This window comes from Stegostoma tigrinum, chromosome 6 (genome assembly GCF_030684315.1).
Source record: "Stegostoma tigrinum isolate sSteTig4 chromosome 6, sSteTig4.hap1, whole genome shotgun sequence".
Taxonomy (NCBI): domain Eukaryota; kingdom Metazoa; phylum Chordata; class Chondrichthyes; order Orectolobiformes; family Stegostomatidae; genus Stegostoma; species Stegostoma tigrinum.
In genome coordinates, this window is record NC_081359.1 from 95,954,398 (window position 1) to 97,107,830 (window position 1,153,433).

At 43.0% G+C, this 1,153,433-nt stretch overlaps 3 protein-coding genes and 1 long non-coding RNA gene across 4 annotated transcripts in view; 1 reads left to right on the forward strand and 3 right to left on the reverse strand.

The window, feature by feature from the left end:
- Nucleotides 1-38,104: 38,104 nt before the first annotated feature.
- On the reverse strand, nt 38,105-49,413 carry LOC125453299 (uncharacterized). The gene is made up of 3 exons (XR_009445866.1): nt 49,062-49,413; nt 47,595-47,888; nt 38,105-43,829 (listed from the first exon to the last, which is right to left on the reverse strand). It is a non-coding gene; the product is annotated as an uncharacterized LOC125453299 (long non-coding RNA).
- On the forward strand, nt 49,285-626,677 carry LOC125453581 (gamma-aminobutyric acid receptor subunit gamma-3). Its single transcript, XM_059646785.1, has 10 exons — nt 49,285-49,646; nt 51,303-51,451; nt 74,592-74,659; nt 237,281-237,501; nt 281,827-281,909; nt 391,260-391,397; nt 556,781-556,933; nt 601,995-602,191; nt 623,560-623,694; nt 625,056-626,677. The coding sequence occupies exons 1-10, from the start codon at nt 49,594-49,596 to the stop codon at nt 625,332-625,334; spliced, it is 1,476 nt and encodes a 491-aa protein (XP_059502768.1). The 5' UTR covers nt 49,285-49,593; the 3' UTR covers nt 625,335-626,677.
- A 158,713-nt stretch (nt 626,678-785,390) lies between these two features.
- On the reverse strand, nt 785,391-785,693 carry LOC132209795 (histone H2B 1.2-like). Its single transcript, XM_059646970.1, has one exon. The coding sequence runs from the start codon at nt 785,691-785,693 to the stop codon at nt 785,391-785,393; it is 303 nt and encodes a 100-aa protein (XP_059502953.1).
- A 5,422-nt stretch (nt 785,694-791,115) lies between these two features.
- oca2 (oculocutaneous albinism II) overlaps nt 791,116-1,153,433 on the reverse strand; it is a 468,272-nt gene continuing 105,954 nt past the window's right edge. Inside the window, exons 4-24 of the mRNA XM_048532874.2 lie at nt 1,145,433-1,145,615; nt 1,136,399-1,136,456; nt 1,131,624-1,131,696; nt 1,106,969-1,107,126; nt 1,104,359-1,104,438; nt 1,100,002-1,100,155; nt 1,057,186-1,057,257; nt 1,052,856-1,052,921; nt 1,045,913-1,045,969; nt 1,037,645-1,037,769; nt 1,011,813-1,011,951; nt 970,202-970,334; nt 959,506-959,653; nt 951,689-951,746; nt 948,747-948,855; nt 901,494-901,621; nt 895,479-895,538; nt 886,441-886,545; nt 882,990-883,083; nt 867,790-867,883; nt 791,116-791,711 (exon numbers count right to left, since the gene is read on the reverse strand). Coding sequence (XP_048388831.2) covers nt 791,624-791,711; nt 867,790-867,883; nt 882,990-883,083; nt 886,441-886,545; nt 895,479-895,538; nt 901,494-901,621; nt 948,747-948,855; nt 951,689-951,746; nt 959,506-959,653; nt 970,202-970,334; nt 1,011,813-1,011,951; nt 1,037,645-1,037,769; nt 1,045,913-1,045,969; nt 1,052,856-1,052,921; nt 1,057,186-1,057,257; nt 1,100,002-1,100,155; nt 1,104,359-1,104,438; nt 1,106,969-1,107,126; nt 1,131,624-1,131,696; nt 1,136,399-1,136,456; nt 1,145,433-1,145,615 — 2,182 coding nt within the window. The 3' untranslated portion in view covers nt 791,116-791,623. The remainder of the gene's footprint in view (nt 791,712-867,789; nt 867,884-882,989; nt 883,084-886,440; nt 886,546-895,478; nt 895,539-901,493; nt 901,622-948,746; nt 948,856-951,688; nt 951,747-959,505; nt 959,654-970,201; nt 970,335-1,011,812; nt 1,011,952-1,037,644; nt 1,037,770-1,045,912; nt 1,045,970-1,052,855; nt 1,052,922-1,057,185; nt 1,057,258-1,100,001; nt 1,100,156-1,104,358; nt 1,104,439-1,106,968; nt 1,107,127-1,131,623; nt 1,131,697-1,136,398; nt 1,136,457-1,145,432; nt 1,145,616-1,153,433) is intronic.

Below are 1,153,433 nucleotides of genomic sequence, written 5' to 3' on the forward strand. Positions count from 1 at the left end.
TGCCATATGCCTTCTTGACCACCCTATTGACCTGCATTGCCACCTTCAGGGAACAATGGACCTGAACACCCAGATCTCTCTGTTCATCAATTTTCCCTGGGACTTTTCCATTTATTGTATAGTTCGCCCTTGAATTTGATCCTTGGGTTCATAAATAGACACTGAGTATGAAAGCAAAGAAGTGATGCACACTCCTACAAATCTTTGGTCTGGCCACATTTCGAGCATTGTTTTCAATTCTGGGACTGTTATTTAAAGAAGGATGTTAAAGCCCTGGAGAGACTGCAACGGAGATTTACTAGAAATGATTTCAGGAATGAGGGATTTTGAACACAAGGACAGATTCGAGAAATTGTTCTTATTCTCTTTGGAGCAAGAAGATTAAGACATGACCTATTGAGGCATTCAAAATTGTGAATAATTTGGACAGGTAAAGAAGGATATTCTGTTTCCACTAGTCAGTCTGTCAGTAACTGGAGGTGACAATTACATGATTATCAGCAAAAGAGCGAGGAGTGAGATGAGGAGTAACTTCTTTACTCGGAAAGTTATTAGGATATAGAATGGACTGCTTGGGGGAGTGGTGTAGGTAGATTCCGTCAGAGGTTTTAAATGAGAGCTGGGTATATATTCGAAAATGATGAATTCAGAGGGTTACAAAGATAGGGCTGGGAATGGGACTAACTGGTTAGCTCTTTCAGGAACCAGTACAGATGTGATGGGGTGAGTGGCCTCTCTCCGTGCTGTATAATTAGATGATTCTCTGACTTTAATTAGCAGTGACCAGGGCAGAACACAGAAATTCTCCTCCAAGACTTTAAGATTACGTGAACCTTTCTGTCCACAAACAGAAAAAGAGCAGGAGGCAAGATGTCTCCCCAGCCAGCTTTGAACATGGGGGTGATATTAACAACTCACTATCTTATACAACTGAGAAGTGGCTTCACCAGGGGCACAGAAGTTTAAATTTCTTATACTTGAGGGGATGTGCTAATATTCCTTTTATCGCTGAGGTGAATAATGTATCTCTAGTAAGACAGAGAGAAACCAAATGACGTTTTAACGAACATTTTTAATGACCAAATGCCTCCAACAGGCTTGCTCATCATTCAAAATCTGCATGCGTTAACTTAGTCTGGTAAGGCTCTAATCACTGTTAACATCAGTCTGCTACAAGCATAAAGCTTATTAACATCAAAGCCTGATTCCAGGCCTTCCCCTCTTTAATTCTTTCAAAGGACGTGGAATTTTTGGGCTGGGCCAGCATTTATTCCCTAATTAAGAGTCAACAACATCCTTGCGGATCTGGAGCCATATGTGGGCCAAACCAGATAAAGGTGGCATAAAAACAAAGTTGCTGAAAAAGCTCAGCAGGTCTGGCAGCATCTATGAAGGGAAAAACAGAGTTAACGTTTCAGGTCCGTTGACCCTTTGGTTGATTTCCTTCAGTGAAAGACATTAGTTAACACTAATGACATTAGTCATCAAAACACCAGCTTTTAATTCCAGATTTTTATTCAGTTCAGAGTTCACCATCTGCCATAGTGGGAATTGAACTCATCGCCCAGAATGTCAGAGAGGGATTACAAAGTAGTGGCAGCATCACTTTGCTAACAATCCCTCAAAAGATTGAACTAAGCCTGTATCAAGTGTCAACTTCTTCAAAACTTGATTTCTATTAGAAATCTTATATTTGTCAGATACTAGCCCAATTGCATGCAAGCTTCAATGTTATGCCTTCAGCTATGCCAAGAGGAATTGAGCAACTTCAGCCAAAATTGCACTCAGCTGAGTATCAGGTTGGACAGGAAAAAACTTGCAGCGGACACTGACTTTCTCAACTCTTCAAAAAGCACATGAATTAAAGTCTGTAAATTTCATCAATAACTTATCCGACATTGGAACTTCATCCCATTCCTTTTCTTTGAAATTTTGTTTTCATTGCTGTACACCTCTCTGTGTATAAATGTTATGGCAATCATCCCTTGGATCTGAAAACATGAATAAACTATATTTCTATTTTAAACAGAGAGTATGTTGTGGATCATTTGAAAAATGTTGGATTGCACATGCAGAGCTTTGAGGAAACATTGTACAGACTATTTCAGAGGATGAAATAGCCTAGAAAAACCTTTTTAAAAAATACCTGTATCTATGTTTGAAGTGGACAAAAATGAAACTATTAAATTTACTTCTATCCCCTGGCCATAAAAAGAGAATTTGATTTGGATGATATTAGGCTATGTCAAAATAAGTTGCTCACGCAGTGGTGTTTTAGGATGGTAAAGTAAGGAGCCATAGATGCTGGAAATTTAAAACAAAACAGAAATTGCTGGAGAAACGCAGCAGTTCTGTCAGGATCTGTAGAGGGGAGAACATTTAAAAGGAATTCTTGTTACCTGCAGAGCTGCTATTCAATTCCCTCTTTCTCTGTGAGAGAAATTTACAGCGCTTGGGGAGAATTGGGTCAACATGATCAAAACTATAAAAATATGGGATTGAAACTAATTCAAAGTATTTCAGGAATGACAACAGATAAGCCACAAAACAAAACAGGAAATTATTACTTAAACTGTTCAAATTCTCCTTTTTATTTCTATGCTATTTAAAGGTGCATTCACTCATGTATGAATAGGCACAATCTCAAATATGCATAAGAATCAAACCTGCAAGAGGCAAGGATCAGCCATGTACATATACAAATCTCAAAGCAAATATTTCACTGTCTCTTGTATCCGCAACAATATTGAGTTTAATGTGGGCACTAGCTAGGATTTGGCCCTAAATAACCTCACTGGCTACAACAATTGCAGATTCTAATCACAGCTATAATTCATATATTGCATTTAATAATGCTGCTGCATTGTGACACACTGATTTATCTCCATTACTTTGGTTACTGATTTTGTTAACAATGTCCATTAATAGTTTGCATGTCAGATTCTGATATAATGATGACTCATCTATTCATATCTATCAAGCCATCATGTTTTTAAATGTAAATTATAATTTTGTAATTTCTCTTTAGTTTTGAATAGCTGGTTGTCTTTTTCGTTATGCCTTCATGGGATGTGGGCATCACCTGGTGAGTTAAGCATTTGTTGCCCATCTTTGAATGAAATGACTTGCTAGATTTTTTCAGAGGGCAGCTAAGAGTCAATCATATTACTATGGTCTGGAGTCACATGGAAGCCCAAACAGGTAAGGATGGCCTATTTTCCTCCCTGCAGGCTATTGATGAACCAGACAGGTTCATGGTCACCATTACTGAGACCAGTTTTTAAATTCATGGATGTCAAATTCAACCAGATGCCTTACTGGGACTTGAACATAGATCCCAAGAGTGTTAGACTCAGTGACAACAAAGTGTGGCACTGGATGAACACAGCAGGCCAAGCAGCATCTTAGGGGCACAAAAGCTGACGTTTCGGGCCCAGACCCTTCATCAGAAAAGGGTCTTTTCTGGGCACACCCAGATCTGTCTGTACATCAATTTTCCTCAGGACTTTTCCGTTTCCTGTATAGTTCGCTCTTGAATTAGATCTTCCAAAATGCATCTCTTCACATTTGCCTGGATTGAACTTCATCTGCTATTTCTCCACCCAACTCTCCAATCTATCTATATTCTGCTGCATTCTCTGACAGCCCCCTTCAATATCTGCTATTCCACCAATCTCATGCCATCTGCAAACTTGCTAATCAGGCCATCTATACCTTCCTCCAAGTCACTTATGAATATCACAAACAACAGTGTTCCCAGCACAGATCCCTGTGGAACACCACTGGTCACAGGAATCCAATTTGAGAAACCCGCCTCCACTACTACTGTCTGTCTCCTGTTGCTTAGCCAGTTTTTTATCCATCTAGTTAGCACACCCTGAAGCCCATGCTACTTCATTTTCTCCACCAACCTGCCATGGGGAACCTTATCAAATGCCTTACTGAAGTCCATGTATATAGCTTTGATCCTGTCCTGTAAAATCTTCCTTACTGTCCTGTTCTGACACTTGATAAATTGTTATCACCTCTCCAGCTTAATTAGTTTGTACAATTTTAGATTACTTCTACTCTAGTTAGACCTTCAACATGCAACTCTCATACAAATATGTTATTCCAACCTGAGATAGTAGGAACTGCAGACACTGGAGATTCTGGGATAACAACTTGTACAGCTGGATGGAACAGCAGGCCAAGTAGCATCAGAGGAGCAGGAAGGCTGATGTTTCAGTCTTCCTGGTCCTCTGATGCTGCTAGGCCTGATGTGTTCATCCAGCTCTACACCTTGTTATCACTGTTATTCCAGCCATTTGGTTTGTTTCCAGCATCGCCTTATCTTTAATTTTTTGTAATTATCTCTCTGCCTCAATTAATTGGATTATAATTACAATAACCTGGTGGCATGTAACTTCTGACTTGGTCTACCCTAAACTAACACTGGCACCTTCTCGTCATGCCCTAGCCTAACACTGGCACCTTCTCGTCATGCCCTAGCCTAACACTGGCACCTCCTCGTCATACCCTAGCCTAACACTGGCACCTCCTCGTCATGATATTTTTAATGACACGCCACCAGTAGTTCAGAAACAGTCATAGAATCATAGACATGTACAGCGCAGAAGAAGATACTTTGGTCCAATGTGTCCATGCAGACCAGATATCCTAAATTAATCGAGATAACACAGTGTGGAGCTGCAGGAACACAGCAGGCCAGGCAGCATCAGAGGAGCAGGAAAGCTGATGTTTCGGGTTGAGACCCTTCTTCAGAGCTAAACCATTTCTGAAGAAGGGTCCCGACCTGAAACATCAGCTTTTCTGCTCCTCTGATGCTGCCTGACCTGCTGTGTTCCTCCAGCTCCACACTGTGTTATCTCTGACTCCAGCATCTGCAGCTCTTACTATGTCTAAACTAATCTAGTCCCTTTTCCAAGCATTTGGCCCATATCCCCCAAAATCCTTTCTATTTATACACCCATCCAGATGCTTTGTAAATGTTGTAATTGTACCAGCATCCACCGCTTCCTCTGACAGCTCATTCCATACATGCACCACCCTTTGCATGAAAAAAGTTGCCCCTTAGGTCCCTTATAAGTCTTTCCCCTCTCATTTTAAACCTATATCCTCTGGTTTGGACTCCCCACCCTGGAGAAAATACCTTGTATACTTACCCTATCCATGTCCCTCATGATTTGATAAACCTCTATAAAGTCACCCCTCAGCCTCTGACTCTCCAGGGAAAATAGCCCCAACCTATTTAGCCTCCCTTTGTAGTTCAAACTCTCCATCCCTGGCAACATTCTTGTAAATGTTTCCTGACTCTTTTGAGTTTCACAATATCCTTCCTGTAGCAGGGAGACCAGAACTGCTCACATTATTCTAATAGTGGCCTAACTAATGTTGTGTACAGCCGCAACATGACCTTCTGATTCCAACACTCAATGCACTGACCAATGCGAAATGCCTATCCTATCCACCTCTGACTCTACTTTCCAGGAACTATGAACCTGCACTCCAATGTCTTTTGTTCAGCAACACTCCCCAGAACCTTACTATTGAGTCTATTACCATTACATCCTTCCCTGATTTGCCTTTCCAAAATGCAGCGCCTCACATTTTTATAAATTAAACTCCATCTGCCACTCCTCAGCGCACTGGCCCATCTAATTAAGATCCTGTTTTACTCTGGTGTAACCTTTTTAGCTGTGCACTACAACTCCAATTTTGGTGTCATCTGCCAACTTACTAACCACACCTTCTATGATCACATTCAAATCATTTATATAAATGATGTAAAGCAGGGGACCCAGCACAAATCCCTGTGACATACTGCTGGTTATTGGCCTCCGGTCTGAAAAGCAACCCTCAACCACCACCCACTGTCTTCTAACTTCGAGCCAGTTCTGTACCAAATAGTAGTTCTCCCAGTATTCCATGTGATCTAACCTTGTCAATCAGTCTATCATGAGGACCTTGTTGAATGCCTTACTGAAGTCCATAAGATCCCACTCTGCCATCATCAATCCTCTTTGTTACTTCTTCGAAAAGCTCAATTAAGTTAGAGAGATATGATTCCCCATGCACAAAGCCATGTTGATATCTCTAATCAGCCTTTGCCTTTCCAAATACTTGCAGATCCTATACCTCAGGTTTCCGTCCAACAGCTTGCCCACCACCAAAATCAGGTTCACTGGACTATAGTACGCTGGATTTTCTTCACCACCTCTCTTAAACTGTGGTACCATGTCAGGTAACCTCCAGGCTTCCAGCACCTCATCTATGGCTATTAATAATACAAATATCTCAGCAAGGGGCCCAGCAATCACTTCCCTCACTTCCACAGAGCCCTAGGGTGTCAGGTTCTGGGGAATTGTCCACCTTCATGTGTTTCAAGCTGATCAGCATCTCCTGCTCTGCAAGAGGGACATGTTTCAAAGTGTTACTATTTGTTCTACATTGCCTGCATCCTTCTTCACAGTAAACATGGATGCAAAATACTCATTTAGCATTTCTGCCATGTCCTGGGGTACCACACATAGGCATCCTTGCTGATCTTTAAGGAGCTCTTTTCTCTTCCTAGTTACCTTTTTACCCTTAATGTATTTGCAGAATCCCTTTGGATTCTCCTTAACACTATTTTCCAAAGCTATTTCATGCTTCCTTTTTGCCCTCCCGATTTCCCTCGTAATGATTTTATACTCTTCTAAGTATTCACTTGGTCTCTGCTGTCTATACTGACATATGCTTCCTTGTTTTTCTTGACCAAAACCTCAAATTCTCTAGTCATCCAGCATTCCCTACACCTATGAGCCTTGCCTTTCACCCTAACAGGAACAAGCTGTCTCTGGACTCTCAGCTCATTTTTGAAGGCTTCCCATTCTCTAGCCATCCCTTTACCTGCGAACATCTGCTCCCAATCAACTTTTAAAAGTTCTTGCCTCATTCTGTCAAAATTGGCATTCCTCCAACTTAAAACTAACTTTTAGATCCAGTCTATCCTTTTCCATCACTATTTTAAAGTTAATAGAATTATGGCCACTGGCCCAAAGGTTTTCCCCACTGACACTTCAGTCACTTGTCCTGCCTTATTTCCCAAAAGTAGGTCAAGTTTTGCACCTTCTCCAGTTGATACATCCACAAACTGAATCAGAAAATGTTCTTGTACACACTTAACAAATTTCTCTCCATCCTAGCCCCTAACACTATGGCAGTCCCAGTCAATGTTTAGAAAGTTAAAATCCCCTACCATAACCATCCTATTATTCTTACAGATAACTGAGATCTCCTTATAAATTTATTTATCAATTTTCTACTGACTACTGGCTAGGCTACAGCACAACTCCAGTAAGGTGATCGGCCCTTTCTTATTATTCAGTTCCACCCAAATAACCTCCTTGGACGTATAGCACAGCTGTAATGTTATCTCCAATCAAAAACGCCACTCCACCTTCTCTCATGTCCTTCTTTCTATCCTTATAGCATCGATACCCTGGAACATTAAGTTGCCAGTCCTGTCCATCATTGAGCCATGTCTCTGTGATTGCAATAATATCCCAGTCCCATGTTCCCAATCATGCCCTGAGTTCATCTGCCTTCCATGTTAGGCCTCTTGCAATGAATTAAATGCAGTTCAATTTATCAGTCCTACCTTGGTCTTTGCTATGTTCCTACCTGCCCTGACTGTTTGACTTGCTCGTTTTCCCAATTGCACCAGTTTCAGGCTGATTTCTTTCCTCGTTATCTCCCTGAGTCCCACCACCACCACTGCAGATTGGGCAGAATCTGAAAACCAGCAGAGGATTACTAAAAAGTCAATGAGGGAAAAACTGGAGTATAAGGCAGGACCTGGACAGAAACAGAAAGACAGATAGTCAGAGTTTCTATAACTGATTTATTAAGAATTAATAATTGAGTGTTGGCCCTATAGAAAGTGAGTTTGGATAATTGATACTAGGAATTGAAGAGATGGTGCACAAATCACTTGGGTAATTTGCATCAGTATCCACTACTGAGAGTGTAAACATCACAGGAATGAAAGGAAGGGAGGAACGTGGGAAAATTGTAATCACCAGAGAAGTAGTACTGAGCAAATTAGCAGACCTATGGACTGACAGGTACCTGTGTCCTGATGGTATTTACCCATGGGACTTTAAACAAATGGCCAGTAAGATAGTTGGTGCATTGGTTTTAATTTTCTAAAACTCTCTCAATTCGGGGACGGTCCCATTAGGCTGGAAGATAGCAAGTGTGACTTCTTGCTCACAAAGAGGGGGAGAAAAAAAGAAGAAAACTACAGAGCATTTAACCCAATATATGTCAAAGGGAAAATGTTTGAAGTTATCACTAAAGAAGCTATAACAGGACACTTAGATGGATTCAAGGTAATCAAACCCAGTCAATGCAGTTTAGTGACCAATGGATTGGTATTCATTAAGGAACTAATATGTTGTTGATAAATTGTGCTCAGGTTTGAAGAAGGCCTTTTGATGAATTGCTACAAAATTATTGTGAAAAACTTGGGGATAGCATGTTGATATAGATAGAAGGCTGATTCAATGACAAGAAATAGAAAGTAGGCATAAATGGTCATCTTCAAATTGGCAGGATGTAATTAGTGTGCCACAGAGATTGATGCAGGGACATCAACTGTTTACAATTTAAATAAATGATTTCAATGATGGGGCAAAAAGGAGGTTTACCGAACTGCTCAATGAGACAAAGATAGATGGAATAGTAAGTTGTGAAGGGGAAATGAGGAGCCTACAAAGGAACACAGGTAGGTTAAGTGAGTAGGTAAAGAACTGGAAGTGGAGTAAGTTATGTTGAAAGGTGAAATTGCCCATTTACCAGGAAAAGCGAAAGGAGAAGCATATGATCTAACTGGTGAGAGATTTCAGAGTTCTAAGTTGTAGCAGGATCTTAGAGGCTTCGTACATAGATTAAAAAAAAGACTAGTGTGCAGGTACAGCAAGTAGATTGGATAGCAAACAGAATGTTATCATTGCGAGGGGAATGGAATATAAAAATAGCAAGGGTATGTCTTAGTTATACAAGACACTGCTGAGACTATAGCTGGAGTATTGTGCATGGTTTAGGTTATCTTATTTAAGGAAGGATATCAATGTGTTAGAGAAGGTTCACAGGATACCTGTAATGGGCAGGTTTTCTTAGAATAAAGTATTAGACACGGTAGACTTGTATCGCTGGAATTTGGAAGAGGGAGAGGTGACGTGATTGAAACATAAAATTCTGAAGGATCCTGACACAATGGGTGTGGAAAGGATTTTTTTACGGGAGAATCAAGAACTAGCAGTTACTTTGATCCGTTCTGAAGAAGAGTGAAACTGGAAATGAAAATGTTAAATCTGTTTCTGTCTCCACAGATGCTGCCAGACCTGCTGAGAATTTGCTTTCTTTGTTTCAGATTTCCAGCATCTGCAGCATTTTGCTTTTATGTGAGTGCATCTCAAATCCTAACTACTCACGGTGTCAATTTTTTTTTTGTCTCACCTCATACATGCTTCATTTGCAAAACACTTTGAAACTTTGCCTTCTAGTCCTTATGAATCTCCCAATTTTTTTTATTTATTCATGGGACGAAGGTGTTGCAGGTCAAGCAGCATTTATTGCCCATCCCTAATTGCCCACAGGGCAGTTAAGAGTCAACACATTGCTGCGGGTCTGGAGTCACATGTAGGCCAGATCAGATGAGGATGGCAGTTTCCTTCCCTAAAGGATATCAGTGAACCAGATGGGGTTTTCCTCTGATAATCAGCAATGGGTTCATGATCATCATTAGATTTTTAATTCCAAATACTCGTTGTACTCAAATTCCACCATTGGCTGTGGCAGGATGTGAACCCAGGTCCCAGAACATTATCCGATTCTCTGGATTAACAATCTAGCAATAATACCATGAGGCCATTGCCTCCCCTAGAATCCTCATGATCTTGAAAAGTTCCATCAAATCTTCACTGAACTTTCTCCACTCCAACAAAAGCAGTCCCAACGTCTCTGAATTTTCTTACATATCTCATCCCTTGAATCATTCTCATAAACCTTTTCTCTCCAATGCATTTAGATCAATGAATCCCTACAGTGTGGAAACAGGTCCCTCAGCCCAACAAGCCCACACTGATCCTCACAGCATCAACCCAGGCCTAGCCCCTAGTCTACTCATCTGTGAACACTACAGGCAATTTAGCAAGGCCAATCCACCTAACCTGCACGTCTTTGGACTGTGGGAGGAAACTCACACAGACTCAGGGAGAATGTGCAAACGCCACACAGGCAGTCAGCTGAGGGTGGAATTGAACCTGGGTCCCTGGTGCTGTGCAGCAGTAGTGCTAGCCACTGAGCCACTGTGTTTGCTGTGGCACCCAGATTGTGCACAATGCTTCATTTGAGGTCTAACCAGTGTCTTGTGTAAATCCATCATGGTCTTCCTACTCTTATATTCTATGTTCCTCTTTATGAAATTTAAAATATTGCATTCTTTATAAATAACTCTAACTGCATGGTGGCTCAGTGGTTAGCAATGCTGCCCCACAGTGCCAGGATTGCAGGTTCAATCCCAGACTCGAGTGATCGTCTGTATGGAGTTTGTACGTTCTCCCTGTGGCTGTGTGGGTTTCTTCCAGGTGCTCTGATTTCCTGTTGGAGTCCAAAGAATTGCAGGTTAGGTGGGTTGACTGTGCTAAATTGCCCTGTAGTGTCCAGGGATTTGTTGACTGGGAGGATTAGTCATGGGAAATTTAGGGTGGGGATTGGATCTGGGTGGAAGGGTCAGGGTGAACTTAATGGGCTAACTAAGATAACAAAATGTGAAGCTAGATGAGCACAGCAGGCCAAGCAGAATCTTAGGAGCACAAAAGCTGACGTTTCAGGCCTAGACCCTTCGTCAGAGAGGCCTGAAACATCAGCTTTTGTGCTCCTAAGATGCTGCTTTTCCTGCTGTGTTCATCCAGCTTCACACTTTGTTATCTTGGATTCTCCAGCATCTGCAGTTCCCATTATCTTTAATGGGCTAACTAGCCTGCTTCCACACTGTAGGGCTACCTAGCCCATCAGTTTTAATGACTTGTACACACATACACTCAGATCTCTCTGATGCTGCACAATTTTTAGAACAGCAGCCTTAATTTTATACTGTCTTTCCATGTTCGCTGCACCAAAGTGAATCGCCTCACACTTCCCTGCATTGCGCAACATTTGCCTCCAATCCACCCTCTCCACCGACTCATCAAAGTTATTTTCTTAGGTCAACCATCCTTCTCGCAATTTACAAATTTTTCAAGGATGTATAGACTTACTCCAGAAGGTGAGTATTTGGCATTCTGACCAAGTGTCCTGTCAAATACGGTTGTGGTAGCATAACATATTGGCAACACCTAAGAAAGCTTCACACATGTCACCCTTGCAGCTAATGGAGAATTCTCATGTCAGCTGCACAGACCTAGCTGCATAGGCAGCCCATCTGCATCGAGGCAAATTCGACATTTAAAAGCAAGGAACAACAAATGGAATTAATTTTCATTCTAGCTACACAATCACTTATATTTTGTCCATAAAGTTTCACTTCAATGTATTGGAATTGGAGGCTGACTTTCTCATATCAATCACAAGGTAGGATAAAAAGGGGGAGACCGTCTCTGGGAGACAGAACTGTTGTGGTAAATTGGGAGGGATTAGCTCCTAGCTCATTTGGGTAAAATGAGAAAGGAATTTCATGGAGAAAGGACTGTCAGACTATAAATGTGCCATTAGTCATAGCTGACAGAACCTTAGACTGGGGACCTAAAAGGCTGCTTATACAATTCTTGGCAGATCAAAATATAAAATATAAAAAAAAGACTCAGGACAGTTGGGATCCATCATGGACTTCAGACAAGCTGAATGAGCAGTAATAAAAGGGAAAGGCAATAGGAATTGTGATTTTTGTGTTGGTGTTGCCTCAATATTTGGCAGGCAAGCTCAAGGTCAGAAGATTAACATGAGGAGACAAACAATTTGAAGAGACAGGTAATAAAATGTGAGGCTGGATGAACACAGCAGGCCAAGCAGCATCTCAGGAACACAAAAGCTCTCTGATGAAGGGTCTAGGCCCGAAACGTCAGCTTTTGTGCTCCTGAGATGCTGCTTGGCCTGCTGTGTTCATCCAGCCTCACATTTTATTATCTTGGAATTCTCCAGCATCTGCAGTTCCCATTATCTCTGAAGAGACAGGTCCTTACTTTTCAAGTTGGTAGCTGAACAGCCAATGACAGTAATGCAACAGCAGAGATCACCTCACCAGAACACAGGAGTTATTTTTGTTGGCATCCAGCAGTTCAGACAGCAGCTCACAGAAACTACAAAAGGCAAATGATAAATCTGGCCACAAAGAAAACAAAATTCAGTCGCACCAAACCACAAGTAATGTTGAGATATGAAAGAAAAAAAATGGACTAATGGAAAATGATGAGTAGAAAGGAAGGAAACAGGAAGAAAACTAATAAGTTTAAGACACTATACAAAAGTGCAATGGAACCTCCAGCAGTGATGGGGACAGAGGGAAGCAAACATGGCAGCTCAAACAAATCTTCTCTGAAGGAGAGGGAGCCTTTGGGGCAGGGCATTTTATGGTGAGAAAGATCAGAGAAAGAAATTCCTCAACTGGCTGTAAATCATAGGCTTAATTCCGTATATAAATTCCGTGTCCTCCTTAATTAAACTCAGTTTCTCTTCATGTTTGCACTAAATCATGCCAGTGGAATAAAGAATCGGTGTTTTATGATCTTTGTGCTAACTGTGCATTAAAATCTCGTGTTACAAAGGGAAAAGTAATGTATTGTCTATGAGTATGAGAGGATTGGTTTGTGTAATTTATTGCAGGTAAAAATTATTTATTTCTGAATGTGATTTCCTTGAGTGTTAGCAAGTCACTAAACTGAATTTTTTTTATTTAGCTGAATTAAAATAAATGTGTTCTTGTCTTGCTTGATGTTTGAAAGTTTCTCTTGGTTGTTAAATATTATTCACTGTATACTTCTCTAATGATGGAAATTTAAAAGTAATTTAAATTTTAATTTGCTTTCTTTTCCCTTTGGAGCTTGCAGTCTGGAACATATTTTGTAGTCAGTGTTTATAACTCATTATAGTTGTTCATATTTCTTGTGTATATGCAGATATGAAAGTACAGACATGATTATCGAATGTGCCCATATTAATTTAATAAATAATACACAAAGTTAACAGCGGATCAATATGAAGTAATTAGTACTGGGATTTATTCTGTTATTACAACTCTGCCAGATTTTTTAAAAAGTGCTGCAGTGGAGTACAAATTGATAAAAGGAGTGTGACATTGCAGTGTTCTGTCTTTTCAAATAGCCACCTGTGGCTGGGAATGACTGCAGTGTAACTCATGTTTAGAATCAGAATGTTAAAGGTTTTCTTGTGAGAATTCACCTCTCTTTTAGGTTTTAATTATAGCTGTTTGAAGGTCAATTGAAGAAAGAAAGTTCAAGACAAATGACAAAATTTATTTCTCCTTTTCCTTTAAACAGCATTGTGTTGTCCTGTTTTGTGTTTTAGTCAAGAAAGTGTTTAGATAGAGGCTTGACATCTGAATTTTTTTTAAAATAGAGTTGTCAAATTTGGACTTTTATTCTCTGGCCATAGTAAATATCTAAATATTATTTTAATGTATCTGTGAACATTAAATTTCAGATAATCGGCTTTGTTCATATTAAATGTTTATTAATGTGACTTGATAACTCAAACTCCTCTCCACCTATCTTCTCCTCTATCCGCCTTCAATTCGCCTCCCCCCCCTCCCTATTTATTTCGGAACCCACTCCCCATCCCCCTTTTCTGATGAAGGGTCTAGGCCCGAAATGTCAGCTTTTGTGCTCCTAAGATGCTGCTTGGCCTTTTGTGTTCATCCAGCTCCACACTTTGATATCTCGGTTACATTAGCTCAGGTGGTTGGGCATCTGGTTTTGTGATGCCAACAGCATGAATTGCTGAGGTTACCATTGAAGGATTCTCCATCTCAACCACTCCCGGCGCCTGAGGCACGGTGACCCTCAGGTTAAACTACTACCAGTTAAACATCTCTAATGACAGAACAGCCCTATAGTCTCATAAAATTATAGCAACTTTACTTTTACCTGAGAAAAAAGAAAGAGAGTTTGGAATTTCAAAACGTGGGAAGTGTATTTTATTTAAAAATACTGTTTGTTGATGTTCTTGAGAATCTGAGAAAGTAGATACCAACAAGTTTGGAACAATAAAAATCTAACAAGGATGTCGGCTTTTTCTTTGTTCAAAAAAAGGACGAGGCGTGAGATAACAAGGTGTAGAGCTGGATGAACACAGCAGGCCAGGCAGCGTCAGAGGAGCAGGGAAGCTGATGTTTTGGGTCTGGACCCTTCTTCAGAAAATCTGAAGAAGGGTCCAGACCCAAAATGTCAGCTTTCCTGCTCCTCTGATGCTGCCTGGCCTGCTGTGTTCATCCAGCTCTGCATGTTATTATCTCAGATTCTCCAGCATCGGTAGTTCCTACTATCGCCAAGGCATGTGATTCTTCTCTTTGCCCTGAAACAAAGGGGTGGTGATCTCATTGCCAAGAAAATTTGTTCCACCCTTTTAAATTAACAGAACATCAATTATTTTGCCTGGCAGCTCAAAATGACTGCACTTTTTTTATAATTTCGTTGTACATAGGACATTGTATAATTTAAAGTCTCTGAACTGTCAGAGATGTTTGGGCGTAATACATAATTCCGCCCGAAGCAGAATTGATCTTTTGTGGCATTTTTTTTAGAGGAGAACTGCTGTAAATACTGCTGGTTATCCAATAGTTCAAAAGCATATACACAGAACTAATGAATAATAATAAGATTCATTGAGTTGATAGTTTACAGCAGCCTAATGAAATAGTTACTTGACATTTAAAGGGATTTTAAAATGCCAATAAAAGTACATGCACAGGGTTTCAAGCAAACTAGACAGAATGCTGGAAAAACAGTCTCAGTTTTACGGTGGTGGGGGAGAATGGGGTGCATGGTGTGGTGATGGTAAAGTCAGGCAGAATCCCAAGTTAGTACTCTGGGGACATACATTTGAATCCCACAGAGACAGATGGTAAAATCTGAGTTCAATAAAAAAACTGGAATAAAAAGCTATCTTAGTGGTGACCATTTAGGTACCGTTTTCCGTCATAGAAAACCATCTAGTTCAATAATGTCCTTTAAAGAAGGAAATCTGGCATCTTCACCTACTCTGGCCTCCATGTAACTCCAGACACACAGTAACATAATCGACACACCCTCTGGGCAATGAAGGATGGGAGGTAAATGCTGACCTAACTAGTGGCTTTCACATGCCATGAACAAATTTTTTAAAAATGCATGTGAAAATATAAATACGGGTCAGGAAACCTTTATACAAAACCTCAGATAAACTTCGATTTTTGGATTTAGTTCCATTTGGGTCTGTTTCAGTCCTTTGAGGAAAAAAAAACAACTCCACTTGGCACAAAAGGACTCAAATGGGCCTGAAAACAAAGTTTTCTTCCCCAAAAGGCGACGACTCAGCATGTCTGTATCTGCTTGGGTCTGCTTTCAAAAAGACCTTCAGTTTTCAGTTTTTGGATGTACAGGCAAAGGATACCCGACGTGTACTTAGGTTTAAGAGAAATAAATTAAACATTAAAGGAATCATGTCAGCCAACACTTATTTAAATTTGGGGTGATTCTGGATGTGAAAAGTGGCATTATTTAACAAGTTGTTTTTGAGGCGAAAATAACATAAAAATCCAAACTAAAGCACAATGCCTGGAATAAAACAGAAAAACTTTTATTGTTTTAAAGATGTTATTTTAACATTCTATCGAACTGTGAAATTTCTTGAGGGCTCATGATTGGGACGGATGGCAGCTGGTAGGATTTGTAAAATTGCATGAGAGTAAAGTTGGGCAGTAGAAGAAATTTCTCTAATTGGAGACAGAATATACTGCTGGAATTGGCTCCTGAAACATTGGGGTAGACATCTATGGCTGTGAGTACAGGGATCAGCAATGTAGCTGCTCAGGCACCATTGCGTGGGAAGCTCTCAATCACAATAACAAATATAGCAACATAGAGTGCCCTTTACAAAGAGGAAGTGTCTCCTGGGTCATTATGGACTGTTTGGAAACATTGACTAAATTGAAAATAACCTCATTGTATATGTTCTGAGGTTTAGTGCAGGCATATATACATAGTACCGATAAACCGTACAAAGGAAAATCTTTCAGTGGTGCGCTTGGTACTTTTCTTTTTGGAAATGCTAAAACCTCTCACAATGGTCGCAGCTCAAGCTGTATTCTGTTTCTGCTAACTGTGGGGGGTGGGGGGTGTGCGGGGTGGTGGTGCGGCGGGGGGGGGGGGGGGGGGCGGGTGTGGGTGTGTCAGACGTCAATCTCCTAAGTCTTTTGTTTCAGGTAAACCACTAGACACATAGCAGCCGGTGGGTGCAGTAACTGTGAATATCATCCTGGTAACCACAACAGTACGAGAAGTACCCACTGTGTACTTCAGCAGGAGGAGCAGCCTGCAGCTTCACAAGTAAGTGCAACCATCCAAAGAATGAAAAGGAAACAATTGCTCGAGCCCTGAGTGGTACAAGATGATGTTGGAAAAGGTTATGATTTCATGAGGATGCACCGGGTTACCTGCCTTCATATGGGAACTGGATGTGAAGGACAACACCATCAGGAAATGCATATAGAGATTATTAAAAGGTTAGGATGTACTAAAGTAAGATGCTTTTATCTAATAATACATGGTTATTAGAAACCAAAGATGTATGTGGCCGTTGCATTGCCTTCTGAAGATGGCATCATATGGATCGGGAGCCCAAAGATGTTACCATGAATCCACTAGGAGTGATCTGTAATGTAAAACAGTTAAAGGCCAACTTCAGTGACCACACAGAGTCTTATTAATGTAACTTGCTGTCTTTAATGTGCTGTAAATTTGCACCTTCAAAACCTTTGGCAGTCTCACAGGATCAAACCTACTTCAGCTCAGCCTCATTCATCAACAGTGTTATGTGCAGTTTCGGAATCTACATTATAGGAGGGATGTGGTTGTCCTTGAGAAAGTGTCGAGGGTGTAGAGAAGTTTTACCAGGATGTTGCCTGGGCTGAAGTGGTTTCATTATGAAGAGAGATTGGGGATAGACTGGGGTTGTTTTCCTTGGAACATAGTAGATTGAGAATGGCCATAATTGAGATGTATAAAATTATAGAACATAGAACATAGAACATAGAACAGTACAGCACAGAACAGGCCCTTCAGCCCACAATGTTGTGCCGACCATTGATCCTCATGTATGCACCCTCAAATTTCTGTGACCATATGCATGTCCAGCAGTCTCTTAAATGACCCCAATGACCTTGCTTCCACAACTGCTGCTGGCAACGCATTCCATGCTCTCACAACTCTCTGCGTAAAGAACCTGCCTCTGACATCCCCTCTATACTTTCCACCAACCAGCTTAAAACTATGACCCCTCGTGCTAGCCATTTCTGCCCTGGGAAATAGTCTCTGGCTATCAACTCTATCCATGCCTCTCATTATCTTGTATACCTCAATTAGGTCACCTCTCCTCCTCCTTTTCTCCAATGAAAAGAGACCGAGCTCAGTCAACCTCTCTTCATAAGATAAGCCCTCCAGTCCAGGCAGCATCCTGGTAAACCTCCTCTGAACCCTCTCCAAAGCATCCACATCTTTCCTATAATAGGGCGCCCAGAACTGGACGCAGTATTCCAAGTGCGGTCTAACCAAAGTTTTATAGAGCTGCAACAAGATCTCACGACTCTTAAACTCAATCCCCCTGTTAATGAAAGCCAAAACACCATATGCTTTCTTAACAACCCTGTCCACTTGGGTGGCCATTTTAAGGGATCTATGTATCTGCACACCAAGATCCCTCTGTTCCTCCACGCTGCCAAGAATCCTATCCTTAATCCTGTACTCAGCTTTCAAATTCGACCTTCCAAAATGCATCACCTCGCATTTATCCAGGTTGAACTCCATCTGCCACCTCTCAGCCCATCTCTGCATCCTGTCAATGTCCCGCTGCAGCCTACAACAGCCCTCTACACTGTCAACGACACCTCCGACCTTTGTGTCGTCTAAAAACTTGCTGACCCATCCTTCAATTCCCTCGTCCAAGTCATTAATAAAAATTACAAACAGTAGAGGCCCAAGGACAGAGCCCTGTGGAACCCCACTCACCACTGACTTCCAGGCAGAATATTTTCCTTCTACTACCACTCGCTGTCTTCTGTTGGCCAGCCAATTCTGTATCCAAGCAGCTAAGTTCCCCTGTATCCCATTCCTCCTGACCTTCTGAATGAGCCTTCCATGGGGAACCTTATCAAATGCCTTACTGAAGTCCATATACACCACATCCACAGCTCGACCCTCATCAACCTTTCTAGTCACATCCTCAAAAAACTCGATAAGGTTTGTAAGGCATGACCTACCCCTCACAAAGCCGTGTTGACTGTATTTGATCAAGCCATGCTCTTCCAGATGGTCATAAATCTTATCCCTCAGAATCCTTTCTAACACCTTGCAGACGACAGACGTGAGACTTACCGGTCTATAATTGCCGGGGATTTCCCTATTTCCTTTCTTGAAGAGAGGAATTACATTTGCCTCTCTCCAGTCCTCAGGTACGACTCCAGTGGAGAGCGAGGATGCAAAGATCTTCGCAAGTGGCGAAGCAATTGCATTTCTCGCTTCCCAAAGCAGCCGAGGACAAATCTGATCCGGGCCTGGCGACTTGTCAATCTTAATGTTTGACAAAATTTTCAGCACATCAGCTTCCTCTATCTCTATCCATTCCAGCATGCACACCTGCTCTTCAAAGGTTTCATTCACTACAAAGTTGGTTTCTTTCGTAAAGACAGAAGCAAAAAACTCATTTAGGGCTTCCCCTACCTCCTCAGGCTCCACACACAAGTTCCCTATGCTATCCCTGATCGGCCCTACTCTTTCTTTGACCATTCTCTTATTCCTCACGTAAGTGTAAAATGCCTTTGTGTTTTCCCGGATTCCTTCTGCCAAGCCTTTCTCGTGCCCCCTCCTGGCTCTCTTCAGACCATTTTTGAGCTCCTTCCTTGCCTGCATGTAATCCTCTCTAGCTGAACTTGACCCTAGCTTCCTCCACCTTATGTAAGCTACCTTCTTCCTTTTCACTAGAAGCTCCACCGCTCTCGTCATCCAAGGTTCCTTAATCTTACCCCTTCTTGCCTGTCTCAGAGGGACATATTTACTCATCACTCCCAACAACTGTTCCTTAAACCATCTCCACATGTCTATAGTTCCCTTACCATGGAACAACTGCTCTCAGTCCATGCTTCCTAACTCATGTCTAATCGCATCATAGTTTCCTCTTCCCCAATTAAATATCCTCCCATTCTGCCTAATCCTCTCCTTCTCCATAGCTATGTAAAATGTGAGGCAGTTATGGTCACTATCACCAAAATGCTCCCCCACCACAAGATCTGATACCTGCCCCGGCTCGTTTCCGAGCACCAAGTCTAGAATGGCCTCTCCCCTCGTCGGCCTGTCAACGTACTGCGTTAGGAAACCCTCCTGAACACACCTTACAAAAACAGCTCCATTCAAATCTTCTGCTCGAAGGAGGTTCCAATCAATATTAGGAAAGTTAAAGTCACCCATTACAACAACCCTACTGCGTCCACACTTTTCCAAAATCTGTCGACCTATGCTTTCTTCAATCTCCCTGCTGCTATTGGGGGGCCTGTAGTAAACCCCTAACGAGGTGACTACTCCCTTGCTGTTCCTAATTTCCACCCATACTGACTCAGTAGGCAGATCTTCCTCGACAATGGAAGCTTCTATAGCGGTGATACCCTCTCTGATTAGTAGTGCTACACCCCCTCCTCTTTTTCCCCCCTCCCTATTCTTTTTAAATGTTCTAAACCCTGGAACATCCAGCAACCATTCCTGCCCATGAGAAACCCATGTCTCTGTTATGGCCACAACATCATAGCACCAGGTACTGATCCATGCTCTAAGTTCATCACTTTTATTCCTGATACTCCTTGCATTAAAGCAAACACACTTTAACCGATCCCTTGGTTCCTTCCCAGGAAAATCCTTCCCACTAGCTGGTCTACCTCTTGCTACTGCCTCACCTGCATCAACGCTCACCTCTGGTATACAGCTCAGGTTCCCACCCCCCTGCCATACTAGTTTAAACCCTCTCGAACTACTCGAGCAAACCTTCCACCCAGGACATTGGTCCCCTTCCAGTTCAGATGCAACCCGTCCTTCTTGTACAGGTCCCACCTTCCCCAGAAGGCATCCCAATTATCAACATATCTGAAGCCCTCCCTCCTACACCACCTGCGTAGCCACGTGTTCAGCTGCGCCCGCTCCCTGTTCCTCACCTCGCTATCTCGTGGCACCGGTAGTAAACCAGAGAACACTACTCTGTTCGTCCTGCTCTGCAGCTTCCATCCTAACTCCCTGAAATCACTTTTTATATCCTCAAACCTATTTCTGGCTATATCATTTGTGCCAATATGTAACACGATTTCTGGCTGTTCGCCCTCCCCTTTCAGAACTTTATACACCCAATCGGAGACGTCCCGGACCCTGGCACCAGGGAGGCAACATACCTTCCGGGAATCCCGATCTTGCCCACAAAATCTCCTGTCGATTCCCCTAACTATCGAGTCCCCTACCACGAGTACTTTTCTATTCTGCCCCCTTCCCTTCTTTGCCACAGTGTCAGGCTCAGTGCCAGAGAACTGACTACTATGGCTTTCCTCTGGTAGGTCATCCCCCCCAGCAGTATCCAAAACGGTATACTTATTGCTGAGGGGAATGCCCACAGGGGATCTCTGCACTGTCTGTCTGTCCCCTTTCCTCCCCCTAACTGTAACCCATCTATCCTCATCCTGAGCCTTAGGAGTGACCAACTCCCGATAACTCCTCTCAATTACCCCCTCTGCCTCCCGAATGATCCGTAGTTCATCCAGCTCCAGCTCCATTTCCCTAACACGGTTTTCAAGGAGCTGTAGCTGGGTGCACTTCCCACAGATGTAGCCAGCGGAGACGTGTGCCACATCTCCCAACTGCCACATTCTGCAGGAGGAGCAAGCAACTGCCCTAGCATCCATACCCCACTTGCTGATATATATGGTCACTGCTTTCCTTCCCGGCTGCCCCTCTGGTCTCGTCACTTCCTCTGGTGCTCCCGCTCCTTCTCTGAAAGAGGATTATGATGGGAATAGACTCGAAAGATCAGAAGGAATCTTTCCCCTTGGATGAAGGATCAATGATGAACAGAATAGATTCAAGCTAAGGGCCAGGAGGATTAGAGGGGATGTGAGGAATTCTTTTTTAACTCAGAAGGTGGCGGGAATCTAGGGCTCGCTGTCTGTAAAGGTGGTAGAGGCAGAAATCCTCAAAACATTTAAAAATGATTTAGATGTGCACTAGTGATGCCAAGGCATACAAGGCTATGGGCCAAGTACTGGAAAATAGGCTAGCATACTTGGGTGATTGTTTGTGACTGGCGCAGAATGGATGGGCCAAAGATCTTTTTTTCTGTGCTTTCGATCAGATCTCTAAGAGAGTAAGAAATGCAGGAATTCAACAAGGTAGCTCATCAGCATCTTCTCAGGGGCATTTAACAATGAACAATAAATGCTGGCCCAGCCAATAACACTTGTAAACCATGATTGGGCTTGTTTTAAAGTCCAGTGAGATTACCATTACACTAACTCCCTGTGTAGGCAACTGAAAACACAGTCTGTGACATCACACCAGGGTACAGGTCAAGCAGTATGAGGTGAAAGGTAAAATCTTAGGGCTCTAACACTACAGAATATAGCAGGAGTTCTCAACATCCATCAGGTTTAGTATCCAGGTGGATAGCCTTTGGGCTCAGAGGATACCATCGGGGCATACAGGAGGGAGTGAAGTAAGGATAAGGGGATTTATATTTATAGTGCTTACATAAAGTGCATGATGGTGTAAGTGTAGTTATGCTTGACTTCTATTTTAACAATTATCCATTTCTACACAGACCAATGGAAGAAGAGGAAGCTGAACATTGAGCTGTCATGGAGAACAGTGGACCCAAGGTTGAAATGGAGATAAGCCAAAATAAATTTGTGAATTATGAAGGAGCTTTCTCCTAGCATTTGCTTGTATAAATCTTGGCTTGCTGAGCCCAAGTCTTAAAGTTGTATCAGAGATAATGGGAACTGCAGATGCTGGAGAATCCGAGATAACAAAGTGTGGAGCTGGATGAACACAGCAGGCCAAGCAGCATTTTAGGAGCTCAAGCTTTTATGCTCCTAAGATGCTGCTTGGCCTGCTGTGTTCGTTCAGCTCCACACTTTGTTATTTCCAAGTCTCAAAGTGTCTGTTTTAAACACAGCAGAAAACATACCATTTAAGAGATTTTAAGGTCATTAAGGAATCGGCTTGGCTCTGTGAAAGATAAGTCATGTTTGACAAATCTATCACAGTTCTTTGTGACAGTCACTGAGATGGCAGATAGAGTAGAATTGACATTTGGCACATACATTAATTTTCAGAAAGTATTTGATAAGATTTCATGCAAAAGATTAGAAGCTAACATGATGCACATTGCAGTGTAAACAACCTTGTGACAAGGACAAAAACTTTAACAGAGAAAAAGTCTCTGGGTATCCACTATACCTATGCCTCTCATCATCTTGTACACCTCTATCAAGTCATCCCTCATCCTTTGCTCCAATGGGAAAAAGACCTAGCTCCCTCAACCTTTCCTAATAAGACCTGCCCTGCTTGTTCAAAGGTAAGAAGTAAAAAGGCTGGGTTAAGAGGGATAACCTTGGGATTACAAGTAATGATGACTGTTCTCTTCCAAGATCAAGTCAGAGACTTGTTTTTCACTCAGAAAGGAATATTTTTAAGATTGTATTGTACAAGCTGGACACATGGACAGTTAAAATTATCAATGTCCTATTCCATAACACAGTCTTTCAGTCTACCATGTTATTCTTGGTAAGGAGGGAGGACACCCCTTAGATTCTGGCCAGGTCCTTCTGGATTGCATACAAACCTCAACGACACTATTTTAATCAGTTATGATGTGATTTAACCACTGAGTGATATTAGCTGCAAGAGACATTCTGGACTCTTGTACCGAGAAAAGGAGGAGGGCTTTCTCTACCCTGCACCCACGTGCACTCATTGCTATGTGAAGTTCTTCACTAGGTAAACAATCTTCCAAGAGAAAATCTACTTTGCTTTTAACAGATGTGCTCCCATTTGACATGGGCTATGGGATGCCAACTAGAAATTATATCTGAAATTGGGGTACCTTCTCATTCCCAATGTACTGTGGTGGAAAACCCAAATATTCACAAGTAAAATGCGCTGGGTCTGAAATCTACACAATGAATTCCAATCCCAGCCATGCCAATACCCCAAACATAATCTACCTGAAACTGGCCCTGGTTAAAATTTTCTCCATTATTCTAAGTAACGATAGTACTGTATTATCAACAGTTTGCTGACAAAACACAAAGATTGCAAGGAAATGATAAGGGGATATTTTACACCTCTACGTAAATTCTACATTATTTAGGTTTTACAAAACAAGCTGATGTCAATAAGAATTGATCAGCATTTCATAATTTTCTCTTTTAAAAATTAGACCACAGCAGTTAAATATAGGTCCCTTCAACATTTGCTTTAGCAGAGATTGGGCTCTGGATAGCAGGTGAATCAATTTATGTACGTCACGTGATGATTGGTTTGGATGCTGTCCAATGCTAGGACAAAGTGGAAGACTTGCACTTACGTACAGTGCCATGTTTTACTAAATTTTTGTTGAAGTCTAGTCAGTTGGAGAAAGGAAGTGGCCAATCTATTCACTATAAGGTCACACAAACAACAACTGGGCAATGGCCATATTGTCTACCATTTGTTGATTAAGGGATAAATGTGGACAAGACACCAGTAAAAACATCTCTACTCTTCTCCAAATAATGGCATAGGTTCTTTTGCATAAATATAAACAGATACTTTGCTATCACTATAACGCAGCATTTGATTTCTAATCCATTAGAATGTCAGCATAGATTGTGTACGTAAGAATTTGAACATACAACTTTCAGATTCAGAAGTAAAAATGCTACCATCAATTGGAGGCAGCCCGGTGGCTCATTGGTTAGCACTGCTGCCTCACAACAACAGGGACCCATGTTTGAATCCAGCGTCAGGCAACTGCCTGTAGGGAATTTGCCTGTTCTCCTTGCATCTGCAGGGGTACACTCTGGGTGCTCCAGTTTCCTCTCATAGTCACAAAGATGTGCAAATTAGGTGGATTGGCCATGCTAAATTGTGTCCAGGGATATCCAGACTAGATGGATTAAGCAGGGTTACAGTGATGGGTTGGTCTGGATGGGATGCTCTTTGGAGGGCTGGTGTGGACATGGTGAGCCAAAGGGCCTGCTGTAGGGATTCTATCAGAGTACAGTTAATAGGGAATGAACCTCTAAACTTTCTAATATGGGCTCAGGCTTAATCCAAGATTGGAGTTGAATTATTAAATGAGATTTAAAGGCTGGAAATTTAACCTTCGACCCTTGAGTGACAACAAGGTGCAGGGCTGGATGAACACAGCAGGCCAAGGAGCATCAGAGAGCAGGAAAGCCGATGTTTCAGATCAAGGCCCTTCTTCAGAAATTTTCCTGCTCCTCTGATGCTGCTTGGCCTGCAGTGTTCATCCAGCTCTACACCTTGTTATCTCAGATTCTCCAGCATTTGCAGTTCCTACTGTCTCTGAGTGATATGCTGGATTAACTGCACGGGGTTCATTCTTCTAATTTCTGTGCACTGACCTCACTTGAACTCATATGTGTATCATATTGAGCTAAGGGCGCAGACAGACACAGCAGCAATTATAACCAGTGACACATTAAGCAATGGCTGTTTGAAAGGGGTCAATGATCAGCATTGTTGAAATCCTGCCTCATGATAAGTCACAACCTTCTAAACTGTACAGATTAGAGGCGAAATAGTATTTGGAAAGGATTTGGAGCCTCACACACCCAAAATAAACTGAAGCTTTTAATGCTGTAATCACACAAAGAAAGAACGAGAGTAGGCCACTCAAGCCTGCTTTACCATTCGATAAGAACATGGCTGATCTGATTTTAACCTCAACTTTACATTCCTGTATATCCCCAACTATCTATTACCCATTGGTTATCAAGAATCTGTCTGCCTCTGCACTAAAAATACATAAAGATTCTGCATCTACTTCCTTTGGTGTAAGGGAATTCCGAAGACTCACAACCCTCAAGAAAAAATGCTTCCTCAACTCTGCTTTAAATGGGTGACTCTTTAATTTCAAACTATGAAATCTCGTTCTAGATTCTCCCACAAGAGGAAACATCATCTCAATATCCACCTGGTCAAGTTGCCTCAGTATCTTATATATTTCAATTCCGTCACCTCTGACACTTCTAGTCTTTACAGGATACAGGCTTCGCCTGACTTGCCTTTCCTCAAAAGGCAATCTGCTCATTCCGGTTGTTCCTTGACAAAACTCATGCTGGGAATGTTGGCTGTGCAATATCGTAACATAGAATGACAACTACTGAAGCCCTGCTGGCTTCATGAGCAGCTATTCCATCTAATATCATGCTGAACCAAGGTGTCCCAGGGTCCAGAACTTGGTTTGTGCTTACTGTTCTAGTGTCAGCTAAGATTGCATAAAGGACTCCAAGTAACCTCACCAAAGTGTGTAAGGAAGGGAAATAAACTCACCAAGATTACTGAACACTATTTCCTGGTAAAAAATTGGTATTGGTATCATCACCAAGTAAGGTCAGAATAATGTGCTCATTTAAAACTCTGTTCTGTAACCTTATTCTGGATTACCTCTCACTCCTCGGGTTCTAGCTGCATGTCCTTGTTTCCCAATGTCATAATGTTAAAATTCTCAACCCTGTTTTCAAATCTATCCTCAGCATCTCTTCATACAGCCCTACAAGCTTCAAAGGTCTCCATGCTCCACCAATTATGACCTTTTGCATGTCCTGATATCACTGCTCCAATATTGGTTCAATATTGGTGGCTGTGTTTTCATCGCGGTTGTGGAATTCTCTTCTGAAGCTTTTTTGTGCTACCTTAAACTCCAGCTTTCAGTTGTTTCTTAAAACTGTTTGCTTCAACCAAGCTATTTGTCACCTGTCCTAGTATCTCCTCAAATGGCTCAATGCTTTGTGTTGTTTGGTAACACCCCTGTGAAGCACAGCGGGCCATTTTACTGTATTAAGCCTGCTATACAAATGCAAGGTCTATTATAATAAAGGAGCTGACTGACAATTACTGTGTGATAGTAAAACCCAATTCTAACTGTGAAATCATACGTCTAATATTTTCAGGACAGAGGGAAGAAAGGGGGAGAAAATAAAATCCCATAACTCATGTGGAGCCTGTCAAAAAAATGCATGCATTTTGTATTATCATGAGCATCAGATCCTGAGTTACCATAGAAACTAAATATGTGTACCCTGGAAATCAGACCTTTTAAATGTGTATTTGAGTTGCTGTATTATTCAGCCTCGAGTTTCACTCAGGATAAACAGCAAGTGTGGATGTGACAAGCTAAGTGTCAGACTCAACTACATTCGCCAACTTATGTTCATGGCCATTCTAAATTCTTAACCTCATCAATGCATTCCAGTCTGACAGTCACCTCAAGGTGGCTGAAATGTCACAAAGCTTCTGAATGGAAGGATGCCAAACATAGCAGGAGGCAATGATTGGTCTCTGCAGGTCAAGTAAATGAAGGTCCAAGGCTTCACTATGGGCCTCAGGAGAGTACTTCTGCAGCTCCTGAGCTCCAAGGAAGCATGTCAAATATACATTTTACTTGCCACTTCTGGCTTTTTCTGGTGGTGCCATTCTGTAGCATGCAGTTTTTCTCGCAATGCTAGCAACAGGTGCCAGCTACATTGTTCTAGATAAAGGCATCATCAGAGTCCCAATTTGCGCCATCAGATCCTGCCTCTAAATCGCAATGATGCTCATCTCACCTGCCTGAAATAAGGGCCTCCGCACACAGTGGCTGTTAATGGAATTTGCTACATATCTATCTGTCCCTTCCAACATGTCCCCGTTCTCATCAGACATGGACAGCTTAAAATCAGGGTTCCAGGCTCAACTTCCCAAGATAAATGTCTAAATTTGACTCCCATTAGTTACTAGAAATAAAAAGAAAGACTTGTACTTAAGTCACAATTTTCATAACCACCACCCAACTTTACAGCCAGTAAAAAACCTTTGAAGTGGACTCATTGTCGTAATAAAGGAAATTTAGCAATCAATTTGCTCACAGGAACCCCAACCTGCACAATCTGCAGCATGATAATGGCAAGGTAACCCAGTATGTAATGAAGATTGAGAACTATTGGCCAGGACACAGGGATAACTGCCCTATTGAAATAATAACCAAAGGGTCAATGCCTGACTGGGACTCCTCCCTTTCAAAAAGGTGCTCTATCACCAGCACATACCTTTGTTGCGGTCATGGTAGCTCATTGGAAATGAAGCTGTTTTCTTATAATGACAGCCCTCTCATTATCGAGGAGACTGGTCAGTGTTCTCCACAGGTTGGTCACCTATTAAGCCAACATAATAGATAAGACCATAAGACATAGGAACAGAAATTAGCCTATTCTGCCCATTGAGTCTGCTCTGTCATTCAGTCATGGCTGATAAGTTCCTCAACCCCATTCTCCAGCTTTCTTGCCATATCCCATGATTCCCTTCACAATCAAGAACCTGTCTATCTCCATCTTAAATGTACTTAATGACCTGTTCTCCACAGCTTTCTGTGGCAGTGAATTCCATAGGTTCACCACTCTCTGGCTGAAGAGGTTTCTCCTTATCTCCGTTCTGAAAGGTCTTCCCTTTACACTAAGGCTATGCCCTCATGTCCTAGTCTTTCCTAACAATAGAAACATCTTTCCAACATCCACTCTGTCCAGGCCATTCTGTATGCTGTAAGTTTCAATTAGATCAATTCATCCTGCTAAACTCCATTTAGCATTGACCAGAGTCCTCAAACATTCCTCATACATTAAGCTTTCCATTCCTGGGACCATTCTCGTGAACTTCCTCCGAATCCGCTCCAGGCCCAGTACATCTTTCCTGAGATACTGGGCCCAAAATGGCACACAATACTCTAAATGTGGCTTGGCCAAAGTCTTATAGAGCCTCAGAAGTACATCCCTGCTTTTATATTTAAGTCCTCTCAAAATAAATGTCAAAGTTGCATTTGCCTTCTGAGCTACTGACTCAACCTGTAAGTTTACCTTGAGAAAATCCTCGACTAGAACTTACAAGACTTTTTGCACTTCAGGCTTCTGAATTTCCTCCTCATTTGGAAAATAGTCCATTTCTATAGTATGAATCATGAACACTACCTCCTAAGGGCTCCTTCAACTTAAGCTCCCTGTCAAGTTTGCCTTACTGCACAATATTAAATTCAGTATTGCCAGTTCCCTAGCAAGCTCCACCATGAGCTGCTCCAAAAAGCTATCTCATAGACATTCCACGAATTCCTTTTCTTGCAACCCACTACCAACCTGAGTTTCCCAGTCCACCTGAGTATTGAAACCCCTTATGATCACTGTGACTTTGCCTTCCTTACACACCTTTTCTATCTCCTGGTACATCTTGCATCCCAGCTCCTGATGGCTATTTGGAGGCCTGAACATAATTCCAAGTTTTTTTTTACCTCTGCGGTTCCTCAATTCCACCCATACAGATTCTACACCATCTGACCATACATCATTTCTTATATTGATTTAATTTCATTCTTACTAATAAGGCAAGCACCCCCCCCACCGCCCCCACCTCAGCCTACCTGCCTATCTTTTCGATAAGATGCATATCCTTGGATTTCCAGCTCCTGATCCTGATCCTCTTGCAGCCATGTCTCCATGATGCCTACCACATCATATCCGGCAGTATCAATCTGCACCACAAGCTCATTGACCTTCTTGCTTATACTGTGTGCATTCAGATGTAACACATGCAGTCCTGTATCAGCTGTCCCTCTTCACTTTGTCACTTGTTTATCCAACATGCTTGAAGTTTGATTCCTAACTGTTACCAAACACTCTTGTGCCTGTGCTGGAGACCTTCATAACTCTCCTGAGTTCTCCTTTCCTGTCTTTTTCTTCATATTTTTCCATACAGAGGAATCTACCCCTACAGATGTTAGCCTCCTGCTTTGTTCACCACTGGGGGATATTTTACCCTTCCCTTCAGCCCCTTACTTTCTAGTTTAAAGCCCTGTTGACCAGCCCATTTACCCTTTTTTACTGGAACATTAATCCAAGCTTGGCTCAGGTAGAGGCCATTCCAACGATACAGATCCCTTCTGTTCCAATGCTGATGCCAGTGTTCCATAAAGAGGATCCCCTCCTTCCTGCACCACTCTTTTAGCCGTGTGTTTATTTCCCTTATTTTGTGTCCCTATGCCAATTTGCTGCTTAAACTCAGATTCCATGAATGTAGCAGCTCACCTGCAATTACCTTTGCCACTTGCATCAGACATAAAACAGAATTTCAGGTAAGAGACAACATATTGTCATTATCTATCCTACTTGACACAGCTGAAGATTGTGCAAGAAATTACATCAGGGTGGTAAAAATGTCACAACTAAAGAAGGAACAGTCTTTCACTTTGGCATTCAAGGTTGCATTAAGCACTTCAGATCAAACAGAGCATGACTACAAAGTAGCATGCACTTTCTTTCATTTTAATTCAACAATACTTCGTTTCATGGCAATGTATGAAGTTCATGCACATTATTACCTCTTATTTCCTCTGTTATTTGACCTTGCATCTCCTCTGTGTAAGATTGCCAGTTTCCAGATGAATTGTCTGCATTGTTGCAGTTAACATCAATGCTCATCAAAAATGGAATTAGATATGAAGAGACTCATTACATTTACTTAGTTGGGAAAACTTTCAATCTAAGCTGACCTCAGATAGGTTCAGACCTTAAACAGGAAATAAATAAGGCAATAGAGAATGGAAAAGAAAACTAGCCTGGAAGATGAGTTCATAGACTATATTTGGGCACAATTTCTTAGAGTTGTTCACTCAGAGCCAACAGGGGAGAGGGTGTTTGAGACGAGGTAATGTGCAATGAAACAGTACTATTTGCAACTCCTCAGATATGGAAGCAGCTCATGTTCAAATGCCACAAGATCTGGACAATAGCCAGGCTTGTACTGACAAGTGGCAAGTAACATTCACGCCACACAAAGGCAAGATAATGATTAAGACAAAAACAAATAACTGTGGATGTTTGAAATCAGAAATACGATCAGAATTGCTGGGAAAATTCAGCAGGTCTGGCAGCATTTGAGGAGAGAAAGCAGAATTGACATTTCGGGTCCAGTTCTGAACAAGGGTCAAAAGATACCTCCGCTTTCTCTCCAGAGATGCTACCAGACCTGCTGAGTTTTTTCCAGCAATTCTGATCTTGTTTCAGACTGCAAGTATCCACAGTCCTTTATTTTTTTTTGAACAATTATCTAGCATTTGTGATTTTGTGCCAGGTAACTACCATATCCAAAAGCAGATAACCCAACCACTACATCCAATGGTGTTCAATTCCATTGGGGTTACAATTGATCAGAAACTCAATTGAACCCATCATATAAAAAGAGTGACTGCAAGAGCAGATCAAGGACTACAAATATTGCAGCATATAATTCACCTCGTGACACCCCAAAGCCTGTCTACCATCTACAAGGAACAAGTCACAAGTTTGATGGAATGCTTCCCACTTGCTTGGATGGGTACATCTCCAACAATGCTCAAGAAGCTTGATACAAAGCAGCCTGCTTGATTGGCATAACATCCACAAGTAACCACCCGCTACACCACCGACAGGAGCAGATGTATGTGCAAGGGGTGGCACAGTGGCTCAGTGGTTAGCACTGCAGCCTCACAGTGCCAGGGGCGTGGGTTCAATTCCTGCCTCAGGCGACTGTCTGTGTGGAGTTTGCACATTCTCCTCGTGTCTGCGTGGGTTTCGTCTGGATGCTCCAGTTTCCTCCCACAGTCCAAAGATGTGCTGACTAGGTGGATTGGCCATGCTAAATTGCCCATAGTGTTCAGGGGTGTGTGTGGGTTATAGGGGGATGGGTCTGGGTGGGATGCTGAAAGGGGCAGTGTGGACTTGTTGGGCAGAAGGTTCTGTTTCCACACTGCAGGGAATCTAATCTAATTCATCAATGTTCCTTAGATATCGCCCAAACCCACAGTCTTAACCATTTAAAAAAGACAAGGGAAGCAGTTACTTGGGGAAATACCCGACCTGTAATTTTTCCTCTTTGACACTTGCCATCTTGACTTGGAAATATATTGCACTTTCTTCACTATCGCTGAGTCAAAATGTGTTGAGCAGATTGCTTTACATAGACAGGCTAGGCTTAAATCCTGGAAGAGTCAGGGCTGACGTAATCTGAACATATGAGATCCTGAGGCAGCTTGACTGGGTGGATGTCGAAAAGATGTTTCCACTTGTGGGAAAATCTAGATCTAGTGTCACAGTTTAAAAATAAGGAGTCACCCATTTAGGACAACAAAGAGTAAACATTATTTTCTCCCAGTGGTTGTGAGTCTTTAGAATTTCCTTCTTGAAAAGCGTCTGGATGTAGAATCGTTAAATATTTTCAAAACAGAGGTGGATAGGTTCTTGATTGTCAAGTGGATAAAGGGTCATTGAGGACAATGTAGGAATTGTGAGATGAGGTTGAAACCAGATCAGCCATGATTTTATCGAATTAAACATTAGGTATGAAGGTCCAAGTGGCCTACTTGTGTTCATGTGTTTGTGAAACCTGGAGGTCGCTCCTTAACAGCATTATGCACCAAATGGACTGCAGCAGTTCAAGAAGGCAGCTCACCACCAAGTTCTCAAGGGCAATCAATGCTGGCCCAGCCAGAAAATGTCGCCTAGATGAATAGAAACCTTGAATTTTCAGGTTGTTAAGCTGTAACTAATGGAGTGCCAGAGTGTTCAGTGCTGGAGTCTCAATCTATTTACTATCAATCACTTGGATGAATAGGCCAAAAGCATGGGAGCCATATTTGCTCATGATACAAAGATGGAAACGATAGCAATTTGTCAAGGGAATAAAGTCAACAAAGGGCTTTACATTGGTTAAGTCAGTGGGCAAAAAAAAACTTGGCAGTTGGAGTATAAAGTGAAATAACAAAAATCTAAGTATACCTTTTAGATAGAGAGATGACAGGGCACTACAGTATAGAGTAATCTGGGTATACTGCTGAATGAATCACAATAAGTCAAAGCACAGGCACAGCAAGTAATCAGCAAGATAAATGGATTGTTGGTGTTTTCTGCAAGGTTTCAAAGCATGGAAGTACTGCTACCACCTTTGGAGTTGTGCGCAGTTTTAGTCTCCTGACTTCAGAACAGATATAATGGAATTATTCAGAAAACATTTACTTAGCCAATTCCTGGGATAGTGGTATTCATTTATGAGAAAAGTTTGAGTAGGATCTTCCAACAGCACCTTCCACATCTGTTACTTCCATCACCTAGAAGAGCAAAGGTACCAGATGAAATGCAATACCACCCTTACAAGTTCCTCTCCTAACTTGTAACTATCTGAACATTCTTTCACTGTCTCTGAGTCAACAGCACTCTGGGATTCTTGGACAACAAGAACGGAAATGCTGCAACTCACCACTACCTTTTTCAAAGGCAGTTAGGGTTGACCAATGAATGCTGGACTTGCCAGTGATGCTCAGACCCATGAATGAATAATAGAAAAGAAGGCTGGTCCAATTCACATTGGGGCTTGGAAAAATGAGAAATGATCTTATAAAAGCAAATAAGATCCTGAGTGAGGTATTTTTTGTCTCTGAAGAAGGGTCCTGACCCGAAACGGCAGCTTTCCTGGTCCTCTGATGCTGCCTCTAGCTCCACACCTCGTTATCTAAGATCCTGAGGAAACTTGACAAATTGGAGGCTGAGATCACAAGTGAAATGAATTAGCATTATTGTCACAAGTACTCAAATTAGTCAGTGAAAAGGTGACAAGTCACCACTTAAGGCACCATCTTAGGCACAAAGTACCAAGGTTCAGATTCTTCAGTACAAGTTCTCAGAAAAAAAAGAAAAACAAAGTATTAAAAGTCCAGCAATGCAGATTATTAGAATAAATTAGAACATTGAGAAATAAAAGTTCAGAGCGACAGTCCTTCCAACCCAGTCCAGGTTGGCACCTGACCTCCAGTTCATGCTGGGCTTTGACTCCGGACTGTGTCAGCTTTCACCTCGAAGCTGGGAGACGATTCTGGAATCACCTCAGAGATGCACACTGGGCCAAAAGACTGCCATGGCACTCCAAAAGACTATAATGCTGGGCTGTGAGGCTGCCACACTGGGCCAAAAGACTGCCATTGCACTCCAAAAGACTATAACACTGGGCTGAGAGACTGTCCTGCTGGGCCGAAAGGCTGCCGTGGCACTCCGAAAGACTATAACGCTGGGCTGAGAGACTATCCTGCTGGGCCGAAAGGCTGCTGTGTCACTCCGAAAGACTATAATGCTGGGCTGAGAGACTGCCACACTGTGCCGAAAGACTGCCATGGCACTCCAAAAAACTATAACGCTGGGCTGAGAGACCATCACACTGAGCCAAAAGATTGCCGTGGCACTCCAAAAGACTATAACACTGGGCTGAGAGACTGCTCTTCTGGGCCAAAAGGCTGCCGTGGCACTCTGAAAGATTATAACACTGGGCTGAGAGACTGTCCTGCTGGGCCGAAAGGCTGCTGTGGCACTCCGAAAGACTATAACGCTGGGCTGAGAGACCATCACACTGGGCTGGAAGACTGCTGTGGCACTCCGAAAGACTATAACGCTGGGCTGAGAGGCTGCCATGCTGGGCCGAAAGACTGCCATGGTAGTCTGAAAGACTATAATACTGGGCTGTGAGACCCTCCTGCTGGGCCGAAAGGCTGCTGTGGCACTCCAAAAGTCTATAACGCTGGGCTGAGAGAATGCCATGCTGGGCCGAAAGACTGCTGCGGCTTTCTAAAAGACTATAACGTTGGGCTGAGAGACTGCTGCGGCACTCCAAAAGACGATAATACTGGGCTGACAGGCCGCCCCGCTGGGCCGAAAGACTGCCTCACCAGGTCCATGCTGGGGACAGAAATTCAGGACATCTCCTCCAAGAAGAAATAAAAGGAGAGCCAAACAAAAAAACAAAATTAAAAAAAAGAAAAATATAAACAGGAATGGATGGAGAGGATGAGATCTGGCTGTCGTGTCCTACTCTGCCCCCATCTTGGGAAGGATGTTTGCCCTTGTGGAGCGTCTATACTAGAGAACATAGTTTAAAAATTAGGGATCTCCCAATTTAAGCTGAGATGACAAGCTTTTGTTTCCATCAGAGGTGGCTAATCTGTGTAATTTGTTACCAAGAAAACAGCATTATTTGATTCAGCGAACATATCCTAGGCTGAGTTGGCTAGATGTTTGAACAGTAAGTGTTATGGTGGGTACAATCTAGTCACTGTACTTGAGATCACAATCAGATCAGTGGATGGGTGAAGGTGGGCAGATGGGTGAGGTGGATACATGATGAGGTGGGTGAATGGGTTGTTGGGTCAGGGGTTAGCTGGACTTCTGGGTAGTACTCAGGTCATATTGGAGGGATAGGCAAGTGATCTGCAAGGTAGTCAGGCGGTCAGGTCAGGTCGGGTTAGAGTGGTCAGGTTGCGGACGTGATTGGGTGGTCAAAGATTAGTCAAGACAGGTTGAGGGAATGATCAGGTTGTGTCAGAGATATGTTAATGGGTGGTTGGGTGTTGTTGGGCCACGCTATGGAGTAATTAGGTGGTCGAGGTGGTTGGTGATTAGGAGTTTAGGCAGGTGAGGAAGATGGCTCGGGGATAGACCAGTAGTTGGTGTTCATCAGAGTTGGGGGCTGATGATATGGGTGAAAGGCTGTGCAATCTCCCATCCAGCTGTAAGACCAGGTATTAATCTAATAGAAACATACAAAATAGGAAGAGTAGGCCATTCAGCTGTTTGAGCCTCCTCCACCATTATATATGATCATGGTTGAGCATTCAGTTCAGTATCCTGTTCCTGCTTTCCACTCATATTTTTAGATCCCTTTATTCCTAAGATCTATACCTAACTGCTTATGGAAAAGAATCTGTCATGGCTCAATACAATGGTAAGTTTCACTTACCTGGCCCAAAGCTCCACCCAGCTTTAAGGTCAGAACCATTCACGGAGGGTTCTGGACAATGGGAATCATCCCTTTGGAAGTTTAGACATCTGCCTATGCATCAGACCTTTTGCAGGGTCCTGATATGAACCTCCTGATATATTTTCTATCTCTGACCATCAGGAGACAGGAAAATTCAGGCCAATGTTACATTTAAGTGGCTTGGTTTTCAATACAGCCAATGTTGGCTTGACTCAATTCATAAGACTTCAGGTATTTCAATCTGTGATTCAGGAAGTAACTATATTTCAAGATCTCACATTTTTGATAAATATTATACTGAGGCCCATTTTCTCTTTGAAGTGGCTGCTAAAAATCTCATCACACTTAAAGGAAAGCAAGAGATTCTCCCTGGTGTCTTGACCAGCATTCTTTCCTAAACTATCACCATCAGAAATAACTGTCTCACTTGGGTATCTGGAAAGCATTTTATATCATTTAAGGTTATGATTGCTTGACTGGGAGTACACAACCTTGACTTCACCCAAGATGTCAATTGTCAATTCGAACTCATGAGTTTAGAAAGTACAAAAGTTGGTATGAATGCAGAATGCTCCATCCTGACCAAGTAGCAGTCAATTCTCAATGTTAGACTGTGCCACTATAGCCAGGCAAATAACAAAATAGGATAAAGGCATAATTCAGTGAGTTTCTGCCATTCATCTCCTGCCCAATTGGGCCATTGTCACTAGGTCAGTGGACAGAAAACAATCCAGCCCCAAGCTGGTGAAGGCTTGTGCAACTATATTATTTTGAGTAGGTCTCAAACAGGTAGTCACCACTTTGACCTGAGATAACCTATGCAAAATGTTAAATCTGAATCCACTGCTGTTAGTAGGGCATGCAGGATCAATACAGCAGCTTTTCCATTTAAAAATGCACAGTGGTGCTACAATAAAGGTCCTCATCCAGGATCGTCCTACTCATCTAGCCATTCCTTATTGGGGTGCTTTGAAGGGGTCAGTTAGCTCAGTTGCTGGATGGCTACTTTGCATTGCAGAGTGACACCAACAGTGCAGGTTCACTTCCTGTATTGGCTGAGATACAATTTTGCACTTCCTTAAAAGACCGCTTAAGGCTGTTTCAAAATATTAAGGAATGCTTTTTTTGATACTGAAAGGCCTTCCTTAGCCTGTATTACATTCTGAGATTTCTGCCCCTGATGTTATATTCAAAAATTGGGGGAAACACCTTCCTGGCCATTTCATTCCCCAAACTGTTTCTTGCTCAGTCTGTTTTATCTTTTTGTTGATGAGAAAATGTATAATGTCGGTGTGCATTAAGAATGTATCTAACATATTGACTACATCTAGAAACTAGAAGAACCTTTTTGGGCAAAAAATTAAAAAAAACACAAGATGAGAATGTGAGAAAGAAAGGCTTTGGAGGTGACTATTTAGAACATAAATGAAGTTATTTACAATCTGTTTTATATTGGACTCAAACATTTATCGTACAACATAGGGGATTTCTACTCAATCTTTCTGCTTGCTTTTAGCATCTATATGGGTAATGAATGCTTTTAAAATTACGTTTCATTGTAAGACTATTATAATTGTGTTTTTGTTTTGACACTGGGGGTTAGATCCATTAAGATCCATCAGGATTACCAGCATCTGCAAAACAAACTTTTACGTATCAGTTCTAGCAGGTAGGAATTTATTTTAGGCTGCTCTGGATAGCAGAATCTCCCTTCTGTACCAACACGAATTGCTTGCCTATGTCAGAAAGCTTTGCAAAGATTGTGGGCAGCGAAAGTTTGATGATCCCCTCCATTCTTCCCACCTCCACCATCATCACCATCATTTGCCCTTTCTCCTCCACCATCACCAAATGCATCAGGATCAATACAGCAGCTTTTCCATTTAAAAATGCACAGCTGTACTACCATAGAGGTCCTCATCCAGGATCGTCCTACTCATCTAGCCATTCTTTATTGGGGCCCATTGAAGGGGTCAGTTAGCTCAGTTGCTGGATGGCTACTTTGCATTGCAGAGTGACTCCAACAGCACAGGTTCACATCCTGTATTGGCTGAGATTACTGGAAGGTCCAACCTTCTTGACCTTGCCCCTCACCTGAGGCGTGGTGATGCTCAGGTTAAATCCCCACCAACTGTGTCTCTATGATGAAAAAACAGCCCTATGATTTTCTGAGACAATGGTGACTATCATCTATCTGACCATTAGCTTGCAGGTTTAATTTGAGCTAGACAGCAAGAAACTAAATTCACATTGATAAGCCTGCCTCATAAAACATCAGAGACGACTCAATGTATTCTAATTAGCAACAACACCCTGTGCCTGCCTAGCTTGGGTGTTAGATGGACATGTTTGCCACTCAGATGAACTAGGTTCTAATCTCTTGATAGCACTTTTTTATTTGTGGCTACCTTAATAGTGAGGTGGCTTTACTTAGTTTACCTTTTCCCTGCCAAAGAAGGATAGCTACTAATTGGCTCACGGAAAATGGATGTAAATGTGACACTTATAAAAGGAAACCATTCCTCTGTTGCAACTTAATAAGTGCGCTCATGCACCTGAAGAGATAATTTGCTGAAGTGCTCAAATGAATGCAAAATCTGAAACATATCTAAAAGCAATATCATGTGGGTTGCGGGGAAGGAAAACACTGGAAGATGTGAGAGAAGTAAGAACTTTTATTTGACAAAGTTGAAAATGTTACAGGTGTACTTTCCATTCTATGAAGTCAGTCCTGTTACCTTCACAACATTCTTAAGCAGTTTTATATAATATTACAAAAATAATTGTGATTGCACCAACATTAAAATTCAAATTGCACTGAGTTAATTGGTATAGTTTGGGTATAGTTAAGATACATTCCCATGACAGAGAAAGACAGATCAAAACAAAATCTCAGAGCTTCCAGCACGATAGAATTGACAGAGAGCGTGATGAAGCAGAAGATGGGGAATATGACAGCTGTCAAGTAAATAATTCAATTGAGAAATCGAGGCTGAGTTTAGAAAGGATGTGAAAAGGGAATACAAGAAGTGAAGATAGACTATGAGAGGATACTGGCAACAATAATAAATGAGAATCCAAATATTTTCTATAGACATATAAATAGCAAAATAGTGTTTAAAGTAAGAACATAAAAACAGATCATTTGTGCGGATGGCATGGTTAAGGTACGATATGAAAATGTTGTATCCTTCTTTACCAAGGAAAGAGACACTATTCAGGTCATAGTAAAGAGAAGGTAGGTGAGATAGTGGATAGGCAGACAAGTGATGATAAGGAGAAGATGCTTGTTTTGTTGAAAGGTCACAGATTTGACCCATCAGTTCTGTTTCTCTCTCCCTGGATGCTAACTGATCTATTGAGTCTTTCAAGTATTTTCTGTGCATTCGCACTCCATGATTTTTTTTTGCTTCAGTCTTGGGCTTGCATGTGATACACCAGAGTAGGAGGCTATGCACATTCTAATTTCCTGTCACATTCATATTTCCTGCCACTCGATAGCATTGTCTGAAAAATGATTAATTGATGGCTTTTTTAAAAAATCTGCTATAGGTCTCACTTTAGTTAAGAATTTAGCAGCCTCCTGTGCGTTGTCATTGCTATCATCTAGTAATAATTGCTTCAGGAATTCAACGGTCCTAAACGAAGACAACTCATTTGCCAAGACAAAACAGAGATAGTTTCATTAATTTCTTTTGGACTCAAAATGTGCACTAAAATGCAGATGCTTGCTGCACAAACCAGAATGATATAAAATAACTTTGCCAAGTTCATGTGCAGCAAGGGAAGATAGGAATGGAACTCTATCCATGTTCCATCATGATGTTGACATTTGTGTTAAGGTACAAAAGAGATAACCACAATGGATAGCGCTTGAACATTACAAGTGCTACACAGAACAATTGTTTTAAAACAAAATACTATTTTGCCCTTATTAGGTATTACTGATTCTGAAGAGTTATCTTCCTTATTAAGCAATGTGATTTATTTGTCCCAAAATGCACTATCTTTTTTTCAGCGGTATTTCCCCCTGCAATTAATTTTCGTTTTGTACACACTTTTGCCATATTCCACGTCTAAAGAAATTTTCTGTACTTCTTCCCTTTGTAGAAAGTTGATTTCTAATGCATGATCGATCTGAGATGTTATTGTTATCAAAACATTGTTGGCTTATTAAACCATTGAACAGAAGGCTTCTGATGTTTTCTTTCTCTCTGTTGAACAAAGAAGTGTTGTGCCAGGAATAATACACTTTGACAAGTGACCAGTGACCTGTTTACGGTGGTATAGATCAATATAACATTATAAGCCAGGACTTGAGGAGACAGTGGAGAAAGACTTCACAAAAATGTTTCACACAGCATCCAGTCTACTTTAATCAATTAACTTATTTATTGTCAGTGAGATATTTGTAGACATGTTTTTCAACATATCTAAGCTAACTGCACTTCAAGTTCACCCTACTATCTATGAGGTACTTTGCAATGTCTTAAGGATATGATAAGGTCTTATACGCAGAATGTTTCTACTTTTTGGTTCTTACTGCATGTAAAGTGATTGCTATGTTGGACAATACTGTAGTACTCACAATGTTTCAAATAACTGTATTGTTCATTAAGCTCACTGGCACATTTCTAGGATGTGAAAGCAGTTAAATAAATAGAAACATTCCCTTTTTATCCTTTTGTTAAGTCTGTGAAAAACAAAGATTTGTAATGAAAGAACACAGAAAGGACACTGAAGCTTATTGAGCCAAAGGAACTTTACTTTGCATCTAACTCTGCTATACCTCACCAAAATGTGTTCGGTGCTGACAGTCAATTTGGAGAATGTAAAATATTCCATTTTTGAGCATCAATATCTCTCACATTTAGGAGTATGAAGTAAACTGCAATGAAGCTAAATAATTAGCTGAAGGTGTACAGAAGTTTGTTCTGATATGGAAAGAAAAGTTTCCAGGTGAAATTTTATGTTAAAACGCAGAAAAATTGATCACTCATTTTAATGGTCGATGTAAGATATTACAAGAATGAAACGACTGACACATTGGTCTATATATCAAATGCAGATTAATAGCAAATAATTGTTGAAACTGTGTTGAGGTGTTCTAACAATGTAAGGAAGAGCTATATGAATATAGGTCTGTCTCTCTTTCTTTCAGATGACTGTTACTGTGTGGACTTTTCTAGTTATCTCCTGTTGTTGTTGTTGATTGTTATTCAAGGTATTTCTCCTTTATGGTAAACTGGACAATCTCCTCCAAATGTAATTATGCTCAAATACACAATTTTTCCGAAAAAATGTTTTTTTTTCCTAGCACAGCATAACTCAAGAAATTTCAGTTTAAATACTAACTCTCACTTGGACAACTGAGGATTAGCTAAGGAATGCCCGCACAAATTTATTACAGGCAAATTGTATTTATATACCTTTGTTGGATTTTTTTTAACAGGCTGGTTGAAAAGGTTGAAGACGATGGACTTCCAATAGCTGATCAATAAAGTGCCATGTAATAGGCTTGTCAGAAAACTTGGTGCTCCTCCAATAAACAAGACAAGACGCAAACATGTGAAGTTGGCTGAGTGACAAGAAAACCGGGGAGTGATGAATTTTTTTTTCAGGCTCGAGGAAGGTATACAGAGAAGATCCCCAGGAACGTCATTTACCTTCATCTCTACTAATGACTTGGATCCAAGGTGGACAATACACAATCTGAAGATGACAGCAAGATTTGAAGTTTGTGATCTGTGAGGAGGGTAGTGATGGGCTACAAGAGGATACAGGCAGGCTGGAATTGGCAGCCAGGTGACAGATTAAGTTTAATGCAGAAAAATGTGAAGTGGAACAAAGACCAGCAAGAAAATAATGGGTGCATTTTAAAGAATATGTGGAAGCAGAGTGACCTGAAGGGGGGCACATTCAAATAATTGAAGGTTGCAGGACAGTCATAAGAAGTGGTTAAAAACAGAAATGGAATTCTGAGCTTAAAAGCAAAGCTCACTCAAAGAGATTATGATGAATATTTTTGAACCGTTGGTTTAACTTTTGTGCAGTTCCAGTTGCCAAGGTTTTGAAAGATGTAATGGCTTTAGATAGAAACAAAATTTGTGAAGTTGATTCAAAGGATGACAAACTTCAGCTGGGTTGTTGAATTGCGGAAGCTAGAGATGTTCTTTCTGAGGAAGGGATAGCGAAAAGGAGATTTGATAGAAGTGTGCCTGTTGGTGGAAGGATCAACAAACAGAAGACACTTATTTAAGATGACTGGTGGTGAAAAGACTAATGGCAACATGGGGGCGTGAGTGGTTAGGATCTGAGAGTTGCTTGGCAGGATGACAAAGACAGGTTCAACTGTGGTTTTCAAAAGGGTATTGGATAATCACCTGAATAGACACCAATTGCAGTCAGAAGAGAAAAGGCAAGGAAGAACTAACTGAGTTGGATTTACAGAGAGCCAGATTTGACATAGTTTCCAAATCATGGCTGAATGGTTCCCTTCTGTACTGAAATTGTTATATAATCTTATTATTCCATAACTGATACAAGATAACATTTAGTAATAACTCAATGGGACTGAAATGACAGTTTTAACAGAAGAATGCAGATATGCCAAAATGCGGTTGTCTCAAGGAATGTTAGTTTCAGAATGAAATAGCAATCAACTAACAGTAAAATTATGATTTATACTAAGTCGTTCTTACAAGTCTTTCTTTCTTCTAATTGGTTATTCAATACACTTTTGTACCTGTCAGCCTCACATCATTCACAGGGTATAACTCAGCGCATCAGTTCCTAATAATCATTCTCTGTAGCATCACGAAGTGAAAAAAAAACTTTATTTGACAAGTTACATACACTGCTTCACACATGCCAAAAGCTAATGCTGCTCTTTGATGGCACTAAAGTTGAGTTATGGGTCTTTCAGATTCATGAATGAAACACTATAAGTTACAACTGAGGTAAATTACACAGAGATTAACAATGACAGAGGTTCTGCTGTGAGGCTATAACACAATTAAGAGTTCCAGACTACACCATAAATTTTGACAGCAATATTTGAGACTTTTACATCTAAGACCTGAGAATGTGCAACAGCCTTAAGCTACTTCTGAAATATACTTACTCCATCGTACAATTACGGCCACAAATGAAATTGATTTGGGCCATTCCACCCAAATGAGTTCTCTGTAGAAGCTGTGCACTTTTGTCCACTTTTACTTTTATTCTTCTGTGTATTCACAAGAGTTTCAGTAAAGTGTCAGTCTTGGTTCATTGGTCACATTCTTACCCCTAGTTTAAAAGTGGGTGTCTATATCCTACTCCAAAGTGAGTTCAGCACAATGTCTAAAGCAGACACCTAAATGCAGTTAAATAGAATGCCACATATTTCGTGTCTTTCAGAAATGATGTTAAACAGAGGCCAAATCTAGTCGCTTCAATGAACGTAGAAGACCCAGAGCACTCTTTGAAAAGAAGAAAGATCCTCTCTCCCGGAGTCCCGGACAATAATTATCCCTCAAACAACATCACTAAAACAGATCGATCAATCATTATTTCACTGCTGTTGGTTTCATCTTAATGAGCGCTGTATTGACGGTTGAACATCACAACAATGTCAACTTAAAAGTTAATTGGCTGAGAAATAGTTTGGTATGCCCTAACATCACGAACAGTGCTATTTAAGTACAAGCTCTTCCTTTAAATAGATTATTTTGTGAACCTGTTAGAATCTGTTCTGATTAGTTTTGTTGTTGGAGCTTCGTGTCCTCATTAACTGTTTCCGATATTGCTAATCATATGGCTGCTGGCTGGTTCTTCATACGGTGTTAGTCTCAAATGTTTTGTGTCTGCAGCCTTGGAAATTGTAAGAAATGTTGACCATCCTTTGAGTGAGTATATTTTTCCTGCTGCGCCCTATGTTTACTTCTCACGAAGATAAATCAAAACAGGTGATCCAGTCAGTATCACAGTACTGTTTGTCAAAACTTGTGCGCAGATTGGTTGCCATTTTTCTTACATACAACTGTAACAGATTAATTGGCTGTAGCAGTCCTTGTGGGAGATTGGCAGTGAAAGACTAAATGTAAACTTCTCTTTCTAAACTTATGAAACTCGTGAGCAGGAGGAACATAAATGTAACGTTGCATTGATTCCCTGCAAAAAGAAGTCTTATAAATTCGCCTTGAAATGGGACAATACTTAGTATTTTGCTGCACAATTTATAAAAAAAATCAGCATTGAATGAGGGGGTGGGGAAGAAGTTTTCTTTTGTTTTCCTTGAAAGTGGTCGGCAGGGTGGAGAGTCGCTACTTTACTACGGCTTAGACGAACCTTGCACCAACTCTTCATAAGGAGGTGCCCACTGGTTACCCTCATGCTGTAAACAGTGCCAGGGCTTTCACTCCACTGACCACTGTACTCAGGGCTCAACTGATTTTCTCTGAAAAAGACCCTTTTGCCAGTCATCTGATTGAAAAAAAATAAACTAGATTTAGTTTCCATACACAGGCATTAATTTCTATAATTGCAGGGGTCCATTTTAAAACCATTAAGTCTGCAGCGCTTTGCCACCTATTGATAGGCATTCTTGCGTTTGCGAAATTAAATTCGTTGGTGGATAATTAACATCTCTCCGTCCAAAGTCTGGGGCCAATTTAAACAGCCGTGTTCAGCCAGCATTAGACGTGAATGCCAGATAACTGGGTTGGCATCAGGCTAACCAAAGGAAGCCATTAGCCCCAGACATGTAGAAGCTGAGGGCATGAAGCATTCTTTCGGGAGACTAAATTTGTCAAGTAGTTCACAGGTTGCTGTGGTTTTAACTTGTCTTTGTCCAAGTGATATGTCAGCATGACCCAGCAGAAAGCATGCTGTGGAAAACAATCCTTTCACTGTAGTGAGCTTGTTGTAAGCGGTGTTTGTGATATGACACAGCTTCATCTTCCCGGCCTATATATATTACTCAGCAGGGTGGCATCTTAAGGGGCAATATTAAAGTTGTCAACCTGAAGGGTTTTGTCCTTAAATAGTCAAATAAAACATACCCCGCATCTGTAAATGGGGTCGTTGTAAATTTTTGATACCAGTCCAGTAGTTCTTATTCATAGCCATGATCTGTGACCACACATTCATTGAGTCAGAGTTTTTTACAGCGTAAAAAGAGGCCCTTCAGCCCACTGCGTACAGGATGGTCATCAAATATCCATTTATTCCAATCCCACTTTCCAGCACTTGGCCTGCAGCCTGATATGTTCATCTAAAATCTTCATGGTCCTGAAGGTTCCCACCTCCACCACCCTTTTTGGCAGTGAGTTCCACATATCCATCATCCTCTGGGTGAAAAACGTTTTCCTCAAGTCTCCGCTAAACTTTTTGCTCCTTACCTTAAAGCTGTGCCCCCAGATTATTGATCCCTCAGCTAACTGTAAAGTTTCTCTTGCCTGCCTGTGATCCGTAGAACTTTGTACACATCAGCCTTGTCTCCTCTCAAGTCCTACCTATCTGTAGTGTCATCACAGCTATAATACTCCAGCCAATGCAATGTCCTGGTGGACCCAAACAGAAACTGATGGGAAAACTCAGCAGGTCTGACAGCATCTGTGAGCAGAGTAAACATTTTCTGCCCAGTGACACTTTTTCAGGAAAAGAACCAGTTCTGAAGAAGGGTCACTGGACATAAAACGTTGATCCCCTTTTCTCCTCACTGGTGTCGCCAGACCTGGTGAGTTTCTCGATTCTGTTTTCGATTCTGATTTCTAGCATTCGCAGTTCCTTGGTTTTTGTTTTGGTTTGACATCCTGTGAACCTCCTTCGCACCCCGCGCAATTACATCCTCCCTGGAACGTGACGACAGAACGGCACACAATGCTCCAACTGGGGCCTTCTAATGTTAAATACAGCTCCATCATATCCTCCCTTAAGGATTCCCAGGCCATAATCAATGTTTGACAAAAAAGGGCAAATATTATATTCTCACACTCACCAAAAGCAGGGAGAAGTGTGTCTTATCTACTTCCAAAGCTTTTTGTATACTTCTCATAAGTGTGATAACGACCTGCACTTGGCCGATTCACACTGTCCCCTGGGTGAGGATTCTTACAGCAGACTCCGCTTAGGAAGGGAAGCTAAGGGCATTTAACCTATTATTGAGGATTTCACTACCTCCAAGGTGACCAGCCTGGGTTAAGAATGACGACTGTGACCTCAAATTTAATTTTTCCCATGCTTGAAATAAGTTTCTACATTCTCGTCTCCCCTAGGGCGGCACTGTGGCTCGCACTGCTGCGGCACAGTGCCCGAGACCCGGGTTCAATTCCACCTTCGGGTAGCTGTGTGGAGTCTTCTCCCCGTGTCAGCGAGGGTTTCCTCCGGGTGCTCCGGTTTCCTCCCACAATCCAAAGATGTGCAGGCTAGGTGGATCGGCCATGCTAAATTGCCCGTAGTGTTCAGGGGTGTGTGGGTTATAGAGGGACGGGTCTGGGTGGGATGCTTCAAGGCGGGCTTGTTGGGCCGAAGGGCCTGTTTCCACACTATCGGAATTCTATGGTAATATTTTCTGGTCAACTTGTCCAGAGATGCTATAATACATCCTTGAATCGTTTGAGACTTAAACCTGGGTCTCTTGGTCTAGAGGTAGGGACGCTATCACCTTGCCTAAAGGACCCTTACCCCCGAACGTCCCAAAATTCCTCTCACCTCTGTCTCAGCTATATTTGATAATATGTGATATTCTCGATCGCATTTACTCGAGCTGACAGCGACTCCTCAATCTGAATATTGACATCAAGGGGACACCAACGTTTCAAAACTCGTCAGCCACAAATAAACAGAGGATTTCAAATGATTGAGTACAGCAAAGAAGTGTGCGTGTATATTGGGGCGGGGGGTCCTCTGAAACGGGATACACACTGTATTTCCCCCAGGGACACTGCCAGAGCGAGAGTGCTCCAGCAAACGCGGTACCTGCGCGATGACAGTTTCGCATTACAAAGGAAACCAGGCCGTGCCAGCCTGTTCCGCCCTCTCGAGACTTCACCCTGGCACTGCCCTCTCCCCTCAGGCTGGTTGAAGCGTGCTGCTATCATCCTGTTCCAAAGGAGCACTGCTTACTACCGCCGCCAGAGATTCATCTCCAAACGCACGCTCACACGTCGCCATCTGTGGGGGGACACAGGCAGGATCTGGCTCGGACAGCTGCTGTCTTCCATCCCTCACCGGGACCTTTCTTTTCCCCTAAGAGCTCACGGACTCGCGGCTCCTTGTCGTGGGGGTTGGGGGGGGGGGTGTGGTGCGGTTGTATCCCCGGCTCAGCTCCAGAAAAATAGTCTCCGCCAACTGTTCACTGCAACTCAATCACCGCCTACTCCCAAAGGCTGAGATCTGATATTCATATTTTATGTTCATATATGTGCATTCAAAGTGGACCCTGATAGTTTATATGTACCAGAACATACACAAATGGGCTCTACAGAGATGTGTGTGCATATCTGAAGGGGAGTTTGACATTTTACATATCGAATATTCATTGACAACTCGTATAATACTTTATATATCAGAGCACACACAAATGGGCTCCACAGAAATATGGGTATATTTAAAGGGGAATACTGACATTTTATATAGAGTACACGCTGACAGATCGTACAATAGTTTCCATATCAGATTACACACAAATGCATCGATATACTGACGTGTATTAAATTTCAGGATGAATACTGATGTATACACAGATATGTACGGTCCTAGTTGAGGTGTACATTCAGAGGACATCCTAGAAATTTCGAGAGTGAAATTGTCTGCCTCGGAATGTTCACTGTTAGCACTTCAACGTGCCACAGAAAAATGCACTCACACCGCACACAGACATTACCGAGACATTACATCCGCCCCTCATTTCCCAACACGCTTCTAAGTCCCTCAATTTCGCCATTCACATTGTTGTAAAGTTAATGCCCATCTCCCCGCACACTGCTAAACTGCAAAGGGACATCTTCAATAAATACTGAGCCCCTCTGGGCTCTTCCGCGATGGTTTGGGGGTGTGAAGGAGGGAACTGTGCGTGTGCGTTGACCAGGGGGGTCCCTCCACATCAGTTTAAGATGGGCTATGGGTTTGTCGAGCCAGCCTGAAGACTCACTTGTTACGGGGCAATGTGTTAAACAGATGTGAGATTACCTCTTCTCCGCACAGCAAACATGCGATTATGTGCGACCCTGCCGGGTTAACACTTACCTGAGCGGTCACAAGTCTATCCCAAGACACAAGAGGCGGCTGCGAGCGAGATGGACTCCGAGAGACTGACTGTCCTACCATCCCCGGCCACATAGATTGAGAATAAAACGGAGCACCGGCAGTATTTGTCTGCCCCGGGACTCCGGTGTGAGTGAAGCTGCAGAGAGATAGAGAGAGGTTGGGGAGAGACAGAGACAGACAGAGAGAGAGAGAGGACAACAGCCGTCTGCATTCTCTTTTGTGCAGTCAACCCCTTCGGCAGGTTGGACAATGAACCGGGTCGTCGGGCATCACCTAGGCAAACAAAAATGAAAGTATTTCAGCACCGTCTGACGGTGGTAATCCCACATACTCGAGCCTTGTTCCTCGCCAAACCCGGGAGCGGGATTTTCCTGTCGACTTTTGAATTTGGCATCCACAACATGCACTTCAAAAACCCCGAAAGGGAGTTTTCCAAAGGATCATTGTAATAGCTCCTGCATGTTAATAGTTCGCTGAAATCTGTTGTTTGAATTATGATTCAAAATACACGCTAAATATTCCGGAATCTTGTGTGTATCGCTCTCTGTTCAAGATCTGGTGGACATATCAATCATCAACGTTACAGACTGTTCAAAACATTCACACTGCGGGCAAGGTGAAAGAGTCCGAACTACCTTTTCACATCTTAGAATACATGCTGTCACCTGTTACTCCCACCTCTCCCCAGATTTCACAGAAACTAAATGGTGTTACAGACCAGACCCGTGATGCGGAGTATCAGGGCGCCAGCTAAGTCAAGAGGCATAAGTAAGTGACACCTGGGTTGAACGCTACATAAAAATCCCATGCTTCGGTAATGGGAAAAGTTGTCAGGGCTCTAGAATGGACGAGCTTCGTTAACATATCAACGAACCCAGCCTCGGAATTATCAGAGGGCACCAAGCCCAGGGGCAATAACCATCGTCCCGTGCCCACACTGCACCCGGTCTCAGATGCATCCTCTCACGTTTGCACCAGTTGCCACACTGGGCCCTGTACATACTGTATCGTGACATAGTCACCCAATCAGATACGGCACCCGTCACACATGCACCCTGTCATATATTGCACCCTTTCACATATGCACCTTATCACATATTACACCCTATCATTTGTACTGTCAAATAACCACCCTGTCACATATTGCACCCTTTTACATTCTGCATCCTCCCATATATTGCACCCTGTCACACATTGCACCCGACAATACATTGCACCCTGTCATATATTCACCCTGTGACATATCGCACCCCACCATATACTGCACCTTGTAACATATATTCATCCTGTTACATATTGCACCCTGTCACATATTGCACCATGTCATATTTTGTACCCTGTCACTTTTGCACCGTCACATATTCACCCACTGACATATTGTACCCAGACATCTGTATTCCCTCGCACCGAGGTGGTTTAAACGGTCAAAGGTAGATTGCTCGATACCTTGCTCGCCCTGATTGCAGGAAAACTGCTGGCCTCCTCAAAACTAACCGCCCGATCCTGCGGTGAAACATGACGTCAGTGAACCCAATGGGACTCCCCTCGGTTGGAACAGTGGGAAAAGTGGGAATTTGGAGCCAGCTGGCGATCGCAGCTCGGCCCCGCTCTCCCCCAGTGCAGGAAAGCCGAATGAGGTAGAGAGGAGCGTCAGGAGAGGGCTTGTGGAGCTAGGAGGGGCTAGTTCACTCTGTCAGCGACTTGGTGCTGGATGGTAAGGCTGGAGCGACTCAAACGCTCCCACCTGTCAGAGGTGCATGTGCGATTTATCGCTGAGCCCGGGAAGCATCGCCGAGTCTCATTTATTTCGTGTCTCTTGATGGCTCCGAAGTGACAGATACTGACTGCTGCTACCTACACGGGGAGGCGAAAAAGAACAAAACTCTCTCTCTCTCTGTGTGTGTGTCAGCTTTCTCTCCAAATCCACTCTCTCCACTTTCCGGCTCGCTCTCTCCTTCACATCCTCTCCTGTCCAGAGATGCCAACGAAACTACTGGCAGCTTTCTTGTTACTCTCAGTCTTCCAAGCGTGGTAAGCAAACATTATGTGTATTATTGCCTTAAAACAGGCAGTTCAGCCTGACTGTGCGAGCGACTGGTGGCGGTTGTTTCTGTTTTACGGCTTTGTCAATCGGCGCCGTGGATGTTCTCCCCGTTATTTTTTTTCTGAAAAAGTTGTGAAATGCACAGGCTAAGCAGTGAAGCTGATGGGAAGCGGCAGATGTTGGTCGATAGGTCGTCTCCTACCCACACTCCCCCCAACACTATCCTCCCCCCCTCCCAGCATCATTTCTGATGTCGCAGTTTACGGTCTGATGCAGGGCTACAAGGCTCAGTCCCTGTTTTGTTTTGTCTGTACGCGGTTTTTTTTTGGGGGGGGGGCTCTGGAAAGTGGGATCTCGCCCACTCAGTCTGGGTGATGGGTTAGTAAAGTCAAACGGAAAAAAAAATCTCGCTCCATGAACTCCGAGTTCAGCCGCTTCAAAGAAATAGGCTCAACACTGTCAAACAGGGGGGTGGGTGTTTAATTCATCCCAGTCCCATGTTGTGATTTCAACCGGATAGTTTAGCGGTGTCAGAAATCCAGAGGACATCTGCTGTGAATGCAACGGGGTTACGTTGAAGCTACAAATCTTCCCTGAGAGACCTGTGTGTCTGAGCGAGGACCCTCAGGGAATGGGGACAGGGTTAACTGAGCATCTAATCGTTACCATCATCTGATCATACATTATGAAATGATGGAAATTAATCTTACAGAGGCCGAGCGGCAGGAGCTGGAACCCATCCAGCTCCCACGGCTGGGTGTCTGAGCACAGTAAATAAACAGCCACTAAGTGTATTTTGATATTAGGTTCTCTATTTGCAAGGCGCATAATAGAAACACCAAGCGAGGCTTGGCATTGGAATGCGGTGGATTGCAGGTTTATACTCAGTTGCCACGTACAGATTGGCGCTACCTGCACGCAGCAGGCAATTTGTCACTTCTGCCTTATTTCCAGCCGAGATTTACTCATTCCAGGCCCGGCACCGATAACCGTGTGGCATGTGCAACGTCACCTTTGATCTGAAGAGCTGGCCACTCTTTTAACGAGTGGGGCAGAGCGCGCAACGCCATCAAGAAATCAAAATTCACCCCCTATTCTTGCGCTCAAAGGCAGGAGGCACAAATGATCTCAAATGACTTCTTCTCTCCCCTTCCCTTTCTGACATCCGCAAGCCCCAAATTCAGAGTTTGAAGGCGAAATGCGTGCCGTTGAAGTTTGTCGTTGAAGTTAGTAAGTACAAAAACAGAGAGCCCACTTTTTTTATTTGAAGAGTTAGGATGAGATGAGAGCTCAAAGTATGTTGCACAACGGATGCTAACTGCAAATGCAGATGCAAAGGGGCGAGGAGTCTGTCTGATCGAGTGCCCTAGATACGTGACCCACTTCTCCACTTGGGCACCTGTTGCTGTCTGGAGTGGCCCCGTTGATCAAACTCTTGGGCAGCCCCGTTTCCCTCGCCTTGTGAACCCTCAGAAGACACGCACACGCAGGTTCACTTTGAGGGCCATCCGTTCACTCGGGAAGCGCGCCACCGCGGTTCCAATTGCCCGAAAGTTTGCAGACGCCCGCCACTGCGGGTCAGGGCTGCCGCCAAAATTTGCAGGCGATAACAAGAAGTGGCACCTGTCTTCTCTCTCTCGCAGCTCGAGAAAAATCGAGGATGACGAGGACGAAGACCGCACAGTCAACCAGACGTGGGTGCTGACCTCCAAAATGCAAGACAGAGACGCGACCAAAATTTTAAACCGTCTGCTGAAGGAATACGATAAGAAGCTTCGCCCTGACATTGGAAGTGAGTACGAGCAGGTATTTTGGAGGCCCTGTCCTAGCTCATGGCGGCTCAGGGACGTTTTGTCTGTGAAGGTTTTAGGTTTGCCTGTCTATGGCCGGGAGTTCTCAGGCGGTGTTCAATAAACAGGTCATGTTTCAGAAGCTGGGCTTTCTTTGAACCTTGAATTCTGATAGGAAACAAAAACAGAAGTTGTTGGAAAAGTTCATCAGGTCTGGCAGCATCTGCGGAGAGAAATCACAACGCTTCCTTCTGAGGAAAGCTCACTGGACCCAAACATTCAATCTGATTTCTGTCCTCGGACGCTGTCAGGTGGTGCTGCAGTCAATTTGGGCACAGCAAGCATTCACACAGAGTACTGTGAGGATGACCAGATCTTTTGTTAATAAAGTGTGAAGCTGGATGAATACAGCAGGCCAAGCAGCATCTCAGGAGCACAAAAGGTGACGTTTCCGGCTCTCTGATGAAGGGTCCAGGCCCGAAACGTCAGCTTGTGTGTTCCTGAGATGCTGCTTGGCCTGCTGTGTTCCTCCAGCTTCATACTTTATTATCTTGGATTCTCCAGCATCTGCAGTTCCCATTATCACAGATCTTTTGTTGTTGTGAATGTTGATTGAGGATAAATACTAGTCGGGAGCCCACAACATGTAGACTGAGTGATATGAGGATTAGCAACTGAGCCATGGCTGACACTGTAACAAATGGCAGAATCGAAATGTTGACCGGCAAAGCTTGCTGTGAGACTTAATGTGCACAATCAAGAATGCAAGATGGTTTAATAGATGCTTAAGGCCAGAACTTAGATATGACAACACAACACAATTGTTCTCTCCAAAATCTGACCACAACAGAAAATTCAGTATATTGGCCAATAAATTCTACATTGTAGAATGGCTTTGTTTTAATTTACTCTCGAGAATACAATGCTGTGGAAGTTTTGCCTCACACATGGAATCTCATAACTTGTGTAGTTTGGTAATAGAGTGATTGAGGAGGGAGGCTTCTATGCACTCCGTTAATCAAATACTGAAGCTAACAGTTTTTGCTCCTTTGCAGAAAATAAATTCCATTATTCAATGTACTTCAATATCACACACCTGTCAGCAAAGATTTCACTGGATTTATCAAAAAAAAGTACAACCCAATTGTCATGCAGTCAGAGTGAGAAAAACTAATTATTTGAAGGTGCATCATTTACTTCCAATACATAAATAAGTGAAACATTCTATAATTATGTGCACTGAACTGAATTAGCTGCATGGCAGGATGTAGGGTATGGCATTTTAATATATATGATTTATGGGTCATGTAGATTATTTCAAATGACAGCAGCTTAACCACACAAAACTCATGTGAAAACTTGACAGTATTTCCAATGAAGACACTGACACAGCAAAGAAATGGGATATAATTCTTATTTGTAATCACAAATCTTTCTTAATGTCAGTGCAAAAAGTCGAATGAGCAACTCGTCTGCTTCAAGTTGTTTATGTCAATAAACTGCTATGTTTGTGGCTGCAAATCACACACAATCAAAGAAAAAGCCCCAGTTTAAAAGGCTGTACTTGAACTGAAGGAATATAAAGCTAAATTTTTTTTTGTCAAAATATATATTCTGCACTTGCTATCGTTTAGGTGAGCTTAGTGATTCATTCACACTTTACTTCAATCTTCTGTTAGACTGTGTAAGTCATTTCATACCTGAAACAATAATCTGAAAGGTTTTTCAACTTGTCAAGTCCATTTCAGTAAAACACTTAATGTTACTTTACAGCTGCTTTTGTGGTTGACATATTTTCTACGTTTTACTATGGAAATAACAAGACGTCAGTATAAGTGGTAAAGAAAAAAAATTAGTGTAAAACACAAAGCAGAAATACCTTTCTATCCTTACAGGGTCTTTTGATTAGGCTGTCGAAGTTTTCAATTTCCATATTCAGTATACGATTATGGAAAGTGTTTCATGAAGAAAATTACTTGTGTCTCTTAATATATTGTTAATCAAGGTGTTTGTATTATGTGATGCCATTTTAGAGACAAATTCTACACAGCATGAACCCAAAACGACACCTGATGCCCAATGTGAAGAAGACAGAATTCACATAGTTTTGGATTATTTTGCCCAAGTTGTTGCCCATGATGTTTAAAGAGGGATGGGAGGACCTGAAGAATGGAAAGGAACAACCTACTTCACTTGTGTGGAGCAAACACGATCTACAGGGCACAAGTCAGGAGTGTGACTGATACCATACACTACCTGGATGGGTGAGGTTCATGCAACAACACTAAGTTTGACACTATACGAGAAAATACAGACCTCTTGACTGGCATCCCATCTACTTCCTGCAACATTCATTGCGGCTACCAGTGATGCATAGTGACAGCAATGTATACCTTCTATAAAGTGATTAGCAATAATTCACCAATCCTCTTCCATCAGCATATTCCAAACCTACACCATTTATGATCTATAATGACAAAGAAAGTAGAAGTATAGGAACACTGCTGCAAGTTTCTCTGCAAACCACACACCATTTTGACTTAAAGTTTTGTCACTGTTCATTCTCTGTTGCTGGACCAAACACTCTCTTCCATTGTGTGTAAGAGGTCAGTTAGCTCAGTGGTTGGATGGCAGGTTTGCAATATGGAGTGATGCCAACATCATTGGTTCATTTCTTGCATTGGATGAGGTTACTATGAAGGACTGCCTCTCAACCTCTTGCCTCCCCTGAGGCATAGTGACCCTCAGGTTAAACCACCATTCATCATATCTCCCCAATAAGGGAGCAGGGCTGTGCAATGCCTACATGACATGGACTGTTGAGACTCAAGAAGACAGCTTAGCACCATTTTCTTCAGGGTGATTAAGGATGGACGACAAAATGCTGGCTTTGCAAGCAATACCCACATTTCAGGTACAAATATAAATAAATAAACAAACAGCACTGCAGCTACCTATTCCAACACAGCTGACGTTAGAGAAGTGGCTGCACATCTGGCTATTTTTCTGTACATATTAGCTACCTATTTATAAACCTGCTGGATCACTGAGAGAGCCATTTAGTCACCTTGAAGAATGTCCCACAAAAATAACAATAAAACAGGTTTAAACTGATTGTTGTGTCAGTGTATTTGTAGTCTGGTAGCAAATAGCATCAAGTCACTTTTCACTTAAAATGTTTTGCGATCGGTTAATTATAGTTTATTTCAGCTTGTAGTTTAGCAATGTTTAGCTAGCCCGTATCACTTAAAGGGACAAAATGTATAGTGGCTGGACCAGGTGGTTGCAGACATGGCAGAAGTGCATCTGACCTGTGAAGGGAATGGTTGACTACCAGGAAGTCTAACAGAAACATTAGAAAAAGTGTAAGCCAGATAGCACTATTTCCCAAATGTAACAGACTGATACTATGTGAAAGTAAAAATGAGTAGGCTGCACAGTTTTTGGATGTCGCCCTTAAGGCCTTGGTTAAGAAGGAATGGAGAAATTGCATTTAATCATAGTTGGCTAGAAATCCACCCGGACTCAAGATCAATAGGCAATTGGAGCAAATAGCCATGGAAATCAATCATAGAATCATAAAATTTTACAGCACAGAAGGAGGTCATTTGGTGTATCATGTTTGTACTGGCTCCCAAAAGAGCTACTGTGGAGAGAAATCATCCCTGATGACATGGATACAGTGCTACAAGAAGCTCACGGGAGCCGACAGATGATATCAAGATCAGTGATTGTATCTTCAAATGCCATATCCTATCAAATAATTACTTTCCCAGGTACTCCTTAATTCACCACACTTCGTTCAAGGAACTTATGAATAATTTCTGTTGCTCAGGACTTAGCCCTGACATGCAGATATACCATCTCACTTTAATTCACATAGCACTGCTGCAACCTCTGTAATTGTGCTATCCGTGTAACTCCCAGCCTTGTGGATATGCCATAGTGTCTCTCGCTGCAGGTCAAGCTTCTAAAACAAGGAGTTAAATTTTCTACATTTGGGAGCTTTTGTTGCATATGTCATTATCTTGGATACCAATAGAAACCGTGACTTCCCACCTATGACAGGTCACACACATCATTTGGCCGCGCTCTCCTGACATGAGGTACTGTGCTATTTGAGTGGGAGAAGATGGAATCAGATGTAACTGTATTACAGTTGAAAAAAGGCAATTACAGAGACATGATGGAAGAGCTTGACAGAGTTGATTGAAAGGGTAGCCCAGCAGGGAAGATGGCGGAGCTGCAATGACATGAGTTTCTGGGCTAATTCAGGAGACACAGCAAAAATTCATCCCAATGAAGGGAAAACCTACTAAAGGGGAGGACAAGGCAACAACAGCTGATAAGAAAAGTCAGGGACAGCGTAAAAACAAAAGAAAAAACATACAGTGTGATGAAGATTAGTGAGACATTAGCTAGAGATTGGGGCACCTTTAAAAAACAGCAGAAGATTACTAAAAAAAAAGCAATAACAGGGTAGAAGATGAAATATGACAGTAAGCAAGCGATTGATATTAAAGAAGATTGCAAGAAATTTTTCAGATACGTAATAGGTAAGAAGCAAAAGCTGACCACTGGAAAATGGGACTGCAGAAGTAGTAACAGGGCATAAAGAATGGCAGAGGAACTGAATAGGTTTTCACAACAGTTGCATCAGTTTTCACAGTGGAGGTCACTAGCTGAAAATCAGAACTTCGGAGAGTCGGGGATAGGTGACTGTCGTGTTCGTCAGTAAGGTGAAGGTGGTAAAGAATCTGAACGGTCTGAAGGTGGATAAGTCACCCAAACCAGATGGACTACACCCCAGAGTGAAGGAGGTAGCTGAGGGATTGTGGAGGCATTGGTGGGCATCTTTCAGGAATCATGGAGTCAGAGGGATCCCATATCTCTGGAAAATGGTTAATGGAACACCCCTATTTCAGGAGAAAGGAAGGCAGGAAATTATAGGCTGGTTAACCTGATGTTGGTAAGACAAGGTGTCATACAGGAAGCTGCTAAATAGGATAGGCGCATGGATAGAAGTTTGGTTGACCGGCAGAAGAAGGAGAGTGAGATAAAGCGATCTTTTTCAGGATGTCAGCTGATGACAAGTGGAGTTCCAGGGAGGTCTGTGTTGGACCACAACTATTCATGTCCTGTATTAATGATCTGGAAGAAGGAACTGAGGGTATTGTTGCTAAGTTTTCAGGTGACACAAAGATAGTTGGAGGTTAGGTTATGTTGAGTAAACAGGAAGCTGCAATAAGTCTTGATCCGGCTGGAAAAGCCAGGTAATGAAGTGCCAATTGAAGTACAGAGTGGGAAAGTGTGATGTACTGCAATTTGATTGGAAGCATAAAGGCATAGACTATTTTCTAAATGAGAAAAGCCTTTGGAAGTGTGAAGTTCAAAGAAACTTGGGTGCCCTAGTTCAGAACTGTCTACAGGTTAACATATGGGTTTTGTTGGCAGTTAGGAAGGCAAATGCAATGGCAGCATTCATTTCAAGGAGGTTAGAATACTAGAGGAGGGATGTACTGCTGAGGCTGTATTAGGCTCTGGTCAGACTGCATTTGGTATTTTGTGAGCAGTTTTGGGCCCTGTATCGAAGGAAAGATTGAGAGGATCTAGAGGAGGTTTACTAGAATAATCCTGGGGATAAAAGGCTTGTTATATGAGGACCAGTTGAGGCTTCTAGATCTAAACTCAGTAGAGTTTAGAAAGATAAGCAGGACTGATTGAAACTCAGAGAATGTAGAGAGGCCTGGATTGAGTAGACAAGGGGAAGATGTTTCTACTGGCAGGACAGACAAGGACCTGAGGGCATAGCCTCAGAATGAAGGAGCTGTGGGTCGGGGCTCCTTTTGGAACTGAGATGAGGAATTTCTTCAACCAGAGACTGTTAATTTGTAAAACTCATTTCTGCAGGAGGTGGTGGAGGCCAAGACATTACATGTATTTAAGACAGAGATAGGTATGCTTTTGATTGATAAGGGGATAAGGGTTAGAGGCCAAAGGCTTCTCAACCCCATTCTCCTGCCTATCAGCCATGATCAATTTGCTGGAGCAGAATTAATGGGCTGACTAGCCTAATTCTGCTTTTCTGCTTTATGGACTTATAGTCTTAAACATAAAATTTGATTTAACCTTACCAGCTGACTTTTCTAATAACTTAAACTAAAAAGATACTCCACTTACCTTTAGTCTTCTTCTCATATTCTCTGACTGTTATTCATCCTCTAGTGATTTTCACTTAATCTTCGGTTAATTCCTTAGCAATTTTACACCTTTTAAAATAACTGCTTTTAGGGATTAATCTCTAAATGATGGTCCTTACCACACAATCAACTCACCATTAATTTTATTTTGAAACATTTCCTACTGGTCTTTAGCTTTTTAATCTGTATTTTTTTTTCCTATTTACCTGTAATCAGAAAACAATTTATAATAGATAGACACATCACTAGCTATATGAATGAATGACTTTATGGTTTTCCTGTGCCGTCACTCTTTGTTTTGTGCTGGTGTCCTTATCTTGAGCCTCAATTTATCCTGTTAAAAGACTTAAAAACTGTGAACCAAAAAAAATGCAAAAAACTCCTCTTCCCCAGTTCAAGAAATTCCCACAGTGTTCCAAATTCCCAGAAATACGCCCCACTCTGGCTTTGCCTTACTCTGGAAGTACTCACTCCCAACTGCTGATGTGGAACTTGCTGATCTTGTGTTGTAACTTGGCCAGGTTGGTATATTATTATGTGTACTTGGCAATGCTTCAGGCATGCCCTTCCGGACAATGAAGACTCCATCCATAGTACATGAGATTTCGCGGAGTCTGAAACCAGTGTTCCCAGGGAAAGTCCCTTCTGCCATTGTGCCACCAGATCTAGTGAGTTTGTCCTGCCAGTGCTAGAACAGGACATGCCCAAGGATAGTGATGGGTTGTTAACTACGTGTTATGATTCCATCCGTAGTCTGATGCCGGACTAGTCAGTAAGATAGATTGTTCTCCTAATTTTGGTACTAAACTTCTAGATGATTGAAAAGACAACTTTAAAGGGTCCAAAGGGTCTGTGTTTGGCATTTTCATTCCCTGGTCTCAGTTAATGCCAGGAGGTAACTCCAATATCTTACCTTCCTTTATATATTGTAAAAGTTTAATACACCAGAATGCAGAGGCCAGTGAAGAGTCATTCGCGTTGCTGTGAGTCTGGGCCACACCTAGGCCAGGACAGGCAAGGACAACTGGTTTCCATCCCTTGAGCATACTGGTGAACCAATTGTTTTCTTTTTCAATTAGAGTTAATAATGGTCACTATTAGTCTAGTTCCTCATTCCAGATTTTACTGAATAAAAATTTCAACATCTGCCAAACTGAGACTCAAACCCATGTCCCCAGAACATTCATCTGCAATTGGGTTACTTGTCTAGTGACATCCTGTGTCACCCACCCCTCCCTGCCATGGCATTTTAGAGCTCTGTAGGATGTAACAGTACTAAAATTAAGTGCAAACAATCCTAATTTCTCACCCACAATATTACAACTGAATGGAAGCCCCTCTTGTGATAATCCAACCTACAGTTCGCACATCCTGGAGGGGCAGTTAGTTTATTTGACATCATACATTTTACTGCTCACTGAAGAGAAAACATAAATTTTATAAGCACTCATGCATTTTGTTGGCCACCAGAGTAGATTTACATAATTTTCATGTAAAAAGCCAAGTAATACAAATCCTCAATGCAATGACATTTTTATGAACATGAGAAAATAGATAGGTACGCCAGTAAGTTCTTGATTGCTGGATGTACATTTTGTGCGATGTGCTGGATATGAGATTCAAGGAGTTTGCTAGCATGATTTATTCAATCCGGTAAACTTGTTCTCGTGCCTTCTGACAGTACTGCTGTTGGTTATCAGACACAAGTGCAAAAAAATGTAAAATGTAGCCCAGTTTGTGCTTAAAATTCAGATGAGAATGTCGCCCAACCAAGCACAGAATCCCAATATGTCAACCCATTTTCTATTCATGCCCATCATTTAGACTTCTAAACATAAGCAAGCATAAAATGTTTCACAAATATTTCATTTGCAATTTACAGTACACTATATACAGTGAAGTACTGCTCATTTTGGCTAGATAGAAGCTTATTACATGTATCAAAACAGTACTGTGTGAAGTACATGTTTTAATTCAGAGCTTTCTGGTAGCTCTGTGACTTAATTGTTGAATCTGTTGTAATTCAAATACAGGATAACACAATATATAAACCTACTATTGGGTATGAAATTTATAAAGCTGCTGATAATGAGCGTAATACTTCCTGAAAAACTGGCTTATACTTTGGTAAGATTTGATGAGAGTTCAGCATCCTTCTCAATTCATAGGGTAAAAACAGCTGTAAACATCAATGGTAAAATGTAATTAATTTTTATACCCTTGTGTTTGTTACTTAATTGCAATATCTTGATTCACCTGATATGTCCCAATAATTTTTACCTTGGGGATATATCTGGAACATCGTATTCTCTCATTCTATTCTTGATTGTTCCAGCATGAATTTGTCCTTTTTCCCATTATCAATTTCAAGGCTGTTGAATATGTCCATGTTTACAGTCAAAGAACCGCAATGGCTATTGTTATTTAGGGTGGGACTTGAACCCGGAGCTTCTGACCCAGAGGTGGGATGTTAGCACTGTTCCACAAAATCAGATGAATCTGCTCTCCTCAGATATATTACATTCATTCATTTAACCAAACTAGGGTGTTATGAGAATGAGTTGGAACCAGAAAGTGGTGAAAAGGAAATACCTTTTTTTTTCGCCCAATTTGTGCTCTCCAGGCTTTAGTGACACAAGTTGCTTATGTACTGAAAGAGTAAATGTTGAAGGTGTCTTAGCCTCTGTTGATGTCACACACAATCTGTGGGTAGAGATAGTGAGTTCTACTTGTCGGTAATTTCCTAAGCAACCTGTTCAGAAATATTATTTCACATGCTGTAGAGCCAGTGGGACTTGAACATTGGTCTCCTGGCTCGTAGATAGGGATATTACCTGTGCACCATGAGGTTTCATGTCAAATCACTGACAGTTAACGCTCAGCAAAAGGCTCAAGTCAAGGCTGGGAAGAAATGCAGACAACAGGTCTTGAATTTGCACTGGGAAATGCACGTGCATTTCAGGATTATCGGCAAGGCAATAGCCTGACATTGAGTTCTTCACTAGCCTTCACAGGGAGAATCGGTGTCTATAGAGCTTGAGACTGCTAGTAATATATTTGACTTGTAATGTAGTTGTACTTATTGTTGTAATACAGTGAAACATCTTGTTAACCAGATACTGCCTTTTCTGTAAAGACTCTCTGGTGTGATATCCTCAATCACTGATCATCAGATAGGCCCTTGACAAAGAAACAATTAAAAGAAAAAATGCTGGAGAAACTCAACAAGTCTGGCAGCATCTCTGGAGAGAGAAACAAACTTAAAGTTTTGAGTCTGCTATGACCTATTCAGTTCTGGTGTATGTTTGGTATTGTTTTCATTCACTATTGAAAGTCAAATGTGTAACCAACAGGTGTAGGGACAGTTGCCAGCTAAATTTGAAAGGTTTGCACACAGACCAAGATGTCAATGATGACATTGTGCTTTCCCACTGTATTTTAGGTTACAAAATAAGAAGAACAGACTCCATTGGAAACCCTGATATTAGTCAGAACTTTCAGAGCATTGTGGCCTATATATTACGGGGTTCCTCATTGCCCATTTGAGAATGCAGTTTGTAATGAGGTCAGCCAGGTGGACCTTATAGAATATGAGTTCCCTGATTGAGGCAGTCAGTCTGGTTCAATCAGGGAGCCCTGGCTGACAGATATAAACAGGAGTGTCCACTCTGAAAGCTGGCTCTGAGGGAGCTTGATCAGTATCAAGGACTCTCTATAAATAAATAAATGATGACTTGATGACAGGATACCAGTCAATGTGAAGTTATTTCAGAGGATAGATTTCAGACTTCAGCCTGCTTTCTTGACTGTTTTCTGGATCTTGGCAAGTAGGCTACTTCCTGCCCCGGATCGTTGGCCAATACTTACAGAGGTCTCGAGCTCTGGCTCATTCACCAGGCTGACTTTCAATATGGAATAAAGTCTTGGTTCAGACCAACTTTTATTTTCCTTTTAGAACATCTGGTAATGCACAGGGCAGACTGTTAAACTGCAGGAAAAAGTTAGAAGAGAACCTGCACATCCCCAGATAACATGCAATATTCCTCTGGTTTTTGGAAGTAGGGAACATGAACAGGCCACCTCTTTGGCTTTTTTGGGTAACAGATTTCCTTATCACTTTACATGACTCAAATGAGTCCCCTCGGACATTGTAGACTCACCTTTTGCCTAGTTTTGCATCATCTGCAAACTTACTAATCAGACCACCAAATTCTCCTCCAAGTCATTTATAAATATTACAAACAACAGGAGTCCCAGCACTGATCCCTGTGGAACACCACTGGTCACAGATCTCCAGTCAGAAAAATGCCCTTCCACCTACTTTCTGTCATATATGACTAAACTAGTTCTATATCCATCTTACTAGCTCACTGCAGATCCCATGTGACTTCACTTTCTGTGTCAGCCTGCCATGAGGGACCTTTTGAAATGCCTTGTTAAAGTCCATGTAGACAATATCTACTGCCCTACTCTCATCAATCAACTTGTCACTTCCTCAAAAAACTCAATCAAGTTTGTTAGACACAACCTCCCCCGTGCAAAGCCATGCTCCATATTGCTAATAACTCTGCATTTTCCCAAATGTGAGTAAATCCTGTCCCTAAGAATCTTCTTCAGTAATTTACTTCCTTTGTCCGAGAGTGGACCTACCCTCTCATGAGCCACCTTCTTGCTCTTTACATCTGTCTAAAACGCTTTGTGACTTACTTTAACCCTGCTTGGCAAAGACATTTTATGGCCCCTTTTAGCCCTCCGAACGGCTTGTTTTAAGTTTTTTCTTGCTTACTTTATATTCTTTCAGGCTCTGTCTCCTTTCAGTTTAAGAGCCAGGAGGAGACATGAGAAGTTGTTGGCGGATAGGATTAGGGTAAACCCTAAGGCTTTCTATAGGTATTTAAGGAATAAAAGAATGACGAAAGTAAGATTAGGCCCAATCAAGGATAGTAGTGGTAAGTTGTGTGTGGAGTCAGATGAGATTGGGGAAGCGCTAAATGAATATTTTTCAACAGTATTCACTCTAGAAAATGACAATGTTGTCGAGGAGAATACTGAGATACAGGCTACTAGACTAGGTGGGATGGAGGTTCACAAGGAAGACGTATTAGAAATCCTTCAGAGGGTGAAGATAGATAAGTCTCCTGGGCCAGATTGGATTTATCCTCGGATCCTCTGGGAAGCCAGGGAGGAGATTGCTGAGCCTTTGGCATTGGTCTTTAACTCATCATTGTCTACAGGAATAGTGCCAGATGACTGGAGGATAGCAAATGTGGTTCCCCTGTTCAAGAAGGGGAGGAGAGACAACCCTGGTAATTATAGACCAGTGAGCCTTACCTCAGTTGTTGGTAAAGTGTTGGAAAAGTTTATAAGGAATAGGATGTATAATCATCTAGAAAAGAATAAATTGATGAGGGATAGTCAGCACGGTTTTGTGAAGGGAAGGTCGTGCCTCACAAACCTTATTGAGTTCTTTGAGCAGGTGACCAAACAGGTAGATGAGAGTAAACCGGTTGATGTGGTGTATATGGATTTCAGCAAGACGTTCAATAAGGTTCCCCACAATAGGCTATTGTACAAAATGAAGAGGAATGGAATTGTGGGAGATATAGCAGTTTGGATCAGAAATTGGCTTGCTGAAAGAAGACAGAGGGTGGTGGTTGATGGGAAATGTTCATCCTGGAGACCAGTTACTAGTGGTGTACCGCAAGGGTCAGTGTTGGGTCCACTGCTGTTTGTCATTTTTATAAATGACCTGGATGAGAGCGTAGAAGGATGGGTTAGTAAATTTGCAGATGACACTAAGGTTGGTGGAGTTGTGGATAGTGACGAAGGATGCTGTAGGTTGCAGAGAGACATAGATAAGCTGCAGAGCTGGGCTGAGAGGTGGCAAATAGAGTTTAATGCAGACAAGTGTGAGGTGATGCACTTTGGTAGGAGTAACCAGAAGGCAAAGTACAGGGCTAATGGTAAGATTCTTAGTAGTGTAGATGAGCAGAGAGATCTCGGTGTCCACGTACACAGATCCTTGAAAGTTGCCACCCAGGTTGACAGGGCTGTTAAGAAGGCATACAGTGTTTTAGCTTTTATTAATAGAGGGATCGAGTTCCGGAACCAAGAGGTTATGGTGAAGCTGTACAAAACTCTGGTGCGGCTGCACTTGGAGTATTACGTACAGTTCTGGTCACCGCATTATAACAAGGATGTGGAAGCTTTGGAAAGGGTGCAGAGGAGGTTCACTAGGATGTTGCCTGGTATGGAGGGAAGGTCTTACGAGGAAAGGCTGAGGGACTTGAGGCTGTTTTCATTAGAGAGAAGAAGGTTGAGAGGTGACTAAATAGAAACATATAAGATAATCAGAGGGTTAGATAGGGTGGATAGGGAGAGCCTTTTTCCTAGGATGGTGACGGCGAGCACGAGGGGGCATAGCTTTAAATTGAGGGGTGAAAGGTATAGGACAGATGTCAGAGGTAGTTTCTTTACTCAGAGAGTAGTAAGGGAATGGAACGCTTTGCCTGCAACCGTAGTAGATTCGCCAACTTTAGGTACATTTACATCGTCATTGGATAAGCATATGGACATACATGGAATAGTGTAGGTTAGATGGGCTTGAGATCGGTATGACAGGTCGGCACAACATCGAGGGCCGAAGGGCCTGTACTGTGCTGTAATGTTCTATGTTATGTTCTATATAACCTAAAACTGATGGAATTATGAATTGCTTCCTCATTGAAACTTTAATCACTTGGCCAGAATTTTTCACCAGTATTAGCCCCTTCCCTCGTTGAACTATTCACATAAAACTTCAGGAAACCTCGCTGGATGAACCTAACAAGTTTTTGAGACAAATCCAAGCCAAATCCAAGCACTAAGGGAGTCCCAGTTCTACCCAAATGGCTTCACAGAATGAGTCCTCCCTTGGTTTTCTCAGCACAGCTATGACATTCTCCCTGATCAGTTATACAACTCTCCCATTTCTATACACTCCTTCCTATCTTGCCTGAAACATCTATATCTCAGAAGGTTAAGCTGCCAGTCTTGTCCTTCTCTCAATCAAAATACTGTAATTGCTACAACATTACAGTTATACGCATTAACCCAAGTTCTAAATTCATCTGCCTTCCCACCATATTCAGTCGTGTCACCTGTTAGCCTTATTGGCCTTAATCTCTGAACTCCTTTCACTTACTGACCTACTGCGTTAGTTCCTGCTCCCCTGCCACACTAGTTTAAACCCTCCTGAGTGGCACTGGTAAACCTCCCTACAGGGCATTGGTGCCCCTCCTATTTAGGTGCAACCCGTCTTTTTTGTACAGGTCTCACCTGCCCCTGAAGTTGTGATCCACAGACCTGAAGCCCTCCCTTCTACTCAGATCTTTAACCACGTATTTACCTGTGCTACCTTCCTATTCACAGCCTCGCTGGCACGTGACACAAGGAGTAATCGTTTCACATGGTGTTATTGTAAATCCTTTACAGGCGTAAATATAGGTGAGGACCCAGATTCTGACATGTAAGTAATAAACTTCAGGTAGGTTAGATTACATTATTAAACTGCCAAATAATGGCATTTACCTGTTAGCTGAAGGTAGTTGGTGCAATTACTGTTAATTACTGTAACAGTACTAGTTAGTGATTCACTAGTTTAAGGTTTATATAAGAGACCACATGCTCAGTAAGGGGCACAATGTTATGTGATTATGTTTGAGTCAGAAGTAGAATGAGTAGTGAATTAGCTGCACATGGTAATTCGAAGCATGGAGAAAAAGGTGCTTTCAGCAAGGTTTGTCACTGCTAGTAGTTGACAAAGTAAAATAAATGCAGTAAAGTGAGGAAATCAAAGGTTGCTTGGTCATGTTGACTGTCGGTCCTGTTGTATTTGGGAGAAAGTGTGTATATCTTTGACCTAGATGACCGAAGGTGCAGAATGTGTCGAGCTGCAGGAACCTGAGTTCCAAACTTTGGAACATAAGTGGTGCCTGGACTCAATGTAGTACACTGCAAGACTGAGCGTTACATGGGTAACATAGAGTCATACCGCATGGAAACAGATCTTTCAGTCCAACTCATGTGTGTTGACCAGACATTCCAATCTGACCTATCCCGTTTGCCAGCATTTGGCCCATATCCCTCGAAACCGTTCCTATTCATATACCCATCCAGATTCCATTTAAATGTTATGGTTGTACCCGCCTCCAGCACTTCGACAGCTCATTCGCATCACCCTCTACATGAAAAGGTTACCCCTCAGGTCCTTTTTAAATCTTTTGCCCTCATCTTGAACCTTTGCCCTCTAGTTTTGGACTCCCCCACCCTTGGAAAAAGACGAAATAAAAACTGAAAGAACTGCAGATGCTGTCAATCAGGAACAAAAACAGAAATTGCTGGAAAAGCTCTGCAGGCCCGGCCACATCTGAGGAGAGAAAGCTTTGTTAACATTTCGGATCAAGTGGCCCTTCCTCAGAACAGTAAAAAGACCTTGGCTATTTATCTTATCCAGACCTCTCATATTTTATAAAACCTCGATAATGTCACCCCTCGGTCTCCGATGCTCCAGGGGAAAACGGGCCATGGCTTATTCAGCCTTTCCCAAGAGCTCAAACCCTCCAGTCCCAGCAACACCCTTGAATGATCACACCATAGACTGGGAGTACAAAAGGAAAAGGGAGCAGATGACTAGCAGCTGTCAAAGAGAACTGGGCAGATTGTATAAGTGGATAATAAAATGTGAGGCTGGATGAACACAGCAGGCCAACTAGCATCTCAGGAGCACAAAAGCTGATGTTTTGGGCCTAGACCCTTCATCAGAGAGGGGGATGGGGTGAGGGTTCTGGAATAAGTGGCCCCTGTGGTCCTACTCATTCATTGATTGTACACTTTGGATTCCTCTAAGATGAGAAGGTTATGACACTTTGTTCATTGATTCAGGGATAGGGACATCATTGGCTAGGCCAGCATTTATTGTCCATCCCTAATTGACCAGAGGACAGTTAAGAGTCACATGTAGGCCAGACCAGGTAAAGACGACACTTTCCTTCCCTAAAGGACATTAGTGAACCAGATGGGTTTTTATTCCCCTGACAATCAACAATGAACTCATGTTCATCATTAGAGTCTTAATTCCAGCTATTTATTGAATTCAGATTTCACCATCCGCCACAACAGAATTTGAACCTGTACCTCCAGAACATTTTCTGGGTCTTTGCTTTAACAGCCTGGTGATAAAAGCACTAGGACATCACATCCCCTTGTTGCTGAGGTGCAGGAGTAGGCCACATTGCCCACTGAGTCTGTTGTGTGAAAAGATATTGATTCTGCAGAGAATTACAATAAAAGCCAAATATATAGCATCGCAATAGCTCAACTATATAGGAGAGTGAGAAGAGCAGGAGTAAAATGGAACTTGGTTAGTTTAACAGACAGCTGTTTGTGGCTGTAGACATGACTCTAATATTGTATTTTTTTTCTCCCAGATGCTGGGCTCAAGGGTGGCACGGGGCAACTAAAGACATTCTTTTGCAATAAGGCAAACGTTCAGAGCTCATGACTCACATCGGTACAAATAACTTGTGAAGAAAATGGGATGTGGTCTTGAAAGCAGATTTCAGGAAGCTGGGAAGGGTACCCAAAAGATAGCGTCTATAGTAGGAATCACAGGATTACTTCCAGTCCCACGTACTAGTGAGCAGAGAAGCATACAACTTGAGTGATGGAACGTAAGGCTGCAGGACCAGTATGGGAGGGAGAGCATCAGATTCTTGAGGTTTTGAGACAAATTCTGGGCAGGTGAGATCTGTGAAAGATGGATGGCTCGTATATCAGTGGACCCAGAACTAACAACCCCTCAGGGGGATTTGTTACTGCTAATGTGGAGCGTTTAAATTAAAATAGCAGGAGGATTGAAACCTGAGCAGGAGCTCAGAATCCAAAGCAACAAAACTGGTAAAAGGAAGTGCAAAAGCAGAAAGCAACAATACAAGACAGATAAAAAGCGGAGACGAGGGTCTAGAATCATTTGAATATTAAAACAGCAGGATTAAAAACTCTTTTTTACAAATATTAGCATTCACAAAAAGGTTGATGATTCGAATGCCCAAATTCAGGTGATGGGCATGATTTAATTGCCACTGTGGAGACATGGTTACACGGTAACCAAGATTTGGAACTGGGTATCCAAGAAAATTTCAGAAGGATAGTCAAAAAGGAAAAGGCGACACGGTCTCACTCTCAGTAAGGGAGAGGATCAGCACATGAGTTAAGAAATGATTTCAAGTTGAAGGATCTGGCTGTACAATCAATTTGACGAAGCTAAAAGACAGCAAGGGGTAGCAAACATTGCTGAGAGTTGATTACCAGCCATAAAACTTGTGTGATATTGTTTGACGTGATGTGAATCATGTAAGATGGGTATGATTTCAACCTGAGCAGCAGCTGGATCAATTTAGAACTCAGCAAAAGAGAAACTGATAAAAAGAGAATATCAGTGCAAGGTGGCAAGGAGCATTAAGAAAAGACAACAACATCTTCTTTTGCTATGTAAAAGGAAAAGATTTAATCGGAATAATCGGGACTCCTTGCAGTTGAGGTCATGATAAGGTGTAACCAGTGGATGTGGTGCATTTGGGTCTTCTCACATAGGAGGTCAGTTAACAAAATGCGAATGCAACAGATTGGGATTAATATGACCTCAGGCCTGATTGATAGGTAGAAAGAATATGAAAGAATGGGATGGCAGGCAGGGACCTCAGGGATCGGTGCTTGGGCCTCAGCTGTTTACAATCTCTATCAATTATGTAGTAGTGGAGTCCATTTGTAGTATTTCCATGTTTGCAGATGATACAAAAGTTGTTAGGAATATGAGTTATGAGCAACATGTAAAGAGGTTTCATGGTGACTTGAGCTGAGTGGGCAAGGGCATGATGATATGAAGTAATGCATCTCAGTAGGAGGAGTAAAGTGCTGTGCTTAGTTGGATGGACAGGTTGAGTTGAGGAAGCAGAGAGGCTGCAGAGGGACTTGAATGGGTTTGGAGAGAGAAGGCAAAGGACTGACAGATGGAACACAATGTGGGAACGTGTGAGGTTATGCACTTTGGTTGGAGGAATAGAGGCAAAGACTATTTTATAAATGGGGAAAGAGCTTGGAAATTTGAAGCACAAAGGGGCTGGAGACTTGTTGTTCAGGTTTCTCTTAAGGTTAACATGCAAGTTCACTTGGCAGTTAGGAAGGCAGATGCAATATTGACATTAATTTCAAGAGATCTAGAACAAACTAGACCAGAGAAGTACTGCTTTGGCTATATGAGTGTCTGATCAGACTAAATTTGGAATATTATGAGAAGTTTTAGGCCCAATATCTAAGGATGCACTGGTGGTGAAGAGAGTTCAGAAGAGGTTTACAGAATGATCCCAGGAATGAAAAGCTTGTCATATGAGGAGCAGTTTAGGACTCTGTAGGTTATATTCAATGGAATTTAGGAGGATGAGGGGGACCTGATTGAAACTTACAGAACACTGAGAGGCCTGGATAGAGTGGACTTGAAGAAAATGTTTCCACTACTCAGAGAGACTAGGACCCAAATGCACAGCCTCAGAGTGAAGCAACTAGCTTTTGGAACTGAGATGAGGAAGAATTTCTTCAGCCAGAGGATGGTTAATCTGCAGAGGTCATTGCTGCAGAAGGTTGTGGAGGCCAAATCATTGAGCGTATTTAAAACAGAGATAGATAGGTTCTTGATTGCTAACAGGATCAAAGTCATGGGGAGAAGGTAGGTCAATGGGCTTGAGAAACATATCAGCCATGATTGAATGGTGGAGCAGACTTGACGAGTCAAATGAGCTAATTCTGCTCCTAAGTGTTATCATGTTATAAAACCTGAAAGAACTGAAGATGCTGTAAATCAGAAACAAAAACAAAAATCACTGGAAAAGCTGACCAGTTCTGGCAGTATCTGTGGAGATAAATCAAAGTTAACTTTTTGGGCCAAGTGACCCTTCCTCAGAACTGAGTATAGCTTAGAAAATGAAGTGTGGAGCTGGATGAGCACAGCAGGCCCAGCAGCATCTTAGGAGCACAAAAGCTGACGTTTCGGGCCTAGACCCTGCATCAGAAAAGGGGGATGGGGAGAGGGTTCTGAAATAAATAGGGAGAGAGGGGAAGCGGATTGAAGATGAATAGAGAAGAAGATAAATAGAGAGGAGAGTATAGGTGGGAGGTAGGGAGGGGATAGGTCAGCCTAGGGAGGACGGACAGGTCAAGGGGGCGAGATGAGGTTAGTAGGTAGGAAATGGAGGTGTGGCTTGAGGTGGGAGGAAGGGATGGGTGAGAGGAAGAACAGGTTGAAGAGGCGAGGACGAGCTGGGCTGGTTATGGGATGCAGTGGGGGGAGGGAAGATTTTGAAGCTTGTGAAATCCACATTGATACCATTGGGCTGCAGGGTTCCCAAGCGGAATATGAGTTGCTGTTCCTGAAACATTCGGGTAGCATCATTGTGGCACTGCAGGAGGCCCATGATGGACATGTCATCTAAAGAATGGGAGGGGGAGTTGAAATGGTTCGCGACTGGGAGGTGCAGTTGTTTTTTGTGAACCAAGCGTAGGTGTTCTGCAAAGCGGTCCCCAAGCCTCCACTTGGTTTATTTGCAGAAGATAGGGTGGGCGGAGGTGGTCAGAAGTAAACAATAGGTGGGATAGAGCCCAAAGAGATTAAAGAAGAGTTAGACAGACAAAGGAGTGGATAACAATTTCACTGCTGTTAAAGGGGACAGTTTAGTGTCTAACAATGGGTTGTGTAATATAACAGATTATGTGATAATAAGACAGCCACAATACACTGGCTGAGCTGAATGAGTAGCTGTTAATGGGGACTGTTAGTGACTAATAATGAGTTGTGTGTAATGTCGCTGTCTTATTATCATGTATAGACATAGCAGGAGTGGCAGATGCTGGAGAATCTGAGATAACAAGGTATAGCTCTCTGATGAAGGGTCTAGGCCCGAAACGTCAGCTTTTGTGCTCCTGAGATGCTGCTTGGCCTGCTGTGTTCATCCAGCCTCACATTTTATTAACAAGGTATAGAGCTGGGTGAACATAGCAGGCCAAGCAGCATCAGAGGAGCAGGAAGGCTGACGTTTCAGGCCTCGATGCTGAAGAATGGTCTAGGCCTGAAACATCAGCCTTCCTGCTCCTCTGATGCTGCTTGGCCTGCTGTGTTCATCCAGCTCTACACCTTGTTATCTCAGATTATCACATAAACTGTTTTTATACGCAGGTATCAGATCTTGTGGTGGGAGAGCATTTTGGTGATAGTGACCATAACTGCCTCACATTCTACATAGCTATGGAGAAGGAGAGGATTAGGCAGAATGGGAGGATATTTAATTGGGGAAGAGGAAACTATGATGCGATTAGACATGAGTTAGGAAGCATGGACTGGGAGCAGTTGTTCCATGGTAAGGGAACTATAGACATGTGGAGACGGCTTAAGGAACAGTTGTTGGGAGTGATGAGTAAATATGTCCCTCTGAGACAGGCAAGAAGGGGTAAGATTAAGGAACCTTGGATGACGAGAGCGGTGGAGCTTCTAGTGAAAAGGAAGAAGGTAGCTTACATAAGGTGGAGGAAGCTAGGGTCAAGTTCAGCTAGAGAGGATTACATGCAGGCAAGGAAGGAGCTCAAAAATGGTCTGAGGAGAGCCAGGAGGGGGCACGAGAAAGGCTTGGCAGAAGGAATCCGGGAAAACACAAAGGCATTTTACACTTACGTGAGGAATAAGAGAATGGTCAAAGAAAGGGTAGGGCCGATCAGGGATAGCATAGGGAACTTGTGTGTGGAGCCTGAGGAGGTAGGGGAAGCCCTAAATGAGTTTTTTGCTTCTGTCTTTATGAAAGAAACCAACTTTGTAGTGAATGAAACCTTTGAAGAGCAGGTGTGCATGCTGGAATGGATAGAGATAGAGGAAGCTGATGTGCTGAAAATTTTGTCAAACATTAAGATTGACAAGTCGCCAGGCCCGGATCAGATTTGTCCTCGGCTGCTTTGGGAAGCGAGAAATGCAATTGCTTCGCCACTTGCGAAGATCTTTGCATCCTCGCTCTCCACTGGAGTCGTACCTGAGGACTGGAGAGAGGCAAATGTAATTCCTCTCTTCAAGAAAGGAAATAGGGAAATCCCCGGCAATTATAGACCGGTAAGTCTCACGTCTGTCGTCTGCAAGGTGTTAGAAAGGATTCTGAGGGATAAGATTTATGACCATCTGGAAGAGCATGGCTTGATCAAATACAGTCAACACGGCTTTGTGAGGGGTAGGTCATGCCTTACAAACCTTATCGAGTTTTTTGAGGATATGACTAGAAAAGTTGATGAGGGTCGAGCTGTGGATGTGGTGTATATGGACTTCAGTAAGGCATTTGATAAGGTTCCCCATGGTAGGCTCATTCAGAAGGTCAGGAGGAATGGGATACAGGGGAACTTAGCTGCTTGGATACAGAATTGGCTGGCCAACAGAAGACAGCGAGTGGTAGTAGAAGGAAAATATTCTGCCTGGAAGTCAGTGGTGAGTGGAGTTCCACAGGGCTCTGTCCTTGGGCCTCTACTGTTTGTAATTTTTATTAATGACTTGGACGAGGGAATTGAAGGATGGGTCAGCAAGTTTGCAGACGACACAAAGGTCGGAGGTGTCGTTGACAGTGTAGAGGGCTGTTGTAGGCTGCAGCGGGACATTGACAGGATGCAGAGATGGGCTGAGAGGTGGCAGATGGAGTTCAACCTGGATAAATGCGAGGTGATGCATTTTGGAAGGTTGAATTTGAAAGCTGAGTACAGGATTAAGGATAGGATTCTTGGCAGCGTGGAGGAACAGAGGGATCTTGGTGTGCAGATACATAGATCCCTTAAAATGGCCACCCAAGTGGACAGGGTTGTTAAGAAAGCATATGGTGTTTTGGCTTTCATTAACAGGGGGATTGAGTTTAAGAGTCGTGAGATCTTGTTGCAGCTCTATAAAACTTTGGTTAGACCGCCCTTGGAATACTGCGTCCAGTTCTGGGCGCCCTATTATAGGAAAGATGTGGATGCTTTGGAGAGGGTTCAGAGGAGGTTTACCAGGATGCTGCCTGGACTGGAGGGCTTATCTTATGAAGAGAGGTTGACTGAGCTCTGTCTCTTTTCATTGGAGAAAAGGAGGAGGAGAGGGGACCTAATTGAGGTATACAAGATAATGAGAGGCATAGATAGAGTTGATAGCCAGAGACTATTTCCCAGGGCAGAAATGGCTAGCACGAGGGGTCATAGTTTTAAGCTGGTTGGTGGAAAGTATAGAGGGGATGTCAGAGGCAGGTTCTTTACGCAGAGAGTTGTGAGAGCATGGAATGCGTTGCCAGCAGCAGTTGTGGAAGCAAGGTCATTGGGGTCATTTAAGAGACTGCTGGACATGTATATGGTCACAGAAATTTGAGGGTGCATACATGAGGATCAATGGTCGGCACAACATTGTGGGCTGAAGGGCCTGTTCTGTGCTGTACTGTTCTATGTTCTATGTTCTAACCTATTGTTAGTTGCTAACGATCACCTTCAACAGCTACTCGTCCGCTCAGCCAGTGTAATGTGGCTGTCTTATTATCACATAACTATTGTAAACAACCCATTGTTAGACACTAACAGTTCCCTTTAACAGCTATTCACCCTCTGAGTGAAATCGTTATCCACTCCTTTTTTTGTCCAAGTGTTCCTTTCTCTCTTTGGGCTGTGTCTCCATCTATAATTTACTCCTTACTTTCCTTCCCCTATCCTATCACCTGCACATAAACTGACAATTTCCTCATTATAATCAGTTTTGAGGAAGGGTCATTCAGCCTGAAAGGTTAGCTCTGATTTCTCTCCACAGGTGCTGCCAGACCTGCTGAGCTCATCTAGCATTTCCCATTTTTGTTATGGTCTTACGGTTGTTAAGTGATGAGAGATTGGGAAGTGTTGATGTCCAAAGGGACTTGCATGTTCATAAGTCACTGAAAGCCGGGTCAGTAGGTAACTGCAACAGTACTAATTCCTAGTCTCCTAGTTGGAATGCCTGAGTCTGTGCTTGCTTGTCCAAATGTCTTGTTGTTTAGCTGAGAGGTTTCTGAATGTTCATAAGCCACTCTCCAAGCATTAAAAACATGCTTCTGGAAGATGCAGACACACCTCCGTCTCCCTCGGACTTCAGAAACTTCTCTCTTAGTAGAGTCAGGGGGGCCCATACCTCATGATTATAAATTAACTCAAAGGCTAAACTCAAAGGCTGTTGGGTGTAATGATGTGCAGAGTGAAGGAAACTTTCCAATTCGTGGATGTTTACTTTTTCATGAAAATACTGTTTTAAACCAGGGCTTTATCGCTACTAGCAGTGATCAGTAATAGTGTTCTCACAAGTCAGAAGGTGGAGCTTGAGTCCCATCCAGTGGTTTGGCTTCATATTCTGAGCTGACATGGGAGTACTACACAGCCAGAGGTGCTGTTTCTTGCAGAAAATGTTAAACTGATATTTCTGTGTTCTGAAATGGACATTAATGATTGGGTGGTTCAAATGTAAAGAGCAAGATAGTTCTCCGAATTTTCCTGGCCAATATTTGTCCCATAGAAATAAAAAAAATCATCTGATTGTTTCATTATTGTAGCTTTTGGACCTTGCTGTGTACAAAATATCTGCTGTGCTACCTGCGTTCTAATAGTGACTCAAATCTGAAAATATGTCTTGACAGTAAAACACTAGGGAAAGTCCTGAAGACTTAATAGGTTCTATGTAAATGCAACTATTTTACTCTTATTTAAATTGGAATGCCTTCACTATAACTGCTGTAGATATGAGTGTAAGAAGGCGTAATTAAGGGAGCATAAAATGTGGTGATGAATAAGAATGGCTGCCTGCTTGCTGTTTATTAACATACAATGTTTGTTTCCTTTTATTTAACAGTGAAACCAACTGTTATAGATGTTGATATTTATGTGAACAGTATTGGGCCTGTGTCATCAATTAACATGGTAAGTAAACTTTCCAGCTTTATTGTCTTAATATACTGTGTTGAACAAAACAAAATCACTGTTTTACAGTGGTAGTGGTTTGACTTTTAAAACTTAACAAATAATTTGCATATGTGTTTCGGAATAAACTGCATCAGATTGACCTACGGTCTGAGGTTGAGATGGTACAACCATCAATTGAATATTACACTCTCCTGTTGGATGCTTCTCAAAAATTGAGGATGTGACAAAAACAAAACACAAGTTGATGAGTTGGAGATAACACAGTGTGGAGGTGGAGGAACACAGCAGGCCAGGCAGCAGGAAAGATATGTTTCGGGTTGGGACCCTTCTTCCTGCTCCTCTGATGCTGCCCGGCCTGCTAAGTTCCTCCAGCTACACACTGTGTTATCTCTGACTCCGGCACTGGCAGTTCTTACTATCTCTGATAGAGTTGATGGTTTATTTTGTTGTCAAAATATTGACAATTTGTTTCACCTTTGAGTAATAGTGGGACCAAGGTGGATAAGTAAAGCTTTAATGCAGATCATCTTTGATCCTATGGAATGGTGTAGAGGTCTTGAGTGGCTGCATGGCCTTACCATTCCTTCCACACTGGAACCCATTCTGGAGGTGATGTCAGCTCCTCACCTGAATTAACATCCGTAAAGACATGCAGGCTGAATTCAATGGTTACAACACTGGCTCTGGTCAATGGCCAGAAGTCCAGTGCCAACACTGGCGCAAATACTTCCAGGATCCACAATGCAATCAAATCTCAGTTGGGTATTTGGCAGCCTACACTGTTCGTGTAACTCTGGAGGCAAACATGCGACGTTGGCCAATCTATCAGTAGGTTGGCAGTTCTTCACTCCTAGCAGCACCACTGGAGGACAGACGGACACGGAGACATGCACATGCACACACACACACGCACACACGAACTAAAGGGTGGGAGGCTGACCGCGACCTTCCCTCTGACCTAATCGGCACTGTGGTGCAGTTGGCATTGGGACCTGAAATTCCAGCCATACACCATCTGAGGTCAAGTCCGCAAGGTAGATTAGCTCCTTCATGATACTTGGCTCAATTTATTTCTCTTCACAATGTGATGATTGTTACTGTTTAAACAAAAAGATCGATCGTGGTAAAACAGAGAGCAAAGGGTTACTCAGCTCCTGACCTCATTAAAGCTTGTGTTCAAACATGTACAAAAGAGCTGAAAGGTCAGTTGAGAGTGACAGCCCTTGATATCAAGGCTGCATCTAACTCAGTGTGGCATCAAGAAGCCCTGACAAAACTGGAATCAATGGGTATCGGGGGAAAACTTGCTGGTGGTTGGAGTCAGACCTGACACATAGGAAGATGATTGTTGTTGTTGGAGGTCAGTCGTCTCAGCTCCAGAGCATCTCTGCAGGAGTTCATCAGGGCAGTGTCCACAGGTCAACCACCTTTGGCTTCTTTATCAATGGCCTTCCTCCATCATAAGGTCAGAAGTGGGGATGTCTGCTGGTGATTACACAATGTCCAGCACCATTCCTGACTCCTCAGGTACTGAAGCAGCCCATGTTCAAATGCAACTAGATTTGGACAATATCCAGGCTTAGGCTGATGACGAGTGACATATGACAGTCATAGCCTGGCATTTGTGTGGCATGAATATCAACCACCATTCCTTGACATTCAATAGTGTTACCATCACTGAACACCTGACTATTAACATCCTGGACGTTATCATTGATCAGAAATTCTACTGGACTTAGCACATAAACAGTGGCTACAAGGGCAGGCCGGAAACTTGGAATACTGTGACGTGTAACTCACCTGACTCCTCAAAGCCTGTCCACCATCTCCAAGGCACAAGTCAGAGATGTGATGGAATACTCCCCACTTGTATGGATGAATGCAGCCCCAACAACACTCAAGAAGCTTGAAACCATCCAGGACAAAGCAGCCCGCTTGATGTGGATGTAGTGCCAAAGCTTCCACTCCATCCACCACTGATGCTCAGTAGCAGCAGTGTGTACTAGCTACAAGACACACTGCAGAAATTTACCAAAGATCCTCTGACAGCACCTTCCAAACCCATGACCACTTCCATCTGGAAGGACAAGGGCAACAGACATATGGGAACACCACCACCTAAAAGTTCCCCTCCAAACCACTCAATTCTGACTTGGAAATATGTCATTGTTCCTTCACTGTTGCTGGGCCAACATCCTGGAATTCCCTCCCCAATGGCATTATGGATCAACCCACAGCAGGACGACTGCAGCAGTTTAAGAAGGTAGCTCCCAAGCACCTTCTCAAAGACAGCGAGAAATGGGCAAGAAATGCTGGCCAGTCAGTGACACCCACACTCTACAAATGAATAGAAACAACTAAAAAAAAGGATGTTTACATCCAATACAGAAAAGCCAGCTTTTGTTCACAGTGATTTAAATATAATACTGAATCAGCTGTTCCAGAGAAGATGCGTCATTTCAGGGCTTTTGTCTAAGCTACTCCACTGACAGTTAGATCGCAAAGCCAGCTTACTGTACAAAAATTGGCTGTTGTGCTTCCTACATTACATCACAGGCTGTCCAGCACTTTGAGACACTGAGGTGAAACTTCACAATGAGCTGAATAATTGCAATTCTTCCTGACCCTTACCCAGATGAGACTTTTCCATTTTAAGGTGAGTGGCAGCGTGACATCAGTCAACCAGGCATTGTAGGGTCCCAGGCAGATGTGCTGGTGCATGGGTATGCTGCAGACTTTGCCATTAGTTTGCTTTCAATGTGCCTCAACAGCTTCAATTCTCTTCTAGCTGTTCAGTAGCAGTCCTATGTGCTGTATATTTCACCTCCTGTTCGAAATGCTTTTTTAAACAGTTGCTATTCAAATCTGTTCATGGACCAAGTATAACCTTAGCAATCAAAATATAAAGGTTTAACTGAAACTGATCCTTGGGTCTCATGGCTGACAATGTAATGTTATTTCAACAAAGCAATATCCTATCTGACTGATAATATGTTATTTTACAATGTCCTGCACATGTTGACATGTAAAATGGCAAACAAAGACAGAGTCCAGATCAGAGAGTAATCATTCACTGCATAATACAGAGTAATTATTAGGGATAAAGAATTGTTATTTTTAAAGTGAGCAGTAAGCAGTAATCTAATGAAAAGTTTAAATAATGCCTTAAAACATGAGAAGAATGCTCAAATGAAGTTTAACATAAATATTAGGCTGAGAAAAATACTCAGGGATCTGTTATGTGAAAAACAGAAACTGCATCCATCAAGTTTGCAGCATCTGGTATGTGTGGCTCCCACAGTCGATTCCCTTTTTTTTCTCTCCCTCACTCTCTCTCACCAGAGTGCAACAGCATTCTCCGAATAAGGTCAAGTGCAAGTTTATTGAGAAGTCATTTCCAGTCCGTAATCTGTATTGGTGATATTTGCTAGACACTGTTATCAGTGCAATAATATGTATTTTAAAAGGGGAATATATAATACTGTAAACATCAGCTATCCAAGACATATGCTGCAGTCATGTTTTAAACCGTGAATTCTAAATATAATCCCAGGCACTGATAGCACTACATGTCAGTTTGAAATAGAGCATTCATTCAGTGGCCATGGTGGTTGTATGTATTTGGGAAAAAAATCCTCACAAAATTAGTCGCAGTTATGTGGGAGGCTGACTACAGTCAAGTGCCAGTTCCTTTAAGGGTTCCACCTACTCAACCAAGCTCAAATCTGAATACGTAGATCTGTCCAGCTCCTTTGGGATTGCATTGTGATGACAGGGAAGAAAAAAAATCAATGTGACAGAGTCTCAGTCTTGTTTACAAAAGTCTGTCAGTTATCTGCTGGAGTGTTGCAAGATTCCAGATCTTGGTGCAGTGAGGCACGTGAAGCATTTTTCCTGTGACAGCAGCTATTGGATCAAAACAACGGTGTGGATCAGCATTCGTAACTGAAATTCAGATTCTTTACGCCTCTCGACAAATGCACTGTGTTGTAATAAAGCATGGTTGCAATGATGCTCTCCTGCTTCTAGCAAATTGAGCTCTGGAACAGAATGCAGTTCCTGCCTGTAAAAATAAGAATTGAGTTCATTACCAACTGCTCTTCCCACCTTAGAACAGTTCAGCCTGTGAGCTTGAAGAGCACATGTTGACATGCCTTTGACACTTGAGGGTTTTTTTTGAGGAATGCTTGCCTACAAAAGCACTCACTGCAGCCAAAGCAGAATTCATTATTCAAAGCATTTCAAGGCACTTTGACAACGTAATAAGGTCATTATCGACAGTAGTATTCCGTCTTTTCTTGTACTCAGAATTTAAAAAGTGGCAGTTCAGAAACCTGAGACACTTCAGCACATTTAAAGAACGCATTTCAGAAAATGTACAAGACGACTTTAGTAATTTTATTATTTTAATTAGACATTTTAGGATGGAACATACCCATTGTGAGATGTTGTATGTCATTGCAAAATGAGCTACTTTGCATGATAATGGAAGGGTTTTTTTACTAAAAAAACCAGAACGTCAGGTGGGTAGAAGATGTCATATTCAGAGGACCACATGGGTCAGGAGCAGGAATATTAAATGTCAATAATCACCGAAGCGTTTCTGGCTTCTATTAACATCAACGTTTTTTATTGTCCCATTGAAAAAAGTGAAGACTTAACTTGACATCCATCTGCCAAATTTTGTCTTCCATAGGCTATCAATTTCATACCTCTTAAGGTATTATCAATGATATCGTCTCAGTTATGCAATCTGGGTATCCAATTGGTAAGCCTTAAGGGGAGGAAGGGGCTGAAGTTCTGTAAGGAAATAAGGTGTGAAGGGAAATAAGGATGCAGCACCGGAACGAAGGTAGGTAACATGGGAGACCAAAGATCTGGTGAATGAACATAATGTGAACTTTTTTTCATTTTGGCAGGAGAATAAAATATTATCTGAATGACGAGAGATTGCAGAGTTCTGAGATGCAGAAGGATCTCCATGCTCTCTGGCATAAGTTACCAAATGCTAGTATGCAGATATAGCAAGTAATTAGAAAAGCTAATAGAATGTTATCACTGAGAAATTTAGTACAAAAGTTGGAGATTATGCTTTTAGTTATGCACAGCACTGGTGAGACTATGTCTGGAGTAATGGCACAGTGTTGGTCAACTTATTTTAGGAGTGATGTAAGTGGAATGGAAGCAGGTCAGTGAATATCTACCAGACTAATACCTGGAATGAGATGAGACAGTAGGAACTGCAGATGCTGGAGAATCTGAGATAACTTGGTGTAGAGCTGGATGAACACAACAGGCCAAGCAGCATCAGAGGAGCAGGAGAGCTCCCCCATTTCTGAAGAAGGGTCTAGGCCCAAAATGTCATCTCTCCTGCTCCTATGATGCTGCTTGGCCTGCTGTGTTCATCCAGCTCTACACCTTATTATCTGTAATACCTGGAATGGGCTAGTCCTCTTTCGAGACAAGGGTGGGAAACGTTTGGATCTGCCAAGCTTTTGAACAGTATGTGATGATTTGATTGAAACAAAATCCGGAGTGATCTTGATAGGTTTAACATGGAGAGGATTTTTCTTTTGAAAGAACCTAGAATTAGGGCTCATTGTTTAAAATAAGGAATTGCACAGTTAAAACAGAAGTGAAGTGATTTGTTTTCTTGGGTTTGAATCTTCTAACCTCTTCCTGAAAATGTAATTGAAGGAAAGTCCTCGAACATTTTTAAAGCAGAGGTAAATAGATTCTTGTTAAAGAGGTAATGACCCAATGATATTATTCCTGGATTATTAATCCAGAAACTCAGCTAGTGCCAGGCTCACATCCTGCCTTGGTGGAATTTGAATTCAACAAGTAAGTCTGGAATTAAGGGTCTAATGATGCCGACAAACCTCAGCTGTTTCATTAATGTCCTTCAGGGAAGGAAATCTACTGTCTTTACCTGTTCCTGGCCGACAAGTGACTCCACTGCCACAGCAATGTGGATAACTCCTAACTGCCCACTGGGAAAATAGAAATGTTGTGGCCGGTTGGCTTGCCGAGCTGATTTGTTGTTCCGCAGATGTTTCATTACTCTGGTGGGTAACATCAGTGCAGCTACCCAGCAGGGTAATGAAACGTGTGCGAAACAACAAACCAGCTCGGTGAGCCAACCAACCTCAACATCCACAACCCGAGCTACAAATCTACTCCAAAACCTTAAATAGAGATGAGCAATAACTGCTGGTCTAACCAGAATGCTCACATCCTGTAAATGAATTAACAAAAGGTGAAAGATTATAAGCGCATATGTGGATTTGAGGTTACAGTCAAATCAGCCATGGTAGTAAATGGCAGAATAAACCTGAGGGGCTGAATAGCCTACTCCTTGTTCATATCTAAGTGTTAGCCTGTAACCAAAAACATGGTTTCTTGGAGAATGACTATGAGACTTATGTTAATGTTATGATAGTCTGATGCAATCTGAAATGGTTATTTTTCCTTCGCTTGGAGCAGAGTGTTTATTGGAGTTATCAGGCAGCTGTCCAGTTATCCCTCAGTTAAATGAACAGATCTGAATCTCTGGAACTCCAGAGAACAGCCCCAGAAGCTTAAAATAAAACATTAAGTCTTGAACGTGGTGTTGTGGACCACCGGGTAAGTGGACTCAGGCCGAGCAGCTGTCCCAGTATGTGCATAATCAGAACTAGCCAGCAGCTGGCTCCCTCTCCCATGTTTACAGTCATATTGACATATCAAGTTTTCATTTCCTACCTCTGATTCTGCTGTTCCCAGTAGCACAGACATTGAAAGTTCACTTAGCTAACAGACCATTACTGCAGACAGGCTTTCATTTGAGAAGTATTTGGAGAATTTCTGCACTTAAAATTACAATTTGAGTCTTTGTTTTTACAGTTGGTGGTAGTTAAGGAAGTCTTTTAGCACAATGCACTGTATGGATGTGTGTAGATTTAGTTAGTTCTGTGTTTCCTGCAAGTCATTCAAAGCTCAACAGCCTGCCATATGACATAGCAACTCCTGTGAGCTGTTGTGCTCACTGACCTACGTTGGTTCCTGGTCAAGCATTATACTGATTTTCATTCCTGTATCAGAGGTATTGCTCCAGATTTTGCCAACTTCTCAATTAGCTATTGATTTTCATTGTACAGGCACGAGGGCCAATGAGAGGCACACACATGGACAGAGACACAGAAACCCATCTTTTAACCGGAGATTTTTGATCTGTGGCATGTTGAGGTGCTATCACCATCCCTTTTCTCTATCATCCCAGTGTGAAGCTGCCGAAGTGTATCAGCTGTCTGTGAGGCTGCAGGCAGTCCCGGCTTCCTGCCACAATGATGGACTGATAACTGTGGCCACCTCATTCCCCACTGAAACAGAAAATGGCCGCACTTGGAGCAGCCAGTGTCCCGAGTGCCTGCCTTAGCAGCACCCACCTCTGAGAAGATCAGGGTTTCCTCCGGGTGCTCCGGTTTCCCTACACAGTCCAAAGATGTGCAGGCTAGGTGGATCGGCCATGCTAAATTGCCCATAGTGTTCAGGGGTGTGTGGGTTATAGGGAGATGCTTCAAGGGGTGGTGTGGACTTGTTGGGCCGAAGGGCCTGTTTCCACACTGTAGGGAATCTAATCTAATACACTAAACTACAGTCACTTCCGAGTTCCTGTTCTAGAATCGAAATGGTTGTTGGGATCATACCAAATGGGGAAGTGAAACATAATGTGAAAATTCTGATTTGAAATCCAGATTCTGGAAGATGAAGGGAATAAATTGAACATTTGAGAGTTGAAGAATGCCGTCATTCCTCTTTGCTTGACAAGGACGAAGAGCCTACATAGTATACACTGACAGGCAAACAACTGCTCATGATTGTTTGATTTATTATTGTCTCGTACTGTGATTCATTATACAGTGAAAAGTGTTGTTTTGCATGCTGCAGCGCATCCCAGTTGCAGAACAGTGTTACAACCACAGAGAAAGGAGAGAGAGAGAGAGAGAGAGAGAGAGAGATCAGAATTATCACTTGAGAGGTCCGTTGAAAGGTCTGATAGATTTAAGAACAGCTACTTCTCCTAAGCGATTTGTACTTGCACTCAAGCTTTTACATCTGACCAATGGAAGAGAGGAATCAGAGGAAGAAGCTCCTATCTGAAGATGTAGCTCACAGCTATCACGCATTAAACTCCAAGTTACGTTAGTGGATTAGCCTTAGTTACTAAGACCAAAATCCTGTTTCAGGGGATAGGATCTCCCGAGCCTCACTTTCCATTCCTCCAGCCTCTGCATTCAAAGGATCATAAGTAGTCATTTCTGCTATCTCTAGTGGGATTCTACCACTAGACACTTACCCTTCCCCTCCCTTGTCAGCATTCCGTGGAGATCATAGTCCACTTCCATCACCTCTGCACAGCCCATGGTACCTTCCTATTGAATTGCAGAAGGTGCAATACTTGACAATTTACCTCCTGCCTCACACTCCAAGTGCCTAGACACACCTTCAGTTGAAGCAGTGATTTACTTGCATTGCAGTTTTTCAATCTAGTGTACTGCATTCGTGCTTATAACTTGATCTCCTTTGTGTTGGGGAGACATTGGAGATTGGGCACCTGCTTTCAGGAATATCTCCGTTCTGTCTGTAAAATATGATCCTGAACTTCCTGTTGTCTGCCACTTCAACACACCACCCTGTTCTCTGGCCAACATGTGTCATTGGAACGCTGCAGCATTCTAGCAAAGCTCACCGCAAGCTAAAAGAACAGCATCTCATTTTCCATTTGGGGACCTTTCAGCCATCAGGACCTGATAGCCAGTTCAATGATTGTAAGGCCTCAGTACCTTCTCCCATGTGTTTTACCCACCCCCACATCCCGGAACCAATCATGACATGGGTTGGCTGAGCTGAAAGTAACTTATTTTCACCTACTCATAGTCCCCATTATCATCAATCTAGCTTCTCCTCCCTGGCTTACCAACTACAATCCCTTTGTCTGCCCATTATTTTCCTCTCCCTGGGCTCCATTGCCCCCCCCCCCCCACCACCAAAACCACTGTCATTAAGAAAAATAATAAAATGTGAGGCTGGATGAACACAGCAGGCCAAGCAGCATCTCAGGAGCACAAAAGCTGACGTTTCGGGCCTAGACCCTTCATCAGAGAGGGGGATGGGGGGAGGGAACTGGAATAAATAGGGAGAGAGGGGGAGGCGGACCGAAGATGGAGAGTAAAGAAGATAGGTGGAGAGGGTGTAGGTGGGGAGGTAGGGAGGGGATAGGTCAGTCCAGGGAAGACGGACAGGTCAAGGAGGTGGGATGAGGTTAGTAGGTAGCTGGGGGTGCGGCTTGGGGTGGGAGGAAGGGATGGGTGAGAGGAAGAACCGGTTAGGGAGGCAGAGACAGGCTGGACTGGTTTTGGGATGCAGTGGGTGGGGGGGAAGAGCTGGGCTGGTTGTGTGGTGCAGTGGGGGGAGGGGATGAACTGGGCTGGTTTAGGGATGCAGTGGGGGAAGGGGAGATTTTGAAACTGGTGAAGTCCACATTGATACCATATGGCTGCAGGGTTCCCAGGCGGAATATGAGTTGCTGTTCCTGCAACCTTCGGGTGGCATCATTGTGGCAGTGCAGGAGGCCCATGATGGACATGTCATCAAGAGAATGGGAGGGGGAGTGGAAATGGTTTGCGACTGGGAGGTGCAGTTGTTTGTTGCGAACTGAGCGGAGGTGTTCTGCAAAGCGGTCCCCAAGCCTCCGCTTGGTTTCCCCAATGTAGAGGAAGCCGCACCGGGTACAGTGGATGCAGTATACCACATTGGCAGATGTGCAGGTGAACCTCTGCTTAATGTGGAATGTCATCTTGGGGCCTGGGATGGGGGTGAGGGAGGAGGTGTGGGGACAAGTGTAGCATTTCCTGCGGTTGCAGGGGAAGGTGCCGGGTGTGGTGGGGTTGGAGGGCAGTGTGGAGCGAACAAGGGAGTCACGGAGAGAGTGGTCTCTCCGGAAAGCAGACAGGGGAGGGGATGGAAAAATGTCTTGGGTGGTGGGGTCGGATTGTAAATGGCGGAAGTGTCGGAGGATAATGCGTTGTATCCGGAGGTTGGTAGGGTGGTGTGTGAGAACGAGGTGGATCCTCTTGGGGCGGTTGTGGCGGGGGCGGGGTGTGAGGGATGTGTCGCGGGAGATGCGGGAGACGCGGTCAAGGGCGTTCTCAATCACCGTGGGGGGAAAGTTGCGGTCCTTAAAGAACTTGGACATCTGGGATGTGCGGGAGTGGAATGTCTTATCGTGGGAGCAGATGCGGCGGAGGCGGAGGAATTGGGAATAGGGGATGGAATTTTTGCAGGAGGGTGGGTGGGAGGAGGTGTATTCTAGGTAGCTGTGGGAGTCGGTGGGCTTGAAATGGACATCAGTTACAAGCTGGTTGCCTGAGATGGAGACTGAGAGGTCCAGGAAGGTGAGGGATGTGCTGGAGATGGCCCAGGTGAACTGAAGGTTGGGGTGGAAACCAAGCGGAGGCTTGGGGACCGCTTTGCAGAACACCTCCGCTCAGTTCGCAACAAACAACTGCACCTCCCCCTCCCATTCTCTTGATGACATGTCCATCATGGGCCTCCTGCACTGCCACAATGATGCCACCCGAAGGTTGCAGGAACAGCAACTCATATTCCGCCTGGGAACCCTGCAGCCATATGGTATCAATGTGGACTTCACCAGTTTCAAAATCTCCCCTTCCCCCACTGCATCCCTAAACCAGCCCAGTTCATCCCCTCCCCCCACTGCACCACACAACCAGCCCAGCTCTTCCCCCCCACCCACTGCATCCCAAAACCAGTCCAGCCTGTCTCTGCCTCCCTAACCGGTTCTTCCTCTCACCCATCCCTTCCTCCCACCCCAAGCCGCACCCCCAGCTACCTACTAACCTCATCCCACCTCCTTGACCTGTCCGTCTTCCCTGGACTGACCTATCCCCTCCCTACCTCCCCACCTACACCCTCTCCACCTATCTTCTTTACTCTCCATCTTCGGTCCGCCTCCCCCTCTCTCCCTATTTATTCCAGTTCCCTCCCCCCATCCCCCTCTCTGATGAAGGGTCTAGGCCCGAAACGTCAGCTTTTGTGCTCCTGAGATGCTGCTTGGCCTGCTGTGTTCATCCAGCCTCACATTTTATTATCTTGGAATCTCCAGCATCTGCAGTTCCCATTATCTCTCATTAAGAAAAATGTCGTTTTTTCCTAGATGTTCTGAAGAAGGCTCACTGGATGCAAAACATTAACTCTGCTTTATTTTCACACATGGAGTTTCTCCAATAGTTTGTTTTTGTTTCAGATTTCCAACATCTGCAATTCTGTGTTTCAGGTCCCTATATTGTTACTAAGACCATTGGGAGACAGATGAAATATTCCTCCCTTCAAGACCCACAGGTGTTCTCCTAATTTCCCCACTAAAAACTTTGGGATCTGATCAGATCAGTGGAGCGAAATGCAGTCCCCAATAATAACCCTTACAGAATCCTTATTTTAACAAAGATAGAGAAAGATTTGAGTGTGATTTCAGAATAATTGTAAGTAAAATGTCCAATCATGAACTTGCTTTTCCATTGCTTTCTTAAGATAGTTAACACTGACATTTCTTGTTTGGTCAGAGTTGGAAAGAGCTACACATCGCCTTTCGAAAAGTATTCTTATATTGAACACTTTAAGGTGAATTTCTTAATTATATTATAGCACTTTAACGCTCCTTTGTAGGCCAAGGTTAGCAATTGCAGCTTTATTTGTTGTGTTTACAGCTTAGTTCAGGTGCCGAGCTGTCACCTTAGTTTCATGTGATTTTGTGATCTGGCTGCAATGTTACATAAGACTTCTTCAAAAAAGCCCAAAGCCTGACGGTTACGTAGCTGAAGGCGCCATTTACATTCAGTCATCAGGTGTAGAAATTTATACGTTTTTCACAAATGCAGCATGGGAAACCATTACTATGACCAATATTTGGCTATTCTGTCACCCAATGAGTTGCCAGCACTGACTGTGTTTCCTTAGACAGCCTGACTGTGAAGGGAAGGTCAGAGATGTTGTCCTGGGGGAAGACACTCATGCAAGTTCAGGGAGAAGCATGCGAGTCGCAGAGATGACTGCAGTCTTCTGGAGCCACCCCCAGCCAGAATCCAGCCTCCCTTTCCTCTTTAAACCTTTTGAAAATGTTGTTTGTTGCACTAAGGAGTTAGTACCTGAAAGACATGACACAATGTGGTCTGGCCCTCGGGTTATAAAGGACATTCCTGGAAGCAGCTAATTAGTATTCTGTTGGTTCTGTGCTTGTTACCAATTCTGTGAATGTTTTAGATGTAATATGAACCTACACTCAAATTGAGCCTAAGATTAATCTTGGTGTAACACAACTACCTGTTAATTAATTGGTAACAAACCCATTTGACTGTTAGAGATTGAGCCTATCATCTGCCTAAGATACCATTTGGATATCACTGCCTACATGGTATCAATAACCTTGATGGATACTAGCAGGGAAAGGAGAATCTACCCAGATTTGAATATGATCTGGGATATCACTTTGTTAACAAAAATGACAGCAGTGAGGACTTTTCCAATTAGAACTTAGTTCTCTTCTGAATCCATGCCCAACTATCCCAACATTCAATATTTGAACCTTCTAAAAAGACTTGACCCAGCCACTGTTTCAAAATGGACAAATATACAAGTTGCGTCCTGGACAAAAGGGAAACAATCCATTGTCAAAGAGGCCAGCAATAGTTGTGTTCAGTGGTATGTGCACAGGACTGCCGTACTCTTGCTAGAAACTCAGTGCTGGAGAAGCTCACCAGCTCTGGAAGCATCTGTGAAGAGAGAAGCAAAGTTAACATAGCAAGTCTAATTTGACTTATCTTCATAGTTTGTATGGGAACACCACTTGCAAGTTTCTCCCCCCCCCCCCCCCCCCCCCCCGCCCCCCCGCCACAGGTCACACAATCTTGACTTGGGAGTCTCTTACAGGATTAAGGATAGGATTCTACAGGATTAAGGATAGGATTCTTGGCAGCGTGGAGGAACAGAGGGATCTTGGTGTGCAGATACATAGATCCCTTAAAATGGCCACCCAAGTGGACAGGGTTGTTAAGAAAGCATATGGTGTTTTGGCTTTCATTAACAGGGGGATTGAGTTTAAGAGTCGTGAGATCTTGTTGCAGCTCTATAAAACTTTGGTTAGACCGCACTTGGAATACTGCGTCCAGTTCTGGGCGCCCTATTATAGGAAAGATGTGGATGCTTTGGAGAGGGTTCAGAGGAGGTTTACTAGGATGCTGCCTGGACTGGAGGGCTTATCTTATGAAGAGAGGTTGATTGAGCTCTGTCTCTTTTCATTGGAGAAAAGGAGGAGGAGAGGGGACCTAATTGAGGTATACAAGATAATGAGAGGCGTAGATAGAGTTGATAGCCAGAGACTATTTCCCAGGGCAGAAATGGCTAGCACGAGGGGTCATAGTTTTAAGCTGGTTGGTGGAAAGTATCGAGGGGATGTCAGAGGCAGGTTCTTTACGCAGAGAGTTGTGAGAGCATGGAATGCGTTGCCAGCAGTTGTGGAAGCAAGGTCATTGGGGTCATTTAAGAGACTGCTGGACATGTATATGGTCACAGAAATTTGAGGGTGCATACATGAGGATCAATGGTCAGCACAACATTGTGGGCTGAAGGGCCTGTTCTGTGCTGTACTGTTCTATGTTCTATGTTCTATGTTCTATGTTCTATGCTCCTTCACTGTCACTAGGTCAAAACCCTGAAACTCCCTCCCTACCACATGGCATACAAGAGTTCAAAAACAACTCACGAGCACCTTGTCAATCACAATTCTGGAAGGTCAATAAATGCTGGTCTAGCCAGCAAGACTCATACTACAAAAAAAAATTGGAATGACTGCAGCCATTGTCTATGGCCCCCAACAGCAATCTATTTTCTGAAAAAAAACTGTTTGATTTATAGCACCTACAAAAAGCACAAGTTGCTAGCAAAACTCAGCAGGTCTTGCAGCAAATGTGAAGAGAAATCAGTGTTAACATTTCAGGTCTGATGAAGGTTTACCAGAGCTGAAACATTAACTCTGATTTCTCTTCACAGATGCTGCCAGACCTGCTGAACTCTATTTTCCTAATGCCAACTTCATTGTTCTGTCTGAGAAGGAACTGAATTCTTAGCAATTCTGGTTTTATAGATGAGTGCAAGATGTGCTTCTAATCACCTCCTCACCCTAACTAAGATCACCTTTTCTTGTGTTTTTAATTGCAATTTCTTTTGGGAGCCCAAAACAAAAAAGACTCCAGATGGAGGAATGACCACAGATCTTATTCTTTTATAATCTTACAGTTTGGACACACTTGGAATCAATGCAAGCTAAAAGTGAAATAACAGACAGACCAGTAACAATGAAAGATAAATACACTAAATATTTGATGCTCTCAAAGGTACTTACTCAACATTTATTCATCTTCTATAGGCACAACATTACATAGCTGCACAGTTCCACAACATGTGGTTCTTTATTCATTTAGGATGCATCACTGGTCCTTTCTGATAAAAGCTTTCAGCTCAAGGCTTTATGGGTATGATTATTATAAGTAAGGCCCATTACTTACACCTCTCTCTACTCTGTCAACAGTAGTCCTAATGGTGTAGCTCTCCAGAGCTCCTTTGAAACTATCCAGCCAATTATACACTTGTATACATTTGGTTACTGCTGAGTAAACACCTAGCTGTTTAGCAGCTGAGCTTTTTACACAGTTTTCTAGCAGACTGTTTTTTTGAAAAAAAACACTAACCCTCAATGAGCTCCTGACTCCTTTTCTATCAAAGGAATCTTTCTGAATATGACTTGCTTCTTCACCTCCAATGAATGGCATAGCTCCTGGAGAATTATGGGGAAGTCACCAGGAGCCCCCAGGCCCCACAAGCTCAGAGCTAGCTGCTAGAGTAAGCAGAGAACCTAACGCTCCTATTTATATCTGTCAGCCAGGGCTCCCTGATTGGACTAGATTAACAGCTCCAATCAGGGAACCCGTATTTTCTGAGACCCAGCTGGCTGACCTTGTGCCAATCACTACACGGGGGTGGAACCTTTTTGTGGGGAACACACCCATTCATGACTGTATGACTCTCAAAGAAAGATGGAGGGAAGTAATTTTTTTTTCAGTCTGGTTTGTATCGGAAACAGAAGTTCTGACATAGATCAGAAGATTTGAGCTTTTGTATAAAGGTGGCTGAATTCACTTCAATGGGTCTCTCTTTCCACATCAACAGGATCACCTAGGCATGTTTCTGAAAGCAAGAATCAGCATGTTCAGAGATGGTATTGCACATCTCTGGAGCAAGTGAGACTTGAATATAGGTCTGCACCACAAGGTCCTCTTCACAGGATCACTGAAGGACTTTAAGGCCCATAAGGCCATAAGGTATAGGAGCTGAATTAGCCGTTTGGCCAACTGAGTCTGCTCCACCATTCATTCATGGCTGATATGTTTCTCAATCTTATTTTCCTGCCTTCTCCCCATTACCCTTGATTCCTTTACAAATCAAGAACATATCTATTTCTGTCTTAGATAAACTCACTGACTTGGCCTCCACAGATTAACCACCCTCTGGCTGAAGAAATTCTTCCTCAAATGACTTCCAAAGGGTCTTCCTTCACCCTGAGGCTGTGCCCTCCGGTCCTAGTCTCTCCTACCAGTAGAAACACCTCCACATCCACCGTATCCAGGCCTATCAGTATTCTGTAAGTTTCATTGAGATTCCCCCCTCATTCTTTTAAACTCTGAGTACAAATGCAGAGACAATTATTGCTCCTGATGTGACAAACACTTCAGAGTGGGATCATTCTTATAAACCTTCTTCGAACCCCCTCCAAAGCCAGTACATCATTCCTTGGATATGGGGCCCAAAACTGCTCATAACATCTTAAATGTGAACTGACCAAAGCACTCTACAGCCTTATCAGCACATCTCTGTGCTTGTATTCTAGCCCTCTTAAAATGAATGCTAACGTCACATTTGTCTTCCTAACTGCTCGCTGAACCTATATGTCAAGCTTCAGGGAATCATGAACTAGAGCTCATGAGTCCCTTTGTGCTTCAGATTTCTGAAGCCTCCCCCATTTGGAAAATAGTTTGTGCCTTTCTGTTCTTGCCATAGTGCATAAACGTACATCTTCTCACGTTGTATTCCATCTGCCAATGCTTTGCCCACTCTCCTAGCCCACCCAATCCCTTCTGCAGCCTCCCTCCTTCCTCAATATTACCTGCCCTTCACTTATCTTCTTGTCATCTGCAAATTTAGCAACAATACCCTCAGTTCTTTCATCTGGATTTTTAATGTGTTATGTGAATAGTTGTGGTCCAACTCAGACCCTGTGGAACTCCACTAGTCACCAGCTTCCATCCTGAAAAGACACATTTATCCCCACTCTCTGCTTTCTGCCAGTTGGCCAGTGCTCTATGCGTGCCAATACCTTGCCTCAAACACCATGGGCTATTATTTGGCATGCATGACTTCCCCTTAATGATGCAATGTTGATAGCCCTATTTACCGTGCACTTCCAAGTACTCCTCAATCTTATCCTTAGCAATGGACACTGAGGTCTTACCAACAACTGAAGCCAGGCTAACCAACCTATAGCTTCCAGTCATCTGCCTCCTTCCTTAAACAGGAGTATTACATCATCAGTTTTTCAGTCCGCTGGGACTCTCCCTGACTCCAGTGATTCCTGAAAGATCACTACCAATGCCTCCACAATCTCCTCAGCTATCTCCTTCAGAACTGTGGGAAGTAGTCCATCTGGTCCTGGTGACGTATTTGCCTTTAGACTATTCTGTTTCTCAGCACCTTCTCCTTACTGATGGCCACTATACACACTTCTGCCCCCAGCTGTCTTGAAGTTCTGGTGTGCTGCTGGTGTCTTCAACTGTAAAAATTGATGCAATATACCGATTCAGTTCCTTTGCCAATTTTGATTCCCTTTACTAATTCTCTAGTTTTATTTTCCAGCGGCCCAGTGTTCACCCTTTCATCTACGTTTTATACATCAAAATAAACTCTCCGAGCTTACCTTCATATTTTGTCTTCTTCTCTCTGTGCAATGAGAAGTGCCTTTTAGAGGGAGTTATTCTTTCCTGTTTGTCTTGAAGAGGGCTGTTGTAGATCTGGCCATGAGGTCTCTACTCCATGGAAAGCAGAGAAAGCAGCTTTGGCTTTTTAAAAATGAGAACAAAGAAACATGAGTGGGTTGAGTCAGGCTCATACAGACTCAGGGATTCAGTTTTTGCTTTCAGTTGTTAAAGTTTGGGTTTTGGAGTTGAAGCTGCTAGACACAGCTCTCTCTCTGCTGTTACAAAAAAGATGGAGTTCTGTCTCAGCTGCTAGGTCACTCTTTTAGGTTTTCTTTCTTCCTGGACTCGAGGAAACAACAAATGAGGGAAATCTGTTCTGCTGAATTTGCCTTTGCCAAGGGTATGTATATGCGATGCTGCTAGATTGGAACAGCTGATCAGTAGTGGTTAAAGTATACATTATTTTGTTATGTATTTTGATTGAATTAAGGTTATGCCTTTTTGTTTGCTTGTATTTTAACTGTGGTGTAAGAATAAAATGTATTTTGCTTAAAACCTAATAGTTTGACCAATGAATCACAGCTGGACCACAGCACCTGACACTTGCCTCTAAATAGCTAAAATTTAGGGTTTGGCTCTCTCCTTGATATGTTTTGAAGGGGTTGGATCTGGTCCATAACACCTATTATTACTTTTTTATTGATTCTCTGCTGGTTTTTAAAGACTTCCCAACCCGCTGGCTCCCCACTAATTTTCAACACATTGTATGATTTTTCTTTTGTTTTTATGCTGTGTCAGACTTTTCTTGTCAGCCATTGTTGCCTTGTCCTCCCTTTAGAATGTTTCTTCTTCTGCTGCTGTGCCTTTCAAATTACCTCACATTGCTGCTCTGCCATCTTCCCTGCTAGGCTGTCCTTTCTGTCAGCTCTGGCTACCTCTTCCTTCATATCTTTGCAGTTATCATTACTCAATTGCAATGCCACTACATCTGATTCCAGCTTCTCCCTCTAAAACTGCAGGGTGAGTTCTATCATATTATGGTCACTAGTCCCTAGAGGTTCCTCACCTTAAGCTCCATAATCAAGTCTGCCTCATTGCACATCACCTGGTCCCTCGTGGGCTCGCCCACACACACAAAACAACCATCTTGTAGACATTCCACACATTTCTTTTTTAAAGATTTGCTCCCAATCTGATTTTCCGAGTCCACCTACATATTAAAGTCCCCCATGAGTGAAGTGAGTTAGTCTGCAATGAGTGAAAATCTACTTGCTCGGTAATATGTGCACCCGTGGTGATTTTAAGAGTTAATAGAATAAAGTTTTTAATTACATAGCTGGTCAGTGGCGTAAATGTATTTAAAAATCCCTGGCCAAATGCCTTTCTTTATTGAAATAACCTAAGAAAAGTGAGTGAAAAACAGCCTCGTATTAAAATATTAATTAGGATTGAGCAAAATGTATTCTGATGACTAGCTGGCACTATTGATTCCATTTTTGAGGAATCAATGCCCCGGTATTTCAGAAAAGGAGGCATAGGAAGGCAAAGAGCTGACCGTTTTCTCTGCCGGCTCCGAGTGTTGTATGCATCTCATGATCATTTTTAATCAAGAGTCAAATTTGCTTCTCTGCTAAAAAGAAACTTTGTGTGAAATCCTCTACAATGAATCCTCTGCTAAAAAGAAACTTTGTGTGAAATCCTCTGCAAGAGTGGACGCTGGGAAGTTGTTTCCATTAGGCGGGGAGACTAGGACCCATGGGCACAGCCTTAGAATTAGAAGGGGTAAATTTAAAATGGAAATGAGGAGACATTTCTTCAGCCAGAGAGTGGTGGGCTTGTGGAATTCATTACCACGGAGTGCAGTGGAGGCCGGGACGTGAGATGCCTTCAAGGCAGAGATCGAAAAATTCTTGATCTCACAAGGAATCAAGGACTACGGGGAGATGCAGGGAAGTGGAGTTGAAATGGCAGAGTGGACTCAATGGGCCGAATGGCCTTACTTCCACTCCTATGTCTTATGATCTTATGGAAGCTTACAGAAATTGGCTAGATGTCTTTTCTATCATGTCCCAGAGGGTTTCTTTTCATCACACATGCCAAGCTCCCTTGGGCAATTGTCCCAAACTCACCTCCTTAGCCATGCACTGTGCCCATATGGCACCAGTTTACCTTATTCTTTGACTCAACATAGGCAGAAGTGCCTGCCACTGCAGGGGAGCCCACTGGCCCCAGTGTCATATTTAAAAGGAAGTTGTACACCAGTTGAAACACTGTAAACCCTTCATGACTCATGTGAATTGACCTGAACATGGCAGATGAGGGTAAACTGGTGTCCAGCTTTGCAGTCAGGAAGTCCTGGTGAATCAGGTGTTGCAGAGGTAGACCATGCTGTTATCTCAGAGCCAGCACAGCAGGGCACAACACCAAGGTCTACCGGCTTGGTTCAAGGTTGCTATCCAGTTCAGTGCAGTTTCAATGGTCCAGACAACTGTTCAGCACTGTAGGAAGATGATCTTCTTCACTTCACCAGGGTAAGGGCCATCATCTTCTCTCTGTTACCTCATACCCTGTTTATGCTGTGTGCCCACCTCCCACCAAGGCCCATACTGTACCACTCTCACTGTTGCATGCAGCATCTTCCTTCACTTGTTTTTACCCACCCAAACCTCTTCAGAATGCCAAAGCTCTGTGTTGCTTACTCACTCACTCACTTGCTCACTTCACTCACTCGGGACATGTCACCATCTTTCCCTCACTGCCCCAGCAGTAACAGTAGTGCCAGCCACTTTCATCTCATTCAGTCCCCTCCCTCTCTTCTCAGGAGAAAACAGCCCACATTGGGATTGAACGGTTCAGGATGGGTAGCAACTAGACAGACATTTGGCTCAGTTCTCTAACTGAACAGAGGATCCTGGCTGTATCTGGCAGGTACCAGGATCAATCCTGTTGAGATGCCAAACCCACCATGGCCAGGCAAACAAGTAAGAAACATTATCCATTTGCTGTGCTAGTTAGCTACCCTGCTGTGAATGTATTCTTAACATGTCAAAACTTTGTTCTTTGTTTGCAACAGATTCTCTCTGTTGTCACTTGTGTTTAGTAGCATTGTCAGCATGGTCTATCCAGCCAAAAAGGGCAGCCCTGGCAAGACACATCCTCTTCCACTTCTGAGAAAGAGAGCATGAATACCTCAGAGGAAACACCAACAATTCTACTTCCTGCACCTTCTCCTATCAGTTCAGATACTGACATCCCAAAGGGTAACTTAACAGGCTTAGCATTGGCAGCAATAACTCCTGAGCACATCACAGACATCTTTCTATAGCTGGCGAGGAAGAAATGCCCAGATTGCTGGCACATGGAGGACCTCCAGATGCTGTGATAATGGGAACTGCAGATGCTGGGGAATCCAAGATAACAAAGTGTGGAGCTGGATGAACACAGCAGGCCAAGCAGCATCTCAGGAGCACAAAAGCTGACGTTTCGGGCCTAGACACTTCATCAGAGAGGTGAATGGGGAGCGGGAACTGGAATAAATAGGGAGAGAGGGGGAGGCGGACCGAAGATGGAGAGAAAAGAAGATAGGTGGAGAGGAGAGTATAGGTGGGGAGGTAGGGAAGGGATAGGTCAGTCCAGGGAAGACGGAAAGGTCAAGGAGGTGGGATGAGGTTAGTAGGTAGGAGATGGAGGTGTGGCTTGGGGTGGGAGGAAGGGATGGGTGAGAGGAAGAACAGGTTAGGGAGGCAGAGACAGGCTGGACTGGTTTTGGGATGCAGTGGGGGGAGGGGATGAGCTGGGCTGGTTGTGTGATGCAGTGGGGAGAGGGGAAGAACTGGGCTGGTTTAGGATGCAGTCAGGAACCATTTCAACTCCCCCTCCCATTCCTCAGACGACATGTCCATCATGGGCCTCCTGCAGTGCCACAATGATGCCACCCGAAGATTGCAAGAACAGCAACTCATATTCCGCTTGGGAACCCTGCAGCCCAAATGGTATCAATGTGGACTTCACCAGCTTCAAAATCTCCCCTTCCCCCACTGCATCCCAAAACCAGCCCAGCCTGTCTCTGCTTCCCTAACCTGTTCTTCCTCTCACCCATCCCTTCCTCCCACCTCAAGCCACACCTCCATTTCCTACTTACCACGTCATCCTGCCTTCTTGACCTGTCCATCTTCCCTGGACTGACCTATCCCCTCCCTACCTCCTCACCTATACTGTCCTCTCTACCTATCTTGTTTTCTCTCCATCTTTGGTCCGCCTCCCCCTCTCTCCCTATTTATTCCAGTTCCCTCTCCCCAACCCGCTCTCAGATGAAGGATCTAGGCCCGAAACATCAGCTTTTGTGCTCCTGAGATGCTTCTTGGCCTGCTGTGTTCATCCAGCTCCACACTTTGTTATCTTGGACCTCCAGATGCTGTTACTTTGCTAACCCCCAGGCTGGAGAGAGCCGCACAGTATTCTCCATTTGTGTCTTCACTGAAATGCAGAAGCAGCCCCAACAGCAGCAGCTAAATCTGCCCAGGGCAACCTGACATAAAGGCTACAGAACTGCAGCAACTTTATTGCTGGCGTGTGAGCCAGGACCAGAACCCTCAGGGTCTGTTGATGACTGTGTAGACCTGCACTCCATCACTCTATTTGGCACTGCGCTGGGGGTCAGTTATCTTAGTTGGCTGGCTGGCTGGTTTGCTATGTGGAGTGATGCCAACAGCTTGGGTTTAATTCCTTCATCAGCTGAGGTTACCATGTGTTGATGTGCAAAGGATGATTCCTCCTGTGGGAGAACCTGGATCTCGAGGCTCTATTTCAAAACTAAGGCATTACCCATTTAAAACAGAGGTGAGGAAACTTTTTTTTTCTGAGTGTTGAGTCTTTGGAATTCCCTTCCTCAAAAGGCAATGGTTACAGAACCTTTACTCTTATTTTTTTAAAGGCAGAAACAGATAGGGAGAGGGGAGAGGAAGATACTTGATAACCAAGGAGATGAAAGATTCTCAGGATATGTAGTGTTGAAGTTAAAGTCAGATCAGCTGCAATCCTATGGAATAGCCTTGAAGGGCCGAGTGGCTGACTCTTGTTCCTTGTTCATATGTTTGCATCTACAAGATGCACTGTGGCAACTTGCCAAGGCTCATTCAACAACACCTTTTGAACCCAACGACCTCAATGTCCTTTAAGGACAAGAGCAGCAGATAGTTAGGAACACCTTTACCTGAAAGGTCCCTTCAAGTCACACACCATTCTGACTTGGAATGATATTGCTGCTCCTTAAGTGTCACTGGGTCAGAACCTTGGAATTTCCTTCTGAATTGCACGGTGGGTGTACCTGCACCAATTGAACTGTGATGGTTCAAAAAGGTAGCTCATCACTGTCATCCCAAGAGCAATTACGGACGGGCGACGAAAATTGATCTTGCCAGCAACATTCAGAGCACAGAACGAGTACACCTATGAAGTAGTTGCAGCATTAAAATAAAATGTCCAATTAACTATGTGCACTGACAGGTTACAGGAGAATCCAGGTAGAGTGTAACAAAAGGTTTTGCAATTGAAGAAACGGTAATGCTGATATTCAGAGCTTGTACGGAGGGAAAGAGGAACATTGTAAACTGCTTTTTCTCTTTCTCCTTTCAACTTATTGCTACGATCATTCCAGTTGCTTCTGTAAGCAGCATGGTGCAACTGCAACAGAAAAGTTGGACAATAGCAATCTAAAGATGTAATCAGACAGTAGGTTCAGCCAATTAATCTTAACTGATAAGGACTAACTGAATGTTGTGGCAATTTAATGGGAAAAGAGCCTGTGAAAAGCAGAGAAGGCTGAATGAAGAATGTTATTTCTACCAAGAATTCAAATAGCTGCTCTGAATAGAATGATTACATTGATTGCTGAGATCTTCTTTGCCCAGAAAATGTAACAGGTCAACACTCCCTTTCAGACTGAAAGAAAGCTCAGCATTCCAGAGAATCACCTTCTGCCTACAGGGCAGAAAAAGGCTATTTAGCCCAACATGTCAATGTGTTTTTTTTCTTTGTGAGGATAACTCTGCTAATCTCACTCTCCAACCTTTCCCCACATATCAATGTAAGTTAAGTGGAACAGGAAAATGCAGAGTGGATACAGATGAAATGGTTCTTCTCCCTTTTGTGCAGTTATCAAAAAAATTAATCTTCGCGATTTCAGTCAGGTTTGGTTTTTGCCAAAACTCTACCTTACCCACTCAATTATCCTTAAAACTGAATCTGTCAGCGTTTGCAAATGTTTGTGATGCACTTAAATATATTTATGTTGATCCATCAAAAGCTCTACATCTTTCTCTTTCAGTGGCCTTATGCTGATTTTCCTCTCCGATTAAGTGGATTGTTTGTTCATATCAAAAGGTCCAATAAAATAGAAGTGAAAATGAACCATATTTAAAGAGTCCAGCGTTTGTGCAGGTATTGCAAATGCAGTACATCACTCAAGTGCTCCTTATTTATGGGTACCTTGGTATTAGCAGGATCTTTTTGACGGCCAGACTCAATTCAGCATTGACCAGTGGCTAATAAACACATATTTCTGGTGCAGTCTGTCAGAAGCTCAAAATATTTTACAGTGCCAGACCCCTCCTCCCCTGACAAATTGGTGAGGAGGCTGGAGTCAGTTTTGACTGTGATTACATACAACAGCCTGTGTCATAATTATCCTGTTCTGAATTCAATGGTAATAAAAATCAGGAGACATATAAGATCACAAAGTGTGGAGCTGGATGAACACAGCAGGCCAAACCGCATCCTAGGAGCACAAAAGCTGACGTTTCGGGCCGTGACCCTTCATCAGAGAGGGGGATGGGGAGAGGGTGCTGAAATAAATAGGGAGAGAGGGGGAGGCGGAACGCGGATGGAGAGAGGAAAAGATAGATGGAGAGGAGACAGACAAGATAAAGGGGCGGGGATGGAGCCTGTAGAGGTGAGTGTAGATGGAGAGGTAGGAAGGGGATGGGTCAGCCCGGGGAGGATGGACAGGCCAAGGGGGCGAGATAAGGTTAGTAGGTAGGAAATGGAGGTGCGGCTTGAGGTGGGAGGAGAGGATAGGTGAGAGGAAGAACAGATTAGGGAGGCGGGGATGAGCTGGGCTGGTTTTGGGGATGCAGTGGGGGAAGGGGAGATTTTGAAGTGTGTGAAATCCACATTGATACCCTTGGGCTGCAGGGTTCCCAAGCGAAATATGGGTTGCTATTCCTGCAACCTTCGGGTGGCATCATTGTGGTACTGCAGGAGGCCCAGGATGGACATGTCGTCTAAGGGTGTTGAAATGGTTCGCAATTGGGAGATGCGGTTGTTTATTGTGAATCAAGTGTAGGTGTTCTGCAAAGCGGTCCCCAAGCCTCCACTTGGTTTCCCCGATGTAGAGGAAGCCACAACAGGTACAGCGGACGCAGTATACCATATTGGCAGATGTGCAGGTGTATATCTGCTTGATGTGGAAAGTCTTCTTGGGGCCTGGGTTGGGGGTGAGAGAGGAGGTGTGGGGACAAGTGTAGCACTTCCTGCGGTTTCAGGGGAAGGTACCGGGTGTGGTGGAGTTGGAAGGGAGTGTGGAGCGGACAAGGGAGTCATGGAGAGAGTGGTCTCTCCAGAAGGCAGACAAGGTTGAGGATGGAAAAATGTCTTGGGTGGTGGGTTCAGATCGTAGATGGCGGAAGTCTTGGAGGATGATGCGTTGTATCCGAAGGTTGGTGGGGTGGTATGTGAGGATGAGGGGGATCGTCTTTTGGCAGTTATTGTAGGGACAGGGTGTGAGAGATGAGTTGCGGGAAATGCAGGAGACACGGTTAAGGGCGTTTCGACCACTGCAGGGGGGAAGTTGCGGTCCTTGAAGAACGCGGACAAAGAACGAGGACATCTGAGATGTACGAAAGTGAAATGCCTCATCCTGGAAGCAGATGCAGCGGAGGCGAAGGAATTGGGAATAGGGGATGGAATTTTTGCAGGAAGGTGGGTGGGAGGAGGGGTATTCTCGGTAGCTGTGGGAGTCAGTGGGCTTGAAATGGACATCGGTTTCTAGGTGGTTGCCTGAGATGGAGCCAGAAAGGTCCAGGAAGGTGGGGAATGTGTTGGAGTTGGTCCAGGTGAACTTGAGGTTGGGGTGGAAGGTGTTGGTGAAGTGGATGAACTGTTCGAGCTCCTCTTGGGAGCACGAGGCGCTGCCAATACAGTCATCAATGTAACGGAGGAAGAGGTGGGATTTAGGGCCAGTGTAGGTACGGAAGACGGACTGTTACATGTTTTTCTGCAAAGTGGCAGGCATAGCTTGGGCCCATGCAGGTCCCCATGGCCACCCCCTTTGTCTGTAGGAAGTGGGAGGAATTGAAAGAGAAGTTGAGGGTGAGGACAAGTTTGGCTAGGAGGGTGAGGGTGTTGGTGGAGGGGGACTGGTCAGGCCTGCGGGACAGGAAGAAGGGAGGGCCTTTAGGCCATCTGCATGGGGAATACAGGTGTATAGGGACTGGACATCCATGGTGAAAATGGGGTGTTGGGGACCGGGGAATTGGAAGTTCTGGAGGAAATGGAGGGCGTGGTTGGTGCCACGGATGTAGGTGGGGAGTTCCTGGACCAAGGGGGAGAAAATGGAGTCCACATAGGTGAAGATGAGTTCAGTGGGGCAGGAGCAGGCAGAGACAATGGGTTTAACCGGGGCAGTCAGGTTAGTGGATTTTGGGAAGGAGATAGAATGGGCAGTGTGCGATTGGGGAACAATGAGGTTGGAGGCTGTGAGTGGGAGGTCACCTGAGGTGATGAGGTTGTGGATGGTTTGGGAGATGATGGTTTGGTGTTCGGTTCATGATCCAGCGAGCGGTAGGAGGAGGTGTCGGAGAGTTGACGTCTGGCATCAGCGATGTAGAGGTCAGTGCGGCATACTACAACTGCGCCTCCCTTGTCCGCAGGTTTTATGGTGAGGTTGGGATTGGAGCGGAGAGAGCGGAGGGCTGCCCGTTCTGCGGGGGAGAGGTTGGAATGGGTGAGAGGGGTGGAGCGGTTGAGGCGATTGATGTCTCGATGGCAGTTGGAGATGAAGAGGTCGAGGGAGGGTAGGAGGCCTGGGGGTGGTGTCCAGGAGGAGGACTTGTGAGGAGGCGGGTGAAGGGGTCAGTGGAAGGAAGGTTAGGCTCACGGTTAGCGATGTAAGCGTGGAGGCGGAGGCAGCGTAAAAACTGCTCGATGTCCGCACCTCCATTTCCTACCTTCTAACCTCATCCCGCCCCCTTGACCTGTCTGTCCTACCCGGACTGACCTATCCCCTCACTACCTCCCTACCTACATTCACCTCTACAGGCTCCAATCCTGCCCCTTTAAGTTGTCTGTCTCCTGTCCACCTATCTTCTCCTCTATCCATCTTTGATCCGCCTCCCCCTCTCTCCCTGTTTATTTCAGAACCCTCTCCCCATCCTCCTTTTCTGACAAAGGGTCTAGGCCCGAAACGCCAGCTTTTGTGCTCCTGAGATGCTGCTTGGCCTGCTGTCTTCATCCAGCCTCTCACTTTGCTACCTCAGATTCTCTAGCATCTGCAGTTCCCATTATCTCAGGAGACATATAAAGCAGGTTGGGTATTACGCTATTACCACCTTAAAATTTGTCAAAAAGAAAACAGAACTGAAACTGTTAAGTATCATTTATTTTACTTAGCAAATGCCAAACTTTAAAGCCAAGTGATAGACTTCTCATTTACTAAGTTTGAGGTGATTAATCTGTCCCTTAGCCCATATAGGGAGGTACTGCAGCATCTTTTGCCTCCAAGAGACACACATCTAAACTGCATCAAAAACAGAGTCTCCTAAAGGAATACAAGGGATGTATTGATCTTGGGATTGGGAGTGGAAGAAGAGGGAGTGCAGGATCATCTCAATCTTCACAGCTTGGGCACGATGTGCTTACTCATTGAAGGAAGACCTTTTCCGGTGGTGGATGAAGAGACACGAGTGAGCTTTTTAAGGTTTTCCCCTTTATTCATTCCCAGGATGTGGGCATCACTAGCTATTGCCCATGTCTAATTGCTGAGAGGGCAGTTAGGAGTCAGCCATGTTGCTGAAGAAACATGTCGGCCAGACCAGGTAAGGATAGTAGTTTGCTTTCCTAAAGGGCATCAGTGAACCTGATGGGCTTTTCCAGCAACAGATATTGGATTTATCGTTATTATGAAACTCTTAATTGCAGATTTAATTTTGTTTTTACTGAATTGAAATTCCCTCATCTACCATGGTGGGATTCAAAACCAGGTCCTCAGAACATTACCAAAATCTCTGGATTAACAGTCTAGTGATAATACCACTTGGCCATCACCTCTCCTGACTGGTACCAAGTATAGAATCAATTACAACCCACAGCAGTTTAAAGGTTCCTGATGTGCAGTGGTAGTGTCTCTCTCTCTTTGCTAGGAGGCCTGAGTTCAAGTCCCACTTGCTCCAGAAGTGCATAATAACTTCTCTGAACAGGCTACTTTGGAAAATATCTAATCTCAGCTGAAGAGTATGAGAGGGAAGGCTCAAGCCTGATGATAATGACAGTTTAGCAATTTTTGGCCATTTCTCCTTGGAAACATTGAAACAATTAAGATAGGAGCAGGAGGAGGCCATTCAGATCTTTGACTCTGCTTTGCCATTCTTCACAATCATGGCTGATTGTCTAACTCAATCCTGCTTTCTCTCTGTAACCTTTGATCCCATCCGTCCCAGGTGATATATCTAGTTGCCACATGAATATGTTCAATGTTTTGGCATCAACTACTTCCTGTGGTAATGAATTCCACAGGCTCACCACTCTTTGGGTGAAGAAATGTCTCCTCATCTCTGTCCTAAATGGTCTACCCTGAATCTTTACACTGTGATCCCTAGTTCTGAACATATCCATCATCGGGAATATCCTCTCTGCATTTACTCTGTCCAGTCCTGTTAGAATTTTATAAGTCTCTATGAGATTCCCCCTCATTCATCTGAACTTCAGCGAAAACAACCCCAATGTAGTCAATCTCTCCTCGTACTTCAGACCCGCCATCCCCAGAATCAGTCTGGAAAACCTTCACTGTACTCCCTTGGGAGCAAGAGCATCCTTCCTCAGATAAGGAGACCAAAACTACACAGTATTGCAAGTATGGTCTCACCAAGGCCCTGTACAACTGTAACTACTGCAGCAACATATCTCTATTCCTGTACTCAAAACCTCTCACCAAATGAAGCCAAATTTTGCCCAAACAGTTTGCCTTGTACTCAACTGGACAATTTGTCAGAATACCAATTTAAGGGCAAACCAATTTTTCTTCAGGACCGTTGGAGAATGGTGATTGTTTGGCTGGTCAACTCAGATTGGTAGAGGCATTGACATACAGAAAGCACCAGTTAATGATGATTGACGGTTAATTGCCATCTCTGTTAAAATTTTAAACCAGGCATGTTGACTCTAATTTGTCAAGACAGTGCCCTGAGAAATGAAACTGTAAATTGTTGGCACATACTTTGTTGAGTTTGAAACAGGCACAGCACTGAAAATGTGAAAATGAAAATCCAGAGATTTAGGTAATGTTCTAGGTGCCTGGTTTCGAATCCTGCCATGGTAGTTGGTGGAATTTGAATTCAGTAAATGTTCATTGAAAAATATTCTTTCTGTCGGCAAGGGACAGAGCCTATGTATTAGGATCTGTCGCTTTTTGTGCACACAGTTGTGCCATGCTGTAAGCCCAGCTGACAATCCAAAATTAGTTGTCAGTGGAATTCCTTTCCCACTCAGGATTATTCAGCAGAGTCACTTCTAATGTTGGACATTATGTTGCGAGTTTTGTCTTGATACTAAGCATTTGTGACACATGTTCTTAATCATAGGATGCTACTGTCAGGCCAGAAAGATATTCTGCCTATCAAAAATGTGATTTATAAATTTTAGTGCTGGTGTGAATCATAGAATCACTACTGTGTGGAAACAGGCCCTTTGGCCCAAAAGTTCATACTGATACTTGGAGCATCCTGCCCTGACCCATCCCCCTATAACCCACCTAAGATACACATCCCTGGACAGTATGGGACAATTTAGTACAGCCAAACCAAATAACCTACACATCTTCAGACTGTGGGAGGAAACCCATGCAGACACAGGGAAAATGGGCGACCTCCACACACACAAGTCACCTGAGAAAGAAATTGAATCCAGGCCCCTGGTGCTGTGAGGCAGCAGTGCTGACCGACATTGTATGTCTTAAAGACCTATGAATTGTATCAAAAAGGATCTCAATTTGAGTACAGGAAATTCGCTATTGCTGAGTACTGAATGTCATTTGGATAAAGCTAAGTTTCTGCTGTACAGATGTAACAATTTCTATAGCGATTTCCCTACAATGTGATTTTCTATGGTGCAAGATCACACAAGAATGCAACTATCATGTTATAGGAGAACTATCTGTATTCATAACTGACCATACTATGACAACTTGAAAATAAAAAAAAAGAAGCATGTTACTTTACCAGTGAAGGACGGCTGGTCTCTGAGAAGCAGATGGATCTGGGTATCTTAATGTATGTACAGGTACTTGTATTAATTTGACCGACTAATAGAATTGTAATGTTTGCAAGGGAACTGAAATACAAGAGTTGGGAAGTTAAGCTTCAATAAAAGCAGAAAATACTGTGGATATTGCAAATCTGACATAAGAACAGAAAATACTGGTGAAAGCAAGTCTGTCAACATCTGTAGAGAGAGAAACAGATTTGATGTTGCTTGTCTGATAAAGTCTACTTCTTCAGAACTCTTCTTCAGAGATTATACTTCAGTTGTACAGGGCATTGCTGAGACCACATCTGATCATACAATCATAGACTCCCTACAGTGTGGAAGCAGACCCATCAAGTCCACACTGACCCTGATGTAAGTGTTGGCTTTATTATTTAAAGAAAGATGTAAATGCATTGGAAACAGAGCTCAAAGACGATGTGCAGCCAAATACCTGGAACGGGTGGGCTGGCTTATGAGGAAAGGTTGGACAGGCTAGCTTTGTATCTGTTGGTATTTAGAAGAGTAGGAGGCAATTTCATTGAAACATAAAACATCCTCAGGGGTTTTGATGCAGGGCATGTGGGAAGGGTGTTTGCTACTGTGGGAGTATAAGAGTCACCATTAAGAAGAAGGAATTGTCCAATTAAAACAGAGACAAGGAGATTTTATTTTTAACCAGACTTAATTGTGAGTCTTTATAAGTTTTTCACAAGGTGATGGAAGCAGAGTCCTGAATATTTTTTAAGATGCAGGTGAATTTTTGATAAGCAAGGGGCAAAAGATCATCGGAGGTGGGGGAATGTGGAGTCATCACACCAGTAATGATCTTATTGAATGGCTCAGTAGGCTTTAACAGGTTGAATGACTTATCACTGCCCTTGTCTGTGTTGTCATATGTTCCTACTGACGTATGTTCTCTACAGCTGGTAGATCTAGCTTCCAAGAGGAAAAGTGGATGTGGAAGAAAGAACTGAGGAACAAACATCAGCATGATATGATTAGATTCCCTTCAGTGTGGAAACAGGCCCTTCGGCCCAACAAGTCCACACCGCCTCTTGGACCATCCCACCCAGACCCGTCCCCTGAGAATCCTGAACACTACAGGCAATTTAGCATGGCCAATCCACCTAACCTGCATATCTTTGGGCTGTAGGAGGAAACCCACGCAGACACGGGGAGAATGTGCAAACTCCTCACAGGCTGTTACCCGAGGCTGAAATTGAACCCGGGTCCCTGGTGCTGTGAGGCTGCAGTGCTAACCACTGAGCCACCGTGCCACCCCAATCTAAACCGACACAGTGTTCTGGACTTTGCCCAGCACAATTCCTTCGTTGTCACAAGTTTCGTTCATGTTGCTGATCTCTGAAGACATTCTCTGAAAACAGTGGGCCCCTGTCAACCTGTGCAGGTAAATGATTGTTAAGAACTTAAGGTCTTCTGGAAACCAGTGGAAAAAAAATAAGTAAGGCAGCTCACCATCTTGGATGCAAATATCTTGCCGGAGTTCTGTCCATGGATTTTGCAGATTAGGTGAAAATTTTAAGTATTTTTGAATAATGTGCAAGTTGGTCAGCAATCCTAAAGACCTGCATGAAATCACAATTGAAGGAAAGGCAAATGAGCAGCATAACATTGAAAGCAAAATCTTCTGGATGCTGGAAATCTGAAACAAACACTGAGAATACTGGAGAAAGGCAGCAGCTCTGGCAGCATCTGTCGAGAGAGAAACAGTTCTTTTTTAATAAAGAAGTCACACAGAACTTAAAATGTTAACAGTCCATGTCATCAGAGTTGTATAAGAGTGTGGACAATTGTGTTTCCGTTAAATCTTGAACATTCTACCCTTGGTGAACACTCAGATTTTCAGGCCTAGTTACATGCATTTTTCCTACGTTTTATTTCAAATATCTAATATTAATTTGGATCACGGATGTATTGATAAGCTGATTGTACATTTATTTACCTGATCCTTGCTCAGGGAGATACAAGGTTATCGAACTGCACAGGTCCACTTTGATTTTTGGGACAGTTGGCTGAACAGAGTACACTGGGCAACTCCCCACCCACCCACAGTCTTTGTGGCGTGCACTCACCAATATACCCCTTCCCCATCCCACACAGTCAGAGTGAAAAGTTGCCCGTGTCATTTTCAGGCTTTGGCATTGTTTGCATCTGCTAAATGAAGCCAAATTGACGATCCGAATGGAGCTGACCAGATTTGGCAGGAGAAACTAAACACTAATGAGTACAAGCCTAACCTTTCACCTATACCTGGAATCAGTCTAATGAACTGAGGTTCTCAGATGGTATCAGCCCAGATTGTAGCTGGGTATCAGGTAGGCCTCATCCTTCATTGCCTTTGGAAGGAGTTAAAGTCTGCACTACTCAGATGATCTAATTACTGTCTGAAGTGACAGCTATAATCCCATTTAGGTCATAGCTCCATGATTTATTAGTGCTTAAATAACACAATGGTTTTAGATTAGATTCCCTACAGTGTGCAAACAGGCCCTTCAGCCCATCAAGTCTACACTGCCCGTTGCAGCATCCACCCAGGCCTACCCCCTTGTAGACCATGCACCCCGAACACTACGGGCAATCTAGCACAGTCAATCTGCCTAGCCTGCACATCTTTGGGCTGTGAGTGGAAACTGGAGCACCCGGAGGAAACCCATGCAGACACAGGGAGAATGTGCACACTCCACACAGGCAGTCGCCTGAGGCTGGAATTGAACCCAGGTCTCTGGTGCTGTGAGGCTGCAGTGCTAACCACTGAGCCACCGTGCCACCTCAAGAAATTGGCTGCATTCAGACTTGACTCGGATTGCAGCGGACAGAAACCAGCATGCTCGCTATTACAGCATGATAACAGAACTTTGGTCACTTATAGAACATAGAACATTACAGCACAGTATAGGGCCTGCAGCCTTTGATGTTGTGCCGACCTGTCCTACCAACCTGAAGTCCATCTAACCTACGCTATTCCATGTATGTCCATATGTTTGTCCAATGATGACTTAAATGTACTTAAAGTTGGCGAATCTACTACGGTTGCAGGCAAAGCGTTCCATTCCCTTACTACTCTCTGAGTAAAGAAACTACCTCTGACATCTGTCTTATGTCTTTCACCCCTCAATTTAAAGCTATGCCCCCTCGTGCTCGCCGTCACCATCCTAGGAAAAAGGCTCTCCCTATCCACCCTATCTAACCCTCTGATTATCTTATATGTCTCAATTAAGTCACCTCTCAACCTTCTTCTCTCTAATGAAAACAGCCTCAAGTCCCTCAGCCTTTCCTCGTAAGATCTTCCCTCCATACCAGGCAACATCCTAGTAAATCTCCTCTGCACCCTTTCCAAAGCTTCCACATCCTTCTTATAATGCGGTGACCGGAACTGTACGCAATACTCCAAGTGCGGCCCCACCAGAGTTTTGTACTGCTGCAGCATAACCTCTTGGTCCGGAACTCGATCCCTCTATGAATAAAAGCTATAACAATGTGTGCCTTCTTAACAGCCCTGTCAACCTGGGTGGCAACTTTCAAGGATCTGTGTACATGGACACCGAGATCTCTCTGCTTATCTACACTACCAAGAACCTTAGCATTAGCCCAGTATTTTGCCTTCCGGTTACTCCTACCAAAGTGCATCACCTCACACTTGTCTGCATTAAACTTGATATTCATTGGTCAGTTTTATTTTTTAAATCAAGCTGTTCGTAGATGTTAATGTACCCTTATGACCATAAGATGCAGAAGCAGGATTAAGACATTCGGCCTGTTGGGTCTGCTGCACCATGCCAATCATAAATTTCACAACGTAAGTTTCACTCTCCCCATAACCCTCTGCAGAAGGTGAGATCTGAACCTTGGTTCTCTGGTTCATAGATAGGGATACTACCATTACACCACAAGAGCCCACATATGTCTGTTTTACAATGGCTGTGTTGGTGGACCTCCATGGAGCACTGAGGCTGCATTCCCATTGTTAGTCCTTTAATGCTCAATTCACATCAGAGGAAGGGTATCCAATCAATGCCTGTACTTCTTTAAATGCTTTGATGTTACTGAAAATATTAAGCAGCCTCAATTTTTAATATAAGCAAATAATCTTTTGTGTTAGAGCTAAGGCCCACTGGGATCCCATGGCAACTGCTGGTGTGATTGTCAAATGAAGGCTTGCTAGCGGTGCAATTATTAAAAGTAATTAATTTTTTGTCAGTATTAAATGAAACGTTATATAAACAGGTGGAGTAATTTATTGCTTCAGTTTTGAACTTCCCACCTTCTTTCTTGTAATCCACGTTGAAAGTTTACCTTGTGCGTACATGACATTTATGTAAAACCCATAGCTCAAGAAAGCTGTCCTTCAGTAGCTCAACGGACCATTAAAGAGCTAACAGTCACATTTTATAATCTGCACGGCTATAAATGAGACAAAAACACTTGACTGGTATGATGATACTATGGTTTTAAGAGTGGTATTTTGTCTTTTTTTTATGAAGAGAGGTTGAGACAGAGGTATAGAGTGGTCTATCAAGCTAATCAAGTTAGCAGCTTGCAAGGCATCAGGTCTCGTTGTTTAAAGTTGGAACAATAGAAGGAGCGTAAATGTGTGGATTCAGGCTCCCACAGAACCAGGGTTTTAGTTTAGCTTTAAATAATTATTAGCACGTTAAAGCTGCCATCTGTCTGTCCCTGCTACAGAAATACACTGAGCCCTCTCTCCCTCTGCCGGAATTTTCTCTTGATGTTCTTTCCTCCTAGAGTGGAGAAACATTGCGTGTGAGATAATCTATTTTACTGAATTTGCCTTTGCCAAGGGTGTGGCTTTGAGATATTACTATATTGGACAAGTTGCTTTTGAGAAGCTAGGTAATCTATTATTCCATTACGTTTTCCAATAGAGTTAAAGATACACCATTTCCTCTTTTGTTTGTTTATGTTTTAATTAGGTGTAAGAATAAAGTATGATTTGCTTCAAGCAGAGTAGTGTGACCAATCAAATTACTCTCGAACATAGCACCTTACATTTGCTTTTAAATAAGAAAAAGTTAGGGTCTAGGCAATCTCCTTGACATATTTGAAAGGGGTTAGGTCTGGCCCATAACATTAGAGTCATACCCGGCATGAAGGAAGATAGCTGTGATTAGAAGCCTGTCTTCCCAGGACATCTCTGTAGTAGCTCTTAAGTGGGGCAATATTGTTTCAATATCTGAAAGTTATGAATGACATTGAACACTGTGCTATCATCAGTGAACATTCTCATTTTTGAGTTGAAGTTGGAGAGAAGGCCATTGATAAAACAACTGAAGACAGTTTAGCTCGGACACTAGGTTGGTTAACGTATCTACCCTGAGATGATAGGGTTCTTGTGGTACAATGATAGCATCTTTACCCAGGGTTCAAGTTCCTCCTGCCCCAATGGTTAATTATAACATCTCTGTGCAGGTTGGTTAGGAGAATATATATGCTGAGACGTTATGGGTCCTGGTGGTGCAATAATAGCTTCCCTACCTCTGAGCTAGGAGACCCAGGTTCAAGCCTCAAGTGCTCCAAAGGTATGTAATAATATCTCTGAACAGGTCTTTTCACTGTCCATTGGTACCTGTTACAATAATGTAACTGATTCAAGGTGCTGGCTAAGTAAGGATTCTGAGCCCAAGCTCCTCCACTTCACCCACTCCTTTTCATATTTTCTCTTTTCATCTTTCCCTTTGCCTTTCTACTTACTTCCTGTCCTTGGATGACATTGGTGGTGGTGAGTCGAGCCAGTGTCAACTTGATGTGAAATCCAGCGCGGATTTGAGGGACACAGTATTGCCCAGGGATATGCAGGCTAGGTGGATTAGCCATGGGCAATGCGGGGTTACAGGGATAGGGTGGGGGAATGGGGATGGGTCTGGGTGGGATGCTCTTTCAAGGGTTAGTGTGGACTCAATGGGTTGAATGGCCTGCGTCCATGCAGTAAGGATTCTGTGATTCTACGTAATGATACTATGTCGCCTGGTCTCGAAGTGAAATCCAGTGTGGACTTATCTGCTCTGTCTGCTTTTATTTCACTTCTCTCTTTCCCTGCTTTAGAAGGACTGTAATGCTGAACCTTGAACTTGACTTACTTACTCCCTCTAATTCATACCTAAAATTTTGTACCTAGGCATCTTTGTACATAAGATGGCACTGGAAGTAATGTTTTTGCACTCATTTCACTGTATTCATGTATCCCTGTGCTTGAGAACATGACAAAAAAAACCTAATTTTAATTCTAACAAAAATATCCAATCAAATAAAAAGCTGTTTAGAAAATATCTATTCCAAAGAACTCCTGTAGCAATGCCTATTTCCAAAGTATATGCCAATTTGAAATATTCTCTTCATTCACCTTTGAAGGACAAAGTGAAAAGTTTTGATTATGGTTGCAATGAATGATTTGAGCACAAATTGTGCTAAACTTGCATTAAATTTTCAGAAATATTTATTATTGCTCGGGTTCCTGCTCAAACTCTTTTGCAAATCTTTAAATGTAAAATTTTGGCGAAATCTGCCTCAATATATCAGATTATCTGCTCCTGCTCCGATTTCTTATGTTCTTTAGTGAACAAAAAGGATGCTTTTTATTGCAGAGATAATGGGAACTGCAGATGCTGGAGAATCCAAGATAATAAAATGTGAGGCTGGATGAACACAGCAGGCCAAGCAGCATCTCAGGAGCAGAAAAGCTGACGTTTCGGAAGGGCCTAGGCCCGAAACGTCAGCTTTTGTGCTCCTGAGATGCTGCTTGGCCTGCTGTGTTCATCCAGCCTCACATTTTATTATCTTGCTTTTTATTGCAGAATGTATTAAGAAGAAATTTTCATTGGAAAATTCCATGATTCTTTTACAAAAGGAGAATGTAGTGCAATTCTTTTATGCAGCTTAATATGAGTGTACCACAAAGAAATAGATAGTTTTAATTACTATCTAGAGAATTTACATGCAAGGAACTTGATTTTAAATAATCAACAACGACCTTAGTAAATTATACAGAAGAATTTACTGGATGCATTGGTGTGCACTAATTGGTAGGTTTAAATAATAATATTTATGAGCTTTTAAAATGTGTCTACATTATCTTTGCAGCGAAAAAAAATCGTTAATTTTAAGAACCTCTTCGAAGTCTTGAAAATGGGTGTAATTGTCAAAAACTGACTCAGGCAATCAATGAGATCTAGTGATGTGGCCAGTTTTGTGGGCGGAATGCAGTGCAAGGATTGTCTTATGAGGACAATTTGAATAGGTTGCATCTGTACTCATTGGAATTTAGAAGAATGAGAGGAGACCTGATTGAAATGTACAGGATTCCAAAAGAAATTGGCAGGGAAGATGGGGAATGATTGTTTCCTGTTGCGAGAGCATTTAAGACCAGAGGACATAATCTCAGAACAAGGTGTTGCATACTTAAGACAGAGATGAGGAAGAATGTCTTCTGTCAGATTCACAGAATCCTTACAGTGTTGAAACAGACCATTCGGCACATCGAGTCAACATGAACCCTCCAAATAGCATCCCACTCAGACCCAACCACTACCCTACTTCTGTAACCCTGCATTTCCCTTAAAACTCTGGGCAATTTAGCATGGCCAATCCACCGAACCTGCATATTCTTGAACTGTGGAAGGAAACCAGAGTGCACACACACATGCGCGGATATGGGGAGAATGTGCAAGCTCCACACAGACAGTCATTGGAGGCTGGAATTAAACCTGGGACCCTGCAAGGCAGCAGTGCCAACCACTGAGCCACGATGCCACTCTTAGTACTGAGTAGAAAGTAGGGAATTTGTGGAATTCTTCAACGGAGAGGCCTGTTCAGGCTTGGTTATTAAGTACATGCAAGACTGACCTGGACGGATTTTTAGTCAGTATGATGGTGATAAAGCAGGAAAGTGGAGCTGAGGATTATCAGAACAGCCATGGTCTCATTGAATGGTGGAGCATTCTTGATTTGATTTTGATTTTATTGTCATGTGGTCCAAAATGCAGTAAAAAGCTTGGTTTACAAGCTTTACTGGCAGGTCACAAAGAATGCACAGATTGAAAAGACTTAGGGACATTACAGGTTACATTGTATTATTTTAGGCTAGAGTCCATTCAGTAGTCTGATAACGGCCGGAAAGAAGCTATTCCTGAACCTGCTTGCACATGTGTGTCTTCCACCTGATGCAAGAGGCTATAGGAGGTTATTACCACGCTATGATGGGTCTTTGATGATGTTGATCCTGTTCCCATAGCAGCGAGCCATGTAAATGGGACCTGTGGATGGAAGGTTGACTTCTGTGATGGTCTGGGCTGTGTACACCACCTTCTGTAGTTTTGTATGGTCCTGGGAGGAGCAGTTGCTTTACCAGGCCATTATACGCTCGGACAGTATGGTTTGAATACTGCTTCTGTCAAAGTTGGTGAGGGGCCTTCTGGACATGCCAAATCTCCTGAGCCACCTGAGGAAGAAGAGGTGTTGTTGTGCCTTCTTGACTATTGTATTTATGTCGGAATGGGAGGGGGAGTTCCTCAGACAACATGTCCATCCTGGGCCTCCTGCAGTGCCACAACTATGCTAGCCGAAGGTTGCAGGAACAGCATCTCATGTTCCACTTGGGAACCCTGCAGCCCAATGGTATCAATGTGGACTTCACCAGCTTCAAAATCTCCCCTCCCCCCACCGCATCCCAAAAGTAGCCCAGCTTGTCCCCACCTCCCAAACCTGTCCTTCCTCCCACCTATCCCCTCCTCCAACTTCAAGCCCCACCCCCATCTCCTATCTATTAATCTCATCCCATTCCCTTGACCTGTCCGTCCTCCCTGGACTGACCTATCTCCTCCCTAACTCTCCACCTACACTCACCTTTACTGGCTCCATCCCTGCCTCTTTGACCTGTCTTTCTCCTCTCCACCTATCTTCTCCTCTATCCATCGTCTAGCCACCTTCGACTCTCTCCCTATTTATTTCTGAAGTGCCTTCCCCTCCCCCATTTCTAAAGAAGGGTCTAGGCCCAAAATGTCGGCTTTCCTGCTCCTCTGATGCTGCTTGGCCTGCTGTGTTCATCCAGCTCTACACCTTGTTACCTCAGATTCTCCAGCATCTGCAGTTCCTACTATCTCGGGTGCAGAATAGGGATGTTTTCTTCCACCCTCTACTGGACTGGTAGAAGATGCCTTGCCTTCAGACCCTGCCAGCCTGATCTGGGGTTGTCATTTGGGTAATTATGTCCAGCGATGTAGAAAGATGGCCAATGAGCTTCTCCACTCAGCAATGGTAAAAACCATCATCCTTTTCCTGCTACTTCACTCTCACTCCATCCACACTTACACCTATCTCCAACAACGCTCAGGCACTACTCCTTTCAATGTTACCTAAAACATTTTCCTGTCTTCTTCTCATCCATCCAAAATCTTATTGGCATGGCCTCTGTGCTGTCTACGACCTGCTTGGGACACCTTTCTCCAAACAGTACCAGCTTCAACAGCCATAGCATCTGCTTTCATCTCACTCAGTCCATCTCCTTCTCTGATAGCAGGAGAACACAGTAGGGCAGAAGGAGCTAAGATATTTGGTCCCTCACTCCCTAAAAGGGGAGGACCTGATTCTAACCTTGCTCATGACTGACTCTGCCCAAGCTACTGGTCTGATATTGGCCTTGATTTACTTTACCCAGAACCACCTCTGACTCAACACCTCCCCCCCCACCCAACCTTACTGAAGGCCGTCCTCCTTGAGTTGCCTCAGCCCTGCTGACAACCATGACAAGGTTCCTGGCTTTATTCTGCACCAAATAACAAGGGGAGACAAAAACAATGTGAATTTGGTGGCTATGGCTGGGGAAACAAGGCAAGGCACAGATTCTCTGAGCGTCCGGATTGAGTGAGAGCACCAAGAGAGCAAAGGCCTGAGGTGCAACCTGACCAATCCGGGAGTTGAATGCTTCGCCATGCATGCAAAGGGTCCTCACAGCAGCCAATCGATGTGAATTGCCCATCTACCTGAGGTGCAGAGGGGTCCTACAAGTGTATCGTGGAGGTGCCAGGAGCATTATGAGAACCTGGTGGGTGTCAGATGGCAGCACCCCTGGAGTGGGGCAGGTGACGTGATTCAAGCAGATGCTCTGGAAAGTGCCCCAAGATGTTGTTGCCAGATGCCCGAGATGGCAGCCTGGTGGAACAAATGGCATGATGAGCCTCGCCAGGTACCTGCTTTGACTTCCATGTTGGGAATTCTTGGTGTCCAGTTTCCCAGTGGCAAGTGGTTATTAATACGGTGAGATGTGTGGCTCTTGAGGATGTCAACAAGCAGTAATCACCTTCCCAAAACCCTGCCCTCATTAATGGGCATCGCACTGCTCCCGATGAGAATTGCATCATGTCTCCTGGAACTCAAAAGGTACAACAAGAAAGGCCATATCTGAATTCTCATGCAAATCTTTCACATTTCTAGTCATAACTCACTTAGTTCAGAACTCCATAAGGTTCTGCTCGAAGTTTGTAATTCTCTGCTTGAATAATAAAGCATTTCAGTCACATGCAATTGATCGGGAGAAAGGAGCTAATGTTGGCTGATGTTATTTAATATAGGCAAAGAGAAAAGTAGGAAGTAAAAGTTGACAATGGGTGCTTCATAAATGGTGCTTAAATGACAAAGAATAAAAATGTAAGACATGTAAGGAGAACCCAAAAAAATGTTGAGAAGTTTTTTTGTGTAACTCAATCGAATCATGACCTCTGCATCTGACAAAGCAGAGCAGACAACATCAAAATCAATGCGATGTTGAAACAGAAAGTTAAAACAGTAGAGAACAATTTGTGAGCAACCGTGAGATGATCCAGTCAGATCACACTGTGATAATCTGTCCTGTTCTGACACTAAGGAATCCTACTGAAGACAGGGAACTGATTGAGAGGTAAGATTTTCCAAATGGGGTTGAGGATCCAGCCATCCTGAATAAATGAGTGTTCAAAACCTGCATAATGTGGAGAAAAGTCAACACAGTTTCCATTTCTTAACAAATTGGCCAATTAGTGGCCAGTCTTGCCCTCCTTGAATCCTGTTTGAGCTGCATCCATTCCCTCAGGAACTTAACAACACTCAGGGTGCTCAACAGCATCCAGGAAAAGTCAAACTGCTTGATTGGCACTACATCCAACATTCATTCCCTTGAACAGCAGCAAGTAATAGCTCCAAAATGAAGTGCAGGAACTCACCAAGGAACTTTGCCAAGGGCATGATTGCATCTTCCATGCCTGTAACCTGTGCCATCTAGAAGGACAAGGGCAGCACATGCATAGAACACCACCAGCTGCAAGTTCCTCTCCAAGCTGAATACCATGCCATTTTGGAAATATATCACTGTTCCTTCAGTGTTGCTTGGTCAAAATCCTGGAATTCCTTCCCTAATAATATAATTGGTCTACAATAGAGCATAGACGATAATGATTCAAGAAGGCAATTCACTACCAAATTCTCAATAGCAACTAGGAATGGACAAAAAATACTATTTATAGATGATTCAGCAATACCCGCATCACATGAATGAGTGCGTTAAAAAGCTATTAGAAATCAAGAGATATTTATAAAGGAAACTTCACCATTAATTAAACCTTTCTGTGCCTAAACCTCTCCGTCTTTTAAAATATTTTTCAAACCTTGTCCTTTGACCTATCTTTTGGTCACCTGATATCTCAGATAGCTCGGTGTCAACTCATGTTTCAGTCACTTTCCTCTGAAGAACCTTGGAAGTTGTACTATATTAAAGGTGCTGCAGCAATGTAAATTGTTGCTTTCAATGTTGGTTCTAGCACATGCACAAAATATGTTAGGGTGCAGTAAATTTATACTTTATCATTAGCAGAGCAGATGCAAATGTTTGTGCCGGCTCCTAATAATTGCTCCTGGGAATAAGCCAATGTAATGAACGTTAACACATAACTGATGTGAGTGTTTCTGTTTTGCTTGTTAAAGCCTTGTTAAGCAGCAATTAAAGGGAAGGTGCAAAATTGCTTACAGTTGCTCGCAAGCACAGATTGTGCTAATGATAACTGCAAAAATGATAGTCTCCACTACTGTAATACTCTCAGCAGAGGTTAACATGGAGCAGAGCAGAAGATATGAACAGGAACATTTTGTCAGATTCACAGCCACGTAGCTCGCCTCAGTGCCCCAGGGATGGGAAGGGAGAGAAAACAGACAGCCAATCATTTTAGCTTCTGACAATTGCCCTGCAACTCCTGTTAGAAAGATCCAAAGTTGCTTGAAAACCAGATCAATCTTAGTTGCACTACCTGTCCTTTCCAGTCAAATACCCTGCCAGCATTGACTTTTCAGATGCTTTGGAGCGAAAGCATTATAAAACAATCAGTATCAGTGAAAATGTAACTCCCAGCAAGCGAGTTAACCCTCAAGGAGAGGGAGAGGCAAAATTAGATTGAAAAATAAAGAACAAGAAATTTGAAAGTTAAGATTAATAAGGGAAACCTGACAGAATCTTTTTAACTCAAAGGGGAATATCCTATTATATTGCTGCTTATGTTGTGAAAGAAAGAAAAGTTATTAAGAAAGGCATTAATGAAGCAAGTAAATTGTTTCAGGAGGCATTAATTTGTCTCTGGAGATATGTAATTAACAAATACAGAAATATGTAAGAAAATTAGAAAATAGAGTATGGGGATAAGGCATTAGATGGATAACAGTAAAATAAATATTTAGGACCAATGTCATGACTAATGTCAGTTATTTGTGAACCTGTTCCTTTATGATCTCACTCAACATTTTGCTGTTTGCATCTTAACTTTCATCTAGGCTTGATCATCCATCACCTCTATGCTCACTGACCTACGTCAGCTCCCAGAACGGCTCAATTTCAAAACTCACCTTCTTCTTTTCAAATTAGTCCAGGCCTCACCTTTTCCATTGTCTATAATGTTGTCAGGCCCTACATCTGTGATATTTATGCTCCTCAAATTCTGGCCTCTAATGGAACACCCCGAGTTTTCAATACTTCACCATTCATGCCCAGAAGTTTAGTTATTCTAAAGTTCAGAATTCCTTTCCTAAACATCCCACTTCCAGTTCCGATTTGAAATCATCTAGACTCAAAACTTTAGCTTGTATTCTATCCATGGATGCTGTCTGACCCAGTGATCTGCAGCATTTTTTGCTTTTTCTACGTTTCTTTTTTAAGGCACAACTCTGAATGCTTGATCAAATGGATAGGTTTAAATTATCCATTCAAATATCTCATTTTATGGCTGAATGTTAAATATAATTTGATAATTGCTATGATAAAACACATTTAGAGAAGCTATATAAATGCTTCATTTTAACTAATTTAAAATATTAAAAATGAACAGAACTGAACTGCTCTTTTTGGGATATGTTGTTTGAAACATTAATATTTCTTCAAGAGCAAATCCCGTAAAGATTTTCTGTAATAGTTTACTTTGGCACAATGCAAAAGGCCAGAATTTGAGGAATGTAGAGCTATTGGAATGTCATGGTGTTGGACGATGTTCAAGAGATGGGAAGCGGGCAAAGTCATGGTGGAATTTGAACACAAAGCTGAGAATAAATGGGACAGACTGGGCATTAATGCAAGTTAGTGAGCAGGCGCTGATAACAGGTGAATGAAACTTGGTAGAAGTTTAGCTGTGGGCAGCAGAGATTTGGATGAATGATAATGGGAACTGCAGATGCTGGAAAATCCAATACAACAAAGTGTAGAGCTGCATGAACACAGCAGGCCAAGCAGCATCCCAGGAGCACAAAAGCTGACATTTCAGGCCTACACCCTTCATCAGAGAGTTCCTGTTTGCAGGTCTGGAGTTCATTGGAATACCAAAAGAGCAAAAACAAGAGGTCAAGGCAAAAGGTCTCCACATTCTTAGCAAAATCATTTGGAGTTTCTTTGAATAGCCATTTCGATATGAAAATATGAAATCGTGTCTTACACGCTGTCCTGTGCCTCTTGTTGTAGATTCTGGCTTATCATGAGAAATGTCAAGGGAGACCCAATTGTATTTTCCATAGTCCTGCATTTCCATTGTTATCTTTTGGTCAAGGAGCTTTGTGAATGACTTTCAAGTATTGTCAAGGGAGGCAGGTTTACACATAGTCACAGGTATGTTTCTTGAAGATAGAGATAAACCATTTGAACACTTCTCCTGTCCCTTCTGAATTCTGGAGTTATTTTTATTTTGTAATTCTGTTCTTCAAGTGACCCATTTTTGGGTAAGTGCGAGCAGAACCTTGAAATGTCGTGTTACCTTAATCAGGTCATAAACATCAGAGGATCACACTGTGACACATTCAATTTAAGACATTATTGCTGTAAAATGCAGTGACATAGACCCTTTATCTTTGGCATCACATGTAGCATTCTTGTTGCACATGGGGGTGGTGAGATTGTTATTGTGGGTACTGAGGGTGTGTGCCAGGGGTTGCACAGTGGATAGGTTGTGAGGTCAGTTTGTGTTTTGCTGATTTGACCTGAAAGAAGGGTCTACACCCGAAACGTCAGCTTTCTTGCCCTTCTGATGCTGCTTGGCCTGCTGTATTCATCCATCTTTCTACACCTTGTTATCTCTTTTATCGATTTCACTGCTCTATTCACGCATTCAAGTTCTCTGAGCAGACATGTGTGGCATCACACAGTTTGGAAGTAAAAATGGGAAGGCAGATTGTTACTTGAATGTTGATAGAGCAGGAAAGAAAGAGGTAGAACAAGGCCTGGATGTCTGCTGCTGAAAGTAAGCATGCAGGTGAGCAGTAGTGAAGAAAGCAAATGGTATGTTGGCCTTCATAGGATTTGAGCACAGGAGCAGGGACGTCTTGCTGCAATGGTACAGGGCCTGGATTATCAGGTGCAGTTTTGGTCTCCTTACCTGAGGAAGGATATTCTGGCTATGCAGGGACTGCGTAGAAGGTTTGCCGGACTGATTCTTGAGATGATAGGATTGATGTGTGAAAAGAGACTATATCAGTTAGGACTACATTCACAAGCATATAGAAGTGTGAAGGGTTGGTGGAAGGAAGTGTGGAATCTCATAGAAATCTACAAAATTCTGACAAAACTAAACAGGAGAAATGCAAGAGAGACGTTCTTGATGACCAGGGACTCCAGAAACAGGCTTTGTAATCAAAAGATATGGGGTGGGCTAAGATGAGGAAAAATTTCTTCACCCAGGGAGTGGTGAGCCTGTGGACTTCTCTGCCACAGAAAGCAGTTGTGGTCAAAACATTGAATGTTTTCAAGAAGGACTTGGATATAGTTCTTAGGGTTGAAGGGATCAAAGGATATGGGGAGAATGCAGGGACAGTGGGTTGAAAAATTAGCCATGATCATATTGAACAGTAGAGAAGGCTCATGGGGTTGAATGGCCGAATCCTGCTCCTATTTCCTGTATGTTTCTATGTTTACCGTGTTTCACTTCACCTTGCACCATGCCAAAAACTTCCAGGTGCAGGAAGGGCCTTCCTGTCCCTGTCCACCAACTCCCCTCCCCCACCAGGTTTTTAGTTTTCAGAAAAGCTTTGAGTTTTGTACTTCCACTTTAGTTTAGTGAAGTTAAGCGGTAGTGATACTGCATGCCATGAAAGTTTTGTTTCTCAATTGAAAGCTTTTTCAAATGAGGACCCTGAACTTGTGCTTCCCAGGAGAGGTGGGAGTTGCTAAGGCAGGAAGGAGACCTCGAATGTATCTGAACAGGTAGGCTCCCACTAAGATGCTCTACAATGACAATTGATACTTTGCTCCTCATGGGAAGCTGAACCATTTACATTTCTTCCATGGAACATGCAATGGCTTTACACGCCAGCCCTTGCCTGGAACGTTTGCCCAATGGTGGGAGTTGCTCTCAGCAGATTTCCACAAGGTTGGAAAATTCTGAATAGTGTTCCAGAGACCCATGTGAATGCACTAGGTTCAAATTTTACCCCTATAGCTAGCAGAATTTAGTGCAGTTAATTCATTTAAAGATTCTGGAATTAAAAATGTAGTTTCGGTATCACTGCTTTGAAACTACCATCAATGTTGGAAGAACTTACGTAGAAAGAAATTCTGCTCTCCTTAGCTGGTCTGACCTACCATTGACTCCAGACCCCAGGAAACGGTGTTTGACTCTTAACTGTCCTCAAAAGTGGCCTAACAAGCAAAAGGCAATTGGAAATTGGGATTTTTGAGTAGATTTGTAGCTCGGGTTGTGAATGTTGTGGTTGGTTGGCTCGCTGAGCTGGTTTGTTGTTCTGCAGATGTTTCATTATACTTCTGGGTAACATCATCAGTGCAGCTTCCAATGAAGCGCTGTTGTGTTTTTCCACCTGTTATTTAAACTCTGGTATCCATTGATCTGGATTATCTCACTTCCAGTTTTCCTTTTTAGTGGACTATAAGTAGGATCTAGCCTTCTTAGTGCAGAACCAGACCTCTAGGAATTCCCATGCTTGTCTCTGCTAGTCCTATCCCACAATCCTGGTGTTGTCCCAATCAAACTGGTGGTTTTCCTTTCCTCATGGATGGAGATGAGTGAGTTTTGGTTGTATCTTTTAGAAATTGAGAGCAAATGCCGGCCTTGCCTGTGACATCCAAGTTATCAAAAGGCATAAAAAAGGGACAAGGTGCTAACTGAGGGGTGAGGAAGATAGACAGAGGAGCTTATGACAGGAGACCTTATCCACTGAGAACCTCTGACCACAACCTAAACCAAGACCTGTGTGTGAATCTTAGAAATTTGCCACATTTTTGTTGGGCAGAGTAGGGTGAGGAGGGCTTTTATTTTCTCAATTCATTTGTGGGATGTGGGTGTCGCTGGCTGGCGAGCATTTCTTGCCCATCACTAGTTGCGATTGAGAAGGTGGTGGTGAGCTGCCTTCTTGAACCAATGCAGTCCACCAGCTGTAATTTGATCCTTAATGCCATTAGGGACGGAATTCCAGGGTTTTGACCCAGCAACAATGACGGAATGATGTTATATTTCCAAGTCAGAATGGTGAGTATCTTAGAGGGGAGCTTGTAGCTGGTGGTGTTCCCATATGTCTGATGCCCTTGTCCTTCTAGATGGAAGTGGTTGTGGGTTTGAAAGGTGCTGTCGGAGGACCTTTGGTGAATTTCTGCAGCACATCTTGCAGATAGTACACGCTGCTGCTACTGATCGCCGGTGGTGGAGAGAGTAGATGCTTGTGGATGTAGTGCCAATCAAATGAGCTGCTTTGTCCTGGATGGTGTTAAGCTTCTTGAGTGTTGTTGGGTCTGTGCTCACCCACACCAGTGAGGAGTATTCCACTACACCCCTGACTTGTGCCTTGTAGATGGTGGACAGGCTTTAGAAAGTCTGGAGGTGAGTTACTGACCACAATATTCCAAGCCTCTGACCTGTTCTTGTAGCCACTGTGTTTATGTGGTGAGTCCATTTCAGCTTCTAGCCCAGAATGTTGACAGTTGGAGATTCAGTAATGGTAATCATACAGTGATTGACTGTGCCTGTGAAGGTGAACATGACCATGAGTCTTCAGATTGGAGTAGGTGATATCTCTAACATCTCCAAGATTGCCATCCACGTTTTGTCAAAGTCACTGTTTCTCTTGTCACTGTGAGAAGGAAATATGTTGCAATATCCCTGGTCAGTGGGAAATCAGGATAGCAGACTTCACAGAGGTAAATGATATCATGACAAGATGCAATGTAGAAATGCATTGCAGCTGTAAATTATGTGGTGCATTGAAAAGTTTGCAAGATTATTGCTGCACTTGGAGTATTGCATTTGAAGCTGCATTCATTAACCATAGCCATTCAAATGAAGCCATTGAGTTTATTTGGTGCTGAAGCCATGTCATCAGGATTACTGTTCTATCATTGGTCTGTTCGACTATCTAGTCTGAGAAGCCTCCTTGTCCCTACAATTGTTCTATCGAGCTGCTGCTCCTGTGCTGTATTGGAGAACTTGGGAGCCACTCTCTGCCATGTTGCATCATTTCCACCGTCTTTCCCAGGTGAACCTCTCTTCCACAATGCATTGCAGCACATGTCCCAGCCAAAATGAGTCTCCCCTTTAAGAGGATGCAGGCTAACTTTAAGCAGCACAGGCGACTTTGAACTCATGTTGGCCTTTCATAATGTTGTGCTTCCTACTCTGTGGTGCAGCCACTTAATGCCCCATTCGGTGCTGGTCGCACACTGCAATTATATAAATGAGCAGATAGCATGGAGTTTGTGTGTTGCCAATATGGAATGAAGGTTCATGTACAGGAATGAATGCATAGGTTGACTGAGAATGATAATCCCTGCACCTGTTTCCTCCAGGGTTGAAAAAGCATAAATTTCCCTTGCCCTTTGTGCTCACTAAGAAATATGTAAAAAACCAAAGAAATCTCTAGCACCTGAGACAAATATCTATCCATAAGAATTTTACATATCCATATAAATGTGAGAAGTGAAACCCATTGATTAATGTCAACATGTTCCTTAAGAGGCTTGGCTGAGCAAATGAATTGGTTGAGGTTGGATGTAATATGGGGCTGACATTTGAGATGTTTGAAATACTCATGGAAGTAGCTGGCGAGCAGTTTCCCAAGACTTACTTCAATGTATCCTATCAAAAAAGCAAGGCTTTATCGCAGCTTTCAGTATGATAGACCTTCTCTTTCATTTATAGTGAGATGTCATATCTAACAATTTGGATTCTACCAAAATTGCAATTATGGGGTAGGGGAATCAGTATGATTCGTGACCGTCTTTGTTAAGACTCACTCCAGACCTTACTTTGAAATCTCCATAGCCAAGGAGTGGTTGGAATTATGAGGAGCAGAGAGATCCGTCACCCACCTGCGTACATCTATCTTAAATCTTACAAATCTTACAAATAACCTGCTGTGAATGAAAGAATGAAAACCTGCTGTGTCAACCTGCCCCTAACACTCATACAGTGATTTAGTAAGTGCATTATTAAGGTGAGGACAGGAATAGGATTGACTGTGATCCTTTTAAGCCTATGCATTGATAGTCACGATTCAGATTTACGAATGGCAAATGGCTTTTTGTGTGAGAGGCCTGTTAGTAAATCTGGAACATTTCCAGCAAGAGGTGGTGAAAAGGCAGGGTGCATATAGAACTGCAAAAACATGTTGAACTACAATCATGTTTATTTTCTCAAATAAAATCGCAGAATTATCAGAAGGACAACAGCTGAGATTTTCTGATTAGAAAAATAAAGGGGCATCTGTATAGAATCTCCACAGTGTGAAAACAGGCCATTGAGCCCATCAAGTCCACACCAAGTCTCGGAAGGGCATCAGACCGAGACCCACCCCATCCCATCCCATCCCATCCCTATAACCCTGTATTTACCATGGCTAACACACCTGACCTGTGCATCCCTGGGTACTATGGTGTAATTTAGCATGGCCAATCCACCTACTTGCACATCTTTGGACTGTGGCAGGAAACCGCAGCAAAGCCGCTCAGACACAGAGAGATTGTGCAAACTCCACACAGATGGTCACCCAAGGGGTAGAATCAAACCCAGGTCGCTGGCACTGCGAAGCAGCAGTGCTAACTACTGAGCCACCATGCCGTCTGGTTCTTTAATTTTTTTCAAAATTGTCATGATAATGTCTTCAATGCACTGGACACAGGGAATAAAGGGTCTATATTGAAAGCTCACAGGGACACTCAGTATAAACGGGTTACCCTTGGAATGTTTAAATGACCTAATTTTTTTAGGTGTGCAGTTCCTTCTATTTTTAATTTTGCTTGCTTTCTTGCTGCAGTGTAATCAATTCTTGCAAGGCAGATTTGGACTCCAAGATTAATTTGACTCCCAGGCTAACTGTTCACAAGGGAGGTACAGTTTATTACTAATGTAGCAATGAAGCCAAAACAGACAGAATGATATATCATCTGCATAAACTTTTCTTGCACTTCGTTAGTACAGGGTCAGGTAAAGTATTCCACAGAGTACAGCCAATCACAGCAGATGGAATTTATTTAGGAAGCAGCTAAACCGCAGCAATTTCAAGTAGGTATGGTACCCAATAGCTTTCCACTCTTTGTCAGTATAGTTTGACATTGTGTGTTGCTTTACACTGCTGAAAGAATATTTAATTAGGAATGTTATTCGAAATAATTCACTTTATGTTTAGCTTAAACAGAGTTCTTGCACAGATGCCAATTTGGATGTGACTGCCCTTCTTTTGTGGCTCATCAGGTGGGTGCATTGCTGGCATAGTAATCCAGAGACTAGGACGAATAATCGCAAAAATGAGTGCTCAATTCCCATCCTTCACACTTGCAAAATTTGCATTTGGTTTAACATCAAATGTAAATTTATTTTGAAAAAGTTGTCAATGGTAGAGGAAGTGTCCAATGGAGCCATCGGATCCTTTTAATAAAATCCAACTGGTTCACTAACGTACTTTTAGGGAAGGATATCTGTCATTTTTATTCGGCCGGATTTTGATGTAACTCTACACTAATTTACCTGACTGGTATTTGCCCTGAGAAGTGACCTGACGAGTCACTAAGTTGTATTTAACTGATCAGAACAAATATAAGTAATAATCCAGTGATGTGAACATCCTGAGAACAAATCAAGGAAGTGTGAATTAAATGTGTGGATCATTCATTGAAGTAGGGTGAGCTTAAAGAAGTTGTGTGCCTGATATCTTAGCAACATTTTAAAAAGTCATTTATGGTTCAGAAAAATCTTTTTCCAAATGTTGGATTGCATTACATATTTTTTTAAAAGATCACAATTTTGTGTACAAAGTAAAGTAATCAGTCAATGAGGTGGAGAAAATTTACATTTGACCTGTGGTCATTCCTGGCTACACCTGATGTGATCCCGAAGGCACAAAAGTGAACAAACGGTTGAATAAGCCAGCACTGCTCCACCTCACCTTAAGAAAGGGAATAAGTGGCAACAAAATAGATGACAGCCATTCATGTAGTATTGTTTGCATTGCCAGCCAGAGGAGACGCCAGCCTGTCAGCAGGGGAGGAGGTGGTATTATCACTGGGCTGTTAATCCAGAGACCCAGATAATATTTTGGAGACCTGGGTTCGAGTCCCACCATGGCAGATGGTGAATTTTGAATTCAATGAATATCTGGAAATAAGAGTCAACTGATGACTGTGCACCCATTGTCAATTGTCGGAAAAATGCATCTGGTTCATTAATGTCCTTTAGAGAAGGAAACTGCCATTCTTACCTGGTCTGACATCCATGTAATTCCAGACCCACAGCAATGTTGTTAACTCTTAATTGCCCTCTGGGTAATTAGGGATGGGCAATAAACACTGGCCGAGCCAATGACGCCCTCATGCCGTGAATGAATTTTAGAAAAGCACCAATTAACTCACAATCCCCTACAGCCATGGCAGTTTTCTGGAAGCACGTACCATGCCGTGTTCTGGAGCTAAACTTCCGCAGGAGATGATAGCCCAGTGTAAGGTCAGAGTGTCGTGAATGAACATCCTGAGTTTCATTAGGATCCACAGCTAAATCCCTGTAGTGTCAAGGGATGTGCAGGCTAGGTGGATTGACCATGGGAAATGCAGGGTTACAAGGATGGGATGGGTCTAGGTGGGATGCTCTTCGGAGGGTCAGTTCGGATTCGATGGGCCAAATGGCCTGCTTCCACACTGTAGGAATTCTATGATTTTATGATTCTATGAATGTAGTTTACTGTTCACAGCCCTGATGGGCAATAACTGCTGGCCTAGCCAGCAATGCTCTCATCCCTTGAGGGAACAAAAAAAGAAAGAGAGCACCTGAGGTGTGTGGAGGGCAGACCATCATCTGGTAAGGCAGCGGGTGTGGATGATCCTTCCTCTTTTCCAAACACGGACCAAGCAAGGAGATCTTCAGGACCTCATTCCTGAACTCATCCCATTGGATGGGAAAGTCTGGCCAGGCAGATAAAGGCCTTACATTTCCCAGGAATTGGAGTGAAGGTCGGATGGATCACCCTCGGCCTCACTTCCTCCAGTAAAATTGCGGACAGGCCAGGTAGGTGGGAGGACGATGAGTAGGCTACCTGAATCATTTATGAGCCCCATCAGCTCCAAATCTGCCAGTTGGGACCCTTACATCTCTGCCTCTCCATTCTAAAGTGGCCCCAGCAGACTGAAAGTTCGCAAACATTACAATGCTATTCAGAAAATGAATGAGAGGAAATACTGAAAAATTATGGGTCTGATTCACTCAACAAGAACATGTCGGAGTATATGAGTAAGAAAAATACAACAGTGCACTTAACAAATCAGGAAAATATGGTATTTTGTGATAATGGGAACTGCAGATGCTGGAGAATCCAAGATAATAAAATGTGAGGCTGGATGAACACAGCAGGCCCAGCAGCATCTCAGGAGCACAAAAGCTGACATTTCGGGCCTAGACCCTTCATCAGAGAGGGGGATGGGGAGAGGGAACTGGAATAAATAGGGAGAGAGGGGGAGGCGGACCGAAGATGGAGAGAAAAGAAGATAGGTGGAGAGGAGAGTACAGGTGGGGAGTTAGGAGGGGATAGGTCAGTCCAGGGAAGATGGACAGGTCAAGGAGGTGGGATGAGGTTAGTAGGTGGAAGATGGAGGTGCCCCTTGAGGTGGGAGGAAGGGATGGGTGAGAGGAAGAGCCGGTTAGGGAGGCAGGGACAGGCTGGACTGGTTTTGGGATGCAGTGGGTGGGGGGGAAGAGCTGGGCTGGTTGTGTGGTGCAGTGGGGGGAGGGGACGAGCTGGGCCGGTTTTGGGATGCGGTGGGAGAAGGGGAGATTTTGAAGCTGGTGAAGTCCACATTGATATCATTGGGCTGCAGGGTTCCCAAGCGGAATATGAGTTGCTGTTCCTGCAACCTTCAAGTGGCATCACTGTGGCACTGCAGGAGGCCCATGATGGACATGTCATCTAAAGAATGGGAGGGGGAGTGGAAATGGTTTGCGACTGGGAAGCGCCATTGTTTATTGCGAACCGAGCGGAGGTGTTCTGCAAAGCGGTCCTCAAGCCTCTGCTTGGTTTCCCCAATGTAGAGGAAGCCACACCGGGTACAATGGATACAGTATACCACATTGGCGGATGTGCAGGTGAACCTCTGCTTGATATGGAAAGTCATCTTGGGGCCTGGGATAGGGGTGAAGGGGGAGGTGTGGGGGCAAGTATATCATTTCCTGCGGTTGCAGGGAAAGGTGCCGGGTGTGGTGGGGTTGAGGGCAGTGTGGAGCGAACAAGGGAGTCACGGAGAGAGTGGTCTCTCCGGAAAGCAGACAGGGGTGGGGATGGTAAAATGTCTTGGGTGGTGGGGTCGGATTGTAGATGGCGGATGTGTCAGAGGATGATGCGTTGTATCCGGAGGATGGTGGGGTGGTGTGTGAGAACGAGGGGGATCCGAATTGGGCGGTTGTGGCGGGGGCGGGGTGTGAGGGATGTGTGGCGGGAAATGCGGGAGACGCGGTCAAGGGCGTTCTCGACCACTGTGGGGGGAAAGTTGCGGTCCTTGAAGAACTTGGACATCTGGGATGTGCAGGAGTGGAATGCTTCATCGTGGGAGAAGATGCGGCGGAGGCGGAGGAATTAGCGCCGCATCTGCTCCCACGATGAGGCATTCCACTCCCGCACATCCCAGATGTCCAAGTTCTTCAAGGACCGCAACCTTCCCCCCACAGTGGTCGAGAACGCCCTTGACCGCGTCTCCCGCATTTCTCGTCACACATCCCTCACACCCCACCCCGCCACAACCGCCCAAATAGGATCCCCCTCGTTCTCACACACCACCCCACCAACCTCCGGATACAACGCATCATCCTCCGACACATCCGCCATCTACAATCTGACACCACCACCCAAGACATTTTTCCACCCCCACCCTTGTCTGCTTTCCGGAGAGACCACTCTCTCCGTGGCTCCCTTGTTCGCTCCACACTGCCCTCCAATCCACCACACCCGGCACCTTCCCCTGCAACCGCAGGAAATGCTACACTTGCCCCCACACCTCCCCCCTCACCCCTATCCCAGGCCCTAAGATGACTTTCCATATTAAGCAGAGGTTCACCTGCACATCCGCCAATGTGGTATACTGTATCCATTGTACTCCGTGTGGCTTCCTCTACATTGGGGAAACCAAACGGAGGCTTGGGGACCGCGTTGCAGAACCCCTCCGCTCGGTTTGCAATAAACAACTGCACCTCCCAGTCGCGAACCATTTCCACTCCCCCTCCCATTCTTTAGATGACATGTCCATCATGGGCCTCCTGCAGTGCCACAGTGATGCCACCCGAAGGTTGCAGGAACAGCAACTCATATTCCGCTTGGGAACCCTGCAGCCCAATGATATCAATGTGGACTTCACCAGCTTCAAAATCTCCCCTTCCCCCATTGCATCCCAAAACCAGCCCAGTTCGTACCCTCCCCCCACTGCACCACACAACCAGCCCAGCTCTTCCCCCCCCCACCCACTGCATCCCAAAACCAGTCCAGCCTGTCTCTGCCTCCCTAATCTGTTCTTCCTCTCACCCATGCCTTCCTCCCACCCCAAGCCGCACCTCCATCTCCTACCTACTAACCTCATCCCACCTCCTTGACCTGTCCATCTTCCCTGGACTGACCTATCCCCTCCCTAACTCCCCACCTGTACTCTCCTCTCCACCTATCTTCTTTTCTCACCATCTTCGGTCCACCTCCCCCTCTCTCCCTATTTATTCCAGAACCCTCACCCCATCCCCCTCTCTGATGAAGGGTCTAGGCCCGAAACGTCAGCTTTTGTGCTCCTGAGATGCTGCTGGGCCTGCTGTGTTCATCCAGCCTCACATTTTATTATCTTAAATATGGTGTTTTGTTTTGAATTGTTTGACAAATGTAATAGAGATGTTTGAAGATGTAGAGGTTGGATAAAGGGAATCAATGTGTCGTCTGAGATAATAAAGTATAGGTCTGGATGAACACAGCAGGCCAAGTAGCATCAGAGGAGCAGGAAGGCTGACGTTTTGGGCCTAGACCCTTCTTCAGGATAATAAAATGTGAGGCTGGATGAACACAGCAGGCCAAGCAGCATCTCAGGAGCACAAAAGCTGACGTTTCGGGCCTAGACCCTTCATCAGAGAGGGGGATGGGGAGAGGGAACTGGAATAAATAGGGAGAGAGGGGGAGGCGGACCGAAGATGGAGAGTAAAGAAGATAGGTGGAGAGAGTGTAGGTGGGGAGGTAGGGAGGGGATAGGTCAGTCCAGGGAAGACGGACAGGTCAAGGAGGTGGGATGAGGTTAGTAGGTAGCTGGGGGTGCGGCTTGGGGTGGGAGGAAGGGATGGGTGAGAGGAAGAACCGGTTAGGGAGGCCGAGACAGGTTGGACTGGTTTTGGGATGCAGTGGGTGGGGGGGAAGAGCTGGGCTGGTTGTGTGGTGCAGTGGGGGGAGGGGACGAACTGGGCTGGTTTAGGGATGCAGTAGGAGAAGGGGAGATTTTGAAACTGGTGAAGTCCACATTGATACCATATGGCTGCAGGGTTCCCAGGCGGAATATGAGTTGCTGTTCCTGCAACCTTCGGGTGGCATCATTGTGGCACTGCAGGAGGCCCATGATGGACATGTCCTCTAGAGAATGGGAGGGGGAGTGGAAATGGTTTGCGACTGGGAGGTGCAGTTGTTTGTTGCGGACTGAGCGGAGGTGTTCTGCAAAGCGGTCCCCAAGCCTCCGCTTGGTTTCCCCAATGTAGAGGCTTCTTCAGGATACCTGGTTTTCAGAAAAGCATTTGACAGCATTCTAAACAAAGGGTTACCAAACAAGTTATAGGATCATAGAGTTGTGGATAATTACTTAGTCTGGATAGAAGATTGGTTGATGGACAGAAAGCAAAGGAATGACTGGGCTTTTTCATGACAGCAAGCTACACTCTGAGAGTGCTGTGACAATCAAAGCTGTGCCTCAGCAATCTATACAATCCAAAAAAATGACATAGTTGAAGAAACAGGGATTAATGTTCACTTCAGATGCAAAGTTCAAGGAGAATGCAAGTTCTGAAGTGGACACAAAGAGGCTGCAAAGAGATACAGGCAGGTTAAGTGAATGGACAGCAAGATAGAGTATAATGTTGGCAAGCATAAGGGTATTCACTTTGCTTTTATTAAGAAAATAAAAGCAGAGAATTTCTTAAGAAGTTTGAGAGTTCTCATATTCCAGGATCACACAATGAATGCAGGAATTTAGTGTGTAGGTATAGCAAACAATTAAGAATGGAAAATGACGTGTGGATTTTAATTGATTAGGGGGTTGAATAGAAGAGTAAAGAATTCTTGTCACTTTATACAGGACTTTGTTGAGAACTCATGCGGAATAATGTGTGATGCTGGTCACCAGAATTAAGGAAGGATACATTTGGCAATGACGACGATACAGTGAGATACCCTATGATGAGAGGGTTGTCCCGTGATGAGAGCCTGAGACAGTTCAGTCAGTATTTTCTAGGGTTTTGAAGAATGAGACATGATCTGCTTGAGACAGACAAGATTCTGGAGGGAAAGGGTCGGTCCAGAGGGAACGGTCCAGTTCTAAGGAAGGGTCACTGGACCTGAAACGTTAAGTCTGTTTTCTCCTTTCCTGATGCTGCCAGACCTGCTGAGCTTTTCCCGAAACGTTGTTTTTGTCCACAATTCTGGACGGGTTTGCAGGGACATTGTTTCCCCTGGCTAGGAAATCTCGAACTCAAGGTGATGGCCTCAAGACAAGAGGTAGATTATGTGGACTGAGGTGAGAACAAGTTTCTTCATTCAGAGAGATATGAATCTTTGTAAATTGCTCCCTTGCAGTGTGGTGAATATTCAACCTTTTGAATATATTTATGGCTGGGATAGACAGACATTTGGTATCTCAGGGAATCAAGGAGTGGAGGGAGCAGGTGGTAAAAGGAATTGAAGCCAAAGACAACCATCATTTTGAATAGTCAAGCAGACACAGTAGTCTGCACACTCCTTGTTATATTCTCATTGTCTGTCAATCATGTAGAGTTACCTTGAGTACAAGAGTTGGGACATCATGTGGTGGTTTCACAAGACATTGGTGAGGCCACTTTTGGAGTGCTGTATGTAGTTCTGGTTTAAAAGAGACCTAAGGGGCAACAATTTCTCACAGGGGGTGGCTCGTATGTGGAATGAACTGCCAGAGGAAGTCGTAGATGCAGGTACAATACTTGAAGGACATTTGGACAGGTACATGAATAGGAACGGTTTAGAGGGACATGGGCTAAACACAGGCATGTGGAATCAGTTTAGCCTGGGAAATTTTGTCTGCGTGGACAAGTCAGACTGCAGGGTCTATTTGTGTGCTGTATGACTCTATGACTCTATCTCTTGAGAGAAGGCTCAGTATGGCTGCTGCTTGACCTCTGGACTTAAGCAGTTAACGCTATCGAAACAGATCCAGAGAATGCTGGAGAAGCTTAGCAGGTCTGACAGCTTTTATGGAAACACAGGAAAGATAATGTTTTGACTCCTTATGATTCTTCTTCAAAACAGAATATCAGTTTCAGTGATAACTTATTTACTTGGAACCAGTAACACAGTGAATTGTTCCAAGGCACAATGCAAGTGAGTTATCAAACAAATTTTGCCATTCAGTCAGGAAAGGAGATTCTTGGGCAGGTGACCAAAAGATAGGTTAGAAGGAGTGTCTTAAAGGAGGAAAGTAATGTGAAGTCCATTTGTATAAACCTATTTAAACTTTTAAATCACCTGAAGTACTGAATCCTTTATCAAATATACTTGTATTGATTACAAGCATATCAAAGATAGTTATTCCTTTAACAATCTCTTTACGCTGTCAATCAAATTGTAAACTTGCACAATGATAACATGACACTGTGGAAAGCAGCCTAACATTAGTAATGCTGTAATTATTTCAAAAAACAATTGAAATTGAATTGGAGATAGCAAGAACAGAGATGCTGGTATCAGAGATAACACAGTATAGAGCTGGAGGAACACAGCAGGACTGGCAGCATCAGAGAAGCAGGAAAAATTCGGATCGGGACCCTACTTCAGAAGTTAAATTGAATTGACTTTTCAACTCTCACATAGACAGGTCTTTCTTTTCACTTTTCAAGGGCTGGTCACTCAAACAGCTTGACAGCTGACAGTTCTACAGATATTATCCACACTTCAGTTACATATCCAACTTCTATAAAGATTCCAACAATGCAGAAGTATGAAAATGGAGTCAGTTTTAAATCAATGCCGAGTCCAAATAATCTTGCTGAGTTCAGGATTACCACAAATGGGAGTCACATCTAACCTTGTTACCCCTCCCAACACTCACTCACGTCTGCAATAAGAAAAGATCTCTCAGGAATTGTGGGTGAGACGGCCAAATTTGGGTCCTGCACACCTTTTTGGAATGTCCTCAGAGTTTACGTGACTTCATAAAAATCTCGGCAAACAGTCAATCCACAACTTGCAGAAAAGCCACTTTTAAATGATAGGAAATAAGTTTTTAAAGAACTACAAATGTACAGTGAGCTTGGAACACAGCGGCAAGTGCCTTGTTGAGCTGAAAAGAAAATTCAAAACATACTTATTGGTGTTCTTGTGTCCAGAGCTTCCAGCTTAATTTTGGTATCACTATAAAGACCTGCAAATGAGCACAATTAACAAGAATTAGCTCAGGGAATTAATTTACTCCCGTGGTCACTTTTGCAATGGTATGACTGTTACAAGAAGAATGCATTGATAATCAGGCCCCACTACCCTATGTACAAATGTTTGAGTACAATCATCAAATTTGCCCATATTCCCTTTTGGCACTAAAAACTTGAATCAAAGGCCTGTTCCATACACTCAAACTACTCTGTTTACTATAACACAAAACTTATTCTTAGAAAAAACAAGTGGCAAAATTGGTTTAGAACTCAAAATTGATTAGAACTATACTCACTTTTAATCTTAAACAAACACACTTACACAACATAAAAACCAAAAGAAATGGTGATGCTGTGAATCAGAAACAAAAACAGAAATTGCTGGAAAAGCTCAGCCTGTCTAGCAGCATCTTTGGTGAGCAACCAGAGTTAATGTTTTAGGTCGAGCGTCCCTTTCTCAGAACCTCATACCATTTTGAAGAAAGGTTACTTGGCCTGAAATATTAACTCAGATTTCTTACACAACACGCAGTTTAACACAGGCTGTGTAGAAAAGGAAGAATCACCCTCATTGACAGATGGTTTGAAAAGCAGAGCTTAGAGGTTGATCACTCCTCACAGTCCACTGACCTTCTTGTTGAGAATATCAAATTGCTGGCAGCCATATACTGGAAATGAAAGTGGGTGACCCAGCTGTAGCTGCTGGTGCCTGTGGGGAACTAGAGCATAGGCAGCGCAGAGGGCATGCAGTGTGCATGGTGCGATCTTTTAAACAAAGTTTCACTTTGATTGACAAGCATGCTGGTTTCCAAGTCTTTGGAAAGTGATTCCCAATTTTCATACAGGAGAAAAAGAGAGAAATGTTGCAGCTTTTTCATCCTTACCGCTGCTTCTGCTTCTCTAACTCCACAGGATTTTGAATCAACAGTCAAACGCAGCCAGCATTGCTTATCTGTACAGAGGCAGGTGTTCCAGCTATTGAGGACTGTTGACCTTTTTTTATTCCAGAAGGTGTCCAAACAATTTAGTATTTTTTGATTTTCCATCTCATCCATACATATTTATGTACATTTGCAACAGCAGGCAAAGCTGTTTACAGAACAAAAACTTTTCAACCTGGCATGAAAGTGAATGGAAACTCGAGATGTGCTGAGTACATTTCGCTCACTGAATACTGCAACCTTTGGCAGCAGTTGTATTCGTCACAGAGAATTTCATCAGTCGTTTAACATCAAAGTATATACTACACATGAATCACGTGAGATTTCACAAGGTTTTATGCATGCGAAATTCTTAAAAATGTTATTCTGCTTGACAGAAATTGACACAGCATCAAAGGAATGAGAAAAAGGATGTGATGGCAATTAGAAAAGTTCACATTGGTTAAGGAGGACACGTTTTTCTTTGAGACTTAAGTTCAATGAAGCTGTATGGTATGACATGTCGGTCTTACTTGAATTTGCTTTAAAAAACACACAAATTAGTTTGCTATCAGTACGTTTGTAACAGAACATTTCCTCACATTCATCTGTAAGCTGTCCTCCTTTGAAATACATTCACTGAAAGGACATTTTTTTTATCAATGCTAGTGTCCCCAATTACATTCTTACACAGCCTATCCACCTTTTCATCAGTCTCATTTTCCAGATCAAACTCTATCTCAACTCAGCTTTTGTTTAGTTAACAAAAATTCCCTTTTTACTCTATCTGACTCCGATACTGTTTATCCATATCTATTATGCTTTCTCTCTGTTTGCCCTTTCCTTCATCTTGTTTGAATTTGCATGTGAACCTCAGAGAATATGGGTTCCCTGATTGGGGCTGTTAACTTGGTTAACCAGGCTGTCAGATATAAACAGAAGTGCCAGGGGTTCTGTTCACCCCAAGAGATAGCTCTGAGCTAGCTGGGTCAGCGTCATGTGCCATGCATGTGTAAATAAAGGGTGCACTGGTGATGGGATACTGGCCTTTATGGAGTAATTTTAGAATTCTCTTACATTTGACCTATTACCTTCTGACATTTCACTCGTAACCCCTTCACTGGGTATACTTGCTTTGGGTATGTAAGACCAATTAGATCTAGGTTACAAAAAGGTCACTGACGTTATAGACTGCAGCAATCTGCCATTTTACACAGGAATGTTTGCACACATCTTCATTCATTAAGAAAGGTATGTATTTTTAAGTGTGGCTTTGTATTGATTAACTTTGTTTTAATCCATGATATTTTGTTTAAGAAGACTTTTGAAGCAATAATTAAGTTTTTGTTTGTAAGTTAATTTTCGATTAATTTTAAATTAATAATTAATTCATTAGTTAAACAAACACGTGGGAGCAGTAATTCCCTACTGCTTTCTCCATGGTAACACCTCGTTTTTTTTGGTATGAACTTGCCAAATATTTAGCAGCTTTTTCTTCTATAAATTATGGCTCCCTTTGAAATTTGGGATTCTTTTGCTGAATCTTACTTATTTTTTGGCTGGGTGTTAGTTGTGTTGAGTTTTTAGGGAGGCTTTATCACAGCAAGGGCAAACATACTTTCACACCTTACACTAAAACCACCTCATTAATTAATGACCACATCCCTATGGTGTGTCTCAAGTCCATCTCACATTACCACACCCTGCCACTTGGTGGATATCCTGGAATTCACCGGGATCCCTTGTGCCCACAGCATCTTTATAAAGGCCTGCTGTGCAGCCAGAAAAGTTCTGTCACTCCACTGCTGCCCTGCAGAGTTCTTGACATTTGCCCTGAAAATGGCAGATAGGGGAGGGGATTCGGTGACCCCCTTGTGAGGGTGACGCTAACATGGGAATTCATTTTTCTGCATTGCCAGCAATGGACAGTAGACGATGCCAGCCTGGTCTGAGGTTACCTCCCAGGTTAAAGCAGTCTCAGCCATCTGGAGGAATGTTCAGCAATATAGGAAAATGTCACTGTCCCTCTCCACTCCTTTGGGTAAGTTCTATTACCACCTCCCCGATATCTCTCACTCGCTCTGCCTGTGCTATTGTACCCACCTCCCACCAAGGCTCATGTTCTACCACCCTCACTGATGCCTTCAACATCTTTCCTTGCTGGCTGTCATCCACCATGACCCCCTTGACTGCTAACCCTGCACGCCCTCAGTGCTGCCCTCACACTTATTCCTCACAGGCTGTAGCAATAATGGCTGGGTTGCCCACTTCCATTTCCGTCAAACCTAACTCTCTCCTTTTCCATGAGGAAATCAACCCACAAGAGAGCAGAAAGAGGCAAAGAGGGTGGTGCGCTACCTGTAAACCTGCTCCTCACCCCTTAGATGGACACGATCCTTAGTTCTGAGGAAGGGTCACCAGACCTGAAACGTTAACTCTTTTTTATTCCTTCACAAATGTTGCCAGACCTGCTGAGCTTTTCCAGCAACTTCTGTTTTTGTTCCTGATTTACTGCATCTTCAGTTCTTTCGGTTTTTATTCAGGTAGGATCCTTAGGCTGACTACCCTGAGTAGCGCCTGAACTAGTTTCGGAAGCTGACTTTGACTTACAGTGCAGAGAACCCCTGACTGAAGGCAAAATGTGGATTAGAGGTGAGCCATGAGCATTCTTAGAATTTGCCACTTGTTGGAAGCTAAAGTTTGTGGACAGGGGTACTGTGTGGCATGGAGCACGCCCTGAAATGTTGGTGCCCTGTTTCCAATGGGGAAGTTGTTCAGAGAAGCGTTGATATTAAGGAGCTGCGTTGGACTGTTAACAAGGAGTTAAGCAAGCAATAAAACCATCCAGCTTGCTGCTGCTGAGTGAGAATCTCACATAGAACTTAGAACAGTACAGCACAGTACAGGCCCTTCGGCCCACAATGTCTTATGGTCTTATGATGTTGTGCCAAACTTTTACCCTAAACCTAAGGTCTATCTAACCTCCACCGCCACCTTATACGATCATCAAGTTGCCACTTGTCAAAAGCTTATTAGTTGGGAATGAATGTAGCTTGGCTGTGTGGGCTAAGGTGCTAGATTGAGCCCCCACTCTCTCGGGAAATGTAAGCTCAAATGCTGTTACTGCTGCCAAAGTGTACTAATGAGCTCTGATTTGCTTCTGCGTTCATGTGGTGCAGTAGTAATGTCCCTACCTCCAAGCCTAAAGGCCTAAGTTTAAGTCCCACCTCCTCCAGAGGTGTCAAAATATCTCAGTTCTGAAGAAGAATCACTGGACTTAAAATGTTAACTCCGAATTCTTTTCACAGATGCTGCCACATTTGCTGACTTTCTCCAGCAACTTCTGATTTGCATTTTTTTTTGTTTCAGATCTCCGACATCCACAGGTCTTTGTTTTATCATAACATCTGTGAACAGGTTAATTAAAAATATTTAAAAGATGGAGCAAAATGATCTTGGCATTGAGATGGGCCTTGTCAGACTTGTTACTCAATTCTACACGCACCTTATGATAGCCCAAGGTCACTCAGACCCCCATAAGAATCCAGTCGCTGTGTCTGTCCCAGTGACTGAAATGAAAATTTCAACAGGTCCTTAAATTAAACTTTCTTATGTTCATTTTGCTTTGCATTCATCTTCACTGGGTTTATAGAAATTGTGGTTTGTAAGCCATCTTCTGCATTACATTGGTGCTCAATCTGCAACTGAGATTGTCTACCTCAATCCCACTTACCTGTTTTTTATCTGAAATTCCACGTACTTTTCAAACATAAACCTTTACGGACTGGTGTTGAGGTTTCTGCCACACTATCAACTTGACTAAAAACATTTCATGCTCCAACAAGGCTCTACAATGGAATAGCAAATACTGCCATTTTCTCCTTCATTCATCTGGTATTACTTAGAGTCTTAGAAGTCTACAGCATCGAACCAAGTTCTTTGGCCCAACTTGCCCAGGTTTTCACAATCGAACACATTCAAACACTTTTGTATTTCTCCCATCTCACATTAAACCTTAAAAGAACAGCTTACCAGCCTGGTCACTCCCTTCCTATCCACATTAGCAAGCTCCTTGCACATGCAAATGGAGCATTAGGAGACAGGCCAACATTGCAGTGTGATCGAAGTGGCTGTGAAGCATTTGAAGAAAGGTGCAAAGATTATAAAATTATTATGCATGGTACATGTACATAAATTGTAATGAACATCTGGAAATTATGTAAATTTTTAGAAGACATCAGTGGGACTGCAACTTGAGTTTTTGAGGCAGTTTTTGGCTCCGAATTAGAGATAGGTTATTAATGTTTGTTAATACCTTAGCAAGATTTCATGAGATTGATGTCAAGGGTTATAATTATGAAAAGCAGTTGGCTTTCTGACCTATCTGTGCCTGTCATGATTTTATGGACCTCCATAAGGTCACACCTCAGTTTCCTACGTTTCTAGGCAAAAAGACCCAGCCTCTCCTTATAAATCAAACCTTCAGTCCAGGTAGCATCCTAGTAAATCGTTTCTGCAAACTTCCTAGTTTAATAATATCTAAGCCTGAGGGAGTAGATGTTCCTCATGAATGGTGATGCAAAGCAAATAATATCAGCTCAACAGTGCATTACATTACCTGTCTGATATCTGTCGGGCAAAATTTAGCCACTAGCATGTCAACCCTGATGCGGCAATGACTTCAAGAGATTGGGAGCCAGCAGAAGACAGTGGTGTGACATCAGCTGTAATGTACCCACAGGCGGCCAATTGGAGGACAAATGAAAGTGTTTGCAGGGAAGAGTGCTGGCAGTCTGACCGTGAATGTTATGTGGTGCTCAGTTGAACCAAGATGGAGAAGGCATCCCAAGCCTGCTAACAATTCTAAAGCAGGGAGAACAATCCAGGATAAAATCAATATACTGCAGAATGCTGGAAATCTGCAATAATTACAGAGAATGCTGGAGAAACTCAGAGGTCTGGCAACATTTGCAGAGAGAGAAAAACAGTTAACATTTCAAACCTGCTCTGACTCTTCTTCAGAACTGAGGAATGTTCTGGAAAGGAAAATCCAGAAGCCTGAAACTGACACATGGATTCTTCTGCAGGGATATGCTTGAAATGATGCAGATGTGCGGAATGAATCTCAGGATGTTCATTTCATAGTCTTACGTTGACCTTACACTGAGCAAACCCCTCCTGCCGAAGTTTAGTTCCAGAAGAAGCAGGTGTGCTAAATGCCTCTGGAAAACTACCATGGCTACGGGGTAATCGCTAGTTGATTGGTGCATTTTTAAAATTCATTCATGGGATAAGAGCATCATGAGCTAGGCAGCATTTATTGCCCATTTCTAATAGCCCAGAGCGCAGTTAAGAGTCAAACACATTATTGTGGGTCCAGAACAACTATAAACCAGACCAGGTAGGGACAGCGGTCTCCCTCCTGTAAGGGCATTACTGAACCAAATGGGTTTTCTGACAATCAGCGACGGATTCATGGCAATCATTAGACTCTTAATTCTATAACTTCATGGAACTCAAATACCACCATTCTGCCATGGTGTGATTTGAACCTGGTTTTCCAGGACAGTACCTAAGTCTCTGGATTAACAGCTCCCCAGTTATACCATTAGTCCATCCCTTCCACTACATGGATACTAATTGGCCTTCTCGTAGACCAATCAGAATGCCAGCCAGATATGCAGCCTGCTGTTGGGATAAAATAGCCAGCAACATCAGGAAACAATCCCAACACTGACTTTTGCAGGCCATCATTTTTTCAAATTGCCCCCAAAAAAGGTTGCCAACTCTTGCTCATTAACTTTAACAGAACTGAATATTGAGCCCCTCAGGCTGTAGAAGCAGCATCACCAATTCTAATTGACTTAAAAGACAAATTTCTCCTCCATCATTTCACAGTTGATTCTTGTGAATCAATAGCATTTTGTTATTGATTCATCTACCAGTCACTCATCATTTTACCTCTCTAAGCATTATAGTACTCCGACATTGACAGCGTCAATTTTGTCCACCCTTTCAACTACTTAGCTCAATTGAAAAGGGCCTCTGCTTTTCTATACTTTCGTTCACAATTATAACCCTTGACATCAATCTCATGAAACCTTGCTAAGGGATAATGGGAACTGCAGATGCTGGAGAATCCGAGATAACAAGGTGGAGAGCTGGATGAACACAGCAGGCCAAGCAGCATCTTAGGAGCACTTTCCAAACATTAATAACCTATCTCTAATTCGGAGCCAAAAACTGCCTCAAAAACTCAAGTTACAGTCCCACTGATGTCTTCTAAAAATTTAATAATTTCCAGAGGTTCATTACAATTTATGTACATGTGCCATGCAGAATAATTTTATAATCTTTGCACCTTTCTTCTAATGCTTCACAGCCACTTCGATCACACTGCAATGTTGGCCTGTCTCCTAATGCTCCATTCGCATGTGCAAGGAACTTGCTAATGTGGATAGGAAGGGAGTGACCAGGCTTGTGAGCTGTTGTTTTGCTGGATTGTATCCGTACTTCTGAACCAGGAGGCCCATGTTCAAGTCCCATCTGTCCAAAAGTGGGTAACAATATCTCTGAATGGGCTGCATAGGAAAATACAGAAAAATGAAAATAGTTGATACTCAATGATAGGCATGACAGAAGGAGAGAGGTGGCATTATCACTTTTAAAAAGTCCACTTTGATGACCAGAGATTTAGCTGGATCACAATAGTTAATTCCAATCTCACTATTTTAGATACAGGTCTGGAGTTTTCAGTGAGGTTGTGTTTTAATTTCAGCAAAAATTGTCTGAAACTGGCCAAACCAGTGCTTAATTTCAGGTGTGAATTCCATCCAGTGTGGATTGAGTTTCTGCAAACCTTTGCGCTTATTTCAAAACCATTGCATTAGACTCTGACCCCAACCACTACTCTGGACAGCCTCCACACCAAAGTCATATTGTCCCTCTCTGTGGCCTTTGGGAAAACTCAAAAATTTGTTTGCGTTGACATCACAAGTCAATATCCCTAATTTGCTAACTTTTTGTATGGTTACGGTTTGCTGAGACAATAATGGAAAATATGTAAATGAACATTATGTAATTTTGGATCTTGAAGATTTGTAGTGAAACGATTATGAGCATTTGTCGCTGTATTCCATTGTGGGATTGTCCTTGCAAAGAAAGTAATTAAGCTGGTTCAGCTGGGCACAAGGAGGTTAATAGGCTCTTTAAAAAAAACCTACTGATATATTTTTTCTTTAAATTATTGTATCTGAGGATCACAGAATAATTACAGCACAGAGAAAGGTGTGTCTCTGCTGACTCTTTGCAGTTCACCTTTTGCCACTTCCCCATGTCCCTGCAAATCTTTCGTCTTCAGCTAATGATTCAGTATTTCTTTGAAAGCCATGATCAAATCCACTGCCATCACACTCTCAGGCAACATGTTGCAGATCATAACGGCTTGATACATTAAATGGCATTTTTTCTCAGGTTGTCATTGCTTTTGTTGAAATGTTTTGCAAAAATTTAACTGGCGTCTGCTTATCTATATATGTATTAGACAGTTCTGTATAGATTTTAAAGCTACTTTCAGCTATTTAAAATTGGGACCGCATATAAGATGATGGACTGGTTAAAGCAGATTAGTTTTGTGATGCTAGAGCGAGGGGTGATAATTTAAAATTAAGCGGTCACACATTTAACATAGATAAAGAAACTTTTTTTTCTTAGAAGGTCTTTGGAATTCCCTTTTTTAAAAAGCAGCGGATGCAAAATCTAAATATTTTCAGGGCAGAGGCAGGTAGATTGTCAAGAAGATAACAGACTATCAGGGATGTTTAGGAATGAGGGTTGAGACTAAAATCAGATCTGACTAAATGCCAGAGCAGGCTTGTAGGGCTGACTGGCTCCTCTTGTTCCTTGTTTGTATGTTTGTGTGCTTGGAATGTTCATGATGAATCCATTTTCCATTTTATTAGGGAAGATGCAGCAAGACCGAGGGCTGCAGGTGCGTAGCTCCTTGAAAGCAAAGTTGCAGGTGGACACAGTGGTGGAGAAGGCATTTGGCACAATTGCCTTCATTGGTCAGTGCATTGGGTATAGGATTTGGGATGTCATCTTGCAGCTGCACAGGACACTAGTGAGATTGCTGTTGGAATGCTGCATACAATTCTGGTTGCCTTTCTACAGGGAGAACGGTGTTAACCTAGAAAGGTTGCAAGAAGATTCACAAGAATGTTGCATGGACTAGAGGGTTTAAGTTATAGGGACAGGCTGAATAGAATCCCTACAGAGCGGAAACAGGCCATTTGGCCCAACAAGCCCACACTGCCCCCCTGAAGAGCATCCTACCCAGACCATTGCCCTACCCCTGATTTCCCATGTCTAACCTGCCTAATCTAAACATCCCTAAACACTACAGGCAATTTAGCATGGCCAATCCACCTACCCTGCACATCTTTCGACTGTGTGAGGAAACTGGAGCAGCCGGAGGGAACCCACACAGACATGGGGAGAATGAACAAACTCCACACAGACATACGCCTGAAGCTGGAATTGAACCGGGTCCCTGGCGCTGTGAGGCTGCAGTGCTAACCACTGAGCCACTCTGGGCTGGGGCATTTTTTCCTTGGAATGGCAGAGACTGACGATTGATTTTTTAAAAAAATTTATTCATGGAATGAGGACGTCACTAGCTAGACCAGCATTTATTGCCATCACTAATTGCCCAGACAGCAGTTAAGAGTCAACCACATGTAAGGCAGACCAGTTAAGAACAGCAACTTCCATTCCTAAATGGGCTTTTACAAGAATTGACAATGGGCCATTAGATTCTTAATTCCAGATTTCTGTTGAATACAAATTCCAACATCTCCCGTGGCGGGATTCAAACCTGGGGTCTCCAGAACATTACCTGGGTCTTTGGATTAACAGTCCAGTGATAATACTATTAGGCTGTTGCCTCCCCCTTATAGACGTATATGAAATCATAAAGGGCATGATAGGGTGAATAGCCAAGGTCTTTTTCCTAGAGTGGGGGGTGCTGGGGAATATAAGATTAGAGGGCATAGGTTTAAGATGAGAGGGGAAAGATTTAAAATTGACCTGAGGGGTAACTTTTTCACACACTAAATGTGATGCATGCATGGCATGACCTGCCAGAGGAAGTGGAAGCAGGTAGAGTACAACATTTAAAAGGAGCTTGGATGCATATAAGAATAAGAAGGGTTTAGAAAGTTATGGGCCAAGTGGTGGCAAATGGGACGAGGCCAGATTGGGTTGTCTGGTGGGTGTGGATATTTTGGACCAAAGGGTCTGTTTCCTTGCTGTGTGACTCTGACTCAGTCTATGACACTAAGTTACCATTCTTAAACATGTCAAGAAATACTCGGAAAGCAGAAGATTTTTTTTAAAGAGAATTTTGTTTTAAATTGCAAGTTGATAGTGCAGCTTCTTGGCATGTTGTGTATTGGAAAGTATACAGATGTGTTTCAGCAGAACATTTGGAAGAAGAAACACTTCTTAAAGTGTTAAAATAAATTTGGATGCATTCTGCTTCAGCAACACCAGTTTTCCCCAATGTGGAAGCTCTGTCCCATAATATAGGAGAAAAAAAAGCCCAGTACAGGGTCATGTTGATCTCACTGAGCCCATCACTCACTAATTCTCCTGTTTATGTCTCAGGTGAGTTATGGATTCTTAGTTGAATGAAAAGCAGCAGATATTTATTTAAAATGTTTTGAAACTTATTATTGACCAGAGTGAAATCTTAAAGATAACTTCTAACACAAATCCCATAGATTCTGTCCACGGAGTGATCTTAACTTAACTGTCTTCCTTCTACATAACTGTAACATAAGCTAAACATAATACAAACAAAAAAAAACCCACTACCCGCTTCCTGATTGCAGTCCGCCCTTTGAAAAGCCACGTATGTATAAGTAAACAATTTTTTATATATTGTTTCAGAAAGTCCTCTTTTTGACTATATCATCTGCAGGCAGTGAGTGTATCATTGCGAAGGAAAAATGTTCTTGGCCTCATCCTCACCAATCTACCTGCTGCAGATGCATCTGTCCAGGACAGTGTTGGTAAGAGTGACTACTGCACAGTCCTTCTGGAGATGGAGACCCCTCTTCACACTGCAAATACCCTCCATTGTGCAAAATGTGATAGACTTTGGACAACCTAGCAACTCTACTGAGCATTAATGGAGCACTATGAGCTATCTGCAGCAACAAAATTGCATTCTAACACAGTCTGCAACCTCGTGACCCAGCATATCTCCCACTTTACCATTATGTTCAAGTCCGGAGTTCAGCCTTGGTTCAATGAAGTGTGTGGAAGGACATGTAAGGAGCAACACCAGCCATAACTAAAAATACGGTGTAAATCTGATGTAGCAACAACACAAGACTTTCTTGAGTGCCAAACAGCATAGGCCGTGACTCCATAAGCAATGGATCAGATCTAAGCTCTGCAGCCCTGTCACATTCAGCCATGAATGGTGTTGGACAATGAAATAACTCCACGGAAGCCAGCATCCCATCAACAAAGTTGTCCTATATTTGCACATGCACAGTGCATCAACTCTGAGCAGCTGGCTCAGAATCAGTCTCCAGAGAGAGGAGAACTCCTAACACTCCTGTTTAAATCTGTCATCCAGGAGTTCCAGATTGGTGCAAGCTAACAGCCCGAATAAGGGATCTCATAGTCAATGAGCTCCACCTAGCCAATCTCATTCCAATCATGACAGACAAGTAAACAAATTGGGGTGGCACACTGGCTCAGTGGTTAGTACTGTTGCTTCACAGTGCCAGGGACCCAGATTTGATTCCAGCCTTGCTCAGTTGTCTGTGTGGAATTTCCACATTTTCTCCATGACTGCATGGGTTGCTTCCATGTGCGCTGGCTTCCTCCCACAGTCTAAAGATGTGCACGTTGGGTGGTTCGGCCATTCTAAATTGCCCATAGTGCTCAGTTATGTGTGGGTTAGCTGTGTTAGCCATGAGAAATGCAGGGATAGGGCAGAGGGTGGGATGACCTTCAGAGAGTCAGTATGGTCTCGTTGGGCCAAGCGGCCTGTTTCCACACTGCAGGGATTCTACTTAAAAAAAAACTGACTGTTGTAGAATTCTCCACAAACATTCCTGTTCTGGTAGGAGGGGTTGTTGGTCGGTGAGTGAAGAAATTGATTGATACCAAGATAGTCAATTTGTGAGCTGAAAAGAAAGTAGTAGCATCACCCTGAAAGAATCCATTTGTATTTTAGAAAGAGAACACCAATGCTGGGCTAATCAATTGATGTTTTCAAAATAGGAAATCAATACTGAAATAATAAAATAGCCATTTATAAAGAAGGAAATACACAAAAATAATCAATTAACATTTTCAGAAGAGTATATCATAAGTAATTTAGAGGAAGAAAGACATTACCATTGCATTACCAGTGATGTAGCAACGTGACCAAAACAACTATTGATTGTTGTGAAACCCAAATAATTCTCCGCTGTCCTTTCTCAAGGAGAACCAGCCTTCCCCATCAACTACGTAACTCCAGGTCTATACCAATGTAGTTGACTCTTACTTCTCACCGAAATAGATTCTCAAGCCATTCAAACAGGGCAACCTAAGAAGGCTTTGTGGAAGAAATAATTATAAGCAGGGGCACTGCTTCCTGCGTTGTCTGTACATGAATCCTGTTAAATCTCCTAAGGATTCTCAAAGCCAGTCTAGGAGAAATGTATCCACATTCTCAAGGAACTGTCTAAGGCGAAGCAGAAGGACCGAACACCTTCACATGAAATTCCTCAGTGGCCTTCACATTGAACTTTAGCCTGAGTATTTTGAATGGATTATTAAATCCTTTTGAAAAAAAATGCACTTGAATGGATTTATACATCCTTTCAAAAATACACTGACAGCAGTAACTTCAGTCATCATACATTCAGTAACATAACCATTCTCCTTTAATGTTCTGAATGTGTTCAAAATTAATGTCATTTTTCAGTGTCATTTAGTAGCCTGTGATTGACAGAGACAGAAAGTCGAAAAGCAATCTCCGTCTGTCTGTCTGTATCGCAGGATGACATCAATATGCTGTGGATCACGAATGATTAACAGTGTAGTCATCGTAACATTCACTGTAGTTGCATAACTTGCATGTGTTTCTATCTCAAAAGTGACACAAAATAATGAAACAGATTGTTTTCAGTAGCAGTACTTCTTGTGAGTACTCTATAAATAAAGAAAACAAATGTGCATTCAACAGATTTATGTTAAGCAAAGCATTTGTGTAGAAACCATATTTTTAATTTGTCTATCCAGGTCCAAAATATCATTGAGTCATGGAGGTCTACAACACAAAAAAATGCGCTTTGGCCCGTCGAGTCTGCACTAGTCAAAATAACACTAACTTGTTCTAATCCCATTGTATGCTTTAGCTTTGCAAGTGTACTTCTAATTACTTCTTAAATATTATGAGGGATTCCGTCTGGACCACCCCTACAGGCAATGAGCTCAATGCTGAGTCCAAACAATTCACGAGTTTATCGTGTTGGACAATAATTTTGAAAGGGCATCTGCACAGGTGCCCCTCAAACCTGATGCACCATTCAATGAGATTATGGATGATCTGTGGTCGAATTCTATCTTCTTCCCTTTGGCCCTTATCCATTAATACCTTTACTTAACAAAAAAAAATTATCTAAATGTCTACCACCCTTTGTGTGTAAAATAGCTTCACAACATTTTTTCTGAACCCTCGTCTGGCCCTAATTTTTAGACTATGCCCCCTAATTCTAGAAGCTGCAACCAATGGAAATACCTGCTTTGTCTTTTCCTGTTATTCCAGTCAAATGTCAACTAACCATCCCGGTACATTCCGTTAATGGCTGTGTTCTGCATGCCTTTGTCGATCTCAGTGCTACACCAGTGGAGAAGGCAACTGATGGCCTTTCGTGAATTCTTTCAGCAGTTCTGACTGGACTCCACATGGTTGGCAACACTCTGCAACGACTGGCAGACAGGTACTAGCCAGACGCCAAGCTGAGGCAGCAATGGAAAGATGAATGCTGTACTCTTGAGAAAGGACAGTAAGTTCATGGTCAATGGAATCAAAGACATTCCAGTGGAATCGTGCCTCAACAATCCTGGCAGTGTGATAGAGAATATCTTGCTGGACTGCTGCTAAGTGGAGGGGTGATGTGGCAATGAGAGAAAGTCAGAGTGGAAGTACGCCATTCTTTCCTTTGAGCCTTCTGCGCAATTCATTATGATCATGACTGATCAACCAACCCAGTACCCTGTTCTTCCTTTTCCCCTGCACCCTTTGATCCCTTTAGCTTCAAGTGCTAAATCTATCTCCTTCTTGAAATCATCCATTGTGTCAATCCACGAATCCAGAGGTCCAGGCTGATGCTGTGGGGAAGTGGATTTAAATCCCATCATTGCGTCATTGGAATTCTATTTTAAAATCTGAAATAAAAAAAGAAAACTTTTCACAGTCTTGGTGACTGGCACGGTGGCTCAGTGGTTAGCCTCACAGCACCAGGGACCCAGGTTCGACTCCACCCTCAGAAAACTGTCTGTGTGGAGTCTGCATATTCTCCCTCTCTCTGCGTGGGTTTCCTCTCACAGTCCAAAGATGTGCGGGTTGGATGGGTTGGCCATGCTAAATTGCCCGTAGTGCCCGTAGGGCTGTGTGGGTTATATGAGGGCGGGTCTGTGTGCAATGATCCAAGGTTCGGTGTGGACTTGTTGGGCCAAAGGGCCTGATTCCACACTGTAGGTATTCTACGAAAACAATATTGACAGTTGTAAGAATCCATCTGGTTTACTCATGATCTTCAGGGAATGAAATCTGTCATCCATACCTGGTCAGACAGCAATGTGGTTGATTCCTAACTGTCCACTGGAATGGGAGCTCAATTCATGATAGGCATTGATTGGCCAGTACCAACCACATCCAATTAACAAAAAAAAACTTGCAAGCCCTTTGAATTCTGCTGTCTGTAGCCATAGTGGGATAGTGTAGTCTGTATGGCCAACAAGATGGTCATGCATGACGTGAGTTTGGGCTTCCAATGCTGCACCCAGGCATCAGGAGGCGTCTGACTGTGCTGGAATGGAATCTACGACATCAGCCACCAGACAATGCATCCCATATTTGGGTTAGTTAATGTGCTAATGGAATTAACACCACTTTTACTCTTGTGAGGATTTCACCCTGGACATTGGTGAGGCCACTTTTGGAATACTGCATTCAGTTCTGGTCTCCCTGACATAGGAAAGATCTTGTTAAATTTGAAAAAGTTCAGAAAGGATTTGCAAGGGTGTTGTCTGGATTGGAGGATTTGTGTTATAGGGAGGAGCTGAATAGGCTGGGGCTAATTTCTCTGGAGCATCAGAGGCTGAGGAGTGACCTTATGTAAGTTTAGAAAATCATGATGGGCATGGATAGATTGAATAACCAAGGCCATTTTCCCAGGGTAGGGGAGTCCATAACTAGAGGACTTAGGTTTAAGCTGAGAGGAGAAAGATATAAAAGGGACCTGAAAGGTAACTTGTTCACACAGATGGTGGTGCATGTATGAAACGAGCTGCCAGAGGATGTGGTAGAGGCTGATACAAATATAACATTCAAAAGGCATCTGGGTGAGTATATGAACAGGAAGGGTGTAGAAGGATATGGGCCAAATGCTGGCAAATGGGACTAGAACAGTTTAGGAAATCTGGTTGGCACAAACAAGTTGGATCGAAGGGTCTATTTACATGTTGTACAAATCTGTGACTCCACGGTCCTGTGCCAAGTTGGTACCAATCTGCTCCAAGCTCCTTGACAGAGACAGCAAGCTCTCTGGCAGATCCTGCTAATGTTCCAAATGTTTCAGCATGAATACCCATCAGCCTTTCCTTGTTGACAGTCCCATTGGAGTCTTCACCAGATGTTGCTGCAGCAAGATTCATGGGCAGCTTTATAACTCAGCAAGCTGGCGGCTGTGCTAACCCCCTCCCCCCACCATTTTCAACAGGTAATTGAATAAGTAAAGAGGAAATAAAGCTAGTGGTGATCTTCTGGTGAATGAGTTTAGTTAATTAATATTGGTAAAAAAAGAAATAATGGAAGTTTTGAACATTCAGAACATAGAACACAGAGCAGTACAACACAATACAGGCCCTTCGGCCCACAATGTAATGCCGACCTATTATACTACTAAGATCAATCTACCCTGCATAGCTTAGGTTTTACTATCTTCCATGTGCCTATCCAAGAGTCACTTAAAAGTCTCTAAAATATCTGACTCCACTACCACTGCTGGCAGCACATTCCACACACCCACCACTCTCTGTCTGAAGAACCTACCTCTGACATCTCCCCTATACCTTCCTTCAATCACCTTCACATTATGCCCCCTTGTAATAGTCATTTCAGCCCTGGGAAAAAGACTCTGGGTATCCACTTTATCTATGCCTCTCATCACCTTGTACACCTCTATCAAGTCACCTCTCATCCTTCTTCGCTGCAATGAAAAATGCCCTAGCTCTGTCAACCTTGGCTCATGAGACCTGCCCTCCAGTCCAGGCAGCATTCTGGTCAATTTCCTCTGCACCCTCTCTAAAGCTTCCACATCTTCCCTTTAATGAGGTGACCAGAACTGAACACAGTATTCCAAATGTGGTCTAACCACACTATAGAGCTGCAGCATAACTTCACATCTCTTTAATTCAGTCCCCCTGCCAATGAAAGCCAACATAGCATTTGCCTTCTTTACAACCCTACCAACTTAGGTCACAACTTTGAGGGATCTATGGACATGGACCCCAAGATCCCTCTGATCCTCCACACTGCCAAGAATCTTGCCATTAACCCTGTCATCCGCATTCAAATGTGACCTTCCAAAATGAATCATTTCACACACTTCTGGGTTGAATTCTATCTGCCACTTCTTTGCCCGTCTCTGTATCCTGTCAGTGTCCCATTGAAACCTACAACAGCCCTCCACAGTGTCCACAACTCCACCAACCTTCGTGTCATAGGCTAACTTACTAACCCACGCTTCCTCTTCCTCTTCAAGTCATTTATAAAGATCACAAAGAGCAGAGACCCCAGAACAGATCCCTGTGGGACATCACTGGTCACTGAGCTCCACGCTGAATACTTTCCATCTACTACCACCCTCTGTCTTCTATTGGACAGCCAGTTTTATATCCAGACAGCTAAATTTCCCTGAATCCCATGCCTCCTTGCTTTCTGAATGAGCGTACCATGTGGAACCTTATCAAATGCCTTGTTAAAATCCACATAAACCACATCCACTGCTCGAACTTCATCATCTGTTTTATCACATCCTGAAAAAATTCAATAAGTTTTGTGAGGTATGACCTGCCCCGCACAAAGCCACGCTGACTATTTCTACTCAAACTGTGCTTTTCCAAATAATCATAAATACGGTGTCCTCTCCAATAATTTGCCCACCGCAGAAGTAAGACTGACCCGGTCTGCAATTTCCAGGATTATCACTATAATCAATGTTGGGACTGTCTTCAATGCGGAAGATTTTGAAAACTTCCCAAAGATAATTGTAGTTCGGGAGGGTTGGACTTGAAACAATCACTTTCACTATGAAAACAATGCTGAGAAAATTATTGGCCAACAGTCTGACAAGTTCCCAGGATCAGATGCTTTGCATCCGAGGATGTTAAAAGTGATGGCAGCACAAATAGTAGATGCATTGGTCACAACCTTCCTATGTTCCTTAGGTCTGGTAGTGTCCAGAAGATGATTCAGTTTTGAAGTTTGATAAGGTGAAATTTGAGATGGAAACAAATATGCTGAACTGAAGTAAGCATAATTACAAAGGAATGAGCGCAGACCTGGCTGACTTGGACTCAGCAGCAAAAACCCTTGAGGAAAAATTGTAAATATTTATGAAAACGATTCATGACTCACAATAAAGATATATCTCAGTGGGAAAGAAGGATTCTTGGAAGGGGACAGCTGACGCTCGTTAACCAGAGAAGTTAAAGCCATCAATAAATTGAAAGAATACAACATTCAATTCGGCAAAATTTAGTGGTAGGACAAAAGATTGGGAAAGTTTTGAAAACCAAGAAAAGCAGACCAAACAAAAAGTCGGAGGAGGTGCTTTGAGGAGAAATGTGCAAGTACTTTCAAGACAGACAGCAAGAGCTTCTTTAAAAGTATAAAAAGAAAGAAGACAAAATAATCATGGACTCCTTGAAAAACAAGGCTAGGAAAATAAAAATGGGGAGCCAAAATTTGGCAGAGGTGTTGAATAAATATATTACAACAACCTTCATAGTAGAAGACACTAATCCTATTTCAAAATTACAAAATAATCAAGTGGTAAAAGGAGGACAGAAAATAAATACACCGACTTTTACTTGAGAAGATGTGTAAGGTCAACTAATAGACACGATGCATCTAGGATACTGAAAGAAGTAGCTACAGAGGTGGTGGATATAGTAATCTTCCAAGAATCCTTAGAATCCCAGAAGAAACATTTACAATCAATATAGGGGAACCGGTGGATCTGATGTACTTAGATTTCCAAAAGGCATTTGACAAGGTGCCGTAATAAGGCTTAGGCCACATGGTCTAGTAATGTATTAGAACGGATAAATGATTGGTTGGAGGTACAAGTAAGTTGTTATTGAATTGAGCAAACTGTACCACATGGATTTCCATAGGGATCCATGCTAGACCATCAGCTATTTACAATTTTTATCATTAATTTTGACCAGAGGCTTAATGTACGGCAGCTAAATTTGCTGATGACACTAAGATAGGTCGGAAAGTAAGTTATAAAGAGGAAATGAAGTGTTTGCAAAGAGATATGAACAGGTTGTGAGTGGATAAAGTATAACATGGGTGAATGCAAGCTTGTCCATTCAGCCAGGAAATATGGAAAAGCAGTAGTGAAATGCAGAAAGATTGCTGATCTCAATTGGGCAGAGGTTACATGAATCACAAAGTTAGTGTGCAGATACAAGTGATTAGGAAGGCAAATGGATGTTTTCATTTGTTACATGGAGAATGTAATTAAAAGTAGGGGAAGTTTAATGTAGTTGTTAATGCCGTACCTGGAGAACAGAATGCAGTTTTACTGTCCTTATTTGAAAACAAAATTGTTTAACTATTTAAAAGAACGAGTGGTGATCTTCATGAAATATAAGATTTTGAGAGGATCTGATTGGGTGGATATGCAAAGGATGTTTTCTGTAATGTGGCAAACTAAAACCCAAAGACATAATTTAAGAATAAAAGGTACCCCCTTCTATAATGGACATTTGGAGGCCTTTGTTTCCTCATTGTCATTAGTCTGTGAGTTCTCTCCTCACAGAAAACAGTGAAGGCTAAGTCTTTAAATCCTTTTAAAGCTGAGTTAGATAGATTCTTGATATACGAGGCTGTCAAGATTTATGGAATGTAGTACAGTTGAGATAACAACAAATCAGCCAGGATCTCATTGAATGGTTGAGCAGGCTCAAAGGGTTAAATGGCATACTCCTGCTCCTAAGTCCTATGTTGCTCACTCTAGCCAAGTGTCTCGCCAAGTGTTGCTTCTACCTGTAATCTGTCTTCAAATTGCGAGCGGTGTCAGTGTGTGAACTGTTGGCTAAGAGTGTTGCTTCTTCACTCCTGTCTTCCTACTCTTCCATCTTTTGCTGTTTCACCACTAGCTGGACAGGTAACAGTTCTTGTTTATTTGAAATTATTCTGACAGAAGGTTAAGGTTGTCTTGAGGGCAGATCACGGCTGGTCCAATGATACTGAGCACTGTTTCCTGTATAAAATGTCTGTGCAAACATTGGGACATACATGTCCTTCGCTAGCTAATTCCTGTTCCCTCTGGTTATCTGTTGCTTTTTCTTGCAAGACAGAGAGACGTATGTCAGTGAGTGAATTGCAATACTCTTGGTGTGTTGTGAATGTTGTGATTGAATAGTTGGTGGTGAGTGGAAGCTGCATGACCCAGGGCTGGAGTTTGCAGCCATTTTTAGAGAGGTGGGTAATATGAACATCAGGTTTGGGTCATGACTGATGGAGATTGTTGATGTGTGAGTGATCTCGGTGTGGTATGACGTAGACTTGCTCGCTGAGCCGGCGGGTTTGATTGCAAACGTTTTGTCACCCTGCTAGGTAACATCGTCAGTACGCCTGCAGTGAAGCGTTGGTGTTCTGTCCCACTTGTTATTTATATGCCTCGATTTGCTGGGGTGTTTGGCATCACTTCTGGTTTGTTTCTCATGGTTTGTACACAGTGTTTAATTCAATGTGTTTGTTGATTGAGTTCTGGTTGGAATATCAGGCCTCCAGGAATTCCCTGGTGTGTTTCTGCTTGGCTTCTGCAATTATGGAGGTGTTGTCCCAGTTGAATTTGCGTCCCTTGTTGCATGTGTGTAGTGAGATGTGTGAGTGATGTAGTGTTTTTTGAGGTTTCTGTAGCCACTGGTATGAATTTCTCGCTGCACTACATCCAAATCCTCAGGTCTACACTGTGGCATTAACTGCCAGGGGTGTCTGCTCCTAATCCTATCTGTGTGGTTATTTGGATGGTCTCCTGGCTAATTGAAGAATAATGCTCTCACTCCTCCTCTGTATCCTTGAGGACCCCAGTGGAAATGCCTGGAACTTGCCAATTGTTCCATTATTCAGTGTTCTTCTTGTTCATTGCACCTTCTGCAAATCTGCAGCCAAAATGTGCCACCATGCTGTTCATGTAGACGAAAGGTATTGTGAACTCTGATTCTGTCCACAGATGTTGTGTTGTCTGACCTGCTGAGTATTTCCAGAGTTTTCTGTTTTTATTTCAGATTTACAATATCTCTTTAGTCTTTGTATTGAGGTTTATATTGAGCAATGTATACTTCCTGCACCAGAAGCTCAGACAGAGTTTAATCATGCATCACAGTGCTCAGGTCCGTTTTCAGGTCTCATAGAATTTCAAAGCCAATCCATTAAAATTTATTTCCACTTGAGTTTCCAATTTCTGTCTCAATCATTATGTTAACGATATGAACTTTCAAATCTAGCTGCAGCATAATCACAGTAGCCAGAATTAACTGTAATAATTAGACCACTAATTCTCATAACACTGGAATTGTTATAAATCAGAGTGGTAAAAGGGCTAATTGTGTGAAAATCATTGGAATTCAAACTGTGCGGCAGTTTGGTGACTTTGAGCATGCTGCCAAGATTAACTTTGATTGTCTCAGGGAAAACCTGCTAAATGCGAGCGATATATCTTTTTAGGTCTTGTTTTCGTATGACTGGTAATCGATTTAACGGTCTTTCCCAGCAATAGTTAGATCAGTATGGACGACCTTTATTTTGATTCATTCTTGGAATGTGGGTGTTGCTACTGGCCAGCATTTAATTATCCACCTCTAATTGTCCAGCTGAGAGTCAACTGCTTTGTTGCTGGTCTCAAGTCATGTGTAGGCTGAGCCAGGTATGAACAGCAGGTTTCCTACGCTCAAGGACATTAGTCAGCCAGATGGATTGCTATGGCCATTGACAGTGTTTACAAAGCAGCCAGTAGGCTTGTTAATTTCCTGAATTCAAATTTTGCCCACTGCATGGTGGAATTCAAACCCATGTCATCAGAATAACAACCTGGGGTTCTGGATTATTAGTCGGTGAATTATCTTTATTTTCTGTCTGGTTTTTTTTTGTACTTGTTGCTCTCAAGGGGACAAAACACCAAAAGCACACTTACATATTGCACCCAATATCTCATTCAAATATTTCCTGCAATCCATGGCTGTTTAAGATTTTAAGGAATGGGAATTTTCAGGAAAGAATGCTGAGCAGAGAAATCAATTCTCATTATCGCCTCGTCTGGGCCAAGTTTAAACAGCCCTCCTGCCTAAAAGCAACAGTTGAAGTTGCACTGCATAGGCATGAGCGGAGAGCATTTTGGTTGACATTCCAGTACCATACTGAGGACATGCTGCACCATAACAGATGTGAGTTTAAACCAAGGATTTTAAGAGACATGTAAAGCACTATTTTGAAGAAGGGCAGCAGAGTTTTCTCTGGTGTCAAACCAATATTTTCCCCTCCATCAACATCACAGCAATCAATAAAAACCAAAAGAACTGCGGATGCTGTAAAGCAGGAACAAAAATAAAGTTGCTGGTAAAGCTCAGCAGGTCTGGCAGCACCTGTGAAAGTAAAAACAGAGTTAACGTTTTGGGTCTGGTGACCCTTCCTCAGAATTTTGAGTTCTGAGGAAGGGTCATTGGACCCGAAACATTAACTCTGCTCTAAATTCATAGATGCTGCCAGACCTGTTGAGCTTTTTCAGCAGCTTTATTTATTTTAGTTGCCCTTGAGAAGGTGGTGGTGAACTGACTTCTTGAACTGCTGCAGTCCTTTTGCTGCAGCTGGACCCAAAGTGCTGTGCATTCCAGGATTTTGACCCAATGGCACTGAAGCAATGGTCATTTCCAAGTCAGAATAGTGAGTGATTTGGAAGGGAGCTAGCAGGTGGTACCAGCTGTCCTTATCCTTCTCGAAGGACCCAGCTGTGGGTCCAGCTGAGAATATTGAGACTGTGACAGGCCATCCTGAACAAGTAAATGGTGCTATATAAATGCAAGTCTGTCTTTTATGCAGAATTAAATGTGTTGTGGCTAAAGTTTTGTGGTTTTGATGGTCTCCTGCTGTAATTCTGGAAAGAGTCCAGTGAAATCTGCTTGCAAAGTGCTGTGCGAGATTTGATTTAACCAGGTTTATACTGCTTGCTGGGACTTCTAAATTACATTACAAGGGGGAAATAATCTGCTTATTCCTTTTAAGACATACAAGTAGGGTCTGAGCCACAGATTTGAACTTCCTACGGTGAGAGTTGCCACTCCAGTTGGATGAGGATCCGTTTCTATGGATCCTGTGATGCCAACTTAATTGAGATGTATCAAATTCGAGGAGGGAACTTGGAGATCCCAAACCCAGGATCCAGAGTGAAAATTCACTTTGGACTCAAGAAAGAAAAGAGAGGAGCAACTCATACAAACATGAGAAATGGCTATTTGACAATGCGTTCAAAATTTTAAGAACTGCGACCTACCATGAACGAAAACCTTGGAGGTGGAATAAAGAGGAGAGTAATTAGAAGTTTTGTTTTGCATTTTTAAAAATACTTCTCTTTGCATTATATACATCTGTTTCTGCCTTTGAACAAACCTCACATGTTCTTTATATTTACCAGTGTCTTAATCACAAGTTAGGTTTTAATCAATCCAAATTACTGTTTTCGTGCTCTGCCGGCAATTTAGCTCCCCATATGAATCTGCGCAGCTGATAATTCTCTTTACCTGAGAAAACTCCCCAGTTGACTGCAAATATAGTCCCCTGCTTCGCTCAGCATTTTAATTATTTCCATGTACCAGCACGAGAAATAACTCGTGTACAAACACGATTGCCTTTCAAACTGAAGATAACAAAGTGTGAAGCTGGATGAATCCAACTCTCTCTCTCTCTCCAGTTTCCCACTTTGTTACATGCTACACTAGCCCCCACACCTCCTCCCTCACCCCCATCCCAGGCCCCAAGATGACTTTCCATATTAAGCAGAGGTTCACCTGCACATCTGCCAATGTGGTATACTGCATCCACTGTACCCGTTGTAGCCTCCTCTACATCGGGGACACTAAGCGGAGGCTTGGGGACGGCTTTGCAGAACACCTCCGCTCGGTTCGCAATAAACAACTGCACCTCCCAGTCGCAAACCATTTCCACTCCCCCTCCCATTCTTTAGATGACATGTCCATCATGGGCCTCCTGCAGTGCCACAGTGATGCCACCCGAAGGTTGCAGGAACAGCAACTCATATTCCGCTTGGGAACCCTGCAGCCATATGGTATCAATGTGGACTTCACCAGCTTCAAAATCTCCCCTTCCGCCACCGCATCCCAAAACCAGCCCAGTTCGTACCCTCCCCCCACTGCACCACACAACCAGCCCAGCTCTTCCCCTCCCCCCCACTGCATCCCAAAACCAGCCCAGCCTGTCTCTGCCTCCCTAACCTGTTCTTCCTCTCACCCATCCCTTCCTCCCACCCCAAGCCACACCTCCATCTCCTACATACTAACCTCATCCCACCTCCTTGACCTGTCCGTCTTCCCGGGACTGACCTATCCCCTCTCTACCTCCCCACCTATACTCTCCTCTCCACCTATCTTCTTTTCTCTCCATCTTCGGTCCACCTCCCCCTCTTTCCCTATTTATTCCAGAACCCTCAACCCATCCCCCTCTCTGATGAAGGGTCTAGGCCCGAAACGTCAGCTTTTGTGCTCCTGAGATGCTGCTGGGCCTGCTGTGTTCATCCAGCTTCACACTTTGTTATCTTGGATTCTCCAGCATCTGCAGTTCCCATCATTCCCTGCCTTTTAAACTTATTCTGTGGTATACTCTTTTCTTCATCACACCTCAATTGCACAGTTGATTTAAGACATTTGAGCAGATTCATGGAATTGGATTTTCAAGGTTCCAGCTATGAGAAATATAGGCTAGGCTAGAGTCCCCACCCAACACCTACTATTTCAGGCAATGCCATCCTGAATCCTCAGTGTTACTACCAATGGAAGACCAGGGAGCAGGATCAATGTCCAAACCAGTGATGGGAGATGGGAAACTCTTACTGGAATGCACAGTGGCTCACTGCACTAGGGACCTTGGTTCATTTCCACTCTCGGGTGACTATCTGTGTGGAGTTTGCAATTTCTCCCCTGTCTGTGTGTTTCCTCTGAGTGCTCTGGTTTCCTTCCACAGTCCAAAGATGTGCAGGTTAGGTGGATTGGCCATGCTAAATTACCCATAGTGTGCAGGGATGTGTAGGTTGGGTGGGTTAGCCATGGGAAATGGAAAGTTTCAGGGGTAGGGTTGAGGATGGGTCTGGGTGAGATGCATTTTAGAGGGTTGGTGTGGACTTGTTGCGCTGAATGGCCTTTTCCACACTGTGGAGATTCTTTTCAAAAAAAGGAGGCCCGCCAACACTCAGTGATTGGTAGCACCACTGGTCAAGCTAGAAGGTGCCAATCTTGGGCATAGGTTACTCATACAGCACAGAAAAGGCCATTTGGCCCATCAGACTTGTGCTGGCTCTTTGAAAGAGCTATTCAACTTTGCTCTAGTTTGCCATTATTTCCCAGTCTTTATACTGAACCTCAGTCTCAATCTTCTCTGCTGCCTTTGTAGGAGAATTAATCAATCCATATTCTAAAAGAGAAAATCTGATGTAGTATTTGTAGTATTTGATTTGGTATTTAGTCCATCAAAATCATTAGTCACCTGGTGGGCACTTATCTTCTACAGCTGAAAGGTTGATTGGATTTGATATCACTGTAAAAAAATAGAAATGACAATTCAGATGAGTTGGAGGTTGTAGGAATAAGATATTCAATCCAATTGTGGAATAAAACTTCTTTATGAAACTATTAACAAATATATCCTGCTGTGGAAAAAAAAACACAGACGTGAAAATAGTAGGGCCAAAAATCACCTGCGGTTCCAGAATAAGAGTTATTTTCTTAGGTTTTCTAAAGTATTGATTTGATAAACTACATCATCCAGAGTCACAGATACTCCAAAGGTCATCGAGTCATGGAGATCTGGGGCGCAGAAAAGGATCCTTCAGCTGATGCCTCTGTACCAGTCAGAAACAACCACTTAACTATTCTCAGATAACAAGGTGTAGAGCTGGATGAACACAGCAGGCCAAGCAGCATCCTAGGAGCAGGAAAGCTGATGTTTCGGGCCTAGACCCTTCATTAGAAATGTCGGCCTTCCTGCTCCTAGGATGCTGCTTGGCCGGCTGTGTTCATCCAGTTTTATACCTTGTTATCTCAGATTCTCCGGCATCTGCAGTTCCTATTATCTCACAACTATTCTAATCCCATTTTCCAGCCCTTGGCCCATTGCCATGTCCTAGTTGCTGGAGTCTGCAATGGTAGTTATGAGAACACATAATGACATGGTGATGTGTAATGTGATGGAACACTGACATTAACGGCCACATGTTAAGGACGTTCTGAGAATTGAGGCTGGAATAATCTGTAGTAGGGTGCTGTGTTACAGAGATCATTTTACACATTATGGTGGTGAATGAAAGAGTTTGTTGGAGCCCCTGAGCATCAGACAGTAGTCACTGTTTCGTAAAGCAGAACCTGAGATGTTGCACATTAATAGGAGAAACAGCACAGACTCAGGAGCAATCCCTCAGCATGCAGGATAGCACCCTGAGTTCCTAACCTCACTGGCTTAACCCTTGAGGACCGATCGACTAAGGATTATAAAAGGAAATGCAGATCAAACAGGGAATGTTGTGCAACCAGATAATCTGCCCGAAGTATATATATCCAGATGGGTTCCAGAGGGATAAAAAGAGAGAATTTGCACTCATGACAGGGAGAAAAATCGTGAAGAGAAATGGAATTAAGGTAGCAAGGATAATATTACAGTCAGAGGAAATATTGGATCTGAAGTCAGTTTGAGTGGGTGACAGAGAACAGTCGTGTGTTGCCTTGTTGAAAGGATAGCCACAGGGAAGAAATCTCCAGTGTACTAAGTGAGGAATCTTCTCAATGTTATTTTTGAAGTAGCAGTGAGTGTTACAGCTGAAACTCCATTGCAGGAAAAGGAAAACAACTCTACGTGTCAGCTTGATGATGACTAGAAAGTACATTCTAAGAACAAAGAGAATTGGAGTAAATATCCTTCACCTTTGATTGGTAACTTAAAGTGATACATTTATGCCAAACTTGAAGCTGAACACTTAAACCTGAGATTTTTCTTTGCTTCTTGGGCGGACCGGAATAGAAAACAGGTCCTGACCCACTTTAATGTCCCCCCACCCCCAACTGTCGTATTTTGCCACCAACTCATACCATATTTAAATGGGGCAATAATACTTGATGACAGAATACATTCCATTTTCCACCTGCATAGTCTCATTAGCACTAAACATATATCAAACCTGGATAAAATGGGCATCCAGCAACGCCTGGTAGTTTGTCAAAGGGAGAAGTAGATTGAAATATCTTTTGTAAATGATACATAGAAAACTTTTATTTTACATCAGTGCTGCAAGCTGCTTCATTGATTATCCTTATGCTTTTCACTCTAGGACTCTCAGTTATGGCTTCATACAACCCTTTTTGGAATAAGCACTATTATAATTAATTTGATTGAAGATACCATGGTATTTGGAGGAAGAAGAGAAGCAACAGCTGAGGACAGGTTAACCAGGCAGCCCGAAGGGTTAACAGCAGTCATTGTCCATTGCGAACTTCCACATAGTGGAACACACACACCAATGCACTTCCACTTTGAGCTAACCTCGGGCGGTGCTTCTTCATAGAAGTTCTTCTGCAAGTTGATCGCAATCATAGGAACTGAAATCACAATAGCTGAGACGGCCAGAATTGGTGTGATGCTTCAGGCTGGTGGTCTGAATTCTACTGGAGGCCTCAATCCCTATCCCATGGTGAAAATATTGGGCTTCCCTCTGGTTACCCTGTTCACCCCACAGCCTCTTGACAGCCTCTGGACCTGTCATTGGCTTGAAGTGGACCTCTGCCCCAATTCAAAAGAAGTACCAGCCATAACAGTGTCAGGCCAATCAAGTGGCAGTGTCACAGGAACATCCCTAAGTGTGATTTAATTTGATTTGATTTATCACTATTGTCACATGCACTGAGCTACAGTGAAAAATATTGTTTTGTGTGCTGTTCTTGTAAATAGTATTTTATACAATACATCAGAGTAGTAGAACAGAATGCAGAGTGTAGTGTTACAGCTGCAGTGAAGGTGCAGAAAAAGATTAACTTTAATACACAGGAGGTTTGCTCATAAGTCTGATATCAGGAGGGAAGAAGCTGTTTTGAATCTGTTGGCATATGTTTTCAAACTTCTGTATCTCCTGCATGGCAGAAAAGGGTTGAAGAGAGTATACTGGGGGTGTGAGGGGTCTTTAATTAGGTTGGCTGCTTTCCCAAGGCAGCAGGAGCTGTAGATGGAGTCAATGGATGGAAGGCTGGTTTGCATGGGTGGACTGGGCTGTGTTCACAACTCTATAATTCCTGGCAGTCCTGGCCAGAGCCATTGCCAAACCAGACTGTGATGTATCCAGGTAGGATGCATTCTTTCAAAATTTAGTAAGAATCATTATGGACTTGCTGAATTTCCATAGCCTTCTGAGACAGAAGAGGTGTTGATGTGCTTTCTTGACAGTAGTGTTGATGTGGATGGAGCTGGGTAGATGATTGGTGATATTTGCTGCTAAGAACTTGAAACATTGATACACAATGCCGTGGCTGCAGGCAGCCCCTGAAGAAGAGGAACCAGGAGCTTTGACCAAGGGAAGGCTAAGGTCAGTCTGGAAGCTGGGATCATTAGCCCGGGTGACAGAATTGTAAGGGGTATGTAGAGGGCTAAAACCAACAGATTGAGGGTAAAGAAAAACATAGAATGGAGGAATACATTCGGGGGGCCTTTTATAAGCACACAGCGTCAGAACAGGACGTAACCACCATCCTCCCCACTACAGTGTATGGCCAGGGTACTGTCATGCTTGACCTAGACAGGCTACTCCCACCATTGGAAAAGATGAAGATGCAGGAGGAGGACACTCTTAAATTGTCATTTAGCCACTTTAAGGCCTCAATTGACCCATAGAAAGGTGGGCTGCTCAAAGCCTCCCTTTGCCAGTGATAAAGTATCCTCAGTGGCTGGTGGAGATGGACACCTGAAACAGACGGTGACACTGCCATGCCACACACTTTTCTGTTCTGTCCACCCCATGGCCCAGAGGCACGCAATTTGTTTCCTCTGGCATCAACAGGCAAATCCAACAAACATTCCTTTCCTGACCTCCTTCAATTGCTCCATCACTAATGCTTCCCAATCCACTCCAACCCCGAGATTCCCACTATCACTGATACCCTGTCTGTCCATCAGTGCTCAACCTGCCTCTCTCTGCCATCCTAGATAATAAAATGTGAGGCTGGATGAACACAGCAGGCCAAGCAGCATCTCAGGAGCACCTGAGATGCTGCTTGGCCTGCTGTGTTCATCCAGCCTCACATTTTATTATCTTGGAATCTCCAGCATCTGCAGTTCCCATTATCTCTCTCTCTGCCATCCATTAGCTTTTCCCCCCTGAACAAGGAAAATTTGGCTTTCCACAATATTCTTGGCCCTTTACCTCCCCCTTAGCAACTCAACTACTGTGCCCTGCCTTGCTGCATGTACATTTCCATTTGAAGGACACAATCATTGTATCTTTGAGATTTTGCTCCCTCAATACCTCTAACCTGCCCCAAGAAATAATGCAGTCGCAGAAATGGTGGTAAAATGCAGCACTGAGAAGCACAGATGTAGTTTTTGTTGTGCTCGCAGCTCTCTCTTTCACTATTAAGAAAGAACTTTGTGGATTTTAGACCCTTTAATCAGACAGTAGTGCAGAGGCCATGTTATTGGCCCAGCAGAGCTCAGGCTCAAGACTGAATTTTACAACCCATCTGCAGGCAAGTAGGGAGATCCATAAACTGAGGATATGCCTACAAATGGCCAGCCTTGCACTGTGAGTCAGGTGAGTCACCTATCCATAGTTGAATTGGAACACTTAAAGGACAATTAATGCCTAATTAACAGCCTTGTCACATTGTTGAAAACTCAAATGACCCTAATATCGCTGCAATGGACAATGCATCAGACTGCAGATCACGAGATTGTAGGTCCAACTATGACCTGGCTTGGGTGCAATTTGCAACCCTAATATTTGGGGGCCTCTTATAGCACAGCAGTAGTGCCCCTACCTTGGACTGAGAGGCCAGATTTGGGTACTACCTAATCCAGAGGTGCGCAATAACATCTCGGAACAGGTTCATTAGAAAAATCGGCGAAATTTTTTAAAAAAGCACATTTGGCAGGCCACTGTGGGAAGGTGGTGCCATTCTGTTTGGAGGGCACTATTTGCAGATGAGGGGCACACCCCAGATGAAAGTGCCCCTCTACTTCCTCCCTGCACAGAATGCCTAAGCTCGGCATGCACTCTTCAACCACTGCCATTGATTTGGCTAAGCCTGGACACTCAATGTGGGAGAAGAGATAATAAAATGTGAGGCTGGATGAACACAGCAGGCCCAGCAGCATCTCAGGAGCACAAAAGCTGGGGAGAGGCCCGAAACGTCAGCTTTTGTGCTCCTGAGATGCTGCTGGGCCCGCTGTGTTCATCCAGCCTCACATTTTATTATCTTGGAATCTCCAGCATCTGCAGTTCCCATTATCTCTCACACTCGATGTGGGGCTGGGTGCAGTACTGGCAGTGACCACTATAGCGCTGTAGCACAGTTGGAACTGCTAACTCATCGGGATATCTGGCAGAGATAATGGGAACTGCAGATGCTGGAGATTCCAAGATAATAAAATGTGAGGCTGGATGAACACAGCAGGCCAAGCAGCATCTCAGGAGCACAAAAGCTGACGTTTCGGGCCTAGACCCTTCATCAGAGAGGGGGATGGGGGGAGGGAACTGGAATAAATAGAGAGAGAGGGGGAGGCGGACCGAAGATGGAGAGTAAAGAAGATAGGTGGAGAGAGTGTAGGTGGGGAGGTAGGGAGGGGATAGGTCAGTCCAGGGAAGACGGACAGGTCAAGGAGGTGGGATGAGGTTAGTAGGTAGCTGGGGGTGCGGCTTGGGGTGGGAGGAAGGGATGGGTGAGAGGAAGAACCGGTTAGGGAGGCCGAGACAGGTTGGACTGGTTTTGGGATGCAGTGGGTGGGGGGGAAGAGCTGGGCTGGTTGTGTGGTGCAGTGGGGGGAGGGGATGAACTGGGCTGGTTTAGAGATGCAGTAGGGGAAGGGGAGATTTTGAAACTGGTGAAGTCCACATTGATACCATATGGCTGCAGGGTTCCCAGGCGGAATATGAGTTGCTGTTCCTGCAACCTTCGGGTGGCATCATTGTGGCAGTGCAGGAGGCCCATGATGGACATGTCATCAAGAGAATGGGAGGGGGAGTGGAAATGGTTTGCGACTGGGAGGTGCAGTTGTTTGTTGCGAACTGAGCGGAGGTGTTCTGCAAAGCGGTCCCCAAGCCTCCGCTTGGTTTCCCCAATGTAGAGGAAGCCGCACCGGGTACAGTGGATGCAGTATACCACATTGGCAGATGTGCAGGTGAACCTCTGCTTAATGTGGAATGTCATCTTGGGGCCTGGGATGGGGGTGAGGGAGGAGGTGTGGGGACAAGTGTAGCATTTCCTGCGCTTGCAGGGAAAGGTGCCGGGTGTGGTGGGGTTGGAGGGCAGTGTGGAGCGAACAAGGGAGTCACGGAGAGAGTGGTCTCTCCGGAAAGCAGACAGGGGAGGGGATGGAAAAATGTCTTGGGTGGTAGGGTCGGATTGTAAATGGCGGAAGTGTCGGAGGATAATGCGTTGTATCCGGAGGTTGGTAGGGTGCTGTGTGAGAACGAGGGGGATCCTCTTGGGGCAGTTGTGGCGGGGGCGGGGTGTGAGGGATGTGTCGCGGGAAATGCAGGAGACGCGGTCAAGGGCGTTCTCGATCACCGTGGGGGGAAAGTTGCGGTCCTTGAAGAACTTGGACATCTGGGATGTGCGGGAGTGGAATGTCTTATCGTGGGAGCAGATGCGGCGGAGGCGGAGGAATTGGGAATAGGGGATGGAATTTTTGCAGGAGGGTGGGTGGGAGGAGGTGTATTCTAGGTAGCTGTGGGAGTCGGTGGCCTTGAAATGGACATCAGTTACAAGCTGGTTGCCTGAGATGGAGACTGAGAGGTCCAGGAAGGTGAGGGATGTGCTGGAGATGGCCCAGGTGAACTGAAGGTTGGGGTGGAAGGTGTTGGTGAAGTGGATGAACTGTTCGAGCTCCTCTGGGGAGCAAGAGGCGGCGCCGATACAGTCATCAATGTACCGGAGGAAGAGGTGGGGTTTGGGGCCTGTGTAGGTGCGGAAGAGGGACTGTTCCACGTAACCTACAAAGAGGCAGGCATAGCTGGGGCCCATGCGGGTGCCCATGGCCACCCCCTTAGTCTGTAGGAAGTGGGAGGAGTCAAAAGAGAAGTTGTTGAGTGTGAGGACGAGTTCAGCTAGGCGGATGAGAGTGTCGGTGGAGGGGGCCTGGCCGGGCCTGCGGGACAGGAAGAAGCGGAGGGCCTTGAGGCCATCTCCATGCGGAATGCAGGTGTACAGGGACTGGACGTCCATGGTGAATATGAGGTGTTGGGGGCCAGGGAATTGGAAGTCCTGGAGGAGGTGGAGGGCGTGGGTGGTGTCACGGACGTAGGTGGGGAGTTCCTGGACCAAAGGGGAGAAAATGGAGTCCAGATAGGTGGAGATGAGTTCGGTGGGGCAGGAGCAGGCTTAGACGATGGGTCGACCAGGGCAGGCAGGTTTGTGGATTTTGGGAAGGAGATAGAAACGGGCCGTGCGGGGTTGGGGAACAATGAGGTTGGAGGCTGTGGGTGGGAGGTCCCCTGAGGTGATGAGGTCGTGAATGGTGTTGGAGATGATGGTTTGGTGCTCGGGTGTGGGGTCATGATCGAGGAGGCGGTAGGAGGTGGTGTCGGAGAGTTGGCGTCTGGCCTCGGCGATGTAGAGGTCAGTGCGCCATACTACCACTGCGCCACCCTTGTCTGCGGGTTTGATGGTGAGGTTGGGGTTGGAGCGGAGGGAGCGGAGGGCTGCCCGTTCTGCGGGGGAGAGGTTGGAGTGGGTACACTTGGGTACATTTGTCCCCACACCTCCTCCCTCACCCCCATCCCAGGCCCCAAGATGACATTCCACATTAAGCAGAGGTTCACCTGCACATCTGCCAATGTGGTATACTGCATCCACTGTACCCGGTGCGGCTTCCTCTACATTGGGGAAACCAAGCGGAGGCTTGGGGACTGCTTTGCAGAACACCTCCGCTCAGTTCGCAACAAACAACTGCACCTCCCAGTCGCAAACCATTTCCACTCCCCCTCCCATTCTCTTGATGACATGTCCATCATGGGCCTCCTGCACTGCCACAATGATGCCACCCGAAGGTTGCAGGAACAGCAACTCATATTCCGCCTGGGAACCCTGCAGCCATATGGTATCAATGTGGACTTCACCAGTTTCAAAATCTCCCCTTCCCCTACTGCATCTCTAAACCAGCCCAGTTCATCCCCTCCCCCCACTGCACCACACAACCAGCCCAGCTCTTCCCCCCCACCCACTGCATCCCAAAACCAGTCCAACCTGTCTCGGCCTCCCTAACCGGTTCTTCCTCTCACCCATCCCTTCCTCCCACCCCAAGCCGCACCCCCAGCTACCTACTAACCTCATCCCACCTCCTTGACCTGTCCGTCTTCCCTGGACTGACCTATCCCCTCCCTACCTCCCCACCTACACTCTCTCCACCTATCTTCTTTACTCTCCATCTTCGGTCCGCCTCCCCCTCTCTCCCTATTTATTCCAGTTCCCTCCCCCCATCCCCCTCTCTGATGAAGGGTCGAGGCCCGAAACGTCAGCTTTTGTGCTCCTGAGATGCTGCTTGGCCTGCTGTGTTCATCCAGCCTCACATTTTATTATCTTGGGATATCTGGCAGCTCCATTTCCTTGCACTGAGGGACCAAAGTCCCACTACCCATTAATTTAGAGTGTTTTGGCTAACTACCAACCTTTCTTTCGAGGGAGTGTGATGCCGCTCCCTCCCTTGCCCTAACTTTCATCCTCATCTGTGTGCGGAAAATCCTGTAATTTTTGATGTATTTCAAAGTATTCTGAGGGGGGTGGGAACCTGAGCTGTATACCGGAGGTGAGAGTTGATGCAGGTGAGGCAGAAGCAAGAGGTAGACCAGCCAGTGGGAAGGATATTCCTGGGAAGGAGCCAAGGGATCAGTTAAAGTGTGTTTGCTTTAACGCAAGGAGTATCAGGAATAAAAGTGATGAACTTAGAGCATGGATCAGTACCTGGTGCTATGATGTTGTGGCCATAACAGAGACATGGGTTTCTCATGGGCAGGAATGGTTGCTGGATGTTCCAGGGTTTAGAACATTTAAAAAGAATAGGGAGGGGGGAAAAAGAGGAGGGGGTGTAGCACTACTAATCAGAGAGGGTATCACAGCTACAGAAGCTTCCATTGTCGAGGAAGATCTGCCTACTGAGTCAGTATGGGTGGAAATTAGGAACAGCAAGGGAGCAGTCACCTCATTAGGGGTTTACTACAGGCCCCCCAATAGCAGCAGGGAGATTGAAGAAAGCATAGGTCGGCAGATTTTGGAAAAGTGTGGACGTAGTAGGGTTGTTGTAATGGGTGACTTTAACTTTCCCAATATTGATTGGAACCTCCTTTGAGCAGAAGATTTGAATGGAGCTGTTTTTGTAAGGTGTGTTCAGGAGGGTTTCCTAACTCAGTACGTTGACAGGCCGACGAGGGGAGAGGCCATTCTAGACCTGGTGATCGGAAACAAGCCGGGGCAGGTATCAGATCTTGTGGTGGGAGAGCATTTTGGTGATAGTGACCATAGGCTGAAGAGCCTGTTTCCACACTGTAGAGATTCTTAAGAATAACTGCCTCACATTCTACATAGCTATGGAGAAGGAGAGGATTAGGCAAAATGGGAGGATATTTAATTAGGGAAGAGGAAACTATGATGCGATTAGACATGAGTTAGGAAGCATGGACTGGGAGCAATTGTTCCGTGGCAAAGGCACTATAGGCATGCGGAGACTGTTTAAAGAACAGTTGTTGCGAGTGATGAATAAATATGTCCCTCTGAGACAGACAAGAGGGGTAAGATAAAGGAACCTTGGATGACGAGAGCGATGGAGCTTCTCGTCAAAAGGAAGAAGGTAGCTTACATAAGGTGGAGAAAGCTAGGATCAAGCTCAGCTCTAGAGGATTACAGGCAGGCGAGGAAGAAGCTCAAAAATGGTCTGAGGAGAGCCAGGAAGGGGCACGAGAAAGGCTTGGCAGAACGGATTAGGGAGAACACAAAGGCATTTTACACTTAAATGAGGAATAAGAGAATGGTCAAAGAAAGAGTAGAGCCGATCAGGGATAGCATAGGGAACGTGTGTGTGGAGTCTGAGGAGGTAGGGGAAGCCCTAAATGAGTTTTTTGCTTCTGTCTTTACGAAAGAAACCAACTTTTCAGTGAATGAAATCTTTGAAGAGCAGGCGTGCATGCTGGAATGGATAGAGATAGAGGAAGCTAATGTGCTGAAAATTTTGTCAAACATTAAGATTGACAAGTCCTGGACCAGATTTGTCCTCGGCTGCTTTGGGAAGCGAGAAATGCAATTGCTTCGCCACTTGTGAAGAACTTTGCATTTTCGCTCTCCACTGGAGTCGTACCTGAGGACTGGAGAGAGGCAAATGTAATTCCTCTCTTCAAGAAAGGAAATAGGGAAATCCCCGGCAATTGCAGACCCGTAAGTCTCACGTCTGTCGTCCGCAAGGTGTTAGAAAGGATTCTGAGGGATAGGATTTATGACCATCTGGAAGACCATGGCTTGATTAAATGCAGTCAACACGTCTTTGTGAGGGGCAGGTCATGCCTCACAAACCTTATCGCGTTCTTTGAGGATGTGACTAGAAAAGTTGATAAGGGTCGAGCTGTGGATGTGGTGTATATGGACTTCAGCAAGGTATTTGATAAGGTTCCCCATGGTAGGCTCATTCAGAAGTTCAGGAAGAATGGGATACAGGGGAACTTAGCTATCTGGATACAGAATTGGCTGGTCAACAGAAGACAGCGAGTGGTAGTAGAAGGAAAATATTCTGCCTGGAAGTCAGTGGTGAGTGGTGTTCCACAGGGCTCTGTCCTTGGGCCTCTACTGTTTGTAATTTTTATTAATGACTTGGATGAGGGGATTGAAGGATGGGTCAGCAAGTTTGCACACGACACAAAGGTTGGAGGTGTCATTGACAGTATAGAGGGCTGTTGTAGCCTGCAGCGGGACACTGACAGGATGCAGAGATGGGCTGAGAGGTGGCAGATGGAGTTCAACCTGGATAAATGCGAGGTGATGCATTTTGGAAGGTCAAATTTGAAAGCTGAGTACAGGATTAAGGATAGGATTCTTGGCAGTGTGGAGGAACAGAGGGATCTTGGTATGCAGATACATAGATCCCTTAAAATGGCCACCCAAGTGGACAGGGTTGTTAAGAAAGCATATGGTGTTTTGGCTTTCATTAGCAGGGGGATTGAGTTTAAGAGTCGTGATATCTTGTTGCAGCTCTGTAAAACTTTGGTTAGACTGCACTTGGAATACTGCGTCCAGTTCTGGTCGCCCTATTATAGGAAAGATGTGGATGCTTTGGAGAGGGTTCAGAGGAGGTTTACCAGGATGCTGCCTGGACTGGAGGGCTTATCTTATGAAGAGAGGTTGACTGAGCTCGGACTTTTTTCATTGGAGAAAAGGAGGAGGAGAGGGGACCTAATTGAGGTATACAAGATAATGAGAGGCATAGATAGAGTTGATAGCCAGAGACTATTTCCCAGGGCAGAAATGGCTAACATGAGGGTCATAGTTTTCAGCTGGCTGGAGGAAAGCATAGAGGGGATTTCAGAGGTGGGTTCTTTACACAGAGAGTTGTGAGAGCATGGAATGCGTTGCCAGCAGCAGTTGTGGAAGCAAGGTCATTGGGGACATTTAAGGGACTGCTGGATATGCATATGGTCACAGAAATTTGAGGGTGCATACATGAGGATCAATGGTCGGCACAACATCGTGGACTGAAGGGCCTGTTCTGTGCTGTACTGTTCTATGTTCTATGTAAATCCGAGTAAATCTGAGTAAATCCGAACTCGACCGTCCACCAACACTGGATGAGGTTCAATCCGCCATCTCTAAGCTGAAACTCCACAAGACCACCAGTATGGACGGAATCCCTGCAGAAGTGTACAAATTAGGAGGAGGTTCGCTCCTGAACACAATCACCAACCTATTTGCACTCTTTTGGGAACAAGGTGAAGTGCCAGCTGTTCTACGTGACTCTGTGATAGTCTCCCTGCATAAGAACAAAGGTGAGAAATCAGACTGCTCGAACTATAGAGGTGTCACTCTCCTGTCCATGGCCGGGAAAATTCTCTCCAGAATTCTCTTGGACAGGCTGATTCCCACCATTGCGGAGGACAACCTGACAGAAAGTCAATGTGGTTTTAGAGCAAACAGAGGCACATCTGACATGATCTTCGCACTACGCCAGCTTCAGGAGAAATGCGGTGAGCAGAACGTTGGACTACGCAGAATTCATTGACCTCACCAAAGCCTTCGATACTGTTAACTGCGACAGTCTATGGAAAATCCTGGCGAAGCTCGGATGCCCTCCTAAGCTCTTAACCATCCTACAGCTACTTCATGAAGGTCAGAGCGGCAAGGTGAAATACAACGGTGACCTATCACACCCGTTCCCCAATGAATTGTAGAATCAGTATAGTGCAGAAGGAGACAATTTTGCCCATCACAACTGCAGTGGTCCTCCAAATCAGCAACTAACCCAGGGCTGAACATTGCACACCCTTAACCAGGTGTATGTTGGGCAGGAGGCGAGTGTGTAATTGTGGCAAAGTTGATTTCAATCCTAACTCATGGTGTGTGGGCAGTTGCCCAAAATAAACAACTTAAGTCGAACTGAGAAGCCCTTGATTTTCCCCAAATTATAGGCTAATAAATAAGGAAGGCTCAGTTGAGCTTGTTAAATGCTCATTGCATTTGTCTATTTTCAAATAATCGATTCCTTATTGAAAGCTTTGATTGAACCTGCTTCTGCCACACTCAGACTGCGTGCTCCAGATCCTAACCATGCATTGTGTGAAAAGATTTTCCTCATATTGGAAATCTTTGTTAATTTAACAGTTAATTTAAATCTGTGCCTTCTCGTCCTTCTCACATGTAGGAACATTTCTTCCTATTTAATCTGTCCAGGCCATTCATAATATTGAATATATCAATCAGATTACCTCTGAGCTTTCTGTTCTCCCAGGAGGAGAGTTCCAGACCTTTCATCGCTGAAAATTGGAGTCAGGATTAAGTGATAGATTTATTAATAAGCAAAGCAAGCTGTGCAAAATTAGAGAATGGAACATGGAATTGTGAAAAAAATCTGAGGGCAGATGTGCATGTTTACACTTATTCAGGAATGAGAATTTATTAGTTCCCATGTTCAGGTTTTCATTTTCTAATCTAAAATTTAAGCAGTGTGAAATGAACGAACGATCATGTTGTATTCCAACAGAACTTAACTTCCATTTTATTGAAAGAGTTAACTTTTTTGTGGGTTAACACTTTCAGTAAAGTCTAAAACAAATGAAACCATAATGTTTTATAAGATCATATTGCACAAAATAATTTCAAAGATCTCCCATTAAGAATAGCACTTTGACTATATACAGTTCACCATAATAACACTGTGACAGGCACCACAAGAGCAGAGACTGGGTAATAAAGTCTACCAGCAATAAAAAGGATAAAATAAAACCCTTTGGTGAATTCCAATTATCATATTAAAATATATAATTGATTTTAATTATCATGCCTAAGTGATGTTAGGCATCTTCGCGTAGTAAAGCCACTTCATTGCAAATTTTACTGCAGCCCATGGCTTGGGTAGTAATGATCATGCCTTTGCATATCTAGACCTTTTTATTTCCCATGCACTGTTCAGCAGATTCAGCATGGCAGCGGTTTCACTCAGCTAGTTATCTGGTGTCCCATACTGAAGACGTAGGTTCAAATCCCACAATTGCAGGCATTGGGAAATTGAACTCATTAAAATTAATAAAGTGCTGGTCTAATGATAACCTTTGCCAATTGTTATAAAAACCCATCTGGTTCACTCATGTCCTTTTTAGAAGGAAATCTGCTGCCCTTACCTGGTCTGGCCTACATGTGACTCCAGGCCCACACAGTAGTGAGGTTGACTTGGGATAGGACAATAAATGCTCTCCCAGCCCAGATTCCATCAAAACCACAAAATGGTGCAGTTTGCTTTCAAATACTTAAACATATTAATGAGCTTGGCCTTACTGGTGAATTGAAACCAGCCTCAGCCCATTTTGGTTCGCGTCTCTACTGGGTCTATGTACTTGCTGCTATCACCTGTGTGATTACAAAGGATGATGCTTCAGGAGTGTCAGGAATGTTGCTTTTTTTAATATGGAAAAATATATGGCAGGATATGAGAGGATTTGGCAGTGTAGAATTTCCTATAAATCCCAAATAAGTTGATATTTGTTTGTTTGAGCTGGAACTTTCTGAATAACGAAGCAGTAAGATGAAGTGGAAAGAGTTCATTTGACAGTTATCATATTGATAAAACTGTAAGAATGAGGTCGAGCATAGAATTTTCACAGAACAAGTGAAAGCAAGGAAAATAAGAGAAGCAAAGAGAGATAATAAGAAGAAAATGGCAGATAACATTAAAAAATTACATTTTTTTTCCTTACGTATAGCAGTCAAGAGAGAACATGGAAACAGGAGGAGGCCATTTAGCTCCTCAAGCTTATTCCATCATTCAGTGAGATAATGGCTGATCTGTGGTCTAGCTCCATGATATTGCCTTTGGTCATATCCCTTAATACAATTGCTTAAAAAATTATCCATGTCAGATTTAAAGTTAACAATTGATCTAGCATCCATGCCATTTGTGAAGGAAGTTCCAAACATCCTCCACCCTTTATGCGTACAACTTCCTAATATCTGTCTTGAATGGCCTGGCCCTATATTTTTAAACTATGCCCCTAAGATTTCCTATCCCCAGCCATTTACCTAACTAGTCTTTTTTTCTAATATAGAACATAGAACATTACAGCACAGTACAGGCCCTTCAGCCCTCGATGTTGTGCTGACCTGTCAGACCGATCTCAAGCCCATCTAACCTACACTATTCCATGTACGTCCATATGCTTGTCCAATGACGACTTAAATGTACCTAAAGTTGGCGAATCTACTACCGTTGCAGGCAAAGCGTTCCATTCCCTTACTACTCTCTCAGTAAAGAAACTACCTCTGACATCTGTCCTATATCTTTCACCCCTCAATTTAAAGCTATGCCCCCTCATGCTCGCCATCACCCTCCTAGGAAAAAGGCTCTCCCTATCCACCCTATCTAACCCTCTGATTATTTTATATGTTTCAATTAAGTCACCTCTCAACCTTCTTCTCTCTAATGAAAACAGCCTCAAGTCTCTCAGCCTTTCCTCATAAGTCCTTCCCACCATACCAGGCAACATCCTAGTAAATCTCCTCTGCACCCTTTCCAAAGCTTCCACATCCTTGTTATAATGCGGTGACCAGAACTGTACGCAATACTCCAAGTGCGGCTGCACCAGAGTTTTATACAGCTGCAGCATAAAATATCATGAAAAATTTGATCAGATCACCCTTTAACCTTCCAAAGTCTAGAAAAAACAAGACCTGTTTGTATAATTGCTCCTCATAGCTCAACCCTTGAAATCAGGTATCATTTTTGCAAACCTATGTTGTATCCCTTCTAAGGTCATTGAAGTTTTTTATAGAAGTTATAGAATCAACTAAGATCATAGAATGCCTGCAGTGTGGAAGCAGGCCATTCTGCCCATTGAAAATAAATCAACCCTCCAAAGAGCATCTCAACCAGACCCACCTTGTCCCTGTGACCCTGCATTTCCCATGGCTAATCCACATATCCTGCACATCCCTGGACATAATGGGCAATTTAGCACAAGCAGTCCACCTAACCTGCACATCTTTGGAGAATGTGCAACCTCCACACAGACAGTCATCCAAGGATGGAATCAAACCCCAGTTCCTGATGCTGTGAGGCAGCATTGCTAACCACAGAGCCACTGTGCTGCCGTGTATGTGAAAGTAATGGCTGTGCTTGAGGTAGTAGATGATACTTCCCATGTGCTTTAGCAAGGAAAAGGTTGCTGTCAAAATAATGTCATAGTGAGAGAGGCGGGTAGTTGAAATTGTGGGTGGGCTAAAACTGATAAAGAGGATGAACTGGAAAGGCCCTAAAAGTTGCTGTGTTATCAGTACTAGATAGGATGAATGTGATTAAACTGAGAGAACAGAGAGTGAAAATTGTCGAGTTTCTAGTCGTAATCTCCTAACCCTCATCTTGGTGAGGGCACCGTGCAGCACTGGAGACCTGCATACGTTACACTTTTATTCAAAAACAAAAGGACAAACAGAGAAACCACAAGCCGGTCAGTTTAACCTTCCATGTGGGAAAACTTCTGGAAAGCTTCATATAGGACAAAAGGAGTAAAGATTTTGTATGAAGACCTAGAAAAGACCTTTCTCAGCCCCTTGCGTCTGGGGCCTGAGAAAGGCAAATAAATAACAAGCAAGACAGAACACCAACGCTTCACCACAGATGCACAGATGATGTTATCTAGCACAGAGACAACATCTGCAACCAAACACATTGACTCAGTGATCAAGTCGGCAACCTCATCCACAAGCCGAGCTACAAATATTCTCAGAAACTTTAAACACCTACGGGCACAACACCCTCCAACTGACCTGCAATTGGGAGACAAATGCCATCCTTCTGAATGTGACCCACAAGGGCATGAATGCCCTTGAAAACAGGTACTACCACTAAGCTTAAAATATAAACCAGCGATCAACAATCCACAGGCAAGAACAGTTGCGCAGAATGGCTGCAGAATGATAAGTGTGATGATCAACGCTGCCCACAACCATCTCCACAAATACACGTGGCAAATTGTGTGCCAAAAAACTTTATACTCCAACGCAACTGACCAAGAATGGATAACGGCATAGAACAACAACAAAAGACAGAACAAAAAGAATAGCCCTGCAAGAAAAACTAACTAAACTCACCTACAGCATCGACATGGACAACATAGAAACATGGATCAAGAACTTCTCAGACCGACAACTTATAGACACTGAGAAGACCGGCATGGTATGTGGACTGAATTATAATTGCAGAGATGCCAAAAGCACTGACTTTGTGGGAGCACTGGAATTGATACTAAAGAACACCAGACTGACAGAGGAAATACAGCAGACCACCAGACACTCAATAGTCCCAACACTGAGCAGAAAAGATAAGTGGGACACATTCAACACAGAAGAAAAGAAAGCCCTGGAAAGACTCAAGAAATATAGAAACACTGTAATCTTACCAGCGGACAAAAGACGCACAACAGGAATCCTTAATAGAGCCCAGTACATCGAGAAAGCTAACGCATTACCAGCAGATGCCGAGACTGACCAACAGATGGTGAAAGACCCAATGCTACTTTTAGGGAACCAGATTACAACGACCCTGAAGAAATTACACAACTCAGGAGATATCAGCAAGACAGACTATCAAAAAATGAAGCCAGAGGGATCCAACACACCCCGCTTCTATGGACTCCCCAAGGTACACAAACTGGAGATACTCCTCACACCCACCTTCTTACTACCAGGCACACCAGCATATAGACTTGCCAAAGAACTACAACAGAAACTGAAATACTTAGCTAAAAACACTACCCACTCCATTCACTTGTCCTGAGAATTCCTCAACATCATCAAGGACAAAAGAATAGAAGAGGATGACATAAAGGTATCCTTTGATGTAACAGCACTATTTGTATCCACAGACATTGACCTAGCCAAAGAGACAATTGCCACACCGCTGGACAAATCAGGAAGGCAGGCACCCAATGGCACGAACAGCATTATCAAGGACAGCACCCTGAAACTGCTGGATCTGGGCGTCGCAACCCACTTCACCTTCAACGACCAGATATTCAAACAAATCAACAGAACACCAATGGGATCACCAATATCAGGACTGATTGCAGAATTGATCATGCAAAGGTTACTATGCACAGGGCTCCCCACTATACAATTCAAACTCTGGGTCCACGATATAAGTGACACCTTCATATTATCAAATGCACAAGACTATATTAAACCGACGGACACATAATATGAAATTCACAAAAGAAGAAGACAGCAATAAGCAACTACCCTTCCTACACATAATGGTAGAAGGCAGAAACAACGGGGAAGTCCAGACTAGTGTGTACAGAAACACCACACATACTGTTCCGATACTTAATTCCTCCAGCAATGACCCCAACATCCATAAAGACAGTTGCATCAGGATATTCTTCAAACTGGCTACAACACACAGCAGCAACCCGGAATTTCACAAAGCAGAACAGGAGCAGTCATACGGAGTCTTTAAAAGGAATGGATATCCAAAAAGCACAATCTACCATTACCTCTGCAGCAGACTGCAACAACAAGACACAACGCGGTCAGACACACTAGTCACCCTCCTGTACATCAGAGATGACCACAAGATTACTCAGATCCCTAGGTATTAGCGTAGCCCACAAACCAATAATCACCCTATGACAGCCATTAATGAATGTAAAGGATCCCATACCCAGATCTAATAAAACTAATGTAATGTACAAAATACCACACAAGGACTGTGAAAAACATAATGTAGGCCAAACTGAAAGGAAACTAACAATAAGGACACATGAGCACCCACTAGCCACTAAGAGGCACAACCAATTCTCACTGGTCTCACTACACACAGGCAAAGGGAGACACAAATTTGACTGGGACAACACATCCATAATAGCACAAGCCAAACAGAGACACACCAGGGTATTCCTGGAAGCCTGACATTCCAACCGGAACACCATCAGCAAACGCATTGAACTAGACCCAATACACAAACCACTGAGAAACAGAACAGGAAGTGAAACAGCAAACCAAGGCATATAAATAACAAGTGGGACAGAACACCAATGCTTCACCGGGTATGCTCTGACCCTAGCAGGGTGACGAAACATCTGCTCAGCGAGCAAGTCTACAACCTCATCCTCAACCCGAGCTGCAAATCTTCTCAAAAACTTTAAAAGACATCTCTCCTCCAGGAGGACCCATTCCTCACATTCCTCGCCCCCTTCCTGTTACTCGGCCAGGCTCATGCATTCCAGGCCCTGGAAGACCAGTGCAACCACCCTGCTTAAGCACAGAATTTAAAATGCAAATTCAAAGAATAAGTAAAGAAATTCACATCACATCAGAATTCAGAACCCATTTGGAGATGGACTCAAGGTAGGATCTCCTGGATGAACTTGCTAATTCAGGAATTCTGTAGTGAAACTAAAAATTAAAAGCTGTTTTTAGCATTCTCTGTCATAAACTCAGCTCTAAAAACGAGTAGCAATCTAGAAGGCTCAAGAGGTGAAGGAAAATATCAGTTTCTCTGATTCAGGAACAGTGGTGGTAGGAGAGCAAAAAGTAGAAATGGATATTAAAGGACCGATAATCAATGGTTGGAGTGATTTGAAGATGTGTAATTCAGTATTGTCTAATAGGAAACTTCCACTGAAGTCGAAATATAAAATCTGTAAGGCAGTTCTGAGACTGATATGATCTAGCATTAGATCATAGCTAACTACTAAAAGCAATTTTTAAAATAATTTCATTCATGGTTTGAAAATACCAGATTTTATTAAAAGCCCTTCTGGGCATCTGGTTTTCTTCCATTCTTTAGGGGAGAAATTCTGCCACTTTCAAGAAGTCTGGCTGGCTCCAGATGCGCTCACTGCCACCTCCTCAATAAAATTAGGGATGGAGGCAGCAACCATTGACATTATGAACAGGAAATAAATTAATGCATTTATAGATGAGTTTAACTATCCAAAGATAAACTGGAGCAAAATTATTTTGGAGACTGTAAGCTCAAAGGAATTTGTAAAATGCATTCATGGAATGTGGCTAGGCCAGCATTTATTGGCCATTCCTAAATGTCGTTGCAAAGGTGATGAGCCACCTTCTGGAAACATTGTAGTCCGCCTGGGGTTATTTATATCAGCCGTGCTATTCATGTGACTGTTAAAGGACTTTGACTCATCTCCTGTGAGGGACTGGGTATACAGTTCCAAGTCAGGATGGTGCGTGGCCGGGACAGAAACAGTGGTGATGCTCCCATCGATCTATTGCCCTTGTCCTTCCAGTTGGATAAATTTAGAAAGTGCCGTCAAAGAAGCAGTGATGAGTTGCCACAATGCATCTTGCAAGTGGTGCACACTGCTGATATTGAGAATCGGTGGTGGAGGATGTGGGTAATCATGGTGTTGGATGAGAAAACCACTGAAGTGGGTTTCTTTGTCCTGGATGGCATCAAACTTCTTGAGCGCTACTGGAGCTGCACTGATCCAGACAAGTGGAGAGCCTTTCATTACACTCTCGACTTGTGCCATGTAAGTAGTGGACAGGGTGTGATCAGTTAGGAGATGAGTTATTCACCTCTGAATTCTTATCGTCTATCTTATCATTGTAGCCACAGCATTCAGATGGCTGATCCAGTTCAAACTCTGGTCAATGGTAGCCATCAAGGTGCTGATATGGGGATTCAATTATGGTAATGCCATCGAGTATCAAGGGGATATGGTTTGGTACTCACTTGGATTGCCTGGCTGAGGAAGGGTCACTCCACCCAAAACATTAACTCTGATTTCTCTCCACAGATGTTGTCAGATCTGCTGAGCTTTTCCAGCAATTTCTAACTTTAAACATTACCTGGCACTTGTGTGGTGTGAATTTAACAACCCATGTATGTATGTTGCCCAGGTCTTGCTGCATGTTGACACAGATTGCTTGAAAATCAGAGTCGAGAAGGAGGCAGTCCTGGTGCAGAATATAATGGAAGAGGAGGGGAACACCAAGAAAATCGCAATCATAACATAATTATTGTTGCTATCAAAACTGAAAAAAAGCAGTTAAACTTAAATAATTGCATGTAATTGCCTCAAAAGAATTTAACTTGTAGCATAATAAAAGGGAAAGAATCTTGCATTTCTTCCTGGGTAGGTGTCAAATATTGTTTGAAAATGTAACTGTGAAACGCCCAGTGATGTTTTAATTTGGCATTATATAGATGCAAGTTCTTGTCCAAAGGAGGCCACTTAAATTAAATGGAAAAGTACTACTGAAGATAAATTAGAAAGTAAAGTGGTGGTGAATAATCACTGGAAGACCTTCAAACAAGAGATTAAGTTTGAATAGGCACCATCCAGGACAAAGCAGCCCACTTGCTTGCCACCACATCCGCCAGCATCCACTCCCTCCACCACCGATGCTTAGTAGCAGCAGTGTGTACTATCTACAAGATGCATTGCAGAAATTCACCAGAGATCCTCAGACAGCACCTTCCAAACTCATGACCACTTCCACCTAGAAGTCAAGAGCAGCGGATACACAGGAACACCACTGTCTTCAAGTTCCCCTCCGAGCCGCTCACTGCCCTGATCTGGAAGTATATCACTGTTCTTCTGAAGAAGGGTCCTGACCCGAGACATCAGCTTTACTGCTCCTCTGATGCTGCCTGACCTGCTGTGCCCCTCCAGCTCCACACTGTGTTATTTCTGACTCCAGCATTGGCAGTCGTTACAATACCAGAGTTCGTCGACTGCCACTCGGTCAAAATCCTAGTATTCCCTCCATGGGAGCAGTGTGGATCAGCCAACAGCAAATGGGCTTCAGCGGTTCAGGAAAGCAGCTCACTATCATCTTCTCAAGGGCAGCTAGGGACAGGTAACAATCAGAGATAGTAGGAACTGCCGATGCTGGAGCCTGAGATAACAAGGTGTAGAGCTGGATGAACACAGCAGACAAGGCAGCATCAGAGGAGCAGGAAAGCTCACGTTTCTGGTCTGGATCCTTCTTCAGAAATGGGGGAGGGGAAGGGGACTCAAATAAATGGGGGGAGAGGCAATGATAGAAGGTGGATAGAGGATCAGATAGGTGGAAAGAAGACAGACAGGTCAAGGAGGTGGAGATGGAGCCAGTAAAGGTGAGTGTAGGTAGGGAGTTGGGATGGGGGTTGGTCAGTTGGGAGGGAGGGGCGGGTAGGCGGGAAGGAAGACGGATAGGTCAGGGAGGCAGGAATAAGGCGAGTAGGTAGGAAGTAGGGGTGGGGGTTGGTCAGTGAGGTGGGAGGAGCGGATAGATGGGAGAAAAGGTGGACAAGTCAGGGAGGCGGGACAAGCAGGGCTCGCCTTGTGTTTGGCCAACCAGTAATGCCCACACCCTGCAAATGAAGTTTTGTAGAAAAATAGGCATATTCCCACAAGGAGAAGAGGGCTAGCAGGAAGTGTTTAAATTAAATCCACAATTAAGATGGGGTCGTGTGATATAGACTGATCATGAAGGCAATCAATCAGTAAGGATATGAGAGGGTAGTCTTTACCTGTGGTAAATGTTCTCAGCTAGATATGGGTGCCTTTGAGATACCGTGCTGTAAACAATCAAAAAATAGTTCCATCCTGTTGATTTGTAGGTTAAAACAATAGATGCCAAATTATTTTTGGAAGTCTCAGATGGAATTAACCAATTATGCATTGCTCCGCTTCAGTAATTACAATGGATCAGTGCCACTTCAAAATCAATCACCAATACTTCAATCATGTTCCAGGAAGGAAAGTTCAACCGCAGAATGGTGCACCTGTAAATATCGTGATTGATTATCTCAATTCTTTCTTATAGTTTTCCTCATCACCTTATTTCCCGATGATTGAATGCATTTTGAGTGCAATAGTAATTGAGGGTGGCAGGCCTAATCAAAATCAATCATAGTCTATGTTAATTCTCTGATAATTTCTGAGCTCAGCAGGGCCGAAAATAAAATCAATGTTTTGTTTTTGTGAGATAACACAAAGTGTGGAGCTGGATGAACATAGCAGGCCAAGCAGCATTTTAGGGGCACAAAAGGTGACGTTTCGGGCCTAGACCCTTCATCAGAATGTTGCTTTGTAGACTGACGATTGCACTTCTGGACAAATGTAGGCAAGGTGAAAATGTGATTTGGGAGAAGGTAAAAAAGGACAGAACTGCTTGATCATGTTGTATGAAGCTCAGCAAAAAACAACATGCCTTTGTTCCCTTTGATGTACTCAACCCAAAAATTAGGAATTGCTTAAACTCAACTTTGTTCCTTTCTCAGTGATAAATCAACCTCTTCAACTTCTCATCAGTGTACAAATACTTAATGCGCTCACATCAGATCACCCTCTGCTATATTAATGGAGAGAGTTACCTATTTATTTTAGACAGATTAATGCCTCATTTCAAAAAATGCGGGTCAGAATTTGATCGAGTAAAATAGTGCAATAATGTTGCAAACATAGCCTGCACTCATGTACCAATTCAATATCATGGGAATGTCTCCTGAAACCACTTTTACTTCATAACAAAAATATCCACAGGGTGTGGGTATCACTAGCATGACCATCATTTATTGCCCACACTTAATTATCTGTGGCAATTGTTTTGAGCTGTTGCCTTCTATATGCTAACACATGGCCCCCCACCCAACCCCATAGGCCTCTCATATACACCTTACCAACCCATGCCCCATACTCAACTGAAGGGTCTCTCAACTTCATGCCACCTCAAGCCCTCCACAACTCCCTGGCCACTGACAGTTCCGATGGCACTTACTACAGCTCATCTCAATCCTGTCCGTCTACAGTGATGTCCATGGCAACTGTTGGCCCTCTGCCAACTCAAGAGCAATACTCCCTTGATTTTGTTTGGTATGTAGACCTCTGTGGCCTGTGTGCAGCATTGACTTCTGAAACCATAAGTCAGTGCATCAGAATGCCTCTTGGTGTGTACACAACACAGTCATCCGCCTAGATGGAATGATGCTCATGATCCCTGCCGCTCCCACCCACCACCAATTAACTATGTATCCTCGAGGCTAACAATGCTGACCTAGAATACACCATGGATAGGCCTTCAGAGCCTTGCTGAGAGAATTAAAAAGGTTCTAAATATTTAAAATAGCATTCAATCTGGTTAAAAAATGTATAATTCAAGAAAGCCCATTTAAACCCCCTTGAGCATTTAACTCTGAATAAAACATACATTAATGTTCATAACCCCAAATCAAAGGCAGCTAATCCTTTAATAACCTCTTTCAGTTTGTTCTCACTGTGATATTGATAACTTATAAAGGGCAATCAAATGTGTTACCATAATAGCAATTAAGGTTATCTCAACAAACAATCCTTCATCCAGTTTTTCTTCATACCCAGATCTTGCCACTCCCCAAGTTCTTGCATTCCATCCCCGAGGTCTTGCATCCCCCTCTCAAAGCCTTGCATTCACCACCTGAGGTCTTGTATCCACCTCCCAAGGTCTTGCTCCCCTCCCCAAGGTCTTGCATCCACTCCCTAAGGTCTTCCTCCCCTCCCCAAGGTCTTGCATCCACTCCCTAAGGTCTTGCTCCCCTCTCCCCAGCGCGCATTAATCCCTAACTTGGCTTTCCATTCTGCTCCACCAATTTTAGCTCCCTCTCAGTGTTTCATTTTGCCCTTTCTCCCTCTCCTGCACATCCTCTACCCTCACCCCACCTCCAAAAGCCTCACCTTGCCTCTTACTTGCCTTCCCTTAGGCTCAAAATTCTGCTCTAACCTATTGATTTCGCTCTTGATTTCAACTTCGCTGCTGTTTTCACCCATTGCGAAATTTGCACTGAACTTCTGGGCTCCGTCCAGAGGCAGAAGTGGGTCAAACTGGTAATCTAGACTTGGACCAACCAACCCATTTGGAACCTGGTCAGCCTGAAGGTACTGTCTGCCAAAGGAGTCTTATTGTGTGAGTTGCATTTCTTCTTCATTTTGTGATATACTTTATTTTCCAAGCTATTTCAATTAGAAATGTGTCGTGCAAGTATGACACTGTATCTAGCTTGTACATTGTTTGGTCTGAGTGAGAAATGGCTGGAGAAACCTAACTCTGGCTTTCGAATTGATTTTGCTGGCAACCTATGATTCACTTAAAGTTGTTTCACTTAAAGTCATGATTTTCAGGAATGCAATCGAAACAGTAAGCAAGGACTTACCATACCCTATCTGCCCTTCAGGATTGTTTATGTCAACCTTAGAAAGCCATAACTCCAATGCTGTGGCATAAGGCAAAAATTGGATGCATTTGGAATTTGAATGCAAGGTGTTAATATAGTCCTTCTAAGTTCAATGTTCCCACATGAATCACGTCCAGTCTCTGAACCAGTCTCTCACCTTCTGTTTCTAACTTCCAGCAGCCCGACTGACAAAATGGTTTCTGCTGGATAAATGGGCAGGACATTGGATCTGGAGTCCGTCCAACATTTTGGATAACTCAAGTCGTTTCCACAACTGTGCAAAATTCCAGGCCTATTTGTTCTGATTTCATTTATTCCCATCTGCTCATAGGCACCTCTAGAGTGCCCCAATGACTGCAAAACTAATTCCCTTTGATATACGCAATTTAAATCCTGCCTGCACTAAGATGACTTCCATACCCACGACCCCAATCTATATTTCTCCACCATCACTGCCAATCCCAAGGCTGCAGCTGTCTTTTCCATTGACCTTGCTAAAGTGAACTTCTAAATGAATCTGTTGAAAGATTTAGTTGTCAGACAAATAACATCCTTTCTTCCGTGACAGGGGCTGCTCTTCTAAGTGTAATCAGCACTGTTATTTTTGTTTCAAGTTTAAGTCAACTGCCATTTTGCATTTTGGATTTTCCATGGAGCTTCAGAGACCGAGGGATGATCTTGTTGAGGTCATAGGGATCATAGGCTATAATCATGAGGGATATAGTTAGGATCATCAGTCTTTACCACAGGGTAGGGGATTCCAAAATTAGAGGGTGTAGTTTTAGGGTGAGGAAGGGAAAGGTTTAGAAGGGACCTAAGGGGCAATGTTTCCACAGGGGGTGGTGCGTGTATGCAGTGAGCTGCCAGAGGAAGTGTTGGAGGCTGGTACAATTGTAACATTTAAAAGGGGCCTGGATGGGTATATGAGTAGGAAGAGTTTAGAGGCTTATGGGCCAAATGTTGGCAAATGAGACTTGATTAATTAAGGATATCTGGTCAGCATGGGAGAGGAGGGTCTGTTTCCATGCTGTATATCTCTATGACTCTATGACACCTGTTGAACTATAACCAAACAGGATTCCACTGCCCTCTGATGTGGCAGGTAGGGAAAAAAAAATTAGCTGACATTCTTCCTGTGAGTCTGCTCTGCTCATGGATAGCATGGTCCTTTGGCATAACATAGTGCAAGGTTAGATGTCCACATGTGGGAACATGCCAATGCTGAACTCGTGGTGTTAGTGGTGAGAATTTCCTGTTTCTGTGGCTTCCAAAAGTGAACTTGCAGCTTAAATTCTCCATTTTCAGGTAATCATGGAAAATGAGAAAATCCATCTCAAAATTCAAATCCCGTTTTCACGCAGCCTGTATCTGTAATAGGTTTTGTGTTTTTATATCAAAATCAAACCATAATAGCAATGAATTTGTGAAATTTCCACAAGTGCTCAGTACTTAACAATTTAACAATAACAGGCTGACAGTGAAGAGCCATGGTATTAAACCGGTTACGAAGAATTGTATTGTGTACATTTCGGTTAATGCCTATTATTTATTTTGATTCAGTGTGACTTATGTGTCATTGCTATGTGTTTCTAAGCAGTCATTTTATCAATGTAATCTGGTAATGTTTTCTTGGATGGTACCTTTTAATCTCATCCTGTTTCTATGCATTTATCAATAATCTGAATTTTGTTCGGGCACTTTTGCTTTCTGATGGCACATGGAGCAAAATTACCCAAACCTCAATGCGCTGGTAAGAAGACGGAATTTTCAACATAGAACATAGAACATAGAACATAGAACAGTACAGCACAGAATAGGCCCTTCAGCCCACGATGTTGTGCCGACCATTGATCCTCATGTATGCACCCTCAAATTTCTGTGACCATATGCATGTCCAGCAGTCTCTTAAATGACCCCAATGACCTTGCTTCCACAACTGCTGCTGGCAATGCATTCCATGCTCTCACAACTCTCTGTGTAAAGAACCCGCCTCTGATATCCCCTCTATACTTTCCTCCAACCAGCTTAAAACTATGACCCCTCGTGTTAGCCATTTCTGCCCTGGGAAATAGTCTCTGGCTATCAACTCTATCTATGCCTCTCATTATCTTGTATACCTCAATTAGGTCCCCTCTCCTCCTCCTTTTCTCCAATGAAAACTCAGTCAACCTCTCTTCATAAGATAAGCCCTCCAGTCCAGGCAGCATCCTGGTAAACCTCCTCTGAACCCTCTCCAAAGCATCCACATCTTTCCTATAATAGGGCGCCCAGAACTGGACGCAGTATTCCAAGTGCGGTCTAAACAAAGTTTTGTAGAGCTGCAACAAAATCTCACGATTCTTAAACTCAATCCCCCTGCTAATGAAAGCCAAAACACCATATGCTTTCTTAACAACCCTGTCCACTTGGGTGGCCATTTTAAGGGATCTATGTATCTGCACACCAAGATCCCTCTGTTCCTCCACACTGCCAAGAATCCTATCCTTAATCCTGTACTCAGCTTTCAAATTCGACCTTCCAAAAGGCATCACCTCACATTTATCCAGGTTGAACTCCATCTGCCACCTCTCAGCCCATCTCTGCATCCTGTCAATGTCCCACTGCAGCCTACAACAGCCCTCTATACTGTCAACGACACCTCCAACCTTTGTGTCGTGTGCAAACTTGCTGACCCATCCTTCAATCCCCTCCTCCAAGTCATTAATAAAAATTACAAACAGTAGAGGCCCAAGGACAGAGCCCTGTGGAACACCACTCACCACTGACTTCCAGGCAGAATATTTTCCTTCTACTACCACTCGCTGTCTTCTGTTGGCCAGCCAATTCTGTATCCAGACAGCTAAGTTCCCCTGTATCCCATTCCTCCTGACCTTCTGAATGAGCCTACCAATGGGAACCTTATCAAATGCCTTGCTGAAGTCCATATACACCACATCCACAGCTCGACCCTCGTCAACTTTTCTAGTCACATCCTCAAAGAACTCGATAAAGTTTGTGAGGCATGACCTGCCCCTCACAAAGCCGTGTTGACTGCATCTAGTCAAGCCATGCTCTTCCAGATGGTCATAAATCCTATCCCTCAGAATCCTTTCTAACACCTTGCAGACGACAGACGTGAGACTTACTGGTCTGTAATTGCTGGGGATTTCCCTATTTCCTTTCTTGAAGAGAGGAATTACATTTGCCTCTCTCCAGTCCTCAGGTATGACTCCAGTGGAGAGGGAGGATGCAAAGATCTTCGCATGTGGCGAAGCAATTGCATTTCTCGTTTCCCAAAGCAGCTGAGGAAAAATCTGGTCCAGGACTTGTCAATCTTAATGTTTGACGAAATTTTCAGCACATCAGCTTCCTCTATCTCCATCCATTCCAGCATGCACACCTGTTCTACAAAGGTTTCATTCACTAAAAAGTTTGTTTCTTTCGTAAAGACAGAAGCAAAAAACTCATTTAGGGCTTCCCCTACCTCCTCAGACTCCACACACAAGTTCCCTATGCTATCCCTGATCAGCCCTACTCTTTCTTTGACCATTCTCTTATTCCTCACATAAGTGTAAAATGCCTTTGTGTTCTCCCTAATCTGTTCTGCCAAGCCTTTCTCGTGCCCCGTCCTGGCTCTCCTCAGACCATTTTTGAGCTCCTTCCTCACCTGCCTGTAATCCTCTAAAGCTGAGCTTGACCCGAGCTTCCTCCACCTTATGTAAGCTACCTTCTTCCTTTTGACGAGAAGCTCCACCGCTCTCGTCATCCAAGGTTCCTTTATCTTACCCGTTCTTGCCTGTCTCAGAGGGACATATTTATTCATCACTCACAACAACTGTTCCTTAAACAGTCTCCACATGCCAATAGTGCCTTTGCCATGGAACAATTGGTCCCAGTCCATGCTTCCTAACTCATGTCTAATCGCATCATAGTTTCCTCTTCCCCAATTAAATATCCTCCCATTTTGCCTAATCCTCTCCTTCTCCATAGCTATGTAGAATGTGAGGCAGTTATTCTTAAGAATCTCTGCAGTGTGGAAACAGGCCCTTCAGCCTATGGTCACTATCACCAAAATGCTCTCCCACCACAAGATCTGATACCTGCCCCGGCTCGTTTCCGATCACCAGGTCTAGAATGGCCTCTCCTCTCGTCGGCCTGTCAACGTACTGAGTTAGGAAACCCTCCTGAACGCACCTTACAAAAACAGCTCCATTCAAATCTTCTGCTCGAAGGAGGTTCCAATCAATATTAGGAAAGTTAAAGTCACCCATTACAACCACCCTACTACGTCCACACTTTTCCAAGATCTGCCGACCTATGCTTTCTTCAATCTCCCTGCTGCTATTGGGGGGCCTGTAGTAAACCCCTAACGAGGTGACTACTCCCTTGCTGTTCCTACTTTCCACCCATACTGACTCAGTAGGCAGATCTTCCTCGACAGTGGAAGCTTCTGTAGCTGTGATACCCTCTCTGATTAGTAGTGCTACACCCCCTCCCTATTCTTTTTAAATGCTCTAAACCCTGGAACATCCAGCAACCATTCCTGCCCCTGAGAAACCCATGTCTCTTATGGCCACAACATCATAGCACCAGGTGCTGATCCATGCTCTAAGTTCATCACTTTTATTCCTGATACTCCTTGCGTTAAAGCAAACTCACTTTAACTGATCCCTTGGTTCCTTCCCAGGAAAATCCTTCCCACTGGCTGGTCTACCTCTTGCTTTTGCCTCACCTGCATCAACTCTCACCTCCGGTATACAGCTCAGGTTCCCACCCCCCTGCCATACTAGTTTAAACCCTCTCGAACTACTCGAGCAAACCTTCCACCCAGGACATTGGTCCCCTTCCAGTTCAGATGCAACCCGTCCTTCTTGTACAGGTCCCACCTTCCCCAGAAGGCATCCCAATTGTCTACATATCTGAAGCCCTCCCTCCTACACCAGCTGCGCAGCCACATGTTAAGCTACGCCCACTCCCTGTTCCTCGCCTCGCTATCTCATGGCACCAGTAGTAAACTAGAGAACACTACTCTGTTTGTCCTGCTTTGCAGCTTCCATCCTAACTCCCTGAAATCTCTTTTTATATCCTCAATCCTTTTTCTGGCTATATCATTAGTGCCAATATGTAACACGATTTCTGGCTGTTCGCCCTCCCCTTTTAGAACCTTATACTCCCGATCGGAGACGTCCCGGACCCTGGCACCAGGGAGGCAACATACCTTCCGGGAATCCCGATCCTGACCACAAAATCTCCTGTCGATTCCCCTAACTATCGAGTCCCCTACCACGAGTACTTTTCTATTCTGCCCCCTTCCCTTCTTTGCCACAGTGTCAGGCTCAGTGCCAGAGAACTGGCTACTATGGCTTTCCTCTGGTAGGTCATACCCCCCAGCAGTATCCAAAACGGTATACTTATTGCTGAGGGGAATGCCCACAGGGGATCTCTGCACTGACTGTCTGCCCCCTTTCCACCCCCTAACTGTAACCCATCTATCCTTGTCCTGAGCCTTAGGAGTGACCAACTCCGGGTAACTCCTCTCAATTACCCCTCAGCCTCCCGAATGATCCGTAGTTCATCCAGCTCCAGCTCCATTTCCCTAACACGGTTTTCAAGGAGCTGTAGTTGGGTGCACTTCCCGCAGATGTAGCCAGCGGAGATGTGTGCCATGTCTCCCACCTGCCACATTCTGCAGGAGGAGCAAGCAACTGCCCTAGCATCCATACCCCACTTATCTGAACACCCACTCAGTACTAAAGTAGAAAGCTTCGTTCAAGTTGCTATAAAATTAATAACAAACTTATATTCAATAGAGATAGTTTAGAATGAACCTTACCTTACCTTATTAACTAGGTTAGAGGAGGAGGGCGGGTGGGAGACACTACATTTGTAGAGTCTCGGGTTTAGCCGCCTTGCTGATATATATGGTCACTGCTTTCCTTCCCGGCTGCCCCTCTGGTCCTTGTCACTTCCTCTGCTGCTCCCGCTCCTTCTGTGAAAGAGAAAAACACCACTGCCCGCTACCGGTAAGTAATTTTAAAAAACTGCCTTACCTTCGCTGCAGTCTTCCGGGTTCGTCTGACCTCCACTGCTGCTCGCACTCCTTGATATTTCTGGAGGTACCCTCTAATGCAGGTCAGAAAAAGACAAATCTGGAGCAGGAGAAGGTCTTTCAGCCTCTTGAACCTGCTCTGCCATCCACCAAACAGGCAGGCAATGGCCTCATGGTCTTCTCACTTGACTGTCAATCCAGAGACCCGGAAATGTTCCTGGGACCTGGGTTCAAATCCTGCCATGGCAGATGGTGGTATTTGAATTCAGTAAAAAGGAGCAAAATCTGGAATAAAGAGTTTAAAAATGACCATAAATCCATTCCTTCTTGTCAGGCAGTAATAAAAGCCCATCATGTTCACTACTAAACCTTACAGAAGGAAACTGCCATACTTACCTGGTCTGGCCTACATGTGACTCCAGACCCACGGCAATGTGGTTGACTCACCTGCCCTCTGGGCAATTAGGGATGGGCTGTGAATGCTGGCCCAGCTAGCGAAGTCTTCATCCCATGAAGGAATAACAAAAACAAAGACATTCATAGTTACAGAGATAGTAGGAAATCTGATTATACCTTCCAATCCAAATTCCAAACTGCCCTTGATGACCTTTTACCCTACTTTGTTTAGCAAGAACCTATATACCTCTGTCTTAAAAATATTCAAGGATTCCAGCTTCCTTTTCCCCTATGAGGGAAAAAAAAACCTGATTTTTAAAGTGACAATTAGTTCTAGATTCTCTCAGGAAGGGAAACACCCTCTCCATATCTACACTGTCAAGACCGTCAGAATTTTATCTTCTGGAGTTTAGAGAAGCAGATCTATCCTGTCCAACATTTCCTCGTAAGACAAGGTGGCGTCCTGGTGATAAACTAGACTGATACCTGCCCATTCCAGGTATCAGTCTAGTTTATCACCAGGATGAGTATCAAGATTGATATTGGTTTCTACATTTCACAAACTTGAATCATCCTAAAGAATATTGCAGCCAACATTTAAAGTAAAGGTACCTCTGTTTAAAAGATGCTCTCTTTGCATATTTTTTGTTTTAGCACAGTTGATGCATTAGAAACATTCTCCAGACACACTACCTTCATCATTACTTGAGTATGTTCAGTCTCTGTTTAAAACAAATTGCCAGTTCTCAATTTCCCTCCCCAATCCTGACATGCATCATCTCCCCTCAACCTAACCCTCCAGCTCACTACTTCCTGTACTAAACCCCTGACTCACTGACCCTCTCATCCACTGTGCCTTCCAGTCCCCACTTTCCTTCCTGACCCCCACACACAATTTCTCAATTTTTCAAGCCTCTTGGTCTGTCTTTCTCAATGCCCCTTGCAGTAAAGGCTTAAGGGAGGGAAGAGAGATAGTGAGTGATTGGGTTGGCAAGTAGGAATGAGACAAGCAGAAAGACAAGCAGGTGGGAAGCAGTGAGCCACAGGGAAGTGAGTGAGAGTTCGGGGAAGAATGTCTGGGCCAGTTAAATGTGAGGCAGCCAATAGCTTTCTAACCTAAACATTGTGTGAGTGTAACATTGTTTCCTCTGGGAAAGTAATGTTCATGTAACATTTTCATTTAGGAATTAAAAGTGCTAAATTTGGGTTGTACAGTTACTATTGTAATGTAGGGCACAGAAATCAATTTGAACAAAGCAAGATCGAACAAAAACCAATGTGTTAATAACCAAAGAACACAATGTTCGGTGAGATATAAATATTGACCAGAACACCATGTGTAACACCTCTACCCATCTTGAAAATAGAGTCATGGGATCTGCATGTCCCCACAAAACGAAGGACAGGACAAAATACAAAATCCCAGACAGCTCCATAGTAGTGCATGGGAGAACTCACAATCCTAAAACTCTCTTCCTTGCAGCACTATGGCTTTACCTTCTCAACATTTTCCTTACAACTTTCATTCATGGGTGTGGGCATCACAAGGTAAGCTGTCATTTATTTCCCACCCTAATTATATCCCGGAAACTGATGGTTATGCACCTGCCTGAACCACCGTAGTCCTTGTGGTGTCGGTAAGCCTACGGTGCTGTTGGACAGAGAGTTCCAGGACTTTGACCCACCGAAGGAAAGGCAATATATTTCCAAGTCAGGATGGCAAGTGCCTTGAAGAGGAACTTGCAGATGATGGTATTCCTATGGATCCGTTGCCCGCGTCCTTCTAGATGGTAGAAGTCACCAGTTTGGAAGATGCTGTCATAGAAACCTCAATAAGTTGCTTCATTGCACCTTGTAGAAGGTACATACTGCTGCAATTGTCCATCGATCGTGAAGGGAGTGAATTGTAGATGGTGGTGGTTGGGATACCGATCAAGCTGACTGCTTTGTAAGGATGATGCCGGGAAAAATATTCCATCACACTCCTGATTGTGCCTTGCAGTTACTCGCTGCAGGATTCCTGGCCCATGACCTGCTTTTGTAGCCATTGTATTTATATGGCTAGTCCAGTTCAGTTTCTGGTCAATAATAACTCCCAAAATATTGATAGTAAAGGATTTAGTGATGGTGATACCATTAAATGTGAAGGGGTGATGGCTAGATTCTCTTTGTTTGGAGATGTTGGGCACTTGAGTGGCATTGGGGCATCCCAAGCTTGGATATTTCCCAGGTTTTGTTGCATACAGGCATGGACTGCATCAGTATCTGAGGTGTCATGAATGGCACTGATCATCAGCAAATATCCATACTTTTGACGTTATGATTTAATGAGGCAGCTGCAGACAGTTGAGCCCAGGACATTACCCTGAGGAATTCCTGCAGACTGACCTCCAACAACCACAACTATCCTCCTTTAAGTAGAAATGACTTCAACTGGTGGATTGTCTTTTCCAATTCTCATTGAGTCCAGTTTTGCCAGGGCTTCTTGGTGCCACATTTGGTCAAATCATGCCTCAATGTAATGCACAATCATTCTCACCTCACCTCTGGAATTCAGCTCATTTGTGAACCGAGGCTGTAATGAAGTCAGAAGCTGAGTGGCCCTGGCGGAACTCAAAGCGAACGTCACTGAGCTGGGATAACAAAATGTGAGGCTGGATGAACACAGCAGGCCCAGCAGCATCTCAGGAGCACAAAAGCTGACGTTTCGGGCCTAGACCCTTCATCAGAGAGGGGGATGGGGACCTCACCCCATCCCCCTCTCTGATGAAGGGTCTAGGCCCGAAACGTCAGCTTTTGTGCTCCTGAGATGCTGCTGGGCCTGCTGTGTTCATCCAGCCTCACACTTTATTATCTTGGATTCTCCAGCATCTGCAGTTCCCATTATCTCTGAGCTGGGTATTGCTGAGCAGGTACTGCTTGATGGCACTGTTGATGAACCCCTGGCATCACTTTACTGATGATCGAGAGCACTGCAGTGATTGAAGAAGTGGAGTCAGTACCACATTTCCAAATGAAAATTAGGGATGGGAATAAATGCCAGTGAATCCTACATCCCATGAAAGAATGGTATTGATAGATTATGCACCCTAATGCACATGAAGATTTCCACAATGACCATCGTTGTGCTATTGATTAATTACAAAAGAACATAAGAAATAGGAGCATGTGTTGGCTATTGAGTTCAGCTGACCTGCTCCATCATTCAGTAATATCATAGGTGATCTGAATGACTCTACCCTGCCAAGATACTCTGGAACGTGAGATATTTCAGCAATATTACCTCTTGTTCTGCTAAACTCTAATGAGGGGGCAATCAACCTAGTGAAATTCCTCTGAACTCTTCCCAGTGCAAGAATATGCTGCCGTCAATGAAGTGACCAAAAATGTACATGACTCTCTAAATGGGGGATAACAGAAGGTGGGGGATAACTGTTGTGCAGTTGTAAGAAAATTTTCCTTGCTGTATCTGCATGCTGACTTGTCAGGCAGACTCTGACCATTATTGATTATACCATCATTATACTTCTATTGATCTTAGTAGGATAATAGGTCACCACAACATCATGGGCCGAAGGGTCTGTACTGTGCTGTACTGTTCTATGTTCTGACACAGGTGCTGAGAAATGGGCTATGGTGGCAGAATTGGGCAAGACACTTGGTGATGTTCATCTCAACATCAAGGTCTTATCGTTACACTCTTGTTCACTTTGCACAAGTGGTGTGGTGAAATTTTCATTAGGCAGCACTCATTATTGCTTGTTAAATGCCTTGTTAACAGCCCATCTAACCACGGGTTGCACTTTTACCAAATTCGCCATATAAACCAGCCATTGAGAGAAGCTGGCATGGAAAGCAATGTGGGCTTGGTGGGATCAACTCACCACTCATTCCTAAAGATCTCCATATTGGAAACCAAGCCTGCTCCAAAAGCTCTGGCCATATACATCCTTTATTACAGATTTCCAGTCCACTGTCCCCAAACCTTAGCTCTATTTGCATCCATTAGATAGGGGATTGCTTCACATTGAAGCCCATGTTCTCCTAAAGTATTATTTCCTGAAAGAAATCTCTGCCTTTTGGAATTGAATGAATCAACACGAGTAAATTATTCTGAAACTATCACAGTCACAGTTCTGGGCAGACCAGGAGGTGCAAGTGTGTGTAGTCGCCATGTTTTCTGGTCATATCTGGAATCAAGACTATTTTAGCAACAAGAAGGAACAGAGGAATAAAATCAAATATGCAGGGTTTCAGAAACCAATTCAATATTTTATCCCCTTTTATCTATCTTGGCTTCACAGCCCTTAAGCTTGACAAATGAGGATGTGACGACAATCTAAAGTTTAAATGTTTTGGTTTCAGTTGATTTCAGATTTCCACGACCCGTTCTATGAAGAAGTATTGCAAAATGACAGCATCTCTGTGCTATAAATACATCATTTGTAGAGGAAGGTGTCAAGCATCCAGGCACCACACTGAACACACTAATGATTCCCAATTGCCGTAATGCCCCAGGTTGTTGATGAGCAATGATGATGGTCATTAACAGCTCTAATGACAGAGGCTGTATTAATCACTTATGGGAGATGGTGGCTGTAGAGATTCTTTCCTTCATTTGAATCTCAGCACTACTGTTAGTTAAGAACACTCCAGACACAGCTGGAAGGAAACTCGTGCGACTTTATCATCTAATGCTGAAGTCTTCATCTGTGGATATCTGAATGTTGATAGCACATACTGAGAAATCCAGATAGTCATACATTTTACCATATCTTTTATGATGTGATGATATGACTCGATGTTCTTCTTTTCATTATTTAATATGTTGGTTAACGTATTCACATCAATCATCCACATTTCAACATTTCAGTTCTGGCCTTAATGTGACTCCAGACCAGATATTCCATGCTTATGTGCATGATGTTTAAATACTTTCTGAAATGACCTGGCAAACCGCTCATTTGTACGAAACCACTGTAAAGCTTACAGAAAGAAATGAAACTGTTCAGATCACCCAATATCAAATTACACACTGAAAATGTCAATGGCAAACACAGCCCTGTTGGCCCTGCAAAATCTTCCTTACTAATATCTGGGGGCTTGTGTCAACATTTGGAGAGCTGTCCCACAGGCAGGTCATGCCATTAGCCTGGCATTGTCATACTCACAGCATCATACTTTACAGGCAATGACAGGAGAATGTAGCTACAGTGGTGGACTTCAGTGTTCATCAGCAACAGAGTCGCGACAGCATCGCGACTAACTGGGCTGGCTGGGTTTTAAACGACATAGTTGTCTGTCTGGATCCAGGACACACGGTGAGGGAACTTCCTCACGCACCAGGAAGCAGGTTGTTGGGGTGATGAGGTGAGCCCCCGAATGACCACTTCAGGATCATAATTTCTAGAGAGTCAAGAAAGTGGCCCATGGACCTTCTTTCCTACCTTTTAGTTACAGAAATGGTAAAAGAGGAGTGAGTTTGTCTCTGGGTAAACTCGACCAATTATTCCGGTGATAGTAGGAACTGCAGATGCTGGGGAATCTGAGATAACAAGGTGTAGAGCTGGATGAACACAGCAGGCCAAGCAGGATTTAGAGGTGCAGGAAAGCTGATGTGTCAGACCTGGACCCTTCTTCAGAAAAAAAATAATTATTTTAGTTAATTTGTTTAATTCGTATAGGGGATGTGGGAATCACTGGCTAGGCCAGCATTTGTTGCTTATCCTTAACAGCGAAGAGTCAACCACGCCGTTGTGGTTCTGAAGTCACATGTACGTCAGACCAGATAGGGATGGACAATATCCTACCTTAAAAAGCATGAGTGAACCAGATGGGTGTTTACAACAAGCAGTGTTTGATCACCATTAGTCCAGGTTTCTAATTCCAAAATATGATTGAATACTGACTTCACCATCTGCCATGGTGGGATTCACACCCATGTCACCAGAAGATTAGCCTGGGGTTCTGGTTTACTGGCCCATTAAAAGTACCCCTACTCCATCATCTCCCTTTTTCATTGCTACGCCTGCCACCTTGAGGAAAGGAAAAATTCCATCAAGGACTTGCATATATATCACGCCTCCCTTAGACACCGCATGCTTGATGTGTCGCCACCAATTTAATGCAGGAAATGCAGCAACCACTTCCTGCACCAAAACTCCCTAAGTGGGCAGATAATCTGTTCCTTTGTGACTAATTGAGTCGTAAATATTGGCCAGAACACTTTCACCTTGCTCTTCATCAAAATAGCACCATGGGATCTTTTACATACACTTGAGAGAGAAGACGGGACTTCATTTTAATGCCTCATCTGAATGATGCGTCGACTTTGAGTGTTGAGCATAAATGCAGAGTTAGTAATCAAACCACATTTTTGTGACTCACAAACATGAGTGACACCAGCACACCGATTGCTGAGACAGTAGCCAGTGCAAATTTTTAAGCACCAACGTAAGTTAGTAGTTGACATAACTGCAGGAATAGGTTTCTTTGTGAAAAAAAACTGCTTTTTAATTGATGGTCTTTAGATTTTCTCAAAACTTATACAGAAAGACAATACAAGGGGCAATTTTGGAGGCTGTACTGCCAACACAGATTTTTGTGGCATACCATATATAACAAAAACACTACTACATGGATTATTTTACACATCTGCCCCTACTGTTGTCTGAGGCTCCCTGTTAGCATTGACAATTGCAGAATTTTCCTTCATATATCCACTATATATGAGATATATGTCCATTATATATCTAATTAGGTTCTTTGATAATACCCTAATTCTGCTGGAGTTTACTATGAGACTGGTAATGGGTAGTAAATAGGAGAGTAAATAGTGGCAGATATTAATGGGGAATTACAAATGAATGAGACATTGTGCAGGATACATAGAACATAGAAAAGTACAGCACAGTACAGGCCCTTCGGCCCACAATGTTGTGCATATGTCATATGTCATATACTCATCATATAGGGGATCAAAGAAATAACAGAGCAATGAACTAATACTTTGCATGTGTCTTCACAAAGGAGCCATGATGTGAGATGTCAATGTTGGACTGGTGTGAACAAATTCAGAAGGCACATGACACCAGATTATAGTCCAACAGGTTTATTTGAAATCATGAACTTTCAAAGTGCTACTCCTTCATCAGGTGAAGCCATTTCAAATAAACCTGTTGGACTACAACCTTGTGTCATGTGACTTCTGACTTTGTTCACAAAGAAGGACACAAATAATGTGGCAAAAATGTTAGAAAACACAGGGTCTAGTGAGGGGAAGAAATAAGGAAGTCAACGTGAGTAGGGAAGTGGTGTGTTGGGGCAATTGTTTCATAGATAGAAACAACTGCAGATGCTGGAGAAGCTGAGATAAGGTGTAGAGCTGGATGAACACAGCAGGCCAAGCAGCATCAGAGGAGCAGGAAAGCTGACGTTTCGGGCGTAGATCTTTCTTCAGAAAATGATGGGATTAAAAGCTGATAAATCCTCAAAATCTGATAGTCTACATCTTAACGTGCTTAAAGAAGTGACCCTAGAAACAGTGGATGCACTCAAGGTCATCTTTCAACATTCTATTAACTCAGGAACTGTTCTTGTGATTTGGATGGTAGCTAATGTAACTCTGCAATTCAATAAAGGAGGCGGAGAGAAAACAGGGATGATAGACTGGTCAGCTTGATGTCGATATTGGGGGAAAATGCCAGAGTCCATCATAAAATACTTAATGGCAGAACACTTGGAAAACAATGACAGGATCTGACAAAGTCATCACAATTTATGAAAGGGAAATCACGCTTGACAAATCTGCTGGAAAATTTGGATGATGTAATTAGTACAGTTGATGAGGAGGAGTCAGTGGATGTGATTTAGTTGGACTTTCAGAAGGCTTTCAAGAGATTGCCATGTAAAATTAAACCACATGGATTTAGGATAATGTCCTGACTTGAATAGAGAACTAGTTGGCAGGCAGGAAAAAATGAATAGAAAATTTTTTGAGTGGCAGGCAGTAAATAATGGGTTACTGCAGGAGTCAGTGCTGGAACCCTGGCTATTCACTATATATGATTTAGAGGAGGGAAATAAATGTAATGTTTCCAAGTGTGTCAATGACACAGAGCTGGGCAAGAGTTGGACCTGTGAGGAGGATGCAGATATGCTTCATTGTGACTTGGACAAGTTGAGTGAGCGGGCAATTGCATGGCACAAGAAGTACAATGTGGATAAATGTGAGGTTATCCAATTTGATACCAAAAACAGGAAGGCAGATTATTATCTGAATGGCGATTCGATAGGGAAATGCAGAGGTACAATGAGAGCTGGATGTCCTTGTTTACAAGTCACTGAAATTAAACATGTGGGTGCAGCAGGCAGTGAAGAAAGCAAATGGTACATTGTTGACCTTCATAGCAAGAGGATTCAAGCACAGGAGCAGGGATGTTTTGCCAGGCAGCATCAGAGGAGCAGAAAAGCTGACGGTTCGGGTCAGGACCCTTCTTCGGAAATTTCTGAAGAAGGGTCCTGACCTGAAACATCAGCTTTCCTGCCCCTCTGATGCTGCCTGGCCTGCTGTGTTCCTCCAGCTCCACACTGTGTTGTCTCTGACTCCAGCATCTGCAGTTCTTACTATCTCTCAGCAGGGATGTCGTGCTGCACTTGTACATGGCCTTGGTGAGACCATACCTAGAATATTGTGTGCAGCTTTGGTCTCTTTATCTGGGGGAGGATGTTCTGACTATGGATGGGGTGTGATAAAGGTTTGCCAGGCTGATTCTTAGCATGGCAGGACTGACTATGAGGAGAGACTACATCAGTTAGGACGATATTCACTGGAGGTTAGAAGAATGGAGGAGGTGGGCAATCTCATAGAAACCGATAACATTTTAACAGGACTAGACAGTGTAGACTTGACTGCCACAGAAAGTGTCCGAGAACAAATCATTGATTTTTTTCAAGGAGTTAGATAGAGTACTTATCAAATGGTATGAGGCGAAAGTGAGAACAGGTACTGAGTTGGATGATCAGCCATGATCATATTGAATGGTGAAGCGGGTTCAAAGGGCTGAATGGCCTGGTGTTATTCTCTATGATCCTGAGTTAAAGGGAGTTGTTTTCCATTTACCCAGTAAGGCTGGGAATAATTGATGGAGTTTCTGCAACGCAACATTCAAGTACAACAAAAATAAGATAACGGGCAGGACTTCCTGGATGTCACTTTCCTTTCCCACCATCTGAAAAGTCAGTGGAAAACTCATATTCATATTCATGGAGAAGTCATTTAATGCTCCAAGGAGCACTTACTGTTGGAGATGCGATCTCCCGGCCTTAGCTGCAAAAGAGCACTATGAGCAGAATTGAATGTTCCACTCCAAAGTGAGATTGTTGGGCATCCCTTTGCCTTCCTGTTTCCATCCTGATTCAGTCTGTGATGGCCTTCCCATTGGGCCTGTGAGTAATGCCTACTTGAGAGCCTCACCCAGTGCCACTGTTGTCCACCTGGCGGTGGGTGGCCATGCAAGCCATCCATAAGCAAATCCTTGCTGAATTGCTGGCAGGAACCTGGGAATGGGGGTATCTTGCTGTAATTATACAAGGCACTGGGGAGATCACACCTGGGATATGATGTGTAGTTTTTGTCTTCACATCTGAGGAAGCGTTTTCCTGTGAAAGAGGGTGTCTAGCGAAGGTTTACCAAATTGATTCCTGGGATGGCAGGACTGTTGAAAATGATGAAAAATTGCAGCATGCTGCTGTGCAGAGGGACCTGGGTGTCCTTGTGTATGAATCACAAAAAAGTTGGTTTGCAAGTAATTAAGAAGACAAATGGGATATTGTCCTTCATTGCTAGAGGCATGGCGTTTAAAAACAGGGGGGTTATTCTGCAGCTATATAGGGTGCTGGTAAGGCCTCTGGAGTGCAGTGCATGGTTTTAGTCTCCTTACTTATCGAGGATATACTGGCACTGGACGGGGTGCAGTGGAGGTTCACTAGTTTGATTCCGTAATTGAGAGGGTTGGCTTATGAGGAGAGATTGAGTAGACTGGGACTGTACTCACTAGAGTTTAGAAGAATGAGAAGGGATCCTATAGAAACATATAACATGATGAAGGGAATAGATATGCAGAGGAGGTTATTTCCACTGATGGGTAAGACTAGAACTAACGGGTATAGCCTCAAAATAAGTCACAGCAGAGTTAGGACTGAGTTGACGAGGAACTTCTTCACCCAAAGGTTGTGAATCTGTGGAATTCCCTGCCCAATGAAGTAGGTGGGGCTATCACGTTGAATGTTTTTAAGGCAAAAATAGATTTTTGTACAGTAAAGGAAATAAAGGGTTATGGTGAGCAGGCGTGTGAGTGGAGCTGAGTCCATGAAAAGATCAGCCATGATCTTATTGAATGGTGGAGCAGGCTCGAGGTGTCAGATGGCCTCCTCCCACTCCTATTTCGTTTGTTCTTATGCTCTTAATGACTGACATTTGAGGATATATTGATTCTGTTTGGACTGTATTTACTCGAGTTCAGAAGAATGAGGGGGATCACACAGAGACCTGGAAAATTCTAGCACAGGGAGACCTGGTCGTTGAGGAATCCAGAACCAGCATTCATAGTTTAAGGATAAGGGGGTAAATGTTTTAGGATTGAAATAAGGAAAAAATTCTTCACCCAGAGAATGGTGAGGTAATGGAATTCAGTGCCACAGAAAGTGTTGAGACCAAAACCTTATGTATTTTCAAGAGGGGTGGATAGCTAAAGAGATCAGGGACTTGGGGGAAGGGAGAGAATTAGGGTATTGAGTTTGATGATGAGCCATGATCATATTGATTAGCAGAGCAGGCTTGAAGGGCCAAATGGCCTACTCCTGTTCCTACCTTTTCCATTTCTGTGAGTGGGTGGGAGTCGTGAGTTTGCCCCCTTGTTGCCAGGTACTCCATGGCTGATTGACAGATCTCAGGAAGGGTAACTTGACAGGGAGCAATCAGCACCTCCTCAATGCCTTCAGTCAAACAGCTGACCTCTGACTGACTGACAGATCTTGGTCCATGGAATGTCTGCGCTTCCTTGGAGGTTCCTGGCGAAGACTCCTTGGCGATCAATTGCCCGAGTGCCAGTTAACTTAATGAGCTTGCCTAAAAGAGATTATATTTACAATAACAACAATCCTGGATTCAAGAAAAAATGTCCAATATCTATTTTAAGTGGCACCAGTTCAGAATTCAAACCTCCTTAACAAACATTGGCCATTAATGTTTGAAGAAAGCAAAGAGTTTAGAATTTCCATCATTTGTACCATCTCTCCAGGGCTTTCCTCGATCTTTCGCTGATGTTAGGGTAAAAATCTATAATGAATACTCAACCTCAAGAAATCTTAGGGAAAAGGCAATACCTCAAAGAACTGTGAATGCTGGAAATCAGAAACAAAACCCGAAATTGCTAATAAAACTCAGCAGATCTGTGGGGAGTAAACCCTGCTTCTGAACACTGGACCTGAAACGTTAACTCTGTTTCCTTTCCATAGATGCTGGCAGATCTGCTGAGTTTTTCCAGCAATTTCTGTTTGCATTGTTGGTAATAAATGGTTGTTGGCTATCCAAGGGACACAAAGTGGAGGAGGTAGAAATTCCTCAGAACGGAGTATTTTCAGAACTTGGAAGATTGAACACAAGTTATTATTGAGTCAGATGTGGAATTATTTAAAAGAGAAGTGGACCTGTGCCTGAGAAGGAAAAATGGAAAAGGAAACAAAGCAGCTCCAGCTGAAAGGCAATACTCAAGTGGGTGCAATCTATAGCAAAGGATGTCCAATGCCCATTAGAAAATGGGATGGTGTCTTTTAAGGGTTTCGTTCTCAACCACCTACTTTTCTAATATTCACCGTGTTTGTGTAGTTCTGCGTCAGGAAAAAAAAACTCTTTGTAGGTTCAGTGGAAAGGCTGTGCCTAAGTTGAGACAGTGTCTGCACTTGGTTACTTTCTAGCCTTAAGTCTCAAACCCTATGCTCTCAATAAATATGCAGGAAGGAGAATTGTGACTTTATTCTCGGTATAAGTGTTGAGCTTTGTCATCTTGATGCCAAATCACGTGGAAATGGACCCTTGGTCTTTGGGATCCAAATAGCATTTCTTTTCTTGCCATCTTCTGCATATAGTTCAGTTCAATAAAACCTGTTCATTCACAAGAGTGTAGATTGTCACAATAAACACATTAGATGACCGAGTTCACAGCCAAAGTGTTCAATTTTGAAAGGCATTGATTCCCAATCTGTAATGTGCCTTTTAATTAGATCACCATTCAATTAGAACAGTCAGTATTGATTCAAGAAGTTACATCTAACAGGCCTTCACGGATTTTTATTAACAAGTGACTCCTTATTGTGCAAAGAATACAGATAACTTCACTGTAAGTAGCCAGTGGAGGAAAAGTTCCCCCAACTGTATTTGCAATTTGGGCCCTGGAATCAAAATCATTTCCAACGTTATATCAACAACATCTCTGTCAGTGGATAATAAAGTGTGAAGCTGGATGAACACAGCAGGCCAAGCAGCATCTCATGAGCACAAAAGCTGACGTTTCGGGCCCAGATCCTTCATCAGAGAGGGGGATGGGGTGAGGGTTCTGGAATAAATAGGGAGAGAGGGGGAGGCGGACCGAAGATGGAGAGAAAAGAAGATAGGTGGAGAGGAGAGTATAGGTGGGGAGGTAGGGAGGGGATAGGTCAGTCCAGGGAAGATGGGCAGGTCAAGGAGGTGGGATGAGGTGGTAGGTAGGAAATGGAGGTGCGGATTGGGGTGGGAGGAAGGGATGGGTGAGAGGAAGAACAGGTTAGGGAGGCAGAGACAGGTTGGGCTGGTTTTGGGATGCAGTGGGGGGCGGGGTGAACTGGGCTGGTTTTGGGCTCCGCCTTTTCTTTTCTCTCCATCTTCGGTCCGCCTCCCCCTCTCTCCCTATTTATTCCAGAACCCTCACCCCATCCCCCTCTCTGATGAAGGGTCTAGGCCCGAAACGTTAGCTTTTGTGCTCATGAGATGCTGCTTGGCCTGCTGTGTTCATCCAGCTTCACACTTTATTATCTTGGATTCTCCAGCATCTGCAGTTCCCATTATCTCTCTGTCAGTGGAGTTGGACACTGGTACAGAGCAGAGTAGGCAGAGGTATATTCACATGCAGAATTTCAACACAGATGACCCACCTAGTTCAAGACTGGTTTTGAGGGGATAGCAATTCTCAACCTTGCTGATGACCCTGTAAGCGCTGGGGAGTTTGACTCAATGGGCAGGCAGCCCATATCAGGTCTGGTCATCAGCTGTCTGGCTGCTGATATCCCCTGAATCAGTTTCAGTGGATTTGGAGCAGGTGGAAAAATATAGGAGGAGGATGACTAACATCAATTAAATTACCACCCAGCTGACCTCAGACAACACAAGATCGTGCCATTGGCACTTTCTATCTGCCAATTCTTGTAGCTGTTTGGCTGCGTTTTGTTTAGGGCCCTCCGAGCTTTATTATTACAGTTGAAATGTTCACAGCTGGGACCCAGTCCATTGGCTTCCAAGGCTGTTGATCCTCAGATATCTGGCTGTATGCAACACCATCTTATTATTAGAGCACACTCATTAGCTGAATGTTGGCCACTCTGTTCTCGTAATTGTTACACAAAATCCTTTCAGTACATTTGGATTGCAAGCATTCCCCATTTCTATGCATTTGGGAACTTGGCAACCTGATGCAGACTTGACATAAAATTCAGGCACCCATCATAACACAGCACATGGGATATTGCTCTTCTTTCTACTGAATGCATTTCCACACAGAAAAAAAAATCCAAACAAGTGGTTTCTTTGCCATTTTCCCATATGGCCAATGAATGTGTGTCACACAGATGCATACTATTGTAAGCGCAGTGATCTTTATACATAATCATCATTGAGATCCTCATTTTTAAAATATCAGTACCATTTAAAAGATGTCCATTGTGAAATTTGATTATATCATATTAGTAAGTTATACATAGTCCACAGGATATTACCCCAGTGCCTCAACACCAGTGTTTATGTATGGCAAATCTAAGCAAATAGTCAGAGTCTGTTTGGGAATGGCATAGACCCTTCATCAGAGAGCTCTCTGATGAAGGGTCTAGGCCCGAAACGTCAGCTTTTGTGCTCCTGAGATGCTGCTTGGCCTGCTGTGTTCATCCAGCTTCACACTTTATTATCTTGGATTCTCCAGCATCTGCAGTTCCCATTATCTCTTGGGAATGGCATAGTTGCTTTAGAAAGCACAGATGTCAGCGTTCCTGGGGTGGGATTTACAAGGTAGTGTGGGAATCTGTTCTATTTCTGATTGCAGGGGAAGGAAAGAAGTCTTACCCCCACCACCTCCCCCTTGCCTTCCCGCCCTCATTATCACTGTGGGCATGTTGGGTGTTACTACGATCACCTGGAAGCCCTGCCTATTGTAGCTGAAGCACTGGAGCCTCTGAGAGTTTTATTGTGGACTCAGTAAAGATGCCAATTAGTTCAGTTTAGGAAAGATGTTATTTTGCTCACTTAGGACTAGAGGATTGACAACTTGCCATCTCTCAGAGTCCCCATTTGGAATGGCACAGAGCAACCATGATTGTATTGCCAGCCTTTGGCTGAACATCTCCATTGCCTGCCTATTCCCAACAGCAATATTTCCTGTGAATATACCATGTAATCTAGCTGATTTTACATTATTTCCCTGAAACCTTTCCTTGCTTTAGCTGCTTCAAAATTGTGCAGCTTAAGTACATGAAACCTTTTCTATAAGTGATCCTCATAGTTTGAGTGTCCTGTGAAAATGCCAATGAGTCCAACCTAAGAGGAACAATTTTACAATCCTTACTCGCACAGCAGACAAACTGTTCCAGAGATAATGGGATCTGCAGATGCTGGAGAATCCAAGATAACAAAGTGTGAAGCTGGATGAACAGGTCAAGCTGCGTCTTAGGAGCACAAAAGCTGATGTTTCGGGCCTAGACCCTTCATCAGAAAAGCTTTTCTGATGAAGGGCCTAGGCCCAAAAGGTCAGCTTTTGTGCAGATGAACTGTTCTAACTGTGTCGCTGTAGCATCAGAGAATCTGGCAGAGCTAATCTCAGAGAAGGTCGTTTCTACTTTATCCAACAGTTTATGGTAGACGATAGTTGAAGCAGCTTTCTGAAGAAGGGTCTAGGCCCGAAATGCCAGCCTTTCTGCTCCTCTGATGCTGCTTGGCCTGCAGTGTTCATCCAGCTCTACACCTTGTTATCTCAGATTCTGCAACATCTGCAGTTCCCACTATCTCTGCCTGTAAAACACATTAGATCAGATTGAAACCAATGGAAATGGAAATTGGAAGAGCTGTAAAGTGGGCTCTGAACTTGCTACCACCCGTTTTACATTATCGTACAGTCAGACATACCCCAGAGACTATGTTTTATTATAAAGGGCCTAGCAGTTAGGAACTACCACGGGAGGCTGGCTGTTTCTGATGCATACAGTGTAGCATTTACTTTTAGCAGCTTTTTCATTACAGGTCCATTCACTTACAAATAAGGTTATTCCTTTGTAAACCTCAAGTGTTCTCCACTTCAATTCCGTATGAAAGTTTTGAATAACTTTCAGAATGGCAAATCTTGCCAAAGCATTTTCTACTGTATCCTTGGCAAGCATCCTTAGTTTTACTAGCCAACAAACGTATTGCTTTGTAATCAGAGCTCTCAAAGGCACTGCTGTTTCATTTAAAACCCTTTGAGCCGATATCATCATTACCTCAACCAGGAAAAACGTGAGCCAAAAAAAATCATACCCTCTAATATAGATAACACAGTGTGGAGCTGAGGAGCACAGCAGGCCAGGCAGCATCAGAGGAGCAGGAAAGTTGACGTTTCGGGTTCGGACCCTCCTTCTTTTTCTCTACTCTCTAATACACAGGTGCAGATTCTGATGAAGATTTGCTTTGTGGCAAATACCACTCGTCATTGCACTCTCTTCCATTTACTGGCCTGGAAAATTATCTTGAGAAGCAATCGAACGGATGACAATGTCACTTAATCCAGCTGGTACCTGGTGCAATTGAAAAATGCAGTACCTAAAAGCATAAGCAAAAACTTGAGTAAAATCAAGTTGCAACAAGATGATTGCTGGGAATGAGAAGCACTGAAATTCAACTGGTCTTATAGATTGCCACTATACTGTGTGAAATCTTATTTTTTAAATTAGTTTTAGAAATGGGAATGGTCAGCTGCTCACTGCAATTTCAGATTTCCCCAGAAGATGCCTTTGACTTTTAGAAAGTGCTTAATAAAGGTACATGGAGTCACTTTCCATTTGTAGAGGAGACCAAAGCTGGGCCCTTCAACTATAAGGCCGCCAAAAAAAACTGCATAGGGATTTCAGGAGGTTTTTTTAGCCAGATAGTACTTAGAATGTGCTAATCCCTTATGAAAAGATGAGTTCAGGCAAATTGCACAAATGCATTTAATGGAAGAAAGGAATTAAAGCATCTACTGAAAGCGGTGTCAGAGTTGGCTTGTGTGGACCATAAGCACTAGTATGGACTAATTGGGCTGAATGGCCCGTTTCTTTGCTGTACACTCCATATTTCTGTGAAAATTGGAGTATTAAACTTTTCTGTTGCAAATCAACTTTTCTTCTACATGTTTTTGTGAACAGTTGTGCTCATACACTTGAAGTAACCTATTTTTAGCTGTGGATCAGTGGGTAGCAGACTTGCCTCTGGATTGGAGATCATAGCTTTGAGTATAAATGAGTATAAATAAAGGGTTCTGAAATGTAGAGCCACAGGGAATTAGACCAAGACTGCCTAGCTACTTCACATAGAACTTTGACGCCAGTCTGTCTAAATATGTTCACATGTTTTCACACTAAGTTGGATGCAGCACAATTGTAGAGGTCAGTGCATTAGTGCTCAATCACTGGCCCAATTCTGTGCCAAGGATGTTATAAAAACAGAATCCTGGATTTAAACTCCTCTTTGATTAATCTTATTGAGTTAACATAAGAAAATCACCAAAGTAGAAAACAGTAAAACAGAACACAAGGTGAATAAGAAAGTAATTATGTTGATTGAAAACAGCAGGCCAGGCAGCATCAGAGGAGCAGGAAAGCTGATGTTTCAGAATTTCTGAAGAAGTGTCCTGACCCGAAATGTTAGCTGTCCTGCTCCCCTGATGCTGCCTGACCTGCTGTGTTCATCAAGCTCCACACGGTGTTATCTCTGACTCCAGCATTGGCAGTTCTTAACATCTCATGTTGATGTAAAAGCTGGGTTTTGAATAGTATAGGAAGGAAACATTGGAACATGGACATCATCTGTTAAAAGGCAAGTTTTGTTTCCCCTGGATAATCTTTCTGGGCTTCCTGGGGGTTATAGCTACCTCCCAATTTGTGACAGTCGTCTTCAGGTTTCAGAAAGTTATGCTCTTGATAGAGAGACAAGGAAAGAAATTAAACATTGTTGAAAAAAGGCATAAAATTAACTCTTTTCATTGGGTACTCATCAGTACTAAGACACCAGGAACCAGATGGAAAGGAAGGCCAATTTGTTTTTTCTTTCTCTTTTTGCTTAGCACCCATGTGTGAGTGTGTAAGTGTAACAATCAGTAAAGACCAAGAGTGAAACATAATTTTATTACACATTTCCACCACCAGAAAAAAAACCTAAGCCGTCAGTAACAATCAAATCTCGAAACAAACAATGCTTATGTGAAAACAAGAGTGAAGCGGTTGGGTAGGGATGAAATGAAAATAGAATTGGAAGGGGACATAAAGCCGTCCCACTCCTCACGATGCCCCATCAGCAACCTCTTCTCAGTTATATAAATTAGTGTTCTTTTTCCAAGTCAAGTTTCTTGTTTTCCAATCCTGATGTGTGCAAGATAAAAAATAAATCCTTTTAGCAATGATTAACTGAGTCACGTTTTGCTGAGGCTAAAAGATGTCTTTAATCCAAAGAGAAAATAAAGGCATTTCATGAACACCGTTGATAATTAACTGGCCATCCTCCTTTATTGATGGCACATAACAGAATCCCAAACTGATTCTAGCATAGAAGGAGAAGATTATGTTGATTTTGTCTGATTGTAAAACCAATTCAGCTGGTACCACTCCACTGCCTTTACTTGTAATGCTATAGTTACCTTCCGTTGAGGTGCTTATCCATTCTCCTTTTGAAACCATGACTGATTTTGCCTCCGTCACATTCTCAGATAGAACATAAATTGAGTGGACAACCTTTATCTCGGACTTGGACTTTTCCCAATTGGATCTCCAGAACACTAGGCAGGACTGTTTGAGCTGGTAAACACCTGCTTACCAATAATTGATACTGCATTAGTGGGTTGTGTGGTTTTATAGAAACCTTGAAAACTAGCCTGTAAGAATTTGCAATCAGCCTGTTTGATTGAAGGGATAGAAAAAGGAATGGTTGTATAAAAGGGAAATGTACATTTTACATCAAGTAAATGTAAACTCTCCTTACAAGGATTTCCTTCAGTTTTGGTACTCAAGGCGGAGTGATAGCTAGACCCCTGGCTGTACCAAAGCAAGTGTAAATGACAGTAGAGTAAGCAACTACAGCTAGAGGAGATAATTTGGCCACCTGGAAATTGGAGTTGTTCGACAACAGGAGATTTGTTGCATACGTTTAACTAAGGAACAGATAATATAGGGCAATTCAGGTTGGCAGTGCCACATTGTGCTGCAGGGTGGCTCCTATCATATTACCCAAGAAACCCTTGACCCAATCCAACCTAGGTTGACCCAAATTTCCATGGCTTGAACAGCACTGACCTGAAACCAGAAATATTCAAAATCTTGTACAGCTCAGTATCCAGGGTGTCAGATTTGATGAGCTGTACCTTGAATATGAGAAAATAGCTGACATTGAGACGGATGGATTTTCTCATGGATAAAAGAAAAGTTGTGGGCATTGCTGCAGGAAGATGGAAGTTTCACAATCAATGGATCTCCATTAGCAAAGATGAAGGAGGAAAATAATTTGGATGCAATTATCTGTCAAGTCAATGTGAGGCTGTGATCAACAACGCTAATCAAGTACTTGAATGTATCTCAAGGGCATTTAATTATGAGTAAAAACAAGCCATTTCAACCCTGCATAATTCACTGATAAAACCATATTAGGAATATCTGTTATTATGTGGGCCAGCTCACCTTTGAAAACAAATTAATGCACTGGAGATGATTTAGAAATACCGACTTCAATCATTTCGAGGCTTGATTACAAGTGATTGGGATGACAATTTCCTGTGTGTTCTGCATGTAGCCAACTCTTAATTGGTTTCTTGATAGAAGAAACAGAAAGGAGCTGGTTGCAGCTTGGTTACATACAGTGCACAGAGGGCAATCTCTCCCCACGTGACAGTTTCATAGCATTGATTTTTATTTCCACATGCTGCAAAGGCATAGTGAAATCACAGAACAGGTTTTGTCAGTGACTTGATCATGGCCCATTTGCAGCATGATCAGATAACAAAACAAACAAAATACCAAACTGGAAAACCTCATCCAATATTGCAGATTTTTTTTATTTCAAGCTATCTGTAGTCAATATATGACTTAAGTAACTTGTAATTATATTTCATTTCTTCATTCATGAGATGGGGCATCACTGTCAAGGCCAGTATTTAATGTCCATCTCTTATTGTTTAGAGGCAATCACATTATTGGTGGGTCTGTGTCAAAAGTAGGCCAGACCTGTTAAGGATGGCAGTTTCCTTCCCAAAAGGACATGAATGAACCAAGTGTTTTTCCTGACAATCGGTAATGGATTCATGGTCATCATCAGAATCTTAATTCCAGATATTTTATTGAATATCAGTATCCAAATGTATCAAGGTCTGGACGATATCCAGGCTTTGGCTGATGAGTGGCAACTAATATTCACACCACGCAAGTGTCAGGCTAATGTCATCACCAACAAGAGACAATCTAACCACTGCCCTTGACATTCAATGGGGTTACCATCACTGAATCCTGAACTCTCAACATTCTGGGAGTTATCATTGACCAGAAACTCAACTGGACTCACCGCATAAATGCAGTGGCCACAAGAGCAGTTCAGAGGCCAGGAATACTGCAGTGCGTAACTCACCTCCTGACTCCCCAAAGCCTGTCCACCATCTACAAGGCACAAGTCAGGAATGTGAAGAAATATTCCCCACTTGCTGGGATGAGTGCAGTCCCTAAAACACTCAAGAAGCTTGACAACATCAAGGATAAAGCAGCCTGCTTGATTGCACTCCATCCACAAGCATCCACACCCTGCACCACCGACTCTCAGTAGCAGCAGTATGTGCTATCTACAAGATGCACTGCAGAAATTCACCAAGGATCCTCAGACAGCACCTTCCAAACCCATGAACACCTCCACCTAGAAAGACAAGGGCATCAGACATATGGGAAAGCCACCTTCTCCAAGTTCCCCTCCAAGCTATTCACCATCCTGACTTGGAAATATATCACTCCATCACTGGCTCCTTCACTGTCGTTGGGAGAAAAATCCTGGATTGCAACAATTCAAGAAGGCAGCCCACCACAACCTTCTGAAGGGCAACTAAGGACACTCAATAAATGCTGGCCAATCAGTGATACCCACATTCCGCAAAATGAATTTTTAAAAAATTCAAACTCCACCATCTGTTATGGCAGGATATGAACCAAGGCCCTTGTAACAATTTTTGGGTCTCTGGATTAATAGCCCCATAATAATACCACTCAGCCATTACCTCCCTGAGTGCATACAGCACTTTTAACATAGTAAAATACTCCAAGTCATTTCATATGAGCATTGTTAAACAAAATTTAACACATTTTCTTATCAGCTTGCTCAGAGATGTCATCACAAAGCTCTGGAGAAGGTGGGACTTGAACCCAGGCCTCCTGGCTCAGTGTTAGAGATGTACTACTGCATGACAAGGACTGTTATAACAGATTTATAATATTCAAAATGTTTGGATAAATCAAATAGAAACCATTGTGTTTAATATCATTAAATATTCACATAGGAGTTGGAAACTTATTAGATGTGTTTAGTGAATGAACACAAAGGAAGAGACACCAATGATCTTGAATCAAGTCCAATGGTGAGTATGAAATCACAATCAAATGCAACATGGGTGAGAGTCTATCATTAACTGTGAAAAATTAAAAAGCATCAGCAGTGCACAGATCCACATGTGTAAGCATTTGCTTCATTCCCTGTGATACAGCAACTGAACTATGCTTTAAACCATCATTATTCTAGTCTGTCTTTTGTATTGTGAGCACCATGGCAGCCCATTGTTTGAGCTTTTCAATTTATTTAATTAAAGTTCAATTGTCCACTTGAACTTCCCCACATTATCTCCCTCGAGAGGCTCTTTCAAGTATAACAGCCAATCTGAGAGAAAGAGAGAGAGAGTGGAGGGGGGTTGGTGTGGTGAAGAGATAGAGAGAGAGAGAGAGGTAATGAAGGGACGAGAGGCAGAGAAAGTGAGAAGAATGAGACAAAAAGGGAAAGAGGAAACAAAACAGACTTTTATAACCTGCGTATGTTCTGAAGTCGTTTGCAATCAATGAAATGCTGTTAGGATAAAGGAAATGTATTAGATAATTAGTGGACAGGACCATCCCACTAACTGTAATGTTTAATGGCAAAATCAGTTTTCTTTAGATGATGTTTGAGGAATAAACATCAGACAGATGAAAATGTTGAAGGAGAACGCAGTTCCCGTGCAGCATTCTGAAGATTATTGTAGCATCACTCATCGCTATTGGAAGATTGCTAAAACTATTTATAGATGAGAAATCTGGCAAGGCTTGTCTCCACATTGGGAGCATCTCACTCCATCATTTATGCTTTTGACAAGGGTTGAGATGAATTTCTCATTAGGCAGTGGTGATTTGCTGAACAAGGAGTTTCATTGCTCGTTTTCTTATTATTTTTCCTGTCTTATGATCAGCTCAACTCACCTCACCAGTATGCAGCTTTCCATTTTAACAAACCACGCACCCCACAAGCAAATGAAACACCTAGAAAACATGACATGGAAATTTGTGCTCCTGAGATGCTGCTTGGCCTGCTGTGTTCATCCAGCTTCACACTTTGTCAGAACATAGAACATAGAATATAGAACATAGAACATTACAGCACAGTACAGGCCCTTCAGCCTCAATGTTGTGCTGACCTGTCATACCGATCTCAAGCCCATCTAACCTACACTATTCCATGTACATCCATGTGCTTATCCAATGACGACTTAAATGTACCTAAAGTTGGCGAATCTACTACCATTGCAGGCAAAGCGTTCCATTCTCCTGCTACTGTCTGAGTAAAGAAACCACCTCTGACATCTGTCCTATATCTTTCACCCCTCAATTTAAAGCTATGCCCCCTCATGCTCGCCATCACCATCCTAGGAAAAAGGCTCTCCCTATCCACCCTATCTAACCCTCTGATTATTTTATATTTTTCAATTAAGTCACCTCTCTAATGAAAACAGCCTCAAGTCCCTCAGCCTTTCCTCGTAAGACCTTCTCTCCATACCAGGCAACATCCTAGTAAATCTCCTCTGCACCCTTTCCAAAGCTTCCACATCCTTCTTATAATGCGGTGACCAGAACTGTACACAATCTGTAATTCTCCATCGCCTCATCTGAACCATCTTGTCTCATTGTCACAGAAGCCTCCCTCTTCCGCTTAATATTTTGAATCAAATCCAATGGTTGGTATGAAATCACAATCAAATACAACAAATCAATTGTTATCTTACTTCAGCTCACCCTTTACTCTGACTGACTTTTATGTTGGATACTGGGCTCCCAACATCTCAGAACCCACTACGAGGGCACAGGCCAAGTGCAACCAATGTCCACAGATATTGGCGTCTGAAATGTGCCAGCTTTTTAAGAATGTTCTCTGCTCTACTTAGTCCTTGATAGGTATGTCCCTGTCAGGCAGGGAGGAAGTGATAAGGTAAGGGAACCGTGGTTTACGAAAGAAATTGTATCTCTTGATACAATTACCATTTGTTGTATTTGATTGTGATTTCATACCAACCATTGGATTTAATTCAAGATATTAAGCGGAAGAGGGAGGCTTCTGTGACACTGAGACAAGATGGTTCAGATGAGGCGATGGATAGTTACAGATTAGCTAGGAAGGATTTAAAGAGAGAGTTAAGAAGAGCAAGGAGGGGACATGAGCAGATATTAGCAGGTAGAATAAAGGAGAACCCTAAAGCTTTCTATAGTTATGTGAGGAATAAGAGGACGGCAAGGGTAGGAATAGGGCCAGTCAAATACAGAAGTGGGAAGTTCTGTGTGGACCCTGTGGCGATTGGAGAGGTGCTAAACGAATATTTCTCATCTGTTTTCACTCAGGAAAAGGAGAATATTGTAGAGGAGAAGTCTGAGTTACGTGCTACTAGAATTGAAAGGATTGAGGTTAGTAAGGAGGAGGTGTTATCAATTCTAGAAGGTGTGAAGGTAGATAAATCCCCTGGGCTGGATGGGATTTTTCCGAGGATTCTCTGGGAAGCGAGGGAGGAGGTGGCAGAGCCTTTGGCCTTGATCTTTGAGTCCTCATTGTCTACAGGTTTAGTACCAGAGGACTGGAGGATTGCAAATGTTGTGCCCTTGTTCAAGAAGGGCAGTAGGGATGACCCAGATAATTATAGACCAGTGAGCCTTATGACTGTTGTAGGAAAAGTTTTGGAAAGGATTATAAGAGATAGGATTTATAATCATCCTGCAAGCAACAATTCGATTGGAGATAGTCAACATGGATTCGTCTAGGGCAGGTCATGTCTCACAAACCTCAGTGAGTTTTTTGAGAAGGTGACGAAGCATATGGATGAAGGTAGGGCAGTTGACGTGGTGTACATGGACTTCAGTAAAGCCTAAGATAAGGTTCCACATGGTAGGCTATTGGAGAAAATACGGAGGCATGGGATTGAGGGAGATTTAGCAGTTTGGATTAGAAACTGGCTTTCTGTAAGAAGGCAACGAGTGATGGTTGGTGGAAAATATTCAGCCTGGAGTCCGGTTACTAGTGGTGTGCCTCAAGGATCTGTTCTGGGACCACTGTTGTTTGTCATTTTTATAAATGACTTGGACGCAGGCATAGGTGGATGGGTTAGTAAGTTTGCAGATGACACTAAAGTCGGTGGTGTGGTGGACAGTGTGGAAGAATGTTGCAGATTGTAGGGACACTCGGATAAACTGCAGAATTGGGCTGAAAGGTGGCAAATGGAGTTCAATGTGGATAAATGTGAGGTGATTCACTTTGGGAAGAATAATAGGAAGGTAGAATACAGAGTCAATGGAAAGATTCTTGGTAGTGTGGATGTGCAGAGGGATCTTAGTGTCTATGTACATAGATTCCTGAAATTTGCCACCCAGGTTGATAGTGCTGTTAAGAAGGCTTACAGTGTGTTAGGTTTTATTGGTAGAGGGATTGAGTTCTGGAGCCGTGATGTCATGCTGCAACTTTACAAAACGCTAGTGCAGCCTCACTTGGAATATTGCGTGCAGTTCTGGTCGCCCCATTTACAGAAAGGATCTGGAAGCATTGGAAAAGGTGCAGAGGAGATTTACCAGGATGTTGTCTGGTCTGGAGGGAAGCTTTATGAAGAAAGACTGAGGAACTTGAGTCTGTTCTCATTGGAGAGAAGAAGGTTAAGAGGGGATTTAATAGAGACATAAAAGATGATCAGAGGATTAGATAGGGTGGACAGTGAGAGTCTTTTTCCAAGGATGATGACTTCAGCTTGTACGAGGGGGCATAGCTACAAATTGAGGGGTGATAGATTTAAGACAGATGTCAGTGGCAGGTTCTTTACTCGGAGAGTGGTAAGGGCGTGGAACGTCCTGCCTGCCAATGTAGTTAACTCAGCCACATTAGGGGCGTTTAAAAAGTCCTTGGATAAGCATATGAATGATGATGGGAGAGTGTAGGGGATGGGCTTAGATCAGTTCACAGGTCGGCGCAACATCGAGGGCCGAAGGACCTGTTCTGCGCAGCATTGTTCTATATTCTATGTTCTACTTACACTAAGCTTCAGCACTTCAATGCTACACCTTGGGCTGCATCAGTAGCTATTGCTGCGCTGTGGTGTTATGGACCAGACCTAATACCTTCAAAAGGTATTAAGGAGCTAGCCTAGACCTTAACTTTTTGTCATATTTAAAGGCAAGAGTAAGATGCTAAGTTCCAAATATAATTTGATTGGTCACACTACTCGGCTTTAAGCAAAACACACTTTATTCTTACACCACTGTTCAAATATAAATCAGAAAAAGAAGAATTGGCATAACTTTAACTCCATTGAAATACTTAACAAAATTACTTATTACTTCACTAGTACTCATCAACTGCTCCAATATAACAGCATCCCATAAACTCATCCTTGACAAAGATAAATTCAGTAGAAACAGAATGCCCTCAATTGGTATCTCCTTCAGTCCACAAGAATGAATGTTGACAGAATGATCTAGCAGTAGAGATTGAACTCAAGCTTGCTGCAGCAGCAAAGAGGGAGAGCTGTATCTAGTAGCTTCAACTCCAAAACAACAACTTCAGTAACTGAAAGCAGAACTAAAACCTTGGGTCCATGTGAGCCTGACCCGACTCACAGATTCTTGTTTTGTCCTAATTAAAATACAACTGAAACTATTAGCCTGCTTTTCATGGATCAGTCAACTTGGCACCAGGTTTACAACACGTCTCTTCAAGAGAAACAGGGCAGAATAAATCTCTCTTAAAGGCACATCATAGCAAAGACACTTTGTGCTCAGGTACAAGCACCCAGCTCATGAACAGGACTAGGCTGCATTTGTGGTTTGTTCTCTTGCTATCATTGTGCTCACTCACTCCTAACCTATCCCGATGTGTACAGTATTCCTGCCTTGCATTTGCCTTTTTGCATTCCCCTGATCTCCTCCCAACTGGAGCTGCCAAGCTCATAATCCTTTCGTCATGCTTTTAGCAGACACAAAGCTTGTCAGCAACCCTCAGTCAAGCCAAAGGGTTTAGCCTTTGGTCTGGGGTCCCAAGACAGTAAGTCAAGGAAAACCTTGAGTGCCAGACCAGGGGCTTGTGCATGGTCAGTCACTCTCTCAAGCCAGTTAGAATCAGCACATTGTCTGCATAACGGGTGTTTAGCCGAATGTCGCGGCAACCCATCACTCGGCTTAACTCTTTTTGCCCTGTTGGGAGCTATTTCTCTCCTGGAATGAGAGAGATGAACGTGGTTGGCAAAGCTGGTACTTTGCAAGTGGGGAGGTATCCCGAGTGAGTAGGTAGGCAGGGTAGATGGAATGCAGGGTTAGTGGTGTCAAGGATTGGGGTGCATGAGAGTGAGTGTCCAAAGATGTTGCAAGCAACAGTGAGAGTGGAACATATAGAGAAATAGAAACAAGAATGAGCTATCCAGCCCCTTGAGCCTGTCCTGCCATTCAGTGAGATCATGGCAGATCTGTGGCCTAACTCCATGTACCTGCTTTTGGAGGTTTGGTGGAGCATGAGCCTTGGTGGGACATGGATACACTGGCTGAGACGGAATGAGTATGAAGAATCAGAGAGAGGTTGGTCGCATTTGCACTGGTCACTGGTGGAAAAAATGCATTGACATTCTTCTTATGTTGTTGGGCAAATTGCAAATAGCTGAGACTGCTTTAAACCAGGTGGTAACCTTGGACCAGGCTGACATAATCTGATGTTGTGGCCTCCTCCAATGGTCCTGGGAGAGAGGGCAGCACAGTGGCTCACTGGCTATCACTGCTGCCTTACAGCACCGGATACAAGGGTTCAATTCCAGCTTTGGACAACTGACTGGAGCTTGCACATCTTCCCTATGTCTGTGTGGGGCTTCCTCTGGGCGTTCTGGTTTCCTCCCACTGTCCAAAGATGTGCAGGTTAGGCAGATAGGCCATGGAAAATGCAAGGTCACAGGGAGAGGGTAGAGGGGTGAGACTGGGTGGGATGCTGTTTGGAGAGGTGGTATTGACTTGTGAGGCCAACTGATCTGTTTCCACATTGTAGGGATTGTATGGATTGAAGAAGTCCCATATCTGCAAACTATATAAATGATTTGGAGTTGGGGGCCATATGTAATTTGCTGATAACATAAAGCTAGGTAGGAATTGGTATTGTGAGGAAGATATAAAGCAGAATTTGAGCAGGATTAGTGATCGGACAAAAGCATGACACACAGACAATAATGTGAAAAATTGTGAGATTCCCCATTTTGGTTGTAGGAACAGATATGCAGAGTATTTCATAAATGGTAAGACGTTGAACGGTGCTTGAGTAGAAAAGGACTGAATTGTCCTTTTTGATATGTTACCGAAGGCTAACATGCCGCTGCAGTAAGCTATTAGGAAGGCTGATGGATTATTAGCCTTTATTGGAAGAAGTATTGAGTGCAGGGGCAGCGGTGTCCTGCTTAAATACGAGCTTGCACCACACCACTTTGCAGGACCTCCAGGACCCTACCTGAAATGTGGGGCACTGATTTACCCCTGACTCCTGTGTCTGGGGCAAATATCGGGAACTGACTGTGCTTGTCCTGGTGCACAATCAGCTTTTAAACATGGCGCCGCTGCTAGGGATGCTGGTTGGTTCCAGGATATTCTGGTGATGGCGAGATGTTCTGAGATATTAACATGTCCACACCCTGGTCTGGTGTCAGCTGAGGAAAGCTGTCTGTGTCTGTGCTAAAAGACCAGGCAAAGATGCTGTGAGCTTCCTGAATGGGGCTCAATAATGCTCAAGAACGCTAGGAAAGCTGCTCTGAGATACAACCGAGTCCAATCCACGAGCTGCTTCTGGTCCCTGTATGGAGTGTGTCCTTGCAGCAGCATTCCATTGAGAGGTGCTAGGCACCAAAGCACAGCAGTGTACTGTAGGTTCACCGGAGATGTGCCATGATGTTGTAGAGAGGCAGCCTCTGGCAGATGTCAAGGTACATGAGCATGTGGTTGCCATCCTGGAGTGTGCCCTGAAATATTGATGCTGGATGTCGAAGATGGGGATCCAGAAGAGCAAATGCAAGCTGAAATCGCTACTTTCATGACTGGAACTCTCAGCATCTTGTTTCCAAAGGAGCAGCGTAGAATAGGTGCATGTGTAGTAACAAGGTGTGATTCAGTGTTAATGAGCAATAACACCCATTAACAGGTACCTTGATATTCCCGAGCAAGGATCTTAGTTTAACCATTGAGATTCATACTTGTGGAAGATGTGGAGGAACACAGCAGGTCAGGCAGCATCAGATGAGCAGAAAAGTTGACGTTTCGGGGTCTGGGTCCTTCTTCAATAAAGGGCTTCAGAAAAGGGTCCAAACCAAAAACGTCAACTTGCTTGCTTCTCTGATGCTGCCTGGCCTGCTGTGTTCCTCCAGCCCCACATTATGCTATCTTCAACACTATATTGTGAAGGGTAGTGGAAGCGCGAGGCATGCCCATGGACCCTTGAAGATGACAGGACAAGTAGATAAGATGGTCAAGAAAATATATGGAAAGCTGTCCTTTCTTGGGTGAATTATTGGATGTACAAGCAGGAATATATTGCTGGAACTAAATAAAAGACTCGTAAGGACACAGCTGGAATTTTATCTGCAGTTTTAATCACCGCATTTCAGGAAGGACATAAATGTGCTAGAGAGATTACAGAGGAGATTTACAAGAATGTTGCCACAGTTTGATAACTGCAAGTCTGAGCAAACATGGTGAAGGCTCAGGTTATTTTCATTCGAACAAACATGACTGAAGGGTGAGTTAACTGAGATGTACAAAATAATGAGGGGCCGAGATACCGTAGCTGGGAAAGACCTGTTTCCCCATTGAAGTGATTACGAGGGGATATGAAGGAAAATGTTTTCACCCAGATGATGCTGGGTGTCTGGAACATATTGCCCAGTTTGGTGGTTGAGGCAGTTACCCTCAACTCATATAAAAGTTACAGAAACAGAGGTTGCTAGCAAAGCTCAGAGGATCCGACAGCATATATGGAGAGAAATCGAGTTAACATTTCAGGTCTGGTGACCCTTCCTCAGTTAACTCTGATTTATCTTCACAGACGCTGCCAGACCTGCGGACAATTTTTCCAGAAACTTACATTTTTGTTTCTGATTTACAGCATCTGCAGTTGTTTTGGCCATCTCAAAGGTACCTTGACCTGGGAAGTGGGATGTGAATAGGCGGCTAGTTTTTATTGGCTGCCAGCCATGCAGTAGACTGAATGGTCTCTTTGTGCAATATGGTTGCAGAGCTGTAGAGTCATACAGCGTGGAAACAGGCCCTTTTGCCCAATTTGTGCATGGCAACCAGGTTTCCTAAACTGAACTCTCCCATTTGCCTGCTTTTGGCCCATATTACTCTATACTTTTCCTATCCATGTACCTGTCCGAATGTCTTTTAAATGTTGTAATTATACTGTTCTCCACCACTTCTTCTGCCAGTTCATTCCATATATACACTACCCTCTGTGTGAAAAAGTTGCCCTCAGGTCCTTCTAAATCTTTCGCCTCTCACCTTGAACCTATGCCCTCTAGTTTTGGACTCCTGTACCCTGGGAAAAGATCTTGGCTATTCACCCTATTCATAACCTTCAAGATTTTATAAATCTCTATAAGGTCATCTCTCAGTCTCTTACCCTCCAGGGAAAAACGTCCCAGCCTATCCAGCCTCTCTTTACAACTTAAACCCTCCAATCTCAGTAACATTCTTCTAAATCTTTGCAGTTTAATAACATCCTTCCTATAGCAGGGAGACTAGAATTGTACGCAGTGCTCCAAATGTGGCCTGCCCCATGTCCTTGTACAGCTGTAACATGACATACCAAGTCCTATACTTACTGTTCAGACCGTCGAAGGCTAGTGGACCAAACGTCTTCTTCACCACCCTGTCTCCCTGTGATGCCACTTTGAACAAACTGGGGGCCTCTCTGATGAAGGGTCTAGGCCTAAAACGTCAGCTTTTGTGCTCCTGAGATGCTGCTTGGCCTGCTGCGTTCATCCAGCTTCACACTTTGTTATCTATACTGCATTCCCCAGGTCTCTCTGTTCGATAACACTCCTCTGGTTCGACCATTAACTGTGTAAATCCTGCCCTGGTTTGACTTACTAAAATGCATCATCTCGCATTTATCTGAATTAAACCCCATCTGCCATTCCTTAGCCCACTAGCCCAGTTGATTAAGATCGCACTGCACTCTTAGATAACCGTCTTCACTGTCCACTGTAGCACCAATTATGATGTCATCCGCACACATACTAACCAGGCTTCTTAAAATTCACATCCAAATCATGAACATAAATGATGGACAACAGTGGACCCAGCACTGATCCTGTGGCTCACCGCTGATCACAGGCCTCCAGTCTGAAAACAACCCTCCACTACCACCCTCCGTCTCCTATCATCAAGCCAATTTTGTATCCAGTTGTCCAGCTCTCCCTGGATCCCATGTGATCTCACCTTATGAAGGGCTAGTCCACCTTGTGGAACCTTGTTGAAGGCCTTGCTAAAGTCAAGTTGCTAAATTGTAGGTTTTATACATCGAACATCTCAACTGAATTACAGCACCTCCATACTGCAGCACTCCCTCTGGCCTGCACTGGACTGTCTACTGTGATTTTAGTGTTCACATTCTGGAATGGGACTTGAACTTGGATCCTCATGTCTCAGGTGTGAATGTACTACCAACTGACCACAGCTATGAAGTTTTAGAACTTCTGGTTAATGGGCATTGAAGCCACCCCAAACAGAAAAAATCCTGTGGCCTTACTACCTTCGGTACTATCTACTATCTCTTCTAAGTGAGGGCTGCCATGTAAGAAGATACATTCATTTACAGAGGGAGGGTGGTATGTAGCAATCAGCATATTTCTTTGCCTGTATTTCAACTAATGAGACTTCATCGGACTCAGAATCAATGTTGACAATTCTCAGGGTCCCACCCTCTAGTTTAGCAGAACATAGCTCGAACATTTGTTATAAGATGTATATAAGTATGATTATGTTAGGCTGTTGCTTGACTAGCCTGACACTCAAGGCTCTCAATCCTGGCACAATCGTGGCAATGAAGAGCACATATGCCTTTTAGGTGTCTAGCTCGGTGATGTGCGATCGTGTTTTATTTTCATATTCTTAGCAGTTTTGAAACAACTTCTGAGCTATTTCAGAGGCCATTTAAGAATCAACAACTTTGCTGTGAGTCTGGAGCCACATGTCGGCCAGTCCAGATAGGGATGGCAGACTTACTAAAAAGCTGCAAGTACAGCGGATGCTGGAAATCAGAAACAAAAATAAATTACTGGAAACGCTCAATAGGTCTGGCAGCATCTGTGGAGAAAAATCAGAGTTAATATTTTGTGCCCAATAACCTTTCTTCAGAACTGATGGTAGCTAGGAAAATGCCAGTTTTCACACAGAACATTGGGTTGGGAGGAAGGGTTAAGGAGTAGATGAAAGCTGGAGATAAAGCTCAAAGAGAGACAGGGACAGTAAGACTGACAAAGGAGTTTATATTGGTCAGGCTAGGAGCTATTAATCTATTAAGCTGTTAATGGGGACTATTAGTGGCTAACAATGGGCTGTGTGTAATAGCAGACTATGTGATAACAAAGCTTAAGAGTGTGGGGTAACAAAGTGTGAAGCTGGATGAACACAGCAGGCCAAGCAGCATCTCAGGAGCACAAAAGCTGACCTTTCGGGCCTAGACCCTTCATCAGAGAGCTGAGATGCTGCTTGGCCTGCTGTGTTCATCCAGCTTCACACTTTGTTATCTTGGATTCTCCAGCATCTGCAGTTCCCATTATCACTTAAGAGTGTGGGGGCTGGGATAAGTACATGGGAGAAGCTCAAGCCTTAAAACTATGCAACTCAATATGAAGTGCAGAATGCTGTTGAGTTCCCAAGTGGAAAATGAGGTGCTGTTCTTCCAGCTTGTGTTGAGCTTCACTGGAACACTGCAGCAGGCCAGAGGCAGAGATGTTGGCCAGGGAACAAGGTAGTGTGTTGAATTGGCAGGCAACTGGAAGCTCAGAGGCATACTTCCCTTCATAAAGACTTTGGGAAATTAACCATAATCATAATCTTCATTCTGAAGACTTGCTTTTTCTTCCAAATTGATCAAATGAACTCAAATTCCTGCCATGCTGGGATTTGAACCCAGGGCATTATTTTGGTCCTCTGGGGTGGGAGAAGGCAATTAATTCCACAAGGGAGTACTCATGGCTTCAAAGTCACAGCTATGGCCCTTAGTGCTTCATGGAGCGGCTGCCCCTTTGCAATCACTGTCCATTACCATAGCTGTTTTAAATCCAAAAGCTTCTGAACTTTTCTTCAGAGGGCAGCGCGTGTAAAATATGGGATGGTATGGTGGGAATTGACAGAAACAAGTTGCTGGTGCCCTCTGGCAATGACAAAACATGCTGTAGCCATCCACATAAGCTGCGAAGACCGTTTGTTTTCCAAAAGAGTGGATCCACAATCTTCCTTCCCAAAGGCAGCGGCACTGCCAAAGAGAGATGTTGAAATAAATAGTCACAGCCACGAAATTTAAAACTTCAAGATCCATTGCTAGATTATTTCCATTTATACAGTTTTCATCGCCAGGATTGCTGTCTGCGCAGGTTTAGGTAGCCTTATGGATGTCAGTGAGGATGGAATACTGTGACACCCAGAGAATGGATACAGAAGCACAAACCATAGCAGAGGGGCTCTCTATCTCTTTCAGTCCTTCATGAGCCGACATCTCTCACCTGAGCCAAAAGAACTGCTGTCATGTTAGTGTTGGTGGACCTCTTACTGGCCTCAGGATCCTGCCAATTTTCCTTCATTGTACAGTGAGCCTGTGCCCTGCAACTAATTTGCCCCCCACTAAAAAAAATTGAGGTGGGTGTGTCAGGAATGTGCTGTGTTGGGTCCAGACCTTGAACTGCTCCTGACGACAGGTTTCTAACCAAAGTATGTAAATCCCAAACAAGGTGTTGGTGTCCTTGGTAATCTGCTCCCATTCTTTCTGGATGGCATTTCTCTGATCACCCCTCCCTCATCTCCTTTGGAAACACGGTTGGCCAACCATTATTAATGCTTTTCTTTTCCTTGCTTCAAAAATATAGCTTATTCACAAAAAAACTTTATATTTACACACATTGCCATTACAGCAGTTTGGTGCTCTACAGTGGCATATCAACGAAACAAACATTAGAGGTTGACTCTATCCAAACAAACCCAGGGCATCTCTTACTTGGGCCAGACTATATTTGCAAGTATTTGAGGAAACAGGAGGGTCCAATACCTGAACAGACTCCCACTTAACTTCAGCAGGAAGACCTCAGATAGTGGTCTTTCTCCACTGCACCTCGACAGCAGCTGCCCCAAGCTTTAGTGCATCCCTCAGCACGTAGCATTGGACCTTGGGAGTGTCAAAACTGGACCTCAAAGCCTCAATCAAGGTCAACCTCTTGCTCTGGAATATCAACAAGTTTCTGGCAGACATTAAGAACATCTTTCAACCAGGTTTATGGTCCTCCAGGCACAGTCAGTATTTGTCTCAGTGTGCGTCCTGGATCCAATGTCACATCTGTGAGCTGTTCGCTGCCTTGATGTTCTTTTTCTTTGTCTCTGCGGTGACAGCCAGCAGTAGCCGCCTTTTGATTCATTGCAGCTTTCCTTTAAGAGGGACGGCCTGTCTCTAAGAGTTGGAAGCTAGCAAGGACACATTCTAATCTTGCCTGCTGTTGACTCTCTAATTGCGTTTAGCAGTGGACAGTTGTGTGATTGTATTGGACCTGAGCTGTAACCATGGAAATAAGGAGACTGTGAAGGTTGTCAGTAGACTGAGCCTGCAATTGACAGGCCCTACACCCAAAGGCTGACCTTAATGATTGTTCCCTTACACTGTTAGTTAGCAATGAAATGCAGACCATTTGTTTGATCAGTAAATTTTATGTGTGTGGACTTGATAGCAACTTGGTTGAATTAACCATAATTATGAGATTAGACTTGTTTTCTGCTTAGAGACCAGTAAGAAAAGGTTTATACTAATCTGCTTCATATTAACTTACAAAAATTGATTCTTAATGTTGGAATCACTATTTCAATCCACTTACAATGTACTACTTAGAAGATATCGAGTTCCCAGTGCTTGGAGTGTAATACCGTATATACTTGACAGAAATTACATATTATTTGCTGATGCAGTGGGGCACTGATGATGCAAATTCATGTTGCCGCTGCCATAATTTCAAAGAACAAATCCACCCTAATTATAATTGTGAATAAGCTGAAAGGTCACTTACAATTATACTGATTGTTTGTTTGTGTCCAACTGTGCACAGCTGCTGATGTCAGAGACTGTACTCCATTTAGTTTGATGGTACAAAAAGGAAACCATTTTACAGTCCAGTGAAGTGGTTCACCTGCCCTCTGAGGTTTCCACCCATCCAGGATTGTCCAGGTGACAGCCAGAAAGCAGGGCTTAACATAAGAACATAGTAATTAGCAGCAGGAGTAGGTCGTGTGGTCCTTTAAGCCTGCTTCATCATTTGATAATTGTGGTTCATCTGATGGCATCCCCTCCTGCCCTTCACATCCTTTCGAGTCTCTAATCAGTTACAAATCTATATGACTTAGCCTTAACAGTATCCAAAGTCCCCAGCTGCACTACTCTCTAGGGGAAGCCAATTCCACAAACAACTGACATTCTGATCGAAGAAAATTCTCCCAATCAGAAACAGAAACAGAAATTGTCGGAAAATTTCTGACCACTCGACCTGAAACATTAACTCTGATTACTCTCCACTGGTGCTGCCGGATCTGCTGAGCTTTTCCAGCAATTTCTGTTTTTGCTTCTGACTTCCAGCGTTGTAGTTTTTTTCAGTTTTTAAAATTTCCTAATCTCTGACGGGAGAGCCCTTAGTCTTAATGTCTCAAATTTGACGCTGCGAGGCCCTGTCTGCATCCTTTATATTTAAATAAGATCATCTCTCACTCTTCAGTATTAGTCCAACCTGTATAATCTGTTCTCACAACAATGAGTGCCTGGACACAGCCAGGAGCAACAGGCAAGAAATTGGGTTGCCTATCTTTAAGACTCAGGGATCATGTCATGCCATGGCCATGCAGATCAAGGGGGGCAGCATGCACACATCCACCGACACAGGAAAAGGAACAGGCCACTCAGCCCCTCAAGCCTGTTCAGTCATTCAGTAAGAACTCATCTGAATGGAATGCTGATTAGCCTGAATCACCATCATAGAACATAGAGCAGTACAGCACAGTACAGGCCCCTCAGCCCATGATGTTGTGCCAAACTTTTACCCTAAAATCTTTTACCCATGTTGCATTTTACTCCTTTGATGTCTATATCATGCATGCTCAAGGCAGGGGCCTGTTTGCAAACCATGTGGTTCAGCCATCTTAGTCTTGTTCAACACAGACTGCATCTTTAAAGGGACATTGAACAAAATTGTTTGCACAAGACAAACAGCAAAAATAAAGCTCCATTTATTTAGGTCCTTTGGTGACCCAGGATGTTTGAAAATGCTTTTCAACCAATGCAGTACTCTTAAAGCATTGCAAGGTTAGGAAATGCAGCAGGCAAGTTGCGTACTGCAACCTCCCACAGACAAAAAAAAATGACCTGATAATTTAAAGTCGTAGAGTTGCACAGCACAGAAAAAGACCCTTCTGTCCAACTTGGCCATTCCAATTAGATTTGGGGTGGCACAGTGGCTCAGTGGTTAGTGTTGCTGCGTCACAGCGCCAGGGACCTGGATTTGATGCCATTCCTCGGGCGACTGCCTGTGTAGGTTTCCTCTGGTTTCCTCCCACAGTCCAAAGATGTGTGGGTTAGGTGGATTGGCCATGCTTAATTGCCTGTAGTGTTCAGAGATGTGTAGTTGAGGTGGGTTGTAGGGGTATGGGTCTGGGTGGGATGCTCTGAGGGTTGGTGTGGACTTGTTGGGCCAAAGGGCCAACAGGTCCACACCAACCCTCAGAGCATCCCACCCAAGGATTCACACTGTAGGGATTCAACAAACTGTGTGAAATTTGTACGTTCTCCCTGTTTCTGCATGGGTTTCCACTGGGTGCTCTGATTTCCTCCCACAGTCCAAAGGTGGTCAGGTTAGGAGGCTTGGCCATACTTAATTACCCATAGTGCCCAGGGATGTGTAAGTTAGGTTTGTTAACCATGAGAAATACAGGGTTATAGAGATAGAGATGGAGATGCTCTTCAGAGGGTTGGTGTGGACTTGTTTGGCCTAATGACCTGTTTCTACACTGTAGGGATTCTATATATAACCTAAGTTAATTGAATCCCATTTGGCAATCAATCATTCATGTACCCATCCAGAATTTTATTTTTTGGTAGAGTGTTAAATATTAGCCAAGTCACCAGGGATATCTCCCCTACTTTTGATCCTATTGCGCCAATGGGATATTTTACAGCCACCTTTGTGAGCAGTCAGGGCCCCAGCATAACATTGCATCTGAAACATGGCACTGCCAACATGGTTGCCACCCTCAGTACAGCACAGAAGTGTCAGGTGAACCCCATCTCCAACTAAAGAAATTCGGACCATCTCCCCTTCAAATTCAAATGCACTATCATCAGTGAGACCCCTTTTTCAACACCCTGAGTTTTATTATTAACAGAAACTTGCCTGAATGAGTCCAGTTCCAGCAACAGTCACGAAGCATGGCATCATCCAAGACAACTTGACAACTTGCTTGTCACTTAATTCATGACCTTAAGCCCTTACTCCTTTCACCAATTCTTTGTGTTTAATGTGTAGAAGATGCATCAACTCATCAAGCTTAATTTGACATGTTCTAACCCCCAACCTCTGATACCCAAAACAACAAGACCAGCAGGTGCATGGAAACACTACTCACCCAAATGTTCAGTCCAAGGCACACACCATGCTGACTTTGAAACATGTTGCCGATCCTACACTGGTCACAACTCTGGATCTCCTTCCTAATAGCTCTGTGGGTGTACCCACACTACGTGTCATGCAGTGAAGCTCACCAGTGGATAATTGATCTGTAATTGCCAGATATGCCCATATCCTGTGAAAGAGTTTAAGAATACTGACATTGCTTAAATTTGTGCAAAACTTAAAATTTACAGCCTCGTTGCTTGTTAATAATAATCTCTCAGGAAGATCATTCTTTTACTGATTTCTTTTGATTTATTATTGTCACGTATCTAGGCACCCAGTGAAAACTTTCATTTTGCGTGCAGTCCAGGCAGATCCTACCATACAAAGTGCATCAGGGTAATAGAGTGAGGAATACAATGTTACGGCTGCACAGAAGGTGCACAAAGAGCGAGATTAACTGCATTTGTTTGAAAAGGTTTGAGTCTTCCGTGCTGTCCCCCCACTTAATGGAACATTGTTCACAACCAAAAGGCATGGAAGTTATAAATTATACGCTTTTTCTTAATAATGTTACAAATATGAAGAATTGTGTCGCTACGTTTGGGACTGTCGCCTCAACATGTAGTAAAGAGAATGAAGAGGTCACGTGACCTGTTCTGAATCCTGCCTGACAACAAACTCTTGGTCATTATAGGTTAAAGAAGGTCTGGGCAGGGAGACCTGGGTGCTGGGCTGATATAGATAGTCTGTCAGTTTCGGAGACAGTTAAGTATTAGAAAGATAGGTTCTGTCATCAATTATTCTTTAAAATGTTTGTTTAATTGCAAGATAGAATCAAATTGGGGGTCTGGAGGACAGCACTTCTATGTGGAGACAGTACACTTGTGATGCTGCTTGGCCTGCTGTGTTCATCCAGCTTCACACTTCGTACACTTGTGATTCACATTCATATTGGGTGATTGAGGATGCTGGGTCCACATTTCCCAGAGTTTCAAGGAAGAATGGATGACTTCATTGAAATGTACAAATTTCTCACAGGATGCTTGTTGTTAAGATGTTTCCTTGGCTCTAGTCTCATTTAAGACGTGGATGTAGAAGAACGTTTTTTCATTTGGAGGGTGTGAACCTTTGGAATTCCCACCGCAGAATGCAGTGGAAGCTCAATCATTGAGCAGGCTCAAGAAATAAATTAATACGTTCCTGGAAACCAAAGCCATTGAAAGATGCAACTAAAGTGACATTGCTATAGACCATCAGCCATGATCAAATTAAATGGCAGAGCAGGCTCAACAGTCTAAGTTGCCTAATCCTTTTTTTTAACATATCTGTGAAATGGACATTGAAAGGAAAACAGTCGACAGTAGCTGAAACAACAAGAAAACAGAAAGAGACAGAAGTGGCTGTGTCTCTTGTTGACCATGCAGAATAGAGCTGGCACTGAGATTGAAGAGAGCGTATTTGTGAGGATTTATGTTGGGTTGGACGTTTGCCCTAACTTTGACTGGAGGGAGGGATCCCTAAATTAGCCTTCACCATTAGACCTATTTCAGGGATTAGAAGTCATCCAGCCATAAAAGGAAAAAGAAAACACATTGTTGATAAAATGAGATTAGTTTTGGACTAGATCCTGGATAATGAAGTGCCCACTTCAGTGACAGAGAAAATGAAAATTGAAGGGTTTTTTCAGATGTTAAATGATTACTTTTTTTTCTGCAGTTTGACTGCTGAATTGTGTATAAACAGTTGTGCATTTAGCTTGCTTATTACAGTAAAGCCTTTACAAATTGAAATCCTATTGTGCCTTTTAGTAACTTTCTACATGTTCAAATATGTTTTTCAATGTTATTAGCTTGGAAGCAGTTCATAGCAGTAGTGCTAATATTTTTCTTGGCATTTTTTACTCTGAAGTGCACAGTAGCTAAAATCAAAATCGAAATGGAACTCAATCTATCTCGCCAAATCATACCAGACTTAGAAATATAAACAAATCACCAAAAGTGAGTTCTTCTTATTTATGTAGTGATGATGGTGTCTGCAAGTTATCTTAATGCTTTCACACATAATGAATTGAAATAGTGATCATTGTTTTGGTAAATGCCTAATACATGTGATGTTCAAGACCTAATTACCTTGAAACATACAGTAACTGATAAAATAGTAATGAAGAGTTGATTGTCTCTTGATACATTTCCTGTGATTACACCCCTGATTATCCTTGAGGAATTGAACCTATCCACCATCACCCAGAGATCATAGAGCCAAGATACAATCATGTCACCACATTAAAGTTCACATGTTTCTGTGGATATTATAAGCTTCAGGCTTAAAGTGTAGCTTACCCTTTACTCATAGACATATACTTTTAAATAGTGATACAAAGCTCTCCTTTATTCACTAAGTTATGAAAATTGTCATGCATCACTTCAGTTTTCCTCTCACGCTTGTGTTATTAGGTAAATGACTCTGATAAGAAAACAAAGTTATGCACCATTCACAACCACAGAACAGCCCAGAGAGCTTTACATCCAATGAAGTATGTTTGCTGTGTAAGTACTATTGGGTAAATATTGATTGAGGTGTGAAACCTGAAAGAACTGCAGATGGCGTAAATCAGAAGCAAAAAAACAACTTGCTGGAAAAGTTCAGAGGCCTGGCAGCATCTGTGAAGAAAAATCAGAGTTAACGCTTTGAGTCCAGTGCCCCTTCCTCAGAATTGGACTGATTGAGGTGTATAGGATTATGAGGGCTATGGAGAAGGTAAATAGAGAGCAGTTGTTCCACTTGGTAGAAGTGTCAATCACGATGGGGCATAGTTTTAGGATAAGGGACAGGAGATTAGAGGAGATTTGGAAAAACTGATTTCCACTCATCTGGTGGTGGAAATCTGGAATGCTTTGCCTGGAAAGGTGGTGGAGGCTGGAAACCTTACAACCTTTCAAATACCATGACCTTCAAGAAATTGAGACAAACACAGGAAATTGATATTTGCACACTTTTACTGGTCATTATATTGATGCAGATTGATAGGTCAAAAGGCCTTTTCTGTGTTGGATGAATCTACGAATTGGTTGCGATCCGGGGAAAATACTCTTCTTCTCTTTGAAATAGCTCTTTGTGATCTTTCGTGCCCATCTCCAGAGAGCAGTGGAATGTTAGTTTAACAGCTCAACTAAAAGTTGGGAGCTCTAATAGCGTACAATGGCCTAAGTACTGCATTGGAGCCAGCCTTGGCTTTGTGTTGAGGTCTCTGGAGTGCACTTAACCACACAACTTTCAGATTCACAACTAAGTGCATGACCAACTGAGCTATGGAGAACCCTCAAACATCAGCTATCCTGAATATTACAAAATGCCTTCAATTTGCAATACTTAGCATAAATTACAGAATGACGGAACTATTTACAGAAAGTAGTACATAGAACATAGAACATAGAACAGTACAGCACAGAACAGGCCCTTCAGCCCACAATGTTGTGCCGACCATTGATCCTCATGTATGCACCCTCAAATTTCTGTGACCATATACATGTCCAGCAGTCTCTTAAATGACCCCAATGACCTTGCTTCCACAACTGCTGCTGGCAATGCATTCCATGCTCTCACAACTCTCTGCGAAAAGAACCTGCCTCTGACATCCCCTCTATACTTTCCACCAACTAGCTTAAAACTATGACCCCTCATGCTAGCCATTTCTGCCCTGGGAAATAGTCTCTGGCTATCAACTCTATCTATGCCTCTCATTATCTTGTATACCTCAATTAGGTCCCCTCTCCTCCTCCTTTTCTCCAATGAAAAGAGACCGAGCTCAGTCAAACTCTCTTCATAAGATAAGCCCTCCAGTCCAGGCAGCATCCTGGTAAACCTCCTCTGAACCCTCTCCAAAGCATCCACATCTTTCCTATAATAGGGCGACCAGGACTGGACGCAGTATTCCAAGTGCGGTCTAACCAAAGTTTTATAGAGCTGCAACAAGATCTCACGACTCTTAAACTCAATCCCCCTGTTAATGAAAGCCAAAACACCATATGCTTTCTTAACAACCCTGTCCACTTGAGTGGCCATTTTAAGGGATCTATGTATCTGCACACTAAGATCCCTCTGTTCCTCCACGCGGCCAAGAATCCTATCCTTAATCCTGTACTCAGCTTTCAAATTCAACCTTCCAAAATGCATCACCTCGCATTTATCCAGGTTGAACTCCATCTGCCACCTCTCAGCCCATCTCTGCATCCTGTCAATGTCCCGCTGCAGCCTACAACAGCCCTCTACACCGTCAACGACACCTCCAACCTTTGTGTCGTCTGCAAACTTGCTGACCCATCCTTCAATCCCTCGTCCAAGTCATTAATAAAAATTACAAACAGTAGAGGCCCAAGGACAGAGCCCTGTGGAACTCCACTCACCACTGACTTCCAGGCAGAATATTTTCCTTCTACTACCACTTGCTGTCTTCTGTTGGCCAGCCAATTCTGTATCCAAGCCCCTAAGTTCCCCTGTATCCCATTCCTCCTGACCTTCTGAATGAGCCTACCATGGGGAACCTTATCAAATGCCTTACTGAAGTCCATATACACCACATCCACAGCTCGACCCTCATCAACTTTTCTAGTCACATCCTCAAAAAACTCGATAAGGTTTGTAAGGCATGACCTACCCCTCACAAAGCCGTGTTGACTGTATTTGATCAAGCCATGCTCTTCCAGATGGTCATAAATCTTATCCCTCAGAATCCTTTCTAACACCTTGCAGACGACAGAAGTGAGACTTACCGGTCTATAATTGCCGGGGATTTCCCTATTTCCTTTCTTGAAGAGAGGAATTACATTTGCCTCTCTCCAGTCCTCAGGTACGACTCCAGTGGAGAGCAAGGATGCAAAGATCTTCGCAAGTGGCGAAGCAATTGCATTTCTCGCTTCCCAAAGCAGCCGAGGACAAATCTGATCCGGGCCTGGCGACTTGTCAATCTTGATGTTTGACAAAATTTTCAGCACATCAGTTTCGTCTATCTCAATCCATTCCAGCATGCACACCTGCTCTTCAAAGGTTTCATTCACTACAAAGTTCGTTTCTTTCGTAAAGACAGAAGCAAAAAACTCATTTAGGGCTTCCCCTACCTCCTCAGGCTCCACGCACAAGTTCCCTATGCTATCCCTGATCGGCCCTACTCTTTCTTTGATCATTCTCTTATTCCTCACGTAAGTGTAAAATGCCTTTGTGTTTTCCCGGATTCCTTCTGCCAAGCCTTTCTCGTGCCCCCTCCTGGCTCTCCTCAGACCATTTTTGAGCTCCTTCCTTGCCTGCATGTAATCCTCTCTAGCTGAACTTGACCCTAGCTTCCTCCACCTTATGTAAGCTACCTTCTTCCTTTTCACTAGAAGCTCCACCGCTCTCGTCATCCAAGGTTCCTTAATCTTACCCCTTCTTGCCTGTCTCAGAGGGACATATTTACTCATCACTCCCAACAACTGTTCCTTAAACCGTCTCCACATGTCTATAGTTCCCTTACCATGGAACAACTGCTCCCAGTCCATGCTTCCTAACTCATGTCTAATCGCATCATAGTTTCCTCTTCCCCAATTAAATATCCTCCCATTTTGCCTAATCCTCTCCTTCTCCATAGCATTGTAGAATGTGAGGCAGTTATGGTCACTATCACCAAAATGCTCTCCCACCACAAGATCTGATACCTGCCCCGGCTCGTTTCCGAGCACCAAGTCTAGAATGGCCTCTCCCCTCGTCGGCCTGTCAACGTACTGCGTTAGGAAACCCTCCTGAACACACCTTACAAAAACAGCTCCATTCAAATCTTCTGCTCGAAGGAGGTTCCAATCAATATTGGGAAAGTTAAAGTCACCCATTACAACCACCCTACTACGTCCACACTTTTCCAAGATCTGTCGACCTATGCTTTCTTCAATCTCCCTGCTGCTATTGGGGGGCCTGTAGTAAACCCCTAACGAGGTGACTACTCCCTTGCTGTTCCTAATTTCCACCCATACTGACTCAGTAGGCAGATCTTCCTCGACAAAGGAAGCTTCTGTAGCTGTGATACCCTCTCTGATTAGTAATGCTACACCCCCTCCTCTTTTTCCCCCCTCCCTATTCTTTTTAAATGTTCTAAACCCTGGAAGATCCAGCAACCATTCCTGCCCATGAGAAACCCATGTCTCTGTTATGGCCACAACATCATAGCACCAGGTACTGATCCATGCTCTAAGTTCATCACTTTTATTCCTGATACTCCTTGCATTAAAGCAAACACACTTTAACCGATCCCTTGGTTCCTTCCCAGAAAAATCCTTCCCACTAGCTGGTCTACCTCTTGCTACTGCCTCACCTGCATCAACGCTCACCTCTGGTATACAGCTCAGGTTCCCACCCCCCTGCCATACTAGTTTAAACCCTCTCGAACTACTCGAGCAAACCTTCCACCCAGGACATTGGTCCCCTTCCAGTTCAGATGCAACCCGTCCTTCTTGTACAGGTCCCACCTTCCCCAGAAGGCATCCCAATTATCAACATACCTGAAGCCCTCCCTCCTACACCAGCTGCGTAGCCACGTGTTCAGCTGCGCCCGCTCCCTGTTCCTCACCTCGCTATCTCGTGGCACCGGTAGTAAACCAGAGAACACTACTCTGTTCGTCCTGCTCTGCAGCTTCCATCCTAACTCCCTGAAATCAATTTTTATATCCTCAAACCTATTTCTGGCTATATCATTTGTGCCAATATGTAACACGATTTCTGGCTGTTCGCCCTCCCCTTTTAGAACCTTATACACCCGATCGGAGACGTCCCGGACCCTGGCACCAGGGAGGCAACATACCTTCCGGGAATCCCGATCTTGCCCACAAAATCTCCTGTCGATTCCCCTAACTATCGAGTCCCCTACCACGAGTACTTTTCTATTCTGCCCCCTTCCCTTCTTTGCCACAGTGTCAGGCTCAGTGCCAGAGAACTGACTACTATGGCTTTCCTCTGGTAGGTCATCCCCCCCAGCAGTATCCAAAACGGTATACTTATTGCTGAGGGGAATGCCCACAGGGGATCTCTGCACTGTCTGTCTGTCCCCTTTCCTCCCCCTAACTGTAACCCATCTATCCTCGTAGTGTTTTGGAGAGTTGCAGATACTGGGTAAGTAGCATAATACTCCTTTGGGATGACTCCCCAGTGTAAAATTCCACAGGGGTAGGCTTGATCAGGGAATGGCAACTTACTCACTGAAGTGTTATGAGAGATGGAGTGGTCACGGGGCAGACAATCAAAGATGTAAGATTTCAGTTACTGACCACTCGCAGAAAGCTTGGGTGGCTATCTCATCAGATGCACCCATTGTCACTCCTGTGTTCATGTTCCGCCTGCTGTCCATCACATGATGGCAGGTAAACAAGCAGACTATCATTTGGCTGCCTTCCCTAAGATTTAGCAGGCAGAAGAACTGCTAAGGCAGAGAGCACAGGACCAGGTCAGGATCAGATCCTGCTATTAATAGACTTTGTAAATCCAGAAGGTTCCAGCCAATGTGTCCGGTCTTATTTTGCCCACTTTAACAAACGTGAGGGACAAGATTGGATTTTAATAGTTAATTAGTTTCTCATGGGAAACCACTGATTTCACTGGTTTCCTGGGATTCAACCTTTGGATTAATGGTAACAGTTTCATCACAAAGAAAAATTGGCCTGGACATCAAAGGAATGCAGAATGAAGCATTGACTCTAAATTTTGGATTGGCACCTCATTGGGTACCACATAAATATGGGTGACTCCCAAGATCAATCAGCAAATGTCTGGATTGTGGGAGTACAAAGTATTGACAAATGATATTGGTATAAACCTGAAGGAGCAATGACTTCAAAGTCTGTCAGATTGTTGATCGGCCTGCTAGTTATTCTCGGACTTTTAGCCCATTCTCCAAGGAAGATATGTGAAAATATGAAAATAACAATGACCACTGAGTCTCATTGATACACTGACTGCCCAATTTCTGCTCAATTTGGATGGGAAGCCATTGTTGGCCTCCAGAAATAAGGCCGTTCAGATGAAGTGTAAGTATGGAAAAGGTGGCATCTAGATTTTGTAAGTTCAGAAGGTTTCCCAGGGTAGGGAGGCGGCAACATCAGAGCAAGGTCATCATCAGATTCTGGACCGTCTGCACACCGGCCTTCACTTGGCAGGGAAGGCACAGTGGCTTGCTCTGATCACACAGGAGCTAAAATGACTGTCAGACATCAATGGCTTTATTCAGGCTCCAATAAGCAAATGTTAATTCAGGACCTCATTGTCTCTGGGTGTCTGGATTAGTACTCGGTACAGAAATGTCCTTTAAAATCAGAACTGCTAGGATGTGGCCGGCTATCTGATTGGCAACTAACCAGGGAGATTTAACTGCCATCTACTGGTTTCAGCCAGAGGATAAGGCTCGAATCCATTCCAACTTATTCTTATTTCTCATTGAAAATAGTTATTTATATAATGATAATAGCCTTATTATTATATATTATTAATAGACAAATGTTCTCTCAATTTCATTGAAAACTTTTGTAATGTGGAGATAAGTAAACTGAATTATAAACTAAATTGTTGTAAAATATTGTATCTGAGGTCAGAAAATGAAACAATGTATTTCACACTGTCTCACAAACTTGACAGTTTTTTGGAGATGTAACAAAGAGGACTGAAGAGGGCAGAGTGGTGTACATGACTTCAATAAGGCATTCAACAAGGTTCCTCACGGTAGACTGGTTAGTAAGGTTAGGTCACATGGAATGGAGGGAGAAGTGGCTTGGAGCTGGAAGACAAAGGGTGGTGGTGAATGGGTTGCTTTTCAGACTGGAGACCTGTGACCAGCAGTGAACCTCAAGGGTTGGTGCTGGTTCCACTGATTTTCATCATTTACCTAAATGATTTGGATGTGAACATAGGAGATATGGTTAGTAAGTTTGCGGATGAGCCAAAATTGGAGGTGTAGTGGACAGTGAAGAAGGTTACCTCAGAGTACAATGGGATCTTGATGAGATGGGCCAAAGGACTGAGGACTGGCAGGTGGAGTTTAATTTACATTAAAGTGAAGTACTGCATTTTGGAAAGGTAAATCAGGGCAGGACTTAAACACTTAATCGTAAGGTCCTGGGGAGTGTTGCTGAACAAAGAGACCTTGGAGTGCAGGTTCATCGTTCCTCGAAAGTAGAGTTGTGGATAGATAGAAGAGTGAAGAAGACATTTGTTCGGCTTGCCTTTATTGGTCAGTGCATTGAGTAATGGAGTTGAGAGGTCATTTGCAGCTATACACAACACTGGTTTGGCCATTTTTGGAATACTGAATTCAATTCTGGTCTCCCTGCTGTAGGAAAGATATATTGTAACTTGAAAGAGTTCAGAAAAGATTTACAAGGATGTGACCAGGGATGGTGTATTTGAGCTATGGGGAGTGGCTAGAAAGGCTGGGACTACTTCCCATGGAGCATTGGAGCTGAGAGGTGACCTTATAGAGGTTTACAAAATCACGATGGATGTGGATAGGGTAAATAGAGAAAGTCTTTTCCCTGGGGTGGGGGAGTCTAAAACAAGAGGGCATAGGTTTAAGGCGAGAGGGGAAAGGTTTAAAAGGGACGTAAAGGGGCAACTTTTTCACACAGAGTGTAGTGCGGGTATGGAATGAGCTGCCAGAGGAAGTGATGGTGGCTGGTACAATTGCAACATTTAAAAGGTAACTGGATGGGTTTATGAATAGGCAGGACTTAGAGGGATATGGGCCACGCACTGGCATATGGCACTAGATTCATTTAGGATATCTGGTCGGCATGGACGAGTTGGACCGAAAGGTCAGTTTCCATGCCACTCTATGATTCTAGGACTCACAGACACATGAAAGAATAAGTTAGAGTTGAAGATGGAGAAAATGAGGTTGTCTCATTAATTATCATTTTTGAATGATTAAGACTAGGGATGGGAAACTAGGAATGGGCGAGAAATGCTGACCCAGTCAATGATGCTTACATTCCATGGGTGAATAAGAAAAACAAAAAGAAACGGTACAATTGAGAACATTAAAGTTCTCTCATTTTCTTTTGTAACTTCCAGCTACAAAAGTACCTTTTAGTAAAAGGTTGGATATGGTAGAATAATGGTTTATGTTACTTTAACTGGTCATCTGAGGACTAATAATCTCCTATGATGCAATTGGTCGGCAGGTCTGGCTGTTAACAAAAAGGTTGGTGGTTTGAGATCACCCAAGGACTCAGCTGATACTGCTCTCAGCTTTCAAGGGACTCTTGTGGTGCAGCAATAGTGACCCTCTTTTTCTGAAAATAGGCGAACCATTTAGGCCCAACGCGAGGAGGAACTATTATTCACAGGGTAGTGGAGCTTATTAATTCGGTACCCCAGAAGACTACAAAAGCTTTGTCACTGAGTTCAAGGCAGAGATTGATGGATTTCTTGATGCTAAAGATATCAATAGATATGGAAATCGCTCAAGAATAAAGTAGATGATAAGTCATCATCTAGAATAGCAGTGCTGACTCAAAGGGCTGAATGGTCTACTCCTGTCCCAGTGTTCTTACCAAATTCTGACTTCACTAACCTTTAGAGAAGCAGGATTGTTACCAGACTGGATTATATGTTATTTCAAACCCACAACAACGTGATTGGCCAATTACAGGCTTCTGAAATGACCTGGTAAAGTCACACAGCCATGCCCATTAAATGGATGGCACCGTAGGAATTCCTTCACCAAAAGGAATACAGCAGTCCGAGAAGACAGCTCTACCTCCTTACTGAAGAAGGGTCCTGACCTGAAATGTCAACTTCCCTGCTCCTCTGATGCTGCCTGGCCTCCCGTGTTCCTCCAGCTCCACACTGTGTTATCTGTGACTCCAGCATCTGCAGTTCTTGCTATCTCTACCATCTTACTAGCCTTATGAGTGACTCTGAAACCCCTGAATGAATGAAATTAAAATGAAACAGTTCTCCCCTTGCATCTTCCAGAAGTTAATCATGATGTAAAGCCAAATAGCCTTGAGCTCAAACAAAGAACGCTGACAAACATTTCTGACATTTCCTTAAGAGAAGGAAGAAAAATGCTTGCATAATTAAAAAGTACACCCTCTAAAATAAAACTCTTTCTTTTGAAAGTTGCTCAGGAAGTATGGCTTTTTGGCATTTTGTTACTCTTGTGTTCAGCTCTGTTGGATTTACTATATCTCATCTTTTTTTTGCAGGAGTACACTATTGACATCTTCTTTGCTCAGACTTGGATTGACAGTCGTTTGAGGTTCAACAGTACAATGAAAATTATCACTCTCAATAGCAACATGGTTGGATTCATATGGATACCAGACACTATCTTCAGGAATTCCAAAAAGGCAGATTCTCACTGGATCACCACACCCAATCAGCTGCTTAGGATATGGAATGATGGGAAAATCCTGTATACTTTGAGGTAGGTTAGGAACTATCTCATGATGTCTATTTAACTAAGTGTTTTGTGTTATTCATAGTTTGGGGCAGTGGGGGTTGACTTAGTGGTATAGTTGCTGAACTATTAGTCCAGAGATCCAGGTAACATTCTGGGGACCCAGGTTCGAATCCTGCCATAGCAGATGGTGGAACTTGAATACAATAAAAAACAGGGATTAAGACTCTAATGTTGACAATGTATCCAGTGTTGATTTTTGGAAGAAACCCATCTTGTTCGCTCATGTCCTTTAGGGAATGAAACTACCATCCTTGCCTGGTTTGGCCATCATATGAGTCTAGACCTATATCAACGTGGTTGACTCTTAGCTACCCTCTGAGGTGAGTAGAAAATGCTAGCCCAGCCAGTGATGGTCTCATCCTGTGAATGAATAAAGAAAACAATTGGGCCCACACATGTTCTGTACCCCCTACCACCCCCCACCCCCCGACTCCCATTTACAGCATCTTTTGATTCACTCAAGGAATGTTGATATCACTGGCTGGCCCAGCCCTTCCATAATTGCTGCTTGAACTGAGTGACCTGTTTCCAGAGCGCAGACAAGAGTGAACCACATTGCTGTGGACCTGTAGTCACATGTCGTTCAGACCAGGAAAGAATGGCAGATTTCTTTCCCTAAAGGAATTTGGTGAATGAGACGTGTTTTTGCAAGAATTGACAGTGGGCACAAGGTTACCTTTAGGTTAGCTCTTAATTCCAGATTCTCATTGATACAAATTTCACCATCTGCCATGGAGGGATCCGAGCCCATGTCCACAGACCACTAACCTGGCTTTCTTGGATTCATAGCCTAGTGACAATATATCTCTGGTCTAGACTCTCCCTGTCCCCCTGCTGAATTCCATTAATGGGAGGGGGATTGGAGGATCTTCTTGCACACCACCACAAATCAAGGGGATTCCTGCACTGACTCAAGAACATTCTGCTCAATTTGTTTTCATTAGGACTTGGAGGACATTGTGCTAATTAAATTTAACATGAGTCCTACAGAAAACCTAGAGAAAATGCCAAATGAGAAGGCAATTGATCCTAAATGATGAAAATTACCATTCCAAAGCTGTGCATTGCTCTATAGGAAAAGAAGGTGAGATTATTCTCTGAGATAATGGGAACTGCAGATGCTGGAGAATTCCAAGATAATAAAATGTGAGGCTGGATGAACACAGCAGGCCAAGCAGCATCTCAGGAGCACAAAAGCTGACGTTTCGGGCCTAGACCCTTCATCAGAGAGGGGGATGGGGAGAGGGAACTGGAATAAATAGGGAGAGAGGGGGAGGCGGACCGAAGATGGAGAGTAAAGACACTTTACTCTCCATCTTCTGTCCGCCTCCCCCTCTCTCCCTATTTATTCCAGTTTCCTCTCCCCATCCCCCTCTCTGATGAAGGGTCTAGGCCCGAAACGTCAGCTTTTGTGCTCCTGAGATGCTGCTTGGCCTGCTGTGTTCATCCAGCCTCACATTTTATTATCTTGAGATTATTCTCTGCTGAGCACTGACTCAGCCTACAGTCTGCCACTGGAGAAACTTAGCACACCTCTAATATTCTAACTAAAAGTTCATGGCGAGTGCTGCTGAATGATCCTTCTAAGTTCAGAGAAGCTGCCCTGGTGGTTCCCATGACTATGTTATGGGGAGCAACAGCAAAGCAAAAGGTCAAAACAGATGTTCAGCTCCACCCCAAGAATTCCAAGTATCTGAAGGAGGACCAAAGAGCTTTAAATAGGACCCCTCATCGTGTAAATTTAACGTGAGCTCTAATTGTTAAGCTACCAGGACAGATTGAACAAACTGAGTCTGTATTCCCTAAAATTCAGATTGTTAACAGGTAATGTGCTTGAAGTGAAATGAATGTGATAGATTGCCAGAAACTATAGGACCACAAAATATAGGAGCATAAGCAGGCCACTCCTTCTATCAAACCAGCTCTGGCTGATCTGATAGCTTTCATTCTATTTTCCTGCCATTTTCCCATAAAAATCATTTGAAAGATTAATTACCCTCTGAGTAAGAACATTTCTTGTTGCTTTTTGAAATGGGCAGCTTCTAGCTCTGGAATTATGTCCTCTGATCCTAGACTCTCCCACAAGGGGAAACAACCTTTCTACATCTACACTGTTTGAATAAGGTTTCCTCTCATTTTTCTAAATTGCCATAACTATATGCTCAATCCACTCAACCGCACTTCAGAAGAAGATCGCTTTAATGCCAAGTGGGGTTCTGCAGGTGTCAGTAGTGGGGCCCTTGCTGTTTGTGGTACATACAAACAATTTAGACTGGAGTGCAGCAATGTTGGTCAGTAAGTTTGTAAATGTACGAAAATAGGTGAGGTAGTAAATTAGAGTCATAGATTCAGAGAGATGTAGAGCAAGAAAACAGACCCTTCAGTTCAACTTGTCCATGCCGACCAGATATCCTAAATAAATCTAGTGCCATTTGCCAGCATTTGGCCCATATCCCTCTAAACTTTTCCGATTCATATATCCGTCCAGGTGTCTTTTAAATGTTGTAATTGTACTAGCCTCCACCACTTCCTCAGGCACCTCATTCCATGCACATACCATCCTCTGTGTTTAAAAGTTGCCCTTTGGATCCCTTTTAACACTTTCCCTTCTCACCTTAAATCTATGCCTTCTAGTTTTTGACTCCCCCACCCCAGGGAAAAGACCTTGTCTATTTGCCCTATCCATGCCCGTCATGATTTTATAAACCTCTATAAGGTCACCCCTCAGTCTCCAATGCTCCATGGGAAGTAGTCCCAGCCTGCTTAGCCTCTCCCTATAGCTCAAACCCTTGAACGGCAACATCCTCTTAAATCTTTTATGAAGCCTTTCAAGTTTCACAACATCTCCCCAATATCAGGGAGACCAGAATTGAATGCAGTATTCCAGAAATGGCCAAGCCAATGTCCTGTACAGCCGCACCATGACATCTCAACTCCGATACTCAATGCATTGACCAATAAAGGCAAGCAGACCAAATGCCTTCTTCACTATCCTATCTACTGCGACTCCACCTACAAGAAACTATGAACCTGCACTCCAAGGTCACTTTGTTCAGCAACACTCCCCACGACCTTACCATTAAGTGTATAAGTCCTGCCCTGATTTGCCTTTCCAAAATGCAACACCTCACATTTTTCTAAATTGAATTCAATCTGCCACTCCTCAGCCCATTGGCCATTCTGATTAAGGTCCTATTGCACTGTGAGGTAACCTCCTTTGCTGTCCACTACACCTCTAATTTTTCTGTCATCTGCAAACTTACTAACCATACCTCCTAGGTTCACATCCAAATCATTTATATCAATGGTGAAAAGTAATGGATCCAGCACCAATCCTTGTGGCACACTTTGCTGGACACAGGCCTCCAATCTGAATAGAACCCCTCCACCACTACACTCTGTCATCTAACTTCGAGCCAGATTTGTATCCAAATGGTTAGTTCTCCCTGTATTCCAAGTGATCTAACCTTGCTAACCAGTCTACCATGAGAAACGTTGCCGAATGCCATATTGAATTCCATATAGATCATGCCCACCACTCTGCCCTCATCAATCCTCTTTGTTACTTCTTCAAAAAACTCAATTAAGTTAACAAGACATGATTTCCCATGCACAAAGCAATGTTGACTATCTCTAATCAGTCCTTGCCTTTCCAAATACACATAAGTACTGTCCCTCAGGTTTCCCTCCAACAACTTGCCCACTACTAATGTCAGACTCACTCCTCTATATTTCTCTGGCTTTTCCTTACCACCTTTCTTAACTTGTGGCACCATGTTAGCCAGCCTCCAGTCTTCTGGCACCTCACCTGTGGTTATCAATGATACAAATATCTCAGCAAGGGGCCCAGCAGTCACTTCCCTGGCTTCCCACTGAATTCCAGGGCACACTTGATAAGGTTGTGGGGACCTATCCACAATTATGCATTTGAACCCATCCAGCGCTTCTCCTCTGTAATATGAACATTTTTCACAATGTCGCTATTTATTTCCCCATGTTCTATATTTGACATATCTTTCTCCACTGTCAACACTGATGCAAAATACTCATTTAGTATCTCCCCATCTCCTGCAGTTCTACACCTATAAATTGTGAGGAAGATAGCCTTAGATTACAGGAGCATAAAGATTGGTTGGTTGGTCAGACAGGCTAATTAATGGTAAAAGGTAAATTCAATCTGGATAAATGTGAGGTGATTTGGACAGGACAAATAAGGCAGGGGAGTACATGAATATAGAAGGACCCCAGGAAGCACCAAGCATCAGAGAGACCTTGGTGTGCATGTCCATCGGCCCCTTCAGAAAGGAGGACCGGTGGATAAAGTGGTAAGGAAGTCACGCATGTTACTTGCTTTTATATGCCAAGATGTAGAGTTTAAGAGCTGACTGGTCGTGCTGGAATTGGTTAGGCCACAGCTGGTGTATCATGTGCATTTTAAGTATGCACATTGTAGGAGAAATGTTTTTACACTGGAGAGGGTGCAGAGGAGATTTACTAGGATGTTGCCTCAGCTGGAGAGTTTTAATTATGAAGAGAGATTGGATAGATTGGGAGATAACAAAGTGTAGAGCTGGATGAACATAGCAGGCCAAGCAGCATCAGAGGAGCAGGAAAGCTGACATTTCTGGTCTGGAAGTCAGCTTTCCTGCTCCTCTGATGCTGCTTGACATGCTGCGTTCATCCAGCTCTGCACCTTGTTATCTCAGATTCTCCAGCATCTGCAGTACCTACTATCTCTGAAACATTGGGCCAAAGGGCTGTTTTCTGTGCTATAGACTCTTTTCTGTGCTGGAACTCTATGATTTAAAACAAGTAAAGAAAAATTCAAAATGTTTAACAAAAACATTCCTTTGGAAAATATTACCTTGGGTGATAAAAATTGATCTTCAGCGTTCTAGGGAGGTTAAGGATGGTATTAGAATGAAGGAAGAACCTAAGAAAGTCACAAAAAAATTGTCCTAAGTCTGAAGATTTCATATTTTTGTGAACAACACAGGGTAAACACAAAGTTAATAGGAAGGTGAATAAAGAAGAATTTAAGGGAAATCTAACCTAACCTGATCTATAATTTCAGAGCATATGAAAAGAGTGGCTCATGGAAACATTGACCCCTGGGAAACAATAGTATATTATCAAGGGGAATGAAAAGATGGTAGCGGCATTGAATAAATATTTGTGTCTGTCTTCACACTAAATGACACAAATTACATACGTGAGCTGGACCTAACCAGGGTATTAATATGAGTGAGAGAATTAAGGCAATTAATATCATCAGAGGAAAGAATTGGAAATGGACTAAAAGTAATGGACTAAAACCCAATGAACCCCAGGACTTCTGGACTACTCCCTAGACTTTCAATGCAGATAGCAGCAGGATTAGGGGATGTGCTGCCTGTAATTCTGCAGAAATGCCTGCATACTGGAATGGTTCCAGATTTGGAGGTGATAAAAGTATGTATTCAGGAAAGGAAGAATATGCAGACCACTTAGCCTGACATCATTTATTAGGAAAATACTAGACTCTATTGTTAATCAAGTCTGAATGATGCACTAAGAATAACATAGTGAAGTGAATATGGTTGATAAACTTATGAGAATTTTTGAGCATGTAACCAGTCACGTGAATAAAGGGTAATACCATATGTAGGATACTTGCATTTAAAGCCATTCAATAAGTTGACAGATTAAAAGTTAACATCCAGGAAAAGGGCTCATAGATTTGGAGAGATGTATCAGCACACACAGATGCGTGGTTAACCAGTAGTAATGTCACTGGACTAGTAATCCAGAGCCTCAGACCAAAGTTCTGGGCGCACAAGTTTGAATCATATGGTGAAATTTGAATTCAGTAAAAATATGGAATTAATTGCTGCTCAAATGTAACCATTTTTGATTGTTATAAATACGCATCTAATTTACTAGCATGCCATTCAGTTCAAGGGCAGCTAGGAATGGTCAATAAATGTTAGCCCGGCAAGCCCAGATCGCCTGAATGAATTTTTAAAAAGTACTAGCAATGCAGACAAATAGAGCATTTTCAAGTGTGGCTGATGGAGTGATACAAGCATCATCACTGAAGCCTCAACGATTTACAGTCAAGACAGAGGATAATATTGCTAAGCTTTCTGATGAATGCACGCCTTGGAGAGAACACAAACAGTCTGTGGAGAGATTAAGTGAGTAGGCAGCAGGGTGGCAGATGGATTATGAAGTGGGCTTGCATAAGATTATGTTGATGCATGAAAAGTGGATTTTTTCTTAAAAAGCATCAAACTTATAAATGTTGTTGTTCAAATTTTTTGAATATTGCTGTACAAGGAAGACAAAATATTGGTATATAAGTACAGCAAGCAAATGGCATGCTAGCCTTTATTGTAAGAGTCAGGAAGTTTTGCTGTTATTGTACAAAACTCTGGTGAGACTACACCTAGAATACTCTGTACAGTTTTAGCTTTCCATATTTAAGGAAGGATATGTTTGCATTGGAGGATTTGGCACAGAGACAGAGAGAGAGACAGACAGAGAAAGTGAGGGAGAGCCAGAGGCTTTCACAAAGGTTAGCTAGATTGGTCCCTGGGCTGGAGGCTGAGTAAATTGGGTCAGTGCTCTCAGGAGTTTAGAAGAATGATGAATGGAAGCTATTTGGCGCGATAGTTACTGAGAGCTTACTTCCCCTGGCTGGTGCATCTTGAATTCACCTTCAGAGAGCTATCATTTAGAACTAAGGTGAGTAGATATTAATTAACTCATAAATTGTGAATCTGTGGAATTCCACACCACAGAGAATTCTGGATATGTCAAAACTGAATATACTTAAAAACTGAGATGGTCTGATATTTAGACTTTCAGCTAATTAAGGGAGTGGGTGGGAAAGTGAACTGAAGCTAAGGGCTTTGAATGGTGGCTCGACTGGAAAAGCTAACACTTGCATCTATTCCTTTTGTTCTTACCTAGAAAGAATAATCAGTTAAAAAGTAATTTAAGAAATTGGTGAGAAGAGGATCATAGGGAATAAGGTTAGAATTTCAAGCATTATTAAAAGAACTGTCAAGTGTTTTGTTAAATATGTGTTTAGCAACAAGCAGATGACTAGTCTAAGAGCCAATGAAAAGTTATAAAGAAAATATGGTATTGAGGGAGATTTTTTGCTGTATTTTGACAGCAAACAGCTTTTCCACTATTTCAGGTCAGGGCAATGTGTGGGCAAGTAATAGAAGCAACAAAATTAGAAATTGCTGGACAAATGCAGCAGGTGTACTGGCATCTATAGAGACAGAAACTAAATTGGTGTTTTAGGTCCAGTGACCTTGTTCTGAGGAAGTGCCACTGGACCTTAAATGTTAACTCCGTTTCTCTCTCCACGGAAATTGCTGGATTTTGTTTCTAATTTCCAACATCTGCAGCTCTTTATGGTATTTCTTGGTTATAGCAACATAAGCAATTTTTAACAGATTTGCAGAGGGTGCAAAATGAACTGCTTAGGGTTAGAACATAGAACATTACAGCGCAGTACAGGCCCTTCAGCCCTCGATGTTGTGCCGACCTGTCATACCGATCTCAAGCCCATCTAACCTACACTATTCCATGTACGTCCATATGCTTATCCAATGACCACTTAAATGTACCCAAAGTTGACGAATCTACTACCGTTGCAGGCAAAGAATTCCATTCCCTTACTACTCTCTGAGTAAAGAAACTACCTCTGACATCTATCCTATATCTTTCACCCCTCAATTTAAAGCTATGCCCCCTCGTGCTCGCCGTCACTGTCCTAGGAAAAAGGCTCTCCCTATCCACCCTATCTAGCCCTCTGATTATTTTATATGTTTCAATTAAGTCACCTCTCAACCTTCTTCTCTCTGTGAAAACAGCCTCAAGTCCCTCAGCCTTTCCTCGTAAGACCTTCCCTCCATACCAGGCAACATCCTAGTAAATCTCCTCTGCACCCTTTCCAAAGCTTCCACATCCTTCTTATAATGCGGTGACCAGAACTGTACACAATACTCCAAGTGCGGCCGCACCAGAGTTTTGTACAGCTTCACCATAACCTCTTGGTTCCGGAACTCGATCCCTCTATTAATAAAAGCTGAAACACTGCATGCCTTCTTAACAGCCCTGTCAACCTGGGTGGCAACTTTCAAGGATCTGTGTACATGGACACTGAGATCTCTCTGCTCATCTACACTACTAAGAATCTTACCATTAGCCCAGCACTTTGCCTTCCGGTTACTCCTACCAAAGTGCATCCAAAGTTGCTGTGGAAATATAGAGTGGGTGAACACACAGGCACTACTGGGGCAGGTCAAAGAATTCTGGAGGTAACGGTATTATATATTTCAGAAAAAGAAAAGCAATGGGTTGATTGGAGAAGTAAAAACATTGATGGGAGTATTGAGCCCTGGGGAGACCTTTCCTTTCATTATCCGATCAATGGGGCATGGAGCCTCTGGGTCCCCCTTCCTTCCATGTGCAGGACACTCCATTGTGCTGGCACTAGCCTTTGCAATGGGAAGTCACTATGAATTTGACATCAGTGGTAGGTCAATTGTTGGAGGGATTTTGAGAGACAGGACTTATATGCACTTGGAGAGGCAAAGACTGATTAGGGGTGACCCACCCCTGGCTTATCTCATGACCAACCTTTCCTTTCATCCCAGCCTCCATGACTTGACACAATCTGCCCATCTTCTCTCCCACTTATCTGCTTCTCGCTCCTTATTGACCAAACCCTGCCACTCCCTAACTTGCACTCACCGACCACCATCCCACCTACCTTCCCCAGCCCACCCCTCCTCTCTCTATTTATTTCTGAGCTCCGTTCCCCTTCCCCATTTCTGAAGAAGGGTCCCAACCCAAATCTCAGCTTTCCTGCTCCTCTGATGCTGCCTGGCCTGCTGTGTTCCTCCAGCTCCACTCTATGTTATCTCTAACTCCAGCATCGGCAGTTCTTAGTATCTCTTAAGGATAGCCAGCATGATTTTGTGCGTGGGAAATCATGTCTCACAAACTTGACAGAGTTTTCTGAGGATATAACCAAAAAGATTGATGAGGGCGGAGTGGTTGATATTGTCTACATGGACTTTAATAAAGCCTTTGACAAGGTTCTGCATGGTAGACTAATTAGTAAAGTTAGATCACATGGGGATAATTTGCCAATTGGATACAAACTTGGCTTGATGATAGGAGACAGAGGGTGGTGGAGCGTTTCTTTTTGGACTGGAGGCCTGTGACCAGCAGGGATCAGAAGTGCTAGTCCACTTTTGTTTGTGATTTATCTATATTTCGATAAGCATATAGGCGGTGTGATTAGTAAGTTTGTGGATAATACCAAAATTAGTGGTATAGTTGACAATGAAGAAGGTTATCACAGATTCCAAAGGCCATTTAGGAGAGGGATGAGGAAACATTTCTTTGCTCAGTGTGTTGTTAACCTGTAGAATTCTCTAACACAGAAGGCTGTGGAAACCTGGTCACTGAGTATATTCAGGAAAGAGATGGTCATAGTTTTGAGGCTCTACGGGTATGGAGTGAAAATGGGAAGATGGTGTTGAAATAGAAGATCAGCCATGATCATATTAAATGCTGGAGTAGGCTCAAAAATCTGAGTGGGCAACTCCTGCTCCTATCTGTATTTCTATGTTTAAAGTGATATAGAGTGGAATCATCCCAGCCATTGAATGTTGTGGGCATTGGTGAGGAATTCTGGAAATAGGGTGAGATCAGCAGTAAGATGATTCTTAATGCCAAGAGCAAAACATCTACTTGTTAAACCATGTAGTGAAAGATGGGATAGATTCTTACTAGTGAACAGCAAGAGGCCTATTTGTGTCCATTAACATGTCATTAGCAGTTGATCAAGTCTCATTTACTGAAACTCGATGCTGACTGACCCAGGCATCAGGAATGTTATGCAGCAATTCCAGACCTCCATGTTGGATAATAGTCACTAACGCACTGCATGGGCAATGCCAACATGTATCCTCCCATCCATGGATGTTGGTACTGGACATGTTCCAGACTCACCATACCCTCATGGCCCATCTCCAATCCATTTACAGTTCAGTACTTCAACGCTGCAGTTTGGAGTTGAGTGCCCCAGCAACTTTCATTTGAATGCTGCTGCTAGGACACTTTGCATGTGCAGGGACAGGTATCCGACACATAGGTTGGAGGAGGCTGCATCTCATGGCTCCTCCCTTGCCTGTTGAGCCCTCCCTCACTTTGCAGCCACTTGGACGTCCAAGACGTGTTATATGGATTACCACAGCCACTCTTACAAAGAGCAGCTGGGGAACTCAGTTGTGCGGGCTGGAAAGGGATAAGGATAGTCCAGGGTGCAGCTCAATATACAAGAGAGGGAGATGGCAGAGCATGCGAGGGAAAGAGGTCATGTTGTCCTTAACTATAATTAGTTTTGTGATTGGTGCTAGAAATTTTCAACAACTGATTATGTTGAAGCACTTTTGAGACAATTTTTAAGGAGGTATACTGCTTGCTTGCAGCAAGGAGACCAAGCTGGGAGGGGCAAAGGGCGGGCAGGGTCACAATCTAAAGGCGTCTCTCCAAAGTAGGTACCTCCTTTCCTTCCCTTGAGGCAAGAACAGATTTCCCATTCTTATCCATCTTCATTGGCTGAGCATATTGTAGCTTTAGAGATGGATTGAGGCCATTAATAGCCACTGCATACAGATTTTAAGGGTCTCAACTGGCCTCAGGGTAATCTTTATCTGCACCCCCAACCCATATTAAGGGTATCAGATGGAGGTCCTTACCCACACAACTTACATGGGACCTCCATCATTGAAATCAGCCCTTCAAGAAGCTGAGGAGCTGTAAACCTCCCCCCCAAAGAAAAAAAAAGATATAGCCAACATCTTTCTATTATTTTTTAGTTAAAATCAAAGTCAGACAGGGTAACATGATGATGTTGAATCGTTCAAATCTAATTTGGAACAATTCGGATTGAGTGCCATACTGACATTTTTCCAGGATCTGCAGATACAGGATTGTCACAGTGAGAAGAATTTGGAAACAGTTGTAAACCACAACTAAATTGGAAATTGGGAATTCCCAAAAGCATTTTTAAATATGTAGTCTTTCATAAAACTCATGGTTAAATTTTCATTTTGTGCTATTGACTGTATCAAAGTCACCACAAAAACAGACATAAAAAGTGGATAAAGATTTATTTGGGTCCTGGGAATCCAGAATACTGATGTGCCTTCTGAACATACCCCCTAACACTGCTGTGCCAACTTCCAGATCACAAAATCACAAAGGTGAACTGCAATGTCAGATATCAGTATTGTTATTGTAATGCATGTGCTGGCATTGTCTTGTCCCTTGAAAGCAGTGTATCGAGCGTCTTGGTCCAGCAGATGTGAGCAGGTTTTCAGTATTCGCGTAAACTTCATTTTGAATTCAAGGACTCTGACTGAGCAACAGTGCAGGAATGGTGATACAGTTCCAAGTCAGGATGGTGTGAGGCTTGGATGGGAACTTGCAAGCAGTGGTGTTGCCATGCAACTGCTTTCCCTGCCCTTCTCAGCGATAGAGGCCGCAGACTTGGAAGGTTCTGCCAAGGACAGTTAATTGTGGCAGTGCGTCCTGAAGGTGGTACCCTCTTGCTGCCACTGCATCAGTGGTAGAGGGAGTGAATTTTGAAAGTGGCAAATTGGATGCCAGTCTAGCAGGCAACTGTGTCCTGATTGGTATGGCGTTTCTTGAGTGTTGTTGGAGCTGCCCCATCCAGGCAAGTGGGGAGCATTCCATTACACTCCTGACCTGGGCTTTGCAGATGGTGGACAGGCTGTGGAGATCCTCTTGGGGAAGATATGTGCATTAATCTTTCTGCACTTCAATTGTCTAAAAATTATGGCAGTTTAGGGAGGGCAATGGAATGATTCAGAAGTGTAAAATACTATAAGGTGCTATCTCTAAGCTCAGGCTCAAGCCACTTAACTATGAAGCAGCCATCTTTGACAGATAGCAAAATAACCTGCTTTCATGATGTTAGCAGAGGGATTAATATTAATTTCACCCATGCTCCTTCTCAATGGTATGTTTTACATCTATGTGAGAAGACATACAGGGACTCAGTTCAAGCTTTCATCTAAGAAATAATTGGTCCCTCAAGACTGTAACAAAGTATTACCGTAGATTTGTATTCAAGCCCACAAATTAGGATTTGAACCCACAGCCTTCTGACTCCAGGGCAAGGTTACTTAAGGGAGCTGGTACAGGTTTCCAACATGTAGTTTCCAGACTGAAATAGCATACCCTACTCTTCTGAACTACCGTGTTTAAAACAATTCTCCAATATCATTGGAAAGTCAATCCCTGACAGTGCCAACAGTTAAGTGAGCATGTAATGGATTGAAAATGATGAGATGCACACATTTGTAGTGGTTTCTTTACTAGGAGCCTGAAATTCTGAAGTTAACTGCCATGTGCTGGGACCTCTGGCTCTTCCTGTTATATGGAAATGTGACAAGCAAATGCACGTGTACGTTGCGTTATAACTTTGCATTGTGGAGAAAGGCACAAAAGCTTCCAAGTGACGATGAACATGGACCTGTCTTGTGGCGATCAGAGTGCAAGCAGCCTCCTCAGAAAATGTTGCCCAGGCGAATCTTGTTGCTCCAGGACAAAAATTCTGGAAAGAAAATTCACTAACATCTTTGGGGGAGGCAGTGGTAATTTCACTGGATGAGTAATCCAGAGTCCCAGGCAAATGTTCTGGGAACATAGTTTTGATTCCCACCATGCTGGATGGTGAAAATTGAATTCACTGGAAGTCTGGATTTTTAAAAAGGAAGGCTGGTCTTATGATACTCATGTAATAATTGTTGATTGCCGTAAATCCCGTCTGCTTGACTGACACCCTTTAAGGAAGGAAAGCGGATGTCTTCTCATGTGACTCCAGACCACAACAATGGCATTGACTCTTAACTGCTTGATGGGCAATAGCTAGGGATGCCTAAATCTAAAGAACTTTTATAAAATACTCTACTCCAAATATCTGTTAATGCAGTAGAAAATCTCAGCTCTGAGGTTGATGGCTCTGATAAAATGAGGATTTTAAGGAGAACTGAACCAAAGTGATAATGGAATTGAGACACAGATCAGCCACATAAAAACTGAAAGAACTGTGGATGCTGTAAATCAGGAACAAAAACAGAAGTTGCTGGAAAAGCTCAGCAGGTCTGGCAGCATCTGTGAAGGAAAAACAGAGTTAACATTGAGTCCAGTGACCCTTCTTCAGAACTGATGGTGGCTGGAAAAATGTCCGTTTGTGTACAGATAATAGGGAGGTGGGTGGGGTAGGGGTTAAATGGAATGCCTTCCAGTTGAAGCAACACTTTATCTACACTAATAAAATGTGAGGCTGGATGAACACAGCAGGCCAAGCAGCATCTCAGGAGCACAAAAGCTGACGTTTCGGGCCTAGACCCTTCATCAGAGAGGGGGATGGGGGGAGGGAACTGGAATAAATAGGGAGAGAGGGGGAGGCGGACCGAAGATGGAGAGTAAAGAAGATAGGTGGAGAGGGTGTAGGTGGGGAGGTAGGGAGGGGATAGGTCAGTCCGGGGAAGACGGACAGGTCAAGGAGGTGGGATGAGGTTACTGCCACAATGATGCCACCCGAAGGTTGCAGGAACAGCAACTCATATTCCGCCTGGGAACCCTGCAACCATATGGTATCAATGTGGACTTCACCAGTTTCAAAATCTCCCCTTCCCCCACTGCATCCCTAAACCAGCCCAGTTCATCCCCTCCCCCCACTGCACCACACAACCAGCCCAGCTCTTCCCCCCCACCCACTGCATCCCAAAACCAGTCCAACCTGTCTCTGCCTCCCTAAACGGTTCTTCCTCTCACCCATCCCTTCCTCCCACCCCAAGCCGCACCCCCAGCTACCTACTAACCTCATCCCACCTCCTTGACCTGTCCGTCTTCCCCGGACTGACCTATCCCCTCCCTACCTCCCCACCTACACCCTCTCCACCTATCTTCTTTACTCTCCATCTTCGGTCCGCCTCCCCCTCTCTCCCTATTTATTCCAGTTCCCTCCCCCCATCCCCCTCTCTGATGAAGGGTCTAGGCCCGAAACATCAGCTTTTGTGCTCCTGAGATGCTGCTTGGCCTGCTGTGTTCATCCAGCCTCACATTTTATTATCTTGGAATCTCCAGCATCTGCAGTTCCCATTATCTCTGATACTACTTTATCTACACTTCCCAGAATCTAGTCAACTGTTCTGCTCGCAAAAAAGATCCTGAACTACCTGTTGCCTGCCACTTCAATGCACCACCTTGCTCCTTTCCCAACATCTCTGTCTCTGGCTTGCTGCAGTGTTCCAGTGAAGCACAATGCCAGCTGGAGGAACAACACCTCATTTTCTGGCTGGAAACCCTATAACCCTCCACACTCAGTATTGAGTTCAATCATTTTAGGGCCTAAACTCTTCCATGTCCCAGCCCCCTGCCCATACACCAAGCCTTGTTATCACATAGCCTGCCATTACACACCCCTTGTTGTTCAGCACTAACAGTCCCCATTAACAATTACTCACCCTCCCAGCCTGATCATTAGCAACTCCTTTGTCTGTTTGGGCTCTATCCTATCTTCTACTCCCGACCCAACCACCTCCCTATATTCTGCTTATAAACTGAACTTTTCCCAGCCACCATCAGTTCTGAGGAAGGGTCATCATACCCAAAACATTAACTCTGTTTTGTCCTTCACAGATGTTGCTAGACCTGATGAGCTTTTCCATCAACTCGTGTTTTTGTTCCAGATCAGCCACGATCTGATTGAATGATGAAACAGACTCAAGGGTCTGATTGGCCTGCCGTTATATTCCTGAAATGGGCTGAGTGGAACTGATTTGTCCAGTGATTGGGTATAGTCGGCTCACAGGGCTGTTAATGTGCAGATTTCACATCTGTCTCCATAGTGATACTGGAGACCAGAAAGCAGTGACATTTCTGCCAGCTTGCATTATGTCATTATTCAGCAGGAATGCATTGCTTGACAAAATGCTTCATTAACACAACTTCCAGCTTGAAGGGAAAAGGGCATATTCACCATCACGTCTGGGGGAAAATGTCAAAAGTAGTAGATCTGTGGAATGCGCATTCAGCCAATGTCCACCCCACTCCCTCTAGCTATCAACCCTGAAAGAGTTTGTGTGCAGCAGTAGGCAGTGAGAAAATCTCTCCCATTTCAGGAGTAACATCGTAGCACAAATATTTTGCACCTGGGCTTTAAATTGGAAATGTTGTTTGCAACATTGTAATGAAGCTAGAAAACAGATCAAGTAACAGAAGTCAAACTGCCCTGTACCATTTCACAATATGGGCATTAATGGAGATTTGTTTGTGATTTTAGATTGTAATAGCATGCCATCACATTATGAACTAAATAGCCTTAATATGAAGTTGAAGGCTGGTAGCGGCAGCTTCAAACTATAGAATAACCAACAATGTGAAAGCATGCCATTTAGTCCATAAAGTCCACACTGACCTTCCAATAATTGTTTCATCCAGACTCATCCCATCCCTGTAACCATACGTTTCCCACGGCTAATCCATCGAACCTGCACACCGTGGACACTGTGAGCAATTTAGCATGGCTGAACCACCAAGACTGCACAGCTTTACGTTGTGGAAGGAAACCGGAACACCGAGGAAACCTACGCAGACACGGGGAGAATCTACAAACTCCATACAGACAGTTGCCCGAGGGTGGAACTGGACCCAAGTCCCTGCCTCGCAGCAGCAACAGCTGAACCACCATGTCACCCTGATGTTGCAATTCAACATCAAATGAGATTTGGAGAAAAGGAAGGGCTAAGATGGCAGGCAGTGACCTGATTGATATGAATAGAACGGTTGGATCACTACAACATTTGTCAGTACCATTTAGAGCTGCCTTAAATGGCAGTTTGAACATGTTTAATGCCTTTGCTAAAATAGTCATTAAATCCTTTCTGTAAATTGAGTTGCATGTGTTAACTTCAGATGTGGGCAATGACTTGAGTTCATGGAAGTGGTGATGAACTTGTGAAATCTTACCTCTGAAAACTAAGTTGGAAGATAAAATTCGTCATTGAGAAACTCAAACTCTCAGCCCGGCTCTTGAAAGACTTCAAGTGTAACAGGAATTTGAGCTTAGAAATCCCATAGATGCTCGGTCCACAAATTTGCAAGATTGTGGACTATTATAATCAACAATTTGGAAAGGACAAAATGTACCTGAAGTGAAGATATTCATCACGTTGCTCAGCTGAAATGGGTTTGGAACAGAAAGCTGTGTGATTGAACCACACTTGTAAGCTTCACTTCCATCAGCAAACAGTTGTGTTTTTGCTGTGTTTGCAACAGTTGATCTGCTTCTCTTTGGGAATAATCAGTCAGCAGTCCTCTGGAGACAATGTCTGCCAGTGTTCACAGAACCCATGCTTGCTGTTTCAAAGGCAATGTGCTGCCAAAGAATCCATCCTCTTTACTAGAAGCCCTTCCTCATTTGTTAAAAATTGAAATAGTGTGCAATATCCTGTTCTGCTGACAGATGGGGGCATTTTACAGCTAATGACTTTAAGCCAAAAGAATGGGTATTCCAAACAGCCAGTGACCTAATTCAGATCCGATCCTGTGCCAAGTTAGGAGTTTGGTGGGACTCGTCATGCAGCTCACTTGTACAAGATGGTTCCACAAGCAAATCTTGGACTTATTCTGGATCCTTAAACAAACACGATATTTGCAGATGATGCCAAGAGCTTTCTGTGCCTCTAATATTTAAACTTTTAATTATATTTTCATGCCTGCTGCTACAGATGCTGGCCTTGTCTCACTGGTAACACCATGGTCCCTAGCTCATAACGTTTTGGGATGACATCCCAGCCCAGAAATATGAGCAGAAATCCCAATGCAGTATGGATTGAGGGCTGTCAAAGGTGCCATGTTTCAGATGAGGTGTTAAACTGAGGCCTTGTCTCTCTTCTCCAATGATTGTAAATAAATCCTACAGCCCTACTTCATAGAAAAGCAGGAGAGTTATCCACAATGCTCTGACCAATATTTATCTTGGAGCCAGCAACATTAAACCACATCACCTAGTCAATGTTTTATTACTGCTTGTCAGACCTTACCATGGAGAAGTTGTCATGTTTCTTACTTTTCAACAGTAACTGCACTGTAGAAGTATTGTACCGGCTGTAAAAGTTTTGAGGTTTCCAGAACTCATGCAAAACTGTTCTGTAAATTCAGATCTTTCTTTTCACCTTCTACATTACGTGGTTTCATCGGACATCCCTCCATTCCTGCAAGTTCTTATCCCACGTTTAACACTGACTAGGTGGCACAAGACAGTTTGGGGGTGTGGTAATTCTGCTGGTCCGGGTTCAAGTCCCACTCGCTTCAGAAGTTTGTAGTAACATCTCTGACAGGTTGATTAGGAAAAATAGGTCAATTAAAATAACCGGATGTTTCAAAAGATCAGCATGATTTCAATATGAGCAGCCAACAAATGAAGGAAGAGTAAGACCGAAGGTATTTTATCTGCATCCACCATTGTACTGGGGGCCACTATTATCTTTAAAAGACTTCTTTTATTCCAGGTTGTAGACAGGCAGGAGAGAGGGCTCATCCATCATTGTAGGGTGGGCACAAGGGTTTTTAATGGTGTTGGGATGGCCATTTTGGGTTGATGTAACTTTGAGAAAAGTTGGGATTTGGGTGAAATGGAGAACTTCTATTCCTTGAAGTAATCGGGTAGGTGTCTCCAGAAAGTGTGAGTACTGCATGGAATGGGGGGTGGGGGAGTGATATGTTGGGAATATCAAAGTTGTGAGATGGAGCAGGTGGAGCTGCTGGTGTATGGCAGTGAAGAAGAAGACATTGGAAGTTGTAAATACTAGGAAGACAAAGACTGGTTGTCAGAAAAGTGGGGAAGCATTGCTGGCGATGCTCAAGAGTGGTTTCAGTTGGAAAAACTCATGTGAATAGACAGTTGAAGAACTTCCTAACTAATTAAGAAATATTAACCAGGATTTTACGCTCATCAGGAAACCTAAACACCTCCTCCTATTCCCCCACCTCCAATCCAGTCATTTGCAGCCAGTTAACAATTGCTGATTTAGATTGTCGAGTGCTTGATTTTGAGAGCCCGGCAACTGATTTATGCTCACTATGCTTGATTTGTTAAGCCTGCATGTGGACTCAGAGCAAAATAAACATACCACAGAAGCTATTAGAATCTGCATTAGAAGCATAAGTACAAACACCTTGTGTTTGTAGTGATAGTTTAAACCCCTGTAAATAAAGCTGTTGCGCACTTGGAAATGAGGGTCATTTCAGTATTGCTGTGAAATATACAGTGTATAACAGATATACTATTTAGGGGCACAAAGTGCAGCTTCCACCCTCGGTTGAGCTGCTGGCCAGTCAAAGAGAGGTGTAGAGAGGTGGTCACTGCTGGGACTTAATTCAGTAACCAGCAAAGATTGTCACTGGCCCTGGACAGTGGGATAAGGTAAAGGGACAGGCTGGTGGGGTCCTACAAGGGAACAAGAAGGGAGTAGGAAGGGCCAAGGTGAATCAGACCTGGGTAAGGAGGCTGGTATAATGTTGGGGTATTCCATTGTCCCTGTAAAAGAGGCACCACCTCCAGTTTGCTTGTGGCCAGCCCAGTCTGTACCAACTATCACGCGTGGGCTGACCACCTTTTGTGAGCAAAGTTGTGGTGAGAGCAGGAATAGGTCCTGCAGTAGCCTTTCCAATCACATATTGAAATACAGGAGTGGCACCTGTTGGAGCGAATGTTACATCCTTTGCTTGCTTGCTAATCATTTCCAGAGGCATAAAGTCCAGCCAGCTGTGTGTTTATAGGTATTATTTATAATAGCTTGAAATTGTTCTGAGGATTGAATGTCTTTTGTGTGTTGTTTTTTCTCCAAGAGATTTGGAAAGCACTTTCTTATATAAATTTTTAACCAGTGTAATCCTCAGAAAATATTGACTTTTCATTACTTGTTTAATTAATTTCACTCATGTTAAAATGATAAGCTTTACCGCTTCCAAAATAACTGAACAGAGAGTTTATGAGGGCACAGTAAATGCCAATGTTTGCATTTTACTGTTTGTCTAGGGGCATTAACAGCTTAACATGGTTTTAATCATTTTACCAGTGTAAATCTGCTTCAGATTTCAAGGCTTGTTGGTTATAAGAAGGTTTGACGACATTGCTACTTGTCCATCAGAGAGACCTAATCATAAAAACCATCATAGTCAAATTTAAGGGAGTCTTAAAAGACCCAAAAGCTAACAGTGGCTAATGGCCTGAGATGATTTTTAAGGTTGGCCGAATTTTGCCCCTCTGTACTGTGGCTTACTTTCACTTGTTCCAATCCCTTTAAAATTCAGTTGAATTACAGTTTTTCTGTCCCTCCTTTATTAATTTGTCTGTTTGCCCTGCTTTGAGTTAGAACTAATGACACTAATGAATTGAGAAAGAAATAATGCAATTCTGTTCCTGTTTTCCCTTTTCTTCAAACCATTCAGTCATGAAATACTAAAGAATTGGAAAATGACGACAGCTGTAAGGTGACATCAGCGCAGTCTGTAACAGCTGCTTATACAATTGGACTGGATTTCTCTTTATTTACAGTGAAATACTGAGAAATAAAAAGGCTGTAAATTACCTTTACTTCCTGAAAGCGAATGGTTTATAAAACGAAACTGTTGCATTATTGCATGGATCTCAGAAGGGCACTAAATCTTTAAGACAGCAAGGTGGCATTATGATTTATGATGTTCTAGTATCAGAGGCATCTATCTTCAATTGATAGTTAGCCTGCTATTCAGTCAGTTAGCCCACGAGCCAATCGTATATACAATGTAATTGTAATGTATGTAAGCATGTAGCCCAGACTGTATATGTAGATCTGAGACATCATATGAGCATACATAGTTCTTCATAAACTTATAGATATCTGACTTAATACAAACCCAAGTCTTTATGGTATAAAACAAAGAATTGTGAATGCTGGAAGTCTGAAACAAAAACAAAAATTCCTGGAAAGACTCATCAGGTCTGGCAACATATAAAGAAAGAAAGCAGAGTTAACATTTCAGGCCCATTCTTCAGAACTTGCAATTTAACAACATCAAACACTTCAACCACACCACAGGATGTTCCTTAGTGTTTCACAGTCAATAATGTACCATAGAGGTATATTCATTATTACGTTCAAGAAAATAATTTAAAACAAGTGGAAAAATGAGCACCAGAGATGCAAATGCACTTTGGGACACCCTGTGGTGGTGAATGTGTTTGATATTGCTCAGTTTGACATGGGTAAAATGAAAGCGTGCTCATCCACTTCCAATTTAAGTGGCCATTGTAGCCAAGTGACTGGTGTTCTGTACTACATAAACATGACACATAATGAGCAACTGACAATTTAGGTTGAATTGAAAATAACAGAGACCTCATGAAGTGGTGTAAAACCCTCACCATTGAATAACTTGCAGTTCAGAATTTCCATTTTTTTTACACCCAATAGTCTGAAAAAGATGGCATTGGTTTAAAACAATTGAATATCCTCAGCTATCTTTAAAGCATTATCACATGACACTATTGCCAGTATATCACAGTTCATTGAAGTATGGTGATTCACACAGTGAAGACTTGGCATTCACTTAGTCAGTGCTAAGTAACGAAAGATGTGTTGGAAGAAGTACGCTCTGTATGTAATACACATTATCACATTGATATGATTATCAGTAGTGCAGAGGGATTAAACTGCAGACAAGAGTGTAGATTTTGAGCCATTTATGTTTCTTGGGTGAATTCACACTTATCTCAAGCTATGAATACTAACAGTTCCTGGTGCACAATTTGGGATTTATTCACTGACAGCATGAAGTGCACTTCCTTCCAAATAATTTGGCCAACAAAATTCAAACAGCACAAACCAATTAAAAGCACAAATATGACTGTCACCCAGTTTTCAAGAGCCATGACTTGAGTATAGAATGATATGTAGAGTTGAGACCAGGATAAGATCAACCGTGATCATGTTAAATGGTGCAGTGGGTTTAAAGAGCTGAATTGCCTGCTCATAATTCCTAATTCCTTTGTTCCTATGATTCATGGGCTGTATTGTGAATATCTCTGAGTTACTTAAAACCTTCAGTTCAAATTAGTATTCAAAAAAAGCTCATGTCAATATTTGTAGTGGTTTACTGCATGCAGTACTATGTTGTCATTATGAAGGTCCAGCCATTGCCATCCCCCTGAGGAAGACGAAGGCAAAGGGAGGAAGCAAATACTGCCACCTTTCAGCTAAGGTGTGAATGAATGAATGACTAATCCAACAGTGGTATGTGTCACCACAGCTGCGATTCTTCATTCACCAATAGTAACCATTAACCTTGCCTCAATTAATGACAATTACAGTTTTCACTTCTAATGGCACAAAATTAAAAACCAGGGCTGAATAAATATTTGAAATTCAGAAATAAAGTCACAGGATATTGCATTTGAACCTGAACTAATCATCCTCACCTGACCTTATCTAATCACCCTTAGTATCTATCTTGCATGTGCTTTTATGTATCCAAGTGCTCTTATACAGTACCAGCTGTGCAGCATGACTGGTGGGACACCGCTGGCTTTCAGTACAGGAGACTGCAGATAGTCTTGCTTGAAAACCTCAAGTAGTTCTTTTTCAGAAAGACTGAATGCAGGCTACACCATTGTCACTGGATGTCTCGGCTGTGTCAGAGCCTTTTTCTCATTTTTTCACAGGTTGCAGGAGTTGCTGGCTGGCTAGTATTTATCTCCCATCTCTAGTGCCTTTGAGAAGGGGGTGGAGAACTTATCTCTTGAATCACTGTGGTCCTTAGGGTATAAGTACACCCACAGTATTATTAAGGGCAGGAGTTTCTAGCTTTTGATCCAGTGGCAATGAATGAACAGTGATATAGTTCCAGATCAAGATGGTGAGTTACTCGAAGGTAACTTGAAAACAATGATGTTTCATGCATCTGCTGCCCTTGTCATTGTACATGTTAGAGATTATGAATTTGGAAGTTTCTGTCAAAGAAACCTTGGTGAATTGCTGAAATATAAATTGTAGATGGTACACTCTACTGCTGTCTGTTGGTGGTGAAGGGAATGATTGTTGAAGGTTGTGCATGGGATGCCATTCAGGTGGGTTACTTTGTTCTGGATGGTGTTAAACTTCTTGATGGTTGTTGAAACTGCACTCATCTGGACAAGAAGACAATGTACCATCACACTCCTAGTTTGTGCCAGATGGATAACAGACAGGCTTGGAGGAATCTGCCACAGAATTCCCAGTACCGACCTACTCTTGTAGCCACAGTATTTACATGGGTGGTCCAGTTCAACTTCTAATCACTGGAAATTCTCAGTATGTTGTTGGTTGGGATTCAACAATGGTAAGGCTATTGAATGTCAAGGAGTGATGGTTATATTCCTTCTTGTTGGAGATGGGCATTGCCTGACAGTTGTGTGCCAAGGAATGTAAGTTGTCATTTTCCAGCTGAAACCTGCATGTTTTCCAAGCCTTGCTGTGTATGGCCTTGGACTTTGTTGCTATCTGAGGAAGCATGCTTGATGAGGAACATTATACAGCCATGAAATAACATTCCCACTTTTCAGCTGATGATGGAGGAACGGTCATTGTTGAAGCAACTGCCTGCTAGGACATTACTCTGAGGACCTGCCGCAGAGATGTCCAACTGGCTGAGATGATTGAACTCCAACAACTAAACCCATTTTCCTATGTGACTCCCATCAGCAGAGAACATTTGTCTTGATTCCCATTGACTCCAATTCCACTAAGTTTTCTTGAAGCAGCACATGCTTGAGTTTTGCCAACTGATGACAAGGTCAGTCACCATCACAACACGTCTACTATTCAACCCTTTTCTCCATGTTTGGATCAAAGCTGTAATGAGGGCAGGAGCTGAATGGCCCTGGTGGAACCCAAACTGAGCACCAGTGAGCAGGTTAATCCTTTGTAAGTGTGGCTCAATAGCAGAGTCGGTGGCTCCTCCTGTTGCTTAGCTGATGTTTCAGAGTGGGTTTATAAAGCTGTAATTTTAGCCGGGTTGGATTTGCCCTGGGTTTTGTGCAGAGGACATACCTTGGTAATTTGCCACATTATCAGGAACAAAGAAACAGGAGGAGGCCATTCAGGCCCTCAAGCCTGTTTCAGCATTCAGTGAGATCACAGCTGACCTGTGGCCTACCTCCATACATCTGTCTTTGGTTCATATCCCTTCATGGCTTTGCTTAACAAATTGCTTAGTTTATCAGCCTCGGATTTAAAATGAACAACTGATCCAGCATACCCAAGATAATGGGAACTGCAGAATCCGGAGAATCCGAGATAACAAAGTGTGGAGCTGGATGAGCACAGCAGGCCAAGCAGCATCTTAGGAGCCCAAAAGCTGATGTTATGGGACTAGACCCTTGTGCTCCTAAGATGCTGCTTGGCCTGCTGTATTCATCCAGCTCCACACTTTGTGATCCAGCAAACCCTGTCATTTGTGGAAGAGGGTTCCAAACATCTACCACCCTTTGTGTGTTGATCTGCTTCCGAGCATCTTTTCTGAATGGTCTGGACCTAATTCTCACATTATGCCCCCTAGGTTTAGAACCCCAAACCATTGGAAATGGTTTATCTTGGTCTATCCTGTTTTATCCCATTAATTCCAGAACACTTTGATCTGAGCACCCTTAACCTTCTAATTTGTACTGAAAACAGGCCTAATTTGCATAATCTATCCCTCATAACTTAACCCCTGAATTCCACATATCATTCTTCTAAGCCTGTGTTGTACTTGCCCAGTCCTATGGGTTTTAACCTTAGTCAACAGTCTCTTACGTGGGACTTTTATCAAATGCCTTCTGGAATTCCATGTAAACATCAACCATCCGCATTCCCCTGACCACTAACTTAGATCCCGCTTAAAAAATTCAATGAAGTTTGTCAGGCATGACCTACCTGTCATGAGTCTCCACTGGCTCTCCCTGAGCAACTGAAAATTTTCAAGGTGTTCAGTTATCCCATCCTTGAACTTAGGCTCCAACAAATTCCCCACTACAAATATTAGGCTAATTGGTTCGTAATTCTCTGGTTTTCCTTCTTTCCCCTTCTAAAAAAACAGAATGCTGTAAATTTTCCAATCCAGAGGGATGACTACTGTATCTAGGGAACTCTGAAAGATTATAAATCACTGAGAAAGCAAGATCTGCCGATGCTGGAATCAGAGATAATACAGTGTGGAGCTGGTGGAATACAGCAGGCCAGGCACCATCAGAGGAGGAGGAAAGTCGATGTTTCAGGTTGGGATCCTCCTTCAGAATTTTATAGTTAGGTGTCTACAATGTGTCCCTAATTGCTTTAATACCCTTGGATAAAACAGTCAGGTTCTGGGGTTTTGTCATGTTTGAATTCCATTAATTTCCACATTACCGGTGTTTTGCTGATATTAATATTATTCAGAACATGTTCCCAATCAACTATTAATTTTTTGGGACATCTGGCAAGTTGTCCTCCTTTTCTTCTATAAATACTGAGATGATGTAATTGCTCAACATGAGTCCCCATTCCGCATCGTCTTTGACAATATTCCTACTTTCAGCCTTTAGTGAGCCAACATTGCTCCTGAGCACCCACTTTCCCTTTATGTGGCTACAGTGTAAAAATGCTTCTTATTGATTTTGATGTCTATGGCAAGTTTCCTTTCAGAATCCCTTTTAGTAGCTCCTATAAGCTGCTTTGTGACCCTTTGCTAGTCTTTGTATCTTTCCCATTCACCAGGATCTGTGTTGGTTTTGTAAGCCCTTTTTCTTAGTTTGAGGTTGATCCTTATCACTTTAATTGTCCTTGGCAGTGCTTATTTTCTGTGGAGTTATGAATTGGTTTTTTATTGAGTTAAACATTTCTTTAAACATCCTACACTGTTCTTCACTGAAAACAACAAATACTGGAGATCATAGAGGATTGGACAGCATCCATGGAGAGAGGGCAGGCTAATGCTTTGAGTCCGGACGACTTTTCATCAGAACTGGTGAAGTGTGCAAGGGGCAGCATTTATGCAATAACAGGGGAGGTGGGGTGGCTCTCTTAAATTCTGATCACTTAATCTGAATTATCAACATCTTTCCTCGCCAGCACTCTACACCCCACCACTGCCTCCTCCACCCTTCACTTCAGTTCTGATGAAGCGTCATCTGGACTCAAAACATGAGCTTGCTCTCTCTCCATGGATGCTTCCTGACCTGCATTTGTTGTTTCAGTATAGATTCAAGAATCTGCAATAATTTACTCCTCCACTGTTTTTCACTTGTTTTTCTTCAGCAGTTTTTCCCAGTTTACTATGAATAGTCTCTGTTGCATCTCATTAAAATCTGACTTATCTAAATCTAAAACTCTTGTGGCTGACTCATGCTTTTTTGCTTTCAAACTTGGTCATGTTATGATCACCATTTGATAAATGCATATGCACAATTAGGTTACTAATTAAATCTTTACTCATTACTAAATCCAATATTGCTTATCCCCTTGTTGCATCCAGGACACATTGCTGTTGCAAACTATTCTAGACATACAGTAGAATTTCACTAAATTTTAAGAGATGCTTATCTGTCTCTCCCAAGCTATGTTAAAGTTAAAATCACCCATTAATACCGCCCTGACTTTGTTACAAACTTGCATAATTTCTGCATTTATACAACCTAGCACTTCAAAGCTGCTACTGGGGGTTTCTACACAACACCTGTGACAGTTTTAGATCTAGCCCTGTTCCTCAGTCTCCACTGAATGCTTTCCCCTTATTACATCATCCTTCCCCCCTTGAAGCTTCTAATTAGAAAGGCCAATGCATTTTCTAAGCCATTTTCCCTGATTGTCCTATAACCTGGAATATAAAGTTCCCAATCCTGACCATTCTGCAGTTTTATCTCAGTAATGGTTACTATATCTTAATCCCTGATCTGAATTTGTGCCAACTAATTTAATTTATTCCTTACACTCTGTGCATTCATACCTCAACCTCATTTTTGGGGCATACACAGAAACCTGTCCCTAAGCACTAATGCTTAAATCACCTGTTTGTTATTTCTCTCTTCCAGTTAAATCAATCTGTATTAGCTTTTTTCTATTATCTGCCATACCTGAAGTGGGATTCCGGTTTCTTTACTCTCTGGCATCCTATTTGATTTTGAAACTGTATAAATTCAACCCACTCCTCCCCCCACCAAGCACTCCAATGCACCTCATCCTAAATGGTTTGGAAATCCCAAGAATTCCCAGAGGAGACAAAAGGGGTGGGGATTTGGAATCACAGCATTCACCCCGCCGTGTGCAGCTTTGAATTTGAAAGCTGACTGTTCCCTATGTGAAAGCCTGCCCTTCCGTCCAGAATAGTTTGAATCTTCCTTTTGGAACATTGAATGCAGATATTGTCGTATTTTTTAGTAAGTGGTCAAGTGTCGATAGGAACACAGGGACTGGAGAAGGCTACTCAGCCCTTCAAGCCTCTTCCACCATTTAATGAGAGAGCTTAAACACACGTACCAAGAGGTTCAAGAACAGCTTCTTCCCAGCTGTTATTAGATTTCTGAATGGACTCCTCAAATCTCAAATCTAATGTTGATCTTGCTTTTTATGCACCTTCTTTGCAGCTATAACTTTGTATTCCTTGCTGTATTCAGTCATCCTATGATCGTTGTATGTTGTGATCTGCCTGTACTGCATGCAAAACAAAATAACTTTTCACTGTACTTAGGTACACATGGCAATAATAAATCAAATCAAAGACTGTGGCTGATCTGTAGCCTAACTCCAGACATCTGCCTTTGGCCCATATCTCTTAATACCCTTGCTTAACAACACTTTTATCTCTCTGAGATACAATGATCAAAAGTATGATCTTAAAAATGTTTGGATAATTTCCAAAATCAGGCAGTAGCTTCCCTTGCACTGAAGTTATAGAACATAGAACATAGAACAGTACAGCACAGAACAGGCCCTTCAGCCCACAATGTTGTGCCGACCATTGATCCTCATGTATGCACCCTCAAATTTCTGTGACCATATACATGTCCAGCAGTCTCTTAAATGACCCCAATGACCTTGCTTCCACAACTGCTGCTGGCAACGCATTCCATGCTCTCACAACTCTCTGCGTAAAGAACCTGCCTCTGACATCCCCTCTATACTTTCCACCAACCAGCTTAAAACTATGACCCCTCGTGCTAGCCATTTCTGCCCTGGGAAATAGTCTCTGGCTATCAACTCTATCTATGCCTCTCATTATCTTGTATACCTCAATTAGGTCCCCTCTCCTCCTCCTTTTCTCCAATGAAGAGAGACCGAGCTCAGTCAACCTCTCTTCATAAGATAAGCCCTCCAGTCCAGGCAGCATCCTGGTAAACCTCCTCTGAACCCTCTCCAAAGCATCCACATCTTTCCTATAATAGGGCGCCCAGAACTGGACGCAGTATTCCAAGTCAATCTCAGGATTGATTCTTCGCTGGCATTTGTTGATATTACCTGAAAATAAAAACACTTCAAAGATTTTTTAAAAACCCTGACAGTCCACTTTGTTCCAGAATACAATGATTTTGTTTACTTTTCTGAAATTCTCTCTTCCCTTTCCGAGGCATTAATCACTCTGTACTAGAAACTGTTTCATAAGTATTTGTATGGCAGCCGGAATGATTACATATGAGATAACAAGGTGTAGAGCTGGATGAACACAGCAGGCCAAGCAGCATCAGGGGAGCAAGAAGGCTGATGTTTCAGGCCTAGACCCTTCTACATATGAGGGCTGTTTATTTCATCTCCTCATTAGTCCATACAATGCCAACATGTCGAACCGCTATCATAAGGAACATCAGCTCAACTAGCACAGGTTAGAATATCAAAATCTTTCACCTGCAGTGTCTTAAATGATCTCAGCATATTTCCAAAGCATTTTACAGCTGATGAATTATTTTTGAGGGTTTGTTACCCTTCCAGCATAGGCAACGCTATAGCTAATTAGTTTTCATCCTGTGAAACAGCAAAGTGGTGTCGTTCAAAATGTCCATCGTAGTGTTGATGGATGAGGGATAAATGGCTGGTTTGCAGCACTGAGCGAAGCCAGCAGCGCAGCTTCAATTCCCACACTGGCTGAGGTCGCCATGCAGGTCCTGCCTTTTCAACATCACTCCTTTGCATGAGACTTGGTGACCCTCAGGTTAAACTGACTCTGTGATGAGAGAGAAGCCCTAGAATCCTATGATGCTATGGTGACTTTATCTTCAGCATGGTTCAGAGATAATTATTGGTTAGGACACAAGGAAGAATACTTTTTTTCCAAATAGCGCAAGAAAATCTTTGACGTCAGCTCAAGAAAGAAGGCTTTGGCCTCGGTTTGAAATCCCATCTGAAGGATGATGAACTCTTGGGGTTTAAGTCTGAATTACTGCCCACATTCAGCCTGAGGTAATTTTATTTTAATAGGAATAAAAACAGAAGTTGCTGGAAAAGCTCAGTGGGTCTGGCAGCATCTGTGAAGAAAATAAATTTTTATGAGCAGGCTGAAGAAGGCCACACATCTACCAATGAACATGTTGAGGGTAATTCTTTCAGGATCTTTAAAGGCCAATTAAGGCCTATTGCCTGAGGCTGACTGGGACTTATCCAGGGCAGTTCTGAAGAAAGATTGCTGGAACTGAAATGTGAACTCTGATTTCTCTTCTTGGATGCTGCCAGATCTGCTGTGTTTTTGCAGCTAGTTCTGTTTTGCTTCTGAAACTTTTCCAGCATGACATAGGACCCCACAAAGGACTGGCGACTGGGTCACCCGTCAATGGAGAGCTTCCTATTGGCTGACCTTAGTTGGCGCTTCTGGCAGACTTTAAAAGGTCCTATCACAGCAGCCTGGCCTCAGCTTTAGTTTAAAACTCACAATGGTAAAGGCTGGAAAAGGGGCTATCTCCATCTTTAGACCATAAAAGTAGATCTCTCGAATCTTTTGTGTCATTCTTGGCTTGGCTTGCCGTGCCGGTTCTCTGCTTGTCTGGAAAGGTAGCTGGCTCCTTCCTCAGGGTCGTGAGGCCTCCTGTTGGCCCTCCAGCTTTGAATGTCGACCTGCCATTCTTCAGTGTACGGTGACCCTGCTCTTTAGAGACTTTTTGTTCCAATTTGGGGAAAATCATTGTTGGATAATTATTCACTAACCGATGCAGGAGTTTGACCCACATCCAACCATGACATGATGTCAACCTGGAGGGCAAAATCTTGTTCTGTACCATTTGAAAATGCAGCTCTCCCTCAGCACTGCACTGGACTGTTGACCCACATTTTCTGCTCAAATCTCTTGAGTGGGCCTTGAAGCCTCAATCTACAAGTTGAAGACTTAATACGGCAGGAAACACAGCCTCGACAGCCAGACCATTGAGGGAGCATCACCTCTGTTTCCCTTTTATTTAAGTTCTTAACTTTGGAATAATTGTCTGCACAATAACAGAGGATGCCCTTAATATAACCTGAAACTGTCATTAGATGTAAGACAATGTGTACTTCAACAAAAACCAGTTAAATTCTTAATTGAAAAAAATGTTAGATGATAACACTTACATGTTTTGTTGAACTGATTTGGAAGATTGCCATTCCTGTTTCCTTAATTGATTGCCTGAAATTTTACTGATTAAATTAAGCAAATGAAAACTGATTACAGCAGAAGCTGCATATCTATACATAACAGTCTCTTACAGTTTAACATGACATTGGACCAATGAAAGTGTGAACAAGAATTATTTTGAATCTTCATAGTGCTTTTCTTTGAAAGTTCAAGCAATGTTTATATTTTGTTGAAATTTGTTCTTGTGATGTGAACATCATTGAAAATGTCACCATTTATTTCCTTTCCTAAGTGTCATTGGGCAGATGGTGAGCCACTGACAGCTCAGTGACTTTGTAGGCCATTTGAGAGTTGTTAGGAATCAACTGCATGGCTGTAGGCTGGAATCTGAGGTAGGCCCAACCAGGTAAGGAAGCCAGATATCCTTTCCTAAAAGGCATGAGTGAACCAGCTGGGATTTTATTACAATCTCGTAACTATATTATTGCCCTTAAACAAGAGAGGTATTTTATTTCAGATGTTTTCATCAATGGAATTTACAATTCCTCCCACTGTCATTGTGGAATTTGAATTTATTTCCCAGAGCATTAGTAAATCCGTATGCAGGAAGACTTGGACATTGGTGGCTTGGGCAGACAAGAGGTCAGACATTTATGCTGCTCACATGCCAGGCAATGGCCATTCCCAAGAAGAGAAAATCTAATCACCGCCCCCCCCGACCCCAGCCGCCGCCGACATACAATGGTTTCACCATCACTAAAGCCCCCGTTATCAACTTGTTGGAGCGTCACCATTGAGCAGAGACAGAATCAGACTAACCATGTAATACAATGGCTACAAGAGCAAGTCAGAAGCTGGGAATTCTGCAATAAGTAGCTCACACCTGATGGCCCAAAGCCTGCCCACCATCTATAAAACTCAAGTCTGGAGTACATTGGAATAACCTCCACTTGCCTGGATGAGTTTCTTGAAACCACTCAACAAACTTGATACCATCCAGAACAACCCATCCTGTTTGATTGGTATTATAGCCATCCCCTGAACTTTGTCAACCACTAACATACAGTGGCTAAAGTGTGTACCATTTACAAGGTGCACTGTAGAATTTCACCAGGGCTCCTGTGATAGCAGCTTCCAAACCTTTAACCTCTATCACCCTATAAGAGAAGACAGCTGATGTGCAGAAACACCACGTACCCCTTTATGCAACATACCATTTTGACTTGGAAATATGTCACTATTTCTTCATAGTGATGATGCCAATATCCTGGAATCACCTTTCTAACAACACTCTGGGCATCATTACATCCCTAGGAGTCCAGTGATTCAAGAAGGCAACTCACCAGCACCTTCTCCAGGGCAATTAGGAATGGGCAAGATATATCAGATCATCCAGTGATGCCCATCTCATGAACACATTAAGAAAATGTTATTTCATGCGAGCAGGGCTGATCTGATTTTGGCTTCAACTGAGCTTTCCTTGCTGCCCCTATTAACTGTGTCTATCTAACTCTGTCTTAAACATGTTCAATGACGCTGCCACCGCCATTCTCTGGAGAACCAAGTTCCAGTCCATTACAACCTCTGAGAGAAAAAAAAATTCTACTAATTTCTGTCTTAAATCAGAGCCTCTGGTTTTTAAACTGTGCCCCCTAGTTTTAGTCACCCTCCACAAGGGGACAAATGTTTTCAGCATTCACTCTGTCAGGTCCCCTCAGGTTCATATATCTTTCAATGAGATAATTTCCCATTATTCTAAGCTCCAATATAGATACAGCTTCAGCCTGTACAACCTCTGCTTATTAGATCAACGCTCCATTCCAGGCATCAGTCAAGTATTCAGGTCCCTAGTAACATTAGCAATACACTAACATCACTGTGCCTGGCCCCTCCCCAGCTTTCCCCCTTCCAACCCTCCACCTTTCAATCCCTATGTTCCCCAGACGTTCCCCTAATGGGAGAGTTGGCAGGGCTGCCCAATGAGCCATGATCTATTGAATAGCAGAATAAGCGTGGAGATTCGGATGGTCTAATCCTGCTTTGAGTTCCTCTCCTTTTAAACTGTAGGCAGCCGATTAAGATCTGTTATCATAGGCAGACATTAAAGATTTTAACATGTTGAAATTCTCCAAGCCATGCTTTACCCACTAGAACTGCATGCTTTCCACTTTGCGCTTGCCGTAAACTTTGCAGTTCATCCCAAATACAAGAGAAAGAATAATTTGAACGAAAGAATATTTCCAGAATGTGCAGGATTTTCTAATGGCAGAACTGGGTATGCAGTGGATGGTAGGTGGATGGGTACTATGTTTGCCAAGAAGGAGAACGTAGTCTGTCCTAAGCTGCAAAAGTCAAAAATATGGGTTAACCTTGATGTGGTGAGATTCAAAACATTATCAAACTCTCATTAATTATGATGTGGAGATGTTGGTGTTGAACTGGGGTAGACATAAAGAAGCTACACAACACCAAGTTACAATCCTACAGGTTTATTTGAAATTTTGCGATTTGAAACTTGTGATTTCAAATGAACCTGTAGGACTATGACCTGGTGTTGTGTGACTTCTCGTTAATTAAACCTACTTTGAATATGGCACATTACAAATCTGGTATGTGACCCTTGCCACCTTTGTATATGGGTATCCACTGTTGTTAACCAAGAGTATAAAAGGATATCAGAAAAAAAATAGGACCTATGAGGTTCAACATAATTTCAAATGAACAGGCTCATTGGGGTAAATAATCTCCTGAGGGAAGGAGTGGTGTACTGGTAATTTCACTGGTATTAGCTATCGTTACTGATGTGCTGGGGACTTAGGTTCTAATCTCATCATGGTAGATGACAAAATTTGAATTCAGTGATGACTGTGTAACAGTTGTTGTAAAAACCAACCTCATCCGTTAATGTCCTTTAGGGAACAAAATCTGCCAATCTTACCTGGCCTGGCTGGCATGTGGTTAGGTTTTAACTGCCTTTTGGGCAATAACTCCTGCCCTACTTAATGATATCCACATCCCATGAAAGAATTAAAAAGTATACTGCCACTATCTTCCTCTGCTACAATGTATGTGATTGCAAGGAAGACATCTGCAATTTCGCTGCCAGAAATGAATTCTGAACTGAAGGAGGAGGCGGAAGAAGTGCCCAGACTCCACTGAAATTTATGCTGCAGAATAGTGTTGAAACATAGAAATATAGAAGATAGGTGCAGGTGTAGGCCATTCGGTCCTTCGAGTCTGCACCACCATTCAGTGCAATCATAGCTAATCATGGAGTTTGAGTACCCCACTCCTACTTTCTCTCCATACCCCTTGATCCCTTTAGCTGCAACAGCCAAGTCCAGATGCTGATTAAATATATCTATTGAACTGGCCCCAACAGCTTTATGTGGTAGGGAATTAGGGGAGGCAATGGCCTAGTGGCAATATTGCTGCACTGTTACTCCAGAGACCCAGGTAACGTTCTAAGGACCTGGGTTCGAATCCTGCCATGGTGGAATTTGAATTCAGCAAATATCTGGAATTAAGGATCTAATGATGATCGTGAATCCATTGCTGATTGTCAGGAAAAACCCACCTGGATCACTGATGCCCTTTAGGGAAGGAAACTGCCATCCTTACGTGGTCTGGCCTACATGTGACTCCAGACCCACAGCAATATGTTGACTCTGAACTACCCCCTGGGCAATGTATGTTGCCTAGCTAGCGATACCCTCATCCCATGAATGAATAAAGAAAAGAAAATTCCACCGGTTTATAACTCTGAGTGAAGTGTTGCAAAGTTCTGAGGTATTTGTGAATTGAAAGCCAGGAAGGCAGAATTTGTTGGTAAAAATGGTTGTGGGGAAAAGAGTGTCTAGTCCCAGTAATGGGGTGAGGTTGTTTTTGTGCTTACAGATGTTTAAAATTGTACGCCTGTGAGCAGTATCTGGAGTTTGCCAGTATAGAGAGCCTCAAAAAGTGAAACAAGTGTATCAAAAACACTTGACAGATAGAACATGCAAAACGGCAGTCTCGTTTTGATGGTGTGAGTTTGAATGTGGCCAATTAAGTTAAAACAAACATCCAGCCACAAAAAGCCAATTGAATTTAAATCTGATGGTGTTGACAACACCAAACCAGCCTTACGTAACACATCCTATTATGTCGCTATGGATATAAAGATGAGGGCATGTTTGAAAATTGAAGGAGAGCCATCCGCCACCTGCCAAAGTTTGCACCATTCAGATCTCAGAGAAAGCCCATCAAATTAATTAAAGGTGCCATTGTCCTCATTAAATAAATTATAGAGATAAAACATCCTTGACAGCAGCGTTAACGGAAGAAAGGTGTTCGTGAAGTGACTTCTATTCCAGAGGACGGCCTGTATGAATTTCATTTTCATTCATTGGCCTCTACTAATTGGGTTTATTAAATGGGACTTATGTTTATTTGAACAGCATTCCAGTAGAATTTAGACCAGTTAAGGAGGAGTTAGTAGTCTCAGGGGAAATTGTCAGTTTGTTAGTAGTTCCTATTAATTTTCTCATTGTTGACTTAAATAAATAAATTGCTTCTTGTTACTTGGAAAATGGAGATGAGGGATTTTCTTTCTTTTAACCACTCTTAATAGATTACGAAGGGAAAGGTAAGCTCCTCTGGGTGTTTCAGGGGTAATTATTAGAAGAGATTCTCTAATCCGGTCATAACAGATTGGGGCTTGTGTTTTAGTTTAATCATCAGAAGGCTTATGTTGTTCCCTGTCTGTAACAAAAAGAATTCTTCCTCATCTCAGTCCTTAATGGTTTACCCCTTATTCTTAGAATGTGATCCCCAGTTCTGCACTTTGCCAGCATCAGGAACATTTTTTCCATGTCTAGCCTGCCCACTTCCAACAGGATTCTATGTGTTTCTATGACATACCTCCTCATTCTTCTAAATTCCAGGAAATGGAAGCCCACTCGATCCAATCTTTCTTTATATTTAAGTCCTGAATATCCTGGGAATCAGTCTGGTGAACCTTCGCTGGACTCCCTCAATAGCAAGAATGTCCTTCCTCAGACTAGGAGACCAACACTGCACACTATACTTAAAGTGTGGCCTCACCAAGGCCCTGTATAACTACTGAAAGACATCCCTGCTCCTGTACTCAAATGGTCTTGCTATGAAGGCCAAGATGCCATTAGCTTTCCTCACTGCCTGCTGCACCCGCATGCCAACCTTCAGTGTCTCTTCCACCATGAGACCCAGATCTCATTGCTCCTCACCTTTTCCTAAACTGCCACAATTCAGATAATAATCTGCCTTCCTGTTTTTTTTGCCCAAAAAATTGAATGACCTCACATTTGTCTACATTATGTTCCATTTGCCAAGTATTTAAAAACAGATTTCACCACAATTTATTTTAAACTAACAAATATTAACCTCAGCGTATGGATTTTAATTTCAACGATAAATATTCATTAGTTCACTAAAACCTAGCTAAAAGCTTAAAATATTTACTTACTCCACTTGTCAACACTTTGAAATTAGCATTACAGGCATTAACTACATCAGCTGGGATTTGCACCACTATGTGAAAAATAGTTGTCTCATCCATACTGTCACATCAGGCTTTTTGGTGTCAAACTGTGATTTCTCTCTCCCTGTCTACACACTCAAAATCCAGATGAACTGTCGTTTCTCTAAGTAAACAAAGCTGTCAGCACTTTCTAGATAATAAAATGTGAGGCTGGATGAACACAGCAGGCCCAGCAGCATCTCAGGAGCACAAAAGCTGACGTTTCGGGCCTAGACCCTTCATCAGAGAGGGGGATGGGGTGAGGGTTCTAGAATAAATAGGGAGAGAGGGGGAGGCGGACCGAAGATGGAGAGAAAAGAAGATAGATGGAGAGAGTATAGGTGGGGAGGTAGGGAGGAGATTGGTCAGTCCAGGGAAGACGGACAGGTCAAGGAGGTGGGATGAGGTTAGTAGGTAGGAGATGGAGGTGCGGCTTGGGGTGGGAGGAAGGGATGGGTGAGAGGAAGAACAGGTTAGGGAGGCAGGGACAGGTTGGACTGGTTTTCGGATGCAGTGGGTGGAGGGGAAGAGCTGGGCTGGTTGTGTGGTGCAGTGGGGAGAGGGTACGAACTGGGCTGGCTTTGGGATGCGGTGGGAGAAGGGGAGATTTTGAAGCTGGTGAAGTCCACATTGATACCATATGGCTGCAGGGTTCCCAAGTGGAATATGAGTTGCTGTTCCTGCAACCTTCGGGTGGCATCATTGTGGCACTGCAGGAGGCCCATGATGGACATGTCGTCTAAAGAATGGGAGGGGGAGTGGAAATGGTTTGCGACTGGGAGGTGCAGTTGTTTGTTTCGAACTGAGTGGAGGTGTTCTGCAAAGCGGTCCCCAAGCCTCCGCTTGGTTTCCCCAATGTAGAGGAAGCCACACCGGGTACAGTGGATGCAGTATACCACATTGGCAGATGTGCAGGTGAACCTCTGCTTAATGTGGAAAGTCATCTTGGGGCCTGGGATAGGGGTGAGGGAGGAGGTGTGGGGGCAAGTGTAGCATTTCCTGCGGTGGCAGGGGAAGGTGCCGGGTGTGGTGGGGTTGGAGGGCAGTGTGGAGCGAACAAGGGAGTCACGGAGAGAGTGGTCTCTCCGGAAAGCAGACAGGGGTGGGGATGGAATAATGTCTTGGGTGGTGGGTTGTTGCGTGAGAACGAGGGGGATCCTCTTTGGGCGGTTGTGGCGGGGGCAGGGTGTGAGGGATGTGTTGCGGAAAATGCAGGAGACGCAGTCAAGGGCGTTCTCGACCACTGTGGGGGGAAAGTTGCGGTCCTTGAAGAACTTGCACATCTGGGATGTGCGGGAGTGGAATGTCTTGTCGTGGGAGCAGATGCGGCGGAGGCGGAGGAATTGGGAATAGGGGATGGAATTTTTGCAGGAGTGTGGGTGGGAGGAGGTGTATTCTAGGTAGCTGTGGGAGTCGGTGGGCTTGAAATGGACATCAGTTACAAGCTGGTTGCCTGAGATGGAGACTGAGAGATCCAGGAAGGTGAGGGATGTGCTGGAGATGGCCCAGGTGAACTGAAGGTTGGGGTGGAAGGTGTTGGTGAAGTGGATGAACTGTTAGAGCTCCTCTGGGGAGCAAGAGGCGGCGCCGATACAGTCATCAATGTAACGGAGGAAGAGGTGGGGTTTGGGGCCTGTGTCGGTGCGGAAGAGGGACTGTTCCACGTACCCTACAAAGAGGCAGGCATAGCTGGGGCCCATGCGGGTACCCATGGCCACCCCCTTAGTCTGTAGGAAGTGGGAGAAATCGAAAGAGAAGTTGTTGAGGGTGAGGACAAGTTTGGCTAGGCGGACGAGGGTGTCGGTGGAGGGGGACTGGTCGGGCCTGCGGGACAGGAAGAAGCGGAGGGCCTTGAGGCCATCTGCATGCGGAATGCAGGTGTATAGGGACTGGACGTCCATGGTGAAAATGAGGTGTTGGGGGCCAGGGAATTGGAAGTCCTGGAGGAGGTGGAGGGCATGGGTGGTGTCACGGACGTAGGTGGGGAGTTCCTGGACTAAAGCGGAGAAAATGGAGTCCAGATAGGTGGAGATGAGTTCGGTGGGGCAGGAGCAGGCTGAGACGATGGGTCGACCAGGGCAGGCAGGTTTGTGGATTTTGGGAAGGAGATAGAAACGGGCCATGCGGGGTTGGGGAACAATGAGGTTGAAGGCTGTGGGTGGGAGGTCCCCTGAGGTGATGAGGTCATGAATGGTGTTGGAGATGATGGTTTGGTGCTCGGGTGTGGGGTCATGATCGAGGGGGCGGTAGGAGGTGGTGTCGGAGAGTTGGTGTCTGGCCTCGGCGATGTAGAGGTCAGTGCACCATACTACCACTGCGCCACCCTTGTCTGCGGGTTTGATGGTGAGGTTGGGGTTGGAGTGGAGGGAGCGGAGAGCTGTCCGTTCTGCTCATCCCTTCCTCCCACCCCAAGCCGCACCTCCATCTCCTACCTACTAACCTCATCCCACCTCCTTGACCTGTCCGTCTTCCCCGGGCTGACCTATCCCCTCCTTACCTCCCCACCTATACTCTCCTCTCCACCTATCTTCTTTTCTCCCCATCTTCGGTCCGCCTCCCCCTCTCTCCCTATTTATTCCAGAACCCTCTCCCCATCCCCCTCTCTGATGAAGGGTCTCGGCCCGAAACGTCAGCTTTTGTGCTCCTGAGATGCTGCTGGGCCTGCTGTGTTCATCCAGCCTCACATTTTATTATCTTGGATTCTCCAGCATCTGCAGCTCCCATTATCACTAGCACTTTCTAGACACTGATTTTGTGCTCTTTGAGACTGGTCAATCCCGAGAGAGCAAATTTAATCTGAAAATTGGACTCATTCTTTAAATCCTGAAATCTCAGATCTTTTAATCTTCATTCTCTGATTATCCTCTTCTTTTCTCCCACCGCCTAACCGTGTTAAATAAATTGGTGTTTAATTATAATCCAGTAGCGACATTAATTTGGACTCCCCTGAATCTCTATATTGAGTGGAGTAGGACTGGTTCAGTGATACAGTGGAAGTGCTATTGCCTCTAGGCCACAAGGTCCAGGTTAAAGTCTCCTCCTCATCCAGAAGTGCTCCATAACAAGTCTAAACAGTTTGATTGAAGGGTTTGATTTGACTTATTATTGTCACATGTATCTAAGTACAGTGAAGAGTGTTGTTTTGCATGCAGTAGAGGCAGACCATAACATACAAAGATAGTCAGATGATTGAACAGAGTGAGGAATAAAATGGCTGCAAAGAAGGTGTCCCGGAAACAAGCCAGCATTAGATTTGAAATTTGAGAGGTCCATTCAGAAGCCTATTAACAGCAGGGAAGAAACTGGTCTTGAAACTGTTGGTAGGTGTGGTTTCAGCTTTTGTATCTTCTGCCTGGCAGGAGAGGTTGGAAGAGCTTATAACCATGGTGGGAGGGGTCTTTGATGAAGTTGTATGCCTTTCCATGGCAATAAGAAGTGTAGACGGAGTCAATGGCTAGAAGGTTGACTTGCATGATGGACTGGGCTGAGTTCACAACTTTCTGTAGTTTCTTTCAGACCTGGGCAGAGCAGTTGTTGTACCAAGCCATGATGCATCCTGATATAACACTTTCTGTCGTGCATCTGTAAAGTTTGTGGGGCCCCTTATGACATGCTGAATTCCCTCAGCCTCCTGAGGAAGTAGAGGCATTGCTGTGCCATCCTGACCGTCACATCTATTTGGGTGGTCCAGGCCACATTGTTGGTGATCCTCATAGATCAAGACATGTCCTCCTCCTCCTGCTCCTTTATTCAGGAGCAGGTTGATACATGGGTTGGTCGGATGTGGCTAACATGGAATAAATGTCTCTTCAAGATACTTATGAAGTTATAAAGATTTGTTGCTTAGTGATCAGGGTTTTAACACCCCTTACAATACAACCCAAGAGTGTGCTGCAGAAGCTTGAAATAAACTGTTTTGACTTTTAACTGAAATACTTTGAGATACATCATACTATTTCACTAGAGAAGTACATTACCGAAAAAGATTTGCTGCTTTGATTCAATCAAAAAAAAACTATCCACAAGGACAGATTGATTGATGCTTCCTTTAGGTCAGGGAAGCCTGAAACAAATGACAATGTAGGCTTTCAAAAGAATGAAGTGTTACTTGATACGTTTCAAATATGACTGGCCAGGGCTTGATGTAACACCACTTGACATCTCTGGTCATTCTTGGGTTCGTATCAAATCAGTCTTCAAGGAAAGTATTAAAAAGGTATATACCAGGCATGTAGTTTTCTATACAACAAGGAAAACTGGAGTGCATTAATATTTCAAACTGGCATTGGGCACTAGTGAACGATTCAGATTCTATTATCTCAGATCAAATTGAACCTACTCTATATCCTTCTGCAATGAAACATATTCCATTCTCAGTGGATTTGGCAGGACACATACGGAGAGGATGTTTCCCCCTCTTGGGAGACTCTGGAAACAAGGGACACAGTTTAAATATCAGGAGTCTCTCATTCAACACTGAGATAAGGAGGAAATTCTCCTCCCTGAGGATCATTAGTATTTGGAAAGTTTTTCCACAGAGAGCTGAGGAGGCTATGTCATTGAATATATTCAAAGCTGAGTTGGGTAGATTTTTAATTTTCCAAGGGAGGCTGTGGTTAGCCAGAAATTGGAAATGAGACCACAATCAAATAGCAATGACATTATTGAGAAGAGAAGAAAATGGCTCATCCTGCTGTTATGTTTTATTATCATGATAAGTGCACCCCATCGACTCCGAAAATCTAAATACCTAGCCATTCCTTGTGGAAAAAAAGTTGTAGCCTGTAAAGTAAAGGGACAGTAGCAACATGGAGATAACGTTTTCTGAGGATCAAGAAGCTGTGAGGTAGTTTATGGGCATCTTACACACGGGTGGGTGGTTTGTAATGGAGTTCCTGAAGGATCCGTACAAGGCCCTTTGCTTTTCTTGATATAAATGATCTAGATCTTGACGTACAGGAGACAATTTCACTTTCAAAAGTCTAGATGGCACAAAAATCAGGAAGGTTGAGGATATTGTAAATTGGCATCTGAAGATGTTATAAATAGTGTTGAACTCCAAAAGGACATAGACAAAATGATGGAGTGAGTAGGCAAGGAGCTAAAGATCAAGTTCAATGTGCAAAACTGTTTGCTGGTACTGGTTGATGAAAAGAACAGAAAGAGCTGATATTAACAGAAAGGATATTATTCGAAAGGGTATGCAGTTGCAGACAGACCTGGGTATATGTGACAGAGGTCATTAAAGGTGTCAGGACAGGGAGTGACAGCTATTCATAAAGCAGTGATAATAGGAACTGCAGATGCTGGAGAACCCAAGATAATAAAATGACCTCTCTGATTCACTACTGAGCGAGTGCTGCACTGTCAGAGAGCCACTACTGAGGGAGTACTGCACCGTCAGGACAGTCAGTCATGACGGGGTGCTGCACTGTCATTGAGTCAATATTAAGGGTGTGGAGCTCTCTCAGTGATGACACTGACAATGCAGCACTCCCTCAGTACTTACTCTGCTATGTTTTGAAGAAGGCTTCAAGGCATTGCATTCCTGCCTAACAGAAACTTTTTCAAGACGCATCAGGCAGTGCCTTTCCAATTGGCCCATTGGCAAGAAACAGTGGAAAGAGGTAAAGGGTTATTTTTCATGTGAGCAACTTGTAACCAATGGGGTTTCAGGGGGATCAGCGCTGGGATCATGACTGTTACAGTAAATGTTATTGACTTGGATGAAAGAAGTGAATGCACTGTAGTCAATCTACAGACAAGACAAAAACAGGTGAAAGGCATGTTGTGACAGGAATACAAGTAGCTTACAGAGTGATCTTGAGAGGTTAAGTAAGTGGGCAAAAGGTTCGCAAATGGAGCATTATGTGGGGAAAACTCAAGGTTGTTTATTTTGGAAAGAAAAGCAAAAGAGCAGAATATTTACAAATGGAATAACTGCACAACTGCAGTAAAAGTAAGCAGCAACCTAAAGGGACTTAGAGCTACTTGTGCACGAAACACAGAAGAAAACACACAAGGACAGCAGATAATTAAGAAGGCTAATGGAATGTTGGCCACTATTTCAAGGGCATTAGAGCGTAAGAGCATTAAAGTATGACTGCGATTGTAAAAGATGTTGGTGAGACCACATCTGGAGTATGTTTACAGTTTTGGTCCCCTTTATTCAAGGAAATATATCATTTAATTGGAAGCAATTCTGAGAAAGTTCACTGGGTCTAGGCCCGAAACGTCAGCTTTCGTGCTCCTGAGCTGCTGCTGGGCCTGCTGTGTTCATCCAGCCTCACATTTTATATTCATAAAGCACACAGTTTTCTAGCTTCATTAATAGGATTATACAGCATAACCAACCTCAGGGAATCTCTCTCCCATTGCAACTCTCTTGTAATCTCTTCGGACTTGAAACCTCTCTGATGAAGGGTCTTGGCCCGAAACGTCAGCTTTTGTGCTCCTGAGATGCTGCTTGGCCTGCTGTGTTCATCCAGCCTCACATTTTATTATCATTTAAGGCTGAGATGGGGAGAATTTCGGCACTTAGAATGTGGTAAATGTTTTGGAATTCTCCACCTCAGAGGGCTGTGGAAGTCCAATTGTTGAGTAGGTTTGAGACAGAATATGATAAATTTCTGGAAGCTAGTGACATCGAGGGAATTGGACATAGTGCTGGAAAGTGGCATTGAGGTATATGATCTGCCATGGTCTAATTGAATGGTGGGGCTAGGCTCAAATGGGCTGGATGGCCTATCCAGGATCCTGATTCAACCAAAGGGGAGTTATTTAATAAGATACAGTATGAAAAAGGCAGTTTTTAAAAGGGGAAGATCAGTAAAGGTTGAACAAATTTCAAGCATGGGTTAAGAAAGAAGTTTCCATAAAATAGTCTAGTTTCATCATTCTCCTGCCATGAAAGACATCACATGGATTGTCAAATCCATTGGTGAATCCAGTCAGTAAGTGTAGATTAGATGTCATTTGACTGCGATTGTGTTCTTCCATATTGGTTATTTCTTATGCTAAAAGACCTCATCACCTCAGGGGACCTCCCATCCACAGCCTTCAACTGCAGTGGTCCCCAACCCCGCACGGCCCGTTTCTATCTCCTTCCCAAAATCCACAAACCTGCCTGCCCTGGTTGACCCATTGTCTCAGCCTGCTCCTGCCCCACCGAACTCATCTCCACCTATCTGGACTCCATTTTCTCCCCTTTGGTCCAGGAACTCCCTTCCTACATCCGCGACACCACCCACGCCCTCCACCTCCTCCAGGACTTCCAATTCCCTGGCCCCCAAAACCTCAGTTTCACCATGGACGTCCAGTCCCTATACACCTGTATTCCGCATGCAGATGGCCTCAAGGCCCTCCGCTTCTTCCTGTCCCGCAGGCCCGACCAGTCCCCCTACACCGACACCCTCATCCGCCTAGCCGAACTCGTCCTCACCCTCAACAACTTCTCTTTCGATTCCTCCCATTTCCTACAGATTAAGGGGGTGGCCATGGGCACCTGCATGGGCCCCACCTATGCCTGCCTCCTTGTAGGTTACGTGGAACAGTCCCTCTTCCGTACTTACACAGGCCCCAAACCCCACCTCTTCCTCCGTTACATTGATGACTGTATCGGCGCCGCCTCTTGCTCCCCAGAGGAGCTCTAACAGTTCATCCACTTCACCAACACCTTCCACCCCAACCTTCAGTTCACCTGGGCCATCTCCAGCTCATCCCTCACCTTCCTGGACCTCTCAGTCTCCATCTCAGGTAACCAGCTTGTAAATGATGTCCATTTCAAGCCCACCGACTCCCACAGCTACCTAGAATACACCTCCTCCCACCCACCCTCCTGCAAAAATTCCATCCCCTATTCCCTATTCCTCCACATCCACCGCATCTGCTCCCACGATGAGGCATTCCACTCCCGCACATCCTAGATGTCCAAGTTCTTCAAGGACCGCAACTTTCCCCCCACAGTGGTCGACAATGCCCTTGACCGCATCTCCCGCATTTCCCGCAACACATCCCTCACATCCTGCCCCCGCCACAACCGCCCAAAGAGGATCGCCCTCGTTCTCACACACCACCAAACCAACCTCCGGATACAACGCATCATCCTCCGACACTTCCGCCATCTACAATCCGACCCCACCACCCAAGACATTTTTCCATCCCCACCCTTGTCTGCTTTCCGGAGAGACCACTCTCTCCGTGACTCCCTTGATCGCTCCACACTGCCCTCCAACCCCACCACACCCTGCACCTTCCCCTGCCACCGCAGGAAATGCTACACTTGCCCCTACATCTCCTCCCTCACCCCTATCCCAGGCCCCAAGATGACTTTCCACATTAAGCAGAGGTTCACCTGCACATCTACCAATGTGGTATACTGCATCCACTGTACCCGGTGTGGCTTCGTCTACATTGGGGAAACCAAGCGGAGGCTTGGGGACCGCTTTGCAGAACACCTCCGCTCGGTTCACAATAAACAACTGCACCTCCCAGTCGCAAACCATTTCCACTCCCCATCCCATTCTTTAGATGACATGTCCATCATGGGCCTCCTGCAGTGCCACAATGATGCCACCCGAAGGTTGCAGGAACAGCAACTCATATTCCGCTTGGGAACCCTGCAGCCCAATGGTATCAATGTTGACTTCACCAGCTTCAAAATCTCCCCTTCCCCCACCACATCCCAAAACCAGCCCATTTCGTCCCCTCCCCCCACTGCACCACACAACCAGCCCAGCTCTTCCCCTCCACCCACTGCATCCGAAAACCAGTCCAACCTGTCCCTGCCTCACTATCCTGTTCTTCCTCCCACCCCAAGCCGCACCTCCATCTCCTACCTACTAACCTCGTCCCATCTGCAGTTCCCATTATCTCTAAAAGAAAAGTGATGAGATTCTGTTTGACAGTTTTGGAATGTATTTACTTTTATCTATGACCAATTTGTCCATGTCTCAGTTGGAAAATTGTGAACAGTAGATCATAGATATTAGTACTTCATGTACTTCTTTAACAAAGCTACAGCAATCCCAGATTATAGCATAACGTGATAATTAATAAACTGTTGCTTTCTGCAGGCTGACAATAATCGCAGAGTGTCAACTGCAGCTTCAGAACTTTCCAATGGATGAACATTCTTGTCCTCTCATCTTCTCCAGCTGTAAGTATTGCCTCTGTCATACATCTAATAGAAATCTAATAACCATTTAAGTGCCTTTTTTGGGCTGTATGTTTACTTACTTTTGAGAAAACTGAAATGGCGTTGATACTTCATCACATTGTACCCCAGAGTGATTCTCAAGTAACAGGTTAATAAATAAATCAAGACAATTGTAGCAATTGATATTTCCTTCACTTTCCCTCTCATTCTTTAGCTAGTGATATATTGATAATGATGATCTAAATTATTTTATTCCTTTGTAGCATGCCACTCATGCATTAGGATCATTCTATTTCACTCTGAAAAAATTGTCAGAGATCAGATCGGTTTAGTCATGTCAATTGTTTAACTGGGCTGTGTTCTTCGGGGCAGGGGGGGGAGAAGAGAGAGAGAGAGAGAAAGAGAGAGAGAGAGAAAGAGAGAGAGAGATCTGTGATTGCAGTTGATTTTGTGAATAATCCTGCTGGAAATTATGAACAGAGCTGAAGAACTTAGACAATGTTCAAACAACATTCTGCAAAACAATAGAGGACAAAAGTGGCTTACAATTTTTGAAATAATTCTGATATTTGCTGTTTCTGATATTTGGCATTACCAAAGCTCATCAAAAGTATTAATTGGTTGCATACCAGTTTGAAGTGTCCCAGGAAAAGTGCTGGGGATGTGAATGCAAAACATTCATTCATTCACTGGAAAAATGCAAGTAAAGCAAACGAAAGCATAATGCTGCAGATGCTGGAAATCTGAAACAAACACAGAATGCTGGAGAAACTCAACAGGACTGGCAGCATACATGGAGAGAGAAACATAGTAAAGGTTTTAAGTCTGGTATGACTCTTCTGCAGAACTGCAAATGAAGCAGATTAATTCAGAAGCACTGCAAAAACGAAATAACCTAAGTTTGGAGTTGTTTGGAACAATATCCTAAACTCATCCCTGAATTATGAATGCCTTCGATATGAGCCACAGCTTAACAAACAACATTAATAATATCTTAAAAGACCTGCCAGAAAATGCTATATATGTGACGTAAATTGGCAATTGTCCTAAAAAATATGCATCACAGGGATTCCCCAGGGCCTTGAAGCAAGCTGATGTTGTCGGAACAGCTGAGTACAGGATTAAGGATAGGATTCTTGGCAGCGTGGAGGAACAGAGGGATCTTGGTGTGCAGATACATAGATCCCTTAAAATGGCGACCCAAGTGGACAGGGTTGTTAAGAAAGCATATGGTGTTTTGGCTTTCATTAACAGGGGGATTGAGTTTAAGAGTCGTGAGATCTTGTTGCAGCTCTATAAAACTTTGGTTAGACCGCACTTGGAATACTGCGTCCAGTTCTGGGCGCCCTATTATAGGAAAGATGTGGATGCTTTGGAGAGGGTTCAGAGGAGGTTTACCAGGATGCTGCCTGGACTGGAGGGCTTATCTTATGAAGAGAGGTTGACTGAGCTCGGTCTCTTTTCATTGGAGAAAAGGAGGAGGAGAGGTGACCTAATTGAGGTATACAAAATAATGAGAGGCATAGATAGAGTTGATAGCCAGAGACTATTTCCCAGGGCAGAAATGGCTAGCACGAGGGGTCATAGTTTTAAGCTGGTTGGTGGAAAGTATAGAGGGGATGTCAGAGGCAGGTTCTTTACGCAGAGAGTTGTGAGAGCATGGAATGCGTTGCCAGCAGCAGTTGTGGAAGCAAGGTCATTGGGGTCATTTAAGAGACTGCTGGACATGCATATGGTCACAGAAATTTGAGGGTGCATACATGAGGATCAATGGTCGGCACAACATTGTGGGCTGAAGGGCCTGTTCTGTGCTGTACTGTTCTATGTTCTATGTTCTATGTTCTATTTCTCAACACCATGCTGAGCTCAAAGCACATGGTTTGGCTGAGGGTGTATTCCCAGAGGGATCTTCTGAAATTCTAAATTCGAAATCTGTCAAATCTACTGCGTAATCTGTCGTGAGCATTGCTTTAGAATTGGATTGGACAGTGTCGCAAGTCAGATGGCTGAGTTGTGTTGTAGAAGGTTTCAAAATGACTCCAAACATCCTCAGAGGTTCAAAGGACATGGTAGCCTTACAGGGCTACCGCCTGCCTGACTTTGGATGGGGACCGTATTTTTGATATTAAGCCATCTAAAAGCTTCTAGAGTGTGAATGAACCCTGGACCTTAGCAGACCATTGCTTAGCCAGTTCATGTGATGTAATAGTGCTCATCCACTGACTATCACTAGCTGTAATTTTTGAACTCTGGATTTTTTTTTTAAATTGAAATTTTAAAAAAGTGTGTTCCAATCTATGTCTCCTGCTTTTTTAAGCCTTGGGGTTATTCGAGTCGGTGAAATATTAAAGGTTGCAGTGTAGAAAGAAGCCATTTTGCCCATCCTGTGTCAGCTCTCTTTCAGAATTAAGCTCACTCCACTCCCCTTTTCTATGCATCCTGCAATTTTATTTCTCCTCAGATGCTTATCCAATTATGTAAATGAAGTGTCACAACTCTGGCACTTTTTCATCCTGTTTCATCATGCCATCTGTCTGGTTTTCCAAATGGTAAAATGTTGCAAACACAGATGGATGGAACTAGTACTTAGAAGAGAAGATAATTAGAAGCCGGTGTTACTATGAATAAGTGACATCCATAAAGCTTCTCCCTGGTGTTATGTCTGGATCATCCACATGCTCCAGGAGTAGGTAAAGTAGGATAGCTGTTTGAAATAGATTTCCTTGTTGGTTTGAAAAATCCCCAGTAAAATCTTTGCAGATGTTTAGATTATGGTTTATGGATAAAAGCACAGGTGGTGCGTGGGTGAAAGATACAGGCCATTTAGGACTGAGATGAGGAAGCACTTCTTTGCTTAAAGGATAGTCAAACTCTGGAATTTGTGACCACAGAAGGCTGTGGAGGCCGAGTCACTGACATTAATTGAGAAGGAGATTTTAAATGTTTTTACTGTCTAAAGGCATGAATGGGTATGAGTGAGAAAGCAGGAAAATGGGATTGAGTTAGAGGATCAGCCATGATCCGATTGAATGGTTTGAAAGGCTGAATGGCCTAGGCCTTCTCTTGGTTTCAATGATGTAACTGATGGTATCCCAGTTTCAATCTTCAATCTGTCCTGAGATAGCTAATTTCATTTCTGGGAGATTGAAAACCCCAAACAGATCTTAGCTGTCATTACAGATGGCCCAGTATACCATAATATTTCTTCTCGTAATGTGTTTGTATTTTTCTTTATATTTTTTTGCCTCTCTCAGGAGAGTAACATGACTTTGGAGGGGAGGCTGAGAGAAGTCTTCAAGCTCCAGTTATCATAGTGTGTAGGGTACACTGGCTGAAATAACTGATTATTCCATGATCGACGATTTTGACCCCTCATGTTTATAAATGTACATCTCAATCCTCAGCTGTAGCAGGGAAATAACAAATAGGTTTCCAGAATCAGAATCCATGCAGAAAATCATGTGTGCTCACAAAGGATCAGGTTCGACTGTAGTATCACTGTAATCAACTAGTCCACTTGCCCACTTCTTACATTTTGAGGCTGAGCCCCCATAAGATTAGAAGGAGGGACGTTCATTGATAGTGTTCAGTACTATTCACAACTCCACAGATACCAAAACAGCCTATAACTTCATGAGGCAAGACCTTATTAGCATTCATACTTGGGCTGATAAGTGCCACGTAATATTTGTGAAATGCCAGACGATGACCATCTCCTATAAGAGACAATCAAATTATACTCCTTGGCATTCAACACTATTAGCAAACTTGAGTTCCTCAGCATCAACACCCTGGAATTTACCAGTGACCAGAAAGTGAATTGGACGAGCAACAAAAATGCTCTAGCTACAAGAGAAGGTCAGAAACCATGAATTCTCTAATGTGTAACTAAATTCCCAATCCATAATCTAGGAGGTGCAAGTCAGGAATATGGTTTGTTTTTCCTTCCTCTTTATTCTTTCTTGGAATGTGTCACTAGCAGGGGCAGCTTTTGTTACCCAATCCTAACTGCCTCTGATAAATCGCTTGAGGGCAGTTAACAGTCAACCACATTTCTGTGGGCCTGTCAATTACATGTAGACTGCATCAGGTGAAAATGGGAGATTTCTTTCTATTAAGAGCATTAGTGAAGGGATTTTATGACCATCGATGTTCATGTTCACTAATACTGATGTTGGCTTTATAATGCCAGATTTATTCACCAAATTTCATAAACCATTGTGGGATTTCAACACAAGCCTGTTCCTCTGTATTGTTTGCCCAGTTATATCACCATGACGTTACCAGCTTCCCATTTTCTCCTTACCTGCTTGAGTGCAGCTCCAATGATAGTCTCTTTCAAAAACACTGCTCAAGCCCTCAGCCTCTACCCCTTAAAGAGTGAAGGTAGTGGACATCCACTTGCAAGTTCCCTTTCTTTCTACACAACACCCTAACTCAAGAATATATGACTGTCTTCACAGTCACTCATTACAAATCCTGGCACTTCCTTTCCTAACAGCACCATAGGTGTGCCTAAACCAGTGGTTCAAGAAGGCAGCTCATCACCACCTTCTCCAGAACATTTAAAAACTGGAATCAAACAATGGTCTTACCAGCAATGTTCTCATCCCACCAGTGAATAAGCAACTGACAAGTGGTCACTTAGGTAAGATATCACTGTTGAGTTGCCTCAGAATGAATTGCGAATTTAAATTTAAAAATTTATGCCCGACCTGGGAAAGTGTGCACTGGAACTTCAGATTTTTATTTCGGTGGTCAGGTTTTATGGGAGTTTGTGGCAGGTGGCAATAGAAAGAATGTAGAGACTATCAAGTGTGGAGATGGCTGAAGGGAAGGCAAACCATAGTGTGTAAATGCTTTGCCAAAGCATTGTTTGAAAAAGACACAAGAAAGTCCAAAGCAGCTGTTGATCCATCACCTTTCACAACTCCTTACCTTACCCCCAATATACTCCCATGCCATTTCCATGATAACCCAAGCCCTGATAGCCCCAGGCTATTATCAACAGACAGACTGAAATAACAAATACTGGTTTTATTTTACACTGCAGGAAGGCTTTGTTTTCAAACATTGAAAGAGCAGAGGTTTTAAATGCCTTAGCACCTTCCTTTGTTCCTGATACCATTTTTGTTGATAGATCACTGAAGAGTTCCAATGAGCTTTATACTTTTATTGAATGTATAAACTTCATACACAAATTTGTGTCCACTTTAACCAAACTCAAGGGCCCCTTGCCTATCCCAAAGCTGTCTGAGGAAAATTCCTGAATGGGTACCATACTTCTTCAAAGAATTCCAGAAATTTTAGATCTTCTTCTGTCTGTTAAAAAATACATAAAACATGCTCTGGACATCTCACGAGCGAAAATCACATTAGTCTAAGGTAGCTGCACTTCAACGTTCCCAGTTACCTCTCAGAACTATGGATCTGCATATTAGAAGGCTCCACCATTTCCCCTACTACCCCCATGAAAATGCCATGTCCAGGATGGAACTTCCTAATTTCCAAAAATGCTGTCACCTGTGACATGGTAACCCTCATGTAAAACCACCAGCAGTTGCCTGTCTCAAATGAGAGCAGCCCTGTGGTCTGGTAGCACAATGGGCATTTTCCTTTACTGATTCCCTCCAGGGTGGAAAGAGGCCATTTGACCCATCAAGTCTGCACCAACCCACCATTAAGAATCCCACCCAGGCCTAGACCCTTCTACTGTCCCTGTAACTCCACAGTTAACATGGATTACCCACTTAGCCTGCACATCTCTGGACACGACAGGGCAATTTAGAATGGCCATTCTACCTAACCTGGACAAGTGGGAGGAAACTGGAGCACCTGGATGAAACCCACTCAGACACGGGAGAATGTGCAAATTCCAAACAGATAGTCACCTGAGAGTGGAATTGAACCCAGGTGAGGCAGAAGTGCTAACCCATGTGCTGCGATAGCACCCATCTTTTCTCCATTTTTTTTATAATTCAGGACAAGTACTCTATAAATTAGACCCTTACCCTTTTAAACATTTTTGACAAGATCTTCATAAGACCAAAACGTTAACTCTGTTTTCTCCTCCACAAATGCTGCCAGACCTGCTGAGCTTTTCCACCAACTATGTTTTTGTTCTTCATAAGACATTGATTGAGTAGTTTTAAAAAAAGTAAAAGAACAGTGTACGCTGTAAATCAGGAACACTGAAGTTGCTGGAAAAGAACAATAGGTCTGGCAGCATCTGTGAAGAGAAAATCAGAGTTAATGTTTCCGGTCCGGTGGTCCTTCCTCAGAACTGATGGGAAAATGTTGGTTTGTATGTAAAAGGCTGGGAGGTGGAGGTGGTAGGGAGTAGACAATAGGTACAGATAGAGCACAAAGAGCAAAAAGAGCTGTTGGATAGACAAAGGAGTTGATAATGATCTGGCAATGAGGGTAAATAGCTGTTAATGGGGATGCTTAGTGACTAACAATAGGTAGTGTGTAATGGTAGACTATGTGATAACAAGGCCTGCTGTGTGGGGCGGGGGGATGGGACATAGGAGTGTTTAGGTCCTAAAATTAATGAACTCAATATTGAATCCAGAGGGCTATGGGGCCCCTAAGAAGAAAATGAGTTGTTCTTCAAGTTTGCATTGGGCTTCGCTGGAACACTGCAGCAAACCAGAGACAGAGGTGTTGGCCAGGGAGCATGGTGGTATGATAAAGTGGTAGGCAACAAGGAGGCCAAGGTCTTTTCTGAGAGCAGAACGTAGAAACACTCCCCCAGTCGACAATTTGTTTCCCCAATGTAGAGGAGACCACATTGTGAGCAGCGAATGCTGTAGACTAGATTCTGGGAATTGTAGGTAAAGTGTTGCTTCACCTGAAAGGTATGTTTGGGCCCTTGGATACTGGGGAGGGAGGAGGTAAATGTGCAGGTGTTGCACATTCTCTGGTTACAAGGGAAGGTGCTGTAGGGATGTTAGAGGCATTGCTGGGAGGGAAGGAAGAGTGGACCAGGGTGTCCCAGAAGGAACGGTCCCGTGGAAGGCTGGTAATGGATGGGAGGGGAATATGTGTCTGATGGTGGCATCTCACTGGAGGTTGGCAGAAATGGCAGCGAATGATCTTAACGCCACCACAAAACATATATTCACCTGTCTGCCTTCCACAGGGATGGTTCCGTCCAGGACACCTTGGCCCACTCTTCCTTCACCCCCCGAACATTCCCACAGTCCTTTCCACTGCAGCCGCCAAATGTGCAATACCTGCCCATTTACCTATTCTGTCCACAGTATCCAAAGGCCTAAATATACCTCCCAGGTAAAGCAGCACTTCATCTGCACTTCCTACAATCTAGTCTGCTGCGTTCGCTGCTCACAATGTGGTCTCCTCTACACTGGGGAAACAAAGCATGGACTGCGTGAGTGCTTCACAGAACATCTGTGTTTTGCTTGCATAAAGGACCCTGACCTTCCAGTTGCCTGCCACTTTAACACACCACCGTGCTCTCTCGCTAATACATCTGTCTCAGGTTTGCTGCAGTGTTCCAGCAAAGCTCAGTGCAAACTGGAAGAACAACACCTCATTTTCTGCTTGGGGACCCTTACAGCTCTCCTGACTCAGTATTGAGTTCAATAATTTTCAGGCCTAAACTGTCCCATGTCCTAGCCCCCTAAGCCACACACCAGGCTTTATTATCACATAGCCTGCCATTACACATAACCATTGTTAGTCCCCATTCACAACTATTCGCCCTCCTAGCCAGATCGTTATCAACTCCATTGTCTGTCCAATTGCTCTCTCTCTCTCTCTCTCTCTCTCTCTCTCTCTCTCTCTGTGGGCTCTACCTCCATCAATTGTTTATTCTTTACCCCTCCCTACCTTCTGCAGATAAACCAATATTTTCCTAGCTACAGAGATAATGGGAACTGCAGATGCTGGAGATTCCAAGATGATAAAATGTGAGGCTGGATGAACACAGCAGGCCAAGCAGCATCTCAGGAGCACAAAAGCTGACGTTTCGGGCCTAGACCCTTCATCAGAGAGGGGGATGGGGGGAGGACCAGTCCAACCTGTCTCTGCCTCCCTAACCGGTTCTTCCTCTCACCCATCCCTTCCTCCCACCCCCAGCCGCACCCCCAGCTACCTACTAACCTCATCCCACCTCCTTGACCTGTCCGTCTTCCCTGGACTGACCTATCCCCTCCCTACCTCCCCACCTACACCCTCTCCACCTATCTTCTTTGCTCTCCATCTTCGGTCCGCCTCCCCCTCTCTCCCCATTTATTCCAGTTCCCTCCCCCCATCCCCCTCTCTGATGAAGGGTCTAGGCCCGAAACGTCAGCTTTTGTGCTCCTGAGATGCTGCTTGGCCTGCTGTGTTCATCCAGCCTCACATTTTATCATTTTCCTAGCTACCGTCAGTTCTGAGGAAGGGTCACCGGACCCGAAATGTTAACTCTGATTTTTCTTCATTGAAAAAATAGTCTCTGAAACACATGTATAGTTGCTGTTAGATGGGGGATTACATTATAAGTAGATGATTTTATCTCCTACCCTACATTGAAAGTATCTGCTGACACCAGATGTTCCTGTTGACTGTGTGTGCACATGTACAGAGCCACACATGCTATCTGATGACCATATCCAAAATGTCACTGTACTTCTTTGGAGAGTTCCAGAAGTTTTAGATCCTCTTCTATCTGGCAAAACGTACAGAAAACGTGCTCTGAACATTTGTGAAATTGCATCAGTGAAATTCATATCAGCCTGATGTGGCTGCACTTTAACATTTCCAGTTACCTCTAAGAACTATGGATCTACATATTAGAAGACTCCACCTTTTCCTCTACCAAACGCCCATGAAATTGCTAGGCTCAGAGTGAGACCTCTTGATTAAGGCATCTACTATCATTTTCATAGTGATGGATGGGCTCTCCATTTCAACCTCTGCCCACGCGTGAGGCGTGGTGACCCTTAGGTTAAACCACCACCAGTTGTCTCTCTTGAATCAGGCAGTTCGTGCTTGTGCAGAGATTAGCATCAATTCAACTGGGAAAGTGGATATGCCGCAGAATTATTTGCCTTATTGAAGTGTGCCTTGAGACTAAAAGGGTTTGGAACCACTGTTCTATCTCAATGCCATATTCCCATTTTCTAACCATAACTCATGATGCTATAGTTCAGAAAAGTTCGAAGTTATTATTTTTTTCCTGAATTAGCAAAACTTGAACATGTTGAAAACATTCATGAAAGTAACGAGTAAATAAAGGTTGATTTTTCAGTATTCCCCCTCCTTGAAGCTCAATCCCTCTGCCCCTAAGGGCTGGCATTGTTTGCAGTTGTAAAAATATATCTTAATACAGCAGCATTGTATTTCTGTGGGAGGGTTGTAACTTCATGCTGTGCGTACAACACAACTGGAATTAGTGAAGCATAAAAGGAACATTGTGTCATCAGCAAAGCATTCAAGAGACACAAAGAAAAGTTCAGTGAGCTGTGGAAACTAAGAGCTGGCATTTGTAACAAAGCTGGGCTCAATCACTACGAAGAAATCTCGACAAACTGTTCAATGCAGAGTGGAAGTTCCATCAGTATTTTGCTTGCCCGATTTCTCACAATGGTTCTTCTGAATCTTGCTGTACTACCAACGTCCCTGCAAACTTCTGTTTGTCCCGAGCCTTTCTGTCTTCTTCAAGGTGTTGTTATCTTCCAAATCCAAAAACTCCATCTTTCTCTTGCTGGAACCAGGTCTTCGCTCCTGCCACAAAGTCACAAATGACTCCCTATGTGACTCTGCCAAAGATAAACGTGCCCATGTCGTCCTTCTTGACTGTCTGCAGCCTAGGAGATGGTTGATGACCCCATCCTCCACTAATACCACTCCACGGTCATTCAGCTCGCTGGCACTACACTCACCCTGGCATCATTCCTGCCTATCTAATTGTCACCAGAGAAACACATGCAGTGATCTCTCTTCCTGCTCCACCACTGTTAACTCTTGTGCCCCTTGTGTACCAATTTTTGAATTATTTTATTCACCCAGCTGTCTGCTGCCCCTTGGTAACACAACCAGAAGCACAGCATTAATTTTCACATCTACACTCAAGACATTAAATTCTACCTCATCATCACTTCCCTCAAATCCTCCCTAATCTCTACCAGACCCACAACCCTCTAAGAGGTGTGCACACGTTTAATTTTGGTATCTTACATTTAGGCGGCCATACCTTTGGTTGTTGAGGTCCCAAGGTCTGAGATTCTCTCCCCACACCTCTCTACCTCTAAATCTCACCTTTCACCTTTGAGACGTTCGTTAAAACTTCACTCTTGAACAAAAATTTTGATCATCTTGCCGAACATCTCCAATGTGGCTCAGGGTCATATGGTATTTTAAAAGTCTCCTGTGAAGCACCGTTTGTTACTCTGAAGGCATAGTTGCATATTCTGAATATTTGGAAGTGTAGAGTAAAATAGGGCAAAGTCAGTGTGGTTTCATCAAGGGAAGGTCATGCCTGACAAATCTGCTAGAATTCTTTGAAGAAGTAATGAACAGGGTAGACCAAGGAGAGCTAATAGATGTTATCTACCTGGATTTCAAGAAGGCATTTGATAAGGTGCCAAAGTGCCACCCAGGAGGTGCTGAGTAAGATACGGGCCCATGTGTTAGAGGCAAGGTACTAGCATGGATGCAAGATTGGCTGTCTGGCAGAAAGCAGAGAGTGGGGATAAAAGGGTCATTCTCAGGATGGCAGCCGGTGGCAAGTGGTGCTCTGCCAGGGTCAGTGTTGGGACCACAACTGTTCAATTTATACATTAATGATCTAGATGAAGGAACTATGGGCATTTTGGCTAAGTTTGCAGATGTTACAAAGATAAGTGGAGGGACAGGTAGTATTGAGGAGGTGGGGAGGCTGCAGAAGGATTTGAACAGGTTAAGAGAGTTGGCAAAGAAGTGGCAGATGGAGTACAACGTGGCAAAGTGTGAGGTCGTGCACTTTGGTAAGAAGAAGAAAAGCATGGACTATTTTCTAAATGGGGAGAAAATTCAGTAGTCTGAAGTACAAAGAGATTTGGGAGTTCTCGTCCAAGATTCTCTCAAAGTGAACTTGCAGGTTGAGACAGTAGTCAAGAAGGCAAATGCAATGTTGGCATTTATTTCGAGAGGACTTGGATATCAAAGCAGGGATATACTATTGCAGCTTTATAAGGGTCTGGTCAGGCCACATTTGGAATATTGTGTGCAGTTTTGGGCCCCATATCTCAGGAAGGATGTACTGGCTCCGGAGTGGGTTCAAAGGTTGCTCATGAGAATGATCCCAGGAATGAAAAGCTTAACATATGAGGAACGTTTGAGGACTCTGGGACTATACCCTTTGAAGTTTAGAAGGATAAGCGGGAATCGAATTGAAACTCTCGGAAATTTGAATGGGCTGGACAGAGTGGATGTTGGGAAGATGCTTCCATTGGTAAGAGAGTCGAGGACCCGAGGTCACAGCCTTTGAGTAAAGGAAAGCCCTTTTAGAACGGAGATAAGGAGAAACCTCTTCAGCCAGAGAGTGGTGAGTCTATGGAATTCACTGCCACATAGGCTGTGGAGGCCAGGTCATTGAGTACATTTAAGTCTGACATAGATAGGTTCTTGATTATCAAAGGGATCAAGGGTTATGGGGAGAAAGCAGGAGAATGGGGTTGAGGAACTTATCAGCCATGATTGAATGGCGGAGCAGACTCGATGGGCTGAATGCCCTAATTTCTGCTCCTATGTCGTATGGTCTTATAGTCTTATATTTTATAGCTCAGATCAATGCAGAGATGGCAGTTGTGTCTATCTGTATACTTAGGCGCTCCTTTGTCTCACTTGCTCATAACCTCCTCAAAAAATTCTAACAGATTTGTCAGGTATGACTTCCCTTTGACAAAGCCATGCTGACTCAGCTCTACTTTACCATGCAATTCTAAGTACTCTGCCGTCTCATCCCTAATAATTGACTGTAAAATCTTTCCAATAACCAAGGTCAGGCTAGGTGGCCTATAACCTCCAGTCTTCTGCCTCCCTCCTTTTCTAAACAAGGGTGTTATACTAGCTCTTTTCCAGTCTTTAGGCACCCTCCCTGACTCCAGTGATTCTTGTGAGATCACCACCAATGTTTCTAGTATCTCCTCAGCTATCTCATTTAGAACCTTGGGGTGTCATCCAATGGTCCAGGTGAGTCATCCACCTTTGGACCTTTAAACTTCCCCAGTATCTTCTTTGTAGTGACGACCACCACAGTCACCTTTATGCTCTGACTTTAGTGAAGTTTCTGGCATGCTGCTGGTGTCTTCCAATGTGAAAATACCATACAACGTATCTGTTCAGTTCCTCCATCATTTTTTTGTTCTCCATTACTACTTTTCCAGCCGTCCAATGTCTACTCTCACTTCTCTCTTACCTGTTAGATGCCTAAAAAAAACCTTCTGCAGTCTTCTTTCATAACACTAGCTAGTTTACTCTCACACTTCATTGTTTCCCTCACTTATTGCTTTTTTTTTAGTAATCATTTGCAGTTCTTCAGAACAGAGGAGGCTGAGGGGAGGTTGAATTGAGGTGTAACAAAGTGTTTAAATAGAATGAGTAGGCAAGACATATTTCTCCAAGCAGAGCGGTCACAAACCCATATATTTTAGTTAATTGCTGAAAGGATTAGTGAGGATTACATAGAAGCACAGAACAGGAGCAAGTATAGGCCATTCAGCCCTTTGACTCTGTTCTGCTATTCAGTAGGATCATGAGTGATCATCCAATTCAATATCCTATTCCCCCTTTCTTCCCCTTTTATCCCTTTAGCCCGAAGAACTGTATCTATCTTCTTGAAACCATTCAATATTTTAGCCTCAACTGCTTTTTGTGGCAGAGAATTCCACAGGCTCACTACTCTCTGGATGAAGAAACTTCTACTCACCTCAGCCCTCAATGGTGGAGGGGCTAGTATTTACATTCAGAGTATGATAGGGATCTAGAACTGTGCCTGAAAGGATGGTCAAGGCAAAACTCCGTATTGCACTAAAAACAAAGTACCCTTTGATACCCCAGAGGACCAACAGACCTATGGACCAAAAGCCATAAAGTGGGGTCAACATACTGAATCTGATGAAGAATCAGCAGACCCAAAATGTTAAACCTGCTTTATTCCCACAGATGCTGCCACACCTGCTGAGTTTCTCCAGCAAGTTCTGTTTTCGTTTCAGATTCTCCAGCATCTGTCGCTGTTTGTTTGATTTTTGGCATAAACTGGGATTTGTTGGGAAGCAGAGACGCAATGGGCCAAATAGTCTCCTTTTGTGTGAAGAACTGAGCATTATTTCTCCTGTGAGTCAATCAATCCATCTGTAAGTAGCTCTAGCAATCCCAAGACAACTACAGTACATAATAGGAACGAAGTGCTGGAGAAACTCAACAAATCAGGGAGCATCCATCGAAGAAATATAGAGAAGTTCCAAGCCCAATATGACTGTTCTCAGAATCCTATTACCTGATCGAGGTGTACAAGGTAATGAGAGGCATGGATAGAGTCAATAGCCAGAGACTTTTCCCCAGGGCAGGATTGACTGCCACGAGGGGTCATAGTTTTAAGATGTTAGGAGGAAGGTATAGAGGAGACGTCAGAGGCAGGTTCTTCACCCAGAGAGTTGTGAGCGCATGGAATGCTTTGCCAGTGGTAGTCGTGGAAGCGGAGTCATTAGTGAAATTAAGCGACTACTGGACATGCACATGGACAGCAGTGAATTAGGGGAATGTAGGTTAGGTTATTTTATTTTTGGATTAGGATTATTCCACGGCACAACATCGTGGGCCGAAGGGCCTGTACTGTGCTATACTTTTCTCTGTTCTATGTTCTATGTATGTAATTAATGTAACCTCACATTACAACATCAGATGATTGCCCTTCATTCAATTCAAAGTCTTCCAGTGCATACCTGACACTTCTCTTTTGAACATAGATAGAGCAGCCACATTCACTGTAAATTAGCAGAGAACATAGAACAGTACAGCACTGTACAGGCCCTTCGGCCCACAATGTTGTGCCGAACTTTTACCCTAAACCTAAGATCTATCTCACCTCCACCCCTACCTTATACTATCATCCGTATACAAACAGCCAGGGCACTGGCTCAATGACAAAACAGTCTGGTAAAATCCAGAATGAAATAGTGCACATGCCAGAAACCTGAAAGAGAAATTGCTGGAGAAATGCAAAGTTCCACCTCAGTTGCTGGACTTGAAATGTGAATGCTGATGAGTTTCTCCCAGCAATTTCTGTTTTCATTCCAGTAAAATCCAGGATGGTTGATCACCCTGCGCAGATCTGCCAAATTTTCAAAAAAAGTCTTCCCTGTGCCAGTGTGATAGGACAAGCAGGTGAATGTTCACAAAAAACTACCTTAAAAGAAAATAACATTTCTGCAGAAAATATCAGGCTTAATCAGCCAAATGGATCTTTTATTTGTACTCAGTTGTCTGATGCCAGTAGAACAACTTGCAAATCACTGCAGGTTTAGTGAGTGCTAATTACAATCAATCACTGGAAAATAACACATTCTGTTCAGTAACCATACAATGAATTTCACTCATGTGAAATTAACATTCTTTCCATTTAGTAGACTCTACTCACTCAGTCTTCTTACAGATCACTTGACACTTGCTTCTGATTCATAAGTTAATGCCGCAAAAGATGTTACCCGTGATTGTTATAGTTTGTACCAATAAACAAAATCCAGCTGAGAGATATTAGTCAAATTAACTGCTTAATAGTCAAATTAAATCCAATTAACTTACACAAGCACAAAGCTTCTGATAGCTAAGGATTTCGGGTAACATCTCTCACCTGGAATCTGTTTATTTTTACAACTGCAACAGTTAGCTGAGAAAACTGCCTTTGTGGTAGTGACAATTTTTGGAGAAAAGACAGTTCAATGCCAAATGAGCGAAGAGAAGCCAAAAAAAATTGAATCTGACTTTTTCTCTTTCTGAGGAGTGCAGCAATGCATTCAAATATTCTCTCAATTCATTAAGCTGTTTTATTCTTACAACAGGATGCATGCAGGCGAACAAAACAAAGCACTTGGAATTTTACACTGCATCTTTATTTTGTAATAAGTTCTGGGCCAGTTGAATCCATTGAGACACTAGAGAGAGAGAGAGAGAGAGAGAGAGAGAGAAGGTGTTAATTGAAACAAAGAGGAAAAGAAGAAGAGCTACAAATACTGGCCAGAATTTTCAAGCGGCCAGAGAGCCATTATTCTGCCGTTGATGCGATTTGTGCATAGAGACTCTGCACAATCCCATGATAGCACACTCTAAAGAAGATTATGATGGTTAATTCCTCTGTGCCTGGAACTGTCCAAAAGTCTCCACTGAAATCTTCTCCTACTCACTGTGACCTATTCCAAACACTACATCACTTAGCTGACTTCCTCGCCACCTTGCACCATGGCAGCATACCCACTTGTTACCCTACCTCCTTTCCACTTGGTGCCCCACCCATCTGGCACCCTACTTACCTGCTACCCTACCCTGTACTCCTGTTGCATCCGACATCCTGAAAAGAACCAGCCAGCTAGCACCTTCCGTACCTGGCATTTTACGTTCTACTGAAGATTCTGCCCTCAGCCTCTCCATTCATCATTACTGGACAACCCTTCATTTTTCTCACATCACACTCAACCTCCCTACCCTGGCTGCTAGATACCCACTCTGCAAATTAATCTCCTCCCCTGCCGTTGCTACAGTACTGGCCCACACCCTTGACCCCACACCCCAACCCCTTGCCACTGCTGGATCTGATTTCAGCCACCCACCCTGACCTACCCGACTGAAATATTGTTTGGCACATTGCGTACCGAGCACCTTACTCCCTACCCATCCGGCACCTTACGCCCCCTCCTCCCCGGCTCCATACTCCTTACCCCTGTGGCACCCAATTCACCTGGCATCCTACTTACCTGGTACCTTACACCCCTATGCATCCTGCACCCTACCATCCTACTTACATTATGAACTTAACATCTGAAAGCAGCTATGTTGACCATTAGAGATAATGGGAACTGCAGATGCTGGAGATTCCAAGATAATAAAATGTGAGGCTGGATGAACACAGCAGGCCAAGCAGCATCTCAGGAGCACAAAAGCTGACGTTTCGGGCCTAGACCCTTCATCAGAGAGGGGTCTAGGCCCGAAACGTCAGCTTTTGTGCTCCTGAGATGCTGCTTGGCCTGCTGTGTTCATCCAGCCTCACATTTTATTATGTTGACCATTAACTGACTGAATATGGCAGCTGACTGCTATGAAAAGGGAATTTGCTTTGTCTTTCCCTGATTGTTACATAATATGAGAGAACCGAGGGAACTGAGCTACAGCTCCATAATTCTGTTCTGCCTGGAATTTCATCTCAGAAATACAGATACCCCTCCTTTCCTAACTAAGAAAGGGTGGAGCAGCAATCTGTATCTGATTGCTGCTACTCAGAATATCTAGCCCATCAGTTCAGGGAGGTGGTGACCGAGTGGTATTATCATCGCTGTTAACTCAGACCTAGTTCATAGAACATTACCTGGGCTTAAATCCCACCAAGGCAGATGGTCGAAGTTGAATTCAACAAGAATCTGGGATATGAGTCTCATGGCAAGCTTGTTGACTGTCAGGAAATAAAACCCATCTTGTTTACTATTGCCATTTAGGGAAGGAAACTGACATCTTTATTTGGTCTGGCCTACATGTAACTCCAGACCCACAGCAATGTGATTGATTCTTAACTGCCATCTGGACAATTAGGGATGGGCAATAAATGTTGGGCTAGCCAGTGACACCCTCATCCTGTGAATGAATAAACAAAATGTCTGATAATGGTGCAGCACAGCAGCAGACTATTTATTCCATCTATCTCTGTTGATTCTGAGGTGGGACTATCCAATTAATCTCACTGCTCCCACTTTCCCACACAATCTGTTTCTCCTTCATGTGTTTATCCAATTTTATTGAATCTGTATCCACCAACTTTCCAGGTGGAACATTCCAGGTCAGATGAACCTGTTGTGTAAAATATCTTTCCTCATGGAGGCTGAAGTTCTTTTTCCAATCACTGTAAGTCTGTGATGTCAAGTTAATGGCCTTTTCTGCTGGTGGAAACATTCTTTTATTGCTCTTTTACTGGAGGTGAGTGTCACTGAAAGGACCAAAAATTATTATGCCCCTCTAATCTCCCTTGAGATGGCGGTGGTGAATCACTGCAGCCCTTTTGAGGAGAGGGAGTGGGTGGAGGGAGGGTTGCATGGGAAAATAGTATCTTGTTAGGAAAGGAATTTTTGACCAAGTGACAGTGAACAAAATGTGATGTGGATGGTGTTAGGTCTAGTGGGGAACTGGCAGCTCATGTCTTCACAAGCATCTGCTGTCTTCGTCCTTTGGTCAGAGATTTTAGAAGGTATTAGCGAAAGAGACCTGGCGAGTTGTTGCTTTACATCTCTTCAACCCTGCACCAAACCCCAGCAGGAATGTAAATCAAGTAGAGGTTCCAGTTGCCCTTACTCCCTTCAGACTGCAGCTGTAAAATTAATTTTTGTATCATATTCCCAGCCCAATTCTTCATTCTCCACTGCTGCATAATTAATTCAAAAGTTGCCCACATTGATTTAAAAAATTTATTTTGCCTGTTTCCATCCGTTGCATAATTAAGTTAACAATGACAGTTGCATTAATTAATTAATTACCAATCAAGTATTTCTTCTTTTATCTAATTTGTATATTTTGGGCATCAGAAATTTTAACTGCAATTTATTCATGAATGCTGGTTGCTGCCTGTAAAACGTACAACTTCCTCACCATCATTAGCAACTGCTTTTACCCAATGATTTTTTTTTATTAAATCCCTTTCCACTAAATGTTTTTTGTTGTTATGTTGGTATGACTCCATTCATCTGATTGGCCAACAACAATGAGATAGGGAGCTGACTTTTTATGTTAATTCCTGGATGCTCAGCATTGTCTGGCTCAAAATGGCGAAGACATGCCTGCACACCCCTAGGCAATCAAATTATTTTACCATTGTATAAGATCACAGCAACAATTAATTAATTTATTTATCACGATAATGGTTCACTGGTTTGCATGGAAATGAGGATAAATTTCTTCACTAATATGCTTGTAAATCATCAGAGATGTGTGGCTGCTTGGTATATTCTAAGATTTAAATCAGGATACGTTGGATACTAAGGGGATCAAGGGATATTCCAAAAGGGCAGGAAAGTAAAGTGAGGTAGGCCATTGGCCGTCATCTTATTTCAAAAGCAGAGCAGGGTCAAATGCCATATGGTGATCCTGTTCCAATTGCTTCTGACCTTTATTTCAATGGAAGGTTATTTAAGCAGATTCCAAAAACATGGTGCCATACATTCCTTAGAGTACTCTTTCAAGGCAACACTAAGTGTTGGATTTTCACCATGGAGGCAGGAGGCTGAGCTGAGAAATCCACCAGCTTAACAAGATCGCCATGACAGTAATCCATATACAAATGAAGGTGAGCTATGGTATGATCAAGTTAGGCCTATAGGGTCACTAAGCGGGAACTGCTCAGGTAGACTGGCTAAAGGCTTTGTTTCTCTTGATCCAATTTTAGACCTTCTAGCCCTCATCCCAAAACAACCCCCCTCTTTTTCTCCCACCATGGCTCCACGCCATCTCATAGAATCCCTCCATTGTGGAAACAGTCCCTTCAGACCAACGAGTCCATGCGGAACCACAGAGCATCCCACGCAGACTCATCCCCCTATAGCCCACCTAATCGAGGGAAATTTAGCATGGCCAATTCACCTAACTGCACATCTTTGGACTGTAGGAGGAAACCAGAGCACCCAGAGGAAACCCACGCAGACACGGGGCGAATGTACAAATTCGACACAGACAGTCACCCCAGGCTGGAATTGAACCCAGAACCTTGGCGCTGTGAGGCAGCAGGGCTAACCACTGATCCACCGTGCCACTAATGCAATGCCACGTAACCCAATGCCACCCGCCCTATCCACTCATCGAATACCCACTTTTGGTTAATCTCAGGAGCTATGTAGAGAAGGACAAAGATAACTTTAACAATATAAAAGAGTTCTTAATCATGCATACTTGATACAGGAATAAATGTCCTAATTATGGAATCCCTTCGAAGATTTAAATCCACTTAAGTGGCCACTTTGTCAAAAATAAACTTTTATTCAGTAACCATATAAAAGAAAGTTCATCCTTTAGTAGCCTTATGAAAGTATCAATAATCACAAAAACTCACCTCTTTGCTGAGATAGAAGGTTGGGAGATTTGGAACTTAGCAAAATAATCATAACATGCTCAATGGGAATGGGAGCCTTTGGGAAATTTCAACAATGGAGACTATTGAAATTACATGTGTCTTCTTTCAAGCTACACCTGAAAACATTTCAATGAATGTACTGCAGTAGCAGCTTTCTTATTCTCAATGACGTGTTCAGTACGATTTTCTTACTATTTCCCAGTTTGGGTTCTGCCAGAGCCACTAAGTTCCTGACCTCATTACAGCCTTGGTTCAAATATGGACAAAAGTGCTGAATTGCAGAGGTAAGGTAAAAGCCGCAGCCCTTGATGTCAAGGTCACATTTGAGTGTAGCATCAAGAAGCCATAGCAAAGCTGGAATCATGGGTATCAGGAGGCAAACTCTCCATTGGTTGGAATCATATCTGGCACGTAAGGAAGGTGGCTGTGATTGTTGGAGGTCAATCACCTCAACTCCAAGACATGTCTGCAGGAGCCAGGGTAGTATCCTAGGCTCAGCCATCTTCTGCTGCTTCATCAATGACCAGTACTTCATTGTCAGTACAGAAGTAGGAACATTCACCAATGATTGCGCGTGTTTAGCATCATGTGTGAATTGTCAGAAATTGAAGCAGCCCATGTTCAAATGCAGCAAGATCTGGACAGTATCCATCCTTGAGATGACATGTGGCAAGTAACATTTGTTCCACTCAAATGCTAGGCAATGTTCATCTCCAAAAAGAGATAATCTAACTACTGAATCTCCCATTATCAGCATCCTGGGAATTACCAATGACCAGAAACTCAACTGGACTCGCTACATAAACACAGTTGCTACAAGAGCAGGTCAGAATCTAGGTATATTGTTGTGAATAACTCCCCTCCTGACTCATCAAAGCCTGTCCACTGTCAACAAGGCACAAGTCAGGAGTGTGATGGAATGCTTCCAACTTGCCGGGATGGGTGCAGCTCCAACAACACTCAAGAAACACCATCCAGGACAAAACAGCCTACTTGATTGGCACCACATCCACAAACATTCCTTCCATCTCTAATACTCAGTAACAGTAGTGTGTACTATCTACAAGGTGTACTGCAGAAATTCACCAAATATCCTTAGACAGCACCTTCTCAACCCATGACTACTTTATCTGAAAGGAAAAACAAAGCTAAATGGGGACACCACCACTTTCATGTTTCCTTCCAAACACTAGAGATGGGCAGTAAATTCAGAACAGCCAGCGATGCCACACCCCATGAGTGAATAAAATTTAACTAGAGGGCTAATGATTTAAATAACCTAAGACTCCTGTCACTTAAACAGATTATTTCATACATAAGGATGTACGAAATAGGAGCAAGAATAGATTGCTTGTCCCTTCCATGTGTCCCAGGCCTCAGCTCCTCTTTCATGCCAAACTCCTGTTTCCCATTAGCTCTTTGATATTTCAAAAGTTTATTTACCTCCTCTTTATACATTTTTACTGATCTAATCTCCACAATTTTCTCAGGATCGAGATCTGCAGCAATCCCCTACCATCTGGGAGAAGAAATTCCTCTCTATTTCGGTTTTAAATGATTTCTCCTTATTTCTGTAACTATACACCCTAGTAAGATTCTCCCGCTGGTGGAAACAACATCTCAACCTATACCTAGTGAAAGCCCCTTGGAATCATGTCCGTTACAAAAAGATCACCCCTCATTTTCCTGAACTGTAATGAATAAAGGCCTAACTTGTTTAGCTGTTCTTTGTAATAAGTGAACCCCTTCGCCCAAGACATCAACCAATGAATTTTCTTTTTATAACTGCCTCCAATGTCAGTATATTCTTTCTTAAGTATAGGAACCAAAACTGTACACAGTGCTCCAAGTACAATCTTACCTTGGACATTTGTAACAAGACTTCCCTGTTCTAAATTCCAAACCCCAACCAATAAATTTCAGTTGCCTTCTTAACTTGCTGCACTAGCCTGCTGTGTTTTTGAGTTTCATGCACAAGAATATGTAGATCTTTCTGCGCTGCACATTTTTGGGATCAGTCTCCAATTAAATAATAGTCTGCCCTTTGATTGTTTCAACCAAAATGCGTGACCTCACATTCTTCTATATTGCTTCATTTGTTGTTATTTTACCCACTTAATCAACCTATACATATCCCCTTGAAGATTCCTTATGTCCTCATCAGAACATGTACTCCCACTTGTTTGTGTATCATCAGCAAAATTTGATACATCATGTGCTGCTCCCTCCTCCAATTTATTAACATAGATAAAAAATAATTGAGGCCCGAGGACTGATTCTTGTGCAACTTCATCAATTATGTCTTACCAAACTGAAAAAAGTCCACTGATCCTGACTTTGTGACTTCTGTGTGTTAACACAGGGGAGACAATGGCCAAGTGGTATTATCGTTGGACTGTTAATCCAGAGACCTGGATAACATTCTGGGACCCAGGTTTGAATCCCGCCACGGCAAATGATGGAATTTGAATTCAATGAGTATCTGGAATTAAGACTCTAATGATGACCGTGAATCCATTGTTGATTGTTGGGAAAAATAAACCCATCTGGTTTACCAGATAACAAAGTGTGGGGCTGGATGAACACAGCAGGCCAAGCAGAATCTTAGGAGCACAAAAGCTGATGTTTTGGGCCTAGACCCTTCATCAGAAAAGGGGGATGGGGAGAGGATTCTGAAATAAATAGGGAGAGAGGGGGAGGCAGACTGAAGATGCTTAGAGGAGAAGATAGGTGGAGAGGAGAGTATGGGTGGGGAGGTAGGGAGGAATAGGTCAGTCCGGGGAGGACGGACGGGTCAAGGGGGCGGGATGAGATTAGTAGGTAGGAAATGGAGGTGCGGCTTGAGGTGGGAGGAGGGGATAGGTGAGAGGAAGAACAGGTTAGGCAGGTGGGGACAAGCTGGGCTGGTTTTGGGATTCAGTGGCGGGGTGGGGGGGGCAGATTTTGAAGCTGGTGAAATCCACATTGATATCATTGGGTTGCAGGGTTCCCAAGCGGAGTATGAGCTGCTGTTCCTGCAACCTACGGGTGGCATCATTATGTCACTGCAGGAGGCCCAGGATGGACATGTCATCTCAGGAATGGGAGGGGAAGTTGAAATGGCTCGCAACTGGGAGGCGCAGTTGTTTGTTGCGAACCAAGCATAGGTGTTCTGCAAAGTGGTTCCCAAGCCTCCGCTTTGTTTCCCCAATGTAGAGGAAGCCACACCATGTACAGCGGATACAGTATACCACATTGGCGGATGTGCAGGTGAACATCTGCTTGATGTAGAAAGTCATCTTGGGGCCTGGGATGGGGGTGAGGGAGGAGGTGTGGGGGCAGGTGTAGCACTTCCTGCGGTTGCAGGGGAAAGTGCTGGCTGTGGTGGGGTTGGGGGGGAGTGTGGAGCGAACAAGAGAGTCACGGAGAGAGTTTTCGACGGCGTTCTCGACCACGGCGGGGGGGATGCTGATCAGCACCATGAAATTGAGGACTGTATCGGCGCCGCCTCATGTTCCCGAGAGGAGCTCAAACAGTTCATCCACTACACCTACATCACCTACACCTTCCACCCCACCCTTCAGTTCACCTGGACCATCTCCAACACATCCCTCACCTTCCTGTACCTTTCTGTCTCCATCTCAGGCAACCACCTCGAAACCGATGTCCATTTCAAGCCCACCGACTTCCATAGCTACCTAGAATACACCTCCTCCCCCCCACCCTCCTGCAAAAATTCCATCAACTATTTCCAATTCCTCCACCTCGACCGCATCTGCTCCCAGGATGAGGCATTCCCCTCCCACACGTCCCAGATGTCCTCGTTCTTCAAGGGCTGCAACATCCCACCCGACAGTGGTTGAAATGCCCTTGACCGTGTCTCCCGCACTTCCCGCAACACATCCCTCACATCCTGTCCCTGCAATAACCACCGAAAGAGAATCCCCCTCGTCTTCACATACCACCCCACCAACCTCCGGATACAACGCATCATCCTCTGACACTTCCGCCATCTACAATCCGATCCCACCACCAATGACATTTTTCCAACCCCACCCTTGTCTGCCTTCCGGAAGGACCAATCTCTCCATGACTCCCTTGTCCGCTCATTCAGATGTTTCAAACCTGATTTCATTTTTGCAAAATCTTGTTGATCCTAAATGTGTTAAGCTTTTCTAAAGTGTCCTGCTGTTTCTTTCATAAGAATGGACTCTGGCATTTTTTCAGTGACCGATATTCGGATAGACACCTATTGTTTCCCGCTTTCTGTCTCCCTCCCTTCTCAATCTGCTGGAACCCTCCTGGAATCCAGTGAGTTCAGGGATATTTCGCCGAATGCCTCCTTCGATCTTTTCAGCCACTCGCTACAAAACTCTTTGATGCAGGCAATCAGGTCCTGGTAATCTGTTTGCCTTTAGTCCCATTAATTTGTTAAATAATTTGGCTTTGTGATGTTTCAGCAATGCACAGAGTCCTTCTTGTCTTTGTCTGTCTCTCCCTCTCTGTCTCTCTCTTATCTTTCTCTCTCTCCCCAACCGCGCCCCCCACCCCAATGTTTTAGGTGCTGATGACTCTCCAAGTCATCCTTGATACCATTCCCACATCTGAGCCCCACCACTATTTTTCGAACAGGTTTGGAATCAGTCTGACTCAGCCAGCATTCTGTCCATATTGCAGGGCAGAAATGATTTTTTAATGATCTCCTCAAGGGATCTAATCATACTTACTAAATATATGTTAGTAGCTCATGAAATATACTTGCATTTCTCCCTGTTTATTGACACTTATTTTAGAATGGCCAAGGCATTTCCAGCATATCCCTTGGTTGCATGATCCAGCCCTGAATGCAATATTCATACTGTACAGATTCCTAATTTTGTGTGATGTACTAAATTCTAGATAAATGGAGAATTGTGTTTCTGTGAAATTTGTTTTCTTCTGTCAATTATTTTTATCTTTAAAACAAATAGGCTGGCAATCCTATTGAAGTCGTTGAGACAGTATTTAATCTTTGTAAAAGGACATTCGTTAATCCACTGCCTTTATAGCCTTTATGTACATAAGATAGGGCTGTTTACCATCTTTTCAAGGCAGTTGCACTTTATTGAACTAAAGATCCTTTATAACCTTAGAATGTGTTGCTGTCTTAGAATATTTTCAGGCGTTATTTGCTGATAAGCTAATGCAGAATTCGAGGAACACTTTAATCTGTTTCTACTCTAAAATAACAACACAGAGGCCAGTATCCTGCCACATAGTCACCCTTTATTTACGTGTGGAAAGTCCTTGACTCTGCCACAGCCTCGTCAGTGCCAGGATCCAGAGTGTCGCAACTTCTGACTCTCCTCTTTTCATCTGTCAGCCAGGGATCCCAGATTGGACCAGATTAACGTCTCCAATCAGGGAATTTGTATTCTCTGAGGTGCAGCTGGCTGACCTTGTCACAATCACTACGTATTCCTTGCTTTCTGTAATGCTTCATGTGGGAATACTTTACAGGATTTGATCATTGATTTACTGGAATCAACAGAGTGCTACTGAGATGCATTTAAGAATGCAAGAAGAGGTCATAATAGCATGTACACATTATGAAATTTCCTTTACCTATTTTGAAAATTACAAATATCCTTTAATGAAGATAATATTTAAAAGCATAGTAGGCATATGTATGAAGCTGAGACAGCACATATGAAAAAACTCTCCCATTTCATTGTTGGAACTTGGGTATTAAGAGAAAATAAGTCATTTTGTAATAACAAGCTTAATAATACAAGTGAAAGCCTGATATTTTCACATGGGTGAAATTCCAATTCCTACTGCATTTTCATTTCATTTTTACATTAACTATTGATCAGGTATAATTATGTAAGGGTATTGCTTTTCATTTTCCAGAGCAGAAGTAAAGTTACATACGATTAGGAGGTAAATGTGGACAAAGAGTGTTTTGGCCCAATTTGTCTTCTTATGTTTCCAAAGTTAGAACTTCCCTGCCTTCTTTTAGCAAAATCAGTTTTTTGTTAATATGACCTTAAATGCCTTTTCTGACAATCTGTTCCTGCAATTGTTCCTAACCATTGAATATGTGCCCTCATGTTCCATTACCTTGGCACATCTGAAAATAATTTGCTGTCCTATTGTACATTTATTAATGTCCACATAAAGCCCCTTCCACAAAATCTCGAATTACGAAACATTTTCTCTTAGTCTACACTTCTAATTCTGGGAATTTAGATACCCAAGCTGTCTAGTGATGTATGAAAAAGAGGTTAAAAACAGAAGATGTCACACATAACTCTGCAGGTCCTGGTAGCAACTGTGCTAAGAGAGACAGATTTAATAGTTCAGACCGTGATCTTCCATCAGAACACAAATATCAAAATCTACAACAATGACCCACATTTAAAGCAGAAATCCTGATGTAGCTGACACTCCGGAAATTCCCCAGGACATTGAAAATTCCAGAAGGCAATTCCTTTGCATCAGGAACCCTCCAAAAAAGGCTCCTGATGTCAGAAACTTTAGTCTGTTCTAATTCACTTAAGCTTAAGGCGTACCCAGGAAATGTTTAACCAAAACACCTGCTCTCACAGTAAGCAATGTCGGATCAGCCATGATTCTATTGAATGGTTCAGCAGACTCAAAGGGCCAAGTAGCCTACTTTATTTTCCCATTTCTTATGGTCTTATAGTAATATGGTGGCTCCTGGTGGCCTCCAGATTTAGTCTCAGCCATCCAATTACACTCCCATTGATATCCTGCCACCCGCTGAACTTGAAACTCCTTTCCCCAACCCCTGTTCCTCAACCTTGATCTGATAAGGTCCCCCCAATCCCAAGCCACCCTTCTGACCTGACACTTCCTGATCTGACCCAACAACCCCATTCCCTATTTCAACCCGAAATGTACTCAATGAGCCAACCTGATACCCAGATTGAATCAACAGTCGCAATCCCGGTAATCTGTCACTTCCCTGACCTGACCTGAGGCAATCTCGCAATGTGACACACCCCTCCTAACCCACCATGGCATCATTTCGAACTAACCTAACCACCCCCCCAACCCAAACCAACACCTCCCCAAACTGATGTGACCCGATATACCTCCTCCCAGCAACTCAGTGCCATCCCCCAAATCCAACAGACCCCCTGCCCTGACCCGTAGTGATATTTGGACACCCCCAACCCAGCTTGTTTCAGCACCCCAGCCCAACCTGGCCCAACCTGAATTAACACTTCTGACCAGATCCAACCCTTGCCCACACCCAACAAGTCCTTATAATACCATCTGCTGACCTGACCCAATCTGCAACCAACTTTAAGCAGTCATCCATTTAATCTGGCACTCTGGCCACCTGTAACCTGACCCACCTGTGACTTGACCCAGCTGAGTTGCCTGGCACTCTACCAATGTCATCAGCCTATTATATCACACCTCCTCTTGCCCCACTCATCATCCACCCTAACCTCACTTTCAAGTGCCCACTGGCCACTGATATTTCTCAACTCCACTTTCAGTGCTTTAAACCGGCACATGGTTTCAATAATGACCATTCTCCGTTGCTGACTTTGTGAAACACTGGACAGATACATAACAGGTGGGCCCTGTCCAGGAATCCCCAGCACAAATATTTTCAAGATCTAAAGGGATGAAAGGGCCCAGGAGGAGAAGTGGAACCAGATATTAACTCAGATGGTCTGCCATGATCACATTGAATGGCAGAGCAGGCTTGAAGGGCTGAATGGCCTGCTCCTGTTCCTATTCTCTACGTTTCTAAAAGTTGTCAAAAGGGAAGGGGGTATCTTTAATGAAGTCAGGATTGGAAGCAGATTTTCCTTCTTCTTCCTGGAATTTCTGTGCTTATAAATATGTTTCTCTTGATGTGTGTGCATTCAAGTCTGCACCCCACCATGGCAAATTTGCTGCCACTATCTTCTTTAAATATCGAGATTTGTAGGGCCATCTTAGTGTAATGTGGAAAACTGCTCATTGATCTAACGAGAAAAGACTGTTATATTGAACAAGCAGTAGTTTATTGCATATTAGTAACTAGATGCAGGCTACATTAGACATTGTTATGGAGACCATGAGGAGGACTAGATGTTTGGTCTTATCCCTTCAAGAATCTGAGATGTTCTGCCCACATGTCCAAATGACCTCATCAGTGTGGGCATTGCTTAATATATGCCTCAATACTAACCCCTTCAGATCTTCCACTATTATGCATCTTTCTCCATAAAACTGTTGGATATTTTCAATTTTTTTTTATTTAGTATTTCTAGCACCCATAGTTTTCTGTTTTTGGATTCAGAAAGGGAGATGATAACTAATCTGAGGGATAATGGAGTGGGGAAATATTTAAATATAACCTACGATCAGCATATTAAGTCTGCACTTCACAAATCTAAGGACATTTTGACATCTTCACCTGAAGTGCATGCTTTTCATGCCCAGTTGATTGACGTAGCTGATTTCAAATAATGTGAGCGTTAAGCCATATCTATGGCTAATGGAGTTGGGGCTGCTAAGCCCACATAAAAATGACTTACGTGTTTTAGATGTTTCAAACGCTCAACTAAATATTTGACCTATTACAGATAGTGTGGTGGTTTATTGAGTGTGTTGTTGGTTGTTCAGCATGGTCATTGTCTCCCTCTGACTGTATTGGCCATTATTCCCCCATCTGTTCTGTGGTCTTCCTATTGAGGCAACAAAGTCTTAGCTTGTTCTTCAGTTATTAACACTGTTGCCTCATAGTCATAAAGTTCCAGCTTCAATTCCCACTACATTTCTTCATCACAAAAGGTAGGTGCAATTCAGTGGGTGTGCTCCACTGGCAGAGTGCCATTTCCTGGAATGAGATTTGGAACTATGGTCCCAAGTACCTGTTTGGGTCGATATTAAAAAAATCCTATGGCATTATTTTGAGAAAAGAGCAGAGGAATCATCTGGCCAATCTTTATCCCTCGGTCAAATGTCATTAAAGCAGATTCTCTGTTCATTCTCACATTGCCGCTTGTGGATGGTTGCTGTGTGCCAATTTTCTGGATTTGGAACAACGATAGAAATCGCTATGTGGGCTTTAAAGCATTCTGAGATTTTCAGTGATCATGAATGAGGCTTTAAAAATGGTTTTTCTTGATTCCTAATGGGCACAGCGCATCACTGCTTTTGGGGGAAGCCAGCACATGACACTTGATGAGCTGCTACCCATGATGAAGCTTGCTACTACCATCCCTAATCAAGTGAAGTAAAACAAAATATAGGATCTTCTTGGCTCAATTGTGTACAGGAAAATCACTTCTTAGTCTAACTAAGGGAGTCTCTTGCAGTGAACAAGATATAGTTTATTGCTTTTTAGCAATTATAGATTACATTGAAAAAAGATATTGTTTTTGAGACTTGGGGGAAGACCTGATGTTAGGCCTTACTCCTTTGAGATCCTAAGCTGTCCACATGTCGCAATGGGTGTGAAATAATTGCTCAGAAGTCAGGATCCTTTATTTCCATGTGCACAATGCATAGGGTCTGACCAGCCAGCTCAGTAACCACCCCTTGGCTGAGGAGACCTTTTGAATCTCCTGCGTATATCTATCATTCAAGGCTCCCTGATTGGTCCAGATTAACATCCCCAATCAAGGACCTCATAGTCAATGAGATCCACTGGCCCTGGTTCCAATCACTACAGTCTGACACTTACAGCACTTGTTAGTATTTACCTTTTCAGATCCATACTCAAAAGTTATAATACTCTTTAATGGGTTGGCAGGTCTCAGATCTGTCGAGACGATCAGGAGTATGATTGATATGGAGGACACTAAAGAAAGAGAAGAATGTGGGGATAGGTAGAAAAGTGGTTTTGAAGTCGAAGCTCACCCGGGATCCTATGCATAATCAAGGGAGCCACCTGTAATTATGTTCATGTTCAGTGTCTCAGTGTGCAGATTATAAACTTTGTGTGTTTTGGTTAAACTAAGACGTATGAAGTGCGCTACTATTTTGCAAGTGATTAGACAACAGATAAATTGTGACAAATAAACAGACCAGGGAGGATGAGGGATTACCCTGTCAGGTTTTGTAAGGGCAGACTAGAGACCACTGAAGCTGAGGAACAGGTTGTTGGTTCCTGTGATGAATAATGCAGATTTATGTTTCAGTCATTGCACCTGTGTGCAATAATGGACTGGCCAGAAGGGTCTAGGCCCGAAACGTCAGCTTTTGTGCTCCTAAGATGCTGCTTGGCCTGCTGTGTTCATCCAGCTCAACACTTTGTTATTTCGGATTCTCCAGCATCTGCAGCTCCTATTATCTCTAATTCTTCCTGGTTCTCCTGAATTCGGTGAGGAGCCAGGAAAGTGTCAGATGTTTTCCTGTCACCATGCTATTTTGCTGGTGATGGAAAGAGTGCCACGTCCTGCCTGAAACCTATTAGAGGGCGTGGTCTCTGCTTCACACCAGCAAAGAGAAGGCTGTTCCTCTAAGTGAGAATATAATCTCTACAAGCAGCTTCCTCAATGATGTTCCAAGTGTGGGCTAATCCTCTTTTTTGGGCCATCTGTGATAACCCGCCCCTCCCAATTCCTGACTGACCCTGGTGCCCCCAGACCACAGTTGTCAGGCTTTGAGTCCATCAGAGTTACATCATTCTCAGGTGCAGTTCCCCATCATGGCCACTGCTCCTGGTGGCACTGCTCAGACCATCAAGCTATCCACCGAGTGGGGGAATTGCCCAGTATCTCATGGAAACCAGAGACTGACCATGACAGGATGGCAGGCTCAAAGGAAGCCATTTACTTGGCCCCACTCATTGAAAAATTGCAACTGTGGATCCTGCAGGATCTCCCCCCCGCAACACCCCATTACACTCCTTTTCTAATTTGGTGGTGGGATCCTAACCTTGAGGAAAATCTTGGCCCAGCTCTCAAACTTCAGCAACTCAGTCCTTTTGTAGCTTACATATTCCATTTTGAAGTTTGTTCTGTTTGACCACTATGAGCTGGAAGGCTAGGAAGGGCAGATTTCAAGAGTTGGCCCTCTCCCTTACTCCATTCCCAGCATGCTAACTAACAACTCTTCAGTCTTAAGAAAGCCAACAAGCACATGCTCACACGAAGCCCAGGCAGTCGAAGGCACACCTCTGTGAACCATTACGGAAGAGGGACATAAGGGGCTAATCTTTACTGTTGAAATTTTTCTCAGTGGCTTACAGGAACGAAGGGATGACATGTTGTACAATCTGCCTGCAAAGGTACATGTGACACAAATAAATCAAGTCAAACTGTAGCCATGGAGAAAGATTATGAAGTGCCAATTGGATGCATAAGTGAATATGTTCAGATTATTTTCCCAAGATGAACAAAAGACAAAACAGTCCAGAGAATAAATCTACTCTGTACAAAGGAATTTAAAGACCTGGCAACTAAAAGATGTATGATACACTCTGAGGAAAGTATTGTCACTTATTATTTCCTCTGGCATAAGAGTCTGTAACCAGAGGACACATCTTGCAGGTAATTGGCAACTGAGCCTGAGGAAAGATAGATTGTTTTGCTTTATTTTGACGTGTGGTGAATTGTTGCAATACAGAATGCATTGCCTGTGACAGCTTTAGTCAACAGTTCAGATTCAGATTTGGTAATGTAGTTCCAAAGGGAATTGAATGCTGACTCGAAGGGGAAAGCTTTGCATAGTCAAAGGGAGAACACAGGAGAAGAATGTTAAACAGAAAGTGCTAGAGAGACTCAGCAGGTGTGACAGTAACTGTGAAGTAGGAAACAGAGTTGATATTTTGAGTCTAATATCATTCCTCTTTGAAACCTTTTCTTTCGCCACAGATGCTGCCAAAACTACCATGCCTCTCCAGCATTTTTTACTTTTATTGCAGTTTCCAGCATCCGCCGTATTTTATGTTTATTTGGGGAAGAATATTAATTTGATATCTTTTTCGGTGAGATTTTAAATGGTTAGAATGACCTACACAGTGCTGTTTGCTCATTTTACATGTGATTCACATACATGTTACATGGAGACAGTGTGTCAAGTATGGGCATAAACATGATAATATTTGGCTGTTGCATTGAATGAGAGGATAACATGCCTCAGATGAGGTTTAGCTTGGACAATGCAGAACATGTGTGGAAGAGAATCACAGTTAGGAACAGTTGAGACCGCACTTAAAACGTAGAACATAGAACTGTACAGCATAGTACAGGCCCTTCGGCCCACAATGTTGTGCCAAACTTTTACCCTAATCCTAAGGTCTATCTAACCTCCACCCCTACCTTATACTATCATCTATATGCCTGTCTAATAGTTGTTTAAATGCCACTAATGAGGCTGACTCCACTACCCTCTGCGGCAATGCATTCCATGTCCCTACCACTCTCTGAGTAAAGAACCTACCTCTGACGTCTCCCTATATCTACCTCCACTCACTTTAAAACTATGCCCCCTCATAATAGTTATCTCCACCCTAGGAAAAATTCTCTCGCTGTCCACTGTATCTATACGTCTGATCATTTTGTACGCCTCTTATCAAGTCACCTCTCATCCTTCGATGTTCTGAAGACAAAAGCCCCAGCTCTCGCAATCTTTCCTGGTAAGACCTTCCCTCCATTCCAGGCAACATCCTGGTAAATCTCCTCTGCACCTTTGCCAATGCTTCCACATGTTTCTTGTAATGAGGTGATCAGAACTGGACATAATACTCCAGATGTGGCCAAACCAGGCTTTTATATAGCTGGAGCATAACTTCACAGATCTTGAACACAATCCCTCTATTAATGAAAGTTAACACACTATACACCTTCTTAACAACTCTATCAACCTGGGTGGCAGCTTTCAGGGAACTGTGGACATGAACCTTAAGATCGATCTGCACCTCCACACTGCCAAGAATCTTTCCATTAACCCTGCTTTCAAGTTTGCCCGTCCAAAAGAATGAACTCATACTTTTCAGGGTTAAACTCCATCCGCCACTTCTCAGCCCAGCTCTGCATCCTATCAATGTCCCTTTGTAACCTAGAACAGCTCTCCACACTGTCCACAAAGGGACCCACCTTCGTCTCATCTGCGAATTCTTGAATAAAATGTTTATTTTTGTTAGTACATGGGTATGGCCATTGCTGGCTGGGCCAGCATTTATTGCCCATCCTTGGATGCATTTGAGAAGGTGATGGGGCATTGCCTTCTTGAACTGCTGCAGTCCACTTGCTGTAGTTAGACCCACGATGCCACTACTGATGGAATTCCAGGATTTTGACCCAGCAATCGTGAAAGAATGACAATTTATTGCCAAAGTCAGGAGTCGCAGGACACCAGGTTTTAGTCAAACAGGTTAATTTGAAATCACACGTTTTCAGAGTGTTGCTCCTTTGTAGGAGCAGCGCTCCGAAATCTTGTTATTTCAACTAAATCTGTTGGATTATGACCTTGTGTCATGTGACTTCTGACTTTGTCCACTGCAGTCGAATGCTGGCACCTCCACATCACAATTTATTTAGAGGTCAGGACAGTCAATGCTTGAAGGGGGATGTATAAATGGTGTTGTTTCCATGTGTCTGCTGCCTTGTCTTTCTAGATGGAAGTAGTCACGGGTATCGAAGGTTCTGTATAAGGATCTATAACTGGTTGGTAATAAGTTTTTTAGTAATAAGAATAGTTTTTGACTAAACAATCACGTATTACAAAGGACAGGGTGATCTTCCCGTGTTGGGTCAGTGACTGGGCAAATTTGTCTGAATTGACGAGGCAGCAGTAGTGGAATTGTGGGAATATGTGGGCATTCATAGAATTTTCTTCATAACGAAGGAGCATTTATCTAAAATTTTCCTTCAGGAATCTTTCAGATTCTAGGCTTTATTGAATGAAGCATATGGAAGGAGGGGGCATAAATAGTCTCTTTCTGTGCTGTAACAGTTTTATGAATCTGTGACTTGGTGATCTCTTCTCAAACGTGGCTCTGTTTCTGTAGAAAAGAAACCAAATGATAATAGGAGTGGAATTTTCAAAGACTAATGTAATAAGTAGGAACAGAAACAATTAAGCAATTAATGGGTAGAATACTTCTTGAGGGATAGGGAATGGTAATCTGGCAACCCTGGAATGATATAAGCAGTAAACTGATATCTTCACTGGCAACCTGAAATGATTTCAGAGGGAAATGCTGGAGGACGTTTCCCTTAAGAGATAAATTAATTGTGTAATGCTCGCGTTGGGCATTCTGTTCAAGCTGTTGGCCTGATGAAGATGAATGCCTTTGTGCTCTGTGCTTCCTTATGTCAATGTAATAAGTGCTGAATTATCCAGTTTGTAACGTATCGATAGGTAAGAGTAATTTCTGAGCCACACATTTATTTAGCCACTTATTAAGCATCACAATTGTGTAGTCAGCTTTTTACTGTCACTAGATATTGATATATAAACAAAAACTAAGTTGCTGGAAAAGCTCAACAGGTCTGCCAGCATCTGTGAAGGAAAAAACAGAGTTAACGTTTTGGGTCCGGTGACCCTTCCTCAGAACTGGACACCGGACCTGAAACGTTAACCCCTTTTTTTCCTTCACAGATGCTGCCAGACCTGCTGAGCTCTCCCAGCAACTTTGTTTTTGTTTCCGATAGACAGCATCTGCAGTTCTTTTGGTTTTTATTGGTATGTAAACAGTGTCAAAATGTGAAGATTGGCTTGGGCTGCATGACTCAAGATAGGGAGCACTTAGGGGCCATGGAAAGGCCATGGAACACTCCAAATTAAAAATAATTAAACTTCAATTGGGGCCAGCCAAAAAAAAAAACAGGATGATGGATATATTCAAAGGTCAGACAACATCTGTGGAGATGGAACTGCGGTTAGTGTCTTTGGTCTGTTTTTATTTCAGGTTTCCAACATTGGAAATAATCTGTTCTTCTCAATGTGAAAGGAATGGATTTGAACCAGTTAAATTGGAATCAAAGATTTGCTGCCTTCAGAGAAGAGATCATTTCGGCACAGCCAATGTAAATTTCTCCCCCACCCTCTATAAAAAGGGACAGACAGCGTAAATAAATCCAGAGTTCCTAGGTGATGAGCAAGACAGAGATTAAATATTGAAAAAAAGCGTGCCTCTGACAGATGTCAAATGGATAATGCATTGAGAACAAGGCTGAATATAAAAATACAGAGCGGAATTGAAAACGCAAATGTGAAAAGTAGAGAGAGGCTATGAAAAGAGACAGGCAGCTAATATAAAAGGAAATTGAAAAGTCCTTTATCATTGTATAAATAGAATCGAGCTCTTTTTCTTTTATTTTGAAAAACTAATCATCAAATCACCCAGATAATTAACAAATGAAAAGTTACAAACACTGCCCTCCAAATTCGGTATCACAATATCAAAAAAAAGGAAAGAGAAAACAGACAGCATCCGAAGGGTCTAGGCCCAAAACATCAGCTTTTGTGCTCCTAAGGTGCTGCTTGGCCTGCTGTGTTCATGCAGCTCCACACTTTGTTATCTTGGATTCTCCAGCGTCTGCAGTTCCCATAATCTCAGCATCCTGTATATAATCTGTTAGGTGTACAGTACTGGAACATCAAAACTATCTTAAACTTGTATAAAAATATTGGCTCAATCTCACCTGGACTAAATACCCTGTTCTGTGCAGCACGCTTTAGGATGGATGTGAAAGCATTCAAAAGGGCAAAACAAACATTCATTCAAATGATTCAGCGACGAAGAATTTCAGTTGTATAAAGAGATCGGAGAAGTTGTCACTGCCTTGCTGAGAGAAGGTTAGGAGGAGATTTGATTGACATAATCAAAATCATTGCAAAAAATGAATTGTAGATGCGAGAGACTTGTTTGCTTCAAAATGGTTAAGTGTTAGGACGGTAGAGATAGAGAGAAACTGCTCCCATTTGTGTAAGAATCGAGAACCAGAAAGTGGATTGAAGGAAAATGACAAAAAGGAGCAATCTTTTCATTATTCATTCATGGGATGAAGGCATCACTGACTAGGCCAGCATTTATTGCCCATTCCTAATTTCCCAGAGGGCTGTTTTTTTAAGAGTCTACCATATTGCTGTGAGTCTAGAGCCACATGTAGACCAGATCAGGTAAGGGTGGCAGTTTCCTTCCCTAAAAGACAGGAATGAAACAGATGGGATTTTTACAACATCAACAATTGTCATTATTAGACTGTAAATTCCAGATTTATATTGAATCCAAATTCTACCATCTGCCATTGCAGAACCATAACCTCTGGAGAAAAATTTTCATGCAACAAACGGTTAGGATTAGGAATACACTGCCTGAAAGTGCAATAGTCGGAGATTCAATCGAGGTTTTGTAAAGGAAGAGGTTTATGATGTGACGTGGGTGAATTCTTTCTTCAAAAACCTACAGACATGAATGTCCAAACAGTTTGTTACTGTGCTGCAAACAGTCTATGATTGTAGAAGCTGTTAGAAGAAAAGAGAAATCAACAGCGAGTTTTGGGAAGATTTGTAGCTCAGGTTGAGGTTCTGGATGTGAGTTTGCTCGCTGAGCTGGAAGGTTCGTTTTCAGACGTTTCGTCACCATCCTAAGTAACATCATCAGTGAGCCTCTGGTGAAGAGCTGGTGTTATGTCCCGCTTTCTATTTCTATCAGAGAAAGCAATACTATTTCTATCAGAGAAATCAATACTTTGAATGCAAAGAATTCGGCTAATTTTGTAAAATTATGCTGCTGAGTGGATGCTGGAGACTTGTAAGCAAGACCAGTAGCAACATGAACGTATATCAAGTGTAACAGCAGAAACACATGTATGTACCAAATGTAATCAGAGATAATAGAAACTGCAGATGCTGGAGAATCCGAGATAACAAGGTGTAGAGCTGGATGAACACAGCAGGCCAAGAAACCTTCCTGCTCCCATATGCTGCTTGGCCTGCTGTGTTTGTCCAGCCCCACACCTTGTTAACTCTGGATGTACCAAATACCAGGTCCAGGAAGGCCAAAACAACAGTTGATAAAATGGACTGCTGGAGAGTACTGAGGCAGTAAGGCAGCCTTGATGGGTTATGGAGGAACAGCAGGTGCTTCAGATGCAGCATGGTGACAGAATCTGCCAGCCTATGCAGGCTGGAGCATGGAGTGAGCCCTGACCGGCAGCATGGTGTGGGTTAGTGTAGCACGGAGCGGGCACTGTAGCAACAACATGATGTGGGCTGGTGCAGCTTGGAGCGGGGTCTGTCGCCGCAGCATGGTGTGGGCTGGTGTACGCCGGAGCGGAGACTCTGACAGCAGCAGCATGGTGTGGGCAGGTGTAGCTAGGAGCGGGCACTGTAGCAGCAGCATGGTGTGGGCTGGTGTAGCTAGGAGTGGGCACTGTAGCAGCAGTGTGGTGTGGGCAGGTGTAGATCGGAGCGGGCACTGTAGCAGCAGCATGGTGTGGGCTGGTATAGCTAGGAGTGGGCACTGTAGCAGCAGCATGGTGTGGGCAGGTGTAGCTCGGAGTGGGCACTGTAGCAGCAGCATGGTGTGGGCTGGTGTAGACCAGATCGGGGACAGTGGAAGCAGCATGGTGTGGGCTGGTGCAGCTAGGAGCGGGCACTGTAGCAGCAGCATGGTGTGGGCTGGTGTAGCTAGGAGTGGGCACTGTAGCAGCAGCGTGGTGTGGGCAGGTGTAGATCGGAGCGGGCACTGTAGCAGCAGCATGGTGTGGGCTGGTGTAACTAGGAGTGGGCACTGTAGCAGCAGCATGGTGTGGGCAGGTGTAGCTCGGAGTGGGCACTGTAGCAGCAGCATGGTGTGGGCTGGTGTAGACCAGATCGGGGACAGTGGGAGCAGCATGGTGTGGGCTGGTGCAGCTAGGAGCGGGCACTGTAGCAGCAGCATGGTGTGGGTTTGTGTGGCTCGGAGTGAGCACTGTAGCAGCAGCATGGTGTGGGCTGGTGCAGCCATGAGCGGGCACTGTAGCAGCAGCATGGTGTGGGCTGGTTAGACCAGACTGGGGACAGTTGGAGCAGCATGGTGTGGGCTGCTGTAGACCAAAGCAGGATTATAGCAGCGGAGAAGGAAAAGTTGGACTGACCTTGATTTCTCTGATGAAGGGTCTAGGCCCGAAACGTCAGCTTTTGTGCTCCTGAGATGCTGCTGGGCCTGCTGTGTTCATCCAGCCTCACATTTTATTGTCTTGTCCTTGATTAATCTTTGCTTCTTTTTGTTTGACTTTAAATTAATGTAAACAGTGATGATACACACTTTTCACTGTACTTTATATTGAATACACGTGACAATAAATGATTTAACAAATAATAAATGACCCAGAGCATGTGATATAGTAATAAATGGTACACTTAATGTGTCAGATCAGGGTAGATAATTAGTTCAAATAAGGAATGGTAAGGATGGTTGATGCATTCCAGCAAAATGCTAACTGAATGAGGATTTTCTGGCAATTAAGCTCAGATGTAAAAATAAAACTAATGTAGCCACTATCTCCTGTCCAGTCATTGATTTCCTATTGAAAAAGCATTGTAATTTACTGAAAGACAGAAGCTTATTGGATACCTGGTCGAAATGGGAAATAGAGATAACAAGGTGTAGAGCCTGCTATCTCAGAAATGGAAAATGGATGGCTCTGCAGTTTTGCAATAACAAAAAATATAAATAGAATATGAAATATTTCCAGAATAATACATCATTACCGATGTCACACTGCCTATTTGTAATATTGCTTAACCATAGTTTTACTGGCAGCCTCACGCTTCGCTAATAACCTTGGATGAGTTGCCAATGCACCAAATAAATTGTCACTTTTTTTTATTTTCACAATGAATATAATTTGCTGTTCGTTGCTGTTCAGCCTGGTGGCACCCAACAATTTTGGGGCCACAGTGTCTGAGGCTTTTGTGTTGTGCTTTTGACATTACACAGTGCAGCTCAATCTGCAGACACCTGAACAATGGGAGACTTATTTATTCAGAGAAGATAAGCACAATACAGGAACACAGCCAAGAGCAAACCTTATCAGGCTGGATAAAAAGCACATCAGACTCCAGATAAATCATTAATTCACTCTTTTGTGCTAGATAGTTGGTCACTGCTGCAACCATCATACTTTCCAGCTAAAATTTCAGTATTCAGGTCTTCCTTTGATTCACTGTAGTCCCTTGGCTGTAAGGGAAAATTGTTATGTTAAGCAACTAATATTTAATAAGTTACCATATGCTGATGAGCAGATATAAAATCGCAGTGAATCAAATATATACAAAAGAGCAAAAGTTCTCACTCCTTTTTGCTATTCATTGATTGTTATCCTGCTCACTGATTGAATTCCAGCCGCATCCAATTTAAAACTGACTAACGCCGTGCAATCTCAACTCTGTACGTAAGATCTGCAGACACATTTTAATCTCTAACTCAGTCAGCTTATGCATTTGACATATTGTTTACTGCACCAGTTGGAGGATGTTTACCAATGCAAGCAACTAATTCAGAAAAACATGATTTTTGTTTGAAAAAGTCTGTCACAGGATGTAGGTGCACGTGGCAAGGCCAGGATTTGTTGTGCACCCCTAATTGCCATTGAATTGAGTGGCTTTCAAGGCCATTCAAGGGGAGATGATGGCCCAGTGGCATTATTGTGATACCATTAATCCAGAAGTTCAACTAATGTTGTAGAGACCCACACTTGAATCTCGCCATGACACATGGTGGAATTTGAATTCAATTTTTTAAAAAGTGTGGAACTAAGAATGCACTGTTGACTTTTCAACCATTGTTGATTATCAGAAAAACCCATCTGGTTCACTAACACCCTTCAGGGAAAGAAATCTGCCACCCTCATCTGGTCTGGCCCACATGTGACTCCAGACCCATGTCAATGTGGTTCGTTCTCAACTTCCCTCTGAAATGGCCCAGAAAGCTAGTACAGTTGTATCAATTGTTACAAAGTCTAAACAAAGGAATGAAAATGGAAGCACCACCAGGCATTGACCTAGGCATTGGAAAAGACAACGGCAGAAACTGCCTTGTTGACCCTGCAAAGTCCTCTTTATAATGGGGGGGCTAGTGCCAAAACTGAGCCTGACATAGTCACACTCATGAAATCATACTTTACAGGCAGTGTCCCAGACACCACCATCAGCATTTCTGCATATGCCCTGTCCAACCGGCACGACAAATCCTGAAGAAGTGACAGAACAGTGATATACAGTCAGGAAGGAGTTGCTCTGGGAGTTCTCAACATTTGCTGTGGACCCCATGAGGTCTTATGGCTTCAGGCTGAACATGGGGAAGGAAACTTCTTGCTCATTACAATGTACCATCCTCCCTCAGCTGGTGAATCAGCACTCCTCCATATTGAATGATATTTGGATGAAGTACTAAGGGTGGAAAAGGTGCAAAATGTACTCTGGGCAGGGGATTTCAATGCCCACCATCAAGATTGGCTCGGCAGCAGCACAACTCATCAAGCTTGCTGGGTTCGTGAAGGACATAGCTGCTGGATTGGGTCTGTGGCAGGTAGTGACGTAACCAATAAGAGGGAAAAACATGCTTGACCTCATCCTTACCAATTTTAACCATAACAAATCGGTGTAGCAAATGTTGCTTCAGGCAGGTAGCACCTGAAAATGTTAACTGGCATCACAAGATAAGGTCTGCCCATCTAAAATGGAAAGTAAAAAAATTGGAACATAGGATCAGGAGTAGGCCATTAAGCCTGATCTGCCAGTCAATGAGATCCTGGCTGATCTGTAAGATCCCTCTATGCACTTGACTTTGGCCGTTTCCTTTAATACCTGTGCTTAACAAACAAAAATCTCTCACAGATTTAATCTATATCTGTTTGTAAAGGATTGTTCCTGGATTGATTGAGGGGTGTCTAAATAGTGTTCTACTTCAGTTTGAGTTGTTCTAATGCAAAACAATGTTATTAACAGTAATCACACAGTGTGGAGCAGGAGGAACACAGCAGGCCAGGTAGCATCAGAGGAGCAGGAAAGTTGACGTTTTGGGTCAGGACCCTTCGTCAGGAAAGATTTTCTGGATAGATCCCATCTGGCCGTGGGGATTTGTCTACTTTAATGCAATTTAGAACACCCAAAACTTCCTCTTTCAATATATTGACATGCTCTAGAGTACTCGTACACTCATCCCTGACCTCAACATCTGTCATGTTCTTCTGCTCGGTGAATAGCTCTCCCACTTCCTGTAGCTCCATGCAGAATTACCCTCCTTTGTCCTTGACTGGGCCTACTCTTTCCCTTGATGCCTGCTTTATTCTAATAGATGCATAAAATGCTCCTGGATTCTCCTTGACCCTGTTTGCTAATGATGTTTCATGGCACCTGTTAGCCTTTCCAATTCCACGTTTAAGTTCCTTCCTAATTTCTCTATTCTCCTCGAGGGCTTTGTCAGTTTGTAGCTGCCTAGATCTATTGTATACTTGCTTTTCCCTTTTGACAAATCGTCCAATTTCCCTTGTCATCCTTGGTTCCTGAATCCTGTCATTACTATCTATCAGTTTTGCAGGGACGTGCACTTTAATCAACTGGTTTTTAATAGCCTCCCACATGCCAGACATAGATTTGCCCTCAAATAACTGCTCCCAATCCACATTCCCCAGCTCCTGTCTAATTTTGATGTAATTGGCCTTTATCTGCTCTCACCTGGGGGCAACTCTTGTACTTGTCCATAACTACTCTGTCTACGACTCGTGCTCCTCTGTGTGGCGCCGCGATCATATACTGGCTAGTAGCCTGTGCTGTGGCCGCAGCGACCTCGGCTTGAGTCCGAGTCACAGCAGTGGGTGTTTGCTGCATTTTGGCGGGTGGCTCAGTGGCTCATTGGTTAGCACTGCTGCCTCACAACACCAGGGACCCAGATTCGATTCCACTCTAGGGCGACTGTCTTTGTGGAGTTTGCACATTCTCCCCGTGTCTGGGCAGGTTTCCTCTGGGTGCTCTGGTTTCACCCCACAGCCCAAAGATGTGCAGGTTGGGTGGATTGGCCGTGCTGAATTGCCCCATAGTGTTCAGGGGTGTGTAGATTAAGTGGGTTATAGGGCGATGGGTCTGGGTGGGATGCTCTGTGGTTTGGTGTGGACATGTTGGGCCGAAGGACTTGTTTCCACACTGTAGGGATTCTATGATTACTCAAAATTTTAATGCAGCTATGATCTCTGAGCCTAAAATGCTCTCTTACTAAAAAAATCAATCAGCTGTCCTCGCTCATTCCCTCAAAATAAGTCTAGTATGGATCTAGTTGGATTGTTAATACAATGTCTCAAAAAGCCCTCCTGGAAACATCTAACAAATTGCAGTCCATCTGAGCCCCTGGCTCTAAGGGAGTCCTGGTCAATAAGAGAAAAGTTGAAGTTATTCATCATGACTACCCTACTGTTTTCACACCTTTCCAGTATCAGGCTACATAACTGCTCCTCTGTCTCCTGTGGGCTGTTAGGACGTCTATAGAAAACTCCGAACATTGTGATTTCACCCTTCCTATTCTTGAGCTGCACCCGTAATGCCTCGCTGCAAGATCCCTTCGATGTGTCCTCCCTCAGTGCTGCTACAATGTGGTCCCCAATCAGCACTGCAACCCCCATAAATAATTTAGATGCAGCGCACTGGTGGAACTTTCTGACGATACTAAACTTGGAGCAGAAGAAGCAACTGGGCATCTTTGATGTTTTCATTCAGATGATCCTGTGAAACTAAAATCAAAAAATAATCTGAGGTTTTTTTAGCTAACTTTCGCTGACCAGGCTACTGTCATGTGCATTAGCAGACACATACAGAGAGCAAGGAGCAAAAGAACAACACTGTCAAGAATGGGCCTTTGGCCCACAATGTTGTGCCAAACATGACACCAAATTAAACTAATCTCTTCTGCCTGCCTTTGGTCCATATCCCTCAATCCCTTGCACATTCATATGCTAATCTAAAAGCCCCTTAAACACCCCAGTCATAAGGAATAGAGAACATTTACTTTCTTTTGAATGAGTTATGAGTCTTATGCATTGAAACCTTCACCATTTCTTTGCTACATCCAATCTTTCAGTGTTCTTCAAAATATGCACAAAAATATGCTCCCATATTCTATTTGTATCAAGTCATGCCCTTTGTTATCTCCGCCCCACGGTGGCAACTGGTCACCCAATGCATTAAGTTTAAATTGAGTTTAAATCTGTTGATACGTCCTCCTCCAGCTCTTGAATCCTGCTGATGTATCGTTCCTTGGAGTCTACCATTTTTTTTTCAATTCTCCTTTGCATAGGCCGATAAGGAGAGAGTGAGATTAGTAGCAATGCCACTGGGCAAGGTTGGTGATCCAGACATCCATGCTAATACTGTGAGGAAGTAGCAGCTTGTGGAATTTAAATTCAATTCAGAAATTCTGGAAATGGAAGCTCGCCTCAGTGATGGTGACCATGGCAACAATCATTGATTGTTGTAAAACCCATCAAACTCACAGATGATGCACTCTAGCCTCACCACAATGTGGTTGTCTCTTAACCAGCTTCTGTGATGGCTTAGCTAGCCAGTCTGTTAAAGACCAACTGGGGATGGGCAATGAATCCTAGCCTTGCAAGCAAAACCCATGTCCCACGAATGAATAAAACAGATAAGTATTTAATCGCATGACCTCTGGAATAATCAATCCAAACTTTATAGGTCTTTTCACTTTCACTAACCCTAGCCCTATTTCTTCTTTAAAATTCGGCTTAAAATCATTAACTGCACATTTCTAGAGGTAAATATAGAGCATGAATAGAATGATATAAGTCCTTGTTCTCCTCATTGCTTATGGCAATAGAACTTAACAAGATTGTACTGATAATGGTATATTTAGTCAAGAATTTGGTTATTAACTGAATCATTTTTCAGGCATCATTAATAGGATCACATTCCTTGATTCCTAACGTTTCTGTGGGAAAGTTGGACATCAATAGCCTTGCTGATAACACAAATCAGAAGGAGTACATGATAAGTAGGAGAAAGATTGATAGCAGCTTTATGATATCTGGATCAATGAATGCACGGAAAATGGAAGAGCTAATAGTTCTTTGATTGAATGAATGCATAAAGGCATAACGCATTGACAAGGCTGGGGAAAGGGATAAAACAAATATTCAGTGAAAGTTGGCCAGCCAATTCAAAATCACTCTCAGCAAGACTGAAAGTCAATATGCAGCCTTTATCAGCAAGGTACAGAACTGGAGATCAAATGTGTACAAGATTAAGTTGCTTCAGACAGACTTCATGTTAGAAGGATTTGTTTCCCTTAGTACATTTGACAAATGTGGTTAGGAACTCCTGACAAATTGTGGGAGAACCTACTTTTCAGTCTGTAAAATATCAGAGATGGGACAGTCCAAATTTCTGATTTGGACTGTATATGGAGTATAAAATATAGATACAGGTTTTGTAGATATTGATATTTAGAAGAAGGGACTTCTTTGGCTATTTCAGGACCAGACAAATGCAACAGGAAAGAATTATATTATACTGTCTTAAGCTTGACAGGAAAGTTTTGTATTCCCAGGTTTTAACTGGATTCACTTAGGGAGACATGAGATTTTCTTAATTTCAATGGAGTGGGAAAACGGGAAATGAGGTAACCAATTCCAATCTACCCCAGAGTTTAAATACCATGCAGGAAAACACGATGGTGCTTCAACAGAGGCTGCACTGACAATGTTACCCAGCAGGGTAACAAAATGTCTGCGACCTAACGAAACAGCTCGGTGAGCCAACCAATCCCAGCATCCACAACCCAAACTACTCAAGAAGCTGAATGGGATGGATGCCCATGCCACGATAATGTGTTTTACACATATTTGACTAAATTTTTACTTTGGTGGTGGGGAAACAGGAGTCAGGCCATTTTCCAGCCCCTGAAAATCACCACCAGCCTTCCAGCCTTCCTCCTCGCAGGTGTAGTAATCACATATTGAAATTTTCACAGCACTTTCCTTTCACCTAGTATGGACATAATTTCCCAATTATGGGCAGCAGGCGGTCTGTTTAACTGAAGGGTTAATCAGTGGAAAAAGAAATTGGAACAGAAAGAGAGGACCCTGGAGAAACTCAGCACGTCTGACAGCATCTGCGGAGACAGTAAAACAGTTAACAGTTAAAGCCCAGTAGCCCTTCTTCACAACTGATAGGTGCTTGGAAAGGGAGGAATGTACACTGAAGACAGGGAGTTGGGGTTGTGGGGTGTTGGGGGATAGGTGGTTGAGATAGGGTGACTGGATAGGTGGAGATAGAAAAAGAGAGAGACAGAGAGAGCAAGGAGTTTAGGCAAACAAAGGAATGGTTCATAGTAAGCCAGGGAAGGAGTAAAGCTGATAATGGGGACTGTGAGTAAGTGAAATGGGTTGGCTCTGTTGGTACGACATGTATAGTTCAGGTAACTATGAGAGTTGGTGGCTCTGAATGGGTGCGGAGTTTAAGTGGGGTTTCCACGACAAACCCCACCAACTCGCACAGTTTCCTGGATTATGCATCCACACACCCTGCTTCCCGTCAGGACTACAAAAGCTGATGTTTTGGGCCTAGACCCGAAACATCAGCTTTTGTGCTCCTGAGATGCTGCTTGGCCTGCTGTGTTCATCCAGCTCCACACTTTGTTGTCTTGGATTCTCCAGCATCTCCAGTTCCCATTATCTCCTGTCAGGACTCCTCAGATTCTCCATCTCCATCACATCTGTTCTGATGTGGCAGCACACTGGCTCAGTGGTTAGCACTGCTGTCTTCCAGCGCCAGGATCCTGGGTTCGTTTCCAGCCTTAGGTGACTGATTGTGTGGAACTTGTATGTTCTCCCTGTGTCTGTGTGGCTTCCTTCTGGGAACTCTGGTTTCCTCCCACAGTCCAAAGCTGTGCAGGCTTGGTTTTTGGCTATACTGAAATTGTCAGGAGTGTCCAGGGATGTGTAGGCTCAGTGGATTAGCCGCGGTAAATGTGGGAATACAAGGTATGGTGGGGTCTGAGTCTAGAATATGGAAGACATGGGCAACTGATACTTCAACACACCCACCCTGTTCCCTGGCCAACATTCCTGTCTCAGGCAGGTTGGAAGAGTATCATCTCATTTTCGACCTGGGAATCCTACAGCCTTCTCCAACTCAATAGTGAGTTCAACAATTTTAGGGCTAGCACACCTTCTCCCATTTCATTCCTCCAACCTCTACATACCAGGCTTTGTATTCACATGGTCTGCTATTACACACATACCATTGTTAGCCACAAATAGCCCCCATTAGCAGCTATTCGATCTCTGCCTTGAAGGCATCTAACGAGTACGGTGGAGGCCAGGACGTTAGATGCCTTCAAGGCAGAGATCGACACATTCTTTATCTCACAAGGAATCAAGGGCTATGGGGAGAGTGCAGGGAAGTGGAGTTGAAATGCCCATCAGCCATGATTTAAATGGCAGAGTGGACTTGATAGGCCGAATGGCCTTACTTCCACTCCTTTGTCTCATGGTCTACAGTCTTATTCATTCTCCCAAGCTGATCATTATCCATTCCTTTGGTTGTCTGATTGTTCGTTTGTCTCTGTGGGTTCTATGTCCACTTATTGTTTACTCCATAACCCCTCCCCCCACCCTATCTCCTGCATAAAAAAACACCTTTTTCCTCGCTACCATCAGTTCTGAAGAAGGGTCTCTGGACCCAAAACATTACTCTAATTTCTACCCATAGATGCTACCAGGCCTGCTGCACTTTTCCAGCAATTTCTGATTTTGCTTCTGATTTCCAGCATTCACAGTATTTTTGATTTTCCATTCAGGCAGTTTTGTTTCAGATCTTTCTGCAACTCTATTTTGTTTTAGTTTAGTTTCAACTTCAGTTCTATTCAAGGGACCAGTCATCTCAGCACAATTTCTCATCCACAGAACTTCCAAGTTGGGAGAGTTTGGAAAGAAGTCTTTAAATTGCCTTCAAAATTAGAACTGAGAAAATTTCGGTCATCAAAGTTATGACAGGTTCGTGCAGTAGACTTGGAAAGAAATCATGAAGAATGGTCTCAACAGTCCACAGACAGAAACGAAAGAATATCAATTCAGTGAATATTGAAATAGCTGAAATAGGATGATATTTCTCTAGAATTGAGTCTCTACATCAGATTGTGTTGGAAAATAGGCTGAAACTTTGATACTTTTGTTAAGTTCTTTCAGGTGGAGCATACAAATATATCTATCATGCTTTGATTTCCGCCTTCTTTTGTGTAAAAACCTTATACACTGTTGTTAAAGAACATCTGCAGCTTCACTTAGGGCAATTATTCACAGATCCCTGAAACTCATCAACAGGACAGTTAAGAAAGCATATGGGACACTTGCTTTCATCAGTCATGGCACAGAGTATAAGACCAAGGAGGTAATGTTACAGTTGTATAGAGCATTGTTCAGGCCACAGCTGGAGTACTGTGTACAGATCTGGTTACCTTGTTAGAGGAAGGATGTGATACTACTAGAGGGGGTACAGAGAAGGTTCACGAAGGCATTTGCTGAGGTGGGAAAACTAGAGGGAGAGACTTGATAGGCTTGGATTCTTTTCTTTAGAGCCTAGAAGACTGAGGGTGGACATGATTGAGGTGTTAAGTCTGTGAGGGGATTGGACAGAGTAAATAGAGAATAGCTGTTCACCTTGGTTGAGGAGTCAATCATGAGAGGGCATAGTTTTAGGGTAAGGGGCATGAGATTCAGAGAGTATTTGAGAAAAAAAGATAATACCACTCAGCGGGCGCGGGAATCTAGAATGCACTGCCTAGAAAGGTAGAGGAAGCCAAAAACCTTACAAGCTTTAAAAAATATTTGGATGAATACTTCAAATTTCACAATATTCAAGGGTATGGGACAAGTAAAGCAAATTGGGATTAGCACAGTTTTCCTGGTAGCTTTGTCAGTACAGACTCAATTGGCCAAAGGGCCTTTTCTGCACATTATGAATCTGTGTGAATATGGTTCAGGGACTAATCACCACATTTACCAACTTCAAAAAATTCGGTACATGATCTATCAAGGGCTGTGACTTGTCCAGCATTACCACCAGCTAGGATCATCACAAGTACATAGAAAAATGTGACAATGTCCACTTTGGCAGACAGAATAGAAAAGCAATATTTTACAGAAGTGGAGAGAGATTCCAGAAACCTGATGCACAATGGTTGTCATGGAACATGAATCACAAAAAACTGCAAATACCACAAGTGACCACAAACATCAATGGGGTATTGACCTTTCTTTGATGGGAAATACAATATTAAAGCAAATAAGTGTTGCTGCTAGCTGTACTGAACCTTAGTGAGGCTGTATCTGGTCTATTTTTGGTCGTATGTAAGTAAGAATATTACTGCATTGCAATTGTTCCAACAAAGTTCACTTGGCTGTTTCATTCAATGAAGATTTTGTCTTAGGAGGGAAAGTTGAGCAGGCTGGGCCTACACTTGTGTATTAATGTTTAGAAGAATGGAGGAGACTTGGCAGGGAAATTTTAGGGAGGAATTTTCTTCCTACTAGCATCAAGAGCTGGGAGAGCAGTTTCTAAATTAGGGATCTCTCATCTACAATAGAGAAGAGGAAGAATTTTCTCTCAGAGGAGCATTAGACTGCTGTTAGGATTCCAGCTGATATTAGCTTTTGACTAATTAGATCCCAGCGTGAAACCAAATATTTGTTAGATTCTCATAATTCTTTTTGTAACCAAGGAGGTCAGTTTCTGGACACATTCATAAGAAGCTGCTAGTGAACTTTTTTGCACAAAGATTAAAACATTTATTAAATAAGGGAAACATGGCATACATTATATTGCAGTAGACAAAAAAAAATCAGGAAAGACTTCATTACAATTGACGGAGATAAGTGCATTTTACACTATTCCTTTCACTCCAGCAGTGATTTTAGAAACATGTCAACCACAGTGAAATATCATCACTACCACCACACTAAAGTTTTTCCTTCTCACCAGCACGGCTGCAGCCAGTTGCCTTTTGGCGAATTTTGTGTAATCACTCAATTTTCCTTCAGCTGGTGTTGCTCCCTGAGACCTAAGCAAACTATAAACAGAAATTTCTGTGGAAACTTCAAAACAAACACATAAGATCCCCAAACTCAGGCTTCCAGCTTTATTTTTGTCTCAGATTTCCCACTAAATATTTTTTGTTTGATTTGATTTATTGTTGCTGCATGTACTTAAATACAGTGAAAAGTTTTGTTTTGCAGGCAATACATGCAGATCATAATATAAGGACATATAGATCAGAGGGTGTTTAGATAGAGTGAGGCATACAAGGATATGGCTGCACAGGAAGTGCTCGAAAGCATGATCAACATTAGATTTGAAGTTATAGAAGTCCATTCAATAGTCTAATAATACTGGGAAAGAAGCTGTTCATGAATCTGTTGGTATGTGTGTTTAAGCTTCTGTGTGTTCTGCTTGACAGAAGAGGTTGGAAGAGAATATTACCAGGTTGGGATGGATATTTAGTGATGTTAACAGCCTTTCTGTGACAACAGGAAGTACAAGTAGAATCTACTGGTGGGAAGTTGGCTTTCTTAATGGTCTGGGCTGTATGCACAGCTTTCTGTTGAGGTTTCTAATGATCCAAGGCAGAGCAGTTGCTGTACCAAGCCGTTATGTACCCAGATAGTCTGCCTTCTATGGTTCACCTGTAAAGATTTGTGAGGTTTTAACACTTTAGCCTTTACACTTTGCCAGATGCACAGCCAGAGTGACTGACTGACTTCCTGGACTGTTTTCTTTCTTGGCATGTCCTTCAATAGTCCCATATTTTGCCCCAAGCTTTTTGCTCATATCTGAAGCTTCATCCCTACCTCAACCTTGTAAAACTTAATTTAAATACATTTACGCAAAACAGACTTCCAAACTCCCAGACATTAAGTTCCTGAATGCACAAATGAAACTAAAACTATGTCTTCCCCTTTTAACGTACACAGTCTAAATTAACTGTTGTGTAGCACTGTTCTTAACACCTGAGATTTCTTTCTCCCGAAAAGCAAAAGATATGGATCATTCAATGTGTTCGAGTTTTAGTTTGACAGATTTTTGATTGAGAGGGGAGACAGGGATTGTGGAGATCAAGTGGAGCGAAAATCAGAATTGGATCAGCCATCATCTTCGTGATTGAATGAGTAAGATCAAGGCGCTGAATGGCATACCCTTGATCATTTTTTGTTTTAATCTTAGTATCTTATACACTGACAATGTTATGGCAACCCTGTCATGACATTTACTTTCTTTTACACTCTAAAGATCTTATGATCTCACTCATTGAGATTGCCAATTAGTTCCAAATTACTTGCAAATGGTGGTGATTATAATCTCATTGCCTGAATGAGACTGGTGACATCCACTTTGTTTCTACAGACCCCAGTAACGATGAGATTTCTCACTCCATTGGATTTAAACTCCAGAGATTAAAGGGGTCACAACATCTCTGTTCACTACTTTTTTGGTTTGTGCACTTATGCATTGCTTGTCAAACTTCAGATGATAAAATTGAGAATATTGATATCTTAGACCAGATCTTTGAGCTAACTGTACATTACCCTTGCAGGATTCTATTGTAACGCAAATTTAAGAGTATTACGTATAACGTCTTTTATGGCATACATACTAAATGGCTGTTTCTTCTGTCAATGTCAAAAGCACAGCAGAAAGCAGAAGATTTCTAGTTTTATTTTACCTTCTAAGGTGATTCCTACCCATTGATGCCCAATTGTACATTATTTTCCTGATGTGCTTTTACAGCCTTCCTGTTAACGGGTTGTTTCTGCTTTTGAAATTCAGCTGCGTGTCAGCTGTGGCTCTGAGCCTCTCGATCTCTCGTTCAAACCCCATGTCAGGGATTAAATGCAATCATCAAACCTGGCCCATTAGCCAAGGTCTGAAAACCAGTTGAGGGTGTCTTGTACTTGCTGTTGCCTTTTGGAGAAAATGTTGAAGTGGGACAAGCCACTTTGATTGCTGTAAAATAGATCCCATGAAACTATTTAGTGGCTATCTCCAGTGTTCATACCAAAATTTGTCCGCCAATCAACAATGCAAAAAAATGGGTTAACTGACCATAATCGCATTATTATTCATGGGAGTTTGCTGTGTGCAAATTGGCTGTTACAATTCCTGTATCACTTACAAAAGCACTTCGTTGATAAGCACTTTGAGATATCCAGAGGTTGTGAAAAGCGCTGTATCGACGTACATATTCTCTATTGTTTGAGTGTACTGTAAGCTTGTTGCATATTCTAAGACTTTGCTTCTAAAAAGGATGAATAGAGGGAGAAGGTGGGAGCATTACATAAAGTAAACTGCTTTTTGGAAAGCCAATGCAGACACAATGGGTCAAGTGGCCTCTTCCTGCTGCGTAACAATTTTGAGATTCTGTGCTTGTCACTCATGCTTTCTCAGACACTTCGTTAGTTTTCCAGCAATGGCTGTGGATCAGCAACAGAATCCGTTGTGGAGGGTCAAGGGTGCAGATTTTAACATGGAGTGAATTCCTGTTCCAGTTGTTGCTTGCTCACTTGAAGTAGAAGCAGGAGATTCTTTGGTGATTTTATCCATGAGACACTGTTTTCTCACTTATCTACCAGCCTCATTGCCCTTCCCAAATATTGCTAGTGAGAAACCTGCCAGGGCCTTCCTAGCCCAGGGATTCTGTTGAGGAACACAAACTACAGCATTGGCACTCAATCTCCCAGTTTGTCTTTAGGTGTTAAGTTTAGATTTTATGGAGATAATAGAATGGCTTGATTTCTATGCTGTAACATTGCCAATCGCTAGGTTTACGGTGTTGCAAATTGGTAATCTCGGCCTACTTCAGCCTATATCCTGCAATAGCTGGAGAGAAAGGAAATAATGCAGGTAAGCATGATCTGCCTTGCAATGAATTCAGTGTGCATTCCCTCTACCTCATCATCATAACATTGCTTACTCAGATAAGTAACTTTTGTTCCAACCATAGAGTCATAGAGCCATACAGCACAGAAACAGACCTTTCAGTTCAACCAGCCCATGCCAACCATAATCCCAAACTAAACCAGTCCCACCTGCCTACCCTTGGCCCGTATCCCAACAAACATTTCTTATTCATGTGCTTATCTGAATGCCTTTCAAAGGTTGTAACTCTACTGCATCTTCCGCTTCCTCTGAAAGTTCATTCGATACGCGAATAGCTAACTGTGTAAAAAAATTGTCCCTCATGTCTTTCTTTAAATCTTTCTCCTTAAAAACACACCCCCAGTCTTGAAATCCTCCACCTTAGATTAGGTTCCCTACAGTGCGGAAACAGAGCCTTCAGCCCAACAAGTCCACACCGCTCTTTCAAGCATCCCACCCAGACCTATCCCCATCCCCATCCCCATATAACCCACATACCCCTGAACACTGCGGGCAATTTAGCATGGCCAATCCACCTAGCCTGCACATCTTTGGACTGTGGGAGGAAACCGGAGCACCCGGAATTTAGGGAACAGACACCTGCCAGTCACCTTTTTTATGCCCCTCATGATTATATACACCTCTAAAAAGTCACCTCTCACCCTCCTGTGCTGCAGTTAGAAAACTTACAGCCTATGCAGCCTCTCCTTGTACCTCAAACTCCCCCTTGACATCACCCCTCCTGATCACTGTAACTTCCTCCAGCTTAGCAAAGCCCTGCCTTCCTCCAAGTCTGGCCTCTTATACATCCCCCATAACTTCACCAGACTATATGAGATTGTTCGGACCTTAAATTCTAAAAACTCCTTGTGAAACATCTTGGCCTTCCTTTGAGATACTTTACATAAGACAACTGCTTTGTCCAGGGATAGTAGGAACTGCAGATGCTGGAGAATCTGAAATGACAAGGTGTAGAGCTGGATGAACACAGCAGGCCAGGCAGCATCAGAGGAGCAGGAAAGCTGAGGTTTCAGGCCCAGACCTTTCTTCAGAACATGCTTCTGAAGAAGGGTCTACACCAGAAACATCAGCTTTCCTGCTCCCCTGATGCTGCTTGGCCTGCTGTGTTCATCCAGCTCTACACCTTGTTATCTCTGCTTTGTCCAGGCCTTTGTCTAAATATTTTTTTCCACTGCCTCAGTGTCAGATTGTTGCGTGAGTGAGCCCCTGAGAACTGTTTTGCAGTTGTTTTACTGTCTTAATGGTGCTAAGTAAAGGCAAATTCTTGATAGTGTTTGAAACGTGATTTACATTGATTCCTGAAGCCCCTGCCTTTAGTTGAGAAAGCTACCTTCTGGAATCTCCAGGTTAAGGTTATAGGCAGCAGGAAAGGAGTGAGTTGTGAACCAGTTTGTTGAATTGTTTAATTACAACATCAGCCTCCTTGTTATAAACGTATTAGCTTATATTTTTAATGGTCAGTGCACTTTGCTGTTAGCTAGGGGGCTAAGGAGATAGGGCTGAAGAGTAGGACTAGCTGGGTAGCTCTTATATGAGCTGGTACAGACATAATGGGTCAAATGGCCTTCTTCTGTACTGTAAAAGTTGATGATCCTATGTTTGAATGATGCTACATCTGTCTGCTCCTACCCCCTTCCATTTATCTTGCCCTCCCCTGTCCTTGCCAGATTTACCCGAAGATTCTGAAGTAGTGTCTCTCGAATAGGCCATCTGCATTAGAAGGCCTGAGGTTGCCTGAGTTATGTTGATGAGGTACAAGTCCCTTAGTTGGATGATTGGTGACCACTTTACATCTAAAATCAGGCGTGAAGGAATTTTTGCCCCTTTTCGGTTTAATGTTATCACCAATGTAGGAAAGGCAAAAATTATCAACTGCCAATTCAATATTCATTGTTGCGTGTGGGCCATATTTTGCTGTTCAAGGCCATTTACTGTGATACATCATAACTTAGACTTGCCATTGCATATTTAAGTTTTTCAAGCCTTTCATATGGTAAGTCATGGTAAGTGCAAAAGTGGCACAAAAAGAAAATAATGGGCATATGGGGAGCCTGATATACATGGCAAGCAACTGTATATCTCCATATCAATACAATTGTAAGATGATGAGGATAACAATGCAAGAATGAGAACAAATGTAATTTAGATTGGGGGAGTTCAATATCAGATCAGGTCTGGAAAATAAATAAATGCAATGAAAGGCTAAGAGAAAAAGAGAGAAGGAAGAAAGAAACAGAAAGGTTAAACATAATGCCTTATGTTTCATTTTCATAATTTCCAGCAATTAAAATCTGAAAGAATAAGACTTCACATACATGATAGTTAATTTTCAGTGCTACAGACGATGACTGCCAGTAATTAATAGCCATTGCTGTGTGAAGGGTGTATTTAGACTTGAAAGACTGCGGGTACTGGAAATTAGAAACATAAACAGCAAATGCTGAAAAAACACAGCCGGTCTGGCAGCATCTATGGACAGAAAGCCGAGTTAACATTTCAGACCCAGTGACCCTTCTTTGGAACTTTTTCAGTTTTTCCAGCATTTTCTGATGTTGGTAATGACACTTGAAGTGGTTTAACTGTAGGAGCATCTTCAAAGGTTTACATCGATTGGCATGCACAAGATTTTACAGGGTGGGGGAATTGACAATTAACCAGCCCCACCTCACCCCCTGAATCAGCAGTTGATAGATCTACAAGACACCTACCCTGCAGCTGCAATACTTTTCTATCGAGCTAACCTGCTGCAGTATGGGAATCTTCCGCCTCTGTGGGAAGAAGACCCAAGCTCTGGAATTGCTAACCCAACTGAATGGGAAGCAGCACAAAGATCTTGGAAGTAGGCACTGCCCGGACTACAAAAAGGAGCATGAAGCAGCCCCTACAGATCCCCTGACAGGGGTAAATTGGGATTATTAGATGGGCAGGATATGGAGTGAGATGAGAGTTGTGAAGGTGTGGGTTTTGGAGAGCAGCTGGATAAGTCGAAAGGAAGGTGGACCATCAGTTACTTAGCTAAATAAAGAAAATGAGCGGTTAGCGCTGCTACCTCACAGTGTCAGCGACCTGGGTACAATTCCAGCCGTGGGTGCCCGTCCATGTGGAGTTTGCACATTCTGCCCATGTCTGGATTTCCTGAGGGTGCCCCGGTTTCCTCACACAGTCCAAAGATGTGCAGGTTAGGTGGATTAGCTATGGTAAATGTAGGTTTACAGGGAAAGAGTGGGATGTTCTTTGAGGGTCAGTGCAGACTCTATGGGCTGAATGGCCTTTATCTGTACTGTTGGGGTCCTACGATTTATATGCCGCCCTGTTGAAAACTTGTCAAATCCAGTCATGGGTGCACATTCAGCAATTTTGTGGCATTCACTGAATTGCAAAGCAGTGAGATATCAAACAGATAACTGCCCAACTTGGACAACTGCTTAGTTTCTGGCATCGAGCTCTATTTCTGCCCCGGTCTAAATCTGCTGAATCCTTTGCACAATAATAATGACAAGGGCTAGTGGCATCAAAATTTGGACCCATTATCTTCACATACAACCCTTATTACGGTTAAGGTTTATGTGATAAAACTCACAAAGTTATTAAAATGGAGAGGGAAACTAGCCTTCAAGCAGAAATATTCATAACATTTTTGCCTGCATTTTTCATCAGTTCATCTACAGATTAGATGCACCTAGCCCTGTGTGCAAATCATTTTGGTCTCTAAGCCATGCTTACAAATGCTGTGTAACTGCTGTCCATATTTAACATTCTCCCTATAAATGACTTCTGCCTCCTCCCGGGTAATGTGTCTCAATGAGTAATCGCTAATGTCTCTTCTCATGGATTCCATCCACCAGTTAGATTACTCAAAGTTCTCTTGTGGTTTAATTTATCTGTTTTTGACAATGTTATAAATTACACCTGTAGAGACAGTGTTTGTTAATGAAACACTAACTAATTCACTATTCATGCTGAACATATGTCAATAAGTGTTGTGTTTCCACCACAGCTTGTTCAGGTCATGATCAGGTAAATTGAGCTGACTGCAATTTTGGCTTTGAATACAAAGTTGCCCCAGTGCCACAGTGAATTTATCTAAAATGCAACCAAAGCATATCAAGAAAGTAAGTGCCAAGATCAATCTATGGTTTGCGCTGGGTTAACTAATCTCAGCCCAAAAATACCTAGAATACTACACATAACATTAGTGTGGGGTGTTGGATAGTGTTGGGATAATATCATCACCATAGAATCCCTACAGCGTGGATACAGGCCATTCAGCCCATCGAGTTCACACCGACCCTCTGAAGAGCATCTCACTCAGACCCACCCCCTATCCTATCCACACAGCCCTGTGTTTCCCTGGACACTATGGCTAATCCACCTAGCCTCTACACCTTTGGACTGTCAGAGGAAACCAGAGGTAAACCCACGCAGACATGGGGAGAATGTGCAAACTCCACACAGAGCAGTCACCCAAGGCTGGAATTGAACCCAAGTCCCTGGAGCTGTGAGGTAGCAGTGCTGATTGCTGAGCCACCCTATTGATATGCCCCCCATTGGCCAAATGCCTGGCATCTGTCGAAGTCTCCTAGCAATATGCACATGGTTGAAGGCACAGACTGTGGTAACCTCTGGAATTTCAAAGTTGACTAACGCAAGAATGAGAGCTATTGAGCTGCATTGTTGATATGTGACTCTTACAAATATAATTGGACTGCCTGCAATGAGCTGGTAGCTTCAGGAGAGGGAACGGATGGGAAAAAATGTGAAATGAGTATGAAGACCAAGATAGATGTCAATATTAATTTTTTGGTAAATGCTGAACCTGAAGGCGGTACCCAAGTTATGTCATAAGCAGGGCTCATTAGAGCCTCAGACTTGAAGTTCCAAGCAAGGATGATGCAAATTCATGGAAAACTGAAATTGATTTTTCATCGGGTTTTCTAATCAGGTTCATGGAAATGAATGTGGATTTAACATTGCAGTGTCAACTGATTTCAATGTGATTGTTCAGATTCCAAAGTTCATCTGCATGGAACTCGAGTTAAAATTGCCCCTTGAATCTGCAGAGTGGGGCAAACAATCAGATATGTCTTCAAGTGAACAATATTTATGCTAATAAATCAGAATACCACATTAACATTGGCAAGTGATTTTTTTTTTGGAAAAGAAAGGTTTCGCTGATGCTTGTTGTCATTTCTCAGTGGACCAATTCTAAGAACCAGTAGATAATGGATTTGACCTTGACTGCCTAGTGTATCACTTTTCAAGCTTGGGATCCACAAGGCGATCTTACATTTTTGCATTTCAAGGTCGACAGATCTTTTTCTGCCTGTGATGAGGTGGAGTATCTGCCATTAGCGTTGTGCCTTGAGACTACTCATTTTTGTTTACTGCTGCTATGTACTAATCAAATAACTTTTTTTGCAGTGATTGAGATCAGCTTCATTTAACTGTAGTGTCCTGTTCCAGTGCAGATGAAGTGTCCTGTATAAATGTTAGCCAACATAATCAAAGACCCCTTCCACTCCAGTTAATCTCTTCTAACCTCTTTCACTGGGAGAAGGATACAAAAACTTGTACACATGCACTAACAGATTCAAGAACAGCTTCTTCCCCACTGTTATTCGAGTGCTGCATGGATCTTTCCAATTTTAAACTCAATGTTGACCTCGCTCTTTGTGCACCTTCTTAGCAGCCATAATATTGTATTCCTCACTCGGTTTATTACCCTAATATAGTTTATATGGTATAATCTGCCTGTACTGCACACAAAACAAACTTTTTCACTGTGCCTAAATGCATGTGACCACAAATAAATCAAATCAAAAATAAACCGTCCTGCCCAGATCCTAACTCACATTAAGCCCCATTCACCTGCCCTTTCTGAACCATGGGTGGCACGGTGGCTCTGTGGTTAGCACTGCTGCCTCACAGCACCAGGGATCTGGGTTTGATTCCAGCCTCGGGCGACTGTCTGTGTGGAGTTCTCACATTTTCCCCGTGTCTACGTGGGTTTCCTCGGGGTGATTTGGTTTCCACCCACAGTCCAAAGATGTGCAGGCCAGGTGGATTGGCCATGCTAAATTGCCTGTAGTGTTCAGGGATTTGTAGATTGGATGGGCTTATAGGGGGATGGATCTGGGTGGGATACTCTGAGGTGCAGTGTGGACTTGTTGGGCCGAAGGGCCTGTTTCCTCGCTGTAGGGTTTCTATGATGCTTGGAGTCTTGGTTCGGGAAAGGCTCTCAACAGTTTGACCAAGTTCCTGTGAAGCACCTTGTGGCATTTTATTAATTAATGATGTCATATAAATGCAGATTCTTGTTAGTGACTAGTAAGCCAGCTGAGTGCAACAATCAAAAGAAGTAAAAATGTTGTAATAACCAGATCAAAAACAAAAAGGAAGGCTTTGAAAAATATATTGAACTCACTGACCTACTTGAGTACGGATTCTGAATCATTTTCATAAAATTAACTGCATTCTAGTCTGTTCTGATAAATGAGTATTATCCCTGTGACCTTATCCACCTCTACAAAATTGTGATACTCTATTCCTGTGGCTTTGGCCTCTGCTATCAAATGTAAAGTCCCCGTACGCAAGGAATTTCCTCCCCCCAGCTTCATCTGCTTCAGAATCACATATAGGGCTTGTTACAATTTATGTTTGTGTCCAAACTTTTCATCGCCTCCTTATTCGGCTCAGTATTTACTTTTGTCAGAATCACAGAATTACAGAATTGTTCTGGTACAACAGGATGCCTTTCAGCCCACCATTTCTGCTGCAGCCCTCCAACGAGTGTTACATCTTAGCTACATCTCCTGCCTTTTCCCCATATCATTCCACCTTTGATAATTTTTTAACCAGAAAATAAATGCCCTTTTCAGTGCATCGATTGAGCCTGCCTCCATCACACTTCCAGCAGACCCAATCTACTGGCTGTGTGAGAAAGCTTTGCTCTGTCATCTGATTTGCGACGTTTACATAACGCTATAGATCTGTGTCCTCTCATTTACAATCCTAACATGAGTGGCAACAATTTTCTCCCTTCCTTTTCTATCCAGATCTTTCTTAATTTTGAATACTTCTGTCAGATGCCCTATTAGCCATTTACATAGCACGTTATGATAGAACTCAAGATTGGGTCCCAGTCTGTTCAGTCAGCTCAATTCTCCTTTTCCCTCCACTAGTATGTTGCTTTAAGGCCTTTATACTGCCTTTTTGTTATTGGGTACTATTGTTTTAACGTTGCACTTGTGTGAAATGGGCTCGCGACATTTTTCTATTTAAAAGGCACTTCATAAATGAGTTCTGTCATTGTCTGTGGGTGAGCTATTAATATTCGGTCTGCTACATCTCAGAGGAGCGCAGCTCTCATAACGGATCATTCAAAATCATCAACCATCACTTCTGTTGATTGTAACATCTTATTATAGATTCTTTGTCAGTCACATTAAATAATCTTTTCCCATCTTGCACTCATTTAGCAAGCAACCACTAAAGTTCCGCATTCAAAACTAACCCTTGATGGCACACCTAACTATAACAGAATGGTATTCTCTTGACCAACCTCTTCAACAGATGGGGTTGCTATGCACATCCTTGTTTGAAACATTGACAGCTATTTAAGGAAATATAAATACTTCCCAAGATGGGACAGATTCTATTTCAGCCTGTCAGCATTCTAATGATGATGTTCAGAACAGGGACTTCAGTACTGCAGTATGAGAGAGCAATTAATTGGTACCGTGATGGAGCATATTGATGTGAATGTCAGAAATCAGGTATTTACCATCCTGTTAGGCCATCTAGTTCTCCGCATCTGTTTCAATATCTCTTGCTCAAATGTTTGTAAAATTTTACGAGACCCTCGTCAGTAATTGGTGAAGATTTGTTTCCTCGAAAGAGCAGAGCGTGGTGATGACAGAGTGGAAAATTTGATAACACAATTGTTGGTACTCTGTAATCACTGTTGTGTACTCAACCATGATATTTTCTGTGAAATAGTTACCTGAAGTTTTGAGTGGGAAGTTCATATTTGAACGTTTCTTTGTGCCTTTCTCGCAATCTGGTTCTGTAATGCCATCAAATTTCCCATCTCAAAAAGACATCCTTTGGCTTTTGAAATAGCTCCACTTGATCCCTTTTTACTGTACCAGAGGGTCACGTGGAGTAAATTTTCGCTTTCACCATGTGAACAATAATCTAATAAATGGTATTGTCTGTCTATGATAGAACCCATCTGACTCTTTCTTTAACAAATGGGGAGACCATGATTGGTCACTGAACTAATAAACCAGAGACCTAAGTAATGATCTGGGACGACATATTGAATTCTGCCACAACAGATGGTGGAACTTGAATTCAATAAAAATCTAGAAGTCACTGATTTAAATTAAATTGAAACGCTGTCTGGCTGATGTGTAACTTCAGATGCACAGCAATGTGGTTAGCTCTTAACTTCCACCTGAAAAAGCCTGGCAAGCTATACAGTTGTAATAAGGAATGAAGCCAGACACACTACCCAGCATTAGCAAAAACACCAAAAATGGTGGTGGCAAACACAGTTAGGTCAACCCTGAAAAGTCCTCCTCACATCATCTGGGAGTTAGTGCCAAAACATGTAGAGCTGTCTCATCGACCAGTTAAGCAACAGCCCGACATAGTCATATTTACAGAATCATACCTTACAATGTCCCAGACACCACCATCACCAGCCCTGCATATATGTCCTGTCCCACCAGCAGGGCAAACCCAGCAGAGGTGGTGACACTGAGGTTTACAGTCGGGAGGGAGTTGGCTAGGGAGTCCTCAACAATGACTCCAGACGCTATGATGCCTCATGGGTTCAGGTTAAATATGATGAAGAAAACCTCCTGCTGGTTATACCAGACCACTCTCCTTCAGCTGATGCATCACTACTCCTCCCCTTGGAGGAAGCATTGAGGGTGTCAAGGGCCAAAATGTACCCTGGGTTGGGGATTTCACTGCCCACCACCCAGAGTGGCTTGGCAGCAACACTACTTATCGTGCTAGTCTGTCTTAAAGAACAGAACTGCAAGTGGTGAGGGAACCAACAGGAGGGAAAAACAGACCTGAACTTATCCTTAACAATCTGCTAGGTACAGATGCATCTGTTCATGATGGTATCGATTACAGTAACTGTCGTACAGTCTATGTGGATATGAAGTCCAGTCTTCCCATTGAGTGTTGCGTAGCCCTATCACCGTGCTAAATGGGATAGTATCAAACAAATCTAGCAACTCAGGATTGGGCATCCATGAGGTGCTGTGGGCCATCAACAGCAGCAGAATCATATTCTAATACAATCTGCAAACCCGTGGCACAATACATCACGTAATCTACTGTTGTCGTCGAGACAGGGATTTAACCCTGTTTCAGTGAAGTGCAAAGTGAGGCATGTCAGGGACCAGCGCCAGGCATGCCCGATAATGAGGTGTCAATCTGGTGAAACTATAACACAGGGCTACTTGCACGCCAAACAGAGTAAAGAAAGAATGACGGATTCCACAAACAGCAGGTAAGAAATAAACTCTGCAGTCCTGCCACATTCAAACATGAATTGTGGTGGGCAATTGAATAACTCATTGGAGGAGGAGGTTCCACAAATGTTACTGAGCTCAATGATGGGAGAGTCCAGAACAGCAATGTAAATTATGGCTGAAGTATACACAATAATCTTCAGGCAAAACTGCTGAGGGAATGTTCCATCTCGGCCTCCTTCAGAGGTCTTCAGGGTGTCAATCTTTGTCCAATTCAGTTTACTCCAAATGAGCCAGGACCACTCAGTCTCATTACAGACTTGGGTTCAAACGTGGATAAAAGAGCTGAATTCCAGAGGTGATATGAGAGTGACTACCCTTGACATCAAGGCTGCATTTGACTGAATATGGCATCAAGGAGCCCTAGCAAAACTGGAATCAACAGGAATCAGAGAGAAAACTCACTGGTGGTTGGAGACATCCCTGACAGATAGGAAGATGATTGTGGTTGTTGGAGATCAGTTATCTCAGCTCCAGGGGTTCCTCAGGGTAGTGTACGAGGACCAACCATTTTCAACTGCTAATCAATGACCTTCCCCCCATCCTCTTCCACCATCAGAAGTAGCAATCTTTGCTAATGGTTGCACGTTTTCACCACAATTCACAACTCCTCAGATATTGAAGCAGCCCATGCCCATATTCAGTAAGAATGCTGAATCAGCCATGATCGAATGGAATGGGAGAGTGAGCCTGAGGAGCCAAATAACCTACTCGTGTCCCTATTTCTTATGCTCCTTTAGACCTGCACAGTATCCGGGTTTGAATTGTAAAGTGGCAAGTAACATTCATGTCTCATACATTGTAGATTTTGACTGCCTCCAACAAGAGAGAATGGAGCTATCATCCCATGACATTCAATGGCATCAGCATCACTGCCTCCCCACTGTCAACAGCCTGAGGCTTACCATTGACCAGAAACTCAACTGGACTAGTCACATAATGACGGTGGCTACAAGACCTTTTCAGAAGCTAGGAATCTTGCAGTGAATAACTCACCTTCAGACTGCCTTATGCCTGCCCTTCGTCTCCAAGGCATAAGTGAGGATTGTAATGGAATACTCTCCACTTGCTTGGATGAGTGCAGTTTCAAAAAGACTCAATAATTTGGACACTCTCCAAGAAAAAGCAACCCAAGCACCACATCCACCACCGACGCTCAGTAGCGGTCGTGTGTACCATCTGCAAGATTCAATGTAGAAATCACTGAGGCTCCTTAGACAACACCTTACAGACCCATAACTACTACCCACTAGGGGGTTAAGGGCAGCAGATATATGGGAACACCATTAGCTACAAGTTCCCCTTCAAGTCCCTCACCATCCTGACATGGAAATATATCTGCATTCCTTCAATGCAACTGTGTTGAAATCCCGGAACTCTGACATTCATGGTATGGTGGATCAACCTTCATGAAATGGACTGCGAGGTTCTAGAAAACAACTCACCACCTCCTTCTCAAGGACAACTAGAGACTGGCCATAAATGGCTGACATAGTCAGTATCATCTACATCCCATGAATGAATTTTCATAGAAAGGTAATATGCTCTTCCACATTGTTGGCCATGGACTAAACTTTCACTCTGTCATACCCCTGCTCCCTCTTGCTTTCCAACTCAAACTATTGATTATCGGTCAACAGTATCTTGGAAAGTGATTCTTTGTTTACCCAAAAACTCAGAGTTTAAATAACAGTTGGGGAAACACAATGGCACTTCATCGGAGGCTGCACTGATTATATTACCCAGGAGGGTAATGAAATGTCTGCAAACTAACAAACCAGCTTGGCAACCAATCAAGTTAAACCAAGCCCATGGAAACTGAAAGCCAATCAAATTTAAATCTGATTGTGTTGACAGCCTGAACCCAATAATATTGTGAGGATTTGTTGCATCATCTGTGGTATTTGAGGAAGTGTTGTTTGAAAATCAGTAGAGAGGGAGAGAGCCAACTGTCATAAGAAAACACCTGTCAGAGGAAGCTGAATTAATTTAAAGGTACCACAGCAATTTAGCTTAAAGTCCTCACAGAAGCAATTACAGAAAGACAGCTGTAAAGGAAGATCATCAGGAGAAAGGCTGGAGAATGCAGGATGTCCTGAAAGACAGTCTCTGTGAACTTGAAGAAATTAAGTTTTAATTTATTGCATTCTTATTAATTGGATTTATTAAGTGGGACTTGGGTTTATTTGAACAGTATTCCAGTAGAATTTAGAGACAGGAAAAAACTGCTGATGCTGAAGTCAGAGATAACACAGTGTGGAACTGGAGGAACACAGCAGGCCAGACAGCATCAGAGGAGCAGGAAAGCTGATGTTTCTTCTGAAGAAAGGCCCTGATCCAAAACATCAGCTTTCCTGCTCCTCTGATGCTGCCTGGCCTGCTGTGTTCACTCAGCTCCACACTATTGTCTCTAGTAGAATTTAGTTTAGTTTGGGAGTAGTCAGTACTAAGGGGGGGATGTTGTTTGGTTAGTTAGTATATCTTTTAATTTGTTCATTGTTAAGGTTAAATAAATGAATACTTGTTGTTTACAAAATGGCTCAGGGATTTCTTTTCCTTTAACCATACAATTTAACAGATTACACGGGGAAAAGTGAACCTCTGAGTGTTTTGGGGGTAACTATTAGAAGAGAACATCCACTCCTGTAATTGCAGACTGGGGCTTGTTTCAGTTTAAGTACCAGAGGGGGTCAGCCATTCCTTGTCTGTATAACTGGTCAAATAGATGTGGCAATGCAAACAGTTGTGGAGGCTTGAAATTCTTCTTATTTGCACCCTACATGTCTCTACCTTGCTGTCCCCCTACTTTAAAGTGAGCCTTAAAATCTCTTTCAATGCTAAGCTTTTGATCATCTGTTCCCATCTCTCCTCATATGACCTGGTGTAAACATTTTGTTTGATACTTTTGTGAAGACATATGTACATAGAAGACAACTGTTTGACCTCAGCTAGAGTATTGTGTGAGTATTGGGTGGCACATTCTTGGAAAGGTGTGGGCACATTGGAGAGTGCAGGAGATGCTTATACGAATGGTTCCAAAGATCATCTCAGTTATGAGGATAGATCAAAGAATTTGGGACTGTTTTCTTTGGAGAGAAGAAGCTGAAGAGGAGATCTGACAAAGCTTCTGAAAATCACGAATGAGCTGGATAGGGTCATAGAGTTCTACAGCACAGAAGTAGACCCATCAGTCCAACACATCCAGACCAACCAGATTTCCAAAATGAATCGAGTCTTATTTGCCAGCTTTTGGCCCATATGACTCTAAACTGTTCTTATTCAAATATTCATCCAGATGTCTTTTAAATGTTGTAATTATACCAGCCTCCACCACTTCCTCTGGCAGTTCATTCTGTACTTGCACCACCCACTGTGTGGAAAAGTGACTCCTTAGGCCCCTTTTAAATCTTTCCCCTCTCATATTAAACCTATGCCCTCTAGATCTGGACTCCTGTACCGTGGGGGAAAAAGACATTAGCTATTCAACCTATCCATGCCCCTCATGACTTTATAAACCTCTATAAGGTCACCCCTCGGCCTCTGACACAACAGGGAGTTAGGGAGAAATTTTCCTGCTTGTTAAAGAAACAGGAATAAGAGGGCATAGATTTAAAGGGATCTACAAATGAAGCAAGGATAAAGTGAAGAAAACCGTTTTCACTGAGTATTTAAAGTAGGCTATGGAATGCATTGCCTGGAGATAGGGTAGAGGCAGGCTTAATTAATACATTCAAGAGCAAATTGGATGATGTTTTGGATAAAAATAATGTGCAAGAGCATGGAAAAGTTAAGCTTAAGCCAGTGATTGGCTGTAAGTTATGAGCCTCATTTAGTGAGCTGCTGCAGAATGATAAGCCGAAGGGCCTCCTGCCGAGTAGCACTACTGTGATTCTTTGAAATGCCGAGATACTTTTTACTAAGGAAAGGTGCTATGCAAATGCAAGTTGTCTATTTTAGCCATGGAGGGTTTAACACAGATCTGACAGGGTGAGACCATGTGGATACCTGAAAATGATGAGGTCTTTAAAAATTGACATTCTGCAAGCTAGTGTAAGTCAACAAGCACATGATGGAACAGACTTGGCGCGTGTAGGTTGGCTGTGGGTCTCGATGAGTTGAAACTACATGTTTCCTAGTCGCTGAAGCATGATATTGGATGATGCCTAGGGGGCAAATTTAATTTTTTTTCCCCTCTCTAGACTTTGTAGTTGGAAGCATTAAGTACAAAACTAAAGGGGGTGCTTCTAATTTTGAAAAGTTTGGAAATTGTGGTCCATTCATCTGAAGAAGAATGTTAAATTGATGAAGAACGTGCAGAAAAGATAAAATGATGGCAGGAATGAGCAATATAGTAATGGGGAGAGACCAGAGAAACTGGAACTGTTCTCATTAAATAAAGAAGATCAAGAGAATATGTGGTCAAGATGACTAAAACTGTTCCAGATGTTAATAGCTGAGTATTTCCATAGCTAGAGGATATGAATTTAAGAACAAAAGATTTACATGGAGGAGTTGGGATTTGCCACAATAAAATAATGGTTCAGGCAGAATCTATAATAATTTTTAGAAGCTGGAAGTTGAAATTTGACAGAATGCTTTCCACCTTCCTGGTTTTCTTCCCTTCATAAGAAAAAAATCATGTGAGGTATAATAGAGACCATTCATTCAATACTACTCATTTGGCATAACTCCTTGAAATCACTGTACAAAGGCTGGTATTCTGTCACCAAGTCACGCTTTATTTACATGTGGTTTGTTCATTGCCTGTGACCAGCCAGTCCCTAGGATCAGGAGACTTTCTGAATCTCCTGTTGTATCAGTCAGCCAGGGATCCCTGATTGGCCCAGGTTAACAATCCCAATCAAGGATCTCATAGTCAATGATATCCACCTGGCCCTGGTTCCAATCACTACTGTCCTTAAAACCATTTATTTCCCAAAGACAATTAAGTTTGAAAAGGCCAGCTTTGTTTGCATTTGGTAAAGGACTGGAGGTCTGACACTGGGTGGGTAACTTGTTTCAGGATCTTTCAAGTGTTTCAGGTATGGAGGTGATAGGCCACTTGAGAATTTTATAATTTGCAACAATCAATGTTGCTTTAAGCAGTGATCAAAATTAGTATTGTGGTCAAATGCAAATTATATGCTCTTCTGCTCAACCTCAGCTACACAGGTAAAGATCAATGTCTACTGCAACTTGCCATTTTAGACATTTTGAGAGGATAGTGCCAGTTAATGTCTTAAATTGAAGCAGTTGTTTTGTCATTGTTGAGAGCTTGTATTCTTAAGGAGTTGCTCTAGCATTATCTGTCTTTTTTTTGCCCGGTCCTCGATTCCAAGAGTTGACTTCTGTTGGATTGGTCTGCCCTTATGAGCAGATTCCACAGTGGTTTGTCAATGCTATCTGCAAGATGATGGACCAAGAGACTCTCCCATTCTTCCCACATGCCAACAGACATATTCAAAGGATTTTTCAAGCTGGCAGTTAATCTGTTAAATACTTATGAACATGCCTTCCAAATCCTGGTGTGGAATTGTGTCCCAGAGCGTCTGACTTCTACGTGCAAGACTTCAGCTTGACTTCACAGTACCCAGACTGATTTTTCGTTGAAGTTTGATCAAACAGCTAGCAAACTGCAGAGGCTTATACTCCACTAATCAGGCTGGATTTGAAGCAGATCCAAAAGTTAACAGGCCAAGGTGTGAACTAATCCTCTTAAGAGCAATTATTTAAGTAGCTTGGAGTAAGACTCATATGTTTTGTCTTGCATTCGATGCTGCTGAAATAACTTTACTTATCACTGCACTTGGCTTTATGTTGTTAGTTATTCAAACTGTTGAAGAGTGGCCTGAAATAAAGATTAAAGGTGGGGCATTTGTGGATTTCCAGAAGAGAAGTTGTGTTGTGAGGGTGGATTTAAATGCAAAAGCCAATGCAGTGAGGCAATGAATTCCCAACTGGAGCAATTGGGAGAATGTGAGAATGCAACATGGATCCCTTAGAATCCCATAAAGTTCTATCAGTGCAAAGCATGCATACTACATTCGCTCATTTTACATCACCATTAGGGATCGATTTCAACCCCTTATCTTTTTATGAGCTCTTACCGATATCTTTTTTTGTGCCACACTGCCCAGTAAAACTCAGATGTTAGCCAATTTCAACTGTTGCAGTTTTATTGTAGCAATGTATTCCAGTTTATTGACAGCACACACACAAATTCTTACTTCCATGCTGTGAGTCCCCTTGCAGCTGTAACAGTTTGAAGTTTTACAATTTGTTGACATGTAGAAGGACATTATAAGTGATTATCCATCCAAAAGCTCACAATGTCACTTGCTGGCATTCGAAAAAAATTATCACCAAAAAAAAGTTGAATTGCACAGCTCTATTTTTGCTTCGATTGGAGGCATTTAAATTCATACTGTGTGCAATATTGTGACTCTGTTCGTAAGTACCTGAGGTACTCAGCAATTTTGCATCAGAGGAGGGAGCCTTATGAATGTCCTTCAGACAAGGCAATAAGTAGCTGTGAATGCAGTCATTCAGTTCAACATCACTGCCAGAGGTGACAGCTTATTGCCTCTAATAATATTGAAACCCATTATGTAATTTCTCCCTGACAGTATTATTAAAATGATAAGAAAGCCCTAGGAATATATAAAAAGAACAGTTTTAAAAAAGGAATGATTAATGAATCGTAATTTCATGCCCTGTGATTGACTGAAAAATCCATTGAATGGCTGTGAAGCAATTTGGAATGTCCTAGGGGCCCAGAGGCATAGCTGATGTTTAGATTGGAGAAAGCAGATCGCAAAATGAAATCTGGTAGGTTTTTTTTAAAAACAAAAACAGAAGTTGTTAGAGAAACGCAACAGCTCTGAGGAGGGTCACTGGACCTGAAACGTTAACTCTGCTTTGTCTCCACAGATGCTGCCAGACCTGCTGAGTTTCTCCAGTTATGTCTGTTGCCATTTCAGATTTCCAGCATCCGCAGTGATTTTTTTTTTGTTTTGGTCTGGCATTTAAAAAATTCATTTAGGAGCTGTGAGCATTGGCTGTCCTTTTAAGAAGGTGGTGATGAGCTGCCGTATTGAACCGGGCAGTCCATTTATTGTAGATACTGTTACCCTGTCAATAGGGAGAGAGTTCCAGGATTTTGATCCAACAACACTGAAAGAAATGTGATACGTTTCCAAGCCAGGATGGCAAGTGGCTTGAAGGAGAAATTGCACTCAGTGGTGTTCCAGTGTTCTGCTGACCTTGCCCTGCCAGAGGATCGTGTTTATGGGTTTGGAAAGTGCTGAGTAGTTGTGGCGAATTTCTGCAGTGCATCTTGTAGATGGTGCACACTGTTGCTATTGTGTACTGGTAATGGAGGGATTGGATGTTTGTGGACATGGTGCTGTTCAAGCAGGCTGCTTTGTCCACGGAAATTCCATGAGTGTTGTTGGAGTTGCATAAATCCAGGCAAGTGGGGAATATTCTTCCACGCTCCTGACATGCCTTATAAATGGTGAACAGACAGTAGGAAACAGAAGGTGAATTATGCACTGTAAAATTCCCAGCTATTGTCCTCCTCTTTATAGCTGCAGTATTTACATGGCTGGACAACTTCAGTTTCTAGACAACAGTAACACCCAGGAGATGCAAAAGTTGGTGAATTCAGTGATTGTAATGTCAACAAATGTCAACAGGCAGTGGATTTCACATGGAGCAAATTGAATTGGCTAAACACTGACCTCCGTAATGCTGAAGACTTGTGGCATGTGGGTAGTCATGTGTTGTGTCCTCACTGTGTTGATACCTGCTCCTTAGATATATCTGGTACTGCTCTTGACATGCCCTCTACATTGACCAAGGTAGATCCCCTGGTTAGATGACAATAGTAGATGAGGGGATATGCTGAGTCATGAGTTTGTACATTGTACTGGAACACAACTATTGATCACCCACAGTACTCAATGGATGCCCTGCCTTGAGCTCCTAGATCTGCTCAAAGCCTATCCAATTTAGCAAGGTGATTGTGCCACCCAACAAAATGGAAGGTATCTTCAGTGTGGAAACAGTACATCGTCTCCAAAGGGACTGTGCGCGGAGCACTCTTATGAATACTGTCTGGACAGATGCATCTGTGGCAGGCAGATTGGTGAGGATGAGGTCAAGAATGTATTTTCCTCTGTTTCGTGCTCTCACCAACTGTTACACGCTGCAGCTATGTCCTTTAGGACCCAATCAGCTCAGTCTGCAGTGGTGTTGCTGAGCCATTGTTAACGAATGATATTGAAATCCCCCACCCAAAATATATTCTGTGCTCCTGCCACCTTCAATGCTTCTTCTAAGTAGTGCTCATTATGGAAGAACACAGATTCATCAGCAGATGGCTGGATTGCATTACATAGTGATCAGCATGAAATTCTTAGTGTGTCCTTGACCTGATGTCATGATATGTCATAAGAGTCTGGAGTCAGTGTGGAAGACTACCAGGTATCAAAACCATGTCTTTATTTTTCTGCGCATTTTTTGATTGTGGACTGAAATGTGAAATGCACTGCTTTTGAAAAACAAAACACGTAAGGTTTATGATAAGGATTGCTGCACATTAGGACATTTAAAAAGCAGGTTATTGACCCTCAATTTAAGTGCTGTTCACGTTGATGCTTGTTGATGCTCAGTGAGGGCACTTTACTACAGAGGACCTGGAGTGGCAGGGGGTAGTTTAATGGAGACTTGGGTGGTAAGAAGTAGCTGATTAGACTCTGGAATGCTGACTGGTTGTTGATGATAAACATCTTCTGGCTACCAATAACTATATGATAGGCTCCCAGATAGCTGAAGAAATTGAGGCTGAGAATGTTTGGTCAGAAGGCATCAAACTTCCAAATACGAAGAGCTATCCTTTGCTCTGCAGCTAAAAAAACACCTCGAGTCTCAAAGCCAGTTTATTTCCCCTCATTAGTCATCGAACCACAGTGCTGTACAGTACAGAAACAGATCCTGTGGTCCATCCCAACCATGCCAACCAGATATCCCAAATATATCTAGTCCCATTTACCAGCATTTAGCCCATAATCCTCCAAACCCTTCCTATTCATATCTATCCAGGTGGCCTTTAAATGTTGTAATTGTACCGGCTGCAACATGACATCCCAATGGCTACACTCATGCACTGACCAACATCTTCAACAAGCTGTCTCCTGCAGCTTCACTTTCAAGGAACTATGCACCTGCACCCCTAGTGCCTTTGTTTGGCAACACTTCCTACGGCCCTAACTGTATAAGTCCTGCCCTGATTTGCCTTACCTCACATTTATCTAAATTAAACTTCATCTGCCAATCTTTGGCCCATTGCCCCATCTGATTAGGGACTTGTACTCTGAGATCACCTTCTTCACTGTCCACTGTACCTCCAATTTTGGTATCAACTGCAAACTCACTAGCCATACTTTCTGTGTTCACATCCAAATCATTTATATAAATGCTGAGAAGCAGTGGACCCAACACTGAGCCTTGTGGCACTGCTGGTCACAGGTTTCCAGTCCGAAAATCAACCCTCCATCACCATCTCCTGTGTCCTGCCTTCAAGCCAATTTTGTTTTATCTTTTATTAATTTATGGGATGAGGTTGTCGCTGGCTTGACCAGCATTTATTGCCCATCCCTAATTGCCCAGAGGACAGTTAAGAATCAAACACTTTGCAGTGGGTTGAGAGCTACATGTAGGCCAGACCAGGTGAGGATGGAAGTTTCTTCCCTAAAGGACATTAGTGAACCAGATGGGTATTTCTGATAATTAACAATGGATTCATGATCATAAGACTCTTAAATCCAGGTTGCTGTTGAATTCAAATTCCATTAGTTTCTCTGGCAGAATTCGAAACCAGGTCTCCAGAGCATTAGCTGGAGTTTCTGGATTAATAGTCCAACAATTACACCACTAGACCATCGGCTGCCCAATTTTATACCCGATTGCCTACCTCTCCCTGTATTCTATGTGATCCAACATTTCTAACAAGTCTACCATGCAGAACCTTGTTGAAAGTCTTACTGAAGTCCATATAGACTAGGTCTACCTGCTGTGCTGTCATCAATCTTCTTTGTCACTTATTCAAAAAAGTCGATCAAATTAGTAAGGCATGATTTCCCATGCACAAAGCCATATTAACAATCCCTGATCAGCCCTTGCCTTTCCAAATGCTTGGAAATCCTATCCCTCACAATCCCCCCCAACAGCTTAACCGCCACTGACATCAGGTTTTCTGGTCTAAATTTCTCTGGCTATTCCTTACCACCTTTCTTAAATAATGACACCACCCTAGCCACCCTCTAGTCTTCCAGCATCTCACCTGTGGTTGTCAATTATATATATGTCTCATCAAGGGGCCTAGCAGTCACTTTCCTGGCTTCCTACAAAGTTCTGGGATATACTTGATCAGTTCCTGGGGATTTATCCACATTTTTGCATTTTCAGATTTTTGTTAAATAATCTTCAGTTTTATTGTCAAATACTGTCTATCGCACACTGTGCCTGTGTTTCCACGAATGAGCATTACATTCAATAACAACAGAAACATTATCAAGCCAGTACCATTAGGAACCAAACTAGATGGACTATCTAGCATTGAACTAGACATTACAACAGCAAGCTTAATCCTGTCAACCCTGCAAAGACCCCCTTTCTAACATTGGGAGACTAGTGACAAAATTAGGAGAGCTGTCCCACAGTGTAATCAAGCGACAGCTTGACATAGTAATACTCATGGAATCATATCTTACAGGCAATGCCCCAGAACATTGCCATGTCTGAGATGTCCTGTTTTAAGCCAGCTAGCACCTCCCCTTCTCTAACATGGACAACATATCACTATTTATTTCCCAAAGCTCTCTAGTTTCCATTCCTTTGCTGTCAAACAGTGGTTCTTAAGAATAGATCACAGACTTTACAGTGTGAGCCAGTCACTTTGTGCCTCCTGAATATTAATAACAGTTCCTGAGGTCTGAACTTAAAGGAACAGTAGGTCCTAGCAAGGTAGAAGGATGGTCACTTGTGCACATTCAAACGCCTTTCAAACCAACCTGCCAGTTGCCATCCACTTTAACTCCCCCAGTAACACGTCCATCCTTGGCCTCCTGCACTGTCAGAGGGAGGCCAAAAATAAATTGGAGGAACAGCACGTAAATTTTGCCTTGGGAGCTTACAGCCCCATGGCCTGAGTATTGACTTCACCAGCTTCAAAATCCCTCCTTCCCCAACCTGTCTATCTTCTAACCGTTCCACCCTTCCCACTGGCCAACCACAATAACCCCCTTACCTGCATCCACCAGCATAACATTTTGAAGGTTTAGCATTGATTATCTGTAGCTAAATTCAATCTTCATAATGGGGGTAATTGTTAAATACAGGAGCACACTCCATGCATTCTGTCAGCCTGAAAGTAAAAAATGAGACAAATTGGGGAATTTTGCATATTTGTTTTTATAAAATCTTTAACTACTGTGTTGAATCCAGAAATAACAGGACTTCATTTCCAGTGGGCTACCCAGAGTGAGACATAACACAGGAGAACGGCCTTCTGACTGCTTACCTCGGTGCTGCCACCTCTGCTGGGCCTGTCTTCTAGTCAGATATGACATCCCAGGGATGACGACGTTCTGGGACATTGCCTGTAAGATATGATTCCATGAGCATTACTATGTCAAGCTATTGCTTGATTACACTGTGAGACAGCTCTCCTAATTTTGGCACTGGCCTCCAAATATTGGAAAGGAGGTCTTTGCTGGGTTGACAGGACTGCGTTTGCTGTTGCTACTTCTCGGTCAATGTTAGATGGTCCGCCCAGTTTCAGTCTTAATGGTAGTGGCTTGATAATGTTTTTATTGTTGTTGAATTGGTGTTCATTCATGGAAACGTAGGCACACTAGGCTACAGATTTTCTTTGACAATAAAACTGAGGATTATTCAACAAAAATTAAAAATGCTAAGCTATGTAGAAAACTCACTAAAACAATGCCTCATTTATTCTCCATCCATTCTCCAAACACCTTCACTTTACAATGATTCTAATGCAAAGAAATTACCCTTGTGTATAAAATCTTTAGGTTCTCTTTAATTGCTTCTCCTTAGTTCTATCTTGTGAACTGCAAAGCTTTCTGGCATGAATACACACAAAGCTGAAAGCTTTGACTTCCCCAGTCTTCTAATAATCTGCTGATTTCTAGCCAAGTACACCTGTACTTGCTGTTTCACAGATTAAATCTGAACTGCCTGATACTCCTTTCTACAGAACGGTCTCACCACCCCCTCGTCCATACTGGATCTTGACTTCATGATCCATAGATCGCAATCAGTAAGAATAAACGACAACGTCCTTCACAATAATCCTCAACACTGATACACCGCAAGGCCGAGTAGTCAGCTCCCTATTATGTTCCTCATGCGCTCACAACTCTGTCGTCAAATTTCGTCCCAGTTTGCTGACACCATCACGATTGCAGATCAGATCTGAAACAGTGACGAGACAGAATACAGGAAAGAGATAGAGTGCTTGGTGGCATGGTGTAAAGGTAACAATCTCTTCATCAACGTCAGAAAGATGAAAGAGATGGTCGTTGACTTCAGGAAGTGGGATGGAGGACATGCTCCTGGCAGCATCAAGGGTACTGAAGTGGAGATAGTCAAGAATGTCAAGTTCCTGGGAGTGATAATCACCAAAAATCTCTTCTAGTCCACCTACGTCGATGTGACATTCAAGAAAGCACAACAATGTCTCTACGTCCTCAGGAGGCTAAGGAAATTCAGCATGTCTACAAAGACTCTTACCAATTTTTATAGATGCACCACAGAAAGTATTATATCTGGATGCATCACAGCTTAGTCTGGCAATTGCTGTTCCCAGTACTATAAGAAACTACAGAGAATCATGAACACAGCTCAGTCTGTCACGTAAACCAGCTTCCCGTCATTAACTCCATCTACACTTCCCGCTACCTCAAGAAAGCAACCAACAAAATCAAAGACCCCTCTCAGCCCAGTAATATTCTCTATCACCCTCTTCCATTGGGCAGAAGATCTCAGAGTTTTGATACACATATGAACAGATTCAAAAACAGCTTCTTCCCCGTTGTTATCAGTCTTTAGAACAGACATCTCAAATGTTAATGTTGACCTTTCTCTCTCTACAATTGTAACATTGTATTCTGCATTCTGTTCTGCTACTCTGATGTGTTTTGTATGCTATGATCTGTCTGTGTAGCATGCAAAGCCTTTCACTGTATCTCAGTACCTGTGACAACAATAAATAAAATTCAAGTTCAAATCAAACTCAAACTCAAACTCAATCAAACTTAAACTCAAACTGTAGTTGCTTCTCACCTCAGTCAGGTATCTTCTTGTATGGTAGACCTCACTGTATCACAATCTTTCATTAACGCTACATGGAATTTCTAATCAACTAATCTCTACAAAATTATGATCTGCCCTAGAAAGGACTCTAACCCTGTTTTTGTGAGCAAAAACCAAACAAAATTACTCAACACCCATATGCCACTAGTTTGAAATCCAAACTCAAAAATGAATATCTATAATATATATAATAGTTTGCCTGTAATAGGCAAGGTAAATTATAAAGCCAAAGATAAAGAAGAACGGAATTTCTGATACCTGTGCAGGAGAAGTTTTGATCATAAATTTAAAATTGCGGGCAGAAAATCTCGAGGCGAGTTGAAGATTTCTATTTCACTCGAACTGTTAGCAGGATCTGGAAACACTGAAATGTGCCATTCTGACACTTATATCACTATCTATCATTTTCCAAGTTTTGTATCATGTGTAAACTTTGTAATGCTGCTGTCTACACCCAAGGTCAGGGTGCAAATGAGAATATGCAAAAATGTAATGGAGCCAACATCAACCTTTGGGGATTTCCCCTTCAAACCACTTTCTAGTCTGAAAAATATCCACGCACTCTAACGCTTGCTGTCAATGAACAAATCCTGCATCTGTGCTACCACTTCACTCTTAGGTTCATGGGCTTTCATCTTCCTGATTACTTTTCTGCTGATTGCCTTCCAAACATTCATAATTGTAACCATTACATGATCTTAATTCAATTTTAGTCATTCAGAAACGATCTTCCCCTAACAAACCCATACTGTCTGTTTTTAATTAACTCGTGGCTTTCTAAATGGAAGTTTATTTGGTTACTGATCGTCAATATAAATCACGAGGGATGGGCAATAAATACTGGCCAACTAACAACCACATCCCTTGAATGATTTTTTTTTAAATGCCTGTTATTAACAGTACATTATTGATTTAAAGAAACTTGCAGTGCCCCATTCAGATGATTTTGCTGACTCTTTGAAAGGGTAGTTGTGTTTAGCCCCATATTTTGATTTTACCTATAATCCTGTAACTTCCTGTTCTGCAAACAACTGCCTGACCCCCCATTTAATGTTATTTATGAAGTCAACTTCTACTCCCGTTTCAGTGTTCCACATCCTGCTAACAGTCCGAGTGAGATAGAAATCTTTGTCTTGCCTTGAGATTTCATGCCCTCAATTTTGAATCAAAGACTCCTGGTTATTGACCCAGAGTGAATAACATTTCTGTCAGTGCGCAATCAAAACCATTGTTTTGAAAACCTCTCCTTATCTTTGAAGAGTCTGTTAGAGCACTTCTTCACCTTCCCTGTTTCAAAGAGAACAGTGTTAAGTTTTCAAACATCTCTCATCAGTGAAGTCCATCATCCCTAATAAAAGTGATAAAATGCCTCTGATTACCTTTCCTGAAATGTTGTGACCAGAATTGTCAACATTGCTGATTCCTTCCCAGTGATTTATCAAGTTTAAATTTGATCCTTTGTATTCCTCAATTCGCATATCACAGTAGTTTTGTTATTGTAATGAATTTGTAAACTTGTCCTGCTAATTTTAAGGATTTAAGCATGTAGACAAGAAATTATCTCTGTTCATCCAGGCTTTTCAAATTTATGCCATTTATACTCACCTGATTTTGCATTTCAGTCCTCACAAAGTGCATCAAAGCATTGAACACTGACTGAGATAATGGGAACTGCAGATGCTGGAGAATCCAAGATAATAAAATGTGAGGCTGGATGAACACAGCAGGCCAAGCAGCATCTCAGGAGCACAAAAGCTGACGTTTCGGGCCTAGACCCTTCATCAGAGAGATGATGAAGGGTCTAGGCCCGAAACGTCAGCTTTTGTGCTCCTGAGATGCTGCTTGGCCTTCTGTGTTCATCCAGCCTCACATTTTATTATATTGAACACTGACTGCCATGTTTGTTCCCATGCCGTCAATCTGTCTGTGTCATTCTGAGACTTATACCTATTTTTGTTGCTATCTGCCATTTTCCAAGTTTTGTATCATGTGCAACCTTTATAATGCTGCTGTCTACACCCAAGGAGAGAGTGCTAATGAGAATATGCAAATATATAATGGACCAAAATCAATCTTTGGGGAGCACCTCTGCAAACCACCTTCTAGGTTGAAAAATATCCATCCACTTAGGCTTGCTGTCCCTGAACAAATCCTGCATCTGTCCTTACACTTTCCTCTAAAGGCCATGGGCTTCCATCTTCCTAATTACTTTTCTGTTGAACGCCTTCTAAACGCTTGTGGATATATCCACTGCATGATCCTAAATTCAGTCTTAGTTATTCAGAAACAATTTTCCCCTTAACAAATTCATACTGACTGTCTTTGATTGACCCATGATTTTCCAAAGTTTATCTGGTTCCTGATGATTGATTTCCGTAACACTGATATCAGGTTAACTGGCCTTTAGTTTTCTGTTTCTCTATCTCCCCTTTCCTGAACAGTAGCACACCATTAGCTGCCCTGCAGTCCTCCTATTGCCTGCGACTCTATCTAAAGATAATTGAAAGACTGTGACCAAATGTTCTGCTATTTTAAATCTTTGTTTCTTTCCACAAGTTAGGATGCATTGGATCCGAACCAAAAAATTAACTACCATTCAGCAGTGCTGACAATTTTAGTTCATTATCACTGCCTATTACAATCCTGTCCATTAACTTGCCTCCACTCTTTTTATGTAACCTTCACATCATTTGTTTCCATTGTCCAGATTGATGCAAAGAACACTTTTAATACTTTATCCTATTCTCTGCCTCCAAAGATACTCAAAATTTTCCTGGCAGCAACAAATGCATGTAATTATGAAATGTTCTTGGGTTCAGCTTAATTTTGGCCACTAATATTTTTTCACAACCTCAAGTTAACTTCAGGATTAACTTTTTACGCTCTGTCCAGGACATTGTGCAGTTTTTCTGCTTATTAACTAAATCAGGCTTGCAACATTCATGAGAAATCTCTTTCTTCTTAATATTAACTTCTGCTTCCTCTGCCCTTCTGGGCTTATTGGCTTTGGATATTTTTCATCCAAAGTCATACGCTTGGTTTGCACTCCCTTGAATGCTCTATATTGGTCTGTTACTGCCTTAATTTGCAATCTCAGTTTCCAATGTGCCTGTGCTGAGCCCCTTCTCAAATTGTTGCAATTAGCTGAGCCTCAGTTGTGCATTTTTACCTTTGATTGTTTTCTGATTCTTCCCCCAGTTAGATCTAAGCATATTATAGTCACTGTTGACTAATTGTCTTTTACTATTATAATCTACTTGTCCTGTTTACCTGTTTCCATTCCCCTGAAAACAGACCTGCTACCCTTTTTCCAGGACTGGAGATACATTGGACAGAGGTGTTGAGGGGATGTCAGTCTAGGGACTGAGAAAGGAAATGAACCCCTAAAAAGAGTCATTGAATTAGAAACCCACATAACCTTGTGTACCCTTTGGAATGCTGTTCAGACAAGTAATTAAAATGGTTGGCTTCCAGTTAAACTCAAAAATTCACCTAGAATTCTGGCTTTAGCAGGGGTGTTGCTTCCTGAATTGTGTGGAACTTTTCGAGGATCATTGAGATGACAGTGGGGAGTACTGGCTCTGTTAAGCTAAGAGGTCATGAAGTCTTCAAAGAATATTAGTGCACAGCTGGATCCCTGCCCATGTGAGAGTCACATGCTTAATTCTGAGATTCTGCTTTCAATGTTAAACAGATGATTTCTAACTTCTCTGTGTTTGGGCTTGAGTCGTTTGGACTTGCAATTCCCTGCTGCAAGCCATTTACACAACTCTACATCGGACCTTTCAATGAGGGAGATGGGGAATAGCAAAACCAACGTCAGGTGCTTTCTGCTCAGACACAAAAGCTGGAACTGCAGATGCAGCCCAGTGGAGGCGAGACAACCAGTAGAGGCCCTGCAGGCAGAGAATTAGTTCTCTGGGCATGTGTAAGCACCAGTACCCCAGAAGGCGTTCAAAGGATCTTGCTCCTTGACATCTGTAGCCTTGTGGAACAAAGCAACCTGTCCATCCCAGTGGAGCAGGTCAGCAGGCATTGTCAGTGGCTGTCAAGATAGCTATCGCTTCAGCTGAACAGCCACAGCAAAGCTCACTATAATTACAGATGATTTCCCAACCTAGTAACGGCCCTACTGCCGCATATGGTTTGTTATGAGACAGGCAAAGTTTAAAGGAGACACGTGAGGCATGTGCTTTATGTCGAGGGAGGTAGGTGGTAGGCCTGGAAGTCACAAGGAGAGCAGATACAATCACAATGTCAGACAGACACAGGAACAGGCAGGGAATAGAGGGACACAGACTATGCGCTGGCAGATGGGATATTAATTTAGAATGGCGTCATGCTCAGCACAGACATGACGGGGGTGAAGGCCCTGTCCCATGTTCTATATTGTGTGTTAAGATTCCAGCCATTGAACACAAGAGTTCTCCTGCACATATATTAGAAATTCGTTTCTTCTTTATCCTTAGCATTATGGTTTACCTTGCCTATTGCAGGCCAACTACATGGTTTCCCTATGCTGGTTTTGTCGACGCCTCTGCTGACAAACTCCCTCTTCAATCACCTTGCTGCTGCTTGGCTTTCCATGAAGAAAATTACTCCCATTGGTAGAACAACGTTCCCTCTCTTCTTCAAATTAAGCAAAACAGATCCCATCTGAGAAATATCTAACAAATGCTATTTAAAACTATAACATCACTGGTAATCAGTACTGATTCAGACAATCCCATGCTGCTTGCCCTACTGTGTTCACCCGCTCCACCCTTTGTCGTCTCGGATTCTCCAGTGTCTGCAGTTCCCATGATCTCTAATCGCATTTTCCTTTCTATGTCAATCCTTAATATTGAATAACCAAAGGTATTAGGCTTCTTTGAACCAAGACCTTGTTTTGTTTTATTCACTCATTGGATGTGGGAATCGCTGGCTAGGCCAGAATTTGTGGCTCATCCAGAGGCCAATTAAGAATCAACTAAATTATTCTGAGGCTGGAGCCAAACTGGGTAAGGGTGACAGAGATAATGGGAACTGCAGATGCTGGAGATTCCAAGATAATAAAATGTGAGGCTGGATGAACACAGCAGGCCAAGCAGCATCTCAGGAGCACAAAAGCTGACGTTTCGGGCCTAGACCCTTCATCAGAGAGGGGGATGGGGGGAGGGAACTGGAATAAATAGGGAGAGAGGGGGAGGCGGACCGAAGATGGAGAGTAAAGAAGATAGGTGGAGAGGGTGTAGGTGGGGAGGTAGGGAGGGGATAGGTCAGTCCAGGGAAGACGGACAGGTCAAGGAGGTGGGATGAGGTTAGTAGGTAGCTGGGGGTGCGGCTTGGGGTGGGAGGAAGGGATGGGTGAGAGGAAGAACCGGTTAGGGAGGCAGAGACAGGTTGGACTGGTTTTGGGATGCAGTGGGTGGGGGGGAAGAGCTGGGCTGGTTGTGTGGTGCAGTGGGGGGAGGGGATGAACTGGGCTGGTTTAGGGATGCAGTGGGGGAAGGGGAGATTTTGAAACTGGTGAAGTCCACATTGATACCATATGGTTGCAGGGTTCCCAGGCGGAATATGAGTTGCTGTTCCTGCAACCTTCGGGTGGCATCATTGTGGCAGTGCAGGAGGCCCATGATGGACATGTCATCAAGAGAATGGGAGGGGGAGTGGAAATGGTTTGCGACTGGGAGGTGCAGTTGTTTGTTACGAACTGAGCGGAGGTGTTCTGCAAAGCGGTCCCCAAGCCTCCGCTTGGTTTCCCCAATGTAGAGGAAGCCGCACCGGGTACAGTGGATGCAGTATACCACATTGGCAGATGTGCAGGTGAACCTCTGCTTAATGTGGAATGTCATCTTGGGGCCTGGGATGGGGGTGAGGGAGGAGGTGTGGGGACAAGTGTAGCATTTCCTGCGGTTGCAGGGGAAGGTGCCGGGTATGGTGGGGTTGGAGGGCAGTGTGGAGCGAACAAGGGAGTCACGGAGAGAGTGGTCTCTCCGGAAAGCAGACAGGGGAGGGGATGGAAAAATGTCTTGGGTGGTGGGGTCGGATTGTAAATGGCGGAAGTGTCGGAGGATAATGCGTTGTATCCGGAGGTTGGTAGGGTGGTGTGTGAGAACGAGGGGGATCCTCTTGGGGCGGTTGTGGCGGGGGCGGGGTGTGAGGGATGTGTCGCGGGAGATGCGGGAGACGCGGTCAAGGGCGTTCTCAATCACCGTGGGGGGAAAGTTGCGGTCGGACATAGAGCAGTTTTTCCGCCGTCTTCGCCTACATGCCTACTTCTTCAACCGGGAACCCAACCCTCCTTCCACTGACCCCTTCACCCGCTTCCAACACAAGTCCTCCTCCTGGACACCACCTCCAGGCCTCCTACCCTCCCTCGACCTCTTCATCTCCAACTGCCGTCGAGACATCAACCGCCTCAACCTCTCCACCCCTCTCACCCACTCCAACCTCTCCCCCGCAGAACGGGCAGCCCTCCGCTCCCTCCGCTCCAACCCCAACCTCACCATCAAACCCGCAGACAAGGGTGGCGCAGTGGTAGTATGGCGTACTGACCTCTACATCGCCGAGGCCAACTCTCCGACACCACCTCCTACCGCCTCCTCGATCATGACCCCACACCCGAGCACCAAACCATCATCTCCAACACCATTCATGACCTCATCACCTCAGGGGACCTCCCACCCACAGCCTCCAACCTCATTGTTCCCCAACCCCGCACGGCCCGTTTCTATCTCCTTCCCAAAATCCACAAACCTGCCTGCCCCGGTCGACCCATCGTCTCAGCCTGCTCCTGCCCCACCGAACTCATCTCCACCTATCTGGACTCCATTTTCTCCCCTTTGGTCCAGGAACTCCCCACCTATGTCCGTGACACCACCCACGCCCTCCACCTCCTCCAGGACTTCCAATTCCCTGGCCCCCAACACCTCATATTCACCATGGACGTCCAGTCCCTGTACACCTGCATTCCGCATGGAGATGGCCTCAAGGCCCTCCGCTTCTTCCTGTCCCGCAGGCCCGACCAGGCACCCTTCACCGACACTCTCATCCGCCTAGCGGAACTCGTCCTCACACTCAACAACTTCTCTTTTGACTCCTCCCACTTCCTACAGACTAAGGGGGTGGCCATGGGCACCCGCATGGGCCCCAGCTATGCCTGCCTCTTTGTAGGTTACGTGGAACAGTCCATCTTCCGCACCTACACAGGCCCCAAACCCCACCTCTTCCTCCGGTACATTGATGACTGTATCGGCGCCGCCTCTTGCTCCCCAGAGGAGCTCGAACAGTTCATCCACTTCACCAACACCTTCCACCCCAACCTTCAGTTCACCTGGGCCATCTCCAGCACATCCCTCACCTTCCTGGACCTCTCGGTCTCCATCTCAGGCAACCAGCTTGTAACTGATGTCCATTTCAAGCCCACCGACTCCCACAGCTACCTAGAATACACCTCCTCCCACCCACCCTCCTGCAAAAATTCCATCCCCTATTCCCAATTCCTCCGCCTCCGCCGCATCTGCTCCCACGATAAGACATTCCACTCCCGCACATCCCAGATGTCCAACTTCTTTAAGGACCGCAACTTTCCCCCCACGGTGATTGAGAACGCCCTTGACCGCGTCTCCCGCATCTCCCGCGACACATCCCTCACACCCCGCCCCCGCCACAACCGCCCCAAGAGGATCCCCCTCGTTCTCACACACCACCCTACCAACCTCCGGATACAACGCATTATCCTCCGACACTTCCGCCATTTACAATCCGACCCCACCACCCAAGACATTTTTCCATCCCCTCCCCTGTCTGCTTTCCGGAGAGACCACTCTCTCCGTGACTCCCTTGTTCGCTCCACACTGCCCTCCAACCCCACCATACCCGGCACCTTCCCCTGCAACCGCAGGAAATGCTACACTTGTCCCCACACCTCCTCCCTCACCCCCATCCCAGGCCCCAAGATGACATTCCACATTAAGCAGAGGTTCACCTGCACATCTGCCAATGTGGTATACTGCATCCACTGTACCCGGTGCGGCTTCCTCTACATTGGGGAAACCAAGCGGAGGCTTGGGGACCGCTTTGCAGAACACGTCCGCTCAGTTCGTAACAAACAACTGCACCTCCCAGTCGCAAACCATTTCCACTCCCCCTCCCATTCTCTTGATGACATGTCCATCATGGGCCTCCTGCACTGCCACAATGATGCCACCCGAAGGTTGCAGGAACAGCAACTCATATTCCGCCTGGGAACCCTGCAGCCATATGGTATCAATGTGGACTTCACCAGTTTCAAAATCTCCCCTTCCCCCACTGCATCCCTAAACCAGCCCAGTTCATCCCCTCCCCCCACTGCACCACACAACCAGCCCAGCTCTTCCCCCCCACCCACTGCATCCCAAAACCAGTCCAACCTGTCTCTGCCTCCCTAACCGGTTCTTCCTCTCACCCATCCCTTCCTCCCACCCCAAGCCGCACCCCCAGCTACCTATTAACCTCATCCCACCTCCTTGGCCTGTCCGCCTTCCCTGGACTGACCTATCCCCTCCCTACCTCCCCACCTACACCCTCTCCACCTATCTTCTTTACTCTCCATCTTCGGTCCGCCTCCCCCTCTCTCCCTATTTATTCCAGTTCCCTCCCCCCATCCCCCTCTCTGATGAAGGGTCTAGGCCCGAAACGTCAGCTTTTATGCTCCTGAGATGCTGCTTGGCCTGCTGTGTTCATCCAGCCTCACATTTTATTATCTGGGTAAGGGTGACAGTTTGTTGCATAAAGCACATTTCTGTGCAATGTCATGATCACCAAGGATTGTGGCATTGTGGTATTTTTCCCTGAACTACTGATCCAGAGACCAGGTTAAGACTCCAGGATATGGTTTTAGATCTAATCATGGTAGTTTGTGGAAATTAAATTCAATAATTTCTGACATTGAATGCCAGGTGTCTTTCACTTCCACCCACACAAGTAAATTTGTTATGACCAGACTCCTGCATAACTTTGCTTGACTTTATCTCTGTAACTTTTTTCACCCGCTTAACTCTCTGAGGTTATTGGAAATCCTGTAATTCTGCATTCTGGTGTATTCCCAATTTTAACTACACCGCCGTTGGAGGTTTTGTCTTAGGTAGCTTAGGTCCCAAACTCCAAAATTCTCTCTGTACCCGTCTCTGCCTCTCAACCTTGTCTTCCAACTTTAAGATACTGCTTCAAATCCATCTCTTTGACCAAATTGTAAATTGTCAGACATGATGTCTTTTTATCTAACTTAGCGTCTTACTTTGTTGAATAATGGACCTGTGAATTGGAATGAGAATTAGGCTTTCTCCTTGGATAAGCATACGGATAATGATGGGATAGTGTAGGGGGAGGGGCTTAGATTAGTTCACAGGTCTGCGCGAGGGCCAAAGGGCTTGTTCTGCGCTATATTGTTCTATGTTCTTTGTTCTATGTTCTATGTTTATCACATGTACTCAAGTGCAAAAGTACAGAAGTACACTGTAAAGTATACAATGTCACCAAACACAGCACCATCTTAGATACAAAGCACCTAGTTCCAAATCTTAGCTACTAAAACAGAGTAATAAAGGAAAAAGCTAAAAGTTCCACTTTTAAAGCTCTTCATGGTGTAAATAAAGAAATAAGCCTTGGCATAGCTTGTTATGTTAAAGGCATTGTGTAAATATAAGTTACCAAAGTTGTATTCAACTGCAGTGTTCTCAATATATTCTTTAAATATTGAAAAGTATGAAAAGAATTTCACAAATCTTTCCAGACACCCTCCCTAAACAAATGCTTTTGTGAGTCTGTAGCACAATCCTTAAATACACTATATTAAATCTGTCTTTGTTACTGCTGCGTCCTTCAGGAATGTTTCTATTTCCTGCCCTTGTTTTTTTTTGCCTCTGTTATCAAGTTGACTGCAGTCTGGGGAGAAAACCTAAATTGAGCTTAAATGTGTTTAACTACACTTTTGATGGCTCAAGGACTGAGACAGGTGTTGTGGAATGAGGATAATGGTGTAACTTTGATGTTACTTGACATTGGACTGAAGATGTGACCTAAAAATATTGTCTTAATGAAGATAAGAAAGCAGTGATCTTATTTACAATAAATTGCCTCGCAGTGCAAAGGATTTGTCCTGTACGTGGGGACAAGGTAACCTTAAGCATTATTGTCACCATTATTGTGAGGTGAAGGACTCCTGTGTAAAGAAAAATCAGGAACATGCAGCAGACCAGTGTTTCCCGTATCGAGAAAGTAATTTTCATCTGTGTTGTACGATTGTGCAAGGGGGAACATATGTTTTCAGACAGAAGTTTGCCTTTTTTTAAAATGTGTGGTATGTACATTTTGAAACGAGTTTGAATATTAAAACTGATTTGATGCATTTAAATTGCTGCGCCCTCACCTTTGATTCATTTTTTCAAATGTGAATCACCTTTCCCCATCATTCTTTTGCTCGAAATAGACCACTATAGCTTTGACTGTGAAGTTCACTTAATCTTTGCCAGTTTGCTGATGTGTTTCTCTCCATATTTCCTTTGTTGTCATTGTCCACATCATTTTAATGACAGTGGGGGACAATGTCCTAGTGATATTATCACTGGACTATAAATCCGGAGACCCAGATAATGTCCTCCGGATCGGGGTTTGAATCCCATCACTGGAGATGATGGAATTTGAATTCAATAGATATCTGGAATGAAGAGTTTAATGACAACCATGAATCCGTTGCCAATTGTCTGGAAAAACCCATCTGGTTCACTAATGTCCTTGAGGGAAGGAAACTGCCATCCTTAACTGGTCTAGCCTACATGTGACTCCAGACCCCCAGCAATGTGTTTGATTCTTAATTGTCCACTGGGAAATTAAGGATGGGGAATAAATGCTACTTAGTCAGCAACACCCTCATCCCATGAATGAATAAAAAAAATGAAGAATTCAGTTACTCCCTGCTGGCTCATGCCTCCGTCTACATTTCACTTCATTTGGTAAATGCTAATGACAGTGAAACAGTTGAACATGAGTAACGCAATGAACTCATGATAGCGATTTGTAGTATGGGCCGAGTTTCTTTTCTTATTGCACTTTGCCATAAAGGAAACATTTGATGGGGATCAGGCCTAGACCTAATGGGGCAAATGGCCTTGTTTTGTACCATAAGGAATCTAAGACATGACCAGAGTCAACAGAGAATATCTCACAAGGTGGTCTGCAAATCCATCAAATATAATGACACATTTCTCTTCACTGTAATTTATATGGACATAAAATAGTGTGGGTTCTATTTCCAGCATTAAATGCTTCCTTCCTAATTTTTATACGTGGCCAGTTGAAACATGATGCTTGATCACAAAAAGAGGATAATCTGCGCTTCTTTATTGCTGTTGGTACAGGTTATCATCCAGTGTCTCAAACAGCTGCCATTTTAGTGATTGTCGGTGCACACACAGTATATGAAACATATCATTGGTGCGTCGAATTCTTTTTTGACGTCCCCCACATGGCACTTCCAGCAGAGGCAGTGATTCATGATCAAGTTTGGAATTTCCAGGAAGATAGCCATTGAAGCTACTAGCAGAGCCCCCACTACTTTGCAGGCTGGGTTCAGTTAATTCAGCGTAGAAGTAGTAACCAGGAAGTGTTCAGAAGCAATATTTCCTCTCCCAGTTAACTGAACTAAAGAGGAAGCACAAGATAACCAAGTGTGGAGCTGGATGAACACAGGAGGCTAAGCAGCATCTCAGGAGCACAAAAGCTGACGTTTCGGGCCTAGACTCTGATGAACAGTCTAGGCCCGAAACGTCAGCTTTTGTGCCCCTGAGATGCTGCTTGGCCTGCTGTGTTCATCCAGCTCCACACTTTGTTATCTTGGATTCTCCAGCATCTGCAGTTCCCATTATCACTAAAGAGGAAGCACCTTCTCTCATGTGCATTTTAAGTGATTCGTATTCTCAATCTTGCTCCATAACTAAAACCTTCATCCCAGGCAACATCCCTGGTCAATCTCCTCTACAAGCCCTTCTGTGCAGTCATATCCTTCCTACAGTGTGGTGACCAGAACTACTTACTAAGCTATCAGGTAAGCAGTTGTATCCAGCTGTGGCCTAACCAAAGTTTTTACAGCTCGATATGACCTCTCTGCTCTTATAACCTAAGCTTCGACAATAACGGCAAATGTCCCATACGCCTTCTTAACTGCTCCATTAACCTGCCCTACTGTTTTATGGATCTGTGGACAAACATACCATGATCCCTCTGTTCCTGTGAGCTTCCTGTTGTCCTACCATTTAGATGTATATTTATGATGCCCGGGCATCAAGGGCTGTGGGTCAAGTGCTGGAAGATAGGATTAGAATATTTAGTTGGTTGTCTTTGACTAGCACAGACTCTGATGGGCTAAAGGGTCTTTATTCTGTACTGTGCTTCACTGTGACCATCTCTGACTCAACCTTACAAAAGAAACTTGTGTCACAAGGTGAATACCTTCAAGAATAAATGAAGGACTGACTGCAGAGGTGAACATTAGTGTACATATCTCTGATAGAATAATATATGACAGAAAAATCTGTGTACAAATAGCTTGCAGGAAATAGAGAGAAGGCACAAAACAAATAATCAAGAAACTATTTAAAGGATAATCTGCATTGGACTTTACCATCACAACATTTTGTTTCGAAAGATGAATTATTATATTTCCATGAAGTAAAATAATGGCTCAGGATGGCTTGATTCCAAACATTTGTGTCATTTAAAAAAAGTATACCTGACAGATCAGTGCACAGAATCAACTTGTGTTTTGCTTTCAGACCACACAGGATATCATATTGTCATGTTGGCAAACCCTTTCAGAGTGTGCCAGTGTCAGCCATTGCTTAGCATTGGCAGTTCAGGTCACTGGAAGGGAAAATATTTGTCTAAGCTTACTGCTTTCATCATTATCATCTACATTATCCGACCCCACAACTCCACTTCAAATTGATGGCATAGAATAATGTTATCAATTTTAACACCCATATATGAACAGACCTTTGAGAACATCTGATTCATCTCAGAGCAGGAGCGAGGAGACCCAATCAATTTTAACAACAGGCCTGTCATTAGTATAGCACTATGCAATTTCCCTGTCAAAACAACTTCTGCAGCTGCTCTTGGTATCCATCATTCTTGACTTTGCAAATTGAACCTCTGTGACAATTAAGTTTCAAAGCCATTGGTTTCCACAATGTGTGTATATGAGTTTTCTTTCACATACATTTTCACCAGCCAGTATTTCCAGCAATATCCTGATATGCCTCGAATGTATTGGGAAAATAAGAATGAACTTAGTTTGAGTGTTTTTAAGGTGTAAATAGCCTAACAATTTGCAGTGAATAAGAGATATGCTGTGGGTTATGAACTGGCACAAACTGCTGGGTGAAAATGAGGATAACAAAGTGTGGAGCTGGATGAACACAGCAGGCCAAGCAGCATCTCAGGAGCACAAAAGCTGACGTTTCGGGCCTAGACCCTTCATCAGAAAGGGGGAGGGGGAGAGGGAACTGGAATAAATAGGGAGATAGGGGGAGGTGGACCGAAGACGGAGAGAAAAGAAGATAGGTGGAGAGGCAAGAGAGTTGCAGTGGGAGAGAGATTGGGTTTGGCGTCACTCGCCCCCAATGAAACTCCATAAATGTATATATTTGCAGCAGAAATATGAATTTAACTTCAGAACATTAGGTTAATACTTAACATTGTAAGACGCCATTTCATGGTGAGATTTATGTGCTCACAAAGGTCTTGGCATGATGATAAGCAGTTGTATTAATGCAAATTCTTTCTTTGTCCCAAATTGGATTTCGTTACCATATAATAACGAATTATTAACTTGATGAATTGAACAGATAAGCCTCCACCATTCTGAAAAGATATGACATGCTTTTTTGAATTAGATTCGTTTTAATTCCAGTGATGACATCACTCAATTCCACAGCTGAAGTAAATGTGATAGATCTGGCACACCATTTTAATTGCTTGTAATTTGAAGGAATTTTCGATGGACAAGACCTTGTCTCTGTCAAACCTACCCAACCAGTCTACCAGAATATTCCTGTTCCAAATCCACCATTTTGTCTGCTGCAGCACTTAGTTTTGATTTTTTAAAGCTTTCCCCTAATGGGGCGGCACAGTGGCTCAGTGGGTAGTACTGCTGTCTCACAGCACCACGGTCCCATGTTTGATTCTACCCTCAGGCAACTGCCTGCATGGAGTTTGCACATTCTCCCTGTGTCTGCATAGGTTTCCTCCCACAGTCCAAATATGTGCAGGTCAGATGTACTGGCCATAGGAAATGCAGGGTTACAGGGATAAGGTAAGGTTTTGGGTAGAATGCTGTTTGAAGGGTAGGTGGGATTTGATGGGCCAAACGGCCTGCTTCCACACATCAGAGATTATATGATTTCGGTATGGGAAGAGAACTGTGAGAGGTGGAAAGGAAACATGTTTGACGTCTTTACAGATCTATCCAAAATAGTGCAGAGGTTACCAGAGATCACTGATATCAGTATGACAAGCAAAGGGCATGAAAAGAAAATGTGTTTTGACATTTCACCTCAAATTCAATGATTAAGCAAAGAGGAGGAGACAGAGTAACCTTATTTGCCATTTTTGGTCAAAGTGCTAATAAATTAAATGCTCAATATATTCTGTTCCGAAAATAGACTGGAAATATGATCAAGCGACATCTTCTTAAAATATTTGGGTTGGTGTGATATTTGTTGTGATGGATGTTATTTTCTAGAAATATCATTCAGTCATGGCACTTTATAGAGTGGCATCACCATGATTTCTTTTTTGAAGAATCTTTTTTCAAATTACAACTCTATTTATATGACCAGGCCCTTTCTTTCATCATATTAAATGGCTCACATTCGCAGCAATTAAAGGATAAGAGAGTGAGGAGAAAATGAAAGGATTTTTGTCCCCTTTAACTGGATGCAGTGCAGTTGTTAATGATGTATTTTCAATGGAATTGAACACATTGTGCTGCTGGCAGCTACAAGTTGGATGGTATAATGGAGTAATTTGACACTGTATATGGCAGTTTCTGTGACATTTTGTTGAGTAATCGGCTAATTAAGAAGTAGTTGTAGCTTCTTCTCTGGCAACTCAATGACAAACTAGCCAAAGACATTCCCTTTCGAATGATATTGTAGACAATTGCATCTCCTGACCACTGGAAACAAACTTTATAATTGCCAAAGAACATAAACAGAACAGATGAAAGCTGAAATTGTATCAGAGATAATAGGAACTGCAGATGCTGGAAAATCTGAGATAACAAAGTGTGGTGCTGGATGACCACAGCAGGCCAAGTAGCATCTTAGGAGCACAAAAGCTGACGTTTCAGGCCCAGACCCTTCATCAGAAAAGGATCTGATGAAGGGTCGTTGCTCAAAACGTCAGCTTTTGTGCTCCTAAGATGCTACTTGGCCTGCTGTGGTCATCCAGCTCCACACTTTGTTATCCCCAACTTTAACTCACTTCATTTAACTTCACACCACCTTACTTTAACTTAATTCACATTTAACTCTAATTTCAACTCTGTAATTTTGGCTTTAAACAAATTACTGTTCCTATTCAGTAAAGCGGCCAACTTTGCTCTCAGTGTAAATCTTGCCTCATTTTGCTTTATTTCTCTGAAGATAACTTCAGGGCTGTACTTTTCAAATGTTGGCCTCACTCCTGCAAAATCATTTCTGTTGTTAACTTTTATTCCAAAGTGCGCTCATTTTCCAGAATCTTCATTGGGTCTCAGCCGATGAACTGATCAAACTTGAGCACAACGTTCAATCCCAGCCAATGGAGTTTGCTGGTGAACAACTTGCAAGTGATTATACCGAGTCATGTACAACCACATTCCATGCTCCATATAGGGTAACAGTGGGGCCAATATGTCTAGCAGATTACCATAAAGCCTCCCCATATTTGAGCAACACAGGAAACTGCAGGTCACAGCTTACAGGATAGGTCCTGGCTTTAGCTTTAACTGTGTCCGAGTTTAAAGTAGCTTGATCAAAATTCCAAGAGTTTGGAAAACAAGAAGAAAAGGGTGTCAGGTAGACACAACAGATTTCATATTCAGTTATGCAAGTACACTTTATCAATACGAAAAGCAGACATTATTGCATGTTTTCAGTCATGTAGGGTGATAGTTGTTCCACATCTCTAGACCAAGCTAGATTCCTTTTTCGGATCTCTATCCAGTGATACCTGCTGAAGAACACTCATAGAGTCACAGAGTCATAGGTTGGTCCAGCTCGCCCATGCCGACCAGATATTCTAAATTAATCTAGTCCCATTTGCCAGCATTTGGACCATATCCCTCTAAACCCGTTCTATTCATATATCCAACCCAGAAGCCTTTCAAATGTTGTAATTGTAACCAGCCTCCACCATCTCCTCTGGCAGCTTATTCCATACACGCACCACCCTCTGCGTGAAACATTTGCCCCTTAGGTCCCTTATAAACCTTTTCCCTCTCACCTTAAAACAGTGCCATCTAGTTTTGGGCTCCCCTATCCAGGGGGAAAAAAAACCTTGGTTATTTCCCCTATTCATGCCCCTCACAACTTAATAAACTTCTGTAAGGTCGCCCCTCAGTCTCTGATACTCCAGGGAAAAAAGCCCTCGCCTATTCAGCCTCTCCCTGCGGCTCAAACTCTCCAAACCCTGTGTGGACATCACATGAGAATATGATGTAACATAGCTGTGGTGTCCCACCATCATGGAATAGACAGGAGATGGTCATTGCCTGAACTGAGGATTGAAGAGGAACTGGGGAAGTAAAACTTACTAGAAACTGCATCCACTCACATAAGTTTCACCAAATGGGCACGTTGGCCTTTATTATTGGGATTAAAAGGACAGGAAAGAAAGAAATATTCTTACACTTGGATAGGGTTTCGGTGAGATTATAGCTGGAATATTATATGCAGTTTTAGCCTTCACATTTAAAAAAACACATACTTGCATTGGAGCCAGTATAGCTAAAGTTTACTAATTTTGGTCTTTGCAATGGGAGAATTGTCCTGTGATCAAAGGTTGTACAGTCTGCATCTTATGTGGTCTAGAATTTAGATGAATAAGTGGTCATCTTATGGAAACATGTAAGATTGTAAAGGGCCTTGATAGGGTCACATTGTATGTCACTCAAATGTTAATTCTGGTTTTCTCTCCACAGAAGCTGCCAGACCTGCTAAGTTTCTCCAGAATTCCCTGTGTTTGTTGTTGATAGGGTAGATGCTGAGAGATTATTTCTCCCCCTCAGGGAATCTAAAACACAGGAGCACAAGTACAGGACTTAGAGACGAAGTGAAGTTATTTCACTCAACCTTCATCAATCTTGGAATCCTCTGCCCCTCAAACGGTTGGGGATACTGCAACATTGTATACGATTAAGGCTGAGGCAGACAGAATTGTAGGTGGTGGTGTTCTTATAGGGCTGCAGCCCTTGTCCTTCCAGACGGTAGAGATTGCACATTTCAAAGGTGCTGTCAGAGGAGCCTTGATGAGATACTTTCTGTACTTTCTGTTAGCTTCAAGGGATCCATGTTTAAAAAAAAAGTTGATAATAGTAAATGATAGTCTGCTGACTATGAACTTAGCTGCTAACATTGAGTAAGTGGGAAACAAGGCAATATGAATCATGAACATTGAAATAAAAACCAAAAGAACTAGAGATGCTGGAAATCAGAAACGAAAACAGAAATTGCTGGAAAGGCTCAGCAGATCTGGCAGCATCTGTAGAGAGAAATCAGAGTTAACATTTTGGGTTTACTGACCCCGCCCCCTCAGAACATGTCAGTCACTGAACCTGAAATGTCAACTGTGAGCATGGAAGTGCTTGTTTACTGGCCTCCAATCTTGGTTCAGGAAACGCCCTCTTACTATGGTCTTTTGATTGTCCTCTGCAGCTAACATTGTGTTACCTATGTCGGAAGTCACATGACTTCACCCCATATAGGAGCAGCACTCTAAAAGCTTATGATTTCAAGTAAAACCATTGGATTACAACCTGGTGACACGTGACTTCTGACCTTGTCCACCCCAGGCCAACACCGGCACCCTCACATCGTTGTTATCTATCTGATACATTCTATAAGCAGCCAGTTTGGGTTCAAATGTGGGCAGTTTTGAGATATGGAATGCACTCATTGGAACAGTTTATAGCAAGCCCTTCTGAAGAAGGGATAGACTTGAAGCAAATCTTCAACGAGCTTAAGATTTCTGAAAAGGTTCCTTCACCTGAGAGGCAGTTACCTCAGTCATGATCATTTTGGCTGTTAATAATTGATTACCTATTGACACACATTGCTACAGTTGACATGTGAAAAAATGCATTCAGCAATGGAACATATGGAATAAAGCAGGAAAAGGGGGAATATGGGAGGCAACTGAGCATGAAATAAAGCATGTTCACTCATTCAGGCATAGTATATTGAATCAATAAGAAAAAGGTTGCTCAACTTGAGTTCTTACTATTTATTATGACACCTGCTAGACTTGGACACCATATGTTAATTAGGCAATCAGGTATTTCCTCAAATATTAGTCGCGCTAACTGCAAACATGTAGAAGCATTTTTGCATCACCTACTTTACAAACTGCTTCCAGTAAGGAAGAATTCCTGTCTTCCAACAATCCGAAAGGATGATCTACCCACAACTGAGTGTCTTTTCCAAATGGCTATTTCAGAGGGTATTTAAGAAGCAATCACATTGATGTGGATCTGGGATCATGTGTAGGCCAATGTGGTTAAGAAGGGCAGATTTCCTTTCCGGAAGAGATTATTTTTCAACTGTCCAGTGGCCACATGATCATTATCATTTCTTTCAGATTCATTTAACTCATTACATTTCAGTTCCCGAACAGCCATGAAGGTTGGCAAGGTGGCTCAATGTTTAGCACTGCTGTCTCACAACAACGGGGCCCCAGGTTTGAGTCCAGCCTTCAGTGACTGCTTGGAGTTGGAACATAGAACATAGAACATTACAGCACAGTACAGGCCCTTCGGCCCTCGATGTTGTGCCGACCTGTCATACCGATCTCAAGCCCAGCTAACCTACACTATCCCATGTACGTCCATATGCTTGCCCAATGACGACTTAAATGTACCTAAAGTTGGCGAATCTACTACTGTTGCAGGCAAAGTGTTCCATTCCCTTACTACTCTCTGAGTAAAGAAACTACCTCTGACATCTGTCCTATATCTTTCACCCCTCAATTTAAAGCTATGCCCCCTCGTGCTTGCCGTCACCATCCTAGGAAAAAGGCTCTCCCTATCCACCCTATCTAACCCTCTGATTATTTTGTATGTTTCAATTAAGTCACCTCTCAATCTTCTTCTCTCTAATGAAAACAGCCTCAAGTCCCTTAGCGTTTCCTCGTAAGACCTTCCCTCCATACCAGGCAACACCCTAGTAAATCTCCTCTGCACCCTTTCCAAAGCTTCCACATCCTTCTTATAATGCGGTGACCAGAACTGTACACAATACTCCAAGTGCGGCCGCACCAGAGTTTTGTACAGCTTCACCATAACCTCTTGGTTCTGGAACTCAATCCCTCTATTAACAAAAGCAAAAACATTGTATGCCTTCTTAACAGCCCTGTCAACCTGGGTGGCAACTTTCAAGGATCTGTGTACATGGACACCGAGATCTCTCTGTTCATCTACACTACTAAGAATCTTACCATTAGCCCTGTACTTTGCCTTCCGGTTACTCCTACCAAAGTGCATCACCTCACACTTGTCTGCATTCAACTCCATTTGCCACCTCTCAGCCCAGCTCTGCAGCTTATCTATGTCTCTCTGCAACCTACAGCATCCTTCGTCACTATCCACAACTCCACCGACCTTAGTGTCGTCTGCAAATTTACTAACCCCTCCTTCTACGCCCTCATCCAGGTCATTTATAAAAATGACAAACAGCAGTGGACCCAACACCGACCCTTGCGGTACACCACTCGTAACTGGTCTCCAGGATGAACATTTCCCATCAACTACCACCCTCTGTCTTCTTTCAGGCAGCCAATTTCTGATCCAAACTGCTATATCTCGCACAATTCCATTCCTCCGCATTTTGCACAATAGCCTATTGTGGGAACCTTATCGAACGCCTTGCTGAAATCCATATACACCACATCAACCGGTTGACTCTCATCTACCTGTTTGGTCACCTTCTCAAAGAACTCAATAAAGTTTGTGAGGCATGACCTTCCCTTCACAAAACCATGATGGCTATCCCTAATCAATTTATTATTTTCTAGATAATTATAAATCCTATCCCTTATAACCTTTTCCAACACTTTACCAACAACTGAGGTAAGGCTCACTGGTCTATAATTACCAGGGTTGTCTCTACTCCCCTTCTTGAACAGGGGAATCACATTTGCTATCCTCCAGTCATCTCGCACTATTCCTGTAGACAATGTCGAGTTAAAGATCAATGCCAAAGGCTCGGCAATCTCCTCCCTGGCTTCCCAGAGGATCCAAGGATAAATCCCATCCGGCCCAGGGGACTTATCTATCTTCACCTTCTGAAGGATTTCTAATACCTCTTCCTTGTGAACCTCAATCCCACCTAGTCTAGTAGCCTGTGTCTCAGTATTCTCCTCGACAACATTGTCATTTTCTAGAGTGAATACTGTTGAAAAATATTCATTTAGCGCTTCCCCTATCTCATCTGACTCCACACACAACTTACCACAACTTACCACTACTATCCTTGATTGGGCCTAATCTTACTTTCGTCATTCTTTTATTCCTTAAATACCTATAGAAAGCCTTAGGGTTTACCCTGATCCTATCCACCAACAACTTCTCATGTCTCTTCCTGGCTCTTCTGAGCTCTCTCTTTAGGTCTTTCCTGGCTTCCTCGTAGCTTTCAAGTGCCCTCACTGAACCTTCACATCTCATCCTAACATAAGCTGCCTTCTTCCTCTTGCCCAGAGATTCTACCTCCTTCGTAAACCATGGCTTCTGCACTCTACAGCTTCCTCCCTGCCTGACAGGTACATATTTATCTAGGACACATAGGAGCTTTTCCTTGAATAAGCTCCACATTTCTAATGTGCCCATCCCCTGCAGTTTCCTTCCCCATTCTATGCTCCCTAAATCTTGCCTAATCTCATCGTAATTGCCTTTCCCCCAGCTATAACTCTTGCCCAGTGGTGTACACCTATCTCTTTCCATCACTAAAGTAAACATAACAGAATTGTGATCGCTATCACCAAAGTGCTCACCTACTTCCAAATCTAACACCTGGCCAGGCTCATTACCCAGTACCAAATCTAATGTGGCTTCGCCCCTTGTTGGCCTATATACATACTGTGTCAGGAAGCCCTCCTGCGCACTCTGAACAAAAACTGACCCATCTATAGTACTCGAACTGTCGTGTTCCCAGTGAATATCTGGAAAGTTGAAGTCCCCCATGACAACTACCCTGTCTCTCTCACTCCTATCGAGAATCATCTTTGCTATCCTTTCCTCTACACCTCTGGAGCTATTCGGAGGCCTATAGAAAACTCCCAACAGGGTGATCTCTCCTTTCCTGTTTCTAACCTCAGCCCATACTTCCTCAGTTGACGAGTCCCCAAACATCCTTTCTGCAACTGTAATACTGTCCTTGACCAACAATGCCACACCTCCGTCCCTTTTACCATCTTCTCTGTTCTTCCTGAAACATCTAAATCCCGGAACATGCAACAACCATTCCTGTCCCTGCTCTATCCCTGTCTCCAAAATGGCCACAACATCGAAGTCCCAGGTACTAACCCATGCTGCAAGTTCACCCACCTTATTCCAGACGCTCCTGGCATTGAACAGGACACACTTCAATCCAACTTCTTGCTTGCATTTTCCCTGTATCTGCAAGGATTTCCTCCAGGTACACTGGTTTCCTCCCAATGTCGAAAGATGTGCAGGTGAGGTGGATTGGCTGTAGTGTACAGGGAATGTAGGTAGGATGGATGGTAAATGCAGGGTTACAGTAGTAGGCAGTGGTGGGCCTAGGGACATTGCTCTTCGGAGTGTTGGTGTGGACCCTATGAAAGGGTTGAACGGCCTCTTTCCACACTGCAGGAATCCTTTGACCCTGTATTCCCTGAAGACTGGTTCAGTTTTCCAGCTGACTAACGCAGTGTACCACTGTCGCTATCTAAAATCTGATATCAGCCTTCACAAAACTCATTCAACCGTGGCAAGCTAATCAGCCGTCATGAGTCAATTTCCAAATTTTCTTCTGGATTTAAAACATTCGGTGTGAATTGACAGCCTGTGACAGAAACTGGCCCATTTTTCTTCCTGCTGATGGAAGTGAAAAATGAAGATTGTCTGATTTCCATGGCTTGCAGCTGATTTATAATGACAGATTTTATGGGCCATCAGTAAGTTGAAAATATATCTCATGGTAGTGAGATAACAAGGTGTGGAGCTGGATGAACACAGCAGGCCAAGCAGCATCAGAGGGGCAGGAAGGCTGATGTTTCAGGCCTAGACCCTTCGACAGAAATGGGGGAGGGGAAGAGGGATCTGAAATAAATAGGGACAGAGGGGGAGGCGGATAGAAGATGGATAGAGGAGAAGATAGATGGAGAGCAGACAGACTGGTCAAAGACGTGGGGATGGAGCCAGTGAAGGTGAGTGTAGGTAGGGAGGTAGGGAGGAGATAGGTTAGTCCAGGGAGGATGGATAGGTCAAGGGGGTGGGATGAGGTTGGTAGGTGGGAGATGGGGGAGGGGTTGAGGTGGGGGGAGGGGATAGGTGGGAGGAAGGATAGGTTAGGGAGACAGGGATGAGCTGGGCTGGTTTTGGGATGCATTAGAGGGAGGGACGATTTTGAAGCTTGTGAAGTCCACATTGATACCATTGGGCTGCAGGGCTCCCAAGTGGAATATGTGTTGCTGTTCCTGCAACTTCGGGTAGCGTCGTTGTGGCACTGCAGGAGGCCCAAGATGGACATGTTTCTGCGGAACAGGAGGGAGAGTTGAAATGGTTCACGACTGGGAGGTACAGTTGTTTCATGCAAACCAAACATTGGTGTTTTGCAAAGTAGTCCCCAAGCCTCCACTTGGTTTCCCTGATGTAGAGGAGGCCACTGGCATTAAGAGTCTCATGACAACCATGAATCCATTGTCGATTGTTAGGGGAAAAGCCCATCTGGTTCACTGATGTCCTTCAGGGAAGGAAACTGCCATCCTTGTCTGGCCTGGCCTACATGAGACTCCAGACCCACAGCAATGTGGTTGATTCCCAACTGCTCTCTGGGCAATAAATGCTGCCTAGCCAGTGACATTGTCATCCCATGATCTAGGGTCCACACCTCTGATGTAGAAAATCCAAGACATTGACTATCCTTTGGGGGAAGAAGTTCCTATACATCTCATTTTAAGATCAGTGAACCCCCCTCCTTCTGTAGCTGCGGCTTGTAGTTTGAGATCCCCCAACATGTGTTGTGTCAAGTCCCCTGAGAATCTTGCATGTTTCAATAAGATCAGCTGCCATTCTTCCACACTCTGATAGATAAAAGCCAAACCTGTTTCTGATAGTCTCATGTTTTACACAATTTGAAAGTTCCACTATTGCCAACCTACCTTCATGTGTAAAGACTATGAGCCATGGAATTTGCACCCTAACACTCTGTAGCCCAGATTTTTGCTGTGGCAACTGGACACTTGATTCTAGGCATCTCCCAAATTGACAGATGTGCTTCCATGCAAACGAAGCCCACACTCACGATATTTGCTGCAGTATTTTAAAGATGGCCATAGATCTAGCAACAGCAGAGGCAGACTTGTTGAAAGGCCTGCCGTATTTCTCTGGGGCCTCAGTGCGTTTTATAAAAGGTTACAGGGCTTTGAATTTTCACCCCTCAAACATGCACCCACCTTCCCATGCCCATGCCATTTCATATCCCCACGCCCTTCATAGCCCCATGCCAGCCCATGTTATCTCGCAGTCCCTTCCACCTCAAAAAACCCCTCATGCCCCAAGGCCACCAGTTCATACCTATGCCACCTTATATCCCCATGTCAAGCCCATGCCTCAAATCCTATGTCACCTCCATAGTCTCTTGTCGATTACCCAACATAGACATGTATCAGGAGCCAAGAGGAAGTGAAAATATTAAACTTCTCATATGCCAAGGGTAATGAAGACATTGTCAATACCTCTCTGATAATTAAAATTGAAACACTCAGAGAAGCTTGTCTCACCTCGTAATCTATTAAAGAAGTGATTAAATGAAAGAAATCCCTGATACCCACTTCATAATCAACAAGCTCAATTTAATTTGTCTAACTCTAACAGTTAATAAATTAACAGAACTATTAACAAACCGAACAGATCCCCCTTAACTACTAACTATTCCCATAAACAATAAAATTCTAATGGTATGCTGCTCTCTTGGATACAAGTCCCACTTACATAAAGCAAATCAATTAAAAAAAAATTAAAGCTTAATCTCTCAAAGTTACAGCCAGGATAAATCTTCCAGAGTGTTGTTTGTGTTCTCCACTATCATCCAGTCAGGAATGCCATCCTCCATAGAATTCTTGTTTCAGGAATATTAGCCAAGACTGCAGTAGTACCTTTATTTACATGGAGCTTACTCTGAGATGTTAGAGATTTCTTGGGAGCTGGTGATTTTCTCTTTTTTAAGAGCTGATGGCTGTACTTCGTAGGGGCATTATCAAACAAATCTTAATTCTAGGCTTACGAGGGGTCACTCGAGCAGTTGACCAAATTCCTCATCAAAGAGTTAGGGTGTTGTTCAAAACCTAACAGAGAAACCTACATTAGGAGAGACAGATTTCCCCCAGTGTTTGTTTTGCCTTTTAAAATGCAATGTTATGTTATGTTCCATTGTCGTCTCAGATTCCTTTGTGCTGTTTAGCTGCCTTCTTTCCACATGTTGAGAATTCCTATATTCCAGATTCTAATCCTCCCATCCCCTTTCTAGTTTTGTCACATTTTGAGCTATCTGGTGCTCTCGGTTAATGGTTAGCATCAGTCAACTGTCTTATGGATTCCTACCCATAGCAGCCATGTTAGCACATCCCAGCTCAAACTGTCTGGGCAAGACTTAGAGGGTGCAAGAGTTATGACAATTCTGTCACTTTAAGGGGTTATTTTGACCTTTTTTTGAAGATAGGTTGTAAAGCAGAGATACCGAGCTGTCAAGAAGAAAGTAAACAATTTGTGAAGCTTTGGGAAGTTGGAACAGTAGAAACATTCTTGGTGTGACCACCTCTCACAGAACAGGCTTTCCAATTATTTTTAGTTTTTCAGTTTAGTTTTAAACAGAAGCTTTTGGAGATTTATAAAAAGAGTTGGAAGCTTCAGTGAATGCCTCCTGGCTACTACTGATTCTGAATTTTCTTTTGATTTTCTTTTTCCCTCCTGGATTGGAAACTGCATGTGAGAGTCTGTGTATGAATTTACCTTTGTTCCAAGGGTGTGTTAATGGAATGTTACTATATTAGAACAGTTCATTAGTAATAGGTATTGTATCTGTTATTCATTTAAGTTTTCCAACAGCTAAATAATTCTCCTAATAATGCTTTCCTTTGTTTATATTCTAAGTGTAGTGTTTAAATGAATTGTGTTTTGCTTAACATTGAGTAGTTTGACCAGTTGCATTGCGTCTAGAACATGGTGCTTGACGTCTACCTTTAAGATAAGAAAAGGTTAGGGTCTAGGTTACCTTCCTAAAATATATTGAGGGGTCCATAACAGGGTGCAGGTTGAGAGACTGGCATTGTAGCTGGGTGATGTGAGGTAGAGAAGGGAGAAGTGATGAAGGGTTGCAGAGCGCCATAAAAACCACTAGAAGGTTATGTGGGGTTCTGGCAGGTCCATCTCCTTCCTGGCATTGTTGGCGTTTTACTGAGGCATGGTAAGCAGCAGACCACCGTCTGCACAGTAGCCAAGGGAAGCCTTAAAATGGTCAATTGATGGCCACCATCACTTGTTACTTCACTAGTGGAGGACGAGCACTGCACCATGCCGGGAGACTGGCAGTGCGCAATCTGTGGCCTCGGAATGACGTATCTCTAATTGCTGGGTACCCTTTTGGGCTGACCTCTGTGACGAGAGTTGTCCAATGCCCTCATTTGAAAGAAATGCCTCTTTCGTCCTCAACACCGAATCCTCACCTCCTAGCGAGAGCCTGCCTAAGCAGCTCCAGAATGGCACACGAACTCACAATAATTCCCAGGCCGCCTCCTCCTGGCTGGTCCAAGGCCATGTCTGATAGCACTGCTGTGATTGGTGAGCAGCCAGCCCTTCAATTGGCATACACCTCTGTGGGGTTGGGATATAATGGGGCAGAAGACCTGATGGAAGTGTGAGGAGCATAAAATGCAGTCATGACCTCAGTGATTAGTCTGAGGTGACATTGCGCCCGCCCACCTTCCCAGCTGGTGAACAGGGGAACAACCATCATATCAAGTCCCGGCCTTTGTGTGCTGACAATGTATGAATTATTCCATTATTCCGTTATCCTCATTCCAAGCCAATTGGTGAAGTATGAGAAAAGACACAAGTACTTTCATTGTTGATTGGTTTGTACACAGATTGAGGCATTATTTATATCTGCTCCTTTCCACTTTCCTAGGAACCTATCTTTGTACACTTCCAATGCAAATAAATAATTAACTTCAATGGGGCTTTAACCTATTGCATCGTTTGGAAACAGGGAGCCAATGTCTCCTCTTGGCCTCTGAAAGCTCAGGGAACCTGGAAGCCTGTGAACCTACTTAACGTATGGTTGCATTCAATCCCCTCCAGCTCAAATCCCTGATGGGAGAACACCTTCAACTGGGACTGCCCTCCATCTCGAGGTGATTGGATGGTTAATGGCAGATAATGTCTGCATGGTGCGCAAGTGTGAGGAATTGAGATAGCCGGTACAGGAAACTTGACCAGGTCAAACAAGTAAATGTCTCTGAGGGAATTCCCACAAGATCATTCCGTTTGTGGGACTGATGTTCCTGAGGGAGGTACTGGGACTGGGTGCCAATGCCCATGTTGGGGTGTGGTCAAATGAGTCACACCTGAACTATCTTAGAACTGTGGCTGCCACAAGGGCGGCAGCATAGATTTGAAGTTTCAGAATGGCATTGACTGTGAGCATTGGACAAATGCCCAATACACAGCTTCTATTGGGAACATCCAGCCCACTCCAGCACCAACCAGCATGCCCTAGAAGCACTCCCACTGTCCAAGGTCCTTTTGGATGAGACATTGAAACCAAGTCCCATCCGTCCTTGTGGAGGAAACTTAAAAGGTCCCGGGACATAATTCCAAAGCCAGAACAGGGGAGTTCACTTCAATGTTCTGACCTTTCCTTCGACAATGTGACCAAAACAGTTAATTGTGTCAATACTGCGTTGCTGCTTCTTGTGTGCATCTTGGCCACTGTGTTTCAGACTTCACAGCTTGTGCCGACAGTTTAGAAGTAATCAACCGAGGCTGCATTTATCATCAACATCACCATAGCAACTACACATGTGCAGACGCATATGAGCAGTAGAGGTCCTGTCGCAGGTGACAAACAACATCATCGTGGGTTCCAGCAGCCATCTTTGCCATTGGAAACATGTACTTCCTTTAATTGGTGCCTGTGGCAAATTCCGATGGTATAAGATGCTGCGTCATTGCAAGTCTTCATTTTAGTTCATTTCGATGAAGCCCGATATCTGAGTTTAGGAGCAGCCAAGGACACAATCAGTTGGCTCACACTATAACCACATGGCAGGACCCGAAAGTGAGCACTGCCTGAATTCCAACAGTCTTCCCCTGGCTTTATCTGATTTCTAATGTTCTATATACGGACCTGCCACAGTGAGATGAATGACACCGTATTTATCCTGTGTGCCCAAGAAATGAACTGTGCCACATTTACTGTCTGTTGTTATTAGATCATTTATTCCATATTTACAGTTCACTTCTCTGAAAAATGAAGTATCCATCTTCATAACTTTCGCAGTTAGATAACAAATTATTCTATTTTTACTGTCTGTCAAAAGATAACTCATGACTCTATGTTCACGGCCCACCACAGTCCAACAAGAGACAATTCCCATTTTGCAGCATGTATCGAGAGTTAATTTTCAACAGGCTGAATGGGCTCATTCTCTTTCTGTATCTTTACAGTCTTATAACAAATGCTGGAGAAACTCAGCAGGTCAGGCAGCATCTGTGGAGAGAGAAACAGTTAATGTTTTAGGCTGAAGGACTTTGGTCAGAACGGAGAATGTAAGGTTTTGAGCAATGAAGCAGGTTTCAGGTGGGTAAAGCAGCAGAGAAAAGTGCAGGACTGGCGAGGAAAATAAACAAAAGGAAAATTCAGTGATTGGATGGAAGAGACGAGAGTAAGGCGTGGATTTCTGGCTCCTACTGGTAACAGGGACAGAGACATCAAGCGCAGAGTGTCATGGCTCTGCTGCGTCCCTGCTGACAATTTTCCTTGATGGGGCTGGGGGCAAGAACCAGCCAGGGGCTGACCTTTGACCAGTTGAGTCAGGCTGATGACGATTTCCCATTTAGTCCGCAGCCTCCTGGAGGTGGCAAGGCACAGTTTAGCCCCCTGCAAGGTGTCCCTGTGGCAGGTTTGGAGGCCTTCAATACCTGCCTAGGCACTCTACCAGCCACATGTGGGAGGGGTTCACCCACTTCACCCCTCCCCCGCCCTCAATCAGCACCATCCCTTCAGAGGCTGCCATCTTTATATTTGAATTTGACAATGTTGGAGAACCGGCACCTCCAATGTGTAGCATCCTCTCATTCACTTACCTGCCATTTTTTTCGAGCCAGAAGGCTTCAAATTGGCTGGATAGCGACAAGGCCCTCTTTACTATCCTAAGCCTGCCTTCTGGCCATTAATTAGCATATCAAGGAAAAGCACATTTCACTGTACATTGTGGATCTTTGCCAGATTTAGCTGAATCAGTTTGAGCTCGCATCCGGAGGGGTTACAGAGGAATTGCATTCCCCCATCATTTTGCCAAAAAAACAAGCCAGATAAGGACACCAAATTAAGGGAGGATGAAGCAGCACAACTCGATGGGCATGGACTGGAAGCAGCTTCAAGTACCATCAGCTGCATGCAAAACAAAGGGCAGAATACATCAGTAATGTCTACAACAGTGCGCTATGAAAATGATCTCCACATTTGGGAGCTGAGCATTGCTGTCAAACTCCTACACATTACTGAGGGATAATAGCCCCACAGCAAATCATGTTAATAAGTTAACAGCAGCTGGCATAAGTATAAACTATATGTGTGTATGTATGTGCACTTGCAGTCTGATGCTGTATTCATGTTTGATAGCTGCTATAAACACGAACCAACAAGCTATTAATTATCACTGTCCATTTCTCTTACAAAGAGTAGGCTTTTGTAAATTCTGGACCATATGCAGCTACTGGGGACTATTACAAAACTGGGCTTGATGTGTTGGGATTTTAGCACCAATCTCTGCATTAGACCTCCCTGTCCTGTAGGCATCTGGGCCAGAATGTTATGAGCGCTCAATTCTAGGCCATTGCTCCAGTACATTACTGAGGGAGGACTGTGCTGTCAGATGTTTTTCAAAGGAGCCAGTTAATTGAGGCTTCTCCTGTCCCCTCAGTTGGGCATCATAAATTCCATTCCATTATTTAAAAGAAACATTATCCCCCGTGGCCTGACTGATGCATATCCCTTGACCAAAATCACTAAAATGAGATCAGTTGGCCACTATCACTTTGCTTTCTGCTAGAACTTCTCATGTGCAAATCTGCTGCTTCATTTCCTAGACAACAACAACATTTGAAAGGAAGTAATTAATTGACTGTGAAGGGCTTTGGGACATCCTCAGGTTGCAAAAGGTGCTATAGAAATGAAAGCCATTCTTTCAGAGATAATGGGAACTGCAGATGCTGGAGAATTCCAAGATAATAAAATGTGAGGCTGGATGAACACAGCAGGCCAAGCAGCATCTCAGGAGCACAAAAGCTGACGTTCTTTCAGTTTTGTAAAGTAGGTTTTTGTGATTCTGTCCAGATTACAATTGACATTTGGGATCAGTTGCCTATTATAAGAAGCATACCACTTCCATATTAGAAATCAGTTTGATGATATCCATCAAGGACGGCTAATCATCGATGCCAGTTTTCTGTCCAGGTGAAAGATAAAAATCTATATCAATATCTTTGCAAAAGCCTCATAAAAAAAGGGACCTTGATTATTGCACCAATCTTAATTAGACTTGCCTTTTTTGCTTTAAAAACTGGTACAAATATAAGTGGTAATTTCTCTTCAATGCAGTTTTAATTAGGTTTCATTTTAATTGCATTTTAGTTTAATTAAATGGGCTTGGATGAAGAAACCCCTTTGGCAAGTTTTGGCGTCCTCCTACCAGGTGATAAGAGGAATAATATGTGCAGCATAGGTTAAACAATCAGATGTACAATATGCCTGTCAGCTATGTGTATTCATAATATGCTAGTTAGTCTCTAGGACTCCAGATCCGACCTAAGAAAGCAACCCCTCGTTACTACCTGTGTCTCACTGTATTCAAAAACCTGTCAATTAAAGGAGATTGCTGATTGCCAGGGGAAATGAAACCTTATTGACATCCAACAGGGAAAAGATCGATCCAATTGTTGGAGCTTCGTGGATGCCATGACTGAAACTGAGAGAGTCTTTGGAAGGAGAAAAGGAAGTGATATTTCAAATTGCTAAAATTTCAGAATGCATGTTCATTTCAGCATCTCTCTCTCTACAGTGAATCAGGATCATGAGTGCAAACAACAACAAATCTCTTCAATTGGTCAGAGGGTAGAATCTTCATTGAGACAGGGAGGTACAGCATTAGGTGCTAATGTCTGTTATCTGAGCACCGCAGAATCTCTTGAACTGCCAAGCTACCAAGCAGGCATGCTTTCGATAGGTGCACTGGGATGCCACATTTGTAAAGGGGATTGCACATATGCCTGAAAGGATGGCAGTCAGCTACCAATTTGGCACCATGTTCCAGCTTGTGCCCTTTCTCAGTTGTGCAAGTCTGTCGACTGGCACAGAGGACTTCCTACCAGTGCTACTTAAAAGGATCATCAACTACTTGTAGGTTGGCTGCTGATTTTTTTTTCTGGCTGTGGCTGCAATTCTACATGATTTGGCTGCTTTTTTGTGTGTATTTGCAGTTTCAGCAGTCCTTAGAGAAAGCTCTGGTTGGATCAGAAGGACATTTTTAGTGAGTTAAATGTTTGTGAGCATACAAGATGCTTCAAAAACCAATGCTTTCCTAGTGGTCAGAGATAATGGGAACTTCAGATGCTGGAGAATCTGAGATAACAAAGTGTGGAGCTGATTGAACACAGCAGGCCAAGCAGCATCTTAGGAGCACAAAAGCTGATGTTTCGGGCCTAGACCCTTCATCAGAGGGTCTAGACCCGAAACGTCAGCTTTTGCGCTCCTAAGATGCTGCTTGGCCTGCTGTGTTCATCCAGCTCCACACTTTGTTATCTCGCTTTCCTAGTGGTGTTGAGCTTGGTCAGAAGAATGAACAGAGGCTAATCAGAGCAGGGTGAGCTGCTAGAAGAAGGAGGAGGAAGAAGCAGTGCACTTTTCCAAACTGTGCAGCGCTGCCCCCTGTATAGGGCAAAGAGTGTAGACAAACCTCTCCCGAATCACAGCAATTTCAGTTGCCTCCTCCTCTATGGCTCCTTCTCCTCTAGAAAGAAGGAGATGCATCAGTGAAAGTTTTATGATATGTTTCAATGATCATGATGGATGAGTTGTTAGTTTGTATAAGTAGTCAGATGTGTCTGTGAGACAACATAGTATGGAGCTGGAGGAACATACCTGGCCAGGCAGCATCAGAGGAACAGGAAATTTGACATTTCGGGTTGGGACTCTTCTTCAGAAAAGGTGTGGATGTGATACTGGACTCTGTGCTTTATATTTGAGTGTATGATAAGCTATGTATAATGCAATAATGATTCCTGATTGATGTTGCTCATAGGTAGATTGAGTTGGATGGGGTGGGTTTTGTAGTGTTGGCGAGTGAAATGTATGTGTTTAATTGAGCAGTGGATCAAGTTAGATATGGCACTACTGACCTGGGCAAGCCCTGAAAGATCATCAAATTTCTTCCTGCACTGCAGCAGATTCTTAGAGCCACATTCAAGCAGTGACAGCTGCCGCTGTCACCTGCCACTATCACTTACCGCTGTTTTCTGAGCAAGTGCCTGGAGAGCTTTGTTCACCATTAAGGATATAAGACATCTTTGTTTCTGTCGCTTCCATAAAAACACCTTGTCCTGCATCCAAAAACCTTGGCGCATACACTTTCCCGTGGTCAACCATTTATGAATCTTCCATGGCACGGGATCCGAATTACAGAATTGTTACATTGCAGAGATAATGTTTCGAGTCCAGATCGACTGTTCTTCAGAGCTAAAGGTCTCAGAGCGGCTCTTATTATGGACGTCTTCTCTAATACCACTTTGAAACATTATGAGGCGACTTTGTCTGGTTAAATCTGACCTATATGTAATCCCTGTCCTGCAACACTGTGGGACTGGTTGTGAACTGCCCTCAGAAGTAAAGCACCACAGTACAACCATTCCAGAAAAAGAGTCATAAAAGCATCTGGGAAAATAAAGCTCACATTCTGAAAATGCATTTCTAACATCGGCTTGGAATCCTAGTCACCATCGCCTTTTACATTGCAGTGAATCACACTCACGTCAACAGTCTCTCACACATTTCCCATGGAATATACATCCTGTACTGTACCTTTTACTGGTTACCTTGCAATGTAGATTTGGCAGTGCCATGGACCGCATATGTAGTTAAAAAATCCACTTTTCAGGACATCCTGAAGCATTTTACAGCCAATGAAGTATTTTATCAAGTGTCATCTTTGTTGTAATGTAAGAAGTGCAAAAGTCAACCTGTAAGTTCCACGAACAGCAATGTGATGACATGCAGATAATTTGTTTCTTTGTGTGTCATTGAGTGAGTGATAAGCATTGGCCAAGACACAAGCAACAATTCTCCTGTGCTCTTCTGCAAGACAGTACTGTAAGATCTTTGCATGCACTCAAGCAGGCAGAAAGGGCCTTAATTTAGCATCTCATCTGAAAGGCAGCATCACCAAAGGTACTCTCCCAACCCAACTCTGCTCTGGAGTGCCAGCCTAGCTTTGGTGTAATCACAGGGCTTTGAACCGAGAACCTTGTGGTTCATTGGTGACTGTGCAAAATGACTGCAGTGCAGAAAATCGGCCCAACGGTTAAATTGATATAAAATGGATGGATTAGGCATATATTTGAATGTTAATTTCTGCAGAACATCAGAGCAGATAGGCAATTAACTTTCACTGGTGACAAAGTCATTTGTCTATGGAGTCACAAAAGAGCAGGCAATGTGCACTGACCCCGGTGATGCCTGCCTCCTTCTGACTGGGTGTAAGGAAAAGACCAACAGTCCTGCCTAAAATGTGAACCCTTTGCAGACAGACTCATTTGTTTCCATTTAGATTTATGTTGCTTGCTCTGAATAATTGAAAGGAAGGTCAGAGGAATTTTATTTCTAATGCATTGCAGCACTGCCTTGTTTACTGGAGGCAGCCACTGTGGAAATGCCACCGAATAAATATTAATGAGATTATTATTGGCCATGCCTAGGATACTTTTACATTAGCACGTTACTCCTATATTTTAATAAATGGGATATCATGGAGGACTTTGCAGAGTGCAAACTGAATTTTTCCCCAGATACTTCTGTTCCATTTTAAAGTGGACATTAACAGGAACCACAGGGTGGATTAGTGGCTAGCACTGCTGCCTTACAGCACCAAGGACCTGCATTTGATCCCGGCCTTGGATGACTGTCCTTGTAGAGTTTACACATTCTCACTGCATCTGTGTGTGGCTTTCCTCACACAGTTCAACGATTTACGGGTTATGTGGATTGGCCATGAGGAAATATGGGGTTACAAGGATAGGTAAAGAGTTGTCTGGGTGGGATGTTCTTCAGCAGGTCAGTGTGGACTCAATGGGCTGAATGGCCTACTTCCACATTGTAGGGGTTCTATGAAGTGCAATCCAGTTCACCGACTTCAAGTGGACATTGAAGGTTCTCTTGTTGTACTCAACAAAGAGCAAGGTATTTTTATAGGGCCTCATCAACACTTAATGAACACCTCAAAAATTAATTAGTGGTCATTCATCTTAAAGTTGTCTTTAGTTTCCTTGTGAAGGTAGTAGTGGATCGTCTTCTTTACAACTGTGCAATACATCGAAGTACCTTACTAGACTGCTTCAGGGCAACTTTGGTGTGGGACTACTGTCACAGACAGTCAGGATTTTTTTTACAGCAGTCCAATCCTCCATGGTCACTTCTAGGGGATACCAGATTAGGTAAATTGAATTCCATTTCTGACACATTAAATTAGACCCAATATACCATCCATTACAAAACACAGCTGGAACCGGCACCTGCCAGAAGCAGCAAAAACCAGACATATAGTTTCTAGCCACCACAAGACTACAGCATTTCATATGAGGCTCCACAGGACTAAGGATGTCGCCCAGTAAGTGGACATAATGACTACTATCAAACCTCTCAGCTGGATATGCACCTAATTAGATCTCTTGTTATTGAATTGGACAAACTAAATCACTCATGAAAACAATGATTAGGACAAGGGTTTATTTCCATATGAATACCCTTGGCTCAGATTTCTGTGTTTAGAGTGGCCAAGGAAATGGTGATACACAGAAAAAAAGACCCACCGATTCTTCCAGCCAACTGGCTCACACCACATGGTGCTTTAACTCCTATGTTCTGTCCCTTCCCCACAAAGTCTAAGCTGTAACTTCTATTCGTTGTTCGTAGACTTTTTTCTACATTGTACTGGTACATTCCACGTGATTGGAAGGGCACACACCCATGCAACTTAATGGGAAACAGTGCTCTCCACCCTTCTCAGAAGTCAAGCTATGTCCCAAATGATGCAAAAAACCCAGAAAGAAAATTAGGACCACAAGAGGAAAAATGTTAGTAAGTGTCTTCCCTATTGCCTTAGGCAATTGAAACGGCATTTTCAAGTCTTGTTGTTTTATGTTACAAAATCTACATTATGATTGTGAACAAACTGCTGAGCATTTGAGAATAAAAGCTGTTCTGTGATTTCTTCCAGATGGATACCCAAAGGAAGAGATGGTCTACAAATGGAGGAAGAATTCAGTGAAAACAGGCAATCAGAAGTCCTGGCGGCTCTACCAATTTGATTTCTTGGGCTTGAGAAACACAACGAAAATCATTGAAACAACTGCAGGTATTGGATTGACGTTCTTGTTAGTTTTCAAAGCTTGATGTCTAAGTGCCTTATTCTCCACAAGCAATGACACTCAGACTTCCACCGATATTGTTAAAAAGTTAACAATATCGCTTGCAGTTGAGTGTTAAGGGTAAGAAGTGTGATTTACGTGCACTGTCAATCAATTGAGACACACATTGAAGGAAGCAACATCATGACATTATGCAGTGAGCAGATAATGAAACTGGATTGCGTTGTCTGAGGACAGTTTTCCTTGCTGAAAATGGAGTCAATTTGACCAGTCACTCAGTCCAGGGTTGATTGGATTGGTTATTTTAATTAGTCATTGGACTGAGCAGGTTGACAGAAAAGTGGCAATTGTAATTTATTCAGGAAACATGTGACATAATTCATGTGAGGAGGGCAAAGGCAATGCAAATGGTGATGAATGATAGGATGCTGAGAAGGATAGTAAAAGTTAAGAACATTCAGATCAGTGACTACAGTTCATAAAATAACTGCTATGGCTATGAAGCACTTGTAAGTGTAGAAATTTGCAGGAAGTTTGGTAAAACTGAATTTTCTGTTTCACCATTTCTTTTGAAAAATTCCCATTCACTAAAGATAATTCAGTGAAAACCCATGAAGCTAACATATTCAATCTCAAAGACTCCGGTTTTGTTTCGAGCTCTCAGAATTTACTATTCCTTTTTCTTGTCAAGCATAGTACCAATCTCAGCAATGATTGCCTGCTGCTGCTCGCCTATTCTGTCACTCTCAGTCAGTCATTACTTGATGTGACTTGATATTTTATGCAGCTGTCTACGAAATGTTTCCTTCTGTGTGGCAGGTCCCAGAAATTGTGTTACACTCATTTTTACAGCCTTCCTCATCAATGACAATTCTGCTGTTCTTCACACCTTCCGTCTCCTACATCTTCTGATTCCATCAACTACTATGACTAAGACTGTGCTAGCTCCTGGGCCTCCGCAGTCAATCCTTCAATTCTCATCCTCAGTCCACCCTCTGGTTCACTCGAGTCGGGCTGGTGCCTCTTCATCATTGAGCCTAGTTGAATTGACAGAACTCTTGTTTGGCAGTGGGCACATAACATGTACTTGGAGCAAAAAAGAAAGCACATACAGCCCACAGACTGGAGCATGAACCCCAGTCATTCTTTCAACCAAATGTAACTTCATCACCTGAACTGCCCACCAACACTGCGTGTAGATGGTTGGTCCAACATTCTGTCGATCTTAGAGGGAGCAAGTGGATGATCTATGAAACAAGATGCTGAGCTTTTCCAGCAACTTTGTTTTTGTTCCTTAAAATCTGGAGGTTCTTCCTTAATCTTCACACCTCTCCTTGTCCTTCTCTCCTCCGTTAAATCTTGCTCTTTGATCAAGCTTGTTATAATATGTGGCTCTCTATCAAAAATGATTGGTAAGTTCTCTTGTGAAAAGTGTTGAAATGTACCTCACCAAAAGTGCTATGTAAATGTACATTGTTGCAGAATAATTTAGGATGGTTTGGTCACTGTGTGTTTCTTATTTAACATAGATAAATATCTTTTTGTCACCGTCTGAATGCAGAATGAATATCTGCCAATTGGAGAATAACACTGTGATAAATAGAATCACTGTGACTTTGATTAAACTGATGTAACCTTTCTTTCAAATTGTTCTTGCAGTGACCTGCCTTCTTCCTTGAAGGGAATTCAGATCCAGTCAATCTGTCAGAGTTCTGCAGATAGCATTACCTGGCACCTAGCATTGTTTTTTTTAATGCAAAGAAACTTTTGCAAGGGCAGTGATATGTCACAGGAGACATTTGCAAAATGTAACCTGGAAGGCATATCATGAGCAGAATTCCCTGGCTGTGTTGTAGCGTGGAAATTGCTAAAGTTTTTTCCTGTGCTACTGCTGTAGCCTGCCAAAATAGATAGACCCAAAGTGATTTGAACTGGCTTATGTCATGTTAGCAGGGTTCGTTGGGTATTGCAGAATACACTATGTGAGATCTCTTTTCTTGAGAAAGTGGTGTAGAATAACTTAACCTTAAGCCTATCCTAGAGGACAATTTGAGAAAACATGTAATAATTTAATTATATGCATTGCAGTTTTAGTAATAGCTCACAGTATTTTAGAGCATTTAATTTTCAAATGAGATATTAAGCTGAAGCAAAATTTGGCCTGTCAATCAGATTTTAAAGATCACAAGGAAATATTTTGAAGAACAGATAAGGAGTTAACCATGAACATCAGAAAAACGTTATCTTGTCATTATTATCTTGCTGTGTTTACTGATAACTATGGAAGTTCCTACAGAATAAAGGGTGGAAATTTCAATGACACCATTTGTCAATTCATTTTCTCTCCTCAGGATACAGGACCAACTTTTAGGATCATTAGTACCCTGGGGTTGGGCACTCCAGTCTGTGCCAACAAGTCACATCCCAGTGAGGGTGATGCATTTAGGAGGGTGCTTTTTTTTCTTTTTTTGTCAGTCCATTGCTGGGTGGTCCTCAAGTCAAAAATTGATGGATTGCAAAATGAAATCTGTGACTACCAGAGATTCAGCCAAGGACAGTCCCTAAACCAGCTTTCTACAAACGAAAACTCAAGCCGCTGACAACGGGATTAAAGTTTGTAATTAATTTGTCAGGTCTTTACTTCCTGGTAAACTTCTTGGTACCTGCCAACGTTTGCATCTGCCTCTCATGAAGACACACCAAGAGGCCAGCTCACCAGAGTAAATGTCCCCTTTCCCAGTTGTGTGTGCAAAACAGCAAAACATGCTTGATAATGAAATGTGAGGCTGGATGAACACAGCAGGCCCAGCAGCATCTCAGGAGCACAAAAGCTGACGTTTCGGGCCTAGACCCTTCATCAGAGAGGGGGATGGGGTGAGGGTTCTGGAATAAATAGGGAGAGAGGGGGAGGCGGGCCGAAGATGGAGAGAAAAGAAGATAGGTGGAGAGGAGAGTATAGGTGGGGAGGTAGGGAGGGGATAGTTCAGTCCAGGGAAGACGGACAGGTCAAGGAGGTGGGATGAGGTTAGTAGGTAGGAGATGGAGGTGAGGCTTGGGGTGGGAGGAAGGGATGGGTGAGAGGAAGAACAGTTTAGGGAGGCAGAGACAGGCTGGGCTGGTTTTGGAATGCAGTGGGTGGAGGGGAAGAGCTGGGCTGGTTGTGTGGTGCAGTGAGGAGAGGGGATGAACTGGGCTGGTTTTGGGATGCGGTAGGGGAAGTGGAGATTTTGAAGCTGGTGAACATGCTTTCTGTTTCTCAACTACATGACATGCAGCAAGTAAGGAACTGTACTTGCTGGGCTTTGGAATCAGTAACTGCTACTTTCAAAACTGAGGGATCTGAAGAGAGTGCATAAGGAGAGACTGCTCCTAGCCATAAAAGGATCAGAAACCACAGGGTGCAGTTTTGAAGTGTTTTGCAAAAGAGGCAAATGTGATGTGACAAAAAGCTTCTTTACATAGACAGTGGTGCCTGAAAGTGTGGTGAAGGTGGGCTCAGTTGAAGGTGTTCAAGACAGCGTTCAGTGATTATTTAAATTGAAACATTGCACATGGTTACAGGGATAGAGATTGGCAGAGTTAAAATGTTCAGCGCCTCTGCAGCTACCATGGACCAAATTGCGTCTTTCTACATTGTATCAATTCATTGAGTCTGTTTTATCTTAATCGATGTGATTTGAGTTGATTTATTGTATTCACATGTATCTAAGTACAGTGAAAAGTTTAGGTCTGCATGCAGTACGGGCAGATCATAACATTCAAAGACACAAAGGTCAGAGGATGATTGAACAGAGCAAGGAATACAAATTGTTTTGAAAGGTCCATTTAGAAGTCTAATAACAGCAGGGAAGAAGCTGCTCTTGAACCTGTCGCTATGTGCGTTTAAGCTTTTGTATCTTCTACCTGAATGAAGAGATTCGAATCAGCATGGGAGTGATCTTTGATGATGTTGGCTGCCTTTCCATGGCAACAACAAGTATACATGGAGTCACTGGATAGAAGGTTGGCTTGCATGATGGTCATTACTTGCTTTGGAAGTGTTTGTCGGTGCCACGCTATGATTGAGATTGGTTGGTAGCTAATGTATGTTGCTTAGGATGTGGAGAGGGAGGCTTGAATATAAGTAGCTGGTTTGAGGAGACTGGCCAAGCTAGAATTTTGCCTCAGGAAGGGAGCCAAGCTGACCAGAGAAGGTAGAAGAGCCGGAATATTTAGCTGCAGGCGTCCACTCCGAAAATATGTGCGATGCTCCTGGCTCACTGGGATTGAACATTTGTCTTGGTTTCCTTTAAACATGACTGAGTGACCTTCAACTTCTCAAGACAACAGACTTACTGTCCACCTCTACCAAAAATCACACCATGTTTCTTGAGCATATCTATGTAAGGAACTGAGAACCATGTGAGAAATGCTAACTGCCGGGAAGCAAGAGTGAAGCTTGTTATCCCAGTAGCCCATTCCGCTGCTCACCATGTTGTATGAGCTCTCTGTACCATTGCTCATGACAGAGTATTTTACTGCCACCATGCTTTTTCCTGTCAAGGATCGTAAGGACCCACTCAGTCTGGTGTGGTAGAAGAAAACCGCTCAGTGGTCTAATGAGTAGCAGTTGTTGTCCTGAGATAGACCCAGAAGCTTATTCCATTGAGGCCCAAGCCATTCTTCCACCAAGCCCAAATGACATCATCATATTGGGCAGTGCCTAAGGCACTCCACCATATTAAACCTTTCAAATCCATTGACCCTAAAACAGGACTGGTCAACTCCACACCAGTCACAGAACTTAGAGTCATAATGAAAGGTTCCCAGAAGTTCATCTGGATCTGTTGGGATTACATTAGGTGGGATTGTAGGCAACAACTAGGTCTTTGTCCTGATCCTCTAGATAAAGCTTTCAGAGTGAGGAGGGATGGTTGAAGAACTATTCATGTCCATGCCCTAACTCACCTCTGAAAGCCCACTCCTCGACCAAACCCACACCCCATGTTTGTACTCGCAGATGACTTATCCATGAAAGTAGACCTGATCAACCCTACTTTTTCTTCAAATTCTAATGGTTCTCTCTTGTCCAGATTCTGGGCCAAGAATGAGCCGACTTTCAGAGGTGAAAAATAGCAAAGACGAGATGCAAAGTGTAGTGTACACTTGAAACGTGCTCTGTGGGAGAACCATCAAGTGTCCCTCATCCTGTATTCCTGAAACCTCCCTGTCTGATATGGAAAATACTAAGTGTGCAGCATTACTTGCTTTAATATTCAAGCAGATGCCAAACTTCTACTCTTGATTTGCCTCAAGGTCCAGAGGCCAAGGTCACCAGCTCCATATCCCACAGAATGACCTTTTGCATTCCTCGTTCTAACATTTCCATCATTAGTAACTTTACATTCAGCAACTTGGGCTCTAAGCTTTGCAATTTCCTCCCTAAATCTGTTTCTCTCTATCCTCCTTTAAGATGCTCCCTAAACATACCCCTTTTAACATATCTCTATCCACTCTTCTAGTATCCTCATGTTGCTGGGTGTCCAATTTTGCCAGTTACTGCTTTGATGAAACATCTTGAGGTATGTTCCTCCATTAACCACACTACATAAATGGGAAAGGAGTCTGGAACAAAAGAACAAAGAAAATTACAGGAACTAAAGCAAAGTTGTTGGAAAAGCTTAGCAGGCTTGGCAGCATCTGCGGAGGAGAAAACAGAATTAATGTTTCGGGTCCGGTGACCTTTCCTCAGAACTGATGGTGGCTGGGAAAACGTCAGTTTTTATTATATATGTGGTGTATGCAAGGTTAGAATGACCCTTTCTCATGCATTGATCTATTACTGTTAAGTGCAACTGCTTGGCGTAATTCTACAGCTAACAGTCATCCTGTTGGCAGCTGTAATCCCGCTGAGTATATGCAGTAAGAAGGGACTGAATCTAATACTGTAGCATTGTGCCCAGTTCCACCTTGTCAACTGTATTTACATTCCTACAATTCAGAGTTGTGCAGGTTAGGTGAATTCGTCATGCTAAATTAGCCATTGTGTCCAGGGATGTGCAGGCTATTTGTATTAGCCTTGGGAAATGCAGGGATTGGGTGGAAAGATCTTTGGAGGATCAGTGCGGAATTGATGGGCCGAATGGCCTGCTTCCATACTGTGGTGATTCTGTAATTTCTGGGCTTTTTGTTTTAACAGTCCAGACCTGACTGTTTGTTCACAGCCCGTGTCACAAAATAGACCAGCAGCCCTACTGGTTACTCAAATAAAGCCACATTTCTATAACAGTAAGAAATGAAGAATTAAATATAAAATGCATAGTAATGGAAGGAAACATCAAGAAAAACATTCTACAGGTGCAATCAAAATTGTAAAACAAATGTCAAAGACACAAAGGACATTTTTATGGAAAGTAAATAAATAAAATTCAAAGAGGATAACAGAGTTTGTAATGTGATAATAAGGTGTGGAGCTGGATTAACACAGCAGGCCAAGCAGCATCAGAGTAGCAGGAAAGCTGACATTTCAGGTCTGGACCCTTCTTCAGAAAAAAATTTCTTTTATTTATCTGAAGAAACGTGCAGACCTGAAATATCCACTTTTCCTGCTCCTTTGATGCTGCCTGGCCTGCTGTGTACATCGAGCTCCATACCTTGTTATCTTAGACTACAGCATCGGCAGTTCCTACTATCTCAGAGTTTTGTAATGTGCTGTGGGTACAGACAGCTCTATGACACCAATAGTATGTTTTCAATTCGCACACCTTCTGAGTTTACCACGAAGGTCCAGCCTTCTCAACGTCTCCCTTCACCAGGGGTGTAGTGACCCTCAGGTTAAAGTCACCACCAATCTTCTATCTCTTGGTCTCTCTCATGACACAGCGATCTATCATGAATTTTACCTTTTACCAGCATCATGATAGCTCAAGACAATATGGTCTCTGGTTTGACAGGATGTTGATTAACTTCTCTGATGCAGTTTTGATTCATGACAGTTCTTTGGATTAATTGTAGCTTGATAAGGCTCTGTTGTTTTCTAGACGAGGGAAAGCTGTTGACCAGGATTCTCTCAGAGATAATGGGAACTGCAGCTGCTGGAGAATCCGAGATAACAAAGTGTGGGGCTGGATGAACATAGCAGGCCAAGCAGCATCTTAGGAGCACAAAAGCTGACGTTTTGGGCCTAGACCCTTCATCAGAAAAGACCCTTCTGATGAAGGGTCTAGGCCGGAAACATCAGCTTTTGTGCTCCTAAGATGCTGCTTGGCCTGCTGTGTTCATCCAGCTCCACAATTTTAGCAGGATTCTCTGATTGTTCAGACAATGTTACGGGATCTTTTATCACCCACCAGAACAGGCAGATGGGGCTCAGCTTAGTGTCTCATCCAAAAAGCACCAGCTCCGAAGTAACAGCATTCCCTCAGTGCAACATTGAAATGTCAGCTTTGATTATGTACTCCAGACTTGTGGTGAGACTGGAACCCACGACCTTTGGAGTCAGAGATGTGATAAGGCACTTTGAAAGCAAGCTAAGTATTTAACAACAGATCTGTTTCAGAGACTCTGGGACCATCGTTATGGTTGGTGTAAAAACACGGAACTGGTAAACAGGAACATGGATCCAAGTGAACAACAATTAGTTTAATAAGACGGTTTTGACTATCAGCTCCTAGTTATGCCCAGAAAGTGCCATTCAACCAGCAACCAACTTCCCTTTAATAATGGGCCATTTGGGATATTGAAAGGTTCAACACAGGATAAGGGATAGCAATGACATGTGCACAGATTTTGACCGCAAGTTATCAAATTTATTCAAATAAAACAAAATAAGGATTCTTCAAAATACTGCAGATGCTAGAAATCTGAAACTAAAACAGAAAATGCAAGAAATTCTGCAGGTTTGACAGCCTCAACTGTAGTGTTCATCCAGCTCCACATTTTGTTATCTATAGCTGAATTTTACAGTTTTGTTTGGCTCAGAGTGAATTCATTGAGGGATTATCGCCACAAGGCCCAGTGCAATTTCTCCCCATATCATACCAAACACACCGTTTTAATGACCTATCCCATCCCTATGGTGTCCTTCACGTCCAATACAGGCCCCATTTTACCGTATGCATTCCCAGAACAATTTTCCACTCGCAGGATATTTGCTGAAAGACCAACATCCCTGGGACCAACTTCAACAGGCAACTGTGGAGGTAGATGGACACTGGCCCTCCAAAGCTGCCCTGCTGTGCCAAGAGCAGAGTCATTGAAAGAAAAGATGGCACCGCGATTTTCCAACAGGGATCTGGTAGGCCTGGTCAAGGTGTGTTGTCCAGAGGACAGGAATCTGCTTCTTCGAAGACTGACAGTGGAGGCAATGCAACTAGACACTGGCGGCTTGGTCTAAGATTGCCACCAGGTCAGTGCAGTGTTAACGGTGCAGACAAATGGCCAGCAGTGCCAAAATATCAGTGACCTTCTCCACTGTGCCAGGGTAAGTGCCACACACTTTCCCCTGCTTCCTCACACTCACTTACCATTGCACTCACTTCCCACCTAGGCTGATGCTGCAGCACTCTCTCACTATTACTTGCAACATTTCTCTTTACCTGTTCTCCCCCACACCCAACCTCCCAAACCGTGAACCCTCTTGTGCTGTTTCCTCACTGCCTCTGAATCCCTCAGAACCTTTCCACCTCCTGCATCGGTACTAAGGACTGTGTCATCCACTTTCAACTCGAGCAGTCGCTCCTTTTCTCTCATTCCAGGAGAAGAAAGCCCACAATAGGGCAGAAAGGAGCTGGAAAGGAGGAGGAGAGGTCCCTAACATTCAACAATTCAGGACAGAATCCTACCATCACAGGATAAAGCTGGGTGCACTCCTGTGGGACTACTTGGACATCCGCATCCCACTAACTAAACCTGAGCCATTCTGCATCCCACTCCAGTCCTCACAGTAACCTTGCTGTCAGTCTTATTCACTGCACACCACTTCTAAACACTGGCCATGATGCTTTCTGTCTGTTGTGTTGGATAGGTACTGGTGGGATGTCCATTGTCTCTACGAGCAATGATCAGCATTGCCAGAAACCCCATCCTTGACCTCTGATGGAGACAACATTGAAGTCTTGAAGGAAGCATTTGCACAGCTATCTCCTGCACCCACCTGACCAGCCCAGATACTGGGACCTTGGTGGGAACATTAGCATGAGAGAGTATGCATACGCAATCCAGTGAGCACCTCACTGTGACAGCTCTGCTACTGGTGATGGTGGAAGAAATGCCCCAAACCCCCAACATTTGAAGGGCTGCCAGAGGCCAAGCAACTGCTCGGCCCTGAACAAGAGAAGACCCTGGAGTGTTGGAAATCAGGGACTTGGTTCTGAGCAACTTGGAGGCTCTTTCCAACCAGCAGCAAGCTGGAGGTGGCAGCCAACCACTCTCCACAATGGCATTGTGGGTCAACCTACAGTGCATGGACTGTAGCGTTCAAGAAGTCAGTTCACCACTACGTTCTCAAGAGCAACTAGGGGTAGGCAATAAATGCTGCCCAGCAACTGACACCCATTTCCCACAGGTGAACAAAAGAAATGGATTGAGTTGGGCCATTAATAAGGCACTTAACAAGCTATTATTCTTCTTAAATAACAAATTGCCAGTGCCTAGTGAGGAACATATCTCACCACTCAGCAAAAGCATGGGAGTTGCAACTAAATGCTCCCAATGTTGAGATGACTAATTCTCCCACAAATCCCACCGTAGCCCACATCATTTAAATGCAAAAAGATTCCATCAGAGTTAACCTTTTGAGACCAGTATGAACCCAATTCGAAGAAGAGTCACGTCAGACACAAAATGTTATCTGTTTCTCTCTCCAAAGATACTGCCAGTCTGACCAAATTCATTCATCTTGGTTTTACAGCTTGACAAAGTTACAATTGAGCTTCTAATCCCTGGTCTTTTAGCGACTACGTTATTTGATATTCCCTTAACTTGCACTCAGCAAGGATTACTGCACATTGCTTTTGTCCAGTGTGAACAACTCATACAAGGCCTGCAGTTTGTCTGTTAGTCAGGTGGAACTAGGGCAGAAACAAATTCCAATATTTGGCAACTAGTTTTATTTCTATAGCCACAACTGCTCATAGATCGTATACATCAAAGTCTATAATTTAATGTCTCCAGGTGACAATCCTTAAAGGAGTGCTGAGGTTTGTTTTAGTTGCTTGAGCAAAACAATTCTGTGAATGCCGGTGGAAAATTAAACAAACAGCAGGAGAAAGACATTCTACAAATATCCCAAGCCTCACTAATGTGGGAGCTCAGCACATCAGTGCAAAAGGAAAAGCTGGAACATTTGCAACAATCTTCAATCAGAAGTACGGAGTGAAAGATCCATCTCAGGTTTCTTAATGGCCCCCAGTATGGCAGATGTCAGTCTTCATCCAATTCAATTCATCTCACTCAATATCAAGAAACGGCTGAAGGCACTGAATACTGCAAATGTTATGTGCCCGGATGACATTCTGGCATTAGAACTGAAAACCTGTGCTCCAGAACTTGCTTCTCCTCAAAACAAGCTGTTTCAGTACAGCTAAAATTCTGGAATATAACTGGAAAATTGCAAAAGTACCAGTTAAGCACCATCCCAAAAAAAACCAGGATATAACTACCATTTATCTCCCCAGTTCCTGTTAGGAATGGGATGGAATAATGCCCGGATGAGTGCAGCTCCAATGCCCAAAAAGCTTGATACCATCCAGTATAAAGCAATCCAGCATCTTCAACATTCACACTGTTTATAACCAATATACAATTAATGCAGTGTATACCATCTGCAAGAAGAATGACTTCCACTTACCAGGACTCATTTAACAGCATTTTCCAAATGCATAACCTCTACCACCTAGAAGTACAGAGGGTAGCAGATGCATGGAACTGCCACTACCTGTAAGTCACCCTCCAAGCCAGAAATTAGCCTGACCTGGAATTATTTCATTGTTTGTTCACTGCCACTGGGCCAAAGTCCTGGAATGCCCATCTTGTCATCAGTGAATATCACTACACCCCAAAGACTTCAGTGTTTTGAGAATACAGCTCACTGCAAAGCTGTTACAGGCAACAAGGGATAGGCAATAAATGTTGACTTGGCCAACAACAGTCACATCCCATGACCAAGTGGAAACAGTTTGGAATAGGTCTTCTCCTTGCTTGGAAGTTTTGAAGCTGAATTGGAAGATGGATTGAAGGACAAAGATTTATAACAGGAACAGAGCTCCAGAACCCAGTATTACCCATTTGACTGCTTAGTTTGATTCAGGTGCATCTACCTGAGAATTTACAGATTGGTTTGGCAATGACAAGGAGGTCGTCTTTGTTTGTTACATTAAACCTGTAACATTTACACCCAATGAGCATGTCTTACCATCAAAATGTTTGTCACCCCGGCATCGAGCTGTGACGAGGTATAGCTCCAAGATCAGTTAACACAAGATACAGGGAGACAGCAGCAAGGTCACTGAATCTTCTTCCACTTTCATCAACACCAGCAATGATTTCCTAAAGGAACAGGAAATGGAAGATGAGCAATTGGTAGAGATCTAGGGGATTACAAATGGTACATATATCCAAGTGCCAGGATATGATAATGAGCAGTTAATAATCCCTAGAAATTCAGTGTCATCAATTTCCAAGCAGAGGAGGATTAGCCCACAAAATCATTTGGATTAAACTTGCTTACCAGACAGTAGTCATAATTCTGTATTTTAATGGATGGTTTGTTTCTGGGATAGAGTGAAGCTAAACGCTGACAGTGTATGTGGAGAGATTTTTAGACAGAAGTTGAATGCAAATTACTTAATCTATGCATTTCCCATGGGGATAAGAAACAGGTAAATGGTGGATAGCTACATAGCCCCTAAGCTCTGCGTTCAGTCTCTTCACCTCTCGGCCTCTCTACCAAAGGCCCCTTCCTGAGTTGGCTCCTTACCCCTTTGACTAAACATTTAGGCATCTCATCTTAGATCTCCTGATGTCACTTCCTGTCATATTTTGCTCTTTAGTCGAGTAATTTTGAACATTTTATTACTTTAAAATGCAATACATTAATTATAATGCTGTTATTTTTGATGGTGGTGATTATCCATTTCATCCTCCTCGGACTGACTGTTTAAATCTATGAAGGTTCAATGCTTCGGTCCACATCTTCAGGAGTGATGTCAAATATTCTTTTCATTTCCCTGGGAACTACACCAGAGTTTTTTGTCTGGAATATGAAGGTAGGAGAGGGACCTATATTAGATGACTAACCAACTGGCTTGACCAACACGTGTTCATGTTGCAATGCTTTACTATATTCAGCGGGCTGAGGGACTACATGATTGAAGGCACCAACAGCCAGAGTCAGAGAAATGCTGGGATTAGAACAGTGGAAGTGGTGGGGCTACATTTTTTGGCAGATGCAGGGGTCCCACTGCCGAAGCAAAAATGATAATGGGTGGGAGAGAAGCCGTGGTTATGGAGTTCAACCCCATATTTTCCACAACTGTTTTTCACCAGCTGCAGCTGGTTGCTGCCAGAGCTGCTGTTCTATCAAAGAGCACCCAGAATAGTGGACACTCCGTATTAAAGCTCTGCAAGGTCACTGGAGTTTACTGCAGGTCTCTCCATGGGCAGATTGCCCCTGCAAGTACTGGCCAGTTCCACCTCAGATGGGACGAGGGTGTTAAATGGTCAGTTAAGTAGCTCCATTGGGACTTAGGTGGGCAACATGCCCGGCATCTTTCCCACCTCTGGCACAATGCACTGTGGCAGGAAGGTGACCTTTTGCTGTGTCCACCACCTCATCCCTCCAGCTTTCCCACCTGCGAGCCAGTTCTCAATGTGATATCGAGAAGACCACACTCACTGTGTCTCACAGTTTCAAAACTGGGAACTTCTTTGCTCTTTGTTCTTTATTCAGGGAGGCAAAGGCCTAGTAGTATTATTGCTGGATTGTTAATCCAGAGACCTTTATTCAGAGACGGCAGATGGTGGAATTTGAATTCAATCAATATCGTTAATTAAGAATCTAATGATGACCATGAACCCATTGTTGATTGTCAGGAAAATCCATCTGGTTCACCAGTGCCCTTGAGGGAAGAAAACTGCCATCCTTACCCGGTCAGGCCTACATGTGACTCCAGCCCCACAGCAATGTGATTGAGTCTTAACTGCCCTCTGAGCAATTAGGGATGGGCACATAATGCTGCCTCACCAGTGACACTCTCACCCAGTGAATGAATAAAAATAAAATTCATTCACAGGATGAGGGTTTCACGGGTAAGGCAGCATTTATTGCCCATCCCTAATTTCCCAGAGGGCAGTTAAGAGTCAACTACATTGCTCTGGGTCTGGAGTCACATGTAGGCCTGACCGGGTGAGGGTGGCAGATTTCCTTGAATGACATTAACATACCAGATTTTATTTCTGACAATCGGCAATGGATTCACAGTCATTGTTAGAATTTTAATTCCAGATATTTATTGGATTCAAATGCCACCATCTGCTGTTACAGGATTTGAACATGTGTCCCCAGAAAATTATCTGGGCTTCTAGATTAACAGTCCACTGATAATACCACTAGACCATTGCCTCCCATAAGAGGTCATGTCCAAGTTAAAAATTGTCATTGAACGTAAACCACATAAGCGATTACAAGGTGTAGAGCTGGATGAACGCAGCAGGCCATGCAGCATCAGAGGAGCAGGAAGGCTGACATTTCGGGCCTAGACCCTTCTTCACATAAGTGATTATATGTTTATGTGTGCAACTGTATATTCAACCAGGTCAACATCAATCTTACCCGTCCTCATCCTGCCTTCCATTGATTTTTTTTAACAAACTGTCCAATTGCAGCTTAATAGAATTAATGGACTTTGTTTCAGTAATGGTTTAAGGAGAGAGCTCCACATTCAAACCGTTGTGTCCTTGTGGTCAGGACCCACTTCATGTCACTGAGAGACGAGGGAACGTTTCAGACAATGGAGGCAAGTAAGTCAGAGACAAGCCAGAAGGCCAACGCAGAGCATATGACAACTGAGGTATGAAGGAAGGCCCAAGAAACTTGGGCTTTTCCACTTTACATGTGTGTGGGAAGTAAAAATTATCTGGAAATCGTGTTGAACCACAAGACGAAGGAAGATAAAGGAACATGGATTCAAACGAGTAAAAAGCAGCTTTATGTGTGATTATTGATACATTTCGTTCATGCAACACGATCAATAGGTAGAATATACTTCCAAATAGAGTAATGGAGACAAAAAACCCTGGTGGCATTTAAGAAAGGATCAGATGTCAGATAGAACAACTTGCATAGTCTTCTGTAGAGACAAGCTTAATTGAACTTGAGTGACCTCCCTGTGCACATTTATCTTTTGATCTTGATTTGCAGAATGAACTGCAAGGACAGGCACATTTTGTTTCCGCTCAGGAGAGGAGTTTGGTGCAATAGAAGATCATTTCCAACAGTGATTTGACTGACTGATCTGAAGATTAGAATCTCTATTCTAATCAGAGCTCCGCTTTTTAACCTCAGGAAGCTCATTCAGTTATAATGGGATACACCAATATTAGACAACTAAGCAATGATTAGAATCAAGCCTCTGACCTTTTCAGTCTAATAGCAGACTCTCACTGAAAGTAAGAAGTGTTGTAAAGCATTCACTTGAAGTGCGAAACAGCATTTGATGTAGAGTCATGAGTTGAGATTTAATGGAGATGAGATATGTCAATGTCAGAATTTTGACATGATCCGCACAAACATTTGATTAGATTAGATTCCCTCCAGTGTGGGAACAGGCCCTTCGGCCCAACAATTGTATAATTTATATAAATATATTAAGCTTGCATAAATATATAAATTTCTCAGGAGGTCCTCAACATTTGCTTGGATTGAATCCAAATAATGGATTCAATCACGTATTCACTTAGTATTTGTAGCTGTCACAACCAAGCAAGCTCTCTTTCCCCTCAATAAAGGCATGTTGACACCATATAAAGGATTACAATATAACACGGGTTCACAGAGTTGGGGTCATTACATTTGGCATGAATAGGAATCAGTAAGCAGGAAAAGGAAGAAAGTAGTACCAAGCAGGCATCTTCAGGTTGGTGGCTATTATAAAGGCGGGTGCCTCAAGGAGCAGCCCTGGGACCTCAGCTGTTTGCAATCTTTATTAATAACAAACAGTGAAGGGACTGAGAGTGACATATTCAAGTGTTCTGAGGCAGTAAACTATGGTGAAGACACAAAGCTGCTGCAGTAGGATGTTACAAAGCACAGCTCTATGAATGCTAGAGAACTGAAATAAAAACAGAAAATGCTGGAGCAGTTGTAGACATTTGCAGAAAGTAAAAAGCGAGTGAAAGGTTTGAGTCCGATATGACTCTTCTGCAGGTTGAAGAAGTTTGTGAAGTGGTGGTGCAAGCTCGAGGGGCCACATGGCCCCGTCATGCTTCTATCATTTTTGTCCTTGTGTTTGAATGTTCTCAGTAGTTCAGTATAATCAAGGCTGAGATTAATAGATGTGAGTGAAAGAGAATAAATGAGTGTGGGAATTTGGCAGGAGAGTGAAATGGAGACCAAAAATCAGCATATTCTTCTTGAATGACAAAGTGGGCTCGACAGAACTTGAGGTCTAATCTTTCTATTTCCGAAAGGTGATGCATTTTCTGTTTATCCAGGTAGCACATTGGCTGTTGTTGAAGAGCCCTTGGTGTTAACAGTAAGTATGTCCCCCAGTTACCAACATGCCAGGTTATCAAAACTAGAGCATTGTTGAAGCAGGCTGACACAGCGATTGGATTAATAAAAATAGTTGAATCAATTTCCAACCTCCATCACTTGGTTGTCTTAGTTTAGATGCAAAGAGACTTGAAAGAATGACAACTTCCTTCACCTGGCCAAAAGGAGGATTTCTTTCCATTCTGTGATGTCTGTGGAAGTTCATGTTTATGTTCACAGCCTCAGGGTTTTATCTACAACAAATAAACTGCAGCAGTGCAAGAAGGCAGGTGACCATCACCTTCTCGATGATCAATAACTGGTGGCCTAGGTAGCAACACCTGCGTCTCAAGGGTGAAATTTTAAAAAAAAATCTTTATTGATTAACGCAGACTGAAAGGCCTGAATCATTAGAATATATCCAGTGAGGAAGCTGGCCATTAAGCCCAGTGAGTCCACACCAGCCCTCTGAGAAGCATCCCATTCAGACCCACCACCCCTGTCCTGTAACCCTGCATTTCCCATTGCTAATCTACTGAACCTGCCTATCACTGGACATTATGGGGAAATTTAACATGGCCAGTCCACCAAGCCAGCACATCTTTGGACTGTAGGAGGAAACCCATGCAGACATGGGGAGAATGTGCAAACTTCACACAGACAGACCTACCCCATGGTGGGTTGGCAATGCCAACCACTGAACCACCATGCCACTGTGCCTAGCCTCCTTTCATGTTGTAAGTGTAAGTGAGCCTATAGAGTTACCTTACAGTCACACATAGGTATCTATGATGATATACATAGAAGTAAAAAGACCCTTTATGGTGCAGTGATAATGTCCCTACCTCTTGGCTAGGTGGCCTGGATTCTGGTCCTACCACCTCTGGAGTTATGTAATAACATCTGAGCTGAGTGATTTGAACAACTTCCAACACATTTTAGTAACAACACTCCAAACTCATGCTTTTTCTGTGTTATTCCATTATGGAAAATTAAAGAGGATTTTGGAAATGAAAGCAACAAGCTGGGATTGTTTCTTTCTTCCAAGACATAGCAGCCCAATGGAGCTTCCACTTATTAATTACCGATCCATTTTCTTATGCTTTATTTCAATCTCTATTCATTTATAGCATTTTATAATTATTGTGTGCACAAAATAGCCAACCACACTTCCTTGTGGCAGTGGAAAGTTTAAACAGAGGCTAAAAAGGTAATCCCCAAATTAATAGATATTGTGAGTGTTTGAAAACCTACTAACATTGATCCAGTATTGAACAATGCAAAGGAAGTAACACTTTAGATGTATGGTTAACATTAGAGAAACTGATTTGTTGTGACAAGCAATTTATTTTCACACTGATCTGCTCAGTAGTAATGCTTTCTCATGCCCTTTGGGAGCTTTCAGTGCACAGCCTCAGAATAAAGACAGCTAAGCATTTGTTGTCATAGACTAGATTGACATTCCAAGAAGATTGCTCCTACTCTCTTGAAATCCTTTGGCCTGAAGAAACACTCATCCCATTTCATCAACCTTGCCTCATTAATTACCTACCATACCCCTATGGCATTTCTCAGACCCAATTTCCGTCACACTGTACCATTCCAGGCACACTCACCACTCAGTGGATATGTGTCAAAACATTGGCATTCCCTGTGGCTGTCATCTTTAAAAGAGCAGCAATGTGGAAAGAAGGTTAATGACTTTCTACACTCTGCCAGCGTAGAGTACCAGAAGTTTCCATCCAATATCTCCACACTCACTCTATCTCTGCTACTGCACACAGCTCCCACCAAGGCGAATGCTCTGCCACTTATTGCTTGAGTCACCTTCTCTCACTCACCACTTTCAAAAACCACTAACCCTGCATGGCCTCCACACTGCTTCCCCCTCAGTCCTTTAGTGCCTCTCACCAACTTACCCTCATCTGCACCAGCACTGACAGCTGTGCCAGCCAATGTAATCTCACTCATTTCCCCAAATTCTCTCATTGCAGGAGAATATAGCCAGTGGCAGGGTAGAGGCACCCTGTGCATGTGAGGGAACAGGGGTTGTGCCTGATATCTGTTTCTTCACCCCTATGAGACTGGAATCTTGGTCTTTCCATGAAAAGACCACGACCCATCCTGTGGTAATTTATGTCCCACCAAACAAGTAAGAAACACCCTCCATTCGACTGCATCTCTCACGTTAATGCTGATGTCAGTCACAATCATTGCATAGCAATTCTAACCCAGTGAGTGCAGTCCTTTCACTCTCTTTGGTCTTAAAGGTTCTTTCCAACCTCCCCACCCTGCTCCCTCAGAAACACCTTCTCGAACTTCTAAGAATGTGGGTTCTGAGGTTTCAGAGGAAGTGCCAGCAAGGCTGGCTTCCACAAACCTCACTACCCCAGATACCGAGCTTCGGGAGGCAGCGTAGGAGCACAGTCTGGTGAGTACCTCACAGTTACAGCTCCTCTGCTGGTGGAGGAGGAAACACCCCAGGCCACAGAGGAGGTAGCCACTCAGTCCCAGGCAGGAGAGGACCTAGTTGTATTGATAATCAGAGACTTCATTCACAGGGACGAGCATCGGCAGCAGGTGGGCGTGTATCACACAATGGCCTAGAAACTGCAGAAGAGTCGAGTGAGCACCTTTCTGCCTCTGTGGGCAGGTCAGCAACTGCCATGGAAAGCCAGGCACAGCATTCTCGGGGGGGTCTGGAGAAGGGGCAAACCCCTGCACTTCGTTGCCCCAGAATTTGGCCTGAAGGAACAAAGGCATGTCATGTGAAAGATGTAAACCTTGCCCCCAGACCAGATGCCCGTCCTCGCAAGGAGGCAGGGTGGCACTAGGGGGACCCCCAGCAACAGATAGTAGTACACACACAGACACACACACACACACGCACGTGCGCGGTCTCCCCATCAAGCCTTCAGGGCCAACAGTTTGAATGGCTAAGCATGCTCCCAGCTGCAGAAGCAGGGACTACACTAAGGCGCAGCGTGAGGGAAACAAGTAAACCTGTTTTGGACATTTTGGTGGCACTGGTGAAAATGTCTTGTTTATCATTGTGTCCCATGATCAGGGATGAAGACGCCTGTACATTACCTGGGCCTGTGACCAATGTTCTTTCACTTTAAAGGCCGTCTGATCAGTGTTTGCTACAACTCCCTCCCGCACAGGTCAAGCATTTACCCTGTCCATACTGACTGTGCTTGCAGCCATATTGCTTAATGTCGGGATGAGGTTGATGTAGCGCATTGCAGATGAAGTGAGGTGTGTTTCACAGCATGGTATCTTGCCTTGAATGTGTGACTGTGCTTATTAGCAGGGCAAGGTAAAATAAGGCAAGGATGCGATGAGCTGAAAGGTAGGTGCTCAATAACCATGCAAGCGTTCCAGAGATGCTGCTCAGCCCAGTCTGGGAGCTGGATGTCCCGCCTCTGCGGGTAAAGTGACCGGCCGCAGCCACTCTGTTAGTTACTAGTGTGCCCTGCAATGCAAGCCTGTGGTGCCAGTGTACACTGCCAATGTTGTGGAGAAGTGCCAGAATAGTCATGATGAATTGACAGATGCTAGATGATGATGTATGTGGATGAGGGGTGCATGTGCCTGGTGCCTGGTTGTTCGTGTCATGGGCTGTTGTACAATTGAGGGTAACATGGATACCATCTGGAGCAAGCTGCAAGCTGATCTCACCAGGTACCCACTATTGTCTCCTCGCTGAGTTTTCCCAACATTGCTCTTGTTTAGCTAGCTTGGAAGACCAAGGGCTGAATGGTAATGAAGTCAGCTGTGTCAGAAATGAGGCATTTAATGAGCCTCGATCCCCAACCATTGGCAACTCTTCACGGCCGAGTGAGAATCTCACTGTGCCACGTGTGAAAGGCATGAAAGATGGAGTTGGAAGATGTTGATGTTGAGATGGACCTCGCCAGAATTCTTGTCCAATTCTACGAAACATCTCAGTATTGTCCAAATAGCTCCGATCCCTCAGATTTTCATATTCAAATCCCTCCATTTCTTCCTCCTCCTCTTTGTATCTCTGTAATCTCCCCCCAAGCCTCCTAGATTGTCACATGTGAGACAAGCTGTATGTTGCATATTTGAGATAACACGGTGTGAAGCTGGATGAACACAGCGGGCCAAGCAGCATCAGAGGAGCAGGAACATTGACGTTTCAGCTCCAGACCCATGCTGTTGGTTTTAATTGGTCCATTCTTAATGTCTGTGCTTTCAGTTCCCTTGACCCAAAGTTCAGGAATCCCATCTTAACTTCTCAACATCATTCTCCTCCTTTAGAAGGACTTAAACCTAACTCTTTGACCTGGCTTTTGAGACATGAATTAATAACTCCCTTTGTGCCTATTTGATCACACTTCTAATTACATTTCAATGCAATATTGTTGCAGCATTAGGCTGCATACCAATCACAAGATAAATCTAATACAGTGTAATATCCAAAATGCAGTTGACTTGTGATAAGCATTATGAAAACCATAAGTGATTTCTCTTCCCAGGAAAAATAGAATACAGTCAGTTGTACTTCCACAACACAGCATTTGATCCCCAGGTGCATCTTGAAGATGCTTAAATCGACAAGCAGCGGACTTAATATCACCAAAGCCAGCCGGGAAATCAAACGACAAATCATCGAAAGATATTCACCAGAAATAATGTGCTACCAGTCCCTGGAGAAAGAGCCCACCAGAGGTGAGATTTCAGGAAGCTTTATCAAGACAAATGTCACACAGCAGATGTTGAAACTAAGCAACAGATCATCAGAGCTGGATCGGTGTCAAGATTAAAGTTCAGCAAGTAACAGCAAAATCACAAACCATTCTGACCGTTTGTGTTGCCATCCTTCAGAAGAGGTGTTCCATCAAGGACATTCACGCTCATTTGGGTGAAGCTACAACTCGCACAGCACGTTACACAGAAAGCAGATAGATCTGATGTTAGACCCCTAAGTCAATAGATTGTGATTTGCGGCCCAAATCTAGAGATACAATCCAGACTGACACTCCAGTGGAGGACTGGGAGGTGCTGCATTGTCGGACTCACTGTCCTTTAGGTGCAATTCTAAAATGAAGCCCTGTCTGCTTGCTTGGATGAATGTATGCAGAAGTTTCCACTAAATCAGAGAAGAGCAGGAGACCCCTCCCTAGGGACATTGACCAAAAGCTATTACTCAACCAAAATCATCAAAATAGTTTGTAGGAGCATGCTGTACTCAAAATGGTCACTGCATTGGGTCACATTCCACCAGTAATTACTTACTTCACAGGTTTTAATAAGACCATAATAAATAAGAGCAGGAGCAGGCAATTTGGGCACATGAGCCTGCTTTGTGATTCAGTAAGATCATGGCTGATTCAATATCCCTCAGGTCAACTTTCCTATCCTTTCCCCATAGCGCTTCATTCTCCAACTGAACAAGAATCTAACTATATCAGCCTTATACCCAAGGACTCTGCCCCACAACTCTCCGTGGCAAGGAATTCCAAAGACACTCAACCCACTGAGAGAAGAAATTTCTTCTCATCTCAGTCTAAATGCGTGGAAAGTTCTTTACACAGAGGGTGGTGGGTGCCTGGAATGCGTTGCCAGTGGAGGTGGTAGACGCAGACTCATTAGCGTCTTTTAAGATATATTTGGACAGGTACATGGATGGGCAGGGAGCAAATGGACGCAGACCGTTAGAAAATAGATGACAGGTTTAGACAGAGGATCTTGATCGGCGCAGGCTTGGAGGGCTGAAGGGCCTGTTCCTGTGCTGTAATTTTCTTTGTTCTTTGTTCTTTAAATTCCCTTTAATTCTGGGACTATGCCCTCTGTTCTTGACTCTCCCATGAGAGGAAACAGCCTCTCAACATTTACCATGTTAAGCCCCTTAAGAAACCTATAGGTTTCAATGGTATCACATGTCCCTCTTCTAAATTCTAATGTGTAGAGCCCCAACCTGTTTAACCTTTGCACAATCCCTCCATACCAGGGATCATTCCATGAACCTTCTCTGAACTGCCCCCAATAAAATGACACCATTTCTTAAATAAGCGTCCAAAACTGCCCTCAGTATTCCGGATGAGATCTCACCAGCACCTTGTAGAGGCAGTACGTTCACCCTAATCTTACACTCCAACCCCTTGAAATAAGAGCCAACATTCTATTAGAGAAGTAGCAGGAACTGCAGATGCTAAAGTCAGATGCTGACAAGGTGAGGAGCTGGAGGAACACAGCAGGCCAGGCAGCATCAGAAGAACAGGAAAGCTGACGTTTCGGAACTGGGCCCTTCTTCAGAAATGGGGAAGGGGAGGGGACTCCGAAATAAATAGAGATGGGGGGAGATTCACAGAGGTCGTTCTGGAAGGAGGAGGATAATTTCTGCAAGATAGGCATCGCCTCCTTTTATTATCTGGTAATAATTAGCACCACCACTAACTTGCAACCCTATCTTCTCCTTTAACATTTTTTAAAAAAAATTCATGCAACTGAACCCATGCCCCCAATATTTAGTGTAAAGTCCCAGGAAGAGCCCCTGGGAAGTTGTGATCATGATGTGATAGAATTTAATATTCATTTTGATTGGCTGTGAAGCTCTTTGGTTTGTCCTGGGGTTGTGAAAGACATGTTATTATTATGGTGTTTCTTTCTTCACCAGTGAAATTGTTGTCACAATGGTGGGTGCTAATAAAAGGGAAAACCCTGTTACACATTCTGAAATGAAATTATTTGGTATTAGTGAGTTAGCCATTCGGCTGCAGTAGTCATCATGAAATAATGAGATCCAGCTATAAACCTATAAAAAATCAGGAGATGTGCAGCCTGCTCAGGATCATTTTTGATGAAGGGTCTCGGCCTGAAATGTCAGCTTTTCTGCCCCTAAGATGCTCCTTGGCCTGCTGTGTTCATCCAGCTCTATATTTTGTTATCTCGGATTATCTAACATCTGCAGTTCCTATTATCACAGGAAGAAATCATATTGCATGTTGTGCTGTAAATAATAACATTCATTTAGGCAGCAGAAAAGCATATCATCAAATATGGACCAGTTCAAGTTAGTGCTGATTCTAGTTTTCTTTTGTTTAAATCAACCTAATCAGATATGTTATAATACATCTATGGAGTAGATGGAATTTGAACCTAGACATTGCTGACCCAAAGGCAGGAATGTTAACATTTTGTCATAAGAGGCCTTAGTGCTCAGTTTAGGGGCTGGATTTTATATACGTATGTATATATCCGTTCATCCCTCCCTCCCTCCATCCATCCATCCATCCATATATATCATGGTGGCTCACTGGTCAGCACGGCTGCCTCATAGCACCAGTGACACAAGCTCAATTCCAGCTCCTGGCACCTGTCTGTGTGGATTTCCTCTGGATGCTCTGGTTTCCTCCCATGGTCTGAAGATCTAACGAAGTTCTGAGGAAGGGTCACCAGACCCAAAACATTAACTCTGTTTTCTCCTTTGCAGATGCTGCCAGACCTGCTGAGCTTTTCCAGCAACTTTGTTTTTGTTCCCGATTTACAGCATCCGCAGTTCTTTTGGTTTCCATAGTGTGTAGGTTCGGTGAATTAGCCATGGGAAATGCATGGTTTCAGGGATAGTGTTGGGGGTGGAGGGTAAGTCTGGATGAGGTGCTCTTCAGAGAGACTCAGTGTGGATGTGTTGGGCTGAATGGTCTGTTTCCATGCTGTAGGGGTTCTGTTCTGTTTGTCAGAGATGGCTTTATACACCTTTGAACTTTTTCTCCGCACTACCAAGTCACCAGGGTTACTTTTTAAAATCTCTTTCTCCACTACCAAATCACCCTTGTTTTTGAATGAAAGATTTACATGCACAACAAGCACAAGTCAAGAAGGGTTGGGAGTGAGGGAGAGGACTAAATTAAAACGGGGGCTAGACTCTAAGCATCTACCGGTGCTATGAATCACCAGGTAGCCTGTTAACCTGGATAAATGGCCATGATACCCTGAAAATGCTAGATCTTAGATAACAAAGTGTGGAGCTGGATGAACACAGCAGGCCAAGCAGCTTTTGTGCTCCTGAGATGCTGCTTGGCCTGCTGTGTTCATCCAGCCCCACACTTTAGAACATAGAACATAGAACAGTACAGCACAGAACAGGCCCTTCAGCCCACAATGTTGTGCCGACCATTGATCCTCATGGATGCACCCTCAAATTTCTGTGACCATATGCATGTCCAGCAGTCTCTTAAATGACCCCAATGACCTTGCTTCCACAACTGCTGCTGGCAACGCATTCCATGCTCTCACAACTCTCTGCGTAAAGAACCTGCCTCTGACATCCCCTCTATACTTTCCACCAACCAGCTTAAAACTATGACCCCTCGTGCTAGCCATTTCTGCCCTGGGAAATAGTCTCTGGCTATCGACTCTATCTATGCCTCTCATTATCTTGTATACCTCAATTAGGTCCCCTCTCCTCCTCCTTTTCTCCAATGAAAAGAGACCGAGCTCAGTCAACCTCTCTTCATAAGATAAGCCCTCCAGTCCAGGCAGCATCCTGGTAAACCTCCTCTGAACCCTCTCCAAAGCATCCACATCTTTCCTATAATAGGGCGCCCAGAACTGGACGCAGTATTCCAAGTGCGGTCTAACCAAAGTTTTATAGAGCTGCAACAAGATCTCACGACTCTTAAACTCAATCCCCCTGTTAATGAAAGCCAAAACACCATATGCTTTCTTAACAACCCTGTCCACTTGGGTGGCCATTTTAAGGGATCTATGTATCTGCACACCAAGATCCCTCTGTTCCTCCACGCTGCCAACCAAAGGAAACCAAAAGAACTGCGGATGCTGTTATCTCGGATTCTCCAGCATCTGCAGTTCCCATTATCTTTGATCACAAAGTGCTAGATCTTGTCTGTTCTTGGAAGCTAAGAGACTCAGGCTTGGTTTGTACATGAACAGAAGACTGCTTGTGAGTGCTAAGAAAAGGAGTAGGACATTCATCCCCTTGATGCTGTTCCACCAATCAATTAGAGCGCAGCTCATCAGTATGTTAACTCCACTGATCTGCCTTAACTCCATATCCCTTACCCAACAAAAAATTGTTTTAAGGTAGATAAGAGGAGCTTTTGTAGCAGCCCTACTGCTGAGCCAGGAGGTGTGGTTTCAAATCCCACCTGCTCCAGAGATGTCCAATAATATTTCTTAATCAGCAAATACCACAATCTGGATAAGGACTCTTTAAGGCCAGTTGAAGAAGGCAGCATGGGACATTTCAGATAATAGCCAGATCCGCAGAGCTGACAGGACCCAGGTAGCCTGCGTGCAGGAGTGGCTCATGGCCACACTGTGGAGGGAGTCCATCGCCATCTTCACCTACAAATCCATTGCTACTAAGCCCACTTGAAAAAATTTGGAAGGATGGCACCTCCATTTTGAAGCACATGCTCCCTCACTTACCTACGGTCACACCCTATTGCACTTGCTTACAGTCTGGAAGGCTTTTGAGCGTTCCTTTCAGTTTTGAGAGTCTCTAACTGGATGGCTAGCTTGTCCACCGGCCATTATTTATCAAATCTGAGAACAAACAATCTTTTTCTGGCCAAGTGCAGTTTTGTTTTGAACCTTTTGCACCTGATGGCGTGGTTCAGAAGCCCACAGGGAAAAGTCCTGTCACAGTGATATTACTCTCAAATGGAGTTATCAGCCTATTATTACTAGCCTGATATCTGATTGACACTGCACCACATACTGATCCCAATATCTAATATGGAACAGCACATCCTCCAGTACTGTGGCTAAATTAGCCAAGCAAGCTGCTGCTTTTGATGAATGGAAGACTGTTTGTTTACTTGGCCTACCTGCAGTCCAACATCAAGATTACAGTAAACAACATCAATGAAACAGCATCGGTGGTTGCTGTTTATATGAATTCGCACTCATCTACAATTATATAAGGAAGCCAGTGGGCAGGCAGGTCAAACTGGTCACAACTGTGTTATTCCCCTGGTCCAATGTTAATGGAAGCTATCATTTCCTTTCTGGAAGAAAATTAAAATCACATTAAAAGACCTGATTTACAGTGATTTATTTAGGCGTGCAGAAAATCCTTGGTGTCTAATGTTTACTAATTGCCCTCAAGCCTAACAGTCCCAATGACATAAATCTTTCTGTCGATATGTAAGCAAAAAAACAATTAAGCATCAATAGACATGACAGAGCAACTCATTATTTCTGGAGTCCTGGCCAATATTTATTCCTCAATCAAAATCGCTAAAGCAGATTATTTGATTGTTATCTCATTGCAATTGGTAGGGGCTTCCTGTGAGTTTCTTGTATTGTGTTATTTCATAGCTTGTACTTGGGTTCAGGACAGATGGGTAAAGGAGTAAACAAAACCAACAACTGTCATCAGGCTGAGACTTCAAAGTAACACAATTTATTATGCAGTGAAACTGAGAGTAACAGGCAACACCCAGATGAAATGTTGGTCCTTATTTAATGGAGGATAAAGGGGGGAGGTTTTGCTAACACTGTGCAAAACTAAGCAAGGCACTGGTGAGACCACAGCTAGAAAACTGTAAACAGTTATGGGCTGCTTATGTAAGGAAAGATAAGCCAACAGTGGAGGCAATCTACAGAAGGTTCACTAGATCCCAGGTATAGAAAGGTTGTCTTATGAGTAAAGGTTGAGTGGATTGGGCCTGTACTCATTGGAATATAGGAGAATTAGAGGTGACCTTATCAAAGCTTAAAAGATTCTCAGGGACTTGCCAGGGTAGATGTGCAAAGGCAATCTCCTCTTGTGGGAGTATCTAGCATAGTCTCAGAGTAAGGAGTCGCACCTTTAGAACAAAGATCAGGAGGAATTTCTCGTCTCAGAGACTTGTAAATTCTTAAAAGAGAGAAGGTAGGGAACAGGGAAAGGACGTGAGAGAAAGCTTCAGTGCTTACAGTGAACAAAGAAATGGTTGTCTTCCAATGGCCAAGAAAGAGATAAGGGCAGGGTTAAATTGTATGTGAGTCAATGCACAGAGCATAGTGAATAAAATTGGGGAACTTGAAGCAGAAATGCTTGAGGGCAAATAGGGTTGTGGTAATTGTTGATTTTAATGGCCTCACCTTACTGGGAAGAAGGTAAAGTGTGGGACATGGAAGGGGAGAATTTCCTGCATTGTGTTAAGGAGAACAGTATATTTCCAGTCTTACCAAGCAGGATGTTGTACTGGATATGGTCCTAAGAAATGAGGCAGCCCAAGTGGAGAGTGTCAGAGTGGGTGAGCATTTGGGGAACAGTGATCTTAAGACAATAAGGTCCAATATTAAGTAGGAAAAGGATACAAAGGATTAAGATCCCAAACTGAAAAATGGGCAGATTTTAGGTGTTTTAAAGTTGAACTGGAGCAGGTTGATTGGAATGCATTTACTGGATAAAACATTGGATGAAAACTTGGTGCCTTTCAAAAGAGAGGTAAATAGGGTCCAAGCTACGCACATAGCAATGAGAAATAAATATGGGGTATCCAAAGCTGTAGTATCCTGAAAGACTGAGGATATCGATGAGAAAATAAGGAAGATAAAGAAGGCATATGATGCATTGCAGAAGGATAATAGCAATAGAAATTGGGAAGAGAATTTCAAATGCAGGAGTGAGGCTGAGGCCAGAGTAAGAAGTTAAGAGGAACCTTGTGGGAAAGATGCCCAGACTGCACTAAACCAAATATTAAACAAATCTTCAAATACATTAACAGTAAATGATTAGTGAAAGATAGAGAGGTAACCATAAGAAGCAGAGTAAGCTGCTCACTGAAGCAAAGGATATAGCAAAGGTACTAAATGAGTATTTTGCTTCTGTCTTTACCAAGTTAGAAAATGCTGACAGTTGGCCATTAAAATATAGGTGTTGAGCACTGAGCCCTCAAAATCTTCCCTTTCCCAATCTGAAATCTTAATCCTTGACTGATAGTAATAGATAAAGAAGAAGTGCTACAATTGCTGCCAGCACTCCAGGTAGAGAAGTTACCAGACCCAGATGTGATGCATCCTGGATTGCTGAGAGAGGTAAAGGAGAAAATTGCAGTGCCATTGACAGAAATTTTAAAGGCCTCTCTGAACACAGGGTGAGTACCAGAGCACAGCAGGCTTGCAAATGTGACGATATTATTTAAGAAAGGAACAAAGGATAACATAGGAAACAACAGGCCTGTCAGTTTGACATCAATAGTCGGAATACTGATGGAGGCCATAAACTCAGAGAAAAACATACATTATTACGAGACAACCAATATTGCTTTGTCAAAGGCAGATTGTGTCTGACAAATTTAATTGGCTCCTTTGATGAGGTTGCATAGGCATTAGATGAGGGTAGTGTGTGGATGTTGTATATTTGGACTTTCACAAAGCATTTGATATGGTGCCATGTGGCAGGTCGGTTAGCAAATTAGAAATGTTTGAGTTGGGTGAGTCCTTGGCAGCATGGGTTAGAAGTTGGTTCAAAAATTGGAAACAGAGGGTAGGTATAGTTGAGCATTTCTCAGATTGGAGATGTGTTGAAAGTGGTAGCTCTTCAGGGATTGGTGTTGGAACCTTGCTTTTTCTGATTTATGTAAATGACTTTGAAGATGGATGTTGAGATGATACTAAACTAGATAGAATATTGAATTGTGAGAATGATGCTGAGTGACTTCAGAGGGACATGGACAAGTTGACCAAATGAGCAGACACCCAGCAGATGAGTTTCAATGCAGAGAAATGTATGGGACTGCATTTTGGTAGATGAACCACAGAGAGACAATAAAGGCTCAATGATACGGCTTTGAGGGGAGTGCAAGAGCAGAGGGACTTTGGGGCTCACAGGCATAATTCTCTGTGTGGATTCCATACGAAGTTTCAAAAGAAAGCTGGATATATATTTGAAAGTGATAAACTTAGAGGGCATTGGAGATAGGGCTGGAGAATGGAACTTGCTGGGTAGCTCTTTCAGGAGCCAGTACAGACATGATGGTCAAATAGCCTTCTTCTGTCCTGCAAAATTAAATGATTTCAACACTCCATTTGTCTTCTTCACTGCCTGTTCTCTCTCAATGCTTGCTTTCAGCAACTGGTGTTCAGGGATCCATATCTCATTGCACCTCCCACTCTCCCAATCGATCATCATTTAGACAAGAATGTGCCTTCTGGTTTTTGCTACCAAAATGGATAGACTCTGAATTCAAAATGACTTTGTTTAATTTAATTTTCACCATCTGCCATGGTCAGGATTCAAACTTAGATTCCCAGAACATTACCTAGGCTTTCTGAATTAATAATCCAGCAATAATACCACTAGGCCATTGCCTCCTTAAGTCACTGAGAACCCAAGAGAGGATTCTGTAAAACTATATTTGTGTGACAAGAGACAATCTTCCTGACTGCGATCCAATTGGGATTTTTCCATTTGTTATGTTCAAGATCCAAGACTTTTGGATGGCATATAATCGCATTTATTCAAATAATGTGATATTCACTCATCATTTGCTGTCAGCACATTACTTGCCTTTTTTTTAATTTGCTGTTGCATCTACGAACATCAGTTCCTGCAAAAACGCCTCCTAAAACATTATTTTCAAAGTACTGCCTAGCTACTCTGATTGAAATCCATTTCAAATTATTGACAAATTGGTTAGCTATACCTTAAGCTCCTGCAAAATTCCCCTTGCTAAGAGAAGAGGGTAGTGTGATAAAGAGATTATGAAGTCAATTCATTTGGCACACAGCAATCACAGCAGAACAGTGAAGGAAAACAGTACAGAATATATATCCAGCTTCCCCAGTGTTTTCTCAAGTTCAATGTAGCAATCACCCCTGTTTCCGCAGCAAATACTTAAAATGGCACATATGCCCAGGAGATAGCAAGGTGTAGAGCTGGATGAACACAGCAGGTCAAGAAGCATCAGAGGAGCAAGAAGGCTGACGTTTCGGGCCTATTCCCTTCTGGGTCTAGGCCCGGAACGTCAGCCTTCCTGCTCCTCTGATGCTGCTTGGTCTGCTGTGTTCATCCAGCTCTACACCTTGTTATTTCAGATTCTCCAGCATCTGCAGTTCCTGCTACGTCTGAAACATATGCCCAGGAGCATCTTGCGAAGCAAACACGAAGTTCAAATGACATGAGTTATTCAAGTAGTTTTGTTTTCAAAGTTTGTGGACTCACCGAGCTTTTCACGGCGAGGTTTAAACCATGTCATTTGCCACTAGTCTGAGGGGCATCTGTTAGTCCTTATGTTGTGAAAGGCTTGTATGTGTTTCAATATGTTTTGACCCATGCTCAGTGAATGATAATGCCAGCTGATGAATATTCAAGATATGCAGTTGGCAGAATGGACCATCTCTTTTGTTGTACGTAGGAAATAATAAGAATCCTACATGTCAACCTGAAGTTTCACTCAGCTGATCCGTAGGGAGCTGCTAGATCAGAGGTCAAAGTGTGCATGTGGCATCACTCGGTTTCCCAGCCAGTGATTAACAGGCTCGGCATCAGTCCAGCAGGGAGTTTGTCAGCAGAACATTCCGGATCATAAACACTTACTGCATAAATACGAATCTACTCCTCAGACATCTGGCTTATTTTTTTGCCAGTTATATAAACTTCTGTCCTCTAGAACCTGGGCTTTCTGCTACTGGGAACACTTCTTCCTTATCTTCCATCAAGACTGTCTTTGAGCTAAAACAATTCTAAATGAATCTTTCCTTCTTCTTCTCCGCTGAAGGACATCATCCTTTTTCTGAAGCTTCGCCTTGAAACAAAAACCCTCATCCCTGGTGTTATGAGGGAATCAGAGACTGGTTATTCTGCATTGAATGACTTGCCAGTTGATAATCCAAAAGTCTGCTACCTACGAAGTACAATTCGGGAGTGTGATGGAATGCTGTCCACTTGTCTGGATGGGAGCAACTCCAACAACATTCAAAACCATCCAGGACAAAGCTACCCACTTCGTCAGTACCCCACCTTAGATTTTCATTCCCCTCAGCATCAGTGCAGACTCATTCCAGAATGCACTGCAGCAATTTGCCACAGCTGCACCTCTCACACCTACAACCTCTACCACCTCAAAGGACAAGGAGAACAAATGCAAGGGAATACCATCACCTGCAAACCTCACTATTCTTTACTTGGAGTGAGACTGCCATTCCCATGTTTCCTCCAAGACCCACACCATGCTGACCTGGAACTATATGCTCATTCCTTCATTGACACTGGCTCCAAGCCCTAGCATCCACCTCCCTATCACCCCTGTGGGCATAGCTGTACCACGTGGAGTTCAGTGGTTCAAGAAGATGACTCACCATAACCTTCTCAGAAGCAGTCAATGCTGGACTTTCTTTGACCTGTTCATGCATTGAAACACTTTTTCTAAGTGCCGTTGTCAGTGAAGTGGACAAAGAGACGCAGAACTTGGTCTGTGGTTCAACTCAACTCTATTAACAAAATATTCCTTACCAAAAACACAGTGTGAGCATTCACAAAATCCCACAATGTTTACTTTGCATTCAACTCTATCCACGTGAGAAAGGATATTATCTGCAATGACCTGGGCATTTGAGCTGTGCCATTGGAATCTCCTTCCTCTCCACAAAGGTGGGTCTCACAGCTCAGGGCAGATCTTCTCCTGGGTGTACTTGGGTTTCCACACAATCTTAGACCATGAGTCTAGCTGTTAATCTTTGCTGCCTGTATTTACTGAGGGGCTAAGATAATAAAATGTGAGGCTGGATGAACACAGCAGGCCCAGCAGCATCTCAGGAGCACAAAAGCTGACGTTTTGGGCCTAAACATTCCCTGAGATGCTGCTGGGCCTGCTGTGTTCATCCAGCATCACATTTTATTATCTTGGATTCTCCAGCATCTGCAGTTCCCATTTTCACAGAGGGGCTGGCTTCCAGGTGTGTGTATTTTTATTTCTCCACATCCCAGACCTTCCAGAACATTTCTGGCTGTTGGTCAATGCGTTTTAATCATGCGATGGAGTCGTGCCAACAACTTTCATTATTGCCATGCCAGGAGGTGTAAAATGCTTATATTCAGGCAGTCAGAGTACCAGAAAGTCTGATCGACACTTCTCCAATACACAACCCTCAGGCTGATTGTAACTGGTTCTCTTTGAACCCTTGTAGCCACCTAGATATTAGTTTGCACCGTTCTTTGTGGACAATAGCTACTGTCTGCTACAGGGGGTCTGCTATAATGCAATAGTTGCATCCCAGTGCAACATCGTATTATGGAAAATTGCGCTATACAAATAACAGGGCCTATGGGAAAAGTGGGAATAGGGGCAAACAACCAAAGAGTATCACTGAAAATTCTTTCAGAGATAGTAGGAACTGCAGATGCTGGAGAATCTGAGATAACAAGGTATAGAGCTGGATGAACACAGCAGGGCAAGCAGCATCAGAGGAGCAGGAAGGCTGCAGCCAAATGGTATCAATATAGACTTCACAAGCTTCAATATCTCCCCTCCCGCTCAAAACCTGCCAAGCTCGACCCGCGTCCCGAACCTGTCCTTCCTCCCACCTATTCGCTCCTCCTACCTCAAGCCCCACCCCATCTCCTACCTACTAAACGCATCCCGCCCCCTTGACCTGTCTGTCCTCCCTGGACTGACCTATCTCCTCCCTAACTCCCCACCTACACTCACCTTTACTGGCTGCATCCCACCTCTTTGATCTGTCCGTCTCCTCTCCACCTATCTTCTCCTCTATCCATCTTCTATCCGCCTCCCCCTCTCTCCCTATTTATTTCAGAACACCCTTCCCCATCTCTGAAGAAAGATCTAGACCCGAAACGTCAGCCTTCCTGCTCCTCTGATGCCGTTTAGCCAGCTGTGTTCATCCAGCTCTACACCTTGTTATCACAGAAAATTCTTCCTCATCACTCTTCTGTAAGTATGGGCGCCATGCCTGTCACTTGTATGAGCTTTGGTACTTGTGTAATCAAATAAGCTCTATTCATCTGAAACATTGTCTGCATCACAACTCATTGCTGATTTAACCTGATATTCCTTCAGCACAGAGTTCTGGATAGATTTTCAGATAAAGGAAGGGGAGAAATCTTACCTTTCTTTCCGATGTAGCCCATTGATATTGAAGATAGTTGTAGAAATAAAATATACTATGAACCCAATTAACATTATAAACAAAATAGTGCTGGAAAAGAGCAGGTTATAACATACAACTTTTGGTATGAATGGTTTACATGAGCAAGTTCAAAAGTTACTACATATTAAATACGTAACAAAATCTGCGCAAAAATACTGCACAGAAAGGTGCATGTTTTAACAGCGCCCATATTATTTTAAACTAAATCACATATTTTGCGTTTAGCATGTTCAGCAGAAACTCTTCAAGCTCAGGCTTCACACATTTCCCTCGTAAGACAATTGTTCTCCGTGTGATATTGTATTTGAGGTTTATGACATACAATCCAATTACCTTTTTCAAATGAGCTCATTATGACTTCCTCTGAACATTTACACCATCTGCAAGGATCAAGGAAAAGAAAATTTCTTTGACACAGCCCGCGATGCCAATGCACACTCAATAGAATCACATTGTAGCCAACACACGTTTGTGTTTTAGAAATAACATTCTCCTATTCGTCAATCACATTATAACTGATTCGCATTGCTGGGACACGCGTTATAGCAGAACCCCCAGCATTTAATCTAATTTGGCCTGTTTTATTTCAAGTCCAATTTGTCCAGATGCGGATCGATTTAGAATGTCTAATTTTGGGCCCATGGTCACTTGACCACATCAGCAATGCATACACACAATCAATGAATAAGTTAAAATTGAGACATTTAATTGGAGTGCACACTTATCCCCAAGGAGTTCAATATTTTTTTACTTTGGGCTCATCCAAACTCTCGTGAATTATCGTTGATAACTGAAGAATATACATTGTAACTGAGAAAACATGGTATGGAGCTGGAGGAACACAGCAGGCCAGGCAGCATCAGAGGAGCAGGAAAAGTTGATGTTTCGGTTCGGGGCCCTTCATCAGAAAAGCCATTTGTGAGCAAAGGTCCCAACCCGAAATGTCAACTTTCCTGCTCCTCTGATGCTGCCCGGCCTGCTATGTTCCTCCAGCTCCACTCTGTGTTATCTCTGACTCTAGCACCTGCAGTCCTTACTATCTCTACATTATAACTGACATAGCTACATAATTTCACCATTGTTAATGTTTGTATGTTCAGCTAGCTATGCCCTAAGCTTCAAAAATACCCCCTGCTTCTTCGCCTCTTGAGCTTCACTAACTCTCTATAATACCCACCTCTGACCAAGATATTGGTCACCTGTTCTGCTATATCCTTTATATGTCTCGGTGTCCATGTAAAACACAATAATAGAAATTGCTGGTGAATCTCAACAGGTCTGACACCATTTGTGGAGATAAAACAGAGTTCGCATTTTGAGTTTAGTTCAATAACCTTTCTTCAGTGACCATATACCTTGACAGACTGCAGGGTTTTGTGCCATTTTACCTTGTGGAACATGTACATATGGGGATGATAGGTAATGCATATCGTTATACCAGGAAATAGGGCACTCATACAATGTAGAATTGTGTTCCTGTTCAGTGTCATTATAGCTATCACAAGTTGTGAAGGTTATGAAGTTGCTGCAACTTATGAGTGCCTATACTGTGCACTATTTTTTCAGCTAATGTTGTTGTTTTCAGTTCAAAGCTATTTCACCTTTCCACATATGATGATCCCAGTTACATGAGAAATTGCATAATGTTGGTTTCATTGGAGGAGAAATATCATAATTAGGGGATAGAGGATTATAATCTGTACAAAGGATACTAATCGTGGAAAGCATAAGATATGCTTTCCATTGTGCTTTTCTTTACCTACAGACATTTTTAAGCCCCTATTAAAGGTTATGTTTTGTTTTTATAAAGGACACCGCAGTGAGGCATACAAACTTCTAAAAGTAACAGCATTCAAGCACTGAGAAAACTAAATAAAACCCAACTTATCCTTTTGAGGTACATGCTCAGAGTTTCAGGAATTGCAAATATGTTTCTGTCACCTCACCCCGACCACATCATTTTTAGCTTCATGTGGAAAGGAATAGCCATCAAAAGATGTGATTTTTAAATAATGCTGATGTTCAAAGTATAGTATGGAGCTGTACCCTTAATAGGTACAATTTTATCTATTTTAGGGTTGAATGCTTGACTCCTGTTGGAGTACTGAACTCCGATCTTGCTTGAGAGCCAGTTGTTTTAAGTTTCTCCAGTTTTAATTTTCATTAAACTGGCTGTTAACCCCGTCCCCTGAATTTAGTTATCCTGTGCATCATTTGTGCGACACTGAGGAATACCTATCAAACAATGGGTCTCACCAGTGGTCTAAGACAATCTGGCAAATTCACATTGAAGCAATTGCTAGTGAGTGAGCTATCAAGTGAGACAGAATAACATTTGGTATGCAGGATTTTCAGGTCGTATCAGCTTGATGATTGACATTGCAATAAAGCTGTGGTTTGCACCGGGGTGGGGATTCTGTTTTGGGTCTCATCTCCTCCTGAGTTCATTCGAATTGCGAGCTACCTCTTCAAACATGGAACATAATTTAGTCATATCTCTTATCAGTAGTGAGGCGCAATTCAATTACCCACAGTCTTCAAGCATCAACCAGAGATTCCTCTGCAGTGTGGTAGGGGATTGAGATCCCATTGTAACTTTAAATGCTTGTTTTGTAATAGATCCTAAGGGCATAACTGTAACCTACGGCAGAGATCGATTCCGGCTTTCAATCTGCAATGTGTAAAAATGAAAATGTGTCATGAGAAATCTATTGCTGTGGCACTCGAGAGAAGCATTTTACAGTTATGGATTTTCAATTGTTTTATTGGCTGTCCAAGCAATGTAGCTGATTTAAAAGTTGATATAATATAGCAAGGCTGGTGTGTTGCAACCTAATTGCACATTAACCTCCTAGATTTCCTGTTTCCCATCATTGCATTCAGTGGGAAAGGTCGACAAATCATCAGTTCCCATCTGAGTGCGTCAGGGTGGTCAGAGACTGGTAGATAAGGCAAATTATTTGCCTGGATGTTTCGCAAATTGCCTGACACAATGCTTCAGGTGAAGATGTTTCTTTTTATACTTCTGACTCAGTGACTCAATGACTGGCCCAGCTGGGTCTCATTCCTCTGGAGCAGAGGCGGTACAGGAGAGATGTGTTACAGCCCTTGAAAATGATGACTGTGTCTAAAAGGGTTGAGAAGTGAAATTGGATGGCTGTTTCCATTCTGAAATCATCCTTTAAAAATGGTGTGCCAGACCTGATTCTGGGATTTTCTCCCCACTCCTGGCCCTGAAAACTTTCAATGGCATGTGGAAAGTGGCTGGCTTGCAAGGTTACACCCGGATGTCATGACACTCCTGGTATTATTGTAGAAGGTATCGGATCTTCTGCAATTTTCATGCTGTCTGACTGACTTCAGGCAGTACAGAGATGTTGCAAACTACAGATGGTGTGATGATGCTGTCACTTTAGAACATAGAACATAGAACATAGAACAGTACAGCACAGAACAGGCCCTTCAGCCCACAATGTTGTGCCGACCATTGATCCTTATGTCTGCACCCTCAAATTTCTGTGACCATATGCATGTCCAGCAGTCTCTTAAATGACCCCAATGACCTTGCTTCCACAACTGCTGCTGGCAACGCATTCCATGCTCTCGCAACTCTCTGTGTAAAGAACCCGCCTCTGACGTCCCCTCTATACTTTCCACCAACCAGCGTAAAACGATGACCCCTCGTGCTAGCCATTTCTGCCTTGGGAAATAGTCTCTGGCTATCAATTCTATCTATGCCTCTAAGAGGTTATTTTGACCTGGGTTTCTTTTAAAAGAGAATTTGTAAAGATGAAGGGTCTAGGCCCGAAACACCAGCTTTTGTGCTCCTAAGATGCTGCTTGGCCTGCTGTGTTCATCCGGCCCCACATTTTGTTATCTTAGCTACTGTGACCTCTTGAGTGGACCTTGGGTATTTTTTTAACAGCTTGAATGGGTGTGGCCAGCTCTCACAGATCCGGGTTTCTGGGTTTTGGGGTTTTATAGTAATATCAGAAGCTATTGGGGTCTCAAAAGAACTGGATTCTTCAGTGACTGTCTCTTGGCCACTGCACTGTTTGAATCTTCTCGTATTGTTTTTCACCCTGAACTGGAGAACTGCATATGAGAAGCTGTGTCTAAATTTTCCTTTTTGCTAAGGGGTATGTTTATGGGATGTTACTATATCGGAACAGTTAATTAGTAATCACTTCAGAGATAGTAGGAACTGCAGATGCTGGAGAATCTGAGATAATGAGGTGTAGAGCTGGAAGAACACAGCAGGCCGAGGAGCACCAGAGGAGCAGGAAGGCTGATGTTTCGGGCCTAGACCCTTCTTCAGAAATGGGGGTTCTTCAGAAATGAAGGTCTAGGCCCAAAACGTCACCCTTCCTGCTCCACTGATGCTGCTTGGTCTGCTGTGTTCATCCAGTCCTACACCTTGTTATCTCTAATCAGTAATAGTTACTGTATCTTTTCCAATCTGTTAATTTATTTTGAATTCCTCTTTCTCTGGTTGCATTTTAATGAGAGTATTTAAATAAATTGTGTTTTGCTTACCATCGAGTGGTTTGACCGGTCTCATTGCTTCTGAAACACCTTATGTTTGCCTTTAACTAAGTAAAAATTAGGATCTGGTCTACCTTCTTAAAAGTATTCTTGAGGGGGTCTGATCTGGTCCTTAACCTTGAACCATGGTTTGGAGTTGGGAACCATTTGAGAGGTAAGTTCTAAAGGAGTTGCCAACTACATCTATCCTAATGAAGTGGTATATCATCAGTATATATGGTGTTAATGCAGTGAATGATGTATATTGTTTCTTTGATGAGGTAAGTGGCAATGTATGGCTCACTTCTGACAGCTGACTAGTTGCAAAGGAAATGTACAGCTTTGTGCAAATGGAAATGTCTCCAGTTGCAGTAGAATGTTATCTATTGGATAAAGTGCTATTGTACGTTGTGTAATTGTGATTCCAGAAGTGATGGTGTCATATACATCCAGAACACTGATTGTTTTCCATCAAGTTTAGCTTACGCATCTGTTTGACTCCATTCATGCATTGACAGATGGCTGAATTTTTGTTGTTTTTGAAGTTAGGTTCAGCTGTTTCAAAGCCTTGATAGTTGGCGATCATTATGTAAATCACAGAAGGTTTGAATGTATTCATAAATGGGTTCATTGACAGAGTAAATTGAATGTATCACATTATGGCTGTTCTGTTGACTTCCAAACCCACCAATAAATTCAGGTCAGCAGGGGCTGTTTACAAAGTTGTACATTGGAATGTCAATATCAATGGTTGGTTGATTTACAAAGCCACAAATCAATTTGGCTTGCCAGGGTGTGTGGACACAGTCAAGACGTGTGAGGTTTTTCTTATTCTAGTGGATTTGTAAACAGTTAAAAGAATGACATTTCAGTGAATTTCGAGTACTGTTTACCTATTTTTCACAGATTCTTGAGATTTACATACTGTTGTGATTGTAACGAGGTCAGTCAGGTGGAGTTCATAGAATATGAGTTCCCTGTTTGGGTCTGTTAACCTGGTCCAATCAGTGAGCCCTGGCTGTCAGATGTAAATGGGTTCATTTCCCTCTGAGATCTAGCTGTGAGGAAGCTGGACCAGTGTCAAGTACAATGCACACATAAATTAAATAAAGGGTGACTTGGTGATAGGGTACCGGCCTCTGTGGAGTTATTTCACATGCACTTCCAAAATTACCCATTGGTTCTATTCAGAGTGGATACTATTTGAAGGGATTTGGGGGTTTGAAGGGTATGAAAAGGATAAGGAGGTTTGGATATGAAGGGATATGTTGGGGCCGGGAGTTATGGGGCTGGGTTGGTTATGGTTTGAAAGTGAAGAAATGTTTGGGAGCATGAGAGTGTGCGATTGGAGGTAATGGGGTTGAGGGCCAGTGGGGCCTCACACTCATTTCTAGGAGTATGTCGATAGCTCTGGGGATGAAGGTGGGCATTTTAACTTTGGTATCAGCCTGACTTTGTTTCCTTGTAGTTGGGCACTGCCTGTCAAGAGGTGAATGATGGCATTGCGAAATCTCCTGATTCCCAATTCCCTGCTCTAAGAAGGCCCAATGTTTCCATTTACAGGGGAGATGAGAAATAAGTGACATAGTCCCAAAACTCACTTCTGGAATTATTGATAAAGAAGAAACCTCTGGTTTGGAGTAATTAGAATGTGGCACTCACTACTACAGAGAATGGTCAAGCTGATAGCATAGATACATTTAAGAAGATGCTCAATGAAAACACTACAATGAAAGAGAAAGAAAGTTATTCTGATTGATTTTGAAAAAATGTATAAACATTAGTTTGGTCCATTTGGGCCTAATGGCTATTTCTATGCTGTAAGTTCTTTGTATTTGAAGAGAGGGTCCAGGAAGTAGCTAAACCACAGAGACTAGATTGGCTCCCAAGTTAAATTCACAATCTGTGATATAGTTTACTGGTCTCAGATGGGGGTCGCAGAAACAACTGCAGTAACTTGTATTTGAAAAGTAGACGCAGTGTAAACACGCATGAACAGTCAGGAGTACTGGAGTGCAAAAATTGGATATGAGGAGTGTCAGAAGCACCATGATGCTATTGAATGCTGAAGCAAGCTTAAGGGGCCGAATGGCCTATTCCTGTTCCTGTTTCTGTTTCTTATGGTATCATGGTTTAGCAGCCAGGATTGGCGAAGGGAGGGGAGACATGAAGAATGGTTTCTATTTCTGACAGTTATTCAACTTTCTCATGCTGGGTGTTGGGGGGATATGAAGAACAGCCGAGGGTAGGCACAGACTCAGTACTGATACTGCTCACAACTCAAGGGCATGTGTGAGCACATGGCATCAAGGTTCAGGCATTGACAATGGCAATCTCGATGAGGTAATGATAGGATTGTCACTCTACAATGTGGTTTATCCTCCATGGCTTGGGTTTTAATATCTCTGTAATGATGGCCTGGGAGGCAACATGCATCATGAAATGGAAGTGGAAGGTATTCTCAGCGTTGCAGCCTTTCACAGAGGGGGTAGGGGGCAACAAAAGCTCTCCTATCTATTTCACCAATATTGCATGTGGCATTGGGGAGGCACTGCTGCTACACCTGATGACTGCCCCCAATGGTCCCATAGCAAATTCTCCGGGCAGTGGAATGTGAGATCCCTGGGGTGTCCTTCTAGTGTGGTATCTCTGATGGAGTCCTAACTTGGATTTCCCAGGCTTAGCCTCTACACAATAAAGAAAAGAAATTGACCCTAACTTTGAGAGTGATGCAGTTCCCGTCGCTACTGCTGTCTGCAGCCTGTTGAGGCTACCCAAGTGGTGATGCATTGATTAGGCCTGTATTTCTAGGAGGTAGACTGTCATCAGACAGACGTCCCCACAATAGTCTTTACATTCGCCAAGTGTCCTGGTAGTGAGATAACCTACCTTGGTTCAAGTTCAGCCCTATGTTTCCTCAGATCAGCCATGATCTCATTGAATGGTACAGCATATTCAATAGGCTGAATAGCCTATTTCTTCTCCTACATCGCATGGTCTTATGGTCCTCAGTGCTCCCTTGGACTTTCAACCAGGCCTGAAAGATTTTAGCAAGTTTTGAGAAGATTAGTAGCTCAGGTTGAGGTTCTGGATGTGAGTTTGCTCACTGAGCTGGAAGGTTAGTTTTCAGACGTTTCGTCACCATTCTAGGTAACATCATCAGTGAGCCTCCGACGAAGCGCTGGTGTTAAGTCCCGCTTTCTATTTATCTGTTTAGGATTCCTTGGGTTGGTGTTGTCATTTCCTGCGTTGGTGATGTCATTTCCTGTTCTTTTTCTCAGAGGGTGGTAGACTGGCTCCAAATCAATGTGTTTGTTGATGGGGTTCCTGTTGGAATGCCATGCTTCTAGGAATTCTTGTCCGTGTCTTGTGAGACACAGACGAGAATTCCTAGAAGCATGGCATTCCAACCGGAACCCCATCAACAAACACATTGACTTGGAGCCAATCTACCACCCTCTGAGAAAAAGAACAGGAAATGACATCACCAATGCAGGAAATGACACCACCAACCCAAGGAAGCCTAAACAGATAAATAGAAAGTGGGACATAACACCAGCGCTTCGTCGGATGCTCACTGATGATGTTACCTAGAATGGTGACGAAACGTCTGAAAACTAACCTTCCAGCTCAGCAAGCAAACTCACATCCTGAAAGATTTTATTTTACAATGATCCTCATCTTTAAAGCAGCTCTCTGCTTTATTAGAAAGAGGTAGCCAATGAAATTACAACATTACCATACAAATAGAACACCTCTACTATTAATGACCTGTCATTCGCAATTCAATCACAAGTCAAAAATAGCTCACTTCTGTCTCTTTGTCTAATCTGCATGCTTTTATTGGGACTTTCAAAAGGAGTCTTTGAAGACTGCTCATTCTGAGGAAGGGTCACTGGACCCAAAACGTTAACTCTGATCTTTCTCTTCACAGATACTACCAGGCCTGCTGATCTTTTCCAGCAACTTCTGTTTTTGTTCCTGATTTACAGCATCCGCAGTTCTTTCAGTTTTAATTTAGCTTAGTGGATTCTGTCGAAATATCTAAGTAAGTAGATTTTACATTAGTTTAGGCGAGTGCTGATAGGTTGTAGACCATGAGAAATAGCAACGAGGCTAGTTACATTTGTGACAACAACAGCCATTTTAGCAGAAAATTTCATGTACCCAACACAAGTAACTATCACTGAAAAGACAGGTATTTTTCTGAAGCTTTTCATCTTGCACTCACTCATCAGGTCAATTGCAGGAATGCAAAATTTCAAACCATCACAACACTTATGCTATAAAAGGAAAGGGTGATGATTGGCATCAGGCTGACTGATTGACAGTAGCATTGGAGGGAAATTCTCCCTCCCAGAATGTCTTGAGCAATGGGGAAGAAAAGAAATTAGAACCTTGGCATCAGAGAAACATTTTCCAATTTTCCTTTTCAGGTTTAAGCGATGATTTCAGAATCTCAATATTGAGCAGTGACAAACTCATCTCCGTGGATTTGCATCTCATTATTAACCCCGACTCACCTCATTTACATGCCACTTCCCCTATCCCCTCCTTCTCTGAGAAAATTGCCAGCACGTACATTAGAGCTGGCATCTATTGGCAGCAAATCACTGATTGCTTGTCCTGGCCATTGACTATAACAATCTTCATCATAACGTCTTTGCCTTGTGGTCCCCATCCTCCATTCATGGAATTTATGTTGAGGTTGTACAGAACTTTAATGACGCCTCTTCTGGAGTAGTGTGTCCAGTTCTGGTCTCTTTGCTATAGGAAGGATATTATTAAGCGGGAGAGGGTCATAAGATATTGACCAGGATGTTGCTGGAAATGGAGGGCTTGAGTTATAAGGAGAGGCTGGATAGGCTAGGACTTCAGCACTGCAGCAAAGGAGGTTGAGGGGTGACTTTATACAGGTTTACAGGGTGTAGATACGAAGAATAGCAGGTGCCTTTCAAGACAAGGACTGCATATTTTTAAGGTGAGTGAGCAAGATTTAAAAAAAGACTTGGGGACGATTTATTTTTACACAGACAGTGGTTTGTGTGTGGAATGAACTTGCACAGGAAGTGGTGGATGTGGGTACAGTTACAACATTAAAAGACATTCAGAATAAGAAATGTTTGGAGGGATGTGGGCCAAGTGCAAGTAGTTGAGACTGGTTGGGATTATGGTTAGCATGGACTGGTTGGACTGAATGGTCTGTATCTGAGCTGGATGACTCTGTGACTCTAAATTGGCATGGGCATACCACGAGGCTCACCACGCCTGCTCTTAATCCAACTGTCACATCACTTTAGCCCTTCAAGAATTTCACTTGAAGTTCAGGGAGTCTGTGGGTTTGGTCACTTTGGGCGCTGGGTCACACATGCATCTAAATAGTGCACAACTGTGGGTGTTAGCTTGATTTCTTAGCACTCACTGAGTTCCCTGCAAACTGTGGCTGACTTTGCTGTCTTGGGAGCAGCATATAGTTCGCTGCAGATTGGAACACTGAACAGTGGTCAGCTCACCCTCCCTCTGCATGCATTTCAACCAAATTGTCATGCTTTAAAGTAAAACGGGGGCAGTCCCTATCGGGATCAATGTGGGACTGTGGCAGTCAGGGAGTGCTATCACAATCAGGCTAGGTTGTCACTAAGAGGACTTTCCCAAGTCATTCCTGGAGACCCAGTGCAACTAGTCTCAGGATTACAGGTAGGTCAGTCAGGGTGATATCAGTTTGGGTGGGATGGGGAATATGATTTTATTTCCAGCAATGGGACAAAAGGAGAGATTGAGTTTGATGGAAGGGCAGAAATTGGTGATGGAAGTGTCATTAATGATGATGCATAAGCAGGAGAGGTGGTGCATTTTTGCCAGTGAGTGACTGGGGACTACAGTACAGAAGGGAGGAGGGGTTCATAATTTAGACAGATGAAGTAGATGAGAGCCTTTGAGCAGACATGATGTATGCAGTGGTGAAGGTTGTTATCCACAAACCTTAGTGAGTGGCAGAGTAAGAGGAATGGTCATATCTAATGCATCATTCAACGTCAGGAGGTCTTATTCTCTTGGTTTTGGAAAGTAATGGCCACTATACAATGGAGTGGCCATTCCAGAGGACAGCCAGGAATCAAGCACCTTTCTGTAAGACTGAAATCACAGTCCCAAGGTGGGAATTGCTGAAAGGAGTTTTGGGAATCAGGTAGAGTCCGCATTCAGTGCTCATGCTCACTTTTAGTTGCAAATTTTCTTGATTTGTCATGGCAGGATACTTGCTCAGGCCTCTGGGTTTCTGCTTCAGGAGCATCATAACTGTGCTTTAGTTGTCTGCCCAAGGGCAGGTCTGACCCACAGTGCCATGAGAAGGGCAAGGAGGCAGGTCTCAAATTCAGCCTGTCCAGAATGGGGATCAAGCCCCATTTTGTTGGCACCAATCTGATCTGCACTCTCAGTCCAACCAATTGACTCCCTAAGGAGTCCATGTAGCTGCAGATCATGCATTATCACATGTCTGTTGTGGTCTGTGGCTAAGGATAGAGACTTTATCTTTCCTCCCAGCACATTGAGTCATAGAGCTGGTCAAGAATCTGTCACATTCATGTTGTCTGCCAATGGCCTATATTGGAAGGAGTTATGAAGTGATTCTGACCTGTTGGGCAGCGTGGTCTGCACAGTGGTACCTCATCGTGTAAGGGACCTGGGTCAGCTTTGGGTGACTGTCTGTTTGTAGTTTGCATATTCTCCCTGTGTCTGTGTAGGCTTCCTCTGGATGCTCCAGCTTCCTGCCACATTCCAAAGGTGTGCAGGTTCAGTGGATTTGTCACGGTAAATGGAGTTGGGGGGGTGGTTACAGGGGTAGGGTGAGTTGCTCTTGGAAGGGTCAGCATGGACTCGATGGGTTGAATGACCTCTTGCTGCGCTGTTGTGACTCTGTTTGGCCCTGTTATGAACCCAACTTCCTTTGCCATCAAGCCTTGGATGGGACTTGAACCCAGAGCTTCTGTTTCCTGAAATGTTGCCCAGACCAACACAAGAACTCCATTCAGAACTGTTCCACTGCACACCAAGCTGAAGAAGCAATAACCTTTTTCAATGCATTTGTCATGCTAAGGCATCTTTCTACATATAATAAGAACTAATGAAACACAAGATGTTGAAGATCACAACAAGAGAAAGATAATTTCAAAATCTGCTTTAACAAACACATAACTTCTTCCAACAGTTATTGAAACTTAAAGAGTTAATAAATCCAAATGGAATATTTGAATCTGTAATACAATACAACAAAGAGGCATTTAGTTATTTCTCCAGATTGACCAGCATTATAGTTTGACTAAAAATGCTCAAGTGCTGACAATAACCAACATTATAGCTTTGTTATTTTTGTTCTTGCTCTGGTAAATAAATTTGTAGGGCATGTCAAAATGTTACTGGTGGTACACTTTAGCTGTAAGAGATCACAAATATAGTGCAACGTGGTGGTCTAAGTTCCCCAGACAGCTTCAATGTACGGCATGATTGAGTTGTGGCATTTCTTCTGCATTAGTCTGGTATAGATTCATATATATAGACTCATATATATGGACTCATCCCAGTTTTATTCTCGAACTTCACCTGTATGACTTACCTTGATCATTTTCAATGCTCCAGACTTAAGCCAGCCAAAATATGATTTAATTTGACAACATGGCTTCATCCCCAAAGAATCCTTACAGGGTGGAAGCAGGCCATTCAGCCCCTCGGGGCCACACAATCCCGCTGAAGACCATCCTGCCCAGATCTAAACTCTCCAGCCTATTCCTGTAACCCTGCATTTCCCATGGCCGATCAACATGACCTGTTCATTCCTAGACATGTTGTCATGGTCAATCCAGCTAACCTGCCCACGTTTGGACTGTGGGAGGAAACCAGAGCACCTGGAGCAAACCTACACAGACGTGGGGAGAATGTGCAAATTGCACATAGACAGCCACCCGAGGGTGAAATCAGACCGAGGACCATGCTGTGAAACAGCAGTGCCAACCACTGAGCTACTGTGCCACCCATGCAAGAATAAGTTTTTTTTCCCGTTTATTCCAGTTCTGAGTCCAAATGGATTTATGCCCTAAATTCTAAGTACAAAAGGACCTGCAGTCACTAACTTAGTCTTTTAAAAAAACCTTGAATCCATTCTTTTATTCCTCAATGCAACTTGCACTGCACTTTCTTTACATTTACATAGCTTTTTAATACCATCAGAACCATGATTGATTGGCAGCATATCTGCAAACATCCACTCATTCCACCATTGATGCTCAGTAAGTGCACAATCCACAAGATACACGACAGCAATTCACCAAGTCTCCTGAAACAGCACCTTCCAAACACATGGCCACTACCATCTCGAAGGACAGGAGCAGCAGATACAAGGGACGCCACCGCCTGTTAGATCCCTGTCCAAGCCACGCACCATCCTGACATGGGAATATATCGCCATTCCTTCACTGTGGCTGGGGAAAAATATTGGAACGTCCCCCCAAACAACATTGTGGTCAGCAGTTCAAGAAGGTGGCTCACCAGCATCTTCTCAAGAGCATCTAGGGGCAGGCCCATTACACCACTCTGCACCACTCAAACCATTGGCTGAACAGAAATTAGTTAATCTCAATTTTGATTTCTCTTTTGTTGATTTGACCTCAACGATTGTTCTCCAAGTCAATGTTCCTGATTTCCATTATCATTCTTGGGAAGAATGGTTTCCTGAAACAAGCATTGGACTGCCCAGTGTCTTCTTTTTGCAACTGCAATGAGTGTTGTAGTATGGTTGTTATTCATTCAAAATCTGATCTGAGCTAAAGTTCTAAAGGAGTGTATACATTTTTGTTTCCGTTGCTATATCATCACTCCAGAGCTCAGAAATCTCTTCTCATTTACACAATGTTTGTAACCCCAGATAAGTTATTGTCTGCGTGGAATAGAGTATTATTACAAAACTAATAGCAATCTGGATCTGTTGGGATTTATGCTGGTAATTTTGATGGGAATGACAAAACACTGTGCCATTTGGTCTGCTGTAAGTGCATTCAGAATGTTATCTGTTAGCAATGTATGCATTTGAGAGCACAGATTTGTCTTCAAGGAGAATGTATGTAAAAGCATGAGCATGGTTGTTGCTAAGGTATGATCGAGTGGTTTAGGAAGCTTCTGTTGAAGTCAGGGCAAAAAACAATTTCAGAGAAAATACAATTTATTTAAAAGAAGTGTTTTCTTTTTCTGTGCTTTGCATTGGTTGTGAGACAACATTTAGTCCAAAGCTAATATTTACAGAGAAGGTTTCTTTTCTCATCACCATGTATGTGTTTGGCTGTTCAACGGGTACATGTTTGTGCTGTCAAATTTCAAACTGTGTGTTGAGAAGTTTTGTAGTTTCATTGAATATGCCTTGCTTTATAATAAATCAACAGATTTGTTTATTTGAGAAACTTTAAAAATGTTGCCACATTTGTATTCTGAAACAGATATATAATTGGCCATATTGGTAAGTGGTGAAAGCATTTTCTCTAACATATGTTGCTACTAGTACAGCAATAGGAGTTTGGGGAGACCACATTCTTTTTCCACTTTGATTATAACATTGTGTAACACCAAAGGAGTGAAATACATTTGTACTATGTTGTAATTAGGAACTTTGATTCTAAAGCATACGTAAATTGATTTTAACTTTCAGTTCTGAGAGGGTGTTTTAAAGAAAAAGAATGTCATTTTTTGTTAACAGAATTCAAGACAAATTTACCATCAAGCATATGGCTGAAATTAAATGATGAATCAAGAGATTACAAATTAAACTTTTATGACAAACTGAACCAGATGGAAATGGCCACTAGTAAGTAGAACAAAAACAGAAATTGCTGGAAAAGTTCAGCAGATCTGGCAGCATCTGTGGAGAAAAACAAATCAGAGTTAATGTTTTGTGCCCGGTGACCCTTCCGGAAGGGTCCAGCAACTTCTGTGTTTGTTCCTGATTGTCTGCATCTGTAATTCTTTTGGTTTTTATCCAGTAGTAATCAGAGTTCACCAGAACAGAAATCATCCTTCTTAAGGGTAGTTTGTTAGCTTGTAGAAATCTCCAGACTGAGGGAGTTTAGTTTTTAAAAGTCTTCACGTTCTGAGAGTTCACGGCTAGAAAGAAAGTTCACAGCCACTGGAACTGGGGAAAATAAAATCAGCTAAGCCATGTTAAGATAGCAGGGATACTCCACTGGGATTGAGTAACTGTAAATGATATTAGCGGGAAAAGGTTTGAATCTTTGGGGCAGTTTAAGTTAAAATGTTTCTAAATTGTCTTACATATATCATTTCTGAAAAGAAACTGCTGTGAAATAAGCGTGTGTCCTTTTGTTAATAGAACACAAGGCAGCCTCAATATGTCCCGTGAGTAATCACCGTGAGTTATCGAGGTGCCACAATAAAGCTGTTGCTCTATCAAGCCACATTCGTTTTGGGACATGACTTGCACAGTCGTGTCATCCGCTGGGATCAGAACAACCGAGGGAGTGCAGTACTGAGGATGTGCTGATCTGAGGGAGCGCTGTGTTTCAAAAAAAATTATAAAACTGAAACAGTACCTATACTCACAGCTGAGTGGAGTAGGCTAAAACGGTGTCTCATTGGCTAGCCCTGCTACCTCACAGTGCAAGGCACCTGGGTTCAATCCCAGCCTTGGGTGATTTTCTGTGTGCAGTTTGGATATTCTTTCCATATCTGCATGTGTTTCCTCTCATAGCGCAAAGATGTGCAGGTTGTGTGAATTGGCTCTGCTTAAAAATTATCCAGAGATGTGCAGGTTAGGTGGGTTGAATAATCTTTGGAGGATTGGTGCAGACTTGATGGGCTGAATGCCCTCTTTCTACACTGTAGGGATTCTATAAAAAACATCGAAAATGGTGCTTAAAGAAGAACAGAGGAGTGCAGCTCAGCGTCTTGGACCAATATTTATCACTCAAGCAGCACCAAAAGCAGATTTACAGGCCATTTATTTAACTTTCTTTATGGGAGTTTGCTGTGTGGAAATTGGCTGAATTTCCAACATTACAACTCAACAAGATATGTCAGTGACTGAAGAATTTTGGAAGCCAGATGGACTTTGATGAAGTAGCATAAATTAAAATATACTCCGTAGTATCCTGAATGTGGATATTTACAATGCGACTTATGGAGTATTGCATTTGTGTTATATAAACTGAACTAACAGAGCTCCAGCTTTCATGTATTTTTAATTTAGTTACCAAAGACCACAACAATTTCAGTGTTGTAACTAAAACTGAGAAGTAGCAATAACACACACAATTCACTCACATCTGATAATAAACAATGAAATTGCCCTAAAATAGTAATAACAATAGTTCAGAGATTGTGCCACGCTAATTGTAACAAATGAAGATGGGTCAGGAATTCAAAGGAACAGTGCAAAAAAAATATACTTTATTTCTCAGATGTTCACTTAAGCCTTTCTATATAATGGCAACCATGTTGATTGGTAGTGCAGTGATCCCAGCTAATGATAGCACAGTACAAGCCAGAACTGAGAAGGTAATTTAATCTGTCAGACCATATGTTTTTTAAAATAGTGATTAGAATTAGATTTTATTGTCACGTGTACACAAGTACAGGGATACAGGAATACGGTGAAAAGTGCGCAGAGTCATCATTCCCCATACCATCTTAGGTACAAAAACCGAAATATAAAATCTCAGGTTTAAAGTAGAAGAAAAAAAAGCGCTAAAACATCAATGTTAAAGTCCTTCTTGAGAGCTTAGGCAGGGGATTGCATCCAGAGTCTTCCAGCCCGACACTAAAGACCAACACCAGCACAAAGCAGTTGGCCAGTCTCGAGGCCCTTGACCATGCCACCAGTGCTGGTACTGTGTCGCCACTCTTCGGCGCCATCTTGTCTCTACCGATGCCAGCACCGTCAGCAAAAACAAAAGTTGCTGGAAAAGCTCGGCAGGTCCGGAAGCATCTGTTAAGAACAGAATCAAAGTTAACATTTCGTGTCCGGTGACTCTCCCCAGCTCCATGAGTCCACGCTGGGCCGATCTCAGCAACGCAGCTGCTCCTGGAGCTGTTGGGCCCCAGGCCAGGCACTAGGCCCAAACTCATCTCCCTCCGCTAATGTCAGGAACACAGTTCTGCCTCACTCCACCACTGCCACTAGGAAGAAACCTTGCCTCCAACACGCTAGACACCTCAGTGCCATTTGAGCTTGCCACAGGAGGTAAGTAAGTAGGGTTAAAGTAAGAAAAAAGAAACAGAGAAAGGATAAAAATTGAAAGCAGATGGAGCAATCGAGCTCCAGTCTCCAAGGCTCAGGAGCCTGGACACTGTACTGCAACTCCACAGCCATCTTGGAAGAGAGGCTTCATTGAAACATAATGACATAAAGCTGTAGAGTTTCCTGAGCAACAGAATGGAAAATTATTAAACAGTACACAACAGTTAAAACAAACAAACTATTTGGATACAAAGATGGTTTGGCAAAGTTTCAATCTATTTACAAATGCCTTCAATTTATAGCAGTTCAAATCCAGAGAAATCATCCAAGTGATTAAGCTTGACATGACTGATGCTCCCTAGTTTTTGCCCATTGAACTGTGAGATTTTCTTACATGAACACAAAACTGAAAGGTTTGACTCTCTCAGCTTCTAATAATTTGCCAATTTTTACCCAAGCACATTTTGCAGGTAGACTTTATAGCACAAGTTATACCTTTCTATTGAGGAAACTTATTCCTAGAACTGTCTTGAATAGGCTTATTTCTGGGAGAGGGATGGTATTTTTTTTCTAACACCAGACAGATCTCCCCAGAACAGTCATGGAAACTGCCAATCTCTTTGTTTTCTCAATCAAAATTCAATACTTAATTGCTGTAAACTGAAAATAAGCCAATGACCTTCAATGTTTCCTTCAATTGTTATAAATCACCTTGGTATAAAAAACCTTCCATTAACATTGCAGTGATGCCATGCTTTTTGCCATGTCTTGGATTAGATCAATGTTCCAGAAGGACTGTCTGACTTGAGGTTTTACATAAGAACGCTTTACAATTTTTTTTGTTCACAAAAAACATTTTCATGCTACTATTTTCAAATCTTAAATTAAATCATGCACTTTTCATCACGTCAGGCAAATATTTGTGGATGATTTATTTGTCTTAAATATTAACAGGTAATGAGGGGACCCTGTCTAAAGTTGGGGTTCTTTAAATTTTGTTCTGATTTGTTATTGCCACATGCCAGGATACCGTGTAGGCATTACTTGGATTGCTAACCAGACAAAACATATCTAACATAAGTACACCAGGGTAAATAGATCAGAATGCAGAATATATTGTTACTGCTACAGAGAAGGTGCAGAGAAAGATCAACTCTAATATATGAGAGGTCTGTTCATAAGTCTGATAGCAACAGGAAAGAAGCTGTTTGTAAATCTGCTGGTAAGCGTTTTCAAAGTTATGTATCTTCTGCCCAGCGGAAGACAGTATAACCAGTGTGAGAGGGGTCTTTGATTTATGTTAGCTGCTTTCCAGAAGCAGGAGGAAGTGTAGACAGAGTCCATGGAGAGAAGGTCAGTTTTCGTGATGGACTGGGCTGTGTTTGCAACTCTGTGTAATTTCTTGCAGTCTTAGGCAGTGCAGTTGCCATCACAAGCTGTGATGCATCAACATAAGATGCTTTCCATAGTGCACCTATAAGAATTGGTAAGAGTCATTGTGGCTGCACCATATTTCCTTAGCGTGCCGAGGGAGGAGAGAGTTGGTGAGCTTTCTTGACTGTAGTGTCAACGTGGATGAACCAGGGTAGGTCATTTACTCCCAGGACCTTGAAGCTGTCAAATATTGGTTCAGAGAGGGGCATGTGCTCCACTCCACTTCCTGAAGTTGCTGACTGGCTCCTTCATTTTGCTTATGTTGTGGGAAAGATGTTTATCTTTAAACCATGCTACTAAGTTGTCTGCCTCTTTGCTGTACTCTGTCTCATTGTTATTTGAGATCCGACCCACTATGGTGGTATCATCAGCAAATTTGTGAATGGAGTTAGAGCAGATTTGGCCACTTAGTCTTGAGTGTTTAAGGAGTATAGAAGAGGGCTGAGTACACAGCCTTACTGGGCATTGGTATGAAGATTACTGGTGGAGGAGGTGTTGTCACCTATCTTTACTGACTATAGTCTACGGGCCAGGAAGTCAAAGATCCAGTTGGGAGATGGGAGCAGAGTCCTAACTCTCGGAGTTTCGAGATGAATTTGGTTCGAATTATGATTTTGAAGGTGGAGCTAAAGTCAGTAAGTAGGAGTCTGAATAAATAATAAAGAAATCAATCAATATACAGATTGAAGCTTGATGATATAATTGGATCCTGAGTATTGTTATATTTAGAGTATTGCTGAAAAAGAAACATTTTGAGAAAGGTGTTTGGCTTGCCCTCATTGGGACGTTTGTGAGAATACCAACACAAAAGGAAGTAATATTTTGATTTGTATGAGAAGAAAGTGCTGATTGATTGGCAACTGATGTGAATGTTGATGAGTAGAAACATTACCATGCACCTCTAGATGGTGACTGGTGGTCAACTGTCAAGCATTTCTTACATTGAAACCATAGCTCTGATTTGTCAAGGCAATGCCCTGAGGGTTGAATGAGAGAATGGTGGTCAATTATTTCGTTAAAGTTGAAACAGGTGCATAGGTCAGGGCCCTATGTATTAGCGTATGTAATCTCTAGAATATACAAATGCACCATACCGTCAGGCCAATTGACAATCTTAAATCAGTTGGTAGCCAAGTGCTTAGAGTACTCAGGATTATTTAGGCAATGTGCACTGCCTGTATTCAACCTGCCCAAGTTTGCAAAACTTAAAACACTGTGTCCAAGGTTACATATAATTCCACTGTTGGGCAACATTTGTTATTGAATAAGGGGCCAACCAGTCTGCAGGCTATAACAGATCTGATTGTGTGCAGTTTTGGCCTCCTACTCTGGGGAAGGAGCTCTAGCAGTGGAAGCATGCAACGAAGGTTTACCAGACTTATTTCCGGGATGGCAGGGTGATGTGTGGAGAGATGGATCAGTTAGAACTGTATTCATTAGAGTTTACAAGAATGAGGGGATAATTTCTTGGAAACCTATAAAATTCTACCAGGACTGGACAAGGTAAATACAGAAAAGATGTTCCTGATGGAGGAGGAATCCAGAACTAGGGGCTACAGCTTAAGGATAATAAAATGTGAGGCTGGATGAACACAGCGGGCCAAGCAGCATCTCAGGAGCACAAAAGCTGACGTTTCGGGCCTAGACCCCCTCTCTGATGAAGGGTCTATGCCCGAAATGTCAGCTTTTGTGCTCCTGAGATGCTGCTGGGCCTGCTGTGTTCATCCAGCTTCACATTTTATTATCTCGGATTCTCCAGCATCTGCAGTTCCCATTATCTCTGCTACAGCTTAAGGATTTGGGTTAGGCCATTTAAGACTGGGATGAGGAGAATTTTGTTTTTAACCCAAGAGTGGGAGCCTGTGGAATTCTGTTCCATAGAAAGTGGTTAAGTCCAAAACTCTCAAGAAAGAGTTAAATATAGTTTGTAGGGCTAAAGGGATGCAAAGGTGTGGGAAGAAAGCAGGAGCAGGACACTGAGTTGGATGTTCAGCTGTGAAAAGTGGAGCATGCTGGAAGGGATGAATGGTTTACTGCTCTTGTTTCTCGTGTTTCGCTGTCGATATGAAAACCCTTTCTATCTAATGGCAACCATGCTGGCCGGTGGACACCAGGTTATAGCCCAACAGGTGATGAAGGGTCAGCACTCTGAAAGCTTGTGATTTCAAATAAACCTGTTGGACCATAATCCATACAGGTCAATCAAACCATCGAACACAACACTGAGAGTGAAAGCTGGAATCAGTAGCAAACACTTATTTGTGCAGCGCTCTGTTTCTTTAATCAATCAAGGAGAAACACTGCAACAAAACAAAATGTGCAAATTTTGAGAAAGAAGTGGTATTAAAATGTGAGAACACATGTCAAATCAGGAGCAGAAAGAGAGATTCCTGAGCTGTTGATGGTACAGTGGTAATATTACAGGTGTCATGTGACTTCTGACTTTGTCTACCCCCCCCAGCATCTCCACATCATCATATGGGAGAGGATTAACTTAATGACCTTATGGTGAAGGCACACCTGAAGAGAAGTCATATCAATATCACATTTAGAACATAGAACATAGAAGAACATAGAACAGTACAGCACAGAACAGGCCCTTCAGCCCACAATGTTGTGCCGACCATTGATCCTCATGTATGCACCCTCAAATTTCTGTGACCATATACATGTCCAGCAGTCTCTTAAATGACCCCAATGACCTTGCTTCCACAACTGCTGCTGGCAACGCATTCCATGCTCTCACAACTCTCTGCGTAAAGAACCTGCCTCTGACATCCCCTCTATACTTTCCACCAACCAGCTTAAAACTATGACCCCTCGTGCTAGCCATTTCTGCCCTGGCAAATAGTCTCTGGCTATCAACTCTATCTATGCCTCTCATTATCTTGTATACCTCAATTAGATCCCCTCTCCTCCTCCTTTTCTCCAATGAAAAGAGACCGAGCTCAGTCAACCTCTCTTCATAAGATAAACCCTCCAGTCCAGGCAGCATCCTGGTAAACCTCCTCTGAACCCTCTCCAAAGCATCCACATCTTTCCTATAATAGGGCGCCCAGAACTGGACGCATTTGGTTTGAGATAGAGAATAGTGAATGTAAAAGAGGTCCAACTCTAGTATTAGGGGCATGGGAGATGAAGAGCATTGGAACAGGAGTAGGCCATTCAACCCATTGATCCTACGGCCCTCTGTGCAATCCAACCATGGCTGATCTTCTACCTCAATGCCATGTTCCTACGTTAGCTCCACACCCCCCCAAGGTTTCTGTCTATGATTTCTGGTGTTTTACCTCATTGAATTCTCCACTTCTCACCTCAGTATGTACTCACTTCTCTCCACTTCTGACCTCAGCACATGTTCACCTCTCCCCTACTGCACTGAGCTTGTGCTCACCAGCAGTGTCACTGCTGGGACCTTCTGCGAATCACACTGCTGGTGCCAGGTTTCAGTCTCAGCTATGCACCAGCCAAGCACTGCAGGCCTGTGCTACTGGCTTCCACATTGTGTTTCAGCACAATTCCAGGTGACAAGGCTGCAAAAGGGACGTTGGTACCCACCTGGCTCTAAGGATTCTCAAGGTTGTGGTGGATCCCATGGTGGAGACGAGGGCCCTCCTCTGGCTTCAATGTCTTTAGAGGAGACCACAGCACCAGATACTGCCAGCTTTGGTCTGAAGTTGGCTGCCATGTCAGTGCCATGCCCACAATCTGGTGGAAAGCATGCGGTGCAGGAAGAAGGGTAATGACCTTCCACCTTCTGCAAGGTTAGATGCTACCATCTTATTTCTGTTTTTTAAATCCATATTTTTAATAAAAAATATCATATTTCATGATGAGATTTGAGCTCATATCCCCAGGATAATAACCTAAATTCTGGATTATTAGTCCAGATTATTACCACTGTACCATCAACAGCTCAGGAATCTCTCTTTCTGCACTTGATTTGACATGTGTTCTCACATTTTAATTCCACTTCCTCCTCCAACTTTGCACATTTTGTTGCAGCATTTCTCCCTGATTGATTAAAGAAACACAGAGCTGCACAGACGAGAGTTTGCTACTGATTCCAGCTTTCAGTCTCAGTGTTGTGTTCAATGTTTGGATTGACCCGTGTAAGATTATGTTAGCCTGTTGTCCATTTTATGTTACTATGATTTATTGCTTGAGCCTCAGTGAAACCTTGGGCCTTAAAGTAAACAGATTCTTCCAGAAAGACCAGAGAAGCCTGAACTGCACGCATACGGGTAGAAATCTGTGAGATTGTTGAGATATTTTAGAGCACGGTAAATAAACCTGTTATGAACTTGGACCTAGTATATATATAATATATATATATATTATCTGCATTTCTCTGAGGTAAATCAGATGCATAAAATATATAGCAAACTGGCAAAAACACAATACTCTGCAGTTTTCAGGTCAAAGTTTCATCACTATTGAGCCAGCAAAGGCAAACCTAAGTAGCAGTTGATGCTGCTTATTGCCTTGTCAAGCACATCCAGGGTCAGTGTTCTACAGAAATTATTCAATTCACTTTCCTGAAAAGAATCCAATTTAACCACACTTGACACTTTAGAAAGTTTCAGTGTTTCAGAGTTACTAATGCTTTCGCTACCAATAACAAGCTCCCATTTAATCCATAGCAAAGTCAGCAGGTTTTGTTTGCAATGTTGCTATAGATCCTTTCTCATTAACTTTCTTCTCTTGCCCACTTACTGAGTTATCAGCCACTTCCCTTGCCCTAGATGTTATCTGGCCACACTCCAGTAAATCCGCTTGGGAAGTTTTACTGTGCAAAAGGCAATAAGTAAACACAATTCATTGTTTTCACAACGGCATCAAAAGTGATTCTCCAGTCAATTAGAGGAAGGGCTGTGTCTTTGATATATGAATATTAGCCACACAGGCCCGTCAGTGCCTGGGCTAATATTGAGTGAGGCAGTGCTAAGTTGTTTCAGGAATTGTGGGTGTTAGCATGGGTTGAGAATCGGGTCAGACAGGCACCACTGGTACGGGTGGTTAGCACTGTTGTCTCACAGTACCAGGGATCTGAGTTTGATGCCACCCTTGGGTGACTGTCTGTGTGCATTTTGCATGTTCTCTCTGTGTCTGTGTGGGTTTCCTTCATAGTCTAAAGATGCACAAGCTGGGTGGATTGGCCATGGCAAATGCAGGGTTACAGGGATGAGGTGGACCTGGATAGGATGCTCTTTGGTCGGTTGGTGTGAACTCGATGGGCTGGATGGGCTACTTCCACACTTGGGGATTTCTATGAAAACCATCCAAAACTAACCCATAGCCAAAATAATATGAGTTGTGGTACATGCTTGTTGAGTCTTTCAAAGCCATGTTACCCATGTCCAGTTTTTATGTCACAGGAACTGGCATGCCACGTCAGTTTCCAACATCCTGTTGCAGGTAAAGCTAACATCAGGTCCTGCCTGCTGCCAATTGGCTCTTAAGCGACCTATTAATGATCACATAAAGCCTCATCCCACCAATGCTAGTATTAACCTATTTGCCAGCGGCCCTGGCATCGTGCAGTGTGTACACAGCAGCTAAAAACCTGTGCCCATCTCTGAGTTGAGTGGGATCCCACGATCCAAGCGACTCAATGCCTGTCCAAGGGTCTTGACATAGGGATGGGTGGGTCCCGTGGACAGCCAGCTCCTTGTTGTCGTTGCCAACACACCGTTCCCCATCACCACTATCCTGTAAAATCCCCACTGCCTCACACCCCACTCCCATATTACTTATCTATGGCCTGGACCACTTCACTGGCTGGGTATTTTTCCTGCAGTAGGCAGCCCCTCTCTTGTCAAGCCCCTAAGCATGAGAGTTACCAGCGTCTGAATGGCCAGTTATTCCCGGAAGGTAAGGCTTCCTTTTCCGATTTTTTGTTTCCAGTCGATGTGCTGCTGACAACCTGGCTCTTTGGCTTGTGGTCAGGTGGGCCTTACCAAAAAGGGGCAGCGCAGATCTCTGACTGGCGTTCCAGCTGGCAGGACAAAGCTCCTGCAGCATCTATAATACCCCATCCAGCATCCAGATTACAGCCTCGCGAAAGGATAGTACAATTGGCCATCGGTCAGCTCAGTTGGCTTGATGGCTAGTTTGTGATGCCAAGTGATGTCAACAGCGAAAGTTCATTTCCTGCTTCAACTGAGGTTACCACTAAGGTCCTGCCTTCTCAATCACTCCCCACACCTGAGGCGTGGTGACCCTCATTTTAAGTCACCACCCGTCATCTCTCTCTGCCTAATGACAAAGTGAGACCGCTTTTGCTTTACAATTGTTTTCATTTTTCCAATGGCCAAGACACCATCTGCCTTCATACTTGCTTTTTATACAGTTTTAATCTGCTGTGTTTCTTGTATAAGTTCACCCAAGTCTTCCTGATTGTCAACACTAACCACTTTTTGAGAAAAGATGCTTCTATCTGAGCTTTGAACCATGTTAAACTCTTCACGTTCATCAGAGTTTCTTCTCTATCATGTGTAACATTCGACATCCCATAATGTTACTTTTTAAAATGCTCCCATCAAATGTCAGCATCACTAGCTGGTCCAGCATTTTTTTGCCCTTTCCTAATTACTGCTGAGATGGTGGTGATGAGCTGTCTTCTTGAACTGCTGCAGGCCATGTGGTGCCAGCACACCCATGGTGTGATTAGGGAAGGCGTTTCAACAGCTTAATCTAGTGACAGTGAAGGAGCAGTGACATATTTCCATGTCAGGACAGCAGGCGACTTGAAGGCTTGTATAGTTTATGGACCACAAAAAGCCAGCCAATTTACAAAGTGTGACATCTCAAAATGTGACTGCTGCTATGAGACAGGAACTGAGCGTGATGCTTTTACAGGACTTAAGCATCAAAACTCTCATTTATAAGTGGGTGGCTTATTTCAATTTTGGCAAATGTTTTATAATTCCTGCCACCCTGTGCATTGGTAAATAGCAAGCTTCCACAGACACATTCCATTCTCTTGTTTTTCAGGAGGAACTAATGGCTATATAAAAGGAGAACAGATACTTCGTATTAATTATAAAGTAAAAACACCTCATAAGTGTGCGTACTATACAAAGACATAGATATATTCAAAACAGATGGCCAAAAGGTGAAAAATTATTATGGGTCTTCTGTATATATATACCATATATTTATCTAATTATCTTTGTGCCTTGTCACAATGTAGTGTTTTAGGAGTGGCACAAAGACTGATTCGTTAGCACTGTACCAGGCACCCAGGTTCAATTCCAGTTGTTTGTATCTGAAATTTGCACATACTCACCTACCCCCACCCACCCCCCACCGCCCCCACTCTGGTTTCCTCCCACAGTCCAATGATACGCAGGTTAGGGAGATTGGTAGTGTGCATGCTAGGTGGATTAGTAATGGTAAATGCAGGGTTATGGTTGGGAGTCTGTGTGGCATGCTTTTCACAGGGATGGTGCAGTGTTGATGGGCCAAATGGCTTCTTTCGGCACTGTAGGGATTTGTTGATTTTAATACAGCTTGATTGCAAATGTCACATTTATAAATCAGTCATAGTTGAACTCCTCAAAACATTATTTCATCTCTTGTAGGTTTTCCCTTTAAAATTTACCTCCAGCCATCATCTCATATTCTCATCCTGGCAGCTGGGAGGAAATTTTAAACGGTGTTTAAGTACATCAGTCAATGATAGCTAAATAATCAAAATTGGGGTTGACTGTAATTCACTCAGGAGTCTTTCTGTGAATTTAAGTTTATCGATCGGAAAACGCCTCTCATTTTTCAAAACACCAGGAAAGATTGTGTTCCTTGAAAAGATAACAGAATTTGGAAACCAAGCCAATAGCTGTCTTTTGCCTAGATTCTCCTTCTCTTGCCTGCTCAGAAGAATTGTCTAAAATCAGCAAATTGAATTCTGCCTACTTGGCTCTCACTGGGAAGGTGAGATTAAAATCACCCCTTCAGAAGCAGATGAATCAAAGATCTGTTAGCTCCTTTGGTAACCACAAATGACATCACAACCAGATACTGCGTGGCCCTGCTGAATGTCCCTTTGGTCTGGAGACAGGTAAATGAGGTCAGGTAGTTAGCATCTCACACACCCCTGAGTTCACCCACATAACACATAATGGAATCTGCAGCCCACACCACCATTTCTAAATAACTAACTAAGGGTCAAAAACTTTACTCCCATGATATGCTGCCCTTGCCAAATTCCAGCTGGGATTAGGCATGCCATGTTTAAATACTTTCATGAGCAAGGGAAGGAGAGGAGGGGGTAGAGCACCTCATTCAGGGATGTCCTGCATGTATCGAGGACACAACTGCCACCCCAAGCCCTCATAAGATGCCACCCCACCCGTCTTTTTGAGCCATTAGTCATAGAGTGGGTGACATGGTGGCTCAGGGGTTACCACTGCTGCGTCACAGTGCCAGAGACCCGGGTTTGATTCCAGCCTTGGGTGACTGTCTATGCAGAGTTTGCACCTTCTCCCTGTGACTGTGTGGCTTTCTGCCAGGTGCTCTGGTTCTCTCCCACAGCCCAAAGATCTGCAGGTTAGGTGGATTAGCTGTGGGAAATGTAGTTTTACAGGTTGGGTGTGGGTGGGATGCCGTTTGGACAGCCGATATTAACTCAGTTGGCTGAATGGCCTGCTTCCACATTGTAGGGATTCTGAGTCATAGAGCCATATGGAAACAGACGTTTTGGCCCAACTTGATTGTGCCAACCAGGTTTCCCACTAAACAAATCTCATCTGCCTGCATTTGACCTAGATCTCTCCAAACATTTCCTGTTTGTGTACCTGTTTAAATGTTGTAACTGTACATGCACCTACCACTGAAACACCCTCTGTGTGAAAAACCTGCCCCTCACATACCTGTTAAATCTTTCCCCTCTCATCTTAAACCTATGCCCTCTAGTTTTGGACTTTGGCCCAAGGCCTTGATCTTGGCTATTTATCTTATCTATGCCCGTCCTGATTTACAAGTGTCCATGAGGTCACCCCTCAGCCTCCTACACTCCAGGAAAAAAAATGTCTTAGCCTATCCAGCCTCTCCTTATAACTCAAACCCTGCTGTCCGGCAACATCCTAATAAATACTTTCTGCTTCCTTCTCAGTTTCATAATATCCTTCCTATAGCAGGGTGACCAGAATTATACATAGTCCTCCATTAGTGGCCTCATCACCATCCTGCACAACTTCAAAATGACACCCTAATTCTTATACTCAGAGATCTAACCTATGAAGGTAAGCATGCCAAAAGCCTTTTTCACCTCCCTGTCGACCTGCGACTCCACTTTCAAGGATCTAAGTACCTGAACCACTTGGTCTCTCTGTTCGACAACAGTCCCCACGGCCCTACCTGACTTGTCTGGCTGTTCTTCCTTCCCCCATCCCCTTCCTCCCCTAATTTCTGGTCTCTGGGATCCACATTCCTGTGTCAGTCTCTTCCTGTAGTCCCAGTATTGCCCACTGCTGATCTTCGGGAATGTAGTCCATCCACAGTGTGTCACAGCTGTGGGGCTTTCTCCCTCTGTTTCACTGTGAGATTATTAAAAATTAATTTATAGTCAAGACCAATAACCTTAGGGCGGCATGGTGGCGCAGTGGTTAGCACTGCAGCCTCACAGCACCAGGGACCCAGGTTCGATTCCAGCCTCGGGCGACTGTCTGTGCGGAGTTTGCACATTCTCCCAGTGTCTGTGTGGGTTTCCTCCGGGTGGTCCGGTTTCCTCCCACAGTCCAAAGATATGCAGGCTAGGCGAATTGGCCATGCTAAATTGCCTGTAGTGTTCAGGGGTGTGTGGGTTATAGGGGGATGTGTCTGGGTGGGATGCTGCAAGGGGCAGTGTGGACTTGTTGGGCTGAAGGGCCTGTTTCCACACTGTAGGGAATCTAATCTAAAAAAAGACCTCCTAAACCAAAAAAAAACAACCTACTGCCAGACACAAATGATTAATGTGTCATTTATAACAAAGACAGTACAAGCATTGAATTTTGGCAGTTTTTGTCCAACCCAGTGCACAATCTAGGAATGTCATCACAGGTTAAGGCCTTCAGTCCAATTCTCACCTTTCTATACCTATCACATCAGTTTTAGGAGAGCTGTGAATGGTGCAAAGCAAATTTTTGAACATGTAACATTAGTGTGAGTCCATCCAGGTAATTTGGGTCAAAATCCTGGAATTCCCTCCCTAATAGCATTGTCGGTCAACCCACAGCAGGAAGCAGTTCAAGAAGGCATCTCACCACCACCTTCTGAAGGGCAATGAGGGATGGACAAGAAATGCTGTCCAGTCAGTGACACCCATATCCCACAAATGAATAAAAAAAAAATTAGTTTTTGCATTTTTATCATAGAATCATTGATTTTTACAACAGAGAGGTAGCCATTTCACACATCTTCAATACTTTCTAAGAGCTTCATGGCTAGTCTTTACTATCATAGCCCTGCAAATATTTCATCTTCTGATAATTAATGGAATAATATAATACTTAGACACTGTCCTGCAGAATCTGTATGTATATATAAGCCTCCATTAATTGAGCAGAGAGCATTGTGAGTGGGCAGTCATGATCCCAGCAGACATTATTACTAATTAAGTCCAATCCCAATCAGGAATCTGGCTTGGTAGATCATACTTTTATTTGTTACAGCCTCTTGCTGAAACATAAGTACGTAAGGCTGCAGACCTTGGTTTAATAACAAAACAGAAGTTTATTACAAAAGCAACTTAGATGAAATAGAATAATACAAACTATTTATAATACCATTCAAAGATTTAAACATACAATAAAAATATAATCCCATTGACCCAAAACACTCTTTTATACATTAGAAAGAAACAAAAATATTATACAATATCCAAAACACCCATTCTGGTACAATGCACAAAACACCATTGAAATTGTACCTCTGCCAGAATCCCTGTAGCTAATACCTTAGTAGGTTTATGTCTCTTGTGACTTCAGATTTTAGACAGAAAATGCAATACCTTCTTCTTGGAGCTACCTGATCTTCACTTTACTCTGCTGTAAGCAAGCTTTTCAACCATTTATCCCAACGAATCTGGTCTGGGACTAATGGTAACTTTCCATTCCAAAGTAATCTGCTTCACTATATCCAACATTCTCTTCTCAAGCATACTGCTCGACATGACCATCATGTTCCATGGTATTCACAGGACTAACACTGCCTAGAATTAAAAGTGAGACTAAAAGTCTTTCTGTAATGGTTGTTTCCCAGAAGCTCATCAAAAAATAATTTCTTTTACCTCTTGTAAAAACATTTGGGTCATCCTTATTTTACAAGCTGGCTGGCAAACCATCTAAAATAATCAAAAGTCCATTAGTGCACAAACCTATTCACTCTACAGTCAGGCTTCAAAAACAGTTCTTTGAGAGAAATTATGATAATCATAGAAATACTTAAAAGTTAATTATTAATTTCAGACACACAGAAAAACCATTGAGTTAATAACTTAAAACCAGAGATTGTTTTTAGGGCGACTAACATTAAAAATTAGACACATAAATTCCACAGTTTACATTACAGAGCTAGTACTGTCAGCCGGCACTATTCTTAGCCTAGTTGCTTCAAATACAATTGTGGAATGAGTAGTGGAGGAGTTCGCTGGCTCAGTCAAATAGAATCAATTAAAAGAAATGCTGAGTCAACATTAAAAGAAAATGGAATAATGCTTAATTAGTTAAGTTTTGTTGACTTTGCACAAAACTGATTCCCTTTAATACAGCACATGTTAGGCATCAAATGCATTGCTGAAACGATGGAGCTCAACTTGTATTGTACTGGATCTGTGATCAGCATGCACCTATCAATCTCTGAATCCTCTTTCCATGGGATGTTTCACAATAGCAGTGGGCTGAAAAACCAGTCTGTGCACATAATTTCAGGAAAACATTGTCTATGAGACCAGTAGTAATGACCAAATTCAGGACAAAAGCAGAAATTGGTGGAAAAAGTCAGCAGTTCGAGCAGCTTCTGTGGAAAGAAAGCAGAGTTAAGGTTTTGAGTCCAGTGACCCTTCTTCAGTCTCTTCCTTCTTCTGCAGCAATTTCTATTTTTGTTTTGGATCTTCTGCATCCATAGTCTTTTGTTTCTAGCAGTGGTCAAATATAGGTACCTCTTTAGTGTGTTTTCATTCTCAGCTGAAATGAGGAGTTGTGGTGAATGTTTAGCACTTCAACCCCCAAATAGCACAATTATACATGATTCTGTTCTATGAGAGCTTAAAATCAACACTGAACATCATATGATGGTGATACGGTAGATAGCTCACTCACCATGTACACTGTTTGACAACTTTTCAAAACTTTTATTCAGAAAAAGTTAAGAATGAATAGATAAATGCATTTAATTTTTTACAGGCAACAAAATAACATTTGTCTGATTTGACACTTAAGATCGAGTGCTCCATGTAATCGACACACAACGATGTAAAGTTACAACGATTTTCTGCGAGAGAAATCAAGGAAAGTTAAGTATGAGTAGTGTCCAATACAGCATCAGCATTACGCATGTTGAAAACTAAAATGGTTTCTCTTTTGCATTTTTCTGAACACGCACAAATGAGATTCTCATGGCATAAATGGTTTTCCATGAACTGAACATCTTCTTAGTTGAAGTTCTTTCATGAAGAAACACAACGCTTTCCTCAGAAAACATATCACAGCAGGTCAGGCAGCATTGATTGAGAGAGAGCAAGCTGATCATAGAATCCCTACAGTGTGGAAACAGGCCCTTCAGCCCAAAAAGTCCACACCGACCCTTGGAGCATCCCACCTGGACTCATGCCACAAATCTATACATCCCTGAACACTACAGGTAATTTAGCATGGCCAATCCACCTAGCCTGCACATCTTTGGACTGTGGGAGGAAACCGGAGCATCCAGAGGAAACCCACGCAGATGCAGGGAGAAAGTGCAAACTCCACAAAGATATTCACCCAAGGCTGGAATTGACGCTGGATCTCTGGTGCTGTGAGGTGTCCATGTACACAGCTCCTTGAAAGTTGCCACCCAGGTTGACAGGGCTGTTAAGAAGGCATACAGTATTTTAGCTTTTATTAATAGAGGGATCGAGTTCCGGAACCAAGAGGTTATGGTGAAGCTGTACAAAACTCCGGTGCGGCCGCACTTGGAGTATTGTGTACAGTTCTGGTCACCGCATTATAAGAAGGATGTGGAAGCTTTGGAAAGGGTGCAGAGGAGATTTACTAGGATGTTGCCTGGTATGGAGGGAAGGTCTTACGAGGAAAGGCTGAGGGACTTGAGGCTGTTTTCATTAGAGAGAAGAAGGTTGAGAGGTGACTTAATTGAAACATATAAAATAATCAGAGGGTTAGATAGGGTGGATAGGGAGAGCCTTTTTCCTAGGATGGTGACGGCGAGCACGAGAGGGCATAGCTTTAAATTGAGGGGTGAAAAATATAGGACAGATGTCAGAGGAAGTTTCTTTACTCAGAGAGCAGTAAGGGAATGGAACGCTTTGCCTGCAATGGTAGTAGATTCGCCAACTTTAGGTACATTTAAGTTGTCATTGGACAAGCATATGGACGTACGTGGAATAGTGTAGGTTAGATGGGCTTGAGATCGGTATGACGGGTCGGCACAACATCGAAGGCCGAAGGGCCTGTACTGTGCTGTAATGTTCTATGTTCTATGCTAGCCACTGAGCCATCATGCCACCCTAATGTTTTGAGTCTCGATGACTCTTCATCTCTGATGGAAGATCATCTAGACTTGAAACATTACTTGCTTTCTCTCCATGTATGCTGCCTGACCCACTGTGATCTCCAGCATCTTTTGTGGTCTGTACAAATTCCAGAATCTGCAGTAATTTGCATCCTCAATTTCCTCAAACCCTGATTGTGTTTTTACTTATTTTTGCTTCTTTAGGTTTTTTATATGGTCCAATATTTGCTAATGTATACGGCAGGAAATTTTACTTCTGGTAAGCACTGAAAATATTAGCAGTCAAATTCAAATTTTGGAATAAACTTTCTGACTGCCTGGCTTAAATTGCATTGTAACCAAAACAAGTAAAATTATTCTTAAATAAAGTGCATACATCTCCGAGGCTGTGTTAATCCAATGTCATAACAGTTATGCAATTATTACTTGAGGCATTTCCCTCCCAACTGATGCCCTGTAAATATAAAGCTGAAAAAAAATTCTTTTTTACTAAGGTCTTCCATCAAATTAAAGAGCCTTCAGCCAATCTATATCCAACAACCTGCTCTGAAAACTTGGCTCACATTTTGATAACACAACAAAGGACACCACAGTGGTGGAGAAAATCAGAAACCTGCCAAAACAATCCACATCATTCTTTGTAAAACAAGTATTGTGCCTCATTATGTAGTACATGTAAATCAAGAACTAATCCTGGAGACTTAAATAGTTTAAAGATTTATAAAGGCATGCAGCATTCCTCAATTTACCTACCTTTCAGACCCAGGTTGACAAAATCACTCTGTTCTCTTACCCTGATGTACTTGTATAATACAATCTGCCTGTAAAGCACATAAGACAACACTTTTCACTGTGCCTCACTACATGGGACAGTAATAAATCAAATCAATTTTTTAAAAAAATGGATGGACCAGGTTTCTGTTTGTTACACAAATTGCTATTTATTACAAGTAAGTAGATTCTAGCTGTAGATAAACAATTACAAATCATCAATATATAATTCTCCGCATAAAAACTCAAACTCCCTTATAAAATCTACAAACACATATGATGAACTCAAAAATGGGTGTTATGGATGGGGTGGTAAGACTGGGAAGGCAATTCTGTGGTCCCTGTCTGTACGTTTGCTGAGGTAATCCTTTTGTTGTTCCGGAAATCTGTTTCTCGACCTTCTTTCTCCAGATACTTTCACCTATTGGCAGGTGTGAGTGATTCCCACTTATAGAGGTCTTTGATCTTGATAAGTTATCAAATGTCATCACGACAGCACCTAGAAAAAATAGAATTTGAATTCCTCATAATTCAATTTTCAACAGGCCCTCTTCAGGCAATAAATGGTTTTTTAACCACAGAGTTCTAGGATCCATATCTGGATCTGTGTCTGTATCAAAACCCAATCAGTTCTTCTGTAGGCTATACCCTTTTTGTGTATCAAGTTTCTTTGAAATCCACCCATTATTTTTTGATATCTCATTGAAGCAATATAAACCTAGCAGGGGACATCTAAGCCTGCATTTGAAGGTGGGTTCTTGCAAATTTTGTTCTGAGTGTCTCATTTGCTATACAGAGTGGGAACTGCCAGCAGTGCTCCAGCAGCACTGGATTATGAGAAGAGCCAAATGAGCCAAAGGATTGTCTATGAGGTGTCACAGTAAATAGGATGTACTGTCAAGTCTGGCCATTTCTTCACATGGCACATGCATCTCTCTATCCGATAAAACAAGTCATATGTATAGTGATTGTAACTTGGTCAGCCAGGTTATAGAGTACTGGTAACTTATAGAGTACTTGTTCCCTGATTGGGGCTGTTAACCTCATCCAGTTGGGGACTCCTGGCTGACACACAAGAACGGAAGTGTCAGACATCCTCACTCTCAATGCTAGCCCCGAGGGAATTGGATCAGCATCACCTTTCCACAAATAAAGAATAACTTAGTAATGGGTTATCAGCCTCTGTGGAGCTTTCTCAACATGGACCAAGAGTTTCTACTGGTTTTGCCAGTATAATTCTCCTGAAGCACAAGATTGGAGAGCTTTTGGTGTGTGTTACTTCAAGCTCTTAGCCTAAATAAGGATTAGAATGGGTGCGGGCTTGGTAGACCAAAGGGCCTGTTCCTGTGGTGTATTTATATATTGACTTCCACAAACAATTTTTTAAAAGTCTTGCATGAAATACGATCCACCCTGAAAATAAGCCACGTACATTTAAAATTAATTTCTCTCATGAATGAAACTAGTAACTGGTTCTCGACAGAGAGAGAGGGAGAGGCGGACTGAAGATGGAGAGTAAAGAAGATAGGTGGAGAGAGTGTAGGTGGGGAGGTGGGGAGGGGATAGGTCAGTCCAGGGAAGACAGACAGGTCAAGGAGGTGGGGGTGCGGCTTGGTGTGGGAGGAAGGGATGGGTGAGAGGAAGAACCGGTTAGGGAGGCAGAGACAGGTTGGACTGGTTTTGGGATGCAGTGGGTGGGGGGGAAGAGCTGGGCTGGTTGTGTGGTGCAGTGGGGGGAGGGGACGAACTGGGCTGGTTTAGGGATGCAGTAGGGGAAGGGGAGATTTTGAAACTGGTGAAGTCCACATTGATACCATATGGCTGCAGGGTTCCCAGGCGGAATATGAGTTGCTGTTCCTGCAACCTTCGGGTGGCATCATTGTGGCAGTGCAGGAGGCCCATGATGGACATGTCATCTAGAGAATGGGAGGGAGAGTGGAAATGGTTTGCGACTGGGAGGTGCAGTTGTTTGTTGCGAACTGAGCGGAGGTGTTCTGCAAAGTGGTTCCCCCAGCCTCCGCTTGGTTTCCCCAATGTAGAGGAAGCCGCACCGGGTACAGTGGATGCAGTATACCACATTGGCAGATGTGCAGGTGAACCTCTGCTTAATGTGGAATGTCATCTTGGGGCCTGGGATGGGGGTGAGGGAGGAGGTGTGGGGACAAGTGTAGCATTTCCTGCGCTTGCAGGGGAAGGGTCCGGGTGTGGTGGGGTTGGAGGGCAGTGTGGAGCGAACAAGGGAGTCACGGAGAGAGTGGTCTCTCCGGAAAGCAGACAGGGGAGGGGATGGAAAAATGTCTTGGGTGGTGGGGTCGGATTGTAAATGGCGGAAGTGTCGGAGGATAATGCGTTGTATCCGGAAGTTGGTGGGGTGGTGTGTAAGAACGAGGGGGATCCTCTTGGGGCGGTTGTGGCGGGGGCGGGGTGTGAGGGATGTGTTGCGGGAAATACGGGAGACGTGGTCAAGGGCGTTCTCGATCACTGTGGGGGGAAAGTTGCGGTCCCAGGCCCCAAGATGACATTCCACATTAAGCAGAGGTTCACCTGCACATCTGCCAATGTGGTATGGATCGGCCATGCTAAATTGCCCATAGTGTTCAGGGAGGTGTGGGTTTAGGGGGATGGGTCTGGGTGGGATGCTTCAAGGGGCGGTATGGACTTGTTAGGCCGAAGGGCTTGCTTCCACACTGTAGGGAATCTAATCTAGTCTTTGTGGCAAAGCTTAGAGATAATGGGAACTGCAGATGCTGAAGAATCCAAGATAATAAAATGTGAGGCTGGATGAACACAGCAGGCCAAGCAGCATCTCAGGAGCATCTGTCTGATGAAAGGTCTAGGCTCGAAACGTCAGCTTTTGTGCTCCTGAGATGCTGCTTGGCCTGCTGTGTTCATCCAGCCTCACATTTTATTATTTTGTGGCAAAGCTTTCTCAGTTTTAACAGCTCTCTGTGTGAAGAAATTATACCTATGCTCTCTCTGCACTGAGCTAAGTGGATGACATTCCGCTGCTACCCACTAACCGAAGGAAATAATCTTTCCTATTCACTGTCTCAAGATCCTCCTTCATTCTCAGAGCATCTATTAAATCTATGCAGCCACCTCTGTGTGTGTGGGAATTGTCCCAATTTGTCAAATCAATCCCCATGTGGCTTGTCGCTCTTGTCACCTTTTTGATTATTCCGTGTACACACTTGACTGGTTTTGAAATCATTTCTCTAAAATGCTGCCCACAACGACACATTGTCAATGAAGTCCTGAAATTAATTACAACTTTGAGTTGCCATGTGAAAATTCCAGAGATGGTCCTGTTCCTTTCTATTTTGACACCTGAGAAGGCCTTCCTGTCTCTCACTGATAAACCAACCTTTATCATGAGCTTGATTTGGACAAACAGTACTTTTGTTGGTGTGCCTAATAACATGGGATTTCCACCCAGCTGATCCTACCTAACAATTTCAACTCCTGTTTGGATTACAAGTAATTTCTCATCTAATTATTGTCATCAATTGAGGGTTTATCGGTCCTTCTGCGCAATTTTTCATTTACTGTTTTCACACCATTTGCCAATTTACAGCCTTAAACATATGGTGTACTTATTCTCTGAGGCTAAGAATATCACATGAAATAATAAAAAAAATGCAAACGTAGGGCTGAGGTTTACATATTTTGGCTAAGTGCCATTTGCATCGAGTTATTTGGAGGGTTTCTCAGCATGAAGCCTGTGGAGATTTCATGCTGTACCTTACCAAACTCACCTCATTAACTACCTGTCCTACCCCTATGTTGACCGTCTTTTCAAATTCTTACCATGTGCACCTGGAATCACACATCAATCAATGGATATCCTGCAATAAGACTGGCATCCCTCGGGTTTGCGCCATCCTTAAAAGCTGCCATACACCCAGATACATGTTGGCAATCTGGTGGTACACCTCACCAACAACTTTATGGCATAGCAGCTGCAAAGCCACATTGCCCACAGAACAGGCATAGCTGACTCTCCTCCGTGCATACAACTCTGTTCTCACTCTAGCCACCAAAAAGGAAACAGAAAGAAAATGAACAGAGGCAGCAGTTCACCCCCACAATGCAACCACTATGGTGGCATCATGACCAACTTATACTCTATAACCCATGATGGTCCCCTGCAACCGCCCGCACTTCATGGAAACAGCCATGAATCTAGTTGTATCTGGCATCTAGTGTCTGACGCAGCCAAGCTCTGTCATGGGTAAGGAGAGGGTAGGTCCTCCTCCCCATTGTATTCAACTTCCTCATCCGAAGACCTGCCCCGTACCTCCAGTTCCTCAGCATCTTATCACATAATCTGGTTGCTTGCTTCTCCTGTGCAGTTGCCAGGATGCTAGGGCACGTTCTGTCTGGACTGTGCTCGATGAACAACTCCTCGACATAATGGACTCTGTCACTATCCTTGTCCCCACCTTTACAGCTGCCTCTCTTTCCCACCCCACCCCTGCCTTGCCTAACCTATCCCACCTCTTTTGTCAGTGACCTCTTCTAACACCCAACCTCCTTGCACATCTCTCAGCAATGAATGGGCTGACCCTGACCTTGCCCAGTGCGAGCTAATGACTAGCCATGATCACGGCCCTAGACTGTGTGTAAACAATGCCTATGACAAATGATGCAGGACTCATGACCAACATAGTCCCCTCACCTGCACTAACAGGTAAAACATAGCAAGGTGTGAGTGTACATACAAGCATATGGACTGCAGCAGGTCTAAAAGGCAGCTTGGCTAGCATTTTTAAGGGTAATTGGAAATGGGTAAAAAATGGCGGCCTAGCCAGTGACTCCCAACTGTGAACAAATTTAAAAATCGAATGCACCAAATTGGGCATTCTGCAGTCACATACACTACTAGGAATTTTACTGTTTCCTCAACATTCAAACTCTGCGCCTCTTCAAATCACAAACCGTAATTCGAGCGAAAGGTAAGCTGATGCTCTGCTTACACATCCACTTGGAAACTTTTGTTGATCTCCCCTGAAGTTATTTATTGTTCAGGGGAGATGCTGAGGTAAATAAAATGAGTACTTTCTCCAGTCATGAATTTGTCTGCATCCTAAATCAGCCATCATCGCAGCCTTTCAGTGTGATATTAGCCTTTAACATTGCTCACTACCTAATGGATGCCAATCATGATAAAAGGAGCTGAGTTGAGACGTGCAATTCAGTAATTTAGAACCATGTTTTAGGCAAATAGAAGATACTTTAATCACATCAATTTTGGTGAGGTATGAACCCATTCTTCACGAAGAACAAAAAAGCATGCTAATCCACTATGACGCGCAGTCCATCCTGTATAAATTTCTATAATAATGATCAATAGATTCTCAGTGTTCCAAAGCTGTTTCAGAACATTGCATTCCCTGTATTGTTGAAGATCAGACAGTCCATTTGGAAATTAAGCGCAATGGGCATGGTTATTCCTTTACTTTGAAGTGCAGTGGTACATGTGATAGGTTATGAACAGCATGCCAGCGCACACTGCTGAGAACATTGTGTGCCAGCCAGCTAATTAAGACCTGGCACATGAACTTGGGCAAGTGTTAAAGCCTATCATGGGCCATGACACTGGCGTCCCAGGGCACCAGAAGCTCCTAATCAATCAAGTGCTGGCAGCTCCTGGGCCTGGAGGACCAATGTTCGAGACCCTTTCCTTTGTCCGTTTGTTGTCATGGTGACGGGAGGGGTTTGGGGGCATGGGAGACCAGGGCAAAGGGTGGGACTGCAGCTTTAAGAAAGCTACATCCTTTCCCCTCCTCCATTCCTCCAATTGCCTTCAGACTGGGACAGGCGGAGGACCCCCATCAACCAGACGGGCAGGTTACCCTGATTTCCCAGTCAGGAAACTAGCCTCTATTCTCGCCAGACAGGAAGCCAGATCATTTGCAGCATAACGAGTGAAGACCCTTAAGTGATTGTTCATTGACCAGTTAAGGGCCTTAATTGGTGGCAGGTGGAGATAGTTGCCGATGGACCTTCTAACTCAGAGTTTACTTGTTGAGATGGCAAGATAGGAGGTGAGTATCTCTCCAGAGAAAACTTCAGAGTCAGAAGTCACGTGGCGCCAGGTTATAAACCAACAGGTTTATTTGAAATCTCAAGCCTTCAGAGCACTACTCCTTGGTCAGGTGAAGTGACCTGACATCTTCACCTGACAAAGGAACACTGCTCCAAAAGCTTGTGATTGGACTACAACCTGGTGTTGTGTGACTTCTGACTTTGTCCAACCCAGCCCAACACCGGCACCTGTGCAAGACAGAAAACTTGCCTAATTTTATCACCTTCACCCCACCTCCTGGGGGGAGAAATTGCATCCTGTGTACTTTGAAGTTTTAGAGAATGTTTTTGATGCCTCATTGGAGCGAACTTAAATCTAGCCAACAATTCATAACATGTGTTTGTCATCTCCTATAGCTTTGAATAAATCTGCGAAAATGTTCCATGCTAAAAGGAAGCCTGGTAATAGAACAGAGATTACCGGAGATGAAAAGCCAGCGTTTTGAACGTGTGAAATAATTAATGTGTACAGTTGGAACAGATTGGCTGAAGCACAAAATGTGTGCAAGAGTCTGCCCACTTTCTGTTTTGTTAACCCTCGCAGGTTCATTCAGGTATTTTACAAGGTGTAGCAAGTGTTGTCTGTCCCATTCATGGCTCATTGCAAACAGGCGTGAGTTTGGGGCACATCGAAAAAGCCATTGCTGGAGCCAAAATATTGTGAAATAAAGGGAAGGAGGAACAAGAGTAGCTCGGGATGCCAACCTGGAAGCATAGTATCAAAGACAGAGCAGTGCACATAACACCCAATTCAGTTTGATCCAGGTCAGAAGTCACACAACGCCAGGCTATAGCCCAACACGTTTATTTGAAATCACCAGCTTCTGCAGCGCTGCTCCTGGATCAGGGGATCCAATTTAATGCTATAACTAGATTTCGTGTTACATGAAATAGGTTGAAAAATGAAGGAATCTGAACTTCTCCCAAGTGTTACTAGTGTAACAAATAGAAAGGGATTTTACAGCACCACGCAATGGCAACAGTCTCATCTCAGGCCTTCTGAAAATACGCTTGGGCCTACTGGTCGAATAGGCTAATCAGCTGTGTCCCTGCAAATCAATATTCTGCATCTTACGTTGGGCTCACTGATGCAATGCACAGCATAGCCATTAAAACTAGCTTATCCAGGAACTTGTCACAAAGAAGAAGCAGCACTCAGCAATGTAAGATCATGTTTAAATGGAACATGACGCATCTTAGGCCTACAGAAATGAATCTTGTGTCGAGTGAACGTATTTGCTGAACAAATGAGAATGATGTGTGGATCTGATTTGCAGAGCAGATTAATGTAGCATTCAGGATTACAACATGTTTGCATCATTTGTTGGAACCATCCCCTGTACAGATTTATAAGGATATTTCAGAATAGATTTCCCAGACAGCAATGCCAACAACTTGAATTTATATAACACCTCTGGTCAACTCACCAGCGAGTTTAAATTTGTGCTAAGTGACACAGGAGACTAGCTGGGCAGAAGACTGAATGCTTGGGCAAAGAATTGGGTTCTAAGGAGCACCCTGAAAGGAGGAAAGAGAGATGCAGAGGTTTAGGGAAGGATTTTCAGAGATCAAGGTAGCCTGAAGTCACAGTAACCAATAGTAGAGTGGATAAGCAGGGAATTCGCAAGAGGTCTGATCTGGAGAAGTACAGAGATTGCAGTGATACCTGGGGCTGGAGGAATTCAGGGAAACAGGAGCTGCTGTATGAGGTAATGGTGTTCTGCAAGGGTTAATGGTGAGGTTTGCATCATGCTCCACCCATGCCCTTCAAAGGGAGATGATCGCCCAGTGGTATTATTGCTGGAGTGTTCATCCAGTGACCCAGGTAATGTTCTGGGGACCCCATTCAAACCCTGATATGGCAGATGGTGAAAATTGAATTCAATAAAATTCTGGAATTAAGAGTCTAATGACGTCCATGAATTCAATGTTGATAGTCAGGAAAATCCCATCTGGTTCACCAATGTCCTTTAGGGAAGGAAACTGCTGAACTACATGTGACTCCAAACCTACAACAATGTGGTTGACTCTGAACTGCCCTTAGGGCAATTAGGGACAGGCAATAAAATGATGGCCTAGCCAGCATGCCCTTATCTTGTGAAATGGATAAATAAAATGAACCCAATCTAATGATGCCAGACAGTATTTGCTGGGGTGAAGAGATCTCTACGAGGTCAGACATATTATCCTTGACTCCTATCAGTCACAGGATTTGAATTTAATTTGTGACTTTTATTACCAAGTAATAAACCACATCTTGTTGAGAGAAGTGCCTCTTCCCACTAAGACTTACTGGGAGTTCATTCTCTCCCATTGTTGACCAATCAAGCCTTGAGATCCAGTACAGAAAGGATTGGTCGCAGAAATCAACCACAAAAGCTTCATAGTTAGTTGCAGAGACATACAAATGGATTGAGGGACAAAACCACAAACAGACTTGTAAACCAGGATGAGATTTTTAAAAGTTGAGCTGTTATCAGACTGAAAGCCAATGAATATCAGAAGTAATACTCTGGAAGCTAGGATTCACCAATTTGTGTCTTATCTATGCTTTTTGAACACTGACTAATGTGTTGTGAGGCAGTTTGTAACTGGTTGTGATATTAATGTATTCAGTTTTACACTTTGTAACGTCGTTTTGTGCTGTTGACAAGAGTTGCTAGCAATGGAGGCTGGAGTTTCTTACATTTTAGGCACCTCATGGCAGCACTAAGCACTAAGCACTCCCAGGTCAAATTGAACATTATTCAGAAGCAGAGTAAAACTCACTTCACTCTATCCCAGGTAGACACATCAAGGTTTTCAGCACAGAAAGAGGCCATTCGGCCCGTGGTTGCCTGATCAAAATAGTTATTCTCATTATTGGACAGCACGGTGCCTCAGTGGTTAGCACTGCAGCCTCACAGCACCAGGGACCCGGGTTCAAATCTAGCCTCGGGTAACCATCTGTGTGGAGTTTGCACATTCTCCCCGTGTCTGTGTGGGTTTCCTCCTGCAGTCCAAAGATGTGCAGGCTAGGTGGATTGGCCAAGCTAAATTGCCTGTAGTGTTCAGGGGTGTGTGGGTGAGATGCTCCAAGGGGTGGTGTGGACTTGTTGGGCCGAAGGGCCTGTTTCCACACTGGAGGGATTCGAATCATATTTTCCAGCTCTTGGTCCTTTACCCTGGCAACCATGGCAATGCAAGTGAATATCTAAACACTGCTTTAATGTTATCAAGCTTCTGGCTTCAGCACCATCTCTATGGAAACATTTTTCTTCAATTCTCCTCTTAACCTTCTAGCTCTTATCTTAAATCTATAGCCCCCAGTTATTGTTATCTCCACTAATGGATTAATGCCTTCCTATCTACACTGTCTATGCACCTCATACATCTCTATTAGGTCACCTCAGAACCGTGATTGCTCGGCACGGTGGCTCAGTGGTTAGCACTGCAGCCTCACAGCGCCAGGGACCTAGGTTCAATTCCAGCCTCAGGTAACTGTCTGTGCGGAGTTTGCACATTCTCCCTGTGTCTGCGTGGGTTTCCTCCGGGTGCTCCAGTTTCCTTCCACAGTCCAAAGATGTGCAGGCTGGGTGGATCGGCCATGCTAAATTGCCTGAAGTGTTCAGGGGTGTGTGGATTATAGAGGGATGGATCTGGGTGGGATGCTGCAAGGGGCGGTGTGGACTTGTTGGGCTGAAGGGCGTGTTTATACCCTATGGGGAATCTAATCAAAGGAAAACAACCCCATCCTTTCAAATCCTTGCTCATTGTTCAGAACCTCCAAACCCAGCAGAGTCCTAATGTATCTCCTCTGAACTCATTTCAAGTGCAATCACATTCCTCCTGTAATATGGTGACCAGACCTACACACAGTTTGCCAGAAATGGCCTAACCAGCATTTTATATAGTCCCAGCATAGCCTCCTTGTCTTATGTTCTATACCTTGGTTAATAGATCATAGAATCCTTAAACTATTGAAGCAGGCCATTCAGCCCACATCAACCCTCGAAAAAGTATCCCGCCCAGACGCCCCACCCCCATAACCTTGCATTTACTATGACCAACCCACCTAGCCTGCACATCCCTGGATACTATGGACAAATTAACATGCATGTCTACCAAACCTGCACATCTTTGGTCTGTGGGAGGAAACGAGTGCAGACCCTGGAGAGTGTGCAAACTCCACAAAGACAGTTAACCAAGGTTGAAATTGAACACATGTCCCTGGCAGTGGAAGGCAGCAGCCCTAATAATGACAAGTTCCCCTGATACCTTCTTAACCGCTTTGTGTGCCTGCCCTGGTACCTTCAGGGATCTGTGCATCTGCACATCCAGGAACTTCTGACCTTCAGTACTTCCCAGGAACCTACCGTTCACAGTGTAATCCCTTGCTTTGTTAGCCTTTCCAGAGTGTATCACCATGTACTTAATCAGTGTGAATCCCTTTGTCCCCAGACCTGTCTGTTGATTCGTATCTGCAGTTTATTCTCATCACTAATTACCAGCCTACCAATGCTCATATCATCTGTGAATGCCTTGTTAAGTCCAATTCATTAAAATGCACCTCAAATGGCAAGGGCCCCATGTGCCAGGTCTTGCTTCAGATTAGCACTCATTGTGATTTTTTTCCACCACAACCTGGCTGTGGATTCTCTGATTAGAATTGCAGCGTGATTGTTCAGTTGTTGACTTCTCAGCTGAACACCCATGTCCAGGATATGGGTGTTGTCTAAGTGTGTAAGGGTCTGAAAGTGTTAATGCTGAGGGGTGCCTTAAGCTCCATCCAGTATGATGATCCCGTATGGACTTGGAGTCATGAAAGAATAAGATGTACCATTGCAGGCTCCCCACATAGCCTCTGTAACAATATTATTAAAATGTATAGTTGCTATCATGCAATAAATTGTACCTTATTTAAGATATGACCCTTCTCAATGGAATACCAATTTGGTTTCCACCTACTACGCTACATCAAGCAAACTGAGGAAAGAAGATGGTGGCAGCAAATCTACACAGAAATTCAAAACAAAATTACACTCCCTTCCCAATGGCATTGTAGGTGGTACTTATGCCAGAGGGACCGCACTGGTTCACAATGGTTGCTCATCACCACGTTCACAAAGGTAGTTAGGGATTCGCTCATATCTCAAAGAAGATTTTAGAAAACTTTTCACAGCCAGCAGTCAGGTGGAAATTGCATGTCATCAGCCTGAGCTGAATTTAAACCTTTGAGAGATGAAATACATTTACATAATGAGTTATGCTGATCACTGAGACTGGTCCCTGTTGTAGAATAGGAAAGCCCAAGGCTTATTCAGTTTTGGGTCTCAGGCTGCATTTCAATAAATTCTAGTTGAACTCAGATACTTAATAGTACCAGAATTGTCAACAATCCAATTGTTGAAAATTCCACAACACCTGTGCCAATCTGTACCAATATGTCCTTGTATGTGTTTCTGGTACCTCTATGGCCTGGAGATTACTAGATGCAAGCCCCCTAAAAAAAAACTCAGAACTTTTGTCTTCTGCCTGGGAAAACTCATGGATAATGAGATATTTTCTGATAGGCTTCCTAATTCAGGGATTCCTTCTCAGTAATTGCACTTTCCATTTCCCTCATGTTTAAAAAAAAAGCTTCTTGTTTGAGCCACAAATAGAACTGGGGAAACATAGGCGGTCTGGCATCCCTGAGAAAACCAGCATGGAGGAGGGCGGGGATATTGCAATCCTGAGGAATGAAGATGCAGAGAACTTGGTTCTTGAATACTGAAGGGAAGATATTTTTAAATCAGCCTGTCTAACCAGACATGGTATGACACGACTCCACAGCAGATGGAAACCAGGCCCTCTGATGAAGTGTCTAGGCCCGAAACGTCAGCTTTTGTGCTCCTGAGATGCTGCTTGGCCTGCTGTGTTCATCCAGCCTCACATTTTATTATCTTGGAATCTCCAGCATCTGCAGTTCCCATTATCTCTCTCTCTCTCTCTCCCTTCTGCTTAGTGTGGTTTGAATACAGCCTGCAAAAACTTTTACTAAGGCTCTGGATTACCAAACCAGGAGGCTTTTTTTTATAAATATACTTTTTTCAAAGAAGTCAATTTGTATATGTACATTGTTACAAATACAGTTCCCTTTTTTAATATTTGCATATCAAATAAACAAACAGACCATTCGACTTTGACTATCCAAAAACCAAAATTGTCTCTCATACGTGTAATACTAATACATATATTTGAGGCAGTAGGAAGGCTTGTAACTGAATGGACCCTCATTTACCTTCAGCAGAAAGACCTGAGACAGTGGTAATTCCTTCTGCTACAAGCTTTAGTGCGTCACTCAGCAAATACTTCTGGGTCTTGGAATGTGCCGGTCTGCAACACTTGGTCAGAGTCAACTCCTAGCTTTGGAATACCAACAAGTTTCAAGCAGACCAAAGAGTGTCTTTCACTGAGTTGATGGCCCTCCAGGCGCAGCTGATGTTTGTCTCGGTGTGCATCCTAGGGTACAGACTGCCGAGCACAGAGTCCTGCGTCACAGAGCTGCTCGGGATGAACCTCGACAAAAACCACCGCGTCTTTCTCCAGGCTTCCGTTGCAAAGGCACATTCCAGCAGGAGATGTGTGACAGTCTCAACTCCCCCTGCAGCTGCTTTGAGGGCAATGTGTGGTGGCACACATACATAAAGGATCTCACAGGTAGTACTCTTCTCACTATCAGCCAAGCAATGTGCTTGTTGGAAAGTTCCAGTGATGAGGCATTCTGCCAAATGACTTGTTGCCTCCTCAGTCTGGCAGCTGGAGTGTAATTATTTTACTCAGCCTGCTAAGACATTTATGTTTATGATGTGACGGTGCCGTGTTGGATTGGTGTGGACAAGGCCAGAAATCACTTGGCACCAGGTTATAGTCCAACAGATTTATTTGAAATTACAAGCTTTCGGAGCGCAGAAACTTCATCAGGTGTTAGGACTAAGGCTCTGAAAGCATGTGTTTTATAATAAACCTGTTGGACTATAACCTGGTGTTGTGTGATTCCTGGCTTCGAGGTTATGTTTAAACACACCTCCAGGTGCAGTTTGGATTTGAAACCTGCATCTGCTTGCCCAGAGGTAGGGACATGACCAGTGCCTCACAAGAATCCTTATCTTCAAAAGAAGGCATTAGATAAATCAGAAGAGAAATAACAAACAGGGCTGCATAATCCCTCAAAGATTAGAATGATTTATTTTAATTTGATAGGCTGCTGAAATCTATTATGAAGCAGCACTCAGAGCTTGTTTTCATTGTGCCAGTCAGTAACCTGGAAGCTAATTACAATTCATTTGCGCCTAATCTGTGGCTATTGGTAATAACCCCAGGGAGCTGCAGTGCTTCTCTTTCGATGGTATAATGCTGCAAGAAGAACTTTTGTGCAAGTAACCAAGTTATACAATTAAGCAATCACCATGGAAATGAATGAGGAATCAGCACTGCTTGCAATTCCTTATTAGAAGCATTTGCAGTTCCCAATCACATTCATTCTGAAGGAAAATAACAGAGCCTCATCCAATAAGCTAATGCATTTAATAATCGACTGTACATTTGATTTGCTGACATTTGTACATAATAACACATGCAGTTTGCTGCCTGCCTGTCAAATAGAGAGTAGAGAGTTTGCTTTGAGAAAATCAGGAAATCCAACCAACCATTAATTATGTAAATAAAATTGCAAGAATAAGATCGAAGGCCAGAATTTTGAACAAATGGCTTTGTAAATTAATCTATTTAATTAAATGGGTATGTATGAAATAACATGGGGGAAATTGGGATTTTGGATTAGATTGAATCAAGTTGGCTTTGTGATTAAATTTTATGAGGGGGAGGCATAGTTTTGCTGTAATAACATTTATTTGCCTACTGTAATTGTGCGTAAAATCAAATTCTGTAGAAACCTTTTTATGTTTTTTACCTAAGATTTTGTTGGGAGGCATTTTAATTCACATTTAATATTTAATGAGAGTTCACCCAGTGTGCTGGTTAACATGCATCTCTATTTTTAATTCACATGTAGGATGTGAGGGTTAAGAGTCAACCACATTGCTCTAATCCAGCTCTTTATTCAGGATTTTTATTTTGGGAATTCAAGATACACCATTTGACATGGCGTGATTTGAGCCCATGTCCCCAGAACATTGACCTGTGTACTGGTTTACTAGTCGAGTAGTATTACCACTTCCAGCCTCAGTTCTCAATCAGAATCATTAAACTAGATTCTCTGATCATTTGCATCGTGATTGTTTGGAGATTTTGTGCAAGTTGGCTGCAGGTTATGCCCACAGTGCAGAAGAAGGCCATTCAACCCATTGCATCTTTACTGACGAGCTGAAAATTTTGACCATGCCAAGCTCCTGCCCTTTTCCTGTAACCCTGTATGTTGTTTCAAGTTAAATCATCCACTGCCCTCTTGAATGCTTCAATTGAACCTGCTTCCATTGCATTTCCAGCCAGTAAATTCCAAACCCCAACTACCTTCTGAATATGGAACTGAATGTTGAGTATCCTTTAGAACAAAGAACGAAGAAACCGACAGCACAGGAACAGGCCCTTCAGCCCTTCAAGACTGCGCCGATCAAGATCCTCTGTCTAACCTGTCATCTATTTTCTAACGGTCTCTGTCCATTTGCTCCCTGCCCATCCATGTACCTGTCCAAATATATCTTAAAAGACGCTAATGTGTCTGCGTCTACCACCTCCACTGGCAACGCGTTCCAGGTACCCACCACCCTCTGTGTAAAGAACTCTCCACGCATATCTCCCTTAAACTTTCCTCCTCTCACTTTGAACTCATGACCGCTAGTAATTGAGTCCCCCACTCTGGGAAAAAGCTTCTTGCTATCCACCCTGTCTATACCTCTCATGATTTTGTCGACCTCAATCAGGTCCCCCCTCAATCTCTGTCTTTCTAATGAAAATAATCCTAATCTACTCAACCTCTCTTCATAGTTAGCACCCTCCATACCAGGCAACATCCTGGTGAACTTCCTCTGCACCCTCTCCAAAGCATCCACATCCTTTTGGTAATGTGGCGACCAGAACTGCACACAGTATTCCAAATGTGGCCGAACCAAAGTCCTATACAAGTGTAACATGACCTGCCAACTCTTGTACTCAATACCCCGCCCAATGAAGGAAAGCATGCCATATGCCTTTTTGACCACCCTATTGACCTGCGTTGCCACGTTCAGGGGACAATGGACCTGAACACCCAGATCTCTCTGTTCATCAATTTTCCCGAGGACTTTTCCATTTACTGTATAGTTCACCCTTGAATTTGATCTTCCAAAATGCATCACCTCGCATTTGCCTGGATTGAACTCCATCTGCCATTTATCTCCCCAACTCTCCAGTCTATCTATATTCTGCTGTAATCTCTGACAGCCCCCTTCACTATCTGCTACTCCACCAATCTTAGTGTCATCTGCAAACTTGCTGATCAGACCACCTACACCTTCTTTCAAATCATTTACGTATATCACAAACAACAGTGGACCCAGCACAGATCCCTGTGGAACACCACTGGTCACAGGTCTCCAATTTGAGAAACTCCCTTCTACTACAACCCCCTGTCTCCTGTTGCCTAGCCAGTTTTTTCTCCATCTAGCTAGCACACCCTGGACCCCATGTGACTTCACTTTCTTCATCAGTCTGCCATGGGAAACCTTATCAAACGCCTCACTGAAGTCCATGTATATGACATCTACAGCCTTTCCCTCATCAATCAACTTTGTCACGTCCTCAAAGAATTCTATTAAGTTGGTAAGACATGACCTTCCCTGCACAAAACCATGTTGCCTATCACTGATAAGCCCATTTTCTTCCAAATGGGAATAGATCCTATCCCCCAGTATCTTCTCCAGTAGCTTTCCTACCACTGACATCAGGCTCACCGGTCGATAATTACCTGGATTATCTTTGCTGCCCTTCTTAAACAAGGGGACAACATTAGCAAGTCTCCAGTCCTCAGGGACCTCACCCGTGTCTAAGGATGCTGCAAAGATATCTGTTAAGACCCCGGCTAATTCCTCTCTCGCTTCCCTCAGCAATCTGGGATAGATCCCATCCGGACCTGGGGACTTGTCCACCTTAATGTCTTTTAGGATACCTAACACTTCCTCCTTCCTTATGTCAACCTGACCTAGAGTAAGCAAACATCTATCCCTAACCTCAACATCCGTCATGTCCCTCTCCTTGGTGAATACTGATGCAAAATACTCATTAAGAATGTCACCCATTTTCTCTGACTCAGCGCATAACTTTCCTTCCTTTGACCTCAAGTGGGCCAATCCTTTCTCTAGTTACCCTCTTGATCTTTATATGTGAATAAAAGGCTTTTGGATTTTCCTTAACCATGTTTGCCAGCAATATCTCATGTCCTCTCTTAGCCCTCTTAATCCCTCGCTTCAGGTTCGCACTACATTCCCGATATTCTTGCAAAGCTTCGTCTGTCTTCGGTCGCCTAGACCTCATGTATGCTTCCTTTTTTCTCTTGGCTAGTCTCACAATTTCACCTGTCATCCATGGATCCCTAATCTTGCCTTTTCTATTCCTCATTTTCACAGGAACATGTCTCTCCTACACGCTAATCAACCTCTCCTTAAAAGCCTCCCACATATCAAATGTGGATTTACCTTCAAACAGTTTCTCACAATCTACATTCCTCAGATCCTGCCGAATCTTGGTATAGTCGCCTTCCCCCAATTTAGAACTCTTCCTTTAGGACCACTCCTATCCTTGTCCATGAGTATTGTAAAACTTACGGAATTGTGGTCGCTATTTCCAAAGTAGTCCCCTACTGTAATATCAACCACCTGGCCGGGTTCATTCCCCAGCACCAGGTCCAGTATGGCCCCTTCCCGAGTTGGACTACATACGTACTGCTCTACAAAACCCTCCTGGACAGACCTTATAAATTCTGCTCCATCTTGACCCCTAACACTGAGTGAACCCCAGTTAATGTTGGGAAAATTAAAATCTCCCATCACCACCACCCTGTTTCTCCTACACCTTTCCATTATCTGTTTACATATTTGTGCCTCTATCTCACGCTCGCTGTTGGGAGGCCTGTAGTACAGCCCCAGCATTGTTACTGCATCCTTCCTATTTCTGAGTTCTACCCATATTGCCTCACTGCTTGAGTCCTCCATGGGGCCCTCCTTCAGTGAGGCTGTGATATTGTCTTTGACCATTACTGCAACTCCTCCACCCCTTTTACCTCCCTCTCTATCCCGCCTGAAGCATCAATATCCTGGGACAACTAGTTGCCAATCATGCCCTTCCCTCACCCAAGTCTCAGTAATAGCAATAACATCATACTTCCAGGTACCGATCCAAGCCCTAAGCTCATCTGCCTTATCTACTACACTTCTTGCATTAAAACAAGTGCACCTCAGACCACCTGTCCCTTTGTGTTCATCGTCTGCTCCCCGACTACTATTCCCTTTAGTCACACTGACTCCATTATCTAGTTCCCTACAGGCTTTCGTTACGACCTCTTTTCTGTCCAATATTTGGTTCCAATCCCCCTGCCACATTAGTATAAACCCTCCTCCAAAGCATTGGCAAAATCACCCCCAAGGACATTGGTTCCAGTCTGGCTCAGGTGTAGACTGTCCAATTTGTAATAGGCCCACCTTCCCCAGAACCGGTTCCAATGTCCCAAAAATCTGAACCCCTCCCTCCTATACCATCTCTCAAGCCACGCATTCATCCTGGCTATTCTTTCGTTTCTGCACTGACTAGCATGTGGCACTGGTAGCAATCCTGAGATTATTACCTTGGAGGTCCTGCTTTTTAAACTTGGCTCCAAATTCTTCTTGTAGGACCTCATCCCGTTTTCTGCCATGTACATTCAAAATAAAATGCTGTGAAAAGTGCGCATCATCACTTGTACATAAGCACCATTTGTAGAATATAATAAAGAAAGATAGCCGAAAGAGAGTCTGACTTTCCTTTTTTGCTACTATATCACCGCCAGAGTCCCACTCCAGGATTTCCAGCCCACACGATGCTATCGAGAGTGTCCAGCTCCAGGCTGCACAGTCCGCACCATGCCACTGTTGAGGGCTCACTCCATGCAGATAATGAGAGCCCCTCTCCTGGCCGACACACTGACTAACTCAGCCACCACTTCCGAAAACGCCGCTGCCACTCTGGAACCCATTGAAGCCGAGTCTACCAAAGAGCTCCGTTTGCCACCCATCACTCCGGGACGCGGCCCCAACATGCCCCGTGCACGTGGCCACACTGTTGGTCGGGTCCGCGGCTCCTCTGCTGCTCTGAAACATGGCCCTTCCACCACTCTGGGGACTCGGCCCCTCCAGGACTCGCTCTGACCCATGTCCAATCCTCCAACGTCCCTCCAGCCTGTACTCACTCCACTGCCACTGCACAACACAGCCCTCCCCAGTGTGCAGCTCCCACCCAGTCATCAGAAATGACTTCTTTCTTCAAATTAGAGTTAAATACTTGAAGTTAAAAATAGTTAAGGGGTGGGGGAGGTGAATACTGCAAAGAGGAGAGGGAAAAGGAATGAAAAAAAGAAAGAAAAAGGAAAAGGAAGTCGCGAACAGAGGAGATCTGGCTGGAGTATCTTAACCGACTGTTATCTTGCTTCTGAATGAAACAGTTTCCTCCTTACCTTGCAATTGTTCCTTTGTGAATACTTTAAAACTGTGCTTTCTGGTTCTTGGTCTATTTAACAGTGGAAACAGCTTATCCCTAATCACCCTGTGCATGATTTTGAAAATGCCTATCAAATCCCTTCTAATACTTTGTGGTGGCTGAGTGGTTAGCAATGCTGCCTCACCGCATCAGGGACTGGGCTCACCCCCAGCCTGAGGTGACTGTCTGTGTGGACTTTGCACATTCTCCTTGTGTGGGTTTCCACCAGGTGCTCTGGCTTCCTCCCACAGTCCAAAGATGTGCAGGTTAGGTGGATTGGCCGCGTTACATTGCCCCGGGGATGTGCAGGTTCGGTGGATTGGCTGTGCTACATTGCCCCAGGCATGTGCAGTCTCGGTGGATTGGCCGTGCTACATTGCCCCAGGGATGTGCAGGTTGGGTGGATTGGCTGTGCTACATTGCCCCAGGCATGTGCAGTCTCGGTGGATTGGCCGTGCTGCATTGCCCCAGGGATGTGCAGGTTGGGTGGATTGGCTGTGCTACATTGCCCCAGGCATGTGCAGTCTCGGTGGATTGGCCGCGTTACATTGCCCCAGGGATGTGCAGGTTAGGTGGATTGGCCGTGCTACATTGCCCCAGGCATGTGCAGTCTCGGTGGATTGGCCGTGCTACATTGCCCCAGGGATGTGCAGGTTGGGTGGATTGGCTGTGCTACATTGCCCCAGGGATGTGCAGGTTCGGTGGATTGGCCGTGTTACATTGCCCCAGGGATGTGCAGGTTCGGTGGATTGGCCGTGCTACATTGCCCCAGGGATGTGCAGGTGAGGTGGATTGGCCGTGCTACATTGCCCCAGGGATCTGCAGGTTAGGTGGATTGGCCGTGTTGCATTGCCCCAGGGATGTGCAGGTTCGGTGGATTGGCCATGTTACATTGCCCCAGGGATGTGCAGGTTCGGTGGATTGGCCGTGCTACATTGCCCCAGGGATGTGCAGGTGAGGTGGATTGGCCGTGCTACATTGCCCCAGGGATGTGCAGGTTAGGTGGATTGGCTGTGTTGCATTGCCCCAGGGATGTGCAGGTTGGGTGGATTGGCTGTGCTACATTGCCTCAGGGATGTGCGGCATAGGTGGGATTGGCCGTGTTACATTGCCCCAGGGATGTGCAGGTGAGGTGGATTGGCCGTGCTACATTGCCCCAGGGATGTGCGGCATAGGTGGATTGGCCGTGCTACATTGCCCCGGGGATGTGCAGGTTAGGTGGATTGGCTGTGCTACATTGCCCCAGGGATGTGCAGTATAGGTGGATTGGCCGTGCTACATTGCCCCAGGGATGTGCGGCATAGGTGGATTGGCCGTGCTACATTGCCCCGGGGATGTGCAGGTTAGGTGGATTGGCTGTGCTACATTGCCCCAGGGATGTGCAGTATAGGTGGATTGGCCGTGCTACATTGCCCCAGGGATCTGCAGGTTAGGTGGATTGGCCGTGTTGCATTGCCCCAGGGATGTGCAGGTTCGGTGGATTGGCCGTGTTACATTGCCCCAGGGATGTGCAGGTTCGGTGGATTGGCTGTGCTACATTGCCCCAGGCATGTGCAGTCTCGGTGGATTGGCCGTGCTACATTGCCCCAGGGATGTGCAGGTTGGGTGGATTGGCTGTGCTACATTGCCCCAGGGATGTGCAGGTTCGGTGGATTGGCCGTGTTACATTGCCCCAGGGATGTGCAGGTTCGGTGGATTGGCCGTGTTACATTGCCCCAGGGATGTGCAGGTGAAGTGGATTGGCCGTGCTACATTGCCCCAGGGATGTGCAGGTGAGGTGGATTGGCCGTGCTACATTGCCCCAGGGATCTGCAGGTTAGGTGGATTGGCCGTGTTGCATTGCCCCAGGGATGTGCAGGTTCGGTGGATTGGCCGTGTTACATTGCCCCAGGGATGTGCAGGTTCGGTGGATTGGCCGTGCTACATTGCCCCAGGGATGTGCAGGTGAGGTGGATTGGCCGTGCTACATTGCCCCAGGGATGTGCAGGTTAGGTGGATTGGCTGTGTTGCATTGCCCCAGGGATGTGCAGGTTGGGTGGATTGGCTGTGCTACATTGCCTCAGGGATGTGCGGCATAGGTGGGATTGGCCGTGTTACATTGCCCCAGGGATGTGCAGGTGAGGTGGATTGGCCGTGCTACATTGCCCCAGGGATGTGCGGCATAGGTGGATTGGCCGTGCTACATTGCCCCGGGGATGTGCAGGTTAGGTGGATTGGCTGTGCTACATTGCCCCAGGGATGTGCAGTATAGGTGGATTGGCCGTTCTACATTGCCCCAGGGATGTGCGGCATAGGTGGATTGGCCGTGCTACATTGCCCCGGGGATGTGCAGGTTAGGTGGATTGGCTGTGCTACATTGCCCCAGGGATGTGCAGTATAGGTGGATTGGCCGTGCTACATTGCCCCAGGGATCTGCAGGTTAGGTGGATTGGCCGTTCTACATTGCCCCAGGGATGTGCAGGTTCGGTGGATTGGCCGTGTTACATTGCCCCAGGGATGTGCAGGTGAGGTGGATTGGCCGTGTTACATTGCCCCAGGGATGTGCAGGTTCGGTGGATTGGCCGTGCTACATTGCCCCAGGGATGTGCAGGTGAGGTGGATTGGCCGTGCTACATTGCCCCAGGGATCTGCAGGTTAGGTGGGTTGGCTGTGCTACATTGCCTCAGGGATGTGCGGCATAGGTGGGATTGGCCGTGTTACATTGCCCCAGGGATGTGCAGTATAGGTGGATTGGCCGTGCTACATTGCCCCAGGGATGTGCGGTATAGGTGGATTGGCCGTGCTACATTGCCCCAGGGATGTGCAGGTTAGGTGGATTGGCTGTGCTACATTGCCTCAGGGATGTGCAGTATAGGTGGGATTGGCCGTGTTACATTGCCCCAGGGATGTGCGGCATAGGTGGATTGGCTGTGCTACATTGCCCCAGGGATGTGCGGCATAGGTGGATTGGCCGTGCTACATTGCCCCGGGGATGTGCAGGTTAGGTGGATTGGCTGTGCTACATTGCCCCAGGCATGTGCAGGTGAGGTGGATTGGCCGTGTTGCATTGCCCCAGGGATCTGCAGGTTCGGTGGATTGGCTGTGCTACATTGCCCCAGGGATGTGCAGGTTCGGTGGATTCGCCGTGCTACATTGCCCCGGGGATGTGCAGTCTCGGTGGATTGGCTGTGCTACATTGCCCCAGGGATGTGCAGGTTAGGTGGATTGGCCGTGTTACGTTGCCCCAGGGATGTGCAGGCTGGTTCACGCCAAAGTAAGCCGTGAACTTATTTGTCACATAGACGACCAATTTCCACTTTCAAAATGCAGCACAGTCACTCAGCCCAGCAAACCCAGACCCAAAACATCAGCTTCCCTGTTGCTTTGATGCTGCTTGGCCTGCTGTGTTCATCCAGCTCTACACCTTGTTATCTCTATCTTCCGCCCAATTTGTTTTATGTACTTTGCCATCTCTAGATTCCAAACCCTGACTGGTTAATATTCATTTCTCACCCTCCATAAATGTCAGCTCACTGCAAATCCGGCGAGTTTTGAGAAGATTTGTAGCTCAGGTTGAGGTTCTGGATGTGAGTTTGCTCGCTGAGCTGGAAGGTTAGTTTTCAGACGTTTCGTCACCATTCTAGGTAACATCATCAGTGAGCCTCCGACGAAGCGCTGGTGTTATGTCCCGCTTTCGATTTATCTGGTTAGGTTTCCTTGGGTTGGTGATGTCATTTCCTGTTCTTTTTCTCAGGGGATGGTAGATTGGCTCCAAGTCAATGTGTTTGTTGATGGAATTCCGGTTGGAATGCCATGCTTCTAGGAATTCTCGTGCATGTCTCAGTTTGGCTTGTCCTAGGATGGATGTGTTGTCCCAATCAAAGTGGCGTCCTTCCTTATCTGTATGTAAGGATACGAGTGTTAGTGGGTCATGTTGTTTTGTGGCTAGTTGATGTTCATTGTCAATGAACATCAACTAGCCACAAAACAACATGACCCACTAACACTCGTATCCTTACATACAGATAAGGAAGGACGCCACTTTGATTGGGACAACACATCCATCCTAGGACAAGCCAAACTGAGACATGCACGAGAATTCCTAGAAGCATGGCATTCCAACCGGAATTCCATCAACAAACACATTGACTTGGAGCCAATCTACCATCCCCTGAGAAAAAGAACAGGAAATGACACCACCAACCCAAGGAAACCTAACCAGATAAATAGAAAGCGGGACATAACACCAGCGCTTCGTCGGAGGCTCACTGATGATGTTACCTAGAATGGTGACGAAACGTCTGAAAACTAACCTTCCAGCTCAGCGAGCAAACTCACATCCAGAACACTGCAAATCCAATTACTGCTGTCCTATCCCACTCCAAATCCCACTAAACTAAACACTAAATAAAAGCTGAAAGAACTGCGGATGCTCTAAATGAGAAATGAAAACAGAAGTTGCTGGAAAAGCTCAATAGATCCGGCAGCCTCTGCAAAGGAAATCAGATTTAACGTTTTGGGTCCGGTGACCCTTCCTCAGAACTTTCTCAGATCCTCTTCACAGATGCTGCCAGAGCTGCTGAGCTTTTACAGCAACTTCTGTTCTTGTTAACTAAACACTTCTCTTTCCTGATGATGTTGGCTTCTTGTTTTCCAACACTGCAGATTTAACAATCTCAGCTTTGTGTTCGAACCCATCTCTGTTCCTGCCTTTCTATGTCACTGTAATCTTCTGCTTTATGCCACTTTGCCAAAACCATCTCAAACTCCCTTAACCTCGCCATTCGTCCTATGTCCCACGTTTCTGAGATACCCCCTCCCCACCTCTCTTGTCCTTTAAGGCCCTCTCTTTAAATCTCACCTCTTCACTGTAGGATTCTCCTCACTCTTAGACTTTTTTTGGACATTGCAGTAAGGCCAGGATTTATTGCTGATCCCTTAATGTCCTTGAGAGGTGGCTGGTGAGCAGCTTTCTTACCCATGGCAGTCCATCTCTTGCAGGTACATTTGCAATGCTTGTCTGTCTGTAGTATTATGGAGTAACAGTTGTTTGCCACTACTCTTCAGAGGGCAGTTAATTGTCATCTACATTGGCCTGAACCTGGAGTCACATCTAGGCCAGACCTGATATGGGTGGCAGATTTCCTCCTTTGAGAACTTTTGTGAATTTATGGCAATCAAGTATTTTCATTGAATTTAAACTGTCTGAGCTGACATGGTCGGAGTTGACCTCATGTCTGTGGGTTATCGTCAATGATCATTGCCATTATGCTGCCATTCCCACCCATTGAGACACTCAGAATTATTTCCAGATTATTTTTCATGTTGAACGTGCTACTCTAGCTACAAGCTATTAACCTCAGAGGACAGTGAATTCCAGAAAATGGGAGACGTGGCATCACACTGGCCAGGGCATTTTGATATGTTTTGGAGTGAATTCACTGATTATTTGAATTCGGATGGTGTGATCAGACCCTTATTTATGATAAACAACAATCCTCTGAATGATGATGGGTCATTGCCTTTTCACAAAGAAGATAAATTTATACAGCATCTCAGATGTTTGGTACAGGTTGTGTGGGTGATGCAGAATGTTATTGCATTGATTGTCAGCCTTGGGGTAAGTTTAATCCTTCCTGAGTTCTAGGCTTTTGGTACAACATAAAAGTGGCACAAGATTTGTTTACAGTTTGGGCAGTGAGCTGTTAAATTCTGGACTACATTGTCTGAAAAGCCAGTGGGAGAAAAAAACTTCAACAGTGAGGTATATATCATTGAAATGGAAAATTTTGCAGGGATCTAGGGAAAGAACAGGAGCAGAGGACTACAGTGGATAGCTCAGATGTGATGAGTGAATGGCCTCCAAATCTACAGCAATAGCCTGTGATTCTATGTTCATTGCTAATCAGTTTAACATAGTTTGCTAATGATTTTCCACATGGTAATTTCTGTGCTCATTTCACATTCTCTGTAAAAGATGTCCATGATCTCGCTTTCCCTGCTGTCTCTATTTGGACAGAAACATTGAAGTACACAGTTACATTGATCAACCATCCACCATTTATTGTGGTAAGTGCCAATTTACCCACTCAGCATATGCTCAGCTCTTCAATTGAGTATTAATCGTTCAAAGTTAGCAACATTCTGTTCTCTTGGCAGTGCGCAGCAAAGTGAAACCAGTGAAAATAAAACCCACTCTTCTTTAATTTCAGATGAGCCATTTCAGGAAAAATTAGTGATCCCAAATTAGGACATTGCCCTTATGCTCAGCGAACAGATAGGGCAGTTGTTTCAATCTTCCACATCAAAGAGAGCCTGCTAATGAGGGTGTTAATAGAAACATGGCTGTAACCAATAGATGCATAAAGACGAGAACTGCAAAGGCGTACATTCCCACAAACTAGGGACTGAAAGCTAATTTTCACCTGCAAGCATGAAAGCGGGCAGATATCACCTTAAATTACCATCAACAGAGTGCCCATTGACGCCTCTTCCCACTACTCTTATCCTGACTACAGTCGTATGAAGATGGGAGTGTGTGTAAGTGTTGGGTGGGCTGACCAGCCCTAGCCTAAATAAGGCCACTATGCCACTGCTTCTCTGACTAAACAAAGACTGGCACTCAAGCTTGGCAGGCTTCACCCCAGGCATTCTCAAATGGAATTGGGCTCATACCTTCACTCCAGAATACCACATACCTGTTCCTGCAGACCAGTGAAGAAGGAGGTGGGTGTGGAGGTAGATGGGGTGTCTCTTGCCACATGTCCATTGCCCATTGGAAGCTCTACCCCACATTTATCCTTGCCTCCATTCATGTCCATCCTCCCACAATGCTCTGCCCAACATGGCCTCTACCCACTCGCGCCATGTCAGCCTGGCAACAGTCAAACCCTGGACATAGCTGAACGTCCAGGGTTTGTTGCTTAATGTCACCTCCCAGGTCTACTTGCAGTGCCCACTACTCCTACTGGTGGGCAGAACTGCTGACCTCCAATTGGCCACCTCTTTGAGGTTGAGCTTCCTCCTGTCAGTGGACTGACACCCTACCTCCAACCAACGAAAAGGGGCACTGCCCCAGGAATTAAAGTAGAATGAGATGGGCAAGCAGTGGTGGACTCTGTCCAGAAATTTAGCCTGGGGTGTGGGCATCCTGCCCTCAGCCCAATGAGTTTTGTTATGTGCAGGTGGTGAAGTAAAATGGGGCATGGCAGCAATGCAAAGTATTTCTCATTATTGTTACAGAGAAGAAGAGAGAAATCAGTTGCATTTATATAGTGACTTAGAACCTCAGGATGTGCTTTATACACAAGTCGATACATTTTGGAGTCTAACTATTGGTGTAATTTTGGACAATCAATTGCCATGCAGTTGAGTATCACGTAGCAACATGACAGATTAGCTCAGTTGGCTGGATGGCTGGTTTACAATGCAACATGTTGACAACAGAATGGGTTAAATTCTCTCACCAGATTACCATGAAGACTCTCTTTCTCAACCTCTGTCTTTGCTTGAAGTATGCTACAAGTAGCCTTTTGAGTAATTTTGGTTGAAGGATAAGAACTGGACAAGTCACGAAGAAGAATCTTACTGTTCTTTATCCAAGTGATGCCATGGGATCTTCGACACCCACCAAAGAGAACAGATGGGGCCTTGGTTGAGCACAAATTTGGCAGCACCAGCATTGGCATACTGCACTGGAATGTCAGTCTAGATAATATGCTCGATATGAATGAGCTGAGAGTCACTGTCCATGATACCAAGACAATGTATGACTGTGTGTAAGATCAGGAAGCCTTTGTGAATATAAACGCAATGGCAATCAGCTGGAATACTCTCTGATGGTTGGAGATTTACCTAAAACAAAGGAAGGTGAAATGTCTGTCGGAGGTCAGTCATCTAATTCTCACCATATGTCAGCAGGGGACATTGATGACCTAGATCTAACCATGTGCAATTGTTTTATCAATAACTTTCTCCGAAATGGGCATGCTCACTAATGATTGAATAAAGCTCATCCCAATACCTTGGACACGGAAGCAGCCCATGTCAGGATAAGACTGTAAAATATATCGTATATATACCGATCTTTACAAAGTACCTGGATGAGCACTTGAAGTCTACGTGCTAAGTGCAGGAAGATGGGATTACCTTAAGTCATAACTTGTTTTTTTAGGGTTTGATGGACAAAAGGTTTTCTTCTCTATTGATTCTATGCTTCCACTTTATCGATGATACTTGTTACTTCATCAAACAATTCTATTAAATTTTCAGGCATGATTTCCCCTTCATAGAAAATATGCCGACCCTGCTTGAACATATTTCTAAATGCTCTACTATTACATCCTTACGTATAGAGAGGAGCTAGTAATGTCATGCTAATGTCACTGGATAAATAATCCAGAACCACAGGCTAATGTTCTGCGGATATCACTCTGAATCCCACCCCAAGAGGTGATGATATTTGAAAAATCTGTACTAAAAAGCAGTCTGAGTTGTTTAAAAACTCATCTCCTTCACTAATGTCCTTTCGGGAAGGAAATCTGCTTTTCTTACCTGGTCTGACCTACATAATGCTCCAGACCCACAGCAATGTGCTTGACTCTTAACTGCTGTTTGGACAATTAACATTGGGTAATAATTGCTGGCTTAGCCACACATTCCAGAAAACAATTTTATGAAAATCAAGCTTCTGAGGTTGGACTTGAACCTACAAATTTCTGATTTGGAGATAAGAGCCTGAATGACGACCGAACTGACAGTCAAAATTGTTAGTGACAAAAGCAATAATAAAAACCTAGAGCTGGTAGCAGGTTCTCACCTCATGTAACCTGATAACATACTCTTTGAGCAAACTGGATAGATGTTTTTAATCAATCTGTTCAGAGTTGTTATTGCACACCTCTGGCGCAGGCAGGACTTCACTCTGGGCCTCCTGACTCTGAGGTGGAGACATTACCATTGCAGCACAGTAGCCCTTGGGCAACGAGGATATATTGCATGTGATTATTATGTGATATGGGCAAATTAGCAAGAAGTGGTGAAAGCAGAAAGCGGTAATCAGTGACTGACTGAGTACAACCGGTGAAGCAGTGATCTAATGCAATACTGTATCAGTCTGAATATTTTATACTGGAATATTTTATGCTGAAACTGATTGCAATGCAGAAGTAGGTCAGTTGTTGGCTTCAGTGATCGTTTTATAGTTCAGTTTTAGGTAGTAATTAGGGTCAAAGCCAAAAATAACAATGTGTTTATACAGTGTTTCAGATGAGCAAACTTTCAATCTGTAAGAACCCTGGGGACAACGATGTGGGAGGTGGAGCTGGAGAATAAGAGAAAATTCTAATGTTTCAACAGCCATGTCAAGTGGTGTGGAAAGTAAATGTGTCCCTTTGAGACTCAGAACAAGTAAGAAGGTAAATATAGAATGTGAAAATTTGTACTGTCTGAATAAGGAGGTCAAAAAATTCCAAAGACAAAGGAGTAATACTTTGAAGGAAGAACAGGCAAATAACAAGTGATGAGGAGAGGGAATCGTTGAAGACTCAGTTTTAGGGTAAAATCAAATGCATTTTTCAAAGGATATTGGTGAGCAAATTGTCAAAAAAAGGCACGTGAGAAATTCAAGGATATCATTTCTGAAGAATAGTCACATCGGGCTAGAAAGCAGATGTTGTCAGACTTCCTGAATTTCTTTGACCATTCTTAATGCCTGATTCAGTTTTCCAGCATCTGCAGTATTTTGCTATACATCATTATATTTTGCGGGTTGATGATTAGTTGAAATGGTATGGTCCGCCGTCAACTTATGGCCAGTGTTCCACGGCCCAGTTTCTCTCAAAGTGGAGCATCCATTTCCTTGGGGATGGTTTATGCAAATTTGCAACACATCGACCATAAGCCGGAGCAAATGGTGGGTAATATTATCAGTGCACAAACCCCTTTCTGTAATCACAGATGCCACTTTACATCATAATAAAGTGTGAAGCTGGATGAACACAGCAGGCCAAGCAGCATCTCAGGAGCACAAAAGCTGACGTTTCGGGCCTAGACCCTTAAGGCCTGAAACATCAGCTTTTGTGCTCCTGAGATGCTGCTTGGCCTGCTGTGTTCGTCCACCTTCACACTTTATTATCTTGGATTCTCCAGCATCTGCAGTTCCCATTATTTCTGCCACTTTACATCCTCAGGATTCCTCCTCTTGTGTCTTCTGGACTTAACAATTCATGCAGTTGTGTTCAGTGTTGATTACATTTTGTATATCCGAATCAATGCTGTAGCCATTAGGATCCCTTCAATCCAGCCCCCACTAACATTTGCATCAGCTTCCATGAGAAACACTTTTGATCCTAACCCCCTGTGTAATTCGAGTAGCAAGCTAATACATTTTCCATATTTGAATCATGTTAAGATTTCATTACACTCCATTCCACACTCAAGTTCACTTTTGAGATGCAGTAGCTTCTTGTGGATAATTGAATGGCCATTGACAAGATAGTAAAAACCACAATACACTTGACATACAGTAGTAAGTGAGCATGGCAGGAAGCTGCCACGAGCACCCATGATAGCTAGGTATGAGGCATTGGAGAGGTACCAAGAGATTCTGAGCTGGTGAGACCCTGTGTTTCGTTGCAGAGTCTGGGCAGAAGAATTCTGGTCTTCCTGGTCAACAAAGGCCTTTCTTTAAAGCAAAAGAGCAAGCATACCATTTTGGCCTCCCATTACGCCTGCCTTTTCTTGACATCCGACATTCCTGACAAGAGTCCCAGAATCATGACATTGTTGAACGTAGCCATTCAGCCCATTATTTATTATCTAGGCAAGGCCCTGGCATTGGATGCTGGTCATAGAGCTCTGTGTTAAAAATGGCATTGAGTTACATCACCAGACCCTCACCGTTCAGTTTAACTCAGATAATTCTCACCCTGCAGCCTGCAGAATAGGCTCAAACATCCCCCAAAGCAAGGGGGATTTCATAGATTGACAAAATACTATTGCAGCATATAGTTGGAACTGTTTTAACCTTTGGCAGGATCCACTCTCATTGCTCGTGTGAATGGTTACAGTCTGTCCTCTTCACCTATAGCACGGAACTGTGAACTTCTTTCCAATGGCACTAAGCAGGAATAGGTCTTTGATGGGTTTTTTTCTGTTTTTTTTACTTCCAGGACATTTTTTTTGCTCCATTTCAATGAGATGCAAAGTAAACCTGCTCATTTTTTGAAGAAAGCCTAATTACTATAGCAGTTCAGCATTTCAGACACAGAACCATAAGGACATCTCACAGTGGATGAGCTGCAGGCTATATGGTTGATGCTGCTACCACACATTATTGCTATGACAACACCTCTAGTAATTATTTTGGTGTTCCCCGCAGCCACTGAGATGAGTATGGAGTGTGGGTGTGTGTTTAGGATGGGGTTAGGTAGAAATATTCTGTGAAGGGGATTCAGTGAGGATTTCTTTAAATGCACTGACATTGAAAATCAATCTTCTTTTAAACAGTGTCCATCAATTCTATGAGAAAATCCGCAGAGATTTGCTACGCATAACAACCCAGGGCACTTTATTGAAGTTTATCCCAGGTTACTTATCTGGTCATTCATTTTTGTGAATTTGGTGCTGCGCTTTTTTGCAAAGAAAAAATTCTCTGGTTGATAATTAAGTCTTTTTCCATTCTTAAATTTGCAAATAGTGGAAAGCTTAGGCCAGCGGTATCAATCTCAAATGGTTTTACTTGCCAAAGGCCATTTTTAACTTACTGTTGGAGGCCTTCAGGACTACATTAATATATCAGAATGTTGCCATTTAGCTGATATCTAGAGAACTTTCCCAAGTGACAAACTTGGATTAGGCTCAACAGCCACCGCACTGATGATGTGCAGCCAATTAAAATGGTTAAGGATCCAAGTGGGGCAATGTTGCAACCCCACATCTCTTTCCATAGATAAGGAGACCAAAACAGCACACAATACCCCAGGTACAATCTCACCAAGGCTCTATACAACTACAGCAAGAAATCTCTATTATTGTACACAAAGGGCAGCATACCCTTTGCATTTCTAATTGCTTGCTATACACACATGTTAGCTTTCAGTGACTCATGAACAAGGGCACCCAAGCCCCTTTGAAATTCAACACATTCCACCGTGTCACTGTTTATGACACATAATGTATTTCCATTTTCCTTTCAAGGTGTATAAGATCACATTTCTCCACATCGTGGACTACCTGCCAAATTCTTGCCCAATCACTTCAAATACCCTTGAAGCATGTTTCCATCTTTGTCACACCTTCACTTCCACCTAGATTCACACTATCAGCAAACTTTGAAATTATACCTTTTATCCTCACATCTAAGTCATTGATATACATTGTGTATAGCTTGGTCCAAGCATTAATTCTTGTGCTACTTCATGAGTCTCAACCCACATACCTTAAGATAGCCCATTTATTCCTAAATTAAAAGCCAGATGATCTGTGGATGCTGGAAATCAGAAACAAAAGCAGAAATTGGTGGAAAAGCTCAGCAGGTCTGGCAGCATCTGTGGAGAGAAATGGACAATTAACGTTTCAGGTCCAGTAATGCTTCTTCAGAACCCCTTCATTTATTCTGACACTGTGTTTTCTGTCCAATAACCAGTTTGTAATCCATGCCAGTAAAGCCCCTGCCCAACCTCACACCCAACCACACGTGCTCTGATTTTATTTACTAAACTCTTATTTGGAGCCTTGTCAAAAGCTTTCTGAAACTCTAAATGTGCCCCATTCACTGTTCCCATTGGCTGGTTAGATCTTCAAACAAGTCCAACAGGTTTGTTAACCATCATTTCCCTTTCTTAAATCAATGTTCACCAATCTTCCTTCTAAGCCACACGTCAGTTGGATGCAGTGTTGACTTTCAGTTCCAGACGTTCCGACTACACATGGGCCTCATACATCCAAGTAGCTAGGAGTAAAATTAGAGGGAACACTAATATTGACTGTGCTCATTCTGACTACCATTCTGTAACTGTCTTGTTATTAAATCCTTTTCTATAAACAATATAATGTTTGTTACAAATTTAATGTAACTTGCTTGTTATTTATATTCTGTGTTCCTGTTAACAAGGCCACATATGCTGTGCCCTTTATTAACCGTGCTGTTGTCCTCTGGTGTCACCTTCAATGATTCATTCACATGGACACCCAGGTCATGGAGCTGTTGCACTCCCTTTCGACTTGTAGCCTTTATTTTATGTTGTCTCCCCATATTCTTCCTATCAAAATGAATCATTTTGAACTACAGTAATCTTATTCAAACACATATATCCCTGTGGAGACTCAACAAGGTAGATTGCTGCAAGGATGTTTCCCCTGGTGGGACAGACTAGGTGATGCTGTTAAGAAGTGAAACATCTTCCAACTTATGTAAGGAGTTCTTTTTTCTCCCAGTGGGTAATGTGCCTTGTGGAATGGTTTTCCCGAGGGATAACTTCATGATAAACCTTGGTGTAATCCAAAAATTAGATTAAGCATCACTGTTTTCCTGTCCCTCCTTCCTGCCACTTGCATATGCATTTTGTGACAAACCGTTTTATTTCAGGAGTCATAGCATTGTGCACAAATCCATCATGATGTGTGTTGGGGACCAGACCAGAACTCCTCAAAATACTTTAAGAAGGTAGCTTAGACCCTAACCTTTTCCTATTTTATAGGTAGATGTGAAGTGCCATATTCAGGGCAACTGATCAAACCACTCAGCATTAAGCAAACCGCAACATTTCTTATCACTGCAGGTAAAATAAAAACAAAAAAGAAGAACTTAGAATAACTTAACTATTGGAAAAGTTAACCACATAATAGACACCGTACCTATTACTAATTAACTGTTCCAATATAGTAACATCCCATAAATACACACTGTGGCAAAAAGGCAAACTCAGACACAGATTCTTGCATGCAGTTCTCCAATCCAGGAGGAAATAACATCAAGAAAAATTAAGAGAGTGTAGCAGCCAAGAGGCATTCACTGATGCATCCAAGTCTGTTGAGACCCCAAACAGCTTATGCTCTTACTGAAAATACCAAAACGCAGAAATCTGGGTCTGTGAGAGCTGGCCACACCCATTCAGACTGCTTCCATTGTTCCAGCTTAAAATTAAACCTGAAGACTTCTACTTAAGTCATCTTCAAGTAGCCAGTTCGGCACCTCTGCCTTGCAACCTGTCATGAAAGAAAAACATGACAAAATGACCTCTTAAAGTGACAGCATTATCACAAGTGATAATTTCTCAAATATCTTCTGGTAGTTCATGCACATCACGATTCCACTTTATTAAAAGGCAAGCTACTTTGACAATTTTTTTCCAGAGTTAAAACATCTTAAAGTAAGTGCAGAAATAAACTGTAATATTTTATATTTCTTGGTACCATTTGCTCACATCCACCATAACCTGAGGTCATCTAAGTCATTGCTGTCCATGCCTTAATATGCACCAAACCCATTTCCTTATCACTCCTGCTCATTTACATTGGTTCGCAGTCAATCAACGCCTTGATGCTAAATTTTGTGTCCATATTTTCAAATCTCTTCATGAACTCACAACTCTGTCTATGCACTCCCCTCCAGACCACTATCCTCTGAACTATCTGCACTCATTCAACATCCCCGATTGTTAAAAACATCACTTTTCATGGCCATGCCAACAGCTGCCAATACTACAAGTGGTGGAATTCCCTCCCTACACCTGTCCATCTCATTTTCCTCTTTTATACCTCCTTATTAGGGTTTTTATCAACTGAATTTACACCTCCTTTGTTAACTTAGTGCATGTTTTGTTTGCAAATGCTGCTGTGAAGCACTGTGGAACTTCTTTGTGTTAAAGATACTATGAAAATAGACGTTGTTGTTGTCGCTGAAGAGCAGCTGTAGATGCACCTCCCTGTAACAGCTTCTCTGCTGTCTCCAATGCACGGGTTTCTCCTTGCCTCTTAACCATGTGTTTCTCCCCGACTGCCTGAAACTTCTGAGAACTAAACCTCCACGATGTCTTTGAGGTAATGGTGGTGCAAACAGTAACTGGTGCTGTTGAGGTTAAAGCAGCCATCCTAATAAGCTCCAGAGCAGACCTCTTAATGAAGAAGCCATGTTAAAACATTGTTAGAATGGTGCTGTATGAAATGCTGTGAGAAGAGCCTCCAGTGCACATCTTAGTACATGTCATGCTGTTGTGTGGCTGCGCTCCCCATAATGAGCACAAAAGGGCAGAAAGACAATTAAATGAGAGAGGACGTAATGCATGCGGGACTTATGCATAGCCGTCAAGTTTTCCTTGACCCATACACTCAATCAACTCTGTCCCAACTGTTTGCAAGGTGCCTACTTATGTTAATTGTGTTTTCTCAGTTGACAGGTCTGGCCCTGGTCCATTTTGCCTGCTCATGGTGGGGAGAAGTCTTGTGGTTTAAAACTAAAAACCTAAAATTCCATTTCCGCACACGCTGGGAAGGCACACTGTGAAATTGCACATTCGCAGCTTGTATATTTCGCAGTCAGAGATGTTAGCTATTTCAAAAAGCAGAGTCTGTTATCCCAGTGTACAGTACACAGACGGCAGCTTACCTAGGCAAGCGTGCTTTGATATACTTTTGAGTATTGGTTGATTTGCCCAGATAATGAGCCAAAATCATAATAACATCACTCATAATCCAATGCAGTGCATTTACAAGGTGCAAGCATTCAGATGTGATGTTAAAACAATGCCCTGACTTTTATCTGGTTCAGTAAATGATCCTGTGGTAGTGTTTCTAAGAGTAGTGAAGATTAGCTCAATGCCCTAGATAATACTTTAGGCTCAAGAAACACCACCAAAAACAGATTGCCTGATCATTTGTCTCATTTGAGAGATCCCTCTATTTTGCAAATTGGTCTCTATGATTTCCACTTTTTTTCGTTAATTTGTGGGATGTGGGTGTTGCTAGCTGGACCAGCAATTATTGTTTACACCAGTTGTCCTTGAGAATGGTCCTGGTGAGCTGCCTTCTTGAATTGCTCAAGTCCATTTGCTGTAGGCACACCCACAATGTTGTTCCAGAATTTTGACCCAGTGACACTGAAGGAATAGCGATGTATTTCCGAGTCAGGATGGTGAATAGCTTGGAAGGGAACTTGCAAGTAGTGACGTTGCCATGCATCAACTTCCCTTGTCCTTCTAGATGATAGTTGTCGTGGGGTTGAAAGGTGCTTTCCAAGCAGCTATGGTGAATTGCTACACCTTCCAACACTTTACTAATGATCAAGGGTAGACTGATAGGGAGGTTATTGACCGGTTGGATTTGTCCTCTTTTTGTGTATAGGCTATAGAGCTATTGTGTCTGCTAGATTCTAGTTTCTTATCTTAACAGAAACAGCTTGGATAGGAGCGCACCATGTTCTGGAGGTCAAGTCTTTGTCAGGGAATTTTGCAGACTTTGCAGCATCCTGAGTCTCCAGATTGTTCCAAATGGTTCAGCCCCAACTTTTGCACTGAGTGCCCCTTTCATTGAAGGTAGGGTTATTTCTGGAGCCTCCTTCTTCAGTGAGTTAATTATTCAAAACATGTTCATGAATAGACGTGACAAGACTGCAGAGTTTAAATCTGATCTGTTGGTTGTGGAATCACTTATCTCTGTCGATCTCTTGCTGCTAAGGTTGTTGGGCATGCAAGTAGTCTTGTTTTATCGTTTCAACACGTTTATACCTCATTTCCGACTGGCCTTTCCTCCTGCACTCTTCATTGAACCAGGTTTAATTCTCTGGCTTAATGGCAATGGTAGAGCAGGGTATATACTGATGGAGATAATGGGAACTGCAGATGCTGGAGAATTCCAAGATAATAAAATGTGAGGCTGGATGAACACAGCAGGCTAAGCAGCATCTCAGGAGCACAAAAGCTGACGTTTCGGGCCTAGACCCTTCATCAGAGAGCTGATGAAGGGTCTAGGCCCGAAACGTCAGCTTTTGTGCTCCTGAGATGCTGCTTGGCCTGCTGTGTTCATCCAGCCTCACATTTTATTATCTATATACTGATGGAATTGCATTAGCTTTATTGCCACATGAATTTGCACATGCTTTGGTGTATAGAACATAGAACATAGAACAATACAGTGCAGACCAGACCCTTCGGCCTTCAATGTTGCGCCGGCCTGTGAACTAGTCTAAGCCCATCCCCCTGCACTACCCCATCATCATCTATATGCTTATCCAAGGACTGTTTAAATGCCCCTAAGTTCACTACGTTGGCAGGCAGGGCATTCCACGCCCTTACCACTCTGTGAGTAAAGAACCTGCCTCTGACATCTGTCTTAAATCTATCACCCCTCAATTTGTAGCTATGCCCCCTTGTGCAAGCTGACATCATCATCATCCTCGGAAAAAGACTCTCACTGTCCACCCTATCTAATCCTCTGATCATCTTGTATGTCTCTATTAAATCCCCTCTTGGCCTTCTTCTCTCCAATGAGAACAGACCCGAGTCCCTCAGCCTTTCTTCATAAGGCCTTCACTCCAGACCAGGCAACATCCTGGTAAATCTCCTCTGCACCTTTTCCAATGCTTCCAGATCCTTTCTGTAAATGGACTAATACTGGTCTCCGTCATTGCTGTGGGTCTGGAGCCATATATGGACCAAACTGAGTCAAGGACACTAGTTTCCCTCCCTTAAGGAAATTAGAGACTCAGATTTTTTTTTAAAATGACAATTGACAACGTTAGACTTTTAATTCCTGTTTAGGTGAATTGAAATTCTGCTATGACAGAATCCAAACTCAGGCTCCCAATTTTAACTGCGCGCAATATTCCAAGTAAGGCCGCACTAGCGTTTTGTACAGTTGCAGCATGATATATAATTCTGCTACTGCTCATGGCCCACAGTGCCTCATGGAAGCCTGATCTTGGGTTGCCTGATAGGCCCATAGTTTACCATGTCTGACACCTTTGTCAATACTAGACAGGCCATTCAGTTTAATTCCTTTTTATTTGAGATTTCTTAGCAGGTAATACAACTAGTCCATTACAGAGAGAACTTTAGAGTCAACCGTCATTGCTGTGGGTCTGGAGCCATATATGGACCAAACCGAGTCAAGGACACTAGTTTCCCTCCCTTAAGGAAATTAGAGACTCAGATTTTTTTTTAAATGACAATTGACAACGTTAGACTTTTAATTCCTGTTTAGGTGAATTGAAATTCTGCTATGACAGAATCCAAACTCAGGCTCCCAATTTTAACTGTACCTCTGGATTAGTAGGCCAGCAACAATAGCAGCAGAATAAAATGAAGATGTGAAAGAGGCTGGGCAAAATGTGTTATCTTTCTTCAGCTGAAGTATTTGTAATGCAAACCACAATCTCAACTTGGAACCAGCTGGAAGTTGAAGTGGAGGTGTGAAAGGTTATGTTGTCCTTCACTCGGAATGACAATCCAGAGCAGAATGTCTGCCCACATGCACATATGACCTATGGATGGGGTGAGAATGTTGACTCAACCTCTGGTTTTCGGTTTGATGTGCAGCCTCAATCATAAATATGGGTATCTAGCTCAAGTGTAACTCCCAAAAGCTCTTTTGATAACATCTTGGGAAACTCTGACTTCCAACATTAAGGTCAGCAAATACATGGGAGCATTCCCACCTGCAAAATCCCTTCAAAGCTACACATCACCCTCAGCTGGAACTATATTGCCATTCTTTCACCATTTCTGTGTCAAAATCCAAGAATTTCCTTTCTAACAGATTGTGTGTGTGTGTGTACTTACACCATGAGGATAGCAGCATTTCAAGCAGGTAACTCATCTTCACTTTCTGCAGGGCAATTCAGCCATAATCTTATTGAGTGGCAGAGCAGGCCAAAGGGCTAAATGGTGTCCCACTGTTTGGAGTGAGCAATAAATACTCCCACGAGTGAATGTAAAACAAGCTAACCTTGTTGCATGCCTGCCAGGAGAACATTCAAACTACACTCATCAAGATAACAAAGTGTGAAGCTGGATGAACACAGCAGGCCAAGCAGCATCTTAGGAGCACAAAAGCTGACGTTTCGGGCCTAGACCCTTCATCGGCTCTCTGATGAAGGGTCTAGGACCAAAACGTCAGCTTTTGTGCTCCTGAGATGCTGCTTGCTGTGTTCATCCAGCTTCACGCTTTGTTATCTTGGATTCTCCAGCATCTGCAGTTCCCATTATCTCCATACTCATCAAGCGACCAGTATTCTCCAAGTATCCTTGCCTACTTTCCAGCATTGCCCTACACCCGAAAGACTGGGTCCATTTAATGTGATGACAACAGCTGTCAAGAAACAGATCTCCCTGCTCCCTGCCAGTCATAGCTTTCTGCATGCTTAGAAATGAGAGTGAAAATTCAATCTGTTTAAATTTATTTTCTGCCCTAATTCTGTCATGCAAGAATAACTGGTTGCTGCTGTAGGACAAACAACTACATAATGATGCTGGTCTTATGTACTACACTATATAGTACTCCAGTGTAGTCTAGAGGGCATGCTGTACTGCTAAGGTGTTACCCATCAGATGAAGCATTAAACTAATGTGTGCCCTCTTGGATGGATATGAATACCCTTTCCCTTGCCCCTTTCACACCAGGATGAAGGCCATTAATGTCTATTAAAACTGCGTACATGCCTGAACTAGAAATATTGTTGGGGATGGGCAAAGCTCTGTGTTGTAGAATAGTTGCCAGTGGTCACTATCCAGGCTCTCTCATGAGGTACTGAATCTTTGGCATTACCTTTGGAACGTAAGTTCTACATGGACCTGCCAGCTCACTACACTGTATGAGTTGCTACTCATGATGAAGTTTGCTGCTATCATCTGCTGTAAGTGCAGGAAACTACAGGCCCTGTGGTCTCGTGTGATTGAGGAAAACCAATTCCTGGTCTATCTACAAGAGTCTCCAGTAGTTAAGAAACATTTTGTAGCCTGTTAGCCCAGCTGATTGCTGGTTATGTTGATAGGATGCACAGATACTTTGAAGAAGATCTGATTTTCGGTCTCACACCTTTGAGGTCTTAAGCTGTTCTTCTAACAAGTCCATGTGACACCACCATATTGGGTGATGTGTATGGCACACCTGAGCATGAGCCATTTCAGACCCACGTACAACAGTCACCTTCATGGGACAGAAAGGAGAAACTGAAACACAAGATGAAAGTGAAAAGAAAAAGATCGGCAGAATCTGCAGATCTCACAGGTCGCTGAGATTTAGTTCTTATCCAGCTTGCTTTGATAATTTTAAGTGCATATTCTTACTTTTCACTGATTTTCAAGGTCATATGTGGTGCCAAGAAATTTACAGGCTTCATAAAAGGAGAGGTCTTTTCGTGTGGTCATTTCTAATTACCCATTGAATTATTGAATACTACAGGAAATTTATGCAGAGAGATATTACTGTTAATTTCATGTCCTTAACCTTTCAAGACCCCTGTTTAAAACTTACTTTCATTTGTATTCAACACACACAATCATGCCCATCAATTAATTCTGTGGAAACTAGGAGTGAAATATTTCCAATGAATATACTAAGAAAACAGCTTTGCAGCTTTAAGTGTTTCTAAAGCGATAATGTGGTTGCTTGGTAATAAATAAATCAGATTAACTTCGTAGTTAGTACAAAGGAAGGAAATGACAAAACACAGGGGACATTGGCCTTGATTTTGCACAAGTAATGTGACTGAGACTGTCAGCATTCAACATCATTACTGCTGTGAAACTAACAGGAAATTCTGCTGTGTTTATTTAGGCAGAAGGATTGCAAGAAGAATAGCAGAAAAGTTATTTTAAGCTCATATCAATCTTGTTTAGGCCATGCTCAGAATACTGTGTAACTCTGGTTTTCATATAATAAAAAGGATAAAGATGCCTTGGAGATGCTACAAAAATGATTCACCAGATTGTTTTAAGAATTGAGAGGATATACCTGTCAGGGAAAAATAGAGGAACACATACTGTCAATGTACAGTTAAATGCAGAAATCCAAAATATGCCGTCAATGATTCTACATTTGGCAATAGGTTGCTCTTTTGAAAGCAATCAATTAGAAATCACTGAACCTATGAATATTTGTCTATTTCAGCCATTATTACTGCTGCAAAAAATCCTCGAGTAGGTTATACCTTGCTGAATGAAGTGTAACCTGTTAGTGATTGCATACTAAGTTCATAATTACTGCGAAACAGTCTCATTGAACTTCATAAACTAATTTTAGGTTTGTGGAACATTACAATTCTCCAAAATTGCATTTTTTTAAAGAAAAATTGTGATAATTTGGAACATCGCAATCATTTACTTTGCTCCTTGTAAATTTTTTTGTTAAAATCAACATTTTAGGGATTAAGAGATAGTAGGAACTGCCGATGCTGGAGTCAGAGATAACATAGTGTGGAGCTGGAGGGGCACAGCAGGCCAGGCAGCATCAGAGGAGCAGGGAATCTGACATTTCGGGTCAGGACCCTTCTACAGAAATGGGGGAGGGGCAAGGGACCACTGAAATAAATAGATGGAGAAGGTATGGGGCTGGGGAAGGTAGGTGGGATGGTGATAGGTGAGTGCGGATAGGAGGTGGTAGGGATTCGTCAAACAGGTGGGAGTCCATTGGGGGTGATCTGGCAGGCACTGAGAAAGGCACTGTGGCTGTAGTACCTGGTTTGCATCAGTATGTGGATTAATTTAGGGATTAACAATTTCCACTTTGATACCTGTGAGAATATATCACAGTGATTGACTGTTGTCCTGTTTGATGGCATCACTGTTGTTGCACACCTGGACATTGCCCTCACTTGGTGTCACATTCAGACTGATGTCTGGAAAGGAGGTTGTCTGTATCACAGAGATTGCTACATCATTATGGAAAATTTATTGTGAAATCAACTGGCAGTGTGCTCAATGACTGCTGACCATAAACTCCAGATAATAAACATGTAGAATAAGTAACTGTCAAATTAATCTCAATATTAGACGGACATGAGCTAATGTATTTTGGCAGCAGAAGTAGGTAGGTACATTATGTTTGCTCGGTGAGAACTTATACAATAGTTATATGAGCACCTGCACAATAACTGCCTAAATAGAATGGCGAAGCTGACAAATCTAATGGGACAAAAATACAATACACCTAAAATAGTTAGGCTCAGAAGTGTAACATTCAAAAGCAGACAAGTTATGTTAAACTTATATTGAATCTTGTTAGCATCAGATTCAGAGTGCTGTTCAATTCTTTGGTCTTTATGTGATTAAAAAGGGCAAAGACTCATTGGAGGTCCTACAAAATAGTTTGAGCAGAGCGTTTTAAGAACTGAGAGGATATACTTGTCAGAAAAGGTAGAGTTAGCTGAGGCTTTTTCCTCCTAAAAAGAGAAAGCTGAAGGGTGACCTGATTCAGATGTACAAACCATAAAAGTTATTGATAGGGTAGGTTTGGGGAAGTGTTCCCACTTGTGTCTTGTCCAAATTAAAAGTAATGAATGTACCACTGTCACCAATGCCTATGCTCCACTCTGGAACCTGATCCCCTCCTCTAGCCACCAACCTACAGCCCCACACCAAACTTCAGTGTCTCCTCTCATGTACAATCCACTCTCAACCCCTTAAGTTCCCATCTTCCCCTGAACCCAGTCTCCAACTTTCTCCCTGATGCCCCACCATCCTGTGACCCAATTCTGTGATCCCCTGTCTGGCCTCCAAGCTTCTCTTATCTCAGCCTCCATTCCTTCCTCAGGTCTCTGTTCTTTCCTGACCCCAAACTCCAATTTTCTTCCATATCCCCATATTTGTTAATATTATCTAGGTCTCTAGAGTAACAGTCCAGTGATAATACCATTAGGCCATTGTCTCCCCAATAAAGATTTGACTTCTCATTGTCACATATACCTATATACGGTGAAAAGTTTTGTTTTGGGTGCAGTACTGACAGATTTATACCATACAAAGTGCATTAGGGCAATAGAACAGAGCAAAGAATATAATGTTACGGTTGCGGAGAAGGTGCACAAAGAGCGAGATCAACATTAAATTTAAAATTTGAGAGGTCAGTTCATGAGAGTGGGGAAGAAGCTGCTCTTGAATCTGTTGGAACATGATGGTAAGCTTTTGTATCTTCAGCCTGATGGAACAGGTTGGAAGAGATTAGAACCGGGATGGGAGGGGTCTTCGATTATGTTGGCTGCCTTCTCCTCAAAGGGCAACCCTTCATCCCATGAAACAACTTTGTGAAGTTTTGTTGCATTCCTTCTAAGGCAGATCTATCCATTCTCAGTAAGGAAGCAAACAGCTGCACCATATTTGAGGTGTGAGCTGACCGTAGCTCCATGTGATTGCAGCAAGACATCTATACTCTTGTGCTCCAACCTCCATATAAACTAGGGCTAACAAATCATTTGCCTTCAAACCCACACATACATGTACATCAAGATTCTGTGGTTTATCTGTAAGAATGATGGGCATAGAGTAGGAAAGTGAGCATGAGATATGTCAGATCAGCCGTGATCCTTTTCAATGGCAGAGACAGCTTGAGGGGTCAAATGGCCTGCTCTCATTCCTATTTCTTGTGGCCTTATAATCTTTTCAAAATTTGCAACTGCATTGAAATACAAACATTCACTATTCTGTTTTGAAAATTTTCTGCTTTTTTGACTGCAGTGATCACCGAAGTGATGATAAATCTGCTGACACCTTGCCTGGTCACCGAAACAGTCTATATTTCATCACAGATAGTAGCAACTGCCGATGCTGGAGGATCTGAGATAACGAGGTGTACAGCTGGATGAACACAGCAGGCCAAGCAGCATCAGGAAGGCTGCTCCTCTGTGTTCATCCAGCTCTACACCTTGTTATCTCTATAGTTCATCACAGCTCCTTTGCATCCTCATTACACACTACCTCCCTACCTTACTACTCTTCAGTTCATTTTCTGTGTTAATTATGTAAAGGGATGCTATAATGTCTTAACAGGTATCTATCGTTCAAATAAGAAACTTAATGTGTGCTAATGTGAAACTCGACTGCCGATATCACAGAGGAGGCAAAAAAGGCAATATCAATATGAGATTGGATTGATGGAGGAGGTGGTTGAGATAATGAACAAGGCAACCAAATGCAATAAGACTGTTTGAGGCTTGGTCGGGAAATGGTTGAGCTGAATATGTTGTTTTCATGGTATAGCTACTATATATTTCTGCTACAGTTGGCTGTTTTAAGTTTATTGTAATGAACACTGGCACTGGAAGTTTTGGCAAAGATCTGTAGCTCGGGTTGTGGGGAAGGCTGTTGACTTGCTCGCCGAGCTGGCTTGTTCTTGTTCAAACGTTTCATCACCATGCTGGGTGACATCATCAGTGGAGCCTCCGATGAAGTGATGTTATTCTACTCCACTCGGAATTTATACTGACCAGTCCGTTATGGTGAGTAGCGTTATTTCCAGTTTTGATCTGTATGGGTTTGTATATGTGGTACAGTTCTCCATCTGTAATGCAATCAACAAACAGATGGAATTGGACCCCATATGCTAACCCATACAGATCAAAACCGGAAATGACACTACTCACTATAATGGACCAAACAGTATAAATTCCAAACAGAGTAGAATAACATGCTTCATCAGAGGCTCCACTAATTATGTCACCGAGAACAGTGATAAAGTGTCTGAACAGAATCAAGCCAGCTCAGCGAGCAAGTCAACAACCTCACTAGGATTGGAAGAAACACTGCATAGAATCATAGAATCCCTACAGTGTAGAAGCATGGCTAATCAGCCCATTGAGATCACACTGACCCATTGTCCTGCCCCCACCTGGTCCTACCCCCTACCCAATCCCTGTAACGCGGCATTTTCCAAGGCTAATCCACCTAGCCAGCACATCTTTGGACTGTGGGAGGAAACCAGACTACCTGGAAAAGAAACCATGTCAAGAGACATAGGGAGAATGTACAAACTCCGCACAGAGGGTCACCCAAGGATGGAATCAAGCCCAGGTCCCTGGTACTGTGAGATAGCAGTGCTAACCATTGAGCCACCGTGCTGCCCTGTGTTGCATATGCCCGATGTTGCATGTCACAGTGTTCAACATACACTCATGGAAGTGGATAGCAGACTATGTCATGAACTGAAACTTCTCGTGATTTCCCTAAGCAATTCACAGTGGCATCATGTCTTCTAGCAGCACAACAGTATAGTCTGTGCTTCTGGTGTTTTGCTTCTGCATTGAAAATTCCTTAATCAGGGATTTAAGGTGAGGAGTAAAATCTAGGATGTTGTCAGCTTGCTAATGCAGAACAGCGTAAACAACTGCGTAAAGATCTGTGAAGGCTTCCTCCATAATTTCTGTGAAAATTTATAAATTGGTTCTAAAATAGTGTGTCATGTTACTGAACGCAGAAAATGCCTCACTTAATGTACCAACAACGTTGGTGCATTAAAACAGCGAAAGGATTTCCAAACTTCCTATTCCGTGACCACGTACAGCTCCAGCCTTGGTCTTTTTTGTTTATAATAAGATTCAGTGCAAATATTAAAATCTTTGACCAGAAAGCATAGGAAAAATATCTTTGATTTCAAATCATTATCATTTTTCGGAGTCTAATGCCATTTTTTTAATCCACATTATTCTCCCACCACATATTCTCCCATTGTTAATTATCACACGGCTTTTGTTGATAAATATACTCGAGGCATTGGTACTGGGAGGAAGTGAGGCTACAATTATGACGAAGTTCATGGTGTTATTATTTGGAAACTTGAATTCTGATTCCATATTTGAATACAGTGAGGTGTATAAGGGATCCAAAAATGTGTTTCATGTATTTAAATGAGGCTTTTGAAAATTCTCGAGGTGATTACCTCATTGTAAAGGTAGAAGAGAGGAAGAAAATTGAGCTGTTGTGTAGCAACAATGTGTCACAAGACACTAGAAGACAGATGCTGAAACAACTTCCCCTTTAGAAAGAGAGAACCATCCAGAAGGCCAGTCACTGTGTAGGTTTCTTTCAAATAGCAGGAATGCAGATTCATAATCTCCAGAACAGTCTGCGAAGGAGAAAATAAGTCCTGAGTGGTTCACTGTCATTAAGAGGAAGTCCCAGGCACATAAGGCTGTGGAAAGGAGTTAAAGAAACACAATGAGTTGTGTTAGCAATAGGTTGAGGGATCTCGTGAAGGCACATTAACTAAGGAAGATAACATGGAATGAATGTCAAAGTTTGCCAGAAAGAAATCAAATGCGGCGATGTCAAATGAACGAAGAAATTTAAAGTGGAAATGAATGACTCTTTGCAGAAGTTTGAGCAGCCGGACGGTTGTTGTTGAAAGTAAAAGAGCTGAACCTTTATTTTTGTAATTTGTGATAAGGCCATCTCAACTCATTCTTGCGCAGTGTAAAACAGTTTTTTAAAAATTCTTTTTTAACAATTTTAACATTCTTTTTGTTGAAAATGCATTGGCAACCTCTAGTGAATGCATTTATTGACTGATCACCAAGCAACCAAGTTGCAAACATAAAGCTTATTGTTGGTCAAGCCATATTTCTGTCATTAACATAACTTGTCTAGTATTACTGACAACTGGGATGAGGACATAATGAAAATGAACATTTTATATTTAACGTATTGTGGGGCCAATGTAGCCTAGAGTGACAGACCAGCAGAACTTGGTTCAGGACCAGAAATTGAAGTCTATGGACTGTGAAAGATAGGATGAAGCCAATCGCAAGACTACTAGAACAGTTGGACTGGATGTGGTGAAACATAGATATAGGTTTTTGTGAGAGATGGGGCCTGGGATGGAAGCAGAGGCGACTGAGTTCACAGAGTTCGAGGTTTGAAGTTTGTAGTTTCTAAAGTAGAGTATGTTTGATTTGATTTATTGTTGTCATATGTACCTAGGTACATGAAAAGTTTTCTTTTGTGTGCAGTACAGGCAGATCATAAGATACAAGGGCATCCAAATCATTGGGTGAGACAAAGAAGATAGGAACAGGAGGAGGCCATTCAGCCCTTCAAGCCCACTCCACCATTCCTCCCAATGATGACTGGGCAAGGCATACAAATTTACAGCCATACAGGAGGTGTACAAAAGCAAGATCAGCATTCGATTTGAAATTTGAGAGATCCATTTAGCAGCCTAATAACAGTGGGGATTGACAGTTCCTGTCTGATTTGAATAGGATAATCCACAAAAGTCTGCTAACAGGGACAGGGTTTGTGTTGTAGCCTGCAGGTAGTGGCTTCAGTCTTCATCCAGCAGAAGTTACAGTTCATACAAGCTGAGCAGTGTACCAGCATTGAGCGAGTAGCGGGGAATGAAGTTGAGGGACAGAGCTGGTACCATCGCTGTACATTATGTAAGAGTACACAACAGGGAGTGTGCCTCTTATATTTGCAAAAACAGTGTGATTGGAAGCTTTCCAAAGAGTCTAAAAGATTTACTGTATGTACTTGAGTAGAGCTTGATCCATATAAAGTTTACCCACATCTTTTAGCTGAAAAAGTTAAATTAACTTTTCATTTTCCTCGTGAACATGTTGAGCCCTAAACTGTTAGCCAAAAATTCTAAACTCTTTGTACTTAGCAATGCTTGCCATTGAATTTAAACCCAACCTTGAGCAAATGTGCAACATAGGCAATCAAACCATGGCAGAATCATTAATAAAAGTGACTGTTCAGTTCCTCATGTCTATGCACAAAGTTTTGGTCTCTTTTGCACTACTTTTAAGGCAGGGACAACCTCCAAATGGACACCTCTACAACAACGAGACAATGGGAGAGGCAGCAATTCAACTTCCCCAAAATGTTATCAGGATAACAGTTGGCACCTTGTTTTCTGACTAAAGATTTATTAACTAGATTTTTACGCAAGGTTCAAGCCCAAACAGGTTCCCACTAAAATATCTCTTTCAGAATCCTGAACTGTTTGGTTTTCAGGATAGGAATGAATGCGTGATGCAGCATTGTGAATAATGAGAAAATATCATATCTGAAAAGCAGATTATAGGCAGTGACACAATACTAGATTTGTGGCTGGTGAAGATTCTTTTCCATTCTGCCTACATTGCTCACTGAATATACACAGGACTCGCCTGCAGCCTTGGTATTATTTTGTTTTGGCCTGTAATCTGGCAGCCTCTCTGCGTTCTTAGTTATTGATGCTGACAGTGAATCATGCATTAATTCTCTGATTTGCTGTAACTTTAAGTACTCCCCTGTGGATATAGAAAGACCCAACTAAAGTTGAGTAATAAAACTGTGCGGATCCAGAAATGCCAGCCAGGCTTACATTGACAAAGAATTTGTTTTGAATAGCACTTGCCTTTTTGAGATGTGTTCAATTGAAAATGTCCAAGGTTATATTTAAGAGAATATTGGGAGTCTTGGAGATTATAGCAAAAACACAAGCACAATCCTCAATTAATGAGATAATAAAATGTGAGCCTGGATGAACACAGCAGGCCCAGCAGCATCCCTCTCCCACTGCAACTCTCTTGTAGCTTTTGTGCTCCTGAGATGCTGCTGGGCCTGCTGTGTTCATCCAGCCTCACATTTTATTATCTCGGATTCTTCAGCATCTGCAGTTCCCATTATCACTAACACAATCCTCAATTGTTGCTCACTGTCCAGTACATCTCCAAAATGCTTCTTCTCAAATCATTGTTTGTTAAAGAATAAGGAATAAAGAATATCATAATTATCACTTCAGAGACATGTGTGAATTGGATGGTATTAGATCAACCTCCCATGTGCATCTCTCCTCAATATCATAGGTACTCTTTGTCGCTGATGTTTCATGTAAACTCAACAGAAATATGGTTACACTACTCAAAAGATACAAGTCACAGCAAAATTAACCCAAGAACTATCATATAGTTTTGCAATAGCTACTGATTATAATTTTAGTTTCAGTGTATCCTGTTGCACACTTTGACTATCACTGTGATAAGGTAGCCGCATTAATAATTTTATCTATACAATGCTTCTGGAATAGGAAACGAGGATTGATTACAACTGCAAAGGACATAGAAAATTAGAGGATTAGCAGTCAACCATCAACCAATGTCCCTTGCTTAAAATGACTGACATAGTCTACAGTTGCGAAAGATTAGACGAGTAACTGTTGGCAAAGTGTTTGGAATACATCTCCTTCATAGTGCTCCCAGCACCAACAAATACCTTGATATTCTTAGGATCACCTGCTTTCTTTTCCCTCTTGCCCACCAGCAATGCGCAATGGCCATTCTTACCATATTATCGAAATAGTGAGAATTTGCAGCACTCTGAGATGCAGAGACCTGGGTGTCCTAATGCATGAATCACAAAAGATTGGTTTGCAGGTGCAGCAAGTAATTGGTAAGGCAATAGAATGTTATTTTATGCAAGGGGAATTGAATGCAAGAGTAGGGAAGTTGTGCATCAGTTGTATAGGTCTTGGTGATCCCACATCTGGAGTGCTGTGTGCAGTGCTTGTCACTATACTTACAGAATGATGTTAACACATTGGAAGCTGTTCAGAGAAGGTTGACTGGACCAATACCTGGAATGAGTGGATTGCCATATGAGGAAAATCTAAACAGGCTGGGCCTGCATCCTCTGGAGTTTAAAAGAGTCAAAGGTGACTTAGTTGAAAGATATAAGATTCTGAGAGGATTTGACCGGGGAACATTTAGAGGATACTTTGTCTTGTGGGAGAATCTAAAATTAGGGGTGATAGTTTAAAAGTAAAGGGTTGCTCATTTTAAACAGAGATGAGGATTTTTTTTTCCTCTCAGAGAGTTGTGAGCTTTGCAATTCCCTTCCTCAAAAGGAAATATAAGCAAAATCTTTAACTATTTTAAAGAAAACAGTAAATAGATGCCTGATTGTGAAGGGGTTGAAAAGGTTATTGTGGATATGCAAGAATGTAGAATTGAGGATAAAAGCAGATCAATCATGATCTTACTGAATGGTGGAGCAGGTTTGAAGAGCTAAGTAGCCCACTCTTTTTTCTTGGTCATACTTCGTACCATTCACTAGATGGACTGCAGCAACTCACCGAGGCTTCGTTGATGGCACCTTCTGAACCCAAGACCCAGCAGGACAGAAGCAGCAGGTGAATGGAAACACCATTATTTTCAAGTTTCCCTCCAAGTTACATACAATTTCACCTATATGGAACTAAATCTCTTTTCTTCCACCATCACTGGGTCAAAATCCTGGAACTCCATTACCAATAATATTGGTGATTCAAACCCCCATGGACTACTACGATTCAAGATGCTTCACTAACATTTTTTTCAAGGAAGTAAGAACTTCCGAAGCTGGAATCAGAGATAACACAGTGTGGAGCTGGAGGAGCACAGCAGGCCAGGCAGCATCAGAGGAACAGGAAAGCTAATGTTTCAGGTCGGCACCCTTTTTTGGAAAAAGGGTCTGAAGAAGAGTCCTGACCCGAAACGCCAGCTTTCCTGCTCCTCTGATACTGTCTGGCCTGCCGTGCTCCTCCAGCTCCACACTGTGTTACCTCACCTTCTCAAGGAAGTTGGGGCTAAGAAATAAATGTGGGACCAGATAGGGACACTTATGGTCATGTGAATAAATAAATAGATACCTTTAAGTTTAAGTATGGGCGAAGCTAGTAGACTATTTTAGCAACCTTTCCCAGCACTTTGCACTGGTAAACAAAATATTTTATGTTGCGATTTGCAAGTGAAGCATTGTCGACAACATATTGAGACTTCGTTTTACACTATGCAACTGTTTCATGTGAGATAAAGCATAAGGTTACCAAAACAGTAGTCCAAACATTTCTGATATGAGTTCACATTAAAGATGCAGACACTGTGAAGTACGCAACTCAAGTTCTGATCCAGGATGTGTAAATTAGAACGGGCGATTTCAGTGTCAAAATAAATACAGAATGAAAAATAAAGAGGAAAAGACAAGCTAGGTCAAGTGAGAGAAAAAGAAATAGAGTTTGTTTTTAAGTTTAGAACTAAAAATATCTCCAACAATGGTGAAAATCAAAATGAGACTCCATAAATTTAATAGTTATTTTTAATGTCTGATTGCTTATCAACAGTTAGCACTTAGTATGCTGTTAAAAGTATGCTTAAACTTGAAATAATTTGTTTCAGCCATGATGAGTTTATTTATTTTATACCATGCAAGTATGGGAATCTTACATCAATCAAAATGTGTTAGAACCAGATGCTGAGCTATCATTTTTGCAAAGTTAATAGTAAAACATTTACTCTCTGATACCAAGATAATAAAATGTGAGGCTGGATGAACACGGCAGGCCAAGCAGCATCTCAGGAGCACAAAAGCTTTTGTGCTCCTGAGATGCTGCTTGGCCTGCTGTGTTCATCCAGCCTCACATTTTATTATCTTGGAATTCTCCAGCATCTGCAGTTCCCATTATCTCTGATACTCTCTGATACCAACTTCTTGATTTCTTTGATTTATTGTGCATCAGCTTTGATTGAAGGCATTGTGGCATTTTGCACTTAAATAGTGACAAACATTGTTAACCTCACCATTGTTTTGATATCAACATTTGACCAACAGTAATATCTGACTGATGCCATCGGATACAGTGGACAGTTTTCAGCTAGAAATAAAGTAATATTTGCATAGATAATACAATGACACAATGTTGTTTGTAAAATGGTTAAATGAATGATATTCAATCAATTATGAAAATGGCAGGACCAAAACAGTGGCGGATCCTGAACCATAGAACGTAGAACATAGAACATAGAACAGTACAGCACAGAACAGGCCCTTCAGCCCACAATGTTGTGCCGACCATTGATCCTCATGTATGCACCCTCAAATTTCTGTGACCATATACATGTCCAGCAGTCTCTTAAATGACCCCAATGACCTTGCTTCCACAACTGCTGCTGGCAACGCATTCCATGCTCTCACAACTCTCTGCGTAAAGAACATGCCTCTGACATCCCCTCTATACTTTCCACCAACCAGCTTAAAACTATGACCCCTCGTGCTAGCCATTTCTGCCCTGGGAAATAGTCTCTGGCTATCAACTCTATCTATGCCTCTCATTATCTTGTATACCTCAATTAGGTCCCCTCTCCTCCTCCTTTTCTCCAATGAAAAGAGACCGAGCTCAGTCAACCTCTCTTCATAAGATAAGCCCTCCAGTCCAGGCAGCATCCTGGTAAACCTCCTCTGAACCCTCTCCAAAGCATCCACATCTTTCCTATAATAAGGCGCCCAGAACTGGATGCAGTATTCCAAGTGCGGTCTAACCAAAGTTTTATAGAGCTGCAACAAGATCTCACGACTCTTAAACTCAATCCCCCTGTTAATGAAAGCCAAAATACCATATGCTTTCTTAACAACCCTGTCCACTTGGGTGGCCATTTTAAGGGATCTATGTATCTGCACACCAAGATCCCTCTGTTCCTCCACGCTGCCAAGAATCCTATCCTTAATCCTGTACTCAGCTTTCAAATTCGACCTTCCAAAATGCATCACCTCGCATTTATCCAGGTTGAACTCCATCTGCCACCTCTCAGCCCATCTCTGCATCCTGTCAATGTCCCGCTGCAGCCTACAACAGCCCTCTACACTGTCAACGACACCTCCGACCTCCAACCAAGGCTTTCTAATTGTGATAATTGGGAACAATCCAGAATAATTTTTAAAAATAAAAGTTTGGCATTCAGCACCAGTAATAAGCAATTTCAGATCACAAGCAGCATGACCTGTTACTGGATAAGCTCCTTCCAGCTGACCCAACAGAATCCCACAAATCTACACCCCAGGAGGGAAACCGCTGCTATTGCAGTAATGTGATTGTTCTATTTCTGTTGCAGCCTCTTTGAGATTCTCAATCCTTACTTCTGATTGTTCTTGACTGGACAAAATTTCATATCCCAGATTCAATCACCAAGTCTATTTGACTTAGCAAATGTTCAGCTTCAACTCTCCTTGATGTCAAAAGTACCAATTTTAAGGGCTCCAGAAATTAGACATGTTAAATAAAATAAAGGTATCATTACTGGGATATCTTGATGTGTTAAACTGCACTTGTATTCCCTTGAATTCCACTTTGTCTTTCTAAACTTTAGCTTGAGAGTCACAGAAGCTGTAATTTGTTCCTCTCTATCGCTGTGCCATTGCTAAGGTTATCTTTGGCCATACGTCATTCACCACATCTCTTCGTTTCTGCGTATCATTTCCCACTCGCAGATCTGTAACATTCCTTGAAAATGTATTAACATAATGTCACTTTCCAAGTGTAAATTGTTGCTGTTGAGCATTAGCAGCTGCAAATTACAATTCACTCTTCGATATTCCTTCATTGGACTCCTAGAAGCAGCAACAATCTCTGAACGGGAAAGACAGGCATCGGTTTCATTACCACTTGAAAATCTGAATTTCATGACTTTGACAGCAACAACCTGCTACAGTCAGCCAATGAATAAAACAAACACATTAACCGTGTTTCGTTAATATGGAAGAGGATGTTATCAACTTAGGACCTTACAAGCAAAAGCATCTTTAAAAAAAATGGAGCAACTCTTGGCTGGCTCATTTTAAATATGTTAGATAATGATATAATTTGTGACAGTAACATTTGCATATGCTACAAATATAATGTGTTTTTTTTCTCCAGAGTAATAATAAATAGTGTTTTCATTACTCTCCTGTTACTTTTGAAAATGAATAACTGGGTGACTTTTTTGATTATTTAATTTCTGGGAACTTGTGATCTATGAATATTTATGCAGCTTGTTTTTTTTTTCTCACCCTGTTGCTCCAATGCAGAGTTCAAGAAATGAGGGCACCTTTTGAGCTGGAGGTCTATTTACCATTGAAGTATTGGCAATTTAAATTGCTAATTGTACTCGCATCAATAGTGCTAGATAATAAGATTTATGCTTCAGTGTTACTTAACATTGAGTGCCACTTGGCCATAATGTGAGAGGTAAATCAGCAGTTTTAATAGGATCTGGTCAGTAATGACTTTGGTATGTTGACCTTACTGGTCATTTATTGTCAACAGAGATAGTAGGAACTGCTGATGATGGAGTCTGAGATATCAAGGTGTTGAGCTGGAGGAACACAGCAGACCAGGCAGCATCAGAGGAGCAGGAAAGCTGATGTTTTGGGACTGGACCCTTCTTTCTGAAGAAACATGAGCTTTCCTGTTCCTCTGATGCTGCCTGGCCTGCTGTGTTCCTCCAGCTCAACACTTTGGTATCTATTTATTGTCAAAAGATGTTTTAAGTACAGTAGCTTATAGTTGGTGTGACTGTGTGAGGAGAAGGTGACAGGAGATCTTCCATGAAGAAGGGAAGATTCAGAGAAGGTTTGATCAAGGTATTCAAATGACGATGGGTCTGGGTGGAGAAATTGTTTCCACTTGTGAAAAGGTTAAGAATGAGGGGGCACAGTTTTAAAGCAATTATCAAAAGAAGCAATATGAGAAAAGCTCTTTTAACCCAGTGGGTAGCTCGGGTCTGGCATTTATTGCCCGACAGTATGGTAGAGGCAGGTTCAATCAGTCCATTCAAAAAAATTTTTTTAATTATTCACTGATAGGCTGGGATTTATTTCTCATGGCTAATTGCCCAGAAGGCAGTTCAGAGTCACCCACAATTCCATGGGGCTGGTGCCAATGTCGGCTTAACCATGTAAACTCGGTAGATTTCCTTTCCAAAAGGACATTAGTGGATTAGATGGATTTTGACAACAATCAATACTGGTTACATGGTCATCACTGGGCCAGCTTCTTTGAAGAAAATTTAGTGTTTTGTCGAGATTAAATTTCACCATCTACCATTATGCTATTGCTCCCACCTACCCACGGAAAAGGACATTTGAAAATGAACAGCTTGAAAGCTTACAGTGAGAAGCTCAGTCAACAGTTTAAGTGAAATGATCATTTCAGGAATATTGATGCCAGCTAACCATGCAAGGACAAGAGGGCACAGATTTAAGATTTTGGATAGGGAATACTAGGTGGAATGTGAGGAAGAACTTCCTTTTACAGTGTTTGGGCAGTAACGTACTAAGCCGAGGTTCAACGAATGGTCTTTTGTGGATCATTAATTGTTAAAGTGACCTGGCAACCCTCCCTCTGCAATCGAAGATAACAAAGTGTGAAGCTGGATGAACACAGCAGGCCAAGCAGCATCTCAGGAGCACAAAAGCTCCCTCTGCAATCTGCCTGTTTTAAAAATGTACACCATCGGAGTGGTGTACTTTGAAAGTTCCCCTGAAAACATCGCCACGTTGATTGGGCCCCTGGGGTTTGAGCAGACATCTGCTAAAACATTTTGAGTGACAATACAAATGATTCATTGCTTATGATCAGACAAATATATCAACATAAGGTAACTGATGTTGCTTTTGATATCCACCTCTGCCCCAATCTTTGTGTACTTTATTTATTTAAATAGCTGCGCAGCTATTCTGTCTTTTGTTGATACAAGGATTTCTCCAGCTGTCAAACATTGATCTGTGAGTGTAAGTATGCAGTACAGGGAGATAAATCTCTTATCATGGGGATGCATGCCTAACGTTCATCTTTCTTCCTTTAATTTTGACAGCTTTCTTTTCTGCTCCTCTTTGCATGAATCCCATAGGCAATCCAATACAGCATCACTATGTGTTGTGCTTCACCTGGCTTAGCAAAAAACATTGTTGGATGTTCTTACACAATGGTTGATTTGTAAACATTTCTCTTCACAAAATGTATCTACAAACTGACTACATCTAATGCAGCACATATTGCATTTTACCAGAATTTAGTTATGTCCCTTGAATCTCTTGAATGCTCAAAGCTTCCTTTAGGAAGAGGAAATTTGCTCTCCGTGCCTGGTCTGGCCCACGTGTTTTTCCAGACCCACGGCACGGTGGTTGACTCTCTCTGTCCTCTGCAAAAGTCAAGCAAACCACTCAGCTTCAGGGCAGTAAGAGATAATAAATACTTGCCCAGCCAGTGATGCTCATATCCCATAAACAAATCCAAAGAATTAAGGTGGCCCATGTTTTGCTGAATTTCTACCCCTGTTGAACACTTTATTGGTCAGTGTATTGCGTTTAGGAGTTGGGAGGCCGTGTGCGACTGGACAGGACATTGGTTAGGCCTCTTCTGAAATAATGCGTTCAAATCTTGCCTCTCTGCATCAGGAAAGATGTTGTGAAACTTGAAAAGGTTCAGAAAAGATTTACAAGGATGTCACCAGAGTTGGAGGGTTTGAGCTAAAGGGAGAGTCTGCATAGGCTGGGGCTATTTTCCCTGGTGCATCAGAGGCTGAGCGTGACCGTATAGAAGTTTGTAAAATCGTGAGAGGCATGGATACGGTCAATATCCAATGACTTTTCCCAGGATAGGGGATTTCAAAACTAGAGGGCATAGGTTTAGGGTGAGAGGGGTAAGATTTAAAACTGATCTAAGGGGCAACTTTTTCACACAAGGCTTGTTGTGTCTTTGGAATGAGCTACCAGAGGAATTGCAGGTTGGGACAATTACAGCTTTTAAAAGGCATCTGGATGGGTATATGCATAAGAAGGTTTTCGAGAGACATGGGCCAAATGCTGGCAAATGGCGCTCGATTAATTTGGGATATCTGGTTAGTATTGACACGTTGGACTGAAGGGTCTGTTTCCATTCTGTACAACTCTATGACTGTATATTCACAGAATTCTTTTCAGTTGAGATGGAGGCCATTTGGCATGTCATTGTGGCACTAGCCCACTAAAGGTTGAACAATGTGCCTTGTGTCATTCTTCCAATTTCTCCCTCTAACCCTGAAAATTGTTCTGACTCAGTTGGACGTTGGATTCCATCTTGAAAGCTTCAATTGGCTCTGCCTCCACTAGACTCAAGGGCCGCACATTCTAGAACTTAATGACTTGCTGCGTGAAAAACCTCAAATCATCATTGCTCTTTTTCCAAATAACATAAATCTATGCTCTATTATTCTCAATCCTTGCGCTCACGGAAATAGATTTTCCTGAGCTTCTCTGTTTCAACCCCTCATGATAGCTTGCTGTTAAAACTGAAAATGTTTGAAACACACGGCAGGATTGGTAGCATTAGTGGAGAGAGGTAATGTTTCAAGACAGGGAATTAAGGTAGGTGCCAATGTTCTAATCCCAAGGCTACAATAAGCAGAAAATGGTGCAGCAGAACTTGGCTGCACAGACTGAGCCAAAATTTAGGCTTTAGACTTTTGATCAGTTGGTTACTTCAAATCTGTATTTGGATGTGAACAGTTCAGTTGGTTAGATGGCTAGAATACAGTACAGAGTATGGCTAACTCTGTTGGCTCAGTCCCTGCACTGCCATTGTTCAGAGAGACCTGCCTCACACCTTAACACACACATACACAGTGGTTACCCCTAAGCTCTACATACGCGATTGCTTCTCTCAAATGGAGAAAGATGCCCATGGTCTGTTGTGGACTATGGCTCCTTGCCATTTGGATTTGGCTCTTTTTTTTTATTTGAAAAAATATACTTTATTCATAGAATGTACAAAAAATAAAACATTTATACACCTACCCAAGATAATAAAATGTGAGGCTGGATGAACACAGCAGGCCAAGCAGCATCTCAGGAGCACAAAAGCTGACGTTTCGGGCCTAGACCCTTCATCAGAGAGGGGGATGGGGGGAGGGAACTGGAATAAATAGGGAGAGAGGGGGAGGCGGACCGAAGATGGAGAGTAAAGAAGATCTTCAGGACATGGTCGAGCAGTTTCAAGGCCGAAGAGATTACAAGAGAGTTGCAATGGGAGAGAGATTCCCTGAGGTTGGTCCGGAGGGAGGAGGGTAACTTCTTCAGGTTAGGCATCCCTGGAAGAGGCTTCGCAGTGAGGTTAAAATAGTATCAGAGATAATGGGAACTGCAGATGCTGGAGAATTCCAAGATAATAAAATGTGAGGCTGGATGAACACAGCAGGCCAAGCAGCATCTCAGGAGCACAAAAGCTGACGTTTCGGGCCTAGACCCTTCATCAGAGAGGGGGATGGGGGGAGGGAACTGGAATAAATAGGGAGAGAGGGGGAGGCGGACCGAAGATGGAGAGTAAAGAAGATCTTCAGGACATGGTCGAGCAGTTTCAAGGCCGAAGAGATTACAATAGAGTTGCAATGGGAGAGAGATTCCCTGAGGTTGGTCCGGAGGGAGGAGGGTAACTACCCAGTCATGCAAGCCACTCCGGGTTACCCAGGGGGTACGTACACCAACTAAAGGAAAAAAACAAAACAGAGAAAAAAAAAACAAAGCAAAGAAACCACCCCGGCAGTCGTCACCCCGCACAGTCCCAGTTGGCCCCCTGACCGGTTGGGGAAGGCGCCAGCTGGGCCCAGTTACCAGATAGGGTTCTTTTTCCTATTCTGGACAAGGGGGTTCATACGGTGGTCTTTCCCCACCGCGCCTTGGCGGCGGCTGCCCCAAGCTTTAGCGCGTCCCTCAGCACGTAGTCCTGGACCTTGGAGTGCGCCAGTCTGCAACACTCAGTCGGGGTCAGTTCTTTCAGCTGGCAGACCAGCAAGTTGCGGGCAGACCAAAGAGCATCTTTCACCGCATTGATGGTCCTCCAGGCGCAGTTGACGTTGGTCTCGGTGTGCGTCCCCGGAAACAGCCCGTAGAGCATGGAGTCCCGCGTCACGGAGCTGCTCGGGATGAACCTCGACAAATACCACTGCATCCCCCTCCAGACCTCCTGCGCATAGGCACACTCCAGAAGGAGGTGATCAACAGTCTCGTCCCCCCGCAGCCACCTCGAGGGCAGCGTGCGGTGGTGCAGAGATTCCGGGCATGCATAAAGGATCTCACTGGCAGAGCCCCTCTCACCGCCAGCCAAGCAATGACCATTTGGATTTGGCTCTAATTCACTTGAACAGAATTTGGCCTTGGCTGTTGCAACACATGTCACCATGTACACAAACTTACAACTTCAAAATGGTCTTCAAGGTTAGCGTGATACAGGTTAATCCTTCCAGTTATTGTAGAGCTTCTCCAACAGTAAGAGACAGTTCACGCAAAATGGAGCTACAGCCGAAATGAGTGTGGCTGAGCAGAACAAGTTTAGTTTACTAGATATATTCTGAGATTGTCCATATGCAGATAAAAGTATCTTTGGTCAATCAGTGGAACAGCCCTGAAAACACTTCCCTTTTATAAATGGGTAAGCATGTTCTTTAGATCTGAAGAGGTCATCTGTATAAACCTATTTATATTATTGTCAAACACATTGCTGATAATGCCCATCACTCTCTGTTAGACAAACAGAAGCAGGGCATAGCAGCTCAAGAACACAGTTGGCATTGAAAGAAGGTACACAGAGCTCAGCAGTTCCCAAGACAGCATGTTTACCAACTCAGGAACAGCCATGCTGATCTAATTGAGCAGCAGTGTCCTCAGGAGGTTCCACATGAGTGGTCAGACAATCATTAATCTGAGCTGTCTGCTCTAAGTAGGCTTCCAGACAAAGACATCATTAACTTAGAAGAGCCTATGGCTGTGAGAGGGGGCACAAGCCTCAACATTTATCGAGAAATATCTGCCTGGCTGTCAAGAGTTGGTCCTGACGCTGAATGGTGCTGACATAAGGGGTTGCATTTTAAGAAAGTATTAGAACATAGAACAGTACAGCACAGAACAGGCACTTCAGCCCACAATGTTGTGCCGACCATTGATCCTCATGTATGCACCCTCAAATTTCTGTGACCATATGCATGTCCAGCAGTCTCTTAAATGACCCCAATGACCTTGCTTCCACAACTGCTGCTGGCAACGCATTCCATGCTCTCACAACTCTCTGTGTAAAGAACCCGCCTCTGACATCCCCTCTATACTTTCCACCAACCAGCTTAAAACTATGACCCCTCGTGCTGGCCATTTCTGCCCTGGGAAATAGTCTCTGGCTATCAACTCTATCTATGCCTCTCATTATCTTGTATACCTCAATTAGGTCCCGTCTCCTCCTCCTTTTCTCCAATGAAAAGAGACCGAGCTCAGTCAACCTCTCTTCATAAGATAAGCCCTCCAGTCCAGGCAGCATCCTGGTAAACCTCCTCTGAACCCTCTCCAAAGCATCCACATCTTTCCTATAATAGGGCGCCCAGAACTGGACGCAGTATTCCAAGTGCGGTCTAACCAAAGATTTATAGAGCTGCAACAAGATCTCACGACTCTTAAACTCAATCCCCCTGTTAATGAAAGCCAAAATACCATATGCTTTCTTAACAACTCTGTCCACTTGGCTGGCCATTTTAAGGGATTTATGTATCTGCACACCAAGATCCCTCTGTTCCTCCACACTGCCAAGAATCCTATCCTTAATCCTGTACTCAGCTTTCAAATTCGACCTTCCAAAATGCATCACCTTGCATTTATCCAGGTTGAACTCCATCTGCCACCTCTCAGCCCATCTCTGCATCCTGTCAATGTCCCGCTGCAGCCTACAACAGCCCTCTATACTGTCAACGACACCTCCGACCTTTGTGTCGTCTGCAAACTTGCTGACCCATCCTTCAATCCCCTCATCCAAGTCATTAATAAAAATTACAAACAGTAGAGGCGCAAGGACAGAGCCCTGTGGAACACCACTCACCACTGACTTCCAGGCAGAATATTTTCCTTCTACTACCACTCGCTGTCTTCTGTTGGCCAGCCAAATCTGTATCCAAGCAGCTATGTTCCCCTGTATCCCATTCCTCCTGACCTTCTGAATGAGCCTACCATGGGGAACCTTATCAAATGCCTTACTGAAGTCCATATACACCACATCCACAGCTCGACCCTCATCAACTTTTCTAGTCACATCCTCAAAAAACTCGATAAGGTTTGTGAGGCATGACCTACCCCTCACAAAGCCGTGTTGACTGTATTTGATCAAGCCATGCTCTTCCAGATGGTCAAAAATCCTATCCCTCAGAATCCTTTCTAATACCTTGCAGACGACAGACGTGAGACTTACTGGTCTGTAATTGCCGGGGATTTCCCTATTTCCTTTCTTGAAGAGAGGAATTACATTTGCCTCTCTCCAGTCCTCAGGTACGACTCCAGAGGAGAGCGTGGATGCAAAGATCTTCGCAAATGGTGAAGCAATTGCATTTCTCACTTCCCAAAGCAGCCGAGGACAAATCTGGTCCGGGCCAGGCGACTTGTCAATCTTAATGTTTGACAAAATTTTCAGCACATCAGCTTCCTCTATCTCTATCCATTCCAGCATGCACACCTGCTCTTCAAAGGTTTCATTCACTACAAAGTTCGTTTCTTTCGTGAAGACAGAAGCAAAAAACTCATTTAGGGCTTCCCCTACCTCCTCAGACTCCACACACAAGTTCCCTTTGCTATCCCTGATCGGCCCTACTCTTTCTTTGACCATTCTCTTATTCCTCACATAAGTGTAAAATTCCTTTGTGTTTTCCCTGATTCCTTCTGCCAAGCCTTTCCCGTGCCCCCTCCTGGCTCTCCTCAGACCATTTTTGAGCTCCTTCCTTGCCTGCGTGTAATCCTCTCTAGCTGAACTTGACCCTAGCTTCCTCCACCTTATGTAAGCTACCTTCTTCCTTTTCACAAGAAGCTCCACCGCTCTCGTCATCCAAGGTCCCTTTATCTTACCCCTTCTTGCCTGTCTCAGAGGGACATATTTACTCATCACTCACAACAACTGTTCCTTAAACAGTCTCCACATGTCTATAGTTCCCTTACCGTGGAACAATTGCTCCCAGTCCATGCTTCCTAACTCATGTCTAATCGCATCATAGTTTCCTCTTCCCCAATTAAATATCCTCCCATTTTGCCTAATCCTCTCCTTCTCCATAGCTATGTAGAATGTGAGGCAGTTATGGTCACTATCACCAAAATGCTCTCCCACCACAAGATCTGATACCTGCCCTGGCTCGTTTCCGAGCACCAAGTCTAGAATGGCCTCTCCCCTCGTCGGCCTGTCACCATACTGCATTAGGAAACCCTCCTGAACACACCTTACAAAAACAGCTCCATTCAAATCTTCTGCTCAAAGGAGGTTCCAATCAATATTGGGAAAGTTAAAGTCACCCATTACAACAACCCTACTACGTGCACACTTTTCCAAAATCTGCCGACCTATGCTTTCTTCAATCTCCCAGCTGCTATTGGGGGGCCTGTAGTAAACCCCTAACGAGGTGACTACTCCCTTGCTGTTCCTAATTTCCACCCATACTGACTCGGTAGGCAGATCTTCCTCGACAATGGAAGCTTCTGTAGCTGTGATACCCTCTCTGATTAGTAGTGCTACACCCCCTCCTCTTTTTCCCCCCTCCCTATTCTTTTTAAATGTTCTAAACCCTGGAACATCCAGCAACCATTCCTGCCCCTGAGAAACCCATGTCTCTTATGGCCACAACATCATAGCACCAGGTACTGATCCATGCTCTAAGTTCATCACTTTTATTCCTGATACACCTTGCGTTAAAGCAAACGCACTTTAACCGATCCCTTGACTCCTTCCCAGGAAAATCCTTCCCACTGGCTGGTCTACCTCTTGCTATTGCCTCACCTGCATCAACTCTCGCCTCCGGTATACAGCTCAGGTTCCCACCCCCCTGCCATATTAGTTTAAACCCTCTCGAACTACTCGAGCAAACCTTCCACCCAGGACATTGGTGCCCTTCCAGTTCAGATGCAAGCCGTCCTTCTTGTACAGGTCCCACCTTCCCCAGAAGGCATCCCAATTATCTACATATCTGAAGCCCTCCCTCCTACACCAGCTGTGCAGCCACATGTTAAGCTACGCCCACTCCCTGTTCCTCGCCTCGCTATCTCGTGACACCAGTAGTAAACTAGAGAACACTACTCTGCTCGTCCTGCTCTGCAGCTTCCATCCTAACTCCCTGAAATCACTTTTTATATCCTCAATCCTATTTCTGGCTATATCATTTGTGCCAATATGTAACACGATTTCTGGCTGTTTGCCCTCCCCTTTTAGAACCTTATACACCCGATCGGAGACGTCCCGGACCCTGGCACCAGGGAGGCAACTTATCTTCCGGGAATCCCGATCCTGACCACAAAATCTCCTGTCAATTCCCCTAACTATCGAGTCCCCTACCACGAGTACTTTTCTATTCTGCCCCCTTCCCTTCTTTGCCACAGTGTCAGGCTCAGTGCCAGAGAACTGACTACTATGGCTTTCCTCTGGTAGGTCATCCCCCCCAGCAGTATCCAAAACGGTATACTTATTGCTGAGGGGAATGCCCACAGGGGATCTCTGCACTGTCTGTCTGTCCCCTTTCCTCCCCCTAACTGTAACCCATCTATCCTTGTCCTGAGCCTTAGGAGTGACCAACTCCCGGTAACTCCTCTCAATTACCCCCTCTGCCTCCCAAATGATCCGTAGTTCATCCAGCTCCAGCTCCATTTCCCTAACACGGTTTTCAAGGAGCTGGAGTTGGGTGCACTTCCCGCAGATGTAGCCAGCGGAGACGTATGCCACGTCTCCCAACTGCCACATTCTGCAGGAGGAACAAGCAACTGCCCTAGCATCCATACCCCACTTATCTGAACACCCACTCAGTACTAAAGTAGAAAGCTTATGTCAAGTAATAATAACAAATTAATAACAAACTTATATTCAAAAGAGAAAGTTTAGAATGAACCTTACCTTATTAACGAGGTTAGAGGAGGAGGGCGGGGGTGGGAGACACTACAGTTGTAGAGTCTCGGGTTTAGCCGCCTTGCAGAGGGATCGGCTCAGCTTCTGGTTCCATTTGTCTTCATGATTTGATGTTGCCCCCTGCAATAAGACCATAAGATGTAGGAGCAGAATTAGGCCATTCAACCCAGCGAGTTTGCTCCACCATTCAATCATGGCTGATATATTTCTCAACTCCATCCTCTTGCCTTCACCCACAAACCCTTGATTCCCTTACCAATCAAGAGTCTATCTATCTTGGTCTTAATTGCACTCACTGACTTTGCTTCTGTTGCAATGAATTCCACAGATTGACCACCCTCTGTCTGAAGATATTCTTCCTTATCTCAGTTTTAAAGGGTTGTCCCTTCACCCTGGGGTTGTGGCCTTGTGTCCTAGTCCCTCCTACAAGTGGAAACATTTTCTCCCCTTGCACCCTGTTCAGGCCTTTCAGTATTCTATAAGTTACATCCAGATCCCCGCTCGACCTTCTGAACTCCTTCAAGCATAGGTCCAGAGTCTTCAACCACTCCTCATCTGACAAGCTCTTCACCCCTGGGATCTTGCTTGTAAACCTCCTCTGCACCCCATCCAACACCAGCACATTCTTCCTCAGATACGGGCCCCAAAACTGCTCATAATATTCCAAATTCAGTGTGACAAGAGTAATTCCACATTGCCTCCTCTGTACACATGTATCATATTTGACCATGTTTGCAAATAACAACTCGGACTGGGGCAGTACTTTCGTAAAGTAACATCGTTCCACAGACAGGAGCTTTATAAGACAGACCTTGACACTGAGTTACATAAAGAGATAATAGGACAAGTGCCTAAGATGCAGTACTCCTGCTGGGAGATGAATAGAGTTTTGCATAAATGTAGGACACTATGGTACTTTATGCCTCCATTATTAAAGCCCAGGGTTTTGTGCTTTATTACTCTGTTCTGCAAACTTCAAAGTTTTGTGTAGAAATAGCCAATATTTCTCTTCTTGCAGCCCCTTTAACATTATATGATGTAGCATGAGCTTCTTTCCACATCCTTCCTGTTAAAATGTGACAACAGGTCAAATTCTGTATTAAAGATCACCCACCATTTCTCCATTCATTCCACTAGCATAACTGTCCGCTTAATATCTGTTACTGTCTTACTCAGCATCTACTATATTGACAATGCTCGTATTATCTCCAAACTTCCAAAATTTTCCCTGTAATTTGTGGTGTGTGATTTGTATCTATTTGAATATCATTCAATCTAGAGTTTGAATTTTTAAGTTGTGGCTTGCGGTGTGGTCTTTGTTTATATAGGAGCTTAATGATTAACTAGGAAGTATTTTTGTGGCCATGTGATTTTTAAAATATAGCATGAAAAGAGACTTCCTGGAGTAATTTTTGTTAATTGGGAGAGTGTTTCAAGCATCAACTTTCAGTTAGAAAATTCTAGATTTTTTTTTGTCTTCGAGGGAACACCCGTAGTTTGAAGGAACTTCTTGTTTTTCACTTTGCAGATGTCATTGTTGAATTTGGATATGTTAAACAGTTCCTCCTGAAGAAGGGAGATCTTTTGAAATGTTAAAAAGTAGATTACTTCAATGTTAGGAGTTTAATTTTTTTAAGTTTCAGACCAATGATGTGTGATCCAAATATTGAATGAGTTATTCGAAGCTGAGAAAGTCTAAACTTGGTTGTATGAAGATTCAAGGAAGAGAAGTGAAGTCACAGCTAAGTAAAACTCTATGTATGATAGAGAAGGGAATTCTCTTTTTGGTGTTTGAGTACAATAAAATGATGCTGTTGGGATTAATGCAATGGTATTTCACCACATGAATTGACATGTTTAAACTTGTTTATCCTGTAAGTAGTTTGTTTTGCTCTATTTTGCCTTATGTTTTGCTTCATAAGAGTTTATGTTATTGTTAAATTCAAATATGCAGCATTGTGTATTTTCTTTTCAGTGAAAGCCTACCTCATTAAAACCCCAAAAAAGCAATATTTTCGTCTAGGAGTAGACTTGTCCAGTAATGATATTAGCTGGGATCACAGCAACTCCCAAGTCCAAGTTTTCAATTTTTACCATCATGGTGTAAGCTAAACAAAGTATGGAAAGAGAATGCATGCTGTTGTAAAAGGTTGTCAAAAGTGTCAGGCTCAACAGCCACTTGGACAGAATGTGGTTAAGTGGAGAAACAAGCAGTGGTTGGCAGCAGAAACCATTACGTAGTTATGCAGAATAGTCTACGCATTAAATGAAGGACTTCAAAGGTTTCAATGTCAGTCGCCAGAATCTAGAAGAGACATTAGGTTAACCAAATACCTTGATGCTTGAGCTTTCATGCAAAAGTCTCCTGAATGCCACACTTGTAAAATATCTGAATGGGAGGAAAAGCATGAACGACTGAGAGTCAGTAATTTGCATATCAGCAAGCCCTTCCCAAATCCACAGGATAGGAATATTAATTTAGTGACATCTATGTTGTTTACAAACCTACCCATTGCCTTGCTGATTGTGAATTTGATCATCTAGATGTTGAACCAATGTACTATTGAATTAGATAGAAAGCATGGCTCAAAAACAAGCCATTTGACACAGCAAGACCAAGCTGACATTTATTCTTCATTTAAGCCTCCTCCTACTTTTCCTCAACTAACTATTCCTTCCACTTTATTTGTCGATCTTCATACCAATTAAACACATCTCACAAAAAGCCTTTCAAAGACCACGACCTGAAGGTTTTAGGACTATGTTCCGGTGCAGTACTAAAGATGGGCTGCACTGTCACAGATAGAATATTAGTACCAATCCTCGTCCGTCCTCTCGGGTGAATATAAAAAATTCTGTGGCGATATTTTTAAGAATGACAGCGATGTTTTTCTTGGTATTTTGTTCCATGCCTATCTTTCGATCAATTATCGTGTCATTTTGATTTTGTTGTATGTGACAGTTTATTGGAAAGTAAATTAGCTACTGTATTTTGTACATTTTAACAATGATGACATTTCATAAGTACTTTGTTGATTGTAACACAGTTAGTGACATCTAGTAGTTATGAAACTGTATGAATACATGTATTTATTTTATTTTATTGTGATGTCAAATTTATTTCCCTTCAGTTTCCTCCTTGATCTCTTGATTTCAAATAAGTATGAAACCTTTGTGTTCTTCAAAGCTTAAGTAACTTGAGTACGGTTACAAATAAGATGTTATTCCTTGCAGAATACAATGGGATAACTTTAAAATGAAAGGGAAGTTGTTGTAAAAGCGATTGTCAATTTGTAAAGTATAGTAAAGTCACCATAGTCTTACCAGCCCACAGAACTGCTCTCTCAGAGATGACAAGTGGTGGTTTAAACAGAGGGCCACCACACCTCAGGTGAGAGGAAGAGGTGAGAAGGAAAGTCATTTGTAGTAACCTCAGCCAGTGCTGGAACTGAATCCATGCTGTTGGAATCATACAATCCCTGCAGAGTGGAAACAGGCCTTTTGGGTCTCCATCACCTCTCCAAAGAATATCTCCCTCAGACCTATGCCTGTAACCTTGGATTTCCCCGTGGTTGACCTATACAGCTGTCAACAGTATGGACAATTTAGCAAGGCCAATTGATCTAACCTGCACATCTTTGGAACCTGGGAGGAATCTGGAGCACCCGGAAGAAACCCACACAGACTCAGGGAGACCCTGAAGACTTCACGCAGACATTCACCAGAAGATGGAATCAAACTTGTGAGGCTGGCGCTGGAAGGCTGCAGTGCTACTCACTGAGACATTGTGCCACAAGGGATCACCCTGTATCACAGAAAGGCCATCCGTCCAACTGAACTCAGCCCTCACATTTTCATAGTCCTAATTTTGTTTGATGGTTGTCAATTGGTCATGCTCCTTTTACCCCATTTTAGGTCACAGAGTTTTAAATGTAGCCTGGGACATTAGTCTGTACTTCCCCATAAATGGCAGCGGGAACATAAAATTAGGTTCACATTGTTCACATCACCTATGCCAATTTTTCAAAAATGAAGAGGCTGAGGAATTTGAATTTCAGCTTGGACATCATATTTATTGTTTCAGCATTTGATGGCTGAACCGTTTCAGCAACTTGAAAGGCTTTAGTATACTCAACTCTAAGGTTTTATTGACTAAGTTATGATGTGGAGGTGCCGGGTGTTGTACTGGGATAGACAAAGCCAGGAATCACACGACACCAGGTTATAGTCCAACAGGTTTATTTGAAAACACAAGCTTTCTGAGCCTCAGTCCTTCTTCAGATGTTAGTGAGAGGTAGTATCAGATGCAGAATTCTTAAGTAAAAGATTGAAGGTTCACACCATTGATGAAGATGACCTCAACAAACAGCATCTTCTGTTTAAGAAGTAATGGCTGACTTCTAAACTCACAATCGATTTAGACTAGCAAAGGTTGCTGCTGGCATTGTTACAAGGTCAGATTTTTGAGCTTTAATAGCATTATGATTTCTTTTCAAGCGCTTTTGATTAATTGATATCTTGACGGTTTTATCAGATTTTAATAAGATGTACTTTTTTACCAAACATATTTTGAATGATGATTTATTTTGACAGCTTTATGAGCTTCTCATTGTGAGTCCTGCAGTTAGTGGATACATACCACTGGGGCATCATCCTGATCTACAGGACTGTTCTGATATCCCAGCAAATGGAAAATTTTATCTTGTCTGCCATGGCATCTGCTCACTTGCATATCTGCCTTTGGTATACTTCCAGTAGTGGCACCTAGATCGAACTAGTGCTGATGATCCTCACCATGAAGATGATGTATTCAGATACTGGCAGCAGAGTTTTGCTCCTGATTTCAACTGTGAACCTGCTGTGAGCATTCCTACTTTCAAAATCACAAAATATAGAGTCTGGGAATACAGCTGCATTTCACATTAGTTTGGAGACTAAGATTCGAGCTGTACATAAACAAAAACAGTTCAGTGGGTGCTGGAGAAACTCAGCAGTTCTGGCAGGTCTGGAGAACGAAGCAGAGTTATAGTTTCAAGTCGGATGTGACTGTTCCTCAGAACTGACCTGAGCTGTGTCTTTTTATAGATTAAATCAGCACTGAACAGGCAATTGTAGCACTTTGCAGGCTTACCCAAATTCTCCTATTGTCTGTTCCTTACCTAGCATGCAGCAAATTTTCCCCTCATGAACAATGGAGATTTTCCATTATATTCTTTTTCTTTATTCATTCACAGGATGAGGGCATTATTGGCTAGGCAGTATTTATTGCCCATCCCTAATTGTCCAGAGGTCAGTTAAGAGTCAACCATTTTGCTGGGATCTGTAGTCACATGTAGGCCAGACCAGGTGAGGTTGGCAGTTTCCTTCCCTAAAGGACATTAATGAACCTGATGGGTTTTTCTGACAATCAACAATGAATTTATGGTCATCATTAGACTCTTAATTCCAGATATTTTTTGTTGACTTCAAACTCCACCATCTGCCAAGGCGGGATTCAAACCCGGGTCACCAGAATATTGCCTGGGTCTCTGGATTAACAGTTCAGCAATAATACGACTAGGTCATTGCCTCCTTATTCCCTGTAATCCTCCTCCTTGCTATTATCTGGTTTCCTGGTCAACCTCTAGTCTCTCCTCCAATGTCTTCCTGTTTCATGTTTGGTATCAGAGAATGAGTGGTATTTCAAACGTTTATATCAGGGGGAGTGGGGCAGGAAAGTGGAGTTGAAGTCATTACCTGGGTAGCCATAATCTTATCAAATGGCCGAGCAGTCTCTAGGGATCAAATGGTCTGACCTGTATGTTTGTATGTTATTGGCTCCACGTGTACATTTTTAGAATGAAAAGAAAAGGCTTGCGTTTATGTGGTACTTTTCATGACCATCAAACATCTCAAAGTATTTTACAACAAAGGAAGCACCTTTTGAAGTGTTGCCATTGTGGCAATGCAGAGTACTCATTTGCACACAGTAAACTCCCATAACAGCAAGGAGATAGCAATCAGATCTTTTTCTTCTGATGTTTATCAAGAGATCAATATTATCCAAGGCACTGTGTAGAACTATCCTGCTGTACTTTGGAATAGCATCTTTGACATAATCTTTTGCATGAGCAGGCAGATAAAACTGGGTACTATTTTCACCAATAGTCGTATGTGGATTTTCTCACAGAGGTTACTAGGCAGCAAATGAATAACCTGGCTAGTCTTCTTCAACAAATTGATGAGGAAGATTCAGCACAAATTGAGCAATTCCAACCAATTTTCAATTTTATCACTTTTTTTTAGATTTACAATGTTGTGTGCAGCTTATAAAATTATTTTTATCAAAACCCTGGTCTGATTTCCTGCACTGATATATTTATTTGCCTTCTTATGATGAGGATGTAATCCTCTCACAACTAGTTGAAGTCTGTTAACACATTCTGCCAATATGTTTTCCCTTTGTATTTACACCTACATTTTCAAGAAATTTTATCAGTCAAACATCAAGGCATATTACAGTAGATGAAATCATTGCTAATTCAGCCAGGTACTCAAGATCATCATCTTATTTCTTGGAATAGATGCAGGATTACTCCAAACAACACATTTAACCTCTGCTGCAGAATTCTTTGAGACATTTCATTAGTGCATGCGTCAGTAGGAAAGTAGTTTCACAGCATTATTTAAAACTAAGCCAATTCTGAGACTCTCTTAAAATAAAATTGGTACCACTTGCTGCCTTTGATGGTTGCAGCTAAGTTGAGAGGGAAATAAATTAGATTTCCACACTATGCAGTCCATGACATTTTCGGACTGTCCATTCCTCTAACATGATTTCCTGTGTTTGACCTAAGGGTTGCTGCAGGTTAGGTGGGTATGTGCAAATGACAAAAGAATGATGCAGTGGCATTCTGTCATGAGAACTACTGCATGCTTTGACACTGTTCCTCAGCTGAACATTGCAGCAGCTGGCTGAGTCGTTTAAAAGTGGAAGTGGCTTTGAAATCCTGGGAAAAATGGAGTTCTCCCAGTGGAGACTAACATCAGTCTGCCAGAGACATGGAGGTAAAAACCAAAAGAACTGCGGATGCTATAAATCAAGAACAAAAACAAAGTTGCTGGAAAAGCTCAGCAGGCTTGGGAGCATGTGTGCAGGAGAAAACAGAGTTAATGTTTCGGGTCCAGTGACCCTTCCTCAGAACACATAACGTAATTGAAGGGCTTTAATACAGTATAATGGGAGAACAATGGAAATAGCAGACGTATTTAGCTGATTCTATTTACCTTAATTACTGTCCTCTTAATTACTTTTCCAGCACAGAGCTATGATGCAGGGGTGTTTACATTATCACTGATTGCCTGAGCCACTTCACCATTATTCCTGTATTGTTCTCCTCAGAAATCTGGATCATTCTGTTCCACAGTGTGACTTTGTCTAATCTCCATCAACAAACAGCACATTGGCAGCTGGTTGTGTGATACCTGAGGCCATCTAAGCCCTTCTGCAGATGTCACAAGCCCCTTTGCTGGTGGATCCTTTCTGTTCACAAATAAATCTGGGCAATGTGTCTCCATCCCACTTTAGCTGCTGCAGGTATTTAAAACACTCATTCTCCCACCAAGACTGGACATGCTCCCACAATATGACATTCTTCCTGTTTGCAGTTCATCTCTTATTGGTATACAGTTGGTCCCGAGAACCCATGGTGATTTTAATACATTTCCCGAAATGTTAATACAAAATATTTTTTCTCCACTGATGACAGCAAGGGAAATCAGGATGGGGAGTGGTGGCTAGAGATTTAATGTGAAAAAAGAAATATTTGCACAGAGAGTGATGGGTGCGTGGAATGTACTCCCAGCAGTGGTAGTGGAATCAGATATATTAGAGACATATTAAGTGACTCTTGGATATGCACATGGAGGATAATAAAATGTGGGATATGCATGGAGGATAGTAAAATGTGGGATATGCAGGGTGGTTTGATCTTAAAGTAGGATAATAGGATGGCACAACATCGTGGGCAGAAGGGCCTGTACTGTTCTATATTCGGTGTTCTATTTTCCTAAAAGGAAAGTTGACAACACGCGAGTTCCTTTTAAATATATAAATGTATAAATAAATGTCAATTTGAGGCAGAGAATTGCTACTGCATAGAAGAGTCTGTTTAGCCCATCATGTCTTTGCTAGATCTCTACTCAAGCAATTAATTCAGTTGATTGCATGGCAGGTTTTTGATGCAGTGACACTAAAAAGTGCAAGTATGACATCTACATATATAGCCATGAAGGCCCTGTCTTCTCAACCTTGTCCGCTTGTTGTGACTGTCAGGTCAAACACTCCACGATCCCTTTCTGAGGGAACAGCCCTATTTTCTGCTGGAGCTATGGTAACTTTATCTACTAGAGTAACTCAGCCACTAACATTCCCATTCCCCAAAGGTTTATTCTGCAGCACTGCAAGTATTTTCAGATAATTATGTACTACCTTTTTGAAAACCATGACCGGATGTGCCACCATATTCTCAGGCAGTGCATTCCAGACCTAACTGCTTGAAGCATAAACAAGGTTTTCTGAAAGTTGTTTTGAATTCTTTGCTATTCACTTTAAATCTGTGTTCTTGACACCTCCGTTAAAAGCAACAGTCCTCCATCTACTCTGATCAGACTCCTCATGATCTCAAAGACCGCTATGAAGTCTCCTTTCTAAACAGAGCAACCCCAGCTTCTCCAGTCTGTCCACCTAGCTGATAATCCTCATACCCGGAACCATTCTTGCAAATCTTTTCTGACCCTCTGTAAATGCCTTCACACACTTTTGAGTTGGGTGTCCTCAAAAATTGGCTGACCTCCCATTGTTATTGGCAGCATAAGGAAGCAGCATTTTGTTAAATCAGTTCACAGAATGTAGACAGCTCCCTTGCTGGACCAATGTTTCTTGCCTCATCCCTAATTGCACCTTGAACCAATTGGCTTAATGGAAGCATTTCAAAGGACAGTTAAGAATCTACCAGTCACATGCAAGCTACAGCACTAAGGGCGACAGATTTTTTGTGAAGACACAAGAGAACCAGATGGGTTTTTAACCAACCAAGGGTACATTGTCACCTCAGGCTGTAAATAGAAAGAGAAGAATTTCCATTGATTCAAATTTTAATCATCAGCCATAGTGGGGTTTGAGCCCATTTGTCCAAGAACAATAGCTTAGTATCTCTGGATTACTAGTGTAGTGACAATACTGTTATGCCACAGTATCTCCTGCACGTCATTCACCAACAGCTATTTATTTCAGATTTCCAGCAATCACCTACTGAAGCTGGAGATCAAAAGAACATCTGAAGAACACTCCTGATATAATAAGTGTTTTGAAGAAAGTTTAAAGGTAAAAGTGCCACCAGGAGACAAGAAATCAAATTCAATAACGAAAAAAGGTTGCACAACAGATATCATGCAAATAAGACATAGAAAGGAAACCAGCCACGAATTAGGCTTTCACTCTCTTCTGGGGATCTGATGAATCAGAAAGATCCTTTGAGCATGCTCTTAACAAGCTTTCCCGGCAAGCAGCATGTGTTTTGCTCCTGATACACTGATGAGGACGAATTGAAGATCCAGCTTTGTTGCTTTCAGACTCAAAGTAAATGCTGATTCAGGTTGTCCTCTGAGGGCAAATGCTTATCTCATTACTGTTGAAAACGGCTGAAAAATATACTTGATTGATTCAGTTACCTCAGGTGGAACAATAAATTGAAATAGAGTATTCCTCTGAGCGCAACCTTAATCATTGTGTGATTTGATGTGCGTCAGGCTAACCATGAAAAGGTCTGGATTCCCATTGTTAATCACACTATATTCCCCATCAAGTCATGTTTAGAAGACTGGGACAGATTTGCAACATTGTAAATTCACAACCTTGTAAGCGAGTACGCATGTTCCCTGCAAAATGGTGCCTTGAAACCTCAAGTACTTCATTAAGTATTAGACCATTACATCCAACTGGAGGAATGGTTCAAAGATTAACAGTGAAAACCTAACAACTCAACTTCTTTTAACTTAGGATGAATTTGGGAGTAGATGATAGAATTCTGCTGAGGCCTCTTCAGATAATTGTTTTGGCAGTGGAAAGCACATTAGCAAACTTCCTGACTTGTCTCTAGAATGCTGTCAACCCACTGACTTCAGCGGTTAGCTCTAATGATCTGTTTATGTGCGGTATGGAGCCCACCACAGGTCAAAAAGCCACAGCTGCTGCCGCTCCCCGACAAGAACTCTCCCGCAATTGAAATAGAATGTGTAAATGAGTCTTCCTGCTGCATTTCAGATGAAGTTATGACAGCAGAGTTTCAGCAACAGCAAGAAAATCTTTGTCTTGCAAACCACAAGTGAATTAGAGATCATTTGGTTCCAGAACTAGAAGGATAATTTAACATTTAAGGTTTTAGCCACCAGTGGAATTAGTTGAGTTAGGTTGGAGATCCTCCTACTCACAGCTCTAAACTGGGCACCACACTTTAGGAAGGATATATTGTCCTTGGAGCGAAGACAATATCAATTTACTGGAATGATGCCTGGAATTTGGGGATATGCTATGAGGGGAAATTAGATCTGTTTTCTCTAGAATTTGGAAGGTTTAAGGTGTGATCTGTTGGAAGTCTTCAAGATATTAACAGGAAGAAATGAGGTAGATAAAAAAAATAAACTTTTTCTACAGTTGATGATTCTAGAACTAGGGAACATTGTCTGAGAATTGGGAGAGATATAAGGAAGCACTTCTAAACACAAAGAATGAAGAAAATTACAGCAGAGATACTGGCCCTTCAGCCCTTGAAACCTGCAAATTTCTTTCGACTTTTCTTGTATTCCACCTTTGTCTTGTGTGTTCTCAGTTTCCTAGCCTTGATAAATGTAGCCTTTTTCTTTTTGATTACGGGCTCACAATATATCTCATTATCTAATATTCCATAAACTTGCCATAGTTATCCTTCATCCTTACAGGAATGTGCTGGCTCTGAGTTCCGAGCAACTTACACTTGAAAGGTTCCGACATACCATCTGTTGATTTGCTCTCAAACATCTGCCTCCAATCTACATTCTTCAGTTTCTGTCTAATATTGTTGTAATTAGCCTTCTCCCAATTTAGCATCTTCACCTGACAACTACACCTATCTTGATCCATCAGTATCTTGAAGCGTACTGAATTCGGATCACTGTTCCCAAACTGCTCCCCTACTAAAACGTCGACTGCCTGGTCAGGCTCATTCCTCAATATGAGGTCCCAGTACAGCCTCTTTTCTAGTCAGACTATCCACATACTGTTTCAAAAAGCCCTCCTGGATGCTCCTTGCAAACTCTGCTCCATCTGAGCCCAAAGCACTAAGTCAGTATATGGGAAGTTAAAATCACCAACGACAACAACCCTGTTGCTTTTACATCTTGCTAAAATCTGTCTACAAATCCGTTCTTCTATCTCCCCGTGGCTGTTGGGAGGCCTATTATAAACCCCAGACTTTGTGATTGCACCCTTCCTGTTCCTGAGCTCTACTATATTGCCTCGCTGTATGAGCCATCCGAGGTGGCCTCCCGCAGTATAGCTGTGATATTCTCCTTACAAGTAGTGCAACTCCCCCACCCCTTTTACGTCCCCCTCTATCCTGCCAGAAACATTTGTATCCTGGAACGTTAAGCTGCCAATCCGGTCCCTCCCTCCCATCCCAAGTCTTTGTTATAGCAACAAAATCATAGTTCCAAGTACTAATCCATTCTCTAAGTTCATCTGCCTTAACTGTTACACTTCTTGCATTGAAACAGATGCACTTCAGTCCACCAGACCCAGTTTGATTAGCAACCACACCCTGCCTGCTCCTCCCCTGAGTCTTACTAGTTGTATTCTCTCGTTCCCTTTCAGTCCATTCACCTTTGCTTTGGTTCCCAGCCCCTGCCAAGCCAGTTTAAATCCTCCCGAGTGACACTAGCAAACCTTCCAGCCAGAATATTTGTGCCCCTCCTTTTTAGATGCAACCCATCCTTCTTGTACAGGTCCCACCTGCACTGGAAGAGATCCCAATGGTCCAGATATCTGAAACCCTCCCTCCTACACCATCTGTTTAGCCACTTGTTGAGCTGTACTATCCTTCTATTTCTGGCCTCACTGGCACATGGCACGGGGTGTAATCCCAAGATTGCAACCTTGGAAGCCCTACTTTTTAATTTACTCCCTGAACTGCTGTTGCAGGACCTCATCACTCATCCAACCTATGTCGGTAATACCAATATGCACCACAACATCCCCTCTCCCCTCTCCCCTCTCCCCTCTCCCCTCTCCCCTCTCCCCTCTCCCCTCTCCCCTCTCCCCTCTCCCCATTCAGAAACATGCAGGCACCAGGGAGGTACCACACCATCATGTAGTCTCTTTTACATCCACAGAAGCACCTGCCTGTACCACTAACTGTAGAGCCCCATATAACTATTTCTCTAGTGCTCTTTGTTGTTCCCTTCTTTAGAACAGAACCAGCTGCGGTGCCACCAGTCCCTTGACAACAGCCCCTCAGCAAGCCACCTCCTGGAAGTAGTGACTGCACTGATGCAGATGCTCCCCACGTCAGCCAATCAGCTTCAATGCTTTGCTGTCCTCTTCAAGATGATAGATGAAGGGTGGTAGATATTGAGACCTCTCAGCCACAAATGGCAATGGCTTCTGGATCAGTTGTTAATTTTAAATCTGTGATAAAAAAATGTTAGGCACATGAGCCAAAGGCCACAGATCAGCCATGAACTCATTGAATGGCGGAACAATCCCAGAGGGCTGAATGGCCTACTCTTGTCCCTACGTTCCTATGACTACGCAATTGCACCAAAGTGTTTAGACCTAAGTAATGTTTCTGTGTGTGGATCTATAACTCAAAGGGCAGAAATAAGAAGCTGGAAAATCTGAGTTGAAATTCCTGTCATAGAATTTTGAAAATGTGTGCTTGAGCTCTTGTGGCCCAGTGGCAGTGTCCTTACCTCTGACCTAAGAGGCCTGGGTCAAATCCCACCTGTTCCACAGCACTAATGTCTCTAATCAGGCTGATCAGATAGTGGCGACTGCTGATGCTGGAGAATCTGAGATAACAAGGTGTAGAGCTGGATGAACACAGCAGGTCAAGCAGCATCAGAGCAGCAGGAAAGCTGATATTTCTGGTCTAGACCCTTCTTCAGAAATGGTCCCCAAGCCTCCGGGGATCATTTTGTGGAACACCTATGCTCAATTCACAATAAACAACTGCACCTCCCAGTCGCAAACCATTTCAACTCCCCCTCCTACTCTTTGGACAACATGTCCATCCTGGGCCTCCTGTACTGCCACAACGATGCCACCCGAAGGTTGCAGGAACAGCATTTCATATTTCGCTTGGGAACCCTGCAGCCCCATGGTATCAATGTGGGTTTCACCAGCTTCAAAATCTTCCCTCCCCCGACCGCATCCCAAAACCAGCCCAGCTTGTACCCACTTCCCTAACTTGTCCTCTCACCTATCCTCTCCTCCCACCTCAAGTCTCACCCCCATATCCTACCTACTAGCCTCTTCCCGCATCCTTGACCTGTCCCTCCTCCCTGGACTGACCTATCCCTTCCTTAACTCCCCACCTATACTCACCTTTACTGGCTCCAACCCCACCTCCTTGACCTGTCTGTCTCCTCTCCACCTACCTTCTCCTTTATCCATCTTCTATCCACCTCCCCCTCTCTCCCTATTTATTTCAGAATCCCCTTCCCCTCTACCATTTCTGAAGAAGGGTCTAAACCCGAAACATCAGCATTCCTGCTCCTCTGATGCTGCTTGGCCTGCTGTGTTCATCCAACTCTACACTATGATCAGATAGTATCTGCATACCTAAATAGGAGGGGCAGAGGTATAATGGTAATGTCAGTGATTTGATTTGATCATTTTGATTTGATTTGATTCTCACTTGTACTGAAGCATATTCGCCAATTTTAAATACATTTAAGTCGTCATTGGACAAGCATATGGACGCACATGGAATAGTGTAGGTTAGATGGGCTTGAGATCGGTATGACAGGTCGGCACAACATCAAGGGCCGAAGGGCCTGTGCTGTGCTGTCATGTTCTGTGTTCTATGTTCTATATAAGTTCCAAAAGCTTGTAATTTCAAATAAACTTGTCAGACTATAACCTGGTGTCGTGTGACCATTGACTCTGTCTAATGGAGTCGGAGTAGCACCTACAGTGAGTCAACTGCGCACGTGTAATATAAAGGAACATCGGTAAGCAGAGAATCATATGTGAAAATCTGTGATAATGAAGGCTTGTAAATTGTTAGCATTGTTCACAAACATTAAATCATCTGCCACAAAGATCCAATTCTCCTTAGTATTTGTTAAGAGGTCTACCATGTTGAAAATGACAAATGGCATCCTTCCCATTTGCCTTGGACCCCAACTTTCAATCAGACTTTGCTTCCCATGAGCATTCCTGACTGTTCCTTGGGAAGATTCCTGTCTCATTTCAAGTAAATACGCAGCACGTACACCCAGTTTCAATCTTGAGTCCTCATATAAAGTTGCAATTGCAATAGTAGGCAGTGATGTATTGGCAATATCACTGCAGTCATAACCTGGAATTTCAAATTAATGAGCTGAGGATGTAGATTTTCATCCATTGCAGAGGCTGGTGAAGTTAGAACTCAATAAAATACTGGGAGTGAAAGACCCTACCATGATGACCATCTCTCAACACCTTTTGTCATAAAAATCCATTAGGCATGCTGATTTCCTGCAGGGAGGAACATTCGTCACCTTTACTCAGCCTCCCAATTACCCTTGTTCACATTTGTGCAGCTGACCTTTCAATATTGACTGACGGGTAAGTCGGGTAACATTGGATTGGCCACTGTATTTATAAGCATATATGTAACTTGCATTGACACAGTGATTTCACATGGAAATTAATTCATTGGCAAGGATGTGCCAGTCAGTCAGTGGATGAAATGCAAATTCTTTTCCCTTTATATACAAAAGAATAGAAGCAATAATGAGCCTGAGTAAAGGAAGTTGCTCAAAAGTGGGACCCACAGCAGGATCATGGTCTTACGGACATACACCAGACAGCCTATTTATAGGAATAAAAACAAAGTTGCTGGAAAAGGCCTGGCAGCATCTGTGAAGGAGAAAGCAGAGCTAATGCTTCGGATCCAGTGACTGTTCCCCAGAACAGGAAGGCTCATGGGAAGTTCTGGGGAAGGGGAAGGGACCCGAAACATTAACTGTGTTTTTTTCTTCATCAATGCTGCGAGACCTGCTGAGCTTTTCCAGTAACTTTGATTTTGTTCCTGATATACAGCATCCACAGTTATTTCAGGGTTTTTTCAGGCTATTTTTAGGGGCTGTTTGGAAGGTACCTTTTCCAACTGCGGCAATATCAAGTCATGGAATTGTACTGAAGAGGCTCTTCAGTATATCACATCTGTATTGATAAAAACTTCTGTTAATCTACACTAGTCCCATTTTCCAGCACTTAGCCCTGAGCATTGAACAATATTCCCTGCTCCAAAGAAAACACCCCGGGCTTATTCAGCGTCTCATCTTTGCTAAAACGCTCCATTGTGAGCAACATCCTGATGAATCCCCTCTGCACTGCTGCAGTGCAAACACATTCTTCCTGCCAGAACTACAGACAGCACTTCAGCTATGGCTTATCCAAGTTTTGTACAGCTCCAACATAACTTCATAACATATGCCACAACCAATAAAGGCAAGTGTCCTGTATACGAGAGATAATGGGAACTGCAGATGCTGGAGAATTCCAAGATAATAAAATGAGAGGCTGGATGAACACAGCAGGCCAAGCAGCATCTCAGGAGCACAAAAGCTGACGTTTCGGGCCTAGACCCTTCATCAGAGAGGGGGATGGGGAGAGGGAGCTGGAATAAATAGGGTGAGAGGGGGAGGCGGACCGAAGATGGAGAGTAAAGAAGATAGGTGGAGAGAGTATAGGTGGGGAGGTAGGGAGGGGATAGGTCAGTCCAGGGAAGACGGACAGGTCAAGGAGGTGGGATGAGGTTAGTAGGTAGCTGGGGGTGCGGCTTGGTGTGGGAGGAAGGGATGGGTGAGAGGAAGAACCGGTTAGGGAGGCAGAGACAGGTTGGACTGGTTTTGGGATGCAGTGGGTGGGGGGGAAGAGCTGGGCTGGTTGTGTGGTGCAGTGGGGGGAGGGTACGAACTGGGCTGGTTTAGGGATGCAGTAGGGGAAGGGGAGATTTTGAAACTAGTGAAGTCCACATTGATACCATTAGGCTGCAGGGCTCCCAGGCGGAATATGAGTTGCTGTTCCTGCAACCTTCGGGTGGCATCATTGTGGCAGTGTAGGAGGCCCATGATGGACATGTCATCTAGAGAATGGGAGGGGGAGTGGAAATGGTTTGCGACTGGGAGGTGCAGTTGTTTGTTGCGAACTGAGCGGAGGTGTTCTGCAAAGCGGTCTCCAAGCCTCCGCTTGGTTTCCCCAATGTAGAGGAAGCCGCACCGGGTACAATGGATGCAGTATACCACATTGGCAGATGTGCAGGTGAACCTCTGCTTAATGTGGAATGTCATCTTGGGGCCTGGGATAGGGGTGAGGGAGGAGGTGTGGGGACAAGTGTAGCATTTCCTGCGGTTGCAGGGGAAGGTGCCGGGTGTGGTGGGGTTGGAGGGCAGTGTGGAGCGAACAAGGGAGTCACGGAGAGGGTGGTCTCTCCGGAAAGCAGACAGGGGAGGGGATGGAAAAATGTCTTGGGTGGTGGGGTCGGATTGTAGATGGCGGAAGTGTCGGAGGATGATGCGTTGTATCCGGAGGTTGGTAGGGTGGTGTGTGAGAACGAGGGGGATCCTCTTAGGGCGGTTGTGGCGGGGGCGGGGTGTGAGGGATGTGTTGCGGGAAATACGGGAGACGCGGTCAAGGGCGTTCTCGATCACTTTGGGGGGAAAGTTGCGGTCCTTAAAGAACTTGGACGTCTGGGATGTGCGGGAGTGGAATGTCTTATCGTGGGAGCAGATGCGGCGGAGGCGGAGGAATTGGGAATAGGGGATGGAATTTTTGCAGGAGGGTGGGTGGGAGGAGGTGTATTCTAGGTAGCTGTGTGAGTCGGTGGGCTTGAAATGGACATCAGTTACAAGCTGGTTGCCTGAGATGGAGACTGAGAGGTCCAGGAAGGTGAGGGATGTGCTGGAGATGGCCCAGGTGAACTGAAGGTTGGGGTGGAAGGTGTTGGTGAAGTGGATGAACTGTTCGAGCTCCTCTGGGGAGCAAGAGGCGGCGCCGATACAGTCATCAATGTACCGGAGGAAGAGGTGGGGTTTGCGGCCTGTGTAGGTGCGGAAGAGGGACTGTTCCATGTAACCTACAAAGAGGCAGGCATAGCTGGGGCCCATGCGGGTGCCCATGGCCACCCCCTTAGTCTGTAGGAAGTGGGAGGAGTCAAAAGAGAAGTTGTTGAGTGTGAGGACGAGTTCCGCTAGGCGGATGAGAGTGTCGGTGGAGGGGGACTGGTCGGGCCTGCGGGACAGGAAGAAGCGGAGGGCCTTGAGGCCATCTCCATGCGGAATGCAGGTGTACAGGGACTGGACGTCCATGGTGAATATGAGGTGTTGGGGGCCAGGGAATTGGAAGTTCTGGAGGAGGTGGAGGGCGTGGGTGGTGTCACGGACGTAGGTGGGGAGTTCCTGGACCAAAGGGGAGAAAATGGAGTCCAGATAGGTGGAGATGAGTTCGGTGGGGCAGGAGCAGGCTGAGACGATGGGTCGACCAGGGCAGGCAGGTTTGTGGATTTTGGGAAGGAGATAGAAACGGGCTGTGCGGGGTTGGGGAACAATGAGGTTGGAGGCTGTGGGTGGGAGGTCCCCTGAGGTGATGAGGTCGTGAATGGTGTTGGAGATGATGGTTTGGTGCTCGGGTGTGGGGTCATGATCGAGGAGGCGGTAGGAGGTGGTGTCGGAGAGTTGGCGTCTGGCCTCGGCGATGTAGAGGTCAGTGCGCCATACTACCACTGCGCCACCCTTGTCTGCGGGTTTGATGGTGAGGTTGGGGTTGGAGCGGAGGGAGCGGAGGGCTGCCCGTTCTGCGGGGGAGAGTTTGGAGTGGGTGAGAGGGGTGGAGAGGTTGAGGCGGTTAATGTCTCAACGGCAGTTGGAGATGAAGAGGTCGAGGGAGGGTAGGAGGCCTGGGGGTGGTGTCCAGGAGGAGGACTTGTGTTGGAAGCGGGTGAAGGGGTCAGTGGAAGGAGGGTTAGGTTCCCGGTTGAAGAAGTAGGCATGGAGGCGGAGACGGCGGAAAAACTGCTCTACGTCCAACCGTGACTGGTATTGGTTGATGTGTGGTTGTAGGGGGACAAAGGTGAGCCCCTTGCTAAGGACTGACCGTTCGTCCTCAGTCAGTGGGAGGTCTGGGGGGATGGTGAAGATGCGGCAGGGCTGAGTGTGGCTGTCTCCTCTGGGGTTGCTGGCTGTGGAGGTTGTGGGCGGAGCGAAGAGGTCGTCGGCCGTGAGTGGGGTTCCGTCGGTCGTGGGCGGGGTTCCGTCGGCGTGGTCCGTGGGCGGGGTTCCGTCGGCGGTTGGAGGATCGGGGTGGGCGGCAGCAGCTGCGGTGAGGGTAGTGTGTGGGTTGTTGTACCTGGACGTGGAGCTGATGCCTGCAGCAGCGGTTCCGGAAGTTCTGTGGCCGGCGGAGGCGGATGTGACGTCATCGGTGGGGTCTCCGGCCGTGTCCTCATGGTCAATGGCGGCGGGTGCATGGTGGGGGAGGGGCAGGGACAGAGTCGGGATTTGGCAGGCGCAGGAATCCTCTTGTGGGTGGCAGGGGCCCGTGAGTTGGTTGTACTCACGACTTTTGTTGTCCAGTAAAGCTGAGTGGAACTGGGCGTTCAGTCTGTGGATCCTGCGGAGGATGAAAAACAGCAGGGGTCCTTTGCAGGCCTGGGAGAGGGAGGCTCTGAGCTGGGGCAGGCTGGATTGCAGTGTGTGGAGGTGCTGGCGCATGGCTGCGAGTGTCTGTTTCAGGACTCGCAGGGAGAACCGCTTCTGAAGGGTCTGAATATTCTGGGTGTAGAGGTGGTCACGGTTGGGGCCAAACTGGGAAGGCTGAAATGTGGACTGTAGTCCCTTTGGGATGATCTGGTTCCGTAGGCAGGTGCTGAGGAAGGTGATGTGGCTGTGGTACCTGGTTTGCTTCAGGACATGGTCGAGCAGTTTCAAGGCCGAAGAGATTACAAGAGAGTTGCAATGGGAGAGAGATTCCCTGAGGTTGGTCCGGAGGAAGGAGGGTAACTTCTTCAGGTTAGGCATCCCTGGAAGAGGCTTTGCAGTGAGGTTAAAATAGTATCAGAGATAATGGGAACTGCAGATGCTGGAGAATTCCAAGATAATAAAATGAGAGGCTGGATGAACACAGCAGGCCAAGCAGCATCTCAGGAGCACAAAAGCTGACGTTTCGGGCCTAGACCCTTCATCAGAGAGGGGGATGGGGAGAGGGAGCTGGAATAAATAGGGAGAGAGGGGGAGGCGGACCGAAGATGGAGAGTAAAGAAGATAGGTGGAGAGAGTATAGGTGGGGAGGTAGGGAGGGGATAGGTCAGTCCAGGGAAGACGGACAGGTCAAGGAGGTGGGATGAGGTTAGTAGGTAGATGGGGGTGCGGCTTGGGGTGGGAGGAAGGGATGGGTGAGAGGAAGAACCGGTCAGGGAGGCAGAGACAGGTTGGACTGGTTTTGGGATGCAGTGGGTTGGGGGGAAGAGCTGGGCTGGTTGTGTGGTGCAGTGGGGGGAGGGGATGAACTGGGCTGGTTTAGGGATGCAGTAGGGGAAGGGGAGATTTTGAAACTGGTGAAGTCCACATTGATACCATATGGCTGCAGGGTTCCCAGGCAGAATATGAGTTGCTGTTCCTGCAACCTTTGGGTGGCATCATTGTGGCAGTGCAGGAGGCCCATGATGGACATGTCATCTAGAGAATGGGAGGGGGAGTGGAAATGGTTTGCGACTGGGAGGTGCAGTTGTTTGTTGCGAACTGAGCGGAGGTGTTCTGCAAAGCGGTCTCCAAGCCTCCGCTTGGTTTCCCCAATGTAGAGGAAGCCGCACCGGGTACAATGGATGCAGTATACCACATTGGCAGATGTGCAGGTGAACCTCTGCTTAATGTGGAATGTCATCTTGGGGCCTGGGATAGGGGTGAGGGAGGAGGTGTGGGGACAAGTGTAGCATTTCCTGCGGTTGCAGGGGAAGGTGCCGGGTGTGGTGGGGTTGGAGGGCAGTGTGGAGCGAACAAGGGAGTCACGGAGAGAGTGGTCTCTCCGGAAAGCAGACAGGGGAGGGGATGGAAAAATGTCTTGGGTGGTGGGGTCGGATTGTAAATGGCGGAAGTGTCGGAGGATGATGCGTTGTATCCGGAGGTTGGTAGGGTGGTGTGTGAGAACGAGGGGGATCCTCTATACCTCTTAAGTACACGGTTAACTGGTTCTGTTCCCGCTGGGGATCTGTGAATAATCACCCCAATATCACTCTGTTCCTCTAAACCTCCTAGTGTTTTGTTATTCTTTGAATACTCCCTTGTCTTGTTACTTCTTCCAAAGTGCATCATTTCTCACTTAATAGGGTAAAATTCCATCTGCCACTCATCTGCCTCTCTGCCCAATCAATCTGTATCCTCCTGTAACCTAAGATCCTCACTGTCAACCACCCAGCCAATCTTTGTGTCACCCACAAACTTATTTATCACCCTTCCACATTTTCTTCTATATTGTTTATGTAAGATATGGAGGTGCCAGTGTTGGACTCGGGTGGTCAATGTGCGAAGTCACACAACACCAGGTTATAGTCCAATAAACTAGATTAATTGTACTACCCTCATCTACAAATCTAGTCACCTCCTCAAAAATGCAGTCAAATTTGTTGGACATGACTTATATCTGACAAAGCCATGCTGAGTATCCCTGATAAATCCTTGCCTCCCAAAGTAGAGATTAATTCTCTCCTTCAGAATCTTCTCCAATACTTTCCCAACCACTGATATGAGACTCACTGGACTATATATTTCCCTGGCCTGTATATACCAGCCTTATTGTAAAGATGTGCCATGTTATCTGTCCTCCAGTCCTCTGGCACATCTCCTGTGAGCAGAGAGGAATTTAAAATTTGGTCAGAGCTCTGATAATTTCCCCCCTCATCTCCCACTCTGGGATATAATTCATCTGGACATGGAGATTTGTCCACTTTTAAGCCCACCAATACCCATAACACCTCCTCTCTTCCTATGTCAAACATCTCAAGAACCTCACAGTCTCTCTTCCCAAAGTTTGAATCCTCCATCTCCAAAGTGAAGACAAATGTGAAATATCCATAGAGTCATACAGCATGGAAACAGACCCTTCGGTCCAACCAGTCCATGCCAGCCATAATCCTAAACTAAACTAGTCCAACCTGTGTTTGGCCCATATCCCTCCAAACATTTCTTATTCATGTACTTATCCAAATGTGTTTTGAACATGATAATTGTGCCCACATCCACCACTTCCTCAGGAATTTCATTCCACACACGAACCACTCGAAGTGTTGAAAAAGTCCCCCTCATGTCTTTTTTTAAAATCTTACTCCTTTCACCTTAGAAGTATACCCACTTTTCTTGAAGGCCCCCACCCTAGGGAAAAGACACTTGCTAATCACTTGGTCTGTACCCCTCATGATTTTTATAAACCTCTGTAAGGTCATCGCTCAAACTCCTCAGCTCCAATGAGAAGAATCCCAGCCTGTCCAGCCTCTCCTTATACCTCAAACCCTCCATTCTGGCAACATCCTGATAAATCTCTTAAATAAATCTCTTTTAAATACTCATTCCACACCCTATACCACTATCTCTATCTCCAAGCACAAATTGCCTTAAATTGTATTTAATAGGCCCTACTCATTTCCTGGCTTTCCTTTTCCCGCTGGTATCCTTATAGAATATCTTGGGATTCTCCCTCATGTTACATGCCAGTGATTTTTCATACCTCTTCTCTCAGATAAGGCAGGACAATCTCCCCAGATTGGATTCTGTAGGAGACGGATAGGTATACAGCACAAGTTATGCCCTTACCAATCATATCACTGGTGCCAACGTCGTCTCCAGGCTTTATAGATGAGGAATTACTCATCGGTCTTCGTTCTGTCTGTAAATGGTGGTGTCAAATGTGCACCCACTGAAAGATTCCTGATCATCTTTAGTGAGCACAGACTCTCCACAATTTTCTGTTAAACTCAGAAGTCATTTCACAAGCAATTTCTTAACATATCTATCTTCATTTATTTGACTTTGTGCAAAATACTATTCATCTTATCTGGCTTGGGTAAGTTGTGAGAGAAAGATGGCCTTTACTCCACAGAGACTGGCCAAGTGCTGTTCCTTCATTGGTTTCTGATTTAATTCCCGGCTTGAAGAAAATAGAAAATTAACTAAAGTGCGTAAAATTTAATTCGGGTGGAGAGTTCCAATATCCCATCAGGATCAGGTCAACAGATCCAACGTATACTTCGATCAAGGTTACAAGAGTAGCTTTGAACTGATGAACTCTCTGCTCTTCAGTCAGCTGTGATGGAGTTTTACATTGCTGTTAACGTCACAAGAGACAGGAATCCTTTCACACTTCACTAATCTGCATTTTCACTTGCTGTATTCCACATCACTAATCCTTACTAATTACAAACATTCACTAGGCAGCTACTGTTCTCCATTGTTACAACTGACAATTATTTTCAATGTTGCTGTGCTGAATAGCTCTCTAATTTCTGACATACGCAGCCAAGCAGTGAAGTGAGCTTTACATCCCCAATGCTCTGGCTTGTCTTCCTAGTCTGAGTGCCAGTGATGAAAATGATGCAGTGAGTGCAAAGCCGCTGTGCGCTAAACATTCCACTAAGGGTCTGAAGTAAGAATACAAGGGGCTACCATTCCTCCTGTTCATCATTGTTCAACTATTTTAAAATTCTCCTACTCAACCAACTTTCTAGCATGATCAAAAAAAATGTAATTCTAAAAGTTCATTGTAAAGCTGTTGGGTTTTTAAATAGCTACATAAGTGCTGATTGATAAATTATTTTGTTCTGTGTTTGTTCCTGGGACACTTCTGTTCCTTCTGTGGTCATTTTGCTGGAAGCTATGATAAGCGCTTAGGTTCTGCTTTGAAGGTAAGGCCCATTTATCCAAGTGACAAGATAAACAATTGTACTTCACTGCTATCACTTTGAAGTATTGTTGAGAGCGAGGAAATGGGATCTGTACAAACTGGAATCACAAGGCTAACTGAGAAGCCTTTTTATATAGTGAAAAAGGGCCTAGACCTGAAACGTCTGCTTTCCTGCTCCTCTGATGCTGCTTGGCCTGCTGTGTTCATCCAGCTCTACACCTTGCTATCTCAGATTCTCCAGCATCGGCAGTTCCTACTATCTCTGTAACACGCCTTTTTATATTCAGAGATCTTTTCTTATAACTTCTTGTTTACTCAGTTTCTACTGTACTCCATTATCCTTTCTTTTATCAGGGAGTATACCATCAAGCATTGGTGAAATAATTTTCAGACTCTTGCTGGAAATTAGTTTCTCTTCTTGCAAAATTGTATTTTCCAGATAAATATTGGATTTCCCGGATACGATAACCTTGTCTCAGTTCTCCAGAAAAATCAGATGGCTCATTAGGTTCCTCTGGTAGCTATGAAAAGGAACGTGAATCCAGCTCAAAACAAGATGAGAGGATAGCTTCCACCTGCTGGCTATAAGAGGCTACTACGAGATGAATCAGACAGCCTCAGTCAGATTCCTCAAGGAATTGGATCCTCAAGTCCAAATTTGTCACTTTGCTCAAAGAGGCCGCAAGATTTCAGAAGTGACAGTATGGACACTGTTGAGCCAAACCACCCCTTTTTGGGGTTAATCCTTTTCAAGAGCATTAACCCTGTGGCCAGATCCAGGCCGTATCATTTTTCGTCAACCACCTAACTAACGTATTATTTCACATTCTCCTTTCATCATGTACTCTCAATATGGTTTTGTCAAGGGCAGGTCATGTCTGACAAATTTAACTGAGTTCTTCGACAAGTTGACAGTCTGTGGATGAGGGTGGTGCTGTGAACGTTGCGTAGTTGGACTTTCAGAAAGCATTTGATATGGCACCGCCCAGCAGATTGCTCAGCAAATTAGAAATCTTTGGGATTGATGGGTCCTTGGCAGCACAGATTAGAGGTGGCGAAAAGATAGGAAACAGAGAGTCGGTGTAGATGGGTATATCTCAGAAATGGAGAGGAGTTGAAAGTAGTGTTCCCCAGGGATTGGTGTTGGAGTACTTGCTTTCTCCGATTTACATAGGCAGTTTTAGAGAATGCGGTTGATGGCAAAGTCTGTAAATTTGCAGATGATTTTAAGAGGGAGAGTTGTGAGAATGACACTGCGTGTCTTCAGAGAAATGTTGACATGTTGGGCCAAGGGACAGATGCCTGGTAGATGAATTTCAATGCAGAGAAATACATGGCGATGTCTCTTGTTGGAAGAAATATAGAGAGACAATACAGACTTAATAGTATGGCTTTGAGGAGAATACAGGAGCAGAGGGCTCTCAGGGTTCAAGTGCATGATTTTCTGACGCTGGTTAGGCAATTTGAAACATTCAAGAAGGTTTGTCAGATCCTTGGGTTCATAAACAGAGGCATAGAATTCAAAAGTAAAGAAGTGATGCTAGACCTGTATAAAGCATTGGTCAAACCACATCTGAAGTACAGCCATTCAGTTCTGGGCAACTTATTTAAGGAAGGATGTTAAAGCCCTCGAGAGAGTTCAAAGGAGATTTACTAGAATGATACCAGGAAAGAGGGATTTTAGATACAAGGAAAGATTAGAAAAATTGGGATTACAGGTAGTTTTGCTATAACGCGTGTTTCATTAATGCAAATTGGCTGTAAAGTGATTGATGAATAGTAGATGCTGTTTGGAAAACACAAACTTTCTGCTGTATAGGTATAGTGATTTTCTATAGTGATTTCCAGATAACACGACTTTCTTTGGCAGTTTTTCATAGTGCGTGTTTTCTGTAGCGTGATTTTCTTTGGCATGATTTTCTGTAGCAGGAGGTCATGCAAGAACACAACTATCACGTTATAGGAGAACAGCCTGCATTCTGCTTGGATCAGCAAAGCTTAAGAGGTGACCTTATTTAGGCATTCAAAACTATGAACAATTTTGACAGGGTAAAGAACGATAGTCTGTTTCCACTAGTTGGCATGTCTCGGAGTCACAATTTCAGGATTGTCAGCAAGAGAACTAGGATTGGGATGAGGAGAAACTTCTTTACCCAGACAGTTGTTAAGATTTGGAATGCACTGCCTGGGAGAGTGGTGGAGGTGGAGCCCATAGGAGGTTTCAAAAGAAAATTGGATATATACTTGAAAATGATTAAATTTGAAGGCTGTGGAGATGAGGCTGGAAAGTGGGACTAGCTCCTTCAGGAGCCGGTGCAGACATGATGAGTCAAGATGCTGCCTTCTGTGTTGTAAAACTCTATGATTCTGCTGAAACCCATTTGATTGATTGACTGATTGGAGCACGTACTGAAATACAGTGAAAAGCTTTGTTTATGAGTGGTACAGGCATATCACAACCAGCAAAGAATGTACAGATCAAAAAGACTTAGAGGCATACAAGTTACATTCTTTGAGGCTAGAGTCCATTCAACAGTCTGATAACGGGAAAGAAGCTGTCCCTGAGCTTGTTGGTGCGTGTGTTCAGGTTTCTGTATCTTCTGCCTGACGGAAGAGGTTGTAGGAGGTCATTACTCAGGTGGGATGGGTCTTTGATGATGTTGGGCCCATTTCCTTGGCAGCAAGTCGTGTAAATATAGTCCACAGATGGAAGGTTGGCTTCCGCGATGGCCTCAGCTGTACACACCACCTTCTGCACTTTCTTACAGACTTGGGCAGAGCAGTTGACACACCAGGCCATTATGCATCCAGACATTATGCTTTCAATGGTGCATCTGCCAAAGTTGGTGAGGGGCCTTATGAACATGTCAAATTTCCTGAACCACCTGGTGAAGAAGAGGCGTTGTTGTGCGTTCGTGACTGTTGGATTTACATGGCAAGTCCAGGACAGGTCATCAGTTACCATCACTCCGAGGAACTTGATGCTGCTCACTCTCTCAACCTCAGTTCCATTGATGTAGATGGGGGCGTGTTCTCCTCATTTCTTTCTGAAGTTGATAATCAGCTCCTTAGTTTTGCCGACATTGAGAGACAGATTGTTTTCATTGCAGCACATCACCAAGATCTGTATCTCCCCTCTGTATTTTGACTTGCTATTGTTAGACCCACTATGGTGTTATCATCAAATGGAGTTCATCCGGAATTTGGCAACATACAACATAGAACATAGAACATTACAGCGCAGTACAGGCCCTTCGGCCCTCGATGTTGCCTCGGCCGACAAATGCAGTCAGAGGTTTACAGGAAGTACAGTAGAGGGCTGAAGACACATCCTTGGGGGGGATTCTAGTGTTGAGTGTTATTGTGGAGGAGGTGCAGTTACCTATCCTCACTGATTGCGGCCTGTGGGTCAGAAAGCTGAGGATCCAGTTGCAGAGGGTGGAGCTGAGGCCAAGGTCTTGGAGTTTTGAGATCAGTCTGGAGGGGATAATGGTGTTGAAGGCAGAGCTGTAGTCAATGAGCAGGAGTCTGACATCAGTGTCTTTGTTATCCAGATGCTCCAGGGATGGGTGCTGGGCTAAGGACATGGCATCCTCTGTGGACCTGTTATGTCAGTGGGCAGAACGTGGGGGATCGAAGCAGGCTGGGAGACTAAAGTTGATGTGGGCCATGACCAGTCTCTCAAAGCACTTCATGATAAATGAGGTCGGAGCTATTGGGCAGTAGTCATTAAGGCACACTGTGTGTGTTTTCTTGGGTACGGTGATGATGGTGGTCTTCTTGAAGCAGGTGGAGTGTTTATTTTGTAGGAGAGAGAGGTTGAAGATGTTAGTGAATACTGGCCCCTCGCTTTCCTTGGGTTGGCTCCCAGGCAGGCTGATCTGACATCTGAAGCAGTGACAGAGGGAACAGGTGTGCCTGGGGCTGTCGGGGCAGGTGTCGCCACGCTGATAGTTTTCTGCTCAAACCAAGCATAGAAATCATTGAGCATATCAGGGAGTGATGTGTTGTTGTCTGCTATCTTACACTGTTTCATTTGGTACCCCATAAAGTCGTTTAGGCCTTTCCATAAACGGTAGGAATCTGTCTGGTAGGTTTGGGCCTCTAACTTGGTCCAGTACTGCCTCTTAGCCTCCCTGATGGCTTTGTAGAGGTCATATCTGGATTTTTCGTATTGGTTGGGTGACCCGACTTGAATGCTGCACATTTGGTCTCCCAAAGGGAGTGGATTTCTTGGTACATCCGAGATTTACAATTGGGGAATGCTCAGATTGACTTCTCTGGTACACAGAATATCCCAATATCTTTTAGGGAAGGAAACCTGCACTCCTTACCCAGTCTAGCTTATGTGTGTCTCTAGACCCACAGCAATGTGGTTGATTCTTAACTGGTCTCTGGATAGTTAGGGATGGATAATAAATACTGGCTTTGCCAGAGATTCCTACACCCCATGAGAGCATGAAAATTAAAACTTCAAAGTGGATGAAATGAGAAGTGCATTCAAATGATGAGCACTCGTCTTGGAAGCTGAAAGCTGTAGCCTGAAATCTCATTTCCAACAGCTGAGGAAAGGAAAACTTTCTTCAGGCATTTTAGAAGTTAAGGAACATCTGAGGCAGTGAGATGGGATCTTGAGGTGCAAGACACTTTGAGCTTTCCTTTAGCATATGAAGCCATCTTGGAGAGGAGCTGAAGCACATGCTGGGAACGTACACCCTAAGGTTGATTAAGGGGCTTATGGTTTATTAAATTGGCTCTCAACTCTCATGAGAAAATGGACCATTTTCCTGGATAACACTGCAATGAGCAACCTCTTCCAGCTGAACAGGAGGAAAGAAACTACTGCTGATGATTATGAGTAGCCCTTAAAGACTAGGTCAGCTTTCTCGGTTCACATGCAGGAGGAATTATTACATTGTGTTTGACACAAATTGGGAGAATTTCTGAAATGTTTTGGCATGAATCCAACCAAATCTTCTTAAAAATCTATTTCGAAAATTCTCTGAGGACTTCACAAAAGAAACGAAGCAGCATGCCGTTGTTCTATATTGAGACTTTGTAGAGCCAGAGGATAAAAGGGGATCTTGTTCGGAGTCCCAATTGATTTCATCTTCTTTGCTACATGCCAGCCTGAAGCTTGGTGTTCATGTTTTTACTTTTCCTTGTTTTGTCAGTAACACTGACTTTAGACCAATGCATTGCTTCTTTACTGCAATTATAATCACTTACTTCGCCTTTTCCCATCTTCTTTCAACAGTAGAAAACATTTCAAGCATCCTTCAGCTCTGAAGTTAAGTCATATTCAGTTCAAAATGTTAAAACTGTTTCTGCCTCCAAAGATGCTGCCAGCCCTGCTGAGTACCTGAAGCACTTTCTGATTCTAGTTCCGATTTCCAATGTATTGCTGTTACTAAAATGTGCTTGCAATCCTACACTGATCATTCCCATCATACTGTTAATGCTTTTTTCAGCCTGAAAGAGATGCTCACCTTGACTGTGACCTCTCTAGTGAGGTCATCCTACATCTCCCACATTAGATACCTCTGTTGTTTCCTTCCCTCTTGGAGTACAGACGTCCCTTGTCCACCAGTAAGACTTCCAGTGTCACCTCTAACAAACTGCTGCCTCTCCCCCAGTCCCTACACTTCTCTATTCTATGCTGTTGCCTGTCCGCCAATGCAATGCACACCTTCAGTAGAAGCACATGCAGGGAAACTGCACAAACCATACCATGACCATGCACCTCATCATTGCATGAGAGCTAAGCCTGCAGGTCTCTGTTTTAGTGACTCCAGGGAGGTTTAAACCATGGCAATCATCAATGAGCTTCAGAAATGTGGGCTAAAGGCAGACTCTCAAATCAGCATGTCTAAATGATATGGTGATATTTTTCACCATTGCCCCCAAATAACCCCCTCAAACGCTTAAACTGGACTGAACTCTTAGTGCACTGCTAAAGTACTAAGCTGAGACGTTTCCTGTTCAGGTGGGCATTAAAGAATCAGGGCACTATTGGAAGAAAAGCAAGGCAATCTTACCACCGTTTTGGCCACTCCTTTACCTCGAGTCAGAATTGCTGTATCAGATTGCATTGTTATTTAGATCATCATTTTGTGAAATCGCATAAGGTACACTGTGTCTGTTTCGCTTCACTACCTTGCGACAGTGACTATACTTCAAAAATACTTTGTCTGAAAATCGTTGGGCTCCAACAGCCACCGTGGAATGGCAAATTCTTGAAATGTTTTCTTGAAACGAAAGGTAAATATAAACAGACAACTTTGTATCACTGTTTTTCAACACCCCAATCATACTGGTCTATTTTGCAATCTCTGAGCAAACTTTTGGTGTGCTGAGATTCATTTTGACTTCTTATTCAGAAAGGTTAAAACCGGATGAACTATAGGAAAGTCAATTGATTGTAGTCCTAAGTTTATGTATTTTCTTCTTAAATTACTGTGACAGTAATATTATAATTTGAGCTTATTAGTCACTTTAGGTAAAGTATTCTGTTGAATGGACCAGGAATGCTATGTTTATAATGGTTTATGTTGGAAGTGTACTGTGGAAGTATTTTTCACATTGTCCTTTTTGAGTTTCATAACCACAGAGTGACTTAGTTGAATTTATAGCTGAGACTGAATAGTTATTATTTCCTAATTAGGAGGCAATCTCCTCCCAGTCCAATGTCATCAGCCACTTTGTAAGATATAGAACATAGAACCCCAGTAGTATGGAAACAGGCCCTTCGGCCCAACATGTCCACGCTGACCCTTGGTGCATCCCACCCAGACCCATCTGCCTCTAACCCATCCAAGCTACACATCCCTGAACACTACAGGCAATTTAGCATGGCCAATCCACCTCACTTATGCATCTTTGGACTGTGGGAGGAAACTGGAGCACCCAGAGGAAACCCACACAGACACAGGGAGAACATGCAGACTCCACACAGACATTTGCCCGAGGGTGGAATCGAACCTGGGTCCTTGGTGCTTTGAGGCAGCAGTGCTAATCACTGAGCCACCGTGCCGCCATATAAGGAAGAGCTTGAACTGATCAATACAATTAGAAAAGACATTACAAAATCCCTCCTCCAAAAGTGTTTATGTGGCGGATGCAGTTAATTTTTATGTCAATGGTTATCGCCAGGTTATTAATGGCCGTGATTTCAGCAATGCCAATGCCATTGGATGCCAAAAGGAAGGGGGTAGATGCTCCCTTGTTGGAGATGGTCACTGCCTTACACAATTGTTTATTGCCACTTATCAATTAAACAAAGCTTGCATATTGTCCAAGCCTTACTACATGCAAGCCTAGAATGCTCCCATACAAATATTCAATTTTGATTCATAACTATCATCCATCTATATATGTTGTGTTTGGAACCAGGGCCAGGTGAACCTCATTGACCATGAGATCCTTGAGTGGGATTGTTAAGCTGGGCCATTCAGGGAGCCCTGGCTGACAGATAGAAGCAGGAGATTCAGAGGGCCTCCTCAGTGCAGGGACCAGCTTGGAGCTGGCTGGTGGGACTGAGTGAGCTGTGCACATATAAATAAAGGGTAACTTGGTGACAGGATACTGGCCTCTATACAGTTATTTCAATTTATAAAAAGGAATTTAAAATAAAAGGTAGACCCAGTTAGGCAAAAAAACATACGTCAATATACACTTATGGCTAACTCACAAAGAAAAATAGGAAATGAGGTGGACGTTGCCTTTGTGAGATTGTAGCTTTCAGGTCAATCAAGAGTTGCATCAGCCTTGTTGACATATGTTTTTATTTCTAATTTTCTTCAAAAAAGTTGTAGAACCGACTGCTGACTCACCATCACTTGTTTAACAAAATCACACAAAATCATGCCCGAGTATTTTTGTCCTCCTGTACTAATGAGATGAATAACAATATAGAAAAAGAAAGTAACTACTATTCTTGCCCCATCCCGAAACAAACAGCATGTTAAAACCTTAGGATTATATACAGCCTTCAGGAGCCAGCTACCAGTCTGCTCCCACGCCCAGCCTCTGCTTCCTACATTTATTAATATTGTTTTAATCCTGGGCAATTAAGTTGCATTCAAATAAGCTTGAGACTTTTGACATTTATTTTATAAAGTTTACACATAAAAAGCTGCTTTCATAAAGAAGTGACTATAAATGCCACTGGATCATAGCCAAACTCCAATCTGTTCGCAAATGTCCCATAGCCAAATAATTCATCCTGCCTGGCTTATACATGCTCTGATTTCACATCATTGTAACCAACAGTCATCTCAAAGTAGCCTAACAAGCTATTTAGTTGCATGAAACTATTGCAAATTGCAATTCAAGCTGGCATCACATTCTCAGGGCAATGAGGAATGGACAGTTAGTCATAACTTTGCTAGTAATGCCCAAATTGTGAGTTTGAACAGAAAAAAATGGAATATTTGTCTGACACAACTTGTTTGCAAACTGGGTCTGCTAGGGGACCTCACAGTTAAAATAAAACTTGAGAAGGGATTTTAAGTTGTTAAAGCCCTGTGTATCGATGTCAAATTCTAAAGTTTTCTTGTAAAACAGAATGAAGAAAGGCTGTAAATAACACAGAGCTCAGGCAGCTGTAGGAGACGGAGAAGCGAAGCATGACAGACATTTATGTGAAGAATGAACTGCGGGGAAAACTGCTTATTATCATCCCGTTGTCTGTCATAACCTATTTATTATCTGAGTATGCTGAAGCTGTTGGCTCTATTCTATTCTCTAAATCGCTCTTTTCTTGTTTGCATATGAAGGACTGCAAATGGGGAAATACTTTCAATCCAAACCAACTTTTCTTCTTTTATCTAACCCATATAATTTGTGCAATGGAAAACAAAGCGGTACATGATACTCCCAGCAGTGTACTTGGTTAGTATAGAAGTTTAGTATTTCAGGTTAGTGGAAGCCAAAAATCAAAGCTTCCACTTTGATAAATGCATCTTTATACAACCAACAGAACTTTGCATTTGTACGGTATGTTACAAGGCCCCAGTGCACTTCACAGAAGTGTTACTAAACAAAATCTGACAACAGGCCGCACAATGAGATGTCAGGACCGGAGACCAAAGATTCGGTCAAGGGGAAGGTTTTAAGAAATTTCTTAAGTGTGTAGAGAAAGGCAAAGAAAAATAATTGCAGAGCTAAGGGCTTGAGCAGCTAATTGTACAACCACCAGTGGTAGGATGAGGAAAATCAGAGACACCATAGAGGCCAGAACTGGAGGAGTGCAGAGAGTTCGGAGAGTAAAATAAGGTGTAAATGCAAAGCTTCGGATAATCTCAAAAAATGTAATACTTTAGCAACCTTGGGGGAGGACAGAAAATGCAGGAGTGAAGTGAAAAAGGCAATCAGGAAAGCAGAGGGAGGATATGAAAAATTATTAGCTAGTAAAATAAAGGAAAATCCAAAGATGTTTTGGAAATACACTAAGAACAAGGGGATGACAAAGAAAGCAGTTGAGCCTGTCAGAGTTGGACATGGATGTTGGGTATGGATGCAGAAGATGGGCGTGATCCTTCATGAGAATTTTGTTTTCACAAGCAAGGATGATACAGACTTTCTAGTTAACAAAGAGTTATTAGATACCTCTCTGGTGGAGCAGGCAGTAGGGACCAAATGATCTACTCCTGTTCCTATTTATCCTGGCTTTATTTACATTAGAAACGATAAACATAATGAAGAGGGAGGTACTGGAGGGATTGACTTCCTTGAAGGGGGATAAATCATAAGGACCAAATTTACTGCATCCTAGACTGTTAAAAGAAGCCAGAGAGGAAATACCAGATGCAGATGAAGTACCTGAGGATTAGAGGTGAGTGCACATTGTACAATTACCAAAAGGATGTGAAAGTTAGGCCAAATAACTGTGTCAGTCAGTCACTAAATCAGCAGAATCAATTTTGCCTCTTACACACGTATATTTAATCAGGAATAGTCAACATGTTTTTGTTAAGGTAAGTTTTTGTCTGATTAACTTAAATGATTTATTTCAGCAAGTGAGAAGGAGGATTGATGCAAGTAAATGAAATAGATAACAAGGTGTAGAGCTGGATGAACACAGCAGGCCAAGCAGCATCAGAGGAGCACAAAAGCTGACGTTTGGGGCCTAGACCCTTCTTCAGAAATGGGGGAGGGGAAGGGGATTCTGAAATAAATAGGGAGAGAGGGGGAGGCGGATGGAAGATGGATAAAGGAGCCGACAGGTGGAGAGGAGACAGACAGGTCAAAGAGGCAGGGATGGAGCAGTAAAGGTGAGTGCCAGTGGTGAGTTAGGAAGGGGATAGGTCAGTTCAGGGAGGATGGACAGGTCAAGGAGGTGGGATGAGGCTGGTAGGTAGGAGATGGGAGTAGGGATTGAGGTGGGAGGAGTGCATAAGTGGTAGGAAGGACAGGTTAGGGTGGCAGGAATGAGCTAAGCTGGTTTTGGGATGCGGCCCGGGGAAGGGAGATTTTGAAGCTTGTGACATCCACATTGATACCATTGGGCTGCAGGCTTCCCAAGCGAAATATGAGGTGTTGTTCCTGCAATCTTTGGGTGGCATCGTTGTGGCACTGCAGGAGGCCCAGGATGGACATATCATCCAAGGAGTGGGTGGGGGAGTTGGAATGGTTCGCTACTGGGAGGTGCAGTCATTTGTTGCAAACCAAGCATAGGTGTTCCACAAAGTTGCCCCCCCAAGCCTCTGTTTAATTTCCCCAATGTAGAGAGACCATATCTGGAACAGCAGATACAGTAACCACATCAGCAGATGTGCAGGTGAACATCTGTTTGAGGTGGAAGGTCATCTTGGGCCCTAGGATGAGGGGTGAGGGGGAAGGTGTAGGAGCAGGTGTAGCACTTCCTGTGGTTGCAGGGAAAAGTGTTCCGGTTGGAGGGGAGTGGGAGCGGACAAGGGAGTCATGGAGAGAGTAGTCCTTCTGGAAAGCTGATGAGGCTGGGGTGGGGAAAATGTCTTTGGTGGTGGAGTCGGATTGCAGATGGTGGAAGTGTTAGAGGACGATGCGCTCAGTTTGGTTACTTATTTAATACCCCTTCTGATCTTGGATCTGCTCCCTGTCATCTCCATATGACTTCCACATTCAGAGGCAGTACGGTGGCTCAGTGGTTAGCAATGCTGCCTCACGGCACCAGAGATGCAAGATTAATTCCAGCATCGGGTGACTGTCTGTGTGGGGTTTGCCTATTCTACCGGTGTCTGTGTGGGTTTCCTCTGGATGCCCTGGTTTCCTCTCATATTCCAAAGATGTGCATGTTGCATGGATTGGCCATGCTAAACTGCCCATAGTGTCCATGAATGTATGGGTTAGGTGGATTAGCCATGGGGAAGAATAGCTTTGGGGTGGGATGCTGTTGGAGGGTCAGAATGAACCTGATGGGCTAAATAGCCTACTCTCACACTTTTGGGATGGGCCCATGTCAACACCCAACCCCAGTGAAGGTAGATTTGGTAGACCAATGGCTGCCCTGCAGCCTGTTTGAAAAAGCTGTTTAAAATTGAAGATGGCGTCCCTTGTGTGGGATGTTGAAAGGCAAGATAACCAATTTACTTTAACTGCTCAGTTGTCCAGCTTCTCGTAAGTAAGCAGTTTAAAACCATCTGTCACAAGTCAAAGAACATTTCAGAACCTTTCAGATAGAGTGAATAATTTCCAAGGCCAATAACTGCTAATGTATGGGGTAATATGGTAATTTCACCTCCGACATGGACTGACAGACTACAGCAGCATGAATAATTGTCCTAGCCATCTTGCTGGTGTAGATTGAGGGATGCATGTTGGCCAGGAATGTAGAAATAAGCCATACTCTACTTTCAGTGGTGTCATTGTTTTTTTTTCCTTCCTATCAGATTGGGCAGACTGGACCTTTCCATCAGAAACCATAAGACATAGGAGTGGAAGTAAGACCATTCGGCCCTTTGGGTCCACTCCGCCATTTAATCATGGCCAATGGGCATTTCAACTCCACTCCTCTGCACTCTCCCCGTAGCCCTTAATTCCTTGCGAGATCAAGAATTTATCAATCTCTGCCTTGAAGACATTTAACGTCCCGGCCTCCACTGCGCTCCGTGGCAATGAATTCTACAGGCCCACCACTCTCTGGCTGAAGAAATATCTCCTCATTTCCATTTTAAATTCACCCCCTCTAATTCTGAGGCTGTGCCCATGGGTCCTAATCTCCCTGCCTAATGGAAACAACTTCCCAGCGTCCACCCTTTCTAAGCCTTTCATTTTCATCTGAATAAAAGTACTGCTGCTAATATATTACAGTCACATTATTTCACAGGAGTGTCAACTGTCACGTGTTTGAAATCTCCACTCTGTTTATAAAAAGCTAATCTACTGAAAAATAATAAGGATTTACTATGCGCGGGTTTAAAAAATAATGCACACCTTACCAAGGCGTGACTGATGCATAACCTATTCCATTACTGCATTGTTGTCTGAAAGATGCTACTAGTTGAATTAATCCTTAAATCATTACATTTTCAGAATGACATTTCTCCAGTCTCCCAAGTCTGATATCTGTATTTTGCTTCCTTTGCATGAGGGCGAACTGTGTGCACTCAGCGCCAGGTCTGCTGGCGCCTGGCTAACGTATGCCAGTTCATCCAGAGCAGGTTGTGCTGTGGGTCATTACTTGTGGAGTCTGTGCATAGTTTGCCATCGTTATCCCTGATGAACAATGAGTGGGCTGGGCAATGTAGTGTCTCAAGATGCCGCACGCCCCAGTGAATGACTTTCATCTGTGAGCAGCCCGTGGAGGAGGTGCTATGTAAATAAATGTCTCCCCCCTTTGTTTTCCTGTTTACATTATTCGTATTGCATGTCATACATTGCATTCATTCTAACATGAAAATAATTGAAAATTTATAGTGTAGAATGCTATAATAGCCCATTGATAGCATTTGGATAAGTATGGGCTGACACCCAAGGTGTTTACTACAGTTCTGTGATTAGCACTGCTGCCTCACAGCGTCAGGGACCCAGGTTCAGTTCCACCCTCAGGGTGTGAGGTTTGCACGTTTTCCCCAAGTCGGCATGGGTTTCCTCCAAGTGCTCTGCCTCCCTCCAACAGTCCAGAGATGTGCAGTTTAGGTGGATTGGCCATGCTAAATTGCCCATAGTGTCCAAGGGTGTGTAGATTAGGTGGATTGGCCATGCTAAATTGCCCACTGTGTCCACGGGTGTGTAGGTTAGGTGGATTGGCCATGCTAATTTGCCCACAGTATCCAAGGGTGTGTAGATTAGGTGGATTGGCCATGCTACATTGCCCACAGTGTTCAAGGGTGTGTAGGTTAGGTGGATTGGCCAAGGGAAATACAGGGTAACAGTGATGGGGTAGGTCTGGACTGGATGCTGTCTCGATGGGCCAAATGGCCTGCTTCCACACTGTGAGAATTCTATGACTTATGTAATGGAAATAATGTGGAGAAGTTTTCCCAGCTAAGGAGGGATAGATTTGTTGTGGGTGTACAGTGAATTAAATGTCCTGCAGTTACTATCCAGTTGAGGTGTTGTCATCACATGACAGAGGATCTTGATCGGCACAGGCTTGGAGGGCCGAAGGGCCTGTTCCTGTGCTGTAGATTTCTTTGTTTCTTTGTTTCTTTGATCCTGTCCAGTGTTTGTGCAGTGTTGGATAGAAGAGGAACAAGCTCTGTCCCTTCGGACTGTAAGACTGTTAACCATCTCAAGCTTAGTTAATCTCTGCTGTGGGGATAATCACTCAGTTCTAATATTTTTATTTAGATTTTACATTGGCAGAAAATCCATGATTTCTACAGCCCTCTGACTGGTTGTAAAATGACAGTGATGAAGGATTTCAGATCATGCACCCCAGTTCTGTGTGTCAGCCCAAAGAAGTAGGTGCATCCCCTGGAAAGCACTTGGGATCAGACTGAAGGTGTATCTTGGCAACAGAAAGCATATTGAGATTGATTTTCACTTCCCATAATAGTAGTGAATGGGAGACCCACTGGAAAGTGATGTGGGTCAGAGAAAAGATCAGAGAGCTGTAATCTGATCTTGAGCCGTGCTCTTTCGATTGTGGCTACATGGAGAGAAATACCAGTCCCAAAAAAAAAGGAATAACACTTAGAAATTCATGTACGGGTCATATTGGAGCCCCCTTTTGAAATGCACAAGAACGAGTTGGACCACGACGTCCCATTCTCAGGTTTTACAGTCTTTTTTTCTTTCAGAGTAACAGGTTGAGAAAAACACGATCCTTCGCTTTAGCATAATTACATTTGAAAACAGCATTGACAACCATTTTCTTGTTAAACAGGGGAATACGTCGTCATGACACTATACTTCGATTTAAGTCGAAGAATGGGATATTTCACGATTCAGACCTACATTCCCTGCATATTGACTGTTGTTCTATCATGGGTTTCATTCTGGATTAAGAAAGATGCAACTCCAGCCAGGACAGCACTTGGTAAGTTACCCTTTGCCACAAATTTAGTACCCAGGGCCTTGACTGATTGCTATTTCATTAACTGGCAAATGAACTAGGAGCAACATGAGAGAAAAATGAATTGTGCAGTGTGTTGTTATGATCAGGAATGGACTGTCTGAAAGCGTGTGGCTAAAGATTCAACAAGTTAGATAATTGCTTCACAAATGTTTTAAACGTTGTAATAATGTATGGAATGAGCAGGCTGGACTAAGTGGATAACTCCATTAAAGAGTCAGCAGAAGGATTATTGTGGTACAGTGGTAGTATTCGAACCTTTTAGCTAGGAAGCCTGTATTCATGTCTCACCTGCGCAAGAGATGTGAAATAACATCATTGAGCAGGTTAATTAGAAATGATCTTTCAAGAAGAAGCAGAGTGTTACAGAGTCATATAGCATGGAAACAGCTCTTCGGTCCAACTCATCCATGCTGACTAGACATCCCAATCTGACCTTATCCCATTTGGCCCATATCCCACAAAACCCTTTCTATCTATGCACTCACTCAGATGCCTTGTAAATGTTGTAATGGTACCAGCCTCGACCACTTCCTCTCGCAGCTCATTCCATACACACAGCACCCTCAGTATGAAAAAGTTACCCCTGAGGTCCCCTTTTAAATCTTCCTCCCTTAAACCGATGTCCTCTAGTTTTGGACTCCCCTACCGTGGGGAAATCAAATCTTGGCTATTTGCCCAATCCATGCCCCTCATGGCCTCCAGTCTGAAAAACAACTCTGCACCGCCACCCACTGTCTCCTACCTTCAAGCCAATTTTGAATCCAATTGGTTAATTCCCCATGGATCCCATATGATCTACCCTTACTTACTAGTCTACCATGCAGAATCTTATTGAACACTTTGCTTAAGTCAATGTAGACAAGGTCCACCACTCTGCCTTCATCAATTTTCTTTGGCACCTCTTCAAAAAACTCAACCAAATGAATGAGAAATGATTTCCCAGGCACAAATCCATGTTGGCTATCCCTAAGCACTCCTTGCATTTCCAAATGCATGTAAATCCTGTCTGCCACATCAGCCAAATGACCTCCTTCAGTACAGTATCATTCTTTGAGACCTTGAATTTTCCTTTACAATTTATAACCACATAAAACCTACGCAATGTGTGTTTTTCTAATATTAGTTGACTATGGCTATTCTTTGGATGTTCTTCCTCTTGACACACTGAAGGATAGTTGACAAAGCTTTGAGGCAAACTTTTCAATGTCTTGAACATAATGCAAAGGCTCTTGTTGTGCAGTGGCAGTTTCACTGCCTCTGAGGTAGTAGACCTGGGATCAAGCCTTGCCTGCTCCCGCACTGTGTAATAACATCACTGAACAGATTGATGAGGAAAATGTCCATAATGTTATATAAAAGTAGGATGTTAACATCAGAAGCAACACATTTAAAGGTTTGGAAGACTGTTCTGCTTTATCCTCACAGATGCTGCCAAACATGCTGAGTTTCTCCAGCAATTTTTGTCTTAGTAGCAAGATTATCATGCTGTTTGAACTCAAATCCTCCAGTTAGGTTTCAATGAAAACATATTGATGTACATCTACAGGTGTCAATAAGACTAGAGCTTGCAAAGATAAGGCAGTCACTAATCAATCCAATGAGGAATTCAGGAGAAACTACTTTATCCAAAGAGGGTTTAGATAATGGAATCTGCCAATACATAAAGCAGACAAGAGGATACTGTAGATGCATTTAAAGAGAAGCGAAATATAAAATCAAGGGAGTAGGAAGTAGAAGCTTACACTGAAAGAATGGCTTAGAGTGGAGGATTAAAACAGAAGTACTATTGGTGGAGCAATGTGAGATATGATGATCAATTCAGGAAAATTGAGAGTGATGTCAAGCCCTCACTGACATATTGATACCAAAATTTTGTAACCAAGTGCCAGATGACAAATAAAATTCTTGCACGTGAGCAGCAAGAGGCCTGTTAACTGGAATTATTGCTCATTATCACCAACATTAACACCTAATTCTGCCTCATTAATGTGCAGGCTCCCATTCTCCCACACTTTGGAGGCTGAGGGGAGACGTAATAGAAATTTATAAAATCATGAGAGGCATGAATAGCCAAAGTCTTTTTCCCAGGGTAGGGAGACCAAAACCAGAGGTCATAGGTTGAAGATGAGAGGGGAAAGATTTAAAAGGGACCTAATGGGCAACATTTTCCACACAGAGGATGGTGCATATATAGAATGAGCCGCCAGAGAAAGTGGTGGAGGCTGGTACAATTACAACATTTAAAAGCCATCTAGATGAGTACATGAACAGGAAAGGTTTAGAAGGATGTGGACCAAATGTTGCCAAATGGGACTAGATTAATTTAGGATCTCTGGCCAGCATGGACGAGTTGGTCCAAAGGGCCTGTTTGCATGCTGCACAGCTCTATGACTTTATGATGCTGGATAGAAACTAGATGCTGGGAAATCACGACATGAAATTTGGAGCCGAACTCGCCCTCACCCTCAACAACTTCTCTTTCGATTCCTCCCACTTCCTACAGACAAAGGGGGTGGCTATGGGTACCCGCATGGGCCCAAGCTATGCCTGCCTCTTTGTAGGTTACGTGGAACAGTCCCTCTTCCGCACCTACACAGGCCCCAAACCCCACCTCTTCCTCCGTTACATTGATGACTGTATCGTCGCCGCTTCTTGCTCCCCAGAGGAGCTCGAACAATTCATCCACTTCACCAACACCTTCCACCCCAACCTCAAGTTCTCCTGGGCCATCTCCAGCACATCCCTCACCTTTCTGGACCTCTCAGTCTCCATCTCAGGTAACCAGCTAGAAATTGATGCCCATTTCAAGTCCACCAGCTCCCACAGCTACCTAGAATACACCTCCTCCCACCCACCCTCCTGCAGAAATTCCATCCCCTATTCCCAATTCCTCCGCCACCACCGCATCTGCTGCCAGGATGAGCCATTCTACTCCCGCACATCCCAGATGCCCACGTTCTTCCAGGACAGCAACTTTCCCCCCACAGTGGTCGAGAACGCCCTTGACCGCGTCTCCCGCATTTCCTGCAACACATCCCTCACACCCTGCCCCTGCCACCACTGCTCCCAGAGGATCCCCCTCATTCTCACATACCACCCCACCAACCTCCAGATACAACGCATCATCCTCCAACACTTCCGCCATCGACAATCCGACCCCACCACCCAAGCCATTTTTCCATCCCCACCCCTGTCTGCTTTCCAGAGAGACCACTCTCTCCGTGACTTCCTTGTTCACTCCACACTCCCCTCCAACCCCACCGCACCCGGCACCTTCCCCTGCGACCGCAGGAAGTGCTACACTTGCCCCCACACCTCTTCCCTCACCCCTATCCCAGGCCCTAAGATGACCTTCCATATCAAGCAGATGTTCACCTGCACATCTGCCAATGTGGTATACTGTATCCATTGTACCCGGTGTGGCTTCCTCTACATTGGGGAAACCAAGCGGAGGCTTGGGGACCACTTTGCAGAACATCTCCGCTCGGTTTGCAACAAACAACTGCACCTCCCAGTCGCGAACCATTTTAACTCCCCCTCCCATTCTTTAGATGACATGTCCATTATGGGCCTCCTGCACTGCCACAATGATGCCACTCGAAGGTTGGAAGAACAGCAACTCATATTTCACTTGGGAACCCTGCATCCCAATGGTATCAATGTGAACTTCACAAGCTTCAAAATCTCCCCTTCCCCCACTGCATCCCCAAAACCTGCCCAGTTCTTCCCCTCCCGCCACTGCACCACAAAACCAGCCCAGCTCAACCCCTCCCCCCACTGCATCCTAAAACCAGCCCAGTTCTTCCCGTCCCCCCACTGCATCACAAAACCAGCTCAGCTCGACCCCTCCCCCCACTGCATCCCAAAACCAGCCCAGCCTGTCTTCGCTTCCCTAACTTGTTCTTCCTCTCACCCATCCCTTCCTCCCACCTCAAGCCGCGCCTCCATGTCCTACTTACCATCTCATCCCGCCTCCCTGACCTGTCCATCTTCCCTGGACTGACCTATCCCCTCCCTACCTCCTCACCTATACTTTCCTCTCTACCTATCCTGTTTTCTCTCCATCTTCGGTCCACCTCCCCCTCTCTCCCTATTTACTCCAGTTCCCTCTCCCCATCCCCCTCTCTGATGAAGGGTCTAGGCCCGAAACATCAGCTTTTGTGCTCCTGAGATGCTGCTTGGCCTGCTGTGTTCGTCCAGCTCCACACTTTGTTATCCATGAAATTTAGAGCATGTACTTTGTGAATGAAACTCACTGCTTGCTCCTCGGGATCTCTAACCTGGGCATCCAGTGTAAGCCACGCTGGGCAGGCTTGAAGGGCAGCAAACACAAGCATACCAGGTATAAAGAGATTTGCATCTGACATATACCAGCCTCACTTATTCAGCATGGCACGTCTCCAGTCCCTTTCTGCACTTTGACCTCCACACGATCCTCTCATTGTAAGCCTTGGCATCGAGGGTTTGTCGCATGATCAAAGGCCAAACAAGTTGGCAGTCTACTGAGTGGAGTTTAGAAGAACGAGAGATGATCTCATTGAACTGTATGGGATTCTTAAGGGGTTTGACTGAGTAAATGCTGACAGATGTATTCCTCCCATGTCTAGGACCAGAGAGAATAATCTCATAAAAAGGGGCACCAAATTAAGATTGAGATGAGGAGGAATTTCTTCTATCAGAGGGTTTTGAGTCTTTGGAACTCCATTCCACAGAGAGCAGTTGGGACTGAATCCTTGTGTGTATTGAAGGCAGAGATAGGTAGATTGTTGATCTGTCAAAGAATCCAGGGGAAAGGGCAGGAATGTGGACGAGAGCAATGTTGGATCAACTATGATTTTATGAATGGTGGAGCAAGTTCAAGGGGCCAAATGGTGTTCCTATTTCTTATAGTCTTAAACCAACCATCCAGCCAACTGACCTAATCAATCGCTACTGGCATAGAACTAGTTTCTAAAGAAGGGTCCTGACCCAAAACATCAACTTTCCTGCTCCTCTGATGCTGCCTGGCTTGCTGTGTCCCCCCAGCTCCACACTGTGTTATCTCCAGTTAAAATGCTAACCTATTTATAAACTCCTCCCCACCACACTGCAACTTGGGAATTTCCCATTAGTCTGTGTTTTGACACCACTTCCCAGAACACTCACTGAGACAATAAGTCAGCATCATTGTACCTGCTTCATGACCAAATACTACAGCGATCAAAGCATTTAAAGAGTACAATTCATTTGTAGAAACTTTTGAAAGAAAGACTGAAGATCTTTCTCTTTGCCTGCCAAACATTGCACTTTACTCTGTGCTGGAGATGTATTTTCAGATTTTTGACAGGTTGGAAATTCAATATCCCAGTATGAGAGGAAATGATCTCATCCCATGGTGTGCTGTCCGCCTCGTCTGAGCCATCAAGGTCAGGACTGAGCAAGTGCGGCAACACAACAGATGTCAAGTCAAAATGTTTATTTAAAACTATGTGGCTTGCAATGCATTAGTGGTGCTTATAAAAGTAGAGTCACACTCAAAACCTGCTGAACATTTGGTGTAAAGTAGTCAGGAGAGGTTTATCAAAACAAATTGAAGTGAGTTAAAATGAATCTTGTAAAAGGAAGAGTTGTATATGATAAATTTGTCATGCCATGTTACCAGATATCAAATGTTCATGCTAATTCAATGAATTCTACACATCAGTTAAAGAACAAGAATTCTAAATGTTCATTGAATAGAAATGAATTTGCAAAGGAAGTCTTAGAGAAGGATCCAGAACTGATAGTATAGTCCTAATGTTCAATACCTCAACAAAATGAGGGCAAGATAAGTCACAGAAAATAGAATTCTGGATTAAATAACAAGAACAGTAAGAAATGGAGGTGAATTTCATGGTGAGCGTGGGAATTTCAATGGGCTCCCAGGTGGCTGAACAGCTTAAGGCTATGAACGGGATGGGGAGAATCATCAGATCCCTACAGGTTCAGGAGCCCTCTCTGTTCTCTGTAGTAAAAGCCTCATTAAGCCTGAATCTATTTTTCAGAAGAAGTTGGATACTGTTATCGAGTCATACAGCATGGAAACAGGCTCGTTGGTCCAACCAATCCATGCCGAACATAATCCCAACTAAACTAGTCCAGCCCGCCTGCTCTGGCCCATATCCCTCCAAACCTTTCCTATTCAGATACTTATCCAAATGTCATTTCAACATTGTAACTATACCCACGTCGACCACTTCCTCAGGGATTTCATTCCATACGCAAACCACCCTCTGCGGAAAAAAATTGCCCCTCGTGCCTTTTTTAAATCTTTCTCCTCTCACTTTAAGAATGCTCCCCCTAGTCTTGAAACTCCCCATCCTAGGAAAAAGACAACTGCCATTGGCTCTATACCCCTCAGTATTTTATAAACTTCAATAAGGTTGGCCTTGCTTGGAGGTTGGAAAGAAAGCGAGAGCATGATACTAGGTTGGGAGAGAAGGCATGATCATAGATAATGGCGGACCAGGCTGAAAAGGCCAAATGGCCAATTCCTGCACTTATTTTGTAAGTATCTATGTTTACCAACAGACAGTGGGCATGAACCCCAACAGACTTGGCCATGGTAGCATTCATTGGTTTGAAATGGGCTTTCCATCTCCATCAAAGAGAACATCTTGCTTCCGGAGCTGCCAGCCAAGGAAATGGCTGAAAACTCTCCTGGCCCAGCAGCGCCACCACTGGTGCTCACTGATGGGACTAACCCAAGGGAGAAGCAAACCCCAGTGAAGCCCTAGCTTGAAGGTAATCTGAGCTCTCACTGGGGCCAACCTGGAAGACGCCGGTGAGGGAGGTGCGTATCCCAAGTGGCAGGATGGGGAGGCAGTGTTGGGATACGTCGGGTCGGGGAGGGGATTCTCAGCCAGGTGCAGGAACTCCAAAGAAGAGGACCGCCTCACTTGCCCAGCCATGCTTCACCTGGTCAGTTCGACAAGTGGCCCCAGCCACCACACTGCAGAGACAACCCAGGGAGCAGGAGGTCACCCTCAAGTGACCATAGTTAACATAGCTCCCACAGAAGGGGACCTGCCTGATCTCTCTCCTGCTGTTAGTGAGACTGCAGGGGCAGATGAGTGGGCACTGGAAACAGAATGGCTAATGTGGCACCTCATGTCACAGGCCAGCACTGCACCGGCCACTGTCATACCACCACCAACTAGCGACGTTGTAAAATTCCAGCCATTATTCTTCAGAAGAAGGGTCAGCAGAACTGAAACAGCAACTCTGATCTTTTTCTTCACAGATGCTGCTGGACCTGCTGAGCTTTTCCAGCAAATTCTGTTTTTGTTCCTGATTTACAGCATCCGCAGTTCTTTCAGTTATTATTCTTCAGGGTTCTCAAAATGTTTTGATCGGTCTCGGACAACAGCATTTTACTGTTAGACAGCAAACAATAAAAGAAAAAAAGGATGTGGACAATGGCATTATTTGGTGTAAACTATAATATCTTTTCCAGTTTAGCCAAAAAAATCAGATCAGAAGCCATTAATTTAAATGAAGCATACATCAGGGAGTACAATAAGCTTCTTGTCTTGAATATCTAAAATCACACTTAAAATATCAACATCCGAGCATGATTAAAATAACTAGATCAATTACCTGGCTAATGCGATTCATAAGTATTACACGTATGCATTTGTAAGCTGTCATCTCACAAAGTACTACTCAAAAACAGTAATTTTGCTGGTTGTGGGAGTTAATAGTTAAAGAAAAACTATTCAAAGTTCAGTCACATGCAACAATGGATAAACCGCGAGGAAGACATTAAATGGGGTAAAGGGAGAACTGGCCTTTTTTATGATCTTTCTTTTTTGCTTTTAGTGAATATCTTTCTCGGCAGACTAAATTTAATTGATTTTACTCACCTAATCCTCTTTGTCAAATGTAATAAATATACTGCCTTATATTATGGCTCTTAGCCTTTCGTTTCCACTTTACAGTGGAGTCATACAGCATGGAGACGGGCCTATTGGTCCAACCAGTCCATACCAGCTGTAATCCCAAACTAAACTCATCCCGCTTGCCTGTACTTGGCCCATATCCCTCCAAACATTACTTATTCATGTGTTTACCTATTCACACACATCAATTCCTCTGGAAGGTCATTCTTGACCCTCATACCTTTTCTAAAATCTTTCTTCTCTCACCTTAAAAATATGCCACTGAGTCTTGAAATCCCCATTCTTGGGAAAACACACCTGCCATTCACCTTTTCCACACCTGTCATGATTTTACAAATCTCTATAATCTCACCCCTCAACCTCCTATGCACCAGTGAAATAGGTCCAGGCTACCCAACTTCTCCTTATAACGAAACCGTCCATTCCCAGAAATATCCTTGTGATTTTCTTCTGAACCTTGTCTGAATTAGTAATACCCTTCCTAACACAGAACTGGACGCAGTACTCCAGAAGATGCTTCACCAATGCCCTGTGCAACCTCAATGTGACACCCAACTCCTATACTCAAAGGTCTGAGCAATGGAGGCAAGCGTGCTAAATGCCTTTTTAACCACCCTGTTCATATGTAATGCAAACTTTGAAGAATTATGTACATGAACCCCTAGGTGTCTCCCTTCTCCAATATTACCCAAGGCCCTATTTTTTAAAGTATAAATTCAGACCTTGTTTATTTTACCAAAATGCAATTCCTTGCATTTATCCAAATTAAACTCCATTTGCCACTGTGCAGTGCATTGATCCAATCGGTCAAGATCTCTTCATAATCTTAGATAACCTTCTTCATAGTCCACCATACCACCAATTCTTGTGTCATCCACAAACTTACTAACCTTGCCTACAATACTGTCATTGAATTCATTTATATAAATGACAAATAAAAGTAGACACAGCATCAAGAAAAACAGAAAAAAGGTAACTAAATAAAACTGAGATAATACTTTCATCATTTTGAGAATGTTAAGTTGACCTGTTATTTCCCGTTCTGAGGTTTTCATAAATAAGTAAGAGCAAATAATTTTAGCACTAATGCCACAATAAAAACTCCTAGTAGTGTTTGTTTACACAATCTATAAATGGAGGAAAATGCAGCAGGGTATGATACAAATCACTGCTTACCAGAGTTCTCTACTTTGAGTCACTATTAGCAACCACCAGTAATAGGTTACTGTTTTTTTCAAAACTGTATTGATAAGCAATTTTTAGTCAGCTCACGTCATAATTCCAATATAATATCTTAAGTAGATCTTTAGTAGGAATGTGGAACTCATTACTTCACAAAGCAGTTGACATGAGCAGCATTAATGAGCAGATGAAGGAGAAAAGAGTAGAAGAGTAAAAGTCCAAAAGACATTGGAGCATAATTAAGCCATTCAGCCCTTTGGGTTTACTCCATCATTTGAGCATGGTTGATATGCTTCTCAACCCCATTCCCCTTCCTTCTCTCTATAACATCTAATCTCCTTTCTAATCAAGAACCAATCTTTCTCTGTCTTAAATACAGAGTGATTAATGACTTGGCCTCCACAACTTTTTGTGATTATGAGTTCCACAGATTCACTACCCTCAGGGTGAAGAAATTCCTCCTAATCTCAATGCTAAAGGATCATCCCTTCTGAGGTAATGTCCTTGGGACCTCATTTCTCCCACTAGTGGAAAGATCTTCTCCATGTCTACTCTATCCACGCTTTTCAGTATTCTGTAAGTTTCTATCAGATTCATCCTCATCCTTCTAAACTCCGTCGAGTGCACACCCAGAGTCCTCAACCACTCCTCATGCATCAAGCCCTTCATCCCTGCTGTTATTCTTGTAAACCCCCTCCAGACCCTTACAACTTCAGCACATTCTTCCTTAGATACAGAGCCCAGAACTGCACACAATATTCCAAGTTCTGTTTGACCAGAGCATGATATAGCCTCAGCGGTACATCTCCCCTGTTATATCCTCGACCTCTTGGAATGAATGTTAACATTGCTTTCCTTTCCTAAATGCCAACTAAACCTGCATGTTAATCTTAAGAGGATTCTAAACTAAGACTCCTGATTCCCGAAGCCTTCTCCCATGTAGAAAATAGGCTTTGCCTCTATTCTTCCTACCAAAGTGCATAACCTCATGCTTTCCCATATTATATTGCACTTTCCAATAATTTACCCTCTCTCCGAGCCTGTCCAAATCCTTCTGCAGCCTCCCTACTTCCTAACAGTACCTGTCCTTCCACCTGCCTTTGTGTCATCCACAAACTTAGCCTCACTTTTTTCATCGAGATCGATAATTTATAACATGAATCGTTATGGTTCCAGCAAGGACCTCATATGTCATGCTGTGGTTATGCCAAACAGTTAGATGAAATGGGATTGACAACATGTTGAAGACACATTGGCCCATGTCGTTGATGAAATGGCAATTATCATCAGATGCTCCAATGTACCTTTCTGCCCCTTGATGTCCCTCCACATCTTGGAATGAATTTTCTGAGCCAGGCTTCTACAGAAATGCTCAATATGCAGTTCCAAGATGAGCTCCAATGCATGTTGAGAGGAAAGTAGTAACAGGAAATGTAATGGTTCCTTATCACAACACCAGAAATTGTAAGGTAAACTTCAGTGTCCAGAGCCAACATTAGCAAATCGTTGAGTAGATGATTGGGTAGATGTGTGAACTCAGTGCAGAAGTGGCAGATGGCTAAATTGTTGTGGCTCTGTGTCAGGGAATATTTGGGTCAAGTTGGGAGGCAGATATGCAAGGGGCTAATCAGGAGTGGAAGTCAGTCAGGTCCAGTCAGCAGCCTAGCTGGGCAGTTAGGTCAAGAGGAAACTCTTCTCAGTTCAGGGGCTAGTTGGGTGGTCAGGACATGGATGAGACAATTAGCTATATCAGATTGGTATCCGTTTGAGTGTGTTTGCTAAGTTACTGGGCACTATAGATGTGAGTCAGACTGGCCCAGGATAGATGGGAGGGCTGAGATGGTATTTGGAGAGTTGAGAGGGGACTTACTGATGTCAGTGTGACAGCAGTGTCAGCTGTGTGGTGTTAGATTAGGATGTTTCTGGGCAATAGTGTCTGGCTAATTATTCTGGTATGCTTCATAATTATTCTGAAGATGCAGGCATTTTTACAGGTTCCAGGCAGCAGGAAAATTGCTCATTAGAAGTTCAAAGCTCCCTGCCAATTCCCACAATGGTCACTGCATCTGGAATTCCAATGTGCAGTATGGGTTAAATATTCACTTTGTGACAACTCAGAGACTTGAAGATCTGGGCCAATATAATTTACTGGAGTGCAATCAATTATGTCAAGCAAAATTGTTCCAAATTTGGAGTTATTCTATTTAGGCGAGTTACAGATTAAATCACTTCATAGTGAAAGCGATTATTTTTGATGAGCACAAAAGAACAAACCTAGTCTATAATCTGATTAATGTAAAAAGTCTTGAAAATGAATCAGGATATAATTGAATACACCAGAATGTACAATTGAAGATAAGCATTTCAAACACGCAAGTTTTCCCCCCTAATTTGAAAGGTATATAAAATTAAACAGTAATTTGTAACTAATTAGTATTTATTGTATGACATTTGCTATCTCTTAATTTAAGTCCTGATGTATTTTAAAGTTTGCTTCATCATGTTACTTGCTCCTTGTTAAATGTCTGTGGGACAGTTTTCCTCTTTTATACGTAGGCGTTAATGTTGATGGATAGAAAGTTGCCTGGTCACATTTTGGTCAGGCAATTCTTTCAATTCAGCTTCCCTTCTAAGTATTTCACCCAGACAATTATGCAATACCCACGAGCAAATGAGGAAAATCTGTTGAACAGTGTTTATAAAACATGCTGACACCAGTTGGTGTTAACAGATGCTTTATAAATTCTTCTGCATAATGTTTCAGAAGAATAATACACATTTTAATACACATCACAAAGTTTATAACAGTGTAAATGGAGAAAATTAAATAATTCTCTCCTGGCATTGGTCCCATGTAGATGAAACTATCATTGTCAAATTGTTGACTATAAAGTCTACTACTTAATCAATGTAAATTTTATAATATATTCTTTTGGCATTGTTTGTTTAGTTACCATTCACATTTGTAAAAAAGTATCAACTGAATGTGTATTTCACAAAGTTGGTGTGAGGAAAATTGTCAGCAAATGTTGGTTTGATTGTCTACTATTAACATACTGAAAACTTCTTTATGAAAGACAGATTTATATGCAGGAGATTTTGCCTGCTATCATCTTGAATCATCTATTTTTTATTGACTGTTACCTACATGGGAAAGCATTGTTAACTGTGGAATTGTGTTGCCACATTTTATAATAAAAGTGTGATATCAGGCAAATGAGCGTCTTGAGGTTTTAGTTTGGTTCCTGCCCCATTGTAAACATTAGGAGGCTGATAAATTGAAAGCAATTTCCAGATTCAGTATCAGTATGAATTCTACTAACTTCCCTACTCTTTTTGATGCACACTGAAGAAATTATGGGGCTTTGTCCTCAGGTCCAAGGTGTCTCACTTGACTTAACTCAGATAGCTGGGCATGAGACTTGCCAGTACTCTGAGTTTTCCAGCCATAATCACATATTGTAATACCCTTGCCCAATTCTGAAATCTGTTCTGCAAAAGGCAAGGCTGTGTTCCAAGAATGGAGCCTCACAGTTTCAGTATTCCCAACAATGCCCGTCTGCAAATGTTGATATTATATCTATGTACTGTATCCAAGTTAGTGCAAATAGAATGTTATCTGAATATTTATGCTTTAAAAGAAAACCTGACAATTGTAACTGCTTTCTGTCTGCATAGCTATTTTTTGTCTGCAGCAGATTTTCACCATGCACTTGGGGATAGCATCTGAATTGCAAATCGATCACCTATCACACAACATCCCTGATTTTCACTTTGAATTTGTCTACTTCTCCTTATTGAAACATTTCATGGTCAAGTTTATTATGGCCTTGCTGGTGTAAACACATGACCTGTGTTCTCAGTAATAATTTAAAATTCTTTTTGAAAGCTGTTACACCCGCCAGAATTTTCTCGATGGCTGTATTCTGTAAAACACAGAAAAAAGAGGGTTTAAACAAAATAACAGTAGAGTTGTTAAGTTTATTCAGTGAATCACCATTTGTATAACTTTCATAAATAATCTTGCCCAAAAGTCTCAGCTTCTCCCAAAAGCCTGGTTTAGACAAAGTATTCTGCCTAAAGCGATGACCGGGATCTCTGAAATAAGATTTTGTTCAAATTCATACATGGGACTTGGTATTCCCTGACTTGGCCAGCATTTATGGCCCATCGTTAATTGCCCTGGAGAAAATGATGATGAACTTCAAGTCCCTGGAGTGAATGGGCAGCCACAATGGTAGCAAGCTGGAGGATTTAGCCTCAGCTACAGTGAAGGAATGGCAACATATTTCCAAGTTAGGAAGGCGAGCAGCTTGCAAGGGAATTTCAGGCAGTAGCGTTTGCAGGTATCTGCTGAACCTGTTATTTTAAACAGTAGTGTTTCTGGGTTCAGAAGGTGCTGTTAAAGGAGCTGGGGGAGTTACAGCAGTACTATAAATAGTGGAGAATATTCCCTGATGCCCATTGACTGTAGTTTTGCTTAATGTGCTCTTTAATATCACATCTGGTCAAATGTGCCCTTGATGTCAATACCAATCACTCTCACCTCAGCTCTGAAATCAATTTGTTTTGTCCATGTTTGTGCCAAGACTGTAAGAGGTCAGGAGCTGAGTGCCCCTGTTGGAATCCAAACTGAGCATCAACAAGCAGATTCTTCATGAACAAGTGCAGCTTGATGGCACTATTGATGGCAATTTCCATCACTTGACCAATGATAAAGAGCAGTCTAATGGGGCAGTTTGTCTAGAGTTTTGTGAGCAGGGCACACCTGGGCAAATATTGACCTATTGATGACTAGATGCACTCAGAATGAGAGGGGGATTTACCAACAAATAGTGGATGGCTCTTTGCTGTAATGGAAAAGTTTAGCTTGAGGTACAGCTAGTTCTGGAGGACAGGTCTACAATATTAATGCTGTAATATTGACAAGTCACATAACCTTTACAGTATCAAATGCCTCCAACCACTCCCTGATATTACACAGAGTCAGTCGGATTGACTGAAGATTGGCATCTGTGATGCTGGGGACCTCTGAAGGAGGCCAAAATGGATCATTCACTCAGCACTTTCAGCGGAAAATAGTTGCAACTGTTTCAGCCTTATCTTTTCCACTGATGTGATCGGCTCCTCCATCATTAATGGTGAGGATATTTGTGAAGCCTTTTCCTCCAGTGAATTGTTTAATTGTCCATCACCATTCATGATTAGATATGGTAGAATCACAGAGAATAGATCGGGTTCGTTGGTTGTGGAATCGCTTAGCTCTGTTTGTTACTTGCTGCTTATGCTGTTTGGCATGCAAGTAATCCTGTGCTATAGCTTCCCCAGGTTGACACGTCATTTTCAGGTATGCCTGGTGCTGCTCCTGACATGTTTCCTGTGCTTTTCATTGAACCAGGGTTGATCCTTGGCTTGCTGGTTATGGTAGAGTAGGGGATATGCTAGGTCATGGAGTTGCTGATTGTGTTGGAGTACAATTCTGCTGTTGCTGCTGATGTTCCACAGCACCTAATGGATGGCCAGTCCTGAGCTACTAGACCCATGTCTATCCCATTTAGCATGGTGATAATGCCACACAACACAGTGTGAGGCGTTAATGTGAAGACGGGACTGCACGGTGCTCATTTTTACCAATATTGTGACAGTAATGCATATGTAGCAGGAAGATTTGCAAGAATGAGCTTGGGTATGTTTCTCCCTGTTGCTAGTTCCCTCGTCATCTGCTGCAGACCCAGTCCAGCAGCAATGTCCTTTAGGACCTGGCCAGCTCGATCAGTACTGCTGCTGCCAAACCAATCTTGGGGATGAACATCGAAGTCCCTATCCAGAGTACGTTCTGTATCCTTTCCACGCTCAGTGCTTCCTTCGCATGCTGGACATCATGAAGGAGCATTGATTCATCAGTTGAGGGGTCTAGTTTGGATTTTGACTGACTTGCTGACAACTGACTTGTAGCTCTCAGAGTGAGAGGAGTGTTTATCAGTAACTATTGGGTGGTCCTTCATCTGTGAACCTCACACCACACCACACTAGAACAGAAATCTACACACATGCACCTTAGCTCACTAAGAACCTTAGCTCACTAGCACACCTTCTCTCACTAACACGGACATACCAGAGCAAAAGTGATCTTTATTCCCAGCTCTTGCATGCTGTTAAAAAGAGAAGATGCACAATACATCTCCCATCCAGACAACCTGTTGGACTATAACCTGGTGTCATGTGATTTCTGACCCTGTCCACCCCAGTCCAACACCAGCACCGCCACATCATTCTCCCACCATATTTATAGTCTGAGGTAACTCCGAGGAGATTACAATTCAGTGTGTAGTGCATTTCCCCATCCCTTTGAAGTCTGTTTACACGTCATCAAATATGACACTCCAGGGGTCTCTCTGCAGACAGTCACTAAATTTACGTTCACAGTCATTGTTTTGGCTGTATGTCCTTTAAGCATCAGCAGAGGATAATGGGGAGGCAATGACCTAGTGGTATTATCATTGGATTGTTCATCCAAATACCCAGATAATGTTTGGAGACCCAGGTTCAAATCCCACCATGGCAGATGATGGAATTTAAATTTAATAAATATCTGGAATTAAGAATCTAATGATGACCATAAACCCATTGCCAATTGTCAGGAAAAACCCATCTGGATCGGTAATGCACTTTTGATAAGCAAACTGCAATTCTTATTTGGTCTGGCCTACATGACACTCCAGACCCACAGCAATGTGGCCGACTCTGACCTGGCCTCTGGGCAATTATGGATGGGCAATAAATGCTGCCTGGCTTGTGACACCCTCATCCCATGAATGAATAAAGGAATATATACCGAAAAAAGGGGATAGAAGATGAAATATGGGGCTAAGCTAATCAATAATATAGAAGTTTGCAAGAGCTTTTTTTAGATACCTATAAGGTAAGAGCGAGGCAAAAATGGACATTGGACCACTGAAAAATGAGGCTGGGAAAGTAATACTGGGGAACAAAGGAACTGAATGGGCACTTTGAATCAGTTTTCTAAACGGAACGTGCCAGCCTCACAGCAGAACTGTAATAAAGCCGGGGGGCACAGTTGTATATAATAGCCATCGTAAAAGAAAACACTGAGGAAACTGAAAGCTCTGAAGGTAAATACTTGGATCAGAAGGATATGCCCCAGAATTCTGAAGGACATAGCTGAGGAGATTATGGAGGTGTTGGTGGTAATATTTCAGGAATCACTGGAGTCAGGGAGAGTCTCAGAGGACTAGAACACCCTCTGTTCAAGCAGGGAGCGAAGTGGAAGACAGAAAGCTATAGATCAGTTAGGCCAACTTCAGTCATTCGTAATATTTTAGAGCCCATTGTTAATGATGAGATAAAGAAGTACTTGAAAGTAAAATGGGGCTGAGTCAGCACAGCTTTGCCAAGGATTGGTCATGCCTGACAAATTTGTTAGAATTCTTTGACGAGGTAACGAGCAATTTCAGCAAAGAGTAGTCAGTAGACATGACCTATTTGGATTTTCAAAAGGCCTTTGACATGGTACAACACAGGGGGCTGCTAAATATGACAAGAGCCCATGGTATTAAGGACAAGGTACTGGCATGTCAAGAGGATTGTCTGACTGACACAAGGTCGAGAGTGATAATAACAGGGCCTTTTTTAGGTTTGCAGCTGGTGACTAGTGGAATTCCACCAGTCTGTGTTGGAACCACTGTTCATGATATACATAAATGATCTGGACAAAGGAACCAGGGCATTGTCACTAAGTTTACAGATGAGTCAAAGATAGATGGAGAGGAAAGTAGTGTTAAGGAAGTGCGAAGGCTTGCAGAAGTATTTGGACAGTCTCAGTGGTAGATGGAATTCAGTGCGGCAAAATGTCAGGTTGTGCACTTTGATAGGAAGAATAGAGGCATAGATTATTTTCTAAATAGGGAAAGGCTTTGAAAATCAGAAGCACAAAGGACTTGGGAGACCTATTTCAGGATTTTATTTAGGTTAATGTGCACATTCGATTGGCAGTTAGGAAGGCAACACAATATTAGTAATTGTTTCAACATGGCTAGAATCCTTTTATTCATTCACGGAATGAGGGCATTGCTGACTAGGCAGCATTTATTGCTCTTCCCTAATTGCCCGGAGGGTAGTTGAGAGTCAACCACATTGCTATGGGTCTGGGGTGACATGTAGACCGGACCACATAAGGATGGCAGTTTCCTTCCCTAAAGGACATTAGTGAACCAGGTGGGTTTTTCTGACAATCAACAATGGATTCATGGTCATCATTAGACTCTTAATTCCAGATATTTTACTGAATTCACATTCCACCATGTGCCTTGGCAGGATTTGAACGCTAGTCCCCAGAATGTTATCTGGTTCTCTGGATTAACAGTCCAGCAATAATACCATTACATCATCACCTACAAGAGCAGAGATGTCCTGCTGAGGCTGTATAAGGTTCTGGTCAGACTATATTTGGAATATTGTAAACAGCTTTGGGCCCTCAATCTACAGAAGGATGTATTGGTGTTGGAGGGGATCCAGAGGAGGTATGCAAAAGTGATCCTGGGGATGAAGCCCTTGTCACATGAGGAGTGGTTGAGGACTCTGGGTCTGCATTCAGTGGAGTTTAGAAGGATTGGGGGAGGATCTGACTGACACTCACAGAATGCTGAGAGGCCTAGATTGAGTGAACACGGAGAGAATGTTTCCATTGGTAGGTGAGACTGGGACCTGAGGGCGTAGCCTCAGAGTGAAAGGGTGACCCTTTAGAACTTAGACGAGGAGGAATTCCTTCAGCCAGAGTGTGGTGAATCTGTGAAACCCATTGCCACAGAGGGCTGTGAAAGCCAAGTCAATGAATGCATTTAAGGTGGAGATAGATAGGACGTGGATAGTATAGCACAGGAACAGGCCCTTCAGCCCACAAAGTTATGCTGGATGTGACACTGAATTAAACTAATCCCATTTGTCTGCCCTTGATCCATATCCCTCCATCCCTACATATTCTTGTGCTTGTCTAAAAGTCCCTTAAATGCCCTTATCACATTTGCCTCTACGACCACCTCAGCAGCATGTTCCAAGCTTTTATCACGCTCTGTGTGAAAAACTTGCCCCTCACATCTTTAACCTTTTGCCTTCTCACCTTAAATGCATACCCCCTAGTATTAGACATTTCAACTCTGGAATAATGATTTTGATCATCCACCCCATCTACGCATCTCATAATTTTATAAACTCCTATTCAGCCTCCCCTCAGCCTCCACCACTCATGACAAAACAACTCGAGTTTTTCTAGGCTCTCCTAATAGCTCATACACTGCAATCCAGGCAGCATCCTGGTAAACCTCTTGTGCACCCTCTCCAAAGCATCCACAAAATTCCTGCAATATGGCGATCAGAATTGAATGCAGTACTCAAAGTGTGGCCTAAGCAAAATCTTAAAAAGCTGTAACATGACATCCTGATTCTTGTACCCAATTCGCTGACAACTAAAGGCAAGCATGCCATATGCCTTCTTTACCAGCCTATCTACTTGTGTGGTTACTTTTTGGGAGCTATGTACTTGAACCCCAAGACTCATCTGTACATCAATGCTGTTCAGTGTCCTGCCATTAACTGTATACTTTTCCTTAACATTTGATCTCCCAAAAAATAGCACCACACGCTTACCCAGATTAACCTCCATTTGCCGTTTTGACACTCATATCAGCTACTGATCTATATCCAACTGTATCTTTTGACAGCCTTCTACACGATCCACAACTCTACTGATCTTTGTATTGTCAGCAAACGTATTAATCCACCCACCTACATTTTCATCTCAGTCATTTATGTATATCACAAACAGCAGAGGTCCCACTCTGATCCCTGCGGAACATCACTGGCCACAGATCTCCAGCCTGAAAAACACCCTCCCACCATTACCCCCTGTCTTCTATGGGCAAGCCAGTTCTGAATCCATGCTCTAAGTCACCATGCATCTTAATCTTCTGGATGTGCCTACCATGAGGGACCTTGTTGAAAGCCTTACTAAAATCCATGTAAACAACTCCACTGCTCCGCCATCATCAGTCACCTTCTTGGCCTGCTCGGAAAATTCAATCAAGACATGACCTGCCCTGCACAAAGCCATGCTGACTGTCCCTAGTTAGGCCATGCTTTTCCAAATACATGTAAATCCTATCACTAAGAATTCTCTCAAATTGCTTCCCAACCACTGGTATGAGACTCACCAGTGTACAGTTTTCCTGAATTATACCTATTTCCCTTCTTGAATAGAGGAACAACATTAGCTACTTGCCAAGTTCTTGATTGGCAATGGGATCAAGGGTTACAGGAAGAATGGGGTTGAGAAAACAAATGATTGAATGGTGGACCACGCTCAATGGGTCGAATGGACTAAGTCTGTTCCTATGTCTCATGGTCTTATGGTGTAAATATCCTGGCCCCAACCTCTTACATAATGGTGTCAGATTTTTGTTTGATAGTTGAATAAATGGACCTTTAGTTCATTTTCACCTTGATTGCTGCATGGTTCTTTTTTGTTGGTTGTTTTGACTCTTTACCTGAAGTTTTATTGAACTTCAATCTGTGAAATTGTTGAATGAAAATGGTTTGAGAGTAATGTTGAACAATGCTGTTTGTTTCCCCAAAGGTAACAATAAATTAACCGAAGAATTGTTGTGAAGATACATGTGGATATGGCAATAATGCAACTGAAAATTGTTTAAGAACAATTTAGAATTGGAATTAGATTTTATTGTCTCGTGTACTCAAGTACAGGGATACAGGAGTACAGTGAAAAGTTTGCAATGTCACCACTCGTGCTATCTTAGGTACAAGGTACCCAGGTACACAATCTTAGGTAAGAATTAGAAAAATAAAAAAAAGTTAAAAGTTCAACATTTCAGTCTCTTGTCGGTACAAAGTAGTAAGTAAGAAATAAAGTTAAAAGTTCTAAATTACAGTCCTTCTTTAGCCATGAACTCTCTGTCCCAGGGTACGCTCGATCCCTCTCCCCCCATGCTGGGCTCAATCTCTCACTCCCCACACTGGGCTCAATCTCTCTCTCCCAGTGCTGGGCTCGATCTCTCTTTCCCCATGCTGGACTTGATCTCTCTCTCCCCCTACTGGGTTTAATCCATCTCCCTCGCTAGGCTTGATCTCTCAGCTCCGGCACCCCTGCGCTGCCATCTTGCCACCAACTGCCTTCTGGGCTCACCAGCCACCTTGCCCCAGACTGCCAGTGTCCCGTTCTGGCACAGTACTGGGTACAATGTACTACTGCTTCCATGTACTATGCACAGTACTTAAAGGATAAGAGTTCAGCTGACCTACACTTTACATCCTTGTGTGGGCTAAAAACATTGATCTTTATGGAAGAAGAAGTGCATTCTATTGAAGCAAGAGACCGATGATGCATTTGATGCACAGTGCTATTCAATGTTACAAGGAAGGCTTTAACCTATAAGATCCAATGATGGAGATTATTTTGTAAATGAAAATGTGTTTATATTTCACTCGGAACAGCCAGCAGTGGTTTACTGCCCATGGTGATAACACAATGCGCTGTGATGGGTGCTGCCAAACACTGGTCAAAATTTGAGTTTGGTTCTTGCAAAGGAACACAATCCAGAATTGCACCAAATTTGAAAAGTAGAAGCAGGGCCATTCACCTCAACCTGCCTAATCCACATTTTATGCTTGGCATAAGCCTCCTAACCAAACTACTTCACCAAACCTAATCTAAGTAATCTTCTCCATTGTATTTCTTTTGGTTAGAACTCTATAATGATGCTAGAATCTCACTTCTGTGGTTGCGGCACATACCCAGAGACACATCTTCAAACCTTTGCAGCATTGCTCATCAAATGTGAATGCAGCCACTCTAAACTGCCCTCTCCTTACTTAGTGAGTGTTGATTACTGTAAGAAGGAGGGGAATGGAGAAGTCGCTGGGGAAGACCTTAGGAAAAGAAAGTGGAAAAAAAATTAGTAAATTGGCTTCCCTAAATATTTGTATCACAAAAAAAAAGATGACTTATTTCCTATTCTTTACTGAAGTCCTTTTTTAACATTGAAGATTTCAACCATGTGTATGGCACAAGTGAGGCTTGTGATAGAATATTTTCCATTTGCCTGGGGATGTGTGCAACCCCAACAACATTTATGAAGCCCAACACAATGAAGAACATTGTATTTTGTTGGGTTGGCAAATACTCCACCACCTTTAAAACACCACCCCCTCCACCATCACCTGCCCTCTGGGCAATAATATATTTCCTGAGGTAAGGAGACTAGAACTGCAAGCAGTGCTCCAGGTGCTGTTGAACCACGGTTCTGTATAATTGAAGCAAAACTGCCCAATTACTGTCCTTAAATCTGTTTCCATTAACCGTCCCAGGAACCTGCTGCATCTGCGTATTAGCTATCAGCAGCACATTGACAAGGACGCTGGGGGAAACGGCAGGGAGGTAGACATGAGAAGTGTCAGATCAGCCTACTGAGTGGCAGAGCAGTTCGACAGGCCGAACAGCCTATTTCTATGGGTCAGGAGTCACACACAGGTCAGATGGATAAGCAGTGCAGATTTTCTTCCCACAGGACATTAGTGAACCAGGGGGAGTTGACCTTTAATCATATCAATGATAGCTTCATGGATACCTATGCTGATACTTTAGCTTTAGAATTGAGATTTTTGTCCTGGCCCTTGAGTGCCCAATTCCATGTACTAGAAAGACCCACCTAATGTGTGGTCAGGGATATGGCTCTATGTTCTTCCCTATCAGCCACACAAGGGCCCACTGTACCCATTGACCAATAAAACAGAATTTTCTACATAGACAATCGTACTCATTAATGAGGGGTTGCTGATGACAATGACAAATTAAGATTTTTTAACTGGATTTAGACTGCATTAGCTGCTATGATGGGATTTGAACCATGTACCTAGAGGATTAGCCTTTACTTCAGGAATATAAGTCTGCTACAGTTGCATTAAGCACTTTACGATTACACCATCACCTTATTACCCAAGGACTCTTGGTATTTTTAAAGTCAAGATAGATTGATTCTCTGGCTGAGCAGGAAGCTAAGTTTATTGGGAATAGGTGGAAATGTGGAATTTAAAACTTTAACAGATCCTCCATGATCTTATTGACTGCTGGAGCAGGCTCAAGCAACTGAGTGGTCTTTTTCTGCTCTCAGTTCATATATTTGCATATCTTAAGCACAAATCAATGATATTAGCCTCACAGATGCAATCTATTAGTGAGACAAGATGAAGAAATCAAAAGGGATGGAATGCAAAATATAATCATTCCACAGCAAATCTCAACAGTAAAAGATAAATTGTTTGATTATTTTCATTCATAGGAATGACTGACTTCTGCCTGTTTCAAATGTGAAAAACGTGTAGTTTTTTGGACCTCTCTGGTAGTATATTTGATTGTTCACTTGATTTAAAATGTCTTTTTATGGCACAGAAACATCCTCAACCTCTTTTCCCTGGTTCACTGAATGATTCTGGCCTAGTTATCACCAGTTCTTTTCTCCTCACCCACTCTGATGTCACATTCCCCATCCTGCACCCCGACCCCTCGCTCGAGGCTCTGTCTCCCAGCATGTGCACTTTCTCCAATCTGATGCCGCTACTCTGAGAGGCTGGTCCCCTGTTGGGAAAGGGAATCCCTTAGCCTGCAAAATGATTACGTGGTTACCTGCACCCACATCTATCCCGTAGATTGTCTTATCGTCAGGTAGGAGTCAGGAGCTCAGTGAGAGATGACATTGATTTTTACCTGCAATTGCTGGTATACAGCAAAAGACTGCATACCTCTGTGAGAGGCAGAGGATTGGCGTGCTTGTTAAACCTAGCTAAAATGTGAGACTTTTGTTTAACTTGAATCTCTATTTAGCTAATGGTCACTTGGACCTTTCAAACCAGCGAACTATGAGTCGCCACTGTAATCAGAGAAGTAAAAACAACTAGGAGCCCTCTACCTCTTACATATATAAGAATTCCTCAGGGAAACTCAATGAATCAGTGTAAAAATATGCCGTTAATATTCAGAGCATATTGACAGTCTTTATTCATTTATGGGATGACAAAGTCAGAGAGTATTGGTGAATGTGGAGCTGGATGAACACAGCAGGCCAAGCAGCATCTTCGAAGCACAAAAGCCGACGTTTCAGGCCGAGACCCTTCATCAGAAAAGGGGGATGGGGTGAGGGTTCTGAAATAAACAGGGAGAGAGGGGGAGGCGGATCAAAGATGGATAGAGGAGAAGATAGGTGGATAGGCTTTGTTATCTCGGATTCTCCAACATCTGCAGTTCCCATTATCTCTGATACAATTTTAACCTCACTGCGAAGCCTCTTCCATGGCCTCTCCACCTATCTTCTCCTCTATCCATCTTCGGTCCGTCTTCCCCTCTCTCCCTATTTATTTCAGAACCCTCTCCCCCTCCCTCTTTTCTGATGAAGGGTCTAGGCCTGAAACATCAGCTTTTGTGCTCCTAAGATGCTGCTTAGCCTGCTGTGTTCATCCAGCCCCATATTTTGTCACCTCAGATTCTCCAGCATCTGCAGTGGCCATTATCTTTGAGTATTGATGAATGGCTTGCTGGGGCACCCTCTCAGCTGTCCTCCTCAGGGGAGCTAAGGCTGTGGCCTCTTGCACTCGGCTGGATCCTGGCTTCCATGAGCGCCTGCGGAAGAGAAAGAAATAATTGGTGAAGAAGCACAAGATGGCACAAGTTATGCAGACCAGTGTACCTGCTTTTGCTCATTCTCAAGAAAAGCAGGGCACAATGTTGCTTTACTGGTTCTTGGGCCATTCCTGTGGAGGCATTGCTTCATGATACATGGTGTCCGGTATGATGTCCAGCAGCCTCCCATCAGTGCCAGCCCTTTCCACCCACCAGTTTGTGGGAGAAATGAGTGTGATATCAATGGATGCATAAATAGCCATCTAACAGGCAGAGATGTCCCGAGTGAGTGAACAGGACGTGAGGTGTTCAATGATGGTTAATAGTTGGAGAGGATGAGTTGGGTGTGAACCTTGACTGTTCATCCTGCATTTGCTGCTGAGGCTTTGTAAGGTGCCTGTACAGCTGCAAGTTTATGGTGAGAGATGGCCCTGTGAAAGTGTGAGCTGGCAGAGATTAGCTGGCGTGATTTCTTGTTGTAGAGTGCACGTGATCATTTACTCGTCACCTTCCTGCGCTGCTGCTGTATGCGCATTGACACTCATTGTTATTTGTTCGCAGCCCAGATCGATTTGATGGGATGACCACCTGGTGCCATCTGTCAGGGACTCCATCCAAGAGCAGTTTTAAGGAAGTTAAATAGTCCTTTTATGTTGCATGATTAACTAAGCCTGGCTCGTACTCATTATCAAACCTGGTATGGTCTGTCCCATGAGTTGTTCTACGTCCACCCGAGACGGATATTGAGACCCTGGTTGGACATGTCTTTCTAAGGAATTAAAAAGCCCTGCACCACTAGAGATGAAATGAGGGAAAGTGTGAATTTTTGAAATTTGCCAAGGAAATGCATTGGAAATGTAGGCAAGTCTATCAGCTACGATTATGACAAAACACATTTGCAGCATATTCTGTGTTTATGTCAGTGGCTTGGCACAAGTTTTCCAATCATTGCTGCCCAATTTTATTTTGGACAGAATGCACCATCTTTACCCTACAGGCATAATATTTGCTACTTGTACAGATCATTTGATTTTAAATCAACACATACATTCCAGATTTAATGACAAATCCTTAGGTCTGTTATTATTGTGCTGAACTGGTATCCCAGATGCTCTGACAGACAAACACTGGAGACAATGTCATGACAAGATCTCAAATGAGGTTTTGCTACATTATTACCATTCCATATGGGATACCCCAAGTTGTTAAGAGCTTGGCTGAGGATGACAAACTTTATTCACCCGACTGTTCAGATGGTCATCAACAAGGTTAATTTAAAGAAAATCCTTCCTTGTGGATACCTTTCTGCTAAACTAAATTAACTTATGCTTCAAAACAATGCTGTGCAGTTAGGCTTTCTTGAGTTGATAAAACTGAGTCTATTAGCCAATAAACAGGAGGGACATTAATAACATAAAGCACAGTTCAGAAATGGGAAGTGAGCTCAAAAGAAGACAAAATTTAAAAGGTAAATAGTTCATTCTCTGAAAAAATACAGAAATTGCTGGAAAAGCTCAGCAGGTCTGGCAACATTTGTGGAGACAAATCAGAGCTAATATTTTGGATGGAGTGACCCTTCCTCAAAACCGTTCGGATTCTGCCAGACCGGCCGAGTCTTTACAGCAATTTTTGCTTTCGTTTCTGATTTACAGCATCCGCAGTTCTTTTGGTTCAGTCTCTGAGTTGCTCATGTAAATTAGACAGTGGAAAGTTGATAGTTGGGCATTGGACTTTTTGGTTAGATTTCCTTTAGGTAGTGGTTAGCTGGCAGTGCTCAAAATGAGTGAGTCCCCTATTGGTCCTGTTTTCTTTTGACTGACTTGCTGGCTAGCTGGTTCCTCACACTCAGACTGAGAGCTTTCTTCAGCTGCAAGACACTGGTAATTTGCATATTCTTTGATTGTGACATTCACGGTATAAATATGGATGACTTGTACAAAAGCAGCATTTCCAAGTTTGCTGACAACATTAAACCAGGCAGCGGTGGGGAGGGGGGGGGGGGGGGGTTGGGGGGCATTGTGAGTTGTGAGGAGTGTGCAAGAGGGCCTCAAGGTGATTTAGAGAAGTTGTGTGAGTGTGCAAACACATGGAAGATGCAGTACAATGTGGCTAAATGTGAAAGTATACACTTTGGTGTGAAAAACAGAAAGGCAAGATATCATTTAAATGATGAAACATTGGGAAGTGTGAATATATAAAGGGATCTGGTTGTCCTTGTACACTAGTCAATGAAAGTAAACAGGCAGGTGCAGCAAGCAATTAGGAAGGCAAATGGTAAACGGTCTTTCATTGCAAAAGCATTTGAGTTGAAAAGTCAGGATGTCTTATTGCACTTATATAAGGCCTTGGTGAGACCATGCCTGGAGTTCGGCATGCAGTTTTGGTCTCCGTACCTAAGAAAGGATGTATTTGCCAACGAAAACATGCAGTGAAGACTCACCAACTGAGCTGGTGATGTCAGATCTGTGCAATTAGAGGAATTAAGTTTGACTGGGCTTGTATTTGCTAGCCTTTAGGAAGACAAGAGGGGATCTTATTGGAATGTATACAATTCTAACAGGGCTGGACAGACTAGATTCAGAGCAGATGTCGTCCCTGTTTGGGGTATCAGGGAACACAGTCTCAGCATACAGGGTGGACTGTTTAGGACTCACATGAAAAGAAACTTTCTTCACTCAAAGGATGCTGAACCTGTTGAATTCTTTACCACGGAGAGCTGTGGAGGTCAAGCCTCTGAATATATTCAAGAAAGAGATAGATGAAAGTTTAGCTATTGAAAGCATCAAGGGATCTGGGGAGAAAGCAGAATATGGTATTGAGACAGAGGGTCAACCACAATCATATTGAATGATGAAGCAGGCTCAAAGGGCCGAATGACCTATCCCTGCTTGTCATTTCTATGTTTCTATATTTATATTTGCCACACAGGTGCTAGGCAATGGCCACCTCCAAAAGAAACTAACTATTGCCTTTTCACGTTCAATGGCATTAGCATCTCGGAGCGTACCACCATCAATATCCCTAGAATTGCTATTGACCTGAAACTGAACTAGACATATATAAATATTAAGGCTAGAAGAGCAGATCAGAAACTAGGAACCTGCAGCCAGTAACCCATCTCCAAACTCTGAAAACCCAGGAGTCTGCAAGGCACAGTACACGATTATGGTGGAGTATTCTCTGCTGCCTGAAAATGCAGCCCAGGAACCTTGACACCATTCAGTGCAAAGAAGCTTGTTTGATTAGCACCACATCCTCAAACATTCAATCTCTCCACTATTGACACTCAGTAGTGGCAGTGTTTACTATCTACAAGATGCACGTCAAAAATTCACCAAAGGTCCAAAAGCAGCACCTTTCAAACCCACGATCACTACTGTCCAGAAGGGCCAGGGCATCAAATATAAGGGAGCACCAAAACCTGCAAATTGCCCACCAAGCCCTCTAAGTGCTCTGGTTTGGAGATATATTGCTGTTCCTTCACTGTCTCTGGATAAAAACCCTGGAACTCCCTCCCTAATGGCATTGTGAGTGTACCTAATTCAAATTCAAGGAGGCAGGTCACTACCACCTTCTCAAGGGCAACTAAGGATGGGTAATAAATGCTGGCCAGCCAGTGACACTGAAAGCCCATGAATCAATAAAAATAAACATAAAATCAGAGACTGATACGACCCAAAAACAGAGTTGGAGAAACTCAGTAGGTCTAGCAGCATATGTGAGGAGAGAAAAAGAGTTAACATTTCGAGTCTAGTATGACTCTTCTTCAGAACTGAACTTTGTTTCAGATTTCCACCATCCACTATATTTATATTTGCCACACAGGTGCCAGGGAATGGCCACCCCCAAAAGAAACTCACCAGTGCCTCTTGACATTCAATGGTTTTATTCAACTGATATTACCTATTCCATTTTGACTCCATGGTTGATTAAGAAACTTTTTTTGATTAACCAGTAAAAAGTAATTCTGGATTAAGTGAGAAGAAAATATTTTTAAAAGCTACATTCTTATGCAGTTTTGCTGGACTATTGAAATTGTTGAACGTCTATTGTTTTTAGTTTTCAGTGGACTATGATTAACAGCAAGACTGTACGCTGCATGTAACCAATAAAGAAAACAACAAGAGTTCTGGTTAACAAAGTGTGTAGATGGATGAACACAGCAGGCCAAGCAGCATCTCAGGAACACCTGAGATGCTGCCTGGCCTGCTGTATTCATCCAGCTACACACTTTGTTATCTTGGATTCTCCAGCATCTGCAGTTCCCATTATCTCTGATAACAAGAGTTCTGGTAGTTGGATTAACAGAAACTGGTTTATAAGCCCTTAATGTCTAAGAATATTTAACCACAGCTGTGAAGTCGTTTTCTGGCAAAGCCTGCCAATCAGGCACTTGACAGGCCAGCAATCCCCAGGATGAGGACCCTGGGAGTTAAAGGTAGCACTTGCCAAACACTCTTGGCCAAGATGAGACCGCCTGCTCTTTTGAATAACCGTGCCACTTGGAAGATGGTGGCTGCTGTTGGTATGACGCTAGCCAAAGCTGGAGATCAAAGTCACCAGTTTTTAATGGCAGCATGTGATTCACAGCATGAGGGCCATCGGGAAGATGTAGGAGATTGGCAGAAAAGGCAGGGGAGTGGCAGTAAACACTAATGTTCCCTTAAAGACCTCAATTGGCAGCAGGGCAACATGGCCATCTGTGGTTCTTCGTACCACTGACTTGTTTGGACTAAGGAATGTAATATGATGGGTTCTGCACCCACCACACTTCTACCTGATTAAATGTTCAGCCACTACCAAACTCCCCATGGAGAGGGGCACCAGGCTCCTTCCAATACTGTGCAAAGGAGCTGACTTTCAAAATTGCTAATTTTAATAATGAGAACATTTTGTGCAGTTGCTACTTCTCCTGCTAAAATCAACTGTGTTTGAGGAGAATAAATGGTGAAAAATAAACAATCAAATAATGCTTGATGCTAGAAATATTAAACATGAGGGTACTCATAAAGTCAAGGTCAAGAAATAGGGCCAGTATCATCAGGGGTCCAGGCTGGAGATATGAAGATGAATATTATGCAAATTTGTTTGATTGCCATTATGACAGCAATTTGCATGTGTATAGTGTTATTAATGTGAAATAGCATTGTCAAACTGCAAGGATAGATTTAAAGGCTTGGTCAATTAGGTAAATTTTAAGGGACATCTCAAAGAAGAGGAGAGGCAGAAAGATAATAAGGATTACATGCAAGTTTCAGTGTTTTGGACATAAGCAGCTAAGGGCCAATGGAAAGACGTTGGATATTTGTTCTCAAAAGGCATTTCTTGGGACATGTGGTTTCAACTAATTGTTGGACTCATTTGCTGAATGTCACCTGACTGGCTTATATAGTTTTCTGTTTGAGCAGTGTTCTGTAGGTGGCTATAGATTTTACTTTGAAGTTTGGGCAACCTGCTGAATCTCAGGTTATCTTTCCCATTTCTAAAGCATCCTTGTTCTAATTCTAGTGTGAAACTTGGTAGTTCTCTTGAAGAGCAACTAAATGATTTACGTATACCATGTTTCCTGAGCAAGCTTCATCAGCCAAGTTCCCGCAGAAAACCGTCATGCCTCGCAACCTATTTGGATGCTCCAGAATGCCAGATTAACAGCCATCTGAACATCCCACACCATATGCATTTGTTTCTGGGAAGAACTATTCTTCCAAAGTGAATGTCTTCAGGGAGAAATCTATTTTGTGGCCTTTACTTGATCCATGCATTAATTTGGAAGTCCAGTTGACCAGAAGGTTGGTTTGCAATGCAGAGTAGCACCAACAGAGTGGGTACAATTCCCACATCAGTTGAAGTTACCTGAGGTGTGGTGACCCTTAGGTTAAACCACCAGCAGTCATCTCTCTCTATGGTCTTCTAGGAATATGATGATTTTACCTGAGATGAGTGAGCTTTTATAGTTACATTTGACAAACTACATGTGTCAATCTATAATAAATCTTTGCTGAACAGATTTTGTTTTATAATGAATCAATAATTGTGTTTATTGAAGAAATCTGGTTAATAATGGACATTTTATTCTAAGTATAACATAGAGAAAGCTTATGATGGCCATAACAGGAGCTGAATGAAACAGTTACATTTATATTGTGACTTATGGAGTAGTGGGAATGGAGAGAGATAGTGTGCTCCTCATATCTCAGTCATAACAAATCTCAGGCAATTTTTCTAATATTCCAATGAGCGCTGAAGCTATGAGAAGTGGGCATGGATCACACAGTCCAAATATCGTCAAAATGAATCCTTACCAAACAGTTTAAAATGCAATTCTCCCTCAAATACATTTTCTCTTGAGTTTTGACACATATTAACAAGAAAAAGAATACCACAAATGTGTTGTCAAACTTCTGATTAAATTCCTATGGGAATAATGGGTTACAATTCAATTCCTCGTTGAATGAAAAAGCCACTTTGCCCTTCAATTCATCTACATCCCTCACTGCCCAGGAGCTACTTATGGACTTATGGGAATTGATAACATTTCACATTGCTTTATAAAATCGGGAACCTATCAGGCAAACCTAAAATTACTTGCCAAAAGTTGCAATTGTGATTAAAGAATCTTCTTCACACCACCTGCTCCCATTTGATAGTTACACTCTGATTCAGAAGCAATGCAGAGATTGTTTTTTATAATATATTGAAACTTGGTGACAGAATGCTTCAAGTCCAAGAGGCAAACATTGTATTTCAAAATCAAGAAGCAGCACTAAGATTGTTTTTCATGTTGAAACTTCAGAATGGTTCACGTCAAAATTGGTGAATATTATTCCCAGGTATGATGTTTAACAGATTTATAGAGTTCTTTGAAGGAGTAATGTGTACTGTAGATGAAGTTGAGTCAGTTAAGAAACCAGACTTGAATTTCCAGGTGCCACAGTGTTTTTGCGGAAAATGAAATCTCACGGTGCAGTGGATAACATTCGCATGGGTAGAAGATGGGTTTGCATGCAGAAAACAGCATAGATAATTATGAGATAACAACGTGTTGAGCTGGACCGAAACGTCATCTTTTCTACTTCTCTGATGCTGTCTGGCCTGCTGTGTTTATCCAGCTCTACACCTTGTTATCTCAGATTCTCCAGCATCAACAGTTCCTACCATCTCATGGATAAATATGTTGTTCTCTGATTGGCAGGATGTGATGAGTTGGGCCAACAAGTGTCTGTGCTGGTGTCTCAACATTTATCATTTACATTATTGATTAGATAAAAGGATGTAATATCCTGGTTGTGAATCTTAGAGAGGACACAAAGATCAGCAAGAAAATATATTGTGAAGGAGACATTAAGAGTTTGTAGAAATACAGAGGTCGTTTAAGTGTGTGGGCAGAGATCTGGAAGATAATGTATAAATGTGGGAAAACATGAAGTTGCTCACTTTGATAGGCAATATGAAGGAACAAAGTAACAGAGAATGATTGCAGAAATCCAAGGCAGAAGGGTGCTTAGGAATTCTAGTCCATCAGTCAGAATAAAAGTTAATATGCAACTTTAGCACATAATCAACAAAGTCAAAGGGATTCTACTTTTTACTATGAGAGGAATTGAACATAAAATAACAATGTTATGCTTCAATTATAGAGAGTTTTGGTGAGACCACATAGAGTCATACAGCACAGAACCAGACCCTTTGGTCTAACCAGTCCATGCCAAACATAATCCCAAACTAAACTAGTCCCACTGCTACCTGTCCATATCCCTTCAATTCTTTCTTATTCATGTATTTTTCACAGTGTCTTTTTAAAGTTGTAACTGTGCCTGCATCCATTACGTCCTCAGGAAGTTTATTCCACACATAAACCACGCATCTCAGATAGTGTGTCCTGTTTTGGTCTCCTTATTTTAGGAAAGAAGTAAATACATTAGAAACAGAGCAAGTTTACTAGGTTGATACCTGGAAAGATTAGGTTGTTTTATGGGATCGGATGGACAGATTGGGTTGTTTTCACAGAGGTTCAGATGAGTTAGGGGTGACTTGTTTGAAATTGATGAGATCCTAACCAGCTTTGACAGGGTAGATATGGAAAATATGTTTTGTGTGTGTGGGTGATTCCAGTAGACACTGTGTCAAAATTAGTAGTCACCCTTTAGGACAGGAATAAAGAGTTTTTTTTCTCTCTCTCTCAGAGGATTGGAAGACTTTGGAGCTCACTGCCTCAAAAGACAATGAAGGCATTGAATATTTTTAGGACAGAAGTGGATAGATTCTTGTTAGGCAAGGGAATCAGATGTCATTGCAGGTAGGTGGGTATGTGAAATTTGGAACTCAAACAGCCATGATCTTATGGTGGAGCAGGCTTGAGGGGCCAAATATATTTTATTTACTGATCATACATTTGACAGGGAGGCAACAGCTGTACTGTTAATCCAGAGACCCAGGTAATGTTCTGGGGATCTGGGTTTGAATCCCACCATGGCAGATTGTGAGGTTTGAATTCAATACAGATCTGGAAATAGGAGTCTAATGATGACCATGAATCTATTGTCAATTGTTGGAAAAACACATCTGGTTTACTAATGTCCTTTTGGTAAGGAGACTGCCAACATTACCTACTCCAGCCAGCATGTGATTTCAGATACAATGTGGTTGTCTCTCAACACTAAGGATGGGTAATAAATGCTGGCCTAGCCAGTGACACCCTCATCTCATGAATGAATAAAGAAAACCATTAATATTGCATATCTTGTCTCTTAAATAATCTGATCCTAGTTTATGTTACAACTGGACAAGTTAGATCTCGGAATGAAACTTGGCATGATAGATCATATGTTCTATGTTTGCCGTTTGGTTCCCATTGTGATCTGTCACTGAACACATCCACATTAAGTTTTTAATGAACTTTAATAAAAGGAAAAAAGTCAACAATTTTGCCACTAATATTCCTTACAGACCCTCGACCTCAGTTAAAGTACTACTCCTATCTTAGCTCTTTAATTCCTTACTTAAGTGATGAGTGCTTACTTAAGCACAAATTTCTTTCAGTAACTTCCTATAAATTAACCAGATATGATTCTGTCCTTTACATCTCTCCCCAGGATACACAGACACTAACTACATCAATGACTTTTGCCAACTGAACTTTAAGAAATAGACATTGTTAGGACAGTTTAAGTAGTCAAGGATTCACTTAAATTTCCGATAGCGAAAGTTTAATAGAACAGTTTAGTAAAACAGTTTATGAACTCTTTGCAGCTCTGAAAGCCTGGTCCAGCTCAAACTAACTGTCCTTCTACTGGTATGAAGCTGTATTCTCAACTGAAACTTGACTCTCGCTCCAATCTACCTTTCACTTCCATAAAAGTCCAACTTTGTAAATATCTCATCAATTAACTCTTCTGGAAATGTATCCAGAAAATTCCTTGGAAATAATGTTAGCATCACTGTTCAAAAATTACTTTCTGACCTCTTAAGACAAACAAATCACTTTCACTGGACTAAAAACAAAATCCCATGTATCTCAACTTTAAATTCTGTATTACCAAATTATAATATTATAACCATCAGAAATACAAGAATGTTAATTGGATCAAATAATGTTCATTTTAAAATAGACTTATTAACTGCAAGTTAAGAATCACTTCATGCAAGATGGAAAATCGGAAAATGTTGGTTGGGAGGATCTAAGTTGATGAAAGGTGGGATGAAAAATGGAATAAGTCATAGAAGAGTTGAGAGAATTATACATGATCTGTACAAGGAACAGTCTTGTGTGGCTAATCTTGACTTTGTGTTATAGGTGATAACAAGGCTGAAGGCAGTTTTCCTTCTCTTAGACTAAATACAAATCCCACAATTGTCCCAGTCAAAATTCATTTCTGAACGGCCTTTATTCTTTGTGTACTTTTCCTATTTATTAGTGTTATTATAAGATGAACCATGACTGTTATTAGTTTGATGTACCTTGGCTACCTGAGCTGTTTTACTGTAAAGATCAGAACAATCCCAGGCTCTGTGTTAACTTATACAATCTCAATTTGTGCAGCACTAGGTACGTTATAATTGGATTGATTTGCCTTGGGCTTGACAGTTTGAAAATCATCAAGGTTTCCTGTCTTTGCATGCACTTAAGTTAGAAAAAGTGATTGTTGGCTGAGGTGAAGATTGAGCTCAGCAGTGAACCAGCCCCAGAGATGATCATTATCTAGGGTCAGATAGAAGAAATTGACATTTGGATGAAGTTTTAATAGCAGTTTAGACATGTGAGCTTTGCCCAGCATCTAATCATATTGCATTGTGGCAGAGTGGCAACACCACTGACTAAAAGTCCAGATCCTCAGGCTAAAGCTTTAAGGAGCCTTGTGATGTGGTGGTAATGTCCCTACTTTTGGGTCAGGGTGTCTGGGCTCAAGCCCCATCTGCCACAAAGGTGTGACATTACATAGCTAGAGATAATGGGAACTGCAGGTGCTGGAGAATCCAAGATCACAAAGTGTGGAGCTGGATGAACACAGCAGGCCAAGCAGCATCTCAGGAGCACAAAAGCTGACATTTCAGGCCTAGGCCCTTCATCAGAGAGGGGGATGGAGTGAGGGTTCTGGAATAATGTCTTGGGTGGTGGTTCGGATTGTAGATGGCAGAAGTGTCGGAGGATGATGCATTGTATCCGGAGGTTGGTGGGGTGGTGTGTGAGAACAAGGGGGATCCTCTTGGGGCGGTTGTGTCCCCACCACCCAAGACATTTTTCCATCCCCACCCTTGTCTGCGTTCCGGAGAGACCACTCCCTCCGTGACTCCCTTGTTCACTCCACACTCCCCTCCAACCCCACCACACCCGGCACCTTCCCCTGCAACCGTAGGAAGTGCTACACTTGCCCCACACCTCCTCCCTCAACACATCCCAGGCCCCAAGATGACTTTCCACATTAAGCAGAGGTTCACCTGCACATCTGCCAATGTGGTATACTGTATCCGTTGTAGCCGGTGTGGCTCCCTCTACATCGGGGAAACCAAGCGGAGGCTTGGGGACCGCTTTGCAGAACACCTCTGCTTGGTTTGCAATAAACAACTGCACCTCCCAGTCGCGAAGCATTTTAACTCCCCCTCCCATTCTTTCGACGACATGTCCATCATGGGCCTCCTGCAGCGCCACAAGGATGTCACTGAAGGTTGCAGGAACAGCAACTCATATTCCGCTTGGGAACCCTGCAGCCCAATGGTATCAACGTGGACTTCACAAGCTTCAAAATCTCCCCTTCCCCCACTGCATCCCAAAACCAGCCCAGCTGGTCCCCTCCCCCCACTGCATCCCAAAACCAGCCCAGCCTGTCTCTGCCTCCCTAACCTGTTCTTCCTCTCACCCACCCCTTCCTCCCACCCCAAGCCGCACCTCCATTTCCTACCTACTAACCTCATCCCACCTCCTTGACCTGTCCATCTTCCCTGGACTGACGTATCCTCTCCCTACCTCCCCACCTATACTCCCCTCTCCACATATCTTCTTTTCTCTCCATCTTCGGTCCGCCTCCCCCTCTCTCCCTATTTATTCCAGAACCCTCACCCCATCCCCCTCTCTGATGAAGGGTCTAGGCCCGAAATGTCAGCTTTTGTGCTCCTGAGATGCTGCTTGGCCTCCTGTGTTCATCCAGCTCCACACTTTATTATCTTACATTACATAAACAAGCAGGTTGACTGAAAGTATCTCTCATCATCCCACACCAAAGAGAGCCATTCAGCTCATTCAGACTGTGAACAAGCCCATCCAATTCGGCCAACATCCCTGCTCTATCCCCAGAGCCCTGCAATTTGTTTTCTTTTCATGTGTATATCAAATTTCCACTTCAGAACTGCCACTGTTTCAACCGCCCTTTTAGGTTCAATATTCCAGATCATACCAAATTGCTGTCCCAAAAAGGAAAAATGCTTCTCATTTCTTTTGCCAGTGACTTTAAATCAGTTGTTCTCAAAGTGTAGTTTGCATATCTCTAGTAATCCACAGATTGGCCTAAAATACAAGTCCCGATGTGCAACACGAAGGCTGCGGCCACATAAGAGAACAGGCCCAAAGTCTTCATCGATACAACTCACACAATGTAACCAGTTCCCACACACATCCACACAAGCCATGAAATGTGACATCAGCAGGATTAATGTCACTGTCTATTTTGCTTGTTAAGATTGTTGTGATGTAAATACTAGTTTCTTATTACAATTTTATCTCATTAGAATGTTCTAAATAAATATGTTGTCTTTCAGTATTATTGTGTACAAAATCAAGATGTCTTGAGACTTTTAAATGACTCTTGGGTAGGCACATGAGGATAGTAAAATGTAGGGTATGCAGGGTAGATTGATCTTTGTAGGATAATACGTGGCACAACATCGTGGGCCGAAAGGCCTGTACTGTGCTGTACTGTTGTATGTTCTATGTTCCATGTCCGTGTTTTTGTTTTTGGCATGAACTAGTCATCGAAGGCAGTGCCATTCTTCCCATTGAGACCTTACTGCGATGACAAGCAAACCTGGGTTGGGTGGGATTCACTGAGTGTCTACGCAGTCTTCTAGCTTGTCTGTGTGGTACAAAGAGGAGAAAGAACCATTATTGGTGTTGAAATTACTGACTATCCTGACAGTAGATACACTGTCAAAAACCCTGCATAGTCTTCAGCAGCTCTATTCCACCTCACCTTAAGCAGGCTCAATGTGCCAAATGAGCTAATCCTGCTTGCAAGTCTTATGTTAGCCTTCTGCGTTCAGAATAATGCAGGACAATGGGAAATGACAACTGGAACACTCATACAGGTCCAATGAACTCATGGCAGTGGATATGTTTGCATAGAGTTATCTACTCATATATTTATGTCTTGTCAGTTCTGTCACCCCAGAACAGAAAAGACAAGTTTTCATGTAACCAAGAAGAATCATCTCCATTTGAGCAGTGGCATAACCGTTCCTCTTCGACGTTTTAGTCGATTAGATTGACCGCCCCATCACAGTGCCCACCCAATTTTCCTGAGAAAACATAGATTCTATGATAGATCTGTCAGTTTACTGCATAATTGGTGAGTTCAGAAAGTAACCATTGTTGGGGAGAGTTTTTTTTAAAGAGACGTTCATCATTTCTTATGATTAGCCAGGATAATGACATGAAAGAGCCATGATTTTTTTTGCTGAACTGTTGGCCCATTGTTGTTGCCAGGCTACAATGAGTTGCCAAGCTACATCTGTTGCCGGGGCAACTGATACATGCTCTGCTGGCTCCAAATGTAGCATCTGTGGAACAATTCCAGCTTCAGCTCTTTAGAGCAAATTAGAAATGAAACATATTTCAATAGAAATGAGCTCCTGACGACTATCTGCTGACTGCCGATCTTGGGTGGGGTCACAGCAATGAGAACAGGCTCATAGCCAAATAAGCTTCATCATCCAGATTTAGATATGTTGACTGGATGGAGAAGTAGAAGGCCACCAGTAACCATGGTACTTTGTCCCAACGCAATTCATCACAGTTTGAAATGAAGGAGAAAATGTGAGAGAAGTTAAAAGCATGATGTTTTACATTATGTTCTATCTGCGGAGATTGTGGATTTTGACATCACTTTTTTTTTCCTTATGCTCATTTAAAATGAATTAACTTTTACATTTTGCCCACATTCCTCACGATAAAGGAACATGTCACTCACCTCCCCCTTTCTCAGCTCCCTTTCACGTTGACATACGATCTGAACTTAACTGAGGAAGTGACAATGACTGCCCTTATCATCGAAGTACCACTAGACCAAGCATCGACTCAAGGAATTCGAGCAAGACTGGCCTCAATGGGAATCAAGGAAAACTCTCAGCTGGTTGCAGGCATATAGAACACAAAGGAAGATAGCTGTGGACCTGTGGGAGGGTAATCTTCACAATCATTGAGATGTCATTGGACAGGGTCCTCAGGGCAGTATCCTGGGACCAAGCACTTTCAACTGCTTCATCAATGACCTTCAGCCATCATAAGGTCAGAACTGGAGATATTCGCTGATGATTGCACAATGTTCAACATCTTTCACAACTCCTCAGGTACTGAAGCAATCCATGTTCAAGTGCAGCAAGACGGCATTCAGGGTTGGACTGATAGAATGTAGCACTCATACCACATGAGGATCTTAACAGAAGTAGAAATTGAGATAGTTGATGGATTAGTTTTAATTGTCCCAAAGCTATCTTGATTCAAGGAGTGTCCCAATAGATTGAAAGAGCAAAATCTAACTCCTTTATTCAAAAAGTGAGGGAGACAGTAACCATGAGACGAGAGGCTTGTTAGCTCAGCATCCATCATAGGCACAATGTTAGAACCTGCTGAAAGGAAGTTAACAGTGCCCTTGACTAAGTTCAATATAATCGAGCCAAGGATATGTGAAAGGGAAGCCATATTTGATCAATCTATTGGAGTTATTTAAGGAGATGGCACAGACTTCAGACAAAAGGAAACTAGTCGATGCACAACGAATTTCACAAGGTGCCATACCAAAGGTTTTTGTAGAAAATAAAATCTCATGGTATAGGGTGTAGTATATTGACATGAACAGAAGAGTGGCTGGCTAACAGGGAACAGAAAGTAGGCATAAATGGGCCTTTTTCAGGTTTGAAAGATGTAAAAAGTGGTGGGCAACAGAGATTGATGCTGAAAGGGATATTAAGTTTGGTTGCAAAATTTGCTGACAACACAAGGAGAGGGGAAATTATAAGCTTGAAGAGGATACAAGGAGGTTACGAAATGATATTTTTGTATTTTAAATGAGTGGGCAAAGATATGGGGAATGGAGTATAACATATAGGAGGATGAATGGCCTATTTATGCTCTTGATTTGTATGTTCTTAAGGACCAGGCAATGATAATCTCCATCAAGAACATGGAACATAGAATTGTACAGCACAGAAATGGGCCCTTTGGCCCACAATGTTGTGCTGAACGTGACTCCAAATTGAACAAATCCCTTCTACCTGCCTTTAATCCACATCCATCCATTCCTTGTACATTCATATGCTAGAAAGAATCTAACCTAATGGCATTTCCATCATCAAATTCCTAACTCTCAACATCCTGCAAGTTATCATTGATCAGAATGGGAGAGGAGATCTCATAGAAACCTTTAAAGTTCTGACAGGACTAGACGGGGTAGATGCAGGAACGATGTCTCAGGTGTTGGAGGAGTCCAGAAACTGGGGTAACAGACTAACGATACAGGTAAAACCATTTAGGACGGAGATGTGGAGACATTTCTTTACCTAGGGAGTGGTGAGCCTGTGCAATTCTCTACTACAGAAAACAGTTGAGGCCGAAACATTGTATGATTTCAAGCAGGAGTTGCATGTAGCACTTGGAGTTTAAGGGATCAAAGGATTTTGAGGAGATAAAACAGGAACAGGCTGTTGAATTGGATGATCAGCCATGATCATAATGAATGGTGGAACAGGTCACAGGGCCAAATGGCCAACTCCTGTTCCTATCCTTTTGAAAAAAAGAAACTGAACTGGACTAGCTATGTTAACAAAGTGCGGAGCTGGATGAACACAGCAGGCCAAGCAGCATCTCAGGAGCACAAAAGCTGATGTTTCGGGCCTAGACCCTTCATCAGAGAGGGAGATGGGGAGAAGGAACTGGAATAAATAGGGAGAGAGGGTGAGGCAGACCAAAGATGGAGAGAAAAGAAGATAGGCAGAGAGGACAGTATAGGTGAGGAGGCAGGGAGGGGATAAGTCAGTCCAGGGAAGACAGGTCAAGGAGGTGGGATGAGGTGGTAGGTAGGAAATGGAGGTGCGGCTTGAGGTCGGAGGAATGGATGGGTGAGAGGAAGAACAGGTTAGGAAGCGGAGACTGGCTGGGCTGGTTTTGGGATGCAGTGGGGGAAGGGGTCGAGCTGGGCTGGTTTAGTGATGCAGTGGGGGGAGGGGACGAACTGGGCTGGTTTTGGGATGCAGTGGGGGAAGGGGAGATTTTGAAGCTTGTGAAGTCCACATTGACACCATTGGGCTGCAGGGTTCCCAAGTGGAATATGAGTAGCTGTTCTTGCAACCTTCGGGTGGCATCATTGTGGCACTGCAGGAGGCCCATGATGGACATGTCATCTGAGGAATGGGAGGGGGAGTTGAAATGGTTCGTGACTGGGAGGTGCAGCCACAGTGACAGCCACACTGAGCCCTGCCGCCTCTTCACCATCTCCCCAGACCTCCCACTGACTGAGGATGAACGGCAAGTCCTAAGCAAGGGGCTCACCTTTGTCCCCCTCCACCCACACGTCAACGAATACCAGTCACATTTGGACATCGAGCAGTTTTTCTTCTGCCTTCGCCTCCACACTTACTTGTTTAACCGGGAGCCTAACCCTCGCTCCACTGACCCCTTCACCCGCCTCCAACACAAGTCCTCTTCCTGGACACCACCTCCAGGCCTCCTACCCTCCCTTGACCTCTTCATCTCCAACTGCTGTCGAGACATCAACTGCCTCAACCTCTCCACCCCTCTCACCCACTCCAACCTCTCCCCCGCAGAACGGGCAGCCCTCCGCTCCCCCCGCTCCAACTCCAACCCCAACATCACCATCAAACCCGCAGACAAGGGTGGCGCAGTGGTAGTATGGTGCACTGACCTCTACATTGCTGAGGCCAAACGCCTACTCTCCAATACCACCTCCTACCACCCCCTTGATCATGACCCCACCCCCGAGCACCAAACCATCATATCCAACACCATCCATGACCTCATCACCTCAGCGGACCTCCCACCTACAGCCTCCAGCCTCATTGTTCCCCAACCCGGCACAGCCCATTTCTGTCTCCTTCCCAAAATCCACAAACCTGCCTGCCCTGGTCGATCCATTGTCTCAGCCTGCTCCTGCCTCCTTGACCTGTCCGTCTTCCCTGGACTGACTTATCCCCTCTGTACCTCCCCACCTGTACTCTCCTCTCTACCTACCTTGTTTCCTCTCCCTCTTCGGTCCTCCTCCCCCCTCTCCCTATTTATTCCAGTTCCCTCTCCCCATCCCCCTCTCTGATGAAGGGTCTAGGCCCGAAACATCAGCTTTTGTGCTCCTGAGATGCTGTTTGGCCTGCTGTGTTCATCCAGCTCCACACTTTGTTATCTTGGATTCTGCAGCATCTGCAGTTCCCATTATCACTGGACTAGCTAACTGGAGGTACAGAGGGGATAAGTCAGTCCAGGGAAGACGGACAGGTCAAGGAGGCAGGAACAGGCTGAGACAATGCTGACAAGAGCAGGTCAGAGGCTGAGAATTCTTGGGCAATTAGTTCACCACTTGATTCTTCAGATCCTGTACACCAACCACAAGACCCAAGTGAGGAATATGATAATGTATTCCCCAGTTGCCTGGATGGATGCAGCCCCAGTAACAGTCACAAAGCTTGACTGACTGGTATTCTATATCACTCCTGCAATTTTTACTATCACTGCCACCAATCCACAATAGTGTGTGTGCTATCTACATGATGCACTGCAAGAAGTCACAAAGGCTCCTGTGAAAGCACCTTACATACCCTCCACCTATACCAGCTGTAAGGACAAGAATATCAGATATACTTGAACACTATCATCTGCAAGTTCCCTTCCAAGCTACACACCATCCTGACTGCTGAATCCATCTCTGTCCCATCAGTGTCAATGGCCTTAAAATCCTGGAAATCGCTCCCTTACAGCATTGGGGTGACCCTGCACAAAATGGATTATAGCAGTTCAAGACGACAGCTCAGCACCACCTTCTCAAGGGCAATAGTGACAGGCAATAAATGTTGACCTGGCCAACAGTGCCCACATCCTGCACAATTCCACTTTGAAATCCTTCATAACATCCTTGACATAACATTCAAGACTGTGTGGGAAAGTGAGACCAGTGCAGGTCGTCATTTGGCAGTAACTTTTGGCAATCCAGGCTTGAAGGACCTCAGGGCCTCCTCTATCCTGTATGCTTCTGTGATTGTTAGCAAGACTTACCTCTGCCTAAGGGAAGGTGGGGCAAGTGGTGAGAAGGACAAATGAATGGATGGGTTGATCTCTTCTCGTTACCTTATCAATCAGGCTTCGGACAAAATATCCATGGGTGACCTCCCAAACCACTACCAGAAGGTCAGTTAAAGACCTCAACCCACCACAGGCCTGATTACTTGCCTTCCTAGTGGGGAGGGAAAAGCACTGCCAGCCTGCTGAGCAAATCAAGACTGTTTATGAGCCATGTGGGGCAGGGGTCTTCCTTCTTGTATCCCAATGTAGGGGATATTGGGGGCACTGATGGATCAGGCAGGAATGAGGCCCCTGAAAGCCAGCTCTGTGCATCATGCTTTGGACCTTGAAAATCTTTCCTCCTGCTATCCCCAACAATGCACTGTCAAGCATCACAACCATTAATGGCTGTTCAGCTGGGCCTTGAATGGTGATATCCAACTCCCAGGGCCTGCTGGCTTGGGATTTGCCGGAAGCTTCAGTTGAGGCAGATTCAGTTTTGAGGCTCATGATGCACTAAGAGGCTGGCCAGTCTGCTCTGAAGTGGTTGATTGGAGCTCAATCTGGGGGGGCTTTCCTCCTGGCTGCTGGTCGGGAGTTTAGTCAACCCTCAAAATGGCTGCCACCACATATCATACCGAGAGCAGTAAATCACTGCCCAATTGTCACTTATCCCCATTCACATGACACCAGATTCCCATGTGTCTCCTCTCCCCATTTCACAAATTATAATTCCTCCTCTGGTGATCAGTCCCAAAATCCTGCCTCTTGGGCTTCCGAGCTTGCAGAAATCAGCGAAACATTTTTCCTAAGCATTGGTTTTGTTCAACATCATCACCTTGTATTTTCCTCCTTGTTTCTAGACCTGTTCAGCAGCCACCTTGCTGTAATGGGCTCTGAGGTGTCGTTATCCATGTGAGGAGTAAATAGATAGGCACAAGTTCTCGTCTGATACAAATATTAACTGTAATGGAAAGCAATAAGAATTGCTGTAACACAAAATCTGTGATTGGTATCTGTTCTAATCATACTCGTCAGATTAAATTCCAGTACAAGCCAGTTAAGCTTCACCCATGGTTGCTCACGGCTACAATTTGTGCTCTGTGGAATCAACGTAAATGGTCTTTTCTTCATTCTTGCAAATAACCCTTACTATTAAATTCAATTGATGTTTTGGACCACATTTCTGGGCTGGGCTTTCAGAAACACATCCTGCTGCTTCAGCAACTTCTTCAGAGTTGTGCTAAGGTGAACTGAGGAAGAGTGACATGGCTGTAATGCTCATAGTAATAGACTGTAATGCCCACAGTAATAAATTAGAATGTCCACAGTAATAGATTGGAATGCCCATAGTAATAGATTGGAATGCCCATAGTAATAGACTGTAATGCCCACAGGAATAGATTGTAATGCCCACAGGAATAGATTGTGATGCCCGCAGTAATAGACTGCAATGCCCATAGTAATAGATTGGAATGCCCATAGTAATAGACTGTAATGCTCACAGGAATAGATTGTAATGCCCGCAGTAATAGATTGCAATGCCCCTGGTAATTAATGATAATGCCAAAAGGAAGTGCTGTAATGCCCACAATAATAGACTGTAATACTCACAGTAATAGACTGTAATACTCACAGTAATAGACTGTAACGCTCATAGTAATTAGTGGTGATGCTCAAAGAAAATTGCTGTAATGCCCAGAGCAAATGCCCAAAAAGACATGGCCGATGTGCACTAGTTCTCAGTTTATTTTGACCACTGAAAATTAGTTAGTTGGTTATAACATCTGTGTAGTCTTATTGATTGGGTTTAGTTAATAAAGCTGTGCATTAGAAAAGCGTGCATTAGAATACTGCACCGGCAAAAAGCTCATGTTGTGCACTCACACTTGAGTGAAATACTGAGGTTGTAACTGCTTTGTCATCCATGTTGTTAAACCAAGGCCCTGTTCAACTGTTTAGATACTTTTTAAGATCCTACGCAATTTTGGTAGGAAGCAATATTCCATTTACTAAGAATCTCAAAAATAGATCATTACTGTTATTTTTCTAACGTTTGGTGGAATTTTGCTGGTAATGTTTTAGTTGTTTTTGCTTAACAATATTCATTGTATTTTCAAAATTTGCAAAAGCTGCATTGACAACACCTTCCAAACCCACAACCACCACAGCCACAGGAACAGTAGACACATGGGGACACCTGCAAGTTCCCCTCCAAGCCAGTCATCATCCTGACTTGGAAATATGTTTCTGTTCCTTCACAGTTGCTTGGTCAAAATCCTAGAACAGTCTCCCTGATGGCCTTATGGGTGCACCAACACCAAGTGGACTGCAATGGTTTAAGAAGGCAGCTCCCCACCACTTTCCCAAGGCCAGCTGGGGACAGGCAACAAGCACTGGCCCAGTTGGCAAGGCCCACAACCAGTGAATATAAAGAAATGCAAGCCATTGTACATGCCTCAAGATATGTGGCAAGATCTGCCAAATGGTTTGTACATGCATTGTATGGAATCCCGACACAGTTGAAGAATTCAAGGTTAAATTTTCAGTGACACATTCCCGTGAGCTCACCCATTAAGACTTTAACTAGCGTTAAACAGGAAAATTGCATGCAGGCTGCCCATAACCTATCTCATTGTGCGCATGTAGTCTGCCAATGAGCAGGTAAGGCACTGAAACAGCTTGACAGCAGCAGAAATGGACAATTTTTCATTTCTAAATATTTATATCGGTATGATGTTTCTCGTGACTTACTTTGACTTCTTATTTGTGACAACAGGAAAGTAGCCTTGAGCAGAAGTGAAGTCCTTGAGTCCCCAGTTATAGCTCAAATGAAGATAATAAAATGTGAGGCTGGATGAACACAGCAGACCAAGCAGCATCTCAGCTCCTGAGATGCTGCTTGGTCTGCTGTGTTCATCCAGCCTCACATTTTATTATCTTGGAATTCTCCAGCATCTGCAGTTCCCATTATCTCTATAGCTCAAATGAAGTTAGTTTGATGGGATTATATCCATACACATGCACCAAGGCCAATTTGCCACTGTGTTTAACTCTGCTCCAGTGTTGTCTTTCACAGACTCTGTCTTAACTGTAAGACTTCACATTAGACTTCTGTAGCTAATTGAGTCCTCAATAAATTCATAAAATGATAACAGGACATTTGTATGATGGTTTGGGAATAATTCTCACACGTTAATTTGCATTGATATTTCTTTCTTTACAAAACAGGGATTACGACAGTGCTAACCATGACAACACTCAGCAGCATAGCAAGAAAATCACTACCAAAGGTTTCCTACGTCACTGCTATGGATTTGTTCGTCACTGTATGCTTTTTGTTTGTCTTTGCGGCGTTGATGGAATATGCAGCCCTCAACTATTACACATGCTGCAAGAAACCCACTTGTACAAGGAAGAAAAAGACAGTAAGTTTTCCAGGCGTTATTTATCCATTCTCAGAGCAATGTGTTTCCTCTGAAAGAGGCACGCGGGAGATTCTTCTGCAGCTTACAGCCTGTTACATAAATTGGAGAAACATAATGAGCAGATTTCCCCAGATGATGATGATGTTTTGTAAAAAGGGTGAGGATTCCCTTTTAACCTCACATTATAGCTACATAAGGGAAAAACATTCTTCTGATTCTCTCTTTCTTGTGAAATTTGAAGTCTCTTTGTTTAGAAGGCTATTGTAATTCTACCAGAAATCAAACACTAGCAAAAGAACTGAATGGATCATGAGCCTCCATTCACAAAACCTCCCACCAGTCCACTTGTTCAGTCTGATTCTAGGTTGTGAGACAGATTCAGATTCATCAATGTGATGGTGACACCAATTTCATGATTATAATGATAAGCCACAAGCATCTTGGCATCCCATTTTTGCATCTCTTTCATTGAATTACGGAATCTATGTGGTGCAGAAGGAGGCCAATCAACCCTTCATGTTAGCATTGACCCTGTCAGCATTTTAATTTAGGACAATCAGTTTCCTTTTCCTTGTAACCCTGCACATTGTCATTATTTAATAATTATTTAAAGCCCACTCTTCAATGCCTCAATTGAACCTGCCTCTATCACACTTCTAGGCAGTGTATTCAAGACCCTAAAAAACATCACTGTGAAGGAAAACCTTCAACCTTGAATTTGCTTATTTCCCAAAACTCTTAAAACTGTGCCTTCTGGTTCTCAATTCTTTAACAAGTAGAAAGATTCCCCCTATCTACTGCATCCACATTTCATGATTTTGAAAATTTACATCAAATCTCCACTTGGCCTTCTTCTGTCTCGTTAAAATATTCCCAACTTTTCCAATGTTTCCAAACAACTGAAGCATCTTATCTCTGTAACATTTTTGATAAACATCTCTGCAATACGTGTATATCCTTCCTATAGTGTGGTGCCCAGAACTGTAGATAACATTTCAATTGAGGCCTAACGGGTATTTTATACCAGTTGATCATAACCTCCCTGCAAATGTACTCTTTGCATTTACTTATGAAGCCTAGAATACTCTCTAATTTATTAATAGCTCTGTTTATCTACCCTGCTACCATCAATATATTATGTAGAGGTGCATCCAGGTCTCCCTGCTCCTGCAGGACTTTTAAAATGGTATCGTTTAATGCATACTAAACTACACTTTTCCCAACTATCTGTCCATTGCAACAAAGTATTAATGTTCTTTTAATGTTCTATGTTGTCCTCCTCAGTTTACAATTTTTCCAAGTTTTGAGCCATCTGCAAATTTTGAGATTGTTTCTGTATACCAATAGAGGAGGGAATAGCCTAATGGTTATCTCTGGACTGTTAATTCAGAGACCCAGACTATGTCCAGGGGAACCTGAGTTCAAATCTCACCATGGCAGATGGTGGAATTTAAATTCAATAAATATCTTGAATTACGAATCTAATGCTGACTATGAGTCTACTGTCCATTGTTGTAAAACTCATCTGGTTCACTTATGTCCTTTAGGGAAGTAAACTGCCATCCTTACCTGATCTGGTCAACATGTGACTCCAAATCCACAGCAATGTGGTTGACTGTCAAATGCCCTCTGGGCAATTAGGGATGGGCAATAAATACTGCTCATCCTGTGGATGAATTTTAAAAATATGTATGGAAAATCAAGGGTCCAAATACTGACACAGGGAAACTCTTTCACAAACTTTCCTCCAGCCCCCCAAAAAAATCCATTAACCAATATTTTCTGTTTCCTATGCATCAGACATTTCTTTTTCCTCACTTCATTCATGATATATAACTTCCCTAATAAGTCTTTTGCACAATTCTGTATGAAGGACTTCTTGTGAGTACAAGTTTACTGTATCAACAATCTTTTGCTCATCAACTGTCTCTATCGCTCTTCAAAAATCTTCATTGTTATTTAACCATGATTTTTCTTTAACAAACCCATGCTGACTCTTCTGAATCAGTTCACATTTTCCATATCACCATTAAAGCCAATATCCTGAGTAAGTGTTTCTAGGGTTTCCCTGCCATCAGATTTAAGATGAGTCGCCTGTAATGTTGGGCCTCTCTTTACAACCTTTTTTAGAACAAAGGTGCAATATTTGTAAATGCCCAAACCTCCAACACTGCCCCCAAATCCAGGGAAGATCGAAAGGTAAATGCCAGTGCCTCTGCAATTTTCACTGTCACTTCCTTCAGTATCCTTGGATGCATCTCACCTAGTCCCAGTGACTCATCAACTTTAACTCATCTAAACAACAGCTAAGGGTGGACAATAAATGCTGGCCATTCAGCGACACCATGTCCCACAAGTGAATTTTAAATAAAGTATTGATAGTTTGTTTAACACAAACTCCTTATCAATTTTAAACTCTTCTAGCAACTGAGTTTCCTCCTGCCATCATGATATGGGCAGTATCCGCATTCTAAGTAAAGACAGCCGACAAAGTTTAACATCTCAGACATGTCTCTTGCCTCGCACTACTCCTTTCACTATCCATTTCCTATTGATATTCTCATAAAAAAACTTTCTGATATCCTTTTGTTTTGAGCTGCCACTTTCTTTTCATAATGCTACTTTGCTTCTAGTATTTATATTGTCACCTCCTTCTGAATCTTCTGAATTCAGCTCCGTCCTCAGTTGTGTTTACAACCTGACACATGCAATAAACACATTTTTCTTCTTTGACTTAATTTCTATCTTCGTTTCATCCAGGCACCGCTGAAATGTTTCTTCTACATATCCCTTTTCTTCAAATAGCAACATGATTAGTGGACTTGCTACAGAGTCAGGGTGCCACTATCCTGCACATACGCCCATGGTTTTATCGTTTAGATTTAGTATCAACCATTTTGCGTCTGCTCAGTAATAGCAGTAGAACTATTACAAAGATGCAGATCACACAAATACAATAAATAGACATATTTCTAAATGTCCATTCCTCCAGCACAACCCCCAAATCCAGGAAGATTGGATAATCACCCAAAGCACGTTAGTACAATTAAATACTCATTTACCCTCTGTACTGCAACATTTCTTGAGCAAGCACATTCTGTACAGGATGTACCCCCAAGATAATTTTAAACATTCCTTTCAAAACTTCAGATAAACTTTCCATTCTTTAGCCTTTGTAACAGCATCTCATATCATTTTACCCTATCAATTCCAATTTCAGAAACAGACAATGCCCAATATATAGGTTTACATTCAGCAATACAAGACTTATTGTTTGATGGTTGAAAGTTAATTGAAAGTGGCTTGAAGGGGAACTTGCAGGTGGTGGTGTTCCCCAGTATCTACTGCCCTTGACCTTGTATATGACAGTGGTTGGAGGTTTTGAAGGCGCCGAGAAGCTGAAATGAATTTCTGCTGAGTATCTTGTGGATAGTACATACTGCAGCTATTGAGTATCAGCAGTGGAGAGAGTCGGTGTTGTGCCAATCAAGTTAGTTGCTTTGTTCTAGATAATATCAAGCTTCTTCAGTGATGTTGGAAGCACTCCAGGCAAACGGGGAACATTCCATCACACTCCTGACTTGAGGCTTGTAGATGGTAGACATCTTTGGGGAATCTGGATGTCAGTTACTCAGAGCAGGATTCCTAGCCTCTGACCTGCTGTTATAGCCACTTTGTCTACATTGCCAGTCCAGTTCAGTTTTGATCAATGGTAACCCTCAGGATATCGATAAGGGAGGATTCATTGATGGCAAGACCATTGAATGTCAATGGTTAATGGTTAGTTTCGCTCTTGCTGGAGATGGTCATTGTCTGATGTTTGTAGGGCTTGAATATTGCTTGCCACTTTTCAATCCAAGTCTGCCTATTGTCCAGGGCTTGCTGCATTTGGACATAGACTGCTTCAGTATCTGCAGGGTTATAAATATTGCTGAATAATGTGTAATCATTGGCAAACATCCTCACTTCTGACCTTTTGATGGAGGTAATCCATCAATGAAGCTGATGAAGATGGTTTGGTCAAGGACATTATACTGAAGAATTCATGCAGAGACATTCTGGAGCTCAGATGACTGACCTACAATAATCACAATGTTCTTATGTACCAGATATGACTCCAGAATTAGAATTTTAATATCAAGATGTTCTTTAACCAGAAACCCATGCAGGTTGGTAGGCACAGTGGTCACAGAAGAAAGTATGGGTCAAGACACAAAGCTATCTTTAGAAGGTTTTTAAGACTGCTGGATAGCAGTGGCATTCCTCTTTATTTTCCTGTTAGTCAAACTCTGAAAGCTAGTAACTTAATTAAACAATCATTGACTGTCAAAATTGGTCGGAAATTTATAATTCCGATTATTCATGTGACAATTTCATTTCCGGATCTAGAGACTTCCAAACAATTTATTGCAAGCAGAATTTGACAGGCCATAACCGATGTCTGATTTTCACAACTAAATAGGTTTGTCAACTTCAATGTTTCAAATTTAATTCAAACCAGTAGTATTAACCAACCACAATACAGAGCGGGCAGTAACACATGCCTGCAGAAGAAGCAATAAAACTTTATTTTGCTTCCCTCAGGTGCTTGTCTGATCACAAGAAAAAATAATGCATGTAACTGAAGTAAAATTCAGTCTGCACGGTGACATAAAATCTTCAATGTTTTTACATAAAAAGATTTAGACTTGTTTTGAAGAGAGTCAGGTTAAATGCAAAATAAATCCTGCAACTTGTGTCATCAGAAAAGGAGCAAAGTCTTTCCTTATTTTCTGATAACAGCACAAAGCCATTTAGTGTTCTTTTCTTCAAACTGATTTATAGCGTTTGCTATTTTCGCATGGATTCCATCATGTACTAATTCAAAATCTCAAACTTGCAATCTATGCCTTTACCCAAACTGATTACATTCCTTTGAATTATTTGCATTTCCCTGTGATCTGTGGGAGAAGTGTAATATCATAGCATAAAGGGTGCAGGAAACACTAAAGACCAACTGAAGTTCCCCTCAGAAAGCACGGTAACCACAATTCTAAATATTATAGAGAAGCTTCAGCATTTCACTTCCAATTCCATATCTCTTCAAACTATGCTTACAACACCTACATTTTGTTCACTGAAATGCTCAATCAGTGTTTTCTTATTTGTTTGTTGGATATGAGCAGCACTGGCCAGAACAATATTTATTTTCTATCACTAAACCCAATAGGGAGGTGATGGCCTTGTGGCTCCAGACTCCTCACTGCCCTCTGGGCCATTAGGGGTGAACAATAAATGCTGGCCTACCAATTGATGCTCTCATCCTATGAATGAATTGAAGAAAAAAAACTTATTGCCTTTAAGAAGGTAGTAGTGAGTTGCCTTCATAACCAATTCAGCCTTTGGGGTCTTGGTGAACCCACAGTAATATTAGGAAGGGAGTTCCAGTTTTGACAGTGAAGGAGCAGCAATATCATTCAAGCTCAGGATAGTGTAAAAATTGGAGAGTGTTCCCATGCATCTGCTTGTCTTTCCAGTCGATAGAAACCACACCTGTGAAAGCTGCTGTAAAGGGGAATTGGTCAATTGTTATATCGCGTCTTGTAGATGGGAGACACTGCTGCCATTGTTTAATGATAACGGAGTGACACTTGGCAACAGGTATAATTTAGCAATAAAAGTTTTTCTGAAGGAAATGGCATGCACGTCTACGCAGAAAAATCCCTCACCCTAAGAATATCTTTTGCATTGACTGGCGAGGTCAGAACTATTGCATTTCAATTGCATGTATCCAAGACTAGATTATTTTAACCAGGCAATTACCATTCTTTTTATCATTTCTCATATCTCAATCTCAGGTTAAAATTCAACAATTGACACATTATTTATTATAATAACATCCACTACATTTCTTCTCCATATTCTTCCTGAATTTATACAACATTAAATCTAAAGCTTCTGCATTCAAAACCACAGTGATTTCAGGTTTTCCTGGGGCTTCCAATTGGTTAAACTGTTGATAGCTTTTAAACTTTGCAGTCTCTTTCTGTTCTTTTTGTAGCTTTCTTCATTTCCTATCCCATTGCAGCCTCCCTCTCTTGTTCAGCACCTTTGCACCCTCCTTCTCCCTCCCACCTTCCCATCACCCCATTTCCAGTCTCTTTCTTTCTTTCTTTCTTTCTTTCTTTCTTTCTTTCTTTCTCTCTCTAACCCACACTTCTTTTATGGCATCCCCCTTCCCTGAAACCTTTTGCAGCCCCCACCTCCCCCAGAACTTTATTGCAACCTCTCCATCCCTTCACATCTCCTCCAGACTTCCTCTCACCATCATCTGTCCTGCAGCCTCACTTTCCCTCTACACATCTCACAATCTCACCCTACCCATATCCTTGGGTCCCAGAGCCTTCTCGACTCCATCCCCCCTCCCCCATATCCCCGAAGAGTTCCTTTCAGGTTCTCAAACCACCCATCTCTGATAGGCAAATACTCCCATCTCCCCACTCCCCTACCCAATACGTGCATTTCAGTTATAATCTGAAAAACAGATTAAGGGGGTGGCGATGCCCTAGTGGTATTATCGCTGGACTGTAAATCCAGAGACCCAGATATTGTTCTGGGGACATGGGTTCGAATCCTGCCAAGGCAGATGGTAGAATTTGTATCCAATAAATATCTGGAATTAAGAGTCTAATGATGACCACAAATCCATTGTCAATTGATGGAAAAACCCAACTGGTTCATGAGTGTCCTTGAGGGAAGGAAACTGCCTTACCTGGCCTGGCCTACATGTGACCCCAGACCCACAACAATGTGGTTGACTCTTAACTGCCCTCTGGGTATTTAGGGATGGGCAATAAATGCTGGCCTAGCCAGTGACACCCTCATCTCATGAATGAATGATAAAAAAAAGTTACAGGTCATTTATCCCCCTTCCTGTTCATGGACTCCTCTTTACAAGTGGTCTAGCACCTGCATATGCATACATTATCACATCTACTCCACTTTCATAGTACAGTAACAGATCCTTAAGTCGAACTCTTCGATGCTGACCAGGTTCCCTAAAATAAATGAGTCCCACTTGCCTGCGTTTGACCTATATCCCTCCAAACCTTCCCCATTCATGTAGCTCTCCAAATATCTTTTAAATCTTGTAACTGTATCAGCATCTACCACATCCTCTGGCAGTTTATTCCACATGTGACCAAACCTCTGTGTGAAGATATTGCTCCTCAGGTCGTTTTTAAATCTTTCTTCATTCACCTTAAAAATATGCCCGCTAGTTTTGAACTCCCCCTCTGTAGGGAAAAAAAGCCTTTGCTTTTCATCTTCTCTATGTCCCTCATGATTTTCCAAACACTGAGAGTCAGTGATGTTATAAGGTGACAAAAAAGTGCAACTTCCTTCATTTGCCACTAGTGTCTGGATTTGACAGGTCATCATAGGCTCTGACTCTCTGGCTGGATGTTGGCAGTGAGCCCGCTGACAGCCCATACGTGAAATAACCCTGCAAAATCAGCATTCATTACTTAGAGGCAAGACTTCTGCCTCTATCTCAGGATGAGGTCCTGTCTTGGAATACCGCCAGCTAGTTTCCGACAGGAGCAGTGCCCATTGCTGCAACTGCAGCTGGTCCCAACGAAGAGGCAAGCCCAGGTCGAGTAAACAGGCCATGGCGAAGGGGAGTGAAGTGGAATGCCCACTTTGAAAAGGGCAGGGTCGGGGTGGTAAAGAAGGAGGTGTGCTCTTGAGAGGATGTCTCCACTGGACACAAGGGAACCACAAAGGATTTCCCCCTCACCATGGGGACACGAGCCCCCCAAATTGGGGCTGCCAGGTTACTTGCTTGGCTCTGGCCTCCCCCAGCCCTGGGTAAAATAGTGGCCTGCGTAGAACAAGGCCCTTAAGTGGCCACTAATTGTCCAAGTAAGAGCCTCAAAATCTCCAAGGTTTGATGGACCACCCACCCCCTGAACTTGTCCCTTGTAAAATTTCAGACGAGGAGAGTGGGTCATGTTACAAGCCATCGGTCACTCCTTGGATTTTATAAAGTCCTCCAACCAACATTGCCAGCAGAGGAATCTGAATACCAGTTGCAAACATAAGTATTGAACATAAACTGACTCAATCAGCTTGGTATCCAGATCAGAGATGAGTTGCCTTGTTTGCAAATGGCTGCACATTCATCACCATTCCCCTGTACAGCAGTAGCTTTTAAACGTTCCTCCGTGCCAGGCCCTCAGTACTGCAAGGCAAAATAATTAGTAACTATTTGCATAGAAATTAGATTCTGAATATTATGACTGGATAACCCCAGTCACTAACTTCAGGGCCTGAATCAATTCACCATGAAAACATTTAGAAAAATGTTTGAGATGCTTATTTCTCTTAGCAAATCCCTTTGTTCTTCAGAACAACCATAAATAGCTTCCAGCATAGACTTCACATTAAAAGTACTAGAATAATCGAAAGCTTTACCATCCCTTATTTGACATAAACATAGACCAAAGTTGCAGTAATTCCCAAAATAGAATGTCTGGGTCAAAACTTCATGTTATGGTATTTATTAAATGGTTAAACTTGTTCCGTATTCATATTGACAACTGCATAATGTCAGAGCCTGATAGTTTAGTCCTTCGAGGAAATTCAATGGCATTTGACCATAACTCTCATTGACCCAAAGTTCCCAGCAGTGCCTGGTAATCTTATCAATGGCCCCAAGTACAAAGGGGCAAATATGGCAGGGAGATCATCGAATATGTCTCACACAACCTTTACAAAGGCTGTTATAATATTAGTGCCTTGTGGAAAGGCCTCCACAAAGCACAGACATTTGCAGAATCCTGCAGAATCCCTGGTTCAGGCACAGTGCATCTCAAACACACAAATATTGACACAAAATACAAATTGCTGACATCAAGGCATGGAGAGATATATTCAAAAGATTTTTTTTCACAATCTCTTCAGGTTCATTAAGTGAACTCTGACTAGTTACGATGATACTGAAAATACTGGCAAGAGAACTGCTTAGTGCAATGTTCCTGCCTGAAATAACACAATGACGACTGGTATCCAGTCATCAAGTCACCCTTTATTTATTTACATATGCGTAGTACATGACAGTGACCCAGCTAGCTGAGAGCCAGCCCTCAGACTGAGCAGAACCTCTGACATTCCTGTTTATATCCGTCATCTTGGGCTCCCTGATAATCCCTGACCAGATTATTAGCCCGATACAGGGAACTCATATTCTATGAGCTCCACCTGGCTGATCTCATTCCAATTACTACACTGCCCTCGTGGACCACTGGTGATGTGGCTGAGGATATCCCTTCATATTTACAGTGGTACAGAGAGGTAATGTTGGAATGCCTTTTCACAGAATACTTTCAAACAGAGCTTTCACTGCACAATGATGGGAATATAGGTGGAAAGGAATTAGAAGGTTACGGGAGACAACAGCAGGAAGATATTGCGCTGAACTTTCAAATGTCCTATGGTGCCTGGTCTGACAGCAGAAATCAGGGGAACCTTGGAAATGGCAATGAATTCCTGCCCAGCTAATGCCACATCAAGTTTCTGCCTATCTGGGATTACAGAACAGTAGGAATGATTGTTTGCCAGCAGCAAAGGGTGATTGACCCCCTTAATGACTCATTTGGCTTCTTCCACAAGAGGCAAAAGGAAGTGATGCATGAATATTTCTTCCATTTAAGCCTGTCACCTTTAATTCTGTCAATGCAACCAGAGAAGTACTCATGTAATATAGTCAATAGAGAGCAGATATTTACAATTTCAGACTAGTACCCAATCTACAAATCAGCTGTTACATTAGTCAGTGAGCTTGAATGTTGACGTCATGCTTTGCTGAAGCATGAGTGTGCATGAATCATAATGAAAGAGCTGGAAAGCTATGAGTGCTGACCATGACAGGGTGACACTTGTGTACTAAGTTCACAATGAACTTCCTCCAGCACAGTTTTGTATCTTTGACATGGTGATGACACTGTTCACAAAACAAACTCCACCACACTTGTTAAAGTGTGCATTCACTTGGGTGCTTCTGTTCTTGTGGGAATATACTGTTGATTGTCAGCAGGTCTGGCAGCATTTGTGAAGGAGAAAACAGAGTTAACGTTTCGGGTCCAGTGACCCTTCCTCAGAACAGTTCTGAGGAAGGGCTTCCTCCATTCTGAGTACAGGTCACTGGACCCAAAACATTAACTCTGTTTTATCCTTCTCAGATGCTGCCAGACCTGCTGAGCTTCCCCAGCAACTTTGTTTTTGTTCCTGATTTAAAGCATCCACAGTCCTTTAGTTTTTTTATACCATCGGTGGTGATTGGCACTTTCTTCTGTGCTGTATCTGTACCAAATCTGTACCAAACTGTCAGACATTCCTGGCACCCTCCTGGCACAGCAGTGCAGTGCTGCATTAAATTTGTTATCCATGGATAAAAGTGCAGTCTCATTACGTCTAGGGTCTACTCAGGTCTTTCTTGGATTGATACATTTTCACTTCCTGACAATCCTGGCATGGACTGAGAGATATTTGAAATGCATTCAGGTCAGAGTAAGGGAAACACAGTGAAGGCCTGATTGCGATTGAGAATAGGCGCAAAGTCAGAAAGGGCTGAGGAGTGGATAAGCAAATCATCCAAGGTGTCATGGTGATACATGCTTTTCAAGTGTAGGGAGTGAGAAGGAATGCTGGGTCAGCTAGATAGATACAGTTCTCTGTAAATGTGATTGGGAATTGCAAAAGCTGTGCAGCCTGCCCAGTACCAGAGACTTCTCCTGGTGGCTGGAAATGAACTTGGTGTGGGAGGATCCAGTCCTTGGGTCCACATGAAGCAAACAATAAAGTAGTGTAATGCTGGCCCTAATTTCAAGGGGGTTGGAGTACAAGAGTAGGGCAGTCTTAATGCAACTGTACAAGCTGCAGGTGAGACTACATCTGGAGTACTATGATCAGTTTTGGTCCCTTTATTTAAGGAAAGATATTATTTCATGGGAGGCAGTTCAGAGAAGGACCTTAAGATTCATCCCTGATGTGGAGGGATTGTCTTATGAGCAAAGGTTAAGCAGGTTGGGACTCATTGGAATTCAATTTCTACTTCTACTCATAGTAAAATGAGAGGTGATCTCATGGAGACAAACACAGTTATTTAAGGGTCTTGACATGGTAAATGCTGAAATGACACTTCCCCTCATGCGAAAGTTTAGGACCTGAGGGAACCATCACAGAGAAAAAGGGTGCCAGTTTAAGACTGGGATGATAAGGAATATTATTGCTTAGAGGGTTGAGAGTCTTCGAAATTTCTTGCATACAGAGCTGTGGAGTCAGACTGTATGTACATTTAAGGCTGAGATAGATAAGTTCTTGATCAGTAAGGTTATTAGGAAAGAGTAGGAAAGTGGATATGAGGACTGTTGGCCATGATCTTACTGAATGCCAGAGAAGGACTGAGGGTCAGGATGGCCTACTCCTGTTCCTATGGTCTAATGGCCTTAAAACTAAGAATGCTGCCCTGCTGAGACAACTTGAGTAGTTAGGGTCCAATTTAAACATTAAAAGTAATCATCCATGGATTAGTCCATGAGTCACGTGCCAATTCACATTGGTGAAACCTAATTAAAAAACTAAACACTTGATTCAAAGAGTGGTGAAGGTATGTTGATTCAATACTTCACTTAAACTTGTCTGGAATCATTGCCCTGATGAATTATATAATGAAGTCAATGGACAGGGATTTAAACTAACAGATGGGACGATAGATAAGCTAATGGCAGAAATAAAGGAAAGCAGTTTAATTGTCATTGTCAATGAAGACAGATGTTTATCTGGTGATCGAAGTTAGGAAATAAATATTCCGTGATACATAGATAATGGGAAATGCAGATGCTGGAGAATCCAAGATAACAAAGTGTGAAGCTGGATGAACACAGCAGGCCAAGCAGCATCTTAGGAGTGCAGAATGACAAAGGAGGAGGTGTAGCCTTGATGGTAAAAGAAGACAAAGGGCAATAGTAAGGAAGGATCATAAAGTATCATTTTAGGATGAGATTCGGAGTAGCAAGAACCAGAAAATGCTGGTCAGAGTAGGTTATAGATCCCCCAATATTAGCTATACCTCTCAAGTATAATCACAAGAATATTGCAAAGTAAAATTTGGCACTAAAATTAAAAGCAGATATTAAAAGCAGATCACCAAAGCCTTAGTCAAAAAGTTAAGTTTTAGGGATTATGTTCGTGGAGGTGACTATGATAGAGAACAAAATTTGGATGATTATGAGCCATTGTTTTGGTGCAATGGAATGAAAGTTATACTTGAACAGAATGCTTTTACTTTCTCGATATTTAGTTGATGGGAACTTCTATTCATCCAGTTCTGGGTGTTGGAAAAACAATCAGAAAGAATTTGTAACACAATGGTCCATCTGCAGACAATTTACTTTGAAATATTTGGAGCCTGGACCCAGTTTGAAATCAACATAATAAAAATAGTAATGATGAAAAGTACACTGTTGGAGCTTCGAGTGACAGCATTGTATTCAGTGAGTAACAGAGCTGGAATTGACTGGACCCTCTTCTGATTATTTTAGTTTCATTTGTAGCATCTACTTTATTTTCAACACTGTGTTGGAAACAAGACAAATATTTACCTCAGAGTTATAGTCCAGTCATCTTACAAAGCATATTTGGAGTAGCTACAAGAAATCCTTTAATGTAGCACATGTATTCTACTGGACTTTCCAACATGAGCTTGTAACCAAATTGAAGCATCGCAAAACAAATAGAAAAGAATGTGCTCTGTAAGTATTGCAAATTTAATTACAGTACTTGTGGATTGGAAGGCAGTGCATTAGAATTTGTTTGTAAAAATAATTGGGTGGAAGAGTGTGTGGTCCCTTTAAAAGACGATGCACTTTTTCTACACTTGGAGATTAAAACAAAAATGCCTGTGAGCAGCAGTTCCTGAGAGTTCCTGAAATTGAAACATTTGTATCAAAAAGCTGTATGGTTGGCAACCCAGGCATTAGTCTTGTTTTGTTATTAAGGCAACTCATTTGACTCAGCCAATTAATTTAAACCAGGCACTTGGAAGCAAAAAACAGCAATTTAAAATCTGATGGTTTTGTCAACCTAGGACTAATCCTTTTGTAAGAAATTAAGAAGTCACCAAAGTTATAAAAGAAGAGGGTATCTGAAAATTGATGTGAGAGCAACTGCCATCTGTTAGAGTTAACAACCAGCAGCCCTACAGAGAAAATCACTGGCTCTCACAGAATTCTCTACGTTCTCAGGAAACCATCATCTAAAGGTACAGCAGCACTCTTAGCTAATATTCTTTACACAAGAATTTGACAGAGAAAGGTGCTCCTGACTGAGGATCAGTGAAGAAGTAACAGAACATTACAGAATATGTATCCTGGCTCTAATTTCAAGAGAAGAAGTTTTATGTTTTTTTTATTTGGTTTGTGTTTGTGGGACTTGTGTTTCCTGGAACAGTATTCTATTAGAATTTTGTTTTATATTTGGGAATAGATAATATTTGATGGGGAATTGTTCAGTTTGTTAGTTATTCTGCTAATTTGTTTACTGTTAGAGTTAGATAAATAGCTCCTTGTTGATTACAGAGTGACAATGAGGAGTTCATTTCATTTCACTTCCCCTTTATAACAGCATGAGGGTGAGAGCCAGGTTATACCACTTAGACAATAGACAATAGGTGCTGGATGGGCCATTCGGCCCTTCAAGCCAGCACAACCATTCATTATGATCATGGCTGATCACCCACAATCAGTATCCTGTTCTTGCCATATCCCCATAACCCTTGATTCCACCATCTTTAAGAGCTTTATCCATCTCTTTCTTGAAAGTATCCAGAGAGTTGGCCTCCCCTGCCTTCTGGGGCAGAGCATTCCATATATCCACCACTCTCTGGGTGAAGAACTCAGTTCTAAACTTCTTTTAACACATTATCAGGTGGGCTAATCTCTCTGGGTGTTTCAGTTTTAGTTATCAGAGGGAGTTCAACCTTTGCTTTAATAACAGATTAGGGGCTCGAATCCAGGATCTGGCCGGATTTGGACAGATTTGAACAGATTATTGGTATAAAAGGTCCGAGCGGATTTAAACAGATTTGGGGCCTAATGTCCTAGATCTTTAAATAAAACTGAGGCAAGAAGTGGAAAAGTTTGTTCAATTTCAGTGACGTGTGGTTGATTTAATCAAAAGTGGTGGAAATAGCTCTTAACATTGTTATAGAGGTTCTGGGATGTGAGGATGCTTCCCATATTTGCCAAGAAGGTTTAGAAAGTTAGAAGAAGCATATACGTTTAGACTTAGCAAACTGGCTGGATAAAAGGAAAGCTGAAAGTGTAACTTAGTTGGTCAAGCATTTAGATATACCAAAGAAACAGTTAAGTGCAGTTAGAAAAAATTAAATTGCAGATTAGATTATTGGAATAAGAAGATAAAGAAAAGGAAAGGGTGTTTGCATTGGAAAAGATGAAATGGTTTGAACATGAAAAACAGAAAGAGAGAGAGTTTGAACTTCGGAAGTTGCAATTGAGACAGGAAAACCAATTTAAAAGAAGAGAAGTGAAGATAGAAGATAAGCTTAGTGAGGAGGAGACTGATGATGAGCAAACCCATTGTCGCCAAAGGCCTGGTAGAGATATATACAAATATCTCACACATTACCAAAATTCAATGAAAAAGATGTAGAAGCCGTTTTCATTTCCTTTGAGAAATTGACTAACCAGATGAACTGGCCAGAGACTGTGTGGTTAATGTTAATTCAGACCAAGTTGGTAGGTTGGGCTAGTGAGGTGTTTGCAGTGCTGTCAGATGAGGTGTCAAGAGAATATGAAGAAGTAAAACAGGCTATTTTAAGTGCCTACGACTTGGTACCAGAAGCGCACAGACAATGCTTCAGAAGTATAAGTAAGGAACCAAGTCAGACTTATATCGAATTTGAAAGAATTAAACAAAGCAATTTCAATAGATGTGTGAGAGCATTAAAGATAGAAAAGACGTATGACTGTCTTAAAGAAAGATAGTAAGAACTGTTGATGTTGAAGTCAGAGATAACACAGTGTGGAGCTGGAGGAACACAGCAGGCCAGGCAGCATCAGAGGAGCAGGGAAGCTGACATTTAGAAGGGTCCCGACCCAAAACGTCAGCTTTCCTGCTCCTCTGATGCTGCCTAGCCTGCTTTGTTCCTACAGCTCCACACTGTGTTATATGTGAGGATTTTAATGAGATTATTCTGCTGGAGAAGTTCAAAAACTCACTTCCAGAAATGATAAGAACTCACAGTGAGGGACAGAAAGTTAAAGCAGTGAGAACTAATATGTATTCATCCACTATCTCTGCTTTAACTTTCACTTGAACATGAAAAACAGAAAGAGAGAGAGTTTGAACTTCGGAAGTTGCTCATCATCAGTCTCCTCCTCACTAAGCTTATCTTCTATCTTCACTTCTCTTCTTTTAAATTGGTTTTCCTGTCTCAATTGCAACTTCCGAAGTTCAAACTCTCTCTCTTTCTGTTTTTCATGTTCAAGTGAAAGTTAAAGCAGAGATAGTGGATGAATACATATTAGTGCATAAATTGAAACCTAGCTCTCAACAGCAACTTCATTCCATGAGAGATAGAAATTGGGAAGGGGGGAATGGAAACAAGAAGTAGATAACACTGGAAACAGTTTACCACATATGAAAAAAGAAATCCAAGAGGGTGAAAACGAGGCAAAAGATCTCAGGTGTTTTCACTGCAACAAGGTGAGTCACACAAAGTCACAGTGTTATTGGATTAAGAGAGGCAGTGGGGAAAAGGTTGTGGTAAGAGAGGCTAAACCGGTGGGATTAGTTGAGGTAGTGAAGGAAATTTCAAAAGAAGACAAGGAGCTGCAGTAGAGTGCAGCCCTAGTCATGGGCTGGATAGTAAGATAATGCCTGATTTCTACAAAAGCTTCACCTCTGAGGGTAAGGTTTATTCAGGAAGAACAGGGAGAGAAGGTAAAGAAGTTAAAATATTGAAAGATACAGGAGCTGGTCAGTCTCTAATCATAAAAGATGAAAATATTTGCACTCATTCTGAAATGTTACCCACGAGAGTGATAATCTGTGGGACAGATGGAGAGATATTTAGCGTAAGATCTGACTGGAAAGGCCAATCAAGACTGGGGAAGTGACAGTGGGAGTGATTGAAAAAGTGTCCATTCCAGGAATACAGCTTGTTCTTGGAAATGACTGAGCCGGATCAAAGGTGGGAGTGATGCCCCTTGTATTAGAGAAGTCAAAAGAAAACCAGGAACTAAGGAGTTTAAAGAAAAATACCCTGGAATTATTCTGGACGGTGTGATGACAAAATCTCACAGTCATAAGTTAAACAAGATGGGAAAATCAAACAGAAAGACAAGGGAGTTGAGGTGACACCCTGTTTGATGAGATGGTTAAGGGAGAGCCTAAGCAGGTAGAGGATCAGGCAGAGGTGTTTAGCTCTAAAAGATTGATGGAGTTACAACAAAAAGATGAGACGATAAAAGATTTATAACATCAAGCCTACTCGGAAAGAGAATCAGAATGTGTTTCAGAATGTTATTACATTAAGAATAGAACCTTAAGGCAAAAGTGGAGACCTTGGCAGGTTAGTGCAGAGGAGAAATGGGCGGAGGTTCACCAGATTGTGTTGCCAGTAACATACAGACAGGAAGTATTATGGGTAGCACATGAATTACCTGTAGAAGGTTATTTAGCAATGAGGAAAACTCAGGCTAAGATACAAACGTAAACCTCTTAAAGCAGCACAGGTACAGAAGGAAGTGGAAGTGATGCTCCAAGAAGACATTGTCAAGCTGAGTCAAAGCACGTGGAGTTCGCCAATTGTGTTGGTTCACAATCCTGACAGTACCCAACAATTCTGCATAGATTATTGGAATGTCAACGCCATAACTAAATCAGACTCGTACCCAATTCCACAGCTGGAGGACTGTATGGAAAATGTTGGACAAGCCACTTACATCACAAAGTTGGACTTACTTCATAGTTATGGCAAGTACCTTTTGTCAGAGAGAGAGCGAAAGATGTTTCTGTGTTTGTAGCCCCAAATGGGCTGTATCAATTTTGAGTAATGCCCTTTGGAATAAAGAATGCACCAGCCACGTTTATGAACAGAGTTGTCACAGAGATAGTAGGAACTGCCGATGCTGGACAATCTGAGATAACATTGTGTGAAGTTGGATGAACACAGCAGGCCGTGTTGGGATTGACTAATTGTCCAGTCCATATAGGTGATTTAATGATATTTAAGCACCTCGCAGACAGATCACATTGTGCATTTGGCAGAGCTCCTTGAGAAACTATGGAAGGCAAGGTTGGTCATAAATTTGGCAAAAACAGAATTTGTGAAGGCGGAAATGACATTCTTAGGACACAACATCGGACATGGACAGATAACACTGAAAAACGCGAAGACGAAGGCCATCGAGGAGTTTCCAAGCCCATCCTTGAAGAAGGAGGTGCTACAATTGTTGGGATCGAGCAGATTCTACCAGAAATTCAGACCAAACTTTAGTAACACAATGGAACTGTTGATGGATTTGTTAAAGAAGAATACGAAATTCCAGCGGACAGACTAATGCCAGAGGCATTCAAGAATTTAAAAGCAGTGTTTATCACCGCAACAATTTTAGCCACCAAATTTCTTGAATTCTTTAAAGTTGCCATTAACACAAGCAATGTAGTGGTTGGAGCTGTGTTTTTCAAACAAACTCAATATCCACCGAAAATATCCAACTCCTATGAATTATTGAGTTTAGCACTGGCCTTAAAAACATTTTAGTGTTTATGATGCAAGCAATGTATCAGAGATGGATGTGCACACTAATCTCAATCCTTCGGCATTTTGGGAAAGCTTTAAAGATGAGAACACTACACTATTTCTTTGGGAGTCTTACTTTACAAGCATTTAATTTACAGATTATATGTGTTCCACATCGTGAAAATGTTATTGTGGATGCATTATCTCAATTTTAAAAGGAAAATGTGTATAAGATAGAAACAGTAATGTTCAATGTTGTATATAAGTACCCTTAGTATGAGATGCATAACTCTAGAGTAGTGAGATATAGATGAAGCAATAATGGCATTAAGATTCAGAAAATAAAAGCAATGAAGCCATCTTTCTACGATAGTTCAATTTTCCCAAGGAGGTGTGTTGCAAAGTTGCATAGAGTGCTTGTGGATTGGAAGGCAGGACATTAGAATTTGTTTGTAAAATGAGCAGGGGAAGTGAAGAGTGCATAGTTATTTTAAAAGATAATGTGTTTTTTCTGGGCTTGGAGATTTTTAAAAATGTCTGCGAGCATTAGTAGGTACAAAGAGTTCCTGAAATGGTAACACTTGTATCAAAAAGCTGTGTGGTTAGCAACCCAGGCAGTCATCTTGTTTTGTTATTTAAGGCAACCGGTTTGTATCACCCGATTAATTTAAACCAGTCATTTAGAGACTAAAAACCAATTAAATTTAAATCTGTTGGTTTTGACAATCCAGGATCAATCTTTTTGTAAGAAATTGATAGGTCATCAAGGGTATAAAAGAAAAGGGTTTTGAAAATTGATGTGAAAGCAACTGCCATCTGTTAGAGTTAACAAACAGCAGCCCTAAAGAGAAAATCACTGGCTTTCACAGAATTCTCTATGTTCTCAGAAAACCATCATGTGACGAAAGGTACAGCGGCACTCTTAGCTAATATTCCTGACACGGAATTAAAAAAAGGTGCTCCTTACTAAAGAACAGTGGAGAAGAAGCAGAACATTTCAGAAGACATACCCTGGCTGTAATTTCGAGAGACTAAATTTTAAAGCGCTTTTGTTTACTAATTTGCTTTTTATAAGTGGGACTTATGTTTATTGGAGCAGCATACCATTACAATTTTGTCTTTATTTGAGAATAGTTAATAGTTGAGGGGGAACTGTTCGGTTTGTTAGTAGTTCTGGTAATTTGTTCTCTATTCAAGTTAGATAAATAAACTGTTATTTGTTGATTATAGAGTGACTGTCAGGAGTTAATTTCATTTAACCACATCATCATAACAGCTTGAGGGTGAGAAGCAGGTTATACCACTTTTCATGCTTCTTTTAACACATGATAGAGCAGGGTGAGCCTCTCTGGGTGTTTCAGTTTCAATTAACAGAGGGAGTTCAACCTCCACAACAGTAAGTAAAAGTAACACTCATTTAGCTCGCTGTTATTATGTGCAACGTCTGGGCAAGAGCAATTCCATGAAATTAAAAAGGCTGCTGTTGGACATTCTTCTATTGTAGTGTTTTGAAATCAGCATCTAGCTCTCTAGTTCCCAATTCAAATACATCACATCAATGCATTAATGCACTTTCAGGATAGAAACATAGTAAGTTGCCACAGGAAGATATGCCTGTTCATTTCAGTCTGAATGCCCTTATAACCGTGCGATAAGTTCTAATCGCTGCTTGTCAACCTACCATTAGCTATTTAGTGGTCATTAGCAGTTACGAGTGTGCAGTCTTACTGATTTAGGTTCTGATGTTTATTATGGAATTTTTTTTAAAAAGTCACCCTACCTTTTTTTTAATCTCTCTCCCAGTGCAATCTTTTATTCTATTTCTTCCTTTATCTGGTTTAACATTGCAGTCACGTATTCTAACTTAAGCCTGCCTAAACCAATCTTGCTGTCTTCATTTTATAATCCTTCAATCTGATTCAGTAAGGTATATCTCATTCAGATCTCAGGCACCATGCAGCGATGATTATGTTGGTTTCACCTCGTTGTCGCAGTAATTTGTGAGGCATCACATAGGGTAAAGAGGCAAGCACAAGTCTAATTAACAGAGAGAGCTCCATTTGGCCTACTTTAGGCTGACTGCAATAGCCTATGAGATGTAACATCATTCAGAAGAGGTGAACATAGAATTGGCCACATTGGGACTTTGGACCTCTTCATTAACAGAGTTTCTGAAAAATACCCTCTTGTAGAACCAATGTGGATTAAGCAACCTCCACCAGACCACACCACCTTCCCAGCCAAGCCCCACTCTTATCTTTTTATCATTCAAATCTCCGCAGGCAAAGATTTTTTAAATTTCACTCTTACTGTGAATTATTGCAAGTTTTATGTATAGATCCTTATCTGGCCTCACTATTCCCTATCTCCAAAACTTCTTGTACCCCTACAACCCACTGAAATCTCGACATGCTTCAATTTTGGTCTCTAACACATCCTAATTTTCTTTGCCCCAAATGTTGCCAGCCAAGTTTTTGGAATTCCCTGCTCCAACCTCTCTAGTTCTTAACCTCATCCTCTTCCTTTAAGGTTTTGAACAATTATCCAAATATCTGGAGTTGATGCTGTGTCTAAAATATTTGATAAAAATTCTGTATTGAGCCATGAGCCCCTTCACTCCACTAGCAAAATGTTATGGGAAGCTATACAATTGTAAGTTCATGTGATATTGGGTAATGGCCAGAATAAACTGGACAGAGATCACTCTCGCCCAATTCATATGCAACAGCAAAGACTTTCCACTACATTACTCTGAGGAATATTGCTGGTAAAGGGCAATATGCTTAATCAATACAGTGCTGCTATTAGAATTAGAATCAGTTTTATTGTCACATGTATTAAAGTATAGAAGCACAGGAGGACAGTGAAAAGTTTACAATGTTGCCTCTCACAGCACCATCCTAAGTGCAAAACAAATCTTGGAAACAGAATAGAGAAATAAAGAATACAAAAGTTGCATTATCCTAGTGATTCATAGTATGAGAAAATAAGAAATAAAGTTGAAAGAATAAGCATTAAGGTCAGATAAACAGATTACACGTAGACAGTAGATCAGCATAGGGGGCTTCCGCACGTGGCCTGACCAGGCTTGCGAGCTGCTGACTGTTCTCACCAGTCCCCAATCGAACAGCCTTCCCCACTCCATTCCATGCCTTGAGCCCATTCTTCTTTAGGCATCCAACATACTCTGTTCCACTCTAGGCCTCCAGCTCAATCCACTCTGGCCCTTAGTTATTCTGCTGCGGAACTCCAGCCCACTCCCATCCACTGCATCCCTCAACCTCTGTTTTGGTCCCAAGCCACTCCAAGGTAGGGTTGTTTTCTTTTAAATAAAAAAAACTTTACATTTTTTTTAAAAAAAGAGAGAGGAAGATAAAGAAAAAAAAAAGCATAAGCGGATAGTTGGATGAGCCCCAGGCTGAGGAGCCCAGAAGCTGCCTACTCTGCCTCCACCATCTTGATATGAGATTTGGTTTGATTAGGTTTGGTAATTGTATTGATAATTCTTATATTTATTGAAGTGCATTTACATGCACATGGAAAAACCTTTTTGCATTCCCAGCTCCCAGATGCGACCCTCAGCTGCAGAGTTAAGCCGAATTCTCACTGTCGTGGGTTCCCGAATCAATATGAACATGACTGGAAAGGCGAACGCAGACGTGAATGGTTCTTCACCCAGCAAAAAGGATCCCAAGAGGTAATTATCCAAAACAATGCCTGCTTTGATTCAAAATACAGGGCTTGTAATCATCCAAGGACGCTATTCTTATGGAGCAAGATATTGGCCCAATGGCAATATGTTGGTTTACTAATCCAGAGGCCCAGCATAACACTCTGGTAACACAGGTTTATATTCAATGGATTAATAAATTTGGAACATCAACTTAGTCTCAGTAATGGTGACCATTGTAAACTCGCAGTGATTGGTGTAAGTAGCCATTTGGTTCACTACTGCTTTTTAGGGAAGAAAGTTTGCCACCCATTCCTGATCCACAGCAAAGCAGTTAACTCTTAACTGCTCTCTGAAATGGCCAAGCAAGCCGCTCAGTTCAAGGGCAATTAGGGATGTGCTAGAAATGCTATCTTTGGCTGTGACAGCCGAAGCTGTGGAGGTATTTTCGAGAAAAAAAACCTCCCAGTGCCCAACCAAGCAGATTTGAATATTAAATAAGGAAGGGAAAAATCATTGAAAATTGGCACCATTCAGACCTTTCAAGCCTGTTCTATCATTCAACAAGACCACAGCTACTGTGGCTTTCATGTCACTTTCTCGATCAAAGTCTGTCCATCTCAGCCTTGGATATATTCAATAGATAATGAAAGAAAAAAAAATCAAAGCACAAGTCCTGACTCATGTGACCTACACAGAGACATTATTCTCTAAGCATTAAGCCAATCTCTGCTGTGAAATGGAAATGTCCTTTGTTTTAAAATAAATGAATACTATTCAGTGATCTGATGCTCTTTTATCAATGGAGTCCTCCTTGAGCAACACGTGAGCCACTGATAGGCTACAGAATTCCAGTTTCCATTCTGCAACCTGTACTCCACATCAGCACAGCTATCTACTCTGAGGATGGATAGGAAGGGACGCTTGTTTTGAATCTAAATTAATCAACTGTATTGGAAGAGGAAAGAGAACATTTTGCTTTTATTGTGGAAAATATTATTTAAGGACAATGTCTTCAGCCTCTTGGAAAATGTTTGACTTAATTATGACTAACCAAAATCTCTTATAAGCAAAAGAGTGATCTTAGTCACATTGGGAACTTAGTGTTTCTTCAGAGCCTTGCAATCACATTTTGTTTACATCTATTGATGATTCAGCTGTGACATAAGGCAGCAGTATAAAGCAGTTTGCAACATCGTAATTGAAAGCACACGAGAACATGGTCAGCATTACAACTGATGTCTTTCATGGAATATATCGACCTACAGGTTGCTCAGGTTTGCTAGGCGAGACACGTATAAAGCGAATCATAATTAGATTTTGTAAGAAACTTTGCAACTCAAGTCCTGTTGCCAGTATTTAAAATCTCATTTCTCTGTTCATTCTAGAATTACTCAGTGCTGAACCTGGGGCCGGCTTCTTCAGTTATTACCATAAACAATTCTATGTACTGGCAGGACTTTGAGGAAGCCTGCGTATATGAATGCCTGGATGGTAAAGACTGCCAGAGCTTCTTCTGCTGTTACAAAGAATGTAAATCAGGCTCATGGCGCAAAGGACGGATTCACGTAGACATTTTGAAATTAGACACATATTCACGTGTGTTTTTTCCTACAACATTTTTGCTATTTAATCTTGTCTACTGGGTTGGATACCTTTACCTTTAAGCTTCTGCCTGTAGCAGTGAAGACTTCTCTTCGTCGACACTTGTCCTGTAACTTTGATATGTATCTCTGGATGTTGTCAGAAAAGTGAAACTACCCGGGATGAAGTAACAGCTTTGGTTCTTTAGTTTCCATTTCTTTAATATATTTAAAAGAACTACAAATTCAAAACAAAATGATGGAAGGAAGAAGGTGTGGAAAGTGTACATAAGCTGGCGAGGCTTCTCTCCGAGGTCATCAGTTGAAATATTTTTGAAAAACTTGAAGAGAATGGACCAATTTATTTGACTCCACAAACTTGTATTCTTGGTTTTGCAAACAGCAGCAATTTTAGAGTAACTATTCACAGGTTTGTCGGATAGTCAGAAATGCCTAGATTATTAAATAGTTGCATGAAGAAAAGTGAAGAGTTAGCTAAGAGCAAACTAGACTGAAGCATATTACTCTTACAGAGCTAATTAGAATCAATTAAGGCATTTCTGGCCATAGAAACCCAAGTTTTTTTTTAATCCTTCCAAATTAAAAGCGACTCATGTGAACACATTTGTATTTGACAAGATGGACTGAATCCAGAGGTATAGGTAGGGTTTTTTTGGAATGAAAGAAGAGTTTTCTTTGAAAAAATAACTAAGAGTGTTCGTGTATGCTATGTCTTTTCATTAATTGAAATTTCAAAACAGTGTTGGGTGAACAAAGTGTTAGACTGTTTGGAAAATTATTCAGCACGTCATATTTTTATGTGGGGTTTCTTTGGTAACATGATGTTAGAGGTGACTGAGATAAACTAGCTGAAAACATTGATGAAACATTAGGTGGTGCATTCTCCATTCATTCTTCCTTAAAAGTGATCACTATTCTGTTTAGCCCTTTGAGGACTGGAGTTAACATTTGTTTGACCAAATTAAATAAACAACACCGAGTCTAAGTTTGATACTTTGGTTAATGCCCATTTACAAGCTTTCCCAAAGGAACATCTTACCATGGCTGTAATACCCTAGAGAGCAAAGGGACTCTTCCCATACAATGGAATTGTGCCTTTTGGTGTGTCAAACAGGTGGCATTAATGGTACCTATGGACCATTCCATAGATTCAAACAGGTCAATTGAAACCAGGAAAGAAAGTATCAAGTGTAGCTTCCTTGTTTAGAGTCACTGCTATGAACATGACTGTCATTCATATGGTCAACATATTGGCCATCAACTTTGTATGAGCCATTACCACTTGGAAGAAATACACACAGTAGGCCTGACGTTGATTCCATGATAAACAAAGTCATTGAAGTGGATTAAAAATCAATGATATTAAATAAAAGTGAGAGATAGTGGGAACTGCAGATGCTGGAGAATCCGTGATAACAAATTATGGAGCTGGATGAACACAGCAGGCCAAGCAGCATCGCAGGAGCTTTTGTGCTCCTAAGATGCTGCTTGGCCTGCTGTGTTCATTCAGCTACACACTTCGTTATCTTAAATAAAAGTAAAACTAGGTGGGAATATGATGTCAATAACAGAATGGCAGTTTGCAAGCAAACAAGAATGAAAAATGACCACTTTCTTCAATGACTTTGTTGTTTCTTACATGTGATGCCCTGTTCAACCATTTAATCTCAGAGGACTGCCTGAATTTAGTGGACAGTAGCAACAAAAGGGTATTTACTGCTGAATTTCTTTTACAGTGGAAGTTGATTGTCATATGGATATTGAGGTCCAAAAAGCAAAGCTTATTTGTAGCTGGTTCACCTGACAGTTGGACCAGTCAAAAGAAAACACCTATTTTTAACCAGCAAAATGATGATTTAAGTAAGGATTTATCTCTTTTGGGAACTATGAGATCCCTGCCATATAAACAAATTTGCAGTTTGCTGAGCCATGTTATAACAGACTTCCACTGTACTTGCACTGGAAGGTTCACGAGTCTGGTTCCGAGGATGAAGGGGTTGTCTTCTGAGACAATGTGAGTAGATTATGTCTAAACTCTTGAAAATTAAGATGAATGAGAGCAGATCTTATTGAAAAATGTCCTGAAGGCGCTTGATGCAGTGTAGATGCTGAGAGGATGTGGTGGAATTTAGAACAATGAATCAAAATTGTAAAAATAAGGGGTTTCCAATTAAAAAAACTGAAATGGGGAGGTTGTTCTCTCGCTAAGTCTATAGAATTCACTCCTCCAACAAGCAGTGAAGTCGAGATCAAAAACAAAGTTGCTGGAAAAGCTCAGCAGGTCTGGCAGCATCTGTGAAGGAAAAAAACGCGTTAACGTTTCGGGTCCAGTGACCCTTCCTCAGAATGTTTTTTCCTTCACAGATGCTGCCAGACCTGCTGAGCTTTTCCAGCAACTTTGTTTTTGTTCCTAATTTACAGCATCTGCAGTCCTTTCAGTTTTCATACAGTGAAGTATAGATCATTGAATATATTCAAGTTTAGGTTAACACAGAAAATTCATGATTTATGTGGGTGTGGGGAGGTAGTGAAAGGCAGAAAAGTGGGTTTAAGGTGGCAATCAAATCAGTGATGATTTTATTGAACGGCAGAGCAGAATTGGCCTGCCAAGCCAGTTTCTCCTGTGCCTGATTCTTATCTTCGTTCTGTTCTTATGAAAAACAAACTGACCAGAAAGATCCAATTATCTTTCTCCTGGGTGTTTACTAAGTCAAGAGAATTTCTTGTCATACAACAGCAATGATAGCTGCAGAGAGATTGTCAATCATTTTGCAGTGCTGTATTTGAAACAGGCAGTCCAGGAAGTTAGAGTACTTAATCTTCTTCACTATTCATTTACATTTTCAGGTCGTGAAATTAATGATCCATTTCATAAAAATACATACAAAAGAGCAATGTTCTTAAGGCATGCTCCTAAAAACCTGGAGAATACCGCTGCTAACTCATCCAATCTGAAAAGTAATTGCTGTCTCTGCCAATTTCATATCGTGTTGCTAATCTCCCAATCGACTTTAATTTTACTTATAGTTTATTAAACAATATTTTGTATGTGAACTCATGCGGTCTCATCAATCATCTCTGCTGCTTTACCAAACAACTCAACTAGTTATAGTGAAGCACAATTTGCCTTTAACAAATCTGCGCTGATTTCCACTTACTCAAACATTTTGCACCGGATTACAGTCTTTAAAAGTTGCCCTGCCACAGGCAGTAAAATGACTGACCTGCTTTGTCCCATTTTCCCATTTCTTCAACAGATCTGCAATGTTTGCACACCTCCAGACCATAAGACCATAAGACATAGGAGCAGAAATTAGGCCATTCGGCCCATCAAGTCTGTTCCGCCACTCAATCATGGCTGATAAGTTCCTCAACCCCATTCTCCTGCTTTCTCCCCTTGATCCCCTGGATAATCAAGAACCCATCTATCTCAGTCTTAAATGTACTCAGTGACCTGGCCTCCTCAGCCTTCTTTGTCAGTGACCTCTGACACCCAGCTCAACATCTAAGACATATTTTGAAAGAACGTGGCCAGAATTTCCTCAATCCCCACCCTCAGTCCTCTCAATAACCTGAGCTGCATCCCAGGAAAATGTGATGGCATTTCTGCTTTGAGGATGGCTGACCTTTTGGGCGGCAAGTAACCAGTACACCTTCACAAGTTCACTTCTGAAATGACTTACTTCATGTTTGATCAAGCTCATCCTCATGTTCCTCATGCCACATGCTCCTGAAACATGGGCTCACCTTCTAGTTTGATACTAACCACTATAACCTTCAAAACCCTACCTCCCTAACCATCTCCCTAAATCTCATGCTACACCTGTCATGCTTTGACAAATTTATGATTCCAAAATTGTTCCTAGCCTTGGAATGTTCCCCACCCTGCCAGATGAAAAAGCAGTAAGTTAATCAGCTGCCAAATTTTTCCAAAACTTTGTTGAAAAGTAGGACCTAGATTCTGCATCGACTTTCAGGTTTCCTTCCTGATCGCACATAAATTTCAGATCCTTGATTGCAAAGGTGGAGCGATGGGAAACCACCTAATGACAAGTGGAGAATTTTCCTGACTCCTTTGTTGTTCGGCAAAGATAAATATTGTGCTTTTTAAAATAAAGTTTTTATCCTTTCTAAAAAAAACACGTAAAACTACCTTACTATGAGCAACACTGTTGAACAGTTAAGTATTTTCAAAACTACCTTCTCAGTCTTTAGGTTAAATCCAATGTTTTTATTGACCATTGTTTCCTGAGGCTTGGTATATTTAACTTCATACTAATTCTATCTCTGCCACGTTCTAAGGATAAAAGAACTATGAGCTGAAATGGCTATTTGGCCCACAAGGTGTACTGGGTATTTAATGGAACTGCATGCTCCACCATGCAGTTACAACATTGTTGATCTGATCTTGGCACTTAGAGTCATAGAGTCATAGAAATATACAGCACAGAAACAGACCCTTCAGTCCAACTCATCCGTGCTGACCAGATATTCCATATTAATCCAGTCCCATTTGCCAACATTTGGTCCATATCTCTCCAAACCCTTTCTATTCACACACCCATCCAGATGCCCTCTAAATGTTGCAATTGCTGCAGACCCAACCACTCCCTCTGGAAGCCCACCTCACACACGCACCACCCTCTGCACGAAAATGTAGCCTGTGAGTCCTTTCCATAACCCTCCCCTCTCACCCCAAACCTATACCTCCCAGTCCCGGACCACTCCCCACTCCAGGAAGAAAACCTCAGCCACCCACCCCATCCAACCCCCCTAACGAATCCACCAACCTTCACAAAGTCACCCTGCCTTCCTCCGACATGCCAGGGAAAAAAGCCACAGTCCATGCTCCTTTGCCTATAGCTCACATTCTCAAACTGTGACAACATCCCTGCAAATCTCATCTGAACGCCCTCAAGCTCTACAACATCCCTCCCACATCAGGGAAACCAGAACCAAATGCAGCACTGCAAAAGCGGCCCAAACAATGTCTTGCACAGCCACACAACATGAACGCCCCCCCCTTGCCCAATTCCCACACTCAATGCACTGACCAACAAAGGCAAACGTACCAAACGCTTGTCTGACTGTTTCCCATAACAAGACTCCCTTCAAATATCTGTCCATGCCAGCCATAGATGTGTTCAATAACCCAGCCTGTACATCTCCTCATCTGTCTTAAATTGTTCTGACTGTATGTCCCTTGGTCCCTTAAAATTGTATTGAAAAGCAACATTTTTTCCTGTTGATATTTCACAGTTAATACATACTAGAATTCCAAAGCTGTTTGAATGATTTGTCTTTCTCGAGTAGACGAACTTCAGTGTCAATTATGGCATTAAGTTCAATTAAATATTCACTTATTTCCAGGTTAATTTCAATTCTGAAGAGCTGAACCTAACATTTTATATACTGCCTGTCTTAGATATCTGGGACTATTTGCTTATCCCTGATCTGCTCAATTTATCTATAGAATATTGAAACCCAATTATTATCACAATGTGATTTTCTGTAACTACTGTTTCTTCTGAAAGCAGCTGTCAATGGGAAGAAAGCACTGCTAGTAACAATTACAGCAGGAATGTTTAACACACCCATGCCAAACCTCACTGGTACTTTAACAAAGGCAATTAACTAAATAGGCTAATGTTTCTGTTAAAACATTGGAGAGAGAAATTTTATATGGCCAGGTTGCATGGGTATTCAATTACTTCAGCTGCATTCATTTCTACCCATATCTTTTCATCTTGCACTGGCAGTCTGTGGTAGCTGTCAACTATGGATCTGTTCAGTTAATTAGCAATTTCATCCCACATTGCTTCTCCTGGTAACCCTATTATGGCTATATCCTCCTGTTTGATCATTGTCCAATCACTCATTGCTCTATGAAATAGCCTATAACATCATTAACATTTTTAAGTATGACCCACTTGCTAGCTGTTTAAATCCCTGGCCGCAATCATTCATTTATCTATATATCCTGTATTTCCATCAAATCCCATCATGACTTTTGCTTCACTTTTCTCCTCCTCCATGTTTTGGCAATATGAAAGAATTGATATCCCACCAGACGAATGACTTACAATTATATGGTTCTTGACATGTCGTTAAATATCTCAAGGCAATGATCAGTCATTATAATTGTTGATTGACTAAAAACACCAAACATAATTTTAAACTAACTTGCCTGTGGAAAGCTTACAGGATTGGATTTTGTATTCTGCCTGTTGTAAATCATGCGAGATATAAAACAAACATTGCACCAAATTACATTAGTTTCCCACTGATTTGTCCAGTTGAATGTACAGACATTGTTTTTGTTTTAATTTTCAGTTTCTGACTAAATGAATGCGTGTGCGAACATATCTCGCCATAAAATTGGGTTTTTTTGGTTGCTGTTTTATACCACTACTGCACTGTGCAGGGAGAGGGGCAATTATTCGTCTCATCATAACAGTGCTGCACAGGGCAAATCATCATGAATGAATTTAGAGTATTCCACAGAGTGGCTGTCTTTTTCCTTTATGCTGCAGCACAGGGACAGCAAGCCAAATCAAATTGGAATCAAAATAACTGCAGATGCTGTAAATCAGGAACAAAAACAAAGTTGCTGGAAAAGCTCAGCAGGTCTGGCAACATCTGTGAAGGAGAAAACAGAGTTAACATTTCAGGTCTGGTGACCTTTCCTCACTTCTTTGTTTTTGTTCCAAATCAAATTGGCCTCTCTATTCCTGTATTCGCAACATTGCAAAATTAAGCAGGCATGGGATTGGGGAAAATGTAGCAGCTTGGATTCAGAATTGGCTGACCCTTAGAAGACAAAGGGTGGTAGTGGATGGAAAATATTCAACGTGGTGCTCAGTTACGAGTGTTTTACCGCAAGGAACTGTCCAGGGCCTGCTTCTATTTGTGATTTTTGTAAATGATTTGGATGAAAGAGTGGAAAGGTGGATTAGCAAGTTCGCAGACAATACAAAGGTGGGCTGGTTTGTGGATAGTGCGGAGGGCTGTTCTAGGTTACAAAATGACATTTATAGGATGCAGAGCTGGGCTGAGAAGTGGCAGATGGGGTTTAACCCTGAAAAGTGTGAGGTGATTCATTTTGGAAGGACAAACTTGAAAGCAGAATACAATGTTAACAGAAAGATTCTTGGCAGTGTGGAGGAACAGAGGGAACTTGGGGTTCATGTCCACAGTTCCCTGAAAGCTCCCACCCATGTGGATAGAGTTGATGAGAAGGTGTATGGTGTGTTAGCTTTCATTAATAGAGGGATTGAGTTCAAGAGCTGTGAAGTTATGCTCCAGCTATACAAATGCCTGGTTTGGCCACTTCTGGAGTATTGTGTCCAGTTCTGGTCGCCTCATTACAGGAAAGATGTGGAGGTGTTGGAAAAAGTGCAGAGGAGGTTTACCAGGATGTTGCCTGGAATGGGGGCAGGTCTTACAAGGAAAGATTGAGCAAGCTAGGGCTTTTCTCTTTAGAATGACGAAGGATGAGAGGTGACTTGATAGAGCTGTACAAAATGATCAGAGGTGTAGATAGAGTGGATAGCCAGCGACTTTTTCCTAGGGTAGAGGTAGCCATTATGAGGGACATAGTTTTAAGGTGAGTGGAGGTAGATATCGGGGAGACGTCAGAGATAGGTTCTTTGCTCAGAGAGTGGTAGGGACGTGGAATGCATTGCCGGAGAGGGTAGTAGAGTCAGCCTCCTTAGGGGCATTTAAGCGGCTATTAGACAGGCATATGTTTGATAGTATAAGGTAGGGGTGGAGGTTAGATACACTTTAGGATTAGAGTAAAAGTTTGGCACAACATCGTGGGCCGAAGGGCCTGTACTGTGTAGTACTGTTTTATGTTCTATGTTCTAAAACATTCAATGACCCTAAAAATTTCCCCAAATGGTTCCCTAAACAGATAAGCAAACAATTGATACCAAACCAAAAATTTGTACTTAAAAATTGACAGTTCATTATTAATACTGTAACTTCAGTAGAGCAAAATGAAACAACAAGGTGATCTACTGAATATTAGTGATTTAAACACAATCTCACCCATAGAAAGTCAGACACAATTAAGGGATAAATTATAAGGCAAATAAAAGATATAACTTGCCAATTCACTCAAGCATGGTATAATTCACACTACTACAGGCATATGGGATTTTATGTTTCTTGGTTTCTAAAGACACCAATCAATGCAAATACTTCTGTAAACTTCAAGGACTATTCAATTATTTCTTATAATTGGAATTGTATTCTCCAAATTTTCAATACATAAGTAACACATGAGCAACTGGAGTGCAACCAAGACGCCTCCCAGCTGTTTTCTCAGCCTCAGCCTTTCGGTCTGAATAAACAATTGAAGGGTCCAGACCCGGAACGTCAGCCTCCCTGCTCCTCTGATGCTGCTTGGCCTGCTGTGTTCATCCAGCTGTACGCCTTGTTACCTCAAACTTTGGTTTCCATTCTGTTTTTGTTTCCTCTGTGTTAGAGCTGCACCAGCTCCCTGTGATCACACCTTTTATCTTCCGAACATCAGCCAGCCTTGGAGCATAATACACCTCTGATCCGAAACATCCACTGTGTTCTTTGAACAATCAACATTCAACCTGCAATTAACTTCCCAGGCCAGTCCCATAAACAAATATAAGTCTGTTTGTTCTTTTCTCTTAAGAAAACAGTTGCTGCCCACAATACTCAGGTCATCTTCACTTCACAGCTCATTGTTCCAACCAAAAATGAGATAAATAAAATGATGAAGCTCCCAAAACAAAATAGACATTTTATACATTTACTAATTTAATTATACCCTTAACAGAACGAGTACTGACTCATGCGGATATCTCAATTATGCCGATGATCATTTATAAAATTATCGGACCTAAACTTTAATAAATTTTCTACTCAGTAGGACAGATCAGCAGCTTTTGCCATCACATGGCACCACGCCTCTATGAAAGATCCATGTAAGATGGTGGTCTCAACTACCATTCAAATTTGGCAATTCTGTCGAGCTAAATAATGTGTATAGTTAAGCAGGGTAGGTATATCAAGCGTATTTCAATGGAGAGTGTGGAAGGAAATAAAAAATCATTAGGGACAGCCACTCTTTCAAATTGCACATCAGGTCACTAAATATAGATTGGCATGTATAATGGTCATGCAGATATTTAGAGTTACTAACACTTGTATATTGTGCCAAATGGTGGTGTCAGAAAGTGTGAGAAATTCAAACCTTGATAACGTTTCGGTTTCCTCGTGGAATAATATTACCCCGCACCTGTCTCCAATTTCCATTTAAAATGAAAACAGAAAGCTGGAGAAACTCAGCATGTCTGGCAGCATCAGTGGAGAGAGATATAAGGTTAAACATAGAGTTTTGAAAAAGTCATATCATATTTGAAACACTGACTCTATTTTTCGCTCCACTCCTGTAGCCAAACCTGCTAGGCTTTACAGCATTTTGCATTTGTTTCAGTTCTCCAACACTAACAGTATCTTCCCTTCATTCCATCTTAAAATATAGAGTGCAGCAATTGCACATGGTATTCATCTTGGGATAGAGAGATAACCTTCATAAATCTGTAAATGCAACCTCAGTACTCAAAGGGTTAATGAAGCATTTCTTTATCGAATGGTAAGGCCACTGTACAGGTCATTAAGCCACTGAAGAAAATCAACTTTTGTTTTTATCATTTCTGTTTAAGAATTATTAACTTTATCCATGCACTTTATAAGTGTTTTAGTGAAATGTATTTACAACAAATAAAACTATTTTATGAGTAGAGTTGGTATCTAGCATGTCTTTGTTTCATTTTCACAAAGTAATTGGTTTAATAATGTTTTTAGTCTGACAATAACTTCACCCAAATTTAGGCTGGCATGCTGGCTCAGTGGTTAGCAATGCTACTTCATTGTGCCAACAGCCTGGTTTCTGATCCAGCATTGGGTGACTGTCTTTGTGGAGTTGGCATATTCTGTCTGGTGTGGGTTTCCAAAGATGTGCAGGCAAGGTGTATTGGTCTGGGTGGGATGCCCTTCAGGGGATCAGTGCAGCCTCAATGGGTTGAATTGCCTCTTTCCACACTGTAGGGATTCTATGATCCTTTTCAGAGTAACTGCTTATGTCTACTCACTACATAATTGAGGTGCTTATGTAGTGCTTGAGACAGTACAAAGCCACTAATTTAATCAGTTACAAGAGAAGGAGAAGAAGTTTGCTTTGGATTTCTTTGAAGATTCCTCCCCTTAAATTCTTAAAAGGATTGGCAATAGTAATCCAGACAACTGGGTGGGGGTGTCTTGTATATGTGGTGGTGTTCCTCTCACTGAGTCAGAGCGTCGGCATTCAAGTCCGACCTGCTATGGAAGTGTGTCATAAATTTGCCAGATGGCCTGAGGATTGTGTATTTTGGTGCAAGGAGGGAAGCCTGGTGAAAAGCCTTTTGTCACAATTATAAAAAATAAAATATTTATGACCTGACTGAATAAGTTATCGATAAAAAAAAGTGAAATCAGGTAGAAGGAAAGTGAAGGAGTGGCTTTTAGACAGAATTTTGCTTTTCTCAAAGAGGGCCCAAGATAGGATTTTATGCTCATTTAAATTATTTCCCTCATAATCTTCTATGGGCTTCGCAACTCTAAGGAGCTCAGAGACTGTACCCTGCCTGTGCCATCAGCAACAGTAGGTAGGAGACCAGAAGGCAACCTCTACTGGTGAGTTCTTTTTATTCTCTTGCTCCATGGGATTTTGGAGAGCTGCCTATACTTAATTGCCTTTAGAAGGTATTACTGAGCCGCCTTCTTGAACCACTGCAGTTGATGTGGTCCAGGACACTCTCAGTGCTGCTAGTGAGAGAATTCCAGGATATTGATGCAGCAACAGTGAAGGAACAGCGATATAATTCCACATGGGGATGGTGTGCAGTTTGGAGGGGATTTGCAGGTGGTAGTGTCCCCATGAATATACTGCTGTTGCCCTTCTAGCTGGTAGAGGTCATGGGTTTGGAAAGTGCTGTCAAATGAGGTGAGTTGTTGCAGTGTACCTTGAACATGGTAAACCATATACTGCTACCACCGTACATGACAGTGAATATTTTCTGTGGTGCATGGGGTGCCAATCCTGTCGGCTGTTTTGTGCTGAATGGTGTTGAACTTTGCATGGGTTGTTGGAGCTGCACTCTAAGCAAATGGAAACCATTTTATCACACAACTGGCCTTTAGCTTGTCGTTGGCCAACAGAAGGTTCATTATGCAATACCAAGATCCCTGGGCTCGTAGCCACAATATTTAGGTGTCTGGTCAAATTCAGTTTCTGGTCATGCTCACCTCAAGGATGGTCATAGTGGGAGAATCAATAATGTTAATACCATCGAATATCAAGGGCCAATGGTTAAATTCTCTCTTGCTGGTGATAGTTATCATTTAGTACTGATATGGCCATAAATTCATCTCCCTAATCTGTTTTGTCCAATGCCAATTTGCATGTGGTTCAAGGAATAATGTCGAGACAATGATCTTTGAAATTCTGCTTTCTCATCTGGCACCTAGCTTCTCATACTGACAATGTAGAAGTTCCTCCTTTGTCTGCCTAAATGGGTCAGACTGACATAAATCATGATGATTGGATCCTCCCCCTCCCACTGCAAGTTCATCTCCAGACCTGAGCCGATTTTCCAAACACTGCTCTGGGCAGGCAACATCATCATCTGAACTCCATGCACTTGGCTTCAGAGAAGAGAGTCGCACCCCTACTGCCCTACTCCTCTTAATCTACTGTACCCTACCACCACTGCATTGCCCCTTCCTCCCTACTCTTCAATGAATATATCGCAGTGCCGTGGTCAATGATCTCATCTACCTTGCAGCCCTCACCCTCATCCGAGCAAACTGAAAGAACCTCAAATGTGTTCCGAAAATACAAAGGCTGGGTCATCAGCTGCCCTATCCTCTGGGTTCTCTAAGTTGTCTCACTCAAAGTCAACGCCCTTCTGTCCCTGAATGCTGACCAAATCAGGTGAGTCAAACCGAAAAGTTGGGATTATCTCCTGGGACAACCAGTCCACATAAATTATATTCCATATAATGCATCACAGTGTCTGTAGCCTCCAACTCATAAAATCTGAACAGAAGCTGCACAAACTTACCACAGACATGTTTCCTCTGGACCAAATAGGCATCCAGGGGCTCCCAAATACAACAGCCTTGACACATCACCTATCCAATCTTCCTCAATATGTTCTGATAAAGCACTTAATTATGTTATTCAATGATTTATGCTTCCATGTTTTTATATATTTTCCTAACCTTACTACCAGTTGCTAGGTTGAACCTTGGCAATACAATAGACCTTAATCCTTTACCATCTACTTTCTGAATAACAAGCTAATTTCCCTTTAGCAGAATCGGGATCAATTTCAGAAATAGAAAAGGGTTAGGAAAAGCAAAGGTAAAAGGAAGAGAACATCTCTTTTTCTCCTGAGGAATGGTCACCAGACCCGAAACGTTAACTCTGTTTTCTCCTCCTTAGATGCTGCCAGACCTGCTGAGCTTTTCCAACAACTTTGTTTTTGATCTCTTTTTCTTCCTCTTCTTGACTCCCTTAATCATGTGACACTGGCACACTGTTGTAAGTTGCACACAAGTGCTAAGTCGCACGAAGTTTGTTAGTTGTATATACTTCAAACAGAAACTGCTTAGCTGACTCACTTCAAGAAGATCCAATTTCAGATGACTATTATTAAGCTGCTCTTTCATTGCTGGCCTTGCTAAAATCCTGCTTAATGCTGGCACCTACTGTAGATTCCAATTTCATGCCAACTCCAGCTTAAATTAGATTTGTACAAAATAAAAATTTAGACTTTCTTACCCAACAACTGCATGCAGCCAATCTGAGCTGCTCTGATGTGTAAAGTGTTCTTTCCAAAAATTTCAATATGGTTATATATCGGTGTTTATATATCCAATGTCAATGTTCTAAATTAATATTTCAGATAATGCCTGCCTCATAGCACCAGGGACAGGGGTTCGATTCCACTCTTGGGTGACTGCGTGGAGTTTGCACATTCTCCCTGTGTCCAGTGGGTTTCCTCCAAGTGCTCCAGTTTCCTCTCACAGTCCAGTGATGTGCAGGCTAGGTGGATTGGCCATGCTAAATTGCCCATGGTGTTTAGGGATGTGTAGATTTGGTGGGTTATATGGGGATGGGTCTGGCTGGGATGTTCTGTGTAATGTCATAATATCTATAACCTCAAGGGTTAAAATTCCACCGATCTTGATATTTGAAACATACTCTTCAAATAACAAAACTCCTTATGTGCAGTCAAGACTAAAAGTCCTTGCAAAATCATAAACATTTAATAGAATAAATGCACAAAGCACAGAACAATATGGATTTATAATCAGTAGAGCTGATTCAGAAAAAATATATATAACTAGGTACTTTATCAGAGCATATTGAGAAAGATAGGATAGGTGATGTATCAAGGCTTTTTTTTTCTGAAGAAGGGTCCAGGCCTGAAACGTCAGCCTTCCTGCTCCTCTGGCGCTGCTTGGCCTGCTATGTTCATCCAGTTCGACACCTTGTTACCTCAGATTCTCCAGCATCTGCACTTCCTGCTATCTCTGTATTTACAATCAGTTCAGCCAGTTTCCCTGCATTCAGATGGATTTTTGATACGGAAATCAAAATCCCCTGAAGTTCCAGTTCAGGCTAGCAGTTTCCAATCTTTCGTATGAACATATGAATTAGGAGCACAAGTAGTCTAGCTGGCATATCTCGCCTACTCCAACATTCAATAAAATCATGACAGATCTAACTGTGGTCTCAATTCCACATTCCTGCTTTCTCCAACAGCCACTCACTCATTTATTAATCAAGAATCTATTTAGCTCTACCTTAATAGTATTTGATGACGGCACTTCTCTCTGGGAAAGTTTCCGAAGACTGAGCGAAATCTCAAATTTCTTCATACTTGCGACCCTTCTTATCTAATCTCAGGAAATCTGACAAGGGTAGGGATCACTACGCAACTAAAAGATATTATTGGAAAGCAAGCCAACCAGATGAGATATTAAGTAAAAATTGGAACATATAAACAAAAGAAAAAAGGTCGGAAATAAGCAGAAACAAATTAATCCCTGTTGCTGATGACCATATTTCTGTATATCCTGGAATAAAGCACTGGGGAAGGTAAGTGGGATGGTGATATGCAGATAGGCAGTGATGGGGATTGGCCAGTGAGGTGGGAGGGGCAGTTAGGTGTGAGAGAAGATTGACAGACAACAAAATGTGAGGCTGGATGAACACAGCAGGCCAAGCAGCATCTCAGGAGCACAAAAGCTGACGTTTCGGGCCTAGACCCTTCATCAGAGAGGGAGATGGGGTGAGGGTTCTGGAATAAATAGGGAGAGAGGGGGAGGCGGACCGAAGATGGAGCGAAAAGAAGATGGGTGGAGAGAGTATAGGTGGGGAGGTAGGGAGGGGATAGGTCAGTCCAGGGAAGACGGACAGGTCAAGGAGGTGGGATGAGATTAGTAGGTAGATGGGGGTGCGGCTTGGGGTGGGAGGAAGGGATGGGTGAGAGGAAGAACCGGTTAGGGAGGCAGAGACAGGTTGGACTGGTTTTGGGATGCAGTGGGTGGAGGGGAAGAGCTGGGCTGGTTGTGTGGTGCAGTGGGGGGAGGGGACGAACTAGGCTGGTTTAGGGATGCAGTTGGGGAAGGGGAGATTTTGAAACTGGTGAAGTCCACATTGATACCATTAGGCTGCACAGTTCCCAGGCGGAATATGAGTTGCTGTTCCTGCAACCTTCGGGTGGCATCATTGTGGCACTGCAGGAGGCCCATGATGGACATGTCATCTAAAGAATGGGAGGGGGAGTGGAAATGGTTTGCGACTGGGAGGTGCAGTAGTTTGTTGCGAACTGAGCGGAGGTGTTCTGCAAAGCGGTCTCCAAGCCTCCGCTTGGTTTCCCCAATGTAGAGGAAGCCACACCGGGTACAGTGGATGCAGTAAACCACATTGGCAGATGCGCATGTGAACCTCTGCTTAATGTGGAATGTCATCTTGGGGCCTGGGATGGGGGTGAGGGAGGATGTGTGGGGGCAAGTGTAGCATTTCCTGCGGTTGCAGGGGAAGGTGCCGGGTGTGGTGGGGTTGGAGGGCAGTGTGGAGCGAACAAGGGAGTCACGGAGAGAGTGGTCTCTCCGGAAAGCAGACAGGGGTGGGGATGGAAAAATGTTTTGGGTGGTGGGGTCGGATTGTAGATGGCGGAAGTGTCGGAGGATGATGCGTTGTGTCCAGAGGTTGGTGGGGTGGTGTGTGAGAACGAGGGGGATCCTCTTAGGGCGGTTGTGGCGGGGGCGGGGCGTGAGGGACATGTTGCGGGAAATACGGGAGACGCAGTCGAGGGCGTTCTCGATCACTGTGGGGGGAAAGTTGCAGTCCTGGAAGAACTTGGACATCTGGGATGTGCGGGAGTGGAATGTCTTATCGTGGGAACAGATGCGGCAGAGGCGGAGGAATTGGGAATAGGGGATGGAATTTTTGCAGGAGGGTGGGTGGGAGGAGGTGTACTCTAGGTAGCTGTGGGAGTCGGTGGGCTTGAAATGGACATCAGTTACAAGCTGGTTGCCTGAGATGGAGACTGAGAGGTCCAGGAAGGTGAGGGATGTGTGGGACAGGAAGAAGCGGAGGGCCTTGAGGCCATCTGCATGCGGAATGCAGGTGTATAGGGACTGTATGTCCATGGTGAAGATGAGGTGTTGGGGGCCACGGAATTGGAAGTCCTGGAGGAGGTGGAGGGCGTGGGTGGTGTCACGGACGTAGGTCAGGAGTTCCTGGACCAAAGGGGAGAAGATGGAGTCCAGATAGGTGGAGATGAGTTCGGTGGGGCAGGAGCAGGCTGAGACGATGGGTCGACCAGGGCAGGCTGTTTTGTGGATTTTGGGAAGGAGATAGAAACGGGCCGTGCAGGGTTGGGGAACAATGAGGTTGGAGGCTGTGGGTGGGACGTCCCCTGAGGTGATGAGGTCATGAATGGTGTTGGAGGTGATGGTTTGGTGCTCGGGTGTGGGGTCATGATCGAGGGGGCGGAAGGAGGTGGTGTCGGAGAGTTGGCGTCTGGTCTCGGCGATGTAGAGGTCAGTGCGCCATACTACCACTGCGCCACCCTTGTCTGCACGTTTGATGGTGAGGTTGGGGTTGGAGCGGAGGGCTGCCCGTTCTGCGGGGGAGAGGTGGGAGAGAAGATTGACAGGTTATGTCAGGTCGAGGAGTTGGGAATGAGAGGGAGACTTTTGGTTATGGAATGGGGCTGGGGGTGCGGAGATTTTGAAACTGGTAAAGTCCGCATTGAGAGCATTAGGTTGTAGGCTCCCAAGGCGGAATATGAGGTACTGTTCCTCCAGTTTCTGGGTGGCATCATTGGGGCACTGGACGAGACGCAGGATGGATATGTCACCCAAGGAGTGGCCTAAATGTGGATTTTACCAATTTCAAAATCTCCCCACCCCTGGCCTTATACCATGATCAATCCTCCCTCTCATCCCTGCCTCCTTGACCTGACACAACCCGTCAATCTTCTCTCCCACCTGTCCATCCCTCCCACTTCTCTGGCCAATCCCCACCACTCCCTACCTGGGCTCAGCTATCACCATTCCATCTACATTCCCCAGCCCCTCTGTATTTACTTCTGAGCTGCCTTCCCCCTCCCCATTTCTAAAGAAGGGTCCTGACCCAAAATTTCAACTTTCCTGCCCCTCTGATGCTGCCTGGCCTGCTGTGTTCCTCCAGCTCCACACTGTGTTATCCCAGCCTCCAGCATCTGCAGTTCTTGCTATCTCTAAGATATATCTCAATGTTGTGTCAGTTTGGAACTTTTGGAAACTCAATGGGGGTGAGTGTGACAGTGACTTTGCCTTTAAATTTTCAACAATTCTGAAAGGGAAGAATCTGATGGATATGATCTGGTTGTCTACCTGTTGCCTGTTCTATGATAATAATTTTCTTTGAAAACAGACATATTTGCTGTCATGCTCTGCCCATGAGCTGACTGCCAACTGGCACAAACTGGGTGAACATATCAGCAGAATGTTCATCCATGGTTCCTGTCCATATCCAATGTATTGGGCAATAAGTCAATCTCGCGAAGGGCAGTGAGAAAACAGCCCGCAAAACTAAATATACTCCCACCACATAAATATTCCCTAATATACTTTGTTAAACTTTCATCAGGTTTGACAGCTACTATTTTCCATTATAGTCTGCACTAGCATTTCTAAATTCTTCTCCTTCTGCTTCTTCTAGCATTAAATCCTGAACACTGCTAACATTGTTCCTCAGTTTGTTTCTAGAGGTGTCCAAATCTTCCCGAAAGCCATCTCATTATAACTTTCTTTCTTGCCTATGAAGAAGACCTGGACTCCATTCTGGATTTTACAGCTGTGTATTGGCCAGGGCACCCTTGCTATTTTCAAGTGATATACTGAACAATGACGTTGGGTTAACAACCCAACCTCATCATGTCAATCTACTTTATTTTGGGAGGGGAACTGATGTGGATAAAGGAAGCCTGCCTAATCTATTTTTGACGAAACCTAACAAGCAGTTAGACTTGCTGAAGGCCCAGCCTTAGGGAAGGTGATGGCCTGATGACATTGGCACTGGACTGTTAATCGGAATTATTCTGGGCAGCCAGGTTTAAATCCAACAACAGCAGATGGTAAAGCTTTGAATTCAATAAAAGTCTGGAGTTAAGAGTCTAATGATGACGATGATTTGATCTTTGGAAAAACCCATCTGGTTCACTAATGTCCTGTAGGGAAAGAAACTTCTGTCCTTTCCTGGTCTGGCCTACATGTAACTTCAGACCCTCAACAATGTGGTTGATTTAACTGCCCTCTGGGCAGTTAGAGATGGGCAATTAAAGGTGGCCTAGCCAGTGACACCCTCATCCAATGATAAAAATTGGCTGATTATAGTGTGGCTATAGCCACATATAATGGCAGAGTCTGAATCTCTCGATGAAGGCGAAAGCTTCTTGATGCCGTTAGACTTTTGACTCTTGTTAAATGGCTATATCAATGGCAATACTGAGAGAGCAAGGGGCTTCAAATTGTTAGCTGTCACTTTCTGGATAATGACCTAACCCTTCCCCCACCAGACATCCAGCCTTAAATGCATAATTTCGTGCAGGATTGTAATACCAAGGCTACTTATCCATCTTACACTGGCAACTGCTAACTGCCTGTCCAATCTCATTATGTCAAGAAGACTACATACTTCCAGTTCTGCCTCCCTCACCCCACCAAATGCCAGGGTACAACCAAACCCAGCTGTAATCAGAAATAATGGGAACTGCAGATGCTGGAGAATCCAAGAGAACAAAGTGTGGGGCTGGATGAACACAGCAGGCCAAGCAGCATCTTAGGAGCACAAAAGCTGACATTTCAGGCCTAGACCCTTCATCAGAAAAGGGGAATGGGGAGAGGATCCTGAAATAAATAGGGAGAGAGGGGGAGGCGGACTGAAGATAGATAGAGGAGAAGATGGGTGCAGAGGAGAGTAAGGGTGGGGAGGTAGGGAGGAGATAGGTCAGTCTGGACAGGTCAAGAAGGTGGGATGAGTTTAGTAGGTAGGAAATGGAGGTGCGGCTTGAGGTGGGAGGAGGGGATAGGTGAGAGGAAGAACAGGTTCAGGATGCGGGGACGAGCTGGGCTGGTTTTGGGATGCAGTGAGGGGAGGGGAGATTTTGAAGCTTGTGAAGTCCACATTGATACCTTTGGGCTGCAGGATTCCCAAGCGGAATATGAGTTGCTGTTCCTGCAACCTATGGGTGGCATCATTATGAGACATGTCGTCGAAGGAATGGGAGGGGGTTTTGAAATGGTTTGCAACTGGGAGGTGTAGTTGTTTATTGCGATCCGAGCAGAGGTGTTCTGCAAAGCGGTCCCCAAGCCTCCACTTAGTTTCCCCAATGTAAAGGAAGCCACAATGGGTACAGTGGATACAGTATACTACATTGGCAGATGTGCAGGTGAACATCTGCTTGATATGGAAAGTCATCTTGGGGCCTGGGATGGGGGTGAGGGAGGAGATGTGGGGGCAGGTGTAGCATTTCCTGCGGTTGCAGGGGAAAGTGCCGGGTGTGGTGGGGTTGGAGGGGAGTGTGGAGCGGACAAGGGAGTTGCGGAGAGAGTGGTCTCTCTGGAAGGCTGGCAAGGGCGGGGTGGGAAAATGTCATTGGTGGTGGTGTTGGATTGTAGATGGCGAAAGTGTCGGAGGATGATGCGTTGTAACCGGAGGTTGGTGGGGTGGTATGTGAGGACGAGGGGGATTCTCCTTGGGTGGTTATTGCGGTAACCTTGAGCCAGCTCCACTGTTGGATAAGATTGTGGGCAATCTGACTGATTTTATTTCCATTACCCGCCTCTTTCCCATACTGTTGGACTTCCCTCTAAGTCAATTTGACTCCTTTTGTTTATGTTCCATTCCAGACTCTTCCTGCATTATCAAACCTTATTAACCTTCTTCTAATCTCTAGCAGCCTCTTGTAATTATCTAGCTTCCCTATAAAGTCACCTATTTCTGACTGCAAGATAACAAAGTGTGGGGCTGGATGGACACAGCAGGCCAAGCAGCATCTTAGGAGCACAAAGCTGACGTTTCGGGCCTAGACCCTTCATCAGAAAAGGGGGATGGGGAGAGGATTCTGAAATAAATCGGGAGAGAGGGGGAGGCGGACTGAAGATAGATAGCAGAGAAGATAGTTGCAGAGGAGAGTATGGGTGGGGAGGTAGGGAGGGGATAGGTCAGTCTGGGGAGGACGGACAGGACAAGGGGGCAGGATGAGGTTAGTAGGTAGGAAATGGAGGTGTGGCTTGAGGTAGGAGGAGGGGGATAGGTGAGAGGAAGAACAGGTTAGGGAAGCAGGGACGAGCTGGGCTGGTTTTGGGACGCAGTGGGGGGAGGGAAGATTTTGAAGTTGGTGAAATCCACATTGATACCATTGGGCTGCAGGGTTCCCAAGCGGAATATGAGTTGCTGTTCCTGCAACCTTCGGGTGGCATCATTATGGCACTGCAGGAGGCCCAGGATGGACATGTCGTCTAAGGAATGGGAGGGGTTGTGAAATGGTTCACAACTGGGAGGTGCAGTTGTTTCCCACTCGCGAACCATTTCAACTCACTGCATCCCAAAACCAGCCCAGCTTGTCCCCGCTTCCCTAACCTGTTCTTTCTTTCACCTATCCCCTCCTCCCACCTCAAGCCACAACTCCATTTCCTACCTACTAACCTCATCCCGCCCCCTTGACCCCCTTGTCCTCCTCAGACTGACCTATCCCCTCCCTACCTCCTCACCCATACTCTCCTCTGCACCTATCTTCTCCTCTATCTATCTACGGTTGCCTCCCCCTCTCTCCCGATTTATTTCAGGATCCTCTCCCCATTCCCCTTTTCTGATGAAGGGTCTAGATCCGAAACGTCAGCTTTTGTGCTCCTAAGATGCTGCTTGGCCTGCTGTGTCCATCCAGCCCCACACTTTGTTACCTTGCAGTCAGAAATAGGTGACTTTACAGGGAAGCTAGATAATTACAAGAGGCTGCTAGAGATTAGAAGAAGGTTAATAAGGTTTGATCATTCAGGAAGAGTCTGGAATGGAACATAAACAAAAGGAGCCAAGTTGACTTAGAAGGAAGTCCAACAGTATGGGAAAGAGGCGGGTAATGGAAATAAAATCAGTCAGATTGCCCACAATCTTATCCAACAGTGGAGCTGGCTCAAGGTTAACAAATGGACTAATCCTCTTCCCACGATTATGCTCATATGTACATTTGTACACTTAGGCACTTGAACTAAATTTTCTGTTCCTGCACTGTCAGTTTTGCATAATTCTATGTAAAGCAGAATGAGCTCAATCCTGCCTGATTGTAGCACTTACTGATGTGCCAATCTATTCCTCTACCACAGCATCTAAAACAAATTACCATCTTGCACAGGAAATATCTCAAAGTATTTCAGGCAATTGATTACATTTCTGCACTGCTTGTTACATAGGCTCCATTCATCAAGATGTATTCTCTTTACTTACTATACTCTTCACTTCAGCTGTCATTTTACACAACTGTGACCAGGATTATTTTAATTTCAACCTGTCATCTTCTATAAAGTGTAATTCTCTCAGGAAGTAGGAGCCATCTTATGTGTCATTAGCAGAAACCTTCTTTTGGAGGATGCAATAGAAATTACTTCCATTTGGATCTTGGCCATGGATCTACCAGATGGGGATGGGTGAGGTGACAGGGAACGAATTGGATTAAAGACACATATGCAGAAAGATAAATGTATGAAATAGTGTAAGGTTCTGTTCTATCATTTTACAGAAAGCATTTCCAATTTGTATTATGACATTCATGGCTCAGATTCGTCAAAAGCATTTCTAATGTTAGTCTAGTAACTACAGAAAAAAGTGAAAGATAAACTATACGAGATACTTAGAATTTATAAATGTTTGTGATGTATATGTTGTTGATATCGGTTCTGCTTCAGAGCCTGATCCCATCCTTCCAGTTTTTGTACCCACCCCAACACCCAGTCCTGTTATGACATGGGTTGCTTTTTACACAGTCACTCATTCTCATGTACTCCTAGGCCCATTATCACTTTATATGGGTTGTATTCAGTACAGTTCACCCAGCCTCTCCTACATTTAACTCTTATTAATCACTTATTCAGCTTTTCTTCTGTCCAGATCTGCTATCCAAAATCTTCTTGCTGACCTACCCCTTTCATCTTTCTCTCTGTCTCTCTCTGGACTACATCTTCACTTATTTGCTCACCTCGTCCCTTTTCCCTAGCCCCCCCTCCCCCACTTTAGCTTCAGTATAAATAACACATTTTCCAGCTGCTAACAATAAGATTCACCAAACTCAAGGCGTTTAGTTTGCTTTCTTCTGATTGATGTTGCCATCAATCTGCTGAGTTTATCCAGTAATATCTGTTTTTGTTAAAGGAACAAGTTGTTGAATTGATGTTAGGCTCTGAATGAGTAAATGCTGAGGAGTGCATTAAAAACTTGTCAAATCGACTTCAAATGGGCTTTGAAATTGGGAACAGCTTGGACCTTGAAGGAGATCGCCCTACCAACTAGATCTCCCTCATAGCCTCAATAACTGCATCTATCATACAAATGTAATCTGTACTTCAATGCTATTGTGCAATAAACAAAATAAACCTTGCTTTAGACAATATACTCTTCCCATTAGGCTATTGAGTGGATTTCCTTTACCACACAAGACCAGTTAGACTAGTCAGATCACAGTCTAAAAGGAAGATAGTGGCAGCAAGTATACCTGATGCATCGTTCACCAAATTGAGTGTTGTAAAAACTCATTAGACAACACAAATGTTTCTTTGTTAGACTTTTTTATTTTCAATCTAGGCATGACCCGGCACTTATGAAATTCTAATTTAATCAGAGTGTTACGATGTTAAGAAACTAATTACATCAGCTCTAGCTCAGAGATATTTTTCTCACCAACAAGCTAGATAGTCACTGTTTCAAGTCCACTCCACATTCTTAAGCATAAAGTATATGTTCACACATCATTGCAGCATCGAGAGTGAACTGTGCTATTTTTCGGAAGACAAGTTAATATAAGGAAATGCCCATCCTTACAGGTGGATGATTGTGGTAGATCTTGTGAAACTATCTGGAAATTAAGAGAGATCTTTGATTCAAAGATCCCATCAGTCAGCCAAGATGACTAACATCAGAGAGAAAATAAATTTTATTTATCTGGTCATCTCTCAATGCTGTTGCTATGGCCTTGCGATGCACAAATTCGTTCCTGTGACTCCCTGCATTAGAACAGTGATCAGACTTCAAAAGAATTTCACGGGCTGTAACTGTCTTTGTGATATCCTAAGGTTCTCACAGACACTGTACAAAAATAGATTTGTTCTTAAAAAAGAGCAAAATCAGGAAGCTGAGCATGACGATATGGTTTTTATGGCCATTATAATTCAAGTTGATATTCCACTGCAGTAACATGTGAATGTCAGATTAAACATTAAGACAAGTTGCTGCCTGAATGTTCCAATAGCCTCGATCAGTTGTGAACTAAAGTACAATTTGAAAGAACAATCGAAAGTTTGACCGCTCCTTCCCAAAGTACAACTAACATTATCAAAAACTTATTAATGAGTCATTCTTTTCTTTACTTCTATATCGACGTGCATAATTTCCTGGTATTTTAGCCCATGTAACAAGTTACTGCAGTTTTTAATCTGACATATTCTGATATAATTTGGAAAGTTATAAGACAGTCTGTAAATGCAATTCAGGTTATTCTGAACTCTTCTCTCTTCAGAGGGAGGGTTTATACATCAGGTGGGACATGCAAGTAGCAGGGTAAATGCAAAGACTGACAAGTTGCAAAGAGCTCACAATGTACTGTGACTGTCAACAGGCAGGAACTAACTACATGCAAACACACAATGAGTGGCTTGGATCCATCAGCAGAATTCTCGTCTCAGCATGTAACACATGGCATAAATGACCATATGTTTCGTTGAAGGCTGCAATATTGTTTTTACGGACTTTTTTTCAGAAAGTCGACAAAAGGAATACCAGACTATGTAAATTAATAATCACAGCTGAGTACTGCAGTAAAACAACGGAAACCCCTTCAGGCAAGGATGCACTGATGTCCCTTTGCATAGACATGCATCTTTGCCTGGGGATTTTCAGGCAACAAAACACTTTGTTGCATTCCCATTGTTACTATTTTTGATATCAACTTTCATTTTGTTGAATATATATCCATAATCTGTAGTCTCAAGGCCACGGGCTAAAAGGCCTGTGTACAGAAAGATAATAAATCTTTAACTTCAAAACTATTTTGACATGGCCACAGTACAACACTTGATACCATAACCAAATATCTCCAACCATGACAATAAACAAAACTTTCTTTCTTTTCTCTCGTCTGTCTTTAATCCCTCTTCATTTAATTTAATTCATTTTTTCTGCTATACATCCAAAGATACCATCCTTGAAAAATAGAGACAAATACTATGGATTTGTGCTTCAGGCTACCATCTGGTCTGTTCAAAACTTGGCAGTCTGTAATTTTTTTGTGCGTGCCGCCAATAAGGTAAGATATAACCATACAAGAGCCTGATTTGTTCTCATAAGTAAAACTACTTTCCCACTTACTTCTGTTTTCTGATGAATGTGAAGCTTAATCCTTGAAGATTTGAAATGAATTTTGATCAGCAGCTAAGCATACATTGAATCTCAAGCCATGACCACCTCTTCCCTGCACTGGTAAATTTCTTACGCTCCTATCATCTGATGGCTGGTTTATCTTAGTGTTAGATAATCAAGCTTAGACTCCAAGGAAGATCTCCAGGGAAAAGCAAAGTATATAAGGGCAACCAAATATCACATGAAAGGAATTTAACCAACTTTCACCATTTTGGTAATAAACTAATGAAAGCAGATCACTTGCTGTGACGAACTCACCTGATTGACATTTCCATTGCAATCTGCCTTTCGTGTTAATGCATTGATTAAGACATTGTTTGTGCTCATAGTGGATATGCTGGATGTAGATTCTGTAACTGCATTCTTTAGTGTTCTTATGCTGCAGTGGTGGTGTCCCTAGTTCTGAACCAGGAGGCCCAGTTCAAGCCCCACCTGTTTCAGAGGTTGATTAGAAAATCTCTGTTTTGGGGCTCATTATTGCTGCGCATTTGTGGTTCTCAATCCAGCACTCATAGAGGGGCCTTTTAAGGTTCTTATGGCGCAGTGGTAATATCCCTGCCTCCAAGACAAGAAGCCTAGGTTCAAGACCCACCACTCCACAATGATAAGATCACTGAGCACCTTGATTAGAAAAATATCTAGAGGGTCCTGCTTATACTCCATGAGTGCCCTGCCTGAAACAGATCCATCTCAGGGTGTTGCAAAACCTCAGGGGTGGCACGGTGGCTCAGTGGTTAGCACTGCAGCCTCACAGCACCAGAGGTTCAATTCCAGCCTCGGGCAACTGTCTGTGTGGGGTTTGCACATTCTCCCCGTGTCTGCATGGGTTTCTTCCAGGTGCTCCAGTTTCCTCCCACAGTCCAAAGATGTGCAGGCTAGGTGGATTGGCCATGCTAAATTGCCCATAGTGTTCAGGGGTGTGTGGGTTATAGAGGGATGGGTCTGGGTGGGATGCTTCAAGTGTCAGTGTGGACTTGTTGGGCCGAAGGGCCTGTTTCCACACTGTAGGGAATCTAATCTACAAAAAACCCCACCACAGGTAAGGGGTGGGGGTGGGGGGGCAGTTGTAAATCAATTGAGCAAGAACAGGGATTGAACTCTGTGTAGAGATAGTAAGAATGGCTGATACTTGAGTCAGAGACCCTTTCTCTGAAGAAGGGTCCCGACCCGAAACGTCAGCTTTCCTGTTCCTCTGATGCTACTGGTCTGCTGTATTCCTCCAGCTCCACACTGTGTTATCTTGAACTCTGCGTAGCTGTCTGAGCCATGCTAGCTGACCAACCAACCACTCACACACTGATTTTCAGTGGAACTTGTTCAATAAACCAGTAGAAATGCAGCTAGTACTTTTCAGGTATTTTTTTTAGGCCTTAACATATAAAAACATGCATTGCAAAATCCCACGGCATACAAATTAAAGTGAAAATGTACCAAAGCCTATCAATATACAAATGCTTGGGGCACATCAGGAAGGGAAGGATGTGCCTGTCTTTCTGTCCTCCTTTCCACATTGTGTGATCTTCCCCCCAGCTTTAAGGCTTTCCTCCATTGCCTGCCGTAAGAACCACACAACTACATACATCCTGGCTCTTAGACAGCACCAGGAATGACCAAACAGGGACAAGGGACTGGGTTGGAAGGTGTTCGCCCTGAGTCAATTAATGCTTCTGCAGAGCTAAATTTTCCACTTACAGTCTCCCAACTGAGTTTGTAGTTAGCAGCACGGAGAAAATGGCACACTATAAAATTCAACACTTTCTGTAGTTCTACAAGGATTAAAGGCAACCGTAGTTCCTGTCTTACATTCTTGCCCCTTAGTGTTTTGTACGCTACATTGAGAAAGCTGCACTGAAGTTTCAAAGGGTCAATAGATGTGCAAGTTCCAAGTGAGGAAATTCAAGACCCATATTTCAATGTTGTTGTGGTTACTTCTACAAATATCCAAATTGCTTGAGGGAGCGGAAGCTGGTGTACACACAAATAGGTGTATGTTCAAACATAGCATATATTAATATTGGAAGTAAAACAACATATTTCCTTCATGTTGATTTTGGATTTTTGCATTTGGAACACAAGTTGAATTGGTTTGCTTGTTTCCATGAAGCAGGAGTGTAAACTTAACAAAATATAATTCACAATCATCGGCTTTTGTTCACTTAAGCACGAGTTCTCGCTTGGCCTGCGATGTTCATCCCACTCTACAACTTGTTATCAGGCATTGTTAATGCTGCCAGCCTTTATTCCTTTATACCTTCAAGCTTGCTGCAATTAGGGCAGATCTAGTCCTGTCATGACCGCCTGAACATCTTGACTAGGTGCCTAGCACACTGATCAGAATACTGGCTTTTTCTCTTACTGAATAAACAAAGTTCTATTCTTAATCATGGGAATAATCCATTGTCTGGGATTCAAGGGATGAGGATGTAAAATAATGGGAGCAGTTGAGCCTGCTAGCTCCACTATTCAACAAAATCATTACTGAACTACCTTAATGCCACCTTTCTGCAGGATTCACATATCTCCTAAATTCCATAGCAGTCAAAATCTTTTGACCTCACAAATGGAACATCGATTGCACCCAGTGCTAGAGAGCTCCTAAAGTTCTCAATACATTAAGTAAGAAAGAAAAAAATGTCCTCAGTCCTAAAAAGACTTACACTTTATTTGGAGGTGATGATCCTGTGCCCTGCATGTTTCAGCCATGGGATATATTTTCTCAGTGTCTGCCCTGTCAAATATCTTAGGAATTTTACAAGATTCCATAGATCACTGCTCATGTTTCTATAATCCAGGAAGTATAAGTCTAATTTCCTCCCGTATCTACATGATAACTTTCTGTGATTCACGTGCAAAGACGCTCAAGCTCTATTGAATGAAAACCCACCCAATTTGTAACCATTTAGAAAATATTCTGTTTTTGCTTTTAATCTATGGATTTGCATAACCTCATACTTTACCACATTGTAACTTAGCTGCCATAGTTTTGCAAAATCATCCAAACTCTTTGTATCCTCTTAGAATCCCCTTGAGCACTAACTTTCCCACATCATCAGCAAATTTGGACGAGCCCGACAATTAGTGGCTATTGTACCCAGATATAACCTGAAAATATTCTGTTTATCTCCACTCTCTGTTTATGAACTAATCCTTAATTAATGCAAATATATTGCCCCCAATCCTCTGTGTCTTAATTTTGTGCAATAACCACTTGTGAGTCACCTTGGTCATCCAAAAAAGGATCATAAACATTGATCTCCTTCAAAAAAAAACAATTTCTTATGGATATCTTGAGAGAAACCTTTCCACAAACATGAGGTAAGTTGAGAGAAGTGGCTCAATGAGCTATCACAAAGACAGGGACTATCCTGCACCCTGTTTTAATCAGTTAGCCAACTGAATTCACCAAATCCCACATGTGATACTTTACTGATATCCGAATAGAGGAGATAATGGCCTTGTATTATTATCGCTACACTTACTAAGAGACATAGTTAATGTTGTGGTGAACAGGAAAGAATTTCTGAAGAAGGGTCCTAACGCAAAACATCAACTTTCCTGCTCCTGTGATGCTGCCTGGCCTGCTGTGTTCCTCCAGCTCCACACTGTGTTATGTCTGACTTCAGCGTCTGCAGTTCTTGCCATCTGGATGTTCTGGTGACCTCGGTTTGAATCCTGACTTGGAATTTGAATCCAATAAGGATCTGGAATTTATAATCTAATGATGGCCTAGAAGCTGTTACAAATTATCAGAAACGCTCTGGCTCGCTAACACCTTTTAGGGAAGGAAATTCTTTATTCTTGATTCATCCAAGGGATGAGGGAGTCGCTGGCTAGGCTGGCATTTACTGCCCATCCATAATGGGTCTGGAGTCACGTGTAGGCCAGACCAGGTAAGGATGACAGTTTCCTTCCCTGAAGGGCTTGAATGAACCAGATGGGTTTTTCTGATATAATAAAATGTGAAGCTGGATGAACACAGCAGGCCAAGCAGCATCTCAGGAGCACAAAAGCTGACGTTTCGAGCCTAGACCCTTCATCAGAGAGGGGGATGGGGAGAGGGAACTGGAATAAATAGGGAGAGAGGGGGAGGCGGACCGAAGATGGAGAGCAAAGAAGATAGGTGGAGAGAGTATAGGTGGGGAGGTAGGGAGGGGATAGGTCAGTCCAGGGAAGACGGACAAGTCAAGGAGGTGGGATGAGGTTAGTAGGTAGATGGGGGTGCAGCTTGGGGTGGGAGGAAGGGATGAGTGAGAGGAACAACCGGTTAGGGAGGCAGAGACAGGTTGGACTGGTTTTGGGATGCAGTGGGTGGGGGGGAAGAGCTGGGCTGGTTGTGTGGTGCAGTGGGGGGAGGGGACGAACTGGGCTGGTTTAGGGATACAGTAGGGGAAGGGGAGATTTTGAAACTGGTGAAGTCCACATTGATACCATTAGGCTGCAGGGTTCCCAGGCGGAATATGATTTGCTGTTCCTGCAACCTTCGGGTGGCATCATTGTGGCAGTGCAGAAGGCCCATGATGGACATGTCATCTAGAGAATGGGAGGGGGAGTGGAAATGGTTTGCGACTGGGAGGTGCAGTTGTTTGTTGCGAACTGAGCGGAGGTGTTCTGCAAAGCGGTCTCCAAGCCTCCCCTTGGTTTCCCCAATGTAGAGGAAGCCACACCGGGTACAGTGGATGCAGTAAACCACATTGGCAGATGTGCGGGTGAACCTCTGCTTAATGTGGAATGTCATCTTGGGGCCTGGGATAGGGGTGAGGGAGGAGGTGTGGGGCAAGTGTAGCATTTCCTGCGGTTGCAGGGGAAGATGCTGGGTGTGGTGGGGTTGGAGGGCAGTGTGGAGCGAACAAGGGAGTCACGGAGCGAGTGTTCTCTCCGGAAAGCAGACAGGGGTGGGGATGGAAAAATGTCTTGGGTGGTGGGGTCGGATTGTAAATGGCGAAAGTGTCGGAGGATGATGCGTTGTATCCGGAGGTTGGTAGGGTGGTGTGTGAGAACGAGGGGGATCCTCTTAGGGCGGTTGTGGCGGGGGCGGGGTGTGAGGGATGTGTTGCGGGAAATACAGGAGATACGGTCAAGGGCGTTCTCGATCACTGTGGGGGGAACGTTGCGGTCCTTGAAGAACTTGGACATCTGGGATGTGCGAGAGTGGAATGTCTTATCGTGGGAGCAGATGCGGCAGAGGCAGAGGAATTGGGAATAGGGGATGGAATTTTTGCAGGAGGGTGGGTGGGAGGAGGTGTATTCTAGGTAGCTGTGGGAGTCGGTGGGCTTGAAATGGACATCAGTTACAAGCTGGTTGCCTGAGATGGAGACTGAGAGGTCCAGGAAGGTGAGGGATGTGCTGGAGATGGCCCAGGTGAACTGAAGGTTGGGGTGGGAGGTGTTGGTGAAGTGGACGAACTGTTCAAGCTCCTCTGGGGAGCAAGAGGCGGCGCCGATACAGTCATCAATGTATCAGAGGAAGAGGTGGGGTTTGAGGCCTGTGTAGGTGTGGAAGAGAACCTGTTCCACGTAACCTACAAAGAGGCAGGCATAGCTGGGGCCCATGTGGGTGCCATGGCCACCCCCTTAGTCTGTAGGAAGTGGGGGGAGTCAAAAGAGAAGTTGTTGAGGGTGAGGACGAGTTCAGCTAGGCGGATGAGAGTGTCGGTGGAGGGGGACTGGTCGGGCCTGCGGGACAGGAAGAAGCGGAGGGCCTTGAGGCCATCTGCATGCGGAATGCAGGTGTATAGGGACTGGGCGTCCATGGTGAAGATGAGGTGTTGGGGGCCAGGGAATTGGAAGTCCTGGAGGAGGTGGAGGGCATAGGTGGTGTCACGGACGTAGGTGGGGAGTTCCTGGACCAAAGGGGAGAAAATGGAGTCCAGATAGGTGGAGATGAGTTCGGTGGGGCAGGAGCAGGCTGAGACGATGGGTCGACCAGGGCAGGCAGGTTTGTGGATTTTGGGAAGGAGATAGAAATGGGCCGTGCGGGGTTGGGGAACAATGAGGTTGGAGGCTGTGGGTGGGAGGTCCCCTGAGGTGATGAGGTCGTGAATGGTGTTGGAGATGATGGTTTGGTGCTCGGGTGTGGGGTCATGATTGAGGGGGCGGTAGGAGGTGGTGTCGGAGAGTTGGCGTCTGGCCTCGGCGACGTAGAGGTCAGTGCGCCATACTACCACTGCGCCACCCTTGTCTGCGGGTTTGATGGTGAGGTTGGGGTTGGAGCGGAGGGCTGCCCGTTCTGCGGGGGAGAGGTTGGAGTGGGTGAGAGGGGTGGAGAGGTTGAGGCGGTTAATGTCTCGACGGCAGTTGGAGATAAAGAGGTCGAGGGAGGGTAGGAGACCTGGGGGTGTTGTCCAGGAGGAGGACATGTGTTGGAAGCGGGTGAAGGGGTCAGTGGAAGGAGGGTTAGGTTCCCAGTTGAAGAAGTAGGCATGGAGGAGAAGACGGCGGAAAAACTGCTCTATGTCCAATCGTGACTGGTATTCGTTGATGTGTGGTTGTAGGGGGACAAAGGTGAGCCCCTAACTAAGGACTGACCGTTCGTCAGTGGGAGGTTTGGGGGGATGGTGAAGATGCGGCACGGCTCAGTGTGGCTGTTTTCTCTGGGATTGCTGGCTGTGGAGGTTGTGGGCGTTCGGTCCGCCTCCCCCTCTCTCCCTATTTATTCCAGTTCCCGCTCCCCATCCCCCTCTCTGATAACCCCGCCCACGGCCGACGGAACCCCGCCCACGGCCGACGACCTCATCGCTCCGCCCGAAGGTTGCAGGAACAGCAACTCATATTCCGCCTGGGAACCCTGCAGCCTAATGGTATCAATGTGGACTTCACCAGTTTCAAAATCTCCCCTTCCCCTACTGCATCCCTAAACCAGCCCAGTTCGTCCCCTCCCCCCACTGCACCACACAACCAGCCCAGCTCTTCCCCCCCACCCACTGCATCCCAAAACCAGTCCAACCTGTCTCTGCCTCCCTAACCGGTTCTTCCTCTCACCCATCCCTTCCTCCCACCGCAAGCTGCACCCCCATCTACCTACTAACCTCATCCCACCTCCTTGACCTGTCCGTCTTCCCTGGACTGACCTATCCCCTCCCTACCTCCCCACCTATACTCTCTCCACCTATCTTCTTTACTCTCCATCTTCGGTCCGCCTCCCCCTCTCTCCCTATTTATTCCAGTTGCCTCTCCCCATCCCCCTCTCTGATGAAGGGTCTAGGCCGGAAACATCAGCTTTTGTGCTCCTGAGATGCTGCTTGGCCTGCTGTGTTCATCCAGCCTCACATTTTATTATCTTGGAATTCTCCAGCATCTGCAGTTCCCATTATCTCTGGGTTTTTCTGATAATCGGCAATGGATTCACGGTCATCAGTAGAGTCTTAATTCCAGGTATTAATTGAATTCGAATTCCACCATCTGCTGCGGCGGGATTCAAAGCCATGTTCCCCAGAATGTTACCGTGGTCTCCGATTAATAGTCCAGCGATAATACCACGAGGCCATTGCCTCCCCCATCCTTACCTGATCTGACCTATATGTAACTTCACAACCACAACGATGTGGTTGACTCTCACTGCCTTCTGGGTAATTAGGGATGACCATAAAATCCTGTCTACCCAGTGGCTCCAATTTCTTGTGAATGAATAAGAAAAAAGTGCAGTATGCACACTCATTCCCTGTTAACCATCTTGCTCAATACATCCTCCAAAAAACTCTCAAACATGATTTCCTTTCCATCAGGTTTGTTTACTGTGCTTGTTGATATTATGATTTCTAAGTGCCCTATCAGCAAATTGCTACTAAAGAAATTCCTAAGCCATTGATATTATACTAATTGTGCTACACTTCCTCATTTTCTCTTTCCACCTTTCTAAAATACTGAGGTAATGGTCATTATCTTTCAAACTTGGGAATTGCTCTAGAACCCAAGTAATTCTCCAGTTTTTGAAAAATAGCACATGCATGCACAAACCCCAAGATCGAGAATAAAATGTAATTTTTGCAGCCTGTTATCTTAAAAGTACTTGGGCTAAGTGATAGTTAAACTCAGGGAAGCAGAGATGATTCATGAATTGTACCAAATATTGAACTGTAATTGAAGTTGTTTTACTCACAAGATCTGTTATCACTGGTGCGTCTTCTTGGATCAGTTGTGGAAGGCTGATTACTCTTTTCTGGAGATAGTGAGATCAATTCTGAAATCTTCTTTAAGAAACCCTGATGAGATCTTCCAGTGAGGCTTCATGACTCATTTAATGAGAGGACTTACAGAGAAAGTGAGAGGGGACAAAGGGCTGTTGCTCCTCAAGTACATTATCTCAAGACTCACCCACTGTTTATCTTAAAAACTCTGGCTTTTACCTTACTCCTACAAATGGGTGATGTAAACTCTCTCTGTAAATGTACTAGAATGGATGTCAACACCTGAATACAGTGCTCCTTGCAGTTGCAATATTGTTCCTACTGTAGCCAGCCTCTTTACCTTTACAAAGTATCTTTTCAAAATTTGGAGATAGGCCCAGTCCTGATGAAGGGTCAAGGACTGAAACATTGACTCTCCTGCTCCTCTGATGCTGCCTGACCTGCTGTGCTTGTCCAGCTCCACACTGTATCCACTTCTTTTCAAAATTTGAAGATTTACAATATATAAAAAATGGGCCCAGTCAACTGTATGAAAAATTATACATCTTTATAGCACACCATGTAAAATTTGCTCTGAGAAAATTGTTAATTTAAACCCTTACCTTCTTGTCATGCAATTTGAATTGGTGTTCCCTTTAGATTTAGTGTTCTTGCCATTCTGTGCCGTTAAGTACAAGTTGATAATCTTCAGTAACATTTCACTCTCTTTAGCCAAACTTTATGAAGGTTTTTACTTATGAGAACTGGATGACCTCAATGTTTCAGGTCATAAACTCTGACCATTGTCTGAAGAATGCCTGAACAGGTAAATGAAGTAATTATATATCATGGAGATTGGGAATATAGACCAGAATCCGCTGCCGATTGCTCGAAGTACTGCGGTTGTAAGAGTTCAGTATATGATATGATTCTTGCTGCTGCTTAGTTGACTGTGTAAAATGGATGGTAATATGTCTTTTAGGCAAAGATAGACAAATATCACTGATGTGAAGGCTGCTCTCTTATAGAATGGTGTGGTGTTGGCAGATCTCAATGGCATCTTTAATAAATCTTGTAAGCCAATATGCATAATGATAGAATTACGCCTAGGTGTGGGCCAATGGAATGGGTAGTTATGAAATTGTGCATGTTTGATGATAGCTTACCTGTCTTGTTCATTGACCTATTACAAATGCAACAGCCTGACCACGTTTGTATACAAACTTAGGGCAGCACAGTGGCTCAGTGGCTAGCACTGCAGCCTCTCCGGATCAGAGACCCGGGTTCGATTCTAGCCTTGGGTGACTGTCTGAGTGGAGTTTGCACATTCTCCCTGTGTCTGCGTGGGTTTGCTCCAGTTTCCTCCCACAGTCCAAAGATGTGCAGGCTAGGTGAATCAGCCATGCTAAATTGCCCATAGTGTTCAGGCGTGTGTGGTTTATAGGGGGATGGGTCTGGGTGGGATGCTTCAAAGGGCAGCGTGGACTTGTTGGGCCGAAGGGCCTGTTCCCACACTGTAGGGAGTCTAATCTTATGCCATTCAATAAGTCCATTAAATGGCTGACCTGGTTATAACATCATATTTGCGTTCTTGCCTATGATGGAGCACATTTGACCCACTGCTTAACAAAAAACTTCGAACAACCTTCCTAATATATCCTTGTCACAGAATTACGGAAGTGGTTACAGCACAGAAGGAGTTCATTCAGGCCATTGCGTCTGTAACGCCTCATAAAATGGGCATCTTTGCCTACTGCCAATTTCTTAATTTTTCTTCATATCCTTGCACATTACTTCTATTCAAACAATCATTTGATGTGCTCTTGAATGCCTCAATTGAATCTATCTCCACCATTATTCCAGGCAGTACATTCCGTAATGTGGTTCAAAGTCAAATTTTGTCTGATAACATTCATTTGCGGTACAGTGGGATGTTTTGGTTTTGTTAGAGGCACTATATAAATGCAAGCTCTTGCTAATTAATGTCCTGCATGAAACGAAGTGACAGCAAATCATTGGCCCAGTTAAAACCTCAAGAAGGCTTTGGTTAACACTCTGGTACATGATTTAGAAGTGAAGTCAATGCCACCAACACGTCAAAAGCCCTGGCAGAATGCTCAGTGAATACACTCAGGCAATGCTGGCAATAACTTCATAAAGAAGCTGTCACAATATTTGAATAGCACAGTGCTTCTATTTTAATCTAGAAAGAGTTGGCTGTGAAGCAATCTATTGAAATGCATATGCAGTCACGATGTTTTAGCTTTCCAACAATATTTTGGAAAGCAATAGGGAGGATTGAATTCCTATAGTTATTTTTCTTGTCTACTTCTTTACCCTATTGAGCTCTCAACACTGAATAACTATGTCCCTTTATGATGGCTGTTTTGCATTTTATACACTAGTGATAAATATCTATGTACTGGCTTCATTTTATTTGTAATTCTCACTTATGTCACCCACAGTTTCTTCCACAGTCTGGCTTTTCTTTCCTATTGTGTGGTCTTTGTATTGTTCTGATATGATATACATGAGGTGTACTGTTTTACTTTGATTGTGTCTCAATACCTTTGCATTTGATCAATTGAAAGAACAGACTGAAATGTCCTTGTTCTTTTTATCATCAACCCCACCAGTCTGATTCTTAGAAGCTGGAAGAGATCATCATTCAAAAGCACTGGGGAATTTCCCGCTTGTTTAGCATCTATTATTCTGAATGATTAAATTAATTTAGCCAACATTTCTGTCAGTATGAAGACGTGTACAAGAGTAAGCCTGGCTTCAAAAGTATATGTAAATATAGTTTCAAGTGAGTGTCCAGTGTGAACATCTTTGAATTAGATGGGAAGGTACAAAGAGCACACCTAAGGCTTTTATGACACAGTTACTGAAGCAAACACAACTGAAAGAGAACAAATTAGCAAATGTGCCTGCCACTGTCTTATTAAAAATTGAACACATGGTCATGCCACATGAGTTTTGACAGTCATTAATGTAATTCCAGGATATAGGTATTCATTCCTACGTTGCTCATCCTGCTTTACCTACTAAAGTCTTTTAATGGTCTTCCTATAAGAACCTGCTTTTCTAAGGACATGGAGTGTCAAAACAAAGTGTATTTCATGGGGAATGGGCATCGCTGACAAGACCAGTATTTATTGCCTATCCCTAACAGAGCCGGGGAATGAAGTGGCGAGCTGCCTTTTTGAATCATTGCAGTCTTTCGGTTGTAGGAACATTCACAGTACTGTAAAGAAGGGAGTTCCAGGATTTCCACTCAGTGATAGTGGAACTCGCAGGCACAATGGTCCTAAGTACCTGCTGCTCTGGTCCTTCTAGATGGTTGTGCTTGTGGGTTTAGAAATTGTTGTTAAAGAGACTTGTTGAGTTGCTTCAGCTGGTCTTGTGCTGCAGTTGGTACATACAGCTGATGCTGTGCATTGGTGGTGGAGCAAGTGAATGGTTAATGTGGCAAACAGGGTTACCAATCAAGCAGGTGGCATTGTCCTGAATGGTAACAAGCTTCATGAGTGCTACTGGAAGTGTAATCATCATCCAGGCAAATGAGGAGGATTTAATCGCACTGCTGGCTTGTTCCTTATAGATAGTGGGCAGGCTTTGGGGAGTCAGAAAGTGAATTAGTCACCTTATAATTCCCAGCCTCTTATCTGTCTTGTAGCAACTGCACTGCTGAGTTTGATTTCTGTCCAATGGTAATCCCCAGCATATTATTAGTGGGATGTTCAATAATAGTAATGCCATCGATGGTCGAGGGGAAATGGTTGGATTCTTTCTTGTTGGAGATTGTCATTGTCTGGCATTTATGTAGTTTAAATGTTACTTATTAATTGATCTTCTACTCTTCTGGTAGTCACATGATACAACAGCAATGGCGTTGTTGGTTAATTGCACAAATTAATCTCTTATTAATTAGTCTACTATAGACACAAACATTGTCTGAGGAAACCCCAGTACTGGAAAGCTTTTATGACAATGGGTCCAATGTGCTATTGGAGATGGTGACATAGTATAATGCCACTGCTCAAGTAAACCAGGTTAGTCATCTGGAGACACGCATTCAAATCACACCACAGCAGCTGATGGGATTTGAATTCAAATAATAAAATTCTAGAGGATAAAGCACCACTAATTGGTAATGGAGGCCATAGCAATTATAATCATTGTCATATCTTCAATTAAGCTATCTGAGAAGTGTTAATTTGTCGGAGGGAATATTTCCATTCTTCACTGAGGACGTAGTCTTATTGGCAATGTGGTTCATTGGCAGTCTGCAGTCCCAGCAGTGGCCACCATTCCCAGTGGCACTGACAATACACCATCAAGGGACGACATGCAGCTTTAGACAGCTTCTGTCAATCCAATTGGTAGGCAGTTCTGTAGTCCCAGCCAGGTTTAATTGGTGATGGAATGTTTGCCTTGTGTTGTAGAATGTTAGCTGGCTGTGCCTCTCAAGGTTTCTCTTGAGCAGCCTCGCCCCAGTTCCCACAATTACATGTTATGGTGCCCTGAGTGGAATGGTTGGGGACCTGGTATAGATAATTTTCTTGATGAATGGCAGTTTCTGTGACGTGATGGCTCCCAGATTGCGGCCTCACAATTGAACATGTATGTTTTTCTTCTTCTTCCACGTATGAAGATGTTACTGTCTTCCTCTCTTTTAAATCTCTGAAACTTAATACTGTACCTAAGGACCTCAATTTCTTGAATGTTTTCACCCCTTCACCATTCTTACACAGTCATTAAGCTGAACAGTAATGGACATTTAGAAGATTTGGTAACAAAAGTGCTATTTTTAAGATAGGCACAAGTTTTCTTGATTATTTTTTAACAGTTCAAATGCTCTCGGTTGAATTTCTTTATCATTTGTGAATTCAGAAAAGTAGGATGCATGGTAATTATTGTCACGTGCCAAACAATAACTTCTGTTATAACCTCTTTAAATCCAACACTGCACACAGAATTGTAATTGAAGTTGTGACTATTGATATATTGTTTTGCACCAGTTCAGATGATAACTTCATTTGCATTAAAAACAAGGAACATGGAAACACAGGAGCAGCAGTCAGTTGGCCTTTCCAAGACTGCTCCACCATTTAGTAAGACCTCAGCTAATCCAGTCATGGTCAGATTATTTTAGAACATAGAATCCATACAGAAGAGAAACAGGCCTTTCAGCCCAATGAGTCCACACCAACCCACAGAACAGCATCCCACCGAGACCAAACCCCTTCCACCATCCCTGCAACCAGGGCTAACACACTTAACCTACACATACCTGAACACTACAGTCAACTAGCATGGACAATCCACCTAACATGCACATCTTTGGACTGTGGGAGGAAACTGGGGTACCCAACGGAAACCCACGCAGACATAGGGAGTATGTGCCACCTCCATATAGACAGTTGCCTGAAGGTGGGATCAAATGCAGGTCCCTGGCATTATGATGCAGTAGGACTAACCAATGAGCTGCCATGCCATCCATAATTTCCTTGTCTGCTACCTTCCAACTCTTGAATCCCCCATTTCTCAAAAAAATCTATCGATCTCAGCTTGAAATAAGTTTAAAGAACCAGCTTTTAGCATCTACTGAGCAAGATAATTCTATTCTATCTTTGAGAGAGAAAGAATTCCTCTTATCTCTGTCTTTAAAAAAGCTATGTGCCCTAGTTTTAATCTTTCCCACAGGAGCAAATATCCTGTTGAAGCCCAGTTAGCCAATCTCCTGAAGATCATATCCATTTCCCTAAGAGCACCTCTCATTCCTCTAAACTCCTAATGGTTATAAAGTAATAGGGTCATAAAGGTGTCCAGCATGGAATCAGATCCTTCAGTCCAACTCATCCATGCCAACCCGAAATCCTAAATTAAGCTAGAATGGGCCCAACAATTTCTGGGAAATGCGGAAGACACGGTCGAGGGCATTCTCGACTACTGAGGGGGTGACGTTGCAGTCCTTGAAAAACAAGGACATCTGAGATGTACGGGAGTGGAATGCCTCATCCTGGGAGCAGATATGGTGGACGTGAAGGAATTGGGAATAGGGCAGGAAGGTGGGTGGGAGGAGGTGTATTCTATGTAGCTGTGGGAGTCGGTGGGCTTGAAATGGATATCGGTTTCTAGGTGATTGCCAGAGATGGAGACAGAGAGGTCCAGGAAGGAGAGAGAGGTATTAGAGATGGTCCAGGTGAATGTGAGGTTGGGGTGGAAGGTTGGGGTGGATGAACTGTTCGAGCTCCTTGTGGGTGCATGAGGCAGCGCCGATACAGTCATCAATGTAACGGAGGAAGAGGTGGGGTTTAGGGCCAGTGTAGGTATGGATACCCTCGACCGTGTCTCCTGCATTTCCAGCAACTCATCCCTCACAGCTCCCTCCCCACAATAAAAAAAAACAAAATCCCCCTCATCCCCACCAACTTCCAGATCCAACACGTCATCCTCCAACACGTCCACCATCTACAATCCAACGTCACCACCAAAGACATTTTTCCCTCCTCACCCTTATTGCCTTCCAGAGGGACTACTCTGTACGTGACTCCCTTGCCCACTCCACAGTCCCCTCCAACCCCACCACACCCGACACTTTCCCCTGCAACCGCAGGAAGTGCTACACTTGCCCCCACACCTCCTCCCTCACCCCCATCCCAGGCCCCAAGAAGACTTTCCACATCAAGCAGATGTTCACCTGTACATCCGCCAATGTGGTATACTGCATCCGCTGTACCCATTGTGGCCATCGGGGAAACCAAGCGGAGGCTTGGGGACTGCTTTGTAGAACCCCCAAGCTCGGTTCGCCCTAAGCAACTGTGCCTTCCAGTCTTGATCCACTTCAACTCCCCCTCCCATTCCACAGAGGACGTGTCCATCCTGGGTCCCCTGCAGTGCCGCAATGATGCTCCCCAAATGTTGCAGGAACAGCAACTCATATTCCGCTTGGGAACCCTGCAGCCTAATGGTATCTATGTGGGTTTCACAAGCTTCAAAATCTCCCCTCCCCCTACAACATCCCAAAACCAGCCCAGCTCGTCCCTGCCTCCCTAACCTGCCCTTCCACCAATCCCCTCCTCCAACTTCAAGCCACACCCCCATTTCCTACCTACTAATCTCATCCCGCCCCCTTGACATATCCATCCTCCCTGGACTGACCTATCTCCTCCCTACCTCCCCACATACACTCACCTTTATTGGCTCTATCCCCGCCTCTTTGACCTGTCTGTCTCCTCTCCACCTATCTTCTCCTTTATCCATCTTCTGTCCACTCCCCCCCCACCCCCCCCTCACCCTCCCCCATTTCTAATAATGAGTCTAGGCCTGAAACATCAGCTTTCCTGCTCCTATGATGCTGCTTGGCCTGCTGTGTTCATCCAACTCCACACCTCGTTATCTCAGAGTATCAGGCACTGTGGCTTGAAGTCGATAAGGCAACGATCACAGCCTATCACAGGTTTTTAAACAAAGAGAGAAGTTGCAGACAGTGTAAAAGCTCTATGCTTGGGTTAAAAGGCACCGGCTTAAATGTTGATGAGGCAACTACCCTCTAATGTGACTGGGGTATCTAAACAGGGCTCTAGCCATGCTTACAGTTAACACAGTGTGGAGCAGGAGGAACACAGCAGGCCAGGCAACATCAGTGGAGCAGGAAAGCTGATGTTTCGAGTCAGAAACCTTCTTCAGTCACTTCAGACCATGTGGCGTCAGCCCATTCATGTGCAGGTAGCTGTAAAACTGATTCTTTTGGGATATTACTTACTGCCCTGTGCCTTTGATTGTAGTTTTAATGAGATTGGTGCCAGAAAAAGAGGGAGCTGTACCAAATTCTGTCTACTTATACATATTTGGAAATGGGATGCTTCCAGGATGACAAATGCGCACTCATTTCAATTTTGATACTTAGCCAATGCACTGCTATAATAATGGGGGCTATGTTGACAATACAGTGGGTTGGCAAATTATTCTATTATGTCAAAATGGGTGGAATCAACATCAGCCAAATGAGTCCTTATCTACAGTATGGTGTTATCATGATGCAGTTCCTTTATTGTCTCACAAGTGCCACCCGCACGGTTTGCCCGCGATTGAAGCTATGAGAACAAAATTACTGGAGCACAAACAGACCACTCCTTAGCTCCAAGTTCTCTATTAAAATCAATATACAACTTCTTGTGTTTTACCTGCTCAGATTTTATAAAGTATACAACCTCGCAGTTTGACAACAATGTCCATTCACTGGTGCAAGCTTCTTGTCCATACTTTCAGAATCTCAGGGATGGTAAGTGGCATGTCTTAAGCCCAGATCTGAAATCTGGATAGAGTGGAATTCTTTTCCCAGCTGAGGTGGCTTGGTCGCTTTTGGGTTTCCACTGCATCGTGCTATCTGCTTCCTTTAGTTCTGAAGAGTGGGACGGGACATGAAATGTTAACTCTGCTTCTCCTTCCACAGATGCTGGCTGTCTCGTTGAGTTTCTCCACCATTCTGTATTCGTTTCAGATTTCCAGCATTGCATTTTGCTCTCCCTTTAGACTAACAATGTTAGGCAACAATGTAATTAGCACTTCATTAACCTCAATTACTTGCATCACCACCCTGAAGCATCCCAGAGGTGCTGTTGTCACACTATTCCCTCCAAACAGAAACTCTCCAATAATAATTTCAACTATCTTCAAAAAAAAACCAGTCACTAAATTAATTGCAAATGTAAATGGTATTTTTCTTCTTAAGGTGCCATTTCTCTTCATGTTACATCTACGTTTAGACTTATATTAAGAGGAAGAGCTGTGAGTCTTATTCTCCTGTGTGATATAATCAAAGAGGTAAATTATGCTGGTTATCATCAGGATGCATTGAAAGAAAATAGACCTCCACCAACATCAATACTCAACGATTTCCTTTTAATATCCCTGCCAAGAAGTAAGCACAGATTCAGGAACTGGATTGCTAAAACAACACAGAAAAGGTCAGTGAAAGGTTAGTAATGAAAATCCTGTGACACGGAATTGGGAAAGAGATATCTAGTTTCATTCTGTTAATTAAACACCTTCAGCTAATCAATGTCCTTCAGTTTACAGAGTAAAAAGCAGCACATGTCAATATGAGTGTAACCGCAGAGGTGCTGAGTTTTGATAATGCTTGCCAATTCCCATCGAGACACACACTACCCTGTGGTAATTAAGCTGACATGAATGTCAAAGCTACTTTCACACCTGCATCTTTGTGCCACATTGGACAAAGGAGCACCATGTTTGTCAGCAACCTTCAAGAACATTTTCTATGTAATTAAAAATAAAAATTGCTGTCCACTGGGCGAACAGCCACAAGTTAAAAGTGAGCGGCTATGATGCAGCTGAACATAGAATGTGCCACAGTCTGCAGACGGGGAACAGCATGGACTCTGAGTCCAGTTATAGATGCAATAAAAGGAACAATCAACCAACTCAAGATAAATGAATCAAAAGCAATTATTTACAATCTGTAAACATCAAAGAAAAATGAGTCAGTTGCAGAAATGAGAACAATCAAATGATCATCTGTGAAATTACTGACATCCAGCCATCTATTTTCTCTTAGACAGGGAGCTGTATGTTCAGAATGTCAACAAATGAACTTCCTCAAGTTAATTTTTGAGTTAAGTAATTGGCTGTTTGAAGCACTCAACAGAAACCCCTTCAGACAAACATTAGCACCAAGCCAGATAGAGATATTTGGATAAGTGGCTAAATGTTTGGGCAAAGAGATAGGTCTGAAGGAGTGTTATAAGCAGAGTTGGAAAGCTTGGTGGATTGAACTCCAGGATGTAGAGTCTCAAAGGCTAAAGGGACAATTGCCAAGGAAGGGGGATGGGTGCGAAACACACAAAGGGTTCGAGTTGGAGGAACACAATGTTCCTGCAGGGTTATAGAACAATAAGACCATGAGAAATAGGAGCAGAAGGAGGCCATTCGATTCCTTGAGCTTGCTCTGCTATTCAATAGATTCATGGCTGATCTGACACTTGTCATATCCACTTTACTGATTTTTGCCATAACCCTTAATTCCCCAATTGATAAGAACCCACATATCCCAATGCTAAGTAGACAAAAGGTCTTTGCCCCTACGATTGTGTGTGGCAAAGAATTCTAAAGACTCACAACTCTTTGAGATGAAATTCCTCCTTATCTTATCTTAAATGGGCACTGTTTTATTCTGAGACTGTGCCCCCTGCTCCTAGACTCTCCCATGTGGGGAAGATCGTTTCAGCATTTACTCTGCCAAGCTCCTTATGAATCCTAAATGCCTCAAAGAAATCACCTCTCATTCTTTTAAATTCCAGTGAGTAGAGTCCCAACCTCTTTAGCCTTGGCTCATAAGACCATCCCTCCATACCAATGATCATTTTCGCAAAATGTCTCTGAACTGCCTGCAATGAAAAGACATTTTTCTTAAATAAGGGGATCAAAACTGCTTGCAGAATTCCTTATGTAGTCTCACCTGCGACTTTTACAACTGCAGTAAGACTTCTCCACTCTTCTACTCCAACTCCCTTGAAATAAGGGCCAACATTCCATTCACCTTCCTGATTACCAGCTGCACCAGCGTGTTCGCTTTCTGTGTACAAATCATCCAAAGTCCCTTTGTGTAGCAGCTTTCTGCAGTTTTCATCCATTTAAATAATACCGTGTTCTTTTGTTCTCCCTTCCAAAGTGAGCAACCTCACCTTTTCGCACATTATACTCCATTTACCAACTGTTTGCCCGCTTATTAACCTAAGATTATCTCCCTGTAAAATATTTGCATCTCTCTTGTCAGCTTCCTTTCCATTTATATACGTGTGGTCTACAAATTTAGCTACAGTACATTTGCTTCCCTCTTCAAAATCATTAGGATATATTGCAAACTGTTGCAGTCCCAGCACTGATCCCTATGCAGCCCATTGGTTACCAACAGGTTGCCAACCTGAAAAAGAGCCCCTTATCCCACTAGCTGTGTCCTGCCCATTAGCTATTTCTCAATCCCTGCCAATATAGTTCCATGGGCTAGAGATAATGGGAACTGCAGATGCTGGGGAATCCGAGATAACAAAGTGTGGAGCTGGATGAACACAACAGGCCAAGCAGCATCTTAGGAGCACAGAAGCTGACGTTTTGGACTAGTCATTTCTGATGAAGGGCCTAGGCCCGAAACGTCAGCTTTTCTGCTCCGAAGATGCTGCTCAGCCTGCTGTGTTCATCCAGCTCCACACTTTGTTAACTTCATGGGCTCTTATCTTAAGACTTAACCTTTTCTGAGCTACCTTTTCAATTTCCTTCTGGAAGTTCAAATATGATGCATCTGCTGATTTCCCCTGTCTACTCAGCTTGAAGGTTGGTGGACAGGCTTTGGAGAGTCGGAAGTTGTGTTACTCATCACAGTATTCCTAGTGTCTGACCTGCTCTTGTAGCCATTGAGTTTAAGTGGCAAGTCCAGTTGAGTTTCTGGTCAATGCTAACCCCCAGGGTGGAGATAGTGGGGGATTCAGTGATGATAATGCCATGGAATGTCAAGAGACATTGCTGTAGATGGGTCCAAATTTCATCTGGTAAAAGGAGATTGCTTGATACCAAGAGGTACGCAAAGGTGTAGGTATAACCTGAATTTCTGCAGGGACTTTATCAACAGCTCACAAGTTCTCATTATTGAAACCAAATGTGGATCTGAGCCAGTGAATGCAAACAGGGGACTGTAATGGCAATTAAAAAGCTTCCAGTGAGATTGCAGAGATAGTCAGGGTCATTGTCTACTTCTCTGAGCTAGCATATCCAATCAGGGAGCTGGCAGCTTGACAGCCTCGGTAATATCTGGAGAAAGGTGGTCACTACCAAGGCTACAAGGGGGTAGAGGTAATGTTCTATATGTAGGCACCAATAAAAAATTAAGTTTATGAGTGAGAGCGAGGCAGGCAGGCAGGCCCTGATGGTTGGAAAATGAGCCTGCAGTGTCAGCCATGGAGCTGTGACCACTGGGGCGGTCCTTCCAGGCAGTCTAGAATCCCATCACCCTCCACCCAGAGACGCAATGTTGAGAGACTACCCGCAGGCAGAGTGGATGGAGGCAAATGATTCCAATGACAGTAAAATGCGCCTCTGGTGGTAAAATGCCCATTAAGAGGTCAATTAATGAACCTGAATTGGACATCGTCTCCAGAGTTGGCCAACATTGTGCTGTCATTTTACTACACTTGCTGCTCCTAAGCCCATCTCCAAAGAGCTCAAGTGAGGGGCAACATATAGCTGAAGGGGAAGTGGGGTAGGAACAAGGATCGATCACTGGGGGACTTTTCAGATAGCAGTGTCGGCAGGAATAGGGAAGATTTGATTTGATTTTTTATTGCCACAAGTAGCCAGAAAAGTATCATTTTGTGAAAAGTAGTCTTGTGTGCTAACCAGATGAATCATACTTTACATAAGCACATCAAGGTAATCGAACAAAATGCAGAATATAATGTTACAGCTACAGAGAAGGTGCAGAGAAGGATCAACTCTAATATAAGAGAGGTCCATTAAAGTCTGATAAAAGCAGGGAAAAAGCTGTTCTTAAATCTGTTGATAACAAGGTGTGGAGCTGGATGAACTCAACAGACCAGGCAACATCAGAGGAGCAGGAAAGCTAACTTTTTGGATCTGGACCCTTCTTCAGAAAGGTATGTGTTTTCAAACTTCTGTATTTTCTGCCTGATAGAAGACAGTATAACTGACATGGGGTGGGGTGGGGGGAGTTCTAAAATTATGATGGAAGCTTTCCCGAAGCAGCACGAAGTATAGATGGAGCTAATGGTTGGAAGACTGGTTTTCAAGATTGACTGGGTGTGTTCACAACTCTCTGTAATACCTTGTGGCCCTGGGCAGAGCAGTTGTCGTTATGTCACATTGATAAAAAAATGCTAATAGCATTGTGGACATGCCAAATTTCCTTAACCTTCTGAGGTAGTAGAGGACATTGCAGGAAATGCTATGGCTTAGACTAAGTAGCCAGGCATGGTAGTATGCAGAGTGAGCCCCATTCCATTTAATACCCAAAGAGACACAGTAGAGGGAGATAGTGTGGTCCATAGCTGCATACATGTCAAGCGGGGCAAAAAGGGAATATACCCTGTCATCAGTCATGAAGGATGTCATGCAGAGCACTGATTAATTCTATCGTCCAAACAGTAGCAGCCATTGTCATTACCCAAGGTAGGAAATGATGTGCTCATTTCACCCAGCGAGCCAACTGGCCCTAAGTCAGTTTTTGACTTAATGGCACCTGGCGTTTAAATTTAGGTCACTTTCCTGAGAACCAAACACGATACATTTGATAACAGGAGTCACAGCAGCGACAGGTAGCAAAACGATATCAGATTATATTAATCACAAATACCCTTTACTCCAATCAGTGCCAATTTACTTAGTCGTGAAGAATGAGGAAGAAGTGAGTGGGTGATTTGATAATGAGCATTTTATTGATCCCAGGAGCCCAAGTGGTTTAACAGGGACTGTGCATTACAAGATAATTGTTTCTTGGCTCAATAATTAAGATACTAATGAAACATGGACAGATTGTACCAAGATTTGCATTTCTCTTATTGTTTATGAAGCAACAGCTAAGACAAAGCAAAGCCAAGAGTCAGAGTCACACTGCAATGCTTAGAATTCCCAGCAGATATTGGGCCAATTTGTGATTTCCATTACATTTTAATTGTGTAACTTTGCCTCTGCAATATGATCCCGTCACTAATTGTATCTTTAAGGCAGCAAATTAAATGTGACTGGAAAAGTTTCTTCCTTTTCAATGATACTACAGCACCTATATGCATGTGGCTGCAGGTTGCAAACTGACTTCAAAAAGTATTGTGGGATCCCTGATGATAACAATTTTGTGGCATTTGGATGTAACAGTTTATAAAGAGACCACTGAGTAATCAATATGTCAACTAAGTGACCATGCACAACTCTCTCTGCTGGGCAGGAGAAGTCAAACCAAATCCGAGAAATGTGAATGGTGTGTCTTCTCCCTTTCCCTGCCAGAAATAAGTTCATCTAACAGTTCCATGATCTCCAACATGGATAGAGCAAGCAGGCAGATCCTGAATTGACCTCAGGCAAATTGGGGATTAAACCCCACAGTGTTGGTGTTAACCTGATCCAAACTGCTGAGCAATCAACTGAGTCATCCACAACCCCAAGTAGTCCACGTTGCTGTGGCAACATACACTGTTTCACACTTTTCGCATTCCAAAGCTATGAATAGCAATGGTAGGGGCTCCAATTTCTTTCCAATACATGACAGCACAGGAATCTCTCCTACTCTGACAACATACCATTGGTGCATTTGGGGAAAAAAAATGGCAGGTGGACAGTCAATGTCATTGATCACAATATGAAGGTACCATCCTTCGCCATCAAGTTCTGAAGTGGGACCTGAGCATGGAACTTTGGGTTAGAGGAACGCCTGCAACCCACAGCAACACAAAACCTGCTAATGATGTGCCAACCTGGCAGATGCCAACAGATGCCAAGTATAAGTCCCACTCGATCAAGAATATCTAAGATGTTTTGGTTTTCATATTCAGGGCAAATTCTGATTCCTGGGATTGGCCTTTTGTTAGACAATTGGAAACTCAATGTCAATGAATAATCATTCCTCTTCCAGAAGGCCTGTCTCAGCGTCATTTTCTTATGTTCCCAATGCAGAGTAGGTTCTGAATAGGTCATTTCACTGACAGGAGCATCACTAGTGAATAACCAGAGGCAGAGTAAATTCATGAGTGACAATTGAGCATATTCCTTTATTTTTTATTGGGATGTGCATCACATGGCAGGGACAGCATTGGTTACTTATGCATAATTGCCATTGCTAGCTAGGTAAATTCAGAGAGCAGCTATGCATCAACCATGTTTCAATGCATTTACTGTCACATATAAGACAGGTAGGGAAGGCAGATTGCCTTCCAAAAGAGGATTAGTGAACCACATTGTTTTTTTCAGCAAGTACTGGTAGCTTCCTGGTCACAGTCACCATATTGCAGATGAATAAATTGACATTGAGACCCACAAGTAGGAATGATGGGATGTGAATCAGATTCTCAGGACAATAGCCTTCTGGATAAGTGATCTAGTGATATTACCACAGCAGCATCGTTACCTTTGATCATCACAGAAGTAGTGATTATAGATTCCCTGCAGTCAAAAAGCAGGGCGTTTGACCCATCGAACTCAAACTAGCTACTTGAAGAGCATCACATCCAGACCTACACTATCCCTGTTACCCTGTATTTCCCAAGGCTAATCCATCTACCCTAAACATCCCTGGACACTATATGCAATTTAGCACAGCCAATCCACGTAGCCTGCATATTTTTAGACTGTAGGAAGAAACCAGAGCACCCAGAGGAAACCCAAATAGACACAGGGAGAACATGCAAACTCCACACAGACAGTCACCCAAGGGTGTAATCAAACCTGAGCCACTGATGCTATGATGCAGCAGAGTTAACCACTGAACCACGATGCGGCCCATAGAAGTTTGCCATGGTCTTAAAACTATGGTATGGCTGCTCCAGTTAAACCTCTCATTAATAATTATTTTTAAAGTTGTTGGTGCTTGCTAGACTCCTATTTGAACAGGAATGCGTTGTGAAAATTTCATCAGGGAAGCCTTGAAACGGTTAGCATGGGAAACAGAGCAATGCCACACTGGCAAAATAATAAGTATTGTTATGGGTTGCACTGAGGCAGATTGGGTCTGGTGACCGTTTCATTTATAACTTCAGTAAAAAAAAGACTTACTATGAGAAATGCAGGTGACCAGCATCTATGGATGATTTATATAGTCAGCACTGATTTCAAATTCATAATCTGCCAAAGAAATTGCTATAGGCTCCTGGACTTAAACAGAGTGTTTCAATTTTTGAGTATTAAGGGTTTATGAAGTTTATTAATGATGAGCTCATGCAGCTCTGAAGCTGTTGATTCAAATTGGACAGTCAGTCTTTTAGTCAAGGGCAGACTGCAAATTCGATTTGGTGAGTTTAATGAAATGCACGATTTTCAGCCATCACCACAGCAATAATAGAAGTTAATAGTGAACAAGGGATTTCCATTACAGGTCTTTCTTTTTCCTTTCAGAGTCTAAATCTAATGCCCCCTTAGAAAGCCATTCATGAATCATTGTCCACAGTTCTTTCAGTCAGTGCATTCCTGGTCATCATGGCCGGCTATGTAAAAGACATTGTTCTTCTTTATAAAAACCAAGAGAAGTGTGGAGGCTTTAAAATGGAAATTGCTGGAAAAGCTCAACAGGTTTGGCAGTATGTGTGGGGAGGAATCAGAGTTAACATTTTTGCAGCTTTCCTCTGAGGATGGGTCACTCAACCTGAAAACGTTAACCCCAGTTTCTCCCTACAGATGTTGCCAGACCTGCTGAGTATTTCCAGCAATTTCTGTTTTTGATTCTCCTCCTTTAGTTCTTTTGTCAACTATCATCAGTTGTTTAATAAACCAGTATCTAAATGTTAAATTAGGCAGCACAAGACAACAGCATTCAGCATCAGTGACTGCATTAAAACAGCTTGCATGTCCTGGTAAAGCTAGAGCCCCTGTTAGTTATTGGATAGTCAGTTAAAATAGCATTGATTTTGTAAGAAATCTTTTGCATGCAAGACTTTCATGTAACATGTGGCCAAACAATGATTTATTTTCTCTCTGATTGTTTTGACAATTAGCTTGCTGCAGCTGCAACCTCCAATTTGGAAAACATTCGACAATTTTTCAAGCCAATCTTCCTTTTCACATATGGCATTAATACACCCAGAAGTTAACAAACTGCTGTGCAGTCATTGAAACATTTGCCATCAAATATTGCCACTCTATTCTACTCCCCAGCTTCAGGATATCGAGTCTGTGAAATTATTTTACACAAAGCAAGAGGTTTGAAAACTATTGAAAAATTTCTAGAAATAAACCCTTTAAATATGTCTTCTATATGATGTCCAAAACAGTGGAAGCTTTGAAAATCCATTTATTTGTTTAACATTAGTCTTGACAGACTATCTCAAAAAGACGGACAGGTATGAAAGTACTTTTAGGACCATTGGAAATATTTGAACAGGAGTAGGCCATTCAGTCCCTCAAACCTGCTCCACCATTCACGAAGGTCATGTTTAATCTGTGACCTAACTCCATACGCCTGCTTTTGGTCCATATCTTCACTTAATAAAAAAATTGTCTATCTCAGATTTAAACTTAGTAATTGAATTAGCATCAACCATCATTTCAGGAGAAGAGCTCCAAATCTCCACTACTCTTTGTATGTAGAAGTACTTTCTAACAAGTCTCCTGAATGGCCTGTCCTAATTCTTAGACTATATCCCCCATCTTTGAATCTTCAACCAATGGAAGTATTTTATCTTTATTTACCCTGTCTTTCCTCATTAATATTCCAAAGACATTGATGAGATCACCCCTTAACTAATAAATTCTAGACAGTGAAGACCTAATTTTTGTATTATCTCCTCATACCTTAACCTCTGCAGTCCAGGTATCATCCTTGTCAAACCTGCACCGAACTCCCTCCAGGCCCAAAACATCCCTCCTAAGTTGTGGTGCGCAGATCTGCTTCAATACTCTAGGTGGGCCTAACTAGAGTTCTATATAACTGCTGCATATTATCTGAATTCTCCAGCTCTTTTTATATGAAGGCCAGCATTCCATTAGCCCTCTTCATTGTTTTATGCACTTGATTGTGGCATTTTAAAGAGATATGTACCTGAAACCCCAAATCTCGTGAGGCAGCAATTTGATTAGCATGGTGGCTCAGTAGTTAGCACTGCTACCTCATTGCACCAGGATCCTGGATTTGATTCCAGCCTTGGACAACTGTCTGTGTGGAGTTGACGCATTCTTGCCATGTCTGTGTGGGTTTCTGTCAGGTGCTCCAGTTTCCTCCTACAGCCCCAAGATGGGTAGACTTGGCTGCATTAAATTGCCCATATTGTCCAGGGATGTGCCGGCTATGTGGATTAGTCATGGGGAATGCAAGGGTACAGGGATGGGGTGAGTCTGGGTGGAATGCTCTGTTTGGGGCAGTATGATCTTGATAGGCCAAATGGCCTGTTTCCACACTAGGAATTGCTTGAACTGTATACCTTCTAAAAAATACCCTGATCTTTCCTTTCTCAGTCTAAAATGGATAATCTAACACTCGCTTATTTTAAAACCTATTTGTCACAGCTTTACCCATTCATCTAAGCTATCAATGTCCTGTTGTAATTTTACGCTGTCATCAACACTGTTTGCAACACTGCCCAATTTTTGGAAGTTAGTGTCATAGGAAGTTGAGCTGCCAATTTGTGTAGACCCCAATGTCCCACAATCAGTAATGTGATAATTGCCGCTTGTTTCAGCCATATTGGTTGTGAGAGTAAAAATTGGTCAAGGTATGGGAGAGAACATCTCTGCTCTTCTTCCAACAGAGCAATGAGAACTGTCACATGTATACACCAAAGTATACATTTCAGGTGAAAGGTAGTATTTCCCAAAGAACAGTATTCTCTTAGTACTGCACTGAAATATTAACATAGATTTCACCCTCAAACATGTGGCGTGGGGTTTCTACCCAATAAATCTCTGACTCAGAGTCAAGTGTACAAGCAACTGAACCATGGGAGGCGTCTGAACTGTTATAGAAAGGTTGCAACTCATTTAAATGTGTGGTTGATGCCTTATACTTTGCTCACAGCCGATGAGAATATGACAATGGTAAAATTACAGCATAAGAGCCACAATCTGCTTCCAGATGGACAACATGATGAAAGTGAAATTGCTGACTGAGTGATCGATGGACTGTAATGGTTTAGTGTAACAGCTGTCGATGGATCAGAAATTGAATTCCACAGTCAAACACCCTTTTATTCCTGGCTGAGATGACCATGCTTGGGACATGGAAGTAATGCTAAAAGCTGAAAGAATTGCAGATGCTGTAAATCAGGGAAAAGCTCAGCAGGTCTGGCAGCATCTGTGAAGAAAATAATCAGAGTTAACACCTCAGGTCTGGTGACCCTTCCTCAGAACTGATGGTGACTGGGAAAACGTCAGTTTAAATGCAGAAAACGGGGAAGGGGATGGGGTAGGGAGTAAATGATAGAATAGACCCCAAAGAAAGAGAAGGGCAGTTGGATAGACAAAGCAGTTGACAGCAATGTTGTTAGCCATACAGAGGGAAACAGCACTCCTGACAGAAGCAACCAACCTTCCATTGGTATATTGACATAACGGAATATGAAAGAGTATTTTTTCACAGTGACCAGCCAAACTTTTTTTAAAATTTCATTCATGGGCATCATTGGTAAGGCCAGCATTTATTTACATCTCTACTTCCCCTGGAGACAGTGATGGTGAGCTTCCTTCTTGAATTGCTGTAGTCTTAAGGTGTAGGGACACTCACAGCGCTGTAAGGGAAGGATTTCCAGGATTTTGACAGTGAAGATGGTAAGTGGCTTGGAGAGAACTTTCAGATGATGATGGTCCCATGTATCTGACTCCCTTGTACTTCTGGGTGGTACAGCTGATGTTACACATGTTTGTTGTAGAAATATGTAGTGTTCAGTGAAATTGTGCTGCTTTCCTCACTTTTGATAGAATCCTACAGAATAGAAGCAGGCCATTCAGCCCATCAAGTCTGCACTGATCCTCCTGCATTTCCCAAGGCTAACCCACCTAACCGCACATACCTAGACGCTATGGGAAATTTAGCATGGAAATTCCACATAACCTGCACATCTTTGGACTGTGTGAAGAAACCGGCGCACTTGGAAGAAACCCACACGGTCTTGGTGAAAATTGCAGTCTCCACACAGTCGCTCAAGGTTGGGGTCAAACCTTGTTCCCTGGGTGCTGTGAGGCAGCAGTGTTAACCACTGTGCCACCCTTGAGTTCTCAATAGACTGATCTGACCCACTTTCCCAACCTGATCTTAGGTCTATTTCTGGTCAGACAGCAACCTCGCTGGCCAAAAATGTTCAAGCCTATCAAGACATTTGTGTAACCAAAGGCATCAAGATGTTTACAGGAAAATACAATCTCTATTCCTTGAATCTGGATCTGAGGCCTGTGTGCCTTCTGTGCATTTCATTTAAACTGTCACCTTAGTCTAAATGCAACATGCAAGATTCTGAGGGGATCTTGACTTGGTAGATATTGAGATTTTTTTTTCACTAGTGGGGGAATTCCGAAATAGGGGACATTGTTTAAGGATATTGGAAATGCTCATTTAAAACTGAGATGCAATGGGTTTGCTTCCCTCAGAGGGTGGTGATTGTTTGGAATTCTTACCCCACAGTGTTATGGAAGCCAGATCAATTAAAGTATTTAAAGAGAAGGTGGACAGACTTTAGAAATATTGGGGAGTTGTGGCTGTGCTGAGCTTGCATGGAAGAAGAGTTAAGGCCTGGGCAGGTCAGTCATGATCTTTCTGAATGGCAGGAGGGGTTTGAGAGGATATGCGGCCTACTGCTGCTCTTACTTCTTACGTTCTTAAGTTCAACCCATGTGCCGTGTGAAGTCAGACTTGTATTAAGCATTGTAGATTTAAAGACTTTGAGTATAGCATTCACTGCAGAAAAAGCAGCCTTTTCAGAATGGTCCATGCTCTGGTATCAATCACACTTAGTTAAACACTTTTATGAATCTTTCAGAGTAGAATTCACCCCAGCTCTCAGAAGGAAATGGTAGATGGTTATGGTACCAAGGGGCGGCGAACGTGTAGCAACAGCCTTTCGCAAATTATATCTTCAATCACCTCAACAAATTACATCTTCGCTCACATCAGCTGATGTTGAATTTTACCTATTTAGGTGTGGTTTCACTAATAGGGTCCACTGGCCCATTATCCTGACAATTCAACCAGTTCCCCTTGTGACATAGCATTCATTTGCCTGCTATAATGTAGCATACGTGCAGGGCTATTTCAGTAGTTCAGCTTCAATATCAGCTTAAAATTGGATTTAAATGAAATCCTGATGTCTTATCCAATGAGCTGAGGAAAGCAGGATAATTATGAGCAAGGAGTGTTAAGTCTTTACAACTACAGCTTGGTCTGACATTTGCACCAAATTTTGTCATTCATCTTATGCAACTGGTTCCATTTCTTTGAACCTGGCCGAAATGAATATCAACGTAGCAACATTCACAAGGCCTGAGCTACACAAGCATCACAAACAGCAAACCTTTGCACAAGTGAGAATATCTTGAACAGCGACCCATTTTTCTGGAGCATGATTCCTGGCTTCATTTAAGTTTACACATGTAAATTATTTGCTCAGTTAATTAGCACCAAGCAGTTCACCTAGAATAATGTGGTTTTTTGTTCACACGTGCGGGTTTTGTTAACAGAAAAATTACACTTCACATACAAGGATAAATATTTCAAATTGAAATAACACGCAGGCACAAACATGAAGGATTTGTTAGGAGAGTTGGGAATCAAAAATATAAGCAAAAGTGCTATAAATACCCTGCAGGTCAGGTGGCATCTACAGAGAGAAAAAAAAACAAAACCAGCACTTAGATCTCTGTGTTAAAGGGTCACTGATGCCTGCTTCTATTCTATGCAAATGCTATCAGATATGTAAGAATTTCAAACACTTCCTATTCATCTTCGAGGAAAAACCTACATTTTCTAGTCTTCCAAAAAAGCATGTGGGTCTTTCATGCCCCTTCAGAAATAAACTCAACAATTTCCTGGGACCTGGTTTAGCACAACAGCTAACATGAATTTTTTTTAAGAATATACTGTATGTGGAAAGCATAAACAACTTGCTAAGTAAAAGGTTAATGATCAAACAATTAATTGGTAATTTAAAGAGGAGTAATTAATAAAGTTAACCAGTAAAATGTTCCAAGGAGCATTAGTATTGTTCAAGATGATCACTCCTTGCACCTCATGGTCTTTACCACCTCACCCAGTCTATAGTATTGGGTCAGGGTAGTTTGAGGAAGTTCATAGCAACCAGGCCTCCTTGGTCTTTGATTGTGTTGGGCCTATCCTGTGATTAATAGGAAAGGATATACTTCCTTACAGCATCTGCAGAAGAGGTGCTGTTCTGACATAACAAGAAGATTTATTGTATGGTGTCAATAAGTATGACTTTATTTGGTCAGGAAGAATTACTCAGGCCTTAAGGAGCTGGTACAAATTCATCTACTCCCTCCAAAAGCTAGTGGAGAGCCCATTGCCTCCAACCACAGACTGTGTAAGGCATCAGTAGAATGGGTGGAACCAATGAACTGAGCAAAAGTCATTCATTACCTTATACAACACAACACAGCTAACTAGTAAGGTGTTTTTTTATTTACCTTACTGCGTTTGCCTAAAGCGGGAGAGACTAAGGAAGCTCAAAGTCCTGAATACCAAAATCCTGGAGTTCCCTCCCTAAAGGCATTATGGGTCAACCCACAGCGGAGGACTGCAGCAATTCATGAAGGCCGCTCTCCACCACCTTCTCAAGGGCAAGTAGGGACAGGCAAGAAATGCTGCCAGCCAGCGACGCCCACACCCCACAAATGATTTTTTTTAAAAAATCAGGGGATTAAAACCACAAAGTGAGATGACCAGTTACATTTAGAGTTAGAATTAGAACTAGCTTTATTGTCTCGTGTACTGACATGAGTGCAGTGGAAAGTTTACAAGTCGCCACTTATGATACTATCTTAGGTATAAATGCATCTAGGTACAGATTACTAAGTACAAATTCAAAGGAAAAATCTAGAAAAGAAGAGAAATTTTAAAAACCCAGCATCACAGACCTTTGCATTATCTTAGGTAAAAAAGTAGAAAATCGTAGGAATAAATTAGAAAAGTTAAGAAATAAAGGTTCAGAATGACAGTCCTGGCCTGGCCTCACCTTCAGTCCATGCCAGGCTTCACTTCAAGGCTCTTGAAACCGGGAGTGCCCAAGGTCCGCTTTGGATTCAGTCAAGGTTGGAAATCTGAACTGCGGCTGGGAGTCCACGCTAAGGCCAGGAGTTCACAATGGGGCTTGGGTACGGCACTGATGCTGAGAGTCCAAGCTGGCTTCATCTCGAGGCTCTCGAGGCTGGGAGGTAAGAGGAAAGAGGGAAAGAAAAATACAAGAAAAGAATAAAAAGAAAAGAATAGGAGCATATGAATTCTGGCTGATGAATCCTACCCTGCTGCCATCTTGAATGAATTGGAAACAATGCTGATCTTGTATTGCTTCTGGTCGTGAACATTCTGAGCTGGCCTTAGTGAAATTCATATTAGTGTGGGGATTGGGATACAGTTTTCCTTCAGGCTGTGTTTTCCTCCTCTTTGTAACCATCTATGTGCCTCTCTTGCCAAGAATTAATGTTAACTTTCTCTCTTTCTTTCACTTTTTCTTCTTCTCTCTTACTGACACACTTTTACTCTCATACACTCACAGCCTGTTTAAGAGATCAGAGAACATAGAACATAGAACATAGCACCACAGTACAGGGCCTTCGGCCCTCGATGTTGTGCCGACCCGTCATACCGATCTCAAGCCCATATAACCTACACTATTCCATGTACGTCCATATGCTTATCCAATGACGACTTAAATGTACCTAAAGTTGGCGAATCTACTACCGTTGCAGGCAAAGCGTTCCATTCCCTTACTACTCTCTGAGTAAAGAAACTACCTCTGACATCTGTCCTATGTCTTTCACCCCTCAATTTAAAGCTATGCCCCCTCGTGCTCGCCGTCACCATCCTAGGAAAAAGACTCTCCCTCTCCACCCTATCTAACCCTCTGATTATTTTATATGTTTCTATTAAGTCATCTCTCAACCTTCTTCTCTCTAATGAAAACAGCCTCAAGTCCCTCAGCCTTTCCTCGTAAGATCTTCCCTCCATACCAGGCAACATCCTAGTAAATCTCCTCGGCACCCTTTCCAAAGCTTCCACATCCTTCTTATAATGCGGTGACCAGAACTGTACACAATACTCCAAGGTGCAGCTGCACCAGAGTTTTGTACAGCTTCACCATAACCTCTTGGTTCCGGAGCTCGAGCCCTCTATTAATAAAAGCTAAAACACTTTATGTCTTCTTAACAACCCTGTCAACCTGGGTGGCAACTTTCAAGGATCTGTGTACATGGATACCGAGATTTCTCTGCTCATCTACACTACCAAGAATCCTACCATTAGCCCAGTACTTTGCCTTCCGGTTACTCCTACCAATGTGCATCACCTCACACTTGTCTGCATTAAACTTCATTTGCCGCCTCTCAGCCCAGCTCTGCAGCTTATCTTTGTCTCTCTGTAACCTACAACATCCTTTGTCACTATCCACAACTCCACCAACCTTAGTGTCATCTGCAAATTTACTAACCCATCCTTCTACGCCCTCATCCAGGTCATTTATAAAAATGACAAACAGCAGTGGACCCAACACCGACCCTTGCGGTAAACCACTAGTAACTGGTCTCCAGGATGAACATTTCCCATCAACCACCACATTCTGTCTTCTTTCAGCAAGCCAATTTTCAATCCAAACTGCTATATCTCCCACAATCCCATTCCTCCACATTTTGTACAATAGCCTATTGTGGGGAACCTTATCGAACACCTTGCTGAAATCCATATACACCACATCAACCGGTTGACTCTCATCTACCTGTTTGGTCACCTTCTCAAAGAACTCAATAAGGTTTGTGAGGCACGACCAAGCCTTCACAAAACCGTGCTGACTATCCCTAATCAAATTATTTTTTTCTAGATGATGATAAATCCTATCTCCTATAACCTTTTCCAACACTTTACCAACAACTGAAGTAAGGCTCACCGGCCTATAATTACCAGGGTTGTCTCTACTCCCCTTCTTGAACGGGGGAACCATATTTGCTCTCCTCCAATCTTCTGGCACTACTCCTGTAGACAATGACGATTTAAAGATCAATGTCAAAGGCTCAGCAATCTCCTCCCTGGCTTCCCAGAGGATCCGAGGATAAATCCCATCCGGCCCAGGGGACTTATCTATCTTCACCCTCTGTAGGATTTCTAATACCTCTCCCTTGTGAACCTCAATCCCACCTAGTCTAGTAGCCTGTATCTCAGTATTCTCCTCGACAACATTGTCATTTTCTAGAGTGAATACTGTTGAAAAATATTCATTTAGCGCTTCCCCTATCTCCCCTGACTCCACACACAACTTACCACTACTATCCTTGATTGGCCCTGATCTTACGCTCGTCATTCTTTTATTCCTTAAATACCTATAGAAAGCCTTAGGGTTTACCTTAGGGTAACGCAACCACACAAATATATTACCTCACTTACTCAGCAGTCCCGTGTCTGCTCCTGCTCAGCGTACCCTCCGCCTATTCACGAGGTAAGTTTTTAAAGCAGTGACTCACCTTCCCGGCAGCTACCTGGTCGATGCTCCCGCTCTTCCTGCTGCTGAAAGAGGACATCATAATAGAATCCCTGCAGCATGGAAGCAGGCCACTCAGCCCATCGAGTCCACACCATTCCCTCCAAACAGCATCCCACCCACTAACCTATCCCTGCATTTCCCATCCTCAACTCTACAGGCAAGGTGCCAATCTGCCTAACGTGCATATCTTTGGACTGTGGAAGGAGATCAGAGTACCCAGAGGAAACCCACGCAGACACGGGGAGAATGTGCAAACTCCACACAGACAGTCACCCCAGGCTCGAGTCAGACCCAGGCCCATGGTGCTGTGTGGCAGCAGTGCTAACCAGTGAGCCACTGTGCTGCCCCGTTTTTATATTCTTGATTAGGGTACACTCTGATTCTATGTTTTTGCCATTTTTACTCTATTTTCCAGTGTTTATTTTTGCCAGTTTATAAAACACGCCTCCAGATTTGCTACTAACGTTTTTAACTGTGTAAGCTAATACTAATAACTTTTAAGCTAACTATCCCTATTGTCCTTTATAAGCAATAGGTGGATCTGTCCTGTTGCATTTAGGTAACTATTCATCTTCCCATATGTTCAATGCACCAGGAAAATCCTTCCCTGTTCACAATTATTACATTTTTACATATCTCCTGGTGATAATTAAGGAAATTTAAACTGGCATTAGATCTTAGATCTCAACAGAGTTACATTAAGCATAATCCAAGTCTGAATTTGAAGTTGGTTGAAAATCAAGATCGACACAGAGTCAATTGAAAAAATGATCACTCGTTACTTTTAGGGCACCTTAGCTGTTGGAAGGGTAGAGAAAGCTGATGAGTGACTGAATTGAGGTTTATGAAATTGCAATTGGATTCTGTGTGGAAGACACACAGAAGATGCTTCTACCACAGAGAGTGTGAAATCAGATATCATCAACAATAAAATCCCACACTCGTACAGTCATAGGATTTAATATTGAAATAAAAAGGAGCAGTAAAGGAAACACAGTCTAAACTGTGCAACCATTCACTATGAATGGTCTAAATATCTTGCCACAGTCCGTTGGTATAGGAATCAGTGATACCTTACATCACCAGCAGCAATACTGTCATAACTAATAATCCTCTTGTGTGAATCTTAATGCTTGCTGTGGGATCAGAATAAACTGTGCGCACTTTTGAGTGGGAATCAATAGTCAGTACTAACTGTGTGCCTTATTTGGAGCTTTCCTGAAGGCCTGCAAATAAACAACACAAGTGACTCGCCAGAAGGCCACCGTGGAAATCAATTAGGCAACAGCAGAGTGGAACTAGATGGCAGGCAATCAGTGGAGTCTTACTCCAGAGAAACAGTCAATAACAAGTAGGAAAAGGCCATTTAGGTCTATGGTGTTGTATCCAGTTGGTTCACGTCTAATTTGTATTTTTTCCTCCACTTCCACACCTTGCTTCGGTAAGCTTTATACCTTCCTAACAAAAGGTTTGGAAATTTGCAATTGACCCTCATCCATAAGAGCTTCTTTTTTGGAGTGGTGAGAAGGAATGCTAGACTTCCACGGCAAAGTGCTTCCTTCCATTTTTGTTCAATTGACAACTTTTCCCTAATCCACCTTGTTCAGAGCTGTTATTAACCAGCTCCAGAGCAGGTGGGACTTGAACCCAGGTCTTACAGTTGAGGGGGGGGAGGACCACTACCACTGCACCACTCCTTGTCTCAGTCTGAGTGACCTCATTCCAATTGTAAGTTTAATGTCTTCAGGTTCTGGGATCTCCACCCTGACGTAACGATGTCACTTTATCTGCCCAACTAAATCTCTTAATCATCTTGAGCAGCTCAATTAGATCACTCTTTAACCCTCTACCCTCAAGAAAATACAAGTGATGCAAGAAAACACTGTTTTTAGACTTCTGAATGGACCTCCCAAATGTTTAATTTAATGTTGGCCTCACTTGTTGTGCACCTTCTCTACAGTCGTAACTTTATATTCCTCACTCTGTTCTGTTACCCTAACACACTTCGTATGGTATAATCTGCCTGTATTGCGTGCAGAACAAAACTTTTCGCTGTACCAAGGTGCATGTGACAATAATGAAACAAATCAAATCTACTGGTCTTTTCCTGCCCTTCCGCAGGTAATTGTGAGAATGAAGCGGGCACTGCTAGACTGCAGGAAAATAGCAGGCATTATCAGCAAAACTGAAACCTTGGTGTAGATTGGAAACTGTATTGATTGCATTCAAAGCAAGAAGGATCAAAAAATAACAATTCTAAACTTGCAGGGAATACTATATAACCATTCAACATATTAAAACTGCTCTTTGTGATTTTGATGCTTATAAGAAACACAAGGCATTTATTGCTGCAAATTTAATAGAACATCAAATCTCAATTCACAAGTTCAAAGGAACTAATTTCAACTTAGTGCAATTGTGACGTGGGTGATAGCTAATCATTAGCCCAATTTACTTACTCACCTCAAGTTTTATTTGCAATCACGTTACTGCCTAAAGGGCTGCCAGAGACTACAATCCATTCCATACTCGTGTTTGAAGTCCAGTTGTCTTAAAGTGAATCTTAAGCAATTAACTATACTGACTCAATTTAACTGTTTTTATATGTAAATGTGTATTACACACACACACACACACACACACACACACACACACACACACACACACACACACACAAATATATATGTAGTATTGCAATAGTATATTTCTTAAATACAAATATTTAGAAAATATATATATATGGACGTAGTTTCCATATGTGCATGTACATATATATGCATATGGAAACTATGTCCATGGATTGCAGTACGAATGCTGAATTCAATGCATGTGTGTATCAGAATTCTGATCAGATCAGAGGTTGGTCTGGAGCTCAGCTTGGATGCCACCATAATCAATGTCTTCTTAAAAATCCCTGATGTATGCATAGTTTCTTGACTTTGTACACGTTTAATGTCAATTTTGTTGTTGACCCTGGGATATTGCCATGGTGGTTATTGGAATTTGAATTCAATAAAAATCTGGAATTAATGATGACCATAAAAACATTGTCAATTGTGGGGGGAACCACTCCTAATGCCTTTAGCGGAGGAAACTGCCGCGAAACGCCGGCCTACAGCTATGAGGTTGACTTTTAACTGCCCTCTGGGTAATTAGGAACGGACAGTAAATGCTGACCTAGCCCACATCCTGTGAATGAATTAAAAAAATACAACTGTCATACAGTGTTTTTCTGAAATAATCTATCAAGGAAGAATACACTGACAGAGAATTATGCCAAAGTTCTTGTTAAAATCTTTCTTGAGCAACCACTTGGCCAAGGAGCAGGCAACAGTTGACATTGGCATAACTTGCTGACTACTGGCACCACATTCAAAGTTTGTCTGCACATTAGGTGCTGCAGGCCATGAATGAGACCTTACACTGTGCTTCTTGCCCATTAATACTGAGGGCATGGCCTAGCAGAAAGGAAACCTTGCTCCCCGCTTTTTGGACAGGGACATGGGGGTGCTGGTGGATGGAATAGTGAAGAGGAGGGCATTCCTTATTCCTGTGGACAAAACTAGCCTGAAGCAAAATTTCAGCATGGCTCGGTGCTATACCCCAGTGAAAACGATCATCAAGCAACATGGCTGTAAGGGCGGCAGGGTGGCTCAGTGGCTAGCACCGCTGCCTCCCAGCACTAGGCACCCAGGTTCAATTCCACCCTTGGGCAACCATCCATGTGGAGTTTGTGTGCTCTCCCTATGTCAGTGTGGGTTTCCTCCCACAGTCCAGGGATGTGCAGGCTAAGTGGATTGGCCATACTAAAATGTCCATCATGTTTAGAGATGGGTGGGTTACAAGGGGATGGGCCCAGGCGGGATGCTCCAAGGGTCAGTGTGTACTGGTTGGCATGAAGGGCCTGTTTCCACACTGAAAGGATTCTACACAAAGTTCACTGATCTTCTGCATTCCACAAGGTTAAGTGCTGCCATCATTTTTTACTGCTGCCTCAGAGCCACCACTCACTCTAACTCTTCAAATGTATATACCCCTCACTAAAGCTTGTGGACCACACCTCCCAATATTACAGGCATTTGCACTAAATGACCCTCACATACTTCAACTTCCAAAGCAGCTAACCCTGACCCCTGTGCTTCCTACTTAATCAATGTAGGCACCTCTGCTGTTTTTTTGTGCATTTCCACTAACTGCACTTCCATCATTTTTCAATGACTTCCCTTGTCCCATTGCAGTAAAAATGGCTCATACCTCTCTCCAGACTGATATGTCCACAGGCAACCCTGACTCACCTACTTGTAATCCCTGGACTGGTTATACTGACTTTTAGTCACTGACTGTGGCCCTATCCCCAGACTGTACAGAGATGGATCATAGCACCCCGACAGTGTGGAAGCAGGCAATTCAGCCAATTGAACCCACAAAGCCCATCGTATTGCATTCCACCCAGACCCAGCCCATCCCTGCATATCCCATGGCAAATTCCTGGACACTATGGGCAATTTAGCATGGCCAAATTACCCAATCTGCACATCCTCGGACTTCAGGAGGAAACTGGAGCACCCTGAGGAAACCGATGCAGACACAGGGAGAATGTGCAAACTCTAACAGACAGTGACCTGAGAGTGGAATGAAACTGGCACGGTGAGACAGCAGTACTAACCACCGTGCCACTGTGCCACCTATCCCTCAGCTCGAGTTGAAATAAGTCCCTGACTGACCATGGCCAAACCCCAGACTAAAATCGGGCAGACCTCTTTACTAACTATGGCAATGCCCACCACCATTCTGCTTCCACCTGAGCATAGACCCGCTTCACCCCACTATGCACTGATCCATTTGCTTGAAGCACATGCAGCATGTTTACTGTGTAAATGTGATGTGAGGTTGACACAGTACAGTCCTCGCAGTGTCATGTGACTGTTCTGTAATTGCTAACAAAGCAAAACATGGTGCATGTATGTCCTTCCATGCAGTGCAACCTGGCAGAACCACACAAGTTATAGCTGCTTCTGAGCTTCAAAGTAAAGTGACAAAGCACTGAAGTTGTGTCAGGCCTTGGCTTGAGAGTAGGCATGATGAAATGGTGAGCCTGGTGGCTTCCTGCTACCAACTTGCTTGGGTGAGGAGTTGAGGGAGATAGTGGCCATGCAGTGTTCTGAGGAAACAGTTGCATGATACAGGGAATGGCAATCGGGTATCTGATTACAACTTTAACCTCACTGCGAAGCCTCTTATAGGGATGCCTAACCTAAAGAAACTACCCTCCTTTCTCCGAACAAACCTCAGGGGATCTCTCTCCCACTGCAACTCTAACTTGTCTGTCTCCACTCCAACAATCTTCTCCTGTATCCAGCTTCGATCTGCCCCCCGCCTATTTATTTCAGAGCCCTCTCCCCCTCCCCCTTTTCTGATGAAGTGTCTAGGCCCGAAACGTCATCTTTTATGCTCCTAAGATGCTGCTTGTTTGCTGTTTTCATCCAGCTCTACACTTTGTTATCTCGGATTCTCCAGCATCTGCAGTTCCCATGATCTCTGAGGCAATCAGGTATCTGCTCTGACTTACAGGTCAGGAATATCAGCCATCTAGTTCCTAGGGACAGGAGAAATGGAAGGTAAGTGTAACTAATGCTGCATCAGTGAAGGAGAAGACAGAGTTATCATTTCGGGTGTGGTGACCCTTCCTCAGAACGCCTCCTGATCAGGTTTCCAGCAATTTTGTTTTTGTTCCTGATTTAGAGCATCCGCAGTTCTTTCAGATTTTATAACTAATGCCAGTTGGGTCTTTAATGAGACGCAAATGCATAGAAATAAGATAGTTACCACTTGATGGTGGGATACCTAAATTTACCATTTAAGGCTTGACGGGAAAATTGGAAGCATTTCCCCATGTTGAGATTCTGATTTTTAAATTTTTTGTATTTTCCCACATTCTTATCATCACTCATGCTACACTAATGAAGAGAGAATTCCACTAATATTGTTGCATTGTATTCCATCCAATTTACTGCATAAACACAAGTTATTGGATTTGACTTCCAATGCGTTACATGGCTCCTATCCTTCTTTCACTCCTTTCTCAGCACAGCTTCTGAGCTTCCACTTTTGGGAGGTAGCATCAGTGGTGATATCACTGAATTAGTAATCCATCAGTCTCAGCCTAATAGTCTGGGAACAAGGGTTCAAAGCTTACCAGGGGAGCTATTAGGATTTAAAATCACTTTGTAAAATAGCTAGCAAAGTTTTTTTTTGTTTATTTATAGGATGTGCATGCCACTACCTGGCCAGCATTTATTGCCCATCCAAAGTTGCCTTGGGAAGGTGAAGCTGAGCTGTCCAGTTGTCTCAGTTGCCTAATTGGTAATGGAGACTCTCAACTGAATCTTACCAGAAATTGGCTAAATGTCATTTCATCAAGCTGCAGTGGAATATTTCTCTTCACCAGGCCTAAGGATTTGCCCTGACCTATCATCCCAAACTCGTCTCATTCATAAGGTATCAAAGCCCTGTGCCTCTTTACTGTCCAATGCCAGCTTGATTTTCCCACTTGCCACATTCATGAGTATTCATCACTGCCAGGGCATTTGGGGATCCCTGGTATTGAACCCCAGCCACGCACCTGATCAAGTGTTGACCACCTTGAGTTGCCCTTCACTGTGCACGAACTGAAACAGCATCCACAAACCTCAGATGACATAAGAGTCACAGCTGAAGCTGCCTTGCATCTATAACTGCATATTCCTACATCTATGGCTGCCTAGCACTAAGCTGCACAACTCAACTGTCCTTAGCCACATCTCATCCTGTGTCACTCTCTTCAGTCATTGCCATATTTCCCTAAGTGTACCATCACCACACATCCTTTCATGTTTCCTTATGGGACTATCATAGAACATAGAACATAGAACATAGAACAGTACAGCACAGAACAGGCCCTTCAGCCCACAATGTTGTGCCGACCATTGATCCTCATGTATGCACCCTCAAATTTCTGTGACCATATACATGTCCAGCAGTCTCTTAAATGACCCCAATGACCTTGCTTCCACAACTGCTGCTGGCAACGCATTCCATGCTCTCACAACTCTCTGCGTAAAGAACCTGCCTCTGACATCCCCTCTATACTTTCCACCAACCAACTTAAAACTATGACCCCTCGTGCTAGCCATTTCTGCCCTGGGAAATAGTCTCTGGCTATCAACTCTATCTATGCATCTCATTATCTTGTATACCTCAATTAGGTCCCCTCTCCTCCTCCTTTTCTCCAATGAAAAGAGACCGAGCTCAGTCAACCTCTCTTCATAAGATAAGCCCTCCAGTCCAGGCAGCATCCTGGTAAACCTCCTCTGAACCCTCTCCAAAGCATCCACATCTTTCCTATAATAGGGCGCCCAGAACTGGACGCAGTATTCCAAGTGCGGTCTAACCAAAGTTTTATAGAGCTGCAACAGGATCTCACGACTCTTAAACTCAATCCCCCTGTTAATGAAAGCCAAAACACCATATGCTTTCTTAACAACCCTGTCCACTTGGGTGGCCATTTTAAGGGATCTATGTATCTGCACACCAAGATCCCTCTGTTCCTCCACACTGCCAAGAACCCTATCCTTAATCCTGTACTCAGCTTTCAAATTCGACCTTCCAAAATGCATCACCTCGCATTTGCCCAGGTTGAACTCCATCTGCCACCTCTCAGCCCATCTCTGCATCCTGTCAATGTCCCGCTGCAGCCTACAACAGCCCTCTACACTGTCAACGACACCTCCGACCTTTGTGTCGTCTGCAAACTTGCTGACCCGTCCTTCAATCCCCTCATCCAAGTCATTAATAAAAATTACAAACAGTAGAGGCCCAAGGACAGAGCCCTGTGGAACCTCACTCACAACTGACTTCCAGGCAGAATATTTTCCTTCTACTACCACTCGCTGTCTTCTGTTGGCCAGGCAATTCTGTATCCAGACAGCTAAGTTCCCCTGTATCCCATTCCTCCTGACCTTCTGAATGAGCCTACCATGGGGAACCTTATCAAATGCCTTACTGAAGTCCATATACACCACATCCACAGCTTGACCCTCACCAACTTTTCTAGTCACATCATATACAGGAAAATCTTCAAATACTACAAAGTATTCTCTTCTGTTCAATGGAAGCAAAAGCCAACAGAAAGAGTACAATCAGAAACTGTACAACAGCAGAAGTTGCTGGAAAAGCTCAGCAGGTCTGGCAGCATCCATGGATAGAGATCAGAGTCAACATTTTGGGTCCAGTGACACTTCCTCAGAATCATTCTTACTAAATGATCAACAAGTAATCTTAACAAACAGTTCCAGGAGAAACCAGGGTCTTCGTGGAGCCAGCATCCACCACTGGTACATACCACTCAAACACTTCTGAAGAGATACAAGTGGTGTTGCACATAATCAGGGAGTAACCCCTCTACAGATCAAGTGTTGGACCAATCACCTCACACTCAGCTGATCAGGAGGCTATCACTTAACTTCATTTGCTGAATGAATAACCAATTTAAAACCCCTATTAAAAACACCTCAACCTTCTACCTTCTAGCAGAACAATCCCCGATAATGTTCAGTTTCTCCTGAGAATACAAAATAAGCATCAATAAAATCTACAGTGTTTTATTTACCTTCTGAATTAGCACACATTAATGTGGGGATTATCATATGTTCAGCCATGTAAGCCTCATAGAATATGAGTTCCCTGATTGGGGCTGTTAGCCTGGTCCAATCAGGGGTCCCTTGCTAACGAGTAAAAGGAGGAGAGTCAGACATTCTGACACTCTAAGAACTTGCTCATATGGAGCTGGGCCAATGTCAAGAACTTTGTACATGTAAATAAAGGGGGCCAGGGAGATGGGACTGGCCTCTGTGGAGCTATTTCAGTTGCTGTGAGTTCCTGGAGAAATTTGCGTGCAACAGACATCTATGAGTTAGGGTAAGCATTTCTGGCATCATGCCATTATTTTGGAAGCTTGACTCATTCTACCCTGACTTCGAAGCTTGGACCCAGTATGTCAATCAGTGTGTTACCTTTTCTGGGCTTTAGGCAGATGAAAAGCAATGAGTAATTCTCCTGACAGCTTGTGGACCCCACAGATTTTTTGGTTGTTAGGAGTCTACCTCTCTATGAGGCACCAGATACTAAAACCTTTCCAGAGCTGATGGATTTAGTTAAGGAATATTATGACCCCAAGCCTCCTATAATCCTGTGACACTATAGTTTTTACTCAGCATTTTGAGAACCAGGGGAATCTGTATTGGGATTTTTGATTAGTCTAAGATGACTGGCAGAAGAGTTGGTTTTAATCCTTAATGAGATACTGAGAGACTGGTTGATATATGGGATTAATGATGTGACCATGCAAAAACCCCTACTAGCCAAAGACCAAGTGGACTTTAATGATGCACTACAATGGGCTTTGTCATCAGAAAATGCAGCAAGCGGGGCAGCAAGTTACAGGGCATTCCAATGGAAGTGGATACCCTCTCCAGTCTGACTGAGCTTAGAGAACACCATTTGAGTGAAAGGCAATTGCATAGCCTCAGTCAGGTCATATCCTGGGCTCTAGATCAGCCACAGCAAAACCCCAAAATAAAGCCAAGCATTGGCCAAATGGTTAAAATTTTCTTCAGCATCTAGGCCAGCAAGCCAAGGTGGTTACTGCATATATACCGATTCAAAACAGCAAAGGAGTCTGACCTGAATCTAGATCTGAATTAAATAAGAGAACTCATGGACTAGCATTCGGGAGAGTGTTTACCCTGAAAAGTACACTACATCTGATTTGGAACAGTTAAATTGCTCAGCAACATTCAAATCAGAGCCAAACAAAATAAATGAGATAACAAGGTATAGAGCTAGATGAACACAGCAGGCCAAGCAGCATCATAGGAGCAGGAAAGCTGACGCTTCGGGCCTAGGCCTATGATGATGCATGGCCTGCTGTGTACATCCAGCTCTATACCTTGTTATCTCAGACTCTCCAGCATCTGCAATTGCTACTATCTCTCAAATAAAATAATACTTGGTTTAATTGTCACCTGGTTCTAATGGAAGTTGATCACAACAGGGCTGTTTTGATGATTGCACTCTTTACCAAAATCACTCCAACTCTTATGTTTGTGCAAGACCTTGACAAGGCTGAGAACCTATACCAGGGAATGTTTACAGATTAAGCGTAAAACTTCAGGTCTGTTATGAGAGGCTGCAAGTTCAGTTACTACTGTTTGGGAAAAAGGGCCTAAGCTTAATAGGGCAAAATTGGTTGAGAGAGATTCACCTAGATCGGCTCCACATATTTCAATTAGAAAATGGTTGCCTGAGTGGAGTCTTAATTAAATAACCAGACATTTCTCTGGAAAGTCAAGGGACCATCAAAGAAGACAAGACCACCTTGTATGTTGACCAGGAAACAATTCCACCATTCTGCAAGGCCTGCGCAGTGCTGATTTCCATAAGGGAAAACGTAGAGGCAGTAAATAGAAGGTTGGAAAGCAAAGGAATCATCAACCCAGGTCACTTTGCAGAATGGGCAGCACCGGTTCACACCGATTGTGAAGACCTGCAGTTGGTTTGCCTTGGTGGGGAGTTTAACCAAATGGTAAATCACTTTTCACGGCTGGATAAATACCTAATCCCTCACATAGAGGATTTATATGCAAAGCTGGAAGGGGGCGCTGTCCTTCACATAGCAGGACATGAGCCATGTGTCCTTGCAATTGCAGTTAGAGAATTCTCTCAAGTACGTTACAATTAGTACCCATCAGGCTTTGTTAAAATATATGAGACTGCCACTTGGGGTATTATCAGCCTGCTCAATTTTTCCGCGGACAATTGAGAACATTTTGCACGATCTACACCAAAACTTGTAGCTCAGGTTGTGGGTGAGGTTGTCGAGATGCTCACTGAGCGGGTCAGCTTGGTTGCAAACGTTTCGTTACCCTGCTAGGTAGCATCGTCAGTGCGTCTCTGGTGAAGTTTTGCCTTGTTTTTTTTAATATGCCTTGGCTTGCTGGGTGTTTGGTATTACTTACAATTTTATTTCTCAGCGGTTTGTACTCAGGGTCTAATTCAATGTGTTTGTTGATGAATTGGAATACTAGACCTGTAGAAATTCCCTGGAGTGTCTCTGTTTGGTATTTGCGATTATTGATGTGTTACCCTGGTTGAATTTGTGCCCCTTGTTGTCCATGTGCCGTGAGACAGTGAGAATTGGTCGTATCTCATGGTTGTTAGTTGGTGTTCATGTATCTGTATTGTCAGTTTTCTTCTGGTTTGGCAGATGTAGTGTTTCTCACAGTCCTTGCACGGTATTTTGTATATGACCTCAGTTTTGGAATCAACACTAAAGAAGTATGGACTCACAGAAGAGGTACAACAGACCATCAGACAGCTGTTGGCCCCAACACTGACCCAAAAAGGAAAGTGGAACACATTCAACACAGAAGAGAGGAGAGCCCTAGACAGACTCAAGAAAGATAGAAACATTGTAATCTTGCCATCAGACAATGGATACATGACAGTAATCCACCATAGAGCCCAGTACATCAAGAAAGCTAACCCACTACAAGCAGATACTGACAGCTACCAACAGATGGTGACAGATCTGACACCACAGCTAGGAAACCGGATTACAGCCACCTTGAAGAAATTACACAACTTAGGAGACATCAGCAAGACAGACTACAAAAATAGGAAACCAGAGGGATCCAACACATCCCAATTGTACGGACTCCCCAAGGTACACAAACAGGAGGACCCCTCAGAGCCACCATCTCACTGCCAGGTACACCAACGTATAGACTTGCCAAAGAACTACAACAGAAACTGAAATGCTTAGTTGACAACATTACCCACTCCATCCACTCCTCCCAAGAATTCCTCCAAATCATCAAGGGCATCAGGTTAGAAGAAGAGGATGAGATGATGATCTCCTTCGACGTAACGACACTATTTACATCCATAAACATTGACCTAGCCAAAGAGACAGTTGCCACACTACTACTGGAGCAATCAAGTAGGCAGGAAACCCAGAATATCGACAACATCAATGAGGACATTGCCATGAAACTACTAGATTTGTGCCTCAAAACCCACTTCACCTTCAACGACTGCATATAGAAACAAATCAACGTAACACAAGGGGATCACCAATATCAGGACTGATTGCAGAAGAAGTAACACAAAGGTTAGAATGGACTGCGCTCCCCATCATACAGCTCACATATTGGGTCTGGTATGTAGATGACATCTTTGCAATTACTAAATGCACTAAACTGGAAGAAACCCATTGACACATAAGTAACATCCTCACTGGGATAAAATTCACAAAAAGCGGTAGAGAACAACCAGTAACTACCCTTCCGACATAATGGTAGAACACAAAAACAATTGGGAACTCCAGAAGAGCTTTTCCAGAAAGACCACACATATGGACCAGATACTCAATTACTCCAGCAACCACCCCAATGCCCACAAAAAGAGCTGAATCAAGACACTATTTAAATGACCTACAACACATTGCAGCAACCCGGAACTACGCAAAGCAGAACAGGAACACCGAAACAGGGTCTTCAAAAGGAATGGATATGCGAAAAGCACAGTCTGCCATTACCTCCAAAACAGACCACACCAGGAAGACACAACACAGCCAGACTCACTGAACACCCTACCATTCATCAGGGATACGTCAGGGATGACCATAAGACTCCTCAGACCCCTAGGTATCAGGGCAGCCCACAAACCGATAGCCACCCTATGACAGCTACAGACGAACATAGAGGATCTCATACCCAAGACCAGCAAAACCAGTGTAATATACAAAATACCATGCAAGGACTGCGAGAAACGGGGCATAGGCCACACTGGAAGAAAACTGACAATACGGATACCGAACACCAACGAGCCACCAACAGCCATGACCAATTCTCACTTGTGTCACTAACACACGACAAAGAGGGGCATAAATTCAATTGGGAGAACACATCCATAATCGCACAAGCCAAACAGAGACACGGCAGGGAATTCCTAGAGACCTGGTATTCCAACCAAAACTCCATCTACAAGCACATTGAATTAGACCCTGTGTACAAACCGCTGAGAAACAAAACTGTAAGTAATATCAGCCACTCCAGCAAACTGAGCCATACAAATTACCAACAGGACAGAACACCAACATTTCACTGGAGGTGCATTGATGATATTACCTAGCAGGGTGACAAAACATTTGTGACCAAACCGACCTGCATGGCCAGCATGTTTAAAACCTCAAGGTATATGCCAGGTCACCATTTATCTGGATAATATTGTAATAACAGGGAAGACCAATAAGGAGTACTTAGAGAACTTGGACGTATTCCTTAGATGGTTCTCTCTGGTGGGCGTATACCTAAGAAGGGAAACGTGTGTGCTCCAGGCACCCCAAGCAAATAAAAAAACCAAAAGAACTATGGATGCTGCAAATCAGAAACAAGAACAGAAGTGGCCATGAAAGAGTTCTGAGAAAGGAACACTGGACCTAAAGCATTGACTCTGATTTCTCTGCACAGATGCTATCAGACCTACTGAGCTTTTCCAACAATTTCTGATTTTGTTTGTGACCCCAAGTGACCTACTTGGGCTACAGAGTCAACAAGACTGGGTTGCACCCATTGGAAGATAAAACGAGGGCGTTCAAATCTGCCCCGGCTCCTATGTCTGCACCAAAGCTTATGCCTTCCCTTGTGTGAGTGAAATATTATGGAAAGTTCATACATAACCTAGCATCCATCTAGCACGTTTGCATCATCACTTAAAAATAGTTGGAAAGCCAAGCCATAGTTTTCAGGGAAGTGAAGAAACAACCATCATCCTCTAAAGTGTTAGCACCCTATGATCCTAAGTGAGATCTGGTATTGACATGTAATGCGTCCCTACACTGTATCGGGATAGTATCATCTCATAGATGGCCCAATGGAAAGGAACGTCCAATAGCGCACGCATCCAGTACTTTGGCTAATGCAGAGCATAAATATGCCCAGATAGAGAAGGAATTTGGCAGTCATATACGGAGTAAGGAATTTCAACCAATACCTTTACATATGTAAAATTGTAATATTATAGACCACCAACCCTTGCGAGGTCTACCTTACAGAGGGCAAGGCAGTGGTGCCCGTAGCTGCAGGCTGAATTCAGTGGTGAGCTCTGATACTAAGTGCATACAATTACAAGTTCGAACACAATCTGGGAGGCCAACTGGGTGTATTGGGCTGTCTCCCACTGGCAGATATACTTCTGGTGGTACAGCCACTGGAAGAGTCCATAGTGATTTCAAATTTTCTGGGCACACTTCCAGTTACAGCTGACAATATCAGACTTTGGACACAGAAAGATCTGGTCCTGGTGAAAGTGAAATGGCTGGAGGTGACGGGGGAATCCAAAGGGCTATCGCAACCAAAACTGAAACTTTTTTGGACCAGAGATACCAGATCACAGTGAAGGATGGCATGTGGGAAGCAAGAATGGCTGCCCTGAGCTATGGTCACCACCAGATACTGGCCAAACCCAACCCGGGTCATCCAGAGATCTTCAAAATGAAAATGTTGGTGATAAGCTATGTCCAGCGTCCAGGTTTGGATACAGACATTGCCACTTTGGTGGAGCAGCACCCAGAGTGCCAACGAGGACAAAAATTACCACCAGCAGCTCTCTCACATTTGTGGGAATGGCCGGGTAAGCCCTGGACTCGGTGACATGTTGACTACGTAGCTCCTTTCATGGACTCAATGTTCTGACGCCCACCCAGACGACCAAATGTGCAAAGAGTCCATTTGTCAAACACGGAAATGACGATGGAAAAATTGTGCGCGTCTTTTGCAATACACAGATTCCTGGATGTGTTTGTTACAGATAATGGGCCATCATTTGTGAGCAGCAAATTTGAGTATTTTCTAAAGTCAAATGGGATTCAAAATATCAGGACAGCCCCGTACCATCCAACAGCCAACGGCTTGGCAGAAAGACCAGTCCAAACTTTGAAGGCAGGCTTGAAGAAACAGCCGAGAGATTCACTAAAACCAAACTGTTCTGGTTCCTATTTGATGTAGGACCACCCCTCATGCAATTACAGGGATAGCTCCAGCAAAGTTGCATATGAGGAGAAGAGTCCGCACCAGGTTAAATCAGATTTTCCAGTACCTGGGGTGGTGGGGCGTTAGTGTGAAACAACATCGGGAATGCCAAGTGAGAGAGGCAGTCTATTTCAGGGGACGAGGTTTGGCGTAGGAGCCACAGGAATGGCCCTGCATGGATGAGAGGCTGAGTTAACGCAAGGTCAGGACCAGTGACATTTAAAGTTTGGGGAGAAGTGACAGTCCTAAACAAGTACGTGGACCAAGCGAAAGCTATCTTTGCCACTGGAAGGGGAGTTTGAATATCCTCCGAGATGCTCCGGAAACAAAAAGTGAGCTTCCTTGTATTCTCTGCTGCCCATATTCACTGTAGAGTCAGAGGAACCTGAACTGGTGCTGAAAAGCCTGAGGTGCTACTAGAGAAAGGAGCAGCATATGCCCTTGAACTCAGAGTGGGAGGCATGTACTGATTTTAATGATGTCAGCCAGATGGACTTCACAGACTATGAGTTCCCTGATTGAGGCTGTTAATCTGCTCCAATCAAGGCATCCTGCCTTTTAGATATAAATAGGAGTGTGTCAGACATTCTGACATACTGAAAGCTGGCTCTGAGGAAGCTGGACAAGTGTCAAGTATGTTCCATGGGTAAATGAAGGGTGACTTGGTGACGAGATACCAGTTTATGTGAATTATTTCAACTAACAGCTGAGGAAGATCAAGCACATGAATGAAGTAATTAACATCAGTTTCAGATATCAACATCTGATGGAAATTAAACAAGGGCATCGAATAATTAACGTCAGTTGCGGAGTGAGCAGAACAGCACTTGAGCCAGACATTAAACTTAATTCTTCCGCTTTCTGCAATAAATTATCAGCCAGATGGCAAGCAAAGACAATTGTACTAACTTAATTCCAGCAATCTGTCTCCAAACTCAATGTTGAAATTCAAATAAAACCAGCATAAATTAAAATCAAATTGGAATGCACTTGATGGAGGGACCAAAGCTTTGGACAATGATTCTACAGTTGAAGGTTTCGTAAATTCCAGCTTCACAGCTGTTTGTTGTTAGAACATAGAACATAGAACAGTACAGCACAGAACAGGCCCTTCAGCCCAGGATGCTGTGCCGACCATTGATCCTCATGTATGCACCCTCAAATTTCTGTGACCCTATGCATGTCCAGCAGTCTATTAAATGTCCCCAATGACCTTGCTTCCACAACTGCTGCTGGCAACGCATTCCATGCTCTCACAACTCTCTGTGTAAAGAACCCGCCTCTGACATCCCCTCTATACTCTCCTCCAATCAGCTTAAAACTATGACCCCTCGTGCTAGCCATTTCTGCCCTGGGAAATAGCCTCTGGCTATCAACTCTATCTATGCCTCTCATTATCTTGTATACCTCAATTAGGTCCCCTCTCCTCCTCCTTTTCTCCAATGAAAAAAGTCCGAGCTCAGTCAACCTCTCTTCATAAGATAAGCCCTCCAGTCCAGGCAGCATCCTGGTAAACCTCCTCTGAACCCTCTCCAAAGCATCCACATCTTTCCTATAATAGGGCGACCAGAACTGGACGCAGTATTCCAAGTGCGGTCTAACCAAAGTTTTATAGAGCTGCAACAAGATCTCATGACTCTTAAACTCCAGTCCCCTGCTAATAAAAGCCAAAACACCATATGCTTTCTTAACAGCCCTGTCCACTTGGGTGGCCATTTTAAGGGATCTATGTATCTGCACACCAAGATCCCTCTGTTCCTCCACACTGCCAAGAATCCTATCCTTAATCCTGTACTCAGCTTTCAAATTCGACCTTCCAAAATGCATCACCTCGCATTTGCCCAGGTTGAACTCCATCTGCCACCTCTCAGCCCATCTCTGCATCCTGTCAATGTCCCGCTGCAGCCTACAACAGCCCTCTACATGTCAACGACACCTCCAACCTTTGTGTCGTGTGCAAACTTGCTGACCCATCCTTCAATCCCCTCATCCAAGTCATTAATAAAAATTACAAACAGTAGAGGCCCAAGGACAGAGCCCTGTGGAACCCCACTCACCACTGACTTCCAGGCAGAATATTTTCCTTCTACTACCACTCGCTGTCTTCTGTTGGCCAGCCAATTCCGTATCCAGACAGCTAAGTTCCCCTGTATCCCATTCCTCCTGACCTTCTGAATGAGCCTACCATGGGGAACCTTATCAAATGCCTTGCTGAAGTCCACATACACCACATCCACAGCTCGACCCTCATCAACTTTTCTAGTCACATCCTCAAAGAACTCGATAAGGTTTGTGAGGCATGACCTGCCCCTCACAAAGCCGTGTTGACTGCATCTAATCAAGCCATGGTCTTCCAGATGGTCATAAATCCTATCCCACAGAATCCTTTCTAACACCTTGCAGACGACAGACGTGAGACTTACTGGTCTGTAATTGCCGGGGATTTCCCTATTTCCTTTCTTGAAGAGAGGAATTACATTTGCCTCTCTCCAGTCCTCAGGTACGACTCCAGTGGAGAGCGAGGATGCAAAGATCTTCGCAAGTGGCGAAGCAATTGCATTTCTCGTTTCCCAAAGCAGCCGAGGACAAATCTGGTCCAGGCCTGGCAACTTGTCAATCTTAATGTTTGACAAAATTTTCAGCACATCAGCTTCCTCTACCTCTATCCATTCCAGCATGCACACCTGCTCTTCAAAGGTTTCATTCACTACAAAGTTCATTTCTTTCGTAAAGACAGAAGCAAAAAACTCACTTAGGGCTTCCCCTACCTCCTCAGACTCCACACACAAGTTCCCTATGCTATCCCTAATCGGCCCTACTCTTTCTTTGACCATTCTCTTATTCCTCACATAAGTGTAAAATGCCTTTGTGTTCTCCCTAATCCGTTCTGCCAAGCCTTTCTCGTGCCCCCTCCTGGCTCTCCTCAGACCATTTTTGAGCTCCTTCCTCGCCTGCCTGTAATCAACTAAAGCTGAGCTTGACCCTAGCTTCCTCCACCTTATGTAAGCTACCATCTTTCTTTTGACGAGAAGCTCCACCGCTCTCGTCATCCAAGATTCCTTTATCTTACCCCTTCTTGCCTGTCTCAGAGGGACATATTTATTCATCACTCACAACAACTGTTCCTTAAACAGTCTCCACATGTCTATAGTGCCTTTAACATGGAACAATTGCTCCCAGTCCATGCTTCCTAACTCATGTCTAATCGCATCATAGTTTCCTCTTCCCCAATTAAATATCCTCCCATTTTGCCTAATCCTCTCCTTCTCCACAGCTATGTAGAATGTGAGGCGGTTATGGTCACTATCACCAAAATGCTCTCCCACCACAAGATCTGATACCTGCCCCGGCTCGTTTCCGAGCACCAAGTCTAGAATGACCTCTCCCCTCGTCGGCCTGTCAACATACTGAGTTAGGAAACCCTCCTGAACACACCTTACAAAAACAGCTCCATTCAAATCTTCTGCTCGAAGGAGGTTCCAATCAATATTGGGAAAGTTAAAGTCACCCATTACAACAACCCTACGTGATGTGACTTAAACCAGATGATTGCCAATAAGTAGCATAGAAGAATTCAGAACCAGGTTTAGTTTAGCTAGTGTCACTTGGGAATGTTTAAACTAGTGTGGCAAGGCTGTGGGAACCAAAGCATTAGGCGAGCAAGTGAACTAACTGAGGATGAGTTAGAGAGTAAGGCCAGTAAGACTTAGAGGAAGTGCAGACAGCAAGAGAGTCCTGAATTCAGCAGGTCTGGTGGCCTGATATGCATTTGTTTTAACATGGCATGAGTAATAGGTAAGGCAGAGGAAGGTAGAGCTTGCATTAGTACATATAACTGATGCTGTAGCTAGTACAGAGACTTGGTTGAAAGAGGGACAAGACGGGCAGCTTAATGTTCCAGGATTTAGATGTCAACCCAAGTCAAATGCCTTAGATGAACAGAGAGAGGATCTTGGGGTATACTTCCCTGGCAATGCAGCATATCAAACCCAAATTTGTGATGAGTTTGTTTGCGATGGAGATACAATTAGGCAGCATTACTCAGACCATTTTAAGTGTGAACTTCTTTGGTAACCACAGCGTATATGCACACTTCAGCATTCACCATCAAAAATCCAGGCTAACTGGATTGTAAACAGATCACTCCCAACATTTGCAGGATAAAAAGTAAAACCAGGAAAATAAAGTTGATTTGTTGAGAAGTGTGTCCAATTTTGTTCCTTTATCCTATTTCTATTATTTTAACCTGGTAAGGATAGAGTTGTCATAGTCCCAGAGGACTGACTGCTCCCTCATTAGAGAGGAATGAGTGCTGGGGTGTGTTTAATATGAGGGTGACCACACCTCAGGCAAGGGGTGAGAATGAAAAGGTAGGATCTTCATGGTGGACTCAGCTAGTATAGGAATTGAACCTAGACAGTTGGCATCACAGGCTAGCTGTCCGGTCAACCAAGCTACCCCTGTTAGTACACAAGCTTAATGTTTTGTGAGAATTTTAGCTTTGACCATTCCCTTGTCGATAAGTCATGTATAATTGAAATAAATATCTCAGTGCAAAGAATCAACCTTAAGAAGGGTCACTTGTTTCGTTTAAGTATTGATGATCACAATGTAGAAGGTGTGGAGGTGAAAATTGTTGCATCCTGGAAGAAATCTGTTTCTATAGTGTCTCTAATTCTCTCAGCTCTTTAAAGACTTGCTTTAAAACCTATATCCTTAAGAACGTTTTTTGTCATATTTCTGAATAGCACCTACTTCCTGTTTTTCTCCAGTTAAGCTTCTCTACAAGGTTTTGGTGTGTCTTTTCTCCCACTAATGGTGGTAAAGATGTAGCTGTTCAGTGAGTGAGTAAGTGACTACACAGGAGCAGAATGCGTAACAAAAGCTTTTAGCCTTTCTTGAAAAAAAGGAACAAAATAAGCAATTTTCATGCCTTCTGTTACCACCCAGGCATTTAATGAGCTGTGAAAAATTTCAGGACTGATTCCTACACTTTCATTTCCTTATGTATTCTTGGATACAATTCATCTGGCTGCTGAGTTATGAATACTCAATGGTTCTCGTTTTTAATTACAATTTCAATGGAAATTTCAATTTTCTCCAGTAGCTTAGACATGAATTTTCTATTGGCATCAAATGAAAAGACTGTGCCACCAATTTCTTGTAGTAAAAACTGTAACAAAGAAACGTTTCCATTATGTAGTCTATTGGCAGTATCGTCATTACTTGCAAATGCAGCAAGTGTGATGCAGGCATCATTAATTTTCTGCAATTAAATGGGATATGAAAAAAACCAGCATGGGTATATGACAGGTAAATCATGCTGAATTAATCTATTAGATTATTTTGAGGATGTAACCAGTAGAATAGATAAGGGAGAACAAGCGAATACGATGTATTTCAACTTTCAAAAGGCTTTTGGTAAGTTACCTCATAAGACACAGTGGGCAAAGTTAAAACATACATGGGATTGAGGGTAGTTTATTGGCGTGGATTAAGTATTGGTTGACAGACAGAAAACAGAGAGTGGGAATAAATGGGTCTCTTTCCAAATAGGAGAAAGCGATTAGTGGACTCCCACAGAGATTAGCGCTGCAGCCTAGTTGTTTGTGACATTAATAAAAGGCCTGGATGAGGGAACCATACATGATATTTCCAAGTTTATTGATGACACAAAACTGAATGGAACTTTGAGTTGTGAGGAGGATGCAAGTTGAATGAATGATCGAACAAATGACAGATTCACTATAATGTGGCTAAATGTAAGGTTACACTCTTCAATGTGGAAAAAAGATGTACAAAGGAAGAATTTTATATTGGTAAAGGCAGATGTAAAAACGGATCTGGGCATCCTTGTACACCAGTCAATGAAAGTAAACAGGCAGGTGCAGCAAGAAATCAGGAAGTCAAATGGTATTTTGGCCTTTGTCACAAAAGCATTTGAGATCAGATGTAGGGAAGTCTTACTGCAGTTACGTACGGCCTTGGTGAGAGTGAAGTTGGACTCCACAAGTGGAGCTTTGCACTCAGTTACAGTCTCCCAGTTTAAGGAAAAAAATATCCTTATCATCAAGCAAGTGTAGTGGATGTTCACTGTCCTAGATTGTTGTATGCGGAGAGAACTGTTTAACTAATGTATCATCATTAGAGTTTCGAAGGATAAGAGATCGTCTGATTGAAATGTATAAAATTCAGACAGGGCTGGATGGACTAGAAGCAGGGATAGCAAAGTGTGGATTTGGATGAAGCAGCATCTCAGGAGCACAAAAGCTGACATTTCGGGCCTAGACTCTTCATCAGAGAGGGGGATGGGGAGAGGATTCTGAAATAAATAGGGAGAGAGGGGGAGGCGGACCTAAGATGGATAGAGGAGAAGATAGGTGGAGAGGAGAGTATGGGTGGGGAGGTAGGGAGGGGATAAGTCAGTCCGGGGAGGACGGACAGGTCAAGGGGACAGCATGAGGTTAGTAGGCAGGAAATGGAGGTGCGGCTTGAGGTGGGAGGAGCGGATAGGTGAGAGGAAGAACAGGTTAGGCAGGCGGGGATGAGCTGGGCTGGTTTTGGGATGCAGTGGGGGGGCTGCAGGGTTCCCAAGCGGAATATGAGTTGCTGTTCCTGCAACCTACGGGTGGCATCATTACGGCACTGCAGGACACCCAGGATGGAAATGTCATCTAAGGAATGGGAGGGAGAGTTGAAATGGTTTGCGATTGGGAGGTGCAGTTGTTTACTGCGACCGAGATTGGGTGCTCTGCAAAGCGGTCCCCAAGCCTCCGCTTGGTTTTCCCAATGTAGAGGAAGCCACAACGGGTACAGTGGATACAGTATACTACATTGACAGATGTACAGGTGAACCTCTGCTTAATATGGAAAGTCATCTTGGGGCCTGGGATGGGGGTGAGGGAGGAGGTGTAGAGGCAGGTGTAGCACTTCCTGCGGTTGCAGGGGAAAGTGCTGGATGTGGTGGGGTTGGAGGGGAGTGTGGAGCGGTCAAGGGAGTCACGGAGAAAGTGGTCTCTCCGGAAGGCAGACAAGGGTGGGGATGGAAAAATGTCTTTAGTGGTGGGGTCGGTTTGTAGGTGGCGGAAGTGTCAGAGGATGATGCGTTGTATCCGGAGTTTGGTGGGGTGGTATGTGAGGACTAGGGGGATTCTCTTTGGGCAGTTATTGTGAGGCAGGGTGTGAGGGATGTGTTGTGGGAAATGCGGGACACATGGTCAAGGGCATTCTCGGCCACCGCGGCGGGGGGGATGTTGCGGCCCTTGAAGAACGAGGACATCTGGGATGAGCGGGAGTGAATGCCTCATCCTGGGAGCAGATGCAGCAGAGGCGATGGAATTGGGAATAGGGGATGGAATTTTTGCAGGAGGGTGGGTGGGAGGTGGTGTATTCCAGGTAGCTGTGGGGGTCGGTGGGCTTGAAATGGACATCGATTTGTAGGTGGTTGCCTGAGATAGAGACAGAGAGGTCTAGGAAGTTGAGGGATGTGTTGGAGATGTTCCAGGTCACATGAGGTTGGGGTTGGGGAGTCCAGGAACAGGGAATACAGTCTCAGGATACAGGGAAGGCTATTTACAGCTGAGATAAGGAAGAATATCTTCACTAAAGCGGCAGTGAACTTGTGGAAATGTCTACCATAGAAGGCTGTGGGAGATAAAGTCACCATATTTAAGAACGAGATAGTTTCATTCGATATTGATGGCATCAAGGATAATGGGGTGAAAGCGTAAATACGGCATTGAGATAGAGGATAAGTCATGATCAAATTGAATAGCTGAGCAGGCTTGATGGGCCAAATATCCAATCCAATGCTCCCAGTTTATATGCTTCAAAATATCCCAGTTACCAAAAGATAGTTGAGCATATGTCTAATCTCAACTTGTCCTATGGCATCTCCAGGGCACTTTAGAGATATGGAACCACCCTCCTTGATAACCTTCTCGGAGAAATTGGAACTTGTGAGACATAGCTTCAGAATAAGTAGCCTCACTTTTAAGTTGGAGATGGAGAGATTCTTTTTCCTTCAGAGGATTATTTAACTGCAAAAATTTCTTCCCAGATAGCAATGCATTCTGTAACATTGAACTCAATCAAGGCTGACTTCAATAGATTTTGGACAGACATGGGAGTTGAGGATTAAAAGGACGGACAGGAATGTGGAATTGAGATCATACCTATGTCAGCCATGATCTTTTTGAATGGTGAAGCAGGCTCAAAGCATCAAATGGCCCATTTCTGTCCTGACATCCAATGCTCCATTTCCCATGTGCTTCCTCGCAAGCAGATGGCTCTCATCCAGCATGGATGAGCTCAGGTACCAAAATATTAACATCCTCTCAGCCACGAGAAGAGCCGAGGATCATGAGAGTTGAAGACTCATGTTGTAAAGCTCTACTCTGGAACGATATCTACTACAATGTCTGACTTTCTTATCTCAACTCCACTGATTTTTTTTTGTCTTAATTCATACTTCTCAGGAATTCCCACGGACAATATCACAACCTTCTCATCTCTAAGGGACTGTTTCTCTTTTGATTATGTTGATATCACTGATTGATATCCATACCCTGCGGATATGCTTTGTTCGTACGAACATGATTAATAATGCAACGATGACCAGTTATGTTTTGGTTCTCTCTCTCTCTCTCTCTCTCTCTCTCTTTCTGTCTTTTCAAGTACTATGCCCTAAAGAGGCTATTCATGATAATGGTTACACTTGGCTAGGCGCAGCAGTGGTTTAGCTTAGCCTCTTGTAGTATTGCTGACCAGGAGATTTTCCTACTCTTGTTGCCTGTTATCAGGTAGACTGGAAGGATTTACAGCTGACAAATCAATTTGTTTGGATGCATTATGAATGCACCTTTCATGGTGATCAATTCCTAGAATGGGACTAGATCCCAGAGCTCCTGCTATTCATTTGTGGGATGTGGGCATTGCTGGCTGGCCAGTATTTGTTGCTCCCTAGGTGCCCTTGAGAAGGTGGTGGTGAGGTGCCTTTCTGAACCGCTGCCCTCTACCAGCTGTAGGTTGAAACACAATGCCATTAGGTAGGGAATTCCAGGATTTTGACCCAGCGATAGTGAAGGAATGGTGATACATTTCCAAGTCAGGACGGTGAGTGGATTGGAGGGAAGCTCGGAGGTGGTAGATTTCCCATACGTCTGCTGCCCCCTTGTTCTTCTAGATGGAAGTGGTTGTGGGTTTGGAAGGTGCTCTCTGAGGATTTTGGGTGAATTCCTGCCGTGTATCTTGTAGATAGTACACACTGCTGCTACTGAGCATTGTTGGTGGAGGGAATGATGCTTGTGGGTGTGGTGCCAATCAAGCAATCTGCTTTGTCCTGGATTGTATCAAGCTTCTTGAGTGTTGCTGGGGCCACACCATCCAGGCAAGTGGGGAGTGTTTCATCACACTCCTGACTTGTGTCTTGTAGATGGTGGACAGATTTTGAGGGGTCAGGAGGTGAGTTACTTGCCGCAGTATTCATAGCCTCTAAACTGCTCTTGCGGCTACTCTGTTTATGTGGTGAGCCCAGTTGAGTTTCTGGTCAGTGATAACCCTTAGGATCTTGATAGTGGGGGATTCAACGATGGTAATACCATTGAATGTCAAGGGGTGATGTTTAGATTGTCTCTAATTGGTGATGATCATAGTCTGGCATTTGTGCAAATGTCACTTGCCACCTGTCAGCCCAAGCCTGGATATTGTCCAGATCTTGTTGCATTTGAACGTTGACTGCTTCCGTACCTGAGGAGCCATGAGCAGTGCTGAACATTGTACAATCATCAGCAAACATCCCCACTTCTGATCTAATGATGCTGGGAAGGTCATCAATGAAGCAGCTGAAGATGGTTGGGCCGATGACACAATGCTGAGGAACTCCTGCAGAGATGTCCTGGAGCTGAGATGATTGACCTCAACATTCACCACCATCATCCTATCTGTCAGGTATGACTGAATTTCCAGTTCAGAGGCAGGAATCTTGGACCACAAGCTTAATTTAAGCAAACAAGAATCTCAGCAGAGATTTCTCTCCTATTACAGGGCATATGCACAACCCTATGATGACACATCACTTCCAAATTGTCACAACAGATAACTACCAATCCAATTATTTTTCCCGAAGTCACAGGTGCACACTCGTACAGTTGCAATTGTTGATTATCCAAAGTTCTTTTAGTTGCTTTCAATTTGTCATTTTGTCAGCTGTGTTAACCTTCGTAGTTTATTTATTTTCATTTCAGTTCCTCACTGATGTAATATAAAACCTGCATAAGGAAGCCCATGATTCCACTTACCCATACATTTGGGTTTGTTTTAACGAGATTTGTACACCACATAAAACAAAGAGAGTTAAGAGATTGTTCAAGCAAAATAAATGCAATCATCGAACAATAAGTATGAAGAATCGATAAATAACTCTTCATTAGTTTTGTGTATTTCTCATTGTTATTTAAATTACACATTTTAATTTTCAATGGAAGAGCTCCGTTAATGTTTCTTACATCACTGAAGGCTGAAAGAACAGACTACTAGGACTGGTCGTGGTCTCTGAAACATTTCACAGCATCTTCAACATCTTCAGTATTTGCAGACAATAGCTTTGCACTCTGCAAGCTTTGGTTAATGTGAATTGATTAGATAGTCATAATGCACAAGGGAAACTGAGTCTAATAAGAACATAGAACATAGAACATTACAGCACAGTACAGGTCCTCCAGCTCTCGATGTTGTGCCGACCTGTCATACCGATCTCAAGCCGATCTAACCTACACTATTCCAAGTACGTCCATATGCTTGTCCAATGACGACTTAAATGTACCTAAAGTTGGCGAATCTACTACCATTGCAGGCAAAGCGTTCCATTCCCTTACTACTCTCTGAGTAAAGAAACTACCTCTGACATCTGTCCTATATCTTTCACCCCTCAATTTAAAGCTATGCCCCCTCGTGCTCGCCGTCACCATCCTAGGAAAAAGGCTCTCCCTATCCACCCTATCTAACCCTCTGATTATTTTATATGTTTCAATTAAGTCACCTCTCAATCTTCTTCTCTCTAATGAAAACAGCCTCAAGTCCCTCAGCCTTTCCTCGTAAGTTCCTTCCCTCCATACCAGGCAACATCCTAGTAACTATCCTCTGCACCCTTTCCAAAGCTTCCACATCCTTCTTATAATGCGGTGACCAGAACTGTACACAATACTCCAAGTGCGGCCCCACCAGAGTTTTGTACAGCTTCACCATAACCTCTTGGTTCCGGAACTCGATCCCTCTATTAATAAAAGATAAAACACTGTATGCCTTCTTAACAGCCCTGTCAACCTGGAATACAACTTTCAAGGATCTGTGTACACGGACACCAAGATCTCTCTGCTCATGTACACTGCTAAGAATCTTACCATTAGCGAAGAAGAGGAAGTGAAGAATATTAGCATTAGTAACAAAAGAAAGTGCTGGAAAAATTAATGGCATTCAAAACTGATAAATCCTCAGAGTCTGATCATCTTTTTCCTAGGGTACTAAAGGTGGAAATAGTGAAAACGTTGGTTGTCATCTTCCAAAACTCTGTATTTTTTGGAACAGTCCCAACAGTTTGGAGAGAGATTAATGTAATCCCACTGTTTAAAGAAGAAGGGAGGAGAAAGCAGAAAACTACAGACCAGTTAGCCACCATCAGGAATAAGAAAAATGCTGGACTCTATTATAAAGGTTGCAATTACAGGGCATTTAGAAAATATTGATGGATTAGGCAAAGTCGGCATACATTTATGAAAGGGAAAGTGCATTTGACAAACCAAATAGAGATTTTTTAGTATGAGGGAAAATTAATGGATGTCATGTATTTGGATTTTCAGAAAGCTTCTGATAAAGTCCCACGTGTGAGATTAATGTGCAAGACCCCAGTTATCCACCATATATTAGAGCTAGATGATGGAATCAATCGTGAGATTGTTAAGTTTGTTGATATCACAAAACTTGGTGGGATTTTGAATTAGGAGGAGGATATAAGAAGTGTAAAGTGACTTCAAGGCAATTTAGTGAGTGAAGCAGTATTACATGGATAACTGCGACATCATTCACTTTGGTAGGAGAAACAGAATGGCAGGATATTATTTAGATCGTGACAGATAGATAACTATCAATTTGCAAAGGGACTTGTGCACCAATCACTGAAAGCAAACATTGCAGGTGCAACCAACAGTTAGAAAGGGAAGTGGTATATGGGCCTTTATTAAAACAGGATTTAAGAACAGGTGTAAGGATGTCTTACACCAGCTTTGCAGATCCTCGTTAAGACCAGACCTGGAGTATTGTGGGCAGTTTTGGTCTCAACGTCTAAGCAAGGATATATTTGCCTTGGATGGAGTGCAGCAAAGTTTCATGAGACTGATTCCTGAGATAGCAGGTTTGATCAATGATGGGACATTGGGTCAACTCAACCTGCATTTACTAGAGTTAAGACCAATTTGAGGGGAATCTGATTGAAGCTTCTAAAATGCCTACAGACTGGGTCTAGCAATGATGCTTTACCTGGCTAGGGATCTTGTCTGAAGGGACTATGGTTTCAGAATGTAAGGTCAGCCAATTGACACTGAGATTAGAAGGTGGAAAACTTGTGGAATTCTCAACTGTATGAATGCTGTGGAAACTTGATCATGGAATAAGAAAGAAATCAATAGATCTATACACCAGAGCAGTCAAGGAGTATGGGGAGACAGCATGATTCGATTTTGATTTTATTGTCACAAATACCAAAATAAAGTGAAAAGCTGTGTTTGGAAGTGACACAGGCAGATCACAGCAAGCAAAGGATGTACAGATCAAAAAGATTTAGAAGCATACAGGCTACAATGCAGGTTACATTATTTGAGGCAAGAGCCCATTCAACAGCCTGATAATGGCTGGAAAGAAGCTCTTCCTGAACCTGCTTGTGCATATGTTCAGGCTTTTGTATCTTCTGCCTGACGGAAGAGGTTGAACAAGAGCATTACAGGCGTGTGATGGATCGTTGATGATATTGGCATTGAGAGAGATGATCAGACATGATCATATTGATTGCCATATTGCTCTTGATTATTACCATTTAGCTCTGCCATATTTCCATTTATTTGTTGCCATGATGGTAGAATTAATCCAATTTCCCAAGAAAGGCTTTGGCAAGCTGTGTTTCAGTGGTGGAAATAAGCTCTCTTGAAAATAGTTAAAATGTGTAATTTGTATTAAGCTCAAGGATATTGGAATATTGTATACAGTTCTGGTCACGACGCTAACCAGAAAGAGGTGGATGCTTTGAACAGGGTACAGAACAGGGCTACCAGGATGTTGCCTGGTATGGGAGATTTTAGCTTTGAAGGAAGGGTGGATAGACTTGGGTTTGTTTTCACTGAATGTGGGAGGTTGAGGGGTGACCGGATAGAGTTTATAAGATTGTGAATGGCATGGGTAGAGAGGAAAGTATGAGGTTTTTTCCAGGGTGGAGGGGTCATTTACTGGGGGACACAGGGTCAAGGTGTGAAGGGGGGAGGGTTAAAAGAGATGGTGTGAAGCATGTTTTTCACACAATAGGTGATGAGTGCCTGCAACGTGCTGCCAGAGGAAGTGGTGAAAGCGGACGCAATAGCAACATTCAAAAGCACCTGGACAAATACATGAATAGGAGGGGAATAGAGGGACACAGGCCCTGTAAAGGAAGACAGCATTAGTATGGAAGAGCAAAATGTATTGGCGCAGGCTTGAAGGGCTGAGGGGCCCGTTCCTGTGCTGTGTTGTTCTTTGTTCTTGTTTGTTGATAGACAAATGTCTATGTTTCACATGATCTTAATCCATTTGAATGAGGGTTCACAGCAGCGATTTGAACCTGTAGCAAAAGAAAGCAACTTGTTGCAGGGCCAAGAACAAAGGGTTGAGTCTTCTAGAAATGCAATTCAAAGAGTTTTTGATGCATCTATAACTCATCCTAAATGGAGAGCATACTGCACCTTATATCAAAAACTTTTAATGCCGCATTTTTTTTTGACCTGACGAGGGTAAGGAAATTTCAAGCATCAGTTACCCATGTGTTAGGTGCTTGACATTTTCTGTTCCACAGTGGAAGGTGAAGACCAACAACTGTGTCAGTAAAAATGAGGGAGATGGCTCTGCAGTTTGCTCTGATAAATCCCACTTCTATAACATCTTTTCTAATTACTTGGAGTCATTTTACTATCAGAAATACACCATATAAGAATAAGATGTTTAAAATTCAATGGAAGTTCTATATCTCACACTTGTGTGGGTCTGAACATTTAGGGAAAAGAATGTGCAGCTGATGGAGAGAATGTCACACAGTTCTTCGGGGTTTGTCACACTCTGTGCTTCATAAATGTGCATGATTTGAAATACATTTTCTCAAGCACTGTGTCTTGAGTACTAATTCATTTTATTGAGTAATTAACAGCTTTAGATTTTGATTTTGGGCTACATTTGAAGGACAACTTTGCACAAATCAATATTTCTGGCCATTTTGCAATAAGTGAATACATCAGTAACATTTAGTGCCAAAACATATAGCATTCAAATAGGCAGAGTCTGCCATTTTGGTACAAAATTGGCTTGAAGAGTAGGGGACAGATGGATTGTTTTTTGGGCTGGACGCCTGTGACCAGCGCTGTGCCATGAGGATCGCTGCTGGATCCCCTGGTTTTCGTCATTTATATAAATGATTAGGGTGTGAATGTAGGAGGAATGGTTAGTAAGTTTGCAGAAGACACCAAAATCAGTGGTATAGTGGACAGTGAAGAACATTAACTCAGTGTACAATGGGACAATCAGGTGGGCTGATGGGTGGAGGTGGATGGAGTTTAATTTAGATATAGTGAGGGGTTGTATTTTGGTAAGGCAAATAAGGGCAGGATTTATATACTTAATGGCAAGGACCTGGGGAGTGTTACCAGTCAAAGAGATTTTGGGGCACAGGTTCATATCTCCTTGAAGATGGAGTCGCAGGTAGACTGGGTAATGAAGAAGGCATTTGGTATGCTTGCCTTTAGTGGCCAGTGCATTGAGTATAGGAGACATAATGGGAACTGCAGATGCTGGAGAATCTGAGATGACAAAGTGTGGAGCTGGATGAACACAGCAGGCCAAGCAGCATCTTAGGAGCACAAAAGCTGAGGTTTCAGGCCTAGACTCTTCAGGTTTAGGCCTGAAACATCAGATTTTGTGCTCCTAAGATGCTGCTTGGCCTGCAGTGTTCATCCAGCTCCACAACTTTGTTATCATTGAGTCTAAAAGTTGTGGCTGTACAGGACACTGGTTAGGCCACTTTTGGAATACTGTGGGCAATTCTGCTCTCCCTGTTATAAGAAAGATTTTATAAAGATGTTGTGGAGTCGGAGGGTTTGAGCTATAGGGAGAGGCTGAATAGCTATCTTTCCTGGAGCATCAGTGGCTGAGAAGTAACCTGATAGAGGTTTATAAAATCATGAGGGGCATGGATAAGGTGAATAGCCAATTTTTTCTTCCCAAGGTAGGGGAGTTCAAAACCAGAGGGCATAGGTTTAAAGCGAATGGGAAAAGGTATAAAAGGGACCTATGGCGAAACTTTTTCATGCAGTGGGTGGTGTACATATGGAATGTACTGCCAGTGGAAGTGGTGGAGTCTGGTGCAACAACAGTATTTAATAGGAGATAATAGAAACTGCATACGCTGGAGAACCTGAGATAACAAGGTGTAGAGCTGGATGAACACAGCAGGCCAAACAGCATCAGAGGAGCAGGAAAGCTGATGTTTCGGGCCTAGACCCTTCATCAGAAAAAGGGTCTGAAGAAGGGTCTGGGCCCGAAATGTCAGCTTTCCTGCTCCTAAGATGCTGTTTGGCCTGCTGTGTTCATCCAGCTCTACATCTTGTTATCTAGTATTTAAAAGGAATCTGGATGATTACATGAATAGGAAACATTTAGAGGGAGGTGGTCCAAATGCTGGCAAATGGGACAAAATCAATTTAGGATATCTTGGTTTGCATGGGCGAGTTGGATGAAAGGATCTTATTTCCAAGCTGAATGACTCTATGACTCTTTCCAGATCCTCAAATCAGTTTTGAAGTAACTAATCATGGGATAATTACTTTACAACACCTCAGCAACTCCAATGTCTACTTGACATAAGTTGCTTGCCAAGTGTAACTTGCAATATGTGAGGGATGGATTTTCAGGCTGCCACAAAAATGGAGCAAGTAGAACTACAAAACAGACTGGACTGGCATTAAGTATTCTGCAACAATGTCTCAGAACTTGGGAATCCTGCAAGGTTCTGGATACCATTAAATAAGAAAGAAATAAGTGCCAGCTTTTAAAATTCTCAAACTTACTGGTATCCTTTGTTCAAAACAAACGAACCATATTAACTTACACTGTGGATGTTAACATGTAAATGCTAACACATACATCTGAATTTCTTATCTTTGCTCCTTAAAGCTCACACCAAAGGAGCAGACCTTGTATATTAGACCACAAGTCATGACTGTGAAGCCATTGAATTTCAATCAATTCATAAGTCAAAACATGTTGGCAAAGGACCTTAAAACACCCACTGTCCCTTTATATGCAAGGAACCCTTCTTTAGAAGATGCTCACAAAAAAAAACTATTTTTGTCTCTCTAACCATGAACTTTCTCTGAATTATAGCTGACGAGATAAAAGATAGAGATTTCCAAGACATTCAAGTATGTTAGTGATGCTGTCAGATATGTCATTGTTTTTAGAAGCACTCATGGTGCAGTTATGCCTCCTGAAAAAAACGGCATCACTTCCTTTCTTTAGTGCCTTTGCTTTGGTCACACGAGCTACTTTATCAATGACCTTCCCTCCAAACGAGGTAAAAAAGTCGGAGCGCTTATCGATGATTGTACCACATTCAGCACTTTCTCAGACATTCCATCAGTCCATTCCATGCAGCAAGACCTGAACAAGACCTGAATGACCTGTGCTGGTAAGTTACAAATAATATTCGTGCCATAGAAGAGGATCTCAAGCAGCAGAGAATTCTTACCATCGCCCCTTCAAAGATGTAGCTGTATGGTTGTGCCATCATATTAAACAGGTCTACGTATGGAGCAGGTTCTTTATTCCCAATAAATTTAGATATGTATGAAATAATACAGAGAATAAGAGACCCAAACTGGTTGAAGCACATTAGATTGAGTTGAATTTATTTATTCCAAACGATGTTGTCTTGTGTAGACAGGTGCGCAGAGAAGGAAATAAAATAGCATTAATGATGTAAATTGAGATACTGTAAGATGATAAATGATCAAGAGACAGTGTGCAGACAGGCCAAACTGAATTATGCAAAAACAAGCTTTCATTAGTCAAAATTATGGGCTGGCAACAAGGTTTGTTTTGACTGATTGGTTGTATTGAAGATTGAAAATGCTGCTAAGTATATACTACCATAATCAACTCATGTTTCTTCATTCAAAACAATGTATATAAATTCCTCAAACAGCTTTTAGCATTAGATCTCTGCGCATTAACACATCGTCAAAACACTTAAATACTTTAACAGCTCTTATTTTCCCTTAAGCGAGCGAGGATTGGCATATCACATTTGAAGCTGACGATTTATTAAGATGGGAGGAATATTTATAGAACTAATTAACTTTTGAGAGGGGCAAAAGCTCATTGTCCAGGTCAGTAGTAAGCTTAAAAAATGCAGGGGAGAGGTCAGAGGCAACTCACTTGTAATAGGTGTGAGGCTGAAAAAGCACAGCAGGTACGGCAGTGTCCGATGAGTAGGTAAGTCAACGTTTCAGGCCAAAATCCTTCGCCAAGATCATCCCGATTGAAAGGTTTTGGCACAAAACATTGATTTTCCCGCTTCTCGGATGCTGTCTGACCTGCTGTGCTTTTCCAGCTTCACACATATAGACTCAGGCTTCCAGTATCTGCAGTTCTTATTGTCTTCAAGTCAGTTGTAATTGGCATCCATTTGCATCACACACAGCTCACAGAGGATGTCTTTCTGCATTGCTAGCCAAGAAGCAATGACTTGGACAATCTTGTAACTGAGTTTTAAATGTTTTGTAGATTATACGAATGGGAGATTGTGGGAAATTAGGAACACAAGAGACCGAATTTTCATTACTTAGTGGGTGGTAATTAACAATTCCTGACAGCTTCTAAAATATTATTTTCCTTCAAAAATCACTTATTTTTGTTGAGAGAAGGTAACATTTAGAAAATTAACTGGATAATGATAAGCCAACAGGTATAAGTTATTACAATGAAACAAAGAATTGCAGATCTAAGTAAACAAAAACAGGAATTGCTGGAGAAACTAATCAGGCCTTGCAGCTTCTGTAGAGAGAATAGTGTTAATATTTTGAGTTCAATGATCAAGTGATTCACGGTAAGTTTTGAGGAAGGGTCACTGGGCTGGAAACATTAATTCTGTTTTTTCTCCAAAGGTTCTGCCAGACAACGTTGAATTTTTCCAGCAATTTCTGTTTCTTGTTTGTTTCAGGTGTAAAGTTTATTCGAATTAATAGAAAAATTCTAGATAACTCAGTGTCCCTATCAGTTTTTTGAAGAGAGAATAAAGGTGCATTGAGATGGGCACTTTGGTCAGAAAAGAAGTCCCACCCAAAATACTAACTCATCTTTTGATTTTATTTATTTCATGTGCTGACTAGACTTATAATGTATTTGTAACATTTTCATGTTTTAATTCCTTTTATTGTGTTGTATTTTGGTAGTTCCTGGACCTCCAAAGGTTTTAACATTTTTTTTAACTTTGTTCATTACTGTAATTATTCCAGTGTTTCAGTGGTTCACTGTAGGTTACTGCAGAGATGATGTGAAAGAACAAAATAACCAACTTGCACACAATCAAATACCCACTGAACAGCCTTCTTTGCAGAGCAATCTTTCTAAAATTTAAAAGCTCACCTTTCCTAAATGTTTTTGTGTGACTTTGTAAATTGAAAACAGAGTAGCAAATGTAAGCCATTAACTTCATACAAAAATTTTGTGTGATCCTCCTTCCTAGCTGATCTGCAATGCGTGGAAATATAGAAAACAGAAACAGAAGTAGGCCATTCAGCCCATTGAACCTGTTTTACTCTTTAACCAGATTATGGATTCAACATCAACACTTTTTTCCTACACCTTTTGTACATCTCATGGTCTTTTTAATGTTTAAAAATCTATAGTGTCATAGACACATATAGCATTGAAACGGACCCTTCAGTCCATCTCATCCATGCTGACCAGGTTTCCCAAACTAAACTAGTCCATTTTGCCTGTGTTTGGCCCATATCCCTCTAAACTTTTCTTTCATTTCTGGTTGCCCTGTTACAGGAAGGATGTTATTAAACTGGGAAGGGTACAGAATAGACTTACAAGGATGTTACTGGGACTGGAGCATTTTGAGTCATAAGGAGACGCTGGGACTTTTTTCCCTGGAGCACAGGAGTTTAGGGAGTGACCTTATTGAGGTTGATAAAATCATGAGAGAAATAGGTAAGATGAATAGCCAAGGTCTCTTCCCCAAAATGGGGGAGTTCAGAACTAGAGAGAATAGTTTCTAAGTGACAGGGGAAGGGTTTAAAAGGGACCTGAGTGTCACCTTTTTCATACAGAGTGTGGTGGTGAAATGGAATGAACTGCCAGAGGAAGTGGTAGGGGTGGATACAATTACAACAGTCAGATCACTGTCTTGAATATACCCAATGAAGTAAACTTCCACAGTCATCTCGGGTTGTGAATGATCGCACAATGTTTAGCAGCAGTAGTACTTCGCCAGATGCTGAAGCAGTCCATGTCATCAGTGAACTGTTCCTGAGCCAGCTGGTGTGCGTGTTCAATGTCTACTGCCTGATGGAAGAGGCTGAAGGAGAAAATTACTGGGGTGTGATGGGTCTTTGCTTATGGTAGTGTCTAATGATATGGGGTTAGGCCATTTAAGACCAAGATAAAGAAAAAACTTTCACCCAAAGAATGGTGAGCCTATGGAATTTTGAGATTGAGGCCAAAGTATTTAATGTTTTCAAGATGGCGTTTGATATAGTTCTTGGAAATAAAGGAATGAAAGTATATGAGAAGAAAGCTGAAACAGGGGCCTGAGTTGGAAGATGTGCCTTGATCATATTGAATAGTGGAGCAGGCTCAAAGGGCCAAATAGGCTATTCCTGCTCCTATTTTCCATGTTTCTATGTTACAATTGCCTTCTCTGCTTTATCAGATCGGTGTGTACAACCCCTTGGCACTATTTCAAAGCAGAGCAGAGGAGTTTTCTCCAGTGAGCTGGCCAATATTTAATCAATTAACATCACAAAAAACAAATGATCTCTCTGCTATCACATTGCTGAATGTGGGAGTCTGTTGTGTTTCTTACATTACCACCCTTCAGATACAGTTAATTGGCTGTGAAACAGTTTGAAACATTGAGTAGTTATGAATGGTGCTGTACACATGTAAGCTTTCTTCTCTTTTTGTCAGAACGTTGTTACAGACTGCTGAACAGTAAAATACCCATGCAAACATGTTACAGAAAAACAACAGGAATAACAAGGCCAAAGTAATGAATACCTCTAATTAAAGAGTTTTAGATATAAGAATAGTGACAGACATAGCACAGAAAGTCTTTCTATTTCAACATCAGTTTGCTCCAATCTAATAATGAACAACGCTGTACAAACTAGAGCAAGGCTATACAGAATTAAATGGAGTAAGTGGGTGAAATAAGAAAGGGGCAATATGTTCTGGGGACATGGGCTCATATCCCACCACAGAAGCTGATGGAATTTAAATGTAACAATTAAAGTCTGGACTTTAAAGCTAATCTCAGTGATGGTGATCATGAAGCTATCTGGTTCACTCATGATTTTTGGGAAAGAAATTCTGCCACCCTTAGCTTGATCTAGACTTAGAATGTAGGAGAATGAGTGATGACCTTATTGAGGTGTATAAAATCATGAGGGGCATAGATAGGATGAATAATTGAAAACTAGAGGGCATAGGTTCAAGGGAGAAGGGCTAGATTCAAGTAGGAGCTGAGGTGCAACTTATTCACACAGAAAGCAATGCGTATATGGAATGGACTGCCGGAGAAAGTGGTTGAGGCAGGCACAATAATGACATGTAAAAAACATTTGAATATGTAAATGGGTGAGAGATAATGTGAACTGCAGATGCTGGAGAACCCAAGATAACAAAGTGTGGAGCTGGATGAACACAGCAGGCCAAGCAGCATCTCAGGAGCACAAAAGCTGACGTTTCGGGCCTAGACCCTTCATCAGAGAGGGGGCTGGGGACAGGGTTCTGGAATAAATAGGGAGAGAGGGGAAGGCGGACCGAAGATGGAGAGAAAAGAAGGTGGAGAGGACAGTATGGGTGGGAAGGTAGGGAGGGGATAGGTCAGTCCAGGGAAGACGGACAGGTCAAGGAGGTGGGATGAGGTTAGTAGGTAGGAAATGGAGGTGCGGCTTGAGATGGGAGGAAGTGATGGGTGAGAGGAAGAACAGGTTAGGGAGGCAGAGACAGGCTGGGCTGGTTTTGGGATGCAGTGGGGGGAGGGGATAAGCTGGGCTAGTAGTGTGGTGCAGTGGGGGGAGGGGACGAACTCGGCTGGTTGTGGGATGCGGTGGGGGAAGGGGAGATTTTGAAGCTGGTGAAGTCCACATTGATACCATTGGGCTGCAGGATTCCCAAGCGGAATGTGAATTGCAGTTCTTGCAACCTACGGGTGACATCATTGTGACACTGCAGGAGGCCAATGATGGACATGTCATCTGAAGAATGGGAGGGGGAGTTAAAATGGTTTGCGACTGGGAGGTGCAGTTGTTTATTGCGAACTGAGCGGAGGTGTTCTGCAAAGCGGTCCCCAAGCCTCCACTTGGTTTCCCCAATGTAGAGGAAGCCACACCGGGTACAATTGATACAGTATACCACATTGGCGGATGTGCAGGTGAACCTCTGCTTAATATGGAAAATCATCTTGGGGCCTGGGATGGGGGTGAGGGAGGAGGTCTGGGGGCAAGTGTAGCACTTCCTGCGGTTGCAGGGGAAGGTGCCGGGTGTGGTGGGGTTGGAGGGGAGTGTGGAGCGAACAAGGGAGTCACAGAGAGAGTGGTCTCTCCGGAAGGCAGACAAGGGTGGGGATGGAAAAATGCCTTGGGTGGTGGGGTCGGATTGTAGATGGCGGAAGTGTCAGAGGATGATGCGTTGTATCCGGAGGTTGGTGGGGTAGTGTGTGAGAACGAGGCAGATTCTCTTTGGACGGATGTGGCGGGGACGGAGACCTGTCACCAGCAGTGTTCTGCAAGGATCAGTGTTGGGTCCACTTTTCTTTGTCATTTATATAAACAATTTGGATGAAAATATAGGAGGCATGGTTAGTAAGTTTGCAGATGGCACTAAAATTAGTGATTGGTTGACAGTGAAGAAGGTTATCTAAGATTACAAAGGGAGCTTGATCAATTGGACCATGGGCTGAGGAGTGGCAGATGGAGTTTAATTTGGATAAATGTGAGATATTGTATTTTGGTAAAATGAACAAAGACAGGACTTAGAGATAATGGGAACTGCAGATGCTGGGGAATCTGAGATAACAAAGTGTGGAGCTGGATGAACAAAACAGGTCAAGCAGCATTTTAGGAGCACAAAAGCTGATGTTTCGGGCCAAGACCCTTCATCAGAAATCCAACTCCACACTTTGTTATCAAGGACAGGGCTCACATTAGTTAATGGTAGGGCCCTGGCTTTGTTGTTGGACAGAGAGACCAAGAGGTTCGGGGACATGACTTTTTGAAAGTTACATTACAGGTATACAGAGTAGTTAAGAAGATATTTAGCATGCTTACCTTCATTGGTCAGACCATTGAATATAGGAGCTGGGATGTCATGTTGAGACTGTACAGGTCATTGGTGAAGCCACTTTTTGAGCACTGTGCACAATTCTGGTTGCCCTGCTGTAAGAAGTTCTTAAATTGGAGAGGGTTTAGAAAGTGTTTACCAGGATGTTACTGGGAATGGAGGGTTTAAGTTATGGGAGAGGCTGCGCAGGCTGGAGCCTTTCTCACTGGGGCATAGGAGGTTGAAGGGTGATGTTATAGAAGTTCTATAAAATCATGAGGGGCAAAGTTCTTTTCCTTAGGGTGGGTGGGTGATTTCAAAACTAGGGGGCTTGTTTTTAAGGTGAGAGGAGACAGATTTAAAGGGGGCCTGAGTGGCAGCCATTTCACTCAGTGGGTGGTTCATGTGTGGTATGAACTGCCAGAGGATGTGGTAGATGCAGGTACAGTTACAACATTTAAAAGACATTTGGAGAGGTACATGAATAGGAAATATTTAGGGGGATACGGCCCAATTGCAGGCAAGTGGGACTAGTTCATTTTGGAATACCTGCTCAGCATGTACAAGTTGGACCACACGGTCTGTTTCTGTGTTGTATGACCAGAAAAGCAACGTCAGACACCTTAGCTGATCCAGGAAAACACTCAATACCAGCAATTTAGTGACTTTGGCTACAGATGAACAATTGGACAATTTGACATCCACTGTGAGCTGAGCTTCAGAGAGGAAAGGGCTGCATCACTGCTTATTGCATTGGCAGTCTTTATTTCTTACAAAGACTTAATTACTGGCAAAAGTGCCTTTGTAAAATGGAGCAACAATTTATTGAATCCTGCCTCCAGAGAACCATAGCATCTGCTGCATTAAAACTTTTGGCATTGTGGTTCAAATAGCTTCAAAATGTTGGCTTGTTGCAATACAATTTATGATTAATCGCTTAATAAAGTTTCCTTGTTGTTACTGCTCAGTTCAGGAGTTTCTCTCATGGTCTAGGAATGACGCAGAAAATTTGTAAGTTCATTGGCTGAGGTATTGAATTTTTAGACGGTTACCTGATGAGTCAGAGAGAAAGCAAGACCCAAAAGGGATCTGTGGGGGAGCAGGAATATATAAATTGGGGCTAAGGATTGGAGCCTACACTATATACTAGGTAGCTAGAGAAGCAGTAGGACCATTGGAGAAGCAACTGGTTTTGAAATAAAGTGAAAAAAAAATCACAGGAAAACGGTAAGGTTTTTAGTTAGTGAGAAATTACTGTAAATCAGAAAAGTGTATATTTTTTAAACAAGTGGCTACATTTGGAATTAACTGAGAAAGTTAGGCTCAGGGTTTGAGTGAAGATTTGTAGCTCAGGTGCTGATTGTAGACGTTGGTGTGTTCGCTGAGCAGGGAGTTTTGATAGCAGACATTTTGTATCCTTACTCAAGGTTGTGGGGCGTCCTGTGAAGCACTGTTGTCTTGTGCCAGTTCGAATTCACACGGCCTTGTTTTTGCTGCTTCCGGTAGGTGCCGGTTGCAGCTGTGTGTTGTAATGGTCGGTATATCGGGTCTAATTCAATGTGTTTGTTGATGGAGTCTGCGGATGAATGCCAGGCCTCCAAGAATTCCCTGGCTGTCCTCTGTTTGGCTTGTCCAATGATAGTAGTGTTGTCCCAGTTGAAAGTGTGATATTTCTCATCTGTGTGTATTGAAACCAAGGACATCTGGTCGTGTTGTTTAATTGCTGCTGGTGTTCGTGAATGTGAGTTGACAGTTGTCTGCCTGTTTGTCCCACAAAGTGTTTTGTGCAGTCTCCACATGGTATCTTGTAAACCACATTCGTCCTGCCCATCTATTGGGTCTTTAACGCTGGTCAGTTGCTGTCTTCGTGTGGCTGCCAGTTGTGTGCCAGCATAATTCCTCGCTGCCTGAGTAATCTGGCTGCCAGTTCTGAGGTGTTTTTTATATACGCTATAGCGGCTATTGTTTGGGGTTTTGGTGTGCCCTTGTCGTGTTGTCTGTTGGCTAGGTATCTGTGGATGAAGCTGCAGGGGTATCCGTTCCTGGTAAAGAAGTTGTAGAGGTGTTCTTCTTCTTCTTCCTTCTGCAGATCAGGTGTGCTGCAGTGTGTAGTGGCCCTTTTGAACAGGGTCCTAACGCCAAACCTCTTATGTGAGTTGGGGTAGTTGGGGTGGTTGCTGTGATAGTTTAAGACCTGGTCAGTATGTGTGGATTTCCTGTCTGCTTTTGTTGTGATGTCACTGTTCTCTTTTCTTTCCACCATCACACCCAGGAATGAGAGTCTATTGTCGTTTTACTCCTCTCTTGAAAATTTGATCCCTGTGAGTATGGTGTTGATGAGTCGGTGGGTGTTCTCAATTTCTGTTCTTTTCATAATTACAGAAGAGTCGTCCACGTATCTGATCCAGAGTTTGGGCTGGATCTGTGGGAGAGCAGTTTGTTTCAAGCTTTGCATGACTGCCTCAGCTATCAGTCCAGCAATGGGTAAGCCCATGGGTCTCCCATTGATCTGTTCATATATCCTGCAGTTGAATGTAAAGTGTGTTGTTCAGCATAAGACCAGCAGTTTGAATATGCAGTTTTTGGTGATCTGTTCCTCATTCTGTCATCTGCTGCATTCATCAAGTAGAAACAACAAACTTCCATACCTGGTGGAAAGAAAAGAGAAGGTGACATCACGACAAAAGCAAACAGGAAATCCAAGACCCAGTCTTGGACAATGACTGCAGCCACCTCAACTCACACAAAAGGATCAGTGTCAGGACCCTGTTCAAAAGGGCCACTACACACAGAAGGAAGAACTCCTCTACAAGGTCTCTACCAGGAATGAATACCCCACAGCTTCATCCACAGATACCTAACCAACAGAAAACACAACCAGGGCAAACCAAAACCCCTAACAATAACCATCCTACCGTATATAAAAAAAAACACCTCAGAACTGACGGCCAGGCTAAGACTGGGAGGAATGATTCCAGCACACAAACTGGTAGTCGCACAAAGACAGCAACTGACCAGCAACTAAAGACCCAATAGATCCCACGGGCAGGATGAATGTGGTCTACAAGATACCATGTGGAGACTGCACAAAAAACTACGTGGGACAAACAGGCTGATAACTAGCAAGCCGCATCCACAAACATCAGCAGCAATTAATCAACACGACCAGATGTCATTGGTTTCAATACACACAGATGAGAAAAGCCACACTTTCAACTGGGACAACACTACTATCATTGGACAAGCCAAACAGAGGACAGCCAGGGAATTCTTGGAGGCTTGGTATTCATCCATAGACTCCATCAACAAACACATTGAATTAGATCCGCTCTACCGACCATTACAACATACCTACCAGAAGTAGCAAAAACCGGACCATATAAATTCAAACCAGTACAAGACAACAGCACTTCACCGGAATCACCACAGCACTGAGGAAGTCACCGAATAAGGGGATGAAATGTCTGCTGTCAAACCTCCCAGCTCAGCAAACACACCATCATCTACAAAGTTAGGCGCAATTTGATGTAAATTAATGTGAGGGAATTAAAGTTTAGAGTTAAAGTAAGGACTCTGGAGATATATGACAAGAACTTGGCAGTGCAGCTGGAATATTTGGAGTGAGGTAAAGTCCTTAGCATAATTAGTATTGTTTAAAGTGAGTAACTAATAAATTGTATCTAAAAGGAAATTGTGGTGTACTTGTAAGGTAATCTTCCTGCATTACAGAAAATGTCACAAACACATCAAGTATCCTGGATGACCATGTGCACAGGATGTAAGCATGACTATTGGCTAACCATATTTTATAACTGGACCAGCAAGTGGATTCACTGTGAAGCGTTCACAGTGCTGAGATTTACGTGGTCAATGTAGTGAATGGAATGAGGTCAACCAGGTGGATCTCAACGAACATGATTTCCCTGATTGGGGCAGTTAACCTGGTCCAATCAGGAAGCCCTGGCTCACAGACATAAACAGGAATGTCAGGGGTTCTGTTCAATCTTGAGAACTGGCTCCAAGGAAGCTGGATCACGTCAAAAACTTTCCATGTGTAAATAAGGGGTGATTTGGTAACTGGTAACAGCTTCTATGGAGTTATTTCAGCCAGCACTTTCAGCAAAGCATCACGTAAAGACTGAATGTGCAGAAAGCAGATGGGTGATCACCAGGCAGTGTGACAGGAGTTGAGTATTATAGGAGTGTGCTGTGGTTGACCTCTCTCTGACAAATCAAACATTTTAGCCATTGTTGGGGGGTAGGCATTTAGTGGATAACAGCAGAAGCCACATCCATGGCACTGTGGATGGCTAGGGTTGGTATTAATAAGAAAATGGTGCTGAGGAAATTGATGAGGTCAAAGGCTAACAAATCACCTGATCCTCTAAGTCCTGAAGGAAGTGACCCTGGAAATATTGGATGCATTGGTGATCACCTTCTAAAATTCTATAGTCTCTGCGATAGTCCCTATATATTAAAGCATGGCAAATGTAACCCCACTATTTAAAAAGGAACGGATAGAAAACTCAGAGTATTAATGACCAGAAAGCTTAACATCAATAGTGGAGTAAGTGCTGGAGCCAGTTTTAAAAGACATAAAAACAGAATATTTCCATAGCTTTAATGGGATTGGACAAAGCCAGTGTCAAAGCTTAATCAAATCTGCTGAAGTTTTTTTTTAGGTGTAACTAGTAGAATAGATAATGCAGCATTTGTGGTTGTGGTTGTGGATTCTGAGAACGATTTTGGCAGGGTTCCTCATAAAGGGTCAGTGGGCAAATTCAAAGCAGTATTAGCTTGCTTTGAGAATTGTTTGACAGACAAGAAACAAAATGAGAGAAAACGGGTCCTTTACTGAGTGGCAGGCAAAAACTAGTGGGATACCTCAAGGATCAGTACTTGGGCCCAGCTATTTGTGATACAAACTAATTACCTGAATGATGGAACCAGATGCAACATTTCCAAGTTTTATGATGACACAAACTGGGTTGGATTTTGAGATGGAAGTGAGGAGGCTTTAAAGTAATTTCGATAAGGTGAGTCAGTGGATAAGTACATTGCAATGCAGTATAATATGGCTAAATACACTTTAATGTGAAAAATAGAAAAGGGAGGTATTCCAAGTGTTCTTGGACATCAGTTAAGGTAGGCAGATGGGAGCTGCAAGCAATTCGAAAGACAAGTGGTAGATGGTTCATTGCAAGAGGATTTGCATTCAGAAGTAAGGATGTTGTACTTCAGTTGTACAGTTTTGACCACACCTGGAGTATTACACATAGTTTTGGTTTCCCTACATAGGAAAGGATATGGTTGCCACAAAGGGTATGCAGTGACATTTTGCTCACCTGATACCAAGGATGGCAGGTATTTCATAGAGTCATAGATGTACAGCACAAAAACGGACCCTTTGGTCCAACTCCTCCAAGCTGACCAGTGATTCTAAACTGTTCTAGCCCCATTTGCCAGCATTTGGCCGATATCCCTCTAAACCCTTGCTATTCATGTACACATCCAGGTGCTTTTTAAATGTTATAATTGTACCAGCCTCCATCTCTTCCTCTGTCAGCTCATTCCATACACACACTAACCTCGAGTGACAAAGTTGTTGCTTGGGTCCCTTTTATATCTTTTCCGCTCTCTCCTTTAACGAATGCCCTCTAGTTTTGACTCCTGTACCCTGGGACTAAGGCCTTGGATATTCATATTCTTTCCATGCCCCTTGTGATTTTATAAATGTCCATAAGGTCACCACTCAGTTTCCGAAGTTCTGGGGAAAATAGCCCAAGCCTATTCAGTCTCCCCCATAGCCCAATCTCTTCAATTCCAGTAACATTTTTGTAAATCTTTTGTGAACCTTTTCAAGTTTCGCACTTCCCTTCCTGTAGCAGGGAAACCAGAGCTGAACGCTGTGTTTTAAAAGTGGCCTCATAATTGTCCTGTACTTCTGTAATGTGACATACCTGGGAGGAGAGATACGTTCAACGGGATCTATGTTCACTACAGTTTAGAAGAATGAGAGGAGATTCAATTGAAACTTATATAAAATTTGAACAGGGCTGGACAGACTAAATGTAGGGTGTCTAGAACAAGATGATACTGTCTCAGGATATAGGGTATACCATGTAGAATTGAGATGAGGAAAGCTTTCTTCACTCAAAGGGTAGTGAAGAAGTGAATTCTCTACCACACTGGACTGTGGAGGCTCAGCCACTGATTGTATTCAAGGAAGCATTACAGATAAATATCTAGATTAAGAGGTATAGGGAGAAAGCAGGAATATGGCATTGAGTTAGATGATCAGCAATGATCTTATTGAATGGCACAGCAAGCTTGATGGGCTGAATGGCATACTCCTAGTTTCTATGCTTCACCCAAAGGATTACTACTTGGTTCTAATTTCAGTTATAACTGATGCTCAATTAGTTGATTTTGCCTTGCAAAGAATTGACTTCTAACTAACATTATCACCTCAATTAGGGAAGGCAACATTAATCAGGTCTCCTGATCTAAATGGCTCTGCTACTAGAAGCCTTAAAATGGATTTATAGGATATTAGATCAGAGAAAGGCATCACTTAGTCCAAGACAAAACTGATTTGCAGCAGAAAATTCTTAATTCTTAACATTGATACTTGAAAGCATTTTCTCCTTAGCTCTTTCTTTAATTGTGACTTTTTAAAAGTTTTAGTATTAACTTGTTCTTGTGTCTACCTCATTGATCAGTGCAAAGGTATGGACATATGAATAAGGAGCAGTGTAGAATATTCAGTTCCTTGAGCCTCTGTTAATTAATAAGATCATGGCTCATTGTAACCTCAAATTCACATTCCTACCTACCCCTGATAACTCTCACCCACTTAGTCACAGATGTACAGCACAGAAACAGACCCTTCGGTCCAACTCGTATATGCCAACTAGACATCCCAAATAAATCTCATCCCATTTACCAGCATTTGGCCACTGTCTCTATAAACCCTTTCTATTCATCTGTCCGTCCAGATGCCTTTTAAATGTTGTAATTGTACTAGCCTCCACCACGTCCTCGGGCAGATCATTCCATACACGCAGCACCCTCTGCATGACAAAGTTGCCCCTGAGAACCCTTTTTTATCTTTCTTCTCTCACCTTAAACCTATGCTATCTAGTTTTGGACTCCCCTACCCTGGGAAAGGGATCTTGTCTATTTACCCTATCCATGACCCTCATGATTTTATAAACATCTATAAGGTCAGCCCTGAGCCTCTGATGGTCCAAGGAAAATAAACCCAGTCTATTCAGCCATACTTAGCCATAAATCTATCTATCTCTACTATTTAAATATTTGAAACCTCTGCTTCTGCTACTTTTTCAAAATGACGGTTCCGAATGCCCATTCTCCTCTGAGAGAAAACAAAACATCTCATCTGTTTTAACTGAGCAACCTCTTATTTTTAAACTATGGCCTATAGTCCTTGATTCTCCCAGAAGGCAAAATGTCCATTTTACACCCCAATTTCAACCTTGCAACATATGTTTCAATAAAGTTCCCTTTTACTCTTCCAAACTCCAATGGATACAAACCTAGCTTGACCACCCTTCACTCATAAGACAACTGTCCATTCCAGACATTAATCTGGTAAGTCAAATCCTAGAGTGGGACTAGATCCAAGAGTTCCTTCTGTTCATTTGTGGAACATGGGCATTACTATCTGGACCAGCATTTATTGTCCATCTCTAGTTGCCCTTGAAAAGGTGATGGCGATCTGCCTTCTTGAATCATTATAGCCTGTGGCTTCTGTCATTCAGGTCGAAACTAAGAGATAGAGAAAAGTATCGGTATCTTAGATGTCATCATGTTGCTTTCTCTCTCTTTTTGCTCAAGGGCTGCATTCTTGTATGGATTCTAGTATCTGTATCATTATTTTACTTCAACCTAGATAGCTGTAGGCAAACTCGCATCTCTCAATGCATGCAGCGTTATAGCAAGAAGACAGACAACTGAACCAAATCAACATGTTTACCTCTGTATTTTGAACACACTAAAATTAAAAACTTCAAAGACACTCAAAACTGACACACTGCTTCCTAAAAATGGGACAGCAATTATCATGGGGCATTCGAATCTACATATTGATTGGTCAAACCAAATTGGTCAAGGTGGCCTTGAGGAGGAGCTCATAGAAAGTATCTGCAATAGTTTCCTCAAACATTATGCAATGGAACCCCCAAGGGAGAAAGCTATCCTAGATCTGGTCCTGTGTAATGAGACTGGAATAATTAATGATCTGATAGTTAGGGATCATCTTAGAAGGAGCGATCACTGTACGGTCGAATTTAAAATACAGATGGAGAGTTAAAAGGTAAAATCCAACACCAGGGTCTTGAGCTGAAACAAAGGAGACAGCAATGAGATGAGGGAGGAGTTGGCTAAGGTAGACTGCGAGCAAAGACTAAATGGTAGTACAACCGAGAAACAATGGAGGGCTTTCAAAGTGATTTTTCAGTGTTCAGCAAAATTATCAAAGGACTTTACCAAAATCCAGATAGACTATGTCTACTGCCCTGCCCTCATCAAGCTTCCCGGTCACTCTCACCAAAGAACTCTAACAAATTTGTGAAGCAGGATCTCCCACGCACAAAGCCAGTGAAAAGGAAAGACTATAGGAAAAGGAATATTCAGCCATGGATAAACTAAGGAAATAAAGGATGGTATCAAATTGAAAGATAACACATACAAAGTGGCAACTATTAGTGAGAAACTAGGAGTTTGGATTTTTTTAAAGATCAACAGAAAACCACACCAAAAAGCTATAAAGAAAATTAGATGGATTATGAGAGTAAACTAGCTCAGAATATAAAAACAGACAAAAAACATTTCTACAAATATGTTAAACAAAAGAGAATGGCTAGGGTAAATATTGGTTCTTTAGAGGTGAGAAGGGGGATTTAATAATGGGAAACGAGGAAGTGACTGAGTATTTAATGAAGAAAAATAGAAGTTGCTGGAAAAGGTCAGCAGATCTGGCACCATCTGTGGAGAAAAAAAACTCAGAGTTAATGTTTCGGGTCTAGTGACCCTTCCTCAGAACAGTTCTGATTTACAGCATCTGCAGTTCTTTCGGTTTTTATTTGCCGAGTATTTTATGTTGGCCTTCGCAGTGGAAGACATGTGACGTGCCAATAATTGATCACAAGGAGGCTATGGCAAGTGAGGATCTAAAAACGATCATCATTATGAAACAGGTAGTGTGGGGTAAGCTAATCGGGTTAAAGATAAACAAGTCTCCTGGCCCTGACGGAATGCATCCCAGGATGCTAAAAAAAGATGGTGGAGGAAATAGCAATTGTGCTCGTGGTAATTTGCCAAAATTCGCTAAACTCTGGGGCAGTTCTGGCAGATTGGAAAGCAGCAAGTGTGACACCACTGTTTATAAAAAGAGGTACACAAAAGCTGGGTAACTATAGGCCTGTCAGCTTAACTTCTGTAGTGGGGAAAATGCTAGAATGTAGAGTCAAGGAAGAAGTAGCAAGACATCTGGATAAAAAGTGTCCCCTGGGCCAACGCAGCATGGGTTCATGAAAGGTAGGTCACGTTTAACTAATTTATGGGAATTCTTTGAGGAAAAGACATGGTTTCTTTAGGAGTGGTGAGCATGGTTTTGTGCATGGGAGATCCTTGCTTCACAAATTTGTTAGAGTTCTTTGGTGAGAGTGACCAGGAAGCTTGATGAGGGCAGGGTAGTAGAAGTAATCTATATGGATTTTGGTAAGGCCCTTTGATAAGGTTCCACATGATAGGCTGATCTGGAAGGTTAGAACACAACACATGGAATCCAGGGAGAGCTGGCAAATTGGACACACAACTAGCTTGATGGTAGGGAGCAATGGGGAATACTAGAAGGATGCTTGTCTGCCTGGAGGCCTGTGAGTAGGGGTGTGCCTCAGGGGTCGGTGGTGGGCCCATTGCTGTTTGTTATCTATATTGATGATTTGGATGAGAGTGTACAAGGCATGATTAGTAAGTTTGTGGATGACACTAAAACAGGCGGGATTGGGACAGTGAGGAAGGCTATCAGAAATTGGAGCAGGATTTTGATCAGCTGGGGAAGTGGGCTGAGAAATGGCAAATGGGGTTTAATATAGATAAGTGTGAGGTGTTGTATTTTTGAAAGTCAAAGCTTGAAAGGAGTTTCATGGTGCATAGTCGAGCCTTAAGGAGTGTGGTGGAGGACAGGGACCTTGCAATTCAGGTGCACGGTTCTCTGAAAGTACAGTCACTGGGCAGTGAAGAAAGCTTTTGGCACACTGACCTTCATCAGTCAAGGCATTGAGTATAGAAGTTGGGAAGTTATAATATAGTTGTACAAGATGTTGGTGAGACTGCACTTAGGGTATTGTGTTCAGTTTTGGTCACTGTGCTACAGGAAGGATGTTATTAAACGGGAAAGAGTGCAGAAGAAATTTACAAGGAAGTTGCCAGGATGCAAGGGACTGATTTATAGGGAAAGGTTGGACAAGGTAGGGATTTTTTTCTTCAGAGCGTAGGAGACTGAGGGGTTATTTTCTAGAAGTGTAAAAGATCATGAGAGGATAGGGTGAATGCACTCAGTGTTTTTCCCAGGGTGGGGAATCGAGGGCTAGAGGGCATGAGTTTAAGGTAAGAGGGGAAAGAATACATGGGAACTTGAGGGGCCACTTTTTTTACACAGAGTGTAGTACACATATGGAATTATCTGCAGGCCCATTAACAACATTTAAAAGGCATTTGGATGAATACATGGATAGGAAAGGTTTAGAAGCATATGGGTAAGTGCGGGGAAATGGGGTTAGGATGGATGGACATTTTGGTCGGCACAGACCAGACTGGGCCAAAGGGCCTGTCTCCATGTAGTCTCTATGGACTCCATGGACTCTATGACTCTAAATTATGAGTGCAGTGAACAGTGGGGAATGGGTGGATGTGGTGTATCTAGATTTCCAGCAGGCATTCAACAAGGTGCCATATAAAAGGCTGCTGCGTCAGGTAAAGGTGCGCAGTGTTATGGATTATGTATTAACATGGATAGAGGATTGGTTAACCAACAGAAAGAAAAGAGTGGGATTAAATGGGTGATTTCTGGTTGGCAATCAGTGCTAATGATGTGCCTCAGAACTCAGTGTTGGGACTACAATTGTTTACAAGTTACAGATGGGAACCAAGTGTGGTGTGTCAAAGCTTGCAGATGACACAACGATGAGTGATACAGCAAACTGCAGAGGACACTGAAAGCCTGCAGAGGGATATGGATAGATTAAATGAATGGGCAAGAGTCTGGCAGATGGAGTATGATGTAGGTTAATGTGAGGTCATGCACTTTGGTAGGAATATCCACAAAATTGACTATTATTTAATTGGCGAAGAATTGCAGCATGCTGCCGCGAGGAGGGACCAGATGAATCACAAAAAGTTGGTTTTCAGGTGCAACAGGTAATTCAGAAGGCAACTGGGATATTGTCCTTCAATATTGGAGGGATGGTGTTTAATAACAGGGAGGTTATGCTGCTGCTGTCTAGGGTGCTGGTGAGGCCACGCCTGGAATATCGTGCACAGTTTTGGTCCCCTTACTTGAGAAAAGATGTACTGGCACTGCAGGAGGTGCAGAGGAGGTTCATTTGATTGATTCCAGAGAACAGAGTGTTGGTTTATGTGGAGAGATTGAGTAGGCTGGAACTATAGTCATTGGAATTTAGAAGAATGAGGGGGATCTTATAGAAGCCTATAAAATTACAAAGGGAATAGACAAGTTAGAAGCAAGGAAGTTGTTTCCACTGTTGGGTGAAACCAGGAGGCATAGCCTCAAAATGTGAGGGGGAATATTTAGGACTAAGTTGAGGGGAAACTTCTTCACCCAAAGGGTTATGAATCTGTGGAATTTCCTGCCCAGTGAAGCAGTTGGGGCTACCTCCTTGAATATTTTTAACACAAAGATAGATAGGTCTTTGAACAGCAAAAGAATTAAGGGTTATGGTGAGCAGGTGGATAAGTGGACCTGAGTCCATAAAAAGATCAGCCATACTATTATTGAATAGTGGAGCAGGCTTGAGGGGCCAGATGGACTATGCCTGCTCCTATTTCTTATGTTGTGTTCTAACCAGACTTTTATTTGAATAAACAATTCCAGATTCCGCAAAACGATCAATTCCCAACATCGGTTTGTAACTTAAACAAGAGACTTAGCAATTTATTAACAAGACACTAACTTTGGCACAGCAAAATTAAACAACAAAGCAATCTGATCGCGTTCTCTGCTTAAACCCAATAACCTTTGTTTTCAACCCCATCCAGAAAAAAGTAGACAAATAAACACTGCTAAAAGATAAATAGAAGAAAATTACAAAACTGGCCATATAACTTAAATGATTTTCATGATGCATTGTTCCACTTGCATAAAGTATTCTTTTGTATTTTCTGAAGATGTCGATCAGGGCCAACTTTTCAGCTTATTCACAGGCAGTCATTGATATTTATAACATTGTTTCTACTCTCTGCACTTCCAATAGCTAATAGTCGGACTTTCCAATCAACAACAAAGTTCCTTCTCCAAGAAAACACAGTCCAAAACCCATCTGAGTAGTAATGTGGCCCAGTGGTTAGCACTGCTGCCTCAGACCACCAGGGACCCGGGTTTGATCTCACCCTTGGGTGACTGCGTGTGTGGAGTTTGCCTGTGTGGAGTTTGCATATTCTCACTGCGTCTCTGTGGCTTTCCTCTGAATGCTCTGGTTTCCTATCACAGTCCAAAGATGTGCAGGTAAGGTGAATTGATCATGCTAAACTTCCCTGCAGTGTGCAGACTAGGTGGATTAGCTGTGGGAAATGCAGGGTTACAGGGATAAGGTAGGGGGGGTGGGTCTGGCTGGGAAGCTCTTTGGAGGGCAATGTAAACTCAGTGGGTTGAATGGTCTGCTTCCACACTGTAGTGATTCTATGGTAACTTGTTTAAAAATTCTGGTTTTTTCCTGGCAGACTAACCATCTCCCTATGAACTCCCAGTTACGAATTAATATCTGCCATCTTGCATTAGGCCTCTCTAGACTTGCTGGCTCCATTTCCTAGGTAATGACTTTGTTTGTCACTAACGTCCCCTGTCTATTTCAACATACAGTTCTCTGTCAGTGTCATAGCATCTCTTGAAACTTTTGATCTAGAACAAACCGCGACCAGCTTCCAAGCCTGGCCTCTGGCCTCACAAACAGATCAGAGCTTCTTTGTTAATAAAGTGTGAAGCTGGATGAACGCACAGGCCAAACAGCATCTCAGGAGCACAAAAGCTGATGTTTTGGGCCTAGACCCTTCATCAAAGAGGGGGTTGGGGTGAGGGTTCTGGAATAAATAGGGAGAGAGGGGGAGGTGGACCGAAGATGGAGAGAAAAGAAGATAGGTGGAGAGGAGAGTAGGGAGGGGATAGGTCAGTCCATGGAAGATGGACAGGTCAAGGAGGTGGGATGAGGCTAGTTGGCACGAAATGGAGGTGCGGCTTGAGATGGGAGGAAGGGATGGGTGAGAGGAAGAACAGGTTAGGGAGGCAGAGACAGGCTGGCTGGTTTTGGGGTGCAGTGGGGGGAGGGGATGAGCTGGGCTGGTTGTGTGATGCAGTAGGGGGAGCGGATGAACTGGGCTGGTTTTGGGATGCGGTGGGGGAAGGTGAGATTTTGAAGTTTGTGAAGTCCACATTGATACCATTGGGCTGCACGGTTCCCAAGCGGAATATGAGTTGCTGTTCCTGCAACCTTCAGGTGGCATCATTGTGGCACTGCAGGAGGCCCATGATGGACATGTCATTTAAAGAATGGGACGGGGAGTGGAAATGGTTCGCAACTGGGAGGTGCAGTTGTTTATTGCAAACCGAGCGGAGGTGTTTTGCAAAGCGGTCCCCAAGCCTCCGCTTGGTTTCCCCAATGTAAAGGAAGCCACACCGAGTACAATGGATACAGTATTGGCGGATGTGCAGGTGAACCTCTGCTTAATACCGAAAGTCCGCGACTGGGAGGTGCAGTTGTTTATTGTGAACCGAGCGGAGGTGTTCTGCAAAGCGGTCCCTCACCCCCATCCCAGGCCCCAAGATGACTTTCCATATTAAGCAAAGGTTCACCTGCACATCAGCCAATGTGGTATACTGTATCCATTGTACCCGGTGTGGCTTCCTTTACATTGGGGAAACCAAGCGGAGGCTTGGGGACCACTTTGCAGAACACCTCTGCTCAGTTTGCAATAAACAACTGCGTCTCCCAATCGTGAACCATTTTAACTCCCCCTCCCATTCTTTAGATGACATTTCCACCATGGACCTCCTGCAGTGCCACAATGATGCCACCAGAAGGTTGCAGGAACAGCAACTCATATTCCGCTTGGGAACCCTGCAGCCCAATGGTGACAATGTGGACTTCACCAGCTTCAAAATCTCCCCTTCCCCCACAGCATCCCACAACCAGCCCAGTTCGTCCCCTCCCCCCACTGCATCACACAACCAGCCCAGCTCATCCCCTCCCCCCACTGCATCCCAAAACCAGCCAGCCTGTCTCTGCCTCCCTAACCTGTTCATCCTCTCACCCGTCCCTTCCTCCCATCTCAAGCCGCACCTCCATTTCCTACCTACTAACCTCATCCCACCTCCCTGACCTGTCCGTCTTCCCTGGACTGACCTATCCCCTCCCTGCTCTCCTCTCCACCTATCTTCTTTTCTTTCCATCTTTGGTCTGCCTCCCCCTCTCTCCCTATTTATTCCAGAACCCTCACTCTATCCCCCTCTCTGATGAAGGGTCTCGGCCTGAAACGTCAGCTTTTGTGCTCCTGAGATGCTGCTTGGCCTGCTGTGTTCATCCAGCTCCACACTTTGTTATCTTGGATTCTCCAGCGTCTGCAGTTCCCATTATGTCAGAGCTTCTTTGTATTGTTATTTTTTAAAAAAACTCAGGTTGCTACCCACAATCTAAATATTCCAGTTTACAGTTCTCAGTTCATACCTGCAAACCAAAATTGATCAAAGAATAAAACAAAAATAATGAAGAATCAGTGATCATTCTGACAGCAGTAATAAGGCAAGTGAGCGTAAACCATAAGATGTCAATGTCTTGAATGTTCAGTGAGTTTTACAGCTTCTTGAGTAAATAGTCATTCAAAGGCAGCTGGTCTTGGATATGCGCGTGGAGTGCCTAAAATAACAGGTGATCAAAGCAGCCCTTTCAGGTTAGCAGAGGCCTTTGTGATTTTTTTTACATCCATGAAAACCATTGGTATTAAAGTCATATGATGAAACTTGAATATTAATGGTTCATTTTTCACGACAATTGTAACAGCCTTCACTCTATTTTCCTACTTTGGCTGCAGTGAGTATTCCTCACAGAGTCAATATGAAATAACAATGCATTAAAAAAGAACTGGGACCCACCAGGAACATATTCCGCATATTCCTCTTTGTCCTAAGCTCTGTTCAAAATCTCCTTTGGTTCTAGTAGTCAGGCTTGTTTGCTGAACTGTGCCACCTTCCAATGTTGTTACCTTTCACTGCCTAGTTGTGTAATCCATCTATTGGCTTCAATAGTCCAAGAGGTTGGTGGGTATTAAACTGAAATTTGCCTCCTGTAGGGTGTCTGAACTTCCATCCTGCACCTCACTCTCACTTAACTTTGTGCCAACCTGATTTGGCCAATGAAGGTTTGACATTTGATTTTTGTTTCTTGAATATCCCACTGAGTAATTCTCTTTATATCTCAGTCATGTGTTCTTAATTGCTTCCATGAATGGTACTTGGTGTCATATAAATTCTCTTCCCTTTTCCCTTTAGCTTGGCGTTCAGTCTAACCTGTTTCCTTTTTCCTGGAATATTACTGCTAACAGCCGGATATTCAACTTCTGCCAAACTCACTTGTTCTCCCACTAAGTCAGCCTTCACCTGTACTTTCTCTTGACCTGTTCAAGAATGCCACTGGTCTGTTGTAAATTTGCTGTGAAGCTATAAGTTAAACAGATTTCTAGTTCTAGACTCGCATCCTTTATCATTTTCCCTACCCTTACTGAATTATTTTTATAAGGAGGGAGATAATAGCTTAATGGTATTGTTGCTCAACTAATAATCCAAAGACCCAGGTAATGTTCTTAGGATCTGAATTTGAATTCCAGTGTCTCATATGGTAGGATTGAAGTTTGAAAACAAAGAAAAATGTAAATTTAAGGGCTTGTGGTGATCGTAATATCACTTGGTGCAAGAATGTCTCTTAGGGGAAGGAAATTTGCTGGCCAAGATGTGGCTTCACACCCATGACAATACAATTGACTTTGAATTCGCCTAACAAACTACTCAGCCGTGTCAAACCACCAAAGTGTTTCAAAAAATGAATGAAACTGAATGAGCAACCTACCGCAACCTTGGGCATTGGAAATGACAACAGTTACATTAGCACTGTCAAACCCTCAGAGTCCTCCTCACCAACATCTGCAAGCTAGTGCGAACATTGGTAGAAATGTCTCACAGAATAGCGAGCAGCAGCCTGACATAATCAAGGCTCATGGAATCATACTTTACAATGCCCCAGACACCATCATCACATCCAGATATGACCAATTCCACTGGTAGGACAGATCCAGCAGAGGTGATGGCATAGAGGTATGCAATTGGGAAAGAGCTATCCTGGGAATCCTCCATTTTGATTTGAGAGCCATGAAGTCACAGCTAAAACATGGACAAAGATACTTCGTGCTGATTACTACTTACTGTGACCAAGGAGATAAAGACTTCCTGATCAAACTTCAGGATCAAATGGGTAATCTATGCTACTTGCTCTTATCTCTGAGTTAGGTGTGTTTCCTTACCACAGCTGATTCCAGGCTAACTTCTCAGCTTGAAATATTTCAATTTGCTTCCCCTTCTCTTTCAATCTCCCTTGCCTGGAAATCTCTCTGTTTACCTTTTCTTTCTCTTTCTGCTGTTTTCCTGGAATTATTTGATTTGATTTGATTCATTATTGTCACATGTACCTAGATACAGTGAAAAGTTTTGTTTTGTGTGCAGTACAGACAGATCCTACCTTACAAAGTGCATCAGGGTAATAGAACAGAGCAATGAATACAATGTTACAGCTGCAGAGAAGGTGTAGAAAGAGTGAGATGAACATTAATCTAAAATTTGAGAAGTCCATTCAGAAGTCTCATAACAACAGGGATGAAGCAGTTCTTGAGTTTTTTGGTACATGTGTTTAAGCTTTTGTATCTTCTGCCCAACAGTAGAGGTTGGAAAAGAATGCAGCTGGGATGGGAAGGGTCTTTGATGTTGGCTGCCTTCCCGAGACAGTGTGAAGTATAGATGGAGTCGAGGTTGGTTTATGTGATGGAGTGGGCTGCGTTCACCACTCTCTGTAGTTTCTTATGGCCCTGGGCAGAGCAGTTGCCATACCAAGCCATAATGTATCTGCATAGAACACTTTCTATGGTGCATCTATAAAAATTGGTAAGAGTCTTTATGGAAATGCTGAATTTCCTTAGCTTCCTGAAGAAGTAGAGCCATTGTCATGTTTTCATGACCATCACATCAACATGGGTAGATCAGGATGGATTGTTGGTGTGTTTCACTCCTGGGAACTTGACACTCTCGACCATCTCTATCAGATGTACACAGGGGCATGCCTTCCACCTTGCTTCCGGAAGTCGATGACCATCACTTTCATTTTGCTGATGTTGACGAAGAGATTGTTATCTTTATACCATGCCGCCAAACACTATCTCTTTCCTGTATTCTGTCTCATCATTGTTTAAGATGTGGCCTACATTGGTGATATCATGAGCAAACTTGTAGATGGGATTAGAATGAAATTTGGCCACATAGACATGAGTGTATAGGCAGTATAATAAGGGGCTGAGTACACAGCCTCTTGTTAATTGTTGAGATTTCAGTTCTAATTTTCACTGTATCAATGTCAATTTATCTGTTTCATTATCCTCAGTTTCCATCTCCAGACAATTTGCCACAAAATTTGCAATTTCCGTTTTCCTAGCTTTTAGGCAAAAATTTCACCTGTAAGTGCTTAGTTATCACTTTTCATTATTCGAAGGACAAGCTTGTTAATTTATCCTGAGTTATTTTATCCTTCTATATGAAAGCATTAACATCAAGCCAAGACATTTTAGCATCTTCACCGGAGGCTCACTGATGATGTTACCTCGAATGGTGACGAAATGTCTGAAAACGAACCTTCCAGCTCAGCGAGCAAACTTACATCCACATTTTAGCATTTTTAATATTAAAGACTCAAGAAATTTTGTCAACGCAGTTCCAAATCTATTATTTATTTATCATCAGGAACATCCCGATAAGCTCCCAAATTTGTTATGGCAGTGTGAGTTAGCTCCTTTATTTTTAATCATCTCTTGAGCAGCCACAGCATGTTTATATTTAGCACGTTGCAATAAAACTGAGCATCCATGTCAAAAATGAAGGAAAGCTAATTCCAAGGTTTTCTTGAGAGAAAAAGGGCAGTGCTTTATCTTCTACTACCCAACAGACCAATAAAATATGACGACTAACACACAGGCAATGAGCTTACACAGAAAGAGGTGGGCTATGGGTTTTCTCCAGAATAAGGGTCATTTATTCACAGAAAACTGAGTTTTTGTGTTGTCTTGTGGCATTATTATTTTAAGAGAAAAAACTACCTAAAATTCATAAATACAGATCCTCAGAGAAAGGGGACTTGGAGTCATAGAGTAAAAAGCATGGAAACAGAACCTTTGGTCCAACTTGCCCATGCTGACTAGTTTTCCCTAACTAAACGAGCTCCATTAGTCTGTATTTGGCCCATATACCTTTAAACCTATTCTATTCATGTAACTTTTCTCTGGCAGTTTCTTCCCCATATGAGCCACCCTCTGAATAAAAAAAAGTTGCCCCTCAGTTCCCCTTTTAAATTTTTCTCCTCTCACATCAAAAATATAACTTTCTGCTTTCTAGGAATATAAAATTAAGCTAATTTTTCATTTGGCTATTTATGGTCTTTCTTACAGGAAAAATCATTCTAAATATGGATTTCTTTTCAATAGCAACTGCCACCCTCTTTAATACAATTCAATTTCACTCATTATAAGTCCAACTAAGGACGTGCAGAGCATAATTATATGTTTAATTACATTTCTCACAGAAGATTTGTGAAGAGTATTTAACATGCCTCGTACAATCAATGAATGAAATCAGGCTATTTTCATTTTCCCAATAATGACAGTTCAACTTATGGCAAAATATTCTTCATAGCCCTTGCTGGAATCTACTTGTCCTGATTACACTTGAAAAGACTGGCTTTTATCACACCAGTTAAAAATTCAATATCTCAACTTGCAGCATCCAAAATGCTTTACATGATAACATGGCCATTTAAAGTCTGTAATAAAAGCACTACCATTTACTGAACCTTTTCATCTTCATGTAGCATCAGAATTTCCTAGGTGGATCAAAAGATACAAGAGTAGAAATCTTTCTTATTTAGCTTTGTAAAATGTGTTGCTTGGGTTTACCGCCAGATATTCAGTTCTACTGACTTCTGTTAACCGACCTGCTCTTTTATCATGGCCAAACAGGGGGAAAAATAAGTTACTGTGGATGCTAAAAATCTGAAGCAAACAGAGAGACAATGCTGGCAATGTTTCAAATATGATCTGACTTTTCATCAGAACAGTTCTGAAGAAGAGTCATACTGAACTCAAAACACTAACTCTGTTTTTCTCCCCACATTTGCATTTGTATAGTGCCTTTCATGAAGGGTGTCAGGTTTTCCATACAATGAAGTACTTCTGAAGCTGTAATATAGGACACATGGTTGGCAATTTGCACACTACCAAAAACAGGACAATGAGATAGAGATAATGGGAACTGCAGATGCTGGAGAATCCAAGATAACAAAGTGTGGAGCTGGATGAACACAGCAGGCCCAGCAGCATCTCAGGACCACAAAAGCTGACGTTTCGGGCCTAGGCCCTTCATCAGAGAGGGGGATGGGGAGAGTGTTCTGGAATAAATAGGGAGAGAGGGGGAGGCGGACCGAAGATGGAGAGAAAAGAAGATAGGTGGAGAGGAGAGTACAGGTGGGGAGGTAGGGAGGGGATAAGTCGGTCCAGGGAAGACGGACAGGTCAAGGAGGCGGGATGAGGTTAGTAGGTAGGAAATGGAGGTGCGGCTTGGGGTGGGAGGAAGGGATGGGTGAGAGGAAGAACAGGTTAGGGAGGCAGAGATAGGCTGGGCTGGTTTTGGGATGGAGTGGTGGGAGGGGACGAGCTGGGCTGGTTTTGGGATAAATCTGTTTTAGTGCTGCTTGTTAATGATTGAAGCAGATTCAGTGATCCTGATCATCTCCAACACCATTCATGAACTCATCACCTCAGGGGACCTCCTACCCACAGCCTCCAACCTTATTATTCCCCAACCCCGCACAGCCCGTTTCTATCTCCTTCCCAAAATCCACAAATCTGCCTGCCCTGGTCTCAGCCTGTTCCTGCCCCACCGAACTCATCTCCACCTATCTGGACTCCATTTTAACCTCTTTGGTCCAGGAACTCCCTACCTACGTCCGTGACACCACCCATGCCCTCCACCTCCTCCAGAACTTTCAATTCCCTGGCCCCCAACACCTCATTTTCACCATGGACGTCCAGTCCCTATACACCTGTATTCCGCACGCAGGTGGCCTCAAGGCCCTCCGCTTCTTCCTGTCCCGCAGGCCCGACCAGTCCCCCTCCACCAACACCCTCATCCGCCTAGCCGAACTCGTCCTCACACTCAACAACTTCTCCTTCGATTCCTCCGACTTCCTACAGACAAAGGGGGTGGCCATGGGCACCCGCATGGGCCCCAGCTATGCCTGCCTCTTTGCAGGTTACGTGGAACAGTCCCTCTTCCGCACCTACACAGGCCCCAAACCCCACCTTTTCCTCCGTTACATTGATGACTGTATCGGTGCCGCCTCTTGCTCCCCAGAGGAGCTTGAACAGTTCATCCACTTCACCAACACCTTCCACCCCAGCCTCAAGTTCACCTGGGCCATCTCCAGCACATCCCTCACCTTCCTGGACCTCTCAGTCTCCATCTCAGGCAACCAGCTTGTAACTGATGTCCATTTCAAGACCACCGACTCCCACAGCTACCTAGAATACACCTCCTCCCACCCACCCTCCTGCAAAAATTCCACCCCATATTCCCAATTCCTCTGCCTCCGCCGCATCTGCTCCCAGGATGAGGCATTCCACTCCCGCACATCCCAGATGTCCAAGTTCTTCAACGACCGTGACTTTCCCCCCACAGTGGTCAAGAATGCCTTTGACCGCTTCTCCCGCATTTCCCGCAACACATCCCTCACACCCCACCCCCGCCACAACGGCCCGAAGAGGATCGCCCTCGTTCTCACACACCACCCCACCAACCTCCGGATACAACGCATCATCCTCCGACACTTCCGCCATTTACAATCCGACCCCACCACCCAAGACATTTTTCCACCCTTGTCTGCCTTCCGGAGAGACCACTCTCTCCGCGACTCCCTTGCTCGCTCCAGACTGCCCTCCAACCCCACCACACCCGGCACCTTCCCCTGCAACCACAGGAAGTGCTACACTTGCCCCCACACCTCCTCCCTCATCCACATCCCAGTCCCCAAGATGACTTTCCATATCAAGCAGAGGTTCACCTGCACATCCGCCGATGTGGTATACTGTATCCATTGTACCCGGTGTGGCTTCCTCTACATTAGGGAAACCAAGCGGAGGCTTGGGGACCGCTTTGCAGAACACCTCCGCTCGGTTCGCAAGAAACAACTGCACCTCCCAGTCGTGAACGATTTTAACTCCCCTCTCATTCTTTAGATGAAATGTCCATCATGGGCCTCCTACAGTGCCACAATGATGCCACCCGAAGGTTGCAGGAACAGCAACTCATATTCTGCTTGGGAACCCTGCAGCCCAATGGTATCAATGTGGACTTCACCAGCTTCAAAATCTCCCCTTCCCCCACGCATCCCAAAACCAGCCCAGTTCATCCCCTCCCCCCACTGCATCACACAACCAGCCCAGCTCGTTCCCTCCCCCCACTGCATCCCAAAACCAGCTCAGCCTGTCTCTGCCTCCCTAACCTGTTCTTCCTCTCAACCATCCCCTCCTCCCACCCCAAGCCGCACCTCCATTTCCTACCTACTAACCTCATCCCACCTCCTTGACCTGTCCGTCTTCCCTGGACTGACCTATCCCCTCCCTACCTCCCCACCTATACTCTCTCCACCTATCTTCTTTACTCTCCATCTTCGGTCCGCCTCCCCCTCTCTCCCTATTTATTCCAGTTCCCTCTCCCCAACCCCTCTCTGATGAAGGGTCCCGGCCCGAAATGTCAGCTTTTGTGCTCCTGAGATGCTGCTTGGCCTGCTGTGTTCATCCAGCTTCACACTTTGTTATCTTGGATTCTCCAGCATCTGCAGTTCCCATTATCAGTGATTCCTGAATTGGGTAAATAATTGAAGGTGAATTATATGCAAAGCTCTGGTCAATGACACATTGCTGAGCTCTTTGTAGCATGGACACGTGGGCTAAATGGCTGCCTTCCTGACTATATTATTGTGTTCTTCTGCCGTTTGTTTGTACCTTTTCAGATCACTATTTTCTGCTGAACAACAAAATAGAAGATAAAAACCAAAAGAACTGCAGATGCTGTAACACAAGAACAAAAACAAATTTTCTGTAAAAGCTCAGTAAGTCTGGCAACACCTGTGAAGGAAAAGACAGAGTTAACACTTCGGGTCCAGTGGCCCGTCATCAGAACTGTGAGTGAATAAAACACAAGAGTTCTTGTGATTAGCATTAGAATGACCAGAGCATTTAATTTATCCTAATTGCAATGAACCTAGGTTAAGATCAATTACCAAAGCCATTTTTTCAGCTTCAATTGGGGTCAATCATTGAGGGAGTGAATGGAATAAATCAGGTTCTGAGGGAAAGGGTAAATCAGGTTATCAGAAGAGAGGGGGTAAATTGTTATTGGGGGAAAGAAGGTATCTCAGTGTCTAAATAAGGGGGGGGGGTAAATGCGATTATTGGGGAGAGAAGGATAAATGAAGGTTTTTTTAGGTTGAGTAAGGAGTAAAGGGGTAAGTAGAGAAAACAGTGTTAAGGTCAAGCCTGTGGGGAAATGGGGTGGAATCAGCATTGGTGGAAGTTTAAAAAAAGGACTTTGGAAGAGGAGCAAATAAATCTAATTTGGGGGAGAAAGCGGGTTAAGCCAGTTTTGGGGAGAAAGTAAGGACCTTGGGGAGGTGAAAGGAAGAGAGGGAAATGGTTAATGGCACAACATCATAGGCTGAAGGGCCTGTTCTGTGCTGTACTGTTCTATGTTCTATGTTCTAATTCCTGGTCCAGAACTACACTGGATCCAGGCTGAACTTAGAATAAAGGGAATGACTGTTACGGGTAACAGCCTGATATCTTACATTGTCTTTCATGCACCACTGCTCAAGACAAAGCTCTTATTGAGTCAAAAAATAAGTAAGTGATTTCACAGATGACTTCTGTTTGCTGTAAATGACAACGTACAAACCACAACTTACTATAATTGAACTGAGCTTCACCTCAAGATGTGATCTTCCGCACTCAGAATTCTTTTCATTCAGGTAAGTCAGGAAATGAAAGTCCATTACCCAAAGCAAATACAGTTTTCAGTGTGCTGCAAGGTCAATGCAAGAAGTCGTTATCACAGCTGAACATTATGAACATCTACACAAAATAGAAGTGGTGCTGAGAGAAGCCACTGAATAGATTAACAAAGTAGTGCAGCAGCATGATCAATGTTTCCAGTGAAATGGAGCTGAGGCCTCTGAAGAGGCAGCCGAGAAAATCTGGTCCTTACTTCACCCTTTCCTTGAGCAGGCATGGGCTTCACTATGTGGCAGTGGGAATCAGGTACAACTGAAAGGCAACAGCAGTGCGCTAATTAGTTTGGACACTTCTTATACATCACAGAAACTTGTCTAGATTCTATACAAGACCAATTTGGATATTATTAATGAAGATATAAAGGATTTTAAAATCCATTTCTAGCATATAATTTAAGATGCTAACTGGGGTGGTTTCAGTTGCAATTGCTGGGGTGTAAAATGTCTTGAGTTTGCTTCCCTTCACTCAATATCTCATCTGACCATAAGACCATAAGACATAGGAGTGGAAGTAAGGCCATTCGGCACATCAAGTCCACTCCGCCATTTAATCATGGCTGATGGGCATTTCAACTCAACTTACCCGCACTCTCCCCATAGCCCTTAATTCTTTACGAGATCAAGAATTTAACAATCTCTGCCTTGAAGACATTTAACGCCCCAGCCTGTGGAATTCATTGCACTCCGTGGCAATGAATTCCACAGGCCCACCACACTCTGGCTGAAGAAATGTCTCCTCATTTCCATTCTAAATTCCATTCTAATATGGGCCCTGGTCTCCCCGCCTAACGGAAACAACTTCCCAGTGTCCACCCTTTCTAAACCATGCATTATCTTGTAAGTTTCTATTAGATCTCCCCTCAACCTTCTAAACTCTAATAAATACAAGCCCAGGATCCTCAGCCATTCATTGTACGTTAGGCCTACCATTCCAGAGCTCAGTTCTATATCTGCTTCCCTTTGTTTTGAGGTGATGCGCTCTAATCCTGGTTTCACCTGCTAGCGGAAATAGCCTCCCTGCCTCCACTTTATCTATTCCCTTCCTAATCTTATATGTTTCTATAAGATATCCCTTCATCCTTCTGAATTCCACTGCGTATAATCCCAGCTTACTCAATCTCTCCTCAAAATCCAACCCTCTCAACTCTGGAATCAACAGAGTGAATCTCCTCTGCACCCCTTCCAGAGCTAGTACATCTCTTCTCAAGTTAGGAGACCAAAACAACACACAGTACTCCAAGTGTGGCATCACCAGGACCCTATACAGCTGCAGCATAGTCTCCCTGTTTTTAAACTCCATCCATCCAGCAATGGCAGACAAAATTCCATTTGCCTTTTTAACTACCTACTGTACCTGCAAATCCACCTTCAGCGATTCACGCACAAGAACACCTAAGTCCCTCTGCACTGCAGCGTGCTGCCATTTCTTACCATTTAAAACATAGTCCATTTTGCTGTTATTCCTACCAAAATGGATGATCTCACACTTATCAACATTGTATTCCATCTGCCAGTCCTTTGCCCACTCACTTAGACTATCCATATCCCTCTGCAGCCTTTCAGTGTCTTCTGCACACTTTGTTCTACCACTCACCTAAGTGTCATCTGCAAATTTTGACCCACCACACTTAGTCTACAACTCCAAATCATCTATGTAAATTGCAAACAATTGCCGTCACAACACTGATCCCTGAGGCACACCAATAGCCATTGACCGCCAACCAGAAAAACGCCCATTTACCCCCATTCTTTGCTTTCTATTGGTCAACCAATCCTCTAACCATGCCTATGCATTACCTGTAATACCACGCAACTTTATTTTATGTACCAGCCTTTGGTGTGGCACCTTGCCAAATGCCTTCTGGAAATCCAGATACACCATATTGACAGGTTCCCCATTGTCGACCATGCAAGTAATGTGCTCAAAGAATTCCACCAAATTAGTTAAACATGACCTACCCTTCATGAACCCATGCTGGGTTTTTCCAATGGGACAGTTTATATTCCGATGTCTTGCTACTTCTTCCTTAATGATAGATTCAAGCATTTTCCCCATTCCCGAAGTTAAGCTAACTGGCCAATAGTTACCTGCTTTTTGTCTACTTCCTTTTTTAAACAGTGGTGTCACATTGGCTGTTTTCCAATCTGCGGGAACCACCCCAGAGTCCAGTGAATTTTGGTACATTTGCTATTTCCCCCATCACCTCTTTTAGTACCGTGGGATGCATTTCATCAGGGCCGGGAGACTAGTCTAACTTTAGCCTCTTTAGCTTGCCCAGCACTGCCTCCTTAGTGATAATGATAGTTTCTAGGTCCTCTAGGTGCTATAACCTTCTTGTCATTAGTTTTCGGCATCTTATTTGTGTCTTCCACTCTGAAGACTGACACAAAATAACTGTTTAATGTCTCAGCTATTTCCTCATTCCCAGTTGTTAAATTGGCCTTCTCATCCTCTAAAGGAAAAATGTTTACCTTCACCACTCTTTTACAATTTACACATTTTAGAAACGTTTGCTGCCTATTTTTATATTCTGAGCTAGTTTACTCTCATAATCTATCTTATATTTCTTTATAACTTTTTTTGTGGCTTTCTGTTGGCCTTTAAAGGTTTCCCAGTCTACTAGTTTCCCACTACTCTTTGCTTTTTTTGTTTTTTTTTTCAAACTGATACTTTCCGTTATTTCCCTAGGCCTCCATGGCTGGCCCTGTCTTTTCCTACAGTTCTTCCTTACCACTAGAAGATACTTCTGCTGAGCACTATGAAAAATCGATTTGAAAGTCGTCCACTGTTCCTCAATTAACCCACCATAAAGTTTTGGCTCTCATTCTACCTTAGCTAACTCCTCCCTCATTCCTTCATGGTCCCCTTTGTTTAAGCACAGGACATAAGTACTGAATTTAAACTTCCCACGCTCCATCTGTATTTTAAATTTGATTGTACTGTGATCGCTTCTTCCAAGAGGATCCCTAACTGTGAGATCATTAATTATTCCTGCCTCATTACAACCCACATGAAGAGTTGAATGTGGCGGTGGTGAAGACCAATAGGGGGAGAAAAATGATTCGCAGGAAAAGAATCCAGGTTACAGCTTCTCAAATATGAAAATAATGAAGTGGAATTCTCATACTGTTTTCTCTCAGCTTTGAACCTGATGTAGGGACAAATGTAATTGTTTAGAAGAAGAATCAAATGCATTCTGAGGGCAATGGTGGGAGTGAAGAGATGAAAATATCACTGCATTGCCCACTGTTTCAAGAACAGGAATATCCCCTTTCTGTAGACAGTGGCATCACTTCAGCACTTGTGATATGAGGCTGCGGAGTTGCTATCAAGGGCACCTCAGGGACTCTGTGAGGACCCTGGATGATACAATAATGGACAGCAAAATAAATTGCCTTAGCAGCTGTAATAGGAGACCCCTGTGAACAACTTGAAAAAGCCACCTACTTCCACAGATCACTTTTTACTTTTCTAAATACCAATGGATACAAGCCCAGTGTGTCCAAACTTTGCTCACAAAGCAACCTGCGCAGTCTAGGTATTAGTCTAGTAAGTCGCTTCATAACTGCTTCCAAGACATTTATATCTTTCCTTAAATGAGGAGATTAATATGGCTCATAATAGTTTAGATATGTCCCGTTAATGCCCTGTACAACTGAAGCATAGCTTTTGTATTCAAATCCCCTATTGCTTTCCAAATCACTTTCTGTGTCTGCATACCAAAGGACTACATAGGACGCTACGAAGTACTGAGGGTCAGAGGGACTCAGGTCAGTTTTGGAATACTGTATTTAATTTTGGTCTCACCGCCATAAAAACGATGATGTGAAACTTGAAAAGATTCAGAAAAGGTTTGCAAGGATGTTGCCAGGGCTGGAGAGTTTGAGCAATAGAGAGAGACTGAATAGGCTGGGGCTATTTTCCCAGGAATGTCGAAGGCTGAGGGCTCACCTTATCGGAGTTTATAAAATCATAAGGGCATGGATAGGGTGAATAGTCAAGGTCTTTTCCCTGGTCTTTTTTTCCCCCTGGCAAGTCCAAAACTAGAGGGAATAAAGTTAAGGTGAGAGGGGAGAGATTTAAAAGGGACCTAAGCGGCAACTTTTTCACACAGATGTTGGTGCGTGCATGGAATGAGCTGTTGGATGAAGTGGTGGAGGCTGGGACAATCCGAAAATTTAAAAGGCATTTAAATGAGTGTATGAATAGAAAGGATTTACAGGGATATGGGCCAAAGGCTGGCAAATCAGATCAGATTAATTTAGAATATCTGGCTGGCATAGACCAGTTGTACCGAAGGGTCTGTTTCCAAGCTGTACAGCTGTGACTCTAGGTTGGCTAACCATGGCTTCCGTTTCACAAAATCAAGTTGACTCTGACTGATTACCTTGAATTTATTCAAAGTGCCCTGCTACAACATCAATAATAGTAGCTTTGAAATGTTTTGGCATGCCAGATATTAATCTATCTGTTCTGTAGTTTCCAGCTTTCTTGAATAAATGAGTTGCATTTTACTATTTTCCAATCTAATGTCAACTTCCCCAAATCCACATTCTCTGCATTTGTTTTTTAAAAAAAGTGCCTTGTTCACAAGATATGCAAAGCACATATCAATGTGTGACTTTCTTTTTTTTCTCACACGCTTCCATGTAAATGATTCCATTTCCTCGAAACACAAGTGACATAAGGTGGTATATGGGACTGAACAGAAATCCCTGACAGTCATCGTGAAGCCATTGCTTTGCCCCCGTCCTCAGCGCCCATTCAATTTCTCCCAGGCTGTCTGGTGTTAAGCTGACAGGGGACAGCAGGCATACCCTAAGCACACAGCTCATAATTCCTGCTCAGGGCTTCAAAAGCACTTAAGAACCCACCAGAGCACTAATTGAGAAAACCATCTAAATTCTCAGCAAGTCTTGGCCACTGAGAAGGGGCTCTGGACGAAAGCTAAGATCAAACCTCCAACTTTGTCATTGCCTGCTTTATGCTCCTTGGCTCTGCCCTGTACAGGAGCCAGACCTTCGATCAACCTCAGGATGAAGAGATCCATTAGTCTAAAGTTGGTAAGGAGAGTGAGAATAATGCATTAATGAGCTAAGGGAGGGATGACTAATTGGTGCCAAGTACTACAGCATTAAATTGCAATTACTTGAGAAGTTCACAATCTCTCCACTCCTCATTGCAGCACTACTACCTACCCTTACCAAGAACTCGAGATTCGACACATTAATAGCATCACCATGCCAATCTCCTCTTTGTTAGACAATAGACAAAAGGTGCTGGAGTAGGCCATTTGGCCCTTCGAGCCAGCACTACCATTCATTATGATCATGGCTGATCATCCACAATCAGTATCCTGTTCCTGCCTTATCCCCATAACCCTTGATTCCTCTACCTTTAAGAGCTCTATCCATCTCTTTCTTGAAAGTATCCAGAGACTTGGCCTCCACTGCCTTCTGGGGCAGGGCATTCCATATATCCGCTACTCTCTGAGTGAAGAAGTTTTTCCTCAACTCTGTTCTAAATGGCCTAACGCTTATTTTTAAACTGTGTCCTCTGGTTCTGGACTCACCCATCAGCGGAAACATACTTCCTTGCTTCAGAGTGTCCAATCCCTTAATAATCTCATACGTCTCAATCAGATCCCCCTCATCCTTCTAAACTCAAGTGTATACAAGCCCAGTCGCTCCAATCTTTCAACATACGATAGTTCCGCCATTCCAGGAACTGACCTCAAGAACCTACGCAGCACTCCCTCAATAGCAAGAATGTCCTTCCTCAAATTTGGAGACCAAAACTGCACACAGCACTCCAGGTGCGGTCTCACCAGGGCCCTGTACAGCTGCAGAAGGGCCTCTTTGCTCCTATACTCAATTCCTCTTGTTATGAAGGCCAGCATGCCATTAGCTTTCTTCACTGCCTGCTGTACCTGCAAGCTTGCTTTCATCGACTGATGTACAAGAACACCTAGATCTCGTTGTACTTTACCTAACTAGACTCCATTTAGATAGTAATCTGCCTTCCTGTACTTGCCACCAAAGTGTATAACCACACATTTATCCACATTAAACTGCATCTGCCATGCATCCGTCCACTCACCTAGCCTGTCCAAATCACCCTGTATTCTCAGAACATCTTCCTCACATTTCGCCCTGCCACCCAGCTTTGTGTCATCAGCAAATTCGCTAATATTACTTTTAATGCCTTCGTCTATATCATTAATGTATATTGTAAACAGCTGCGGTCCCAGCACCGAACCTTGTGGTACCCCACTGGTCACTGCCTGCCATTCCGAAAGGGACCCGTTTATCACTACTCTTTGCTTCCTGTCAGCCAGCCAATTTTCAATCCAAATCAGTATTTTGCCCCCAATACCATGTGCCCTAATTTTGTTCACCAATCTCCTATGCGGGACTTTATCAAAGGCTTTCTGAAAGTCCAGGTACACTACTTCCACCGGATCTCCCTTGTCCATCTTCATCGTTACATCCTCAAAAAATTCCAGAAGATTAGTCAAGCACGATTTCCCTTTCGTAAATCCATGCTGACTCTGACCTATCCTGTTACTGCTATCCAAATGAGTCATAATTTCATATAATTGACTCCAGCATTTTCCCCACCACTGACGTCAGGCTAACCAGTCTATAATTCCCTGTTTTCTCTCTCCCTCCAGTGGGACAATATTAGCTACCCTCCAATCTGCAGGAACTGATCCTGAATCTACAGAACATTGGAAAATGATTACCAATGTGTCCACAATTTCTAGAGCCACCTCCTTAAGTACCCTGGGATGCAGACCATCAGGTCCCGGGGACTTACCAGCCTTCAGACCTAACAGTCTATCCAACACCATTTCCTGCCTAACATAAATACCCTTCAGTTCATCCATTACCCTCGGTCCTTCAGCCACTATTACATCTGGGAGATTGCTTGTGTCTTCCCTAGTGAAGACAGATCCAAAGTACCGATTCAACTTTTCTGCCATTTCCTTGTTCCCCATAATAAATTCACCCGTTTCTGTCTTCAAGGGCCCAATTTTAGTATTAATCTTTTTTTTTTCTTTTAACAGACCTAAAAAAGCTTTTACTATCCTCCTTTATATTTTTGACCAGTTTTCCTTTGTACCTCATTTTTTCTCCACATATTACCTTTTTAGTTATCCGCTGTTGCTCTTTAAAATCTTCCCAGTCCTCCGGCTTCCCGCTCATCTTTGCTATGTTATACTTCTCTTATTTTTATACAGTCCTTAACTTCCCTCGTCAGCCACGGCTGCCCCGCCTCCCCTTAGGATCTTTCTTCCTCTTTGGTATGAACTGATCCTGCGCCTTCTGCATTATGTCCAGAAATACCTGCCATTGTTGTTCCACTGCCACCCCTGCCAGGGTATTGTACCACTGAACTGTGGCCAGCTCCTCCCTCATAGCTCCATAGTTCCCTTTATTCAACTGCAATACTGACACTTCCGATTCTCCCTTCTCCCTCTCAAACTGCAGACTAAAAAAAACTTATCATGCTATGGTCACTACCTCCTAATGGCTCCTTTACTTTGAAGTCCCTGATCAAATCCTATTCGTTGTACAACACCAGATCCAGAATTGCCTCCTCCCTTGTAGGGTCCAGCACAAGCTGTTCTAAGAATCCATCTTGGAGGCACTCCACAAACTCCCTTTCTTGGGGTCCAGTACCATCTTGATTCTCCCAGTCTACCCGTATGTTGAAATCCTCCATAACAACTGTAGTGATACATTTGGGGTACTGTTTGGGGCCTGTAGATAACTCCCATTAGGGTCTTTCTGCCCTTAGAATTTCTCAGCTTTATCCATACTGACTCTACATCTCCTGATTCTATGCTCCGCCCCCCTCACAAGGGACTGAATATCATTCCTCACCAACAGGGCCACCCCACCCTCTCTGCCCATCAGTCTGTCCTTTTGATAGCACGTATAGCCTTGAATATTCATTTCCCAGGCCCTGTCCACTTGAAGCCATGTCAGCATGGATTTACGAAGGGGAAATCATGCTTGACTAATCTTCTGGAATTTTTTGAGGATGTAACAATGAAGCCATACAACATCGTACTTGCCAATTTCCAGCTGAGCCTCAAGCTCATCCACCTTATTTCTTATGCTTCATGCATTCATATATAATATTTTTAATTTGTTACTCCCCTCACCCTTCCTATCAATCCCTATTTCACTTGGCCATACTGTACGATCCTCACTTTGCCATTTATACAAACCACTAGTACAGTGTAACATCTTATTTTTCTAAGGTTTTGATTGTGGTTTGTAACGGGGAAACTGCTGGTTTTAGAACAAAGAAGGGTTACCGTTTTTGGAAGCAGGTAACTTGACACTCACCGTTAGCACTGTTTACACAGTTACTGCATCAAGGCAGAGTAGGAGAAGGTGCAGATGAGCAGGAGTCTAAGGGTTATACACAAATGGAAATTCAGCCAGTAACAAGTTACTGCAAAAGATTTAGAAGAGACCCCGCCCCCCCACCCCCCACCTCGTCAACAGCATATTCGCAGTGATTAAATTCACAAGGGAAGAAGAAAACAACAATCAACTTCCGTTTCTGGATGTTAAAATAGAGCAATGACAAACAGGGAGTTCCGTGCCTCAGTATACAGAAGAGCAACCCGTAAGGATCGAATACTCAACTTCCACAGCAATCAGCCCAACATCCAGAAACAATGCTGCATTAGGACACTATTTAAATGGGCCAGGACACACTGCAACACTCCAGAACTACACCAGGAAGAAGAAGAACACTTATACAAGATCCTCACTTTAAACGAATATCCTGGCAAATTCATCCACAGATGCCTACAAAACAGATAGCAACAGGAGGACACTGTAACTGACCACACTGTCCTACATCAGGAACATATTCGGAACTGACACTAAGACTCCTAATACCACTAGGAACCATGGTGGCCGGCAAGCCCACAGCCACTCCACAACAAACAATTACAAGGATTAAAGACCCCATTCTCACAGCATGCAGAACGAACGTGGTTTACAAAATACCATGCAATGACTGCCACAAACGTTACATCAGAGAGACAGGAAGGAAACTAACTTTCAGAATACATGAACATCAGCCAGCAGCAAAACGGCGCGACAATCTCTCCTTAATGTCGGTACGCTCAGACGATGAAAGCCATCAGTCTAAGTGGGACAAGGTAACCATAGTAGCTCAAGCCAAACATAGACATGCACAGGAATTCCTAGAGGCATGGTTCTCCACTATACTTCAATCAACAAACACATAGGATTGGATCCCACATACAAACCCCTACAGATCAAAGCCGGAAATGTCAGTACTCTCCATAAAGGATTAGACAGTATAGAGTCCAGGCAGAGTAGAAAAACATTGTTGCATCGGAGGCTCCAGTCATGATGTCACCTAACATGGTGATAAAACATCCGAACAAAAACAAGCCAGTGTAAAGGTACCTGCCGTCCCTCCAGTCACTTTGTTTGTATGGTGAATTCCATGCATTCCATTAGCTATATATGTGTAGAAGGTATAGTAAGATCAGTAAGCACAGAACCCAGACACTTTGTGTAAGCCTGTAATATTGCAGCTTTTGAAAAAGTAACTTTTCTAAATAAATGTCAGATATCTAACTGAAGAAGAGCCCAACTATCTGTAGTTTCTCTTATAAGGACGGATAGAACAGAGACCATAGAACATAGAACAGTACAGCACAGTACAGGCCCTTCGACCCACAAGGTTGTGCCAAACCTTTACCCTAAACCTAAGGTCTATTTAACCTCCACCCCTACCTTATACTATCATCCATATGCCTATCTCATAGCCGCTTAAATGCCCCTAATGAGGCCGCCTCCACTACCCACTCCGGCAATGTATTCCATGTCCCTACCACGCTCTGAGTAAGAACCTACCTCTGATGACTCCCCTATATCTACCTCCACTCACTTTAAAACTATGCCCCCTCGTAATATCTACCTCCACCCGAGGAAAAAGTCTCTGGCTGTCCATTCTATCGAAACCTCTGATCATTTTGTACACCTCTATCAAGTAATGTATGTGTTAAACTATAAATTCCATGAGACAACAAATGCAGGTTTTGCCAACACACTCAAATTCCCTGAAAGAATCTTAGAATAGGACATACCTGGAGGCTGAGCCTCCTCTCTGATAGAGATAATAGGAACTGCAAATGCTGGAGAATCCAAGACAATAAAGTGTGGACCTGGATGAACACAGCAGGCTAGGCAGCATCTTAGGAGCAGAAAAGCTGAGGTTTTGGGCCAAGACACTTAATCAGAAAATGCAGACCTCATTTCTGCCCAGCTCCTGCTGCTGTCTGCTGTAAAATGACGGCTGGCTTTGAGGCAAGTGCTTATATAGCAATCCCTTGTCTTCCCAATAGCCTCCCTGCTCCGAACTCACTTCCGCCCAGCTCCCGCCGCTCTCTGCTCACTCTGTCTTTTATGCATACTGCAAGCCTGAAGTTCCATCTTAGCTTGAAAATCTCCCATTGACTGTCCAGTTTTGAGACCCCAGAGCTAATATTTATTGGACAGCATTCTGGTCAGTAATTGGCTTTTTCAGGAAGAAACACTGCTGGGCAACTGTTTCGCTCAGAGTTTGTGACCCCCATTTGACCTGAATGCCAGGGTTCCAAATCCAAAACTAAACCCTAATCAAATGTTGAATGGTGAGAATAAATAGCTTTCATTTGAGACAAATGTCCAGTCTGCCTGCTGAGGTGAATGTAAAAGATGCTGTGGCACTATTTAAAGAAGAGTAGAAATATTGCCTTGCTGTTCTGATGAACACTAATGCATTAACCATTACCACAAAAGTAGTGTAAATGATCACTCACTCCATTGCTGCTTGTAAGACCATGCTGTGAGCTAATTGATTACTGTGCTTACTATATTACATCAGAGAGTATATTGCAAAAGTCATTAATTAGCTGTGAAACATTTTGGGATGCACTGAGGTCATTAGAAACACCAATTAGAAGCAAGTTCTTTCCTCCTACTGGAGGCCTATGACCAATTTGCATTCCCTGTGCACTACCGAAGCAGCAGTAATGCCCATGAGAAGTACCAGGCTGCTACGAATTATAAGAATTACTCATCTACCATTGTAAGATCCTTGTTGTCACAACTGACAGTGTTTTCACCTAATTGTTTTACAGCTGGTCTGAGAGTGACCTTGTGAGACCCATTGTGGGCCAGACCAAACGCCATCAAAATATATTAAGATAGTGGTCTAGACGCTAACTTTTTCTCATTCTAAAGGTACATATAAAGCGTTGCATTCCAGATGCAATTCAATTGGTTAATCTACGCAACTTTGAACAAAACACACTTTATTTTTACACTTAAAATAAAGACAAAATAAAAATAAAATAAAAGAATTGGCTTAACTGTAGCTGTACTGAAATGTTTAACAAAGTAATAGATATATGAGCTACCACCAATTAACTGGTCCAATACAGTAACGTCCCATAAATACACCCCTTGGAAAAGGCAAACTCAGCAAAATAGATTGTCTTCAATGCAATTCTAGTTGCAGGAAGAGAACCCTAGCTTTTAGCTGGAATAGAGAGAGAGAGAATCAGTTAATCTAGTCGACTTTAAGCAAAATGCACTTTATCTTTACACTACAGTTAAATATAGACAAAATAGAAATAAAAGTCTTGGCTTAAATGTAACTCTATCAAAATGGTAAACAAAATAAAATGTACTTTAACTAGTAGTATTTAATCTTCGATTATAGGCAACCTTAGGCAAGACAAATTCAGTAAAATAGATTGCCTCAGATGCAATTCTAGCAGCAGGAAGAGAACCCCAGCTTTTAGCTGTAACAGAGAGAGGAACAAAAGTTTCCACACCTAGCTTCAAGAGCCCAGCTACTGCAGAAAGCTAAAACTAAAAATCCTGGTTCTATGGGAGCTTGACCCCACCCAGTCAGGCTGCATCTATTGTTCCAACTTTTAAAAAAAGTCCAAACTGTTTGTTTTACTGGACTTGAGCAGACCATTTCACCCATACACCTCATCATTTCTTCATAAATAAAACCAGGACAAAATACACCTCTAAAAGCTGTATTATTGTCACACATCCACATGTTTCCCTCCAAGTCTCTCACAACCCTGACTTGGAAATATATCATTTTTCCTTCACTGTCACTGGGGCAAAATTCTGGAATTCCCTCCCTAAGGGCGTTGTAGATCTACGACTGCATCTAGACTATAGTGGTTAAAGAAAGCATCCCATCATCACCTTCTGATAGGCCAAGAGGAGCAGGCAATAAATGCCGGCTAGCCAGCAATGCTCACATCCCACAAGTCAATGAGAAAACAATTCAGATTCACACAAAGGATAGAATTCCTCTTTAAGGCTCATACATATACATACAGGAGGAATGCCATGTCTAACTGTTGAGAGGAGCAGGAAGCTTTAGCCCTTGCCAAGACATTCAAAACAGCACTCCACTATTTGAACCCAAATACCATCAAAGAAAATTGCATCCTGCTCCCCGACCCCATCCATTTGACGTTGGAGATTGCACAAGCAGAAAGCAGCACCCAAATTTAAATAGTATCAGAGATAATGGGAACTGCAGATGCTGGAGAATTCCAAGATAATAAAATGTGAGGCTGGATGAACACAGCAGGCCAAGCAGCATCTCAGGAGCACAAAAGCTGACGTTTCGGGCCTAGACCCTTCATCAGAGAGGGGGATGGGGAGAGGGAACTGGAATAAATAGGGAGAGAGGGGGAGGCAGACCGAAGATGGAGAGTAAAGAAGATAGGTGGAGAGAGTATAGGTGGGGAGGTAGGGAGGGGATAGGTCAGTCCAGGGAAGACGGACAGGTCAAGGAGGTGGGATGAGGTTAGTAGGTAGATGGGGGTGCGGCTTGGGGTGGGAGGAAGGAATGGGTGAGAGGAAGAACCGGTTAGGGAGGCAGAGACAGGTTAGACTGGTTTTGGGATGCAGTGGGTGGGGGGGAAGAGCTGGGCTGGTTGTGTGGTGCAGTGGGGGGAGGGGACGAACTGGGCTGGTTTAGGGATGCAGTAGGGGAAGGGGAGATTTTGAAACTGGTGAAGTCCACATTGATACCATATGGCTGCAGGGTTTCCAGGCAGAATATGAGTTGCTGTTCCTGCAACCTTCGGGTGGCATCATTGTGGCAGTGCAGGAGGCCCATGATGGACATGTCCTCTAGAGAATGGGAGGGGGAGTGGAAATGGTTTGCGACTGGGAGGTGCAGTTGTTTGTTGCGAACTGAGCGGAGGTGTTCTGCAAAGCGGTCCCCAAGCCTCCGCTTGGTTTCCCCAATGTAGAGGAAGCCACACCGGGTACAGTGGATGCAGTATACCACATTGGCAGATGTGCAGGTGAACCTCTGCTTAATGTGGAATGTCATCTTGGGGCCTGGGATAGGGGTGAGGGAGGAGGTGTGGGGACAAGTGTAGCATTTCCTGCGGTTGCAGGGGAAGGTGCCGGGTGTGGTGGGGTTGGAGGGCAGTGTGGAGTGAACAAGGGAGTCACGGAGAGAGTGGTCTCTCTGGAAAGCAGACAGGGGAGGGGATGGAAAAATGTCTTGGGTGGTGGGGTCGGATTGTAAATGGCGGAAGTGTCGGAGGATAATGCGTTGTATCCGGAGGTTGGTAGGGTGGTGTGTGAGAACGAGGGGGATCCTCTTAGGGCGGTTGTGGCGGGGGCAGGGTGTGAGGGAAGTGTTGCGGGAAATACGGGAGACGCGGTCAAGGGCGTTCTCGATCACCGTGGGGGGAAAGTTGCGGTCCTTAAAGAACTTGGACATCTGGGATGTGCGGGAGTGGAATGTCTTATCGTGGGAGCAGATGCGGCGGAGGCAGAGGAATTGGGAATAGGGGATGGAATTTTTGCAGGAGGGTGGGTGGGAGGAGGTGTATTCTAGGTAGCTGTGGGAGTCGGTGGGCTTGAAATGGACATCAGTTACAAGCTGGTTGCCTGAGATGGAGACTGAGAGGTCCAGGAAGGTGAGGGATGTGCTGGAGATGGCCCAGGTGAACTGAAGGTTGGTGTGGAAGGTGTTGGTGAAGTGGATGAACTGTTCGAGCTCCTCTGGGGAGCAAGATGCGGCGCCGATACAGTCATCAATGTACCGGAGGAAGAACTGCCCGTTTCTATCTCCTTCCCAAAATCCACAAACCCGCCTGCCCTGGTCGACCCATCGTCTCAGCCTGCTCCTGCCCCACCGAGCTCATCTCCACCTATCTGAACTCCATTTTCTCCCCTTTGGTCCAGGAACTCCCCACCTACGTCCGTGACACCACCCACGCCCTCCACCTCCTCCAGGACTTCCAATTTCCTGGCGCCCAACACCTCATATTCACCATGGACGTCCAGTCCCTGTACACCTGCATTCCGCATGGAGATGGCCTCAAGGCCCTCCGCTTCTTCCTGTACCGCAGGCCCGACCAGTCCCCCTCCACTGACACGCTCATCCGCCTCGCTGAACTCGTCCTCACACTCAACAACTTCTCTTTTGACTCCTCCCACTTCCTACAGACTAAGGGGGTGGCCATGGGCACCCGCATGGGCCCCAGCTATGCCTGCCTCTTTGTAGGTTACGTGGAACAGTCCCTCTTCCGCACCTACACAGGCCCCAAACCCCACCTCTTCCTCCGGTACATTGATGACTGTATCGGCGCCGCATCTTGCTCCCCAGAGGAGCTCGAACAGTTCATCCACTTCACCAACACCTTCCACCCCAACCTTCAGTTCACCTGGGCCATCTCCAGCACATCCCTCACCTTCCTGGACCTCTCAGTCTCCATCTCAGGTAACCAGCTTGTAACTGATGTCCATTTCAAGCCCACCGACTCCCACAGCTACCTAGAATACACCTCCTCCCACCCACCCTCCTGCAAAAATTCCATCCCCTATTCCCAATTCCTCCGCCTCCGCCGCATCTGCTCCCACGATAAGACATTCCACTCCCGCACATCCCAGATGTCCAAGTTCTTTAAGGACCGCAACTTTCCCCCCACAGTGATCGAGAACACCCTTGAATGCGTCTCCCGTATTTCCCGCAACACTTCCCTCACACCCTGCCCCCGCCACAACCGCCCTAAGAGGATCCCCCTCGTTCTCACACACCACCCTACCAACCTCCAGATACAACGCATCATCCTCCGACACTTCCGCCATTTACAATCCGACCCCACCACCCAAGACATTTTTCCATCCCCTCCCCTGTCTGCTTTCCGGAGAGACCACTCACTCCGTGACTCCCTTGTTCGCTCCACACTGTCCTCCAACCCCACCACACCCGGCACCTTACCCTGCAACCGCAGGAAATGCTACACTTGTCCCCACACCTCCTCCCTCACCCCTATCCCAGGCCCAAAGATGACATTCCACATTAAGCAGAGGTTCACCTGCCCATCTGCCAATGTGGTATACTGCATCCACTGTACCCGGTGTGGCTTCCTCTACATTGGGGAAACCAAGCGGAGGCTTGGGGACCGCTTTGCAGAACACCTCCGCTCAGTTCGCAACAAACAACTGCACCTCCCAGTCACAAACCATTTCCACTCCCCCTCCCATTCTCTAGAGGACATGTCCATCATGGGCCTCCTGCACTGCCACAATGATGCCACCCGAAGGTTGCAGGAACAGCAACTCATATTCCGCCTGGGAACCCTGCAGCCATATGGTATCAATGTGGACTTCACCAGTTTCAAAATCTCCCCTTCCCCCACTGCATCCCTAAACCAGCCCAGTTCATCCCCTCCCCCCACTGCACCACACAACCAGCCCAGCTCTTCCCCCCCACCCACTGCATCCCAAAACCAGTCTAACCTGTCTCTGCCTCCCTAACTGGTTCTTCCTCTCACCCATCCCTTCCTCCCACCCCAAGCCGCACCCCCAGCTACCTACTATCCTCATCCCACCTCCTTGGCCTGTCCGTCTTCCCTGGACTGACCTATCCCCTCCCTACCTCCCCACCTATACTCTCTCCACCTATCTTCTTTACTCTCCATCTTCGGTCTGCCTCCCCCTCTCTCCCTATTTATTCCAGTTTCCTCTCCCCATCCCCCTCTCTGATGAAGGGTCTAGGCCCGAAACGTCAGCTTTTGTGCTCCTGAGATGCTGCTTGGCCTGCTGTGTTCATCCAGCCTCACATTTTATTACCCAAATTTTAACACCACTGCCTTGAGTTGCCTATATAGGGTCTTTGTGGGTGCAGGGAGAACCTCTTCATCTGGGATGGCAACAAGATGCCAATGTCCCTGACAAAGCCAGCATGGATGTAGGCAACAGTCCATATGTAATCAATCTACAGGCATGACTTAATGTAGTGTCATAAGGGTTTGAATGATCCTTTCTGGTCTGCTCAGTGTCCTGCCCAATTATATCCCTTGCCATTCAGATCCATTGCTCTGTCTCCCTCTCCAGCATATCCAATTTCATTTTAGTGCTTTCTGTCCTTAATATCCAGCTCCCACCCTTCATTGCCCATGTTGCTGTCCCCTTTGAATCCCAGTTAGCTGTCTCCATTGCCTGGGAACCTTGCGGTGTTCCCAACAATGAGCTCCATTCCTTACCTTTCCTTTCAACCTTTAGGTCATCCACCATCTAAGTTGCTTCCCTTTTTAAGTTGAGCACCATTCTCCTGGTCGTGTCAGCTTTGAGATGTCACTTGAGCAGGGCAATGAATTCATGGGACCTTAATTCTTAACACTGCCAATAGTCACGGAACACATAGCAGGCTGTGTATGACTGAGGCTTCCAGTGAGCCAATGAACAATGGAAAGTCTGCATTCCTAACACGAATAGCCTTAATGCAATGCAATAGCTTTTATTTTTGGGTAGCCACACCATGAAGATGTTTTTACTTGTTACATTTTGAAGAGAGCAGGTATCCTCATACCTGTACTTCAGGGGTTAAGTTATGAGACCGTATTATGTAAATTGGGCCTGTTTTCTCTGGAATTTAGGAAGATAAACAGTGATCTGATCAAGGTATTCAAGTTATTAACAGGAAAGTCAGTGTAGATAACAATAAATTATTTTAGCTGGCTGGGGTATCTAGAACTAGAGGGCATAGTCTTAGACCATTCGAGAGAGATGTTGGGAAGCATTACTACACACAAAAGATAGTAGATGTTTGGAACTCTCTTCCACAACTGGTATGCTGGATCAGTTGTTAATTTTATATCTGAGATAGATAAATGTTTGTTAAGGCAAGGTATGAAGGGATATCGGCCAAAGGCAGGTGTATGGAGTAAGGCCACAAGTCATCCATGATCTCATTGAATGGTACAACAGGCTCAAGGGGCTGAATGGCCTACTCCTGTTCATATGTTCTTTCTTCCAGTTGGATTTGTGAATAGCTGTGTTGACTATTCTGGGTCCAGTGGCCTGGAATGTTGATGAATATTAGAACATAGAACATAGAACATAGAACAATGAACAATGAACATAGAACATAGAACATAGAACATAGAACATAGAACAATACAACGCAGAACAGGTCCTTCAGCCCTTGATGTTGCACCGACCTGTGAACTAACCTAAGCCCATCCCCTGACACTATCCCATCATCATCCATATTCTTATCCAAGGACTGTTTAAATGCCCCTAATGTGGCTAAGTTAACTACATTGGCAGGCAGGGCATTGCACGCCATTACCACTCTCTGCTTCTGATGTCTGTCTTAAAGCTATCACCCCTCAATTTGTAGTTATGCCCCCTTGTGCAAGCTGACAACATCATCCTCAGAAAAAGATTCTTACTGTCCACCCTATCTAATCCTCTGATCATTTTGTATGTCTCTATTAAATCCCCTCTTAGCCTTCTCTCCAATAAGAACAGACCCAAGTCCCTCAGCCTTTCCTCATAAGGTTTTGGCTCCAGACCAGGCAACATCCTGGTAAACCTCCTCTGCACCTTTTCCAATGCTTCCACATTCTTCCTGTAATGGGGCAACCAGAACTGCACGCAATATTCCAAGTGAGGCCACACTAGCGTTTTATACAGTTGCAGCATGACATCACGGCTCCGGAACTTAATCCCTCTACCAATAAAACCTAACACACCATAAGGCTTCTTAACAGCACTATCAACCTGGGTGGCAACTTTCAGGGATCTATGTACATGGACACCAAGATCCCTCTGCGCATCCACACTGCCAAGAATCTTTCCATTGACCCAGTATTCTGCCTTCCTATTATTCTTTCCAAAGTGAATCACCTCACATTTATCCGCATTGAACTCCATTTGCCACCTTTCAACCCCATTCTGCAGTTTATCGAAGTCTCCCTGCAACCTGCAACATTCTTCCACACTGTCCACCACCCCACTGACTTTAGTGTCATCTGCAAACTTACTAACCCATCCACCAATGCCTGTGTCGAAGTCATTTATAAAAATGACAAACAGCAGTGGTCCCAAAACAGATCCTTAAGGCACACCACTAGTAGCCGACTCCAGGTTGAACATTTTCCATCAACCACCACTCGTTGCCGTCTTACAGAAAGCCAGTTTCTAATCCAAACTGCTAAATCTCCCTCAATCCCATGCCTCCATATTTGCTCCAATATCTACCATGTGGAACCTTATCAAAGGCTTTACTGAAGTCCATGTACACCACATCAACTGCCCTACCTTCATCCACATGCTTGGTCACCTTCTCAAAAAGATCAACGAGTTTTGTGAGACAAGACCTGCCCTTGACGAATCCATGTTGACTATCTCCAATCGAATTGTTGCTTGCTAGATGATTATAAATCCTATCTCTTATAATCCTTTCCAAAACTTTTCCTACAGCAGACGTAAGGCTCACAGATCTATAATTATCTGGGTCATCTCTACTGCCCTTCTTGAACAAGGGCACAACTTTTGCAATCCTCCAGTCATCTGGTACTAAACCTGTGGACAATGAGGACTCAATGATCAAAGCCAACAGCTCCACCACCTCCTCCCTAGCTTCCCAAAGAATCCTCGGAAAAATCCCATCCGGCCCAAGGGATTTATCCACCTTCACACCTTCTAGAATTGATAACACCTCCTCCTTACTAACCTCAATTCTTTCAATTGTAGTAGCCTGTAACTCAGTCATCTCCTCTACAATATTCTCCTGTTCCTCAGTGAAAACAGATGAGAAATATTCGTTTAGCACCTCTCTGATCTCCACAGGGTCCACACGCAACTTCCCACTTCTGACTTTGACTGGCCCTATTCCTACTCTAGTCATCCTCTTATTCCCCACATACGTATAGAAAGCTTTAGGGCTTTCCTTTATTCTACCTGCTAATGTCTGCTCATATCCCCTCCTTGCTCTTCTTAACTCTCTCTTTAAATTCTTCGTAGCTAATCTCTACTCTCCATTGCCTCATCTGAATCATCTTGTCTCATCGTCACATAAGCCTCCCTCTTCCGCTTAACAAGAGATATAATTTCTTTAGTAAACCACGGGTTCCCTTACCTTATCACTTCCTCCCTGCCTGACAGGGACATACTTGTCAAGGACACGCCTTATCTGTTTCTTAAGCCAGTTCCACATTTCAATTGTCCCCATCCCCTGAATTTTGCTACCCCATTCTATGCCTCCTAAGTCTTGCCTAATCACATTATAATTGCCCTTCCCCCAAGTATAACTCTTGCCCTGTGGCATGTTCCTATCCCTTTCCATTGCTAAACTAAACGTAACCGAATTATGGTCACTCTCTCCAAAGTGCTCACCTTCCACTAAATCAAACACCTGGCCTGGTTCATTACCAAGTACCAGATCCAGTGTGGCCTCCCGTCTTGTCGGCCCTTCGACATACTGTGTCAGGAAACCCTCCTGCACACATTGGACAAAAACTGATCCATCCGACTTACTAGAGTTATAGCATTTCCAGTCAATGTTAGGGAAATTAAAGTCTGCCATAATGACCACCCTGTTCCTTTCGCTCCTGCCCAGAATCATTTTGTCAATCCTCTCCTCCACATCCCTGGAACTTTGCGGAGGCCTATAAAAACCTCCCAGCAGTGTGACCTCTCCTCTCCTGTTTCTGACCTCAGCCCATACCACCTCAGTAAACGAGTCCTCGTCAAAAGTTCTTTCAGCCACTGTTATACTGTCCTTGACCAACAAAGCCACACCTCCCCCTCTTTTACCACCTTCCCTGACCTTAATGAAAGATCTAAACCCTGGAACCTGCAACATCCATTCCTGACCCTGCTCTATCCATGTCTCTGAAATGGCCACAACATCGAAGTCCCAGGTACCCATCCATGCTGCAAGCTCACCTACCTTATTCCGGATACTCCTGGCGTTGAAGTAGACACACTTCAAACCAGCTTGCTGTCTGCCAGCACACTCCTGTGAAATCCTGCCCATGTCCTCCATACTCTCTTCTTCCTGTATACTGGAAGTACACCTCAGTTTGTCAACCCCCTGCTGAGCTAGTTTAAACCCACCTGCATAGCACCAGCAAATTTCCCACGCAGGATATTAGTGCCCCCTGGTTCAAGTGCAGACCGTCCCGTTTGTAAAGGTCCCAGCTTCCCCAGAATGAGCCCCAATTGTCCATGTACCTGAAGCCCTCCCTCCTGCACATCCCTGCAGCCACGTATTCATCTGAAATCTCTCCCTGTTCTTCGCCTCGTTATCACATGGCATGGGTAACAAACCAGAGATAACCACTCTGTTTGTTCTAGCTCTCAGCTTCCAACCTAAATTCATGACATGCTAACAAATGCAAAAGCAATTCATGTCAATTTTTTAAAAAAATTATTCACAGCTGTTTAGCATCATTGTCGAGGCCAGCATTTATTGACTGTCTCTAAATGGCTAGAAGGCAGTTAAGTTAGCAAGCCAGATGTTTTCTTGTCTGACAATTGACAATGGTTTCATGGTCATCATTAGATTCTGAATTGTCGTTTTTTATTGAATGCACATTCCACCATCTGCCATCGTAGTCAGAAAAGCTGGTCAACTGAAAAGTTCCAAGATAATGAAAATTTAATCTGTCATATGACTTGATAGAGGTGTACAAAACGATCAGAGGTGTGTAGAGTGGATAGCCAAAGACTTTTTCCTCGGGTGGAGTTAGCTATTAAGTTTAATAGTTTTAAAATGAATGGAGGTAGATATGGGGGAGACGTCAGAGGTAGGTTCTTTACTCAGAGAGTGGTCAGGGTGTGGTATACATTGCCGGAGAGGGTAATGGAATCAGCCTCATTAGGGGCATTTAAGTGGCTATTAAACAGGCATATGGATGATAGTATCAGGTTGGGGTGGAGGTTAGATAGACTTTAGGTTTAGGGTAAACGTTCGGCACAACATTGTGTGCCGATGGGCCTGTACAGTGCACTACTGTTCTATGTTCTATTGGGAAACTGGCATTTGGATGCCTGCTGATTAATTTCCCCTGCCCTCCAGTTCCACTGGACTCAGGAAGCTTTGCCTTTGGTCACAATGGAGCCAATAGAAATGATAGCATCCTCTGCTCAAAGCAAGGCCTCCATGCTCAGCTTCAGTTTTGCTCTACAGTCCTATTTTGGGAACTACATGATTCCTCGCTCCTACAATGGAATAATCCTCTAGATTCTCAAAGGCATTGATATGATAAGAACATATTAAGATTGTTCTCCAGTACATATTATATTGCCCGACATCCTGGAAGGAGTCAGATGTACCCGTTATGCTCAATTGCCCTGTACATAGGCAATTGCATTTCTTCATTCTTAGATATTAGACCCAAGCATACTTTTATAACCAGGGGATGTAAATGTTACATTGAGATATGTAGAGCTGAAAGAAGAGCACCTCTAGGACCAACTGATCCACACCCCTATTTGTGTTCCATGTAAGTCTCATTTCACCCCTCTTCTAACCCTATCAGCGTAGCCACCTATTTTTTTCTCCCTCCTGTGCTTCTCTGATTGTCTCCCTCAAATGTTTCCCTCAACCTCACTCTCAGGCAATGTGCCCCCAAAAATCATATTTCCCCAAACTCTCTTCTGGATCTATTCACAAATACTTCATACTTGTGACTTCTAGTTGTATGTTCCCTTGCAAGCATAAACATCTTTTCCATAACCACCTCATCAAATATTTAACTGGGGTTCAAAGCTTTAGTCAGTCAACCCTCAGTTTGGTCTTTGCAACTGAAAATAGACCCAGCCTTTCCTGATAAATATATTTTCCCAGTTCTGGTTTCTTCCTTGTGAATGTATTTTGCACCTTCTCCACTTCCCTCTCTCCTACAGAGAGCAGAAATGTGCACAGACTCCTAGTGCAATGGCAAAAAAAGATACTTTTATAGTTCTACACTGCCATGCGCTTTCTTGAATTCCCAATTTGTGCCACTTTGAGCCAGACTATTATTGAAAAGCAGAACTGTATTAAACTATCTCTTTAGCATAATAGAAAGAAAGGCCTTTTCAGAGTTGGTAAAATGAAATTTAAGCTGAATCTTATGGTTCCTTGGGCAAAATGTGACTTGAAAGTTTTTCGGAGGGCTTTTCGCCACAATGCCTGGAAGAGTTCTTTCATCTCAATTTCCAAACTCACCACGTTAATTACCTACCGTGCCCCTATGGTGCCAACTGATTCTGATCCCATTTTACCCTGCACCATTTCCAGAACAATTCACTATTCCTCTGCGAAAAGACCAGCATCACTTGCACCTGTAATGCTTCTAAAAGGCCCAGGTAAGAACTGGTATTCCGAAGTTTCCCAGCTCAGTGACAGGCAGAATCTGAACATGGAGGAGAAGGGGAAGATTCTACAAGTGGGATTTGGAGCGCCTACTGGATAGGGTGGTGCAGAGAAGGAGTATTCCCTTCCCAAACGACTGACAGAGGTAGCCATGCCACCAGAGGCTGACAGACTGGCCTGGGTCGCCATCGAGTCAGTGCAATCTCCAGGACGCAGTGGAATAGCTATCAATGCTATAGGAAGGCCATTGACCATCTCCACTGCACCAGGGAAGCACGACACACCTACAACCTCACACTCATTCACAGGCCCCCAACCAAGGCTCTATCACTTTCATTATTGCCTGAAGCCCTTTTCCCTTGCTGCCACACCCCTCGACCTCCCACGAGGTTGGCATTGCCCTGTAAGTGATTGTGAACATTTGTGTAAGTGTATGAGAATTAATCTCTCTGTTTAGGGCTGAAAGGTATTGTTACACTCTCAGATACCACAACATGGACATAGGTGAGGTTACATGGGAGAGGTGTTTCTGAGAGCCAGCTATAAGATGTGAAATCGAGAGGAAGATGTGTTTCCATGGTGTTGGACTGTATTGACAATTTTTACCCTTGTCGTGCAATATCCCTGTTATATCATGGCCTCTGTACCCACAAGTGTCAGTGTGAATGAGTCGTCTGGGAAACTCTGTGGGCAAGGAGTGCAACACACAGGGACAGGACAGAAATGTTAAGGATGGGCAGTGAATCAGGACTCCGTAAGTCTGCGTGCCATGCTGTACTTGAGTCTGTGACCAAAGGTTTTTCCCTTTAAGACCGAAATCATCAATGAATCCTGCAGAAGCACCTCTTCCCCACAGGTTGAGTCACTTGTGCTGCTGCGAATGTGACTGCCACCATTCTCTCCCCCATTGAGTACTTTCAATTTCCAGCACAATGGAAGGAGACAGTGAGCATTCCTCAGCCTGTGGCTTCCAGCCTCTACCTCAATATCAGTGAGCTCCCAAATGTCCAAATCCTCTTCACAATAGCCTTCTCATGAACCCTGCAGGTTTCACACCTTCCCTGGTGCCCACCTCAACCAAATGAATGAGCCTCCTTTCCAGACTGTCTCTGGTATATAAGGTGAAGCCAGGCTGCTCCTGACTATGGATGACACTCCTCCTACTTTGGACATTCCCAGCAATGCTTTGCTGTATCCTATCAGTGCAGACAGTTCACAATTGCAATTCTGCCATTGCCATACCTGCAGCACCCCCAGTCCCAAGGGTGAACTTTCACAGCAATGACCATCTATTCCCTGCGCCCCCCCTCCAGGGCCCTTTCCCCATTGTTTAATTCTGACAGACCCCACCTGCACTGACCAAACAGTCCCTGGATGGCAATTGCCCAGACACCTAGCCGGTGGAAGTACACTTCCCCAGCTGCATTAGCCCTACCATACGGACTACCCACTATGGACCACAAGACTGACTGTGACCAGCACTCCAAGCTGCAGAGGCATGGATCACTGATGGAACCCATTCTGACTGGATGCCTGAACTGCTGTGGGAGTCTGCCCTAGTCATACTGTTCCCGGGCCCCCTGACTCATAGATACCCCCTTGGCCCCAGTGAGGACTAGTCCCTAAGACTTCAAGACAATGCTGTGCATTTGCTGCATCCACTGCTGACATGTGGAGCAGGAGTAAAGTGGATGTAGCACACTGTTGTACTGTGAGATGTCAGCACCCCCCCAAGCCCCCACCTTGACTGAGGCCTGCTGACCACCACTCAAACTGCCCAGTTCTGTGGTTTCATTAATCATTACCTGAAGCAAAGCAAGGCAGGGATGCAGCCAGGTACATGCTAAATGAGAAGGCACTAAGAGAGCAAGTGAGCAGCCCTGAGATGGAGCCTGGTCCACTCTGCCAGCTGGGTATATGAGTGAAGTGTTCCTTCCATGTTAATCGCTGGTACGTCCTGTAATGCAAATCCGTGCTTCCAAAGTGCACTGCCAGTGTATTGGAGAGGTGCCATGATGGTTGAGGGGGTTGCCAGATGCCAAGTATCAATGCCCATGAACATGGATACATGGCTGTTGCTCGTCGATCATTTCCTCAGCCGCGGTTTGGTCATAGGCAACATGGACGTCATCCAAAGTAAACACTGAGCTGAATCTACCAGGTACACGCTCTGGTTTTCAGATGGATTTTCTCAATATTTAATTTTGTTTGGCAAATTTGGTAGGATGGAAAGCTGCATATTACTAAGGTGTACAGGTCCATCAAGGAGGTATTTAAAGAAGCAATAACCATCCCTTAATTGGCAACTCACTGCTCGCCCAGGGAAAAACTTGTCTCACCACTTATGTAAAAGAGGAAACACAGCGTGATTTACTCCTGACACTGAGAATGGTTCACTGAGTGTCTCTGATTCTACTTCACTTCTCACCATAGCGCCCAGCAGTCAGATCATTGTAAGATTCCAGCCCGAGATACAGTTGTATTGAAAGAGAAATGGGAACTAGTTTCTACACAGTGGGATTTCACATACAGCAATCTGGTATATTGTCAGATAATCAGTTACCAATGTCTATTGTGAAGCAAACATCTTTCAAAAGACTCCATTATGTTCACCTGAGAAGGCAGATGTGGTCTTAGTGTGATCAGTGCAGCAGTTTCTCACTAATGCACTCAAAGAAATGAAATTACTGCATTTAAGTCTCTGAAACAACATTTGAACCACCTCTTCTGCAATGAGATTGCTACTATTGAACCAAGTCATATACAAATAGGGGTCACAATGACAGGTGGTAGAGCTTCAGTGAAATGCAGCTATTCCCACTTTTTTTGTATTCTTTCAATAAAATCCCATTTACCAAGTTGAAGTTATTCTCCTTCACTGAATGTTACTATATAACAAAAAATTGACAGCTTGTTTTACTACATTGACTCGTGGGATATGGATTTCGCTTAGAGGGACAGCATTTATTACCCACCCCAAGTTGCCTCTGAGAATGTGTTGGTGAGCAGCCTTCTTGAACTGCTGCAACCCAGTTTATTTTAAAACTGTTTCATTTCCACTAACATATTTACACCTCTCACATTCAATGCATAAAAATCTTGGAGATCTAAAGGATACCAGCTACTGTGTTTTTAATCATTGAATCCCCACAACGTGAATGCAGGCTATTTAGCCCCTACCAACTCTCTAAAGAGCAGCCCGCACCCCCCACCATGTATTTCCCATGGCTAACACACATTTACCTGGACAATTTAACATGGCTAATCCACCTAACTTGCACAGCTTTGGACTGTGGGAAGCAGACTATACAGACACAGAGAGAACATACCAAATTCACACAGACAAGTGCCTATGGCTGGAATTGAACTCAGGCCCCACATGCTCTGAGGCTGTAGTACTAGTCACTGTACTGTCTTATAGCACAATAAATCTGACAAGCTGATCGCATTAGCAATAGTGAGTGCAGTTGTATAATTAGCACATATGAGCCCATGAAAATTAAAGAATACTTGCACAGACGTATCTCATGTGACATTGGTAATTTTTCAAATGCCAGGGATTTAATTTAGTTTCCCTCAGAAATATCAAATTAGGTAGTTTTCTGTGTTCTTTGGCAATCATAGCATGTGGGCAGAGGTAATGGAGTGGGATGGAGGGGGAGAATGGGGCAAAGCTGTCATCGGGCTGGCTCCAGGAAGCTTCTAGACTGGTGAAAAATTGAGAGTCGCCAAATCAATCAGAATTTTATGAAAACTAAGTAAACATTGCTTGTTCAGGTCAATGAATAGTAAGCCTTGTTTCCAATGATGGTAGGCACTGGCTAAGATGACAAGATGTCTAAATAATACCAGAAGCCAACATATCAGAAATCAGCTCGCAGACACAACCAGCCAATTAGGAATTTTACTCGATATTCAGGCTGCTTTTTGCCCATTCTGTACAGTCATTTTTTTTCTGAAGAAAGTCGTGGCTATAAATCATAAAATCTCATTTGTTTTCCAAAGGTCAGGTCTTAAACTATGAGGCAGCTCAGAATATAAATCAGATTTGAGAGACAAGAATTAACTCTCAATCTCGAAGCGCATACATGATGAATAGCATCAATTTAAATGGACAAAAATTACCAGTAATGAGATTTGTTGATATAGAAAAATCTGGATGTTTCTCTTCAGGGTCAGTATGGCAGTGGGCTCATCCACGGTCTGGGTCTGACTCTTTTCCCACTGTTTTCAGGGCTGAGTTTGTGATGCAAGTCTGGTGGGATGACCACCATCAAGGAGGGATGTGCCAATGTCGTGGTGAACATGCTATCTCTGGAAAATCGGAACACTCCCTCCCGAGTAGCATTATGGGTCAACCCACAGCAGGGCCACTGCAGCGGTTGAAGAAGGCAGCTCACCACCACCTCCTCAAGGGCAACTGGGGATGGGCAATAAATGCTGGCCAGCCAGTGGTGTCCATTAATGAATAGAAAAAAACATTCTGAGGAGGACAGACTTGAAGCCTGCCCAGTTTTACAGGTGACTAAAGCTGACTAAAGCCCCCCTCATTAACATATGCAAATGGCCTCATTTCTGTTCTAGACAGTTGCCCTCAAAAAATGCCCATGCCAATTCCCAGAGAAGACAGAGGCCTACAAATTCTGCATTTCACCAGCCCATTTACCTGCACTTTCAGCCAATGTAGTGGATTGGAGCTGCTGAGTCACACCAGGCTACATCTATCATAGAACGATAAAAAAGGTATGACTCAACCTTTCACAAAATGGAAGGTTTCTGGTTGCTCATTTTTCAGGCATCTTAGAGTGCGGGACCGTTGCTCACACTTTGTTGCTTTAAAGCAATCCAATTTCCACTCCCATGTTTCTAAACTGAGAGAGGCAGGCCGAAAGATTTCCTAAGCTAATTAAAATTTTGGGAGGACATATTACAGTTGCAGAAGGGATGTTTGGGGACTCATCAACTGAGGTAGTATGGGCTGAGGTTAGAAAAAGGAAAGGAGAGGCCACCCTGTTGGGAGTTTTCTATAGGCCTCCGAATAGTCCCAGATATGTAGAGGAAAGGATAGCTAAGATGATTCTTGATAGGAGTGAGAGACACAGGGTAGTTGTCATGGGGGAGTTCAACTTTCCAAATATTGACTGGGAGCACTATAGTTCGAGTACTATAGATGGGTCAGGTTTTGTCCAGTGTGTGCAGGAGGGCTTCCTGACACAGTATATAGACAGGCCATCAAGGGGTGAAGCCACGTTAGACTTGGTACTGGGTAATGAGCCCGGCCAGGTGTTAGATTTAGAAGTAGGTGAGGACTTTGGTGATAGCGATCACAATTCTGTTATGTTTACTTTAGTGATGGAAAGGGATAGGTGTATACCACTGGGCAAGAGTTACAGCTGGGGGAAAGGCAATTACGATGAGATTAGGCAAGATTTAGGGAGCATAGGATGGGGAAGGAAACTGCAGGGGATGGGCATATTAGAAATGTGGAACTTATTCAAGGAAAAGCTCCTCTCTGTCCTAGATGAGTATGTACCTGTCAGGCAGGGAGGAAAATGTAGAGCGCGGGAGCCGTGGTTTACGAAGGAAGTGGAATCTCTGGTCAAGAGGAAGAAGAAGGCTTATGTTAGGGTGAGATGTGAAGGCTCAGTTAGGGCGCTTGAGGTTTACAAGTTAGCCAAGAAGGACTTAAAGGAGAGAGCTCAGAAGAGCCAGGAGGAGACATGAGAAGTTGTTGGTGGATAGGATCAGGGTAAACCCGAAGGCTTTCTATAGGTATTTAAGGAATAAAAGAATGACGAGCGTAAGATTAGGCCCAATCAGGGGTAATAGTGGGAAGTTGTGTGTGGAGTCAGATGAGATAGGGGCAGCACTAAATGACTATTTTTCGCCAGTATTCACTCTAGAAAATGACAACGCTGTCGAGGAGAATACTGAGATACAGGCTACTAGACTAGGTGGGAATGAGGTTCACAAGGAAGAGGTATTAGAAATCCTACAGAGTGTGAAGATAGATAAGTCCCCTGGGCCGGATGGGATTTATCCTAGGATCCTCTGGGAAGCCAGGGAGGAGATTGCTGAGCCTTTGGCATTGATCTTTAAATCGTCATTGTCTACAGGAATAGTGCCAGACGACTGGAGGATAGCGAATGTGGTTCCCCTGTTCAAGAAGGGGGGTTGAGACAACCATGGTAATTATAGACCAGTGAGCCTTATTTCAGTTGTTGGTAAAGTGTTGGAAAATGTTATAAGATATAGGATTTATCAGCATCTAGAAAAGAATAATTTGATGAGGGATAGTCAGCACGGTTTTGTGAAGGGTAGTTCGTGCCTCATAAACCTTATTGAGTTCTTTGAGAAGGTGACCAAACAGGTAGATGAGAGTAAATCGGTTGTGGTGTATATGGATTTCAACAAGGTGTTCGATAAGGTTCCCCACAATAGGCTATTGTACAAAATGCGGAGGAATTGGATTGTGGGAGATATAGCAGTTTGGATCAGAAATTGGCTTGCTGAAAGAAAACATAGGGTGGTGGTTGATGAGAAATGTTCATCCTGGAGACCAGTTACTAGTGGTGTACCGCAAGGGTCGGTGTTGGGTCCACTGCTGTTTGTCATTTTTATAAATGACCTGGATGAGAGCGTAGAAGGATGGGTTAGTAAATTTGCAGACGACACTAAGGTCGGTGGAGTTGTGGACAGTGAAGAAGGATGTTGTAGGTTACAGAGAGACATAGATAAGCTGCAGAGCTGGGCTGAGAGGTGGCAAATGTAGTTTAATGCGGACAAGCGTGAGGTGATGCACTTTGGTAGGAGTAACCGGAAGGCAAAGTACAGGGCTAATAGTAAGATTCTTGGTAGTGTAGATGAGCAGAGAGATCTCGGCGTCCATGTACACAGATCATTGAAAGTTGCCACCCAGGGTGACAGGGTTGTTAAGAAGGCATAGTGTTTTAGCTTTTATTAATAGAGGGATCGAGTTCCGGAACCATGAGGTTATGCTGCAGCTGTACAAAACTCTGGTGCGGCTGCACTCGGAGTATTGTGTACAGTTCTGGTCACCGCATTATAAGAAGGAAGTGGAAGCTTTGGAAAGGGTGCAGAGGAGATTTACTCGGATGTTGCCTGGTATGGAGGGAAGATCTTACGAGGAAAGGCTGAGGGACTTGAGGCTGTTTTTGTTCGAGAGAAGAAGGTTGAGAGGTGACTTAATTGAGAAATATAAAATAATCAGAGGGTTAGATGGGTGGATAGGGAAATCCTTTTTCCTAGGATGGTGACAGCGAGCATGAGGGGGCATAGCTTTAAATTGAGGGGTGAAAGACATAGGACAGATGTCAGAGGTAGTTTCTTTACTCAGAGAGTAGTAAGGGAATGGAATGCTTTGCCTGCAACAGTAGTAGATTCGCCAACTTTAAGTACATTTACATTGTCATTGGACAAGCATATGGACGTACATGGAATAGTATAGGTTAGATGGGCTTGAAATCGGTATGACAGGTCGGCACAACATCGAAGGCTGAAGGTCCTGTACTGTGCTGTAATGTTCTATGTTCTATGTTCTATGTTCTATATTCTATGATGTGGCACAGACCAGCTTAAGGACATGTTTGACTTGCATATGAGCACAAAACAGGAAACAACAGATTACAAAGCAATGAACCTGAAGCAAGATTAAAAGAACAAATATGTGGAACAGGTTCTCTTCAATGTAACTCCTTTGTACAGAAACACAATAGCAGGAATAGTCCAGATGCAAGTTCCAAGGCAAAGCGATACAGATTTAATTTTAAATGTAAGATAGATAAACTTTTGCTTAGCAAAGATATATAAGGGATTTGGGCCAAAGACGAGTATATGGAGTTGGGCCACAGATCAGCCATGATCTCATTGAATTGTGGAACAGGCTCAAGAGGCTGAACAGCTTCCTCCTGTAAATATGTTTATGTGTTCCTAACAAAAAAAGGGGCAAAATAATGAGATAGAGGAACTATCTTGTTGTGTATGGATGTTGTTCAACAATGATGGCATAGGAGCGGTATGAGGATGATGAACATTCTGATATTTTGAAACGAGTCGTTTTGTACTGAAGTCTCCCTTGTCAAATGGGTCGCATCAAATCTCAGTTGATTCTTCATCGATGTTTGAGACATGAAGCCTCTTTCGGTATTCATGCTTTCATGTTCTAATTTTGTTCAAGCAAAGATTTTACATGCTTCCTTATTTATTTTAGTTATAAATTACATTATAAGTTGACAAACAGTGCGAAAGCCGACTCCTTTTTCTCATTTACCATCTTCCCTTGTACTGCCCTTTCCCATTTCCTGCAGAAAACAACAGGGCAATGTAGACAAGAGAATTATTTCCAAATAACTGGTAGGACATAGGCCACTTAGGCGTTTGTTCCTGTTAAAGGGGTTCACCTAGTCATTGCACCCTGCTAAGATAGAAGCAAGGATAGAAGCAATCACATTCATAGCCCAATACTTCTCTATCCTCACTAGATTTAGACTACTGATTGGAAAAAATTGCATTGAAGGCTTTGGGTGGAATCTTCCCTGTCCCCGAATGATGTAGTGTGGCAACATTATGGCTTTAAGAGGTATGCTTTGTCCTGGTTTTATTTGAATAGAGGTTTTAAGACAGAGATAATGAGCTGTCTATTGAAATCCCTTAAAGTAAACAGCTTATGAGGCCTTGGAGATGGTTTTAAGAGTTGGAATAATAAAAGCAGCCTGGTTGGGTGGGATCAAGTCAGACCAGGGTTTCTAATATTTCAGTAGCAATTGTTGCTGGGTCTTGAAGCTGGGTAGAAGCTGCAGTGCTTTTCTTCTTGTTTCTCTCTCTCTCAAAGATTTCTTTTGATGTCTCTCCTCCTGGAATGGTGAATTGTCTGGAAAACAATTTATTTTTCTGGATATGTTTAATGGATGTTACTACACTGGAACAGTTAATTAATAATAATGACTGTATCTATTGTTAAGCATTTTGTTAGAGTTACAGCTAAGTAAATTGTTTTCTTTATTCTTTCTTTTGCTGTATTTTATCTATCGTGTATGAATAAAGTGTGTTTGGCTCAAAGTCGAGTAGTTTGGCCAGTTGAAATGCATCTGGAATGCAATAATTTACACTTACCTTCAAAATAAGAAAACAGTAGGGCCTAGACTATCTTCCAAATATATTTTGAAGGGATTTGGTCTGGTCCATAACAATCAGCAAAGCTGAGAAAGCTGGAAGAAACAAGCATCAAGGTGCTCCTTGGCAATGAGAGCAAAATGCTAGAAAGCAGCAACAGACCTACGTGCATGAATTTGCAAGCGTTAATGTCCTTATAATTATGTCATCTCACCTGTTGATAAACATCTTCCTTTTCTCCCATCCTCTGGATATAAACTAGACAATAAAAATTCCAGAAGCCAGGGAAATAACCTGGTGACTACAGCTCTCTGCTTTCTCCTCTGGCCCTCCATCACTCATCAACATCTCAGGCTAATGACGGGGCATGTCCCTTAACCACCAGGATGAGCAGACCCCCATAGTGAAGCAGGGTTCCAAATATTCTTTGTCTGACATGCCCAGGCCAAAAAAAAAACAGTGGACCACCAGTGCTTGCCCAGGTGCGTGACTCTTTTTTAAAGATGGTGCTGGTGCCAGGAGTCCTGGTTGGCTCGGCAAGAGCCAGTACTTCTGTCCCTGGCAAGAGAGACATCATGCAAGTGGAACACCATGGAAGCATGGACCTTGAAGCGCGTTTGGGAAGATAGTGCAAGAATATTCATTTGGCCTCATGGAGAGAAGCCATACACGAAGCTCACCAGAATTGTTACTTTGCTGATTTTTAGTAAAATTCAAACCACCGTTTCACTCAAGCTATTGTATTATTTACCCCTTCATGAGCTATGGATGTCGCTGGTGTTTGTTACGCATTGAACTGAGCAGCTTTCCGTACAGGGCCTTTGCAGAGGGCCAGATATACTAACAGTGTATCAAATCTTCCCTGATCATAGAATCCCTATAGTGCAGAGAGAAGCCATCTTGCCCATTGAGTCTGCACTGACCCTCTGAAAAGCATCCCTCTCAGACCCAGTCCCTCTGATCCCTTAACCCCGCATTTACCATGGCTACCTCACCTAGCCTACTGACCAAGTACAAATTAACATGGTCAATCCAACTAACTTGATATATATTAACAGCCTGGATCTTGGCTTGTAGAGGACAATTTCAAAGTTTGCAAATGACACAAAATTTGGAAGAAATCCCAGGAGGGAAGTGAGAAATTCCAAAAGGAATGACCACAAGGGATTGTAGATTTAGGATAAGGCACAGCAAAGCTGAGGAGAAATTATTCCTCTCAAAGGGTCATGAATTTCACCCATCCCAGAATGCAGCAGGCATTTAGTAAATGTAAGGAGGGAACAGACAGGTTTTAATTAAACGAAGGGTTATGGAGAATAGTTGGGAAACTGGAGTTGAGGCCAAGATGAGATTGGCCACGATCATGTATTTCTTGAGATTAGATTCCCTACAGTGTGGAAACAGGCCCTTCAGCCCAACAAGTCCACACCGCCCCTTGAAGCATCCCACCCAGACCCGTCCCTCTATAACCCACACACCCCTGAACACTAAGGGCAATTTAGCATGGCCAATCCACCCAGCCTGCACACCTTTGGACTGTGGGAGGAAACCGGAGCACCCGTAGGAAACCCACGCAGACACGGGAAAAATGTGCAAACTCAACACGGGGCAGTCGCCCGAGGTTGGAATCGAACCCGGGTCCCTGGCGCTGTGAGGCTACAGTGCTAACCACTGAGCCCATGTCGCCCTATGTATGATGAAGGAACAGGCTTGAATTGCCCCCTACTGCTCCCAGTTCTTATCTTCTTATGCCCTTCAATACACAAGTTAATGGAGTGGATGGATAGGTGGCAAATGACTTTCAATACAGAAGTGTGAGGCGAAGCATTTTGGTAGGGAGAATATTGGAACGAAACGTAAAATTGCAGGTACAAATCTAGAGGGCATACAGGAGCAAAGGAAGCAGAGAAGACCGGGGTGTGTATGCGCATACACTATGGAAGGTAACAGGACAGTTAGAGCAGCAATAAATAAAGCATAATTATGAGGCTTATAACTCGAGAATTCTCGACTTTAGTGATCGAGGTACAGAGTACAAAAGCAGTGAGGTGGTGTTGAATTTGTTTAAGAGACCCATGGGTGTTTTGCTGGAGTACTTGCCATGGTTCTGAGCTGCAAAACCATTGGAAATCGTGTAGAAGTGATTTTCAAGTGTGGCTCTAGGGATGAGAAACTTCTGTGATGAGGATAGATTGAAGAAATTGGGATGGTTCTCTCAGGAGAAAAGAGGGCTGAGAGGAGGATTGATAGAGGCTTTCAAAATTACAAACAGGCTGAATAGAGTAGAAAGGGAGAAACCGATCCTGCTCATAGAACCAGCGACAACAAGAGGGCATGAATTTAATGTGATCTGCAGAAGAAGCAAATGAGGAAAAACATTTTCAATCAGCAAGTAGCGAGGTTACAGAAAGCATTGCCTGGTGAAGGCAATTTAATTAAGGTACTGAAGATCACATTGGATGATTATTTGGCTGAAATGACTGTGCAATGTAACATTTCTGAGATTCTCGGTTAATTCTCCAGTTTCCTCCGAAACTGCCCTCGCTTGTAGCTCTCTGTCAGCAATGTATCCTTCACTGTCTTGCTATGGATAATTATAGAATCCCTACAGTGCAGAAGCAGGCCGTTCAGCCCATTGAGTCGTCGCCAACCCTCTAAAGAGGATCCCAGCCACACCCACCCCATCCCTGTAACTCTGCATTTCCCATGGCTATTCCACCTAGCCTGCACACTGCTGGAGATTATGGGCAATTTAGCATGGCCAATCCGCCCTAACCTGCACATCTTCGGACTGTGGGACGAAGCCAGGGCACTCTACATGGACACTGGGAGAATGTGCAAACTACACACAGACAGTTGTTCAAGGCTGTAATCAAATCTAGGTTCCTGGTTCTGTGAGGCAGCGGTGCTAACCACTGAGCCACCGTGCCGTCCCTAAATATTGGTAGAATTTAGGCTCATTAAGGTGAGGATCATCAGGGCTGAGAAGTGAAATATGTTTCCATGATTTGAACCTAATAAAAAAGATTTCAGTGAGAAATATCACCACCAGATGCAGACTGAAGCTTTCCAAATTCTGCAGCAGCGCCAACTTCAGAAGAACACCCCCTACTGACACAATGCAAGCTCTTCCATTTTTCATACCAGAAATCCTCTGAGCTTCTCTGCTTGAGGTGGCCAATTAGTGCTGAATTACAGGTCATTTTGAGCCTTGGATGTTCTTGTGCTTGGAACTAGGTTGAGACAGTCAAACTCAGGTCATGCAGGATCGTCACAGCCATTAGATAAAACACAAATGCAACCAGCTCCAAGTTTTTGGCGAACAATATAGTCAAAAATCTCTTTATTTAATTTCAAAGCAGCTAGCTCCCACTGAAACAGCAGCTCCAATTATTGACATTCACAGAGATCACGCATTTATCAGGGCACAAGTATCGTTGCTTTTAATGCGGAACTGAACTTTAGTAAATCAGTAACCTTGAATTGACAGCAGCAAATTGGACTCAAGTCAATCCCACCTTCACCTTTGAAGCAAAATATTGTTTCAAGTCCCCATGCAGACTGGCTGCATTCTTTCTCATTGCGATCTTCAAAGAGTTATTTCCTCACCTCAACAATGTGAGTGGAATAATTTTGTTCCTTTAACATCACATTGGACAGTGTGAGGAAATAAGATGGAGAAGCTATAGTTTGCAGGTGAAATATTCAGGTCAATGAGGTTTAACCACAAAGGGACTTGGTGGGTTTTTTTTCATTCATAGCATTTATTGACCATCATGTAGGGCAGTTAAAAGAGAGCTAGATTGCTGTGGGTCTAGAATCACATGTAGTCCAGGCCAGATAAAAATGGCAGGTTCCTTCCCTGAAGGACAGTGGTGAACCAGATGGGTTTTTAATAACAATTTTTTCATGGTCATCATTAGGCTCCTAATTCCAAATTTTTATTTGAATTCAAAATCTACCACCTCGTATGCTAGGATCTATTCCCAGGCCCCCAGGACGTTACCTAAGTCTCTGGATTAATAGTTCAGCAATAATACCACTAGGCTATTTTGTTTCCTGAACCAGTCTGTGTTCACTTGCAAAATCCATGTTGGGATAGCAGACATGGCAGGGAGATACTACATCAACCTTTGGTAATACGTACCCATCATGCACTGTGTGCCTGAAAATCGGCTACTAGCAACTTAGTGTTCGATGGAGGCACCAGAGAGCAATTAACATTGATCAATGCTGCTGTTCGTGGGATCAGGGTCACCTCACGTACGCGGAGCAGTCAAGTCCCTCTTTGGGACACATGTCGGATTTCCCACTACTCCTTGCTATTGAATATTTGACTGACTATAGAAGGGTGATTGGCTCAGCCAGAACCCAATCACTGCAACGCTCAAATTCAACACTTTTCATAGTCTGTCATCCCTGCTGTAGCCAACAGATAAATTGTACCACTAACTAAACATCCGAGTAAAGCTTACAGCGCACATTAAGTTTATGTGTAGCATAATCGAACAAATCCATTTGATAAGATAGCATTCTGCTTGGACCTGAATACTGCTTGCTTTCTTGATCCCCTTGAAGAAGGCACACAATCCTTTACCACCAATCCCACTGTTCCTCAGTGTTTTAGCAGAAAGTTAGAGACTTAAAGAGCAAAGCTCAAAGAAAGCCCAATGGTAATAACAGACCTGATTATATTAGATAGTGTTTCCTCACAGAACACAGAATTCAAGATGTATTTGTTTAACCCATTGAATTCCACAATGAACTTCAGAAATCCTCAATGCTAGAAGACTAGAGCCACAATAACAATGCATATGCTGTTTGGGATGCACTTTTCTTATCCAAAGGGCCATAAATTATATGGATAATACCAGATCCAATTATTATCCACACTCTGGTGAGCTGGCATCTAAAATTTTGTTATTGTTTTCAGCTTTTTTGACAGCTTCTAGGATACCAGCAAGGATACCAGCAAGGACTGGCATATGTGTATCCCAATCCTGTTTCCAGTGTTGGCTATTTTAACATTGTTAACACTAAGTAAGGGAGACTGACTGGGATCGTCCAGTTTATGTTCAGTATTGCCGAGCAACATTTTGCCTGCCTGGAGTTGGGAAGCTGGTGGATAGTGGGGAGGTCAGCAGTCCTGGAAGGCCTGCATGGTCTCCATAGCTACATTGGAGATTCCTCCCCTAATACCCTCACCAAAAATCCACATCCCTTCTTAGAAAAAGACCACCACCACAACAATCACCAGAGTGGTGGGGCTTAGCTGAATTTTGTTTTATTTTCAATTAACTCCTTTAAAACAATAGTAGCAGAGATAGTGTCTTTCTACTGAAGCGCCCTCTAAGATACCTTTCTCAGCGGCTGACCTCTGGTCTCATCTCTCCAGCTTAGAGGTCTCACCTTTAACCAGGCATGGAACCTGTCTCCACACTGATTTTGGCCCTGATCCAATTTACAACTGATTTCCCCCAAGAGGTGGGTTCAGAAACTCAGATCAATATCATGTCCTGCATCCTGCCTCCAGAACAAACATTCAGACCATAGACTTTACTCATCCAGTGAAGGAACACTGGACTTAACCTGAGAGATCAAATCAATTATAGTTTTAGCGTCTTTAAGTATTTTCACTTGTTTTGAGCGTATAGGTTAGATGAACACTTAAATACAAAATGTGGAGAATTTATTTCTTCACTCAGAGGATTGTAAACCTTTGGAATTCTCCATCACAGAGAGCTATGGCTTTGAGTATATTTTGGGTAGAGATTGATAGTTTTCTGATTAGTGATGGCCTACAGGTTCACGGGGATAATGTAAGTAAAATGGCATGGAAGTGTTCAATCGGCCACGACCATATTGAATGGGAGGGCAGACTTAATGGGCTGAATGGTCATCTCCTGTTCCTATGTTCCTAAGTAAGTGTCAAATGCTTTGTTACACATTGTCAGCTTGATGTTGTTCCGGGTTGGCACTGTCTATTACATCACCTTGAAATGGCATGACGGGGGCTAAAGAGCCACATCAATGTGAGATTAGAGTGACGTGTAAGCCTGACGTGTTGGATGGCTTTCCTTCTCTAAGAGGATATTGTTTCACCAGTCAGGTTTTCGAAGACAGCTGCACTGGCCTGTATCCATCATACGCCAGCAAAGCTAGCTTGGCTACTTAAATTCCCTGAAAAATTGCACGTTAACCTAACATTTTGTTTCCCACAAGTTGTTAATTCTCCTTCGTCCTTTGATTATAATTTTTAAACAAATATTGTAGCAGCAAAAAAAAAGTTGTGGCATCTGTCATCCTAATTAGCACCAAAAATACACAATGGCCTAGATTTTTCAAGCGATGTTTGTCAGATCGCTGTTGTGTTTGTAAACTATCCCAACCCGACACTGAAGTGCATTCCCACTGCCATCTTCTGACCATGTTTTTCACAGAGTAGTGGCAGCACAGTGCCCATCGGGAATCTTCATCTGAGTGGAGTAGAGTCTGAAGACAAGACACGGCTTACTTTTTAACAGCTCCAGCTGGAGTGCAGTAAATTTAAATATCCACTTTAAATGTGTTGAATGAGTGAATGGAGCACATGAGCTCAGTAAGTGGGTAAGGAATGGGGTGTGTCGGGGACTTGGTTGGGAAATGATCAAGTTGGGTGGGTCGAGGGGTTGGGAAGAGTGTGTTGGTGGATAAATGGTTAAAGAATAGTTGGATGAGTGGCTAGTTGGGTCAAGGGGATAGACAGGTCAGAATAAAGGGCTAGTCAGTTTGGGATGAGCAGTGAGTGTGGTGGAGCAGAGCCGTAGAGTCATTGAGCTGTCCAGCATGGAAACAGACCCTTCAGTCCAACTCATCCATGCCAACCAGATATCCTAAATTAATGTCGTCCCATTTATCAGCATTTAGCCCATATCCCTCTAAATCTTTCTTTTTTCAAATACCCATCCAGATGCCTTCTAAATATCGTAATTGTACCAGCCTCTACAATTTCCTCAGGCAGTTCATTCTGGACACGTTCTACCTTCTGTGTGAAAATGTTGCCCCTTAGGTCCCTTTTAAATCTTTCTCCTCCCACCTTAAACACATGCCGTCTTGTTTTGGACTTCCCTATCCAGGGAAAAGGCTTTGGCTATTCATCCTGTCCATGCCCCTCTTGATTTTATAAACTTCTATAAGGTCACCCCACAGCCTTTGACGCTCTGGGGAAAATAGTCCCAGCCTATTCAGCCTCTCCCTGTAGCTCAAGCCCTACAATCCTGGTAATATCCGTCCTATGGCGGGGGGACCAGAATTACACGCTGTATTCCAAAAGTGGGCAAACCAATGTCTAAGTGATGTTTGGAAGGCAGTCAAAGGGTCTACTTAATTGAAAGGTCAACAACGAGCGGCAGAATTTTCAGGTGAATGGTAAACCTAAGAAAGTTTAGTGTCGATTTAAGGAAAGATTTTGTCACCCAGAAGGAGGTAGGAATCTGGAATACACAGCCTGTGAGGGTGGTTGAGGCAGGAAACCTCAGAATGTTTAAAAAATGTTTCGATGAACACACTAAACGTCAAGAAGCTAAGTGCTGGACAGAGATATTAGTGCAGAAGGTCAGTGCAGACTGATGGACAGAAGGGCCTCTTTGAATTCTTTGATTCTATGATTCTAAGTCCAGAAGTTGTAATTCTACATTGTCCTCCAGTTCTGTTTTTGAACAAAATATTGCAACATTCAAAATAATTGTGTTTTCTGTCATCCTAGTAACACGAGGTAGATGAGGGCTTAGTCTGACCAATGCTTGCTGGGTAAACACCCACCAACTCCAATTCAGAGACTGGGAAATTTACTGAATGATTCTGGGAGAAGGGAAATTTCTCATTGGAAGTTGAAGCTTCCTGGATTTCCCACATAGGCCAGTGCTTCAGAACCTTTTTCCAGCCCCAAAGTGCATCTTCGGTCACATGTGCTGTCTTCAAAGGTATGGAGACTGGAGATCTATCCACTGACTAAATTTAACTGCAATCATACTTTCATCAATGAGCAAAGAAGTTGGTTTAATCTAAAAGATAGGCATAAATTAAGCAGATACAGTCTCTGATTTTGATTTTTCTCATACCAGCTGGAAAAGCATTATTTCTTACATTGTACATTCTACTTGTAGGAGGCTGTAATAATGAATCTTCTGAAACCATATTAATACATTTTCTAGCTCGATCATGATGGAATGTTAGGATGTGACCTGAATTGGATAATCTATATTGAGGCCATACAGATACTGACACTGTTCTCATAATAAATCTGGGATGTCAATACAAATAACATTAGATCGGGTTGAGCTACTTTCTTCAGTTGCTGCAGTCATTGTGTTGTAGGTACATCCAAATGCTCCCAGGGAGGATGATTGTGGTCTATGAGCCAGAGGCAGTGAAAGACTCGAGTTCCAAGACAGGATGGTGTGTATCTTGGAGGGGGAGTTTGGAAGTGTTACCATCACCATATGTCAGCTGTCTTTGTCCTTCTAGGTTGCGGAGGTCAAAGGCTTGGCAGCTAGTTTTGAAGAAGCATTCGCTGATTGTTGCTGAATTATAGATGCCACTGTGCACCCAGGATGCTGTGGAGGAAAGGAATGTTCAAAGTGGCAAATGAAATGATAATCAAGTGTGCTGCTTAGCCTTAGTTGGAGTCAAGCTTCTTGGAGCTGTATTCTTGGCTTGTGACTTCTAGGCAGTGGACAGGGCTTTGAGGAATAAGGCGTTCATTACTAATCACATAATTCCCAGCCTCTAAGCTGTAGCCACAAAATATCTATGGCAGGTGCAGTTTAGTTTCTGATCGCTTCTTTCTCAGTACAATGTGTGTTTCACTTGGATCTGGGGGACTTGGTCACTGCCTTTATCCCCGCCGACTCAGTGTGCTTGGCAGCAGCAGGCACATGGCACTCTAGATCTCCCAGGAACTGAAGATGCTGCGCTTGTTGCAATGGGCCAAGCAGAAAGCCTCCCTGGAAAATATCATACGTGATAGAGCTCCTGACGCTCATGGCCTTAGAGGAGATGCCAGTTTCAGGGTGAATCTGCTTCATCACTCTGTAGAGGTGGATGCTACGACTTTCTTTCCTGGACTTTCTCCTTTCCTTGCGGCTTTTCATTGGTGCCTTTTTCATTTCTTTCTTAGCACCCACTTGGGCAACCTACTCTTCCTTTTCCTCAACCATGATAACAGTCATCTTCAGGCACAGACATTGCTGACGAATGGCAAACATTAGTTGTCGGTGGGGGGGTGGGGGGGGGGAATGCAGCGATGGTAATGCCATTGAAAGTCAAGGGGACTTAGTTTTTCCCTTAGTGGAGATATTTATTGCTTGGCACTTGTGTAGCATTAATATTATTTACCACTTATCAGCCCACGCCTGAATATTGTCTCAGTCTTGCTGGAAGCGGACTCCCTCAGTATCTGGCAAATTGTGAACGTGTGCAATCGGCAGCAAACATTCCCACTTCTGCTCTTAAGATGAAAGAGACGTCATGAACGAAATAGCAGAAGATATCTGAGTTAGAGAAGAGATAACAAGGGGTACAGCTGGATGAACATGGTGGCTCAGTGGTTAGCACTGCAGCCTCACCGCGTCAGGGACCCGGGTTCGATTTCATCCTCAGGTAACGGTCTGTGTGGAGTTTGCACATTCTCCCCGTGTCTGTGTTAGATTTCACCAGGTGCTCTGGTTTCCTCCCGCAGTCCAAAGATGTGCAGGCTAGGTGGTTCGGCCATGCTAGATTGCCTGTAGTGTTCAGTGGTGTGTGGATTGTAGGGGGATACGTCTGGGTGGGATGCTCCAAGGGGCAGTGTGGACTTGTTGGGCTGAAGGGCCTGTTTCCACACTGTAGGGAAGCTAATCTAAACAAAGCAGGCCAGGCAACATCAGATAAGCAGGGAAACTGGTGTTTCAGGCCTGGACCCTTCTCCAGAAATCGGGGAGGGGAAGGGGACTCGGAAATAAATAGCAAGGGTGGGAGGCGATGAAGGAAGGTAGATAAGTGAGCAGATAGGTGGAAAGAAGACAGAGAGGTCAAGGAGGCGGGGATGGAGCCAGTAAAGGTGAGCGTAGGTAAGGAGTTGGGATAGGGTTGGTCAGTAGAGGGAAGATGGACAGGTCAAGGAGGCGGGGATGGGGCCAGTAGGTAGGAAGTGGGGGTGGGGGTTGGTCAGTGAGGTGGGAGGAGCGGGTAGATGGGAGAAAAGGTGGACAAGTCAGGGAGGCGAGGATGAATTGGGCTAGTTTTGGAGTGAGGTCGGGGGTGGAGAGATTTTGAAGCTTGTGAAGTTCACATTGAGGCCATTGGGCTGCAGGGTTCCCAAGTGGAATTTGAGGTGCTGTTCCTGCAACCTTCGGGTGGCATCATTCTGGCACTGGAGGAGGCCTAGGATGGACATGTTGTCCAAGGAGTGGGAGGGGGAGTTGAAATGGTTTGTGACTGGGAGGTGCAGTCGTTTGTCACAAACTAAGTGTAGGTGTTCCACAAAGTGGTTTACAAGCCTCCGCTTGGTTTCCGCGATATAGAGAAGGCCACAATAGGAACAAGCGATACAGTTTACCACATTTGCAGATGTGCAGGCGAACATCTGTTTAATGTGGAAAGTTTTCTTGGGGCCTGGGATGGAGGTGAGGGGGGAGGTGTAGCACTTCTGGGGTTGCAGGGAAAAATGCCAGGGTTGGTGGGACTAGCAGGGAATGTGGAGTAGATGAGGGAGTTACAGAGAGACCGGTCCCTCTGGAAGGCAGATAAGGATGGGGAGGGGAAAATGTCCTTGGTAGTGGGGTCAGGTTGCAAGTGGCAGAAGTGGCAGAGGATGAAACCAACCCCACCCCCATTTCCTACCTACCAGCCTCATCCCAACCTACTTGACCTGCCTATCTTCCCTCAACTGACCAACCCTCATTCCAACTCCCAACCTACACTCACATTTACTGGCTCCATCCCTGCATCCTTGACCTGTCGTCTTCTCTCCACCTATCTGCTCCTTTATCCACCTTCCGTCATCACCTCCCCCCCTCTATTTATTTCAGAGTCCCCTTCCCCTTCCCCAGACCCAAAAGGTCAGCTTTCTTGCTCCTCTAATGCTGCCTGGCCTGCTGTGTTCATCCAGCTCTACACCTTGTTATCTCACATAAGTTCACATTGAGACCACTGGGCTGCAGGGTTCCCAAGTGGAATTTGAGGTGTTGTTCCTGCAATCTTCGGATGGCATCTTGCTAGCACTGGAGGAGGCCAAGGATGGACATGTCGTCCAAGGAGTGGGAGGAGGAGTTGAAATGGTTTGTGACTGGGAGGTCACCTTCAAATGTAGCCACTCTTGTAAGACAGAAAACATGATAGCCATTAGAACGCAGCAAGAAATACACTAATGATTGAAAGGGTGTGGAAATGCATTGAAAGAAGGAGCAATACACATGGTTTTTTTGGACCTATGACCATTATTCATAAGAGGTTGTGAATCAATATTAAACAGTATTGGAAAACAAGGTTGATGAAAATATATGTATGGTTTGGCCTAATCTGAAGGATTGTTATTTGAAATGAACATTCTTCAAATGGGACCAGAAATTAACAGATGCTTGTTCACATAAATGTAAGGATGACATGAAATTGACAGAAAAGAAACATACAATGTGCCAAGATTGTGTTTATTCCAGAGAACTTGGAAAGCTTCAAAAATCAATAAAAGGTTGACCCCAAGAAAGGTAGAAGATAAACTTTGAGGATAAACTTGCAAGTAATGTCAGAACAGACAGCAGGCGTTTCTAAAAGGAGAGGCCAACGTTCACTTAGGCCCTTCAGAGAACAAAGTTGAGGAAATAATAAGGGGAACTACGAAATTGCACAGGAGTTGAATAAATATTTTGCATCAATCTTCACACTAGAAGGCACAACTAGAATTCCACAAACATTCAACAGTCAAGGGGCAAAATGGGAGATTACAGTAACTTCACTAGTGTAAAGGCATTTAGGAAACTAATAAGGCTAAAGACCAATAAGTCCCCTGGACCAGAGGATACATCCTAGGATGTTAAAGGAAGTATCTACAATGGTGGTGGTTGTACTATTCCAAGAATCCTTAGATTCTGGAAAAATTCCAGAGGACTGGAAAATTACTAATGTAACATCTCGATTTAAAAAGGGAAAGAGACAAAAGAAATCACATGACTGTAAGGCACTTAGCTTAAAAACTGCTATTGGGAAAATATTCGAATCTATCATACATAATGGAAGAGCATTTTGAAATATATAATATGATCCAGCAGAGTAAACATAACTTCATGAAGGTGAAATTGTGACTGACAAATTAATAAGAATATTTTGCGGAATTAACAAGCAGAATGGACAAAGGGAAAGCAGAGGATGTAATGTATTTAGATTTCCAGATAGAATTTGATGTGGTTCAGTGGCTAGTACTGCTGCCTCAGTTGCAGGGGACCAGGTTTGATTCCATCCTTCCGTGAATGTCTGCACATTCTCCTTGTGGCTGTGTAGGTTTCCTCCAGCTGCTGTGGTTTCCTCCCACAGTCCAAAGATATGCAGTTTACTTGGGTTGGCCATGCTATACTGCCTATAGTATCCAGGAATATGTAGGCTAGATGTATTAGCCATGGGAAATACAAGGGAAAGCGTAGGGGTGTGGATCTGGGGAACAACTGCTTTCTGTTCACCCTGTCCATGCCCCTTATTATTCTTTAAAACTCAATCAGGTCCCTTTCTCAGCCTTCTCGGCTCTATAGAAAACAATCGGAACTTATCTAGCCCTTTTTCAATAGTGCAATCTTGGTAACATCCTAGCGAATGTCCTCTGCACCCATTCCAATGCAATTGATTGAGGGTAGATGCAGAAAAGTATGTTCCCTCTGGGAGAAGCTAGGACCAGAGGGCAGCATCTCAGAATAATGTATCACCCAATTAGGACAGAGATCTGGAAGAATTTCTTCTCTCAAAGGGTGGTGAATCTGTGGAATTTTTTATTGCAGAGGCATGTTGTGGTTGGGTCAAAATGTCTACTCAAGGCTGGAATAGACAGATTTTTAATTCGTAAGGAAATCAAGGGAAAAGGCATGAAAGTGGAACTGGGGGTTATCAGATCAGCCATGAATGGAGGGTCAGGCTCGCTGGGCTGAATAGCTTACTTTTGCTCCCACATCTTATGGTTTTATGTTTGAATTGGATTCCCAAAGAAGCACAACAAATTAAAAAATCAAATCAGCACTTGAATGGAAACAAAATATTAGTTATATAACTATAAGCAGCACAGATCGTATACTCTGTAAAATGTAGCAGTCCCTTGCTGTGTGTCTGGGAAAGAGATTTGTGACCTGCCAAGGGCAGCGAGGATTGAATACTGGTGAAATGTCTATTCCACAGACCGAGTCAGAAGATGCATTATATCATACCAGGAGAATTCATTTCAAATCGACAGCATATTCTAAACTGCCATTGTTCCGCTCTCTCAACCTCTCACTGTCAGTGTGTGCTCCTAGTACAGTAGCTTATTTCAAAACCCTTATTTATAAATAGTGTCAGTGAATTCATGCTTGCAAACTATAAGGCCTGCTGTCATAGTAACCAGTTGAAAGTCTTGGATGCTTTAGAAAAGTTAAAACATTGGTATTGTCGTGCTACTGATCAAAATTAGGCTCACTGTGCTGCCTTTCTCTCTCTCTCACACACACACAGACACACACACATTCACACTCTTTCTCTCACTCTCCCTCTCATTCCCTGTCAAACTCTCTCTTCCCGTTAAAGAGATTTCCCCTTGATCTAGCCTTCTCTGCAAAGTCTCATTTGAACATGTGGATTTAGGCTGTCTCTTTGTAGTTATGTCATTTTTTTCCGTTATGGTTTCCTATTTCTTTCTTTTGTTTTAGAATCACAGAATCCCTATAGTGTGGAAATAGGCCAAATGGCCCAACAAGTCCACACTACTCCTCCAAAGAGCATCCCACCCAGACCCATCCCCCTTTCCTGTAGCCCTGCATTTCCCGTGGCCAATCTACTTAACCTGCACATCTTTGGACTATTGGGAGGAAACCGGAAAACCCAGCAGAAAGCCAAGTAGATACTGGGAGAATGTGCAAACTCCACACAGACTCCAAGGGTGGAATCGAACCCGGGTCCCTGGCGCTGTGAGGCAGCAGTGCTAACCAGTGACTCACCGTGCTGCCTTTCTCTCTTTCTCTCTCTCTCTCTCTCACACACACACACTCACACACACACTCACTCACTCTCTCTCTCTCTCCCTCTCTTTCTCTTGCTCTCCTTACTCTCTCTTGCTCTCTCTCTCATTCTCTGTCTTGCTCTCTCTTTCACTGTCCTCTCTCTACCCCTCTCTCTCACCTCCTCCTCCTCTATATCTGTCCCTTTTCTCCATGGGGGGAGCACAATAGTGAACATCAGCTTACTGTCCTGCCAAAGAAACACAGCAGAGCCCCAAAGCATTTTCACACTTGCCTTCCATTTACGTTCAACGAGCAATCCAATGACCCTAAACTAACAAAGGGCTGTACAAAAACAGATTGTTGACAACTTGTTTATGACTTTGTTTGCTAGAACAGGTTTTATTTAAAATTTCAAAACACATTATTTTGTTATAACCTGTATATATTTGTCATATCGACATAAACTTCAGTTGCTTCATTTTAGTGGTAAATAAACATTAGAAATACTCAAGGTAGTTGTTCACTGCAAAGAGAAAGAACTAGTAGCATTTGCAGATTTTGAACAAATTACAATGTGTAAATTTTAATGACATTTAAGTTTGCCTCTGCTTAAGCAATGTTAGCAGTACATGATGTTTTGCCATGAAGATTATTCCCTTGTTGTTGGTTTTATGTTACATTTCATACTCTCGATTGCTACAGTCTATAGACAAGGTTGCAGGGCAGAGTTGGAAAATGGTCTCAAAAATACCCGTCAATAGCTTAAATCTGTGAATTGAACTGTTGGTTCATTTTGCAGTGTTGCTCAATGTCGCTTGATTCATAAGGTGTTGAAAGTAAGCATCATCCTCCAAGGACAGTGCTCCCTTTGTTCTTTTGAAGTCAGTTCACGAGTTCCATCCCAGTACAACATGAACAACGAGGAGGTAGCACATCCCAATAGTTGTGGAAACAAGCATCATCGGAAAGCCGAGTCTGAAAGGAAATTAAGGACAGCTAAACAGTTAATGACAAGACATGTGAAAATTTAGTGCAATACGGGGCACATCTAGATGACGACTTGTTCAACAAGTAAGCCACACTTGTATGGACACAAGTACCTGAATGCCTATTGTATTTTGGGAACCAGGAATACAATAAATCTGGATGAATAGCAGGAGATAAGAAAGCTGCCTGGAGACAAAAGTAATTAGATCAACTGCAGAAATGAAACATTTCCCTACAGTAGTAATGGAAATAAAAATTGTTGTGCATATATAATGTGACCAATGTCCATGAAGCTTGTTTCAGATCCAAAGGATAAGTTGACATTTTATGTTTTTACACATATTATTTCCATTTTTAAAGGTAATGATGAATATTTGTCAAAAATAAGAGGAAAGCATATGTCAGGTATAGACAGCAGAGATCAAATGAATTTCTTGAAGAGAATAAAGGAGTAGGAGTATATTTAAGAAGGAAATCAAGAGGGCAAAACAGGGACATGAAATAGCTTTAGCAAATAAAGTTAAGGAGAATCCAAAGGGATTCTACAAATACATTAAGGAAAAATGGGTAACTAATGAGAGAATAGGGCCCCTTAAACATCAATTGGGTAGGTGATGGCCGAGTGGTATTATCACGACACTATTAATCCAGCTAATGCCCTGAGGAACCTGGGTTCGAATCCTAGCAGGGCAGATGGAATTTGAATTCAATAAAAAGTGGTCTGGAACTAAGGATCTAATAATGACTGTGAATCCATTGCCGATTGTCAGGAAAATTCCATCTGGTTCACTAATGCACTTTAGGGAAGGAAACTGCCATCCTCAATTTAACATTTGACTCCAGAAACAGAGCAATGTGTTTGACTCGCAATTACCCCCTAAAATGGCCTAGCAAGCCACTCTGTTGTACCAATCGCTAAAAAGACTCAAAGAAACGAAACCGGACGGATCACCTGGCATTGAGCCAGGCACCAAAAAAGACAACGGCAGAAACAGCTCTGTCAATCCTGCAAAGTCCCCCTCACTAACATCTGGGAGCTAGTTCCAAAATTGGGAAAGCTGTCTTACAGACTAGTCAAGCAACAGCCTGGCACTGTCATACTCACAGAATCACACCTGACAGACAACGTCCCAGACTCCACCATCGCCATTCCTGGATATGTACTGTTCCACCAACAGGACAGACCCAGTAGAGGTGGTGGCACCATGGAATACAGTCAGGAGGGAGTTGCTCTGGAGTCTCAATTTTGATTCTGGGCCATCTGTAGTATCATGGCTTCAGGTTAAACATTGGGCAAGGAAACCTACTGCTAATTACCACGTACCATCCTCCCTCAGCTAATGAATCAGTACTTCTCCACATTGAACAACACTTGGAGGAAGCACTGAGGGTGGGAAGGGCACAAAATATACTCTGCTTGGGGGATTTCAATGCCCACCACTAAGCGTGGCTTGGCAGCAGTACTGCTGATCGAGCTGGCCAGGTTCTAAAGGATATAGCTACTAAACTGGGTCTGTGGCAGATGGCGAGGGAATCACCAAAAGGTGAAAACATACTTGACCTCATCTTTACTAATCTGCCAACTGCAGTTGCATCTGTACATGACAGTATCGGTAAGAGTGACCATCATCTTCACAATGACAATAATTCCATTGTGCTGCTGTGTGGCACTATCAGCATGCTAAATGGGACAGAATTCAGACAGATCTAGCAACTCAACACTGGGCATCCATGAGGATCTGTGATAATGGGAACTGCAGATGCTGTAGAATCCAAGATAACAAAGTGTGGAGCTGGATGAACGCAGCAGGCCAAGTAGCATCTCAGGAGCACAAAAGCTGAAGTTTCGGGCTCTCTGATGAAGGGTCTAGGCCCGAAACGTCAGCTTTTGTGCTCATGAGATGCTGCTTGGCCAGCTGTGTTCATCCAGCTCCACACTTTGTTATCATGAGGATCTGTGGGCCATCAACAGCAGCGAAATTGTACTCCAGCACAATCTGTAACCTCATGGCCTAGCATGTCCCCACTCAACAATTACCATCAAGTCAGGATGGCGTGCCAGGAGCAGCATCAGGCATGCCTGAAGATAAGGTGTCAACCTGGTGAAGCCACCAAACAGGACTACTTGCACACCAAACAGCAAATGCAGCAAGTGATAGTCAGAGCTAAGCGATCCCACACGGATCAGATCTAAGCTCTCCAGTCCTGCCACATCCAGTTGTGAATGGTGGTGGACAATTAAACAATTCACAGGAGGAGGAAGCTCCACAAATATCCCCATCCTCAATGATGGAAGAGGCCAGCACATCAGTGCAAAAGATAAGGCTGAAGCTTTCGCAGCAATCTTCAGCCAGAAGTGCCCAGTGGATGATACACCTCAGTCTCCTCCAGTGGTCTGCAACATTACAAATACCAGTCTTCAGCCAATTCGATTCACTCCGCATTACATCAAGAAACAGTTGGAGACACTGGATACTGCAAAGGCTTTGGGCCCTGACAACATTCCGGCAATAGTACTGAAAACTTGAATTCCAGAACATGCTGCTCCCCTAGCCAAGCAGTTCCAGTACAGTGGCAACACTGGTGTCTACCCAGCAATGTAGAAAATTGCCTAAGTACATCCTATATACACAAAGCAGGAAAAAACCAAACCGGCCAATTACTGCCCCATCAGTCTACTCTCGATCATCAATAAAGTGATGGAAGGTGTCAGCAACAGTGCTATCAAGCAGCACCTGCTCAGAAATAACCTGCTCAGTTTGGGTTCTGCCAGGGCGATTCAGCTCCTGACCTCATTACAGCCTTGGTACAAATGTGGACAAAAGAGGTGAATTCCAGAGGTGAGGTGAGAATGACAGCCTTTGACATCAAGGCTACATTTGAACAAATGTAGCATCAAGGAGCCCGAGTAAACTGGAATCAATGGGTTAAAATAGTATCAGAGATAATGGGAACTGCAGATGCTGGAGAATTCCGAGATAATAAAATGTGAGGCTGGATGAACACAGCAGGCCAAGCAGCATCTCAGGAGCACAAAAGCTGACGTTTCGGGCCTAGACCCTTCATCAGAGAGGGGGATGGGGAGAGGGAACTGGAATAAATAGGGAGAGAGGGGGAGGCGGACCGAAGATGGAGAGTAAAGAAGATAGGTGGAGGGAGTGTAGGTGGGGAGGTAGGGAGGGGATAGGTCAGTCCAGGGAAGACGGACAGGTCAAGGAGGTGGGATGAGTTTAGTAGGTAGATGGGAGTGCGGCTTGGGGTGGGAGGAAGGGATGGGTGAGAGGAAGAACAGGTTAGGGAGGCAGAGACAGGTTGGACTGGTTTTGGGATGCAGTGGGTGGGAGGGAAGAGCTGGGCTGGTTGTGTGGTGCAGTGGGGGGAGGAGACGAACTGGGCTGGTTTAGGGATGCAGTAGGGGAAGGGGAGATTTTGAAACTGGTGAAGTCCACATTGATACCATTAGGCTGCAGGGTTCCGAGGCGGAATATGAGTTGCTGTTCCTGCAACCTTCGGGTGACATCATTGTGGCACTGCAGGAGGCCCATGATGGACATGTCATCAAGAGAATGGGAGGGGGAGTGGAAATGGTTTGCGACTGGGAGGTGCAGTTGTTTGTTGCGAACTGAGCGGAGGTGTTCTGCAAAGCGGTCTCCAAGCCTCCGCTTGGTTTCCCCAATGTAGAGGAAGCCACACTGGGTACAGTGGATGCAGTATACCACATTGGCAGATGTGCAGGTGAACCTCTGCTTAATGTGGAATGTCATCTTGGGGCCTGGGATAGGGGTGAGGGAGGAGGTGTGGGGGCAAGTGTAGCATTTCCTGCGGTTGCAGGGGAAGGTGCCAGGTGTGGTGGAGTTGGAGGGCAGTGTGGAGCGAACAAGGGAGTCACGGAGAGAGTGGTCTCTCCGGAAAGCAGACAGGGGTGGGGATGGAAAAATGTCTTGGGTGGTGGGGTCGGATTGTAAATGGCGGAAGTGTCGGAGGATGACGCGTTGTATCCGGAGGTTGGTGGGGTGGTGTGTGAGAACGAGGGGGATCCTCTTTGGGCGGTTGTGGCGGGGGCGAGGTGTGAGGGAAGTGTTTCGGGAAATACGGGAAACGCGGTCAAGGGCGTTCTCGATCACTGTGGGGTGAATGTTGCTGTCCTTGAAGATCTTGGACATCTGGGATGTGCGGGAGTGGAATGTCTTATCGTGGGAGCAGATGCGGCGGAGGCGGAGGAATTGGGAATAGGGGATGGAATTTTTGCAGGAGGGTGGGTGGGAGGAGGTGTATTCTAGGTAGCTGTGGGAGTCGGTGGGCTTGAAATGGACATCAGTTACAAGCTGGTTGCCTGAGATGGAGACTGAGAGGTCCAGGAAGGTGAGGGATGTGCTGGAGATGGCCCAGGTGAACTGAAGGTTGGGGTGGAAGGTGTTGGTGAATTGGATGAACTGTTCGAGCTCCTCTGGGGAGCAAGAGGCGGCGCCGATACAGTCATCAATGTACCGGAGGAAGAGGTGGGGTTTGGGACCTGTGTAGGTGCGGAAGAGGGACTGTTCCATGTAACCTACAAAGAGGCAGGCATAGCTGGGGCCCATGCGGATGCCCATGGCCACCCCCTTAGTCTGTAGGAAGTGGGAGGAGTCAAAAGAGAAGTTGTTGAGGGTGAGGACGAGTTCAGCTAGGCGGATGAGAGTGTCGGTGGGGGGGTACTGGTCGGGCCTGCGGGACAGGAAGAAGCGATGGGCCTTGAGGCCATCTGCTTGCGGAATGCAGGTGTATAAGGACTGGACGTCCATGGTGAAGATGAGGTGTTGGGGGCCAGGGAATTGGAAGTCCTGGAGGAGGTGGAGGGCGTGGGTGGTGTCACGGACGTAGGTGGGGAGTTCCTGGACCAAAGGGGAGAAAATGGAGTCCGGAAAAACTGCTCTGCGCCTCCCAAATCCCGAGTCTGTCCCTGCCCCTCCCCCACCATGCACCCGTCGCCATTGACCATGAGGACACGGCCGGAGACCCCACCGATGACGTCACATCCGCCTCCGCCGGCCACAGAACTTCCGGAACCGCTGCTGCAGTCACCACCTCCACTTCCAGGTACAACACCTCACACACCACCCTCACCGCAGCTGCTGCCGCCCACCCCGATCCTCCAACCGCCAACGGAACCCCGCCCACAGCCGACGCCGACGGTACCCCGCCCACGGCCGACGGAACCCCGCCCACAGCCGACGCCGACGGAACCCCGCCCACGGCCGACGACCTCATCGCTCCGCCCACAACCTCCACAGCCAGCAACCCCAGAGGAGACGGCCACACTGAGCACTGCCGCATCTTCACCATCCCCCCAGACCTTCCACTGACTGAGGACGAATGGTCAGTCCTTAGTAAGGGGCTCATCTTTGTCCCCCGACAACCACACATCAACGAATACCAGTCACGATTGGACATAGAGCAGTTTTTCCGCCGTCTTCGCCTCCATGCCTACTTCTTCAACCGGGAGCCTAACCCTCCCTCCACTGACCCCTTCACCCGCTTCTAACACAAGTCCTCCTCCTGGACACCACCCCCAGGCCTCCTACCCTCCCTCGACCTCTTCATCTCCAACTGCCGTCGAGACATTAACCGCCTCACCATCTCCACCCCTCTCACCCACTCCAACCTCTCACCCGCAGAACGGGCAGCCCTCCGCTCCCTCCGCTCCAACCCCAACCTCACCATCCAACCCGCAGACAAGGGTGGCGCAGTGGTAGTATGGCGCACTGAACTCTACATCGCCTAGGCCAGACGCCAACTCTCCGACACCACCTCCTACCGCCGCCTCGATCATGACCCCACACCCGAACACCAAACCATCATCTCCAACACCATTCATGACTTCATCACCTCAGGGGACCTCCCACCCACAGCTTTCAACCTCATTGTTCCCCAACCCCGCACGGCCCGTTTCTATCTCCTTCCCAAAATCCACAAACCTGCCTGCCCTGGTCGACCCATCGTCTCAGCCTGCTCCTGCCCCACCGAACTCATCTCCACCTATCTGGACTCCATTTTCTCCCCTTTGGTCCAGGAACTCCCCACCTACGTCCGTGACACCACCCACGCCCTCCACCTCCTCCAGGACTTCCATTTCCCTGGCCCCCAACACCTCATCTTCACCATGGACGTCCAGTCCCTATACACCTGCATCCCGCATGCAGATGGCCTCAAGGCCCTCCGCTTCTTCCTGTCCCGCAGGCCCGACCAGTCCCCCCCCACCGACACTCTCATCCGCCTAGCTGAACTCGTCCTCACCCTCAACAACTTCTCTTTTGACTCCTCCCACTTCCTACAGACTAAGGGGGTGGCCATGAGCACCCGCATGGGCCCCAGCTATGCCTGCCTCTTTGTAGGTTACGTGGAACAGTCCCTCTTCCGCACCTACGCAGGTCCCAAACCCCACCTCTTCCTCCGGTACATTGATGACTGTATCGGCGCCGCATCTTGCTCCCCAGAGGAGCTCGAACAGCTCATCCACTTCACCAACACCTTCCACCCCAACCTTCAGTTCACCTGGGCCATCTCCAGCACATCCCTCACCTTCCTGGACCTCTCAGTCTCCATCTCAGGCAACCAGCTTGTAACTGATGTCCATTTCAAGCCCACCGACTCCCACAGCTACCTAGAATACACCTCCTCCCACCCACCCTCCTGCAAAAATTCATCCCCTATTCCCAATTCCTCCGCCTCCGCCGCATCTGCTCCCACGATAAGACATTCCACTCCCGCACATCCCAGATGTCCAAGTTCTTCAAGGACCGCAACTTTCCCCCCACAGTGATCGAGAACACCCTTGACCGCGTCTCCTGTATTTCCCGCAACACATCCCTCACACCCCGCCCCCGCCACAACCGCCCTAAGAGGATCCCCCTCGTTCTCACACACCAACCTACCAACCTCCGGATACAACGCGTCATCCTCCAACACTTCCGCCATTTACAATCCGACCCCACCACCCAAGACATTTTTCCATCCCCACCCCTGTCTGCTTTCCGGAGAGACCACTCTCTCCGTGACTCCCTTGTTCGCTCCACACTGCCCTCCAACCCCACCACACCCGGCACCTTCCCCTGCAACCGCAGGAAATGCTACACTTGCCCCCACACCTCCTCCCTCACCCCTATCCCAGGCCCCAAGATGACATTCCACATTAAGCAGAGGTTCACCTGCACATCTGCCAATGTGGTATACTGCATCCACTGTACCCGGTGTGGCTTCCTCTACATTGGGGAAACCAAGTGGAGGCTTGGAGACCGCTTTGCAGAACACCTCCGCGCAGTTCGCAACAAACAACTGCACCTCCCAGTCGCAAACCATTTCCACTCCCCCTCCCATTCTTTAGATGACATGTCCATCATGGGCCTCCTGCACTGCCACCATGATGCCACCCAAAGGTTGCAGGAACAGCAACTCATATTCCGCCTCGGAACCCTGCAGCCTAATGGTATCAATGTGGACTTCACCAGTTTCAAAATCTCCCCTTCCCCAACTGCTTCCCTAAACCAGCCCAGTTCGTCCCCTCCCCCCACTGCACCACACAACCAGCCCATCTCTTCCCCCCCACCCACTGCATCCCAAAACCAGTCCAACCTGTCTCTGCCTCCCTAACCGGTTCTTCCTCTCACCCATCCCTTCCTCCCATCCCAAGCCGCACCCCCATCTACCTACTAACCTCATCCCACCTCCTTGACCTGTCCGTCTTGCCTGGACTGACCTATCCCCTCCCTACCTCCCCACCTATACTCTCTCCACCTATCTTCTTTACTCTCCATCTTCGGTCCGCCTCCCCCCCTCTCCCTATTTATTCCAGTTCCCTCTCCCCATCCCCCTCTCTGATGAAGGGTCTAGGCCCGAAACGTCAGCTTTTGTGCTCCTGAGATGCTGCTTGGCCTGCTGTGTTCATCCAGCCTCACATTTTATTATCTTGGAATCAATGGGTATCAGGGGCAAACACTCTGGTGGTTGAAGTCATACCTGACACATAGGAAGATGGTTATGTTTGCTGGGGGTCAATCATCTCAGATCCTGGACAGCTCTGCAGAACTTCTTCAGGGTAGTGCCCTCGACCAACCATCTTCAGCTGCTTCATCAATCACCCTCCCTCCATCATAAGGTCAGAAGTGGGGACGTTCGCCAATGATTGCATAAAGTTCAGCATGATTTGCGACTCCTCAAATACTGAAGCAGTCCATGTTCAAATGCAACAAGATCTGGACAATATCCAGGCTTGGGCTGACAGGTGGCAAGTGACATTCAAGCCATAAAAATGTCATAAAAATGACTACCAATGAAAGACAATCTAACTACTACCCCATGACATTCAATGGTGTTACCAGCACTGAATACCAGACTACCAACGTCCTGGGTATTATCATTGACCAGAAACTCAACTGGGCTAATCACATAAACACAGTGGCTACAAGAGCAGGCCAGAAGCTGGGAATGCTGTGGTGTGTAACTCCCTTCCTGACTCCTCAAAGCCTGTCCACCACCTACAAGGCATAACTCAGAAGTGTGATGGAATACCCCAACTTGGCTGGATGGGTGCGGCTCCAGCAACACTCAAGAAGCTTGACACCATCCAGGATAAAGCAGCTCCTGCTTGATTAGCACCACATCCACTCCGTCCACCACCGACGTTCAGTAATGGAAGTATGTACTACCTGCAAGATGCACTGTAGAAATTCACCAAAAAGATCCTCAGACAGCACCTTCCAAACCCACAACCACTTCCATCTAGAAGGACAAGGGCTGCAGACGTATGGGAACACCACCGCCTCCAAGTTCCCCTCCAAGCCACTCAACATCCTGACTTGGAAATATATCACCTCTCTTTCAAAATCCCGGAACTCCCTCCCTCATGGCATGGAGGATCAACCCAAAACAGGTGGGCTGCAGCAGCTCAAGAAGGTAACTCACCACCACCTTCTCAAGGGCAACTAGGGATGGGAAAGAAATGCTGGCCAGCCAGTGACACCCACATCCCACAAATGAATAGAGAAAGAAAGGCTGCGTATGCGTGAAACTGCAGGAGATGGGGGAGATACTAAATGAGTATTTTGTATCAGTGTTTCCTGTGGAGAAGGATACCGAAGATAGAGAACATGGGGAAGTAACAGTGACATCTTGAAAAATGTCCATATTACAGAGGAGGATGTGCTGAACGTCTTATAATGCATAAAGGTGGATCCCCAGGACCTGATCAGGTGTACCCTAGACCTGTGTGGAATGTGAAGGCAGAGATTGCTGGGCCCCTTGCTGAGATATTTTTATCATCAACAGCCATAGGTAAGGTGCTGGAAGACTGGAGGTTGGCTAACATGGTGCCACTAATTAAGAAAAGTGGTAAGGAAAAGCCAGGGAACTGTAGACTGGACAGTCTGACATTGGTAATAAGATGTGAGGCTGGATGAACACAGCAGGCCAAGCAGCATCTCAGGAGCACAAAAGCTGACGTTTCGGGCCTAGACCCTTCATCAGAGAGTGGTGGGCACATTGTTGGAGTGAATCCTGAGGAACAGTTTTACATGTATTTGGAAAGACAAGAACTGATTATGGACAGTCAGCATGGCTTTGTATGTATCTCACTAACCCGATTGAGATTTTTGAAGAAGTAACGAAGAGGATTGTTGGGGGCAGAGCAGTGGATATGATCTATAAGGACTCCAATAAGGCGTTCAACAAGGTTCCTTAGCAAGGTTAGATCATGTGGAATACAGGAAGAACTAGCCATTTGGATACAGAACTGACTTGAAGGTAGGAGACAGAGGGTGGTGGTGGAGGATTGCTTTTCAGACTGGAGGCCTGTGGCCAGCAGTGTGCCACCAGGATCGGTGCTGGGTCCACTGCTTTTTGGCATTTATATAAATCATTTGGATATGAAAATAGGAGATATGGTCAGTTAGTTTTCAGATGACACTAAAATTGGAGGTGTAGTGGGCAGCAAAGAAAGCTACCTCAGAGTGGAATGGGATCTTGATCAGATGGGCAAATAGGCTAAGAAGTGGCAGATGGAGTTTAATTTAGACATACATGAGGTGCTGCATTTTGGAAAGGCACATCAGGGCAGCATTTATACACTTAGTGGTAAGGTCCCGGTGATTAAAAGGTGATCTGAAAGAAGTTTTCAAAATCATGACACGGCTGGATCAAGTAGATAGAGAGAAACTGTTCTCCCTTGTAAATTGATCAAGAACAGGTTTAATGTGACTTGCAAAAGAAGCAACTATGATGTTAGAATTTTCTGTTTCACGTAACAAGTGGTTTAAATGTGTTGCCTGGAGAGGTTCAATTCAGAGAGTTAAGAGGACACTGGATAATTATTTAAATAGAAACAATGTGTGGGGAAACAGGCAGGAACACAGCATTGAATTGTGATATTTATATGGCAAGCCAGTGCAGACACAATGGGCTGAATGGCCTTAACACTTTGGTGATACATTGTAATGTTTTTTGAAAGGCAAGAGAGGAGATTGCTAGGGCCTTGACCAAGATCTTTGTATCCTCATTAGCCAATGGAGAGGTCCCGGAACACTGGCAAGTAGCTAATGTTTTTCCTCTGTTCAAGAAGGGAAATGGGGATAACCCAGGAAACTATAGACCAGTGAGATGCACATTGGTGGTTGGGAAGCAATTGGAGAGAGTTCTTAGAAATAAGATTTACGCTCATTTGGAAAAAGCATGGCCTAATTAGGGACAGTCAGCATGGCTTTGTGCATGGAGTGTCAAATCTTATTAACATGATTGAATTTTTGAAGGTGGTAACAAAGTTGATCCATGAGGTTACAGCAGTAATTTGCCTACATGGGTTTTAGCAAGGCTTTCAACAAGGTCCTCCATTGTAGGTTCATCCAGAAGATTAAGTTGCATGGGACCCACAGTTACTTGGCCATGTGGATTCGGAATTAGCTTGCCTATAGAAGGCACAGAGTAGTGGTGGAAAAGTGTTTCTCAGGGTAGAAGTCTGTGATTAGTGGTGTTCTGCAGGGATCCAGACTGGGACCTCTGCTGTTTGCGATATATATAAATAATTTGGATGGAAACGTTGATGGGTGGTTTAGTAAGTTTGCAGACATACAAAGATCAGTGGAGTTGCGGATAGTATGGAAGGTTGTTAAAGGATACAATGGTGTATAGATCAATTACAGATATGGGAAGAGAAAAGGCAGATGGAGTTTAATCCAGGTAAGTGTGAGGTGTTGTACTTTGGAAGATCAAATATGAAGGAGGAGTATACAGTTAATGGCAGCACCCTGAACAGCAGTGATTCCCAGAGGAATCTTGGGGTTCAAGATCCTGAAAGTGACCATGCAATAGAGCAGTAAAGAAGGCATGTGGCATGCTTGCCTTTATTGGTCAGGGAATTGAGTACAAGAGTCAGGATGTCACATTGCAGCTTTATAAGAGTTTAGTTAGGCCACACTTGGAGTATTACATTCAGTTCTGTTCTCCACATTACAGGAAGGATGTGGAGGTTTTGGAGAGGGTGCTAAAGTGGTTTATGAGGATGCTGCCTGGATTACAGTGTATGAGCTATAAGGAGAGGCTCGAAAAACTCGGGTTGTTTTCTCTGGAGTGGTGGAGACTGAGGGGAGACTTACTAGAAGTCTATAAAATAATGAGATGCATAGATAGGGGTGATGGTCAGAATCTTTTTCCCAGAGTTGAATAGTCTAAAACTAAGGGATGTGCATTTAAAGTGAGGGGGAAAGCTCAAAGGAGATGTGAGGGGCAGTTTTTTTTTATGCAGACAGTGTTAGGAGTCTGGAATAAGCTGCAGCTTATGTGGGGGTGGGTGCTGTTGGTGGAAACAGATATGATAGGGTTTTAACAGACTTTTAAATAAGCACATGGACATGCAAGGAATGGAAGGATACGGACCACGGGGAGGCAGGAGAGATTAGTTTCACTTGGTGTCATGCTCGGAACAACATTGTAGGCCAAAGGGCCCATTTCCTATGCTGGTTAGTTCTATGTTCTATGTTTTTATTGGCAGATGATGGGGGCTGGTGAATGGGCGTTTGGATAATTAATCTGATCTGATTAATCAGGTTGGTCGTATTAATACTGCATTGCGCTGCACGTCCTATATTTAACATGCCTCTGTGCAAGGCGTTCTGGAGTTCTATACTCCCTGGCCCTTCTTCTGCCCTCTGGCTCACAGGACCAATTTTAGTAAATATTGGGTTCAAAACTGAGACCTCTAATATGTCATCAGAAACTGGTATAAGAAGAAAAATGTTTATATCTAAAAATGTGCAGGGTGAATGATTAAGGAAAAACCAGGCAACAAACCTGTTGCCCTTGATAAATCCTTTCACTGCTTTTAGCACTAATTTCACAGCCTCATCCAATCTAGCCAGGCCATTCTCATTCTTCTAGCTATGGAATCTTCCCTTTTCCTCCTTTGGCTCCACCACCAGTAGCAGAATGTCCAGACACCCACCCCTGTCAACTGAAATTCTCTCTACCTCAAGCCAACCCCTTGCCAAATCTGTCTCTCCACCTCAAATGCATCCTCATGGTCCTGCCACCTTACACAAACCTACACTCCATCCACCCTACAGAATAGGTCTGACTCCCAACTGTCTTTAATGGGATGGTTCACTGTTTTAACATAAGCCATTTATGTCGAAGAATTTAAGGAGCAGCTCTGAATTGTTCTATTAAAGTGATGTACAATAATGCAAATCATTGTGTCAGACCGCCCTTTATAATTCATGTCTGTTCACACCAAGGCAACTTACGCCCTTTAAACAAGCTTGCATGTATTCAGTTAAACCATATTTGTGTTACAAGTGAGCTAAAAATATCTCCAACATTATTCATGCTGTTTTCTTTGTGCTTAGGTTGTCAATGGCAAAGAATAGAGTATTTTTCTTTCCCTTGGCACTGTTCTAAATATTTCTAATTCCACTGCAGGGTTCTATCACCCCACCAACTAGCATCTCCTAGGCAACAAGGGCCTGAGTTTCAGCTTTTTGTTTATTAAAACGTTCACAGTGAGCATGATTCTTTCTGGCTTTTAAATAATCAATTGCAGTAACAAGAAAAAAAAAGATAAATGTGGGCTATTCAATACACAGGAAAAGCACTCTCAGGTAATTTGCTTTTTAGTATTAAAGAAAAACGTTTATCAGTGCTGAAAGCAAAGTGCTTTTGTGAGCTCTAAAAATCTGATTTATTCCAGAGCAAAGAAAAACTTGTCCAAAGCAATGCAGAGTTGGTGAGGTTGACGCCAAACAGTGCTGAAGACACGAATGAGGTGTCCTCAACAATTCAGTCAATTAATCAACCACTCGGAAGAATACAAAAGATAACTTTCCACTGTCTAAATCATTCCCATCGACAGCATTAATGCAGCAGATAATGAACAGAAGAAAACTGAAAGGTCAGTTTGCTGCAACAGTATAAGTTTTTACTTGGTATTTTTGTAAATGAAACATTTCCATCACTTTCACAGTGTGTGAATAACTCTACTACAACCAGTTCATGTAAACACCAGATGGGCACTTATAGGTCCAGTTAGATCTGGGGCAGTCAGGTACGGGTGGGTGGGGACGTGTGGGGCAATGGGATCGGGGACACAGGGAGATCTTTGTAGGGGAAGGGAGGGCTAAGGTTGGGGCACAGACAGAGAGGCCAGGTGATGGATGTTGGCTCCCCTGGTGATGTTTACGGGAGAGGGTGAGGGTTTTCCAACTCATGGGGCAGTGGGCACAGTGGGGTCAATGCAGTGATTGTGAGGGTCAGTTTATGTGATTGGGGTATCAATTTTATAGTTAACTAAGAATTAGGGAATGATTCAATCCCACTAATATATCTGAACTACTGACTGGAATTTTCTGAAGTCCCCAGCTGTCACTCAGATTTGGGATTTTTTTTCACAGGGTGTGAGATGGCAGGTATTTGTTTCTTGGAAGTTTAAACTTCTTGGGGAATTACCATGTAGTCAGTGGACAGGGATTGCTGAGAGCTCCCAACATGTTTCTCAGGATAGATCTGGTCTCTGACAATTCAGAACGGACATTCGGGCCAATATTTATTTTACAACTCGCCAACTCTGTCCGTGGAATGTTGCCGACTCTCTGAATGCTTTTGTTGCTTTCTACATGATTCCAACTCTGATTGCCTTCAACTAAAAGAAATTGCTACTGCAGCTGTTAGTTACCACCTCCAGTCTGAGTGGCAATCCAGCAAAGCAGGAGATCAAGTGCAATGCGGAGTAAAGCATTTTGGGATGTGGATATAATAAAAAAAAAATAAGAACTAGAAGCAGGAGTAGGCACTTCAGCCCCTTGAGCCTGATCCACTATTCAACAGGATCACGGCTGATCTCATCTTGGCCCTAACCCTACTTTCCTGTTGCTTGCCATAACCCATTACTAATTAAAAATCTGTACGTCTCCTCCTCAAATTTACTATGTACCAGCATCCACCGCACTCTGGCATAGTGGATTCAAAGATTCATGACCCTTTCAGAGAAATAATTTCTCTTCATCTCTGTTTTAAATTTGCTCTTCCTCATCCTAAACCTAGGACCACTGGTTCTAAATTGCCCTATGAGGAAACATCCTTTCTACATCTATTTTGACAAACCCCTATTGCATCTTATGTACCTCCTCTCACTTTTTTAAACTCTGGAAAGTATAGGCTAGTGATAGTAGGAATTGCAGATGCTGGAGAATCTGAGATGACAAGGTGTAGAGCTGGATGAACACTGCAGGCCAAGCAGCATCAGAGGAGCAGGAAGGCTGATGTTTCAGGCCTAGACCCTTCTTCAGAAAATGGTTTTTCTGAAGAAGGGTCTAGGCCTGAAACGTCAGCCTTCCTGCTCCTCTGATGCTGCTTGGCCTGCTGTGTTCATCCAGCTCTACACCTTGTCATGCCAGAGTATAGGCTAAACTACTGAACCTCTCTTCACAAGGCAAATCTCTCTTCTGTGGAATCAATCAAGTGAACCTCCTCTGAACCACTTCCAATGCAACTACATCCCTTCTTAAGAAAGGGGAGCAAGACTGTTTGCAAGATTTTAATCATAAAAGGAAGATCCCAACTAAGGGCAGGCGCTGCTATTGGCCCACTCTGAACTAAATCCCTCCAAAGTACAAAAACAATGATCATGTCATAGAATCATACAGCATGGAAATAGATTCTTTGGATCAACTTGGTTTCCCAAACTAATCTAATCCCATTTGCCACACTTTATCCATATCCCTCCAAACCTTTCCTATTCATGTACTCGTACAAATGTCCTTTAAAGTTAATAACTGTACCTGCATCTACCACTTCCTCTGGCAGTTCATTCCACACTCAAACACCCTCTGTGTGAAAAAGCTACCCCTCAGGTCTTTTAAAGTCTTTCTCCTCTCACCTTAATATTATGCACCCTAGTTTTGAACTCCCCCATCCTAGGGAAAAGACCTTTGCTATTCTCCTTGTTTATGCCTGTCATGATTCTATAAAGCTCAATAAGGTTGCCTGCAACTGTACAAAACGCTAGTGCAGCCTCACTTGGAATATTGCGTGCAGTTCTGGTCGCCCCATTACAGGAAGGATGTGGAAGCATTGGAAAAAGTGCAGAGGAGATTTACCAGGATGTTGCCTGGTCTGGAGCACATGCCCAATGAAGAAAGGCTGAGGGATTTGGGTCTGTTCTCATTGGAGAGAAGGAGGCTAAGAGGGGATTTAATAGAGACATACAAAATGATCAGAGGATTAGATAGGGTGGACATTGAGAGTCTTTTTCCGAGGATGATGACTTCAGCTTGTACAAGGGGGCATTGCTACAAATTGAGGAGTGATAGATTTAAGACAGATGTCAGAGGCAGGTTCTTTACTCAGAGAGTGGTAAGGGCGTGGAATGCCCTGCCTGCTGATGTAGTTAACTCAGCCACATTAGGGGCATTTAAACAGTCCTTGGATAAGCATATGGATAATGGTGGGATAGTGTCGGGGGAGGGGCTTAGATTAGTTCACAGGTCGGCGCAACATCAAGGGCTGAAGGTCCTGTTCTGCGCTGTATTGTTCTATATTCTATGTTCTATGAACCTTGTAAGCTCCAGTGAAAGAAGTCCCAGCATACGAGCCTCTCCTAATAACTCAAAACTTCTACTCCCTGTAACATCCTGGAAAGTCTACCATGCACCCTTCCCAATTTAATAATACCCTTCCTGTAGCAGGGCTACCAGAACTGTACACAGTACTCCAAAAGTGGCCTTACCAATATCCTGTACAGCTGCAACAAGACTCACTGCCCTTAAATGCCCATTTCCAGATGCAGAAAGGGCACAAGGTGGATTAAAATTTGCTCCTGACTTTTACGAGTATTCAGTTACAGTTCCAGTGCCTCAGGGCCATTATATTCACTCAGCGTCCACATCTCAGCATTATCCAATAGCGACAGACATTTTGAAGGTGGTCACAGAGATAGTAGGAACTGCCGATGCTGGAGAATCTGAGATAACACGGTGTGAAGCTGGATGACCACAGTGGGCCAAGCAGCATCAGAGGAGCAGGAAGGCTTGACATTTCGGGTTGGGACCCTTCTTCTGAAGATTCACACCGTATCATGAAAATGATCATTGATTTTTTTTTTCTTTTTCAGATCCAGGAGCACAATAAGAAATAATAATAATTATTTACAATGCTCCTAAAATGTCACATGACCAGACACTGCTGCCAAAATCTTTCTGTACTCCATTATTGAGTACATAATGAACAAGGAACTTAGCAAATAGAAAAACATAAGGATAGAAAGTTTGCAACAAGTCCATCAGCAGCGAAAACAGTAGAAAAGACCAGGTATTTGTATCGCTACAGTTTCTTCATTGCAATAAAGCTTGGACAAAGGCTTTATACCTGAAATTTCAACTTGGAAACTTGAGGGAGTGGAGAGAAATGAATAGTCAGTCATTTTGGCATTTAATGGCAGTACCAGGGGTTGGCATTGTTTAGAAACTGAATTAGACTAGCAATATAAATGCTGTAGCTATAAAAGCAGGTCAGAATCTGGGAATTCCACAGCAAGTAACTAATTTCCTGTCCTCTCCGCCCCCAAAGCCTGTCCACCACTTACAAGGGACAGGTTAGGAGTGATAAAAAAGGAAAATTGCTGGAAAAGAAATCAGCAGATCTGGCAGCATTTGTAAAGAGTTTATGTTTCAGGTCCAGCAAGCCATCCTCAAAACTGAAGAAGTTAGGAGTCCCTTAGAATGCTCTCCATTTGCCTGGATGACAGCAGGACAAACTACACTCAAGAAGTTCAACACTACCCAGAATAAAGTGGCCTACTTAATTAACCCTACATTTTGCTTTGATTTATTTACTGTCACATGAATCTTGTTAAAACATACAGTGAAAAGTGTTGTACAATGTCGCCACTCTCCAGCGCCATCTTAAAACACAGAAAAATAAACCAAAACATAAAGGCATAAAAATGAAGAAATAAAGAAAAAGTATCTGATTTTCCAGAGACAGAGGGAACTGCCGATGCTGGAGAATCTGAGATAACGAGGTGTAGAGAGCTGAATGAACACAGCAGGCCAGGCAGCACAAGAGGAGCAGGAATGCTGACGTTTTGGGTCCAGACCCGAAACATCAGCTTTACTGCTCCCCTGATGCTGCCTGGCCTGCTGTGTTCATCCAGCTCCACACCTTGTTATCTCCAATTTTCCAGTCCTTCTTGTTAAGTGCTCGATCATGGGCCATGGCCTTGGTGACCAGCCACGAGTCTCCTTTGCCACACCATCGCCACTGGAATGAATATCTCCATCCTTCAGTGCCATCTCACCTCCATTGATGCTCTCGCTGGACCTTGCTAATGCTGCGCCATGCATCTAGCACTTTATTATTCACCCCCTGCACCACAGAATTCATGGCTTTTAGCGTCCACAAGATGCACTCACCAAGGATCCCCTCTCAGCACCTTCCAAACCTGCAACCTCAGAACAGCAAAGGGCAGCAGATCAATGAGAACACTGCCTGTAAGCCATTCTGACTTGACACCGTATTGTCATCCCTTCGCTGCTGACCAAACAAAATCCTTCCTAACCCCAATGTGAGTGCAACTACAACCCAAGGACTGTGGTAGCTCAAGAAGGCTGCTCACCATCACTTTCCCGGGGAAAACTAGGGATCAGCATTGAAAGCTAGTAAATGAAATGAAAGGAGATGGAAAGGGGTGACACAGCTGTTAATTTTGAGGCGAGTGTGGAGGTATTCTGAGCGAATGATTAGGCAGACCAGCAGGTATCCATGGTTACTGCTGTCGGGGGTTGAAGTGGGTGAAGGAAGATGTTGCATGCAATAGACAGAGTTGTAGAGCCTCTCTAAAAGGTGGGTCCAGTAACAGAGGTAGAGCACATTTGAAGTATTCATGAGATAATAGTGGCACATACACTGGCAGAGCAGAGAACATCATTAAAAAATGAAAGAACGGCGGATGCTGTAAATCAGGAACAAGAACAGAAGTTGTTGGAAAAGCTCAGCAAGTCTGGCAGCATCTGTGAAGAAAAAGTTCAGAGTTAATGTTTCGGGTCCAGTAACCCTTCCTCAGAACTGAATGCTCTGTTCTCAATAGAGGTCTCAGCTTTATTCCCCTCTGTCCCCACCTTAATGAATTTTGGGCATGACATGACATCGAACTCTTCTTCCAACGACTTCGTCTCTGTGCCCATTTCTTTGGACAAGAGCCCTCTTCCCACCCCACAGACTCCTTTGCCCAGTTTCAATACTCACCCTCGACCTGGATCCCTCCCTCTGGCCTGTTACCTGCATTCAATCGTTTGTTGAGAACTGTTGATGTGACATTGGTCGCCTCAATTTCTCTGCACCCCTCACCCAATCCAACCTATCTCCCTCCAAACTGACTGCATTCGTTGCACTTAGATCCAACCCTGACTTTGTTATTAAGCCTGCCGATAAAGGTGGTACTGTTGTAGTCCGGCATACTGACCTCGACATTGCAGAGGCTCAGTGTCAACTCTGAGATACCTCCTCCTACCTTCCCCTGGACCATGACCACACCACGGCACATCAGGCCCCATTGTTTCAACTACAGTAACTGATCTCATTTCATCTGTTGATCACCACCCGCCATTGCCTCCAAGCTGATAGACCCCCAGCCCCGCATAGCTTACTTCTACCTCCTTCCAAAAATCCACAAACAGGACTGCCCGGGCAACCCCACTGTTTCAGCCTGCTCCTGCCCCACAGAACTCATCAAGTTCTGAGGAAGGGACACCAGACCCAAAATGTTAACTCTTTCTTCACAGAGAGTGTCATTGTCTTTTTCCCCACATTCCTCCTGAATGTGCACTGATAACCCAGACCAGGCTAGCATGATCTGGGATTGGGATTTCCTTTATTGGTCCTGGAGGAAGAGGATGTCTGGTCTGTTCACCACCTTAACCCACCACGGCCTCTAGATCCTTGTTTATAAAGTGGGGTGACAACTTTCCCTTGTCCGCCAAGACCAGGGCAAATGTCAGGAAATCTGCAGAGCAGCTTTCGACTGACAGTGCTCAAATGGATGCACAACAGCTTTTTAAAAATCATGCAGGTGCCAGGGATGTTGGCCAATTTTGGGACATCTGTTAAGTGGCAAATTGTTCCTGGAACTGCAACGGGGCTTGAATCAAATGACAGAGGTGGTATAGGGGTTGTTAGATCATGAATGAGGCCAGTTTGGTAAAGTATGGCAAGAAGTCTCATTAGGGTCTCAGAGCAAAATACCCTCTTAAAAAGGAACTCAATGAAATTGGCAGACAGCCTAAAAACAGTAAGAATCAGCCCGATGTCCCCAGCAGCTATTTCATTTACTGCTTTTAAAATTATGAGTACAGTTCTGATGAACAGCAAATGCCGGAAATTGACAATAACAAAATTATGGAAGATATAATTGATCTCCAATAACATTGTGTACTGAAAATGCAATAACCCATTACTTTCCATGCTACAAAAATACCTTTTTAATCTTCAATAACAAAAGCACCAATTATGCTTAAAAAGTATAATTTTTATAGCACTACCACAAATGACAACAAAGCCCCTTAAAATATTCATATCTCTTTATAGCAAACACAATCGAAGAAGGGTCCCGACCCAAAACATCAACTTTCCTGCTCCTCTGATGCTGCCTGGACCATTGTGTTGCTCCAGCTGCACGCTGTATAATCTCTGACTCCAGCATCGGCAGTTCTTACTATCTCTGAACATTATTCGGGCTTGATTATCTGTAATTGATAGAATTCAAGATGGGAGGTTTGCCAAAGCCTTTTGAGCAAGGCCTCAAGTTTGGACATGATGGCAGTAAAGGGAAGGTGAAGTTACCATAGTCCCAGAGGGCTGTTCTCTTGTTAGAGAGAGAGAGATGGCTGGTAGTGGTTTAACCTGAGGGAAGGGGGAAGAGATTGAGAAGGCAGACCTTTGAGGTAACTTCAGCCAGCACAGGAATTGAACTTGCACTGCTGGTGTCACATAGCAGCACAAACCAGCCATCCAGCCAGCTGAGCTAACCAATTGACTGATTGAGAGATTAGCACTCTCCTCTTACACAGCACAAGTGCTGGGTTTTCTTTTAATCATTTTCTTCTTGCAAATTATCCTGATGAGTAGAGTGCAAAAGCGTCGATAAAATGGGTATTTATTTTAGCCATAATCTCTATTAAATTTGATACTTTCCCATTTTGCCACATTACACTCCATCTGCCAGAAATTTCTCAATCATTTAACCTATCTATATTGGTCTACAGAGATAACAAGGTAGAGAGATAGAAGAACACAGCAGGCCAAGCAGCGTCAGAGAAGCAGGAAAGCTGACTTTTCGGCCTAGACCCTTCTTCAGAAATGTATTGGTCTACATCCTTGTTATGTCAACTTTACAAAATACTTCCATGCCTATCTCTGCATCTCTGGTTTATGTGCACTCATCATTTTCTATCAGCCAACCAGTCTTCTATCCATGCAAGTATGTTAGCCCCTTCACTATGAGCTCCGGCTTTGTGCAGTAATATTTTTTATGTTAAACCTGGTCAAATGATCTGTAGAAGTGTCAGCACAATTCTATAATAGGCTCCTCTTTAACTACAGGCACTCCTTCAAAGAACTTGAGTAATTAGATTAGATTAGATTCCCTACAGTGTGGAAACAGGCCCTTTGGCCCAACAAGTCCACACCGACCCTTGGACCATCCCACCCAGACCCATCCCCCTATAACCCACACACCCCTGAACACTATGGGCAATTTAGCATGGCCGATCCACCCACCCTGCACATCTTTGGACTGTGGGAGGAAACCAGAGCACCCGAAGGAAACCCACGCAGCCACGGGGAGAATGTGCAAACTCCACACAGACAGTTACCCAAGACTGGATTCGAACCCGGGTTCCTGGCGCTGTGAGGCTGCAGTGCTAACCACTGAGCCACCATGCCATCCTAATTGGTTAAATAGAATTGCCTTTTCACAAAACCATGCTGATTACCTCGAACTTTCCAAGTCCCCAATTATAATGATCAATTTTATCACCTTCCCAATGGCAGATGCCATATAATTTAACTTATTGTCTCCTGTTTTCTGCCTTCATTCTGTTTTGCATAGAAGTGTCATGTGTTAGTCTGCTAGAACTTTTCTCTAATCTGGGAAATTTTGGAAAATTAACCCCACTGCATCTACTACCACATTAGCTTACCACTTTTCAGATGCAAGGATGAAGTCACTCCAGACCAGGAGATTTATTAACTTCCCTCAGGATTCTCAGTACTGCTTCCCTGGTGATTAGAATTTCACCAAGTGTCTCTCTTCCTTTCATCTCCTGGGAGGCTTATTGTAATTCTTATAGTGAAAGTGGAGGCAAAACTATTCATTCATCACACCTGCCATTTCTTTATTATCGACAATTTTTAGAAATTCTTGCTTTCTGTTTTTGAATTTCTAGCTGCATCTCCTGCTCCAGTTTAGTTGCCCTGATTAACCTTTTAGTCATTCCCCCCCCATTGTTTGTGTTCTGAACCAGTCATCTGATTTGCCATTCATCACTGCACAATTACATGTTTTTTTCTTAAGTTTGTTGCATTCCCCAACTTCCTTATTTAACCACAGATTGTGGAATTTCTCTTTAGAGTAGGAATATACTTGTTCTGCATATCCTGAAAAATGCCTCTAAGTGTGAGCCAAAGCTTCCCATTGATCTATTACTTTTTCTAATGCTCCTGTTCAGCGTGCTCAGCTTACATCTCCACATAAATGTGCTCATTTAAGTTTAAATTCAAGTCTTCAACTGACTCTTCTCCCTTTCTAATTGGATATTAAATTGAATCATTTTATGATCACTGCCGCCCAGAGTTGTCTTTACTCCAAGGTGATTAATGAATCCTATCACATTGCACAATATCAAATCTCCTATAGTCTGCTCTCACACAAGTATTATGTGGATTTTTCATCCAGGCTACCATTGCCAATCTGAATTTTCCAGTTTATACACAGAATAAAATCATCCACAATTATTGTGATCTGTTTATTACAAGTACCCAATACTTTTCTTGCACAATTCTTCCTATATTGTGGTTATGTGGTGACAGCAAGACATCACCACACTGCATCACTCTAGGAACTGCCCACGGGTCACCATCTTCGTTAAGGGCTGCCTGTGTCATAGAGTCAGTGATGTAGCGGTTTGGTGATAATTCTGATGTTCAGCCTCATTTACAATCCATCTGATAACAAAGCAGTCCATACCATCCTGCAGCAGAGCCTGGCCTGAACTTAATGGGATTTACTGAAATCATGAATGCTGCTTTATAAATGCTAAATACTTTCAATGTTGATGTTTGTGACTGGCCTTATTTTATCCTCAATAACCTGAGGGCACACACAGTGTAATGCACAGTTGTATAAAGCTTTGGCAAAGATCTGTAGCTCGGGTTGTGGGGGAGGTTGTTGACTTGCTCACCAAGCTGGCTTGTTCTTGTTCAGGCGTTTTGTCACCGTGCTGGGTGACATCATCAGTGGAGCCTCCGATGAAGCGATGAACTCTGCTTGGATTTATATTGACCAGTCCGTTATGGTGAGTCGTGTCATTTCCAGTTCTCCACGGTATGGGTTTTTATTTATGGGGTCCAGTTCTCCCCCACTTAATGCAATCAACAAACACATAGAATTGGACCCCATATACAAACCCAGACAGATCAAAGCTGGGAATGACAGTCCTCACCATAACGGACTGGTCAGTATAAATCCAAGCAGAGTAGAATAACATCACTTCATTGGAGGCTCCACTGATGATGTGACAAAGCATCTGAACAAAAACAAGCCAGCTCAGCGAGCAACAACCTCACCATTGTATAAGTTTGAACTCACAACTACCCAATGCATCCACTGAGAATGATGCGTCTATTGTGGTGGTCAATTGGTCTGATTCATATTAGTAGGTTTGTGATGAGGCTTGCTGAGATTAATTTCACACTGAAGATGTACATCTAGGAGAGAAGTGCGATCCTCATCTCATCACTCTTGGATATTTTCAGGTAATCAAGGTGAAAAGACAGCATGCTTTTTTTCTTAAAGTGGTATTTAAAGACATTCACCACTACAAAGTTAAACTGTACCATTCAACACAGAATCTGTAATTTACTCATTGAAATTATCTGTTGAAAGGGAATTATAATAAAATCTACTGAGCCCACTTTAATTAACATAGTCTCTTAAATAATAATGGTAATGTTTTATGAAATGATAACTTGCATTCCTATTGTACCTTTAATATAATGTCCCAAAGTGTTTCACAGGGGTGTTTTAAAAGCAAATATGACAGAAAGCCATATGAGGAGTTATTGCCTTTCATGACCATAAGCTTGGTGATGTTTCTAAGGAATGCCTGAAAGGAAAACAGTCAGAGAGCTGGAGAGATTAGTGAGGGACAAGCCAGGGGCCCAGGTCACAAATATTGGAGAAATTACATAAAAAGTGAAATAACTGTGGTTGCTGTAAATTGGAAACAAAAACAGAAATTTCTGGAAAAGCTCAGCAGGTCTGGCACCATCCGTGAAGAGAAATCAGAGTAAATGTTTCGGGTCAGGTGACCCTTCCTCAGAACTGATGGTAGCTTGGAAACTGTTGGCTTTTGTACAGAAGATAGGGTGGGGGAAAGGGGGTAAGGAGTGAACAATAGGTGGAGATAGAGCCTAAAGACATGGAAGAGCTGTTGGGCAAACAAAGGAGTGGATAATGATCTGGCTAGCAGGTTGAATAGCTATCCATGGGTAACAAAGACAGAAGTTGCTGGAAAAGCACAGCAGGTCTGGCAGCATCTGTGAGGAGAAAATCAGAGTTAATTTTGAGGAAGGGTCACCGGACCCGAAACGTTAATTCTGATTTTCTCTTCACAGATGCTGCCAGATCTACTCAGCTTTTCCAGCAACTTCCGTTTTTGTTCTTAATTTACAGCATCTGCAGTTCTTTTGTTTTTTTCAACTATTAATGGAGACTGTTAGTGGATAACAATGGTTTGTGTGTAATAGCAGATGGCGTGATGAAAAGGCCTGGTGTGTGGGGTAGGTGCAAGGATGGGGGAGAGTTCAAGCTTGGAAGATGCTCAGACATCAGAATTAGAGGAGCATAGATGTCTCAATAGAGTTGTAGTGTTGGAGGAGATCACACAAACAGAGAGGGGTAAGACATTGCAGACATTGTAACACAAAGAGGAAAACCTGATCAATTTAAAAATTGCAGATAACAAAGTGTGGAGCTGGATGAACACAGCAGGGCAAGCAGCATCTCAGGAGCACAAAAGCTGACGTTTCGGGCCTAGAACCCCTCTCTGATGAAGGGTCTAGGCACGAAACGTCAGCTTTTGTGCTCCTGAGATGCTGCTTGGCCTGCTGTGTTCAACCAGCTCCACACTTTGTTATCTTGGATTCTCCAGAATCTGCAGTTCCCATTATCACTGATACGATTTAAAAATTACTCCATTTTAGGCGCTGTTTGACATCAAGAAAATTATTCTTGAGCTATTGAGCCAGGTGAAGTTACAGGATATGTTCAAAACAAATTGTTTGTAAGTTCCCATGAAGCTTAACACGTTTCACTCCATATGCACATACATTTTAATCAATTTTAAGAAACACTGCAAAAGTGAATTACAAAATAATTCAGGGAGAATTCTTTTAATTCAACATAACGCTACAGAATAAGAGGGTCTCTGTGCATTATACATACTTAAATGTTTTTCTGTATACTCTACCTATCAAATCAGAAATGCCAGAATTATTGTGTGATCATTTATTTAAATAATTGCAAAATAAATATAATGTTGCTAGATGTGATGCCAAGACCTGCTGCAGCATCAATTCACAGTTTGAAACTTCCATGCTGTTCTGAGGGGTGTTGCAATGTCAGAGGTGTTGTCTTTCATGCAACACACAAAATAGGGCCCTATCTGCCTTGTCATGTGGATATAAATGGTCTTCTGTTATTTGGAAGGGGTGTTATCCCCATATCCTGGGCAATATTTATCCCTGAACCACAACCACCAAGAGCAAACCAGTCATTACGATGTTGTTGATTATGGGAGCTTGCTGTGCACCCATTGGCTGGTTCTCTATTTCTTCTTTCCTTTACCTTTCAAAAGTATTTCATTGAATCCCCACAGTGTGGAAACAGGCCATTCAGCCCATATAGTCCACACTGTCCCTCCAAACAGCATCCCACCCAGCCCTACCCTATCCCTGTAACCATGCATTTCCCATAGCTAATCCACCTAACCTACACATCCATGGACATTATGGGACAATTTGGCATGGCCAATCCACCTAGTCTGCACATCTTTGGACTGTAGGAGGAAAACAGAGCACCCGTAAAAAACACATACAGACACAGGAGAATATGCAAACTCCACGTCACCTAAGGGTGGAATTGAACTCAGGTCCCTGGTACTGAGGTGGCACTGCAAACCAGTGAGCTGCCATGATGCCCTAAAAAGTGCTGGCAATGTCTGACTGTGGATGCGAAAAGATCTGGTCTTGGCAAAACAAACAGCTAATGGTGATGGGTGAAACGAAAGGACCATCACAACCAGAAGTGAAATCTCTCTGTGCCAGTGAGACCAGATCATTGCGGAGGATGGCATTTTACTATGGAGGGCAAAAGCGATTGCCTGAGCCAAGGGATTTCAGTGACCTTCAGACAACGTGAGACCCTTAAGGGTGATATATGAATACAAGTACTTTCTTTTCTACAAAAAGAAGGAGTTTGCAATTTTACAAGTCCTTTCCTTCGCATGTCTCAAAACTCTTCATGCTGAAGACAATTTGTGCATTGGAAGCATATACAAATGGTAATTTAATAAATGAGTTGTTAACCTCCTTTTAAAGGCACTGACTAAGGCATAAGCATTGGACAGGACTCTGGAAGTACCTTATTTGTTTTCATACCATTGCTACAGTATCATTGATATCCACCTGAAGTAGCAAATGAAGTCCTGGATTAACACCTCATTTGGAAGTTGGCATCAATGAGAGTACAATGCGAATAGGAACGAGATCAATTAGCTGCTTAAGTCTGTCCTCCCTTTCAAGTGTTCAGGACTGGGAGATAGCAAGAACTGCAGATGCTGGAAGTCAGAGTTTATACAATATGGAGCTGGAGGATCATAACAGGTCAGGCAGGATCAGAGGAGCAGGAAAGTTAATGTTTCAGGTCGTGTTTAAGGAGCAGTTGTTGCGAGTGATGTATAAATTTGTTCCTCTGAGGCAGGTAAGAATAGATAAGATTAAGGAGCCTTGGATGATGGGTAGAGATGTGTTTCTTGTCAAAAAGAAAAAGGCAACGTACGTAAGTTGGAGGAAGCAAGGGTCTCGCACAGCTTTAGAGGATTACAGGCTTGCTCGGAAGGAGCTCAAAAGTCGACTGAGGAGGGCCAGGAGGGGGCACGAAAAAGGCTTGGCAGGAAGGATTAGGGAGAACCTGAAGGCATTTTACTCATATGTGAGGAATAAGAGAATGATCAGGGAGAAGGTAGGGCCGATCAGGGATAGCGTAGGGAACTTGTGCGTGGAGTCTGAGTAGATAGGGGAAGCCCTAAATGAGTTTTTTGCTTCAGTTTTCGCGAAGGAAAGGGACTTTGTTGTGAATGAGAACTTTGAGGTGCAGGAAAACAGGCTTGAACGGATTGAGATTGAGGAAGTTGATGTGCTGGAAATTTTGGCAAACATTAAGATTGATAAGTCCCCAGGGCCAGACCAGATTTATCCCAGGTTGCTCCGGGAAGCGAGAAAGGAGATTGCTAAGCCGCTGGTGAAGATCTTTGCTTCCTCACTCTCCACGGGAGTCGTACCGGAAGATTGGAGGGAGGCAAATGTTGTTCCTCTTTTCAAGAAAGGGAATAGGGAAATCCCTGGAAATTACAGACCAGTCAGTCTTACATCTGTGGTCAGCAAGGTTTTGAAAAGAATTCTGAGGGATAGGATTTATGACTATTTGGAAAAGCATAGCGTGATTAAAGGGAGTCAGCATGGCTTTGTGAGGGGCAGGTCGTGCCTTACAAATCCTATTGAGTTCTTTGAGGAAGTCACGAGACAGGTTGACGAGGGTCGAGCAGTGGATGTGGTGTACATGGACTTCAGCAAGGCGTTTGATAAGGTTCTCCACGGCAGGGTCATTCTTAAAGTCAGGAGGTATGGGATACGGGGTGATTTGGCTGTCTGGATTCAGAATTGATTGGCTGACAGGAGGCAGAGAGTGGTTGTAGATGGTAGGTATTCTGCCTGGAGGTCAGTGCTGAGTGGTGTCCCACAGGGATCTGTTCTTGGGCCTCTGCTCTTTGTAGTTTTTATAAATGACTTTGAGGAGGTTGAGGGGTGGGTTAGTATGTTTGCTGATGACACAAAGGTTGGAGGTGCCATTGATAGTATCGAGGGCTATTGCAGGCTTCAGCGAGACATTGACAGAATGCAGACCTGGGCTGAGAAATGGCAGATGGAGTTCAACCCGGATAAATGCGAAGTGATGCATTTTGGAAGGTCAAACTTAAATGCTGAATATAGGATTATAGGCAGGATTTTTGGCAGTGTGGAGGAACAGTGGGATCTTGGTGTTCAAGTGCATAGCTCCCTCAAAGTTGCCACCCAGGTGGATAAGGTTGTTAAGAAAGCATATGGTGTTTTGGCTTTCATTAACATGAGGATCGAGTTTAAGAGCTGCAAGGTTATGCTGCAGCTCTACAAAACCCTGGTGAGACCACACTTGGAATATTGTGTCCAGTTCTCGCTGCCCTATTATAGGAAAGATGTGGAGGCTTTGAAGACGGTGCAAAGGAGGTTTACCAGGATGCTGCCTGGACTAGAGGACTCCTCTTACAAGGAGAGGTTGACTGAACTCGGACTTTTCTCTCTGGAGAGAAGGAGGAAGAGAGGTGGCCTGATCGAGGTGTACAAGGTAATGAGAGGCATGGATAGAGTCGATAGCCAGAGACTTTTCCCCAGGGCAAGATTGACTGCCACGAGGGGTCATAGTTTTAAGGTGTTAGGAGGAAGGTATAAAGGAGACGTCAGAGGGAGGTTCTTCACCCAGAGAGTTGTGAGCGCATGGAATAGTTTACCAGTGGTAGTCGTGGAAGCAGAGTCATTAGTGACATTTAAGCGACTGCTGGACATGCACATGGACAGGAGTGAATTGAGGGGAATGTAGGTTAGGTTATTTTATTTTTGGATTAGGATTATTCCATGGCACAACATCATGGGCCGAAGGGCCTGTACTGTGCTGTACTTTTCTAAGTGCTATGTTCTATCATGAATGATCTTTTTCAAAAGTCTATCCAGTTAACTGCATCAGCTGCACATCTGGAAAACTGAGTACAGTTGAAGGCACTGTACCTTCGAAAGAGTGTATGCATGCCTATTCATGGCAATGGTACACATTTTTAATTATATTTTATGTTGAATTCACATGATAAAAAAAATTCAGTTCAACATACCAGACATGGGATGTGTGCAATGCAGATTCATTAAAGCTTTACAGAATTCTGAGCATGCGATCATGATCAAAAAGTACATACGACAAGCTTGTATTCCACTGAATAAAAATAGTTCACTGGTAATTATTTGAGGAATTTAAGATTTTGAAACAATTTGATAAATTGGAGGCAACAGCATCTGCAGGTGAGGAAGGAGGGCTGTAAGTCCAAAGTGAAAGCCAGGCCATTCAACTATTTGGATCATCACAGCTTGGTATGGCAACTGCTCTTCCCAGGACTGTAAGAAGCTACAGAAAATTGTGAACAGAGCCCAGTCCAACATGCATTCCATCCATTGACTCCATCTATACCTCTCACTGCCTCAGAAAGACAGCCAACATTATCAAAGACCCCTCCCACCCAGTTTATAATTTCTTTCATCAGGCAGAAGATGCAAAAGAAGATACACACGTACCGACAGACTCAAAAACTGCTTCTTCCCCGCTATTATTAAACTTCTGAATGGACCTTTCAAATTTCAAATATGATGTTGATCTTGCTTTTTGCACACCTTCTTTGCAACCATAACTTTGTATTCCTCTTCTATTCAATCACTCTATGATGCCTGTATCCTTGCATGTTATGATCTGCTCTACTGCATGCAAAACAAAACTTGTCACTGTGCTTAGGTACATGTGATAATAATAAACTAAATCAAATCAAATCAGGAGCAAAGCCAGAAAAGAATTTTTCATGCAAAGGGTGGCAGGTATATGGAACTCACTTCCATGAAACGCAGTGGATGCATGTTCAATTAATCATTTCAGATCACAGGCCGAAAGATTTCTATGGCTAGGATATGCAAGCAAAATAGGTGGGTATAGTTAAGAAAGACCCCCAATCCTGGTCTCATTGGCAGGACATACTGGAGCAAATACCTAGCCTAGTCCAGCTCCTATGTGCTCCTGCAGCACCAAGTTTGATAATGTACTCAGATTTCTGATGTGGAACTTGAACATGATAAGATAAGGTGAAAGGGCTGTCCTGAGCTACATAAATCGTCACCAGGTGCTATCATTTAGGAGAAGTAAACAGAAAGCAGGAACACAATCTATTAGCTGAGAAAACAACTCATAAAAAATTCCTCGCTGACTTCCAAAAGCAATCAAGCGGACTCCAGAAGACTGCTGTAACCTATTAGTTCTCCACTGATTGAACCTTTGCATTCTTCCTGTACACTCACGGCTTAGGCTGAAATAACATCCTGAAACCTATCGTTTGTATTTGTTTCCCACCGGTTCTATTTTGAAAAGATCAGCTCTTAAACAATTAGCTGCAAATCGGAGCAAGCGTAGCTCTGGTTGTTACACGAAGCAGCAAAAATAAAAGCATTTGTAAAGACTTGTTAGCAGGAAAGATCTGAAAGGAACAAGCTCACAATTCTCTCCAGGGTGAATATTCAGTGTGGAAACATCTTCAACTAGAAGGTGAACAGACTTTTCATGTTGTGAATATGACACATTGTGTGGACAAAGTCAAATATTTAGAAAGTTTTGCTATAATTAATATGGTTAGGGTTAGTGTTAGGATGAGGGCTAGGGTCAAGGTTAGGGTTAATGTTGGGGTTAGGATTTGGCTTAAGCTTGAAGAAAATTGGCAAACATACGCTCAAAACCGAAGTTGACACAGGAACTAGTGCAAACAAAAGGACTGTAACTGCCATTTTTCCCGTTCCTTCCCAATGTTAGCTCCCTGATTCCAGTCTGAATTTCACTGGGTGTTTGGCAAAATCATGCAAATGAATCTGTCTGGGAAAGTCAGGGTTAGCTGCAGTTAGGTGTAAACCCCACCAAAATGACTATTTCAAAAAGAAAGACAAAACCTTATTTCTCACTTACAACACAAAATCAATTTAAAATCAGCCCCACATCATAATTATTAGTTTTACTCAACTCTCATTATTTGTGCCTGTGCTAAATAATTCTGAGCTGGGGGATCTAGCATGCAAACTTAACATAGAAGTTTGCAATACAAAGAATGAAAAAACCGTTCCTAATCAGTCTGCAAAGATACAAACAAGTCAACAATTGATGTCGACGAACAGAGTGCACACTGATGGCATCTCCTTGTCAGATGTCAGCTAAGTCTCTGCTTTGTTGAAACGTCTGTATCCTGAGCTTGACAGAGGAATCCTTTCAATGACGGATAATTTAACAAAGTTAGAAGCCAGCTGAATATTGTGTAGGGCACAGAATGGTGGGAGTGAATTAGTTTATCCTTTCTCATATGCAAGACACGTAAGGAGTACTTGACTTCACACAATCCCTTTTACCTTGTTTTCTAGACATAACAAATTTCTGTTTGCTGCAAATCAATTATAATAAGAGCTACAGAGGAGATTAATGACATACATTCATTTTACTAGCAGCTGAAGAAAGATGATAGATGACTTTTAATAGGAAGTGGTGATGCAACACACAATAATTGCTGGCATCAAACTGAAGACTAACTTTTGAAACAGGATTTATCATACCTAACAGACTGGTTCAATCTTTCTGAATGGTTACTTGTCACAAAAATAATGAGCTTCATTTCACTGGGATTGCAGGATAAGTCTCACTGGGTGATATAGTGCAGAATGCATTTAGTAGCTGAAATGATGAGAGTTTGCTTTCCACAAATATTATGATGTCATAATATTAGCAAATGGGTGTGGATATCATGATATTGAAGAATCTAACAAGCGTTTATTATAGCAAAGTGTTATATTTAAATGTTATTACATTTCCAGGCACATACATGTCCAGGCTAATATTAAATTAATAGATTGTAACAGTGGAGCATGCTTCAAGTAATGCAAATTAAGATGGAGCATGTGGTCTTTCTACCCTCAGATCACATGCTTTGATGCAATGACGATGTCATGAGCATGTCTCTTAAATGTTTGCTCACCATGAAACATAACACAACTGAAAGGGGAGGGCTATATTAAATTTTTATAGATTGACTATGAGGCCTTTCATGTGATCGTCCTACATCTTTACTACCTTGTGATTAAGAGATTGATTTATAATCAACTGACTGTAATGTCTTACCTGTACCCACTTTAACTTGTGGGAAGACCACACACCCACCTTTTGAAATAAATTATAGGGATGATTTATTTTCCCAGATAGTTCCATAATACTAAAGAGGAGGCCCAACTGTTTAAGTTGTCTTTAGCATAAGAGGCCAAGGTAAAGTGATTGAAACACTGTCTAGGAACAGACTCCCCAAAGATCACTAAGGCTCTAATTAATAATTACATTTTCTGCTAGCATTTGTTAAGGTGATCAAATGACACTTTGGCAACTCATACTTGAACTAAAGACTTTTCCTGACCACAGGCAGCTGTAGAGGAGTGCTGGAATCATTTTCATTTAAAGCTATGCTAAGTTTTCACTGTTACAGCTGGAGTTTTGAGGTAGCTTTTGAGGTCCAATATGAAACTTTCTGGGACACTTTAGGTCAAGACTCTGTTAGCTTTCTATCAGCATTGATACCTGAAATTCTCTTAAGCATAAAGGGCTAAAGGACTATTTGGCATGCTTCACCACGTTATAAGAGAATGCTGGGTCATAAAATCATAACACAGAGGACCTTCTTTCTCTGGACCTCCTCCACCAGGACCCTGAGTATCACTTTTCAGAACCTGTGCACTCTCTCCCCTGGTTTCTGAGAGGTGTTGCCATTTTTTTTGTGTGTCAGTGAGCTTACTCCTTGCCTTCAGTATTGGTGTGCACAAGGAGGCTATTTACACTGCTCAATAATAGTCAATGTTCAAGCTAAGCCTGCAAGAGTCTCTCTTTGCTGCTGCAGCCTAGTTCAATTGTTGTTAATCAGCACTTGGTCTCAAAATTAGGAGCCAAGTTCTGATTTTTAAGCCAGTCCATCTCTTATTACCACAGCAAATAATTAATGCCTGTGATCAGCCTAACATCGAAGTTACCCCTTTTGGTGAAGGTAAGTGCAACTAAATTTTCAGTAACGTATCAAAGACAACATAAGCAGTGCTAACTGGTGCCAAATCATCTACACAATGTACTTGACAACAAATTCTATCCAACAATTTTGAATTATTCGTTCAGCCCTCTATTTGTAAACTTGTATTAGGTTTCAACTCGTTGAACACATAAATTTAACCTCCGACTTGCTTTCAAAACAGTAAGTAATTCTCACCCATCTGCACCGATGTCTTTAGCCATGTGTCACTGCAGATGCTACCACTACCTGACATAGAAAACAATAAGTGCTGGAAATCACAGCAGGTCAGGCTGTATCCATGCAGACAGAGCAAGCTCCCTCCGGACCAACCTCAGGGAATCTCTCTCCCACTGCAACTCTCTTGACTCTCCACCTATCTTCTTTTCTCCCCATCTTCGGCCCGCCTCCCCCTCTCTCCCTATTTATTCCAGAATCCTCACCCCATTCCCCTCTCTGATGAAGGGCCTAGGCCCGAAACGTCAGCTTTTGTGCTCCTGAGATGCTGCTTGGCCTGCTGTGTTCATGTAGCTTCACACTTTATTATCTTGGATTCTCCAGCATCTGCAGTTCCCATTATCACTGAGACAGAGCAAGCTGATGTTTTGAGTCTAGATGACTCTTCAGAGTTAGGAACCAGGTATGATGAAGACTTATCTAGACTCAAAACCGTAACATGCTTTCTCTCCATGCCTGGCCTGATTTTTTTTGTTTTCAGTTCAGATTCCAGCATCTGCAGTAATTTACTCCTACATTGTGTCCTTACCTAACATAGGTTTATTCTTTCTTTCCCAATCTTGATTCCACTGTCACCCATTGCTTTTCCAGCAACCATTTCCTTTGTTTCTGGTCCTCACTGTCTCTATTCACTTGTTTTGCCATTTCTCTCCCTGCTTCCAAATGCACATCAGCAATCTCAAACTTTTCACTGCCCCCCTATTCTCTTCCTCTTTAACTTTCCCTGTTCTGAAAAGAGCAACTTAATGTAATGTTAACGAAGGGAAGTCATAACCTAAAAGTGTATATTTAAAACACAATGCGGGGTGTCCTCAAATCGGACACAGAATTTGGTACAAAACCAGAAGCTGCTGGAAAAGTTCTGGCAGCACCTATGAAGGAAAATCAAAGTTAATGTTTCAGGACGGAGACACTTCCTCTGATTGTGGTATTGTCACAATTCATAAGATCTGAAGCACATCTGCTGTAGTGGAACAGACCAGGCCTGGTGCAATTGAATATGTTAATGCTTTTGAATGCCTGTACTCAGTCAGATTTAACACATTTGGTTCAGTTTACGGGTGATGTAATACGGCGTTTTAATGATGATGCAACCCCATTTATTGATCATCCAATGAAGTTGAACATTCATGTAGGGGAGAAGCTTGAGTGGAACTGACTGATATGGATTGGAATTGTACAATTTGGAAGATTGGCCATTATACAGATTGGTGTAGCTTCATGTCATGTTTTTAAAGCAAGGTGGCACTGTAAGAGCATGCCGAGTCCCAATGCACCTGAATCTTTCATTTAAAAGGCATCCACATAAAATTCCGACACTGGAAAAAATAAAACCTGAATTTTCCAGAGCAAGTTTCTTTTCAAAGCTAGATGTGAAGTGTGAATACTGGTCAGTCCAATTAAGAGAAGAATCTCATGTGCTCACAATATTTTGGATGCCACTTGAATGGTATTGTCTCCAAAAAGTACTATTAGGGCTATCAGTTACAGAAGATACATTTCATTAGCACATAGAAAGGGTTATTGAGAATGTATCTTGTTGTGTTTGAATTGCTGACAATATTGCAATGGTGAGCATGAAAAAGGCACGTCACATCCAACACCTACTGATAACAGCAGTGCCTAGACAGGGATTAGTGTATAACAGGAGGTAGTGCCAGATAACTTCACTCAGATAAACCTCTTTGGTTTTGTTTACTCTAGGTCAGATCAAGGACATTAAACAAACTCTGACACCAAAAGATTCTGCAGCATTGCCTTGGATTTGTTCATTTCCTCCCACCTTTTATACCCACTTTTGCAAGCTAAGTATATCGCATGAAAGATTTACTCAAAAAGAAAGTCCCCCATGTTTGCTGAAGTGACAACCAATCTGCCTTCAGTTCTCTTGAGCAGGTCATGTCAGCAAAATCTTGCTACCCCTGGATAGACAAGATCCATCACAAAAAGGACAGGGGTACGTCTTTTGCAGGTTGAGATACCTGCTGCTTTGTTCTGAAAACCTTGTCATCTGTGGAACTATTCCAATATAAAATTGAGACATCAGTTCTGTTATTCAGCATCATGTGGTTTCACATATACATATTTCACCATGAAAACAGATTAAAAGCCTTTAGAAATAATATGCAGCAAACCACCACCAAATGTACCAGCATATTTATAACAAAAACAATTATTGCTGGAGAAACTCATCAGATGTTGCAACCTCTGTGGAGAGAAAGCAGAGTTCAAATTTCAGGTCCGGTGACCTAATCTATTCTGATTTCCAATATCCACAGTTCTTCGGGATTTTTCTTTTGTTTACTATATTTGCAAAGCTTACTTGTCAAGCTGCAAACATATGACTTTGAAGTTAGATATGAACCTGGTATCTGGATGAATGGGCAATCAGCCCAGATAGTTAAAAAGTTAAAAATTATGGTGCCACATTAAGAAGGAACAGAAGCCTGTCTAGAGCAGTGTTCAACGCACCAATCATGCAGGAAGTGACTGAGGGAGAACGCTCCAATGATGATAACAGGGTGTGCTGTGATGTTGAGAGGCAACAATGAGCAGTAATGCAACCAAATCATCAGACAAGTGCGACAGAGAACAATGCATGCCTCTCCAGATTGGTACAGAGTTATCAGATCAGAATGAGTTGTCAACCCTCCAAATAATTACACTGAAGTTTGAAATATTAGTCTTAGAAACTTTGCTTAACCTGCTCATCTAACTATTGAGCTGACAACATGGGCCTGTGTACAACAATGTATATCTATTTGGAATGTGACTTTATCTTTACAAAAAAAGGGATGTTGTGCTTTGTCTTACAGTCATATGTCACCATAACTTCAACAGACATGCTCATATCATCCCTTGCATCGTGGCATCTGACCTGAAAGTATAAAGGCCCATACTCTATCTTACCATGGATCACATGCCATAAGCTTGCCAGCCTGGGATGGCAAGTCATTACATAGACTACTGCAATTGTGCTTAGCTCATGGTAGATGTATGGCTATGTTGAATGGCTGATTATGTTAGGTTAGTGGACCCATCAAAACCTGGGAGGGAGGGGGGCTCCTCTAATTATGGTACGTTTGATGGTTTTAGTGATGAATATGTAATTTCAGGACTCGATGAATCCGATCAAGCAAATGACAGTCATCTTGAGATCCAATAGCATTGACATTGATAAAACCACAGGAACAAGTGTCAAACATTCAGCTCCTCCTGCATGTTCCACCATTTAATGAGATCATTGCTGATCTCTTAGGCACTTAAAGCACAGATAGCTGCCAATTGGTTCATCATGCTTGCATTGGAGTTATGGAGTCATACAGTATGGAAATAGGCCCTTCAGTCCAACTAGTCCATGACAACGATACTCCCAAGTTAAACCAGTCCCACTTGCCTGTATTTGGCCCATATCCTTTCAAATCTTGTCGTTCATGTGCTTCTTCAAATGTCTTTTTAAACACTGTAAATGTACCTGCATCTACCACACCAATTAGATACATTAGGAGATAACGTTTTCAGGCATACATAAAACACAACAATGCTACCTAAGATCAATAAAGGATTGCATTGATCAGTGGAACAAAGCTGTCAGAGCCATGAGGAGAGTCAAACCTACTACTATTATGTGTAGAAGGGGTCAATGATGTTTACAGCACAGAAAGAGGCCATTTGACTCATCTTATTGATGGCAGTCAACAAAAATCTGACTACATTATTCCCATTTTCCAGCTTTTGCACCATAGCTCTGGAGACTACGGCAATGTAAGTAAATATTTAAATATTACTTAAAAATTATAAGAGCTTCTGACTCAACATTCTGAGAGGCATTCAGTTCCAGACGCACACCACCCTCTGAGTTAAAGAGTTCTCCTTAACTCTCCTCTTCACCTTTTACACCACACCGTAAATCTATGACCTCTGGTTCCTATACTCTTTACTCATGGAGTAAGTGCCTTTCTATCCAAACTATCCATGTTCCTCATAATTTTACATGTGTCTATCAAGTTCCTTCTCAACCTCGTTGCTCCAAGGGAAAAAACCCCAGCCTGTTCAATTTTTCCTCATGGCTTAGATTCCCTATCCCAGGCAATTCCCTGGTAAATCCCTCTTCACCCTTTCCAGTGCAATCACATCCTTCCCATTATTGCTTATTGACTTCCAGTTGTGGCCTAATTAGTGTTGTACACAGTTCCAGAATAAACTTATTTCTCTTATATGCTGTGCCTTGGCTAATAAAAGTAAATATCCTATATCAAAGAGAAAACAGAAATTGCTAGAGAAACTCAGCAGGTTTGGTAGCATCTGTCAAGAGAAAGCAGAATTAACATTTCAAGTCCAGTGAACTTTCTTCAGAACTGTTTCAGATTTCCAGCTTTTGCAGTCCTGTCTTTTATTCAAGTATACCATGTGCATTCTTAACCACATTATCCACATGCCCTGGCTACCTTTAAGGATCTGTTAAAATGACACCAAGCCCCCTCCGATTTTCAGTACTTTCCAAGATCCTACAATTCATAGTACAATCACCTCCCTTCTTAGCCCTCTCCAGGGGCACTAGCTCACATTTTTCTGAGTTGATTTTCATTTGCCACAGCTTTGCACTCTGGACCAGGCTATCAATATCTTCCTGCAGCTTAGGGCTGTTCTCCTCACTGTTTATCACCTTATCAATAGTCATGTCATCCATGAGCTTCTTGATCATAGATCGACACTTGAGACCAAATCATTAATGGACACCACAAACAGCAAGGGTCGCAGATCCAAGTACTGTGGAACTCCAATGGGAATAAATTTCCAGTTACAGAAACATTCTAATATCTTCACCCACTGCTTCTTGCATCTTTCCCACTTCTGGATCCAAAGTATCACTTTCCTGTGGTCCCATGGACTCTTAATTTCTTGACCAGTCTGCCATGAAGAACCTTATCAAAAGACTTGCCAAAATCTATGGAGACTATATCTAATGCTTTGTCCTCCTCAACACTCCTGGTTATCTTCTCACAATATTTAATCTCTGTTTTATGAGCTTCTTTTACCAAATCCATGCAGATCTATAACCTAAATTTATACATCCTTTATTGCTTCATATATTTGCTTCATAAATATTTATTCAATTGCAGTTATAAAATGAACAAACTGGTTGAGCAGTAGTTGTCATTTGTGGAAGAGAGGTTCTGAAATTTTAGTTCCATTTGCTTAAAGATAAACTTTCAAATTTCAGTTTCGAAAGGTAGGCTTTAGTTTTTTTTTGACAGTGCCTTCTAGCCTTAGATCCCTCAAACCAGCTGTCAGTATTTATTTCCAGTTGACTAGTGGCATCAGGAAGGCTGCTGCTCTGTTTACTGCATTTGTCATGTTAAACTCCCAGCATAAATTCACGTGACTTCTATTAAAGCTATCTGAATTTATTGAACAGTCACACATTTTATGATGTCATTGTAAGTAAAACCTAAAAGAAGCCTAGATAACAAAGTGTGGGGCTGGATGAACACAGCAGGCCAAGCAGCATCTTACAAGCACAAAAGCTGATGTTTCGGGCCTAGACATCTTACAAGCACAAAAGCTGATGCACAAAAGCTGATGTTTCGGGCCTAGACCCTTCATCAGAAAATGCTGCTTGGCCTGCTGTGTTCATCCAGCTTCACACTTTGTTATGTTGGACTCTCCAGCATCTGCAGTTCCCATTATCTCTAAAAGAAGCCTCTTTTGTAGAATCAATTAGTAATCACTGATGCCTAAAGTGAGTGAAGCATTTTACTAGTTGGAATGAAGGAGAAAAACTTTTACACAATGAATTTAAATGGGAGGTAATTACGGAAAGGAGTCCAGTCAAAGACAGAGTTAGTTTCAAAGCTTCCCTGGTCCTAAGTTCTAATGTGACATTTAACAGGAACTCTTTCAAACATTTGTTCAAGTTAGGAATTTCTGGAATTCTGATAAATTGATAGGATTACCAAGTAAATTATCATATAAACCACTTGTGTCTTTAATGCCACAGGATTTCATAATTAAAGTAAAAACTCATTTTATGCCACCATTATGAAGGTATTCAGCTTTGTCAAGCAAAACTGAACATAACTAATGGAAAATTATTTCCCAAGATGACAATCCATTTCTAGAACAATGGTCATTTTAAAAGAGTAACAATTCCACACTTATTTAAGACATTCAAAACTGCTTCAAACCCTTGCAGCTCTGTGAGTATACCTGTTTCCCTTACCCTACCATTGGCAAGCATGTCCTCAGTGGGGCATGCAATATGTCTTAAAAAGGCTTTGGATTTTGAATGTTTTTTCCTAACTTTCTCTCCTCATTTGTAATGCATCTTAAAGATTGTCTCTTTAATCAAGTTGTCATCACCAGTCCAAATATCTCAAAGAATCCCTACAGTGTGGAAACAGGCCCTTCAGCCCAACAAGTCCACACTGACCCTCAGAGCATCCCATGCAGACCCATCTCCCTATAACCCACCTAATTGACACATCCCTGAACACCACAGGCAACATAGCATGGCCAGTCCACCTAGCTTGCACAACTTTGGACTGTGGGAGGAAACCCACGCAGACAGGGGGGAGAATGTACAAACTCCACACATACAGGCGTCCAAGGATGGAATTGAACCCGGGACCCTAGCAGTGTGAGGCAGCAGTGCAAACCACTGAGCCACCGTGCCTCAGCAGACTTGATGTCAAAATTCATCTGAAATTGTTCTATGAAGGAACTGGGGACATTTGACCACATTAAGAGTGTTGTATAACATATGACAATGATGTTTTGTGTATGAAACAGGAAAGGTTTTGCAAGACATATCTGCAATTCTTCAACACACTGTTACTTGCTATTTGCAAAACTGTTAAAATTAATTTCCTTTTAATGGCACGTTAAGCCAATTAAATAGCAGACATGACTAACTGTGGTTGAGTACGAAATATTGTATTTGTCCACTCTCAGTCCTCAACTCATCCATTACTCTTTGTTTCTGGTGGGCACACAAATATATTTGATTATTTCTGTCTTCCATACTAGTGTCGCAGGAAGCCAAGTTTGTAGATGACAAAAGATAGATGGGAAGGAAAGTGATGAAGGTGACACAAAAAGCCTTCAGGTTGACATAGACAAGTTCGGCAGCTGGCCAAAACCTGGTCGAAGGAATATAATATGTAAAAAATATGAGGATTTACACTCTGGCAGGAATCATAGAGGAGCTAAATACTATTTAAAATGAAAAGCTATGCACAGAAAGATTTGAAAGACTTTGTGCATAAAATACAAAGAGCTTGCACAAATGTTCATCAAATAATGGGGAAGACAAATGAGGAAACGGCCTTTACTTCAAAGGAATGGACTATAAAACTACAGAAGTATTGCTAAAACTATAAAAGGTGCTGGTTGGATCACGCCTGGAATACTGTAAAAACTTCTGGCCCCTTTAAAGAAAGACATACTGGCATTGAAGGCAGTCCAGAGAAAGTTCAGTAGGTTGATCCCAGGTATAGAGAGATTTTCTTTGGATTGAGTAGGCTCACAGAATCATTATGATAGAGGAGGAGGCCATTCAGCCTATCATAGCAGCCTATCATGCAGCCTAGCAGCAGCCCTTCAAACAAGTATCATATTTAGTGCCAATATTGTGCCTTTACCTTATAGCATTGAACATTTTTCTTCTAAACAAATAATCATCTAATTCCCTCTTGAATGCCTTGATTGAGCTTTCTTCCATCACATTTCCAGGCTGAGAACGCCCTTGACCACGTCTCCCGTATTTCCCGCAACATATCCCTCACACCCCGTCCCCGCCACAACCGCCCTAAGAGGATCCCCCTCGTTCTCACATACCACCCTACCAACCTCCGGATACAACGCATCATCCTCCGACACTTCCGCCATTTACAATCCGACCCCACCACCCAAGACATTTTTCCATCCCCACCCCTGTCTGCTTTCCGGACAAACCACTCTCTCCATGACTCCCTTGTTCGCTCCACACTTCCCTCCAACCCCACCACACCCGGCACCTTCCCCTGCAACCGCAGGAAATGCTACACTTGCCCCCACACCTCCTCCCTCACCCCTATCCCAGGCCCAAAGATGACATTCCACATTAAGCAGAGGTTCACCTGCACATCTGCCAATGTGGTATACTGCATCCACTGTACCTGGTGCGGCTTCCTCTACATTGGGGAAACCAAGCGGAGGCTTGGGGACCGCTTTGCAGAACACCTCCGCTCAGTTTGCAACAAACAACTGCACCTCCCAGTCGCAAACCATTTCCACTCCCCCTCCCATTCTCTGGATGACATGTCCATCATGGGCCTCCTGCACTGCCACAATGATGCCACCCGAAGGTTGCAGGAACAGCATCTCATATTCCGCCTGGGAACCCTGCAGCCATATGGTATCAATGTGGACTTCACCAGTTTCAAAATCTCCCCTTCCCCCACCGCATCCCTAAACCAGCCCAGTTCGTCCCCTCCCCCCACTGCACCACACAACCAGCCCAGCTCTTCCCCCCCACCCACTGCATCCCAAAACCAGTCCAACCTGTCTCTGCCTCCCTAACCGGTTCTTCCTCTCACCCATCCCTTCCTCCCACCCCAAGCCGCACCCTCATCTACCTACTAACCTCATCCCACCTCCTTGACCTGTCCATCTTCCCTGGACTGACCTATCCCCTCCCTACCTCCCCACCTATACTCTCTCCACCTATCTTCTTTACTCTCCATCTTCGGTCCACCTCCCCCTCTCTCCCTATTTATTCCAGTTCCCTCTCCCCATCCCCCTCTCTGATGAAGGGTCTAGGCCCGAAACGTCACTTTTGTGCTCCTGAGATGCTGCTTGGCCTGCTGTGTTCATCCAGCCTCACATTTTATTATCTTGGAATTCTCCAGCATCTGCAGTTCCCATTATCTCTGAGTCTGTATCATTGCAGTTTAGAAGAACTGAAATGAAACATACAATAATATTCTTTGAGGCCTTGCCAGGGTAGATACAGAAGGGTTGTACCACCTTGCGGGAGAGTATAGGTCCAGAGGGCATAATCTCAGAGAAAGATGTCTCTCAGTTAGGGCAAAGTTGAGAACGAATTTCTTCTCACAGAAGATAGTGAATCTGGAATTCTTTACTGCAGATGGCTGTCAAGGTTCATTCATCAAGAATATTCAAGGCTGGAATGGACAATTTTTAATCAGTAAGGAAATCTAAGTTAGTCAGAAAAAGTCAAGAAAGTGGAGCTGAGGATTAGCTGCGATCTCATTCAATGGTGGAGGCAGGCCCAATGGGCTAAATGGCATATATCTGCTCCTAATTCTTGTGGACGAGAATAGTAAGCCTTCTGACTGCGGAAGATTCATCCAGTTCTCTGGATTTTTGAGGTAAGTCTATTTTTTTTAAAAAAACTAATTTTTTTAGAATGATTTTGTTTTGCTCATAGAAGACACAGAATAGTAAAGAGCACAGCACTTGTTAAACATTTCATCTATTTGCAAATTTCTTTGTGTCAACTGTTTTGGGCCAGACCCTCTCAAAATGCATTAAGAAGATAGTCTAGGCCCTATCTTTTTCTTATTTTAAAGCTAAATGTAATTTTCTGTATTGCAGATGCAATTTCATTGGTCAAACTACCAGATTTGAAGCAAAGCACACTTTATTCATATACAAAAGTACAAAAAAATGAAAAAACTTAGCTTAACTGTAATTCTTTTGGAAAACTTAATAAAATAATAAATTAATTAGCTACTAAGTAGTAACTATTTCAATATAGTAACATCCCACAACACTTGAAAACACTTGGAAAAAGGCAAATTCAGAAAACAGATTGTCTCACATGTAATTCCAGCAGCCCAGGAAAAAAAGCATTAAGACAAAACACTGAGAAAGTGTAGCAGGGAGAGATGTACTGCAGCAAAAGACCCAGCAACAATAGCTACTGAAAAACTAAGAAACTAAATATCCTGGATCTGTAGAGCTTGACCACTCAGGCTGCTTCTATTGTTCTAACTTAAAGAAAAACACGCAAGGCCTCACAAGCTGTTTATAAGTCACCTTGCTTGAAAACCAGGACATCATAGGCTTCTTAAAGCCACAGTATCATCACACCTGTGTTACCCATTGTGCTGATCCACTAGTTGGTTTCTATTGCATCAATTTCAAAATATTAATCCATGAATTCGAACACTTTGTCAACTGAAGGGAAGGCAACCAGATCAGGTACCTTAACAGGAGCCATATATCTTTTTGCATGACTGTAAAAGGAACATAGAATTATGAGCAAAGGTGCCACTTTTACATCTTTTTTTTGGGTTTTGGGAGAATTGGCTGTAGCTTGAACAGTGTCGAGGCACTTCATTAAGCCAGGCAGCCAAGGAGTATTCCACCTAATAATTCAGATACCTGCCACTGCTACGCAAATGAGGGGCTTTGTCAAACCCTGCCACAGCTTAAAGTCCACGGTGAGTGGAATTTTTGGGATTGCTGACTCATGCATATTCAAATTTTGATGCAGTCCTTGCATAAAACATGCAGGCAGCTTAAGATCAATAAAGGATTGCACAGATCAGCAGAATGGAACTGTCAGAGCCAGTGTCCATCAAACCCGCTAGTGTTACAGATAAACAATGTTATAGATATTTAAATCATAGAAGGGGGTCATTCAGTGCATCGTGCCTATGCCAGTCAATAAAGATCTGAATATACTAACAGCATTTTCTCACTTTTGGCCCATAACCCTGGAGGCTATAGCAATATAAGGGAACATCTCAACACGGCTAAATGGTACAAGAGTTTCTGATTCAAACACCCTTTCAAGTGAAAATATTTTTCCTCAACACTCCTCTTAGCTCTGGTATTAAATCTATGCCCCCTGGTTATTGACACCTCTATTATTAGATAGAGTGCATTCCTATTCACTGTGTCTCTGTTCTTCATAATCTTATGCACCTCCATCAGGACCCTCTGAACCTTTGTTGCTGCAAGGAAAACAATTTTGCCCTATCCAATCTCTCCTCACAGCTCAACCTTTCAGCCTTGTAAATCTCCTCTGCACCCTCTCTCATGCAATCACATCTTTCCTATAAGGCTGGAATAAATTTGGTACTGGACATCCTAAATGTGTTTCAATGTGGGGAATTCAACAGGACAGGAATTCTGTGATAAGTAGCACACATTCTATCTCTTTATTGCCTGTCCACTATCCATAAGGCACAAGTCAGGAGAGTGATGGAATTCTCCCCACTTTACTGGATGGGTGTAGCTCCAACAAAACTTTAAAAGCTTTGCATTGTCCAAGACCAAGCAGTCCACTTTGTTGACACTTCATTGACCATGATCAGCATTGATGACCTTCACCACAATGAACACAGCTACAATATGCAATGCAGTAATTCTTGAAAAGCTTATTTTTGAAAGCTTATACCAGCACTACAAAATCCAACATGCCGAAAGACAAAGGCACCGGACATATGGAAACACCACCATCTCCACTTTCTCCTGCAGTGCACACATCAACCCAACTAGAAATATAATGCTCTGATGAAGGGCCTAGGCCCGAAATGTCATCTTTTGTGATCCTGAGATGCTGCTTGGCCTGCTGTGTTCATCCAGCTTCACACTTTGTTATCATAAAAATATAATGACATTCTTTCACTTGTCGCTGGGCCAAAATCAGCGAGTCCTTTCCTCCCAGCACTGTAGGTGTACCTATTCAACAGAAACTACACACCTCAAAAAAGCCAACCAGCATCAAGTTCTCCAGGGAATTAGGTATAGGTAATAAATGCTAACTTACCCAGTGCCACCTACATCCAATGAATGATTTAAAAAATGAATGTCAGGGGAGATGTTTAGATTCTCTCTTTCTGGAGATTGTAATTGCCAGAAACTAGTGTGATGTGAACATTGTCACTTGTCAACCGTGGATATTGTCCAGGTCTTGCTGCATTTGAATATGGATTGTTTCAGTATCTGAGGAGTCATAAATAGTGATAAACGTTGTACAATCATCAGCGAACGTTCTCATTTTTGAACCTTATGATAGAAGGAAGGTTATTCATGAAGCAGCTGAAGATGTTTGGGCTTAGGACACTATCCTGAGGAGCTGGTAAAGAAATTCCCTGGAGCTGAGGTGATGAGCCTCTAATAACCCCAATCATTCCTCCTTTGCGCCCGGTATGATTCATTGAGTTATACAGCATAGAAACAGACCCTTCTGTCCAACCAGTCCATGACGACCAGAATCCCAAGCTAAGCTTGTCCCACCTGTCTGTGCTTGGCCCACGTCCCTCCAAACATTTCTTATTCATGCACTTATTTAAATGTCTTTAAAACATTGTGATTGTATCCACATGAATCACTTCTTCTGAAAGTTCATTCCATGCACGAACAACTCTCTGTATAAAAATAATTTCCTCTCATGTCTTTTTTAAATCTTTTGCCACACACCTTAAAACCCTGGACTTGAAAACCCTTGCCCTTCGGAAAAGTTACCTGCCATTCACCTTATCTATACCCAGCATTATTTCATAAACCTCTACAAGGTCCTAGTCTATCCAGCTTCTCTTTATAATTCAAACCCTCCATTTCTGGCAATGTCCTAGTAAATCTTTTCCAAACCCTCTCCAGCTTAATAATATCCTTCCTATAACTTCAACCAGTTATGCTCGGACTCTTTAATACAACATGTGGTTGAATACGGCCAGGATGTTAAAGGCTCACCACACCTCTGAGGCAGCACTTTTGTCCATGTATGAACAAAGGTTGCAATGAGATCAGGAACTTAGTGGCCCTGGAACTAAAACTGGGCATCAGTGGGCAGGTTTTTCCTTTGCAAATGTTGCACGATAGCATTAATAACCCCATCATTCCTGATGATCAAGAGTAGACTAAGTGGGTGGCAACTGACCAGGTTGATTTTGTTCTGAGTACAGGACAATACTTGGGCAATTTTCCATGTTTTCATGTAGATACCAGTATTGTAGGATAACAAGGTGTGGAGCTGGATGAACACAGCAGGCCAAGCAGCATCATCGGATCAGGAAAGCTGATGTTTTGGGCCTACCAGTATTGTAACTTGGCTAGGAGCATAAGTCTTCAAGGCTATTGCTGGAATGTGGTCAGGGCCCGTAACCTTTATAATATCCACTACCTACAGCCTTCCTTGATATCATTTGAAGTGAATCCAATTGGCTGACAACTTGCATCTATAATGCTGGATGCCATTGGAAGAGGCTAAGATGGATCAACCACTCGATACATCTGCCCGAAGATTGCTGCAAAAGGTTCAGTGTTATCTTTTGCACAAATGTACTGGATTCACCCATCATTAAGGATGGGGATGTTTGTGGAGTGTGCTCCTCCAGTGAGTTGTTTAAATTTCCACTCCCATTTATGACTGAATGTTGCAGGATGGCAGAGTTTAGCTCTGATCCTTAACAATGGAATTGCTTAGCTCTGGCTATCAGTTCCTGCTTTTGTTGCTAGAAAGATAAGCAGTCCTGTTTGGTAGCTTAACCAGATCGACCCCTCATTTTTGGGTACATTTTAATGCTAGTCCTCACATGCTCTTCTGCAATTTTCATTGAATCAGAGTTGATCTCCCAGCTTGATATTAATGATAGAATGGGGAGATGTGTTGAATAATGAGGTTGCAGATTCTGGTTGAACACAATTCTGCAGCTGCTGGCCCACAATGCCTCATGGGTGCTCAGTCTCGATTTGCTAAATCGGGCCAAAGTCAATCCCGTTTAGCACTGTGTTAGGGCTACACAACATGATCGAAGTTATCCTCAAATTAAAGATGGAACTTCACCTCCACGAGGACTGTGTGTGACCATTCCTATTGTTACTGACACAGAGGGACTCATTTACCACAGATAGCTAACTGAAGATGAAGTGAAGTAGGATCTTCCTCTATTGTTTGTTCCCGCACTATTTGTCACAGGTTCAGTTTCACAGCTAAATCCTTTCGGACTCAGCCAGCACAATCAGTGGTGATGTTATCAAGCCACTTATGATGATATACATTGAAGTCCCAAAATTCTGCCCCCTTGCCACCCTGAGTGCTTATTCCAACTGGTGTGCAATATCAAGGAATATTGATTGTTCAGCTGAGAAGGTTGGGGGGTGGCAGTGATGCATAGCAATGTAAAGAGATTTAGTGAGATCTGGAGTCAACGTTGAGGTCTCCTAACTCATTTCCTACAATATGCCACTGTGCTATCAATAGAGGCAGCCGGAAGGACATACCCAGGGATGGTGATAGTAGTGGTGTCGCGGGCATAATGTGTAACAAAAAATTTAGTATGTCTACATCTGGTTGTTGCTTGACTTATCTGTGGAACAACTCTCATAATTTTATACAAGTCCTGAAATGTTGTTAAGGAGAACTTTACAAAATCGAAAGAACTGAGCTTGCTACGCTTGCATTCAACACTTAGATCACTGGCAAGTAGACTCTCTGGTTTCCATCCCATCTATAAAGTTTGTGAACATTTGCTACAATTGAGTGGCTTGCTAGGCAATTTCAGAGGGAGGGTAAGAATTGACTACATTGGTGTGGATCTGGAGTCACACATAAGCCAGGCAAGGTGAGGTGACAGATTTTCTTTCCCTAAAAGGTATTACTAAACCAGGTGGGCTTTTGCAACCATCAGCAATGGATACACAGTTATCATTAGGTCTCCTTTAGATCAGTTTTTAGCTATAGACCTTTTTACAGATCAAATTCAAACTTGACCACCTGCTAGCCTGAGGTCCTGGAATTATAATCTAGTGACTAGTTACTAGTTTGATGAAATTACCATCATTGAATTCCCTCTGAATCCTAGAACTCCCTCCCTAACAGCACCACATGTGTATCTGTACTGCATGGGCTGCAATGATTGGACGTAGATGGCATCCCACTCAGGGTAATTAAGAAAAGGCAATGAGTTTTTGGTTGGCCATGACGCTTACATCCCATGCACAAATTCTTAAAAACTATCCAACATTCAACCATCCATTCTGCTTCCAGAAAACTCTGGAAATTGATGAACAATTATAAGCATGAGACCTTTTTGTCTTGCTTCGGGATTGGGAACATTGCTGGCAATGTCATACTTTATTGCCTATTTCTAATTACACTGAGAAAGTAGCTCACCATTACTGTCTCAAACTGCTAACAGCCATGTGGTACAAGTATTTATTGTTTCTGGGGTGGTTTGATATGACTGAGTGGCTTGCGAAGCCATTTCTTGATGGTCGTCAAGAATCAACTACATTATTGTTGGGATCTGGAGTCATATGTCCTCCTCTGAAGAAATAAATTTTTTTTATGACAATCTGGAAATTACATTATCACAATTAATTAAACAAGCATTTTTATTCCAAATGTGTTAATTAATTGCATTTAGATTGCCTGGTCGCTGCAGAGGCTTTTGAAATCTAATCTCCCCAGAGCCAGTAACACTGCCAGTCTGCAACCAACCCCATTGACTAATACTTCAAGAGCACACAGTCTGTGTTTACAAATCATTGTAATGACCAGAAATATTACAGTGATGCAATAACCTTATGTTTCAAACAGTTTAAGCATTGCCTACATTATGTTCACATCCCATGGATCACATGTACATTGCAGCTGGAATTGTTTTGCATCAGCACTAACAGCATTAGGTGTAAATCAGAGACTGACTTGCTTCCAAATGAAAGTTGAGTGAGACTCCCTGGTCCATGGAATCCACCTCCGCTTATCTTCAGATTCTTACAAGGCCCTGATGCCTAATTTACGCCAACCTGTCCCCCCAGTGTAGCCTCATTTTAGATCAAAACTGTTTTGTACTGGCATTACTGTTGCAATGTAGGGCGCTTAGGCAAAAAAAAATCAGTGCCGGGGTCAAATTAGGAGGCAGAACTAATCATACTTATATATGGAATGCACAGCAGAAGTTTAGAAACCTCCTCTGCAAATGCCAAATGCAATTGGTGCTGGGTCAATTGCGAACTGCAAATGCAAGATTAAGATCTTTTTCATTAGGTAAAGGTATCTAAAGATTATACAGCAAAGGCAGGTATGGGGATTAGGTTTCAGTTAAGTTATGCGAGGCTGGATAGGGAGACTGTGGTTACAGGCTCTGTGGTGGGGAGGTGAATTGCTCACTCCAGTTCAAATATTCCTGTGTAAATGCAGTCTTATTAGTCATAGTTGAGGATCAAAGCTCTGAGCTGAGAACAAAACATATATTCACATAAACACGTGGTTCGGATTGCTTTGATTGCAAAAGACAGGTTGTTACACTGCAGGTATTACTTGGTGGCTTACTCATTTATAAATTGTTAATCTACAGCTCAGAGTACACATTCACATTGTAAATCCTACATTGCAAAACAAAACCCTGATTAGGTATGGTACTCTGTGACAAATGACCAATTTTTTTAGCCATCTGTTATAAGGTAGTGTATTTCCTAAATACTCAAGAACTGAAAGCAAGGATGTTTTTGCAAAGTATGCTGCCCACGCACCAGTGTAGCTTAGCAATGGATACTGCCAAGGGGGAAAAGAAACTGAACTGCAAGAACAAATCTGAAATGAGGAATCATGCCAAACGAACTGAAAAGTAAAAAAGCCATTCCCACAGTCTGTGGCTAAGAAAGTCCGACACTTTTGCTAGCTGTGATCTTTTTCTTTCTAACTTATTACTACAATTTTGTACTTTTGAAGGTCGGTGATGCTGTACTTTTTCTTTCCTTGTCTGTATCACTCTTTCTCTGCAAGAATTTGTACTCAAGTATCTGTACCTAGGCACGTTTGTACCTAAGATGACACGATAACTGGCATCTTGTAAACTTTTCACTGTACTCTCGTGACTATATGTGACAATAAATTTAATTCAATTCAATTCAAATTAGGGGTTAGCTTTGACACTGGAAAATTGGTTAGTTGCCTGATTGAAGACAAAATTTGAGGAAGAATATAAACCAGGCTAGCAATTCACTGATGAAGGCTCTCTGATGAAGGGTCTAAGCCCGAAACGTCAGCTTTTGTGCTCCTGAGATGCTGCTTGGCCTGCTGTGTTCATCCAGCCTCACATTTTATGATCTTGGAATTCTCCAGCATCTGCAGTTCCCATTATCTCTGATAGCAATTCACACCACCCATTTTATACCATCACGCAACAAGCTAACTCTCTTATTGTTACATAGACAAATTAACAGTATTGTAGATCTTATATAATTCATTTGTTATCCAACTAGTCAGGCTACTTGTATCCTACAGAGAGAAATTCAAAGAGGCAAAAGCTGAATAAACTGGTAGACATAGTAAAAGCTAGAGACAGTCATTTAGAGACAATCGCTGATATTTAGATATGGGTTGTCTAGGTGAGTTGAGAACAAAATTATTAAATGGAGGGCCTGAAAAGATAACAGGAAATTGAAAAGAAAAAGGAAATGGAAGTTCATGCTGACAAATAAAATGCTCTGTAAATATCATTGCATGCTATCTGATTTTAATTAATCCCTTGAATGTTTTCCATTCATAAAAATAGATTTATATGGATTTTAATTTGCAAATTATTTTTAGGAATGGGGAAGTCTTTGTACGTTGAGAGTGAAAAGATAGTCCTCTTGTTTTTTGTGAAAGTTCAGTAATTGATTCACTGGGGTCATTACATTACCGGATACAGATCAATTCATTTCAGATTACTGTATGCAGTGGCATTGTTGAAATGTGATAAAATGGTCAGCCCACATAACCTTTGCATTTAAGGAGAAGTTAAATAATGTATGAGGGAGAATGAATTGAAGGAGATTGAGAGGGATTGGGCGCTGTGTTATTAATGGTATAAAGCTGGGTCCTCCAAAATTCAGTGGAACCCACAATTCGGGATCTTAGGAATCATGGGCTGTGCTTGTTCGCTGATTGTCTCATTTCTCAGGTTGTGATGAATTGATTCTGCCCGGTAATTTGGTGATTTTGTTGACTTCAGCGTCAGTGTTGGGAGAGACACAAATCTCTGGAAAGACAAGATTTTCAAGTAGGGTGTAGGGAAGGCAAATGCCAACAAATGCCTCCTTTTGAGAACTGTCAACAGCTGTGCATCCCAAAGCTTTCCCGTTGTGACCCCAATTTGAGGTTTGAAGATTGCCATAATCCCTCAATGAGAAGTGTGAGGGGGTGGAGGAATGGGGAAGTGCTCACAGAATGGAGGCCTGTCCAATAGAGCCGCTATATTCCAAAAATGGCTGAACCAATGTTCTGTACAGCTGCAACATGGCCTCCCAACTCCGATACTCAATGCACTGACCAATAAAGGCAAGCAGACCAAATGCCTTCCTCACTCTCCTATCTATCGACAACTCCACTTTCAAGGAACTATGAACCTGCACTCCAAGGTCTCTTTGTTCAGCAACACTCCCCAGTACCTTACCATTAAGTATATAAGTCCTGCCCTGATTTGCCTTTCCAAAATGCAGCACATCATATTTATCTAAATTAAACTCCATCTGTCACTCCTCGACCTATTGGCCCCATGATCAAGATCCCATTGCACTCTGAGGTAGCTTTCTTTGCTGTCCACTAAACCTCCAAAGTTAGCGCCATCCTTAAACTTACAAACCGTATCTCCTAAGTTCACGTCCAAATCATTTATAAAAATAATAAAAAGCAGTGGACCCAGCATGCAATTCTCCTCGACCTATTGGCCCCATGATCAAGATCCCATTGCACTCTGAGGTAGCTTTCTTTGCTGTCCACTAAACCTCCAAAGTTAGCGCCATCCTTAAACTTACAAACCGTATCTCCTAAGTTCACGTCCAAATCGTTTATAAAAATAATAAAAAGCAGTGGACCCAGCATGCAATTCTGGTCTAAGATAATAAGGTGCAGAGCTGGATGAACACAGCAATCCAAGCTGCCTGTGCTCGCCGCCATTGGTGACTGTCACCCAAAATGGGCTTCCTCCACCTCCCAAATCCTCAAGCCTATCCAGGACCTTCCCCACAATGTGCCTGCTACCATTGACCAAGTGGCTGCTGTCACAGTAGCCATGGATGACGTCCACTGATGCTGCTTGACCGGCTGTGTTCATCCAACTCTGCACCTTGTTATCTCAGATTCTCCAGCATCTGCAGTTCCTACTATCTCCGATGCAATTTTGATCTCCCGGCTGTAGGAAGGATGTTGTGAAACTTGAAAGGGTTTGGAAAAGACGCAAGGGTGTTACCAGGGTTGGAGAGTTTGATCTGCAGGGAGAGGCTGAATGGGCTGTGGTTATTTGCCCTGGAGTGCTGGAGGCTGAGGCGTGACCTTGTAGAGGTTTATAAAATCATGAGGGGCATGGATAGATTAAATAGACAAGGTCTTTTCCCTGGGGTAGGAGAGTCCAAAACCACAGGCTTAAGGTGAGAGGGGAAAGATATAAAAGGGACATAAAGGACAACCTGTTCACTCTGATGATGATGCGTGTATGGAATGAGCTGCCAGAGGAAATGTTGGTGACCGGTACAGTTACAACATTTAGAAGGCATCTGGATGGGTATGTGAATAGGAAGGGCTGGGAGGGATATTAGCCAAATGCTGACAAATGAGACTAGGTTAATCGACATGGACAAGTTGGACTGAAGGGTCTGTTTCCATGTTGTACATCCCTATGACTCTAGGTAGGGATTCTATGACACCAAAGGCTCAGCTCACACTGCACTGAGAGCTCTGACCCTGCAATTTAGGAAACCGTGGCCTGGTTATTATGAACACAGAATTTTGTGAGTGAGACAAGTGCGAGATCTCTCGGCAATATCCTTGCTCTGAGCAGCGGTGCCTGCTCAACTAGATGCAAGAGCAGCATTGCGGAGATATTTACATATAGCCCTACCATAACAGGAACTGACAGCTGCTGGATGAACCATTGCCTTTTCCAGTCAAACACCTTCATCAGTCTGACTCAAAAATAACAGGACAGCAGTATTGCTGCCATAGCAAATCCAAAATCAAGAGATCTAGGACTTGGTGGAAAAGAAAATCACAGAATATAAATAAGAAATTGTCCATTAAAACAGAAATGAGGCACTATCTTTTCTCAGAGAGGGCAACGAGTCTTTGTAACTCTTTTCCTGAAACCATGATGAGTGAAGGGTCTTTAAATATTTTTAAGGCAGAAATGGATAAATTCTTGGTAAGCAATGAGGTGAAAGGTTGTCAGGGCTAGGGGGAAAGTGGATTGGAGGTTACAATTAAATAAGCCATTTCTCATGAAATGGCACAGCAGGTAAAAGGAGCCTAATGGCTCCCCCTTAAACCATGCCACTGAGCTTATATAGAACAGACTGTTGGTGGAAAGAAACAAAAATGGAAAACAGGACAAGGATTATGCCTCTTATGCCTGCTCTATCGTTCAATCTGATCATGGCTGATTATCCAACTCATACTCTCAGTTTCTCTCCAATTCCTTTCATCCCTTTAGCCCAAAGAACCAAATATGCTTGAGTCTGTTTGAAAACATTCAATGTTTTGGCCTCAGCTACTTTCTGTGGCAGGTGAAAGCAGCAGGAAAGACAGAAAGTTTACCAACGACCATAATGTACATCGATTCTACAATGCACATGTGCCCCAGAAGCTAACCCATTAACAGCTAAGAGCAGCATGGAGTTCATCAAGGACAGACAGAGACATAGTCAGCACTCACTGGAAATACGCTTTTTGGATCTCCTCAAACAAGACCCAGTCCTTGAGTGTGACCTGCCGCCAACTCAGCACAACCCCAGACCCACATTAGATCGAAAAAGAAAACCCCAATATAGCTGATGGCAACTTCCTGCCAAAATCATGAAATATGGTGGAGAAGCACAAATGCAAGACAACATCTGAAAGGAGGATGGTACGTCCAAAATGTCATAATTATTACAATCTTCAAGAAAGTATACAATACTGATTGTAACAACTACGGAGAGGTCCCTCTGCTGTTCATCATGGGGAAGGTCATTGCAAAGACCCTCCACAATCACCTCCACCCAGTGGCTGAAGAGCTCCTCCTGGAGTCACAATGTACATTCCATCCAGCAAGAGGCCTTGTGGACTCTAACAAAAGGCTAATCCAAGGAAATGCAGAGAGTTGCAGCAACCTTTACACATGACTTCCTTGCCCTTAAAAAAGCCTTTGATTGTCAACCAGGAGCAATTATGGATCAGCCTCCTCAATTTGGTTGCCTGTTGAAATTTGCCACCATTCTTCCCACAAATGACAATATGCCAACCGCGATCCTCACAAATGGATCCACCACACTCAACACATGTGCGAACTAGTATCAAGCAAGGCCGTATCATTACCCCAATGGTCTTCATCAACTGCTTTACTTGCTTGTGCCTTTGGGAAAGTTTTAAACTAATTTGTCCAGGGGACGGGACGCAGTGTAGATATAAAGTCAGGCGCAATGTCCAATCAGATACAGAAGGAATATTAGGATAGTAGGAGGAGAAGACATGAGCAGTATAAGGTACATGGGATGGCTGGAATGGTAAGTTGTGACTACTTGAATGCAAGGAGCCTGACTGGTAAGGCAGATAAATTTAGAGCGTTGATCAGCATGTGGGAATATGATATGTCTGCAATCACTGAGGTCTGGTTGAAGGGTGACACGACAGGCAGCTGAAGACTCCAGGGTAGAGAAGTTTCAGGCACGAGAAGAGGAGGATGTAAGAGAGTGGGAGCATCATCTGGTTAGAGCTCAGAAATTAAAAAAAAGGGGCCATCACTTTGCTGGGATTTCACTACAGGCATTTCAACTGTCAGACGGAAATAAAGGAGCAGATATATAAGTAAAACCCACAAAGGTGTGAGAGAAACAGGGTTATAGCTGTAGGGGATTTCAAATTTTCCAACACTAACTGGGATCAACTATTTGTGAAAGGATACAATGGGTGGAATTTTTAAAGTACATCTAGGACAGCTTTTTGTGCCTGTATGTAGATAGTCCTTCTAGAGGTGGGGACGTGGTAGACTTAATCATAGAGAATGAAGCCAGTCAAGTGTTTGAAGTTTCAGTGGGTGAGAATTTTGGAGATAGTGACCATAACTGTGTAATGTTCTAAGTCATTAGAGAAAGGGAAAAAAATAGTACAGAAGTTGTGTGTAAATTGGGGGAAGGTCAATTTCAATGTCATTAGACAGGATCTGCCAAAAATAAATTGGGGGCAGTTACTTGTAGCGAAGGCTATATTTGAAAAGTGAGAGTTAACATTTCGGGTCCAGTGACCCTTCTTCAAAACTGGATCACCAGACCTGAAACATTAACTCTGTTTTTCCCTTCACAGATGCTGCCAGACCTGCTGAGCTTTTCCAGCCACTTTTGTTTGTTCCTGATTTACAGCATCTGCAGTCCTTTCAGTTTTTATTTTGAAATGAGAGTCCATTAAAAGTGGTATAGTGAGAATTCAGAGCCAGCATGTTCCTCTTAGAGTACAAGCCAAGAGCAGCAAGTCCAACAAATGCTGGATGTCAAAGGACATCGAGAGTTTGAAAAAGAAAAAGAAGGATGCATATGTCAGGTACAGTGCATTAAAAGCAGGGGAGGCATTTCAAAAGTGTGGAGGATGTGGGAGATTGCTTTAAAAAGACGGCAAAGAGCAGCCAGGAAATATACTTGGTAGACAGGATCAAGGAAAATGCCCAAGCATTTTATAAGTATATTAAAAACAGTGAAAGATTGGGGCCTATTAGGGACCAAAGAGGCAATCTGTACATGGAGCTAGTGGAGATTGGTGAGATCTTAAGTGAAGATTTCTCGTTTGCATTCAATGGGGAGAAAGACATTGTAGCTGGGGATTTCATTTGGAATCTATCTGTTTTAAATACGCGCAGTGACTTGGCATCTACAGTCTTCTGCACCAAGAGTTCTACAGATTTGCCAGTCTCTGGTTGAAGAAATTCCTCTTCACCTCAGTTCTAAAGAATTGTCTCTTCACTCTGAAGCTGTGTTCTCAGGTCTTAGTCTCTCTTACAAGTGAAAACATTTTCTCCATGCCTACTCTGTCCAGACCTCTCCGTGTAAGATAAGTTTCATTGAGATTACTAGCCCCCTCCCTATTCTTCTAAACTGCATCAAGTACAGACCCAGTGTCCTCATTGCTCCACTTCTGGTACACTCTTGGTATCTTCCTCCCTGAAGACAGATACAAAGCACCTGTTAGTTCTTCCACTAGTTCAAGAACTAGAGCTTAGTGTCTCAGGATAAGAGCGCAAACATTTATTCACTCGGAGATGTAGTGATTTTAATGATGTCAGCCAGGTGGAACTCAGAGAATATGAGTTCCCTGATTGAGGCTGTTAATTTGGTCCAATCAGAGAACCCTGGCTTGACAGTTAAGAACAAGCGTATCAGACATCCTGTTCAATCTGAGGGATCTGGATGAGTGCTAAAGACTCTCCATTTACAAATAAAGCGTGACTCGGTAACAGGATACAAGCCTCTGTGTAGTTACTTCAAGACAACTCCACAGAAGTCTGTGATTCTTTGGAATTCTCTGTTTCAACACCTAAAAGGTTTCAGTCGCTGGGTCCACCCAAGGCAACAATCAGAAAATTTTGAGGCACTGAAGTATCCAAGAGGATAACACACGCAAGAAGTTGACATATAAGGTCAACCTCAATCTTAGTGAATGGGTGTAACAGCTTAATGAGCTATATTGTCAATTCCTGCTTCCATTTCTCATTGCTCGATGTTCTTCAGTGAGCAGGAAAAGTTGCAGTTAAAATACAATGTAGGGAATCACAATATTGTCAACCTGGCATTTGCAAGTGAAAAAGTCTGAATAATTTCTTCATGGCAGAAGAATAAGGAACTGTGGAGGAGCAAAGAGACTAAGCGACTAACACACAAATTATTAAAGGTTGTCAGACAGCTAATGAAAGGTATCAAAAAGGCTAGTGAAACACTTGTCCTTCACTCAAAGAAAGTTGGGACACAAAAGGAGAAGAAGCGATGTCTGAGTTATACACAGTCCGAGAGAGACCCGATGTGGCCTAGTCTATTTATTTTCAGGAATCTCACTTCAGAATATATCACCGTACATGCAGCACAGATGCACCAGAATAATGCTGGGGCTTAAAGGGTTTAATTAGAAGGATAGGTGGCATAAACAGAGTTTATATTCCCTTAAACTAAGAAGGTGGAGGAGTGATCTAGTTGTGCTAAGTAAAATAATACAGTGGGTTCAAGATCCAGAGAGAACCAACTAACTCCTGTGCAGGAACCCAAATAGAAAGAACACCATCTCAAAACCGAGCAGTGAAATCAGAAAGCACAATTATATAAAGGACTGTGGAAATCTGAATCTTGAAAAGCAGATTAAATTCACAATTTTCCTAACTGTCATTGAAAGATCTTTGTCTGGTACGAGCATCAAGGGACACAGAGCAAAGTGGGAAAGTGTAATTGAGGAAAAGACCAGCCAGAATCCAAGAGATTGTCAGGACAGGCTCAAGGGGATGAATACTCCTGTTCATACTTTTCAAGTGGACACAACATTTTGTTGTGCTTTACTTTTAATTAGATTGCCTATCTGACAGTGACTACATTGACAATGAAATGTCCAGGGATACCTTGCGGAGCTGAAGGTGATATATAAATGGAAGCATATTCTTAGTTCATCCACTGGGTATTGTTTTATTCCAGCCTTGCACTCTATGATTTATTACATGAGCTTTTGTTGATGATCTGATGAAATGGAATTATTCATTCATTCTTCCCCAATTTCTCTGGAGGTTAACAAAACGTTTTGAAATCTGTGACATTGCAGACAACTGAAAAGAGCTGAAAAGTCCACTGTAGGTCTATTTTAATTGGTACCCATAAAGCCAACTGCCTGTACAGCAGAAGTAGTTGGCAGCACCTCCCTTGATGGCGTCAACTAAGCCAAGTCTCATCTATCAGGAGAGTCTCAAATTTGATTTCTGGTCTGTGAAGAGTTCCTGAAACTCTGACAAGGAGTCAATTGCCACACTCAAATCAGTTGTTTTTATCATCACCATTCCTGTTCTACCTACAGGACAAACACACCAGAGGCGTGGATCTGGACAGTTAAGTTCTGCCAGGCACACATAGGACCTGACTTTGATCCAAACAAAAGAGAAAAATCAGAAGTCGAGGGAGGATGTGAAGGTAACTACCCTAAACACTGAAACAGCATTTGACTAAATGTGGCATCAAGGAGCTCTTGCAAAACTGCAGTCAATGAGAAACATTCTCCATTTATCAGAGTCACACCTGGTATGGAGGTAAATGATATTACTTCAAGGCCCAGTCATCTTCAGTTGCTTATCAATGAACTTTACCCCATCATCAGGGGAGTAGAGATATTTGCCAAAGATTACTCAATATTCAAACCATTGGTGACTCCTCTCAGATACTGACACGGCCCATACCAAAATGCAGTAAGCCCCAGACAATATCCAGGCTTGGGCTAATAAATGGCAAATAACATGCATGCTACATGAGTGCCAGACCTATAATTACTGAATACCCAACTATCAACATCCCTAGGGGTTACCAGTGGCCAAAAACTGAGCTGGACCCTTAGATCCTATGGCTGCAAAACCATGTCAGAGCCTGGGAATTCACATTCAAGAACAATTTGGAATAGGATACAAATGCTCCCAGTGATGGCCACATTTGGTGAATGATTAAAACAATCACCAAAACCCCTTTGTTTCTCAGTTCAGTGTTTCTGTTGATATGGAGGTCAATGAAATCCATCGATGCTGGAAAAACCATTTCCAACAACTCCCCCCAAGTGTGCATCCAGTGACAGCTGATATCCCCCAGGTTATACCTGATGCCTCTTCATCATGTGCAAAATAACTTTGAGTTATTGCGAAAAATAAATTTCTATAAACTCATGGAGATGTCAATTAAGTAAATTTAACAGCTCTCTGCACCTGTGCAAACAAGAGATAATGCTTTTATGAGAACCTGTGTTCTGAGCAAACACCCATAATGAAAGAGTTTTACATATAAATCCTTCAGGTTTCCTTGGCTCTGTTCATAGAGTACACTGGGTGACTCAGCAAGGAAAGGTCATACATCAGTGTGGAAGGTATGAGGAACCATTAGGGTAGGTGAGGGGTAATGTGTTGACACTGAATGGGCTTGGATACTTTAATGTAGCATGGGGTTGGGTGCATGGGGCACAAGACCAAGTCGGTGCTGTGTTGGACTGAGGTGCATGGGGGCAAAGGGCAAGGACTTTGAAACACACCTATTGTAAGATTCTCAAATCTAGTCTGTGATTCACAATCCTCTGAGGAGCCGTGAACCACGAGTCATCTAAAAGCAGGTTCAATCCCAATGAATGTGTGAGTGATAATGGGAACTGCAGATGCTGGAGAATCCAAGATAATAAAATGTGAGGCTGGCTGAACACAGCAGGCCCAGCAGCATCTCAGGAGCATAAAAGCTGACGTTTCGGGCCTAGACCCTTCATCAGAGAGGGGGATGGGGTGAGGGTTCTGGAATAAATAGGGAGAGAGGGGGAGGCGGACCGAAGATGGAGAGAAAAGAAGATAGGTGGAGAGGAGAGTATAGGTGGGGAGGTAGGGAGGGGATAGGTCAATCCAGGGAAGACGGACAGGTCAAGGAGGTGGGATGAGGTTGGTAGGTAGGAGATGGAGGTGTGGCTTGGGGTGGGAGGAAGGGATGGGTGAGAGGAAGAACAGGTTAGGGAGGCAGAGGCAGGTTGGACTGGTTTTGGGATGCAGTGGGTGGAGGGGAAGAGCTGGGCTGTTTGTGTGGTGCAGTGGGGGGAGGGGACGAACTGGGCTGGTTTTGGGATGCGGTGGGGGAAGGGGAGATTTTGAAGCTGGTGAAGTCCACATTGATAACATTGGGCTGCAGGCTTCCCAAATCCCAATGAAAATTGGGAGGTGCCTACTTTCCTGAAGGAAATTGGCCAGGTCAACGGGTGGAGGCTCATGAGCCACAAAAATTGGGGACTGCAGGCAGGAATCCCAGAACCAGACCTTAATTGGCACTTTTAAAAGGTCCTTCTGACTCTGAAAATACAGCTGCAAATTTTATCCCCTATTGTTCTAATAAATAACAATGCTTGCTTCTCACTGGTTACTAGTCTTTTTCGGCCATGTCACACATTTCCCTTCAATTCCACGTATCTTAATGTTGACCAGTACTTTCTTTGCACCTAAAAGCATGTACATTTATTTTCAATATAAGTTTGTAGCTCTGGCTGGAGGTGTTATAACACCAGTAGCTTTGCTCCAATTCTGTCAAAATCAGCACAACATGACACTATGGTCTGTTGGAGGATCATAATCACAGCGTATTTTTAAATTTTCCCTTGAAAGCACTTTTTCATGAAGTTGACAAAGCAATGGGATATTTTTGAGATAAATCTTGTCCAAAGTATAAAAAAGGAACACCAAAAATGGTTGAAGAAAATAATATGATGTCCAAGGATGTCAATGGAGAAAATATTTCTCAAACATAAGCGAGTCTTAAGTTTAAAGGCTCAAGTCTGAATAGGACTGAATTCACAAAGAAGTGGGTGAGGGGCCAAAGGGAATCTACGTTCTACAATAAACAGCAGAAGAAAGGAAAAATCACAGAGTCAGATGAAAAACTCTTTCAGAAACAGACATCCATAGAGATGTTCCTTGTTAATTTGTTCTAGCTGGCTTTGGACTTTGGATAATAAAACACGGTTCAATGAGCATGACTAAATTCTGCAGATAATGCTGAAGAAAGCATGAAAAAAAAGTTTCCCTGCAGGAAATGCTGATAAACACTTGTTTGGATTTCTTAGAAATGACTGGAAATATTGTTCTATTTTTTGAAATTGTAATTTGGTCTGACCTCAAATTTTAATGCTTCTGCAGGTTTGAAGAAAGTGTCTCTAGGCTTATGTGGACCTTTGTTTCAGTACATACTGAAGTTTTACCTTCTCCAGTAATCAATAGAACTTCCTTCTCATAACCCCTCCATGGAAAACAATTGCACTGAAAAGGAGAAGTGTAATTTTAAGAAACTCACGCAGAAATCTGGCTTTATATTGGACCTTCACTTTTACAGCATTAAATTGTGAATTCAAATGAGCACGAGTTTAAGTGACATATTAGGATGCAGCTTGGAGTTGGCCCAGGCACAGCAGAACACCCCATCAGTTGGAAAATTGGGATTGGCAGTGGTACCTCGGGACTTTGCACCTTCCTTATGCTTTCTTTGTGAGAGCATGCCGTGTGTAAATTTGTTACATTAGAACAGAAGAAACAAGAATAGTCCATCTGGCCCCTCCAGCCTGCTCCACCATTCAATAAGATCGAGGCTGATCTTTTTGTGGACTCAGCTCCACTTACCCGCCCTCTCACCATAATCCTTAATTCCTTTGCTGTTCAGAAATCTTTTTTTCTTTGCCTTAAAAACATTCAAAGAGGCAGCCTCATCTGCTTCACTGAATAGGGAATTCCATAGATTCACAATGCTTTGGGTGAAAAAGTTTGTCCTCAACTCAGTCCGAATATGCTCCCCCTTATTTTGAGGCTATACCCCCTACTTCTAGTCTCATCCGGCAGTGGAAACAACCTTCCTGCTTCTATCTGATCTATTCCCTTCATACTTTCAAAGGTTTCTACAAGGACCCCCTCATTCTTCTAAATTCCAATGAATATAGTCCCAGTTTATTCAATTTCCTCCCCATAAGCCAACCCTCTCACGTTCGAAGTCAACCTTCTTGCATTGTAACAGTGCTTATATTTCCCAGTAAAATAAAGCAAAATGTGTTCGAGAAACTCAACAGGTTTGGCAGCATCTGTGAAGAGAGAAACAGAGTTGGCATTTTGATTACAACATGTCTGCTCTTCAGAACTGACAGGAGCTGGGAAATTATTATACTTAACGTTATTGACCAAAAGAGGGGGAGTGTGCAGTACAGCTGCTGAGGATGCCAGAAAAAGACAAGGAGAATACAAACGAGCTAAAGGTGTGATAGAACTGTAAGATAGAACTGCAAATGATAGAGGTGGAAAGGGCAAATTGGGTCTGCTACACTGAGAGAAACGTCAACAAGACACAAGATATGGCCAGGGAAGGGAGGGAGGCATAATCTAAATGGAGGATAGAGGTCATGCTCTAATGCTGTTGAACTCAACGTTGACTCAGAGATTGCAAGGTGCCAAGGCAGAAACTTTGAGCAGTAGCAGGCCCAGGATAGGACACTAGAATAGAAACTCAATGAATGCAAAGCATTTTAGCCTGATACTGTGAGAGAGGCTATACAAATATAATTTCCATTCTTGTTTCACAACAGGGCTGCAAAATGTTAAGATCCATATTGTCGTATTTTAATACTTTAATGAGGAATACCATAGTCAGAGGATGTGTTTGAAACAGGGAGTTACAACCGGATTTGAGAAGAAAATTTACCCAAGTGAAAAGCAGAAGAATTTCAATGGATAAATATCCAAGCTTGTGAAAGTTTAGCTCACACCCATACAGGATGAACATAGTAGGCATAAAAAGTAATAGCTGTTTGGGTCACCACCAACACAACACAGAAATATAAAAACTAGGAGCAGGAGTTGTTCTGAGGAAGGGTCACTGGACCTGAAACATTAACTCTGATTTTTTCTTCACAGATGTTGCCAGACCTGCTGAGTTTTTCCAGCAACTTCTGTTTTTGTTCATGGATATCTAGGCTTGAGTTACGAGATCTGTTCAAAATCTATTTTATTTTATCTTCAGTGTGAAGATCGGACTTTGGCTTCACAATACTGTGTGACGGCCGCACCCGCTGATACTGTCGAGAACAGGTGCGTCTGCAGCTGGTACATTGGTGAGATCAAGCCTAGGTAGTCACGCAGGGTTATATGAGGCCTCAGGGTCTTTGTTTTCTTTATTCATTCACAGGATGAGGGTGTCGCTGCCTAGGCCAGCATTTATTGCCCATCCCTAATTGCCCAGAGGGCAATTAAGAGTCAACCATGTTGCTGTGGGCCTGGAGTCACATTTGGCCAAACCAGGTAAGGATGGCAGTTTCCTTCCCTAAAGGACATTGGTGAACCAGGTGGGTTTTTCCGACAAGAATGTGGTCACCCTTGACATTTTGCAGGTCGCTCTATGCCAAGGTAGCCGTACCCTGTTCAGGTTTACAAACCCTGGTCAGCAGCAGAACCAAGATGTTTTGGCCAGTGATGACAGATGAGCGAGAGCTTTGTTTCAGCTTCTCGCAGGTACAGGATCCTGCTGCAAGAGGACACATCCTTCCTTAAAGCAAAGGGAAACAACCTCATGCATTCTTTACCCTCTTCACATTACTCATTTAAATTGTAAGCAGGAAGCACTTACAAGAAATTAGAAGGGAAGACACAAGAATGGGAGATCTGCAGAACTGAGCAGAGATCGAATTCCCACTTCTGTGGAGCACCAGTCAGCAGAGCAAATAGTGTTAGAGAATCCAATTAGCAGAGAATGGGTCAGAGAAATGTATAAATAAGCAGATCATTATCAAATTCTTTGTCTATCCAACTGCTCTTCCTTCTCTTCCGGCTCTATCCTTTCTCTTATTGTTTACTCTCTACCCTCCCTATTTTCCACATATAAACCAACATTTTCCCAACTACCATCAGTTCTGAGGATTGGTCACCAGACCCAAAACATTAACTCTGATTGTTTTCTTCACAGATGCTGCCAAACCTGCCGAGCTTTTCCAGCAACTTCTGTTTTTGAAGCCAAGAGACCAACCCTTGTTCAATGAAGAGTGGAGGAGGGCATGCCCAGAGCTGTACCAAGAATATCTAACCATGAGGAGTCAAGCAACAATTGAATGCACTGGATACTGCAAAAAAGCCACATAAAGACCTTGACAACATTCTGGCATTAGATTTATGGTCAGAGCCAGCTGACATCTATCCAGCAATGTGCAAATTTTACACTATATGTCCTATCCACATAAAGTAGGATAAATCCAATGCAGACCAGATACAACCCTATCAGTTAACCCTCAATCATCATAGTAATGAAAAGGGTTCATCAACAGTGCTATCATACTGCATTTGCTTAGCAATAACCTGCTCACTGACCCTCAGTTTGGGTTACATCAGAGCCACTCAGCTCTTTATTTCATTACAACCTGAGTCCAAACATGAACAACAGAGTAGAAGTCACGCTGTGAGGCATGGAGACACTGGATACTGCAAAGGGTACAGTGTGTGACAATATTCCAGCAAAAGTACCATAGACTTGCACTCCAGAATATGCCACTCCCCTAGCCAAGCTGTTCCAGTACAGTCACAACACCAGTATCTCCCTAACAATATGAAAAATTGACCAGGTATGCCCTGTATCTAAAAAGCAGGACAAATCTAACCCAGACAATTGCCACCATATCAGTCTGCTCTCAATCATCAATAAAGTGATGGAAGGTGTCAGCAACAGTGCTATCAAGCAGCACCTGCTCAGAAATAACCTGCTCAGTTTGGGTTCCGCAAGCTTTCCCAACCAAGGAACAGAAGTGCAAAATGTTAAAAGAACCTGCCTCTTTAAAAGTCCTTTCATACATACATCCTATTTTGAGAGTCCAATGTAATGCATGCTAACGGTAAATTGGTAAATATTCCAATTTAATTCGCATTTAAATTAATACAAAAGAACACACTGGGGGAGCCCAACCAACTGTCTAGAATATTGTGGGCAGCCTTATTCATGTGGTTATCTGATGAAAGGGATTCCCATTTGATTTTCAGGCCCTCGTAAATTATTCCACACTGACATTTTATTCAGTCTCTTAAAAGCCACCTGAAAATTTATCGCTTGATAAATTCTGCACTTTTTTCAGTTACAATCTTCTTTCCTGAGTTGGTACGATTCGTTCAAGCTGAATATATTTAACTTTCTCATTAAAGATAGAGGAGATCCTGCCATGTGGATACAAAGTTAATTAAAAGGATATAATTAAAATTATGAGGCAAGTTTTTAAATTTGTGATTATGGTCTAATGGAATCTCTTGCTTTGTATTTATTAAGATTAGTGAAACATCACATCAACAATGGTCACAGATCAACAATGGAATTATTGTGAAGCATGGCTACAAAATTAAAAATCAATATATGAGTGTTAATAGCAGAGGATCATACCAAACGGTAGCTCTTACAAATTAGGATCTAGATGGTGCAAAGCAAATAGTGCAATTACCAGGAGCTGTAGTAAAACAGCTAAGTTACTGGACCAGTAATCTAGAAGAATTCAGATCCTAGCATCTGGGTAATTAAAAATTTAGCTAATTGTACAAAACTTGAAGATATGCATAGTTGTAATTATGTAAATATCAAAAAACTCCGCCAGTTTGCTAGTGTCCTGTTGGAGATAATATCTGCTAGTCTTACCCATATATGAATTCAGAGCCAAGCAATACATGTCAGTCAGTCAGTTATCAACTTTGTTCACCATCATCTTCTCAAGCGCAACTGTGGATAAGTTGCCAACCATACCTAGATCTTACTGTGATGGAATTCAAAGATTGCATTTTCTTCTTGAGAGAGACCACATTCAAAATGGGAAAGCAGGAAAAGTAAACTGAGAAGGGACACCAAAGCTTCTGGGGGATTGAAATTAAGCACTCATGGAGCCACCCAAATTCAGTAGGTAATGATTCCAATTGTGTAGTAGGCACACAGAACACCATTTGCTCCCCTCAGTCACGCCCAGTGTCTGTTAAAGAAATAAAGACCACTGTTTTCCAATTCTTCTCAGTTCTGAATAAAGTCATACCAGACTGAAACATTAACTCAGTTTCTGTCTCCACAGATAGTTCAAGGCCCGCTGAGATTCTCCAACATTTTTCATCATTGTATCAGGGTTCCAGCATCTGCAGAATTTGCTTTTATTTGAACAGAGCGAAGAATGCATTGTTGTGGCTACACAGAGAACACACAGAGACTGTGATCACCAGTAAATTCAAAATTTCAGAGGTCTATTCAGAAGTCTAATAGCTATGTAGAAGAAGCTGTTCTTGAATCTATTTGTGTGTGCATGCAAACTTTTATATCTTCTGCCTGATGCAAGAGGGTGGAAGAGAGTAAACCAGAGTGTGAGTGGCCTTTCATTATGTTGGTTGCTTTCCCAAGGCAGTGGGAAATATAGATGGAGTCAATGGATGGAAGGCTGGTTTGCATGACAGACTGGACTGTGTTTATAACTATCTGTCGTTTCTTGGTGGATTTACACCATCCAAGTGATCTCAAGCTGACTTGAGGAGATTCTACAGACATACGCCATTTCTGGCTCCCATGGAACTCAGTTTGATTGTGTGTTGCTGTCATATGGGGAAATCAGACAAAATTTAGAAGAAAGGCTTAAAATCTTTGATTTGAGAGTATAGAAGGACAACCAAGACAGTGATTTAAATTAATTTTTTTGTGCAGTACCAACTTTGCTATTTAAGCGATATAATTTTACAGGTTCAATTCAGTAAAACTCTGCAATATCAGATTTTTTTAAAAAATAATGTTATGCATGTCTGACTCAAATTGAATTCTATGGTTAAGAAGAACCCACGACAAAAGGCTGTGGATTTTCAGTCATGAGAACACTCAGGACTTAAATGTATAAATTATTGGGAATCACAAAATTTGTAATAGGGTAAATAGTGGAGTCAATGTAGAAGTTCACCCATGGTCTCAATGAATAGCAGATTACCTAAGGAATCATATGGCGTACTCCTTACTCTTATTTCATATGCAAGCAGGCTAAAACACAAAAACCTACCTTTCTCCTAGTTCACCACACTCCAATGTTTCTTCCCTCAAAACAGATTCATTTAAATTCAGCTTCTTGAATGACAGCAGTCTTACTGTTCAAAGGTACTACATCCAACCCAGACCCTGTTGTTTCTTTAAATTGTCATGCATGCACCTTACACAGGCGCCACTGAATAGCAATCGCGGACTCTCACATCTTTAGCCAAAGAATGATAACGCCGAGGTTGTGCCTTGATAAAAAGGCTAACAGTTGTGCTGACTTAAGGCAGAACCTGGTATGTCAATTTGACAGATTAATTCACAAATTTCTGATTTTGCACACAAAATTCAACATATTTGAGTGCTTTCTTTGTCAGAGATTTACCTCCTGTTTCAATCATGATTATTTCAGAATTTGAATGAGTTGACTTGTATAGTTCAAAATGAAGGAGCTGCAACATTAACAACTGATCCACTTCTTCTTCTGCTACACTTTCCAATATAGCATATTCTATATGGTTTTCAGTTCTACTTTTTTTTATTAAAGTATGTCAGCCTGACTCCATGACTGCACACCCGACACTCAGTGCATCACAAACCCAAGTCACAATCCAGGCTCTCAGCACATAAATTAATCTGCAGTTCAATGACATACTCAGGAGGTGCTACTTTATCGAAGCTGCCTGCTATTAAAAAAATGTTTAACAGAAGATCTGTCTGTCCATTCAAGGAGTTCAAGTACTCATTGAGGAAGGGCAGCAAAGTTGACCAGACCAAATATATCAGTGATAATGGGAACTACAGATGCCGTAGAATCCAAGATAACAAAGTGTGGAGCTGGATGAACACAGCAGGCCAAGCAGCATCTCAGGAGCACAAAAGCTGATGTTTCGGGCCTAGACCCTTCATCAGAGAGCTCTCTGATGAAGGGTCTAGGCCCGAAACATCAGCTTTTGTGCTCCTGAGATGCTGCTTGGCCTGCTGTGTTCATCCAGCTCCACACTTTGTTATCTCAGACCAAATATATTTTCAGCAAAAGCTGATTAACTGGCCATATGCATCATTTGCTAATTTTATGAACTTGTTGTAAGCATGTTTGCTTATGTATCTTCACTTCAAAATTAACTAAAAGGTTGTGAAGTGTTGGTAGGGCCCTGGGTAGTGCTGTCAAACAGAGAGACATAGGGGTTCAGGTACACAGTTCCTTGAAATTTGCGTCATAGGTGGACAGGTTGGTGAAGAAAGCGTTTGGGGTGCTTGCTTTCCTTGCTCAGAACATTGTGTATAGGAGTTGAAATGCAATGTTGAGGTTGTACAGAATGTTGCTGAAGCTACTGTTAAGAGTACTGTGTACAGTTCTGGTAGCCCTGCTGTAGGAAGGATATTCTTAAATTAGAAAGGGTACAGAAGATATTTACAGGGTTTTTTCGTGACTGGAGGATTTGAGAATTAAGGTGAGGCTGGATAGGCTGAGACTTTTTCCCCAAGCAGAAGAAGTTGAGGGGTGACCTTATCAAGGTTCATAGAATCATGAGGGCCATAGATGAGGGGAATAACAAATATGTTTACCCTAGCGTTGGGGAGTTCAAAACTAATGGGCATGATATCAAGGTGAGAAGAGAAAGATTTTAAAGGGCCTGATGGGTAGCTTTTTCACACAGAGGGTGGTTCGTATGTGGAATGAACTGCCGGGGAAAGTGGTAGATGCAGGTGTAGTTACAACATTTAAAAGACATTTAGACAGGTGCATGAATAGGAAAGGATTAGAGGGATATTGACCAACCTAATCTGACCAGTTTAGTTCGGGAAACCTGTTCAACATGGACAAATTGGATCGCAGGGCTTGTTTCTTTGCTGTTTGACTCTATGACTCCATACTTCTGAATGGCCTGAAGTTGAATGGTGCCCGATAGGAAAAAGCTCTTACTTTCATTGTCTCCTGTAGGTTTGCAGGCACATGTACTGCCACTGCAAAGGCAGACGTTCAGAGGTAATTAGCAGTACTACCCTGTGTCAGAGAACTAATTAATATCACACTGGTCTTGGTAAATGCTTCCACAACAGATCTGAAATGCTTGGAGTTGAGTACATAGCACACATTGGGAATTAATCAGCAATGGCCTCAGTAAAACATTAAATGACCTATTGATAAATAGAACCACTCCTGCTTGATAGTTTCACAGTTCACTGAGAAATATTAATGCCTGCTGTGTTCACCCAGCTCTACACCTTGTTATCTCTTTCAGAAAGTGTTTGATTTTGGCTTGTTATACCCTGTTACCAAAACTTTTTTATAAATCCAATGTACCAATAGAGATAATAAAAGACATACAAAAAAAGTAATGATACATTTTATGTTCATGGCATTGAACCACAAATATAGAATCTGGGTTCCCATTTCACTCTGATGATCCAGTGACTGCCTTCTGTGTGTGTACTCAATAGACAAATTCTCCTGACTGTCCTCTGCCCCAACACTGAACAAAGGAAAACTATATGGCCAAAATCTCTTTGTGAAAAGGCCCCTCTCCCAATACCTGCACACAGCCACCAAATGATCTTAGTACCAATCCGTTATAATGTCAGATTCAGGAACATTTCCTGTTGTCTTGCAGCAGCAAACAGGCTATTCTCAAAATCCGGTCGCTCACTGTGGCATCTCTTAAGGGGTTCTCTTTGCCTTGGGTTAGGACCCTACTAATAGACCAGAATTAAGGACACCCTTAAGGGGAAGTGTAAGGTGCTGCATCCCAGATGCAATTTGATGGGTCAAATTACTCGACGTTAAGCAAAACACATTTTCTTTTGGAACACAGTTAAAATATACAGACAAAATAAAAATAAAAGTATTGGCTTAACTGTAACCCTACCAAAATGGCAAACAAAATAATAGATATGCTAACTGGTACTATTTAACTTTTCCAATATAGTAATCCTAGAAACTCACCTTTGGCAAGACAAATTCAGTAAAATAGATTGCCTCACTTGCAATTCTAGCAGCAAGAAGAGAACCCCAGCTTTTAGTTGTAACAGAGGAGGAATAAAAGCTTCCACAGCCAGCTTCAAGATCCCAGCAACTGCAAGAAGCTAAAACTAAGAGTCTTGGTTCTGTGGGAGCTAGAATCTACCCATTCAGGCTGCTTCTATTGTTCTAACTTTAAAAAAAAAACAAAGACGCACAAGCTGTTTATTCCACAGCCTTTAAGCAGGCCACTTCACAACTCTGTCTTAACTATTTTTTATTTTAAAAAAAACAAGACAAAATACCCTTCTTAAAGCCATAGTATCATCACAGCAGTTTCTTGATACATATTGCATTTGGGTGTTGGTTGAGAGGAGAGGGGAGTATAAGGCTAGGTCTAATGCCTCTAACTCAATACAGGTCATTATGATGCTGCAGGGCCATCTCAGCTCCAGGCATGTGGGAAAACTTTAGAAGTTAAAACTTTAATCTTGTCTAATGTTACTTAATATACTGAATCGCATTTCCATCTTTGGAGAGAAGGGACTAATTTTGTATTTGCCTGGAGAATGAAAATATGGGAAAGTGTTGTTATCAAGAAATCCCAAGGTCTGATTTGCAGTGATTTTAAACATTAGCACAAATTCCTTGTTGCACCTGCATCAATGAATGAAAAATGACTCTGCTCATTTTCAAGTAAATTCACAAATTCTCTCTTGCAGCGGGAGACCGTGAATCAAGAGAGCAAGGATCAAAAATAGGTTCCTGCTGGGAGTGTAAGTTTGGTGAACCTACTCGAATGGCACCAGTTTCAGTTAGCTTTTTGTTAGAATGCATGTATGACATGAATGTACATACTGACAAAGGCAAGTCTTTACACATGATGCTAATCAACAACTTCAAGCTTCATCTACCACAACTAACAGTACCAAAGCAGGAATCAAAGCCAATGCAGGAGATTGTCAGGCTAATAAGGTTAACATAGCTTTATTTATTATAAACAATTCGACAGCAGCTGACCGGTCTGTACACCAAACAAGTCTCATCCCACTCCTTTCCATCTAACCCCATTAGCAGACACTGCTGTTTCATGCTCCCTAATTTTTTGATTAGATTCCCTACAGTGTGGAAACAGGCCCTTCAGCCCAACAAGTCCACACTGCCCCTTGAAGCACCCCACCCAGACCCATCCCCCTATAACCCACACACCCCTGAACACTACGGGCAATTTAGCATGGCTGATCCACCTAGCCTGCACACCTTTGGACTGTGGGAGGAAACCCACGCAGACCCAGGGAGAATGTGCAAACTCTGCACAGACAGTCACCCAAGGCTGGAATTGAACCCAGGTCCCTGGCGCTGTGAGGCTGCAGTGCTAACCACTGAGCCACCATGCTGTCCATATATAACTTCCCCTTCAAGTATTTATGCTATTTACCTGAAGTATTCCTTGTGATGGGGCATTTCTTGACATAGCTATACTTTGAAAGAAAGTTTCTCTTGAATTCCCCACTTGACTCGTTAGTGGCCACCTTATACTTTTGGCACCTTGCTTTGCCCCATAAGAAGAAACACCTTGCACCATCTTTGTGAATTTCCTTTGCACTTTTGCCAATGCCGCTATATCCTTTTCTAATATGATGGCCAGAACTGTTCACAACTCTCCAGTGTTGTCCAACTAAGGTTCAATTCAGGCTTAACACAACATCCCCACTTTTAAATTAGAGTCGTAGAGACATACAGCATGGAAACAGACCAGTCAGCCCAACTCATTCATACTGAACAGATATCTTAAATTAATCTAGTCCCATATGCCAGCATTGGGCCCATATCACTCTAAACCCTTCCTATTCACATACCCATCTAGGTGCCCTTTAAATGTTGTAATTGTACCAGCCTCCACCACTTACTCCAGCACCTCATTCCATTCATGCAATACCTCTGCATGAAAAAGTTATCCCTTAGGTCACTTTTAAAACTGTCCCCTTTCATCTTAAACCTATGCCCTCTATTTTGGACTCCCCCACCCTGGGGAAAAGCCCTTGTCTATTCACCCTATCCATGCCCTTCATGATTTTTATAAACATCTATAAGTTCACCCCTCAGTCTCCAACACTCCAGGGAAAATAACCCCAGCCTATTCTGCCTCTCCCTGTAGCTCAAGTCCTCCAACCCTGGCAACATCCTTGTAAATCTTTTCTGAACCTTTTCAAGTTTCACAATATCGTTCCTATAGCAGGGGGACCAGAATTGCACACAATATTCCAAAAGTGGTCCAACCGATGTCCTGTACAGCTGCAATATAATCTCCCAACTCCCATACTCAATGCACTGACCAATAAAAGCAAGCGTACCAAACAACTTCTTCACTATCCTATCCACCTGTGACTCAACTTTCAAGAAACTATGAATTTGCACTCAAAGGCCCCTTTGTTCAGCAACACTCCCCAGAAACTTACCATTAATCGTATAAGTCCTGCCATGATTCGTCTTTCCAAATGCAGCACCTCACATTTATCTAAATTAAACTCCATCTGCCACTTGATCAGCCCACTGGCTCATCTGATCAAGATCCCATTGTATGCTGAGGTAATCTTCTTCAGGGTCCACTACATCTCCACTTTTGGTGTTATCTGCAAAAGGGTCAGTTAGCTCAAATGGCTGGCTGGTTTGCAATGCAGATACCAACAGCATGGGTTCAATTCCCATGCCAGCTGAGATCACTGTGAAAGTCCCAGTTTCTGTGGTGTAACTGGTTAGTGTGTTCAGCTGTTAGCCAAAACGATGGTGGGTCGAGGCCACCTGGTGACAAAGTGATCACTGTTTTTACTCCATCAGTTTTACAGCGACTCATTGGTTAGCACTGGTACCTCATAGCACCAGAGACCTGGGCTCAATTCCACCCTCCGGTGACTGTCTGTGTGGAGTTTGCATGTTCTCCCTGTGTTTGTGTGGGTTTCCTCCATATACTCCAATTTCCTCCCACAGTCTAAAGATGCTCAGGTTAGGTAAATTGGCCATGCTAACTTCCCTGTAGTGTTCTGGGATGTGTAGATTAGGTGGGCTATAGGGGGATGGGTCTGGGTGGGATGCTCTGAGGGTCAGTGTAGACTTGTTGGGCCTGAAGGGCCTGTTTCCACACTGTAGGGTTTCTATGATTCTATTCTATGAATTTACAGCCTATGTTCACATCCAATCATTTAAATAAATGATGATAAGCAGTGGACCCGGCACTGATCCTTGTGGCACATCTCTGGTCACCAGCCTCCAGTTTGAAAAACAACCCTCCATCACCAGCTCAGCCTACTACCTTTGAGACAGTTCTGTATCTAAATAACTAATTCTCATTGTATTCCAAGTGATCTAACCTTGTTAACTAGTCTCCCATGAGGAAGCTTGTTGAATGCCTTGCTGAAGTCCATATAGATCACATCCACTGCTCTGCCCGCATCAATCCTCTTTGATACGTCTTCAAAAAAATTAATCAAGTTAGTCAGACATGATTTCCCATGCACAAAGCCATGATGACTATCTTTAATCAATCCTTGCCTTTCCAAATATACGTAAATCCTGTTTCTCAGGATTCTCTCCAACAAATTGTCCACCACCAACGTCAGGCTCTCCAGTTTATAGTCCTCTGGCTTTTCTTTACCAACTCTCTTAAATTATGGCACCACATTAGCCACCCTCCAGTCTTCTGATACCTCACATGTGGCTATCGATGATACAAATATCTCACCTGATCAGGTCCTGGGGATTTATCCAGCTTTATACATTTTAAGCCACCCAACAACTCATTCTCTGCAATAAGGACATTTAAAAAGACGTCGCTATTTATTTCCCAATGTTCTATATCTTCCATATTTTCTTTTACTGATGCAAAATACTTGTTAATATCTCTACCCATTTCCTGTGCCTCCACACATAGATGGCCTTGCTGGTCATTAAGGGGCCTTATTGTCTACCTAGTTACCCTTTTGTCCTAAATATATTTATAAAATATCTTTGGATTCTCTTTAGCCCTATTTGCTATCTCATGTCCCCTTTTAGTCCTCCTGATTTCCCTCTTAAGTAAACTCCGACTGCCTTTATATTCTTCTAAGGATTCACTTGTTCTCTGTTGTCTATACTTGACATTTGCTTCCTTGTTTTTCTTGACCAAAACTTCAATTTGTCTAGACATCCAGAATTTCCCACACCTACCAGCCTTGCCCTTCACCCTAACAGGAACGTACTGTCTCTGGACACTTGTGATCCCATTTTTGAAGGGTTCCCATTTTCCAGCCATCCCTTTCCCTGCAAACATCCATCCTAATCAACTTATGAAAGTTCCTTTCTAATACTGTCAACATTGGCCTTCCTCCAATTTAGAATTTTCACTTTTAGGTCTGGTCTATCCTTTTCCATCACTATTTTAAAACTAACAGAATTATGGTCACTGGCCCCAAAGTGCTCCCCTACTGATACTTCAGTCACCTGCCCTGTCTTATTTCCCAAAAGTGGGTCATGTTCTACACCTTCTCTAGCAGGTACATCCAGGTACTGAATCAGAAAATTTTCCTATACACATTTAACAAATTCCTTTCCATCGAAGCCCTTTAACACTATGGCAGACCTAGCACACTGGCAGTCTCAGTCCATGTTTGGAAATTTAAAGTCTCCTACCATAACTACTCTATTATTCTTACAGATAACTGAGATGCCCTTACAAATTTGTTTCTGCATTTCACACTGACTATTGGGGCATCTACATTACAATCCAAGTAAGATGATCATCCCTTTCTTATTTCTTAGTTCCACCAAATAACTTCCTTGGACTTGTTCCCAGGAATATTTTCCCTGTGTTATCCCTAATCAAAGACGCCACTCCCCCTCCTCTCTTGCCCTCCTTTCTATCTTTCCGATAGCATCTATGCCCTGGAACATTAAGCTGTCTATCCCAGAGCCATATGTCAGTAATTGCTATGATATCCCAGTCACATGTTCCCAACCATGCCCTGAATTCAACTGCCTTACTTGTTAGGCCTCTTGCATTGAAATAAATGTGGTTTAATTTATCAGCCCTACCTTGCTCTTTGCTTTGTTCCTGCCTGCCCTGGCTGTTTGACTTGCCCTTTTCCCAACTGTACCAGTGTCAGGCTGATCTCTTTCCTCACGATCTCTCTGGGTCTCACCCTCCCCACCTTACTAGTTTAAATCCTCCCCAGCAGTTCTAGCCCATCTCCCTGCCAGTATATTAGTCCCCTTCCACTTCAGGTGCAATCCATCCTTCTTATATAGGCCACTTCTACCCCAAAAGAGATTCCAAACATCCAAATCTTTCTTCCTAAAACCAGTTCCTCAGCCACACATTCGTCTGCTCTATCATTCTATTCCTACCCTCATTAGCTTGTGGCACTGGGAGTAATCCAGATATTACTATCCTCGAGGACCTACTTTTTAAATCCCTGCCTAACTTCCTACATTCACTCCTTAGAATCTCATCATTTTGTCTTCATGTATTGCTGGTTCCATCAACCTCCAGTTGGTCTCTCTCCCCTTGGACAATATTCTGCACCTTCTCCGAGATATCTTGATCCTGGCACCAGGGAGGCAACACGCCATTCTGATTTCTCGTTGTCGGCCGCAGAAACATCTGTCTGTGTCTCTGACCAGAGAATCCCCTATCACAATTGATCGCTTAGAACCTGATGTGCCCATCGATACATTAGAGCAAGTCTCAGTAACAGAAATATACCAGAAATATATACCATGCGACATTCCCCTGAGAGTCCATCACCCTTACATTTGCCAAAACAGCATACTTGACTGAGATGGGGATATCCACAGGAGATTCCTACATGGCCTGCCTCCCTCTCCTACCTTTCCTGGAGGTAACCCATCTACCTGACAGTACCTGCAGTTTTTTTCCTACAACTGCAATCCATCTGGAATTGGAGCCTTAAACGTAGTTCGCATTTTATTTTAATAGACTTATTAACCGCCACTGCTGGCTATATTGCTTCAGAAATATTTATCTTTGGATCCTTTTGCTCCCCTATCACAGTTAGACTCATTTTTGGCGCCCTCAAAATGTCTCCCCTTGTACTTATCAAATTCATTTGCAACACGTGTTCATTCTGCAAATGCATTTAGAGTCTCCTTGCATTTGGACAGAGTTTTGAAGCCATTTTACCTGAAAAAGGCCATGAAGGAGAAACCATAGCCATGCTGTTCTGCTATTCCTGCACATACCACGTTAGTGGAAGCACCGATCAATGTTCCATTGCCTGGAAGGTGGAAGGGAAATTACACAAAGTTTAGAAAAAAATGATATCAGTATCAACGATCATGACAAAGCCAAACCCAAGAATAATATAGGAACCTAAATAGCTGGACAATATGAAGTAGACTTAAAAATAAATGCAATTTGAACTTTGCATAAGAAATGCAAGCCTCTCTGATGAAGGGTCTAGGCCCGAAACGTCAGCTTTTGTGCTCCTGAGATGCTGCTTGGCCTGCTGTGTTCATCCAGCTCCACACTTTGTTATCTTGGATTCTCCAGCATCTGCAGTTCCCATTATCTCAAGCCTTGTAAATGATGGTTTGGATGAATTTGGCCAAATGATATATCTTCAAACACAAAACTAAAAGGTGACAAGGAAATGAGTCCACTATAATGTCATAACCTCTCACAAACTGGCTCTGACTAGTAGCATTCTTCCTCACAACAGAGAATGTCGTGTGTTTCAGATTGAAGTTGAAACGAAGCTGAGCTGGCAGCAACTATTTATTTTTAATTCGTTGGCTGGTGACGGGAATTGGCCTTTCAAGGAGACAGATTATTGTTTAAACAGAATATAACCGATTTAACCTACATCAGCACAGGCATGTTAATTGTTATATATGTGTATGTGCAATGTTCCAGCCTCGTTGGGAGAAGAAGGAATGGCTGCAAAAATTTACGAAAGATAATACACATGCGCACGCACGCACTCATACGTACACATGCACGTGCACACACACATGCACATGCATACCGACATGTACCATGAAGGGTCATCTATCCTGCTCTGCTGACAATGTTACTATGGAAATCACCTTTAGTATTTAATAAGGGAAAACTAATGGAGGAGATGATGGCCTATTGGTATCATTGCTGAACTGTAAATCCAGAGACCCAGGTTCAAATCCTGCTATAGCAGATGGTGGAATTTGAATCTAATAAATATCTGGAATTAAGAATTGAATAAAAGCCACAAAACAATTTCTGATTGTCAGGAAAACAGCCAAGTGGTTCAGTAATTCCCTTTATGGGGGGAAACTGCCAATAGCCTACCCCCAACCAACAGCAATGTGGTTGGCACTTAAATGCCCTCTGAGCAATAAATGCTGGCTGAGCTAGCAATGCCCACATCCCACGAATCAACAAATTTAAGAAAAAAACAGACCTTTCAAACTTTAATTGATTGGGCAACGAGAACCTGAGTTTCATGATAGCTCTCCAGATAAGCAAATTAAATTCTACTTGGAACATACAACTACATTTGAATTACTGGCAGATTGAGCTAGAGATCACATCTAGCAAAAGTCCTTTGAGCTTTTAAGTACATGGTTGCCCTTGCCTGTGATAGAACTGTTCAGGTGCTGAGAAGCAAAGTGATGTCCGTCTGGACTCTGGCTCTCTCTCTCTCTCGCTCTTGTTCTCTCTCTTGTTCTCTCGCTCGCTCTCTCTCTCTCTCTCTCACGCTCTCACTCAAGCCAACTTCTGATATTGGACCCTGCCCCCCAATGTTGACTCTTTCTATGTACGACAGGCAGAGAATTTTCAGAAAGAAATCAACTCCATAGCTGTTTTTCCTAAAAGCAACTCTGGCATATATCTCTTCAAATCAGAAGTTTCAATACCATTGAATTCAGCCCAAGGCCATCCAATTGCACCAAATCATGGACTGTCTACTCTATCTACCTTTCTTTTAAATGGGCTATACTTTGCTCAATCTATTGTCTCCTTCTCTGTTATCTATATCTGTATTGTGAACTGCCTCTGTGTGGATGAATGTCACATCTTATTTTACTTTTTAATTTGGATCAGATTAAGTACAAACAAACTGACATCTTACTTTATTTTGTCTTAGAAAGACAAAGAAAATTTGTCAAATTTTCCTAGACCCTTCATCAGAGGGGTCTCTAGCCCGAAACGTCAGCTTTTGTGCTCCTGAGATGCTGCTTGGCCTGCTGTGCTCATCCAGCTGCACACTTTGTTATCTTGTATGACTTTTGTTGGGAAGCAAACTTCTGCTATCCTCAACAAAATTCACACCAACAAAAGCAGATGAATTACTCATTCAGTGTGTTTATTATCTGTGAGAACCTGAATTAGTTACTGAATTTCATTGCGTTGAAATAGGGCCTAACTTCCAAAAGGATTTACTTGTCTGCAAAGTGTTTTCAGATGTCCTGGGAACATAAAGTCTGATGCAAAGGTGTATGAACGTAAGAATGAGGAGCAGGTGTGGACAATTCAGCGTCTTGAGCCTGGTTCACCATTTGATACGATCATGGTTTTTCCTGCCCGTTTCCCATAACCTTTCAGCCCATTTCCAATTAAAAAGCTTTCTCCTCCTTAAATTTATGCAATCTCCCAGCATCAAACACGCTTTGGGGGTAGTAAATTCCACAGACTCATGACCCTTTGAGAAAAGGAATTTCTGCTCATTTCTGTCTTAAGTCTGCTATTCGTAATCTGAAAACTATAACCTTTCATTCTAGGTGGTTCAATAATGTCAACGCATGCCTGTAAGTTTGCTACATGCCAGATATATTGATAAATCTTGCCGGTTTGGAAATCTGATATAAAAACAAGAAATAGCGTCGATATGTCAATCTCCAGAACAAAAGTAATATGCTTCATCTGAAATGGCAAATTCTCTGGAGCTGTCTTCAGTGGGAGGTATGGGCCTCAAAATAGGGTCAGTGGTTTTCCCACTCCCGTAACTCGCGGTCAACATTTGAAAATGGTCTCATGTCAGAGTTCTGAAATAACAGGCTCCTGTGAATATGGAATCAGACCCTCACCAAAATCTAACCAGAAGTTGTTGTTGGTGGGTGGAAGGATAAAGTGTTGCCCATGATGCAAAATTCACCCATTTTTCTCCAGATAGCGCTATAGTGCTTTATGTGTCAAGCTGAGCAAGTGAACTGGGCCTCAGTTAGAAATTTAGAACAGAAAATAGGAGCAGGATGAGCCCATTCAATACGATCAAGGTTAATCATCAGTTGTTTTCTGGTTCTGTTTTTCTTTCCACCCTTTTTATCACTTTAGCTCTAAGAACTATATCTAACTCCTTCTCAAAAACATTCACTATTTCAGCCTCACTCACTTCCTGTGTCAGAAAATGTCACAGCTTCATCCCTCTCTGGGTAAAGAAATTTCACCTCATTTCAATCCTAAATGGCCTATCACATATCCTTAGACTATGACCCTTCGTTCAGCACTCCCTGGTTACCGGGAACACCTTTCCTATGCCTGCCCTGTCTAGTCTTGTTAGACTTTTCTAGGTTTCCAGGAAATCCTCATTCATTTTTCTGAATTCCCGTGGAGGTGGTCCTATGCAATCTAAATTTTCTTCATATGCCAGTCCTGCCTTCACAGGAAGCTGTCTGGTAAATCTTTTCTGTACCCCCTTCCTTAGTTAGAATATCCTTCCGCAGATAAGGAGACCCAAACTGCACACAATACTCCAGATGTGCTCTCACCAAGGCCCAGTACAATTGCAGCAAGACATTCCTACTCCTGGACTCAAATCCTCGCTCTATGAAGACCAACATACCATGGGTCTAGGCCCAAAATGTCAGCTTTTGTGCTCCAAAGATGCTGCTTGGCCTGCTGTGTTCATCCAGCTTCACACTTTGTTATCTTGGATTCTCCAGCATCTACAGTTCCCATTATCTCTGATACCATTTGCCTTCTTCGCTGCCTGCTGAACCCGTGTGCTTACATCCAGCGACCGCTGTAAAAGGACACCCAGCTCTGTTACACATTAATGAGCATTTATTTCACAAGACAGTACACCCACTGGTACAGCACTTCCTCAGAACTGCGGTGAAATAGCAGCCTTGATTGTGTAATAGATGCTGATAATTCAGTGAAGTGAATGGATTGCTAAATCAGCCCCAGCATAGTGTTGATAAAATGCCAATATATTTTGAGAGCTGTCATTTAACATGCTTACTATAGGTTGGTATCTAAATTCACAAACTTTGCTGGATGAATCTGTACTGGATTTACAGCAAATTCCTCCCCGTGCTATCTTTTTAGTGCAGTTAATCTAATTATGTTAAGTAATGCCTCTATTAAAATAGAGAGGAAGAGGAAGTTGACACAAGTAGCTATTTTTTATTCATACAATAATGCCTTTTACTACGATTTCCACAGAGATATCTAATAGTGCCATTTCAATTCTAAACTGGGCACTCAATCACACATTCAACACATTTCTATTTCATCTTCAGCCTCAAGTTTGTGTGTTTCTCAGTGATGCTTATAAAATGAATAGTACACTGTCAGTTGCAATTTCCTGTCATGGTGTCCAATTAACAACAGATTTTTCATTGCTCGGCGAATTCAAACTGGGCACTCATTTTCCAAACGCTGATTAACTTTTGTTATCAAGAGGGACACATTCCTGTTCATGCACCACAGCCCGCATTTCCTGGAAGACTGTGTACCTGCTTCATCAAGTAAACTCAATCAACATGTGTCTGCTTAAATAGGTACCAGTCTGATGCACTTTATCCTGTGCTACTGGGGATAGAAAAGCAATCAGCAGTGATAACATCAGGTCTCCAATCAATAGGCGCTGACAGTGTTAAGGTGATTAGGCTATGGTGTTGTCACCAGTTTCTTCTTTTCTCCATTTAAAGTGCCAATTTTCAGCCAACATACACATCTCATCCGTGTTTTAGGGCAGAAAATATCTATTTAAAAATCTCTGATAGTGCTCCAAGAAAATAGACAGAAAATCCCGGTTCCAAAAACCATCAAAACTTTAGAAAATAATTTTTGAATGGATCAATATTACACTGGTGTGCAACAACAGGTTTTTCAAAATGTAATGCATCTTTGTCAACAATGTTCTTCCTTTCGGTCTTGAAGGCATTTATTTCCTTCAAACCCACCACTATCTAGAAGGCCAAGGGCAGCAGATACAGATAAGGGAAGCTGATGGCTTCGTAGTATTATCATTGGGCTCTTAATCTGGGGAAATCCGGGTAATATTGTAGGTTCAAATCCTACCAGGGCAAGGGATTGAATTGGATTAAAAGTCTGGGATTTTGAGTCTAATGATGACCATGAAACTTTGCTGTTTGTTGGAGGAAAAGCCCATTCGGTTCGCTAATAACCTGGAGGATAGGAAATCTGCCATCTTTACCTGGTCTGCTCGACATGTGACTCCAGACCCATAACAATATTGTTGGCTCCCAACTGCCCTCTGGGCATGTAGGGATGGGCCTAAATACTGGCCTAGCCAGCGACATCCATGAATTTTAAAAAAACCCGACCACCAGGCATCTCTGAACCATTTACCATACTGATTTGGAAATATATTGCTATTCCTTCAGTGTCCCTGGATCATAATCCAGGAATTCCCTTCCTTTCAGCACAATGTGTATACCTACAGTGCATTGACTGCAGCAGTTAAGGCAGCCCACTTTCTCAAGGGTAATTAGGGATGGACAATAAAAGTTAGCCTAGCTAGACACACGCGTGACCCATGAGTGATTTTTTTAAAAATGTGTAAAGCATAAAATTGTGCGTCAGTAGATGGCTTTACCACAGAATGAAACACTCTTACCTTCAACAAATACTGGGAGCCTTGGAGGGCCAGTGGAAACACTGGTGCTATCCTCCTATATAGTTCAGCACAGACTAATAATAAAATGTCGGACTTTCCTGGTTCATGTAAGTCAGCAACTCACTGAATGATTTCCTTATCTAAAGGGCTGATGTGACACAAGTCCGAGTAATTGCTGTTGCTTGGAAACATGAACTGTCTCTGTATTCCTGGTAGCATCTATTTGCATACAATTAAATATGTTTGCTGATAGGATGCGGGCATCGCTGGCTCGGCTGGCATTTATTGTCAATTCCTAACTGCTCTCGAGAAGGTGATGATGAGCTGCCTTCTTGAACTGCTGCAATCCTTGGGGTGTTGGAAAACCCACAGTACTGTTAAGGATTTTGGTCCTGTGACAGTGAAGGAATGATGATACAGTTCCAACTTAGAACAGCATATAACTGGGAGGGGATCTTTCTAGGCAGTTGAGATCAGACAAGTACGTAAATGAACTAAATATAACATAAACTGTTGGAGAGGCAGTGGCAGTGTACAGGCTAAAAAGTTAACTTCTTGTACTCAAAATGTTAACTCTGTTTTTCTCTCTCCACAGATGTTGCCAAACTTGCTGAGTTTCTCCATAATTTTGTGTTTTTATTTAAGATTTCTAGCAACTACAGTATGTTGCTTTTATATAAACACATGAATCAGGAGTAGTGGGCCTTCAGAGCCTGCTTTGCCATTCAAAGATATCACAGCTGATCTGATTTAAGCTCTGTTCCACATTTCCACCAACCCTGATAACCTTTGTCCTCCTTGCTTACCAGGAATCTATCTACCTCTGCCTTGACAATATCTAAAAATCTGCTGCTACCACCTTTTGAAGAAAAAAGTTCCAAAAACCAATGACCTTCTGAGAGAAATATTTTATTTTTGCTACATCTTTCTTAAATGGGTGACCAGCTATTTAGTAACCCCTATTTTAGACTGTGCCAGATGAGGAAACATCCTCTCCATATCTCTCTGGTCAAGGTTACAATTTTGGAAGATGCTGTTGAAAGAGCTTTAATGAGTTTCTTTAGTGCATCTTGCAGACGGTACACATTGCTACTACTGTGTTTCAGTGATGGAGGTGAACGTTGAAAGTGGGAGATATGGTGCAAATCAAATGAGCTGCTTCATCCTGGATGGCGTTGAGCTTCCTGAGTGTTGATAGAATTGCACTACATCCAGGCAAGTGGACAGTAATCCGCTTTGACCCTGGCTTGTGCCCTGTAGATAGTGGACAGGCTTTGGGGTGGCAAGGGATGTGTTGTTAGTTCCCAATACTTACCTATTGTGAATACTTTTGATCATATTAATCTGTCATTCTGAGGTATTACTTCTATGCTTATCAAAAGTTCAGAGGTTTAAAGTAATGTCATTTTTGAGCACATTATGATAATCAAAGACCAAAATGTTACATTGTACTTCTTGTTCAACAACTTCACTTTTTGCAAGTTAAATGTCACCTTGGACGTTGGATACTTAAATTATTGGGTGTGCTTGAATCCATAAATTCTGCTAAATTTTATGAACTTTACATTTGCAAACTGTGTTCTAATAGCATGAATTGACTTTATTTGAGATACAGTATCCCAGAAGATCAAAACTACTGGATGTAGATGAAATCCGCTTGGAAATTGAAAAAAATCCCAAAGCTTTTCAAGAGAAATTTTCTGACCTGATCCTCGATGGTTCAACACACAGTTATACTTAAACTCTTAATTTTAAAGGACTCATTCACAATTTTTTAAAGCAAAGGAATTCTCAATTTTTCTGCCATGGACTTATTCAGATTTATTCCTTCATGGGCTGTCAGCATCACTGGCAAGGACAACATATGTTATCCACCCCTAAATGCCCTTCAGTTGAGTGGCAACCCAGGCCATCTCAGAGTGAAGTTAAGACTGGCCACATCAATATAGATCTGAAATCACATGTAGGATAGATCAGATAAGGGTGGCAGATTTCCTTCCTAAAGGACATAACTTAAACAGACAGGGTCTATCTACTTAGAATTCTCATTGTTTCCATTTACATGTTATAGTCTTTATTTCCTCATGGAATGCCTACAATTTGGGAGCAAGCCATCCCACCCCTTGAGCCCACACCTACCCTCTGAAAAACATCCCTCCCCAGACTCATCCCCTCTGCCCCATATCTGTAAACCTGCCTTTTGTCCAATCCACCTAGCCTGCAAACCCCCAGACACAATGTGCAATTTAGCATGGCCAATCCACCTAACCTATGCCTCCCAAGCACCTGGAAGAAACCGATGCAGATGCAGAGAGAATGTGCAAACTCCACACAGACAGTTACCTGAGGCTGGAATTGAACCTGGTTCCTGGTACTGTAAGGCAGCAGTGTTAGCCACTGAGCCACCCATACATTGCTTATCAGCTATCAGCCAATTCTACCCACAGTATCTCATGATAAACCAAGCTGAGCTTCAGTCTTTTGTATCTTTGGTGGCTTTGTTGTATTTTGTCAACAGAAGTCCTAACAATTGGTTAACCTTTTGTATTGATTGGTCTTTTTCAGAATGCATCTTGCTTAGTCTTGCTTGCAACATCAGGAGACAATATCACACAGACAGGTACTTTATCATCTTTGGTATTTTGTGCTGTCAGTTCTGCATATGTAGTTTTGAAACAACAGGTTCTTACTGTCCATTGTCTTGTATTGTACCGTCAATCTATACTTTTGCAATTTAAGCACATACACTTCTATCTTCTGTGGCATTTTTACAGAGATCCCTTCATATCTCTCCCCATCACATAACTTTGTCTACAAAAATTCGTGGAATTTGTAACCTTCAAATACTGCAACTGTCAATTTTTTTTCCTCTAATTGGGCATGTTTGCAGTCTATTGGTAAAAAAAATTGTGCGCTGCATCCACACAAGGTTTCATCCTTGTTAGATAACACTGCTTCAAATGACAGGCTGAAGGCATTACACCTAGTCCAGCATGGTTTGTTCACCTGCCAATCTACTACTGTCACAGTTTCGTTAATGATACAGAATATATTTTGCCCTTGCGGGCAGAGAGGCACTGTGTCTATTTTAGATTGTTTTCAGACTCTTTCTTGGCTGTGCTTTCCAATCTCTCAACCGCCGCCATCTGGAAGAGCAATGGCAGCAGATGCATTGTAACACCAGCACCTGCAAGTTCCCCTTCAAGCCACTCACCGTCCTGGCATCCTTCATTGTGGCTGGTGAAAATCCTGGATCTCCCTCTCTAACAGCTCTGTGGAGGTCCCCGTACCCAAAGGACTAGCGCTTTAAGAAAACAATTCACCACCGCCTTCCTGAGGGCAATTAAGGTTTGAGAATACATGTCGGCAGGCCAATGATGTGACCATTCCATGAACAACATTTTTTAAACCTCTGTGCCACTTGACAACTTGACTAACTAAATCACCATGAAAGATACCACTGCAACTTCTTTTCAACAATCTAATTCCTTCCTCTCTTTCCAATTAGTGTGCTATCTTTTCTCTTTGACTGATGCAATGCAATTTGGCACAGTAGCTACAATCCATGATCCACTATTGATGAGCTAGTCCTAATTTTATAGTTGATTGAATGAAGTGGAATTTTGATTTATTTCCTACTGCCCTGCAAGTATCATCTGTTTACTATAGAGCCACATTTGTCTCAGAAACCTGTCTCAGAACTGGCTATCTGTTACGCTGACTGCAGTTGCATCTGTTATGAGGTTATGTATAAGGATTCACAAGACTTAAGACATTTTTCTACAAATCTACATGTTATTCGATACTTTCTGGTTCAGCCTGAAGCCCGTTTTAAAAATGTCTTTCATCAGTAATCTTTTTCTGAGATGCAACATATTCCTCAAATTTGTCCATTTATCTTTTCCTTTACTATGTATGTACTATGAATTTCTTTAACTTCTGGACTGCTGACAGCAGCAAGTGTCACATCTGTCTAGAATTGTTGGTTTGTATTGGGGGTCATCGTGTGATTGAACAGGCTGATTTTTGACATGCAGATCTTTGGGTACATTGGGCAAGGTGTCTCATGGAGGTAATAGCAACTGAAGCCACAACCCTATAAATAGAGAAATCCTTCATCATTTCAGTCCTAAATGAGTGATTCTTTACCACAAAGTTGTGCACGTATGTTCTAGGCACAACTGCTCAGCGTTTACCATCTCAAGTCCCTTCACAATCTTTCATGTCTCCACAACATCAAAGGAGCATCAAGTGTCAATATATCTCATTTTATGACACCATTTTAAAAATCAAATTATGAAGCCCAGAGTTTCACTATTAAGGAATTACATTAAAGAATTGCACTTTTATGTGTGTGAGGAGGTGATAGCCTAGTGATATTATCGCTGGACTATTAATCCAGAGACCCAGATAATGTTCTGGCAGACCTGGGTTTGAGTCCCACCACGGCAGATGGTGGAATTTAAATTCAATAAATAGCTGGAATTAAGAATCGAATGATGACTGTGAATCCATTGACAATTGTGAGGGGAAAACCCATCTGAGTCATTAATGTCCTTCAGGGAAAGAAACTGCCATCCTTACCTGGTCTGACCTACACGTGATTCTAGACCCACAGCAATGTAGTTGGCTCGAGAAAATTGCCCTCTGGGTCATTAGGGATGGGCAATGAATGCTGCCTAGCCAGTGATGTCCTCATCCCATGAATACATAAAGGAATTTAAAAAAAGTAAGATGCTGACACTGCATGATAAGTGAAAATCCCAAAAACCTGTGAGAGAGAAATTTGGAGGATAAATTTAAAGAATGATATTAGACCTGATTAACATGGAGAATGCATTTAATTATACCTTTTCATATTTTAAAACCCATGTCAAGTCTATTGGAAACATGTTGAAGCTGACCTTAGATCCAATGCTAAGAGACACATGCTCTAACACATCAAAACGTAAAACCGAAATAAGCTTTTATAAGGAGTGCAATTCCCTGTATTATTTCAAAGTCCCATTCTCCTAGTGGGGGTGGGTGCAGGGAAGTGGTGGAGAGAGAAAATGGGTAAAACTACTCTCAATAGTGACACCCATTGCACAAATAGAACATTGACCCTCATTTTACAGTTTGTCTGATTTTCTATCAGTGAAACGTAGAACTTAGATCAGTTGGCCCTTTGACCCTATGCCATAATTTGAAAAGAACATTAAAAGGAGTTGTACATTATAATGCTGACATTACCTGTTAAGTGAAAATTCTAAAACCTATCTGCATGGAATTTGAAGCATAAATAATATATATGATGATATTAGACCTGATTAACATGGCAAATGCATTTAATTATACTTACTGTAATTCAAAACCCATGTCAAGCCTGTCAGAAACATATCGAACCTCTGGCTCTTAACCCCACTTTCCTGTCCCCAATCACTCATCCCAACATCATTAATCTTGCGCACACTCTCTGTTACCTACTCACTCTCTAAGGACACCTTCACCCCTACGCACACACTAAATATAACAGCTGTGTCATCTTCTTTCATGTTCATTAATAGCTGCACCTCTTTCATTCCAAGAGGGAAACAGCCTATGATAAGACAGAAATAGTCAAGGCAGGTTGTGGGCTGCACTTCATTCAGCTCCTGGCCTGATGAGAAGAAATGTCTTAATCTAACCACTCAGCGCAGGACCTACACTGGTATCAGAGGCTGTCCTTAATTTACCCTGCTGGGACCCTCTGACTGAGGAGTATTTCCACTGCGTTAACTGAGGGGCTGCTGACAACTGTAATTAGCTTCCTAGCTTTGTGTCTATGCTGAGGGGGAAAGGCACACAAAGACAAGGCAAGGTGATGCAAGGCATGGATGCTGTGAGCATCAGGCTAGGCTCACAGTGAGTGAGAACTATGAGATCAAGCAAAGAGCTCACAGTTGCAGCCTGGTACAGTCCCACGAGTGGGATAAATGTCCCCGAGTGTGCAGTGTCCTTGCTGAAGCCATTACAATGATTGTCGCTGGTGCAATGCAGTATTGAAGAACAGAAGAAAACTTTAAGTGAGTTGGAGCTGTGCCACGATGATTCTTAGAGGCTGTCACAAGTCAGATGCCAATGTCTGTGGGTGTTGGGTGCATGTGGCCATATCCTGAGGGGTTGGTGCCAGGTTTCCAATATCAAGGTCATTTGAAGCAAGCAGCAAACTGAACCCACCAGAAAATCAGAGATAACAAGGTGTAGAGCTGGATGAACACAGCAGGCCAAGCAACATCTTCAATAGGATCATATGGATCACCTAACCTTAATCGTTCCTTATACCTTCCACGCCAACATATGACCTTTCCATGCCGATTCACCCAATGTGCACTACGAACAGAGCCAGTGAAGCTTATAATGGTGCATATCCACAAATCTAGGAAGGTGAAAAAGGTGAATGGAAAACTTTCTTTCACTACGGGACGTATTGACTCCAAAAGTAGAGCTGCAATGCTGGAACAATATGATGTACTGATTAGGCCGTAGCTGGAGTTTTGTGTACGATTTTGGTTGCCAAATTACAGGAAGGATTTAATTGCTCCAGATACAGTACAGAGGACGTTGCATGGTTTGAAAGTTACCTCTTTGAGAAAAAGATTGGATGGGTCACAGTTGTTTTAGTGGAACAACTCAGGCTGACAGGTGACTTAATTGAAGGGTAAAAAACATTGAGGGACCTGGATAGGGAGGAGGGGAAGACTTGTTTCCCCTAGTAGATAATCAGTGGATGCAGGACACAGATTGAAGGTGAAGTATTCAAGGGGACACGAGGAAAAATGTTTTCACCCAATGGCTGGAATTCGGTGCACACTTTGGTAGTTAATGTGGAAACCCTGAACTAATTTAAAAGAAATTATTGATAAATTCCTAATTGCTGGTAAATAACTGTTTAGATTTTAAAGGTATTAAGGGATACGGAGAGAAATTAAGAATATGTAATTCAGTTGGAATGTTACCCATGATCCTATTGAATGGTGGAGCAGGCTCAAAAAGCCGAATGGCTATTCCTGTTCCTAGTTTCTATGTTTCTATGAATCTGGGTCTGCACCTGAAGCATTGTAACCTACAAGGCTAAAGGTTAGGTGCTGGAAAGTGGTAATGGAATGGGAAGCTAGTTTATTTAAGTTTATTTAGTTTAGATTATTTAAGATAGACATAATGGGAAGAAGCAAAGGTAAACTTCACCACAGCACAAACAGGCTTTCCTCCAGACAGCTCAGAGATTTAGAATCAGAGAATTACACATGTCTAATTGAAAGAAAAAATCAATATTTTTAAAATTAGGGGCAGTAGGCCAGGGAAATGAAGGCAATTAGAAAGCTCTTTTAACAAAGGCTGTTGTGTGTAATCAACCTGTATAGAAATTCTCTGACACACCTCTGGAGCAGATGGAACTTGACTTCAATCTTCTGGCTCAAAGTAGGGATGCTGCCTACTGGAGCACAAGAGCCCTCCTTTCAACAGAGGTATAATGGACCAATTAGCTGCCTCCTGTGCTGTAATAATCTCTGTTTCCATAGCAATGAAAAGAACTGCGGATGCTGTAAATTAGGAACAAAAACAAAGTTGCTGGAAAAGCTGAGCAGGTCTGGCAGCATCCGTGGAGGAGAAAACAGAGTTAATGTTTCGGGTCCGGTGACCCGTCCACAGAACTGATGGTGGCTGGGAAAATGTCAGTTTATATGCAGAATATAGGGAGGTAGGTGGGGTAGGGAGTAAAGGATAGGATAGAGCCCAAAGAGAGAGAAAGACAGTTGGACAGACAAAAGAGTTGCTAACAATTGTTAGCAGCAACTCTGTCTGTCCTAGCAACTCCTTTGTCTGTCCAACTGTCTTTCTCTCTCTTTGGGCTCTATCCTATCCTTTACTCCCTACCCCACCTACCTCCCTATATTCTGCATATAAACTGACATTTTCCCAGCCACCATCAGTTCTGTGGACGGGTCACCGGACCCGAAACATTAACTCTGTTTTCTCCTCCACGGATGCTGCCAGACCTGCTCAGCTTTTCCGGCAGCTTTGTTTTTGTTTCTGTTTCCATGGGTACTGGCTTTCAATTGCGTCCATGATGGAATTTTCCCCCATTCCTTTGTGGGACGATACCATACCTGGTATGGCACACAGCCATATTTTATCTCTAGTCTTTATTGAGATTGTTAATTTCAATTGTGACTGCAGAGACATGGCAGCTGGTATTAGCCTCCAAATTGGAAAGAGAAAAGTTCTACCAGGCTTCATGTAACTGATTTGCTAAATACTGCAATGTGCGTGCGCTTCTGTGTGAACTTAATTTACAGGACGTGGATGTCACTGGCCTCGAGGACTCTGAAGAAGCCATTCCTGAATTTAATTGATTGGTTTGTGAGGTCACTTCAGAGGGCTGCAAAAGAATCATGAAATCCCTACAGTGTAGGAGCAGGCCATTCAACACATCCACCCCCCCCCACCCAAGTCACACTGACTCCCCAAAGAGTACCCCACCCAGACCCACTCTATAACCCTACATTTCCCATGGCCAATCCACCTAGCCTGGACATTCCTGGACATTATGGAAAATTTAGCATGGCCAATCCACTTAACCTGCACATCTTTGGACTGTGGGAGGAAGCCAGAACAGCCAGAGGAAACCCACACAGACACGGGGAGAACATGCAAACTCCACAAAGACAGTCACCCAAGGGTGCAATCAAACTCAAGTTATTGATCCATGAAGCAGCAATGCTAACCATTGAGCCACCATGCCACCCTACAAGTCAAGTGCATTGCTGCGCACGACATATAGGCCAGACACGCTCACAGTAGCAAGTTTTCTTCCTTGATGGACGCAAGTGAACCAAATTTTTGTTTTACAACAATCCAGTTATTTTGGGGTCACCACTATTGATACTGGTTTCTTAATTCCAGATTTATTTAATTTAAATTCTAAAACTGCCAATGTGCAACTTGACCCACAGAAAATTAATCCAAGCTTCTGGATTGCCAGTCAAGTTACAGAATGACTGCACGACTGTTAACCAATAATAAGGATGGTAATCTGATGAGGACAGAATTGCCTACTTGCATGTAAATGAAAAAGTAGTCGAGATTCAGTTTCTAAGGGTAATATTCTTTGAAGACCTACAGGGGGAGACAGCAAGAAATTGGTGGGACATTAAAAGACATTATATGCTGATATCAACACTGTTCCTCTTCCATGCTTTTTTTTCTGTAAAGGATTTACTGCTTCATTGGGATGAGCTAAAGAAAAGAAAAAGCCAGCATACAGGGGAGAGAAAAAAAACCCTCAATTTATATTCTCAAAGACATTTCATCCATGATGAGGTTCCTTTGTAGAAATCATCATCTCCAGCTGTCAGATGTGCTGACTATGATGAAGGATTGGGAGGGAGAGAAATGTCTATGCGTACCTGGCGTTTTCATGAATTCATCTGCAGCAGTTTGATGGAACGGCTTCATTGTCTCTTGTTACTGAAACAGATCACCCTTCAGACTGCTGTAATACAGCCCTGTCACTCACCTCCCAGACAGGCTCCCATCGCCAATGCAAAAATCAATGGCTTCACAGGTAGGTTTACATCTGTGTCCTGGCTCAGATTTAACAGCACGGGAATCTATTAGAAGAGGGCGACACGTTTGAAACCATTATTTTTATTCCTACTGAGTGGCATTCAGCTTATTATAATGAAGAATTAATTAAAATTTTCCATTATCTGTTTTCAAAATGCAGATCAGATTCCACTGTACCGATTTTATAATTGAAATCATCCTTACCAGCAGCAACAGTTTAACAAACAGCATTTATTGAGAAGTTGTGCTTTCTATTTTTTTTGGAAAACATCACTTTCAGTCTGTTTTCCTCGAGTGGTCCAGTGTGATTGTCTGCTTTATAATCACAACAGTTTCTCTGAAATTATCTTTTCCATATATGTATTTGTGTATATTTAATAATGAGTCTTGGTTGAAGGCAGTTTCTTCTGTACTAGAGGTAAGCTACAGCTGCTGCAGACAGGACACAAGAAGAGTTCAAATCATTCACCAGCACAATCCTATTTTTGAAGTGGGGAGCAAAATGCCTGCAAGCGAGCAATGCTTTGAAAATAGGCCATGGATTCAGCTATCACACAGGTCTTCACTTGATGCGTTGCAAAACAAAATAGATGGAGAAATAATTGGGGGCTTAATTTATCTCAATTACTTCTGTACAAATTCTGTCAAAAAGAACTTTTACATAACACAAAGCTGAACCTTATTGAAGACTAGTTAGCAGTCAGGAAGGTCATTGTAAAAGTGAAAGGAGGTATTTATTACTGAAAGGCCATAAATGAACCAGTGATGTGAGGTAATTTATTAGTGAAAGGAGGTGAATACAGATAACATACTAGAGCAAGGATGTAATGAGAAGTTAATAGTTAAAAGAGGTTAGGTGCACACTATATGTAACAAAATCGTTTTTTTTTCTAACAAATGTGTTTATAATTTCATCACACAATTGCAAGTTAGGAAAGCTACAACACAGCATAGCCATTCAGCTCATCATCTTCCTGCAAGCATTCTGCAAGAGAAAGTAAGCTGGCCGCCAACACCCCCCCCGCCCCCACACCTCCCACCCAACCCCCCTTGTCTTTCTTTCCATAACCCTGCAAATTTTGTTCTTCCAGACATTTGTACAAATCCTTTTACAGGCCTCAGGGGAAATTGTATAGTTGTAATATCACTGGAATAGAATCCCAAGCTAATATTCTGGAGACACAGGCTCAACTCTCACAATTTCAGATGTTGAATGTGAATTCAATAAAATGTCTAGAATAACAGGCTGGTCTAATGGCGAATGTGTAACCGTTGCCAATGAAGAACGGCCACTGTACCTGAAACATTAACACTGATTTCTCTTTACAGATGCTGCCAGACCTGCTGAGTCATTTTCTGTTTTATGTTTTTGTTTTAAAACACCAGCTGATTCACTAATGCCCTTAACAGAGTGATGCTATCATTCCTTCTGGTCTGGTCACTGTGTGCTTCAGACGATACAGCAATATGGGTATCGTGATTGCAACCAGGTGGATCTCATTGACTATGCGATTATTGATTGGGGTTATTGGCCTGGGCCAATCAGGGAACTTGCTTGACCAAAATAAACAGGGGATTTAGAATGTCCTCACTTCAGGGTCTGACTCCGAGCTGGCTCGCCACAGTCAGGGTATTTTGTACAAGTAAATAAAGGGCGACTTGGTCAGAGATAATGAGAGCTGCAGATGCTGGAGAATCCAAGATAACAAAGTGTGGAGCTAGATGAACACAGCAGGTCAAGCAGCATCTTAGGAGCACAAAAACTGACGTTTCGGGCCTCGACCCTTCATCAGCTTTTTCTGATGGAGGGTCTAGGCCCGAACATCAGCTTTTGTGCTCCTAAGATGCTGCTTGGCCTGCTGTGTTCATCCAGCCCCACACTTTGTTATAAAGGGTGACTTGGTGACTTGCCTGTGTGAAATAATTTCAATGACTGACTCTCAACAGCCTTCTGAGCAATCAGAGATAGACAAACGTTGGCTAGGCCTGAGATGCCTATGCCTAATAGTCGAATAAAAATAAGTTGAATCTGCCTTTATGATACTCTCAGTCAGGGCTTTTCAGATCTCATTGAATAATAGGAAACATTCTGGTATCATTGGTGGGCAGATCAATTCTTTTGTCCCAATTAACTTTTTAAAGTATTTCAGTCCATTCGAATAATTCATAATCCTTGAAAGGGGCAGAAGCTGATTAAAATCCACTCCGTTGCATATGTTCAGCTGAGGCCAACTTTGACACGGGAGCTTCCGAAATGTCTACCTTCTTCCCCAACCAAGGGTTCCCCAGCACCATTGTTGGTGGGGTCCTCAACTGGGTCCGCACCATCTCCCACACGTCTGCCTTCACCCCTTCTCTTCCCTCCCACAACAGTGATAGGGTTCCCCTTATTCTTACCTACCATCCTACCAGCATCCGCATCCAGAAGATCAGCTGACACCATTTCCACCACCTCCAGTGAGATGCCACCACCAGACACATATTCCCCTTCCCTCTCTCGTCTGCCTTCTGCAGGGACTTTTCCCTCCAGGACACCCTGGTCCACTCTTTCTTCACCCCCAACATCCCATTTGGCCCCTCAGCACCTCCCCTGTACCGGCGAAGCTGCACTTCCCAGAATCTAGTCTACTGCATTCGTTGCTCACAATGTGGTGTCCTCTACGTTGGGGAAACAAAGCCTAGACTGGGTGACCGCTTTGCAGAACATCTATGCTCTGCTCGCAAAAAAAGCTACCTGTTGCCTTCTACTTTAACAGATCACCCTGTTCCCTGGTCAACATCTGTCTCAGGCCTGCTGCAGTGCTCCAGCAAACCTCGGTGCAAGCTGGAAGAGCAACACCTCATTTTCCGCTTGGAGACCCTGCAGCCCTCTGGAATCAATATCAAGTTCAATAATTTTAGGGCCTAAACTCACCCCTGTCCCAGCCCCCTACCTCACACACCAGGCCTTTTAGCATACAGACTGCCATTACAGACAACCCTCATTAGCCACTAACAGTCTCCACTAACAACTATTCACCCTCCCAGCCTGATCATTAGTAACTCCTTTACTGATCCAACTGCTCTTTCTCTCTTGAGGCTCTATCCTATCATTTGCTCCCTACCCCACTCCTCTCCCAATTTTCTGCATATAAATCAATGTTTTCCCAGCTCCCGTCAGTTCTGATGAAGGGTTACCAGACCCAGAATATTAACTCCGACATTTTTCTTCACTGATACTGCCAGACCAGCTGAGCATTTTCCAGCAAATTCTGTTTTTGTTCCAGATTAAAACTTCCCTGCAGAGGAAGTAAACTTGGAGAGATAAATATGAATACCAATTGTATGGATGTTGGCCATGCTGGACAGTTGACATTATAACTTGCAAACGTGTATTATCTATCACGCTGGAATAGACTTACCATAGTGGCTGTAAACGGAATATTATCTATCAGGGATGAGGCCAGAGAAGAGACCCAAATGACGAGGATTAAAGCGACAGGGAGTCTTTGTTCTTCCGGAACAGACTGTTTGGAGATAACATTTTGTAAAAAGGAGGAATATTAGGAGAGAAAAATTACACAACATGATCATACTGTGTTTTTGAATGTGAAGGAGCTGATTGGACAGTAGGTGAGGTCAGCACCCAATCAGAGTCACCGTGCAGCTACAGGCGGAGAGAGCCTGACATCAGCAGCAAATGCAAACAGCGACTATGTTGGGGGTCACTGGGGCTTTGCCAAGGAGAGCTGGCAGCTCATGAGTAGGCAAGAAGGAGAAGGAAAGATCTGAGTGGCCGTGGTTTCCAAGGTAGGTTGCAGTGCTCCATCCAGCAGTGGTTGAACACTCAAATTCCACAAAGAAACAGACGGAAGCAAATCTTATATGGCCCTGTGGCAACTGTGCACCAGGCAGCCTTCATCTGCCAAGACATTGGATATCCCATTCTATTCTGCTCAGGCCCCTTAACAAGCTCCATAAGGGGCCTGTAATTGCTTGCAAATAGGGCCCCTGTCCCTTTGTATATTGCAAACTGAGGGACTCCTGTGGTACAATGGCAAAATCCCTACCACTGGGCTGGGATGCCCAGAGTCAAGTCCACCTGCTCCAGAGATGTGCCATAAAATCTCTGTAGAGTTTGATTCGGAATATGTCTGTAAATTACAAGCTGCCCTGGAAACAGCAGGTAATTTTGCCAACCCTCAGGCAACACAATACCTATTGCCACTTCAATCAGCAATTGAAAATTGTGCCCAATGTTTCACACAGATGACTTTTCATCACAACTCAGATGACCTAAGGTCTTTCACCTGATCTGCTCAGAGTTCTCTTTTATTTCATGTTTTTAGTAGCTACAGAATTTTGCTGTACTCTGGAAAGACTAAGGTGCTGTTGCATTATTGTACTGGAGTCCCAAGTTAGACATGGACTCGAAATGTGTGAGGGGTACATTGATAAGAAGATTTTAGTTAAAAATAATCCTACACTATATAGAACTAAAAACATGCAATAGTAAACTCAACTGGAAACAAGTGATAATGGGAACTGCAGATGCTGGAGAATCCAAGATAATGAAATGTGAGGCTGGATGAACACAGCAGGCCCAGCAGCATCTCAGGAGCACAAAAGCTGATGTTTTGGGCCTAGACCCTTCATCAAAGAGGCCCTCTGATGAAGGGTCTAGGCCCGAAACATCAGCTTTTGTGCTCCTGAGATGCTGCTAGGCCTGCTGTGTTCATCCAGCCTCACATTTCATTATCTTGGAAATGTAAGTGACAAGCTGTATAATAAGCAAATTTTTCTAGTTCTTGACATATTATGGGACCCTAAAACAATACAAATAAGCCTTTGTTGGAGCATTTCAGCGTTTATTAAATATCAATGATGTTAAAAATTAAACTTTTAAAAATAAATTTGGCTTTGACGACTTCTTAGCCATTAAAATATGGACAATGCAGATCAAAATTTCTGTGGAATACAAAGGATCATGGTAGCACGGTTATAAGTTAGTGCTGCCATTTTAACTACCTACCAGGATGGACTTAAAGGCCTTGCATTTATCTCACGGCCGATAGTCTCCCTCTGCCAAACCTCTCCCTCTCTCAAAGGCAGAGTGAATGCCAGGAGCTCTCCTTAAATATTTTAATTAGCCTGATCTCAACTGCCCACAATTATTTTTCACCGGCCACGCAGACTGCGGGCAAGAAATTTCTCCTGTTCTTAATATGTAAAGAATATGATGTTTTAAAATGCATGGGACAGGAAATTTAAACATGGAATGTCATAGCCTTCACACTATAAATCACACTTCTCATGACTCAGCCACCCTGTCCAGGAATTAACTCTTGCTCTGAGACCACTCACTGATGATCAATGTTGCTACCAAGTACACAGAGATCACCAAACCTGTGAAATTGACCTGAAATTAACAAGCAAGTGCAAAAGGAAATTGCACATTTGAATGGTGTTAATTTATGACAGAAACCCGAGCATCACTGTTGTAATATGCCATCTGGCTAGCTGCTTTATGTAAGCACTGATGTGTCAAAGATTGGCGTATATTACAAAAGCTACTCTTCTCCTTCATAAGCAGAACAACTAGTTCATGGATTACTTGCTCCCATTTCAATTAGACGGATTCTTAGATGGGTGATGAGTCTACTTCAAGTTCTATAGCCTTTACCACTTATTGAGCAGGCAGTACTTGACAGGTAAATGGTTTGTTTGGGAGTTTGTGTGCTCCCTCTGATATCTCAACTTCACCCCTGCTCATTTCCAATGAAGCCTCTTGATAGGTGTGGTGACTTCCTGAATGAGCCTTCTCCATTTTGATTGGTCACCTGAGCCAGGATATCTCATGAGTCATGGGCACAGTTGACCACTTGTTGGATATTTTGAGGACGCCCCTAAAGCCTTCTGCAATGAAAAGATATATGGCAGCATCATTCAATTATACCTGGAACATGGGGAGACATGCCAGCCCTACTCGTGACTACTCACTTTTAAATTGCTTCGCGCAGGAATGGGGCACCTGTCTGACAACCCGCAAACCATTGGCTGCACGGAAAATACACACACCCCTGAAAACCCCCACCCAGAGCTCCCTCAAAGCCCATGACCCTGTAGGCTAAGAGGAATGGGTCTTTATCACACATAATGAGAAGTGATATAACACAGAGTGAAGGTGGATGAACACAGCAGGCCAAGCAGCATCAGAGCAGCGGGAAAGCTGACATTTCAGGCCTAGATCTTTCATCAACACAATGCAAGCAATAAAACAATGTTTGACCCCACTCCGCAATACCTCTCTTCAGACACTTTCCAGGCCATCCTGGAATAGTAGGAGATATTCTTCCAAGCCAATGACATTAGAAGAAACTCCTACCTGATTAAGATGGCTCCAATGGAGAATGAAGTGATGACAGGCACTCAGGATAAATTCCTTGAATTTGGACATAAGTCACTGGAGCTGCAATGTCCGAGGTTACTGATCCTTGTCATTGTGAAAGAGCAGTGAGCTCACTGACAATGGTTCAAATGTTGCTCTGCCAGTATCCTGTGCCAGTCTCCTTGTCACTGCATATCTGTGGAGGGGGACCCTAGAACTTGAAGATGCTGAACTGAGAATGATCCCACATTGCCATGCCTGACCTCTCTCCCCACTCAAAGATCCATTGCTTGATTACCTCATGAGAAACCCCCAGGTGCTACACCTCCGTGACACTTAACCAGATGGATTGGGGAGGTTGTTGATCCTGAAGCATGGCGCCTTGAGGCTGTTCAGCTCCACTACATTCTTCTTTGGGGCCATCTTAATCAGGTAGGAGCTTCTTCTAATGTCATTGGCTTGGAAGAATACCTCCTGCTATTTCAGGATGGCCTGGAAGAGTGTCTGAATTCAGGTATTGCAGAGTGGGGTCAAACATTGTTTTATTGCTGGCATTGTGTTGATGAAGGTATAAATCCTATATTGGGATGTGAGTGGTGAGGTTGTAGAGTGGATAATGGGGATTTAAGGAAAGAGATTCAAAGGTGTTGACAGCTGGGAGCCTAAAAACTGGTACATCTGCTAGTTATGTGGGTAAATTGCTTGCAGCCAATGTCCCTGAATGCTTCCTGCCTGTGAACTTGCATACTTATCCGACTCGCTCTTTCCATACTCAGGCATTTGTACAACAAGCCAATGGGGGGGTTCTAGCACTAGCAGCCTGTCCTGCCAACTGACAGCACTTGCCCCCTGTGGCCACTGCCATGCTTTACATTCTGCCTTCCACTTCCAGTTCCGCCATCAGCAGCCTTGGGACTAGAAATCAAATTCTGGCCTATGCTTTAATCACTGCTTGAGGGTGAAAATTGACCAGAGCAGTGGGAAGAAGTGCTGTTCTGGAAAACAATGGCATGGAATCAATTATGTCTATCTATAAAAGCTGACGAACCCTCAATTCAATATCTCTTCCAAAAGGATAATACTTCCCAAAGAGCATTCCCTCAGTACTGCACTGGATTAGAGACACAGAGCCATACAGAATGGAAACAGACCCTTCGGTCTAACTCATCCATGCCGACCAAATTGCCCAGACTAAATGAGTCCCACTTGCTTGCATTTGGCCCATATACCTCCAAACTTTTTCTATTCATGTACCTGTCCACATACGAACCAGCTTCTGTGTGAAATTGTTGCCCCTCAGGTCCCTTTTAAATCATTCCCCTTTCACCTTAAAAATATTCCCGATATTTTTGAACTCCCCTACCCTAGGGAAAATACTTTTGCTATTCATCTTACCTATATCCCTCATGTTTTTATAAGCCTCTATAAGGTCACCCCTCAACTTCCTCTGTTCCAGTGAAAAGATTATGAGCACACAGATATGATGAGAGGGATTTGATCAGACAATTATCTGAATCATAGCTTTATAAGATGATGAAATTTGGGAGGGGGTCATTTGTCCCATCACAGCTGGGCCCAAACTCTTGAACAACCTATCTAATCTAATTAACTCCACACCTGCAGTTCTGCAAACTTTTAACTACTTTGCAATACCCTTTTGTGATAAAATCCACTTGTGTTGTGTTTCAGAGCAGAGCCTCCCATTATCAACATCTTTGGGGGCGCATCATTGACCAGAAACTGACTGGACAAGCCATATAAATAGATTCGCAACAGCAGATCAGAGGCTAGGAATTTTGCAGCAAGTAACTCAACTCCCATCTCCACAAAGTCTATCCATTGCTGACAAGGCATAAGCCAGGTGTGTGATGGAGTACTTTCCACTTGTCTGGATGAGTGCAGCTCCAACAACTCAGAAAGCACATCACCATCTAGGATGAAGCAACCTGCTTAATTGGCACCACATCCACAACATTCACTCCATCCGTATCTGATGCATGGTGACAGCAGAAGGATATAGATGGGTTGATCAGTGGCAAATGAAATTCAATCTAAATAAACGTGAGGACATGCACTTGGGTAGGACAAACAAGGAAAAGGAATGTATGATAAACAGTGGGGCCCTTGGAAGCACCAAAGATTGGGCAGTTCCTGGTGTGCACATCCACCAGTTACTTAAGGTATCAGGATTGTTGGGTAAAGTGGTTAAGAAGACCTAAAGGATATTTGCCTATATTAGCCAAGGTATAGAATTTCACAGCAGAAAGGCTATGCTGGAACTATATAAAATGTTGGCTAAGTCACAGCTAGAGTATTGTGTGCAGTTCTGGAATACACATTATAGAAGGATATGTCAGCATTAGAAGGATGCAGTGGAGATTTACCAGGGCTTGCAATGCCAAGGCATATGAGGCTATGGGTCAAGTGCTGGCAAAAGGGATTAGAATAATTGACTTAATAAAATGAGAGACTGGATGAACGCAGCAGGCCCAGCAGCATCTCAGGAGCACAAAAGCTGACGTTTCGGGCCTAGACCCTTCATCAGGGACCGATCTAGGCCCGAAACATCAGCTTTTGTGCTCTTGAGATGCTGCTGGGCCTGCTGTGTTCATCCAGCCTCACATTTTATTATCTTGGATTCTCCAGCATCTGCAGTTCCCATTATCACAGAATAATTGAGTTGTTGTTTTTGACTGGCATTGGCACAATGGGCCAAAGGACCTATTTCTGCACTGCAGATCTCTATGATCTGCAAGATTCACCACAGTTGGGTACTGTTGTACTGAAACTGATGGGTATATTTGGAATATAGTCTTCTGACATCATTAAAACATAAACAGATGATATAGGGTTAGATGTAGGCCATTTAGCCCATCAAGTCTCCTTTGACACTCAATAAGGTCATGCCTGGCACGGTGATCCTCAGCTTTCCTGCCTTAGCCCATGACTTTCAATTCCCTTACTGAGTAAAATCTATCTCAGACTTGAACATACTTAATGATCCAGCCTTCACAGCCCTCTGCAATAAAGAATTCCACAGATTCACTACCCTGTGAGAGAAGAAATTCCTCTTCATCTCTGTCCTAATAGACTGACCCCTTATTTTGAGGCAATACCCTTTGATCCTAAGCTCTCCCACAAGAAAAAAGCAATCTTTTCATTTTTACACTGTCAAACCCCGCCAAGGTCTCATGTCATTCTTCAGTTCATTCTTCAGTCTAAAGTCCAATGAAAACAAACCCTATCTACTCAACCTCCCCTCAGAAATAAATCCTTTCATACCGGGAATCAACTTTGTGATCCTCTTTGGAGTGCTACCAATTACAATATAACATTCCTTAATTAAAGGGTACCAAAACAGCTCCCGGTGTTCCAACTGTGGTCTGAACAGTGTCTTGTATAGTTTTTGCAAGATTTCCCTATTTTTACACTCTATTCTCTTTGAAATAAAGGACAATAGTCCATTGCCTTCCCTAATACCCAATGAATTTGGATGCTAACTTTGTGTATTCATGCATAAGGACTCCCAAATCCCTCTGTCATTGGTTCTATCTTTCCCCAGCTTTCCTTTCCTTCATGCCAAAGTAAATAACTTCATATTCTTCCGCATGTTATTCCATCTGACACGTTTTTGCCTGCTCAGTCCACCTGTCCATATGCCCCTCTAGACTCTTTGCGTCATCCTCATCACTTGCCATTCCACCTAATTTTGTCTCATTCACAAATTCAGCTTTTAGCACATTCACTTCCATCACCCACGCCATGAACAAAAATATTGTAAATAACTGGGATCCCAACACTGATCACTGTAACATCCCAGTAGTTCTACTAGTTACAGGTTGGCATTCCAAAGATGTTCCCTTTATCCCAAGTTATCCTATAGTTTTATCCATGCTGCTATATTATCCCAATGCCATAGCCTCTTCCTTTAGCTTTATCTTACCTACCATTTTTACAGTACCTTAATGAAACACCTTTTGGAAATTCAAAAAGAATCTGAGGATTCTTGGAAGGTTACGACATTACATCCATTTCCTCTATGGCTATTTTATTTAAAAGCCTAGGATGAAACCCATCAATTCCAGGGGACCTGTGGACCTTTAGCCCTGCTAATTACCCTTGTATATTTTTTCTCTCGTGCCAGTTATTGTGTTTAGTTCCTCTTTTTTTACTCCCTTGATTATTGAGTAATTTTGAAATACTATGAGTTACCTCTGATACATTTCCTGGATTTCCATTATTATGTTCCCCACCCCATTCTCAGAGACACCTCTGGTCACTTTGGTCTCTTTTGTCATTTAATCGACAATTATGAATAGTCAGCAAGTTCAGCAAAACTTAGTATAGGCCTTTCTCTATTCTTCCCACAAAGGTGCATCACCTTACTATGCATTTTATTAAATTCTATCTGCCCATGTCCACCTGAAATCAGCTAATTTCTCCTGACAGTTTAATATAATTCTAAGTTGTGTGACATTTGTAAACTCTGAAATAGCATATGACCCAATTCAAGGTCATGAATATAATGTATATCCCTGGCTGATAGTATTGTATACATTCGTTCAGAATGAAAAACACTCTTTCATTTACTTTCAAGAAAGAGATAGATAGAGCTCTTAAAGATAGTGGAATCAAGGGTTATGGGGATAAGGCAGGAACAGGATGCTGATTGTGGATGATCAGCCAAGATCATAATGAATGGTGGTGCTGGCTCGAAGGGCCGAATGGCCTACTCCCGCACCTATTGTCTATTGTCTTTCAGGCTGATTTCTGATCCATAATTTATGTTGAGTTCTTGTAGCCACTTTCCATTTACAATAGACCAATCCTCTGACACCACCCACATATCCAATGTGATGACACTGTGACTTTAAGAAGTTATTTTTGTCCCTTATTTAAGAGCATTTGTAAGGCAGAGGCACCGAGCAGTCTACCAGAACCACTGGAGTAAACAGCTCAGGATGCTTTGTTCCTCCAGGATTTCCGGGTTTTTAGGTTTTGCTTTAGGGAGAAGCTATTGGGGTCTCAACAAACTCAGAAATCTTAAAGAACATCTCCTGGCTGCTACTCTGTCTGCATTTTCTCTTGAGGTTTCCCCTGCTAGAGAGAGCTGCATGTGAGAATCTGTGTCGAATTTGCCTTTTTACCAAGGGATGTGTTTTTGGGAAGCTATGTATTGGAACAGTTAATTAGTAATAATTACTGTATCTATTATTATGTTAAGTTTTCCAATGGATTTGTTATTCTAAATTCCTCTTTATTTGATTGTATTTTAAATACAGTGTTTTGTGTTTTGGTTAATGTCGAGCAGTTTGCCCAGTCACGTTACATCTGGAACAGGCACTTCATATTTGCCTTTAAAAATAAGAAAAATGTAGGCTCTAGGCTACCTTCTTAAAATATTTTGAGGGGACCTGGTCTGGTCTGGTCCATAACACCAAAGTTGATTAGACCTTCTGCTGTGTTCACCTCGACTTTTCCCAGCAGCCAATGGACTGAATGACTTTTTTGACATTGAGCACTGCCAACACTTTTAAGTACCTCCTCTTAATCTGTTCATTTCTAATCCAATATCTTTGCTAATTTATCCTATACCGCCACTGGCAGCATTCCTGTCTTTAGCAAAGACAGATGTAATGCTTGATTCTTGACTCCTGCCCCATTAGATGATCACTCTGTCCTCATACACTCCTTATTTAATTTCAGTCTTCTTTGTTATCTTTGTACTTTTCCAAATTCTCAATTGAATTATAATCCTGGCATTTTTCTTGCGTCTAGGTTTTCTGGTTCATTTTAATTTCCACATCTTTACATCATCCAGGGAGCTTGAATTTTGGATGCCAGTTCAGTATCTCTTGTGGGTGTAAGATGCAAAAGTGATACCAACTGAGACGCAGCTGGCATAGTTAGCAGGCATCGTCGCATATTTTTGGGACAACTGCTGCTTACTATTGTTACAGGTTCTTCACAAATGAGATCTAAAAGTAACAGTAACCATCAGATAAATCAGCCTTTGGATGGTGAAGATAAGGAGCAACAAATTATTTCCTCTGTGCTTCTTCCCAAGATTACCTTTATCAATGTAGCTGTCTGCTCTCCAATGTAGTCAATCAATTGCAGGTTAGCCAGTGCCTAGAAGAGAAATGTTAAACAAGAGAAAAATCAAGTCACATGCAGAGTCACGAGAAGATGAAAAAGGAATATGATAGTTCACTCGGTACACAACAGTTCAGCAAAGATGTAACATACATCTGGAAGATCCGTTCTATTTAATGACATATTTCTGATGGTACACTAACACATTTGAATTACACAGTTATCCCATTTAGGAGAGATATCACAACTTCCTGACTTCTGCTTTAAGATGTCTCCTTCAAAATTAAGGGTAACAAAATGTGAGGCTGGATGAACACAGCAGGCCAAGCAGCATCTCAGGAGCACAAAAGCTGACGTTTCGGGCCTAGACCCTTCATCAGAGAGGGGGATGGGGGGAGGGAACTGGAATAAATAGGGAGAGAGGGGGAGGCGGACCGAAGATGGAGAGTAAAGAAGATAGGTGGAGAGAGTGTAGGTGGGGAGGTAGGGAGGGGATAGGTCAGTCCAGGGAAGACGGACAGGTCAAGGAGGTGGGATGAGGTTAGTAGGTAGCAGGGGGTGCGGCTTGGTGTGGGAGGAAGGGATGGGTGAGAGGAAGAACCGGTTAGGGAGGCAGAGACAGGTTGGACTGGTTTTGGGATGCAGTGGGTGGGGGGGGAAGAGCTGGGCTGGTTGTGTGGTGCAGTGGGGGGAGGACACGAACTGGGCTGGTTGAGGGATGCAGTAGGGGAAGGGGAGATTTTGAAACTGGTGAAGTCCCCATTGATACCATATGGCTGCAGGGTTCCCAGGCGGAATATGAGTTGCTGTTCCTGCAACCTTCGGGTGGCATCATTGTGGCAGTGCAGGAGGCCCATGATGGACATGTCATCAAGAGAATGGGAGGGGAGTGGAAATGGTTTGCGACTGGGAGGTGCAGTTGTTTTTTGCGAACTGAGCGGAGGTGTTCTGCAAAGCGGTCCCCAAGCCTCCGCTTGGTTTCCCCAATGTAGAGGAAGCCGCACCGGGTACAGTGGATGCAGTATACCACATTGGTAGATGTGCAGGTGAACCTCTGCTTGATGTGGAATGTCATCTTGGGGCCTGGGATGGAGGTGAGGGAGGAGGTGTGGGGACAAGTGTAGCATTTCCTGCGGTTGCAGGGGAAGGTGCCGGGTGTGGTGGGGTTGGAGGGCAGTGTGGAGCGAACAAGGGAGTCACGGAGAGAGTGGTCTCTCCAGAAAGCAGACAGGGGAGGGGATGGAAAAATGTCTTGGGTGGTGGGGTCGGATTGTAAATGGCGGAAGTGTCGGAGGATGATGCGTTGTATCCGGAGGTTGGTAGGGTGGTGTGTGAGAACGAGGGGGATCCTTTTGGGGCGGTTGTGGCGGGGGCGGGGTGTGAGGGATGTGTCGCGGGAAATGCGGGAGACGCGGTCAAGGGCGTTCTCGATCACCGTGGGGGGAAAGTTGCGGTCCTTAAAGAACTCCAGCACATCCCTCACCTTCCTGGACCTCTCAGTCTCCATCTCAGGCAACCAGCTTGTAACTGATGTCCACTTCAAGCCCACCGACTCCCACAGCTACCTAGAATACACCTCCTCCCACCCACCCTCCTGCAAAAATTCCATCCCCTATTCCCAATTCCTCCGCCTCCGCCGCATCTGCTCCCACGACAAGACATTCCACTCCCGCACATCCCAGATGTCCAAGTTCTTTAAGGACCGCAACTTTCCCCCCACGGTGATCGAGAACGCCCTTGACCGCGTCTCCCGCATTTCCCGCGACACATCCCTCACACCCCGCCCCCGCCACAACCGCCCCAAGAGGATCCCCCTCGTTCTCACACACCACCCTACCAACCTCCGGATACAACGCATCATCCTCCGACACTTCCGCCATTTACAATCCGACCCCACCACCCAAGACATTTTTCCATCCCCTCCCCTGTCTGCTTTCCGGAGAGACCACTCTCTCCGTGACTCCCTTGTTCGCTCCACACTGCCCTCCAACCCCACCACACCTGGCACCTTCCCCTGCAACCGCAGGAAATGCTACACTTGTCCCCACACCTCCTCCCTCACCTCCATCCCAGGCCCCAAGATGACATTCCACATCAAGCAGAGGTTCACCTGCACATCTACCAATGTGGTATACTGCATCCACTGTACCCGGTGCGGCTTCCTCGACATTGGGGAAACCAAGCGGAATCTTGGGGACCACTTTGCAGAACACCTCCGCTCAGTTCGCAAAAAACAACTGCACCTCCCAGTCGCAAACCATTTCCACTCCCCCTCCCATTCTCTTGATGACATGTCCATCATGGGCCTCCTGCACTGCCACAATGATGCCACCCGAAGGTTGCAGGAACAGCAACTCATATTCCGCCTGGGAACCCTGCAGCCATATGGTATCAATGTGGACTTCACCAGTTTCAAAATCTCCCCTTCCCCTACTGCATCCCTCAACCAGCCCAGTTCGTCCCCTCCCCCCACTGCACCACACAACCAGCCCAGCTCTTCCCCCCCACCCACTGCATCCCAAAACCAGTCCAACCTGTCTCTGCCTCCCTAACCGGTTCTTCCTCTCACCCATCCCTTCCTCCCACCCCAAGCCGCACCCCCCGCTACCTACTAACCTCATCCCACCTCCTTGACCTGTCCGTCTTCCCTGGACTGACCTATCCCCTCCCTACCTCCCCACCTACACTCTCTCCACCTATCTTCTTTACTCTCCATCTTCGGTCCGCCTCCCCCTCTCTCCCTATTTATTCCAGTTCCCTCCCCCCATCCCCCTCTCTGATGAAGGGTCTAGGCCCGAAACGTCAGCTTTTGTGCTCCTGAGATGCTGCTTGGCCTGCTGTGTTCATCCAGCCTCACATTTTGTTATCTTGGAATTCTCCAGCATCTGCAGTTCCCATTATCTCCTTCAAAATTAATATAGTTTTTTAAAGTTTGATTCTTATTTGGTTTTATAAGCTTCTGGCAGCTTGCAAGGAATTACAGGTTTCCTGGAACTAGCACTGTTTCAGTTTCAGCTGAAACAATCTATAATAAATACAGTGTTGAAGCAGCCCAGATTTCAGCAATAGGTCTCTTGCTGTGTTATGAGTTGTGAAAGTAGAGACTTAAAACCGTTTAAGCAGAGTTGAAGCCCATTATCTTTCTTTGCCATTCTTTTTATCCCATTCTCTCAACATATTTTTGTTACATGGACATTATTGTACTTTATTTTTAATGGACCACATTCTAATTTTCTCCAAAACTTTCTTCAAAGAGCTGTGAAAATTTCAGTCATAATTTTGTTATGATCAGCTATTGTTACCACTAGTCAACTCAGGTCCCCAAATGACAGAATAAATTATATTTTCAATTTTTTTAAAATCAAATTTAATGTGATAGTCCTTTGTTGAAACATAAGGCTACAATGGTACAGGTTTGATTTTAACAATAGAATAGAATTTTATTATACAAAAAATAACAAATCAAATAACGTAAACAGGAGGCAGTCCTGTGCTGGTAATGTCACTGAATGAGTAATCCAGAACCCTAGATTAGTATTCTGGAGCAGAGGTTCAATTCCACGTGATGGTGAAATTTGAATTCATTAAAAACCTGGAATTACAAGCTCGCCTCATAGCAACTTTATAACAATTGCATAAAAGCCTATCTGGCTTACTTGAGTTGTTTAGGTTAGGAAATTTGCCATCCTTACCTGGTCTGGCCTATATGTAACTTCATATCACATCAAAATGATTGGCTTTTAACTTCTTCAGAACTGAAAGAATTCATACTGGACTCTCAACATTAACACTATTTCTGTCCCCACAGATGCTGCCGGACCTGCTGTATTTCTCCAGCAGGTTCAATGCTTGTTTCAGATTCCCAGCATCTGCAGTTTTTCCTTGCGGAAGTTTGTTAAAACTTTCTACTGCACTCATTAGACCACAACGAGAATGCTGCCAACAGTTTTTGTCCCCTTATTTAAATTAAATCGGGTGCAATCCAGAGAAGGTTGACTAGGTTGAACCCAGACATGGAGGGATTGTCTTTATGAGGTCGGGTTGAGTAGCTCAAGCCTATGCTCATTGGAGTTTAGAAGGTGACCATATTGAAATATATAAGATTGTTAGGGTGCTTGAAAAGGTAGTTGCAGAGAGGTTTACTTTCCTCATATGAGAGAGTCTAAAGCCACACAGCCCAATATCAAAATAAGGGGTTGCTGATTTAAGATGAAGATAGAAGGAATTTCTTCTCTCAGAGAGTGGGGAATTTTTTTACTGCTCCTATGTCTTAAGGTCCTATTCCCTTACACCATCACTTTACAGATACTCAATAATCAGAGAAGTTATCCTTCCCTGTTCAAACTTTGCAATTCGTTGAATAAATTCTTCCTTATTTCCTGTGAATCATTTTCTTTGAACCCTCACACGAGTAAAATTTAATATTTCCTCAGTTTTGAATAACTCAATGTAGAGTTTTAAGGACCGGAAGCTTCATAAACTGCACCCTTTCACATATTTCCTTGCTGCTCTAAGCAATCTCTTTTATCTAGGGTAAGGTCTCCTTCAAATATTCCAGTCTCTTGGGATTTTCGAAGCTAAAATTAATCTTTGATTATTCTCAACTCAGAAGCAAGCTAATGTTTTTCAACGTCTTCTCTCTTCTGTCATAAATCCCTATCATATAAAGAAATTTCTGTTAACATATCAAGAGGCTTTCAGTCACCTGCTCTCTGACACATACGTTTAAAATCATGGCTGCAGAAAGGCTGAGCTAGTTAATTAAACTTTTCAAAATCCTTTTCAAAAAAATCAACAAACACCTTTATACCACTAATCTGAAATTCAAACTCTAAAACAAAAGGTATTAACATATTACACACCTTTAACATCCTCCGAAATAGCTTCCAGCAATTTTGTATGTCAAATGTTAAGCTAACTGGCCTAGAGTTTCCAGACAACTTCTTTTTGAACAAGGCAGTCACTTTTGCCATCTTGCAATTGAATGCGACCTTCCCCAAATCAAGGGATTTTGGAAAACTAAGATTATGGGGATTTGAGGGAACGGACATGAGGTCAGGAAGCAATGTGAAAACAAGGGTGAGACCTTTAAAATCAAAATACTGCTTGACTCAAACATATACAAACCTTTGAAGTTATATGCTTGCCCGAAGTGAACAGGTGATTGTAGTATACCAATAATGAATGCATGCTGCCAGTATTCTTCTGCTGTGTCCATTATAGCAGAATCATAGGAAATGAGGGAAAAGAGTATTGCCCATGTCAAATGCCATCCACTATACAGACAATATTCCAGCAAGTTCCCAAGTTCTGATTCAGCCCTTTCTCCTTTATTCTCTCGCACCTCTTATCAGATATATGTTCTTCATAAGTCTCATTGCCTCATTCCCTTTCCTGAACCAGATCTTGCCTAGTTAAAATCCTCTTCCCAAGCAATGCTTGCTGGCATGGTCAGTTCCTCCTATAGCATCAACTTCCAGTCTTATTATTATTCTTCCTCATTAAACATTCTATTCCTCACACTCCATGCAGTTGACAAGGTCCCTCGCATATATCACCAGCTAGTTCTGTGCTCACTTCTTCCAGTTGTTATGCTATCCACAGATTTTCCAACACTGTGCTTCTGCCTGTTCACTTGCTATTGCCATGTCCCTTTGCAAATATATCTTCCCAAGCTCACATCTTAACTGCTGTTCCTAATTTAAGATAAATACACAAAAATTTAATGGCAGCCATTGGCAGAGTCAAACAGTCCAAAGTCAAATTAAGGTTCCCCTGTATCACAATGACACAGTGCTGGAGCTTCTGATCTGTCAGGTAAAGGGAATAAATTCCAACAAACCACAACCCATTGAGCGTAGAAATTCCTTCTCGCCCCAATCCCAAATGATTGGTCCCTTATCCTAAGATTGTGCTCCTGTATCCTGGAGCCCAGATACAACGGAGCTCTTAATCTTGCTAAAAAAGATACTAGTCACAAATATAAAGTACCTCCATGAGGATAAAGAGTGCAGCAAAGAAAAGAAGCGTTGCCCATTCAACTCTGTGCAGTATAATCTCAAAGTCATGGTTATCAGTCAGCACCAGAAGCCATATTGCACCCAACATTGCGATCCAACCTGTTGAAAATGCACACTATGGTTAATACAAGAACAATACTTCAGATAAAATATATAACATCAATGTAACAGAATGACACATACTCAATCAGAAGTATCTCTAGGAGCTTCATTTGAAATTATTTTCCCTCGCAGTTTTGGCTATCAAAACTGCGCGTGATAAATATGAAACAGCAGCTCACTTTATGCATCTGAAAGCACTGCCAAAAGCTAATAACTGATGCAAATTAAAACAATTAATGATTTAGGGATTCCAGGTGGTGATTTGGTTTTCAGTAGACAGAACCAATTGTGTATTCTTGTTATATTTCAGTGATAGTTCCATATCACAATTATTGCTGGAAGTATTAAGTAGCGTGTCTTGAAAAGACAAATAAAAAATGAGGAGACACAAATTGCTGACATTTATATAACATTTTAGCAGGCCCTCACAATGGCCTAAAAGACTTCACAATCAACTGATTGCTGTTCAATCGTAGCCACTGTTAAAGAGCCAGATGTTGCAGTCCTTTTAAAGCAGTAAAGCCAAAGGAACAAAGAGAAAGTTGACTTAACAGGAAACCCATTTTGTTTTCATGGTGTTGGGCAAGGAATGAATTGCAACACAGGTGGGATGTACAAGGCTTCCATAAACTTGAAGCAAAATGCTGTGGATGTTGGGGATAAGTGACCATACTCAGTAGTTCCAGCAACACTGGTGACAAGAGAAACTAAGGTACTGATTGGAGCCTTCTGCAGAACTGGAGCTTTGATTGAACTCCTTGGATGACAAGGCACGCTCACCTAGGTCTGAAATGTGCCCATTGCAGTCTGCCTGCTGTAAATAGAGTTGAGATTTGTGCATTACATAATTGTTCTTGGTCTTTGACTGATCCCAAAGCTCGAGCTGACTGCTAGGATCACTGCTTTTAGAGAACAGCAAGGTGTGTACCCACAAGTGCAGTGTAGTGGCTCAGTGGTTAGCACTGCTGCCTCACAGCACCAGGGTCCTGGGTTCAGTTCCACCTTTGGGTAATTGTCTGTGCGTAATTTGCATGTTTTTTCCATGTCAGCAGGGGTTTCTTCTGGTTTCCTCCCATAGCCCAAAGAAGTGCGGCTTAGGTGGATTGGCTGTGCTAAATTGCCCATGATGTGCATGGGAGAAACAGGGGTGAGGTGGTGGGTCTGGGTGGTATGCTTTTTAGAGAGTCAGTGTGGACTTGATGGGCCAAATGGCCTGCTTCCACACTGTAGCGATTCTATGATAAGTGAGGAGCACTCACAACTCACACTCCTGAGGTCAGTCAACACAGGGTGCTCACATTCTGTGTCTTTGCAAGAAAAGGTGAAGGATGGGATGAGAACATTAAAATTAAGCCTCCTTTTTCATAAACATACTTTATTTGTAAAGTATCTTGAAGTACATTACAAAACTTTTCAAATGGGTCAGTGGGGAAAATACAATAGAATACCACGTTTCTCACATGAGAACTTTGCCCTCCTTGGTGCCTCACTCCAATTGCAAAATGTCACATTCACTATAAACATTCAGTTACAAGTATAGAGGCCAAGTGGTTCTATATGTTACCAGCCCCTCAGTAAATGGGCCTGAATTGTCTTAGACAGTGGACTTTCCCCTTGCTGGCTTTGAGTGCATCCTTCACCATGGACCTTGGAATGTGCCAGTCTGGACCAGTCGGTCAAGGACAACGCTTTGCACATCCAGTTTCAGAGCTCCTTTCGCCAAGTTGATGGCACGCCATACACAGTTGACACAAAATTGAGCTGTTGTTGAACTGGGAGTCAATGTAGATCCGTGAGCTAAGGGCTGAATGGGACTTTCTGGGATTTAGGATCGTAGAGGAGTTTTTTTTTAAAAATACGCTCAAATACATTGAGAGTGGAAGCTGGCAAATGACTGACCAGGATAACATCGAAAAATCAAATCTGACAAAGGACACATAAAAGTTCTGCATGTTGGCAGAAGTTCAGGATGTGCATTTTTTTAAATAAAACAAACAATCTTAGTTTCTCCATGTAATTGAAGAATTTCATACTGTCTACCATTCCAGTTAACTTACACCATTTCCTCTTTCAGGCCTCGACATAAAACCTAAAGTGTTGAGCTGTCAATTGGATGTAGTGCCCCCACAGTGAAATCAAAACAATTTTTATAACTTCCTCACTTCTGTACGCTGGATGGCTAGTTGGTGATGCCAACAGCTTGGGTTCAATTCAACTGGCAGAGGTTACCATGAAAGACTCTCCTTCTCAACCTCTCCCCTCAGTTGAGGTGTGCTGACCTTCAGGTTAAACTACCACCAGTCATCTGTCTCTAATGAGAAAGCAGCTCTGTAGTCTGGTAGTACTATAGTGACCTTACCTTTTACTTCTGTTAACTATGCTAAGGTTCCCAGAAGCACTTTAACAACTCTCCCGACTTTCCACCATCTTCAGTCACTTGTATACCTGGACCCACAAGTGCCTATGTCTCAGGAGATGAGGGGCTTTATTTTTCTTTCCTTTAATTCACTCATGGGATGAGGGCGTCACTGGCTAGGCCACCATTTATTGCCCATCTCTAATTGCCCAGAGGGCAATTCAGAGTCAGTCACATTGCTGTGGGTCTGGAGTCACATGTATGCCAGACCAAGTAAGGATGGCAAATTTCCTTCCTTAAAGGACATTAGTGAACCAAGTGGGTTTTACCGACAATTGACAATAGACTCATGGTCATCAGTAGACTCTTAATTTCAGATTTCTGCTGAATTCACACTCCACGATGTGCCACAGTGGGATTCAAACCTGGGTCCTCAAAATATTATCTGGATCTTTGGATTAATAGCCTCTCAATAATACCACCAGGCCATCGTCTTCTCTCAGATTCTGAGGAGTCTTTGGCACTCTTCTTTAAAATGCAGCAGAAACAACATCCTTGAAAATTTTTAAGGCAGTGGTAGTTAATTTTTTGAGAAATAAGGTGATATAAGATTATATGGATAAGCAGCAATGAGAAGTGATCAGATTAGCCATGCATTTATTGATTGGCTCAAGGGCTGAGTAAACTATTTTTGATCCCACCTCCTACGTTCTTATCATATCGCTTTTTTTCAGAATGTGGGTTCTCTAAGAGATTATTTTTCCCTTTAGTTGTATTTGCTTTCTACCTAATTAGTTTTTGCCAAGATATCATGCTAATGGGATGAACAGACAATCCGCTTCAAGGTCTGTGTAACATTAATCCATCTGTCAGACATAGAATAAGCAGACCAAAAAAAAGGACATAAAACGTACAAAGAAAAAAACCGAATTGGAGAAAGAGTGATGATTAGAAGTGAAAGGTGATTTTTTTTTAAAATGTAGGGCTTAAACAAATATAATTTCTTTGACATTTTACAATTATGCTGTTGCTTCTAGATATGATGAAACTCAGATATTATGGCGATGAACAAGACACAATTTGGCAGACAGTTGTTTGGCAGTAATTTTATTGAGATAGTTGAATAGCACAAAAAGCTGAAATTTGAAACTTACGCAGTTAACAATGAAAGAAATAGGGAAAATCACAGGTTCCAAAGTTTGCAGGAGAGCCAACTTCTTCAGCAGTACCAACATTCTGTGTGGGCATTGCTAAAGTACCCTGGCTCGCACAGTGAGCTCTCTTCAGCCTTGCAAAGGTCTCTGTCTCTTTCCCCATGTTCATTATTCACCCCCAACTGCCCAGCTGCTGTGCTGTATGGGTTGCTCTCAGCACAGCCAACCCACTTACAATCATTCACACTTCCCGTTAGCACCCAGTCAGCATTTATTGCTCTCACTGATATACCTTTGTCTGTTTCTCCTCTTCCTTCTCTCATTGGGCACTGTCTCCACCTATTCCACTTACTCCTTCCACAACACAACACCAACAACACAATACAGGGGGAGGTGATGGCCTCATGGTTTTATCACTGGACTGTTGACCCAGATAACATTCTGAGGACCCAGATTCGAATCCTGCCACAGCAAATGGTGAAATTTGAACTTAATAAAATATCTGAAATTAATAGTCTAATGATGATGATGGAAGCATCGTCAATTGTTGGGGGGAAACCCATCTGGTTCATTCATGTCCTTTAGGGAAGAAAGCTGCCATCATTACCTGGTCTGGTTGACATGTGAGCTCCAGGCCCACAGCAATGTGGTTGACTCTGAGCTTCCCTCTGGGAAATTAGGAATGGGCAATAAATGCTGTGTGGCCAGCAACACCCTCCTCCCCTGAATGAATAAAGGAACTCCACTGACATCAGTATTAATACCACCAGTTCCCAGCTGCTTTCAGTTCTGATAAAGGGTCATTAGACTTGAAAGATTAATCCCACTTTCCTCTCCATAGATGCTGCCAGACCGGCTGAGTTTCTCCAGCACTTTCTGTTTTTCCCAAGGACTTGGTCAATAACAAAAAAATGGCAACGTGATGTTTCATGACCATCTTCAGAACTTATGGCTGAGGCTTGTGAACACAATTAAATCTGAGAGCATTGAAAGCTCAAATGAGACACAAGGTGCTGTTTACTACAATCAGTTATAAGGAAACCACTAACCAAATTTTAGGAGCATGCTTTCCAAGACCAAAAATGACTTTGCAAAGAAAAAAGGAAGCAGCTAACTGTTTCAAGCTGACTGTTAACAGATAAGGGCAATCATGATTCTCCAGATCATGGAATATGTGTCTGTCAGGCCCTCTGCTACAACACAAAGCTAAAGAAAATGGACTGAAACTGTGTTCAATCATACTTAGAGTCATCCAGCATGGAAACAGACCCTTTGGTCCAATTCATCCAGCCAACCAAGTTTCCCAAACTAAGCTAGTCCTATTTTCCCGTGCTTGGACCCTATCTCTCTAAGCCTTTCCTATTCACGTACTTGTCCAAATATCTTTTAAATGCTGTAACTGTACATGCATCATTCATTTCCTCTGGTAGTTCATTCCACATACAAACCAGCCTCTGTGTGAAAAAGTTGCCCCTTAGGACCTTTTAAAAATCTTTCTCCTCTCACCTTAAACTTATGACCTCTACTTTTGAACTCCCCAGTCCTCAGGAGAAGACATTTCCTGTTCTCCTTATGTATGCCCCCACCCCATGATTTTATAAACCTCTGTAAGATCACTCCACAACCTTCTATGCTCCAGTGGAAGTTGTCCCAGCTTGTCCAGCATCTCCTTATAACTCAGGCCATCCAGTCCTGGTAACATCCTTTTAAGTCTTGATTTAAGATAGAAGGATGGTTGTGGTTGGTCAAGCTCAGTCACCTCAGATCCAGGGCATCTCTGCAGGAGTTCCTCAGGGTGGTATCCTAGGCCCAACCATCTTCAGCTGCTTTATCAATGGGCTTCCCTCCATCATAAGGTTAGAAGTTGGGATATTCACTCGTCATTGCACAATGTTCAGCCCCATGTGCAACTCCTCAGATATTGAAGAAGTTCGTTTTCAATTGCAACAAAATCTGGACAGTATCCAGGCTTGGACTGACAAATGGCAAGTAACAATTGTGCCACACAAATGCCAGGCTATGACCATCACCAATAACAGACGATCTAACCACCATCCCTTGACATTCAGTGGTGTTACCATCACTGAATCCCCCACTTTCAACATTCTGGGGATTATCATTGACCAGAAACTCAACTGGATTTGCCATATAAATACAGTGGCTGCAAGAGCTGGTCAGAAGCTCGGAATACTGTGGAAAGTAACTTACCTCCTGACGCTCCAAAGCCTGTCCACCATCCACAAGGGACAAGTCATCAGTCTGATGGAATACTCCTCACTTGCCTGGATGGGTTCAGCTCTGACAGCAATCAAAAAGCATGCCACCATCCAGGACAAAGCAGCCCACTTGATTGGCGCCCCATCCACAAGCATCCACCACCAATGCTCAGTAGCAGCAGTGTTTACCATCTAAAAGATGTACTGCAGAAATTCACTGGAGATCTTTCAGCAGCATCTTCCAAACCCACGACCACTTCCAAGCAGAAAAACAAGGGCTACGGAGATATAGCGATACCACCACCTTCAAGTTCCCCTCCTAGCCACTCACCATCCTGACTTTGAAATAGCTCACCATTCCTTCACTGTCACTGGGTCATAATCCTGGAATTCTGTCCCTAAGCACATTGTGGGTCAACCTACAGCATATAGGCTGCAATGGTTAAAGAAAGCAGCTCACCACTGCCTTCTCAAGGGCAAATAGGACAATAAATGCTGACCCAGCCAGTGATACCCATGCTCCAGAAGTGAGTAAAGTAAAAACACTTTTGCGTGGCCTTCATGATGAGTATTTCCATTGACAGTTAAGCTCTTTCCAGGTCATGCTGCTCTGCAAATATTTTCTCCCTGTTATCTTTGTTCTATACCTTTTAAATTCTGCTCATCTGCAATTTTCTTTTCAATGTCTGATTGTTATTTGCCTGAACTATTCACTTCTATTCAGATAAACAAAAGAACTAGAAGCAGGAGTAGGCAATTTAGCCCCTTGAGCCTGCTCCATCATTTAAATTTATCATGGCTGATCTTGTCTGAGCCTCAGTTCCATTTTATCCATAAGCCTTTGAACCATTACTAATTCAAGATCAGTTTATTTCCTCCTTAAATTTATTCAGTGTCCCATTCTCCACGGTAGTGAATTCCACAGATTTACAACAATTTGAGAGAAGTAATTCTCTTCATCTTGGTTTTAAATCTGCCCCTTAACCTAAAACTCTGATCTCTCCTTCTTGATGGTCCCACAAGGGGAAACACCTGCTTTATGTCTACTTTATTAATCCATTTGAGCATCTATATACATCAATTATGTTTCCTCCCATCCTTTGAAACACGAGCATGTATTAGTCAAAACTGCTCAATCTATCCTCATAAAAATAAGCCTTTCATCTCTAGAATTAATCTAGTGAACTTTCTCAGAGCTGCCTCCAAATGCAATTACATCTTTCCTCAAGAAAGAAGACCGAATTGCACACAGTTATGTTGTATAAAACTACAGTACTACAGATATTGAAAATCAGAAATAAAAACAGAAAGTGCTGGAGCAACTTGGCAGTATTCTTGGAAAGTGAAACAGATTTAATGTGGAAGTTCACAATGACTTGCCGAACTTGAAACATTGAAAGTTCTTCACTTCCATTCAAATGTCGCAAGACCTGCATTTTGTGTTTTTTATCTTGCCACTTCTAGTGTATTTTATTTCTCTCTGCCTAATTTGTAATTATTGAACAATCCCTTCAGTCACCCAGTTGAATTCTCATTCAGTTACAATTAATAAATGAGGAGCTACAACTCTACATTTCCTTTGGGTTTCAATTGCATAACTTCACCAATGATAAGTGTAATGCAAATGCCAAAAGCAAACGCATGTAGTTGTGGCATCTCAGGCATAGATTTGTCCTGGAAGATTTCTGGCATCCAGGTGTCAGTGGGGACAAACATTAAAATTAACACATTTTAATATTAGACACCAATGCATAATTACTGTGTTCAAAACACACAGATCATACATCCAATGGGTAATTTTGGCATTTTAACGCAATGTTCTTGAGTGATGCCAGTAGTTATGCAAATATGGAATGAAAGTTCTGCCATGCTGAGCTCTTAAATAATTTCAGAAGGTGGCACTTACAAATCTAGTTACATAGAATAAAATCTTTTAACTTAATGTAGCAACAATTGTGCTCTTGAGGATACCTATACAGTTTGGGCTAGATTTAATGAAAGGCTCCATGGAATGGAGAATGTGATGAAAGAGAAAATCCTTCAGTAACTTGCTAGATTGTCACCCAAAATTCAACTTTAATAGAATTACAACACGGCATCCTCAGAGGTAGATATTGATCCCAGCACGTTCTTTTCCAAAAAATAAAAACTCTCCAGAAATAAAGAAGAATACCAGCATTTTTATGAATGAATCAGGTAGTGACCTTGGACCAGGCCAGCAGAGTCTGGTGCCATGTTCTCCTCTAGTGATCCTGCTTACAGGCTGCTGACCACAAAGCAGGGCACTGATTTTCCCTTGTGTGCCATGTCCAGGACAAACGCCTTGAAAATTGCTTGGCAGCCCTGGACTGCTAGTGCTTGAGCAGGTACACAAAAGGCCTTTAAAAGATGGAGTCAGGGGTCCTTGGATCTCCTGACAGTGGCAAGTACATTTGCCTACAGCAGGTGGGCGAATCAGATGAGGGGTTCCCACAGTGGCATGGTACCTAGTCAGCAAAGCGAGTTTGGAACGATAATACTAGTGAACCTGCTAGGCCTCACAGGCAGCAACCCTCTGTAAAACTCAATAAAAAGAAAACTTAGCTGATTTCCCGCAAAATGATTTTCTCCTTTCACCTTAACGGGCAGACGGTGCCTCAATTTTACATTTCATCTGAGAAGTGGTGCCCCTGGGCCTTCAGCATTCTGATCACGATACTAACAACCTGTGGACTCAAAAGGCGAGAGACCCAAAATACTTATTTATATTTTTTAAAATGCTCATTGATCAGGGAAGAAACACAGAGACAAAATAACAACTTAAGACAACAGAGAAAGTGGTTGAGGCCAAAACATTGGATGTTTTTGGGAAGGAGCCAGATATAGTTCTTAGGGTTAAAGAGATCAAAGGGCATGGGAGAAAGCAGAAATGGGATACTGAGTTGGATGGTCCACCATGATTGTATTGAATCGTAGAACAAACTGGATGGGCTGAATGACCTATCCCTACCTCCATTTTCTATGTTTCTTAGAACCAAGAAGCAGTCATTGAAGCCATAAAATACGACGTAATGTACCTCGATCCTAAACTACTTCTAATTTGTCTATGCTGCTGAGGGAAATGTATAAGAAATGACTCCCTCACCAGAACAGACTTGAATGAAATATGCAGCATAATTGCAGCAAGTACCCTCAAATCCCAGTTGGACAATTTAGATCAGAGTCCTCCACTGGTGACACTTCCATTGCAGCAACAGTGAAATCATTGTGTTTAAGTCATTCATGATCACCTTAATCCCATAACATTAAGATACTTATTCTACTTCTTGTTTAAAACAAAGTTTTGGTGATTTAAATGATTGCATCTACTCTAATTTCATTGCCTCTTGAGTAGTATATTGTAGAGGTAGGGTTAACTCCAACTTTGAAGACAATGATACTGATTTGATTATTTCCTACCTTTGAAGCTCCTAACAATGGAGTAAAATTCCTAATACATCTATCCAATCAGTGCTACAGTAATTGGCTTTCACAGAACAGTAACACCTCTGAAATATTCACTGAGAACATGTGGTTCTGAATATTAATTCAACTCTTCACACTCCTTTTGCAAGATGATTTTGCTGCTCTGACAGGTTTTCCTTTTGCATGTAAGTTTTGGTTGACTCCTAGCAATTTAAAAAAGAGCACGTTTCAAAAATGCTGAGTACTTTTGTATTTTCAATTCCTTTGTGAATTAAGTCTTAAAAGTACAAGTCTAAATGGTTGCAACAGAGCAGGCAGCTGCATAAAAGATCCAAGTCAGAATTATTAACAGCGATTCTTTTTATAGCGCAGCTCATGTTCCTTTGAGGTTGAGAAGATAGGCGAACGACCATAGTGCATTGAATTGAGTCTAAAAGGACAACAAAATAATGTTGAATCAATCTGTAATGAATGTACAGTTTGCTTGCATTTCAATTTTTTGTTAACCTGCTGTTTATAGGAGGGATTTTCCAAATCCGGCTGGATTTATTCCTTCAGGTATCATCACATGATCTACCTCCAATGCTCCACACTCCCCTCTCCTCCCCCATGCCCAGCATTGCTCATCAAACACATAGTCAGACTCAGCGCTCTGGGTTGGGAGTCCCAGGATCAAATTCCACTGACTCCAGAGAAGTATCTTAATACTTCTGCACAGGTTGATTAAAAATAGCTAAACACAGATTCACAATGCACCAACCTCCTAAATCAGAAAGCAAACAGACTCTCTATTCTACAATTGGATGAATTTCAATTGCCAAACAAACAGCTTTCTAGCCCCGACATTCATGTTACTTTTGGAAGTAATAACTGTTTTAAAATAAAACATTAAAGATACAATATGGGTGGACCTCAATGCCCTTGTCCCCGTTTGATGGAAGCCCAGGTTTAGGATGCCCGGGGTGGGGTGGGGAAGGAGGGGAAGAGATGCCTCCATGGAATGAGCTGGGAGAATGCTGGGTGGTGATCAAGCATACCAGAGGTGCTGCCATCCTCTGTTTGGCCAGCAGCTCTTGGCTGTTGAGGCTTCCACCTATGGGGTCCTTGTGGGAGGCTGTCTGGCTAAATGCTGCTGTGTGTCACTTAATGTAACAGGCCCTCCAGGAGAGGTGTAATTTGGGGCTCTGACCAGCACTCCAGTCAGCGGAGAACACTAAACCATTAAGTAGTAATGGCTTAATGTCCCAGCAACTTTTTTCTCTAGTCTCACCCCCAGCCATGGCCTGAACATAGATCTTCACTTGCAGGGTACTCCAGGGCAATTCTTGGTGGGGTAACAGCTTTATTTTCAGGTACAAGATTGATAAAAAGAATGGGTTCCTTCATTTTAAGGTTCTGATGGGAATGGATTAAAACTTGGAGGAAGTGTGATCGCTTTGATGTAGTGTGGATGATAGGAAATAGATAGAGGTGTTGGACAAAACGCGGTAGAAATTAAATTGAAAATTTATATTTATATTAAACAATGCTCTCTCTCTCTCTCTCTCTCTCTGAAAAAGAAACATCAGTCACGCACTTGAATGAGTCTGTAATCTTTGCCACCCTTTTTGATGATAAACCGCTCTCTGATATTGACAGTTCTGGCTATCTTACTGAAGGGTGTCTCCAAGAGAAGAAGTGATGTAAATAGCAAATTACAAAACAAAAAATTACATCCATGCATTTTAGGCCAAAACACATGGGGATTCTCCAATTTCCTACCATTCGCAACATCAGCAAAATACCCAAACAAAAGGTGTAAATGACATTTTTGTACAGTCAAGGGGTCTCCTCTGTTGAAGTTATGGACAGATGGGAGGTGCCAGGCATCGCACAGAAGCAGATGATTTAGTGAGAACTTGACCTATATTGTAGCTGATCTGGGAGTGTGTTTGATGTTTAAACTACAGATCAATCTACGGCAGTCACATCCTTGACCCATGATTAACAGGGTCACCTTATAGAGTCAGTTTGTGCTTTGAAACATGATCTGTCGGAGTCTGGAATGCCCTCCCTGAAAAGGATAGTGAATTTCCATAAATAATTTTAACCGAGATGTGAAGGTAAACAACCTACAACATTACAGATGAAAAGTAGGAGTGAGATTAAAGACAACCACCCTTTCAGAGAGTCAACATCAGCACAAAGGGCAATGTGGCCTCCTGTGTTGCAGTAAGTTACAATGAATGCTTCTATCAAAATCAACCAGGGAATTTATCTTGGCCTCTTTGCTGGAATTAAATATGTGCAGCTTTTATAGACTGCATTTAGCTGCAGAGAGAGCAGGCAGCTCACTGAACCACCATAAATTTGTTTTTTCATTTACTCATTTACAGGATGAGGGGATTGCTTTCAGGCACCATTTATTGCCCATCCCTAATTGCCAAGAGGACAGTTGAATGTCAACAACATTGCTGTGGGTCTGGAATCACATGTAGGCCAAACCAGGAAAGGAAAGTATTTTCCTTCCCGAAAGGACATTAGTGAACCAGATGGGTTTTTCCTGACAATTGACAATGGATACATGGTTATTAGATTCTTAATTCCAGATATTTATTGAATTCAAATTCCACCATCTGCCATGGTGGGATTCAAACCCAGGGCGTTATCTTGGTCTATCAGTAATACCATTAGGCCATTGCCTCCTCCTAATTGTACTTAAGTTGACCAAACTGCAAGGAAGAAGTTTGAGAATTGCTCCCTTGAAGGCTCTGTAAGACTGCCTAGCTGGTAGCTAATTCACAAGAACCATCAGAATTTAAGGCTCAATCTTCAATTTCCACTCAGTTTGGTAAACAGATCTATTCCACTCCAACATGGGCCCAAGTTAGTGGTAGAGGGTGGTATAAATAGTCTGAGCACCACCGGGTTTGGGGGTTTGCAATGGGGGTGAGAATTATCATTACATCCACCTGCTAAGCCTGTCTATGAAGACTTCAGGTAAGAAACATTGAAACGTAAAAAACAGGAGAAGGAGTATATCATTTGGCCCTTTCATCCTCTTCCATCACATCATGGTTGATCATCCAAATCAGTACTCAGATTCCACTTTCTCCCTATACCCTTTTGATCCCTTTAGACTCAAGAACTCTTCTTGAAAACACTCAACATTATGGCCTCAATTGCTTTCTGTAGCAGTGAATTCCATAGGCTCACTACCCTCTGGGTGAAGTCTCTCCTCATCTCAATCCGAAATGCCCCCTCTGCATTCTTAGACCATGACACCTGCTTCTGGACACTCCAGTCATCAGGAATTTATAGATTTCTAGGATATCCTCTCCTTGTTCTTCTCAACCAGTGAACATAGTCCTAACTGATTCAGTCTTTCTTTGCACATCAATACTACCATCCCAGAAATCCACCAGGTAAACCTTTGTTGCACTCCATCCATAACCAAAACATCCTTCCTCAGATAAGGAGACCAAAACTGCACAATTTAGAACATAGAACATTACAGCACAGTACAGGCCCTTTGGCCCTCAATGTTGTACTGACCTGTCATACCGACCTCTAGCCCATCTAACCTACATTATTCCATGTACGTCTATATGCTTATCCAATGACGACTTAAACGTACTTAAAGTTGGCAAATCTACTGCCGTTGCAGGCAAAGCGTTCCATTCCCTTCCTACTCTGAGTAACGAAACTACCTCTGACATCTGTCCTATATCTTTCACCCCTCAATTTAAAGCTATACCCCCTCGTGCTCGCCGTCACCATCCTAGGAAAAATGCTCTCCCAATCCACCCTATCTAACCCTCTGATTATTTTATAAGTCTCAATTATACTCCAGGTGTGCTCTCACCACGATCCTGTGCAATTGCAGGAAGACATCACTGCTCCTGAACTTGAATCCTCTCATAAGGGTCAACATACCACTTGCCTTCTTCACCATCAATGGCACCAGCTGGGTGCTTACTTCCAGCAACTGACATACAAGGATACCCAGGTCTTGTTGCACCACCTCCTTTCCCAATCTCTCACCATTCATGCAATTATTTGCCTTCCAGTTTTTGCTACCCTAAGTGGATAATCTCACATTTACCCACATTCTGCTTCATCTGCTATGCATTCACCCATTCACTCAACATGTCCATATTTCACCAAAGCAATATCTCCACATCCTCTTCACAGCTTATCCTCCCACCCAACCTTGTGCCATCTGCAAACTTGGAGATGTATGTTTAGTTCCTTCATTTAAATCATTATTATATATTGTAGATAGCCAGGTTCCAAGCATTGATCCCTGCCAAATCCTGTTTATTCCTATTCTGTTTCTTGTTTACCACCAGTTCTTTATCCATATCAGTATACTATCCCCAACCCCATGCACTCTAATTTTACATACTAATTTCTTATGTGAGACCTTATTGAAAGCCTTCAGAAAGTCCAAGATCCTGTAAAGTGCAGCAGTGAGCATCCATTCACTCCAACTCCTCAAAATCTGCTGCACTGTGTTGCAACACATTGAAATCGGTGGCTAGGAAAGTATTTTTGCTGTAACTGAACCGGATCTCCTGCCTATCCTTCTATTGTGATCCCGGTATAAATCAAATGAGCAAGGAACACTTTTGATGAATTGTAATGAAAAGAAATGAATCAAAACTTGGAAGGAAGCTGAATGACTTAAATTAAAACTTGTCAATAACACACCCTGCATTAATACGGTGCGTGGGAGTAAGAATAGGGCACTGACGTGGAGAGAGAACTGGTTGGCAGACAGGAAACAAAGAGTTGAGATTAATGAGTCTTTGTTTGGTTGGTAGGTAGTGACTAATGGGATACTGCAGGGATCAGATCCCACTGTTCACAGAAAGCCTCAAGCATTTTTTCGAAGAAGTGAACCCAAGCTCCCTCTCCAGGGACATCTAGGTGCATAAAAACCATGTAAGAGAGCCAAACAATCAGGCCAAATAACCTCTTGAACACCCATTGCCTGGACTTTTTAAATGGCTATTTATCCTATAGAAAATCGTACCTCTCCCCTACCAGTTTCTATTTTTAGCTTGCATTAATTGTACGCCAGCCAAATATTGCAGTTACCATTTCACGAATATCACAGAAGCTATCAGAGCTGTTTGCTCCATGTTGCATGTGAATTATTGTTAAACAAATACAATTTATTACAAGTCACTTAGTGTCAAAAGGATATTACATTTTTTTTCTAAAACAAAGTATTTCTAAATCAATAACAATCAAAATGACTGATAAGGATGGTAGTTATTGCAAAGTAAAATTACTTTATCAAATGTCAATGCCACAATACTTTACAGTATCTTTCATGCAACAATATGAGAGCAATTTGATCAGTGGAGCATAATATCATTGCTTTATTGTAAATCCTAATAAATCCTAGTAAGGGAATATCTCAGGGGCTGAAGCAATGCCTTCCTCAGTTTGAAAATAATTAGGTTCCTAAGTATTGAAAGTAAAGCAACAAAATCCCTCATTGATAACAAATTGTGGAGCTGGATGAACACAGCAGGCCAAGCAGCCTCTTAGGAGCACAAAAGCTGACGTTTCGGGCCTCAACCCTTCATCAGAAAAGGGGGAGGGGGAGAGGGCTCTGAAATAAAATAGGGAGAGAGGGGGAGGCGGGTCAAAGATGGATAGAGGAGAAGATAGGCGGAGAGGAGACAGACAAGTTAAAGAGGCGGGGATGGGTCCAGTAAAGGTGAGTGTAGGTGAGGAGGTAGGGAGGAGATAGAAAGGTCCGGGGAGGACAGACAGGTCAAGGGGGCAGGATGAGATTAGTAGGTAGGAAATGGGGGTGTGGTTTGAGGTGGGAGGAGGGGATAGGTGAGGGGAAGAACAGGTTAGGGAGGTGGGGACGAGCTGGGCTCGTTTTGGGTTGCAGTGGGGGAAGGGAGATTTTGAAGCTTGTGAAATCCACATTGATACTGTTGGGCTGCAGGGTTCCCAAGCAGAATATGAGTTGCTGTTCCTGCAACCTTCAGGTGGCATCATTGTGGCACTGCAGGAGGCCCAGGATGGACATGTCGTATGAGGAACGGGAGGGGGAGTTGAAACGGTTTGCAATTGGGAGGTGCAGTTGTTTATTGCGAACCGAGCGGAGGTGTTCTGCAAAGCGGTCCCCAAGGCTCTGCTTGGTTTCCCCAAGGTAGAGGAAGCCACACCGTGTACAGTGGATGCAGTATACCACATTGGCAGATGTGCAGGTGAGCATCTGCTTGATGTGGAAAGTCTTCTTGGGGGCTGGGATGGGGCTGAGGGAGGAGGTGTGGGAGCAGGTGTAGCACTTCCTGCGGTTGCAGGGGAAAGTGCCGGGTGTGGTGGGTTGGAGGGGAGTGTGGAGCGGACAAGGGAGTCACGGAGAGAGCAGTCACTCCGGAAAGCAGACAAGGTTGGGGAGGGAAAAATGTCATTGGTGGTGGGGTCGGCTTGCAGATGGCTGAAGTGTCAGAGAATGAAGCGTTGGATCCGGATGTTGGTGGGGTGGTACGTGAGGACGAGATGGATTCTCTTTTAGTGGTTATTGTGGGGACGGGATGTGAGGGATGAGTTGTGGGAAATGCGGGAGACACGGTCAAGGGCGTTCTCGACCACTGTTGGGGGGTTGTTGCGGTCCTTGAAAAACGAGGACATCTCAGATGTACGGAAGTGGAATGCTTCATTCTGGGAGCAGATGCGGTGTAGGCGAAGGAATTGGGAATATGGGATGGCATTTTTGCAGGAAGGTAGGTGGGAGGAGGTGTATTATAGGTAGCTGAGGGAGTCGGTGGGCTTGAAATGGACATTGGCTTCTAGGTAGTCGCCGGAGATGGAGACAGAGGCGCCCAGGAAGGTGAGGGAGGTGTTAGAGATAGTCCAGGTGAACTTGAGTTTGGGTTGGAAGGTGTTGGTGAAGTGGATGAACTGTTCGAGCTCCTCGTGGGAGCATGAGGCGGTACTGATACAGTCAATGTAACAGAGGAAGATGTGGGAGTTAGGGCCAGTGTAGGTACGGAAGAGGGATTGTTCCATGTAACTTACAAAGAGGCAGGCATAGCTTGGGCCCATGCGGGTGCCCCCTCATCTGTTTTTACACTCCGGGTTCTTAGGCAGTTTCCGATTCATTCGTTGGTAAAGCTACTATTCATGTCATGGACAGAATGTACTTTCTTACTGCCTGTAATTACTACATTTTGCATGGAAGGAGTTATGTGTTTTCTAATTAAATATCAGCATCAAGCTTTTGACAGTTTAAAAGTACAGGAGGTTATTTTATTTTTAACGTATTTGCCCCAAATGAATGAACGATAAAATATTCAGTCACATGCTGGCACTCGCATCCACACACGTATACACACACACACACACACACACACACACACACACACACACACACACACACACACACACACAAAGATTGAATACAGAAAATAAGTTACAATGAATTTTGTCTTTGATTTATGGTTTCTCATGTCAAGGGTTATAGCTATTTAGTTTTGATACCACTCCAAGTTCACATTTATTGCTGACATAATATGACTCTAATCAACTTAAAATGCACCACATTATCTTAACAAAAGTCATAATGGCTTTAATTTCAATATCCACTATATATGGAGGCAACATTGACAGCGGTAACATTAATTCGTCAGTGATTACAATGAATACATTGGTAATATGATGAAGGCTCATGATATGTGATTACTATTTGGAAACCTCTGTTCTAGGCAGGGGGAAAATAGACTTTAGATTACAGTTCCCAACATAGCATGGCCAGTTGACTCCCATATGTGCCTGATGTGTTTGTCTTGGAGACTCTGCCCTAAATGCCCATTCACCCTGCTGGAGAAGTAATCAAATCTAAATTCTGAGTGTACGTTATTCTTCTGAAACTGAGAAAATAGGTGCAGGAGAAGGCCATTCTGCCCTTCAAGCCTGCTGATCTTGCAATTTCAGTATCCTACACCCGCTTTCTCTCCATACCCCTCAATCCCTTTAGCTGCAAGGGCCACGTCCAGCTCTCTCTTGTATATATCTAGCATATTGGACCCAACAGCATTCTGTGGGACAGAATTCCACAGGTTCTCAAGTGCAAGAGTGAAATCTTCCCTCATCTCATCCCTGAATGGCTTTCTCCTTATTCTTAGATTATTACCCCTAGTTCTGGACTTCCCCAATATCAGGAACAATCTTCTTGCACGTAGCCTGTCCAGTCCCATCAGGATTGTATATGTTTCTATGAGATTCTGACCTCTTTCTTCTAAATTCCAGCGAGTGCGAGCCCAGTCAATCCAGTCTTTCTTTATATGTCAGTCCTGCTATCCTGGTGAACATTTGCTGGACTCCCTCAATAGCAAGAATGTCCTTCCTCAGACTTGGAGACAAAAGCTGCATGCCATACCTAAGGTGCTGCCTCACCAAGGTCCTGTGTAACTACAGAAAGACATCCATAATCCTCTACTGAAATCCACTCACTATGAAGGCCAGCACGCCATTAGTTTTCCTCACTGTCCACTGCACTGGCATGCCCCAACCTTCAGTAACAGTTCCAACGTGATGCTCAGATCTCATTACCCCTCATGTTTTCCTAAACTGCTACCATTTAGATAATAATTTGCCTGCCTGTTTTTGCTACCACAGTGGATAACCTCACATTTATCCACATTATATTGCATTTACCAAGTATTTTCCCACTCAGCCACTCTGTCCAAATCATCCTGCAGCCTCTTAGCATCCTCCTCACAGCACACACTGCCACTCAGCTTAGTGTCATCTGTAGATTTGGAGATACAGCTTTCAATTCCTTCATTCAAATCATTGAAGAGCTTGAAGCTTGAGGTTGAAGAATTTGTGGTTACTGTAGACATTTTACTGGTGGCCATTGCTTCCTTTGTCTGAACATAGTAACATAGGACTGAATTTTCTGAGGAGAGGCAATCACACTTAGATTACTTCACTCCTTTTTTACAATAAGGACTTTTTGTTTGTGACAAAATCAGATCTCCTTCAGAAATGCAGAGCATGCTATGAGCTATGGTATCATAGACCCATACAGCATGAAAGTGGGCCCTTTGGCCAAACTCATCCATGCCCACCAGGCTTCTGAAATGAACTAGTCCCATTTTCCTGTGTTTCCAGCCTCTGCTTTTAACTCAAACCTTCCATTCAAATGGTATCCTTAGAAACACTTTTTTGCATCCTTTCCAATTTAATGGCATCCTTCCTATAGCAGAGTGACTAGAATTGTACACAGTAATCCGAATCTGCCCTTACCAATGTCTTGCACAGCAGCAAAATGACATCCCAACTTCTTTACTCAATGCTCTTATAGATCACTTCTGCTGCAGGATGGCCAGGGGAGAAGGCAATCCATACTTATTTTCTTCATAGCTGTCAGTATCATAGAATCCCTACAATGTGGAAACTGGCCATTCAGCCCCACAAGTCCACACTGACTCTCCAAAGGGCATCCCACCTTATCCCTGTATATTCTTCATAGCTAATCCATCTAACATCCCTGGGCACTTTGGACAAGTTAGCATGGCCAATCCATCTAACATGCACATCTTTGGACTGTGGGAGAAAACTGGAGATTCCAGCAGATACCCCCACAGACACAGGGAGAATGTGCCAACTCCACACAGACAGTCACCCAAGAGTGGAATCAAACCCAGTTACTTGGAGGTGTGAGGCAGCAGTGCTAGCCACTGAGCCATCCATGCCCATCAGGCTTCTGAAATGAACTAGTCCCATTTTCCTGTGTTTCCAGCCTCTCCTTTTAACTCAAACCTTCCATTCAAGATGGCATCCCCTGGCCATCCTGCAGCAGAAGTGATCTATAAGAGCATTGAGTAAAGGAGTTGGGATGTCATTTTGCTGCTGTGCAAGACATTGGTAAGGGCAGATTTGGATTACTGTGTACAATTCTGGTCACCCTGCTATAGGAAGGATGCCAGCCCAGTCGCTGTATTCTGTGCTTTAGATGTCCAACATCAAATGCTGTCGCTGGTTCTGTTCTTAAGAGGTGAAGGAAAAGATCACTAGAGCAGTAGTTGTAGGGGGTTCTACAGTTAGGGGTACAGACAGGTGCTTCTGTGGATGTAAAAGAGACTACATGATGGTGTGTTGTCTCCCTGGTGCCAGGGTCCAGGATGTCTCTGAATGGGCAGAAAGCATTCTGAAGGGAGAGGGTGAACAGCCAGACATTGTGGTACACATTGATACTAACGACATAGGAGGATGAGTGATGAGTCTTGCAGCGACAGTTCAGCGAGTTAGGTAGAAAGTTAAAAAGCAGGGCTTCCAAGGTTGCAATCTTGGGATTACTCCCCATGCTACGTGCCAGAGAGGCCAGAAATAGAAGGATAGTACAGCTCAACACGTGGCTAAACAGATGGCGTAGGAGGGAGGGTTTCAGATATCTGGACCATTGGGATCTCTTCCAGGGCAGGTGGGACCTGTGCAAGAAGGATGGGTTGCATCTAAACTGGAGGGGGACAAATATACTGGCTGGGAGTTTGCTAGTGTCACTCGGGGGGATTTAAACTGGCTTGGCAGGAGGGTAGGAACCAAAGCAAAGGTGAATGGACTGAAAGGGAACGAGAGAATAGGGCCAGTAAGACTCAGGGGAACAGCAGGCAGGGTGTGGTTTGTGATCAAAGTGGGTCTGGTGGACTGAAGTGCATCTGTTTCAATGCAAGAAGTGTAACAGTTAAGGCAGATAAACTTAAAGAATGGATTAGTACTTGGAACTATGATGTTAGTGCTATTACAGAGACTTGGTTAAGGTAGGAACAGGATTGGCAGATGAACGTTCCAGAATGCAGGTGTTTCGGGGGATAGAAGGGGATGTAAAAGCGGTGGGGGAGTTGCACTACTTGTTAAGGAGTATATCACAGCTACGCTGCGGGAGGACACCTCGGATGGCTCACACAGTGAGGCAATATGGGTAGAGCTCAGGAACAGGAAAGGTGCAATCACAATGTTTGGGGTTTACTATAGGCCTTCCAACAGCTAGTGGGAGATAGAAGAACAGATATGTAGGCAGATTTTGCAAGCTGTAAAAGTAACAGGATTGTTGTAGTGGGTGATTTTAATTTCCCATATAATGACTGGACTCACTTAGTGCTTGGGGCTCAGATGGGGCACAGTTTGAAAGGAACATCCAGGATGGCTTCTCGAAACAGTATGTAAATAGTCTAACTAGGAAAGAGGCTGTACTGGACCTAGTAATGGAGAATGAGCCTGGCCAGGTGGTTGATGTCTCAGTAGGGGCGCAGCTCGGAAAGAGTGATCACAATTCAGTAAGCTTTAAAGGTACTGATGGATAAAGAAAAATGCAGTTGTCGAGTGAAAGTGCTAAATTAGGGGAAGGCTAATTACAACAATATTAGGCACAAACTGAAGACTATAGATTGGAGGCAGATTTTTGAGAACAAATCAACATCTGGTGTGTGAGAGGCTTTCAAGTATAAGTTGCTGGGAACTCAGTACCTGCACATTCTTTTAAGGTTGAAGGATAAGTATGGCAAGTTTAAGAAACCTTGGATAATGAGAGATATTGTGATCCTAGTCAAAAAGAAAAAGGAAGCATTTGTCAAGGCCAGGAGGCTGAGAATACATGAGGCAAGGGAACACATGAATATAAGGAAAGTCGAGAGAAGCATAAGCAAGGAGTCAGGAAGGCTAAAGGGGGTCATGAAAAGTCATTGACCTACTAGATTAAGGAAAATCTCAAGGATTCTTATACATATGAAAAAGAGCAAGACGATAACCAGGCAGAGGGTAGGCCCACTCAAGGAGAGGGAAGGGAGTTTATGTGTGAAACCAGTGGGCAAGGTATTAAATGAGTACTTTGCATCAGTATTCACTGTAGATAAGGACTTGGTGGATGATAAGTCTGGGGAAGGGGGCGTAGATAGTTTGGGTCATATTGAGATCAAAAGGAAAGAGGTATTGAGGGTCTTGAAAAACATTAAGGCAGACAATCCAGCAGGGCCTGATGGGATATACCCCAGAATACTGAGGGAGGCAAGGGAGGAAACTTCTGGGGCCTTGAGGGAAATCTTTATATCCTCACTGGCTAAAGGGGAGGTCCTAGAGAATTGGAGAATAGCCAGTGTTATTCCTTTGTTTAAAAAGGTCGGCAAGGATAATCCAACTAATTCCAGGCTGGTGAGCTTTATGTCAGTGGTAGGGAAATTACTGGAGAGGATTCTTCGAGACAGGATTTACTCCCTCTTGGAAATAAGTGGGCATATTAGCAAGAGGCAACGTGGTTTTGTGAAGGGGAGTCCGTGTCTCACTAACTTGGTTGAGTTTTTTGAGGAAGTGACGAAGATAATTGATGAGGGTAGGGCAGTGGATGTTGTCTGCACGGACTTCAGTAAGACCTTTGATAAGGTCCCTCATGGCAGCCTAATACAGAAAGTAAAGTCACATGGGCCCAGAGGTGAGCTTGCAAATTGAGTAAAAAAACTGGCTCAGTCATAGAAGACAGAGGGTAGCAGTGGAAGGGTATATTTCTGAATGGAGGGCTGTGACTAGTGGCATTCCTCAGGGATCAGTGTTGGGATCTTTGCTATTTGTAATATATATAAATGAGCTGGAGGAAAATGTAACTGGTTTGATTAGTAAGTTCGCCAGTGACACAAATGTTGGTAGAATTGAGGATAGTGATGAGGACCATCAAAGGATACAACAGGATATAAATTGGTCAGAGACTTGGGCAGAGATATGACAAATGGAGTTTAATCTGGTAGGTGATGTTGCAGCTTTATAGAACCTTGGGTAGGCCGCATTTGGAATATTGTGTTCAATTCTGATCGCCACACTACCAGAAGGATGTGGTGGCTTTGGAGAGGGTACAGAAAAGATTTACCAGGATGCTGCCTGATATGGAAGGCATTAGCTATGAGGAGAGATTGGACAAAATTGGGTGGTTCCCACTGAAATGATGGAGATTGAGGGGTGGCCTGATAGAGGTCTACAAGATTATGAAGGGTATGAACAGAATAGACTGTCAGAAGCTTTTCCCCCAGGGAGGAAGAGTCAGTTCCTTGCGGGCATAGGTTTGAGGTTTCGAGGGGCAAGGTTTAAAGGTGATAGAACATAGAACAGTACAGGGTCTTCAGCCCACGATGCTGTGCCGAACTTTTACCTTAATCCTCAGGTCTACCTAACCTCCGCCCCTACCTTATACCATCATCCATACGCCTAACTAATAGCCACTTAAATGCCCCTAATGAGGCCGACTCCACTACCCTCTCCAGAAAGCATTCCATGCCCTGACCACTCTCTGAGTAAAGAACCATATCTCTGATGCCTCCCCTATATCTACCTCCACTCACTTTAAAACGATGCCCTCATGTAATAGCTACCTCCACCCTAGGAAAAAGTCTCTGACTCTATCTATTCCTCTGATCATTTTGTACATCTCTCTCAAGTCCTCTCATCCTTCGTCGTTCTAAAGAGAAAAGCCCTAGCTCTCACAACCTTTCCTCATAAGACCTTCCCCCAATTCCAGGCAACATCCTGGTAAATCTCCTCTGCACCTTTTCCAACACTTCCACATCTTTCTGGTAATGAGGCGAACAGAACTGGACACAGTACTCCAGATGTGGCTGAACCAGGCTTTTGTATAGCTGGAGCATAAGAGTTCATGGCTCTTGAACTCAATCCCTCTATTAATAAAAGCTAACACACCATACGCCTTCTTAACAACTCTATCCTCCTGGGTGGAAGCTTTCAGGGAACTATGAACATGAACCCCAAGATTCCTCTGCCCCTCCACACTGCCAAGAATCTTTCCATTAATCCCGTATTCTGCTTTCAAGATTTTCCCTCCAAAATGTATCAACTCATACTTTTCAGGGTTAAACTCCATCTGCCACTTCTGAGCCCAGTTCTGCATCCTATCAATGACTCTTTGTAACCTAGAACAGCCCACCTCACTGTTCACAATGTGACCAACCTTCATATCATCCGCAAACTTACTAATCCACCCTTCTACTCTTTCATTCAAATCATTTACAAAAAATCACAAATAGAAGAGGACCAAGAACAGCTCGTTGTGGTACACCACTAGTAACTGAGCACTATGCTGAATACTTTCCATCCACTACCACCCTTTGTCTTCGAAGGCTCAGCCAAATCCGAATCCAATCTTCTACATTTCCCCCATCCCATGCCTCCTTACCTTCTGCATGAGCATGGAGAACCTTATCAATGCCTTACTTAAATCCACGTATATCACATCCACTGCTCTACCTTCATCCATGTACTTGGTCACGTCTTCTTAGAATTCAATAAGGTTTTTGAGACATGATTTACCCCTCACAAATCCATGCTGTGAATCAAACTGTGCCTATCCAAGTGACCATAAATCACATCTCTCCGAGTCCTTTCCAATAATTTGCCCACCAGTGACATCAGACTAACTGGCCTGTAATTTCCAGGGTTATCCCTATTCCCTTTTTTGAACAAGGGAATGACATTTGCCTCTCTCCAGTCTTCCGGCACCATGGACAGTGAGGACAAAAAGATCATCGCCAAAGGCCCTGTGATCTCTTCCCTCGCTTCCCATAGAATCCTTGGATAAATCCCATCAGACCTGGGGGACTTATCTATCTTCAACTACCTCAAAATTCCTAGCACATCTTCCTTATTAACAGTGGCCTTCTCTAGCCTACCAGCCTGTTTCACACTGTCCTTCTCTACAACTAGGTCCCTCTCAGTTGTGAATACTGAAGAAATATATTCATTAAGGACCTGTCCTACGTCTCTAGGCTCCGCGCACAAATTCCCTTTACAATCCTTGATCGGCCAGTACCCTTTCTCTGGTCATTCTCTTATTCCTCACATACGTGTAAAAAGCCTTGGAGTTTTCCTTGATCCTATCTGCCAAGGTTTTCTCATGTCCCCTTATAACTCTCCTAAGCCCTTTCTTCAGCTCGTTCCTGGATAACTTGTATCCCTCTAGAGACTTTTCTGTTTCTTGTTTCCTAAAACTCACCTAAGCATCCTTCTTCCTTTTAACCAATCATTCGACCTCTCTCGAAAACCAAGGCTCCCTCACTCGACCGCATCTTCCCTGCCTACTAGGAACAAACATATCGAGCATACGCAGTATGCATTCCCTAAACAATGTCCACATTTCAATAGTGTTCTTCCCTGACAGCATGTGATCCCACTTTATGTTACCCAGTTCTTGCCTAACCCAATTATAAATCATCGTAATCCCCAATTATAAATCATACCCTGCTGTACATACAAACCCTTTTCCATGACTATTGTAACTGTAACAGAGTTATGATCGCTACTGCCAAAATGCACTCCTACCAACAGGTCTAACACTTGGCCCGGTTCATTGTCAGGCACCAAATCCAAAGTGGTCTCTCCTCGTGTTGGTCTATCTACATACCGTGTCAGGAATCCTTCCTGAACGCACTGGACAAAATCCATGTCATCTAAACTATTAGAACTAAAATGTTTCCAATCAATATTTGGAAAGTTGAAGTCGCCTATGACTACAACCCTGTGACTTCTGCTTCTTTCCAATATCTGTCTCCCAATCCACTCTCTACTTCTCTGCAACTATTAGGGGGTCTGTAAAAAAAAAACCCCAACAAAGTGGCTGCACCTTTCTTGTTCCAGACCTCTACCCAAACTGACTTTGTAGACGTATCATTCTCGAACTGCCTTTCAGTAGCTGCTATATACTAGCCCTGACTAGCAATGCCATTCCAAATATGTGCGGCAAGTTTTTTTACACAGAGGGTGGTAGGTGTCTCCAACTCACTGCTATGGGGGGTGGGGGTAGTGGAAGCAGATACAATAGTGACTTTTAAAGGGCGTCTTGACAAATACATGAATAGAATGGGAATAGAGGGTACGGTCCCTGGAAGGGTAGGGGGTTTTAGTTGAGATGGGCAGCATATTGGTGCAGGCTTGGAGGGCCAAAGGGCCTGTTGCTGCGCTGTAATTTTCTTTGTTCTTTTGTAGCTTGCATGTCTGCCATCATGTGTAGAGATGATTTTGTTGTCAGGTCCCAGAGCACAGGGGGTTTGCTGGATCTCAAAAAGAGATGGGGGATTGTCAGTCCCCAGTGGGCATGGCAGGTATCGTGTCCCAGGGCAAATGAATGTTGTTATGTCCAGTTCTGGACTCCCGATAAGGGAGAGGAGCTAGTTGCAGATTCTGGGGTTGAGTCTCCAGGGGAGAGACAGAGAGAGAGAAACATTGGGTGTCTGGAATGGGAGGGGTGGTGTTGGATCTCAAGAATGGGATGAGTGGAGCCATTCCCAAGCCTGGCAAAAGGGGAAGGGCAGTTATCAGGCCCAACGGTGCTCTCAGGTGCTGGGTGCCAGGCAGACATGAGTTTTTGGATCCATAGAGAAGAGGGAAGTTCTAGATTCCATGGCAGCGGTGCAGTAGAGGATCCTGAAGAGTGTTGGGTCTTGTGAGGACTAAGAACTGTTAGGTCCCATGCAGAGTGAGTGATTGTTGGTTTTAGACTGAGAGGGGGTATTCAAGTCCTGGGTGTAAAAGGGAGATCTGTTGTCCGGTCTCCAACAGAGAGTAATTGTTGGGTCCCAAGGGAGGTGGAGGTATTGGGATGAGGGGAGAGTACAGAGGTCATCAGGTCGCATGGCGAGAAGGTATTTGTTTTGTAACAGAGGAGTGTCTCAGGCACTGGGCAGCAGGGGTAGGATTGACATTATTGGGTTGGGTGGATGGAGGGTCTTGTGAGAAAGGGACATATTGAGTCCCAGAAGGTAACAGTGATTTCAAGTCCCAGGTGATGGGATTGGTGGGGTATGAGCTCCTGGATGGAGAGGACAGTGCCATTCAGTGACAAGGACTGTCTGGTATCAGGATTCAGGAGGACCAGGGGTGTTGGCTCTGGTGCCAGGGTGAGGTAATGGATTCCTGGGGGAGAGAGGTGTGCTCAGTCAGATTCTGGAGGGAGTGAAAGGTAACCAGTGGAGCTATGGTTAGTGGAGTCTGCAATAAGCTACGGGGACAGGTCTGAAAACAGTTTTAAGCAGCAAACTGATTGTTACTCAGGCAGTAGATCAAGTATATAAGATCCCAACTTTTCCCGAGTAACTGTTAACTTAACTGCAGTATAATCCTCCAAATTCTGTAATTTAAAGAGATACTCTTACAGAGTTCCCGGTGTGGGGGAAATTACACATCAGAATCTTTTATTTTGCAGGCCACTCCTTCAGAGCCTGCTACATTCTGGATTCAATGCAGTCCTAATACACAACTCTGATCTGCACTGCAGAAACAATTACCTGGCCATCTGAAAATCCAGGTTGGAGAGAATAGGAGCAAGAGTAAGTATTTCAGCCCAACAATATTACTACACCATTCAACACAATCATGGCTCGTTCTATCTCAATGCCATATTCCTGCTCTCTCTCTCTCTCCATGACCCGTGATACCTTTAAACTTTACAAATATACCTATTTCTTTCTTAAATATATTCACTGACTTCTTCTCCACAGCCTTCTGTGGCAAAGCATTCCACAAGCTCACCACCTTCTAAGTGAATAAATTTCTCTTTATCTCAATCCAAGATTGTCTATTCTATATATGCTGAGTCTATGAACACTGGTTCTGGAGGCCAATGCCAGGAGAAACAAAATCTCTACATCCTGTCTCTCCAGCCCTATCAGATTTTATGCATTATAACAAGATTCCCTTTCATTCTTCAAAACTCCAATGAATGTTGAAAATGACTGTCTCCCAATGTCAAAAATTGCAATCTGTGATTGATCTTGACAATGAATATTCTTGCTGTGGCATAATGACTAGAATTGTGCCTAATGCACCAGGTCTGGCAATAAAGATATTACACCAAACATGAGCAGAAACATAGCAAAAAAGCCCTTAATGGATCTCACCAAAAAGGCTCAAAAATATTGCAAGTGTGTTATCAAAATGAAAAGGTGTTATATGACATACATGTGAATGTAAATTCGACAATGGATGAGGAAAATATAGACCATGGAAACACTAGCTTGTCTGTTATCAAATTAATTTTAAAAATGCTTCACAGCATGAAATATCAAATTAGGTTAATACTATAATTACCCCTTTAAATCAAGTGTACCATATAATGCAATTGAATTGCAATTTTAAAGTGATCAACCATTAATTAAAGTAAATATAATTCATCAGGCGCTGCATCATAGTGAAGGATAATAAAGCCCTATAGATGCATGACTCATCACATTTTTTTTCATAAAATCCATTACAATATCCATCAACAGCACACAGTATGAGACAGTTCGAATTCAAATTAGCTGACGGGTCTGAGGACAGTAAAGGCAGAGGGAATGCTCAATCTAATGATGTACACTCCTTACAAAGCACACTGATGTGTGTACTAGCCACCTTATTCTGTCTTAATTTATCTGAAGTCTGGATCAGCAGCAGTCTCACACACACAAACCATCATTACTTGAATAAAGGGCATTCCGAGTAGAGATTTGGAGAGAAGCACTTAGATGCAGCACATTGTCATGTTGTCAAAATGCTTCAAAAATTTCACAGAATGCATTTGTTTTGCTGGTATTATCTGGGCAAAAGGTGCAGCCAAACTGCACAATCTGAAAACCATCCTGAATACAATATTTCCTTGAACAAGGAAATGTTATCTCGGAGATCAGGAAAATTCTCTGCTTTTCTGTAATTGCAGCATGTCTACAGAAACAAGCAGGTAGGGTTTCAAGTTTAATCCCCACATAAAGGGTTTCAACTCTAAGAGTGCAGTGTTTGGGGCTGTCAACTATGGAAAGAATTCCCTCCAGAAACTAGCCCCTTCTCTTGCTCTCTACCTTTATGATGCTCCTTAGAAAACAGCTCTTCCGTCAAATTTTCACTCACACGTGCAATTGTCTCCATATCCCAGTATCTCATGAAGTGACTCAGAATCAAATCCTTGACAATGCTTCTGCAAAGCACTCTAGGACATTTGATACAAGCTGAAGTTGTTGAATGGGGCACAGGCCTAATTGATGCTCTCAAGTTTGGACATGAGGCCTGATTCAGAAATCCTTCATTCAAAGGCAAAACAAAATTATTCTCAACTGGTCCAAACTGAGCAACTCATTTTGAGATTATACACATGGAAGATGCGAATATAAAGTGTCATTGCACAGAATAAACTCTGATCATAATATTTCAATAGTGTCTGTGATAAACATAGGTATATATGAGAGAATGGTGAGTTCTAAGGAAAAGAAAAACCCTAAAGTGGCCTGAAAGGTACAACACATGATTGTCTCAGACACCTAAATGGGAACTTTTGATTTGATTTGATTCATAACTGCCCATATACTGAGGTACAGTGAAAAGTGTTGTTTTATATGCTGTACAGGCAGATCATACTGTACAAGTGCATCAGGGTAACAGAAGAGTGCAGGATACATTGTTACAGCTGCCGAGTAGGTGCAGAGAGAGATCAATGCTAAAATTAAAGAGGTCCATTCAAAAATCCAAGAACAGGCCTTTTGTTTCTCAGTTTCTTACTGCTCAAAGATCTTCACAAAAAAATCCATTCATTAAATTCATTCACTGAAGTGTCTGCGATGATCATGTGCTGAACTTTTTAGGGTGTTTTTTTCCTTAGAAATCACCATTTTCACATATATAGTCATGGTTATCACAGACACTGCTGATGTATTATGATCAGAGTTTATTCTATGCAGTGACATCATCACATGTTCCACATGCATAATCTCATAATGAATTGCTTGGTTTGGATCAGTTAAGGATATTTTTGTTTTCCCTTTGAATGATGAATTTCTGAATCGGTCATCAGCATGTATTGCCCATCTCGAATTGCTCAGAGGCAGTTAAGACTCAGCCACATTGCTGTGAGTCTGGACTCATATATAAGCCAGAACAGGTAAGGATGGCAGTTTTCTTCTCTAAAAGACATAAGTGAACCAGATAGGTTTTTACAACAATCAATCACACATGAATGGCTACCATTCGGATAGGTTTTTAAACACAGATTTTTTAAAAAACTTCATTCTTTACTAACTGCCATGGTTCGGATGTAAGCTTTTGTCAGAAGGACATCAGTCAGAGGCTTTGAATTACTAGTGGCATTACCACAATGCTACTGTTTGTCTTTACTACTTCGGTTGCGTGCCCGTGCCACACAGGTAAAACAGATTAATGTTCAAAATGATAAGGCTTTCCAGTTTGTAATAACCTGGGCCATTTTAACCTGCCCTGGCATCATTCTATTGTTACTTCTCTCTTCATACTAAAATAAAGCCATTCTTGCCAACAAAATTCTTAACTTTCTGGCCTGTAATCGCCCATTAAAATCAGCAAATTGGTCGTGCGATACTAAAAACAAATCAGAAAGGTCATCAACCTGAAATATTGAGTCTTTTTCTCTTTCCACAGATGCTGAACATTTCCAGCAATATTTATTTTTATTTCAAGTTTCCAGCATTTGTAATAGTGTGCTTTTCACGGAAAAGAAAGGGGGCCTTTTTTTGTTTGTTTTTTTGTCTGGTTTGCACTCCTCAGAACAAATGCAAGGATGCCAAATTTCAAGTGATCACAACAATTCATACTGCAGGTGTTGAAGTGAGCTTGCTTTAAACTTCTGAAAGCCAATTTGCTTCTGATTTTCAGGCCACTTCATTGGCCAGCAGTGATGTGAAAAGAGAGCAAAATGTTTCAGTCTTTCCATGTTGGCACGTCTTGTGTCAGCAAGTCCTCAGGCATGTTTCTCAAGGAGACACACATGTCCCAGAAGTATGCATTACAGTCATTATTTCTTGTCCAGGGCAACCATTGTTTGAGCACAGCTGTAAAGGGAGTTAAAAAGCAGCCACATCAGATCACTAACTAGTGATCTTTGTTGGCAATGTCACATTTACGGGTATTGGGCTTAGCTGTGATGTATCTTTTTATTGGCAGTGCTGCTGATGCATACTGTTTCACACATTCAAAAAAACATGACATTTGGGCGAAGTGCTGGTTGGAACTATGCTTCAGTCAGAGTAGAAAAGGGGAAGAATACATGTTGCTTATTGAAACCTGCTGCTTTTGACATAAGTTACAATTCAAAGAACAGAAATGCCAGTTTCAGAGAATTCAGTCTGAATGAAATGGAAAGCACTTAGATGGACAACGTAAATAGCTGTCTCGAAAGACACAAAGTGTAATTTGTCTCGAAGCACATTGTATCTGCTCTATTGCAATAAACTAGAGGGTGAAATGAAATCATACTTATTGAACACAATCTGATGAACAGCTTCAGAAAATGCTATGCACACTAAATCTACCCTGAGGAATATCCTCCAATCATTTCAAATAGAGCAAAAATAAAACTCACTGGGAACTGTTAAACACTGCTATATAAATCTTAATGGACAATGCCTGCTATAAATAATAGCACAATGTTCCATGTAAACATTTTCATTCGAGACCAGCTTGCTTTGTTTCCCTTGAAAATCCAATCTTTGTTTGGTGGACCTTGGTCCACAGCGATACTTTTTGATGTTCACATTAAATTTAGACTATTATAAAACAGACACGCGGATTCAAATGACCATTGTGCATCTATCCCGATTTTAATTTAAAGGACAGCAGTATCAAGAGTCCCTGTTCACACAATTAACATTACACCCTATACATCAGCCTAAACTGCGACAGTTGTGCAGGGGTTTTTCTTCAAGAGCACCCAGTTCAAGTCCGATCTTTCCCTGACTCTATGTCCTCATTTGCCCATCGCATCCCTGGAAACTGCCTGCTCCATGCTAATCAGATACAGTTACCCTAGATTCTGTGGCATTCTGGTGTGATCCCGTGTTTTGGGTTTAGCAGATACATTGAAAATCCAGCTCATTGCCATTCAGAGGAGGTCAGATCCAGTTTCCAGGACATTTCACCCCCATCCCGGGTTACGGGAAAGCCTTCGCTCTCGGATTTTCACAGAAGTGCTCCCTCAAGTGGCATTACAGCAGGTTTCCTTTTCCAGTTTAGGGGTAGTGGGCAGGATCTTGAAGCATGGAGGTGCCCTTGTGCCAACTTTGTTGAAACTTCAAATACAAACAGATTCTTGCAGCCAGGTCACCATTATGAGGGATGTGGACCTTCATGCAGGGAACCTAGAGGCAGGAAAAGGTAGCTTAGGCCTGGCTGAAGCACTGTCTCCATTGAACCTCCAGGCAATGCATTCCAGACCCAAACAAATTGCTGTGTGAAAAGCTCTTTCACATTTCACATTTGCTTCTTCTGCAAATTACATTAAATCTGTGCCGTCTCATTCTCAATGCTTTCATAAACTGGGACAATTTCTCCTTATGTATTCTATCTGGACCCCTCGTGGTTTTGAATGCTTGCATTGAATCTTCTCTTAGCCTTTTCTGTATGAGGAGAACAGTTTCATCTCTCCAAACTAACCTCACAATTAACTCATCCCTGAAATCGTTTTTGTTATTCTCTCCTGTATTGTCAGATAGCTAGTATACCTTTTTGGAGAGGCAAAGTATTCCTTTTAATTTGGTCCGAGGGGCTCGTTGGTCAGGTGTCTTTTGGGAGAGGCCAGGTTTCCTTTAAAGGAAGTACTGTGCATGTTGACTTGGTTAAACCTAGACACATGAATGTTTAATACTGCACACATTTCTTAGCTGTAAAATTATTAGCGTTGTCAACAGGCCTGTCAGAAGCAACTGCTTCCATTGTCAAAAACAACTGTCAACAGAACCTGTCAAAGGTGTTAGTGGAGTATCAAGGCATTTGAAAGGCCTGCCATTTAAATCTTTGAAACTAAATATCTGCCCTGCTAAAATAAAATTATTGCTTGCCACGCTGTCTTTTGACATAGTCCATTACTGAATTACTGCTACATGAATGATTTCACAACCATCTTTTAGCATACTAGGGTGTCTGTCATTATAGAATTTGATTGACAGATATAAGTGTTTATCAACTGGTTGAAGTGGGCCAAAGAATTAATTCCATTGCTTGCTGTTACAAGGGACTGTGCATTTAAATGAAATGCTTTTTCCTATCAAAGTATCATGTAGTTGAAGTAATGTAAATATAATAAATGATTTGTTGTATATGAGCTTCATTTTAATATAGCAAAGCCTGCAATTCACACTCAGAACATAACTTTCTTTAACTCCGGAGGTATGTCCATATAGTGGGTATTAGGTGAGTTGGCATTGTCGGTGTAAAAGAAAAGGGGCATGGATGGGGGAATTGGTTGGCATCAGATGGCATTAGTTGACATATGGCTACAAAGGGCCACTGGGTGTGTTGGGAGGTAGAGGTCAACATGGAGACTTTGAAAGGCCTTGGCAATATTGGAAGGACATAGGTTGGTGTGAAGGGTATGAAGGTTTAAGGGTGGGTGTAGGGTGTGAGATAGCATAGGTTGGCATGAATGTAGCATGCATGGGGGATGAGGGGTGTTTAAGAAACATGTGCTGGAGGATTATATTTGTTTCTTCTAATTTTAACTGGCCCTGTACAAAGACAGACCTTTTGTTCAGTGTGCCTCAGCTCCCAGCATCCTCTGGTATCGGTCCAGGATTGACAACCCCAACTTCTAATGTAGCCCAACCAGACAGACCAAAAATCTGAATCACGTCAGGTATTTTTAAAAGTTGGATTCATGGAGCCAGGAGTTCCCCTGATGCTACATTATGAACCAAGTGCTCAGCATAAGACACATTTCCATGTTTCATTTTAGTCTCTTTAGGCAGAATTTCCCCCTACTTGGTGTCATATGAACAGTAGCAATACATTTGAGAAGATATAATAAGAATGAAAAAGTTGAAATCTTGATGCTGAGAAAGATTTTCCTGATTTCTCCCTTAAAGTTTTAAACAGCAATTTCAGAGTCTTGCTATTGAACAGCAATTACTTCCCTGCTTTATATTTCCTTAAGCCTCCAACTCATCTCATTTCCATGTCACTTTCGATTCTCCTCTCTACTGAAAATCTAGATGGTGTGAATTCCTAATTTATAAATCAGCGCTGACTCCTGATAGACAGCTCACTGATTACTTCTCTTAGCTTTCATCCTGCCCTATCTTCATCAAGCTGCTGCATGCTCCATCAGGCATACGGCCATGAGATTGAGGAGCAGAAGTTGGCCATTCAGCCTGTTGAAGTGGTAACTGCCTGGCACTTATGCAGTACAAATGTGGGACTTGCCACTCATCAGCCCAAGCCTGGATATTGTCCAAGTCATGCTGCATTTGAAGATGGGCTGCCTCAGTATCTGATAAATTGTGAATGTTGCTGAACATTGTGCATTCATAAGTGAACATCCCCACTTCTGACCTTCTGATGAAGGGAAGGTGATTGATGAAGCTGCTGAAGATTTTTGGGCCTAGGGCACCAACCTGAGGAATTTCAGCAAAGATGTCTGCAGTTGAGTTGACTGATTTCCAACAACCACAGCCATTTTCCTATTTGCCAGATATGACTCCATTCAGTGAAGAGTTTGCCACCTGATACCTAATGATTCCAGTTATGCTCGGGCTCCTTGATGCCACTTCGGTCAAAACGTAATCTTGATGTCAAGGGCAGTCACTTCCACCTCACTCCTGGAATTCAATTCTCTTGTTCATGTTTGAACAAAGGCTGTATAGGGGTCTAGACCTGAGTTTCCCTGGCAGAACCAGATTATTGCTAAGTAGGAACTTAGGAATGGGAGTTGGCTATTCAGCTCCTCAAGCCTGTTCACCATTTAGTGAGAACATATGGCTCATATCCCTTTAATACCTATGCTTAGCAACCATCTATCCATCTGAGATTTAAAATTAAAAACTGATCCAATATCCATTCCATTTGTGGAAGAAAGTTCCGAATATCTGCTACTCTTTATGCATATAAGTGCTTCCTAACATCACTCCTGAATGATCGGGCCCTAATTGTCAGACTATGTCCGCTAGGTCTAGGATCCCCAACCTGTGGGAATCATTTATCTTTATCTAGTCCGTATTTTTCTATTAATAACTCGAAAACTTCAAACAGATCACCTCTTCACCTTCTAAATTCTAGAGAAATCAGGTCTAATTTGTATAGGTTCCCCTCATAACTGAACCTCTGAAGTCCTGCTATCATTCTTGTAAAGCTACGTTGTACTGTCTCCAAGGCCACCATCTCCTTCCTCAGATTTGGTGCCCTGATCTGCTCACAGCACAGCAGGAGTGGTATAACCAGGGTTATGTACAACTGCAGCATATCTTCTGCATCCTTGTACTTTAGTCCTCTAGATATAAAGACCAGTATTCCATTAATTTTCTTGATTATCTTCTATACCTGTTTGTGACATTTTAAAGATCCATGCACCTGAACCACCAAGTATCTTTAGATATTCACTGTATTTAATTTAATACTATCCAGAAACTACCTTGATCATGAGGCAAATTTTACAGTCCAAAATGGTCAAATGGGTCAATGGGATAAAAATGGCAGATGGAATTCAATCTGGATAAATGCAAGCAAGGTATTTCATTTTGGTACAACAAACAAGGGTAGGGCTTATACAATAAATGGAAGGGCCTTGGCTAGTGTTGTAGAACAGAGGCACCTAGAGGTGCAGGTATATAGTTCATTGAAGTTTGCGTCACATACAGACAGGATGGTTAAAAAGATATTTGACACACTCGCCTTCATTGCTCAGTCCTTTGACTATGGGAGCTGGAATGTTATGTTGTACAGGACACTAGAGAATCCTCTTCTAGAGTAGTGTGTCCAGTTCTGGTTACCCAGTTATAGGAAGGATATTATTAAGCTGGAGAGGGTTCCTGGTAAGAGATTTGCCAGGTATGGAAGGTTTGAGTTATAAGAAAGGCTGAACAGTTTGGGGCTTTTTTAAACTGGCACATAGGAGGCTGAGAGGTGACCTGGCAGAAGTTTATAAAATAATGAAAGGAATAGATAGAGTTAATGGTAGTGCTCTTTTCCCTAAGATGGGAAATTTTAAGACCGGGGGCACATTTTTAAAGCAAGAGGAAAGAGATTCAAAAAAGGCATGTGGCATATATTGACACAGAGGGTGGTTCACGTGTGGAATGAACCTCCTGAGGAAGTAGTGGATCCCAGTAAAATTGCAACATTTAAAAGACATTTGGATGGATATATGAATAGCAAAGTTTTGGAGGGATATGGGCCATGAGCAGGCAGGTCAGATTAGTTTAGTTTGGGATTATATTCAGCATGGACTAGTTGGACTGAAGGGTCTGTTTCCATGCTGTATGATTTTATGATTCTACGACTCTCTAAATGGATAACCTCACACTTGCTTACATTAAATTCAATATGCCACAGTTTTGTCCATTCGCTTATTATTAATATCCCTTTGTAATTGTAATCTATTATCTACACTGTTGACAATGCCACCTAATTTTGTGTCATCAGCAAAATTGGATATATGACTTTCTATACCATTATCCAAGTTGCTAATAAATAAATAATCCTTGGGGACATACTGGTGCTGTTTGATAGTACCGTTGATGACACTTTCCATCACTTTACTGATGATCAAGAATAGACCACTATCGCTGGCTTCCTCTAGGTACAGGATGTATAGACTGCACACAGGCTACTTTGGCAGCATCCTACCATAAACCTACAGATTTGCTCAACTGAAAAGGCTTCTAATCCCGCAGTGTTCAAACTGTATGTTACTATTGATCCCATGTCTTGAAGGTCTATTCTCAAGGTCCGGGAAGCTATCAAGATGCTTATAGACCAGCGAACTCAGTTCTTGCCTCCATCCAAGGGCCATAAGGGGGTAGCTGCTGGGAGACAAGGGTTTCCCCTCCACACATAGCTCACAACGCTGCTATGAATTCCTCAGACTGAAACAACACTGCTTATGCTTCAACCAGGGCCATTGTGGAACGGGCCTCTGAGATGAGGTTTCAGTGCCTAGACCACTCCAGCAGGGACTTGTAGTATTGCCTAGAGGTGTATCCCAGATCATTGCATCATGCAGTATCTTGCATAATTAGAACGGACACAGTGGAGTGGTCTTGGATACAGTAGGACGGGGGAATTTTCTGAGGATGAAGAAGAAAATGAGGATAAGGATATTGACCAGGAAGGCCATCCAAGAAAGCAAGACAGAGAAAGGCATTGCTGGGTCTGAGATGTCAGAAAACACCTGCTAACTGAAAGTGGCTTCTAGGAAGAATGTTTGGATGTCCTGGAATCTTCTGTTGAAAATGTGGCTGGAAGCACTTATTTAGTCCAAGGGATATGTGGACTTGTTACTTTGGAGCTGTTTACTTTCACTGTTGCTGAAGAAATGTGTTGTTATCCATCTGATTGCAGATATTTTCTAATAATCCTGTTCAGAAATGTTATTACACAGCACTGAAGCAAGTGGGACTTGAAGCCAGACCTCCTGGCTCAGATGGCAGGGCATTACCACTACACCACAAGAGCCTTTCCATCTGATTGTATGCATGAGACCTTCAGTTGATCCTAGTTTCAAATATCTATGCATGGCAGATCCCACTGACCATTCAAGATAAAGCAGCCATCAGTGAGACTGGACTCTGACAAGGCCTGCAAATAGAGTTAGGTAGTCCTTAAGGTTTCAGCCAGCCTGGCCATCAGAGCACTGAGTGGTTAAGTCTCTTACAATAGCCATCAGGTTGGGAACAAGCATGAGCCATATCTTTTTGAGCCATCCACCATCAGTTGACCTTTGACAATTCAAAGAACGCATAAGTTGCTAAGTTATCCTGAAATGCTTCAGTATCTTCTACAGCAGTGTTAAACCTGCAAGAGATGATATTTTATCCTGAAATGGTAGGAACTGCAGATGTTGATGAATCTGAGATAACAAGGTGTAGGGCTGGATGAACACAGCAGGCTAAGCAGCATTAGAGGAGCAGGAAAGCTAACATTTCAGCCGAGACCCTTCTTCATCTCGGCCCGAAACATCAGCCTTCCTGCTTCTCTGATGCTGCGTGGTCTGCTGTGTTCATCCAGCCCTAGACCTTGCTTTCTGACATTTTATTCTGTCTGTCTATCTCCACCAGATGATGAATGAGGACTGCTCGTTGTACCTCTCCCAGCCTTCATGATGAACAGAAAAGACGGAACTTTCCAGGAGGCACATTCTGTGTGATATTGGAGAGATTAATTTTTATTTTATTGTTGCCTTATTAATTGGGTTTATATAAGTGGGACTTGTGTTTATTTGAACAGCATTCTATTAGAATGTAGTTCAGTTAGGAAGTAGTGGTCAAGGGGGGGGAAATATGTCAGTTTGTTAGTAATTCTGTTAATTTGCTCATTGTTAGGGTTAAATAAATAATTTCTAGTTATATGTAAAGCAGGGATCAGTGATTGTCTTTCCTTTAAGAACTTCCACTTCTGTAATGTGAACTGTTTTAAAAACATCAAAGTTTATTTCTATGCAGTCCCTAAACTCCATTTCTTTCGCCACAGTAAAAACTGACAAAATATTTATTTAGTATCTCTCTCATCTCCTGGGAGTTAACACAAAGATGACCTCCTTGATCTTCAAGAGGACCTATCCTCTCCCGAGTTACCCTCTTGTTCTTAATGTATTTGTAGAATCTTTCTTGATTATCCTTAACATTATCTGCCAATGTTATCTCATATACCCTCTTTGCCTTCCTGATTTCTCTTTTAAGAATTCCCCTACACTCTTTATGTTGATTAAGAGATTCAATTGAACCAAGTTGTCTACATCTAAAATAAAATTCTCTTATTCTTGACTGGAACCTCAACTTCTTCGTTCATCCACTGTTTCTTAATTTTACCAGCCTTACCATTCACTCTAACAGGAACAAAATGCCTCTGAACTCTCATCACACTCAAAAGCCTCCTACTTGTCAGATGTCCTTTTACCTACAAACAATCTACTCAAATCAACTTTTGAAAGTTCTTGTCTTATGCCATTAAATTTGCCTAACTCCAATTAAATAATTTAGCGTTTATGGAAGGCTTATCCTTTCATCTAATTATTTTGAAATTAATAGAATTATGATCACAAGACCCAAAGTGATGCCCACTTTTACTTCAGTCACCCACTCTTCCCAATTACCCAGAAGAAGGTCTAGTTTTGCTCCTTCCCCAGTAGGAGCATCCACATACTGATAAAGAAAATCTTCTTGAACACATAACAAATTCGTCACCATCTAAACCTTTAACACTATGGTAACCCCAGTCAATGTTTGGAAAACTAAAATCCCCCCATATTACAACCTCATTATGCTTACATATGTCTGAGATCTCCCCAATGTATTTGTTTCTCAATTTCCCTCTACTGTGGGGATCCTATTGTACAATAGGCCATATATTTTCACTGACTTTGTCCTTCTAAATAGTAGTGGATGTAAGTTGGGAAAGTGCTGTCTCAGCAGCTTTGGTGAAATGATGGCACAGGTTGCGGTTTTGGAAAGTGCTTTTGAATGAGCCTTGGTTAATTCCTAGGTTCTAAGTTCTCCAATTTTCTCCATTAAAAAACCATTTTACCTGTCTACCTCTCAGTCTTCCTTTAAGATAGTTTGTAAAGCCTACCTCTTTCATGAAACCTTCAGTCACCTGTCTAAGTATATGCTTATGCAGCTCCAAATCTAGTCCTGTTTGATGACATCCTTGTGAAAACATCTTGGGAAACTTTAACATGTTAAAGGGGCTATGTAAATGCAAGTGTATGTTGCTGGATGTAGCATGAAAGAATAAAAGTTTTGGGTACTCAATTTTTAAAAAGCTGAAATAGAAAACAGAAATTGCTAGAGAAACTCGGCAGGTCTGGCAGCGTTTGTGGACAGAAAGCAGAGCTAACATTTTGGGTCCAGTGGCCCTTCTTCAGAACTTTAAAAAGGCTGTTGCCCCAGTAGTCTGGTTCCAGCACAGACTGGCATTTGCTTTGTATAAAACGGAGTCTGCTGATTTCCTGATTGGCTCTCCTTGCAAAGGTCTGTCCCCACCACAATATGTAATCCAATGAATTTGGAACTGTTATTTCAAGCGTAACCAGAATACACTTCTGGTCTCCAAATGTTCCTTCAGAATACCCCTTCCAATCACTCATTGCAGATCAGTGTAATTAGATCCCAACTACAGCTCCAAAACTATCTGGCTTTTTATTAAAAAATTCTCTGGCCCAAATTCGGTGGAATTACCTGCACTTGGTTTAATAGCTTTGAAACAGTTCAATCTATATTTGATTCAACAAGTCTTCATCTTTCAAATACTTAGCAGCTAAATTTATATTCAATCCTGACTTGCATGCAAGTTATTGACAGAGGTTTCTTTTGGGTTGGTTTCATTATGTGGTCAGATATGCAGACTTTGTTTTAATCATAACAAGAATAAACTAGATAGCAAAAATATAGGGTTTTTCAAACTTTACTTTGTAGGCTTTGCAACTGTTCTATTGCTTATATGCTTCTTGCTTGAATGTTCTGAACCTTTTTAACTGAAAAATCTCACTGAAGAATAAGACAGATAGTAAAGGATAGAGATAACAAAGTGTGAAGCTGGATGAACACAGCAGGCTAAGCAGCACCTTAGGAGCACAAAAGCTGATGTTTCGGGCCTAAGCCCTTCATCAGAAAAGGGGGATGGGGAGCGGGTTCTGAAACAAATAGGAAGAGAGGGGGAGGCGGACTGAAGATGGATAGAGAAGATAGGTGGAGAGGAGATTATAAGTGGGGAGATAGGGCGAGGATAGGTCAGTCCGGGGAGGACGGACAGGTCAATGGGGGCGGGTGGAGGTTAGTAGGTAGGAAATGGAGGTGTGGTTGAGGTGGGAGGAGGGGGATAGGAGAGAGGAAGAACAGGTTAGGGAGGCAGGGATGAAGGGTCTCGATGTTCTGGACGTAGGTATGGTCACAGATGGGGCCAAATTGGGAAGGCTTGAATGTGGACTGTAATCCATTGGGGATGATCTGGTTCCGTAGGCAGGTGCTGAGGAAGGTGATGTGGCTGTGGTACCTGGTTTGCTTCAGGGCATGGTCGAGCAGTTTCAAGGCCGACGAGATGACAAGAGAGTTGCAGTGGGAGAGAGATCCCCTGAGATTGGTCCAGAGGGTGGAGGGTAACTTCTTCAGGTTAGGCATCCCAAAAGAGGCTTCAAAGTGAGGTTAAAATTGTGATCAGAGATAATGGGAACGGCAGATTGAGGGTTGAGATAATTTAGGAATTATGTTGGACACAACCATCCCCTCTCAACCCCACCCCCAAAATAGCCACTCTCCTCAGAGCATGGTTATAAGCAGGGGATTTCTGGGAGAGCAACAGAAAGGTTTTAGGCCTATCAAAGTGACCCTGAATAGATAGAACGGCTGATTATGAGAATCCTCAGCTTAGGATCAAACAAAACAGAGAGAGCACCAAACCACTTTGAGTGGCTTCATTGGGAATATTTATTGATGAACTGGAGTTGTCTGAGTACATGCACTAACATGCTAGCAACTCACCTGTCCGTCCCTCCAAGCATCCCCTGTCCCACGAGTTGCTCAGCTTGTAAATGGTATCCTGGACCCATCAACCATCTTAGAACCCATCAAACCAATGCAGATCCCAAGGGATTTTTGATCCCTTTGTGCGTGCCTAACAAAATGAGTTCAAGTGATCCCCAGCATGATTACTTGGAATTGAAAGAGACTGGGAAATGTAAGGAGCTTTATAAGGCTTAGATTGACAAAGATTTAGAAGAGACAATGAAAACTGCAGATGCTGGATAATCCGGAGATAATAAAGTGCGGAGCTGAATGAACACAGTAGGCCAAGCAGCATCTTAGGGGCACAAAAGCTGATGTTTCGGGCCTAGACCCTTCATCAGAAAAGCCTGATGAAGGGTCTAGGCCCAAAACGTCAGCTTTTGTGCCCCTAAGATGCTGCTTGGCCTGCTGTGTTCATCCAGCTCCATACTTTGTTATTTAGAATTGGCAAGCAGCTTTTGAATCTGGCACTGAGTCTCAACAAATTATATTTGTTTAATAAAATAAAACACCCCAACACTCTTCACAAAAGTGATTTAAAACCTCATTTCATGCTAAGCCACGTAAAGGTCTATTTGTCCAGATGACCAAAAGTTTGGTGAAAGAGAAGTAATGTTCATTGGTGAATTAAATCTGCTTTATTTACCCAGTCTGGCCTATATGTGACTCCAGACCCACAGCAATGTGGTTGACTTATAACTGGCCTCTGAAATGGCTAGCATGCCATTCAATTCCATGGCAAATGGGGATGGATAATAAATGCTGGCATAGTCTGAAGCCCATGTCTCTTGAATGAATTATTTTTAAAAAAATGCAGGTTTTAAATGAACATCTTAAAAGAGGAAGAAGGTTTAGAGACATGGAGCAGTCTAGGGAGGAACTCCAGAATTTAGAACATAGCTAGCTGAAGGCAAAATCATGAATGGTGCAGCAATCAAAACTGGCCAGTATAAATGCTAACAGATTTCTCAGATGCTTATTGGGCTGAAGATGATTACAGAAATAAAAGAATATCATGGAGGAATTGTAAACAAGGCTTCAAACCTTTGATCAAACATTTGATCCCAAGTGACCGAATGTGTTGGATTTTTGGGGAGACTCCCAGAACCTTTAAAAATGGCAGACAGGACCCTGACCCAAAAGGCCCCTTTACAATTTTCAGAAGATCCCATTGTTTACTAATTGGGAAGAGAGGATGAAGCATGAAATGAACAAGTTGAAATTACAGAGATAACAAAGTTTAGAGCTGGATGAACACAGCAGGCCAAGCAGCATCAGAGGAGCAGTAAGGCTGATGTTTCGGGCCTAGACCCATTTCTGAAGAAGGGTCCAGGCCCGAAATGTCAGTCTTCCTGCTCCTTTGATGCTGCTTGGCCTGCTGTGTTCATCCAGCTCTACACCTTATTATCTCAGATTGTCCAGCATTTGCAGTTCCTACCACCTCTGTAACAAGTTGAAATTACAAATTGGCTGAGCAACGTAAACCCAGTGCACAAGACAAGAAGATTTGATTTTCACTCCAGGAACAGACTCAACAATAGTATGTGTTCCAATTGCAGTGCTGTGAAGATGTAACAGATCAGGTATGTAAAAATGTCAAGGTAATATGTCATTTAAATCGTCTGTTCTTTAAATCTATTGTGGTTGTTCAATCAATGTTTGTTGACATAACCCTAAGGGCTAATCATTATAACGTTATCACTGAAAATACTTGCAAAACTTGTCATTATCACAGCACGGAATTCTAAGTTTACAGCTCATAGCCAAGTACCAGACTAGATATATATATTTACCAACTAAGTTATCAAAGACATCTGGGAACTTTAGCATTTTAGAAAATACCCAATTACATTTAATAGCTGTGACATTGATAAGAAACTTGAAGGCATGCTACAGCGATATCATGCTGATTCCAATTTAATAGCTATCAGCAGCAAGTTCCAATCCCTTTGAAACACAACATTAAAAATATAGCAGAGAGCATTCTGTCTCAGTTTTATTGTATTTTTGAATTTAGCTTAAATATGCAGCAGCAGTTCTCCCCCCCCCATTTTCTATTTCAAAGTTTAATCTTGCTCTCTGGAATCTCAAAAGAATGGCAATCTTCTGGAAATAGGATTCTTTCACAGAATGCCACGGCCTGGCCTTTTAGAATGACCCATGGTGATTTAACGTTAGGCAGAAGCTAGTTATCGAAGTGACTAGTTTACCGTGTTTGAATTTAGTGACAAACATTGTCAATTCACAAGCGATTTTGCAGCACTGCTGCAGTTCAACACACATGGCAATTAACACAGGTGACCTTGTGAAATTCAAAGCATCAGTGCAAGAGAGAGAGGGAAAGAGAAAAATCAAAAGAACTGTAGAGCATTTGAAATGTATGTTTAATGCCTTTATGGTTTTTCATTTCACTTTGTTTTGTGAAGTCCTGCTTGTAAGAGAAGCTGTGTGGAATCTGACAGGTATATAATCAACTTTTTTTTCAATGTGCTTGTGCAACCCAGTCATTTGGCTGGGTCAGCATTTGTTGCCCCTCCCCTGGTGTCCTTGGGGAGGCGGTAGTGAGCTGCTTTCTTGAACCGCTGCAGTCCATGTGCTGTAGGTAGACCCACAATGCACTTAGGGAGGGAATTCCAGGATTTTGACCCAGACACAACGGAGGAATAATATATTTCCAAGTCAGGATGTTGAGTGGCTTGGAGGTGGTGGTGTTCCTGTCGTTCTGCTGCCCTTGTCCTCCTAGATGGAAGTTGTTGAGAGTTTGGAAGGTGCTGTATAAGGCTCTTTGGTGAATTTCTACAGTGCATCTTGTAGACAGTACACACTGCTGCTACTGAGCATCGGTGGTGGAGGGAGTGGATGTTTGTAAAAGTGGTGCCAATCAAGTGGACTGCTTTGACCTGAACGATGTTAAGCTTCTTGCAGAAGATTAAAGCAACAATAACTACAGGCAAAGCAAAGAGGATTATTTGAAATTACCCTCCCAAATTCTGGCTGCGTTGTATGTGGTGACGAGGCACCGAGCAAGCTCAAATCCAACTATAACTATTTTTTTTTACTTCTGTTCAGTCAGTCTATGATTCATTTCAATAAAATAGTTGCTGTGGTTACTGCTAGCTTGAAGTTTTAGTTCAAGTGGTTGGAGCAGGGAGGGATGTTAAAACTTTAAAATTCGAATCCCAACCCAAATTGCCACTGATGCACATCTAGATTGAATGAAGATGTGACATGAAACAAGTAGTCAACCCAGGAGATCGTTTGTGAATTCAAATGTAATAATGAGCCTGGTTGTCTTAAATTTAGTCCAGGTTGGGCCGGCTAGGTCCCAGGGAGCCCAACAACCAAAGGAAGCTTTGGGAAGAAGGTATTTCTCTTTACAACATTCCTTGTGGGCCAAGAGAAGCATAGGAGCTTCCAACTGACTCCCCATTCTATCCCTAACCCCACCAGCCCAGTAGAGCCCACACCATGCAAAAACTCTTAAATTAAGATGGGCAGATCCCAATGGACTCAAATATCATCCAAGAATAACACCCCTCCTGCACCACCCCTTCCCCCCCCATCCCATAAAAAACACAGGCCCAGGGTTTCAGGTTCAGAACTCACCCCCACCCCCAACTCCAGTAACAGCTGAAACCTTTCAGTCTACAGGCATGCTCCATTCCAACACATTCCCCACCCAACTGGCCAACATGTCAATCTGTCAAATAGACAGACTTCCAGCTTGGGGCAGGAATTGAGGGGCAGAAAAAACACATCCAGGCTTTGAGCAAGACTCTACACTCCACTCAATGACACAAGTTGCCCTCACATTTCAAAAGTTACCCATTTGGTTGCATAGCACTTTGGGATGTTTTGAGAATATTTCAGACACTATGCAAGTGCCAGTTCTTGCTTTATTTTCCATTAGAAGCCCCTGCTCCAAGACTGTGTCCAAAGTTAGCTCTCTGCTTCAGGCTCTTCTGCAGCCAACTGCAAGAACTGGGCTGCTCTCCCTGTAATGTGTTAACATTCTAAGCAACAAGTCAGTGCAGACTTTACAGGGGCCTAAGTCAACCACAGGTTGTGAACTTTCTTTAAGAGGAGTACTAGGAAAAAGACTTGCATAATTGTACAGCACAGAAAGAGGCCATACCAATGTCAGCCCTCTGAAAGAGCTACCAATTTATTCCTCTCCCGATGGCCCTGTAAACATTTCCTTTTCTAAGATACTACAGAATCTTCTTGCTCCATATGTTCAGGCATGACATTTCAGAGCATTGCAATGTATTGGAACAAGGCCTTTGAAAAGATGCCGCATGGAGGCTGCTGAGTAAGATAGGGGCCCATGGTGTGAGAGGCAAGGTGCTAGCGTGGACAGAAAGTTGGCTGTCTGGCAGAAAGCAGAGAGTGGGGATAAAAGGGTCTCTCAGGATGGCAGCCGGTGACAAGTGGTGTTCCACAGGGGTCAGTGTTGGGACCACAACTTTTCAGTTTATACGTTAATGATCTAGGTGAAGGAACTGTGGGCATTCTGGCTAAGTTTGCAGATGATACAAAGATAGGTGGCGGGATGGAGAGCATTGAGGAGGTGGCAAGGCTGCAGAAGGACTTGGGCAGGTTAGAGAGTAGGCAAAGAAGTGGCAGATGGAACATGGGAAAATGTGAGGTCATGCTTTTACTATTCTTACCAAAGTGCATGGGCTAGTTTCTAAATGGGGAGAAAATTCAGAAGTCTGAACTGCAAAGAGACTTGGGAGTTCTAGTCCAGGATTCTCTCAAGGTAAAATTGCATGTTGAGTCAGTAGTCAGGAAGGCAAATGCAATGTTGGCATTTATTTTGAGAAGACATGAATATAAAAACAAATGTACTATGGAAGCTTTAGAAGGTCCTGGTCAGGCCACATTTGGAGTGTTGTGTGCGGCTTTGGGCCCCATATCACAGGAGGGATGGACTGGCGTTGGAGTGGGTTCAGAGGAAGTTCACGAGAATGGAGAATCTAAGAACAGTGCCTCTTCTGCGGCTAGTCTATGATGTTGTATCCTCTGTCACAAACGGTTAGGCAGATCAAAGACGTATGAGGAGTGAATAATTGAAGCAGCCCTTAGCCAGCACCTCATATTGGTGAAGGTGGAAAATAACACAAAGTAGGAGCGATGAACAAGGAAAATAGTTCAATTTTGATTAAAAACAGCACTCAGAGCACCAACTGCATTCAGCATCTCCTGATACTGCAAAGAAAATACCTGGATTCTGGTGGGTTCCCATCGGAATTACCTAGGCCCAGTTTATAACCCCTAAACAAGGTAGTTACATGGCCTAAGGCATTATGCCTCTGGAAACTGTGTCCATGTCACCCAGGAGAGCCTCAGACCATCCCACCTAATTGACATAAATTTGAAGTACCTGCACATACAATACTCCATGTCCCCCATGTAAATTAGCATTGGAATTCTCCAATCAGCTAAAGTGCAGAGATTGGCCCTTTATCCACTCTGGTTCAGTCCATACACATTTGAGTCAATCTCAGGCTAGCAGATCCTACATCCTGATCGAGTTTGTACGATGATCTGATTGGCTCAGAGCACCAACCAAATGATGGAGGCTGGGAGTGCGATCTTGACCCCTATCCGAAAGTTGACGTTTTTATTTTGCGAAAGCTTTCTAAAGAGAGCCAAACAAGCCTTGTAACTTCTTCCTGAAGAGGCACCAGCCCAATCATCTCTCCCTACACCTGCCAGCCTGAAACCATTAGGGGTCTGTACCCCACCCCTGGGCTTTGCTGGCAGCTACTGAGAATATCTAAATTCAGTGTCCAGCCCCTGGCCCCACCAATTCCAATGCAGTTAATACCAAAGATTGCTTGCAGCCAAATTCTGTGTGTTATGAATTTTCAGCCCTATTTTTATTATTTGGAAGCAAAGTAAGGCCAAAACAAATTACGCTAGTTACAATAGATTGACTGATAGAAAACAGCAGGCACATTAGGTAATATGAAATGGAGAGATGCTGAAGATGATAAAGAAACTAGTCAAAATAAGAGATGGAGCCGTTATTAAAGGTGGTAAAAGCTGGAAAATCACCACTGTAGATCTGCTTATGATGCACGCTCACATTTGAGAATGGTTGTCTAATGAATGTTCGTGTCTAAATTTATCAACATAAAGAACAGAAAAATGAACTGAAAACACCGAAGGTACTATAGTACAGAGTTGCAGGATCTGGAAGGGGTTTTTTGTTGAACTAAGCAAAATGGCAGAAGCTTTTTTGGGAGCGTGAGTGGGTACATGTGTAGATAGTACCTGAAAAAAAGATGATGCCAGCTTCAGACATTAAGAGGCTGCAAACAATGCAAGTTGGAAACACGTGGGATCCAGAGATGAAGCAAAGGTCAGTGAGATATAAAAGAGATGGATATGGGATTAGCAGGAGGATATTAGATGTGGATCTGGCTGCCTGCACCATCACTAATAAGACTTACTTACCGAGATCAAGATGAATTCTGGGAACAAACGAGTTGAGAAAGAACATGAAGATAACAAATCCCAAAACTATTGAGCATTTAACCAGGAGGGCTTTGTCCATTATCCTGTGCTGCAAAGATATAATCAATAAAAAAAAAAATTGTGTAAAAATTGCAGCTTCCTCATAAAATCAATGGGACAGAAAAGAAAAAAAATCAAGTGACATTATCAAATCTTGATTTCTGTGCACAGAAGGAAAAATGGCAGAGTAATTCAGTCACAGGTCCACACTACAATCAATGATTGTTCACAAAGTTTTGACAAGTTAAAAATCAATTTTTGATCATTTCTAATACGAAAATTTTATAATGGCCATGGATTGTAAACAGACTTTGGCCTCCATTTTATTGCATGATTTTTTGTATTACTGTAAGATATTTCTGTTTTATCAATCTGTTTTATCTCTCTAATAGATCTCATTTCTTCTCAATGGTCTGGCCTCTAATAGCCACACAGCAACATTAAGTAGCACGAGCAAGGACAACTTGACCATTAGCTTGAATGCTTAATCATCTCATGCTTTTGTTCTTGTAGCATTAATTTCTTTTTGTTGTGTTTTCCTGGAGTTAATCGTAGAATTCCTACAGGGCAGCGAGGCGCCACTCAGCCCATCAAGTCTGCATCAACTGTCCAAACAGCATCCCACCGACCCACAGCCCACAGCTAAGCCACCAAACTTACACCTGCCTGGACACTATGGGGCAATTTTTGGCATTGCCAGTCCACCCAACCTGCACATCTTTGCACCGTGGGAGGAAACCCAAACGCCCAGAGGAAACTCGCGCCAACATAAAGAAAACATGCAAACTCCAGTCACCCAAAATACCTAGTGCTGTGAGGCAGCAGTGTTAACCACTGAGTCAAAGTGCTGTTCCAGCTGGATCTGCGGCTGGATTCTCACCCTAGTGGTTAGAAGGTCAGGCAAAGAAATCTCCTGGTTTGGCAGACTCATGTATCCACGGAAACAAATCCAGTTTGGAGCCACAGTCATGTCAAATTGGGTCTGTTCTTCCTGATGCAGCTCAGAGGCAGCCAGGAAGACAGGCTAAGATGGAGTTGGGTTGTTTGAAGGGCATTTCTCAGTTGAAAACTTTTAAAAACAAAAAATGCTGCAGATCACAGTGGATCGGGCAGCAACCACAAAGACACAGCAAGCCAACGGGTCAAGTCCAGATGACTCTTTATCAGAGCTAACATGAAGTTTGGAGGGGGGCAGCATTTATGCTGTGGTATGGTGTAAGGTGGGTGGTGTACTTGGGAAGGAAGGATGTTGATAGCGCAGATTAAGTGATCAGAATGTGTGAACAGCAGAACAATGGTGCGCTAGACCCTCTACCCCTCACCTAGCACCCTCCCCTGCCCTGCACTGCTGCCCATGCTCCATACAACCTGCATGCCACTTCAAATTCCCAAGTTGTCTTATATCCACCATGCAACAGAGATTGTCTCAGTTTGGTACACAGAAGCTATTTATTCTTATGAGACAATCTAGAATACAAAGAAAATCTTAGAGCTGGGCCATTAGTAGCGGAATTAGGAAGCACTTTGTCCACACAAATATAGTGGCAATCTGAAAGAACTTCCCAAACTAGCTGCAGGCACTGGGCCAATTGAAAATGCTAAATACAAGACTGACTTTTGCTTGGGCTGGATGTTAAAGACAATGGAGAAAAGCTGGGCAAACAGTTAAAATTCAGATCAGATCTGATCCAGCTGAATGGCAAAATGGGCTCTAGGGCTCAATAACTGATTTCTCTTCTTGCTTTAATTGGCTCTTACTCCACAAGAAAGTCACTTCTACCTAAGCAGTGAAGCAGCTTCAGGCTTAACAGTAGAATTCAGAAAATACTGCTTGAACTAAATGAAGATTTAGTCCTATCGATTAAAACTCTACCCCTACTCAGTTTCAGCTACATTCTTAGAGTCAGAGTCATACAACACAAACAGATCCTTCAGCCCCACCAGTCCATGCCAACCATGTTCCCAAACTAAAGTAGTCCCAGCTGCCTGCACTTGACCCAGGTCTCACCAAACCTCTCCTATTCATGTACTTACCCAAATGTCTTTTAAACATTCTAACTGTACCCTCGTCCACCACTTCTTCTGGTTGTTCATTCCACACATGCAGCACTCAAAAAAAAACTGCCCCTCGAGTCCTTTTAAATCTTTCTGCTCTCACCTGAAAAAGATGTCCCCAGTTTTGAACTCCCCCACCCTATGGAAAATATCCTCGTCATTCATCTCATCTGCAGCATCATGATTTTATAAGCCTCAGTAAGGTCACCGCTCAACCTCCTACTCTGTAGTGAAAAATGTCCCAGTTGTTTATTTGCTTTTTAATCTACTTAAGGATAAAAGTCTACTGTGGAAAGCACCACCAAGGATTTCAATGAATAGGAATGAAAGTCACAAAGTTTGGGTTTTCAGAGCCTTCAGAGTGTAACAGGCACATTGAGAGGGGTTGTTGATGTCACAGTTGTACCATCTTGAGTTTTAAAAAGTGGCTAACATTCTTTTCCAATTCACAAAACAAAAGTGCCAGCCTTATTAATTTGGAACTAAGGAAGGGTCACTTGACCTGAAACGTTAACTCTGATTTCTCTCCACAGAAACTGCCAGACCTGCTGAGCTTTTCCAGCAATCTCTTTTTGTCTCTGATTTGCAGCATCTCCAGTTCATTCAGTTTTTAATTTATTGTAATCTTTCTTTAAAAAAAAATCAGATTCACTAGCAATGCAGAAGGGTTTCCATGTTCAGTATTTTTAGGTGTTAATCAACTATTTTCCATAAATTTCAGCAATCATCAGGCAGAAATAGCTAAAACATAGAATTTGTCAGACTAGCTTTAAGTTGCATATATAACAGATGGAGGTTTATTTTTTAAACATTTAAAACTTCCTTACTGTTTTCTGCAGTTCCTGAATGATAGTTTCCCAGTTTTTGTCATCGTGTGAAATTTGTCTAAAACATAGAAAAGGACATCAATAAATCCAAATGCTACAGTTGTAAGTTCAACATGAAATAAGGCAATAAACAAGCAGACAGTATTCTCAGGAATATTGTACTCTGCAGCATTTCACAAGTGAGACAATAACAAACTGATTTTTTACATTTCACACTTAATGTTCAAATGCACCTAGAACTAAATTTGTTTCACTTTTTTGGATGTAACTCAATTAAGGGAGGATTTCAATAACATTCTGCAGCTTTACTTTTCGATTTCACCCTTCTTAATTCCACTGAAGACAGAAAACATCACCTATAGGAGAAAGGACTAGCAACTCAGAATTCTGAGGATGTTCATCTTAAATCCAGAACAAAGTGTAACTCACGACTACAGCACAAGGTGTCAACACAAAGATTAGACCTCAACCATTCCTGCTTGTCTAAACCCAGATCAAATGATGGGAATAAAGCATGTGGAATGGTTGGGAATTTAATCCACAGTAGAATTCCACCCTAAAATATTTAGAGAGACCGGCCTTAGTCCCTCAAGGAGTTCACCTATGGCCACTATCAGTGGAGGCTGTGGTGTGGTTGTACTATTACTGGACTAGTAATCCAGAATTCAGTATAATGTTTTGGGGAGATGCATCTGAAACCAACCAAAGCAGATGATGAAATTTGAATTCAGGAAAACAAAACTAAATAAAAAGCTGGCCAAATGGTGATCAACTGTTTCATAAACTCACTGGTAATTTGTTTCAAAGATTTAAATTGCAGGCATTTTAAATGCCTTGACAGCATGTTTCGATAGGTGCTTTTGGCACATCCTTCTGACACCATTCTCTGGACATATTTTACAGGTTTCTTTGATGGGAGCTTCTGACAGCAGTAATGAGTTTGAGAATTGAGTTTATGCACATTAACGTCTACTTTTAGCAAGGCACAACAGTGGTACTCATTTCTTTTTGGGATTTCTTTTCCTGAAGTTAAACATAGAATCCTACAGTGCAGAAAAAGGACATTCAGCCCATAGAAGCCATAATGACCCTCTGAAGAGCATCCCACCTAGACCCAATTCCCCAACCCAATCCCCATAACCTGACATTTACCATGGCCAATCTACATTGCCTGCATATTCCTGAATATTCTAGGCAACTTAGCATGGCCAATCCACCTAGCCTGCATACCTTTGGGCTATGGGAAGAAGCCGGAGCACCCAGAGGAAACCCGCACAGACACAGGGAGAACGTGCAAACTCCACACAGACTGTCACTGGAGGGTGGAATCGAAGCCAGGTCTCTGATACTTCGAGCTAACCAGAGCCACTGTGCCATCCTCAAATGATTCCAAAGGACACTTGACCTCTCCCAAGGTACACCCTAACTTGCGCAACTGTGTTCCAGGATGAGATCAAAAAGGTAGCTTACCTCTCCAAAACAGGCAACCCAGATATTCTCATGTCCAGGCCCTGAGCAAGGCTCCCCAGTTCACTAGGGCTCCAGATAGAATACCCAAAATCCAAATCCTCCAGGGGAGGAGTGATGAACTGCCTCCCCTTCTTTATTCACCTGCCCAATTGGTTGATTGCAACAAGATTAATTATTTTTAAATCCCTTCGCTTGCAGACACCTTTCTCCTGGATCCAAATGAGCTCTGATTTTGTAATGAGCCAAGTTAATCAGTCTAGCCCTAGTTAGCCGAATGAGTTTGTTAAATGACTAAATGCAAGAAGAATTAAAGTGGAATACACAAAACAGAAATAAGTGGGAAGTCCAAAAGGACAGAAATTAAATATAATCAGTCTCTGAATTGTTCACAAAGCGTGTATGGATAAATGCTGCGATTGTTGCAGTGGAGATTACTAACAGCATTGATGTTGATCATTGAACAGTGGGAGACCATGTGCATTGATGGGAGGTGGTGCAGTAGTGGAGAAGATGGTTGCACTTACCCTGGCAGAGTACAGACCTTAGTGGCATTTCAGTGCATTCCTCCAGACTGCGGGCAACACACTGGCCCGGGTGGTCTGACAGCATCTGGTGCGGTGGTCTCTCTTTGTCAGCCTTGGGAGAGACCCGTCCTTCCTCTGCACCACACCGTCCATGAAGGTCTCCAGGCTGCTGCTGGCAAAGCAGGGTGCCAACTTACCTCTCTCAACCATGCCAGATGGAATTGTACATTGGCATGCTCAGGACAGTCCCTGGCATTCACAACCTCATCACCTCAGGTGACCTCCCACCCACAGCCTCCAACCTCATTGTTCCCCAATCCCACACCGCCCGCTTCTATCTCCTTCCCAAAATCCACAAACCCACCTACCCTGGTCGACCTATTGCCTCCGCCTGCTCCTGCCCTCCGAACTCACCTCCACCTATCTGGACTCCATTTTCTCCCCTTTGGTCCAGGAACTCCCCACCTACGTCCGTGACACCACCCACGCCCTCCACCTCCTCCAGAACTTCCAATTCCCCGGTCCCCAACATCTCATTTTCACCATGGACGTCCAGTCCCTATACACCTGTACTCCCCATGCAGATGGCCTAAAGGCTCTCCGCTTCTTCCTGTCCCACAGACCCGATAGTCCCCCTCCAACAGCACCCTCATCCACCTAGCCGAACCCGCCCTCACCCTCAACAATTTCTCTTTCAATTCCTCCCACTTCCTACAGACGAAGGGGGTGGCCATGGGTACCCGCATGGGCCCAAGCTATGCCTGCCTTTTTGCAGGTTACGTGGAACAGTCACTCTTCCGCACCTACAAAGGCCCCAAACCCCACCTCGTCCTCCATTACGTTGATGACTGTATCGGCGCCGCCTCTTGCTCCCAAGACGAGCTCAAACAGTTCGTCCATTTCACCAACACCTCCCACCACAACCTTAAGTTCACCTGGAACATCTCCAACACATCCCTCACCTTCCTGGACCTCTCTGTCTCCATCTCAGGCAACCACCTAGAAACTCATGTCCATTCAAGCTCACCGACTCCCACAGCTACTTAGAATACACCTCCTCCCACCCAACTTCCTGCAAAAATTCCATCCCCTATTCCCAATTCTTCTGCCTCGACCACATCTGCTCCCAGGATGAGGCATTCCACTCCCGCACATCCCAGATGTCCTTGTTCTTCAAGGACAGCAAAATCCCCCCCGCAATGGTCGAGAGTGCCCTCAACCGTGTCTCCCGCATTTCCCGCAGCTCATCGCTCACACCCCGCCCTCGCAATTACCACCAAAAGAGAATCCCCCTCTTCCTCACATACCACACCACCAAACTTCGGATACAACGCATCATCCTCCGACACTTCCACCATCTACAATCCGACCCCACCACGAAAGACATTTTTCCATCCCCACCCTTGTCTGCCTTCCGGAGAGACCACCCTCTCCGCGACTCCCTTGTCCGCTCCACACTCCCCTCCAACCCCTCCACACCCAGCACTTTCCCCTGCAACCACAGGAAGTGCTACACCTGCCCCCACACCTCCTCCCTCACCCCTATCCCAGGCCCAAAGATGACGTTCCACATCAAGCAGATGTCCACCTGCACATCCGCCAATGTGGTATACTGCATCCACTGTACCCGGTGTGGCTTCCTCTACATTGGGGAAACCAAGCGGAGGCTTGCAGACCGTTTGTGGAACACCTCCGCTCAGTTTGCAATAAACACCTTTACCTTCCAGTCGCGAACCATTTTAACTCCCCCTCCCATTCCTCAGACGACATGTCCATCATGGGCCTCCTACAGTGCTACAATGATGCCACCCATAGGTTGCATGAACAGCAACTCATATTCCACTTGGGAACGCTGCAGCCCAATGGTATCAATGTGGATTTCACCAGCTTCAAAATCTCCCCTCCCCCCACTGCATCCCAAAACCATCCCAGCTCGTCCCCACCTCCCTAACCTGTCCTTCCTCTCACCTATCCCCTCCTCCCACCTCAAGCCGCACCTCCATTTCCTACCTACTAACCTTATCCTGCCCCCTTGACCTGTCCGTCCTCCCCGGACTGACCTATCCCCTCCCTACCTCCCCACCTATACTCTCCTCTCCACCTATCTTCTCCTCTATCCATCTTCAGTCCGCCTCCCACTCTCTCCCTATTTATTTCAAAATCCTCATGCCATCCCCCTTTTCTGATGAAGGGTCTCGGCCTGAAACGTCGGCTTTTGTGCTCCTAAGATGCTACTTGATCTGCTGTGTTCATCCAGCTCCACACTTTGTTATCTTGCATAGTTTGAAGTTGTGTACAGCTAGGGTTTAAATACGAAGCTCGCAACATGATCCCTGCAACATTCCAGCACCCAATGATCATCTCCACCTCTGCTGGCTGCAAGATTGTGCCAGAATGTTGCCATGGAGTCAGGCTGCATTGTTAATAAGGTACACAGTGGAAAAATATGAGAGTAAAGTCTCCGGCGCTCACAGAGGGAAACCCTGCATGAAACTTCCTGAAATTGACACCGAGCCAAAATTCTGGAGAATTCAATTCTGTGTCTGTAAGACGAGGTTGCTTCCTTTGAAACCAGTTTGCTCCTTTCGAGTTAATGATTTAAGAATCTCAGATTCCCTTTGATGATACAATTAAAGCATAGTTGAAAGTCTGATGGCTTGGTATCTAAAAGCACCACATGGTGGAGCATTAAGCAACACCCACCAGAAGGGTGCAGGTTCAAATCCCAGTCCATGACTAGTTAGATGATAACCAGGGTGATTATTCAGAATCTTCTGCTTAGCATCAATGCCTCAGTTTAATGGGGAGGAAAAGGAAAGCAAAAAACATCACGCTGGCTTCCTGAACCTGATTGCAACTAACTGCTGTGGTGAGCTGCAGGAATGATAGTTACAATGAGTGAAAGACTCTGGCTATGTCCGACATGTCATCCCTGTGATCTCCTGGTGTGGTTTTCATTGCCCAAGGAGTTTTAGCCAAGGATATTGAGGAGCTGCCATTTGTTGAACCCCTAGTACTGTATGCCTGAAAATGAACTTGTACTGAGAACATCAAGTGTATTGAAACTGCATTGAGGCACCTGAGGGAAGAGCATAGTGCATGGAAGAAATGTACTTCTGCTGTGCTTTCTGCAACTTTCCCATTTGAAATGCCTTGCATTAGAGCTGTGTGCCCAACATAAAATTTATATAGTAAGTACAAAAAGTATCACAGCTGTATTGAGACACCAAAGAACAGAACGTGCATATGGAGACACGTTGAAATTTACTGCAACTTCTGTAATTTCCAAGTCAAAATGTTTTTGAAATGTACTCTTACAAATTTTATGAACAAAGTATATTTTGGATTTAAAAAGCCCAGAATGAATTGTCTGGAATTTCCTTTCTGTTATGAGCTCTGGCTTTCTGTTCATGGTTACTGCCTGTGGATGAGAATTGTCTCCTGCCATCATGTGTGACTTTTTTGGTTTGTAAATTTCCTATATTCCTATGTTTAACACTGCTAGGCCTGCTGAAACCTCTATCCACTCATTGACAACATTACAGCCTGATGTTTGATGTGTCTGGCTTCTAACATTCTTGCTAATCCAGAACTTTGGACTCTGAGCTTAATCCTACACAAGGACTCTTACGTAGTTGCTCCCTGGATTATTAATCTTAAATCAGAAATGAACAGGTTTCTTTAAATGCTAAGGGTAATAGGGAGTACTGAGCTGACAGTAGGTAGGATTGAGACCAGTAGTGACTTCATTGAATGGCAGAGGAGATCTGATGACTCAATGGCCTGCTCTGTATAAATGTCACATTGGGTTCTGGTTGCTTTTATCACATTAGGGTTGAAAACCAAGTTGGGCAAGGTAAGGAACATTTATTAATTATGTACACAACTTACAGAGATATGGTTAAGCACATTTTCCTTCAAATCTTCTTCCCATGGGTCCTAGTTTCATCTGGTCTGACATGATTGATGATGGACTCTAGCCGTTAGCGTAACATTTACTAATGCTTCGTGTTACAGTTCCTCTACCCGTCACATTTAACCTCTCTCTCTACTTTCCTGCCTCTCTGGGTGTACCAGCAAGATGTTGAGGCTCTCAACCTCATTTCAACCTCCTCCCTAAACTTTCACCACTTTTTCTGGCTGTCTGCGCCAGTCTCCATTCTTTTCAGAAGGGTCACTCGACCTGAAATGTTAACTCTGATTTCTCTTCACAGATGCTGCCAGACCTGCTGAGCCTTTCCAGCAATTTCTGTTTTTGTTTCTAATTTACAGCATCTGCAATTCTTTTGCTTTTCACCCTATTGTTTTCACTGTGGATCATTGCTTGTTTCTTGCTTCTCCATTGTCGGAACCAGAAGTATTATCCACTATTCTCTCTGGAAGTCTCACCCTAATTCATGTTGTGTGTCTTCCTTTTGCACTGTTCCCCTTTTCTTATTAACAGGCACTTCTGTCTGGCTCAAAAAACACTCCCTGTGCTCAAACCCCACCAATTATTTCTTCTCTCACTCCGTCTTCATCTCATTGGTCTTTGCTAAGTGCTGAGATTGATTTTTTTTTAAAATGAGAGAGCTGTACAAATGTAAATTTGTTGAATTCTTGAGCATTGTGTAACAAATGAAACTGTCTTTTCCAGGACATCTCCCAAAGGCAAACAGGCTGCCTGCATTAGTAGATTATTATTGTTTCAAACAGATGAAATAACGATCACACTTTGAACTGTATACTTGGATAATCAGCGGCATTCAGGCCCACCAAAACTCCTTTTTACAACATCTTCCAAAACTCATGACCTTGACCATCTTGAGGAACAAGGGTAGCAGATGCATGGAAGCATCAGCACCAGCATGTTCCCATCCAAGCCACACACCATCTTGACTTGAGACTACATCACCGTTCCTTCACTATCACTGGGTCAAAATCCTGGAACACCTTTCCAAACAACACTGTGGGTCCACCTACACCTTAAGAACTGCAGCAATTCAATAGACAACACCTTCTCAAGGGCATAGATAATCAAATGTGAGGCTGGATGAACACAGCAGGCCAAGCAGCATCTCAGGAGCACAAAAGCTGACGTTTCGGGCCTAGACCCTTCATCAGAGCTGGACCCTTCATCTGATGAAGGGTCTAGGCCCGAAACATCAGCTTTTGTGCTCCTGAGATGCTGCTTGGCCTGCTGTGTTCATCCAGCCTCACATTTGATTATCTTGGAATTCTCCAGCATCTGCAGTTCCCATTATCTCTGACACCTTCTCAAGGGCACTTAGGAACTAGTAATTATTGCTCATCTGTCCAGCAAAGCTCACATCTCAACAATGATTTTTTTTAAAAATGGGAGTTGCAGTTTCTGGGACAAACACTGCTCCAAATTGAAAAATTGTTGAAATAGTTTTACATTTTGGTTATCCCAAACAAATTAGTCACGTCCAAAAGATTTCATAAACAGAGCCTCGATGTAGTTCATAAACAATGCCAGCTGGTGTGTGCCAACTCTTCTTCCTTGCGACCATAACACACAAGTTGATGAAAATTAAATCAGTGTGAAACATAACACAGCTAGCAGACATCGGACAAATTGCAGTGAGAGCTACAGAGCAGAGATTGTAAATGGAGCATAAATCAGTTGTATTCAAATGTAAATCAGTAAAGTCATCCAAAAAGTCACTTCAAGTTGATAGGCCTCCTGAAGTTAAAAAGAGTCCCAGTGGGAACCCCATGTGAGGATAAGTAATCAAGCATTACATGGACTATAATTTATTTGCAATTCCACAGCTTCACCAACAAAGCTTAAACAGCGGTGCTAAATAAAAAAAAGCTAACCTTTGAAAAGTCCTAAGCTTTTTCCGGAGCATGTTCTCCAGATTGAGCACCTTCTGCATGAGTAGGCACTTCACTGCTGTCTCCTCTCGACTGGCAGGATTAATGCGCTGAGCTGTGAGTCTCCAAACATGAATCTCATGCTTCAGCTCTGGGGAGGGGAACAACAAAATGAGAAGGTTAAGTAGACTGCAATGATCTTTCATTACCAACATCTGCGTGTCTTTTCCCACACCCTTGTTTCTTAAGGTTGGCAATGTCCTCATTAGTTTGGTCCACACTTACAAGTAGAAATCCTGCCATGGCTTGTCACTGCCTCTACAGAATGGCTGAGCAGTCAGGGTGGATGGACATATAGGCTGACAACCAACCACCATGACTACATCCTAATCACAGCTTCCACACACAAGTCCTGGCATTGGACTCAAACACAAAACTCCAAGGCTAGAATAATACTACATCACAAGATCACCACTTGTAAAGTTAAACGTAAAGTCTCCACAGTTCTACTGGACCATTGGGTCTCATTCGAGAGATATGACTGGGTGGTGTTTTAACCTAAGTGTCACCACACCTCTGGCAAGAGGAGAGATTGAGGAGGAGAATCCTTCACAGTAATCCCAGCCAGTAAGGGAATTGAATTAACATTGTTGGCATCACTTTGCATCGCAAAACTGCGAAAGCTCCCAACTGAGCCATCATTATTCATAGTAATACAACTGCCTAAAACAAAGGAACTAAAACTAAAGGCTTTTCCAGGACTTCAAGCCTATTGAACTCGTTGCATCCCTACTCCTCTAATCTACATCAGAAAGGTGAGTTTGACTTCAGGTAATAACTGCTGCTAGATTTGTCTTGTCTTCTCAACCGATCTTTACAACCTTAGCCCTGCACCTAGGTTTTGAAATTTCATTTGTAATGGGTCTTTCTGGGATTGAAATGGAGCAATACAACTCATACCAAATTTTATAGATGTACCAGAGAAAACATCCCATCCAGATGCATCATATCACTGCTCTGCCCAAAACCACAAGAAATTACAGAGTTGTGAATGTAGCCGGTCCATCATGAAAACCAGCCTTCCTCCCATTGACTATCTATACCTCTTGCTGCCTCAGGAAAGCAGCCAACATAATCAAAGACCCCTCCAACTCCAGCTATAATCTCTCCCACCTTTTTCAATCTGACAGAAGATACAAAAGTTTGAAACAAGTACAGGCTAGCTTAAGGGCTGTTCCCCTAGGAGTTCCTACTTCACTCCACGTCCTCATGAACTCATCACAGCGGGACACACTTTACTGCACTGAGTCAAGCATTAACCCTATCAGAACTTTTCAGACTATTATACAACAGCATGAGATTACTGGCCTCGTCCCTTGTATTCAGGCCTGCACCAGCTACTTGTGAAAAAAGCATTCCTACCTGGTTACTTTTGCAATTATTTTAATCCAGTTCCTCTGGTTCCCACCTTTTCTACGAATGAAAACGTTGCCTTCTTTTCTATTCTGACAAAACAGTTGTGTAATTTTAACTGCATTAATTCAATCACCCAGTTACCTTTGATGAGATAAGGAATACAATCTCAGCCTCTCCACAGGATCACAGAACTGTTACGATGTCAATTACAGGCCATTTGGCCCTCTCAAGTGAGCTAGTGCTTTCAGCTTCTGGAACTGGTGCCAGTCTCCTGCCTTTTTCACTGTAACATTGCACAACGTTGCTGCTAATCATCTGGTGCCCTCTTAAATAACTCAATTGAATCAGCCTCCACCATATTTCAAAGGCCTAACTACTTGACTACTTGCCTGTCTCTTTGGCAAAACATTTAGAAGCCATAGAGCTATACTGCACAGAAACAGACCCTGTGATCCAACACGTCCCTGCTGACAAGTATCCTAAAATAATTAAGTCTTGTTTGCCAGCATTTAGCCCATTTCCTTCTAAAACCTTCCGGTTCGTTACCGAACATGGTACCTTTTAAATGTTATAATTGTACCAGCCTACACCACTTCCTCAGGCAGCTCATTCTATACACACAATAACCTCTGTGTAAAAAAGTTGCCCCTTAGGGCCTTTTTAAGACTTTTTAAGCCTTTCCCCACTCACTTTATGCCTATGCCATCTAGTTTTGGATTCCACTATCCTGGCAAAAAGATCTTGACGATCCATACTGTTTTTAAACTGTGCCCTCTGGTCCTTGATCCTTTTCTGAGTGAGAATGGGTTCTTCCTGTTTTCTCTGCCCAGACGCCTCATGTTTGCTCCTCACTGTGATGCTCCTCACTGGGGTAGTGAACTGGAAATTAAGCCCCACTATTCCAGAGTCATCATAACTGTTGGCGGTTTTAAAAAGCAGGTGAAGTTCACAAATTGCAGTTTTAGCTACAGGTTGACAGAAAGTACAGGCTGGGTTTCTGTGCTTAATGAGAATAATTATTTATTAGAAATAAACCAATTCCAGCTGCAGAAAAACAATGAAACACCATCAGCATATAACTACTAGCTGCATCACCAACTCTCTTATAAACACCAAACTCTTCTACACACACACACACGCACAGATAGACAAATAGAAAAATACATGGGCCTTCTGAATAGAAGGCAAGGCTGGGAAAGGAGTTTGATACTGCCTGGCCATAGGGTTTGCTGAGATGATCCTTCTGCTGATCAGTGCACTGTTTCTTTATCTTCCTTTCACCTATTTTGCAGGAGGCATGGATGACTGGCTCACACTTGTAAAGGTTATTGGTATTAATTAAAAGATACATAATACAACAATTGGAAGGGGGAAATAAATGGGCCATCTTCGGGCTTGAGTTACTGCAGATCAAAAACATTACCTTAGATTATGATTATTTACATTAGAAAGACGGACATTGAGGGGGTACCTGATTGAGGTCTACAAAATCGTGAGAGGTATAGACAGGGTGGATAGCCAGAAGCTTTTTTTCCCAGAGTTGGGGACTCAATTACGAGGGGTCACAATTTCAAGGTGAGAGGGTAAACATTTAAGGGAGATATGCATGGCAAGTTCTTTACACAGAAGGTGGTGGGTGCCTGGAACACATTGCCAGTGGAGGTGGAAGAGGTGGACACGATAATGTCATTTAAGATGTATCTAGATGGATACATAAATGGGCAGGGAGCAAGGGGACTCCGATCCTTAAAAAATAGTTGACCGGTTTAGACAGAGGATCTTGATCGGTGCAGGCTTGGAGGGCCGAAGGGCCTGTTCCTGTGCTGTAATTTTGTTTTTTCTTTGTTCTTTGTTTGTTCTTCCTTCTCCTTAGTTTCTGCCAAAACATTCACAACCCCAAGTTGTTCAGCTGCCTGGGAGCTAATCACTGTTACTGACAGACAGAATGGCCTTATAATCAATAATTGGTCACTAGCCCACAGCAAATCAGCTACTTGGTGCCAGCTAAAGCTTAATTTATACACCCCCACCTCGGTTCCAGCTCGTCTGCAAACCAGGCTTCCATTCCACTTGATCAAGCAACTGTGTAAAAGTACTTACAATGTGTGTCAGGTTACTTGCTTTCAAAGCACAGCAATCCTTCACCAATGCCTGTTTTTTGCTAATGTTGAGGTGTTGGTGTTAGACTGGGGTGGACAAAGTCAGCAGTCACACAACAGCAGGTTATACTACAAACAGATTTATTTGAAATCACAAGCTTTTGTTGCACTGCTCCTTCATCAAGTAAAGGCTAATTCACTAAAGTTCTGAGGAAGGGTCAGCAAGCCAGTAATGTTAACTCTGATTTTATTTCACAGACACTGCCAGACCTGCTGAGCTTTTCTAGCAACTTCAGTTTTTGTTCCAAACCATAACCTAGTGTTGCTTGGACATCTAGAACATAAAGCATAGAAGGGCCTGTACTGCGCTGTAATGTTCTATTGTGCCGACCTGTGAAACCAATCTGAAGCCCATCTAACCTACACTATTCCATTATCATCCATATGTTTATCCAATGATCATTTAAATGGCCTTAAACGTGACGAGTCTACTACTGTTGCAGGCAGGGCATTCCAACCCTTACTACTCTCTGAGTCAAGAACCTACCTCCGACAGCTGTCTTATATCTATCACCCCTCAATTTAAAGCCATATCCCCTTGTGCTAGCCATCACCATCCGAGGAAAAAGGCTCTCACTGTCCACCCTATCTAATACTCTCATCATCTTGTACGTCTCTACTAAATCACCTCTTAACCTTCTTCTCTCTAACAAAAACAGCCTCAAGTCCCTCAGCCTTTCCTCATAAGACCTTCCCTCCATACCAGGCAACATCCTGGTAAATCTCCTCTGCACCCTTTCCAATATTTCCACATCCTGCCTATAATGCAGCGACCAGAACTGTACACAATACTCCAAGTATGGCCGTACCAGAGTTTTGTACAGCTGCAACATGACCTCATAGCTCCGAAACTCAAACCCTCTACCAATAAAACCTAACACACCATACGCCTTCTTAACAACCCTATCAACCTGGGTGACCACTTTCAGGGATCTATGCACATGAACACCAAGATCTCTCGGCTCATTCCCACTACTAAGAATCTTACCATTAACCCAGTACTCGGTATTCCTGTTACTCCTTCCAAAGTGAATCACCACACACTTTTCCACATTAAACTCCATTTGCCACCTCTCAGCCCAGCTCTGCAGTTCTCTATATCCCTCTGTAACTTGCAACATCCTTCCGCACTATCCACAACTCCACTGACTTTAGTGTCACCCTTTCCTATTTCAGTCCACAATCAAAAATACAAAAGAAAAAGATACATCTTTAGATTTTTAAAACATTTATTAAATCTCCACTCAGCCGTATCCTCTCCAAAGAAAACACTTGATTTTCTCCAACTCATCCTCATAAGTGAATTTTTTCATCTCATGGACCATTCTCATAAATCTCTCCTACACTGCCTCCAATGCATTGACATCCTTTCTAAAGTATGGTGCCCAGAACTGTACACAATACTCCAAATAACGTCTAACCAGCATCCTATACAGACTCACCGTAACCAACCTCCCTCTTCTTGTACTCTATGCCTCTTTTAATGAAGCATAGAATAATGCATTTTTAATTACCAGGTCAATCTGCCTGTTGTGGCTGAAATAAACACTTACTTCTCATTCCTAGTCCATGCTTGGATAAACCTCCTCCATACACTGTCCAAGACCTCAAGTCAGATGAAGCTATTTTATTGTACAGTTTTATTTTGTGATGTGAAATGTAGTTTGCAGGCAATCTGATATTCACAGAGTATACTTCAAGAATAGTCATTACACTGATGAGGATGTAAAATTATTGATGTGTACTGTTTTCAGAATCTTATTAGGTAATGTGTGATATTCACACATTCAGATTAATTTGCTACAAGGTGATCAATAGATCTAAAGAAAAGGATTACTCATTTCTAAAGGATTAAACATGAATATTATTCAAAAGAAGTGGAACTGTTTGCCCCTCAGCCTGTTGTACTGTGCGTCCTTTGGAATTGTTTACTGAGATAATTGTACAATTGCAAATTGAAAATCACAAAAGCAAAGTCCATCGTGATGATTTCTTAAATACCACTTCAAGGGTTCATGACATTTCACAAACAGCTCCAGTGCAGACATGAATATAACTTTGGGTCAAATCAAGTGAAGATAAATTTATATTCTCACGGCAGAATTTTTGTTTGGCCTTGATTGAAAAGTCAATTGAAAAGTAATCGATGCAAATGTCTTGGACAGTCCAGGTGGAGGTGCATATAAAATATGGTTTATACCATCAGTTTTTGCAAAATCATTTACAATTCTTGGCTGGTAGTTTGTAGTAGCAGCTGTTACAATGCTAATGAAAGCAAAATAACGAAAACTAAAAAGTTTTAAGCCTGAGAAATCATTTCACTGGAAGAGCAATTAAAATACTCTTCAATTTTGTTTAATCTTAATTTGATAAAGGGTTTAAAAGGCTTAGCACCAATAGTCGCGCTTTTCCCTGTGATTGAGAAGATTCCCCACCCAACACCTGCCAGTCTTCTGCAAATATCCCAAGTTGATTGTCAAATGCAATTGTAGATCAACACACCACACAGAATCCCTTTGGCCCAACGAGACAACAATGGCCCTCCGAAGAGCATCCCACCCAGACTCACACTCCTACCCTATAACCCTGCATTTCCCATGGTTCATCCACCTATCTTATACATCCCTGAACACTATGGACAATTTAGCATGACCAATCCACCCAACCTGCACATCTTTGGACTGTTGGAGGAAACCTGAGCACTTGGAGGAAGCCCACAGAGATACAGGGAGAATGTTGACCGAGGCTGGAATGCAATCTGGGTCCCTGGCACTGAGGCAGCAGTGCTAACCGCTCAGCCACCCTACCACCTGACATTAGTGGGAGATTCTCTAACGAACGATTGCCCTTCAACCAATAACTGCAAAAAAAATTAACTGTTTATTCGTCTCCACGCTCTGTGTAAAATAAATGTTGTATTTTATCTATTAATAGCAGCGATCTCACAGAAATATAAGAACATAAGAATTGGCCATTCAATCTATTGAGCCTGCTCTGTTATTTAAAATGATCATGGCTGATTGGAAACTTCAATGCCTTTTATCCACACTATCCCCTTAACACATGACGGCATTGATAATCAAAAATATATCAATCTCTATTTTAAATATGCTCAAAGCTGTGCTTTCACAGTCATCCGAGGTAGAGAATTCCAAAGATTTATCACACGGGGGCAAAAAGATCTTTCCTTGTCTCGAGCCCAAGTGGTATCTCCCTTATTTTTAAAATGTGACCCCTCGTGACAGGCTCTTCATCCGGGGAAACAGCTAGCCTACCTCTACCCAGTCTATCCCTTTAGGCCTTTTGAAGGATTCGATGCTATCACTTCTCATGCTTGAGTACTCTACAGAAGACATATAAAGTTGCCCAAATTCTTCATAGGTCTGTCCCAGCAGCGTGGGCACAAGTCCAGTAAAGGTTTCTTGCACTTTCTAGCAATATAGCTCCCCTGAGATGAGGAGACCATAATTGCACGCAATACTCGAGGTGCAGTCTAAACAGGCTCTTATACAACTGAAGCAAGACTCCATTAATCCTGTACTCAATATTCATGTAGTAATTGATTAAATATAAGGTTACATATTCTATCTATCCACATTCAAAAGGCAGAAATTCTAGCTTTGTACTTTAGATGATAGGTCTGTCATATTCATTCGGCTGTACATTCATCAAGTTATTTACGGATGCAGGGTGAATGATCATTTTTCACCTTGGATGCAATTTAGTTTTTGTCTAGACAATTTGAGATAACTTTCTCATTAATGTACTGATGCAACGTGTTACTGGTCACAGACATAAAGGACAAAATTAAGTTCCAGAAAGTGCTAGACATGATTGAACTGATTTTTTTTTTCATAGTGAGCTCAATCACAGCAATGGGATTGTTGCTATAGCAACATAGATGTTTAAAAAGCCAAAGAATTACCATTAAGTGAATAACTAGGTCTTCTCTTGGAAATACACAATGCAGCACAGAAATCTATTTTTGAAGTACAACTACAGCCCTGAAAGCAACCTTTAGCTTTTTAAACAATCTGACTGCATTAGCTGGCACTGACTACAACTCTGGTAAATTTTCTCATTTGTGCCTGTATTTAGACTGTACTGCACTGTGTCCCCAAATAAATCCCATGACAGCTGAGATTTACGTTATTACAATCTGTGATAGATGGTAGAAGTGAGAATAGACTTTAGCTGGTCTCATTAGTCTGGAGTTCAGGAGTCCTCAATTGAATGAAATGCAATTTGCAAGAGTCAAAACCCGTTATCCTGCATTTCACTATGTGGATATAAATAGGGTCCATAACTATAACATAACTGCAGTTTTTAGCTCCAATTTCAGCTCTACTGTGTGTGAGGATCTAAGCTTCCTTAATCCTTTTTTTAACAGTCGTTTCGAATTACAAATCTAAATCTACCTACATAATTTCTACCATTTGTTGCAAAGGAAATTTAATACAGAAGTAAAGAGGTGAAGCTTTAGTTATACCATTCTATCAGTGAGACTACTTCAGGAGTACTATGTATTGGTCTCTTTATTTAAGGACACATGTAAATGGTTGGAAGCAGTTCAGAGAAGATTTACTGGAAAATACCTGGAATGGGTGGGTTGTCTTGTGAACAATGTTCACTCTAGGCTGCATAGCTATGTAGCTGTTTTGAGGATGCCTTCTGCATCCAGATGCCTTGCCACAAATTCACTCTCTGTTTCTCCAGCTGTTGCCAGTTAGGGACCTTGAAGATTCACACGGTGGTTAGAGAAATTAGAGGAGAATGTAACTTATGAAGGAAGGCTGGACAGGCTGGGCTTAATCTCCCTAAAGTTCAGAGGAGTAGGATGCAGCTTGATTGAAACATCAAAGATCATGAGGGGTCTTGACATGGTGATGTGGAAAGGATGTTTCTTCTTGTGAAAGAATCCAGAGCAGAGGGTGGCACTGTTTTAAAAATAAGGGGATGCCCATTTAAGATGAAGTTGAGGGGATATTTTACCTCACTGATGGTTGTAACAAGGGATTTGAACATATGCAAAGTCCAAAGTCCTTATGACAAAAATATTCTTTATCCCACAGGCATCAGGTCATTAGAGATACGAAGGAAAATTAAAGTCAATCAAGAACCTGTTTACAGTATTTCCATGGAATGAAAGAGTCAGCCTGATCGACTGGTCCAGCTACACTTCCGTGCTGTCGCCACCCACTAATGGTGGAGCTCGAGCTCTCCTGATTGGTATCCTTTCTCACCATTGCCACCTGCTGCTGGCGGTTCTTTTACAAACCTCCCTGCTTAGAGTTCGTTGCGTTGGCAAAACATATAGCACACACCAGCTGTTTACTCAGACTATTGGTTCAATTGCTCCATGATGGCTAGAATGTTCAGGACTGTATTAGAACAAAGGGCAAAGAAAATTACAGCACAGGAACAGGCCCTTCGGCCCTCCAAGCCTGCGCCGATTCAGATTCTCTATTTAAACCTGTCGCCTATTTTCCAAGGATCCCTATCCCTCTGCTTCCTGCCTATTCATGCAGCTGTCTAGATACATCCTAAATGACACTATCATGCCCGCCTCTCCCACCTCTGCTGGCAACGCGTTCCAGGCACCCACCACCCTCTGCGTGAAGAACTTTCCATGCATATCTCCCTAAACTTCTCCCCTCTCATCTTGAAATGGTGACCCCTAGTAATTGAGTCCCCCACTCTGGGAAAAAGCTTCTTGCTATCCACCCAGTCTACACATCTCATGATTTTGTAGACCTCAATCGGGTACCCCCTTAACCTCTGTCTGTTCAATGTAAATAACCCTAATCTACTCACAGCTGGCGCACTCCATTCCAGGCAACATCCTGGTGAACTTCTTCTGCATCCTCTCCAAAGCATCCACTCCTTTTGGTAATGTGGCTTCTAGGACTGTACACAATATTCCAAATGTGGTCGAACCAAAGTCCTAGACAACTGTAACATGACCTGCCAACTCTTGTACTCAATATCCTGTCCGATGAAGGAAAGCATGCTGTATGCCTTCTTGACCACTCTATCGACCTGCGTTGCCACCTTCAAGGTACAATGGACCTGAACACCCAGATCTCTCTGAGTATCAATTTTCCCCAGGGCTTTTCCATCTACCGTACAGTTCACTCGAATTGGGTCTTCCAAAATGCATCACCTCGCATTTGCCTGAATTGAACTCCATCTGTCATTTGTCTGCCCAACTCTCCAGTCTATCTCTATTCTGCTGTATTCTCCGACAGTCCTCTTCACTATCTGCCACGCCACCAATCTTAGTGTCAGCTGCAAACTTGCTGATCAGACCATCTATACCTTCCTCCAGATCATTTATGTATATCACAAACAGTGGTCCCAACACGGATCCCTGTGGAACACCACTGGTCACAGTTCTCCATTTTGAGAAACTCCTTTCCACTACAACTCTCTGTCTCCTGTTGCCCAGCCAGTTCTCTATCCATCTAGCTAGTACACCCTGGACCCCATGCGACTTCACTTTCTCCATCAACCTACCATTGGAACCTTACCAAATACCTTACTGAAGTTCATGTATATGACATCCACAGCCCTTCGCTCATCTAACAACTTTGTCAACTTTTGTCAACTTTGTCACTTCCTCGGAAGTGGCAGCATTCTCTTCTCATGCCATCAATCTGGGCAAATGTTGAGAGTTAAGGTAATATCAGGCATTTGCTCAGGTAGACCTTCTTGGCCTCTTACCTGCTTCAGGGCAAATGGGAAGGGTCTGGTCCACCAGACTGACCTTTAACAATCCTGTATTCTCCAGATTTACTTTAAGGCCCCCGCACAAAAGCTCCTTCCACCTCCTAACATCTGGGCCGTTATCTCAAATCAACGTAGTGAACAAGTTTTGGATTAATCACTGGCTGGAGCTGACACAAACCAGGAAGAAAATTCAGCTAAACTATACCAAGCCCTTTGATTAAATAGTGCACTATACCCATTAGTTAGGCTTGCATGTGGCAAGCTGCGAGATGATGGTTAGATTTTATAGTCTTGCATCCTAACCATACTGGGAGCCATCTTTCTCAGTTGGGAAGTTAGGCAATCAGAGTGAGAGAAGGAAAAGAAATTGCATTGAAGATCTTAAAGTGACTCACCAACAATCTCACTTGGTTCCTTGTTGTAGAGCTTTTTGTTCCAGTAAAGCAGTCTGAAGACGGGAAATGACACGAGGAGAACCAAGACAATTCCAACAAACATGTGGCCAGTGAATGCAGCAAAATCAAGGCCCTGTATTGAGAAAAAGGCAGAAGAGGAATAAAATACAACTAGGGTCAACACATGCCTGGAACCTCAATTGTAGCATCTTGCTCCAAACAAAACAACTTCTTGCATTCAGATTGCACCTTTAATGTGGAGTATTTGGTACAAAAATGGACAAAAGCAGTGAATTCCAGAGTTGAGGTGAACTTGATTGCCCTTAACATCAAGGCATTATTTTACCCACTGTGGCATCAAGGAGCCCGGGCAAAACTGGAATCAATGGGAATCAGGGGAAAACTTTCCACTGGTTAGAGTCACACCTCTCACAAAGGAAGATGGTTGTGGTTGTTGGGTGTCAGCAATTCCAGCTCCAGGACATCTCTGCGGGAATTCTTCAGGGTAGTATCTTAGGTCCAATCATTTTCTGTCGTGTCATTAATGACTTTGCCTCCACCATAGGGTATGAACTGGGAATGGTCGCTGATGATTTCACAATGTTCATACCATTCACCACTCCTCAGTTACTGAAAAAGACCATGTCCAAATGCAGCAAGATCTGGACAGTATCCAGACTTGGCTGATAAATGGCAAGTAACTTTCCCTTCAGGTATTTTGTAGCCAATAGAATGCTTGTGAAGTGTAGTCAAGGCTCTAATGTCGGGAAAGATTAATGTAATTCATTCAGTAGCTTCTTTGGCACTTGTCTATCATAAATTTGGCATTTGGCATTCATATTGACAGGAACTCTCCTCAAACTGTGTTCTCTCTCTCCAATGACCATCTCCAAAAAGAGAGAATCTAAGCACCATCACTGAGTTCCACACCCCACCCAACCCCCAACCCCACCCACCCATATCAACATCCTGGAGCTCACCATTGACCAGAAACCAAACTAGACTGGTTTCAAAAATATCATTGCCACAAAAGCAGGTCAAAAGCGAGAAATACTGTGCACCTCCAGTCTCTCCAAGCCTCTCCACTATCTACAAGTCATAGGTCAGGAACGTGAAGGAATAATCTCTATTTGCCTGGAAGGGGACAACTCTAACAAAACTCAGAAAGCATGACGCCTTTCAGCACAATGTAACCCTTTTGACTGGCACTCTATCCATCACCTTCATCATTCACTCCCTTCACCATTAATGCAGAGTAGCAGCAGTGTACTTCATCTATAAGACACACTGTAGCAACTCACCAAGACACACCAGACAGCACCTCCCAAACCCATAACTTCTACCACACAGGAAGTCAAGGGCAGCAGAAACACGGGAACATCACCGTTTGCAAGTTCCCCTCCAACCATTCACCATCATGATTTGAAACACATCAAAATTCTTTCACTTTCAAATCCTAGAACTCCATTCTTAACAGCACCATGTATCTACTGCACTGTAGATGCCCCTACACTGCAAGGACTGGAGTGATTCAAGAAGACAGCTACCACCACATTGACAAGGAATATTGTGGGCAGTCAATAAATGCTGGCCTCGCCATGTCCAACAAATGAGTTAGGAACAAAATCTGGAAGATAACAACACCAGGGTAGAGGAGGGAGTGCCAGTGAGGGCTTTAAAGGAGCACAGGGTGCAGGAAATTTCAAGTTCAAAAGAATTATTGTAAATATGACTGCCAAAAACTAAATATATGAATGACAATTGCAAAAGAGCTACTGACTGAATTATTCAAATCTTTTCTCCATTACAGCCTTGATTACATTTCAAAAGCATTCTATTGGCCATAAAGCACTTTGAGAAGTCACTATATCTTTAAAGACATGATCTAAATACAAATCCTTCCTCCTACCTTGTTTTCAGAGCACTGCAATAACTTTACATCACATGCAGCGAGCTGAGACTGAGAGTGCTTCAGGTTAAGAATTTGTTGAAGCTGCACAGGTGCTACATTTCTTTTCAGCTATGATATAGATCATCAGTCAGACTCTCATCTAGAACTTTAAAACCGCAAGTCGGTTAAGAAGCCTACAGTCTGAAATTACCTGTCATGGGTAGTCTTTGGTCAATGAACCAAAGGTTTGATTTTAATACATGGACTGACATGGTTTCAGAAAGGACACGAATACTGACTTTAAAATGGCCACAGTAATCAGTTAACTACAGGTTGAGTCGAGGTTCATGACACCACCAAAAAACATCAACAAGTTTGAGCTGAGATTTATATCTTAATTCAAAGTGCCTGAAAGCAGTCAACCAGACCAGAATCTCCTGCCTGATTTATACCTTAAAGAAAAGTTTACATTTGGAGATTTAAAAAAGTCATCTGCTGGTAATGGGAGAGCTGTGGAGTACCTTGAATCTTATATGGATGCCTGTTTTGAGACAAATAACAGGAGAACACAAACAAACTATGTCCTCTTGAGATGCTGCTTGGCCTGCTGTGTTCATCCAGCTCCACACTTTGTTATCTCTATACATTTCAAGTAGTTGCCTGTGGTAGAGCTGGAGATGAATTTGTGATCAGAACAAAGTGTAGAAAGCTCCCTCTCAGCTTCAATGTGTGAAAAGAGTCCAGTGACAGAGCTGATTGAAAATATCTGATATGAGAACATCAAACACTGAAAAGAGAACTGCAGCAGATAAAAACCATTACAGGCTCAGATTAATATCTTGCACTTTAAAGGACAGCCTAAGGATTTTAAGTTGTACATTATTACACCTTCCCTTTGTACTGGATCCTGTACCTTTTTAGCTTTGTATTTGTGTGCCTATGCGTTTGATGTTGAATTTTTATTGCAAATGGGACTAGATTAATTTAGGATATCTGGTCAGCATGGATGGGTTAGACCAAAGGGTCCATTTCTGCGCTTTATAACTCTATGACTCTAATTGTTTGTCTTGAGATTAGCAAGTAATAAAATCACTCTTTGTTTCAGGGATGAAAACCTTGAAATTGGATCATTATTGTTTCTGCTGAACTAGTCAACTACATTTTAATTGAATTGGGGTTCAGCCACGTGTTAAGATAGACATAAAATCTTACAGGCAGAATTTTTCCAGCCCGTGAGTAGTGTGGCCAATGGTGACGAACTTGGGACAATGTGGTAAGAACATAAATAAAGAGATTCTTGATGTCAAGGAAAGAAGTCTGGTTTTCCCCTTGAAGTTTCAGTGGCTCGATGAGAATCACCAGTAAGTGGCAAGCACTTTGTTTGCATGCATTAGCATTTTATTATTAGCTAAACTTTAAGCCCATTGCTGCATTGTTTAGAAACTTCAGGTTCACAGTATCTCTGCCTTTCAGACAGGATGTCACGGTTGCCATTGCTGAACAATCAATAAGTTGAATGTGTTACTGGACAGTACCATATTACTTCAATGTCACACCCGCAGAACCCAACAACAACTGACATGGCCTACACTCTGCATCTTATTCAATCGAATGGCCATGTCTGAAAGTCTTTATTTGAGAGAAAGGGGTGAGCTATAGCCGTTGTCACAGTTAGTCAAAGCCATCAACTGCTCTCAGTCCAGGGGATTGGCCACAGTGCAATTCCAGGAGCTACTAACCATTCTGCTTGACCTGACTTTCCAAGGCAGCCACCATCCATGGGGGCAGAGCCAGCACTGCTCTTCGAGCCACCAGTCCAGGTAATGAAGTAGCTCCTGCTGCTTTACTCCTGTGATTGTCAGTGCCTTTAGACAACCCTATTAATGGCCAGCACCACGGGGTCATTGGTCCCCAGCAGCGCCCCTGAGTGGCAGTGACCTGTGACCTCTCTCTCGGCCAGCTGCAGAGTTGTGCCAGTGATGCACTCCTGAGTCTAATATAGATTAAGCAGCTCTCGAGATGCAAGTCTCTGAGCTGGTGGAAGGGGCAGGAGTAAGTCTTGCCAATGCCTCCTCTGGGGAATCTTGGAACCTGGTGCTTCTTGCTTAGAGGGAAGAGGCGTGGTCAGCCTCAGGGAACTGGCCTCTCTAGAGGACCTGTCGGGGCTACTGGTGCTCTCTCTGCAAAAGATGAGAGAGAGGCAACTAGCTACACAATAGGAGATGGAGATTAAGCTTGTTAGGAATACGCTTAATGAGATGTTACGGCGGTAATGGGAGAGCTGTGGAGTGCCTTGAATCTTATATGGATGCCTGGACATGGAGATCTGAGCATCCTGATCTGAACAGTCTCCAGCCTCTGCCCTGAGTTCTTTTAATGGAGGTAGAGCAGATAACTGTCAGTTAACTCACTGCCTGCTTTTGTCCTCCATGACCCATTGTGAGCCTACTTTGTCTGCACGCAAAGGGAGAGATTGACTGAGGTAAAATCGGCTAGAAGATCTGAGGTAGTGGGAAAGCAGGGAGAGTCATGAGTGAGTGAGAGAGAGAGAGAGAGGTTAGAAGTCTGTGGAGATGGAGTGGGTGAAAGCCATTAAGGGAAGATGCTGTATTCAGCAGTAAAATGGCACAACTATGAATCTTGCTGGGATATGTGTGTGTAGTGACTGACTGTAAACTAGCAGTGAGCTAGCAGCACTTAGTCTAGTGGAGCACAGGAAGTCATTAATCTTCTTGTGTGTGTTCCTCCAGAATGTGGACACCGCACTGACGTTGGTGACTCTCTCTCATCAGGCTGGCAGCATCTGGTGCAAGATCTCATCTGGCAGTCCCGAGGGAACAGGATAGTTCTCCTTCCCACCACCCCGTTTGCCAGGATCTCCTGGTCCCTGTTGACAAAGTGGGCCGCCAACTTCTTCCTGACTATTTCCTTATTTCCCTTGATGCATGGAGGCTCCTTAAGGGGAGGTGGGGGAGACACAACATAACAGAGGGTCAACACACCACTGGAAAAAGGCACTGGCTGCTTAAAGAGGTCATTGATTTGCCAGTTAAGCTGCTCAATTAGCCTTTGGTGGGGAAGGCCAGCTTCCAACCTCTGTGATCCAACTCATCAAAACCTCAGGAAGAAACAAATGTCTTTCCAATGTGGATCTAAATGGAACCAACACTGTTCAGTTCAGAGTAACTACACTCAGAGATTTATCTCTTTGCCATGTGTTCACGCCACAAATGAGATTTACTTGAGATTCAAAGATGTTAGTATCTTCAACCCCCACTCATGAAATGAAATGTTCAGTGAGCACTGCTATCTTTTAGTACAAGCTTATCATCTCAACAAAATCCTTCAGTGATGAATATTTAATTCTGTCATATATTTTTCAATGAACAGCTACAAGTTCTCACTATAAATGAATCACTACAATACAACAGCAGGTAAAATATGAATCTGAATTTTTTTTTTCTGCAGAAGGCTGTGTCACCAGAGAAATGCCCTGGAGTACAATCCTGATTTTATGTAGCAGTGAAAGCTCCCCTGATGTGTAGTACATTACATCACCTACACATTGTGGATACACAAATTGTAACTGTTTTTCTATTCTGTCATAGGAATATGGGCATCACTGGCTATGCCAGGACTTATCACCTATCTCTATATCTCCATAAACTAAGTGAATTGCCAGATCATGTCAGAAGGCAGTTAGCCATTCAACCAATTGCTGAGAGACTGCAGTCACAGGTAGACCAGATCAGTTGGGGATGGCAGAATTAGAAATAGCCTTTACTGTCACATATACTCAGTGAGAATTGTGAAAAGTTTATACATTGCCACTTGCAATGCCAATTTAGGTGCAAAGATACCTAGGTCCAGCTTCCAGAGTTACAAGATCTTAGACAATAGGGAAATAAACAGACTTCCTTCCCTGAAGGACATTAATGATTTAGGTGGGTTTTTAAAATAATTGCGGCTGATAGTATGCATGACCCCTATGGGTGAGGCTGGCTTTCAATTCCGGATTAAAGAATTTAATTTAAACCCCAATATCCACTGTTTTGGGATTATGTCATGAAATCGATGGACAATAGCAAGATGTAATAAATATCTAGTGGAAGGATATTCAAGCATGATCTACTTGGAATGTTGCAGGTATTTAAAAGATCTCACAAAGTAGATTTCATTGTTACAGAGCTGGCTCACTTTTTTCACTGTCCCAGGATTAAATCCTAGTTCTCCCTTCCTCGTGAAAATATCAGTGCACCCCTTCTACATGAGTCAACGGGAATCAAGATGCTCATCACCATCGTGTCCAGGGCAATCAGGGAGAGGCGACAAATGATGACTTAGCCAGTGATGCCCACATCCCATGCCAGAATAAATAAATCAATATGGGGTGAAGTAATGGACCAAATCTTCCATCAGAAATCCTATTTTCGATCTTGATCCTCTGATTTTTCTGACCGACCTCCTGATAGAGGAGTCTTCATGACTGATGTTGTGCAGCACAAAGGATCCATGCAGAAGCTGCGTTTTTCTTTTACAGCAGTAACTCTATATTCCAACAAAAACCTTAATGGCCCAAAGCTTCTTTGAAAAAGCTATGGAGAGCAAATATTTGTGTAAGTTAAAAATATCAAGGAATAAAATGGATGACTTAAGTGAGTAAGGGGCTAGGTCAGTAAGTTATTTGAGCAGCGGGGTTGAGGGTAGGCAGTATGGCAGGGGTGGAGGCGGTTGGTAGAGGAGGTGGGTAAATGAATGAGGTGAGCAGATGGTTGAAGAGTGTGGGTCAAGCTGCATAGGGTGGCAGGTTGGTGACGTGGTAGGTAAGTGAGATGAATGGATTGTGTCTGGGTGGTAGATAAATCAGGCCAGTTGGCGAGGGGAGATGAGAGGTTGAATTGGGATCTAGGCAAGTTGAGATGATGGTTAGTCAGCTTGGGCAAGGATGGATCGGGGATTTTGTTGTTCAGGGGTACAGCCAGTGGTCGCCCAGTAGTTAGACTAGGTTTCCTCCTGTCTGATATTTCCTGGGTACAATCCGGATGAGGAAATCAGAATTACCTAGTGTCCCTGAGTCTAATTCAGGAGTCATAGAATCCCACCAAGTCCACACCAAATTTCTGAAGGGTCTACCAGCCAGATCCAAAATCCCCTACCAGGTCCCTGTAACTCTGTAATTCTCATGCCACTCCCATTTAGCCTGTATACCCCTGACATTATGGCCAAGCCACCTAACTTGCACATCTTTGGACTGTGGGAGGAAACCAGAGCACCCAGCAGAAAGCCAAACAGACATGGAGAGAACCTGCAACTCTATATAGACAATCGCCCAAGCGTAGAATCGAACCTGTGCCCCTGGTGCTGTGAGGCAGCAGTGCTAACCACTAAGCCAGCATGCTGCCCTATTCCAACCATGCCTTCAATCCAGGATTGAACATTCTGGGGGTATCTTTTGGATATTTGTCCCAACCTTCCTGATCTCACTCTCTAGTACCAATGATCTATTGAATCAACAACCTAACAACTTCTCAGAATCAGAGAACTGTTACAATGTTGAAGAAGGCCATTCAGCCCATTATGACTTCACCAGCTCTCCAAGCATTTTTACCCAGTGCCAATTTTCTACCTTTTCATTATAGCTGTACACATTGTTTCCATTTAAGTAATCATTTAAAACCACTTGTGAATGCTTCAATGAAACTGCTATTGATCACAATAATAGACTTTGCATTTCAGACCCTAACCACTAATAAGTTCTAAATAAGTTAATTTTTTCCTCATCACATATTTGCTTCCTTTGCAAAACATTCTGAAACCTTACCAGCTGGTTCTAAATTATCTTATAAAAGTAGGAGAAGTTTCTCCCCCATACAGATCACTCAAGATTTGAAAACATCTGCCAGGTCCCCTGTAGTTTTATCCTCTCCGAGGGAAACAGTTCCAACTTCTACTATGTATCTCATAAATGGAGTTTCTTGTCCCGAGAACCATTTGTGTAACCCTCTCGCGCACTTTCTCCTGAAACATGATGCCTAAAAATTTAAAGCTGAAGTCTAACTGGTGCCTCGTGCAAAATCAGCATAATCTCTCTGCTCTGTACAGTATGTTCCTATTTATAAAACCTGTTTGCTTAATTAACAGCTCTCTTTACCTGTCTTGTCACATTTAATGGCTATGCACATATATACAGGTCTCTCTGTTTAGGACTACTACCCTCAAGTTTATCTTGTCTCTCCATGTTGTTTGGCCCTAAATGTACTCTTCTCCACTTGAACTTTAATAACTATCTACAGACCCATTCCACTAACTTGTCTTTGTCTTTTTGCAGCTCTACACTGTCTTCGTCTCAGTTTACAATGCTCCCAAGTGTTCTATCATCACAAAAAAATGCAGTCGTCTCTGCACACCAAGATTTAAAACATCGACCAGGAAATGTAACAGTCTCAATACCAATCCCTGGGGATCTCCACGACAAACCTTCCTCCATTTTGAAAAGTACCCATTAACCATTATCATCTGCTTTCTATCCCATGGCCAATTTTGGAACCACATTGCTATTAGGTGTTATACTGGCTCAGTGATTAGCACTGCTGCCTCACAAAGCCGGGGACCCAGGTTCAGTTTCAGCCTCGGATGACCATTAGTGTGGAGTTTGCATGTCTCCCTGTGCCTGGGTGGGTGTTTGCCAGGCGCTCTGGTTTCCACTCAAAGTCCAAAGATGTATGGGTTGAGTAGGTTGGCTGTGAGGAATTACCCATAGTGTCCAGTGATGTGCAGTCTTAGGTGGGTTAGCCATGAGAAATGCGGGGATAAGATAAGAGGGTTGGCCTGGGAGGGATGCTGTTTGGAGGATGTGTGGACCTGTTGGGCTGAATGGCCTGCTTCCACACTGCAGGGCTTCTATGATTGCTGTCCCTTCTGTTCCATGAACTAGAACATTCCTAACCAGTGCATCATGTGGCACTGTATCAAATATCTTCTGGAAGCCCGTATGCACCAACATCAACTGTGTTCCCTTCATTGACCCTCCTTAACCTTCCCAATACCTCTTCAAGCAAAATCCAGCTAGTTAGTTGTACACAGTTTTCCCTGAACAAATCCAGGCTGTCTTCTCTGAATTAACCATGATTTTCCGTCTGACTCTCAACCTATTCAGTAATTGTTTCTAGATGCTTCCCCACCTCTACAATTAAACTGACTGGTCGTTGTTGTTGGGCTTATCTTTACTTTACTCTTAATCCTTATTTTAAACCAAACAAAGTGACTGACTCTGGGAATGCGTTTTGGAAACCAGAATGCTGGCCAATTCTGTGTGCTCAGGTCTGGCACAATGGAATCTGAAAATCCTGCTGGGTTTATTTATTTCACGTAATTCTTCGCTCCAAAGTTTATCATTGTAAAATTGAAAGTGCAGTTTTGGACTCACTCATATGTGGCCATAAACGCTGGGCCACAGATGTAATGATGCCCCCCTGTAGAGCTGTGATTCTCGATGCATTTCACTGTGGAGATGTGTTGCTATCAAGCCAGGTGCTTCCCCATAAGGAAAGAGAGGAAGGCACCATATAAATAATTCAGTTCTTTGCAATTCCTGGAGTGCACAGCTTAAGAACGGCAGAGGCTCTGAAGGATGACTACCATTTGTCTTAAGAGGCAAGTGACCAGAACAAGATTAAGAGCACTTCAAATCCTACAATAATGTATGTTATTCATGTTACTGTTGCTCCAGTGACTGTCAGTAGTATTACACAGATATATGAATGAAGAGCAGGACATTTGGCCCCTCAAGCCTCCTGTACTACTATTCTGTAAGATTGTGGCTGATCTAATCAGGGTTTCAACTCCGCTTTCCTGCCCACTCATGATACCCTTTGACTCCCAGGTTAGTCAAGAATCTGCCTTAAAAGTACTGAATGACTCTGACTCCAGTGCTCTTTTGAAGAAAAGTGTCAGGGGAAAATGTTCACACTATGCAGAACTATAATAAAAATAAAAAATGCGAGTGAAACTCAGAAGATCTGACAGTATCTGTGGAGGCAGAAACAGGGTTAATGTAGTAAGTCCAATGACTGTGTATGCAAGTGGGATCTAAGCTCAAAGAATACAAGTTCCAAAAACTCACAGGTACAAACTTCCCTTTGGATAAGTCCTCCCACACCCTCGCCCCTCTAACTCCATCGCAACTTCTAATCCCACCTCTGTTGTATTAATAGCAAAGAAAGGTCCAGAGAAGAACCTTTCAACTCAGAACATTAACACCAACTCTCTCTCTCTCTATCTCTCTCCAGGGAGGCTGCCAGACCTGCTGAGTTTCTCCAGCACCTTCTGTTTTTATTTCAGATCTCCGGCATTGGGAACAGTTTCATTTCATGCAGAAATGTCCTAATCAGCTTAAAATGCATAAGACAAAAGGCAATGAATTATCAGTAACCTCCTACCTGGCTCTGTCAACATGGTGTATGATCAGAAGAAAAAGAAAAGCAGCCTACAAGCTCTCAGGATAACCCCCAATGTTCTTGCCAAAGTAATAATTTTGAAGCTCAGTAACCTTACATATTGTACCACATACTCAATTATAGAAAGAATCTGGTCAATTTGTAATGGGGAATAGAGGAATAGCAGGTAAGTTAAATTATTACTTTGTTTCTGTTTTGGATGAATTCATTAATGATTGGTTAACAGGCTGAAATTAGAGAGCAGGAAAATGGGCCATTCTCATGTTGGCAGGCTGACTAGTGGAGTACCACAAGTATCAGTAACTTGGGTTCCAGCTGTTAATAATAAATATCAATGATTTGGAGGTGGGGACCAAATTTCATATTTCCAATATGCAGATTACAAAGTGGGAATGAGTAGTGTGATGAAGATGTAAAGCAACAGTCGAAGAATTTTCACAGACATGGTGAACGGCAGGTGGAATATCATGTGTAACAAATGAGAGGTTACCCACTTAACAAAGTGTGAAGCTGGATGAACACAGCAGGCCACGCAGCATCTCAGGAGCACAAAAGCTGACGTTCATCAGAGAGCTCTCTGATGAAAGGTCTAGGCCCGAAACGTCAGCTTTTGTGCTCCTGAGATGCTGCTTGGCCTGCTGTGTTCATCCAGCTCCACACTTTGTTATCTTGGATTCTCCAGCATCTGCAGTTCCCATTATCTCAGGTTACCCACTTTGATAGGAGGAAAACATGTCCACAGCATTTCTTAAAATGGTAAGGGGTTGGAAAGTTATATGTACAGAGGGACATAGCTACCCTTGTCAATAAATCACTAAATGCTAACATGCAATCTCCAAGAACTGTGGTCTTTAATGCAAGAGAACTTGAGTGCAAGGATAATGAAGCCTTGCTTCACTGTATAGGAATTTGGTCAGGCCACACCTTGAATACTGTGGTTTTTGTCTCCTTACTTTTCTTATTGTGTATAGAGAGAGAGTCAGCCTCATTGCTGGGTCTGAGCCAGACCAGAAATGGACAGCTATTGCCTTCCCTAAAGGATATTAGTAAATCAGATGACCCTTAACTGCAATCAACAATTGTTTCATGGTCATCATTAGAATCTTACTTCCAGATTTTTACTGGATTCAAATTGTACTGTCTTCTGTGTTCTCCAGAACAATTCCCAGATCTCCAGATTACAAGCTTAGCAACAATACTATGCAGTTATCACCTCCCAAGGAAGGTATTATTGTGATAGAGGGACCAAGGTTCAGCAGACTTGTTCCTGGGATGGTGGGACTGTTCAATGAAGACAGACTGGGTAAATTGGACATGTAATCTCTCAGGTTTAGGTGAATGAGAAGCGTTCTCACTGAAACAGGATAGGAAATGTAGAACAGGGGACACACTTTAAAAATAAGGGGCTGCCAGATCAGTTCGAGATGAGGAGAAATTGTTATTACTCAGAGGGTTGTGCACCATTCAACTTATCTATTGCAGAGAAATGTGGAAGATCATTCTCTGAGTATGTTTAAGTTAGAAATCAGTAGATTTTTGATTACCAATGGCGTACAGATTTGTTGGGGGGGGTGGGGGTGATGGTAAGATATTCAATTATGCTGAAGGGCAGGGCAGGCTCAAGGGACTGAATGGCTTACTTTTGTTCCCCTTCAGTCCCTCCACCACCAATGCCAGTATTAACAATGCATACTATCCACAAGATGCATAATTCACCAAGACTCCTGAGGAAGCACTCTAAACCTGTGTTCACTACCGTCTTGAAGGACAAGGACAGCAGAATCATGGAAACACCAGCATCTGTAAATTCCCCTCCGAGCCACTCACCGTCCTGATTTGGAAATATATCGCTGTTCCTTCAGTGCCACAGGGAAATCTCGGAACTCCATCCCTAAGAGCATTGTGGGTCTACCTACACCAAATGGACGCAAAGGGTTCAAGAAGGCAGCTAACCAACGCCAAGATAGTAAGAACTGCCGTTGCTGGAGTCAGAGATAACACAGTGTGGAGCTGGAGGAATACAACAGGTCAGGCAGCATCAGAGGAGCAGGAAAGCTGACACTTGCAGTCGGGGCCCTTCTTCAAAAAATGTTTTCTGAAATTCAAACCCTGTGGTCCCATTTCATAGAGAATGAGAAAAAAAAACACGTTATTCCTTCAGTTCTTCTGGGATATGGTAAGTTACATTATTAAACATTATTCAATTATACTCCTGTATTCTTTGTTGGAAACTACCTGTGGTGTAAAATATTCATCCCTTTTGAGCTATTAGATGCTGTGAAGCAATAAAGTAGCACTCTCTCCGCAGTAAATTTGATAATCATCTGAGACTCTGCTCCCAGATTAAGGTTGATTTTGTTCTATTTTACATGATCTTCAATGTGTTGATGCACAAGATATGGAAACAATTAACTGTAATTTTAATAATGTACAGTTCCTTGCAAATCTGTGCACTGGTGCTGTGACCAGAGGAATTCTGTTTCCAAGTGGGTTGTTCAACACATGTAGATTTTCTGCTGCACTTATTTCTCTCTTAGCCACCCTCTCTCTTTCACGCCTCTTGCTTTCTCATTCTTGGCATTCTGTTGAATTTCTACTGAACAGCGTATTTAACATTCAGACAAGGTTAATGAACTCTTGAAAACATTATTATTTAAAAACATGAGAGCATAAGAGATAGGAGCAGAATAGATTATTGTATTCACAGGGTCACAGAGATGTACAGCATGACAACAGATCCTTTGGTCCACCTCAACTAGATATTCTTCATTAATTCATTGAATCCCTACAATGTGAGGACAGGCCCCCTGGCCCAACAAGTCCGCACTGACTTTCAGAGCATCCCATTCAGATCCATCTACCTAGCCTACACGGCCGTGAACACTCTTTGGCAAAATGACACAACCAATCTGCCTAGCGTGCACATCTTAGGACTGTGGGAGGAAACTAGAGCACCCAGAGGAAACCCAGACATAGGGAGAGAGATAATGGGAACTGCAGATGCTGGAGAATTCCAAGATAATAAAATGTGAGGCTGGATGAACACAGCAGGCCAAGCAGCATCTCAGGAGCACAAAAGCTGACGTTTCGGGCCTAGACCCTTCATCAGAGAGGGGGATGGGGAGTGGGAACTGGAATAAATAGGGAGAGAGGGGGAGGCGGACCGAAGATGGAGAGTAAAGAAGATAGGTGGAGAGAGTATAGGTGGGGAGGTAGGGAGGGGATAGGTCAGTTCAGGGAAGACGGACAGGTCAAGGAGGTGGGATGAGGTTAGTAGGTAGATGGGGGTGCAGCTTAGGGTGGGAGGAAGGGATGGGTGAGAGGAAGAACCGCTTAGGGAGGCAGGGACAGGTTGGACTGGTTTTGGGATGCAGTGGGTTGGGGGGGAAGAGCTGGGCTGGTTGTGTGGTGCAGTGGGGGGAGGGGGCGAACTGGGCTGGTTTAGGGATGCAGTTGGGGAAGGGGAGATTTTGAAACTGGTGAAGTCCACATTGATACCATTAGGCTTGGGAACCCTGCAGTCTAATGGTATCAATGTGGACTTCACCAGTTTCAAAATCTCCCCTCCCCAACTGCATCCCTAAACCAGCCCAGTTCGCCCCCTCCCCCCACTGCACCACACAACCAGCCCAGCTCTTCCCCCCCAACCCACTGCATCCCAAAACCAGTCCAACCTGTCCCTGCCTCCCTAACCGGTTCTTCCTCTCACCCATCCCTTCCTCCCACCCTAAGCTGCACCCCCATCTACCTACTAACCTCATCCCACCTCCTTGACCTGTCCGTCTTCCCTGAACTGACCTATCCCCTCCCTACCTCCCCACCTATACTCTCTCCACCTATCTTCTTTACTCTCCATCTTCGGTCCGCCTCCCCCTCTCTCCCTATTTATTCCAGTTCCCTCTCCCCATCCCCCTCTCTGATGAAGGGTCTAGGCCCGAAACGTCAGCTTTTGTGCTCCTGAGATGCTGCTTGGCCTGCTGTGTTCATCCAGCCTCACATTTTATTATCCCAGACGTAGGGAGAATGTGCAAACTCCAGACAGTCACCTGAGGGTGGACCCTGGTGCTGTGAGGCAGCAGTGCCAACCACTGAGCCACCGTGCCACCCATTTGCCAGCATTCAGCCCATAGCTCTCAAAACCTTCTTATTCATATTCTTCCTCTTCACCTAGATGCCTTTTAAATGTTATAGTTGTACCAGCCTCCACCACTTTGGCAGCTCATTCCAGATACTCACCACCCTCCACATGAAAAAGTTGCCCCTTCGGTCCATTTTAAATCTTTTCCCTTTCACCTTAAACCTGTGCCCTCTAGTTTTGGAATCCCCCACCCTGGGGAAAAGATCTTGGCTATTCACCCAATCCATGCCCCTCATGATTTTGATAAACTTCTATAAGGTCGCCCTTCAGCATTCTGGGAAAATAGCCCCTGCCTAGTCAGCCTCTGCCTCCAGCTTAAACTCTCCAACCCTAACAGCATCCTTGCAGGTCTTTTCTAAACCCATTCAAGTTTCCTTCCTATTGCAGGGAGACGAGAATTGAACACTATATTCCAAATGGCCTTTTCAATGGCCTATTCAGCTACAACATGACCTCCCAACTCCGCTACTCAACACTCTGACTAACAAAGGCAAGCATACCAAACATCTTCCTCACTACCCTGTCTACATGCGACTTCACTTTCAAGGAACTATGAACCTGAACTCCAAGCTCTCTTTGTTCAGCATCACTTGCCAGGATCTTACCATTAAGAGTACAAGTCCTGCCCTGATTTGCCTTTCCAAAATGCAGCACCTCACATTTATCTAAATTAAACTCCATCTGGCACTCCTCGGTGCATTTGCCCATCTGATCAAGGTCCTGTTGTACTCTGAGGTTACCTTCGTTGCTGCCCACTATACCTCCAATTTTGGTGTCATCTGCAAACCGACTAACCATTCCTCCTATGTTTACATACAAATCATTTATATAAATGACAAAAAAATCAGTGGACTCTTGTATTCTTATGTTAGTTTACTTCACAGCAGAATTACCATTATTCTGGATTTGTAAGAATTGTATGTTGAGCTTACTTGAAATTTTCTGAGCTTTAGCATCCGAATCAGACTGATAACATACAGTTAAAGAGCAAATCAGTCCAGTGCTTCCTCTACATTAGGGAAACCAAGCGGAGGCTTGGGGATTGCTTTGCAGAACACCTCCGCTCAGTTCGCAACAAACAACTGCACCTCCCAGTCGCAAACCATTTCCACTCCCCCTCCCATTCTTTAGATGACATGTCCATCATGGGCCTCCTGTAGTGCCACAATGATGCCACCCGAAGGTTGCAGGAACAGCAACTCATATTCCGCTTGGGAACCCTGCAGCCCAATGGTATCAATGTGGACTTCACCAGCTTCAAAATCTCCCCTTCCCCCACCGCATCCCAAAATCAGCCCAGTTCGTCCCCTCCCTCCACTGCACCACACAACCAGCCCAGCTCTTCCCCTCCACCCACTGCATCCCAAAACCAGTCCAACCTGTCTCTGCTTCCCTAACCTGTTCTTCCTCTCATCCATCCCTTCCTCCCACCCCAAGCCGCACCTCCATCTCCTACCTACTAACCTCATCCCACCTCCTTGACCTGTCCGTCTTCCCTGGACTGACCTATCCCCTCCCTACCTCCCCACCTATACTCTCCTCTCCACCTATCTTCTTTTCTCACCATCTTCTGTCCGCCTCCCCCTCTCTCCCTATTTATTCCAGAACCCTCGCCCCATCCCCCTCTCTGATGAAGGGTCTAGGCCCGAAACGTCAGCTTTTGTGCTCCTGAGATGCTGCTTGGCCTGCTGTGTTCATCCAGCCTCACATTTTATTATCTTGGATTCTCCAGCATCTGCAGTTCCCATTATCATTCATCAGTATTCTGCACCTTGGGTTCCTCTGGCTGCTGGTCATGTGGTGTGATCCCAGCCTGTAGTTCATCCACATACTCAACTCTTAAAGCAGTAATACAACAAATAACTTACAGGTCCTTGAGCCAGTTCCATCATTTCGCACAATCACAGCAAATTTGCTTCAATCCCACCCTCTGGCTTGTTCTCCATTTTGCTTCATTATCTGACAGACAAAAGAAGGCCCATCTCACTCCTAAACGCGTGCAAAGATAGCACATCCACAAAACTCTGAGGTACAGAATTCCAGACATTCACAGTGATAATGGGAACTGCAGATGCTGGAGAATCCAAGATAACAAAGTGTGGAGCTGGATGAACACAGCAGGCCAAGCAGCATCTCAGGAGCACAAAAGCTGACGTTTCGGGAAGAGTCTAGGCCCGAAACTTCAGCTTTTGTGCTCCTGAGATGCTGTTTGGCCTGCTGTGTTCATCCAGCTCCACACTTTGTTATCCAGACATTCACAGTTCTTTGAGTGAGGGCATTTCTCCCCTTTTTCATTCTAAATGATTGATGCCTTAACCCAAGGGAGCACCTTCCAGGAATAACAACTTCCAGCATCAAACATTGCATACGATCAGAGCCATAACTGCTGACACACTGAACAGCAAAGTAGCTTTCTGATGCAAATCTATTTTTTTTATCTCATAAATCTGCAGTTAAGGTTCAAAAAGCCAATTTGAAGTGGTCCTTGCTTACTTCCCTTTTGTTTCTGCCCCAATTTCATACCCACGTTTCCTGACTTTATTCCTCAACCGATAATTCTCTCTCACTGACATGAACATTTTGCAAGTGTTAGTGACATTCTACATTAAAAGCCTACTGTAAATGTGTTACTTTAATTCATAAATGTTCAAAGCGTGATTTTCCAAATTTGGGTTGGTGATTTGAGCCTATTGCCAAGATAACAAAGTGTGAAGCTGGATGAACACAGCAGGCCAAGCAGCATCTCAGGAGCACAAAAGCTGACGTTTTGGGCCTAGACCCTTCATCAGAGAGGGGGATGGGGCGAGGGTTCTGGAATAAATAGGGAGAGAGGGGGAGGCGGACCGAAGATGGTGAGAAAAGAAGATAGGTGGAGAGGAGAGTATAGGTGGGGAGGTAGGGAGGGGATAGGTCAGTCCAGGGAAGACGGACAGGTCAAGGAGGTGGGATGAGGTTAGTAGGTAGGAGATGGAGGTGCGGCTTGGGGTGGGAGGAAGGGATGGGTGAGAGGAAGAACAGGTTAGGGAAGCAGAGACAGGCTGGGCTGGTTTTGGGATGCAGTGGGGGGAGGGGAAGAACTATTGCCAATTCAGGATTGCTTGGCCACAATCTTAAAATTATACTCGTGGAATGCACCACATAATATGGCAAATGAGTTTGCACTGGCTGTGAATGATACAGACATATAGGCTTACATTTTCTCCCATTTGAAAATGCAGGTATAAGCATGGTACTGGGAGCATGTGCTGAAAGCAAAGTAGTTTACTTTGCAGGGAAAATTCTAATTCAATATGCCTGACTTTGCAACCCTAACTGTTGAAAGGAAACAACACTGAAGGACATCTTTTGGCCCATCATGTCTCTGCCTGCCCATCGTAAGAAGAATTCGACCAAACCATTGCCTGCCTTTCCCCGTACTCCTGTTTGCCTTCACATTTTTAATCAATTGCCTTTTGAAACCCAGGATTGGATCTGCTGTCCCCACACTCTCACACTCACCTCATGTGTGCACCTGGTTCATTCTCTCATCACCTTGAGTCGCTGTCCTCTAAACTCAACTTACCAACACTATGGTAGAATTCACAGCTACATTTTCTTCAAAGCCTCCCCGATTTGCAACATCTCTCCTTATCTTCAAAAGCTACCTCAAACAAGTATTTGATCACCTCCCACTGACTCATCTGCTGTTTCTGTTTAGTATTCAGGACTCCTCCTGTCAATCCATTTATGAAATATATTGGATCCCCCATTGAGTCCTGCCCAATGACCTCGTATATCACCTTCATTGTTCACAAGTCCTGATTGCAATTATTCCAATTTCTTTACTATCTTTTACAAGGCCTTAGCCTATTTCTTGTTTCATTCCACTCCACATCTGAAGCAAAATTCTAGCACTAAAATTAAAACTCTATGCACTGCGCTATTACTAATTCCTTTTTCCTTTCTTCCACCTTCTCATATCTGCACTCAATCACAGAACCTTAATCGGTCACAACTCCCTCCCTTCGCTCCCGACTTGTAAAACCTTATTCTTCTATCATGTGGTTCTTTACCACCCACAAATCTTACCCAAAACTCTTCTCCCCAATTCCCCAATGTGTGCAATGTCTCAGACCTTTTGTGTAAGTATAGATACCAATTAGCTGCAATCAAAGTGCGTCAGGGAACAAGCTCGAGGAACTATTCCTGTTTCTATGCTGTGATTCCAGCACATTTCGGGAAATTAGTTGAGTCTGCTCAGTGGTTGCTGTGTTCATGTAATATTAATTGATCCAAATAGTTTGTCATTTACCAGCCTTGTCTCCATTCATAAATGCATAATGTGAATATTATGACTCATATTAGTTATTCAGCTACTGCAGTCCAAGGATTAAGACAGCGTTATCACAGAGCTTGCATCGTAGTGATTGTGCATAACACAACACACAAAGGTCACCTATTGTATAGGCTTCAACATCCCTTGTATCCAAACTCATAAACCCAACATGTCACCAGAAAGCTGCAATACTACATGGATCATCCCCAGTTTAGAATTTGACCTCCTTTTTAGGTACATCGCCTGTGGCCTTAACAATTGGTTAATAAAAAGTCTCTTGTGAGACAAGACTCCATTAATATAAGATTTTCACAATAAGTCCAACTGGGAATTCAGGAACAACCTATTTTTCCAAACAATTGTAGGAAATTGATTGAGCAATTATTAGTTAAGATGCAATTAGGAGAAAGTTTATGAAAACATGACAGGGACAGTAGCAGAAGATAGGGTTTGACGAAGAGGGATGGGATTTGGATGATGGGGAGTGTAAGTGCCATTACAGACCAATTGTACTGAATGGTACGTCTCTCAATGGCTCAGATTAGGATTAGAAAGCTATTTCTGATCATCATCTGAGAAAAGAAATGACACTTTATGAGAGTTGTCCCATAATAATTCCTGGCCAGGAGACTTCTCACGTAAAAAAGAATAGAAAAGTCCAGAAATCCACGAAGACCCGAGTGGGGTGGATCAGCATGGAAACTATATCACCTTTTCCAGCAGTCACTGATATACTGGGTGATTTAAAGATCTTCTCACAACTTTGCAAGCTATTGAGTAAGTGTTTAAGGTCGATAAGAGAGAAGGGTGGAAGATGGCTGAGGGGTTGAGGGGAGTAGGGTGCCTGGTATATGAGGGGTTAGGATGCCAGGTGGGTGAAGGGATAGGAGCAAGGTGTCTGGTGGCTACGGTGCTACGGTGTCACATGGGTAACAGGATGGAGTTTAGGCTGCCAAGTGGATCATGGATTATAGTGGCAGGTGAGAGAGGCAGGTCAGGAGGATTATTTGATAAGGAGGTGAGGGGGCAGCGCGGCAGGTGTCTGAGGGGTCACCATCACAAGAGTTTTTCCAAAAAGTTGAGAAATATGGGTGTCAGGTGAGCAAGGGTACAAGAAACAGATCAGTCGGAAGCTCGTCATCATGCTATGAGGATCAGTGCTTACGGTAGATTTCAAGAGGAACTGGGGCAGTCAGGAAAGGTCCTGTTGGGGTGAGGTGGGTCATATCTGAGGATGGGGTGTCAGGTCGGGAAGATTGGTCGTGACCTGTGGAACTGGAGTAGTGTGTCAGGGGATTATCAGGTTTAGTAGGTGGTTTTAGAATGGGAGGGTGTCAGGTTTTAGAGATAATGGGAACTGCAGATGCTGGAGAATTCCAAGATAATAAAATGTGAGGCTGGATGAACACAGCAGGCCAAGCAGCAACTCAGGAGCACAAAAGCTGACGTTTCGGGCCTAGACCCTTCATCAGAGAGGGGGATAGGGAGAGGGAACTGGAATAAATAGGGAGAGAGGGGGAGGAGGACCGAAGATGGAGAGTAAAGAAGATAGGTGGAGAGAGTATAGGTGGGGAGGTAGGGAGGGGATAGGTCAGTCCAGGGAAGACGGACAGGTCAAGGAGGTGGGATGAGGTTAATAGGTAGCTGGGGGTGCGGCTTGGGGTGGGAGGAAGGGATGGGTGAGAGGAAGAACTGGTTAGGGAGGCAGAGACAGGTTGGACTGGTTTTGGGATGCAGTGGGTGGGGTGGAAGAGCTGGGCTGGTTGTGTGGTGCAGTGGGGGGAGGGGACGAACTGGGCTGGTTTAGGGATGTAGTAGGGGAAGGGGAGATTTTGAAACTGGTGAAGTCCACATTGATACCATTGGGCTGCAGGGTTCCCAGGCGGAATATGAGTTGCTGTTCCTGCAACCTTCAGGTGGCATCATTGTGGCAGTGCAGGAGGCCCATGATGGACATGTCATCTAGAGAATGGGAGGGGGAGTGGAAATGGTTTGCGACTGGGAGGTGCAGTTGTTTGTTGCGAACTGAGCGGAGGTGTTCTGCAAAGCGGTCCCCAAGCCGCCTGCAGCCATATGGTATCAATGTGGACTTCACCAGTTTCAAAATCTCCCCTTCCCCTACTACATCCCTAAACCAGCCTAGTTCGTCCCCTCCCCCCACTGCACCACACAACCAGCCCAGCTCTTCCACCCCACCCACTGCATCCCAAAACCAGTCCAACCTGTCTCTGCCTCCCTAACCGGTTCTTCCTCTCACCCATCCCTTCCTCCCACCCCAAGCCGCACCCCCAGCTACCTACTAACCTCATCCCACCTCCTTGATCTGTCCGTCTTCCCTGGACTGACCTATCCCCTCCCTACCTCCCCACCTATACTCTCTCCACCTATCTTCTTTACTCTCCATCTTCGGTCCGCCTCCCCCTCTCTCCCTATTTATTCCAGTTCCCTCTCCCCATCCCCCTCTCTGATGAAGGGTCTAGGCCCGAAACGTCAGCTTTTGTGCTCCTGAGATGCTGCTTGGCCTGCTGTGTTCATCCAGCCTCACATTTTATTATCTTGGGTGTCAGGTTTTGTTGGGAGGAGTGATTTGTTGATAAGTCGCAGGGGTAAATAGGGGAGGACCAACGCGGAGGGATGCTTCAGGGATATTAGGAGTCACTTGGGGGTTGTGGTGTAGTTGGGGATACAATCATGCATTGTGGCAATAATCACCCAGGAGTCAGAGTATGCTTTCACATTTTAATGTTCTAATGCTTCCTGGGTAACTATCAAGTTTAGGTCAATTGGAAACCTTTATAATCTCCAACTGTAACTCAGAGTAAGAGCTCATTTCTGAAGAGTTCCTGGCCTTCGGCTGAATATCTGAAGGAGATTTCACCTTTCCCATGAAGTCCGTTCAGTCAGCATCTCTTCATGGTGTCAATGTGCAACACTGTCAGCAACAATTGTCTGGCTATTGGGAAAGTTGGGCCCAGATAACTCAATGTAATGAAGTGTTAGAAAACCAGCAGAATGGGGATTGACATACATGTTTATAGAAATGGTGAAAGACCAGGCCAACAGCCCCTAAAGACCACCAATTCCTCTGGGAAATTTGTTGCCATTGATCAGGGCTGGTGACAGGCTTGTACAACTAGAAATCTTCAGTAAAGACTGATAAAAGCAAAGTTCCTAAGGAGAAAATGGGTGGCAAGGGGAGGCATTGGCCTAGTGGTGTTTTCCACAGATTGTTAATCCTAGAACCTCAGGTAACATTCTGGGCACCTGAGTTCAAATCTTGCAATGGCACATGGTATAATTTGAATTCAGTAAAAATCTGGAAGTAAGGGTCTGATGGTAGCTATGGATCTATTGTTGGGAGAAGCCCATCTGGTTCACTAATATCCTTTAGGGAAGGAACTGCAATCCTTACCCAGTATGGCCTACACGTGACTCAGGCCCACAGCAACATGATTGACTCTTAATGACCTTCTGGGCTATTAGGAATGAGCAATAAATGCAGTGCTGGCCAGCCATGCCCTTGTCCCATGAATGAATTAAAAATAAAGGATCAATTTTACAGAACCATGTTTTCAACACCAAAATCTCCCGATGTCTGCACTTACTTAGCCTCCATTTGGAGTTGGATAACTTTCACATATCCTTGTAGATTGACTAAATTAATTTTTAAGCCATTCTAATGGTTGGCTAATGAGAAGGTTAACATACATTTCTAAGATCTCTTCCCGAATTTCAGCTGATCTGAGTGAAGATGATGCCAGGCCTGCTTTGCTCAGAATTTCTGATTGTAGATGCAGTCTATCAAATGGGCCACCGACAAATGATCATTCAACACCACAGAAGACAAGACAGAATGCACTGCATCACACTCTGAGGACTACAAGTGACTGGCAACCTGCCATTTCTCTTTTCTCCTATTCCCATTCCTTTCCCAGCACTTAACAAGAGGCAAAGCCAGCCAGGTAGCCAACGCAAATTGGATGGAATGAAGTTGATCCAATTATTACAGTAAGTTCCAAAGCACAGTTTCTTATTGGAGTCCCAAATGCAGTGTTTCATTCCTCCTTAAAATGTGCAAAGTGCGCCAACATCTGTTTCAGTGGCAGCCAAAGGCATCAGAACATTGCCTGCAGCCTTCAGACATATTTCAGGTGCTGTTGGATCACAGGGTACGAACCTGTGATAAAGGCCACTGTAGCCTCCATTTTCTATCTGATAAACACAGGTATTGATAACACTTTCTCAAGAGAAATTCATTAGGTAGAGAGAAACAGAGACAAAAAAGGCAGCCTAAACGAGAAAATAAGACAGAGATAGAGGGCTTGGTGACATGGTGCAATGATAACTCTCTCTCAATGTCAGCAAAGCTAAAGAACTGTATCGTTGGCTTCGGAAAGAAAGGAGGCAATCACACCACCATCGATGTCACCAGTGCAGAGGTTTAAAGGGTCGACAGTGTCAAGTTCCTTGGAGTGAAGATAACCAACAATCTCTCCTGGACTTCCCACATGGATGTGACAGTCAAGAAGGTAAAAGATCACCCTTCTTCAAAATCTCCCCTCCCCCGACCGCATCCTAAAACCAGCCCAGCTCGTCCCTGCCTCCCTAACCTATCCATCTTTCCTTCTACCTATCCACTCCTCCCAGCTCATTTCCCACCCCCCACCTCCTATCTACTAGCCTCATCCCACCCCTTGACCTGTCCGTCCTGCCTGGACTGACCTATCCCCTCCCTGACTCCCCACCTACCCTCACTTTTACTGGCTCCATCTCCGCCTCTTTGGCCTGTCTGTCTCCTCTCCACCTATCTTCTCCTTTATACTTCTTCTATTCACCTGCCCCTCTGTCTTTATTTATTTCAGAATCCCCTTGCCCTGCCCCATTTCTGAAGAAGGGTCTGGACCTGGAACGTCAGCTTTCCTGCTCCTCTGATGCTGCTTGGCCTGCTGTGTTCATCCAGCTCTGCCCCTCATTATCTCAGATTCTCCAACATCAGCAGTTCCTACTATCTCCGAATAGATTTTAACCCTTCTTCTTCAGGTGACTCAGGAAATTTGGCATGTCCCTAAGGACCCTCACCAACTTTTACAGATGCAGCACAGAAAGCATACTGTCTGGGTTCATTACAGCCTAGTATAGCAACTGCTCTGCCCACAATTGTAACAAATGACAGAAAGTTGTGCGTACAGCCCAGACCATCACGGAAGCCAACCCCCTGTCCATGGAGTTAATGGGAACTGCGGATGCTGGAGAATCCGAGATAAAAAGTGTGGAGCTGGATGAACGCAGCAGGCCAAGCAGCACCTTAGGAGCACAAAAGCTGACGTTTCAGGCCTGGACCCAGCTCCACACTTTGTTATCCTGTCCATGGACTCCAATTACACATCTCATTGCCGTGGAAAGGCTGCCAACATTATCAAAGACCGCTCCCACCCCAGTCATGCTGTCCTCCCAACCCTTCCATCAGGTAGAAGATGCAGAAGCTTGAACACAGCAGGTTCAAGAACAGCATCTTCCCAGCCATCATTGGACTGATGAATGGATTCTCTAGCTTCAAATAGTGTTGATCTTGTTAATGTTGATCTTGCCTCACATACGTCCTGTGTGGTAAACCTGTATGCCTTACTCTGTCCAAGTATTTTTCACCCTGTGCTCTGTACGTCCTTGCTTACTATGATATGCTTGTGCTGCATACAAACAAAACTTTCCACTGTACTTAGGTACGTGTGACAATAAATCAAATCAAATCAAAGTGAGACAAAGTGAATAAAATAGATACAGAAATAAAGGGCATAAGGAAAGTAATCATTGGTAGGCAAGGAAGTAGAGTGAGATAATTTATGACTGATCCTATCCAACTCTGCATCCTATATATTTCTGGACTTCCAAAAAATATCCACCAAAGCTCTGTAACTATCCTTAGTTCTCTTCAATATTATCATATTCCAGAATTGTAACCGTTGTTTCTAAGTCCAGCAACCTCATGGCTGCTGCCAAATTCCACAGCATCGGGCATTTTCATTTGGCGAATATTTATCATCTATTTCTAATTGCCCTGAGAAGGTGGTTAAACCTGTCTTCTTGAACCAACACAGTCCATGTGGTCTCAGTACTCCTGCAATGATGTTAGAAAAGGAAGTCCAGAATCTTAATCCAGTGACAGAAAAAGAACCAATGCTGTTTTCCTTCCATTACAGATTTGGAAGGTGCAGTCAAAGGAACCATGGTGAATTTTTGTATTCCATCTTGTAAATAGTATACACTGCTGCCACTGTGTGTTGGTGTTGGAGGGAGTGGATATTTGTGTCTGTGTTGTCTTTCAAATGGGCTGCCTTGATCTGTATGGTGCCAAGCTTCTTGAGTGTTAGAACTGCACTGTCCAGGCAAGAGGGGAGCATTCCATCACAATCCTCACTTGTGCCTTGTAGATGGTAAACTGACTTTGGATGTCAAAAGGTAAGTTATCTGCTGCAGGATTCCAATATGCTGCATCCTCCTGTTTACAGTACATTATAAAAAGGATGAGGAAAATCTTAAACACAGAGGTAAAACAAGTTATAATAGTGACCAACTTTTTGCATGAAACAATGGGAGGAATTACAAACACCATACCTGAACACAGTTGCTAAAATGTTAAAACATAAAGTAATAAAAATTCAATTTCTCTTAAACTGTCATTGTAAGGCATGTTCTAAAACCAACATTAAACAATACAAAGCATAACCTTAAGCAAAATCATGTCAAGAATGCCATTATGATTCAAGATTTTGCATTCAATCAACACTTGCTAGATTTTGCAGGCTGTTTTCTTTGTCAGTCATCTTCTAAGGAGTCTCCAGATTGGTTCTCTGTCAGATAATCCATAGCAACGAATTTGTGGTCAGGAGGGGGAATCTTTTTAAGAGCAGAATTGATCCAATGTGGATGAACATACATTGTATTTTGCTTTTCCATTCTAGCTCTTTCAATAATTAGAGTCACAGAGGTTTAAGCAAAATAAAAAGGTCTTTTGGCTCACTCAGCCTGCACTGCTCAAAAACAACCAGCTAACTATTCTAAAACCATTTCCCACCAGGTGGTCTACAGCCTTTCATGGTTTGGCATCACAATTATACATCTAAATGCTTCTTAAATGTTCTGAAGGCTTCTGTCTCTATCCTTACAGGCAGAGTTCCAGATTCTCACCACCCTCAGAGTGAAAATAAAACTTCCTCACATCTCATCTAAGCTTCTTACCTCTTACCGTAAATCTATGCCCCCGACGATTAATCCCTCAACCAAGAGGAACATCCATCCTGTCTGCCCTGACTATGTCCATCATAATCATACACATCGCAATTTTATCCCCACTCAATCTCCTCTGCTCCAAGGAAAACAACATCAGTCTATCAAATTTCTCTTCATAACTGAAGCTCTCTATCTCAGGCAATATCCTGGTTAATTTCCAGAACTGGACACAAAAGTCTAGCTCCTATGGAAAAAAGGCTTTGGAAAAATGCCAATCTTTCTCTGCTTTCTTTGTTCATTATTAATTGTGATTTGCAAGATACTACAATCTCAAAGAAATATGGACACATACGAGACACTTCTTGGCTCAGTCGGTGCCATTTGAACAGAAACCGTTCTCTGTAAGGGATTTACATCTCCCCTACTTCAGTAAACTGTTAGTAATCTCAAAGTCAACAAAATGTGAGGCTGGATGAACACAGCAGGCCAAGCAGCATCTCAGGAGGACAAAAGCTGACGTTTCGGGCCTAGACCCTTCATCAGAGCATCTGCAGTTCCCATTATCTCTCATCAGTAATCTCAAAGTTCTATGCGTTTTGGTTCAATCTATAAATTACTTCCACCCCGCATCCCCCTCCCTGGCTCTCCATCTCCACCACACAACTTCTCCCTATCACTGGAAGAGAAGTGTAAGTTGTCAGTGAGTACTCTGACAAAAAAGAATTTTCAAAGTGAACTTATTTTCCTGGTCATCCAGAATCACTTCAGCTACTACACGAGGCCCCAGCGACTGTAGTCAATCGATGGTTGGGAGAAGTAAATGGCATTACATTTCATTTGTGGCTGCTTTTCACAGACAGTTAATATTTTGGATGGAGCACCAAAATGACAGGAAACCAACCAGAATTTCTTTGTTAAATTTTTCATTCAAAACTGTCACACTTCAATTACACTTACAAGGCAGTCAGCTCCCTTTAAAACTGCATTTTCCGTGCTACCCAATCATTAAGTATTTTTTTCATTTCCCCTCTAATTTGAGTTTCTCACACCATGACTGGATTCGAGATCAAGCCTTTGGCCTATTTAAGATACAGGTGTGTTCTGGGAGAGGGCGAGAAATAAAGAATTTTTTTTCCCATTTATTCTTGGTTATGTTAACAGCACTGCCAAACCTAGCACCTTTTTTGTACTCATTCACAGGATGAGGATTTTGCGGGCTAGGACAGCATTCATTGCTCATCCCAAATTGTCCAGAGGGCAGTTAAGGCTCAACCGCATTGCTGTGGGTCTGGAGTCACATATAGGCCAGGCCCAGTAAAAGTGGCAATTTCCTTCCCTAAAGGGCATTAGTGAACCAGATGGGTTTTTCCTGACAATACAACAATGGGTTTTGAGGGACATGGATGGGTTGCTGTGGGAACTCGAGTAAGGGGAAGGCAGCCTCATACTCATCCGAAACTGGATCAAAATTCCAGCAAACATAGCTGAACTTTTTAGCCTGGCCACCCTGATATCTTATCACCCGTTTCCACCTGTGGAACTGGCAACCCCAACTCCAGCCGATTCCCACCATGGTATCAGTAAAATTATGCAACAGTATATTTTCAGTCACAATGCGGGATCGCAATGTCAGGAAATAACCTAAACTTGTGACTCCCGACTCAAAGATGAGGATTTGAGCCATTTTTGCAATTAGTTTGATTGAACCTCTGTTGGAGGTGTCCAGAAGTGTGTATGGTCTTGACAAATAAATCATTTCCAATAGCAGAGGCACCAATAACCAGAGGCTAGTGATTTATAGTAATTAACAAGAGAACCAAAGAAAATCAGTTCGAAAGAAAAAACTTATTTTTATATACAGTAAGGTACAATGATCTGGTACAAACAGATCCAAATTGGCAAAGAGGAACACTTTTTGGTACTCAAAGGAATGAGTAAGGAAGCAGTATTTGTTGGATAACACTCAAATAGCTGGTACATGATCAATAAGATGAATGGCCTCATTCTGTCGTGTATCATTCAATGATTCCAGCCTACGATTTTAAAAATGAGTGGACCTGACAGACAGCGTAGATTTGCGATGATGTCTTATTAATCTGGTTGAATGTCTTAAGGTGGTTTTGGTGTGGTGGTGAAAATGTTGCTGATGTGGACTTTCAAGAGGCATTTGATAAGATTCTGTGCAAGATTATTTTCAAACATGAAAGCACACATCTATCTGCTTGCCAACATCTGTAAAGAGACTGAAGGTGTCATTGATAGTGCTGTCAAGCAGCACTTACTCATTAATAATATGCTCAATAATGCTCAGTTTGAGTCATTCACCTAGAGCTCACATTATAGTTTTGTCCAAATATGGACAAAGAGCTAAGTTCCACAGGTGAGGTGAGAATTATAGTCCCCAAAATCAACATGCATTTAGTCGAGGGTTGCAGCAAGGAGTGGTCAACAGAAACACAGGAGCAGGAGTAGGCCAACCAGCTCCTTAAGTATGTTCCACCATTCAGTGAGATTATGGCTGATCAGTGGCCTGACTCAATATACCTGCCTTTGGCCCAAATCCCTGAATAACTTTGCTGAACAAAAATATATCTCTCTCGGATTAAAAACTAGCAACAGGTTAGCATCAACTGCCTTTTGTGGAAGAGAGTTCCAAACCTTGTTGTGTGCAAAAGTGTTCACTAGCATCTATCCTGAACTGCCTAGCCCTATCTTTCAGACTATGCCCCTAGTCCTCGAATCTCCAATTAGGGGGATATTTTCCAATTAGTGAAGCGCACTGTCATACTCAGAGAAAAGTGCATGTGGTTGCTGGAGGCCAACAGCCCAAGTACTATGCTGCTGGAGGTCTTTAGAATCTAATCATTTTCATGAAAGACCTTCACTGTGGCTTACATACAGCACTGGGGAATGTAGACTGAAGGTTGCACAATATTCAGCGCCTACCAGGTCTTCTCAGATGCTGAAGCAGACCATACCCAAACACAGAAAGATCTAGACGACATTAAGCCTGGACTGAGAAGTGGCATCCAATGAGAGAGAGAGAGATCTAATGATTTCTCTTGACCAACAGAGTCATTGCTGAAACAGAAACAGAAATTGCTAGGAAAGCTCAGCAGATCTGCTAGCATCTGTGGAGAGAGAACAGAGTTAACATTTCAGGTCAAGTGACCCTTTCTCAGAACACTGACAAACCTGCTGAGATTTTCCAGCAATTTCTGTTTTGATGTTTCTGATTTATAGCATCCACAGTTCTTTCGGGTTAGGTTTGTCATTGTTGAAACCACCCCAATGAACATTTAAGAGTTCACTACTGATGAGAAACTGAACTGGGCAAACCATTTAAATATTGTTCTCACTGAACCTGATCAGTGGCTGTATCCTATGGCAAGTAAGTCACTTCCTGACTCCCCAGTGCCTAACCACTTTCAATAAGGCACAAGTCATGTGCTTGATGGAAGACTCTCCTGTTGCCTAAATGAGTGCAGCTCTAACAACATGCAAGAGGCTCAACAGCATCCATGATGAAGTAGCCTGCTTGATTGTACCCCATCCACCACTTTCAACATTCACTTCATTCATTACTAATGGACAATGGCAGCAGTGTGTACCATCTTACAAGATGTGCTGTTGCAATTCATCAAGGCTTCTTAGAAAGTATCTTCCAAATCCATGAGCTTTGCCATCTACAAGGACAAGAGCAGTAGATACATGGGAATTCACCTTCAGCTTAATTACAAATTTTTATATGTCAAAGCAGTGTCACTGTCATATTGTAGCGTCAGGGCTCAGAAATGTCCTGCACTTCATTTTCCAGATCCTGGATTGGAAATCAAGCCTCACACCTGTTAGCTTCTGAACACTGACAGTTATACACAGTTACCAATCTACAAACGTGCTGCGTAATGACAATCATGTAGACCAATGTGACAATGGTCCATCTTTGTGTAGCACAATCACAAGCCAAACCAGAAGATCATACAATTTACATAGTTTAAGACACTTGCAATTATAAAACAATGTACTGTGTGGAACAACACAGAAAATCCACTTGTATTCTTTTCAAATTGTAGATAACTTGCAGAGCACTAAACACTAATGAAATATGGTATCCATTATAAAACAAAGCATGCAGACAACTTACTGGATAACTTCTCGCCCACAATCACCCATCAATCATCCATTGCTCATTATGTGTCATTAATTCTACTTTACAACAAGGAATTGATAAAAAGCTTGCAAGCAGAAATGGTGCATTCAAGCCTGACCATTTGAACAAAATGTGTTTTATCTATTTAATTAAAATAATAGTAGTAACGTCAAGAACGTCATGAGGCTTTGCACAGCATTTCAATTACACAACTAAGGAATTCTATACATAAAAGCATTTTTCTTTTTCAACTTACTTTCATGAAGATCTTGATTCTTGGTGGGCCAGATGTGCCTAGCCAAGGGAGAGGGGATGACCTCGTGGTATTATCACAAAACTATTAATCAAGAAAGTCAGCTCATGTTCTGGGGACTCGGGGTATGAATCCCACCATGGCAGATAGAACTCAAAATTCTCAAAAAAAATTAAATTAAGAATCTACTGATCATCATGAAATCAATGTGGATTGCTGGAAAAATCCATCTGGCTCACTAATGTCCTTTAGGGAAGGAAATCTGCTATTCTCAGCCGGTCTGGCCTACACATGACTTCACGTCCACAACAATGTGGTTGACTCTCAACTGCCTTCTGAAATGGCCTAGTAAACCATTCAGTTGTATCAATTGCTATGAAGTCTCAACAGAGAAATGAAACTAGATGGATCATGTGGCATTGACCTAGGTCCGGAAACAACAAAGACGGCAATAAGCATGTCACCCCTACAAAGTCATCCTTACAAACTTCTGGGAGCTAGCACGAAAATTGGGAGAGCTGTCTCATACACTGGCAAACAACAGCCTGACATGGTCATACTCACATACCTTATGGACAATGTCCCAGATACCACCATCAACTCCCCTGGATATGTCCTATCCCACTGGCAGGACAGGCACAGCAGAGGTGGTGTCAGGAGAAAGCTGGCCTGGGAGTCCTCAACATTGGCTCTGGACCAGAAGAACTCTCAGGGATTCAGGTTAAACATGGGAAAGGAAATATCCTTTTGGTTATCATGCACCTTCCTCCCTCAGCTGATGAATTGCTACTCCTCCATGTTGACTAATACTTAGAGGAAATATTGATGATGTCAAGGATGCAAAATATACTCTGGATGGGGATTTCAATGTCCACCATCAAGACTGGTTTGGCACCAACACTACCAATTGAGCTGGTTGAATTCGAAAGGACATGGCTGCTGGACTGGGTCTGCAACTTGTGGTGAGGGAGCAATCAAGACAGAACAACATATTTGACCTTAACCTTACCAAACTGCCAGCTGTAGATGCATCTGTCCATGACACTTTTGGTAAGAATGACCACACAGTCCTTGTGGAGACAAAGCCCGCCTTCACATTGAGAATAATCTTCATCACGTTGTGTGGCTTTATCACCACGCTAAATGGGACAGACTGCGAATAGATCAAGCAACTCAAGACTGAGCAACCATGAGGTGCTGTGAGCCATCAACAGCGCCAGAATCGTACACCAGCACAATCTGGAACTTCAAGGCCTGGCATAGCCCCCTCAACTGCTACCATCAGGCCAGGGGATCAACCTAGTTACTTTACCAAGCATTACTACTTACATGCCAAACCACCGACATTAGCAGCAAGAGATAAGCGAGCACACAACCAACAGATCAGATCTCAGCTCTGCAGTCCTGCCACATCCAGTCAAGAATGGTGGTGGACAATTAAACAACTCACTGGAGGAGGAAGCTGCACCAATATCCACATCCTCAATGATGGAAGTGCCCAACACATCAATGCAAAAGATAAGGCTGAAGCATTCACTGCAATATTCAGCCAGAAATGCTCAGTATAGATCCATCTTGGGCTCCTCCAGTGGTCCTCAGCATCAGAGGTGCTAGTCTTCAACAAATGTGATTAACAATGCTTGATATCAAAAAACAATAGGAGGACTAGATATTGCAAAGGCTTTTAGCCCTGACAACATTCCTGCAATAGTACTGAAGACTTGTGCTCCAGAACCTGTCTCTCTCCTCGGCAAGCTGCTCCAGTACAAAATAAAAACTGAAAGAACAGCGGATGCTGTACATCAGAAACAAAAACAGAAGTTGCTAGAAAAGCTCAGCAGGTCTGGCAACATCTGTGAAGAGAAATAAGAGATAACATTTTGGTCTGGTGAACCTTCCTCAAAACCGATAGTAGCTGGGAGTGCCAGTTTATATGCAGAAGGTAGCATCGGGGGAGGGGATCAGGAGTAATTGATAGGTGGGGATAGAGCCAAAAGAGAGAGAGGAACAGTCGGACAGACAAAGGAGTGGATAACAATCTGGCTAGGAGAGTGAATAGCTGTTAATGGAGACTATTAGTGGCTAACAGTAGGTGGTGTATAATGGCAGATGATATGAATTAGAAGTCTGGCGTATGAGGTAGAGGGTTAGGACACTGTAGAGTTTAGGCCCTAAAATTATTGAACTCGATATTGAGTCCTCAGCTGCGAAACTCAGCAGAAGCTGGAAGAATAACACCTCACTTTCTACATGGGGGTCCTGCAGCCTTCCGGACTCAATATCGAGTTCATTAATTTTAGGGCTGTCCTGTACATACAAAGCAGGATAAATCTGGCCCAGCCAACCACCACCCCATCAGTCTACACTCTATCATCAATAAAGGGACAATCTAACGACCAAGCCTTGATACTCAGCGGTGTCACCATCACTGAATCCCCTACCATCAATATCCTGGACGCTACCCTTGGCCAGAAACTCAATTGGATTCACCACATAAACATAGTGGCTACAAAAACAGGCCAGAGATTAGGAATATTTAGCAAGTTAATCACCTCCTGACTCCCCAAAACCTGTCCATCATCCAGAAGGCACAAATCAGGAGTCTGATGGATTATGCCTCGCTTGCCTGGATGGATGCAGTGCCAACAACACTCAAGAAGATCTACACCACCCAGGACTAAGCAGCACACTTGATTGGTACCATAACCACGAGCATCCATTCCCTCCGCCACTGCCATTCAGTAGCACCAGGGCAGAGTATTTACAAAATTCACCAAATGTCCTCAAACAGCACCTTTCCAACCCATGACCACTTCCATCTAAAAGGACAAGAGCAGCCAATACATGGAAGCATCACCATTCCTCACGCCACTCACCATCCTGACTTAGAAAAGTGTCACTGTTGCTTCACTCTCACTAGGTCACAATCCTGGAATTCCATCCCTTAAAGCATTGTGGGTCAACCTACAACTTCAGGTTTAAACTTGCAATTGTCGTTCAATGCTTCCTGTTGGGAAAAGAATAACTATCTATACGACATTTCAGAATGTAGTTTGCCACCATCTTCTCAAGGGCAACTAGAGATGGGTGATAAATGCTGGCAAGCCAGTGAATAATTAATGAAACAAAAGCTTGAATCTATTATCTCTCAAGTAAATGTTCAAGACTTTGAACATCAGTGAACTCTTCTACTGTGGTGGGCCTTACAGATGAGCTGAATCATGTTTTCAACTGAAATCCAAGCAAGCAGTACATCTTCCAACATCATGACAGTGAACTACACTTCAAAAGTATTTAATCAACTGCAAATTGTCTTGTGAAACGCCAAGGTTATGAAAGACACAATATAATATGTCATTCTTTTGCTAACAGGAATCATTGAATACAATTGCAAGATGAAAACCCAAGCTGAATATTCCCTTCTTGGCCCAAGGACAATTATGTCTCAAAATCACTACATTAGGAGCAAAGCACACTAGGTATTCCAAAGTTCATAATGGCAATATATAAAATGCAAGTCTTTATATACAATCTGCTTCAGTATGGATTCTGTGTGCCTTAAATCCTCACTTACCCACACCCCAATCAATGTTCTGAAAAATAAGTTCTGAAAAAGGGTCAATGGGCCCAAAACATGAACTCTGCTTTCTCTCCACAGATACTTCCAGACCTGCTGAGTTTCTCCAGCAACTCCTTACTTTTAAGCTGCTTTGATTTGAGGCCTTTATGCCTTATGTACATTTGAAGTTTGCAAGAGATTTCAGCTACCACAGAACATACTAAATGGGAGCAGATTAGACCATTCGGTCCATTTACCTTGCCGTACCATTCAATAAGATGATGACTGATCTGCTTGAGTTTTGAATGACACATTCCTATCTAATCCCTATAATCTTTGACTCTCTTGCCTAACAAGAATCTAACTACTTCTGTCTTAAAAATATTTACTGAATGTGCATCTACCACCTTCGAAGGCAGACAGTTCCAGTCACTAAGCCCTCAGAGAGACAGAAAGTCCTCCTCCCCGTCAAAAACGACAGTCCCCAATTTTAGAAAGGCACACCTTGTTCTAGGCTCATCTACAGAGGAAATATCCTGGCCACATCTATCTCATCAAGACTATTCGGGTCTATATACTTCAATCAAATCACTCCTCATTCTTGTTAAAATCCATGGGAAAATAAAGGCCAGCCCACCCAATCCATCCACATTAGACAACACACTCAGGTACCAATATAGAAAACTTCATTTTAAATATATTTAACTTCTTCCCTAAATAAAGAGACCAAAGCTGCACATTTATCCAAGGTATGGTCCCAGCTGTGTAACCTACGAAGGGACACCCAACCTTAAAAATTAACTCTGGTTTCTCTCCACAGATGATGCCACATCTGCTGAGGTTTTCCAGCAATTTCTGTTTCTGTTTCTGTTTCTGTTTCTGACTAACGGCATCCTCAATTCTTTCAGATTTTATTTGGAGGAAACATCAAGATGTCCAAAATTGTAAGTTTGCACCATGGGTTTACATCACGCCATGATGTCCAATTCTCAACCCTTTTTCTGTTCAGTTGTATCTAACCAAATCATGCTTCTGTCAGAAGATCATGTTTACCAGTCTTGGTGGACTGGAGACAGAGATGACCATTATAAAATGAACCATCCTATGTGTCAATTACAACTAATCTGAGTTTACTTAACGTTAGCTCAATTAAGTCCATGTGCCACGAGTCAGCAAGAAAACAATATAAAAACAATCAGAATGGTAAATATTTAACAATTGGATGTACTGACTTATTTCAAAAGACAAGTACTTATATCATTATGGTAAGTAAACAACATGTGCCTCTTCATGTCAAATGATAACATTTTGATAAATGCATAATGGAAAAAAAATACTATTTCCTTTCAAAAAAAGTCCTGTTAATATTGGAGTGTCTAATTCTGCATTTTTCAAGCCATAGTAGAATTTACCATTGCTAATAACTGATCAGTAGGCACTCATTTGCAAACCCACCATGTTTCACTGATGAGGCCATTATAATGAATATTAATGATTCTAAGAGGTTAATCTAGCATGACGGATAACTGAAACAGCAATTAATTTAGACAATACACAATCAAAAAATATTGTATTGTGCCACACTCCACTTGAAGGAAAGATAATAATTTCACACTTTCACTTGTGAATCAGTATTAATTGGAATTAGGGACATGAGGTTAAAATGCTGGTTAGACAGGGTCAGTGAGAAACTTTTCTGGTCAGAGATTTAGCTCTAATTCACACACCACAAATTTCAACTGTTCTTGCTATCTCCCTACATTTATACATCTGGTTCTGACCCAATAATTTATTGGGCACAGTGGCTCAGCAGTTAGCACTGCTGCCTCACAGCACCAGGGACCCGTGTTTGATTCTACCCTCGGGCAACTATCTGTGTGGAGTTTGCACATTCTCCCTGTGTTTGTGTGGGTTTCCTCCGGGTGCTCCAGTTTCCTCTCACAATCCTAAGATGTGCAGGCTGGGTGGATTGGCCATGCTAACTTACCCATAGTGTTCAGGGATGCGTAGATTAGGTGTGTTATCGGGGAATGGGTCTGGTTGGAATGCTCTGAGTGTCAATGGAAACTTGTTGGGCTGAAGGGCCTGTTTCCACACTGTTGTGATTCTATGATCTTTGATTATCACTTCTTCCTGGAGTTGATTACTTCTCAGGCATCCCCACCAAATCTTACTAATAATAATTTCGAAGGCTACAGCTGTAAACTATCATAGGTTCCAACAGTTAGCTGAAAAAGGCTACTGTCCTCTATTATTTGAAGACAAAATTGTTTGCTGCTGTAGCTCAGACATGCAGCAATTATTATACATTTGTAACTCATCTGAAATCCAGGTTTATAAATATTAATTGCCACCTGATCAGGCTTTTATGTGGATTATTGACACATTCAGCAATACCAATCATTATTGTTACTGGCCCCACATTTGCAATGATCAGGTGTGACTTATTTTCCTGTCTAATAATGAAGAAATGAAAGGGGCCCTCTTGTGACTCAGTGGTAGTGTTACTACCTCTGGACCAAGTGGCCTGCGTTCAAGCCTCACTTGCTCCAGAGGAATGCAATAACATTTCTGAACAGGTTGACTAGAAAAACAGGTTGAGTGGAAAAATAGGTTGAGGAAATAAACAGGACCACACAGAATCAAGGAAAGCCTAGTGCTGCTCTAACAAAGGATTACTGGGCTTAAATGCTAACTCTGTCTATTTCTTCTCCACAGTTACAGTCAGTAAAGCAGAATTTCTGTAGTGATTGCAAATGAGGTCAGCCAACTGGATGCCATTCAATATGAGTTCCCTAATTGGGGCTGTTAATCTTCTCCCATCAGGGGGCCCTGACTGACAGATAAAAATAGGAGTATCACACATCCTGACACTGACAGCTGGCTCTGAAGATGCAGTGCTAGAGTCTTAGACTCATAGAGGCCTACAGTACAAAAACTAGCCCTTCAGCCCAAATTGCCCGTGCTGTCTCAATTTTCACAATTTAAACTAGTCCCATTTGCTTGTGTTTGGTCCATATTCCTCCATGCATCTGTCTGAATGTTTCTGAAATAAAGAAATTGTACTCACTTCCAACACTACCGTTGACAGCCTGCTCCAAACACTCAGCACCCTAAAATTTCCCCCCGGCTCTTCTGTATCTCTCCCCTCTCACCTTAAACCTATGCCCTCTTGTTTTAGTCTCCCCTAGCATGGGGAAAAAACTATCCGCTATCTATCTTATTTATGCCTCTCATGATTTTATAAATCTCTAGAGTCTAAAGTCAAGGACTCCCATGTTTGAATAAAGAGTGTCTTGGTAATGGGATTCTGGCCTCTGGAATTATTTCAATTCCTCCAGTAGTTTTTGTTTTTTGTTTTGAGCCTGTAACTATCCTGTTTTTGGAATATATCATCTACTATTATGCAATTCTGTCTCTCGCAGCTATGCAACCTTCATTTCCCATGAAAAAAGACAGTGAATATATGCACTGACAAAATGGAAACTCATGATAAGTTAACAGATTGCTTCAGTTCACATTGAGTTCACATTTTGGCCACAAAGTTTAATTCTATAATAATTCTATAGTTTTAGCATTATGGATGCCATTTTGATACCAAAATATTATCCAAGCTCTGCATACACACACACACACACACACACACACACACACATATGCACACCAAAAACACATTTTGATCTGGTTAGAGATAATAGGGACTGCAGATGCTGGAGAATCCGTGATAACACGGTGTGAAGCTAGATGAACACAGCAGGCCAAGCAGCATCAGAGGAGCAGGAAAGCTGACGTTTCAGGCCTAGACCCTTCATCACATCTCATTAATCTGGTACAGATGTTAGGAATGAGAGGTACACAGGGTGGGTAGATTGTAGTGTGTGTCAGTCTATAATGTTACTTTAACACCAGCATAGTCATTTTCACATGAAAATTCACTAACTAGGAGATTGTACAGAAATTCTGCTGGAAGGGAACATTGAGTTCCCTAAGCTTTATTGCTGTTGATTTTCTCCAGACTCTCACAGAGTTTAGAGAAACGTTTGATGATTTGCAGAATTGATTGAAATCTCCAAATGGAGTATTGCTGCATGTGGGAAAAGCTTTAGTTACAACTTCAAGACGTCTGGATAGACAACATGTTCCCAGCCATGTGTAACTGCACCTTTGAAAGGCAGATGTAATGAAGAGGAGAACAGGATGTGTGCAAACAGAGGAGGAAGAGGTAGACTTTCAGCAGGGTAGTGTACTCATCAAGAAATCTTATGGGAGTTTTTTTTTACCCATTACCTAACTTCAGAAGCAGGTAAATGCATTTTACAACGGCAATGCTCACAGAAATCTGCAAATATGCCTTGGTTAGTGGGTGTGAAGGTGACCATTTCCCTGAAGCATCAGAGGAGCAGGAAGACTGTTGTTTCGGGCCTAGATCCTTCTTCTACCGTCACCGCTGCAGTGACAGTAGAAGAAGGGTCTAGGCCCAAAACGTCAGATGTCCTGATCCTCTGATGCTGCTTGGCCTGCTGTGTTCATCCAGCTCTACACCCTGTTATCTCAGATTCTCCAGTATCTGCAGTTCCTACTATCTCTGAAACCATTTCCCTGAATGTCTTTGCATTGGGATCCTTCCAGGATGGAGCAAGTAGCATCTTCCAGTTTGTGGTCCACAGAGCGACCATATTTGCCTTCTGAGTGATGAGAGAGAAATTAGGTATGGAGAAGGAGTGGCAGGAAGAGGAAGAAGAGGAAAAGGCAGAGCAGGAGAAAGGCAGAAGGTAAGCAATATATTTCCAACAGGACTTTAATGAATTATGGTTCCACAACCTTGCCTGAAATCTCCATTCCTTTCAGCCCAAACATTCCCTTCTGTCTGTCATTGACCATCACAGTGTCCTGTTTTTCAAGATGCTAAGGCAAAAGCATCACAAAGTTATTTTTTCTGAAGAAGGGTCCTGACCTGAAACTTCAGTTTTCCTATTCCTCTGATGCTGCCTGACCTGCTGTGCTCTTACAGCTCCACAATGTGTTATCTCTGACTCTAGCATCGGCAGTTCTTACTATCTCAAGGCAAAATTAACCGAGTCCATTTTACCAAAGAAACCAACCACTATTCCATAAAAAGGTCAGCTAATCAATTTTGTGCATTGCCCTAATACACATTTTCAGTGCTTACCCAGGCCACATGGTCCAATGTTACATCATGCCCATGGATCAGGGAGGTGGATAGTGCTGGGGACTCCAAATGGGCTCATAAGACATTCTCCAGCTCTGGGGTGAGAAAGGCTAGCTTTGGGCTGCACCATTTTCCCCCTAATCAGCAGCAGTCTGGTACGAGCAGGTAACAAGGGAGTTGTTGGATAGTTAGGAGTTGGACGAGGAACATTATCACTTTGGGAAAGGCCAGCAGCTCGTGGTCTATGACAGTGACAGTAGGCTTGCCAATGGAACACATATTTCATTATTCATGACATTTTCTGGACTATTCCCATTCAATGTTCTCAGTTAAGCAGTAAAACCAGTACATAATCTCACCCATGTGCTCTTATGGTACAGTCATTATGGCCATACCTTTGAGCCAGGAGGCCTGCATTCAAGCCTCACTTGCTCCAGAGGTGCGTAATAACATCTCTAAACACGTTGCTTAGATGATAAATGTAATCTCACCCATTGCTGAGATGCTGAGGCGGCATCAACTGGCATTACCTACTCTGAGTGAAGCTCACCGGCCCCGAAATATTAACTCTGGTTTTCTCTTCTGAGCTGAACTTTTCAAGCAACTTCTGTTTTTGTTCCTGACATTACCCCTTGTCCATAAGTTACTTGTGAGTCACCATGCCTACAACTCATCTGCACCTTCTCTGTATCTGTAACACTGTATTCCAGGTTCGCTGTAATCCTGGTTCACTTCTTTTTTCATAGAATCCCCACAGTGTGGAAACAGGCCCTTCATCCCAACAAGGCCACACCAATCTCTGAAGAGTATCCCACCCAGACCTATTCCCCTATAATATATCTAATCTATACATCCCTAAACGCAATGGGCAATTTAGCATGGCCAACCCAACTAGCCTGCACATCTTTGGACTGAGACAGGAAACCAGAGCATCTGGAGGAAACCCACAGAGACACAGGGAGAATGTGCAAACTCCACATAAACAGTCACCCAAGGGTGGAATCAAACCCGGGTCCCTGGCGCTGTGAGGCAGCAGGGCTAACCACTGAGACACCGTGCCACCCCTTGTAGGTCCTCTGCAGTGAGGAGCAGTGGAATTAACCCTAAAAGCTTGATCAATGCCTAATCCTCGATCACCATCACAAAATAGACAGATAATATGGTCATTATCATTTTGCTGTTTGTGAGGGTCTGCTGCGCACACACTGGTTGCTGTACTTCTCACAATAAAACAGTGACTACACTTCAATAGTATTTCATTGGTTGTACAGTACTTTGAGATGTCTGGTGGTTGTGACAAGCATGGTATAAATGCAAGTTTCCACTTTATATATATTAAAAAATTAAGTGGCTACCTGTTTACTATAACACTTTCATCAAAATATGAGAAGAATTTTGTATAAATGTACTAATTTCCTTAAGGACCTAAAAATAATCTGAAATGACACCAAGTCGAAATCCAAGATTTGGTCCAACTGATTCTGGAGTGGAGTAAAATTAGGAATGTGGGTTAGATTTCATCTGATTCAAAAGCCATCCACTTCAAGGACCCAGCCCCCTGTTCTCAAGGTTTTAAATTAGGGCTTTTACACATTAATGAGGGAGAAATGATGTTTTACACCAGCATTGTAACTGTGGAGCATAATCAGAGATACATCAAATGCAGTGCTGCAAAATACTCCAATGAAATCCAAATTCAAACTTTTGCCATGCCCAGTGTAATGCTTCGAATGTTATAAACTTGAATTGTAAAAACTCAGTTAGTGACGAACAGCTAAGATCTATGAAAACAAAACAAAAGGAGCAGAACGATTTTTAAAAAATCTAATCATAAATGTTAGGAAAAATGTCTCAATACAGAAGATTTGCCTGTGGTCATGTAAACTTGCTCTATATAATATAGAACACTCAAGGTTTATTCAATAAGTTTAAGCTGCCCTATAAACCTATTCTCTTAATCAATACAGACTAGGAGAAAGGTGGGAAGAAGACGGAAAGGAAAATCATAAATATTGAACATGTATGGCAAGACAACCAGCACATTAAAGGAGAAACGGACCCTATGAGAATGCTAATGAACATACCACTTAAAATAGCAGTAAGAAAATTTTCATCGTTTAGCCTTTAAATGGAAATATCTTGGTCAATGATCATTATAAAGACTTGAATGCCAAAACTAGTCAAAATTTAGGGGACAGGAATAAATTGTTCATAATTATTTGTAATACTTTTGGCTTTAAACTTGCATAAAGTGAACACAAGTAGAATGAAGAAGTGAAAGGTTAATATATGCTTAATTCCCTAGGTATCCACCGGGTCTAACATCAGTTCAAGCTTAAAAGTGGCTAAATAATTAAAATGTGCAACCTTAAAACATAGCATATTTTGCAGATCATGTCATGACAAATTACGCATCACCCACATTATTAAAGTTGAAAAAAAACTGTATTACTTTCTTTTGCAGGTGCTGATTGGAAACGATGATGACATTTGGTGGATCCCCAACAGCTGTGGCCGCTCCGCCAATATTCGTGAAGACAATCTCTGCGATCAGCACGTGCCTAGGGTCCAGATTGAGCACTTCACATAACCTACAGGAGACAGGATAAAATCAGGAAGCTGCAACCCAAATGAAGCAACCTTTCTGTAGACCCAAAAACAACCCAGATACCTACACCAGTCTGAAAAAAGAAATAGGAAAATAATCACTGCCAGATATTACAAAATTGCAAAGTCTGGGATCACAGCAGAGATAGAGTGCAAATGGAAAACTGATGACTTGTTCAAGGATTACCAATGTTATTGTAGCAAAATATCACCTCCTTACTCGTTACTCGAGTATAATTCCCTAAGCCTCAGCCAACCAGTTCTAACATTTCATCGTCTTTATGTACAAGCGTACAGAAGGAAAGTGCTCGAGTGATGCAACGTGCTGTCCTTCCCAAGGAAGCATCAGGTCGCAGCTGAAGCCAGTCCTACCTGCACATGTACAAACCAACCTTCCATCCATTGCCTCTATCTGTACTCCTCACTGCCTCAAAAAAGCAACTAACATAATCAAAGACTCCTCCCACCCTGGATATAATCTCTTCCACCCTCTTCGTCAGGCAGAAGATACGACGGCTTAAACACAGAAACCAATAGATTCAAGGACAGCTTCGTCCCTGCTGTTAATAGACTTCTGAATGAACCTCTCAAAATTTAAATTTAATGTCGATCTCATTCTTTGTGCCCCTTCTCTGCAGCTGCAATATTGTATTCCTCACTCTGTCCTATTACCCTAATGCACTTTGTATGATATGACCTACGGTATTCAAAACAAAGCTTTTCACTGTCTCTAGGCACATGTGACAATAATAATAAATCAAATCAAATCAATATACATGGTGTGGCAGAGGTCACCAAGGGATAACAGAAAGTGTGCACCCAGATTAATTATCCCCTGGAAAGCCAAAACCACAGCTGATACCTTGACTCAGGTCAGTGAAGTCAATATGGGCTAAGAATTTAAACTATTCTCTTCCACCCCCACAACTTATGTCATTAAAGTTTTCAAATCTGTACTGTGTACTCTGAACTGCCCTCTGGGCAACTGGGATGGGAAATAGAAGCAGCCCAGCCAGCCACACCCTCACCCCATTAATGAACAAAGGAAAATAAATACAGTGGGAAAACAACCTGATTTGTTACCAATGTGAGGAAAGGAAGTGAGTTTATAGCAGGTTCATAAGTGACAGGTAGGAACATGCTGTTTGATTGGACTGAAAGGTCTGAGACAGGACGATGGAGAGTGCCCCTCCTGCCTGAAGGCCAAATGAGGCCTTCAAATAGCCAATGAGGAGGCTTACAGAAACCAGCTGTAAATTTGTCATGTGGGATAATTAACCACCAGCAAAACCTGTTGGGTTTGCTTCAGACTTATTTGAGGTGATCATAGTATTCAGGCATGCTGTACCCTGTTGAGGTACCTGGCATTGCAAGGGGCAGCCTAAAGGAAATCATTCCCCTCTCTTTGCTATCCCTCCACCATCCTGTCCACACTAAACAGGAGGTGAGGGTTGGTGGGAGGTAGGTGGGTGAATCCATTATCAACACTCGGTGAACATAATATATTGCCAGAGGCCTGTACTCCCCAGGGTAAAGCTGCCTGCTTCTGATTAGCCAACAGGTTTCTACCCTGCAATGGGATGGGTTCAACACATAGGCCTAAGCTGCCCAGAAATGTGCCTGACTGCCATAAGATACCAACAGGGCTCACAAGAAAGCATAAGACAGGGACCCGACAGGTTTTCCAGGTGATTGACAGGCTCTTTATTTGCAAACATCAAATTCCAACAATGGAATATTTGCTAATCTCTGTAATATCTTGTCTCCGTTCTATTTAAAGTAGGCATTTTGAACACCACTCTCATTAGAAAGCTCAGCTTTCACTCAAGGATATCACATTTGTTTAGAGGTAAGGGTCTAAGGTTTCCTGTAACTTTGAGGTCTGAACCAGTCAGTAGAGCAGAGGAAATCATTGAATCACACAATCCTTTCAGCACAGAAGATCATCCAGCCCAGTATAGGGAAGTGGTGTTGAAATGCCCATCAGCCATGATTAAATGGCAGAGTGGACTCGATGGATCGAATGGCCTTATTTCCACTCCTATGTCTTATGGTCGTATGGTCTTATTATGTCTCAGATAGTCTCACTTTTTGCCTTTTTTCCTGTGAACTCAGGCAGTACAGGACTTATACTGATGCCATTTGTATCATGCGGCATTGCAAATTAACTTCCCACTGCCGTCGAGACATTAACCACCTCAACCTCTCCACCCCTCTCACCCACTCCAACCTCTCCCCCGCAGAACGGGCAGCCCTCCGCTCCCTCCGCTCCAACCCCAACCTCACCATCAAACCCGCAGACAAGGGTGGCGCAGTGGTAGTATGGCGCACTGACCTCTACATCGCCGAGGCCAGACGCCAACTCTCCGACACCACCTCCTACCGCCTCCTTGATCATGACCCCACACCCGAGCACCAAACCATCATCTCCAACACCATTCACGACCTCATCACCTCAGGGGACCTCCCACCCACAGCCTCCAACCTCATTGTTCCCCAACCCTGCACGGCCCGTTTCTATCTACTTCCCAAAATCCACAAACCTGCCTGCCCTGGTCGACCCATCGTCTCAGCCTGCTCCTGCCCCACCGAACTCATCTCCACCTATCTGGACTCCATTTTCTCCCCTTTGGTCCAGGAACTCCCCACCTACGTCCGTGACACCACCCACGCCCTCCACCTCCTCCAGGACTTCCAATTCCCTGGCCCCCAACACCTCATATTCACCATGGACGTCCAGTCCCTGTACACCTGCATTCCGCATGGAGATGGCCTCAAGGCCCTCCGCTTCTTTCTGTCCCGCAGGCCCGACCAGGCCCCCTCCACCGACACTCTCATCCGCCTAGCTGAACTCGTCCTCACACTCAACAACTTCTCTTTTGACTCCTCCCACTTCCTACAGACTAAGGGGGTGGTCATGGGCACCCGCATGGGCCCCAGCTATGCCTGCCTCTTTGTAGGTTACGTGGAACAGTCCCTCTTCCGCACCTACACAGGCCCCAAACCCCACCTCTTCCTCCGGTACATTGATGACTGTATCGGCGCTGCCTCTTGCTCCCCAGAGGAGCTCGAACAGTTCATCCACTTCACCAACACCTTCCACCCCAACCTTCAGTTCACCTGGGCCATCTCCAGCACATCCCTCACCTTCCTGGACCTCTCAGTCTCCATCTCAGGCAACCAGCTTGTAACTGATGTCCATTTCAAGCCCACCGACTCCCACAGCTACCTAGAATACACCTCCTCCCACCCACCCTCCTGCAAAAATTCCATCCCCTATTCCCAATTCCTCCGCCTCCGCCGCATCTGCTCCCACGATAAGACATTCCACTCCCGCTCATCCCAGATGTCCAAGTTCTTTAAGGACCGCAACTTTCCCCCCACGGTGATCGAGAACGCCCTTGACCGCGTCTCCCGCATTTCCCGCAACACATCCCTCACACCCCGCCCCCGCCACAACCGCCCCAAGAGGATCCCCCTCGTTCTCACACACCACCCTACCAACCTCCGGATACAACGCATCATCCTCCGACACTTCTGCCATTTACAATCCGACCCCACCACCCAAGACATTTTTCCATCCCCTCCCCTGTCTGCTTTCCGGAGAGACCACTCTCTCCGTGACTCCCTTGTTCGCTCCACACTCCCCTCCAACCCCACCACACCCGGCACCTTCCCCTGCAACCGCAGGAAATGCTACACTTGTCCCCACACCTCCTCCCTCACCCCCATCCCAGGCCCCAAGATGACATTCCACATTAAGCAGAGGCTCACCTGCACATCTGCCAATGTGGTATACTGCATCCACTGTACCCGGTGCGGCTTCTTCTACATTGGGGAAACCAAGCGGAGGCTTGGGGACCGCTTTGCAGAACACCTCCGCTCAGTTCGCAACAAACAACTGCACCTCCCAGTCGCAAACCATTTCCACTCCCCCTCCCATTCTCTTGATGACATGTCCATCATGGGCCTCCTGCACTGCCACAATGATGCCACCCGAAGGTTGCAGGAACAGCAACTCATATTCCGCCTGGGAACCCTGCAGCCCAATGGTATCAATGTGGACTTCACCAGTTTCAAAATCTCCCCTTCCCCTACTGCATCCCTAAACCAGCCCAGTTCATCCCCTCCCCCCACTGCACCACACAACCAGCCCAGCTCTTCCCCCCCACCCACTGCATCCCAAAACCAGTCCAACCTGTCTCTGCCTCCCTAACCGGTTCTTCCTCTCACCCATCCCTTCCTCCCACCCCAAGCCGCACCCCCAGCTACCTACTAACCTCATCCCACCTCCTTGACCTGTCCGTCTTCCCTGGACTGACCTATCCCCTCCCTACCTCCCCACCTACACTCTCTCCACCTATCTTCTTAACTCTCCATCTTCGGTCCGCCTCCCCCTCTCTCCCTATTTATTCCAGTTCCCTCTCCCCATCCCCCTCTCTGATGAAGGGTCTAGGCCCGAAACGTCAGCTTTTGTGCTCCTGAGATGCTGCTTGGCCTGCTGTGTTCATCCAGCCTCACATTTTATTATCTTGGATTCTCCAGCATCTGCAGTTCCCATTATCTCTGATACTACCGAGCCAATTGATCAAACCACCCCTTGTCTGCGGTGTAGTGACCCTCAGGTTAAACTCACCACCAGTCATCTCTATTTAGTGACAAATCAGCCTCTGGTCCTCTTACTATGGAGGTTTTCACTTTCCCGTTCTCTCGCTGATTTATTTTCTCACAGGTGCTTATTCTTTTTTGAATATCAAGATGCAATTTGCCTCATCCACATTCAGATACAATGTTACAGATCATGAGCCCTCGCTGGGCTAGATTTTACATGCTGCCCCTTACCCAACCCCAAAAGAGAATAAAGTGCTATTGGTTAATGATTTGGAGAACTCGGGATACAATTTGATGAATTCTCACAGTCCATGATGACCTGATGTATTCAGTAGCGTTAAAATGTTAAAAAGGGGACATCTTTCCTGTACTTCAAAATATCTGTTGCTGAATAAAAAGTGTTTAGTTGATGTTGCTTTTAGTTTGTTTGTTACAGTAAAAGCCTGCAAAACCTGAAATTTTGGCATGGAACAACTTCAGCTGGTCATTGGGAATTCAAATTTCTTGTCTAAAATGAAAAGTCTCTACGGGGAGCATAGCATTTCTCTTTTCAAGAGAAGGGGCTATTTAATCTTCCTTTTGCTCAATCTTTGCTGGAAAATGTTTTTTTTTCAACCTGTACATGAAGAATTCAAAGTGTCTAATTGGATTGGTATGGATAAACATCATAGACTTATTAGCTTTCTATTTCTCTATTATATTGATTAATCTTTCCTGATATTGTTTTGCTGTTGTACATTTACAATTATGCACAGTTCACCTGCCATAAGAACTGTCTTACATAGCTTAATGTTACCTGCCTCCTTTCATCCTGGATTGGTGATAATCTCCATACCGCTTAATAGAAAATTAATAATGAATTGAGTATGCTAAATATCACAGAGATAGCTGAGATGAAGGGGAACTCATAACAAAAGCTGGAATCCACACGGAACAAGTTAGACCCAGAGGCAATTACTGAAGAAAGATCTGTGGCTATTAAAGTGAGTTTAAATTGTTGCCTGGTCAAACATAAGATGGGAAGAAGAAGCTACTCTTTGTTTAAAGAATCAAGTAAGTGGTATCAAAATGAAGACAATTTTTTTCCATTATAATGGGACTTATTTGATATTTTTATTTATTTACAAACAGTATTAACTTTATTTGCTGTAGTCAGGAGGAATGGAAAATCTAAGTGATGCTTCTGGTTTTGAATAAATTGGCTTTTCAACTTAAATTTTTATAGAAATTCTTCAAATCCTTGAATATATGCGGTATAGTTTAAGTGGATAGTGTTCGACAAATTAATATCCATATTTATACATTCTTACTTTACAATTGAGGCATTTCAAAATTATGTATTCCCATTTTTCTGGGACCAATGGGAAAAGTTAAAATATTGCATTTCCTATTTTATTATTTTCAATCAACAGTATAGAAAACAAGTGATTGGGCTCAACTTGTCTATTCCAGTGCTTATATTCCACACAAGCCTCTTCCTATCCTTTTTCATCTAACCTTATTCCTTTCTCCCTCATGTACCTACCTTCCTTTTATATCCATCTATCCCAGTCAACTTAACTACTTCCTGTCAGCGATGTTCTTACACACCTCTGGAGCACATAGGACTTGAACCTGAGTCTTCTCATTACCACAATGCCATAACAATCCCTAGGCATATTCATTTCTTTTTTTAAAAGCTTTCCATTCCAGTGATTCAAGCAATACAGATATTCTGGTGAAACAAAATGCCAGATAGATTTGTGAGTTGAATGCAATAATCTTTACAGAGCAGTCATTCACAGTCTCCTTAATGCCTCTTAATAGCAAGGCGGCTTTATCCTGATAGTTACAGCTAATCCCTTTTCTAATCTCATCCCCCCACCAGCATCACACTCAATGTGATTGTCATTCTCTGCACTGATGACTGATGGCAGCAGTAGCTAAGCCTCTCCATGCCAACCAGCAAGTTCAGATTAGACACTTTATAAATAGGAAAATAACCACCAGAAGGGAAGCAAAACAAAAATTATTGCACAACAAAAGCACAACTAGTCATAAAAACTTTGCATCAATTGAAATAAATGTGTCAGTGCTGAGTCTGGACATGTGTCCTGGCTCTCTCTGTGGTGTAAAGGCATTTGCAAGATCAGGCACTGGGGGAGTGGCCAAATATACACGACGTTTATACACGACTAGTTACACGGCCAGGCAACAAATGGCTCAGGAACTCAACCAACTGCCCTACTGCTCACATTCTCAGCTTGGAAAGGCCCCATTTCATAAAGAGAAAGATCACAGAGGTTGAGTATTCTCAGGAAAGGAGAGGTGTGAAATACAATGGAAATCCTGCTCATCCTTCAGACTGAATCTTTCTTACTTTTTTTTGCCTTAAGTGTCACTTTTCTCAAGCTTGATGGTCTCTTACTGCATCTTATTAAACTCGCTTCATTAGCTACTAACCCCGCTCCTATGTTGTCTAATTCTATCACCAAACTTTTCTTTTTCTTTATTCATTCATGGGATGACAGCATCTCTGGCCAGGCAGCATTTATTTCCTGTTCCTAACTGCCCAGACGGCAGTTCAGAGTCAAGCACATGGCTGTGGGGCTGGAGTCACATGTAGGCCAGACCAGGTAAGGATGGCAGTTTCCTTCCATTAAGGACATTAGTGAACCAGACGGGTTTTTCTGAGATGGCTAGTCAGGTCAGTGCAGTCCCAGGCAGCTAAGGAATGTATTGCATTTGAGGAAGGAGGTCACCATCCTTCTCCGCTCCACCAGCGAGCCATCACCTCACTCTGTCTCTGCTACTATACCTGCCTCCCAATAAGGCTCATGTTCTAGAACCCTCATGACTGCCTGCAACATCTTCCTCACCTGCCCCAACTTCTGATGCCACTAACCCTGCATGCCCACTCAGTTGCTTGAGACATCTCCTTTTCTGCGCTAAGGGAACAGCTGTACGACCCACTTCCACCTACATTAAAACATGCTTCTTTCTCATTCCAAGAGGGAAAGAGCTGTCATTGGGCAGAAGGATTCAGGACGGTGGGGGGGTTGGGGGGGGTTGGTGAGCTTCCCAACGCTCAGTTCCTCATCCCTAATGTGGAAAGCATCCTGATCTGACCACCCTGAATGACTGGCTGACCTAGCCTAAGCTCCTCGCCTGGTATCAGAGTTTGACCCTGCCCTACTGTGCTAGCTCAGTAAAAGAAGGTGGCATGACTACAAATTACTAACAACCATTACAAGCTTCCTGGCTTTGTGTCTGCACTAAGCTACAAGGCCATAAATCAGTGCTGAGAACCTGGTCTCTTTAATGACTTTATTAATGACTTGGAAGAGGGAATTGAAGGATGGGTCAGCAAGTTTGCAGACGACACAAAGGTCGGAGGTGTCGTTGACAGTGTAGAGGGCTGTTGTAGGCTGCAGTGGGACATTGACAGGATGCAGAGATGGGCTGAGAGGTGGCAGATGGAGTTCAACCTGGATAAATGCGAGGTGATGCATTTTGGAAGGTCGAATTTGAAAGCTGAGTACAGGATTAAGGATAGGATTCTTGGCAGCGTGGAGGAACAGAGGGATCTTGGTGTGCAGATACATAGATCCCTTAAAATGGCCACCCAAGTGGACAGGGTTGTTAAGAAAGCATATGGTGTTTTGGCTTTCATTAACAGGGGGATTGAATTTAAGAGTCGTGAGATCTTGTTGCAGCTCTATAAAACTTTGGTTAGACCGCACTTGGAATACTGCGTCCAGTTCTGGGCGCCCTATTATAGGAAAGATGTGGATGCTTTGGAGAGGGTTCAGAGGAGGTTTACCAGGATGCTGCCTGGACTGGAGGGCTTATCTTATGAAGAGAGGTTGACTGAGCTCGGTCTCTTTTCATTGGAGAAAAGGAGGAGGAGAGGGGACCTAATTGAGGTATACAAGATAATGAGAGGCATAGATAGAGTTGATAGCCAGAGACTATTTCCCAGGGCAGAAATGGCTAGCACGAGGGGTCATAGTTTTAAGCTGGTTGGTGGAAAGTATAGAGGGGATGTCAGAGGCAGGTTCTTTACGCAGAGAGTTGTGAGAGCATGGAATGCGTTGCCAGCAGCAGTTGTGGAAGCAAGGTCATTGGGGTCATTTAAGAGACTGCTGGACATGTATATGGTCACAGAAATTTGAGGGTGCATACATGAGGATCAATGGTCGGCACAACATTGTGGGCTGAAGGGCCTGTTCTGTGCTGTACTGTTCTATGTTCTATGTTCTATGTTAACTGCAGTGCAAGGCACAAAAAGGCAGGCCAGGCCAAGTAAGAATGTTGCCAGCATCCAGGTAGACTCAAAGTGAGTGAGTGCTGAGAGAGAAAGCAAATAGGCTGGAGTTGTAGCCAGGTGTAGTCAATGAGCTGGGCTTATGTCCCTGAACGCACAGTGTCCTCGTTGCAGCATTATAAAGATGGGTGACACTTGTACCCCGAGGTACAGCGTTGAAGGGCGGAAGTGTGCCGTAAGTGGATCGGAAATGTGCCATTGGGGTTTTGAGAGGTTGGCACATGTTAGATGACAATGTTCGTGGATATGACCAGTGACCATGGAGCATGCCCTGAGATTTTGGTGCCAGATACCAACAGGCAGAGCAAACGGTGAGCTGGGGTACCCACACTGATTTCACCAGTGAGAATTCTCAGCATGTAGTCTGCTCATGGTTGGGTAAGAGGCTGCATACTATAATGAGGTAAGCTGTGCTGTTAATAAGATCATTAATAATCAATAAATGCCTGTAATGGCCACTGTCCAGTGTGAATCACACCTCAATGCCTGGAGCTTAGTTAAAAGATGCAGTAGGTTATTCTTGTCGATAATATATGCCTCTCTGAACTCCATGCACAATTCTGCCATAAGCCACGTTATTCAGGCTCCTATTACATTCTGCCCATAAATTCCTATAAGTGAAACAACAGCGAAAGCAGCTGCAATGCTGTCCCTGGGTTAGAATCTTTCTTAGGTACATTCACAATAAAAATATAGTAAATCGAGTCACTGCTTCACTCTTTTTAATTAATTCTATTTAGAGTGGATATGAGCAGTCGTGAGGCAAAGGAGGCAGTAGAACAGTTAAAATGGAAGCCCAGGAAACAACTTGAGAAAAGTAAAAATACTACTCTCCACATATGATATGTAAGAATCTAGAGAAAAATGATGATGGGACAATTTTAAAAGTTAAATCTATGGACAGCTTTGCCTGCTCAAAACATTGGTGTCTCAATCCAGTTCACCACCAAGTGGTAAGATCGATATTTGCAGCCATGAGTCCCAACGTATTGAACCTTCAACATCAGCTTATAAATCTTCAGTCACATGCTCAGAATGTCTCAAAGCCCATACCCAAAGTTTGAGGTGGAGCAAAGAATGCTGACCAGGACACAGGAAAACTTCCTGGTGTTCTTTCAGCATTTGATGAGCTGCATACAAAGCTCTTTTGGCTAAACTCAAAGCCACAGGGATTTAGAGTAAACGATAGGAGGCTTGGAAACCGCTTTGTGGAGCACTTAAGCTCGGTTCATGATGAACGACCACACCTCCCAGTCACGAACCACTTCAACTCCTCCTCCCACTCCTTGGACAACATGCACATCCTCGGCCTCCTCCAGTGACACCACGATGCCACCCAAAAGCTACAGTAACAGCACCTCATATTCTGCTTGGGAACCCTGCAGCCCAATGGTCTCAATGTGATCTTCACAAGCTTCAAAATCTTCCCACCCCTGCCTGGCATCATCCCAAGACCAACCCAGCTTGACCCCGCCTCCTTGACCTATCCATCTTTTCTCCCACCTATCTGCTCCTCCAACCTCACTGACCAACCCCCACCCCTACTTCCTTACTACTAGCCTCATTCCCACCTCCTTGGCCTGTCCATCTTCCCTCCCACCTACCCACCCCTCCCTCTCCACTGACTAACCCCTATCCCAACTCCCCACCTTCGCTCACCTTTACTGGCTTCATCTCCACCTCCTTGATCTGTCCGTCTTCTCACCACCTATCTGCTCCTCTATCCACCTTCTATCATCGCCTCCTCCTCTCTCTATTTATTTCTGAGTCCCCATTCCCCTCCCGCATTTCTGAAGAAGGATCCAGATCTGAAACGTCAGCTTTCCTGCTCCTATGATGCTGCTTGGCGTGCTACATTCATCCAGCTCTACACATTGTTATCTCAGACTGCAGCATCGGCAGTTCCTAGCATCTCTGGGATTTAGAGTAAAACTTGTTAGTACAGAATAAATGACAGAAAGGTGGAAAACATCAGCTAAAAAGATGATTGTGGAAGTAAGGAGAAATGTTCAGTGAGTTGCCCCAAGGGAGCAGTTGAAGTATAATGTAGACAATAGAAAGTACCACACATGGGAAAGAAAACTTGGTGTTACATACTCAATGAATGACGTTGAAATAGCTAAAGATGAAGTGGAAAAATGTTCCATAGATGTGGTACTGCAAAGATCATGGATTGTCCTGATTGTGGCTTCACTTTTACTTTCCTACCTGACACCCCACACTCCACTTTTGCCTTGTGAATAAGTTTAATGGCCCTGCCTCCACTAATTTCTGGGGGAAGTGAAAGACTAATGACTCACTGAGAGACAAAAAAAATCTCCTAATCTCCTGTTTTAAATGGGAGATTTCTTGTAGTTTATTTGTGCCCCATATTTCTTAGGGGGCGTGTCCTCCTGGAATCCACCTCAGCAGGTCTGCTCAGGACTTTCTGCATTTCAGCAAGATCACTTTGTAAATTTCTAAACTCGAAAGGGAATAGGCCCAACCTATTCAACCTTGCTTTACAAATTAAGCTCTTCACCCCAGGAATAAGTCAAGTGAACCTTCTTCAAATTGCTTTAATGTTACACCTTATCAGATATTTTTCACCAATCAACTAAAAGGACTTTTAACCTAATCTATTTTAGTGCCTAAGATTTGTACCCACGTATTCTGTACCTAAGATGGCACCTCGTCTGGCAACATTGTACACATTTCTCTGTACTCCTGTACTTTGTGCTTGAGCATACATGACAATAAACCTAATTCTAATTTTAAGGTATTGACTCACACGGCACTCTAATTCACATGAACTAACTTTAATATTTTTGTTGTTAAGTAATTCATGATTTGTAACTTCTGTCTTTTTCTTTCTTTAATACACGCATGTTTGAATCTGTATCATGAACAATTCCCCAATATTTTGAATGCAGTAATAACCCCCTCCTTGTATTAATCATAAGAATTTATTGTGGGTCATTTTAAACTGGGCTTCACAAACAAGCTCTCAGGGATGACACAACAATTTTTCTAAAGTAAAGAAAATGAGAAAGTACTTTTTTTTATAAAAGAAACCCTTTTATTGCAGACAGTAAAGGAGCATAGCACAAATAATTCAATTCACTTCTCCCTCATGGCTGTAACAAGTAGTTTTTCCAATACCTTTTCTCTTGAAGTACTGATTGTTATAAATTGTCCTCTCCCTTAACCTCTTGACTTTCAAGAACTTTCAAAAATTTCTAAATCTTCTACATTGAAGATGGCCACCAAATTTTTCTAGGACGACGTGCATGATCCAAAATATTAATTTATAACATCATTGACTGGGCACAATAAATACGCTGGGATGTTTAAAAAAAATTTTGCCAAAAAGCTGACACAGCAACAAAACAAAGAACTGTGAATGCTGAAGACCTGAAACAAAAACAGAAATTGCTGGAGAAACTCAGCAGGTTTAGCAGTATGTCCAGAGAGAAAACAGAATTAACATTTCCAGTCCAGTGATCCTTCTTCAGAACAATGCAACAATGTCACATTTGCTCTGTACAAGGTGTTTGGAAGGGAAAACAACAAGTCTGCAACACTTCCAGGCAGGAGTCCATATGATCCAGAGATAGCTGGAACTGCCGATGCTGGAGAATTTGAGATAACAAGGCGTAGAGCTGGGTGAACGCAGCAGGCCAAGCAGCATCAGCGGAGCAGGATGGCTGACGTTTCAGGCCTAGACCCTTCTTCAGAAATTTCTAACTCAGTCATGTGATCCAGTTTATGGTTGAACGTTGACATTGGGTTTGAACACAGAGTGCCTAAGGTGACTTGCCTCAGGAGGAATATGCTTTGCCTTTTCTCTCCTTCTCTGAAACACCCCTCATTAAGTAAGAGAGTTAAAAACCCATTGGAAGACCTCCTCACCACCGGTGTTCCTAATGGTAAATTCAGAATGTATCATGACTGTCTCCAGAGAAAAAAAACACACTTTATCAGCCACAAATGATCCAGAAAGAAATCCAAAAATGTATGTGAAACATGACCTTAGCTGCAAGCCAGCTTTTGAACAATTTGTAAAAAGATTACTTTTTTTGAATTTAATGGTTTGGCTAAAATACCTTTAAAGGTGCATCTGCAGAGTTTTGTAGTTTTTCCAAAATGGCGAGGGCATTTGCACCTGTATCCCCCTGTCTTTTTTCTGCATGATAGGTAGTTGGACATATTTACACAGTTTGAATCTTTTGTCAATAATTTTTACATCTTTGCTTGAGTAACTTTTGTTTGCAACAAACTAATTATTTTCTATTATTTAAGGATCTTGCCTGACTTGTTTCTGATGGTGATCGAACCTATCAGACACATTTATATAATGACTAGTGCAGGAGGAGAAAGGGATCAGTTCACATCTTCCAAATCAGTCATACAATATCTATTCAAAGTTTCAACTATTTCCTTGTTTTTCCATTATTAATTCCCCAGACTCACTCTCTGGAAGACCAACACTCAGTTTAGTTACTCTTTTCCTTTTAAATTCTTGTAGAAACATTTACTATCTTTTCTTTATATCTTAGCTGGCTTTCTCTTCTACTCTTCCTTTTTGTTAAGTTCTTAAAATCTGCCCAATCCTCTGTCCGAGCAGGAAAATAATTTTCAACAATTGGACAGAACTCAGGAAAAGCAGATTGAATTAATGGCAAAACAGAACCATGTGTGTGTCGGACAGGAGGCTGACAGAAAAACATTTTGCATCTGATTCCCATCAGTTACCACCGTAAGGAAACACCAGGTATGTCAAAGATAAAGGAAGAAACCTGCAATCTCTATGATAAGAATACTTGTCACAACATCGCAGAGACAGCCATTGTTACTTGCGATGGTCCGTAATAGTGATCGAAGGACAAGTTCTGTGCTCATTTCTCCATACCTCAAGGTCTTGAATGTTGTAGAGTCGTACAACATGGAAACAGACCCTTTGGATCAACAGGTCCATGCTAACCAAGTTTCCCCAAAGTAAACTAGTCCCATTTGCCTGCATTTATCTCCGATCCCTCTAAACCTTTCCTATTCATGTACCTGTCCAAATGTCTTTTCATTGCTGTCACTGTACCCGCATCTACCACTTCCTCTGACAGTTCCTTCCACAAGCAGACTACCCTCTGTGTGAAAAACCCCTCAGGTCCCCTGCAAATCTTTCTCCCCTCACCATAAACATATGCCCTGTCATTTTGAGCCCCCTACTCCAGGGAGAAGGTCTTTGCTATTCACCCTATTTACGTGCCTCGTGATTTTACAAAGCTCTATAAGGTCTCCCCAAACCTCCTAAGCTCCAGTGAAAAACATTCCAGCATATCCAGCCTCTCCCACTACTCAAACTCTGCAGTCCTGACAACATCCCTGCAAATCTCCTCTGTATCCTCTCTAATCTAAAATCACTTGCTTGTATGAGCCCCACATTTTAAATTTCATTGAGCTGTACGACTAGGGAAAAGAACACACTGATAACAAAGTGTGGGGCTGGATGAACACAGCAGGCCAAGCAGCATCAGAGGAGCACAAAAGCTGACTTTTCGGGCCTAGACCCTTCATCAGAAAAGGGGGATGGGGAGAGGATTCTGAAATAAATAGCGAGAGAGGGGGAGGCGTACTGAAGACGGATAGAGGAGAAGATAGGTGGAGAGGAGAGCATGGGTGGGGAGGTAGGAAGGGGATAGGTCAGTCCGGGGAGGACGGACAGGTCAAGGGGGTGGGATGAGGTTAGTAGGTTGGAAATGGAGGTGCAGCTTGAGGTGGGAGGAGGGGATAGGTGAGAGGAAGAACAGGTTAGGCAGGTGAGGATGAGCTGGGCTGGCTTTGGGATGCAGTGGGGGGAGGGGAGATTTTGAAGCCGGTGAAGTCCACATTGATGCCATTGGGCTGCAGGGTTCCCAAGCGGAATATGAGTTGCTGTTCCTGCAACCTACAGGTAGCATCATTATGGCCAACTAGCCTTGGGTTCCATGGACTTTAACCTTTTGGACCAACTTTCTATGTGGGAGCGTGTCCCAGGCCTTACTGAAATCCATGTAAACCAAATCAATATATTTATCTTGAAATCCGTACAGTGTTGAAACAAGCCCTTCAACCCAACAAGTCCACACCAACATTCAGAGCATCCCACCCAGACCCATCCCCCTGTTAGACACATAATCTTCACATCCCTGAACACTATGGGCAATTTAGCATGGCCAATCCACCCCACCTGCACATCTTTGGATAATGGGAGGAAATCAGCGCATCCAGAGGTAACCCAAGCAGACACAGGGAGAATGTGCAAACTCCACACAGGCAGTCACCTGAGGCTGGATTTGAACCCAGGTCCCTGGCACTGCAAGGCAGCAGTGCTAACCACTGAGCCACCGTGTCACCTTAAGTCAGCTTTTCAAAACACTCAATGAAATTAGTCAGACAGGATCTCCCTCCAGCAAATCCATACTGACCATTTCTGTGTGGCTGAACATGATGCAGGTAGTTTCCTTAAAGAAAATTAAATGTAAAATATTGCAGCTGCTAGAAATCTGAAATAAAAGCAGAAAATGCTGGAAAAACTCAACAGGTCTGTCTGGAGAGAAACAGAGTTTTTTTTTAGTACAATGTGACTCGCCTTCAGAAAATATGTCTCTTGCTAAAATAAACATAATGAGAAGGAATGCACTGGAGGGACAAACTTCCTTAAGTGTGGGTAAGTCACCAGGGCCAGATGAACTATATCGTCAGCTATTCAAGGAATTCATATAGGAATTAATAGATGCTCTGAGGGCCATTGTCTAATCCTCACAAGATAGAGCTTTAAGAGAATGTTGCCACAGCTTGAAAATTGCAACTATGGGGTATTATTGGATAGGTTAAGGTTGTCTTCCATAGAATAGACTAGGTTGAGAGGTGACTTACAAAATAATGAGGGGCTTAGATAGAATGGGCAGGGAAGATCAGTATCTCTATTTGGAAAAGTCATCTAGCAGGGCACAGAGATTGAAGATATTTGGTCAAAGGATAAGAGAGGACATAAGGACATTTTTTTCTCCCAGAGGGTGGTGGGATCTGGGGGTCATTAGTACCAGCTTCGTGGTCAGTGAGGAAATACTCAAGTCAATTAAAATTAAAAATAATCTGGATCTGTACCTGAAGTGCTATAACCTGCAAGATTGTGTACCAGGTCCTGGAAAATTAGATTAGAATGTGCAGCCAATTTATTCTGCTGGCATAGCTATGATGGGCCGAATGATCTACTTCTGTGCTGTGCCTTTTCAATCGTTTTACAAATGTAGGGCAGTAACAAATACATCCAATAGAGAAATAAGAAGGAATATTTTTATTCAGAGTAGTGAGAACATCGAACTGAAAACTACAGGAAGCATTTGAGACAGATAGTGGAGATGCTTTCAGAAGAAAACTAAATGCCTATTTAAGAAAAATGGGTATCAATATAGTTACCAAAAAGCTGAGATGAGGTTGATAGAATAGTATTTAGGATAAACACCGATTAATGGTTTTTTTGTGTTAAATATTCTATTTATTTTTACCTAACTTGGGAAATAAGATGGTATGAAAACCAAGAATTACATTGTTAAAGTTATGAGCTCATCAGTGGCAAACAAAATGGTTGTTATTCAAAGCTATTAGCTACTGACAATGTTGCAAAGAGTCTAACTATAAATTATCCTTGTTGACTGTTGATCTTTACTGTTAAGTCTATTTTCACTTCGTACAGAATTCAATTATGCTGAGTTATTGGGATGCACAGTTCCTTTCTGTCTGTAGGTTTTCTCTTTACGTAAATTAATAACACATACCCAAATACCTCATTTCCCAAAACACAATAACGTATGTAGAAGAATGTACAGCAGTATGAAGGTGCTATTAATTTTGCTATCAGTAGTGCATTAATAAAGGAACAATAATTAATAATAGAAGTAAAGAACTGATGCTGAAAATTTTAAAAGATTTGAAGAAATTAGAACGAAAATGCGTGGCAGCAAATATGGAGAGCAAAAGAGAGTTAATGTTTTGAACCCAGTTGTAGATTTCTCAGGCATATTGGACTTAAAACATAAACAATAATTAATCAATTTGCCATCAAATTCCTTATATAATGACTTCAGCCAGCAGAGATTAATTCACTGCATATGCGCTGCATCTTCAGAAGAGTGGGCTGTGTGTGTAATTATGACAATCTTTTAAACTAGTTAACATAAAATGCCCATTGTGAAATATTGTCTTGAGTCTGCTCCACCATTCAATAAGATCGTGGTTGATCAGTTTACGCTTCAAATGTCACATTGCCCATTTAGAGCAACACCTCTAAGCATAATCATTCCAACACCAGCAGAGTTCATGTTGGTTGACTACTGTGTAGCAATTTACTGATTCATACCCAAAGTAATGTATTTGAAACTCAACAGCAGCTTATAAAACTGTAAGAGAAAAGTACCAATTTGCACAACATAGATGTGGGTGCAGAATTGCCAAAATTACAAAGGGGACAACAGATCTGTGTTCAGAATGATAAGGCAACCTAACAAGCTGACAAGAATGTGTTCAGAACTAGGATCTTCTGGGGTCCATACAAATGACAATGCTCCAGTTTCCCAAACACCTCCCTCTCCTGTTGTATCATGGTGAAGATCCTGAACAGACACGGGAATGACAGATAATGTCACTAATGATTATAGGCAAACAACAGCAATCTAGACGAGTTACTATCACAGGATCTGGATGCGTTAGTGCATTATCCTTATGTTATCTAGACTAATAGACACATTTTTTATTGTAAATAGTTGAAATTCCTTTTGGAAGAGAGGCAGATGTTGTATGTGACGTTCCCTTTGAGACAATTCACTCTTAAGGACTCCATGTGTTGTGTATACACAATGTTATGAATCATAGAATCATCATAGAATCCCTACTGTGTGGAAATAGGCCGTTCAGCCCAACAAGTCCACATTGAACCTCAGAGCATCCCACCCAGACCCAACCCCTATAACCCACCTAATCAACACCTCCCTGAACACTATGGGCAATTTAGCACGGCCAATCCACCTAGCTTGCACACCTTTCGACCGTGGGAGGAAACTGGACTAGCTGGAGGAAACCTACGCAGACAGGGGGAGAATGTGCAAATTCCACACAGACAGTCACCCAAGGCTAGAATCAAACCCGGATTCCTGCCGCTGTGAGGCAGCAGTGCTGACCACTGAGCCACCATGCCACCTCTAATCTGCCTGGCTGTTAGTCTGCAATGCTTTTGAAAGCTGCTCATCCACATACACAGCAAATAGTTGTTTTGTTATAACGTCTGCTCATAACTTGTAAAGTGTTTTAAATAAACTAACCCAGAGTTAATCGATTCCTGGCGAGCAATTGATTATTAGACTATTAGCATTAACATGATATATAGATGCAAGCAGAATATTTTTTGGACTCTTTGAATTAAGAAACATTTCAAATGAATTTTCACAAATACTATTTATAGAAAAGAAAGTTTCCAAGCAAATCAGGTGATTTGCTGTGAACCTAAAACTGTGATCATTGTCAAATGATCATGATGTAAAATGTTGCTCCTACAGTAATGGTGATGTTATAACACACACGCATTATTTAATTAAAGTTCCAATAAAAGATCTGAAACATTGAGCTTGATTTTACGTTTATAGCAGTAGGTGGGTCTTGAATAGGTTGAAGTTTTGCCAATTAACTCCACCCCTGCCTCCACACATGTTGCTGAATATTTCTAACATTTTCTACATCATAATACTTTAATCTCATCGCACTAAGAAAGTATTTCATTTGTTTTTTGTGAAAAATAAGACAACTATTGAATTGTTTTTAGCGGTGTAACTGACAAAGTCGGTATTTAGTGCAGAGTTTGGAATGAGGTTGGCCAGATGGATATCATTGACAACGAGTTTCCTGATTGGCCCAGGTTAACAGTCCCAATCAGGGAGTCCTGGCTGACAGATATACACAGGGGCGTGTCAGGGACTGTCCTGACTCTTGGAACTGGTACAAAACCAACTTGTCAAAGTCCATGCACTGTGCATATGCAAATAATCAGTGACTTGGTGATGGTATACTAGTCTCAGTGGAGCTATTTCAGGTAGATGTAGGAGTCAATGATTGCAGCATATTTGATTTTTCAGAAAGCATTTAAAAAAGTGTGCACGAAGGGTTATTACACAAGATTGAGGCCCGTGGGATTGGGGTCAACTGAACAGAAAATCAGTTAATGAAGACAGTTAATGAGTATGAATTTTGGAATAGCAAGGTGTAAGAAGTAGAAGGCCATATGGCCCAGTGCTTGGGCCTCAGCAATTTACCGTCTGTACTGATGACTTGGATGAAGAGAAATCTTGCTATTTTTACTGACAATATAAAGGTAGGTGGAACAGTAAGTTGTAATGAGGATAGAAAGAAGTTGCAAGAGGATATATTAGTTAAGCAAGAAGAGGTTAGGTGAACTACAATGTGGAGAAGTGTAAAAGTATCCACTTTGTTTGGAGGAATAAGGAAGAGAATATTTGCTAAAATGAGAGATGTAGATTTATTATCCGTAAAAGGACATTAGTGAACTTGATGTTTATTGTTTATGACAGTCAACAATGGTTTCACAGCCATTATTAAACTAGTTTTAAATTCCTTTTGTTTAATTGAATCCAAATTTGCCTACAGAACATTAGCATGATCCTCAGAGCCACAAATCCAGTAACCCTTCCAACACCATCCCCCCACCCCTTTATTAAACATTTGCAGCAAAATTCTAAGGCTTCGATAAAATCACACCTGATTTTTGTCTGCTTGCCTGGGGGAAAACATACTTCCCTTTGAAGGAATGTAGGTTCACTCAGTGACTTCCTTGAACAAGAGCACTGTCCTATGCAAAGAGATGGAATGGAATGGGCACATATTCTCTAGAGTTTAGAATACTGCATGGTGATCTCATTGAAAAGTATAAAGCTCTTGGGCAAGATCGATGCTGGTAGATTTATTACTCAGATTGAAGAGTGTAGAACTAGGAATCACATCGTCAAAAGAATGACATGAGGAGGGAAGCAATCTAGAATGAACGGTCATAATTTTAGGATGAGGGATCACAGATTGTAGGTTCAAGGGGCTGCCTACTCCTGCTTTTAGTTCTTATGTAGGAGTAATGTCTTCGCTCAGAGGGTTGTGAATACTTGGAATTCTCTACCCCAATGAACTCGTAGAGTCATAGAATCATATCACATGGAAACAGAGCCTTCAGTCCAATTAGTCCATGCCAACCAAGTTTCCCAAAACTAAACTAGTCCCATTTGCTTGTGTTTGACCCATATTTCTCGAAACCTTTTCTATTCATTTCCTTTTCCAAACGTCTGTTAAACATTGTAACTGTACCTGCAACTATCAATTCCTCTGTCAGTTCATTTCACACACAAATCACCCACTGTCTGAAAAAGTTGCTTTCAGGTCCTTTTTTAAATATGACTTCTCTCACCTTAAAATTTTGCCCTCTAGTTTGAAGCCCCTTCCCTAGGGAAAAGATATTTTCTATTCACCTTAACTATGCCCTTCGTGATTTTATAAACTTCTACTAGGTCCCCTCAACCTCTTACACTCCAGTGAAAAACACCCCAGAATATCCAGCCTCTCCTTCATACCTCAAATCTACCAGTCCTGCTAACATCCTTAAATCTTTTCTGCACCCTTTCCAATTTAATAATATTCTTCCTAAAGCAGAGTGACCAGAGCTTTACATAATACTCCAAAAGTGGCCTCACCAACACGTTGCACAACTGCAACATGATGTTCCAACTACTACATTCAATGGTCTGAACAATGAAGGCAAGTGTACCAAACACCTCCTTTATCACTCTGTCTACCTGTAACACAACATTCAATGAACTAGGTACCTAAACTGTGGTTTCTCCGTCTTTGATTACATCAAAGAGTTAAACTGAACGATGCTTGAGCATCAAGGGACTGAGTGAATATAGTAACCAGGCAGGAAAGTGGATTTGATATTTGGACATAATCTTATGGAATAAGGGAGCAAGTTTAATGGCCAATTGGCCAAATTCAGCTCCTATTTCTTCTGTTCATATGTCAGACTAATTTACACAGTCAGGAATCACACCTTTCCAGAAACAAATACAGCTTAGGTCAAACATTTTTCCTTCAAATGAGAGACATTAGTCTTTGCACAATCCCTTCAATGCTTATTAAATTTGCCTTAAACTGACTACACATCATGTTTGCTTAGATTGGCCTGTGGAAACATAATGACCTAATCTAAGCCATGTGCCAGTTCAATCGCACTCAATGCATTTTCATTATGTCAAAACATTAACTTTCACATCTATGCAGATAAATAATTTCTCCTCATTATTTATCACGACATAGTCCTTTTTTTAACCAATACTCACCCAATGTACACTTGCAGATTTTACATTTCCTTCTTGACTGTAGATATTTATTCCAACTATGCCACAAAAGTGCTTTACTGTAATATTGACCATTTAAGTTACACATTATCATGCGGGAACCATTCAGCTTAATGTTAATCCACAAGCAGAAGAGCACTGTGATATTATTATTTTGGCTGAGACCAAATGGAAATAGGGAAGAGGCAATGGTTATATGTTATTTAAAAGATAATTGGGAGAACACGTGATAGGTATAAGTTGGAGTTTGTAGTGCACGAGCTGAAATAAAAGCTCTTACTAGAAAAGTATATGGTTTGGCTCTGTCTAATCAGCATTTACAGCATTTAATTTCTGATATTTAACAAATATCACAGGGTGACCAGAAAAGGTGCAATCTGCAAAGCCCGAGTACCTTTAAAGTTATAACATAACAAATTAATTTTAAGATGACCTCCGCATTCTGGGATTTAGTTGGTTTTTTTCCCAGAAGTCTATAAAGGGAAGCTGGTACACCTCTCAATTCTGTCAGCGTAGGGCAGCTGGTGATCTTGTGACAGTGTTACTTGGCTAGTAATCCAGCAGGCCAGTTTAACATTTCGGGAACACGGGCTCAAATTCCACAAATTTAAATAGTGAAACTTGAGTTCAATTAAAAAGCTAGCCTAACCTCTGCAAAATTGTCATAGAAACCCACCTGGTTCACTAATGTCCTTTAGGGAAGCAAATCTACCACCCTTACCAGATCTGGCCTCCACGTGGTTCCAGACCCAAAGCAATACAGTTGATTCTTAACTGCCCCTCTAGGAAACTATGGATGAACAATAACTGCTGGCCTAGCTGGCAACTCTGACATCCTATGGTCAAATTTTATAAAAACAGAATCACTGAAGTCTTATGGCACAGTAGGAGGCCATTTACCTGCACTAACTGCTCCAGTTAGCACCAATTTAGTGGCAATTTCCTGCATGCTCTTGCACATTTTTAATAGAATCCCTACAGTGTAGAACCAGGCCATTCTGTCCACACTGAACCTCTGAAGAACATCCCACCCAGTCTCCCACCCCCACTCTATCCCAGTATCCCTTCATTCCCCATAGCTAATCCACCTAGCCTGCACATTCCAGGACACTATGGGCAATTTAGCATAGCCAGTCCCCATAACCTGTACAATCTTTGGACTGTGGAAGGAAATCTACTCAAATATGAGGTGAACATGCAACCTCCTCAGATGACCAAGGCTAGAATTGAACCTAGTCCCTGGCACTGTAAGGCAGCAGTGCTCAGCACTGAGCAGCTGTGCCACCCAAGTGAAAGAATTATTCAATGCCCTCTTGAATGCTTCACTTCCACCACACGTACAGACAGCACATTCCCTACCCAAACTACTCACTCATGAAAAGAGATAACGGGACCTGCAGATGCTGGAGAATCCGAGTTAACAAGGTGTGAAGCTGGATGAACACAGCAGGCCAAACAGCATCTTAGGAGATGCCCGTGAAAAGATTTGGTTTTCTCCTAACAACCTTGCTCCTTTGCAAATCACTGAGTCAATGCCCTCTTATTCTTGCTCCTTTTACAAGTAGGAACAGTATCGCCCCACCAGTCTATCCATTTCCATCCATGATTTTGAATAAGTCAATCAATACTTCTCTCAGTCTTCTTTTCTACGAGGAGAACAGTCCCAATGTCTTCAATCTAACCTCATAACTGAAGATTTTCATCTCCAGAAACATTCTTTTGTAAATTGCTTCTGGATTCTCTCCAATGCATTCACATCCTTCCTCAGAGGTGGCACCCAGAACTATACACAGTAAAATTGGTTTTAGTTCTAGCTATCTAAACAATAAGTACTGTGAACATTTGGAGCAAAAACAGAAATTGACAGTAATACTAAGCAGGACTGGTAACATCACATCATAACATTGTTATCATCCAATTAACTATAATGAAGATTAAGAAATGATGGAAGGCAAGCTTTGGCCAAGTCCTGATTAGACCATATCTGGGGTAATATAGTCAGGTCTAAACTCCAAAGACCAGGAGGATTCTATTAACCTTGGGCATAGTACAGTGTAGGTTTACCAGAATGATTCCTGAACTGAAGGATCAAATTCCAGGGAGAAATTCAACAAACTGGAGTTGTATTCAATGGTAATTAGAAAGTTAAATATTGATTCTTTTGGAACATTATTGTTTATTGCAAGAGGAATTGAATATAGAAGTAGGGAGGTTATGCTTCATCTATACAGTGTCTTTGTGAGACTACATTTGGAGTATTGTGCACATTACTGTTTGCTTTACTTAAAGAAGGAGATAAATGTGTTGGGTACAGTTGAGAAAAGAATTAGTAGACTAATACCTGGAATGAAGGTGTTGTGCTAAGGGGAAAGAGGATTGCGATATTAGGAACGAGGTTTTTCTTTTCTGGATTTTAGAAGGAAAAGATGCAAAAGATGCAACTTGACTGAAATGAGATTCTGAGGAGCCTTAACAGGGGACATAGAGAAAGGATGTTTCCTCTTTTGGAAGAAATTAGGACTGGGGTCACTATTAAAACACCAGCAGTTGTGCATTTAAGAGAAAAATGGAGAAACTTTCTCTATTAGAGACTCATGAGTCTTTAGAATTCTTCTCCCAAAGGTCGTGGATATTTTTAAGACTGGTTAGATACATTATCGATAAGCAAGTGGGCAAAAGGTCATCAGGGTGGGTGGGAATATGGATAAAGAATGGTAGGCCCTTAGAACTCTCTGACACAAAATTGATGTTAGCTTAATTGTTAAATGCAAATCTGAAACTGGTAGCTTCCTATTAACTACAGAACTAAGGGTTACAGGGTAAAGGACTGATCCTTCATGGTAGGTTGCCACATTAAAGCAAATTCTTATTAACTTGCTGGTGTACCCCTTGGAAGGGCCAAAGAACAAAGAAGAACAAAGAAAATTACAGCAAGGAACAGGCCCTTCGGCCCTCCAAGCCTGCGCCGATCGAGATCCTCTGCCTAACCTGTCATCTATTTTCTCAGGGTCTGTGTCCATTTGCTCCTCGCCCATCCATGTACCTATCCAGATATATCTTAAAAGATGTTAATGTGTCTGCATTTACCACCTCCGCTGGCAACGCGTTCCAGGCACCCACCAACCTCTGCGTAAAGAACTTTCCACGCATGTCTACCTTAAACTTTCCTCCCCTCACTTTGAATTCATGACCCCTAGTAATTGAGTCCCCTACTCTGAGAAAAAGCTTCTTGCTATCCACCCTGTCTGTACCCCTCATGATTTTGTAGACCTCAATCAGGCCCCCCTCAATCTCTGTCTTTCTAATTAAAATAATCCTAATCTACTCAACCTCTCTTCATAGCTCACACCCTCCATACCAGTCAACATCCTGGTGAACCTCCTCTGCACCCTCTCCAAAGCATCCACATCCTTTTGGTAATGTGGCGACCAGGACTGTACACAGTATTCCAAATGTGGCCAAACCAAAGTCTTATACAACTGTAACATGACCTGCCAACACTTGTACTCTGTACCCCGTCCGATGAAGGAAAGCATGCCATATGCCTTTTTGACCACTCTATTGACCTGCGTTGCCACTTTCAGGGAACAATGGACCTGAACACCCAGATCTGTCTGTTCATCAATTTTCCCCAGGACTTTTCCATTTACTGTATAGTTCGCCCTTGGCCAAACCACCTTTAAGTAATTCAAAAACAAAAACCGAAATTGGCGGAAAAACTCAGCAGTCTGGCAACATCTGTGGAGAGGAGGAAGAGTTAATATATCGAGTCCAGTGACCTTCCTTCAGAACTGATTAGGCAGGGTGCAATAAATTTGGGACCTGAGCACCTTCTCCCATGTCCTTACCCCAACCCCCACAGACCAGGCCTTGTCATCACATGGGCATCTTCCACAAACAACCCATTGTCTGCCACTAATGGTTTCCCATTAGCAGTCATTGATTCTCCCTGGGCGACCTTTACCCATTCCTTTGTCTGCCCAACTGCTTTTCTCACTCTCTGGGCTCCATCTCTACCTATTGTTTATTCCCACTCCTCCCACCCCATCTTCATGTATACCAACCTCCTCCTAGTTCCAGTTTTGGAAAAGGATCACTGAACCTAAAATATTAACTCTGCTTTTACTCCACAGATGCTGCCAGACCTACTGATGATTGGTCAGCAATTTCTGCTTCTATTTCTGGTTTCCAACATCTGCAGCCCTTTGGATTTTTTTTTGTTTAACCTATTCAAACTCCAATTGACTCTTCCAATCCACACCCCCAACTGACCACCAGGAGAATGGAAAAATATTGCTACAATGGTGAAGATATTTCACCATAATACAGAACAAGTACCTTATGGTTACTGGTGTGAAGATAAGCATTGTAGTGACATTGTCCAAGAAAGCCGATAGAATGGCAGCAATAAGGCACAGAATGACAATCATGGCCCAGATTCTTCCTCTCGACAATTGGTAAGCCTGAAAAATAGCAAGATGTACCATTTATTTACAGCACTGCAGAACCATAAAAAGTTTGCAGTAGTCAATGTCCCTGTAACATGAAGTATTGTGAAGCATTGTATGTCATTGAAACATTTTTCAGAACATTTTTTCAGCGATATTGAAAATACACGGAAAGTCTGTCAGTTGCGATTTGTGAAACAACATATACACTTGTCTATTTTCTAAGGGTAGGATACAATGTGAATAACAATTTCTGTTTGAGTTTTACAAAAATTTTCATGTGATTTATGCAAGTTAAAACTACAGCAACAAACTGGCACTTTGGCACTTTCTGGATAAAATGTAAAACAACAGCACAAATGTACACCCAATGTCCAACAGAATGTAGGGCTGCATAATCAAGAGATAACAGCTGCTGTGTGATCTATAATGGCTTCTAATGTGAGGATACTATGGCTCTGAGATGTGTATTTTGTCCTGTTTGTGTTTTTAAGATAGATTGAGAGGTATTGGGCAGTCTACTCATAGCCACTAGAGTAAACTGTTTGAGAGGCCTTTTTTTAAAAAGTTGTAACAATAGAAGCAACCTGAATGGATGGGGCCAAGCTCTCTCGGAACCAGGATTTTTAGTCCTAGCTTTCTGCAATTGCTGGGGTCTTGAAGCTGGATGTGGAACTCTTATTCTTCTCTCTTTAACAACTAAGAGCTGAAGGCTCTCTTCCTGCTGCTAGAATTGCATGCAACACAATTTGTTTTACTGAATTTGTCTTTGTCAAGGATGTGTTTAAGGGATGTTACTATGTTGCAACAGTTACTGTTTAATAGTTAAATAATCTATTATTCAGTTAAGTTTTCCAATTGAGGTTAAGTTCATGCTAATTTCTTCTGTCTTTTGTTGTATTTAAGCTAAGTGGATGAATTTGTGTTTTCTTCATATCTGGTAGTTGATCAATCAAATTGTACCCAGAACACAACACCTGGCACTTGCTTTTAAGATAAGAATAAGTTAGGTTCTCGGCTAGCTTCTTTCCATAGATGAAGGTTTGGTTTGGCCCATAACACTAATTAGGTGCAATGTGCCTCACTGATACCAGATCTTACTGTCAAAGTTATGGTTGATTTACTAATTTTCTCCATTTTATTAATGTGTAAATGTGTCTGCCATTCGTGGTGAAATGGAGATATCCTGAGTATTCTAAATCACCAAAAAGCCACAAGTTTCAGAAAAACACAATATTCTTCTTTAACTTTTTCAGAGGATATGGGTATCATTGACTAGCCCATAACTTATTGCTTTTTCTTAATTGCCTTTGGACTGAGTAGCTCAACAGGCCATTTCACAGGGCACTTTAGAGTCAACCACATTGCTGTGGATCTGGAGTCAGATATAAGCCAGGCTGAGTAACAACAGCAAATTTCCTTTCCTTGAAAAGACTTTAGTGAACCTGGTGAATCTCCATGGCAACTGATGACAATTTCCTGGTCACTGAGATGAGCTTTATAGGTCCAGATTCATTATGAAATTTAAACTTCTTCAGCTTTCATGATGTAATTTGAAGTCAAATCCCCAGGGCACAATGTTGATCTCCAGGTTGATAAACATTACCAGCATCTCCCAAATGAACATGAATTACTTATGAAGCTTGCTGCGAAAATATAAGGCTTCTATTTAACAGAGTAGAGAACTTTTAAGTGACTAGATCTACACTAGTGTAACGCCGTGGAACTTCTATCCCCTAGAAAGGGAATCATGCGATCTGTAACGCTTACAATTCCAGCAGCAACTCGCAGGCAAAACCATTTCCAAGCTAGGCGCTCAGTGGGAAGGTTTATCTAATGTGGCGTACTGAGATAACCAGCTCCAACAAAATCTGGATCATTGTCCCAACTTGAAACTATTCTACGATGTCCTGAAACTTGTGGAAACTGTTTTTAGAATACTTTTGTTTTAATTAGTACATGTAAGTGAAATATGATTAAAAATTCAATTTTCCTTTTCTTTGGGCCATCCTTTTGATTTGTGGTAGAGACATTACAATCATAACATGTTCAGGTGAATATTTTCCTTGTAATAATTGTTAATTACTGGAAAGCATGATTTGGAATTCAATTAAAGCTAACGGCTGATAGCCACCCCATATTATTCCCAGGCCAAGCTTCCCAGACTTCAGTGCTAAATTCAATTATGTTTACTTACAGGTTTCAAGCCAAAGCATCCCCAATTGCAACATAATGCTTTATCAATGTCTCTGAGCAGCTTACGGATCATTTTGAAAGTTTGGAGAACTACTTTGATTATCTCTAACATGGTTAAGTAATAAAGCAGCCTGTAGCAGCCTACAGAAGGAGCTGGACAATATCCAGATTTCAGTTGACAAGTGGTCGGTGATATTCATATCATGTACAATGTCAGAAGGTTACATTTTTTACATAACGGTAGCTCAGCAACAGCATTTCCCCAGGCTTCAACGGCAAGAAAATTAGTGAGTGTTCTGTCATCAATACCTTAGCACTGACTAATAGGTCAACTGAACCAGCCACCTTAGCACCATGGAGACAAGAGCACAGCACTGTGGGGTAGCCTGGCTTCTCAGTTGACTCCCCAAAGCCTCAGAAACAACAAGACAAAAGTCAGGGATACAACAGAATACTCATCATTTCTCTGAATGAATGCAGCCACAACAGTACTCCGACACGTTTGCACCATCTAGGATGCAGCAATCGTCTCTACTAATTGCCTCTATTACCCACCCACCGCATACCTACTGCAGCAGGTATGACCAGCAGGATACACTACAGGAACCCACAAAAGTTCCCTGCAACAACACTTCCTGTGGTGTAAGTCTCTGAAAGGCTTAACACCAGGGAGTGTCTTAAACATCAGTGACAATGATAATGACGCCCTTTAGACATTCAATAACCGCTTAAGTCTCAAAAGGGAATGTCTTACCTTCTGTGTCTTCCCAATTGTGTCTGTAACAACGTCTATCATATTAACATAACATTGCATGTTAATAATAAACTACACCTTGTTTAAGATATTTTTATTCTGCCAAGTGACTTTCCTCCACCGCAACAGATTAAGCAGGTCCTGTGGAACCCCACCAGAAAACAGGGTTTTGGCAGCAAATCCACTAGATGCTGCTGTAGCATGGTGAGCAGTATTGAGGATTCATCCTATAATCACTGCCTCCAGCTACCACCCATGTAGCACAAGTAGACATGTCCCAGGGATACCATTCCCCACAAATTGCACATCAGTCTCACTCAGACATAAAGCTACATTCAATCATTCTCACTAAGTCAATATGCTGGAAGTCCCGACCACACAACATTGTCTGAATAGCATCACCACATGGGGTACAGCAGCTGAAGAATAGTAAAATGGACAATTAGACATGAATGAAAAAGTGCAGAATTCTCAACCATATCCTTTTCCTGAGAACATATCAGTATTTTAAAAATTTTGGTACTGCTTGCCAACTCTTAAAATATTGACCTGTACACAGTAGAATGAGCTAGAACGGACAATAAATGTAAAACTGCTGATAGACAAATCTAGTGTGCATTTTAATTTTTTATAGTTTGAAATTCTTGGCTAATCTACAGAATTCAATAAACTCTTTGACGTTTGTGTGAGAAATTCAATGCTGAGTGCAATAAAAGAATGAAATCATCAAGAATCCCTTCTCCTAATTATTAATCAATGATGCAGAGGTAAGTGTTTTGCTTCCAGTCATGTATCAGGCTAGGGCAGAAGCAGATTAGTCCCATGTACCCAATGTCATGACAAAGTAGCTTTTCAAACAATTAATTGTTGAGGCTACATTAGTGACAGCAATGGAACTGTGGCCATGATAAGAGGGAAAGTAAGTGGCTAGATTAAAAAAAAGCAGAAAAAATATTGCGCAGCAGTCTCAGGATAAAGACATTTTTCAGAAAATATGATAGAAATGGAATAGAAATTACATCAAGGTACATACAAAGCTTTTTTCTTATGTAAAAGTAAACAAATAGGCAATTTAGCCCCTCCAATGTGCTCTACCATTTAACAAGATCCTGGCTGATCTATTTGTGTTCCTGATTCTACATTGCTATTTACATCAGATAAACTTCCAAGTCCTTGCCTAAGAAGAATCTATCTACCAAAATAAAACAAAGAATTGCAGATACCAGAGATCTGAAATAAACCATAAGTGCTGGAGAAACGCAATAAGCCTGGCAGCATTCCTAGGGAGAAAAGCGGAATTAATGCTTCAACTCCAGTGACTCCTTCATCAATTGCTGGGCCTGCTGAGTTTCTCCAGCACTTGCGGTTTGTTTCAGATCTCCCAGAGTTCTAAAGTGTAAAGTCCTTTCAATGGAAACATTTCTCTTCACGTCAGTACTATGGAAGAACGCCCAACTGGATTCACAAGAGGAAACATCCTTTCTACGGCCATCTTGTCAACTGTACAGGATATTATACAGTTTAATCAAGTCACCTTCAGTCATTTAAATTCCAGTGGAAACGTGCCCAATGTGGCCCACCTCTTTCCATTAGGTATCCCATTAATTCCAGATATTAATCTCATAAAATTCCTGCAAACCACCTCAAACAAATTTACATCTTTCCCTAAATCAGGTGGGCGTATTGCAGATAACAAGGTGTAGAGCTGGATGAACACAGCAGGCCAAGCAGCATCAGAGGAGCAGGAAAGCTGACATTTCAGGTCTGGATCCTTCCAAGAAAGCTTGTGCAAAAAAAATCATACACAAAAGTATACACCCCAGAGGGAAACCATTCAATCCATTTTGCTTGCACCAGCACTTTGAAAGAACTATCTAATTAGACCAACTCCTCTGCTCTTTTCCCTATCACCCAGAATTTATTGTCTTTTCAAGTTGACGTTCAATTTCCTTTTGGAAGTTGCTTTGATTTTCACGTGGTACATTCCAGATCACAATAACCTCACTGCATAAAAAAAATTCTCATCTCCCCCAGTGAATCTTATATAAATTATGTTAACTCTGTTTCCTTTGGTTACTGACACTGTTGGTAGTAGAAACAGTTTCTCCTTATTTACAATATCAAGACCCTTCAAACTTTTGAGCACCTATTGACTCAAGAGAATTGAACCTGGGAATTGTTAAACTGTCAGTGTGAATTAAGAGGTCACCATAAATGCAGAACGCAAGATTATCAATCCTTTTCCTCCCTGGGATAGAGACAGTATCTTGATCAATATCCTGCTTGTATATATTGAACGCCCTTTCAATCACAGATGTTTGGGCATAGTTGAATCTTTCAAGGAGTCATGAGCCAGGCTTGGCATTCTAACAGCAAGTACAGTAATTGGCAAAGACAATACTAATTTCATTTTCGCTCCGTCATCAGGCAAAGTACTACCAAACATCTCTTTTCAATATTCAGCTAATTCTACATGTAAAAACATCCCTTCCAAAAATTTTACCGTATGATTTTCTCTCCCTCTCCAGCTAATTTAAATTTTAATGAATTTACCATGCAGCACAACTATCCATTTGCATTTCAAAATGCAATTTTGAAAGCGTGCATTTAATTCAATTTATGTTCTGCCATCAGTGATAGAGTCTGGATTCTTCAATGGCCAACATTAATTTGCAAACATTAAGTCACAAGAACCAAATAGCATAAATTATTCCTGAGTGAAAGGAAAATGATACTAATGATTGAAAGGGACTTTTCAATTTCTACTCCAATAGCACCGTTTGCATTGGATTGATTCCGATGAGTCATTTCAAAATTTTACATTTGTCCCGACTGTTCATCTCCTGTTTGTTTTTTGGAACTGAAGGTGACCGGAAAATGATGGTTTTATGCTGTTGGCAAAGGAGGAAGAGGACAGAGTGGAATAGATGGTGAGGACATCCAGAGCAACAGACAAGGGAGTGCTTATGGCAGTACAGGAGTGATATAGTTGCAAGCTATATGCTAAGGGTAAGTGTGAATAGTTGAAAATAGTTCAGCTTTGCTGAGAACACACCCATGCAAACAAGACATTGAGTTGGGGAAGGGCTGTGGGGGCTAAACTACATTCTAGGAAGTCATTGAACTTAGTGCTGAGTCCTGAAGGCTGAAGCACAAACGTTCCAGCCTGCAGGACTCAACACTTCAGAAATCAGCAACTTCAAAGCATAAACATTGTCTACTTTTTCAACTCATCCCTTCCCCACAGCCCCCAGTGAATTTTCCCAGCATTTTCTGTCTCTATTTTAGATCTCCAGCATCTGCTGTACTTTGTTTTTATGCAAACATATCAAGTTGGAATGAAGCTCAATGTGTATCCTATCTGGCTTTTAAGACTGAATTCCTCAGCAGAATCTTGAAGCGAAGTATAACATAAAAGAGCAGTGCACACATCAGTGAGATTTCAGAAGGTGCTTTAGGTATCTATATCTAATGACTGGTGGAGTCTACCCTAAGGAGATAAGACATTCAGAAAAAAACAAACATCTGAAACCGCAATGATAGTGAGGACTGATATTTGATGCTAATAGCATGTTTATTTTCCATGAGAACAGAGAATAACGTGTGGATATGTAAGCACAATAGAATGTTTATTCATGCATATTAATATGCTACAAGTAATAAATTAGAATAATCTTCCACAGGTAACCAAACACATTTTAGTTTTCTTTTGCAAATATTCAGGTCCACGAGAGTATGTTATTATCACTCTCTAATTGTGCCACCCTAATAGCCAATTGTTGCAGTAAAGATTGTCTAAATCAACTGTATTTATTTTATGAGCTTTTGTGGAAACATTACCGTATTAGTAAACAAAGGCTACCATGGAAGGTTGTTCTTTTAAGAACTGATTTCCATTTTTTTGGCTAGACACTAACTCATGAAGTGAACAAGAAGACAGGTTTCCCATTGGAAAACTGAGAAGAGGAGGCTTCCCAAAGATCCCAATTAACTGAACAGAAGAATTTGACTTTTAGCCTCTGCTTTCCAACTGCACAGTAACTTAAAGGCAGGGAGGTTTCTGGGAGCAGAGAGGCATCTGGAGACATGGGGCTAGGTACTTGGGGGTGGTGTGGCAGGGGAGATAAAATTCTAGGGCTCTGGGTCATCAAGAAATCACAGCGGCAGGGAGGCAGAAAGTCGGGATCCACATCAAAGAAGGATCATGGAGGCTAGAGCAGAGGGTGATGGCGGAATGGGCCTGACAACTGTCAGAATTGTCAGGGTAGGGAGGTCAGGAAGGGCCTGGTGTCAGATTTAAACAGAAAGCCTCAGAAGAGATTAGAAGGTGACAAGGAGCTTGACAGAGGTTGGCAAGGTTGTGAGCAGATTGTAAGGTTTGCAGAGATCATAAGAGTTATGAGGGTAGATGTAACTGCTGTTGTGGGGGAGGGTATCAGGGGCATTTGGTGAGTCAGATTGGTGTTGGGGTTGGAGATCTGGTCTGGTTGGTGGAAGGGCAGGGGAGGGGCAGTGGTTGGTGAAGCAGATAAATTGGAAAGGCGCTTATCTTGAGGAACAAGCAATCCTTGCCTCCCTTTAACTGACAGATTTTCTGAGGCCTGGAAAGTTCTGCGGCTGGCCAAGGTTAATTTTATATGTACGTATTAATTATATATATGCTATCTTCTCCCCCTCAATGGGAGTAGATCTAATGTGAGGGAGGAGGGCATATTTTCTAGTCAAACTGTTCAGCGATATTATCACACACCTCTAAAGCAGGTGGGACTTGAACTGGGATCTCCCTGTCCAGGGGTTGTGACACGACCACTGTGACATAACAGCTCTCCAAGGTTAACTTTAAAATAATGGTTTCATATGAGGAACGCAAATTCATTACAAGATTTCAATTGCCAATTGCCTTGCGAGAGAGGATTTATTGTCAATACAACTGATCTATCTTGTTGAAATCAGAAGTGGACATGTTAGAGGGACTTTGGAAGCAGAATTCAGATGTTTAACTTTTCAACGTTCCACTCCAACTCATTACTCCGTGGGGTTGAGGGGCATCAGAAGGGAGACTTAAGATTCCTCTCTTTGTTTCTCTATTTGTGTTCATTAATTCCCCAAGAAAAGAAAGCTCAAGCTAACTAATGAAACAGAAAGCCCACAGACTATTTCACAGCTTTTCATATCAGAACTGCAGGAAATAATATTTGTTCCACTCACCTTGACAGCACAGTAATCGAAAAAGCCAGTTTCTGAAAATATTGCCACCAAAATCATCTTTAAAAAAAAGCACAATGAATAAAAGAACATTGGTTTCATCATTTGTCTTTCGATTCTACATTTTTAACACATATTTCTTGCAATTTTTCTTTGAAGTCATTTTTTCCCTAATTTGTAGAGCACTGACCAGAAAGGTACAGGTGCAGAAAATGGAAGCTAAAAATAACTGAGAGACAGCCAGAATGTTTTTTAATACACCAGCTTATGGACAGTAATCTCATCTGTCTGATTTTAACTAACAGTAGCTCTTATACTGTGTTTGAAGATAGACAGGCAAAGTGACCTGCACACTATTCCATCTAAATGTGAAATGCAGAAATCACTCTGTGCTCAGTACATTGATATAAAATCATTTTGGCTGAGGTTTCTCATTTCTGCACTCACCAGCTTATGATTTTCCTTTCAATTAAGATAGGTGGGCATGAATCGAGGGCTGCTGGTGGCAGAAGGTAAGAATCTAAATCCCTTCAGCTTTAAAAGGGATGCTAGCATGTATTATGAGATAAAACAGCATGTTAAAAAATTGTATGGAAAATAACTTTAACTTGTTGCCAGCACTTTTTTGTTTAACCCGAACCTTAATCTTAATTTATCTGGACAAATGCCAAATTTGAAACAATCTCAATAATGGTGACACCGCACAAAAGGGTGCTGATTGATTGGTAAAATTTATTGACTGGCCCAGGTTGGACTAAGTATCAAGAACCATATGCTCTCTGGGCCCCTGGGTGATTGGAAAAGACACAAAGCTGTTTTGTTTATTCCTCTAGTTTGCAGTGAAAGGCCCCTGCAGATGAATGTACATTGCTTTCAGCAATCTCAAACAAGTCATATTCCAATCTTGAATGGATAACTTGAATTGGTTGTTAATCTAGGTATGAGCCCATTCAGGATTTTTCAGCAAGTGCTGCCCAACCATAAAATCACTTTCAACAGAAGACATTTTTATTGTGTTTTGTAAGCATGACTGATACAGCACAGTCTTCCCTCCAACACTGCCTATGACTGAAAGGACTGCTGTTTTATTCTATCAGCCAATCTTTGGGAATTACAGCTTATATACCTGGCATCACATTGGCACTGACATTCACACACAATATTGCTTAGTTGCACAGTGAGTGGACTATCTTTCTAGATTGGCAGCATCCTGCTCGTGGGAATAGCATTTGCAGCCATGGCATAGTTATGGCATGAAATAGAAAGTAACTTTGTCCAAAGGCATCGAACATTAATTTGCCAATACTTGGTTTATGGTCAGTATTATGTTTAATTTTTACTTTTCTTCCCTTGCATATTTAGGCCCTGTATGTTAGCATCAGCTGTGGTTGACTTATCATAGGCAATTTGGCTGCACCATCAGAAAAGTCATGGGGTCAAGCTCCAAGACTGAGACTTTAGTGCATTACTGAGGGGTTGCTGAAATTAAAAATAACATTCATCAGATGAGACATCAAACCTCAAATCATTCGGAAACATATTTAGTTTTAAGCTGGCAAACTAGCGAAGGATAGGTAAAATAATGATGGATAACGAGACTATAGCTAAGATATTTAATATTCCCATTATCTATACAAATGGCAAAACAAAGCTTTTACAATCAATATAAGATAACAAGGTGTAAAGCTGGGCAAACACAGCAGGCAAAGCAGCATCAGAGAAGCAGGAAAGCTGACATTTTGGTCAAGACCCTTCTTAAGAAATGCTTTTCCAGCTCCTCTGATGCTGCTTGGCCTGCTGTGCTCATCCAGCTCTACACCATGTTATCTCAGATTCTCCAGCATCGGCAGTTGCTACTACCTCTTTTACGATTAATTGTTATTCTGCAACGGCAGTGTTACTCTGGCATGGAAAAGCAACATCCCTGTGTTCATTGATAATGGGAACTGCAGATGCTGTAGAATCCAAGATAACAAAGTGTGGAGCTGGATGAACACAGCAGGCCAAGCAGCATCTTAGGAGCACAAAAGCTGACGTTTCGGGCCTAGACCCTTCATCAGAGAGGGGGATGGGGAGAGGGTTCTGAAATAAATAGGGAGTGAGGAGGAGGCGGACCGAAGATGGAGAGAAAAGAAGATAGGTAGAGAGGAGAGTATAGGTGAGGAAGTAGGGAGGGGATAGGTCAGTCCAGGGAAGACGGACAGGTCAAGGAGGCGGGATGAGGTGGTAGGTAGGAAATGGAGGTGCGGCTTGAGGTGGGAGGAAGGGGTGGGTGAGAGGAAGAACAGGTTAGGGAAGCAGAGACAGGCTGGGCTGGTTTTGGGATGCAGTGGGGGGCGGGGAAGAGCTGGGCTGGTTTTGTGATGCAGTGGGGGGAGGGGACGAGCTGGGCTGGTTTTGGAATGCAGTGGGGGGAGGGGACGTGCTGGGCTGGTTTTGGAATGCAGTGGGGGGAGGGGTCGAGCTGGGCTGGTTTTGAGATGCAGTGGGGGGAGGGGACGAGCTGGGCTGGTTTTGGAATGCAGTGGGGGGAGGGGTCGAGCTGGGCTGGTTTTGGGATGCAGTGGGGGGAGGGGACGAGCTGGGCTGGTTTTGGGATGCAGTGGGGGGAGGAGTCGAGCTGGGCTGGTTTTGGGATGCAGTGGGGGAAGGGGAGATCCCTATGTTCATTATCAGTTACTTCCACAGACAACAACCAGTCAAACACCCAACTAGAAGAACAAAGGGGCACAGCCTTGTACTTAGATTGAAACCCTTCAAAGCTAATGCCAGGGTACTTTCATGTAATGTGGAAGTCTGGAAATCTCTCACCTAAAGATCATTTAGAGTAGGTCAATTGAAAATTTCAAAACTGAGATTGATAGATTTTTGTTAGATAAAGGCATTAAAGGTATGGAAGAAAGTGGAGTGATAGAATTAAGATGCTGCTTAGCCCTGATTTAACTGAGTGATCGAACAGGCCAAATGTCCTACCAATAATCCTATATTTCTATCGTAATGAAAAACTGGATTGCTAAACGTGGAACATACATGTTTTACAGTGAGGCATCTTAAGTTAGTGCCAAGGTTGTAATACTTACATAAAATGAGGTTCATTTCGAAAAACATTATTTGTGAATGAATATTCTAAATATCCAAGAAGGGCTAATATGTTGAAGAAAGCATTTGCAGAAGATTCAATTTCGAAGTCAGTATGATGAATGCTACAATTTCCTGTTCCAATTACACTAATCTTGTTTAAGATGACAAATGATCCATTAATATGACAGCTTGCTGCAGCTTTGTAAACAGACTGGGTAATACGACTTAAGTATTCTTTTCGACACATTGCTGCGGATTTTACAGTTACAATGATGGAAAAATTGTAAATGTTCACCATCATTCCAACAGTGAAACTTTAAGCAATTTCTGAAATTTGCACTTAAGTGCAGAGAGTGGAAATCCAGATGTGTTGGTTTGTAATTCCTGTTTCTCCACACGTTATTATCAATGCCTTTGCAGATCAAATCGGTTAAAAATCGTTCAATTGACTCAAAATTCCACTTTGACACAATTATTCTCTTCATTAGATCTTTCATGTCTAGAAAAACTTGTATCTTATTGAATGAATTGCAACTGTGCTCCTAACAGTGTGCATAATTATTATTGCAGAGTTGCTCTGGTCCTGAAAAACTGATTTTGTACCTGTAGAATTTCAATTGTTACCATTAAGATCAAAGAAACTTTTTTTAAATGATCAAGAATATTTTTAAAAGCTCTCTTTTGATGTTTCAGCATTTAAGTTAATCCCATGTGTAAATCCCAATCTTGAACCTGGTGGCCATAAAGTTTTTATAAAAACTTTGTGAAGGATAATGAATGGCCTTTCTGCTTTTCCATCTGTTAACATTCTTCAGTGTGACTGGCTGTTTACCCTGCTCAATGGGATCATGGCTGCAGAATTGCTTTGCCACTGGTTGCACAATCTGACATTTAATATTTAACTAAGTTGGATGGTTATACTTTTGATAATTGACTGGAACAAGTCAGTTTTCTTTAATTGACATTTCATTAAGTGGTTGAATTACCAACCAATCTTTATCCACAAAGGAGACACAAAATGTGCATATTAGTTATCTTGCTTACAGGTCTTCAGCCTGAGGTAAGTTGTAAAATGAGAGAATTGAATCTACAGCCAGTGCTCTGGACTTGGGCTAATAAAATAGCAATGGGCTTGTAAATAGCTGAGTAGGACTGGCACAGTGAACTATTCCAAGATGTTCCACTGGAGCATGTTATAATCTGTTTGTGTTTTATTAAACAAATGTTTCAAAACAAGCCTCCACTCATATTGAATTTTCAGGAAATTACTGTCAAGTGAGGTATGGTGAAGTTAATTTCTTTAGCAACCAACCTTTGCTCTTCCATGGACATAAACCCTAATTACTGTAGGTCCCTTTGTGCTTTTACAGTGAAAAAGGTGAACTTGCGTAAGTGCCCTTAGACTTTTATTTTAAGGAAGGAAGGAACCCACTTAAAATAACAGCTCTGTTCTAAGAAATGAACCAAAACATTTCCAACAAATGTGCTAAAGCATTTGGTGCGAGCACTGCACAAAAGTAATGGTAGTTTTTATTCATTTAACATCTTTAATGTGAGAGAAAGGCAACATACTCCTTTGCAAAGCCCTAACAGGAGAAACTTGGCTCGGAGCCACATGGAGATATTCTAAGTCAGGTGCACAATAACTTGCTCAAAGGTAATGAGAACTGCAGGTGCTGGAGAATCCAAGATAACAAAGTGTGAAGCTGGATGAACACAGCAGGCCAAGCAGCATCTCAGGGTGATCCTGAGATGCTGCTTGGCCTGCTGTGTTCATCCTGCTTCAAACTTTGCTAACCTGCTCAAAGGAGTGGGTTTAGGGAGTGACTTAAAGAAAGAAAGTGAGGCAGAGAGGCCAGACTTTATAACCGGAACAGTTGAATTCAGGGTGATGAAGAGGCCACATTTTGCAGAACGCAGCGCCCCCATACCATATTAAAGCTGAAAGTGGTTACAGAGATAGGCATAGGTGAGGTTACGGGAGGATTTGAGCTCAAAGAGGAGAATATTAAAACTGAAGTGTTGATAACAATCAGGTGTTAGTATAAATCAACAAGCACGGGTATAATTTGCAAACTCTTGGTGTCAAGACCTGATGGGGTGGGTCCTTGGATTTGCGGAGGCTGTGCATGGTGGGAATGTCTAGAATAGAAATCCAGACTGCCAGGCTCATGTTCTGGTGATTTGCGTCACAGTTGATGAAACTTTAATTCAGTCAGAAATTTGGAATTAAAAGCTAATCTAATGATGACGTTGTAACCACTGTTGATAGTTGTAACTCCCCATGTGGTTCATGAGTATCCTTTTGAAAAGGAAATCTGCCATTCTTACCTGGTCTGGCCAACATGTGACTCCAGACCTACTACAATGTGGTTGTCTCTTAACTGTCCACTGAAATGGTCTAGCAAGCCATTCAGTTTCAAGGCATTAAATCTCCATATCCCACGAATGATTCAAAACACAAAAAGTAGCCATCCATCAGTCTTTAGTTGAATTTGACTACAACTAGAAGAATTAAGTGCTACACCAAAAGAATATTTCTCTCCTTATTGTGACTGGTTTTATATTCCAGAAAGGCAGTTAGTGAAAAATAGTATCAGAGCCAATCCTTACTGAATTGTATATTTATTTACAGAATGAAAGTTTGCAAGCATCCACCTCCAAACTTAACCCAACACTTTGAATAAATGCCTCTGTGTATGCGAAACCTCAACTAATGCCCACCACCAACACAGGATTAAACATGTGTCAGGGCGGCACGGTGGATCAGTGGTTAGCACTGCTGCCTCACAACACCAGGGAGCCACGTTCAATTCCACCCTGGGAAACTGTGTATGGAGTTTGCATATTCTCCCTGTGTCCATGTGGGTTCCATCCTGGAACTCCGGTTCCCTCCCTACAGTCCAAGGATGTGCAGGTTAGGTGGATCAGCCATGCTAAATTGCCCATTATGTCCACAGATGTGCAGGCTATGTGGGTTAGCTATGGGAAATCAGGGGTTATAGGAACAGGTTAGGGGGAGAGGGTCTGGGTGGGATGGTCTTTGGAGGGTCAGTGTAGGCTTAATGAGCTGAATGGCCTGTTTCCATGCTGTAGGGATTCTATTGGGGCAGCACGGTGGTTTATAGTGCCACAGACCCAGGTTCGATTCCACCCTTTGGTGACTGTCTGTGTGGAGTTTGCACATTCTCCATGTGTCTGCGTGGATTTCCTCCCGGAACTCCAGTTTCCTCCCACAGTCCAAAGATGCGCAGGCTAGGTGGGTTAACCTTACTGAACTGGCCACGCTAAATTGCCCATAGTGTTCAGGGGTGTATAGATTAGGTGGGCTATAGAAGATGATCAGGGTGGGATGCTGTGAGGGTGTGCACTTGCTGGGCTGAAGGGCCTGTTTCCACATGATAGGAATTCTATAAAATGAAAAATACATCTAAAAGATAATAAAGATAATAAAAATAATAAATGAAAGGGGAGGATGAACAGAAGTGGCTCAAACGCTGGAGGAGTGCTGGATTGTTATAATGAGCATCAGAACTCAAAGCGTTGTGCTCTGAACATTCAGATGCTGCCTGTTTTCAATGTAAGTAAAATGCTCTGCAACACCCGCAAACTCACATCTCACTTTCTGCAAGTGAAGCACAGGACTTTGCAAACTCTGGTGTTACTCAACCAAAACAAATCAATTTCTGACACCAATGTTTTACATGGGCATTGAAATGTTTTGCAAAGCTGGCAGACGGCGAGATTAAAATTAAGCATTAAAGTCTGCTCCACAGTTAAACTGCTTGAAAGAGATAACACTTTAAAAGAGAGAAAACTATGTATGCATGAATAAAATAACCCCAGTTAAAATGACTTTAATTACCATTCCAAACAGTAATGCCAGTGTTTCGTAGTCAATCCACTCCACAACTGTAACCATGCTTGGTCTCTGCAATCAAAAATATAACATTCACAGTTAACACCATGGATCTAGTTAAACAGTTTAATTGTAGTATGGGCTGTACTTTCTTCTGTTATCCCATTCTTTTCAGATGCAAGTCAACCTTCACATTTTTCCGTTATTAAACACCAAAATAAAAGGCATACTTTGTTAAAACTAAATCAAGCTTGTTGGATAAATTAGTCACTTTCTGACAGAGGCTGTGTTAGTATTGAGAAGTGAAAAGATGGCAGATATCCATCAAAATATTGGCAAAGTCTCGAGTTGAGTTCCCACCTTCCACATGACTGAATCAGAGAAGTATAGAACAACACAGCCCACAGGAAACCTATTCAGTTGGTCATGCCAATGCCAGATACAATCCAATTTATCCCAGTCCCCTGCTGAAAACAATGCACTGCGGTTGCTGGGATTATGAAATTAGAACAAAGTGCTCTAGAAACCTAGCAGCTTTGGCAGCATCTGTGGAGAGAGAAAAACTGAGAGCTAAATCTTATGTGTTTTTGGCTAAGTCTAAGCGGAGTTAAAGTTTTTCAGAGTGTTTTCACCACAAGGCCTTGCAAGTTTTCTCACCTTTACAGTGCCCCTCACATTCAAATCCCATCCTATTTTACCATGGGCAGATCCCATAGATACTTGCCAGTCCACAGACACCGATTTGGAAAAGCAACATCAGTGTGCCTTGCGCCATCTTCGAAAGCCCGTTGAATATTCCAAAAATGCTCAAGGCAAAGACTGAATCTGAACATGACGGAGAAGGGGAAGATGGCACTGTGAATCTCCAAAGGGGACCAGTGCTTCCAGTAGGATTGGCAAGGGAGGCAGTTGGTTTTTCGAGTCTTTTTGAGTCTTTTCCCTATTTTCTCCACCCCAAAACCATAAGATGGCTCAGCCATTTCCATAAGTGGAGACAGATGAATGATCCAGTTTGGAAAAAGTATTGAGAAGGGGCCAGCAGTCCAAAGAATGGGTCTTTGGTATTCAATTAGGAGAAATTAATTGGATTCCTTATCCTCCACCTTTCATTTTCCTGCATTATTCACAGTCTGGACCAAACTGAAGATATAAACATCATGTTGTTATACTTATTTAGCTAACTGAAGTTGGCCTGAAGCAGATAAAACACAGATTCATTAACCAGAGGAGTTAGCAGATCAGAGAAGCTGACAAGCTAGATTTACTTGGTGCAGTCCGGGACTGAGGAACTTCAACTATTTGGGGAGATGGAGAAGTCAGATTTGTTCTGTGTAAAGGTCTTTGGCATTCTGACACTTTGAGATAGAGTAAATCAGAAGAGGCTATTTTGTCTGGAAGAAGGGTCAGTAACCAAAGGATGTAGATCCGGAAAAAATTGGCAGACTTTTCAGTGGGGAGATGAGGTAAATATATTTTATGCCACAAACTACTTGGAAGGCAATGGAAGTGAATTCAATCATCAATTTTAAGAGAAAATTGTACATGTGAACATAGGGCATAAGTTGTAGGAATAGAAGCAGGCCATTCAGCCCATCAGCCTTATTCTGCCATTGAAAGAGAGAATGGCTGGTCTAATAATTCTCAATTCTGTGTTTTTGCCTTTTAACAAAAATCCTTGATTTCCTTACTGATTCATCTCTTGAATATATTTGACCACACAGCCTCCAAAGACTAGACCAAGTACTTAAAAACAAAACAAAAACATCTATTTGGAAAGAGCAGAAGAGCTGGAATAATGAGACACTTCCTTCAAAGAAGCTACTCAGCCTCGTGCTACGCTGTGGGTATTTATATATCAACCACTCAGAAATATGAAGGCGCACCTCTAGAGTAGGTGGAACTTAATTCCAGGACTCCTGACTCAGAGTACGAGCACTATAGAATTGTACAGTGTGGAAGCAGGTCATTCAGCATATCGAGTCCACGCTATTACTCCAAAGAGCATCCCAACCAGACCCAAACCCCTATCCAGTTCCTGTCACCCTGCAATTCCCATTCTAATCCATCTAGTTTGCACATCCCAGGACTCTGTGAGCCAATTTAGCACAACCAATCTGCCTAAGCTGCACATCTTTTCACTGTGGGAGGAAAATGGAGTGCCTGGAGGAAATCCGCACAGACGTTGGGAAGAACATGCAAACTCCACACAGGCCTGAACCGAGGCTGGAATTGAACCTGAGTCCCTTGTGTTGTGAGGCAGCAGCGCTGACCAGACAGCCACCATGCCACATGTACAAACACTGTACTAAAAGGCTCCTTTCCCTTCTACATGGTCTGATGATCCTTTGATTAAGCAGCAGACCAACAGTGATTAAGATAAAGGTACAAGGTAGACAACACAAGGATTAAACACATTCCATCTAAAAGATATCAAAAAACCAGGAGCTCATTGATAAATGCAGAAATGTTTGAAAAAAGTTTAGAAATAAGTACATAACGTGCACATAATAGACAGCAGAGAGAGTGTAAAAGTGGAGGGAAAAGTGAGATTACGACAGTTGACAAGGACTATGAAAGAAGACCAGTGGTCGACGAAGAATGTAATAATTGGACGAATCTATAGCCACCTCAAACCCCACGTGGGAAAACTGATATGGTCAACAGATTATCTCTCTTTCAGATATTTCACAATGCCACTGTGCATGTGTGTCAGCATGTCCTATCAGGCATCAAAAACCCACACCAGATAAGATTTGAGGTAATTTGAGAATAATGAAGAAGCATTGTGCAGACATGGGAGTCAGAAGATATTGGGAATTAAATTGAGAGCACTGGTTTTTCAGGGGAAGCAAGTTAGTTCAACAACATTATCCATGAATAGGTCAGACTACTTGCCAAATGGATCTTCCTGATTTGATGATGTATGGTAAGATAAGATAACAAGGATGAATCAATCTAATTTGAAGTGTACATCTACATAACAGGTTTTCAAGCTTAAGGACACCAGTAAATTCATGGGCTGTTCCTTTCCTAGAGAAATAGAAGTGGCAAGAAGCAGCATGGAGAATGGGAAATAAAAACTTAAGAGAGGACAAGGATGAGTAGCAGCTTTGTTTTTTTTAAGCTCATTCTGAGGCTAAGCCTCCATATTGAAATCCCTACATGGATTCAATTCTCCCAGGGTCTTTGATCTGCTCCAATCTAGCAACGCTCCGTGGGCTCTGTGTTCCTCCAATTCCAGCCAGTTGTGCATTCCTGGTTGTCATCACCTCACTGTGGGCAACTATGCCTGTACTTTCTAGGTGCTAAAAGCTGGAATTCCTTCCTTCACTATACATCTTCTCTCTTTTCCATACAGATACTCCTAAAGACTTCACTTTGGCTACATTCACATCTGACCTCATATCACCTCATGTTGCTCAAAGCCAAATTTGGCTTGCTGATACTCTATTAAAGCAATGTTGGACATTTTATAATTTTACATTTTACAAAATATTATACAAATGTTAGCTGCCATTGATATGGGAGTTATTGGCATGGTCAACATTTATTGCCCATTTTTCTCTTACCCAGGAATTAAATTCAATTTGCTAAACAGTCTCCAATTCAACTTTTGTTTGGTGTAGCGATGATATCAAAATATTCTCTGGCTCAACCATATTGCACAAACTGCTGTTTAACGTGTACACAGCTCTGCGAGAAGCCACTAGAAAGGGCATGCAGACAGAAATTAATACTACCAGAATTTCAAAATTCAGTAAGTGTACTACAACGACTGTTTGTAAATAGTAGGCTTATGGGTCTAGACCCGAAATGTCAGCTTTCCTGCTCCTTTGATGCTGCTTCACCCGTTGTGTTCATCCAGCTCTACACTTTGTTATCTCTTACTGTTTGTAAGTACCTTCACTTATATCCAAAATTTTCTCATGGGATCATTTTACTGCTTTATGCTTTGTTAAATCATTTTTAAATTAGATACCTTCTTCATCAAATAGCAGTGAGGACGTTAGGTGGAAGTTGCAATATTTGCCCACGATGAACCTAATTTCATTCATTGTGGAGCCAGTTAGCGCAGTTGGCTTAGGTGTCTCATGAGTAGTTCAGAAAAGCAGCAATAACACAGGTTTGAATTCCATTTTGGCTGAAATAGACTTGAGACCTGCCTCTTCATCCTTTCCCAATTGTGGAAGGCAAATGGCGAACCATTGGTTACACAATTGGCCAAGAGGAGTGGCTCAGGATGGAACAATGAGGTGAGGACGTGCATTCATATCGTACAGTCAAGACTCCATAAAAAAAGCACTTGAGATGTATTAGGAATGAGGATGACACTTACATCACCAATCACAGCCAAGGCAGCCAAAGCTGCCAGGGATCCCAACATAGCAGCCAAAGATCGATGAACAATCTGAAATCATAGAACACAGTAAAAAATGCAGAATTAATCAATCTAACATAACAACAAGATTATTTAGATCTCCTTATTTAAGAGTGGAAGTACAGTGCAATCCAACAAATGGGAAAATATGTTTCAAATCAATGTTTTATCGACGAGGTAACATTAATTTATGGTCCCTTCAGTCCCTTTCTGACTGAGTTAGTTTAAACAAGAGAAATGACTAAATTGGCTAGGAAATTATGAACAGGAACTTCAAGCTGTACCACCCATTTATAATATCAGTTATTCAATTCAAACGATATACACAGGACAAAACTTGAGTAATTAACTTTAGCATTTAGTGATTCGCCACTTGTCACGCACTTCTTTGGATTTTCACTTGTAATGGCGTCATTTGAAGGGTAATTAAGTGAAGTAAAGGATCTGGGCTATGGACTCAAAATCATTCATATGTTATTTTCCAAAATGAAAATAACCCCAGCGTGTCTCTCCTTGAAGCCTCAAAACAGATGCAAAAATCATAGAACAGGGCGCTACATGGCTGAGATGGTACATATATTTCTCTGATTAGTACATAAGAATAGAGGATCTCCTAGCTAGATGGAGGACAGAATATGGAAGTACATCAAACCGCAGGGATCCCTAGCAAGGTTTCCCTCAAGTTAATAGTAACTCTATTGGCTGGATCATGTGAGCAACTGGCCCCACACCCCCAAAGACATGTTTTATGATTCACTTGCTACTGGCACAAGACAACACCCTGGCCACATCAGTGATAAAATCTTGTCTACAAACAAGACTTCAAGTTCACCAGGATTATAGCTGATGCGTGGAAAGTCCATGCTGATGCCCGAAGTGCATGAAGACAATCTGTCAGAAAGATCATGGACAAAGCAGAGGTCGAAAGAAATGACCAGACGGAGGAAAAGAAAGCCAACTAGAAGGGGGGAAAGAATAACGAATTTAGGGCTTATGCTACTCATCAGTGACCACCACTTGCTAATCAGTCTCTACAGCCTCAGCAGACGATGTTCAAATCCAGCTGGGACATACACCTGACGTGGAAGGACAATTTAGGAGGGCATACCATAAACTTCTCACTTACATTTTACAAACTTACCACATTTTCCACAAGCTCTTGTCAAGGCTAACAAGCACTGGGACCCTAACAGTGGAAAACTGTGCTTTGCTCTAATACTTTTGGATTAACAGTTCTTTATCACTTGCAAAGTTATGACGGACTATTAAACAATCTCGAGAGTTTGGAATTTTTGGCTTAATAACCTAATGCTTACTCTGCCTTGCTCCTTAAATTGCAACTTTTTCAGACAGTTCTGATGCAGGTGTCAGACTGAACCAACCACGCACATGCCTCCTTCTAAACGATCTTCTGTGTGTTTTCAGTACTCACGGCTGTTTCCACCCCTTCATTTTGGCTGCATGTTAGTTGGCATCAATCCATTGGGTGAGAAAGCCTTGGAATTCATTTTAACTGACGGGCAACCCTCTATTACACTTGCTCAATGCTGTTCAAATGGAGAGTTTGAATATGTAAAGAGAAAAATGGAAATGGAAGTGCAGACAGCAATAATGTATTCTGATTGTCTTTTTTGGGCCAGAATTGGCACAGATATCAAACTATCAGTGCCAAGGGAAACTAGCATAGCAATACCAGAATTTAGTCTTCCTGAATAGAACAGAACATCAATAAATTGTAATGGAATTACCAGAGTTACTCCAGTGTATTAGGACAACAAAGAATATAAAACGCATTCAGAAAGGGCAGACAAGAGGGTTTAGCATGGTCTTGTTAATTAAACAGCTAGCTCCACCAGAGGATTAACAGATTGAGTGGCCTGATGCTGTGCTGTAAATGCTTTGATTCCATGAGCACAGATCTGCCAAGTGCCTCCAATTAAAGTGAATTGTAATCACCGTCCAGGACTTTCCTCAGTGCTAATCTTTTGTCCATTGGCGTAAATTCATAAGAAATACAGCAGAATACTTGCCCACAAGCACATCAGTGTTTTCCATTGCTCAGCCAGTGAAACCATGATGGCCAAGAGGGAGCAGTTGTTGAAGGAGCTGCCAAGCTATTCTGATTTTTAAAAGGTGCCCTAATTTTATTACTTTGAACAAACTCTGCTCCAGAGGTTCACAGAGACAATAAATACAGCTGGGAGAGCTCGAATGGTCTCACACTGTGTGGTAGAAATCTATGATTCTCAGTTGTAACAGGCTGTAGCTGAAACCACGGTCAGTGAAAATTACATCCGTGGGGTTGCACTCAATTGGCAGCAAGTGGCAATTAGATTAACACGTGCCAAGGTCGGTTTTGTGTTTTACTTATGCTTGTTCCAACCTTTAGAAAAACGGAAGTATTCATTTTTATGCATTTCCTTAGTACCTGTCATTACCCTATCTCGGGCTGTGATAAGGTTCTAGCTTAGTAGTCGCAGATTGGCTGCTGGAGATGGCTTTGCAGGTTGCTGTCAGGCACCTGTGGAGTTTGAGAGTTGTATTTTGGGCAAATTTGCTTTAGCATGGGCTGGTTAACCAAGAGGTAACAGTGAAAGCACTGTTGGAATGATATAGTAATGGGAGCATGAACACAGTCATCCCGTCATCCTGAAACAGGATGATTCTTTTCCTGATTGTGGTCTGCCACCCGATGGGGCCCATGCTGCTGTTTGGTTGAATGCCGAACGGTAGACTCAATGATAGGGGAGGCTAGTTTGTCACCATCAAGAGGATGGTGGAGCCTACCTATCAGAGTGTATCATACAGAGGTTGGACTCCAATCTTTCTCGCGACGAGGTGGTGGCCGACCCCATGGCAACACTTGGGTACCCATTATACAGCATGTGATAGCGTTTGTCTCCACATCCGTTGCAATATCTGATGTCTCAGTGTCCACACAGATGGATATGATGAGTTTGATTCTTGCAATCGCACAGGCATGGACTGCTGCTATTGTGGCCGTGAATGACAGGGTTCAAAGAGGCTTGCAGACTCTCACTGCAGTGCAACTAATGGCCTTCCAACGGATTGCACAGGTGCTGCCCTGTGGGAGTGGCAGTGACCACAACAAGCATGTATCTGCTAACCTGACAAGAAATGAAGAGCTTTTGGATTTGGGTGGAACGGTGGTTCAGTGGTTAGCCCTGCTGTCTCACTGCACCAGGGACCTGGGCTCGATTCCACCCTCGGGCGACTGTCTGTGTGGAGTTTGCACATTCTCCCTGTGTCTGTGTGGGTTTCCTCCTGGTGCTCTGGTTTCCTCCCACAGTCCAAAGATGTGCAGGTTAGGTGGATTGGCCGTGCTAAATTGTCCATAGTGTTCAAGGATATGTAGATTAGCTGGGCCATACGGGCATGGGTCTGGGTGGGATGCTGTGAGGGTTAGCATGGATTTGTTGGGCCAAAGGGCCTGTCTCCACACTGTAGGGATTCTATGATTATGGCCCAGCCGCCAACTAAAATTATGTCTATGGACAGTTATAATCCCAGTCGACATATTAGCCAATGATTAACCTGGGAACACACTAAATGCAGTAGAGAACAACACTCTGCATTTTTCTCACTAATCTGTAGCATAGGATCAGAGACAAAATCTTATTAAAAGATTCCAATCACGTTGTTCCCGGAGCGTTTGCAGAGAATTACAGGCACAACATTGACGGTGGACCTTTTTCCTTTAATTACCTCAGACTGCAACAGCAGTCACCTGTAAATAATTTTACTGTTCAAAGATTAAAGAAGGCACGTTTTCCTAAGAGCCTCATTAACAACAATAAGTGTGTTCCTCTCATATTTCAGGGTGGTGTGTTAGTGTTATCTCTCTCCACAATTCTCTTACAGTGGTAGCCTTAGAATCCGTTGGGTGCTCTACAGCACTTGAGAGGGATTGCTGAGCCCTAAAATCTTCTCAAGATCACTGTTTAATTATCATTCAAATGAAATAGTTATTCTCTTAGATTTATTTGCATCTCTCTTCAGTGTCACTTCCATGTAAGCTTTTATATCACTTTACACTTTCAGATTGGAGTGTTAACCTTTCACACTGCAACTCTCCTCAAACCTCTGCCTTTACACAATATTTACACCCCCTGCCAAAATTCTCTGTCTCACAAGGATAATTTTGATGGGTTCACCAATCTTCCAATTCTCACTTATAACTTCCTCAGAAGTGGCTGAGGATCTATATTCTCCAAGTTTTCCATGCCATTCTCTGAATCATTGACTATATATGAAAGTACAAGAGTAGGGGCACGCCACTTCTGTTTCTGATTCTGTTCTGCCATTTAACAGGAATATTAATATCAGATTGTACCTACGCGCAACATTCCAACCTTTTCCTGGCAACCTGCTTCTCAAAAATCCATCCACCTCTGCCTTAGAAATATGTTTTGAGGAAGAGGCTTCCACAGATTTCAAACTCTAAGGAAAAATTCTCCTCAACTGTCTCATTTCCCACAAGAGGAAACATCATCATCAACCTACCCAGTCAAGGTCTCTCAAGATATTAAAAGTTTCAACAAAGTTACCTCTTACTCCTGTAAACTCCAATGGCTACAAGCCCAGCCTTTCTAAAATTTCCACTGAAGACTAGCTGTCCACTCCAGGTATCAGTTTGGTAAATTTTGTGGATCTGCCTCTAATGTATTTACATCTTTCCTTAACTTAGGAGGCCAATACAGAACACCAGATGTGGTCTCACCAGCACCTCTCACCATTTCGATGATGTCGTCAAAGAATGTCAGCTCTTCGTTTCTATTATCACCCATGGCATAGCATTTGCCAGTCCAGCCCATTAATAGTTTACTTTCCATCAAAAATAAGGTGTTCCTGTTTCGTCTTCTTCCGCACCCGTTGCCCCCTTCCCCCAACACCCCACCAAGAATAGCAAGTGTCTATTGTCAGGAAGAAAAGTGAGCATAAATCATAATACTGACGATAAACCAGGTGTTAGCAAGTTAATGTTCAATGCTTTGGAAACATAGAAAGGCGGAGCAGGAGTAGGCCATTCGGCCCTTTGAGCCTGCACCACTATTCAGTATGATCATGGCTAATTAATGCAAGCTGACTCCTGCTTTCTCTCCATACCCCTTGATCCTTTTAGCTGCAAGGATCATATCCAGCTCCCTCCTTTATAAATCTAACAAACTGGCTCCAATAGTTTTCAGTGGTAGAGAAATCCGCAGGTTCACAACTCTTTGAGTGAAGAAATTCTTCTTTCTCTAATGTTCTGAATGGCCTACACTTAGACTGTGGCCCCTAGTTCTGGACTTCTCCAATGTCGGGAATATTCTTCCTACAATTAGCCTGTCCAGTCCCATCCAGGTATACATATGTTTTGATGAGATCAGCCTCTCTTTCTTCTAAATTTCAGTAAATACAAGCCCAGTTTTTTATCTTATGTCATTGTACAAATGAATTTCCATCCCTTTCTTCATCATTTTACTGGTCTAACTTCCTATAATTTTCTCGCCCTTGCAGGAAAATCCGTGGAAAACAAAGCGGTGAAGGCTCAGCTGTTTCTGGGATTGTTGATGAACTTTCACCCACATCTCTCCCCTAATGATGAGTCTCGAACTCACTGTCACTATCAGTTCTTGTGATGCTAATCATGCAAGTGCTTGGGTGACCCACGGCCTTACAAGCTCTGGGGTAAAAAGTCTCTTTAAAATTCCTTCCATTTGCTCAACAACCCGTGAACTAATTACAGACTTGGATTTAGGTCAATGTCCACAAGAGTCTCTTACATGACATTTCTTTTGGTCACCATTGATGTGGTTCACTGTTTACGCATTTGAAAGTTAACCCTTATCTCTCTCTGTTCACTCATCTGAGGCTTACCTTTTATTGGCATTGTGTCAATTTTGCAAAGTTTCACTGAGGATTTCTGTCCATGAGCACTGGCATTGTTTCTTGCATTATCATCCAGAATGCTCCTTTATTGACTACCTATCCCACTCCGATGATGCCATCCATATCTGATACTAGCTCAATTCTATCATTCATCACACCCAGAAGAACTCATCACTGCTGGGGTATCCCATTAGGAGAGGGTGGATAGGCTGGGATTCTTTTCCCTGGAGCATAGGAGACTGAGGGCTGACCTGATAGAGGTAGATAAAACCCTGAGAGGCATCGATAAGGTAGATAGTGGGAAGTTTTTCCCTATGGTAGGAGAGTGTGAAGCTAGAAGATAACACTTTAAGGTGAGGGGGAGAGATACAAAAGGGTCAAGAGAGGCAATATTTTCACACAGAGAATGGTGAGTGTCTGAAACAGGCTGTCTGAGGTGGTGGAGGAAGCAAGTACAATTCCGTCATTTCAGAAATGTTTAGACAGTTGCATGGATGGGATATGTATGGACGGATAAGGGCCAAGTGCAGGTAAATGGAATTAGGCTATTTTGTGAAAAACTGGGTGGCCTGGGCAGGTTGGGCTGAAGGGCCTGTTTTTCATGCTGTAGACTGCTATGATTCTCTGGCCCATGCAACTTTAAAAGGTTGTTGTGCACCCAGAGATGCAAAGGGACAAGATGGTGGAGAGAACTAGCAGAGGAAGGCAGGCTATCAGATCATGCCAGTCCAGCCTGAGGTTTCCCATCAGGTCATTGTGGTGATCACAGCCCAGAGGCATGCCCAACAGTGAAGGGCGAAGCTCAATGATCTCTTTTCTCCAATACCCAACACTCACTCTACTTCTGCAACTGCACCCACCTCCCAGCCATGCTCATTCTTGACCCCACTCACTATTACATGAAACATTTTCTGTCACCCACCCTAGCCTCCCGGCACATCACATCCTCTGAGATAATGGGAACTGCAGATGCTGGAGATTCCAAGATAATAAAATGTGAGGCTGGATGAACACAGCAGGCCAAGCAGCATCTCAGGAGCACAAAAGCTGACGTTTCGGGCCTAGACCCTTCATCAGATGAAGGGTCTAGGCCCGAAACGTCAGCTTTTGTGCTCCTGAGATGCTGCTTGGCCTGCTGTGTTCATCCACACATCACATCCTCTACGCTGTCTACTCACTCGCCCATGACGCCCCGCCACTTCTTACCCACCAGCTGTGCCATCCACTTTCACCTCAGTCAATCCATCCCTTTATCAAATAAGGTAAGAACCAAGATGGTTGATGAGGTCTTCTTTGAGAAAAGGATCTTGGGCCCTGGACTGCCAAAGTTACCGACTGACAGTGTCCGAGCCTCCGAACTGATACTGGAAGCTGCCCTTCTCTTCCTGGGCCAGGGCCCCCTGGCTGAAGTGTGTCATACTCCACTTGACTGAGCACTGATGGCAAGTACAACAAGCTTCCTGCCTTGCGCCTACAATAAATGGCTAAGATAGAAGTGGCCAGCCTAGTACCTGTAGCTGGGGGGAGGGCAGCGCATGAATGGTATTACAGGGCAAGGCCGGGACGTTATGAATATCCAGATTGGCTAAAAATGTGAGAAGCAAACAACCCTGAGGTGCAAGATAATAAAATGTGAGGCTGGATGAACACAGCAGGCCAAGCAGCATCTCAGGAGCACAAAAGCTGACGTTTCGGGCCTAGACCCTTCTCTGATGAAGGGTCTAGGCCCGAAACGTCAGCTTTTGTGCTCCTGAGATGCTGCTTGGCCTGCTGTGTTCATCCAGCTTCACACTTTATTATCTTGGATTCTCCAGCATCTGCAGTTCCCATTAACCCTGAGGTGCAGCCTGGCGCAATCCATGAGCTGGGTGCCCGACCCAATGCATACAGTGTCCTTGCAGCAGCATTTTAATGCTAGTTGTCAGTGCACCTCTGAAATGCATCTTAAAATGCAGCAGGCTGCTCTTAGTGAATTGGAGAGGTACCATGAGTGTGCTGAGAGGCTGGAACGAGTTAAATGGCGGTATCTATGAAGTGGGGTGGTGTAGTGCTGACAGCAGCAGGTACTCTGGAGCAAGTCCTGAGATAGTAGCACCCGGTATCCAGGATGGTGGCCCAAAGGAGCAAACAGGTTCCTGGAGTCACCAGGTACCCGCTCAGAATTCCCATCGGGAGTTCTCGTTTCCTCGTGACAGCTGATAGATTAGGAGGCTGCACATTAATGTGGTGAGATGTGCAAGTAATAACGGACACTAATGAGCAATAATCCACCCTAAACCAGTGCTTCCCAGCAGGAATTTCGCGTCAATGTCTGGAACTTCATTGGAAAGCGCAGCAGGTTGTTCTCAACATCGCCAAAGGCTTTACTAGACTCCTCACACAATTCTACCAGATTTCGCGCCATTGCTTACAACATTCAGACCTTTTAAGGTTCTGCCCACTGCTTTTGAAATAATACAGTCGGTTCTGCTGTAACGTGTGTTGCTTCAATGTGAATTGGCTGTGATACAATTGATAAATAGGGGAACGCTATCTCTAAAACACAAACTTGTGTTGGCTATAACGATTGGCTATAGCGATTCCATTGATGCGTGGAGGAGTAGGTATTGATATCACATGATCGGTTCACGGGAATTGTTGTGAATACGTACCATGTTACAACCAAAAGAGTCTCTGCATTGGCATAACAATCATTTTGCGGACTGAATCATGAAGTGCTTTCTGTGAGAGGTACAGTACATCTTGACATGTTTTCGAGGTAAAGTGTTACATTTATTTTTATTTCACTACTAGATGAGGATTAAACATTTATTCAAATTATGCTATCTTTTGTGTTAGGCTTTTGAATGATTTTGAGCGATATATTTTGGTGTCTTGCCCTCAACCCCACTTTTCCCATAGGCCCCATTATTTCTATAGTGCAATGTTCTAAAACATGATGTTGCACAGGAATTTCGTTAGAGCTGAACTCACTGACAAATATCATTCTACAGCAATCACATTTGCATCTCTTGTACAATAGTCAAAAGTCTAATTTAATGGTAATAGTAAAAGCATGAAATTTAAATTGCAAACATGTGTCATGGCATGGGCAGCCAAGATTATATGCATAACAATAATCTGGTAGAAAAGCCTTTAGAGTGATGCGTAGCAGTAAGGACCCAGCCGAGTGGCTTCCCCTCGGCTTTACAACTGCTGGTCCCTCCAGCTGAACTCGCCAGGAAAGTCATTCCCAAACTGGTGCTGCAGAATAAATTACAAAATTGCTGTTGTTCAATTCAGTGCACTGTTTAATCCTCCCCCTTGCCTTATTGATGAAAAGGTATAGAGCAGTAATTATAAACTGTGTCTACAATAGGAAATAAGCTGTTAATGTTATTGTACAGAGCGAAAACATGGACAGACCGCCCTGAGAAATGTTTCACTTCTGAGGGGAATGCACTTATTGCCACTAATGAGGAAATTAGGGAAATGTGTCTTCTTTAATCTTTAAACAGTAAATTTTTTTACAGGTGACTGCTGTTGCAGTCTGAGGTAATTAAAGACAAAAAAGTACACTGTCAATGTTGTGACAAACGTGCCTAGAAACTCTGCAAACACTCTGGGAGCAACCTGACTGGAATTTTTTTCAGTGAGAGTTTGTCAATGATCTCTGCTAAGGCTTACTGAGTAAATGCAGAGAGTGGTGCTACTGTGCACACTGGTAACAAGAGTTTTGCCTAGTTTTATCTTCAGGCTGCACCGCCCCAGCGGACATCACCCGTTATAAAAGAGAAAAGAGAAATTTGCATTTGCATTGTGTTTGCATGTACTCAGTACAGCTCAGAGTGTTTTAGAGTGACTGAAGTGTCAGCGTCTTCAATGTTGGAAACACTGCCGGCAGAGACCCTACAGTATATTGCCTCACAAACTAATGAGGTAATGACTGCCTTCAGCAATGCTGGTTAAGGAATAGCCATTGCTAGGTCAAGGGGTGAACTCTCCTGCCATTTTTCGTACAGAGCCATGAGATATTTTATGTCAGTCTGAGGCAACTGAAAGGCCCTCAGTTTAACAACTCATCTGTAGCACCTCCAACATTGCAACAGTCCGTCTGTACTACACGAGCACATCACCTTTATTATGGGTGAACCTAAACCATCAGGTTCAGAGGTTTGGGTACTTATTGTGGTAAAGCTGACATGTGGGTCAGATGTTGAAGACAGCAGACTGGTGGATATCAAACAAGGATCCGGTTCTCAATCCCTATAACTCTATTGCCTGGAGTGCAGGAAGTGTTCTCACAACCCAAACCAGCCCATAGTCTTACCCTGACAAAGACTGGGATGCACTGGAAATGGAGCTGGGAAGCCCAGAACCTGGTTGCAAACAGCATTGTTAAAGGACAGCAAAATTTCCTGACTGTGAAAATTCAGCCGATAACACGGACTGCTCACACATTATCAACTCACTTCACACTATCACTCAAAGTCAAAATCTACCCTGCTGCAGTTAAAAATGAACATTGGTAGGGATCCAGAATACACTATTGTTAACACCAGAATTGCACTTCACCCCATCTTTCTGAGTCATGTAATTGCTAAAACACCTCAACTGATTTAGGAACAAAAATCAAAATCTAATACATAAATCACACACTGAGACAAAATTTGATCTATAGATGTCTTGTGCATGCACCTACATCAACCAGCAACAAAACGTAATGTCAATACCACCAATCATGTAATTAAGCAACAGATTGCAGAAAGATATACTTCTAAAATGATGTGCTACAATTCCTGGTAGAGAGAACGCACCAGTGGCGAGCGTTTTCTAAACAGGTCAAAGCTCTTCACGTAGTCAAATGTCATGCAGCAGATGTGGAAACTAAGCAGCACATTATTATCAAATGGATGAGTGTTCCAGTGATTGGAATGGGCTCAGCCAGTGGACATCTCAGAACATGAGCTCCCTGAGTGGTCCACGTTAATTCAAGACAGGAGCATCGGATTAGGTAGCCACCGGGCTCCTCAGCTCAAGGTTCATCCATCTGTCCGCTTTTTCTTTTCCCTTTTCCTTCCTCTCTCTCTTTTCTCTAAGATTTTTAAGTGTTTGATTTTATAAAAGAAAACTTACCACGCGTGCCTGAGGGCCAGAGCAGAGTGCAGCTGAAGGCCCTAAGTGGAGCAGGGCTGGAGGCACGGAGAGGGACAGGGTTGGAGGCACGGAGAGGGACAGGGCTGGAGGCACAGAGCAGAGCAGGGCTGGAGGTAAGGAGAGGGACAGGGTTGGAGGCATGGAGCAGAGCAGGGCTGGAGGCAAGGAGAGGGACAGGGCTGGAGGCACAGAGAGGGACAGGGCTGGAGGCACTGAGTGGTGCAGGCTGGAGGAATGGAGCAGAGCAGAATGGACTGAAGGCATGGAGAGGAGCAGAGTGGAGGGGAGCTGGAGGTCTAAAGCGGAGTGGGGCTGAACGCGTGGAGCAGTGCAGGCAGTGGTGTGGAGTGTAGCAGAGCTGCAGGCCCAGAGAAAAATGGGCTGGAGGCATGGAGCTGGTGGCCAGAGAGGAGAGGAGTCGTGACTGTTGTTGGACTGGGGATCAGTCCAGGCGGTTAGCAGCTTGCGAGCTCGGTAAGACTTCACGTAGAAGCCCCCTTGTGCTGATCTACTACAATGTAATGTTTACCTGTAATCTCAGAGATAATGGGAACTGCAGATGCTGGAGAATTCCAAGATAATAAAATGTGAAGCTGGATGAACACAGCAGGCCAAGCAGCATCTCAGGAGCACAAAAGCTGACGTTTCGGGCCTAGACCCTTCATCAGAGAGGGGGATGGGGAGAGGGAGCTGGAATAAATAGGGAGAGAGGGGGAGGCGGACCGAAGATGGAGAGTAAAGAAGATAGGTGGAGAGAGTATAGGTGGGGAGGTAGGGAGGGGATAGGTCAGTCCAGGGATTACAAGAGAGTTGCAATGGGAGAGAGATTCCCTGAGGTTGGTCCGGAGGGAGGAGGGTAACTTCTTCAGGTTAGGCATCCCTGGAAGAGGCTTCGCAGTGAGGTTAAAATAGTATCAGAAATAATGGGAACTGCAGATGCTGGAGAATTCCAAGATAATAAAATGAGAGGCTGGATGAACACAGCAGGCCAAGCAGCATCTCAGGAGCACAAAAGCTGACGTTTCGGGCCTAGACCCTTCATCAGAGAGGGGGATGGGGAGAGGGAGCTGGAATAAATAGGGAGAGAGGGGGAGGCGGACCGAAGATGGAGAGTAAAGAAGATAGGTGGAGAGAGTATAGGTGGGGAGGTAGGGAGGGGATAGGTCAGTCCAGGGATTACAAGAGAGTTGCAATGGGAGAGAGATTCCCTGAGGTTGGTCCGGAGGGAGGAGGGTAACTTCTTCAGGTTAGGCATCCCTGGAAGAGGCTTCGCAGTGAGGTTAAAATAGTATCAGAGATACTTTACTCTCCATCTTCGGTCCGCCTCCCCCCTCTCCCTATTTATTCCAGCTCCCTCTCCCCATCCTCCTCTCTGATGAAGGGTCTAGGCCCGAAACGTCAGCTTTTGTGCTCCTGAGATGCTGCTTGGCCTGCTGTGTTCATCCAGCCTCTCATTTTATTTACCTGTAATCTGTTTACCTGACTGTGAAGTTTATCCTTTTTGCTTTATTTTGTACTTTCTAATTTATACAATGAATCACCGTAACGTAATAAATTTTTTTCTTTCTCTATTTTGTGTCTAAGATTTGTAACTAGGTACTTTGTATCTAAGATGGCGCCATGCTGAGTGACATTGTAAATATTTAACTGTACTCTTGTACTTGAGTATATGTGACAATAAACACAATTCTAAATTCTAAAACGGCCCAGTCAGGGAGCCCTGGCTGACAGATATAAACAGGAGTGTCAGAGGTTCTGTTCACTCTGAGAGCTGGCTCTGAGGAAACCGCACCAGTGCCAATGTACTATGCACACGTAAATAAATGGCGATGGGATACCAGCCTCTGTGGAGTTATTTCAAGTGTCAAATGCAAGATCAAGCAACGGCAAGCCAAGAAGTTTGGTTCCAGTCATTCATCTATACCAGCCGCGGCATATCTTTTTGTTTCTTTACCCTTCCTTCTGAGTTTTGTCTTGCACCATCGGTTTTGATACTAAATGTACTCCTGCCCTCCATCTTATCTCTGAACTTCCATTTATTCCTTCCTACACTGCCGCTTTTGTGCTTGCTATAAATGTTTTTTTTAATTATTCGTTTACAGGATGAAAGCGTCATTGATTGTCCATCCCTAATTGTCCAGAAGGTAGTTATTCAGCATTGCTGAAAACCTAGGAGTCACACATAGGCTGGACTAGGTAAGGATGGCAATTTTCCTGTCTAAAGTGTATTAATGACCCGGATGCTTTTTTTCTCTCTCCAACAATCATCAATGGATCAATGGTCATCATTCCGGATTTTTTTCCAATTAACAGTCCTCATCTGCTGTGGCAGTGGTTTGATCCTGTGTCCCAGGACAATACCTGGTATCTGGATTAACAGTCCAGTGATAATACTCTGGACCATCACTTTCCCATTCAACTCTACCTTCTCCAGTTCTGTTATAGGTAAAGCCAAAATAGTATTACCAGGCCATACGAATGCCTTGCTAGAGAGAGGTGACTGGTGGTGCTTTAACCCGAGAGTCATCACACCTCATGTGAGGGGAGAGGTTGAGAAGCAGAATCCTTCATGGTAACCTCAGCCAGAGTTGGAATGGAACCCACACTGTTGTCATGAGTCTGCATCACAAACCAGCCATCTAGCTAACTGAGCTGACCAACCCACCTTCACTGGATTGTCAGCAATCTGCAATGTTGGACCCTTCCTGCAAGTGGGTCAGGGGGGCTTTGAAAAAAATTAATCTCTCACCCATTAACTTTCCACATGATACATGACTTCCCAGTATTTCCAGCATTTTTTCTATTTCGATTCCCAGTGACCACCAGCAGAATTTTGTTTTTATTCCGGTCATTAGCCTCAATGCAGCAGTGGACATCACAGGAATGCTGTGGTGCAGAAACAGGCCACTCAGCCCATCATATCAACACCAGCTCTTAAAACCAGAATCATTGCTTGTTACAATTTACCCACTTTCTTCAACACTTGCACATTATTTCTATCTAAACAATCATCTAATATCCTATAAATGCCTGAATTGAACTTACTTCCACCACACTTCCAGGCAGTGCATTCCATGCTCCAACTACTCACTGGGTGAAAATGTTTCTTCATGAATCACATTTGCTCCCTGTTTTTTTTGATCCTTTTATGAGTGGGATAGCTTCTCCCTTCCTATCCAATCAGGCTTGCTCATAATTTTGAAAACCTCTATCATATCACCTCTTAGACCACAAGTTCATGAAACTATAAGATATAGAAGCAGAATTAAGACATTTGGCTCATATTCACCACCCTCTGGCCGAAGAAATTCTTCCTCAATTCAGTTCTACATAATTGTCCTTTCACACTGAGCTGTTCCCTCAGGTCCTAGTCTCACCTACTGGTAGAATCATCTTTTCCACGTCCATTTTATTCAGGAATTGCAATATTATGTAAATTTCAATGAGATTCCACTGCACCGCACCCCCCATCCCCCACTCTTATCATTCTAAACGCCATGGAATATAGGCCCTCCTTCTCTCCAAGGGGAATAGTCCCAACTTCTTCAACCTATTGTGAAAACTGGAATTTCTCTAACCTGGAACCTTTCTTGTCAATCACCTCTGCACTCTCTCCAACAATGTGGTGTCCCAATCTATACACAATAATCCAGCTGGGGTCTAACCAGTGTCTTTTGCAAGTCCCATTAAAGGACAATGAATGACAATAACTAAATAAACACCTAAATACACACAAACTTGCGGGGCTACAGTGATAGAGCAGGGGAATTGAACTGATTGGGAATCTGCTCTACAAGGAGCTAGCATAGACAGCATTGACTGAATAGCCTTCTTCCATGATGTGGTGACTCGATTAACATGCAGGAAATAAAAATACCATTTCCCTGCACATTGAGTTATCCAAATGTGTATCTTTATAATAGTATTGATGAAATATGAATGAAGTGCAGATGTACAAGAAAAAAGTGCAGAGCCTACAGGATGTTACTGAAACACAGCCTACCACGCACTGCTCCTGAGAAGATAATGATGCAGCTTTATTCACTGCCATGGGTACAAACGTGTACCAATTTATGTCACTGCTGATTCAAGGTGTCCACGGAATATTGCCAAAAAATCCAGTTAACCATTTATTATCACTGGTCCGAAAAGTTACTTGAGCTTTTGGATAAGTCAATGTGCAAGGTAAATATTATTTCTATTTCCTGCAAATTAATACAGTCACTACAGCATGGAAGAAGGCTTCTCAGTACATACCATCTATGCTAGCTCCATGTAGAGCAGATTCCCAATCAGTTACTTCCATTTGAAACAGCTACATTTTTTCAAGCATTAGGAAGGAATTTTGCCCACTCCAAGTAAGGGCTCTCAGTTGATGTCTCAATAGAATCACTGAATTATACAATTTTACAGAGCAGGAAGAGACCATTTGACCCCATCATGCCTATATAGGCTCCTGAGAGAGCTACCCAGCTGGTCCCATTCTCTAGCCCTATCGCCGTAGCCCTCCAAATTCATCACTTTCGAGCTCTCTTTTGAAACCTCCTACGGAGTCTGCCTCCACCTTTCTCCCAGGCAAGCATATTCCAACTTTCTGAGTAAAGAAGTTTCTCCTCATCTCAGTCCTAGCTCTCTTGCTGACTATATTGAAATTGTGACCCCATAGTCGTTGATATAAGTGAATGTGTTGTTCTTACTTGGCTTCCAAACAGCTCCTACAGCACAACTAATTGGACTTTCTACAGCAGTCAGTAGCTTCAATATGCCAACATCAGAAGAGAGAACTCACAGAGTATTCTCTCTCATATTTGGCAGCGGAGAAAAGATGCAGATTGACATAGTTGTTCTTCCCAATGTTCAGCATCATCGCAAGATATTGGCTGCATAAACTGAAGAAAACAGAGGCAATGATAAGAGAATTGAAGGATAACTGGAAATGCATATGGTCCTACATCCTGATCTCTCTCATAAGGGCTCCATCCGTCAAGATTTGTAATATTGGGTTGTTTTACGGATAGATAAGAACAAAGAGTATAGAAAAATTACACATTACTCCCAAATTTTCTTTCAACTGAAGTCAGTGGACAGAAAGATTGAGTGGCGGCCAATCACAGAATCATTACAGCACAGAATCAGGTTATTCAGCCTGTCACGTCTGCACATCTGTCTCCTAATGAGTGATGCACTTTCTGCCATTCTCTCACTTTCTCAACAGAATGTGATTTGCTGTCAGTTCAATTGTGGCTATCTTGCTCAATTACCAATTGCTATCTCTCCATGCCAATATGCAGCCAGCAAACAAGGTGATTCATCATGTACAGTATGGTCCTCTACACCATCGCTGAGGTTATGCATCTCCACAAAGCTTAACCTGAAATGAAGGATAATCAGCTGCAGCTTATCAAAGAGAGGTGCAAAATGCATGGCTCATGCCAATTTTCAGTGCCAGAACTGTTTAACATACCACCTACAGGTTGGTGGGGGAATGTCAGATGTTCTGAATGTAAGCAATGGTGTGCAAACCATTCTCAAGAGAGTTTTTTTCATTCATTCTTGAGATGTGGGCATCAATATTTAGGCCTGCATTAATTGCTCATTCTCAATTGCTCGTTGTCAATCCGAATGCTGTGAATCTCGAGTCATACGTAAGCCAGGCCAAACTAGGTGCAGTTTACAAATTCCCAATCCTGAAAGGACATTCGTGAACCAGATGACGGGACTTTTAAAAAAAAGTACTAACTAACAGTGGTCACATGATCACCTCTACGCTAACCCTGTATACCACAACTTCATTGAATTCCAATTTTAGAATCAACCATAGTGGGATTTGAACCCTAGTTATCAGAAATTTTCCCATGATTCAGGCAGTGCTATTGCCACTTCACCACTGCCAAGGAATGGCTTACAAAATACAAGACTAATTGTGTATGGAGCTTCCAAAATATTTTGGCCTGGCTTGATGAAAAAGAGAATATTACCAGAATGGATTCTTCGTTCAATTCAATGCTTGCACCGCCAAGTACCATATCATAGGAATTTACTATAATTACTCATAGAATCCCTGCAGTGTGGAAACAGGCCCTTTGGCCCAATAAGTCCACACCTACACTTAGAAAATTCTTACCAGTGTCCTGATCAATTAATAATGTTTCACACAACCAGTACAATTCTCATCTCCATACCAGAAAAAGGAGACAGAGACACTGGAGAAGGCACAAATGAAAATTGATAAGGGTGATTCATGAACTGAGAGGTTTTACCCCATTGAGAAAACTTGAACAGATCAGGGATGGTTGCTGTAGATAAAAGAAGAATGAGGCATGACCTATTAATGGTTTAAAAATTACAATAAGGTTTAATAGGTCAGGCATCCTTGAGATGTTTTGACAAAGGCCGCTTAGCAACTACAAAACATAATGTTATGCAGTATTTAATGGTGGTGATGCGGGCCTTGGCCAATGACAAGAAATGGGAGCACATGCTATCTCTCTCATGGAAGACCCACCAATCAGAGAGCAGCAGTACTACTGAATGGCGGTGCCATCAGGGAGTCATTGGCTGCTGTGGATATGGCATCACCCTCATGAGGGCTAATGTTGTGGCTAAATCCCAGGTCATAGGGTTGGTGGGAGACATGTCATGAAGTGGGGTTGGAGGAGGAGGAGGAATGACCAAGTGGCCAACAGCCTAAACAACTAGGCCCAAAATAAAACTGACTAAATAGTTTACACAAGTAAGGCCAGATGGAACGCAAAGAGGCAATGTTACCACAGGTCAAAAGCTGCTCAAGGATCAGCCCAGACATGTACTGCATATTGAACAATGGGAGAGTCATTATGACTCAAAACTCATTTAGCCAGAATAATAGGGAGGCACATTATGTTTGTGTATCCCCTGGTTTCGGACAATCCCCTTGGCACCATGGAGTAGTCATATTTTGGAAAGGGGATGGGTATGCCTAAGATGACCAGCCTAACCACATTCGCTGCTGCGGCCTCTGCCCTGTGACCCCATTAAGTAAAGTTAGAAAACATTCCAGGAGAAAAGGGGGAATAAGAAGGGACACCTAGCAGATATTCCCTCAGTGAAGACTCGGCCAGTGAAGACACCATGCATGACCCACCTTCACAACAAGCTGAAGAGACAGATATTTTTAAAAACTAGGCAAGATTGAGAGTTGTGAGGAAGATGTAAGAAGGCTTCAAAGTCATTTCAATAAGTTGAGTAAGTGGGTAAACACCGTAGATGAAGTATAAATGTAAAGTTACATAATTCAGTGTGAAAAAGAGAAAGGAAGAATACTATTTAAATGATGACATACTGAGAAGTATGGATATACAAAGAGATCTGGGTGTCCTTGTAAAATCATGGAATCCCTACAAAGCAGAAAGAGGTTATTAGGCCCACTGAGTCTGCACCAACCCTCCAAAGAGATCCCAAAGTGCTGCAGCCCCCATTGTATGCCTATATTTCCAATGGCCAACCCACCCTAACCTGCACATCTTTAGATGTGGAAGGAGGCCAGAGCACCTGTAGGAAGCCACACAGACAGTCACCCAAGTCTGGAATCAAACCCTGGTCAGTGCTAACCACTGAGCCATCATGTTGCCAACTGACAGAACTCAGTGAATTGGATCTAACAGCTCAATTGAGTTCATCAGAGCGGCGGAGTGTGTGTTTTTCAGGCCCTTAGCCTAGTTTGGGAAAAGTTTGTGTAACAGTTGTTTTCTTTAACTTGTGAGTGTTTTAATAAAACTGAGGTGAACCCCAGTCCTTTGTATCACACAATAAGAGCAGCTGTTTCATGAGTAATAAACTGGTCAAAGAGTCTGTACAGAATATTTTACAAAGGGATGAGGGGGTATCAGCATCAAAGGGCGGTGTCTCAGCGGACACCCACAGTTCCTGGTGCCAGGTCACTCTGGACGCCCTCACCAGATTTTCTTGCCATGCCCCTTGCATGGTAAGAGTCTTGTGTGGGCAAGGTAATAAAGCCCTTCACTGGGCATTAGCTTGCCACTTTCGGGCCACAGGATGGAGCAAGCAATTCTTCCTGCAAAAACCGTGATTAGGGTGGAGACAGGAAGGTGGCAGAATAGCAGGAAGGAGCAGTTGTTGCGAGTGATGTATAAATTTGTTCCTCTGAGACAGGTAAGAAGGGGAAAAGATTAAGGAGCCTTGGATGATGGGTACAGAGGTGCTTCTTGTCAAAAAGAAAAAGGCAGCGTATGGAAGGTGGAGGAAGTAAGGGTCTAGCACAGCTTTAGAGGATTACAGGCTTGCTCGGAAGGAGCTCAAAAGTGGACTGAGGAGGGCCAGGAGGGTGCACAAAAAAGGGTTGGCAGGAAGGATTAGGGAGAACCTGAAGGCATTTTACTCATATGTGAGGAATAAGAGAATGATCAGGGAGAAGGTAGGGCCAATTAGGGATAGCGTAGGGAACTTGTGTGTGGAGTCTGAGTAGATAGGGGAGGCCCTAAATGAGTTTTTTGCTTCGGTTTTCACGAAGGAAAGGGACCTTGTTGTGAATGAGAACTTTGAGGAGCAGGAAAACAGGATTGAACAGATCAAGATTGAGGAAGTTGATGTGCTGGAAATTTTGGCAAACATTAAGATTGATAAGTCCCCAGGGCCAGACCTAGGTTGCTCCGGGAAGCGAGAAAGGAGGTTGCTAAGCCGCTGGCGAAGATGTTTGCTTCCTCACTCTCCACGGGAGTGGTACTGGAAGATTGGAGGGATGCAAATGTTGTTCCTCTTTTCAAGAAAGGGAATAGGGAAATCCCTGAAAATTACAGACCAGTCAGTGTTACGTGTGGGTCAGCAAGGTTTTGGAAAGAATTCTGAGGGATAGGATTTATGACTATTTGGAAAAGCATAGCGTGATAAAAGGGAGTCAGCATGGCTTTGTGAGGGGCAGGTCATGCCTTACAAATCTTATTGAGTTCTTTGAGGAAGTCATGAGACAGGTTGATGAGGGTCGAACAGTGGATGTGGTGTACATGGACTTCAGCAAGGCATTTGATAAGGTTCCCCACGGCAGGCTCATTCATAAAGTCAGGAGGTATGGGATACAGGGTGATTTGGCTGTTTGGATTCAGAATTGGTTGGCTGACGGGAGGCAGAGAGCGGTCGTAGATGGTAGGTATTCTGCCTGGAAGTCAGTGCTGAGTGGTGTCCTGCAGGGCTCTGTTCTTGGGCCTCTGCTCTTTGTAGTTTTTATAAATGACTTGGATGAGGAGGTTGAGGGGTGGGTTAGTATGTTTGCTGATGACACAAAGGCTGGAGGTGCCGTTGATAGTATCGAGGGCTATTGCAGGCTTCAGCGAGATATTGACAGAATGCAGAGCTGGGCTGAGAAATGGCAGATGGAGATCAACCAGGATAAATGCGAAGTGATGCATTTTGGAAGGTCAAACTTAAATGCTGAATATAGGATTAAAGGCAGGATTCTCGGCAGTGTGGAGGAACAGCGGGATCTTGGTGTTCAAGTCCATAGCTCCCTCAAAGTTGCCACCCAGGTGGATAAGGTTGTTAAGAAAGCATATGGTGTTTTGGCTTTCATTAACAGGGGAATTGAGTTTAAGAGCCACGAGGTTATGCTGCAGCTCTACAAAACCCTGGTGAGACCACACCTGGAATATTGTGTCCAGTCCTGGTCGCCCTATTATAGGAAAGATGTGGAGGCTTTGGAGAGGGTGCAAAGGAGGTTTGCCAGGATGCTGCCTGGACTGGAGGGCTTGTTTTACGAGGAAAGGTTGTTATGAGGAAAGACTGAGCTCGGACTTTTCTCTCTGGAGAGAAGGAGGAAGAGAGGTGACCTGATCGAGGTTTACAAGGTAATGAGAGGCATAGATAGAGTCGATAGCCAGAGACTTTTCCCCAGGGCAGGATTGACTGCCATGAGGGGTCATAGTTTTAAGGTGTTAGGAGGAAGGTATAGAGGAGACTCAGAGGGAGGTTCTTCACCCAGAGAGTTGTGAACGCATGGAATAGTTTGCCAGTGGTAGTCGTGGAAGTGGAGTCATTAGTGACATTTAAGCGACTGCTGGACATGCGCATGGACAGCAGTGAATTGAGGGGAATGTAGGTTAGGTTATTTTATTTTTGGATTAGGAATATTCCACGGCACAACATCGTGGGCCAAAGGGCCTGTACTGTGCTGTACTTTTCTAATATGCCACCCTTCTCTCAATTAAATACCAGTCCACCACTATTAAACTCCATGCATTGTCATAACTATTCAGGAGAAACCTCTTCACACAGAGTGGTTGGAATGTGGAACTAGCTCCTATAAGGAGGAGCTTTTCAAAGATTTATTCATTCATGGATTAGGACATTGCTGGTTAGGCCAGCATTTATTACCCATCTCTAATTGCCCAAAGGGCAGCTAAGAGTCAATCACATTGCTGTGGGTCGGGAATCACACGTAGGCCAGACCACGTAAGGATAGCAGTGCTCCTTCCCTAAAGGACATTAATGAACCAGATGTGTTGTTCCATGGATTCATGGTCATCATTAGACTCTTAATTCCAGATTTGTTATTTCATTCAAATTTCACCATCTGCCTTCACAGGATTCAAACACAGGTCTCTGAATCATTACCCAGGTCTCTGGATTAGTAATCCAGCAATAAGACCATTAGGCCATCACTTCCCCATGTGGGGAGCTGAGGTGAACATCAGCAATCTACTGGAATCTAGAAAAGTATATGACAGTGAGGGAATAGAATGTCATGTGGATAATCTTAAATAAATTATGGGTAACAGGATACTCTTATGGGGCATCATGACTGGATTCAGTCAGTTGCACTGAGTGCCCTGCTCTGGCCTCTAAATTCTAGCTACCAAAAATCAACAGTCACAGATCTCCCCTTGTGCAATTGCACCTATCTTAACTTCTTCCAGTACTAATTCATTGAACCAGATTAAATTATACCAGATTAAATTATACTGTGTCAGAACTAATGACAAAAAAAAACTGAACAGCCAAAAGACAAAGAAAAAAATTGTTTGAATTCAACTGTGTTTATTTGATTCATTTATGGGATATAGGATAGATGCCTTTGACTTGGCCAATGAATGCTCTCCTTTCCACATCCCATAAGTGAACATTAAAAACAATTTGTTTAATTACTTAACTTTTTTTTTAATCATTTCCACATCCAGCACACAGACTAACTGATAAAATAGCCAGTCCCGTGTTCCGAATGGGAAAAATTGGTATCCCAGAATTCTTACCAACACCTTACTCTGGTGAAAGAAAGTTTTTGTCTCTTGGTGATACATATGAATCCAAGCAGCCACTGGAAATGGAGTGGGAACCACTATATGAATTCTTTGCTCATGCAATTCTGTCATACCTTACCGTCCATAATCTTTTCATGGGATAGGAGCATTGCCTGCATTTATTACCCCAGCTCTACCTGCCCTCGATCCATGTACTTACTTGGCCATATAAAAGGGTGGTTAAGAGTCAACCACATCGCTGTGGGTATGGAGTCATACTGGCACCTGAACAGGTAAGGATGGAGATTTCCTTCCCTTAAGGAGACATGCATCTGGATGGAAAACTATTTATTCAGAGTCAATGCACGCATTTGTAAAACAGCCACAAGGCTGAGGTAGCCAAGTCTGGTTGGATTCTTATGAGTTAACACCAACATCAAGCCCCCAAAAGCCACTTCCCCCGATTAAAAAAAAAAGCAACACCAACTGAGGGAAAACGAGGAAGAACAGCTCGGTTTGGACAGGTAAAACCAAAGGAACCGCGGATGTTGTAAATGAGGAACAAAAACTGAAGTCGCTGGAAGAGCACAGCAGACCTGTCAGCGTCCGTGGAGAGAAATCAGGTCATTCAGGTCAGGTGACCCTTCGTCAGAACTGATGGTAGCTAAGAAAGTGTCAGTTTACAAGCAGAAGATAAGGTGGGGGAAGGGGATAACAAGTAAATGATAGATAGGGATAAAGTCCAAATAGAGAGACAAACAATTGAGAAAGGGTCATTTGACGTGAAACATTTACTCTGATTTCTCTCCACAGAAGCTGCCAGACCTGCTGAACCTTTCCAGCAATTTCTGTTTTTGTTTCAGTTTGGACAGTGTCAGGCATAATGCTTAAACAAAATCTGATGACATTTTACATTCCATTTCAGTCAGAAACAAAGCTAAATTAAAATAGAGGAACAATGTAGGTTATAATATAATCACCAAACTAACTTCTTAAAAGTTAAATTTGCGTAGTTTCTTTGAATGCCTGAAAAGCACACTCATGCTCAAAAGGCTGGGTGATGATAGATTTGTGCTTTATCCTTAAGCAGCTCTGTAAAGATGTCTTTGTTTTGCAAACACTCATTGGCACGTCAAAACGTCACACCTGTGTAACGAATAAAGAAAGATCACCAAGTGATTCCTATTTGCAGATTCTTGTTACACGCTACTTCCTATCAAGGCAAACTGAAGTGCACATGAGCATCAGATTCTGTAATATAACAAAATCAGCACCCATTTTAAGTATGAAATCGTCTGAGAAGGGAACTGAACCCACTTCAATGCAGAGCCTGATGAGAGGCACCACAGGAGCAGCCAAATTATGATGGTACTTGGTTGGCTGCTGTTTGTCATCATTATACAACATAGAACATAGAACATTACAGCACAGTACAGGCCCTTCGGCCCTCGATGTTGTACCGACCTGTCATACCGATTTCAAGCCCATCTAACCTAGACTATTCCATGTACATCCATATGCTTATCCAATGACGACTTAAATGTACCTAAAGTTGGCGAATCTACTACCGTTGCAGGCAAAGTGTTCCATTCCCTTACTACTCTCTGAGTAAAGAAACTGCCTCTGACATCTGTCCTATATCTTTCACCCCTCAATTTAAAGCTATGCCCCCTTGTGCTCGCCGTCACCATCCTAGGAAAAAGGCTCTCCCTATCTAACCCTCTGATTATTTTATATGTTTCTATTAAGTCACCTCTCAACCACCTTTTCTCTAATGAAAACAGCCTCAAGTCCCTCAGCCTTTCCTCGTAAGACCTTCCCTCCATACCACGCAACATCCTAGTAAATCTACTCTGCACCCTTTCCAAAGCTTCCACATCCTTCTTATAATGCGGTGACCAGAACTGCACACAATACTCCAAGTGCAGCCGCACCAGAGTTTTGTACAGCTCCACCATAACCTCTTGGTCCGGAACTTGATCCCTCTATTAATAAAAGCTAAAACACTGTATGCCTTCTTAATAGCCCTGTCAACCTGGGTGGCAACTTTCAAGGATCTGTGTAGATGGACACCGAGATCTCTCTGCTCATCTACACTACTAAGAATCTTACCATTAGCCCTGTACTTTGCCTTCTGGTTACTCCTACCAAAGTGCATCACCTCACACTTGTCTGCATTAAACTCCATTTGCCACACGAACAGTCATTCCTCAGAGACCTGTGTTCTGGTGTTCTCTAAAACATACACACACTGTACACAGAACTTACAATTCAGAAGCAAGTTATTCAACCCAACTGGCCCATTCCAAAGTCCAATGCTCCACACAAGTTTCCTCCTACCCCTATCATATCTGTGCCCATCTTTTTTCACCCATCCTCCATCCATTTACTGAACACTTCTTCTCTAAGTTTCAAACAAGTTCCACGGCCCACCCAATTTCACCACTGTGCAAGACAGACTTTGACCTCATTGGGTGCTACAAGTGAGACAAGACTTAATTGCAGTAGATGAGACCTGGGTGCAGTGTCCATTCTTGGACTACAAAACAGCTGCTACACACCATGCTAGCATTTTGTTTGCATTGTGGGTAGAAATTCAACCATTTTTGTTCACTTTTGATGATTTCAGGTCAAAGCAAACCTTTTGAATTTCCCAAATTGTTCCCTGTGTGACATGGTCCCACATTGAACAATGATAAGATAAGGCTGCAGTCGGCATTGGGTACAAAGTATCAGTGACTTGTGTTATGGATCAGATCAAAGCCCCTCAAAATATACAAAGAAGATAACTTAGACCCTAACTATTTTCTTATTTTAAAGGCAACTGTCAGGCAATGCATTTGGATGTAATTTGATTGGCCAAACTACTAGATTTGAAGCAACATAACACTTTATTCTTACATGATTGTTAAAATACAAACAAAAGATGACATTGGAACAATTTAAGTCTATTGGAAATTTTAACAAAATAATAGGTTATTTAATGACTGAACAGGAACTGTTCCAATATAGTAACATCCCATAAACACACCCTTGACAAAGGCAAATTCAGACAAAAGTAGATTGTCTCACAGACAATTCTCCAGTCCAGCAGGAAAACATTGAAAGAAAACTTAGAGAGAAAAGAAAAGGAATATAGCAGAGATATACTACAGCTTCCAAATTCAGCTGAGACCCAGCAACAACTGCTTTTGAAAACTAAAATCTAAAAGCCCTGGTTCTGTGGAAGCTTGAACCCAGCCATTTAGGCTGTTTCTACAGTTCCAACTTTTAAAAAAAACCCAAGGGCTCACAAGTGGTGTAGTTTATTGGGTTGAAATAGACAGCTCAGCACCTCTGTCTTAAAACTTTTCTTCAAAAAAGAACCCAAGACACAATACACCTCTTAAAGCCATAGTATCGTCGTACAGCATGGATTTAGTAAGGGGAGGTCGTGCCTGACAAACCTGTTAGAATTCTTTGAAGAGGTAACAAGTATGTTAGACCAAGGAAACCCAGTAGATGTTATCTATCTAGACTTCCAAAAGGCCTTTGATATGGTGCCTCACGGGAGGCTGCCGAGCAAGGTGAGGGCCTATGGTGTTCGAGGTGAGCTACTGGCTTGGATTGAGGATTGGCTGTCTGGCAGAAGGCAGAGAGTTGGCATAAAAGGCTCTTGTTTAGAATGGCAACCGGTGACGAGTGGTGTCCCGCAGGGTTCAGTGTTGGGGCCGCAGCTGTTCACATTGCATATTAATGATCTGGATGAAGGGACCGGGGGTTTCTGGCGAAGTTTGCCAATGATACGAAGATAGGTGGACAGGGAGGTTGTACTGAGGAGGTGGGGAGGCTGCAGAAAGATTTAGACAGTTTAGGAGAGTGGCTGATGGAAATGGCTGATGAAATTCAATGTAAGTAAATGTGAGGTTTTGCACTTTGGAAAAAAAGTACAGACATGGACTATTTTCTAAATGGTGAGCAAACTCGTATAGCAGAAGTACAAAGGGATCTTGGAGCGTTGGTCCAGGATTCTCTAAAGGTTAACTTGCAGGTAGAGTCTGTGATTAAGAAAGTGAATGTAATGTTGTTGTTTATCTCAAGAGGTTTGGAATATAAAAGCAGCGATGTGCTTCTGAGGCTTTATAAAGCTCTAGTTAGGCCCCGTTTAGAATACTGTGTCCAATTTTGGGCCCCATACCTCAGGAAGGACATACTAGCCCTGGAGCGTGTCCAGCGGAGATTCACACGGATGATCCCTGGAATGGTAGTTTAACGTATGATGAACGGCTAAGGATCCTGGGATTGTATTCATTAGAGTTTAGAAGGTTGGGGAGATCCAATAGAAACTGACAAGATAATGTATGGTTTAGAAGGGGTGGACGCTAGGAAGTTGTTTCCATTAGGCGGGGAGACTAGGACCCGTGGGCACAGCCTTAAAATTAGAGGGGTTAAATTTAAAACTGAAATGACATGACGTTTCCTCAACCAGAGAGTGGTGGGCTTTTGGAATTCATTGCCACGGAGTGCAGTGGAGGCCGGGATGTTGGATGCCTTCGAGGCTGAGATCGACAAATTCTTGATCTCAGAATGAATCAAGGGCTACAGGGAGAGTGCAGTGAAGTCGAGTTGAAATGCCCATCAGCCATGATTTAAATGGCAGAGTGGACTTGATGGGCTGAATGGCCTTACTTCCACTCCTATATCTTATGGTCTAATGGTCTTATGGTACTTGGAGAGGGTAATAAGATGAGGTGCCACCACAAACAGCAGCAGTACTGCAGAACTCTTGGCTTCAGGCTAGCCAGCAGCTCTTGGGTGCAGGTTATCCACCTCACAGTGGGAAGTGCAGCAATTAAATGTCCATGGTAGGGCTGGGAGTTCCAGTAGAATGATTCCCACTGGCAATTAGAACTATATTCCAACAAAGCTCCCAGAGATCTGTTCAGCAGGGGTCCCACCAGATTATGGCTCTCTCTGTCCACAGTAATGCTGCCCAAAGCTGTAGGTCGGAGACTTGATAAAAGGTCAGCAGCCGGAAATATTCCCTACCATGTTTCCCTCTCCATAAATGTCAGCAGACCCACTGAGTATTCACTCTGTTTGGTTCTAAATCTACAGGGCACTTTTCAGCAGTAAATGGGACTATATGGCTTGCTGATCCTCAGATCCAATTTGTGTCTTTCATAATGTTGGTGTGTGACCAATTTCAAAAGGCGGTGGGTTTTAGTTAATATTGTGGAGGTCAATTAAATAGGCTGTCCCCACATTCAAAGCATTTTCACAGCTGTCAGTCAGTTCCCAATGTGATTAAGTCCACACCACATGCTGTTGTTTAACCAAGGCAATACTGCCAAGACTACGTCTTTCTTTGGAGTCCACACAGTTCATAAGCACAATAAGCTGTCTGGGGACAGATGAACAAAATAGACCACACTCATGTGCAATGTGTTACATCTATGATTTACAAATGAAGGGTGATACAGGTTCCCCATTAGCTCCTTTGATCTAACTCATTGTCCACCACTGAGCTCAATCACACAGCCGAGGAGGTGCGGATCCATATACAATATGCCTCGATACCTTTGCTTAGAACTAATCCATCAAAGAATCCTTGATATGTGATCTATTACTTACATCTGACCTGAAGCATCGACAACAGTGAAAAGGTGTAGCTTTTATTCTTCTCAAGTAACAAGAATCAAAACAACCGAGAAACTAAAAACACCATTGAGGTATACCACTATTGTGTTATTTATGAAACTACAAGTTTGTTCAGGGAAAAGGTCTTTTTTTTAAGATAGCTATCTGGCCGGATAATATAGTCCACGTAAGTGAAGCATAAATAATTGCAAAAGCAATGAGGAATCCTACATTATAGTTCAGTGCAGAAAAGTATACAATAATGTACATATACAGAAAGTTACAGGTCTAACTCTCCACATTTTGTTTGATGAGTTAATCCCACCTGCAAATACAGACAGACAGAAAGAATTGCTTCTACCCTATAGAATTTTTACATAGGTAACAGAGAATAGAATATGGTGATGCAATAAATATAATTTAAAACAAAGAACTGCAGATGCTGGAGATCTGAAACAAAAACTGATGTTGCTGGTGAAACTCAACAGGTCTGGCAGCAGCTGTGCAAAGAAGGCAGAGTTAACGTTTCAAGTCCAATGAATTTTCATCACAGCTCAATGTCATTTATCCGGATTTTTAAAAGACCTTAGGTAATGTGCCCCATGATAGACTAGTGAATAATGTCAGAGAACATGGAGTCAGGAAGGCAAATAGCAGAGCAGATTACTAACTAGGTTTAAGATAAGAATGGTAGTAAATGGGAGTTATTCAGAGTTACAGAAGCTCTGGGTGTGGGGCTGGAGGTACCTTGTTAGAGAAGGAATGTTCCACAAGGATTGGTGTTGGGAATACTCACAATTTACATGAATTATTTGAACTTTGGAATTCTTCCTAATCTCATCCATTTGGCCACATTGGGTTCTAATCATGCCTTTGTAAGCATCTACTCTTTACTACAATTCATGTTGGATCCTTCCATGCAGTTGACTGAACAGCTTATTGAGGCACTTCAGTGGAACTGCAAGTTAGTATTCCTGTTTTAACAGCCAAGTGGCAACGGAGTCCAAGATAACAAAGTGTGGAGCTGGATGAACACAGCAGGCCAAGCAGCATCTCAGGAGCACAGAAACTGATGTTTCGGGCCTAAACCCTTCATCATTGCTTGGCCTGCTGTGTTCATCCAGCTCCACACTTTGTTATCTTCAATTCTCCAGCATCTGCAGTTCCCATTATCTCTGGTAACGGAGGCCACACCACCTTGCCCCTGCTCTTTAATTTTCTATCCAACCTGCAAGTCACTATAACCACATGCAATATAGCCATCACATTATGACTGGTTATGTTCTGTTATGTTATTTTCATGTGGTTACATTCTGAGGAATGGTCACCGAACCCAAAACGTAAACTCTGATTTTTTTCTTCACAGAAGCTGCCACACCTGCTGAGCTTTTCCAGCAACTTCTGTTTATGTTCTTGATTTACAGCATCCGCAGTTCTTTTGGTTTTTATTTATGCAATATTGCCATATCTGGAATGGTGGGGAGCCCTGAAATAGTCTGACCAAATAACAGTACCAGAATTAGCAAAGGTAACTGTTGTGTAAGTGCTTCAGGACCCTGGAGCAACCTTGCGATGATAGCACAAAACCGCACATCACTGAGCATAAATAGCACTGTGTGAACAGTTAGAAGACTCTAGAGTGAGAGCTCATGGGCGTGAACAGACAAGCAATGTTAGTGCTTACCTAATGTAGCTAGAAGATCAGTGCTTTGTATGTCTGATTACTGTGTATAGCGGTATATCGTATTAATGCATAACAACTATTTATTTTGAAGTCTAAGCCTCAAGACAGTACTTGACTTTGCATTCTCCTTGATCAGTCTGTCTCAGGTCTAATCTCAGCATGCAGCAATAAACAACACGATAAAAGATATTGGCAATGATGGGATTCGCTGCCTAGAAAATCATGACAATATTCAGCATTAAGAAACAGACCAGAAATTGTTTGGGAAAGAGAATTTTAAAATAATTTCTTAAAGAAATCGTTGCTATCACCTTGAGTCTGGCTGGCAGCCAGAGAAACAACAGAACTGAAGGAGGTCAGTCGAAGAAAACATCTCTAAGCTCCTCCAGAGAAATCACAAGAACACTCAGTCTCAAAAAGCCTTGCATTACCAGTTATAAGTGAAATAAGCCTTTTAAAAAAACGTGACTGCATTAAAAACCCGGTAGCACTCATGAAAAGAAGTCAACTCCTAGATACACAAAGCAGACTTGATCCCTTGGAGAAGAGTTAGAAAGTTTTGCTTCTACTCAAAAAAAGTTGAGTTGAGGATCAGAATTAAAACTTCAACACTAAATTAACATTTTGCTGAACAATTTAATCTATAACAAGTTTAAAAGCAGCAAATTAAGTTAATTCTTCAGGTACAAATGTAAAGAACATTGATTAAATTAGGAAGAAAAATCAGGAATAAGAATTGCTATTGCATTTCAGAGTATCAAAGCTTAGCAGGCATATTAGCAAAATCTTTATTATTTTGACAAATTCAAATTTTCTTTCAACAATGAAAGAATTTCAGCAATATTAGTCATTAAGGAAAGAAAGATCACATAAAGAAAATTAGCATGAGTCTAAAATTGAGAAAAGTTCCAGCAATAGATTTTTTGAAAATACCTCAGCCAACTTGAAAAAGGAATGTTTTCATTAATCTCTCTAAAGACATTGTATTCATAAAGAAAAGCCAAACTTTATATTGAAAAATGAGATAACAAAGTGTGGAGCTGGATGAACACAGCAAGCCAAGCAGCATCTCAGGAGCACAAAAGCTGACGTTTCGGGCCTAGACCCTTCATCAGAAGATGGGGATGCGGAGAGGGTTCTGAAATAAATAGGGAGAGAGGGGAAAGCAGATCGAAGATTGATAGAGGAGAAAATAGGTGGAGAGGAGAGCATAGGTAGGGAGGGGATAGGTCAGTCCAGGGAGAATGGACAGGTCAAGGAGGCGGGATGAGGTTAGTAAGTAGGAAATGGAGGTGCGGCTTGAGGTGGGAGGAGGGGATGGGTGAGAGGAAGAACAGGTGAGGGAGGTGGGGACAAGCTGGGCTGGTTTTGGGATGCAGTGGAGGGAAGGGAGAATTTGAAGCTTGTGAAATCCACATTGATACCATCGGGCTGCAGGGTTCCCGAGTGATATATGAGTTGCTGTTCCTGCAGCCTACAGGTGGCATCGTTGTGGCTCTGCAGGAGGCCCAGGATGGACATACCGTCTAAGGAATGGGAGGGGGAATTAAAATGGTTCACGACTGGGAGGTGTAGTTGTTTAATGGAAACCAAGCGTAGGTGGGTTCGCAAGAAACAACTGCACCATCCAGTCGCGAACCATTTTAACTCCCCCTCCCATTCCTCAGACGACATGTCCATCCTGGGCCTCCTGCAGTGCCACAATGATGCCATCCGTAGGCTGCAGGAACAGCAACTCATATTCCGCTCGGGAACCCTGCAGCCCAATGGTATCAATATGGATTTCACAGCTTCAAAATCTCCCCTCCCCACACTGCATCCCAAAACCATCCCAGCTCATCCCCACCTCCCTAACCTGTTCTTCCTCTCACCTGTCCCCTCCTCCCACCTCAAGCCCCACCTCCATCTCCTACCTACTAACCTCATCCCGCCCCCTTGACCTGCCCGTGCTCCCCGGACTGACCTATCCCCTCCCTACCTCCCCAACTATGCTCTCCTCTCCACCTATCTTCTCCTCTATCAATCTTCGATCCACTTCCCCCTCTCTCCCTATTTATTTCAGAACCCTCTCCCCATCCCCCTTTTCTGATGAAGAGTCTAGGCCCGAAACGTCAGCTTTTGTGCTCCTAAGATGCTGCTTGGCCTGCTGTGTTCATCCAGCTCCACACTTTGTTATCTTGGATTCTCCGGCATCTGCAGTTCCCATTATCTCTTTACATTGGAAAATAATGGGTTAAGCAGAAAGTTCAACAGCTTTCAGATTTATTATTACAAAAAGCTTTTCAACAACAAAAATTCAACAACTGACCCAGCAACTTTAATCATCTAAGAATTTCAAAAATCAATAAATAAATTGGTGTAGCACAAAGAAGTCAAAATCCTAACATTCACCTTCATAATCAAGAAAATACTCATTAACCTCAAAGGCCTGTTGACAATCAATTAATGCAACAGAGCTTATTGATGTCAATGTTTCTACCTGAAAAACGGTGAGTTTTCTGATCCATTTGATAAAGCAGGAAAGCAGCTCTATTTGGAAAACACAGTTCCTAAGATTTCAAATAGCTTCTGAACTGGACACCAAATGAAATACAGAACAGGTTAGTTCATTTCCGACTATAAGAGAACAAATTCAGATCATGTGCTACGCTCAACAAGTCAGTGAGAAGCAAATTAATTGGATAGTGCTACTCCAACAACACTCAAGAAGCTTGACACCATCCAGACAAAGCAGACCATTTCTTTAGCCCCACTTCCACAGGCATCTACTTTCTCTGCCAACAATGCTCAATAGCAGCAGTATCTTCAAAATTCACCAAAGTTTCTGAGACAGCACGTTCAAAAACCACAACCATTAGAAAGACAAAAGCATTAGATGCGTTGGAAACCATCACCTGACATGGAAATTTATCACTGTTCCTTTACTGTCGCTCGGTCAAAATCCTGGAACTCTCTTGTCAATGGTATTCTACATCAACACTACACTAAGATGGACTGCAGTGGTTCACGAAACCATCTCCTCAAGGGCTTCTAAGCTGGGCAATAAATGCTGACCCAGCCAGTGACATCAACACCCCATGGAAGAATTTTTAAAATACATTTGACAATGTACTAAGGTGTTTTGATCAATGTTTCACTAAAAAGAAATAGATTACAGGCAATATTATAGCTTAATGGCAGATATCATCTCCCAGGACAGTCTGTAGATAGATCTGAATACAGCGACCTGAACCATGCACCCATGGACATTTAGGAAAAGAGGTCATTTGGAAGGAAATTATTACCGGCCTCTCAGATAAATCTGTTATTGAAAGCTTTCAGTCAGAAGAGGATCTAACACTAGAATGCACGGTCCACATAGCAATAAATTCAGAATCAAAAGAAGTTTTACACAGCAAAGGTCTCCCTTAATGTAAAACATTCTACCGAGCGTGTTAGCTACTTAAAGCACAAAAAAATGATCTGACAAGAGGAGACGGCCTTCTCATTTCAATAATATACCACATGCAACGACAGCAACATGAAATCTTCAGCAATGAAATGCTACAGTATGCTGTCACAGATGTGATTGCAAAACCCCACATCAGGAAAGACAGAATGGTGCAGCCTTTCACTAACATTGTACACGTTGTAGAAAAAGAGGTCTCTTCTCAAAGATGCGCTACAGTCTGAAGAACCAATCAAGCATCAAATCAAGTCATTCTTAACCCAATGTGCCTTGGAACAGAACCTTGAACGTATCAATACTGTGAGGGGGAAGGCTTCTTTGCATGAAGAACACCACATGGAATGAAAGAATGAAAGTAGCGACAGTATCCAAAGCTAATAATGGAATAGAGGATGTATAATTACTCTGTAATTCCCATACACTCCTGAAATTACATCTCTGTAAATTCATTCAGCCTGATCGATAAAACCTCTAATCTAACAGAAGCCAGCAGAGAAAATATAAGATCACCAACTTTACTTCAAGTCTACTATAGCTGGTCATAGACTTTAATGATCTACCTTTCAAAACAAGTGAATCATGTCAAATACTTGGGGAGGACAGGATTTTCAAGGTTAAACTGTACAGTCAGTGTTGTAGAAAGTAACCTAGGTTACTCATTTGAGAATGTATACAACTGGTCATCAATACTTATGATCGGGGGGCAGAGTCAAAATGCTTGGGGAGGGGTGTTTACTGAGGAGCTCTAGCAGCCTGGAGCAATCTGGCAATTATGTCATGGAGCTGCATATCAGAAACTTAAACAGCACAATGTGGGTGGAGTTAGAGCAACAATGAGAGATTCTCAGAAATTCATGGTGATGGGCACATGAAGAAAATTGATTAGTCCCTAACAAATACAAGTAAAAATTCAGAGTTTGGTGTGTATTTATAATGACCAGACATAGTAATATTCAGTATTAGTTTATAATAAATAGCATTACTTTGAAGGCTAAGCCTGATGACAGTTTTTAGATTTGCCTTCTCCTCAACCAGTCCATCTCAAACACAAACTCATTGTGTGGCATCAAAATGCACTACCGTTTAACAGGGTCATAGAGATGTACAGCACAGAAACAAACCCTTCCAGTCCAACTCGTCCATGCCAACCACATGTCCTATATCAATCTAGTCCCATTTGCCAGCATTTGGCTATTTATTATAAACTAATACTGAATATTACTATGTCTGGTCATTATAAATACACACCAAACTCTGAATTTTTACTTTTATTTGTTAGGGACTAATCAATTTTCTTCATGTGCCCATCATTGTTATCCCTCTAAACCCTTCCCACGCATATACCCATTCAGATGCCTTTTAAATGTTGTAATAGTACCAGCATCCAGAGTTTGATTATTAACTCTAATAAATGCATTAGACTGGTTGGTTCAGTTCAGAATCCATTTATTTTAATCCACAACGTGCACTGCCCTCAAGTGGTCAACCATCTACCAATGTAGCCATTGAATAGTTTATCTGCAGTGAAACAGCATTAATGTGGGCTCAGGTAATGGTGGTGAGTGCACTAAATTAAGCTTATACATATTAATGTTTACGTAATGCTCAAAGCAGCCAGAATGATGGGTAGGCACATGTGATCGTGCATTTAATTCCTATAGTATCAGTAAACTGTGGCCCTTGCATTCAGCTGGACATCTAATAGGTAAGAGTGAAAACAGTTCTCTCACCAAACGTACTGAAGCGTAATGGACACACTTCTTTGGAGCAGCAAAAGAAACTTTAAATTCACTGTCTTGCCTGTATGATTAAATGGAAAATACATACTGAGGACTGAGTGTACAGCAAAATAAACCACCAGGATGCATCAATTGCTTAACTGACAAGTGCAGCAGGAAGCTATGGTGTCACTGTTCTATTTCTATTTTAAGATCCTAATTTTTGTTTTGCTTTTCCATTTCAGCCTGACTTTTTAAGCTCAATTTTCTCCCTTTTTTCCCATTTTTCTTCCCAGCGTCAGGCTCAATCAATACCACTCTTGTCTCAGAATCACAGAAGTTCAGGTTCTAACCCTACTCCAGGGCTTGAACATAAACATCGGGTGCTGACAAACAGTCTAGATGATGCACATAGTCATCTTCACCAACAAGGCCAATCTAGCTAAGCTGGCACTAAAAATGCCTATAGCTCTAGGGTCAAAGATGTCTCAGAGCAGCTACAGTACATCTGCGAGGGGGAGGGTGAATTGACAGTGGCTGTATAACACATCAGTACCAATGACATGGGTTAACAAAAGGGATGAGCCCTTAAAAGGAGAATATATGGAGTTAGGCAGTAAGTTGAAAAGTAGGACCTCAAAAGGTAGTGATCTCAGGATTACAACCAATGAAAGTCAGAATAGAAATGGTAGGATATATCAGGTGAACATGTGGCTGAAAAGATGGTTCAAAAGGGGAGGGTTTCAGAATTCAAGGAGTTTGGGACCAGTTCTGGGAGAGGTGGGAGCAATAAAAACTGGACCGATTACACCTGGGCAGGACTGGGACTGATAACCTAGGGACAGTGTTTGCTAGTGTGGATAGGTGAGTTTAAACTAGAATGGGAGGCAGGGTGGGAACCTAAACATGGTGACAAGGGAAAGACCAAGCAAGGACATTAACCAAAGAAACAGTAAAATGCAAAAATGGCAAAAAAAGACAAGCCTTTCTACCTTAATGTTCAAAGCATTTGGAATAAAGTTGATAAACTGGCCATTACAAATCGAGATAAATGCCATCATGGAGACAGGATTAGAAGGAGATCAGAATGGGAACTTAACATTCAGGGATATTTTACCTTTCAGAAAGACGGGAGGGGAGGAAAAGGTGGCGTGACATTGTTAAGAACAGATGAAACGAGGACAGTTGTGGGAGATAATTTGGGCTTGGAATACGTGGTATCTATTTAGGTGGCGGTAAATAACAGATAAAGAAATCTATCTAACCTATTCAATTGTAAGCCCTGTGTATAGACCTCAAACAGTAGATACGCTGTAAGACAGGGTACGAATCAACAAATAATAGAAGCATGTAAAAAGGCTTGTACAAGGTGCTCTGGAGTACTGTGAACAATCTAGGTCTCCTTATTTAAGGAATGATATCATGGGAGGCAGCTCGGAAAAGCTTCACTAGGATAATCTTGGCATAGTGGGATTGTCTTATGAACAAAAACAAATAGGTTGGAACAGTTTTCATTGGAGTTTAGAAGAATGAGAGACAAGAAGCCGGTACAGAGACAAGGTGGTTAGCATTGCTGCCTCACAGTGCAAAGGACTCAGGTTTGATTCCAGCGATAGGTGACTGTCCGTGTGGAGTTTGTGCATTCTCCCTGTGTCTGCATGGGTTTCTGCCAGATGCTCCGTATTCCATTGGATTTAAGTACTGAAATTACTGTTATAGGAAAAAGTGGAAGAATTCATAAATGTTCTTTTGATAAGCCGTTGTCGTCTATTGTAGCAGTGGCTCTCCTTTTAAACACTGGATGTTGGAGGTCAAATGATCAAAAGAATCAAAAGCAATTTAGGAAGGCTAATTGAATACTGGTCTTTGTCATAATGGGGTGAAACACAAAGAGGAGGAACTATGCTTCACTTCCACAGAATCATAATCAGACTTCACCAGGAATACTGCATTCAGCTCTGGACACCAAACCTCAGGAAGGATGTATTGTTCTCACAGAGGGTGCAGTGCAGATGAACCAATACTACAGATCAGTGTTAAATTATGACGGTGGTTGCATAAATTGATTTATATTCTTGAATGTGCAAGAGATTGAGGTACAATGCAATTGAGACACATAAAAAGTAAAACCAATTGACTAGGTTAGATAGATTTGATGCAACTCCATCTTCTGTGGGTGGCATTAAGAGTAAAGGGGCATTGTCTTAGAGTCAGAGCTATGTCATTAAGAAGCAAATTCAGGAAGTGCTTTTACTACACAGGCAACAATTGGAATGTGGAAATCCATCCCTTCCATATAAAGCTGTGGCTGCTCCAAGAGTTTACCAAGATACATTTTGTTGGATAAAGAATTATCTAGACATAGGCAAAAAGTGAACAAATAATATTAAAATGCTGATCAGCCATGAACTAATTCAATGCTGTGAAATGATGAATAGCCTACCTCTTTTTCTAATATCCCTATAATGTTAAACATTCATACTGCTGTTATCATCAGTGGTCATATCTAGCATTTATAGTTTTGCTTATGCTGGGATTAAAGTACAATATAAATTGAGGAAGGAAAAGTAACTGAAATATAAAGGTAATGTTTTCATCAATGTAATTGAGTAACTACAAAGTTCAACAGATCACTTGCAGAATTTATTCATTAGCCGCACCTTATTGTGCAAACCATGGTATAGATTGCTGCTTTAAATGATATGAATCAGGCTTTTAAACTAAAAGCAAATGTTATTAACTGGGCTTAAAAGCTTTGACAGTTGCAGGAAAAAAAACTTTAAATCTTCTAAAACAACCACCAATTGAACAATTGAAACCGTATTTGCATGGAGTAAAACCGGGCTAAGATGTAGGACAACACAATTCCAACTGCTTCTCTGAAGATCTGATTCCTGGCTAAATGGCATATGAAGGCATTCTTAACTGAACATCCTTGACTAATTTTTAATAGCCTTATTCAGAATTAATGTGTATAAAATATGCAGAAGCAGCATGTCAAAAGAAATGACTCTACTAACATGTAAATTCCATTTTGAATATCTGGCTTGTTGGATATTCTTTTGTTAAGGAATTTAGAAATCCTGCAGGATCAACACATCCAGCTTTGAGGATTGTACATTATCAGAATCTCACAGCTTTAATTCAAAAATATTTTGGCACTCTGATGATACTCTACTCCATTGAACAAAAGTCTTTGTACAAAGGCTTTTATTTTACATTATTACTCATGCAGCTCACTCATGTACAAGATGCTCAATGATAGACCTAGTTAGGGGTAATCAATAGGATGCAGAAAGGTTGTCAGCTGAGGGATGGTATTCTGAGTCATGACTCGTACTTCACATTCTCATTGCCTATTGTGGGAAGCTGCCAAAATTGTCTGTCATAATAAAGAGACGCAACGTCACACAGCTCAATTCCCTAATAGACCAGACAAAAGAGCAAATGCTTTAATACATGCTTTGTGAAGCATTTCAACAATTCAGACTAGAGTAAAAGCAGCAGTATGTTCAGAATTTCTCAATAGGTCAGTCAGTACAGTCCAGCTCGAAAATAAGCCACACCCGAAGTAGTCAGCCCAGATTTGGTTCTTGTTCTGACTTAAAAGGTTGTGGATTTGACTCACACTCCAGAGGTGTGTGCATTAGAGATCAGCGTATAAATTCCCTTAACAAAGAAAAATACTGCAGATGCTGGAAATCTGAAATAAAAATACAAATAATGCTGGAGAAAGACAGCAGATCTGGTAGAGAGAAACAATGTAACATTTCAAGTCCAGTGCGACTCTTCACAAGTGGCATTGCTTTAGGTATTTCTGAAGAAGGGTCCCGACCCAAATCATCAACTTTCCTGCTCCTCTAATGCTGCCTGGCCTGCTGTGTTCCTCTCTTTCCACACTGTTGTCTATTACTTTAGGTAAATTTGCCACAGTCTTACCAGACCGTAAGGCTATTCTCTCATTAGAGAGAGAGATGACTGGTGATGGCATAACCTGAGGGTCACCATTGCCTCAGACAAGGGGAGTGATTAAGCAGGACAGCCTTTCATTGTTATCTCAGCCGGTGCAGAAATTGCACCTACATTGTTGGTATCGCTCACCATTAAGCCCCTGCCCCAGTCAACTGTTCCAACCCCTTTTAGTAATAGATGTCAGCATATCAGTAGTCAACAATAAAAACTGAGATTATAAATTCACTCGCTCTTCTTCAAAATACTGCCATAGGGTCTTTTGTATCCACACGAGGAATGAAACTGCAGGTTTCAGTCTAACACCTCACCTGAAAGACTGCATTCTAACAGTCCTGCAGTAAAGTGTCAGTCTAGATTTTTGTACTTATGAGCTTTGAAGGGATAATAAATCAGAAAATTCTTGACAGAATAAGTCTGTGTTTTTTTACCTTGAAGAACCAATGCAATGCAGCAAAGGAAAACATTTTCTTGTAATTTTATAGATTGATTTCGTGCACAGGCTGACAATGGAAAATATTATCTGTTCTGGGCATTCAGCATGAAGCTATTACAGGTCAATGTAAAATGGTCTTTGGTTCCGAATGAAGCCTGCCAAGCAGTTACAAAACTACCACCCTCTCAGACAGCAAATGCAGTTTTATTTTTTCAATTTCATATACCACACATAATGCTGGCCCATGCTTCCATATCACCTATTTGCCAGGAAATCTGCACAGTTCTTACAACTACATTGCAGCAGAAAAATCTCTCATTTAACTCCAGCTTTGAGCAGTGTTCTTACATCTTTCAGGATTTTCGTAGTTTGCGAAGGAATTGAAAATGGCTACAAGTAAAGGAATCTATTCCACCTGAGAAAATGCCACAGTATGCAGTTGGTAAGCTATCGCCATGCTGGGGAGTCGATGGTGCAGTGGTAGTGTTACTGGCCTAAAATCCAGAGAGACTGACGAATGCTGTGAGGAACATGGGTTTGAATCCCAATCGGATAGCTAGTGAAATGTGAATCAATTTTGAAAATATCTTAAATTAAAAACTATTTGAAAGACAAATATTGTCAATTGTTGTAAAAACCAACCTGGTTCACAAATGCCCTTTAGGTGAAAAAAATATGAGGCCAGGACCAGAGGAATGCATTTGATTCTTAACTGCCAACTTAAATGGCCCTGTCCTGTCAGTTCAAGTGGGAATGAAGATGGGCAAAAATTATTGGCCCAGCCGGCAAAGTCCACATTCCAAGAATGAATTTAGAACAAACTAGGTCACTTTGCATGAAGCCAAACAGGTATGTTGTGCACATCCTCGCTAGGAGCTGAGCTAACATAGTGTGAAGCTGGATGAACACAGCAGGCAAAGCAGCATCCTAGGAGCACAAAAGCTGACGTTTCGGGCCTAGACCCTTCATCAGAGAAGGGGATGGGGAGGCGGACTAAAGATGGAGAGAAAAGAAGATAGGTGGAGAGGAGAGTATAGGTGGGGAGGTAGGGAGGTGATAGGTCAGTCCAGGGAGGACGGACAGGTCAAGGAGGCGGGATGAGGTTAGTAGGTGGGAAATGGAGGTGTGGCTTAAGATGGGGGGAGGGGATAGGTAAGAGGAAGAACAGGTTAGGGAGGCACAGCCCAGCTCGTCCCTGCCTCCCTAACCTGTTCTTCCTCTCACCTTTCGGAGGCTGACCATTCCATTCACCTTTATTGAGATAGGACTTTAAGATCCGACCATTTTGGCTCAGTTTCTTTTATTTCTACCTTTTTGTTAAAGAATTTGGTTTTTGTAATCAAGATTTGCCAGAGGATAACAAGGTGTAAAGCTGGATGAACACAGCAGGCCAAGCAGCACCATATGAGCAGGAAAGCTGCCATTTCGGGCCTAGACCCTTTCACTATACCCCTGAGCTTGAGTACACATGGCAATAAAATCTCATTCAAATAACAGTTCTTTATCAATGAGCTACATCTATCTGATTCTGTTACTCAGTGAAATATCAGAATGTAATTGATTCAGTAATCCCAACAGGTCCACAACCATGAATTTCAGGAAATATTGGAAACCGGAAATATTTGGGAATCAGACAGGCGGGGAAGGCACAACTAGTTCAGCATTATCTCAGTAGGCATCATAGGCCACCCAAAGAGGTGATCCCAACTTTCTGTGGTTGTGTGATATGGATAATAGCAAGTCATGTTTTACATCTGTACTAATTGAACTCAATGGAAATAGTCACTGGGAGTAACGCAAGGTGAGTTTCTAATTCACTAATGTCTTCCCAATTATTGTAAAAGGTCAAGATCTACTGCAAGGGCATTTAAAGCCTCCATGAGTTTTTCATATTTAAATATATCACTGAAAAAAGATACCTTCACTATCGTCTATAAGAAACAATCTATAGATCCTAGTGCACATAGAGTTCTTTGGCAAATTCGCACACGGGTTGTGGGTGTTGCTGGCTGGGTTAGCATTTATTGCCAATTATTAATTGTGCTTGAAAAGATGGGTGATCTGCCTTCTAGAACCTCTGCAGTCGGTATGGTGTTGGTAAGAAGGGAGTATCAGGATTTTTGATCCTGCAGCAGTGAGGGAGCTCCAAGTCAGGATGATGTACGACATGGAGGGGAACTTGAAAGTGGTGCTCCCATGTGCATCTAGATGGTAAAGCTCTTGAGTTTCGAAGATGCTGTTGGAGAAACCTTGATGAATTTCTGCAGCATATCTTGTAGATCATACAAACTGCTGCTGCTGTGTATCGATGATGAAGTGAGTGAATGTTGAATAAGATGAAGATGGTGGATGGGGTGCCAACTAAGCAGGCCACTTTGTCCTGGATGGTGTCAAACTTCATGAGTGCTGCTGCATCTACAGGCAAGTGGACTGTACTCCCTCACCTAAGATATCAAAGTGTGAAGCTGGATGAACACAGCAGGCCAAGCAGCATCTCAGGAGCACAAAAGCTGACATTTCGGGCCTAGACCCTTCATCAGAGAGCTCTCTGATGAAGGGTCTAGGCCCGAAACATCAGCTTTTGTGCTCCTGAGATGCTGCTTGGCCTGCTGTGTTCATCCAGCTCCACACCTTGTTATCTTGGATTCTCCAGCATCTGCAGTTCCCATTATTTCTGTATTCCCTTATCTGCCTGACTTGTGCCTTGTAGATAATGGACAGGCTTTGGAAAGTCAGAAAGTGCGTTAATCAGTGTAGGATTCCTTGCCTATAAATGACACTTTTAACAGAGTATTTATATAGTGGGTTCACTTCAGTTTCTGGCAGTTGTATTATCCAGGGTATGGGCAATGAGGATTCAGTGATAATGCCATTAAATATTAAAGGTATTCATGCAGATGTAAAGAGATGTAATAAATAAATTTTCTATGCAATGTGGTGACACTGCACCTAGGTCATTTGCAGCATGCAAAGTAATTTTGTAAATATGAAATTTAATTCGATTTGGCCTCATACTAATAACCTGTTATACAACAAATTTGGATCTTATGCACTGATAAAATGTTTAAGCTAAACCCTTCTGAAGTGCACCATTACATATTCAGAGTAACCATGAACCCTAAACTTGCAAATTTCTGGAATCGTCTCCAAAGGTTTATTCAAGCCCGACCTTTCATTGTATCAGCCACAATGCACACTCCTGTGCTGCCTCCTGAATATTGGCTTTCTCACCTTTCTGTGAAAGAAAAACCCTTTCAAATAGAATGACAGTACATGCAGTGGCATAGGTCTCCATTCATGAAAATATAGCTTTCACAATCCAGATCGCCTGTGTCACATCAGTATGAATAAACAAGTGTGGGTACTGTCTGAGCTATAACAATACCATAAGCTGGCATTACAAACTAGAATCATTCAGCAACATGTTCCATCGTTTTCCATATTAGCTGGGAAGATGCAAGACTTAGTAAGACAATCTGAATGTTGCACAATAATAGGGATCTTATAAGATTAAATAAATAAATCAGGACAGTGGAATTCCCTCATTCCCAGTAAAAAAAATATTCAGTTGAAGTTAACTTTGCAATATGTTTCACACTGCCTAGAATGGGGCACAATAGGTTACTTAATGGGCAGAAAGGACTCACCTCAAATACTATAAGTGCGTAGACTCCAGCCAAAATGACGGATGCGATGGCAACTTGAGTCTCAACATTTGCATAGAGATAATGGTGATGAATGGAGAGTGGAACCATTTCACTGTCCTTGAGGAAGGCTTGTATACTCAAAGTGATTTCATCGCTAGAAAAGATGTGCAATTGCTTGTTAATCACAGTTGTGACATTCCACATAACAAGTCATAGAGTCAGTGAGTTACACAGCTTCAAACCCTTCAGTCCAACTTGTCCACTCCAACCAGATATCCTGAACTGATCTAGTTCCATTTGCCAGCATTTAGCCCATATCCTTCTAAACCCTTCCTAGTCATATATCCACCCAGGTGCCAATTAAATGATGTAACTGCACTTGCCTCTGCCACTTCTTCTGGCAGCTCATTCCATAGATGTACAATCCTCTGCCTGAAAATGTTATCCCTCAGGTCCCTTTTAAATCTTTCCCCTCTCACCTTAAACCTATGCACACTATTCTGGGAAAAAAGACTTTGGTCATTCATCCTATCCATGCCCCTCATGATTTTACAAACCTCTATAAAGGTCACCCCTCAGCCTCCAACGCTCCAGGGAAAATAGCCCTAGTCTATTCAGCCTCCCCACTGTAGCTCAAACTCTCCAACCCTGGCAACATCCTTGTAAATCCTCCCTGAATCCTTTCAAGTTTAATAACGTCTCTCCTTTAACAGGGAGGACAAAATTGAAAAGTAACCTCACCAATGTCCTGTACAGTCACAACATGACATTCTAAATATTATATCATTGCACTGACCAATGAAGGCAAGCGTGCCAAATGCCTTCTTTACTACCCTGCCTGCCTGCGACTTCCATGCAGCCCATGCGACTACCAATGCAGTCAATATGGTTAATGACAACAGCATGAATTTACATAGTGCTTTAAGTCCAGTAACACACCCATAAGTCCCTTCTCAGGAATGGGTTTCAAGCAAGGTTTGACACGGAGTCAAATAAGGTTGTATTAGAAACAGAAACAGAAAATGCTGGAGATATTCAGGCAGTCTGACAGCACCTTTCAAGTGAGAGACAGAACTGATATTTCAGATTTTGATTTACCATCAGAACAGAAGTGATTTTATGACAAGCGAAGAAAATCTCACCCAAACAGGTAGGTCTTGCAAAGGAAGAGGCGAGGTGGGGTGGGGTTTAGAGATGGAACTCCAGAGCAATAAAGTCCAGGTGCACGAAGACCCGGCCACTAGAAGTGGGCTGATTAACATCAGTGCTACACACCAGGTCAGAACTGGAGAGGCATTAATAGTTTGGAAGTGGTTTTGAATGAGTTCAATTTTACCGAAGATGGAAGAAAGGAGGCCAACCAGGAGAGCGGTGGAATAGCAAAGTCTCAAACAAAGAAGACATGGCTGAGGCAAATAAGGAATCCAGGCCCAGATTCGCACACAGAGGAGAACACTGGTGGCAAACACCCCACACCCCCATTAGATCTAATTTGATGGACTTTGGGACAGTGCTACACTGGGGGTAAAAGAAGGAGGAAACCCTGGCAATACCCAGGAACCTTAAAATCGACATCATGGCCTAGATACTGCGGAATGATAATGAGAGTAGATCAGTCAGCCTTTGCAATTATTACTGGAATGGACAACCACCTTAGTCAGGGAACGCCCCTTTGATACCTGCCTCCTACTTTCTGATCCTCTTGCCCCCACCACCAGCCCTATTCCTCCCTGTTCAGTCTTATCCCTCCCACCCTTCCCATCCTCTCTGCTATCCACTCCCCTCCCCTTCCAACGTTCCCCCAGCAGCCGTGGGAGGTCATTCTTGACAACCCTCATTTCAAATGCTGCACTGTTCTGTGCATTTGCACATAGTGCAACAATATAGAGGGCCTGGAACCTTGCGCATGTATAGTTCAAATGAGTATGCAGCACAACGGTTTTAGTGTCATCAAGCACTCTTACAGAAAATAAAATAATGAAGAATAAACAGTTGCTCTCATTGATTCTACACCCCGCTAGAGAGTGCACATTTGAAAAACCCATTCGTGCAAACCTCAACTAAGAGTGGAATCCTTAGGTCACCGGTGATTTGATGGAAATTTGTCTTACACACAATTAGTCTTGCTGTAAAAACTCACCTGGTCCCACTAATACTGTGCAATTTATCCATCCAGATTACCATGTGTAGTTGCGCCCAAACACTTTGAAAACATTAACCAAAACTCGTAAATAAGACTTCATAAAACAAACTACAGCTTCAAATGCAATCAATATGTCAGTAACTAATCAAATCAACAGAATGGCACAGTAACTGTGTCAGAGGGGGACTCTAAACTGAGTGTTAAAAATATATTACTCCTGTCGAGTCATAGAGCTGTACAGCTTGGAAACAGACCCTTCTGTCCAACTCGTCCAAGGCAACCAGATATCCTAAGCTGATCTAGTCCCACTTGATCCATATCCCTCCAAACCCTTTCTATTCATACACCCATCCAGATGCCTTTTAAACATTGTAATTGTACCAGCCTCCACCACTTCCTCTGGCAGCTCATTCCATACACGCACCACCCTCTGCGTGAAAACGTTGCCCCTCAGGCCCCTTTTAAATCTTTGCCCTTTTACCTTAAACCTATAATGTCCTGTTTTGGATTGCCCTACCCTGGAAAAAAGACCTTGGCTATTCACTCTATTCATGTCCCTCATGATCTTATCGACCTCTATGAGGTCACCTCTCAGTCTCCAACAGTCCAAGGGAAAATGCCCCAATCTATTCAGCCTCTCACTACAGCTCAAACCCTCCAATCCTGGAAACATCCTTGTAAATCTTTTATGAAACCTTTCAAGTTTAATAACATCTTTCCTATGGCAGAGAGACCAGAATTGTATGCAATACTCAAAAAGTGGCCGAAGCAATGTCCTGTACAGCTGTAACATAACAGCCCAACTCCTTTACTGAATGCATTGATCAATGAGGCAAATGTGCCAGATGCAATCCTCACCACCCTGCCTACCAGCAAACAAGGGTGGTCATCACTTTAATTTGGGTGGGAATAGCAATTGAATAAGAGTGCACAAAATTAATTTAAATCATATAATGGTTACAGACCTGCTGTCTGTGCCAGTTCACTGGAAGAACTGCAAATTAGTTCAATTTAACTAGACTTTCACTGAAGCCCTTTAAATTTGCTCTCCGCAGGAATTTATCCAATCCCTTTTGAGAAGCCTCAATTTAATCTGCCTATACCACACTCTTAAGTGGTGCACTCCAAACCCTGGAAATCTGTGCTCTAGGAGTATGTTGTAAAACAGTTGCTCACAGAGAGTCGCAGTATTGTAAAATTATCTCTGTGCAGAAGGTGGCCATGCAGCCCCAGTACACCTGAACCAGTTTGATTATCTATTGCCAATCTCCGGTCTTCTCCCCAGATCCCCGCATACAATTACTGTGCAAAAAAAGCGATTCAATACCCGCTTGAATGCCTGGTTGAGCCTGCCTCCACACCAGGTCCAGCCCACTCCTAATTTTGAAAACCTCTACACCTTTGAATATAGGAATTGGGACAACATGCGCACCATCAACTAGATACACTGCAGTAACACAGCAAGGTTCCTCTGAAAGCTTCTAAACTGTCAACCTCTACACCCGAGAAAGACAAGGGTGGCAGATACAGTGGAACGCCACACCCTGCAAGTTCCTATCTAAGGCACACACATCCTGACCTGGGACGGTATTATCACTCACTCTTGCTGTTGGGTCAAAACAGGGGAATCCTTTTCCTAGCAACACTGCAGGTGTCTCTACGCTCCGAGGACTACAACAGTTGAGGAAGGCAGTTCAGCGCACCTATTAGAAGATAATAAGGATTGGACAGTAAAGGCTGGCCCAGCTGGAGACACCCACATACCATGGAGCATGAGTATAAAATGCCCAAAGAAAGAATAGGCTGCAGGAGGGAACCTACGGGTAGAGGATGTGGTGCACCAGCCAAATCAGTCATTTCCGTGAAGCCCAGAGTGCTTAATGTTTACTCCTAAATACTCTTGGGCTCACTTACTGGACTTGGATGCCCACTGAAAAACAGCGTAAGTCAATACAGAGAAAACAGTGTGGAGCTGGAGGAACACAGCAGGCCAGGCAGCATCAGAGGAGCAGGGAAGATGGCATTTCGGCTCAGGACCCTTCTTCAGATAAAGAAGATGAAGAAGGTTCCCGGTCTGAAACATCAACTTTCCTGCTCTTCTGATGCTACCAGGCCTGCTGTGTTCTTCCAGCTCCACACTTTGTTATCGCTGACTCCAGCATTCACAGTTCTTGCTATCTCCGTAAATCAGTGTAGTCTCAGATCGGCATTTACCTGCTGGCCATCTCAAAAGTCTTTGTCTGGAGGAGTTGATTCCGTTGTGGATTTAATGGAATTGTCCAATTGTGCACCAGCTGCAAGAATTATGAAGCAGAGGATCAACATGAATCAAAGTCTTGAATTTCTGTATGTGAAAATATCCTTTGAACATCATTCCACATCAGGGCATTGTCTGCACTTACCTCTTCTCAAACATTATCTTTGGAGTAATCCTGAGTACAAAACTAGATAGCATAAGCTTAAGGTCAAAGGAGAAAGATTTAAAGGGACCTGAGGGGTAACCTTTACATGCAGAGGGTGGTGTGTGTATGGAATGAGCTGCCAGAGGAAGTGGTGGAGGCTGGTACAATTACAACATTTAAAAGGCATCTGGATGAATAGGAAGGGCACAGAGGGTAATGGGCTAAATGTCAACAAATAGGACTAGAACAGTTTAGGATATTTGCTTGGCATAGACAAGCTGTATGAGGGGTCTGTTTCAGTGCTGTACATCTCTATGACTCTAAACATAACCGAGATCTGATGGCAATTTAGTACCTGAAAACAGCAGTTGAGGTGCAACTGAGTAGCAATTGCAATTAAATTTCAATAATAATTTTACTTTTAGGACAAGAGAAAAACATATGAATGATGTATAGTTTGTCCTCCAATAATTAAATTGCACAAGTTTTGACCCTGGTCACTCCCTTCTCCAATGGTCATTGCTGATAATCTATTTCATCCTTTGCAGCCAGGGGAAGGTGCTGAGTAAGTTCTGCAAGGTACCCCTCTCTCCCTCGTGAAGGATTGTCCTTTTCAACCCTTCCCTTTGCCTGATGCGTGGTGACCCACAGGTTAAACCACCACCCGCTGTCTCTCCCTAATGAGACAGCAGCCCAATGGTCTTTTCAGGGAATGGTGGCTTTACCTTTTCTTAATTTATCTATTCTTTCATGCCCAGGATCAACAAGAATCTTACCAGAGGGTTTGGGATAGGGATCCTGCCCACCTTATTAAACACACAATCAGTAAATAATCAAGGGAAAAGGGAGCAGAACTATGTGATAAACATCATTTTGATAGATTGTAATTATAGCATCTATAATTTCTTTTATACCGTCATAGAGTCATACAGCAAAGAAACAGATCCCTTGCTCCAACTCATCTGTGCTGACCATCTTTCCCAAACTGAACTAGTCCCACTTGCCCATATTTGGCCCACATCCATCTAAACCTTTCCTATTCATGTACCTGTCCAAATGTCCTTTAAATGTTGTAACTGTACCTGCATCTGCCACTTCCTCTTGCAGTTGATTCCACACAATAAACCATCCTCTGGCTGAAAAGGTTGTCCCTCAGATCTCCTCTTAGATCCTTCTCCTTGAACCTTAAAATTATGCCCTCTAGTTTTGAATTCCCCAACCCTAGGGAAAAGACCTTTAATATTTATCTCATCTATACCCTTCATGATTTTACAAACCTTGATAAGTTATCCCTCAACATCCTACACTCCAGGGAGAGATGTCCCGACCTATCCAGGCTCTCCTTATAGCTCAAACCCTCTAATCCCAGTAGCATCCTTATAAATCTTTTATGAACCCTTTCCAATTTAATAATAACCTTCCTATAGCTTGGCAACCAGAACCGTGCATAGTATTTCAAAAGTGGCCTCACCAGTGTCCTGTTCAGTCATAACATGACATCCCAACTCCTCTGACCAATGAAGACAAATGTGCCAGATGCCTTCTTCACCACCCTGTCTACCTGTGACACCACTTTCATGAAATCATGTACCCAAACCTCTATGTCTTTCCGTGCAACAGCGCTCCACACTGTCCTACCATTAACTATAGAAGTCCTGTCCTGGTTTGTTTCACCAAAATGCAGCACCTTACATTTATCTAAATTAAACTTGATTCGCAATTCCTTAACCCACTGACCCAGGTGATCAAGATCTCTTTGTAATCTTAGATAATCTTCACTGTCCACTGTACCATCAATTTTGGTGTCATCCGCAAACTTACCAACTATGTCTCTTATATTCTCATCCAAATCTTTTACAAACATAACGAACAACAGTGAACCCAGCACTGATCCCTGTGCAACACCGTTGGTCACAGACTTCCGGCCCAAATAATAAACCTATACCATTACCCTCTGTTTCTTACCGTCAACCCAATTTTGTATCCAAGTGGAAAGCTCTCCCATAATCCAATATGTTCTAAGATTACCAACCAGTCTACCATGCAAACTTTCTAAAAGGCCTTGCTAAACTCCAATTAGGCAACATCTATTGCTCAGTCCTCATCTATCTTCTTGGTCACATCCTCAAAAAACTCAATCTAGTTTGTGAGACTCGATTTCCCATGCACAAACCCATGCTGACTATTCCTAATTAGTCCTTGCCTTTCCAAATGCCTATAAATGCTGTCCCTCAGAATCACCTCCAACAACTTGAAATGCTCTTCAGTTATGTTGTGAACTACACAGTAATAAATACAATCTTGTTGGTCAATGTTCCCATGACAGACACCGGCAGGACCAGCTGGCCTCAAGTTGCCTTGCAAGTCACATGATCATGATTATCTAGTGGCAAACAGAACTGGTGTTTTGAGATACTGGCACCTGCTGACGCCTCCTCCTCCTTCTGCCACCATCTTCGACCTGTTCAACTTGAATGCTGATGTATTCGTCTCTGTTGCTGTGAATTTGGCCTTCTTCAAATGGTCCTGCAATTTCCAGTTTGAGAAGAGCATTGCCTTCAAAGTTTGAGAGGTTTAAAACTGAAAATGATTTCAATCAAGGACTGTAATAGCATCGCTGGAAAATTGGAAGACATCAGCATCGATAAAAATTTCATAATGAACATTGGTTGAATACAAAATGGGGTGAGAATTGTTCTGGGCAGTAAGTATGGTAATGTCATAATGCATTAGTGATAATCTTGTTTTACTCAGTGTATCTAGTGACATTATAAGCAGGAGTCTTTTATCACACTTTCCCAGTGAAAAACTTAAAATGTTCATATTTTTCTTAAGCATTGGATGCTTATATCCAAAAAGTGCATATTTATTTTGTATTCCCATCAAGTTTTACTTCTGAGACAAAGAAAATAATATTGGGATGGGTAACCTGTACAGATAAATAGAAACATATGAACATAAATAGGATCCTCAGACACATTCCACCATTCAATGAGTTCACTAATGATCTGAAACACACTTCTGTATACTGCCTTTGTCCCATGTTTTAGGAAAATAAAATTTCTATGGTGTCCCTTTGTAGGCAGTGAAAAGTATATTACTGTGGGGAGTTCTGGTCTTATAACAAAATTGATGTGCAACAGTTAGGGAGACGTGTTTTATGCCAAATAATGATTTTTAATCCAAAATCTGGAAACATGAATTCCTATTATAAAATAGGTTTTTCAAACAGAGAACACAGACTAACAGCAAAGATGTCTACCCCGTTTGCATTACTACACATTCAACATTCCAGTCCCATTGAAACAGAACAAAAACAGAAGTTGCTGGAAAAGCTCAGCAGGTCTGGCAACATCTGCGAAGAGAAACCAGACTTAACGTTTCGGGCCCAGTGACCCTTCCTCAGAGGTCAGAGTTCTGAGGAAGAGTCACTAGACTCGAAATGTTGAGTCTGATTTTTCTTCACTGATGTCACCAGACTTGTTGAGCTTTTCCAGCAACTTTTGCTTTTTTACCCTAATTAGAGCATCCGCAGTTCTTTCAGAGCGTACTCAGGGCCTGATTTTGTCAAGTTACAATTGGAATACATGATAATATTTGAAATGCTAGTCATTTGAAGAGAGTGGTCATATCACAAAATCAACCCTTGGCATATCTTAAGCACACATTTTCTCCAGACAATTAAAGGCAAGCAGCTGAGAAACTGAAAGAGACATTTCCTCTACCCCCTTTCTCTTTCTTCACCCAACCTGTGCTTTGGGCTCCATTTGCCCTGTTCAACAAATCCACAACTACTGCAAAATTCTATCAATTGTTAGGAAAGAATTACCAGTTTTGCCTCCTATCCCAGGAAATTTGAAGAGGAGTTGGTCAGGAAAGTTTGCAGCCATTTTCATTTCAGAAGTGCTTTCACAGTGATTTTTGTTTTCTTTCAGACTGGGAGCTCACAGCTATGCGTCCTTTTTTTGCCTGTGGATCACTCACCTCTTCTGACATCATGTTTTGATTGTACAACACAGCAGTGTGCTCAATACGAAGACTTTAGTGATGTCAAGCTTACAATGTCTGCCTGTGGGGTATGTGCCTCATGGCAGAGTTGACATGGCCACAGAAGAACAGAACAGACATTTGTACATGACTGCATTTCAAACCAAACAATATCCAACGTTTGCTTATGGAAGTATGAAGAGAGGCAAGGGTCTGAGGGGCAAAAACAGAAAATGCTAGAAAAGCTCAGCAACATCTGAGGAGAGAAATCAAAGTTAACATTTCAGGTCCAGTGATCCTTCCTCAGAACTCAAACCTCAGAGGAAGGGTCACTGGACCTGAAACCTTAACTCTGATTTCTCTTCATTGATGCTACCAGATCTGCTAAGCCTTTCCAGCTATTTCTGTTTTTGTTTCTGATTTACAGCATCTTCAGTGCTTTTGGTTTTTATTGAAGTGTCTGAGACAATTATGCATATCAGAATTATGCCTAACACACTTTCTTGAGCTGCTGAGGAATTCAGGCCAGCTAAAAGTTAGATTGAGCATCATTGTGAACACTAAGGAGGAATTAAAACCTGAAGAATAAAAGTAATCCCTTGTCTCTATATCCAATTACCTTATAAAAGATGAAGTTATCATATTGAAACAGCAATAAAAGTGAAGCATTGCTTACGCCTCCTTGGACTTCCAACTGTCCTGGTCTGAATTGCTGAGTATTTCCCCATAATTCATTGGGTGCCACTACAGATTCTTCAAAGTTGTCTGTCCCGACTCCACAGATCATTAGAGTGTCTACATTCTAGGCTTCATACACATCCTACTTCAATACATCCCACTTCACTGCACTTCCACTGGCTGGGGCAGGGACCCAGAATCTCAGAGCTACAACCTTTACAGGTACTCAAGATGCAGCAACTGGAATAATGGAATTGTATGGTTACTACAGGGATGAGCAATATCTTTTTCTCGTACTGACTTTCATTGTACTTTTGTACAAGGTCATTACTAACACTAGTACACAACAGGCAACTTCCATTAGTTAGGACACATTACAATTTGCATAGTCGTACAGCATTAGTTCTCAGAGCTCTGATCACAATATATGGAGGCTGGAATCAGTTTTACGTGCCTGAGATAAGTTAAAACCAAACTCCAGAAGCATTGGTTAACTGATAAAGCAATATTCATGATATAATAGTTGCTCAAGTCAGCAGTGATAAGACAGGAATAGTTTCAGGAACTATTTTACAATTGATCGAACAAATTTAGCTCTTTGGATGAAAAATTACTTGAAAAATTATTTGTTCATACTGGATAAAGCATTCAGTTGAAATTCCCTGTTCACTGTTTTAATGAAGTCATTAACCTACTTTGGTTAAAACTGCGAGCAGTAAAGGTCCACTTGAATTCATTAGCCAAATGGTTAAAAATAGCACACAGATGAATGTGTATCCTTAATGAAGTGAAACATTACTCCATTATTTTATTACTGGCTAACACTCTGCAAACCATCAACCATTCAATGCGTATGGCATGATGATTTGCAATTGAGAGAAAAGGAAAGGCTTTCATAATGCAGGTAATTATATGCGTACAGTGCAGGCAGTTCTATCTTTTTGAAACAATACAATAGATTCAATGCACCATTCTCTGTAATTGTCCACAATTGCTGCTGTTTTCAGTAGACATTGTTTAGTAAAGTGCTCAAACAGTCAGGTTTCTTCACTGCAGAAATCTATTTTTAAACAGGTAAATGTCTAAATAGTCAGCACTAGTTAATTTCAATATGGTCCTACTCTGCCTTGCAGCAACGACCAGCACTGAGAATCTGAAGACAAAGGGTAGCAACATAATAGGGTTTTATTTCAAATTTATTTATACCTAAGGAGAACATAAAATATGATGTTTGTCTGTGGAGAATGAAGCTCATGCTCAAATCGTGATCTTGACCTTGAAGGTGAAAATTGTTGAAAAATAAATCAACAGAGCAAACTATAAGAGTTTTGAGAAATATAATTTGTCATTTTTTGCGGGGGGGGGGGAAGAGTCAGAAGATCACTCAGAACTATCCTGCATTATTGGAGTTTCTCACCATCCTGCCGAGATGGATTAGCAAAGGACTTTCATCAGACAGCGCATGGCAATGAGAGAAAGCTGCAAATGACAAATAGTGTGCATTGGCATAACAAATGATTGACTTTATTACAATTATTTCAATGTGGGCCATTGAAATCTCACTTACTGAACTGCAGAAGCTACAAAACATCATAAATTAATGCATTCCTTCATATCACTATGATCTATGTTTTAAAACCTTTCCCAAAGATTTTGATTTAATGTACAAAATCCAGTGCCAGTTTCTAATTTAGGAGTAAAAGACTGCTTTTGTCAAGAAATACATCATTACATTACATTACAGCATCAAGATGAATGGATAAATTTTCCTGCCCCTACCCACTAATTCATTAGTCTGCTCAATCTTTATTCATTTTCACAGGGTTTACTCTCCCACTTCCCTTGCCAGTAATTTATATCAGTGAATGTTTGCAGGTACATGTCATTTTTTATCTGGGTACTTTTTTTTAATGCAATCTTCCAGCAAGAAAACCATGACTCCATCACATTCCATAAACATTATTCTGGCTGGCTGCTAAATAGTTGCCTAATTTATTGGAATAACAAGCAAAGTGCAAAAAGTAATCTTTTATGTTCACAGTAAAAACTCACTAAATTTACAGCAATCAGGGGTCTCTTTTGGTCACTCAGATTGGAATTTATCCCAGTTTCACATTTATATAAAGCAGAAAAATGGAAGCAGTAAAGCATCTGTGGGCCATAAAATAATTTGCCAACAGTGGGAACTAACTATACTTTATTAATGGGTGATAAAACTAAAAGAACTGTGGATGCTGTAAATCAGAAACAAGAACAGATGTTGCTAAAAAGAAGTTCAGCAGATCTGGCAGCATCTGTGCAGCAAAACTAGAGTTAACATTTCAGGTCCAGTGACCCTTCCTCAGAACAGCTCCGAGGAAAAATCGATGAACCTGAAACATTAACTCCAATTTCTCTTTACAGATGCTGCTGGGCTTGCTGTGCTTTTCCAGCAACTTCTATTTTTGTTTATTAATAGGTGTCCTTGGAGAAATGCATATAATAAAAACGCACTTTATTCATCCAATAGCCACTTGGCAATTTTGCTTGCATTTCCGTAATTTAAACAGAACGGATAGTGCACTGTGTGATACCCACATAATACAAAGCGCCAAACTAGCTTATGAAAAATAGCCAGCCATTTGAGAAACAACGAAGCATAGGTAAATTTAAGAGATCATCAAATAAATAGGACGAGGCAGTTTATGTTTTTACATCTTCAGATATTTTCATCGTGATAAGCAGCTTGCTTTTCAGCTACAAAGCTATTCTCAAATATATCACTGGAAGTTGAGTCTATAATCGTCATAATAACAGCACCTTCGAACATCTTAACAATTCAGAGCAATGAATATTAACAGCTATAAGCACTGATGTCCATGCCCAAATACGAAGTGAAATCACATTTTGTAACTTATTTATTCCACCAATGACATCTGCGTTCCTGCTCCTTCATTCACTCTGTCAATATTTGCACTGAAACATTTGTACCCAAAATCATGTGACGAGAAGTTGTGCCATCTTACTGGGATATCAATGTCCTTTTCCATGATTGACAGAACCTGCACCTCAGTCACCAATGACCCCATTGACCCGAATGTATATATGGGCAAGTCATGGTCCTAAAGGCCCAAATGTCAATTTATCTTTAGTTGCTGACCCTGCCCAGCAGTGCAAGCTGGGAGGCAGACATTTCACATCCAGTTAAAGTGATCCTCAGCTGTTGTCAGGTAAATCTTCAAGAAAATATCAGAGACACTCCTGTAGCAGTTGCTTCTAGGAATTTTCACCCGGGTGCATCTAAAATGTCATTCAGTGAGTGCAGAATGTTACCATCTTATCATAGAAGGAATCTTGAAGTCAGGCCATTCTGCCCCGCAAGTCTGTTTCCCTATTCAATGGATCATGGTTGATCTCTGGCCGAACTCCACAGACCTGCTTTTGGACCTTTCCTTGATGGTTTTGCTTAACAAGCATTTAATCCAGTTCACTTTAAAATTAACAACGGATCCAGTTACCGATGCCATTTGTGGAAGACAGTTCCAAATACCTACTATCCTTTGTGTGGGGATGTATTTCCTAACCAGGGTGTAAACAACTGCAGCAGGAGGGAACCTGACAAAGCTCAAGGAGCAGGGCCTGGGTCAAGCTCAGACAGAACAACAGCAGCAGCAGGAGGGGGCCAGGAGTGACTCCAGGGGTGAACAGAGGGAGAAGGAAAGGGAGAGGAGCAAACGTGGGGGTGAATGGAATGAGAAGGAGAGAGGGGGGAGTGGCCCCGGGGGAGGGGGGGTGGGGGGGTGGTGGTGAGGTAGTGTGAATGGAGGGAGAGTAACAGGAGTGACCCTGGGGGTGAACAGAGGAAGATGGAAGGGGAGAGGTGCAACCATGGGGGTGAATGGAGGGAGAAGGAGACAGAGAGGAGTGACCCTGGGGGCGAATGGAGGGAGAGGAGTGACCCTGGGGGTGAACTGCTGGGGAGGGACAGGTATACCATTTTGAAACATTTTGGGGTGGATGGCCTCTCAGGGGAAAGCAAGCAGCAGCAGCAGCCAGATCAGTGGCACTATGACTGGAACTGTTGAACAGCAGGGAGGGTCGAAGAGTAGGGAGCAGTAACAAGAGGGAACGCTATTGTCAAGGGCGTGGAAAGCTGTTTCTGTGGCCATGAGTGGGATTCCAGCATGTTATGTTACCTTCCCGGTGCTAGGGTCAAGATATTTCTGAGGGGGCGCGGGTATTCTGAAAGGGCAGGGTGAGCAGCCAGTAGCCATGGTTCATGTTGGTACGAACAATGTTGGCAGCAAGAGTGGTGAGGTGCCGCAAAGTAAATTTAAGAAGTTAGGTATGGAGTTGAAAAGCAGGAGTTCCAATGTTGTAATATTGGGATTACTCCCTGTGCCGTGTGCTAGTGAGGCCAGAAATAGGAAGATAATATTGTGATAATGGGAACTGCAGATGCTCAAGAATCCAAGGTAACAAAGTGTGAAGCTGGATGAACACAGCAGGCCAAGCAGCATCTCAGGAGCACAAAAACTGACGTTTTGGGCCTAGGCCCTTCATCAGAGAAGGGGATGGGGAGAGGGAACTGGAATAAATAGGGAGGGAGGGGGAGGCGTACCGAAGATGGAGAGAAAAGAAGATAGGTGGAGACGAGAGTATAGGTGGGGAGGTAGGGAGGGGATAGGTCAGTCCAGGGAAGACGGACAGGTCAAGGAGGTGGGATGAGGCTAGTAGGTAGGAAATGGAGGTGCGGCTTGAGGTGGGAGGAAGGGATGGGTGAGAGGAAGAACAGGTTAGGGAGGCGGAGGCAGGTTGAGCTGGTTTTGGGATGCAGCGGGGCGAGGGGACAAGCTGGGCTGGTTTTGGGATGCAGTGGGGGAAGGGAAGATTTTGAAGCTTGTGACGTCCACATTGATACCATTGGGCTGCAGGGTTCCCAAGCAGAATATGAGTTGCCATTCCTGCAACCTTCGGGTGGCATCATTGTGGCACTGTAGGAGGCCCATGATGGACATGTCGTCTGAGGAATAGGGGTGAGGGAGTTAAAATGGTTCGAGACTGGAGGTGCAGTTGTTTATTGCGAGCCGAGCGGAGGTGTTCTGCATCGTGGTCCCCAAGCCTCCGCTTGGTTTCCCCAATGTAGATGAATCCACACCGGGTACAATGGATACAGTATACCACATTGGCAGATGTGCAGGTGAACATCTGCTTAATATGGAAAGTCATCTTGGGGCCTGGGATGGGGGTGAGGGAGGAGGTGTGGGTGCAAGTGTAGCACTTCCTGCGGTTGCAGGGGAAGGTGCCAGGTGTGGCGGGGTTGGAGGAGAGTGTAGAGCAAACAAGGGAGTCACGGAGAGAGTGGTCTCTCCGGAAGGTAGACAAGGGTGGGGATGGAAAAATGTCTTGGGTGGTGGGGTCAGATTGTAGATGGCGGAAGTGTCGGAGGATGATGCATTTTATCTGGCGGTTGGTGGGGTGGTGTGTGAGAACGAGGGGGATCCTCTGGGGGCGGTTGTGGCGGGGCGGGGTGTGAGGGATGAGGTGCAGGAAATGCGGGAGACGTGGTCAAGGGCGTTCTCGACCACTGTGGGGGGAAAGTTGTGGTCCTTGAAGAACAAGGACATCTGGGATGTGCGGGAGTGGAATGCCTCATCGTGGGAGCAGATGCGGCAGAGGTGGAGGAATTGGGAATAGGGGATGGAATTTTTGCAGGAGGGTGGGTGGGAGGAGGTGTATTCTAGGTAGCTGTGGGAGTCGTTGGGCTTGAAATGGACATCAGTTTCTAGCTGGTTACCTGAGATGGAGACTGAGGGGTCCAGGAAGGTGAGGGATGTGTTGGAGATAGCCCAGGTGAACTTGAGGTTGGGGTGGAAGGTAGTATCGTGAAATGTGTTGCTAAAGAGCTGGTGGGGGAGGCAGCACGTCAGATACCCAGATCATTGGGATCTCTTCCAAGGCAGGTTGGACCTAGAAAAGAAGGACAGGCAGCAGCTAAACTGGAGGGGCACCAATATCCTGGCAGAGAGGTCTGCTAGTGACACTTGGGAGGGTTTAAACTAGAGTGGCAGAGATAGGGAACTAAAGCAGTAGGTCAGCATGTGGAGTGATGATTGAAGAGAAGCCTGGCATTAAGTAAAGTAAAAAAAACAGAAGAACTACGGATGCTGTAAATCAGAAACAAGAGCAGAAGTTGCTGGAAAAACTCAGCAGGTCTAGCAGCACCCATGAAGAGAAATCAAAATTGACTTTTGAGGTCCAGTGACCCTTCCTCTGAACTGAGTTAACGTTAATTCTGATTTCTCTTCACACATGGTGCCAGGCCCGCTGAGCTTGTCCAGAAACTTCTGATTTAGTAAAGTAAGTCTCATAGGATAAATAGGCAGGGTCAGGTTAATGAAGACAGTACAACTCATCCCAATGTGCATTTATTTTAATGCAAGGAGTATAACAGGTAAGGAAGATAAGCTTACAGCTAGATTAGTCCACAGAGCTACAATGTTGTAGCCACAACAGAAATTTGGTTGAAAGATGGGCAGGACTGGCAGCTCAATATTCCAGGGTTTAGATGTTTCAGGAAGCAGCGAAAGAGGGATGTAAAAAGGGTGGGGGAGAGGAAATCTTAGAGGGCTTATCTAGTGAGGCCATATGGGTAGAATTTTAGAATAGGAAAAGTATAATCAACACAACGGGGTTCTAGTATAGACCTCACAAAAGTGAGCAGGAGACAGAGGAACAGACAGGTAAGCAGATCAGGGAAAGATTTATGTACACAGGTCTGTTGCATCAGGTGATTTTGAGTTCCCCTAACATTGACCGGGACTCCTTTATTGCCAGGGGCTTAGATGGAGCCGAATTTGTATCAAGGAAGGCTTCTTGAAACAATACTTAGATAGACCAACAGGGGAAAAGACTGTACTAGACCTTGTATTGGGAAATGAGCCTGCCCAAGTGATTGAAGTTTCAGTGAGGGAGTGTTTTGGGAATAGTGATCATAATTCCATAAGTTTCAGAATAATTAGGCAGGAACTGGAGAAACTAAATTGCAGGTGGCTGTTTGAGGGTAAACCTACATTGACATGTGGGAATCTTGTAAAAGCCAGTTGATGAGAGTTCAGGACCAGCATGTTCCTGTGAGGAAAAAAGGTAAAAATGCCAAGATTCAGGAACCTTGGATAACAAGCGATATTGAAAGTTTAGTTAAAAAGAAAAAGGGGGGTTTAGAGGTTTAGAAAACTTAAATCAAACAAGTCCTAAAGGAAAACAAAGGTAACTGAAAAGAACTTAAACAAGAAATTAGGAGGGCAAGAAGAGATCATGAAGTATCTTTATGAAGCAGGATTAAAGAGATTCCCAGGGCATTTTATACATTTATTAGGAGGAAGAAGGTAACTAGGGAAAGGATAGGTCCACTCAAGAATAAGGGAGACAATTGATGCGTAGAGCCAGAGGAAGTGGGTGTGGAACGGGTGGGTGTGTGAGTATTTTGCATTGGTATTCACCATGGAGAAGGATATGGATGATGGTAACATTAGGGAAAGGTATGCTAATATTCTGGGCATGTCAACTTTAAGAAGTTTACTCTTGAATAAAAGTTGCTAAGTCCCCAGAGCCTGATAGAATCTATATCAGGATACTGAGGGAAATAAGTGATGAGATTGCTGGGGCTTTGACAGAGATTTTTGTATGATTTTATAGACAGCAGACTGGAAAATAATCAGTGTTATTCCTTTTTTTAAGGGCAGAAGTATAATCCAGGAAATCACAGGCCAGTGAGCCTTATATCAGTGGTAAGGGAATTATTGGGGAAGATTCTTAGGGATAGGGGTCAGGACACTAGCTCACAACCTTTTCATACCATAACTCACTCTGAATTAATATCTAATCCGAGCTGACAAAAGAACTGGGCTCAATTTTCAACTTCTTGACAGTGCATAAGAATGCCATTATCGATTTGCCACCCAAATATCCTGATTTTCAAACAGTTTCTACAATCCTGGAGGTAATTTGACAATCTTCCCTATCTCAGATGTCATAATGAAGTCTTGTCTAGCTGTTGGCAGAAAAAAAAACAGGAAGAGCTGGATTCCAGGAAAATCGTCATTAACCAGCATCACCAAAATCAATGCATCTCCTTCATTGTCATCAGGCTTTGGGAAATTGACTAGCACGTTCAATCGCTTAGCAGGGCTTCTATGTACTGTATGAACAATCCGTACCATAGCTCACCATGCTGACAACCTCTCTGTACTATTGCTCACTATAAAGGTACATTTGATGCTACGGTCCTCTCTCCTGCCTGTGATTGGAGAAGATTGACCCAGTGCAGCAATTGATAACCTAATGAGAAGAAGCTTTTGACTGAAACAAGATGGAGATTATTGAATATAAAAGGAAAATACTGTTGATACAGGGAATCTGAAACAAACAGAAAATGCTGGAGAAATTCAACAGGTCTGACCACACCGCTGGAGAGTAAATTTCCCTTTCAGTTCTGAACAGTCAAACCAGACATGAAACATTAACTCTGTTTCTCTCTCTGTCCACAGATGCTGCCAGACCTGCTGGGTTTCTCTGGCATTTTCTGTGCTTGATTGTAGTTTATTGCTCAATGGAAACTAGGTACAAGTTATCCTGACAGGAATGACATTGTTAGAAAGATGATGAGGTAGGCCCATACGAAAGATCTTATTCCTGCATATGACATCATTGTAGTGGGTGATGCTTAAAGGCACCCTCCAGTATTATCTATTCAGAACTTAAACACTTCTTCACATCTTCCCTTGAGCTTTTTGTCCCCATCATTATTATTTATGTGCTTATGTAGATAATTACACAGATAATTGAATATTGCATTGTGACTGGAATGAGAAAAGTGAAGGTTTAAATTGGTAAATGGGGTGTGAATCCAGATCATTGTTTTTCAGAGAATCCCTACTGTGCAGATAGGTAGCATTTGGCCCATTGAGTGTACACCATCCCTCCAAAGAGCATCCCACCCAGAAACAGCCCACTCCCATAGCCCCATATTTCCCATGGCTAATCCACCTAGCCTATACGTCTTTGGACTACAGTAGGAAACTAGGGCACCTGGAGGAAACCCATGCAGGCACAGGGAGGATGTGTGAACTCCACACAGTCACCCGAGGCTGGGATCGAACCTGCGTCCCTGGCGCTGAGAGGTAGCAGCGCTAACTACTGAGCTACCCCCCAGTGTCATTCAATGCAGAAGAGGCCCTTTGGTCCATCAGGTCTGCATGACCTTAAAACACTAATCCCATTTTCCAGCATTTGGCTCATACCCTTAAATGTTATTGCGTTTAAAGTGCTCGTCCGCGTACTTTTTGAAGATGGTGAAGTTTTCTACCTCTACTCCTTATGAGGCTGTGTATTCCAGATTCCCACCACCCTCTGGGTCAAGATATGTTTCCTCAAATCCCCACTAAACCCCTTGTCCTTCACTTTTATTATGCCCCCACATTATACACCCTTCTAACAAGGAAAACAGCTTAAATCCACCTTGTCCATGCCCCTCATAATCTTATATATATTAATCAGGTCTCCCTCAGTGTTCTCTGCTCTAAAGAAAATAACATGAGTCTATCCAGCCTGCCTTCATAGCTAAAATGCTCCAATCGAAGCAACATCCTAGTAAATCTCCACAGCACCCCCTCCAGTGCAATCACACAGAATAACCTTTCAGGTTCTTGAGTGCTGCCGAAGTTGACATTCATCTGTATATTTGAGATGTATTCTACCACTTTCCCGACTTGTGTCTTTTGAATAGGAAATACTGTGAGGAGATAGCAGGTGGGTAAACATGGCAGAGTTCTCAGTTGCTAAACTTAATGCATTTTGGAATATGCTGAGGACAGAGAAGGATGCTTATGTCGATAGCAAACTTTTATTTTCCCAGGTCACAAAGATTTGAATGTTTGGTAACACGAGCCACAGAATGTTAGCTTACAATTCCACACTGAATAGTGTTGCAAAACAACTGTTCTGTTACTGCTCAGATTCACTGATTTTCAGCTGGTTTGATAAATTGATCAAATTCACAGTAGTAGGCTTGTCAGACACAGTGGAGAGGAGTAAACAAGCACATCATGGAAATCATTATTTCATTACAACCAGTCAGATATCCCCAACCAGAGAGTGTGTGATAGATATGGCCAGACTTGCGCACACTTTGATATTGACTGAGGGATATATATTGGCTGGGGCACTGGGGAGAGCTCTGCTGTTAGTGTTATATCTACCTCTGAGGGCAAACTAGACCCTTGATTTAATATCTCTTATGAAAGACAATAATTCAGACAGTGCAACACTCCCTCAGTACTGGGTGTGGAGCTGGATGAAAACAGCAGGCCAAGCAGCATCTTAGGAGCATGTGTCCCGCAGGGTTCAGTGTTGGGGCCATAGCTGTTCACCTTGTATATTAATGATCTGGATGAAGGGACGGGGGGACATTCTGGCGAAGTTTGCCAATGATACGAAGATAGGTGGACAGGCAGGTAGCACTGAGGAGGTGGGGAAGCTGCAGAAAAATTTAGACAGTTTAGGAGAGTGGTCCAGGAAATGGCTGATGAAATTCAATGTGAGTAAATGTGAGGCTTTGCACTTTGGGAAAAAGAATACAGGCATGGACTATTTTTTAAATGATGAGAAAATTCGTAAAGCAGAAGCACAAAGGGATCTGGGCGTGTTGGTCCAGGATTCTCTAAAGGTTAACTTGCAGGCAGAGTCCGTGATTACAAAATGTAATGTTGTCGTTTATCTCAACAGAGTTGGAATATAAAAGCAGCGATGTGCTTCTGAGGCTTTATAAGGCTCTAGTTAGGCCCCATTTAGAATACTGTGTCCAATTTTGGGCCCCACACCTCAGGAAGGACATACTAGCCCTGGAGCGTGTCCAGCGGAGATTCACACAGATGATCCCTGGAATGGTAGGTTTAACGTATGATGAACGGCTAAGAATCCTGGAATTGTACTCATTAGAGTTTAGAAGGTTGAGGGGAGATCTAATAGAAACTTACAAGATAATGTATGGCTTAGAAGGGGTGGACACTAGGAAGCTGTTTCCGTTAGGCGGGGAGACTAGGATCCGTGGGCACAGCCTTAAAATTAGAGGGGATAAATTTAAAACTGAAATGAGACAACATTTCTTCAGCCAGAGTGTGATGGGCTTGTGGAATTCATTGCCATGGAATGCAGTGGAGGCCGGGACATTGGATGCCTTCAAGGCAGAGATCGACAAATTCTTGATCTCAGAAGGAATCAAGGGCTACGGGGAGAGAGCAGGGAAGTGGAGATGAAATGCCCATCAGCCTTGATTTAAATGATGGAGTGGACCTGATGGGCCAAATGGCCTTACTTCCACTCCTATGTCTTATGGTCTTATGGTCTTATGGTCTTATGGAAAGCAGATGACCCTTCATCAGAAAATCAAGTAAGATGCTGCTTGGCCTGCTGTGTTCATCCAGCTCCACACCTTGTTATCTCAGATTCTCCAGCATCTGCAGTTTCTACTATCTCTTCGACATTTCATGATTAGGTTTCTGATGTTTTATGATATTAACGTGGAGGTGCTGGCGTTGGACTGAAGTGAACCAGGTCAAAAAATCACACAACATCAGGTTATAGTCCAATAGGTTTATTTGAAGACCTTCAGAGTTTCATTCCATCTTCAGGTGTATACCAGAGGTGACATCCCAGGTCAGACAATGCATTTTAGGTTTGAGGCCGTGTTTAGAACCTGGCTGCCCATTACCTTGGAGTCAGGCTGGTTTTATTTCCAAAGTATGAGTTTATAACATGCCATTATCTTTGAATTGGCTGTCTACAAATTGTGTGCTTTTTGAACAGCAAAGAATATATCTGCTATTACAAATCTGCAAATGCAAATTCACCCCATAGATTTATAGGTTTATGTGCACACGTGTGTGTGTGTGTGTGTGTGTGTGTGTGCACACGTGTGCATATGTGCATGTGTGCATGCATGTGTGTGAGAGAGAGAAACAGAGAAATAGAGCGAGAGTTTGTATGCATCAGTTTGACCCTTTGATCTTTTGCGGATAAATTCTGTGTCTGATGCCACCTCTCTCACTGATACCTGAAGGAGGAGTGAGACTCCAAAAGCTTGTGCCTTCAAATAAACCCTGTGGACTAAAGCCTGGTGTTGTGAACTTTATGACATTAAGGCACAGTACAAGTTGCTGTTAGAACTGTTTACATTTTCTATCAGTCAATACAAACTGAAATATCTTGATCCTTTAAAAGCTGTATGACCTAGTAACGAGACCAATAAAAAATGCTGGCACTCCAACATTTTAAAAGAAGTTTCTAATTTTTGTTTCCAAGGCACAGGAGATAGGTTAGGAGATCAAGCTGCTCCTGTATGGATCATCATTTAAATTTGGATTCCTGGCACCTGCATATGGAGCCATAGAGGTCAACAGCATGGAAATAGGCCCTTCAGCCCAACTTGCCCATGCCACCTAATTTTCACAATTTAAACTAGTCCCATTGGCCTGCATTTGGTCCATATCCCTCCATACCTATCCCATCCACATTCAGCTGTCAAATTCCAGCTTAGCTCTTGGTCTACAAAAAAAAACAAAGCTGAAAGTTTAAAATACAGGTTCATTTGCTCCACTAGGCCCCATCTGAAATGAGGCCATGAAATGATCGCCAACTTGAAACATCAACTCTCCAATGGGTCTCTGCGTATATTCAAGGCTGAGATAGACAGAGTTTTAATCAGTCAGGGGAAAGGGGGGGTTATGGGGAAAAGGCAGGTAATGGATTTGAGGATTATCAGATCAGCCAGATCTTATTGAATGGTGGAGCAGAATTGATGGGCTGAATGGCCTACATCTGCTCCTAAAGCTTATGGCTTTTATATCTCCACAAACGAGCCCTGACCTGCTGAAGGTGTACCAACCTTTTTTTCCCACTGTTTTTAATTTCAGCTTCCCATCACTCCGATTTGTCACTTCTATATAAAAAAATCCTCAGTTAATCCAACATCATTGGTTGAAGAGAGAGGACCCTAAGATATAGAAACAGAATTCGACCATTTGGCTGATGAAAACTGCTCTGCCATTCAATGACAGCTGATACGTTTCTCAACTTCATTCTACTGCCTTCTCCCTTTATCCCTCGATCCCTTGACAAATCAAGAACCTGTCGTAAATTCTCAATGACTAAGGCCATCACAGGCTCCTGCGGCCAATGAATTCCACTGATTAACCATCCTCTGGGTAAAGAAATTCCTCCCCATCTCAACTCTAAAGGGCTGTTCCTTCATTCAGAGGCTGCGCCTTCAGGTCCTAGTCTTTCCTACTAGTGTTAACATCTTCTGCATGTCAGCTCCAACCAGGCTTCTCAGTAAGTTTCAGTCAGATTCCCTTCATCCTTCTAACCTCTATCAAGTACAGACCAAGCATCCTCAACTGCTCCTCATATGAAAAGCCCTTCATCCCTGGGATCATTCTTGTAATCCTCTTCTGGACTCCCTCCAAAGCCAGCAAGTCCTTCCTTAGGTATAGGGTGGAAACTGCTCACAATATTCCAAATGCTGCCTGACCACAGCTTTTTACAGCCTCAGCAGTACATCCCTGCTCTTGCATTCTAGTCCTCTCGAAATGAATGTTAATGTTGCATTTGCCTTCCTAACTACTAACTGGACTTGAATGTTAGCTTTAAGAGAATCCTGAACTAGGACTCCCAGGTCCCTTTGTGCTTTGGATTTCCGAAGATTTTCCCGTTTAAAAGATATTCTATGTCTCTACTCTTCCTACCAAAGAGCATAACCTCACACTTTCTCACACTGTTTTCCACCTGTCATTTCTTTACCCTCCCTCCGGGCATGTCCACATCCTTCTGCAGCAAAGCTGCCTGTCCCTCCACTATCTTTATGTCACCTGCAAACTTAGCAACAATGTCCTTAGCTCCTTTGTCAGGGTTCATGCGTGTGCACTTTCAATCAGATAAAGACTGTGCATTTAATAATGCTGAATTGCATTTTCAATTTTTTCTAGAAGGTGTTGGTCAGCTGTGCAGTTTGAGTGGACTCTACCGTAGATTTCCATTGTTTCCAGTTTTTCGTTCACTTCATTTTTAGAAGCCTCCTGCAGTGGCAACGGTCACACTCAACAGTCATCAATTCTAGTCAACATGGCAAACACTCTGTCTAAAATTACATTGGTCTTACCAGAAGTCAGAGTCATCTAGCAGGACTACTAGAACCGTCAAGGCTTAACTGGGAACAAGATGCTGATAATCGTGTCCCACTGTTCCACAAACTATCACAAAATGTATAATATAAAATCATAATAAGGCCACCAAAATGGTTAATCTGCCTGACTGACTGCTACTCAAAACAAAGTAACTTTGCAGCAGGTTTTATTAGTAGTGGTAAATAACTCTATTCATTGTAACACACTTTAAAAAGGAGTGAAAGAAAGGATTTCTGATCTAACACTACACAGCTTAAACTATTCCCCCTCGAAAATATTCAAATGTGCGCGTGCGCGCGCACACATGCGCACACACACACACATACACACATACACACACACACACACAGACACACACACACATACACACATACACACACACACACACATCGACACAGACACAAACACACAGACACACACACACATCGACACAGACACAAACACACATCGACACAGACACAAACACACACATAGACACAGACACACACACACACACACACATACACACACACACACACACACACACACAGACACACACACACACACACACATAGACACAGACACACAATTAATACACAAAATTAATTTAACATGTGTACTATGAAAAGGGGAAAGAATACAAAAAGCGTACACAAAGTTGTGAAGATCAAAAGTCAAGACCACAAGTGGATAAGTTATTTTTCACCTAAGTCCTTTCAGTTTTAGCTCTGATGGAATGCTGTTGTCTAGAGGTCATTCTTCAATTCAATGGCTGATCAAAGTGAATCTAAGTTTTTGTCGTTCAGATGATCTCTCAAGCCTCTTGGTTTCCTGTCTTTTTCTCACAGAAAGATGGAGGGGAGGGAGGTGATGATCTCTGTCTTCAAGGGCTGCATTCTTTTCGTCTCTGCTGCTCATGGCACTTGGGCTGACATGTTGGCTCAGTGCCTTACAGCACCAGGGACCCAGGTTCGATTCCACCCTCAGGCAACTGTCAGTGTGAAGTTTGCACATTATCACTGATATGAGGAGAGAGATAATGGGAACTGCAGATGCTGGAGAATCCAAGATAACAAAGTGCGGTGATGGATGAACACAGCAGGCCAAGCAGCATCTTAGGAGCACAAAAGCTGATGCTTCAGACTGAGACCCTTCATCAGTCTGTGCAGGTTTTCCTCTGGATGGTTTGGTTTTCTCCCCCAGTCGAAAGATATGCAGTTAGGCACCTTCGCCATGCTAAATTGTCCATAGTATCCAGGGATTTGCAGGCTAGGTGGATTAGCCATGGGAAATGCAGAGATAGGGTGGGTGTGGATGGGATTCTCTTCGAGGATTAGTGTGGACTTGATGGGCCAAATGGCCTGCTTCCACACCACAGGGATTGTGTGACTCATTTTTTTTAAGCAAACACTTTTCAGCTCAACCAATCACAGCACTGTCGTCAGGCAGAATTCTTAAACTACTGGTGCGGTTCAGTTTTGAATTCTTCTTGTCACTACTCCAAAAGTCAATATTGTATCATACAATTCAACAATATATGCAACACTTCATTTTCAAGGTACAAACCTATCCTGGTACTCCGGTTATAGCAGTCCAACTTCTGTTTCCATTTACAGTCTGATAAATGAAAGATACTGACGGCATTGAAATATGCTGCTTGGTCCAAATGGTCAATGCTGACACTTCTACGTTCTGCACAAGTCTTCTCCCAACATCTCACATCTGATTCTAACAGAATAGCCTTCTCCACCTCAAATGAATTAGTTAAAATATGCAGGACACAACCTAGCCTTTCAGCCCAACCAGTCCCATGTCAGCATTTATGCTCTTCCATCCCTTCACAACTAACACCATCATTAGAAACTCACCTTCATTTCTCTTTTAAAAGTTTATTCGCATTCCCTCGAAACACATTGATACTATTCTTCTTAACTACTACTTGTGCAAGTTTACCCCATGTTCACAATGCTCTTGAAGTAAAGACATTTTTTTCCGAATTTTCCCTCTGATTTCTTATTGGTTATTTTATACTGATAGGGAAAGGCCAAACCAGAGCCTACGAGTGTTGCCAGAGATAGTGCGGTAGTGATAATATCTTGGGATTAGTGTTAGGGACATAGGCTCAAATTCCATTGTGGTAGCTGGCGGGATTTAAATTCAATTATTACAATATAGAATTGGAGGTTAGTCTCAGTGATGGTGACAGTGAAACTTGGCAGCTGTTTAAAAACACGGAATGATCAACAATGTCCTTTAGGGAAGGCAATCTGCCATTCCAAACTGATCAGGACTACAGATCACCAGATTGTCAGACATGAGGTTGACTCCTAAGTGCTCTCCAGCAAACCATTCAGACCAAGGGCATTCAGGGATAGGCAATAAATGCTGACCTTGCCAATTACTCCATATTGCATTAAAGAACAAAGAAACGTTTGTAATTTTGAGGGCTTTGAATCGGTCACTCCTCAGCTCTCCCTCTTTAAGAAACAGAAGAGATTCTGCCTATTGATCCTCAGATATAATCCAAAATAGTGGCAGCAAGTGTTTAGTCTCCTGGCCCATCAGCTTCTATCATCAGGCCTGTACATCTATATTTTTTAATATATATTTTTTTCTCTAATATCAAGTTCACCTTAACTTCTTTTCAAGACTCGGGTAAGGAAGAAAACTCTGAGAGGATGTTACAATAGGGTTAAGGTAGATCCAGCCTTTCCTCGCATCTGTGTCCTGGTGGGTCCTTTGGCAAGGCTGCTTCAGCAGTGACTTAGTAGATGAGGTGGGCCCAGGCCTGGGATTTCATTGAGCTGCCTAGGACTCTCTTTCAGCAGCGGTTTGTCAGTGTTGATCTGGCTGTCCTTGTGGTGGCTCCAGCATTGGTCTGTGACTCCATACGGCTTTTCTTCAGCATCATGGGGGTCCAGCCCAGGATTCCAATGGGGATGTTGAGTCCTCGAATCCAGAGCCATAAAGTGGACTAAGATGGACTTTGTTTTAAATTCACTTCTTTTTAAAAAAAATTTTCTTTCTTTACTATAGTATATTCATGTGGAAGGACAGTTAATCTGAACTTTTTATTTATTTTTTTCTAATTTATCACTATGATTTTGTACTTTTGAAGGTCTGTAATGCCAGACTTTTTATTTCTTTATTCTTCTATTTCTTTTCCTAAGAATTTGTACTCAAGAATCTGTACTTAGATACCTTTGTACATAAGATGGCACCTAAGTGGCAACTTCTAAACTTTTCACTGTACTCAGTAGAGTACATGTGACAATAAAGCTAATTGCAACTCCAATTCTCCTGTTTGACTGAACGAAGGGACATGTACAATAGTGTTTCCCAACGTTTGTAAATAACAGAAAATTATGAAATGTCGTAAATTCTGAAAAGGACATAAACCATCTGATCAAATGGATAGCCATATGACAGATGAAATTTAATGCAGAAAAGTGTACTACAACATATGTTGGTAAGAAGAAGAATAAGGTGTGTCAAGTGAACAAAATTTGAAGGGTCTAGGCCCGAAACGTCAGCTTTTGTGCTCCTGAGATGCTGCTTGGCCTGCTGTGTTCATCCAGCTCCACACTTTGTTAAAATTTTAATTGTGAGCAGGAACAGCAGGCTCTGGGGCATACATGAACAAATTCTTGAAAGTGGTAGGAAATGTTGAGACTGCCATTAATATTGAATCCATGGTTTTTATTAATAGAGGAAGACAGTGAGCAACCTTTGCTAAACCATTGTAAAAAACTAGTTAGGTCTCAGTTAGAGTATCATACTAGGGTTGATGCAGAAGTTTACGCAAATGGTATCAGGGATGAGCTCCTTTCTTCCAGTGGAGGGATTGGAGAAGCTCGTGTTTCTCTCTTGAAAGCAGAGTAGTTAAAGAGGAGATTTGTTACTGCAGTTCAAAGCAAGAATAGAGACAATAGGGAAACAGTTAGTAAAAAACTTGGCTGATGGTTTTAAAAGACACATTTTTAGTAAAATATTTTGTCTTCTATTCGTGAGGGCAATTCACAAGAACCACCAATCCAAAGGGAAAATAACATTTTCATACAGTCTAAATGAGGTCTCCCCTTTGCATTGGTAATTTTTGCCAAATCCTGATGCATGCATGATGAAAAGCTTCAACGACATGCGTTTTTTTTAGTAATACTTAAGTAAATAAAGAGAAACTGCAGAAAGCTTGATAACCAGAGGACATAGATTTACAATAAGTGACAAAAGGAAACAGAGGTGACATGAGGAAACATAGTTTTCCAGAGGGGTATGGTCTGAGAGGATACCGCCTCTGAAAGGCTGCCAGAAAGAGATTCATGTGATAACATTTAACATAGAGAAGAGAATAAAGGGGGAAATGGCGGGTAGACTTGTAATAGACAAGTTTATCCTGGGGCACAAACTAATGTTCCAAGGACATAGGTTCAAATCTTACCATTGAAACTGATGGATCTTAAATACAATGCATAAATCTGCAACCAAAAGCTACCATTAATTGTCAGGAAAAACCTACTTGGTTCACTCAATGCCTTGGCAGAAGCAAATCTGTTGTCTTTTCCTGCTCTGGTTCAAGACCCACTGCAATGTGATCAACTTGTAACTGTCCTCTACAATGGACCAGCAAGCCAAACCATTCAAGTGAACTTAGGGACAGGTAGTAAACGCTTGTGCTATCAGCAATCCCTACATCCTGTGAAAAAATATTATTTGAAGGAAAAAGACACCTTACTAATTTGTGGTGAAAGAGCAGGGCACTGGGACAAATTAAATAGTTCTTCCAAGGAGCTGACACAGTCAGAGCAGGTTCCTTCTGTGTTGCATCACTTCACAATTCTATAATTTCCAATTGCATTGCCAATACACAAGCTTCAATCACAGCATCAGCATAGCCAGGTCAGTCAAATTAAAATTACAGCTGTCACTGGCACTCTCAGTACAGCAAAATCATTAAAATAAGAACAATAACATTTACACACTGCAGCAACTGTCACAAGACCACGCATCCAGGAATAGCACAGTTGGCAATCTCCATACAGCAAATGAAACAAGAAGTCACTTTACCTATTGCCAGCAATTCCTAACAGTGCGCACATCTGGCATACAAGACATCAGCATCACAATTGTTCAATTATTGTACTTCATGCTTGCCAGGCATCACCACTAGTGGCTCTGAGCATCATATTAAAGTCCCTGTTGAGAGATTTAACATATTATTTATAGATTGTTTTCCCAGCAGATTTGTAAAGGCTGCTGAAGCCAGATATAGATGTTCAACCAGCCACCTTTGTGCAATTAATTTGGGTTTCCCAAATATAACTGTTTGAAAGGCCAGGTGCTAGGCAACTAGAATTGCAAAATTAGTTGCAAACGCCCCCTGAGATTTCAACCCCAAACTACTACTTTGGCAAACTGCTCGACAATGCACTTTTTAAAATTTGAGCTTTTTTTTAAACTAGCGTTGTCTCTCAATCATTCTGAAACATAGCCAGTAATTTCTCACTTTCCAAACACTGAGCTAAAAACAATGTAAAATCCTCTCCTAACTTTAGAGTTGATAGAATGAAAAGAAATTATGATTAAATTGATAGTACGGATCCAAATCTATTTGACAGCTTAATTAGACAGGTAGAGCAAGAGCAAAATATAACCTCCAATGATTTTATGTAAATAAAAGGAGACACAATAGAAGCTGGTCTTTCATAAGTTAACTCAACATCCATTTGCCTTTGACTGATTCTCTACCTAAGCTCTTGGAAAGATTAAATTGCCGCATTGATGATTACTCTTTTCCTTCTCCATTCTGGCTACAGTGCCTTCACTGTGTTTTCTTTTTCACAAGATGTAATGCTTCATATCTTCCTGCATTGAACTTCACTGGATATTTATCAGCCTGCATATATTTATGAACGCTTACAATCATGCTTTTTTTTCTTCTTGCAGCTCACCATCCAACAATTTAATATTATCAGTGAGCTTTGAGAGCAATTACTTTGTAACTGTGCCCACGTCATTTACGTAGAAGTAAAACAAAAGGCATTGTCTTTTTTTAAAATATAGAATTCTTGCTACTGTGCTGTAAAACTGCTCAAGAGGACCAACTGCCTGTTATCTAAACTACCACATTAACTTTGAATGGAATTGGGTGGTCCCTATAAGGGACTGTCAATTTGCAACAATAAGTTTACACATCAGGCAACAGGTTGAAGATGCATCCCTATCACACCCTGAATGCATTCAACAGCTTTAGTGTTAAAGCAATATCCTCAAAAATGGAAAATGCCGCAACTGTTTTATTAGGTTCTTTATCTTCTAAATACAGCTCACAACACAGACCTTGGGAGTGCAAGCAGGATGGTAGGTTAGTTACTGATAACACAGTGTGGAGCTGATGAACACAACAGGCCAGGCAACATCAGAGGAGCAGGAAAGCTGACGTTTCAGGTCAGCACCCTTCTGCAGCATTGCTCAGAGCACTTGAGTGCAGGAGTTGAGATGTCATTGACATGGCTGTCCAAGACTTTGGTAAGACCACATTTGGAGGACTGCGTCCAAATCTGGTCGCCCTGCTATAGGTAGGATGTTATTAAACTGGAAATGGTGCGAAAGAGATTTATAAGAATGTTACTGATCTGAAAAGTTTGAATTATAAAGACAGGCTGGGACTTATTTTCCCTGGGGCATAAGAGACTGCAGGGTGGCCATATAGTGGTTTATAAAATCATGCGGCCACAGATAAGGTGAAAGCCAAGATCATTTATCCCAGGGTAGGGTAGTCCAAAACTACAGGCCATTAGTTTAACCTTTCCTGCTCCTCTGATGCTGCCTGGCCTGCTGTGCTCCTCCAGCTCCACACTGTGTTATCTCTGACTCTAGCATCAGCAGTTCTTACTATCTCTGAGGTTAATTACTGAGATGGTCATGGATCAGTGGAAAACAGTGGATAGAAAATATTCTACCTGGAGTGGACTGTATGGATATGCTTCGAGTGTGACTACCACCACTTGCAGGCAGAAGTCAAGTCAGTTCCAAAACGTCGTCATTAATGATCCTCCTTGTGAATAGATCAGGTGAAATGTCGGGCAACTTTAGGAAGTTTAAGTGAGAAATTAAGAATCATCTGAAAAGTTAGTCTGACGTTCCATTGAAAGGAAGAATCGAATGACGACAGGTGTATACAGAGCAGATGCAATTTTCTTCTTGTGTGGAGTCACACAATCATACAGCACAGAAACAGACCTTTCGGCCTAACTTGTCCATGCCAACCAAGTTTCCAAAACTAAATTAGTCCCACATCCACATAGTAACACATATGAGGCATTTGCCCCATATCCCTCTAAACCTCTCCATGTACCTGTTCAAATGTCTTTTAAATTTTGTTGTTTTACCCACCTCCACCACTTCGTCTGGCAGCCATTCCATTCACGCACCACCCTCTGCATGAAAATGTCACCCCTCAGCTCCCTTTTAAATCTTTCCACTCTCACCTTAAACTAATGCCCTGTAGTTTTGGACTCCCTTACCCTGGGGTAAAAGATCTTGGCTTTCACCTTACCTATGCCCCCCATGATTTTATAAACCTCTATATGGTCACCCCTCAGCCTCCTGCACTCCAGGGAAAATAAGTCCCAGCCGGTCCTTATAACCCAAACTTTCCAGATCAGTAACATTCTTACAAACGTCTTTCGCACCATTTCCAGTTTAATAATATCCTACCTTTGGCAGGGAAACCAGGTTTGTACGCAGTTCTCCAAATGTGGCCTTACCCATGTCTTGGACATCCATGACAGGATATCGCAACTCCTGCACTCAATAGTCTGAGTGAAGGCGGCAAATCTGCCAAATGGCTTCTTCTTCACCCTGTCTATACGTATTGAAAGATTGTGAAGTACATTACAACCCCCTGCCTTGGGTAACCGGAATTAATGAACTCCTATTTTCAACCTTCATCCCTCAGCTCATCATATTGCTCCGTAACCTGACAAGGAAATCTCATCAGCATTGCTTAGACCAAGGGACATCAATGAAACTTGCAACAGGGACACTAACACAAAAATTAAAACAAGCGTTAACCATATCACAAATCAATCTGCCTAAGTTCTTCTAAGCATGACTTTGAATTTAATTACTCTGCAATTATCAAAGGATATGCATCCATTATGAATGCTACGCATGTTGCAAAATCAAATCAATAATTATATTGGAAAAGGATACATGTGTTTTCCAATGGTGAAACAGTTACCATTTGTCTACGATTCCCATGCCCTGGGTAAGAGCTAAACAAAACCTGAAATAATTAGAAAATGAAGCAGTCGTAAACTATTTTGATTTCGGCTCAAAGATCAGTAGCAATTAAAATAGCTTATATTTGTAAGGCACCTTTAACATAACAAACTTCCAAAATGTGCTTCACAGGAATGTTCCACTTCTTGCTCTTCTATGTCCCAAGATACCTCACCCACAGCACCAGTAATGGCTGAAGGCAAGTGATAAATCCACCTCAGCCACAACAAGGATCAAACCCCTAAGACCATAAGATGTAAGAGCAGAATTAGGTCATTCGGCCCATGAAGTCTGTTCCACCATTCGATCATGCCTGATACGTTTGTCAGCCCTAATCTCCTGCCTTCTGCTTGGTCTGCTGTGTTCATCCAGCTCCACACTTTGTTATCTCAGGTTCTCCAGCATCTGCAGTTCCCATTACCTCCATCCCCATAACGCTTGATCCCTTTACTAATCAAGCATCTATCTGTTGCTACCTTAAATACATTCAATGATTGGCCTCCACAGCCCTCTGCGACAATAAGTTCTACAGATTCACCACCCTCAGGCTGAAGAAATTCCTCTTCATCACAGTTCTCAAGGGTCATCCCTTTACTCTGAAGCTGTGCCCTCAGATCCTGGTCTCTCCTACTAGTGGACTCCATGTCCACTCTAACCAGGCCTCTCAGTATTCTGTAAGTTATGCAATTGGAATCTATCTGATCCCAAGTGGCTCACCAGCCAACTCAGACCCAGCAGATAGCCACCAATGATGAGAAACTGGTATAAAAAGGATGGTTTGCTATGAGCACAAAAGCTCTGAATTGGTCCTTCTCTAAGTAGCTGTATATCAAGACTGAGGAGGTCACACATGTTCAAGTGGGTTAATTATACTCCATGAAAAAAGTGATAGAAGGCCATCAAGCTGAATACTGGTGATTAATTTGAATTTGGGCAGTGGATATTTAGGGTCCGAGTGTTAAAGTAGGCATGGACCAATCAGACTAACCAGAATGCGACATGCAGTAGATTTTGACTTCAGGCTGAATTTAAATCCTCTAAAACTGACTCTGGTCTAAAGCCATCGAGAATTGCCTAAAATGTGGCAAAGTGTTGAAACACCGGCGTTTCACACAAAATATCCCAGCCACTGAGGCAAGAGGATGATTGCTAATAATACAGAAACATGGGGAATGAGGTAGTGGGCAATGGACGAGACGAGGGAGAATCCTAGAATAGCGAAGGCCAACGGATCCTTGGGAACATTCCTGTTCCACTTAGCAAGAAAGTTATCTTCTCAAAGTTATGTTTGAAACCTACCTCACCCTATTCTGGCCTCTCTGGGGTTTATATCGTATTTGAGATGTGAGGATTGGCTCCTTGCAATTCAATCAAATGGGGAGTTAAAACATTGCAATGCAGCCAAGAATTTAAGATATAAATTGGCCATTGTTTGCCTGTAGTAAGAATCTCAGGTGCTTTTAAAGATAGAAATGTAGATTGATTGTTTGATTTGTTTGATTGATTTAGTGTGACACATACCAAAATACAGAACAGAGGGACCTGGGGGTTCTGGTACATAATTCCTTGAAGTTTGCATCACATGTAGACAGGGTGGTTAAAGAAGTGTTTATCACACTTATCTTCACTGCTCAGTCCTTTAAGAGTAGGAGTTGGGACAGAACATTGGTGAGGCCTCTTCTGGAATACTATGTCCAGTTCTGGTTGCCCAGTTATCAGAAGGTCACTACTAAGCTAAAGAGAGTTCAGAAGAGATTTACCAGGATGTTGCCAGGTATGGAAAATTTGAGTTATAAGGAAAGTCTGGGGCTTTTTTTTTAATTGGTATGTTGGGAGGGTTGAGAGGTGATCTTACAGAGATTTATAAAATCATGAGGGGTATAGCTACAGTTAATAGGAGATGTGCCTTTCCTAGGATGGGGGATTTCAAGACTAGGAGGCACATTTTCAAGGTGAGGGGAGAGAGATTTTACAAAGACTTGAGCAGCAATTTTTTTACAACAAGGGTGGTTTGTGTGTGGAATGAACTTCTTGAGGAAGTGGTAGATGTGGTTACAGTTACATTGTTTAAAAGACATTTAGATAAGTACATAAATAAGAAAGATTTGGAGAGATATGGGCCAGTACAGGTAAGTGGGACTGGTTTAGTTTGGCATTATGTTCAGCATGGACTAGTTGGACTGAAGGGTCTGTTTCTGAGCGGTATGACTCTATGACTCTATGAAACGTCAGCAGGAAGGTATAGTCTGTTTCTGGATTGTTAAATGATCTTGGATTATCTTAACTCATCCCATGAACCATTTTCTCTAACTCAAAGTTAAACAGTTAACTCTGTTTCTCCTCTAATGATGCTGCTCAACCTGTTGAGCATTTCCCATACTTTCTAGTTTTGTCTTAGATTCCCAGCATCAGCAATACTTTGGGCTTGTGATTGTGTACACCTTAACCCAGATGAATGCTAGAGGTTAACAATCAGATAGCAAAGAAATTAATATAATTCATAATAGAGTGATTAATATCTGTACTAATTCCACTTTGTTATTTTAGTAGATATCATATAGATGCCATTACTACAGCAGAAGGAATAATGCTTTATCAATTAACATATCACCAACAGTAATTTCAAATTTCTAAGCCTATTGTTATGATCCCAGTTGATGTTGCGACTAAACAAGTCAGATCTCAGAATTAAATTTGGCTTGGTAGATCATTTTTAAACAGTTAACATGGCAGCCTTTTGCTGAACAGAAGAAGTTTATTACATAAAAGAAATAAAACTAAAACTAAAGCAAACAAAGCTATCTAAACACAAAATAGGTTAAAACATTTCAAAATATTTGAAAATGAAGACCCATTCACTCCTCCACACAATCATTTCACAGTTAATTGAAATCAAGGGAAATTTTCCTACCCTATCAAATTTGTAAGTTTAACTTAACTGCATCTTCTCAGTTCCAGCTGTGCTGTTTGAGCTATGAGGTCTTTTCCTTCAACTACCCACAGAACTGAGAACTTAAAATCATAGAGTTGTACAGCATGGAAACAGACCCTTCAACCCAACACTTCCATGCTGACCAGATATCTTAAACTAACCTAGTCACATTTGCCAGCATTTGGCCCATTTCTCTGTGACCCTCTTCCTAAACACATACCCATCCAGATACCTTTTAAAATGTTGGAATTGTATCAGTCTCCACCACTTCCTCTGGCAGCTGATTCCATACATGTACCACCCTCTGAAAAGTTGCCCCTTAGGGCCCTTTTAAGTCTTCCTCGTCTCACTTTAAAACATATGCCCTCTAGTTTTGGACTCCCCTACCTTGGGAAAAGGGCTTTGGTAGTTCACCCTATCACTGGTCCCTATGATTTTATAAACTTCTCTAAGGTCACCCCCGCTGCCACCCGCCCCCCCCCCACCCCCCAACCTCTGCTGGTCCAGGGAAAGTAGCCCCAGCCAATTCAGCCTAGCCTATTGTTGAAACCCTGCAGCCCGGCAACATCCCTGTAAACCTTTTCTGCACTGTTTTAAGTTTAACAACATCTTTCCTATAGCAGGGAGACCAGAGTTGAATGCATATTTCCAAAACAGCATAACCAATGGCCTGTTGACAAATTTCACAAATTTGAGTAACTGGCGCAGATTTCACAAACGGCATTCTTTTATTGAGATAGCTTATTTGCTTAACTGTTCTGAACAATCACGTCGCTCAGAGAAACTATGCTTGCATCTGACTTCAGTCAGGTCTCTGTCAACTGAACCCAAAAGCTTTGAGCCTTTTTTTAAAAATTTAACTTAATTATCTTAGACGCTACCACAACTAATAGCTTGCAGTCCATAAGCTCTCACGATATAAACAAACTTACTTAAACACACCAGGGCCTTTCATAGTCACCTACTTTCAGACACACACTGGTTTAAGATCTGACCCAGTAAATGATTAAACCGGTACGCAGACCAACCCAAATATGGTAATAATTTGAAACATGTTCTCAACGGTGCCTCATTTTCTGCTTTGGTACGTTAGAACCTATCAGCAAAGACACTGACTTCAACAACTTCCGTGGACGAACACTGTCCTTCATCTTGATTACAGACCTTTTTGCTTCCTCACAATGTCTTGGTGGATAGATTTTCCCTCAGCAAGGCTGTCCAATTTTCTACAATCCACCTACCATAGACGCCAATTTTGGATATCTATATTTCCATATTGCTCCTTTGCTGGAATTAAGGCACAGTCTTTGTATATTTCCCTGGATGCCTTGAACATCTGATCCACTCATTCCTCCTCGCACTTGGTTGGCGGCATTATACTCGGGCCCCGAAGAAGATACAGCCTGACCTGCTGAATTTCTCCATTGCGTCTGCCGGATTTCTCTTTTTTGCGTGGGACTCTGTGCCCGGTGACATTACCATGAGGTCAGCACCTGCCTCATTCATTAAAACCACACAACACGAATATATTGCAATTCTATGTCACTTTTTCTATAGTAAAACATTCAAAGTGGCTTCACAGGAGCATTATTAGAGAGCACAGTTACGGAGAATAGCTTCTATTTCCAAGGCATAATGCCCATCTGGCAGCAAATAACAGTGGCCTTGATTAACTAGGTTTTGTGCTCAGTCTCTGTTTTTACCCACGAGACTGCATATACGAAAGTTTTGTAAAGCTATCTCTACATGAAATAATGGGAAATGGATCACCTACTGAGCAAATAACAACAAAGATGAAGAGACTGGAAATCTTCAGAACTTTTAAAACACATCTGCAAAAAAAATCAAAGAGGTGTAAATATAGACACAATCAACAATTAAGACTCTACACTTAACTGGCTGTGATTGACAGTAATAGGGTTCAGATTTAGCTCTCAAGGGAGACACATAATCATAAATTTTACAAACATACAATGATTATTCTGATCTAGAAACTTAGACATTGGAGTTGGCCATTTAGCATCTTGAACATATTCTATCATTTAAGGAAATCATGTTTGAAATGTAGGGAAATCTAAAGGTTACAGAAAGAGTAGGAAAGTGGACGTGAGCAATATCAGATCAGCCACAATCCTATTGAATGACAGAGTAGGCTTGAGTGGCCAAATGGCCTATACTTGTTCTTATTTGTTATGGTCTTATTAGAAGCTCCACAAATGCACCTTTCCCCTTCATTCCTTAATACCTTATATTAACAGGAATCCATTAAGTCGTAAAAGTACAACCATTCCAGCATCTATTACCTTTTGTCAATCAAAGATTCAAACATCAACACACACATTTGACAGAATTTAATGTCCTTCCCAAAATATTTTTTAAATTCATTCATGGGATATGTATGCTGCTGCCTGGCTTAGTATTTATTGTCTGTCCCTCGTTGCCCTTGAGAAAGTGGTAATGAGCTGCATTCTGGAAACAGCAAACTGCATCTGTTGTAGGTAGTAGCACAATGCGACTGAGCAGGGTGTATTCCAGGATTTTGACCCAGTGACATGGAATGAACAGCGGTGTATTTTCAAGTCGGGAACTTGCAAGTGGTGGTGTTCCCACGTACGTGCTGTCCTTGTCCTTCTGGACGGTAGTCGTCGTGGGTTTGGAGAGTACTGTCAAAACTGTCTTGGAAAGTTTTGAGTGCATCGTGTAAATGATATGCATTACTTTTACTGAGTGTTGGTGGTGAAGTGAGTGAATCTTTGTGGATGTGATATCAATCAAGCAGGCTGCTTTGTCAGTGTGCTGCTTTGTCCTGGATGGTGTCAAGTTCCTTGAGTGTTGTTGGAGCTCTATTCATCCAGGCAAGTGGAGAGTGTTCCATCACTCTCCTAATTTGTACATGCAGATCATGAACAGGCTTTGGGAGTCAGGAAGTGAGTTACGTGCTGCAGGATTCCTAGCTTTTGACCAATCCTTATAGCCACAGTATGTATGTGATTGGTCCAGTTCAGTTGCTGGTCAATCGTAACCCCAGGATTTTTATTGCTGGAATTTCAGCGATGCAATGCCATTGAATGACATGGGGCAATTGTTAGATTATCTCTTATTAGAGATGGTCATTGCTTCACCTTTGGCATGAATCTTACTTTCCACTTTTCGGCCCAAATCAATCCACAACCAAACTTGATGCATTTGGACATGGACTGCTTCTGTAACTGAGGACATAGAACATAGAACATAGAAAAGTACAGCACAGTACAGGCCCTTCGGCCCACAATGTTGTGCCGTGGATTGATCCTAATCCAAAAATAAAGGAGTTGTGATTAGTGCTGAACATTGCACAACCTTCAGCAAACATCCCCACTTCTGACATTATGATGGAGGGAAGGTCTGTGATGAAGCAGCTGAAGATGGTTGAGCCGAGGACATTACCCTGAGGAACTCCTGCAGAGACGTGCGTCCTGGAGCTAAGATGACTGACCTCCAACAAACACAACCATCTTCCTATGTGCCAGGTATGATGCCAACCAGTAGAAAGTTTTGCACCATTCTCTTCCCATTGGCTCCAGTTTTGCTGGGGCTCCTTGATGCCATGCTCTAGTGAACATTTATTGCACGTCCCCTATGGCAATAACATCTCTCCTGAGATAAGGAGAACAAAACTGAATACAATAATTCCCTTTAGAAAGCTCCACTAGTCCCTCAGGCAATACGCTCCGGACCTTAACCGCTGTGTGAAAATATTTTTCCTTCTGCCATTTTTTTGCTTTTTTGATAATTAATTTCAGTGTGTGTCATTTCATGCTTGATTCTGTCATGAGTCTGATAGTTTCTCTCTGTGCCCCTCTGTCCAGAACACTTACAATCCTCAATTCATCAAACAAAACTCTTTTAAGTCTTCTGTTCTCCAAGGAAGACTGTCCCAATTTCTTCAATCCACCTTCAAAACTAAAGATCCTCATCCCTGGAATCATTCTTGTACATACACACATAACACAAAAATCAGCAGTGTAGTAAACAGTAAGGTGGAAAGCCTTCGATTACAGGATGATGTAGATGGGCTGGTCAGCTGGTAGAACGTGGAAAATGGAACTTAATCCAGAAAAGTGTGAGGTGTTGCATTTTGGGCCATCTAAAAAACAGGGGAACACAGGATGAATGGAAGGACCCTAAAAAGTACAGAGGCACAGAGTGACCTTCATGTGCATGTCCAAAAATCCTTGAAAGCAGCAGGATTAGATCATGAAGAAGGCATTGCCTCTTTTTATAATTACAAAAATCTTGAAACTAAGAATATTGTTTTAATAATTGTGGCCTTTATCTTCTGTTAATTCAAATTTTCTCTCTCTTTCTCTCCCACACTCACATGCACACACGTACAACTGCAGTCTTGAACTGTTCAAAAGGTGATTACAGATGCTCTTAGTTTGACATCTTATTTTACCCTGAGACACAGGCTGTATTCCCAACAGTTTAACCAAATCAGTGTTCATCCTGTAACCAGCTCCTGCTTCACAATTGGTTCATTCCCATTTTGCACTTGCTCAACACTTGCCCACCAAGCTGTCCCTGACTTGGACATAATTATATCTCTCCATCACAGCCTGTAGCTATTACAATTGAGGAACAGGCAAACTTAGCTCATTCCACTTCCTTGCTGATCCATCTCTCGGTGGAATAAAACCTGCCTCAGAACGCAATTGGTGAAATCTAACAATCAGCAGTTATTTTCAGCTTGGAAGTCACAGGACTTTTCTCCTTGCTGATAAGAGTTTTGTTGGTTGAAAAACCTATTTGTTCAAGGTTATTCAGCATTTTCCTTGCGATGAAGGTCTAAGTATCTCACCTCCTGACTCCACAAAGCCTGTCCACCATCAGCAAGGCTCAGGTAAGGAGTGTTGTCGAATACTCCCCCCTTCCCTGGATGGATACAACTCCAACAACAATCAAGAAATTTGACACCATCCTGGACAAAGCCGACCGATTGATTGACACCACATTCACAAACATCCAGTCCATCGACCACTGATTGTTAGGAGCAACACTGACTGCAGAAACTCACCAAAAAGCTCCTTCGGCAGCACCTTCAATGCAATGACCACTAGTGTCTAGAAGGATAAGGGACATAGTTCTAATCAACACCACCTGCAAGATCCCCTCCAAGCTACTCAACACCCTAACTCGGAAATATAACGTCATTCCATCAGTGTTGGTGGGTCAAAATCCTGGAATTCCCTTCCTCACGGCATTGTGGCTCAATCCACAGCACGTGGACTGGAGCAGTTCAAGAAGGCAGGTAACCACCACCTTCTCTAGGGCAACTAGGGAGGGGCAATAAAGGCTGGACTGCCAGCCATGCCCATATCCAATAAATAAATAAAAAATTAACGTATGCCAGAGTCAAAAAGAACAATTTGTGACCATGCCACTTCCTTGATGGTGCCTGATTTTAACAATCACCACGATGAGCACAATGATCACAATGTGATGAACACAATCGCATTGAGATTTCCTTACAGAGTTGCACCACGTTTATGCGAATTAAAAACTGAGGGAGTTAGCTAGTTTTTCACTCAGCTCATTTCTACTTTTATTAGTCAAAGAACAAAGAATAAAAAAAATTACAGCACAGGAACATGTCCTTCGGCTCTCCAAGTCTGCGCTTATCAAGATCCTCTGTCTAAACCTGTCATCTATTTTCTAAGGGTCTGTGTCCATTTGCTCCCTGCCCGTCCATGTACCTGTCCAGATACATCTTAAAAGACACTATCGTGTCTGCGTCTAACACCTCCGTTGGCAACGCGTTCCAGGCACCCACCACCCTCTGCGTAAAGAACTTTTCACGTATATCTCCCCTAAACTTCCCTCCTCTCACTTTGAATTCATGACCCCTAGTAATTGAGTCCCCACTCTGGGAAAAAGCTTCTTGCTATCCACCCTGTCTACACCCCTCATGGTTTTGTAGACCTCAATCAGGTCTCCCCTCAATCTCCGTCTTTCTAATGGAAATAATCCTAGTCTACTCAACCTTTCTGCATAGCTAGCCACTGGCATGAACCCCGTGAAAAATAGCGGTAATTATCTGGAAACTGGAGAACACCTCCTGCCTCTTAATGTCAGCAAAACCAAGGAGTTGATTATCAACTTCAGAAAGAAAGTAGGAGAACATGCCCCCATCTAAATCAATGGAACTGAGGCTGACAGAGCGAACAGCATCAAATTCCTCGGAGTGACTGGCACTGATGACCTGACCTGGACTTCCCATGTAAATGCGGCAGTCACGAAGGCACAACAACGCCTCTTCTTCTTCAGGTGGCTCAGGAAATTTGGCATATTCATAAGGACCCTCACCAAACCCTACAGATGTACCATTGAAACCATACTGTGTGGGTGCCCAATGGCCTGGGGTGCCAACTGCTCTGCTCAGGACCATAAGAAACTACAGAAGGTGGCGTGCAGAAATGTGGCCAACATGATCAAAGATCCATCGCACCCCTGGTAATGACCTCCTAAAACCTCTTCCATCAGGCAGAAGATACAGAAGCCTGAACACACACAACAACAACCTCAGGAACAGCTTCTTTCCAGCCGTTATCAGACTGTTGGGTTGACTCTAGCCTCAAATAATGTAACCTGCTTTAAGTCCTTTTGATTCTGCATCCTTTACTTGCTATGATCTGCCTGTACTGCTCATAAACAAAGCATTTCACTGCATTTCAGTACACACGACAATAAATCAATCAACCAATCAATCAATCATTAGGCCATACAATTCAGCATCTGGCTAAACAGCAATAAGGAAAGAATACAGTACCTGTCTTACACTCATGATTCGGAGATAATGTTACTCAATGGTTCATTAATCTTTCAAGTATATTTTAAGAATCGTGTCTACAATAGGAGTAATGGTACCAAGAAGGCTGAGGCAGAAGTCCAAAACAGAAAAAAAAACAACCACAATCTCTTCAAGGAAATTGAACTCAGAAGATATAGACGCTCGGAATAACAATATCACTCCTTCTGTCTGGAGGGAAATGATACTCTCAAATCATGAGCCAAATCCTTCACTCCTTGACCTGCAAAACAATTCTGGAAGAAGATCATTGGCCTCAATGCATGTTGATTCCTTGTCTACCTTTCCTATCTTGGATACCCTGCAGAGATAATAGGAGCTGCAGATGCTGGAGAATCTGAGATGACAAGGCATGGAGCTGGATGAACACAGCAGGCCAAGCAGCATCTTAGGAGCAGGATGCTGTTTGGCCTGCTGTATTCATCCAGTTCCACACCTTGTTATCTTGGATACTCCGCATCCTAGTAATGCAACTCTTGTGCAAATAAATTATGACGTACACAGACCCACGTAAAGAAATATATGCCTGCATTGCAAATGTGAAGAGCTAGTTCAAAGGAACACAATTAGAATTTTATTCAGATTATCCAGGTCCGAATAGAATACAGAGATAGCCAATCACACAGCACTAATTTGGGCAGTGAGTCACTAATTAAATATATTAATTGGAACTGTGTAAGATAAACAGAAACTGCATTTGTTCCAGACACTGAAATGTATAAATTGTTGAAACTATGTCCCTTCAGTTAACCAATCACCCAGCAATGCTATCAGAGATAATGGGAACTGCAGATGCTGGAGAATCCGAGGTAACAAAGTGTGGAGCCGGATGAACACAGCAGGCCAAGCAGCATCTTAGGAGCACAAAAGTCGACATTTCGGGCCTAGGCCCTTCATCAGAAAAGGGTCTGATGAAGGGTATAGGCCCGAAACGTCAGCTTTTGTGCTCCTAAGATGATGCTTGGCCTGCTGTGTTCATCCAGCTCCACACTTTGTTATCCAGCAATGCTAGTTACTTTTGTATGTAGTAACGGTTCTGAGAGCTAGCACTGAACTGTATTGAGCTCCGCCCAGACTAATTATGCCTAATGTCCATACTTACTGTTATTGTACGATAAACTACGCCTTCTTTTGCACGACAAATGCTCTTCTTGTGAAGACTCTCTCATGTTCTATCCTCTACCACTGCTAATTATACAGCTCCTCAGACTTAGCCTAGAAAGGAGGAATGGTGGCAGCAAACTGCTTTATCAACAGGCCACCAGAAGTTGGAAATGAGAAGATACAACATGCTGACAGCACTGGTATCTGAAATTACTGCAGTTACCACGAATTCGTTGCTAACCAAATGTTCAGTATAAATCTGGAATTTTACCCACACCAATCATTCAGGCTCTTGATTATGCTGCACTGCCACCTTCAGCCAGAAAAAGCAAATTTCTTCATAAGCTTTGTTAGTGAAAGTAATAATGCCATCAGATTGAAATCACAGAGTGTAGCTTTTGCCCAATAGCTCAAACAAAACTGAACAAATAACATATTTGATAAGTAGACTGTAAAGGAACTTCATGATAGCCTATTACCCTAATCTTAGACCACAATGTGAACATCAATGACTGGGGAGCAAAACAAGGATTTTCTCAGACTGCATGTGTAATCCTACCTTTTGATGGCATTGATTTCCAGGAGAAGACGTTAATCTTATTCATATTAAGGGAAGTCTCCCTTATCGCGAAAGTTGGACCCAATTGTGTCCAGGTGGGTAATGGCCTAAAGTGACATCAATTGACTGCTTAAAGGCTTCAATTATGGTGAGGTTGGGCAGGCTACTCAAAGCCTCACCCACTCCTTTGCAAAATTATTGCCACGACAGCTACAGGCGTGGAAGTGGTAGGAAGCACATGAATTGAATTTACGCCTCTTCCCCCCCACACTTGATCTTGAAACTCTGCTCCAAATGATTGGACCATGAACTATAAAAATGTAACAATGTATCAGGGTAAGACAAATCAGGGCATGCTTTGTACACGTGGTGGATGTGTTCTTGGGATCTGTTGCCAAACAAAGAGACCTTGGGGTCAGGTCTACAGCTCCTTAAAGGTGCAGTCACAGGTAGACAGGGTGGTGAAGGTGGCATTTGATACACTTACCTTTATTGGTCAGTGCATTGAGTATAAGAATTGGGATGTCACTGCCACTGTACAGGACATGGTTAGGCCACTTTCAGAATACTGCTTTCAATTCTGGTCTCCCTGCTGTGGGAAAGTTATTGTTAAGAGTGTTGAAAGGCTGCAAAAAGGATATACAAGGATAATGCAGGGATTGGAGCGTTTGAGTTAAAGGGAAAGCCTGAATAGACTGGGGCAGTTTTCCAATGAGCATCGGAGGCTGAGGGGTGACCTTAAAGAAGTTTACAAAATCATGAGGGATATGGTGAATAACCAGGGTCTTTTCCCCAGGGTGAGGGAGTCCAAAACTAGGTGGCACAAGTTTATATGGTGATGCGTATGTGGAATAAGCTGCCAGAGGAAGTGGTGGAGGCTGTTACAACTACAACATTTAAAAGGCATCTGGATGGATACATGATGGAAGCCATTTAGAGGGAAATGGGCTAAATGCTAGCAAATGGGACAGCATTAGTTTAGTATATCTGCTCAGCATGGACAAGCTGGACCAAAGGGTCTGTTTCCATGCTTTACAACTCTATGACTCTATAAGGTGGACTCAAATCAGATTTGAAGGTCATTGAGGCTACCTAAAACAATAATTTGCATTTATATAGCACTACTACTGTCTCAACAAGTTTCATGGTTTGTGACCACTATCTGTGCTTATTTTCAAATCATTTGTGGGATCTGGCTTTATTGAGATTTGGTTGTGGTACATTGTAAGTAAACATTAAATTCTATTGAACTTCGTCTTCTAAATACATACAGGACAAGATTTTACACAAGACTTCTAGATCGAAGTTCCCCAGTAGTTCTGATCGTCATGCGGTTATACATCGCTGATGATGCTGAATATCTTGCCTACATATCACCATGAGCCCACTACAATATTTGCAGAACTGTTACTGGATAAAACTTAAGGCCTGGAGAAGTAGGAGATTTTAGGGTGAGTGACCAAAAGCTTGATCAAAGAAAGGGATATTGGGAAGTTGTAATAGGAAGAATAAATGGGGCAAAAATTTGGGAGTAAATTCAACAGCACAAATGCAAGAAAGCTTGATCTGTGGATGAAGTGATGAAATCAAGGGTGAATGAATGACCAGAACTGGAAAGCTAAAGAAATCTTTGAGAACTGTAATGTTGAAGGAGATCACAGAGTTAGGGAGGGACGAGCAAATAGAAGACTTTGAAGATATACCTTTGAAGGTATAAAATTGAGGCTTGACCTCACCAAGAGCTAATGGAGGCATGGAATGACAGGATCAATGCGTATATGTTGCAAGTTTGGTAAAGGCTGCAGAATCTTGAGTTTTACAGAGGGTGCAGTGTTGTGGTCCAGCAGGAAAGCATCAGAACAGTCAGGTCTCAGGGTTTAAAAAAAACGGTATGAGTGGGGCTTTTAGAAGAAATGGATGTTCGTAAAGAAATGTTATGGAGAAGATAAAAGCCAAGAGTTCAATTGGGACCAAATAGGGATGCACACAGTCAAATACAGCCTCAGACAGAGTGTAGGAGGAGAAATGGAGTTGGTAGCTCACATTTGTGATCATGCATAAACAATGCCTGAATGAGGAATATAATCTATAGTTTGGGCCCATGAAGCTCAGTCAAACACAACTATAGCTTTTATGAGGGAAGCGAAGAAACCAGAGAGAAAATGAAACTAATTATCATCAGGATAATTAAACAATTGTTCAAATGAATGGTTAAAACAGTTAAACATGGATTAATCTTTTAAAATATTAATTATAGTAACTAATAATAAACAATAACTAATAATAAATGTTGATTACCTCAGCTTGTTAGGAAGTATGAAGTTCAGGTGGAGACTATCCAAGATGTCACATTTCTCAGTGGAGTTAGATGCAGACAAGCAGCCAACCTCACTCCCCAGTCGGCCTCGTTGCTCCAGTTCACCTGAGCTGCATTCCCATGATTCATCAGGATCTGTTTCATAAAGAGTCAGGTAATTTCTCCTAGCAACAGACAATGAGATGGCAATTAATGAAGCGCATCGTATCCAGTGCTTTATTAATAAGGACATAGAGTATAAAAGCAAAGACGCTGTAGGAACCAGGTTCAGCCTCAAACTGAAGGAATGCATGTGAAATAAAAACAGCACACGTTAAAAATATTGAGTCACTCTGGCAGCATCTGTGGAGGGAGAGAGTTAATGTGAAAAAAAAGAGGAAATCAATCAAAGAACTGTGGATGTAAGAAATCAGAAATTGCTAGAAAAACTCAAGGTCAGGCCGAACCTATGGAGTGAAAGCAGAGTTTATGCTTCAGGTCCATTCTGACGAAAGGTCATTGACCTAAATCATTAATTAATTTTCTCTCCACAAATCTGCCCACCCTGCTGAATATTTCCAATATTTTTGGTTTTTATGCAACCGAAACAAAGTACGTGTGGATTTGTCAGGCTCCCTGCAAAGCAAATGTTTCTCACATTGGGCCCTCAGGTAGTCTGTGTCCAAACCTGTGCATTACCTTTCACTTGGCCTGTTACCATTAATGTTCATCATTTATCCTCCCTGCCTTCAAAGGAGATGCCTACTCGCTTTGGCAAGACCATAGCAGGCCCCAAAGTGACTCAACTGCCTTTGGGTGCCAATCTCACCCTGCATCTAATTTAGGCATCAATATTTAATCATTAAGCTGCATGAAATGATACCATTGAAATACAGGGTCAGGACCTAGAACTTACATGGTGCTTTGAAAAGCTGGCCTTCCTTCTTTCAGTGGAGAAGTACACTAATACCATCTACTGCAGAACAAGAATAGCACAATTCTCAATAACGGTGGTTTGTTGGCAAAGCCATTGGACTAGAAACCCAGAGATTCAAATCAATGCTTTGCACACACAGTTGCAAATTCAGCCACTGCAGTTGGTGGGTATTTGTATTCAGCTAATAGACAAAAATAGGTGTCAGTAATAGTAGAAACTGCAGATGCTGGAGAATCCGAGATACCAGGGTGTAGAACTGGATGAACACAGCAGGCCAAGCAGCATCATAGCAGCAGGAAAGTTGACATTTCGGGCCTAGGTCTAGTCCCGAAACGTCAGCTTTTGTGCTCCTAAGATTCCACACCCTGTTATCTAGGTCTCAGTGATGGTGACAGTGAAAACCAATGCATAAAAAATCCATCCAGTCCACTAATGTATTTTACAGGAGGGCATTTCCATCCTCACCTGGTACACGTGAATCCAATGTGGTTGACGCTCACTGCCTTCTGATATAGCCTAACAAGCAAAGCTATAAGGGATGGGCAACAAATTCTGCTCTTGCCATTGACATTCAGATACAATAAAAGAATTAAGAAGCATAATTCAGATCTTGCAAGAAGTTGGAAATTAAGCTTATAACTGTGCTTCAGGCACAAGGAAAGGTCAGGAAATTCTCATAGTCATACTAATCCAATGATTAACTGGGACAAACTAAACAGATAAATGTCAAATTAAACTTTTTGAAAAAGGTTTTATTTATTGCTGACTGTAGTAACTCCAACCCAAAAAGTCAACTTTCCTGCTCCTCTGATGCTGCCTGGCCTGCTGTGTTCATCCAGCTCTACACTGTGTTGTCTCTGACTCCTGCAACTAAATCTTGAAACAGGAAACAATAAAAAAAAGTACAGTCTTTCGCAACAAACAACTGCACCTCCCAGTTGCGAACCATTTCAACTCCTTTTCCAACTCCTTAGACGACATGCCTATCCTGGGCCTCCTGTAGTGCCACAACAATGCCACCCGAAGGTTGCAGGAACAGCACCTCTCAGTTTGACCTTTATTGGGCACCACAGTGGCTCAGTGGTTGGCACTGCTGCCTCACAGTGCCAGGGACCTGCATTCGATTCCAGGCTTGGGTGACTGTCTGTGTGGAGTTTGCATATTGTCCCCCTGTCTGTTGCTCTGGTTTCCTCCCACAGACCAAAGATATGTAGGTTAGGTGAATTGGCCATGCTAAATTGCCCCATAATGTCCAGGGATGTGCAAACTACATGGATTAGCAATGGGAAATGTAGGGTTACTGGGATAGATTGGAGGTTTGGTCTGGGTGGGATGCTATCTGGAGGGTCAGTGTGGACTTGACGGGCCGAATGGCTTGCTTCCAAACTGTCAGGATTCTATGCCTGAGTGCAAACAGATGATCTTAAGTTGGGCATCTTAGTGGAAGCAGAACCAAAATTGGTTTCAATAGATCAGGGTCCGAGCTTGCAGTTTAGTGCTTCACTAATGAGTAAAATGACATTGAGGCCTCTGGATCCATTTCCCAGTGAGAAGTGAAACACTGAGAAAACAAATAAAAATCAAGCAAGTAGAAAATGAAATCAATTTTATGAAATGCAACTAAATCTTGAAACAGGAAACAATAAAAAAAAGTACAGTCTTTCGCAACAAACAACTGCACCTCCCAGTTGCGAACCATTTCAACTCCTTTTCCAACTCCTTAGACGACATGCCTATCCTGGGCCTCCTGTAGTGCCACAACAATGCCACCCGAAGGTTGCAGGAACAGCACCTCAAATTTCGCTTGGGAACTCTGCTGCCCAATGGTATCTATGTGGATTTCACAAGCTTCAAATCTCCCCTCGCCTGATCATATCCCAAAACCAGCCCAGCTTGTCCCCACCTCTCTAACCTATCCCCTCCTCCCACCTCAAGTTCCACCCCCATCTCTTACCGACCAGCCTCATCCCACCTCCTTGACCTGTCCGTCCTCCATGAGCTGACCTATCCCACCCAACACCCCACTTACACTCACCTTTACAGGCTCCACCCCCCACTTCTTTGACCTGTCTGTCTCCTCTCCACCTATCTTCTCCTTTATCCATCTTCTATCCGCCTCCCCCTCTCTCGCTATTTATTTCAGAATCGCCTTCCCCTCTGCCATTTCTGAAGAAGGGTCTAGACCCAAAATGTCAGCTTTCCTGCTCCTCTGATGCTGCTTGGCCTGCTGTGTTCACCCAGCTCCTCACCTTGATAATAAAGTGTGAGGCTGGATGAACACAGCAGGCCAAGCAGCATCTCAGGAGCACAAAAGCTGACTTTTCGGGCCTAGACCCTTCATCAGAGAGGGGGATGGGGTGAGGGTTCTGGAATAAATAGGGAGAGTGGGGGAGGCAGACCGAAGATGGAGAGAAAAGAAGATAGGTGGAGAGAGTATAGGTGGGGAGGTAGGGAGGGGATAGGTCAGTCCAGAGAAGACGGACAGGTCAAGGAGGTGGGATGAGGTTAGTAGGTAGATGGGGGTGCGGCTTGGGGTGGGAGGAAGGGATGGGTGAGAGGAAGAACAGGTTAGGGAGGCGGAGGCAGGTTGAGCTGGTTTTGGGATGCAGTGGGTGGAGGAGAAGAGCTGGGCTGGTTGTGTGGTGCAGTGGGGGGAGGGGACGAACTGGGCTGGTTTAGGGATGCGGTGGGGGAAGGGGAGATTTTGAAACTGGTGAAGTCCACATTGATACCATTAGGCTGCAGGGTTCCCAGGAGGAATATGAGCTGCTGTTCCTGCAACCTTCGGGTGGCATCATTGTGGCACTGCAGGAGGCCCATGATGGACATGTCATCTAAAGAATGGGAGGGGGAGTTGAAATGGTTCGCAACTGGGAGGTGCAGTTGTTTATTGTGAACCGAGCGGAGGTGTTCTGCAAAGCGGCCCCCAAGCCTCCGCTTGGTTTCCCCAATGTAGAGGAAGCCATACCAGGTACAGTGGATGCAGTATACCACATTGGCAGATGTGCAGGTGAACCTCTGCTTAATGTGGAATGTCATCTTGGGGCCTGGGATGGGGGTGAGGGAGGAGGTGTGGGGACAAGTGTAGCATTTCCTGCGGTTGCAGGGGAAGGTGCCGGGTGTGGTGGGGTTGGAGGGGAGTGTGGAGCGAACAAGGGAGTCACGGAGAGAGTGGTCTCTCCGGAAAGCAGACAGGGGTGGGGATGGAAAAATGTCTTGGGTGGTGGGGTCGGATTGTAGATGGCGGAAGTGTCGGAGGATGATGCGTTGTATCCGGAGGTTGGTGGGGTGGTGTGTGAGAACGAGGGGGATCCTCTTGGGGCGGTTGTGGCGGGGGCTCTACACCTTGTTATCTTTAAAAAAAGCCGCTGAAATTCATAGCAGGTCAGGCAGCATCCATGGAGAGAGAGCAAGCTAACAAGCTTACAGCAGAATAGAGATAGACTGGAGAGTTGGGCAGATAAATGGCAGATGGAGTTCAATCCGGGCAAATGCGAGGTGATGCATTTTGGAAGATCAAATTCAAGGGTGAACTATACAGTAAATGGAAAAGTCCCAGAGAAAATTGATGAACAGAGAGATCTGGGTGTTCGGGCCCATTGTTCCCTGAAGGTGACAACGCAGGTCAATAGGGTGGTCAAAAAGGCATATGGAATGCTTTCCTTCATTGGGAGGGGTATTGAGTACAAGAGTTGGCAGGTCATGTTACAGTTGTATAGGACTTTGGTTCGGCCACATTTGGAATACTGTGTACAGTTCTGGTCGCCACGTTACCAAAAGGATGTGGATGCTTTGGAGAGGGTGCAGAGGAGGTTCACCAGGATGTTCCCTGGTATGGAGGGTGCTAGCTATGAAGAAAGGTTGAATAGATTAGGATTATTTTCATTAGAAAGACGGAGATTGAGGGGGGACCTGACTGAGGTCTACAAAATCATGAGGGGTATAGACAGGGTGGATAGCAAGAAGCTTTTTCCCAGAGTGGGGGACTCAATTACTAGGGGTCATGAGTTCAAAGTGACAGGAGGAAAGTTTAAGGCAGATATGCGTGGAAAGTTCTTTACACAGAGGGTGGTGGGTACCTGGAACGCGTTGCCAGTGGAGGTGGTAGACGCAGACACGTTAGCGTCTTTTCAGATATACTTGGACAGGTACATGGATGGGCAGGGAGCAAATGGACACAGACCGTTAGAAAATAGATGACAGGCTAGACAGAGGATCTTGATCGGCGCAGGCTTGGAGGGCCGAAGGGCCTGTTCCCGTGCTGTAGGTTTCTTTGTTTCTTTGTAACATGTTCAGTCTAGTTGACTGTTCATCAACCGGGTGCTGCCTGCCCGGTTGTGATTTCCAGCATTTTTTGTTTTCAGTACAGATTCCAGCATCTGCTGTAATTTGATCCTAAATCTCGGAATAGTTTGATTTACATTTTCAAGATCTTAAGTTATTTCCTGTGGTGGCAGGGCAGGGGAAGTTGAGGTTTTTTGGAAGCATTCAAGAGGGCATTGGACATTTTTTTGAATCGTAATGAAGTGCAGGAATTATGGGGAAAAGACAGGAGATTGATACTCGATTAATAGATCTGAAATGGATAGTATAACTGGCACAGACATGTGGGCTGAATGGCCTCCTTCTGCACAATAATAGTTCTGTCATTCTGTGAAGTCCAACACTAGGGAGCAAAATATAAAAAGCCAGACTTTCCAGGAGCTACTGAAAATGGTCATCAGGAACACAACGGTCAATGTTGGCAATGCTGTGGTCCATTATTTAGTGGCCAGTCTGAGACATCTACCCCTCACTCAGGAGAAATCCCCACTTGTTCCAACCAGTCGGACCAGCTGGTGATTCTACAGCGCCAGTGGTAGCAATAGCCACTGTCGAGACAACAAGCAGTCCGCAGATTCTAAGCCCCACTCACAAGATGCACATTCAGGATGAAAGCAAAATGGGGAGGCCACAAGATCTGGAAAGCTGAGAGGGTGGGATGTTAAGGTATAGAGTTTTATTGGAATGGCTAAGAGGGAGGCAGCCCCCATACAGCACAGACCTTAGGACAGGAGAAAGGTCTGATCAGGAAAAGGGGGCCAATGAGTGAGGCGCCAGTATTTCACTTCCATATTTTTGCAACTAATTCTCAAAATGCCAGGGTGAAATGTCTATATGTCAATGACCATATCGGCACTGCCTTGTGCTCCCATGAGGAGCTCGAACAATTCGTCTACTTCACTAACACCTTCCACCCAAACTTAAGTTCACCTGGACCATCTCTGATACCTCTCTCTCCTTCCTGTGCTTCTCTGTCTCCATCTCTGGCAACCACTTGGAAACCGATATTGGGCAGCACGGTGGCTCAGTGGTTAGCCCTGCTGCTCACAGCACCAGGCACCTGGGTTCGATTCCAGCCTCGAGTGATCGTCTGTGTGGAGTTTGCACATTCTCCCCGTGTCTGTGTGGGTTTCCTCTGGCTGCTCCAGTTTCCTCCCACAGTCCAAAAATGTGCAGGCTAGGTGGATGGGCCATAGCGTCCAGGGATGTGTACGTTAGGTGGGTTATAGGTGGATGGGTCTGGGTGGGATGCTCCAAGAGTCGGTGTGGATTTGTTGGGCCAAAGGCCCTGTTTCCACACTGTAGGGGTTCTATGATTTCAAGCCTACCGACTCCCACAGCTACCTAGAATTCACCTCCTCCCACCCACCTTCCTGCAAATAGGCCAACCCCCATTCCCAATTCCTTCACCTCTGTCACATCTGCTCCTGAGATGAGGTATTCCACTCCCGGACATCCCATATGTCTTCGTTTTCCAAGGACTGCAACATCGCCGCCCCCTCCCCCAACAGTAGTCGAAAACGCCCTTGACCGCATTTCCCGAAACTTATCCCTCACACTCCGTCCCTGCAATAACAACCAAAACAGGATCCCCTTCATCCACACGTACCACCCCACCAACCTCCGAATCCAACGCATCATCTTCCGACACTTCCACCATCTGCAATCTGACCACACTACCCAAAACATTTTTCCCTCCCCACCCTTATCTGGTCTCCAGAGGAACCATTCTCTCCATGATTCCCTCGTCCGTTCCACACACCCCACCAGCCCCATCACCCCAGCACTTTTCCCTGCAACTGCAGGAAGTGCTACACCTCCCCCCTTACCCCGTTCCCAGGCCCCAAGATGACCTTCCACATCAAACAGATGTTCACCTGCACATCTACCAGTATGGTACACTGCATCCGCTGTGGCCTCCTCTACATCGGGGAAACCAACCGGCGGCTTGGGGACCACTTTGTGGGACACCTACGCTCAGTTCGCAACAAACAACTGCACCTCCCAGTTGCAAACCATTTCAACTCCCCTTCCAACTCCTCAGATGACGTCCATCCTGGGCCTCCTGCAGTGCAACAACAATGCCACCCAAAGGCTGCAGGAGCAGCACCTCATATTTTGCTTGGGAACCCTGTAGCCCAATGGTATCAATGTGAATTTCACAAGCTTCGAAATCAGCACTCACCCTACCGTATCCCAAAACCAGGCCAATTTGTCCCTGCCTCCCTAATCTGTTCTTCCACCTACCGGTCCCCTCCTCTCACCTCAAGCCCCACCCCCACTTCCTACCTACCCACCTCATCCTGCCCCCTTGACCTGTCCATCCTCCCTGGACTGACCTATCCCTCCCCAACTCCACAGCTACACTCACCTTTCCTGGCTCCACCCCCACCTCTTTGGCCCGTCTGTCTCCTCTACAGCTATCTTCTCCTTTATCCGTCTTCTATCCTCCTCTGCTTCTCCTTATTTATTTCAAAGCCCCCTTCCCATCCCCCATTTCTGAAGAAGGGTCTAGGCCCGAAACGTCAGCTTTCCTGCTCCTCTGATGCTGCTTGGCCTGCTGTGTTATACCTTGTTATTTGAAATGTCTGTATATTTCTTCTCAGATAGTCATTCAGGATCAAGATCAACTTGCTTCCATTCTGAGATGGCTAGTAAGTCCAAACCACAATCTGCAGCTTCTGCTACCATAGGTGGTGTTTGATGAGGTCAGTGGGTGGGATGTTTCAAGGTTTGTGCCCTC

What these genes read in the sequence shown, in the direction of transcription:
- LOC125453581 (XM_059646785.1), top strand. Translation starts at nt 49,594, where the DNA reads ATGCCAACGAAACTACTGGCAGCTTTCTTGTTACTCTCAGTCTTCCAA. An exon ending in CTCTCAGTCTTCCAAGCGTG is followed by an intron (nt 49,647 to 51,302) that starts GTAAGCAAACAT and finishes TCTCTCTCGCAG; the next exon opens with CTCGAGAAAAATCGAGGATG. An exon ending in GCTTCGCCCTGACATTGGAA is followed by an intron (nt 51,452 to 74,591) that starts GTGAGTACGAGC and finishes TTTATTTAACAG; the next exon opens with TGAAACCAACTGTTATAGAT.
- LOC132209795 (XM_059646970.1), bottom strand. Translation starts at nt 785,693, where the DNA reads ATGAAAAAGGCACCAATGAAAAGCCGCAAGGAAAGGAGAAAGTCCAGG.